The sequence below is a fragment of the Ochotona princeps genome, chromosome 14 (genome assembly GCF_030435755.1).
Source record: "Ochotona princeps isolate mOchPri1 chromosome 14, mOchPri1.hap1, whole genome shotgun sequence".
Classification (NCBI taxonomy): Eukaryota; Metazoa; Chordata; class Mammalia; order Lagomorpha; family Ochotonidae; genus Ochotona; species Ochotona princeps.
Window position 1 is genome coordinate 28129308 of NC_080845.1, and position 846543 is coordinate 28975850.

The 846543-nt window shown below is 49.8% G+C and overlaps 11 protein-coding genes, 1 long non-coding RNA gene and 1 other non-coding gene across 20 annotated transcripts; 7 read left to right on the forward strand and 6 right to left on the reverse strand.

Moving 5' to 3' along the window:
- Nucleotides 1-18252: 18252 nt before the first annotated feature.
- Nucleotides 18253-53794, reverse strand: GALNT12 (polypeptide N-acetylgalactosaminyltransferase 12). The gene is made up of 10 exons (XM_004581173.4): nucleotides 53339-53794; nucleotides 41698-41867; nucleotides 37612-37801; nucleotides 30963-31148; nucleotides 28044-28161; nucleotides 26324-26500; nucleotides 23556-23687; nucleotides 21647-21760; nucleotides 20115-20261; nucleotides 18253-18633 (listed from the first exon to the last, which is right to left on the reverse strand). Exons 1-10 carry the CDS (start codon nucleotides 53716-53718, stop codon nucleotides 18496-18498), a joined length of 1752 nt encoding a protein of 583 aa, XP_004581230.2. The 5' UTR covers nucleotides 53719-53794; the 3' UTR covers nucleotides 18253-18495.
- A 12338-nt stretch (nucleotides 53795-66132) lies between these two features.
- ANKS6 (ankyrin repeat and sterile alpha motif domain containing 6) lies at nucleotides 66133-110132 on the forward strand. Of its 2 annotated transcripts, none has more exons than XM_058673014.1 (15): nucleotides 66133-67416; nucleotides 75559-76061; nucleotides 80140-80184; nucleotides 80936-81140; nucleotides 82510-82616; nucleotides 84210-84358; nucleotides 85015-85213; nucleotides 85810-85859; nucleotides 88806-88991; nucleotides 89544-89697; nucleotides 91616-91791; nucleotides 98215-98401; nucleotides 99431-99498; nucleotides 101443-101559; nucleotides 108729-110132. In XM_058673014.1, exons 1-15 carry the CDS (start codon nucleotides 67061-67063, stop codon nucleotides 108831-108833), a joined length of 2607 nt encoding a protein of 868 aa, XP_058528997.1. In that variant the 5' UTR covers nucleotides 66133-67060; the 3' UTR covers nucleotides 108834-110132. The 2 variants fall into 2 exon arrangements, with proteins under 2 accessions (XP_058528997.1, XP_058528998.1); XM_058673015.1 differs by having other exon boundaries at nucleotides 98218-98401.
- Nucleotides 110133-138370: 28238 nt separating this feature from the next.
- Nucleotides 138371-475000, forward strand: GABBR2 (gamma-aminobutyric acid type B receptor subunit 2). Its single transcript, XM_058673018.1, has 19 exons — nucleotides 138371-139148; nucleotides 253022-253159; nucleotides 283111-283281; nucleotides 313576-313677; nucleotides 327009-327074; nucleotides 333860-334060; nucleotides 347166-347402; nucleotides 382096-382156; nucleotides 393414-393494; nucleotides 397529-397679; nucleotides 400090-400222; nucleotides 411001-411108; nucleotides 417697-417819; nucleotides 456992-457102; nucleotides 458327-458551; nucleotides 460103-460285; nucleotides 468571-468700; nucleotides 470990-471107; nucleotides 473901-475000. Exons 1-19 carry the CDS (start codon nucleotides 138828-138830, stop codon nucleotides 474064-474066), a joined length of 2826 nt encoding a protein of 941 aa, XP_058529001.1. The 5' UTR covers nucleotides 138371-138827; the 3' UTR covers nucleotides 474067-475000.
- Nucleotides 463800-476619, reverse strand: LOC131481977 (uncharacterized). The gene is made up of 3 exons (XR_009246681.1): nucleotides 476204-476619; nucleotides 464728-464849; nucleotides 463800-463953 (listed from the first exon to the last, which is right to left on the reverse strand). It is a non-coding gene; the product is annotated as an uncharacterized LOC131481977 (long non-coding RNA).
- A 15419-nt stretch (nucleotides 476620-492038) lies between these two features.
- On the forward strand, nucleotides 492039-534297 carry TBC1D2 (TBC1 domain family member 2). 4 transcript variants are annotated; one of them, XM_036496746.2, is made up of 13 exons: nucleotides 492039-492551; nucleotides 495429-495570; nucleotides 505147-505294; nucleotides 510642-510775; nucleotides 512825-513006; nucleotides 516809-517195; nucleotides 522323-522433; nucleotides 524236-524423; nucleotides 525379-525855; nucleotides 529938-530058; nucleotides 532257-532442; nucleotides 533033-533154; nucleotides 533725-534297. In XM_036496746.2, exons 1-13 carry the CDS (start codon nucleotides 492189-492191, stop codon nucleotides 533930-533932), a joined length of 2769 nt encoding a protein of 922 aa, XP_036352639.2. In that variant the 5' UTR covers nucleotides 492039-492188; the 3' UTR covers nucleotides 533933-534297. The 4 variants fall into 4 exon arrangements, with proteins under 4 accessions (XP_036352639.2, XP_058528333.1, XP_058528335.1 ...); XM_058672350.1 differs by lacking the exon at nucleotides 495429-495570 and having other exon boundaries at nucleotides 492414-492551; XM_058672352.1 differs by lacking the exons at nucleotides 492039-492551; nucleotides 495429-495570; nucleotides 505147-505294; nucleotides 510642-510775; nucleotides 512825-513006 and adding an exon at nucleotides 519260-519284 and having other exon boundaries at nucleotides 517101-517195.
- A 3919-nt stretch (nucleotides 534298-538216) lies between these two features.
- Nucleotides 538217-591331, forward strand: CORO2A (coronin 2A). 2 transcript variants are annotated; one of them, XM_004580959.3, is made up of 12 exons: nucleotides 538217-538352; nucleotides 564444-564644; nucleotides 579473-579589; nucleotides 580753-580902; nucleotides 582261-582440; nucleotides 582752-582868; nucleotides 584132-584236; nucleotides 584836-584932; nucleotides 586773-586885; nucleotides 587147-587237; nucleotides 588297-588568; nucleotides 591026-591331. In XM_004580959.3, the coding sequence occupies exons 2-12, from the start codon at nucleotides 564444-564446 to the stop codon at nucleotides 591152-591154; spliced, it is 1572 nt and encodes a 523-aa protein (XP_004581016.1). In that variant the 5' UTR covers nucleotides 538217-538352; the 3' UTR covers nucleotides 591155-591331. The 2 variants fall into 2 exon arrangements, with proteins under 2 accessions (XP_004581016.1, XP_058528262.1); XM_058672279.1 differs by lacking the exon at nucleotides 538217-538352 and adding an exon at nucleotides 544811-545116.
- Nucleotides 591332-592724: 1393 nt separating this feature from the next.
- TRIM14 (tripartite motif containing 14) lies at nucleotides 592725-611977 on the forward strand. Its single transcript, XM_004581177.2, is given in 7 exon segments — nucleotides 592725-593924; nucleotides 595397-595492; nucleotides 601715-601948; nucleotides 603570-603732; nucleotides 605130-605222; nucleotides 611091-611486; nucleotides 611489-611977. Coding segments are annotated over 7 exon segments (1422 nt in total). The 5' UTR covers nucleotides 592725-593588; the 3' UTR covers nucleotides 611593-611977.
- A 6339-nt stretch (nucleotides 611978-618316) lies between these two features.
- NANS (N-acetylneuraminate synthase) lies at nucleotides 618317-635620 on the reverse strand. Its single transcript, XM_004580960.3, has 6 exons — nucleotides 635423-635620; nucleotides 630028-630243; nucleotides 624327-624426; nucleotides 623341-623495; nucleotides 620167-620433; nucleotides 618317-618550 (listed from the first exon to the last, which is right to left on the reverse strand). The coding sequence occupies exons 1-6, from the start codon at nucleotides 635552-635554 to the stop codon at nucleotides 618341-618343; spliced, it is 1080 nt and encodes a 359-aa protein (XP_004581017.1). The 5' UTR covers nucleotides 635555-635620; the 3' UTR covers nucleotides 618317-618340.
- A 12807-nt stretch (nucleotides 635621-648427) lies between these two features.
- Nucleotides 648428-674972, reverse strand: ANP32B (acidic nuclear phosphoprotein 32 family member B). Its single transcript, XM_012925763.2, has 7 exons — nucleotides 674559-674972; nucleotides 661344-661493; nucleotides 656943-657065; nucleotides 651554-651743; nucleotides 650889-651013; nucleotides 649538-649613; nucleotides 648428-648872 (listed from the first exon to the last, which is right to left on the reverse strand). The coding sequence occupies exons 1-7, from the start codon at nucleotides 674610-674612 to the stop codon at nucleotides 648805-648807; spliced, it is 786 nt and encodes a 261-aa protein (XP_012781217.1). The 5' UTR covers nucleotides 674613-674972; the 3' UTR covers nucleotides 648428-648804.
- Nucleotides 657991-658117, reverse strand: LOC118759955 (small nucleolar RNA ACA64). The gene has a single exon (XR_004996493.2). It is a non-coding gene; the product is annotated as a small nucleolar RNA ACA64 (small nucleolar RNA).
- Nucleotides 674973-714941: 39969 nt separating the features above from the next.
- On the forward strand, nucleotides 714942-736550 carry HEMGN (hemogen). Of its 2 annotated transcripts, XM_012925787.2 has the most exons (5): nucleotides 714942-715094; nucleotides 720438-720571; nucleotides 724259-724352; nucleotides 731925-733222; nucleotides 736407-736550. In XM_012925787.2, the coding sequence occupies exons 2-5, from the start codon at nucleotides 720493-720495 to the stop codon at nucleotides 736511-736513; spliced, it is 1578 nt and encodes a 525-aa protein (XP_012781241.2). In that variant the 5' UTR covers nucleotides 714942-715094; nucleotides 720438-720492; the 3' UTR covers nucleotides 736514-736550. The 2 variants fall into 2 exon arrangements, with proteins under 2 accessions (XP_012781241.2, XP_058528479.1); XM_058672496.1 differs by lacking the exon at nucleotides 714942-715094 and having other exon boundaries at nucleotides 720403-720571.
- Nucleotides 736551-742211: 5661 nt separating this feature from the next.
- Nucleotides 742212-759231, forward strand: TRMO (tRNA methyltransferase O). 2 transcript variants are annotated; one of them, XM_058672468.1, is made up of 5 exons: nucleotides 742212-742350; nucleotides 743999-744173; nucleotides 749556-749713; nucleotides 753534-754223; nucleotides 758857-759231. In XM_058672468.1, exons 1-5 carry the CDS (start codon nucleotides 742275-742277, stop codon nucleotides 759123-759125), a joined length of 1368 nt encoding a protein of 455 aa, XP_058528451.1. In that variant the 5' UTR covers nucleotides 742212-742274; the 3' UTR covers nucleotides 759126-759231. The 2 variants fall into 2 exon arrangements, with proteins under 2 accessions (XP_058528451.1, XP_058528452.1); XM_058672469.1 differs by lacking the exon at nucleotides 742212-742350 and adding an exon at nucleotides 742605-742818.
- A 29280-nt stretch (nucleotides 759232-788511) lies between these two features.
- FOXE1 (forkhead box E1) lies at nucleotides 788512-789764 on the reverse strand. The gene has a single exon (XM_004581180.3). The coding sequence runs from the start codon at nucleotides 789738-789740 to the stop codon at nucleotides 788607-788609; it is 1134 nt and encodes a 377-aa protein (XP_004581237.3). The 5' UTR covers nucleotides 789741-789764; the 3' UTR covers nucleotides 788512-788606.
- Between the last annotated feature and the right edge of the window lie 56779 nt (nucleotides 789765-846543).

Here is an 846543-nt window from a genome sequence, read left to right on the forward strand (position 1 = left end):
AATCCATTTTTTTGTTGAGAACCAATTATTTACTAGATACTAATTATGTAATGGGAATACAGAGAGATCTATGCCACCTGTTCTCTGCTGGCATTTTTAGTTCATGGCTGGAGTTGGGTCTAAAATGGTAAGCACAAAATCCAAGGTATCATTAGGGACATGACGACTTCTATAGATAAGCAGTGCTGGGAGCCTTGGGAGATAAGAGCGGAGGAACCATCAGAATTCCAGAGTGCCTGCCAGGAGAGTAATGGGGATGCTGACATTGCAAAGGGGCAGGAGCCAGCAGAGGCAGGTGGAACAGATGGGAGTACTCCAGACAGAGGAGGCTGCCCCCTGGAGCCTGGTGGGGACAGCATCTCCAGAAGTGAGCCTGCTGGCTTAACACTGTCATATCCTACCCACAGTTGCTTTCGTGTAGATGAGGGATTTGGGAGAAGCAGATGAAGGGCCCAAGCCCCCATCCCATCCCCAACCAGGCCTTGGTACCAACATGGTGGCATCATCTAGAGGAAGTCTGTGCTTGGATCATTTAAAATGAGTGCGAGGGTGAGGATGAAAGAGGGGTAAGACACCTGGGGCAGGCAGGTACAGATCCCTCAAGCTTCAGAGGGAAACTTAACAAGTCACCCCAGCAGCTCTGGAACGAACAGCATGTTGATCCATGGGGACTTGGGAGAATCATGGAGACCAGCTATTCTGAGCTGATTTGGATTGGATCTAACAGGGATAACACTAGAAGGAGTTTGCTAGGGGAGGAGGAAACGAAACCCTTTTCATGGGAAGGTGGGGGTGTCTACCATCAGCACCACCAGGCTTTCTGAGGTGACCTATCCCACGTCCTTTATGCAAGAATCCCTCAGGAACACACAGCCATCTAGTATTACAGGGAGGACTGAAACCTCAGCTGCCTAACCAAGTACCACCCTTGCCCTGTGCCCACCTGGGGCAGCCTGCTTTGTTGGACGGATGGGGAAACTGAAACTGAAGCTCAGAGATAAGGAGACCTTTCCCAAGGCCTGGAACCTTCTCCTGCATCAATCTGCTTCCCGTGGGTGGCCCTGGAGAAAGTGTCCTCAGTGCAAATGACATGATAGTGTAGCTATGAGGGAAGAAGTGTCCCCACAGCTGGGAGGCCAGGGTCCTGAGGCTACGTGAGGAGAGAAGTGGCCTCCTAGCACAGAGCAGGAACAGATGCCTGTGGGATTTGGGGACTCCAGTGCAGCCAGCCCCGGTCCCAGGGCCATCTGGATTTTGGGCAGGAGCCCATGGGAACCGGAGCTGTAGGGCTGTGCTCTGCTCTCTGGAAGCTGCCTTCACAGTCAATGGTGCTCCCAGCAAAATCCTCACCAAACATCTGTAATGCACAGAGAACTGGCTCTGAAACACACTGCCACTGGACGGGGAGAGGGGGCGGAGGCGGGGGCGGGTGGGTGGGGAGGCAGCTTCATGCAAGCCTTGCAGTCCTGGGGCTCCATGTGAACTCACCAGTTCTGGGGCTGTCATCCCTAGTGCCACAAACAGCCTGGCTCTTGGAGGTCACCTCCTGGCCCTGGAAATCTGGAGCAAGTTAAGGGGAGCTTTTGACAGCTGGTACTGCTTCCAGTTTCCTGTAAAAATTAAGTGAGACCAGGAGGCATCTCATGCTGGGGAATGCAAGATGGGAGGAAAACAGAGGAAATACATAGAGGAGGTGTTGGTGGGCCAAGCACTTGTTTCTTCCTCACTCTTCACTCCCAGGAGGAAGCTGAGCTCCGGCATGCGCTATGCTCCAAGCAAGTCCTTGGCCAGCCAGAGCTTCTGTCCTGCACCCCACCCAAGGCCCCTGCCCCAAGGGGGTTCACAACAAGCCTGCAGTTCCCCATGCTCAATGTTCTTGCACACTTCTTTGTAAAGATTTTTTAAATATTGATTTTATTTATCTGAAAAGCAGAATTACAGAGAGAGAAAGAAAGAAGAGAGAGAAAGAGAGAGAAAGGAAAAAAAAGAGAGATCAATCTTCCACCATTGGTTCCCTCCCTGAGTGTTGCACCTGCAATGCTAGGGCTAGGCCAAGCCGAAGTCAGAAGCTAGGAGCTTCTTCCAGGTCTCCCATGGTGAATGTAGGGGTCCAAGGACTTGGGCCATCTTCCACTGCTTTCCTGGTGTATTAGCAGGGAGCTGGATCAGAAGAGGAACAGGTGGGCTCAAACACCACAGGTGATGGCTTTATCTGATATACCACAGCACCTGTCCCAGGAGCCAGGAACTTAATATGGGTCTTCTATATGAGTGGCCCAGATCCAATGATTTGAACCATCATCTGCTATTTCCCAGAATGTGAATTAGAAGGCATAGTGGAATCAAGAGCAGAGCAGGGTCTCAAATACAGATTTGAGTGTCTTCTTTAAAAAACCAAATAAATAAATAAATATTTAAAAGGTAGAGTTACAGAGACAAAGAGATCTTCCAATTGCTGGTTCATTTCCCAAATGGTTGCAATGATCATGCTTCTTCCAAGTCTTCACATGGGTGGCAGAGATCCATCTTTTGTGGCACCATGGAGCCCATAGAGACTAAAAAGGGGAAGAGGTGGATCCCAGGAAAAACGGGCTCTTAGCAGGATAAAGGAAACAGGTACGATGGAGAAAAATCACATCTTTCTAGCTTAGAGGACCACGTGAGAGCAAGAACGGAAGGTTGGGGAGGACTCAACGAGTTGAGATCAGATGGTATTCTATAGGACAAGCAAGGGCAGAGGCAGGCCCAGACTGTAGAGGAAGCTAGTAGTGCCAGTGTTGGTAGCAGAAGAGAAGCTTAAGAAAGCAAGGGATGGGCTAGACCTGGGAAGCCAAGCTGGACTCCCTGCTCCAGTAGCAGCAAGTCTGACTTGGAGAAAAGTCCTTCCTCCTTATGCTCTACAGGACCAGGCAGCAGCACAGACCCTGTTTTCTGAAAGCGAGCATCGTCCCAGCCTCCAGCTGTATCACCTGCTCTCTCTTCTTAGACTACTTTGCACTTTCCCCTCCCTCAACTCACAGCAGCAGGTGAGAACTGCAGAGTTGAACCACCGATGCTATAAATGAAAGGGATCCATGCGTTGCAGAGTCAGGGTACTTCTGGGCTTGAAGGAGTGTACAGACCAGCAGCTCCCTAGGAAACTCGAACATCACCAAGTGGCTCCAAACTGAGACAACGCTGAAGGTCCCTCCCACCTCTCCCCACACCCATCACGCCATGGGACCCCTGACAGCACTGAGAAGAAACCAGTGTAAGGCTTGTGAGGCATTGTGATAGGGAAAGGGGATCTAGTGATCCCTGCAAATGTTAGACATGATGGAGCTGCGACATTGCCTGTCGCTGTTTTGGGGACACATGTGCAGGTTGCTGTAAGCCAGCCCGGTCTCTCTCATCACAGGTGTTGACCCCTGGGCCAGAAGAGTTACAGAGATGGAGAAGAGTTACAGAGCGGACAAGAGTCACCCTCCCCTCGTCCCCAGCTCTCCAGCCCTTCAGGCATGAATGATAGTTGCACCCACTAGAAAAAAACACATTTTTCATCCTCCTTGGTATCTCAGGGGAAGGTAACATGACATAGGGCTGGAGAATGAACATGTGGCACAAACTCAACCTCTCTTCTTCCACTGGGAATGAGCCTGTGGACTTAGCCACTGATGTGAGGTTGGTGACATTAACGCACTGTGCAGTGTGGGAGGAAGCAGCAGGCAGAGACCTTAGATCTGATGATTAATCACACCATCAGAACACCTGCCCAGGTCATCCTTGCTCACACAGCCTGGATCCTCAACCAGGACCGTGGAGCCAAGACTTGCTGATCTCAGTCTGGTGCACTGTCCATACAAGCCCACACCAACTGGCCTATACTGGAGTTGCTGGGCTGCTCCAGAACATTGCATTGGAAATAACAGCATGCTGCAGTTTGGACGTGTTTTGTTACCCAGGGGTTCATGTGCTGAGGGGTTCAGGCCTCAGTGTGGGGGTGCTGAGGTGGTGGAGCCTTTAGGTGGGGAGACCTAAGGGGAAGCAGTTAGAACATGAGAAGTACTACCCTCAGAAAGAATTAGGGCAGCTCTCATGGGACCTCATGCTGGTTCTTGGGAAAGTAAGTTGTTATCTAAGCACGCCACAACCGAGTCCCTCTCTGACTTTCCTGTCCAGCTGGATGATGGTTTCCTCTCTGTCATTGTGATGTCATCTGTCATTTTCTTCTCACCAGAGACTGCCTGACTTGGACCTCACCCTCCAAAACTGCGAGCTCAATCAACTCCAGGTCTTTGTCAAGGGCCCTAGCCTCAGGTATTGTACTACAGTAACCAAACAGATTGAAACAGAGAGGGAAGCTGACCTCCCAGGTGCAGCTCCTGGGAGACTTTACCAGAAGACAGATTCAACCACCAGGTGTTCGGTCCCTCTCTCTGTGAGTGAAGGCAGGTGGAAGGCTTGGATGGGAGCAGTCATTTGACAGCCACAGATGACAAGACCATGTTCAACACAGCCTGTATGGAAAGACAGAATGAGCCTTTGTCCCCAGGAGCATCATGAAGCTATCAGATTGGACTTGAAATGAGAAAACCTGCACTTCCTTTTACCTAGGAAAAGTAAAATCTCCCAAATAATGAAGCCACCATTCTTTAGGTTTACAATGTGTGTAGACAAATACAATTTCTGATAAACACAGCTAACAACTGGCATGACAACCACATCTCCAGGTGAGATCACCCACTGGAATATGAAGGTCATGAAGGATCCAGTGGAATGTTGGGCAATGTGGCTCAAGGATGTCAGAGAGCAGCTGCTAGGGGCAGTGGGTTAAGCCATAGACTGTGATGCTGGCATCTCATATCTGAATGCTGGTTGGGGTCTAGGTTGCTCCGATTCTGCTGCAGCTCCCTGCTAATGCACCTGGGAAAGCAAAGAAAGATGGCCCAAGTACTTGGACTCCTGTCACTCACATAGGAGACCTGGATGGAGTGTCCAGCTCCTGAATTTGGCCTGGCACAGCCCTGGCTGTTAAAGCCATTTGGGGAGTGTACAAACTGATGGAAGTGCTGTTTCACGTGTGCGCTCTTTTTCTCTCTTTCTCTCAAATAAATAACTTTTAAAACTGTTGCCAGAGAAACCCACAGCAAGTACCTGGGGAATGGAAGAGATGTAGAATAGCCTAAGAAGACAGAATTCTAACTGGAAACAGGGCTAGACCAGGCTGAACATGGTAATGAGAGTCAGGAACATGAGGAGGAAAACTTTTCAGGGATTCAGCCAACAAGAGGTCCTTGACCTTGGCAGAGAGGTTCAGCCCAGGGTTGGGGATGGGAGCCAAACCACAGTGTGTGATAGAATTGCAGCCCTGGGCAGCTCACAATGTGAGGGATGGAGCTGGAGGACGGTGATGCAAGGGAACGAACGGCCTGGGCCTGGGCCCGCCTGCGAAGCCCCCAGGATGCGGGCTTTCACTACTCAGCTTGGTAGCCACATGGCCAGGCAGTACTCCCGCGCCAGGAGGTGCCTCACCTGCCAGCCCAGCCTCCCTGCCCCACAGACCAGAACCATCAGTACCCACCACCACCTCTGCCTGGGCAGCCCTCCTCAGGACTGCCCTGCCCCTGCTAATCCAAGACCTCCCAGGCCTTGCTGCCAGATACAAATGCCACTCCCTCTAAAAAAAAAAAAAAGATTTATTTATTTTGATTTGAAAAGCAGAGAGAGAGCTTTTCCACTGGCTCACTCCCTAAATGGCTGCAAGGGCTGGAGCTGGCAGGTGACCTGGACCAATCTGAAGCTGGGACTCAGGATGTTTTTCTGGGTCTCCCACGCGGGTGCATCCACTCCTATCCCAGGCCATTCGTAGGGAGCTGGAGCAGAAGTGGAGCAGTCAGGACTCGAACTGGCACCCACATGGGATGCTAATAGCACAGGTGCAGGCTGCTGTGCTATAGCACCAACCCCTTAAATGCTACCACCTCTTAGGGGGAAGATCAAGCTGTTTCTTTTTCCATGTTCCTCCCAACTTCTCAGCAACCACTTTGAATTGTAACAGGCAGTGTCTATGTGGAGCTTGCTACCCAGGGTGACAGTATCTGTGCTGTATGTTTGCCAAGGGTCTGAGCCACACAGGGCACCTACAGCAGCTTCATGAGTTGGCACTGGGTGGCCCTACTCTGGTTACATGAAATACAGGGTCAGGAGACCATATAGAAGGCTTCGGGGCCATGTCTGTCCCCTTCCAGCCCACAGAGCTGGCTGGATTGGATTGGGGTGGAGGAGAGAGGAGCAACGGGAAGGAAGCAGTACATCCACAGAGAAGTGTGGGGGTTTCTTCCCCTCCTGCACCTCCTGGAGCAGAGACAATTCCCACTGGGCAGCTGCTTCCTGCCCCTCAGTTTAGAATGTGAAGACACAACTATGCCCAAATTTAGACGACAGTCAGAAACCCAAATGCAACCCATAGTTTAGAATCCATTTGGCCAGCTCCACCCCAAGTGGGAGGAATACCTCTTCTGATTCCTCGGGGTGAGGCGAGACATCCACAGCCGCAGCTGCAACATCATAGATCTGGACCCGAGGAAAGGGAGAGGGCTCCTCAGTTGAGGCAGGTGAATCTATGCCATGAGCTGGACAATGAGGTGCCCACGAGAGCACAGTGCTGGGCATGGGGGCCGTGGATGTGCTCAAGAGCGTGGATGCCTTGTGTGGCCTTCTTGCCATTTCTGCCCATGGCTGGAGTGGAAGAATGTCTTGGAAGCCAGCTCAGAGAGTAACCAACCACATGAGTGGCCCCTCCTTAGTGCCTTACTACTTTTAGCTCTTTGTTATGCTGTGCTTTGCAGGGAAACCCAGGGAACCAAACACAGAGCCTCATGGCCCACTTTGGGTAATCCTTGCAGCCAGGTACTGGGTATGTACCCTGCACCAGGTGGTAGGAGAAAAGGATTCTTCACGCCTGTGCCAAGAATCCTGGAAACGCTGTGATGTCTCCTCAAAAGACTTCCACAAGCAGAAGAAGAGCCAGAATGAATGAGATGAGTTCATCAGGAGCAGATGCAACGGCTTGCTGCGCGAGATTGGCATTCCCAGACACATGTTTGCTAAGCCGACAGGGAAGCCACTGTGTCCTGTGGTCACATTAACAGAGATAAAGTGGCCACACTAAGCGAGACCTTACTCTCACTGAATTTATTTTCTCTGAATCCAAATGAGACCCATTCTCTCTGAGCCTGCTCATTTTTCCAGAAGATAATTCCTTTATGAGGTTGTTGTGAAGATTAAACAAGAAATGAAAGCCAGTTTTAGAGTAGTGGATAAAACCATCGCCTGTGATGCTAGTATCCAATATGGGTGCCGGTTCAAGTCCTGGGCATCCCAGCTCCCTACTAACGGCCTAGGAAAGCAACATAAGATGGCCTAAGTATTTGAGCCCCTGCACCCATGTGGGAGACCCTGAAAAAGCTACTGGCTCCTGTCTTTAGCTTGGTCCAGCACTAGCCATTGTAGCTATTTAGAGATTAAATCTTCAGATGGAAGATCTCTCATGTGTAGCCATGACTTTCAAAATAAATGAATAAAGCTTTTTTTAAAAAAAAAAAGATTGAATGAAAATCAGTGTAGTACCTTACAAATAGTGGAGACTCAGCAAAAGGCAAGTACAACTGTCATTATAAATCTCAGCACCTATAAAGGAATAGGGGCAGAGGGTAGGCATTGGTAAAGAACATCAAGTTGCTTGCATACCTGAAATCCACATCTGAATGCCTGGGTCTGGGTGTTGATTCTGTTCTCAGCTCCACCTTCCTGCTGATGCACGCCCTGGGAGGACCCAGTGATGACAAGTGGTTGGGGCCCTGCTATTCAGGAGCAAAACTGGATTGAGCCAGAAGTGGGAGTACTTGTGGCTTTGGCCTGGCCCAGCTCTGGCTGCTATGGGCTTCAGGGAGTGAACCTGCAGATGGCAAAATAGATGAGATGGGATTTGGGTAATTTCCAAGGGTGGGAAGGGTCTGGGGGTGGGTGCTGGCTTCTTACACCTGAACTTCTCGTATGGAAGAAACCACTTCTGACTTACTTTGACAGGCAGAACTAGCCTCCCTATGCCAAAGCTCTTCCTGAGCCAATTTCAGCACAAATGAGAGAGTTTAGTCATGAAACAAGATAGGGAGGACATACTTCCACATGCTACTATATTTGGGAAGTGGGAACTTAAAGTGGGTTCCTTCTATTTTAGTATAGCTTTCAACTTTTCAGCTGTTAGCACATAAAGTGTAATAATCTGGAAAAAAATATTAAAAAGAAAATAACCCAGGGACACATCTAAAAGGTGCAGAAGGAGTGGAAGACCAGAACCGATCTGAGATGCTAGCAGTGTGTGAATTTAATTTTCAGGCCTCAAAATGCTAGCATCCATCGGATCAAGGCCTCAGTGCCCCATCCTCAGAGGACAGAGCAGATGCTCCAACAAGGGACCACTGAGGCCAGTTCTCCAAGTGCAAGGACCAACTCCAAGGACAGGGCTGGTCCACATACACCTGGAAGCCCATTCGGGAGCAAAGTGTCTTCTCACCTTAGCCTGAGGACCAGCAAGGTCTCCATCCCCTGGGAGAGTGCAAGGCTGGGCCAAATTCACCACCAGAAATGGTGGAATAGGGTCCGGCATGGTAGCCTAGTGGCTAAGGTCCTCACCTTGAACGTGCCGGGATACCATATGGGCACTTGTTCTAATCCTGGCAGCTCCACTTCCCATCCAGCTCCCTGCTTGTGGCCTGGGAAGGCAGTTGAGGACGGCCCAGAGCTTTGGGACCCTGCACCCGCGTGGGAGACCAGGGGGAGGTTCCTGGTTCCCAGCGCTGTTGCGGCCACTTGGGGAGTGAATCATCGGACAGAGGATCTTCCCCTCTGTCTCTCCTCCTCTCTGTATATCTGAATTTGTAATAAAAAATAAATAAATCTTTAAAAAAAAAAAGAAATGGTGGAATAAAGGGAATAAAGCCTTCTCTTGGCTTTTAATAAAGGAAACAGCCCTTGGGAGTCTGGCATTGAGTGCAGCACATTAAGTCACTGCATGCAGGGCCAGCCTCCTGTGGGGCTGTCAGTTTGAGTCCTGGCCACTCCACCCCCGATCCAGCTCCCTGATAATGACCTGGGACAGCAGCAGATAATGGTTCAAGTCCTTGGGCACCTCCTGTCCAAGTGGGAGACCTGGATAAGAGATTCTCTGGACCACCCCAGTGATTACCGCCATCACTTTCAAGCAAATCTTTAAAAACAAACAAATTAAAAAAAAAAAAAACTAGCCTGAATGGGATTCTGAAAGGCAGAGTCAGGACAGGTGACCGGGCAGACACTGGAAGTGGCAGCAGAGGATGGCCCGGCCATCCCGCGTGAGACTGCCTCAGCCCATGCTGTCCCCAGGCCTGTGACTCTCAATGCACAGCATCTGGCATTGGACAGCATGAGATCTGAGCCATCTTCCCAATCAGTGCCAGCATCCTGGTACCCCAGGCCATAGCCACTTCCCACTAAGCGACAGCAGCCTGGTACCCTGGGCCATGGCCACCTTTCTCCCTGGACTCCAAGTCTCTGCAGCCCAGCTGATCCCAAGAGCCCCTCAGGCCTGTTGTCCCTCCCCTGCCTGTCATATAGCCACATCTGGAGCACATCTGCTCTGATCCTTGCTTGGTGCTGCTCCTCGCAGCTGGGTCCCCATAAATCAATTTGTTCTGCAGACAAGTTCCCAGAATTGTCCAGAAACTTGCCCCAGAAAGGGCAGCTTTATTTCCCACCAGCTTTTGCTTCCAGACCTCATCAGCTGAGCCCAGTCCCCATCATGACAAGCTTTCCTGTTTCTTTCTGGCCCCATGGCCAGTGAGGACTTTATAAAATGGCTTTGACTTTGGCCACACCAGCATCTTCCTGGCCTCTGTCTGCCAGTGAGGTCCCTAACCACAGAGAGCCCTTTGCTGCCCCTTGAATTGGAAGTGTTTCCAGAGAGCTGAACTAGCTAGGAGAGAGGAGAAAGGCTCAAGTCAAGCTTCCCACAGACGGGAAACAGCAGGGAGTGTGAGGACCCAGCAGCAAACAGCACAGACTCCAGAACGTTCATCAAGAGCAGCTGTTGCCTCTGCAGACGGGAGACTCCTTGTGGTCTGTAGACATAGCCCTGGTCCCCCGGGAACAAATCTCTAGGATGGAGCAACTTGGAAGCCTGGCCCTCAGCAATGCCTTGCGACCTCTGATTCTGGCTGTGTCCCTGTACTGCGAGGCATTTTGAGATCAGCTCAGCTCAGCCCAGCCCCACGGTGCCTTGCAGGGAAGTGCGAGCAATGCCTGCACTTCACACAAGAGGAAAGCTCAAAGAACAAGTTAACTTGCCAAAAGCACAAGGGATCCAACAGAATTTAGACCCAGGTCTGTCCCACTCTAAACCCCCATGCCCTCTCCTCAGACTGCCCTCCTTCTGTCCCTAAGGATCAGAATTCAGACCCAAACTCCACTTAGGGGAACAGTTTAAGATAACTTCTATCAAAGCAATGCACCTACTCAGGTTAAACGGCCCAAGAGCCGTCCCCCCAACAAGGTTTACAATAAAATCTGAGGTCCCCTCTTCTCTCACTCCCCCTTGCCTCAAGAACTGGCCCCCAGGAGAGCCCCTATTTGCAATTTTTCCAGCTCTTTCTTCTTGTACTTTATTCTGCATTTCAAATATAATGGCCCTGCTTTCTCAGGCTTCCCATTTTAGACCATTATGACTGGCTGTTAACAATGGAAAATGAAGGAACGTTTTTTAACACTGCTTTTGTTCTGGCATCTCTCTCTCTCTCTCTCTCTCTCTCTCGCCTTGGTCACACACACACACACGCAGCCAAAGTCATTTTATCACCCTCACCAAAGGGGTCAGCCGAGCTGGCTGAGACCTAACCCTCAGTTAAAGGCAGCACAGGGCATGCACACATTTCACTTCTTTCTTGCCCCAAACCCTGGTGAAACCCACATCCCAGAGGGATGGATGGAGAAACTAGGAAAACTGGCCTGCAGTGGAGGAAAGCAAGAGACACAGCCTCGCTGTTTGCCCCCTTTGGGACTGTCCTGGGGCAGAGGGGGCAGAGAGTGCAGACACTACACGGGGTGGCCTCAGAGCGGATCCAGTAAGCGTCAGGGAGACCCATTTTCACTTCATAAACAGCAAGAGCTGGTCAGCCACATGAGCAGCCCCCTGTGACATCACCAGGCAATGGGTGAGAAACTGAGGACTTCGTGGGTCCAAGCACCTTCAATGTCTGTTGCTCCTTTTACGACAGTCAGCAATCAGAAACCAGTGCTGCTTGCTATCACTCTTGAGTTCTTAAGTGGAGCTGGCCAGCAGGCACACCCATCTGGCAATCTCGACGCAGTGCTGAAATAAGCAACTGTCTCCGCATATTCTCATGAGCAATCTCTTCCGCTGACCCTTGCCTTGCCAAAGAAGGCTTGGGATGATTCACCGAGGGATCATGGACACAGCCCTTGGGACGGGACTTTCCCTCCCCTAGGTTTTAAGTGGTCTGAGGAAGGCCAAGGTCTGCTGGGACACTTGCTGGTGATCTGGCTGCTGGCTGCCGGCCTCTCTGGCTGCACAGCAAGAATTCCAGATGGAGAAAGTGAATCCCCACCCTGTTTTAAAGAGAAAGAGGACTGCACCTAGGTGTGGGTGAAACCAGAGCACGACCTTGACATCTGTGCATGGGAGAACAGGTCTGATCCCAGTGGCCTTGCACCTGCAGCCCTCTCCCTGATTCTTGGCACTTGCAGAAGTGATGCGCTTGCTCAAAGATATCACCCAGCTATATCTTGCTCTCTGCATACAGCGCAGACTGCGGAACTGGCATGCTCAATTATCTGACACAGACTGTAAGTCAGCAAAAGTGACAGTGACAGATGGCTTTGGGTAATGCACAACAGGCTACAGAACTCAGTGAGTCCTCCCTCCTTTCCTCCCTCCAAGGAGGCAGGACACAGCAAGCAGTCTGTATGGCACATGGTTAAGTCACTGCCTGGATGCGCACAACCCATTTGGGAGTCCTGGGGTCCAAGTTCTGGCTCCACTTCTGACCCAACTTCCTGCCAATGCACACCCATGAAGCAGTGGATGGTGGCTCAGGAGTGGGTCCACGCCACCCATGTGGGAGACCCAGACTTCAGGTTCCAGGTTCCTGACTTCAACCTGATCCAGCCCCAACTGTGTGGGCATTTGAGAAATGAACCAATGGATGAAATCCCCCTCTCTCTGTCTCTCTCACTTAATGTCTCTGTGTTTTTAAATTCAATTAAAGTAAAAAGGGACACAGCCATTTGGACTGACCTGTGCATTTTCTCCATCTGGATCAAATGGCAGCCCTGCTGCTTAGTGGCAGTATAGCCCTAGACTAGTTTCTTACCCTCCCACAGCCTGAGAGATGAAAAAAAATAAGATAAATTAAAATGAGAGGTGGAGAAGAGGGGATGTAATGATTAGCAGCTCCAGAGTGTTTTGAGAAGTAAATTAGCGCATGTATAGGAAGTAATTCTTCCTCCATTATTAATTGTTCACTACTACTACTGCCATCAGACAGAGTGAAGAGCAGGCAGTGGTCCTCACCCTACTGACCTAACCAGGTCCAGCCTACAAGGGGGAAGAAAAACAAGCCGTTAGAGTCTTGTATAAATGTGAGAAATGTGGTACCTAGCACACAAGTTCTTGCAGACATTAGTAGCAGACTGAAAGAGGACAGTGTTTCCAACTTGCAACTTATCAAATAAAGATTATGGTCGGGATACACCAAGCCATGGGTATGCAGAACTTCCCATCAAGATAGAAAGCCAGTTTCACTTTAGAACTGCATATTATATGGTAAAACTAATTTTGAAGGTAGAATTTAAATGAAAGAGAGAGCCACTTCAACACTTTAAGAAAAGCAACAAGGCCCAGCACGGTGGCCTAGTGGCTAAAGTCCTTGCCTTGAACACACCGGGATCCCATACGGGTGCCGGTTCGTGTCCCAGCAGCCCCACTTCCCACCCATCTCCCTGCTTGTGGCCTGGGAAAGCAGTTGAGGACGGAACAAAGCCTTAGGACCCTGCACCTGCATGGGAGACCCAAAAGAGGCACTGGGCTCCTGACTTTGGATTGGCTTAGCTCCAGCCGTTGCAGGCACTTGGGGAGTGAATCATTGGATGGAAGATCTTCCTCTCTTTTTTCTTTCTGTATATCTGACTTTGCAATAAAAATAAATAAATCTTTAAGAAAGAAAGAAAGAGAGAGAGAGAGAGAGAGAGAGAGAGAGAGAGAAAGAAAGAAAGAAAGAAAGAAAGAAAGAAAGAAAGAAAGAAAGAAAGAAAGAAAGAGAGAAAACCAACAAACCCAGGTAAAATGTACAACCCTGGTTTCTAAATGGATGGCAGGTACTGACAGACACACGCCCCCAACTTTCTGTGAGACCTCAGGCACACCCTTCTCTCACCTGCCTCAGTGCCCTCAGCCAATTACACTGGGGTGCATTCCAGGACTCCCATTCCATGCCTCTCTGGATTAGGGGAATTTTCCAAAAGCATCATCATGTTTCCTGAACCTACACCACCATCTAGTGTGTGCTGCCTGGCTAAGCAGGAGCTTTCTTTTCTCCCTCTGCACTCACCTGAGTGTTCTGCAGAGGCTGGAATCAATGCATCACCCAGGTGTGAGCTGTGCAGAACCCCAAGCCCCAGTGGGGGGCAGGATAATTCCCACCTTTCAGGAGAAAGGGGAAGCTGGTGTAGAAAACTTAACAAAGTCCAGCTGTGATCCAAGTAAAACACACACTTCCCAATTGGCACGTAAAGAGCTTGTCCCGTGATGAAGATGGACAATTCCTAGGAAATTTTACAAGCCTTTAAAATGGAATCCTAGATGATAATTAAGTATCCAGCGGACATCCTTGAACCCAAGTTACTAATGCACCTGCATTATCTACCTGGCTTTCAGTCTAACAATCCATAGCAACAATAATCTAATCAGCACCAACAGTCTCTAAGTCTAGAAAGTCAACGTGATCTTGGCTAGACCAAGTTCCTAGCCAAGTAGTGTCGTGACAGCATGACAGTTGATTTCTTCAAAACCAGCAGCAGGCTCTCTGAGCTGAGGGGGTTGAGGTCCTCAGTGCTACAACCACTAGGAACTGAATTCAGCAGGTAAACAATGAGCTGGGGGAAGATCTTCGTCTCAGATGACAGAACCGTCCCAGCCCAGGTCTTTATTTCAGCCCTGGGAGACCCAGGGATGAGAGCCCAGCTGAGCCAGGTGTACTCTGCTGGAACTGTGAGATTCCAGCAGATGTTGCTTCCACCTGCTCCTGGTGTGGTCACGGTTTCCAGGGCAACTGAACATTAACATGGAATTGGTACTCAGAAATGACAAGCTTCTCTTACAAGTGTCTCCAACATGGGAAGAGGTGGGAGAAATTCTGAGGCTGTAGCATTTCCTTGGGCAAATTTTTCTATGAAATATGGATGCTGAGACTGCTACTAGCAAGCACACTGAAGAAAGTGAGGAACGGTGATTCCGCAAGCTGGAATAAGGGGGACCTTGCAATGTTGAAGATGTGCCCAGGTTCTTCTTGCTGGTTATAAGCAAAAATTGGAGAGGAGGGAGATGAGGAGAGGAGAAGGTTTTTTCACTGAAAATGAGTCAGGACTAAATTATTCAGGGAAATCTCAGCCCTCCAGGTGGCAAAAGATGCTGACACATCAGAATGAGTACAGAAAGCCTAGGCCAGAAAAAAAAAAAAAAAGGCTGAATGATTCTATTAACTTTTGCAAAAAGCCTCAAAAAGGTCAGAAGGTCAGAATCTCAAGACACACACACAGCACCTGCAGGAGGTTATGTGCACCTCGCAGGAGAACGCCGTGCAGGCATGGGCTGGGAAAGATCTGTACTGTGGCTGCTGTCTGGGGGAATGAAAGGTAGTGATACCCTTGTGAAACCTTCGAAGTCAGTGAGAAAATGATGCTAGCAGAAACATGGCCCAGTGTGGGCCAAACAGGAAAGAAAGAAGGCGGCGGAAGGCCCAACATCCTACCTGCAGGAAGTAGGCTGACAAAACCACTCAGCCGAACACGGCACACATATGTACAGCTGAACACACTGACTCCGTGGGGGGAAGGAAGCTCAGCCGGCCTCCAGGACCACCCCATCCTGGAGGTTAGGCTTTTTGACTCGCACAGGCGAAGCCCCTCAGGCCGCCCATTGGCGCACCCTCACGGTTAGAGGGTCATGATTTACAGGGGTATGATGGGATCACACAGGTGGTAGTGAGAGATGACCTATTTTATGCCCAGGTTGGGAATTATAGCTAAGGGACTTCCATAGATAAGTCCACAACATGTGTATGTAAGTAGGGGACTGAGACCAAAATGGTTTGGAAGGGAGAACAAGAGTGAGAGAAGTGGACCTGATAGAATCTGTGGGGGAAATGTGGGCTCAGCCCTGTGGAACTGCAATTTCTGCTGGTTCACCCAAGAATGGCGAATAGGGTTAGGCCTTGCTAGGGAGCTGCTGATGAGAACGAGAGTATGACTGAAGGCAGCAGGTGGGTTGTACATAGCTACAAACTGCACTGGCGTGGGTGTGCACTGGGACTGTGGAGTGACAGATCGGGCTTGACTCCAGCCCCTTCTGGTACTCATGAGAGCCAGGTTGGGTGTACAACAGGCCAGATTAGGTCTTGACTCCTGCTCAACTAAGTGAAAGCTGTGTCTGGGTGCGGACCAGGTATCACTGGTTGCAACACCCAAGAACAAGAACCAGAATGGGTGTGGCCAGTTGAACAAAGCCATTATTCTTGTCAGGACAGAAGGTGGACAAGTCAACCTGGGCCAATGACCCACTGATGTATGCAGAAGTGCCACTAGGAGGAGACTCAATGGAGGATCTTGGGAAACTCCTTCATCGGGATGCAGTCCCTGCAGGTGAGTGCAAGCAGCAAGGCAAGGAGCAGCCCAGGCCACACCAGGTCACAGCACCCACCAGCATACATGTGGGTCATGTCTGGGGACAGACCAGTCTGGACCAGCATATAACACCCACTGGCAGGTCTGAGAACCAGGACAGGGGGCAGGAGGAGCCAGATCGGGCTGCAGCACCAGCCAGTTCACATTAGGACTGGGACAGCAAACAGGCTGGGCTGAGATAGGCTGCAGCACCCACCATCAGGAGCTGGAACAGCGGCAGAGTAGACTAGGCCAGACTGCAATAAGATTGTGAATGCTGAGGTGAAGTCTCTGGGATCTGGAAGCTGTGCACTGCTCCATTACTCCCCATGTTTCTTAAGCTGCCTTATCCGTGTCCCCGGATCCACACACCCAGCCCCCGGAGTCCTCCTGGTTGGGCTCTGCTGTGCAGCAGCTGTCTCAGCAGAAATGGACTGATCATAGGTTAGGCAGAGCCAAGTGGGTGACTGCCAGGATAAACAAGTTCTCTGTGAGGACACCAAGTTACTGGTTGGATATAAGGATAAAGAAGTGTCCCAGGAAAGGTACACTGTAAACACCTGGGACCAAAGCCTGGGGGTCCCATGAGGACAAGGGCAGAGTTCTTGGTTTCTCTCCTTAGAGGCATCAAGACAAGTCAGAGGGAGCTGTAGTGGAGCCCCAGGAGGTGGGACGCTGTGCCACTGCCCAGCTGACCTCTAAGAGCAGATCTGCCTTCCGGTAGGGCAGGTGAACTCTCCTGTCTGCCTGCACCCTGCAGGCACCTCACACCCCTTCCTCAGGTGCACCCTGCAGAATAAGGACTCCTGAGCTCACAGGTTCCATTTCCATGGCAACAGGACAAAGGCTGGGTCCTGCAGTGCCCTGCCTGGATGGGAAAGCTGAGCTGTGTTGCCAGGAATCCCTTCCTGCCTACCTTAGGCCAAGACACCTGATTATGTAATATCTGCTTTGGCAGAAACACCCAAGGATGCTCTGGTGTCACATGCTCTACAAGGTGCATTTTTGAAGGAAGAAACTAAAGATGGGTGACTGACGCAGGCTGTGAGCCAGGGAGAAGATAATGGTTTCTCATGCTGTGAGTCAGCCTTACGACCCTGCTCCCATTGACAGTGAACCCAAGCAGCCTCCGTTACAGATACCGTCAGGGAATGCAGTGTAGCGGACGTGCGTTGGGTGGATACAACCAGGGCACCTGTTACACAGACCTCTCCAAGAGGGGGAGTATCTAAACAGACCTGAGACCTCATGAGTTCCCCACAATCAGTTGCACACGCACTGTGTCGTTCTCCTCTGGTGGCCTACATTTGAAGACCAGAAGTTCACATTCTCGTGTTTTCTGTAATAGTCCACACTGACTTCCTTCCAGCTGCCAAGACCTTGGCAGAGCTGGTATCAGGCCCAAGTCACGATGTCTGGGACCAGGTGGCCAGGAAATCGACCCTGATCTCAGATGGCCAACCCCTAACGGACAAGTTTGAGATGTGAGATTCATGCAGAACCATCCATTTCTCGGTGACACCGCTATATGAGGACAAGTGTCCATGACAGGAACAAGTTTCCAAGTCACCCAAAGCCAACAGCCACAGGGGAGCTGGAAAGCCACCTGCAGGCGCTCATGAGCATGGGAGGCCCCTGTGCACTGGATCGGAGTGTCGCTTTGAGATTTCCGCTTCGGCTAGTCCTCTTCGGCTAATGTGAGCATGACAAGCGTTTTGGTTGCGGCAGTAACACATAAGCAGAACTCTTCTTTTGTAAATATTTCTTGGCTATCTCAATGACCAGAAGGGATCCCAGTGTCCACCTCTCCATACTTAGAAAACTCCAACCTAACATAGGGAGCATGACCAGTTTATGGCAAGCATTTCCCAGCAGCCTCAGTTCTTTACTTGCAAATGTCTTTCACGGGGCTGGTTTTGTGGCACAGCAGGTAAAGCTACCATCTGGACCAGCAGCATTCCTACATCCCACCTCTTCATGTCCTGGTTGCTCCACTTCCCCATCCAGCTTCCTGCTAATATACCTGGGAAATCAGCAGAGGATGGTCCAAGTGCCTGGTTCCTGTCCCCATGTGGGAGACCTGGAAGAAGCTCCTGTCCACTGGCCTGTAGTGGTCTGGGAGGCAAATGGGTGAAAGGGAGATTTTTCTTCTCTCTAGCTCTGACTTCCAAACAAGTATTTTTGTTCCAAAGTCTTCCTACCAGGGAATCCTGAGAGGCACCAAAACAGGATATTCACCCTTCTTTACTGGTCAGAATAAGACACAGACGTGGGACAGACATGTTGATAGAAAAATAGGATAAAGTTTTAATTCTCGGAATATCACAAGTTCAACTCTGATGGTTACCCTTGGAAAATCGGGCATTTGGCAACATTTTAAGTTTTCAAAATCAGTACAAAGCTTATTCACATTTTTACCGGATCCAACAATGCTCACACATGCCAGAATGCTGGAGCCACTGAGTTGGGTGGCGCTGGCGGCTGCCTGCAGCTAAACTCGGCTCAGCCACGTCCTCGGGGAAGCATTCATGGCATGCGCTCCTTGAAGAACCATTTCTGATGATCCGAGTTGGAGCAGTCTCGCAGGAGGGGCACAAAACTGTTGCTGGCTTTCTTTTCAGCCTGGACACATTTCTTGGACTGTTGGTGAAATATCAAGCCATCCTACAAAAGATGACAGGCGCCGGATGCTTAAGAGATATGTGAGTGATTTCTCAGCAGTCTCCTTGCTTCAAGAACCAGAGGTGTGATACAAATCATTTCAGGAATATTGACCTCAGGGGAATTGCTTCCACCTAAAACTGGCTTGATAAAATCACCTAAAAATGCTGGCAGCACTGCAGAGCACGACCTTCTGGGGGTCAGATGCCGCCCTCTGCTGGCTGTTCTGGGGAATCTCTCAGATTCCCAGTGTGGTCCCTGCAGCTTCTACAGCTCTACAAGAAAATCAAAACAAAACTCCTTCATTTCCCTGTCACTTGAGTGTCCTGGTTCCATTATTTCCTCCCTGGTGATTTATTTCTCTTAGGCATTTTTTAAAATTTTCACTTGCTTATTTGAGAGGAAGAGAGAGAAGGATGGCCAAGTGCCTGTCCACTGGTTCACTCCACAAACGCCTGGTTGTTCAATCCATTCACTGCTGAGTGTAATATTCCTCTACAGAAAAACCTGGTGCAACGTGTAATCATTTAGAACTAACTTCCTCGTAAGCCGCACAGAAGGGCCCTTTTATTCAGGAGACCAGGTTGGAAGGGAAAGATTCCTAGGCAGACAAGGAAAAAAAAAAAAAGAAAGAAAGAAACTTGCCCTGCTGACTCCCTTCCTTCGGACCAGGCTGCAAGTCCAATGTGGGCTTGTTGCAAATGTGGCCCAGCACCCCATCTGAAATCCACAGGAACTTCAGAGAATGAAAGAGAAACTGACCGTGGTGTGAAAGTTTCTGAAACCCATGCACACACGGTGTCTTCAAAAAGTGCATGTGGGGCAGGGGAGGGAGGGAAGTTACATACGACGCAAAACATGAGCTTCCAGTTTGTTGGCAGCAAAAGAAACTTCTATTCTCATTTCACTTTCTTTGCCCCATGAAGTTTTTGAAGTACCCACAAGCAGCCTTCTCGGTTTTCCAAGGAAGGCTCCAGTCTCCAGCCACCCACGGAGACCTCGCTGGAGTCCTCCAGTAAGGCTGCTGCTTTACTGCGATTGAGAGCTGGGCCCCACGAGGCTTAGAGAACAGGAAGGACTCCAGCCTAGCTCAGTCGCATGTTGGCTGTGGTGCCACTCATCCAAGCCCCACCTGGAGGCCAGAGGCACCTGGCAGAGCTCCCCTGCTGTCACAGCTTCTACAGCTCACGGGGTGACAGCAAAGGCAAAGGCCTGGAAGGGACTCTACAGAGAGGAGGAAAGGAAGTGCCAGGATGCTGGAGTCAACTAGGGGGTCCCTGCCTTAACGCCACTGCCCGGGCTAACTAGGGGGTCCCTGCCTTAACGCCACTGCCCGGGCTAACTCGGGGGTTCCTGCATTAACGCCACTGTCCAGGCTCCCAGAGGTCTGAGACGCGCCAAGACAATACCATGGAGGCTGTTAAGACTTCCGTCCCTTCCCTTACAGGACTGAGCTGGGGGAAGGGCCAGGAACACACACTCACCTCCTGGAGCAAGAACTTCTGGTTCTCCGGGGTGGTGTCTTGGCACGGATGCATGACCAGAATGTCCTTGCCCACCTCCACCGCCACACAGCCCTCCGGCTGGTGGGTATTATAGCGTATTTCCTTCTGGGACGTGTACTCAAAAAACTACAAAGGAAGCAGCCAACAAGTGTCAGTTACCCACTGATGCAGAAGGAGGGAACAGAGGCTAGATGAGGACTGCGGTGGCTGGGTGGGGTCAGCCTCTGCTCTCACCACCAACACCAGTCCCCTGAGGCCTGATCATGCTCCCGTGGGCCCTACAGCAGGTGAGCTGACCCCTAAGATGTGACTTACTGACTGCAAATCAAGTGGCTTTTTCTAGCCTGAAGCCAGGCTGGCACAGGTGCCTGTCCACCTGCCATGCTGAGCTGGTCAGCAGGAAAGTAAACAGTTCTGACACTGGGGGATGCTCTGTAACCTCAAGTAGCTTTCCTTTTCTCTTCGCTACCCTTGTCCCCGGTCAATGGCTCCTGTGACACCTGGACTGTATGCAGTGCTGGGCATGAGGTGGCAGTCGCTGCAAATAAATGGGAGAGCTAGGCTCTTTAAAAGCGTTTTATTCCTGGCCCCACCTGAGACAGGGAGCAAAGAGTGCTTCTATCTGAGAAAGCTGAATTTTTGATAGTTTTGACAGGACACTCAGCCAGCCACACCACCACCTACTTGCGGGAGATTTTACACGGGTGGCAGTTTGTAAGGCACACGGAGCGGTGTTTTGTGGCTTTGTGATGGAATGTCTTGGAACACTGAAGAAACAAGTGTCCGGGATCCCACGGGGCTGTGAGGTAGCTCTGAGTTCCCAGGGGATGCTGGGCGCTCCGTCCTCAAGCATGGGCAGAGTCCAGATAACTCAAGGCTGTGGGGGTCTGAGTGATGGAAGCCTGCCCTGTGGCCTGTCAGAAGCCTCAGCATCCGAAGGGGGTTGGGCTGAATCCAGGCTAGATGTCCACCTTGTGGGCTCCAGGTCACTCCTCAGGACGGCTAAATGACACAGTCCCCAGCCAGCATATCTCTCATCTGTCCTGGGGTCCACCTACTTTCCTGGCTTGTGGAAGGGGGTGGAGTCCCATCCTGGCCCTCAGTCCCTCCTCTCCCCCACCTTCCCAGGACTGAGCTTGCCCTGAAGCCTGAAGCACACATATATAACCCAGGAAGAACCGGCCCCACCCACCACCGCCCTCCACCACCTCTGTTGTCTGATGATAGTGCATCAAAACCTACGGCTTCATTTAGCAATTCTGAAGAACAGAAAAATCAAGTGGAATGCACAGACACAAGAGCAAGAAGCACTTAAGGCACACTGTCAAGAGCCTGTGTGCACCAAAGGATGGGATGACAACGCTATTCCTTTTTCCAGAGCTCTGAGTTCTGCCACCTGCCCAACGTGAGCACACCTGCTTCTACCATGAAAAACAAAAGCAAATACTTCACGAGAAAGAGCCCGCTCCTCTGTTCTTGGCCTGCTTTCCCTTTGTGGAAGCCACACCCACCTGGTTCTGGCCCATTCCGTGGCACATGTAGAGGATCACTTGGTGGCCTGTGATCTGGTTCTCATCGGGAGGGTTGTAGTCGAAGCAGTAGTCCTTCAGGCCTTTGTTCTGCAGCTGGGCACAGGAGAATGGCTGCCATCAGGAGGCCCAGACCAGCCCCCACCTTGGGCTCCCACAGGCACTGGACGGAGAGGACAGCCTACCCCAAGAACCAGACAGTGCAAAAGGGCCCCTGGCTGCCTCACACCCATCCAGCTTTAAAGGTGCTTTCCAAGGGCAGGCATGGAGGTGCAGCGGGTAAAGCCACCACTGTAACACTTCTGTCCCATATTAGAGGGCTGCTTTGAGAACCAGAGGCTTTGCTTCCAGTCCAGCTCCGTGCCGATGCACCTGGGGGGGCAGTGGACGGTGGCCCATTGTGCTTGAGCCCCCTGCCATTCACCTAGGACATGAGGACAGAGTTCTCCTAGCCTCAACTTGAGCCATTCTCTACTGCTTTCCCAGGCCCATGAACAGGAAGCTGGATCTGAAGTAGAGCACCTGGGGACTTGAACCGGAATTTGAACCAGCACCCATATGGGACGCTGGTGCCCCAACCAGCAGTTTAACCAACTCCATCACAGCACAGGCCCCTGAAGACTGTCACAGACCAAGAGAGATTTAGGAGACAAGACATCATTATCAAGCATAAAGCCCTACAGTATGGCTATGAGTCTGGGTGCTGCCCAAAGGCCTAGGTATAGGGGCTTGATTCTCAAAGACAAGACTTCATCATAGTGAATCACAGATAATGCTAATGGCTAATGGATGGAGTGCAGACTCAATCCAACGCAGTATCTGAAGGTTGGGAAAGTGACTGGATCGGGCTGAACTCGCAGGATTGAATCCCACAGACTCTGGTGCCCCGCTGGAGACCATACACACATGGAAGATGATGCTCCATTTTGCTCCCAGCTTCCTGCCTCACTTCCTCTGCACATCCTTCACACTGCCCCGCCACCTTCACCCGACCCAAGGCCAACTACTAACCACTCCACCGCCTTAAGCCAAAACAAATCTTTACAAGCAGCTTCCCTTGGGCATGAAAGTGACAAACAGTGAACTAATGACAATGAATGACTTTGATAGATGCTACCTGGAATCGATCACCTGAAAAGAAATTTGAGAAAATGAGGAGTTCAGAATTAGAACTGGATAGTAAGTGATACCAAGAAATTATTGTTTATTTGATGAGGTGGGATGATGATCTGAGGCTTGGTAAGGTAATATCTGAATGTTATAAAGACAAAATATGTAACAGTAAAAATGAGACAACAGCTGGGTTTACCTAGAAAAATGGAAAGCAGCCTAGAGAAGTGGGAAAAGCAAGAGAAGCATCATGGTGTAGCACATTACACTGCTGACTATGACGACAGCATCCCATGTGGGTTCTGGTCAAGGCCCAGTTGCTCCACTTCCCCTCCAGCTCCCTGCCAATGCCATCTGCAAAAGCAGTGGAGGATGGCCCAAGTGCTAGGGTTCCCTCAACCATGTGGGAAACTCAGAAAAAGCCCCTGGCTTCAGCCCAGCCCAGCTGGGGATGAACCAGTAGATGATTATTTCTCTGTTTTCCTCTCTCTGTGTCACGAAGACTTTCAGGTATAAAAATAAATCAAAAACAAACAAACAAATAAAACCCCAAAAACTAGGCCATGGAACCATGAAGGAAGCCTCAGTTTCCTCATCTGTAAAATGGAAGGCTTGATCTTGCTCACTTCAAGATGGCATCCAGTTCTGACAGTCTAGCTCCAGGGACAACAAGGTAGGAGGATGTGGGAGTGAAGAGAGACCAGAAGTGCCCACACAGGGGACTGTGTTGCCCAGGGTGTGCTGACCAGCGTCGGAGGCTGTCAGAGCCCACTGCACTTACCATGCCGAAGAAGCCGGGCCTGTCTTCGGGCACATGTAGCTCTGGATACACAGTCTCCAGGAACCACTTGAAGTCCTTACACTGGAGCTTTTCCCGGAGCTGCTTCCTCTCTGTCACATCTCCAAAGGGTTCCTGGGAACACAGCACTCCAGTGAGTCCCTGCAGGACCCACTGCTTCGTCTCCCAGCCCCTCTTCTCCGATGCTCACTCCTTAACCCCAAGACCAGGGCTACCAAACACCCACAAAGGACCTTTGCAGCGGTCATGGCCCTACTTGGATGCCAAACACTTTCTGAGCTTTATATGTGGCTATGAACTTTCTGAAGACCCCTCACATCATGTGTCATTCCTGCACAAGGCAAGGAGAGTCACAAAACAGCCTCGATCCGGCTAACAGGAAAGACTGTCACCAACAGAATCGCATTCCCAGATGCCGTCACTCCAGGGAGGAGTGCACCAGGCTAGGAGAAAATGCACCTGCTGATGGAGCTGGACAGCCAAAGCCCAGAGCCACGCTGGCGTTCCTGAACCTGTGTGTCCTCCATGAACCTCTGACCCCAGAGCTCAACCAGCGAAGCATCAGATTCACCACAACTTAGCCCATGGCGTCACCATTGGTAAGTGAATATTCACTTTCAAACATGGGCACATATGTGATGGGCTCAATATGCTGATGTATCTATCCATGCATAATGATGGAGGTTGGAGCCAAATGCTCCAGAAGAAATACCTGGGGAAGTCTGGTCTTGTGCACAAAACCCAATGGGCACTTTTAGACAGTAATTAAGGAAAGCAAGCTTCTACTTACCACACCAAATGTGCAGCTATAAAATCAGTACCAAGTGCCGAGACCTGACTACCATGTACAACTGCAAAACCGGACAAGCAGGGTCAGGAAGTGAATGTTTGACTAAAACTCCAGACCCTGCTCATTTTCCCAGAAGCTCTCCCTTTGATGGAAGTCACCGTGACCTGCAGTCACTGGGCCTTCAGCCTGGAGGGACATTCAGGGCCCCTCTAGTCTGTCTGTCTTTAGGGAAACCCCAGGAATAGGAATGAGGGGGCTCCAGACACGCCTCGGGGAACAGCAGAGGTTCCTACTATGCAGCCTTGTGACTCTGAAGATCCAGAGGCAGAGCAAGCCCAGCGAGCCCAGTGGTCAGACTGGTAGTCCCTGGCCTCAGTGGAGCACAGTGAGAGGCACCATGGGGCTGACAGGCCCCTCCTGTTGCAGCTTCCTCCAATCTTCCTCTGTCAAGCTCCAGCTTTTTCATCTGCAAAATGAGACTTGATGGCTACCCTGCAGAGCTGCTGCAAGGGCTCAGGAGAGGTTTCTATCCAATGGTCAGGTGAGAAGTCTTAGAGCAAGAACTTCTCATGCTGCCCAGTGGCTTGGTTAGCCATGCAAACACAGAACCTGTGGGACCTTGCCCGGGGCGTGCAGGGCTGGCCTGGGGCAGGCAGAGCTGGCTGCCCAGAAGAAGTGGGGGAAATGCATCATAAGCCTTGTGGGAACAAAGATCTTGGACTGCAGTGGACCTCAGGTAGGGGTAGAAGGTGTCTCTGGAGCAGACAAGGAGGCACTGAGATCCATCACCTGAGAACAGCATGGCCTGAGTCACACAGGCTCCACGGGGCTTGTGCTAGTCTCAGGACAGTGTACGGCAGCAAGCCAACAGCTGCAGCTCAGTGTTTGCAGGGGCCCCTCTGCTGTGTACAGACAGCCCAGCCAGGCCACTGGAAGAGAGCTGGGGCCCCCTCCGCAGTATCCATGACACAGGAAAAGGAAGTATGTAGGGGTAGCCTGGCCATTGTCTGGGTGTCCTCTGTCTGGGAATAGTCTCTGGGGGACCAGTAGGAACTCCATGGACAGAGACAACTGACCTTCTGCTCTGGTGTGCTGTCATTTGAAGGTCAAGGTCTGTGACTTATCTTGCACATTGAGTTGAAGGGTACAATCCTAACTGGCTGTACAGAGGGAAAAGCCAGAGGGCAGCACAGTCAAGCCTCCTAATTTGTTCGATCTGCGTCTACAAATTTGCCTACTTGCTAACATTTAGCTGGAACACTCAAATCAATAGTTGATCTGTTTTTGTATTTTCACAGGTATTCACAGAAAAATATCTGAAGTTGCCCAAAACACTTATGTTCCCAAGGGGGGTTGAGCAGGGCCAAGTCTCGCCTTCCTGTCCCACCTGTCTTAGTTCCCATACTGTAAGCCAGCATCTTCTCCAGTATCCACTGAATGCTACGTTTGTCACACTTCTGAGCTGGTGACTTCCCTGGCCTATTCATTCTACAACAGCCTCCCTGCCGCCCAGTCTTAGTGCTGAAGTTCCCATACGCAAGAAGCTTGGGTTTTGCCTTAGTCAACATATATGTTGGATCAGCCTCGTACTGTACGCCTGGTCCTGAGTTCAGTGTCCATGACTCAACAGCACATTACATAAGTAGTCTTGGAATAGACACAGATATAACTCAAGGTCCATGAGCTGACCTGACTGTTGGGATCTGCCCTTATGGGAGCCTAACCTTGCACTTCTCAGAACAGCGAGGCTCACTAATCCCACATCCAGTGTTACCAAACAGAACTGTTAAGGTCACTGAGTATTGGCTATGCAGGACTGTTATCAACAGAGGAAGACAGCTTTCCCACACTTGTGTCACAAGCGACTGGTCATGGCCCATTTCCAGAGCCGGGCTTGCCACGCTAGGAAGCCAGAGAAGAAGGCATGCACATTATGGGTGCATGGGTGTTTCAAACTCACCAAGCGGGCACGGGGGTTGCGATGGTAGTAGATCTCCTTGAACTCATCCATCCACACTTCAGCCGCCCGGACACTGTTGGCCAGAGCCTTGCTACGGGAATAGGGTGCTTGCTTAGGGAACACGTGGCCGACGTGGGAACACGGGTGGGTCTCCAGGGTGCCCCCACACTGCCAGATCTGCACACAGAGCACAGGGGGGAGACCAGGCAGTGAGCATGAGAAGAACGAGGAGGAATCCACAAGTCTGGAGCCTGGATGCTGGGCAGCCGGAAGACACATTGGACACTGACTGCCCCGACCCCGAGTCCCCACACAGGGGGCACACTCACAACACAGCATGCAGGCCAAGAGTGAGAAAGCAGCCCCCAACACAAGTGAACCCCCGAGTCCATGCATTGATGCTCATGCACTTGACTCAGCCACCTCGCCGTAACCCAGGCTTGCAGGACAGGAAGCGCGGGCTTGGTTACCTGGTCTCCTAGCCACAGAAGATAGGAAAGCAGCAAGGAGGAAGGAGGGTGTGAAAGGGGGAAAGGAGGAACTTGTAGAGGTAGGCAGAGCAGCCTGACACCTAGGGGAGAGGCAGAAAGAGCGTTAAAGTCACACCCACAGCTCAAGGGGAGGTCAGTCAGTTACTCGGGGCCACTTCACTTCACTTCACGCCCCTCTGTCCCACAGACAGCACAACCAGCAGTAGTAGCATCTGGTACTTATAATGGAGGGTGTGCATTCCTGGTGGAAGGCTAAAGTCTTGTCTGCTTCTTTGTTGTGTGAGAATGGGACACCAGAAAAATGTTATTAAAAAAAACCCTTAATTTTCCCTTCTCTCTCTCTCACACACACACATTTATAAAAGCTGTTCTTCCTTTCTCTATTTGATTAGAAACAGAAATTCTGTCTGCTGGTTCACTACTTCAATTTTCACAATAGTTGGAGTGTGGGGATTAAACTTGGAGTCAGGCACAACATCCAGGGTTCCTGTGTGAGTGGCCGGAACCCCGTGACTGGAGCCACCACGGCTGCCTTCCAGGGTCTGCATTAGCAGGAAGCAGGCAGAGAACACAGGTTCCCCAGTGTAGGACGTGGGCATCCCAAAAGGCATCTTAGCCACCAAAGCAAACATCTGCCCCTCCGCAAAGTTTGAGACATAAAATGAAAGATTCTGTTAACTGGAAAAAATGCAGAAATATTAAAGATTTTTCAAAGGGGCTTGCACAGACGGTCACACTCGGCAGAACTGGTGGGGAAGTGAGGGGGGTTTGTTCGAAGTTCCCTGAGTCAGCCTATTCCCACGTCCAAGTCTGAAAGTCACCGGTTAAATCAGAAAGTGACTTCCTAAGTTTAGTCAAACGCAAGCTCCCAAACGTGGAGAGGGACCAGGGACAATCCAGTGTCAGCCACTAACTCTGAGCGACCTGGGACAAGCCACAGCCCTCTCTTGGCCTCAGTGCCTGCCCTCTGCAGAAGGAGACAACTGCATGACTGACAAGGGCCTCAATCTATTAAAAAGTATATATTGCTTAAAGCAGAGATAAGAAGTCCAGTGTGTTTATAGGACATGTGTGTAGTTATCATCGCTCAGGATCATAGGATAAACTGGCAAAATGCCGGAAAGGTCCAGGAGGCTCCCAAAGCAAATCTTATCAGAGACGGTGGGAGAGAGAAAGAGAGAGAGAGAGACACTCTGGCTAGTGAGTCCCGACAGAAGACTGGAACTTACCCTAAAGGAGAATTCGAGGTTTTCTCCTCCCCAAACTTCCATTCCTGTATCATAAGACCCCAGGTACTCAAAATATTTCTTACTCACAGCAAACAGTCCACCAGCCATCGTTGGAGACCTAGGAGAGCATGAGATGCACACTTCAGGGTGGGCAGTAGGGAGCCAGGCTGGAACAACCTGCCTGCCTCGTACCACACTCAGGCGGGGCGGGGGGGTATTGCTAAACCCCCCAAGACCTGTCTTGAGGAGGCCCATGGACATCTCAACAAGCAAGTTCTCTGTGTGGGATGCCCCACTGGGCACAGTCAGGACTCTGGGAACCCAGGAGAGAGCGGGACTGGGGAGGGTGGGGTTCCATGGAAGAGGTGAGGTCCACAGGACAGTAGGTGCTGGGGGGATGACCTCTGCAGCAGCAGTCCAGCAAGAGTGACAGTCAGAGCGAGGGCAAAGCTCCCACCCCTTCTTGGACTACAGAACAAGGAAAGCCAACAAGAGAGGCCAGGGTTCCCCCAGGCAGAGGTCAGTGGCCTCATGGAGCGAGCACCCACAGGTGCCACTACGGTACTCAACACAGGGCTGCAGAAAGCAACGCAGGCACCACACCCAGCGCTCCAGGGCACCAGAACCCCTCTGGCTTTCTCCCTGCCATGGTGGTCCAGAAGCCAGCACCAGCATGATAAATAGTCCGACTTCTATCCTACCACACTGAAACACAGGGTCAAAGATAAACCCCAAAATGGCAGCGGGGTGTGGGGACTCTGACCAGCAAGAGCTGACAGCGTGGCGCTCCTGCAGCACCGTGACTGTAAAACCACCAGGTGTGCACCTGCTGGGGACAGGACAGCAGCAGTGCTGACAGAGGGAAGGTTCCAGACTATGAGCTACTTTCACGGGTGCTTGCTTTTTCATTTTCTTTTAAAGATTTAGCCGTGTGTGTGTGTGTGTGTGTGTGTGTGTGTGTGTGTGTGTGTGTGTATTTAGTTGGAAAATCAGGTATACAGAGAGGAAGAGAAACAGAGAGGAAGATCTCCCTTCTGTTTGATAATTCACTCCCCAGGTGACTTTAACAGCTGGAGCTAAGTCGACCCGAAGCCAGGAGCCAGGAACTTCTTTCGGGTCTCCCACATGGGTGCAGAGTCCCAAGGCTTTGGGCCATCCTCGGTTGCTTTCCCAGACTACAGGCAGGGATCTAGATGGGAAGTGGTGCCACCGGGATTAGAACCAGTGACCATATGTGATCCTGGCACATTCAAGGCACAGACTTTAGCCGCTAGGCTACTGCGCTGGGCCTGGGTGCTCACTTTTAAAATAAGAGACCCGGCAGGATGGGCATCCTGCTGCTTTCTCACGGATGAGGAGCTGAAGCCCTGGAACTGAAGGCCATGGGATGGGAGGGCTGGCTGTGCCCCAGCAAGAGGAGTTTGTGTAAGTACAACAGACTTGAGGGGACCTGGGCGAGCCATCTCCTGCTGCATGTGCCTCAGGTCAACCAGGAATGGAGCTGGATGCGCCTGCCACGGTACCAACCAAGGCCTGGAGTCTGCCTCAATCCCTCCCTCTCCCCAGTCCCACTCAATTCTCCTAGGTCCTCTACCACCATGTCTCTGGAACCCCCCAGTTCCTGTCACACTTTCCTGAAGCTGGAAGACAGTAAAGGCTCCCAAAGGTGTCCCTGCCCACAGCCCCACCCGCTGCAAACTCTTCCCCACGCGGCATCCAGCAGGCTTTCCAGAGTGCAAGGTGAACAGGTCACCCCTGCCCAGAACCCTTCTGTGCCCTGCGTGCCCTCCTGGCCCCAAGGCCAGCAGGTCCGGCCCCACCCAGCTCTCCCATCTCATCCATCCTGACTCTGTCTAGCCAACAGAAGGTCATCTCAAGGTCAGGACTTGGGAGAAGGGCTCAGAAGTCCAACTGCCGAATGCAGGTGCAGCTCTAAGTGACCACATGCCATATGAAGCCCCAGCTGCCACCTGCCTGACTCCCACAGCTGTCTCCCAGCTAGTCCTTCCAAGGGCAGGGACAGGCCAGACTCTACAGACCAGCCTGAGAGCCACAGCCCACACTGCATCTGACTCCACTCAGCCCAGACTCACCCACTGCCCTGTGCTGGCTCTCTCACTCCAGGGCCACCCACCTCCAAGGGCAAAGCAGCTGACAGTGTTGAGCCCAGCACTACTACGTGACCCAGCAACGGCACTCCTGGGTTACACCAGAAGAACTGAAAGCAGGGACTCAAACACACACAGGCTCACAGCTGCATTACTGACTACAACCACAAGACAACCCTAGCGTCCATCAGCATATGCATTCACAAATAAAGAGTGGCTTATAACATATACCATGGGACTGTTATTTTGCCATAAAGATGAATGGGGTTCTGTGGGACTCACATCATTACACTGACAGCAGCCAAATATGAAACACCTGGTGATGTTAGTAACAGGAGGTGTCACACAGACAAAATGTAGAGCAGAGATGACCAAGGGCTGGGAAGGGGAGATGGTCTCTGGATGGGAGGGTGAGGAAATTCTGGAAATAGAGCTGACGGCTGCATCCCATCTTGGGTGAGCTTCAAGTCACTGAATCACACACTTAAATGTGCTAAAATTGGGAAGTTCTGTTATGCTTATTTTGTCATGATTCAAAAGTTGAATTAATTAAAGTGTACCAATCTATAATCACATGGGCTACAACGAAGTTTCACAAAACCAAACGGTCTAAAAAAGCAAGCAGCCAGGCTCACCACCAGGCCCTGCCCAGGGGAATAGAGGTGGGAGGTGGGGTGAGGGGGCCGTGGGGTGAAGGGGCCGTGGGGCAGGCAGGCAGGCAGGCAGCTCTCCACCAGCCCCCTCTCCCTGGGGTGGGGCCATTGTGGACATGACAGCCAGATCCCATGAGCCCCTAGAAGCAGAGGCTGACCTGATGACGTCGATGGGGGAACGCATCCGCAGCCTCTCCCTCTCAGGAACCACATGCCACGTGAACACCAGTCTCCAGTCGAAGCCCCCGATCTGGGGCTCCCCGGGGTTCCCCAGGTACTCAAAAGTGTTCCAGTCGATCACATCGATCACGGGGCACACCACTGCCGACTCCTTTTCGTGGATCCTGCAATACCCAAGACATCCGCGGTTCCTACCTGGACAGGTGGCAGCGGGACAGCTAACAAACGCAAGGACGTGTGCCCAGCAGCCTTCTCTGGGAAGGAGTAACGCTATCTGAGAAAGACCAGCTTCCCTTTGCCAGGTGACTGCGCCATATCATGGCCCTGGCAGGCAACGCTAACCAGGAAGGCGATGGAGACTTTGATACAAAAGGTGCCAGGGATCTGACCTCTATGAACTCAGGCTATACAATCAGACTGGCTGGCCCACGGCAGCCCACCTCATCCAAAAGGGAAAACTAAGGGAGGCCAGGCTAACATTGGAACTCGACTCTGAGTCAAGGGTAGAAAACGCCATGTCCTTGAGGGATGCTCTTGGCACCTGGGGTAGAACCATATTTTACAAATTAACTCATTTGTTTGAGACAGAGAGCTCCCTTCTGCTGGTCCACACCTCTGAGGTCTGCAAGGGCCATCAGCTGGAGTGAAGGCCAGGAGCAAGGGACTCAGTTCAGGTCTCCCATGCAGGTGGCAGGAACCCAGGGACAGTCATGGCTGGACCTCCCTAGGTCTGGATGAGAAGAAGCCAGAATCAGGAGTCAGAGCCAGGTATCTGACCTAGGCACTCCAACAAGGGATGAGGGCGTCTCAGCCACCAAGCTGTCTGTCCCCTGCACGCTGCAGAATATTCACTCAGCATTCCCGGCATACAAGGAGCCAGCAGCACTACCTGGTTGGCCTGATGACCAAAAACACTTTTCTACATTTCCAAGGTTGCTGAAACCTAAAGCATCTTAGTTCTGGTACACACTGGGAAATTTCTGGGACAGTCCAGAAAAGTTCCAGAAGCCCAGGTTCCCACCTCCACAGAAAGATGCAAATGGTCTGTGAGGACTAGGCATTGGGAAAGCTCCAAATATCCCAAGTACAGGTATGAGGCAAGGTCATGGTGATGGGGAGGGGCATCTGCAGGAGGAGAGATGTTCTCCCCTCTACGACACTGGAGAGGCAGAATCAGACCAGGGAGAGGGAGAAGGAGCAGAATGTGGGAGTGTGACAGTAAAGGAGTGTGGGAGTGAGGGAGTGTGGGACTGGGAGTGAGGGAGTGTGGGAGTGAGGGAGTGTGGGAGTGAGGGAGTGTGGGAGTGTGGGACTGGGAGTGAGGGAGTGAGGGAGTGTGGGAGTGAGGGAGTGTGGGAGTGTGGGAGTGAGGGAGTGAGGGAGTGTGGGAGTGAGGGAGTGTGGGACTGGGAGTGTGGGAGTGAGGGAGTGTGGGAGTGTGGGAGTGAGGGAGTGTGGGAGTGAGGGAGTGTGGGAGTATGGGACTGGGAGTGAGGGAGTGAGGGAGTGTGGGAGTGAGGGAGTGAGGGAGTGTGGGAGTGAGGGAGTGTGGGAGTGACGGAGTGTGGGAGTGAGGGAGTATGGGAGTGTGGGAGTGTGGGACTGGGAGTGAGGGAGTGTGGGAGTGAGGGAGTATGGGAGTGAGAGAGTGTGGGAGTGAGGGAGTATGGGACTGGGAGTGTGGGAGTGAGGGAGTGTGGGAGTGAGGGAGTGAGGGAGTGAGGGAGTGTGGGAGTGTGGGAGTGAGGGAGTGAGGGAGTATGGGAGTGAGGGAGTGTGGGAGTGAGGGAGCGAGGGAGTGTGGGAGTGAGGGAGTGTGGGAGTGAGGGAGTGTGGGAGTGTGGGAGTGAGGGAGTGTGGGACTGGGAGTGTGGGAGTGTGGGAGTAAGGGAGTGTGGGAGTGAGGGAGTGTGGGAGTGAGGGAGTGTGGGAGTGAGGGAGTGTGGGACTGGGAGTGTGGGAGTGAGGGAGTGAGGGAGTGAGGGAGTGTGGGAGTGTGGGAGTGAGGGAGTGTGGGTGTGTGGGAGTGAGGGAGTGAGGGAGTGTGGGAGTGAGGGAGTGAGGGAGTGTGGGAGTGAGGGAGTATGGGACTGGGAGTGTGGGAGTGAGGGAGTGAGGGAGTGAGGGAGTGAGGGAGTGTGGGAGTGAGGGAGTGAGGGAGTGTGGGAGTGAGGGAGTGTGGGACTGGGAGTGTGGGAGTGAGGGAGTGAGGGAGTGTGGGAGTGAGGGAGTGTGGGAGTGTGGGAGTGAGGGAGTGAGGGACTGGGAGTGAGGGAGTGTGGGAGTGAGGGAGTGTGGGAGTGAGGGAGTGTGGGAGTGTGGGAGTGAGGGAGTGAGGGAGTGTGGGAGTGAGGGAGTGTGGGAGTCTGGGACTGGGAGTGAGGGAGTGAGGGACTGGGAGTGAGGGAGTGTGGGAGTGAGGGAGTGTGGGAGTGAGGGAGTGAGGGAGTGTGGGAGTGAGGGAGTGAGGGAGTGAGGGAGTGAGGGAGTGAGGGAGTGAGGGAGTGAGGGAGTGTGGGAGTGAGGGAGTGAGGGAGTGAGGGAGTGAGGGAGTGTGGGAGTGAGGGAGTGTGGGAGTGTGGGAGTGAGGGAGTGAGAGACTGGGAGTGTGGGAGTGAGGGAGTGAGGGACTGGGAGTGTGGGAGTGAGGGAGTGAGGGAGTGAGGGAGTGAGGGAGTGAGGGAGTGTGGGAGTGAGGGAGTGAGGGAGTGAGGGAGTGAGGGAGTGAGGAAGTGTGGGAGTGAGGGAGTGTGGGAGTGTGGGAGTGAGGGAGTGTGGGACTGGGAGTGTGGGAGTGAGGGAGTGAGGGAGTGTGGGAGTGAGGGAGTGTGGGAGTGTGGGAGTGAGGGAGTGTGGGAGTGAGGGAGTGAGGGAGTGAGGGAGTGTGGGAGTGAGGGAGTGTGGGAGTCTGGGACTGGGAGTGAGGGAGTGAGGGACTGGGAGTGAGGGAGTGTGGGAGTGAGGGAGTGTGGGAGTGAGGGAGTGAGGGAGTATGGGAGTGAGGGAGTGTGGGAGTGAGGGAGTGAGGGAGTGAGGGAGTGAGGGAGTGAGGGAGTGAGGGAGTGAGGGAGTGAGGGAGTGAGGGAGTGAGGGAGTGTGGGAGTGTGGGAGTGAGGGAGTGAGGGAGTGAGGGAGTGAGGGAGTGTGGGAGTGAGGGAGTGTGGGAGTGAGGGAGTGTGGGAGTGAGGGAGTGAGGGAGTGAGGGAGTGTGGGAGTGTGGGAGTGAGGGAGTATGGGAGTGAGGGAGTGTGGGAGTGAGGGAGTGTGGGAGTGAGTGAGCGAGGGAGTGTGGGAGTGAGGGAGTGAGGGAGTGTGGGAGTGAGGGAGTGAGGGAGTGAGGGAGTGTGGGAGTGTGGGAGTGAGGGAGTGAGGGAGTATGGGAGTGAGGGAGTGTGGGAGTGAGGGAGCGAGGGAGTGAGGGAGTGTGGGAGTGAGGGAGTGTGGGAGTGAGGGAGTGTGGGAGTGAGGGAGTGTGGGAGTGAGGGAGTGTGGGAGTGAGGGAGTTAGGGAGTGTGGGAGTGTGGGACTGGGAGTGAGGGAGTGAGGGAGTGAGGGAGTATGGGAGTGAGAGAGTGTGGGAGTGAGGGAGTATGGGACTGGGAGTGTGGGAGTGAGGGAGTGTGGGAGTGAGGGAGTGAGGGAGTGAGGGAGTGTGGGAGTGTGGGAGTGAGGGAGTGAGGGAGTATGGGAGTGAGGGAGTGTGGGAGTGAGGGAGCGAGGGAGTGTGGGAGTGAGGGAGTGTGGGAGTGAGGGAGTGTGGGAGTGTGGGAGTGAGGGAGTGTGGGAGTGAGGGAGTGTGGGACTGGGAGTGAGGGAGTGAGGGAGTGTGGGAGTGAGGGAGTGTGGGACTGGGAGTGTGGGAGTGAGGGAGTGTGGGAGTGAGGGAGTGTGGGACTGGGAGTGTGGGAGTGTGGGAGTAAGGGAGTGTGGGAGTGAGGGAGTGTGGGAGTGAGGGAGTGTGGGAGTGAGGGAGTGTGGGACTGGGAGTGTGGGAGTGAGGGAGTGAGGGAGTGAGGGAGTGTGGGAGTGTGGGAGTGAGGGAGTGTGGGAGTGTGGGAGTGAGGGAGTGAGGGAGTGTGGGAGTGAGGGAGTGAGGGAGTGTGGGAGTGAGGGAGTATGGGACTGGGAGTGTGGGAGTGAGGGAGTGAGGGAGTGAGGGAGTGTGGGAGTGAGGGAGTGTGGGAGTGAGGGAGTGAGGGAGTGTGGGAGTGAGGGAGTGAGGGAGTGAGGGAGTGAGGGAGTGAGGGAGTGAGGGAGTGTGGGAGTGAGGGAGTGAGGGAGTGTGGGAGTGAGGGAGTGAGGGAGTGAGGGAGTATGGGAGTGAGGGAGTGTGGGAGTGAGGGAGCGAGGGAGTGAGGGAGTGTGGGAGTGAGGGAGTGTGGGAGTGAGGGAGTGTGGGAGTGAGGGAGTGTGGGAGTGAGGGAGTGTGGGAGTGAGTGAGCGAGGGAGTGTGGGAGTGAGGGAGTGAGGGAGTGTGGGAGTGAGGGAGCGAGGGAGTGAGGGAGTGTGGGAGTGAGGGAGTGTGGGAGTGAGGGAGTATGGGAGTGAGGGAGTGTGGGAGTGAGGGAGTGTGGGAGTGAGTGAGCGAGGGAGTGTGGGAGTGAGGGAGTGAGGGAGTGTGGGAGTGAGGGAGTGAGGGAGTGAGGGAGTGTGGGAGTGTGGGAGTGAGGGAGTGAGGGAGTATGGGAGTGAGGGAGTGTGGGAGTGAGGGAGCGAGGGAGTGAGGGAGTGTGGGAGTGAGGGAGTGTGGGAGTGAGGGAGTGTGGGAGTGAGGGAGTGTGGGAGTGAGGGAGCGAGGGAGTGAGGGAGTGTGGGAGTGAGGGAGTGTGGGAGTGAGGGAGTGAGGGAGTGAGGGAGTATGGGAGTGAGAGAGTGTGGGAGTGAGGGAGTATGGGACTGGGAGTGTGGGAGTGAGGGAGTGTGGGAGTGAGGGAGTGAGGGAGTGAGGGAGTGTGGGAGTGTGGGAGTGAGGGAGTGAGGGAGTATGGGAGTGAGGGAGTGTGGGAGTGAGGGAGCGAGGGAGTGTGGGAGTGAGGGAGTGTGGGAGTGAGGGAGTGTGGGAGTGTGGGAGTGAGGGAGTGTGGGAGTGAGGGAGTGTGGGACTGGGAGTGAGGGAGTGAGGGAGTGTGGGAGTGAGGGAGTGTGGGACTGGGAGTGTGGGAGTGAGGGAGTGTGGGAGTGAGGGAGTGTGGGACTGGGAGTGTGGGAGTGTGGGAGTAAGGGAGTGTGGGAGTGAGGGAGTGTGGGAGTGAGGGAGTGTGGGAGTGAGGGAGTGTGGGACTGGGAGTGTGGGAGTGAGGGAGTGAGGGAGTGAGGGAGTGTGGGAGTGTGGGAGTGAGGGAGTGTGGGAGTGTGGGAGTGAGGGAGTGAGGGAGTGTGGGAGTGAGGGAGTGAGGGAGTGTGGGAGTGAGGGAGTATGGGACTGGGAGTGTGGGAGTGAGGGAGTGAGGGAGTGAGGGAGTGTGGGAGTGAGGGAGTGTGGGAGTGAGGGAGTGAGGGAGTGTGGGAGTGAGGGAGTGAGGGAGTGAGGGAGTGAGGGAGTGAGGGAGTGAGGGAGTGTGGGAGTGAGGGAGTGAGGGAGTGAGGGAGTGAGGGAGTGTGGGAGTGAGGGAGTGTGCGAGTGTGGGAGTGAGGGAGTGAGGGACTGGGAGTGTGGGAGTGAGGGAGTGAGGGACTGGGAGTGTGGGAGTGAGGGAGTGAGGGAGTGAGGGAGTGAGGGAGTGAGGGAGTGAGGGAGTGTGGGAGTGAGGGAGTGAGGGAGTGAGGGAGTGAGGGAGTGAGGGAGTGTGGGAGTGAGGGAGTGTGGGAGTGTGCGAGTGAGGGAGTGTGGGACTGGGAGTGTGGGAGTGAGGGAGTGTGGGAGTGTGGGAGTGTGGGAGTGTGGGAGTGAGGGAGTCAGGGAATGTGACAGTGAGGGAGTGTGGGAATGTGGAAGGATAGGGGAGAGCAAAAGTTGTGGGAAAGTGGCTGGCAGCCTCTAGAGAAGTTGTTTAGGAGTTAGAGAGGAGCTGAGTGAGTGGCAAAGGAAACTGTCTTGGAAGTGGGCCCTAACTATGGCTTCTGTGTACCCACTCCTCCACAAAATATGAATATGCAGAAAGGGTGGGAGAGGACACTTTATGACCAGGGCGTTATAAAGGCAACATAACCCAGGCCTGAATCATTATGAGACATGTGATTTTGATAGTCCTTTTTCTGCCTTTATGAATCTAAAAAGAAATTCACACCAAACATTCACATGTCCTGGGTCCCAGCCCCTGTCTGGCTCTCCTGCAGTGGGTAAAAACGCATCACACCATGTATCCCTAGGGGGTGATGCTCCAAGACTCACAGTAATGTCCCTTGTGGGCTGATGGCACTGAGTCTTCTGTGACAAACAGGTGTAAGAACTAATAAAAGTCAATAGCAATGCTAGGCACTGAGCTGGCCACCAGCTCCCTCAGGCGGGCATGTGCTGGGCACATTCACGCATCCAGTCACTGAGGACTCCCCAGCCCAATGCAGCAGATGTGGGGAACTTGAACCCATGAAAGGGGACTTGCCCCAGGGATCTCTGATGCCAGGCACCAGGTGGCCCCTCAACCCATCACCATGAGCTCGTCCCTCCCTGTGGGGCAGCCCACGTACCTCTGCAGCAGCGGCTCCAGCCACCCCTCGTGGCATTCGCAGTGACAGTCTAAGAAGGTCAGCACGTCCCCCTTGGCTGCCGAAGCGCCCAACAGTCGTGCTCGCACCAGACCCTCCCTCTTGGTGGCCCGGATCAGGCGCACCTTGGGCAGGCCTGACAGCTCATTGGCCAGCCGCTCCTTCAGGTGCTCTGGGGAGGTAAGCAGAGAGGGTAAGGGTCCACTACCATGGTGCTGGCAGAACAGCCCTTCCCAAGCTACCTCCTGTCCCCAGATGCAAGCCTCCTTGGCTTTGTCACCTGGGAATGTCCTCACCTGTCCTAAATCCAAGGTTGGAAGTGTCCTGAAGGATTTCTAGAGTCCATCAAAATACACACATAGTTTATTTTACACTCAGCTGGGTTAGCCTATGGTATGTGAATGTTCTCAATAGAGCTGTTACCATAACATTCTGTGGTCTGAGTAGTGAACACTTAATCACACACACACACACACACACACACACACACACACACAGGGAGCAGTGTTGTGGCATAGCTGGTTAAGCCGCTGTGATACCACCAATCCCTATTGGAGCACTGTTCTAGTCCCAGCTGCTCGCTTCCCTGCTATGCACAGCTCCCTGCTGATGCCCCTGGGAAGGAAGCACTTGGTCCCCTACCACCCACGGGGGAGACTCAATGCAGTCCCTGGCTCCCAGCTTCAGCCTGGCCTGGTCTTGGCCTATGTAGCCACCTGGGGAGTGAATCAGAGGATGGGAAATCTTTTTCTTTCTGTCTTCCCCCTCTCCTCTGTCACTCTGCCTTTCAACTAAATAAATCTTTAAATAAAGTAACACAAGCCATCCTATAATAATGTTTATTAAAAAAAAGGAATCACATTCATATAAATGTTCCCAGGGACCCTACAGAGTGTACAGTAGTAACAACAGTTGCAGCTGCCCCAAGAAAGCCTACTGTGTAAGCTTGGCCTAAGTGACTTACAAATGGCTCTCCAAGTCCCAGGACAAGCAGAGGAGGTAAGTGCTAGCATCATCCCCATTTTACAGATGGAAACACTGAGTCCTGAAAGGCTAAGCCACCTGCCCAAGGTCACAGGGCACACCAGCCAAACAGCCTCGCTTTGAACCAATCGATCCGGCTGCAGATTCCACTGGTGAATGCCACTGTTCAGAGCTTTCTGCCGCCACTTCTCATCCTTATTAAACACGGAGAAAGTGTGGCCAGCTGTGGGACAGGGGATGAGCTGGAAGCCTGCTCCCATGAAGAGCCCGGCCCCCAGCAATCCCGACTCCACAGGCAAGGCTGAGACTGGACACCATGTGCCCCTTCTCCCGGAGGGAGTCAGGTGGCAACCAGTGAGAACCACTCAAAAAAAAGAGACTCCCCACATCCACTGGAGCTTCAGTTCCATGTTCTCAACCGCCAGTCAAGGGGAATATTCAATAAAACCTTTTTAAAAAGAGGGGTGTGGGCCCAGCTACTGCCTAGTACCTGGAGTCCTTGCTTTGCATGCATTGGGATCCCCATATGGTCACCAGTTCTGGTCGTGGCAGCTCCACTTCCCATCCAGCTCCCTGCTTGTGGCCTGCGAAAGCAGTCAAGGATGGCCTAAAGCCTTGGGGACCCTGCACCTGTGTGTGGGAGACATAGAAGAAGCTCCTGGCTCCTGGTTTCTGATCAGTGCAGCACCAGCCATTGCAGTCACTTGGGGAGTGAATCATAAGATGGAAGATCTTCCTCTCTGTCTCTCTGCCTCTCTGTATATCTGATTTTCCAATAAAAATTTTTAAAAATAAATCTTGTTTTTAAAAAAGAGGGGTGCTTCCTACTGCACGAAAATTTTTCTTGGATCATTCCAACTCTTTTCTTTTTTAAAGATTTATTTTATTTTTATTGCAAAGTCAGATATACAGAGAGGAGGAGAGATAGAGAGGAAGATCTTCCATCCATTGATTCACTTCCCAAGTGAACACAACGGGCGGAGCTGCACTGATCAGAAGCCAGGAATATGGAGTCTCCTCCAGATCTCCCACGCAGGTGCAGGATCCCAAGGCCTCAGGCCATCCCAGGCTTTCCCAGACAGCTTTCCCAGGCCACAAGCAGGGAGCTGAATGGGAAGCGGAACTGCCAGGATTAGAACCGGTGCCCATACGGGATCCCAGTGCATTCAAGGCGAGGACTTTAGCCACTAGGCCATGCCACCAGGCCGGGATCATCCCAACTCTTAAAAGTGCTGGTCAATTTTTTTTTTTTAAATCCTAACTATAACTGCAAATAAGCTGAAGGCAGGAGTGAAGGGAGGCAGCTTTGCAAGCGAAGCTCAGCTGGCTACATGAGGAGGATGAGTTTGCCAACCTCATTTTCTGTCTGCCCAAGTGGCCCACCTGCACCTGGAGGGATGCTCCCAGCCCTGACACTGCAAACAAAGCAGAACTGCTCCACTCATGGCTCCCCTGCTTCTACAAGTCAGTCCACGGCAACAGGTGGACAGGAGGACCCAGCTGTGACGGATAGGACTATGCCTGCCTGCCGCTGAGGCGCTGTTTATTCCCCAAATGACTAACACACTTGACGCTGACTGCTGAATGGACCAGTCTGTAGCATGGCGCTGTGCACTGTGCTCACATGAAGGTTTTCAAGGTGTTTCAGGAGGCAAAGTTATCGGTGAAGCACAGCTAACTCATTGCCAGGTATTAACCCCACACCCAACCTGTCTCCCTTAACTCACTTCATCCTCACTGGGATCTATGAGGTAGGATCTGTGATGACTTCAATTTTACAGTGGAGTAGAGCCCCACTTGAGACTGGCTAAGACTGTATGCTGCTTGGAGGTACAGGAATGGGGGTATTTGAGACCAGGCAGCATACCCCAGTATGAATGCCTACATGGACAGTTAAAACACCCCACCCCTGGAGGACCACACAACAGGAAACACAGAGGAGCGCCTACTATGTGCTGGTCACTATGTGAGGCTCTGTCCTACATACCATCTCACTGATGCCTCACTACAGTGCAGAGGTGGATACACCCCTGGTGGGAAACTGAGGCAACGTCAGCTGCTTTACCCACACTGTTACCCGCAGGTCATAGTAAAGCCTCCCTCAGACTCAGGGGCTCTCCCCCCAGAACTCTGTGCCCAGGAGGCTTCCCATGGCACCAAACCCCAGCCTGACCTGCACACTGCACGGGACACCACTCCCATACTCCTGCCCCTCATGCCCTGTGGGTTCTAGCTGAGCAGCGTCTGCCAACCCAGCCTGGGATTCCGCGCCAGAGCCGTGGTGTAACAGGGCTATTTCTGTCTTGTGTGACTCACAATCCCAAACACATGCCCCACAAGGACACCTGGATGCCAGCTTCGAGGCCACATGGGGCTGCCTCTGTGCTGACCACTGGCCACAATACATGCCCCACAGGCAGGAGCTGCCAATCCCAGGGGGAACAGGAGGTGGAAAGTGGGTTGCAAACAAGGTCGAGGTAGCCAGTAAGCCCACCATCCTACCTGTCATCATGTCCTTGCTATCTCCCCTCATGCACACTGAGTGCCCCCTGAGGCTCATGGCCCAACATGCTCTGGCTGACTTCATGGTGGACATGCCCATCAAGTCCCTCCCAAGCCAAGGCTCTATGGGTGGGCATTGCCCCCATCCTTGCCCCCACCTCTGTGCTCAGCAACAGTGACCACTCTCCACGCAGCAGGCCAGGGAGCTCCCCATACCAACCCTGATCTTTTTGCACCCCCTAACGCCTTCTCCTGGCTCTTGCTGAATTCACACTGAAGCCCCAGCCTCTTGGGGTGACTTCCCAAAGCCCTATGTGATCTGGCCCTGGCCACGTTGCACCCTCACCACCCCAGGTCACTGTCTCACTGGCTGGTGTGGTGGTCAGTCCAAGGGAATTTTTTGCTCACTATAGTTGCTGCGTTTCTGGGGTCTGTGTTGGTCATCCCAACGTCTCCACTGAGCCCAGGTGGGATACAGGCAGCCTGTCCTCAGAGGGCCAATCCCACCCTCCTACATTCCCCTCTCTCCTCGAGACACTGCCACAGAAGGAGAGGCCTCCCCAGAACCCACGCTGGGACTACCTCTATCGCTGTAGTCATCCACCAGGATCACCTCCTCCAGCAGGACATCCGGGGACGTCTCAAGCACGCTGTACACTGTCCGGAGGAGAGTTGACCAGGCTTCGTTGTAAAACGCGATGATGACAGATGTCTTGGGCAGGTGATCGTAATCATATTTCACCTCCTTGCACCTGCAGAGATGACACACTTCAGCATTTGAGAGCCCAGGACAGGCTAGCACTGGGGATCAAGCCAGACCTGTGACAGGGGGAATGGGAGGTGACCTGAAGCAGGTATGCACTGTGTGCCACTAGGAGCTTCCAGAAGATTCTAAAAAGGTCCTAACCTTGATGCACAACAAGCTGTGACTATGGGGTGCTGTTTTGAGGCTTCAAAGCAGTTTTTCAGATTTAAGCCACACACAGACTAGACTGATCAGAAGGGAGGGGGTAGCAGCTCTCCTATGTGACCACCCATGCCAACCCTGCTGTAAAGCTTTGCTCAAACTACTCCATCTGCCTGTAATGCCTTTTCTTTCCTTCTCTGCTGGCCAAACACTCTGCCCTCTTTTGGGGCAGCTCAGCCCTATGTTTCTCCAGGAAGTCTCTGGACCCTTCTTCCTGGCAACTGCCACTCACCACAGTGTCTGGCTCCATGCCCTGTTTCCCAGAGACCGGCTGAGCCTGTGCTTCACACATCGGGAGCACTGACCTCCTGGTATAGAACTATGGCCAAAAAGAACATCCCAGAAGGACTCTGCAAAGGGCACAGCCAGGAACTCAACCTCCCTTCTCCCCAGGGCGTCATTATGTGGCAGCTGTGGGTTGAGGTGGGGCTAAGTCCTGATTGGCAGTGTCAGGAACCAATGTGTTCCCTCTGTTTAGAGGTGTGCAGGTTCCCTGCTGACAGCAGAATCCCTGGTGGGCACAGGATTCCACCCTCACAGCCACTGATGATAAGCTCTCAGCAGCGGCACCAGAATAAGCACAGGGTCTGCTTCCTGCGTATCAGTAGGAGGCAGCCAAGGGCAAGATGCAGGAGGAGCAGACACAGCCAAGGAAGAGTCTGAGCACCGGGGGCTGACCCTCACTGTTTGAGAATGGGATACCCTGTGTTAGTGCAGCCAGATCACCTGGGCAGCTAGGGTGAAGCCTGCTGGACAGAGCACAGAGCGGGAGGCACAAACATCTGACGCCTGTGAATCATGAGCCCCTTATCAGCCAGGGACTCCCCCGTTCCTGATCACCTACAAAGTACCAGGTAGACGAGTCCCTGTCCCCAGGGAGCCTGCCCTCAAGGGGCCAGTCGGTTATCACCAAAAGTGATCCATGCCAAGAGGAGCACCCTCAGCCAGGCAATCCCAGAGGGCCTCTCTGAGGAGGTGACATTTGGGATGACAGTAGAATGATGAAATCCAGCTTCGTGAAAAGCCCTTCCCGTACACAATCACTTTTTGTTCCCTCCCTTTTTATTTTACCATGACAACTTTGAAAAAGTAGAATAAGAAACTCGTGGGGATCCATCAATAACTCAATGCATGGTCAATCTTGCTTCAACTATGTCGTATCCACTTCTCTAAGATTCTTTAAAAAGAGACTCCAATATACCACAACATCTATGAATATTTCAATACTTGAAGCAGATTGGTCTAGTAGTTAAGACACCCACATTCCACATCAGAGCATCTCACATCTCAGTTCTGCCCCCAGATTCCAGCCTCCTGTTACTGTGTACCCAGGCAAGCTCAGGTCATTGAGACCCTGCTATCCATGTGGAAAACTTGGATAGAGTTCCCTGCCTCTCAAAGAAATAAAAATGGTAAGAGTGAATATAGCTGGAGAAATCCGTTGTTATATATATAAAAACAAATGTCCTGTGCCTGGCACAGTGGCCTAGCGGCTAAAGTCCTTGCCTTGAATGCCCCGGGATCCCATATGGGTGCTGGTTCTAATCCTGGCAGCCCCACTTCCCATCCAGCTCCCTGACGGTGGCCTGGGAAAGCAGTCAAGGACGGCCCAAAGCCTTGGGACCCTACACCCGCGTGGGAGACCTGGAAGAGCTCCTGGCTCCTGGCTTCAGATCGGCACAGTTCCAGTTGATGCGGTCACTTGGGGAGTGAATCATCAGATGGAAGATCTTCTGTCTCTCCTCCTCTCTGTATATCTGACTTTACAATAAAAGTAAATAAAACTTTTATTTAAAAAAAATCCCGAATTTGCAAACTGTATCCCTGGATTAAGGAATGTCTTTGTTCTTGGAAAACATGCTGAGGTTACACACAGCAAGGACTGCACCTCTGGATCTGAGTGTGTGTTCTGGTGTTGGGGCACACAGAGAGGGCACACACAGATGGTAGCGGCGGATCTGAGTGGAGCATTTACAAGAGTTTGCTGTGCCTTTCTTACATGTTTTCTTCTGGTTCAAATGCTTTCAAAGTAAAAATTTAACACATAAAGAAGAAACAATGTTTACGTAATGAAATTCTAGTCTATAGATACATATGAGCTGAGCATCCCTAGCCCAAAAACCCAAAATGCACTAAAATCCATAGCTTTTTGAGGGCTGACACAAATGCCACAAGTGGAAAATTCCAACACCTGACCTCAGGTGATGGGTCATGGTCAAAATGCATGAATGACAAAAACATTGTGTAAAAATGACCTGCAGGGCCCGGTGCAATAGCTTAGCGGTTAAAGTCCTTGAATGCACTGGGATCCGATATGGGTGCTAGTTGTAATACCGGCAGCCCAGCTTTCCATCCAGCTCCCTGCTTGTAGCCTGGGAAAGCAGTCGAGGATGGCCCAAAGCTTTGGGACCCAGCGTGGGAGACCCAGAAGAGGCTCCTGGCTTCAGATTGGCTCAGCTCCAGCCATTGCAGTCACTTGGGGAGTGAACCATCAAATGGAAGATCTTTCTCTCTGTCTCTCCTCCTCTCTGTATATCTGACTTTACAATAAAAATAAATCTTTTTTTAAAAAATGACCTTCAGGTTATATGTGTAAGGCTTCCAGAAAACATAAATGAATTTCATGTTTAGACTTGGATCCCCCTGCCAAGATATCTCATTAAATAGATGCAAAAACATAATATAAAACACAAATACCAAAACTATCTGAAATTTGAAACATTGATGGTCCCAAGCATGTCTGAACTGGGACGCTGAACCTGTATCTGAATCTTAGGGAACCTTACACATGCTCTCCCCAGTCTCATTCTTTCCTCACCCCTGCCAAAACAGTCCCGCCCTCCCAAATATAACACATGGATGTGTGTACAAAAGTACTCATACGTGTGTCCACAGTATTAACACCCTGGATACTAGGCAGAAAGCAAAAACCTGGGTGGTGGTGCTAAGCTGTGCCCGAGGAGCCCCAGAGACCACCGACACCTGAAGAGGGAAAAAGATACAGCTGACACTAGAAAGCAAAAATCAGGATGGCGAAGTTTTCAAAGGAAATTCACTCAATGTGAAGAACCACCTTCACTTCGGAAACTGCATCCTTACTGTTTTGGGTCAAAATGTATCTCTCCTCTGTTCAAACAAGTAGACCCAGGGCGGTACGTCAGCACTTTCTGTCTTTCCACTGCCGTGTGAGATCAAGGGGATTGGGCAGCGGACACTGTGCCAGAACGCCAATGAGAGGACTTCCTCTGGGTCATCACATCATGTTGAAACCTCGCTTCAGCAACACCCACCCAAAGTTTCAGTGTTCACCTTCTTGGGGGTTGGCACTGTGGCACAGTGGGCAAAGCCACCAAGTGCAATGCTGGCATCCCGCATCAGAGTGCCTGCCGGTTCAAGTCCCAGCTGCTTCACTTCCAACCCAGCTCCATGCTAAAGAGCCTGGGAAGGCAACAGATGACAACCCTGACCCTCATGTTGTGGGAGACAGGGATGAAGATCCAGGCTTCTGACTCGGCTCAGCCCTGAATACCCTGAAGCTAGCTTACTGTCAAAACTTTCCTTGTAACACTATTTATAACAGTAAAAAAAAAAAAAAAAAAAAAACTGTAAGTAATATCACTGTCCAATAAAGAGAAAAATTCTAACACAGCTGTATGAAGAAGTATAACACATCCATCAAAAGCATCATCTTTAGGCCATCCGATCATAAAATACCGTGATTCTAGCAAATTCAGTAACAGTCCAAATCTATAAGTAACCAGTTCTATAAATAACAACATGTGTGCAAGTGTGCTTACCCAAGCAATAAATAGAATATATTACATTTTATCTCTGTGAGAGGATTGCTAGGTCTTCTATTTTCTGTGTATTTCAATTTTACTTTGTAATGTCTGCCCTGGAGAACTGCTTACAGAAGCATGCAGACTTTTTCCCATCACAAAGACAGATTATTTCGGTATAGTTCAGTCCTATTTCTTTAGCTCCCCGTAGATAGCAAACACTCCCACTGAGCCACAGCTTAGCATGGTGTTCCTCCTCTTCTCTCCGCCAGGGACCATCTGTGCTTCCTTCTTCAAGCCTCCCTGAAGAAGCTCCACACATTCTCCCAGCATGACTGTGAGCTTGCCTCACCACTGTCTTCTCTGGCTTGTGAAAGCTGTTTCTCCCTGGATGAGATAAGGCAGCCCAGCCCTGCTCCAGGCTCCATCTCTCCCTTGGCTAATCCAGCAAGGGTTTGTTCACTCGGTTACCTTCTCACAACCATCTCCATGTGACACTGACCGCTTCTCTTTTTCACTCTCTGTTGTGCTTATTTATTATTATTTTTCTTGCTCTGTTTTTTGTTTTTTTCTTTCTTTCTGTTATTGTTGGGTTAGCTTTGTTCTTGCTTCTCTAGTTCCTCGAGTGGCAGCGATAGGTGGTTTCCTTGAAATCTTCCTGTGTTTTTTGCACTGCTGTTGCTAGATTCTATAGATAGGGTGCTATTCTCATTTTTCATTGGTCACAATAAGAAGCCCAGAGCTAACTTTGATGCCTTACCCTAGTGAGACACCCAAAGGCTAAGTTCCTGGTGTATGCCTGGGTTTTTGGAGGAATGGGTTGTCTATAAGTTGTGTTGGTACCTGTGTTCTCAGCATGGTTTATACTTACAGAGCTGGAAATAACAGTAGCAGGATAGAGCGCTAGCCACAGGGCAGGCAGCGAGCTAAACATTTTACTGGTATTATTCTACCCACAAGTACAACCCATGTCTGTGCATTATACAAAAGGAAGTGAACTGGCTGAAGGGTATCATGACTGCCTTCCCTTGGTACAACAGGCCAAGGAGACTGTGTTTTACCTGCCCACTCCTTTCTCCTTTCCTCAGAGTACTATAACATGTTCTGCATCAAGAACCACGAGTCCCTGGAGCCAATGTAGTGACATGGTATATTAATCCTCTGCCTGTGGTGACATTGTCATTACAGGCACAGGTTCATGTCCTGGATGCTCTTCTGCTCCAGCTTCCTGCTAATGGTCTGGGAAAGTGACAGGATGGTGCAAGGCCTTGCGACCCTGTATCCACATAGGAGACCCAGAAGAAGCTCCTGGCTTCCAGCTTCGGACCAATTCAGCATGGCTGTTGTGGCCGCTTGTGAAGTAAACCAGCAGATGGAAGATCTCTGTTTTTCCTTCTCTCTCTGTAACTCAGCCTTTCAAATAAAAATAAACTTTGCATTAGCAGAAAGCTGGATCCAGGAGGGGGAAAAAAGAAAAGCAATAAACAAATAAATAAGTCTGAAGAAATAAAAGCAGGTAAATTTGTAGACATAAGCTAAAAGATAAGAAAATGGAACAACACAGTTGGAAAAACTTACGGCAACTCAAAAAGTGGAAGGAAAAGATGAAGAAAAGCCAGTAAATGATAGAAAGCATGAAACAAGGTAGAAATTGAATTCAAAAGTATCAGGAAACACCAAAAATATAAATGGGTATAAATATCTAGTTAAAAATTGAAGATGAAGTCTTTTTTTAAGTGATAACAACAACAAAATCAAACAGCATACTACTCAAAAATAACTGAAAGCCATATGGCTACAAGAAGTGAGTGCTTAGCCTGGCAGTTGGGATGCACATAACCCACACTGGGTACCTGGGTTCAATTCCTGGCTCCAGCACTTGACTCCAGCTTCCTGCTAATGGCAGACCTGGGAGGCAGTGGTGATGGCTGAATAGCTGGGTTTCTGCCACCCACGTGGAAGCCTGTATTGTGTTCTCAACCCAGGGCTTCAACCTCAACTGCTGCTTCTGAGGAGTGGAAACGCTCTTTGCCTCTCAAATAAATTAAAGCTATACATTTTTTTAATGGACACACAAGAAAGAAATGGGTTGGAAAAAGGGCATCATGAAAATATAACTGCAGGGAGAGGAGACCAGCACAACGGCTCAACTGGCTAATCCTGTCTGCAAGTGCTGACACCCCTCATGGGTGCCGGTTACCATCCCAGTTGCTCCACTTCCCATCCAGCTCCCTGCTTGTAGCTGGGAAAGCAGTAGAAGACAGTCCAAAGCCTTGGGACCCTGCATCCACATGGAATACCAGGCAAAAGCTCCTGGTTTCAGGTCAGTTCAAATCTGGTTGTTGCACACATCTGGTGAGTGAACCAGTGAATTGAAGACCTCTGTCTCTCCTTCTCCTATAAATATGACTTTCAAATAAAAATAAGTTTAAAAAGAAAGTACTAATTCAAGGTCAGCAGTGTGGTATGGCTGGTAAAGTCGCTGCCTGTGGTACCAGCAATGCATATGGGTCTGGTTGAAGTCCCACCTGCTCCACTCCTGATCCAGATCCCGTCTAATGAGCCTGGGAAAGCAGTAGCGGATGACCCAAATGCTTGGATCTGTGCAGCCATGTGGGAGACGTAGTTGGAGTTCCTGGCTCCTGGCTTTAGCCTGGCCCATCTCTCTACTGCAGCTATTTGAGGAGTGAACCAGCAGAAGGAAGATCTTTCTCTCCCTGTAACTCTGCCTTTTAAATAAATGAATAAACATATTTTGAAAAAAAAAACACTAACCCAAACTGTGAATTTGAAATCATGACTAAAATAAAACTAGCTTGAGAAGCAAAAGAAACATCAGTCTACTTTCCATGAGACATTTTTACAAAAATAGTGTTATTAGGGCAGTAGACCAGCAAACTATCCTTTCACCAAAAATACATACATACATTTAAAAAAAATCCTAGCCAGCCCCATTCCTGCCGACTCCAGTAAGACACACTTTCGTTGGAATGCTTATTTAGAGTTACCTCCTCACCATCCCAGGACCCAATCCACAGCACTAACAAGACTAAAGCCAGACAACCACCTGTAATGGTGGCTTCCCACAGGAGCACCAGTTCAAGTCCCGGCTGTTCCACTTCTGATCCCGCTTCCTCCGAAGGCATTTGGAAAGGCAGCGAGAGATGTTCCAAGTGCCGGGGGCCTAGCCACTCATGTGGAAGACTTAGGAAGAGATCCCTGCTCCTGGCTTCAGCCTGGCTCAGGCCCAAACTGTTGTGCCCATTTGGGAAGTGAAAACAGCAGATAGAAGATTCTCTCTTTCTCTCTGCCTCTTATACTTTCTCAGAAAATCTGCCTTTTAAAAATACTAACATGAGAACAAATGGTCAAAAAAAACACAAACACCTGTGTATTGGTTGCCTGCTTTCCTGGCTGGTGGGCTGAAGGATCTCCATATGGCTACATACATCATACACAGCAACCCCACACAAGCATCTGCAGAGCACACACGTTCAGGGGCACTTCCACTGTGCTTTCTCCTTCCTTTAAATATGTCAGAATGCAAATGACAACGATGTTACAGTGATCACCTCAGGATCCTCCCGTTCCATGAAAAGTGAGGTTGGCCCAAAATGTTTGGGACCAGAAATGGTTCATACCTGAGCTTTCACTCTTGTCAGAGTTTGGAATATGTGTGTGTGTGTGTGTGTGTGTGTGTGTGTGTATACACTAGGGAAAAGGACCCAAGCATAATAGGAAGATCATGCACTATATATGTACTCTATATACCCTATACACCCTATACATACAGCTTGAAGGCAATTGTATACAATATTTTCAGTGTAACCTGTGCTTTGACAATGGCCAGCCATGAACTGGGGTGTGCAACTTTCCATTTGTGCCATCACAAAAAGCTGCAACCTTGAAAGCATTTTAGCTTTTGGGGTTTGGGAGGTGCAACCTAAATTAGCAAGTATTTCCTCCTAACACACTTCCCGAAGATACTATGAGGTCACCCTTAGTGTCAACTGCGCTTGACCTATTATTCACCCCCACTTCCCTAGTTCCGGTATTCTCCCATGCCCTCAAAACCACCTTCCAAATTGTCTGAGTCAGAAATGTACAGGCGCCGACTCGGCAGCTTCCAGTCAAGATGGCACATCCGACTCAGCTTGGGTCCTGCCCCCAGAAATCCTGACATCACTATTCAGGAAGAGCCCTGGCATCAATACGTAAAAAAATCCCCCATGTCCACAAAACTCAGCCGCCTGGCTCTTCAGCTGGCTATCCTCTCATAGTGAAAACTCGCACTGCCCGCCAGGATCAAACGAGTGGAGTCTGAGAAGACTGCAAACCCTCTACGTAGTGTACCACCATGCAAGGATTCCATATCCCCATTATTTCACTCCTAAATGCAGCTCTGTAATGAACAGAAATAAAGCACTGCTCTCATCCGCTGGTCTCCCAGTTAAGAGTCTACACTCAAAGTTTCCTTGTTGGTCTAGCCCTGTCCAGCATGGGCAGACATACTGCCAAGCCCCGCACACACTGAGACGAACCAAACGATACCTGGGTCACGGCCGACTCCTTGCCCTCGGAACAGCTGTACGTGCTGCCCTGGGTGAGCCCAGGTAAGCACCTGTGCTCACATCTGAGCATATTCTCACCACACACTTAGCTGTGTACTGACCTAATTCCATACCTGGAAAAGTCTAGAAGGGTGCAGAGCAAAATGTTAACAATGGTCCTCCCTGGGTGCTAGGTTTATTGATGAGTACTGTCTTTCGTGTTTTTGTCTTATGTGTACAATTTTTGTAACAACAACAAAAACACTGAACCCACCCCAAAAGGGAGTTAACTTAGTAGCTAGAACCAGTCCTGCTGTGGGACTGTGGGCCTGGCCTTGGCTCTGGCTAGAATGGATGTTTCCTCAGGCCCTCCCCAGCTCTGCCATTCCAGCAGCCAATAACCCCCTGCTTCTTAGTTAGGCCCTCGGGGGACCCCAGCCCTGCACCAGGAACTCAGTCTGCCCTTCCAGTTCCCTAGCTTGACCTCAGTCCGTATAAATCATTGTCACCTTTATGGGTCATGGTGTCACTTTCTCCAGGTTTAGCCACTTGTTCAACCAGTCTGAAAATATTAACCGGATAATGCCAGCATAATGCACACAGGTTAAGCTGACCCTATTCGGAGTAGGATGATGATGATGAACTGTTATGCCACTTAAGTCTGGCCCAACCAGTACAGGGATCAGTTCCTTGCCCAGTAAGCCCACGCTGTTAGTGATTTGATAGCTATGTCAATTATCATGTGGTGATATGGTGCCAAAGATATAAAGAATTCAGCGCTACCCAAGGTTTCAGGCATCCATTACAGGTGATATGGATAAGGGGATGACATTACTGTATAATAAAAGAGGAGCCTAGAGCCAGGGTTGTGGCACAGCAAGTTAAGTGGCCATCTGCCACACCATGGACAATACCATACAACAACCACTTTGAGTCCTGGCTGTTCCATTTCCAATTCAGCTCCCTGCTATCATGTCTAGGGAAGCAGCAGAAAACAGCCCAGAGTCTTAGGCTCCCGCCACCCATGTGGGAGACCACAATGCATTTCCGGCTTCAGCCCAACTCTGTTACAGCCATTTTGGGGAAAGAACCAGTAGATAGAAGACCTCTGCCTTTCAAGTAAATTCATGAATCCTAAAAAATAATAACAATAATAAAATAAGAAACAAAATCAAATGAGGTGGACTCCAAGCAGGCCTTGGCGCTAATGATCACATGGAACTTACTCATTGCCTGGCCTGGTCAGGCTGGGACCTGCCCAGCTGACGCCCACCTTTCCCGTAAGCCAGACAACTACAGCCATGCATGCTTCGCTACAGGGCCAGAGCAACAGGCTTTCACACTCCTTATCATGCTTAACTTCCCTGGGTCCCTGCAACAGCAAATCCTGATAGAACACGGAGGGAGGGGAGGTAGCTGTGTCACCATGGAAACGGGATACCACAGCCCCACAGGTCATCAAGGAAATATTCACAACTTCCAACAATAAAGGAAGTTGGCTCCGGATAAGGAAAAACTTAGAAACAAAACCCTGGCTGGTTCTCAAATGTAACCCAGGTATGTTCCTGGCAGCAGGAAAAAGAAGAAAACCCTGGTGTGCTCCTGGGAGACTGTGGTGTTCGGGGCTGTGTTCCTTCCACCCACTTTCGCCAGAGCAAATGGCAGTCGGAGGTGCCACCTGGTCGGCTTGAATCACCCAACAGGTGTGCCAGAGAAGAAAGATTTCATCCCAAGGGAGTTGGGGCTGAGCCCTGGACCCTCGCCCACACTGGGCAGCCATGGGGTCTCAAGGAGCTAATTGTGCAGGAAACCATCCAGAGGGGAACAGGAGAATTACTGTCAACCCTGGTAGCTAGGCTCAGGTGGAAGCAATGCGGCCAGGTACAAGCAGATTCTCCCCAAAACAGGAGGGACAGCTCCTTCTGAGTGCATCTGGGCTCTACCAGCTGGGACAGAGGTAGGGACCCCTCCCTTGCATCTGTGACCTCCCTGGACACAAGGTTCCTAGAAACAAGGCCTACAGCCCTGAGATCAGCTCATGCCAAGCCTGGCAGCCCACAGAGGCCAGCTCTACCATGTTCCGGCAACATCACGAGTCCCCTCCAAGCCTGCTTCCCAGGTGTGGCATGGAGAGAAGAGGATATGACAGGCACCTGGTGCACCCAGCAGGCTGCCCCATCAGTTCCAACAAGGACTCTCTGAGCCTTGTTTGCTTAAAAACAATAAGGAAGACCAGGTGGGAAGGCGAGACAAGGCCAGAGGGCCCAGGGTCACAGGCGACAGAAGGCTTCCCCACCAGCCAGCAGCTCTACCAGGAACTAGGCCTGCCACCACTCTGGCTCCTGCACCACCCATAGAAGTGAACCCTGTTGGAGCAGCACCAGGAATGTCCTACAGCCACTCCCGCCTGCCTCCCTCCACCTCAGCCCAGGAATAAGGCTCGCACAGAGACGACAGACGAGAGACAAGCCTCTTGCCCCGCCTTCCAGCCACGTCCACCTGCCTGCCCAGTGCCACCCCACATCCCCTTCCCCATCCAGGTGCTTCCGTGGGTGGCCCGGGGAACACGCGTGAATGAATGGAGCCTGTGTCCCCACGGAGGAGTCGGGAGCTTGGCAGAGCACGCGGGGCAAGGGCAGAGTAGTGCCTGGAGCCTATGTCTTGGGTGCCTCCCGTTAAATCTGTCGGCCTGGCCCCCAGCCCTGCAGCACAACCACTTCACCAGAGACTCAATAACACATTGGCGGGTTCCTGAGATTTGCCTGGTTTCTCTTTTCTTAACTTGCCTGCCTCTGGAACGCTACGGGAACCTCCATCGTCTGCTCCCGAAGAGACCCCAAGACTCGTCGTGCCTGTGTTACCCAGAGACCCCTGCCCCCTCTCCACCTGGGAGAGACTGAAGCACCCCACCACCACCCGGCACTCACAGCGGGTTCCAGCGCTCGGGCAGGCGGCGGTGCAGCGAGATGCGGTCGCTGAGGTAGATGTTGATCTGGTGCTTCCGCACGCTCTCCTCCTGCAACCTCAGCTCCTCGCCCTGCAGCTGCAGCCGCACCGCCTCGCCCCGCGCACCCAGCGCGTCCGCGGGCACCGGCGGCCGGGGAAGGACCGGTTCACGCCGCCCGGAGAGCGAGGAGCCTCGGGGAGTCGCAGGTCTCGGCTCTGCGACTGCAGTATCAGCTCGGCGCCGCGCTCGCAATACGGAGCTCAGCCCGGCCAGCGCCAGCAGTGCCAGCAGCACCAGCAGCGCCGCCCGGCCCCGCCGCAGCCCCCGCGGGCAGCGCCGCCGCACCGCGAGCCCCAACATGCGCCCGCCAGCTGCGGCCAGCGGTCGGCGCCCCCAGGCAGCGGCGGCGGCGGGGGAGGCCGGGACCCGGATCCCGGAACCGCCGCGCCGCCCCGCCCCCGGCCCGCCCCACCTGCGCGCCGGCCCCTTCCCGCCCCGCCGGACGCGAGCGCGCACGGCACCCCGACCTGAGCGCACGGCTGAGCGCCACGGGGGCTTCCCCAACACCTCTACCACCGCGGGGGCTGCCCGGGACTCGTCCCTCTTCCTCCGGTTGCAGGGCAGCGTTCAGGAGGGACCTCGGCTGCCTGTGCGTCGGATCCCCGCAAGGCCCCGCAGGCCGATTCAGCCACTCCGCTTAGGGACTGAGAGACCTGGAGGCTCCTCGCTGCAGGCCCGCCCCTTGCCATTATACCCGGCGCCCCCGGAACACAGTCCCTTTCCTCTTTCCCCGTGTCCACAGCAGTTTCTATCCTTCACTCTGCAGAGGTCTCTGGATGAAACTGGCCCTTCCAAACACACGGCATCACACACGCCGGGCTCTCGTGTCCTGCGCAGGAAACCCGGTCTTGGCTACAGGTGTGTGTTGGAAAGATGGAAGGGGCTGCGGACTGCCTGACATACTTAACAGGGACTGGAGTGGAGTCATGGGCTAGGCTGTCTTTTGTGGGCTAAACAGAAGCAGGAGGACAAAAGCAAACCTCAGCAATGAAGTCTGCAAGTCCCAGCTCCAGTTGCTAGGGAAAGGAAGAAGGCTTACACCATGTTTTATACACACGGTTCCTCCTGCTTGAAATGCCTCCCCCCCCCAAACCCCTTCCCTTGCTTCTACACCCTGCCAGGAACCACTACCTCAGGGGAGCCTCAGCCACTCCATACCCTTTCAGGTTCGTCTAGGTTCCACTAGGGACACAAAACCAGAGACTTCCAGTGCACCACAGGGCCTGGTTAGGAAAGGCTGTGGTTAGAACAATCCTATTGGTTTGGGACCCACGCTAACGACCTCATTTCAACTTGATGGCATCCATAAAGACCTATTCTCCAGCAAGGTCACATTCCCAGGTGCTGGGGATGAAGACCTCAGTTAATCTTTTGGTGAGGAAAGAGTCGGGGGACAGAGACACCACTCATGCCATGACACCATCACACTCTGACAGCACTTGAACTGTTGAGTTCACACCCTGGCTGTGTAACAGGCAGGCTGTAAAAGACTTAGGAGTGTGAACTGTGGTCCAGTCATGATCCCAGAGCTTAGTATAGTGTCAGACACAGGCTAGATGTCAACGTGCTGGTTCTGCCTCGCTTGCAAATCACCTTCCCTGGAAGGGTGTGTTTGAATTTGCTGGGAAGGGATGTGATAGCAAAGGTACAGCCTGGCTTAAAGTCCCCAGAGAGCAAAAGCATGAAATCCAGGGCTGGGGTTAGGAGACTTGTTCTGGGCAGGGCCTCAGCCTGGGCTTTCAAAATCTCCCCAAAACTCCAGAGGACCATCCCGGAAAGTAGAAGGGAAGCTGAGTGGGTGGGGCTCCAGCTCTGCCCAGGAACCACAGCCTGGACATGTTTGCCTGCATAATCCCTTGAGCTTCCTTATAACCCTGCACTCCTCTCCCTCCCTGTTGACCCACAGGACTGGAAACAAGAGCAAACAAAGTACAATGTGCACAGCCACCACCACTGTTCCTGGGTGGAACAGGAAACAGGAGTGGGCAGGTGTAACAGGGCTGCTGGACGCAGGTCAAAATCCCTTTTCCTCTTCCTTCTCCATAGGAGGGGCCTGCGCTTGGTGACATACCCCGCCTCCCTTGCAGCTAACTGTGGCCCTGTGGCTAAGGGTGCTACAGATAGGTTATAAGCAGTGGGCTTGGATGCCTCCCCAGAGGACAGTGCCCCCCCCTTCATCTAGGGTTTCACTTCCTTCAGTTTCAATTATCTGGAACCAACCACAGTTCAAAAACCATATTAAATGGCCTGGACCAAAGAACCTGCCCTGTCTTGCTCAGCATATCCACCCTGTTTGTGTTACCCACCTATTAGGGACTTAGCAGCTGTCCTGGTTATCATGGTGATTAGGTTCAAGTAACCCTTAGTTCACTTTATGATGGCCTCACATCATGAGAATGGCAATCTTGACAATTTTATTATGGTATACTGTTGTAATTACTCTATTACAAGTGACAGTTGTTAATCTCCCACTTGCGTAATTTAAACACTAAAGCTTACCACTGGTATATATGTGCAGAAAAAAAAAAACTAGTATATACCAATCTTAATATCCTCTGAGATTTTGGGCATCCATTGAGCATCTTATATCCCTTGAAAATGAGGGTGTAGGATACTGTAATACTGTCTTTAAAAAAACCTACTTATCCCTTTTTAAATTTATTTAAATTGGAATGGCAGATATATAGAGAGGAGAGACAGAGGAGATCTTCTGTCCATTGATTCACTCCCCAACTGGCCGCAACAGCTGGAGCTGAGCCGATCTGAAGCTAGGAGCCTGGATGTTCCTCTAGGTCTCCCACATGGGTGCAGGATCCCAAGGCTTTGGGCTGTCCTTGACTGCTTTCCCAGGCCACAAGCAGAGAGCTGGATGGGAAGCGGGGCCACGGGAACACGAACTGGCCCCCATGTGGGATCCTGGAGTGTGTAAGGTGAGTACTTTAGCCACTAGGCTACCATGCAAGTTTCATTCTTTCTTCTTTATGCTATTTGGATTGTGGAGCCGAAGAAACTGTCTTGGGTCAGGAGGTAAAAGTCATCCACTGAGAACAGTGAAGGAGCAAGGCAGAAGGTACCTAATGCTGTGGACATCGAACCATTCCTGACTGCCTCCATCCTTCCAAGTTTCATTGTGTGAAAGAGAAATGCATATCACATTTCAGCCACTGCCTCTGTGTGTTTTGACCTAAGCATTCAAATCTAACCCTACCTGCCACTAATGACAACAGAATTCCCTCCAACTCTGGCTCCAAGAGCAGCCATTGCAAACCAAAGCCACCAGCCCTTTATTGTCATCTGCCTTTGAATGGAGCTGCCTTCTAACTGCTCCGGGCCACAGAATCAAGGCAGGCAGAATCCAGGAAGGTAACTCCTGAGGTGAGGCATACATAGCCAGGAAGCAGCCACTACTTCGTGCCCTCAGCTCTCAGAACAGTGATCTGTCAGGCAAGAAATGTGACCATCCCATCCCCATAGCAGACAGATGCTCCCACTGACCATGCCAGCCAAGCTCAGACTGCAGCCCACCCAGCCAGCCCAGACATCAGCCTGGTGGGTACAGGGGCCTCCATGGAAGTGGTTCCTTCCTACCCATTCAGGTCATCCCTGGCTATTCAGGTCATCTCCACGGTGGGCCCCAGAAGGCCCAGAACAAAGATGTTCTTTTCAAGTTTCAGGATGCATGAATATTAAGGAAATGATTGGCTCATATCATGTTCTTCCAGAATGATTTGTTACTTCACAAGAGATAACTGGAACAAATGAATTATGTAAATCAATACTTTTTTCCATTCAGGAAATAATTATTGTCTACTGTGTGCCAAGCACCATGCTAGGGAGAAGGCACACTATAATAAGCATGTGTCAAAGATAAAGCCAGAGACAAGTTAAAGGAATGAAGATTTGGTACAGTGTATAACATCTGGGACCCCATATTCTTCATCAGAGCACCTGGGTTGGAGTCCCAGCTCTGCACCCAATTCCAACTTCTTGCCAAGTGTGTGCTGGAAAGCAGCAGGTGATGGCTGAAGTGTTTGGGTTACCATCCCTGAAGATAGAAAGAAAGAGACAGAGAGAGAAAAATGGAAGGAAGGGAAGGAGGGAGGGAGAGAGGAAAGGAAGGAGAGCAATTTCTAATTTAAAAAAAATGGCAACGAGGCTAAGGCTGAGGCACAGCTGCTTAAGCTACCCCCTGTCATGCTGGCATCCCCTTTGGGCACCAGTTTTTGTCCTGGCTGCTCCACTTCTAATCCAGCTCCCTGCTGATGGGCTGGGAAAGTAGTGGAAGAATAGTCCAAGTGTTTGGATCTCTGTCACCTACGTGGGAGACCAGGATGAAGCTCCTGGGTTTAGCCTGGAAAAGTCATGGCCATGGCAGCCATCTGAATCAGCAGATGGAAGATCTTTCTGTCTCTTCCTCTTTGTAACTCTTTCAAATACATAGATAAATCTTTAAAAAAAATAGTGGAAGGACCGATGTAAATCAGTAATACTTTGCTGCATTAAGGAAGAGTGTACAGTATGAACTGGACTCTGCTTCCACCTGTGCATGGGTGTCTGAGTGGCTAAAATAAGAATGAAGGAGGGAGGAGGTATGAAAAATGACAGAGGGCTGGGCTGGTCAGTGGCCATGATAAGCAGGCCAGCTGTGTGTGTGGGCACTGATAGTGATCACAGGGAGACGCCATCGTCCCATGGAGACTGGGAGACCACGCTCTCTGCTCTCCGATGGGGACATGTTAAATGGATGGCCTCAGTTCCTGCGGAAGGAATTGCTCAGATGTAGGAGGTCTGTGTATGTCTGCAAGGGGCAGAAGAAGGTTCCCAGTTGTAAGCCCTCTTCAATAAATGTTCTATGTAAGTATGCAAGCGGGGTGGTAGGTGGGGTGGGAATCATGGTCAGATGCTGCTTAAGGCAGAACATTCTTTGGCAGCCTGAGCCTTCTCAACAGGTGCTAGGGTTGTGGCCCTGGGCTCATTTCAAGATATGTATTTGAAAGGCAGAGTTAGAGAGAGAGAGAGATACATACATAAAGAGAGGTCTTTGATCCACTGATGGCCTCAACTGCCAGGGCTAGGCCAGGCCAAAGCCAGAAGCTTCCATTTGTTCTCCCACATGGGTGGCAGGGAGCCCAAGGACTTATGCCATCTTCCACTGCTTTCCCAGGCACATTAGCAAGGAGCTGGACAGAAAGTGGAGCAGCCAGTTGAGTCCCAGCTACTCTGCTTGTGATCCAGCTCCCTGCTAATGCGTTTGGAAAGGCGCAGAGGATGGCCCAAGTGCTTGGGCTCCCTGCCACCAAGTGGGAGACCTGAGTGGAGTGCCTTGCTTCTGCTTCAGCTTTCCCCAGCCTTGTTATAGTCACTTGAGGAGGGAACCAGCAGTAGATCTCTCTCTTCTTTCCTAACTGCTTTTCAAATAAATATATCTTTCTGGAAAAAAAAAAAAAAAGAACTGTAAGGTCCTAAAAGGTCTTACTATAGGAGAGCCTGTCTAGTTTAAGGCTTATGCAAAATTCCCTGGGGAAGTCACAGTGATGTAGACACCTGGATGCAACAGTGCCATGGAGATGTGTCATCTTAAGTGAATTTGGCTCCCTCTGCTGGTGCCTGGCTCAGGGAAGGCAATTCTGTCCACTTTGTCTTCTGAACCAGAGCAGAAACTGTGTTGCTGCTGTTTGTCTTATCAGGGGAAGCTGGTCCAGACACTGGGTGGGGGAGAAGGTCTTGAACGCCACTGTGGTCCAGGGAGAGTTGGGATCTAAGTTGCCCTCATGTTCACCTCCTAAGCACTGGTAACTGCTATTCCAGGATGAAACCTACCTCAGGCTGTGGTTTGGGGTGAGCCAAGCAAAGCAGTCGCCACCCAGCCTAACCCTCTGCTTGCTGCTGCAGACTCATAGGAGGCAGTCCCACCTGCTGTGCCGGCAGAGCTCTGTCTGCTGGCTAGTGCCAAGAGGCAGGTATGATGGGAAAGGCCTGGAGCTGAGCCCCTGGGTCCCTGCCCAGACAGCCAACGCACGTAAGATCTGCGGTCAGATTAAAAAACAGACAAGGCTTACAGGCCGTAATGTGTTGAGTTGGCTTGCCAACTTGGAACACTTAGACACCGGTTCACTTGCAGAGAGAACGGCAGCATCAGGTCCCACAGGTTTAAGTCCCAACTAGCAGATAAGAACTGTAGTTTGCCGGTCTAAATGGTTAGACTTCATTTTTTATGCACTGTCGATTTCCCCCTTAGGACCATCTTGCAGGCAGATGAATGAGCAAACAGGCCCAGTGCTATGAAGTGACTTATCTGAGATCATGCAACATGCAAGCAGTAGAGGAACTGAATCCAGGTCTTCTGGTTCCTGGGATGTCCTGAACCACTGCACAATTCACTGATGGGCAAGCTGTGGTGCATCCAACAGGCAGCTTAGCTTAGCAGGTAGGATCATAACACTGGTGTCCACTAGCCTGAGTCCAAAACCTAGGTCTATCATGGCTGTGGGCCACAGGCAAATCACCTGACACTTCTCCATTCAATCTGCTTTTCTATACAGTGGTACTGATGACAGCAAGGGTATTTCAAAAATTCATGGGAAATTTGTATTTAAAAAAAGGAATTCATTTGGGTAAAGAAAATATTAAGGGCCAATGGTATGGAGCATCAGGTGAGACCGCTAACTGTGACACTGGCAACTCATATCAGAGTGCCAGTTTGAATCCCAATTGCTCCGCTTCTGATCCAGCTCCTGCTAGAGTCCTCGGGAAAGCAGCGGAAGATGGCCAAAGTGCTTGGGCCTCCACCACCCACATGAACCTGGACGGAGTTCCATGCACGCTCCTGGCTGACCTAGCCCCGGCCCTTGAGACCCTTTGGAGAGTGAACTAGCAGAAGAAGATCAACGGCACTGACACCAACCAGAAGCTTGTCTGAAACACACCATCTTACCAACAGAGGTAAGGTGCTAGGAGTGGTCTCCATCCTGATGTAAACATGAGACAAGGGCTAGTGATGGCAAGGGCTCAGGTGGCAAGCCCAGCTGGAACCTCACGTCTTCCCAAGTTAATTATTTTTTCCTTCCCTTGTATTTGCTGCTAATTTGGAGAGCTTAACTATTTATGGATTGTGTCATTTCATGTCACTCTCAGCTCAATCACCATCTCTCTCTGGAAGGCACCTTTAATTCATTGTGTTAGTTCTCTTCATACTGGTCATTTCATCTCTTTTCGAGTTTGATATGACAGATAGTAGATGTAGTATTTCAGATACTGGGGGATTAGGTAATTATGTAGGTGATACTTAAGACAACTTGATAATTATTGACAGACATAAAATCAAATCCCAATTTCACACTTTATACCATACAACATTCAAGTGATCTAAAACTGCCAAAGGAAAAAAGACAGATATAAAAAGAAAGAAAAAGGAAAGGAGAGATGAAATGAAAGAAAAATGGAAACTGTTATGGGAAACCTGACTGTATTTTTTTTTCATTCTGTGAAGCTTCTTTTTTTTAAGCTTTATTTATTATTTTTATTGGAAAGTCAGGTATACAGAGAGAAGGAGAGACAGAGAGAAAGATCTTCTGGCCGCTGGTTCATTCCCCAAGTGGTTGCAACAGCCAGAGCTGAGCTGATCCAAAACCAGGAGCCAGGAGCTCTTCTGGGTCTCCAATGCAGGTACAGGGTCCCAAGGCTTTGGACCGTCCTCAACTGCTTTCCTAGGCCAAAAGCAGGGAGCTGGAAGGGAAGTGGAACAGCTGGGACATGAACTGATGGGATGCCAGCACATGCAAGGTGAGGATTTTAGCCACTAGGCTGTTGCATCAGGCCCTCTATAAAGCTTCTAAAATAGTATAAAGCCAACAAACGAATCAGAAAGGGCTACTTGTAAATGACATTTATGCAGCCTGTGAATCAATAGGGAAAGAAAAAGAACCAACAGAAATAAAAATGGTAAAAGCATCTGAATAGGCCATTGTTCCCACAAAGGATGAGGTCTGCAAACACATGAAAATATGCTCCATTCTCTACTTGAAATGCATGCAGTGTAAACTTACAATGAAGGATTCTTTCACCAATCAGATATTCAAAGATGTAAAAGGTTTTTAATTCCGATTTTGTCAAGGATCTGAATAAACACACTCTCCTACACCACCAGTGGGAAGGGAAACTGGAATTACTTTCTGAAAAGCAGTCAGGCACCATTATTTAGAAATGTTCATACTTAACATCCTTTCAACTCTGCAGTTCCACATCTGGGGATTTATTCGACAGAAACAGACTTGCAAGCGCTCAACGGAGATGCCTACAGAGACAACTACTTCAGTACTGTGAACAAAAGCAAAGTTGGAGACGATAAAGTACAAGCATTGCACACGGCGTCAGACCATAATGCACTACAGTGCCATTAGCAAGCGTGAGTTCATTCTAGGAGGCTAATATGTAAATATGTCTTAAGATGTTTTGCTAAGCCAAGGTAAGCACCTTGTGGAGCTCTGTGGGCCACATGATCCAATTCTAGCTAGATCACACACATCAACACATACACAAGGCGAAAAAATTTTCACCAAACCATTAACTGAGTTACCTTTCCCTCTGTTGACTGAGATTCTATGGTTCGTTCACTTTCATTTAATTCATTAGCTTTCTTCCACAAATGATAATTGACCACTTGTAGGCAAATAAAGTGGTTAAAAAAAAATCAAGAACTATAAATTCCAAAGAGCTTGCCTTCTATGTTTCTGCATCTGAATTCTTTATAACAAACATCATTACCTTATTAGGAAAAATAAGATGTGGAAAAGCATATGCACTTTACAGATTATTCTACATCATAGCACTCCTTACCTCTGCCTAATCCATCACACTTTCCACCTGTTTTTCCTTCTTGCCCTAAAATGACCCAGAGCCCACCCATTCTTTCTATCCAGGTGGCAGCCACACTCTCTTAAGAAGCTATTCATTGGGCCTGGAGTCGTGGCCTAGCGGCTAAAGCCCTCACCTTGAACGCTCTGGGATGCCCTATGGCCGCTGGTTCTAATCCCAGCGGCCCCACTTCCCATCCAGATCCCTGCTTGTGGCCTGGGAGAGCAGTCGAGGACGGCCCAGAGCATTGGGACCCTGCACCCACATGGAACACCTGGAAGAGGATCTGGGCTCCTGGCTTTGGATCAGCGCGGCACCGGCCGTTGCAGTCACTTGGGGACGGAAGATCTTTCTCTCTGTATCTCCTCCTCTCTGTATACATCTGACTTTGCAATAAAAATAAATAAATCTTTAAAAAAAGAAGCTGTTCATATGCCCTCCAACACTTAACCTGTGCTGTCTCCTCTGAACTGAAAGAAACTCACAGGCCACTGTGTTCTGCGGCGGCACAGGACACCCTAGAAGCCGGAGGCTTTGTCCCTGTCACCTCACACACGTCTGACTATGCCATCGGATCCTGGAGTGTCTTCTGGCTCTTCCCAGTTAGTGGCTGAGCATGGTGGCAGAACCAGGAGCTGGCCATTTCTGCCTGAGGCAGGTCACCACAGCATGTCATCTCTGATGGTCTGCCATCCAGGCACTTCCCACTCCGCCTGCTCAGGTGTCAGCTGACATCTGAGCCAGTGGCTTCCCTTTCCTTTTCCACCAGCCCTTTCTGCTCTGTAAGCACCGTTGCCACAGAAAGAACCAGGTAGGCACCTGACTCTGAGGACGCTAACCGAAACAGTGATTCATGCAGAAAGATGCCTAGGGAGAGGTCCGCTTGCCTCAGGGGTATCTGTGTCAAGCTGAGCTGCTTCAGTGTGCGCATGGATCATGAGGGTCACGCTGAGTGCTCATTCCGGCTCACCAGGCCTAGGATGATGTCTGCTCCTCATTGTTGTCAGCCCTGGGTACTCCACCACTCGGATGTTCCTTGGGAAACCCTGTCCATGCTTGTGGTTCTCTAGCAAATGTTCCTCAAGACCTCAGCCAATGTGCCACCTGTCTCCTGTGAGAAGCCAATGGCTACCAGTACTGCTGCGTTTACAATGGCAGAAAATGCAAATACGTTCTTTTGCAGCATTTAAAAATGATTTAATAAACTGTGTCATGTATAATGATCAGTGTTATGTGCAATCGTTAAAAACAGATACAACAGGAGCCAGCAGGTAGCATGGCAGAAAAGTCGCTGCCTGCAGTGCCTGCATCCCAAACAGGTGTCATATCAAGACCCAGCTGTTCTGTTTCTAATCCAGCTTCCTCTTAATGCACCTGGGAAAGCAGCAGAGCATAATCAAAGCGTTTGGCCCTTGCACCCATGTGTGAGACCCAGAAGAAGTTCTTGGCTTTGGTCTGGCCTAACCCTGGCCGTTGTAGTCATTTGACAACTGAATCAATGGATGGAAGATCTCTCCCTTTGTGTCTTTCTGTTTCTCTGTAACTCTCTCTTTTAAGTAAACAATAAATAACTCTTAAAATAATAAAAAGCAGATATAGCAGGGTTGGGCATTGTAGGCTGTTGTAGGGTGGTAGGTTAAGTTGCCTGTTGACCACCATCCATACTGGAGTGTTGGTTCAAATCCTATTCCTCCAGTTCAGTCCCAGCTCCATGCTAATGCACCTGAGAGGCAACCAGATGATGGTCCAGGGCTTTAGGTCACCGTCATCCACATGAGATGGGGTTCTGGGCTCCTGGCTTCAGCCTAGAACCTAGTCCTGTCTATTGTAGGTGTTTGGGAGAGTGAACTAGCAGATCTTTCTCTTCCTCCCTGTTATTCTGCCTTTCAAATAAGTGTGCATATCTCAAAATTAAAAAAACAACAACACAGCAGATCTATCTATTCGTCTACATCAGGAGTGGGGAACGTCTGGCCCATGGGCCATAGAAGATCTGCAAAATCATTTGGTTTGACCTTGCCAAAGCAACTGCAGGCAGGACTCAAAATTCAGTAAGTCTAAAACAGGCTAAATTTTTTTATTTCATTTTATGACAGTTCCATAGGCTCTGGGATTCCCAGGCTAATTTTTAACCTGACCATTTTGTATGTCCCACAAAAGATGTTACAAATATCCAAATGGTCATTGACAAAAAAAAGTTTCCCCATCCCTGGTATACATCCCAAGACACTGTTAAATGGAAAAGTAAAAGGAAGGAAGGAAAGAAAGAAAAGAAAAGAAGAAAGAAAGAGCAAGATATAGACTAGCATGCATGGCATCAACCTGTTCATCAAAGCAGATTTGTTCAGGCTTGGATTGCAAGCGATGACAATCGGCCCACAAGAAACCTACCAGAAAGAATTGGGGCTGAGGACGGTGCGACTTGATCTCCTATTGCCGGGCTCTGCTCTCTCTTGGGCAATCTCCACTCTGAGGCAGGCTGTCTGCAAGCGACAGCAGAGAGAGCTGGGGTTGGCCAACAACACCCTGTAATCCTGACATGGGACCATGTCAGCAAAAAGGGCCTTGACAACGGCCTCAGCAAAAAAACCCTGGGCTTAGATGTGCACTAACCACTACCCCCCATGCTGGTTTAGGGGAGGCTCCCCAAAAGAAAGAGATGTCTAGAAAGACTATTTCACAGGGGACTGCCCAGCTTATACCTGCGGCCTTGTGGGGAGTGAACCAGCGGACGGAAGATCTTTATCTCTGTCTTTCCTTCTCTCCATAAATCTGATCTGCCTTTCCAATAAAAGTAAATAAATCTTTTTTACAAAAAGTTGTAACACGAATGCCCATATGCACCTGTGTACACTTGGAGCTCCAGGAACTATTTTCAGAAAGACATAATAGAAGCAATGATCAGGTATCAATGCAGGAGGGGGAAGGGGCTTTTACTCCCACCCTACGTCCTTTTGTACTGCTTCTGCGTTACTTTCATAATGAAAACATTAGTACTGTAAGACACCTGAATAACCAACATCAGACAATGGTACAGTTTTTGAGGATTTTTCAAGGAAACAAACATCTTCAATTTGACTTTCAAGAGGAAGTTGCCCTATTTGTGAGTGGAGCCACACTTGGAAGTGAGAGCACGTGCACCAAATTGGGCTCGAGAGATGAGCTCCAGTTCTGAAATTCACCTGTTCAGGTACTTTCTGAAGCTCCCCACAGCTCAGTTTTCATCTGGGCATGAAAGCCCCTTGCAAGCTGAGCCCTCAGGATTGGAATTGGGGTGCATCCTAGACCAGCACCAGCTGAAGTTCAGGTACCTCCACCTCCCACCTCCCATCCTGCTTCTTGCAAAAGCACCCAGAAAACATGGGAAGATGGCCTGAGGGCTTGGGCCCCCGCCACTCAACATAGGAGACTGGGAGACGTGAACGGAGTTCCAGGCTCCCGGCTTCTACCTGGCTCAGCACCAGCTGTAAGTCCTTACAGCGTGAACCAGTGGAGGGAAGATATTGCTCTCCCTAACTCTGCCTTCCAAATAAAAAAATCTTTAAAAGATAAAGTATACACACATATAAAGTACATACATATTTAAAAAAAAAAGCCTTATGGACTTTCAAGACTGTCCTGCCTTCACACTTCTGCTAAGAGCACCTGTTCTTGCCAGCCCAGACCTGTCTCATCTTTGCCTCCTTTGCCCTGCACTGCAATTCTACACAGAGGAGACTCGGTCATTTAACAGTCACGGGTCGAACTCTGTCATGTCTGGCCACAGCGCTCAGTCTATGGAACCCAGTCAACCAGTGGCACCTATTCCATATCACTGTGATGGGCAGGTGGCACAGGTAAGCGACTTACCAGGAGTGAGGCTGGTTGCTGTTTCCACCACCTGCAAGCTCTTTCCTTGTTTATTTGGGGAGGATTATCCAGGGAATTCGCGGGTGTCCATCCGCCTGCCCAGCACCTGGGTGTTTACTGGCACAGGCACTTGGTCAACACGTGCTGAGGATGGAGAGCCGGACAGGATATCCCAGGGCTAGCCACACAGCTCCCCTGCTGTGTGGTCACTGTTAAGACACAACCTCTGAACCCTCCTGGGTGGCCAATGCTCCCCTCTGCAAGACCCAAGGCCAAGTCTCCAACTTTCCGGTGCCATTAAACTAACCCGCAGGGCTTTGTCAAGCCACAGGTTGGCAGCTCCACACGCAGTTTCTCGTCGAGTGGGTCTGAGATGCACACTGGTGCGTTTGTACTAACGTCTGTTGCTACTGATGTACAGGAACGCGGTGGTCCCGTTCGATTAAGTCAGGCAGCTATTACGGAGGATGCGCACCGGATTATAAAGACAGGGCAGTGGATATGCCAGTCCAGTCAAGGCCAGTGGGGATATGGGGTCGGCCCCGGGCCCAGCGGTCCTTGACACGCGGGCCGCTCCGACCCCTGTCCCCAACAGGAAGTCTCCGGAGCGGCGGGAGAGGGCCGCGAGCCGGCGTCCAGAAGGCAGGGGCTGCCCACGGGTCCGGGCGGCGGACACTGGTGGAGCCTCCCGGAACCCGCCGTCCTCCCGCCCCGGACGCGGGTGGTGAAGGCGCGGTCCGCCCCGGCATGCGCCCCTCCTCCGTCACACAGTAGGCGCACGGTCCCACCTCGCGTGCGCTCCCGGCACACAGTAGGCGCCCGGGGCTGCGCGGACCGCGCGGCGGGCGGAAGGGGGCGCGGGCGCCCCGTATCCGGAGGCGGAGCCGGCGCGGCCCCGCCAAGGCCGACGGGCGCGGACGGCCGCGAGCCCCGGGCGGCAATGGGCGAGGGCGGGCTGCCCCCGGCCTTCCAGCTGCTGCTGCGCGCCTGCGATCAGGGCGACACGGAGACGGCGCGGCGGCTGCTGGAGCCGGGGGCGGCGGAGCCGGCTGAGCGCGGCGCGGAGCCCGAGGCGGGCGCAGAGCCGGCGGGGGCCGAGGCGGCTGGGCCCGGGGCGCCGGCGGTGGCGGCGGGAGCGCCGGTGCCCGTGGACTGCTCGGACGAGGCGGGCAACACGGCGCTGCAGTTCGCCGCGGCCGGCGGCCACGAGCCGCTGGTGCGTTTCCTGCTGCGGCGCGGCGCCTCGGTCAACAGCCGCAACCACTATGGCTGGAGTGCGCTCATGCAGGCGGCCAGGTGAGCGGGCCGGGGCTCCCGGGAGTGGCGGCCGAGAAGGGGCCTTCAGGATGCGCCATGCCTCCCTTCTGCCCCCGACTAGACGCTCCGGAAGTTGAAGGGTCAAGGACTCGTTAGAGTTTGCTGTGGTAAACTTGGAATGGTTTTTGGCAAACTTTGACCATGAGAGCAATTGGAAACGCTTAACTTGCATGAAATCAGCTTCTGGAAGCTTTGGCCTTTAAAAACGCAACCTGGAGACTGTCCGTAGACCCTTGCAGACCTTTTTCCCATGCTTTCTTGCCACAAAGGCTTCCTGAAGACCTGACCACCAGTTCTGGCTCGGTGCTGGGGATACTGCCAGGGTCCAAGTCCCGAGTCCCCACGGTGCGGGAAGGACTGGAATGGTTGGGCTAGCTAGGAGGACTGCTGACCTTGCTGGGGGAGGTGCAGGAGCAGGTTTGGTGGAGACGAGGTGTGGCTGTGGATCCCAAGGAACCCCGGGAGGTAGGAAGGTGGGATGGGAGTTGGAGCCGACTTCAGGTGGTGATGGTTGTACCAGCTGCTGGAACAGTGCCCGGCTGGGAAGGCATTTAAGGCCCTAGGAGTTGAGCTCTGCCAGGAGAGGTGAGACTTGTGCCAGGAGCTGAGTGGAGGCCCAGACTGCCAGGGCCCCTGTGACCCATGCAGGGTAGAGAGAGGGACACGATGAACTTGGCCTGTGTGGAGGAACTCCATTCATTGCAGGGGAAGGAGGGGATTGGCGGCAGGGGGAGCTGGTTTAGAAAGGTGGGCTCCCAGGAGGCTGCAGCAGCAGGCCAGGAGAGAGGCGATGGCATCCTGGACCACAGGCTGGATTGTGAGGAAGGGCCTGATGGCTGGTTGGCTGCTGGTGCTGGGGGCCCAGGTGAGGGAGGCGACAGAGATGGCGGCAGGTGCATCAAGCAGAGAATGAAGGAGAAGGGACAGGCCCACACATCCTGGGGGGCAGGGTGTTTGTGGAGGACACCCTAAGAAGAGTCATCCAATGGGGAGCTGACGAGGGGGCATCTAGAGGGCAAGGAGGTCCACAGCATAGGTCTAGGGAGAACTTTGCTCCATGAATGTGTCAGATAAGATTGATAGCCCCCGGGCCTGGCACAATGGCTCAGTGGCTAAATGCTTGCCAGGATCCCATATGCACCACTAGGATCCCAAATGGGCAAGGGGTTCATGTTGCGGCTCCACTTCCCATTCAGCTCTTTGCTTATGGCCTGGAAAGCAGTGAAGGATGGCCTGAGTCCTTGCACCTACGTAGGAGACCTGGGAGAAGCTCCTGGGTCCCAACTTCGTTCAGCTCAGCTCAGCTCTGTCCATGGTGAACCAGTGACTGGAACACCTCTCTTTCTGTCTCTCTCTGTAAAACTCTGTCTTACAAACAAAAATATATTTAGAATAAAAAAATAAAGTGACAGCTGGTGCTGGTAGCTGAGGGGCCAGTTAGCCATTAGAGGGAAAATGTTCATTCAGTGTAGTATTTGTTCATTGGTTGTTGGCGAGAATACTTCAAAAAGTTCATCATCCAAATATGGAACTGAAAGTGTGGAGTTGATTGATAGGCACAAAACATTCTCGAAGCCTACTCATGGTTTCATCACCATAGCTTCTCCTCCTCCCCCGATATTATGACAAAAATAGTGCTACTGTCCTAGAGAAAAGCAAACAGAGCCACAGAGAAGTTAGCTGGCTTGGCCAAGGCCACACAGCCGTTGAATGACGTGTCAGGATTTGAACATGGTGATCTAACTTCATCATCTGAATCAGCGCAGAATGCAGGGCAGCAAGGGCGTTTGGATAGTGGGCGGCAGAAGGAGGCATTATGGGCAGCACAAAGATGCTAAGTGATAGGTGATGATGGGCATGTGGAGAGACCAGGGGCAAAGAGTCATTGGTGTAGCCCAGAGAGTTCTGTGGAAACACAGCGGGGTCCCTGGCAGGCTGATGGGCTATGTGGTGGAGGAGTGGGTGTGCCCCGGCAGGCTAGCGGGCTGCGACAGACTGGTGGGCTACATGGTTGGAGGAGGAAGTGGGTCCCGGCAAGCTGGCGGGCTGCGTAGTGGAGGAGTGGGTGGGTCCCAGCAGGCTGGCATGCTGCATGGTGGAGGAGTGGGTGGGCCCCGGCAGGCTGGCAGGCTGCGTGGTGGAGGAGGAGGTAGGCCCTGGCAGGCTGGTGGGCTGTGTGGTGCAGGAGTGGATGGGCCCTGGCAGGCTGGTGGGCTGCGTGGTGCAGGAGTGGGTGGTATTTAAGTGTAGGAAGAGCAGAGGATCCATTGATACGCTTGCTGGGGGCCTGAAGACGGTTGTCCTGGTGGGAGCAATTGGAGCATCCTCCCCTGCTACTAGGATCAGTCCTAGAGGAACAGCCAGGAGTCCTTAGTGGGGAAGGAGAGAGAAGGAGAGAGCTGGAGCCCTACTGGCCGAGTTGCCTAATGTGTTTTGTTTCTTTCTTAAGAGCTTTATGCCAGGGTTTCTCCACCTGAGTACTGTTGAGATGTTGGACTCGTAAGATACTAGCAGTATCCCTCCCTCACCCCACAGTGGTCATAAGCAAAAGTGTTCAGACATCATTTCCTATGCCCCCTGGGTATCCTGACACCAGCAGCCCCTGCTTGCTTGGCGGACTCAGCACAAGCCTACGAGATGGCCGCTCTTCTCCTTATGCTCCTTGCCACAGGTGCCCCACTCAGTGCTCTGCGCCCGTGTTCTTCATGCCAGGCGCTGTGGCTGCTTTTCCTAAACCCTGCCGTGGGTCTGATGGCCTTGCACCTTGTACTGTCACTTCACCAGCCCCAGCGGGCAGTCATCTTTGACTCTTTCCAGCCCCTTGCTGTCATTCACGTTACAGTGACTTCACTGTCGGTTCACACCTGAGCAGGTGCAGGGGTCCTTTGCAATTCTGATGGATAGGGCTGGTGCCTCATGGCTCTCCCTCCGCTGTACCCACTTCCTCTGGCTGCTGGCACAGCCTAGCACATGGTTGGTGCTCTAAGACCACCAGAGATTCAGGTCTTACAGTTTTGGAGGTCAGACTGTGAGCTGGGGTGAGCTGGGTAAATCACATGACAGTGGAGCCGCATTTTTTCTGGAGGCTGTAAGGGAGAACCCATCCTCTTGCCGTTTCCGGCTTCTGGAGGCCGCCAGCACTCCTTGGCTCACGGCCCCTTCCTTCTTGAAGGCCAGCCGTGATCACGCCACTGCCTCCCTTCTCCGCTTCCACACTGAACTGTGGCTGCATTGGACCCGCCTGGATAACTACATGGCTCTCCCCACTTCAGGTCAACTCTTCAGCAGTGATCATTCTCTCTGCAGGCAGTATTTCCCCTCAGCCACTTCATCTGCTTTTTGGGACCCAGTGGTTCCCAAGGAACTGGTCTGATGAGCCCAGTTTGATTCTGCAATATACCTTATTTTCAGCCGCCATGTCAAGCGGGTGATCCTGTGGTTTGGGTAACTGCTGTCCAGCCTCAACCAGGTGACACACACAAACTTCGAGCTATTCTGGAGGCACTGCCCATTCGCCTGGCCGCCTCCAATGCCCTCGCAGACGCACCTCCTTCCCTTCTGGCGCTGCTGCTTCCTGGAAGCCCCCTGTACTGTCCCTCTTTGCAGCCCGGGTGTCGGCATCCGGCACACCGTGTGATTCCCAGTGGCCTACCTCAGTGGTGTTCCACTTGGCCACACATCAGAATGTCCCGGATGCTTCCCAGATACAGATTCCCGGGTTCTCTTTCTGAAGCATTAGCTGCTCATCACAGCCTGCAGGATGGGCAGTGCTGCCCACAGCTTAGTTTCAGCTTCTTTTTTTTTTTTTCTTTTATTGTATTGTATTGTTGACAATCTTTACATAGTTAATTGCGGTTAAAAAAAAAAAAAGGTTCAGGGGGTATAGGGAAGTGGGTAATACTATTATGTCCATATTGTTTCCATCATGTATCTGAGGTAAAGGGGGATATTGAGGGAGAAGCCCCACCCGGAGATCTCCCCAGTCGAACTGCTGGACTCAGAACTCTAACCAGGAAAGGACAGAAGACAGAACAGGTCAATCATTCATCTCAGCTATATGTTGGCAGCGAAATGTGGGGCAAATGGAGACTTTGTGATGGACCATATCAATCAGTGGACGACCTCATCGAGCGAAACTGGCAGCGATTCATAACTGGAGAACTATTAAAACCACTTGAGCAAATATCTCAGAGCATGCCCCACATCCGGGACTTGGGGTGGGCGGGAAACCGAGTTTCAGCTTCTTAATTTCCATTCATTTGATGGGGCTGGAGTCTCAGAATTAGGTCCCCTCTCATTTAGCGCAGTGAACTTGGCCTTGGCTCAACAGGCAGTGTTGTAACAAGGGCTAGGACGAACAGTCGCAGCATCCTCACCTTGGCCCTCAGACTGTATTCTGGTCTCCTCTTGCAGGTGCCTTTCAGGGAACGTCTGTGAGGCTCTCACTGTTACTTGCATGTGCAGAAGGTGACATTCCCAGGATGGGGTGGGAAGGCCCTCTTGCTCTTCTCTCAGGACCTTGGGCCTCTAAGCCTACGCTCTTCCTGGGTGTCCTCAGCTCTGTGTGGAGGGGGTGCGCACCCCAGTCTCCCACCGAGGGAATCTGCCATCGGGAAGGGGCTTGCCCTTGGAGAGGGTTCTGTGTCCCCCCACTCTGAAAGGACAGCAGCTTGGCCGTGAGCATCTTCCTCAGAGCTCTGTCATCTCTCCTCCCACCCCAGATGTCCTGGAAGCCTAAGTGTATGTGTGTTTGCCATCCCAGGCCTCAGGGTTTCCAAGGCCCCGGCACTGGGCCTGCAGTACACCTGGAGTCTCCCGTGGGTGTATTTGCGTGTCGGAAATGGTTCTGTTCGTGTACACTCTTGTTCTCAGAGCCCCTCACGGAACACTTGCCTCTGTATCAAGCCGGCTGCGCCCGGTGCTTACCCGGAGTTAGCTCATTTACACAGCCTCGAGATCCAGATGCTGCTGGCATCCCTGCCTCATCATACCGATGAGGGATTTCTGCCCACAGAAGTTGAGTCACTTGCCCAAGGCCACTGAGCTAGCAAGAGAGAGAGAATCTGAGGTAGGTGGCTCCAGGCCTGAGCTCCCAGTGGCCACCAGTCCAGTAGCCCAGGGTGAGTTTCCCGCTTGGCGTTGGCAACAAGCAAGCAACCCCCCAGAGCTTGTCCGCAGGGATGGCATGGCCCGGCGTTTACTTTGGCTCTAACAGAACCCTTTCTCCCGTGGCCCTTTTTTGGCGCCTCCACCTCCCACCTGCCTGCGTGGAAGACTGGACTCTCTGCCCAGGGCTCCGAGGGGCAGAAAGGTGTGCCAGCTGTAGAGACACAGGTGTTAATTGCTGAAATTAATCCGTAATCACAGCACCTGTTCAGAAAGCCTCTAGCAACCCCATCTCCAGTAATTACCGATTAGAAGCCTAACATCCACAAAATTATCTCTGCTTTCCTTGAATCCCTTTTTTAATTTTCAGCCTAATTGAGTGCTCTCTTGGGCTCTCTGAGAGTTCAGAACCCATTCCAAGTCTCAGTGTTTCTGCTCCAAGGCATCCCTGTTTGCCTACCTCTGTTAAAAAAAAAAAAAAACAAAAACAAAAACCAAGCAGGGTATCCTGCCAGGAGCCTGGGGTCAGGTTTGTGTCTGTTCCTTTTCAGCCGGAGGGCTTTGGACAAACTGCCCTGCACTCCGACCCACAGCTTTCTCATCTGTAGAGTGGGAGAGGATGCGTTTGTATAGTAGACTTGAGCTTTATTAAGATCACATGAGATCAAGATCCAACAGCGCCTTGTCCGAGCTGTTAGAACTCAGCTGTGATCTCGGCTGAAACGGAGTCATTCCCACTGCCCGTGGTAGGTCTGTTCTCGTGTTCCTTTACTCACTTGTCCACTTGACAGAACTCCCTGGACTGGGGCTGGGAAACAAGGATGGGCAGCCCCAGCCTCGTGCCAGGGAAGCTCCTCTCCAGAGGGGAGGCGGTTCCGGAAGGAGAGCTCAAGTGCAGCCATGGGGTGGAGCTGCAGAGGCATGGGTGCTCAGGGAAGGCCAAGGGTCTGCTGGTGGGTGGTGGACTGGCTGGAGGGACCGAGTGGTGGAATGGGGCAGGGTTGGGGCAAGGAGGGAGGGAAGGATGCCACTGTGGAGGGCTTGGAGTGTGTGATGGAAAAGGAAGTGCCTCTGGCAGGTAGGTAGGGCCCGTCGGCAATGAGAGGCCTAGAGGCCAGTAGCGAATTTCAGCCTGCAAAATACCATCTTGGGGGCTGCACATGGAGAGACTCCTGAGGGTGTAGCCCTCTGCACGTGAGGGTGTTGCATTTTGGCCTGCCCCACTGCTCCCACTCTGTGCTCCAGAGGAAGAGGCGGCGTCCCCCTTTCCCACCTCGTGCTCTGCAAGCTGACCCTGAGCTGCCAAGGTTCACATCCCAGGAGGAATTTGTACACTCAGCCCTGGTCCGGCCCTGCTTCCTCCGCAGGGAGGAGGACGACTTGGGTTTAGATGAGGCCTAGAAGCTGTCTTCTGAAAGGAGAGGCGAGCAGCTCGGACATGCAGAGAGCCATGGCACAGATGCAGTGTGGCTGGCCCTGCACAATTGCAACGTAGGATGGCACTGCACAGGTGTGACATAGGCTGGTCACAAAGCTACCTAGAGGCTGGCACATTGCCTCTATGTTCTTTTCTCCTGGTTAGTCCCGGTCCAGGGTCACTTGCAGCTCAGATGTGCACAGCTGCACTGTGACCAAAGATGCCACAGGACTTAACTTCTGTGCCCCAAGATGTTGACAAGCTCTCTTTTCTTCTCCCTGGCACTGGACAGTTGGTGGACGCCTGTCTGCCCCTCCAGTCTCCCAGCACCCCTCCATCTCCAGGTTCTTTGAGCTAGGTCTGGCCAGCCTCCTGCGGTAGCGGGGGCGTGGGGGCGGGGGGCAGTGGGCCTCGGCTCTTGGTGCTGAAGCCCCTCTTTGCTGCCCAGCCTCTGCAAGCGCCACACCTCTTGGCCATCGGCTGTGCGGGGCTGGCCAAGGTAGACATGACTTAGACAGGGGCCCTGCCCAGGCTGAGACGAGTGACCAGGGGAAGGATCAGGGACAGCAGGTACCTGAGGCCCTGCTGCTCTTCCCAACCCTTACCCGCTGAGTGACCTCGACTTGTTGTGAAAGGTAAATCGTAGTTGCCAGGACGTGGTGCTTCCTGTGTGTATCAACTCATTTGGAGTGTTTAGCCTAGTGGTTCAGAGGCCTTTGTCCCACATCAGAATGCATGGGTTTGATGCTGGACTCCTGTCTGGGCTCCCACTGCCAGCTGATATAGACCCTGTGAGGCGACAGTGATCGCTCATGTAACTGGGGGAGACCTGGCATGCACTCTCCTGCCTCCTGGCTTTGGTCTAACCACGTTTTGTCCAATGTGGGCATATGTGGAGGAAACCAGCAGGTGGCGCTGTCTCAGCTTGCAAAAAAAAAAAAAACACAGAAACACAAAAAATTATATGCACTCCTGTCACTCTCAGTAACCTTTTTTTTTTTTTTAAGATTTATTTTTATTGGAAAGGCAGATGTACAGAGAGGAGAGACAGAGAGGAAGATCCTCCGTCTGATTGCTCACTCCCCAAGCGGCTGCAACGGCTGGAGCTGAGCCAATCTGAAGCCAGGAGCATCTTCCGAGTGAGTCTCCCATGCGGGTGCAGGGTCCCAAAAGCCCTGGGCCATCCTCGACTGCTTTCCTAGGCCACAAGCAGGGAGCTGGATGGGAAGTGGTGCCGCCAGCATTAGAACCAGCGCCCATATGGGATCCCGGTGTGTGCAAGGCAAGGACTTTAACCACTATGCTATTGCGCCAGGCCCCCTCAGTAACCTTTGAGGTGGGTACAGTTGCATCCCCCACTTCACAGGTCAAACCCAGAGTCCTTTCTCTGGGTCATGAAGCAGGAGGACAACAGGGCTGCACTCCCACCTAGGCAGGGTGGTCACTGCTCAGCTTGGGATGCACCTGCGGGGCCAGGACACCGCCTAGAGTCAGTTATTGTCAGCAGGTGCTGGGCTTTCAGGTAATGATAGGAGGATTGCATAGCTGTTTGTTCACTACGGCTCCACGTTTAGCATCATTGGTTCTCTTTCTGGCAGATTTGGGCATGTGAACGTGGCACACCTCCTCTTGGATCATGGGGCCGACGCCAACGCTCAGAACCGTCTGGGGGCCAGCGTGCTCACTGTGGCCTCTCGGGGTGGCCACCTAGGAGTGGTGAAGCTGCTCCTGGAAGCCGGCGCTTTCGTGGACCCTCCCAACTCCTCAGGCGAGCAGCCAGGCTCGGGGGACAGCAGGAATGAGTTGCTAGACATCACGGCCCTGATGGCCGCCATCCAGCATGGGCACGAGGCTGTGGTGCGCCTGCTGATGGAATGGGGCGCCGACTCCAACCGCGTGGCCCCGACTGTGGGCTGGAGCCCGCTCATGCTGGCTGCGCTTGCCGGGCGGCTGAGCATCACCCAGCAGCTGGTGGAGAAGGGAGCCAACCCCGACCACCTCAGCGTGCTGGGGAAGACTGCCTTCGAGGTGGCGCTGGACCGCAAGCACAGGGACCTTGCCGACTACCTGGACCCACTGACCACCGTCAGGCCCAAAACAGGTCAGACCACCCGCTCTGCTGTCCCATGGTTCCTGGCCAGACCCCTGTTCCCAAGCCAGACTGCTTCTGATGCAGGTGGACCTGGGATCCTTCCAGAACAAGGAAGCTTTCTCCTGTAAAAAGGCAGCGTAAACATTTCAGGTTTTGTAAGCTGCTAGGGTAAAATCAGCCTTGTGTCTTATGTAAATGAGAGGGCATGGCCAGATCCGGTGTGGTCCCCTGGCTGAGTTAGGGCTGGAGGCAGGTGTGGCCCCAGGGCTATGGTTGGTTGGCCAGCTCCTCTGGTGCGCCTAACCTCACCTGCCAGTGCTCAGTCCTGCAAAAATGACTCACACACAATTAGAAAAGAATGAGCCCCCTTTTCAGTTTCTGCTTCAATAATGTGTGTCCTGGGTTTTTTTCTTGTTTTTTGTTTGTTTGTTTTTGCCATTTTCCTGGCATCTGAAGGATGGCTAATCAATCCTCAGCAAATCTGCCCCCAGAACACAGTGTGTTTGCAGACCTCTGGTTCGAGGGGTGGGCGTTCAGCGTAGTGCTTCCCCCTCTGCTTGGGAGCCCTGCTCTCTGCAACAGAGTGCCTGGGTCCAGGTTCTGGCTCCACCCCCACTTCTGGCTCCCTGCTCACGTGCACCCTGGAAGGCAGCAGGTGAGGGCTGCCCATGTGGGAGTCTTGGGTTGAGAGCCTGGCTCCTGGCTTGGACCTGACCCAGCCATGGCAGCTGGGAGCATTGAAGGAATGAACCAGCAAGGGAGAGCCCACTCTGCCTTTCAGATGAGTAAGGCACGTGATTTACAAACACAACCACCAGCATGTCTAGTTCACTGCACACAGTAGGACCACGACTTAAAATTAGCACAGTACCCCTTGGTGGATTTGGGGAGCAAAGGTGAAACCAGCTGTGGAGCGTTTATCCCACTGCCTGGCTGGCGTGTGTACACAGCTGCTGAAGAGAAGCTATTGTGCTTTCTTCAGTGTTGAGATACATTTAACATTTTTAATATATTTTTACTTTGTTTGGAAGGCAGTGAGAGTCTTGCATTTGCTGGTTCCTAGTCCCTAGAGTTACTGTCATATCTAGGACAGAGCCATGCTGAAATCAGGAGCCCCACAGTTCACGTCTCCACCTGAATAGCAGGGACCCGTGTGCTTGAGCCAACACCTGCTGTCTCCCAGGACATGCGTTTGCAGAGTATGGATCGAAGCAGAGTAGCTGGGACTTGAACCAGGTACACCAATATGCAATTCAAGTGTCCCAAGTGGCTACTTAATCACAATGCCAAATGTCCTCTACCCTGTGTGAGATTTTTTTTTTTTGCACACACATTAATTCAGTTATTTTGCACATGCTCTATGTACAAGACACCATTGTAGCCATAGAAAAACCCAATCTGTGACATTGGCCTCTGTAGGAGACAGGCTGTGAACAAGAAATAAGCCTAGTTTAAAAAAAAATCAATAGTATGGATGTCGAGTGGTATGGGGCAAAAACTGAGGACAGCTGGGGTCCTGGCCTTGTGGCTGAGATGTTTGTGTGTGGCCCGAATGGAGAGTGCCTGGGTTTGAGTCTTGGCTCTGCTCTCCATACCACCTGCAGCTGTGTGCCCTGGAGACCCGGAGGTAGTGGCTCAGCTGGTTGAGCCCCTGCCATCTGTATGGGAGACCCCGATTTGAGGTTCTGGCTCCCAGCTTTGGCCCTGACCTGTCACATCAGCTTTGGGCATTTGAGGGGATGAACCCGAGATTGGAGCTTGATTGTTCTCTCCTAAAAAGCCCACAAGTGCAGGGTAGAGAAGTTAGGTGTGGCAGGATGGGATGCAGGCTGCTGAGTGCAGGAGCATGGCTGGATGCCCTCCTGGTCAAAGTGCCCCTGCTCACGGAGCGCACCCGGACCGCAGGTTCCCTGGGAGAAGCCCCAGGTAGGCCATGGGCAAGGCAAAATGGCAAAGATTGGTAAGTGAGCAACAAGGATAGCCCCTGGCTCTCCCTGGGCTCTTCCCATGGGAAGCAGGAGAGGGGACCATCGGCTGTCTGTGGCTATAATGGCCGCATCTCCATCATGGTTGAGGGTCAAAACAGGTTTCTTCCTCTCTCTCCAGATAGAATGGGTCCCAGGAGCTGCTCCTGCACGGACTGAAAACTGAGGGGGCAGGGATGAGGAAGGGTCTAGCCCTGGGGTCAGGCTGGGCTTTCTGTGGTGGATTGGTACCAGTGGTGGCTTAGCAGCCCACACCGGGACCTGTCTCCTGTGAAGGGGTCTGGGCACAAAAGGGCGCCAGACCACAGCAGATTGGACTCCCAGATAGTTAAAGGAATGTGCTGTATTTTACATAGCTTGACATGTTGATGATATTTCTATTTAAAAAAAAAATGATTTCTGAGGGGTCAGTGTCATACTGCATCAGATTAAGCTAATGTCTGTGATGCTGGCATCACATTGGAGCTCTGGTTCATGGCCTGGACGCTCCACTTCTGATCCAGCTTGCTGCTGATGCGCCTGGGAAAGCAACAGAATGTGGCCCAAGTGCCTGGGTTCCTGCCACCTATATAGGAGACCTGGATGAAGCGCTCAGCTTTGGCCTAAACCAGCCCTAGTCATTGCAACCATATGGAGAATGAACCAACAGATGGCAGATAGCTCTCTGTATCTCTCCTCTCTATCCCTCTGCCTTTCAAATACACAAGTCTCTTAAAAGTTTTTATTTGAAGGAAGGCAGTGGGACTGAGAAAGGGACACAGATTTTTCCATCTGCGGGTTCACTCATATGACCGCAGCAGCCAGGGCTGGGACAGGACAAAGCCAGGAGTTAGGAACCCCAGCCGGGTCTCCTGTGTGGGAAGAAGGGCCACACCCAGGAGCGTTAGCAGGGCACTGTTTCAGAAGCAGAGCAGCCGGGCCTCCGACAGGGGATCCAACCAGTGCTTCAATAGGGGATGCTGGTGTCACAAAAAAGACAATGTGCCGCACCACAGCCGGCCCCATCGGTGATGGAACTTCATGGGCAAAATTAGATCCGTGGTTCCATGGCCATGAAGAGCCTAGAGGTCAGTTGGCAGCCTTGCTGGGGTGGTTGCTGGTGGCTGGCAGCGATCGTCTTTGGCAAGGCCTTCCCCTTTTGGGGACATTTTCCCGCCTCTGTTACCATTTGGTCTTTGCAACCATGGGGAAAGGATGTCACCGCTCTGTTAGCAACAAGGGGAGAGTTCACTCTAAAGGAGTGCTCAGATCCAGATCCAGGCTCGGGGCTCTCACGCCAGGCTGTGGCTTCCACCCAACTGCCCAGCACAGCCAGTCCAGGCCAGCGCATCAGCCCAGCACTGATTAAAGGCTGCACCAACAAGTCCCTGTTCCTCTTCTCAGGAGGTGGACTGACACTAGAACGGCTGCTTTCTGGGGCCTGCTGGGCCAGGCTCGGAGGAAGGTGTGAGTGGGCAGGTGCAGCACAGCTGAGCCCATGGGGTAGGCATGGGGCCCCCAGCACCAGCCCAGGAGCTGGCTGGCCTGCAGGGGCCAGCGTACGGCAGGTCAGTTGGGCAGTCACTGACAGGTGGTCGTGTCTGTGGGGCTGGGGCAGGAGTCGTAATTCATGTCACTGTTTGCTGGGAAGGGATGCACAAGTTGCTATTGGCTCTTTTGGTGGATGTGTTGGCTGTCCAGTGTCTTAACAGATGCACATTTAGGTTGTTTGTTTGTTTGTTTGTTTTGGTTGGGGGAGCGGAATCCTGGTATCTTTTTAGAATCTCCCTAGGGCCTGCAGGTTCTTGTAAGACCAGACTTTTCTGCATCCCTGGGAAAGATCAGTCCAACGTCCAGAGTGCCTCAAGCCGTGGCTTTATGATTGTGGGCACAGGCCTGCCACCTGCTGCCCAGTGTGTCCTGCTGGCGCAGTCACTTCCCAAGCTCCGTCCCCAGAGTGTTGAAAGGCTGACGGGCTCATGGGTTAGGAAGCCCCCCAGCTAGAGGGCCACGAGGCTGCAGAACCTCCTTCTCACCGGCCCGTGGTGCTACATCCCTCAGCTTCTCACGTGGCCTTGAACCTGTAAGTAACTAACTAACGTTTCCAATGTCTGTTGACCCAGATGAAGAGAAACGGCGACCTGACATCTTCCACGCACTGAAAATGGGTAAGCCCTCACGTGAGAAGAACTTCTGGCTGCCAAAGGGTGTGGGGCACGCTCTCCCAGCCCCCAGTGTGGTGTGGGGCACGCTGTCAGCCCCCGGCGTGGTGTGGGACACGCTCTCCCAGCCCCGGTGTTGTGTGGGGCAAGCTCTCCCAGCCCCCGGCATGGTGTGGGAACGCTTCCAGCCCCCAGCGTGGTGTGGGAACACTCCCAGCCCCCAGCGTGGTGTGGGACACACTCTCGCGGTGTGGGGCATGCCCTCCCAGCCCCCGGCATGTAGTCCTTGTCAAGTATTTGAGAGACAGGCATTCTGCTCTTGCTTATCCAGATCACACAGGCTTCTATCAAGTACTACCTTATGCCCAGCACCCAGACTGCCCTCCCAGGCCCCTGTCCCCAGGCCCAGCCCCACTGAGTCCACACCCACTCTCATGCTCCCACTGAGTCCACACCCACTCTCATCTCTGTGGCCAAGGTCTCCTAAGCTCTAAAATTTCCTCTTGGCATAGACCCCACCTCCAGGAAGCCATCTCTGACTTTTGCCCTCAGTGAGACCAGAATCCCATGCGCCCATCGCCCTTCCCCAAGCACTGATGATGCTGTTATCTTTTACCGTACACTTTCAGCTAGGGTCCCTGCAGAGGGAGGGATTCGAGGCGGGCAGGTATGGTAGCCCACATCTGGCCCACCCATTGTAGTAGTCCACTGCCCCCTACAGGAACCAAAATCATACGGAGCTTCCTTGTGTCCACAGGAAACTTCCAGTTGGTCAAGGAGATCGCCGACGAGGACCCTAACCATGTGAACCTGGTCAACGGGGACGGGGCGACGCCACTGATGCTGGCAGCCGTCACGGGGCAGCTGCCGCTGGTGCAGCTGCTGGTGGAGAGGCATGCCGACGTGGACAAACAGGACAGCGTGCACGGCTGGACGGCCCTCATGCAGGCCACCTACCACGGGTCAGTGCCAGCCCCACTCCCCCAGCTTACCCTACAGCCTCCAGGCGGGTTTCCAGTTCCGAGATGCAGTCTGTAAGATCTTGGGCTGCAAACAAGGTGGAGGAATCCGCCATGGTAGGAGGGTTTGGGGAGGGGTGGGGAGAATCCCAGTACCTATGAAACTGTGACACATAATACAATGTAATTAATGAATAAAAAAAAAAGAGGGGGGGAAAGATCTGGGGCTGCAACAATGCCGGATGTAGCAGAGGAGAACTGCAAGGGCTCGTTCCACCCTGTGTTGCCACCCTCTGAATTTCTGGTGTCACCCATCCTCAGATGTCCCCAGTGGCCACAAAGCAGCAGCCAGCCTAAGGGACATTTTCAGTGGACAGCTGGGGCTCCATAGGGCAGCTGTTGAGCAAGCCAGGGGATGAGCTGCAGCCTGCACCTAAGATGTCATGGCCTCCCAACTCGAGCCCCAGCCACTTCTGCCATTGGCTTCTCACGGTGGTTGGTAGTGAGCAAAAAGTGGACACTGAAGGCCAATCCCATCCCCCTGCAAGTGCCTGGCCCCCATGATGGCACAGAGATCCCACTGCAGACATTCTGTCCCCACTCCTGATCAGGGCCTTCCATGGGACAGGGTCCCTGTAGGCCATGCGTCAGGGTTTGCTGGTTGCTGGGAATCCACTGTTATCTGGTCTCTCTGCCCAAGAAGAGGGCAGAGGTGGGTCCACTCCCTCTTAGAGGCTGCCACTTTGCAGGGCCAGGGAGGGGAGAATCCATGGCTACAGCGGGGTCTGACTCCAAGTTGGGGACACCTTCCTTGCCTTTCAGGGCAGTATATGGTTCTGTCTCTTCTGGAAGCAGCTTTCTGTCTCCTTCTCTCTCTCTTTAAAAGCCAAAGGTACGGAGAAGGAGGAATAGACTTTCTACATCTGCTAGTTCACTGCCCAGGTGACCACAACAGCTAGGCTAAAGCCAAGAGCTTTTTCTGGGTCTCCCGTGGGGTGCAGGAGCCCAAGGACTTGGGCCATCCTCTGCTGCTTTCCCAGGTGCACTAGCAGGGAGCTGGATCGGAAGTGGAGTAGCCAGGATTTGCACTCCTGTGAGATGCCAGGGTTGCTGCAGAGGGCAGCTTACCCAGCGGCAGCTGTCCCAAGGAGCAGTCCTGACCGGGGTCCGGAGGAGGGGCATCAGCAGCGGGGTCTGTGTTCCCCTTGAGGGTCATGGGTCCAAGGCCAGAGCCCTCAGGAACTATTGAGTTTCTGATTGAACTGTCACTCACATCCGGTCCCGCCACCATCCTCTCTTATCAAGGTTTAGACTGGGCATGATGTGTCCTGGCATGGACCTGGTTCTCACATCCTTCCTCCCTCCTCCCCAGGAATAAGGAAGTCGTCAGGTACCTGCTGAACCAAGGGGCGGATGTCACCCTGCGCACCAAGAATGGATACACAGCCTTTGACCTGGCAATGTTGCTCAGCGAGCCCGGTGGGTTGCTCTGGGAAAAGCTGCCCCCCGCCTCAGGAACTGAGTTTTAAGGTCTTGCTTAGGCGTAGGGGAGAGACCTGCCGCGGGGCCGCAGGCAAATCACTTCCTTCCGCAGTGACGTGCTGGGCTGGGGCTGGGCAGTCCCTCAGGCTTCTCGAATCTCCGGGCAGAGCAGAGGGTGGCATGTGTCCGGCCTTGAGGGCCACTCAGGTCCCGGTGCAGTGACTGGCCCTCCTGGCCAGGAACTCTGCTCCTTTGACTGGCAGAGGGAGGGTCCCGCCTCTGAGTCCCAGGACTCATCTGCTGCCCTTCCCTTCCTTGGCCCTTCTCACTGTGGCAGGTGTCTTCTGGTACCCAGGAACTTCCTCTTAGTGTTTCTGGGATGTCTTCTTCCTTCAGACAGGCCCACCCTGACAGCTGGCCATACGGAGGGAAAACTGTCCCTGCATATGCCAACCACTTCATGCCTGCCGCGGGCACCCTCGGCTGTCGCCTCTGACCCTCACCGTGCTTCATGTACTCCCACAGAGAGAGGCGACCATGCCCTGGGGGGAGTGAGCCGACAGCAAGGGCTTGGGGTCCCTGTCCCCTGCCCACTGGCCTCACCCTGCGGGGAGGGTCACGGTCTCCTGGCAGCTCCATTTCTTTCTTATACTTTTTTTTTTCATTATCTGAGAAACTGCTCTCGGTGAATGTCTTCTCAGCTTCTCTCCTGCTTCTCTTCTCTGATCCCAGCCAATTTTTTTTTCCTAGTGTGATTTAAGTGGATTTTTTTTTTAAGAAGACAGGGATCTATTATTAAACACTTGCAGAGAGAGAGGGAGAAGGACAGGCCATCAGGAGAGAAGTGGTGTTAATCATCTGGAGTGTTTTCAATCTTGTTTGAGGAGGTTTTTTTTTAAAGCTCATTCATATCTAATAACCCCTGACCTTCCTCAAGTATTTGCCATCTGGTAAATACTTTAATACTTTTTGGCAGGGCTTCCCTAGACTCTTCAAAATACCTGCGTTTATTCATTCATTCATTCATTCATTTCAAAGGGAGAGTTACAGAGAGGGCGAGACAGAGAAAAAAAAGATCTTATGTGCTTATTCACTCCCCATATGTCCACAGTAGTCAGGGCTGGGCCAGGCTGAGCCGGAAGCTCCCACCAGGTCTCCCACATGGGTGCAAGGGCCCAAGCACATGGGCCATCCTCCACTGTTTTCCGAGGTACATTAGCAGGAAGTTGGATTGGAAGTGGAGCAGCCAAGTTTCAAACCAGTGCCCATATGGGGTGCCAGCACTGCAGGTGGCAGCTTAACCCACTGCTGAGGCCACCCCCTTGTCAGAAGCCTGGAGAGGCTGTGTAACTTACCTATAGTCACACAGCCAGCGAGGGGCAGAGTCCATATGGGAACCTCCACGGGCTAGCTTTGGAAAATGTGTTCTATGTTTGTTCCTGGTGAAGCAGGGTGAGCCCTGCTGGCTTTTCCTGCCACCAATGGCAGAGCATGCAGAGAAGCAAGTGCCTTGGTTCTGGAACCACGCGGACCCTGGGCTGTCGGGATGTGCCTGTGGCCTGGCAGACGGATGTGCCCTTGTATCCACAGACACGGAGCTTGTCCGGCTGCTGGCATGCGTCTGTATGCAGGTGAACAGAGACAAAGGCCGGCCCAGCCCCCAACCATCCCTGCCCCACCTGAAGGTCACGGTGCCCTGGAGCATCCCCACGCTGCCCGATGAGAAGGGTGGCCTGAAGGTAGGTTTTTTCTTGCCCCTCGGCATCTGTCTTCTGACTGCTTGGCAAGAGTGTGGGTCCGCCTTGCGACATCTGTCATTTGTGTCAAACAACAAAAGCAAAAGCGATGCAAATTTGGACATAGACTCCCAGTTTCTTAAGATAGAAAATTTGCAGATTTCTGCCACAGCTACCCTCCAAGCAGGCATCGGTCATGAGGAGTCCCCAGGAGGGCAGCAGCTGTTGCCCCTGTGGGTGGGGGAGGCATCAGCACCAGGAACAGATGGCCCAGGCCCTGGTACACACACCCTCTGGTGTCTGCAAACAGGAGATGGGGTGGTGCAGTGATGGAGGTTAAGGTGTCCAAGGTTGCCATCCCACTGCAGGGCCTCAAGCCGGTCAGCAGCGCCCCACGCAGGTCTCTGTCCCTCCAGTGTGTGCAGAGTGGACGCTGATTGGATGAGAGACAGCCCATGGGGCTCAACACTACCCCCCGAGTTGGGAGAAAGGCTGCCATGAAGGATGCAGCGAGCTCCTCGAAGAGGGGCGCTGGCTGCACCTGCCGCGGGGCCAAGAGGGCAGCTTGGTGGAGCTGAGCTTGTTGCCATCCCTGGGCCGGGGTGCAACCTGCTCACCTGTCCTGGGAGCATGACACCCGTGCCGCATTGCCTTGGCAGTCCTGGTGGAGCCGGATGTCCAATCGGTTCCGAAAGCTCAAGCTGATGCAGACACTGCCCCGCGGGCTGTCAGGCCAGCAGCCCTTGCCTTTCGCCGATGAGCCCGAGCCAGCACTGGACTCCACCATGAGAGCGGCCCCCAAGGACAAGACGAGCCGCTCGGGGCTCTCCGATGCAGCCCCCGCAACCAAAGATGGTGGTGAGAAAAGGACACGTGGCGTGTGTGCTCTGTTCTGTGCCTTCTCTTCCGGGCTGCCGGCAGGGTGGGGGGATGTCAGGCTGTAACACGGCTACACAGCTGGCAGCTCTTGGGAACAGGGACACAATAGTGGGTCAAGGGGAGTCCCAGGTTCCTGGGCCACACTTCCTGCTGCGGGACCTTGGGCCTCTCGTGTCTGTCCACATGTAGCAGGTGGCTCTCTGCACTTAGCAGACACCATAGCTCTCCATTGCTGCATGCGTCTTGAGGTAGAAGGACTGGCCTGGGACCCAGGGGTCCATGGTGAGCTCTCCACCAGTGGAGGTAACCAACAGATGGGGTGACTGCAAGCTTGCTGAAGGAGATGTAGCAGCTTACTAGACAAGCCTGGGCCAGCTCCTGGGGCACCACTCTCTGGGCATGCCACTGTCTGAACAGCATGGCAGTGGTAAGTCGTGGAACTTACGAATGATAGAGTCGCCCCAGAGAGCTGCTCACCCAGGATGAAGGCCACCCCCCACCACTCGTCCCCCACACTGTGACTGTGAGTAAGCAGGGCTCACTTCAGGAGATTACTGTCTGTCCACCTCTCTCAGGTCCTGGGAGCATGCGAGGAGAAAAGGAAGATGCATTGCTGACCACCATGGTGAGTGAGGGACTTTCTAAGAGCATCGTTAGGTCTCTGTTCATTGTCTGGCAAGGAGACCTAACGTGTGGGCGGTGGTGGCCGGTGGCCATGTGTGACGGTGTGGACCAGTCTGAACTGGGTGAGCCCGTACTGGCACTCCAAGGCTTGTGTGGAAGGCCTGGTGGCATTCTTCAGTCAGAGATCAGCGAGTGCCTGCAACACACCTGGAGCAACGTGAGAGCCCAGGAGGGGCCTCAGTGTCCTAATCTGTAAACGGGGCATGCATCTGGGTTCGGTTCAGCAATGGATAACAGCAAGGCCCCAGTTAACAGGAACATAAATAAGGCAACAACTTTTTTCTTTCTTTCCATTAAATAACATTTCAGACTGGCCCAATGTCCCCATGGAATTAGGGTCCTTGACTCCCGTTACCCACTGTCCCCCTGCTCCCCCCCCCCACCGCTGTGGCTCCTAGTCCCGTTTGATCCGAGATGGCTGCCAGAGCACCGGCCATTATTGTCTCATTCCAGTCCCCAGGAAAGAGGAGGGGGAGCAGAGATTCCTGTGGGGAGGTGCCAGTTGTCTAAAGTTTTCTGGCAGTTGCAACATGTGCCTGCCACTCATGTCAGCCCAGCCAGGGTTTAGTTCCCTTGGCTGCTTGGCACTGCCCAGAAGCTGGGAAATGAAGTCTGTTCTAGGTGGGCTGGAGCCCTTGTAGAGACTCTGGGTGTGGCGTCTCTGGCAGAGGTGGAAGGTAGACCCTGGGGACAGTTTACAGCCTCTGACACAGAGAATAGCATCTTTCATGGTTATGGCTTTCAGACGAGACCATGCCCAGGAAGGTGTGGACACAGGGCCCACTGAGGAGTCTGGCCTTGGATGTGGGACACCTTCCCGCGCCCACTAACTCCACATTGCTCTGGTGTTCAAGTTGGATCCCTGCTTGGAGTGCTGAGACTAAGAGTGTCCAGCAGGGGGCAGCATTGGCGAGGATGAGGGATTGGCGGACCAGGGAAGGCTGCCTTGGAGCAGATGAGGAATTGCTTCTTGGCTTCTTGATGTAGAGTGATGGAGTGTGGAGTGATGGAGTGTGGAGCAGATGAGGGGCGGGGACCGCTCTGCCCCCACACTCCCAGTACCTGCCCTGTGAGCCGCAGCTGCGAGAGCTCTTGTTGCAGGCTGTGCACTCATGTTACCCAGCAGTGCTACTTCATCCCCAGACAGACAGGGGTGCTGTTCTAGAAGCCCAGGAAGATGTGGTCCAGTGGGAAGAAGGAGCAGGCAGTGATGCTGGTGTCCCGCTCGGCTGGGTTCCTGGTGGCCTTTTGTGGTGGATGTCTTCCCAGCATGTCCCTAAGCACTCTGCACCTCACGTGGCGTGTGGAGTGACGGCAGTCGTCGCTGGTAGACACTGCCTTATTTATATCCATTGCAGCCATCTAGGGGTAGGCCATTAGATAGATTTCTCCGCCTTTGAGCCAGGCCAAAGCCAGGAGCTTCCTCCAGGTCTCCAATGTGAGTGCAGGGAACCAGGGCCTTGGGTCATTGCCCCCTTCCCACACGGACCTACAGGGAGCTGAATCAGAAGTGGGGGAGTCAGGATTCGAACAGGTGCCAACATGGGATGCCAGTGCTGCAGGTTGAAGCTTTACACGCTATGCCATAGCAATGGCCCCTAATTTTCTTTTTTTAGACTTGTTTATTTATTTGAGGGAGACGGAAGCACCGAGATTTTTCCAGCTGGTGGCTTATCTAAGAAGGCCACAGTGGCCAGGGCTGGGCCAGGACGAAGCCAGGAACCAGGAACTTCCTCCAGGTCTCTTGCCTGGGGGCAGGCACCCTGAGCAGCTTAACCTGCTCTGCCACAATGCCAGTCCCTGAATTTGGTGTTTAACAGCTTTGAGGTGTTTTAACTCATCCCTCACTTTCCCTGTTTGCTTAACCATTTCCCTGGGGCAGGTAGCCTGGAAATGAAATCCCTCCACCTGGGAGTCTGATATCATTACTCGGGTTTGACCCCTATCCCAGGTGTACAAGTGCCCATCTGGGTGGGTTTGCAGCTGTCAGAGCACAGGCCCCTCCCCTGTGGCTGGATGGCGTTTGTAGGGATGTAGAAGGCCCAGCACCTGTTGCAAGATCCTCAGAGAAGCAGAACCACGGTGATGGGGTCTGCGTCGCCTGCACCTGCCTCCATGCCTGCGCTGGCCTGTGCCAGCTGATTGTGCCTTACAAAGGGCCCTGTGGTGGTGATGTGGGCACTGTTCCACAAGATAGCCTCTGTGGCCAGCGATGCAGTGTCGCCTGGCCCCTGAGGCAAGCTTCTCGGTGGGATGCCTGTCCCCGCCAAGTGCCATCTGGCACCAAAGCCACTGTCTCCTCTTAATTAAAGCAAGCAGGCACTGTGCAAGCACTCGTCCTCAATGAACCAGCAGCCAGCCCCAGGGGGATTTTACAACTGACCCCCATATCACATGGTCAGAAAGCAAACCACAGGAGGCAGGGCTGAAGCAAGCCAAGCGGGATGGGGAATGGGGCATGGAGCATCAACCAGGCAGTTTCTACCCCTGACCCCTGACCCTTCCTCCAGCAGCCCCAGTCCTGCCCTGCCCTGCTCAGCCTTCCTATACTCCGTCTGCAGTATGCTCTTCCCATCTTCCCTGAAGCCAGCTGGCATCACCCTTGGGTTTGGCATGGTGTGTCTCACCCCTCCTTCGCCCTGTGCCTCCCATAGCCCCTGTGTGTACCTCCCTGCTCCAGCTCTGTGCCATCCTGATCTGGCTGTGCAGATACAGCCACGTGAGGGCAGCCGCGAGTCGGAGCAGCATGGACGGAGCTGGGATGCGGGCAGGGACACCACCTGCATCCCTGGCTTGAGTGGAGGCAGGAAGAGCAGGTGTAGTTGTCATCGAGCCCAGAGCCCGGAGGCCACCTGGGCTGGTCTGACCCTTGGCCTGTCTCTTGCAGCTTCGGAACGGAGCCCCCTTCACCAGACTCCCAAGCGACAAGCTGAAGGCAGTCATCCCCCCCTTCTTGCCCCCCTCCAGTTTTGAGCTATGGAGCTCCAGGACCGGCCACGATGGGAAAGTCAACCCTGCCAAGACTGTACTGCCCCAGAGACCCAGCAGGGGGCACCCCGTGGGCACTGAGACCGTGAGTCACACAGCGGGGTCCACCATGTCACCTTCACCTGCAGGTGCTGGGAATTCAGTGGCCCCAACCCAGCCATGCATGTGCAGAGGGGACTAGTAAATTGGGGTGAGGGGACGTGTGGAGCTCTCTGACCCCAATAACTCTGCCTCCCCCTGGGCAGATGAGGAAATGGGGAGTAATTTGCTGGATCGGGGAGGGTCCAGGGCCAGAAGGCCAGTTCTTGGGTTTTAACAGTCGCCAGAATGTGTCATGAGAAGCAGAGCCAGCTGTGCATGCCACCTCTCTGCCTCACGTGGCTTCAGGGTGTGGCCCTTGGTTGGTTTCCGTAGCACGCTGGGTGCATGCTACAAAATGTTTAGATGTTCCCTGTGTGCCTCTGCTCTGTAGATGTGAGCTGCCTCCCCCATGGGAGCTAAGCAGATTGTGCGTGCGGGCAGGTGTGGGTCTCTACCAGTGCTCGCCACCTCAACACAGGGACCCTCCCCGCTGAGGTTCTCGGCGTCTTGAGTGAGGAACAGCAGACCAAGCCCTTGATCCACCTGGCTTTTGCAGACAGCCATCAGGCCGGTGAAATTTCCCAGTCTCTCCAGAAGCCACGCCTCTCCTGCCAACTCAGGAAACTTCGGTCACTCCCCTCATTCGTCGGGTGGCTCCAGCGGGGTCGGGGGTGTGAGCAGGCACGCAGGAGAACCGTATAACCGGTCAGGTGTGTCCTGGGCAGGGCTCCTGGAGGAGGGGTTCTGAGGGGAGGGTGGGCAGGCATGAGCAGGCACAGGTGCACACAGGTGCAGGTGGCTTCCCAGGAGTTCACAGTTCAAACTGTTTCCATGGGGTCAGGGTGAATGGAGAGGGCAGAAATGAACTCTTAACTAAAAGGAACGCAGGGCGTTTTCGTGGGATTTCAAGTCCCCGAAGGGTGAACCTTGGTGAACCACTCACTCTGCCCTTCCTTGTACAAGATGGGTAAGGCATATGCCCAGGGGTCCAGCAAGTTGGCAGCATTTAGGGCATACCAGAGTGCAGTGGTTCCTCTGGGTTTTCAGCAGCCTTGCTGTTCTCTCTGAGGGTACCCGGGGCCACCCAGGGCCAGGTGGGCAGCAGGGACCAGGCACACTTGGAGTGGAAAAGCTGTGAGGCCAGGTAAGCCTCTGGGCAGCAGACAATGCCACCATCTTGCCACCTAGGAGTCATGTACATTTGGCATGTGTATGCCCAGGACCTTTGTGCATGCTACAAATTTTGTTTTAAGAATTATTTTTATTGGAGAGGAGGAGATACAGAGAGGAAGGTCTTCCATCTGCTGATTCACTCCCCAAGCAGCCACAACAGCTGGAGCTGAGCTCAATCTGAAGCCAGAAGCCAGGTGCTTCTTCCGGGTCTCCCACACAGGTGCAGGGTCCCAAGGCTTTGGGCCGTCCTTGACTGCTTTCCCAGGCCACAAGCAGGGAGCTGGATGGGAAATAGGGCAACTGGGACATGAATCAGCACCCACACAGGATCCTGTCGCGTGTAAGGCGAGAACTTTAGCCTCTAGGCTATTGCGCTGGGCTCACTATACATTTTTTTTTATAGTGGTGTAAGGTATGAACACTGAGTCTGCAGCAGGCACGGAATCTGGCCCTTCGGGTGGGTCATGTTCTATAGTCTCCTAGCACCCGTGACTGCCCAGCTGCGCATGACAGGCGAGTTGGCAGGACAGGTCACAGCCTGCCAAGGCTGGCAGGCAGCACTTCATGACAGCACCAGGACCTGGGCGCAGGCAGCCTGAGTCCACAGCACGTCCTCACGCCCACACAGAATGAGATGGCAAGCACCTCTTTATGCCAGTCCACTTATATCCACACTGCCTTTTCCATTATTTTTTTTTAAAGAAATATATTTGCTTGAAAAGCAGAGTTACAGAAAGAGAGGGGGAATAAGCGAAATCCTCCATCCTCTGGTTCATTTTCCAAGTGGCCACAGTGACCGGAGCTGGACCATCACCTGCCACCCTCTCAGGGTGTACCTTAGCAGGAAGCTGGAATTGGGAGTGGCTCTGGGATTCCAGCCCAGGCATATATATGGGCTTGAGCACAGAGGACGGGCCTCCCAAGCAGTCCCTTCTCCGCTGCACTACATGCCTGCCTACATAGGGGAGGTGCTTGCAGCAATGCCTGGCACCCACCCCGGACCTGGTAACTGTCCCTCAGGCACCCTGCCACCTGGGGAGTGTAGTACTGCTTTGCTTCTTTCTTTCGTAATAAATCAACATCACAGGTAGATCTGGGGGAACGGAGTGGGGAAACGGCAGAGAGGGGTGAGGGTCCAGTTGGTGCAGCATCCCTTACAGTGGTGGGAGTGGCTGGGGTGCAAGGGTCTGAAGGGGGAGTCCCAGGATGAGGGACACGTCGCTGACTGGTTTCCCTGAGGTCTGTGCTGGGGGCAGCAGGAACGGTCATGTGAAAGCCAGGGCTAGCCTTTGCAAGGCTTTCACTCAGATCTCTCTGATGATCCACCCTGACCCCAAGCCACCACAGGGAGTGAAGTCCTAGAGATAAAACTCGGCTCGGCTCAGCACAGAACACAGCTCGCAGTGCACGCTGTAGGCCAGGATGGTCTTTTCCATGTATTTCATCTGTCCACAGGTGGCAGCATAGACAGTGTCTTGTCACAAATTGCTGCCCAGCGGAAGAAAGCAGCCGGGTTATCCGAGCAGAAGCCCAGCCAGCGGTCAAGCCCTGGGGGGCCCACGCCTGGGACCAGCCCATCTGAGCTTCCAACTTCCCCTGCAGGTGGCGGTGGTAGCGCACCCAGCACCAAGGTACTATGTCGATTGCCCACACTGAGCTCATGGGTTTCTGTTCTAGCATGGTCCACATGTCAGGAGCTCTGGTTGGGCCACAGTTGAGGGGTAAGGTGCCTTTCTAACCAGTTCCTTTATAGCTTTCTGCAGAAGTGGGGAGTGCTGATGGTCTCATGTATGAGGGTAGTTCACAGCCTACCTTCCCCCACAATGAGGTGCTGCAAACTGCCAGCTTGTTGCACATGGCTCCTGCAGCCTCCCTGGTGACCAGCCAGTCTCTCGAGTGTTCCTGCTCCCAGCAGAGGGGTTAACAACACGGCTGCAGCCCCATGCCAGAGCATTGGGCCCATGCACAGCCCACATCCCTGTTGGAGGTTCCTGTGGGCAGTATCCGTGGTGAGGTTCATTCTCCCACCTTAGTCATCTACACTGCACATCCTGGAGCACCTGCTGTGTACCTGCCGCTGCCAGCAGCAGTAAGGAGCCGAGTGTGACGCAGGCGGTCACACCTTCAGCGTGCCTTCAGAGTGACGGGCTGTTGTGGAGAAGGTAGGGTGCAGAGGGATACAGATGGGGGCACCCACTCTGGCTTGAGAGTGTTGGCGCCCTCTGATGAGGAATCAGGTGGAAAGGCAAGAGCCAGGGGCAGGGCTGGTGATGAAGGAACCACTCCCAGAGGGAGAGAGCAACCGGCTTGGGGGAGAGGCAGAAGAAGGCCGTGGCAGGGCAGAGCCTGAGCCTCACCTCCCTGCATCCCACCACCATCCTGCTGTCCAAGCAGTGGGAGAGCACTCCGTCCCTGCATGGGTAGTGGCTGTAGGATTTGCAGTAAATAACAAGGCCATGTACCACTACACAGTGGGATGCTTTCCATTGTCTCGGGACTCTGTCCCTCCACCTGCCTTGTTTGGTTCATGCAGTAAACCCCAGAGTGTGGGTTCCAAACCACAGTGGCTACTGGCAGCCCCCGTGAGTTTGCCTGTCCAGGAGGGATCCAGACCCAGCTCCCAGCTTGCGTCAGCTTTCTCGCTGGAATCATGAGACTGCTAGGACCTCATGCCTGCACATTGGGAGCCTCACCCCTGCACACTGGGGCCTCGCCCATGTGCACTGGAAACCTTACCCATGCACAGTGGGAGCCTCACCCCTGCATACTGGCCCACCACACAGGTGCCTGCCCAGGTGTTCTCAGCCCTGCCACTGTCAGTCTCGTAGCCGCTGTGTTGTTCCAAGCCTGTTTTGCAATAGGACCTTGACAGTAAGATTCCTCTTCCAACAAAGCTACAGAAAATGTTCCTTGCTCCCTGTACATTTGATTATTTTGCATTCTGTTAAAAATTATTGTGTCATACAACTTATTAAGTACCTGATCCTGATAGAATTTGGCTTCAGGGCAAAAAGCTCTACTGACATTTTGATGTAGTCTGTCTGATCAGATTGTAAGCGTTTATATAATCCTTGTACTTCCATTCTTGCCTTTGCCGCCAGGAAACTCAACGCTGCTCATGAAAGTAAGTCTTCCAGCCTGGGGATTTGAATAGTTTCTTTCTTGTCTGTTGTGTTTAATTCTCCGTTCTTATTCTGATGATCTTATTAGATGTGTTAGATAATATAGCTTCTTTTAATCGGTGCTGGAAATAAGCAGGCAGCTACGTTATAAATTACATTAGCTGTTAGTGCGCTTGGCTGCATCTGTCATATATAATCTGTGTACAAGTACATCCTCATGTAAGGAAATCGACTGTGTCAAAAGATGCGTACAGGAAACAATAAACCAGGGAAACGGTCCATTTCAGCCATCACCTGATACTCGGAACATCATCACGTGCCATAAACTTGGGGAGCTGCTCGAAATTGCAGGGTTTGGGGCCCCACCCCTGCCTGACAGAGTGAGATCTTGCCTGCCCTGCAGAGCCCAGTCCAGGGCGCTAGAAAACTGCTGCCCTGAACAGAGGACGCCAAAGTAGGCTTTCTGTCGCATGCTCCTGCAGCAAATGGAGACATGAAGTGCTTCGCAACGACTCCCTGAGGAAGAATTAGGAATTAGTATTCCAAATAGGAGCCGTGTGAATCTGAGTTTTGTACTTTGCTTAAAGCAAGCAGCTCACTGTAGAGGTGGATTATTCACAAAGCACGGCTGCTGGCGGGATCACGATGCCGCATCAAGTGCACTCCAGGAGACGGGGTGTGATGAGGAGGCATTTGCACCTGCCCGCCTAGGTCCCTGGAGGCCCTCACAGCCCACCAGGTACAGTCCACTTCTCTTCCCACACGAGGCACAAACCAAAGGTGCTTACATAGCTGGTGGGTGCATGCATGGGAGTCCCAGTTTCCATGTGGACTCAGCCAGCCAGTCTGGTCTGAGAGGACCATCAAGTAGCTCAGAGATCCCATGTGACCCTTGTATGGAGCCGCTAGCTCGGCAGTGCTACCCCTGGATGGTGTAGTCCTTGGCCTTTGGCTGGGAAAGGTCAGCTTGGTAGGCTTGGGCTAATTAGCTCCTGCCTAATGAGAACTTCTTCAGAAGGGCTTGGAAGTGTCCTTTGTTGCAGGAAAAGCAGAAGGAGGATTGGATTCGTGGTATATGTGGCCTATCAGAAACTTCCTTTTGATGCCCATGGAAGGGGCTTGTTTTTCCACCCTGGAATCACGGGGTGCAGAGAAGACACTGGAAGGCTTGGTGGAAGGAAGATGTACTCCTAGAAATTTAAAAAAAACATCTACCTTAGTTCTCTGTCTAGGATGTCCACTTTTTAGCAAAAATTATAAGACACTTAAAAAGGCAAGACAAGGAATCTCAGTCTGACAAGTATTAGAATTATATCACCCAGGCCCTGTGCAGTAGCCTAGTGGCTTAAGTCCTCAACTTGAATGCACCAGGATCCTACATGGGTACCAGTTCTAATCCCGGCGGCCCCACTTCCCATCCAGCTCCCTACTTGTGGCCTGGAAAGGCAGTCAAGAACAGCCCAAAGCCTTGGGATCCTGCACCCGTGTGGGAGACCTGGAAGCAGCAGCTCCAGTGTTGTGGCTGCTTGGGGAGTGAGTCGACAGTCAGAAGATCTTTCTGTCTCTTCTCCTCTCCGTATATCTGATTTTGCAATAACAATAAAATAAATCTTTTTAAAATTTATTATATGGCAGAAATTTTGAAGTAACTATGACTAATAGGCTAAAAGCACTAGTGGAAAATATGAACCACGTGTGAGACTACCTAATTTTAAAGTTGTACTTATTTGACAGGCAGGAAGAATGAGATCTTCCATCCGTTAGTTCATAGCAGCAGCCTCCAACCACCATGGTAGGCCAAACCAGAGCCATGAGGTGGGAAATCTGTCTGGCCATCCCCTACCATCCCAGAGTACAGCTAGCTGGAAACTGCTAGGACTCGAAGCCAACACTACAGTGCAGAATGTGGACGCCCACAGCAGCATCATAGCTGTTGTGCTTAATGCCTACCCCACTGTTGAGGTCCGAGGAGCCCATTAAAGGCATTCCTCGTCTCTGTTAGTGTATTATATTTTTCATCACTGACTTTTCCACTTGCCTTGTCTTGTGGCTCCTGTCTTTGAAAAAGTAACTGTTGACGGGAGAGGAGGAATTTGGCCAAGTGGTTGGGCCTCCGCTTGCCTCCCAATTGCAGCTTCCTGCTTCTGCGCAGCCTGGGCAGTAGCAGATAAAGCCTGGAGTGGGAGTAGGGTCCCTACCACCCACATGAGAAACCCAGATTGGGTGCTGGGATGCTGGCTTCCACCTGGCCCAGTTCTGCCTATTGTGGCCATTCTGGGCAAACGAATCACTGGTTGGCAGATCTCTGTCTTTCAAATAAAATAAGCAAATGATTTTTAAAAAAAAAAATGTGTTTGTTTTGAAAGGCAGAGATAGAGAAATAAAAAGATCTTCCATCCACTGATTCGCTCCCTAAATGGCTGCAACATCCAGGGCTGAGGCAAGCCAACGTCAGGAGTCCGGAGCTTCATCTGGGTCTCCCACATGGGTGGTGAGAGTCCAACCACTTGGGTCTTCTGCTGCTTTTTCAGGCCATTAGCTAGAGCTGAACTGAAAGTGGAGCAGTTGAGATTTGGACCCTTGCTCACATGGGATGCCCATGCCACAAGTGGCTTATACTTCACTGCCACAATGCTGATGCCCTGCCCCAAGTAAATAGTTTAAAAGAAAAAAACAAAAACCGCAGAGTACGCAGAAATTGTAATACGATGCTCTAACATACAGGTGATTGAGATCCTTGAAGGAAAATAGAAGGCAGCGATGGTGGAGAGAAAAAGTATTTTAAAAAAATAATGACTGAGAAGTTCCCCAAATGAATGATGACAGCTGCAAGCTCAAAGATCCAGGATTTAGAGAAAGTGCTTTATTGGCCATGTAATGGTTAAAGTCTGCCAACAAGACAAAAGGAGCATCTCCAAGGAATCCAGAGAGAAGGAAAATGGCATACCGAGAAACAAAATACAAGTTTTTAGCAGACTTGTCAGATATGACAAAATTCAGAGATGATGGTGTGACAGCTTTAAAGTGCTGAGAGAAAAAAAGCAGTCGTGTTGGCTCCTAGTTGAGCTGGGAAGTATCATCTCCTCTTCTGCTTTTCTGGAAAAGATTATGTATAATTGGTATTTTCTGTAAATGTCTTATGCAATTCACCAGTGACACCATCTTGGCCTGTTGGAAGGTTTTTCCTTGCACGGTAAGTTTCGTAGTGAAGATAAGACTGTTCAGGTTGCTTGTTTCTTCTTGAATAAATTTTGCTTTGGTAAGATTTCACAAAATTTCATCTGAGCTACTGAGTTGTTAGTGGTATTCCTTCATTATCATTTTAATGCATAGTGAAAGTAAGAATGCCCCTTTTAATATATCTGATCAAGGTAAATTTGTAATTTCTGTCTTTTTTGGTCAGTAGGCCAAAATTTTAATCCATTTTAATGATGCTTTTATAGAACTTTGGTGCCATGGATTTTCTGTGTTTTCTTCTTTAATGTTGTTGATTTCTGCAATTGTGATTTCCTTCCCTTCGCTTTCTTTGTGTTTTTGCCGTCTTTCTCTGCTTTCTGCTTTAGAAGTGAGACTGCTGCTTAGAGATCTTCCTGCTGTCCAAATGCAGGCCCGAGTGCTCCTTACCCTGCCTCCCACACGCTCTTGTATTGTAAGATCCTTACATGGCTCAGCATACTTCTCCTGAAGCTTGCTCGCCAGCCCTTTATGTAGTATGTAGAAGTGTATTCTTGGTTTTGCTGTCATTTGGGGATTTTATGGAATTTGTTACTTATTTCTAGTTTAGTTCCATTAAACGTGTATTCCTTTAACACCCTTGAGGTGTATTTTAGGCTCAAAATGTGCCCTACCTTGGCGAGTCTCCACGTGGAATGAAACTATTCTGTCGCAGTGGGCAAAGGGGGAGGCTCCAAGGCTGTTGCTCTGGTCAGGTTGGGTGTAGTGTCACTTGGTGTTCTGTATCCTGGCTGATTTTGTCTCTGCTTGTTCTCTCAGTTGCTGGGAGAGAAGTCTCTGACTGTGACTGTGGATCAGTCTGTTTTGTTTCAGTCTTTGCCCCAGGTGTCTTGAAGTCCAGTCCCTGTTTAGGATTGTTAGGTCGTCCTGGAAAATGACCCTCCTGTATCATTGTATACTGGTATCATTACATACCAGTAATCTGCTCTCAGCAGGATAAATGTGAACATCTCCCACAGAATATCAGCAAATTAAATCCAGTGGTTGAGTCGTTAATACATCTAACCAAGAGGAGTTTATCCCCAAAACATAAACCTGTTCCACATCAGAAAATCACTCCCTGTGATTCACAGTATTAACAGAAGGAAAATGCAGTAACAGTGTTCAAAATCAGAACTCACTCGTGATCAGAACTGCCAGCAAACTGGCAATTGAAGGGAAAATCCCAATTCTGAGCTAAAGCATCTGTGCCCAGCATCACACTTGATAAAAGACTGTGCCTTCCCCCGAGACGTGGAGCAAGGAACTCTCGCGATGTGGTTCGTGCAGTAAGACACGAAAAAGAAATCAAAGGTATGGCAGTTGGAAAAGAAGTGACAACTGTCTGCCTTCTTAGAATACACAATTAGCTAGATGGAACATGCCAAAGAACCTACACACAAGCATCCAGGGCTAGTAGGCAGGTTCAGCAAGGTTTCAGGAAGCAAGGTCAGTATACTGCAGCCACTTGTATTTCTTCATACAGCAGTTAGAACGGTTGCTTTGCCTCCCAACCCCTGTCTTTGTGGCCCACACCTGTATACTTCCTGGAACTGTTCTGGCAATGTGTATGTGCCCTGCATGGTGTTACGGTGGGTCTTCCCATCCCACTCACATGTCCTGTTGAATGAGTTCCCCCATGGTCACTGTGGCTGTGGGCATGTGTTTTCACCTCTGCTGCCCTCCAGATGACAGCATCCGTGTTGTGTCTTACTTTAGCAGAAGTTGGAGACCAGCAAAAGGCCCCCGTCTGGAACCTCCACTACCTCCAAAAGCACCTCCCCGACCCTCACGCCCTCCCCCTCCCCCAAAGGGCATGCAGCAGAGTCCTCTGTGTCCTCCTCCTCATCCCATCAGCAGTCCAAGAGCAGCGGTGGCTCCAGCAGCGGGACCATCACCGATGAGGGTGAGTCCTCCTTGCATGGCCGCCCAGCCCTGCAGAGCCACCAGCTACCCATAATTGCTGTGGCCTTCCGAGGACAGGTGTATTTGTTTAATTCATGGAAGGTTCGTTCCTCTGCTTGTCTGATTCCATGTTGTATTCTTGTCCTAACAGTACTAGAAATGTAGTCGCTGCCTCAGTGGTTTGTTGGTGCAGGTGTTTGGAGCGTGTGCCCACAGGAAGTACATCTTCACTATGGAAGTGTGTTCTTGCCTGAGCTCTGCAGAGACCCACATCTTTCCCACAAGGCCAGGGGTCTTCCCTTGGGGGATGGCAGGGGGATGGAGTGTGCTGTGGGCTTGTCTGATTCCAAGCACTTTGGGGATGCCTTTCTCACTGTCCCCAGTGGTGCACACAGCTTCAGGCTTGCTCCATCTTCCCACTGATTTGCAGACCCAACAGGACGAGTGCTGTCTTCTCAGGAACCCAGTGAGGTCCCAAGGGGGTGAGGGGCCTTGGCCATCAGGCTGTATTTCTAGTGACCAGCATCACCTGACTGTCCTGGACTGTCTCTGTGGAGTGCACTGTAGGCCAGGCCCAGGTCAGATGTGGTTTAGAAGTGGGTGGAGAGTGGTTGTTTGATGAAGCATGAAATTACTATTTGTAGGAACAGGGTGGGTACTGGACAGGCAGAGCCGGCATGTCTTCTGTGGCCGAGACAAGCTGGACCATACCTGGGCCAAGCCCTGCTGATGGGGATAATGAGGGCAGGAACCTGGGCCTCCCCCACAGGTGCAGGGTCTAGAGGACTCAGACCATCCTCCCACTGGGGTCTAGAGGACTCAGACCATCCTCCCACTGCCTTTCCAGGCCACAAACAGGGAGCTGGAAGGGAAGTGGAGCAGCCAGGATGCCGGCACTTGGAAGTAGAGGACTAATCAGTTAAGCTATCACTCTGGCCCCTTTATGGACATTTAAAAAACATGAGTTTTTAAAAATCCATTTATAAAATGTGTGTGTGTGTGTTGACATCTTGTCCGTTCCCTCTTGCAGATGAACTGACTGGAATCCTTAAGAAACTGTCGCTTGAGAAATACCAGCCCATTTTCGAGGAACAAGAGGTAAAGGTGTTCTTGAATATTAATTTCAATCCAACTGGTCAAAGAAGACTTTGCGTAAGTACACAGGTTTTGCTCTGCAGCCCAGATCGACCTCTGTCACCAAGATTTGAGGAAATAGAATCCATGTTCGGCACACCAGGTTCAGTCCTGGGGCCCGCGTGGCTTGCTTGGTTGTCACAGAAGAGTGTGATTTTGAGTGCCTTTGTCTTTAAAAAAGTTGGAGTCTGTGTGCCTTGAAGGCTCGTAGGTTTCACTTGGGCCACAAGCCAATCCCAAGGGCTATCCGTGTTAGGGTCTGTGGCAGTCTGGGGGAGATCCTGTTTGTTCAAAAGCATCCAAAACCATGTAAAAAGGGAGAGGAAGAAAAAGCACTGCCCTGCCATTCACTGTGCCTGCCAGTGTGCAGCGTGGCGTTCATGGGCATAACCTGGCAGTTAGCTCTGTTCTTTGATTCATACCCTGGATACGCAGACACACGTCCACAGCACGCTGGGACCCCATGGTTCAGAGCAGCTCCATCTAGCCACCAAAAAGCAACGTTCCGGGTGTCCACCGGCTACAGCACTGTGGATAGTGCAGTATCCACTGGGGCAGTGCTAGGTAACACACAGTACCAGACCTCTTTCCAGAGGAGCAGTGAAAGCAGAGACGAGGCCTGCTGCCACATGAACTGTGGCAGCCACAGTGATGTGCTCCCAGAACAAGACCAGGGTCATAAGACCCATCGCTGGTGGGTCCATGTGTAGGAAATGTCTGTAAACACAGAAAATAAAGTAGCGGTTGTCCCTGGCATGGGGGAAGGGGGCAAGAGATGCCATCCAGCTGGGATAGGCCATGGGAAGTGTGCTCCAATTGACCGTGGCGATGGTTGCACAGCCCCAGGCAGGCCTGCCAGATGGTCACCCCGCATCCCATCAGTAGCTGGATGGTGTGGCGGGTGAGCTCCATGCTGGTAGGCTGTTGGGTAGCATGCTCTGTCAGCCAAACCAACTCCCACACGCGCCACTGTCGTCGTGGATCTACAAGACGCCGGGGAGCAGCTCCTTGCAGGAGCCAGCTTGTGGCAGCTAGTCTGTCCCACTTCATGTTCTGGTTCAGAAGCAAGCAGGGGTGTGACAGGCATGGCCTTGGTCTACCCCACCGCAGGAATGCATCCCACCTCCTCCTCGGGGTAGTGGTTACTCATCTCGGAAGGCTGTCCCGGGGACTGCTGTGTGCCCTGTCTTCCGGCCATATGTGGCAGATTTCTGTAAGTTGTGAGGTGGCATGAGGTTAGCTGCCACAGTACCCGGGTCCTACTATCATCCTGATCCTCTGTGAAGAACATAGGGGTTGCCCAAGCTGGGGCGTTGCCCTTCTGCAGGCCTGGGGTTCTCACCACGCCAGCCACCCACCTTCATGACTCTAAGACCATCATTTCTGGTTGCATGTGGAGAGTTTTCCTCACCCCTCAGAACCTGTCTGAGGAGTATTGGGCTTTTATTTGTTTAGGTTTATTTGATTTTTATTTAAAAGGCAGATTTTCAGAGAGAAGGAAAAATGAAGATGTTCCATCCACTGGTTCACTCCCCAAATGTCCACAATGGCCAAAGCTAAGCCAGTTCAAAGTCAGGAGCTTCCTCTATGTCTCCCATACCAGTGCAGGAACCCAAGACTTTGTTCCATCTTCTGCTTTCCCAAGCCGTTAGCAGGGAGCTGGGTGGGATGTAGAGCAGCCAGGACACGAACCAGTGCCCATATGGATGCTGGTGCTTGTAGGGGGTTAGCCACTCGAGACATTGGGCCATCCGCAGAGTGTTGGTTTAAATGCTATGTTTCAAATAAGTTTGAAGCATAATGACCAGAATGGGCAGTAGGAAATCCCCACAAGGCAGTCCCCACTGGTGACCGTGGTGTCTCCACTGCCTGTAACATCAGACAGTAGCCATCCCTCCCTCCTCACAGGTGGACATGGAAGCCTTCCTGACACTCACAGACGGTGACCTGATGGAGCTGGGCATCAAGACTGACGGCTCCAGGCAGCAGATCTTGGCTGCCATCTCAGAGCTGAATGCTGGCAAGGTATGGCTCTCAGTCCTTTGTCCTCGCTGCCCTCAGCGGGGAGCATTGTCCAGCTCCCTCACAGAGCCCTGACCACATCGCTGAGAGTGGGCATCCCTGGGAGAGGCCGGCACCTCCACCCTCCTGCTTCCCTGGTACTCTGCTCCCCTGTCTACTGTAAGGTTGTCGTCCCCTCTCTCTCCTCCCTCCATCGTCAGCCCGCACAGAACCAGGAGACACCCTCAGGAGCTCTGTGGAAACACAGGCCAGCTGGGGCTGGGATCCCAGCACCCCCATGTCCTCACAGGGTTCCTCAGGGCAAGGGACTGACCTCTCCCACCTCCGTGGTTCAGACAGGAAGGAGAGGGAGATGGGGCTTGTAGCCAGGACTAAAGCATACACATGGAGCTGTCCATCACTGCTGTTACTACCATCCCACTTTTTTGTGTGACATTAAATTTCTGTCCTGTCAGCTTTAAAGCTGAAGATTAATTGTGCCCCTCCAACCAGTGGCACCACCCCCGAGAAATGAACCCAGAAAGGCAAAACCAAAAATGGCAGATCATCACTCACTTGGCAAACACTCCCTGTTGTTGCTGTGGGCTGTTCAAACTCTTTCCCTTATTGTTGTTATGTTTAAGATTATTCATTTTAAAAGCAGAGTAACAGGCAAGAGGGACACAGATCTTCCATCTATTGGTTTATTCCCCAAATGGCTGCAATGGGGAATCCAGGAACCTGGAACTCCATCCTGGTCTCCCATGTGGGTGCAGGAGCCCAAGCGCTTGGGCCATCTCCTGCTGGTTCCCACATGCACTAGCAGGGAACTAGATGGGAAACAGAGCAGCCTGACCATGAGACCCATGTGGGATGCTAGCATTGAGCGAGCAGTTTAACCTGCTATACCACAATGCTAGCTGGACTTTTCTCTCAGAAAGAGGATGGATTCTTCCACCTTGCATTCCAGCAGCTGTGCAGACAGCTTGTTCACCTGTTGCTCACTGACGCTTTACTCCGCAGCTGCCCGTTCCTTGGACAGCGGTTGGGATGCTGTAATTAACCAGCGTCACCATCACGGGCGTCTCTGCCTTTCTCCTTTCTCTTTCTTTTGTTCTTTTTGTTAAGCTGAGGTTGTATCAGAAAGCATGACCAATTTTATGGCTCTTGCTGTCTATTGCGGGATTATGTACTGAAATATGGAGCAGACATACAGCAATGGCATATTCATGCAGCACTTCATCACTCACAGGTTGGTGTGCATGCGTTCCCCTGCTTAGGCCTGGAGATAGCCCGGGTGCTGCCTCCCCGGTGCCTCCTCCTCCTGTTTCAGTCCAGGCTCTCAGCGGTGGGGGCGCTGTGCCCAGCGCACCTGTTGGGTAGGCAATGTGGGCAGAACCTGCAGCCAGGGCCTAGGCCTCTCACCTGCAAGTGGCTCCTCCCGGTCCTGCCCAAATTGCTCTGTGGTTATCATGCGTGGTCCTTCCTGGTGGTGTAGGGGAAATGTGTGTCATTTGTAAAGCTGGACATTCTTCCCTGTTGTTTGCTGTTTGTTCTTTCTCCTCGGTAGCTGGCCTGAACACTTGTCACCTGCTCTGTGGGCCTGGCCAGCCTCCGTTTACACACAGGGAAGCCTGAGACAGGCCATGGGCTCTGCTCTCTTGCAGAGGGGAGGGGCGAGGAGGAAGGTAGAGATGGGCTGGTTAGGATTAAGAGGGTCATCCCTCTGGGCCTGATGCTTCACACGCTGGCTCATCACCCAGAGCAGCACTAATGTCTCACGATTCTGATTCCTTCTTGGAAAAGAGCCTGCTGAGTGGCTGTGTGCTGCGGGCACCGGGCTGGCGTTGGGCCCTCGGGAATACACTGCACCTGGCCTTGTGTTCGAGCATGTCACCTGTGACTACAGCAGTCCTCTGGTCCTTACAGAAGCCGCTAAGGTGACTTCCAGTTTACGGAGGAGGAGACCAAGGTTCAGATTCAGATGTTTGTCCAAGACCACATAGTCAAGTAGGAGGCAGGGCCGGGATTGGAGCCCAGAGTCTGTGTCCTGACCACCATGCTATACCGCCTCAGCGGAACAAACCTGTGAAAACGTTGGTGGGTGGCACATAGTGCCCAGAGAGCTCCTGGGTGAGAGTGGTGGTCGCGCAGGCTAGGGCCTCTCCTGATGTTCCTGTGGACACATCAGGGCGTTGAGACCCTGGAGGAAGAGCAACAGCTACTGGCTGAAAGAGTGGGAAAAGCATGCAGAGTAGACAGAGGGAAGCACATAGGCAAAGGGTCTGGGACCAGAGGGTGCAGGGCACAGGCAAAGAACAAAAGGAGTGCCTGGAGTACCACAAGCAAGAGGTGCAGCAGTGGGGAGGCCAGGGACAGATGGAGATTCCCAGAGAGGTGGGGCAAGGGCCTTGGGGAGGGGTGTGGGTGAGGGACAATGGGAGACCCAAGAATTAGAAGACTCTTCATCCTGTCCTCCACAGGTCATATGTACAGATCAGTGAGAAGAGGAGGAGACAGCCAAGCTTAGGCCAGTCCAGAAAGGGGATGGAGAGAGAAGATGCTGGAAGTGGGTGGGGTCAGGAAGTGCCAGCAGAGCCTGGCCTGTAGATGGTAGCTGCTGGTGTGTCCAGAACCTCCTCTCTGTCCTCGTGTAGCCATGACTCCCCTGAGCCCAGGGTTATGAAAAGAAGGCAGCCTGGGCTGGCTTGCAAACATCAGTAGGGACACATGTGACGTCTGGAGCCCGCCCCAAAGGAGCACGTGTTTCTTGATGCTTACACTGACGGAAACATTTTCCATTTTCTGTCCAGTCCCTTGTCTCCCACCCCAACTCCCCATGCTGTACTGTGTGCATCCTGCACGGAGCAGGCTCCATCAAGAGCAGCAGGAGGCGCAGCTGGGCCCCTGGGGCCTGGCTCCTGGCTGCTGCCCCGGCATCATTTCTTCCCACTCACATCCTAGCCACAGTCTACGTCCACCTGGCCCTTGGGCAGTTCCATGAAGTAGGGGCACAAGGGAAGGGGCTTGAGAAAGGCCCTGATGTGCAAGGGTGATCAGTACCAGACCGAGTCCTCTGGGATTGTGGCTAGCCATCATTGAGTGTCACAGAGAAAGGGCACAGTTGGCAGAAGCTGACATTACAAGGCCAAGTGTGTATGCAGTTTTACCACTCTTAGTTGGCATTGCAACTCCCTGCCGGCTCTCAGATGAACAGCAAACTCCCTGAGCCCAGTGTGGCTTCTAGGAACCCTTGCCATACCCCTTCAGGGCCCTGGCTTTAACCTTCCCACACCAAACCCACCTGGTCCTGGCTTCAGGGGCTTCTGTTCCAATGGTGTCTACAAGCCATGAGCTTTGCCTTCCAACACGTTCTTTTCCTTTTGCTAGCAAAGCTCAGCTGAGAGGGAACCCATCATGACCCAAGTCTGTGTACACACTTGAGAACCCAGTGCCTGCATGAGAAGGGTGACCTGCTCGTCTAGCCCTGCAATGTCCTTCTGGGTCACAGCCTGCTGATGGAGAAGACAACCACGTTTAGGGAGACGAGCAGCATTTTCTGAAACTGAACAGAACTAAGCTTACCTGAACCAGGGTTGTGACAGAAATGTATGCTGAGATCGACAGACAAGCCCGGAGCTCCCACCTGTTTGTCCACTGCCCCAATGCCCAGGGACTAACGCGGCAGTGGGAGGCCAAAGCCAGTGGCCAAGGGACAGTCCAGGTTTTCCACGTGGTAGCAGAATCCCCAGTGACAAGAGCCATCCCTCCCGCTCCCAGCATGCTGGTTAGCTGGAGGCTGGGGTCAGGAGCAAAGACTGGGCTGGAACCCAGGCCCTCCCTGCTGACCACTTAACCAAGAAGCCAAATGCTCATCTTAGCATCAGGCACATTTCTTACACAAAAAGACAAATTTAGAGCATGGTAGCCTGTGATGAGCCAAATATAGGCTCGTAATAACGCGAAGTTATTTTTCAGACAGAGTAAACAGTATTAGCAAAGCACAGGGCCTCCTAAGCCTGTCAGCCACATGGCTTCCAAGTGCAGCCACCTTCGGCAGCCCTGGCAACCCTGCTCAGGGCTGCTGTGAGCCTCTCCATTTCAAAAAGGAGCTGGGGAGTGGAGAAGTTATCTGGAATGACCTGAATGTCACCCTTCCATGTTCCTAAGCCACTGCTTCTTGCTTTTTCTCCTTTGTGTGTGTGTGATTATGAAAGCAGTGTGTGTTCATTTGTCTAAATTTGCACAGCACCAAAGCAGTGAGACAAATTTTTTTTTGTAAGAAATCAGAATCCAGCTACCCTGTTTATTTTTGAGCAGATGACTCAGCAGGATTTTGTGCCAACTACCCCCCACCCCGATACAACAAAGCTAAATTTGGGTTCATAATTTTACATCCTGTTTTCTTTGTTTAACCTAGGATTTCTGCAGCTGTACATATCATTGATAACTTTAGTAGAACTAACATGCATAGGTATGCCAAAATGAATTTTGCACAAAGATCTCTCCTTGCTGGATTTGGAGGGACCCAAAGTGTGGATTACGGCTCTGTGAGGCTGGGTTCCTGGTGACCTCCTCTGTCACATCTGATTGGGCGGTGACAGATGGACAGCCAGTTGCAGGGTGCTGCCATGTCTCCCGGAGTTAACCTTGCAGGCGGAGCCATGAGCACCCTGCCCGTTGTGGCTCTTTGAACGCTTCTGTCTCACCATAACTTCATCAATACTGTGCACAACCAGCTTGGGGATGTTAGGTGTTTGTTTTGAAGCTGAGTGTCAGAGAACTAGAGATTTTCCATCTGCTGTTTCACTCCCCAAGTGGCTGCAACAGCCAGGGCCCGGCCAGGCTGAAGGGCAGGAGTCAGGAGTCTTGTCAGGGTCTCCTACATGGTGGCAGGAACCCAGGAATTTCCATCCAGGGCTGGAATCACATTCCCATATGGCATGTTGGAGTCACAGGGAGCCGTTTAACCCCATATGCTACAAGCCAGCCCAGTCAGTTTGCTTTTTAAACCTTGTTCATTTGCCTCCCCTCCCCGAAGCCCATAACAGTGTCTCATTTGAACATGCGCTTCTTTAATGTCTAGATGAGTTGAATCCTGTTTTGTTTCTTTAATTTGCATTTAGCAGCCATTCATTTTTCTTTTTGGAGACTTCTTGAGGCAGGTCCTTGGAAACTCAGGGTTCTCACAGGGCAGTTAGCAGTCGCCCATGGCAGCAGCGAATGAGCTGCTACTGGAGGTCAGTCAGGTAGCAACGAGTGCTGGAGCCTGGTCTCATCCTGATCTTATTTCCCAGGCCACGAGGGCCAAGATTAGCAGGGCAGCCGCTTGTCAGCCTGCTCTCTGTGCATTGTGCCTGGCGCCATCTTACCTGCCACCGCAGGTTGAGCCCCTTCTTGGCCCTGGAGGGGATCATTACCCCCATTTATAGATGCAGAAATTCAACACACCGAGTTGACCCTGGGATGCCACCGCTGATCCATGGAGGGGCCAGGGTCCGCTGACCTCTGTCCCATGTGTCACCTCGCAGCCTTTAAACCTGTGTGGCTGGGAGCCAGACAGTGACCTACAAAGAAATCTTTCTGTCCTCTCACATGCCTGTCAGATGTCACTCACGCAAGAGGTCCCTGCCTGGAGGCTGAGAAGGCAGTGAAATGAAGGCCAGCAAAGTATGATATGTGGGCTGGTTCAGTGGACAGTGTCTCGCTCTTAGCAGAGAAAGATCCATCAGACACCACATCTCTCCTTTACCTTTTAACTGCGTTTACCTGTTCATTTAAAAAAGATGTTCAATCTGTACTGCTACCCTCATAGGCAGGGCTGTACCACCTCCTGCTATTCGCATGGGGGAGCTCTCATGTCCACGGTGACCACATGAGCTGTTAGCTGAGCCCTGCTCCTCCAGAGTGCTTGGCACCCCAAGTATTTTCAATTTGGGATTTGGGTTATATTTTTTTAATGGTTTTATAATATTTGCAGGTACATCATGAACTATCTGGAACAGGACAGGTTAGATAGAATTCACTTGAGTTTCATACACACCCCAAATAGCCTGAAAGGAACTGAATGCCTTATTTTTTATATGTCTGTATCTGAGTTGTGCTTGTCACACCAGGTCAGGTGTGGCGTGTCCACCCTCATGCACCCATAGAGTTTTGGAGAAGTTTGGATTTTCTCATGAGGGATACCTGACTTACAGCTCCTCCCATAATTGGGGAAACCAGTCCAGAGAGGTTAAGGATCATGTCCAAGGCTTACACAGCCATTTAGTGGGAGAGATCGGATTTGAGCCCAGGCTGTCCGAGTCCCTTGGCTGTTTTCAACCTCAGTGTGTTGCTGCCTATCAGCCATACCCCCAGACCTAAAGAAGCATCCATAGCAATATCCAGCTTCGGTGCTATGTGAGGTAGGGGAGGAGGAGGGAGTGCTTAGGAATGGGGCACAGAGTGACTCAGTGCCAAGCAGAATCTTACGTATCTCGGCAAGGGAAAGCAAAGGCAGTTGAAGCTCTCTCAACGTGTAGCACAAAGAAACTTGGCTCCTACTGTATAGTCTTTTTTTAAAGACTTATTTTATTGCAAAGTCAGGTTTACAGAGAGGAGGAGAGACAGAGAAGAAGATCTTCCATCCGATGATTCACTCCCCAAGTGACCACAACGGCCGGTGCTGCACCAATCAGGAGCCAGGAACTTCCTCCAGGTCTCCCAAGGCTTTGGACCGTCCTCAACTGCTTTCCCAGGCCACAGGCAGGGAGCTGGATAGGAAGCAGGGCCACCAGGATTAGAACTGGTGCCCATATGGGATCCCAGCGCTTTCAAGGCAAGGACTTTAGCCACTAGGCCATAGCGCTGGGCCCCTACTGGATATTCTTGAAATCCGAGGGCTGGCAAGGTGCACAGAGGGGGTCACGGAACCTATGGGGCCTGCCTCCTGCCTCCTGCCCAGGGGACTGGACTGAGGGGAGGCATGATGGTGGGTGCTGTCACCAGGAATTGCTGGGGTAGAAGGGTCCTGACTCGGTATGTTTTTTATTAAACTTAGTCCTCTTTCAATGAGACTGTTGATTTTTCTCAGGACACCCATGGGCTTTTTCTCAGTATGAGTGGAGCATGAACAAACACTGTATTAATTGAATTAATGGTGAAAAAGCTTGAATAAGATTTTGTGTGTCTGTTTTGAATTTCCTCTGCAGGGACGTGAGAGACAGATCTTGCAGGAAACCATCCACAACTTCCACTCTTCCTTTGAGAGCAGCGCCAGCAACACCAGGGCCCCTGGCAATGGCCCCTGTGCGTGATCCTGCTCTGTCCACAGTCTCCAGCAGCAGCTCTCTGAACTCTGCACTGCCTGCACATGGCCAGGCCGCAGCTCCACTCCCCAGCGTCTGCTGTGCTCCGCCACACCACTGTGCCCTAGTCCTGCATTCCCTCTGCCTGGGACACCCTCCCAGCTGTCCCTGCTACAGTCCATAGTTAAGATTGTTGCTGCAACAAACTCCAACACACAGACAGATCTCCCCCAGAGGGCTGCTCCTGGGAGGCAGCTGGTTTTCATGGTGATTCAGAACCCAGCTGTTGTTGTGTTCTCTGCCATCCCTGGGCGCCTCAGAGGGCCTTGCCTCTGCCTGGCTGGAAGGGAGAGGGGAGAAGGCACCAACTACTTCTTAGCTACCTTGTCCTTATCCAGCACGTATCAATGCTAGTCCTGTTCCATGGACCACCAGTAGTTATGCATCCTCCCATGGATGCAAAGGAGGCTGGGAAATGTAGTCTCTGCAGGCAGTGACTTCCCAGCAACTCTAAACTCTGATAAGAGTATGCATTTTGGTGGAAAGTTATCCCTCTCTGCTACGTCTTACTTCGAGCCACTAACACATTCCTCACCATCCAGGTCACTTCCCAGGGGGAAGTCTTTCTCAACTTTCTCCTGCAGAACAACTCTCTTCAACTTTTGCATATGTATGTGCTCTGGCCATTCATCACATCTGCCACACACAGCAGGTATGTGTGTGTTGAATGTGTTTTCCTGTATTGCAGAACCAGCCTATTGTATAGGAAAGAAAGAGGGAGTACACTGTGTGAACCCCTTCTGTCTGGCTTTCAGCTTCTTCACCTGCAGAGTATAGGGTCTGACAGGCTGGTAGCTCAGCACTGTGTGCTGTCCACCCAGTGTTACCAGGGGCTTCCTGCATGGCAGAGAAGAACAGAACACATGGATAGAGCATGTTGGGGCTCTGGTGCTCCGGCTGCTTCCTCCTACAAGTGCCTCTGTTGCTCTCTGGCTTCCCCCAGCACTTCTCCAAGTGTGCTGCTTGGAACTCAAGTTCCACAGGATGTTAGGGTTTTCTGTAGAGAATGTTGAGGAGCAGGCTGTGACCAAGTGCCTTTGGCAAACTGGGTTTAAACTGAACTGCACAATCTTCCCACACGTGGAGCATCTGTCACACTCACTGGGACTCAGAGCAACTCCCCTCCTCCCATGGTGTTACAGGTCTGGGAGTTCTGTGCATCACTAAGACAGTGGCAGCCATGACCCCTACAACCCTGGGGCTGGACACATGAAAACTTGCGGATTCACCAGTGCCATGCCCTCAGAAATTCCCATCCCTTGCCCGGCAGTCCTCTTGGCAGTAGAGTATCGGATGAGGCAGCGCCTGATGGTAAGATGGTGTGGACCCTGCTCGGAGACCCCCATTCGAAACATCTGCTGCAGGGTGGGTGCTACTGATTGCTAGTATCCTGGATGGGTCTTGCCAATGGGTACCGGGTGGCCAAGCCCCCACTGGCCAGGCAGAGGGACCTGACTCCTTACTTTGTCACCAGGCCATATGACAGAGGCCAGCTGGCTTTGCAAGGCAAACCCTGGCCTTTTCATTCACTAACACTGAGTGGCCACTGTGCTGAGCATCTACTCTGCAGCCCCAAGCTTGTATGACTGGTGCCCCAGAGAAAACTCACCTTGTTAGGAGACCAGCACCTAAGTAAGGCGGGACTGGTGCTAGGGACATGGCACAGGGGGAGTCCCCATCAGTTCAAGCCTGGCATGGACAGAGCTGGAATGGGAATTAGGGGGCTAAGCTGGACGTAGCCAGCAGGATAAAGGGGCGGAGGAGCAAGAAGACAGAGGGCACTCCAGCCCTGGGAACATCGAGAGAGAAGACAGCATGTATCGCACCCTCAAAGCAGGACCAAGTTAAATACTTGATCCTCTGGGTTTTGGTTCTTCCGTTTGAGATGCATACCAGTGATCTGCAAAGAACAGTGGATCTGGAGAGAGACCCAGTGCTGGCTTCTGGCACAGCTGTTTCTCCCTGGGTGGCTTCTTCAGCCTCAGTTTCCCTGTTGGCTGTGAGAGGAGGATGACTCCCACGGTGCTGAGGACCCTGTAGGGGAAGAGCTCTGAGGCAGCTGCACATTTCAGACGTTTGCTTGTTCCCGTCTCTCCTACCTTCCCAGACCTAGCAGTGGCTGGGTGGGTCTGCCAGAAGCTGCAGCCTCCAACAGAAGTAGGAGCAGCACTGTTGGCCATGCCAGCCTCAACCCTGAGGACACACACGTCACAGGTGGATGTGCACTTTCCAGTCATTCCTGATTCGGGGTGCTTGTATTGGGGAGGTTCCCAGCTGAGTGGACAGAACAAAAGGAGACACTCTGGCCAAATCACCAGGAGCTGATCTGGTGGATAGGGAAGCCCTGTCTGCCTGTACAGGCCAGGCCTGGGCCAAGCAGTTGCAGGCAGCCACCCTGCTCTCTGTCCTATCCACCAAGAGCACTTGTGTGAAGGTCCAGGCCCTTCCTGTAAAGTCTGCTCAGGTGCAGTTTTATGTGCAAGAGTCAGGAGGCACCCTTGTGTGGCTGACATTGGTCAGTTGCCAGAGATTTGCAATTTCCCTGAATAAAGTTGATAGTAACTTGTGCAGTACTGGCAGGGGGACAAAGCCTGCAGACTACAGGGGAGTGCACACAAAGAAGCCCTGTCAGGGACCCCACTTACTTACCTCCACTCCCACCTGCTTCCCTGCCACCCAAGGCTCCTGGGGCCCTGCCTATGGCAAGAACAAACTTGCTTCCCTGCCAGCTGCCTTGATAGGACATCCTCATCAGGGTGGTGTCTGGACAGGGTCAGGGCTTGCCCCAAAGCCTTCACAGTGGCCCCTATACCCCCTGGTCCTTGGCTCAATCTTACAGAGTTTCCATAAGCTGTCGAATACTTCACTATATCCATGCAGAGACTTCACTCTGGGCAAGGTCTGTTTGCTGTATGTGTTCGTGTTCATGGTGGTGCTCTTTGAAGGTACATGGGAAAGTATTCAGATTTCTTCCAGGGACAACTGTCAGGGAGCAAGGACCTACCACCTATATGGATGCTTCCATCATTCAGGCTGCTTCATCTTCCTCGTGATTGCGACCCAAGTAACCAACTTCCCCAAGGTCCCACAGATAACAAAGGACAGTTTGATCTCATCTCAATGTCTACATCATGTCTGAGAGTATTGTGTAATTGGAATAAGAGCCAACAGCAGAACAGATAAATGCAACTTTGCTAGTCTGCGGCTTGTTCACGATGCTTCAGTTTTACTGGTGTCTGAAATACCATCAATAGCTGGCAGGTTCTTTAGAGAATTCTCGTAAACCAGCAACTGACTCCAGGGCTCAGGCCCTCCCATGAGCAGGGTCAGCCCTAGAGATCCCTGGCAAGGGAATGGTGCCATAGGCCCCAGTCTAGAAGCAGATGCGTGTGGCTACAGAGGCCCAGGTGCAGGAGCCAGCTCCTCACGAGAAGCAGCACTCCTAGGAAAGCCCATCTGGAACTGTGGGCCTCTCCTAGACAGGCTTCAGGAGCTGCATGAACCTTGGCTAGGGCATCTGGGGAGGACAGATTGGGCTTTGGGTGGGGATTGCCCCAGCAGTTCCTTAACAGATGAAACCCTGAGAGACAGGCTTGTGGTTCAACAGTGGATATGATACTTAAAGACACTCCATCTCTTAACGGAACATCTGGGTTCAAGGCCCAGCACCACTGGTGTTCCTAGACACCTGCTAAAGCACATCCTGATAGGCAGCAGGTGATGGCTCGAGTAATTGGGTTCCTTCCACGTATGTGGGAGTCCTGGATTGAGTGCTAGGCTCCTGGCCGCTGGCTGAGCCCCAGCTGTCTGCGGGCATTTTGAGAGAGAACCAGTCTCCTGTCTGGCTTTCAAATTCTTTTTTAAAGCTAAAAGCACGTTAAGCATGGACTGACCGTATAACCCAGCAAGCGGTTCTGTGCCCACAAGGACTGAAAATAGACATTCAAACTGTATGCAGGTATTCACAGAAGCATAACTCACATTAGGCAAAAGGTGCAAACCACCCAGTGTCCATCAGCAGGAATGGACAAGCTGTAGTTGCACAAGGGCCAGCCGCAGAAGGGGAAGTGCTGACACATAGCACAGCATGAGCTGTGAACAGTACACTGCAGGAAGGGAGCTTCCCACAGCCTTGTGGTCCATGCCACATCCATGTGGAGTGTCTGGGACAGGCAAATGGATGGAAGGTTCTTAACAATGATGAAGACATTTTAGAGTCAGGCAGTGGTGGTGTCTGTATAATACTGTGAGTGTACTTGATGTAGCTAAATTGTAGATTTCAGCTGTAGTTTAAGTGGTGCATTGTGTAAATAATTTTTTCAGTGAGGGGGCTGGCACAGACATCCAGGTCCAGTGGCTTGGGCCACTGCTCAGAATGGCAGCTTCCTGTATCAGGGGACCCAATTTGAATCCCACATTCAGTTCTGAAACAGCTTCCTGCTGATGCACCCTGGTTCCTGGCGCTACCCTGGTCCAGCCCTGGCTATTGTGGCCATTTGGGAAGTGAACTAGCAGATGTTTGAATCCCCCCTACCACCTCTCTCTCACTACCCCCCACCTTTAAAAAGAGTGAATAAATATAATTGAAAGGGTGAGTGCTCAGGCTCGCACTCTTCTGCCATCAGTGCTGTTGGTCTCAGCTGTGCTCCTCACACTGAAGACTATAGCCGTCCAAGGTAGCCCTTCTTCCTCTCCCTTCTCAGGAATCTCCAGACCAACCAGTGCCCCCCAGAGGCAGGCACAGAGAATGCTTGAGGGAGATGGGATGGCCCTCCAACTCTCCCTGGTGCATGGACATCACACCTGCTCTGAGTCCTCTGCCACCCTGGCCCTCTGTTCTCATCATGCCCAGGATCCTTTCCCCCTGATCTCCCTACTTTCAGCGGAACCTTGGCCTCCACCTTGAACCCCTTAGAAACCCTGCCTTTGCAGACAGATGAGTGTTTCCTGTGTTGGCATGGATGCCTCCCACTAACTTTTTTTTTTTTAAGATTTATTAATTTTTTTGGAAAGGCATATCTACAGAGAAGAGGAGAGACAGAGAGGAAGATCTTCCATTCATTGATTCACTACCCAAGTGGCCGCAACAGCTGGAGCTGAGCCAATCTGAAGCCAGGAGCTTCCTCCAGGTCTCCCACATGGGTGCAGGGTCCCAAAGCTTTGGGCTGTGCTTGACTGCTTTCCCAGGCCACAGGCAGGGAGCTGGATGGGAAGTGGGGCCACCGGGATAAGAAGTGGCACCATATGGGATCCCGGCGTGTTCAAAGCGAGGACTTTAACTAGTAGCTGACTTTCATACTGCAGATGCCTCTCAGGTCCCTGCCCTGCAGACCCTACTCTTCCTACCCCTGCACCTGCGCTTCCCCAGGTGTCTCTCCCGAGACTAGCTCCCAACAGCAGGCTACAACCTCATCTGCACCTCCAACTCACTTGAAAGCATTATAAGGAGTCAGACACATGCACAGAGACTGAAAAGGGTCTGAAAGAGAAGTTGTCCATCATAATTAATGCAGAGCTTATAGGGTGGTTCATGACAAAGGTGGCCACAGGGCAGGGGGATTTTAGCGCCCCCCTCATTCCCCCACATGCAGAAGAGCCCAAACTGAAACCGCCACAAGACTGTAGGGCCCTTGGAGCAGCGGGGTGAGAGCAAGGAGCCCACACTGTTTCCACTTAAGTCTTGGGTTCCTTGACAGGGAACAAAGCCACAACCCTAGCTTCAGGAGATTGACTGCCAACTAGGGCTGCTGCATGATGAGCAGACCACCGGGGTTGACCACTCAGGCACCCAGAGCATGAATCACTCATCTTCCCTCCCTGTTCTTTGGTGGGGCTCAGTCTGCCTGCCATCCTTGTCTCCAGCTGTGGTACAGCTAAGCACAGGTGCAGGGGTGACCCCCCGGGGGGCTGGAAACCATCAGAGGCCTGGATTGTGGTAGACGCCCAGACTGCACCCACCCGGTTCACTGCAAGAATGAAAAGAGTATTTGTTAATTGAACAGCAATTAACTTAATGCACATAATTCAGTTTACAAACCACAACTGTGTAAGGAAGAGTACAAAGCCAAGATGAGGGAGGCGGGTTGGGGGAGCATGAGGCACAGACAACTTAGAGAGCCATGTGGCCGACTGTGCTATGATCTGCTTTCTGCCATGCACGGATGCTAGGTCACTTTGCACACCTGCGCCACGGTCCCTGTGTTGTACGTTTGAAGTGTTTCCATTCATTTCAGTAAAACACAGAGTGACACACAGCAAGGGAGAGGTCTTTCATCTGCTGGATCACTCCCCAGAGGGCAGCAACAGCCAGAGCTGAGCCATGCAGAGTCCGGGAACTCCACCTTGGTCTCCCACATGGGCAGGAATGATCCAAGCACTGTGGCCATCTTGTGCTGCCTTCCCGGGCACATTAGCAAGGAGTTGGATCAGAAGCAGAGAAGCAAGGACTCAAACTAAGCACTAGGTTATAGGAAAGGAATGTCCCGAGGGGCAGTTCAACTTGCTGCGCCACAACACCTGCCCCTGACTAGCATGCTTAAGGAACTGCACAGATTCTCAGTGAATGTATCTTGGTGTGCAAGCTGTACCATGGTGATGTTTTTGTGTCACTTGTAAAGAACCCCAAGGTCAGGTGTGGGGGTTCCAGACATCCTTCTGGCCGAAGCCCCACACGTGGCAGAACCCTCCTGATGGACTTTTGCTCACACAGCTTCCCAAGCCTCTGGGACTTTCCACCGATATGGGCCTGACTCTACAGGATTAATCATTCTTAATGCTTGTGTAGAGCTTGTTCAGCCACAACCTGGCTACTCCGAGCCTAGTACATGGGCTGGCAGTGTTGGCACCTCTGCCCTACACCCATATGTGCTTGCAAGGCATGCAGGGAACACCAGGTTCTTGGAACACATATGCACACTGTTGTGCAGGAAGCAGTCCACAGGTCTCCCACAGGTGACAAGTATGAGCCATATATATGGTGCTCTCACACAGAGGGCTCTGCAGGCAAAACCACCCAGCCAGTGTTATGGGACAATTAGGGCATCCCTGAGATTTCCCCCACACAGTCAGTGAGCACTTACATGTAATCCTCCCTTCCATCTGGAGGCACAGGATGACTGTCCATTCTATGGATGAGGGAAGTAAGGCATGGAGAAGCCACTTGCCTAAATCATCCCCAACTTGATGTGGATGCGCTATGCAATGGAATTGGCCATGCAGGAATTAATATGCAAGGCTGTCGGGGTTAGCTGCTGGACAGTGTGTTCATGCTCACTCTGGCATAGTGGACCATGTGTGAGGGCCAAAGCCACGTAGCCTGGGTTTAAGTCTTGCTGGCACCCCCAAAGGCTGGGTGGGTGGATCTTCCTCCTTCCCAGGACTTGACAGTGGTCCCATCTGGAGGTTGGAGGGCTCATCAGCCAGGAGCAAATGAGGTGATAAACACTGGGGTGTGTTGTACACTGTAAAGTGTTGTGCACACGCTCGTTCAGGATTTTATTCTCCAGGGCCCCTGCCACAGTGGTGGAAGAAGATGCTGGGAGATCGGGGAAGTTGCAGTAGGTGGAACTTGAGGGTTGCCATGGGAACCAAAGCGCTGAGACTGATCAAGGCAGGAAATACCATCTGGTTTTAAGCACCAAAAGCCTCCCCTCACACTGGACTTATTTCTGTAAACAGCAGAATTAACAGCACCCTCCAGCAGCTACATCAAGCTAGTGCAATCTGGAACAGATTCATCACTTACCTGGTGTCCATGGAGAAATCTGGACTGTGCACCTCAGGAACCCCTTGCTCAACAGCTGTCAACTTCCAGAGATGCATGGACAAGGCACTCAGTGAATCTCAAGAGAAGCACTCACTCCCCACCTCTCCTGGCCAGACTTTGCAAGCATGGAGGGAAGACAGGTGGCGTCTGGGGGCAGCAGTGGGGAGAGTGGGATTCCAGGTGCTGCTGAACCTGAAAGAGCACACAGAGAGTACTTCCTGTCTCCTCTCTATCACATCTTGAGTGACAAAAAGGGTCCAGCAGGGGCTGGTGCCCTCCCACGGTCAAGGTTGCAGACCAAGGCCAAAGTTGAACCTCACTGATGAGTCTCCACTCTACCCTCCACATCCCTCCACTTCCCCGGCTGTCTCCCTTTTGTGATCTGCTGCAGCATTGGAGCAATGCCAGGCTTGGGAAATGCCAGGCTTGGGACTGCTCTGGCTCCCCAGGGGCTGTGCGAGTGGAGAAGCAGCACGAGTCTCCGGATGGCATCAACATGGGAGGCTGTCATGGCTCTGTGGTTTCCTTAGGAGAAATGAGGTTTCCATAACCCGTGTGAGTCCAGCTGAGTCAGGGCTGCATTGGGCAGTTTTCAAAGTCTAGTGGCAAATCCTGGCCTCCTTACAGCCCCACGCCCAGCCAAGGGATAGGGGAGGATAGGGGATGTTTACCACGGGGAGCTTCTGGGGAATCATTTAGGTAGAGGGAGGCCTGGCAGCTTGGAACTCTGGGGCCAGCTGCGCTGTGCAGTCTCACTTGCCCTCTCTGAGCCATCTGCATGACCATCTCCTGTGGCTCTTTGAAGCTCTGATGTGCTATAATATGATACCATTTTCTTTTTTTTTTTTAATATATATGTATTTACTTATTGGAAAGGCAGATCTTCAGAGAGAAAGAGAAACAGAAAGATGTTGCATCTGCTGGTTCACTCCCCAAGTAGCTGCAGTGGCTGGAGCTGTGCCAATCCAAAGTCAGGAGCCAGGAGCTTCTTCTGGGTCTCCCACATGGGTGCAGGGTCCCAAGACTTTGAGCCAACCTCTATTGCTATCCCAGGCCACTGGATGGGAAGTGGAGTAGCCAGGACACAGACCAGCATCCATGTGGGATCGTGTCAGATGCAAGGCAAGGATTTAACCACTAGGCTATTGTGCCTGGCCCATGATAACTATTTTTTAAGAGAGGGTAGCACCCGGCACAGTAGCCTAGCTGCTAAAGTCCTCGCACAAGCCGGGATTCCAAATGGGGACCAGTTCTAATCCCAGTGGCCCCACTTCCCATCCAGCTCCCTGCTTGTGGCCTGGGAAAGCACTCGAGCACAGCTCAAAGCCTTAGGACCCTGCACCCATGTGGGAGACCCAGAAGAGGCTCCAGGCTTCAGATCAGCACAGCTCCAACCACTGTGGCCGCTTGGGGAGTGAATCAATGGATAGAAGATCTTCCTCTCTGTCTCTCCTCCTTTCTGTATGTCTGACTTTCTAATAAAAACAAAACAAATCTTTAAAAAAAAGAGAGAGTGGGAAGGAGTCTGTCCCTGAAGCCACTTGCTGTTTTGTCCATCAGCTGACATAAACTTGAGCAGTCTGGTCCCTGTAGTCTGGGAGCTTGCTGTGTGTGGGGCTTGGAGGGAAATGGTCTCTGTCTCAACAGGAGGGCATCTGAGATGGCCGTCCCTAGTCACGGTTCCAGGACAATTGGTCTAAGGCAGCAGGTGACGGCCATGAAGAGTCCTTAGCCTTGGCCATAGCTGTGTCTACTGCAGGCTGCCCTCCCCACCCCCCCAAAAAACACACTGCTTCCTCAAGCACCCCTCATCCTGTGGCCTGTGAACCTGAAAGACATCCTAGCCCCACAGGGTACAGGGGAAGCCTCACTTGGGTGACACCCCTGTCCCCAGCCTTGTCACTGAGGACTGTTTCTGGGTCCTGTTGTGTGAAGCTGCATCTCCTGGGGATGCGCGGGCTCCTCCCTCCTGCTTCCCACCTGCTGGGAGCTATAGGAACAGCCTCCCAACTGCCCCCAGGGGACCCGCCAACCTTGGCTGCAGGGCTCTGGAACCCCTGGGGCTTTCAGCCTCCAGGAGGCACCTTGCACGCACTAACCAAAAGGGGGTGTCTTGGCGGGAGAGGTCCGGAGAAACAGTAGCAGCAGTCAGAGGAGCCAAGGGCCCAGAAGCAGAAAATGCCCCGTATCAACTGGGACTCGGGCCAATACCAGAGCCGTCCTGGCTGTTTGAACCCACGTACATGACTTCATTTTTTTTTTTTCAATTTAATTTAATCTTTTATTGGAAAGTCAGACATACAGAGAGGAAGAGAGACAGAGAGGAAGATCTTCTATCCATTGATTCATTCTCCAAACTGCTGCAACAGCTGGAGCTGCGCTGATCCAAAGCCAGGAGCCTGGAGCCTCTTCTGGGTCTCCCACATGGGCGCAGGGCCCCAAGGCTTTGAGCTGTGCTCGACTGCTTTCCCAGGCCACAAGCAAGGAATTGGATGAGAAGCAGGGCCGCTGGGATTAGAACCGACGCTGATATGGGATTCGGGCGTGTGCAAGGTGAGGACTTCAGCCACGAGGCTACCACGCCAGGCCCTGCGACTTCATTTTTAAATCTTATGGTCTTCCTGACTGTGTGATGGGGCCACTGGATACCTCCTGCCAGGACAGTTGTGAGGAAAAAGCATGCCAAGTGCCTGGTACACAGCAGGTGCCATGGAAATACCTGTCAAAGTTGCAGAATGCTCTTAAGCCCACTGTCCTGCTGGAACCCCCTCAGGCCAGGGTAGGTTCCTTGGTAGGTGAATGTGGGTAGGTTCTGTTTCACAGCCCAGTGTGGCTCAAACAGATGCAGCATGAGGGCACCAACCACCTGCGTCAGACTGTACCTCATAGCTAAGGCCCTCCACCACCATGCCAAGTGTCACTTTGCAAACTCTTTTTTTTTCTGGAAACTCACAGGAATAGAAATAAACTTGAGGTTAGTATAGAAACACCTGAGGAGGGTGAGAAGAGGGTGGTGCCAGCTTTTCAGTTTGTCTTCCTTTGACATGCTGGACACAGACCTGCCTGGGAACTAAGTGTGACCTTGTGTCTTCATTACCTGCCAGATGGCAGACACAGTGACGCTTCCACTGACAACATCTGTGACGTTTCCTGCAAAATTTTTTTTTTTATATATTTATTATTTAACTTCAGTAATTACATTGTATTATGTGACACAATTACATAGATACTTGGGTTCTCCCCACCCCTCCCCAAACCCTCCCACCATGGTGGATTCCTCCACCTTGTTGCATAACCACAGCTCAAGTTCAGTTGAGATTCCGTTTCCTGCAAAATTAACACCCATCCATCCTACCCCACTGGTCAAAGTCAAAGTCATATTCAGGGATGAATACTCAGGCCAGAAAACAAAGTTCAGAACTGGACCACAGAGCACAGCTGCAAACAGGGCAGCTCTACTTCCCCCTGTATCCTTCCAGGTTTCTAGAATTGCCATCTGTGAAGCAGAGGGTTGTGTCTTCCCCAAGGGTACACAACTCCCTAAGCCACCAGAAGCAAAATGTCCTGACACAAATACTAACACTCCTGGACCAGGTTCTCTAATATGTGAAGATTTCTCTGAAGGCCCAGAGTGAACAGGTTGGGAGAGAATATTTGCAATATCTAAATCTGGCCAAGCATTAATACACTCTACAAAGAAGTCTTGGCAAACTAAGGAAAGCTGTTTCCAGAAGCAGGATCCCAGAATAGTCGGCGAAGAGATGAGGAGATGCCCGACTTTGCCAGTCATTCAGAGAAATGCAAAGTACAAGATCCCCCTGGATGCTCATCGATGACGACACTGAGAAAGGTGGACAGTGCGAAGTGTTGGCAAGGATGAGGGTTGTGGTAGCTGGCATAGCCTTACAGAGGGCAGCCTGGCATATTCTAGGGAACTGGATATGTGCCTCTCTGTGGTACCAGCTCCAGTTTGTGTGACCTGTAGGTCCTTGTAGGTTGCATTGCCCAGACTGCTGGGCAGCTGATGACCACCAAGAGACCCTGTAGCTCCACTGTCTTCTCTCTCAAGGTGACAGTCACTGGCGGAAGGGATTGTTGTGCCGGGTTGAGTTGAAAATGGTCTTGAGAATGAGTCTGGGTCTTCCTGTCCAACCGTCTCACTGACCTCCCTCCAGGAGTAATGCTAAAGTGTGTTCTGGGGATGGTGAGAGGGAGGGAGGAGCCAGGGTGCTACACCTCTTCTTCCTCCTCCTCCTCAGCCTCAGGTGGCAGCTCCAGGCAGCTGCCTCTCCTCCAAAGGGCCAGCTCCGGCTGGCCAGGTCAGTGAGGAGGCCACCCTTCCCAGGAAGCTGAAGGAGCGCGCCGTTTTCTGCATTTGTTCCTTCCTGGGCTATGTCATCCAGGTGGTTACTCCTGTTCTGTGCCTGACAGATTGCCCACACCCAGATATGTCCCTCCATGTGAAGTACTCAAGGAGAGCCTATTTCCTGGTGAGAAGGATTAGTACACCTGTTATCTAGCAGTCCCAGTCCGAGATGTGCGAGGGGACTTGGGACAGGTGTGTGGCACAGAATTAAGACTCCATCCGGGACACCCAAATCCCATATGGGAATGGTAGGCTCCTCCCTTCCAGTTCCACCCTTCTGATAATGTGCAACATGGGAGGTGACAGATTATGGCTTAGGCACTTAGGTCCCTGCCACCCACATGGGAATTCTAGGCTCCTAGCTTTGGCCTGGCCCAGTCTTGGCTGTTAAATGCATTTTATCAGTGAATCAACAAATGAAAGATATCTCTCCTCTCTCTGTCTCTACTCCCCTCACTTTCTCTATTTTTCAAATAATTTTTTTTTAAAAAAACTTTTAAATGTAAAATGCATTTTGTGGGAAAATGTAAAGATAAAAATAAGCATAAACTTTATTTCTGTGCATAATCTCCATGAAGATCCAGACACCTTTGCATGCAGTGATAGCAACCATTGAATCCATCCCAGGAGAACTGAGTCCTGGAATCTGACCATAACAATGTAGTCTTTTTTACATTATCAACAGAAGCGAAATGAGTGCCCTTTAAAGATTTTGTTTTTAAAGATTATAAAACAAAAGGAAGTTAGAAGGAGCCAAATCAGCCCGTAAAGTGGATGCGCAATGATTTTCCATCGAAACTCTTACAGTATCGCCTTTGCTCAGTGAGAGGCAGGAGCAGGATGGTGGAGAAGGACTCTCTGGGGAAGCTTTTTTTGTTGTGGTGGTGGTGCTTGCTGGCTAAGCTTTCTGCTAACTTTCTCAAACCAATGTTAAGAAGTAGTGGTCATGCTTTGGCCCTTGGAAATTCAGTGAGCAAGAAGCCCTGAGCATCCACAAAAGCACTGCCATGACGCTTGCTTCTGAAGCACCTGCTCTGGCTTTGACAGGATCACTCTTGTCTCCGGATGTTCCACTTTCAATCCAGCTCCCTGCTAGGAAAAACAGCAAACAGGAAACCCAAATGAAGTTCCTGGCTCCTGACTTTGGCCTGATCCTGCCCCAATCAATGTGTGTAGTCCTCTGGGGAGTGAACCAGCAGGTAGATCTTTCTCTCTATGTTTCTCCATTTCTCTTCCTTTCTATCACTTGGATTTTTAAATACATAAATCAGGCGCAGCACAATAGTCTAGTGGTTAAAGTCCTTGTCTTGCATACAGCAAGATCCCATATGGAAGCCAGTTCATATATTGGCTATTCCACTTCCCTTCCAGCTCCCTGCTTGTGGCCTGGGAAAGCAGTAGAGGATGTTCCAAGGCTTTGGGACCCTGCACCCACATGGGAGACCCAGAAGATACTCATGGCTCCTGATCGGTTCAGTTCCAACCTTTGTAGCCACTTGGGGAATGAACCAGTGGATGGAAGACCTTTCTCTCTGTATCTCCTTCTCTGTAAATTCGACTTTCCAGTAAAAATAGACAAAACTTCTTTTTTAAAAAATGCATAAATCAATCTTTAAAAAAACTCTTTGAAATCTATGCATAATTTTTTTGTAATATGCATTTTCCATGAACTTGGTGAAGAGCCCTAGAGATGCTTTGCTGCAGGCCTCTAAGAAAAGTGTTTTTTGTGAACATGAAGAGTGTGGAGTAGGCTAAATAAGTATGTGTGTGACATCAGAGGAATGAGTATGTGGGGGGATGAGAGGTGGGCATGGGGTTGGGAATGAAAGGAAAAGCAAAGCAGGGAAGGGCCTTGCCTAGAATGGATGATGAGCGTGTCTCTAATCCAGGCTGTGGCTCTAAAAATTGCTGCAGTGCTGTAACCTCAGAGGATGAGTGGGAGGAGGCTGTGATACTCCAGGCAGAGGAGATAATACAGGAATGGGAAGAGAGGCCCAGCAATGCTCTTTCCAGGGAACAGTGAAAGTGGAACATGATTAGCACCCAGGATCCTGGCAGGAAGAGAAGGCTGGGGGGGACTCATAAAGACTCATAAAGCCCCACAAGCTTTATGAAGGATTCTGGATTTTGTCACAGGCAATTACGGAATGCCAACTACACTCAGAAGATCTCTGAGATGTATGCAATCTTTTATGGTATATGAATGGTTCAGAGAGGGATAAAGGAGTGGCCCAGGGCTACGCTGTAACATAATTGGTCCAATGTCTAGGTTTCTTGAGTTTTTTAAAGAGAATTTCTTCTTTTCTCCACTTTGTGCTGGGAACTGAGCTGTCCTTGGAGAAAGAAACCTGAACTGGGACATAGACTAGCAGTCAAGTAGTCCTGATTTAGGGGTCAGGTGTTGAGCCTGCCAGTTAAGACACCAGTTAAAACAGCTTTATCCTGTGTCAGAGTGCTTGGCTTGGAAGCCTGGCTCTGGCTCCTGACTCTAGCTTCCTACAAATGGAGACCCTGGGTGATGGCTCAATAACTGCGTTCTTGCTGCCCACATGGGATACCAGATTCCTGGGTTCCTGGTTTCAGCTTGGCCCAACTCTGGCTGGTCATTTGTAGGCATTTGGGAAGTGAAACAGGAGATGCAAGCTCTCTTTCTCTTCTTTTCCTCACATAAAATAATCCTGAAGTGGGATGTGATGTCTGTGGCATTGGTGGCCCCAGTGAATATACCACCCCATGTTCATGTCTTTTTTGAAGTTCTCTCCCCTTGGATCTGCACTGGGTCTGTGACTTGCTTTCCGAAAGGATGTGGCAGGAGCAGCACTCTCCCAACTTAGAGCTTACACCTTGAGGATATCTGCTCTTTAAGCCCTGAGCTGCCTTGTCAAAACTCTGGCTACCTTGCAAGGCAGATTACAGAGGCCATGGACAGAGCCTGCGTAGCAAGAGCACAACACCAAGACTAACCAGAGAAAGAGCGCTAGCTGACCCAGGCTGCCCAGCTGATCTGCCAGCTGAATGCAGGCACATGAGTGACCACCAGCAGGCAAGACCAGCAGAAGAACTTTCAGGCTGAGCCCAGTCCAGATTACAGTCATAAACAAGCAAAGCCACAACATTTAGGAGTGGTGTGTTATGCTAGGAATAGATGATCAAAACATGCAAGATGAAGTGGAGATTGGAAAAAAGTTGAAGGGACAGAACATATGGACTACCCGGGGCCTGAAATCAATAAATCAAAGAGCTGAGCTGGGAGAAGTTACAGAAAGTGGAGATGAGTTGTGGGCATCATCAGTGCATTTCAACAGAGTTCTCCCTCTGTCTCCCCCACTTGAGACCTACTAGGTGCCTAGCCTTGGGTGGGGCTGATGCAGAGACAGAGGAATGACATCACCCAGTGGAGAGGCCAGCTGAACCTCAACAATGATGGTGCAAAGCAGGAAGTACACAGTGCCCTCAAGGAGGGGAGACCAAGCGACAGAGGCGTTGGAAAGGACGAGTGGTTTGCTTGGAGTGACAACCAGGGGAGGCTTCATGGAGAAGCTGGAACTTAAGTTGGTTCTTGAAAAAGTAGTGTTTAGAGTTGGAGAGAAAACTGTGGATGATTTCCTAACTGTAAAAGGAGTCATGGTCGGGCTGTTTGGACCCTCGGAGAGTCACCTGTAGCCAGTCCAGGTGTGGACAACAGTGTTGCTTTGAGTCCAGGATAAATCCCACAAGCCACACCTATGAGAAGGTAATTTATTGTAAGATTCATTCATTCATTCAAACTGCAGGGAGAGAAAGAGAAAGAGTGATATTTTATATACTGGTTCACTCCACCAATGCCTAGATTATCTCAGCCTTCTCCTGCTTATCCTCTGAGCACCATTTTTTAGACCCTATTAGCAGAGGCTGCCGGAGCCACAGCCTGGATTAGAGACATGCTCATCATCCGTTCTAGGCAAGGCCCTTCCCCACTTTGCTTATCCTTTCATTCCCAAGCCCTGTGCCCACCTCTCATCCCCCCACAAACTCATTCCTCTGATGTCACACACATACTTATTTAGCCTACTCCACACTCTCCATGTTCACAAACAGCACTCTAAAGGTTATGCATCTTCTCTTGGAGACCTGCAGCAAAGCATCTCTAGGGCTCTTCACCAAGTTCATGGAGAATGCATCCTCAAATAACCGCAACTGCCAGGACTGAGCAAGACTGAAGCCAGGAGCTACAATCAGGTCTTCCATGAGGCTGCAGGGGCCCAAGCACTTGGACCACCTTCTGCTGTTTTCCCAGGTACTTTTGCAGGGAATTGGATTAGAAGTAGAGAAGCTGGAATTCCAACCCATGCTCATATGGGATGCCAACCTCACATGTAGTGGCTTAACATGCTGTAGCATGATGCCAGCCTTGGAAATCATATCTTAAAACTAAAATAAGTCTGAGTAATTGGCTGGTTATATGAATTAGGGATAAAATGAATGCCAAACAAGTAAGATGTTTCCCAAGGTAGCTCATGTTATGATCAAGGATTTGGAGACAAATAAATGCCTAAGAATAGATACAGCACATCAATTTTTTATTGATCATAACATCATCTTCATGATCATTAAAAATGTAGACTTTTGGGCAAGAAATACCTTCACTAAATGGGAGAAAAGAGATATTTGGGAGGGTGTGGCATCTTTCTCTGTGTTCCCTTGCTGTGCCACCAATGGTTGGAGGGCTGGACCTATTAGGGTCTCACAGAAAGGGGCTGGAGGTGGGGTGAGGGGCACAGAAGGCTATGCAGAGTTTTTTGATCCCGAATGACCACCCAACTCTCTATTTGCAGCACAGGCTCAGGCACATGAGAGAAGCTCAGAGCAGTTTCTGTTGCTAGAATCGCTCATACTTGTTCATACCCGTATGAAAAGTAAACTCCAAACAAGGTCGAGGGTCCAGGTATCCACACCTTAGGGACAGAATGAAGGCTCAGGGTTATCTTTTGGCTCCCTGCCCTGCTCTCTGCAACCCACCTCCATGCCTTGCACCTGGAAGTTTGGCCCCACATATTGGACCTGCAGAAGAGAGAAAGCTGGATTCCAGACCCACTTGCTTCCTCCTAGGCTACTCCTGGAGGTTCCCCAAGAAGACAGCAAGTCAACCAAGGACAACCACCTTAGCAATGCACGCCCTGCACTCAACAATGTTCAGAGAGGCCGAGACAACCAGAGAGGCAGCAAGTGCAGTTTTGAGCAAAGAGATGTAAGAGAATCTGGAAGTTGAAAGCCAGTCATTGACTTCTGCTCAGAGCTGGTGTTTGGTAGGGAAGACTGACCCTCTTACCACCAGAGTCACAGTTAGAGATTTTTCACTTCTCTTTGTGCTTCACGGGCAAATCATTCACCCTCTCAAGACCCTGTTTCCCAGGCCCAATGCAATGGCTTCGTTAGGATCCAGGGGATCCCTTCCAGCACCAAGAACCCATGTGGGAACCAGTTCTTGTTCCAACTATTCTACTTCCCATCCAGCTCCCTATTTGTGGGCTTGTGAAAGCAACAGAGCATAGTCCAAGTCCTTGGGACCCTGTCCCCACGTGGGAGGCCCAGAAGAAGCTCCTTGCTTCTTCTCAGGTGTAGTCATTGCGGTCACGTAGGGAGTAAACCAGTGGATGGAATGGTATCTTTCTCTGTCTCTCCTTCTCTCTGTAAATCTGACTTTCCAATAAAAACAAATAAATCTTAAAAAAAAGAAACTCCATCCTCTCTTTGGAAAACAGTGTACTAGCGCCTTCTGGAATTATTTATGATAATTAGTGACATGATGTATGCAAAGTATCACACCCACCACAGGTCATTGAACCTGAGGTTATGCTCAAGGGCTGGCGTGGGGCCTACCACCTGAAACTGTGCTTCCCTCCCCAGAAGGAATCCATGGATCCCCCAGCTTCTCTTCAGGGTCCTTGACCCTTAGCCCTCAGAAACAACAACAGAGTGTCTTATTTTCTCTATTATAAGATTAAATCTAATCTTGAAAAAGCCTCAGAGCAGAGGTAAAATTAAAAGCAAGAAAGGAAATAGTAATCGATAGAAACCAAATACAACAGCTTTGTAAAAATATTTTTGTTCTGTTGTTGGTGTCAAAGTTCTTTTTTAACGAACTGAACCATCCTCTAGATAAACTTCAGAAAATGAAACTATGAAAGGGAGACATAGAACTGAAAGCAATAACAAAACAGCAAAGTGATACAAGACACTTTTTTTTTTAATAAAAGGGATACGTGCTTATGGTAAGAAAAAAAGTCAGGCAATATATTCCCTGAAGGGTTTAGGTGAGCAATAAATCTTTTTTCATTCCTCTGGTTATCCCCAACCTTGATCATATTAGCCAGACTTTGCTACTCTCCACAGTATACACCTGCTATTTGTTGCTTTCCCATTGCAAGTGATGGTCTCCACTTCTAAAGATTCTATTTCCAGGGTTTGGCATGGTAGCCTACTGGCTAAAGTCCTCACCTTGAATGTGCCAAGATCCCATATGGGCACCAGTTCGTATCCCTGCAGCCCTGCTTCCCCTCCAGCTCCCTGCTTGTGGCCTGGAAAAGCAAAACAGGATGGCCCAAAGCCTTGGGACCCTGCACTAGTGTGGGAGACCTGGAAGAAATTCCAGGCTCCTGGCTTTGTATCGACTCAGCTCCAACTGTTGAAGTCAGTTGGGGAGTGAACCAGTGAATGAAAGATCTCTCTCTCTCTCTGTCTCTCCTCCTATCTATATACCTGACTTTCAAAATAAATAAGTAAATAAATAAATAAATAAATAGTTTTTAAAATTTGATTTCCATTTTATTTGAAGGGCAGACAGCGAGAGAGAAAGAGGTATCTGCTGGTTCACTCCCCAGATGCCCCCAAGAGCTGGTGGGGGGGGAGCGGTGAGCCAGACCAAAGCCAGGCATCTCGATTCCATGAGTTTCCCACGTGGGTAGCAGAAACCTGAGTACTTGAGCCATCACCTGCTGCCTTCCAAGGTACCTATTAACAGGGAGATGGAATTGAAAGCAGAGCTGGGACTCCAATCAAGCACACTGACACGAATGTGGGTATCGCCTTGCACTGAAGGCTTGACCAGGATCCAGTGCTGCAAGATGACAGCATTTAGAGATTCTCTGGGGGATCTGATCTGCTAGAAGATAGTCCACGCCATGTGAAGGAATTAAATGCTTTCCCAGAAACTGACAAAATAAAGGTATCAATCAAAGAAACTCCCCCACAGGAAGTCCAGATAGCCACACAATTGAACTTTATGCTGCTCATCAGCTGGGTACTCTTGAAAGACCCAGGGGAGCCATCCAAAATTAAATAAATAAATAAATAAATAAATAAGTAAGTAAATAAATAAAGGCAACACCTGAAACATACTGCAAAGTCTTCAAAAAAACAGGCCTAAGTCCAGTGAAGCCCTCAAAACTGTTATCTTGTTCAGTAGCCCTAAGAAACACAAGAAACTCCAAAGCCAGGGCGTCTCTGTTTAGGGTTGTATACTATCAGAAAGTAAGACTGTCACAGGCTCATCATCCTGGAGCATTGGATGACATGTTGTGACATCAAGTTTTAGAAGCATGTGAACAGACAATGGAGCCCTGCTGTGACCTGAATGTTGGTGTCCCCAAGACTCCTGCTGCCAGCCAACCCCCACGGTGCCGGTATCAGGAGAGTGAGGCTTCCAGGAGGTGACTGGGTTACAGAACTCACACCGCTGTGAATGCATCTGTTTACAGAGACTTGCATGTGTCCCTTCTTCTGTGTGACAATGCAGAGATGGCACTTCCAAGGGACAGGCACCTTGAACTCAGCCTTCCCAATCCCCAGAACTGAGAACCATCAGTTCCTGTGCTTTATCAATGACCCTGTTCAAGGTATTTGGTTACAGCAGCCCAAATGCATTGCAACAAATATACTAGACTTTATTGAAATCATCTATGAAAAGTGTAAGGCTAGGGGCCAGAGTGATGGTATAGTGTACTAATCCTCCACCTAATGCCAGCATTCCATAGAAGAACCAGTTTGTGTCCTGGCTATTCCACTTCCCATTCAGCTCCCTGCTGTAGCCTGGAAAAGCAGCAGATGATGAACTGAACCCAGGGGAAAGACCCAGAGGAAGCTCCTGACTCATGGCTTCAGATCAGCTAAGCTCTGGCCAGGCCATTTGGGTCATGAACCAGTAGATGAAACATCCTTCTTTCTCTCTCTCTAAATATTCTTTTTTTTTTTAAAAAAAAAAAGATTTTATTTATTTTTTTTTATTACAAAGTCAGATATACACAGAGGAGGAGAGACAGAGAGGAAGATCTTCCATCCGATGATTCACTCCCCAAGTGAGCTGCAACGGGCCGGTACACGCCGATCCGAAGCCGGGAACCAGGAACCTCTTCCGGGTCTCCCACGCAGGTGCAGGGTCCCAATGCTTTGGGGCGTCCTCGACTGCTTTCCCAGGCCACAAGCAGGGAGCTGGAAGGGAAGTGGAGCTGCCGGGATTAGAACCGGCGCCCATATGGGATCCCGGGGCGTTCAAGGCGAGCACTTTAGCTGCTAGGCCAAGCCGCCGGGCCCTAAATATTCTTTTCAAATAAAAATAAATAAATTTTTTTTTAAGGTTGAGGTTATACCTTTTTAAAAATTTTATTTTATTTTTATTGGAAAGTCAGATATACAGAGAGGAAGAAAGACAGAAAGGAAGATCTTTTGTCTGTTGATTCACTCCTCAAGTGGCTGCAATGACCTTTGCTGAATCAATCCAAAGCCAGGAGCCAGTAGCTTCTGCTGGGTCTCTCAACACAGGTGCAGGGTCCCAAGGCTTTGAACTGTCCTTGACCACTTTCCCAGGTCACAAGCAGGGAGCTGGATGGGAAGCAGGGCTGCTGGGATACGAACTGGCACCCATATGGGATCCAAACGTGTGTAAGGTAAGGACTTTAGCCGCTAGGCCACCACACCGGGCCTGAGGTTTTATATATAGGTATATAAAACCTTTATATATATATATGTGTGTGTGTGTGTGTGTGTGTGTGTGTGTGTGTGTGTGTGTATGTGTATGTATAGATATATGTATGTATATATATATAAGATTTATTTGTATTGGAAAGACAGATTTACAGAGAGAAGGAGAGACAAAGAGAATGATCTATCATCCACTGGTTCACTCCCAAAGTGGCCACAATGGCTAGGGCTGAGCTGATCTGAAGCAAGGGTCCAGGAGCTTCTTCCAGGTCACATGTGTGCAGGGTCTCAAAGTTTTGGCCCATCCTCTATTGCTTTCCCAGGCCACAGCAAGAATCTGAATGGGAAGTGGAGCACCCAGGATATGAACCAACACCCATATGGGATCCCAGCGCTTGTAAGGCGAGGATTTAGTCACTAAGCCATTGTGCTGGGCCCATAATTTTTTTTTTTTTTAATAAAAGTGAACAGCCAAGAGAGTAAAACATCACCGAGTCAGATGGAACTGATCTGTAGTGAGTGCTCTGTGGTGCGGCATCGAGTAGTGACTGAGGGGCGAGAGGACTGATTTCATGAGGGTGACGCAAATTAAAAGCCTCACTGCGGGGACGACCAGCAAGGCTTGGAATATGATAGGCGCAACAAGCCGCTCCGGCTTCCGTCTCAGCGTGCTCCTGAAAACCCTGCCATCAATCAGATCCTTGCAAAGCAAATCATATTTGCTCCATAGGAAGGAGGCTGTAATTGACGCTTGCTCTGCTGATCAAGGAGTTGGCATTAGGTTAGTCCTTCAGAACTTCCCTCCATACTCCCTCCTCCCCACTGCAAGCTGACAGGCAGTCCTAGGGAAAAGAAACCATTGTGACTGATGCTAACCCTCCCCTGCAGGATCCCCTCTAAGCCTTTTAAGGAGCCTCTTGTAGAACCACGTTCATAGGCCTTCGTCACCCTTCCCCACTCCCACTGAGGACACCCAGGCAGCAAAGTGTGCAGTTAGCAGTGCAGTGCAGACCTCTTAATCTGCTGGCTTCATGCCTGCAGTCTCACAGGTGGAGAGGGGTCCAGAGTTGCAGATGCCTAACTATCAGGTGCATTATCATGCCAAAAAAAGAAAAGAAAAGAAAAAGCCCTTCTGGAATAAGTGAAGGTAAAAAAGAGATTCTGTGTTTCCTTGATGTGAAAATACTGTTGTCTTAGGAATCCCTAAGAAAGTGCAGAGGGGGAGTATTTGCAACTCCAAGATGCCATCAGTGGCAGAGCGTGTCCTGACTCCAAAGCTGAATAAGAATGGGTGTCTCTGAATGATGAAATGTGGTAATTAACTTTTAAAGAAGTGATAAGTGCTATCTCTCCATGGGAACCAAACCTTGCTGGAGGAGCTGAGAAAAGGTAAGGATTATTTCTGCTGGAATGACTGGAGGAGGTGTCACAGAGGAGGTGACATTTGGTCTGAGTCTTGAAAGAAGTTTGTTTTTGCCTATAGCAGAAAAAGTGGAAAGTGTATTCTGTTATGGAGGATAGGTACAGGGGGAAATGGGCAGACACGGTCAAGGGCCAGCAATTACAGAAAGTTAGGTGTAAGGCATGCAGAGAGGGGAGATGGTTCTTAAAGCTGGACACATGGAAGCCACATTGTAAGCAGTTTAGGGGGTGGTGGACAACCTAGCACGGTATGGGGACTTCCAAGCCACAGGGCGTACAAGGTCCCTGGCGTTATCTGGTCTGGTCTGGTCCCACTAGCAATTGCAGGTAGGTCTCAAGATTCAACCAGACTGTAACAGATGCATTTTAAAGTTGACCATTTTGTATGGCCAGTGAATGATATAAATATCCATATGGCCTTTAGCAGCAAACAAGTGCTTCTCCTCTGCCCAATGAATGCAAGTGGGGAGTCACAGAAAGTTTTGAATTGAGGAGTAGCAGGATGATAGCTAAGCTTGGAAAAAGCCCATTTGTTAGGAAAGGAGAAAAGTAACAACAGGAGCCAGATTGGAGGCAAGTGGAGAGAGAATGGGTATACAAGGTGAAGTCAGAGTCTAAAGCGTGGAGACAATCTCACAGTTAGGAGAATAAAACAGCTATCACCCTGCACAGCAACATGGACAAATCTTCCAAGCACATGGAAATGAAGTCCACTCACATCAAGTCCAAGAAGAGGTCCAAAGCCAGTCTATGTTGTCAGCAGGATGCTATTTCTGAGCGGCCACAGAAGTTGATTATGGGGTCTCTGAGAATGTCTTGGTGTGTTTGCTTTGTGTAAATTCACTGAGCCAGACACCGAGACTTGTACAATTGTCTATGGGTAGGTTACAGTACAAAGAAATTATTACCAGAAAGTTACAACTGTGGAACAGAAGGGTGGGAGCCTGCTGGCACATACAGGCACCCAAGACCTGAGGGAGCAGAAGCTTTGGACCTTAGCAAGTACATGCTGAAAGCATGCATGGTTGGTGATAGGGAGAAGGCAGAACTGTCTCATCTCCAGACTTGTGATGGAGATGCACAGATGATTTGGTGGAGAATGGTCAGCAAATGGAAAGTGGTGGAGCGATGATCATCATGAGGGAAATGAAAGAGATGGAGGGTACCCTTATACGTACCTGGATGCCTTCCATGAACCCAGGTCTCCAGGTGCAGAGGAAGGACCTGTGGAACCTGTAGGTGGGGCTCCAGAGAGCGGCAGGTAAAAGGAACAGCTAAGTGACCAGGGACACAGCTGGGTTTTGGTTTTCCAAAAGTCTTGAAGGGTGACTTTGGCAGTGGGGATTGGGGTGCTGAGCTCAGCATCTTCCGAGAAGACCTGCTTCTACAAATTGTATGTGATCACACAGAGGAGGGGGCTACACCCTGCAGGAATGGGTGTGCATTCACCAGGAACCAGCTGAGCCACTGTTACCTATATGTAGGAGTTATTAGTCTGACACAGAAATGAGGAGACACCACCTGTTCAGGACCCCAACAAGCCTTTCCCAAGAGTTCCTGTGGGACTCAGAAGTACCAGGTGGGGCAAGAGAAGCAGTGGGTGGGCTACAGAATGTGAAGGTTGCTGTGATTTTCAGCAAGGATCGTCAAAGAGCCACAGAAAGTGGATGGGCTCTTCCCTCAGTGTGGACAGCCCAAGTACTATGTCTTCTGCCCAATCCCATTGAGCATTCTAACCAATGCTTTAGGATAAGAAGTGATAATAACTGAGGGTAAAAATATGACATAACAGGTCCAGCATAATTGTGCTTTCAACAGGTTTGAACACCAAGACCTGGTTCATGGTTGAGATATTTAAATCCTGCTTTTGGGCGCCTCCCACCCCGACTCCCCAGTCAAATTACTATGAACTCAGTGTACAGTTATCTGGCTCACCACTGTCCTATAGATACAAACTTGGGGCTCTGGAAGAATCACTGGGCTCCTATAAACTCCAGGGGTGATATGGTTAGCACTGTAGCTCAAGGCCAGCAAGGACTGCTATGCGGATAGCCCTGCTGGCCATTATTACAATGATGATAGTGGCAGTCCACGGGTAGACCCAGGACCCACAGCTAGGGAAGATGGAGATTTAGAGACTTGTTGGGCACAGAGTACAGGGGTGCCTAGGGGCTGTGTTTAGTGGAAAGTAGCTGTGGAGAAGATGAAGCACGAGGGGACCCAGCTACAGATTAGGATCTAGCACAAAACCATAGGAAAACGGACTTTGAAAAAGCACCTGAAAATCTCATCCATTCAGGGATGGGCTGAGAACTGTAGTGAGTTGTCAAGTCTGCCCTGTTTGTTAACATCACTGACTGTCACTTGTCCATGCTGAAGGTTGTCTACACATCATCTTACTTCCCAGGGGAGCTCACTACATACAAAGTGCTTGAAGCCATGACTGGTACCTGTGAGCGGCCAATTCTTCTTCCTTGTTATGGGATCCTCCGTATGACTGAAAAACAAAGGGTTGTTGTTCTCATGGCACTGCCAACTCAAGCTTGGGAGGTGGGTGACATACTCCAAGCTGCACCCCACGAAAGCCAGAATTTCAACCCAGGATCGAGGCTGAAGCTCCCCCTTGCTCTTAAGCATGAAGAGGGACTCGTGAGCAGGTGGTTGGACCAGGAATTCCAGGGTTCTCTCTCATCTGAAGCTCTGTCCCAGAAGGCTACCTCTTGGACATCCTTTGAAACCTCTACAGGGGAGTCTGTGTCCTAGCACAGGTCCCCTGCTTCTGAGTCAAATCCCCCACCCATGTCCATTCAGGACTTTTTCAGCTGCCAAGCTTTGGGTGTGTCCCAGCAAAAGCATGTGTTGGGAATTGTCAGTAGTGCGGTGACATGGAGAGGTGATGTCTGAGGAAAGAGAAAATTAGGCCGCGAGTGTTCTGCCCTGTGGAGTGAACTAGTGCCCCCCTTGTGGTGCCCGGTTTGGTATCACAAGAATGGCTTCAGGGACAACTCCAGAGGGCTACAGACAGACAACTTTAACTCAGTGGAAATCTGGTCAACTCCTTTGACTTCCTGTAGCTGTTGAACTCTAACAGTAGTTGTTCTCTCTTTAAGGCCACCCCAAATCCCCACGTCATGCAAGGGTCTTTTTGAGGAAGAACAAAACAGAGCCATGTGCAGGGATTTGGGGCCAGATAGGTTGGTTTTGGGCCCTGCCCCGCTTCTGCTGTGTGTGGCAGCCTGGACCTCAGACTCTTGTTTTGCAAAACTTGGATTCTAGTATCTATTTTTTCCCCCAAGCAGTTGTGAAGATTAAGCTGATGTATTCAGAGGTGTCTGGTACAGAGTAGGTAGGTGTCTAATAAATGGTAGCTATTATTATTACCCACGTGTGTCACCAGACCACATTTGATGTTTGAAACCCCATCTTTCGGTTTAAGAAGCTTACCTCGTGAAAAAAGGAAGAGAAGTAATGCAGATTCATTCAGTTCAGCTTTTTCTCACCCATAACAGCCTTCATTCATAAAAAAAAGAGAGAGAGAGAGAAACAAATAGTGTACTTTAAAAAAGCATCCGAGCAATGATGGGATGGCAGGATGGAAAGAAACATTTGAAATAAACAGGAGTAAGACACACATGGGTAGGGTCCACAAAGATGGCTTGTAGCATTTTCTAAGGAAAGAAGTCCAAGAGCTGCTGTTGGGAGTGAGAGTGGAGGCAGTTGTTAGTCCAACTGGGGACAGGGTGTGGGGACCTGGATCAGGTCCTGAGAGCGGACAGTGGTGGGGCGACTAGGCAGGGAGGCAGCAGACCTGAGCAGCCTGAACCGAGGTAGTGGGGGGTGGCAGGACAGCAGGTGAGGCTTGCTGAGCAACCCAGCATGAGCTCCAGCTCAGTGTGTTGTGATGTCCCACTCATGGATGGCTGGGTAGACTTTGTCCTTTGTCATACTCAAGTCCCCAGAAGGGGAGCAGGCACATCCTCTCAACTTAGCCCCAAACTCTGAGCTGGGGTTTGGACTTCTATGGGGAGCAAGAATGTGCAGCAGGAGAGGCAGCCAAAGGGGAAGAAGATGAGAGGGTGAGCAGAGCTGACTCAGACTGGGCCCTTTTTGCAGGTGTCAGCTAAGCGTGTTGTCTTCCAAGTCTGTGCCTTATATGACGCTGCTGAGCCCATGGGGGTCGAGTGTCTCCCAGGGTCCTGAGATTTGCCCAATATCTTTTATTCCCATGAGTAACAAGAAGCATGGCTATCTCTCTAGCCACTCTCACCCTCCTCTGCTCCGGTCCTGGTTCTTGCCATCCATGAGGCTGCCTCTCATTGTGTCCTCCCTGACACCCTGCCTGCAGCTTTCCCTCCTACCAACGTCCCTCAGCACAGCAGTCACAGAGCTCTTCTTAAACTATACCCCAGTATGTCCCTGCTCCATGCCACATTCTTCCATGACTCTCTGCTGTCGCTGCAGGCCACAGCACCATGGTGTCACGACTCTTCAGGATCCACTTGCATTTGACCTTAGCTTTTGCTGCCTCTCTTTTCTCTCTCTCTGCTACAGCCACCCCAGCTTCTGAATTATCCCCTGAATATGGCAGGCACACTCCTGTCTAAGGGCTTCTTGCCTGGAATGCTATTTGCACATCTTGCTGACTGACCTTCCTTGGGTCTCTACAGAGAAGTCACCTGAGGGTGCCCTCTCTGGCCTCCTTATCTCACATTGCAGCCCCAACCCTGCTGTTCTCAACACCTCCCTCCCCACCCCAGCTCTGCTGCTCTCCATAGCACTTGTTGTAACCTGCCATACAGGTATGTCGTATATTCTTCTTTACTGTCTCTCTCTTCTAGGATGTCAGTTCATAGAAGCAGAGAAATTCTGGTCTGGTTTATTCATGCTTGCACCCTCTGCCTGTAGGACAATGGCCAGCACACGCAGTTCCTCCAGAGCATGGGTGAGGAATAAATGAGCGCTATAAACAAGAGGTGGGGTGCCAGGGCTAAATGAACAGAACCTCCAGGCCCATGACCGAGGCCAGAACGCAGACCCAGCAAGCATGCCAGGGACCCAGTCACTCCAGGTGGAACACAGGGCCAGGGCAGGATCGCAGAATCAGAAGGATGCCCAGACATCAAGAGTGGGGCATGAGGTCACAGCTTGGCCTGGAGCCAGGCTGATGGAGGGAAGCTGATGGCCCTCTTGTCATGGCAGATCCTGGGCTGTGTGTCCCAGGTAATCTAGTAAGAGAACACAGAGGAGCTGAAGGGCAGGTTGTCAGGCAGGGTCTCCAAACTCTGTGGTAAATGTCGGGCAGGTTTCCCAGGCTCTCACTTCCTCCCAGATGGAGGTGCCAGGGGATACTCCACCTGGGAGCACACTCCTCCCTAAGTGGAGGAGCTGAGGAACAGCAGGTGCTTTGACCTGGTGACGATGGGACATCGGTGATATCAAGGGACACAAGGCTGAGTGAGCACCTGGAGGTGTAGTGTGCTGGGGACGTTTTTGGGAGGGGGGCGTAGGGTGGGTGTGGAGATGCTGAGAGAGCTCTGTTCCAGGGGAAAACCTTGAGTTTGGGGAAAGAGGGCAGGAGAACACACATACAAACAGAGCAAGCCGAGACAGTAGAAACCTAGAAGGAGTTAGGGCTGGAGAATCTGGCCTGGTTTCTTTGGTGCAACCCAAGGTGTTCTCCAGCAATCGGGCTCCACCTCAGCGCTGGACTTCACGCTTACTGATAACCCAGTGTTGGCTCAGCGCTGCCCCTGTCTCATTCCTGAAAGCAGGTCAGCATGCTTACCATCTGATGTGCTTGCCTTACTGTGGGGCTGGCACACTGCCTTCATTCTGCAGGGGACCCTGGCTGCCCACCCACGCCATGGCGAGGGGTGCACCTTGCGGACCTGAGCTCCACTCTCCCTTTGGTAGCTTCGTGCACTCTGCACAGCTGTATGGCCTCTCTGCCCCTTGGCGCATGCACCTGAAAGATGGCATGATTGATAGGGAGCTTGATCCATAGGGCTGTTGGGAAGGAGGGCAGCCTGCGCTCACTGAAGGGTAAGCCTCGCTGTGATAATGTCGGCGTCACCCACCATGCTTGATTTGGGTGGGATCAAGGATGTCTTGTGAATTGTCATCCTACAGTCCACCCCACCTCCCCGCAACACACACATCCCTTATTATTTAGCTGCAGGGATTTCAGAACTTAGCAATAGTGATTCCCATTCTTCCCCCAGAAGTCCAAGGTCATAGGTCAGCTCAATAGAGCACTTGTGGCCCAGGATTGTTTGCCTGAGGTTAGATAGTGCACCCTGCGTGACACTGCGACAGGGCAACCAAGTTGAGGGGCAGGAGTCTGGCATCGTCCTGAGGACCGAGCACCTATTGGAGGTAGGTAGGCAGGCGGGGAAGAAATCCAGAGCTAGGCCCATTCCGTGTTAGGGACACGGGAAGGTTAAATGCCTGGAGAGGGCGGTAGTATGCACAAGGTTGGGACCCCAGCCACGCCTTGGCAAAGGGCGGCTGCTCCAGCCAGCTGGGAGCGCAGAGGTGTCCTCCTCCGCGACCCTAAGACTGGGCAGCTTATTACCAAGGAGCGTCTTCGGTAGCCCTCAGGGCTTGGCCAGGTCCCTCCTGGGCGCCAGAACAGCAGGACGCAAGCAGCTGGTGCCCCTGGAGCTCCTTCGTGGAACGTTCACCCGCCCAGACCTGCGCGCCCAGACACAGCGCAGGTGCTACGGCAAGTGCTCGGCGAAGCAGTCTCTGCCACCGTGTGCCAGCGCGCGGTTCTGGCACCTCGCTAGCTGTTCCTGGGCGTTCAGGTCCCCCAATAACCCTCGGATAGCAGCACCAGCCCGGCAGAGGGCCTGGGGCACCGGTGTGCGTGTGCCGGGAGGACGGCCCTCTTCACGGCCGCCGCAGCGCCAGCGCCTCCCCCTCCCCTGGCGCGCACGGCCCGTCCCCGTCCCTGGAGGCGGCCCGAGCTGCCGCGGAGCAGCCTCGCCTTCGCCTCCCGCGTTTCCTGCCGCCCGCCCTCCCCCGGCCGGGCTCCAGGGGCTGCCTCCGTGCAGCTCCGGCAGGGATATCGGTTCAGAGCGCACACGGGGGCGGGCGGAGGCGGCCCGGTGCGGGGTGGCCGCGCTGAGAGAGGCGCGCGGAGATACCGGCCCCCTCCCCGCGTTTGCTCGCTAGTTCCCCGCCTCCCGCACTCCTCTCGCTCCCACCCCTTCCCGGCGTGATTGATCCGTCACGGGCGCCGCCGCAGCTGCTGCTGCTGCTGCCGCCGCCGCCGCGGCCGTTCGGAGCCGAGCAAGAGCCTGAGCCGGAGCTCGGAGCCGGAGCCCAGCCGGCGCCATTGCGCGGGCGCCGCGGGGAGAGCCTAGAGCGGGGCGGCGGGCCGGGCCAGGCCATGCGGGCCGAGTGAGCCGGCGCCCGCACTCCGCGGCGCGGCATGGCTTCCCCGTGGAGCTCCGGGCAGCCCGGGCCGCCGCCACCGCCGCCGCCGCCACCCGCGCGCCTGCTGCTGCTCCTGCTGCTGCCGCTGTTGCTAGCGCTGGCGCCCGGGGCCTGGGGCTGGGCGCGGGGCGCCCCTCGGCCGCCGCCCAGCAGCCCGCCGCTCTCCATCATGGGCCTCATGCCGCTTACCAAGGAGGTGGCCAAGGGCAGCATTGGGCGCGGGGTGCTGCCCGCCGTGGAACTGGCCATCGAACAGATCCGCAACGAGTCACTATTGCGCCCCTACTTCCTCGACCTGCGGCTCTACGACACGGAGGTGAGTGTCCGGTCGTCCGTGCCGTCGGGACTGCTGAGGGCCCTAGGACTGGATTGCTGACTGGAGGCTAGCTCCTGCCCGCGGCTGACCTGCCGATGCCCGCGCTTGCCGAGGAGCCCGCTTCTCAGGGTCCTGTTGGGCTTGGCTGACAGCTGGTGCCAGAATTTGCATAGCACCCTCTCGGTTGGGTTTGTGTTGTATATATATGGGGGGGGGGGAGTGGGAGTGTTGCGCAGACTGGGGTCTCCTTTGACCAGGGAAGGAGGACGGGGAAGCTAGAGAGTTGGACCCCCACAAAGGCCTGCAATGGGTCTCCTCTGCCCAAGAGCCACTCCTGGGCTATAGGGTGCCAGGTGGAGGAAGAGGCGCAATGACTGTGAACTGGACCACCTGGGGCTGAAGGGGCAGCGGGCTTGCCTCCTCGATGCTCTGGCAAAGTGAAAATGCTCTTTGAGGTCTGGAGGGCTCTGGGACCCAAGGGGCCAGAGCGCGCAGCAGGGCTAGGCATGTGGCGCGCCCCGGTAGCTCAAGTCCCGTACGGCGCGGGCAGGTGTGGGGCTTCCGGGCTCTGCAACGAGGTTTGCTCGGTGTGGCTGGCACTGCTGGTAGACCGAGAGATTTTAGGAAGAGCCCTCACGCTCCCCGCCTCGGTTCGTTGTTCAGGGAGTGCCCTGGCAGCTCTGGCCCGGAATGAGCGCGGAGCGGTGGTGTCCGGCTGCGTCGCTGCTGCTGGCCAGGCGGCCGCAGGTGCAGTTTCTCTCGGACACAGACTTGAAGCATCCTAGTGGCCCCAGCAGGGACTTGGTGAGCGCGGCGGTGGGCTTACCCTCCCGGCCTCCTTCTCGGAGCCTAGCCAGAGAGCCCAGAGCTTTCCACCCCAAGGTGTTCCTCCCCACTCTCTAGGCTTGGGTTCCGCGAGGGAGCCTCGGCTGGACGTTCCGCCGACTAGCTCAGGGGCTGGAGGAGTGAGTGCCCGCCCGCCTGCCGCGCAAGGTCGGGCTTGCGAGGTTTTCGGCGCTGAGGGAGCCGCTGAGCTCCGGTCGCAGCTTCTGAGACACGACCTGAAGGGGGCAGTGATTTCCTGTGCAGTCCGCTCAGTTGGCGCCTCTTCTATCGCGCCAAGCCCCGGCTGAGGTGCAGGGATTGACCCCGGCTCTTAGGGGCGCGGGGGGGGGGTGCCTCCGGCGCGCTCTGGTGCACACTTCTTGGGAAGGAGGAGGGTCGCGTGACCTCACCGTAGGCCTCGGGTCTGTCTGGGTCCGACCCTCTTTCTGTCCCCGGAGAAAGAGACAGAATGGAGACGGTGGCTTATTCTCCGCCTCCCCAGCTTCGCGATGAGCTAGCCTGCTGCTCTGCGCTGTAAATAAAAGGTGAAGGAACCAGTGGAAGCTGGCGGAGAGGCGTGCAGACGGAGAGGTGTCCCCTGCCCCCGGGAGGATGCTAGCTAGGTGGTTGTGCTGGGCCAACCCGGAGTGAAGTCATTTCCGAATGACGTTCCCAGCACCCTGGCCTTTGCCCGAGGGGGTACCTGTCCAACACACCTACTTGAGGCTGCGGGCAGTGCCTCCGGGACACTCATTCTCCCCAGCTCCTATATACATTCCTATGGCAAGGAGGCCAGAGAGACACTTTGTTGGAGACCCACATTTACAAACAGGGCAGCCCTGCTTGCATCATCACCAAGTGTTGTCAGCTGCACGGTGTTTCCAGCATCCCTTTCACGGTACCCAGACGTAGCTGTGTGCGTTGAAGCCCTTACATTTTAGTTGTTTCAAGTGTGTCTCGATGACTTTCTGAGAGGGTCTGAAAGGAGGAAGCTGCCAGCAGGCTCTTCTGCCCACCGCTACCACCGTCCCCCTCCCTCTTGGGTATTTAGGAAATGCTGGGGAGGAAGACAAGAGAATGTGTCAGCTTTGTGCAAGGAGAGCTCTGTGTCTCCAGCTTTTTCGAGGGCCATGGAGTGAGGGTTTTGGGGCTCATGGGGCATGTTTTCTGGACAGAAACTGATTGCATTTTCCCCAGCCCCGGGGGTGACCTTGAGCCAGGTATCTAATCTCTCTAAGCCTGGGTGTCTGAATCTGAAGAAATGGGATGTGCTATGGGCACCACCGAGTGCTGTGCGAGGTTTAGGAGAGCTAATTGGCCAGATGGGAAGGTGCCTTTAGCGGCCAGCCTGTCTGGCATGCTGTAAGCACTCAGCCAACGTTCCCTGCCTCCTTTTCTTCATCTTCATTCCTTGCGGATGCGCAGGTCAGATGTTGTGGCATTGAAAAGTGATCAAGTGGCCATGACCAAAATGTTCTTTCTCCTACTTGATTTTGGGTTCTCCTGGAGAGTCACTGAAGTTATTGCCAGATGAGAAAAACAGAATTCTGGGTAATGGTCAGTTATGTTGACTTCTGCCATGAGACATCACCATTGGAAGAATGCCCAGGTGATTTTATGTATATATATATTCTGAGCTGGAATGAAAGAAGGATCAGTCTAAGGAATTTCCAGAAAATGTTAGAGTGAAAAGGTCTGGTAGCTGGTAGCCTGTGTTTGGGTCTGGTAACTCAGATGGGGCACATGGGTGAAAGTGTGCTTTTTCTTTTTTTTTAATCTTAGGCAGTTTATTCCAATGGGGTGGGAACGGGGCGGAGACGGTGAAGATCAGGAAAGAAGGGACAGGGGAAAGTGTGCTTTTTCAACTGCTTGCCGGCTGGCGCATTGTAGACTTGAGATCCAGGTGGATGCATTGAAGGGAGGGTGGCTAGTTTTGTTGACATTTGCTGTTGGTCAATGGCTGCAGTGGCCGGTTGTCCCCACATTTTATAAGGAGATGGACATTTCACATGTATTTGTGCAGGACCCCTCTCAACTCCAATTAGAACAGCAAGGACCTTTCAAAGCCAACTCAGCACCATGTGTTTGTAAAAACATACTATCCCAATAGATATCTGTCCATTAAATCTCTGCTTCCCGGAAATGACATCACATCACTTCAGCAAATACTTGTTTATACCAGGGTGCTTCCCAACGCCTGGGGAAAATGGAATTAAAGGATCAATTTATTTTGCTGCAAAATGTTTTGAAATCCATGCATAGTTTTTTCCCCATAATGTACATCTTTCATGCACTTTCCGAAGACCCTACACAGTTCCAGGGAAGATTTCATATGCATATCCAAGTATTAAACCAAACACAGCCAAAAATATACTTTAAGGAAGAACCAGAAACTATATAGAAGCATGGGAGTTACTATATGAAGGCCCTGGGCTAAAATGGTTACTGCATCTTGAGTTTTATATTTTAGTTACAAACTTTCCATGAGCCAAGGAAAAAAGATTAACACGATGGATCATTGCTTTTGTGTTTGATTAAAACAATGAAAGTACATTTTTTTTAAAGTTCCACAGGAAGTTCAGAAATGCTCAACACAAATAAAATAGTGACTAAGGGTGTTTGGAAAGTAGTTCAAACATCCCTAGGGATGCCTGCCTCCTATAGCCGAGTGTCTGGGTTCAGGTCCCACATCTGCTTCCTATCCAGCTTTCGGTGAATGTGCTCCCCAGGAGGTAGCGGATGATGGCTCCCAGTATTTGGGTCCCTGGAAACCATATGGGAGACCTCGTATGAGTTTCAGGCTCCTGGTTTTGGCCTGGCCTGGCCCTATGTGTTGTGGGCTTTTAGGGTCTGAATCAGCAGATGGAAGCGACGGTGGTGTCTGTCTCTGTGTCTCTGCCTTTCAAATAAAACTAATTTTTCAAAACTTCCATTCTGACCTTTTAAAATTAAGCAATGAGTTTATAAAACCATTGATTTTGGTGATTTGATTAGTGCTCATTGTAGAACAATTGAAAATTAAAGTAGCAGAAAGAAGAACAATAATTGCCTATAATCTGCCTAAACAAAATCATTTTTTAAAGAACTGTTTCCTTTCAGTTGCATTTATGGACTAGAGATCTTTGTATGCTCTTTTATATTTTGTGACCTTTGGTTAACATTACATTTTGGGTATTTTCCCACTCTCAAATTCTCTTTATAAAGATGATTTTTCATGTCTGTCAGTTGTTCTGTGAGGGTACTTTACATAATTCATGGAAAATGGAGCTAAAAAATTTAAACTTATTTTGGTGCAAAACAAGTAGAAAATCATGGAGCTTGGAAGGGCTTCAATAATTTGTGAAAAACACATGTGATGAAAAACATATGCATGTATTAAAGAAAAAATCTGTACCAAAATAGACTTACCTTCTCTCTCACTTTTCTCCACTAACTCTTTGAAGTTCCCTTGTATTCACATGCATGCACCATAAGGTGGGAGCTGGGAACTCAATCCACGTTTCTCATGTGGACAGCAGGAACACAGTCATTTCAGCCACTGCCTGATGCCTCCCAGTATGTGCTTTAGCGGGAAGCTGGAATCAGGAGCCTAGAATGGAACAGAGGCACTCTAATATGGGATGTCACCATCTTACCCAGCATCTTCACCACTAAGCCAAACACCTGCCCTCACTTGTAACAGTGCAAAAGAACACAATCCAGGTGCGCAGCTCTTGGGATGCCATCCTGATGCAGGGATTCAGCTTAGGAAATCCAGTGATTGGTGACTGTAACTTAGTCAATGATAGTGAAGTGGTTGTGTAGTTCTATACACGTAAACCACCAGGCTTCCTGTACACTGTAAAAGGATGAATGTTACAGTATGTGACCTATGTCTCAAAATGGTTCTTTTTATCAAGAAGAAGTTACAATGTGGGCGCTTTCAGGATCAGGCTCATATCTTTGGGGTTAAAGCTGCATAATTCACAGCAGGGTACTAGACCCTTAGTGAATGTGATGCTCCCTTATGGTGGTGGTTGCCAGGGAAGAAGCACATTTTCCCAAGAAAACCCTGGGGTGTACTGTGGTGTTAGCCATCTTCATTACTGTAACGTAGCATTTGAGGCAGGCTGTTGTCTCAAGACAAGAGGTTGGCTTTGGCTTATGATCCTGGACGTGCAAGATTGAACCTGCTAATGGCCTTCTTGCTGGTAGAGGCCCAAGGGGGCACAGGCAGGAGAGAGAGAGAGAGAGAGACAGAAAGGGTGTTTTCTCTCCCTCTTTTTAAAAGGATTTTTATTTTGATTGGAAAGGCAGATCAGATTTATGGAGAGGGAGAGTCAGAAAGAAAAATATTCTGTCTGTTGGTTCACTCCCTAAATGGCTGTAACAGCCAGAGCTGAGCTGATATGAAGCCAAGAGCTAAGAGCCTCCTCCGGATCTCCTACATGAGTGTAGGGTGCAAAGGTCCTGGACCATCCTCTATTGCCCTCCCAAGCCACAAGCATGGAGCTGGAAAGGAAGTGGAGCTGCAGGGACAAGCCAGATCCTGCAGCATGGAAAGTGAGGATTTAGCCACTGACTCATCATGCCAGGCCCTTCTCTCTCTCTCTCTTACACACATGGAAACTCCACCCTAATTGCTTCCCTAAGACTACCTCTGTGCATCCTAGTCCCCATTCTCCCAACTCCACACAGTGAAGATTGAATTTCAGCACAGGAAACCTAGGGGACCACCTGAGCTATATTGAAACTGTAGCAGCTGCATTCAGGCCTGGTGGCATCCAGGAGCTCAGATGATGTTTTCCCCACTGCCTCTTGGATCCCCTGTGGAACAGGCTCTCCCCATGTGGTAGCACAGATGGGCTCTGGCAACTCCAGGCTCCTACACTCCCAGTTTAGAAACTCCAGTACGAAGAATGTTCCTTTCCCAACTGTTTCAGCAGAAGTCCCGAGCTCAGAGCTCATTGGCTTGAATGGGTTCATGTGTTCTTCCCAGGGCCAATCGTGAGACTGATGACCCAAGTCTGGGACATTAGCTGAATCAGGACAGTAGAGGGAGAGCCTCCTATGTGCGAAGCTTGGGAGCTCAGAGGCTATTAAAGGGCTGTGGCTGTGGGATGGGTCTGATCACATAGTCCCAAAGGCAGGTACTTGGGGAAGGCTGTGACAAAGAAAGACACAATGGATGCTGGGGACATGAAGAAAAAGGGAGGGATCATGTCTAGATCAAAAGAGGGTTCTTGAAGAAGGGGACATCAAGAAGGACCCAGAAGGGGGATTTTGCTAGGGGGAATCTTCAAAAAGTTCATGGAGAATGCCTGCTATGAAAAAACTGTGTGGATCTAACCTCTGCCCCACTCCCTGCTTTTTTTTTTTTCACTAAAAAGAATCAGTTTCATTATCCGAATTTTTGAAGTGCATCCATAATGCTGACCGAGAGGCAGCTGTTCTGGGAAAATGGAGGTGGGGTCCCTGGAAGGGTCCCAAAGATCAAAGGATGGAATGTGTGTCGAGGAGTACAGCCTTGGTCTTACATGGATGAAGGTTTGTGTTGCTAACTGGAGTTGACCTTGAATCCCACATTGAGAAGGTCAAACTTCAGTCTGGACTGTGAGAGGCCATGGGAGCATTGGAACCTGGGTGTGACATGACCAAGATTGGTAGGATTGCAGAGGCTGTGGTGAGGGTAGCATGAGCCTAGGGACCAAGAAATGGGGAGGACATGAATGAAGTAGTTTCCAATGCCTGACTGGATATGGAGAGGCAGAAGGGGTTGTGGGCAGTGGAAAGCTCAGACCTGGCAGGGAAAGGAAGGCCACAGAGAGGGAACCAGGGGGTGAGAGAGGAGTCGCTGTATTGCTTGCACTCTGGGGGACAAGGAGAGTGTGTCCTGGCAGGGCTTCAGCTGGTCAACCTCTCTCCAGCCTTTCTCCAGCCTTTCTGCCTCTCAAACCCCGAGCAGGTGCTATTACTTGGACTGAGCTCTGCCCTCAGGTCAGGAGGCCTGAGTCTGTGTCCTCATTTGGGCACCACTTTGCCAGCCTAGTAACTTTGGTCAAATCTGTTTGCCTCAGTTACCCTATCAATAAAACTGACTAGTAGTCTTATAGGGTGGGAGAGGAGGCAAGGAGAAGGTCCAGGTCAGCCGAGTGACTCAAAGATTTGCTTTGTTATTTTTGTACAGCTGAGGATGATCTCTCTGACCTCGTAGACGTTCCCAGGCACCAAGCAGCGTCCTTTCCTCTGGTTCTGCATTGCTGAGAAGTGATGTTGATATGTGAGGGTGCAGACATGAAACCTGTATGAAAGTGTCTGCCAGCATAGTTTTGCTTCTATCTTGGGTCACAGCCATGCTGGGTGCTTTCTCCCACTCTGGCTGTAGTTCTGTGAGGGTAGAGGTCCTGACTCAGACCTAGGGCCTTCCTGGGCTTGCTAGGCAGTGGGCTGGTGGGCTTCAGGAAGAGGAGGAATAGGGCGAGTGAGCCTGCTTTCTGGCTGGGATTGTTTTCCTCCGTCATCACCCTTCCTCACTATAGGACCTGGGTGACTCCCTGTATCAGGATGAACTTGGCTGCTGAGCCATAGCCACCTTCTGTTGTTCTGACCAGCACCAAGCGCTGAGCTCCCAATCTGAGGGTAATGCATTGGCCAGGTCCGGCCCTTGCTGCTGCACAAACCTAGCCCCACCTTCTCTATCCCCAGGTTCCTTTGCAAAGGGGACAGTGGGGGTAGTGGGTGCAAGGTACAGTAGGAATCTGTGTAGTCATTGGTGTTCAGCCCAGATATTAGCAAGCTGTCTTTCAGGACCTACTTCTTATGTTTGACCTTCCCTGCTTATGGACGCAGTGACATTAGCTTCTCTCTCTCTCTCTTTCTTTTTAATCCACTTAAAACATGTTTTGCTTGAAGAAGAAAGAGAGAAACATCTTCCAACATCCAATTCAATCCCCAAATTTCCACAGTAGCCATGGTGAGAGCAGGCCAGAGCCAGGAGCCGGGAATTCAATCTGGGTCTCCCATGTGGGTAGCAGTGGCATAGGCACTTGGGCCATCATCACCTGCTGCCACTCAGGGTGCAGATCAGCAGGGAAACTCGAATTAGAAGTGGAGCCAAGACTTGAACCCAGGCACTCCACATAGGCTTCTGTATACAGAGATCTGAGATCTCCAATGAGCAAGTAAGCAGGTGGGAGGCTAAGAGAGAAGTGCTAAACAAATATGTATACAAGGTCTATGCCTTTTATTAATTGGAGTGAACCACACTTTGGTTGTTAACACACCTGGAATGCATCTGTGTTGCTTAGCACGGTCAAGTCCATAATGGTTAGTATGTGTACGAGGCCCTCCTGGGGCCTCTCCTCAGCAGGGATCCAGGCTGTTCTGTGTTTTGTCTATAAGAAGATGGGGACTGGGAAGAGTACATGGGGAAGTCATACTGGATGTTTCAGCCTCTTCATTGGAAGTGATGCATCTTTACCACATTAGCTGCAAATAATCTCTTGGTCAACCCACCTTCAAAAGAGGCTGTGAATGCAGAGAGGTGTGTGGATCTCAGGAATACTTCACTTCTGGAAGGAGATGACATGGACTGACAGGGGTGTGAGGTCTTGGGGACCACACTAGTGAAAGACCAAAGCATGAGTAGGGACTGGCTCAGGCAGGGTGCTGTTGATGACTTGTGGCTCTTTCAATCCTACCCAATATCCCTCTAAAGGATGACCTTCCCTCTGGGGTTCCCCATTGGACTGGCCAAGACTTTCTGGGATCCATGCCTCTTCCTTAGCTGACTCTACTCCTCCTTACCCAACACAGTAGCAGAGCTCCTGCATTTGAGTCCTGGCTCCAATCTTGATTCCAGTTTTCTGCTGATGCACACCTGGGGAGGCAGCAGGTGATGATGGCTCCAGTATTTGGTCCCTGTCACCTGTGTGAGAGACTCACATTGCATTCCAGGCTCCTGGCTTTGGCCTGGCTCAGCAATGGCTATGATGGGTGTGCTCATGATGGGTGCCCTCATCTTGCACACACTGATTGAGAGAACTCGCAGCCAGGTCCTCTTCTCTAAGCCCTGGGATCCAGAGGCAGGTGGGACAGGGCACCTCCCTTGGAAAGCTGCCTGACTAGCAGACAGTCAAGATGGGAGCAATCACAGGCTGCTTAATCCAGCCACAATGGGAGTTGGTGCAGGGAAGGTGTTCCCCTTTTCAAGACACCTGCTGGGTATCTCCCACAAATCGTTTGGGAGTAAAATGTACCTGGCTTCTTATCTCTTACTTTTTTGGGTTATGTATTTGGTGCTAGGAAAGTGAGAAAATTAAATGGCACAGTTTGCCCAATAAGCAGCTGCCTGGCATCTGCTACTTTGTTTCTTCCTTGCTGTCTCTGGTTATATAACTATACACACAGTGAGGCCGGTGACATGCCTTCTTCCTTAGCCCTGGTTTGCCGGGTATGAACAGGTGTTCTAGGCTGCTGCTGTGGGCATGGGAGCCCCAAAGGGGTTGGAAGTCTGGATTCCAGTATTGGGTGAGCTGCTGAGTGTGAAGAAGTGAACCACAGAATGGATATGGAGTTTCTACCCAGTTGCTAACACTAAGAGGGCAGGCCGTGTGTGTGTGTGTGTGTGTGTGGCTCCATTACAGTACCTCCCAACCCACTTGCCAGGCACTGTCTCAGGGCCAGTCCCAGAACAGGAGAGCACTACATATTTACCAAACAAACAGATCTTCCAGCCTGGACTCTAGCTCTATAGGTCTAAGAACAATGATGGGCATAGTTTTAACAAGTGAAGGAAATACTTTGTATGCCAGGCCATGTGGGGGTGAGCTTGCCCCTTGCTCTTTATTCGTTCTTTTGAGTTATTATTTGGTGTGTTTTGTGGGGCATGAAAAGGGGAAAGGGCACTTGTTGGGTATTCCAGTACAAGCTCACATGCAAAGCTGATGTCATTCTCCTCTTTACTGACAGACACACACAGCATCCTCTGATATATGCCTAAACCTAGGGAAACAGTGATTTCTAGCATCTGAGGAGCAGTATGGTCTTGGAGGTTGGGTGTCTGGAGCAGTATGCCAGCGGGCAGGTGGAGGACTTAGGAATCAGGCTCTGCTCTCCTGCCCTCCTTCCACTTCCAGAATGCAAGGAGAGCCAGTTCAGGCCAGCCCTGGACTCGGGTCCCAGGAGTAGAGATGGAAAGAACCAAGCCAAGACCTCCATCTGGGTGAGTCCAGTGGTCCAGTGGCAGGTGTAGCCAGGATGAAGAAAAAGATGCTCTGAAGTCCCCCTGACCCAACTTCTTCTAGGCTCCCTGTTGCTGAGCCAGAAGCTTCTCTTGTTTATTTTTCCCCAGTCGGAACTGACTTGGGGACTGGATGAACCCAGCTGGTTAGAATCACTCAGAAAGTAACAGTGAACTGGTTAAGGAGCTAGAGCTGAAGAGTGATGATTCTTGCCCAGAAAATGCCCGTGGGTGCTGTGGTACCCCTTGATGCCTCAGGGCATTCTTTTAGCCAGTTTTCTACTGTTCTGGTCTTCGTGGATGGCCTGTGTTGCTGGGAGCATGGAGTGTCATGGTCATCCAGAAAATTAGTGCTAGATCTTAAGTGTTGAGCACACAGACTCATCCATTTCCATCAAGGTCTGTGTTCCATGGCTGCTGACTGAATCCAACCCCTCCCCTGCCACTTGGCATGGATGCCATCCGTCACTGTTTGTGTATAATCTGCTGAAGAAAGGCTGGGCAGAGGGATACATTATTGATGCTCTTATGGTGCAGGGTGAGGAGTCAGCACAGAGAAAATGATATTTTCACGCTCTGAGAGTGAACCACTTGACTTTGTTCCGAGAGATCTGATGCTGGAAGCAGCAGCCATACTTGTGATAATCATCACTGTATTACCCAGGTTGTTTTTTTTCTAGAATACCCATCCACTGAAGCTTTTCTGAACATGCCAGCATCATTTGAAGGATTTAACTACCAGATGGGGACCCGGATGTTCACTCTGCACCTCCGACCAAAGCCCGTGTGAATGCCTCCACCCAGCCCAGTTTCAAAGGTGTCTTGACTTTGATGGAAGGGAGGGTCAGCTTAGTCCATCCCTGCCCATTTGTTCCCTAGGGCCCAGCTGAGCCTTCCCAGCTCCTTGCTGAACTCCGGGAATTCTAGAGGCATTGGGAAATCCTTGGAGAGCTTCTTGTCTTGTTGCCATAAGCCAGGGAAAGGCAATGGGAACATGCAGTTCCAAGTGAGCTGCTGAAGCAAAAAATAATCTGCCACCTTCCTTGGGGCTCACCGTGTGTCAGTTCCTGGGTCAAGTGCTGTGCCTCATTCATTTGTTGAATCATTGTGAGGGTCTGATGAGGCAGTACTGCTATCATCAACATTTTCAGATGAGGCTTACAGAGGTTAAGTGATTTATTCAACGTTGCAACCAAACAAGTGGCGAGTGGGGACCTAAGTCTGGCTGGCTTTGACCTCTCCACTCACACGGCATGAACCTGTGTCTTCATACAGTTAGGTATCGTTCTCCGCAGAGACAAGTGGCTGCTTTTATCAGTAGCAGGTACCGCCTTCCTTCTGAGAATTTCACCCCATCATTTGCTTCTCCCTCTAATTCAGCCCCACCCTCCCCTATTTCCCTGTCCACCCACTCAGTCACACACTGCCGGCTCCAAACACGCTGGGTGTGTCTGTCTGCACACCTGGCACACGCAGAATCCCTCTGGATGCCTGCATGCCTGGGGAATTTATCTTTTGTGGAACTTGTTCTCTCCTCTTGTGTTAATGGGGTGTCCGTGTTGGTATCTGGGTGTCACTCCTGGCAGAGCCTCTTCTAAGCTTCTTCCTTTGGATTGGCAGGCTAGGCTTGCAGAACATCAGCAAAGATCTAGGCCTTTGGCTGGTTGCAGGGCATATGGAGATGAGCTTAATGTAGCCACACAAGTGAGGAGGTTGACCAGCATGAGACGTGTGACAGCACAAGTGGGTCTGGGGTCGATGTTGGGGCTGTCCCCAGATGTCCTGCATATATTCACAGAACCAGAGTGTAGTTCCAGGAATGGTCCCCACAGTCTGGCCAGGCAGTCTCACTGCTTGATCCTCTGCAGGGGCAGACCATTGTCCTGGGATGGGAGCAAAATTCCTCCCCTGGCTTTGGAGGCTGTCTGGGGTCTCTGCTGAGCAAGCTTTCAGTGTTAACTGCTAAGCACCTGTGCCTGCTGCTCATGTTACAGGCCAAGCCACATGGTCCTTTATGCCTTTTGGGTGAGTAAGCTCCTCTTTGCAGAGGGCCTTTGCACAAGCTATTTCTGTGGCTTGGGTTTTTTTTTTTAAATCGCTTTTCTTCATTCTTTAGGTTCTAGCTCATGTATGCTCCCTCAATCCTCCCTGATGAGAAGAAAAATCTGATTCTACTTTTTCCAAGAACCACAAACTTTGCAGTCCTGGTGCTTATCCCAGTGGCAATACAGTGAGAAGGCGCCCACTTAGTTTTACTGTTAACACTTTATTATGATGCATGTGAGAATGCAAAATGCTGTAAAGTTACACTGGCTTGCAATTCAGTGGGAGACAGTGTGTTAGAGGCCAACACAGTGTTCGAATTCTGTCTGAGCCTCATGAGCTGGGTTTTCTAAATTAAGGAGTGTTTTTAAGTCCTATCTGTTTCTGGAAGGATGATGGCTGCACTGAAGAAACTTGGTTATGGGTCCATATCTCCTGCCCCAGGGGGCTGGACTGCTGTTTCTAGGCAAGTTCTAAAAGCTCTGTATTGTCACTGCTTGTGATCATCTACCGCCCTACCTGGCTGCGAGCTGGGCTGGCCCATGTGTACAGGTTCATCACTGGCTTTATACCTGCTGTGTCCTAGCTCTTGGGACCAAGCCTGCAGGTTTCTTGGGAATATTTGTGCACAAATGGGAAGGACTCTCTGGCCAGAACACCTTGTACAGACGCTGGCAAATGCATTGTTGTATGAGTGATATGAAACACAATGGAAATACAGCTATTTTGGATAAGGTAACAGCTAGGATTCTGAACAGAGATGAGAGAGATGACAGTTTGCATCGGGGAGGGATGGGCTGTGCCACTTGGGCTCAGGCTTGGAAGGCGAGACAGAGGTCCTGGTAGCCCTAAGTGCTGACAACACGTTTTGCTTTAGGGCTCAGATATGCATCTGTGAGGTTAGAGGCAGAGTGGTTTAGCGCAAAGAGCATTGGACTTGACATTGGTGACTGGTCTGTGGTGGATGATCTTGGAGTAGATGTTAACTTCTCTGATCCTGAGTTTTATCATCGATGAAATGGGAATACTAATGCTTTCCTTGCTTCTTCAGGGAGTTATTATAGTTGAGAGAGAGAGAGAGAAATTATGTAAAGAGCTTGAAAAAGAAATCCAGATATGCCTGAAACTAAGCACAAAGAATAATTCATTCTGGGTCAACCTCTTAGGACCTTTGATGGGTTCAATCACATCTTTATCCAAGATGCAGAGATGTCGTTCATGTGAGTGACTTCTTTAACTTCCTAATGAAGGAGGCACTGGCATGTGATTTTAACACACCACAAAGCAGTTCTGCAGGGGACTGATGGCTGGTGACCTAACAGGCTGTCTCACAGAAGCATCTGGGATGAGAGTCATTAAAGCATCTTCCTCACAACTGTCAGGTGTCTTCAGGAGCTAGCTGTCAGTGTTTGGCAGGTGTCAGATGCAAGATCATCCATAGACTAGTGAAACGAGGATGCCAGTGCAGAAACTCAGGGACATGGGAGTTAGTGAGACTGTGTGCTGGAAGCAGGGATTTGGGATCCAGCCAAGCAGTGGGAGTCCTATCCTCAAATCACAGGGGTCTGTAGGTTGGGTGGCTGGGACAGTCTAGCTCATCACCTGGGCCAGGCCAGTGCACTAGGCATGGTAACAGTAGCTTGAATGCCTGCATTGAGTTCATGATTTGTGTTTTCTCCAGCAAGAGCTTCAATCTCTTCCAGCAGATGTAGAATCTTTGGTGGGAATGGCAGAGTTATGGGCCAGGCTGCTGGGACATGATGAGCCTGGATGGAGAGGTTTGGGGTTCCTGGGGAGCCAGGCAGCTGCTGCATCCACAGGAAAATGGCAGCCAGGCTCTGGGAGGATGGGTGTTTGAGGTTGGCAGTTGGTTGGCAGAGCTTAGCTCCGGCTGTGCCCAGTTCTCTGTACAATCCAGACCTGGCAACACTAATGCCAGCTTGTGGCTCCACAGAGGAGAAAGAAAGTGACAGGTGTTCTCTCAGCCCTCTATGTGTCGGGCACAGCTGTTGCACAGTCACTGGGGAAGCAGCAGGGTGTGGTGCAGTGGGCCTGGTCACTTGTGAGTTTGCTTTCAGTCCTGCTGGGTGACCTTGTGCTCTTGCCCTTGGACCTTTCCCACGGTGGGTAGAAGACAGCCACAGCTGTTGGGAGAATGAAGTAAGGTAACATGCAGGGAGTGGGAGCACAGCAGATGTTCAGCTGGCATGCCAGAAGGATGCTTGTTGGGGCAAGACCCTCCTACACTGTGGGCAAAAGTGGTGACAGAGGCTGTAGAAGCAGCCCCTTAGGGCTAGTGCTTCTGACATGCAAGGATGAGCATGTTCATGGGATTTTATGTTCTAAGATATATTTTGGTTTATTTGAGCAGAGTGATGGAGCACAGGTGGGGGAAACCTTTCATCCATTGGTCCACTCCCCAAATGGCCACAACAACCAAATCTGAGTCAGGCTGAAGCCAGGAACCGGGGGCTCCACCCAGGTCTCCCATGTTGGTGGCAGGGGCTGAAGCACTTGGGCCACCTTCCCAGATGCTTTGACAGAGAGCTGATTTGGAAGCAGAGCAGCCAGCACTCAAACTAACGCTCATGGAATGCTGGCATCACAGGCGGTGGCTTAACTTGCTGTGCCACAATACCAGCTTCTGTGGTGTTTCAGTGGGAGTCACTTGAATGGTGTTTTTCTCATGCAGAATGCAGCTAAGTGTTTAGTTCTAGGAAGGGGGCATGGCCAGAACACAGTTCTGAGCTCTGGGCTGAGTTGGTATCAAACCACATGCTCAGTTGGAGAAGTATGGTATTCTGAGGCTCAGTGGCCATTATGCTAATATGGGGATCCTTGGGGCCTGGGAGACACAGCCCCAGTTCATTTTGGGCCCAGCACAGTCCTGGAGGAGAAGGATTGTATCCCAACCCCAGGCCTGGGCACCAATAGGGTCCAGCTGCAGGTAATCAAAGCTGGATGCTGGGCCTGCTCAGGCGCATCCAGAGGTGGGCAGGGGAGGAATGCTCACCAGTTTCTTTGCATGGGCCCACCGGGGGTCCCAGGGATGCTTTCCTAGGAGAAAGGCTGGACTGTCTCACACATCTTTTCCAAACATTCAAGGAATGTGTCCTGATCGGCATCTGTCCCATAAACTGCTGTGAGGTCAGATTCTCATTGAGTCCTTGTGAAGGGTTTCTGAATGGTGCACTTGGAAACCACAGTCAACCTATCCCAGAACACAGCATGGCCCTCTTGTTGTTGAGCAATTTTTAAGATTTATATAATGGGGGTCCAGCACAGTGGCTCAATTGGTTAATCCTCTCCCTTCAAATGCTAGATTCCAGTTTGGGTGCCAGTTCATGTGCTAGCTGTTCCACTTCCCATCCAGCTCCCTGCTTGTGGCCTGGGAAAGCAGTAGAGGACAGCCCAAAGCCTTGGGACCCTGCACCCAAGTGGGAGACCCAGAGGAGGCTCCTGGCTCCTGACTTCAGATCGGCTCAGCTTGGCCATTGCAGCCACTTGGGGAATGAATCAGTGGAGGGAACATCTTTCTCTCTGTCTCTCCTTCTCTCTGTAAGTCTGCCTTTCTGAGACAACTAAATAAATCTTTAAAAAAAGAGAGACTTACTTAACTGGTGGATGAGAGTGGGAGTCTTGCCTGGGAGGGATCTTAAAGCTCACATGATGTTGGGTCTGGAGGTGAACGTGACATGCAATCAACTTTGCCTGTCTCCTGATGGCTTTCCTGATGAGGCCCCATGGGTAGCTAGCTGAGAGCCGAAGCTGAGCATGGTGAGGTCAAGGTGAGGTGGGAAGCCAAGTCACCAGACTCTAAGCACAGTGTTCTTGGCATCATCCACTCTCTGCCAGTCAAACTGCAGTCTAGGTTGATGGGGACTGGTGTCTGCTGTCCCATCTGGGGTTCAAGGGATCCAGGCAGACCACCAAGGAGCACCCACCAGGGCTGTTCCCCAAGGCCCTTGGGTCTAGCCCCAGAGAGGGTGGAAGAAAGAGTTACAGATGGTGCAGTGTACAGACATGCTGTCAGCCTCCAGGATGAGAAAATACTTCCTGTTACAGTCGCCTAAGCACCCTGGGAGAAAGACTACTGTGGGTGGTGGAGGCAGGGGCTCAGAAAAGCCCGTGTCTAGTGGGCTGGTGTCTGTATCCCAGGCCACCAGTCACTGGCTGTGTGTAGTATGCTGTGCTCCCTTCGGGGACAAACAGGGAGCACCTGCTACATCCCAGGCTCAGACAGTATCTGAACATGACTTGGATGTGCCCCCTCCCTTACAGAATTCATAGGCCAAGGTGAGCAACTCACATGTGGGCAGGTGTCCCTGGGAGGGACACACCCTTTAGCTCTCTCTGTCTGTCCCAGGGATCTCATCTTTATAATGGGGTTATAACCATCACACTTACTTCATCGGATCATTATAAAATCAAATCCCATGAGGATTTGCTGAGCATTTCAACCACTGCCTGATGCGGAGGAAGTGCCATCCACGTGTCCTGTGTCAAATGAGTACTGCAGGGCAAATGTGCGTGTCCCAGGGCAGGGCCACCAGCCAGGGCTGTGGAGCTCAAAGGGGGCAGAGATGCATTGTCTCTGGGTGAGCCAAGGGAAGACCATCCATAGCTGGTGATCTTGAAGTTGACCTTGAAGGTGGCAGATGGAAGATATGAGAAAAATCCTGGGGAAGAGAAACTGCCCATGTGAATGTGGAGAGGTGGGACTTCGCAGGGCTGACATCGAACTGTTCAGATGTGGCTGGCATGCAGTGGGGACTGAGGAAAGAGACGCTATGGACATAGCAGAAGCTGAGAGACAAGCTTCATTTTTAATCACTCAGTGCTTGCCAAGTGCCTCTGCCGTGTCCTGGCTCCTAAACTTGCTGTTAGTGTTGGCTAATGCTGGAGTTCCATCCTCGGTTCCCAGGGCACCTCCAGAGATACCGCCAGGGGCTAGGCCCGGGGAATGCAGGTGGATTAGGCAGACTGGGTGGGAAGTCCTGGCTTTTTCATTTCCCAGGGGGGAGCCTTGGACAAATCCTGCCGCTCAGCTCCCTGGCTTTGCATGGGGTCCCTGAGGCTGGGATGAAGAGAAGCACTCTCCCCGCAGCCAGGTTGGTTTGATATCACTTAGCTCTGAGACTGAGGCTGCCAGGACGCCATTCTAATTTTAACAGTCAAAATGACTCAGGGTCTGAAGAAGGCCTGGGAGGGATCTTAAAACTCACACGATGTTGGGTCTGGAGGTGGACGTGACATGCAATCAGCTTTGCCTGTCTCCTGATGGCTTTCCTGATGAGGCCAAGGGTAGTGGGGTTCCAGGCTGAAATTGCAGCCGCAGAAGCTCAGCATGGAGAGGGAGTGAAGGACTGGGGTCCCTGGCATGGTGTCACAGAAGTCCAGTGCTGGCTTCCCTGGTTCATGGGCGACCATCTGGCTGCTGAGGAAGTTCTTTTTGATGCGGAGCGGGCCAGGCCACACATGGTGCTGGTCTGTGGGGCCCTGTCTCTGTCTGCTCCGGGGCGGGAAATCTAGCCAGGCTTAGATGCCACTGGGGTGCAGGGGCTAGATTTGGAGGCAGTAGTGTCCAGGGGTCGCTCTCTGTCCTTCTGGATTCAGGTGATTAATCAGCTCATCTCGCAAGCCAGCGGCGAGCTTCTGCCTCCCAGCTGGGACAACAAATGGGTTTCCTTTAGAGACCTGCCAGCTTCCAGCTGGCTACAGATCACTTCTTCTCTGGGTGCAGAGGATGATGGGCCGTTCCTGAAACACATTTGGATGGGAGCGATTCTGAACACAGCGGCACAGTGGCTTCTTCAGGACCACTGATAAGGGAGTCAATGCATAAAGACTAAATTGGATTTTTTAAATCAAAAAGGACTCAGTTCTGGGTGTTTAGCAAAAGAATTATAATGGCTTTTGGGGGGAGCTGGAAGGAATGGGATGATGTGTTCAGAATGCAGGCTAGAATGTTGGGAATCACTGACCTTGGTCTTTCTATGGAACTTTGAGCTCTCTGCCTCAGCTTCTTCTCCTGTAAAATGGGGCCAAGACACCTGCTGCGACCAATCCCTCAAGGTGATTTTATGCTCCCGTCAGGTTAGGGCATGGGAAAGTCCTTGATCCAAGCCAAGATAGGAACATCTGGGATTTAGTATTTCTGTGTGAACTGCCTGGTGTGAGTTGTCTGATGTGAAAAGAGAAGTCATGAAAATGGTCCGTGGCACATCAGGTTAAGCTGTTGCCTGCGGTGCTGGCATCCTATATGAGCATCACACTGAAACCCAATCCAGCTCTCGGAAAATGCACCATGGAAATCAGTGGGGGATAGACCAAGTGCTTGACTCCCTGCCACCCAAATGGGAGACCTGGGTGGAGTTCCAGGCTCCTGACTCTTCCCCAGGCATTGCAGCTACTGTGGAGTGAACCAACAGATGCAAGATCTCTCTCCTCTCTATGCCTCAGACAACTGCCTTTCAAATATATTAATAAATCATTTTCATAATGAAATGAAACTATGAAATGGATCATGTGGTGAAAATGGTGGAGGCTGAAGTTGGTCTTGTTTGGGTTTTAGGGAGAACCAAAATAGCAGATGTAAAGACTAAGTCAGCTCTTCTTTTTTTTTTTTTTAAAGATTTATTCATTTTATTACAGCCAGATATACACAGAGAGAGGAGGAGAGACAGAGAGGAAGATCTTCCATCCAATGATTCACTCCCCAAGTGAGCCGCAACGGGCCGGTGCGCGCCAATCCGATGCCGGGAACCTGGAACCTCTTCTGGGTCTCCCACGTGGGTGCAGGGTCCCAATGCATTGGGCCGTCCTCGACTGCTTTCCCAGGCCACAAGCAGGGAGCTGGAAGGGAAGTGGAGCTGCCGGGATTAGAACCGGCGCCCATATGGGATCCTGGGGCTTTCAAGGCGAGGACTTTAGCCGCTAGGCCACGCCGCCGGGCCCTTTTTTTTTTTTTTTAAAGATTTATTTTTATAGTCTTTATTGGAAAGTCAGACATACAGAGAGGAGGAGAGGCAGAGAGGAAGATCTTCCATCCATTAATTCACTCTCCAAGTAGCAATAACAACTGAAACTGTGCTGATCCAAAGCCAGGAGCCAGGAACTTCTTCCGGGTCTCCCACATGGGGTGCAGGGTCCTTAAGACTTTGGGCCATCCTCAACTGCTTTCCCAGGCCTCAAGCAGGGAGCTGGGTGGGAACTGGGTCCTCTAGGACTAGAACCGGTACCCACATGGGATCCCGGAGCATGTGAGGCAAGGATTTAGATGCTAAGCTAACATGCTGGGCCCTTCTTTTTTTATAAAATGTATATTTATTTTTATTTGAAAGGCAGATTTACAGAGAAAGAAAGAGACAGGGAGAGAAGGTCTTCCATCTGCTGGTTCACTCCCCAAATGGCCACAATGGATAGAGCTGAGCCAGTCCAGAGCCAGGAGATTCTTCAGAGTCTTTCACACAGGTGCAGGGTCACAAGGCTTTGGGTCTTCCTCTACTGCTTTCCCAGGCCAGAAATAGGGAGCTGGATTGGAAGTGGAATAGCCAGGCCTTGACCTGGCACCCCCGTGGGATTAATACCCTGCCTGGTATCATAGGTGGAGTGTTAGTTTGCTATGGCACCATGCTGGTCCCAACTTTTCTTGTTTTTAAGTCACGGTTTACTCTTCAGGACAGCAGATTCCAGCTGGGCAGCTGAAATTTTTTATCCTAAATTGGAAGTCAAAATGTCAGTGGAGATTTAAGACCCACCAGAACAAACAATTGCATCGGGAGAAGGTTTGCTTACATGGTTTAGAGGTGTGTGAGCAGCCTGCACATGAGTCATCAGATCTCTATGTGGTGTCTGTCATGTCATAACAGCCTAAAAGTGTCATGAAGGACATCGCAGCATCTCAAGCCCCTGCCACTCAGCACATAAGAGACATCCAGGAAAGAATGTCTTGGGGGTCAAGATGGCTCTCTGCTGGCACAGCAGTGTCTCTCTCTTGGGTCCAGCACTGCCTGTCTGGGACTATGTAAGAACCTCTAAAACCCATATGAGGTGGTCCTGGTTTACCATCTCCATGTCCTGGGAGCAGACATGAACTTGAGTTAGATGAACTCACAGCACCTGTCAGGACAAACACCCTCCATGGCCTCAGCCTCTGATCTCAGCACTTTACAGGTAGTGACTATTCTCACCTGTGCAGTAAACATTCTTAAGGTTCCTGCTTTTCAGATGAGAAAATAGTCAGCGAAGCCATTTGGCTGAGCATCGGCTAGACTGGGCCTTAAGCCCAGGCAGCTTGGTTCCAGGGCCTTAGGCACACCGTTTTTGTGCTTGCCTTTCAAGGGGATGGTGCAGTTTCCTGCCCACCCTTGGCTAAGCTGATCATTCTCTCCTTTTTATAGATGGAAAAACATGTGGCTCAGACTGGGCTATTCTTTCCTGTCTCTGCCAGGCTCCGCACCCTCCCCTTCTAGAACCAGCAGGTGCTCCTTCTGCTGCCTCTCTCAGGCTGAATGGTCAGGAAGGCAACTGAAGACTGCTGGGCCCCTGTGATATTTTCTAGAACAAGACCTGCGGGACTGACCTCCCCTGGTTTGTAGAAAAGGGAACTAGTCTGGTTAGGTCTGGGGAGTCTGATCTAGCCAGTTCCCTGATGGCAAATGGATAAAATCTCACTACTTTGCAGTTAAACTGAAGAGATGATCCATGCAGGTGCATGTGTTGGTTATTGGAACCTCAGACCCCAAAGATGCTAATTTGCAAGTAGTCTCTGATGGTTGCACACAGGACTATTCTTTGCTTGGACCAGCAAATTACATACATAACTATATATATGAGTGCACACACACATATCTTTAAAAAGTGCATGAAAAAAATGTGTATTCATGGATTCTAGAGTTTTCTGAACCCAAATATCTTTTAATATAATTTTTCCACAAACCTCTTGAAGTACTCGTGTGTGTGTGTGTGTGTGTGTGTGATTTTTAAAAAGAAGATCCAGATCTCCTCTTTGCCAAGGGATTTGCATAAGGCTATGAAAGTCATGCTGGTCAAATTCTGCTGATGATGCCGAGTTCAGAGGATGAGCAAATATTTGAGATGACTGAGCCAGAAAGCAAGTTTCCTCTTGTTCCAAGATTCAAAGAGTCGTCTTTTTCAGGATTTACCTCCTTGTCCAGCACCTGGCTTCGGAAACCCTGTTGCTAAAGCGCAGGGAAAAAAGGGCAAAATCCACATGTTGCCAAGAGCCAATGGGCCACATCATGCTCTCTGAGGGGAAGAGGAGGGGGGAGTGTGTGTGTGTGTTGGTGCAGGGGGTAGTGCAGGTAAAAGTTTAGGTGCCCCAGATAGCTGGAGTCTCTGGGTCTGCCAGGAACGGGGACTCTTCTGGGATGTGTGGTTAGAACACAGATGCCAGTAAGGCCGTGAAAGGTATCTGGAGACCAGGAGGTGTGACCTGGGTTGCCTCTTACGACCTACCCTTCCCTCCTTCCCCGCCTGTTGCTGCTTAAGAGATCACGTGTGCTGTGGTGGGCAACCCTAAGCACTGTTCCTCTTCTCCCAGCCTCGTGTGTGGAGGTAGTGCTGGGGATTCATGAAGGGTGCCAGACTGTGGTGGGCGGGAGCAGACTGGAGCTGGAGTGCTCAGAATGGCAAATGGGTCTGTGACCTCAAAGTCTCCACATCAGCCAAGGCCAGCCCACCTTCCTAGTCAGCAACCTGCTGAATCTAGTGACAGCCCTTGATGTGGGCATTTTCAACCTCTCCTCCCCCCAGGTGATATGGGGTCAGTTCCATCTGCTCTCCATGAGAATCCTGCCCAGAGAGTTTAGCTAGCATCCCCCTAAGACCTGATGCTTCCTCTCAGTAACTTTCCATCTGCTGACACCTCCCCATGCCGCTCCACAGCTCCTTGGCTGTCAGTCTCCACTTGTCCTTGCTCTGCTCTGAGACGAGCCCAATCCTACACGGATGGGCCACTCTTTTCCCAAATGGCACCAGCCCTCAACGAGATCTGTTATTTTGGCTTTACATACTGGAGTGGAGGCAGGGGAAGGAACTACTTTGGGACATAATGGAAGGTCAAAGTCAGGTGTGTGGAGATGGAGGCTTAGTCTCCAGCTTGGAAGCAATGAACCAGCTGTGAGAGGGCATGTCTTAGCTGAGAGTGGGCATAGACCCCACGTTGGGTGATGGGTGATGGGAGTGGTAGAGAAGGAAGAACCAGGACACCAAAGCTCTTAGATGGACAGTCACTGATCGATCACACAGGGAACCTGGGAACAGGGGTGAGTCCCATGTTATGGCTGTTAAAGAAAACTCCAGGTCAGACAGTACCGAGGTACCTGGAGATGAATAATTCAGAGAACATGGCCAGAGAGGAAGAGTTCACTTTTAAATGCAGTGTGACCTGGGAAATGCATGGTTAAGGAACACATTGGAAGGGTTGGATGTAGAATATTACCGAGAAAAACCATCAGAGCCTGGCGTGGTGCTGCTGCAGGTTAAGCTGTCACTTGCGACATCCAAACACTAGCTGGAGTCCCAACTGCTCTGTTTCTAATCCAGCTCCCTGCTCATGCGCATGAGAAAACAGCAGAAGATGGCCCAAGGGCTTGGGTGCTTGCCTTGCATGTGGGAAACCTGGATAGAATTCTAATCTCCTGGCATGGGCCTATCCCAGCACTGACCACTGTGGCCATTTGGGAAGTGAACCAGCTAATGAAGATTGATCTCTCTCTACTCCATTCCCCTGTCTCTGTGTCTTTCAAATAAATAAATCTTTTTATTTTATTTTATTTTTATTGCAAAGTCAGATATACAGAGAGGAAGAGAGACAGAGAGGAAGATCTTCCGACTGATGATTCACTTCCCAAGTGGCCGCAGCAGCTGGAGTTGTGCTGATCTGAAATCAGGAGCCAGGAGCTTCTTCTAGGTCTCCCACACGGGTGCAAGGTCCTTAGGCTTTGGGCCGTCCTTGACTGCTTTCCCAGGCCTCAAGCAGGGAGCTGGATGGGATGTGGGTCCGCCAGGATTAGAACTAGTGCCCATATAGGATCCCGGCACGTACCAGGAAAGGACTTTAGCTGCTAGGCTACCGTACCAGGCCCATAAATAAGTTTTTTTTTTTTTTTAAATCATCAGGAGTGAAAATGCACTAGTCAGGATTATCACTTAGTGCAGGCCAGGGTTGTCAGACATTGCGTGGGATAGGCACTTGGGCTGGTATTGGGGGTGATCAGATATGGAGGGTGGGGCTGTCGCAAAGGCAGCTTACCAGGATTCTTGAGGGAAAATGGAGGATGCAGAGGCAACCATGGAAGCCCAGAGGAGGAAGCCTCACTGGGATCCTGACTAGAGTTTGACCAAGAGTCTGGTCTGAGACATACCCTGATGGCCATAGAAGACCTGTACATAAAGATCTTAGATTGGGCAGACAGGGAGTCATTCTGGTTTAGATTTGGAGGTGGGTCCTGGGGGCTTGCAGCCCCATCCACTCCCTTATCTGTCCAATAGGTATGTGCCAAGTGACTGCTGTGGGATAGGTAAAAACATGATATTTGTTTGACACCTGAATACATAGGCTATCAGAGATCTCCCATGTGCTGGCTCATTCCTCGAAGGCCTGCAACAACCAGGGCTCTGTCAGGACGAAGCCAGAAGCTGGTGCTCAACTCAGCTCTCCCATGTGGGTGGTAGTGACGCAACTACTTGAACATTCTCTGTTGCCTCTCCAGGTGCACACATACCTGAAGCTGGAGTCAGGAGCGGAGTGGGGACTGTAACTTAAGCACTCTGAGATGCAGGCATCCCAAGCTGTATCTAACTACCGTGTCAAACACCTGCCCCTTAGCTTTGAATTTTTGAGATGAATATGCTGTCTTGTGATCATAGCCCCTTCTCCAGAAAGAGGTAAATGTGCCATAGCATCAAGAGCCATCCTTGAGTGCCCTGAGCAATTTCTGTTGGAAGACTTTAGCTAATGCCGCGCAGGGGAAGTCTGTCTTCAGTGCTGAGATGGGAAGTATACTTCATTTGCATCTTTTGGAAAAACATCATAGCCATGAGCTCGTATTTTCGTATTTGTAGACTTTGCATTAAAAGACATAACTCTCAGTGTTTTTATCTTATGGAAGTAATTTATGTTTATTGCAGGAAATTTGGAGATGCAAATAAAAAGAAGGGAATTAGAATTATTCATAACCCTACTATCTTACATAATTGCTGTTGAGATTATGGTGTTAGTATTACACTTTTTAAGAAATAAAATTTTGGTTCATCTGCTGCTTCTCACTTGGTCTTTTTTACTTGTTGATTTTTAAAAAGAAATTTCATTATTTATTTGAGAGGTAGACAGCATGAGAGAGACACATTGACATCCTTTCTATTGGTTCACTCCCCAAATGCTTGTAGTGGCTGGGGCTGGACTGAGGCTGTACTGGAGCTGGACTGGGGCTGGACTGGGAATGAGCCAGGATCTGCTCAGTCTGGGTTGGCAAGACCCAGATTACCTGTGATCACTGTTGCCTGCTGGGGTATGCATGGCCAGGAAGCTGGAACCAGCGATCAGACCCAGGTATGCCACGTGGGAATCAGGTGCTTTAACCGCAAGAGCAAATAGCTGCCTCTACCTCCCTCCATTTATTTTTGAAAAAAAAAATTTTAAATATGCTCTCTTCCTCTCACTGTTAAAAACTTCCCATACTGTTTCAGAGGCTGTTGTGTGTTTAAAATTGGTTTCCCAATATTGTGCTATGTTACAATATATTATACTGTTTTTTGTTGCTAGACATATAGGTTTTGTGTCTCTCCTTTTCTTTCTCTGTTTCTCTGATTCTAAATGCTATGAAGATGAAGCTACTTCAAAAAGCTGTGGGAGGATGGAATTAAGAGAAGCTATTTTGGGGGCCAAAATTTTGAAATCTGTGGTTTTTAAAAAAATAGTATATATATTTTCATGCATTTTGAGACTCCTTACTTGCATGGATTTCAACATTTTTGCATCAAAATAAACTTATGTTCTAATTCCACTTTTCCATACATTTTTTGAAGTGCCTCCTAAGTGTGCTTCTTTGTTGGTAGTTTCATAGACTAGCGTTGCTGGACCAGGGAGGATGTGGAATACAAGTGTTTTCATGCCTGATCATTACTGCTATTTTTGGAGAGATTACTGTGGGTTTTATAGACATCATCTCGTTTAATTTTCTCCACAGAGGAGCTGTTGTTATTCCTCTTTGAAAGACCTAACATTGGGGTCTTCAAGTCTTGTAGTAGCTTGCCCATGACCTCAGGGCTAGGAGGTGATGTGGAGCCTACAGTCACCTGCAGGACCTCTAGCGGCTGGGCAATGTAGACCTGGGAATTAGTCCAAACCAACAGCAAACCCAGAGGCCTCATCTGATAAGCTTTTATCTTGCATTTCTTTGTTTATTGGAATGTTTGAATGTATTTACACGTTAATAGGCCCTCTGCTTTAGGGCATTGTCTTGTTGTAACTCTAGATATTATGTTAATATAATATATGCACCTTTTCCTGCTAATTTGTGAAACTGTTTTAGATATTAAGAATGGCAAAAGTTCTGCCCCCAATCCATGTACAAAGTACCTTCAGAAAGTTGATATAAAATGTTTGTTAGGAAAAAAACAAGGCCTAGATATCAATTTTTTCTGCACCATAGATAATTAATAAAAACATTTTAAGTGCATTCAGACATTTATTTATTTTTATTGGAAAAGCAGATTTATAGAGAGAAGGAGAGACAGAAAAATCTTCCATCTGCTGGTTCACTCTCCAAATAACACAATGGCTAGAGCCTAGCCAATTTGAAGCCAGAAATCAGGAGTATCTTCCAGGACTCCCATGCAGGTTCAGGGGCCCATGGGTTTGGACTATAATCCTCTGCCTCTTTCCCAGACTACAAGCAGAGAGCTGGATGGGAAATGCATCAACTAGGACTCCAGCTGGTACGCATATGGAATACGGGCACATGTAGACAAAGTAGTAGCCAGCTGAGCCATTGCGCTGGTTCTCCAAATTAATTTGTTTTTAATGTCATTTTCCCACAGATTTTATCTTCATCTATAACGTATTTTTTCAATTCTTTCACTTTTCTCTGGATTTTATGTTGTCTTTCTTTTCCTTTTTAAAGAATATATTAATTTGAAAGCCAGAGTGACATAGAGTAGAGACAGAAAGTGACAGAAAGACAACTGTTTCATGCACTGGATCATTCCATAAATGGTTGCAACAGGCTGACCTAGAGAGAAAAACCACGAACCTGGAACTCCATCCAAATCTCCCAGGGAGTTGGCCAGAACCCCAGTACTTAGACCATTATTTTTCTTGCAGGTGCTTTCTGAGCAATCTGATGGGGGAGGTGCCTTCCAGCAAGGTGCTTCTCGTTGCAGGGTGTCTTACCTGGCAACCCCGTTCACCCTGGGGCTGTGGGAGCATTTTGCTGTGCTCTGTAAGGTAATAATGGAGTTGGTGATGTTGCTGGACTTTATTGAGCTTAGACTTTGATTTGGGCAGAATAAAATATTTTACAGTTACTAAGTCTTCACATTCAGAAGTAGGGTACATGGATCCTTTGATTCTTATCTCTCTTACACAGCCTTTTAGGGAAAAAAAAAATTATACTCATTCCTTTGTTAGGGAAACAAAGACTTCTGTTCCTCACCCATTGCTGGGTTCATGGCTGAGGCCCTTACAATAAAAGGCAGATTAGTAAGAGGAAGGCATGCACATTTATTTTATATAAAGTTTTATATAGTGGAGGAGTGTTCCTGGGGAAAGACCCAGAGGACCAGTTCAGGGAGGTCAGTGTTTTTATGCTGGGGTTTGATGAAGAAGCAGGTAGTTATGCGACGTGCTGGGGAGACAGCTATGCCTGTTGGTTCGGGTTTTCTGTGTCCCTGTGCCTTTGGAGATGAGGATGTGCCTTTCCTCTGGGTGTAGGCAGAACTCTCTTCAAGGGAACAGTGTGAGGAAGAAGGTGGTAGGGCTCTTCCTGTTGCCTCCTCTGTTTTGTCAATGCCCAGGTGCTGTGCTTGGGGCTGGTATGTCCTGAGCCCCATCATGTCACTCAACCAAGAGTTCCTATACAGCTCCAGATGTCACATCCTTGGCTCCATGACTCGATGGGCTGTGTCTTGGTTAGCTTGTACATGCTGTTCTTTTGCTATTATAGTGGCTCCCCTTTCTGCACCAATATTTTCTAACTTATCACCACTGTTGTGTAGAAAACAGATTGGTGAACACCACTTTCTGAATCACCTGCCTGATTGAGCCTTCTGATTGGTCCTAATAGTTTCTCAAGTCTTGTTAGTTATTTAAAAAGTTTAGAGTTCTAGTTCATAAGATATTATGATATTATTATATTATTACATGCAGCTAATTCCTACAACCTGGTTCTTTACCGTGAGCTGAAAACACCAGACGTAATGAGGTATCTTAGGAGGTTTATTCCAGCGGGGCAGGAACAGGGTGGAGGGGAAGGGGAGGGGGGAAAGGAGGCCAGAGGAAGAGGGGAGAGCAAAGAAGAAGAGCAAGAGAGAGAGAGAGAGAGAGAGAGAGCCGCACCTGGGGGCTTTTGTGTCTGCCAGGTGTGGGGGGTGGGGATTGGGAGGGATTGAGGGTGTCGCTGTCCCGCAGCGATGGGCTTGGTGCACGGAGCCGATAATAGCACGCGTGGACCCTGACTGATGGTCAAAAGCCGAGGTTTATTAGTAGCATCAGACTTTATACTCTGAGGGTCATATAGGATAAGGGAGGAGGTGTTGAGCTTATCAACAAAACCATTAATGCTTGTTTGGAACTCCTTTTGTCTTGTATATTCCACCAGGTGTTCTCATATACATATGCAGATGATATCCAATAAGGTATACAAAAGATAGCCATTTGGTTATTCTCCTCCAAATATTATCCAACCAACTGTAATCCTGTGCTCACTGACCTTTTAGGGTCACAATGTCCTCCTACATGAGGGCATGCCCCCAGGGGATTGGTGTCTGCAGGTGAATGCCTAGGGATGATTGGTGAGTGGGCAGAGTTGGGGAAGGGGTTGGAAGATTGGGGGTGGGATTCTCAGGTGGAATGCCAGGTTACATCTGATTGGTGAATGGCTGGACTGGCGCGAAATTCATGAGCTGTGAGGAAGAAGAAATGGCGCCAGGCGGGGTATCAGTCTCCGTGATGACCTTCAAATCGCTCCTCACAGGTCTTCCTTGTGTTTTCCAGGTAAACAGCCACAGGATGTGTAAGTAATGATACCCTGTCTCTTCCTTTCCAACATTTTTCCATTAATTAATTAATTAATTTTATGATACAGTTCCAAAGCCTCTGGGATTCCTCCTCTCCCCTCAGTGAATTCCTCTATTTTATTACAATAATATAGTCCTTCAAAAACAGTCATAAATCCATTGTTCTGCTATTTAAGTGTGTCCTGACATCATAGGTACAAAGGATGGCAGAGTTCACTCATTAAGAGTCTGTGAATAGGCATCCCATCCAGTCTTGCAAATGAAGTTGGTATATGTGAGGAGCTGAATTACAATGCCATCCATAGACATTTAAATTGTAGGCAGAAAGTGCTTGTCAAGTGCTAATTGCAGCCTTGTGGAGCCAGCATTACTAACCTGGCCATTATGCTAACTATCAGTGGTAGGGCAGGCCAGTTTTCCAAAAAGCATCTGGTGGTTAGGGTGTGGTGATGATGGGGCACATTTTATATGCCTAGGCGATTTGACCTGCTTTCTAAGTATAAGTGGTTAGAATGCCAGTGGTTAGAGCTGTGCTGCGATTGAAAATCCCCTCCCCCCATTTCCCAAGATGGTACCCTTGGTTTTAGTGGAAAAGAAGTTACTCTAAAGTAATTTGGTTGAAAACAATATACTGCAAATAAACCGGAGATTCAAAATGATGAGTTGGCCCCAAACGAATGGTTGTTACAGGTTTTCATGTACTGTTGGGTTATTTAGCAAGTTATCTACTATCTGCTGTGTGCTGGGTGCTGTTGCAGGTGTGGGACAGGGGCATCACAGGCAGGGATAGGAAGATCTTGTTCAGAGAAAGCTTTGGATGTTAGTAAGAGAGACAGACAAGTGACATCTAAGTAAAAACTGTGTCTAAACTGCTGGCCAGAAGTCATGTCAGTTGGTCATAGCACAGATAGAGTGTCTCTTACCTGAACAAGTGGAACCAGAAGTATTACAGATTTTGGATTATTTTCATTTTGTAATATTTACATTTATAAACTGGGATATCTTAGGGATTAGGACCTAACTCTAAACATAGGATTCAGTTATGTTTCATAGACACCTAATACAGATCTCCTGAAGGTAATTATATACAATATTTGTATTTATTTTAATTTTATTTATTATTATTAATTTGAGGGGTAGAGAGAGGTAAAATAGACATAGCTTCTATCCCCTGGTTCGCTCCTCAAATGCCTGCAACAGCTAGGGCTGAGCCAGGCCAGTAGCTGAGAACCCAATGCAAGTCTCCCATGTGGGTGGCAGGGACCCACTTGCTACTTTCCAGGGGTACATATCAGGAAGTGAACCCAGGCACTCCAAAATGGGGTGTGAGCTTCCCCACCAGCAGCTTGGTCACAGGGTCAAGCATCTGTCCCTACAGAATTCTTAATAATATTGCCTAAGAAGCAAATTGTATCCAGTGAGCAATCAGAGTCTAGTTGGCTTGATCTCAGCTGCTCGTGCACAAACGATGTGCTGTCTGTGCTGCCCACCATTCCTGACTCTGAATTCATTGGTTCTGGTACTATGCTGGAGAAGTTTGAGAGCAGTAAGGGGCCCTTGGGACTGGAGGGCAGGTGCCCATCATGCCAGGCAGGAGCCACCTGGGACCCCACAGGGCCCTGGCCATGCAGAGACTTGTGAGAAATTTGATGTGATTTGACTTCTGTTTTAGGGCCCTTTTCCAAACTCTGCTTTTAGTATTTTTTGTTCATCTCTCCAAATTCTTTTGGCAGAAAAAGCAGCATTGGCTGAAAGTAAAAGAGAGAAATACAGAAAACATAGTCAACCACCACCACACACACACACACACACACACACACACAAAGAAAAACTATGACAAATTATCAAAAATGTCTGAAGACCTGTAAGAGGCTATAAACCTGTCACTGGTGCTCTCCAGAGTTGAGAATGTGTGAAAATCTCTCATTCAGAATGCCTTGTTTTCTATCCAGTTGTTATTTAGATTAAGCCTTCAGTTGGCTAGTGGTTGGGCACTGGAGGCTGGCCAGTGGAGACATCCCCTTATTTAAGACAATTAGAGGTATGTGAGTATCGCAGATCCATTTCTTAAAAATTGGTTTTTATTTGTTTGAAAGGGGTGGAGGGAGAGGGTGATATCTCATTCACTGGATTCCTTTCCAAATGCTTCTAATAGCCAGGGCTGGACCAGGCTGAATCTAGAACTCAGGAACTCCGTCCAGGTCTCCCACATGTGTAGAAGGGACCCAACTGCTCAAGCCATCACCTGTTACCTCCCAGGGTGTGCAGTAGCAGGAAGGTGGATTGGAAGAAGCAGGGGCCAGTGCTGTGGCAGGGCGGTAGGATTTGATTCCAGGAATTCCTATAGGGGGTGCAGATGTCTCTACTAGTGGCTTAACCACAAAGCCTACCTATACACCCATTTTTTTCCTTGCTGAAAATAGCTACTACTGATGGTGAGACTAGAGCGTGACAATGTAATTGGTTTTCCAATATTGCAATAATCTTGTTGGCCACTTGGAAAAATTGTTTTACCTTTAGTTCTATGCTCATTGTTCTAAAGGCCTGCAAGGCAGGGGAAGTTGTGCTTGTGGTGTGTGTTGAGTGGATCACCATCCTGGGTCCCACTCTGAAATTCCTTCTCCTTGCTTCCCCAGATCTCCTGTTCTCCCAGCACTTTACCCACCTCTGACATCACAGACCCCATCCTATTAGCGCGTGAAGATCCATTCTGTTGTTTGGTTAAAAGCAACTTCCTTTAGAACCTGTGCTTGGGTTACAGGGTAGCTGTTGTAACAAAGAGATTCTATGACCCTGGATCATACACCGGTTAAAAATGTGTTGCTCTCTTGAGCCTACCATTCAGAGATCCAGCAGGATTTGTCCTGGTTGGTGTGGCTGCAGCAGGGTCACTGGCATGTCTGTGGGGCAGTCCACCAGGCTTGGAAGAGGCAAAGACAAGGGCAGGAGTCCGGAGACAAGCTGGCTTGGAAGTTGCATGCATCACTTCCACCTAATTTCCACTGTCAGAAGTGAGTGTGTGGCCATGCCTAGCTGCAGGGCAGGGTGGCTTCTCTGATCCCAAGAGCCATCACGCGCCTGCTGTGCTTGGTGGGAAATCTGCATCCCAGGTCCTAACTGTGTTATGCCTGCATGTATGTGTGACTGGAACAACCCTTGCACTCTGAGTCAGAGCCCCTGGGTCTCCTCCTCTGTCCCACACCTGCCAGGAGGGTGAGGGGAAGACACCTTTCTCTTTTCAATGTCATTGTTCTCCTCTGAGAGATGGGAGAACTCGATCAGCTTAACTCCCCACTTGATAAGATTTAGACAGTTTTTCCAACCCAGTATTCTAGGTTCCTGTCATGGCAGCCTTGGGTGGGGGAAAGAGAGAGAGAGAGAAAGGGGATGTGAAGATGTGGGTCCACTTCACGCCTGTCCTCTCCACAGTGCCTCTGTAGGTTGCTCATACGGATCACCCTCCTCTGTAGGTTGCTCACACGGATCACCCTCCTCTGTGAGTCGCTCACATGGATTGCCCCTTTGTGGGTTGCTCACGTGGACCACTTCCTTCTGTGGTAGCTCACACAGGCCATCTAGCCTCTGGACCTGAACCCTCGTGACTCAAAGTCTCCCAGGGTCCCCCTGAGCTCCTGCCCTCTGTTTCAGTATCTCTCCACCTCCTGGATTTCCTCCAGGGCTGGCCCTCCCTGCATCCATCCCCTGGGGAGTTTGACACTGTGCTCTTCCATGCTGTGCTGCCCTCACCTTCAGCCTCTCTGATCTGCCCACCTTCGGGTCACCATGTAGGCCTTTCACAGCTTTCATCCAACACAAGCTGGGAGTCCTACTCTTCTGACAAGTAGTACTGCCACCAGCATCCTCCATCCATCAGACTGGACTCTGCTACAAGAAGCTCATCTTACCCTTTCCTCCTTCTTTCCCATCCTTAAGCCTTCCCACCCATCCAGGTTTCCAGAGCAGAAATGGGCATGAACAGAGTGCATATCACGTGATACCCCCACATGTGCAGGAGACACAGTTCATGATGGAGCATGCTCTGTTCGCTCCTAAGAGATGGCTGTGACTGCCCGACAGTGTCGACGCTGCAAGAGTCCCCTTGGCTGAGTCTCAATACAGGAATCCTCCAAAGGGTGGGCTTTCCATGCCACTGAGTAGCAGTTTATCTGGATCTTTGTCTGTTCCTGGCATTGTCCTAGGCATTGGAGCAAGGGACTGTGAAGAGAAGTTAATGATACCTTCCTGGTCCCTCTGCAGATGACCATAGGGACAGAAATGCCACCCCCCCAGCAGCCCACACTGTCCTAGGGAAGAGAATCTAAATGTGAAGCAAAGTGTATGAAACTCCATACTTTCCCTATGAGATGGATGTGCGGAGGGGATTTGCAGTGACTGATGGGCTCCAGACAAAGCTCCATCCTTACAGAAATCATGACCATTTATCTCCCCCTCCACAGGCTCCCCATAATCTGCAGAGAGAGCTGCTGGAGTCCGAGTGCTGAGCAGGGGTCAGACAAGGGCTTGCACATGGAGCCCTGCTTCATAGCAAAGCCAAAGTGTTGTTGGCAATGACGTAAGGTTTTCTGCATTCGGCGATGCCTCATGTAGGCAGGTTCTTCAGGGCAGGAATTGCACGAAGATGTTTATTTCAGGGAGCCCAGGTTGTCACATTTAAATGCCAAAAGTGTTTTCCTTTGAAATGTTGGCCGTTTTGCATGTCTTCCTAAAATATTTTCTTTCCTTCCTTAAAAAAAAAAAAACTTTTCCCATCTATGTTCATTGTAGGCAAAAAATAGAAAATCCTTACGAGCAATGACGACCCTCTGACTCCACCTCTTAGAGATGGGTGCTGTTAGTGTGCGCCTTCCTGGGTTGCAGGTCTTGGAATCCTTTAGGATATTTGAGACCTCCAGCTCTGTTCTCATGAACCATCCTTGCCAGCTACAGTGGATTTGGGGCCATGCATAGTGGTTCTTGGGCACAAAGCATGCTGTGTGTAGCTGGCATCTGTTTTGTGTTTGGTTTTTGGGAACCTGGTAGCGCTTTCTGTCTCTGTGTGAAGGCCTTCCCCCTATTCTCTATGCACTTCCATGCACTCCACATACACTGTGTCTTCTTGGTTCTCAGACACACAGACACACACAAATGTGCTCCACATTTTAATGCATCTGAAGCCAGGCTGTGTCTTGCCAGTGGGCAAAGAAGTTTAATCTGCTGAAGGTTTTCATTGTCTTCATGTGAATGGCATTTATCTGTTTTCAAGCTCAGTGGCTGTGGGCCCTTGTTTGGCTAGAGACCTTACATGCAACGTGAATGTTAGCTGGTGTCTGGTTTTCTAAATTATGGCTTCTGATACATTCTAAAAGAGGATACTACGATGTTGTAGGGTTACTTGGAATGTGGACGATGGACCTGTTGTGTGCCAGGAAGGACCATTAAAGGCACTGGAAAGTGTTGGTCTCTCAGAATAGATCATGGGATCCTTAGAGTCGAGGGAAGGAGTTGTGATCGAGTCTTGTGTCGTGTTGGAGCTCAAAGCTTTGGATTGATGTTCGAGAGAAGCTGTTTAGTTTCCATCTATAGATTAGCTAATTAAAGAAAAATGAAACTGCAAAAAACCAAGGAGGAAATTCAGATGCAAGACCCTTCTCGCTCTCTTTCTCTCTCTTGGTTTGCCTGAAAATTATCTTTTGAAAGGTGCTGAGGGAATCAAGGTAAGAAGTTTGGGTCACGAACAATCCAAGGTCTGTATCAGTGACTGGCCAAGGTGGGCCCTGACTCAGAAGGTCCTTAACGGTGCTTAAGGGTCCGAACTTGGAGTGTGTGATGGCAGAAGAAAGTGGGTGGCACAAACCTATGCTTTTTGCTAGCCTGTCAAAAACTATTTCTGTGTTCTGAATTAAAAAGGAAGGCAACAAGGCCTGGCACAGTGGCCTAGTGGCTAATGCCCTCGCCTTGCACGCACCGGGATCCCATATGGGTACCAGTTCTAATCCCAGCAGCCCCGCTTCCCATCCAGCTCCCTGCTTGTAGCCTGGGAAAGCAGTCGAGGATGGTCCAAAGCCTTGAGACCCTGTGCTTGCATGGAAGCCCTGGAAGAAGCTCCTGGTTCCTGGCTTCGGATCAACTCAGCTCCGGCCGTTGTGGTGATTTGGGGAGTAAATCAACAGACAGAAGATCTTCCTCTCTGTCTCTCTTCCTCTCTGTATATCTGACTTTGCAATCAAAATAAATAAATCTTAAAAAAAGGAAGGCAACAGTGACACATGTCACATAGGGGTGCAACTTGAGGACGTTCAGTTTTGTGAAGTTAGCCAGTCATAAAAAGACCAATGTTGTTGTGTGTCTCTATTTAGGGGGATATGCCAGGACAGTCAGCAAGGACAGAGGACAGCGTGGCTGTCAGGGTGAGGTGGGAGAAAGAGAATCAGTACTGAATGAGGATAGAGTTTCCACCTGGCATGAGAAAGGTCTGGGGATGCGCAGTGGAAATGGTAGCACAGTAATGGGGAACCACTCAACTGTACACTCACAAGGGTAGAAATGGACCGTGTGTGTTCAGTTTTGCAGTTGAGACACCAGTTAAGATGCATACATCACCTCTTGGAGTGTCTGAGTTTAATTCCAAGCTGCAGCTTCCTGCTAATGTAGATCTTGGAATGAAGACCCATATGGGTGTCCTGGATTGAGTTCCCAGCTCCTGGGCCTTGATCTTGGCAGGCATTTGGAGAACATGGGGGTGTGGGGGTGTACCAGTAATTGGGAACTTTTTCTGCTTCTCTACCTTTTCAACAATAACAACAACAAAAACTAATAAAATAGTAAATTTTATGTGCATTTTACTATAGTTAAGTAAAGGAATCTTCAGGAGTCAAGATGTTACATTTTATTGGGAGGCCCAGGAAGTGGGTCTGTGTTTCCCTGTACCCAGTCACTGGCTGCAGATGGCCCCCCTGAGATGAGGCAGTTCCCTGAGACTCGGGGCAAGTTCCAGTAAAACTCAGTTGTGATCTGTCAGCAGCCGATATTCCCAGAAGCTGGAGGACAAGTGCATTAGCCCAGGCAAGGGCGTGGGCTGGAGCTGCGCAGTGGCTGCTGCAGTCGGTCATAAACAAGCAGCGGGGCAAAGCCTCTGTCTCAGGTTGGATTTCCTGGGAAATTTGCTCCAAGTGAAGCTGTGCACGCAGAGGTTGCCTGGAAAGGGGCGTCTCCAGACAGACAGAGGGCAACAGGCCTGGGAGGGCTACAAGGTTTGAACTGCCACAGGGCATATAGTTGCAGCAGAGGCCACAGTGGCTCAAGTCAGGTGAACTCTTCCAATTAGCTGGGAATTGGGGCAAGAGCACTGGGCCTTTAGTCCTCATGTTCAGCAGTTGCTGGGTATGGGCTGTCCCTCGGGGGCGGGGGAGATGAGAGCTTGGGTGGGGCAGTTCCTGGAGAGAGGTTGGCTTTGAGGGAAGTGGTCAATAGTCCCTGTAACTGTGCTGACACATGCCTGGTCCCATGGGATGCACCTGGCCAATGCAGTGCGGCATGTGCCCATCCAGGGATCCTGTCACTTGCATTCATGTTCTTTGAAGAGTAGGTTCACTCCCACTGGGATGCTTTACAAGATGAAGTTAAAGGGATAAACTACAGCTGATCTGTACAAATGATACTCACCCCCCCCCCTTTTTTTAAGATTTATTTATTTTGAGCATGGCACTAGGGCGAATCTTCCCGTTACAGGAGCCAGTGTCCCATATGGGCACCTGTTCGTGTCCCAGCTACTTCACTTCCCATCCATCTCCCTGCTTGTGGCTGTTTGATGAGTGAACCAGCAAATGGAATATCTTTCTATCTCTTTTTCTCTGTGTAAATCTGCCTTTCCAATAAAAATAAATACATATTTTAAAAAGAGAAGATTTTTGCTGGTTTACTGTCCAAATGGCCGCAATTGCCAGAGCTGAGCTGATCTGATGTCAGGAGCCAGGAGCTTCCTTTGGGTCTCCCACACAGGTACAGGGTCCCAAGGCTCTGGGTCATCCTCCACTGCTTTCCCAGGCCACAAGCAGGGAGCTGGATGGGAAGTGGAGCAGCTGAGACACAAACTGGCGCCCACATGGGATGCTGGTGCCACAGGCAGTGGATTAGTGTGCTATGCCACCGCACAGATCCCTATTCATCTATATTTTAAAAGATTGGTTTATTTATATGAAATGCAGAATGATGAAGGGTCAGGGTTGGGAGGGAGGGAGGGAAGAAGAGAGCAAGCGAGAGAGACCCAAATAGCTGCAGCAACCTGGGCTGGGCCAGACTGAAACCAGGAGCCAGGAACTCTGTCGTGGTCTCCCATGTGAGTGGTAGGTGTCCAGGTGCTTGGGCCATGTTCCGCTGCTTTCTCATTCACATTAGCAGGGAGCTGGATCAGAAAGAGTGTAGTCAGGGCTTGAATGGGCACTCAGACTAGTACTCGGATATGGGATGCCAGTGTAACAAATGGTGGCTTCACCAGCTGACCACAGTGTCCACCCTAATTATGAATCTGTTTAGTGGGGCATCTACGTTTGGGCTCCTGATCACCCACTTGGATCTTTCACTGATTGTACAGCCCAGGAATGCTCTCGTTGGCTGCTCATCTCTCGCTCTCTGGAAGAACCCTGTGTTATGTTAACCATCTTCCTAGGTCTCTAGGCTCCAGGCCCATGCCTTGTAGGTCACTGGGATCATGGCACCCACCTTGTGGCTGACAATCAAGTGCTGTTGTCTGGGCTCTGGTTACTTGGGATGCTGTGATTGCTACTGCTGTGGGGGAGCAGGTGTAGCTCTGTAGCATCATTACCTGTTGTGAGCCCTGGCCCACCAATGAGAGCCCGTTGGTGGTCTGTCCTCTTCCAGGTCTGCCCCTGCTACCCTGGGCATGGTCTCCTGGCCATGGTGGTACACACAGATCCTTGCTACCATACCTATTTCCATGAATTTTGTGATCTCTCCTTCTCATCATCACCTCCATTTTGACATTTCTGTTCCCTTAATGTGGGGTCCAGGCTTGTAAGAGTCACTGTGAAAACTCTTCTCTCAGGGTGGCTGTCCTGTGTCATGAGAGGGCCTGCCCATGGGGATAACTGCATTTTTAACCAGATTTATGTCCTACTTGCCACTACTCCTGATTCACAGCTCATGGATTCCAGGCCCATTTATGGCATCTTGGTTTGTGGGGTTCATGTGCCCTGGGTCCTGCAGCTCTGGCATCCACCACCTGTCACCCCTGGGCTAGTCCTGTCTGGGCTGGGTTGTAGTTGGACCCAAGTTTTTTTTTTTAAACATTTGTTTATTTTTATTGCAAAGTCAGATGTATATAGTGAGAGAGGAGGAGAAGAAACAGAACTATCTTCCGTCCAATGATTCACTCCCCAGGTGACCGCAATGACTGATGCTGTGCAAATCCGAAGCCAGGAGCCAGGACCTCTTCTGGGTCTCTCATGCTGCTGCAGGATCTCAAAGCTTTGGGTCATCCTGGACTGCTTTCCCAGGCCAAAAGCAGGGAACTGGTTGGGAAGTGGGGCTGCCGGGATTAGAACCGGTGCCCATATGGGATCCCCGATGCTTTCAAGGTGAGGACTTTAGCCACTAGGCCACTGCGCCGGGCCCAGGCCCAGACCCAAGTTATTGATCTGGTTGTCAGAAAAGGAGTATGGGGAAGGCATTCTGGGTAGGAGGCACCTGTTACTCCTCTCTGTGGCATCCTTCAAATGCTATCTTACGTGGCAAAACCCACTATGATTATGCAGTCAGTGGGGAATGCTGAGATGGGAAGGGGATCCGTGCTCATCCTTCCAGGACTGGTTTCCACACAAGGGTCCTCCTCAAAGGGGCTAGAGATCTGAGAGGGAGATGTGTGGATGGGGGTCAGGAGAGTGCTAGAGGCTGTGTGGGCTTCGAGGGGGCAGCAGATGAGAGATCTCTGCTTCTGTCTCTCCCCTTCTCTGCCACTCTGCCTTTCAAGTAAATTAGCACATAAAGAAATAAATCTTTTAAAATTATTTTGGTGAAAAAATCTAAATCCATACAGCTCTTTCATAATGTGCATTTCTATGAACTTTTTGAGAACCATGATATTCTTGCTATTGAAGAAATTAAAGTTAAAGCAGTAAGATACCATTTTACCTATCAGCTTGATAAGAATTTAAAATGGTAATTTCCATTACTGGTGAGGATTAGAGAAATACTTATTTTCATACTGTTGGTTAAAACATTGTGTAAATTGATATAAGTTTTCTGGAGGGTGAGCTGAGAATGTTTATTAAATGATTTCAAAATATCTTTTTTTATTTGATCTGTAAAATCTATTTCTACATTGTACACCCTAAGGTAATGATTGGATTCTTATCTACAAAAGTGAAACATAGGAAATACTTCAAATGTTTAAGGAGAAAGGATTGGTTGAATAAATATAGATATGTCTGTATAATAGACACATAGTATTTTGTGTCCAATTTTGGCATAATTATTAGAGAACTATTGTTAAATTAAAAGGCCATAAAATTGTGTATATGATATAACCCATATGTTATTAAAATATGCATATTCAAGTGTCTTAAAGGATATGCAACATAACTTATTAGTGCTTATTTCTGGTATGTTGCAGTTTAATATAGCTTTTAATCTATATCACACGTCAGCAAACTACAGCACCTGTTTTTCCTTTTTTCAAAAGTCTGCAAGCTGAGAATAGTTCTTAATTTTTTAGATGCTATTTAAAGAGGAAGAATATATGACAGAGACCATATGGTCCACCAGGAAAGAAGTATTTACTATCTGGGCTTTTGCATAAACTCTCCTGACCCTTGATCCATGCATTCTAATTTTCTGCAGTAATTAAAGCGCTAGCACTGTGGCCCATATAAACATAGGTTCAAGTCCTAGCTGCTTCACTTCTCATCCAGATTCCTGCTGGTATGCCTGGGAAGGCAGTAGAATATGGCCTCTGTGGAGCTGCAGGCTCTTCAGTCTGCCTCAGCTCATTTCTTTGAGGCCATTTAGGGAGTGAACCAGCACATGGAAGATCTCACTGCCTGTCTTTCTCCCCATGTCTTTCTTGGTTACTCTGCCATTCAAATAGACCAGTACATCTTTTTTTTCTTTTTTAAAATGTAAACCATAAAAGATTTATAAAACCTCTATTTTAGTGTAGTGCTTTAAATTGAATAGATTAATTGGAGAATTTTGAAAGAAACTGAAAGGAAGGGGCATTTAATCTAGCTGTTAGGATGCCAGTTAATGTATCAGCATCCTGCGTGAGAGTATCTGGGCTTGGTTCCCAGCTCCTACCTCCAGCTTCTGACTGTCGTAGACCCTAGGAGGTAGCAGTGATGGCTCAAGCAATTAGGCATTGCTTCAGACTGGTCCAGCTCAGTTTTGGCCTCTGTGGGCATTTAGGGAATAAACTCTGGTGGGACTTTCTCTCTCTCTGCATGTGCATGTGTGTCTGTCTCTCAAATAATAAATAAATCTATATATATTTTAAAAGATGCTAAATGAAGAATTGTAAAATGAGGCAAGAAATAAAGCAACACAGAGATGTATGCAAAAATCTTGAACAGCTACTGAAAGTGAGTCAGATATTTGTCTGCAAGCTGCCTAGCGGACAAAGCAAGAACATGTACATGATCTGTCTCAAAATTCTTAACACCCAAAACCCTTTAACTCCTCAAGAGAAGAACAATGGTTTTTCCTCACTGAGGTAATAATATTGCTACTGTGGTTTTGTAAGGTGAAGTTCTCACATGGTCAGACTTGGAGATTGTGCCCAGTGGGAGAATGTGCCCAGTTGGGGTTTTGGTTTTGTGCAAGAGCAGTTCTTAAGAAGCAAGGTGGTTGATATCAGGAGATGGCTGTCCCTGCACAGCCCTTGGCCTCTTCCTTTCTGTCTCTTGTGGATTCTAGATTGGGGTCCTCTAGGAATTGAGTTGTGGTCCATAAATGTGTCCTATGATCCCCTGTCATTCATGAGGTTCCCTTTCCTTTACCTCACCTCACCCTATCCTGGTTCCCCAGGGCTTTCTCGCTGCTGCCCTGAAAAGTCCTTGGCAGAAAGCCCATTTTCCACGGAGTCCCTCACTGGCTGCTTGGAAGGGCCATTTTTCAGGATGCCACGTTGAGTGAGGAGCAGCTCTGTGTGTGACAGCTGCTGGCTCTGCGTTTGCAGGGTTGACAGAGCGATGGATTGGAACAAGCACTTGGAGAGACTGCTGGAAGGCAGCCGTGGTGACACCACCTCATGGGCAAAGCTAGCCTGATGCCCTGATGAGAGCCAGTGCATGCCAGCATTCATTCATTCAACAATGAGGTGTGTACAGTGGCTCTCCACCAAGACTGTGCACATGGAGCACCTGGGAAGCTTTATTAGTACATAGAGATGCCCAGACTGCACAGCAGACTGATTGGGTCAGAATCTCCTGCGCTGCAGCCCTAGGCATATGTGTGTCCAAAAGTGTCACTTGGTTCTGATGTGTAATTCTGGTGGAAACCACTGTTGAGGGTGAGTTTTGCCACTTGACTTCTCACTTCCTCACTTAGTAGACACATAGTAGTGGCTCATTGACTCAGCCTCATGGAACTTCAGAGTTCTCATCTATAGAATGGGTTAAGAAGGATATATGAAGGGACCCTAGCCTGCTGCTTGGCACACAGTCAGTGCTTAAAGAAAGGCTGCTTGTGACCATCCTTGTCAGAACCATGATCACCAGGTCTGCAGATTCCTCTGGGATCTTCAGTCTAATAACAGAGCTATGCTCCAGTAATTGAGCCATGGTGGCCATATGTTTGTTATGTCCCTGACTCCCCAAACCGAGCTCTTCCCTTACGTTTTAGTCCTTGGTCTGTGGGGTCTTGCTGTCTCAAGAGGTTTTATACTGGAGCTCACAGAGGCTATGCAGGGAATAGAATGAATGGAGGGAGCAAGGAAAATCAACATAGACACACTTTGTGTATTACAGCAGTAGGAATAGTTTTTAATTCCCTTAAGAAATATACTGTCTCCATTTTTCTTGGAAACACAGTCATCTTGATTTATGTTTTGTTTTTCCACTCTTAATAGAGATGTAGGTACAGGAAATATTTCTTCGCTGTAAGAAAAACAACACTGCAACTGCAATGAGTGGGAAATGTCAGCCGGCACGTAAAGCTGAGTTGAGCTACGGTGGGGGGAGTGACGGGGATGGGGAACAGTCCTATGGTGGTGGCAGCGATGGCAACGTCCCTCCTACCTGAGCTGTCTGCAACTGATTTTCAACCCCCCTTGCCACTCCCTCAAAGGAATTGTGTGCTGGTTTGACAACATCTATCACTTTTTCAAGAAAGTAAGACATTTGAAAAAATTTGGATTTATTCAAATGTTGGCTGAGTTGCCAAAATATAGCACTGTATGGATCAAAGGAAACATCATTTAAGGTTATTGCTCACAGCCATCCGTGTGAACCCTGTGGCTTAGAATCTGGGTCCTGCCCAGATCTGCTGCCCAGCTCCCTGAAAGCTAATGTTTCCAGGGGCCCTGGCCTCCCGCATTGGCACCTACGTTCCTGGAAGCATACTGGGAGCGAAGCTCTTCTCTGATAGGTTTCCTGAAGAATGGATGAAATGAGTTAAGACGCAACTGGTAATTGGCTTGCTTTTCTTTGGCAGTGGAAAACTATTCCTTGCCAATAATTTCTCTCAACATTTTTTTTTTGAGGCAAAGCAACATACGGGGATAATTATTTTTAGATCAGAAATAATTTGGGTGTTCTAATGTCAGTATACATAAACCTGGTAGGATTATATGAAGGTTTTAGAATGAGTTTTGAAACTAGTGACATATAAATTAAGTGCTGGAGTACTTGCCCTCTTATTACTCAAAATATCAGCCCGACTGGGTTTCTTGTCCTCTTTATAAGAAGTCAGCGACACAGACTGGGCTCAGCCCAGGGTTGGAGTCTCAGATGTGACTGTGGCACTTTGGGCTCCACAGCCCCAGTCCTGACTTTCTCTGGGAGATGGGTACCCCTCCATTGCCCATCCGTTTCTGCCAGTCAAAGGCCTAGGGCTGGCACCCATTTGCAGCGTTTCTAGGATCCACTGTCTCCTGCTCCTCTCCACCACCATCCCTGCCCAGGTCATCGCCCTTCTCTCTCAGAGCACATCCTGGCCTGAGGTCTACGCTTGGGCCCACCTGGACTGCTCTGAATTCATTGCCTGCACTGCAGCTAGAGGGGATTTTCACAGCTGGAATCTTCCATGTCCCCTTTGTTCAGGACCCCAGTGGCTTCACCTTAGAGTCAGAATAAGGAGAGGATGAACTCTCCAGCTCCACCTGAAAGGGCTACAGCTCTGCCCAGACTGACCCATGCTGAACATCACCACCTCGTGCCCTAGCCTCCTAACTTTCCAGCCTGTAGTCTCTGGGTGTCTTTTTTGTTTCTTTTAAAGACTTATTTTAGAGCAGTTTCAGGTGCAGAATTTCCCATATGCTCCCACAGATGCACACTCCTCTCAATATCAATGTCCTCATGCCCAGGGTGGTACCCGGCTTACTATCTATGAGTCCTTGCAAGTCATGATGTCCTGCAGAGTCCCCTCCAGCTGTGGAACTTCTGTGGGTTTGGACAGCCAGGTCAAAATGTATACCTGTCATCATTGTGTCACATTCAGTAATTTCCCAGCCCTAATATCCTCTGAGCTCTACCTATTTGTCCCTCCCCCGACTACTTACAGTGGCGGATTTCTTTTTGGTCTCTGTATTTTGTCTTTTCCAGAAAGTTCTGGGATGGGAGCCCTGCTGTATGTAGACCTTTCAGATTGGCCTGACAGTACTATGCATTTATGCTTCCTCTCTATGTTTCTTGATGGCTAGCTAATTTCCCTTTGACAGTGAGTCATCTCCCTTTGGGTACACCACTGCTGATCTACCTGTTCTCCCACTGGAAGACTTTACAATAGCTTCTGATCATGAATGAATTTGCTGTAAACCACAGTGGGCAAGTCTGTGTAGACACGTGTTTTCAGCTGCTTTGGGGGAATACCTGGGATTTCTGTGATGGTGTTGGGCATGGTTCTCTCTTTGTGGGCTCCTCTTGTTAGTCTGTAGGGACTAATGGTGCTCAGAGCTCCGCGTCACCTCACCTCTTCGTGGCTTCTCTGGCCCTAGGGCAGGCCCCTTTGCCTCTCCTCAGCGATTCATCCTCTGTGCCATTCCATTGTACTCACACGCAAGATTGTTTGTTTTCTTCTCTTGTGGGTCAGTGCATTGCTGGCCTTCCTCTTTTGGTACCTGGAAGACATCGGTGTGTATTCCTTGATTGAATGAGTGACTGAGGGAATCAACAAGTGAGATCTAAATGAGCTACAAGCCAGGGTTGAGAGTGGCCATGACAGAGCTGGGTCCCCTGTGGCACGAGGGCACTTGAAAATGGTGTCCCATTCTGCTCCCAGCAGAAGGGGGAGGGAGATTTGCTGTGGTGCCCAGCCAGAGTGGGCACTAACTGTTGCATGTTGGCACTGGCGAGAGATCTGGTGCTGTGGTCTGCTTTTCTCTGTGTGTGTCTCTGTGTGTGTCCCTGTGCCCTCATATGCATATTGTGGGTGTGCAAGAGAGACAGGGCTATCAGATGGAAAGCCCATTGACCTGACTATCTGCAATCCAGAACATGAGAAATGAGTCTTGGGGGTCTTCCCTGATGAGTGTCATAACCTTGAGCAGGTCCCTTCTTCTCTCCAGATCTCCGCTTCCTCTGGAGTACCCCAGGAATGGAACTACTGACTTATTCTATGGCTGGTGGGGGGACTGGAGCTGCAGGCCTGGCTGACCATGTGTGTTCGCTGAGCTTGTGAATGGTGCAAGTGAGTTTCTGTGTGAGCTAAGGCCCTTTGTATGGAGTTACCTCTTCTTGTGATTAGATCAAGAATAGTTTTGGCAGCTTATGATGTCAAAGAGCATGGCCTCTGTGTAGTTATAGAGCGGAGACATGTAGAGACCAGAGAGAGAGAGAGAGAGAGAGAGAGAGAGAGAGAGAGAGAGAGAGAGAGAGATCACACACAGGCACATAAGCACCTGCTGCCCCTGAAAACTTGTGTCCCTTTAGACATGTCAAGGGGAGGATGCACTTGCTGCCAGTCACTGCAGCAGAGGGCTGTTACCATGGCACCTCTGGAATGATACCCAGAAAGAGAAGCTAAACATTTCCTTTGGAAAAATATTTATTTGTTTTCATGCATTGGAAAGGCAGAATGAGAGACAGACAGCAGTTGACTTTCTGATCATTTTCTCCCCCGAATGCCTACCACAGATAGAGCTGAGCCAGGATAAAGTGAGGACACTAGAACTCCATCCGGGTCTCCCATGTAGGGTGGGCAGGGGCCCAAGCAGTTGATCTGTCATCTGCTGCCTCCCATACTGTATTTTCCAGGAGCTAGATTGGAGGTGGACATGCCAGGACACAAACTAGTACTGTGATGTGAGATGTGGGCATCAAAAGTGGTGGCTCATCATTGCTGTGTCACAGTGCCTCCCCCACCCTGTTTCTTTAATTCCTGAGATAGAAAAGGGATCATTCTAGGGTCACCTGGGAACCCTGGAAGTCTTGTTCTAATTTGATCTGTTTTTCTTATGAAGTGTTTATCATGCATCTATGTGTATGTCATGTTTATGCCAATGTTAATTTTCATTCAGCTGTTTTGTTATTTTTGTTGTTGGTTTTAAGGGTTCCATTTTACAGGTAGACCTGAAGAAATGATTAGAGAAAAGGCCCTGTTGTCTATGTGACTGTGGTCTGTGACTCTGGCTGCCCTGGGAAACTTGCTGAGGCCACCCAGGGCCCATAGGTCAGTGTGCCTAGGGGAGGGGCTGTGGGCATTGCAAGGCGCAGCCAGGGTTGAGCCCAGTGCACTGGGTCACCAGATCTGTAGAGTCTGGGTGTTGAGATGGCACACAGAACCCCCGGTGGCCACCTGGTGGCATCTGCAGCACCCAGAAGGGGATCAAGAACCTCATAAAGGGAAGCTGGGACACCTCAGGGAGAATTTCATTCCACTGGGAAGCCCCCTGGGGTGGTATTGGAAGAGAATTGATAGGCTCCTCTTCCAGACTCACTTGGAAGGGAAGTGAATCTGGAAGGGGAGTGGGAAGAGGTGAGTGCTGAGAAGGCATGGCAGGGAGGCCAGAAGCAGGGGGAGGAGAGGGTGGGAGCTGCAAACCCATGCTGAGGTCATGATTATGCCACCTTCTCATTGACCTGAGTCCTTAGCTGTTAAATGAAGTTCAACTCTGCTGCCACTGTGAGGATGTTCGTGACACCAGTGACCCAGCTGGACAAGCTTCAGGAAGGGAGAGAGTGTCCATGGCTTCCATATCCCTTAGGTCTTGAGAAATGGAATTGCCCAGAATTAACATGACTCAACTCAAAGGAGGAACCCCCGCCCACCCCCCCACCGCCTGCTACACACACACACAACAATGGTGTGCCAGGAGCTGCAGAACAGTTAATATGTGCAGTGTAACAGCTTTTTCTCCAATGGTAGTAAGATTCACTTTTGAGGAAGCTCAGAAACATTCGGTAGTCAGAGCAATATAAGGCTCCCCGTGTGCCCCCTGCCAACTTCCCCAAGAGACCACCTACACTATGATCGCTACACTGTGATCTACACTATGATCGCTACACTGTGATCTACACTATGATGGCTGCCAACTACTGCTTCTGCTCCCTGTGGCTCCAAAGCTACTCTTCCATGTTTCAGCATTTTATTTGTAAAAATTTCCATCTTGCTCACTGAAAAACAAGGACTCTTTGAGACCATTAGCCCACCTAGAGCAGTCAACATTAATTTTTCTTGTGTAACAGAAAGTCGAGGCCCCATTTCCAGTTGTCTCCGTGAATGCCATTAGTTCTTGAGTTTGAGTGGTTGGTTGGTCTGAGTGTTAAGCATCTGTTAAAAATTCTGGTGAAAGGACCCAGCACAGTAACCTAGTGACTAAAGTCCTCACCTGGCATGCCCTGGGATCCCACATGAGTGCCAGTTTGTATCTAGCAGCCCCGCTTCCCATCCAGTTCCCTGCTTGTGGCCTGGGAAAACAGTCGAGGACAGCCCAAAGCCTTGGGATCCTGCACCCACGTGGAAGACCTGAAAGAAGCTCCTGGCTCCTGGTTTCAGATCGGCTCAGCTCTGGCCATTGTGGGCACTTGGCGAGTGAATCATGGGACAGAAGATGTTCTTCTCTGTCTGTCCTCCTCTGTATATCTGACTTTCCAATAAAAATAAATAAATCTTAAAATATATATTCTGATGAAATATATTGTAGGTAAAACTCCCTGTGTTGGCTGCTTCTAACTGTGTGGCTCTGTGGCATCGGGTGCAGGCCTGTGGCTGTTCCACCATCACCACCATTCATCTCCGAGCCATTCATCATGCCATGCCGGAACCTTGATTCCTCCTTCCCCAATCCCTGACAGTCACCATGCAAGTTTCTGTCTGTGGATTTGGCTGTTCTAGGTGCCTTCATCTAAGAAGCAGCATACAAGAGAGAGACAGAGATTGTCTTAGTTAAGCTTGGCATCTTCAACAGTGATCCACACTGCATCCTGAATCAGATCTCATTCTTGTCAAGGTTGAATAACATTCCACTGTGTGTATGTATCACCCACAACATGCACATCCATTGGTCTGTGTGACACTCAGCCTTTACCTTTTGACTTTTGTGGACGATGTTGCCATAAACACGGATACACAGCTTCCCCTGCATCTTCCTCCTCCCCCCCACCTCATCTTGCAATTTATTTGTTGATGAAACTGGGTCATTTGTCCTATAGTGCTGCCTTCTCTCTGGGATCTTGCTGATGACCTCATTAACATTTGGGCTGGCAAAGGTATTTTGAAGTTTGCCAATTACATTGTGCTTATTCTGTAACTGGAAAAACTCTAGGTACTTTGAAAAAAAGATATGTATCATCTGAATTCATTCTGTGAGGTGGGCACTAATTTAATTAACCTCCATTTGCAAGCCTAGGAAAATGAGGTGAGAGGACCCATCCTCGGCCCCTCAAGGGAGCACATGGAAGAGTCAGGAGCTGTCCCAGGCTCTCCAGCTGGATCATGCTGCACCTGCTACTCAAGCCTGGCTGTTACTTGGCTGAGAGGGAGATGATGTTTTTTTTTTTGCTTGGTTTTTTTTTTTCCCAAAGATTTATTTTATTTTAATTGGAAAGTGAGATATACAGAGAGGAGGAGAGACAGGAAGATCTTTCGTTCAATGATTTACTCCCCAAGTTGCTACAACAGCTGGAGCTGCGTCTATCCAAAGCTAGGAGCCCGGAGCCTCCTCCGGGTCTCCCACGTGGATGCAGGGTCCCAAGGCTTTGGGCTGTCCTCGACTGCTTTCCCAGACCACAAGCAGGGAGCTGGATGGGAAGCGGGGTTGCCAGGATATGAACTGGCGCCCACATGAGATCTTGGTGCGTGCAAGGCGAGGACTTTAGCCACTAAGCTACCATGCTGGACCTTTTCTTTTCTCTTCTCTTCTCTTCTCTTCTCTTCTCTTCTCTTCTCTTCTCTTCTCTTCTCTCCTCTCCTCTCCTCTCCTCTCCTCTCCTCTCCTCTCCTCTCCTCTCCTCTCCTCTCCTCTCCTCTCCTCTCCTCTCCTCTCTTTTCTTTTTGATTCCTAAGAAGACAGAACTGAAACATGGGAAAAATTAAAATTAAACAATTTTTTTCTTTTTCTTTTTTTTAAAGAGATGGGGCTTCCTATTAGCAAAGAAGATCGTCTAAGAGCACACCTGGCAAGTCTCCAGCATGATGACAGTCAGGGGAGGTACTGGCAGGAGAGGTCCCTTAGCTCTCACGGAAGTAACCATCCATCCAGACACATGCATCAGCTCCAGTACATTTCATTAACATCACTGTGCGTGCTTATTGTTGGAGCAACTACCCAAGATAGATGATGGTGTAATTGAGCAGGACTACAGCAAGGCTCCTGGCCTCCTCTGTCTTCTTGATGCCCCCCACGTGTCTCCTTTCCGTGCGTCAGCTGCCATTTGTGGCTGTAAAGCTTATACATGGTTTTGAAGCAATACAGCCTTATTATGGCAAACACTGTAGCCATTTTTCTCAGTCTGTTTTCCTATAGGCATCAACGGACACTTTGTAAAGTTGTAGCTTTAAAACGGAGTTTCATTGTGAAGGGACAAACGGAACCCAGGTCTCTGGATTTGAGAGGAAGGAAAGCTTCTACTTTTCCCTTCAGCTGCTGTTTATCTCCAGCTGCACCAGGGAAGCGGAGGCATTGCTGAGGCTCCTGTGGGGGAGCTGGTTCCCTGGGACAGGCAGGACCTGGCTGGAGGCAGCAGGCAGCCACGGTTGGGGGACCTCCAGATCTTTCCAGCTTAGGAATTTCTGGGATGGTTCCAATGAAATAACGTTTTTTTCCTTTTTTTTTTTAGCGAAGCAAGAGAAAAGCTACATTTGTCTTTATACTGTGAAGCAAGTCATTTTTCTGAGAAAAGGGCATATCTTTAATAGGAAAAAAATCGGTCAAATTGAGTCCTCCTGGCTGGTGAATTAAATTGGTTAGATTGAAATCCAATCCACTCAGTTCTGGCCTTTCGTCACTGTGGGATGAATCAGGTGAAAGCTACCTTTGAAACTGACCTGAATTTGGAGCTGTCCATCACTTTGAATGGACCCAGGAGGTGTCCTTTCCTCTGGGCCCCGTGTTTTCTGTTGATGCCTGTGAACAGAGAGAAATCATGACCAGCATGACCCATTTAGAGCAAGGTGCATTTAGGAAAATGGCAATTGCTCAGGTGCTGAGAAGAGGTGGAGTGATTAAAATGATGACTGGGTATCAGTGCTGTGAGGTCACACACCAGGGAGCATATTATTTATGGAAGGAACGGCAAGGTCATGTGGCCAGCTGGTCTGTGGCTGGGCATAGCCTGGGGTGGGGAGGGTCTTCTTACAATTCAGACTTCTGCAGGTCAGGATGAGGGCTGGGAATCTGCATTAAATACGTCTCTGATTTTGTAACCTTTTAAAATTTGTTTATGTATTTAGAAGGCTGAAACAGAGACACAGATGCGTGTAAGGATGCATGGATGGATGGATAGAGCTACCTTCCATTCGCTGGTTCACTCCCCCAAAACCCTACAGGTCAGGTCAGGTGGAAGCCAGGAGTATGGAACTTCATCCATGTATCTCTTGTGGGTCGTTACACATTTGGGCCATCTTCTGCTGCCTTACCAGGCACATTAGCAGGGAGCTGGATTGTAAGCAGGGCAACTGAAACTTGAACCCAGGGAATCCCACATGCTGATATCCCAAGTGGTAACTTGGCTGCCATGCCAAATGCCCACCCGTCAATCAAATCCAAACCCATCACTCTACAGAGGAAGGGACTTAGACCCAGAGAGGAGGCAGGGCAATGGTGGTAACAGGAGTTGACTGCCAGCATACCTGGGTCTGGGGAGGCGCCCACAGGCTCTCATGTTGCAAACTCCCCCTAAAGCGACAGACATGGAAGACAATGTTGAAATGGAAGTTTATCTTTAAGCCATGGTTAAGTGATGAAAGTGTGTACTCTATATGGAAAGTTTTTGTTCACGTTTCTATGAACTTGCTTGGAGAAAGTAAGCCCCAGACATTTATAAGAGAATTAACACTTCCATTGATAATGTCAGAATGATGTTCATTCTTACATTAGAAATGTGCTTGAATAAGTGACTAACCCCCATACCATACGCAGCACTCAAAGTAATGAGGTCAAATGCGGTAACATCATTTAGGTAAGAACTTTTGCATTTATTTAACTGGTGAACAAAAGATAGGATTGGAGACCTTATTACCCTCCTGTATTTCTTCTCAGTGTAATTAACCTAATTCTCCTTCCTGTTGGTGGAGTGAGGTAGGGAAAGTAGGTGGCCTATTCATAAAACTGGTACATGCAGTGTGGGACAGTGGGGATGAACAGGGTGCAGCCTACTAAGGCCCAGGTCCAGGGCCATGTGTGTGGATGTAATGCAGTGTCTCAGGTTCCTGGTATGCACAGGTGAGGATGCCAGGAGTCAGAGGGCTGCCGGGGCTTGCTGGAGTCCCGGAGTTGGTGTGGGCTGGAGCTACAGTCAGACCCCTGGCCATCTGTTTCAGAACCCACTCTACTGTCTCTGCCAGCTGCCTGCATGCTTCCTGGGCTAGGCTTTCCCTGTGGGAGAGAGTGATGGAGCAGAGGGCAAGAGATGCTGGCCTTGCCTCATCAGGTAAAGAAAAGGTTGCTGACCCCTACAGGCAGGTGCTATATAGCAGGGAACCCCAACAGGCAGCCATTCAACCTCTGCTTAGCATTCTCTTAGTGATGAGCAGTTCAGATCCCCAAATCCCTCCTAGATAGGAGTGCTATAGGATGGGGCCAATGTTTGAGTCTTCTGGGAAACCCAGCACACCCAGCACATGGCCTGTGTCTGGCCAGCCATCTGGGAATGCACTTTATCTCAGATGGGCATTTATTTTTCCTTGCAGTGCACCGAAATGGCTTCCCCTCCCTATTGTGCATGGTACCTGGGGGATCCTGGATAAGAAGTCAGGAGGCATGTGTTTTACATCACACAACCTGTTTGAGCCCCAGTTTCCCTCTAGGCAGAGCAACACTGCTGGTTTGATTGATTGCTAGGGGCCCACCTACTGGGCAAAGTCCTCCAGGGATGCTGCCATGTACCAGCCCATTGTAATACCAGGGGGACCATCTTACATTGCCTGTGATTGGGGGCTTGAAAAAGATGGTCTCCAGGAACAGCTGGTCTGGGACTTTTAAAAATTCAATTACACAGTGTGCCACTTTGACTAGGGTGGTAGGAGTGCTCTCCAAGTGCCCCAGTGCCAGCACGGGGCCAGCTGGGCATGGCCTGAGACCTGCTGTGTTCTCCCTACTCTGCCAGAGCACGTATCACCCAGTGATCATCAATAGCCACCTTGGAGCTAGGCTACCTGGCATTGCATTCTGGTGTGCTTTTTGCTAGGCAAGCAGTTGTGGGAAACTTACTTATTTATGTCCAATTTTTATTTATTGTTTAAGAAGCACACACACACACAGAGAGAGAGAGAGAGAGAGAGAGAGAGAGAGAGAGAGAGAGAGAGAGAGAATGCGCACGCTCTTATCCACTGGCTCACTCCCCAAACGCCCACAAGGTCTGTTTGCTCTCAGGGGTTGGGCCAGAATGAAGCTGGGAGCCAGGAACTCAGTCTGGGTCTCTCATATGAGTGCTGCCTCTGAAGACGTGCATGACCAAGAAGCTGGAATTAGGAGTCACAGCAGGACACTGAACCAGGTGCTCTGCTGTCTTGTGTGGGATGCAGGATCATCACTGGTATCTTAGGCTAAACACTTGGTCCTACGAATTTATCTAATCTGTTCTTCACCTGCAGCTTGGGGATAATTATGGCTCTCCTCTCACTGAACTGATAGAAGGATTGCTTGACTTAGTCTATAAAAAGCATTTGAACAGTGCCCAGTGCATAAGAGGCATTAAGCCACCCTCCCTGGCTTAGCAGCTCTCCTTATGACTGTGGATGGAGTTGGTTTTAAAGGTTTAATGGGGTTAAATATATATGTCTAATTGCAGGAAGGGAGCTTCCCAAAGAATCTGTGCTCTTTTTTTTTTTTTTAAGATTTATTATTATTGGAAAGCCGGATATACAGAGAGGAGGAGAGACAGAGAGGAAGATCTTCCGTCCGATGATTCACTCCCCAAGTGAGCCGGTACGGGCCGGTGCTGCACCGATCCGATGCCGGGAACCTGGAACCTCTTCCAGGTCTCCCACGTGGGTGCAGGGTCCCAAAGCTTTGGGCCGTCCTGCTTTCCCAGGCCACAAGCAGGGAGATGGGTGGGAAGTGGAGCTGCCGGGATTAGAACCGGCACCCATATGGGATCTCGGGGCGTTCAAGGCGAGGACTTTAGCCGCTAGGCCACGCCGCCGGGCCCAAGGATCTGTACTCTTAGTAACCAGCAAAGTCGTGCCCTTGCAGTGCCTGGTCCACACAGGAACATTAAGAACCTACTCATGTGGTGTGGACTGTTACTCTGGCCTCCTGAGCATGGGAGGAATCACACTGGGGAAGATCCTGATGAAGTCCGTTGGTGGTGGGAAGATGAGGGTGCAGGGTCTCCCTCCCACTGCAGTGGTCTAATGAGAGTCCCAGAGTGAGCTAGGCTGCTGTTATCTGGCATTCTTTCTATGCCATTGAAAGAGTACCAACCCAATTTGCACTTCCAGCAATGCCACCAGCTTGCTGGGTCTGGACTGGAGATGATGTCCCTAGTCCCCTGACTCTGATGAACTGTTCTTCTAGGTGTGACATGGATTCACAGGCTACCACTTATCCTGCTTCTGCATCTTGGGGCGTTTTTTTCTCTGCTTGCCTGAATCTGATTAAACGTTTACACATAAGCTCACAAAGTAGGTTTACTACTGCCTGATAAGTAGCAAGGGGTGACAGAAACCTAGGACTTGTGACCAGCTGGTCTCTGAAGGCTCAGGAGCATTTCCCTGGGGTGTGTGGAGTCTCGTCTGAGCATGACCCACTTTTTCGTGCTGAGGGACCTCTGCCAGCATCTCAGCCTAGGTGCTATACCCCAGGGATAGCATGATGTGCTGGGGAGAAAGCACTGGAGGACATCCTGTTTGCAGGTGGGACAGGAACGGAGCCCAGCTGTTCTGGCTCCTTCCTGTTTCAGGATGCTTGCCTACCCAGCACATCCTCCAGTTATTCTTGAGACTTGTGAGTGCAGGATCTGGGGAGAACAGGGTTGGTCCAAGAGCTGACCTGCACCAGGCGTCTCTCTGGAGCAGAATCTGGGTTAATGTGCCAGTGAGTTCCAAGGTCTCCGTGTTGCAACCTAGGTTCCTTTTAGACTGACTGGTGCAAACCAGACATGCATCCATGCTTGGTCTCCTTTCTCACCATCTTGTCTTTGCTGCCCACTCTGTGTATGCAGCTGTCTTCTGCATCTGCTTTGTAATTTGTGGCTCTGCCTGGGTCAGTGGTCATGTGTCTTTGCCTTTCACTGCTTGGCTCAGCAGAAGCCTGGGCAGCACCTTCGGGTGGCAGCCTCCCTGTGACCATCTCTCTAGACCAAGTCTTTTCCCTTTTGGATGCCAGGCAGTGGAGAAGGACAGACCAATAGGGGATGGTGCCATGAGGACCTACAACAGGCTGGAGTGTGTGGGATGCTGGTGTGTGAGTGGTAGTTACCCAGTCCCAGCTATCTTCAAGGGAAGAAAAGGAACAAAATGGATTCAGCTGAGGCTTTGTGGAAGGTCAATCCCATTGGCTAAGGTGTCATCCCTGGGCTTAGGTCCCCTGCCTTCCTCTGTTGCTGGATTCAACTCTTGCAGCCTCTCTCCTCATAGTGGCCAGACACTCTTAGCAAGGTCTTTGAAGCCTTGCTCCATCTTCTTAAAGGAGCAGACCAAGCTCGCACATTGTGCTTCATGGATCTACTGGGGTTTGTGCCCATCTCTGCCCAAGGCACTGCAGCCATGGGGGTAAGGCAACCCAGGGGTATTCCTGGGAGAAATACAGGGTGTATTTCTAGGAAGGAGAGGGTGTGGATATTGAGCTCATTTGGTTCCTGTCCTTAAGGAACTTGTGGTCTTATTGGGGAACCAGACACAGAGCCAGATAGAGAAGTGTAAGCAAGCTGTGCAATAAAGTCAATGGAAAAAAATGAAATCTCTTCTATTAAGATATTTGTAATTGTGCATTTAGGGACAGAGACAGAAGAAGCAAAATCTACTTACTGCTTAAGGGCAATCCTGTTGCTATTGGGGGTTCATGTGTCCATGCATGTGTGTGTGCGTATGTGTGCATGTGCACGAAGGTGTTTGTGTGCGTATTAAGGGTGGCACCACTTACAGCCAGGCTTCATGTAGGAAGCTGCTTTTGTCCTGAGCTTGTCTGGTGCTCACTATTCCCCTCCACACTGCCCTGATAATTTCTGCCTCATGGGATCTCGAGTTCTTGCAGCTCTGACTGGCAAGGATTGCCAGACGAATGTCACAGCCCACGCCGTCCCCTGTTCCTGGACCCCAGAGTTCTGCAGGATTGGGTTCCAGTTGCCCACAGCAGGAGCCTGCTCAGCAATGCACCTGGATGGGGTCCAGTTCCTTTGCTATTTCTCATTTCCATTTCCTTGCTCGTCCTCTTTGGGGTCATTTCCCAAATGAACATCATTGTCTCAGGGTCTGCTCCTGGGGAAGGAGACAGGCGAACAGAGCCAGCAGGGGCTGTGTGCAGGGTGGACAGATGGAGGCAGCAGTGGGGAGAAGAGAGGGCAGATGCAAGAGGAGGAAATCAGGCAGGAAAATATAGAGGCTTAGTCTGGCCCAACTAGCACTGTGCAAATCTCTTGGATGCACCATTCGTTGTGTGGTGTATGATGTGATGTGGTACACACACACACACACACACACACCTATAACAAAATTCATTAAATGAAGACTTTCTATATCCCATGCACTCATATTCCATTCTATTTCATGAATAATTCTTGCTCAAGCGCTGCCGGATTAATTTGATGCCTCACTAATAGGACAAGATCTACTGCTTGAAAATACTGGGCTAGAAGGAAGGCTGTAGGAATCCAAGGAGTGGGTGATGAGGGGGAAGTTAGCTCAGACCACACTGCAGAAGGCCTTGAACGTCAAGCTGAAATATTTGCATTTGGTTCTCTGGAGTTGTGGGGGGCCATTGCAGGCTTTGGAGTGAGGGCATGATATGTTCCTGGCTGAGCTTCTGGAAGATTCTGATGGCTGTATGGAGGGATGGGTTGGAAGAGGAGCCTGCAGGGGAGCTGAGAGATTGCACTGGTGCTGGGCCAGGCAGTGGCCTCAGTGGCTGACGGAAGGAGGGAGAAAAGCATGGGGGTAGGGGGGCTCCTGGCTGGCTGGCTGGCTGGCTGCAGGAGGGTGGGGCCCCGGCCTTCCCCAGCTCCTGATGAACTATTTATCACAGCATAAAACTTTCATTAATGTTATTCCGCTCTACGAGCCCGGGCACGCCATCAAGGACTTGTCGAGTGGTCAAGTAACTTGTTCATAATGCCCGCGGGAAGCAGAGCTTCTCCCTGGACTTTCGGGAGTGGCAACAGCTGTGCTGGAAACACCTGCTTCTTGATGGGCTGCATTCTCATGGCTTCTTCAAGCACCCCTGTGCTCCCCTCAGGCAAGGCCGTGGGAGCCCTTCCCCAACCCATCGACCTACTTATTGCAAGATCCCCACCAAGCTGGGCTATAGAGCTATGACTGGTACAGCCTCTTTCTGTTTTGACTGTTAAGCACTGACCTGGCTGGGCCCCTCCCCTTGTGCACTGGGGATGCTCATTTGGTTCTTACCCTGTAGGACCCCTTGATCTTGCTACGGGGAGGCAGTTACAGAAGCAAACACAAAAATATGTGCAAACGACCGCCAGCTAAAACAAAGGCAAAAGGCACTCAGCTCAGGGAAAACCTTGGCAATTTGTGGATTTCAGGAGCAAGGATGGGAGTGGGATGGGGCTTCTTGTGTGAATGGCAGCTATGTGTCAGATGCACAGCAGGTGCACCCTGAGTGACTGTAGTCTTGCCAAAATGGAATCAGTGTGTCAGGTGTCTGGGAGCTTCCCCACCCCGCCACACGCACCTGCCCCATGAGAATGAGACGCACCTGCGTGTGGGTGTGTTTGTGCAGGGGAGACGAGAAGCCTGGGAATCTGAATTCTAACAAGGCGATGGGTTGCTTGCATGTGTGGGAATGTATGAGAATCACCCAGGAGGCAGATGTTATCATTACCCCATTTTACGAATAAGGAGACTGAGGTTCTAAAAGTTTCAGAGACTCGAAGTTCAGTCTATTATCTTACTCCAGGGACCGGTGTTGTTGTGCAGAGGGCTAAGCCCTATCTTCCAATGCTATTTCCCCTGTGAGTGAAGTGAGCACCCATCCGAGTTCTGGTTGCTCAACCTCAGATCCAAATACACGGGCTTCTGCACGCACATATAGGCTCCTTGCTTCAGCCTGGCCCAGCCCCGCTGTTGAGGCTTTTGGGGAATGGGCTGGTGAATAGAAGATATTTCTCTCTCTTTCTTTCCTCTCCATCTCTCTATATGTATGTATGACCATGCTTTTCAAATATTATCAATCTTATTTTTTAAAAAAATCCTACTCCAAATCTCATTCATCAGATACACTGGTCTTCTGTTGGTTGCCCTGTCTGAGAACCCTCCACCCTCCACAATTTGGCTCTTCCACCTTGCATAGCTTGTCTCAGAACCTCCTCCAGGAAGCCTCCCAGGATGCCTCCCTCCCCTGCCCTCATCCTGGACATCCCCTTGCCTTAGGCTCCGAAAGCACAGCTTCTTTGCCGTCCAGGATTCTCTTCATGTGGCTGGGGGACTCTTTCTCTCCAAGGATCATCTCATTCACTCCCTGTGTACCCAGCATCTGGCACCTGGCATACTGTTCTGTCCGTAGTCCCTCAGTATGGTACAAGGGGTGAAAAATTCAAACAAGTTTTTCTTTAAAAAATTTGGTTAGGGGGGAGAGAGAAATTGAGAGAACTCTCCCAATCAGTGGTTCTAGTGGTTCATTTCACAACAACCCAAGGATGGGGGCAGAATTGGGGGTTTGAAATTCAATCCAGGCCTCCCATGTGGGTAGCAGTAGCCCACTGACTTAAACTGTCACCACTGCCACCCAAAGTCCTCTTAGCAGGAGGCTAGAGGCAGGAGACAGAGCTGGGCGTCAAACCCAGGTCCCGATGTCTGATGTGGGACATGAGCATCTTAACCGTTCGGCCACATGGATGATAGACTGTGATCGAGCAGGAAGGAGGCATCAGGATGGTTCATGGAGGAGAGGTGTTTGAGCTGAGTCTTTGGGGATGAGGAAGAAGGGGGGTTGGTTGCCCTCATGCTGGATGCAAGTTAACAACCCAGAGTAGAGGGCAGGGCAAGAGCCCTAGCGTCTGGGGCTAATGGCAGTGTGAGTCTATTCCCAGGTTAGACAAGGTAGGACCAAGAAAACTGGAACACCTGCTGGTGCTGGACCCCAGGAGAATAAAGTCCTACCCTTGCCACTAGCAGGGGGTTTAACAACTGACTTGGGGGCATTAATCACTCTATTTTCAGGGGTTCAAAACTTTAAAAGTTACTCCAGTAAAATTCAAGTCTTATGATTTAAAGTGAGTGGAACTTAGCCAAGGACTGCTTTTCAATGCAAATGATGTGATCACCTGCGAAGAGGCAAAAACTGAGAGGTACTGGAGGACCACTTGTAGCTCTCTCCCTGGCCTCTGATGGAAAGTACCTGGCTTTTCCCTTGCTGGACAGGACAGGTTCTGGAATAAGCTGAACACCTCCCGAAGCACATGACCTCTGGGAACCTGGGGCTGGCAGCGGTGACAACATTCCTGGCCCATCGGCTGCTGGGTCTCTGGGAACAGTCCCTTGGTCAAGGGAGGAGCAAGTTTGAGGCACCCTCGAATGCAGAGCAACCAGCATTTTCTGGAACTATCCTAAGTGGGTCTTGCCATTGAGTGTGTTTTGCAGCATTGGAAACATTAGATACAAGGCTGACATTTATGCCAGGTCTATTCAGGTGTGTCAGCACACACAAAGACTTTCTGGGTGACCATGACCTGCTTCTGGACTGCCCCGGGGGCAAGATTCTCTCCAGGTGAGGACCCTGACTTGAGCAGTCATAGGCACAGGGCCTCCAGCCATCTCCAGTTCTGTGCCCTACAAGGAGCGACCTAGCTGCTCAGGAGCTGTCGCTGAGTCTTTTGGAAGGTGGGGAGGAGGAGCAGGTGCATTGGAAGAGGACCCAGCACTGGATGGGCACCAAGACCTGGGTTCCAGTCCCATCTTTGTCCTGCTTCTCTGTTCCTGGGGATGAGTCACGTCCCCAGTCAAGGACTCATTCTCTCCGACTTGAGGACTGAGGAGTTCGAACGAAGTTGCCTGGAAGTTTGCCACCAGCTCTGCCATTTGCAGGTTGTGAGTTCAGAACTGGATCATAAACATTTCTCACAGATCCCGGAACACACTGCGGTTACAGTCGTGGGTACAAATGATATTCTGGGTCTTTCTTTCTAGGTCTTTTCATCTTTCTGTTCCCATTTTGCACTCTTATTTTTAGCTCCTCATTTTCCTCCCTACCTTTCTTCCCAAGGGAGTTTGGAGACAGACAGACCTGGGTTTGAATCCAGGTCCCGCCGTTCTGTCTGCATGAACGTGGGCAAATTTATTCAGTTTATCCGAGCCTGACTTTTTTTAGACATCAAAAGAGAACAGTAATATCTATCTTTCTTCTATTAAAATATTTATTTTATTTATTTAAAAGGCAAAGTGACAGAGAAGGAGAGAGATATTTTGCAACTGCTGGCTCACATACCAGTTGGCTACAGTGGTGGAAGCTGAGAGCCAAGAGCTCCATCTGGGTCACCCATGTGGATATAGGGGCCCAACACATGACCCATTTTCTGCTGCTTTCTAGGCAAGGAGCTGGATCAGAAGTGGGGAGAAGGGATTGAATCTGCCCTCTGATATGGGATGCTAGTGTTGCAGGCAGCAGCATAACTTGCCTCAACACTGACCTTGCCTTTTCCAATTTTAAAGACCTCTGGAATGACACTGGATCCACCTGGGTAACCCAAGGTAATCTTCTGACTTTGAGGTCATCAACTGAGCAGCAACTGTAATGTCATTTGCAGTCTACTTCCCCAGAACCAAGTAATATAATAGAGTCACAGACTCTGGGGGCACCGCGGAAAGGAGTCAATGAAAAGTACTTCAAAGAAAAAGTACCCTTTTTCTTAGGAGGTAGCAGTGAGGGGACACAAGAGAAGTGGGATGTGGGTGGGGCGAGATTCTCAGCTGAGCCAGTGCACCTTTCCTTTGCATGAGCGACAGGTGGCTCCTGTGTGCTGCCTTCCTACTGCACTGCCTGCAACACAGAGAGGGGACTTGACTGAGTCACTGCAGAGGCTGGGAGCTTACATTACTTGGGCACAGAAGGAAAGTTTTCATTCAAAGATGGATGAATGCTATCGCTGATCACAGCTATTCAACGGCAGGCAGGGCTGCCCTTAAAGGCCAGGAGCTCCCTGTCTTTGAGGTGTGGAAGCAGAGACCAAGTGAACCAGCCTGGGGTTTCCAAGTATCCTGCCCCTGCAAGAACCCTAAGACCTCACCGCAGGTTTATTGAAAAAAAGAGTGTCCTGTGGAGGGTCTGGGATTGTTTCTAGGTGCAGGTCTGAGCTTGGGATTTGTAAGGCTTTATTGACTTATTTTATTTATTTGAAAGCAGAGGAGGATCTTGCATTCACTGGTTCACTACCCAAATGCCTGCAACACCCCGTGCTGGGCCAGGCCCAGCCAAGAGGCAGGAGCTCCACCCAGGTCTTCCCTGTGTATGGCAGGGGCCCAAGCACCTATGTCATCATCCAGTGACTATCGGGGAGCTGGACGGGAAGGGGAGCCTGGACTCACACCCGGGGACTCCCACTTAGGCTGCGGGGATCCCAAGTATGGACTTAACCAGCCTGCCCCTAGCTATGATTGGAGATGTTTTCACATGAGGGATTGACCTGGAGAACTCTCCACCCCCAACATGCTTTGCTCTAAGAACTCTTAACTTCTGCAATCTGGTTGCCTTGTTAAAACAAAGCCAAATGTCATTTTCAAATTTGGTAGCATCTTTGCGAGGGGATGAAAGGCGACCTCTTTCTCCAAGGATATGATTCTGTTTCCTATGAAACCTTAGGACTGAACACCAAGAGTGCTCACCCTGGGATGATCCCAAGACCCCCTTCCCTGCAATGTCTATCCACACAGCCAACTCCGAGGGGAATGGTGAAGATGGGGTACGTGTAGCCCAAACAGTATTGCTCCAACTGTGGAGGTTATTTCTGATTGCTTCATGACCTTTCGTTTTTGCCCAGTACTTTGGCAGAGATGTGAAATTGGTTTTCATTCCCAGCATATCTTTCCACGTGACCTTGTTTCATCAGCACTCCTGTGTTCGCATGCCCTGACTGGGTCACAGGGGAAGAAGTGAAGAAGCCTGGGATGGCTATCCAGGTGCAGTTTGTGACTCTTCACCTTGGATCCTTTCAGGGGCCATGTTGGTGACTTAGAAGCTTGGCTGTACCTTGGCCTGCAGACTGGGGACAGCTTGGCTGTTCCTTGGCCTGGGGACTTAGAATGCATGGTAGGGATTGTGGGGGGTTGGGGTACCAGGGGCTTAGCATGGTAGGGCCAAGGCATGCATGTTAAATGGATCCTGCAGGTGGTGATTTCTCACCCACATGGACATTTGAGAGCCTCCACCCGCGCTCAGTGTCATGGGGCAGAACAGCCCAAGAGAGGAGACCTTTGTGCAGTCTAAGGCCATCTTTTACTTTACCTGCTATGCTCAACTCTTCTCTTGCAAATCAACACCCCCATACTCCTTCTTCTCCAGCCATAATGGACTTGACCTGATTCCTGGAACAGGTTTACAAGATGCACTGCCTTGTCCTCACTTATAACAGATCCATCTGCCTGATCTGTCTCTTCTATTTGGAATTGCCACATCCAATTTAAAGGCTCAACCTATAGACACCTCCTTCTGGGAGCCTTCCCTGATTCCACCTCAGGAGACTGTATTGCCTTGCACTTCTGGATCTTTCTGTTTGTTTAAGGTAGAGGATGACAGGTCATTGAGTTGTGCTGAGAGCTGGGTCATCTTCCTGACTTTGTCACCTCATTGTCATTCTGGGAATAACTTGAAAACAAGGAATTTCATTCTCTTTTTCTCTCCATCCCCATCCCCTGCCAACAAATCCAATGGCCAGGCAAACACTATGGCCTAGCAGTCCCTTTAGAGTCTGTGGGGAGAGGGGTCAGTGACGGCTGGACATGGGCCTGAAGAGCCTGCCCAGCCTCAGTGGCTGTCCCCAAATGCCCTGAGGTTGCCAGAAGCCCTGGGTGTGCCAGTTCTGTGGATCACTCATGAAAATAGAGACAGAGCAATATGCTAATCAGGGGAAGATTGTCTTTGTAGAGTACAGCTGATATGATCATTTGCATATTCTGGTTCATTGTTGTAGCTTGAGTAAGTTACATGATTCCTGTACAGAATCAGGCCGAGTAGCCTGCAGGAAGATTTGGAGGAAGGGTTGGCAAGAGCAGGCTGAAGTTGCACGGAATAGAGTGCGCAAGGCTGACAGATGGCGAGCAGGAGGAGGCAGGTGCCTAGGTCACTGTGAGGAAGGGTTCTGATTCATGCAACTGCCTGGAGGTGGTGAGCTTCACGATGCTTTAGGTGTGCAAGCTGCAACCACATAGGTGGAATAGAGCATAAGAGTCATGGGCCTGTGCATCCACTTAGAGTCACCTAAGCGGCCTTGAGTTTTTCTTCCTCCAGCCTGAAATATCTACATTTAGAAAAACCTGTTCATCAGAGACAGCACAAAAGAGCATGTGAGAGCAGGAGTAAGAGAGCAAGAAGGAGAGAGAGAAAGTGATCTTCTATCTGCCCCAAATCCTATCATGGGCATAGCTGGGCCAGGGCCAGAACCTGGATTCAGGAACTCCATTCAGGTTTCCTGCATGAGTAAGAGATCCGCTACCTCCCCAGGTGCTCATTAACAGGAAGGAGGGATTGGGAGCTGGAGCTGGGTATTGAATCCAGCTGCTGGGATGCAGGATATGTGTATCCTTACCTGTGGAACAAGGACCCAGCTCTGCCTATGTGTCTCTGGGATCCAGTCTCTTGTCCACTCCACCCCATGTGATAGCTCGGACTTGTGACCACCCCCAGGAATGGCGACTGCATCGACCCCAGTTGAAGTCTGTCACTGCTCATGTGTCCTAGTTCTGGGGGCCAGCTCCCAGTCCCTGACAAAGGTGGGCCTATTGGGGCTCGGAACAGTAGCCCAGTGACTAAAGTCCTCACCTTGCACGCACTGAGATCCCAGATGGACACTGGTTCTAATCCCAGCACCCCTGCTCCCCATCCAGCTCCCTGCATGTGGCCTGGGATAGCAGTTGAGGGTGGCCCAAGGGTTGTGACCCTGCACCTTCGTGAGAGACCCTGAGAAGTTCCTGGTTCCTGGCTTTGAATCGGCTTAGCTTCAGTTGTTGCGGCCACTTGGAAAATGAATCAGTGGACAGAAGAGCTTCCTGTCTGTCTTTCCTCCTCTCTGTACATCTGGCTTTCCAATAAATTAATATAATAATAATAATAATAATAATAATAATAATAATAATAATAATAATAAAGGTAGGCCTATTGCCTGGAGATCAAGCCCGGAGATCAAGGGGCTTGAGGACTCCCTGTCCACCTGGCTAAGCACCCTGGAGTTGTGGTGCAACCCAAGACTCCTCCATCCCATGCTTGCCCTCATCCCTGAACTAGGGCAGAACCACACTGCAGTCTCAAGCAATGCCTACATCCCCTGGCTCTTGCCCCCTCCTTTCCTCCCCTCTGCTTACATCTCTTGCCCTGTGCCTGCCAGCTCATCTGAGGGGTAAATGCCTCAGCCCCTCATGTGCCAGAGGGTATATCCTGAGAAGCATTCTAGATAATTCTAGATAATTCCTCAGCTGCCCACAGTAGCAGTCACCCTGCATTTGCTTTGCTTCTCTTCCCGCTGCCTCACTGTTGGGGTCACCTGTCTGCCCTCCTGTATGCTGTGCTTGCATGGAGTTCCAGACAAACATGGAAACCACCTGTTAGGAGGTCCTCACATATGATGCTGTGCTTAATGTGCAGGGTCTTAGGAAGTCACACCTGGACTGGCCTCATTTCTGGGTGGTACAACCTTGCCCTTGGAGGCTCAGATGCTGCTCTTGACATGTTCTATAAGGTGGTGGGGAAGATGGGGTTTTGTGTCCTTTGACTTTCCAGTTTTCTTCTTTCTTCAGGATTCTAGAACATGCCTGACCTCTCTCCCTGCTTCCCTGTGCAGTGCCTCCCTCTCCCTGGAGCAGGGAATCTGGTGCACGACATTGACATTTGTCCTTCCTTAGGGACAAAATCTCTTTCCTTGACACTTGCTGCTAACTCCTCTCTTCTGCAGCTTTCTTTAAACTCTATGTGTCCTGGGTACCTGCTCTCAGGGAGATTTCGAGCCGATCCCAGGGCCCAGTACTGTGAGGTGTGAGGGATCTTTGTCTCCTTCTTATCCCGAGGGTGTAGGTTTTGTTTGTTCTTTATTGGTTTTTGAAGAAGATATTAGTTTTAGACTTTAAGGGCCATCAGTACTTCCTCCACTCCCCTTGTCCCTGACGTCTTTGCTGTGTTTTTCATGGCACTTCTTTGTGAAGGTGTCATTTATTGACTTAAAAGAGAGAGACAGAACGCCCACCTGCTGCTTTACTCCCTCAATATCCATAAGGGCAAAGACTAGGCCAGATTCAGGAGCCAGTGACCCAATATAGGTTTCCCCTGTGGGTGGCTGGGATCCAGTTGCTTGAGTCATTCCAGCTGCTGCATAGGCTTGCATTAGCAGGAAACTGGAGTCAGGAACTTGAGCTGAAAGTTAACTCCAGGGACTCCCATGTGGGCCTCACGAGTCTTAACTCACTTTATAGTACTTCTCAGGCCAGGCTGTGGTCCTGAGGGTGCTGTGTGGCTCACAAGGCTGAGAACTCCAGGAGGGGCCACAGACTATACCCTTCCAGGGTTTGGGCACTGTCTTTTAAATGGCGACACCAAACCAACATATTGCAATTATTAAACACTTACTGTATGCCAAACATTTCACATACATTGCCTATACTCCATAATTACCCTGAAAGTATCATTACTATTCTCATTTTGCAAATGAAGAAAGTGAGGCTCATTGAGGTTAGGAAACTGGGCTAAAAACACACAGGTGTCATTCACAGTGACTCAACCACTAGGAATCAACTGCAGAGTGCCGTGACTTTGGTTAGGCTGGCTTCGGAGAGCATGGGACAAACTCAACCACAGTGTACCCTCAGGACATCTCAGCATCCAGCAAACAGGGCGTGGGTGCAGGCAGTGGCTTCCCTGTTCCTAAAAGTCAGTTGAGGCAATCTGGGCTAAAAGTGCTGAGCAATTGCTCTTGTCCAGGCTAATTCTTCTTCCTAACCTCAAGTTGGAAGTCAGTTGTATGGAGTACTTTAAATTAGCTGTACCATTTCAATCCAATTGCTAAACTGCCTAAATTATCAAGTTTGCTCATTGCTACTTGAATGCATGCATAATTAATTTTTTTTCTAAAGTCTGGGCTAAAAGCTGCTGAAATCAGATCTTTTTGTTGAATTAGATTCAAATGTCATAGTGATGCTTTTGGTTTTATGATGTAACCCAAAGCAGTGCATCAGTTTAAAGAAGTCTTCCTTGAGAGTTGTATTAGGGAAAGGAGACAAGTTACAAGAGACTCAAAGTTGAAATTATGTTCTTGGGCCCGGTGGTGTGGCCTAGCGGCTAAAGTCCTCGCCTTGAACGCCCCAGGATCCCATATGGGCGCCGGTTCTAATCCCAGCAGCTCCACTTCCCATCCAGCTCCCTGCTTGTGGCCTGGGAAAGCAGTCGAGGACGGCCCAATGCATTGGGATCCTGCACCGGCGTGGGAGACCTGCAAGACGTTGCTGGTTCCTGGCATCGGGTCGGTGCAGCACCGGCCCGTACCGGCTCACTTGGGGAGTGAATCATTGGATGGAAGATCTTCCTCTCTGTCCTCCTCCTCTCTGTATATCTGACTTTGTAATAAAAATAAAAAAAAAAAAAAAAAAAGAAATTATGTTCTTAGGGCTCAAGAAATGGGCCTGGTCTCCAAATATGGCATATATCTGTCTGTCCATCCATCCATCTACTGTTTATCTATCTATCTATCTGTCTTTAAGACAGATACGTAGTGAGAACTCACTCACTCCCCAAATTCCCACAATGCTGATGTTAAAATTCCTTGGATGAATGCAGCCATACATATCCCTCAGAGCATGGCTTCTATACAATGGCAGTGTTGAATCCAAATGAGAATCAGGGTGGATCTGATGAATGCTGCATAGAGCACCACCCATGTCCACTTGAGCCAATGAAAAATATCAGTGGGCAGAGAATGTTGAAGCTGTGAGGGGTCTGAGTAGAAGGACAGACATTCCTTGATGTTTGGTTTCTTTAGTCTAGAGGAAAAGAAAGTGGCTTGTAATTAAGGTGCTTGTAGCAGTAACTGTGCTGCCTTGGGGTTCATGATTAAAATCAATTGAAATAGAAATAAGAGAAGGAACAAAGGCATTTTAGGCTCATGACCTGATCATTTCTGATCTCCTCTGTGAACACGATTGCTCTTTATTAAAATAATGGGCTGGGGACCAGCATGGTGGTGCAGTTGATCAAGCTGCTACTTGCTATGCCAGTATTCCATATTGTTGCACCAGTTTGAGTCCTCAACATTCTGCTTCTGATCCCGTTCCCTGTTAATGCTCCTGGGAAAGCAGTGGTAGATGGTCCAAGTGTCTGGGTCCCTGTTGCCCATGTGGGAAACCTGGACGGAGCTCATTCGTGGTCCCTGATATCAGCTTGGCACAGCCTCGGCCAATGCAGCCATTGGAGAATGAACCAGCAGATAACATCTGTCTCTGAATCTCCCTCTATGTCACTCTGCCTTTCTGAATAAACACACAAATCTCTAAAGAAATAACACAGATATAAACCATCTCTATTCTTTCTACCCAAAAGCGCATATACTTTGGGAACACATAAATATAGACATATTAAGCACCCAGGAAGCCCTTCACTCATGAAGATTCTTTTTCGGGCCTGGCGCAGTAGCTTAGTGGCTAAAGTCCTCGCCTTGCATATGCCAGGATACCATATGCATGCTGGTTTGTGTCCCTGCAGTCCCCCATCCAGCTCCCTGCTTGTGGCTTGGGAGAGCAGTCAGGAATGGCGCAAAGCCTTGGGACCCTGCACCTGCGTGGGAGACCTGGAAGAAGCTCCTGGCTCCTGGCTTCAGATCAGATCAACAAAGGCCGTGGCCACCACTTGGGGAATGAACCAGTGGACAGAAGATTTTCCTGTCTCACCTCTTCTCTATAAATCCGACTTTCCAATAAAAACAAAAAAAAACCTTTTTTAAAAAGATTCTCTTTTTATACCCTCTGTTTAGATGAACGTTGATGTTTAGTGTCAGTTGTGTACAGGAATGGTTTTTTTTTCCTCATCCAGAATGTTCCTTGAACTTTAAAACCTTGAGTGATTGGCCTTTGATTGTGACTGAGTCCGAGTTTCAGACTGAATATGGATCAAGAGGGGCTCTGCCTGAGGCCTGTAAGGACAGTATTGTGCATTCCCATACATGCACACACACATAAGAGATCTTCAAAAAGTTCATAGAAAATGCACGTGATGGGAAAACTGCTAATGCATTTCAAAAGTTTTGCACCAAAGACAGTTATTTGAACTTTTTTCTTGACAAATTTTCAGAAGCCCCCTCGTGTATCTTCTTAGTGGCATGGGAGGGAGCTGCTATGCAGCCAACCCCTGCCCTTTTGTCTCTGAGTAAGATAATTCAGGCATTTGTTGGGGAGGCGTTGCCAGCAAGGTGGTTTGTGGTGGGGAGCAGGGTAGTGAGAAGTAACATGCATCATTAGGTGTGGTTTGGATCATACACAGAGCAGAGCGGACAGCAGGGTGTGATGGAGGGAAAGCCAGCTACAGTGGTGGAACTGATAGGAAAGCTTTGAGAGGGCAGTAAATGTACTTTTGGTATCAGGGAGCAAGGCAGAGGAGGCTTCCTCAAGTGAGCAATTTCGCAGTGAGCTTATGATGTGCAGATGGAGGGCTGGTGAAGTCCGAGCCAGGGCCTGGGGTGCCTGTGAGGCTTGGGGCAGGTGTGCAGTGGCAAACTGCTTCCTAGTGAACTCTCCTTCCCTTTAGAAGGCACCATGGACTTCTTCATAGCACATGACTTAGGTCACCCAGAGCTGGGTAGGGAGGCTTACCAGTTTGGAGTCAGCCCCAGCTTCCTGCTCTTGCCTCTCGGAATTTTCACCCTCTCATCATTAAAGTAATTTAGTCTTGAGTCCACATGGGAAATTTTTGTTGTTGTTTTAATTTGGGGGAAAGAGAGAAGAGAGAGGCAGTGGGAGTGAATGAGCAAGCATTAGCTCTTTCATTTACTGGACCAGACTGAAGCTAGGAGACAAGAACCCCACCCACATCTCCCACGTGGGTGACAGGGACCCAACTATATGAGTTATCATTGCTGCCTCCCAGGGTGTGCATTAGCAGGAAGCTGGAATCAGGAACCAGAGCTGGGTATCCAACCCAAGCACTCAGGCACCCTAGGACACGGCCATCCTAACCAATTGCTTAACTGCTAGGTTAGCCATTTGCCTATGAGATCCTTGTAGAGCCATGAAAGTTGTTGCAGCTTAATTTTATGACTTTTCAAAACATGTTTTTAAAAATTCATTTTAACAAGGGATTTGTTTATTTTATTTGAAAATCAGATGTACAGAGAGAGATAAAGAAATATTTCACCCACTGGTTCACTTTCCAAATGGTTGAAACAGTCAGAGCTTGGGCCAGTTCGAAGCCAGGAACCAGGAGCCAGGAGCTTCTTCCAGGTTTCCCACGTGAGTGCAGGGGGCCAAGGACTTGGGCCATCCTCTGCTGTCTTTCCAGACCATTAACAGAAAGCTAGATCAGAAGTGGAGCAGCTGAGACCTGAACTGGTGTCTGTATGGGATGCTACCACCACAGGCAAAGGATTAGTTTGCTGGTTCCTCGTAATGGTTCTTAAGGGAGAGCTGTGTTTTTCTACAATTCCTTTATTTGAAGCACATCCTTCTCTTTTTAAAAGCCACATGGCCATACTTGAAGCAGAAAATCCTGAACATTTTTCTTCTTCCCCAGAAATGAGTCAACCTGGCTGTCAGTGTCCAACTTCAGGCCCAATTGTATCCGCTGAATTAAGGCTGCAGGCTCTGCCCTGCATGATTGCGGGACCTTGGGCACATTAACCTTCCATCCGTAAATTCCCTTGTTCCCCTGGTAAAATAGGGGGATGGCCTCCTCGATCTCTGCGGTCCCTTCCAGCTCACTGGGTTTATGATTGTTGTATTTACTGAGTTTTAAGGCAGGCTGGAAAGCAGAGTGGCAGTGAACGTCACAGATCATCAGTCGGGCAGGCATGGATTTCCTTTGGAACACTGTTACAGGTGCTCATGGTCACCTGCCCGTGACAGGAGACTAGCACCTTCATGAAACAGACTCTTGGGGCCTGACACCATGGCTCAACTAGCTAATCCTCCCCTTGCATCCTCGGGATCCTATATGGGCACCAGTTTGTGTCCCAGCTGTCCTACTTCCCACCCAGCTCCCTGCCTGGGAAAATAGTAAAGGATGGCTCAAAGTCTTGGCATCCTGTACCCATGTGAGAGACTTGCAAGAAGCTCCTCATTCCTGGCTTTGGATCAGAACAGTTCTAGCCATTGCACCTATTTGGGGAGCAAACCAATGGATGGAAGATCTTTCTGTCTTTCCTTCTCTTTGTAAATCTGCCTTTCAAATAAAAATAAATAAATATTTTTAAAAATAAAGAAACACACTCTTGTTTGTTTGTTCAAATCCTTGGTCTTGAGACTACCAGACACACAAGGGGTTGCAGCTGGCAAAGCCCTCCAGTTGTAGCAGGTGATTCCAGAAGAATAAACCAGAGACTGGGAAACAGTGGATGCCAGCTTTAGCCACTAATGTGGCAAAGCAGAAGACTAGTTCTTGGGTGCCCAGTGATCATTCTGCCCAGCCTCCACATCCTGCCCCAAAGGCAAATTGCTCCAAGCCTGAGGAGGGAAGTAATGGGGCCCATTCTCGGTTGGCTGCTTGGCATCCATTCTCAGGAGCTCATCAAGGAGGCAGACCAGGTAGAGCATGCTGTGGGCACCTGCAGCCAGGGTTACCACATTAACCGACCTCCCAGGGGCTATGGCTAACCCACCTGGAGCCTGGACTCACACAGCCTGCGGCCTCAGCTGCTTCATCTTGGCCCAGGGACCAGGAGACACAGGACCTTCAGTCCTGCTTCCAGTTTTTACACATGGAAGGGGTCCCAAACATGGGCATTTCTGTGTGCCATGTCCTCTTTTTCTGACTCCCAAGGCACAGTGGCATCTGAGGATTCACTTTCTTGAAATTTCTCAGGCTGTTTCCCCAAGGCTCCCCAGCAGCGAGTGATGGGGGTGTTCCTTCCCACCTCTGTGCTCCCTCTATACCTTCCCCCAGTCTCTGGACACAGCACTCAGAGTAGCAGGTGGCTCCTTCCAAGGCCTAGGTTGTGTGTCTCTTGGAGGCAGGAAACTCAGTTGGTGAGAGAAGAGCATGCACAGGAGGCCATGTGGGCAGGGCTTCTCCAAGAAGGTGTAGAGCCCCAGTCCAGGCACTGAGGACTAGGGTGTCCTTTCCGCAGGCAGGTGAGTGCAGGTGGGGATGGGGATGAGGCGAACCTAGAAGAAGTGCAGGTTTACTTCTGCATGGGGCTGCAGCAGGGTTCCTGGGGCATGGAACTAAGTTTAAGGGCCCCTACAGGGGGCTCAGGTTCTCCCACAGCCTCTTTGCTCCACCAGGCAGTGCTTCCCAGTAGAGGCAGCCAGTGAAACCTGGGGCTGTGAGTGGGGTGGAGTGAGCTGGGGCTCCCTGGCAGGCCAGCCCCAGCTCCCTGGCAGTGCAGGGGTGCTGGCCATGCAGAGACTCCCCCAGGCAACCACAGGCTGGCCCCTCCTCTCTCATTCTCACAGTGATACACATTGGGAAACTGAGACAGAGACTCAGGCAAAAGCCTGCTGCAGGTACCCCAGAGGATCAGGGCCCAAGCTGCCTTCCTGTAGCCACACTTGGGGTCCCTTCCTTGGCCTGCTCTTTCCTCTGAGCCCCCATTGCCAGAGCCCAGCCTTGGCAGCCTCTGGCTCTCACCTTCCCATGCTGCTGCTGCTGGCAGCAACACAGGGTCCCCTGTCCCCCTACCCCCACTCCATTCCACAGCCACTCTTTCTGCATCTTCTGCCTCCCGCCCTAACTCTCTCTGTCTTTGTTACAACCACCCGCCTACCTTGTGTTTAACATCTCATTTCTTTTCTACTAGAAGACAGTATTTGAGCAATTAGGATAATTGAAGATTTTTCTCTCCCACAGTTCTGGCCAAAATCTATCAACTACTCATGAAACTGAGACACCAGTTTCAGACCTGGGGGGTGGGGTGAGGCGAGAAGAGATAAATTCTCCTGATGGGTTCGCAGGGCCACCTGCAGACTCCGAGGGGCTCATCCTGTGCCCTTGCAGTGAGCTCATGTTGTCCTCCAAGATCTGGAGGCACCAACCACCTGCATGCAGCACCTGTGCTGTGGAGGGGTGAGGCCACACCCTCCTTAAACGCCTCCGTGAACTCCAGATAAAGTCTGTCTCCTTCAGACTCACAGGTGACTCTCCTGTCCCAGCTCGCCAGCTGCAGCTCCTTCTGGAACTCCCATCACCCTTGGCTTTCTAGCCAGATGATGTATGTTGCATAGCTGCACCTGTCATGTATCTCGTAGAGTGGACAGAAGACTTGGCCTCTGCTATCTGACTTTGCCTTTTCAACCTGGCTCAGCCACACCTTCGCCCTTCAAGGCCTGAGAACTTACAGCCCTGCTGTGTGCCTCAGCTACACCAGCTGATAAATGAACAGGATAAGACTGGGACCGTACTAGGCAGAATAATGGCTCCCATAGATGCCAATGTCCCATATCACCTTCCTGGCAAGAGTGACTTCATAGATATGATGAAGTTAAGGATCTAGAGCTGTGGAGATTGTCACGCTATTCACTGCTACAGCAGAAACCTGCCAGAACCAACTCATGAAGGTAGAAGGTAGAAGACTATTTCAGCTCATGGTTTTGGAGTTTTGCAGTCCAACAGCCAGTAACCCCCACCCCCTTGATCTGGCATCTAAGGAGGGGGTGATGGAAGGAGGGGATATTGGAGAAGCAAGAATTATGAAGACAGCAGCTGGGCCGGATCCAGCTTTTATAACCAGCCCTCTCTTAAGAATCATCTGCTGAAGACTCCTCCCAATGACTGAATGCCCTTCTACTGGGTCCACCCCATTAACATTGATTGAGCTGTTAACAATTCACACAAGACTTGACCGCGCCTTTGACACATGGGCCTCTGGCGAGCACTCAGACTAACAGGCAAGCTTAGCATCCTGGAGTAGTTTCAGGTCAGGCCTGGAGTCATCAGGAGGCTCTTTGGAAGGGGGCAGGAGGGGTGGAGCCAGAGGAGCAGTGTGGCCATTCAAGAGTGGCCAAGCTTGGAGCAGGACTTGACTGGCTGCTGTGCTAGCTGGGAGGAGGGCAGAGGCAGGGTCTTGAAGCCATGGGCAGCCTGTAGGCATGGGTGATGAAAGGGAAGGAACTGTCTGTCCCCTGGAGCCCAGCCAACACTGGATTTTTAGTTCCTAAGACCCATCTTAAACTCTAACCTGATGAACCGCAAGATCATCACACCGTTTTGTCTTTCTCTGAAGATACACTGCAAATTTTAAAAACTTCAATTTTTAGGTTCACAGAAACAATTGATTGGGAGTAAGCTGGAGTGATGTCCCCTCTACCTCCTGCCCCACACAGGCATATATTCTGTCCCACCAGAGACAGCCTCTGTGACAGTACATGAGCCTGTGTGGACACACTGTCCCTCCCCACCTCTCCTCGGAGTGTTCTCTGTGGGCGATCAGCAGGTATGATAAACCTGGGCAGGTAGAGAATGACAGGTGGTCACCATTGTCGTATCTTTAGGGTATCCTCATTTCCCTAAGAAATAGCTGTCATTTGTTGTGTAAGCCACTAAGTTTGTGATTGAGCCATGGGAAATTAATCCAAGTTATACTTCCTAGATATTGTGAAGATTTGGTGAGTTAAGATAGGTACGTGGGAGAAAGGCCTGGCACTAATGGGTTCAGTAAAAATCAGTAGATATCTCCATCATCATGAGGGTCGCTTAAGACCCCTCATCTCCCACCTGGCATACCTCCCTCCACTTCCAGTTTACTTTCTCCTTCCTGCCCATCCCCCATCTCTTGGCTGATCTCTACCTGTGATGACACTTTACAAATATCCCTTCCTCTAGGAAGCTACCTCTGACTCCTGCCTCTGCACCCTGGACCCAGTTCACCTCCTTCTCCAAGTTCCCGCAGCAGCCTGTGCAACACCTTGTATTAGGATCTTCTCTTCTTGTGTTCCTCTTGCCCAAAGGAGATGATTCCTCAGCCTGTGCTTAATACGGAGGATCAGTTATACAAAGGAAACCAAAATCTCTGGCCTTAGAAAGCTTACTTTCTGTTCTAACAAGGGGAGACAACATTCCACTGGCCAGTCACACAGCAGATAAGTCACCCAGGAAACCAGCAGGTTGAGCAAAGAATTTGCAGGAGATGATAGAGTGAGCCGTGTGGACACTGGAGGGCACAGATCCTGAGGTCTGGTACATGTTGTGGATCAAAAGATCCATGGAAATCCTAGTCCCCGTATCTGTGAGTGTGACCATACTTGGAAACAGGGCATTGTAACAATTAGTTATGGTAAGGTCATCCTGGAGGTAGGGATGGGGTAGAGATTGTCCTTGATCCCATATACCTGATGTCATTATAAAAATAGGAGAGGACACCCAGCGACATAGGCAGAGGGGAGCAGACCATGTGAGGACAGGGATGGAGACAGGAATGAGGCATCTGGAGCCAAGGACACCGAGAACGTCCTGGCACACTCAGTCTCCCACATGCCTTCAGAGAGGGCGAACATGGCCCTGCCAGCACCTTGATCTCAGACTTCAACTTCCAGCATGGGAGAGAGCGACTTCCTGTGATCTTGAGGTTGTGGTCATCGGTTGTGGCCACCCCAGAGTGGTAACACAGTGTGCCTAGAGAGCGTCAGAGGCCATAGTGGCTGCCAGGTGAAAGAGGTGACATCAGGGCAGGTGTGCCCTGGGGCTGGGGCTGCTGCAAGGATTTGGCTTTAGCTCTGAGGGTAGGTTGGGGTAGCCTTGGAATACTTGAAGCCAAGGAATGCTGGAGTCTGACATCTGCTCTGACTCTGAGTGACCCTATGGGATGGTCCCCACCACCGCTGCTTCCCCAGCAGCTTGCTAAGGCCATGGCACTCGACAAATACACTTGCCATGTTTCTTGCTTCCCATCATGCCCTGGATGCTGGGGACTGCCAGAAGTAGGAGTTGTTGCTGGCTTGCAGGAAAAACCTTCAAGCTGCCCAAACAGGCTGCAGACTTTTCTCTTTCATGACCTGCATGCTGCTTTGGCTTGAATCCTTATAGTCAGTGTTCTGTGTTTTGTTCTGAAAGTGGTGCATTTTTCAGAGGGAGCCCATACACTATCGATTTGCAGCTCGTTGACATGGCTGATGTATTGTATAGATAAACATACATGCCTTGTCCACGAGGCTTTCAATGCCGGATATCTTGGAGGCACATCATTATGCAGGAGCATCGATTTTTGCCACGTCTAATATGCCTTCTTTTTGAAGAAATGAAAATCAGGAGACCTGAAAAGCCATTTTTCAAAGTGACTTTGATGCTTGGAGTTTATGATTTGAAAGTAAGGAAGGCCAGGAGAGGGGGCTGTCATCACCTGTGCTAAGTATTTGGCGTCATGGGATTAAGGAGCAGGATTCTGTGGCCAGCGTCCTTAGCAGTCCTGCAGCGTCTGAGGGCCACTGTGGTGGTGGCAGTCATTATGCAAAGTGCTTTGCGGTGCTTAGTATCTCACACATGTTAGCACCTGCTGGAGCCGTCTCATGTCCCGTCTCCCAAAGCAGGACTGAGGCTTGAGGAGCAGCCTCCTTCCTGAAGCCCCACAGCAGGGCATAGCATCACTCCGGGTTTGCCTGGACATGCCCTGTGTCAAATAAGATGGGCATTCTCAGGGTAGGGGTGGCTGGAGAACCTCCAGAGGCAGCTGTGGTGGCAACCCGGTAAGGACTCACCCCCCGAGCCCGTGGCCCCTCTCTAAAGCCAGGACAATGGTCTCCACGCTGCCTAACTCTTGGACTGCTGTGCATGCCACAGGGGATTATGAAGAAAGTGCTTCATAAATTGTGAAGGGCTCTTCATAAGCCAGAGGTGGCTGCAGATAAGAGCTTTCACTGAACAGCCTGTAATTTCTGCAGCATTAATAGCCATAATAGTTTAAAAAAACCAACAATAACAAAAACAACAACACAGAGCTGTTGCTGCATGCCTGCCTATCTAGTGGGTTGCACGAATGATCACATGGAATTCTGACAACCCTTACAAGGCTGCTGTGGGTGTTTAGCACACACATTTGGCAAAAGAGGAAGCAGGACCAGAGGCATCAAATCACCCGCGAAGGGTTATACAGCTAGTGAATGGAATTCATTCCAAGTTCTGTAGGACCTCAAATGCCCATGAGCCCCAAACCCTGCCAGGGGCACAGTGCCTCCTGTGGCACATGGGTGTGTGTAAGGCACATGGGTCTATAACAGGGAGGCTGTGAGGACTCGTATCTAATTCCAAGAATTTCTTCTTGCTTTTTCTGCTATCAGATGATCACCAGTTCTGTGCCCCCTTCCTGCCCTAAAGGGTCTTTTCTCCATCCCTGTATTTCAAAGTCAAGGAATGGGTTGGCCAATTGAATGTCATGTGGAACTTTAAAAACATCTAGAATTGAAAAACAGTAAAATCCATTTTAGTGTGAGACTGACATTGTGGTACAGTGGATTAAACAGCCACCCGTGACACTGGCATCTCATACGAGTTTGAGTGCCAGCTGCTACACTTCTGACTCAGCTCCCTGCTAATGTACCTGAGGAAGCAAAGGAAGAAGGCCTGGGTGCTTGAGTCCCTGCACTCATGTAGTCGATCCATATAGAGTTCAGGTTCCTAGGTACAACCTGGCTCAGTCCCAACCATTGTAACTATTTGAGCAGTGAACCAGCAGATGGAAAATCTCTCGTTCTCTGTCCATCTCTTTCTGTCACTTGGCCTTTCAAAAAAATAAACCTTTTAAAGATTGAATTTTGAAATGGCTGGAACATTTTACATGTGAATTTTAGTATAGTAATATGATTTTATGTCTATGAATTCTAATGGCTCTGTGGTAGAAGTGTGTCTAGCTGAGTGTGCTTACGAGAGAACCCTCTGTGCATGGAGAAGTAAAGTCAGGTTTACAAACCATGTTGTTCTGCATGTGTGTGACACAGACAAATGATAGGTAAGCAGACCACGGTTCCGTATGAGTTTTACTGTTATTTCAAAGTTTCTGTAGTTTTGAAAAAATTCTCAAAAAGCTGTAGCAGCGGAAGGAAAATAGATCAAGGGGCTGAATCAGATTGTCTTTTGTTGGTGCCTTTGGTGTTCTGGGTCTGGTCCTCACTGGGTTCTGCCAGCCTCTATATAAGGCATGTGTTGTAATTTCTGTTGTATAAATGCCCCACCTAGTGCAGAGAGGGTAGGCAACCGCATGGGGTCACACAGCAAGTGAGTGGTGAGCTGAATTCCTGCAGGTATGCTCCTTGAATGCTCAGCAAGGCCACACGTGAGCTCCCCTCCCCCCGTCTCACCCCTACACCACCCGCCCCTTCTGTTTTTTTTTCATGGTGGGAATGCATACAATGAAATCCTTTCTATGTCCCAATAGGAATCCTAAACTCTCAGTAAGAAAGAAAAAATACCACCATGTTAATTAGTGTCCTGAGTTAGAGGCAAGAAAATAAGGGCACGCCATGATTCGCAGGCTTCCTGCACTACCCAGAGTCCCCACAGGAAGGAAAGTTCTAGAAAAACAAATGTTGACACTTGACACCACAGGCACACCAACTTAAAAAGGCACTTTAAAACGAAACTGACTTCACAAAAATCAATATTGAAAAATCAGACTTGGATTCCGATAAAATATCAGTGTCTCGATGTTTATTGACTTGGGTAAATGTTGGCATTTTACAGTCCAGAATTAAAATAATAGAATTTTTGAACTAGACGTGGCTCTGAGATCATCCTGTTGCTGGCTTATATCTCTTTCTGAGCCCTGCATTCCTGGAAATTGCGTTTATTCTGTTGAGTCTTGAGTTGTCCCTTCCTACACTATTTAGTTAGTTCTCTCTCTATCTCAAATCTTGACACCATGGACAAAATTTCAGATAAGCAATTATTTTGAAAGATTTTTTACTTAAAAGGCAGAGCCACACAGTGGGTGAGGGGAAATCTTCCATCTGCTCCTTTGATTTCTAAGTGGCTGTAACAGTCAGGGCTGAGCCAGGCTGAAGTCTTCCATAATGAGTGGCAAGGGTCCAAATACTTGGGCCATCATGCACTGCCTCCCAGGCGCATTAGCAGGGAGCTGGATGGAAAATGGAGCAGCTGGGACTCAAACTGGTACTCGTATAGAATGCCAGCTTCACAGTGATGTCTCAAACCTCTGTGCCACCATGTTGGCCCCATCTTTCTGTTTTTAAAAGAGAAGCCAAACAAGGTGTAAAATGAAGTCACCATTTTGTAAAAGAGGAAGTTGGCAGGCCAAAGGCTCTGGTTGGAAACTGCTGCTGCTGAGGGCTCCTTCACCAAAGCCTAGGGGTGCCATGGGAGCCATGGGAGCCGTGGGGAGAGATGTCCCTGGAGATGGCAGAGATCCAGAGCCAGAGTGGAATACATGCACACACACACACACACACACACACATACAGAGGAAAAGCATGCGAGACAGAAAAGCAGGGTGCTGCTGGGATGAGGAGAACAGAAGAGCAGCAACGGTTGCTCCATTGGCTAGAGGCATTTTTTGCATGGCTTTGGTCTCAGATGCAGAATGCACCGTTAAATGAGATCCCATTGTGTCATCCCAGTGCACTTATATTTGCCTAATTAGATACCGTGCATAAACCCCCAACTATTTTGATTGTACACAACCCCTGCAAAGTCAAGACTACAGAGAAGCTACCAGACTGGCAATTATGCCACATGGGGCTCTGATTTGGAAGGCTCCATTAATAAACAGAAGGGTTTTATGGGATAAAAGTTAGTGCTCTTCCTGGGAACTGAGACCAAGAATTTGGTGCTTTGTGGGCCAGTTAGCCCAGGCATGTGACCTTGGTAAAGTCACCTTTATTAACAGTGGCAAGAATAAAAATAGGATCTATGCCCCAAAGCCCAGGCACTGATTCACAGGTTTTGACATGACTTTGTTCTTTTAATCTTCCTGGACAGCTCAATTGGATGGATACCAGCCCAATTTATAGATGCAGGCATGGAAGCTCATACTGGGATGGGAACTTGCCCAGGGTCACACAGTCTACAGCAGCAGTGGGGTCAAAGCTGGCTTCAGGCCTGTCTGGTTGTGGGCTCAGCTCCTGCAGTTATGCCTGTCTCCCTAACAGCTTGCAGGGTTGCCAAGAGTGTTTGCCCTGGAATCCCCTCCTGTCCTTACCAAAGCTGTCCTAAGCTGCCCCTCATGCAGTGCCCAATCTAGAACATGGCAGCCCCTGGAAACCCTGCACGAGGCTGAGGCTAACCCTGATGTGATGTCAGCATTGGGTTTACGGAAAGTTGGTTGTGGTCACCAATGATCTAGATCTCTCCTATCCCCTTAGCAGAGCCGAGGGTTGCAGCAACAACAATGTCACAGAATCAAGGCCAAGGAAACCCACTGGAGGCTCCCCTAAGCCTCCAGTGACTGAGCCAGAGGTGCTGGCTCCCCTGTCATGCTGTCTGACATGCCTGGTGTCTGGGTGAGGCCACAGCAGCGCAGCCGATGCATGACTTTCATTAGGATTCCGACAGCCCCAAGAGGGAACAGGAACAAAATCCAGGAGTCTTGGCCTTTGTACCCCTCTTCTGGATGGTCTTACGTGCCTTTGCCCTCTCTCCTCAGGCCCTTTTACAAGCTGTCTCCTCAACATCACCTCCTGCAGAACACAGCCTAGGTCCTGCTAAACTCGGAAATTGCCACAGGCCCCACTGGAGCTGTCCTGATGTCTGTATGTGGGCACATAGTTTAGTATTCAGACGGGTGCGCGTCTGCTGAAGACTTGAAGTCACCCGAGGGTGGTGCCTGGGAAGTTGTTCAATACAACGCCGTGTCTGGGGATGCTTCCACACCTTGCCTCTGCCTACCCAGTGTGACTGAGGCTCGAACTTGGCTCCAGCCTGAGACAGTGTCAAGTGGGGATATTTCAAGTGAGGGTCTTTGTCAGAGGGATTGTAGTATGCGGCCTTGCATTTTGAGGGGCAGGGGAAATTAAAATGAGAAACCTCAGTGTGAACATGTGGAAGTAATAGGTTAGCACCTCGCTTGCACAGAGCCTGGGGTAGCCAGCTGCCTTGCCTGTGCAGAGCACCGCCTGGAATCTGTTAGCACCTGCAGAAGGAGCTTGTAGGAAGAGTCAGTAGGGTGGGGCTGGGAGCTCCATCCTGTTCTCACCAAAAGCCATTGCGTGAGTTTCCAGTGCAGAGCAGGTCAACTCATTGAGTGTGCATCTCATTGATGTGGGCAGGGCATGTGGAGATATATGTTAGCAGCATGAGAGGGGGGAGTGTTGGACAAGGACTGAGGGGCTAGGGGAACCTCTGGGGGAGTCAGGAAAAAGCACAGCCCTCCAGCCCCTGCCTGTCCCCCTTTGGCCAGCCTCACCTGTCCCTGCAGGCCTGGAGTATAGTTTTCAGCATCAGTTAAGCTTCTTCAACTCTTTGTGTCTCAGTGTCCTCACCTGTGCCAGGAAAATGGCCGTGCACAGGGTTACATGCACTGGACACCGTTCTTTGCTTTGTGCACCTGTGAATCTTTGGCACATACAGTGCAGTGAGTACTGCGTATTTTCACAAAGAAGCTAAGGCACAAAATAGATGCCTACCTGCCCAGGCTCACCCAGCTCATCCACGACAGGACTGGGATTCAAAGCCAGACACCCAAAAGTCACGCTCTGGGACACCTTCCTTATTATTCTGGGAGCAGGATTGTCCCTCCCTGCCAGAGCTGGTCAGAGGCGTCCATGGAAGGCATAGGAGGGCAACAAGCACAGTGCAGGCCGCCATAGAGTGCTCTGATCTCAGAGACTGGGGCTGTGTGCAGGACCATTTGTTCAGGAAAGCAGGAAGTCCATCATCATTTCTCCTGGAGCGGGAAATGGAGGGAGGGATGGGAAAGGGAGGAAGCTATGTTTCCCACTTTGAATATTATTTGTCATTGGTATTTTCTACAGCTGTGCAGTGTAGACAACATTCTTGGGAGGCATCAAGAATTACAGTGAGAACATGTCTAGGATATCCAAGCCTGTCTGCATGTGTTGCACTTTTGAAAAACAACATGAAATTTGGGGCATTTAAAGACAGACCCTTGATTTGTTGATACTATCTATGGGACAGTTCAGGTGGCCGCACGGCTGCAGCCTGGACGTGATTTCTTTCTGTGCTGAGAGGGGCTGGTTGTCTTCCTTGGTCTTTCTCATTCTTCAGGAATTCACACACGCAGGTATTCTGCAGGTGTGCTAGTGGGCCAGCCTGGGATGTCCCTTCTCCTACTCAGGGTGCATACCCAGGGGTAGGTAGAGAGCTGTGTGCCTCAAGAGTCCAGCTGTGAACTAGCCAGGGAGGGTTGCCCTGAGGAACAAGCCTGAAGGTGATGTGTGCTGATGGAAGGACCAGGAAAATGAGATGACAGTGAACCCACAGAAGGAGATTGGGTTGGAAAAGGCTGTGGATGGAGAAGTTGTTCCAGGCAGAGAGAGGTTTATTTCCCCTGCAAGCCCATTTCTGGGCAATATGATCACTGAGAACTGCGTTAGAAATAGCCAGTTCCCTGCATGAATTCGAGTTTCTGACCCAGTTCTGTTGGTCTGATCATCCAGCTCCCTTCCCCCCTCCCTCCTCTGATGTTGGGAAGCCTGGGATTTGCTTTAATGAGGTAGAGTGAGACATCCAAATGTGGAAGTGATCGAAGGGAGAAGCTTGTCTAATAGGCATTGAGAAACAGGCTTGGCACAGCATGTGGGGCCCTGCAATGAAGCCCTGGGGACCAGGTAGGGAGTGCAGAAGTGGGTGTGGGGTAAGGAGAACAGGAAGGAGTAGCAGAGGAAGGGCAAGCTGGCTTAGGATGGCTGCTGTGAGTGACATCAGGGGACCTTGCCCGGCCCTTGGTGTGATTGGGAAAGACAGGTAGTGAGCAGGCCTGTGAGTGAGGTGGGGGTGGGGAGCGGGCTCTGGACTAGTGGGTTTGTACAGACAGGCTCCCTGGGAAGCAGTTCACTGTCTCTGGGAGTTGGTTCATCCTGGGAATCCATCTCTCTAGGGCTCACAAGATCCCAAGGTGTCAGAGCCTCATAACCCGGACCCTAAAAGCAATGATGAATGCACACTCCCTTCCTCCCTTCCTTCCCTCCCTCCTTGCCTGCCTTTCTTCAAATCACAAAAGAACAATGGGGAAAAGGCAGGTCTAGCTCCCTTACAGCTTACCCCTACAACTCAGGTTTGACAAACGGAAATATTTTTCCTCTGGATCTCTTTTGTTCCAAGAACGTGAGCATCACCAAAGCAGCCAGAGTGACCTTTCCAAACGTGCCCTAACACCCACCCCTCAACGCCATCCTCTTCCCCCTTCTGAAATGACTACTTAGAAGCGGTCGGTATTTTTTTCCATCTCCATTTTTTTTATTACATCTCAGATGTCCAAGTCCATAAACAATGGATGGCATTTAAAAAAATTTTTTTCTGTTAACACCAGGCTGTATGTAACATTCTGCAGCCCATTTTGTTGGGCTCATTTTGGTTTGTGTTTTAATGGATGGCTTCATTGCTTTATATTTATTGTGATTATGAACATATTCCTACCATTTTATTTTGGATGATCTTTCTGCCAGCCTCTGTTTTCCTCTGCTGACGTGGTTACACCCTTAACATGTGAACAGACGTTCCAAATTATATCTCATCTTTTTTCTTACTTACTAACATCTGAAGCTATTCAGTATCTTATTCCACTGCAGAATCTGATGAGAACTGTTACATCTAAGAAGTTACTCAAAATTGCTCCATGCTTTCTATTGTGTTCAAGAGTTTTGATTCCAAAAATACAAGTGCTGTTATTGTTGTTTTCATGGGTGATAGTTACTCAAACGTTGTACCTGTTCCTTTTCTTCTTGCCAAGTCCATTGCGAAGGTAGTAGGCAGTGCACTCTCAGAGGGTCAAGGATGGCCAACTCTCTTAGCATCAGGTGTATTCCAGATCTCAGCTGTCCCCTTCTTCTTGGATGGTAGTGTAGCAGGAGAGTTACTTACCATCAGAGCTTTGTCTCTTGGCTCTCTTGGCTCTCATGGCCAGGGAAGAGTCTGCTGTCCATCATCAGGGACCCTGGTGATCTCTCTTTGGAGGCCTATGACTGGAACACTCTTACTCTCATGTTTATCGGACTCTGTTGACTAAATCAACTCGCAAGTTCAGCTTAGGTTCTTAGGTGTGGAGACAGACTCTACTGCTTGAACGAAAGAGCCTGAGAGTCAAATTATAGAAGCTAAAGGTGCAGAAAAGAAAATTAGGACTATTTAAAGAAATAGTAAGCTTGCTTTTTTTAAATTTGAGAGGTAGAGTGGGGCAGAGTTTCCATGTACTGGTCCATTTTCCAAATGCCTGCAACAGCATGGCCTGGACCAGGCACAAGCCAGGTCTCTGGTGTGAATGGCAGGGTCCCAAGGACCTGAGCCACTGTCATCTGTCTCCTAAGTTGCACATCAGCAAAAAGCTGAATTGGAAGTGAGGTTGGACTTGATCTCAGGGACTCCTATATTGGATCCAGGTATCCCAAGGAGCTGCTTAACATGCTATGCTGAAACACCCACCCTAGAGGCACTTTTGCTATTAGTCCTTCCCTCTGTTTTATCTTCTTGTCTTGCCACCCTGAGCAGGCAGCTTCACATGGGCTCTGGTGCCAAGCAGTTTCCTACCTGCTCAGCTCCAGATGTTGGCTTCAGAGATGGAGCTGGGCTCTTGGTCCCTTTTGGCTTTGGATGTGGCTCTGCCCCTTGGCCACCACTGGGAACACAATGAATCTCTGTTATCCAGAGAGTTCTTACACCAAAAGATCTATAATTTTTGCACCCAATATCCGTCAAGTCTGTCACTTCGTCTCCATTTATCACATTTTGGATTTCTTTTTTAAATTTTGAGAATTTTATCTTTGAGTAGTGCTATGTCTTTAGAGTTTCTATTTTTGCATTTCAGCCATCATCATTGTGTATTTCATAGGGAGGGGAAGAGGAGACTGCAAAAATTTGAATTTAACTTGCGATATCATTTTGGCTGGGATTCTGTTGTTTACTTTCTTCATAAAATTGTGCTTGTCACATTCTCTAGGAAACCGATGAGATTGGAACAGCCAAGTGAGAATGCATGTCCCTGTGACAAAGCGAGACCAGTATCTCTGATTGCCAGGGTGGGAGGGTCCTCCTAGACCTGTCCCACAGGTGGGCATCTCATGTTGGGACACTGCCAGGGACAGTTGGTCTGCCAAATCCTCATGCCTTTCCTCTCCCCATGCTGGCTACCTCCATGGACCATCTGTGGATCACTACCTCTCTCACTGGGGAGGGCTGAGAAGGTGCCTTTGGACCAATCAAGAACTAGGCAGGCCTGTTCCCTGCTTACTGGGTCCCATTCTCCTGTTGATGGAGCTCTGAGCCGCATCATGGGATGGGTTCACATGACTTCTTGGTCAACCAGCATTCATTCATCTACTCATTTATCCATACATCAGTTCCTTGGGTACATCAGTGCTGCAGTAATAACCACAGCTGCAAGGGCACTTGATGTCTAGAGGGGAGAGAAATGTAGCTTGATCACAACTCCAAGAGCCAGGTCCATGGTGAAGGGAAGAGCGGCTCCTAACCAGGTGTGGGAGACTTTTCTGAGCAGGTGCTGTGTGCTGAGTGCAGCCCTCATGTTCTTCCCAACTCCAGTCCTCAAAAGAGGAAATTTGCACCCTGCCAGCCCATTGTCTCTTGACCTACAGAGTAGTCACTGTAAGTCAGGTTTAAATGTATGGTTTATTCAATTAACCACACCTGGAAGGGGCAGAATCCTTGCAATCCATTCATTAATTCATTGGTTACACTGAAGGTAGGATGAGGGAATCCATGGTGGCCTTCGTGGTTGGGGAAGCAAGTAGGAAGGACCTAGGGCAGGGATAGTGTGGGGGTGCCATGCCATCCCACACTTCATACCTTCCGGCTGATGTGAAGATGCCCAAGATGGCACTCTGCCAAGAAGATTTCGGGATCTGAAGTATGTTACTCTGCAGCTAGAGAGCGTGGCAGCTGGGGTTGGTGGGTGGAGAAGGAGACCGAGGGTATAGTCCGGGGTACCAGAACAAGTGTGGGGTCAGGTAGGCAAAGGAAGTAGCAGCAGCCAGACTAAGCAGGCAGTTGTGGCCATGGGAGGATTTTGATCTTGGTCCCAGCTGTTTTGGCCTTTGTAAGATTTATTTTATCCATTTGAAAGTGTGATATAGAGAGAGGAGAGAGACAGGGGAAGGTCTCTTCCATTTGCTGGTTTACTTCCCAAATGGCTGACCAGCTGGGGTATATCCAAGCCAAGGCCAGGAGCTTGGAAGCTGGATGGCTTTCTATTTCACTAGTGGCATGGATAGCTCACTTGCAGATTCTCAGAGAAGCCCCTACTCCCAAAATCCATAATGGAATTGCATTTTCATGGTCCCATGGAATCAGTATGTGGATGTAATGCTTGGTAGGTTATGCTTAGGCCACTATTGTGGCGCTTCACAATAGTGACCACAGGCATCAACACTTAGAGGCCAGTACTGCCCAGGGCAGCATTCCACATGTCCTCATGTTTAAGCCTCAGAGCAGCCTTAGGAGGTGGACACTGCTGTCATCTTCTCTATCAGTGGGGAAACGGAGGCTCTGAGAGATCAAATATGCCCACTGTGGTACTGCCCAAAAGTCATGGGGCTGGGATATGAACCTGGGCTGTTGTCGCCTTTCTGCCCTCAGTCGGTGGAGGGGCTGGGGCTGATCCTAACGTGAGGCATCTGGGCAGTGGTTCAAGGGCAGAGGCAGACAAGAGTCTGGCTTTGGATGTGAAGAGTCCCCAGCTTCTGACATCCATGCCCCACCTCCTTCACCATTCACTGTGAGGTGCATTGTCTTGGTTTCAGACCCCACTGCAGTCCACCTGCCTTTGGAGAAGGTGGAAGGTACCTCCTGACCCTAGAATGCTCAGCAACTCAATGCCTGACTCCTGGCTCGGGCCAACAAGCCATGCGGACACAGTGAATCAGAGAGAGGATCCCATTGGCTCTGAGAGGAGCCCCTCCCAGCATCCCCACTTTCCTGAGAAGCTGGGACCAGGAGGCTGTGCCCACCTGCCCTTGGCACCACCTTCCCAGGTTATGTCTTGCTCGTTGCCCTACCCTTCGATCTGGGGCCTCCCCATTCCTGCTTAAGATAGGGCTCAGGCCACTCAGTGGGCATGGCTGGGAGGGAGCAGACATTCTGACATGTGGAAATATCAACTGACTCAATGTCAGGAGCCTGGTTCCCACCACTCTGCAATTCCTCTAAAATAGAGATCAGCTTATGACTAGAAGGATGGAGGAACAAGGGCTTATGGGATTCCAGAAGGAAGGGCAGAAGGAGAACCAAGGCGCAGAGGTGGACAAAGGTGTTTGAGGTCTGGCAGACACCAGGAACCAGGTGGGGCCAATGTAAGAAGCCCTAGGCTGTGGCACAGGGGCTGAAAGGGGGAAATGATCCATATTCCAGTGTGTCTGACGTGCTGCATGGGCTGAAAGGAACAAGTCTGTGGATTTTGTAGGAAATGGTTCAGTGTCAGCTGCTGGTTGTCTGTGGATACGTGGTGTAGGCACTTAATCTTAGAAAGAAACTGCAATGAAAAACCATGGACAGCTGTCACAGAGTGCCTACGAACTTTCCACCTTGTGTCAACTCCACAAGGGAAGATCCCATCACCCCCACTTACAGGTGAAGAGAGGGGTGACCCATCCAGGTCTCCTGGCTGGCCTGCTCATGTCATGTGGGTTGAAGCCAAAGTCAAAGGGAGGCTGCAGAGAGTGGGAGGCCAACTGGAGACACCCTTGGCCATGGCCCTGAATGGCAGCTGCAGCCATGAGACCCCCGACAGAGTAGTTAGGACCAGCAGGAAGCAGGTGCTTCTCTGAGGCCTCCTGGCAACTGTTGACACACAAGCTAGGTGTGAAGTCCCCATCACATCAAGTAGCATCCCTGCACATCTTTAGGACAGCTAGGATCTGGAATTGGAAGTGCAAATGGAGCTGAGGCCTGGAGTGGTGCAAGGCAGCACATCTCCTGGGAGTGCAGTGTGCACCAGGTCCACGTGGCCATTGCCCCTACCTATACTATGAGCTGTGCTTCTCTAGCCTTCTGATTTCTGGGGTGCATAGCACCTGAGACTGCCTGTGTGGGTGCAGTTAAGGGTGGCAAGTGTGCTGCTCTGTTGCACGGTGCATCCCTGCTGAGATGCAGCTGGTCGAGAGGGCTACTCTGGCCCCAGTTTTCTCTCCCATGTCCATATCTTTTCTTCTTGTTGACCACTGCTTTTCTCATCATCAGGGTGATGGGACTGTGAGAGCAATAGGGCAGGCACCTTGTCAGCTGTCATGTGGAATGACACAGGGTAGGTGTTCAACAGTCATCTAGTGAGTGAAGGTGAGTTCCTGAAAGTAAGGAGATGTGGATTGGAGCTCCCAGAATGGGACCAGCCCACTGTGAATCCTCAGGAAAGCCAACTAAACCTCTCTGAGCCCCAGATTGTGAGATGAGTTAGAATGAAGGAATCAGGATGATGATGATGGCTATTGTCATTAGCAAAAGCAGCCAGTTGGCACTCAAAATAAATGTACATGTAAGGAATGTATGGTTCCCATGTTTGAAGGGGTTGTCAGGTATTGGTTCACCACTGTGTACCCAGTTCAAGGACAAAACACAAAACCACCATCTTCCAGAGCAGCAGTGAAGAATGCCCGGCCTGTGGGTTGTAAAAAGTCCATGGAATCGTCTAGTCATCAAGCATACTACACCAAGCATTCCATCCATATGCAATCTAGGTTAACCTCCAAGGCCAGAGCGGGCAGGGCTTGACAGTCAATAAATCGATATGAAGTTGGTCATGTTGTATGGCCTGTAAATGATGTTATCAACACCCAAATGGCCTTTGGCAGGAAAAAGGTTTCCCACCCCTGTTTCAAACCAAAAGTGGTCATCAAAAAGTTTGAGGATAGCTGAGGGGCATTTCTTATGAAGGAGGGCAAGGGCACAGCCTGCACCCAAGACCTTAGTGGAGCCTGCAGTTGTGTGTGCATCCCATATGGAATCTGGGTGTTCCACTTCCGATCCAGCTCCTTGTTAAAGGCCTGGGAAAGCAGCGGGGGAGGGGGGGGTGCACGTGCTTAGGCCCCTGAACCCATAGGGGAGACCCAGAAGAGGCTCCCGGCATTGGCCTGGCCCAGTCCCAGACAAGGCTACCATCTGGGGAGTGGGCCAGCAGTTAGAAGATCTCTCTGTCCTTTTGTGTAACTCTCACTTTCAAATAGATATTTAAAAGAAAGACTCCTTCATAAGGAAATCTGATGGGGGTGGGAGTTTGGGGGGGAATCCCAGCCTATACGAAATTGTACCACATAATTCAAAATTCAAAATAAAAATATATTTAATAAATAAATATTAAAAAAAAGAAAAGAAAGAAAGACTGAAGCAACTTGAGGCTCCTCCTAGCAGATGTGGAGTGGCGTCTTGGAAGGTGTTTTAATGAGACCCACTTGTGCTGGGGGCAAGTGGCCCGCCAGTCCAGTTTCCAGTTGTCAGACCCGAGCCAAACAGAGCTCCTTAAAAATGCACAGAGTATTGGGCCTGGCACGATAGCATAGTGGTGAAAGTCCTTGCCTTGAACGCGCTTGGATCCCACATGGGCGCCAGTTCTAATCCCAGCAGCCCCACTTCCCTTCCAGCTCCCTGCCTGTTGCCTGGGAAAGCAGTCGAGGATGGCCCAAAGCCTTGGGACCCTGCACCCGCATGGGAGACCCAGAAGAGCTCCTGGCTCCTGACTTTGGATTGGCTCAGCTCTAGCCATTGCGGCCGCTTGGGGAGTGAATCATTGGACAGAAGATTTTCCTCTCTGTATAGCTGACTTTCCAATAAAAATAAATAAATCTTAAAAAAAAGAGAGAGAAAAGAATGCACAGAACACAATGGGAAAGCAGCAGTCAGCGTTCTAAGGGGGTGTTTTCCAGTGGAATGGCATAGTTTGGTGCCCATTGGTAAGGAGGTTTTTGGCATTTAGTGAACTGGTGTTGAGACTGTTGCTCTCTCCTGCTCTAATTACGGCCCCTGAAGCTCTCAGTGGGAAGTAAAAGCCAGAATATTCTTTCTGAAGATCTGTGTTTGCTACCCTAGAGGTCTGCTTTGCAAGATTAATCAGCTTTGGGCCAGTTGCTTAGCCTGAACTGGTTGGGATTTCTGAGCTGCAGTGAGAGAAAGTGGGGCTTAGGAAAAAAAATTCTCTTCTCAGGCGCATTCCCAGCACCTGCGCTTAGTCCAGCCAGGGGTACCAGAGAGATGAGCCTTGGCCTGCAGGTGGGAGGAGGGCAGGAGGGGCACATGGACTGCTGGAATGTGAAGGAGTTTGGAGGAAATGTTTCCTGGAAGGCTCGGGAAGGGTCTGAAGAGAATAATACCCACGAAAGGGAAACTGAATGAGAAGTCAATTACACAATTGCCAAGGGTGAACTGCTCCCTACAAAGCAATTAGAAATATTAAATTCCTTCTCTTGGCTCTAGCATGAATGAACCTGGGCCATTGAGGAAACACAGTGGAAAATGTCCAGGCCCAGTCCTTTTCCCTGAGATGTCCAACACCTAGGTTGCAATGAGGAAGTTGTTGAAGCTGTCAGCCTCTGGGGATCTGCTTTTTCAGACAGGTGGAATGCTTTGGACAGGAGATGAGGTACCTGCGGGAGGCGGGGCAGAGACTGGGGGTAGTGGGGTGTTTGACAGGCTTCTGTGTTAGCCCCAGCTTGCTGAGCAACTGGTCTTCCTGGCACCAACCATGGCACGAGCGATAACAACAGGAACGATCATGCGCCACCAAGGTCCCTTAAGATTGCTCAGTCTGCACTCCCAGAAGGCCCTACTGCAACCTGCCACCCCCAACCCCACAGTCCTTCCCTAAAGCTCTACCCTGGGACTTCACAAAGGGAATTAAAATATAACTTTATGTAGATGCAAACATATTTTAAAATCCACGCATAGTTTCTCCCTCACCTACCTAACCCCAAGCCCCGCCCTGTACGTTTTCCCAGGAATGTTTTAAAAACCCCTGCTGGAAGGGAAACAGATAGGAAAGGACTTTCTCACATGCTCCATGAGGACCCTGGGGTCCAGACAGTGATCTGCCTCCAAGGTCACTCAATTGTGGCTGCTTCCAGGTAGCATTCAGGACTTCCAAGCTGGTGAACCTGGACAAGGTTCATGTAAGGGAGACTGAGCTGTAGCAGGCTCAAGGTAGTTTGCTCACAACAATTGAATAAGGGCCCTTAGCACCTCTTAGAGCTTCTCCTCCTCTTCCCCAGGGTGTTCCCCTTCCTGGGAGTCCACGGATGGTGGGTGGCTATCGTCCCCTGGTACTTGGGCAGGTTTGTTTGATTTTTGTTGTGGTCAGGAAATCAGGAAGCAGACTTCCAGAGTGTTGTTGTTAAGAGCTGAAAAATCTCCCTGAGACCCCCTCAGCCACCCAGCCAGGAGCCTTCCCTGGGCGGGCCATTTATGCCGTTGTTGACTTGGCATCAGCTGCGCCAGCAGCTGGGGCACTGGGGAGGTACGGCACCTGCTGTACAGGACAGCACAGCTGCGTCTCCAGCTCACCTGAAGGGGGCTCACAGCCTTCCATGGGTGACATGGGCAATCCAGGAAATGTTCACAGCCCTTAGCTTCTGTGGACCCTGATTGTGTTTCAGCAGCCCATGGCCACGTGAGAAGAACATGAATGAGACTTATACGGTGCTGACCTACTGGTTGGAAAGGGAAACCCTTCACCTAGAGGTGGCTCGTCCTTGTTTTTTCTCCACTCCCTTTGCTCTTTTCATGTCCATTTTCAATTTTAATTGTGGCCACAGGAGACATTTGGATTTGTTTGTTTTCTCCTTTTTTTCTTAAGGTTGAGATTGACTTTTATTGAACTTAAGAACTTCATTATTCAAAGGGCCATTTTTAGGGGTGGGTATCCCAGTGCAGTGGTTAAACTATGGTTTGAGATGCTGGCATCCTGTATTGGCATGCTAGTACTGCCTGCTTCCCGTTCTCCCTCCCTTGTGTGTATCTCTCCCTCAGCCCTGGCTTTAAAAAAGAAAAAAAACAAGCAAGCAAGCAAGCGGTGCTTTGGGATGCCTGCCTCCTCTATTGGGATGTTGAGATTTCAGTCCTGGCTCTTCTACTCTCGACCCAGCTTCCTATTAATGCATCCCAGGAAGCAAGAGATGATGATTGATTCAAGTACTCAGGAACCCTACTACTCATGTGGGAGATTCAGATAGAATTCTAGCTTCTTGGCTTTGGCCTGGACTAGCCCTGGCTGCGTTGGGCATTTGGGGAGCAAACTAACAGATGGAAGACTGCTCTTTCTTTCTGTTCTGCCTTTCAAGTAGATGAAAATGAATAAAGTAAATAAACATTTAAAAAAGAAAGACAGGAGACCTGGCACAATGGCTCAGTGGCTAAATCTTTGCCTTCCATGTGCTGGGATCACACGTGAATGCTGGTGCATGTCCCGGCTGCTCCACTTCCCACCCAGCTCCCTGCTTGTGTCCTGAGAAGGCAGCAGAGGACAACCCAAAGCCTTGGGACCATGCACCCATGTGTGAGACTTGGAAGAAGCTCCTAGTTTTTGGCTTTGGATCTGCTTAGCTCTGGCCGTTGCGGCCACTTGGGGAGTGAACCAGTGGACAAAAGATCTTTCTCTTTTTCATTCTGTCTGTAAAATCTGCCTTTGAAGAAAAAAAAAAAGAAAAAGAAAAGAAAAAAAAGATGATATGCACAGGCAGGCATTTGGCACAGTGGTTAAAGATGCCTTGAGACACCCATATCCTGTTTGGCGTGTCTGGGTTTGAGTTCCAACCCCACTTGCAAATTCAGCTTCCTGCTAGCATATATTCTAGGAGGCAGCAGATAATGGCTAAAGTAGTTGGATCTGTGTCAGCCATATGGGGACCTGGATAAAGTTCACAGATCCCAGATTCAGCTTGACCCAGCCTTAGCTATTTTGTAAGTGCTTGGGAAATAGACTGGCAGAAGGAAGGAAGGTCTCTGTGTTTGTGTATGTCTTTGCCATTAAAAAAAGAGGAAATATTTACAAAATGAATAAGCAAGTCACCAAATGCAAGAATATTAGCCATACATATATCTGGCAAAGGACTTACTGAAAATATTGGAGTAATGCCTGTTCACTAATAAGAAAAAATATCGAATGCTCCAACTAATGCATAGAGTTGAACTGTTACTTTCCATTAAAGAAAAGGCTGCCTATATGAACAAAAACATAAATAATAGTGCTCAACACTAGTATTTATTACAGGAAACCAAAGAATATATATCAATAAGACACCTCTGCACAGCCATCAGGGTGACTAAAATTAAAGGAGACTGGGGCCCGGCAGCGTGGCCTAGCGGCTAAAGTCCTCGCCTTGAACGCCCCGGGATCCCATATGGGCGCCGGTTCTAATCCCGGCAGCTCCACTTCCCATCCAGCTCCCTGCTTGTGGCCTGGGAAAGCAGTCGAGGACGGCCCAAAGCTTTGGGACCCTGCACCCGCGTGGGAGACCCGGAAGAGGTTCCAGGTTCCCGGCTTCGGATCGGCGTGCACCGGCCCATTGCGGCTCACTTGGGGAGTGAATCATCGGACGGAAGATCTTCCTCTCTGTCTCTCCACTTCTCCGTATATCTGACTTTGTAATAAAAATAAATAAATCTTTAAAAAAAAATTAAAGGAGACTGACAGTGCTAGTGAGAATTTGGTACACAAGGAATACGTGTGTGTGTGTGTGTGTGTGTGTTCAGTCTTTACTTGAAAAAGCAAAAGTTGACAACTTGTACTGGTGTTCTGATCTTTTTGTTTTTAACATTGTCTGTTTTACTACACCCTGGGATTAGGCACTGCTGGTGTTGGTGATTTTGTGGAGAGTGTATGGGTGAGGTCAATGGGGGTGGAAGCGGGCATTTCTTGGACCAGGGGGGACTTGGCATTTAATGTGGCTTCTGAGTTGAACCCTGGAAGGTAGATAGGGTGCTCTCTAGGGGATGGGATGGCTGTGATTGGCTTACGTGCAAGGGAGATCATTTTGGAGGGGAGGTAGTAGGCCTAGAAGTAGATGACCACAGCAACAGACAATGAGATGGGGTACAAGCATGTGGCTGTGGCTCCTTGGACACTCAGCAGGGACCATGCACAGGACTTGAGACTGGCTAGGTACACGTAGTTGTGTAAATCAGGGGGCTGGAGCAACATCTATTGCTGTGACTGGGAGCATCTGCCCAGCAGCACATCACCTCGAATATGAATGCCAACAGCAGCAGCAATACCAGTGACCTCCTAGCATCTCCTGAGCCCTTCCTGGTGTCTGGCATACCACCTGCACAGAACTCAGCTTTCTCAGAGTCTGAATCTGAAGCCCCTCGTACCTGTTATTTTGGGACATTGAGCAAGTGTGAGACATGGTGGCAAGTCCTTGTTTGTACTTGTGGGTGCTCAGGTGCACATGGGTGCTCTGGGGTTTTGAGGGAGGCCACAAGGAGGGCAGTCGGGATTTGGGACCATCAGCCTGCAGGTGGAATGGATACTGTGGGAAAGGGAGGCTTGGGAGAAGCGCTTAGCCCAGCAGACGTGGGAGCCATTCGCAGACGTAGAAAGCCTGCAGCTCTCTCTAGCTCGGAGCTAGGCATTTGGCTGTGCATCTTCTGCTGATGTGCTTGGAATGGTTGAAGTGAGGAAAGTGGGGGGTTTTGGAGCTGTCTGGCCCTGTCTTTTTAGTGAATGTTCTATTATGGGGGATGTAGGCTCAGCTTTTGTAGCCCATCACTCAGCTTCAGCAGGACCACCATGCACCTACCCCTTCCTTCCTGACCTCCTGGCATTCCAACCCTTCACATCAACTAGGTGGGCAGGGGCTGCGGGGGGTGGTCCTCAGCCTGCCTGGTGCCCAGCCTACGTTTCTGTGGCAAATCTGCCTCACTTGCTCACCCAGGACAGTCTTGCACATCTTCCCTGGTGCTACCTGTGACAGACTCCTGAGGTCAGCCCTGGGTCCTGGGCTCACTCCTGAACTTACATTGGCCCCATGCACACTGCCATCTGCCTGTGTCTCAGGGGTGCTAGGGTCACATGCTCCCTAACACAGAGGTGGCAAAGGAGGCTGCTTGTGATGTAATCACAGCTGGGTCAGGAGAAAACTCCAGCCCCTCACCGTGTGTGCTTACCCCATGGGAGGTCTTATTTGTTTTATTGTGTGATCAAACAGCTGGACCTCTTCTGGGGCAGAACCTCCTCTGCCATAGAGACCTCTGGGTTGAGAAGACCCAAGGGTAGCAATGTTTTCTAGCCCCTCACCTCCTGGTGCACAGCATTCTACTGCTCTGTAGAAGTTTCTAGAATCCTGTGCTAGGCTAGGTTTCCTTTGGGGGGTTGGGGAGGGGCTTCAAGAGGAGGACTTGAATTTGAAATCCTTTGGAGTCCACACTTCAAGTCCTAAAAATCCCACCCAAGAACCAGACCTCAGCTTCCCTGACTGATGCTGCAAGTTGTGAGGAGGCAGGCGTGCCTGTGTCAATCCTTGTTGGCAGAGACCCCAGGCTCAGGGCCGAGCCCAGGAGAGATGGTTCAGGTGGAGTTTTAGCCCTTAGAGAGGCTCCGGGGCTGGGGGAGGGGGCAGGAGAGCCAGCGACATTACTAAAGGCCAGCCTGGCTCAGACTCCTGTGGAGGTCTGAGTGCTGTTCTAGGGTGAGTAGAAGAAATGCCCCCATCCCATGTGGCCGACAAGCTCCAGGCTGCGGCTAGAGGTGCTGCCCTCAGATGCCTGTGCTCGTCGTGGTGGGATGAGCTTTGAGAGATGTATATCTACCAGTTATGTGGACCTACACACTGGTCTCTGTGAGGGCCGCGTCCAGGCCGGGACCCAACCCCTGCAGCCACCCACTACCATCCCAAGTGAGATCTGTTCTGTACATACTGCTTGTGCACAAGCATGGGGAGGATTTTTTTTCTTCTTCCTGAAATTTTAGTTTTTCAGTAAATAGTAATTAAAACTAACACACACAAGGAGGTAACAATGCCACATTTTAATTTATTTACTTCAGCTCACTGCTGACTTGGCCGGCCTCCTGGTGAAACTCCTTTGTTTTCTTCAGTCACACAGGATAGCAGCAAGATGTCTTCCCCTGTAGCTATGCACGCCTTCTCTTTCTAGATGATGGAGAGCTTGCTCTGGGGGTGCAGTGGCTGGATGGACTGGTGCCTGCTGGATGCCCATGAAGCTGGCTGTGACTTTCCTGGACCCCAGCCACCACTACCACATCTTCCACCTCTTCCTCCAAGAAGCCTGTCTGACTTTCTCATCCGAGCCACTGCCCTAATGGATTCTTACTCTCTGTTAGGGAAGGGCCTGGCTCCATCCTGGCTCCTAGGACTTACCTGTAAGTGACCCCCTCATCTTGGGCATCCCTATCACCTGCCCTGCCTCTCCCCAGCAGGGTTTCCTTCTAGCTCGTTTCTCTGAGTGAGCTTCTAGAAGTTTCCATGTCTGTGTCATCACTCCTAGGTGACTTTGGGGAGGGCAGAGAATCCTGCCACCATTTCATCCTTGATGTCTTCTGTTCCCCCAGCCCCCCCACCCCAGGGCCTTGGGTCATGAGCGTGTACTTCAGCTAGCTGGCTCCAAGCCAGGCTTTTCTCTGTTGTCCGTGTGTCCTTGAGGTGTTTACGTCAATACTGGGGCATCTGTTTCCAAATCTGTAGAATGGGGGCTGCTGTGGACCTGCAGGTCCACGTGGTGGTGCTGGTGCTGGCAGAGTGTGTGGGGTACTGCCTGGCACAGAGCCGGCCCCCGAACTTGAGAGCTGTGATAATGATTTATTTGTTATCGTCAGTGCCACCAGCAGGGTACTGTGTCCATATGTGTGAGGTCGTGACTTGTGGTTTATTTCAGAATGAAATTCCACCACACCTGCCAGAATGTGTCTTATAGCAGTGCGGAGAGGAGTCCAGGTGGGACAGTGCAGAGTCCCTGGCTGACAGGAGCAGGGACCTGTGTGAGCTCAGACAAGCCACACCCCCTGGGTTCCTCCGCAGGGCAATGTAGCCCTGGCCAAGCCAACTCCTCAGGGCCCTCCCTGCGCTGACTCCTGGTAACCTGGAGGCCAAGAGTGTGTGGGGGAGGGCAGGTGAGGCAGCACTGGTTTCCAGGCAAGTTCAAGGCTCCCTCTGGGCTCACTAGTGCCACCTGGAGGCTCTGGGGACTGAGGTGCCAGTTCCCACACGCATCACAGGTGGGACATCCAGGCACCTGCTGCTTGCTCTCTGGAATACAAGAGTGCGGGGCTAGATGGAGTCTCAAAGCAACTGCCTCCAGCCACCGAGGCAGCTACCCATTGGAGGCAAGGACAAAGAGGGGAGCGGGTGGCAGGGTGGGAAAAATCGGTTGTCATGTCAACTGAGCATCCTGAAATAGCAAGGGGCAGGTCCCCATATGGTCCTGTTGTGACCATACCACAGGATTCTTCCAGGTACAGGAATAAGGCAGGATGGAGGCTGTGAGGGTCACTGCTCACATTTCCCCCAAGCAGCCAGCCATGTCCCAAAATGAAGCCCTGTCCCTGGGCGACAGCAACCCCCAGGCACTTATACCCCAGCTCCTGCTAACCACTGTGCTCCCCTCGACTCTTCTGGTAGCTGGCTGCAAGTGGAACCACTCAGGTTTTGTTCTTCTGTGTCTGCATCCCTTCACTGCCTGCTTGCTAGCTACCATGTGCCGATGTGTTTAATTTATAGAAAAACTGTTCAGATAGTTTACCAAGGCTCCGGAAAGATTTGTTTAAAAGAAAAACAAAGTTACAATTTCACAGCAAGTCTGCTGTGAAAGTCATGAACAAATAATCCCAATTTTGTCTGCAGGGAAAATTTTGTCCCCAATTTTGTCCCCAGCGCCCCGACCATCCCCTATTCCCTCACCCTGGCTCCCTCCATCCTGCCCATAGAGTTTATGCCTTCTGACAGCGGAGAGGCCTTCTAGGTTAAGCCATGGGGAGGAAGTATTGTTAGGAGGACCCATAACCTTGGTTCTCACCTGGATCTCAGCAAGAAAGCCCTAGTGCCTTCCGGAAGCCCCAAACTGCCATGGGCACGAAGCCTCTCCAAATCCTCAAGACTCAGAGAGCCTAGACACTGGCTCTGGGATGAAGATGCTGAGGCCCAGAGCAGGGAGGCGCCCAGCCCAAGACTCTCCACCACAGCCATCGAACCACACACGAATTGGTGCCAGGCTCCAAGGGCAGCTCTGCCTCTGGATCCAGGTGTGAAAGCACAACAGGACATGAATTTCCTGAACCACCATTTGCCCCATCCACTCCCACCAACCTGGCCTCTGCCATTGTAAGCTGGGAAGGGAGGATCCTTGGGGCACTGTGTCTAGTACTTGGGATGCTACATCTGGAGCTTGGAGACCCTTGTATAGCTCAGTAGTTCTCTCCCAGCTCTTTCCTGTGCCACACCTGCCAGGCCACACAGCTGGGGGCTGGGCTTTCTGGGAGGTCTCCACCTCTCACGTTGTGCAATTCTTTTTTTTTTTTTTAAGATTTTTTATTATTATTGGAAAGCCGGATATACAGAGAGGAGGAGAGACAGAGAGGAAGATCTTCCATCCGATGCTTCACTCCCCAAGTGAGCCGCAACAAGCCGGTACGCGCCAATCCGATGCCGGAACCAAGAACCTCTTCCGGGTCTCCCACGTGGGTGCAGGGTCCCAAAGCTTTGGGCCGTCCTTGACTGCTTTCCCAGGCCACAAGCAGGGAGCTGGATGGGAAGTGGAGCTGCCGGGATTAGAACCGGAGCCCATATGGGATCCCGGGGCTTTCAAGGCGAGGACTTTAGCCGCTAGGCCACGCCGCAGGGCCCACGTTGTGCAATTCTGAGCTGCCATCTTCTTCGGCAAGGCCTGGATACTTCAGAAATTGTGACCTTATCCTTCAGTAGAACAGTAATAGTGGCAGTGCAATTCCATCATAATCACCGCTATTACTAGTGCCCCATGCTGCCCATGGGGGTTGCCCTCTACTCCCTCCTTTGCCCCCATGATTGCCTTAGCTGACATGCCCTGTGCTCTCCTGTGGGTGTCAAGCAAAATGCTGGAAAAAATTCTAGAGTACCAAGAGTACACACTGCCTCCCCTCTCCTCTCTTTGTTTCTTCCTTTTAGCTCTCATCACCTCCTCACACGTGGAGGCTCTGCAAGTTATGGAAGCATGATATATGATTTTCAATTGTTTTCTGCACCTAAATAGATGTCTTATAATTCCATTTTGCACAACATTTTAAAAAACATATTTATTGGTTTGAAAAATAGAGTAAGAGAGACAGAGAGAGAGAGATCTTCAACCTGCAGGTCCATTCCCCAAATGACCACTCTGGTCATTGTTGTGCCAGATTATAGTCAGCAGCCTGGAATTCCATCCAGGCCTCCAACATGAGGGCAAGGGCCCAAACTCTTGGTCATCTTCTGTTTCCTGCAGTGTTATTAGAGATCTGGATGGGAAATGGAACAGCCCAGACTTAAACCATTGCCCACATGGGATGTTTGCATGGCGAAGAGCAACTTAACTTCTGCTGCTGCAATGCTGACCCCTCTTGTACTTTTTACTTATTTATATGTATTTTTAAAAGCTTTTATTTATTTATTTTAAAGGCAGAGCTAGAGGGAGGGAGAGAGAGAGAGTCAGAGAAAGCAAGCCAGCAACTTGGAACTTCATCTGGACTCCCCAACAGGAGTGACAGGAACCCACACACTTGGCTCTTCATCCACTGTCTTCCTGGGTGTATTGGCAGAGAGCTGGATGGGAAGTGAAGAAGCTGGGATTTGAACCAGTGCCCACGTGGGTTGTGCCCTCCATTCACTGCTCCACGGTGCTAGTTCCATCCACCTTTTTCAAGTATCCTAGTGAGTTTGACTTATCTCTTTGCCACTCAGTGCTAACACTTCACCATCCTACTTCCCTGCTTTCTCCGTCCTGCCCTGAGATGGCTAATCCCAAGGGCAGTGGTTCTGTCCCTGCTGTGTCCCTGGTGCCTAGCATAATGCCTAACACATAGCATATGCCCAGCAAGTCCTTGTGGGGTGGATTGATGAGTGCTCGTTTCCCTCTAGTTGACTTTTCCTTATTCATCAGAACCCAGTGTAACTGCCAAGCACCTCCTCCTGAGAGAAGCCTTCCATGATTGCTGGTTCTGCTTGCTGAAGCCTCTTCTGCCTCCCACCCCGTACTCCAGATGGTCTGCTTTCCATTTGCTGTAGATGTTTCTCTCCCGCCAAAGCCAAAGACTGAAATCCTAACACCCACAGAGATAATGTTAGGGGGTAGACCCTTAGAGTGGTAAGGTCACAAGAGTGGCACCATCATGAATGGGGTTCATATGAGTAAGAAAGACGCCTAAGGCAGCTGGTGCTCTCGGTTTGCAGCTGCTACAGGGGAACCAGGAAATGAGCCCTCACAGGATGCTGCACTAGTTGGTTCCTTGCTCTTAGGACTCCCAGGACCCATCCCCATGCAGAGTTTGTTTCTGTTGCTCATGAGCTGCCCGGTCAAAGGTTTCAGCCAGCACAACCTGTTTAGAGTGAGAGTCAGGCCCCAGCCATGATGGGTGCTCGGCTCATGTCCATGTCAGCCTTTGCACTCTGAGCATTAGCTCTACCTGTCTCAGTTTGCTCACCCAGGGCCTGGCAGAGCTTGGCTTGAAGGAGTACCTCAGTCAATGTGTCCAGCATCAAATAGAATAAACACAATGCCCAAAGTCAACTAAGGCCCATCTGGCCCCTGAATGCCATCCATTTGGCCTTCTGTCTTTACTCCTCTGTTTTACCAGCAGAGACTCATGCTGGGGCATACTGCCACTGGGGGCCATGGACATCCTTATATCCCCCTCACGCCTTTGGCTGCTGCTCTTGAACCTGTGTAGGCTGCCTGGTTGGCAGTTCCTACAAGCAGGCTGTCCCAGAGTGGATAGCCTACAAGTGTGCTGTGGGTGCCAGGCAAATGCCTCAAGGGCTGCAGGAGCCTTCCTGAGGTACCCTGAAGTGGTTTCCCCTCATGGAGCCCCCTGCCAGCACTGGTGCTGTATGGCAGCTGGCAGCCTAGCATAGCTTCAACCTGAACCTCTGTTGCTTTTCTAAAAAGAAGCCCCCGACTTTAGTGAGTTTAGGGCAGTCTGAGTGGGACACTGGATGGGGTCAGGCCAGAATCACATCCTGGAGATACAGACAGGGAAGGTAGATTAGCATTTCAGCTGGGGGAGCAGGATGTTCAGTTGGGGAGCACAACCAGAGCCCCTTTACAGCCTACAAGTGTACCTGTGGTATTAGAGGGCCCTGGGGTAGAGGCTGGGAAGCAGGCCAGAAAGTTGGGGGGTGGTTGGGGAGATCATTTCCTGCCATGGCCTCTGGAAATAGCTCTTTGAAGTCATTCATGATTGGTGACAGGCTGGGGTCATTGCCACTTCCCTGGAGTAGAGTACCCTGGTTATGGGGATGTGTGACATGGGCCTGGCCTATATCCTTCAGCTGGAGGAGTAGCCATGGTGTCCCTAATTGGAGGGCAAATGAGGCATGCTGCTGATGGTGGGCAGGATGGTGCCCTGAGTAATGAGAGTGGCCCTGTGGTTGGGGCGATGGTCCATGCTGCTGCTACCCCTCGTTCTGCACAGGTAGCTGGGAGCAAGCAGGGGCCAAGGATCTCTGCATTAGCAAGAGGAAGACAGCTCTGGCCTGTGTCACCAGACGGACAGTTGAGCTCTGGGATGGGGCTCCCCAGGGGAGTGCAGTGGGCAGCCTTTCACCTAGTTCTGGCCTCAGCAGTATCTCCAGGCTGTTCTACGTCACTTCCTGGTGGCCTGGGACTCACTCGCTTTGAGGTTCCTATTCTCCTGTTCTGCTCCTCTGCTCTGGCCCCTGCCACCTGCTTGGACTGTGTTCCGCATCTTCCAACCCATTTTCTCACCTGGCCTCTCCCAGAGAGGCCAGAGTGACCCTCTGAGTCCTCAGCTCTGGTGACATCGTTAGCAGAATGACGCACTTTGCAGAACCTCCAATATTTTAAAAGGGTTTGGAGTTTCCTTCTCTGTTGGGGCTGATGGAAATACTCTGGAAATAGAGTGGAAATGGTTACACAACATTGGTGGTGCACTTGACACCACTGAGTCGTGCACTAAAAGATCAGAAGACAGATCCTCAGGCCCCCAGAGGGAGGAGCGCCCCGGGCTCACCTCTGGTTTCTTGCATTACCCCAAGTGCAGCATACTGATTCAGAGAACCACTCACTGTTCCCAAGAATTCCCTCTTTTCTTGTCTGGCTGCTTTTTCTCATGGCTTTTTAGGATTCAAGTCTGTTCCTTTATTTGGTGGTATCATCATCTCCACACCATTTTCCTGCAGACTTTCTTGGTCTATGACACATTTTACCCCACCATGGAGCAGATCTGAAGAGCTAGAATTGTCCACCAAGAACCTGAATTTGGAGCTTGATGGTTGGGGTTTGAATATAGGCTGATCTACCTGTTGGGTAACCTTGAGCTTGTCGGTAGTGGTTTGAGACCTACATTTTCTGCTCTGTTAAATGAGGGCTTATCATCATATTCACCTCTAGGGTCATTGCAAATATTTTTATTTACTTATTTACTTACTTGAAAGGTAGAATGAGAGAACGAGAGATCTTCCATCTGTTGGTTTACTCCCTAAATGTCTGCAACAGTCAGAGCTGGGTTGGTCCAAAGCCAGGAACCAGATCCCTCATGTGGGCACAGGGGCCCAAAGACTTGGGCTGCCTTCTGCTGCTTTCCCAGGCACATTAGCAGGAAGCTGGATTTGAAGTGGAACAGCCAGGATTTGAACTAGGCCATATATAAGATACTGGTTTTATCTGCTAAGCTATAGCATTGGCCCCGGGTCATTGTGGATATTAACTGAGATGCTTTGTGAATGGTGAATGAGATGGCATGTGTAAAGAATTCAGCACAGTGTATGATATGTGGGTCAGTTTCATTCCATGTGATCTGGAGGAGATCTTTGAGATTGACCATTTGAATGGGTCCCCTTGGTGTTGGAAGCTGGTCAGAGCTACACCTCCACCTCCCTTGGTGTTGGGAGCTGGTCAGAGCCACACCTCCACCTCCCTTGGTTTATGGGCACACCTCCTACCCAGGGGTGCTGGGCCAGGTGGCTCAGCAAGCCAGCCCCCAGAACTTCACACCTGCCATTGCGCCTACCTTCCAGCTGGCCTTCTCCTTCCTACCCCCTTGAGTCCTCCCCCGCTAGACCAGCTGCACCTGTGCAAAGCAAGTACCACTCCCTGCTCAGCCTCCGAGGATGCTCTGCAGTGACTCCTCACTTCCTCAAGGACAGAAATCCACCCAGCCTTGGCTTTCAGGGAAACAAATACCCTGCCCCCCATCTCTCCTCCACACGGTGAGGCAATGTTGCATTTCTCCTGTCGGCCCTGCCATCCTCAACCATGTTGGCCACTCAGTCGGTCCTCACCTCCAACCCCCGCCTCCATCTCTTGCTCATCTTCCAAGGCTCAGCTCCAACACCGCCTCCTCCAAGATGTCTTGGCAGAGGAGCTCAGGGTAATTTGCATATCCCTTCCTTTTTGCGTGACTGGTGGCTCTGCCCCAGTTCCCACTTTATCCCACCCTGTGTGTGGCTTTTGATGGAACCTTCCCTTGCCTACTTAACTGAGGACTCCCAATGACTGAGCCTTAAGTACCCTTTCTGCCTCTCTAGCTCCTGCCAGGGGCCCTGGCGCTTCATCGTCACCTAATGAAGTAGTGTTCACCACACCTCCATCACAGATTTCATCACGTGATGTGAAACTAGCTGTAATTTTTACCCTCTCTAGACTGAACATCTAGACCCCATCTAGGCTGAGAGCCTGAATGATGTCTTAGCCAACTCATATTCCCCATACCTAGCCCAGATCCCTGGCCATGGCAGAATCAATAGGCTCTTCAGCTGTGACAGAGCCAGGAGAAACGAGAGCTTGGTGGCACATAGCTGGAGTTTGGTCCTTCTTTACAGGTAACCCAGGCTGCCATCACCAGAGGGAGGACTGACAATGCATGATATTTGCACGAACCCATACCCAAGAATGCCCTCCCTGTCCTGGTGGGCAACCCAAGGGAGCTTCTTGCACATGTGATCCTGACTTTTAAAAAATGTCACACCTGCATGTGTAGGGAGACCTATTGACAACTAATTAGGAAGCATAGTTTGTAGGTAGCCCTCTTTGAAAAACGTTTATGTAAATTGGGTAATTGGCTTTAACGGTGCAGAGAAGAGAGAGGGGCAAGGTTTGGCTCCTCCTTCTTCTCGCATGGCTCCTCTGTTGTTCTAGAACCCCAGTCTGTGTCTGACCCAGCACTGTGAGTGACAGTTTCAGGGAGAGGACAGAACGCCCATTTTTCTCAGGCGTTGGGATGGACAGCCTGGCGCCTGGGAGACTTTTTCAAGCAGATGGTCTGTCCATCACCCCAGGGAAGGGGTGTGAAAAACTCAGGCTGGCTGGAGTTAATCAACACTGGGGACTGGAACTGCGGTGATGACTATGTTTATTTCAGGGACTGTGTGCAATGGGCAGCTGTGATTTGGTCCAGCCAACATGTCTTAAACACCTGTTCAGGACCCAACCTCTTGCTGGGCTCATGTGATGGGGAGCAGGAGATAGTTTAACACATCTTACTTCAAGTTATGTCCCCAAAACTTGACCTTAACATTAGTGCCCTGAACAGCAGGGATATGTGTTTTTAAATACATTCTTCTTTTTATACCCTCTCCCACATCTTGTTTTGTCTTTTTTCAGATTCTCCTCACCTTTTTTCTAAGTTTCTCCCAAGTGTGCTGGAAGTTCAGCACAGCCCCTGTGTTCTAGTGGTTTCACATATTGAGGTTATTCTTTGCTCGGGCCATGGTCAAGTGTGAGTTGATGGGGCTGTCTAGGAAGCAGATGGCCAAACCCAGTTAGAGAAAGGCCTTGAAGAATGGTCTCTAACAGGAAAAGAGGAGAGGGGGCAGAGATGAAAGGGGAGCCTGTGGCACAGCACTGACATTGCTGAGAGCAGGGGCTGGATGGGTGTCAGGCAGTAGTGCAGCTCAAAGGAAGGCCCAGCCAGACCAGTGAGGCTGCAAGTCTGACCATGGTCAAGTCTTGCACTGGCCGGAAATGGGGTACCCTTATTCTGACACCCAAAACTATCACACCTAGAGGCTGTTGGCTTGTGAGGCTGCCCTCCTGGGGGTGCTGTCTTGACACGGGGAGGGCCCTCCAGGAGTGCTATAGGGATTTAAGGTTTGAGGGGGTTCTGTCCCGCTCCAGATCCTTGGATTCTTCCTCACTCACACTTTGGTTGGGAAAGAGAGTGTAGAATATGCGTGGAAAGGCTTACAAGTCATAGCACATGGTGATCACACCTAATTGTAAGAGAGACAGGGAACAGTAACCATGCCATGCACAAAGCAAGAATGGGCAGGGATGTGAAGCAACGTGGACTCTGGTCCTGCCTGCCTGGGCTTGGCTTCCAGTGCTGCTCCGTAGTCAGCATGGACAACTGTGGGCAAATAATTTACTCTTCTGGCCCTGAATGTTTTCATCTTAGGACATGAACAATGACAGGATGAAGTTCTGGCAATTGTTGTGAGAATTAAATTGAGTTTATATATAAACTAGAATGGTACCTGGTGTAAATTAATGTTATGTAAGGCCTTTCTGTATTGAGTATTGCTCTTATTTCTGAATTTAGCTTGCCAGGAAGCATTCATTGAATAGCATTCTGTTCAAAGAGTTTTTGTAGGTCACATGGACTTCCTATCTCTTGGCAGCTTGTAGTACAGGTAATCCTCAGCTTACAATAGGTTACATATTGATAAATCCATTGCAAGGTGAAAACATCCTAAGTTACAAATGCATTCAATACTTCCTTAGACATTGTAGCTCATCCTAACCTACCTTAAACCTACCTAGGACACTTACATTAGCCTGTATTTGGGCAGAATAATGTAACAAAATGCCAGTTTTAGAAAGAAATATTGAGTATTTCATGGAACTTATTGAGTACTATATTAAGAGTGAAAAATGATGTATAAATAACACTAGCACATTATCATGAATTTTAAAATATCATTAAGTCAAGCCATTGTAAATAGAGGTCCTTCTTGGCTCAGTAAATGATCAGCAAATGTTCAAATGAGTTAGTTACCACAGCCAAACAATGTAGTGTGGGCTGAACTCAATTGGCCATGATGCTGAGCTAATTTTTAAAAATATGATCTAACAATAATAAATGTCAATTTCTTGTTCTTGAGTCCAGAGAGTCAACCACAAAAGAACAGAAGGAGAGATGTGGAAGTGCTTGAGAAAGCATCCCGAGAGTGGGAAGCTCATGGTTTCAAAATTACTTTTGTCTTTATAAAAGTAATATGTGTAAATCAAACAAAAAGATACAAAGAGAGAAAAATCACTCAAAAATCTCATCTTTCATTGACTTTAAATGCCTTGTGCTGCAGACACTTCTGTGTGTGCTTATTCCATGGAGGTGGACAAATCTAATTTTAGAAAATAAGATCATTGCTATATCTTATCTAAAATTGAGGTTAAATTTTATTTGCATGCAATGAGAAAATACGGAAAAGCAAAATAGAAGGGATTGCTCCACGTTAAACTATGTTGACTCACGGCAGAAAATGCCTCTAGAACACCTCTGATAAAGATTATGAAAAGCAGTCAGGTCAGAACCCTGACTTTTCAGTTCCACTTGGCAATTTTGGATGAAATCGATTAAAGCCTTTCTCTGGAAGAAGAGGAAATGAGCAGTCTTCCAATGCCTTTCCTCTGCTTCTTCTTCTGAATGCTGCGCTATGCTGGTAGCTTCACACTGCCAGGTGCTTCATGCTAAATGGGCTCATCTTTCACTGCTTTTAAACCCCCTCCCTTCCTGATATCTTCATTTTGATTCATCTTTTCATTCACTGGATTTTGTCCAGGAGTTCATTTCTCTCCCCTTCCACCGAGAAGGGTTCATGGGTACCAACAACATATGCACTGATTGAGTAACATTTATTGACAGTAGGTTCTGTAGGACGTGGGTGCAGAATGCAAGGGCGGCAGGCTGAAGCTGCATTAAGGCAAGTCAATACCCAAAATGCGGGAGGTCATCATTTCATTCAGTTCAGCATTGTGGCTAGGAGCACTCTGAGCAAATCAATAATGAAGAGACAAAAAACCTGATAGAAAATGGGCCAAGTCACCAGCCCCAAAGAGGAAAGCATAGCCCATAAACATAAAAAATATGGTTTAACCTTGTGAGTAACTGGGAACATGCAAGTTAAAATGAGATATCGCATAGCTACCAGATTAGCAAGAACGAGCACTGGCAGGGATGGAGTAGTACCATCGTGAATGGATCCCTTGGGGAACAGGCAACCAACTGCATGATTCCACAGCCCCAAGTCCAGAGGAAGTCTGCAAGCATGTGCCAGGAAGTGTGGCAGGAACGTTGCTTCCCCTCCCTACTGCCTTCTGGCCCCTGCACTTTGTGTACCAGTAACTGAACCCAACTCCAGAAACAGACCACGTGTTCATCAACATGACATGGAACACATGGCAGGACATCCATGGGTGGGTGCATTACCCAGCTGTGAAAAGGAAACGACTTCAGCTATGCTGAGCAGCAAAGTTTCCCAACATACTTTGCAGCCACAGGGCAATTTCGTGTAAAACATGCAGTGTGACTCCACATGTATACATGTTCACAGACAAGTTCAAGTAAATGACACAGTGTGGAGGAAATGCATGTATCCAACAGTAAACACAAACGGAAGAAGGATGAATGCAAAGCTTACACTCAGGGTTCCTCCTGAGTGAAGGAGAATTGTATGTGGGACTGGGCATTGAGGCGCTTCCCTGTCAGTGGGGTGCTGGGTGGACTACAAATTCCAATCTCTGTTCTTCTTTGCTTATATAAAGGATATGTATATGATATCTCTTCTATAAGTGAGATATTTTACAGCAAATTGTTACTGAAAATTAAACCATGGTCTGAAATCACACGGCCTGGAATTGAATTCTATGACTTACAGCATCTTGGTCAAGTTATTCAATTTTCTTAACCTTGAGTTCATTCCTCATCTGTACAATGGAAATAATAGTGCCTACCTTATAATTATGAGGTATGAAACTGCCACACCTAACACATGGTGAGAGTCTCATATGTATTAGCTAGGGTTACTTTTCTTTCTTTGTTAAAATAAATTTATTTATTTATTTATGTATTTATAAGGCAGAATTATAGAGAGAGAGGTGGAGAAAGAGAGATTTTCCATCCACTGGTTCACTGGTCAAGCGGCCACAACAGCCAGGTCTGGGCCAAGGTAAAGCCAGGAGACAGACCAGTAGCAGCAGGGACCTAGGTACTTGGGCCATCCTCTACTGTATTACAGGTGCATTAGCAGGAAGCTGTATGGGAAGTAGAGTGAGTGGCTGGGACTGAAACCAGTGTTCTGATAGAGAATGCAGGTATCACAAGCAGTAGCTTAGCCCCACTGGGCCATAACACCAGCCCCTAGGGTTACTTTTCTGTATAGGGCAGAGGAAAGTGTTTGAGTACAAACATGTGTCCTCTGAAGTCTTCCCAGGGAATGATGTGTACATGAGAAGGTTGGGGAAGCATCTACAACAAGAAGGGTTGGAATTGCTAAGGAAGGCTTAGCAAAAAGATATCCCTTGGAGTTGCCCATGTGCAGCTTAGCTCTTTGAAGGGCTCTCATCAAGGGGTGGATGATTGTCCTTGTTCTATAAGGCTGTAGAGCAAGGATGAACAAACTATGACCCATGGGTCATATCCTATGGCTGCTTAGCATTTAAATGAAGCTTCATTAGAACACAGCCACACCTATATGCTGATGTATCTCCTATGTCTGCTTTCTCCCTCCAGTGTGGAGTCCTTGGTCACACATGGCTCACAAAGCCTTGTATTCTCAGGAAATGGCCCTTTATTTTTATGTGCAACGTCGAATGGCTGCCACTATAGGAAAGAACTTGGAACAGGAGTGCAGACAGAAGGGTGATTCTGGGGCCACTGTAGGGGAGTGCTTTCCCAGGAGCTGACTACTCTTGCTGTGGGAGCGGGCAGCAGGTCAGACCCGCTCACTTCTCTTTCTGCTTCCATTTGGAAATCCTATGCAGGGTCATTCCCAGCTTCAAATGCATCATTACTAACTCTGACATTTTCCTGGCATTTTTACATTTTAACTCTCAGCAACATTTTCTTTGAAACTTTTGAGCCAAAAAATATTTTAATTCTTTAAAAATTAGATTTAAATGAAAATGGATTTCATTCTGGAGTCTTTTTTCACTAAAAAAATGAATTTGCCTGGCTTTGAGACCTGTTCTCACGTATAGTTGCTGAATTTTAAGGGCCTCTGTGTGCCAGTGATGATTTCTCTGCCACAAGTCCTTCTAGGAAGGAGACTCCCTTGGCAATGAGATCGTGGACAAGAGTCTGAGGGTAGATGTGGAGTCAGAAAAGGCAATTAGAAATCCTACTGAGAAGGAGAGGGAGCCATGGCTGCAGATCCTGGAGTCCCCTCATTGCCAGAGCTGGTCTCAAGTGCAAGGTTGCAGGTCCTTGGTTATGGTCATGGTCAGACGACTCACTTCCTGACTGCTGGCCAGACAGTGGCCATGCCATCCAGAGGGCATGCCCTCTAGAGGGGAGCCTTGTAGCTGGGGAGGAAGGGAGGCAGGAGCCATGATAAAACCACAGCTTTCTTCTAGGACACAGAGTAGCCCCCTTGCGGGGACTCTCAGAGCAATTGATCAAAAGTCAAGTTGCTGAGAGACAATGCACCAAAAATAGCTTCTCAGAATGGCCATTTTTTCCCCCAGTGATCACTCACTAAAAGCTGTCACACAGACACCTTAAATGGAGTATCTAAAAGCTGCTGGTGTCTTTCTGGCTGAGGCAGGGGCAGATACACAAGCAGGGGATGGTAATAAACTGTCCGTAGGGGAACATCTCCAAGCATATCATTTAGGAAAGGATCATGTATGGAACCCACACAAAATGGACTATCCCCCCAGCTGAAAGTGCACATCTTGTGACGTGGCATGGTAACCAGGAATCCCTAGGGAACTGAAACCTAGACGGTTCCTCTAGCCATTGAATGACTGATGTGCAGGTGCAACAGGTAGACAGTGCATGCCTTCAATCTCCTGGCTCACAGAGCCCTGCTGACCCAGGGCTGCTGGCCCAGGGCCACACCTGAAGGACATTCTCTGGAAGCCTCTGCAGCGATGGGGGGTGAGGGGGACTCAGCAGATCCTTGATGTATTTCAATTATTTTTGCCTCCTAGTCGAGAACCCCCTTTGCAAAGTGTTATGTGGCCCCCTGATGCTGTGTGTGAAACCCAGGAAAGAGGAGGCACAGCTGAGGAGCCCAGAGCTTCCCTTGTGGCATCAAACCTCTGGGCAGGGCCTGAGGCCCCTGTGGATGATGCAGCCCCACAGGCTCAGTTCTGGGCTGCTGGAGGCTCTGTGTGTGGGATGCTTAGCTCATCAGGTGCAAAGATGGGGTATTTGGGTGAGTAGGAGAGAGAAGAGCATTCCAAGGAGTGGGTGGGCCCATGAGGTTTCTATTTTGTCGTTCACTATGATGGTGCTATATATACTATTATAAGGTATCTGGAAAGTGTGCTTGCGGCCCAGTAGGCTGCCTCTCCTACTTCAGGCTCCTCTGACCCGGAGGATATTCAAGCCTGCAGAAGCATCCTGGGAAGCATGACCCTTTCTAGAAGGCTGTTAGCTTTCCAAAAATGATTCTTTTTTATTTATTAGAGATAGACCTAATCTTCAATCTGCTGATTCATTCCCCAAATGCCCACAACAGCCACACTGAAGTCAAGAGCCTGGAATATTATCTAGGTCGTCCTGCTGAATGGCAGGGGCCCAGGCACTTGGACCATCCCCTGCTGCTTTCCAGGACACACATTCCAAGATGCTGGAATTGGGAGCAGAGCCAGGACTCCAATGCAGGCATTCTGACTATGGGCTGCGGCAACCCAGATAGTGGCTCAACCACTGGATCAAAAGCCCACCCAAAAGATGCTGGCTTGGACCCGGCATGATAGCCTAGTGGCTAAGGTCCTCACTTGGTGTGCACTGGGATCCCAAATGGGCAACAGCTCTAATCCCCATAGTTCCACTTTCCATCCAGCTCCTGGCTTGTGGCTTAGGAAAGCAGTCGAGGACAGCTGAAAGCCTTGGGACCCTGCACCCGCATGGAAGACCTGCAGAAGGCTCCTGGATCCTGGCTTTGGCTCGGCTCAGCTCTGGCTGTTGCAGACACCTGGGGAGTGAATCAACGGATGGAGTGTCTTCCTTTCTGTCTCTGCTGCTCTCTGTGTATCAAACTTTCCAACAAAAATAAAATAAACCTTTAAAAAAAGGATGCTGGCTTGACTTTCCCTTTGTTGGCCTGAGTTCTCTAGATTCTCCAGAAAGCTCTGACCTAGAATATATGAATTTCTTTTGTAATCCCCCAGAAAGGTGGAGGACGAATGCCTACTCTCTGCTGGTTCCCAGCCTCTGTCCCTGCAGATGAGGGTGTGGGCTGGATGAGCAGCACCCAGACCCCTGCATTTCACACACCAAGGAAATGAGGCTATGGAATGCAAGCCTACACAGGGAGACAAGCTTTTTGTTGGACCCCATCTGGGCACTAAATGCAAACCCTCTTACTGTTGTGTTTTTATAACACAAAACCATCCCTTCACCACACGAACTACCCAGGACGTTATCCATACATAAATTTGACTTGAAGGAAAACCTCATTATATTATTCTTATTTAGTATGTTATAGTTGCATGCCAGCAGCATAGCCACTGCTCCCCCATGCCCTCTGCTCAGGGTTTCACAAGGCCAACATCGTGGCATCAGCCAGGTGGGGCTCTCACCTGGGGGCTTGAGTGGGGAAGAGTGGCTGGGCTCCCAAGTTATTGGTAGAATACACTTTCTTGTGTGATTTCACTGGGCATACCTGGATCATTGTAGTCAGCGGAAGAGGACCCTCAAGTGCACCTGTGAGCTCTCTTGTGTCAATGCAGCCTTCCTTTTCATGGCCCTAACACCAAAGAGCCTGCATTTTCCTCTGACATCCAGTCTGATGGGGTGATTTTACCAGCTCCAACCAATGGCCCCTCTTCTTCAGATTTTTTGGGGCTGATGAATCCTGGAGTTGTTTGTTTATGAAAATCAAGGCCATCATTGTGAACACAGAATCTTGCAAGGTATTTGGGAAATGTTTGCTGAGCAAACAGATATTAATAAGTTCATGGCTACTAATAATATTTTTATGCAACTTTTATGATAAAGCTTGTAGTATGCTATTATCATGGTCATTAGCTGCAGATTAGAAACCAAGCCCAAATCATTACAGAAATATATGAAAATCAGGAAGGAGTTGGTAAATCACAGGATTGTGGGGGGTGCCGTTAGCACACAAACAGGTCTCTGATTTTCAGTAATGAGACTGCTTCTCTCCAAGGCACCCGTGAGTAATACAAGACTCCAGAAGTCATGGACTTAACCTGCATTTTCTCCCTTCTGCTCTTCCTCCTTCCTTAGTTCCTTTTTTTGGGCTTCTTCTCTCTTGGGAAAAAAAATTCACTTAATGAATTTTAAAATTGAAGTTTTTAAAGGTGTGATTTTTTTCATGGTCCAGACAGTGGAAGGGTGTCAGTGGGCTCTGCAGGGGCTCAACAGTTCTTTACAAATCCTGCACCAGCCAGGCCTGAGCTCTGGGGAGAACACAGTGATGAGCCAGTAGACAACATCGTGGTCCTTGTGGGGCTTGTGTCCAGCTGAGGAAGCCGGTCAGTGTGCAGGCAGACAATAATAGGGCGATTTCAGATCATTCTAGGAATGTGAGTGGTATGTGAGGACATCAAATGGGGTGACGAAGGCTCAGGAGACCTGAGGCATGAGCAGGAGGGGCCAGTGGTGAGCATCACAGATATAGTGCTCCTGGCAATGAAAGTGGCAAGTGACAAAGCCCTGGGGCAAGGAGGTAGAGGCTGGCAAAGCTGTTGGTGAGCCAGGGAGAGACTGGAGAGAAAGTAGGCCAGAGTGGGAGCCAGGGCTGACTTCTACGAGGCTACGGAATGTTAAGAAAAATCATTACAAATTTGCAAAATATGTAAAGATGCGATTCTGTGACCACTGAACCTAACACTTGGAATGTTTTCTTTTTTTAATATTTATTTGAAATGCAGATACACACACCACACACACACGGAAATCTATCATCTACTGTTTCACTTTTCAAATGCTTACAATAACCAAAACTGGGACAGAGAACCAGAAACTCAATCCAGGTCTTCTACATGAGTGGCAGGGACCCCGCTACTTGAGCCATCACCTGCTGCCGCCTAGGAGTGGAGTCAGGACTCAAACTGGGAACCTGGACATTAACATGGGTGTCCCAAGTGCCATCTACACTATGCACCCAAGGCTTGCCTCCTTTATTAAAAATAAGGGAGGATGACATTGTGATGTTGCATGCTAAGACTCCACCTGCAGCTGCCAGCATCACATAGAGTTGCTAATTTGAGTCCTGTCCTACGTCTAATCCAGCAGTGAAGGATGGCACAGTGCTTGGGGCCCCTCAACCTACCAGGGGGACCCTGATGAAGCTTCAGACTCCTGGCATCAGCCTGGCCCAGCTGAAGCCTCTGTGACCATTTAGGGAATGAACCAGTAGATGGAAGGTTTTCCGTCTATGTGTACACACATACTTCTCCTCTTTCTGTGACTCTGCCTTCCAAATAAAAACAAAATTTTAAGTGGTGATTAATTTATTTCAAAGGCAAAGGAGTGAGGAACATTTTCCAATAGCCATGGCAAAGGATCAGCTAACGAGGAACAAAGAACTTGGCCCAGCTGATAAAGGGCCAAGCATCACACTTATCTCTGACACCGGACAGGTGTGCTGGGTTTCCGTGATTTTGTTTTCTGTCCCCAAAGTTTGTAGTTTGGTTTCCCTGTAGGACTTCAGCCAGCATGTAATTGAGTCATCTCATCTTATTCCTTGGACATTTCTTTCATTAGCTGTAAACACCTCTGTTTCTCAGTTTCTCTCTCTTAATCCACCTTGTCCCCCCATGGATCCCTGTATTAACACACTCCGTCAAACTTGGACATGTGCCCACTCGCAACGTTCAAGAGAATTCTGCTTTTAACCTTTGGAGAATTGTATTCTGATAGGAATTTGGGCTGAAGTGTACAGCAAGCAGGAACATGAGCAAGACTAATTTAAGTTTTTACAGAGGTTTAACTGGGTCCAAGGGGAAAGCCAGACACTCTCTGAGGAGCAGGCCAGGGCAGAGGGACCCAGGGGAAGAGGGGGGGAGAGAACCCCTGCTGCGCCCCGCCCCCCGACTCTCCACGTCCATGTGTACTATCAGGTTCTGCTTTGTCACTGCTCTTCCTCACTTGGCTGCGAGCTCCTTAGTAGGTGCCGAGTCTGACCTTGACATTTTCTCTGTATCCAGCAAGGGCTGAGCACACAAAGGCTGAATGAAGCCCTTCCATAGATGATGATGATGGTGGTTGGTGGCTCTTCCTCTTTGTTATTGTTATTATTGTTATGGTAAAATTATTGCTTTGGTAAAAGGCACATAGCTGACATCTTCTGTTTTCGCTACTTTTGATTGTCTAGTTCACTGGTTTATCTCCAGAACATTCCATCTCCCCAGACTGACACTCTAAAACCTGGTAGCAAAGGTTTCCCACGCCCACCTTTCCCAGCCACCTGGCTGCCACTGTTCTTTCTGCCTCTGGTGATTTAGGGACTTTCTGTGTCACTATAATTGAAACTTGAAAAAGTTCGTGGCAAGTGATATTAAAAGTTAAATGTATTTTGGTACCGTACCCCCAATTCCAAAGTCCACATGTAAATTTTTTACAGCATACATTTTCTTTACCTTTTGAAAATCTCTTCTTTTAAAGATTTATTTATTTTTATTGTAAAGTCAGATATATACAGAAAGGAGGTAAGACAGAGAAAAATCTTTCGTCTGACAATTCACTCCCCAAGTGGCCACAATGATCAGTGCTGTGCTGATTCCAAGCCAGGAGCCAGGAGCCTCCTCCGGGACTTCCACATGTATGTAGGGTCCCAAGGTTTTGGGCTGTCCTCGACTGCTTTCCCAAGCCATAGGCAGGGAGCTGGATGGGAAGCAGGGTTTCTGGGATTAGAACTGGTCCCCATATGGGATTCCAGCATGTTCAAGGTGAGGACTTTAGCCTCTAGGCCACCATACTGGACCCCTGAAAACCTCTTTTGTGCATGGATTTCAAATTTTCCTGTGAAGTTTTAGAAGTGCCCTTATATTTGTCCATTTGTGTGGTCATTCCACTTTGGATCCAGTCTTTAAGGTGTATCAATGCTGTAGTGTGTGCCTAGATTTCCTGTTCAGAGTCAAGTAATATTCTATCCTATGACTGTACCACACTTTTCTATCCATTCATACATTGATATGTGGTTGTGTTGGTCTGCTTTTGGTTGTTGTGATAGACACCATGACAGACATGATGTGCAAATGTCTCCTAGAATGCCTGCTTCCACTTATTTTGGATGTAGACCTAGAAGTCAAGCAGCTGGGTCAGATGGCAGTTCTGGGTGTCACCTGTTGAGGACTGCCACACCATCTCCCATAGAAAGTGGCCATCTTGCATTCCCCTTAGTTGGGGGTAGGGTTCTAGAAGCTACATGCCCAGCGCTTGTTCTCTGTATGTTTAGTAACAATCATCCTACTGAGCATAGATTTGACACCTTGCTTTAAAATTTAAATGACATAGGGAAGGTCAGTGTGGGGCATCTTGCAGCCTTTCCTGGTGTGCTCTGATGGGAGAGGCCTGAGGGGGAGGAGAGCTGGGGTGGGAGGTGCTGAGGGCTGCTGAGCCCACTCTCCCCTCAGTGCAGAGCAGAAGGCAAGGACCGCCGTAGGAAGAGGCCCCAGCAGCAAGAATGGACACACAGCTGGTTTCCCAGGCAGGGAGAATGTTGTTGGAAATCTGGGATTGGGGGAGGGTATCACTCCTGGCAAAGCTAGTACTCACTTGTCCCCCACCTCTCTGTTGTTTCCCAGTGTGACAATGCCAAAGGCTTGAAAGCCTTCTACGACGCAATAAAATATGGACCCAACCACCTGATGGTGTTTGGAGGCGTTTGTCCATCCGTCACATCCATCATTGCGGAGTCCCTCCAAGGCTGGAATCTGGTGCAGGTAAGGCCCAGTGCTGTTTGGAGCACTCACATGCATTAACTCATTTAACCCTCATTGTACCTGTTTGATGCTATAGGTGCCCTCACAATACCCATTTTACAGCTAAGAAAACTAAGGCTCAGACAGACTAAGTAACTTACCTAGGAACCCACAGCCCATACCTAAGAGGGCCAAGATTTAAAATCACATCCTGATCGTTAAGGTAGGAAAACTGAGTTATGAGAGAAATGAACAAGATGATGGGACAGGGTGAGTGCCCTTGGGCGATCAAGAAAGGCCTATTAGAGGAGGTGACATTCAGTGATTGAAGAGCCTTCCATGTTGGTGGATAAGACAGCAAATGCAAACAAGCCTGGGAAAGAAGCTGGCATGCCAGGGCACAGCAAGCAGGGCAGTGGGGCTGGTACACCATGGACCAGCAAGCAGGAGCCAGGCCAGGTGAGAGCAACTGTTTCCACTCCACTTAGCTAGAAGTGGTGCTGGGAACTGAGGCCAAATGTACAGCCTAAAGGGCTACTGGGCACCAATCAGGCCAGAGGTGGGGGTCATCCATTGGCCCCCAGGGTGGGGAGGGTGCTGCAGAGCCAACTGCTGCAGGCACAGAGGGCACTGGGCAGCTGGGGGTGTGGAGGGTAAAAGCCTGGGTAGGAAGTATGTGGGAAAGGGGAGTGGATCAGGTCTCGGGAGGAGAGTGGGTGCCATAGGCCAGAGGCCAGAAGGGCTGCTCTGGCCACAAAAAAATAGGAATTCGCTTGTCAAGGTATAAAAACTTGCTGTAGTGCTAAAACAGCTTCAATGCAGTGTGTTGATTCAGGGTTGCTGCGTGGAAAGGCCAGTGTTGTCTTTGTTCTAAGGGGATTCCCTAAGCCACAGAGGGCCAACATTCCTGCATAGAGACACAAGCCCATCCTAGGGTTCCTGGTCAGACAGGCAGGAGGAAGCCCCTGTCTGGGGTGCCAGGCTCAGACTGGGGAGGGGTTGGCCCAGATCCCCCCTCAGAGCAGAACTAACCAGACCTCACTCAGCAGGACCTTGGGGAGGGGGACGTGTACCCACTTTGTGGCCAAGGGATGCAGGAGGCAAGATGAGGCTCCGGCTGCAGGTAGGGGGTGGGGGAGAACAGATTTCTCTAGGTGACCTTAATGTGATGTCAGTCATCATCATGGTTCTCAATGGCATGCTTCCCCATTGCACCAGGGAATTGACCACTTCTCCTGGCAGCCATGCCTCCCTGCAGTGTTGGCATCAACCAGAGAGGGAGGGATTGGGGATATGCTCATGGGAACAAGGCAAATTCCAGGGCACCCTTCTGAGCAGCTCCAAGGTAAGGAACCCCCCCCTTGTTCCTGGAGGACTGTTCCCCTCCCCACCTTCCATTGTTCCCACCCCCAGTTCAGTTTCAGCAGCTCAGGTGACAGACCTGCCAGGCCAGGTGGCCCAAGACCGGATTGCCTCCCAGACACCTGGGCTCTTCAATACCTGCTGCAGGTCCCCAGAACATGTGGGAAGAAGGGCCAGAGGTGCTGGCAGGGGCCCTCTGTGGGCCTGTGTGCACCACGGTCAGTGGGATGCAGCGCAGCTCTAGGGTATGGCCATTGCCACTGCTCGTGCTCTGTCATGCTGCTGGCCTCTGTACGAGCTGTCCCCTGCCTCCGCGGCCTCTCCACTGGATGGGACGGTGCTCCTCTTCATGGCACTGCTTGCATGCTCCTTTCTCCAGGAAGGCCCCTGTTCCTTCCCTTGGACCCCTTTACCTACAGGCTGTCCCACCCTAGCCTGGGACTCCCTGAAGTCAAAACTCCCCCTGCCCCCTCACAGAGCAATCGTGAGTACACTGGGATAGTTAACTGTGGGCAAGGCCACTTGCTGCCCAATCACCAAACCTTCCAGAGCTAAGAAGATCAGTCCATTGTCATAGACATGCAAAGGCCACCTATTTCTTCTCTTTGGACTCACTGCTTGTTTTGCAAGGCTCTCAGGCTCCAGTGAGAAGCTTGACTTCTGAACTTTGAAGGCACCTGCCTGGCTTCTGACTTTACCTACCCACCCCATGACTTTTGAGGGAGCAGGCCTGCAGACTTCACTCCTGGAAGCCCAGAGTAAAAGCAGGAGAATTTGGAACAGAGTGGTGAAGACAGAGTAAGGGAGCTGGGGCTCAGGGTGGCAGAGGCCAGATGAGGTAGCTGGAGTGTGGGCAATGGGGAGCTGGACATGGCTCAGGAAGCAGCATAGAACTCCTCCCTTCTCAGGAGTGGAGGACTGCCTCTGGAAATAAGGCCAGATTCCTGCAGGGCTGAAGTGAAGACGCAAACAGCACCAAATCCCACAGAGCCTGACCTTCAGATGGCACTCACAGCAGGTTATTAGCTTGTAGATGCCCTGGCACACCAGCCCCCTTGCAGCCCACCCTGGCTGGGCCTCCCTGAGAAGTTTCGGTTTGCATGGTGGGACCGTCTCCATGGAGCTGCTTTGGGGAGGAAACAGAGGCCAGTAGAGATGAGGAGAGGCGCTGGCTGTGCATCAATGCAGCCGGGACTTGAGGTCTAATGCTTTCTAACTATGCTTGCTTTGACATTTCAAAAACAAAAAACAAAAACAAGTGACAACCCTCTTTCCCCCTACATGGACCCTCTGCTATTTAACCAACTGTTGACTCTGACGAACCTGTCCGTGAATGTCATTTTGCCTTCTCAGAAATTTGGTCATCTGGCTTGGTTTTCTTGCCTGGATATTTTATTAAGCTGTAGGCTACCCAGGAGATCCCCAGGCTGCCCCCAGAAACCTGTGAGCTGCAGACCTGGGGGCAGTTCCATAGAAAGGCAGAGATGCTTGGATTTAGTAACCAAGAGATCTAGTGTGTCCATTGTGCAGGCTGGAAAACAGAAGCCCAGGATTCACCATCGCAGTCCTCTGGTGCTTGTCTATTTCTCCCTTAACCTCACTTTTCTTTTATGCAAGTGAGAGTAGAATAGAAAACCTACTTTTTACGTGGCACAGAGGAGGTGAGAATCAACGAGGGCCTTTCTGGTTTAGCTAGAGAAAACACTTTATCAACTCTAGCAGCAGCTGCAGTCACCAGGCCTAAGACTTCCCAGGGAGCAGACCTTCGCTGGAAGCCATTGGCATTGAAAACCCACTCCCCATGACTGCTTCCTCTTTGCATGAACAACAAGCATCACCACAGACCCTGGAATGATGGGGCTGGTGGGGAGGGAGCTCTCAGGTGAGGTGATCAAAGGACACTCAACCTCAGCCCCTTGGCCCCTTGGTCCCCAGGAACCCGACTCAGGCCAGAGTCTTGCACAGCCCAGCCCATGTGGTTGACACGTCCTTGCCACGGAGTGTGCAGTGCAGTGGGCACATTGCATTGGAAGTCCTTAAGAGTGGAGGAGTGATTAGATTCCACTGGAAACTTGGTTGCTGCTACTGCTACTGCTCTCTAAGAAAGAGAATGGAGGCCAATGAGTGACTCAGGGCGGGCAGAAGACATGGCTTGGCGCTGGTCTCCAGAGAGGCCATTTAGTGCATTAATAATCTATGAGCTACTTCCACCTTCTGGATCTGTTACAAATCAGAAAAGGGAGGAGGAGGAGAAGTGAGATGAAGGACATGCGCTGTGGACCATGCAGAAAGGTAGAAGGCACTCGAGGGCCCAGGAACTTTCTGCCGTGCTATGGGATGGCAGGTGCAGGAAAGTCCACATGGGAGAGCAGGAAGAGTATCCTCTGTTTAGAAAAGGAAAGTTCCTGGGCATCTCTTCATTTGGCACAGCTTGGAGGAGATTGGAGGAGGCCTCAGAAGGGTTTTCTTGGCAAAGGAGTCTGGGAGTTGGCTCAAGGAAGCATCTGTAGTGGCCATGGCAACAGTTTGTGGGACCCAGAGCGGTGAGGCGACAGGCAAGCTGCCTGCTCTCGCCACAGGGGTGGCAAAGGGAGCATGAGAGAGCTCCCAGAGTCCAGTGAGGCAGCACCAGCTGGCATCTTACCACACACACACCACCTCCTCCATACACACACATGCATTTGCCTTGAATCTTTCACTCCAGCCCCCCAGAATTCCTTGAGGCTACCCAGCTGTCCTGTGTTCTTCCAAGCCTCAGCCTTCCTCCAAGAGGTACCCTCCCCCTTGAAAGCTATATCCAGCCTGAAAGAGCCGCACATAGGCTTGTTTCTGCAGAAGTTTCTGCAGTTTCTCCCTGGTTTAGCCCTCCATGGCTCTGCACAGGTCTGGGCACTCACTGTCCATGGCAAGCCAAAGCCCTGCTTCCTCAGTAGAAGGAATGGACACAAGTGGTCCCCACATCCAACCTGACCTGCATGGATCCTGGCTGTAACTGCTGGTCTTTGGAGAAAGAGGGTTCTTTCTTTATTCATTCATTCACTCACTGACTCATGCTCAAATTCATTCATTCATCCTCTCACTCAACAAGTGCAGTACCTGCCATATGCTCTCCAAACTCCCCCAAACCAGTGCAAAGCCATCATCCAACCCTGACACCCTAAGGGACAGAGGCATGGGAAAGAGACCACTGGGTGCCGTAGCCAGGACAGATGGCTGGGATTCCGCAGCTCTGAGTAATTGTCCCTCTGATGTCCCTCATGAACAGAGAGAATTAGGGCAAATCAGCAGCCTCCTCAGAGCCTCAATGAACTCATCTGAGTAATGGGGCAAAAATTAGGTCTGCCTCTCTGCTAGAATGTCAGATACAGTGGAAGAGGTGGACCCAGTGGAGACTGCCCGTAGACCAAGAGGCGCTGTTGTCATCCCTGAGGCTTTGACCAGCAGAGGCTCCAGCCTGGCCTTGGCTGGGGGATGCCTTGAAGGTGTAGGTTCCCCCATGTGTCTTCAGACTTGAAGCTGTTGGGGATGAAATGAACTCTCATGGATCATGGAGATTATTCAGAACAGCCAGAACCTTTAAAAAAAAAAAACAACACGGAGCCTGCAAGAGCGGCGTGGTGAGGCCCTGGCAGGGGGCGTATGCCACCTTTCCTGGTGAGGTTTCTCAGCAGCAGCATGCTGAATGAGAGAGTGATGGCTCCCCATCTTTTCTCACCAGGGACCCAATAAGTTTCCTTCCTATCTGTCTGGCCAAAGAGTCAATTCAAGGTGCTGACCCCTGTTTTAAATTCAAGACCCTTGAAGCTAAAGCCACATCAGTCCCCAGTGAGTAACCTGGCTGGCCTGTTGATGAAAGTCTCCCCTCTGGGCACCTCAATCCTTTTTCAGAAACACATGGGGTGTAAATAATTCAGTCTAATAAATAAGTCACTCATACTACCTGCAAGTCAGCTGGTGGTGCTGGCCACTGGTCTACTTGCAGGATACTCCTGAGCTGCATGTGGCATCACAGGTGAAGTTGGGAAAGAACTGGAGAGGAAATGAGAAAATGGATTCCCTCCAGGGAACATGCATGTAACATGGAGATGCTCCCAATGCTACATGGGTGCTGGGAAAGGTGGAAGGAACGAGTGTGGGGTGCAGTGCCAGGCCCCCAGCAGGTTCTCAGCATCCTTCCTATCACTCCATTCCTGTAACATGCAGTGAAGAGTGCTGGTCTCCTCAGGAGAAGTGACAACAATGTCCCTTCCAGTGGTGGTACTCAAACTTTGGTGGATTTGAAGGTCTCCCTGGAACATTTGGAAACATAAAAGCTCCCAGTCACTTAGGGCAACCAACCTTCCCTGTTTGCCTGGGCTAGTCGTTCCTGTGGGAAGGAGGACTTGCACTGTGGAAGCCAGGGGAGACCAGCAGACTGGTATGAGCTGGTCACCCTCACCTGCTCTTGTCCTGTTGCTGTGCATGACAGCCCAGGTGAGTCTGAACACTGCCCAGCTGAGACACCATACTTAGATTCATGCTGGCTGGCTCATGGGATGGGGATGATAAGAGGGGATTCAGATGACAAAGGAGGAGGGTCAGACTGGGTAGTGCACCCCCAAAGTGTCTGATGATGAATCACCAACTGGGCAGCATGGCAGAGGAAGGTCTAGTTTGCTAAATGCATAGATTCCCAGTGTACTTATTCAACATCGTCGTGGAAGGAGCCTGGGGAACTGATGTTTAATAAGGACCCTTGAAAATTCTTATTTTCAAGGAATCTTGGGAGATGCTAAGAGCCCCTAAACCAATGGCTAACGGCCCACAGCAGCAGCTGCCCAGGGTCCACTCCAGACCTGTTGGTCCTGGGCGATTGTTAGTTTTCTAAGGTGCCCCTGCCTTGGTTTACCTGAGGTCTCTGCAGGGAGAGTTACCCAGGAAAGGCTTAGATGTGGGAGTTGTTAAGACAGCAGCTGTTGGTTCAGGCTCTAGATTGCTCTTTGAACATCAAGGTGCAGGAGCAGATTTGGCCTGTGTTCTCCAGCTCTGACCACCCCTGAGGCCATCATCACAGGCCATGGGCACTCTTGTCAGACAGTGGTGTGGAGCACATCTTGACACCTAACTTAGAGTCTCCTGCAGCCAGGGAGCCTCTTCCCCACACCCATACTGTGGCCCCAAATAAGCAGCCATGGGAAGGGCACCAAGCACAATGGAGAGAGACCTGGCTTCCCAGCCCGACCCTGGCCTTTCCCAGCTGAGTGGCTTCATGTACACTGCTCACCCTGCTAGAGCCAGAGTATCTGCATCAATAGCTGCTGGGCTGTCCGTTCAGCACTCCAGGGAGGTGCTGACAAGGCCAAACTGGGGCCAGGGTTGAGGAGCTGCTGGACAATGCTCCAGGGACAAAAGTTGGACATTATGTCATGACTTGACAGTGACAGCCCAGTCTCAGGTCCTGTTGGATGAGGGTGGTGTGTGTTCATGGTGCAGACAGGGAGGCTGCAGCTCAGACTGGCTACCATGCAGGTGCACCTTTCAGTATAGGTCAGTTTTACTGCAGTTCAAGCCAGGCTTTGAGGCTGGTTGGCTGATGACCCCAAATATGTTCCTCACCTTAACCTGACAATGGCATCTGCTGATCCTGGGATGACTATGGCGATGTCACCCACAGAGTCCCCTATAGTGTGTGTGGTATTTCTTTTCCCCTCTGGAGCTCCACTCATGGACGGAGGCACCCAGGTGGCCTTCTTCTCCATGGTGGGGAGCCTGGGATCAGCTCCCCAGGACGAGCTAAGTGGTCTGAGAATCTGCCTTGCTCTCCCTAGGCCTCTTCCTGCCAAGGAGGAGCACTGGGTTAGTTGATAATGTCAGGTCATTATTCCCTGTGGCTCAGAGCCATCTGTGCCTGCCTGACACCTGGCTTCCTCCCTCTTGGGTCCCTGCATGTGGCTTTCCTCAGCTTCTGTGACCTGCTTCCCTTCCCACTCCTAGATGCTGTGAGAAGAACCATGCAGGTGGTCAGTGGTCAAGGTCACTAAGCAAGTAGCTCCACATATAAAAGTGACCATTTGACCTCCATACCCAGCCAGGTCTCCACCAGCCTTTCCAGGGGGAAGGATGCCTCTTGCATAGGTGGGGGAGAATGCCCAGAAGGTTAAGCAGCCTGTGCCAGGTCAAACCCCAGGTAGAGGCAGAATGGAGGTGCCAGCATGTCATTGAGATGCCCCTCTAACCTTTCCTCCTTTTTGCTTAAGGATTGAGTCAGCTCTGTGCAGCTCCCAGGCCTTGGTTCATGCTGTGCCCACAGCTAGATGCCCCCTCATTTGGCTGAGGCTGTGTCGTTTCTGATATTTAGTTCAAACGTTACTACCTCCTCCTGAGAGTCTTCCTAATCTCCCCTAACCTTGCTCCCCAACTGAAGGAGGTAACCACTCTTCCACTTGTGTCAGCCACCACATGGTTGACTGGTGAACCATTCTTACCTGTCTGGCCTCTGGCTGTCCCCAGAGAGCCTAGCCAGGGATCTGGCATTGAGTCGAATCTCAGAAATCGTGAACTAATACCCCTGAGTGCCCTATCCACAAATCAATTTGTGACCCCACTGCCCTATATGTCTATGGCCTCCACCATGGTTCTATCACTGTACACAAATGAATAAATACATGGACTCCACACATCCACCCTAGGAAGCAGATGCATTCACAGATGGGGAACTGAGGCTTGGACAGTCTGTCACCTCTCAGCTTGGGTTGAATGGGCTGTGCATTTTTAAGGACTGCCAGTGCTGAGTGACTCCAGATTCCCTGCTCATAACACCCTAGGCTATGCTGCCTGTCCCACAATCTCATTCAACTCTTCTAGTGATGTAGATGGTGAGGGAGAGCAGACATCATCTTAGGACTGTTTCCAGAATGAAGGAATAAGGTTTAATGAAACCAGTTGGCCTGCTTCCCACTACCTATAGACCCCCAGTGAGGTCCCCCAGCAGGCCTGGGGCAGGAGGGATGGACACAGTGGCTCCAGATCCTGTGTCACTGTAGCTGCCTTTCAGCCCAGACAGGCGAGAAGCTGGCAGCCTCACTGTAGAGGACTGCTGGCATGGGCCTTCAGACACAAGCAATGTGCTTGTAAATCATTCATGACCTGTGCGTGTGCATGCATGCACGCACGCACACACACATACAACCTTTAAACTTATTACTCATTCTATAACTTGTTGTACATAAAAAATAGATGGCTCCTTTGAACTCAGAAAATAGATGGAGTGATTGTTGGTGAAAATCAATAATTGTGCTAAGTATTTCAAGCATCTAGTACTTGTAGTTCTGCTCTGGGTGGTTTTATAATGAATGAGTCGACTTTTTAAAAATAGAGCCCAGCCTATATTTGCTTTGAATTATACAGAAGGCTTTTGCTTTGAGTCAGCTTACTAAGAAGACTAAATTATTTATATGTCACCATGCAGAGTTCAGCTTTATATACAGTGGGAAGGGCTAAACTTGAGAGAAACAATCCTTGGTTAGATAAGTACGAGAAAGAGAGAGAGAGAGAGAAAGAGAGAGAGAGAGAGAACGCACGCGCAGCAGACAGGTCTTTAATCTGCTAGTTCATTCTCCATCTGGTTCTCTCACGTGGATGGCAGGGGCTCAATCACGTGGACCATCTACTGCTGCCTTCAGGTGTATTAACAGGGAGCGGAGTCAGAAGTGGAGCAAGTAGGACTTAAACCAGCACTGTGATGTGGGATGCTGGCATTGCAGGTGGTGGCTGGGCCCCTTGTGCCACAATGCCAGCCTCTATCTGAAGCTCTCCTTAATCAGCAGGTTGCCTGTTGGTCTCCAGACAAGGCTCATTGCCCATTCTGTTTGTGCCTCCAACAGACACATCCGTAGCTCTCCCTGGCCATTGTTCCAGGTTCAGCAACTCATTCACTGTCATCTTTGCCCCATGGCTGGGGACTTCTTTGCTTTCTGTGTGGTTGACATCAGAGTCCAGCCAACATGTGTTCTGGAGCTGGGAGAACCTGTAAGAATCTTTGTTCTTTGTTTTGTGGTTGAGTACTGTGTCTCTCAACTTTAGGTGAGCAGCATCCCGGGTTCATGCATTTTTATAAGTACAATCCCAGTACCATATCATGGTCAGTTGCAGACATTAATAACTTTGTTTTTGCCACTCTATTTGTATTTCCACCTTTCTCCAAAGTCTCCCTCCAGGTTTTTATTTTGAAATATTTCAAACCCACACAGAAATGAAAAGAAAGGAACATTATATACCTCGTTCTGAGATTCCTTCAGCTGATGTTTGCAATTTGGCTGTATTTGCATTTCCTCATCTCTCTTTCACCCTTGCCTACATACCACACAAACATATATGCACACGTGCACATGCACACACATAGTCATGTTTTTTGCATTGAAACATACGACAATAGTTTGCAGACAGAATGACACCCCACCCCATCACATTACTATGACTCTCCTAAGACCAATTATATTTCTTACACACCCATGATATAATTATCATACACATAAAAGTTTAACAATGATACAATAATCTTACTTGTCAAATGGTTCATATTTCGATTTTTCCAGCTATCCTCAAAATGTCCTTTTTACCATTTACTGGGAGAAAGGAGGGAATCTGGGATCCCAGCAAGGAGCAGGCATTGTGTCTGGTTACAGGTGTTGAGTCTCCAATCAAATAGAATGGCCATCCTACTTTATCTATCCGTGTGTGTGTGTGTGTGTGTGTGTGTGTGTGTGTGTGTGTATCTTTCCATCTCTCTCTCTCTCTCTCTCTCTCTCTCTCTCTCTCTCTCTATCTATCTGCCTAGGATACAGATCTCTTTTCCGAAAGCCTCAGGCAGTGGTTATATGAAGTGTCCCACATCTGTATTTGAGTTCCTTCTTGATTATATCTGGGCAAGAATGCCACCTGCTTGGTCCTGTGTTCTGTCTGGGGCCCTGAGTCAGGAAGCCCCGATGGCAATGTGCATGACTGTTGAAGATGCTTTGATCTTGGCAGTGGCAGTGGTGACTGCTGGATTGATCATAAGGGGTCTCTGCCCTCTGTAACTGTGACATCCTGTAGGGGTGAAAGCTCGGATCTTCTGAGTGTGCTGTTCTTTGCTCCCTTTCCCCTCCTGTTGCAGCATCAGTAGATGATGCTTGCCTGCAACAGTGTCATGCTAGGTTATACAATGAGTATTTTCTGACTCTCTTCCTTCTCTGAGATATGAACTGCCCATTCTCTCTGTGGATCAGTGTTCCTTTATCTGTCCCTTTATTCTGCTTTCCCTACACTGTGATCCCATCCTTTCCCTACTAATTGGAGCACTTGGTGCATGTTTCACCTGCCATGTTCCTGCAACCAGCCTTTCTCCCAAGAGCTCTGATCCTTCCTTGTGAGAAATCAAAATTGAGATAGTGGGACTGGCTCAACTGCAAGACCATGTGGGCACTGGCTCATGTCCCAGCTGCCCCAATTCCCATCCAGCTCCCTACTTGTGGCCTGGAAAAGCAGTGGAAGATGGCCCAAATGTTTGAGTCCCTGCACCTGCATGGGAGACCTGGAAGGGGTTCCTGGCTTTTGGCTTTGGATCAGTTCATTTCTGGCCATTTCAGCCATCTTGGGAGTGAAGAAGAAGATGGAAGAGCTTTCTCTCTCTATCTCCTTCTCTCTGTAAATCTGTGTTTCCAATAAAAATGAGTAAATCTTTTTTAAAAAGTTGAAACAGCATCTAAGAGGTGGGTGTGCTTGTTGCTACTGGAGTTTGCTACTTCTAGGTTTGCCCATGGGCTGAGATTGAGTGCTGTTCAGTGCTTTAAGCTAAAAGGTCTAACTTATGGAGAGATCATCAGACAGAGTTGGGTGACTGTAAGTCACCCAGCCTGAATTTTTCAGAACAGTCAAAGCTCGTGGAAATCTACAATAGCCATGAGAAAGCAGGGATCTGTGTTGGATTTTTAAAAAATGAGAACAAGAACAACAAAATGAAACCCAAATACAAGGCATGAATGTTGATTAAATCTTAAAATTTAAGTGGAAAGTTGAAGGAATTTGTAGACTACCTGTTAGATGATAACTCAAGTTTTGTTCACTTGGGTATCAATATTGGGAGGCTATCAAGTTGTAGCCTTAGGAGACACATTCAGAACCAACCATTTAGAAGTAGCCTATCATGTCTCTGAGTTAATTTCAAATGATCCAAGAATAAAAATTACATGTAGGTGTGGTGTGTGTGTGTGCGTGTGTGTGTGTGCGTGCTCAGAAAGGGAGAGGAGCAGCATGTGTGGAAAGGAATGGTTCTAAATGAAAGGCACCTGGTGTTCACCATGCTGTAATTCCAGTGTTTTTGTGGGTTTGAATGTGTTCACAATAAAAAGTTGCAAATGTGCACATGGGTGTGGGGATAGGCAGTGAGATCATACTCTCCTTACCCGAACAGAGGAGTCCCAGAGTCCCTTTATGGAGTGTGTGTGTGATTCTGCTAGCATCTTCCTATGCCCTTAGCTTCCTTTGTGTTGCCTTGGTTTTTTTCTTTCATACTTTTTTCTTTTTTGATTGATTTTATTTTGAAAGCATAGCAACATGACTTTTATATGATTCCACAGTGAAAATGATACAATATACGAGGGCTCTTGGCTCTGCTGCCAGTTCCCCCATTCTGTGCCATGACATCCCAATGAGAGACTATTGGATTTGTCTTTTCATTTATTAGTCCATGTCTCTTACTGCAGATGTGTGTTTATTCCTTGTCCCTCCTTCTTACACAAAAGAGAGTGTATAGAGAGTCCTTCAGAGAGCCCACGGATATTGAAATCAAGAATGCATCTATTTCAAGGAAAGCATTTTGAAATCAGTACACAGTGTTTTCATCACGCACTTGTTCCACGAACATTTTTTAAATTATTTTATTTTTATTGGAAAGGCAGATTTACAGAGATAAGGAAAGATAGAAAGGTCTTCTATCCACTCGTTCACTCCCCATGTGGTCTACAACAGCCAGAACTAAGCCGATCCAAAACCAGAACCCAGGAGCTTCTTCCAGGTCTCCTTTGCAGGAGCAGAGTCCCCAGACTTTGAGCTGTCCTCAACTGCTTTCCCAGGCCGCAAGCAGGGAGCTGGATAGGAAATGGAGCAACTGGGGTACGAACTGTTACCTGTATGGGATCCCGATGCCTGCAAGCTGAGGATTTAACCACTGAGCCATTGCGCCAGGCCCCTGTGAGCTTTTTCAAGGACCTGCATATAGGCACTGTTCTGAACTTTGCTGCTTTTCACAGATTTTCCTGGAATACACTGGGTCATCATGATGGGAAGACTCGCCTTACTCTGCAGGGGTGCCCGGTACCTCTTTGTGTATAGCCCCGTGCTTTGTGCAGCCTGTCCACTAGTGCAGGACATTTGGGTAGTTTTCCAATCCATTGGAATAGCCTCGGCCACTTGTATCTGGGCCAGTGTGAATGGGGGTTCATTTCTAAAAGTGGGATTTCTGGATCAAAGGAAAAACATGTGAATGATTTTCCTAAAAAAAAATGAATCTTTGGTAAATAAGAAATCCAGTAGATGAACTTGACAAAGAAGAGCAGAAAGTAAAAGGCTACTATCTAAATGGAACACAAAACACTTAGAAGACATAGTCCCATTGTGATAGAGGCTGCTTTGAAACCCTGAGATGGTCCTCTTTAGCCTGGCATTTTTTGGGTAAGATTTATTTATTTTTACTTTTAAGACAGGTTAAAGAGAGGAGAAACAGAAAGATTTTTCATTCACTGGCTCACATAAATAAATGGCCGCAACAGCCAGAGCTGAAACAATCTGAGGCCAGGAGCTTCTTCAGGGCATCCCACATGGGTTCAGGGTCCCAAGGCTTTGTGCCATCCTCACACACCATAAGCAGGGAGCTGAATTGGAAGTAGGGCATCCAGGATACAAACCGGTGCTCCTATGGGATGCTGGCGCTTGCAAGTGGAGGATTAGCCAGTTGAGCCATCGCATCAGCCCCTAGTCTGGCACTTTTCATTTTCTCTCCTAAAGGGAGAAGAATTTCTCTTTGATTTGTGCTTTAAGCACATTTGCCCAATCATGGCACTTTAGACCTGAGATAAAAGCCACTTCATTTAGTTTAACGATAAAGAAACAGGGGCCCAGAAAGAGGAAGGGAAGAACACCAAAGATTTAGATTTAAAAAAACCCAATTAGTTCAATCTCATCTAATTCAGTTAGCAGTCAGTGAAATGTCTGCTTTGTAATGAAGCTCGCTTGTTTGTAGTTTCAAGCAAGAGCCAAATGTAAAACTGTCCTACCAGAGTATGCCCGTGATGCCGTATCCATGACACTGTGGTTCAGATCCCTGAGTGCCCGGTTGTCGCAGTAGCACTGCCTGTAACAAGGTTCTTCAGTGTATGGAGTGCTTGTTTCCATCTTTTGTGTTATTTGAGGGCATTGGGAGATAGGGTGATCATGGAGGTCAGGTGAGTGTCCAGTGGCTGTGAGTATTCCGACTGATAACGTGAGGCAAGGACATGTGTGTTGAGGATAATCTATAATTACATAACCATCACACTTCTCTTTGAATTCTGAGCAGACAGGGTAGACAGGAAAGTGGGGTCAGTCCAGCCTTGCTATGAACGTGGGCTGCAAGCCTGGACAAGTCCCTTCTCTTTACTGATACTCAGAAGAAGTGGCACATGAATGGCACCTGTGCCATTATTATCTCCTTTGGTGCTAAGTGCAGACATAAGTAATGGATTGCCACACACTCACTCTTCACTTCCCTAACGTGCTTCTCTCGGCAGTCCTGGGAGCTCACCTGTGATACTGCAGAGGCTCCAGCCTGTTTGCAATGCCTACTGGGATGGTTACCTAGGGTCACCTGCTAGAAAGTAGGACACCCAGTTAAATTTGATTTTCAAAGAAACAATTTCCTTTTAGTGCAAGAATATCCTAAATATTGCAAAACCTGCAACCCTATTACTAAGGTCAGTTCAGCTCGCTCTCTCTCTCTCTCTCTCCCCCCTTCCTCTCTCCCTCCCTCCCCGACCTCTTTATAAACAGTGTCTCCCATTTGAGAGATGAGTCCTTTCTTTTTGGTATTTCTGGTGGTGCCCATTCTCCACAGCCAGAGAAAATCCTAGGGCATCTATATTGTTTTTTTTTAAAGATTTATTTTTATTTTTATTTTTATTACAAAGTCAGATATGCTGAGAGGAGGAGAGATAGAGAGGAAGTGGAGCCGCCGGGACCAGAACCAGCGGCCATATGGGATCAAGGCGAGGACCTTAGCCACTAGGCCACGCTGCCGAGCCCGGGCATCTATATTGTTTACATTGACACAAGGACTGAGTTGAATTGAAGGTGACAGGGATCTGGGTGGGAGACTTGACTTCTGAGAGTCATTTTATTCTTGTTAAACTCTTGAATGCACAGAAATTCCAAAACTTTCCAGCTTTCATTCTTTGCCTGTGACTTCCTTGATTTTGCCAATGTGTGTGCCCCTTGTATCATTAACTTGGGATTCTCCTTTAAGTTGACTTATGATTTTCATTAAATACAGTGAAAATCAACATCATTTGCTAAGAAGATAGTGTGGAAGCAAATACAGGGACAAAATACTGTGGAAGTCCATAAAATATTCATCTGGGGCTCGCTTAAAATCATGGGATGTGCCCAGCAGTGCGCATCAAACACTTCATGGAGCTCCTGGCAGGTCTGGAGCCTTCTGGTAGCTAGATGGTCCTGGGGGATGATCTCTAATCATCTTCTTTTTTTTTTTTTCATTTGATTTCATTTTATGACATAGTTTCATCAGCTCTGGGATCCCCCATACCCTCCCCATGCCCTCCCCCATGGTGGATTCCTCCACATTGTTGCAGTAGTACAGTTCAAATCTAGTCATAGTTCTTTCATTGCAAGCATGTACCATATATAGAGTCCAGCATGTTATTGTCCAAATAAATGCAACAGTTTCCTTGGGCGACCATCCCTGGTCTGAAAGTAGAGCTGGCAGAATATCATCCTGTCCAATGAAAAGCCATAACATAACAACAACAACAATTTACAACATTATGGAGTTAATTGACATGGTAATGAGTGACCAGTATGTTAGAAAATACAAGTTCTTAACCACATCCTGTGACTACTTCATTGACATTTCAATTTTAGTTTATATACAACGCCTTAAAATGGTTATAGGGCACTATTCAGCTGTCTCGTGTCTATTTTCATTTTTATATTTAGCTGTTTATAGTATTGAAGCATAATTTTTACTGAACTTGGCGAATTTTAGGATAGTCCAATCTGGCTTATAACTCTAACTAGGCATATGTTAGCAATTGAGGCGCAAAACAGTTTTAGGAGGGGTGTGCAGAGAAATCTTCAATACCTTAGTGAGGAGTAACTAATTTTTGTGTCCTACCTAGTAAGGTATATGTGAGTCCAAGCTGTCTGTTTCCTGTCTGGTTCTAAGCTTTCCTTATTGATCTCTGTCTATCTAATCTAATTTTAATTGGGGGAGGGGAAATAGGATGTATCCTAGAAGATCTGTTCATGTCTGGGGCCTCGTTTTCTTTCTCACAGAGGCTCAGGAGAGTTAGGACAGGGGTCATTCTCCCCATTTCATAGGTAAGGAGGCCAAGGCCCCACAGGTTGCTGGTGGCCTGTGGCTGATGCACAGAGGAGCTTGTGTTCTGCATCCTGCAGCCTTCCAGAGGGATTGCACTCCGGGTGTCTCTGCACATGAGCAGCCCCTTCTTCAGCGACCCCTAGTCCCAGTCCCTCGGGCTTAGGACTGCTTCCCCCACACCCTCAAAGAAAACATCTTTGCATTTTACACACACACACACACACACACACACACACACTTTTTTTTTTAATGCAATGCATTTCCCCAGGGCTGCCCACAAAACCAGCAAGCATGGCCTGGAGCCTGAGCCCGGCCCTTACTTGCTTGTGGACAGGGTTTGCTACAGGACTTTCTGGGGCAGTAGCCGGCTGGCCTGTAGTGTCCCCAGGGGAGCCTCCCTGTGGCTCCTCTGAGCTCCTGGTCAGCCTTGGGAAGTGGGCCAGGTCTGGAGGAGGAGTCCTGGGTCCTGCATCTTGTGCTCAGAGCTTTCCTCAGTACATTCCAGAGAAAGCCCAGTGTCTCCTCCAGAGAGGAGAATGAAGGGAGAGCAGGGACGGCTCCTGGAGGAGGCGTCAGGAGCAGGCCTGGGTGGGTGAGTAGGAGCTGGGCCTGCAGAGACAGGAGGTGGTGCATCTCCAGGAACTGAAGGTGCTAGATCCCCTCCCGAGCCAGAACGGACAAGCTGGGACCCAGGCCCCTTTCCACTGTCAGTAAGAGTCAACCCATGGATTAGACATGCCAAACCTACGGGGGAGGCAGGAGCTCTGCAGCGTGGTAATTAAAAGGCTGTTGGCTTCACAGCTGTGATCACAAGAGGTTGCTTTTCATGCCCCCACCAGCACCCCCTCCCCAGAGACCACGGGTGAAATCCAAGTGTGAAGGAACCAGGGAGGCTGAGGCTGCTGCTGGTGTGATTTGTTAATTTCCTGCGTTTGACACCTGCACAGCTGCGAGGGGGAAATGGGATGCTCTACCACACGCTTAAGAGAAAATTAAAGACATACATTCTCATTGTATGCAATTAGGCAAGCAGTGTAATCAGTATTATTTTTTTAATTAACAAGCCATTTTCAAGTCGCTAGACTGGGATTGGTGGAAACTGAATGAGAGCTAGGTCTCAGCTGCACATGAACTTCACTGAGGCCCATCACCTGTGAAGTGGGCACACGAGTCCTGCCCTGCCCTGCCCTGCCCTGCCAGAACTTGCCAGCCTCCGATGCTGGTGGAAAATGCCCACAATGGTCTCGCATGGGTCTTCTAACTGACAAGTGCATAAGCCACGATCGTTCAGCAGTCATCTGTCGTTAGTCGCCATCCTCAGATTGGCACTGAGCTAGCCAGTTGCTACCCCTGTCTCCAGAGGGTGAGTCTGATGTCCCTGGAGGAGAGTGGTCTTTGCGGAAGCCACTGAGTGGGTGGTGGAGGCCACCCTCGGAGCCAGTCTCCTCAAATGGAAAGCCAGGATTCTTATCTAAGAGCCACTCTGCTCTCAGCACCGGCTTCCATTGCCTGGTTCTCTTGTACACTCCGTGTCTTTGTTAAGATTGACTTTCTTTATTTGTAAGGCAGAGTGACAGAAGGAGAGAGGAGCTGGGAAAGGAATTGTCCACTCTTTGATTGACTCCTCAAATGCCCACAATAGTGCTGGACCAGGCTGAAGCCAAGGCCCAGAAACTCTATCTGGGTTAATCACATGTGGGTAGCAGGGGCCCAAGTACTCAGGCCATCATCTTCTGATGCCTCCCTGGCACATGAGCAGGAAGCTGGATCAGAAGCAGAGCAGCTGAGTCTCAAACCAGTGCCCTGATATGGGATGCCTGTCATAGAAGGCAGACGAACCCACTGTGCCACAATGGTGGCCCCTTATGCTCATCCTGATTCTTTAAAAAAAAAAGAAAATCGGGCCCAGCGGCGTGGCCTAGCGGCTAAAGTCCTTGCCTTGAACGCCCCGGGATCCCATATGGGCGCCGGTTCTAATCCCGGCAGCTCCACTTCCCATCCAGCTCCCTGCTTGTGGCCTGGGAAAGCAGTTGAGGACGGCCCAATGCATTGGGACACTGCACCCGCGTGGGAGACCCGGAAGAGGTTCCTGGTTCCCAGCTTCGGATCAGCGCGCATCGGCCCGTTGCGGCTCACTTGGGGAGTGAATCATCGGACGGAAGATCTTCCTCTCTGTCTCTCCTCTGTATATATCTGGCTGTAATAAAATGAATAAATCTTTAAAAAAAAAAATCAATAAAGTGCTTTAAAAGTTCAAGGCATCTGTAATTCACTATAGGTTTATGTCAGTGCCAAACGCTTTGAACTCCATGCATAGTCGTCTTGTGATACATTTTCCATAAATTTTCAAAGGTCCTTTACCTACCAGCATGAATTTCGAATTGTTTTGTACCAATATAAACTGACTTGGTGATTGCATCTCCCACAACCTTGCTGGGGTGCTCCGGTAATACCTGCTTTCTGCTCTTCTTTACATAATACAGAAGCAGCCATGTCAAACAGGGCTGTGAAGGACGCAAGGAAGTATCGCAAAAAGCCACCCAGCAAAGTGATCATCAAGAGCCACGAGGCAATTACTCTATAGTCAGCCACTTACAAGCAAATACAAGCCATTTCTTATATTGGGTAACAGGCAGTTGGATATTGGTTTTAAGATCATATTCCCTATTCATATTCTTGAAAACAGACATCACATTTCATACATGTGTGTATTTAATGTCTGCTTTATGACAAAAGCTGGAGAAATATGTCCATGAAGACTCATCTCCTAAATGGGACATAAAATATGCTTCTACCTGTTGTTTCATGTTATTGAATTGGATCATTATAGGGAAGCAAAGTGTAAGAAGCCACTGATGCAGTCAGTCACATTGCTTCTTGTCTTTTAAGAAAACTTTCTGAGAAAGTTTGTCTACCAATTTCCTAATTGGTCCAGTTTCCCATTAATCTCACACCTGACTAGGTGGCAGCCCTGTGTATGGGAAAGAGAGTTTATGTGCTAAGAATACCTTTCCAGGACCTCACCGCCTTCCCACCTACTAATGTGTGACCCTAAGTCCCCCACTTTGTTTTTACTCAGTCTTTCCAGCTGGAAAATGGGAGTAATAAAGTCTACTCCACCTATACCCTGGGTGTCTATGAAGATCAAAGTTAAACAAGAGAAGTCACTCTGTTTCGGAAAATTGTTAAGTCACAAGAAAGAGTGCTAGCAATGAGGGGAAGCAGCAGGAACTTGAGAAGCAGCCCCCTGCTCTGTCGATTGCTTGCTGTGTGACTGGGGACCTGTGTCTTAACGTCTCTGAGCCTTGGCATCCTCATCTGGAGCATGCCCATTCTGATAGTGTGTATCTTCTCGCCTGTGTCTCACATTACTGAGGAAGTTCTTCAGGCCAGACTTGCGCCACAGTTCCTGTTCATCATTTAATAGCTTTGAAGAGTCAGTAAATCTAAGTGCGGGTCCCAGCTTGGCATCCACTTAGCTCCAGGGTTCCAGGCAAGTCACTGTGCCTCCCAAGCTCGCTTGGAACTGTTGTGAGTTCTCAACACAGCTGACTATGGCCATGGCCGTGGGTGGTGCTGCCTGGCACTCTGAATGAGTAAACATTGAAGTCCATTGCCAGGAAGGAAAAGCGATTGGCCTCCAAAGGGGTCCCTGCCTGGGCTCCCTATTACTGAAGACACTGTAGCCCTCACTGCAGGTTTGTGCTAAGTGCCAACCAGGGCCTTTTATTGGAGTGAGAGCTTCTAGAATGGCCTGGGAAAAGAGCCGAACATTTGCTTGCTGTGGCTCACTTGGAACTACGCTGCGGCTGCTTGGCCTCACATGAATCTCACGGGCCTCTCTGGGGAGGCACTTAGTGTCCAGTCTGTGGTAAGGGCTTGGGCTCCAGTGGTGACCTGGCACAGCCTCCAAGTGGACCCAAGTTCCCAACACCCGCGGCCCTACACCTTTGTGCACAGCCTGGCACCAGCCACAAACACTGTTTTGTCAGCAGCTTCCTGAGAAAGTTGCGTTCATTCATCTTGGCTGAAAAGGACCCTGGAAGAGAACGACCTTCCTCCGTTAATTAGAGAAGTGTCCAGCCAACTGGTGCAGGGTGGGGAAAGATGAAGTCAGGCAGAGAAAAGAGCAAGCCTAGGTCACTTCCCTGTCCCCTCGCGTGCGGCCCGCATTTCTTCCCCAGGACTCAGCAACTGTGGCCACCCCTGCTTATGTGAGAACCTTCCACCTGGAAGATGGTTTCTTCTGGCAGCCAAGTGAAATGCAGCTGCTCCCAAACTAGGTAAAGAATGAATTGCATGTAGGCAGGAATTCATCAGTGGTTTGGAAATTTAATAAAGATCCTGAAGCTTGGGAGATGTATTTACATTTTTCATCTGGGTTGATATCTGCAAAGAGAAGCGAAGCATGAGGGCAATTATCTGAATAAATCAGATCAAATAAAAAACACATACCCACACCAAATGAACAAACTCTTTCGTCATTTTCTTCTCTTGTTACAGGGAGTAGCAGAGTCTTGCCATTGCCGGGACCCTTGGAAAACGTGGGTTCCATGTATCATTTCAGAGAAGAGAAAAAAAAAAATAGATGCCTTCGAGGGGAAAGTGGTTTGCTCTTGTTGTTCTGGACAGTTTTAAGGATGAACTGAGGGAAGCCCGGGTTTCCCAGCTCCTCGGGTGGCCTCGGATCTGCCCAAGGTCTCCATGCTCGTTTGTGTTAGTGGGTACTCTGCTACAGCCACTCACAGGTCAACTGCAGATCCTAGACTCAAAACAAACATTTCTTTTCCCATTATTTGAGAGGTAGAGAGAGAAAGTGTGAGTGTTATTACCCATTGATTCATTTCCCAAATCTTGCATTGGCCAGGGGGTCAAAACCAAAGTCAGGAACTCAGTCCAGGTCTCCTCCCATGTGGATAGTGGGAAACCTGAAGTATCACTGTGACCTCCCAGGATACACGTTAGCAGGAAGCTGGAAAAAGCTGAACTGGGACTTGAACTCCAATATGAGACACGAGTGTCCTAACCAGCTTCTTGAACGCCCACTCCTCACAAAGCATTTCATGTTCAACTACAGCTTCCCACCCAGAGAGAGATGTAATGGTAGCTAAATGTGTATCTCATGGAACCTTCCAGAACCAACCATGCCCACTGTCAAACCTTGCTATGTTGGAGAGACCCTATAAGTCTTGGAATAAATTGTCTATCAGACTTTAGTAGAAGGAGAAAGCTTTTTAGACCATCGACCACCTCTCCTGGGGCCAAAGACTCAGAACTGGGTTAGAGAAAGAACCACATAGGAAGTCAGAAGCAGAGTTCCACACCTCCCTTGCTGACCTGGTGCTGCTTCTTTAGCTGTAGATGGAAGATGTTCCCATCTCTAACAATCTACCTGAAAGCACTGAACACCTGCTCAGACCCATGCTCACAGCAACCCTGCTGTGAACAGCTAAGACGATGGCTGGCCAGCTGGGGGGTTGGAGTGGGCTGTGAGTTCATCACCCAACCATCACTCCATCTGCTGTCAAACAAGTTTTGCTCTCAGGTGTATTGAGACAGCGTGGGCCTGGCCCTTCCAGAGAAATCCCCCGAGGATCCCCAAACTCACACCCATTGCATAGATGCAGTGTCTAGAACTCTCTGGCAATGTGAGTATGTCGGCTCTTGCAGACTTTAAGTTCTCTCACATCTTGGCAGCTCTGCTTCAAAGCAGGCAACATGGAGTTCATTATCTGAGTTGTACATGGGAGAGCAGTATCTTTGCCTGTCTTTCCCGGGGAGATGTGGGTGTCCCTCCTTTGTTTCAAACCTGCATGACTTTGGCAAGTATTTTTTCCTCTTTTACTGTAGTGGAATGAACATAGCATACAGATCACCGCTGTAACCATTTGAAAGTGAGTAATGCAGTAACTTTGGGAACAGTCACTACCTTGTCCAACCACCACCAGTCCCCAGGGCTGAAACACGGCCATCACCTGAGGAAGCAGGCCCTCCTTGTCCCCATCCTAGCTCCTGGAAACCACTGGTCACTCCAGAAGGATTTGTTAACCTTGAAGTCTCAGTTTCCTCCTTGACAAGATGAGAGTAGTATTAGCACTTCTTTCCTGAGGTTCCCCTGGGGACTAGGTGGGATGATAATACTAAAGCAATAAACACTCACGAGGGGGACTCCGGCCGGGCTTGTGTGGGCTTAGGCCCTGCTGTGGGAATGGAGTGGGACTTTCTTGGCCCTCAATGTTGAGGTCTATATCTTGGCTCCAAGGTGGCTGCTCAGAGTAGACCCTGACATGCTGGAAGGACAAGTGGCTACACATCGTGCGGGAAAGCCTTCAGGCCTGGTGGCTTGGTGGCAGCTTGGGCAGGTACCAAGGTACCAGCGCTTAGAGCACAGAGATTCAAAGAATAAAATTCTCCAGGTACCCCTCTGCTGTTGTTCTGTCCTCTTCTGTTTTCTGGAATGTGTCCTCTCTGCTTCATCCTGATTAAATGTTTCTCCATCCGTTTCTCCGTGTCCTTACCCTATTCTGCCATCTTGATTCTCATGACAGCACCAACCTCGCCCCCTAGAATAACAGTCACCTTAAAAATTAACAGAGACTTTCTCCTTCTGTTTTCCCACCTATCTGACTTAGAGACTTGGGACACAGGCTTGCCAGAAAATAGGGCAGCTGTGCTTCACCTCACAGCTGATGGTCCCTCAGACAAGCAACTTGCTTTCCTCTCTTCATTCTCATCTGTATTACTAAATTCAAACACAGCTATAGATTCATGGGGGAAAATACTAATAGGAGAGAAGAGGAAGGTACTGGGAGTGCATCGCATTCTGAGAAGCAGAGATCTCCCAAGTGGAGTTTTCTGGGTAGGAAAGAAAAACCCCAGCTTCATCGAGTGGTGGGAATTGGCTGTGCTATGTTCACCCAGAGTTGCAGGAAAGCAGGTACATAAGGCTAGGAGTGATGTCACCTCATTAACATCAAGTAGACAAGTGCTCCCTGGACACCCAAAACCATGCTCATTTATCTCCTCAGTTTTCTGATAAATATCCTCAAGTAGAAAAACAGTAGTCGGGAATCCAGGTCAAGAGCCATCCACCGTTTCATGACATTGAGAAGCTGAGTCTGCAAATACTTACCTGGCTTTTGAGGGTGGGAACAATGAAACACCTGTGAGAAAGTGCTTCAGAAATAATCCAAGGAGCACAATCTCCAGCTAAAAAAAAAAAAAGTGGAGGAAGACTCTGCTTCTGAAAAGGAGCTGTTGCAATAGACAGAAGAAAACCTTAAAAAGTTGATGGAGTTCAGTAAAACACACAAACAATAACAGCAACATTAAAACTTGTCTCCATGATATAACCTGAGAGACAAAGATGGGGCACAAAGGGGACCCAAGCCTAGAAACATCCATGGGAAGTTACCAGTGTCACCAGCACTGAACAAACGGGTTACCAACAACAAGGCTAGAAACACAGATGACTCCAAAGCAAGTCAGGCAGGCAATGGATAACAAAGAACACTCATGGCTGACACAGGGATGGCTCGCCCACATCATAGCCAAAGAGCTGTCAAGTCCAAACTTTGTTCCAGAAAGACCAACAGAAATTAGGAAATCAAAAATGCCAGTTATTAGCCAGGGTATGAAGCAAGTTTGCCCTACAGCTAGAGTGGTGGGCAAATCACAAAAGAGGGACTCTTGATATGTACAGACCTTGTGGTCAAATGAGATGCTTTCTTAGAAAGAAGAGGACAGCGATTAAGAGATGAAATCGTGGAAAAAAACATGACAGATATGGATTGGGAAAGTGAAGAGACAACATACAGCCAAGCGTTCCAGAAAAAAACAAAAATATTTGTGAAAGATAGCTTAGAGGCTGGTGCTGTGACATAGTAAGCATCCCCCATGAGTGCTGGTGTCAGTCCCAGCTGCTCTACTTCTGGTCCAGCTCCCCCCCTTATGGCCTGGGAAAGCAGTGAAGGATGGTTTAAGTCTGGGCTCCTGCACCCACATGGGAGACTTGGAAGAAGCTCCTGGCTCCTGGCTCCTGGCTTCAGATTGGCTCAGCCCTGGCTGTTGCAGCCATTTGGGGCATGAACCAGCAGATGGAAGATCTCTCTTTTTTTCTGTCTCTTCTCTTTGTAACTCTACCCTTCAAAAGAAATAAATCTTTTTAAAAAGGAAATAAATATATATAACAAATATTCTAACTTTATTTGGTAGTGTGTATAGCATAACATCTAAAGACATTAAAATATATTATATAAACAATAAATATGTTCCATTATGTAGAATAGATAAAATTTGTTGAGTTGGAAGATTTGAATGTATGGATTGAAGGGCTCTCTGTGTGCCTGATAAAAACAATAGTTGCCACACCCAGATCTATCCTGGTATTTTTTAAAATTATAAGAATAAAGAAAAAGAAATCCATCCAGCATCTAGGCTGAGAAGATGAGGTGCCCATAGATGAGTAACAAATACGTTAGCTTCAGACTACTCTGCATTACTTGTGGTTTCGAAGAGGAGAGTGACAGCCTAAGAATTTCATACCCAGCCAGGTTCTACCTTGGGTCAAGCCAACAGGCATCCGCAGTGAGCTCTCCGTGCCTTCCCTTCTGCAGCATACCCGTACATGGTCCAGCAGGCTGAGACCTGCAGTGGGAGACACTCAGACAGCTGGATGAGAGAAGAACAGGTGCAGAGTGCCAACGGGAACGAAAGACAGCAAGAAGGCAGCTCAAAAAGGAGCAGGGTGTCACCAGGTTGGTCGGTTACAGCAACCAGCGTGCATATACTGAGGGATCTTCAGTGAGCTCATGGGAAACGAATACTCTGGAAAAACTATGTGTAACCTTCCACTTTTTGATATCCCAATAAACGAACCTTAAAACCCCATTTCTGTGATTTCTTTTTTTTTTTTAAAGATTTATTCATTTTATTACAGCCAGATATACACAGAGGAGGAGAGACAGAGAGGAAGATCTTCCGTCCGATGATTCACTCCCCAAGTGAGCCGCAACGGGCTGGTGCGCGCCGATCCGATGCCGGGAACCAGGAACCTCTTCCGGGTCTCCCACGCGGGTGCAGGGTCCCAAAGCATTGGGCTGTCCTCAACTGCTTTCCCAGGCCACAAGCAGGGAGCTGGATGGGAAGTGGAGCTGCTGGGATTAGAACCGGCGCCCATATGGGATCCCTGGGCTTTCAAGGCGAGGACTTTAGCCGCTAGACCACGCCGCCGGGCCCCATTTCTGTGATTTCTTAAAATACCCTTGTATTTTAATATCTATCCATGTGCTCTCCCCCCCCCAAAAAAAACCCCAAATTTAAATAATCTTAATAGAACACAAATAAAAGGGGGGTCAAATCTATGACAGACAAATGCAAGTAAAACCTAAGAAAGGATTACAATATTAATATCAAGCAAGATTTAGTATAAAGCAAAAAGCAATAAAATGACAAAGAGGTTTATATTTCAAAGCTCCAACCATTCAATAAATGTCTATTACATGCCAGCTAGTTGTACCAGGCAAGGGCATACATTGCTGAAAAATAAGGCTATCATCAGACTGAATATTTATGCTCAAAACAACATAAAATCAAAGCACATCGAGCGAAAACTGTTGAGAAGAGGTCAGAGACACAGAGAAAAGCTTAACCTCTCCGCCTTTTGTAGTACAAGCAAACAAAAGTGTGAATCATAACTGTAGTTAGTTTGATTAGATCTATTATGCATAAATAGTCTGATAAAGAATTCTATTGCTGACAGCTAGAGAGTGCATCTGTTTTTTTGCCCCCCAGCCACCATAGGATTTGTAGAAAAGTTCATTGCATTAGCAGAATATCTCAATAAATTCCCACAGCAGACACTGTACACGCCAGATTCGCCAAACAATGCAATAAAGTGAGATATAACAAAGCCATAAATTAAATTTTAAAGTACTCTCAGAAATAAATCCTTGGTTAGGGATTCAGTGGAAGCCTCAGTCACAGTCTGCTCAGAAACTAATTTGGTTGTGTGAAATGGGACAGGATCCCAAAAGGTAGAGTCTTCCTGTTAGGAGCCTCATGCATGTATGAGAAAGGACACTGGCGCTAGGGTCCTTTAGATCTGAGTTCGAGTCCTGATTCCAGCTCTGGCTAGCTATGCTGAACAAGTTGATCTTTCTTCCTGTTCACTGAAAAACCAGAGGTATTGAGCTGCATCCATGGTGCTCCACTCTCTTTAGGCATTGCAATCACCTGGGAGATTTTTAAATAACACTGATGCGTGGGCTTTATGCCCAGAGCTTATTGTCTCTATTGCTTCGCAAGGCCAAGTCATCAATATTTTTTCAAATGAGCTTCCAACTAATTCCAGGTGCTGCCAGGGTGGAGAACCCAAGGGCCAGGTATTATCTCCCCCACGCTGCCCCCACAACGCCTGCCTGCTGTTCTGAGTCCAGCATTACTCTAGACACCTGCAGTCTACCCTGGAAGAAAGTTTTCCAAGGCAAGAGCCAGAGATAGCAATGCAAGGCAATCTAATCAAAGTGCGCATTATCTCAAATGGTGCAGAAAATGCCAGTGCCGGTTAATATTTTGCACCCAACATGATTTAGATCTAGGGCATATATTGTACTCAGAGCCCATTGTCAACACAATGGGCCATTTATTCACTGAACAGTAACCACTGTAATTACCTACAGGGCAAACATATGAGGTTGTTCAAGCAACAATTAATTGTAGACCTGGAACTAATGGTACAATAACAGGAGAGTATCAACCAGAGTGTGATTTAGAAATCACATCAGAAAGCCAATATTTTCCAGATTGTACTAGATAAGCATTTTGGGGAGATGTGATGGCACATATAACATCTCAAGCCCTGATATAGTTGCTCCCAGATTTTTCTAATAGCTCCTCTTATGCCAATGATGGTAGGAGGTAGGCAGTGTTTGTTATCTTAGGAAAGTAAGCATAAGCACTCAATTTCTATTTTTTGCATCTGTTGTAACACCTTAGTATCACCTACACACAGGTGTGTAGACCCACTTTGGATTGTAGGATCTTTCTTTATGAATCTGATGGAAACCATAGATCCATTCTTGATTTTGCAGAAACAAAATGTGCATATCTGAGGCACATCCATGCCCACACAGATTTTTTCCTATGATTTTTTGGGGCTTTCGCAGACACCTTGAACACCCTGTACTCACCAGGTTGTGGCTCACCCTTCCTTTGTCCCATAGGTCAGGGACCTCACTACTTCTAACATCAGGCTTTCCATGTTTCCCACTCTAAGTGGGAACGTTCGTCAGGGTATCCAGCTGATCGTCCATGGCTTCCAGCTTTATCTAGAGCTTCCTAACAGCTCTTCTACCCCTTGAACCCTATCATCTTGAGTGTCCCCACTCAGTGAAAGGCTTCAAAACTGGTTACTGCTGGGGCTCCCTGCAGTTCCAGGCAATGACTGCTTGATAGTTCACGCCAGTAGAAGGAGGTGGGGTCCTAGTGAGTGGCTTGTCACCCTCTGAGACTGACCAGGCAGAAAGATGTATCTAAGACCCCACCTTCCTGAAGTCTTGTGGGACCGGGTGGAGACTGGATGGTGACAGAAGAAACAGTCACGTGTCTTCAGCTGTGTGGAGTCTGAGGGTAGCAGTACACCACTGTCCTACTACAGTCAGTGCCTGGGGGAGGTCCCATCTAGAGCTGCTGTTGGGAACAGCAAGGAGCCAGAGAGAAAGTTGATGGTATACTGAGCTTGCTTCCACCATGCTCCAGTGCAGAGTGACACTTGGCAGCACTTGGGAGACCCACCTCCTGTAGGAGAGTGCATAGGGTCAAGTCCTGGCTCCATTTCCAACTCCAACATCCTGCTCATGTACTTGCTGATGACTCAAATTGTTGGGCTCCTACTATCCCTGTGAGGGATCCAAATTGAATCCTTGGCTCCTGACTTCAACCTGGCCCAAGCTCTGGCTGTTGTTGGCTTTTGGAGTATGAATGAGGGGTAGCATGTGTCTGTCATCTGTCTGTCTCTCTGTGTATCTTTCTGTCCTCCAAATAAATAAATAAACAAAAGAATGTTTAAAGGCTAAAACAAAAAGAAGGGTAGAAGAACAGACTAGATGAAACCATGGAGAGATGATCAGCTCAGAGTAGGAAACTGTCTTCTAAATATGACTCAAAATCTGAGGCTATAAAGAGGAAACTGATCCATTTGAGTACATTTTAAAGTAATATGCTTGTACATGCAGAAGACACCATCAATAACATCAAGGAAGGAATTGGGGGAAGGAGGGGTCTAGGCTGCTTTTCCCAAAGGGCTCATCTCCTTCAGGGAAAGTCCACTCCACAGATGGATAAGAGAGAAGAATAGATGCCCTTAACAGTGTCCAAGGCACAGCTCCCAGTTGCTCTCCATAGGGAGAGAGTCACCCAGCATCCCTCACAGGAAGACCAATGCAAATTAGAACTGCAAACAGAGACCATTTCCTCACCTTCACCCTGCCAAGATCAAAAAAGTTTGCTAACCCCCTCATGTGGACTGGGCTAAAGGAAAGGAGAGCGGAGATCAGACGCGGTGTTCTGGAGGAGATGACATTTAAGCTGGGCCAGGGAGGACAGATCATTAAAATCCAATTTAACAACTAACTGGCACTTAAAAGCAAAAGAAGGAATAATGAGAATGACAGACGGATCGGACTGCCGAGTGTAAATTAGAACACACACACAGAGATGGGGAAGGCAAACATACTGAGCTATTTGCAGAGACTACAATAACCTGCGTGTGAAGGCTTTCATTCAGTTCAGGGAAGAAAACATAGAAGACCACTCAAAAAATGAAAGACACTAAAAAACCATTCCTAAAATAGAATTTAGTACTCGTTAATGACCACACGGAAAAGGGTTCCACATTATGTATAACTATGAATGTATTATGATTTGGGGTAATTTTTTTAGTGCTGGTTCATTGTAAAATCAGATAGAAAAATGTTTTATTCCCTCTGTTGACAAGAATATGATGAAATTGGCCCTCGAATTATCCATGACTAGCAGATGTGCAAATTGATTTTAAAAAAAAGAATCTCTTTTCGACATAAGTATCAAGTCTTCAGAAACTCATATCCTTCATGTGGGAGACTTTCTATCGAAGATTCAACCTTACAGAAATAGCCAGCAAAAAATGCTGGGTGCAAATACGCCTGAGGAATGGTAGGAAAATAAATATGACAAATAATGTGGCATACTGGGAATCATCTGAATGCCCCCAGATTAGAGATGATTTGGTAAATCACAGGCTGTTCATATGCTTGCCTGTTATACAGCTATTACAATGTTTTGAAGGAGTTTTGAACAGGATGTTAAATGCTTGTAAGATGAGTGGAGGAAGAAGATAGTGTGATCATAGAGAAAGATCTCAAGAATCTTATTTTAAGTTTATTTTATGTGTGTGAGAGAGAACAAGACAGAAAGAGATTGAAAGAGACAGAAAGAGAGAACACTTCCATCTGCTAGTTCACTCCCCAAGTGCCCACACTGGCTGGGGCTGGGCCATGGCAAAGCCAAGAACTCACTTGAGTCTCTCACATGAGTACCAGGGACCCAAGTACTTGAGCCATTACCACAGCTGCCTTCTAGGAGTCAGGAGCCAGAACCAGAAACAAAATCCCAACATTGCTTTGTGGGTCATGGGCTTCCCAAGCAGCATCTTAACCAATAGGCCAAACTCTCACTGTGTGAAAATCTTCTGTTTAAGAGATGACATCACAGCACAGCACAGAAAAAGGACTGGATGGAAATAGACTGCATTGACGGTGGTTCCTTGCAGGTAGTTCCAACATTCCTTGACATTGACTAATGTCACCCTTTCTTCCCACTTTGTGTCTCTGCTTGCTCTTTGGTGATGAGGTGTTACCTTTCCAATGGCAAAGTGGAGACATTATCCTGTCCCACACGTGTGTGCCCCAGGTCCGACAGGCAAGGATCTGCCAGTAAAAGGTGTTCTCTTGGCTATGTTTTCCAGCTCTCCTTTGCTGCAACCACACCTGTGCTGGCCGACAAAAAGAAATATCCCTACTTCTTCCGGACGGTGCCATCAGACAACGCGGTAAACCCAGCCATCCTGAAGCTGCTGAAGTATTACCGCTGGAGGCGTGTGGGCACGCTCACCCAGGACGTGCAGAGGTTCTCCGAGGTACATGCTGGGGCCCTGTGGTCTGGCCTAGGGGGCACTGCCACGGGGTAACTTGGCTTCTGAGTGGAACAAGATATGTCAGAGCTGGTGGCAAGGGACTGGGTCCCTGCAACAGGTGCAGCTCCATCTCAGATGGCTGAGAGCACTGCGTACCCTCTCACCGTTCCTCTCAATGACAGGCCGGAAAAGTATAGCTTTGACCAGTCTCCCTAAGGTCCACCTTCCCTCCCAGTGCACTCCTGCATCCAATCGGGTGTCTGTATGCCTGAAGCTTTGGCACAGATCCTGTGGGTCTTTCTGGCTTCTTCCCATCACAACCCACACCTTTGTGCCCTGCTGTGCATCTCAGCAACACAGATCTAGAGGTACAATTGCTACTTTTACGATTTTTTTTATTGATTTTCGTTTTATTTGAAGGACACATACACACACAGATCTTCCATCTCCCCAAATGCTTACAACAGCCAAGGTTGTGTCGCACAAAAAAGGCAGGAACCTGGAACTCAATCAGGGTCTCGCCTGTGAGTGTCAGGGAACCCAAGTACTTGAGCTATGCCCTGCTGCCTGCTAGGGCGTGCACTGGCAGGAAGCTGGAAGTGGAAGGAGGTCTGGGACTCCACCTCAGGCACTCAGACATGGGCTGCAGAAACTCCACAGTGGTATCTGAACCATTGCTCACCCCAACAGAGTCATTTAACATTTTGAGAGTCAAAGAGCTGTTGCTCTTCCTAGTCCCGCCAACAACATGAGGAGCTTCCCATCTCAGGGCAGGTGTTGGGCCCAGCAGGAAAGCCACCAGTTGAAATGCTCACTTCCCATACCAAAGTGCTTGGTGTTGAGTTCTCGCTCTGCTCCTGACATCAGCTTTCTGTTAATGTGAACTTGGGAGGCAGCGGGTGTTGGTATAGGTCCTTGGGTTCCTGACAGCCAGGGAGGAAATCTGGATTAAGCTCTCAGTGTTGGCCTGGCCCTGTCTCTGCTATTGCAGGCATTTGGGGAATGAACCAGAAGACAGGAACATGCTCTATTAGACTTGTTGTCTCTCTCTCCCTAAAAAAAAAATTCTGAAATTCAGAAAGTCCCTATGTGTCCACATATCCTTACTAAATGGATAGTAGTGAACTTGAAAATGGAACTAGTGAACTCAGATGAGTGCACAGATGGTCTTTTGTCTTTCCCTCCTGTTTGAACTAAGTCTTAGCCTTTTTTTTCCCAACATGCTGTTGGTTGAATCTTCTAAGTAGCAAGACATTGCAGGTGTGCTCAGCCACTGAAGAGAATCCATGTGCCAGCAGTGTCAGGAATTGCCACACATGAGCCAGGTGTTCAGGCAACCTCCCCCACAAGAGTTCCTGCTAGCCAAGGGCAGGAAAGGCCAGGTGAGGGTGGTGACAATGGAGGGAGCAGCCCAGGGCTGGGATTCCCCAGATCAAGTGTCTGCTCCAACTCTGCATTTAACCTTCAGACTCTTGGAAGTCTCCTCACTCACTTGTCCCAGCCATGATATCCTCCTCTGTACACAAAGTGGGAATAAGAACACAGATACACAAACTTATACACCCTTTGTAGGGATTTTGCCAAAAGCCCAGGGAGTAATGGGCTTGAAAAAACTATGCCAATTGCCAAGTATGTGCACAAACACCAATGTTTTAGGGGAGGTGCTTAAAGAGAGGTAGTGCCCACCACTCCCCCTCCCCAATCATAGGCAGTTATCTAAACCAGGCCAGCATCCTCAGGCACAACAGGCTCCTCCTTCCTCTCTTCCCAGCCCCTGGGGGAGGAGAAAGAGGCACAAAGGAAACTTGACCTGGTGGGAATGATTCACTGCCAACCATGGAGGAGGCTAATGCTGGCAGACTCATCTGTGGGCAACCACAGGTGTTCTCAAGGAGCAGGACATGGGTGTGTGGCAGGGGGTACAGACAGACAACCCCATTAAAACTGTACCTTGCAGTAATTGGGGAGGAGATGCTCTAATAGCATCTATGGCTGCCAGCATCCAAAGGCCACTTCAAACCTCTGCCAACCTCCTTATGGTAGCAAAGGAGAAGCAGAGGTACAGAGAGGGGGAAAGGCAGCGTTAAGGAGCTGAGTGTGTGTCTGCAGTCATGGAAGATCATCCATAGAAAGGTCAGGTGTGATGGTGCAGGAGGGAAAACCTCTGCCTACAGTGCCTGCACCCCATATGGGTACTGGTTTGAGTCCTGGCTGCTCCACTCCTGGCCCAGCTTCCTGCTAATGCACCTGGGAAAGTAGTGAAAGATGACCAAGTGCTTGGGTCCCTGCACCCACACCCACGTGGGAGACCTGGAAGACGCTCCAAGCTGCTGGCTTTGGTCTGACCCAGCTCAGCCCTGATTGTTGTAGCCATTTGGGAAGTGAACCGATAGATGAAAGGTATCTTTCTTTCTCCCTGTTCCTCTCTATAACTCTGTTTTCCAAATAAATGAAAAGAAAGGGGAAAAAAAACCACTTCAGGACCAAATTCCAGATTGCAAATCCCAGTTTAGAGTGCCCATCACTCTTTCCATCCATAACTTCCTGGAGTCACATGGGAATACCCATGCCTGCATATAGATTTGGGATGGAAAGTACCCATCAGCTTGGTCCAAGGAGGATATATGATTGGCCTTGACAGTGGCTAAGTGCTTTATGGTTCTCCAACACTCTGGCGACTGCCCTATAGGGCAGGGTGACTGTTTCCGAGTGTGGCAAGGTCAGCTGGTCAGCCGGCCAGCACTCTTCAGGTGTTGGCCCCTGCATACATGTGCAGCTGCACTAAGTCTCTCCATGCTGGGGTTCCAGAGCTCCCCTCATCCTGAGCACAAGATGCTGCCAGTCAGGATACCTCTGGATATCAATCTCTCAGCCAAACTTACTCCTCTTCGTGCCCAAGGGCTTTGGCATCCCTCTCCTGACATCTGGACTTTCTCATTGGAGAGCAGGTCCTGGAAACCTGCCAGGGGCTAACAGCTTTTCATGAGTGCAAAAGAAACTGGACTCGTTTTATGAAATTGGTCGATGAGCCACGGCCAGCTGCACTTCTCTTCCGGGCAGCTTCACTGGAGAAATCAGGCCTAGAGCCGGAGGGAGCAGGGCTGCACCTTTATCCTCCGACACCGGGCAGGGGCAGAGGAGGCTTGGGAGCTCTTCCACTGCAGGACCAGCTGCTCCTGCTGAGATTCCAAGCTAGTGTGGGGTAAGCCAGAAGATGCTCAGGGCTGGGACCAGATGCACTGATGTCCCGGCCCAGCCTGGCTGAGTGATGGCAGAGGTGTGGTTTGCCTGTATGTGGGGAGGGGAAATCTTCATCTCCAACTCCCAGGAAATGGAAGCACAAGATAAGAAACCTGCTTGGAAGAGCGCATCCTAGGTGCCCTGTGAACTGGAACTCTGGGGACAAATGCCAGGAAGGAACACCCATGGCCTCCAAAGCCAAGCACGGGTCCTACCCTGCCATAGTGTGAGCCTAAGATGAGAGGAAGCACCTAGGGGTGGTGGGTGCCAGGCTGCCTATACTACCCACTCAACGCCAGCCACTCACAGATGTAGCAGGCAGGCACGTTTTAGCTCAGCTTTTTGTTTTGGATTCGAACTCCCGAGTTGGAACTTTTTTTTTTTTTCCTTTTTTAAAATTTTCTTTCTAGCAACTTTGTTGAGCTGTGGTTTACTTACCACACAGTTCATACATTGTTAGTAAACAGTCAGTTCTGATATTTTAAATAAACATACACAGGCTTGCCCTAAGCCCAATTTGAAATCCGTCCAAAACTACAGAAATTCCATTGTAGCCATTTGTATTCAGTCCCACCCCACTCCCTACCCCCTAGTCCCAGCTTCATGTGTTTTCTCTACAATTCTTTTTTTGGAAGCTTTGTATAAATAGAATTATACCCCAGGTAGCGTTTGGTAGTGAGGCAGTGTTTTGAGGTAGCATCAACCTTGCTGGGTGGATTGCTAGTTTGTTTGTTTATGCTACTGAATAGTATTCCCCTGTGTGTTTGGAACACCTTTCAGAGTCGCCCACGAAGCCTTAGAGAGGCAGAAGCCCAGGCCAGCCCCAGTAGATTCACTCCAGGCTCAATACATGGGTACTACTAAGCATCCTCATTCTTGACCTTCTGTAATTGGCTCCTAGTCAGGGGTTCAGGGTAGAAACTATGCCCCCTTGTGGCAGAGTGCTCCAACTTGCAGTAGCACCTGTCCACCTGGCGGCCTACCTGCCCTCCCTTGGCCTGCCAGGCCACTGTGGATGGGGCAGGATGAAGCAAGTGGAGAGAGACCTTGCTCTGGTGTGGAGCTCCCCCAAATGGGAAACAGCTGGGGCTTGATAAAGGAGTACTATGGAGGTATGGTCCGCAGTGGAGATTGACGGGGTGAGCCCGGGATTAGAGCTCTGAGAGACCCTTGGGAAGACTAAGGCCAAAGCCGGAGCTGGAGGAGGAGCATGGGAACTGGAGGCCAGACTGTGGTTACGTATCCACAACTGCAGCAGAGCACACAGCCTAGTCACTGCGGTTGGGGGGTCCAGGAAGCAAGAGGCCAGAGGACTGTGTAACATTGGCCTGGTCACTAGGCTCAAGGTGGATGTCCATGTGGAGAGCTATCCCCCACTGAGGAGTCTACACTAACAGGTCAGGTGCACACCCATCTTGCACCTGCTGTGGGCTTGGATGAATGTATGGTGCTGGGGGTATACTCACCAGCACAGTATCACACAGAGTGCTTGCTCTGCCCTTAAGCTCCTGTTTGCTGCTCTCCGTGATTTCACCTTTGTTGTGACAGCTTTCAGATGCCAGTCTTTAGGCTGGCATTTCACTTGCCTGTCTGGATTTCCACGGGTGGGTGGATGGGTCATCACTTTTCAGCACTGCCTAATATTCCATCATCTGAAAGTCTCTTGTTTGCTCATCCCTTCACCTGATGAGGGGTGTGCTGGGAGCTTCCTCCTCTTGGGAATTATGACAGAGCATGGGTAGGTTGCGTGTGAATGTCATTTGCAACTTCTCTGAATAAACAGCAAGGAGCTTGCCTACTGGCTCACGAGCTAGAGTTGTGTTTAGTTTTGTCAGGAAGCTGTAGCTGCCTTCCCAAGTGGGTGGACCAGTTCTTCATCCCCAGCAGCAGTGCTGAGCGCTGCTGGGGCTCTGCTCGGTGTCCCGGATGTTGGTCATGCTGACAGGTACATCGTGATGTCTCGTGGTGGTTTTACCTCAGATGACATGGGACGTGGAGCATCTTTTCCTTGCTTGTTTGCCATCTCAATGTTTTCATCTTGAGTGTAGGGACAAGAATAGTCCCTGCCTCCTAGGGTTGTTGCGAGGATTAACTGTGCTGTGACACTTAGAGTGCTAAGAAAAGAGCTTGGATCATCATCCGAGCCATGCAAGGGGTAGCTGTTATTTTTATTATTGTATAGAATCTGTTCCTGCAGCAGCCCAGGGTTGGCCCCCATTCCGGAGCCCTGCTGCGTGGCCGCATTTCCTTGTCTGCACTGTGTGCTGTTCCCCTTCCTCACCCTAGGGCCATACGGCTCCCTACCCCATTGCTGGGTCTCAGCTCCCGGAGCTGACCTTTCCATCCATAGAGACCTCCTTCAAGGGGGTAGGACTCACCAAGGTCCTTAATCCACCCAAGACCCAAAGCTCTGCCATCTGTACAGCTTCTTCTTCAAACACTTGCCCTTTCTGACTCTCCAGGACCTCATGTGTTCCTTTGAAAGCTTCCGCACTTGCCATGTTGCCATATGCTCTCAGCAAAGGGGGCTCGGATCAAGTCCCTCAAGTCCTTCTTTATTCTTCAGGAGCAGTGGCTTGGGTGACACTCCTGCTGAGGCAGCCAGGAAGACTCCCTCCTCCCTGCTGCTATGGGCAGAAGACCCTTTTAGGACCCTGGAGACCTCCTCCTCTGTCTCCTCCAGCCATGCCTCCTCGCTGACTTCTCTCTGGGTAGCAGCTTCCTGCTCCTCCCCACTTGACTCCCCAGCAGGACCAGGTGAGCACCCTGCCTAGCAGCTCCTGCACTTGCCCTTGGGCTTCTCGCCATCCTTACTCTACAGTATGCCTAGGAGCAAGTGCAGGTCTTGCCTGAGCTGGCCTGTGCCTGAGAGGAGCAGAGGGAACCAGCATTGTAGTCCCGGCCCACCCCATCCCCTCACCTGATGGCCTCCTGGCAGAGACTCTGGACCAGGCAGAAGGAGGAGCTGGCCTAGTCTGCATGTTGCTGGGCTCCCTCAGGACTCAGAGCCAGACATGACATCACTTCTTACCTTCACGGCTCCTTTGGGGATGGCATTGTTTGCTGCTAGGGATTCTGGAACTTTCTGTGGCAAGTCTGGCTGAGCTATTGGAGCTAGCACCAGGAAGCTCTGCCAAGGGAAATGACATGGGTGCTTGCTTCTGAACTCCATTCCCTGCTCTGCCACTCTGTGTGGCCTGTTCTCAGATCAACACTTCTGGTAGCCTCTGTCTTAAGTCAGTGGCCATTTACCTGCCTGGAGAAGAGGCCCTCAGAGTGTGGGCGCTGAGCCCTCACTGTGGCTCCATGGCAGGCAGGCCCATTGATTCACAGCAGCAGAATGGGGCCCAGCAGGCCAGCTGTGAAGCATGCTAGAGGCTGAGGAGCACAGCAGTGGGGGACTAGGGTGAGAACTCCGTGCTTCAAGCCCGTTCCATCTAAGCAATGGGCGAGCATGCTGGGATCTGTCCTCAACTTCCTCCTGACTGTGAGATAATATGTGCACATCCACTGAGCTCTCATCATTAGGGGACTTGTGTGGCGGGGGGCTGCCAGCAAATCTGATGCTAACCCTTGAGGTGATAATGTCTGCAGGTGATTTGGCTCCTACCTAAGCGGGAATCACCTGTCACTATCATGTAGCACTTTTGGGGGACACGGGTGAATGATAGAGTGTGCCTCCTTTGTGACAGCCCACAGGACCTCCTGCTCATCTCTGGGAGGATCTGGCTTGTTGTTTCAGCATATGATCCAAAATATCAAACCTGTTTCCTTTTCTAGACTTTTCTAAGATCCTGATGTCAGAACCTGGCCCTGTCTCTGTGCACCTGTTCCTACCACATTTCAGGATGATGCTTCTTATAATGGACAGGTTCCCCAGAATCACTCTGGCACCTACAGGGATTAGTTCTGTTCCAGGGCCTCCTTGCCAGGCTTGGGTAGTGTTAGAGTCAAGTGCACATGAGCATGAGAAGGAAGGGTTGGCTTTTCGGGAAGCTGGGGATGCTGTGTTGCAATTCCATGACTCGGTATCCGGGGTGAGAACTGGGAGAAAAGGCTGGAAGGAAGGAAGGTCAGTGGCCTTTGAGGCTCTTCTGAGTAATAGGGAGCCATGGAAGGTTTTAAAATAGGGGAGAGAAATGGTTGTAAATTGCGATGAGCAAACCAGATACTGGGAACCAGGCCAGCAGGTTACTGCAGCAATTCAAGGGAAAAAGAATCAGATTGTAGTTAACTTCCTTACATTAAAAAAAAAAAAAACACACATTCTCTTGGATTTTGCTTTTCTATTTAAAAAATAGTGATTATTATTCTCTGACTGTAATTTTGATGTGTACTCCACATGGAAACCCTGGAAGACATAGAAAGGAAAGTTAGAAATTGGCCCCTGCCCACCTGGTACAAGTTGTCAGGAACCTGTAGGACAACGTCTTCACAGTTTCTGCATGGCACCTAAATGAATGTGCATAAGCATATGCTCATTTTTTCTATAGAAATGGCTCCTTGAACTTGCAATGTGGGGAGAGTTTTCCCAGGCCAACAAATGCCTCCACCACCATGATGTGTGAGAGCCACTCATTGCTTGCTGACACTGGCCTGGTGACCTCAGGAACTTCCCTCAGCCAGGCCATGACCCTCTTGGGTTGTGTTTGGGGCTGTTTTTTTCCTCGTGTTGCTTTTTCTACAATCTGTTCCATTCTTTTCTATATTCCAATAATTCCACAAATATTCTGTCTCCTGACAGCCTTCTAATTAGCTCCCAGAACTATTAGATAGTTGCTCCTTTTAAAACTCTTTGCTATTTTAAGGAATCTAGGATGGGACAGAAAAACATGTATTGGCTGTCACCAGCTTTATCTGATCTCTGTTAGAAGATAATGCCCGAGGCACGTACCATCATTACTCAACATGAACATGAACATGGACAGGGTTGCCAACTTCCACTTATTATAGCAATAATATAGTATACACGTACTTGAGTTTTTGTGTGAATGTTTTGTATTATTTTCTAAGGATACATTCCTAGAAATAGCCTATGCGCGTCTCCAAGCCTTTTGTCCATATTGCCAAGTTGTCCTCTAGACAGATCATTGCCAATTTTGAGTTTCTAGCAGTGTGGGAGAGCACTCTTTGCCAATGTTGTGTATTCTTCTTTTCTGATCTTTGGCAATCACTGTCCTAATTTGCATTTCTTTGATTACTATTGAGATTGAATTTCTTTTTTACTAAGAACCTCATTTCTGTTTCTCCTTTTATAAATTGGCTTTTCATGTTGTTGGCACTTTCTCCTGTTGGAGTGTTCTTTTTCTTACAGATTTTTAATTATTCCTTATAAAGTAAGGCTATCAGCTTTGTCACATTTGTTTCAGATATTTCCTCGTGTTTCATGTGGCATGTAATTTTGCTTTTGATATTATTTGATGTATTGAAGAGATTAATATTTGATATAGCTAAATGTATCAGGACTTTTTTTTTAGCCTTTTATCTTCTGCTTGGCAAGTTCTTCTAATCCCCAGCATTTTTGTAAACATTCATCTATATTTTCTTCTATTACTTTTATTACTTCATTTTTTTCAATTTGTCTGAAATTTCAGCATATAGACTGAAATACCAAACTTTTCTTTTTCTGCCCTCACAGATACACAATTATTCTTTCAGCACTTGATGTATATATATTTTTCTGACTCACTCAATATTCTATGCCAAATTTTATCTTTAGAAAATCATATTGTGCATGTCATGTTTTTGGAAAGTTCGGAATGAGAGAGTCATGATACAAATGCAGTTTTCAATTTTCTAGTAATAACATTTTAAAAAGTGAAGCAGGTAAAATCGAACTTAGGAATACATTTTATGTGATACAATATACCTTTTCAATCCGTGACACAGACATTGCAGGTCCCAGTGACTATGTGTGCCTGGTGGCCAACACATCTAATAGTGCAAATCTAGACTGTTCTGAGTTATGACTTGTGTTCTATTCATCTGTCCATTGTGAAATTGGCATCTGAGTGTTTTAAATGTCACTTCCTTGTAATTCAGTTTAATACTTTCCTGGTCTTTCCTTTTAAAAAATAAAGAACAATTGACTTCATTTTCACTAATTTGTTTCTTGTAAGACTGCAAACATGCCCTTGACATTTTTAGTTAGAATTTCTGCAATCCCATAATTGATTGGCACAGTGTCTGACATCTTCATAGCACTGAGTCTGCTCATTCAGGAACATAGAGTAGCATCCTCTTGTTGAATCCTCACTGATGCTTTACCAGCTTCCTCCTATACTTCCTTTTTCATGAACTATTGGATTTATTTGGAGATATTTAGTATGACTTTGAAGAATAGGATCTTCTCTCCCTAACACTTCTAATGGTGGATATTGCTAGAATACGGGAGATTTGTCAGTCTTGTTTGTATACCTGTTGGGATTGACTATATCCTTCCAGTAGTTTTCCTTCTATGAATTCTTTTGAATTTTCTAAGTAGACAACCAGAATGTTTGGAGCAGAGCTAATGCTGTATTCTGTTTTCCACTGTTGTGACCCCTTCACCTCTGTCCTTTTCACAGAGGTGCCTTCAGTGCCCAAGAGCAGACTGACTGGCCAGGTTCTGGTTCTAGTTAGCTGAGTGACTTGGTGCAGGTGACTTAGTTTTTCAGCATCCCTGGTACTCTTATTACCCCAGTGTTACAGCTATTGAAAGAGCAACTGCGTGTAAAGCACATAGGGCTTTAGAACAGGAGTCCAAGGAAGCACCTAATATATATTAGCTATTGTTGTTCTTATTGCTTCAGTTGCTGCATGTTCTAGAAGTGGTTTTTAAAATAGTGATAATAAGGGGGTTGACATTGTGACACAGCAGGTTCAGCTGCCACCCGCAATGCTAACATCCCATACAGGCGCTGGCTCCAAACCCAGCGGCTCCACTTTTAATCCAGCCTCCTGCTAATGCACATGGGAAAGCAGTGAAAGATGGCCTAAGTCTTTGGGCTTCTGCACCTGCACAGGAACCATGCAGCCATTTGGGGACCAGCTGGGGGAGTCAGCAGGTGGAACATCTCTTTCCCCATCTCCCTCTCTCTCTAGCTGCCTTTAAAGTAAATAAATCAATATTTTTTCAAAAGTAGTAGTAAGAGGTATTCTGAACTTGTTCATTATCTTAACAAGAATTCTGTTAGGAAGATAATTAGGCTATCTGTTACAACAAATGTTCCTCATTCTGTCAAGGCATGTTCTATTTTTATTTACTGAGTGAATATTCAAGAAAGGCCTACAAGAAAGTAAGGTGCCTGCTTAGAATCTATGTTGGTAGCTGTATGTTCTTTTTCTTTGATCAGTGAGTATGAGAACTCACAGTCATCGGTTTCACCTATAATGTGCTTGTTTATTTAACAAGCATTGCTTGAGTGCCTAATATGTGTTGGTCACAGAAAAGGCACTATCGACACTGTAGAAACAAAATCCCTGCCTTCTTAGCACTTGCGTTATTGTGGGGCAGGGAAGCAGATGATAGAATACAGTAAAAGGAGAGGATTTTCAAAATGTTTATGGAAATGCTTATTTTGAACAAATCTATGCATGGATTGAAACCCTGCTTACACCAAAATCAGTTGTTACAGCATGTTGGAATAGGAGTGAGTTGGAGGCTGCACAAGGATAAGACATCCAAGCCCTTATCAGAAGCACACCTGTATTGCCAAATGTTCATTCTGTCTGTCTATAAACACACCACCTGCAGTGCTCACTGCATGTCTGAAGCCGTATTGCAACCAAGGGACAGATGATTTTTGCTAAAATCGAAGCAAAACCCAATACCAAATTTATCATGAAGTTCGTGTATAGGAATGGTGCAGCCATGAATGCTTTACAAAGAATGGAGGGTAGCAATGCCATCAAAGAAATTCACACTTGGACAATAGGAAACTCATCTTTAGAATGGGACCAGATGATGTTGAAGATAAAACCTCTGGCAGCAAGCCAACCACATCAGTTTATGAGGAAGAAAATTACTCTTGTTGGTTGAAGAGGACCGATAAGCAACAGCAGGGACAATAGCCAACACTGTAGACATCTCAATGACTCAGTTTACACAATTCTGACTGCAAAATGACAGTGGAGCAAGCTTTCTGCTTAGTGGATGCCAAAGCTCTTGTGCTCAGATCAGCTGAGAGACAAGAGCAGTTTTTAATGGAAATATTATCTAAGTAGGAATCAAGATCCTGAAGCATTTTTTCAAAGACTTGCATAAGGCTGAAGACAAAGTATGATCAGAGCAATGGCTACCAAGAGCTGGCAGTGGTCTTGGAAGGTCAAAGTGGGCTGGACCAGAGCAAATGTCATGGTAGTGGGTGTTGTTGTTGGGTTGGTTGGTTGGTTGGTTGGTTGGTTGGGGGTTTTTTGTATGTTCACATAATTTTGCTTATTAATTTTTCGCGGGGCTAAAGGATGGTAACATCTTATTAGGAAAGCTGTTTGAAAGTTATGAAAACTTCCACAGAGATCCTGTCACTGCAACAACAACATTCCTGCTCATTTCTCACATCAAATAATGAAATTTTTTCCATCAGTTTCAAAGGGAAACCATTAGGCACCCACCTTACAGTCCTGATTTGGTTCCTTCTGACTTCCCTACCCCCCAAACTTATAAAGCATATATCTTCAAATTACACCCATTTTGCTTCAGTTTAATAATGTGAGAAAAAATGGCATTGTCATGGCTACATTTCCAGGTCCTTCAGTTCTCTAGAATGAACCAAATGGTTGAAAGTAGTGCATACAAAGGTGTCTCAAACTCGATGATGCTTAGATTACAAAATAAACTCATTTTTTAATTTTTTGTTTGAATTCCATTTTCTAATAATTGTAAACCCCATCATAAATTTATATTATGCCAGGTAATAATTAGTGTTAGGGTTAAAAAATAACACAGGACAAGGGGGATGCATTATGCCTTGTGGAGTGGAATAAGGTTGAGGAGAGTCTCAAAGATAAGGTGGAGCTTAAGCAGACACTTGAAGCCAGTGACTGGAAAGTCACAGGGGTATCTAGAAGAGGGTTCCAGATGGAGAGATGTGCCAAGATCCTGAGGTGGCAGGTGTTCTGGTGGTATTAGAACAACCTCAGGGAGCCCATTATAACTGCAGTAGAGTGGTTGAGGGGAAAGTGGAGTGGTTTGTTCCTGGTGAGAATGGAAAGTAATTTGAGATTCCTGTAGGACACTTATGAGGACTTTGGCTTATGCTTTGAGTTAGCTGAGAAACTGGACAGTGTTTTGGTTTTCTTGAGGAGAAAAATCACTTAATATAAAAGCTACCATTTTAGCCATTGGAAACTTGCAATTAAATAGTTTCCAGTATATGCACAATGATCTACAACCATTTCCACTATATTATCCTAGAACCTGCTCATCACCTCCAGAAGGAATTTCATATCCATTAACAACTAAGCATTTCTCCTTCCCTTCAGCTTCTACAAACCACTGCTCTATGTTCTGTCCCTGGATTTGCCTGCAACAGGTAATTCATCAAATGCAGTCATAAGGTACAGGGCCTTTTGGTTTGTCCACTCAGCAGAATGTTCTCAAAGTTAATCCTTGCTCCAGCCTGTATCAAGGCCAAATCATAGCCCATTAAGTGGATATAACCCATGTGTTTGTTTATTTTTCAGTTGATGGGCATTTGGCTGCTTTTGCGTTTGGTTAGTGTGAATCATACTGTTAAGAACAAGTTTTTGTGTGGATGGATATTTTTGATCCTCTTGGGTGATCACCTGGTAATTCTGTGTTTAACGTTCTGAGGAATGGCCCAGCCGTTTTGTGGTTTATATCAATGGCTGTACCGTTTCCCATTTCTCCAAGCAATGTATGAGGGATCCATTCACCACATCCTTGCCAACACTTGTTATTTATGATAAAACATTTATAGTCATCCTGGTGGGTGTGAAGTGGTATCTCATTGCTCTTGGGATGTTGATTATGCTCGTGAACAACAATGTTCAGTATCTCTTCATATGTGTTTTGATGTGTGTATTATATATCTTCTTTGAAGATATGCCTATAAAATCCATTTTGCAATTTTTAGTTGATTATTCTTTTATTATTGAGTTGGAAGAGTGCTCTATATATTCTGGATATTAGAACCATACAAGGTTCTTATGATGGAGCTGTGTCCTGAGAAGCCCAATGTAAGTTGAAAATATTGTAAATTGGAAAAGCGTTTAATCCACTTTGCTTGTCAAGCATCATAGCTTAGGACCCAGTGCACTGCAGATCTCATTGAACTAATGTGGGCTGATGAGGGCTGAAGTTCACTGCTACTCTCCGGCCTCACAAGAGAGTACTGTACCAGATTTGCTAACCTGAGGGAGAGATCAAAATTTCAGTTGAAAGTTCACTTGCTACTAAAATGTGCATTATTTTCACATCACTGTAGAGTTGAAAAGTCATAAGTCAGGGACAAACTATCTGCTTAACAAATATATTCTCTCATTCTGTGAATTGTATTTTTTTTTTTTTACTTTCTTGACTATGTCTTTTACATGAAACTTTTTTTATTTTGATAAAGTCAGATTTATCATTTTTTCTCTCTGGTTGCGGTCGCTTTTGCTTTGGGCCCCCATACCTAAGGACATTCCAGGGTCATGAAAACTTAACCCATGTTTTCTTCCAAGAGTTTCTAGGTTTGTTTTAAAATGTAAAGCATGATTTTTACAACTTCAGTCTTTTGTGTGCAGCTATTCTGCTGCCCCAGGATGGTTTGTTGAAAAGATACTTTTTTCCCCATGAAATAGTCTTGCACTTGAGTTGGAAGTTAGCTTATCAAAGTATTGGATTTACTCCTGGACTTCTAGAGAGTTTTTAGGAGGAAGAGGGACATTTGTCTGACTTAGGTTTTGAAAGCATCACCTTGCCCACAGAGGGCAGGGCAGGAACTTGGGTTAGAGAGCAAAAGCCAATCTAATTCTAGATCGTTGTATTTTTTTTTAAAGATTTATTCATTTTATTACAGCCAGATATACACAGAGGAGGACAGACAGAGAGGAAGATTTTCCGTCCGATGATTCACTCCCCAAGTGAGCCGCAATGGGCTGGTGCGCCAATCCGAAGCCGGGAACCTGGAACCTCTTCCAGGTCTCCCACGCGGGTGCAAGGTCCCAAAGCATTGGACCGTCCTCAACTGCTGTCCCAGGCCACAAGCAGGGAGCTGGATGGGAAGTGGAGCTGCCGGGATTAGAACCGGCGCCCATATGGGATCCCTGGGCTTTCAAGGCGAGGACTTTAGCCGCTAGGCCACGCCGCCGGGCCCTCTAGATCATTGTTGACTGTGAAGTGGACAGAATTTTTCACAGGGAGTGGATATGTGATGTGGCAAAAAGCAACGCATCACAGACGATGCTGAATGTTTGATCAGAACACCTGGAAGACATGGCTGATCCTTTGCAATGGGGAATGGGGTGAGCTTTTGAACAACAAGGTCACACTGTGGTAGACCTGTGATGCATTGCATAGAGAAGTAGGATGGGTTAGTCTAGAACTCTCACTCACATTAAACATTGTTAGCATCCCATTCTAGCTCATACTAGATTATTCCCTTAATCTGTGGACATGGGGTTTTCTCTGTAGGTACATGTAACAATAATTTATATTCACTGTGATTGTGCTGTCTTTCTTAGGTTTAGTTGTCAGGAACATGATTTAGAAACTTTGCCATCCTTTTTTGGTGCCCTGTATAGTTTATAACATAGACAGATTAGCTGCTACAGATTTTCTTGGTGGCTTCTTCCTTATCAGTCCCTTTAGTTTTATACTTCTTTAACGAATTTAGTAACTTATTTTTTCCTTTTCCTTGAGATACTCAAATTTATTAGCATATGTTTGAGTGTAATTGTTAAGTTTCTGTGTCTTTGTCATATGTACTTTCTTATCACTGATGTATTTTTCCCCTTTGGTTTCTTTCGTTTTATAACTTGCCTGTTTTATTGATGTAGCTGATATTAACATATTAAATAAAGCAAGCAAAAAATTATCCCATTGCTTGTTTTTGTAAATGAAATTAAACTTGGACCAAGCACATCAACTCAGATTCTTCAGGATCCGTGACACCTGCTTGTGGTCCCAGCACAACTGAGGAAGCTTGCCTTCTGTGGCCACCTGGTGGCACTATTGGCATTGCTTTGCCTGGTTACTGTCCTCTTCCAGGTCCCATAACACCCTTCCTGGCTTACTCCACTTCCTCCTACAGATCCAACACCTCTTGGCTTTTACTTCTTAAATGGTCACCTGCTCCAGGATAAAAGAAGGTCTTTCTTAGAATCCTAACAGTCCCACTGGGAGTCTTATTCATGCATTTTACCTATCAGTAGAGCTCCCTGGTAAGAACAGCCTCCTTGAATGCTTGGGGCAGCGGCAACCTTCCCCCACCAATAGGGGTGAATATGCTCTTCAGGCATTTCTCTTACTAAACACATCGTGAAACTAAGTTCAATCTGAGCTGTTTTTTAACCAAGAGACCAGTTCTTGGAGTTTTATGAACTTTGGTTTTTTATCTACTTTTTAATTTATTTGCTTTGCTGTTCTTTTTGTGAATACCTTTCCTTCTTTATGAATGTTTTCTCATTCTTTTTCTAATATCTTGATTTTCATGCTTGCTTTTTAGTATTTTCTGTATCTCTATTGCTTGTATATAAATTTGTCTTTGATTACAGCTTTGTCCAAATGCTATATTTTTGTCTAAATAGTTTTTCTTCCTCATTATAATAAAACTTCTCCTTGATGACACTTTATGTTTACAATCTTAGATTTCTATTTCTTTAAATATCAATATAATCATGCAGTGAGATGAGGGCACTTCAAAAAGTTCATGAAAAAACAGAGTTAAAGGTGCATTTATTTTGATGCAAATGGATTTGAGGTACAGAAAACCTTTTGTTCATCATACATGTAAAATGTTATTAAAAACATACAATAGATTTTGAATTTTGGAATCAAGAGAAGCTTATAATTTTAATTCCGTTTTCCCACAAGCATTTTGAAATATGCTCGCTTCTACTGTAAGCTATAGAAATGGCCACATTTATCTGCCATCTTCCCTCATCACCTGTGATTTTGTGTTGTTACATAATTTTAGATGACTGATGATTAACTTATTTACTCACTTCTTTGAAAGGCTAAGTTATAGAGACATAGGGTGAGACAGACAGACACACACACAGAGATCTTCCACCTGCTGGTTCATTCCCCAAATGACTGCAGTTTCTCTGGCCGGTCCAGCCTGAATCCAGATGCCTGGAACTTCATCCAGCTCTCTCATATGGATGCAGAAGCTCAAAGACTTGGGCCAGCTTCTGCTTTCCCAGATGCATTAGCAGGGAGCTGACTCAAAAATAGAACAGGAAGCACATGAACTGGCACTCACATGGGGTGCCAGCACTGCAGGTGGTGATTCAGACCACTGTGCCACAATGCCAACCCTTGTAACTTTAGTTTTTATTTGCTTTTTTGCAACTATTCTTTCTCATTTGTTATTTGAGATATTGATTGTATTTTTAAATCATTACAGTAACAATGATTTTAAAATTCAAATCTGTATTTACATGGCTTCAGCAGCCACTGACATCTCTCACATAACAGTGGGGTGAGTGCTCTTTGAGTGACTTTTTCAGGAAGGTCATAGAATTTTATATCTAAGGTGTCCTTGTATGAATCACAGCCTTTTTCTGTTGCTTCTCCTGTGAATGACAAGTTATCCAAGTATAGATTCCTATCATTATAACTTTTTTCCTCAAACCTCTCCAGATATGACATCAGTGTTGTTATGAAGTCCGAGGCCATCTGCTTTGGTTCCTTTATAGACAAGTCTTTTTGCTCCTTTCAATTGGATGCTCAAAGGATTCTTTTGTTATCTTCAAAGAAAAAATAAGACATATTTGATCTGTATCAAGTCTGAGATATTGTTGTTATTATAATTATTATTTTAATTTAAACAATCTGGTCTTTTTCAAGCTACGAAAGTTTTCTTTTGTTGCATTTCTGCTTAATTCTTTGTTAGATACCACCTTTAGAACTACCAATAATTCACAAGTGAATCTCTGTGGCATATTCCCATGTCACTAATTTCTCTCTAGTCATTTTTATCTTAAACTACTCTTATTATTTTAGATTATTATTATTATTTTATCTTAGACTACTTCTCACATTCTGAGAGAACATCTCAAGGTGTCTGTACATAGTATCTGTTCATTTTTTTTTAAGATTTATTTATTTTATTACAAAGTCAGATATACAGAGAGGAGAGACAGAGAGGAAGATTTTCCGTCCGATGATTCACTCCCCAAGTGAGCCGCAACGGGCTGGTGCGCGCCAGTCCGAAGCTGAGAACCAGGAACCTCTTCCGGGCCTCCCACGTGGGTGCAGGGTCCCAAAGCATTGGGCTGTCCTCGACTGCTTTCCCAGGCCACAAGCAGGGAGCTGGATGGGAAGTGGAGCTGCCGGGATTAGAACCGGCGCCCATATGGGATCCCGGGGCGTTCAAGGCGAGGACTTTAGCCGCTAGGCCACGCCGCCGGGCCCTGTTCATTTTTTTAATGGTTAAATTCCACTCTTTCTGGCTTCTCATGCTTCTTAGAATTATGGCATTATTCGTTTCTTGTCACTAGCATCTTAGCTTTGCCAGCATCCTTTTGATCTCTCTTTTCATGGATTTATTTGAGATCCTGGGGTGAAGAACAAATAGAGGCAGAGAAAGCTCCCTTCTGCTGGTTCACTCCCTCAGCTGCCACAATAGCTGAGATTGGTCTGGATTGAAGCTGGGAGGTGGGAATTCAACCCAGGTCTCCCATGTGGACGACAGGAACTGGACCACTTGAGTCATCACCCTGCCTCCTAATAACTGCATCTCTAGGAAGCTGGAACCAGGAACCAGCGATGGATGACAAACCCAGGCATTCTGAAATAGGACGTTGACATCTTAACTAGCACCCCCACAGTGAGGTCCGATGCTCAGCCCTCATTTCAGTCTCTTTTGCTGCACATCCCATTTCTTCTGGTTTGAAGAGTTGGTTTGCTTTCATCTCTTTGAAGATTACTTCCTAGAGCAAATCATTTTAGAAGGGTTATTCTTCCTTCCTGGTTTATTTTCTTTATATCTTGGGGAAATTCTGGAAGATTCCCTGTGTCTTGCCCCATTGCTGTTTGCTTACGACATGGATGAGCTCTTCTTGAACCTTCTCATTGTTGAATCTAAAGGCTATTGGGCTCTTCATCTCAAAGACTCATCTGAATGACTGCATGATCCAATGGCCCATGCCCAGGGGTAGGCAGCCCGAGGGCTTTGGGAGCCCCTGGGTCCGTGGGCGAGTCTCCTACACACTCAGAGAGTGCTGACTCCAGAGGTATGTCCTGGTGTCTGGTAGCCCTCCTCTGCCTGCAGAGCCTGAAGGCTGCCCACACCTATCCTGAGGAAACTGTACGTGCACAGCATTTGCTTGTCTTTGGCTCTAATGGACTCGCTCCTTCTGAAGGCTGGGGGGCTGCATGGTGAAGGAGGGGAATTTCCAGAGGCAGGCTTCAACCCCAGCTGTGGCCCAGCACAGCCCTCACGTGCCTACCTGCCCTCCCCTCAGAAGCACATGGCTTTCTCAGGAAGGAGAGCTATGAGTCAGGCTCCAGGCTGCTTCCATTGGCACCATACCTTAGCAGAAATTCCTCAAAGTGGTGACATCTCGATGGCACTCTTCCCTATTTTCCAGTTCTGAGGCAGATCCCCCTCCTATTTTTATTCTCCCTTCATCCTTTCTGTCACTTTCGGGAGGAGGGCGCAGTTGTGGGAGTTGGACATCTGCGCGTGACATTCCCATCCTTTGCAACATTCCATGGTTTGCATGAGTCCCCGGATGTCATCGGTGTGCAGACATGAGGGTAACTGATCCCTGGTCCCCTCTGCAAACTGGGCGTCAGTGTGCAGGACCTCGTGATGACACTGGTGTGGCTTGCAGGGGGAGTCTGGTTTCCTCCCACTGCTCTCTCAGGGTAATGTCCTCTTGAGCAAGTCGACAGTTCTCCTGTCAACCTCAGGGCTGGTCGTGGGACATGGGGTGTGTCCCTTGCCAGAGACTTGTCCTCTCACACCTACAGCAACATCAACAGACTTTCCCCACATCCTCCCTTCTTTGCCAAAGCAATGACTTTCAAGTGGAGGCAGAAAAAGCCACCTCTGACCACCATGTTCCAACCTCCTGCAGGGGCTTGGACCCTACTGCAGAACCATTGCCACTGCCATTCCTTCCCACATGCCCAGGCCTCCTGCATGAGTCAGTGGCCATGGGTAGCAGGTGGCAGTGGAGAGAGGGGTCTGCCTGCCCCAGGAACATGGCACATTACACGATTTGCCACGGCAAGTTAGCTGACAGCTGCCTTCCTCCCCTCTGGGAGTCACTGAGTACCATACATCAGCTCGTTCCAGGGCAGATGGGAAGATGCCTACCACCCCGGTGCCCATGCATGCCCTAGGGCCTTCACAGGGTGCGGATAAGCATTCTGCTGGTCCCCAGAGCAGGTGCACCATTCAGTGCTGGTGGCACCACCATCACTTCCCTCCCTTTCTCCAACCCCATGAAACTGCCACTCCACCCACCACACCCCCACCCTTCCTGACTGTGCCATCTGATCATTGCCATCTTTTGAACCTCGGCCGTGGTAGACTCTCAGCATGCAGTAGCTTGGTTTGACCTTCCCAGTAGCCTCCAGGCAAGTTGTGGCTCAAGTCTTTGACCCAGGGAAAAGGTCCTGGGCATTGGGGACACTGCCAGGCCATCCAGATCTGGAGCCATCTGAACCCAGGGTCTGTGCTCTCACCTCCCTCCTATGGCCTCCCTAGAGGGCAGCTAGAATCCCAGGAGCTTTACTGTGGACCTAGACATCTAGGACAGGCATCTACAACCTGAAACCCCTGGGTTTGTGCATCAGGAGGTGCTGGGCTTCGTTCAGATGCAACCATTCACCTGCATGCCATCTGTGGCTGCTTTTGCATTCCCAAGCTTGCTACATCCCCACTAAGTGACCCTGGGCAGCCGACTCAACCTCCCTGAATCTTTATTGCTCATGAACTAATCACATCTCTGCCTTTTAGCTAATTGCCAGTGGCCAGGAAGAGTGGTGTGATGTGGATGAAGGTTCAGTAAATGAACTCACTGCTGGGCCAGGCTCTCTCACCTACCACGAATGTGTACAGCCTCCGCCAGTTGTCTTCTCTGGCTTGCTTTCTGGAACATTCTGCCGTTCATGACCAAGAACCCTTCTCTCTGGAGCAGAGACACAGCATGAGTGTGCCCCATGCCTTCCCTGTGGACGTGGGGTCCCAAGCTCGAAGCAGTGCACACCTTGGGCAGATGGGCAGGCTTTCTGCAGGCTCATTCATTCACTCACACATTCAACCAGTATTGTCGGAGCCAGGCCATTTTGTTGAACTCCCACAGTGCCTTAGACAGGGTCCACAGATTTTCTGGTTGTCCTTAGACCAGAGGCAGCAGGGTAGGGTGACAAGCCACGGCAACAACGGTGACGTCGGTGCCTCCAACTTTGGTCCCTTTGGAAAATTCCACTCAGGCTCTGCAGAGTATCTACCTGCTGCCCAACCATTGTAGAAAGTGCTTAGCTTAGCACGCCTGCAACCCTGCTGCCACACAGGCAGCCTGCTCAGCACTTTGGTGCCACATTCACCCAGGACGCGGTCAGTGCACCTGGCCGCCAGGACACACTCTCAGCACCTCCATAGGATGGGGCTGGCCCTCTGGGCTCCAGGCAAGGGCAAGGGCAGATTGTCTTGCCTGACCTTGGCAGGGGTGGGGTGCTATTGGATGCTCAGCTCCTCTTGGTCTAAGCCGCCCCCATGCTGTGTACTGTGGAAGTAGGGTCTTCAGGCTCTGCAAGACTCCAGCTACAGAAAGCTCCGGCCTGGAGTGGGTGAACGGAGGACACAGGTGTTCAGAAGGGCCTGCAGAACCCAGAAGGACTTCCTAGAGGAGGACCTGTATGTCATGGGACCGAGAGGGTGGACAGGACTGGCTCAGAGGAGAGTAGAGGTCAGGACCCAGAGGTGATGAGCACACATGCAGCTGATGGTAAAATGAATTAGAAACCCGATGTTAAAATGCTCAGTTACAATAATCAGGAACAAAGTTGTTTGGAAGACATGTTGTGATGTCAGCTCAGGTCCTGGCAGTAAGTGGATGGCTGCTAAGGAGAGTGTATCTGGGAGAAAGTATTTGAACAGAACCAAGGAGGCCAACCAGTGCAAATGCAGGTCCAAGGACTGAGAGGCCGCAGTACCCAATGTGCTCCATCCCCAAGACAGGGCATGGGGCAGGAGAGAAACACCCTTGGTTTTTTCTTTCTTTTTTCTGCCTGACTCCTTCCAGGGCTTCCCATGGGCGCTCCAATACCTGTGTCCTGGATTGACTAGACTCACCCAGCATAGAAAGATCCGCCTCGAAGGAGCTTACATCAGGCTCCTGGTGGCTTCTCCACTGGCCCTGGCTTTTGCTGTACGGCCTAGCTGCCCTACTGGCCATGGTGACAGCTCCTCCTCTTCCTCAGGAGAACCCAGATAGGCATCTCACAGGCCTAGACTGTCTGTAGTATACCGCACCCCCCCCCCCCAACCTAAGTCCTCTTGATCCTTCCTGTAGCCCACAGCAGCAGCCAGGAGCAAGGAGGGCTCAGAGGACAGCAACTTTGAATTTTGCACACTCACAGCAGGTGTGAGTCCTTTAACTGCCTCCCCTGTTTGGGTGGTAGAGGCTCACGCTGCCTATTGCTGGCTTCCCGCCTAGTCCTAGTTTCATCGTCTTAACTGGGTAACCTCTCTATTTTACTGATATCCAGTAATCTGCTTAATAATGATGAGTTGCTGCAATGAAAGCAACAGCACTTTGTCACGAGAAAGCCTCGGGGTGCTCATGGCTCACTCCCCTCCCCTGTCTTTGCTGAGGGCTGGCCTCTGGAGGCAAAGGGAAAGCCTGCTGCTTGGCGGCATCAAGGGAGCCTCTTACAATCAGACGCCATGGGCTTGGTTCCACTTCCTGAGGCAGCCTCCATGCTGGGCTCATGGAAGAAAAAGGGATATCCCTCAATGGAAGGGATATGGAATCCTGGGATATTCTTAATTTAGCCAGGAAGAAGACCCTGAGCCTAGGGCTGTCGCAGCTGGCCTGGGAATGAGGGGAGTCCTGTGCGAGGCAGCATTTGAGAATAGGTGAGCATAACTAATCACTCTGGGCACCTCTTTATGTAGCAAACATCAGATGCTTGGTAGCTTGTTTATTTTTATTTTATATATCTTTAAAGATTTGTTTATTGGAAAGGCAGATTTTACAGAGGAGTGACAGAAAGATCTTCCTTCCACTCCCCAAATGGCTGCAATGACCAGAGCTAAAGTGATTCAAAGCCAGGAGCTTCCCCTGGTCTCCCAAGTAGATGCAGTGGCGCAAGGACTTGGGCCATCCTCTGCTGCCTTCTGAGGCCGCAGCAGGGAGCTGGGTCAGAAGTAGAGCAGTTAGGACTCAAACTGGTGCCCATATAGGATACTGGAGCTTGCAGGTGGAGGATTGGCATGTTGAGTCACTGTGCCAGCCCCTGTTTTTTTTAAAGATTGAGCTATTTATTTTAAACTCAGAGTCACAGAGAGAGAAAGGAGAGAGGTAGGCACACAGAGAGAGAGGTCTTTCATCCTCTGTTTTACTCTTTAGATGGCCACAATGGCCAGGGTTTGGCCAGGGTGAAACCAGAAACCAGGAGCTTTTTCCAGGTCTCCCACATGGGTGCAGGGGTCCAAGCACTTGGACCATCCTCTGCTGCTTTCCCAGGCACATTAGTAGAATGCTGTATTAGAAGCAGGGCAACTGGGAGTAGAATCAGTGTCAATAAGGGATCCCAGCATTGCAGGCAGTTGGCCTTACAAGCTATTGCCACAGCATCTGACTCCGGCACAAACTAATGATCCCACAGGTGTGGAGGTTGGAGGATCAAAATCAGTGGGTCCAGGTCCGGGTCAGGGTCAGGGTCAGGGTGCCAGTAAGGCTGGTTCCTTCTGAAGGCTCTGAAGAAAAGCTTCCTGACCCTTTTCCAGCTTCTAGAAGCTGCTACATTCCTTGGCTCCTGGTGTCTTCCTCCATGTTCAAAGCCAGCAGCAGACACTTCCCACCAACCCCTCCGGTTCCTGATGCTGTCATCACATCTCTGTCATCACCTTCTCTGTCTCCATGGCCTCCCTCTTGGGATTGTGTGTGGTCTCACAGCTTCTCCAAGCTTATCCACTTGGTCCCATTTTGCAGAGCCCCTTTGTCATGTCGGGTAACAGGTTCCAGGGCCTAAACATCCTTGGGGAAGGGAATGTTACTCTATCCACCACACTGACAAGCCTCTGGAATTTCTAGAACTGCGGTGTCTAGCTGATGGGAAGAGGTCTTTGAGTGCTGGGAGTAGTGTTGCCCCGCCCCCTTGAAGGAGTGTATTTATCCCCTAAAGCTCAGGCAAAGCAACTTGGGGGCGTCAGGAAGAGGAGATCGCAGCTTCCGTTTTCTGCCCTCCCTTGGATGGGCAGCATCTTAGGTGAGTCTGGAGGGCTCAGAGAAACCCATTGCTGCACTATTGGGGGTCCCTGCTCCCAGCCGGCACATGCACCAGCCTTCCTCCAGCAGCTGCACCCCACCCACCCGTCCCAGGAGGATGAAACACCTGGCTCCTGACTTTGACCTAACCCAGCTCTGGCCATTGAAGCCATCTGGGGAAGTAAACTAGCAGATGGAAGATCTCTGTCTCTGCCACTCTGTAATTCTGACTTTCAAATGAATAGATCAATCTTTAAAAAGTGTCCAAGTTCCTACTGCAAGTATCTGGAAAACCTCACAACTCATTAGTGTTGCTTCAACACTTTTAAAAACTTTAAAAACAGGTGGGCATTGGAAATACTCACACACCCCACCCACCTCTGAAACCACAGGCATTGTGGGGGAAGGGCGTTCTCCTCTGTAGTATCCCAACTAGCTCTTGCTTGCCTACCTCTGATGGTGGGGAGCTCACTGCCTACAAAAGCCTCCTTCTCTGTTACTAGAATGCAGTGTTTGGCTTTGATCCAAAATCTGCTTTCTTAAACCACCTGCCAGGGGGTTCCCCCAGAGCCAGGCACCCCCTCTTCCACGTGATAGATCCTCAGTGTTTGGAGTCAGACAGAGCTTGTTTCCTCAGTCTACACTTCTCCAGGCTAATTTTTTAATGAGCTTAAATTAATGACAGTTCCTGGGGAGCATCAGCCCCAGTAAAAGTGACCTGAATTATTCAGATTTGAGTGTTTCAAATGCCTGTTTATCCTCATTAGCATCTTAACTACATCAGTGCCCTCTGCTTCGAACGAGGCACGTTTTCGCATGTTCCATATTTTAATGGATTTTACTTGAATGAATTGTTTAATCAGGTGAAGACGCATTTCATGAATGAACAGAAGTAGATCTATAATTACACGCTTCCGTCAGGTAAGAGGAGTGACATTTTGGCACAATTCAGGGCTATATATAGTGGGTGCATTTGAATGATAAAGTAGGTTACCTTGGCTTCCATAGGGAAGTTGGGAATTTGTTCCACTCTGGAGTTCATTTCCTAACCTAATTAGAATTTTCTAAGAGTTGTAAACTGCGTGTGGTAGGATAGGGCCTTGATTCTCTCTATCTTTCTGGATCCGTGCCTTCTGGATGCTTCCACAGTTGATGCCAGGGCCTCATTAGGGAAGGTGTCTAGACAACTTGGAGCCACACAGACGCGGCTCAGGGGTCCCGGGCACTCCCATAGTCTGCCAGTCAGCCTGTGCGCTGGATCCAACTGTGACTGATTCGTGTGGTTTGAACATGCTAACTTGTGCTAGCATCCTCTTGTGTGTTTCTTTCTGTGTCCTCTCTCACCTCCTCTCATGTCCTTCTCCCTCCCTTCCTTTTTTCCAGTTTTCCCTGGGACACAGTTGGGATCTGGCCTGGGAGTAGGGGCCGGAATGGAAGTATCTATGGGTTAAAAGGAAGGCATGTGCAGTAGAGGGGCAGAAGAGAAATCTCACTGCAGAATGAGGCATTGTGCAGGATCTGTTCACCATGGGGCCTGGTGACTGGTTGGAGGGAGCGAGTTAAGGCAGCCTGTGGCCGCCCAGCCTGGAGAGCAGCACCAGGAGCTCACACAGCTTTAGCCATACACTGGAATCTTTCCAGCCCTGCCTCCCTCCTCTTTCTCATTTCACTGCAACACCCTCCCCTCCCCCTCTGCTTTATGCTCTACGCTCAGCCCAACTCTGGCCTTCTGGTAGCTTCTCTGTTTGTTCCTTCCCACTCCAGGACCCCCGCACGTGCCGCTGCTCAGGCTGGCCTCCTTTTCCTTGTTCTTCCCCACTGCTGGCCTGGCTCTACCAGCTGCTGTGCTGCCGCCACTCCCAGGAGTGTGCCCCTGAATGAACTTGAGAGTCTCTGTGTCAGTGAGGACTTACACTCCAGGGAAGTCGGCTGATTCAAATCTCTCACCCTGACTGGACAGGCCCAGCATGACTTCACACAGCAGCTGGATAGGGGAGTTGGCAATATCATGAGTGAATACATGTATGCGTACATAAGGCTGGTAGGAGCAAACACATGCCATTCTGAATGGTGCAGGGCTCGGGGTAATTGTCCAGAAGGCACAGAAGCCCTGAAGCTGGGCATTGACTGGGCACGAGATGACAGGAGCCAAGACCAAGAACCTGGGATCTAGAAAGATCCCTTGCCAGGTGACAGGGGACTGCCCTCACCAGACCCCTGACCTTGCTTTGCCAGAGAATGGGTGACTGGAGCACCTGTAGGGCCAGGGAGATCACTGGCTCCGCTGTGGCTAACAGAGAGGGACGGGGAACAGGAGTGTGGTAGGAGATGCAAAGACTACCTGGGCTGGACCAAAGGACAGTAGAAATGTTTCCTGGGCTTGAGACTAAGGAGTTCCTTGGGAGAGCTGGGTGAGGCAGCAATGTGTGTGATGTGTGTGTGCTGAGCAGAGACCCCGAGGGCAAGACCCTGCAGGGTGAGTGGGTGTAACTGACAGTCAGCCTCCCTGGCTCACCAGGAAACCCACATCGATCCATCTCACATGGGCTCTGTTGTGCCAAGCAAGGCACTCTTCCGGGGTATCTGTTCACCTGTACTTACTCCTGTTCCTGTGTGTGCACCCATCCGCCAGCTGTCCATGAGGGATCAACTGTTGTCCCCAGTGCACAGTGTGTGGATGGAGGCGGGCACACAGTCAACTGGAAGAATGAGGCCATTGTGATGGCTTCATTGGAGTGACAAGTCCCTGTCGCCCTCCTTGTCCACAGCCCTGGGAACCAGCTGCATAGGAGGCAGAGTGCCAAGGCACTGGTGTCCACACGCAGATGCTGATGGGACCTGGCAGGGTCCTCGCTCTACCCGGTCAGAGCAGGGCTGTTCCACAGCTCTCGGCCTGGGCTAGAACTGTGGTTTCTTCTTGCCTCTTGCCTTCTTGTAGAAAATTGGAGAGTTTGAGTTCAGTGTCATCGTTCTTGATTTGATTTTTTCTTTCTGAAGCTGCACAGGATCCCGAGAACCCCTGCGCTTAACACTCTGCAACTCATGTGTCCAAGGCCTCCAGAAAGGGCCCTTGATCTTGGATGAGTTGCACGCTGTCTTCTAGGAATGAGGCACATTTCCTTGGCTCTGCGCTGGATGAAGCCAAATAACTTTGGCTCTTTGGGGATTTGTTCTCAAGGAAGGGGCCTGGATACCCTGCTTTAGAAGCAGAGAGGGAGAGGGGTGGCACTGTGGCCCAGTGAGCAAAGCTTCCACCTACATGTATTGCCAGCATCCTTTAGGCTGGCCAGGAAGCTTTGGTCTTTGGGAGCCACCCCCACACCCCATCTCTTCACGCTGTCTCCCTGTTCATGTTCTTCCTCACCCCTGCCCACCTGTGTCCACTGCCTGCCCAGTCTTGTTTTCCAGATGAAGATGCAGTTTCTTCTCTGTCTCCACCCGTGTTCCCTGATGTGCCTGTCACTGTCCATCTCTCCCAGCCCTCCCTGCATGCCCAGGAGCTTCCAGCAGATCATACTCCTAGTGGCCATGCAGGCAGATGGGGCCCCCATGAGCTGCAGCCAGGGTACCAGAGGCGTGTGGGGATGAGTGTTGTGTGGAGTGTTCCCTATTCCCTTGGGAATGAATGGTTCCATGAGTCTACTTTGACAACAGAGATGAACAGAGAAGCTGAACTCATGGCCATGTGCCTGGCACCAGTTCTGTTACCCCTGTGATCCCTGCAATTCCATAAAAAAAGAACACTTGTCAATGTCCATAGCAAGGCCTTCACCTGGACACTGTGACATTCCCCTGTCTACATGTGGGGGCGGAGCGAGGATGACTCCTTCCCCTTGTGAGCAAACTCAACTGCATTATTTCCTTTCCACACTTTTGTGCTTTTAAAATGTGCTTTTAAAATGTCCCCTGTGCCTTCCCTTAAAAGAAAAAAATCCATTAGAATACACACCCAAGCCCAGAGCAGGCTCCTCAGTGCTGGAATGATGGGTGACAGGCAAGTGGCTGATGGCGCTGACTGTCCTGGTCTGTGGGTCTTGAGTTAGCCACGTCGGGTAGAATCCAGAAGAGACCTTCCAGGAGCAAGCACTGGGCCAGACTCACACCTCAGCTTTCTTGTCCATGAATTTATGGAAGGGATGAACAACCTCTAGGGCATTTTTGGCTTACTTTGAGTTCTGGCTGCCATTGAAATATCTTATACTTACACATACACACGCACACATATGCACATGCATATATACACACAAATTTGAGACACTGACAGCCTTAATGCCATGCTTGCATCCAGATGTGATTTCTGCCAACTGGTAGGCACCATAGAGAATTGTCATAACTAGGAAGGCATTCCACATCCTCCAGGTTTTTCCTGAGCCTTGTTGAGTCAACTCTGCGAGTGACATGTCCAGGTGGGAGAGGGCACATAGCATCCCTACATGGGGGTGCCACACAGGCCAAGAGGTAGGGCCTGACCTGTGTGCCCCTGGGCTGGTGCACTGAGCCACACTGCCGTCCAACAGGGGCGAGCATTATACCTGTTCTGTGTCTGATCATTGCAATTGTTCCCTGCCCTGAGGCCCTACCTGTGTCTAGAAAGGATTTGCCCTGGTAGGAAAGAAATCTGATCGCTAAGCAAGCACTTTTTCAATCTGCCAGTTCCCAATATTCCTCCTCAATAAAAGTAAAAACTAAGGATGGACAAATTTCTCCCTGACTCTTCAACTTCCTTCTTTGTTTTTAAGATTTATTTATTTGAAAGGCAGACTTACAGGAGAGAAAGAGAAGGAGCAACACATGGAGAGAATGATCTTTTATCCATTGGCATACTCCATAAGGGGCCACAATGGCCAGAGCTTGGCCAGTCCAAAGCCAGGAGCCAGGAGTTTCTTCTGAGTATCCAATATGGGTGCTGGGGACCCAAGGACTTGGGCCTTCCTCTGCTGCTTTCCCAGGCCATAAACTGGGAGTTGAATTAGAAAGTGGAGCATCCAAAACTTGAACCAGGGCCCATATGGGGTGCAGACACTGCAAGAGGCAGCTTTACTAGCTATGCCACAACACTGGCCCTGAACTGCTTTCTTTTTTCTTTTTCTTTTCTTTTCTTTCTCTTCTTTCTTTCTTTCTTTCTCTCTTTCTTTCTTTTTACAAAGCATTTCAGGCATTCAGAGGAGTGCACACTCAGGCCCTGCTGGCCAGAAATCATGCATGTCCATGTCTGTGTCCTTTTGTTTCATGTCCTTTTGAAGAAATAAGAAATGGCAGCTTCTGTTGGAGCTTCCCAGGGACTATGCTGTGCCATTTAGGGCCAGATGATTCCAAACACTTGTATGTGCCTTTTATTGGCTGACTACAGAAACATGAAGTGCATGTTTGTATTGTGTTCAAACACATGAAAGTGATCATTGTGGCCATTTTTAAGCGTATAGCTCAGCTCATTAACACATTTACAGTGTTGCACAACTATCACCGCCGTCCATTTCCACAACTTTCAGTCAGCTCAAACTGAAACTTTCCACCCTCTAGCCACTGACTCCCTAGCCCCTGGAGACCATTGTTCAACTCTCCATCTGCTCTGGCTACCGTGTGTAACTGGAATCCTGCTTCATTTGTCCTGTTGGGTCCAGTCTATTTCACAAAGCACAATGTATGGCATATATCAAGGGATTTTATTCTTTTTTTTTTAAGGTAGGACAGCATTCTATTGTATGTCTACAATGCAGTTCTTTTAAAGACATGTGCTTGAAAAACAGAGTGACAGAAAGAGGCAAAGACTAGGTGATCTTCCAGCTATTGGTTCACTCCCCTACATAATTCCAACAGGTTGATTTAAGCCAAGTCAAATCGTGAAGCCAGCAACCAGGTCTGCCACATAGGTGGCAGGGGCCAAGTAATTGAACCATCACCTGATGCCTTCCCAGGCACATTAGCAGGTTGCTGTATTAGACGTGGAGCAGCTAGTGCACTCAGATATGGAATGCTGTGTCGCAAATGGTAGCTTAACTCAATGCACCACAGTGCTGTCCCTATGCCACAACTTGCTTATCTGTCTTCCTTTTGGTAACATGAATACTGATGGTGCTATGGACGAGGATGTGTATCTGCTCAAGTTTCTTTTCTTATAGGTATGCAAGTGTATTTCAGAAAGGTTATAGAAAACAGTATTAAAAGAAAAGTTTACTTGGACTGGGTTGGAGACAGATAGGCCTACCTCCCACAAGCCCCTGGACATTCTTTGTGAACATCTGCCCTATCTTGCCTTCCCTGTCCATCCATCAAATGCAGGGTAAGGCTGAAGGGACAATCTCAAAGGTCCCATGGTCCCACAGAGCCTCCTAGTTTATAAACAACAAATCCCCTTGTGGTGTCAGTAGAGCGGGGAGCTGCTTCCCAGGATGGCCTTGCTGAGCCTGCCCTTCCAGTGCCTGCCAGCCCACCCATTCTCTGCCTTCTTTCTACTGACAGGTAAGAAACGACCTGACTGGGGTGCTGTACGGTGAGGACATTGAGATCTCCGACACCGAGAGCTTCTCCAATGACCCCTGCACCAGCGTCAAGAAACTCAAGGTGGGTGTTGCTGCCCGCAGCTAGAAAGCTGACTATCCCTATGCATTTGGAGCTCTCCAGAACCCTGGAGACTGATGGAGCTTCAAGTTCACATCCACTTTGGCACCTCTGGCTTTAGGGGATCTCTGTGGAGTTGACTTCTTTGGAATTTTCCCCAGCTTGTTGTCCAACACCAGCCTAAGGTGCAAACTGCCAGGCGTACAACTGTGGGGAGTTCTCCCGGTGGTTTTGTCTTTCTCCCCCCGACCTCCAACAGCCTGTGGAACAAGCATGGCATACATTATTACCAGCTCCATTCTGAAATGACTTAGAGAGAGGTACTGTGGCCGAAAGCTCCCAGCAAAGAATACTGTTGATCCAGCAACCCCAGTTCCTGGGCCCTGTCCAGTGGCAGTCACCTAGGGGACAGAAACAGTGCACAAGAAGCTGTCCCATTGTGAATGAGTCCTGATTGTTGCTTGTCCATTCATTCTGCAAACTCACTCCAGCGCCTTTTGTGTGCTAGCCCTTCTCCTGGGCTCCCAGATGCCACCAGGGCTGGCCTTATCCCCAGGAATGCTCACAGAGTGGTTGGGGAGACTGAGAACTCCCAAGGGAAAATGAAATCAAAGGGCGTAGGAACAGAGGAGGAAACAACTAATTCTGCCTGGCTGGAGGGTTCCAACAGGCACCAAAGAAGAGACCACATTTGGGCAGGACTCCAAGCAGCAGGAGGTGGGCAGGGAGACTGAGCTGATTAGAGTGCAGGTGGATACCCTCATCTCATGCTTGGCACCCACAGAAAATCCTAGGAACCTAAAGACTTAGGATGGAGGTGTAGGGGGAGATGATGAGGTTGGAAAAAGAATTCAAATCCAGTTCCCAGGAATCTTGAGTACTGACCTAAGAAATGTCCTCTTACATCCTGACATCATCAAGAAGCTGTTTCAGTTATCATCCTTTGCCTCATGCCCACATTTAAGACTGTTGGCAAGGAGACCCCAGAGGCCCCCTGCTGATGTGTCCCTTCTGTCTTGGGGAAGTCCTGGGTTAACACTAGCCAGAGCAGGTGGCAGTTTGGAGCTGTTATATTCCAGGAGTTCACAGATGGGAACCTGAGCAAGGAGAGCAATGCTCCAGTTGCTGATCACCTCCTCCAGGATGGATTGTGCACTCTGGACATAGCTGCTGGGGCCTGGCAGACTCTGGCAGTGTGGTAAACATGCCACGGGCACCTGCAGCAGGGCTGGTCTGGAGGGAGGACTGGTGCAGCTGGCATTCTGCTGTGGGTGGGGATGTCTTCGTAGGGCAGACACTTGAAACAGCTTCCTGTTTTCCTGGGGCTACGCTTCCCGCAAGTATTATCCAAGGGCATCCTGTGCACAGCCCTTGTTCAGTCCTCCCCAAAGCCTCAAATGGAGGGCTCTCCTGTGCCCCTCCCCTTCTCACATCCACCTCCCCTCTTTCTTCTGATTTCCTTCATGTCACTGATTGATGGCTGGATTCAGTTCCTGGAGCCACTGTAGGAAAATACCATGACCTTGGGGCTTAGGACAACAGAAGCTCATTGTCCGTGGGTTTAGAGGTTGGGGACTAGGCCTAGGGACTATGCCATCTGGGAGGTTTCAGTATTCCTCCCTGCTGGTCTTGTCGCTTCTGGCATTACCAACACCCAAGTGTGTCTCTGGCTTGCCCTCTGGAGGCCTCTGGTTGGCTTCACATGGCGTCACGGAGGATTGAGAGCTCAGCCTGTTTTAGTGCGACCTCATCCTAATTTATCACCTCAGCAATGACCCTATTTTCAAGTAAGGCAAGATCCTGAGTGCTGGGGTTAAGACTTCCATCCATCTTTTTGAGGACATAGTTCTGCCTGTTACAATATTTCACAGGCTTCATTTTATCTAAGAGCAAAAATCACTTGTCCCCCTGGCTCCTTGCCCCCTCACCCCCACCCAGGAAGCAGAAGTTTGTGGCTGGCTTGGTTGCTGTTTCATTTCCCAGCACCTGGCACCAAATATTTACAAAATATATTGAGCAAGCATGAATGAAATACCCAAGCCAACAGAGGACACGACGAAAAAGCATTCAGGAACAAAGAAGAAGCTGTGTCTTCTGCAGAGGTCCTGGGAAAAGCAAGTCTCTGAGACTTGAGCTAAGAGGGAAATAAGAGGGAGAAGAAGCTGCAGGGGATGGGCAAGAAAACTCAGTATCCTAGAGTCCACAATCAGTGCCAAGAAAGAAACTCAGTGATGTGGAAGACAAATCTGAACTGCTTGGCTAGATTTCCCAAAATATAGCCAGAGAAAAAGTCTGAGAGGACAGATAACAGCTATGGAGACTAGAGAAAGGATCCTCTAGGGGGATGCAAGAACTGATGGAGCAGAACCAAAAGCAGAAACTAAAGAGGTACCCACCTTCCCCAGTTGCAACAAGCACACTCAGAACCCAGATCTTGGTCCCTGATACCATTCTTGTTAAAAGCAATCGAGGAGACCCATGGCTGATTCCAGATGGCAAGACATACCAAAAATTACTGGAGCATCTCCTGGAGCCAGTCAAGAAGGCAGTGAGTGGGACAGCAACACACATTCGCTTCCAGCAGCCTTGGGCACCATACAACAACATAGCATTGAATAGAACCCAAAGGGTAGAGGAAATACACTCAAAACCACATTTGAATAAATAATGCAATAAACAGTCAAGATGCACCTGCCGTATGTTCCATGCAGAAATCCAAGTAACTCATGCAGGTTCTTTATGCCCTGAGGAGACCTTTTTGAGTTACAAGTAATGTAGGAAAAGAAGGAAAAATGAGTAATTTGGTGGAGGCCCAGCCTGGCAAACAGTCTTCCAGGCAGGTGGCCAGGGTCCATGTACCCACCATGATGAGTCCAGTCAACTGCACCCTGGAGGTGACATGAAAGACATGGTCCCTGTAGTCTTCTTCCCTGAAGCTCAACCCCCACATCTCACCACGAGCTAAAAGCTTGGACACTTTCCATTTGAAGGTCCTTCTGCCCAAGACTTGACCAACACTCCTGGAAAGGATCTGGGTCATCAAAAATAGGGACTGTCTGAGTCGCAGGTGTCCAAGAAGACGTGACAGTGAAATCTGATGTGGTATCCCAGACAGGATCTAGAAATAGACAAGAAAACATTAGAGAAAAAAGAAAACAAGGAATGCTGGATGGATGTTAGCTTATCATGTATTGATATTAGGTCATTATATAGCAAATGTACCATGCTCAAGTAAAACTGTTAACGAGAAAAAGAATTCTTCATCCTCTACATCTAAAGAGCTTAATGATAAAAAGAATTATCCTTCCATACATCTAATGCTATTATCAAATCAGAAGCTAATTTTTAAAAAGTAGAAAACAGGACCAGTCTCAATAGCCTAGTGGCTAAAGTGTTCGCCTTGCATGCTGGAATCCCATATGGTGCTAGTTCATGTCCCAGCTGCCTCACTTCCCATCCAGCTCCCTGCTTGTGACCTGGGAAATCAGTCAAGGACAGCCCAAAGCCTTGGGACCCTGCACCCCTGTAGGAGACCCAGAGAAAGCTCCTGGCTCCTGGCTTCAGATAGGCTCAGCTCTGGCAGTTGCAGCCAGAGTCCGGGGGTGAATCAGCTAACTGCAGATCTTTTTGTCTCTCCTCTCTGTAAATCTGTCTTTACATTAAAAATAAATAAATTTTTTTAAAGATTTATTTTTATTGGAAAGGCAGATATACAGAGGAAGATATACAGAGAGGAATATCTTTCCATCTGATGGTTCACTTCCCAAGTGGTCACAACAGCTGGAGCTGAGCCAATCCGAAGCCAAGAGCCAGGAGCTTCTTCCAGGTCTCCCACGTGGGTGCAGGGTCCCAAGGCTTTGGGCCATCCTCAACTGTTTTCCCAGGTCACAAGCAGGGAGCTGGATGGCAAGCGGGGGCCGCCAGGATCAGAACCGGCCATCCATATGGGATCCCGGCACGTTCAAGGTGAGGACCTTAACCACTATGCTATCACGCCGGGCCCAAAAATACATACATTTTTTAAAGTTGGAAACAAATTTAAGTGGACTCAAGATAGACCTACTAGATGGGAACATACAAAACTATTGATACTCAGCCAGTTTGAACTCCAGAATCTAGTTCCACGGGGAAATGTTCAGACTGGCTGACCTTGCTATGTTCTGATAGAACTGGCCAAAAGAGAGTCATATGAAGATGTGTTTTGGTAAGAGCTTTGATATGCCAATTTAAAGGGGAGAAATCATAGGGATTGCCAGGCCAGAATAAAACACAATTACCCAAAAAGTGCAAAATCCAGGCCATTCTGCAATGGAGACAATGGAGCCACTGGGAGGTACTTTCTGATATAGAAGGCTCACACAGTGTGCCAGCCAGGTGCCCTTGCTGAAGTTCATCCTGAAGGCCCATGTCTACCAGCAGAGAGCTATGACATACTTTAGAACCAAGGTCATAGAAGAAAAGGCTGAGTAGGGACCGGGGAAGCATGGAAAGAGAGCTAAGGTTTGTAATTATTACAAAACTGTGTGCAGGTGCAGTTGCTGCATTTGATTTTACATACTGCAGATATAGATACTGTAATAACAATAATGGGAACATGAAAATCCAAATTGTATTTACCAAGTGATTGGGAAAAAAGGAGGGGGGCTGTTAAATTTTTGGCCTTAAGTAGAAAAAGGACTCCAAAGAGATCATTTAGCCCATGAGCTTCATAATCAGAGAAGCGTCTGCTACAGAATGCTTTGATTAACTTCCTGGTGAACACAGTGCCGTGCAAACAGAGCCTAAAGCTGCTGAAACATGGAAGAGAAAATAACCAAGAGAATCTAGCCCACGAGTGAAAAACCAGAAAGCACAAAACAGATCATTGCAGACTAAATGTAACAATTTCGACCTAAAGTTCAAGTAGATCAAATCCCTAGGAAAAGACAAAGACTCCCAGACTGTGTTGGGAAAACTAACTCTAGCTGTGATCATCGGTACAAAGTTGGCCAAGCCTCCCAGCAAACCAGACCACAGCAGGGGAGCCCCAGGCTGCCTCAGACCAAAGAGAGTGCGAAGCCCAAGCCATGGGCAGGATTAAGGGGAGTGGGCTTCTCAAGACACCGAGGCCCTCCCCCATGAGGACAGCAGGTTCACGGGCCCTGACTGCTGCTCCTAATGACATCTCACTAAATAAAGAAAAGCCTGTTAAAAACACAAAGGGAGGATTGACAGAAACACAGTAGGATGGAGGCTCAGAGAAAGATCACCTTGGTCAAAAGAAGAACCTGACGGGGTATGTAAGTTTCTTCCAAGAAAGCTGAAAACAAAACCACACCACTGTGCAATGGAGACCAAAGCCCTTGTGAGCCCATTAAACTTCGGTTCTGAACTAGGGCCTTGCAGTCAAGGCTGAATTGTTGCCAAGCTGGGCTGGAGATGCCCTCTGAACAGAGACCAAGCATTAGGGACTACGGGGTGAGCCTCAGGTTCTGACTCCCCCCTTCAAGTCTGCTTCTGCTGCAGTGGCTCATTAGTCACACTTTAATTTCTGGTACAGTGTGCAGTGGGTGTGTCAGTTCCCCCATGGAGCATCCACAGACCCGGATTTCTGGCTTAGAGAGATGAGGACCAATGGCTCCAATCCGGTATAAGAACCACAGGAATGGGCCCGGCGTGATAGCATAGTGGTTAAGGTCCTCACCTTGAACCTGCTGGGATCCCATATGGACGGCCAGTTCTGATCCCGGCGGCCCCCGCTTGCCATCCAGCTCCCTGCTTGTGGCCTGGGAAAACAGTTGAGGATGGCCCAAAGCCTTGGGACCCTGCACCCACGTGGGAGACCTGGAAGAAGCTCCTGGCTCTTGGCTTCGGATTGGCTCAGCTCCAGCTGTTGTGACCACTTGGGGAGTGAACCATCGGATGGAAGATATTCCTCTCTGTCTCTCCTCCTCTCTGTATATCTGCCTTTCCAATAAAATAAATAAATCTTTGTTAAAAAAATAAAATAAATCTTCCTTAAAAAAATTAAAAGGAACCATGGGGACCAAATGGTTCTGTTCAGAGATCAGGACCTGTGAGAAACTTCCATTATGAAAGAAGACACAAGCTCAGAACCCACACAAATGAGCTGCATGTCAGGATCTGTCCAATGACACACCGCCAGGGGAAGAGAACCTTCCAGATGGCCCAGAGCCCCTTCTGTCCAGCTGCTCTCCATGAGCTGCTGGGCCCCTGCCTCCACAGCCATCACCTATGTCTCCTCCTTTCCTTCTCTTTGGTTGCATTTTTAAATTTTTTTCTCTCAGATTTCAGAAAGCATTGGGAGTTCTGTCCTGGGTGGTAGCCTTTGTATTTATGATGGTAAAATAGATATTTCAAAGTTACCACATTCACTTCAAAGCCTGGGATTCCTTGGTGCTAAGCCCATTCACAGGGTTGGACAGCCAGCCCACTACTCTTCCCAGACTTCTTTATCCCCCCCAGACAGAAATTCAGCACAGGGCCTTCGGAATCAGTTAGGCCTTGGGTCCATTCCCTGTAGCTTCCTCAGTGTGGCTTAATGCACTGCTGCCCTGCCACGGCAGAGGTCAAAGGTCTCACTGGGCTAACATCTGCGAGCTCTGAGGTCAGTCCCTTGCTGTGCCCTTTGCAGCTTCCAGACACCATCCACGGACCCTGGCTCATGACCCCTGCTTTGTCCTCACAGCTGCAGAGCAGCATCACTGACCTGACCAGCAACACACCTGTCCTTGGGAGCTCTCCTGCCTCCCTCTTCCCCCAAATCAAGGACTCATGACCACTGAGGTTCCACCCAGCTAACCCAAGACAGCTCGCCTTCCTGCTCCCTCCGCAACCTTAAATTCCCCTGCAACCAGAACTCCCCCTGGGCATGTAACTGAACCTACTGGCAGACACTGGGGGTGAGGAAGTTGCGGGGGTGGGGGGGAAACGCATTATTCTGCCCATCAGAAATCTGCAAAGACAGGCCTTGAGCTGGACTGGCCTCCCTTTTGACCCCTATGTGCATTTCAGTTGGAAATGTCTCCCATCTCCCCAACCAGGTGGGGACTGGTACCATACACACATACACACACATACACACACACACACACACACACACACACACACACACAGGCCAAGTGCTTGTTCTGCCTTCCCAACATCCAAGTGCAAATGCTCACTGTAGGGGCAAGGGAGGGGGGCACTCCGAGCTAAGGAATCAATATAGCGCTTCCTCCCAGCAGGCCAGCATTGCTCAGGGCCCCAGAGAAGAGCATTATTTTTATCTGAAGATGCCTTGCTGGAGTGCTAAATATACAGACCCGGATTCTCAAAGATGATAAGCAACTTGAAAGAAATGCCGGAGTTGGTGGTGGGCAGCAATGGGCCATTCCCCCCAACTCCACCCCCACCCTGCCAGCAGCTTCCTTGCATAGGTGTGAGCACATGCCTTCTGTGCTTTGGGAGACATTTCTGGTGGGGGGGTGAACGTGGGGGCAGTCAAAGAGAGACTAATTTTAGCTCCAGGAAAGCTAGTATTAGTACTTGGTGTGAAGTCACTCTGTCAGAGCCCACCAATACTGGAAGATGGCTTGGTTCAGCAAACCTCTGGGGCTTACCACGGGGCCAGCAGCAGACAGCAGCGAACTGGTAACCTGGCTCCCACCACCCTGGCCAGGTGTACGCCTGGGACAGACACCTCTCAGCTCAGCTCGCACCTCCTCCCTTCTTATCACAACCAGCAGTCCCACCTGACACTTCAGTAGCCTGTCCCAGGGTGGTGAGGCCAGGGCCTTGGAAATCAAGTGGCAACTGCGAGTGTGCCCTGAGGCACGTACACTGGTGAGAGGTTCCAGATATCCCAGAAGTCAGGGTCAAGGTCAACCTTGATCTTCCTTGCAGGACTCTGTCCTCCTCTATCAAGTCATCCCCCTTCTCCATCTTGCTAGCCTTCTGTTTTCCTGCGTTTAGATGCACACCAGCTATTTTTGTCACTCAGATTCACACGTGCTGTGCAAGTCCTTTTCCTCCAAATCTGCCCAACTTTTCCTGGCCAGTGGCTGCTGTAGATTGCAGGCGGAGCCCCAGCAGCTCCACCAGGAGGGCCTTTGCCTCCTCAACCCCTCCAGAGGTGATGGATGGAGAGTGGTCATGCCCCCAGGCTCAGGAGCCACCCCTTCTCTTCAGCCTTCCATGGAGGAGGATGCTGGTACCACCACTTACTCCCTGGCATCTCAGGTTGAGTTCCCAACAAGCAGAGCCCAAGATTCTTCACCAAAGTGACTTCGTAAGAGGCTCTCAGGGGCCGGGCAGGGACGCAGGAATGGCAGGGCAAGAGGAGAGCCATCTAGCCCCTTGTGGGTCTCTAAAACACAACCCCTGTCCCCCACCCAGCATAGGTGCTCCCACCTCTCAGCCAAGACTCTGGAGCCTTCTCCCTGAGTGTTGGTCCTTAGTGCTATCTGCAGGCAGAGGGTTGGCACTGCCCCCACCAGGCCCACAAAGCTGAAGATATCTCCCAGAGAAGCAAGGGAGCAGCCAGCAGCCCACCCTCACATTGGCAGCATCGATGCACCAGCCCCAGGGAGGGGACCCATGACATCTACTGCACCTGGATAATCCATTCAGCTCTTTGGGCCTCTGTTGGCACATCAAAGTGTCCAATGTAGGTGTCATCATCACCACACACACCTCCTAGCACAGCGGCTCCGCAGAGTTCACGACTTGTGTTCTGTAGCTTTGCTGGGTTATGAATCCCTGCACGCTGGGGAGTGACACAAAGATTGGTCCTCCTTCCGTGTGTGTGTGTGGTGGGGGGATGATTTTAGACTCCTCTCCAGAGAGGACTCGGTAGCTCTTCTGCTTCCCACATCCTGTTGTGACTGTGGAGGGTTTGGCTTTGAGGGGGAAGCATGCCTCCCTGCTCTCCACCCGCAGACTGTTCCCTTGCACTTTGGCCCCTCCCTGTGGAAGAGACTCCCTCAAGAGCGAGAACACAAGTCTCCCTGTGCAGTCCATACCTCTAGTGTGCACCATCTGGAAGGAGGTTGGTGCTTGTCCAGCCTTATCCTGGCCCAGGTCATGGGCTGTCACTGTAGGCAGTCCCTCCTGCAGAGCCAAGTCCAGGGAACGGCACAGGATTTTCTGGAGCCTACCCTCAGCCACATTCCCGTTCTCTACAATGTAGCAGAACTGGTTCACCACTCTGATCCTCAGCAGGTTCCTAGCCCTGTTCCCCCTACCCAACCCATGCACACATCCTGCAGCATTCCTTGTCTATCCCAGGGATGCTCACATCCCTATAAAAGTCAGGCTTGGGGCTCCGTCAGGAAGTGGAACACCACCAGCCCACAGTTTCTTGTGATACTTTCTGGACTTTTGGAAAAGGACCTAGGCTACATTGAAAAGGACAAGAGCATGAACATAAAGGGAAAAAAATAGATTCCCCAATCAAAGCCTCAAGTTTGGCAGTAAGCTGCTCCTCCATAAAGAGGACCTGGGTATTTCTGTGGCTTTTGCTCCATTAGGATACCACCCCTTGCCCTGGGATGCACACATACCCCAGTTGGAGAAGCACCCCAAACCCTCAAGGTGCCCCCACAAGGGGCCCAGCCCAGACGCAGGTCCTTTAGTCTCCCCATCCTAGGATTTTAGGCTCCAGATGTGCCAGGGCTGCCTCCTCCTCTCCCCTCCCAAGCTTTGCAGCATCCTGCTCAGTAACCCTCCTGGGTGTACATAGAACCTCACATCAGTCATGCCTAGGCACCCTCTCCAGGGTGCTCCAATTTTAGGGGGCACAAAGGAAGGGGTTCTTGCTCTGGGATGCATTGCTGCCTGTGGAAGGCCTTCTACCTCTCTGGAAAAGAGCTAACTAGATAGGTGCTCCTTTGGCCCCATCCAAGCCTATCAGTTTGGGAGCACAGAACCAAGTGGTCCTTGCCGTGCCGTTGTCATGACAACAGAAACACTAATGGTCTACAAGTAGCAGAGCTAGTTATTTATCTGTCAGCAGGTGGTCAGCCATGGTCCCTCTGTCTGGTGGAGAAATGGACATGGCCATCCCAATCAGCGCTAGGCCCTAGAGCCTGCAGGAGATGGGTATGATGAGAATGTGAACTGGCAGAGGCATCAAAGCTGTGTGGGCCAGGTAATCCACTGGGATGAACACAGGGTTCATCTCTCCATCACATATTCAGTGTACTTCTAGATAGGGTCATTCCCTGTTCTCAAGCTGGAGACCTCCCCCCAGCCCCGGTCCACTGGGGAAGACAGACTAGTACAAAGACTTGTGCTAGGATGAAGGAGTATGCAGAATGTCCTGGGTTCACAGTGGGAAGAAGTGACCACCAGGTCTAATGGGACCTAGAGGTGGCTTCTTAGGTTGGGGGATAGGGGATCTGAGCTGCAGTAAGGAGAGTGGGTGGAAGCTGCTGGAACAGCACCTGACTCTGGGCTGACTGAGAAGCCTGGGGGGAGAGGAGGAATGATGGGGAAAGATGAAAGAGTGAAGATGGAAATGAATGAATGCATGCATGAATAACAGATCCATGTGAAGAAACCTCATGTAATTTTCCCCTGCTACCGAGGGAGTGAGAAATGTGATGAATAAGAGTGGGAATTACTTGGTGAGGAATCTGGAATGTTCTACAAAGAGCTCAGAGTTGGATCTAAATACCACAAGGAGCATGGAAAGATTCCACAAGATCCTATTTAATCCTTGGAGTGATTGCTTCCTCTCCTATGCAGAGACTGGGGTGGATGGGCTGGACTAAGGGCAGGGACCTGGGTGGGTGGCGATCCCAGCGCGGTGGGACTGAGAACAGGCAGAACCTGCAGGTGCTGGTGGTTGCTCAGACTCAGGGAGTAAAGGAGTGATTCCCAGATGACTGCCCAGGTTCTTGGGTGGGTGGAAAGTTGACAATGCCATCCACAGAGCTGGCAACACCTTGAAGAAAGAACTTGTCTCTGGGTTCTGCCCGGGCCATGGCATGTTGGAGGTATTAGGGAAAATCCCACTGGAACCATACAATGGGTAGCTGGGGCAATGCCTAGACTGGGGTGAGACAACTGGGCCCAGAGGGCCATGGTAGAAGGAATCATTATGAAGGTGGCCAGAGAGAGGGTTGGAGGCAAAGAGCTAAGGGTATAGAACAGCTGCTTTTGGAGAAGGAGCTGACACAAACAGGCCTGGAGTGGGAAGGGGAGCCAGGAGGAAGCAGCAGCATGGAAGCCAATCAGTGGGCTCCATGGTGATGGATCCCGCAGCCACCCTGTGAGGCAAGCAGGACCAGCCCTTTTTCCCAGACAAGGACACTGAGGCTTGTGACATTTAGAATCTGGAGTCATTCAGGTAGTTAGCAGTGGAATCGGGATCTGAACACAAATCTCTTGGACTCCAAAATCCCATTGGCTCTGTCCACTCTACCATGTTTAGCAACACAGGTCTTGGCACAAAGTAAATGCTTCATCGATGTTGGCTGGCTGGCTACTGTAAGCAGCCAAACACGCTAAAAGATGTCAGCGAACGAGCAGAAAGACTTGGAGCTGTGCTTGGGAGCAAGTCCGTCGACGGAAGCGGCTGGGAACTTTTTATAGCATTGCAGACACGGTGATGACAAAGGCTCGCCCGCCTTCCCCTGCTCTGTTAACGTTCTTTAAAGTCCTTTCAAAGCAAGGATAGTTGGTTGTTTTTTGTGGGTTTTTTTTTCCCTCTTTCCATTCTTGCCTGCAAACGAAGGGTTATTTTAGCATCCAGGCCTTTTTTATTTTGCTAAAATACATGATGAGGAAAATGGCCTCCCAGTCAGCACTTTCCAATTTAGAAAGATGCTAAAAACCTGTCTTTAAGGCTTGTGTCTCTTCTGGAAGCATCAGAGGCTGCAGGCAGGCAGGCAGAAGAGGAGATGAACGGTAGGGAGAGAGGGCACAGAGCCACCTGCAGGGATGGGCCTCACTGCAACGGGCAGGAAGTGGCTGGGGTAGGGACAGGTGGGACTGCCATGTTTGCTCTCCTACATCATCAGCTCTTCATTAGGAGCTAGGCCCAGCCTGGACCCCAGCCCCCCAGAAAAGAATCAGGGTCCCATTAGCATGACCCAGGAGGGGAGCTTCAGGCAGGTGTTTAAGAAAGGTTTATTGAATGAATCACAGGGGCTTTCAAGCGGACGACACCTCCCAACCCCATAGAGATCAGGAATATTGCTTGGGAGATAAAGCTAGCCTGGGGGAAGGGCACACACCACTGTCAGCAGCTGGCATTTCTTGAGCATCGGCTGTGTGCCTGGGCCATGTGTGGAGCCCCACACAAGGATTCACTGGCTTGGTGCCCCCAGCAGGACCATCAGATGGACACGGCTGTCAGGGAGGGAAAGCCTTCCCTCTCCCTTCTCCATTCATAGACAAACACTCTGGCCCAGTCTAGGAACCAAAGGACCACAAGGCAGACTGGCAAGAGAGGACGCAAACAACTTTTTCTTATCTTCCATGGCCACAGGGCTGAGTATCAGACCCTGGAGTCCAGGGCAGTGGCCAAAGCAGGAGGCTTTTGTTTGTGCATTTGAGAGAATGAGTAGTCCAAGTGCAAAGAGATGACAGGACATTACTGTCTGCATGGTGAGGGGCTAAGGGGGCCCATGGCAGATGGGAGTGACTCCAGCAAACTGACCATCTCTTGTCACAGCCCCGGCCACCAGGCTGTGATGGTCAGGGCTGTTTCCTTGCCCTGGCAGAGAAGGATGTCCCTGTTTCAGGGATATTTGTAGCTCCTTGTGCTATGTGTGGGAGGAGACTGTCCAAAGGGCCTGTCAGCTTGAAATGACCAAGGAGACACTCCACATATATGGAGGTGGTGCATCCTTAGCTCTTCAGATGCCAATGTCCCCATTTTTCAGATAAAGAAGCGGAGACTGAGAAGGGAAAGGGAGCTGGCCTGGTGAGTGGAGCTGAGATTTAAACGAAGCTCAGAGGGACACCAAACCCTCTTCACTGGGAAGTTTTGCTGGCCCTGGAAATGTCTCTAGGAGTTGACTGTTGAAAAGAAAAATGTAGAACATAATAAAGGGGCGTTATGGTTGCCTGAGGGTCTCGCCTCCACCACCAACTCCCCAGCACTCCTGAGCTAAGCCTTTATCCTCTGGCCTTAGTTTCCCTGCCTGTAAGGTGAGGAAGATGACGATGTGACGTCTCAGGGTTGGGGTGACCTCAGACTGCCTGCTGGACAAGCAGGGGGACTTACAAGCCCCAGCGAGCTGAGTTCATCCTCCACCCTGCCTGTCCTGGGAGTGCCCCCCAGCCCGCTATCCCAAGCCCTGCCTGTGGACTCCCCACCCTCATCCGTGTGCTTCTGTCCACAGGGGAATGATGTGCGTATCATCCTGGGCCAGTTCGACCAGAACATGGCGGCCAAAGTGTTCTGCTGCGTAAGTATACAGCATGGTGGGTGGTTGTGGGCACTGGTAGACTTTGTGGGCCAGGACAGAGCTCTGTGGGCAGGGCCACCCAAGGCTCGTGCTCACGTCCTATCTCCTTCTCTGGGAGCAGGGTTCAGAGCACTGCTATCTCAGGAGGAGCCAGGGCACCCTGATTCCAAAACCCCTTGTCCAAGCCCTGTGTGTTCATGCTGAGGCCACCCAGCCTAGCTGTGCACTGCACAGAACCAGAAGATGTTTTTCCACAAATGAAGTTGGTCTGTAAGTTTACATATAAAGGCTCTAGTGCAGGAGCTCACCCTTTCTATTTTGATGCCTTCCCTTCCCCTGATTACACAAGCCTTTGTCTATCCCACACACTTCCCTTACAATAACACTCTTGACCATGTCGTCTGTAGCGTAGGGCTGCCCATCTCTGTTCTTGACCTTTTTATAGTAAATTGGATGACATTACACATGCCAGGCTTGTAAGCATTCTAGAAGTTGTAAGCTATGCTAGATGACACAGCAAGGGTGCGAAGAACCCTAATGGCTTGGAGCATTTGATTCGATCCAACAAGGTTAAATCTAATGGTTCCAATGCAGGAGTGTATTAGAATAAATCAAGCTGCCAAGTGAGTGATGTGCAGCTGAGAACAGAGAGGACTTGGGAAGTGTCTGTGGACACCAATTGGGAGTCCCCACAGTGTCTTGTGACCAAGGTCACTGCTGCAAGTACAGCTGGCCAAGAGCCAGGGTAACTTGGGACTGCCCTTCTGCACCAGGGTGCTTCCTGTGGGAGAGACTCCATGTAAAGCAACCTGCCTGCCTTTGGTGCCCTGGCTTAAGACAGACGCAGGAATTAAAAGGGACCAGCAGCCAGGGCAGAGAATGTCCAAAGCCAGCATCACCTGGGGTCATTCATCCCCAGGCCTCTCCACTGGGTGAGAAGAACCAATCAGCTTCCGATTTTCCCAGGAGGTGGGAGGAGCTATGAGGCTGATATTTCAGATGACCCTGGAAGGGGCTTGGCACTGGAGAGTCAGTCAGCTGAACCTTGACTTCCTGCTCCACTAAGTACTTAAGTCAGACATGCTGTTTACATTCTCCATGTCTCAGTTTTCTCTTCTGTAAAGTGGGTACCTATCTCATGGGATGGTGGTAAAGACTGCATGAGCAAATGCCCATTGCACAGCACCTGATATACAGAAAGAGCCCATTTCATTATTTTTGCTTGTTTGTTTATTTTAAAGATTTATTTTATTTTCATTACAAAGTCAGATATACAGAGAGGAGGAAAGACAGAGAGGAAGATCTTCTATCCACTGATTCATTCCCCAAGTGAGCACAACGGCCGGTGCTGCGCCAATCTGAAGCCAGGAGCCAGGAACTTCTTCCAGGTCTCCCACATGGGTGCAGGGTCCCGAAGCCTTGGGCCGTCCTCAACTGCCCTCCCAGGCCACAAGCAGGGAGTTGGATGGGAAGTGGGGCTGCCAGGATTAGAACCAGCGCCCGTATGGGATTCCAATGCACCCAAGGCAAGGACTTCAGCCACTAGGCCACGCCGCTGGGCCCCATTTCATTATTTTTTAAGAGTGATGGAGAGAGAGGGAGAAAGAGAAACAAACAAAAGATTTTCTATATTCTGGTTCACTCCCCTAATGGCTGCAATGGCTGGAACTAGGACAGGAAGAAGCTAAGAGCCAGGAACTTCATCTAGGTCCCCCATGTGGCTGGTGGGAGCCCAAGCACTTAGGTCATCTTCTGATGCACACTATTAGAGTGCTGAATTGTAAGTACATCTGGGACTTGAGCCAGGGGATGGGAGCATCACAGACAGCAGCTTACCCAACTGCACCACCGTGTCAGCCACAAGTCAGCCCACTTGCAACAGGAAGACAGCATTCCAAGTTAGAGATCTGATTTCTTCTAGAGCAGGGATAGATGGTGACCCAATGAAACAAACCAATTCCCCCAGGAGCAGTAAATGAAATGTGATCATCCTTGGGGATGCCCCATCTGGCACAGACCATCTGCCTTTGGCAAAATTGCGCACAGACCTGATGGGCTTGCTCTCCTTGCTATGCCCCTGGATAAGTCAGGACAGTGGGTAGGGACCGTGGGCCGGGCTGTGCCCCTTGTGCACCCCCAGCCCAGCTGCCAGCCATCAACTCAGTGTGGGACTGCATCCCTCTCTCATCGCCCTTTTCTCTCCATCTTGCTGAACTCCTGTGCTTCTGATGGCATTTCTGTTTGTCTTCCCAAGCAGCTGCTTTCCCCAGAGGTTGGAGGTGGAGAGGTCCCCAGGGGCTTTGGTGGGACCCTCACATACAGTCTATCCTGGCGGACTTTATAGCTCATGTCCTCCTGCTAGGCTGAGACAGGCAAGGGATGGGGAGGGGCTCTTGGAGCACAGCACAGACCAGATGAAAACAAGCATGTACTGCAGTGCACGCCCCATGGTGGACTGCCATGACTTTGACCTTAGAATTGCACCCCATGGGAGAGCAGAGTCCAGCAAGTGCAAAGCCTATTGAAAGTCCTGCTTAGGCTGTAGCCCACTGGGAGCAGTCATCTTCTCATCTGTCCTCATATTCTCCAGTCTCTGATCTGGCTTCTAGATTTCACTCTGGCAGCTATGTGACCTCAGGCAGTTCCTTTTCCATCTCTGGTCCCCAGCTGATGGATGCAGAGGGCATTGCCTTATCTGCCTTGTGAGGTTTGTGGAGACCAAAGTAGAGTGTCCCCGACCCCCACAGCCTGGCTGTTGGCTGCTTCACTGATGTGTGGGTTTATTACCGTTATTGTTAATGGAGATTCCGACAGAAGGGATATGCTCTACTTGCATGGGCAGGAGAGGGACAAAAAAACTTAATCAAAAGAGAAAATTGGATTTTTTTAGAAAAAAAATTACATCATATAGGCTGCAGCTAATAAGGACCAAATTGGCTTGAACGGCTACAAAGCAAGCTCAGTTCGCTCCCTTGTCACCCAGGAAGGCCTGCTCGGTGGCCATGGGTCTGAGACCACATTTTCCACCGGAGGCGAGAGGCCTCAGAAACCATGAGAAGCTAGTGAACTGCAGAGTGCCTTCACTCTGCCATTCAGCTGCTCATTGAGAACCCTCTGTGTGCCAAGTCCTGCACTGGAGACCCTCAGGAAAAGCAGACAGGGTCCCACCCTCCAAGAACTCCATCCAGTAAAGGAGACAAACAAGCTCCAGTCCATCCTTAGATCACCCATGCCCTACCATGTGGCTCTTTTGAGCATGTAAATACCACCTGGTGGCCCAGAGGCACTTGGGTATTCAGCAGCAGGTGCAGCACCTGAGCCCCGCCCACTCTTTAGGCAAGAGAACCTTTAAACACTCACTCACAGGCCATTGACTTTGGCTTCACATGTATGCATAACAACCCAGTTGCCCCTCGTTCTAAGCTCATAGCAGCTGAGAAATAGCAATGCCAGAGCATGGCAAGGGTCTTGATAACAGTGGAAAGTGAAGTCTCTACCAGGGAGCTAGCAAAGACTCAAAAAGTCGTGAAAAAACAGCTCTGAGCCTCCAAGTCCTGCAGCTGGGGCCATCTGGCACCTGGAGCAATCTCCTCCAAGCTCAAAAGTGTTAGCATGCATGAACTGGGCGGTGCCTGAAGAAAGTACCACATGTGAGTAGGAGACAGGAGGATGAGGGGACTGTGAGGGTGCTCCTGAGCCACAGGCTCTGCCAGGCATGATGCACACACTGGCTCAGTCAAGTCTCAAACTGGCACAGAGAAGCAGGCTCCACTCCTGCCTCTGGAGGAGACGGGCCTGGCCCCAGGAGCCGTGTGTCGGAGCCGCCCAGCTGGCATGCGGCAGAGATGCTAGGCTGCCTGGCTGTGTTCTTTGCTGTTCCCAGAAGGTCAGGAACTTTGCCAGAAAAAGACTCAGCTTTGTCAAAATTGGTGAACGTGCCAAGCAAAATGTCGCTGTTCAAGCACACTATGCTTTGGCTTTTTGGACCCTTCATTTCCAAAGTGTGACTTGGCTAGGTGCTGCTGGCTGGCCAGGAACTGTCCCCTGCTGGTCTGACTTTGTGCTCTGAGCTGCCTACTCAGGTATGCTTCATGATGAACCACATGCTTCCAGAAGACTGTTTTGCTTTGCAAAGAGGGGAAGTTTACACAAGGAGTAGAGGGAGGTGTTGAGTCTGGTTCCTCGGATGTACCATGTATGGGCAAATTTCTCAGTCCCTGTACCCAGATTTCTTCATCCAGAGAATGGATATAGCAGCACATGCCTCCCAGGGTGGCCATGAGAGTACATTGAATCTAGAAATGGTCAAGCCACTCAGGGTTAATTAGGGTCCCCAAAGGACGACTCTCGTAAGGTCGCACTGATGAGTTGAATTGGAGTTGCCAGGATGATCCAAAGCGTAGTCCCCAGCCTGCACCGGCGTTGTCTTCTCTTCGCAGACACCTCTAAGGACTCAATCCCGTTCAATAAAGCAAAACTCAGGAGACTTAGTGTTTTGGTCCAACAGAGATTTTGTGAGATAGTTGAAATATGAAGTTCTTCCCTGTTTTTCCCTGACAATTTTTGATTGAGGCAACATTATACAGCTAGGGAGGTGATTGACCTGAGGCTGCATTGCAAGAAATATAACATCCAGAACGAGCGAGGCGAAGGTCCCATAGCATCAAGGGAGTCCAGAGGAGGGGTTGTGCTCCCTGCCTCCGGATACTGGAAGGATTCTTTGATTCCACGTTATCTGTTTAGGCCCCAGAACCAATGGGTGGAGGCCATGGAGATGCAGCTGGCTTACATCAAGGGACAAACCCTCCAGCTTGTAGTTTCAGTGCCTTCCACTCCCCCTATAACTGTGAGAGGCTCCTCACTGCAGGCCAGGCCTTCTCAGGTGTCAAGGAACTGTAGAGCAATCACCTGTTGTCACCCCTGTGACCCTAGACCTGACAGTAACACTGCACTCCCCTCCAAAACTTACCAGCAACCATGGCCCCTGCTTCTGTGCTCAGACTCTGACTTAAGCTCCAGCACCCACATTAAGGGCAGCCAAAAGCTTCCAGAATCCGGAGCAGTCTCTCCGGCTGCTGTCTGCTCCACATCCTCCTGGCCTTTCCTGCTGAGTCCATTCTAGGCCAAAGAACACCACGTGCTGGGACATGAGTTTCTTCCCAGCAGGTACTTCTGATGTGGGTGACTCCCTAGTTGAAGGGCTGGCTCTGGTTCAGGTTTCAAAATGTGACCAATGTGTCCCAGAGGACCTGCCACCCTTCTGCAGTCTCTAAAGTCACTTCTGACCCCTCTGGTCCCTACTAAGGATGTATGTGCTCCTGGGAATTCTGTTGTGTGCTCAGTGTTGGTGGGCCAGAGTGTGCCCTAAAGACAGGATAGTCCTGTGTGCACTTCAGCTGACAGAAAGCGCCCTTTGCCCAGTGTAAGATAACTGCAGTTAGAGGAAAAGCCAGAGACAGGTGCATGGGGACATTTTGAGGACTTTTGTCTTGTGCTGGGAGTCAGGCAGTGAGTCTTGGCAGCCTTGGAGGTGGCAGACCTGGCTTTGAGGCCTGTTTTTTGCTCCTGGATGTGTGACCTGGAAAGATTGCCCTTTTGCCTCTCTGATTTTGAATTTCTTTGTCTGTAAACTGAGGAATTTAACCCTGTCCTCAACATCTGCCAGGGCAAATGTGGATGACAATCAAATAGAAAGTGTGGGGCCCAGTACAGTAGCCTAGTGGCTAAAGTCCTTGCCTTGCATGTGCCAGGATCCCATATGAGCACCAGTTCTAATCCCGGCAGCCCCACTTCCCATCCAACTCCCTACTTGTGGCCTGGGAAAGCAGTCAAGGATGACCCAAAGCCTTAGGACCCTGCACCCATGTAGGAGACCCAGAAAAACTTCCAGGCTCCTGGCTTTAGATCGGCTCAGTTCTAGCCGTTGCGGTCACTTGGGGAGTGAATCAGTGGACAGATCTTCCTCTCTGTCTCTCCTCTCTGTATATCTGACTTTACAATAAAAAATAAATAAACATTCTAAAAAAGAGAAGGTGTGCAGAACATACACCATGTAAGGGACATGTACAGATTTGTGTTCTATGATCTGAATGTGTACACCTTTGTGCTTTAGGATAAAGCTTTTCATGTTGCCAAGAGACAGCATATATAATTACATGCTTTAAATTGGCCCCTTTAAATTGTCCTCTGGCTTGGGTCTTGAAGCATAACCTGGGCTTTTTAAAAAGAGCCATACAAGATTAGCATCATGAAACCTATCTGGCATAAGGCTGCTGTAGATGCCAGGATGGCTAATTTGACAACATTGTTTCCTGGGGCTTTTTGTTTATTTAAATCTAAAGACTAGAAGACATTTTGCTTCCCCATATACCTGGTGTGTTTTATTAATGATAATGCAAACTATATAAATAATCTCATTGTCCTTTTCTTTTGGGCAGCCATGGAATTCCTGGTGAAATATGGAAGCTTTAGTCAGTTCATCTCTGTTTTGCTTTTACTTGTAGTATACAGGTTATGGTTTACATTTTCCCAGGCCCCTAGGATCTGGATTTTTATCCAGGGTTTATAACTCTGTCATGCATGCTGTCAGTAACCTACTTTGGGTCATTTCAGAGACAAGGAGAAAACCAAGCATGTTAAAAAAAGAAGAAGAAGAAGAAAGAAAGAAAGAATTAATCGTCCTCTGGGAAGAGGAAGCCTGACCTCCAACTGCCTTCCTTACAGGGCACCAAGTCGTGAGCAGATGTCTGTCTCTTGGTACCCACCCATTCCCCTGTCTGTTGCAGGCATACGAGGAGAACATGTATGGCAGTAAATACCAGTGGATCATCCCGGGCTGGTACGAGCCCTCCTGGTGGGAGCAGGTGCACACAGAAGCCAACTCATCCCGTTGCCTCCGGAAGCACCTTCTCACGGCCATGGAGGGCTACATTGGCGTGGACTTTGAACCCTTGAGCTCCAAACAAATCAAGACTATCTCAGGCAAGGTCAGTGCTTTGTTCTGCCCACTCCAGCCCCCATCCTCTTGTCCTTTCCTCTTCTTGTCTTGACAAAACAACAAACAAGGCACCAATCTTGCCCAGGCCTTTGCTGTGTGACTTAGAGCACATCATTGGACTTCTGTGACTCTTGCCTGTAAAACAGGGTGGGGGGCGAGGGTAGCCAGCCCTCTCCTGGATGGATAAGGATGCTGCAAGCCTGAAACCCACCCCAAGTATGGAAGATATGAGGCCCTGCCTTGTAACAGTGACTTGAAGATGATTACATTTGGCTGGGGCCCCAGTCCACTTTCCTCCCCCGCTTCTGGAAGTCACCTTACAGTATCCTCAACACTGTCCTGGAGAAGATGGAAGTCTCCTCAGTAGACATACAGGCCTGAGCCCAGTGTTGCCATCTATCAGACGTGTGAACGTAGCATGAGCTCTCTGAGCCAGAACATCCATATCTGCATGGTAATGGTAGACAGTCTGCTCTGGCCTTAGCAGGTGGATGGGTCAGGGGACCAGCAGGGTGCCTGGTGTCTCCAGGAGACACCAGAAGAGGACCTGAGACCTAGGGCTTTGGGTTATTGACTCTTGCCCTGAGTGTCCTTGGCTATTGTGGAGACCAGGTGCTAGGCTACATGTAAAAACATCTCTAACATACACTGTTCTCTAACAATAGACATATCATCAAAAGCCAGGTGACAACAGTCTAGGCTCTAGACTCTGTTGGGATTTCTGCCCAGGAAGATGCAGCGTCCGTCTCTCCATGTTGCCCACTGGTCAAAATACCGTACAACAGTGATGTCACTCTTTTCTGTCTTCTCTGACTGTGGATAGTTGCATGTCTACCCAACCCCAGCATTTGTGCAATTCCAGTTTCATTTAAAGAACAAGCTTTGTAATAACATTAATATGTGTGTGTATAAAGTATACTTTATATATGTTTACAGGTAACCCTGCGCACATGATTTATTGATTTGTCCAAAAGTGGCAGATTATTAGGGTACATTCAGTAAAAAAATTCTGTAGATCATGGGTGGCATCATGGGTAGAAAATGACACAGGAAACGTTTTCATACCCAGCTCAACACATATATAAAAATTGTTGGAAATATTAACCAAGGAGCAGAAATAACTCACTTTCTTGCCATGCAGGTTATTTTGAAATGTGTCAAAGTTGGCAATTTATTAAGATACTTGAATCCAGGGATAGGTTACATTTTAATCTAAAGATAATATGAAATTGGAGGAAAATACCAAAAAAAAAAAAGGAAAAAATCATCCAGGAAGGCAGATAGTGTAATAATTAGGTGGAAAGTCTTGAGGAATTGTGCAGGGGAGACCTGTGAGAGCAGAGGGGGTGAGGCCAGTGAGAAACTGCGAGACAGGAGTGGGAATTTTGCCCATGGTGGGGAGCTACTAAGGGGTACGAGTGGCAGAAGGTGTAGTTGTCACAGTGCTCTCTGGAGCAAGGGTTTCAACACTGACCCTAGCATTGCTCAGTTCCCTTGCTATCTCAGTTTTTTGTCTTGGGGGTTGGCCTCTTCCAGGCCAGGGACACCTTGGGCTTGTTTCCCCCACCATTGTGGGTGACCCACTCACAGGTTTTCCAGGGTTGGACAGAGCCATCAGCATGGCGTCTGAAAGTTGAGGGGCCCCAGTGCCCATCCTCATAGATATTGAATCAAACAGTGGCATGACTAACAGCAAAATTTAAGGGAACACCAAAACCCTTTATCATCAAATTTTTAAAAAAATTTCTCTTGGAAGTAAGAGGTACACAGAGAAAAAGAGACAGACCCTCCATCTGTTGGCCCCAGCCAACATCAAGAAACCCAAAGCCTCATCCAGATTCATGCTGTGGGTGCAGGGACCTAAGCTGTCCCCCGATGCCTTCCCAGGTGCATTGGCAGGGATTGGATTGTAAGCCGAATAGCTGAGTTTGGACTGCTGGCCTCCAGAACTGTGATAGAATCATTTTAAAAGAGAATGATTTTGGGCTTGGCGGCGTGGCCTAGTGGCTAAGGTCCTTGCCTTGATCCCACATGGCCGCTGGTTCTAATCCCGGCAGCTCCACTTCCTCTCTGTCTCTCCTCCTCTCAGTGTATCTGACTTTGTAATAAAAATAAAATAATAAATCTTTAAAAAAAAAGAGAATTATTTTAAAGATTTATTAATCTATTTATTTGAAAGACTACATGACAGAAAGGGAGAGAGAGACACAGAAAGAGGGAGATCCTCCATCTACCATTTCACTTCCCAAAGCCTGCAGCAAGCCAGGGCAGGGCTAGGCCAAAGCGAAGAGCCAGGAATTCAATGTAGGTCTTCCCATGTGGGTGGCAGGAATCCAAGTACTTGAGCCATCTTCTACTGTCTCCCAGGCACATTAACAGGAGGCTGGGTTGGAAAAAGCAGAGGCGGGACTTGCCAATCCCAGGCATTTCATTACAGAATGCAGGCATCTCGAGTGGTGACTTAACCCTCTGCACCATGGTATTCACCCCAAGTTCTGTTTCATGCTTCCCAGTGTGTGGAAATTTATTGGTGCTCCAGCATTCTAAAGCACTCACCCAGCAGGTCAGGAGAAAATCCAGGGCTTGGGGCCAAGACTCCTAATGCCAACTAGGCATCAGACTATCCACTAGAAGCATGGCACACTTACAAATGCATCCAGAGGCCCAGTGTGGTAGGCTAGTGGCTAAAGTTCTCACCTTGCATGTGCCAGGATCCCATATGGGCACCACTTCTAATCCAGGCAGCCCCAGTTCCCATCCAACTCCCTGCTTATGGTCTGGGAAAGCAGTCGAAGATTACCCAAAGCCTTAGGACCCTGCACCCACGTGGGGGTGTGGGAGACCCATGGAAAGCTCCTGGCTCAGAAAAAGTGTCAGATAGGTTCAGTTCCAACTGATGCAGCCACTTGGGGAATGAATCAGTGGACAGAAGATCTTCCTCTCTGTATATCTGACTTTCCAATAAAAATAAATAAATCTTTAAAAAAGAAAGAAAGGAAAGAAATGCTTCCAGATCAACACTCAGATAACACCTCTATGGGAAGTAACTCAGCAAAGCACCAGGTGCCCACAATGCGGTTGTTACATCGCCCATGAGATGCAGTCAATTCTGCTGAACCCAGACTCTCCCTGGAGAAGCAAGCCTCTTGCTAGAGAAAGCCAGACAAGTGGGCACAGCAGCGTCCCTTTTTGATTGTCTTCTCCCAGTTATCTCTCCTATGTGCCTGTCTGTGGTGTCCTGCTGTCCCCAGCTGTTGCCATTAAACCCAAGAGTTTTCTGTTAAGAGGAATAACCCAGTCCTGGGCTCTGGTCCTCTCATGAACTCTGGCCCTCCCCAGTGCCCTACTGCAGGGTTTAGTCTTCCAGAACCTGATGAGGGCAGCCACTGGCACTTGCTTTGGGCCTTCTTCTCCAGCTGCTTCTGCTTGTTGAGTTCTGTGCTACTGCCCTGTGGACATCCGCCATTCCAAGTGTTAACTGCCACTTTCAAAATTCCATCATATTAATCTCCATTGTGGGCCCTGACAATTCTGGCTGAGCCTCTCTGTTAAGTACAGGCCTTCCCTGTCACCATCCCCTTGCTTAGACACAGAGCTGGACCGAGGTGACACATGTGACTATCCACAGAGCCCTGGCATCTGTAGGGACCTCAGGAATGATCCCAGCTCTTCATCAAAGACACAGGCTCATTGTTGGAAAGAGTTTGAGATGTTTTCTGGCAAGAAACATCTGCAATCAATGGGTTTGTTTATGGATGTTTATTCAACATGGCAGTATTAGAGGAAACTCCAAAAGGAGTGATTCCCAGAGCCCATGACTTATGCAGACCTGCTACCATCTCAATGCATCTGCAATGTGAACTCCTTGACCAAGAACATGAAGGGATCTAGAGTAGGGTAAGGGAAAGTGCCATGGCCACCTCTGTTCCTCATCCTCCTCTACAAAGCTATTTTTCCTTCCTATTCCTCTGAGTGTCCACTCCCTGGGAGTCAGGTGGCATGGCACAGGGACACAAGCTTAGAAGGAGGGACACAGTTCTAGGAACACCTACTGGGTCCACTGTCCAGAGTTGGCTTCCTTAGGAGGTCAGCTTCCACATACACACACACACACACTTGGGTTTTTACTGGGATTTTACTGACTCTCTAGATTAGGGGGAAATGGTGCCTTAATGAGACGATCTCCCAACCCATGAATTTTATATAACCCTGTACTTATTTATTTCTTTGATTTCTATCCAAAGTCCTCTGAATTATCTGTATAGACATCTTATACATACTCTTATTTATTTCTAAGCATTTGATGTATTTTGTTAATATATATGCATAGCATTGGGGGCATACTTACAATTGGGATTTCCAAGTCACAGAATAGGCCTGTGTTTACCTTTAGTAGATACTGCCAAGTGCAGCTCCAAAGGAGTCATCCCAACTTACACCCCTTCCAGAGATGGCTAAGAGTTCCATTCAGTTCACCTGTTCACAAATTTGGGATTTAGTCAGCTTTTACATTTTAGCCAATCTACAAAGTGTGTCAGAGAACCTTGGTTTAAGTTTTAATGTGAGTTTCCCTGGTGACTCATGAAGTTGGAAATCTTTTTGTGGCATTGTCATTTTGGCATGCCCTTCTGTAAACTATTGGATTCAATGCCTATTTCTTATTCATTTTTGGAAATTCTTTTATATTATGGATATAAATCCATTGCCCATAATATGCATTGTTAATGATCAATTATTTATTTATTTATATTGGAAAGACAGATTCAGAGAGAGAGAGAGAGCCTGCATCTACTGATTCATTCCTTAATGGCCACAATGGCTACAGCTGAGCTGAGCTGAAGCCAGGAGCCAGGAGTTTCTTCCATGTCTCCCACGTAATTGCAGAGACCCTAGGACTACAACCATCTTCCACTACTTTCCCAGTCCATATGAGAGGGGCTGAATTGGAAGTGGAACAGCAGTGACTCGAACCGACACCCGTATTAATGCTGGCACTACAGGTGAGGCAGAAGATTAATGTGAGAAGCCACGACACCTGCCTTTATTTCTTCTCTTATTCTGTAACTTATCTTTTCATTTCTTCAGATACTCTGATAACTAGAAATTCTTAATTTTAGCATGATTTAATTTATTAGTCTTCTTCATGGTTAGATGATTATGTCCTAAGTTTTTTTGCCCAGCTTAACACTTGAAGACATTTTCCTTTCTTAACTTTTAAAAAAGATTTATTTATCTTGAGAGGGAAAAAGACAGGAAGGGGGAGGACGGGGAGGGCAAGAGAGAGAGAGAGAGAGAATTCCCATCAGCTGGTCCATTTGCCAAATATGCACAGCATCTAGAGCTGGACCAGGCCAAATCCAGGAACTAAGGACTAAGAATTCAATCCAGGTCTCCTGTGTGAGTATCAGGGACCCTACAGCCTGACCTGGCACCTTCTGCCTTCCAGGTCTGCAGTGGTGGGATGCAGTTAGGAGCAAAAAGCAGACATGGAATGCCGACACTCTGATAGGGGGCATGAGCATTTTATCTTGTCTCTTCACCTCCAGGCCAGATACCCCCAACCCCATCTTGTCCTTGAGCATTGTATTACCTCTCTCACAGGTGTTGACACTATGCATGCAATTGATGTATGTATGGTCTGAGTGAGATAGAGATTCATTCTCCTTTTAAAAACAACCAGTTGACTCAGGGCCACTTACCAAAAAGACTCCCTTCCTCTCCTACTCTGGGACACGGGCTACTATAACACCTCTGCCACAACTGTGCATTGTGTGGATCTATTCCTGGGATGTCCATAACCATCTATTGATCTACTTGCCTATCCTTTAACTAATAATGCCCGATGGTCTTAGTTACTTACATTCTATGAGACCTGACAATTGGGTGTGTGTAAGTCTTGAAGATTTCTTGGATCTTCTGGGTCCCAATTCCATTATTTCTCTAGACGTACTCCCATATTTGTGCTTCCTTTCCACTCCTCCCTGAATATCAGTTCCACTTAGGATGGTTATTTTTCTGCCTGGAAAAATCTGCTTCTGCTTGAGACAACTTCTCTCAAGATGTGCTTGTCTGAATGTTCCCTCTTTACCCACTTGATCCTGAAGTACTTATGAACTCAGTGTAAGGAGCTGGGTTGTCTATTGCTTCCTTTCACAGCTTCATGTTTCCTGTCATTCCATTGTCTTCTGATTCCATTGTTTCTATTTAGTCAGCTGTCAGACCCGTTGCTCTTTTGAAGATGATGACTGTGTTCTCTAACTGCATTGAAGAGTTGATGTTCGACTTGGTCTTCTAGGTTTTACTATGCTGTGCTTGTATTCAACTTGACTGAACTTCACAGAGTTCCCTGCGCTTCATCACTTTGTAGATTGATGAGTGTTTGGAGAAGCTTCATGGTAGATTCTTTAAATGTTGCTCCTGGGCCTGGCGTGACAGCCTAGTGGCAAAGTCTTCATCTTGCATGTGCCACGATCCCATATGAACACCAGTTTGTGTCCCAGCTGCTCCATTTCCCATCCAGTTCCCTGCTTGTGCCCAGGGAAAGCAATAGATGACGGCTCAAAGCCTTGGGACCTTGCACCCCCATGGGAGACCCGGAAGAAACTCTTGGCTCTTGGCTTCAGATCAGCTCTAATTCTGGCCATTGTGGCTACCTGGGGAGTAAATCAGTGGGCGGAAGATCTTTTTGTCTCTCTTCTCTCTTCTGTCTAAATCTGCCTTTCCAAAAAAAACCTTAAATCTTTTTTTTTAAGGTGCTCCTGTCAGTGTCTTTCCTACCAAGACATATTTCACACATTCCACATATCTCTTGGGCTCATTTCTTCTTTTCTCTCCTTTTTCCTCTTGTGCTTTAATTTCAATATTGACTATGAACAATCTATTTTCTGCCATGTCTAATATGTTGTTTCTTCAATTCACTGGTCTGTTATATTACCAGAATTTCCATTTAACTTTTTCATGTGTGGCTTGCAGTTCTCTACTGATATTAGGCATCTTTTAAGATTTTATTTAACATACAAATAAATTCTGCTCTTTTATGGTCTATACTTCATTGTTTCAAAATTTAAAATACCTCGCAGTTTGCTTCTAGCCTGTTTTTTTCTTCTTTTCTTTTCTTTTTTTTTTTTCTCTTTACTTCCTTCTCTTTTAGATATATTGCTTGGCCCCATCTCCTTCTGTACTGTATGAGTTATAATGAAATACAGTGTAACTAAACACTCAAGGGGACCTTTCTCCAGAGATCTGTTTCTCTTCAAGCAGGCAGTTTGAAAGGGGCAGCTCCCACTCCCCTTCATCCAACCCACACATGACATGTCCCTAATTTGGTTTTCATTTTGTAAGTCCTCATCTGTTTGAGTTTGCCCTTCTTCCTCATGTTGGGCCATTTATTGTTCTCAACTGAAATTCTAGAGTGTTTACCAACCCTAGGTCCCATTTTTGCCTTCCCAATTCTTTGAAGCTTAGCAGTTGTTTTCCCTGATCCTTTTGGTTGGGTTTTTAGCTCTTTGCTTTATTCAACATAGTTATACAATATTTCAAGTGAAAATACCACCCACAGATGCCAGCATTATGATAGAGTTGGTGAAACCACACCTGTGATGCCAACATCTTATATTGGAACACCTAACTGAGTCCCAGCCTTTCTTTCTCTCTCCCTGTGTGTGTGTGTGTGTGTCTGTGTCTATGCTTTTTAAATAGTCTTTTTTTAAAAAAAGGACAAGAAAGTACCACTGATAACCCAAGTCTCCCTTCTTTCTAGTCCCTTTTTGTCTGAGACTTCCTTTGGAAACACTGAAGGATAGTTGGAGGGTTTCCACCCTCAATGACCTGAGAAAAGCTCAGTGTTTCTCTTCAGCTAGTTTCCCTACATATAGCACAGCAAATGTCTACTTAGGAATAGCCAGCAGGAGGACTGGGCCCAGCTTAAAGCATTCCTCTTTCCCCTGGAATATCAGTCCCTCCATCCTGGAGCCTGGATGCTCTCTGATGCCTTCGAAAAGCTGCGTTTACAATTCATTTACGATGTTCTCAGTGGTAGCTTTGGTGTGACATACACTATTTCATCCTAGAATGGAAGCCTGACCTGACCTAGCTATAAAGGAGGGGAAACTCACTAAGGGAAAGGCATGAGCGGGGCCATCGCGTGTGGAGGGAGCAGCCATATCCACCATGATGCCACAGGACACCAAAGCAGGCTGAGCTCAGGTTACCAGAAGCCAGGGGGACCATGCGTTCCAAAGACAGGTCTCAGCATCACACACACACACACACACACACACACACACACACCCTGAAGGGGGGCGGGACTCTGCCTTGGGAGATATTACAGCCTCCCAGGCCCAGAGGAGTCTTCCAGGAAACTCAGCTATGGAGCAACTCAATGGTCAGACTGTCAGAGGAGTTAGTCGGGAGTTTGTAGCATGCAATTGGCTAAGTTCACTAGGTTCCTGACTCTTTAGCTGGCACCTGCATGTCACTACCCACTACTCCAGTGAGCTCTGAACTGGAGGATGGCAAGCAGCCGCTAAAATAGCTTTAACGCCCCCTTCCACTTCAGGCTATGGGATTCGCATGTCCCATGAGGAGGGCTGGAGAAAGCTTCTGCCCGTGGAGCCTCTATGAGGGCCAGATACAAAAGTGAATCTGTCCTCCCCTTTATTCTCCCCTCTTCCATCCTCAAACCCTCTTATCTCTCAGAAAATGAGATTCTGTTGCATCAAGACAACAAATCTGGAAAGTCTACTTACATGGAGTGGGCTAGTCTGGGACCCTACCCACTATTTATCATCTAGTTTCTATGAGATAATATGCTCCACAGTCCAACAACTGCCTTATAGAAGTATGCTGGAGCACAGCCCATCAGGAATGGGGACAATGTACATGAAGTTATCTTCTTAGAAACTTTTCACCTCTCAACATTGAACTTGACCTTGATGGGTGGGTAATTAATCACTGTTCAGAGAAAGCTTTACGAGGGAAGAAAGTCTTCTGCTGGAATAATGGGATGCCTGCTCTGAGAAAACTATTACTTTTTCTGCAACAATCGTGAGCGTCTCTTCATACTGTCATTATTGTGCCCAAGGGATATTGGTGCTGGCGTCCCTTGGGAACAGTGATGAATGGCCCAGGATATAATGTGGTAGCAGAGACAGCAGGAGTGAGGTCACCTTGCAGAGCTTAGCAGCACCTGTGTCCTGTTCCAAGGACTCTTCCCACAGAAACGTGGTAAGCAGCTGTGCGCCCTGGGCTTCAGCTCCCTCCCACTCCTCCTCCTGAGAAGAACAGCAGATTTATGAATTAGAAAGGAAATGGAGTTGAGAGAAACACACCTGAAAAGTTGTTCTAAGAGCTGGTGCTGGCCTAAGGTCAAATCCCATAAATATGATCCCTCTCCTGTTCCCACCGAAAAGCAACCAACCAACCAGCACAAAACCAAACCAAGCCTGGTATCTAAGGAGTTAAAAAGTGATACTGAGCTGGGAGGACTGCCCAAGGTCTTGGGACCCTACACCCACATGGGAGACCCAGAAGAAGCTCCAGTCTCCTGGCTCTGGATCAGCTCAGCTCTAGCCATTGCAACCACTTTGGGAGTGAATCAGCAGATGGAAGATCTTCCTCTCTGTCTTTTCTCCTCTCTGTATATTTGATTTTCTAATAAAAATAAATAAATCTTTTTTTTAAATAAAAGTGGCACTCAGCTGTCCATGGCCAGTCCATACTAGAAGTGTTCAGTTCAGGCTCAGGTCTGGACCTCTGATTTTAGGAGGAACCTGGAGACCCTAGGAGGATGCTCAAGGCCAAGTTCAGGTTGGAGGGCCGGGAAGTGTCTAGAAAGACCACCTGACAGGGATCAACAGCTGGAACCAACGGGTTCAACGAGGGGTAGCAGCAGCCCCTGGAGGCTCTTGAGTGGATCCAAGGGGAGTCCTAGGTACACACTGAAGAAGGGACAGCAAGTCGCAGGGGCCTCCTCCACAGACAAACAGAGGTAATCTTCCAACCACTGGTTTACTCCTCAAATACCCATGACAGGACTGAGTCAAATGACTGGGGCTCAGGGACTAGAGCCATTCCCTGCTGCATCCCATGGTAAACATTAGTAGGAAGCTGGATCAGAAGTGGACCAGCTGAGACTTGAACCAGGCACTTAGGATAGGACCCAGGAGTCCCAAGTGGTGACCAAACACCAACTCCAGTTTTTCATACTTTGAAAATAGCCAACAACAACTGCATGAAGCACCTGAGATAGTCCCAGATCACACTTTAAAATCAAAGAAAATATAACCAAGTTGTAGAGGATAGAAAAATAACAAGGATGCAGGAAAATAAAACAGTAAAAGATGTGACTGTCCCCATAGCAACGCAGTATAAAAAAGACATTCACCAGAGAAATAAACAGTGGTTGGTCAGCATTTGAAAGGAGCTCGCTCCAGCCATTAATCAAAGAAATTAGAATGAAAAGAAGATTCCCTTTTTCTCTTAACAAACTGACACTATTTTTTTTTTAAGATTTATTTATTTGGAAGGCAGTGTTACAGAGAGAGAAGAGGGACCTTCCATCACTGGTTCACTCCCCAGATGACCTCACCAACCAGGGCTGGGCCAGGCCAAAGCCAGCAGCCAGGAGCTCCATCTGAGTCCCCCACGTGGGTGCAGAGGCCAAGCAGTTGGCCCATCCTCTTCTGCTTTCCCAGACACATTAAGAGAGCTGGAAGTGGCACCGCTGGGACTCAAACCATTTGGGTTGCCAGTACTGCAGGAGGTGACTTTGCCAGCTTTATCACAGCATCAGCCCCAACAATGATTTTTAAAATTAAATACCCCATGTCAAGTATGCAGGGATTTGCACCTGTTCTATTTGGGCAGAAGATCTTGGCTGCATGGTGTGGGAACAGGTGTGTGCCCTGTGTTGTATAGACAGGGCTGATTCAGGTATGGTTTGGGGTTCTGGTGACATTAAGGTGCTGAAGACAGATCACATCATTGACCTCTCTGAGCTTGGGTGAGTTAGAGATGCAGTTGTGGGGAATAGATCACCAGACAGTAAGCAAAAGGAGCTCAGAGGTAGAGATAGGGTGGCAGGCGCACATGAAGTGAGGAAGACAAAGCTGAGGATTGGGCAGGCCTGGGAAAGGGGCTTCCAGAACAGGTGTGCCAGGGCAGCCTTCTACAAGAAGCAACTCAGTGTTGACCATCCTGTGTGGGCTGAGGACATCCTGCCAAGAGTTGGAGCAGGAGCTCTCTACAAAGGGCCCAGGGAGGGAGCCACTCGGTGCACACAGAGTGCATGAGACAGAAGAACACACAGGTTGAAGGAGGAGACTCATGCCTAGCACAGGCCAAGGCTGACTGGGGGTTCCTAAAGGAAGCCCTTCAACACACCCCCATCAGGAATGCAAGGCAGGGAGTGCCCTGAGGATGGGGCTCTAGCAGTGGAGCTCAGCCAGTCAGACACAGGCTGCTCTGCAAGACCCGTAGGGTTGGAAGCATTCCTGGTGTGCTTTTGGCATAAAGAGCAGAATGAGCTGGTAGAACAAGAGAGGCTGCTTTGCAGTGGGATGTTATAAAAAGGGAGAAGTGCTGAGCTCCCAGATGCAGCCACAAAACAAGACGGCAGGAGGTAGAGCCCCTGCAGGGACCTGGGGGGTCATGGAGAGCTCCTTGCCCTCAGACTCTGGAAGTCCCTGCAACAGTAACTGTCACAGTGGGTTCCAGCCAAAGAAAAAAATGTGCCATGGATAGAGCAGCTCCCCTCCTCCCCAATCTTTCTGGGTACCAAACACGCTCTCAGAAGACCATGGGGGTTTTCAGAAATCAATGAGAACCTCTGAAGCAAGGTGAAGGATATAGCAAAGATGGAGTAGGGAGCTATTCTGACTATGCATGCACACAAACACACACACACACACACACACACACACACACACTTGGGCAAATCGCCAGACCTCTCTGTGCCTCTTGCCAGATACAACAGAGGCATGTGTGACTATCTCCAGGACCGTTCCTAGGTGTAAATGGACCATGAACCAAGAGCTGAGGTTTTCTATCTGGATTTTTCCCAAAGACTAGGCCGCAGGCCCTGTAGCCATTTCTGGCTGAGGAAGTCAGAAGTGATTTTGAGGAAAGGCCCACTGAGGCAGGGGCTGAGGGCAGTGACTTCCTGTAGAATATCATTCTTTTATGACCATAAGCTCCAAGGATCCCAGGAAAATGTGCCTCAGGACAGTCCCTTGTTAATGTCACCAAGAAAGTTCCTTCATGGCACTCTGCTCATGTGGAGTGGGGCAGGTCTTCATTCTAAGGCCAAGCTATTCACACACCGTTGCCTTCTGGGAGGTAAAAGTAGTGGTAGATGCCTCTCACTTGGACACCTGCCACTTGCCCCAGGCCCAGGCTAGGCTCTGAGAGGATCTCCCCAAAGACCCCTCAAAGCTCAGAATCCATAAGGCCATGGGAATAACCTCAGAACCTGTACCCCTCACTCTGCTTCTAGACTCCTCCTGCCCCCCAACCCCAGAATCTCCTGCCCAGACAGCTGGAGCAGCTGCCAGGGCATTGGCTGCTGAGGCTGGCAGGGGAAGGAAATGTGGACTGAGCCTGTCTGGGCTGCAGGATGGAGCTGGTGTGGGAGGGTCAGGGGAAGGTGGGCTGCAGAGTGGGGCTGACTCCCCGTGTGCCGCTGTGTGTACAGCCTGGAGCTTCAAAGAACCCCAGAATTCCAAATTCTTCTCTGGAAGAATTATGAGCAGGGTAGCTTTCTTATGGTTTGGAAGCCAAAAGTTCCCTGAACCCTTTGTTCATGTATGTACAAAGTCTTTGGACACAGAAGGACCTTCCAAGCCACTCTAGCCCAGACCTTGCAAATATCTAGGGGAAGGCTTGCCAGACAGACAGGGCTCAAGGCTCAGCCCTGACTAGCCAAGTCCCTGAATCAGTTTTCTCATCTGGAAAATGGGTATAATGGAAGCAGCTGCATGAGAAAGGTATAACACTGTGCCTAGCCCCCAGCAGGAGGTGGGGAACAGCAGTTCTTTTTGGGCCTGTTTCCCCCTTACCTCTAACTTGAGGCTTCCCCAACCATCTTGCTTCTCCAGACTCCACAACAGTACGAGAGGGAGTACAACAAGAAGCGATCAGGCGTGGGGCCCAGCAAGTTCCATGGCTACGCCTACGATGGCATCTGGGTCATCGCCAAGACGCTGCAGAGGGCCATGGAGACACTGCACGCCAGCAGCCGGCACCAGCGCATCCAGGACTTCAACTACACAGACCACACGCTCGGCAGGATCATCCTCAATGCCATGAATGAGACCAATTTCTTTGGAGTCACGGTCAGTCCCGGGCCTATGGGCTCTGTTCTTGGCGTTGCTTGAAGTCAGATGGGGCTACCCAAACATGATCCGTTCTCTCACAATGTTACCTTGTGAGCCGTGGGGTTCCAGGACTGTGGAAGTGAGGGCAGGGCTGTGCATGCTATCTGGCTCCTTAGGGAGTGCTTCCGCACCACCCGGGGGTAAGACAGGGAGAAGCATTCACGGCATGTGGAGCAGGTGCACTTTCCAAGCTCAAGTGTCGAGTTAGCAAGAGCTCTGGACCCAAAGTCAGGTTTAAGTTCTCGGCTTTCACTTACAAGTTGCCTAGTGTGGAATGCTGAGTTTTCATTCATTAAGTGGGAATAATACAATACCCATCTTGCCACATAGTTCTGAAACTTAGCCAGCCTACAGTACAACCAGCTATTACTTGTTGGGCATGTGGCTTGAGCTGAGCCTCAAGTGTTTTGTCTGGGAAATGGGGATAATAATACATGTCTCACATGGAAGTTGGGAAAACAAGCAGTTGTCATGATGGCTGATGTTTGTAAAATGCACATGATGTGCTAAATATGTGCTAAGTATGTTTAATGGCTAATTACATCAGGTATGGCCGGGCCTGGGTGCTCACAAAATACCAGCTGCCGACACTGCCAATCATCTGACTGCATGCTCATCCATTGGCAAAGAGTGCTATTTGTCCCCATCAAAGGTGACTTACTTGGGCACAAGCACATTTAAGTCTTGCTTTAACCAGAGGCAGAGCTGGGACTTGAATCTGGGCCTGGATCTCAATTGCCACGTAACACTGCCTTCTGGTAACAACATACACAGTGTCTGTTCATGTTTCATGATGAAATATTTGCTCCTGACTCTGTCCCAGCAGACGTAGGAAAAGCTGTCCTGGGTTCTAAGCAGGGTCATTTCTAGAGTTGCTCTGTCTCGGGGAATTAAGTGGACTCAGTGAGATGAGCTCAGATTCGCACAGTTGGTCTGGTGGGCCCAGGGTACATGCAGGTGCTGAGGCTGTGGGCAGTGCTGTAGATGCCAAATTAGTATACACTTTCTATCCCAGGGGCATGATTCAGGGGCAGGGGCAAGACCTGGACAAACATGACACAAGATTAAAGGGTGCAGCATCCAGGAGGAGCTGTATGGTCCTGAGGGTGGGTTTGGGGGCAGGGCAGCTTCCATGACTTTTAATGCAAAGTCTGGGAAGGCTTTTTGGAAAACAAAGCATTGGAGCTTCATTGGATCAGCAGAGAGAAGTTAAAATCGGGCAGTTTGGGCAGGTGGAGCAGAAGGAGCCCAGGAGAAATGTGAAGGGTGGTGGAGGAGGGGCAGTGACGTGGGGCAGTACCTGGGGTAATAGATGGTGAGCTGGGGAAGTAAGTTGGGGACTAGTTCTGGAGGGGCAAACCAAGAGGCCTGACCTTTGTCACCCAGACTAATCGCTCTCAAAGTGCCAGCAGCATCAGCTGGAGCATGTTAGAAATGCGCATTCCCAGGCCCTGCCCACACTCCATTACTCAGTGTTCCTAGGGGTGGGATCTGGCACTGGAGTCTTCACAAACCTTCCAGGCAATTCTAAATCACCCTCAAGTTTAAGAACCACTGCTAGGGGCGATGAGGAGGTACTGAGGTTTGCTTTATCATCATCATCATTATCATTATTATTATCAAGTTTATTTGAAAGGAGGTGGGATCACAAATACACATGGGGCATGTTTAGGGTGGGGCGGATCAGGAGGGGAAAGGTGGGAGAGAAGGAGAAGTTTCTGCCTGCCACTCTGTGTCTCTGGGAAAAGAGAGAACACCCCTCCTCAGTGCCAGTCTTCATATGATCTTGAGAAGCGGGAGTGGTTTCATGATTCCATCCCAGGTTCCCAGTGAGGGGGAAGTACATCCTGGGATCACCCTCTTGAGTTTGGGAGCACAAATATTCAAGCCACTGCATTCTGGTCCAAAGCTGAGATGAGCAAGTTAGAGAGCTACAGAAGCTAGGAACCTGTCTTTACCTTCGCTCATAGTCTTAGAACTTGGCATTCAGCCTGGATGCCTGATGTATCTTCGTTAGGGATCATTTATAACTTCTAAGTGCTCTCCTTCATCCAAGCCAAATAATCCATAACCCCAACTTGATGAACAATTAACAATGACTGCCTCAAATGCTTGCCAGGGCTGAAGATAAGTTTCTTTCTAATGGGAAATTCATTGACATCTATTTATGCCTGCTCCGATTTGTGACTCATAATTCAGCCCACGTCAGACCCGAGAGAGATCTTGAAGAAGTTCTGGAAAGGGACAAAGACACCTGCAGAGTCATCCAACTAGAAAGATGGGGTGGCCAAGCCAGCTCCATGTGGCCAGGCAGGCCAAGGAAGGAGCCTCCGCTGCACCAGTACCATCTCCTTCCGCTTGATGCCAGTCCCCAATTTAGTTGAGAAAGATGGCAACTGTGAAACAGATCCGTGTTTCCTTTTACCTTCCTCTGGTCCCTTCTTTACATGTTTGCATATGCTTGTCCCTGGCTCGCAGGCAAGTATCACAGAAATCTTCTGATCACAGACAGAAGGATGTCTCTGATACAATAAAAAATGCTTCTGTGGCCCAAGGAGACCCCCCCTCCAAAGGTCAAGTTCAGCTATAAATAAAGAGGAGGAAGGAAAGGAAAACAGCAGGTGGGAATACACGGCTGCATTTTCTGTCTGCCAAGGACTTTTATCTTGCAGTCCGCCCGGCCCAGCACCTGCACACCACACGCAGGCAGACACTGTTTCTGGCCTCCCTTGTCCAGCATGTCTGCTATACGGGAAGGTCAGTGAAGCACGTTCAACTCATGGTGCCCATGGCTCTGCTTCGGTTGATTTGGTCTGTGCCTTCCCTGCTGTGTGTTGAAGAAAGCTCATGTGATCCTTGGCTTGGGAACCCATCTTGGTTTGGTCAGTTTCAGGGGCTCCGCTGCCCATTCCCCTTCTCAGGAAACACATCAATGTGGGATTCCAGGGCCCCACATGGTACACTAATGCCAGGGTCTGGAAGCACCAGAAACACCCCCTCCCCAGAATCCCCTTCCGTCAAATATGCAGGCTGGGATGGGTTGTTCAGGCCTTGCATGCCTCAGCATCCTGAGGATGTCCTGAGCACTGGGAACCCAGCCCCTTAGCACAGCAGAGACTCCCTAAGGCTCCCCACACGGCAGCCTCTCCCAGGGACCTTCAGAAAAACGTCAGACCCCTATCCTTCAACTTTCAACTCAATACTCTTTGCATAAACCAGGAACTCCCTCATGAGCAAGCGTTTGGGTGATTCTCAAAGGGAATTTTGAAACTTCCATGCAAAATGGAATTTAAAGGTAAGTTGGGTTTGTTGTGAACCCAGCTCTGAAATCCCTGTGTATTTTCTTATAACACATTTCTGTGAACTTTTGAAGGTGCCTTGTATTGTCCTTGAGGATTAGTGGGGGACACACAGGTATAAAGGCACTCACAAGCACATATACACACACACTTGAGTTTTAAGCCTGTCTGCCATGTATCTGTACACTTGCGGGTTCTGTGCTGGGTATTCGGAGGACAGAGAGAACTAATGGGTAGCCTCCACTCCCAAAAATTCTCCAGTTAGTGGTGAGACAATAAAGAGGTAAACAGCTGATACTGGGCAGTGTGCCCTGGAAGGAAAATCCAGCCTCATTTCAGAGCGAGAGGACCAAGGAGACATCCTGATTTCCCCAGGGGCAACTTCCCATATCTCCACATGGGCATGGCTGGTGTACCCCCTCACCAGCTCTCTCCTTAGAAAGAGGACATGCTAAAGATGGTTTAGTTGGAGCTCCAGGGACTCCAAGTAAGCTCAAAGCAGAAAGCCAGTCAAGTCCTCATTCCAATGGAAACAGGAATCTCGGCTCTAGCTGGTTGCTTCGCACTCACCATTGCCTTACACACATGCACACACACACACACACACATTCTCTCTCTCACACACACACAATGCACACATGAGCATGTTCACCCATACACACATGTGTACACACACACACACACACACACACAAGTTCACCTCTGTCTTGTTGCAATTGGCCCCTCCCTCTCCCACCTACCTGGTCTTTTGGGGTCTTGGTTTTATTTTTCAATAAGGAAGCTAAATCTAAGACTTGGCACCAGACATATCTTGCTGTCTCATGTTGGACCCCATTGTTTGGTCCACAGATGGCGTTGCTGTTGAATTTGAGTGAGATAAAAAACATAAGAGTGGATTCTCTCCGCCCCCCACCAGTGAAGGGGACTCCCAATGAAGCGTTTGACACCTTGGGGTGCCAGCCATTTCTTTCACTTGTGACTCTGTCCCCAGACTGGCATGCTTCTGCCTGTTTGTCAACTAAAGGCTGTCGCTAGGGAACTTGTGAGCAGCTGTGCCACAGTCCAAAAGAGGGGTCTTAACTGAGTAGAACATGGGGTTGGTGGGGAGGCTCAGGCAGGCCTGGGAAGCCCCTGCCTGTTTTCTTCTAAGATCCTTTTCAGCAGTGATCCAGAATTAATGGCAAGCACATCCCCAGCTTCTTCTGCCCTCCAACACCCATGCCTGTGGGTTGTATCATCCACAAACTAAAAAACGGGAGTTGACTTGAGAGCTGAGTCTTCATCCCTCCAATCCCTGGCATTGCTCTTTCTCAGAGCATGGCTCTAAAGAACTGTAACAGGAACTGGGAATGCCACAGTGCACAGGTCCTCTTTAGGCTGTGTGGTCTCAGGGGTGTCACTGCTCTGAGTGGCCATTTGCTCACTTGTACCACAGAAGGACTTGCCTTCTGCTACAAATCCCAATAGAGCTTAGCGTCCAGTCACTACATGATCCTTACTGCTGTCAGCACTGCTGTGTGATGAGGATGTTTTCAAGAGCAGAGCTTCTCCGTGTCTCCTCCAGCAGCTTTCAGGGTTGAATCCAGCAGTTCTCCTCCCAGCCAGGCTGTATCACTTACACAACCTCAGTGAGTTCTCTCAACAGTCACGCAGAAAGAAGTAAACCCTGTCTACGAGCAGCAACCCTCTAGAGTCCTCTGCCTGCCACCACTTGCTCTGAGGAATTTGAAAGTTACCTTAGACCTGGTAGCAGGCATCTGCTCCACAATCTCACCTGCTCCTCCCTCCTGTCTGGCCCAGCTCCCTTCAGTCACTAATTGCTGCAGGTGCTGTTGGTACCTGCCCAAACCTCCTGGGATGTCCTTTGGAAGATTCTCTCAGGCATGCCGTGCCTCCTGCTTTAGGTGCCCTGCTAATGGCACACACCTGCAGCCCCCCTGAAGGCCTGGCTCCAGTAATGAGAGTCTCCTGACCTGGCAGTACTGGGTGTTGTACCCCATACCTCCCTACCCCCCTGCCAGCCTGCAGCAGTGACTGGCAGGTGCCAGTACAGCTTGCCCTCCAGGGGTGAAGCTGAGGTTAACTTCACCTGAAATCACTGCCCAGTCCACCCATTTCTTATTCCTGTGTCCCATGGGGGTCTTTCCTAAGAACATGACCTTTACCAATGGCTTTGAACGGACACCTGGTCCCAGGTTTTATATCTGGGGAGCCTGACCTAAGGCACCTCCTATGTGGTTTACAGAGACTGGCATTTTCTAGAAGGGATTTTATTTGAGACCTCACTGCTGTCTTCTGTGCCAGCTTTAGAGCCGGTCCTCCCTGTGGCCCTGTGGCTGAGCAGGAAGGTTCTGGATTCTTCTCTCACAGAGTTCCTGGCATGTGGCTTGTTTTCCTGCCATTACAATCGGCTCGTAGGGTGGAGTCAACAGAGACATCTCCAGAAAGGTCTTGGAAAATGGAAGGTACTTTTATTTCAGTGCAAAACATTTTGAAATCCATGCAGTTCATGAACTTTTTGAAGACTTATTTCTGCATGGATTTCAAAAAATCTTCACACCAAAATTAGCTTATCTTTTATTCAAAAAGATTTATTTATTTTTATTTGAAAGGCAGATTTTTTACACACAGAGAGAGTGGTTTTTTTTTTTTTTAAAGATTTTATTATTATTGGAAAGCTGGATATACAGAGAGGAGGAGAGACAGAGAGGAAGATCTTCCATCCGATGTTTCACTCCCCAAGTGAGCCGCAACGGGCCAGTGCGCGCCGATCCGAAGCCGGGAACCTGGAACCTCTTCCAGGTCTCCCACGCGGGTGCAGGGTCCCAAAGCTTTGGGCCGTCCTCAACTGCTATCCCAGGCCACAAGCAGGGAGCTGGATGGGAAGTGGAGCTGCTGGGATTAGAACCTGCGCCCATATGGGATCCCTGGGCTTTCAAGGTGAGGACTTTAGCTGCTAGGCCATGCCGCCGGGTCCGAGTGGTTTTGCATTCACTGGTTCTGCACCCCAATGACCACCATGGCTTGAGGTGAGCCAATCTGAAGCCAGGAGTCAGGAGCCTCTTCCAGGTCACCCAGGCATATGTAGGTTCCCAAGGATTTGAGCCATCCTCTGCTGCTTTCCCAGATAATAAGCAAGGAGCTGCTTGGGAGTGGAGCAGCCAAGATATGAACTAGCACCCAAATGGAATGCTGGTGCTGCAGGTAGAGAATTAACATACTACGCTACTACTCTAACCCTCAAAAGCTTATCTTTCCATTCCATTATCTCATGAGCCTTTGGGAGCACCCCCATATTTGTCTCCTCCAGCCAGTCAGGCTCTCTGACATTGGTAGGCACTACGCCATCTCACTGCTCTGGTGCCCATAGTCTTTGAACCTGTGGAAGCTCAGAGGCCACTGGGAAGCTTGTGATCCCTTCGTTGTTCCAGGTGCCCGCCTGAGAAATGCAGCCTCATTCTTCTCCTCTGCTGCCTTCCAGGCTTCTGTAAACTAAAAAGATTTTCTTTGACCTGGTAAATACTTAGGACAGACAACCAGAGTATTCATGGACATAGAGTTCATAGAATCTGCTAATAGTGACTCCCACATCCTTGCTGTGATATATGGAATGTAGGGTGTCTCTGCATGTGTGTGCATGTGTGTGTCCTCAGGGAGTATACATGTGAGTGTGTACGTGTGTGTGTGTGTTGGAGGAGGGGGGCAACAGAGAAACCCATCCTTTGCCTTCACCCCAATATCTTGTTGTCTCTCCCATCAGCATCTATTGAGGAGGTTGGGGGTCTAATCCCAGGGCCTGACAGGAAGGGAGGGCTGCTGATGGGCCCTCTGTGACTTTGTCAGGAACATTTCCCAAAGGTGACGGCTCATCATAAGCACCGGCTGTAGTAATGCACAGCTATCCTGTGTTCTGAGTGCATTTCAGGCCTCTCCCATGGCCCTCCCTCCATGCAGTCACACTGGTTCCCGTACACTCACCACAGCTGTCCCTCAGCGAGCTCCTGCTGTGTCCAGGCAGCATCCTAAGCACTTGACACACATCATGGAATGTGAGGCTCATATCAGCCACGCACCGAGGGATTTGTGATTCCAAGGGTTTGGGCTCCCCCTCCCAGTGAACTGCACCTAACCTCTCAGCTCTGGCATACCCAAGCTCCCTGTCACCTTTATGAGGTCTTCCCAGCTGCCCTCTTTGAAGTTGCAATCCCCCGCCTTCTTCCCACTCCCTTTCCCTGCACCCTTTTTCCACTGTCTCCCTTACGTGGCAGCCTATACCTGTGACTTATTTATCATCTGTTGTGTTTCCTTCTGTACCTCCAAGACTTAGACAGAGTGGGTGCCTGATAAATATTGGTTTAATGAATGATTGATTTAAATAATTAATGACTCTGTGATAGATCAAAGGAAACGGGCTCAACCAAGATAAATGATTTGCCCAAGATCCTGCAGTGGGTAGTCGGGATACCCAGTCTGGCTGGCTCCAAGTCCACATTATTGGAACAATTGAGCTATTTAGATAATTCATCCACCACCCCTGCTCCTCCTATCAGACAGATGTGGGCCAGGCAAAAGGAGTGAGAGATAAGGTTCTGCCCCCAAGGAGCTCAGTAGACAGCCCTGCCCACATATTAATAATGCAAGGTGTAAAGGTTCCCCTCCTACACACTTCTAAACAACAGCCAACCTGGGAGCCCCTTAAAGGGCACAGATAACTATCCCTGTGCCTTTGGTACCTTGAATAAGCCCCTGACACTTAGCCCATGATATTCATGTTTGTTGGTTGAATGAGTCAGGAAATAGCTGGAGCTGCAAAGTAGCCACAGTGGGGCTTCCTGGGGCAGATGGCTCAGAAGGACACCATCAGTCCTCAGGTTATAAATGGGGACGTCTCAACATTTTACCTTCCTAGGTTGGGCTGGCTGCCCCTCCCCCAGTTATTGAAGCACAATTATAGATACCCACAGACAAGACACAGCACCTGGAACAACCTCCTTCTTGTGCTGTCAGCTACGTTTGAAAGATAAGAATAACATGGTTTTGGAATTTGCCTAGCCTTCCCAAGACTGCAAGTTAGACTTTCACAAGTTAGAAGGAAGTGTGATTCCCCCCTCCCCCCCTCCCCCATGAGATGCACCGTGGGAGTGCACCCTTGTCTTCCCCTGCCACCAGCCCTGTGTACAGGCACAAAGAGGACGCTGCTGGGAGGGGGCACGGTGAGGGACAGCTAATGGCTTTGTGTGCTCACTGTGTGCTAAGCTCCTTGCTTCCTCCCAGAGTCCCTAGGATGGGTTGAACTGTGGTCCCTGCCTCCAAATCTAGGTGGCGAATTTCTAAACCACAGTGCCTCCAAATGTGACCATATTTGAAAACGGGAACAGAGCAGACATAATCTGATGTGGCGAGTGGTCTTAGAGAGAGGAAAGGGGGAAACTGGAGGCAGGGAGCTCCCCAGGGAGTAAGACACCAGCAGGTGGAAGCATGATGCCTCTGTAAACCAAGGGATGAACTTGGCAGGAAACCACCAGAAGGCAGGAAAGGCATGGAGCACCTCCTCCTTCACCATCCACTCTAACCCTACAGAACTGTGAGCCTTAAGTTGCTGCTGTTTTACACCGTCTAGTTGGCGTCACTGTGTTAGGCCAACTGTAGCTACCTAACACAAATCTACGGAGGAATTCCACTCAACAGCATTTTGGAGGCAAGAAAACCAAGGGATTAAATGATTCATCCTGAGGACACAGAGCAAGGAATAGAGATGCTGGCGTTTCCTCACAAGTGGCCCGACTATCCACTCTCTGCACACTATCAACCATTATCTGTCCCTTATGACTCTACTTCATATCTATGGAGAAAAGAATTGGAAGTTTTTTTAATGCAAAAATGTTTCAGAGACCCAAGCACAGTTTCGCATACTACTCATTTTTCATGAACTTTCCAAAGAGGTTTTCTACACTTGTAAGAAAATTCACTTGAGAGGCAACAGAGACATGGGTAGAATTCCACCTGCTGACTCAGTGCAATGTTGGGGGCTCAGCTGGGGCTGAAACCAGGAGCCCAGAACTCAATGTAGGTCTCCTATGTGACTGGAAAGGACCACCCTCTTGAGTCATCACTGCCACCTGCTGGGGTCTGCTTTGGGATCTGCAGAAGTCAGAGCCAGGAATTGAACCGAGGTACCTGAGATGAGATTCAGGCACCTCATCCACAAAGCTGAACTCCCACTCTCCTTTGTGAGCTTTTGGTACATCCTTCATATGCAGCCAAAATAAACTTATCTTTTAACTCCATTTTCCATGAACTTTTTGAAGTACCCTCCTATCGAAACTGTCTACTGTTACGGGACAAAAGAATCCCCACCAGAAAGGGACAAAGCTGACGCTAACCAACAAGGCCTGCTCTTTGTTGCACTCACTCAGCAGATCAGGTAAGTTGTCCACCCTAGGCAGCCTGCTGAGTGACAGGCAGAGCTGGAGGCAGACTCCACCCCTCAGTCGCAGGCCCCGCCCCTCAGTCGCAGTCCCCGCCCCTCGGTCGCAGGCCCCGCCCCTCAGTCGCAGGCCAGCCACTTTGCTTGATTCCTGACTCCTGCCATTTCTGAGGCTGCTGCACACTCCTCATTTTGGCCAGCCAGCCCTGGAAGCAGCACCTTGCGTTTTCCTCACCTCTTCTCAGTAGACAGGTAGGGAGGAAGAGTGTTTCATAACCACAAGTTGTTCTTATTTATTTGTATACTTTTTTTAAAGATTTTATTATTATTGGAAAGCCGGATATACAGAGAGAGGAGGAGAAACAGAGAGGAAGATCTTCCATCCGATGTTTCACTCCCCAAGTGAGCTGCAACAGGCCGGTACGCGCCGATCCGAAGCCGGGAACCTGGAACCTCTTTCGGGTCTCCCACGTGGGTGCAGGGTCCCAATGATTTGGGCCGTCCTCAACTGCTGTCCCAGGCCTCAAGCAGGGAGCTGGATGGGAAGTGGAGCTGCCGGGATTAGAACCTGCGCCCATATGGGATCCCGGGGCGTTAAAGGCGAGGACTTTAGCAGCTAGGCCACGCCGCCGGGCCCCTATTTGTATACTTTTAAATAGCATATAGGTTTCTTTTTGTGGATTATAAAATAATGTATCCATTATAGTAAGCTTGCAAAGGGCGGACAAGCACAAAAAAATAAATTCAAATCACCTGTAACCTCACCACTCCTACAGACCCATAGCGATCTTCCTATCCAGATGTGAATTTTTAAAATGCCTTCATTTATTCTGGCTCCTTTTACCACGAAGCTCTCTCTGTGGCAATGGTGCTCAATCTTCCTAACCCTATCATTTTTTCTGTTGTCATAAAATATGTAAAACATAAAATTTGTCATTGTAGCCACCTACAAGTGTGCAGCTCACTGACATCAATCCTTCATGCTATTGTGCAAACCATACCATCCCTCAGCTCTAGAACTTTTTCATGACCAGAACTAAGAGTTAGAAACTCCCTCTTGGTCCCCACATTGGTGGCAAGAGCCCCAGTGCACAGGGAAGGAAGCAAGTTGCTGAGCATGGTTTGGTTGCTGCAGAGGTTGCTGCTAATCCCTTAAGGGTACTAGAATGACACAGGCTGGGGGCAGGGATAGAGGAGGTGCCATGACCTCTAGTCAGCTGGTCCCTGGCCTGGCTGGGCCCAGGGAGGGTGTGTCCTAGGACAAGGCAGTTCCCAGTGGGGGATCCTGCTGGGCCTCTCAGTAGCAGATGTTCTCAGATCCCTGGGACTTGGGTCTGACTTAGAAAGGGATTCTGAGCAGGGTCCTTGTGGCAACTCCCGCAGATAGCAACAAGGCCCACCTTAAAAAGATGTGAAAGTGAAAAGGATTGGTGTAAGCTGAGTGCCTGGGCATAGGAGATGCTAAGTTAGTGCAAGGATGGTGAGAAAGGATGGTTTGGGATATTAGCCTCACAGTCCTCTAGACACTCACCACCTGTAATTCATTTTCCAGATGATTTGGGAATTGGTGGGTCCCAGTGTCATTGGATTCTTGCCCGTTTTGCCACCTTCAGTAATTCAAACACATTCCCAGTCTTATGCACACTCACACACTCACATGTGCATCAATATCTAAACTATGGTGTGGGAGCATCCATATTTATCATACATATAACTATTGGTCAAAAAATTCCAGTGAATTTCACTCTTTTTGCAAAAGAAATTTCATACTGAAGCCCAATATCCTTGTCCAGAATTTAACCTTGGTATTAACATTACATTGTTTTAGATTTGCTCATCGGAAAACTTTTCTTACGCTCCCTTTTGATTTAAAAATTAGCATTTGGTCTTGCAATTGAGATTCTGGTTGGGACACTGGGATCCCATATCAGCATGCGTGTCTGGGAATAGTCCCAGCCCTGACTCCTGCTCCCAGCTCCTATAAATGTGCACCCTGAGAGGAGGTGAGGGCTCAAGTGTCTGGGTCCCTGCCACCCAATGCGGGAGACCAGGATTGAGCCCCCAGCTCCTGACTTCAACCTGACTCAGCCCTGGCCTCTGTGGGCATTGGAGAACTGAACCAGCAGGTGGAAGATCTCTTTCTCTTTTAGTCTCTCTCTTTCTCCTTCCCCTGTCCTCTCAAATAAATAAATATTACAGTGAGCAAGCAAATGGTATCACCTCTCCGTTACAACCCTGCAGGTGCACATGAGGATCATTTGAGCTGGCGTCCAGACCTACACTCTGTATGCTAATAGCTGTGCTTTCATTTTTAATGCATGCCATAAGCATATAACTAGCTATGGTAGCAAGATGAAATTTCTTGTCTGTATCTCAAAAGACAGTTATTGAGTAAAGAGAAGCAGACGGTGTGTGGGTGTGTAGAAAATCACGCAGGCGGCACGTGTTGGGGGGAGGTTTGGTGAACTCAGACCTCTTCAGTGCTTTATCTTCACTTCTCTCAAAAGCCGTAACAGTTGTCTCCTTCAAAGGTTAAGATACAAATCAGAAAAGAGTGGGAAGGAGAGTGAGCAAGCATGAAGCATCCATAGCAGCACCGGGGTTCTCTTGGCCGGTTTGTGCTGTGACCATCGCAGCAAACCACACCGCACTTGCACATGTCAGGTTCTTTGGGGAGGGCGATGGCCTCTGTCTTCGTGCCCTTTCAAAGTTGCCATGTTTGTACTAGGAAGCAGCAGGCCTGGGATGGATGGGGCCTGTGGAACAGCAAGAGTGGGGCTTCTGTGGGTGAAGCCACCTGTCCTGGTCATAAACATGGTCCTTGGAGCCCAGCAACACTCCATTTAAACCTTATATTGGTCTCTAGTTTACAATCATGCTGCTGCTAAGAAATTGATTTGCTTTATAATGGAAGCTTCTAGTATCAACTCCCTAAGGATAAAGTCTTTCTAAAACCTTCCTGTTCTCAGATGATAGCATATGACCTGGACTATGAGTCTCAGGTGATGAGTAACAAGCAGATACATCCAAAATATTTCTAAAGATTTATTTATTTGAAAGGCAATTACAGAGACAGAGACAGAGAGATATTCCATCCACTGGTTCAGACCCCTGCTGGCCAGACCTAGGTCAGTCCAAACCCAGGAGTCAAGAGCATCTTCTGTCCCATGTGTATGACAAGGACCTAAGCACTCAGACCATCTTCTGCTGCTATCCCAGGTCAATTAGCAGGAAGCTGGATCAGAAGTGAAGAAGCCAGGACTCAAACCAGCACCTATGTGAGATGCTGAGGTCACAGGCAGTGACTTTACCTGTTATGTTACAAAGAGTGTTCTATCTGAGATATTTTTGCCAATACCGCAGCCCCCTTCTCAATATCTTCTCATGGCTTTACACATAGTAGATTCATGGCAAGGACTGAATGGGTGGATGGATGGATGGATGGATGGATGGATGGATAGGTGGGTGAGTGGGTGGATAGGTAAGTAGCTAGTTGGATAATGAAGTGGATGGGTGAGTGGATGAGTGTTTATATGGGCACATGAATGAAGATGGGCAGGTAGATGGATAGAGATTTAGATGAAGAAACAGATGGTAGCTGAGTGTGTGGATGGATGGGTGGGTGGCTGTGTGGGTAGGTGGGCAGGTGGATAGATAGACAGATGGTATGCAGGGGAATGGATATACAGGCTGAGTGGGTGGGGGTGGGGTGAGGGACTGAGAGAACTGGTGAACAGCAGGGCTAGGAGAGGTCATTTCAATGCACATGGCTGCTTCCTTGTAATCAAAGCCCACTTTGGCCAGGTGGATCTTCAGAGGCAATGATTCCACCTCTGTATGCATCCTGACCTCTCAGAAGGGCTGGCCATGGTCTCTGATGCTAGGGCCCATCTCGCCAGCTGACTTGGACACATGCCTTTCATCCCAGGCCTTTCTTTTGCACTCACATTTGATCCTTTCAGGACTCGGGCCTCATTAAAATCTGTTCTCTACTTGGTTCATCTTTGAGGAGGTTCTTTGTTAGGGCACCTCTGCTGTGAGCTGGATCGCACCAGGCTGCGTGAGCACTGACCTGAATGCTAAAGACTGTGATTAGTAGATGTAGCCTAGAGATGCTTCGGAGATGTCAGCTCTGATGTTTGTACGCTTCTATTTTCAAACGTCATCACACATCCTCCATGACAGACTTGATTCCCAAGATGAACTTGTTTTCTTCCTTTGAGAAGCATTCCAGGGACAGAAATGACTCAAAAAAGCATTTGAGCAAAACGCCAGGCAAAACCGAAGTGATGTCATTTTATTCAGATTGCTGCTTTAGGTTGCTAAGAGAGGAAGCTTGGTGTGGTAGGAGCACTGGATGCAAGATTCATTGATCTCAGTGTTTTTAATTATTTAATTTGCCAATTTATTCATTTGAAATAGAGAGAAAGACATTTGGACATATATATATATATATATATATATATATATATGGAGAGAGAGAGAGAGAGAGAGAGAGAGAGAGAGAGAGAGCTCTTGTTCACTGGTTTACTCCCCCAAATGCCAGATGTAAGAGGGTCTGAGCAAGGTCACAGCCAGGAACTGGGAACTGAATGTGGGTCTCCTGCATGGCAGGCAGGATCCCCATTACTTGAGCCATCATTGATGTCCCTCAAGTTCCCCCATTAACAGGAAGCTGGAATGAAATGGGTGAGATGCATACCAGATCATGAAGTACCATGTGGAATTGAAAGACTCACAGTGAGACAGGAGAGCAAATTGAGCCCTCACATCCAGCGCTTTATCTGTCACTTTACTGCCTTGTGTTGGCTTAAACAGCAACAGAATACAGGGACTGCCTTACTCATGTCAGCCATGGGGTCACCCTAAGACAATGTGTTTTCACCTACACTGCTTGAGGTGATGGCCACTAATCTCCAGGCAAGACACTGGGCATTTAACTGGACCCAAGGGTGAAATATAAGCCAGATTCCAGACTTAGCGTCCAAGAAGGTAAAATTGACTTAGTACTTTTCTATTGATAACAGAATGATAATATTGGGGTCATATTGGGTTAAGCTAAATGTATTTTAGCATCTGTGTTTTTATATTTGCCTGTTTCTTTGCTGTCTTAATGTAGCTACTGGGTTATGTAATGACACAAGTGGCTCATATGATACTCCTTTAGAGCATTGTGCTTTACACTTTGAGGGTGTTCCCAAGGCCAGTGGTTAGATATTTGGGCTAGGAGGACAAGGACAAGTAGGGTTTGGAAAATCAACAATTATGGAGGTTCAGGGTAGAAGGTATCCTCCAAGTAAGGAGGCAGACTCACCTGTTGTCCTGGGGGTTGGAGGAGAAGAGGATGTTGTGTCCTCTTTGATCTAAAACAATGACCTCCTAGGAAACTTTCTTGGGAACAATTGTGAGATGGGTAAGGATATGGCCTGTTAGTTCATGGACCTATAGTTTGTCGTGGTGCAGGTGGAGGAAGCACTAGAAAAAACTAGAAACAACCTACATGTCCAATGATTGTGTTTAGCTAAGTAAACTGTGATGCATTTATACAGTGGAAGATGTGGAAGTCTTTAAATATAATTGTTACAGACCCGTATCTGATGATGTTGATCATGTACAATATGTGGATTGTCCAAAAAAAGGCAGGATACCAAAAGATTTGAATGGTCAGTCCTCACAAGGGGAAGAACTTTAAAATAGGTAGATTGGGAGAAGAAAGTATCCTAAAATGTAAGTAGTTCTTGTGCATGAAAGTGTTTTTCTTTGCTTATCTTTCCCCCAATATATATATATATATTATGTTAGGTCTCAGGGGTTTTATTTTTTTAAGGGGGGGGGGAATTTTTAACCTTAGAAGGAAATTTTAACGATTAAAATTTAATGGTGAAAACATTAACCCAGTCTCAGTCTGGGCCAGAGACTTTAAATAATACATCCTCGACCTCAGTTTTCTCATTCATCTGATGGGTCTGTTAATGCTTCCTCCATAAGTCTGTCATGAGAATAACTGAGACTGTCTAACACTTCTTGGCACCTGGTACCTGTTCCTGGCACCTATGGGCTCTCTGCTGGGGTTAGTATCCTCCTCCTTTCTCTTTCTATCTCAGATAGGTCCCCATTCTTATTTGGGGCAGAGAAGGGAAAAATGTTTGAAGTCAATGTCAGAGAGACTTTGAGCCTGTCCTGCCTGCACGTGGGCTGTCTCCTGACTGCTTTGTCCTCAATGCCTCAACTTGGCAGAGCCAGATCCCCGCTGGGGTGGGGGTGGAAGGAGTCTAGTGACCCCAGGACGTATTGTGTAACTGTACCTTGAACCTAAAGAATGTTGTTGCCTAGCAGGGTAGAGTCCACCTTGAACACATCTTAAGGTTTTAAGCTTCCATTTGGGAATTTGCCTCACATTAGTGACCATTGCCGCTGGCAAGCTTCAGACCATGACTCTGGGAGGCTCTTAGGGCACAAGTGTGAAGTATGCAGGGATTGTGTGCACACATGTAGATGGATGGGTGCCTGTGTACACACACACATATTCACAGGTCCATAGCAGGTGATAAAACAGTGACCTAGATTCCCTCTCAGGAACATGGGTCTTCCATCAGCCATATGGAGTGAGAGTTTAATCTGCAAGGCCACCCTCAAGGCCCCTCCAGGAACTTGGCGGAGTCCCTGCCACGTGCACAGCTATGCAGCACTCTCCACTGTGCATAAAAACATTCCTTCTTAAATCTGGTCATTCCATCAGCTGGCTTATGAGGAACTGCAGCAGTAATCCATGGTTAATGATCTTAGCTGCTGGACAGCTGTCTGCAGAATTAAGGTCCCCATGGCTAGAAGATCTGCAAGTCTAAATGCCCATGGATGGAAGCATGTCCAGTTTCCCAGGGCATCCCCCTCTCCATCCTGGAGCCCAGGATGACATGTGGAGCCCCTGTCCAGGCAGGGATCTTCTCCTGGGGCTCCCACCTGCCACCCTAGTCTGGTGAGCAGCAGCCACTATAGCAAAACAGTAGACTTGGCCTCTGGTTTCTCCTGCAGCACGGGAGGCAGCCCTGAGATGGTGCTCCACTCCAGGTCTCAGTTCCCCTGCAGAACCTAGGGGCTGCTGCCTGGTGTGCCAGAAAAATGGTGCTGGGATGGCTCCCAACCCTTGTGACTTGGAAGAACAGGTTTCCAAATGGGAACCAGCATTGGCAAAGCCCCCAAAACACCGAGTTGGCTTCAGCAGCAGCCCTGCAGAAACCCTAGGATCACCCCAAAATGAAAGAAAGAAGCAAAGCCCTGGAGGTTACAAAGCTAACTTGTCCTGGGTAGGGAGCAGCAGGTTTTCTGGAAGGGCTGAGTCAGCACTTCCAGAGCGTGTGATCCTGTTACACCCCTCCACTGCTTTCCCACCCACCATGGTGGAATCTTCTGGAACCTAAGCTTGTATACCACCCACAGCCATGTATCCACAGAGAACCCAACAAGGCTCGAAACAGTTCATGGAACATGGAATTGAAAGATCACTTTGTTTGGGGGGCACAGAAGTTTGGAATCCATGCATACAAAGGCTGTTCAGAAACTTCATAGGAAATGCTTATTAGCAGGAAAGAAACTACATGCACATTTTAAGACATTTTTGCACTAGAATAAAGCCATCTTTTCATTCCGTCTTCCCAGGCATCATTTGAAACCCCCACATACACATTGTGGATGTCCTGCACCTCCTCCCTCCCATCATTTGCCATGCACTGCTGATGCTACCTCCACAAAACCCCAACTGCCACCCTCTTCTCCCCATCCCTCTGCCACTCACTGTGACACTTATTTTCACACTCGCCATATTAGTCTTCCCATTTCACCTCTGACCACATCACTCCTAATTAAAACCCTCCCTTGCTCCTGCTGCCCACAGCCAGCGTCCAGCCTGGCACTCACACACTCTCCCTTCTCTCACCCATATCTGGGTCTCCAGCCATTTCGTTTCCTGTGGCTGCTCTCACTCAGAAGGAATCCAGGCCTCACTGCCACACTCAGCAGAATTGTTAGCCTTCACAGCTGTGTGTGTATGTTTCTCTTACCTAGACCACTATTTATGCACGGACAATGGAGAATTAGACTCTAAGCCAAATATTACATTAGTAGCTAGGGTTTTAGCTGTTAAAAAAAAAAGGAAAGACACAGAAATCTCTTCCTTTGTCAAGGAGGCAAGCAATCATTTGCTAACACAAAATGCAAAGATTGCAGTGACTGGTGCTGGGGTATAACTGGTAAAGGTACTGCCTATGGCGCCTACATCCCATATAGTTGCAGGTTCTAGTCCTGGCTGCTCCACTTCCCATCCACCTCCTTGCTGATGGCAACTCCACCTGCAGGCCAAACCGAGGCAACCAGCTCCAGCTTGGAGTTCAGATTCCCCCAGCTTCCAACAATGCCCTGACTGTTCTCACCACTACATAAAACTTAAAAGCAAGCTTCGCAGGGCCAAGGTCTTTTTAAGCCACTTATTGACATTCCTCAGACACAGTTTAATATTGAAAGGACCCACCTAAGGGTCTCACATCCAACAAAACTGCCCAAGCAGGCCAAAAAGTAGAGTAGCTTGTGAAGGACGAGGTGGCCAGTGTGGCTGTGCCGGTGTCAGCGAGGGAGCAAAACCAGGGGAATCTGGATCATTCACCTTTGAAAATGACCACTGAGCTGCCACCTACAACACCTGTTATCTGTCTCAGTGCTCTGGTATAAGTCCTGACTGCTCTGCTTCTGATCCAACTCCCTGCTAATGTGCCTGGGAGGCAAGTGGAAGTTGGCCACCCCGGTAGAAGACCCAAACATAGTTCCAGTATAGCCCAATCACGGCTGTTACTGTGACTTGGGGTGTAAATGAAGAGATAGAAGATCTCTCTGCCTTTCAAATAAATCAATAGTTTTTGGTTTTGTTTTAAAGAAAGGATTGTGACTAGCTCAGCATTCAGTAGAAGGCATCCTCCCTGCTTTGTTCTGAAATCTTGGGAAACCACTAAGCAAATGGCCTGGCCTTAGCAGGCTGGCCTTGTGTGTACACACCTGCCTCCTTGGGAGACCCTTTCCTAGCCCCTCCCCAAGTGCCACTTCACTGAGGAGTCTAATCTGGACCTGAAAGAAGACCCTTTTCCACTTGGGATTCAGATATCAGAGGACCTGCTGCAGTCCTGCCTTCAAATCACCAAGCCACCACCGACAAGATGAGTGACCTCAGGGAATCTGCCTGACTGCCATGTCGTGGTTGTGTGTAGACCAAAAATTGAGAATAGAGGTCCACCTATTTGTAAAGACAGCTTGAAGCAGCTTTAACTAAAAGATGTGTGTGCAGCAAGGCCTCTAACACAGAAGTCGGGAATGCAAGCCTGTATAATATAAGGACAGAGTATGACCCCTGAACCCTGCCTAGTATCCTTAACTTAATTGTGAATTAAAATGAACTGGTTGCCAAGGAATAGCACGGGGGTGAAGCTCATCTGCTTCATCTGTGGCCGGGAGGTAATGAACTCTGCCAGGAGACCCCAGAGAGCTGAGATGGGGCTCATCAAGCAGGTGACAAGGTGCGATTCCAACTCCTCAGATGCAAGTCATGGGAAGTTGCATCTACGGTAACAGCAAAGTCCAGGGTGAAACATGTCCACCTGCCACCTCCAGGTCTACTTCCCTGCCACACATACACACAACAGCTCCATTCACAGCCTCTGCTTAGCTGCTTTTGGTTCCCATCATCTCAGCACCAGACCTTCCAAGAGAGTTCATTTGCCCAGTAGTACTATCAGTATCCCTGAGCTTTGATTGGCTGACTTGAGTCTGGTGCCCATTCTGGAACCAACCCCAGAGCTACCAGACAGATGATGGCCCTGCGGCCCAACCCTGCTGAGAGCCAGCCTCACATAGCTCCAAGGCCAAGAGATGGATCTCTGTGTTACATTTTCTCTTCTCTCCGCCCAACTTCTGTCCTGCCCCATGCCCTGGGAAGCTGATCCCATGGGTAACAGCACTCAGATCCTTGTCCTATGGCTCCTGGATAGGTTTGGCTGATGGAGAGTACAGACAGGAGATCAGAGACCCAGGAGAAGGAAACAAGTCAGGGCTTGGTTTCCACTTTGGGTTTCCCTCCCTGGCAACAGCTGTGCTCCTCCCCAGATGTAGCTACTCCCTCTTTCTTCCCTCCCCGCTCTGTTCTGAGCACAGTGACAACTCCCACCACAGTTAGCCAATGGGCATGTTGTCTTCCCTTGCCTGTTCCCTGGATTTGCACCCTACTCTGAAAGAAGTCCTCCATGAAATCTGCTCCTTGGAACCGTTCAGGATGAGTTTTGTATCTTCCTGTTGGCCCTCCCTCCCTGACTTAGTGAGGGACTTAGGATTAGTGACACCACAGCCCTGCCTTCCCTTCTCCCCGCTCCTCTGCTAGTGTTTGTCTCTTAATGGAAGATTTTATTTATTTATTTGTTTAATTTTTTTTTAGTGCATGGAAGATTTTTAAGTTCAGCCCATGAATCCAAGTGAGACGTCCCTCAACCCCCAAGTGAAGCAATCTGGGTTTAGAGTCAGGGAGCCAAGCCAAAAGGGAGAATGGCTTCTCAACCAGGCATGCCAGGACACCTGCCTGGCAGCCCAACTGCTGTTTCTAAGGTGCGGGCATGAGTGGTGATTCATCAGGACCCAGCCCTCAGGGCTGCTAGAGCCAGGAGTCTGGGGGACTGTCCCAGAAAGTGCTTCTAGTCTGCACCCAGCCTCACACATACACATAGACAAAGACTGGAGGATGTAAGCTCCCACACAAACCACTTGCCAGCCAGACAAACCAAGACACAGAGCCAGGCCTGCAGATGAGGGCTCCCTGATGGCCTGCGGTGCCCTTTTCTTTTCTTTTCTTTTCTTTCTTTTTCTTTCTTAAAAAGATTATTTTTATTTGAAAGGCATATTACAGAGAGGAAAGACAGAGAAAGATCTTCACCTGCTAGTTCACTCCTCAAATGGCCGCAATAGTGGAGGCTGAGCCAATCCTAAGCCAGGAGCCAGGAGCTTCTTCTGGGTCTCCCACATGGATGCAGGGTCCCAAGGCTTTGGGCCATCCTCCACTGCTTTCCCAGGTCACAAGCAGGGAGCTGGATGGGAAGTGGACACAAACTAGCACCCATATGGGATGCCAGTCCTTGTAGGCAGATTAGCCAATTGAGCCATCATGTTCTTTCATTGTTCTTTCATTCCCCTAACATCTATTTATTGGGCACCTACTATGTGCTACATGTTGTCATAGAATTTAAGATATCAAGGTGAGCAAAACATGCCACCCCCTGTCCATATCCCCCTCTGGAGTCCTTTCACCCTCCAGAACCTAACACCTGTGCTGCCTCCTCCTTGAAGTCTTCCTAGCCTTGACTTGTGTAAGCTACTCCAGCTAAAACCAGGACTAGTTCACCAGGGGAGTGGAACTACAATATTTCCTCCTCACGTCCTCCTCTGTAGAGGCCAGAGGGAAGCACAGAGTCCCGCAGACCTGACCTCAGATCCCAGCTTTGCCACTGGCAGCCAGAGCTATGACCTTGTGACTCAGCAACTCGCCCATCTGTCATTTTCTCCAACCAAGAAGTGGGACAGTGAGAACAACCCAGCAAGCCTGTGGACCCTTGATGTTCCCAAGCTCAGGGCCAGTGCACACCAGAGCAGGTCCGTGACCTTACAGTAGGACTGGAGCCAAGGAATGCCTGTTTGCTGACCATTTTCCCCCTGGAGCCCAGCCCAGGACTAGGCCCAGAGGTGACTGATTCCACATACATGATGAGCGGATGACTGTACAAATGACCAACTAAATGAATAAATCTTGGAATTCTATAATTACAATTGGCTTTCCCTGATCTAAAGATATAGACAATTTCTGCCTTAGTCTATTGAACCTCCTGTAGGTACAGAGAACTGAGTTAGTCTTGGTCATGAATTCATCCCAGGGACACTACTGTTCGAAGTCAGGCTATTGTTTCATTCATTCCCTTTGATCCGCCCTGCCCTTTCTCCACAACAGGCATTCTCATGAGCGCAGTTGAACCTTCTTGTTAACATGTAGTCTTAGAAAATGCACAATTATGGTTTTGTGTGTGAGTATTTGGAACCTGCCTGAGTATATCATGCTACACCTCCACCATCTGTTTCCCTCCCTCTTTAGGAAGCGGCCGTGCCTGCAGGACCCATCCTTCCATCATTTCTCATTGCCTCTTCTTGTCTCCTGACTACACAGAGGCAGTGAGAAGCCGTCTGTGTGTCCCCTGGGATGAGTGTCCTAGGGTGATCTTCCCATGTGTGCCCAGGGTATGCAGGCACTGAATTAGCCTAGCCAGATGCCGTGGGGCATGCCTGCTCATGGAACACCACCAGAAAGTCATACGGATTCTGTGTTCTGACCAGCGACTGGAATGATCTGTCCTTCTAGTTGTTGCCACTCAATCATTATAAAGTGACAACATTTAATTCCTGTTTCCAAAGTCACCAAGCATCTTTGCCTGTGCCTGTGGGCTTCTGAGCCTCCTTATTTGTAACTTGCTTGCTATCTGTAATGTGCCCCTGATTTCAGGTGGGTCATTGTCTTTCCACTGTTGGTTTGCAGGTGTTCTGTGTATAATATGGCCAGTAGCACCATGTTGACGTTGAACCTTAGGCACACCTCCTTCCCTGCTGTGCTCTGTGGTCTCTATCCTTTTTCTACCAGAGATGCTCACATGTTGGTAGAATCACATTAGTCAGTGTTTGGCCTTAGGGGCTGTGCTTTGGAAAAGCATTGGTGTTGACTTGCTTCACTGCCTGTTTCACCCACCAAGGACTTTCCCCTTCCTGCAGGAAGCTTGCTGCCTCACCTGCTGGCCTTTACATATGCTGCTTCCTCCTCTCGATGCACCCTCACCCTCCACCACCTTTCCTTGGTCTGGGCCAGGAATTCCTAACTCTCCTGGACCCCCTCAAGATTCTTTCTCCAGAAATCACCCCTGATCCCAGAATGGCACATGGCAGAGTGGAAGGGGTTTGGCGCTGACTGGAGCCTAGCCAGGGTAGCCAAATCCAGGGTGGACAGAGGCCTGGCATCCTTGCCGAGCTGTATGACCTCCTCTACCTAGGACCAAGAGCTCAAGGGTCTCTTTCCTTCCCCCACCCATTACCCCAGTTAACCCTATCCCAGACTTTATAAGCCTGAGAATTTCTTCAGCACCCCCTGTTCACCCTTAGCACCTTGGATAAGACCCAATGTCACCATTTCCCAACCACCTGGAGATGGGATCAAGAAGTCCCATCCGTCAGATCAGGGGGCTCCCACATCTAACTCTAAGCTGTCTTCCAGTCCCCAGGAGCCTCCCAGTCTTGTTTGCTAGGTTTACTCAGTGCTGGTATGCTCACACGGTCCCCTGTGCTCCCTGTGCCCTGGACCACACTGATCCCTGCAGGAAATGTGGTCTTTCTCAATGTCTCTGTCCATGCAACACGAAACAAAACCAAAATCCACCCTCTCTTACTAGGCCTCATGAGGGGTTTCAGCAAAGACCTGGGGACCCAGCATAATAGGAGTTTGGATCAGAGATGTGATCCAAGCAACTCCAGTTGAACTTGATCTACTGCTGACTTTGTGGGTCCTCACTCAATCCAGACAGTCTCTGCTCCCTCCACCTTCCCCTCCTCTGGGAGCTCTCCTCCTCAAGAGGAAAAATCACTACAGCCTGGGAGAGAGGCAGGAGAGTGACAGGCTTCCCCTCCCCTGCCCTGGCTCCTGCCTGCCTGCCTAGCTGGGAAGGCTCTTCCCCTGCCAGGCCAATCACAGTTCCTCTACGCCAAGAGAGTCCCTCTTCCAGATAATGTAAAACTTTTGCTTCCTACACATTAAGGAATCTGCTCCCCAAGTAGCCAGGGGATCTTTGTGTAGAACTCAGGCGGCTCTTCTCGCAGCCTAGCACCCTGAATCACTGTCCCAGGCATCACCACGTCCAGCCACATTCCCTTTCCCATCTCTGTGCTTTATGTCCTTCTCTCTGTTTTTTGCTGGGCCCCCTCCTGCAGCTGAGCCCCCTCAGCTGAAGCCTGGATGGCTGCTCTATGTACCAGCTGCCTGAGTTGAGCCCTGCTCTCCCTCCCCACCATGCCAGTCTGCAGTCCACCCTGGCTTAAAGCAAAGATTCCAGCAGATTGCAAATTGCATGTCTCAGACTTGCAGGGCGATTGGTCAGCAATTCGCTTTTCCGGGTGGAGACTAATCTGTTTAACAAAAATAGAACCTACAGTAAAGCAAGAATTAAATACTTCTAATCATAGAGCAGTTTTCCTGTGCCAGAAAAGAAGGGGCTAGAAAGACATGGGTGGTTGGGGAGCCTGGAAGGGGGGGAGGCCGGATGATGTGTGAATCCACAGCAGAAAGTCTCCCTTGGCTCAATGCTGACAATTGGGAACCTGGTCTGGCCAGGTCCCTTCTGTCAGTGGCACAGATACAAATAGGATCCCCAGCTGTCTGCGTGTGTGCCCAAACCAGAAAAGCTGGGAGTCATTCCTTTCTCTGTCATGCCCCACGGACCCCGCCTCCTGCCCATCTTTTGAGTTATCGTTTTGTCTGCATCCAAGTCCTTCTCTCTCCTCCCCCTGGATTCTATACCAGCTTCCAACCAGCCTCCTCACTTCCCGTGCTGCCCTTGAAGTCATCCATTTTACTAAGTTGCACTTGGACCTGTCACTCCTGGCTTATGCCGCAGCCACAACTCCCCACTTGGAGCATGGACTCCATGTCTGAGGTGGCTCCTGCCCCCTAGCCCCATCGCACCAGTCAGCTTGCTCTACTTTCTAGGTCTCCAGAGGTGCACCCCCTCTTTGTGGCTGCTGGTTGTTGCACCTGTTGTGTCCTCTCCTTTCCTCTTTGCCTGGCGAACATACCTGTTCTTCTCTACACCCTGCAGTTCATGAGCAAGAACACAAGGCAAGTGCAGAGTTGCCACCTGCAGGAAAGAGTTTCACCCCTGGGGCTAGGTGAATGGAAGGAGGAAGAGAGCATTTCAGGCTCTCAGAGCTCATAGGAAAGACTCCATGCAATCAGCATTCAGCTGGGGCCAAGTCCAGCTGCCATAGGCACCTGCCAGGGGTACAGTGGGGAAGAGCTAGAAGTTCTATAGGAAGCTGGTGGTGGGTGTCCAACAAGAACAGAAAAGTAGGGACTCTGTGACCTGCCACAGGCCTTGCTCCCTCCCTCCCTCCAAGGCTCCTGGAGTCAGGAGCTACCAGCAAAGGAGCTGAGGAGATGTAGCTCACAGAGACCCAGGCCCAGCATCATGCGGCAGGTCTCCTATAGGAACAGGGCCATGTAGGAGCTGAGAGGCAGTGGGTAAATCGTCACGACAGCCCCTTCTCCCCAGCTGATCCAGTCTTGCCCACCTCCTATGCAGGTAAAAACTGGATGTTTCACATGCACATTCCTCCATGGAACCCTGCGAGAACTGACATGACCACGTGACCATGGGGAGGCTGGAGCCAGCTCCAGCAGGTGCCCCAGAGAACCGAATGCTCACTACTAATATTGGGAACATCTATACCAGCTGTTAAATTGTTGCTAGTTTGAAATTCACCATAGTGAGAGTATTTACTCCGCAGAAATTGGCAAATCCTGCCAAACAAAGCTCTCTGCCCCTGTCCCGGAGGAGCCAGCTGTTACACATTTGGCAACACACCCTTGACTGCCTTATCTTGCCTCCTCCTCTGCCTACCCCTTCCCTACCCTCTGTCTCCATGCCCTAGGCCAAGGCTGCTTAGAACTTACTCTAGTCCCGTGCAGAGGGCTCCTTTGCTGATCAATGGCTGGTTCTTAAAGAAGGGAAACAGGATATAATCTGGTGAGGAGCATGCGCTTTAAGTTGACAAATCCGAGGTGAGTCCCGGATCTACTGCCTTCCTGTTATGTGACTCTGGGCCAGTTCCTGACCCCTGAGCCCCTCAGTTTCCTCATCTGTCTATTGGAAGTCATAATGCATTCTGCATCCCGTGGAGGATCTTGCTGAGACCATATTCATAAGGGAGAATGTTTCAGCCAAGCTCAGGAGGACTCAGGACTGTGCTGTTCACAAGTTTTGCAGAGAGAAGGGACTTGGCCCAGGTTCCCAGAAAGAAAAAGAGAAAATGGCTGAATTCTGCCTGCATCTACGTCTTTCAGCTCCTCATTCGCTGCCCTTTTTTGTTCCCCAAAGTTGAGGGGGAGATGTGCTTATGTTTGCACAGATCTTTGGCTCTCATTCAGGAAAATGCTAAACTGTCAGTAAAAATTAATCTGTTTCAAGAGAGTATTATTTGCCCAGTGATGATGTTGCTATTATTGCCTTGTAAACACGCACCTCCTTATAACATCTCTTCAGATGTTCTTATTATTAGAATAGTATCTGCTCATTGTAGAATATCAAAAGATAGCACAAAGTAACAAAGCTACCAGACAGGTACAACTAGGGGTCAACATTTTTACCCAGTAGGAGTAGTTTTTTACAGAATTCTATGCTGGGCACACAGTTTTTATCTTTAAAAAAAAAAAAAAGCTGGATTATTCATGATTGGGCTAGTTAGGATAAGTAAGATTAGCTGCTGGAATGAAGCTATCTCAGAACCGGAGTGGGTTCACGCAAAGTGGGTGGGTCTCTTAGTCAAATTCCGGAATCCGTGTTGCTGGCTGGTGGGCAGGCTCTCCCCGCAGGGTCACTCAGCTGCTCTTGGCCAGCGCCCACTGCCGGCACACACCTGTTAGCTGCAAAAGCACAGAACATCTTCTAAGGAACAGAACATTCGGTTTCACTACAGGCCTGTAGGAGTCCTGAGAGGGCCGAAACTAATCTCCCCCTGCAGAGAGGTTTGGGAAGCTCCTGAATTGGGGTAATTGGGGCGAGCCGGGAACAAAGCAACAGGTGTGGTTGGTGGAGAGGAAAGGGGGCAGGCAAAGTCCTTGGCCCTGGCGCCTTGACAAATCAGGTCTTGACAGGCTTCAGCTGTTCAAAGATGGCCACTTGAACCTCACTGGAGGTGTGTCGTTGAACATGAAGTTAACCACAAGGTGACTCTTCCACTCCATCGGAGTTGGGTGATGCGGACCCCAGTTACAAGGTGGGCTGCAGCGCACTCTGTCTTTCTGTCAGGAGCAGCTATTCTGGGATTGCCAGTTTCCCTGCAGCAGGAATGCAAAGAACTATTAGGCAGCCAAGGGGGACTCCTGATATGCGTTTCTGAGGAAGGGGCTTCTTTGTTGTCTGGGATCCCACAGATTCATTTGTCTCATTCCCCCACCCCATACACACAAACACGCACACACACTGTTCCTTGAGCCCCAGGGTTTTCTGGTAGGCCCTGAGCATCAGATTGGCAGGTGGGTAAAGGTAGAGTTGAGGAATCTTGTGAGAGGCCTATGCAACTTTGGAATTGTCTGGGTCACTTCTACTCCCATCCATTGGCTAGAACCACTGAATGACCACACGTAAGTACCCAGAAGGTTGGGTAATGTAGATGGTTCTGGAGAACAGCTGGCCAGCATCTGGCACAATCAGGATATAACTTGTTATTCTCATGCTCTCCAAGCTGTATAACTCAGATCCAATTTGATCTATCAGTGGCTCCCCTGGCAGTCTCTGGCATGACCTGTTAAGGCCCTGGCTGGTCTTGCCTCTCCACCACTTTGGCCGTGGCATTCCTTGGTCATCTCCTCCTTAGTGAACACTCTTAGCCTCACTGATCCTGTTTCAGATCCTCTGATTCGCCTTCAGTTTTCCATCTTGAGACCTTCATACTTCAAATTCCCTCCTCCCATGCTGCTCTTCACTTCACTCTGGCTCAACTCACCCCTTCAGGGCCCAAGGCCAATGCCACCTCCATCAAAGGCCCTCTGTGACCTCTGATCTACATTAGCGTCCTGTGGCACTCCCTCTCATAGTCCCTTGCCCCGTCCTTCTCACTTGTAATAGCTCATCACTCTGCTTACTCACATGTTCACAGCTGAACATCTCTCTCCTGTGATAAGCGCCATACAATCCAAGGTCATGATGATTTTGCCCACTCTTCAATCTGGTGTCTGCCTGGTGTGTACCTGGCACATCACAGACGGCCAACATTCACATTGATCAAATATACACATCCCTAATTGAAAATGTGAAATCTCAGTTGCCCCAAAACCCAAAACATTTTGAATGCCGACATCATGCTCAAAAAGTTTCAGATTTGGAGATTAGAAGATGCTCAACAGTAATGTCTATGCAAATATTTCAAAAACAAAAACTTTGAAACATTCTTGTTCCAGGTCTTTAAGGATACAGAATACTTAACCTGTACCGTGTATCCTGTCATGTGTCTGGATCACAGCGTGCTTCACCATCCCCCCTTTTCTTGGACATTCCATCCGTGTCTGATGCTTTTTGATTCTAGAGAAAGAAACCTAACTGCAGTATTAGAATAACTGGGTGTGATGAAGGGAGCTGGTTCCCCTCTTCTGGGCCTTCCAGCAGCTGTCTCCTGCAGGTCCCCAGCCCCACCTGAGGCCATCATGTGCTTTCTGGGGGATCACTGCTTAGATCTGATGCACCACCTGATTAAGGTCCCTTGGAAGGACATCCCTCTGTCAGCAGGGAATAGATCACATTCTCCAGCCTTCTCTTCCTCTTTACTCCCTTCAAAGCTAGGGATCCCAGGGTCCTGTGGGTGCATCTGATATTCCCAGAGGCTTGGACCTATAAAAAGAATTTTCAGCGAAAGAAAATACATGCGATCATATGCAAAACACGGCCTATCTTCTCGCCCAAGGGGCACTCAGAACAAAGGAATTCTCTTCACTATCACAGAAGGTGTGGGTGGCTGTATACCCAATTATTTTCTGTTTTGCTCTTTAAAGTTCTGCCATCCCTGTGGAAACAGAGGACACCTTCAGGCCTTCGGGATGGACATCTCGACCCTTCAGGAAAACCTCATGAGCAATCTAAGTCCATGAGTTCTCAAAGTCTGCATTAGTCCTTTGGTGGAAGGCCAGCTGCAGAATGGTACAAGGTGGACTTGGGTCATGCACACAGGCAGTGATGTGCTACCCTTTCCAACAGAGCTGACAAGGGGACCCCACTGCCCTTCAGCTTCCATCTACTTGGAGAACTCCCTGCCAGAGTGATGTGTCAGGATAAATCTCCCACAGCGCAGAGCTAGCACTCCAAGGAGCCCATGTGTTCGCACCTGCTAAAGGCAAACACAACTACCTGAACACAAGGGCAGGGGAAGAAAACCCTTCCTATCCGTAGCACCATGACCTGCAGGGATGTGCCTCTCTTTGGATCTGATCTCTACCTCATCAGCCTGAGCCACGAGGGTCTTCCCTCTGATTAGCAACCAGCAACAACCCAATATTGGCTATAAATTTTGCAGAAGCACCAAAGACTCCACCTGACTGCTTCCCCAACCCTACACCTGACTATGTTCTGGGAAAGGCATCCTAAGACTCTGCTGTGAAATTGGGAGACTGGGGGTAGGGGGAGGTCACACACACACAGTTCCAAAATACAACCCGAGCATAAGCCTCATAAGGTGTTGTTTCTGATGAACACTGGGACAGTGTTTTTCCAAGAGTGGGTTTCTGGAATCCCAGATTGGTAGGCTCCTCCCCCAATGAAAGTTCTGGAGACTGAACTGTCATCAGGAGGGAGTTTGCTAGCTCGGCTTAACTGGAGAAATCATGAGCTTCCCTCCACTCTGACCCTGCCCTAGGCCATTCTCTTTCCCCCTTGCCTTCTTTCATTTCCAAAAAGACCCTGAGGAGTAGATATTCTTCTGACTATTTTTCCAGGCAAAGATGCCATGCTTAGAACTGCTCAATGACTGTCCAAGCCCACATTATTGGACATATTTTTTTCAAGTCTGATGAATATCAAAGTGTAGGGTGTTCCCCGCAGGTGATCCTGTGTATCCTGAATATTTCTTTGACACAAGAAGCTTTATTGCTGCTCATGGAAACCAAGCTGTTGGTTTGGATTAACTTATTTCTTTGACATTAATTAGCAATATCTGTACAAAAAGGAAACATCCTTCTAAGTTACCCACTTAGGATTTTACCTCTATTATTTTGTTTGTCTTCCAACACTGCTCTTTGGTCATTCTTATATGCTTCTGAGCAGTTCGAATCTATCATCACCAGCACTCCAACCATAAAAGAGAACCCATGCCAGGCCTTTAGAGGGGAGAGTTCCTACAGGAGCTGTTGTTGGAAGGGAATAAGTCATAGGTGCTCTGTTCTCGGTGATGAGTTTGGACAGAAAAGTACCACTTGCATTGGGCTGGGAGAACAGAAGGGAGGGCCTGTGTTGCCAGTGCCTTGGAAACACCAGAGCTGGTTGGTTCTCTCAACAGATGCATGTGAAAAATGGAGTCTCCCTTTTGGAGGCCATTGCTCAGGTGCCATTGCCTCCTGCTCCCACTCTGTGTATCACTCAGGCTCCATCAGGTTGTAAGAGAGAGCCCCAAAGCCATGGGTGACCAGGTGTCTTTGGTTGTGTTACCCAGCAAACTCAGGGACAAAGATTTGCCTACAGGAAGTTTTCCAAGAAGGCACTCAGCGTCAAAAGCTAGAATTGGACTGGCAAAACAAGAAGGGGCAGAAGGACAGATGGAAATAGGGCACTGAAGTGACCTCAGCAAATCCCACTGGGACCTCTGGAGATCAGGGGTCTCAATTGTCCTTCTTCACAACTGTCCTGCACTGAAGTGAGGGTGCTAGAACCATGATGGGGTGCTGCACTGCCCAGCATGTCAGTGGAGGATGGAGGACCACATGTATGTCAGTTGTCCCATAAGCCTATGCTGGGAACCTTCAGGAAATTCATGGGAGATGCATTAGGGTAAAGGGTATGATGGGAACCAGCATTGTGGCAAAGTAGGTTAAACCATCACCTGCAATGCCAGCATCCCATAGGAAGACCAGTTGGAGTCCCCGCTGCTCCACTTCTGATCCAGCTCCCTGATCATGCACCTAGGAAAGCAGCAAAAGATGGTCCACTGCTTGGGACCTGGCCACTATCTGGCAGAATGGCCACCTATCTGAATGGCACTCCAGGCTCCTAGTTTGGGCCTGGCTCACTCTCGGCCACTGTAGCATTTGGAGAATGAACCAGCAGATGGAAGATATGTGTGTCTCTCTCTCCAAACTCTGCCTTTCAAGCAGATGAATCTTTAAAAAGGGGGGGGGCATAAAAACTAGTATAATGGATTTCAGTTTTTACACCAAAATCCACTTCCCTGTGAGCTCTCTGAAGTGATACCATGGCCATCTTAATGTATGTCGTGCATTCTATGCTGTTGGTACAGTGACAGAATTGCCTAACAACACATCTCTCAGGATGCATCCCCATCAGTGAGTGACTGCTGCCTGGGTATACCCTCACGTCCCCCAGGAAGGGGACATGGCCTTAACTGATGCAGGGCTACTCAAGTCCCAAATGAGACATGTGGACATCAGGGCACACACCATCCAGGATGGTGTGAGTCCATGGACATCCAGTGCCACTCAGGCCACACTTCTCAACCACCTTGGTCATGGCCACAACCACGCCCTTCGCTCACATCACTGTACCCTCCCACCTAGATTGCTTCCAGCCCTAACTTCCAAACCAAGTCTGCATTCATTTCATTCCCATCCTTTCTCAACAGTCAGGGCGATCTCGAATCTGAAATCAGATTGTGGGTCTGCCTTGCTTAGCCTCCCGGCCCCTGTGGCTGTTCATTGCAGTTAGAGTTATCTTCTGTGCACAGTTGTGTGGCTTCGCAAGTAAGGCACAATTAAGGTCTTCCCATCCTAACTTTAGTAGCTGGGTTTAACTCCCAGCCTTGGCTCCTGACTCCACCTTCCTGCTAATGTGGACCCTGGGAGGCAGTGGTGATGGCTCAAGTAACTGGGCTGCTGTCACTCATGTGAGACACCTGGATTGTATTTCTTGGCAAGGGGTAGGCAGGTGTTCGAGGCTACTGTCAGAGGTGACCAGGAAGCCTGGTGGGCAGAATTTCTTGAAGAGCATGTGATGAGCAGTAGCCTTGCTCAGGCCTCTTCTCTTGCAAGTTGCCTTATCTGGGGCCATGGTGCCTGCCTGGTTGGTGACAACCATGACATTATCAGTCACACTCAACAGGTGCCACAATAACTCCTATAGCAGGAGTCACATGGTGCAGCTTCCTGAAGGCACACAGCATCACCTGTGACACAGGTGCTCGGTGGGAGGGGTCACTCATCTGTGCATCCAGCAGGACCACCAATCCATGGTCCAGAAGCTCCTACCTGCTCCAGCTGACAGAATGCATGGCAGCTCACAGAGCCGGGAATTGAGTGGGCTACAGGCTGATGCTGCTGAGAGCTGAGGTGCCCTGGATAAAGGCCCCAGGTTTTCCCCCTTCGTCAGCATGAGCATCATCGATCTCTTTGGCTGCAGAGCTCACTGCATCTTTTCCTTTCAGCTCCCTGCTACTGAAAGTGTTTAAATGGCTCCTGCCATTTTCTGAGTGCCTGACACACACCAAGAGCTGTGCTCGGAGCAAGCTTTAGATCTGTTCAGGAACTTTCCAGAAAGGAGACTGATGACCCCGAGACACCAGCTTCCTTCTGTTGTGCTACCTGAGAAGTCAATGAGGCACAGAGAGTCACTGTTCGTGAAAATGGTTCTTGTTGGGGTCATGGCATGGGAGCTTAAGCCTCCACCTGTGGTGCTGGCATCCCCATAGGGGCACTGATTCTAGTCTTGGCTGCTCCACTTCCCACCCAGCTCACATAGGACACCTAGGAAAGCTCCAGGCTACTAGGTTTGGACTATCCCACTCTAACTGTTGTGGCCACTTCGGAGAGTGAACCAGTAAATAGGTGGAAGCTCTTTATGTGCCTTTCAAAAGTTGTTGTTGAGCCCAGTATGGTGGCTCAACTGGCTAATCTTCCCCTTATAAAGCACTGGGATCCCATATGCGCACTGGTTTGTGTCCCCACTTCTCTACTTCCCATCCAGCTCTCTTTCAAGGCCTGGGAGGGCAGTTGAGAATAGCCCAAAGCCTTGGGACCCTGCACCATTAGGAGACCCAGAAGTTCTTGGCTCCTGTCTTTGGTTCTGCTCACCTCTGGCTGTTGCAGTCATTTGGGGAGTGAACCAGTGGATGGTAGATCTTTCTCTCCCTCTGTTCTCTCTGTAAATCTGCCTTTCCAATAAAAATAAATGACTTAAAATATTTATTGTTGATAAAACAAAACACACCAGATCTTCCTTCATAAGTGGACCCATAGTTTTAGCAAGTAAAGATTCTTTCTCACCCCCACCCCCTTATTCACTCCACCAAAGGGTCCCAGGTCAGTTTTGAACACAATCTGTAAACATTTCCATGTATTTCATGAAGATTTACAAAATTTCCACTCATTTTAGATGGAGAAAGTTCTGGCTTCTTCAAGGCTTGGTGAGGGATGGAGAATGGCTGCGAGCGCCTCCTTGTGGACAGGGCGGGCATCTTTTCCGCCCAGGCTCAGCGGTCCCTTCAGCATCCAAGCGATGCTCCTGGAAGGTGCTGAGTGATTTTCCATCGTCCCTGGAAGTGGAATCACAGCCCCTGTCTCACCTTGCCGGGAGTGTTTTCACACTCCAGGGAATTGCTTACCATCACCTGCATGTGGAAGGCGGTGGGCGTGCATTTCAAACTGCGACTACTCACAACTGCCTGAGGATTCCCAAAAGGTGTGGGAGTGCTCCTGGAAGGTGTTCCTGGCTGGGGTGATCCCCCTCTGGGCCTCAGGCTTTGAACTCCCCCCTTGGGGAAGACACTTCCTGGAGATTCCTCCCAACAATGAATTGAGAAATGGAGTATAGTATCTGCTTTTCCCACAGACACAGGAGCATCGCTGTGAGACAAAAGCAATGCACCTTTAAAGTAGTTTCTTTTCCTAAGTTCATGACAATGGCAAGATAGGAAGAAGCTTCTTCCTACCTCAGAGGCAATAGGCTGTGTTGAAACAGCCCAGGCATGAAAATACAGCTTGGGCCTGCGTGTCAGCCTTACTTGCCTTGACCTTGTATAATGTTCATGAACACTGTCAGCCTCTGTCTTTTGAACTGTGCAATGGAGATCATCCGCTCACCTCTAGATTGGTGCTAAAGATTTAATGACACAACACGTGTCAGTTCCCTGGTGTGATCGGCAGAATTTTAGGGGCGCTATACACTGGCAAGAAAAGAGGCTGCCTCTTTAAATTCCTGGTTTATTCAGCCACGCATGAGGCCAGGAGGACAGATGCAGGAGAGGATGCTGCCCGGAGCCCCCAAGGTCCCTAATGAGGGGCGCTCAGCTGCCTGTGACAGAAGTCATGTCTTGCTGGCTCAAGCAGCTTAATTTTGTGCTGCACCATAGCCCAGTTATAATTGGGGCTGACGTCATTTTTCTAGAAGGACTTGCACAAACATTCTCTGTCCTTCGTGAGAAATCACTAACACCTAGCACCCTTCCAGTTGTCAGGCCCAGACAGCATTGACAAAGCCTCTTGTCTCAATGGGTGGGGCATGAGAGCAGGGTCAGGGGCTGGCTCCAAGTGCCTCATCTCCACCTTCCGGTCCCCCAGCATCACCATGGAAGAACTCATCTCCCTGATAACACGCAGCATGGGAAGCGTTTAATAAATTACCTATGGTGCTAATGATGATGCTTATCTCAGCTTCAATTCACATGTGTTACATCCATTATTGATTCTGTGCTCAAATTGACCAGATAAAAGTCATAGGCAATTTAAAAACAATTAATTTTGATTTCACATCTGTGACCTAACAGGAGTCTGCTTTCTCTCCAATATTTAATAATCGCACTGTATTAATGATTGAATTGCAACTGAGATCAGTGGTGTTTGGGCTAATGCGGCCTCTCTCTTTTGTTCTTGTTTGTTTCGTTTTGTTTTTAGGGTCAAGTTGTGTTCCGGAATGGGGAGAGAATGGGGACCATTAAGTTTACTCAATTTCAAGGTAGGCTTTTGCTGCTGCCTCTTTTGATGACATTTGTATTCGGGGATGCTGTGTTTCTGCAATAAAATATCTCCAAGGAAATGGAAGGATGGTATTCCAGATAAAAGCAGGAGGGGTCAGGGAAAGACACCTGTCTATGAAAACATTGGCTTCCCCTTCTGTGCAATGAATGTTCTCAATTACATTTCTGTTGTGGCCTGTTTGATTCTCCCATAGTCTCTGAGAGGCTTATGAAAGGGCAGGGAGTGGGGGTTAAGTCTCACTCAGCTGTTTCCGTTTGGAGGTGTAGAAATGGTTCAACAACCTCTCCCACAGTCAGAATAGGGAGGAGGGTGCCGCAAGCCCCCCATCAGGCAGCCGCCACCACCGTCAACCTTTTGCCGCTTGTGTTGCATTTCTGCTTACCCCGTCTCCCTCCCCTCCTTGACTGTAGTGTTTTAAAGCAGCTCTTAGACATGATCTCATTTCAATCTATAAATACTTCAGGATGCATTTCCACTAGATAAGGACTTTTCAGAACGGAGCCACCACAAGACTGTTACCCTACCCACCACATTTAGCTCCCGTCCTGCACCCCCTTGGATTGCCAATCCATGCTGATCCTTTAGAGATGGTTCATTGGACCATCTGTACCAGGTCCTCTAGCTGCATCAGCTGCTCAGTCTCCTTACTCCATAAAACCCTTCCATCGTCACCTTCCCCTGTTTCCCCTTAAACATATTCCACAGACCAGTTGTGGTTTTTTTAGAGAAATCAATTCATATGTTGGATTTGGTTGCTGTTGCCCAAGTTGAAAGGGGATTCAGAAGCCACTCAGGCCAGGTTCTTTGTGGGATGGGCAGGAAATGGAGGCCCAGAGGGGGGTGGTGACCTGAGTCCCCAGGCCCTGGGAGGAGCAGGGCTGCCTGTTCCTGGAGACTGGCATCTTAGTTCAACCCAGGGCTCCTAGCCAAAGCTGCCGAATGGATCATTCAACAGCACAGCATTTTTCTCATGATTTGGATGTTTCTGGAGAAATCCAGAAGCAATGGAAGTGTTTTCGGGTTCACCCACTTTGGTCAGATCCTAGAGTCATCCAGGGACAGGCAAGGAATTAAAGTGAGAAGCTCAGATTCTTGCTGACAAACCCCCCCATGCCTCTGACCCATCCAGAGAGGCCATCTGCAGCACCCTCGTTCCTAACGCAGTCCTAACGCAGACACATTCGTCTTCATGCAGCAGGTCATGGAAACACATGTTAGCTCTCCCCTATACACAAAGGATGTCATCTTAGGCAAATGTGCTTATTTTCCCATTTGTTCAGTGGTGCGTCCTCATTGGTTGAACAAAGTAGGCGTCTTGGCAAAGATCCTTACCTTTTGTGTGAGTGTGAGTGATTGCAAGTCAATTCTCTTGCCACGTTTCCAATTCCCAAATCATATCTTTTCAGGAGAGCATTTTGTGAAATATGGATTGGCCATCACAGCTGCCAGAGCATGCCAATTTTATCGGCTTTTTATTTTTCATGTTAGATTTAGACACCAGCTCTAGGCACACCTGGAGTTAGAAGGAAGGCACAACAGCCAACAAAGCCTGTGCTGTCTCATCCTGCTAACCAGAGTTCAAATCATTGAGTCACTGTAGAATATCAGGCCAGGCAGTTGGCCTCTCTGAGTCTTGAGGGGCCTCATCTGTAGAACAGGCATATAATCCCACCTGCCATCTTGGAATGTTTGGAGAATGAGACAAGCTAGCACATAGAAATGTGTGTTTTTATTTTCTTATTCCATGAAGAAGTCACAATTATATTAGACACTTGGTCAAAATCACAACATACTTCCAGGATGGTTGGGTTCTCCTGGCATAGTGATGCTCTGGGTTGCCTATTTGTTTGCCATGTGTGCCTGGTAGCCACTGCTGCATTTAAGGATATGTAAGATGTCAAACGGGCAGCCAGGGCCTCCAAAATGATCTCATCTCACTACATCATAGTGTGAAGGTGGAGACTGAAGCCCAGTGATGCACAATTGGCTGATGGAAAGACTGAGACTTGACCTCGGCTTCCCACCACCAAGTGCCAGCATCCATGTGCTCACATGGACACCCTCACCTGCTCTGCTCCCCTGTCCTTGCCCACACGTGTGTCACAGCTGGGCCTACAGGTGCACTTGCAGCTGTGTTTGTAAAACAGACATCTGAGAGAAGGGCTCTGTGCTATTAAAGACTGAAATGAGCCCCCATGCTGCGGAAGTCTTGCGTGCTGGCCCCACCATCAGCCATCCACGTGCACAGGGATCCTGAGATGCCTGGGGTACCAGCATGGGAGGGCACTGAACTGCTGAGGACGTGCTGGCACTCATCATCTTGTTTCACTGAGGGGAAACTAAGACCCAAGCCGGGAGAAAGGGTGTTTTAAAGCAGGCCCCGACTCACTCAGAGACCCTGAGTCCATCCTTTCCTTTCTCCAGGATCAGACTTCTGTTTCAAATAAGGACTTCTCCAGACTCTGTCTTCTAGATTCTTCTAGGGGTTTACCCTCGGGGGCCAGCCTGCCCCTGCCTCCATAGAGTTCCTAGCTCCTGAATTGGCTGATACCAGTAGCTGTGTTTTCTGCCTTGCATCTTGTGCCCTCTCTGTCCTCTATGCTAGTCTAATCCTATCTTATTACAGAGTACCCGCTCTCCTCTCCTGTTTACAGGGCTGGGGAACGGTTGGTCTCAGGCTGAACTGACTCACACACGTCAGCCCAAGTCCTCCGCCTCCCAAGTCCAGGCTGCCTGCCCTGGGTCTGCTGTGAGCCCAGCACTAGACTGTCTTGGACAGTCTTGGCAGCTGCCTGACCCACTCTCCCTCCAGATACTTTAGCAGATAGTTTCCTGGCTTCTCATTTACACAGAGTTCCAGGAGCCTTCTTAACCTTGTGTCTACAATAGAATTATTTCAGAAGGACTCTCTGCTAACTCCTTTACAAACTAAAACACAAAGTAAGTGGAAGGTCCTGGCTGTACCACTTGCCAGTCCAGCTCTCTGCTATTGCACCTGGGAGAGCAATGAAAGATGGCCTAAGGGCTTGGGCTGCTGCACCCATGTGGAACACTCAGATGTGGTTCTGGGCTCCTAACTTCTGCCTAACCCAGCCCTGGTTGGTAAGGCCATTTGGGGAATGAACCAACAGACAGAAAATTTTTCCTGCTCTCTCTCTCTTTCTCTCTCTCTTTCTCTCTCTCTTTCTCTCTCTCTAGTTCTACCTTTTAAATAAATAAATAAGTAAATCTTAAACACACACATGAAGTATGAAATGGAAGGCAAGCTTAGAGGATGACAACCAGGCAGCCAGAGCCCACCCCATGTTGTGATTCAGGGGCTGTGGGATTGGCAGCCACAGTGCTCAACACACAGAAGGCCCCAGGAAAAGTTTAGTGAGTTCATCTGGAGGCCAAAGAACTCATTAAACTCAAGCCTTGGCTCTGAACTTTCCCCACCATGGGATTCCCAGCAAGCCACTTCATTTCGCTAGCCTCTACTTGCTCCTCTAGGAAAAGGGAAGCCATCGTTACACAAAGTGCTGAAACACTGTGATCCCAGAAGCAGCCTGCCAGTAGAGGTTTCCTCAGTAGATTAAAATATGGCCTGACATTGGTGCCCCAAGCGTGAGCTGCCCAGCTTTGTAAACGTTTGGGAGCATGCTCGTTTGCCATGGTTTCCAAGGACTTGATTCACATCAGAGTGTTGGCAAATAGCACCTACACACCACAGTTCCTCCACACTGGGACCATGGTTGTTCTGTAACAGAGTGCCTTTCATTTTCCTTAAAAACATCAGGGTGTTGGATAAACAGAGCTGCTGTCAAGGACTGCACCGAGTCTAGCCCAGGGTTCCTCTGCACAGAGACTTTCCCTCTCCGAGGAGGGTTTCAGGGTCCCAAGAATTGTCTTCCTGCGCTTAGCCTACCCCCATCTACTCCACAAGGGTCCCAGAGGGTGGGTTTAGCAGATAGCCCCCCACCCTCTGGGCCTCTCCCATTCCATGACACATAGAACACCATCCCCCTAGGCACACCTGCAACCTTGACCCGTGTGAGGAACAGGCCCTCTGTCCCAGGAGTGAACCCCAGCCCTGGAGGTGTGAGAGGGCAGGTGAACACCAGGGCAGGTGAACACCACAGCAGCCGCATTGTGTTCCCCCAGAGCCTCCCAGCAGGAGTGAACCTCAGCTGCCCCTAGACACCTGCTTGTTCACACACCTGCTGCTGGCTCCCTCCCACTTGCCTTTCTCACATCCTCACATTGTATCCAGTGTGTCTTAGCATCACCTCCCAAATTAACCAAGTGCATTCTTGCCCCTCTCCCAGGCAGGCACCCACCCATGGTGGTAGGTAAGGCAGGTGTTGGCATCCTTGCTGGGCACACGCCATAGACCTGAACCCCTGTCAGTCCCAGGTTCCATGCCCCGCACCTGCCCATGGTTGACTTCCACTAAATCACATATAGATGGGCATGAATAGGAAGAGGATTGGCTCCTTTTTTCTCTTGCCACTGGAGGCTAAACATGGCTTGGATTCTGCACAGGGAAGGAAGTTGAGTAGAGCCATGATTAGAGCCTTGTTCACAGCATTCTCAGGAAAGACTGTGCGCATCTGCCGTGCAACTCGCCGTCCCTGCCTTCATTAGGCCTATTTGTAAGCATCCCGGGGAATGATCATGGGCTTGAATTTTGCACTGTCTCAATGCAAACATAAAGGACTGACTTTGGGGTTTTATATTCTGGCACCTGATTTGAAGGGACAGGGTCTTCTGTGGCTCTAATGACATAATTGTCGCTCAGAATGTACCTAGTGGAACGCAGGCATTAATTAGTGCGCGGTCTTCAGGGGAAAGCTGGGATTCTATTCAGCATGCATTTCCTGAGCATCTGCCAGTCGCTTCCCCAAGCCCTTTGGTGGTAGTTGGGGGGCGGGAGGAGCCATGCTGAATCCTATGCAGACCCTGCTCCCCAAACCCCACCCCACAGCTTTATAATCTCTCTGGTCGAACACCAGTGCTTGTAAAAGCGGGAACATCATTTCCTTACTAGAAACTTTGAGAGCCAGCTTGGCACTGGTGGGAGGCAACTGAAGCTGATCACCAACATCCTTCCTGCACCTATAGGAGTTCCCTTCTCAAAGCCCTGAATCTGGAAAGCCCATTGGGTTGGATGGTCACTCAGTTGGATATAGGTCGGCATGTAGATGTAGTCCACTGAGCTCAAAAAGCACCTGCCAGGGCTGTGGACCAATGGGCATGGAGGGACTCCTGTGCTGTGGGCTGTGTCTAGGGTGGACAATCTGTGTTCAGCCTTGACTACTCCCAGCCATCAGCCCTCCTAATCCAGGCTTACCTTTCAGCGATCCCCCAGGAAGGTACCCAGAAGGCAGAACCACTCAGCAACTGATGTATTTCGTTGAGCCAGAAATTCCTTATATGGAGGGGAGCTCAGCCTCTCCTGCACAGCATGACCCCCTGCTCGCATGCCTCTGATGACAGGGAACTCATCCCTGCTTAGGCAGAAAACATTTAGCTGTTGAAGCAGATATGCCCCAATCAGGGCTAGCCAGGCAGTGTTGCTTAGTCTGTCCGAGACTTTATTGACAAGTTAAGTTCAAAGTGGTAACATGAGAGGCGATTCCTTCCCTTGGCTTAAAGCTGGCTTTGAGAGCTCCATGACATCAGGCTGTGATGTTCCTGCAGAGGTGACCAGCCCAGAGGACCATGCCAAGCAGTGGCTTCCTTTCCCTCTCCAGAGCATGCTTGATGTAACCCTGGGTCACTATGCCATCCTGCTTCCTTGGGACACACCTTATCCTCTTCCTGCAGTAGGATCTGATTAGCCCCAACCCATGGACATCACTGTTGTCTGTTCGCACCCCCTCCTGCATTCCCATTGCCCAGTGCTCCATGCCCCAATACCCTGTTTCATGAGTACATTGTGTTTGTCTGCATTCTCACAAAACATGAGTAGCCATTTAGTGTGCGTGATTTTCTGAGCTAACGTGTGGGCCGCTGGACTCTGTATCTTTCCGGTTGTGTTTGTCTCTCTCAGTCTGTTTGCACATTTTGGGCTTGGCTTCCCGCTGCTCCATCCAGGAGGGACTTATCTACCCATGCACCCACCCACCATCCCCAGAGCCAAACTCCAGCTCACCTTCCAAAATAATGAGCATCCTTCCCTATGTCCCCTGAGGGTCCCACAGGGACTTGCTTTGGGTCAAAGCCAGAAGTGGAATTGTGGGCTCGGAAGTGTGCGCCCATTGACTACTTCTAAAGAAAGCTGGAATGAAAAGATCGGTGTGTGTTGGTGCATGTGTTGAAATCCCTGCATAGTTTTTGCTTGATGTGTATTTTCCTTGCTCATTGTAAGCACCCCCATGTATGTACAGATTTCAATATGGTGGGTGGCACCTAAATAAACATCTTTGACTTCCATTCCCACCAGCTTTTTGAAGCACCCGCATATGCCCCTAAATCTGCCAGATTGTGCTGTAGAGTGGCCATACCTGGCCCCACCCATGTTGTCATGGGGATGCCTGCCCCTCTTTACTGCTGCCTGTCTTCCTCCCCCGCTCACATCACTGTCCCCCACAGTCTAAAGGTGTAAAGTCATATCACACGATGCCTTTTAAATGTCATTTCTCTGATTACTGATGAGTGTGGACATTTCTTCCTGTACTTGTAAGGAGCTTTGGACTAAAATAGGCCACTGTGGCTCCATGCCGTGTGTGTGTCTGTGTGTGTGTGTCTGTGTGTGTGTTACTTAGAGCATCTTCTTTTTTTATCATTGATGCAAACATTCCTTACCTGTTCTAGGTAGCAGTCTTTATGGGCTTCAGAATTCTCCTATTCAGACTTCAGTAACATCTCCTATTCAGCCTCTTGTCTGTCAACTCTGGATCCTTGTTTAACCTACTTTCTTGATTTTGATATGGATAAATTATTTGGTCCCGGGTTGGAGGTGTGGGGAGGCACCCTATGGTTTGTGCTTTTGTGGTTTCTCAACAGTCACGCTCTGTGTATCCTGTCTGGCAGGGTGCAGCAGGGGTCTCAGGATGGGAACGCTGCAGCCAGGCAGCTCCCAGGGCCATGCGAAGCAGACTGAAGACCCCATCAGGGCATGAAGTGTGATTGATGAGAGGAGGTCCAGGCAGCTGTGGGCATCAGAGAGGGGATAGCTCCCCCTGGAAGAAATCTAGGACAGCACCTTGGAAGAAGTGGCTTCTGAGATGAGTCTGGAAGGACCATAGGTCAAGAAGAGGAGAAAGAGGATGCCCTGGAAACAGATAACTCGCTGTGTGCAGCCTAGGTCTCCTCGGGTACTTAGCTCTTGCCTAGGACAGTGTGTGCAGGTGAGCCAACAAATCTGCCACCATGGGGTTGTTATCCCTCTATGGCATCTGACCAGTGTCCACCTAGCCTGTCAGAAACCTCCAAAGAATCACAAGCTTAATCAGAGTGCAACTGTGACTCATGTGTGACAGGGTGAGAGGACGTGATCCTGGCCAAGGACACTTAGGGCCCTTCTCTGCTATCCACTGCCCCTGGGAGTCAAGTGAGGGGTGTGGGGATCCCTGGGCAAAGCCAGATGCTCTGCTGCTCCTGGGAGTCAAGTGAGGGGTGTGGGGGATCCCTGGGCAGAACCAGGATGCTGTGCTGCTCCTGGGAGTCAAGTGATGGGTGTGGGGGTCACGGGGCTGAGCCAGGATGCAGAGGGAGCAGGGAGCAGCTGTGCTTTTCTGCCTGGAATGAGGAAGACCCCCCAAGCAGAAGCCTCTTCATCAACAGAAGTTGGAAGCCCACAGATGTCTCCCATGGGACCTAGCCTTAGTGCATCCCAGCAGCAAGATGCCAGTGGGGAGCAGGACTTTACATGTGTGAGGGATGGGGTGACCCCTGGGCCAACCTCAGCTCCCAGTGCCCTGTCTCCCAGCTCAGCTCTTCCTGTTGCCTGGGTTTAGAAGCTGTTTGGAGGTAGGCAGAATGAACACATTTACAAAGGCTCTCTTTTCTGCTGAGCCAAGATCCCCTCTTGTATTTTACACTCCTCAGCTAGGCCATCTCTCTGTATGCTCTCTTAGCTACAGTTGAGCTTCAAAGCACCCATATTCCTCCGTCACATCAGAGCCAGAGTAAGGTGAGGAGAATGGGCATTCAGAGATATGGAGAGTGGATTCTGTGTGGTCATGAAGGCAGAGGTTGGCAACTAAGGAACTTATCTTCGGCCTAGGGCTTGGGGGTAAATAGGGAGTGGGAGAAGTTCTGTAGATCCTGGCAATGGGCAGCAGCATTACTCCAGGCCCTTATCATGTTGTCCTGCACATGCTCCCAGCTGCAGATCTCTCCCGTGGGTGTTTTCAGGCTGGACTTTCAGGCCCTCAAGCGCAAAGTAGCAGGACCTGGTTTCTTACCATAGAATCCAGAATCCAACATTTGAATTCAGGCATGTGACTTTCAACAAGACCCCTTATCTTTCCGCAAGCAAGGGGTCTGTTTGGATCACAGAAGCCCTAGGAAGCAGAACGTGTTAGCGCTGAAGGCCCTTGGTCTAAGCCAACAGCACTTCACCATGGCTGTGTTCCATGTTGGCTTAGGGGACTGTGAAAAAAGGCTGTCACTGGGCCAGCGTGATGGCTCAGTTGGTTAATCCTTGCCTTACAAACTCCAGGATCCCACACAGGTGTCGGTTTGTGTCCTGGCTACTCCACTTCTCATCCAGCTCCCTGCCTGTGGCCTGGAAAAGTAGTAGAGAATGATGCATAGGGACCCTACACCCACATGGAAGACCTGGAAGAAGTTCCTGGGTCCTAGGTTCGGACTGGCTCAGCTCCCCATTGTAGTCATTTGAAGAGTCAACCAGCAGGTGGAAGATCTCTCTCCTCCTCTGCAAAATGTGCGTTTCTATTAAAAATAAATCTTAAGAAAGAAGGAAGGAAGGGAGGAAGGGAGGGAGGGAGAGAGAGACAGAAAGAAAGAGAGAGAGAGAGAGAGAGAGAGAGAGAGAGAGAGAGAGAGAGAGAGAGAAAGAAAGAAAGAAAGAAAGAAAGAAAGAAAGAAAGAAAGAAAGAAAGAAAGGAAGGAAGGAAGGAAATAAGAAATTACTGCCTCCCAGGATCCATTCCTTAAGCCCTTGGCAGTGAGGAGAGGGGGATTCTAATACTATGGGTCCCTATTGGAAGCATGTTGCATTTCCTGGGAGCCTTCCAGAGATTCCAATACCTAGCCGGAGCTGAGAACTAGTGAAGTTGCCTCCTGGGAGAAATAGTGCTATCTGTGGTCGCTGTGGAGCTCTGGATATTGTTGCAGTGCCAGGGGACAGTACTTACAGCAGGCATGTTAGTCAGCAGGCCAGGCCCCCAAGGCTGGGGCAGCAGGGACACTCCTTTACAGTTCCATGGATTTATTTCAAGCATCATGTGTGGCCTCCCTATGCCCAATAAACAAAACAGGGCCTCCTCCTCCATGTGGCAGGAGTTGATCAGGGTGTGTGTTGGACAGAGGACTTCCAGAGGCCAGTACAGGGATGCTGGCACCCCTGGCATAGTGTGGTAACATGACATTTAGGAGTTGCAGGGGCCCAGGTGAGCGACGGCCACTTGCACGGCATGAGACTCACCCCAACTCCAAATGGCTAGGACCCTGGTGGGGATTAGGAAGGAAGCTTTTTTGACACCAGCCTGTCAAAGGAGTGCCGGTAGAAATGTGATCTAAGGGGGGCCTGGCGGCATGGCCTAGCGGCTAAAGTCCTCACCTTGAACGCGCCGGGATCCCATATGGGCGCCGGTTCTAATCCCGGCAGCTCCACTTCCCATCCAGCTCCCTGCTTGTGGCCTGGGAAAGCAGTTGAGGACGGCCCAAAGTTTTGGGACCCTGCACCCACTTGGGAGACCTGAAGAGGTTCCTGGTTCCTGGCATCGGATCGGCCCGTTGTGGCTCACTTGGGGAGTGAAACATCGGATGGAAGATCTTCCTCTCTGTCTCTACTCCTCTCTGTATATCCTGGCTTTCTAATAATAATAAAAATCTTTTTTAAAAAATCTTAAAAAAAAATGTGATCTAAGGGGATTCCCTGGGACATGTTCTGAATGGAAGGGACCGGCAGCCACCTGCCTTCTTCAAAGGCCCTAGCTCAGAGCCTGTAGCTCCTTTGCAGGCTCAGGAGCCTTTTGCTGGCTTGAGTCTTATAGCTGCAGGGACCCACCTGCACCCCAAGGAGGCACTTCTCTCTGTCACTGTTGTTTTCAGGATGCACAGGTTGGGGCCAGGATCCCCAGGAAGCTTCTCTCTCAGGGATCCTTCCAGGTAGCTCAAAGCCAAAAGAGGGCCAGGAGGTGTGGAGAAGCCCAGGGCGTGAAGCTGGACCCTGCCTTGAGGACCAGCAAAGGTCCAGCCTACCTGAGCCTCCATCTGCTCATCTGTCAGGAGACACAAAGACAGCTAGCTACTCCACACCTGGCAGAGTTAAATTAGAAACAGTGCATAGAAAAGCACGGGTCAGGCCCAGGGGGCACCCTCCTGCCAGTTGCCCAATCTTGCCAGAGCCTGGGAGGCCCCGAGACTCTGCTCTTGGCCCACACTGCTTACCCTTCCCTCGACCCCTCCTTCCCCTGGATCTGCTTTGTCAGAGGTCATCAGTATCAACACACTCCAGCCCCACTGATTTCCGCACAATAGACCTGCTGCTCCAAGATGGCACCCGAGCCACCAGATCATCCCACTATAGTTCCCCTATTTGGTCACCCACTTGTCCCATTTTTACCTGAACATTGGAAAAAGAAACCCCCATCAAATATAATCCCCATCTCCCGCCTCCATTCCTCCTGCTATCTTCTGAGCCACTCATAATCTTTACCATTGACAATGACCAAACCAATGAATTCAACCCACCAACAGAATAGCAAGGAACATGAGAGTGAGGGTGAGGGTACATGCACCAGTTGGTATGAAACCACACCAAGCAGCTCCAGGGCAGTGAGGGCCTGTGCTTTGTGGGGCCAGGCAGAGCGTCATGGCTTCTGAAGGTTGCAAGTGTCACCTAAAGTGTGTGTCAAAGAATGACCCACCAGCTGATGAGTCAATGTGAGAGGATGCTATAGCCCAACCCAGCCTGGAGGCTTGCTAACCAATAGAGCAAACAAATAAATAAATAAAATGCCTTTGAGGATATAACCAGGACCTAGGTGGGAAGCAGGAGCTGGGCTGAGAGTGCCTAGATTCAAGTCTAACCAGCCACTGTGTCTTGCTCTCTGCAGATAGTAGGGAGGTAAAAGTGGGTGAGTACAACGCTGTGGCTGACATGCTGGAGATCATCAACGACACCATCCGATTCCAAGGTAAGACAAGGGGCTCCCCGAAGGACAAAAGGTTCCCTCTCTGTTGTCCCCTAGCCTGGATGCTATTGGAGGATTGGAGACAAGTTAAGAGACCTTGACCTCGTGAGCTCCACAGCATGTACCCAATCCTCACACTGACTCACTGGGCTCTCAAAATGGGTCTCAGGAATTTGAATGGAGTGCACACCAAAGTGTAAAACCACTGGATGGTCATCAGGGCTTCTTGTAAAATGGGGCCAGTGAGATTTTGCTCTAGCTCCTTCAATTAAAAAAAAGCAGTTAGTTGAGTTGTCAACAAGTCCTCTCCACCCACAGCTCTTCTGGACAGGCCATTTCTTCTCTTCTGCTAACCAATTCATCCTGGGTTTCTAAAACAAGTTCAATGACATGCCCCCATACTGGGTAGCCTTCCTGGACTACTCCCCCAACAGATCAATGGCTTTCTTCCCTTTGCCTCCAGTCTTTTGTGCCTGCCCTTCTCCTGAACCCTGCCGCTCTGCATTCTCATTACTGGGTGATTGGATCACCAGCCCTTGAGTGGATCCTATTTAGCTTTAAATTCCTGACACTAGCCTAGATCCAGCACATGATGGAGGTTAAGTGATTTGGGGTGGGGAAAAAAAGAATGAGTAATTGATTAGCCAGATGAAGCATAAGTGGCAGGGTAGATGGACAGATGGCCACCTGGGTGGATGGATAGATGGATGATGTGTAGGTGGGTAAATGGGCGAATAGAGGGATGCACTACTCCTCATCACTGCATAAAAACAACTCACTGAGGCAGCAGAAGAAAAAATGGGACATCTGACTTTCTGTACCCAGAATCCTTTTTAAAGGTAGACCTTTCCACAGAGCCTGGATTAGGCTTTGTCCAGTCCCTGTGTTTCTACTGTATCGATAAGATTCCACTCTGAGAACACTGCAAAGCAATAGTTCAGCCTCCAAGGGTGATCCCTGGGTGTGGTTTCCACGCCTCAATCCATGAGCAGAGGGGGACCCACTTGAGGGACAGTAATAAAAGCGCAGGAACCCTTAACCCTGTTGTACAGGTCAGAAAGTGCCTCAGAGGGTGGCAGCCCACATCCACATAGCCTGGGAGGGGCATGGCTCATCACACCTGCTAGAATCCTGATCCCCAAGACAGCCTGACTACTCACAAACTCAAGAGACCAGGTTAGTGGAACAAGGACTCTGGGTTAGTAAACCAAAGGAAAGATTAGAGCACAAGGAGACAGAACATACATGAAAGGAAAACCTAAATTTGAATTTGAATTTGAGGAGAGGAAGAAATATAGGCCAGCAACCAGATCAGTGGCTTGCATAAGAATCAGGGAGCGCCAGGGGATTCTGCCCCAGGCCTGCCATTCTGGGTCCACCTCCTGCTTCTCAGAACCTCCCGCAGCACTGGAGTGTGTATAGCCACTCACGGCCAAGCACAGCCAGGCCCTGAGCCCAGGGCCAAGTCAATACACCTCTGGAGTCATGGCAGAGCCCTGCTCTCCCCCAACACCTCTGCCTGGGCTCAGTTCTCATCCTCTCTTTCTCTTCTGGACTCCCGCACCTACCCATGAGGGTTCGTCCCATTCTGCCCACCAAGAGCCAAAGCACCCTTTGTGCTGTGCAGCACTGAAGATGCCCCACTCATCTTTGTTGGGGGCCCTACCAAGTCCTCCCTTCTCAGTGTCAGAGGGCTTCTATCTGCTGTGGCCAAGAGACCTCCATGAAGGGACCACTCCCCACTTTGATTGTCTTCTCTCAAGTTTCCCCAGCCCCAAATGCTTCCAGTCCCTCAGATGCTGAGACACCTGCACAACTATGCTTCCACGATGTCTTATTGCTCTGTCTTGGATGCAGCTTCATCTTGGCTACCTGGTGAACAGCCAATGACTACCCTCCTCAACTCTAGTTCAATACTTTCCTGGTAGCTATTTTGGGGGTGGAGTGCAAAATTGCACCCTAATTCCTGTCCAGGCCTTCCTGGACCCAACCACCTGAGCCCTACTCTCAAAGCAGATGCATGGTCATTACATTGTCAGCTTCAGAGTCAGACAGATCTGAGTTCTAATCCCACCAGCTGTGCCACTTCTTTGCTGGAAAAGCCACTAAATACCTAGAACACTGCCTCCTGCATCCATGGGGATGATCTGATCTGCCCAAGAGTGGTCAAGTAATAAAATAATCTCCATCAGGTGCCCAGCCTACGGCAAACACTCAGTACATGTGAGTTCTTCATCCTGTGCTCTTCTTTTCCTATGGGTGGTGACTGAGTCTCCGGGGAACAGGACTGTGTCACATCTGTCTTCGTACCGAGGGTCCTGGCATCAGGCTTGACAGGTGGAAGGTGATTATTCATGGTGATTCATCATCATTCATGGTGATGAAAGAATGAGTGGTGAAGAATGGAGGATTAACAAATAAGTGGACTGAATGAAAATCCAGAGGGGAAACCCAGGACCACTATTATGCAGTCACTATTATGGTTTGCATGTCATCCACCTTGCAGAGGCATCATTTAAGAAGGGAAGTTCTGGGAGGAGGAGAAAATGTTGTTGGTTGTCTTACTTGTCTCTACACACTGGGCCCTAGACTCCCTAGTGGTTATATCAACCTTGTTCCAAACCCCAGCCCACTTTCTCAGTGCCTTAAGAGGGTGTCATTTCTGGTCAAGAGCTCGTGAATTCCCATTGGGACTGCCCTGATGTTTGGGAGCCCAAAGGCCCCTGGGCCAGTCTCTGGCAGGCTGGGTATATGTTGGGGACAGAAGTGGATACTGAGCTTTTCCTTCTGGAAGCAAGGAATGGTGCTAATTCTGTCTTATGTCAGCTTCAGGCCTAACTTGGACCTGTGCAGTCACTCTGGTAAATGTGTTTCCTTGCAATCACTTAAGGCTGCACGTTAACCCTACCAGTGGGGCTTCTAGCTGTGTCTGAACCCGACATCTTCCATCAATTTGGGGGATGGCTCCAGCGCTTATTGTCTACTGAGTGTTTCTAAACACATCTGAACTTGCTGGCAGAGGCTCTAAAACACAGCTGTTCAGGGGGCATTCTCTACCCCTGTCACCACATCTGCTTGGCCCTGGCTTTTCTGCTGGGAACAGTAGCATAAACAAGGCTGGCACCGTGGCTTGGCCACAAGGTCGTTGTGATGCTTGCTGGGGCTTGCTGAGCACTCCCCAGCAGCTGGCTGACTCCACAAAGGCCCTCTGGAAGGAGAAGCTCAAAAGCTTCACAATTCCACAGCAGAAACCTGATCTCAAGTAGCAGCTGAGACAAAAAAGAGTAGCAAGAAGCCAGGAGAGCCCCTTCCTTCCTCCTAAAAGCACCTGCCTCTGGAAGAGCTGTACAGACAGATGCACTTACCCTGAGACCCTCGGGGACTCTTCAGGGTCCCTGGTGCCTTGACGAATGAGCAGCATAGCTCTGCAATCACGTGGTGAGCTGGAACTGCCTCCCCCACCCCTTCCAGTCCAGTCTTGGCATAGCGCATGGTAGGCAAACCTCCCCCAAGCAGCCAACTAAGAGGAGCTGGGGTCACACAATGACCTTGAGGTAGAAATCTGCAGGCAGAGCACATACATGTCATCATGGAGTGACAGGCAGGGGGCTGCCCTGCTGCAAAATGATCATGTGTCACATGTGTGTGAGCAGAGTCCCTGTAGCCGAGGCCAGGTCTCTTACCCTCATTGCCCCTCTGGGGGACCCACCTGCCCAGCCCTGTGTATTCCAAGCCTTTGTTGCACTTGGGGATGAATAGTGATGATTTCTCAATAGCATAATTAGACCAAATCAGATTCCAGTGTTCTAATGGCTATTAAATGCATCACAAACCCCTTATTGATTCCTCTTAGAGAAAGAAAGAAGCCCTGGCTCAGGCTCCTGACTGGGCAGATCAGCTAACCGTTACATGTGCCTTACATAGAGTTTGGGCGCAGGTGCCCAGCCACAGGCCAAGGCCACTAAGGCAAAGATGGTCTGGTAGGTGGTTGGGTTGAGTGGGGACTCCCCCTGATTGTCTTCTGCTGGGTTTCCTAGGATCCGAACCCCCAAAAGACAAGACCATCATCTTGGAGCAGCTTCGGCAGATCTCCCTGCCTCTCTACAGCATCCTCTCTGCCCTCACCATCCTGGGGATGATCATGGCCAGCGCCTTTCTCTTCTTCAACATTAAGAACCGGAACCAGAAGTAAGTGGTCCTAGGGACCGTGCTGTCTGGGCTAACAAGCGTGCTGGGCAAAGTGGGAGAGCAACACGTGACAGGCAGTCTCCATGTTTTTCCCACAGCACCATGTTCAGTGGCTTTGGTTGCTACAGACAAGCATAGCTCTGGGCCCCAGGACAGTCTATGGTCAGGGGAAGGCTGGGCTGAATGAAGGTAAAGGAGGCTCATCCACTGGCCTTTGGAAATGGTTCAGCAGCAGAGACTGATCACAGAGAGCCCCCTGAATGTCTCTGCCGTCTGCTCCTCAACACCCTAGGGAGTCACAAATCTAGCTGCAAGGACCCCCATGCATCCGTATGTGACAGTCCAGAGAGTCCATGCTGTCCACCAGCCCTCTCCGTACTACAGATGAGAGCCCTAAGGCTGCTGGCCACCTCAAGCAGGGCCTGTCCCATACCTCTTGATGTTCATCGCATCTCTCATCTCTCCCTCCCCACTGGAAGGAGGTTTGCTGGGCTGTGGGCAGCACTACCATCACATCAGGTGGAGCTGTTTAACAAATGTGCCAACACATTCCGTTTCCATAGCAAATTCCTGACCTTAGCTCCCTGCCCTACCAGGGAGAGACCGAGCAAGGGCTCAGAGCAAACACCCACGCAGTGCTGCAGCTCTGCCTTGGGGCCTGGGAGCCGCATGGTGGAACCTCACAGACTGTGGAGAATGAACCCCATTCTGAGGGGCGCAATCTACTTGCCCTCTCCCTGCTTTCTGCCTGCAGAGGAGGAGCATAGAGGGTCTAGGCTGCTATGAGCCTCCAGGTTGATGGGTTTGTGTCTGGATTGTTTTGGGGGATTTTTTAAGACTTATTTTTTTATTGAAAGGGCAAATTTAAAGAGAGACAAGCAGAGGACCATGGTAGCAGCAACAGCTGGAGCTGAGCTCATTCGAAGCCAGAAGCCAGGAGCTTCTGAGTTTCCCACGTGGGTGCAGGGTCCCAAGGCTTTGGGCCGTCCTCTACTGCTTTCCCAGGCCACAAGCAGGGAGCTGGATGGGAAACGGAGCAGCCAGGGAATGAACTGATGCCCAAATGGATCCTAGCGGTTGCAGAACGAGGATTTAGCCACTAGGCTATCGCTCTAGGCCCAGGATTTTTGTTTTTTGTTTTTTGGAAGCGATTGCTTAAGTCAAACCTGCTTCCTGAAGAACAACAGAAGTGTACACACCTGTTACATCACTGTAATACCTGCATCGTCCCAGTCTCAGCTCCCTGCCGATACACACTCCTGGAGACAGCAGGTGATGGCTCAAGTACCTGAGTCCCTGGCACCCATGTAGCAGACCTGGCTCCTGGCTTCTGCCTAACCTAACCCATGCTGTTGTGAGAGTTTGGAGATGAACTAACACTTGGGAGAGCCCCCCCCCCACTCTGTCTTTCAATTAAATTAAAATAAACTTGAAAATATGAACTTGAAGTAACAGTTATGTACTCTGTTTAAGCCTTAAACAGTGGCCCATACCTATAATGATAGCACATGGCTTGTGTACGCAATCAGCTATCCTGTCACACAACCAAGCTCCTTTCAGTTCTTAGCTACCCCTGAGGGAATGATTCCCACTGTCTCCAAAAGGTAGATACTGGGGGATTTGTTGGCTGGCATGGCTATAGGAAAATCTGCCAAGAGACCGGAAGTAGATGTCTCTGTGGTTCCAAATGCCTCCTGTTTTCTATCTTCCTAAAGTTGCCCTCCTCCGAGAGGCCAGCCTCTTCTGACCCTCCCCAGGCTGCTGTGTTAATAACAATGAAGCCACCCTAGCACTTAGTCCATGGTCCATGAAAGAACAAAATCCTAGGCAATGTGATCAACTGGCCCCATTTCACAGACAGACGCGGGCTCCATTGCATGCCTCTCTTCCCTGGTGATCAGCAGGTGTGGCCCTGCATGAACATGGTCCTTTGCGTGTCCTAGGCAACAGAAGCTTTCCCAATGCTCAGAGGCCTCCCAAGATCATCCACCACCTGATGACCTCACCCTAGGCACTCCAAGGCTCACCCATAGACCTCCTGAGCAGGATCCGCTCTAGGCAAAGGACCACCTAGGAATTCAAGATCAGTGTAGAAGGCTTAGAATTTGGAGCAAATTCCCATCTCCAGCCACAAAAGCCTATTGACTTGAGGTTTCTGCATAAGCTGAAGACTTATGGATGAAGTAGCCAATGTCCCTGGGGAGGCACTGGGTGAACTTAAGAAAGGAGGCAGGAAGATCAGCGATGAGAAACATATAGAGGTCGGAGCAGGAGTGCAGGCGTGGAGGAAACTAGGGCTTCCACTTTTCTGTCCTTGAACTTTGAGCCTTGTGACAGTGTATATAATGTGTGTAGAAAAACCTAGATTGAGATGTTTCTCTGTCTCTTTCTCCCCGCCCCTCTCTCTCAGGCTGATAAAGATGTCCAGTCCATACATGAACAACCTGATCATCCTTGGAGGAATGCTCTCCTATGCATCCATATTCCTTTTTGGCCTCGATGGATCCTTTGTCTCAGAAAAGACGTTTGAAACGCTGTGCACTGTAAGTTGTTCTGCGCATGCCCAGAGTTAACGGCCTGTAGCTTCTTGGTGACCTCGGCCATCAAGCACCCATGAGCATGCAGGAAGGGTACCTCCCCATCTAGCAGTTCTGGGGCCTAGTAGGAAAGCGTGAGGGTGCCTTGCACACCAAAACAGGCATCGGTGTTGCCTGTAACTTCACCATCAGTGAGGAGCCGCAGAGAAATAGCAGGATAACACAGAAAAGAGAGAGGAAAGTGTGTTACCAGCTGAAATGCACCAATATCCTGGGTAAAATTCTCTGAAGGAGAGACTCCCACAGGTCACCTCCCCAGATGTGATGAGAGGCAGCAGGCTTGAGAGAGCTCAGCTGAGTTGGAGCCATTCAGAAAAATTGCATTGGTGATCCTCTGTGTCAACTCAACCGTTGTTTTTCCTAATAGCGCCTCTTTGTCTTAACCACCTCTGCCATGGAATTTTAATACCAGAACTGTGTGGTGTGTCTGCTTATGTCCTGGCTGTGTATCTATGGTCTTCACAGGGAAGGAGGAATGTTTTCATGGTGGAAGTCAAGAACCAGTGCCTCCCTCCCCATCCCTGTCCTGCCGCCGGCTGCCAGGGCCTGTGCCAACCCTATGAAGAATTATGTGTTTAATGGAAGGCCAAACAATGCAATGTATTTACTATACATGAGAAGGATTAATTTTTTATAATTAGTTAGCACTTGAAATATGTTAATGCCCAAATAGCATTCTTTAGTTATGATTGCTTAAAGGAACCTAGGCATTAACTCTTACCAACTGAGTGGAGTTAAAGATCTCAGTTGGAAGAGCATGCTTTTTAATAAAGTAACCAGTTAGGATGTGATGGCTCAGGACTGGGTTAGCCAGGGGGTGCTAACTGTCCTGAGCACAATTGTTCATCCACTTTTCTACCTGGAGGAATAGAGCTGGTGAGGATGGCCAAAGGATCCATGTTGCCCAGATTCATCCAAAAGCCACTCTTCCCTGTGCTATTTTTTTTTAAAGATTTATTTTTATTGGAAAGTCAGATATACAGAGAGGAGGAGAGACAGAGAGGATTAAAGATCTGTCCGTTGATTCACTCCCAAGTGGCCACAATGGCCAATGCTGAGCTGATCTGAAGTCAGGAGCCAGGAGCCTCTTCCGGGTCTCCCAAGCAGGTTCAGAGTCCCATGGCTTTGGGCCATCCTCCACTGCTTTCCCAGGCCACAAGCAGGGAGCTGGATGGGAAACGGTGTTTCCAGCACACGAACCAGCAACCATATGGGATCCTGGCACATGCAAGGCGAGGACTTGAGCTGCTAGGCTACCATGCCGGGCCCCATGCTGTCTATTTTTAAAATGTTGAGAGCCATGCTTTTGCAAAGTGGTTGTTTTGATGCCATTTGTTGCCCTGAAGTCTCTGTTGTCCCCCTCTGAGGAATGAGGGGACTGAAAGTAGGTGACAAGGGAGACTTGGAAAGGTCTGCTACAGGTGCCAGGAGTGGGCTTTGAAGATACCAAGCAGGATCCTTGAGGGGTAGGAGGGCCTGACTCTACTCCCAGTTAATCACAGATGCAACCTGCTAGCCTAGTTGTGCCCTGGACCTTCTGAGAACGTGTCTGCCTGGCTCCTCACCCCAGGCTGCCAGCCACCTGACATGGGATCAAGTTCAAATCCTTGGAGCTGAGAGACTCGAGGCAAACCGTGAGAGCTGACCCAACCCTCAGAGCTTTCTGGCTCCCAGGAAACAGTCTGGCATGCTTGACCTTGCTCATGAGCCCAAGGCTGTCCTGGCACAGGTGCTAACACTGAGTAACGCAAGCTAGGAAGCAGAAGGGGGACCTCCCCCATGCACTGACTTTGCCTGTCCCACAGCCTGATGTCCTATTGTGTTTCATGTGAGGGGTGGCTATCCCAGGAAGGTTCTGACAATGGTGTGAATAAATGATGAAGTGCTTTATAAATCACCATTAGATGGGAGCACGAGGGTGTGGGAAGTGGGCCTGCCTCTTCTGCTGAGAAGGCATGGATTTGCAGGCAGGGCTGTCTCTGAGGCTGTGTCAAAGGGAGTCCCCACTCCTGATTGTGGGAAAAGACATAGATTAACCACTTCGGAATGAAGTGGATCAGCACAGATGAGTTAGCATTGGGGTCGTTTATTTTAAAATATTCCCAATAACACCCAGGAAGGAGGGGTGGGAGGTTCCTGAATTTAGAGACAAAATGCAAGTCCCCAGAGGAGCACCGAGTAGAAACCTACCCCATCTGCTATTCCAGACCTTGCATTCTCTCTGGGCCCAGAAGACAATCCCCCCTCCATACACACACACCAATGAAGTCCCACAAAGTATAAGGGAGCAAGGAAAAAGCAGGGCTGGATGGTGGGATAGGCAAAGGTCTTGGTCTGGGAGTCAGGATGTGGATCAGACTTAGCTCCAAGGCTGATCAGCTCCTAGCCTCTCTGAGCCTCCATTTTACTATCTGTGAAATGGACATAGCACTACTCCATGTGCAGGATCCCAACACAAATTCAATGGGATGATTCAGACAAGCCACCAGGTGCACAGAGTGAATATGGGTTGTAGCGTTGTGTGAGAATGGGGTCATTCTCAGAGTCCTGTGCTGAACTTTGGCACTTCTGCAAGGTGGTACAAGATGTAATCACATGTATCTAGGTACAAACATTTGTGAAATAAATGCACGGTTTTTTTGCATAAAGTATCTTTACCTTGAGCTCATTCTTGGAAGACCCCTCATTTTCTGTAAGAAGGTTGAGAACATAGAGAGGAAGATCAGCCTTCAAGTCAGCTGCAGGTGGAGTGCAGTGTCTGCCCCGGTTCAGCTTCCCTATCAGTGCCATTCCTCCACTATCATCTCTTTAGTTTGCAATATGGCACCTCAACAGTGAAAAGCCACGAACTCCACCTTAGGACCAGAGATAAGAACAGCATGAGATTAGGCCATGCTGTGTGTGGGCTGTGTGTGCTAGGTACTGTGGTAAGGGCATTGTGAAGTAGCAGGGGAAGGTTGCGTGTGAGCCTGAGCACATGCACAGTGCTATTGCAGAAACACTCAGTTCTTAGGCCTCTCTGACCCGTTCTGGAATTATCCCGGGTCCATGCTGGTTTCAGCAAGGTGAGCAAACAGCTCCAGCTCCGCCCCTGTCTCCTTGGACATTACATGGGCAGTTGAGTCACTATAGCAACAGGGCCCCTGCAGGCACAGATTGGAAAACGGTGCTGGGCATGGACTAGAGCACCCAGTGCCAAGGAGAGGGAGTGTCTAATCACAACTGACAAACTGACCTGGCTCAGAAACTCCGGTCCTGTCACCTAGAGAGGGAGTCAGGCAGAAGGGAAGGGAAGGAAAGGCATTTGCTTTATTCATGGGATGGTAAGCAGGAACTCCAGCTGAAGTGTGTGGGCCAGCAAGAGAGTGAGCAGAGAATGTGAGGAGGCACCGACTGTCCAGGCACCAAAGAGGTCACCCAGGAGGCTCAGCCCCAGGTAGGGGGTGGCAGTTATACAAACACCCTGGCCTATGCCCTCACTAGTGCCTGTCAGGCCCCTCCGTCACCTGACAAGGCCAGGTTCTCTGTCTGCAGAACTCAGTCTACGTTGCTGGACACCAGAGCTGCGGAGCAGACAAGCTCCATTTGGTTACAGGAATCTCAGAGATTCCTGAGATGCTTTCAAAATAAATATTTTTAAAAGCTTTCTCTTAGTTGATTTTTTTAACTCAGGTCTTAGGGATCTGACCAGCATTTATCTCAAAATGTGGGTCCACTCAGATTTTTTTGTTAATTGAAACTACACCCTCAATACACTATAATTGAGGGTGTGATCATATCATCTAGCAGTTAAAATGCCTGAGTTTAACATCAGAGTGTCCACGTTCATTTGCCAGCTCTGGCATTGGCTTTGGTTTTAGCTCTGTCATTGGTGTCTTAGAGCCTGGGCAGGTTGGACAACTGAATTGGACGCATCAGGAACCGGGTTCCCTGAGCCCCGGCTATAGGAGGGCAAGGATCCTCAGCTGGGGGGCCCTGGACGTGACCCCCACCCTTGAACCTCAGGGCAAGGGGCTATCCCAGAACAACTGGCAGGGTTGGGTTTGGGACCTAAAATGTGATTTCTGTTTCTCCATGCTGTTTGTGGGGAATGTGCCTACTCTGGATGGTCAGGGAGATGGACAGAAAGGCCTGGGGAGCATGGTCCTGGAGGTTTGGGGATTCTGTAACTCTAACAAGGTAAAGGCCATTAAAGAGTTGTCACTGGCCCACTCAGTAGATGCAGGTAAAGTTGGGATAAATGAAAGGTTTAGGAGGCTACTGATCTTTCTATGGGAGCAGACTTTTTGCTGCAGTCATTGAGAAGCAAAGCAAGGTTGTAGTGGGGGATTGGGGGAGATTTCAACATGTGACCCCATGTTCTCTTGGTGGGCCATGCTAGAAGGTTCTGTGATTTCAGAAGCAAGTGGAAGATGAGGTTGGAGTCATCTTGGGGTGTGATGGTAGCCTGGCCCTGTCACTGAGGGAGGTGGCACCAGGGACTAGTGCTAACAGGGCGAGTCATGCATGGAGTTCAGACGCCCCCTGGCTAAGTGGCCTCTCCTTGTCATCCCTCCAAACCTGATCATTGAGCTTCCCGTTGAGGATGCCCTTCCGGGGGAGGGGCCTGAGGCAACACCTGCAACTGCCCAGACTCTCCAGAGGCCAGGGGATTCTCACCCTCCCCAACCCTTCACCAAGCCTGAGCCCTCATGAGCACTCATTCATTCATCTGATACACACCCTGGGCCCCTCTGTCCCCAAGCCCTGTGCACACAAAACTGGGCCACATGTAGACTGACAGGAGTAAGCAAATAAACCCCACCCCTCTTTCACTGAGTCATGTACCAGGATAGAGACAGAAGAGACAGACCTAGAGAGCGAGTGGTGCCAGCAGTGGAGGCAGGAACCAGGGAAGGCTTAAAATAGCAAACCCCTACCCCCTTCCCACCCAATGGGCTCCAGTTATTCCTGGAAGTCCTAAAAGTTGCCTCTTGCTTGCCCACAAATGTCATAGCAACCACCATCTCCATGGCAAAGCCACCCAGTCCTTCATCTCTTGCCCTCACACCCACTCGTCTGCATCTCCTATCCACAGAGCCATATGGAGGCATCTTCCAAACCCTCCATGGCCCAAACCCATGCCCTTCCTTCTGCCACCCAGCTAGGGAGCTCATGCTTGAAAAAGCTCTTTGCCCTCCAGTCCTGGGGCCTCTTTTTCTGCTCCGTGTGGTTCCATCACCTGCACCAGGGTTGCCAGGTACAGGTGTGCATGTTGTACACTGCCCAAGGACATGGGCATCCGTAGTGGGTGGGAGCTATATTTCAGCCATGAGCTGCTCCCTGACTCCTCTTTGGTTGCCAGGACTTTGGGCAGAGAGATCTTTCAAAGCAGACCCAGAAGGAAACTCTGCCTCCTTTGTGCTGGGAAGTTGGGGGCTTTTCCATGCAAATCTCCCATCCAGGACCTTGGGTCACACAGGCTCTTGGGCAGCTTTTCCCGGGGAATGCCTGGAGAGAGCTGTTGCCATGGAGAGCCCAGGCCCCTCTGTTCCACGTTACACCATCCTGCCCCTGGTCTGGCCCACATCCCCTTTGCCCAGCACAGGCCTGGGGCCAGCCTTCACACAGCCTGGGTCTGCCTTCTCCCAGTCTCACTATTGATTCCCACACGGGCAAGCAGACATCCTGGCCACAGAGAAGTGAGATCTTTTGCGGCATTGAGGAGGTGGCTTGTCCCCAGCATTTCACCTGCCACCTCTCTTGCTGTCCCCTTCCCACCCCAGACCTGCATGCCTCCATGGTAATCGAAAGGCTAGCAGCCAGCGATTCTGTGCCATCCAGGGCAATAGACTGACCAGCAGCTCCCCGAAGAGCACTACTCCCCTTGCACTGCAAAACCCGTCCCATGGAGCCACAGAAAAGGGAGGGACCTGGCAAGATATCCAGTGAAACCTTCCCTGCAGGAAATGGCCTGTTAGCATCTAGACAAGGGGTTCTCCAAGCTTTGCTTGAGTACACAGAGTGATGGGGCACTCACTACCTATCTAGTTGTCCATGTATCTCAGTGGTGGGGCTGCTAAAGCCATAAACCCCACCCCTCTGTCTGTCATGGCTGCAGTTCCATGCCCCCTGCGGTCTTCTCTTCATGTGCTCCTTTGGACTCAACTGGCACGTGTCTGTTGACTAGAAATCCATTACCTCCTAGGCTGGCCCATCCAGCCTGGGCTGAGCTTCAGAGACATCAGATAGAGCAAGGCCTACCTCCCCAGGCTCCCTCTCCAGGGAGAGGTTGCCAGGAATGCCATACAAGGCCTGAGATGCCCTTCAGAGGAGATGGTCCATCTGTGAGGGGAAGGGAGCGAGGCACGGAACACCAGCCACAAGAGATTGCTGGGCCTGGAGAAGGGGTGCTGCTTGGAGAGTGGACAGGAGTGGAGGTGGAGCTCTGCTAGGAATTCGGAGTTTAACCTAATAGGCTTTGGGGGGCAGAGGATAGTTAAACCTGGAGAGACGTAGTTGCTGAGAAAAACAGGGAGCACAAGATGGATGGCGGGAGAGGCAAGGGACACATCTACAGGCTCCTCAGTATCATGGTGTGGTGAGTGGCAATGGAGTTGTGAGAACCAAAATCACATCTTGGCTTGAAAAAGGGGGACTTCCTAGGCCTTCCTGAGAGAGAGAGAGAGAGAGAGAGAGAGAGAGAGAAGATTTATTTATTTTTATTGGAAAGGTGGATGTACAAACAGAAGAAGAGACAGAAAAAGAGAGGTCTTCCATCCACTGGTTCATTCCCCAGATGGCCATACAACAGCTAGAGCTGAGCTTGGTCTAAAGCCATGACTGACCTTCTTCTGGGTCTCCCATGTGAGTGCAGTGGCTCAAACACTTGGGCCATCCTCCTCTACTTTCCTGCGCCATAGTCAGGGAACTGGATCAGAAGTGGAGCAGCTGGAACGTGAACTGGTGCCCATATGGGATGTGACCACTGTAGGTGGAGAACTAGCCTGCTACACCACCTACACCGCCCCTTTCCATGCCGTCTTTCACCTACTCCTCACAAGCTCTATGGAGCCATTCTTGTTGGCTCCATTTCACAGATGAGGGCTCAGAGAGATGATGTGGCCCAGACAAGTTCACAACAATAGTAAGTGACAAAGCTGGGACTTGAATCCAACTTGGGCTGACTCTGGAGTCCCTACTGGTAAGGCCAACCTTACCAGTAGGCCTGGCTTCAGACACCAGTCTGGCACCGTGGTGAGAGGAAAGGGGCGTGCTAGTGGGAGACACGGAATAAAATACACACTAGCCGTAGCCCTGGCAGAAGGCAGCCCCAGCCTCAGGCTCACAAAAAGAAACTGTCATGAAGGAAATCCCCGTTGATGTGTGCATGTAGGCTTCAGGGAACAAGCCCACTCCCCCAAGCTCGGACACTGGGAGGGAGAGGGCAGTAGCCCAGGGAACAGATGCATGATGAAATCAAGATTAGTGGAACAGCCCAGGGGGAAGAGCGGAGGGAAACACTCCACTTTAGCTGCGGGGTTTGAAGACTCAGGGGACTCCCTAAGTATCACCCAGACTCTCTGGTGACATCATCAGTTGCAAGTCTGGAGCTCCAAAGAGATGGGAAAGGATGTGGGAATTACCAGCATGAGTAACGAGGTGGAAACCCACAAGTAGGGGTGGTAACCCATAGACAGTGGGGCCAGCCCCAGTCCTGAATCCATTGCTATCCCATACACATGGGGGAGGGGGAGTCAGGCAGGCACCCTTTTACCTTGTGCAGAGCCCCACTCCAGCGGTGACACTGGGCAGAGCCAGCCTGAGGTGGCCGGATGCACTGGGGTTAGTCCCTCTGGGCTCTCCTTTGGTCTTACCTCTGCTGTCAGCATGCCCCTGTTTAGATAGCTGGCCCCAAAGGGGAGGCAAGCAGCCCAGGATTGTACAAGGTGATCTTGTAGGTCCCAAGGATCCTGCTGGATCCTCTTGTGGGGACAACATGCCAGGGGACCTCAACAAGCCCATGGGAAATGTTTGTTATGGAAAACAATGCATGCATTTCAAAACTTGGTGTACTGACATAACCTGGTTTTCGGCTTCATTTTCCCATGGACTTTTTGAAGTCCCTAAGACTATAGCCCTCATCTACTTTTAAAAAAAAAAATGTAGAGAAGAAAAGTGAAGAAATATAAGCTGCACTGATGTGCAAGACCAGGACTGCCCCTGGACACCAGGCTTCATGGGGTCATCTGGCAGTCCTGGTTTATGGTGGATGGGAATGGGACGCGTGTCAAAGATCCCCTAAGACAACCCCCAGTTTTGTGGATCCCCAGGACACACAGTCATACTCACCAAATAAAATCAGAAAACTTGGAGCTTCATCCAGAGGAAGCCAGCAGGAGTTCCCGCATAGTTTCTTCTGTCTCCTAGAAGAGTCACGTGGGGCGCAGTGACATCACCCCAGAAGTGCTGTCTCACAGGGAAGCTCACTAGAGACTGAATGCCCCAAGTCCCAGAGCTCCCAGACATACCAGTCCAGGGCCATGCTCATGGGCAGGGCTTGCTAAGGATACCTGTCTCAGGCCGGCTGCCTGAGCTCGTCCTGCCCAGCCCTTTCCGGTCTCAGCACAGTTTCCAGATGCCAGATTACATTTATCTCCCTGTGTGGTAACTAACTTAATTAATTTGTATTATTGAGTCTTCATGAATTTAGCCCTCACCAAATAGACAAGTGGCCAGAAAGTGATTGCTTTAAAAGGAGCAGAAGTCAGAGCAAATATTAATCACGCTAAACCCATTGGAGTGACACAGCTCCTCAGAACGGAAGATCTTTGTTAGCCACATCAGGAGGGCAAGTGATACTATTTTTGTGAAAATGTCCAAAACAAAAGTTTGTGGGAAAATGAAATTACAAGAGAATTCTAGATCAGCACAAAAATCATCTCAATTCACCCGTCGTTTGTTGACATTGTGCATTGTACCTGAACTTCTCAAAGGCCCCCTTGTGTATGTGTCTAAAGTTATGTTTCTCACTGGAGGCTGTAATCAACGCCCTGGCAGGCTGTTGGTCACTCTTCAAGGGTGCTATCATGCCCCCAGGGGAGTGACCTGAGCTGGACAGCTGCTTGCCCAGCTCAGTCTTGACCCTAATGGCTGGGTCCTGAGCACAGATGAACCTGCCTCGGGTTAAGGAGATTCTGTGTGAGGAGGGAACAGCAGGTGTCGAGACCTGGAAGTCTGTTCCAGGACAAGGCTGAGAGTTCCAGGTTCAAGTACAGAAACATCTTAGAATCTTGGTCCTCAGCTTCCTTGTTCCACTTCAGGAAGGGCTCCCAAAATTCACCCATTTTTTGTTTTATGCTTGATAATACTTGTGGCTTGAACAGTGAATGAACGAATGAATGAACGAACAAGATCACTGTAAGGTGTAAGGTGCTGTGTGGCTCTGACACATGAGAATGTATGATCTGGTCAGGGCTAAATTCCCACTCATCCTCTCCCCATTCTGTTTCTCCCACATCTTTGTGTCACAACCTGGCACTCCCGCAGCCAGCCCACGCCCTCTCTCCAGCTCTGTGGCTCAGTCTCGTCCGTCTGCTTGCCCCCTGCTTGTGAAATGAACACTAAATACAGAGAAGGAAGCAAAGGACAGATGTGGCCAGCACTCGCCATTGGCATGCGTTTATGGACAGCCACACCATCCAATGTAACTCTGTGGGTGGCCCTGCCATCTCCTCAGCAAACCACATGGAAGGGGAAATAGAGAGCCAAGTTCCTGTAAAGGCAGAGTCAGCATGGCCAATGAAGGGACTGGGCCAGGAGCGTGTCTGGAAACTTCCTTGTGAGCTCAAACAAATGGGCTCTGGAAGCGATATCTAGCCAGCCTGACCTATCCTCTGTATCCCAGCTTTCTCTGGTCTGTGTGTGGTTAGCGCAGGAGAGCCATGGCACTTTGAAGGGTTGACTGAGAGCAAGGGAAGGCCCTAGAACAGGGGCCCATGGAGCAAGTGGTTTTTCCATCCCTTCGAATGGGATGGGATGGAGGTAGCTCCCAGAACTCAGCGGTGCACTGACTGTCCAGCCTGGAGATTTGTGTGTGTCCCAGGTATTGGAGAGCGTCAAGTCCAACCAAGGGAGTGGGGACAGGGGTTCTGTATATGTCCCAGGTATTAGAGAGTGTCCAGTCCAACCAAAGGAATGGGAATGGGTGAGTCTGGGAATGATGATGGCCATGGGGACTGGCCACCCGAGAGCCCCTACAACCTGCCCAGTGATGGCCAGCTCAGTCCAGCCTGTGGGAATCAAGTGGTAGGCTGACAGATCAGGGCTGGCTTCTGGGGAACAGGTGAGATCCAGACAGGCCGTCGGTCCTGAGCAGGAACCCATAGCCTCAGTGTGGGCTCAGCGGAGAGGCTGACCAGGGAGGAAGAGGCTGGGTGGCAGCTGGCTGGTTCTCCCCCTTGCTTAAGACTTGTGTCTGTGCCTGCTACCTGGCTGGGAGCTGTGGGTACGTTAAAGGCAGGACCCACCTCTCACCCCTCTATGCCCACTGCCCTGGCTCTGGCAAGCAGGGGACATAACTAAAAGTCCCTAGGGTACAGATAAGGACTGTTAATGACACTGGACAGCCTGCGAAGCAGCGCACCGGTCCCCACAGTCTGGGTGCCCCTGCTGGGTGGTCCTGTGTCTCACCGGCTTCACCCATGACCAGGATGTGACTGCCTCCGTTTGCTTGTGGTCTCTAGGTCAGGACCTGGATTCTCACTGTGGGCTACACGACCGCCTTTGGAGCCATGTTTGCCAAGACGTGGAGGGTACATGCCATCTTCAAAAACGTGAAAATGAAGAAGAAGGTAACACACTCCTTCTGTTTCCTGTGCCTGCTCTGCCCCTTGGAACTCATGAGCCCCTGAGTAGGCGTGGCCTGCTTCCATCCCCTCCTCTGCAGGCCCCCTGCCTGGGCTCACCCCATTTCAGGACACACAGTTTGTCCTTCTGGCTTTCCTCACAGCAGTGACATTTTGCCACCTGTGGCCCACAGCAGGGGTAGGCAGCAGGCAGAACAGTGCCTGCAGGGACACCAACCTGCTATGGCGTCTTGCGAAGACCCTACTTTCCTTATCTGTGGTGTGGGGGTGAGATGGACATCTCCTAAGCTGTGATTCTGGGTCTCCTGGTTGCCACTGAAGGCATCTGTCACCCCTCTGTTTCCCCAACCCACCTACCTCTGCCTTATGGTGGGCTGCCTTCTCCCAGTGAGCTGGGGAACATAGGCCTTCTCTGCCCCACACACAGACCCTCTCGGCAAAGCTCCCGGCTGTATTCAGAGGGAGGGAGGAACCTACATCACCCCCCACTTCCTGCCTCTCACCCCCGCCCCCGTGCTTGCTCTAAGGTGTGCAGGTTCCCAGAGCAGTGAGAGGGACCTGTGGGGGAGTGCAGGTGTCCCGGGAAGGGGCTGCGCTCAGCAACACGCCCCCTGCTTTTTCAAAACATTGCCTGTTTTTATTTCTTGACTGTTTTCATAGTGTTTTTATAAGTTTTCTTGTTTTTCTGTTTGAAAAAAAGAAAACAGAGAAAGAAATCTTCCATCCACTGGTTCACTCCTGCAAATGCCCACAACAGTCAAGGCAGAGCCAGGTGCCAGGAAGGAACTCCACCTGGCTCTCCCACATGGCTGGTAGGGACTCAGGGATTGAGCCGCCACCTGCTGCCTTGCTGGGTGCATATTAACAGGAGCCTGGAGCAGAGACAGAGCCCAGCCTCAGCCCTAAGCCCTCTGCTGGAGACACATGCATGCTAACCAGTGTACCAAAACCCACCCTTGTCCTGTTTCACCTTTTTCCTTTTGTTTTATGGTCTTCTCACTTTTTCCTTTTTATTCTTTCCTTCCTTGTGTGTTTTTCCCTATTTCTTACATTTTTTCCTTTTTTTTTTCTTTAGGAGTGGGAATATCAGAGCCCCCGACGTATCTGAAGTTAGAGGGCTGAGCTGAGGGAGGGGGTTGTCTGAGGATGGTGATCCTATGCCAGGAACCAGGGGGGAGACATTAGCACGAGCAGAGTGGTAGAATAGGTGGGGGAGATGACACGAGCAAGAGGGTAGCAGGGACAGAGGTCTGTGGATGGCAGGCTCCGTGCAGGAAGGGTGCTGCCAGGGTCAGGGGGTAGGAAGGTACTGCCTTCAGGAGACAATGGCAGTTCAAGGTCATCTCCCTTCAGTCAATGTCACTGTGCTGGCCAGCTGAAGTAGTGAGCTGTGTATCTCACAACACATTTTTTTAAGCCGGCAAAGCAAAGCAGCAATAAAAACCAACTTGGCTTATGTAACATGTCGACATCGTGGAGAGCAGTCCACTATTTGGTTGGTGTTTTGAGAAGCAGACAGGTCCCCCGGCTGTGGGTCACTCTCTCAACCCCAGCAGCAGCCCAAGGCTGGAGCCGAGGCTGGGAGCTGCAAACTCAATCCAGGTTCTCCTACATGGAAGAACCTGATGACTTGAGCCACCAGCTAGCTGCACCTCAGCATTTGCAATGGCAGGAAGCTGGAGCCGGGAGCCAGATCTGGGAGTTGACAGAGGCACCCCCGTGTAGAATGCCAGCAGCGTAACTGCATGGTCAAGTGGTCTGGGGCCCTGGCCAATTTGGCCTGCATAGGGTGCACTTGCTGTCTCCCTGCTCACTTCTCTGTGGGGGCTGCTAGGTGACACTTGACTGCATCACCACACATCTGCTTCTGGAGAGCCTGGGGCAGCCCCAGGAGTTTCTCAGCCTGGAATGATCCGTCCCTTGCCCTTCTCTGGTTTCACAAGAAAACTGCACCCATGGTATTGGCCATTCCTGGTGTGGGTTTACATTGTATGAATTCACCCTCTGTCCCAAAACTTTCTCATCTCCCCCAGCTGAGGCTCTACACCCCAACGCCCCCGTCCCAGCCCTGCCCACCACCACTGTCACTATGAATTTGGTTTCTCTAAGAACCTTAGATCAGCTGAATATATATCCCTATTGTGTCTGTGTTTCATGGAGTCTCCGTTTAACAATAGATTTTATTTTAGTGAAAGCTCCTGTCACATGCATTAGGTTTCCATACACCTGTTAATGCAATCATCTATATATCATCTTTTTATCTGTCCCTTCTTTCCTTGGCTCCTGCTTCTTCCTCCCTCCACCCACCCACAATGGCCTGCCCACCCCAAACACAAACTTCGCCCTGTGTGGTCCCATTTTTAAAGACATTAAAGGAAAAGGAGCCCATTAATGGAAGAATTTGCACACTGCATCTTTGTGCTCCCAGATCCGGTATTTGTATAGCATGGTGCCATTCTTTTTCTAAAGAACAATTGTAAAACCTTAAAGTGAGAGGCTTGTGATGGTCTCTATTCTGCCTCCTCCCAGGACCAAAGTAAAACATTGAGAGAAGGAACTCGGGGAACCTGGGATGAGAGACCTGGCACCCCGGGGGCAGGAGCCTTATAAGACCTGCAGGCCGAGGTCCTCCTGCAGACAGTGCTGTGAACAGCAAGGGCACTGAGGCCTCCCTCCGACCTCTGCGAGGTTCCAACTACAGCACATGCCAAGGGAAGGCCTATGGCAGCCGCCCAGAGCATCAGTGACCTGGAGGTAGAAAGGTGCCCAGGGCGGCTGGGCAGTGCAACCTCAGGGACACCATCCACACCCAGCCTTCCCTGAATGATATTCCCTAGAGTAGTCAGAAGGCTGAAAAAAGTCTCCAAAGTTTTTTTGAAGACACAAAGAAATGCCCTTTTCTCTTAAACCAAAGGTCAGCCAAGTTTTATTCTGCAAAGAACTACTGAGCAGGTGAGATTCTGTGGGCTCTGCAGCAATGTCTTGACCCTGCTGTTCAAGAGCTGAAGCAGCTGTGGTTCACATGTCAGTCACTCATTGTCAGAAACAAGTGCTGCATCAAGTCAGGGTTTGTTGCTGCCTGCTCCAAACATCAGTGGGAAGGGACATTTAGCAGTAATAGCTGGCTGCGGTCAACCAGTAGTGGGAAACCAAGCTCTGCTGTGGCTTCTATGATCTTTGTCCCTGGTTCAAGCCCTGGAAGGATTTGGAAACTGGCTCAGAGAGACTAAAAGTGTTATTCAAGACCACACAGCTCACTAGCACCTTTCTTTTCTAAGATGTATTTATTTGAAAGGCAGAGTTACAGAAGAGAGATCTTTCATCAGCTAGTTCACTCCCCCAAATGGCTGCAATGACCTGGATTGGATCAGACTAAAGCCAGGAGCCAGCAACTTCTTCCAGGCCTCCCACATAGGTGCAAGGGCTCAAACATTTGAGCCATCTTCTGCTATGTTTTTGGCACTTAAGTAGGAAGCTGGATCAGAAGTAGAATGGCCAGGGCTTTAACCAGTGCCCATGTGGGATGCTGGCATCACAGGCAGCAGCTTAACCTGTTCCACCACAGAGTCAGCCCCTAGTTAGCAACTTTCCACCTCAGAACCGGGGCCTTCATCACCACTAAGTGCCTGCACTCCAGTTCTCATTCAGGGAGAAACCTGGGAAGGAAGAAGTCAGGGAAGCTGAGTTGAGAATACAGAGAAGGCCGTGACTGAGACAGGTGTTGGACGGGGCTCAGATTGCAGGGGCATGGCTTTAATTATTTAAGGTTATTTTAAGTCACATCCCTTGGCATTGTATAGTGTAAGTGCATGAATGTGTCTGCTTAATTATGCACAGTTTGTCTTCCCCAATAAGATGTGTACTCCCCAAAGGCAGGAGGTTTAAGTCTTGTCCCAGGACTAGGAACTGAACCTGACTCAGAGGGACATGATTCAGAACTGTTTAGCCTGAAACCACTGAGTCACAAGCACTGGGCTTTGGGAATGGTGCCAATCACAGGTGCTCAAGACCTTCCACCACGAATCCCTGTGTGTCAGGATTAGGCCCCGTGGCTAGTAGGGCTGGCGTGCAATACAACGTGGTGCCCTCTGGGTGTCGCTGTCCTGCACATAAACACAGAATGGCCCAAGTAACAGGAGCAAGGAGGCTGCGCTCATTGTCTGCTCCGCGTCAGATGCTGTAACAGGTGCTTTCCCTGCTTCAACTCATGTTCTTCTTTTACCAACTCTGCAACCCAGAAATCTCTGACTCCGTTTATATAGAAGTAAGTGATGAAGTTAAGCAACTTGTCAGAGACCCAAAAATCGGGGTTAGAGTGAAATTTTCTAAGACCCGTGTTAACTCCTTTACACTAAGAGAAAAATACATGTACCTCCTTGCTCTCTGCAACCCTGAACCTGACAATTTCAAACAAGAAGTGCACCATGAGAGAAAGGAAGCCATTTGCCTACAGCCACACAGGCAGGCAGGAATGGAGCCAGGACTCTAACCCTCCAAATTCCACCAGCCTATGCTTTCTCAAACATCACAATTGAGCCTTAAAATTACAAAAACTTTGCTTTCTCACATTTACAAGGGGGAGATTCCAGTGCTCATGCTGAAGGCCAGCTGTGGCCCACACGTGGAGGAGGCTAGAGTGTGGCCAGCAGAAAGGGGGGAAGAGAACTGTCCATGGGTCTGGTACCTACTGGGCAAATGCTTTGGGGGGTGGAGACTCCTACCACCCTTTGAGTCCAACTCTCCCCGCTCCACGTTGTTCTTTTTATTGTAGTCTCTCCCTGGCAGGTGGGGGGTTTGTCAGGCTTCCACAGGACAGCCAGGCAAGGTTTCCACAAAGCAGCCATTTGTTGGGTCCTCCTGGAAAATCTCAATGAGAGAGGCCATTGGGGGGTGGATTTGATGCTGCGGGCAGCAACTCAATCACACTTCGTTCTAGCTTTTTCACGTCTGGCCACTGAGAGACCCTTACAGCATCCATTTCTCTCAGTGCTTGTTAGAAGCCAGACTTAGTGATGTTTACTTTTCCAGGAGTGTTGTTTTTTGTTTAATTGTTTGTTTTTTCTTTTTGCAGAACCACCTCATCACATGAGCTCTTCCAGATGGTGGGGGAGGATAGGTGTACACACACAGGCAGGTTAGCTTTGGGGCTCCCAGCGTTTGTCCCCTGGCCAATGTCTACTCAGCAGAGGGAAAGTAGGGCTGCGATCTGACAGCATCATAAAAACACCACTGTAGCAGCGAAGGGGCTGAGGGCTGCGTTTCTCTTTATATCGCATCTCCTTGATCCAATCCATCAGACTTTTAAGTACCGACTGCCTGCCAGGTGCTGAGAGTAAACAAATAAATAAAACAGGCCTGCTTCTGTCAGGGGGCTCCCCCGTTTACTTTGGAGGGCAAACACATACACAACGTAATAGGGCTCTGATGGGTGCTAGAAATGTTTGCAGGAATTCAGAATGAAGGAAGGGCTTGCTCCAAATCCAGCTTCCCCTCTTGGGAGCCTTATGATGATGAGCAAATTCCTGACAGTCCCCACAGGCCTCAACTGCTTCCTCCATAAAATGGGAAGAAGAGAGAACAGGCATTTAGCCCAGCAATTAAGACATCCAGGTTCCGTATCAGAGTACCTAGGCTGTTTTCCTGCATCTGCTCCTGACCCCAGCTGCCAGCCAGTGCAGACCCTGGGGGACAGCAGATGATGCACAACTCTAGCCACCAGACCAGCTCCTGAAGTCCCAGCTCCTGGCTTTAGCCCTGGCCCAACCCTGGCTGTTGCAAGCACTTGCTCAGTGTCTCTCTCTTTCTCTCTCTCTCTCTCCCCTAACTCTCAAATAATTATAAACTATGGGAATAATAACTTCTACCCTTAAATGAGATGATATATATATAAAGCAATCAGGAAGAGGCAGCCACAGAGTTTGTGTACCTTCATGTTAGCTTTGCTGTTTGTTGTCGCTGCTACAATTGCACCTGATAACTATTGTGTGGACAAATTGCAATGGATGGAAGTCATTGGTGTTGTCAAAGGAGTCGGAGGGGACTTCATGGGTGAGGTGCCAATTGGTCTGGGTCTTTAATGATAAATAGAAGCTTACCTTACAGAAGAAGCAAAAAGCCCTTGAATTGCTGCCCACCTCCATGTGGGAGACCCACATGGAGTTCCTACCTGTTGGCTTCAGCCTGCCCCAGTTGTGACTAGAGAGGCCATTTGGGGAGTGAATTAGCAGATGGAAGATCTCTCTCTCTCCCTCTCTCTCTCTCCACTCTGTCACTCTGCCTTTCAAATAAATAGTTAAATCTTTGACTTAAAAGAAATAAGAGCATATTTCAGATAAAAGAATCAATACCTACAAAGTATCAAAAGATAAAATATACAACCCAACTGCAAGTCAGCAATGGCCAAACTTAAATGAAGCATGAGTGTGTCTGGGGAGTGGCCAGGCCAGACTCCTAAACGGCCTGGAATGCCAAGCAGATCCACCTGGCAGGAGTCCTCTGGTGGGTCCAGGGCCTGGCTGCTGCCAGGGTTCTCCCCACTCCACCTGCTCCACTCTGCCCCTTGCCTCTTTGCAGATCATCAAGGACCAGAAACTGCTAGTGATTGTGGGGGGCATGCTGCTGATCGACCTGTGCATCCTCATCTGCTGGCAGGCTGTGGACCCCCTGCGGAGGACGGTGGAGAGGTACAGCATGGAGGTAAGCAGCCCGCTGGGCGGCAGGGGGCCCGCAGGACACGGCTCCTGGCCCACCCAGTCCTTAACCTCCTTCATTCCACTTGAGACGTGCTGTTCCAGGAAAGCTGCCATCATGTGAGGCAATTCAGTACTCTTGTTAACATGTGCAGAGGTGAGGGGTGGCAGAGTAGGGCTGTTTAGAAGGCCCCGAGCTCCTACAGGTTGGGAGTGCCATGGTCTGGGATGTAGTCGCCTTGCATTTTTAGCCCACCCGAGAAGTCAGTCCCCAACGAGGACCTGCTTAGGGAAAATGCTCTGGGAATGACTTCTAGCTACTCTGCAGTTTTCAAAGTGAAGAGCAGTAAATTTTTTTCCTCATTTGATGCCAGATACTTGCCATTCAAATCAAGAACTTCCCATAGAAGTGCTGCCAAGGATGAGGTGTAATCATCTTGGATTGAGCCTTGCCCACAACACACACCCATCTTTCCAGCTTCAACTGGTTGGGTTCCCTTGGGTGCTGTCTTCTGGTTGACTTCCTTTAGAACACTTACATGTGCCTTAGTGGGAGGGGCTGCTGGGCACACTGCTTAGTTATGTCTACCGACGTAACCCACCTCCCATTGTGTTGTTAGGGAGGTCTCTGTGTGGACTCTGGTGGGAATTCTTCAACAGGAAGTGGCCATTCTGTGCACGCCGACAACAGAGACTTGTGTCCTTTCAGCAAATGAGACACCCAGTTGCAATTCTTTTGAGACAGACGGTTTACTTGGCCCAGTAGTCAGACATTATGCAGTCAGAGTGGAGACAGACTGCCATTTGGGAAGCAGATGTAGGACCACGCCCCCACCCCTCCCTGTCTCGTCACTTTGTGCATCCATCTTGGGAGGACACAGGGCTCCTGACTGCACAGCTAGAACTGGCAGTGGGGATGGACCCGATGTGCCCATGGCTCAGCAGACAGGAACTGAGACCCCTCGGGCCAACTGGCTGTGTCCAGAGGGGCAATAGTATCTGGTCATCAGTCACTGCACAGTAACAACAGAGCACCTGTCACCCACTCCAGCCTGAGGCAGTCCCACCTGCCAGCAAGAGTTAGAAATCCAGGCTGGATGTCAGTGCCAGGAAGAGCTGCCCTTGGCCAGCTGGGCCCCAAACTAGGGTAGCACTAACAGTGGCAACAGTGGTGTAACTAACAGCGATATGGGGGGTGCAACCTGGCATTGTGTGGGAGCCCATTTAATCCTCACCCCTAAGCACTTTAAAGTGAGAAGATGGAAACCTAGATAAGTTGTATCACAAGGTCACCCAGCAGGTTAATGGCCACTAAGTACCCTCTGGCCCATTACCCTACCCTACCTTTCACCACCTGGTCCACTCTCTGCAGTTTTGCTGGCTTTCCCAGGCCTCAGTTCATTGAGCACAGACCTGTGAAATGGGTGGAGCATTAGGCTCCTGGGCAGACTCAGAGTACCAGGGAAGGTAGGCAAGGGGTGTCAGGCAGAGCCCATGGGAAGGCCTGGAGCTGGGAATAGGTGGGCAGATGCTGCGCCCAAGGGTGGACCAGGAATAAAGATTGCCTGCTATCTCCACCCTAGGGTAAACTGAACACAGAATATGCATGGGCCCTCCACCCCGCACCCCTGCCCCGAGTCTCTGGCTGTGGTGAGAAGAGACGTGCAGGCCTGGAGCCAGCCAGAATGAAGACATTGGAAATAGGATGCACCCCCCTCCTACCCCCCAGACCACTATGCAGCCTGTTTCATGCAACTGAGGGTCTGCAACCTTGGACCCAGTGGTTCCTCCTCCTGTGTTGCTGCTATTGGAGGCTCTGTCCATGGAAGCCCACACTGCAGAGCTGCCCAGAGAGCTGTTCTCCACAGAGTAGCCCTGGGGTTCTGAGGAGGAGGAAGCTGGGCTGCAGAGGGGGTGACTCCCACCCGGAGCCAGATGGAACCCCCAAGGCCAGCTCAGATGAGCCACCTCGGAACTTCCTCTATGACCCTCTAGGATTTCTCCCAGAACCTTCTATGGCCGGCTTCTCTTTTTCCTCCTCTCTGATCTCAGGGGTGCCCTGTTGCTCTGTTGCCATGGCAGCAGAACCCTTTAATCTTAACTGTCCTCCTTCTACCCGGCCAGTGCCAAGCTCTCGGGTACTCCTTTCTTGAGCACAGAGTTGGCAACTGAGCCACATACCCAGGCTCCGAGGCCACCTAAGGGTCTCTAGAGCCCCCAGTGAGGGACTATTATCTCCAGGACCCATAGCCAGAAGGAAGAGGCTAGGTCTGGAAGAGGGGTGATTAAAAATCACTTTGGCTGCTCCCGCATCCTCCTCGATACCCTTAGCCACTCTCTGGACTCTGATCATCTTGGGGCTCCAGGCATGGGTCCTGCTCTGTGCCTGTGCTCCACCCACTTCTAGAAACTTCTGGCCCAATTAAAGGACTTGAGATTCACCACAGTTACCTCCTGGGGAGACGGATCCACCAGAGTGAAACAGCTGCTCCCTCCCCTGCATCCTGACCACCCCCAGCACAACCATCCACCTACCCTGGCTGGAACACCAACTTCTCCAGGGCAGTGAGATTCTAGTGATTCAAACACTAGAAAAACACAACAAGCTAAGGTCTACAGATATTCACAGCAACCGTACAGCCATAGCAAGCAAAATAAAGCAGCTGAGAGAACTCAAAATCCAAGATCACCATGGCCTGGGGGCACAGGGAGAGGTGGGGGTGCAAGAAGGAGGATATGGTTGGGAAAGGCCCAGAAGGCTCTGAAATGCCATTCTCCAGGCTGTGCTCACCCGTGAGACCCTCTCTTCCGGAAGTATGATGGACATCTTTTTATAAAATTGCTATGCTTAGTTACTAGAACTGTTTCTTAGAACAATTTTAGGCTTGCCAAAAACATTTGCCAAAGTACAGAGAGTTCAAAGGACTGGGGGGATTTCAACGCTTATTGGGGACAACAAGGAATTTAAAACAGGTTTATTTGGATTAAAAAAAAGTGAAATGCAGGAATATTGTTTTTTCATGAACTTTTTAAAGACTTTATGTGCACTATACATACACATTTTCTCTATTGTTAACATCTTTTGTGTGTGGTGCCTTTGTTCAAAGGATGACCACCCTGCAGAGTTCACTCTATGATGTCTATGTGCTTTGCCAATGAGTAATGTCATGGATCCATCAGTATCCTTCCATTCTGACAGTTTTGCTGTCCCACACACCCTCTGCCTTCCCAACTCCCAGCAGTGACTGACCTATAGGTTTTCCTTTTCTATGATGTCCTACAGTTGGATCATTCAGTTCACAGCCTTTGTGGACTGCTTCTTTCACGTAACAGTCTGCATATCTGTGATTTGCTAGCTCATTTCAATTATCACTGACTACTTGTCCATTGGAGATGTATCACAGTTTGCTAATCTGGTCACCCATGGATTGCTTGGTTGCTCCCAAGCTTGGGCAGTTAGTTGTGAATAAATCTACCCGTGCTAATTAGCCTAAAGATTTGGGGTGAGCATAAGTTTTCAGTTCAATGGGGTGATTACCTTGATGTACAAACGTCCAATTCTGTGGTAAGAACATGTTGGTTTTGTCAGAAGCTGTCAAACGACCTTCCAAAGTGGCTGCCTGATGTGCATTCCCAGCAGTTATGAATGAAGTCCCGGTTGCTCCACGTCTTTGCCAGCATTTGGCGCTGTCTGGAGTTTGGATTTGAGCCATTCTGATAGGCCTGGTATCACACTGCTGTTGTAATTTGCAGTTTCTCAGTGATATGCAGCTTTTCATTTGCCTGTTTCCCATCTGTGTATGTATTTTGGTGAGGTATCTGTTAAAAATTTTTACCCATTTTTTAATTAAGTTGTTTTCTTAGTTGTTAAGTTTTAAGACTCTCTCACACAGCATGGATGCATGTCTTTTATCAGATTTGTGTTCTGTGAATATTTCCTCTCAGTCTCTGCCTTATCTTTTTGTTCTCTTAACACTGTCCTTTGTGTAGCAAAAATTTTTAATACTAAGGATATTCAGCTTATAAATTGCATATTAAAAAAAATCTTTATGGAAACCCCAGATCATCTCAACTTTCCCCTGATAGCTTCTAAAAGTTGTATAGTTTTGTGTTTGATGTGTGAATCACTGATCCCTCTTAAGGTGCTTTTCATAAAGCTGTAAAGCCTGTGTCTCGATTCACGTGTGTGCCTGTGGATGTCCAGTTGTCCCAGCACCAGGTGCTGAAAGCACCATCATTTTTCTGTTGGATTGCATCGCATCTTTATCACAGATGAGCTGAGTATATTGTGTGGGTCTGTTTCAGGCCTCCCTGTTGTGTTACTTTGACGTATTTGTGTGTTATTTCCCCCAGTACCACACTGTCTTGATGATTATGGCTTCATTGTAAGACTGAAGTCAGGGAATATAGGTCCTCCAACTTTGTTATGTTAGATTTTCTGGATCTTTCTTTTTCTTCTCTACATAAACTCTAGAACCACTTTGTTGATATCTGCAAAGTAACTTGCTGGGATTTTGGTTGAATCTATATACAAAATTGGCAAGTTCCAATAGTTTGACAATATTGAGTCTTTCTTCCATGTGCGTGGAATATCTCTCCATTGAGCCAGATCTTTTGTTATTAGAGTTTTGTGTATTTCCTCATATAGATGTGCAAAAACTTGTTAGATATATACCTACTTCTTTGTGTTTTTGGTACTACTGTTGTTGGTGCTTTTAATTTCACATTCCAGTTGCTCGTTGCTGGTATAGAAGAAAGCAATTGTCTTTTGCTATTAACCCAGTGTCCTGCATCCTTGCTATAATGGCTTATTAGTTTCTGGAGGTTTTTTGTTGTTTCGTTTGGACTTTCCAAGTTGGATGATGATCTCATCTGCAAACAGAGACCATTCAGTTTCTCCTTTTCCAATCTGCATCCCGTTCACCTCCTCTTCTTGACTTCTCACATTAGCTGGAACTTCCAGGGTGACAGCGAATAAGAGTAGTAGTGAGGAGGATGCCACTTCCTTATTCTCAAGTTTAGGGTGACAGCATCTGATTTCTCACCACTATGAGTGTTAGGACAAAGCTGGGGTGTATTTAGAGAGGTGATAGAAAAAGCAAATGATGGCAGATCCTAATGGATCTGTGTATAAAAAAAAAAAAGTGGAGTTTAGGGCCAGGTGTGATAACCTAATGACTAAATCCTTGCCTTGCGTGCACTGGGCTGCTATATGGGCACCAGCTCTAATCCCAGCAGCTCCACTTCCCATCCAGCTCCCTGCTTGTGATCTGGGAAAGTAGAGGAGGACGACCCAAAGCCTCGGGACCCTGCACCTAGGTGGGTGACCTGGAAGAAGCTCCTGGCTTCTGGCTTCAAATCAGCTCAGCTCCAGCTATGCAGCCAGAGAGTGAGTCAGCAGATGGAAGATTTTTTTCTCTTTGTCCCTCCTTCAGTCTGTGAATCTGACTCTTTCCTACAAAAATAATTACATCTTTTTTAAAAAGTGGAGGTTAAAGCTTTCATTTTCAAAATGAAAGCACTTTCAACAGGGGAATGCTGTGCTGATCCTCGCCCTGTGTGCAACACGAGGCTGGGGGCCTAGAGATGATCAATGTTCTTGCAGTAATTGCAGAAGGGAGCTGGAAACCGGGCCAGTGGTGGAGAGGACGGGGACATGCTTAGGAGACATGGCAAGCCTTAGCACTTGGCTGATGCTGAGAGGTAGGGACAAGAAGCGGCATGGATGAAACCTGCCCAGGTCTGTGCTTGGAAGTGTCCTGGTGGCCTCTTCATTGGGGATAGCAGGAGGGACATGCGGAAGGAATGCAGGGTGTTCATATGTGGTTGTGAATTTGAGTTTTCTGAATGTCTTCTGTCTGGGGACAAGGGCTCAGACTTTTGGCACACAAGAGAGTAGTCTGTCCAGGAGGCAAGAAGGAGGTTAGCACATCGAGGATGGAGTTGGGGGAAGGAATGCAGTGACCCAGAGAGAGTGGGATGGTGAGCAGTATTGGGTCTCCATGAGACCCTAGGAATCATGGAGCCATGAAAGGCATGGGGGAGGAGCTAGGGAAGGAGAACTTAAAATGATAGATAGCGAGGTGGGAAGGAAGGAGAGCTATGTAAGGCAGGGGTGGGGGAGGGGCTGTACTAGAGGGAAAACACCATCCCTGAATAGGGAAATGGGAAAGCAAGCTGTCCCTAGCAAGAAGGTTAAAACAGAGCCATCCACGCAGAGGGAGACTTTGAAGAAGAAAGGCTGGGTCTCCAAAGACAATGCCCAGGGCCACCGTGAGGACTCACAAGTGTCCCAAGACCTCATCCTTGCTCAGTGCACCAGTAGCATTTCCCAACCCCTTCTGTGCTTCACAGTCTGATGGGAAGATTGGCTGTTTCCATACTCCTGATATAACAGGTGTGGATAAACCTGCCAAGGATGTTTAAAGAGTTTTTTAAAAACATGGTTTACATTCTTGGGGGAAAAAAGAAAATAACTCTCTTTGTGAATACCCACTGTACTAGAGGTGATGGTGGGTGTTGGACACATGGGCTTGGAGGAGGGAGCTTCCATGGGCTTAGCACACAGATGACGTTGACAGCTCTGTTGCGGGGAGGGAGAGATAGGGAAGAAGAGAAATTGAGGATGGAGTCTGGGTAGTTTACATGCTTGGAGCCCAGAGGTAAGAGTGGGCAAGTTCAGGGCAGTTGGGACTGAGGGCCACTTCAGACTTCCATGTACGTTCCATGGCCTTGCCATTCCCCCCTCTGAGGAAACAAATGAGGAATTTGGAAGCAGGGAGCTACACTTGGCTTTGAAATGGGTGGCTTATCCCAGTTCTATTTCTATGGCAACAGGTATGGGAAGAGGTCAATGCATGGAGTTTTTCAGTGGTTAACTCTCCTGCCTTGCTCTGGGGAGAGGTGTGTGGCTTAGGGAAAGCCTGATCATAAAACAGACACTCAGTGGCTTGGCTGATCCTGCCCACCTTGAGTTTTGAGGGAGCGACACCATTTGTTTGAGATCCTGCCCACGGGGTTGGCACTGGAATCTGAACTCTCAAGTGCGATCTCTGAAGGCCTGGCTGCTTCTTCAGTGCCTCACTCTTGCTGCCTCTGCACCTCCCAGCCCCTTTACCCAGAACATCCCTCTTTCTCTCTACCCCTCATTTTAACTGCATATAGAAATAGGAAAACTTCCAGGAAGCCCCAGGCTACCTCAGGCACCTGCATTAGTGTTCCTGTCTTACCCTGCTTGCCCCTCATTCTGCTCAGGCACTGATCATCTGTGCACTTGACCCCCACATCTTTGACCTCTTCAGAGGCCACAGCCATCTGTCTGTCCCCAGCACCTGCCACCAGAGCCTGGTTCCCAGCAAGTACTCAGTAAATATTTACTGAATAAATGGTCCCTTCCTCCTGGACCTTTCTGCCGGGCCTCCATATGTCCAGGTTCAGCCCATCTGTCTGGGCCCATTAAGCCAGCTTCTCCAAGATGCAACTTGGCCAAGCTGCAAGCTGATTTAACAGCACGCCTTCTCCTCTGAATTGGGGGCCCACTCCTCACTGATGCTGCTGATTGAAGACTGATGCAGTGCCCAGAAAGGGCTCTTGTTCTGCATGATGACTCGGTGGCCACAGGGAACATCTTCGTGGATGTCAGTGCAGGGAGACACTCTGAGCTCTCCCCATGAGCTCGTGTCTGCTTCCAGCCTCCCGGTCAGGCCATTGTCACTGGCTAAGGTCCTTTTGTTTTTCTTTTTAACCTCGACTGTGAGGAAGCCGGAGCCAAATTGGACACTCAGCTGCAGTAACCGTCTTATCTTGAGTTCCTGGAGGGTTATCTCACTGTGGATCATTTGTCTTTATTTTTAACTGCCCTGTGCTGTTGGGGTGGTGATTGTGTGCTGCCTTGGGCCCTGTGAGAGAAGAAGCAAGGTGGAGATTCCAGATGAAGTTATTAAAGTGAGAGTGCCAGGCGAGATTTAATTGGAATGCAATGTTGGAGAGACCTGCCCAGGCTAGCCACAGGCATTCACCTTCTGGCCGAGATCCTGGCTCAGCCCTGGCATGGCTCTGCATTCAGCATGGGGCACACAGATGTGCCTGAGCCCTGCACATGGACACAACGGCTCTGCCAGCCACAGCACCTGCTGCCAGACCCCTCTCCTGTTGAAAGACATTCAGGATGCTGTTGGTGTTGTCTTCCTCCTGGGCCTTTCTGGTTCTTTAAGATGCCCTTGGGATGGGCTCCAGGCCCTCAAGGACACACATCAAAGAACATACAACCACAGCTGGGGGTATGGCAGCCCTGAAACTGGACTTTCTCCATCTCTACTTTCCCAGGTGCTCTCCACGGGATGGGCCCAAGTATAGTAGAATGATTACGTCTCCTGACCCCTGTCTTTGTCTTGTTCAAGCCATTCTGGTGAGAGAGAGAGATAGATAGATTTCATTCATTTGAAAGGCAAAACAACAAGAAACAAAAAGACAAAGAGAGACCTTTCACCTGCTGGTTCACTCCCCAAATGGCCACACCTGCACCAGACCGAAGGCAGAAGCCATGACCTTCTTCCCGGGGCCTGAGCACTCAGGCCATCCTCTACTGCTCTCCAAAGTGTGTTAACAGGAAGAGGACTAGGAGATGGGGTAGCTTGGACCCAAACTGGCAACCATTTGAGGTGCTGGAGTCACAAGCAACAACTTAACCTCTGTGCCACAACTCTGCTCCATTCTGGATGTTGAGCAAAACAGGCTGTTAATTTGTAATTGTGTTTTTCCTACCTGAGGCATCTGTGTGGGGACTCCCCATTGGGTGCCAGGCTCCACATCTGCTCCCTTAGGGACCTGTCCTGTCCAGCAGGACAGTCAACGGGGTCGCAGCCACCTAGGAGAGAATGAAGGGACAAGAGACACAAAGAATGGACAGCAAGACAGTAGGTCTGATCAAGCTGTCAGTTTATTGATTTCAACTGAGGGTTTTTATATTCTTCAGTAACTAAGGCTCAGGGAAAGAGAAACTGGGACGCAAGCCATGGTCTCAAGACCGATTGTTCTTGAGCAGCCACCATATCAACAATAGTAACCAACATATCGACAATAGCGTAGGTAATCAGTAACAAGATGTTGGTAAGTACAGCATCAATCACATTCTGAAACAGTTGCTAGGAACAATTGAAGCTAAGCGTGTGATTAGTTTCATAACTTCTTTCCCAAGCATCTAGCCAACCGGGGGTTTCCACTGTCCCATAGGTCTATATTCAAAATGGCTTCAGTGTGGCTATAGTGCACGGCTCCTGACATCTCCCCCTTTTTTCTATATATCAATGAAAGTGGCAAAAAGAGAAAGGTTCGTGAAGCAAGATAAGCACTGCCTGTCTTAGGTTCATTCTGAGGGACCCTCAGCTCTTACCTGTCTCTGGGCAGCCCTGCCAGTCATCCAGGGCTCCCTGTCTTAGGTTGGCGGGGTATCAGAAAGGTGCCCGTCATTGGCTACATGCTTACTAGAAAAGGGGCCATGTAACAATTCATAGCTGGAGCATGTATTCCCCGGCAATGCTGCCATAAATGACAGCCCTGTTGGGAAACACTGCTCCAACCGTAAACGGCCACATTACGTTAGACGAACCAGTTAGAAGACTGGAGCCGCATGGCATGATGTTGGGGGTTATCACTTGGGGAGTCCCGCCCAGGACATGCGGGGTCTCTGTCTTAGATTGATTGCCAGTCCTGTCAGGTCTTACCCATCTCTGGTTACCTATTAACACATCATGCTCAGCCAAACTTGAGCGCTAGGATTTTCCACAGCCAGTGCCATCATGGCTTGTCCAATGACAACTTGCTCCCAGGCTTGCTGTTTGTGCATGCAGTACAGGAAGAGCATGGCAACTACTAGTGCAGCAACCATCGAGGTTTCTAAGGCCATAATCCTGCTCCATTCCTTGAACATGCAAGCTGCCAGTTTAATGCCATTTAGAATAACTTCTCCTGACATGAGTGGAACTCGGGTCTCATTTACTTTAATTATACTGGTGGCTAACTGGTGAAATTTAGGAAGGCGCTAGACCATTGTCCCTGGAGGTATTGATTGATTTTTATCACTCTGGCCAAAACATTGTGGACTTTTACTGGAGTGACACATATATGATGGTATATTGGGGAGTAGCTGACTTGTGAAATTCAAAAAGACATACTTAACAATGTACAAGTATTGTTGAAAATACTAACATTCAAGAATCTCATAACACTAACATTGTTACATGTACACAAGACAGTTTTACCAGGAACCGGAGACCCTAACTTCCCATTATCCCATCTAGCTCCTACGTTTCCAAACAGAGAAATGGACCCCAGCTGCTTTTAGGGAAAAGGGACGCCGTCATCTGTTCTTAACTACTTCCTGCTGAGAGGGGGGCGCCGTTGGGTAACAGCAGCTGTAGGGGATCCATCTAGTGGTTCCTGATAGAAGGCAGAAGTCATTAGGTGTTCGATGTACATTCTGGCACTTGAAAGGTTTCTCTTTCTTGAAGTCTAAATAACAAGACATAACATAGTTAACTTTCCCAGATTATCAGGTTGTGAGTTCAGTTAGCAGTTTGAACACTTGAGTTTCAGAACTTAGATGTAAAAGAATTGTTAGGTTTCAGTCTTTGTTAGAGTGAACTTTAATTTAAGACTATGGACTAGATTTACCTCTGTCTAAGTTAACTCCTTTAAATCTCAAATTTTGGAACATATTCAATGAGCTCAATGGAACACATGAAACTTCTTTTGAGCTGCATAAAATTGCTAACCTAGATCAATCAGAAGGCACAGTAACAATGTAAGGATTAGCATACAGCATCAGGATATAAGACCATCACAGGACAGGTAAATGTAAACTGACTTCTTAGAGCAAAAGAGTTAAATATTCAAACCTAACCAAAACTGAGATAATAAATCTTTATACTAAAATATAGCAAGGTGTACTATTAATTTTACTATAACTCTGAATATATGGTCCTGCATGGGAAGTCAGTGTACACAGTGACTCTAGTGGATTTAACAAATTAGCACTCTTATATGTGACGTCAGTTATCACCTGAGCCTCCAGACACGCAATGTTTAGGCTGTGGAAGCCTCTTGAATCAACAACAACCCCATCAGACCTGGCAACACACAAAGTGGAAGTTCTCTCCTCCATTGAGAGAAGAGCACAACCATCCTCGGTGGTTGCTTCTTTGCACTGGGGCGTGGACCACTGAGCTCCTTCATGGAGGGACACTCTTAGCTCAGTGTCCTGGCATTCCACACCTGATATGCTTGCTCTCTTGCTGGCTCTCCTGTCAGATCAGAATGCCTTTTGGGCTGATTCTGAGGCCACTGAGTGCTTCTTAAAAATGACAGTCTATGAGTCTGCTGTAAGAGCTGTTTCCCATGTTGGAGCATTTTAACATTCTCTGACATCTGAGTTATCATTAAGCACTTGCATACATATACCCATATATTTTCCATCTAGCTTATGAGGATTTTGGGCTCCCATGGCCAATCTTGAAACTGTACGCTAGCAGTAAGTCCATTTAAAATCGTGTAGAACTATTGAGCTGAACAGATCTTGTAGGTCCTAAGAAAACAGTAACAGACATGACTCTCTAAGAGCCTAATTATGCATCTATACATAATTTTTAAAAAGGATTTAGCTTAGCAATTTTCATTCATAAACATGCACATGCATATCAGATAACACACATAAAACAAAACAGCTTTTGTAACAGCTAGTTGAGAATTCTGTTAAGTATATTCAAGTTACCAATTGTTTAGAGTTATATTTTGCTTTTAGTAATCTGAATAAACCAAAACTATAGTTTACAATTAAACTTTAGCTTTAATGGATGCAATAGACTTGCTGGAATCCTAGAAAACAAAATATCTATGTTTAGCTCTGATACCACCTGTAGGGTTTTACACACTCTGGTACTTTTTAGACTTAGCTGTCCTGGCTCCCCACTGGTAAGGTTTCCCAATGTCTTTTCTGCAATTGCCTCCTCCCCCACCATTTTTTTTTTACAGATCTAATCAATTATCTGTTCTATAATTAATTTCACTAACCGAAAGATGCAACCTTTGAAACACATTCTTCTGACTTTGAGACTACTAGGGGCCTATTTAAAAATTCCAGAACCAGAAGAGTTAAACCTATTAAATATGCCAAGAGTTCTTAAAGTATCTGATCAAAGATTCCTCATTATAATATCCATTCATTTAGTCAGACTGATTCAAACAGCAATACATCAAAAAAAAATTTTTTTTTATCACTTATAAATGATCACCCAAACATTTTAAAGTAAATACATACCAGAAAATACCCTTAAACACAGTTCTTTTAAATCATGAGAATTTAACAAAGATAATATACAGAACACAAGGGATTATCTAACTGAAAAACAAAATGTATATTTCCTTAGTCAGTCACCAAAAGGGAGATATAACCTTAAACATGGGAATTAGTGCATAAAATCATCTCTTAACTGTTTAAGAACTGTAACAAACTCAAAGGTTGGAACAAGAATAGAGCTTACTGAAGCTGGATAGACAATTGACAAAGCTACCCATTAAACAGAGACTACCTAAAGTTCAATGTTTCATTTTTTTTTAATGCTTCAATTTCTTAACAGCTTTCAAAATTGGAGATATTTTTATTTTTAGATATTTACTAGCATTGCTATGTATACACACTTCAAAAACTTTTTTTGAATACAGATATCAATTCTAACATCAGCATGTATTAGGTATTAATGTTAAAGATTTACACAATGTTATAATAGTATCTTTAAAATTATAGCCAATTATATGTAAAGCTTACAAGATTCATTCCTCAACTTTTCTTAAGACATTTTCTTAATAAAAGGATACCAACTTTTAAATACAATGGCTTTAAGCAATTTTCAATCATTTCTCCTAATTCATGGAAACACATTTTAGCACAAATCCTCCTCAAAACTGGGAAAGAGAAGTTTTTTCAGTCTTCTTCTAGCTGATTTGGAAATTTTTCCCTTTTAAAATGAAGGCAGATAAGAATCACCACAACAGGGACAAAGTCAAAGTCCCAAATTTTTCAAAAGGCAGACTCCAAGCATGTCCCTTCCTTGTTTTATGGCTGATGGGCCTGGAGCTTCCCCTAAGCTTCTGTTTTATTGAAGTCAAGAGAGCTGAAAAAACTTAAATTTAGCTGTTGTCTTGAGAGACTACCTTGGAATTTACTGAAGTTAGTTAACAGGTTTGGTTATCAATAAGATGAAAATTACTTTAAAGAAGACGTTAAAACACTGTTTTTCACAAAGAATCAGACTTCAACTCCATTGTTTTAAAGGCAAACATTCAGAAAATATACACATTATGACCCATTTTACTATACATCTTTAAAGAATTCGTTGTTCTCCTGCAAGGCAAAATTTCACATATTTCCTTGTAAGTAAGAACACAAGTAATTTACAATCTGGATCGATTTCATGAGTAGGAAACATTTTGACCAATGAACATAAATGCTCTTCTATTTTAATAGCATATATGATGCAATAAATTTAGCATAATTTTGTAATATTGTGAGATTATAATCCAAATTATTTTAAATGACAAGTACATTATTTAAATTTTGTCTCAATCTTTGAGAGTTCCAGGGATCCTACTGGAACCCCCAAAGTCATGAGATTTGGTTTAAAACTCTGAAGAATTTAGAGGTCTAAATGAGTTAAACAAAAGTACCTTTAGCATTTAACTGAAGATGTTGAATACCGTATGTTAGGCTTAATCAATGCCAGGACAACACTATAAGCTGAAGACCAAACAGCAAGAAAATTACACACGATTTTTTTTTTTTTCAGTGGAGGTGGGGAGTCCGGTCTGGCCAGGTCCTGTTAAATTTGTTAGACCTCTCTAAAATTATTTACCAGGAGAGAGAAAAAGGGTTAGTCATGGTCCGTCCCATCTCGTCTGTCAGTCACACACGCACCCAATTCAGAACAAGAACAACAACTTAACAATTCAAGACAAAGACACAACTGGAGAAAGAATATTAAAACAAAATTTAGTTTTGTCCGGACAAAAATAATAGAACACCAACAATATTGACAAAACAAACATAAGCACAAACACCAAACATGTCGAAACAGAGACATATAACTTTCAAACCTGCTGCAACTTCCAGACTCTTCTTCAAAATACTTTAACCTGGAGAGATTTTATAAAACAAGCACACATAGGTTCATCTCATGCTTTAATTTAACAGTGGATTTGGAACACTCTTTATCAGATTACTTTTGTTACGTCAAGTTACAGAACATATTTTTCTTTTCTTTCTTTTTTTTTTTTTTTTAATAAACCTTAAATGGCTTATCTTACCCTGCCTCTCTCAGCTAAGGGGTTGGGTAAAGAAGTGGGAGATGCATGCCTGAAAAGGACTCAATAAGGGCAAAGGTAAAAGGTGTCTGAGTGCCATAATTTTTCACTGCTTGTTTAATATTTTTTAGATCTTTAAACTGCAGTGGTTGATGTTCGTGGCGTGGTGTCCACCACCTCGTGCAGGGGTCTGAATAACAGGGCAGCATATTACACTCTTCTTGGGGAGATCTGAAGCTTCACTCTTATGGGGTTCTATTATAGGCTCCTCTTGTAGTAATGAGGCAGGGGCTGAAGGAGCTGCTGCTTCTGAAGCATAAGGTGGAGGTGGGTGAGAGGCGTCATGAATGACTATTAATCTGAGAGCATATAGTTTCTGTGGCAGATTGCTCAAGGGGCTTGGCACTGGACTCTGCCTCCATATCTATAATGACAGAAGATGGTCGAGAACCTGGGGAAGGTGAGGGGATAGGTGTGGACAGCCGAGAGTGACTCTTTTTAAGAGATTGTTCTCCCTCAAAAGCCAGATCCTGTAAATCTGGATGCTGAGACTTAATCTTTAAAATATCATAAATCAAAATCCAATAATTAAAAGCCGTAACAGGAATTTTCTCAGATCCAAAAACCTCATAATAATCTTTAAAACAATCACCTACTCTACACCAAGTTTTCTCATCAATAGAACCATCCTGGGGATGCCAGGAACAAATCGGACCAACAAAATCCAAAAAGGTTTTGAGGTCTTTCTTTTTCACCCTAATTCCTCGTGTCTTGAATGAATCTATAAGACCTTGCAAGAATAGGTCATGTTATGATAATGCTTGTCCCATCTTACCTTGGCTCCGTAAGATTTGCGCCGTGAATATTTCCCACGAGCTCGACTTCCGGCGGGTCAACCGTGAAACTGCTCAACCGGTGTTCCTTTCGACACCACGAGAGGCTTCTCCATGAATGATGGCACGGCGTTCTTTCTGTCGGTGGTCTGCACACATCCACGTTGGGCGCCAATTTGTCCTGTCCAGCAGGACAGTCAACGGGGTCGCAGCCACCTAGGAGAGAATGAAGGGACAAGAGACACAAAGAATGGACAGCAAGACAGTAGGTCTGATCAAGCTGTCAGTTTATTGATTTCAACTGAGGGTTTTTATATTCTTCAGTAACTAAGGCTCAGGGAAAGAGAAACTGGGACGCAAGCCATGGTCTCAAGACCGATTGTTCTTGAGCAGCCACCATATCAACAATAGTAACCAACATATCGACAATAGCGTAGGTAATCAGTAACAAGATGTTGGTAAGTACAGCATCAATCACATTCTGAAACAGTTGCTAGGAACAATTGAAGCTAAGCGTGTGATTAGTTTCATAACTTCTTTCCCAAGCATCTAGCCAACCGGGGGTTTCCACTGTCCCATAGGTCTATATTCAAAATGGCTTCAGTGTGGCTATAGTGCACGGCTCCTGACATCGACCATGCAGCTCTAAAGGGCAGGAACCGAGCCAGCCCTCAGAGCACCAGTTCCCACTTGCTACTATAGATCTGTCACCAGCATGTTCTTGGTGACACAGGTCACAGGACTCAGTGTTCAAAGTGTGAGTTTCTGCACCTAAACCCTGGGCTCCCTTTTCTAATATGTTGTCCAGGATTGAACTTGGATTAATGTATGCATCAAAGAATGCTCGGTTTTGCTCCAGGACCAAGCAACCTCAGAGGGTTAAAGCAATACAGGTGTGCACTCATGGCTGCCCTTGACCCTCAGGGCTGGACTGGAGCTGCCCATCATGTGTTCTTGCCCTGGGGCACCTTTCAGGACAGTTGGATGGTGAAGGGAAGAACATGGGGCCAAGCAAGTGCTGGCTTTCAGAGTTTCCACCTCAAAGTGTTGCACATCACTTCCACTCCCATTTGGTTGGCAAGAATGTGTGCTGTGTCCGTGCCAGAATTCAAGGGAGAGCAGGGAAGAACCATCCTGTGTGCTTGGAGCAGGAAGGGAACCAGGTACTCTCCAGCCAAAGGACCCAGGTAGTACTCGTGTATCCCACTCAGCTTTTGTTTGTTGTCACAGATAATTCCCAGCACACTGGGACAGGAGTTCCATGAGAGCACGTGGGAAAAAAGGTCGGCTGTCCTCGGCACCTGTAAAAAGTCCCTGGCACATAACCCGCCCCAGATAGCTAATGAAGACAGGTTGAGTTTCCCTTCTCTGAGATGCTTGGGACTAGATTTGGGATTCTTTTTTACTTAATTTTGGAATATTTATATATATGTTACTAGTAGTCTTTGGCATGGGGCCCAAAACTCAGCATGAACACTGTGTTTTATATATACTTTTTATGTATAGCCTGCAGGTAGTTTTATACAATATTTTTCATCATTTAGGGCAGACAATTTTCATAATATGGAATTTTCCACTGTGATGTCATGTCAGCAGTTTCAAAGTTTCCAGTTTGAGCTCAGATTTGTGATTTTCACATTAGAAATGTTCATCCTGTAGAGTTGGTAGTGGAATAACTGAATGAATTCAGCCTTGGGGCAATCTTCTTGGGAGATCTATGGGATGTTCTCTAAGAAGCCTAACTCTGCTGCCAAGTCACATCTAAGTCGTCACTGCTGTCTGTCATTGCTCCACCTGGGATCCAAGCCACCACCATCACTCAGCTTCTGGCATCCCAGAGCAGGGCTCAGTGAGGTGAGGATGCAGTTGGTGTCCAAAGAGCAAGCAGTGTGATGAGTGAGCTCCTTTATTGTCTGGAGCACAGAGTTCATCGAGGCTGTTGTCACCACAACTCCCAGTATGTTGCTTCTTCTAAACCATTCTCCACCTGGCAGAAAGAGGAGTGTGTGTGTGTGTGTGTGTGCGTGTGTGCGTGTGTGTGTGTGTGTGAGAGAGAGAGAGAGAGAGAGAGACCACCCCACATAATTGACATAACCATAAAATGCAGTGATTTGGTTTGGATGTGAGTGTTTAGCCAGCAGTTAAGATGTCCATGTCTCACATCAGTGTTTGATCCCCACCTCTAGCTCCTGACTTCAGCTTCCTGCTAATGTGCACCCTGGGAGGCAGCAAACTAAAGCTCAAGTACTTGGGTCCCTGCCCCCCATGGAGGCCTAGACTGAGTTTCTGATTTGGACCTAGCCCAGTCCTGGCTGTTGCAAACATTTGGGGAGTTAACAAGCAGATGAGAATGCTCCCCTACTTTCCAGTTCTCATGTTCTCTCTCTCCTCCCTCCCTTATGAATATATACATATATATGGTTTGAGTTATGAATATATTATGTATATATATGTTTGAAACGTGCTTTTCAGTGGTTTCTAGTACAGAAGATCATAGAATCACTAGTACTGATTCAAAAAATTTTCATCATCCCGGAAACTCTTTTCCTTATACCAGTTACCCTTCATTCTCTCTTCCCTTCTACCTTTGCAACCATTTATGTTCTTCCTGTCCCTATGGACTTGCCTATTCTAGACATTGCACACCAACTGAATTGTACAGCAAGTGTTCTTCTGTGTCTAGAGTCTCCAACTTAATATGTATGGGGGGGGCTTGATTTTTTATTCATTTGAAGAGGGGAGAAAGAGAGAGGGAGATCTCCCTCCCACAAATTTGTTCCCTCAATGCCTGCAACAGTGGCGGCTAGGCCAGGCTGAGCCAAGCTCCTGGGGCTTCGTTTTCCATGTGTCAGGAACCCCAGTTCTTGAGCCATCACCTGCTATTCCCAGGATAGACGTAAGTGGGAAGCTGGATGGGAAAGTGGAGCCAGGACTCACACCCATGTTCTCTGATATGGGATACAAGTTTCCCAAGCAGTAGCTTAAGCATGGCACCAAAATACCCACACCTGTCTACTGTTTTTAAGATCACTCCATGGAAAAGTACTTTGTGCCTTTTTGTGACAGAATAATATTCCTTTGCATAAACATACCACATTTTGTCCTTTTGTCATTTGTTGGGTATTTGATTGGTTTCCATGTTTTTGCTATTATGAGTAATACCAGGAAGAGCACCCATGTACTGTTTTGTGTGAACAGGTTATTTATTTCTTTTGTACAGGTACCAAGGAGAGGAACTGCTGGGTTGTAGAGTAACTCCGTATTTCACGTTTTTAGGAACTGCCAGTTTTCACAGTAGTAGTCCCGTTTTACAGTCCCAGTAGCAATATCTGAGAATTTCAATTTCTGCACATTGCTGCCAGGGCTTTTTTGATTATAGCCTGTCTAGTGCTGTCTGTGGATTTGATGGGAGTGACTACCAAACAATTCATGAACAGCAGTGTTGAGTTTCTTTTCATTTCCTGGCCTTTTGTGTATCTCCTTTGGAGAAATGTCTGTTTAGAGTCTGGCCCATATTTAATTGTGTTTTTAGTCTTGAGTTGTAAGAGTTATTTGTGTTTGAATGTTCTGAAGATTTTCTCAAGTATGATTTGCAAGTATTTTCTCCCACTCTGTAAGTTGTCTTTTCATGTCTGTTTCCTGTGGCACATAAAAATATTTAACTTCAATAAGATCTGATTCTTTTTTTTCTTTAGGGGTGTGTGTGTGTGCATGTGCGTGCTTTAGAAATCACTGCCAGAGCTAAGATCCCAAAAATAGAGACTTATGTGTTCTTCAGAAAGTCTTATAATATTAGTTCTCGTATTTTGGCATTTGATGCATTTTTTAGCTCATTAGTGTTCATGGCATGACGTGATGGTCCAAGTTAGTTTGTTCACACATAGATAGCAAGTTATCCAAATGTCATAATTGAAGAGTATTCTTTCCCTCACCGAATAGTCTTGTAACCTTTATTTGAAAATCAATTGACCATCAATGCATGGTTGTTTGGGCTCTCGAGGCTATTGAGGATTTTCATAGGGGTTGTACTGAACAGATAGGTCATTTTGGAGAGTATTGCCATCTTAACAATATTAAGTCTTGCATCCATGAACATGGGATATCTGTCTTTCATTTATGCCTTCTACTGTATTTTTTCAAAGTGTTTTTGTTGAAGTCTTATACCTCCTTGATTAAATTTATTCCAAAGGATTCTTTTAGATACTGTTCTAATTACTTTGTTAATTCTCCTTGTTCTTTACTAGCATGTAGAAATAAAGATGTGTGTATTAATCTTATATGAGATTTTGTATTAGTTGCAACCTTACTGGACAGATTTATCAGCAATAGTAGTTTTTGATGGGCTCTTTAGCTTTTTCTACCTTGAAGAGTAAATCATTTACAGATAGATCATTTTACTTTTCAATTTAGATGCCTTTTATTTCATCTTCCTGAATGACCAGAAACTTCTTGAGCAGATTTTCAGCCTGTTTGTCTTATTGAATCGAAAGTGAGTCTCTTATATCCAACAAATGTAGTTAGGTAATGCTGTTAATCCATTCTGCCCATCTCCTATATTTTAATTGATGAGTTCAATCCATTTAGTGCAATTGCTGATAAGGCAGGATTTGTATCTGCTACTTGAAAAGAAGTCTTCTTAAAACATGAAGCATATCTCATTTAAAATCCCCCCAATCCAGAATGAAATCCAACTGTCATGCCTTGCTGCAAGGTCTGCACAATCCAGAATGTATGTCCATCTGAAGCCATCTAATGTTGCGCTGTTGTACCCACCTCACCTCAGCCACTGCCTGCTTCTAACATACCAACTGTGTTTCCAACTCGAGGCCTTGCACTGCTGCCTCCTCTGCCTCAGTGCCCATCCTCAAGGTCTTCTCCTGTCTGACCCTCTCTGGTCATTCAAGTGTCACCTTAGTAGCTACCTCTTGGATCACCCAACCTGAAATGGCCCCAGCATGCTGTCTGTCTAGGTGTCTGTCACATCACTCACCCCTCACTGGTCTCTGTCCTGCTCCACTGGAATGTAAGTTCCATGCACCAACCTCACTTGTCTTCCTTGCAGAGAGTTCTAACCCCTGACCTTGCCCTGGGTACATCAGGCTTGGAGCCATGGCTTGTTTGTTGAATGTGAATTCATATAAGAGTGAATGATTGGACAAGCTTCTCAGGCATGACTCATAGCACATGGACAGCTTCTGGCCAGATGAGAAGGTAACTATGTTGATACCCAAAAGAAAAAGTAAGGAACAGTAGTAAAAGCTGATGAGGAAGATTTTCAAATGATTTCTGAAAGAGACCAGGCTTGAGGTTCCCAGTCTCGGCAACCTCATGCGGAAGTCATCTTAGCGGAGACCCTCGTCTCTGCTCAGATCTCTGCAACTCTGAGCTCAGTTCTTGAGAAGGGGCCTGAGCTCCAGGTGGCTTTGTGGATCAGTCCTCCCTAATCCCTGGGAAGTGCTCAAGTCTGCGTTTTGAGGCCAGAAAAAGATTAATTGAAGGCCCCAAGACAAGAAAAGGGCTGAGGTGGGGGAACTTGCAGTCCAAATGTCCCCAGCCTGACCCCTCCCCGCTATCCCAGACCATGATGATGATGGGGAGTGGGACACAGGCACAGGAAGAAACCAACTGGGAGGATCCGAGGGTACAGGCCTCACAGAACCATGTGGGATGCTCCCCTCTAGCCCCACGCTTTGCTGAACATCCTCCAGGCCTCACTTGACCAGCTGTCTCCCCAGCAGGAGAGAATGGGGAGGAGGGGAAAGAGGAAAATAATATACGGTCTGTTTCTCCAGTTTTATCAGTCTGGTTCTATAGCTTTGTTCCCAGGGGTGGAGAGGCAGAGGGGGAACAAGCTCCAGGCTAGAAATCCAGGTGGTTTAAACTATAAATAAATAAGCAGCACACCACGATGGCAAGAAGCCAGCAACCACACCAGTCACAGAGCAGCGCAGGGCAAGGCACCACCACCTGCAGGCCCTCCAGCACACACAGAGACCCCAAAAAGTAACTGTGCGGCACACGGCTGTATGCTCATTGTGTTCTGCCATTGCTTAGTTTGGCATTTCTCCCCAGAAAGTCTACCAGTGTCTACTTAAGAAGCTGAGCGGTTTTGACAGAGCAGGTAGCATTCCTCCCTCCCTCCCACCACTCCCTATCCCGCCGATCCAGAAAGGCTCAGCAGCACAGGATACAGGAGGTCAGGACAGGCTCTGGACACCTCTACCCCAAGCTCAGGGGGCCACAGCCTCACATCTCTGCCCTTGTCCATGCCAGGGCCCGACATGGATGCAAGCACTCCAGAGACAGCCGGCATCGACCATAATAATAGATAGGGCCCGTCATTTCCACCATGTGACGTCCTTCACAAAGTACCTTGGCACCCCCAATGTGAGATATAAGGAAGTTGAAATGGGGCAGGAGGCCTGACCAGCCTGACAATGACTTTGTTTTGTCACAGCTGGCGACCGGAACCCAGCCAGCACCTGGATGCATTAACTCTTTGCCTAGAATTGGACTCTGAGTTCATTCACAGTTCCTGCTTTTTAAGCATTAACTTGGCATTCTATTGCACTATGCTTTCCATGGTTGAGGCTTTCAGAATTATTAGGATGCAGTTATATGTAGTGTTCTCTTATAAATGGTGACGTCTGTTTCACATCTGCAATGGTCTGATGGCTGCTTCCTGGGAGCGAGTCACTTGGGCCCAGCAAATGTAGATACGAGCGCATCGCTTCCAACCCAGTCCCTGCCTTTGCAGCAGATCGGCCAGCCTCCATGCAGGATGTCAGCCACACTGCATTGGCTTGGTAATTGCAATGGCAAGTAGATCTATCCCAGAAAGTTTTATTGAGGGTGTACTGTGTGCTAAGCAGCATCCTAAGTGCCTTGCTTCTTCCGCTCCTTGAATCCTCAAGGGACAGCTACTATGCTTGCCCACCCCTATCTGCTGAGTAGCACCTGAGACCAGAGTGGCTCAAACCAGCGCAAGGTCCCTAGCTGCCAGGCGAGCAGCTCTCAGTGGACTCTGCAATTAGGCTTCACTCCCAAGCTCAGTTCAGCCACATGCTGTGTGAAGGGGGGATGCACAGTGGGTTGAAGGTGGTCCCCAAAAAGGCCCTGGAACCTGTAAGTGAATGAACTTATTTCAAAAGCAGAATTGTTTGCAGATATAATGAAGGAGCTTAAGGTGAGAACCTTCTAGAGAACTTGGTGAGTTCTGAATTCAATGGCAAGTGTCCTGATAAGAATCAGACCGAGGGCCAACGCTGCCCTCACAGCAGGGTAAGCTGCCACTATGACAGTGACATCCCATATCGGAGCATCAGTATGAGTCTCAGCCACTTCCCTTCCTGTCCAGCTCCCTGCTAATGTACCTGGGAAGGCAGCAGAGAATGGCCCAAGTCCTCAAGTTCCTGCCATCCATGTCCAAGACTCCAGCGATAGAGCTCCAGGTTTTTAGCTTCGGTTTGGCTCAGCCTTTGCTGTTGCAGGCATTTGGGAATGAACCAGCAGATGGAAGATCTCCACTTCTTAGAGTGATGAATGCCTGGGACCACTGGAAACTGGGAGTAGCCGAGAAGGATTCTGCCCTGCAACCTGGATTCAGAGAAACAGCCTCCAGGCTCCGTGACCCACTTTCTATCCAGAAAGTCCCGCCCTCACCTGGTAGTCACCCACTCAGGCAGCCCTAGGGAGAGAACATAGTGACATCACTTCTGAGAATCATGGTTGCTGCATCCCTCCCCATAGCCAGGTCTCAGGGGAGGTTGGAAGGGGCACCTCCACACAGCATGGTGGAGTGAGCAGAGCAGGGCAGCCATGGCCTGAGACCACACAGATCATCTGGCCCTCGGCCCTTCTCAGCTCCCACCATAGCCAAGGCCTCTGGTTGCCTTTGCCTTGCACGTGTCTCCTTTTCACCGGCCCCAGCATGGTCCTGGCACAGGGGGCTCAGAGGAATCCTGTCTAACTCCCAGACCCCGGAGCCACAGAGCAGCTAGCCAGAGCCACTGCCGCCAGGACTGCCCGAGTAAGATGCCAGCAGTTAAGTGTGGCATTTTGCATTTTACCCCAGAAGTCTTTTTCTTCCGTGAGTCACACACAGCCAGCTGGAGGAATTAAGGCGAGGAAGGGACACGGGCTTGCAGTGATTTCTGCCGCTGGTCGTGGAGGATTTGCCTGTGTCCGCTAGCCTCTGTCTGTCTTATCTGTGTCTTACAGCAGGCAGGAAGCCAGCCTACAGCAGTATGCATGCTCAGACCGATTATTTAACCGACATGGCAGGCTGCGGGAGAGGCATTCACGTGCCAGGCAAATGGTGGGGTGCATTTGGTTGCGAACCCCTGCACTGGGGCCTGTGACTGAAGCCATTGTAAACACTGTGATATGGGGTTGGGGAGGAGGTCCAGATTCAGCTGTCTCCCAGTTGTGTGACCTTAGGGAAGCCACTTAACCTCTCTGAGCACTCAGAAGGAAAACATTCCCTGTTCAGGGCACCCAGGCTGGCCCCTAGGGGCTTACTGACTTCTGCCCCAGGATTTCCTGGCTCTGCAAGGAGAGAGACAGAACCTCCTTCCAGCTAGACTCAGCCCTGGGCTGTGATGGGCGCCTTCCCACATGTCTGCTCCTTGCTTCCTGTCCCCTCCCTGGCACACAGACCTCGTTCCCATTTTGTATGGGGGCACCAGGCAGGGGCTGTGAATCTCAGAGACAAGGACCAGGCCTGAGGCTCTCCAAGGACGGCATCTTCCCGCTCCATGCTGTGGGAACGCAAGCACAGGTGGGAAGGGACTTTGTAAGCAGCAGCCCGCCCCAGCCCCTGCAGCGTGAAGCCTCTTCCTGTGTACCCCACCCCTACCCCCTACTCCTCCAGCACCCAGCCCCTCGCTGTCTTTTTGTACAATGGTGCTCCTCTCTTTCCCCCTCCCAATGAGTCCATTCAGTGGGTCTCATGTGGTTTGTTCCACAGTGGCCTCCGAGCCTGGGTGCCTGCAGGTGCACTTCCACTCACCCCTCCCCTGACACAGCCACACCTGCTGCCCAGTCTCTCGCACCAGCTAGAAAACTCAGGAGGCCTCCTGTCCAGCTGTTCTCCGTCAGCAAGCATGTTTCTCCAGACCTCTCAAGAGACATGCATCATGTGCTCATCACCAGAGCCGCACTTGCTGAGCATCTACTACGTGCCAGAGGCTAGAACTAAAGCTGTGGCTTAGACTCCAGACTCTCCCAGGCCAGGGGATCAGAGCAACTGAACGAAAATATCAATGTCTATGGAAAGTGCCGGAATCATGCAGTCCCAGAAGGCACAGGGCACAGAGGAGGCAGCTGTTCATCCTTCCTGGATAATTGTTCCCTAACCAGAAAAGAGGGGGACTTTCTCCCCCAAGCCTTGAGAGGACAGGTGGGCTTTGGACACAGAAGACAGGAGCTGGATGAGTTAGCTCAGCTTTCCTCAAAGAGTTAGCATTGTCATATGTCCCCCTCAGGTGGGCACCTAAGAGAAATGCTTTGCATGCACATGTTCTTAGCAGCATTGGTCACAGGACCAGGAAGTGGAAGGATGTTAAGCATCCACCAGCAGCTGTACAGAAAACCAAACCACAGTGCATGGGTGCAGGGGAGTGTCACTCAGCCACCAAAAGACGTGTAGCACCTGCTTGGCCGTGGGTGAGCCTCAAAAGCGTTACAAGACCCCAGCCACAAAAGGCCACATGTGGATGAGTGTATGGATGGGAAAGGTCCTGAGGAGGCAAAGCCACCGAGCAGAAGTAACTCAGGGCTAGGGCAATGGTATGCTAGGACTGCTGTTGAGTTTCTCTTAGGGGAATCAAAATCAACAGAGTAGCAATAATCCCACAACATCGTGAATATTAAAAACACCAAATTTTGTGCTAAAAGTGGTAGATTCACTGTCACACAAATTTTATCTGAATTTTTCTTAAAAACTCTCTCCAGATAAGCTAACAGCCAAAGCCAAGAGGGGAGGAGGCAGGGGTCATGCTGTCGTGAAGCAGCGCATGTCCAGAGCACAGGCATAAAGCTCTGTGTTCTTGTGTTGCTTCCTCCCAGCTTTAGAAAGCTAACATCTGCCCTCATCCTACCAAACCTGCAGCCGGTTTTGGTTGTAACTCAAACTGGTGCAAACCAGGGAGGTCAAATGTTGCCATCCTGAAAAAGGTCCCAGAAGTAAAGTGGATTTCAGGCAGTGTCATCAGGAAACCAACTCCATTTCTCTGTGCCCTCTGCCTTGCATGAAATACGTCATCACACTAAAAATATCTTAGAATGCTTCCTGGACAGTGTGGAGTTTTGGCCACCTTTGCCATGATGAGAAAAATATCAAGGAATGGGTCCTATGGTTACAAGAAGGTGTTCCACCTGGAACAGGAAAGCATTGGGCATGCCCTGGTGTGAGTTCAAGAACCAGGTGGATCTGGCAGCTTCAGGGTGGGAGGGAGGTGCAGCACAGGAGGCGCTTGGACTTTTCTCCCAGAGGTGGAGATGGGGATCAGCAAGGAACCTTCGCAGTGAGCAACCTGACAAGCCCTGTGTATGCTTTTTTTTCAAGATTCACTTATTTTCATTGGAAAGGCAGATTGACAGAAAGAGAGACAGAAAGATCTTCCATCTGCTGATTCACTCTCCAAGTGGCTGCAACAGCCAGAGCTGAGCTGATCCATAGCCAGGAGCTTCTTCTGGCTTTCCTACCTGGGTCCAGGGTCCCAGGACTTGGACCATCCTCCACTGCTTTCCCAGGTCATAAACAGGGAGCTGAATGGAAAGTGGAGCAACTTGGACATGAACTGGCACCCATGTGGGATTACATGCTTGAAGGTGGAGAATTATCCAGTTGAGTTATTACACTGGACCCTGACAAGCTCTTTAGAGTCTCTGGTGATCAGAGAATATAGGATGACTGTTGCTTCTTCTGTCAGTGATAACACTGTGGCTCTGCTGGACACTGCTCCTGCATGCTCAGGTCGATGGAGTCTGCATTCACCCCTGTATGTTTTGAGGCACGAAAGTGTGTATAGGCAGGTGCCCATGGACGGGAGGGCAAGAGGAAAAGGAAGAGCAGGGAGGCAGGCAGTGCAAAATGCAGGGCAAAGTGGACAGTGTTCCTATTCCATACAAGAAAAAGAGAGAAATGAGAGAGAGCTAGACTGGGAAGAGGGCACAGTAAGAGGAACACCCCCCCCCCGTCCCACCGCCAAGGCTGGCCTAAACTGAGGTGTGGCCAAGATCCAGCTCTTGGGGCTCAGGATCAGGGTGTGGATGTGTTGACAATGGAGGAGAGGGTACACAGGAGCCTGATTACTCTGTAGTTTCTGGTCTGTGGATCTGGGAGGACCCCAGAGCCAGGAAGAGAGCAGACAGCGAGGGGGGAGCAGGTAGCCCTTAACAGGGTCGCATTATCCTTCGTGGTTCGTACTTACCTGTGACAATAGTGCTGTGTTGTACAATTTCAAAGCCAAGAGTCTCCTACATAAACTCTGCTCTTCCTGCAGGGGAATCTGAGGCACGGTGGGTGCAAACAGTCAGAGAGCACCCACTGGATCCCAATCTTCAGTTAGTACTCTTCCTGAAGCACCCTGGGGTGTGATCCCTCGTTGCAGGGACACATTGGGGCACCCACTTGGTCCCCTTGCTCGATGAATGCCTTGAGCTGTTTTCTGTGCCAGGATGCAGTGGGAGCTTTTCTAGAGTGGATCGCCAGATAAGAGTCACAGCAGATCTTTCTGAACCTCTTCACCTGGGAGCTTTATCCACATCAGTCCACAAAGCCTCATTCTAATGGGGCAGGTTCCACATTTATGCCCATTTCACAGATGGTAACAATGAGGCTTGCAGCCTTGCAACAAGATCACATGGTTTGTAAGTGACGGAGTGGGGACTAGAGACATGAAGGAATCTGACCCCAAGGCTGATGTCTTTAACCTGTCTTGCTGTCAGCCCCACCTGCGGGTGGGGACAGGAGTGACTGGGCCAATGTGCTCCTCAGGACATTCTCAGGGGTGAGAGGAGTGCCAACTGACTGACAGAACGGATGGACTGACTAGCCTGTTTAGGTTACTGGGGAGAGGGAGAGTCCGCGGCAAATGCTAGCTGCAACTTTGTTGGTATATTTGTTTGGAATTGAGCGCTGTTTCTCTTGTCGAATATTTTGAGGATCTGTGATAAAAAAGAACTGCAAAACTGCATTTCACTTCTCTGCTGCACAGCTCCTTGTTTATTCACAACCCTCTCTTATCTGCCTGCTGGCAGCTTTTGCATTTCCTGTGCATGTTAATTACTGTATTAGTTATGTTGATATCTCGGGTTCTACCTAGCCTATCTTGGTGCTATTATTTCATCTCCAATATGCACCCATTTTGCCTCATTTGTTGGTGGACTCAGTGCCCATGTCTGAAAGGGGTCCTTGCAGCCTCAGTAGCTTCAATGAGCCCAGCAGGTATATCTCCCATCCTCCTCCGAGCCTTGTCACTAACTCACTGTTTCCCATGCTTCTGGCCTCATCTGTTCTCCAGGTCTCTGCTCATAGAAGCCTGGCCTCTAGCCCCTGGGAGAGGGTGAATACTAGGCTCTATGGAGAAGGGGAAATGGGAAGAACTGAATCCCAGGGGAGAGAGAGACAGGCATCTGTGAGCTGATGCTAGACAGTGACCTGATTCCAGATCCCAGGAGGCCTTAAATGTTAAACTGAATTCAGATTTTATCCTAAAAGCCAACAGGCTCCCAAAGCATATGGTATGAACCACTAAACCTTTAGATGCCCCTGGATAAAAGGGAATGGGGAAATGTTATGATCCCAAGTTTAAGAAACTCTGGAGGGTCTGGCACTGTAGCACAGTAAGTTAAACCGCTGCCTGCAGGGCCAGCATCCCATATGGGTGCTCATTTGCATCCCAGCTGCTCCATCTCCAATCCAGCTCTCTGTAATGCACCTGGGAAAGCAGCAGAAGATTCCCGCAAGTTCTTGGGGAGACCCAGCAAAAGCCCTTGGCTCCTGGCTTCAGACCAGCCCAGCTCTGACCATTGTGGCCATTTAGAGAGTGAACCAATGGATGGATAATTTCTCCCTGTTTCTTTGCCTCTCTGTTTAACTCTGCGTTTAAAATAAGCAATCTTTTTTTTTAAATAAGCAATCTTTAAAATAAAAAAAAAAAGCAAGCAAGCAAGGAAGAAACAAACAAATCCTGGAAACTGTATGTCTACCCATAGGAAATACAAGAACACAACAAAAAGTTCACAGGAAAATGGAATTAAAAGATACCTGCATTTTTTAATAGTTAAAAGTTTTTTTAAGTCTGTGTATAGTTTTTGAATAGCATGCATTTTCTGTGGACTTTTTTTTGGTTAATTCAGGAGTCAGCAGAGCCATACTTCCTTTTATTTATTTTTTTTGATATATTTTTAATTTTTTTTCCTATTTTTTTACGTAAGTTATTTCAGAAACAAAAGCACAAAGGACAGAAAGCACTCCATCTGCCTGTTCACTCCTGTCTGCTGCTTCACTCCTGTCTGCTGGTTCACTCCATCTGCTGGTTCAATCCATCTGCTGGTTAACACCCAACTTCAGGTTCTCTCCCCAAAGGCCTGCAGCACCTGGAACTGGGCCAGGCCGAAGCCCAGTCTCCATCACCTACTGCCCTCCTCCCCTCCCCCAAGGTGCACCTTAGCAGGAAGCTGGAATCAGAAACAGAGCTGAGTTCCAAGCCAGACAATGGAATAAGCAATGTGGGCACCCTAACCACCTATGCCTTCCATAAACTTTTTGAAATACTTTCAAACATGATGGTACTTTTGCTATAATAAAGGCTGTAGAAAGTTCTGCAGTTACAGTTATTTCATTCATGAATATGATTTTAATTGTTCATGATTGTGTGGGATGTGAATGAGATCATGCCAGATAAGTCTAGGGTTTATTAGGAATTTTGGTGATAACAGGGACCACTAGAAATGGCAAATTTACAAGTCCATAAAGCAATCCAGTCAACCAAAAACCCAAGAGGAACAATGGAAATTCATCCATTAAACCTAAGATTTACATCCCAGCTTCCCCAACAATATAAGTTATCATAAGAGACATGCAACAAATACCCTGGCTTCTCTGCCCACATTTCACTACTGCTAGCCATCACCTCTCCTGGACTCCCGATAGTACACAAATTAGAAGCACAAAGCTAATTTGTTGTTATTGTTGTTGCTGTGGTTGTGGCTGTTCTAACTCATACCAGTTGTTGACCTTGTTTCATGGCTTCTCAATTATGGAAATGTATAGTGATGGAGTATTGGGGTCTATCATATACAGATGTGGGGAATAATGGAACATGCATCCCTGCTTTCAGACAAAAGATGGATTCCCAATGAAACTGTTGGACATGTGTAGACAGTGGGATGCTGGATTGTCTGCCATTGTCTATACCAACAATGTCAGGGTACACTTAAATAAGAGACTGATAGAATTATGATTCCTTATGAAGGACTACACTATTGTAGTAAAATGGGAAAAATCTATCGGGGGTGGGAGTTTGAGGGGGGATCCCAGCCTATTTGAAATTGTACCACATAATTCAAAATTCAAAATAAAATATATTTTAAAAAATCAAAAGAAACACAAAGCATCTTAGCATTGATATCTTTACTGTCCTGCCCAGGCAATGAACAGAGGATGAGGAATACAGACACACAGGGGCCATGCTCAGGGGATACTTGTCCTCAAAGTCTATCCACAGGAAGCCAGAGAGCAAGTAGGCACTGGGGAGGCCAGAGGGCAGAGTGCCAGTGGAAGCACAGGACCAAGAGAGCAAGCATCTCCCTATCACAGGCCTTTATAGGAGCTTGTGAGGGGAGTGGTTTCACAACAATGCAATACCGCCCGCTCTCAGGTTCCAGGTGATGATGGGTGAGCATCACAGGCGGGCGGGAGGGAACACCTATATGGGTAGAGGAGTGGCTTCTAAGCTGTGACCCTGAATTAGCTGCCGACCTCATTACAAATGTGTAACTTTTCTATTTTAAGATGTTTCATTGGTAGAGGGGAGCAGTGAGGCTCTCATGGGTTGGCCTACTCCCCAAATGTCAGCAGCCTTTGGACCAGGCCACACCAGTGTCCCATGTGGGTGGCAGGAACCCAGCAACCTGAGCCATCACTGCTTCCTCCCAGGGTCCACACTGCCAGAAGCTGGAGTCCTTGGCCAGACCAGAGTGTGCTGCCCAGGCACTGCAATGGGAGACATGAGCATCTTACCAACACCTTAACTGCTGGGCCAGATACTTGCCCCCATTAGAAAAAAATTAAAATAATAAATTTTTAAAAATAAAAAGGCTGCACCCTAGTTCTAGTATGCCCTCAGTAACAGGTGTTAAGGATGGAACTGAGGAAATGCAGCTGAGGGCCCAGAAGCTGTGGTGGGCTTTGCACAGGAGATCGAGCATGGAGCTCCCTTGTAGCAGGAGGGTTGGGGGATGGACTGGCAGTCAGCTGCAGCAGGAGGCAGGAGGAAGTGAGGAGGGCCCTGAGCAGCCTGGGTAAGACTATGGAGGAGCTCGACCAAAGATCTCAAATGTTTCCATGTTTTCTTCCCGTTTTGTTTCAAGCTGCATTGTTGTTTTAAAATTGGCAAATCAGTGTTCCTATAATAAATCATAGCCTGAGGATTGTACTCTGGCATACATCTGAATGGGAAAGCAATCTGCACAATCTCCCATCTTCAAAAGAAACATTTAACCCAGCAGGGTGTTGGGACACAACAGCCATCTGGTTGTGCAAATCCCCAGGGCAGGCTGAGGCTCCCACCCAGGCGCACCCAGGCGCACCCAGGCTCTGGTGCCGGGTCCACACTCTCAGAGACCCTGTGACCTGAGTCAAGGACTTTGCCTCTCTGTGCCTCCATCCTCCTTTCAGAACGGAGCGAGAATACAGCGGGCTTCTGTGCTCCAAGGGACACATCTGCAAATCCACACCCTGCCACCCGCAGATGGAAAAATATCCTGGAAAAAAAAAAAAGAGGGAGGGAAGAAATAGAGCACAACAGCCATTTGCATAGCATTCGCCTGGCATTAGGGATTGTATGCCATGTAGAGAAATAGGGTACGGAGTAGGGGAGGACACGTGGAGGTCATGTGCAAACACCATTGAGATGGGCTTTGAGCAGCTGTGGAGCTCAGTGTGTCCCAGACTCTGGGAACGAGCCTCCTGAGTGCCAAGCTTTTCTCACAGCTCCAGAGATAGAGTGAGGTGACAAATGCCAAGTGCTCAGCCTGACAGATGATGGCCAAACTGCAGGTGCCAACGCCTGCTGCCACCAGCCAGGGAAGGCTGGGCTATGGTACCCAGGAATCTCAGCAGCAGCTCAAATGCTTCTTCATCTTTTAGACCACTTGTTTACTTATTTGAAACATATAGAGAAACGAATATCTTCCATCCACTGGTTTCCTCCCTAGATGGCCACAAGAGCCAGGAACGACATCAAGCCACAGCCAGGAGCCTCTTCCAGGTCTCCCATGGGAGTGCAGCAGCCCACGGACTTACACCTTCCACTGCTGCTTTCCCAGGAGCATTATTACCAGGGAGCTGGATTGGAAGTGGAGCAGCCAGGACTCGAACCAGAACTCATGGGGGATGCTGATAGGTACCCACTGCTCCACAACACCAGCTCCTCAAATGTTGACTCCTCCCTCATGTGAAGTCCACCATTGAGTCCAGGTGGTTCTCCATGACGGCCGTCGGCCATGAGGCCCTTGGCAGCTCAGACCCCAACACACGACAGCATGCAGATCCTGTAAGAACTCTTCCTCATGCCTCAGCCCACGAGGGTCAGGTGCCACTTCCACCTACAACAATAGGCCAGACTCGGGCACATAAACCCCTCTTCACCCCCTGTCTAATCCAAAAGAGCTGAGAAGTGTGGGTGAGCAGATGGGGTGTTGGGGAGCACCTGCATCTGCCACTCCTCTTCTTCCCCTTGATCAGTCCCGGTGACCTCTCTGAACCTCAGTTTGCCTATCTGTAAATTGGGACTTACACTGGCTGTCCCGCCTGGCACAGGGAGCATGCATCCATGCAGAATGCTGAGTCACAGTTACAGGTGGCATTATGCTTGCTTCGCTGCCATGCTGAAGCCACATTATCGTCTGGCACCTAGATATGACATGTGGCATCCCCCTGCCCCCCACCTCAAAACTCAGTCCACCTTCCTATCCAGAACCCTCCAGCCACATCTCCGCATCACCCACCCCCTCCTTTCTCTGGGTCTTTCTGATTATTTCACTGGGAGACCACTAGGGCCTCTCCAGTGGCAGCCTCCTTTGGGGATTGCATACTAGGATGCCACATCCTGCCTAGGGAGAAGACATGGAGGGGTCTCCAGGAAATGCCAGGGTGGAGTGTGCCCTGTGCGTGTGTAACTGTGCCCAGATGTTACCCTCAGCACCAATACTGACAGCAGGCACTAGAGGTTCTGTGCTGTGGTTTAGTGCCAAATAACAAACGCAAGCTCAGAGGACAGCCACAGATGCTGGTCATGGAGAAGAGGGGGCAGCCATCCCAACCCACACAGAGCACCTTGGAGCCTCAGAACTGTCACCCAGACCCGGAGGGACAGTGCCAAGATCAAGGACAACTAGAATGGGGAAGGAATAAGAACTTAAGCCGTATGAGAAGAGCCATGTCAGCTTGCACATGGTGGCTGTCTCTGACCACAGATGGGTCACCCTAGAGCCCAGAGCAGAACCAGGACCTGGGGTGGTAGCGGGGATAGCTCTTAGGGAAGCGATCTCAGCCTTGGGCAAACCCAGCCATGTTCATGCTCAAGTCTAACCTCAGGTGCCCTGCTCTTCTTTAGACGGCGGTGGACATCCCATCATCAGGGGTGTGCCAAGAACAGCCAAGCCCCGGGCAGGGACTACATGCCAGGCGAGGGCAAGGAGGAAGCATACTCTAGTCTGTTGGAGACTAAAAGGTATCTGATTCCAAAGAGCAGAACAATGTGACCTCCAAAGGCTTGTGTGTGCATGTGTGTGCACCTTTATTTCTACCCAGCCATTGCCAAACGGCGAGTGTGAAATGGGTTGAGCAGAGCCTGATCCTCATGATCAAATCTCTATGTTGCACTATGCTGACAGCTGTCAGTGACACAGAAGGGAAGGCGGGCAGCAGTGAGGCTAGAGAGAAACAGCAGAGACAGGAATCGCGCTGCTGCGCAAGTAGGGGCTTGCTCGCCTCCCGTGGCCTCTGGCCGCCCAGGGGCTCCCACAGGCAGTGGCAGCAGCAGCAACAACAAGCTGTTTTGGAACAGCCGTGGCGACGTCACGCTTTGGTGGCTCCCAATGCACCAGGTTCCCTGAATGCCAACGGGAAATGAAATGAAAGTATTGTTCTCACACACACTGCTGTGGGGGCGTGCGTGTCCTGGCTTTGTAGCGTATTGTCTTGCTATGTTCTTGCTGAATGTTCAGCACAGCCTTCCTCAAAGGGGATGCCAGCGCGGCTCAGAGGAGAAGCTGGGACTGGGTATGAGTATGGGATGGTCCCGGAGGGAGGGGCAGGAGGCGCCAGAACCACCAGTCCAGATGCACAGTTGGTGGCTGTCAGGAATGCCAGGGCTAGCCTGGGGTGGGCTGTGACTGCCCCCACCCCAACAATCAGCCTGTGAGCTTAGGTGGGTTCCAGGCTCAGAGTGCCTCTGGCAGCACCAGAAGGAGGCAAGGGGACCCAACTAGACTCTGAGGGTGCGCAGGCAGATCTAATGCAATTGAAAATCAGTCCAGGGCAGGTGCATGCCTGGCACTCACAGCGTAGAGGAGTTCCATTCCTGATGCCACATGTTGCAGCATGCTGAGAGAGGACAACTTCACACCCTCATTCTGTCAACCCCATATTCATGCTTGGCCAGCTTTGGGCTTGACAGCAGGGAGTCACCATGAGCAACTGGCTGGTGGTCACTGAGTGATCAGCAGGGCCCCATGAGAAGGCAGGTAGAGGCACAGTCTCTGTAGTGCCAGGGCTGAGCCAGCCCAACTCCACTGTACCAAGGTGCAGGCTGGATGGGAAGGATGCCCACTCGTCCAAGGACCAGGGCAGAGATGCTGAAAAGGGGCTTCACTCACTTTGGGGGACCACTGATTCACCTCAGATCCTGGGGGAAGGAGCCCTAGAGAGAGGACCCAGGGGTGGCTGTGGTGTGGGGCTTCGGCAGGGAATCCCCAGGCTGGCAAGTTCAAAGGAGGCTGACCTTGGCCAACTGAGGGCCAGCCAGGTTCAAGTCCACCTTCGGTCAGAGCATCCTATCCTTCCCTACATCCCAGCATGCAACACAGGTGGCTTCTGCATCAGCGGAACTCAGGGTCACTGCAGAGACTACCCCCGTTGCAGCTGCCCCCGGGATCCCAGGTGGAGGGGAGCACTGTCTGGGGACCCCTGGAACACACTGCTAGCACTGATGTCTGTGACCGGGGCAACCAGAAGGGGCAGGTGGAGAGGCCTGGACTTGGCTTAGAGCAAAGGTGTGAGGGATTAGGAAGGGCAAGGTTCAAGGTTCAGTTGTGTCTTTCGTGCCTGTGCCACCTGGAGCATATCACCTAGGCTTGCTGCACCTCGTTTAACATCCCCCGCACAGGGGCGGTCCCAGAGCTGCTCCCCACGACACGTGGATTACATGAGACAGTTACATGACACACTCAGCCCAGCCCCCGGGCAGCAGAAGACAGCCATGTAGGGGCCACAGGGAGAATAAACACTTTCTCAGCTGTCCTTGACCTTGCAGCACCAAGCACACAGCCTTGACCTGGCTCTGGTTTGGCAGCTGGGGAGCGTTTTTTGCTGCCATGTGGAGCACAGCACCTAGCTGCTGGCACAATAGGTGTGGAGTCTCCCTGATGTTTTTGAGAGGCAGGAACAATCTGGGAGGAAGGAGCTGAGGTCTGGGAGTCGGAGAGCCCTGACATCCATCTCTGGCTGGAGAGCCTGGGTGAGTACTGAGAATGAGTGCACGGCTTAGTTGGAGTCTTTGGGGGCTTGGCCAGGATGACAAGTGGAGAAGTAGGAGACGCATGAGCTCAGTGTGCTGCTGGCAGACGGCAGAATCAGGAATTCTGTCTTGAGCCACAAAGCCATGGCTTCGGTCATTGCCCAGGTGAGCAGCAAGGCCAGGCAGTAGCCAGTGCGAAGGCCTGTAGGTGGGAAGGTGATGAACAGAATGCACGCGTGGATGGATGTCAAGCCCAGGCCCTGGCAGAGACCTCAGCACAGCGTCTGTAGGGGGTCAGAGCCCTGCACTTGCATGGCCTGGGTCCTCCCATGAGGGAGTGGATGCTCTCCATAGCAGCACAGGATACTGCTTGCAGCATTCCCAGCACAGCTTGAGTCAGTTGCACTCTGCACATGCACGGTTCTTTGGTGCCCTCTAGTGGTATATTGGTGAATGCACTATCAGGCTGTGACGTTCGTTTGGCATCTGCAGGTGCTAGGGACCCCCGGCCATGGGCAGGATCAGGAAGCATCAGACAAGAGGCACAACCTTTACAGGAATTCTACACAAGTCCCATGGCCACCTGTCCCCTCCCTAGCTTCATCAGACACCGGAACTTCATCACCCTAAAACTGCTGCATCCCCTGCCACTGCACTGTAGCCTGTGGCCTGGAGACGGTGGGCTGTACTAGCGAGGTGCTTAGGATCAGGAGAGTTGGGTGGTTTCCTTCCAAGTCAGCACTATCATCATCATCATCATTGCCGCACCTGCACACAAGACGGGGGTGGGAGCTGCTGACTCCCTGAACTCCCCACAGGCCTTTCATCAACGTTACCGAGATTGAAGGTGATGAAAGACCAGCCACCAGAGTTAGGGTCTCAGGATGGAAGAGGTCAGAGTCAGAGAGGTGGGAGGCAGGGAAGGGGTGGCTACTAACAGGGCAAAGGGTCAGGAGGCCGGAACAGTGGCAGTAGGAGGGAGCGGGTAGCACTGGAAGCAGTTCTGAGCAAACTCCCTACAGAGGATTGGTCGGCCTTGGGGAGCTGGGAGCGAGGGCAGCAAGCAGCTATGCAGAGCAGCGGTGCTGGGAACAGGCTGCAGGATGGAGTTGCCATGCAGAGAAAAGCGGGGGGCAGGTACTGTCCCTTCTGAAGGAAGCACATGTAAGCTCAGAGACCAAGGGACTCTGGGGAGGTGATACTCAGAGGAAGCGGGTTCCGTGTGCTGTGACATCTCACCCAGAACAGGAGGCAGGGACTTCCCTGTCACAGGGCGTATAAAGGAGCCCTCCATGGTGAAGTTCCGCCACTGAGCAGAGCCAGTCCTGTCCAGGCCAAGGATTGAAGATTGCAGCCTGAATGATTGCCTTTTCATTGCAGAGCAGCCAAGACCATCATCACCAATGACCTTACTGTGTGTGCATGCCCACCAGGGGCTTGGGACCCTGTGATGTCTGCTCGATTGTCAGAGTTCTGTGTCACTAATAATCTTAGGACCAAGTCCACGTGATGTCCTTGGTTAAACAGCAAGAGGGAGGTCCTTCCCCCCAGCCTGCCCCTCTTAAATGACTAGCTCATCTAGCCAGCTTTGCCCTTCTATAAGGAAACACCAGAGTCAGGACACTTCCTGACTCATGCTTCTGGAGTGCAAGGACTCGAAAGAGCAGGGTCTGTGCTCTCATGAGGCCAGGACTCCCCCAGCCCCTGTGGCCATGTTGGGTACGCGAGCCTCCCTCTCTGGCTGTGTGGGTGTTCTTCCCGTCCTCTAAAGCTCCCAGGACACACCAGATGATCTCATCACAACATCTCCCTGAGACCACACTCCTAAGCCACCCAGTGGGATCAAGTTCCCAGCCTACTAAGGTAGTTCATGTGTGACATCAGGGCTTGTCCTCGTGTGTGCGTTGGAAGAGCAAACTGGATTCAAATTGTAGTGCTCCTGCTCCCACCCCGGGAGAAGATACATAGAATGGGGGAAGACAAGCAAGAACTCTGTGGTGCTGGACCTCAGCTATGCCTCCAGAGAGGAGGTAGACAGAGATGACCTTAACGATGGTGATAACAGAGAAGATGTGGGTAAGGATGATAGCAAAATGATGATGATGATAATAAGAAAATGGATAAAGATGATGGATGGATACATGGATGACACTAAGTTAGGAGAAATGGATAAAGGTAGTAAGATGGAAGGATGGGTGGATAAAGATGCTATATGGATGGATAGATGGTCGAACAGATGGATGGATGGATGGATGGACAGATGGATGGACATACAGATGGATGGGTGGACAGATGCACAAGCAGGAAGCAGCGACAGTATCCCTCTAGGAACAGGGAAGACATTGAGTGCCCACATCCAGTCTCTAGCCATCATTCTGTGCTAAAAGGAACCAGGATTCCTCAGACAGGAGCTCATTCTGGAACTGCAGCCCAGAAAGTGCCAGGAAAACCTGGCAGATCTTGTGCCCAGAAAGTCAGAAAGCATTCAGAGAAACGACACGAGCATGCAGTAGGAGCCCTAAATGACAGCTCAAAGGAGACTTACAGGCCAAACCAGGGGGAAAGGAGTGTGCAAGTGAGAAACGCTGGTAGCAGATGGAGAAACCCTGGGTTTGAACAGAAGTCCAACGGAAATCCTTGAATGAGTGGGAGGAAGGGGCAGTTCGGTGGAATGCAGGGCATTGGAGGGGAGCAAGGCGGCTGAGAATCGCCACTTGCAGCCATCAGCATGACAAGTGACTCATGCAAGACTTGGCGGTGGATGCCAGGGCCACTGAGTTTGTGCTCAGAGGGAACCGGGTTACTCGCAGCCTCTAAGTGGCTCCCAGACAATCCATGGATCACAAAGGGGACAGGACACCTTTCCAATAGCAAGATCTGGCCAGCATCACCTCAATGTATGTCACTAACAGTGGAACAAAACATTAAGTGCCCCTGTTGGTGGGCGCCAGGGAGGCACGGACAGGTAGGGAGGAGCCCACTGGGCACATGCCATCAGAATCCGATCCTGACAACCCATGCAGACAGCCCCCACACTGACGACATTCACAGCAGAACAGAGCTGGAATCTTCCGAGACACTGACAGCGTGACAGACCAGAGCTGGCTAAGGGATTGTTTGCAATTCGAGGAGGCCAGAGAGACAGTCAGTACATGTAGGGCATGGTCTGATCTTGGAAAAAACCTACGTGTGTCTGAAAGGACATTATTGGCCCATCGGTGGCAGTGAAAATGCAGAGAGTGTGACATAAGATGCTGTAACAATGTAAGTTTCCTGAACTTGTGAAGTGTGTGTGGTTGTTTAAGACCATCTCTCATTGTTAGTAAATGCGGGCTGACCTATTTAGCAGTAAAAGGTCAGGGCATCTATAATTCATTCTGCAATGGCTCCGAAAAAACCTAAACTGTCCAGTAAACAGCATGTCACTCCTTGGATGCCTTTTTCTCTTCTTGCTACCATCTAGCTCATTCACTCTCACTGTGCCCGTTCAAGGTCATGAGGGGGAGAATTTGCCAGGGCAGGAGCCCCTCCACCAGTCTCTGGTTGCAGTACTTGGGGAGGTTTTGGATCAGTCTCAGGATTGGGAGCCTGGGGTCAGGTGACCACCCCCTTGTCCAGTCAGACCCAAGATGGGTCATGTGATCTGCATCATGGCTCCCACCCCTCCTTTTGTAATGGGGGCAGTGGGCAGGCCCCAGCCCTGACATGCATGGTGGCCAGCGTGTCCTGATCTCCCATCCCTTAGAGCTAACCCTTGAAGGCTTGTGAGCTAACTTTGGGCCTCATCCTCATTCTCATTCTTCCCACAAACATTACCAGTTACTGCTGAGGGTTAGCCCTCCTGCTGGATCCTCAGGAGCTGGAACTGGGATGGCACAGGCTGGGGTTACGACGGGGGTGGGAAGGATCCTTGTGAACCCAGGCACTGGCTGTGGCTCATGGTGAGGACAGGGCCTCGGATGAGGAGGAGTCGGCACTGTTGCCAGGTGCCAAACCCTAAGCGTTCTGTTTTCTCTTGGCACAGCCGGACCCAGCGGGGCGGGACATCTCTGTGCGCCCCCTCCTGGAGCACTGTGAAAACACCCACATGACCATCTGGCTTGGCATCGTCTACGCCTACAAGGGGCTTCTCATGGTAAGTGGTGAGCAGGAGGCAGGGCTGGGGAAGAGAGGACCCCTTCTCTCTCTCTCTCGTTCTCTGGCAGTATAAACTAAGCAGAGCCCCATGCCGAAGCACTTGCTGTCTGCCCAGCCTGGGCTTGGCCACGTGTTCTCTGTAGGAAACAGCTACAAATAATATGCCCATTTCACTAATGAGGAGACGGAGGCGCCAGGCCTTACTTGAGCCCACTCAGCTCATAAAGGACAGAGTCAAGCTATCAACCATAGTAAACCCCAGACCTACAGTTGCCCCTAAGCTGCTCCCAGCAACAGGTGACAGCAGGGCAGGCTCCCCTCCCGCATCCCACTGGGCCTTCTCTCCTTCCATGAGCAGCAGGCACTGTCATCCCCACTCTACATCTAAGCAAAGTCAAAGCCCAGAGAAGCTCCGTGATTTACCAAAGACTCGGGGGCAGCCTCGGGTCTCTGCGTCCGGCACACTTTCCACTTGGCTTGTCCATCACCGGTCATTTAGCAAGCCCACAGAACACCATAGAGCAGGATCAGGGCTAGGAAACCCCCAACGAGCCTGAACCACAATGGGCCTGGCATCTCTCCTCCATCCTGTGCCTACCAGGCCTTCCTTCACACCTCTCTGGGGACAGGGAGCAGGCTACTGCTCCATGGAGCTTCCCACCGTCCAGCTAGCTAAGTGTGGCCCCCATTCCAAGGCCGACAATGGAGTCCTCACCAAGACTGGCACTTCCGGTGCTGCTCAGATGCGCTCTCACCAGCTGCTGCCTCAGAGAATGCATAGCAATTGGTCCTGCACCCTGCAAAAGGCACCCCCAGAAGGGCATGGTTAGGAGTCCCTAGGCCAAGAGCGTGCCCCGCTCTCCATGCCAGTTGAAACCCTCTTGAGGTTGTGTCTCAGAGGTCTGCTGAGTCCCTTCTTGTAAGCACATGGGACTACTGCACAGCAATGTGGGACCCCCAATGCACTGGCCCACAGGTGATGCCCAGAGTGGACTGGCCAAGGGTCATGGGCTTGAATTCACAAGAAGCCTGCATTGCCCAAAAGGTCCTCAGCACCGCCCCGCCAAGGGAAACCAGGACCCAAGACTGCAGGCAGGCTACATCCATGGGATCTGGCCAGCAGCAGAGCCTGCTCTCTCCCGAAGGGAAGCTTCTGAGAGCAACAGGTACATGTCACGCCCTGTGCTAATCTTCTGTCCTTTCTGTCCACTCCCTGTGCCAGCTGTTCGGCTGTTTCTTAGCCTGGGAGACTCGCAACGTCAGCATACCGGCCCTCAATGACAGCAAGTACATCGGCATGAGCGTCTACAACGTGGGCATCATGTGCATCATCGGAGCCGCCGTCTCCTTCCTGACCCGGGACCAGCCCAACGTGCAGTTCTGCATCGTGGCCCTGGTCATCATCTTCTGCAGCACCATCACCCTCTGCCTGGTGTTTGTGCCCAAGGTAGACGCTACTTCAGGGCATTGCTGGGGCACTCAACAGCCTGTAGAAAGCTGTCTTGTTTATGTCTGTTTTACCATCACCATTTGGCAGGTGCTTCTTTCACGTCTTTTCATTTGATTTTCTGTGTTTTTTAAAGATTTATTTATTTTTATTGGAAAGGCAAATATACAGAGAGGAGGAGAGACAGAGGGGAAGATCTTCTGTCCAATGGTTTACTCCCCAAGCAGCTGCAACAGCTGTAGCTGAGCCAATCTGAAGCCAGGAGCCAGGAGCTTCCTGTGGGTCTCCCACGCAGGTGCAGGGTCCCAAGACTTTGGGCCGTCCTCGACTGCTTTCCCAGGCCACAAGCAGAGAGCTAGATGGGAAGTGGAACTGCCATGATTAGAACAGGCACCATATGGGATCCCGGCGCATTCAAGGCAAGGACTTCAGCCACTAGGCTGTCGTGCCGGGCCCACATCATTGCATTTGTAAAGGTTGGCAGTGGACATTGTTAAGATTTGGTCCTGATTACAGCACAGCTACGACTTTGTCAGTGGCCCTTTCTGTTTAGATGTGTGCCTGTGTTTCCCACATCCAGAACCTTCACTCATGGCAGCTTCCATAAGCCCATGTCTACCTGACCCCTTGCAGATAGTTTTATATTATAGATGAATATTTTTCGAGACTTATCCATGTGGTTATTTATTCAAAAGGCAGAGTCATAGAGAGAGGGAGAGAGACAGAAAGATCTCCCATCTACTGATTTACTCCCCAAATGGGCGCATCAGCCAGAACTGGGCCAGGCAAAAGCCAAGAGCCTGAAACTCCGTCTGGGGTATCCCATGTGGATGCAGGGATCCAAGCATCTTCCACTGCCTTTCCAGGTACATTAGCAGGGAGCTGGTTCACAAATGGAACAACTGGGACATGAACCAGCACCCATAGGGGATGCTGGCATTGCAGGCAGTGGCTTAATGAGCTGTGTCATAATGCCAGAGATCATTCTAGAGTAAAATCAAAAATGGGTAAAATCAGGTTTAAGTAGAAATTTTTGTAAGAGATTTTAAATATGTCTCTTAGCTCAGCTAAACCATGCCACAGACTCCTAAGCCCAGGAAACTGGAAGAGAACAAATGTGTGTGTGTGGCTTTATGCTATTTTAGAACAAGCACCTCTGCCGATTTCAGAGCTAGCTACCAGCCTGCCCCAAACCCATCACCCATCAGTGGCTCTAATCAGAGAGCTTCCCTTTCTCTACCCCATTGTCAGCAGCTGTCACCTCCACAGTCTAGGCTCAGCAGGAGCTGGATGTGTATGAACCTGGTGATCCCTCAGGACGGGCGCTGCGGGCTGCTGAGGGGATCAGGATAAGGGCCAGGAGGGATGCTGATGCTGAGCCAGGGGCGAGATCACACCCAAATAAGTGGCAAACCTGCCGAGCCCAGGGCTCCTGACTCCTGCCCCAAGCCTGCGTCCCTCCTGGAGCGGGACCTGCGGGGAGAGAGGCAGCAGGTATGGGAAGAGAAGCCCAGGGTTTTCTCTAAATTCAGTCCCGCCTTGGCCTTGCAGCTCATCACGTTGAGAACGAACCCAGATGCAGCAACGCAGAACAGACGGTTCCAGTTCACGCAGAACCAGAAGAAAGAAGACTCCAAGACATCCACGTCGGTCACCAGTGTGAACCAGGCCAGCACATCGCGCCTGGAGGGCCTGCAGTCAGAAAACCACCGCCTGCGCATGAAGATCACAGAGGTAGCTCGGTCCCCTGCATCCAGCCTCGCCCCCGGGGTCTCCTACAGAGGGGGGCGGGACAGCAGAACCCATCCCCTTGGCTTGTCCCAATCCTACAGGACTTTCCTGCCCACCTGGCCTGGGGCTTTCTGAAGGAAAGGAATGCTCAGGGGTTTGCTCACTGGCTCATGCTCTCACGCTCTCATCTCTGGTTTCTCTCGGCACAACACTATAGCCACTTGCATCTCAGTGATTTCGATCCAGAGAGAGCGACCCTCCAGGAAGGAGGCCTCCCTATGGCAAACCTGACCTTTGTCCTGAGGGCCCTTTTTTAAAATCAGTCAATTGAACAGATCCCAGCTGCTGCGTCACCCCCCCCAAATGCCCCCACAGCAGCCAAGAGTGGGCCAGATTAAAATAGGAACTCAGTTTGGGTCTCCCAGGCAGGTGTCAGAAACCCAAGCCCTTGAGCTGTTACCTGTTGCCTCCCCGGACACACACATTAGCAGGAAGCTAAAATGAGGAGTAGAGCCAGCCCTCTAACCCAGGCATGCTGATACTAGCTGCGGGTATCCCTAGCAGCGTCTTTTTCTTTTTTTAAGTTATTTCTTTATTTGTTCATTCATTCATTCATTCATTAGAAAGGCAGATTTGGGGGCCCAGTGGCGTGGCCTAGCAGCTGAAGTCCTTGCCTTGAACACACCGGGATCCCATATGTGCACCGGTTCTAATCCCGGCAGCTCCACTTCCCATCCAGCTCCCTGCTTGTGGCCTGGGAAAGCAGTTGAGGACGGCCCAAAGTTTGGGACCCTGCACCTGCGTGGGAGGCCCGGAAGAGGTTCCTGGTTCCCAGCTTCGGATCGCCACAGCACCGGCGGTTGCGGTCACTTGGGGAGTGAATCATTGGCTGGAAGATCTTCCTCTCTGACTCTCCTCCTCTCTGTATATCTGACTTTGTAATAACAGTAAATAAATCTTTAAAATTTTTTTAAAAAAAGAAAGGCAAATTTACGGAGAGAAGGAGAAACAGAAAAAGATAGATCTTCTATCCACTTGTTCATTTCCCAAGCAGCCACAACAGCCAGAACTGAGCTAATGCTAAGCCAGGAGCTTCTTCTAGGTCTCCCATGCCGGTGTAGGGTCCTAGGGATTTGGGCCATTCTCCACTGCTTTCCCAGGCCACAAGCAGGGAGCTGGATGGGAAGTGGAGCAGCTGGGACATGAACCTGTATGCATACAAGATACAGGCGCTTTAGCGAATTGAGCTGTCTTGCTGACCCCAAGTGATTTTAACTAACGCCTCACCCACCACTGTCCCAAGGGTTCTTCACTGGCTCTTGAATGTTCCAGACAGGCCAACAGCAGACTTTCCCATACCAGGAAGGGGACCCCCAACTCCATCACCCTGCTCTACCTCCTTGCGTCAAGAAGACTGGACCTGTAAGTTGAGGACCCCTGACTCAGGACGGAAGGAGCACAGAAAAGCATGTTGGTGAGGATGCTGGCCAGGTGCTGGAAGAAAAAGACCCAAACGAGCTGGCCCAGGGAGAAAATGTTGATTTCTGCCCCACCTAACAGCCCTGAGAGATGGCTGTGAGCAGCTGGGCTCCCCACAGTGCTTCCCGGACTGGATTCCTTCTCTGGGTTTTCTGCCTCTCCTCTTACCAGCAAGAGGCTTAATGAGTTCTTTCCTCTTTCCTCCGCTTGGCATAGAAATAAAAATCCAGGAAGCAAGTGCAAGCATAGGAGACATTATTATTCTTAGCAAAATGAAGCAACATCCCTTCAAGGATGTAGGGAAGTGTAATGTCCAACTGGACACTGGCTTCAGGAGAAATGGCTTGGGCTTTTTAAGGTTTCTCTCTCTCTTTCTCTCTCTCTCTCTCTCTCTCTCTCTCTCTCTCTCTCTCTCTCTCTCCCCCCCATAGTCATGGACTTAGGCAGGAGCAGAGAGAAGCACCTGGGAGGAGATTTCTGCAGTTTGTTCATTGGTAGCAATTTTGTCCAACTGCAACATTGCACCTATCAAAGCATATAGCCTATACAGGGTCTCTGTCTAAACAGCCCGGAAGCTGAAGCAGTGCTTACAAGCAGAGGGGGTGTTGCTATCACACCAGAAGTAGCCAACTTGGGTCCTTCCTGAGTCTAAGAGGGATCACATACACTCCTTCAAAGGCTGAGGTGACTGTATTAGATCGGAGATGATCAGCTGGGATGCACCTGCCCCCTCTTTCCAGGGCAAAGCTGATCAGGTGTTTGGCTATGACAGGGATCATCGTTGGATCACTCTCTTCCCATCTGGCCTGTGTCCCTCTAGGTTGGCCACAGCATAGCCAACACCCGGCTAATTCGTTACCCTCCACTATGTGCATAGACATAGCAAAGAGCACATTGTGAGCCCAGACAGAGTCACAATGCAAGATATGGGACACTCCAAAGGAGAGGCAGGTTGGAGACGGCAGATAGTAGAAAAGCATCCTGCACTGGGTAGGAGAGTACCGAGAGGTACAGGTCCAGTCACTTAGGGGGCGACGGCTCTCAAGCTTGCAGGATTACAGCCACACCTGTGATCACAGACAATTATGGGGGGACAGGATGTGACACACATGAGAAAACACTTACCTGTGGGCATTTTCTCCAAGAGTAGCCTGTGACCTGCCTGCTGGCTCACACGTGTGCACGGGCTCTGTAGAATCAGATTAGTCAGATATTTGGATCTCACTGGGTGTCTCTGCAGCCGTCCACCTCTTCCCCCTCCTGGGGGGTGACCAGGTGTCTACCTCGGATGCGTTGATGGAAGAAGAGACAGAAGTGGCAGCAGGGAAGCCCCCACCCCCGCCCGCCAAGCAATTTGCCTTTTTCTAACACAAAGTGTAAAGTGGTTATGTTTGCTTTTTGGTTGTTTTGTTTTTGTTCTCAGTTGAAAGCCTTACTTTTTGTGAGGCTTAGGAAACCAGCTGGAAGCCTCAAGGTCAAAGGCTTGATTCTAGAGCTTTCATTGGAAACCAACTGTTATGAGTTTAAATCATTTGGTCAAAATAAAAGTTAGACCTGAGTATTTTAACCAAAGCGGTGCACAAGATCTAATTAGTTAGAAAGTTAACTCTTGCAAGACTTGCATTTTTAAATCAATTAAACTCAATAGATGTAACAGAAAACACATATAAAACTTTTTTTAGATCATTGGAAAACACAGAAAAACCTCAATTGAAAGAATTAACATGTGGTATCAGAATATACATTCAGCATGCAGGACAGTTAAACACATCATGTAACAGAGGCAGGCAGTCCTGCAGTCCTGTTGCTTTGTTTTGTTTTGTTTTGTTTTGTCTTGTTTTGCTTTAAGAAAAACTGCCTTTTAAAATTTCCTTCTAGTCTCATCCAAACAAACCTGGCACAGCACTTCCACAAACCTTTTGCAACATGCTCATTCTTCAGTTCCTCTTTCCATCATAAATCTTTTTTTTTCCCTTAAAGATTTATTTATTTTTATTGGAAAGGCAGATTTACAAAGAGAAGGAGAGACAGAGAGAAAGATCTTCTGCACACTGGTTCACTTCCCAAGTGACTGCAATGGCTACAGCTGAGCTGATCCGAAGCCAAGAGCTTCTTCCAAGTCTCCCACACAGGTGCAGGGTCCCAAGGCTCTGGGCTGTCTTCGACTGCTTTCCCAGGCCACAAGCAGGGAGCTGGATGGGAAATTGTGGGACAAAAACCAGAATGCATATGAGATCCAAGCACATGCTAGAAGAGGATTTAGCCACTGAGCCATCACACCAGGCCCCATCAAAAGTCTTTTTATCAAAACATTCCTTTAACCTTTCATCAGCAAGGATACATTCTCACACTTAGAGCTTTCCTGAAAACTCTATTTTCTATCTACTGGTTTCTTCAATCCACCTCACAAACTCAGTGTCTCTAAGAGGAAAACCATCTTCTAAAAGATTCTGTAGAATTTAACTTTTAGTTACTTTAGTCAAAGGAAAACAACCAGGGACACTGGCAGGGTTGGGGGGCTGGTGGGTAAAGGCAGAGCCACAGAAACTTTGGCTGAAAGGTCCCTTCCCAAAAGAGGGGCAGGGGTCCCTGGGAGATTGCCCCAGGAGTGGGCCAGGGCTCAGGGACTGGCCTGACACATCTGTGAGGACACATCATCTGTGTGCAAAGATGCCAGTGTTGAGCAGAAACATGTGAGCCCAGCATCAGAGGGATCCAGGCTGGGGGAGCCTGGAAGGGGAGAGACACTGAGACTCATCATGGCTGGGAGGCCTGGTCCCATGAACCCCTGCTCCCTTAGAGCCGACTTCCTTCAAAAGGACAGTACCTGCCCTGCTCTGCATGGCAACCCAGTCCTGTACTGCATGGCAACCCGTCCTGCAGCCTGCTCCCTTCCACCCCCTGCTGGTACCGGCTGGGAAATGCTCACTCTCCTTCCATACCTGGGTAAGACTTGGAGGTCTTACCTTTTGTGGGCAGTTTGTCCCTAGGTAGGGAGGGCAAGTCCCTCCAGAAGAGGGCGATTTGGGACCCAGCTCTCCCGGTTTCAGGCAGGATTACAGGCCTTTAGGCTCAGCAGGTGGAGAGGCTGAGGGAACTTGAGACAGAACTGAAGGAGAAACATCTTTAAGGGGAATCTTGGACAGCTCCTGGACATTCTTTTATCTTTGTTGTTAGCTGTGTTCTCTGTTTTTTGAACCAAGCTCTTCCTTTTCCCTTCAATTTTGGAGCAAATTGTGGTGAGCCCTAGGATAAAAGAACGACTAAACATAGGAAATTTCTCCACATTTGCCTTGGCAGCAACAAGAGTAACTGGAGGAAGCTGTTCTAATTGAGGCATCCTAAGGGGAAACCAGGTCTCCCCATGTTTTGGGGGGTATTTGGGCTATATCTTGGAACAGAAAAGGATACCGAGTTTAAGAGTCTCAAGGTCAAAATGGTCTCCATTTTTGAGGACGCAGCCAAGTTCATGAGTCCTTTGGGACGTTTGGGATTCCACCTGAGCAACGAGAGGAACACTCAACAGAAAGCTTCTCCTCTTCCTAGCTCATTCTAAGATTGAAAAGGGTCCATGGTCAAGACTGAGGGCAAGTCGAACCTGATCTGCTGGACACCTACATGTGTGGCCATTGTAAGGGTGCTCTCACTGTCCATTGGGATGAACCACTCTCACACCCCACCCTCTTGCCTTCCTCCCTGATCGGTCATTGTGTGTAGACTGGGTCCAACCTTCCAGGTGGAGACGGAGGTGCCCACTTCCCAAACCCCATCTCTCAGTTCACTATCCACACTTACTAAATGTGCTGGCTGTGCAAGGCGAGACCTTGGAGTTTCCTAGGCAACCAAGATGGAGGGGAGTTCCCCGTTTCTGTGTCCAGACATGCAGGGGAAGAGGTTGTGGGCCGTCTTTCCAGACTAGACAACCTCTTGAGTACTCTCTCAAGCAGTTTCTTTGTCAGCCCAGACACCTGAGTCCCCCATAACCCTGCCTTTGTTCATGATTATGAGAAAATTTTAAAAAAAAATTTTTTTAAGCCCAAGGCATTTCTCCCAAGACCAGGATGCAGTTGGACCTACATCCTCATGAGGGGATGCATTCCTATTGCTTCACTTCGTATCAAGTTGCTCTTGCCCCCGCACTTGCTTCCCAGCTTTGTATTTCTGTACAGAGTTGAGAGAAGACCCTGCCAAGCTTCACCAATAACCACATGATCCTTTTTCTTAATCAAATGGCTCCTGGTCATTCTCTGCATCACCAAAACCTTCAACCCTCAAAACAGTCAAGTTTTTTAAGAGTCTCTATGCAACCCAGGGCCAAGGGTGGTGAGTAACACCAAGATCTCTAGGGAGACGTCTTGCAGGGTCTCTCGCCAGCAGGGTTAATACTAGAAAATGTATGGTTGCTATTACTGGGCCCTCTAAGGGGAGTGCTTCTACTGTGGCCCTCCTCACTGCACTTGTCTGCTGTGGCTGCTTAGGCTTCCCCACAAAAAAAAACAGTTTTAGCTCTGGACTAGCTAAGCTTCGCACACATGGCTAGTCAACATGAGCCAAGCATCAGTGTGCCACCACCAGCTAACCATAGTGAGCTCAGGAAACCTCCGATTCCAGAACAGCTGCCCTTCCTGAACTCCACCCCACCTCTGCCCACAGTACAATCCCTCTGGAGCTTCGACCCTAGCCAAGCCGTAGTCGGGAGGACTCCACGCTTACAGAGAGCTGGGTGGTGCCACGAACAGTCAGTCCCACAGACACACTCACACCGCAGGGAAGAAGATACACACCTGATGAAGTCTTCTCGCTGTTGAATCAGGCCACCCCACGCTGCCGCACGGTGGGCACCAGGAATGCTGCTGGCAAAACTTGCAGCTTGGTGCGTTCTTTCCTTGGCTTAGCATAGAAATAAAAAGCCAGGAAGCAAGTGCAAGTGTGAGACACTTTGTTCTCAGCAAAGTCAAGTGACAAGCAAGCATGTCCCCAAGAGAATGTAGGGAAATGGACTGCCCAGCTGGGCACTGGCTGGAGCTTTTTAAGGTTTTATTCTTTCTCTTTCTCATAGTCATGAACTTAGGAAGGGCCAGAGGGGGATCCAGTGGCTGGGCTGGTAGAAAGATACCTGGAAGGAGATTTATGCACTTTGTATTGGTCAGCAACATTCATCAACTGCAACATTGCTCCACTGGCTATCTGGTCTGGGATCATGACCCCCAACCTCCTCTCCCTGTGTCTGGGCAGAGGAGCACAAGGGCAACCCCCTTCTATGTGGGTTGCCTAGGCAACTCCAAGGTCCTGCTTTGCACAGCTTTGCATAGCCAGCATGTTTAGTATGTGTGGACAGAACTGTGCGATGGGATCTGTGAGGCAGGCACCACCCCTCGTCCTCCTCTGGAGCTCTGTTCTCGGCCTCAACTCCCAAGTAGTTGGCAAGAATGTACATGAGCTCACCTAGCCACAGACGACTTGGGGGAAAGCACTGATTGTCACCAGGAGGAAGTGAGGGGAAGGTGGCCAGATGAGAGGATGCCCAACGGAACTTGAGTTTCAAATAAACAATTTTGTTTTCAGTATAACTGTATCCCAACACTTGGGATCTACTTATAGGAAAGAAAGGAGTCATTATCTGAAATGCACCTGCAACTGGACACACTGTTTGAATGTTCTAGAGCTGGTAGCCCTCCTGAGAGAGCTCACAAGCAGTGGTGTGTGCACCTGCCCATGCCTGCTGCAGGACAGGGCAGGGCCCCAAGCAGAGTAGGGGGGCTCTGTCCCTTGATGCCCACTGCAGGTTCTATTTGAGACTTCTCTAGGGTAACTGATACAATATCTCTGCCAGTCCATGTCGGTGTACACACTCCAGCCATCCAGAGTTCACAGCCTGAGCTGCTGGTAACCACCCCAAAATGTTGGGCTATTTTCCCTGGAAATGAATCCCCATATGGCCTCCTGTGATCCCAGGGGCTCTGCTACCTAAATGCTCCAGAACGGGTATCTTCCTCTCCATCTGCCTGAAGATGTGTTGAACCACTTGATTATTGTGGAGCTGATCTCAGAACAGCACTTTGTAGTTTGTGAGGTCCCCACTCCATAAACTGTACTGCCAATCCTAACTACCCTGAGCCCCCTTCCCTAACACACACACACACACACACACACACACACACACACACACACTTCTCTGGGACTGCATTACCCCGGGATTTGCACCTGATTCTTATTCAACCTAAGGATGACAGAGACCCATTCTGACAGACTCCTGTGGTTGAACCCCTGCTGGGCTGTGCATCAGGACAATGTGTGTCTCAGAGCAGACAAGCCCTTACCCATGCATCCTCCGACTGGGGGTCTCGCTGGGGCCCAATGCCAGTAGTTATGATAACACTGTTGTAGGAGCGGCTTAGCTTGCTGTGCATTATCTCAATCTTCATGACACCCACACAAGGTAGGCGTGATCACCACCCCACAAGATTAATAAGAAAATTAAGACTGGGGTCCCACCCACCAGCACAAGCATGCAAAGAACACTCCTGGAATTGTCCCAGATCCATCCAACCCCAGAACCCAGGCCCTCACCATCTCCTGCCTCTGCCTCCCTGGGCTCGCCTGGCCACACCATCAAGGGGCAAGCCTACACTAAATCCAGCTTCCTCCCAACATAGTCCCTGCTTGAACAAGAACTGTCAGCTCCCTCCGCTCATCTACTCCAAGATGCAGAGGCCCCTAGTTCTCTGCACCCTCCAATGTCAAGCTGCCAGGGGATGGGGCTGGGCAGGAGTGGGGATTTGGAGTCAGCTGGAGCCTGTGTCTTGCAGCTGGATAAAGACTTGGAAGAGGTCACCATGCAGCTGCAGGACACCCCAGAGAAGACCACCTACATTAAACAGAACCACTACCAAGAGCTCAATGACATCCTCAACCTTGGCAACTTCCCTGAGACCACAGGTAAGAGAGGCGGGGCTCCTGCAGTGCCAGCTGCCATCAGCTTCCATTTGGCAGATGAGGAAACTGAGGCTCGGAGGGCGGGTGCTGCTGCAGGTCCTGTATCCTGACCACAGTTTGAGGTCTGCCTAGAGCTCTTCCCACCTCCACCTGGTCCTTGGGCTTCCTGATCCTGTCGTTCAACATCCAGTTCCACACAAACACAGCATGGCCAGCATTCCCAGTATGCTGACTGCATGCCCACTGCCCTGGGGTCCTTAGCAGGCACTTTACCGATGTCCTTGGAACAGCACCTACGGTTCCAGGTGCCCCTCGTCAAGATACAAGGAAAGGATGGGCAGCAAGGTAGGATACAATACCTGGCTAACCCAGTATCTGGGACTGCAAATGCCAACACACACCATGTGTGCCTCCCCTTCAGCCAACACTGAACGCATTTCCAGTGCCAGTAAGAGTGTTTGGAAATGGGCTTTCTTCTGTATTGGATTTTTTTTTTTTTTTAAGATTTATTTATTTTTATTGGAAAGGCAGATATACAGAGAGGAGGAGATACAGAGAGGAAGATCTTCTGTCTGATCGTTCACTCCCCAAGTGGCTGCAACGGCTGGAGCTGCACCAGTCTGAAGCCAGGAGCCCAGGGCTTCTTCCGAGTCTCCCACACAGGTGCAGGGTTCCAAGGCTTTGGGCCGTCCCTAACTGCTTTCCCAGGACATAAGCAGGGAGCTGGATGGGAAGCGGGGCCACCGTGATCAGAACCAGCACCTATATGGGATCCCGGCATGTTCAAGGCGAGGACTTTAGCCGCTAGGCCAACACGCCAGGCCCTGTACTGTTTTGAAAGCCCATCTGGCATCATCCAGATGCAGGAACTTGGCAGGTAGAGCTGGTCCCACACGGGCAAAGGAGAACACACAATACTTCTGTAGGTGGCGCTGTGACCCCAGTGGGCTGTGGCAACACACACGCTCACCCAAAGTTCACTGTTATGCTTTTCCATTTCTGCCATTCTTAACAAATCTTTTTTTTTTAAGTTGCGAAGGCAGATTTGCAAAGAGAAGGAGAGACAGAGAGAAAGATCTTCTGCCCACTGGTTCACTCCCCAAGTGGCAACAATAGCCAAAGCTGAGCTGATCCAAAGCCAGGATCCAGGAGCTTCATCTGGGACTCCCACACAGGTGCAGGGTCCCCAGGCCTTGGGCCATCCTCCACTGCTTTCCTAGGCCACAAACAGGGAGCTGGATGGAAGTGGAGCAGCCAGGGCATGAACCAGCACCCATGTGGGATTCCAGCACTTGCAAGGCGAGGATTTAGCCACTAGGCTACCGCACCAGGCCCAGCAACCATATCTCTTACAGGAGTCTGTTTTTATCATTATGTCCCTATACAGCATGAAGAGGAAGACCTCTAAGTTAGAACCTGATATTCCTAAGTTACATTGCCTACATGGTTCTCTCTGCTTTCTCTCTTTCATCTCTTAGAAGAAGGGCAGCCCAGGGCAGGCCACACACATGCCCAGCACACTGTTTCTACCCTGGCCGAGGCTCTAGGGCTCACAACTTTGGACCCAGGAGAACCACTAGACAGACCTCAGCTTGACCAACACAGAGACGATGGCTCTTTCACTTCCTTGTTGCCTTTGAGCAGTTTCTTAGAAAGCTTGTCTTTACTATTTTTTTAATATTTATTTGAAAGGCAATGTAACAGAGAGAGGGGCAGAGACAGAAAAAGCTCTGGTTCACGCCCCCAAAGCTGGGCCTGGCTGAAGCCAGAAGCCTGGAATTCTATCATGGTCTCCCACGTGGGTGGCAAAGTCCCAAGTTTAGAGGCTGTCTTCTGCTACTTTGCCAGGAGCATTAGCAGACAGCTGGATAGAAAGCAGAGCATCCGAGATTCGAATCAGAGTTCCAGTATGGGATGCCCATATCACACGTGGCAGCCTAAGCCGCTGGGTCACACCAGCTGAACCTGATGGTTTTGTGGGTTTTCTTTTAAAAACTGAGTTAGGGCCAACCAGGTGGCATATCAGGCTAATCACATGACTGCAGTGTGTCCCAGCTTCTCCACTTCCGATTAAGCTCTCTGGTTGTGGCCTGGGAATACAGCAGAGGATGGCCTATGTCCTTGGGCCTCTGTACCGATGTGGGAGACCAGGAGGAAGCTCCTGATTCCTGGCTTCAGGTCAGCTCAGCTCTGGCTGTGTTGCAGCCCTTTGCGGGAGTGAACTAGCAGAAAGCAAATCTCAGAAAAAAAAATGCAGTTGACTATGTTATCGTTTTATTGTTTTGCATTCAGATGGGGGAAAGGCCATTTTAAAAAATCACCTTGATCAGAATCCCCAGCTGCAGTGGAATACAACAGAGCCCTCGCGGACATGCAAAGATCCTATAGAAGATATAAACTCCCCAGAACAGTAAGTACCTGCTCCTTCGAGACTAATCACCCAACGGGTCGGCGTTCCCACACAGTGGCTGATAGTTGGCACCATGCGTACTCACAACTGTTGCTTGACTTGAATTCAGCAGCGATTCTATAGTGCAAGAAGAATTATAATGTTCTTTTTACAGATGAGAAAAACCAGTATTCACAAGAGGGGAGGAGGGATCTTATCCAAGCTTACTTTGCTGTCAAATGCAGGCGCTCAGACATGAACTTGGCTCTTTGCAACATTAAATCCCACTTCTCTACCTTCATTATACATAGTATTGAACCTTGCTAAAGCCACTTACTCAAAGAGACCCCTACCAGGTATCAGGTGTAGGTGCTAAGGACACAGCATGGAACTCCCATTCTGTCTGGCAGGAGAACAGGTGAATTTAAAAAGCAAGACATGGGCTGAGCGTGTTTAGTGATAGTTGCTTCAAAGAAAAGTCAATCAGGGTATGTGGATGTGGGAACAGGAGTGTCTGTTACAGAAAAGCAGCTACAAGGTGCTGCCTAAGCACAGACCCGAACACCTCACTGTATCTGCCCTGCCCTTTGGCAATTGTAGTGCTCCCCCATCCTACAGCAGCTGGGAAGCAGAGGCCGCAAATGTGAACTCCAAAGACAGACCTCTGGCAAGTGACGGGCAGAGTGGAAACAGCTCGGCAGCTGGACCAGCAGCTGCAGCAGCATCACGGGAGCCAGTTAATGTCAGAGCTGACAGTCTAGCAGGCAGATTAGCTGCAAGGCGGGGAACAGCCTACGGCGGCTCCCTGGCAGGTGCTGGCAGCCTGATGAAATGGAAGCACCATGAGGGTAAGGGATGGTCCTCAAGTGCCTCTGGCCCTCCATTTCCAGCACTGAGCAGGTTCTCAGCAAGCTTGTGTTGAACGCACGAGAAAGTGAATAGTATCCCAACAGCAGAATAATTCTGTGACTCTGACAACCACAGACCAACCCCAGCCTTGCCTGGGCAAATAAACCTTGCCCCCTCCTCCCAGGTCAAAAGAAAATCTTCCTGGGTGCTTGGCCAACACCCTGTTGCACTAAGGACTAGGTCATGGCCATCATGGCATAGATTCCACTTTCATTTCAAAATGAGCTCTCTGCTCCAAGGCATGTCTGTGAGCTGTCTCTTGGGAGAAGCTTGTCTGGCCAACAGGAACTTGAGAATGGGGCAGGGGGAGGAAGCCAACAGCCCATCAACACCCTAAGTAAACTTGGAATGAGACAGACCCTCTTGAGTGGATTTGATTCCCACCGTAAAGCAAGCTGCTCCAGGTGTGAGCTTGTTTCTGTGAACAAGTGGCAGAAGCTCTCTACTCTGTCCTCTTCTGTGTAACGGAAATAGCAGTATTTCTTTGGCCTATTGGCTTTTGCTGAGATCTAGGGGTTTTTTGCCACCAGAGATACAAGGAGGCCTCAGAACTCAGTGCCTTCCTGGGCAGCTGTGGCATACTAAATGAGCAATGGACAACCATCAAGAAATGAAGCTGGCCAGCGGAGCTCAGGAGCAGTCACCCAGCACACTGCCCATGCACAGTCTTCCCAGCAGTGAGGGTAGCTGGCCACACTGCGGTTCCCGGGACCATTAAGGCTGTGGCAGCGAAAAAGAGCTCCCTCTTCCTTGCTGCTCCTCCACCCCCAGGCTGACTTCACTTTCAGTTTGTCCCTGCCTTTTTCTCTGGGTATTCCCCAAGGGTTCTGAGGACCTCAGGGAGGGAGGGGCTCATGCTTTGATGAAGTCAGTATGTAAAGAATGACATTTAATTTTTTTTTACTTTTTTTATTATTTATTATTTTTAATTCATTAATTACATTGTATTATGTGACACAGTTTCATAGGTACTTGGGTTCTCCCCACCCCTCCCCAAACCCTCCCTCCATGGTGTATTCCTCCACCGTGTTGCATAACCACAGTTCAAGTTCAGTTGAGATTCCCCCATTGCAAGCATATACCAAATATAGAGTCCAGCATCTTATTGTCCAGTCAAGTTCAACGGCTTCTTAGGCATACCCTCTCTGGTCTGAAGACAGAGCCAGCAGAGTATCATCCCAGTCAATTAAAAGCTCCAACATACCATCAGCAAATACATACATTTTTTTATTAATTATTTTGCATTATGTGACAGTTTCATAGGCTCTGGGAATCCCCCCACCCCTCTCCCTCCCCTCCCCCTGGTGGATTACTCCACCTTGATGCAGTATTACAGCTCAAATTCAATCAAGATTCTTTCCTTGCAAACATATACCAAGCATAGAGTCCAACTACTTATTGGAATGACATTTAATTTTAAAAAATGTTTTTCAAGAGGCAGAGAGCACCCATCTACTGGCTAGCTCCCCAGATGCCTGCAAAAGAGGGTGAAGGGCAAAGTGGAGAATTGGGAACTCAATCCAGGTCTCCCATGTGGGTGACAGACACCCAATCACAGGACACGACACACTGCCTCCTGGGATTGGGATCAGGATCAGGACTACAAGAAGCCGGAATCCACGGTGAACCCAGGCCTCCGCCAGAGGGCATGGATGTCTTCATTGCCGAGCCAGACATTCAGACTGGAGCTGGAAAGAAATGCAGATATAGAATATTCCAGGCAGAGAAATAGCACATGTCCAGGTGAAACAGAGGCCACATTGCAGGAGTGTCAGAGAGGGGTTTGGTGATAAATGGATCTCAGGGAGTCCCAAATATGACCCCAAAACGTGCCCCCTTCCGTCTCCTCGCTTCGGCTAGGAACGATACTAAGGCACTAACTCTCCTCCCTGTCTTTCCTTGCAGCATCCAGCGCCGGCTGTCCCTCCAGCTCCCCATCCTCCACCACGCCTACCTCCCGTCCATCGGAGGCGTGGACGCCAGCTGCGTCAGCCCCTGCGTCAGCCCCACTGCCAGCCCCCGCCACAGACACGTACCGCCCTCCTTTCGAGTCATGGTCTCAGGCCTGTAAGGTGGGAGGCCCGGGGCCAGGGCCTCGCCATGACGGAACCACACCTGGGGCAGGGCAGGGGCGGCGGCTGCAGGAGAAGCTGGGCGCCACAGCTGGCCTCTCGGGACTGCTCGGACAGCACTCAGGGGTCACGGCCCAGGGAGGCCTTGGCACCTGACCTCGAGCCTTATTGGTGAAGTTTTTTTTCACAAAGAAGAGGAATGGAAATGACTTCTTCCTGCAGTCATTCCTCCTATGAACGAGGAGGAGCTGACATATCTGAAACTTGCAAAAAATAATAATAATCATAATAAGTCTAGACAAGGAGAAAGGCAGGCGCACTCCAGCTACAAGTCAGCGTGTCCTCAAGCAGCCTGGGGAACAGGCTGGGGCTTGTGGAGACAGCGTTGCTGTTCTCTACACACACATCCCCAGCCCCAGGCTGGCGCTGCACCTCCTGTCCACCAAGGGACAGCCGGGCAGAGCCGCCAGCTGCAGTGGTGGCCAGCTCAGCCCCCTCCCTTAGCCACTGTGGAGCAGGGAGTCTGCAGAAAGGGCAGTGGCCGTTGGCTGGCACCCGGAGGGCTGGGCTGTGGAGCAGGCCGGCTCACAAGCCCTCCACCCTCCCCAGGGACCGCCAGCACCCACTGAGAGATGTTCATTAGCTCTGATAAATGCCACACAATTAACACCATGACATCTGTGCTGGGGATTTGGGGTACATTACCACTCGGAGTGCCAGCCGCTTGCTCGGCAGCATTCACCAACAGTCTGTGATGCTCCTGGCACACCGGCCACGTCTGGGTGTCCCGCCCCTCCGCCAGATCACGGGGGCCAGCCACTTGCCCTACCCATGGAACAACGTCTCCCCCAGCAAACACTCTTAAGGAAAGATTGTGCACTTTAACCTCCTGTCACAGCCCAAGGGCTGGCTAGGATGTGTCTTTTTTTTCTTCTTCTTCTTCTTTCTTTCTTTCTTTTTTTTTTTCCTGACCAAAGTGAATTGAGGGCATTCTGCTCAAAAAGGTATCCCTGGTAACCAAGAGCAGAGGGCCCCCACCCCAGGCCTAAGGTTTCCCTTGGCCTCCAGAAGGTAGGACATGCCTTCCAGGCCAGTCTGTGGGCCCTCTCCTGGTTGTGGGGGGTGGAAGAGAGGGAGCTGGCTAGGGCCGGTCAGTGGGCAGATGGATCTTCCCTCATAAGCACGCTCTTCGTCCTCACTGATGTCCAAAAGACCACTGGCCTGGCACCCAATCCTCAGGCCCCTCGGCGTCCCTCTGGAACCCTGAACAAGGCACAGGTGTCTGAGCCCCCCACATCCCCTCTGGAACAGATTGGGGTTGAGACAACACCCAACCTGCCTACCTCACAGGGTCACTCTGAGGATGGAAACTTCATCTCGGCCGGGAAAGCTTCCTACCAAACAATGAGGCAGCCCTGACCTGTGAGGTATTTCCTACAACCATGACCTTCAGCCCTCACCACAGCCAGAGGGGAAAGCAGGGGAATGCAAGCTTTCAGCACAGCCCTCTGCCCGGAGCGGCCAGGCCCGGCTGGAGGGAGGCTCCCGGCGACTTTCCGACATTCCCAGACAGGTTCGTTCTTGTATTAGAAAGGCCTGATTGACCACATCCAGGGCGTCTGCACAAGCGAGCGGCTCACTTTCCTCCCTCTAGAATCCTAAGGCAGCTTCAACAGGCAGGCAATAATCTCTTCCCAGAACCACTGCGGTCAGGAAGCCACTGTGGTCACCACCAGGCATTGGCAAAAGGGCCCACTGGAATCACCACCACCACCATGTTCAAACACTCCCTACTTCACATAGCATAGCTCTCCCCTCCTCACAAAGAGAGGTCATGGAGATACTGTAGTTTTTAGGGTTAAAAACAACAAAAACTATACAAAAAAAATCAATCTGAACATGTCACTGGTCAAGTTGAATTCATGCTCTGTTTAGGCACTAAAAAAAAATTGGTGTTGTCACTCACTGTGTATTAACCAGTATTACCTTGCTTTCTTGATTTCACCAAAACCAAATTTAAAAGACCACATTTCATTTTTCCAAGTGAAAAAGCGACAATTAATTGTACATACTGTATACACACACACACACACACACACACACACACCCCCCTGTAGAAATATTACTCCAGCCTACCAGGGCACAAAGTACTGGTCTGTCGGAGGTGAGAGTGTGCGTCCATGGCCCTCTGTGACTCCCGAGCGTGCGCCGTCTTCTAGATTAATCCACAGAGGTCACCCTCCGTCTCACTGATACTGTAGGTTCACATCTTTTCTTTCGGAATTAACTTCCCCATGAATAACGAGACACACACCCTTGTTCCCAGACGTGACTCCTAGCAGTCTGATGGTTCTGTTCTTTCTTATGCAGCAAATACCCCCTTTTATTTCCGGAGAGGTTTCGGCCTCCCCGAAAAGCATCTTCCACCACGTTAGTGCACAAACGCTTACGAATTAGACCGGAACTGCCAGAATCCGATGTACATGAGGAATTGCTCTCCTGCCCCTATTGCATGGTATCGATTTTTAATAAATTGTTGCAAAATTTGTTTTTATGAATCCAAGGGGGAAAACCTGTCATCTTTCATGCCTGCTTTTTCCAGGACTCAGGTCAGCTTGGGCCACCTGCCTCTGCTCAGAAAAAAAAAAAAATCAGGGTTCCGTCCACCTAAACTGCCCTCCCCTGGCTTCTGCAATCACACAGCAGCCCTGTGTCCAGGAGCCGGGGTGGGGAGACCCCAATTTCTGATGGTTCCAGGTGGGAACCTGACCATAGATAGCTATCTCAGGATCCCTCCCTGGGAGAAGTGCGTTCTGCAGTGGAAGACAACAATAGCAGGAGAAGGCCCGGCGTGGCAGCTGAGCCCACCAGGGTCCAAACTCCCTAGGAGCCATGTGCGCCTGCTTGCACGCTGGGCCCTCTTGTGGAATGTGTTCTCTGTAGGATTATCTGCCCTTCCCTAAATTATCCTTTTTCCCCTCAATGAGTTCAAGCTGGGCTCCCACGGCCTGCCATCACTGTCTCCCTAGCCCCGACTGCCTTGTGGGATTTGAAAGCCTGTAGAAAATGGGGGAGGGGGGAGCACCCCATGAACCACCTGCACCTGCTCCAGCACAGGACGCCCTCAGCTGGCAGCTCCGTGTCATCCTCCTAGATACCCACCCACCCACCACCATCCCACTGGGTGCATCCTCATGCTGTCCTCTCCCCTAGCCACACTCCAAGTTTCCTGCAGGAGTGTGGGGGCAGGGGAGGGGGCTGCTTCCTTGGTGCTCCACCAGGCAGCCAGTCCTCCCTGCGGCCCAGGACAGACTCCCCTGGCCTTAGCAGAGAGGCAGAGATCTGTCCAGGCTGGCTGCCGGATCTCAGAGATGAGAGCAGAGGGCGAGCAGGGTGCGGCAGCTGCTAAGGCCTCAGAAAGACTGAGTGGACTTCATCACGGGGTGCACCCACACTTAAGGTCCTCAGTGGCTGAGCGCCACACCCCCCATGGCACAGATGAGAAACTGAGGCCCCGAGAGCCAAGTCAAGGTCCACCGGAGGTCACAGGAGGGCAGGCCTGTCACTCTGAGCTTCGGCTTCCTCACCCTTGCCCCTGAACCACCAGCAGAACAACCGCAGAGGCAAGAGCCACACCTCACAGCGCTTGGACTTTAGACCTCTTGCTCCTCACCACGGAGTCCGCCACTGAGAGCCTTTTTTGAGCATGCGTGAGAGGGAGATGCCCAGCGTGCTGCTGGGGGAGACCGTCCCCCTGTCACATTCTGTCCTGGTTACTAGGGGTTCCCCGTGTTTTTCTTGTTTTGAGACTGGCTCATCTCTGAGGTAAAAATAAAATAAAATGAGAATATTTTCACAGCTTCACAAGAAAGCATTCCATAACGGAAGCCCTTTGAGAAGCCGCTGTCCACAAGTCGCCTCCGCCTAGGACATAGGGATAACATCGGGATCTGCTCTGGAGGAAGAAGGTTCCAGAACCAGCAAGGCTGGGCCACCTACTGGGGCCTGACCTTCTGGGAAATCTCTGTACTTACTATAAGGATCTTCCTGGAACCAGTGACAGGTGAGGATCGGCAGTTCTGCCTAGCTGGCTCCCTTCCCACCAGTCTGCTGAGTCGGGGTGAAGGCTGGGAAGAAATTTGTAGAGATCAGCCTTGCTCCCACTCCTGCCTCAGAGACTGGTTCAGGGATATGTTCATTACCCAAACCCTTTCCAGGATTTCTGCCTCTGTTTTCAGGAGATTTGGACTCTTAACCCTCCGACTGGAGGGCAGTGAGAAGCGAGGAACTGACTCTGCTGCTAAGATTCGGCTCATGGATCAGTAAAGCCTAAAGCCCCTGACCATCTCGAGTTTGAGCCACTATGTAACCTCTTTGTCACTCATGGAGAGTGGGTAAAGCTCCTGGTATTTGAACCAAAAGAAATCTGGGATGCAGGAGGGAGAGCTTGTGGTTGTCTGAAACTTAGAAATCCTGCCTCCTTCCAACTCTGCTGGTATTGAGGGAAAAGCATGTGGAGAATAACTCCCTGGCTGAGCAGGGAGGTGGGTAAGGACATTGGTGTAGCATGGGGGACCAAAAAACTTTGAGAAGCTGAGAACCGGAAGACTGGCACCCATCTGTGTCCTCCTAGACAAGGCCCTGTGACCGTTCCACAGTCCCATGACTGTCCCTTTTCTGGGCTCATCTCACTTTGCTTAGGCTTAAAAGGCAGGCCGTGGGCAGTGAAGGATGGACATGCTCACCCAAGCAAAGCCCAAGTCCCTGACCACCTTCACCCACACCTTAAAGTCCTGGCCAGTCCCAGAGGCTCACACAGTCCTGCTTACTCAGAGCTGTGCATGGTGCTGGCTGGTCCCGGCTGGTTCTTTCAGGGACCTCAAGCACCATGTGGGGCAGCCATCGAACCCCTCCTCTTGGTCACAGCCTCTGCTGGGCATGGGGGGCGGGCAACAGCGAATAGGTGAATGGCAAGACAGCTGCATAACAAAGAGAGGATGGCAGTGTGCGATGTGGGCTAAGCAGCTAGCCCACTGGGGAGTTAGGGCAGGCTTCCTGGAGACATGTCCCCAACAGGGCTTCTTCATGAATTTGCCACCTGGACAGCCATTGTCAAGGGCTCCTGGCTTGGCTTCATGCTCTGCTGTTTTGAAATTGTTAGCAACTTGGATTTTTTTTAATGGATTTATTTGAAAGGCAGAAAGGACTCAGAGGTTTTCCAACCACTGATTCACTTCCTCAAATGCTTGCAATGACCAGGACTTGGCTGGGCTGCCCCAGGATGTGGGTACCCAATCTGAGACTCTCAAATGAGTGATAGGAACTGAGCTGTCATCTGCTGTCTGCCAGGTGCACATTAGCTGGAATTGGGAGCAAAGTTGGGACTCAAACCCAGACCCTCTGAAACAGGACGCAGGTTTCCCAAGAAGGGTCTTAACCATTGCACCAACCCATGAAATCCTTAATAACTTTGGAGCCAGGGAGGTTAGCATTTTAATTCCCTGCAGGGCCTTGTATGTTGGGTAGCCAGTCCTATACCTAGGCCTGAAGATGAGCAGGAGCTAGTCACAGAAGGCAAATGAGGAAAGCATAGGAAGGGAGCTGGCAACCTGACCTGCGGGATGCAGACAGCTGCCAAGATGCAGTGGCTATGCCTTAGACAGCTGGCTCATTGTGTGCTAGCCACCTGCCCTGGAATCTGTGTGCCTCAGGGTCCTGGGATGGCCAGACCCCTCACGTCCTGTGTGTGATAACATGAATCAGATCTCTAAAGCATCAGGCCTGATGATGTGCTGCTCAGCTTCTCCCGTCCCAGATCCCTGTCAGAGCCCATGTCTCTAAAATGGACAGGGTCTGTCTCATGTGGGGTTGCTCTGACGGCCCAAGGGGTTGGTGCAGGTGAGAGTGCTTGCTACGCTGCTCCCAAACCAGGAGACAGGAAAAGCACACGGCACCACAGGGGTACAGCGGGACACCACCCATCACTGACCCCTGCCAACGGCATGCCTCTCGAGCAGGACACGGTGAAGGAACAAGATGACATTCTAAAGGCAAGGCTCAAAAAGATGGCAGCAGACTAGTTCTACCAGGAAGGACTAGAAATTTGGGATGGAAGAAGGGCAAGGTTAGAAAAAGAGTGCACACTGCTCAAGTTACAGGGCAGTGTGGCTGAAAGGCTTTCCAGAACAGGTATAGTGACATAGTGGAGGAAACTATTACCTGCAATGCCATCATCTCATATAGGCGCCAGTTCATGTCCTAGTTGTATCACTTCAGATCCAGCTCCCTGCTAATGTCCCTGGGAAAATCAGAGGAAGATGGCTCAAGTCCTTGGGCTCCGCTACCTGCGTTGGGAGAAGCTCCTGGCTGCATGCTTCATTCTGGCCCACCCCTGGCTATTGTGGACATTTGGAGAGTAAACCAGCAAATGGGAGATTTCTCTCTTTGTCTCTCCTTCTCTCTGTGTATAATGCTGCCTTTCAAATAAATAACTCTTACAAAAAATAAGAACAGGCAAGTCACATGCATTGTTATAAAATGAGCCCCCTTTCCTCCGTCCACATCACCCCCTCCTGTAGAATGTCCCTAAGCCTTCAGTGACATTTACTGCACAAGCCACAGCCTCGTGGGGTTTGGTGGAAATGAAAGAAAATGGGTAATTCTAAGGAATTTAGAGGGAGGCCACAGTGGGAACAAACACAAAACACAGAGTGGCGAACACATGCTCCACACAAAGCACGGTTTGGGAGCAAAAGGACACCTGAATGTGTACACACTCCCCAGAAATCGGCAGGGACATCAGCAAGCCAGAACTGAAAGTGTGGACTAATCACCAGGCAAGGACCCTTGCTACCATTGACATTACATAAGTAGTGGAAAGTGTGTTGTTCCATGGAGTCATAAATCTCAAAGACCCTGAACACACAGGCGGAAATACTAGGAAACAAGACCAGGAACACCAGGGTCGAGTGGCTCTCAGAAGCAAGCACGACACTCAGAGCTTTCCAGGCTGGGTGAGTGGGAGAGTTCCAGTGGATTGAGGAGTTGTTTGCTTGGCTGCTTTTGTCCTTCAAGGTGACAGGTACTCAGAATTGCTCTCATCCACCTACAACTGGCAAGTTCCAGCACTAACCGGAAATTGGACCTTCTGTGCAAAGAAAAGATACACTTGATTTCCTTCTACTCAAATGCTAGTGGTGGTTCTCAGCTGTGAAACCATATGCACAACTTTTAAAACAGCATTGATTGAAACTATCAAGTTTACTTATATGTCTTCAAACTAGATGTGACCTCACGCGTAGAACATTCTCATCAAAGCCTACCAATGTTATGAATTGAGTACAAACAGAACAACAAAGTCAATGAAGACTCCACTTGCCACCCTGATGGCATGGGAAACATGAGGATGAGGTTTGACCGGGAAATGAACAGCAGTTCATCGAGCACACAGCCCCGAATGCTCCCGGCACCTCCCTCTGAGTGTTGCTAGCCTGGTGGGATGACTCAGGGATCATGCCACTTTTAAAATAACAGGCCTGACATGAGGGACTCCGTGTTGAGCTGGGCTCGATCTTAGGTGAGGCACCACCCCCTCCAACCCATGAGGCTGTAACCCCATTGAGAAAACCACATCCTGGCTTGGCAAAAATGCCCCAACCCCTGGCTAGGCTGTGCAAGCATGACTAGGAGAAAATTAAGCTTCACCTGGTATAAGAACAAAGGCTTCAAAAGTTGGTCATTGTTTTATCCCTAAGGTAGTTCCCCACTAGCTCAGACCCCCGAATGCGTCCAAGTTAGTGATTTTTGCTTTTATAGATGCCACTGTTGTGTAGTCCAGGGTTGAGATGTTTTTATGGCATATGCTCCCTCTTCACCACCAGCAATAAAGGACTTTCAAATCTTTAAAAAACAAAAAAGATTGATTTCATTTTTATTGGAAAGGCAGATCAGACTTATAGAAGGACTGACAAAGAGAAAGATCTTCCATCTGCTGGTTCATTCCCCAAATGGTCATAACAACCAGAGCTGAGTCAATCCAAATCCAGGAGCCAGGAGCTTCTTCTGGGTCTCCCACGTGGGTGAAGAGTCCCAAGGATTTGGGCCATCCTCAGCTGTTTTCCCAGGCCACAAGCAGCGAGCTGGATGGGAAGTGGAGCAGCCAGGACACAAACTGGCACCCACATGGGATCCCAGCGCTTACAAGGTGAGGATTTAGCCACTGAGCTATCGTGCCAGTTCCAAGACTTTCAAATTTTAACCAGTGTGTGGCACTTTTCTGTATTGACTCACTTGGATACAAACACCTCTGGAAACAGTGCTGATTCAGCACACATGACCCTGGCTACAACCCACCACTCCCCTACTAAATCCACATTGGTGTTTGTATTCCTGTGGGTCATGGACCATCCCGGGGCCTAGGCTCACCTAGGAATTTTGATTGAGCCCAGGTGCCCAGGAAGTATGCTGGGTTCCATACTTTGGGGGCATCAATTCACCCCCTCCCCACCTTCCACCTCCATCCTCACACCCTCCCCCCTCTTGGCAGACCCTCAGAGCAAAGCCTACAAGCAGACCCTGCACACTGCCACTTGTGGCTGAAGGCACTGGAACCCCCGAGGGGGAGTACCAGGCTGGGGCACACGCTGGACTGAAACAGTGATGTGGATGTGCTTCTTAAGAAGCAGTAGACGGGCCCGGCGGCGTGGCCTAGCGGCTAAAGTCCTCGCCTTGAACGCCCCGGGATCCCATATGGGCGCCGGTTCTAATCCCGGCAGCTCCACTTCCCATCCAGCTCTCTGCTTGTGGCCTGGGAAAGCAGTTGAGGACGACCCAATGCTTTGGGACACTGCACCCGCGTGGGAGACCCGGAAGAGGCTCCAGGTTCCCGACATCGGATCGGCGCGTATCGGCCCGTTGCGGCTCACTTGGAGAGTGAATCATCGGACGGAAGATCTTCCTCTCTGTCTCTCCTCCTCTCTCTGTATATCTGACTTTGTAATAAAAATAAAATCTTAAAAAAAAAAAAAAAAAAAGAAGCCATAGACTGGGGCTCGGCGGCGTGGCCTAGTGGCTAAGGTCCTCGCCTTAATCCCATATGGCCGCTGGTTCTAATCCCGGCAGCTCCACTTTCTATCTCTCCTCCTCTCAGTATATCTGACTTTGTAATAAAAATAAAATAAATCTTTAAAAAAAAAGAAGCCATAGACTGGCTTGCAAGGCCAATACACCTGCTTTTCATTTCATAAGCAATGCCGGGCCTCTAATGATTGCTCACAGCATCCCTAGGTGCCGATCTGGGGGGAAAGGGATAGGGGTTGCCTCTGACCCAGGTGAGGTGATCAAGAAAGCCACACTACCGGCCAGCAGCTCAGAGCAACATCACCCTACTCACCCATCACCCACCGGGGTTCCTGGGAGTTAACCAAATGTTGTGGGTTATACAATTGCCAATGAGTAATTCTATATGCAAATGACATGTGGGTTCCCAAGAACTGAATTCCATTAAATTGTTAGTGTTTGAAAAACATCTGTGTCAAATGAGTTAAGTTTATGGTGAATTGAGGATGTTGGTACTCAAAAAAAAAAATGCTGAAAGCATGTAATGAATGGCTGACCAGAATGTCCAAAGTTTTTCAATCATGTTGTCAATAACATTATGTAATCCAGTTAAGTTCCTCCTTCCCTAATAAGAGAACTGAAAGTGTGTCTTCACAGAGAAAGAGAACATGGACATGCACCCTTCTCAACTATGTCATCATCATCAAAATTAAAATCAAAATAAATTTTTAAAAGAAGCAGAGAAAATTGGCATGGAAAAACACTCCAAATAATTTCCCCTATGATGCTTTTAGTGCCTGTAGCAAATTCTCATGCTTGAACACAAACACATTACCTTTCATAAATATGAAATTATCTTGCATGCCTTCACGAAAGAGACGAGTTAGAGTAATGTTTAAAATAGGTTGACTATGTACACAATATTTAAAAGAAGATTTTAAATGTAAGAGAGCGAGCGCGTATAATAATCTGCCTGTTACGATGTGCCAGAGCTATGAGTAACGTTTTCTGCCTCTTTTAACCACAAGAGGGCGCATTCCCACAGACCTCTGCAGGCGGCCATCACACCCTGGTGAAACCCAGGGAGGCAGGTAGACACGCTCTGATGTAGCAAGAAACACGAGTGCATGGTTCGCTTATGGAACAGGCGGTGCTTCCACATCAACAAGGCTTCCCTTCTTAGGTCCCCAAACTGAAAACGTGAATCTTTTTTCTTCATATTCTGTTTTCCCTGGGACAACACCAAGCGTGGTTTTGTCCTTTTTTTAAGATTTATTTTATGTTATTGGAAAGGCAGATGTACAGAGAGGAGGAGAGACGAAGAGGAAGATCTTCCGTCCGATGAATTACTCCCCAAGTGGCCGCAACGGCTGGTGCTGTGCAGATCCGAAGCCAGGAGCCAGGAGCTTCTTTCCCAGGAGCTTCTTTCCTGTGGGTCTCCCATGTGGGTGCAGAGTCCCAAGGCTCTGGGCTGTCCTCAACTGCTTTCTCAGGTCACAAGCAGAGAACTGGATGGAAGTGGAGCTGCCAGGATTAGAACCGGCGCCTATATGGGATCCCGGCGTGTTTAAGGCGAGGACCTTAACCATTACGCTATCACGCCGGACCCAAGCATGTTGTTTTTAACATGGAGGAGGGATACCAACCAAAACATAGTTTCCAATATTATCTTTTTTTCTCTCTGTTTGAAAGGCAGAGAAAGAGAGACAGATATACAGATGGCTAGCTCTCCCCCATCCCAAATGCCAGCAATAGCCAGGAGCCAGGAACCTGGTCAGGGTCTCCCTCATGTGTGGCAGGGACCCAAGTACTTGAATCATTCTGGCTCCCTCCCAGGACTCACATTAGCACCAAGTTGGAATTGAGGGCAGAGCTGGGACTTGAACTGGCATTCTGACACAAGGCACAGGTTTTCCAGGAGGCATCTTAACTGTTTCACCCAGCACCTGCCTCATTTGACTGGTCATGCCAAACGTCCAATGGGGAGTCCCGGGTGGATATTATGATCCCTAATCTATAAACAAGGCAACAAAGGCCTAGAAAGGTTGTCCGGGGCCACTCAGGGTTCCCGTGGCCAGGTTTCTTCACACCCAGCACCCAGTGGAACTGGTACACCACCCTTCACCTCCGCTTCCTCCCACAGAGTGGAGTTGCTTGGGTGCCAGACTTGACCATTCTGCTTTGGGGAAACTGAGAACACATGAAATTAATGTGATTTTGTATTTACTTGTGATTCTGAAGTAAGGCTTCAGGGAAGGCAATGTTGTAGTCTGTGAAAGCCACATGAGTGTGGAACAGGTTCCCATGTTCTATGGTTACAGGAGTGAATTTGCTCTGAGAGGCCGCTGCGGGGCAGAGTGTGTTGGGTGTATTGGTAAGTTGAGGATCCAGCTGTCAGCAGGGCTGCCTCTCTCAGCGCCTCACAGCTGTCTGCCCCCTGAGCCCCACTCATCTCTCCTCTGTGTGCATCTGAGTCCCAGGCGCCTCTTCTCGACAGGACACCTGTCAGATGGATAGAGTCCACCCTAATGACCATCCACTTCCTTAATTACCTCTTTAAAAGCCCTCCCCCCAAAGACAGCCACGCTGTGAGGCCTGGAGTTTAGAAAGTCAACATAGGGGGCCCAACGGCGTGGCCTAGTGGCTAAAGTCCTCGCCTTGAAAGCACCGGGATCCCATATGGGTGCCGGTTCTAATCCCAGCAGCTCCACTTCCCATCCAGCTCCCTGCTTGTGGCCTGGGAAAGCAGTTGAGGACGGCCCAATGCATTGGGACCCTGCACCCGCATGGGAGACCCGGAAGAGGTTCCTGGTTCCCGGCTTCGGATCGGCGCGCACCGGCCCGTTGCGGCTCACTTGGGGAGTGAATCATCGGACGGAAGATCTTCCTCTCTGTCTCTCCTCCTCTGTGTATATCTGGCTGTAATAAAATGAATAAATCTTAAGAAAAAAAAAGAAAGTCAACATAGGAATTCAGGGCACCATAAGTCAGCTGGCAATGAGGTGGAAGCGTTGAGAAGCCTGCATTACCCTTGCCAACTCTATTTACAAAAAAATAATAATACATGCATTTATTTATTCAAAGGTAACAGTTGCAGAGAGAGGGAGAGCTCCAACAGGCCAGGAGCTCCAGGCCGCAGTAGGAGCCAGACGCTTCTTCCAGGTCTCCCACACGGATGGTAGGAGCCCAGATACCTGGGCCGTCTTTGGCTGCTTTCCTTAGGCCACCAGCAGGGAGCTGATGAATAAATAATATATCTTAAAAATATATCTTAAAGAAAGATAGACAGATAGATGAAATGGTGACTCCAGCTTGCTAATATTTTATTCCGGATTTTGAGCATTACTGGTTAACAATGTGGAAACTGCCTGTTTCTAGAAAGCAAGACGTACCCACCTGTAAGAATACTGGGACCCAAGACCTTTTCTGAGGATCTCTTACAACTTCTTTTATGTTGCGGCTCTTATGTAAGATATGCATGTTTTATTATACATACTGTTACTTTGAAGGCAACATTGGCAGTTTCTTCCAAGCAAAGTGCCCAAGATCTGTGACAATGTTCTCCAGGGGCAGCTACTAATGGCTACCACTGTCCCAATGGTAGTCGCCTGTGCTCTCTGCGTTCCTGTTCCCTGCCTGGATTTGCCAGAGCTCTGCCACATGGGTCTCTCGGAAGTCAACCGCTGCTGAATTGGTGAACAACCCAGGTCGGTTTTCTTTCCAGCTTCCGGCTTTATGAATCCTTTCCTCTTGCTGTTCCTGACTTTCCAGTCCCTGTCCTCTGCCGGCAGGTCTGGTCAGATGCTGTTTAATTCCTCGTGAAACACACAAGAATTTGAGATAGCACACTTCCCCTGAGAGTAGCAGCATCAGCCACACGCCCTCGTCGGTCCCTCCTGCTGAATGACCGCTAGGTGGCAGCCCCGCAGCAGTGCTGCAGCGCCCGCGCACCCTCATGTCCACCCGGCCAGGCAGGTCCTGTGGTCATGTTCCTTTCGTAGAGGGCCAAACCAAAGCTCAGAGCAGTTAGACAACTCACCCGAGATCACAGGCTAGGAATTATAGGTACCGGGATTCTAATACCAGCACTCACGTAATTCAAGTTGAAGCAGTCAGTGCAAACTTCAATAGGTACGGTTTTTATTGTCCTGCACTCTCCCCTATAAAATATTTCATGCAATGGCTTTTGGTTCTTTTTAACCCAGAGATATTTAATAGAATTTATATTGCCACAACATTATATTGTTTGGTTAGCTTTCTCTTTTTAAAAAAAAAAAAAAGATGTATTTATTTTTACCAGAAAGGCAGATTTACAGAGAGAAGGAGACACAGAAACAAAGATCTTCCATCTACTGGTTCACCCCCAAAATGATTGCAACAGCCAGAGCTGAGCCAATCTGAAGCCAGGAGCTTCTTCTGGGTCTCTCATACAGGTGCAGGGCTCCAAGGCTTTCAGCCACACTTCACTGCTCTCCCAGGTCATAAGCAGGGAGCTGAAAGGGAAGTGGAGCAGCCAGGACACAAACTGTTGCCCGCATGGGGTGCCAGCATTTCAAGTTGGAGGAGGAGCCAGTTGAACCATCTCACAGGCCTCTGTTTGTTCAGCTTTAAGAGGGTGGGAGAGACAGAAAGTTTCCATCAACTGATTCACTCCCTAAATATCCCCCAAGAGCTAGAGCTGTAAGAAACCACAGCCAGGAGCTTTTGGGTCTGGCACAGTAGCCTAGTGGCTGAAGTCCTCACCTTGTACCCACCAGGATCCCATATGGATGCCAGTTCTAATCCCGGCAGCCCTGCTTCCCATCCAGCTCCCTGCTTGTGACCTGAGAAAGCATGTTGGAGACCTGGAGGAAATTCCTGGCTCCTGGCATTGGATCAGCGCAGCACCGGCCGTTGCGGTCATTTGGGAAGTGAATCATCAGATGGAAGATCTTCCTCTCTGTCTCTCCGCCTCTGTACATCTGACTTTGCAATAAAAATAAATCTTTAAAAAAAAGATTTTCCTCTGTTTCTCCTCATTTCTGTATATCTGCCTTTCCAATAAAAATAAGTAAATCTTTAAAAAAAGAAAGCAACCATAACCAGAAGCTTTAAATTTTTTTAAGACTTATTTATTTACTTAAAAGAAGAGTTCCAAAGAGAAATGGAAGGGCCCAGCGCAGTAGCCTAGTGGCTAAAGTCCTTGCCATGCACGTGTCAGGATCCCATATGGATGTCAGTTCATGTCCCAGTGGCCCCACTTCCCATAGCTCCCTGCTTGTGGCCTGGGAAAGCAGTTGAAGATGGTCCAAAGCCTTAGGACCCTGCACCTGTGTGGGAGACCCAGAAGAAGCTCCTGGCTTCAGATTGGTGCAGCTCTGGCCATGCAACCACTTGGGGAGTGAACCATCGGACAGAAGATCTTCCTCTCTGTCTCTGTTCCTCTTCATACATCTGACTTTCCAATAAAAATAAATAACCCTCTAAAAAAGTAAATAAATCTTAAAAAAAAAAAAAAGCAAAGGGAGAAGAAAGAGAGATAAAGAGATCTTCCATCCACTGATTTACTCTGCAGTGGCCAGATCTGGGCAGGTCTGAAGCAAGGAGCCAAGAGCCTCCTCCAGATCCCCCATATGCGTGCAGAGGCTCAAGTACTTAACCCATTTTCTGCCACCTCCCCAGGTGCATCAATAGGGAGCTGGACCAGGAGTGGAGCAGCTGGGACTGACACTCCAAGGACTGCTGGCACCACAGGCAGGGGCTTAGCCTTCTAGAACACAGCGCCAGCCAACATATCCAAGGGCTTGCACTCAAGCCAGGTCTCCCACAGGACCTGAGCATTACTGTTTCCTTTCAGGGTCTGCACGGGCAGGAAGCTGAAGACAGGAGCTGCAGCCAGGAACCCAGGGACTTAGATGTGGGACATCTTAACCAACAGGATGAATCCCTAATTGACTAACTTTCTGTGATTTTCATGCAGCATGGCCAAAATAACTTGTTTGTACAAACTCTGCTTTTTTTGAAATCAGAATTTATTTTAATTTAGAATGAAATGTACAAAGAATAGCCATTCCTATCCTAATCAACCTTATTATAGCACTCATGTGTCTTTATCTTTTTGCTGTTATTTTCTAGAAAATCTGACAAAGGCTAAATGTGGTATATAAAAACCTCCCATCTGATTATAGTATGTAACAGTTTTCAGTGGTGTGACCTCCACTATAATCATAATCTACTATTCTCTTTGCGGCTTAATGTTTTTTCCCTACTTTATTGGTTCTTAATTGCAGCTAATATTAAATGAGTATTATATCCTATACTTTGTCCTAAGAGCTTCACACGCATTACTTGGTTTAATAAATATGGGCTAGTGTTGTGTCACAGCCAGTTAATATGTCACCCATGACATCGACATCCCACATTGGAGTGCCAGTTCAAGTCCCAACTGCTCTGCTTCTGATCTAATTCCCTGTTAATTTCCCTGGGAAAGCAGTGCAGGATGGCCCAAGGCACTGGGGTCCTGTCACCCATAAGGCAGACCCAGATGAAGTTCCTGGTGGTCTCTTCCTCTCTCTCTCTCTCTCTGTAACTTTGCCTTTCAAACAAATAAATCTTTAAAAATATAAATAAATCTTCAAATAAATAAAACTAGCCAAGGAGAAGGCAAGTTAGCCTGGCAGTTATATTTGAGTCTGATTTTGATGGTCATTTCTGGCTCCTGCCTCGGTCTTAGCCAATGCAGACCCCAGAAGGCAGTGGTGATGGATGGAGTTGGGTTCCTGCCTCCCAGGTGGGCGAGTGGAAGGCAGTTCCCAGGCCCTGACTTCAGCCTTCCTCCAGCCCCAGCCATTGTGGACATTTCTGGAGCAACTGTGGATGGGAGTGTGCTAGGAAATCATAAATAACAACTCCAGAAGTAGATGCTGTGGATATGGATCCTGGTTTATTAGGGACTAGACATTACACTGTATTGTTAACAGAGATCGCTATTCAGCGCTCTGGTTTTCATGCAAGAAAGAATTCAGACATGAGCCAGAGGGTCATGGTGAGTAACGCAGCAGTTTCATGCAGTAGGGCATCGGTCAGAACAGATGGACACTCTCCCAGATGGAACCAGCCCCTCCGCCCAGGGTCAGCCAGGCTTACAGTCTACCAAGCAGGCCTGTGCCTCAGGCGGCACTAGGGGGCAGTCTACACTGGAGATTTTGTGGCTATGAGTCATGGAGCCCCCTGTTTTTTCTCCCCTTCTTCCTCCTTGGAGAAATTGTGGCTGGGAGGACTGCTGAATGTGGAGTGCCCGCGTGACTGGACCTCCCAGTTCACTCAGTGCAGGATGGGGATCCCCCTGAGCACGCCTGGGAAAGGGCTGAGCCCATTTCACAGAGTTGTAAAACAAGAGCAATAAATCGCTATAGGTGCGGTTGCTGACCTACATTTCCTCGTTCCACTGCACCTACATTTATTTTAACATTTTTTTCTTCCACTTTTCCTTCTGTCTCTCACACATAGGTTAATACCTACTTAGCTGCCTTAACAGGACTAAGGCCCTTCTTAGAAAAAAAAAACCTGTAAATTATGAACACAAAATTAAGCAAGAGGAATGTTGACTTGGAATGAGAAAATGAATCATTGCAAATGAAGAAATCTCTTGTAACATTTAGGAGAAAGGCTTCCTGGTTGAAACCCCGGGGACGACAAATCCCAGCTGCCCCAGAGTGCTGGTACCTGCCCGAGTTTCTCATTACACCTGACTGGTCTGACTGGTGCGGAGAATGACAGATGTTACCACAGAAGCCTTTTTTTTTTTTTTTTAAATGAGAAGAGCCAGGTTTTGGATGCCTAACGGATCAGCGTTGCAGTAAAAATCCAAAACGCAGCCCAGCACGGTAGCCTAGTGGCTAAGGTCCTCGCCTCAAATGTGCTGGGATCCCATTTGGGCGTGGGTTCTAATCCCGGTGGCCCCGCTTTCCATCCAAAACTGTGGCCTGGGAAAGCAGTCGAGGACGGCCCAAAGTCTTGGGACCCTGCACCCATGTGGGAGACCCACAGGAAGCTCCTGGCTCCTGGCTTCCAACCGACTCAGGTCCGGCCACTGGGGTCATTTGGTGAGTGAACCAGTGGATGAAAGATCTTCCTCTCTGTCTCTCCTTCTCTCTGTATATCTGACTTCCCAATACAAAATAATTTTTTAAAAAATCCAAAACACACGCAAATGGGATCCAGAGCGCTCGCCCTGCTTGTCACCACTATCCTTGAATGTGCAGCAGAACTTTGTTTAGGATAATGAGAGAAGCTAGGATAAGAGAAGGAGCTGACAAAAGGGCAAGAGAACGGGAACGAAGCCCCTCAAGAGAGGTGGCCAGGAATGGGCTCCAGTGTCCCAGTGCAGAAAAGCACCTTAGATGGGTGGTTGGAGGGGAACTGAAACGGAAGAGGCAAAGCAAGCTGAGAAGTTAGTCATGCAGACCCTAGCTGCTTTCACCTGTTTCCAAAGAACCGAGAGGCGTGGCAGCGCGGCGGCCGCGCGGCCGGCCCTGAGACCTGGGGTGGCGCTGGCGGGGACCCCAAGGACTAGGTAACCCCGAGAAGGGCAGCGGCCACCACACACCGGCAAGCAGTCTCCCGAGCCCGCGTCCTTCTCAGCCAATGGCAGCGTGATGCGCCGGCCAACACGACACTGGAACAAGGCGGCTGCCCAGGAAGGCCCTCTACGTGCCATTAGAGTAGTGTTGCCAATCGTCGGCAGCTCTGCCAGCATCGCCCTACAATTTACTCACCCTAGCGCCACCTCGCCTTCACCCAGACGCACGCCTCGAGCAACACCGCTGCCCTCAGTAAAGATGGCTGACTGTGCGACGGAAGATCCGGAAGTGGACGTCCTGGGCGGGGCCTGTGGCAGCTGCCGGGCGGGGCCTGTGGCGGGAGGGGCGTGGGTGTGAGAGCTTTGAGAAGCACTCGCCACAGCCAATCGCAACCTCCTGTGGCGGCTCGGGTGTGTCCGCCAGGCTCCGCCCCTCTCTCAGGTGTTTCCCTCCCGTGCCGGCTGAAGTCTCCGAGATTTGTGCGAGGTCTCCGGCTGAGGGCGATGGAAGGCGCGCGGGGCGCCGCTCCAGAGTTCAGCCCCGCGGCTCCCGAGGGTGCGGAGCCTGCTGGCTCGGGCCGCGGCCCCGAGGAGTCCGAGGGCGGTGCCCGGCCGCCGGAGGAGGCTGCCCCCAAGAGACTCTGCGGGTATTTAAGTAAGTTCGGTGGCAAAGGGCCCCTGCGGGGCTGGAAATCGCGCTGGTTCTTCTACGACGAGCGCAAGTGTCAGCTGTACTACTCGCGGACTGCGCAGGATGCGAACCCCTTGGACAGCATCGACCTCTCCAGTGCGGTCTTTGACTGCAAGGCGGACGCCGAGGAGGGGACTTTTGAAATCCACACGCCCGACCGAGTTATAACCCTGAAGGTAACCGGGCCGGGGCGGGCTCGGCCGGGCGTGGCTGTGTGGTCACCGGCCATCCCACGGCAGGTTTCCTCGTCCGGTTCCCACACGGCGGGGATCCGCGGTCTGGGTCCTACACAGCGAGGTGAAGTGCACCTGGCCCGAGGTCCTGCCGTCCCGGGATAGTGCTTGGAATCCCCATGTCTTTCTGCAAATCTCCCTTCTCCGGCTGTATCAGCGCCTGCACCCACAGTTGCACGAACTCGAGACTCCCACCTGGGGCTGACAGAGGTAGGGTCAAGAGTTGCAGTCCTCCTTCAAGGCCAAGATTCAATTTCACTTTTCTGCATGTTCTGGGCAGGGTTAGGGTGGGTGACTTGGTGTCACTGATAGGCATGTATGGATTGTTCATCCAGGCACGTCTGAACTAGTTCACACTGAATAAATGTTTGCTGAGCGAATGCACTTGGGTTCAAGGTGAAAGAAATGGAATTGGACTTTTTCTGTCAAGTGGAGGTGCCCTGTAACTTAACCAGAAAGACAGATCTCCACTAAGAGGCTTTTTATTCTTTTTTTGGGGGAAAAAAATATGTTTGTGTGAAAGTCAGAGTGGCAGAGAGATCTTCAATTGGCTGGTTCACTCCCTGAATGGCCACACAGCCAGGGCTGAGTTGGGCTGAGACCAGGAACCTGGAGCTCCACGATGGTAAGCTGTCTCCCGTGTGGGTAGCAGCGGCCCTCATGTCATCCTCTCCTGCTTTCCCAGGCACCTTGGGAAACTGAGTCACAGGCAGAGCAGGCTGAACTGGTGCTCCCATACGGGGTGCCAGCATGACAGGCAGAGACCACAGCAGCTCCTGAGCCAAGAGTTTTGTGGGCGTCAGAGAAAGTGCCATGCTGTCGTGTCTCCTGCCTCAAGTGAACCAAGCACAGGTTCATTGTCCCTTTACTGACTGGGCTTCGCTGGTGAACAGCCCCAGAGGCTCAGCTACAATCAGGCAAGCCAGGAAAGGCATTTTAGAGGTCATGTGGTCCCCAACTCCTGTGTGTCTCCTTGCTCAGGGCAACTGCTGTGCCCAAGGTCTCCTGTCAAGTGTACAGTTCCATTGGCTACATAGAGGTGTGCCCTGTGCCCACTCAGCCCTGACCGTCTCTGAGAGACAGTTTAGCACGTGGTAGAAGAGACAGACTGGGCAATTGTTCTGTAAGGGATCCCCGTGCTGCCTGTACGAGAGCACTGTGACAGAAGGGGTCACCCCACCACCCCAAGTGAGAGGAGCCTCCTGGAGGTGGACCAGCACCTGAGGCTCGAGAGAATGGGGAAGCAGACCAGAGGGAGCAGAATGTTCTGATGGGAAGGCCTGGGACAGCTCTCAGCATGCAGGCAAGTCACAGGAGCCTGGGGGAGGGTGGCGTGGCAGGCGTAAGAGCAAGAGCCCTCTGCAAGTGGGGCTGGGGCAGGTGGGGCTTTGTCCTGTTGTCCTGCGAAGAAGTCTGAGAGCCTTAAGCCGGGAAGTGCTGGCAGATTAGTGTTTGAGAAAGCTCAACCCGGCTATTGTACAGGAACCTTGTGGAAGGCAGCCATCAGGAGGTGACCAGAAGGGACTGAGGGCTGAGCTGGAGGTGCCTCGGGATGGTAGGGGTGACTGCCTGGGAAGCTGGCCACCAACAGGTGGAAAGGCTCTGAGCAGACAGAGCCCACAGCACCTGCAGGTGTGTGTTCTGCACCAGACCCCAACAAACTTGTAACAAAACAGGGACCATGGACGTGGTCTTGCCAAAGTAGCTCCAGGGCCTAGTGCAGTCCCTCACACAAGGAGTAGGGCCTTCATGCATGCTTGACAAGCAAAATAATACAATAGGTGTCTGGGTCTGGCTGAGGCATATCAGCATTCAAGTTCCGGGGGAGCCCTGGGAGGTGCAAGACGTTTCACGGAAAGAGAAAGCAGGTTAGTGGGCACTGTTTGGTTGGCCTGGTGTCTCATGCCAGGCAGAGGCCTAGGGCAATCTTTACCCAGGGGTGTCTCAAGAAGGCTCCCGCTCCAGTTGCCACACAGCCTGCTGCTTGTGGGCAGCTCTGTGCCTTTCCCACCCTTACCCAGCCAGCTGCCTGTCTTAGCTGATCACATGCCAGTTGTATGTAAGCTGCAAATCTGGTCAGCAGTTACCACAGAGCTCTGGTCTAGAGGCAGGAGACTCAGCTTCTGGGCCCGACTCCACCGTCCCACACCCAGACCCCTCAGGGCCCAGGTTCTCTCGAAAGGACCCAGTGTTCCTGGATTGTCCCTTTCCTGGGAGATTCAGGGATGAATGGATGTGAAAGTGGATGCTCAGACCACCCAATACTGGAAGACCAATATTCAGCATTCATTATTAACTCATCAGGAGCCCCATAGCTGGCTGGCACCACCATGGGCCAAGTCACAGTATGCATGTGGCTGCAAAGCCTCCAGTCATATCTGTGATTTCGGGAGCAAGAAGGATTGGCCCAACTCCACAGAAACACAGCTGAGCCCTGGAGATGGCATGCAGGAAGAGAGTGATGACCTGAGCGCCCACCTTCTCACGGCATCTCCAAAAGCCAGCACACTTTGAGTGCCTTTAACACTTTGTATCCTCATAACCCACTCTGTGAAATGGGTGTTACTGTTGTCATGGTACAGATGGGGAAACTGAGGCCCAGAGAGGGTGAGGACCCCTCCGAGTGGGAGAGTAGAGCCCATGGGCTGTGGTATTTCACAAGTGGGCACCCACCCAATGCGAGCCCAGTGGTGGTGGTGGTGTTCTGAGGCGAGGATTCAGAGAGGATTCAGAAGCCTTCCATAACCTTCGCCACACCCCCACCCTCCGGGCTGCAGTGTGGGCATGGAGCTCTTGCCAACTAATCCTTGTGCTTCCCAGGCTGCCACCAAGCAAGCGATGCTGTACTGGCTGCAGCAGCTGCAGATGAAGCGCTGGGAGTTCCACAACAACCCGCCCGTGCCGCCTGCCATGCCCGCTGCCACCCTGGCTGGGAACGGGCCCGCCATGCACATCGAGCTAGGTACCTGCCAGGCTGGCCTCCTGCCCACTGGCCTAGGGCACTGATGACCAGGCTTCTATACCCTGCTGTTGGGAGTGAGCGGGAGAAAGGGCAGAGCGAGCAATGGGACTCAACCTTCTTCAGGGGCAAGAATATGTGCTGCTAGGGTTCAATTCCTGTTCCTGTGTGTCTTTAGATAAGTTGCTCAACCTGTTTGTGCTTCCGTGTCCTTCCCGGTAAAATCAAAGTGAATCATTCTGCCTACTTCTTAGAGTTATGATGAGGTTTAAATCGATCTGTGCCTGCAGTGATAAGAATAGTACTGCATATTACTACAGCCCGGAAATGCTATCTGTTACTGTTATAACCATGATGGGAAGGGCATAAGACATGCAGCTTTCAGGGATTGGCATCGTGGCATAGCTGGTAAAGCTACCACCTGTGATGCCAGCATCCCATGTGAGAGTTAGTTCGTGTCCCAGCTCCCTGCTTGTGGCCTGGGAAAATAACAGAGAATGGCCCAAAGCCTTGGGACACTGCACCTGTGTGGGAGACCTGGCAGAAACTCCTGGCTTTGGACTGGTCAACTCTGACCGTTGCAGCTACTTGGTGAGTGAACCAGCAGGTGGAAGATCTTCCTTTCTGTTTCTCTCTTCTCTCTGTAAATCTGCCTTTACAATAAAAATAAATTTCAAGTGCTTACATTCCTGCCACCATGTGGGAGACCCAGATGAAGCTCCTGGCTTCTGTCTGGCCCAGCCCTGGCTATTGTGGTATTCTAGGGAGTGGACAAGCAGATGAGAAATCTCTGGCTTTCTACCTCTCCCTGTATTTCTGACTTCCAAGTAAATAAATAAATCTTTTTTTTAAATGAAAACAAATCAGCTTTTGCAAGGTGGCTGAGAGGACGGTTAATAGAAAATGCACATTGTATCTGCTTTCGCAAAGACTTGTGCAATGAGTTGGGTTGATAAGGGATTTTGTTCCTGATGTTCCCACAAGACAGAGTCCATTGCCTCCATAAGACCCACAAATGATGATTTTATTGTTGTTCTTTTTCTTGTTGTTGTTATTTTATTACTTTGAAAGGAAAAGTTACACAGAGAGAGAGAAAGATCTTTATTCCATTGGTTCACTCCCCAAATGGCCACAAGCAGCCAGGCCTGAGCCAAGCCACAGCCAGGATCTAAGAACTCTTCCAGGGTCTCCCGTGTGGGTAGCAGAGGCACATGTGCATGGACCATCTCTTGCTGCCTTCCCAGGCACGTTGGCAGGAAGGAGGGTTGTAAGTGGAGCTGACCGGCACTTGAACGAGTGCTCACATGGAATCTGATAATGAGAGGCAGCAGCTATCCTGCGGCACCACAATGCTGGCCCCAATTGAAGGTTCTGTATCCCAGATCTTTAGATGGTACCCTCCTGCCCTTCCTACCTGCAGCCAGGAGCATGAGGGAAGTTTCGGGATTGGGTTGGGTCATCACAAAATTGTCCCAGAAAGACCTGCATGCAAGCCCAGGTCCTGACACAATGCTTGGTATTGTAACGATAGCACATGTGTAAGTGTATATATTCTTGTCCCTACACACATGTGTTTATGGTTGTAGCAACGACTCCCTTTAAAGCACATTTCTTCTCTTTTAAGATTTATTTATTATTTTTTAAAGATTTACTTTATTTTTGTTGCAAAGTCAGATATATACAGAGAGGAGGAGAGAGAGAAATATCTTCCATCCAATGATTCACTCCCCAAGTGACTGCAATAGCGGGTGCTGTGCCAAAGCCAGGAACCAGGAGCCTCTTCCAGGTCTCCCATGCGGGTGCAGGGTCCCAAGGCTTTGGGCCATCCTTGACTGCTTTCCCAGGCCACAAGCAGGGAGCTGGATAGGAAGTGGAGCTGCTGGGATTAGAACTGGCACCCATGTGGGATCCCGGCACGTTCAGGGCGAGGATTTTAGCCACTAAGCCACCGCGCTGGGCCCTCTCTTAAATTTATTTATGTTTACTGGAAAGGTTAGATTTTTAGAGAGAAGGAGAAACAAAGAGAGATCTTCCATCTGTTGCTTCACTCCCCAAATGGCCGCAGCGGCCAGAACTGAGCTGATCCTAAGCCAGGAGCCAGGAGCTTCTTCTGGGTCTCCCATGCGGGTGCAGGGTCCCAATGACTTGGACCATTCTCTACTGCTTTCCCACGCCACAAGCAGGGAGCTCAATAGGAAGTGGAGCAGCCGGGACACGAATGAAGCCCATATGTTATCCGGTGTTTGCAAGGGGAGGATTAGCCAATTGAGACATTTCACCAGGCACAATCACAAGTTATTTCTTGGGCCAACCCCTTTGGAAGGTTTCTATGCCTCTGCACCCCGAGTCTAGCCCCACTGCCTGCCCATCAAGAAGCCAGACAATCACGGCTGTGTGGGAAACTGCAGCCTCTGTTAACCTAACAGTCCACTGTCAGCCTTAGACCGGAAGCCAGGAGAGACCCTCCCACCCCTGTATGTCTTAAATGGAAATGTGAGGGACTAGACCCCTTGGGCTCTTTAGATGCTCCAGCCCAGCCCAGGTTCTTTAATTTACCTCAGTATACATCAGGGCCTCTTGCAGGCCAGGCCTGCTGTTTGGACAGAGGGCATTTGTTGCTCCAGTGACCAGGGTACCAGTGACCAGAGGAAGGCCCCGGGTCGGAGACCTGGGTGCCTCCAGGCCTTTCCTGGTTTCCCCACAGCCTGCTGCCTTCCTAGCAACAGGGCCCACGGAAAACCTGCCCCAGCCCACATAGGAGTGGATCACTGAGCCAGCCAGCCAGCCCAGGGTCAGCTGCCTGGGACCGGATTCCCCTCCTCTCCATGTCCACCCTTCCTGAGGAAGCAGGGCCTGCCACACCCAGAGCAGGGTGAGCCCCTGGAGCCGAGCGCCTCAGACGTTGAGTCACAGGTCCTCTCCCATGGCAACACTTGCCACTTGGCTGTTGGGTAATCTATAAGGCCTGTTCCTCTGCTTCCAGCATTTAATTTTGTGTTGTACCTTCCCTAACCAGTGATCTCCAGAGAGCCAGAAATGGTCAAAGAAAACCTACCAATTTGTAATCATAGCAGCATGTTGCTGGAGTAGGCTGGAGTAGTTTATAGAGGGTTTCTGTAACTGCATATCATCTTTTTAGAAAAAAATTATTTATTTTGATAAGAAAAGCAGATATACAGAGAGAAGGAGATACAGAGAGAAAGATCTTCTGTCTGCTGGTTCACTCCCCAAGTGACTGCAATGGCCAGAACTGAGCTGATCCAAAGCCAGGAATTTCTTCTGGGTCTCCCATGCGGGTGCAGGGTCCCAAGGCTTTGGGCCATCCTTGACTACTTTCCCAGGCCACAAGCAGGGAGCTGGATGGGAAGTGGAGCTGCCAAGATTAGAACCGGTGCACATGTGAGATCCTGGCACATGCAAGGCGAGGACTTGAGCTACTAGGCTAATGCCCTGGACTCTGCATATCGTCTTAAAACGGGCTCCCACTGTAACCCTCCTATCCATGCATCACCATACCCCTCACGGCAGTCTTTTCTTTTTAAATATGTATTTATTGATTCAATAAGAGTGACAGGCGAGAGTGGGGGAAAGGCAGAACTTCTATCTGCTGGCTCATTGCCTAAATGGCTACAGAGGCCAGGAGCCTGGAATTCCATCCCTGGGTGCAGGGTCCTAGAATTCCCACATGGGTAAAGGGACCCAAGCGCTTGGGCTGTCCTTCTCTGTCTAGCCAGGTGCATTAGAAAGGAGCTGGATTGAAAGTGGAGCGGCCAGAACCCTTCATCCCCAATATGGGACGCTGGCATTACAGGAAGTTTAACCCTGCTGTGCCACAGTGCAAGTCCCTTACAACAGTCTTTTATTTATATGAGAGGCAGAAAGACAGACTCAGAGAAGTATCCCATCTGCTGGTTCATTCCCACAGATGCCCAGAAAGGCTAAGGATGGGTCACGAGCGTGCTGGAATTCAGTCAGCACTCCATCATGGGTGGCAGGGACCCAACTCCTTGAGCCCCAACTGCTGCCTTCCAGGGTGCACATTAACAGAAAGCTGGACTTGGGAATGGAACTGGGACTTGAACCCATGCCCTCCCATCTGGGATGCAGATATCCAAGGTGACTTGGCAACCTCCAGGTTGAATGCCTATACCGAAATCTTAGGAGACAGTAACATTTCCGTTTTACAGAGGGGGGAAAGAGGCTTGCTGGAAAGGAAATTCCTCTACTGAAATCTAGGCCTGCATCTGCAGCCTCACAGCCTCTTCTAGGGCTACAGAGGCAGCCACCCATCATCCTGAGACCTGCTGTGAAGCCAATGTCTTCCCCGGGCCAGGCCCCTCTTTGTGCAGCCAGTGACTTCTTCAGGCTGGTGACCTGGCAGCCCCCAGGGCGCAGGATAAAGGAGCATTGTAAAGAGATGCTTTATGCAGTCACCTCACTGAAGGTGTTTCTCCAGCTTGGACAGACAAAGTTCAGAGCCCAGGTCAGCCTGGGGCTTACCAAATCAGCTCCTGCAGGGAGTGCCAGTCTTACCCAAGCCTTGCCATCGCATGCCCACCCATCTCGGGATGACCTGCTTGTTGGGAAGATTGAACTGATGAATTGCCCCAATTCCCCTGCCCCCCTTCCTGGCTGCCAGTTTTGTGGAGAACAAAATAGCATAGAGCACTTCAGGCTTGAACTCTAGCCATGGAACTCCCCCTCTCCCAGCCGCTGTTTTCTCATTGGTTAAACCAATTGGTGGTGACATGAAGTCCCCAATTCACTGAGATCAAGTAGATCTCAAACTACATGTGATCATGGGCCGGGGTGGGGGCGGGGAGGCAGGGGGCACTGGCTGTGCGAGAGGTGCTTGTTGTGACAGCGAAGTTTTAGAAAAACCACAATTGCTTGTGTTGCTCTGGATAGGAAAGAATAGAGATGGCTGAAGCACTGATGAGTAAGGACATCTTACTTATTTTGAGTCAATTTGAAGTCTGGATTAAAGACTACTCTGTAAGCTGTCTGGACTGTGGGTTAAATTTGTGGTTTTCTGAACATTTCCATAAACTTTAACTCTGGAGCGATCAGGCTGAACAGTATCCCTCCTGATTTTTTTCTCTCTTTTTTAAGGCTTATCTGTTTATTTATTTGAAAAATAGTTACAGGGAGAGATGGGGTGATAAGAGAGATTGATCTAACATCTGCTGACTCACTTCCCCAGAAAAAGAAACTAATTTTCCATCTGCTGGGTTATTTGCCGAATGCCCAGCATTGCTGGGCTGGGCCAGGAAGCTGCAATGCCTAGAACTCCATCTGAATCTCCCAGTGGGTGACAGGGGTCCCAGTACTTGGGCCATCCACTGTTTTCTCAGGTGCATTAGCAGGGAGCTGGATCGGAAGTAGAACAGGGCACTGCACAATCGCTCGGCTGGCTAATCCTTCCCCTTCGAGAGCATTGGGATCTCATATTGACTCTGGTTCATTTCCCAGCTGTTCCACTTCCCTTCCAGCTCCCTGCTTGTGGCCTGGGAAAGCAGTAGAAGATGGCTAAGTTTGAGCCACTGTGGTCACCTGAGGAGTGAACCAGCAGGTGGAAGATCTTTGTCTCTCCTCTCTGTCTCTCCTTGTCTCTGCAAATCTGCCTTTCCAATAAAAATAAATACATTTTTAAAAATATGAAAGAAGTGGAACAGCTGAGATTAAAACTAGTGTTCATATGGGATGCTGATTTTTGCAGTCTGGGGCTAACAATGCTGCAACACAACAGTGGCCCCTTCTGTTTTTGTTTTAATGATTTACAACCAGGTCATTTCACCTTCCCCATGAAAACCATCCTTGAACACTCCCAAAGCTCAGCACGTGCAGCAGCCCTGCAGCACGTGTCTAGCCAGCTAAAATTAAGCCTGTTAGGACTTTCCTTTCCCATCCTCGTCTCACCGGGCCCCTTCCTTGCTTGCTCAGATAGGATCTGGAATCCCTTTTTTTGCCTACACCTACACTTTGCGCTGAAAGGGTATTCCTTGCTCCTCCCACGGGCTCTACTCTTGCCCAACTCCAGTGTCCTACCTGCAGGAAGCCTTGCTTAGCTCATCCTAGATGGCCTCTCTCACTCCTGACCTCCCAGAACTGCCCCTTGGGCCCCAGCTTCTGCCCACCTGTGTTGCCTAGACATGTGTCCTTTGTCCCCTTCCCTGCTCCTTGCTCCTTACTTGTGGTGGCTTTGCTCTATCTTACTTTCTCCAGCTCCACCAGGAAGCCTTGGGTGGACAGCAGCCTAAATGTCATGAAGCATGGCATGCGGGGATTGCCCAGTCCAGGCTGCCTGCCATTCCAATAGAGCCTGTTCAAGTATTAATGAATGAACCATCCACTGTTGTTACCACCATCATGAGCTTTATTCTCTTAGCCAGGTTTGACAGCTCCCTGTGGCTCCCAGGGCAGTGGCCTTCAGTGTTTTTAAATCTGCAGCCTTTTTGTTTGTTTGTTTGTTTTGGATGGAGTGCACAAGTCTATCTCTTTCCCTGATGCATCACCCTCTCTATAACAAACATCCTTGTGTTGAGTGTGCCAGGATCCCATATGGGTGCTGGTTCATGTCCTGACTGCTTCACTTCCCATCCAGATTTCCGCTTGTGGCAGTAGAGAATGGTCCAAAGCCTTGGGACCCTGCACCCGCTTGGGAGACCTGAAAGATGCTCCTGGCTCCTGGCTTTGGATCAGTGCAGCTCCAGCCATTGTGGCCACTTGGGGAGTGAATTAACAGATGGAAGATCTTCCTCTCTGTTTTCCTCCTCTCTGTATATCTGACTTCCAATAAAATTAAAATAAATCTAATTTTTTAAAAAAAGGTTCATAAAGGGAAGTGTCTGCCCCTTGTGGTTACCGCACACCACTCATGGTGACACTCAAAAATCATCTCTGAGTGTGTCACTTCCTCTCACATACTCTGCAAATGCTGCTTTCTGGAAACCTGTCCTGGCATGAAACGCTTAAGTTGCATAGACACTTGTAGAAGTGTCATCACTTAAGTAGAACATTTGGAAAAGATAAAAGCCACAAGGACTGTGGCCGGAGCCCTGACACCCCTTGTTTAATAGCAATTAAAATTGTACATTCAGAGGCTAGCATGATAGCTCAACTGGCTAATTCTCCACATGCAAAAGCCAGGATTCTAAATGGGTACTGGTTCATGTCCCAACTCCTCTACTTACTACCGATCTCCCTGCCTGTGACCTGAGAAAGCAGTGGAGGATGGCCCAGAACCTTAAGACCCTGCACCTGCGTGCAAAACCCAGAAGAAGCTCCTGAATCCTGGCTTCGAGTTGGCTTACTCCCACCATTGTGGCCATTTGAAGAGTAAACCAGCAGATGGAAGATCTTTGTCTCTCCTTCTCTCTATAGATCTGCCTTTCCAATCAAATAAGTCCAAATTTTATGTTCAGTAAGCAACAGCCCCACCCCACTTGTCTAACTGCAGTTCACATCTGTAACCACACAAAAGCATCCTACTTTGCTTTCTAGTATTCAGTATTGTGACTACATTATTCTCCTGTGTATTTTGTTGTTGTTTAAAATTTATTTACTTATTTGAGGGGCAGAATGACAAAAAAAAAAAAAAAAAAAAAAAAAACCTTTTTCATCTTCTGGTTTACTCCTCAAATGGCCACAATGGCTGTGGCTTGGCCAAGCCGAAACAGGGAGGCCAGAGCTCCATCTGAATCTCCTACATGCATGGCTGAGACCCAGGTGCTTGGACCATCTGCTGCTACTTTCCCAGACACGTTAGCAGGGAGCTGGGTCTGAAGCAGGGCAGCTGGGACTTGAACCAGTGCTGATATGGGATGCTGGCATCGCAGGAAAAAGCTTAACGTGCTATACAACACTGGCTTCTGCCTGTATTTTAGAAATTTGTTGATTAAAAAAAATGTTTCTGGGGCCCAGTGCTATAGCCAAGTGGCTAACTCCTCACCTTGCAAGCGCCAGGATTCCATATGGCGGTTCATGTCTCGGCTGCTTATGGCCTGGGAAATCAGTCAAGCATGGCTCAAAGCCTGGGGACCCTGCACCCACATGGGTGATCCAGAAGAAACTCCAGATTCCTGGCTTTGGATTGGCTCAGCTCCAGCTATTGTGGCCATTTAGGGAGTGAGCCAGCAGATGGAAGATCTTTCTCTGTCTTTCCTTCTCTCTATAAATCTGTCTTTCCAATATAAATAAATAAATAAATATTTTAAAATATAATTTTGGGCCTGGTACGGTAGCCCCTGGCTAAAATCCTTCACTTATATGCACAGGGATCCCATATGGGCACCAGTTCTAATTCCGGTGGCCCCACTTCCCATCCAGTTCCCTGCTTGTGGCCTGGGAAAGCAGTTGAAGACAGCCCCCAAAGCCTTGGGACCCTGCACTCGTGTGGAAGTCCCAGAAGAAGCTCCTGGTTCCTGGCTTTGGATCAGTGCAGCTTCAGCCATTGTGGCCACATAGAGAGTGAATCATCAGACAGAAGGTCTTCCTTTCTGTATATCTGAATTTCCAATAAAAATAAATAATTACTTAAAAAATGGTTCTGAGGGATATGCGTTATTTTTCTCTGTATACAAAGAATCCACATTTCCTGTAGAAAATTTGGAAAAATCAGTGTAGTAGTGAGAGTGGCCTGCTCATTTGTGTGGCTATATCTGCTGTGAAGGCTGCAGAGTAATAAATAAATAAATAAATAAATAAATAAATAAATAAATAAATAAATAAATCTTTATGTTTTTATTATGTATAATTTATATATGACACACATATATATGTGTATATATATATAGAGAGAGAGATAAAAATGTATTTATTTTCATTGGAAAGGCAGATTTACATAGGAGAGACAGAGGGTAAAATCTTCCTTCCTCTGATTTATTCCCCAAATGGCCACAGCAGCCAGAGCTAAAGCCAGGAGCCTGGAGCCTCTTCTAGAAATCCCATGTGGTACAGGTTCCCAAGGCTTTGAGCAATCCTCCACTGCTTTCCCAGGTCATAAATAGGGAACTGAGTTAGAATTGGAGCACTCAAGATACAAACTGGTGCCCATATGGAATGCTGGCACTGGAAGGTAGAGGATTAACCAGTTGAGCCATTGTTCCAGCCCTTGCAGAGTGTATTTCTTTGAGGCTTTTACTGTACCACTGAGGTTGGCTTTTAATCTGGCCCTTCGCACTTAGTATTCTGTCCCATACCTGTACCCTGTGTTGACAAGTATTCTTCATGGACAGTTTCATTGGCCGAGTGCAAGGCAGCTGGATTCTCCCAAGCTCTTCCAGAGCTTTGGGATCTTTGTTTCCACTTAGCAGTCATTGCAAACAGTGTGGGACTGAACCTAACCATGTGGGCTTGTCTGCATCCCAGATCATGTCAGGGTGGTCTCTCAGGGTGTAGAATTGGCTCCAGGTCTTCACATATTTAAGGCACTCCCAGAAGGGCCAGGCCAGCCTCCGTCCTGGTTTCACTGGTTGCAAAGCTGTCAGTGGGAGGCGCCTTTTGCTACTGCTCAGCTTGGTGACCCTGCCCCTGCCTTCCTGAGCTGCCAGGAATTGACTGCCCTTTCCTTTTCCCCAGAGCAAGAGGAGGCAGAGCTGGAGGGGTTCTTGTGCCCCGTGAAGACGCCCCCTGGGCTCGTGGGGGTGGCTGCTGCCTTGCAGCCCGCCCCTGCGGCACCTTCCACCCTTCAAAATCTTTCCCTCAAGCACCTGGGAACTGAAATACAGTAAGTGCCTGTGGGAATGGAACTCCTCCTGCAGGGAGGAGCCGGGGGAGGGAGGCTTAGGGGCTTCATTTTCCATTGATCAAGCTGTGGCTATGATTTAAAAATAATAATTAGTATTATTTGCAAGGCAGAGGAATTGACACAGAGAGCTGATATTCTCCCACTGGTTTATTCTGCAAATGCTTGCAACATTCAGGTCAAAGCTCAAAGTTGGGAACTAAATCCACATCCACATCATCCCATGGGTGGCAGGGATCCAACTGCTGGAGCCAGTCGCTGCCACCTCCCAGGGTGCACATCAACAGGAGGCCAGAGTCTGGAATGGAACTGGAATTCAAACCCAGGCACTAGGACAGTGGGCCATGGTGTGCCCAGGAGCTTCTTAACCTCTGCACCCCAGCACCTGTGCTAAAGTAGACTTCAGGAAAGCTGGCCTCTTAGAAGGCAAAACCAGTGGCTCATCAAGTTTGTGTTAGGGTTCCTGGCCACATGTGACTCAGGCATGGTGTCTCCCTCAGCTGGCTTCCATGTTTGGTTTTGCTGAGGTGACCAGGAAGGCGGTAATGACCTTACCTCAAGGGAAGCAGGTGTTAGAGACTGCTGGGCTGGACGTAGCAGCATAACCCACAGGCCTGTGGACGGAGGGACCTGGAGCCCAGGAGGGGAGAGCTGAGCTGGAGAAGAGAGGCTTGAGGGATATGGGACATGGTTGATCCTCCCGGAGGGAGTTGGCAAGGAGAGGACCTACCAGGGATCAGCTCTAGGGAGGAGCCAAGGGGAGCAGGGTACCTTGGGTAGAAACTGAGAGGGGAAGAAAGTTCCTGAGGACCCAGCTGTCCCATCAATGCCATTGCCTAAGGCAGCCACAGAAAGAAAGCATGAGGCAACCCTGCGTGGCCGGTGTTGCAGGGAGCCCAGCCGAGGCCTCTGCTGAGACAGATCTAGCTGCAGTGTCTTCAGTCTTCGCCCTGTCCCTGTTCTTGAGCACGATGCTAGTGTTGCCATGAGCATAGGACACACTCGGAGCATTCTGGATGCTGTGCACCAAACACCTTACATTCTCATCAAGTATGTGGGCCAAGAGGGAAGTGGTTATCACTATGTGGCTCATTTAAACCAGCCTGTCCTTTCAGAACAAGTCTGTATGTGTGCCACTCATACTGGCCAGGTCTTTCAGAACTGGAGCCAAACCTAACACAGAAATTGGCCCAGGAAATGCTGCAGGAAAAGCCAGTGGATGTGGAGATGCCTCTTCCAGGTACAGTGCCTTGGCTGGGTGGTCACTTGAGCTATTCAGAAGGCAAGCAGCTGCCCGTCCCCATGGGAGCCACGTGCTACACCCTTGTTCTGCTGAGATTGGGGTTTTTGTGCTCCCCTACACCCCAGAGATGACAGGAAACCCCAGGACACACTAGGACAGTTCTTGACAAGGGGAAGTGTGGGCAACAATGAACATCAGCCCATTCAACCCATGCCTTGGGCTGTATGGGGTGCACCCCTCCCCCAGGTTCCTGTCCAGCTCTTGCATCTTGTGGTTTGTGACACCCATGTGACAGGACATAGTGACATTCAGGTCACAGTCCCACCCATCATGAGTGCTGAGCTTTGATTTCATCTCTGTGGGCTGGATTAAGCAAAGAGGGAGGACTCAAATGATTCAAGTCAGGACCAGGACTGGGCCAATACTGTCAACTTTAGAAGAAATGAAAAAGACTCAAAGGGAATACTAGGAAACAACTGTATGTCAACCAGGCTGATAACTGGAATGCAGAAATTCTTAGAAAGTCAAAAACCGCTGACTCAAGGAGAGAGACGTCTGCAGAGACCTAGTGAATGGTGTCAGGACCGAGTTAGTCATCAGGAAACTACCCAGAAAGAAAAATTCCAGGCCAGGTGACTTCCACCAAATGATGGTGCAGGTGCTTGGTGCAGCCCTTCTGACGTTGCTCAGGACACTGTCATCCCACAGCAGGCTGTCTGGGTTCAAGTCCTGACCCTGCTGCCAGTTCCAGCTTCCTGCCGCGGTGGGCCCTTGGAGGTAGCAGGTGATGACTCAGGTCCTTGAGGTCTGTGCCATCTACATGGAGTTGCCAGCTCCTGGCTTTGGGCCAGCCCCTTTCTGGTTGTTTTGAGCATTTGAAGAACAAACTGGGGATTGAAATATAATCTTTCTCTGTCTCTGTCTCTCCTGTCACTGCCTTTCAAATAAATGAAAACCTTTTAAAAAGAAGAAAGGGAAGTGCTCTGCGCCCTGGGAGGTGTGGGGGAAAAGCGGATATTTGCTGGACAGCAGTCTCGTCTACACCTTCATCTTCGTCCATACTTCCCACTTGTGTTTCAGTTTCAGGTTCTTCTTCATGTCCAATCCCTGGGAATTCCCCTTCCTGGAACCTGGCTAGGGGTCGTACTGGTATTTTTCTGGTCTCTAGGGGTTTGTGGAAAGAGGGTTTTTAGAGTTGTTTACCTACCATATAGCTGGAAGTGGTCTTCACACGTGGGACTTTGGTAACAAGGCCAGGGCTCCCACATAGGGCTACACGCACATCCTCCTTTTATTTGAAAAAAGAGAGAAAAAATTGAAAGGCAAAATTATAGAGAAGAGAAACAGAGTGAGAGATCTTCCTTCCGCCGGTTCACTCCCTGAATGGCTCCAATGGCCAGAGTTGTACCAAGCTGAAGCCAAGGAGAGCCAGGAGCTAGCTTCATGCGCAACCACCACCTGAGTGCAGGGACCCAAACACTTGGGCCATCTTCTGCTGCTTTCTTAGGCACATTAGCAGGGGCTAGGTGGGAAGTAAAGCAGCTTGGACTCAAACAATGCCCATATGGAATGTGACAGCTTAACCCATTGGACCACAGTGCTGGCCCCTCAGAATCTTCTTTTTTAACCACACACTTCTTTTTTTACCAGTTAAGCAATTATGCTACTAGTACAATATTTTTCCAGCTGCTACCCATGCATACAGCAAGAAATACATTTCTTTGATTATATCTCAAATACACATCTGAGGGAAATATTATCCCTTACAAAAGGTGGAGCAGTGCCTTCCAGTGCCTTGTCTTCAAATACTGCTTACTGTGCTGTGCTGAGCCCACAGTCCCCCCAGGCCATAGCCTGCAGCTTGACCCCACGGCCTAGTGAGCCTCTTCTCTCCTTTTCTCCTCACTGTCTCGTTGTACCTCTTTGCAAGGGAAGGCAAACTCATCAAGCCGTCTTCTCCAACCACTCCTTTAGAACCTGCCTGTGGTCTGTGTCTTTGGTGCTACCTCATTACGTCCTATAACCCAGCCATCTGTTGAGCCTGAGTTCTGGGCATAGGTCACCCAGTGCTGAGCACCACCAGCAGGAGCACAGATCGCTTAGTGTCCAGTTCTTACAGAAATGGCACCAAGAAGATTCAGCCTAGACACGTACTTTTCAGAGGGGTGGCCTTGACCTCAACTGGAAAAAACACCTTGGAAAGACTGTGAGATGGTCAGTGCAGGCCAAAGAGAGGACAGAACTACGGCCTGAGCCGCGATAGGGCACCTGGTGAGAAGATACCAGCAAACATTTGCAACCTAGAGAAGCAAGGGCCTCTGGTGATGGTGGTGGCTGTTTTAAGATTTATTTATTTAATTTAATTACAAAGGCAGATTTTTAAAAAAGATTTACTTATTTTTATTGGAAAGACAGATTGACAGAGAGAAGGAAAAGTAGAAAGATCTTCCATCCACTGCTTCACTCCCCAAGTGGCTGCAGTGGCCAGAGCTGAGTGGATCCGAAGCCAGGAGTCAGGAGTTCTTTCAGGTTTGCCATGCAGCTGCAGGGTCCCAAAGCTTTGGGCCATATTCAGTTGCTTTCCCAGGCCACAAACAGGGACCTGGATGGGAGTAGAGCAGCTGGGACACAAACCAGTGCCCATCTGGGATCCTGGCACATGCAAGGTGAGGATTTAACCACTGAGCCATTGTACCAGGTCCACAAAAGCAGATTTACAGATAGAAAGATCTTGCATCTGCTGGTTCAATGCATAAATGAGTGCAATAGCCAGAGCTGAGCCAATCTGAAGCCAGGAAGTTTTTCCAGGTCTCCTGTGCAGCCACAGGGTCCCAAAGTTTTGGGCCATCCTCTGCTGCTTTCCCGGGTCACACACGGGGAGCTGGATAGGAAGTGGAGCAACCAGGGCAAAAACTGGAGCCCAAATGGAATGCAGGTGCTTGGAGATCAGTTGAGCTATTGTGCCAGTTCCCTCCAGTGGGTTTTTTAAAATGTTTATTCACAGGCCCAGTGTGGTAGCCTAGCAGCTAAAGTCCTTCCCTTGTACATGCCAGGATCCCATATGGGCACCAGTTCTAATCCTGCCAGCTCTGCTTCCCTTCCAGCTCCCTGCTTGTGGCCTGGGAAAGCAGTAGAGGACAGCCCAAAGCCTTAGGACCCTGCACTCATGTGGGACACCTGGAAGAGGCTCTGGACTCCTGGCTTTGGATCAGCGCAGCTCCAGCTGTTGCAGCCACTTAGGGAGTGAATCATTTGGTAGAAGATCTTCCTCTATGTCTTTTCTCCTCCCCATATATCTAACTTTTCAATAAAAATAAAATAAATCGAAAAAATGTTTATTCACTGGTTTTCATCTGCATGAAGTCAGGGCAACAAAGAGGGAAGAGAGAGAGAAGGAGAGGATTTTCCATCTGCCTGCTCTCTCTTTAGTGCCTGCAGTGGCAAGGGTTGGGCCAACCCCAAACCAGGAACCTGGAACTCTATCCAGGTCTCCCAAATGGGTGACAGGGGCCCCAGGCAGTGGAGCCATCATCTGCTGCCTCCCAGGATGCATTAGCAGGAATGCTGCATAAGAAGCAGAGGAGTCAGGATCAAACCAGGGCACACCAGTGTGGGATGTCGGTGTCTCAGATGGTGGCTTAACACACAGCGCCACAGTGCCCACCCCAAGGGATGATTCGTGAGCCAGGTAGCTAGTTAGAAGACCAGAAGGGGATTGAGGAGAATTAGTTCAGTAGTCCATCATGCGTTCAGCCCGCATGTGTCCATGTTAAGCAAGTTCTGCGTCTCAGACACTGTTCTGAGCATTCTGGTTGCGTCAGTGTGTAGCACAAATGGGCACCCTTGCCCCCACAGAGCTCGTATTCCAGCTGCAGGGTTAGGAGTGAGGGAGGCAAACTTGGTTTGTGAGAAGCCACCTAGTGTATGGCACCAGGCTTGTGAGAAAGGGATTGGGTGTAGCACGCATGGGACACATGTTTGCAGGGGTGGGTGCCTAGGGCTAGGGAAGTCACTTGAAACCACTGGGGTCGTGGGGTGCAGGGGTGGGAGAGCCGCTAGGCTGCAGCTCCTCATTTTTCCTTTCAGGAACACAATGCACAACATCCGCAGCAGCAAGCAGGCCCAAGGACCAGGCCACAGCTCTCCAGGGGAGGGTGCGCCCCATAGCAGGGAGCCCCAGTCCGAGGAGCAGCCCTTGGCCCCCGACCCCAGCACTCCAGGTGAGCCCTTGGCCCCGACCCCAGCACTCCAGGTGAGCCCCTGTCCCTAGACCTGACTCTGTGTCTGACTCTGATCGATCTCCAGAGACCAGCCCCTCAGCACTGCAATGAGTGTCTTCTCTCTCGCTGTGTGTGTGCATGCATGTGTGTATGTGCGTGTGCATGTGTGCATGAGGCCACAAGCAGGGAACTGGATCAGAAGTGGAGCAACTGGGACACGAACTGTTGCCCGTATGGGATACTGTCGCTGCAAGGTGGAAGATTAGCCAATTGAACCATCATGTTGGCCCCTCTTGCCCTTCTTCTAAGGATGCTTGTCCTATCACAGGGGCACCACCCCTGGGACCTCACCTCCCTGGGGCCGCACTCCCTCACCCCATCGCACTGCAGTGGGTGGTGGGGTATTGTGGTGGGCATGTACATGCAGTCTGCAGTGTTGAATCAGACAGAATCTTCCGGCCACTCCTGGGTTTTCAGGGCTCACAATGCATTGGAGCAGTAATGCTTTTTAAACAACCATATGACATAACAAACTTCCATTTTACCGCTGCTGAGTGTACAGCTCAGTGCTGGTATCAGATGTGTTCATGCCGCCCAACCTGAGACCGCTGCCTTTCTTCCCAAACTGAAACTCTCAGAACAACAAAGGGAAGTGTTTTTCTAGGTTTTATCTTTCTTTCCTTTCTCACTTTCTAGGGGAAAGGTGTCTTAAAGGCCTCTCTGGGGTGATTGGAATGAGAGCTGACATGGAGCACCTGACCCGGGAAGTACCGTAGGTCAGCCTAGTGTTCTGTCATCTCATACAAGTTAGTGACACCATCAGGGCTTAACTTCGGTGGAAACTGGCACTGGCAGCCAATTTTAACTCACATTTTCACTCGGAATGCATTTGGGAGAGAATTGGAAGAGGCAGCCCTGGTTGGGAGAATTGCCTTTCCAGGGCTGAGAGGACCCCCAGCCCCTTGGCCCCAGGCTGGGTGGAAGTGACACTGGAGAAGGTGCCCGTTGAGCTGTCAGGGGAGCTAATGAGCTGTTGAGGAGGTCTGTGCTGTCAGGTCAGTAATAACAATACTGGTACTTCCCGGGCCTTGGTGGAGTCACTCGCCATACTGCACACTATTTCAAGTCTTGGGTTCAGTGGCTTTCAGCTTGATCAATCAGAGGACATTACTATTCCCCACTGCCCAAACAGACTCTGTACCATTTAAGCTCTTCAAGCCCACCTCTCCCCAGCCCTGGACAACCGTGGGTAACTTCCCATGTCGCACACACACACACACACACACACACACACACACACACACAGAGGCAGATGAAGGCAGGCTGTGCAGGAGCGGAAGTCCGGATTTCTCCTCTGCTCTCTGACTTCCCCTCTTCCTCCCCAGCCAGCCCGTGGGGCACTCACATGTAATCCCAGGGCACCTACAACCCCCCTCCTCTGCCTCCCACCCCACCTGGCAGACAGACACGGATAGACCAGACAGGTTGGGGTCCCAGGTCAGAGACAGACACAGAATGAGCACGGGACATGTAGATGTTGACTGTACTGCCTGCGGTTCATCAGGAGCGGTCCCTGGACAAGGTGAAGCAGCATTGCCAAGAAGCGGGTCAGAAATGCATATTCTCGAGACCTACCTGCAGACTGTTGAATCCAGAACTCTAGGAATAAAAACAAAAAGTCTGCATTTTAAAGCATGGTTTATTTAATTATTTGACAGGCAGAGCTTTTTATCTGCTGACTCACTCCTCAAGTGCCTGCAGACAGCCGTACCTGGGCCAAGAATTCAGTCTGGGTCTCCTGTGTGGGTAGCTGGGACCCAAGGTCTTGTGACATCACCTACTGCCTCCCAGTGTGCATGTTAGCAGGAAGCCAGTGTCGGAGTAGAGCTGGACTAATCTCAGACACCCTGATATGGGATGTGAGTGTCCCAAGCAGCGTGTTAGCTGTTGTGCCAAACACTGGTGCCCAACAGTCTATATTCATGGAACCCTGCTGTGCCTCTGCGAACTGCCCTCTCAATCGTAACCTCAGCCTTTTTCCTCTCACAGGTTCTCCAAAGCCCAGCCCCAAGTCCTCCCTGGCTGCCAATCTCATTCAGATGGCCAAGCGCCAGAGCAACACCTTCCCGCTCTTTTCTGAAGGGCTCATGAGGACCCGGACTGCCCAGGAGAAGGCAGTGGCCTTGGAGCAGCAGGTTCTGATGCTCACCAAGGAGTTGAAGTCTCAGAAGGTGAGTTCAGGCCCAGGGAGACCTCAGGCACCACTCACCACCACCCTACCCCATCCCAAACATTCTGTAGAGCTAGGCACCATGCCATGGCCTGGCTGTGTGGGCTGCAAAGATGCAACCACAGGAAGTTCAAAGTGCTGCACTCTGGATTACTTGGAGACAAACTTTCACTCAAACTGGGTGACAAAAGGCCATCAAGAGCAGAGGTGCCAGAAACCTGCATTACCAGCAGAGGGGCACACGCTCCGGAAGAAGGACAGCGTTTAGAGAGGGCATTGGGGGTCTGGGAAGAATTGCCAACAGAACTGGCAGCCGAGGGGCTGACAGGTGGCTGTGACATGACAGGACATGGGATACCAGGGCTGAGCCACGATGAGCAGGAAATCGTAGCAGGGAGGAAGACACAGGCTGAATGCCATGAGAAGCTGATGGCAGGAGGGTCTCAGGGAATGTTTTGTTGTGACTGAATCCCGAGACTGGGCGGTTTAGGAAGGATAGAGGTGTCTTTGCTCACAGTGCTATAGGCCAGGAAGCCTGAGAACGGGGCGCCAGCACCTTGCAAGGACCCCGGGCTGCAGGTGAAGGCACACACCACAGAGATGGGCCCGCTGTAGGACTGCTTGCCATAAACAGAGCACAGAGGGCTGGAAGAAACATCCAAAGGAGAGAATACACACAAGTGAGTACCCACATCCCTGACTTAGTCCTCTGGAGCAAGGGTGGAGTGAGGATGGGGCTTGGGGTAGGGAATGAGACAACAGAGCCTTCCACGGGCCCAGCCACCGTAGGACTCAGCACTGGGATGCAGGCTGACAACTGACTGAATTACTTTAATCATGTTCAGGGTCCCACCCTCTCCCATCTCTGCCAGAGACACCCCACCACCACCACTCCCAAGGCAGCCTGTGGATTTGCACTTGCTTTGTGAATGATTTTAATGCCGTGAGTGCATGAGAGCTGCTTTTCACAATGACTATGTAGCTTTTTAGGTCTGTAACTCCTTGCTAAGTAAGGTCTGGGTCAGGTCTGCCCTCTGGGATGCAACAACTGCTGGTATCAAGTTGGGCACAGCCCTGTGGAGGTGGGTATCCTGCAGGAATGCCTTTACCTGGCATCATGCACCTAGGTTTGTCCAGGTGCTGGCCAGGTGTCTGAGAGGCCATCTTTGCAGGCTGAGTGATATTCCGCTGTGTGCATTTCGGTTATCCATTCATCCGTTAGTGGACACTTTGCTGTCTACCTCTTACAAATCTGGGGTGCTCCCTTTTGTAAAAAATTTTAAAGGAAATTAGAAGGAGCATTTCACCATGCTATCCATGAACCTCCCTCTCCTGGGATGCTGTTCCCCCAAGCCCACCCCTCTGCTTCAGGGATTCTAGGGGTTGCTGTTGTGTTCCTGGAAAAGAGAAGGCAGCAGCCGGGCTATAGTGCTGGCTTGCAAGGCAAAGCGAGTCTGCTCCTGCCCACACTCGGCAGCCGTGCCACCGGGCTACAACCCAAGGTAAACTCTCCGCTCTCAACTGGACCAGAAAATGGGCCAGGCCGCCTGGTCACCCTGGAGCGTCAGGAATGTTGATCTCTGCAGAGCCCAGAACCCCATGCTGCATTCTGAACATTCCAGCCCTTCAGATCACCTTCTTCCAGGCACCTTCCTGCCCCACCCAAGGGCTCTTACCTGCCCTCCTGTGGCTCCTCCTGGCCAGTGCTGAGTCTGTGGAGTCAGCCAGAGGGAAAGCCCTTCCCCTACCCTCCCCACCCCCCACCTGCTGCTTGGCCTTCCCAAGCTTCCTGGCTCTGTTGAAAGGGCCCTGCCTGCCTTTCTCTAAAGACGCCCCTCCTCTTGCAGGAATTCCTGCACTGTAGTGACTCACTGCCCCCACCCCATTCCCCATCAGCACTTAGTACCAGGCTCTAGAGCTTGGCACTGAGTGGGTGCTTGGTGAACGTCAATGTGATACCTGAATGGATGTCCAGGGTGAGTGGGAAAGAAGCTGTCAGAGCAGGGAGGGTCACTGACTGTCCACAGAAGCCACAGGTTAATGTGGCCTTGATGTTAGCTTCTGGAATAAAGCCCTCATCTCTGGCAATTCTCCGGAATAGAGTTGTGCTTAGCACAAAGTCCTGCCTAACTGATCTATTTATTTTATTTTACCTTTTAAAATTTGTCAACTTGAAAGGCAGAGTTACAGAGAAAAAGAGGAGTCTTGCATTCACTGGTTCAGTCCCCTAAGAGCTGCAGTAACCACAGCTGAGCTGATACGAAGCTGGGAGTCAGGATCTTCTCCCGGGTGTACCTTGTGGGTTCTGGTGCCCAAGGACTCAGCCATCTTCTGTATCCCAGGCACATTTTCAGGGAGCTATACTGGAAGTGGAACAGCCAGGACTTGAACCAGAGTCCATGTGGGATGCTGGCGTCACAGGTATCAGCTTTACCTGCCACACCACAGCACAGTTCCCAAACCATGTATTTAAAGACTCAGGTTTGGGTACAGGTATACAGAAACGAGAAGAGACAGAGAGAAAGAGAAGTTTCTCTCAAGAAAAACACGTGCTTTTTGTTTGGTTGGTTGGTTGGGTTTTTTTAGATTTGTTTATTCATTAATTTGAAAGGCAGATACAACAGTTCCAAGTGGGGAGACAGCAAGAAATTGTTGGTTCATTCCTCACATGGCCACAGTGGCTGGGACTGGCCCAAGCTGAAGCCAGGAGCTCCATCTGGTTCTGCCTTGTGGGCGGCAGAAGCCCAAGCACTTGGGGTGCCTTCCACTGCCTCTCTAGGTGCATTAGCAGGGAGCTGGATCAGAAGTGGAGCAGCCGGGCCCGGCGGCGTGGCCTAGCGGCTAAAAGTCCTCGCCTTGAAAGCCCCGGGATCCCATATGGGCGCCGGTTCTAATCCCGGCAGCTCCACTTCCCATCCAGCTCCCTGCTTGTGGCCTGGGAAAGCAGTCGAGGACGGCCCAAAGCTTTGGGACACTGCACCCGCGTGGGAGACCCGGAAGAGGTTCCTGGTTCCCGGCTTCGGATCGGTGCGCACCGGCCCGTTGCGGCTCACTTGGGGAGTGAAACATCGGATGGAAGATCTTCCTGTCTGTCTCTCCTCCTCTCTGTATATCCGGCTTTCCAATAATAATAAAATCTTAAAAAAAAAAAAAAAGAAGCGGAGCAGCCACGACAGGAACCAATGCTCCAATTTGGGCTTACAAGTGCCAGCCACTAAAAACATATGCTTCCAAATAGGAATGGGCGCAGAGTGTGACAGCAAGGCCTGGAAGCTAAAGCTCCTGGCTGTGGATGTTGAGCCCCAGGAAAGTTAAAGGCAATAAGGCACCGGGAGGCACAGATCCCAAGGCTATGGGATCAGCAGCTGTCACCCAGAAACCCCAGAATGCTGTGGCCTGAAGCACACTGGGAGACTCCACAGGTGGCTGAGTGACTCTCAGCTGTAACCTCCACTTGGGGGGGTCACAGGAAGGAAAGGGAACTGAACTGGGGACCAGGTGTCCAGTATTGGGGGCAGATATGACCCAGACACTACCCACATCACTTCTCACTTCCCATTGCAGCCCCTTGGGCACACCTCACTGTGACTTGGTGGGAAACGTGGTTTTGAGTTGGGGGACTGTATGGCCTGCTGACACTGTTGGATGGGAAAAGTGGGACAGCAATTGTCGCGATGAGCTGTCCCAGGGTGGCTGCTAGGCACACGTCAGGGTAGCTGGAATGGCAGTACCCTGCACTCCCACCTCCAACACTTGGACAGGCCTTCCCCAGCTCACCAGATCCTTCTCTCCCCGCTGCCCAGGAGCTGGTGAGAATCCTGCACAAAGCCCTGGAGGCTGCCCAACAGGAGAAGAGGGCTTCGAGCGCATACCTAGCAGCGGCCGAGGACAAAGACCGCCTGGAGCTGGTGCGGCACAAGGTGCGGCAGATTGCCGAGCTGGGCAGGCGGGTGGAGGCCCTGGAGCAGGAGCGGGAGAGCCTGGTGCACACGGCCCAGCTGCGGGAGCAGCAGGTGCAAGAGCTGCAGCTGCACGTGCAGCTGCTCATGGACAAAAACGAAGCCAAGCAGCAGGTCATCTATAAGCTCTCAGAGAAGGTCACACAGGGCCTCACGCCACCACCAGAGCAGCTGGCTGAGGCAGCCCACAGAGATTTCCTGAAGCAGCAGGAGAGGCTGGAGCACATGAAGGTAGGGACTCCACGACTGTTCTTCCGGGGGCTTCTGGAGGTCCTCCCAACCCCAGGGCCTTTCTCCATGGAATGGAGATGACCCGTCACCTTGCAGTACGCATGTTGGGCTGGACATGGAATGGATGGAACACCTGGTCCATCCTCAAAGACTGACCTGCCTCAACTCCTTTAGGCTTTGTGCCAGCCCTAAGAGGCGGCCACATCTGACCCCTCCTGTACAGGTGGGGCACTGAAGCTGGGCAAGGTTAGTTAGGTGCTTGTCCGGAAACCCACGTCCACTGGCTGCTCTGCCGCCCATCAACTTTTCTGCAGCTTCTAGATATTGCCATGCCAGCCTCACCCTCCTTCCCCTTTCATCCCTGTCTCTGGGCTGCCCCTTCCTGCAGGGAGCAGCTATGGCATGATGGACAGAAATTGTGCGTGCTTATTTTTTTAAGATTTATTTTTATTTTTATTGGAAAGGCAGATGTACAGAGAGAAGGAGATACAGAGAGAAAGATCTTCCATCCGCTGGTTCACTTCTCAAGTGGTCACATCAGCCGGAACTGAGCTGATCTGAAGCCAAGAGCCAGGAGCTTCTTCCGGGTCTCCCACATGGGTGCCGAGTCCCAAGGCTTTGGGCAATCCTCTACTGCTTTCCCAGGCCACAAGCAAGGAGCTGACTGAGAAGTGAAGCAGCCAGGATTAGAACTGGCGCCCATGTGGGATTCCAGCACATGCAAGGCGAGGACTTTAGCCACTAGGCTGCCGCGCTGGGCCCAGGAATTATGCTAGAGGTATGATGCCTGCCAGGCTACAGCCTCCTCTGGGAAGCTTGAGGTTGGGGATCAGCTTGTGTAGCTCCCACCATCCCCAAAGGCAGCCAGAAGCCTATGAGTGGCTGCCCTGAACCCCATCCACTCACAGCTCCTTGGGTACCTGTGTCCGCCTGACGTTCAGACCTCCTGGATTGGCCATATCAAGAAGCTGCTCAGGGGAGAGGAGGGAAGGAGAAGAATTCAGGGCACTTCCAAGAAAACCAGCAGCAGTGGTGGACAGAAGCCTCCTCCCTGTGTTCAAATTCCAGCCATGGCTCTTACAGGTTCTCTCATGTCGGTGTGGCACACCCCCAACTGTTCCTGCTTCATATGAGGCTGTAGAAGGAGAACGGGAGGGAACGCGAAACCCAGATTCCCTTCTCTTATTTGAACAAAGTTTAAAAGCCACATAACCAGTCACTGGGTCATTTCTCCTATTTGGTCTGAGGTGGAGCTTGGGGTCAAAGTGAAACAGCTTTCCAATGCAGGTGCAGCTGGGTTGTTAGAAAGAGGGGGCCCTGGCACAGCCCTGCAGGGCTGCTCTCCTGCCATGTGCTGCTGTCCCCACTCAGTCCCATCTGCTGGGATCCACTTCTCGGATGGAGTGGCTGGTGCTGTGGCCTGCACGAGGGATGGCTGGAGTCCTGACTCGCCCGACAGCCAGCTGTGTGTGTCCCTGGAGTTCCATGTGCTACAGTGTCATATCTCAGTGAACATCACAGGTGTGTAAACGCAGACAGACCCACTGCCATTCACTTCAGGGAGTCTGCCTGCCAGGTGCCCCTTCTTACTGGACAGGGGGCGGTAACATGTCCTGCTTGCCCTGAGATCAAGGACCCCCAGCTTTAGGATGAGGCCCCTGTCCTGTGGAGCTGTCACTTTGAGATCTGGCTCACGGACCTGTTGACTGTCACAGCTGGTGAGACGCAGCACTCCAGCCTGCCCCTCCCTGTCTCACGGGGAAAGCTGAATCCTGGGAGATGGGGAAGGACCAGCCCAGGGTCATGCAGAATGGAGGGCAGGGCTGTAAGGAGGAAGAGGTTTCCCCTCACCGGGGGCACTGACTCCCAGGCTCAAGCACCAGGGCCAAGGCCACAGCCGTTTCCCATGGAGACTCCCTGAGCTCCTGAGCCCTGCAAGGGCAGGCAGGCAGCATCTCCGTCCTTCCCCACCCCCTTCTCCCGTCATGCTTTCCTGCTTTGCTCCTCTGGTGACTGTCCTGTGCCTTTCTCTTCTCTGAGGTCTCTCTTTTTTCCTCCCTACAGTTCTGAGCCATGAAGGACACTCCAGGTAGGGCAACCAGCAGAATGGGAAGGTGCTGTCTGGGGGTGCCACCCCAAGTCCACTGCAGTGCTCACACCGGCCTCCCCGCCTGGGCTGGACCAGGGCTCCTCATGTGATGGAGGCATGATTTCCAAAACCTTGACAGTACCTGTGGGCAGCTGAAGCCCAGACTGAGGAGGGGGAAGAAGGAGGGAGGCAAGAGCGAGCTGTGGGCCAGAGCTGTCTGCAGCACTGGCCTCAAGCCTGGCTGTGCTCAGCGGTGCTTGCTGAGCCTGAGCTGCGGGGCTGGATCCCACGTGGCCTGGGGTTCTTACCATCTCTGGATGTATTTCCTCATCTACCATGTGGGGATTGTGGCTGAGCATCCCTGGTCCAAAAATCTGAAATCCATAATGCCCCATTATCCTGACTTAGATAATAGGTCACGGTCAAAGCAGATGCACCTAAACTCCCATATAAAATTACCTTCTAGCTGTATGTACTAGGTGTATGTGGAAGTTCAGTGAACCTGCTGTTCAGATCTGTATCCCACCCCCAAGATAGCCCATTATGCAAAGATTTAGAAAAAAAAGAAGTCCAACAGATGTTTTCCAAACAAGGGGTACCCCGCTTGCTCTCTAATATCTTGCCCTATAGCGCTGTGGGAGAAGTAACATTCAATCACATAATGGCAGTGTGGGAAGTGGGCCCAGCACATGATGGAAGCTTGGGTGATGGTGGCGCCTTACCTCCCATGCATTTCCAGGGCGTTGACAGCATTGGAAAGGAGCCTTAAGAAGGCTCCATGGAGACCAAGCGGAGCAAGTAGGCAGACACAGGTGTCGTGAGAACTCAGCAGGAAGAGACAATGGCATTGCAGGTGCTATGTGCCAGCCACCCATCCCCAGCCTCCCTGCATCTGAAGCTTCCCCCCAACCATTACCCCATGCCCTTGTGCTGGGCTTGTCACTCCTGCTTTCCAGACGAAGGGATGAGACCCAGGGATATAACAAACTTGCCCAGGACCTCAGAGGCAAGGATGGAAATTGTGACAAAAGGACTTGGTATGCAAATAAGGTCTTGTTGCCAACTCACTGTGGGAAGGGTGGTTATTACTTAATAAAAGCCATTGAGACAAATAGCTAATGTTAACACCAAAGAAAATTAGATGTTGGCCTCAAACCCTATATTAAAATATCCAAGTTGAGTAAAAAGTTTTGTTAAAAACGAAACCGGAAATACGGGGAGAAAGTACAGGTGTACTTGGAATGACCCTGGGGCGAGGCTTTTTCTCTGCATGACCTGAGCCAGAGCAACAGCCGTACGGACTGGGTTGAGCCTCACCTCCTCCCTGCTGTGCAGAGATGTATGTATGAGGACTAAGAATACTTCCGAGTCTGTGGAAAAATGGAAGTAAAGGGCAAGTTCATTTTGCTGTAAAAAAAAACCAAATCTGATAGTCATGTGCAGTGCTTTTCTAATATGTATTTCCTCTGAACTTGCTGAAGACCCCTTCCTATGCATGTTTTTGCACCAAAGTAGGTTTATCTTGTAGTCACAATTTCCCATGAACTTCCAAAAGTTTCCTCTTCAAACATCCAAGGCTGTGTGGCCCCAGCAGCCACACCCTCCCTGCCCCCAGCCACCAGGCAGTGCTGGCACATGGGCAGGGCCACAGTCCTTGATGTGTTGTTACCCTGCCTGCGGGCAGATGTCACACAGGTGACAATGGGGAGGGGATGGGTGTTCTGTCCTGCAAGGGATTCCAGCCAGGAGGGAACTCACAGCGGCTCAGAGGGAAGTGCAGGAGGCTCAGAGCAGATGAATCAAATGGACTTGAGCCCTGGCACACTCTTTTACTAGCTGTGTGGCCTTGGGCAAGTTCCTCACTCCCTCAGAACCGAACCACTGAGCCCTTGTGTGTGGTTAAGCGTGATGTAAGAGCTGGGCAGGTGAATGAGGCACTGTGTATCGTGTGGAGGAAGGGCTGTGGGTGTCTGTTTTCTTTGCAGACTCACATGGAGTGGGGCATGACCCTGGACCAGCCCAATGTTCACAGCATGCATGTCCCTTGCCCAGCCTCAGGAGAAAGACACAGATGGGGTATGGCGGGACAGTAGGCAGGAACTTGCTCGGAACATGGCAGCTCACATTTAGCGGCAGTATTTCTGCAGGGCATAGAGCCCAGAGTTTGAACAGGGTAGGGGTGCAGTGGGAGAGGAGGAGGGTCAAGTGAGGTAGTGTAATAGACCACAAGTCCAGCTTACTCTGAGGGGCAGGTGGGAGGCCACAGGAGGAAGGCAGCTAGGCCATGGCATGTTTGTGGCAGGGTCAGCCCTGTAGGCCGAGGACAGCAGACGCTGTTGGAGTTCAGCATGCAAGCTTGCTTGCAGCCTGTACATGTCCCTAATGGGAGCAAGTTCCCACTCATCTGAGACCCTGGTATCATTGGGCCATGCTGTGAGCCTATGCACCATTAGCTGCTGCCCCTGCTCAAGCCTCCCCTACAGGAGAGGGAAAATTCCAGGTTCTGTGGTGCTCACTGCACCATGGCCCATGCTTGAAAGCACGCCAGGTAGAGCCATGATGAAATCACGTTAAATTCGCCCAACAGAATAGTCAGCTCAGCAGTGGCTGACAGTGCTCCCTGGGAGCTGGAGGGAATGACAGAGAACAACATCAACCCAGAGAGACCAAGGGAAGCCATGTGTGTGCAAGCATGGTGGGAAGTGCTGGCTCTGGCAGCGAGCACCCCCAGGGTGCTGGCTGTGCATGGTGCCTGGCCTCAGTGAGGTGCTTGGTGTGTGCACCCTGTTGCAGATAAAGAGTGGCTCAGAGGGGTTCAGGGACCTGCCCAAGGGCTCCCAGAGGGGAAGTCTGGGCCAGACCTTGAGCAACAGGCCCAGTGAGCTCTATGCTATGTACATCGCAGAGTGGAAAGGGGGAAGTCTCCTCTGCTGCCATGGGTGGGAGTGTCTATGGGAAGGACACCCCCCTCCCAGGCCCACCTCTCCAGGGGTGCTGCGCATACCGTGATTCCCAGAATGCTTTGCGCTCTTCCCCAGGATGATATGGAAGCCTTTCGGACCCAGAACCGCTTCCTCAACTCCGAGATCCACCAGGTCACGAAGATCTGGAGGAAGGTAGCCGAGAAGCAGAAAGCCCTGCTGACCAAGGTGAGCGCCTCACTGAGCGTCCCCACCCTCCCAGGGGATCCACCCATGCTACTCCCACATCAGGCCCCATCGTGACCCCACAGCCTGAGCCCTCAGGAACAGAACCCCAGTCAAGCTCTTCTGCAGTCCCCATTCAGTGGTGTTCACAGCTCACGAGTAAGAACATTGAGGCCTGTAAGGCTGAACCCCTGTCCCCAAGGAGGACACAGACAAGTAAGGGAACTGGCCACCATCAGGATAGAGTGGGTTTCTTGGGAGAACAAAGAGGGGAAGGTAAGTCAAGGGAGGCTGCTTGGAAGAAGTGTCTTCTAGGTAGACGCCTAAGGGTAAGTTAGTATGACTCAGGTCAACAGAGGAAAGAGGGTTTGCAGGGAAAGAGAACATAGTAATGGAAGGATTTATTTATCCATTTTATCTGAAAGGCAGAATGGCAGAGAAAGAGGGAGAGACACAAAAAAAACAGCTCACTCGGGCCTGGCAGCGTGGCCTAGTGGCTAAGATCCTCGCCAGGATCCCATATGGTTGCCGGTTCTAATCCCGGCAGCTCCAACTTCCTCTCTGTCTCTCCTCCTCTCAGTATATCTGACTTTGTAATAAAAGTAAAAATGAAAATCTAAAAAAAAAAAACAGCTCACTCCTCAAATGGCAGCCAACTGTAAGGACCGGGCAGGGTCAAAGCCAGAAGCCAGGAACTCCATCCAGGTCTCCCATAGGGGTGGCAGGGGCCCAAGACGTGAGCCATCTTCCACTGCCTTCCCAGGAGCATCAACAGGGAGCTGGGATGGAAGCAGAAGTGCTGGGACTCGAATATGAGCAATTTCACCTGTAGTGCCAGGGTTACGCCCCTAGATGGTGTGGTAAAGCCCTGTGGCCAACAGGTGGGGAACAGGGCCAGGGCTGGTGACACATGAGACTGGAGGGGAGGAGTTTGCTGCTCACACCAAAGACCTGGGGGTGGCCGGAGGATGCTGAGAGCTGCCCTCGCCCTTGGTTAGGTATGCCTGGGGTGGGGGCCGTGGGCTTAAGGGAAGGAGCCTAGAAGTAGGGGGTGGGTTATGGAAGTCAGCAGTCCCTAAGCGGGGCGCCAGTCACAGGTGTGAGTGAGGTGGGACAGGTAAAGAGCAGGCTCGGAGAGCTCCACCATCACTGGTGACCCAGGCAGGGGGCAGCAGAGGCACAGCGCTCGCTGTGAAGACACACCTTCCCTATACCCTCCCAGCCACCTAAAGGGAGAAAGAGCAGCTGGGATGTTCCAGGGGTTGTGGCAGGTTTGTCCGCAAGTCACAGCAGCAGGAGGTAAGGCCCAGAGAACTTCCATGGCTTGCCATCAGCAGGAACACACAGGTTCAAGGAGGATGCACAGGACCATGTCCCAGGCAAGGACCAGAGCATGTGTAGTAGCAGCCAAGGGCACCAGGGCAGTGTCCATCCCCAGACTCCCACCTGCAGAGAACTGCCTCCATGCCACACACCACAGAAAGCCTGACATACAGCAGCATCCTGAGGCTGACTCAGTGGTGTCCCCCGAGCCAAGGGTAAAGGAGTTGAGGCTTCGAGAGCTTCAGGACCTTGCCTAGGACCCACAGCTGGCGGTAGCTGGGCCAGAATGGGGCTGTAGGAGGGATACCTGCCCACCCTGTACACTCCCAAACCCAGCTCCAGCACTGGACCCTGGCCTCTCTCACCTACAGGGCTCCCCAAGGCAGGGTCCCTCTCCTTTCCCTTCTGGAAAGGTCTAGGGGTGAGGAGGGATGGGAGATGACCAGAGTCCCACCAGGTAACCTGCCCCCCATCCTTTGCAGTGTGCTTACCTGCAAGCCAGGAACTGCCAGGTGGAGAGCAAGTACCTGGCCGGGCTGCGGAGGCTACAGGAGGCCCTGGGGGACAAGGCCAGTGAGTACTCAGAGCTGCTACGACAGCTGGTCCAGGAGGCGCTGCAGTGGGAAGCCGGAGAAGCCTCTGCTGACATCGTGGAGCTGAGTCCTGTCAGGTAGGCCCTGTGGGCAGGGCAGGGCTGGGCAAGGCAGGGCAGGACTGGGCAGGGCAGGGCAGGACTGGTCAGGGCAGGGCAGGGCAGGGCAGGGCAGGGCTGTGTGACTCAGAATCCCTAACTGGCCCGCTGCAAGCTCCTTCTGTCCTTCAGGTACTAAGTAATTTGCTGCCAGGCAGTGCCGAAGGCCTCAGTGCCACCAGCTGCCTCCAGGGCCTCTTTTTCCACTAGCCAGGCAGCTTCCCAGACAGAGAGCTTAGGGGAAACAGGGGGCTGAGCAGGCTGCTGTGCCCCTGCCAAGCACACCAGCCATGAGCAGTCACGCAGAATAGAAAGGAGCAGGTGCCTATGGATCCTGGATGCCACAGGGAGCCCAGTAACAGAGCCCCAGCTTTGGTGCCAGATCTGGCTCTCTCCCTGTGATACCTGGGAATTCTTCTCTGAACCCCACATTTAGCTTCCAAACAGTGTGGACTAAGACCCCCTGCTTTGCAGGATCCTTAGGATCAAATTGGTAGCATATGTGGGGTACATGGTAGGGGCAAATACATATAGCATAGTGGAAGGCCTTGTGGGCTGCAGCCTCAGCTTACCTGCCTCTGCCTACCCATGGTCCTGTCAGTTCTACATCCAGGCCTGGCCCCACTGGCCATGGCCAGCAGGATTCTATGTGAGCTGTACAGGCCTCCTGGAACCTAAGCTGTGTGGAGTACTGAGAGCCTTTTAGATTTGCACAGAAGGACTGGGTGCATATGTCTCAAGCATACAGTATGTGCCAGCAGTTTACAACAGAGGATCTTGTTGGGTCTCCCTCTCCCCATTACACAGAGGAGCCAACTGAGGTTGGGAAAACCAGACTGGCTTAGCCAGAGCCTGCTCCTTCACCAGGGAAGGCCCCTGCAAGATACCCCACCACAGCGCATCTCCCCCTGCTAACATAAGTTTCTACCCGTAGCGAGTATGACGAGTATGGCTTCCTGACTGTGCCTGACTACGAAGTGGAAGACCTGAAGCTGCTGGCCAAGATACAGGCGCTGGAGGTGCGCTCCCACCACCTGCTGGCCCTGGAGGCAGGGGAGCGGCCGCTGCAGGAGCGCTGGGCCACCCTGGGCGAGCTCACACCCTCCGCTGAGCTCAAGCAGCTGCTGCGGGCTGGAGTGCCTTGTGAGCACCGGCCACGCGTCTGGAGGTGGCTGGTCCACCTTCGCGTCCAACACCTACACGCTCCCGGCCGCTACCAGGAACTGTTGAGCCGGGGCCAGGCCTGCGATCACCCTGCCGCCCGCCAGATCGAGCTGGACCTCAACCGAACCTTCCCCAACAACAAGCATTTCACCTGTCCCACCTCCTGCTTTCCCAATAAGCTCCGCCGGGTGTTGCTGGCCTTTGCCTGGCACAACCCTGCCATTGGCTATTGCCAGGGCCTCAACAGGTGAGCCCCACAGCCCCAGGAGGGCACGGTTCTCACCAGCACCTCTCTTTCTCCTGGGAGCCTCCCCATCACCTGGGGACGTGAGGCTTGGAAGCTTCGTCCCCGTTGAGCAGGTGGGGTTAGGTGGGAGGAGGACATGTTCAAGATGGAGGAGCCAGCAGTGTGGCACAGTGAGTTGAGGCATCATCTGCAATAGCGGCATCCCGTGTCAGAGTGTCAGCTCACATCTAGTTGCTCCACTTCTGTTCCAGCTCCTTGCTAACATGCGTGGGAAGGCAGCAGATGATGGCCCAAGAGCATGGGCCCCTGACAGCCACAAGGGAGAACCAGGCGGAGCTCCAGGCTCCCAGCCGAGGCCTGGCCCACCCAAGGCCGTTGCAGCCATTTGGGGAGTGAATCCATGCATGGAAGATGGAGTTCTCTCTCTTCTATGTCTCTCTTCCTCCCAACCCCCCACTTTTTCTTTCTCCCTCTCTATTGGACACTCAGCCTTCAAAATAAAAGTCTTTGAAAGAGAGAGAGAAACCAGAGCCTGGAAGAGAGAGAGAGAGAGAGAGAATTCTATCTTCCATGCATGGATTCACTCCCCACTGGCTGCAATGGCCTGGGCTGGGCAGCCAGGGTGGAATCAGCTCTGCCACCTAGGATGCGAATGGGGCGAGTGAGGACTTCACCCTCCATGCTACAACTGCAACAGAAGCTGCACAGTCTCGAATGATGCCCAAGGCAGATGTTTTCAGTGCTGCATGTCCAACTTAAAACTGGGTGACGCAGAGCATCTATCTAGACAGCAGGCACTCCAGGTTTAGTTCTAGCGGTGCCCCAAGCCTACCCCATCGTGGCAGACGCGTTCAGGTTGCTTGGCCATGTGTCTGCGGCAAGTGATGCATGCGGATGCTACATGCGTTCCCTCTCAGCCAAGCGGATGTCTGTGCACTGCTCAGTGGTTTGAACATGTTTGGATCCAGTAGGGGTGAGCCTCGCAAAGCCTCCCTAAAAATAGCCGCAAAGAGAGCTGGGAGCCACAGATGAGGCTGAGCCATTTTGTAGACTTCACACAAAGGTCAGGCAGGAAGGAGGGTCTCTTGGGTGCCAGGTGCTCCACTCAGCTGTTGCTGGTTAATCCTCATGCAAACCCTGTGATGTGGGCACCACTGTCCCTGCTGTCCAGCTGAGACGACCCATGAGGCTGAGGAGCCTGCCCAGCACCTCCCGGTGCACAGGGGTTGGGCCAGCTGCAAACCTTGGCTTCCAGCTCCCCACCCCCACCCCTAGTCCTTCCTGCAACCTGCTGTCACTCAGGATGGGGGCTGTGGTGCAGGATATGCTGCTGCCACCCCAAACCCCACTTGCTAATCAGCAGGGACCCTCTTTGGAGGACTAGCCCTGTGCTGGCTGTGGCGCTAAAGAGACAGGAAGTCCCCCTATGGCAGGGGGTGCCTGGAGTTGAGTTTGATAGGATAGATGTTTCCTGGTGCTTACACAGAGGCTAGCAGGGTGTACAGGAACCACAGAGGCCCAGAGGGGAGAAAGGTCCCCAGGGTGGGTTTTCTAAGCAGTTCTCTGAGGGTTGTTTTGGTTCAAGTTTTCTCCGCAAGCACATATTTTGGTATTTATGCAAATGCCTGTGCTGTTGCTTTAAACACAGTCATCTGTAGTGGAGCTGGCAAACCAGTTCCAACAGGCCAAGTGCCCTGGGTTCTTCCCAAGGCCCTCTCACACCCAAGCCGCAGGCACCTGACACCTGAGTTGCCATCTAGTGGTGGCTGTTAGAACTGCATATGTGGTGTCTAGATTCCAGCCTTGTTGGAACTAAGGTACCACCACCTGTCATGTTGCTGCAGTAATGCTAACTTGGGGCGCACTGTCTCAAGTCCTTTCTCGGTGAAACCAAGTGGACCGCTTTGGAAGCAGTTTGTTCTCACCTTTAATCCACATACTCCTTCCTGTGCAAGCCTGATTGGACCCCAGGAGTAGGGGCCTGAGCAGTTAGTAGGTCCTAATGAGCACCAGCATCATCTAAACGATGTTTTCTAAAGACTATTTATTTGTTTCTTATTTAGGAGATGGAGAAACTGAAAGTACATGCTTGCCTCTGGTAGTTCACTTTCCAAATGCTTGCAACAGCCAGAACTGCAGCAGGCTAAAGCCAGGGACCTGCTTTCCGGTGTCCCACGTGGGTGATGGGAACTCAGTACTTGAGCCATCACTGCAGCCTCCCTGGGTGCATCAGTGGAAAGCAGAGGTGTTAAACCCAAGCGCTTTGGGCAAGCATTTGGCACAGCAGCCTGAGTGGCCACTTGTGATTCCTGCATCCATATGAGAGTGACAGGTCCCACATCCTAGTTCCCGTTCTTCGGATCCATCTTGCTGCTAGGTGTGTCCTGGCTCAAGTATGTAAGTCCCTGCCATCCACATGGGAGACCTGGAAGACCAACTCTTGGCTTCGGCCTGGCCCAGCCTGGGCTGTTGCAGGCATTTGGAGAATGAACCAGTGAATCCACTTTTCAAATAAGATGAAAATCGATAAATTAAACCCAGGCATCTTGATATGGGACACGGGTATCCTAACCACTGGCCCATCTGCCCATACCCCACAATAAATGACCTGTATGCAGGAACCTACAGCAGTCTTAGGCTCTTCCACAAGGACTTCCTGAGGCTGAGCAGGGTGGAAGGAGCACCCCACGGGACTTTAGGGGTCCTAGGTCTGGTCACCGTGCTGCCACCAGCTGACCGTGATCCCGAGCAAGTCACTTGTGCTTCCTGGGCCTTGATTTCCAGCTATGCAGTAAGGAGACCTAGGCCGGAGACAGCCAGGAGTGCTCTGGAGAGAGGTTCTGACACAGCCTCCAGTCAGTGGGGAAAGACTGCCATGGTCGATGAGCAATGTCTGCCCTGGACTCAAAGAAAATGGTGCCATCCATTAGTTATGTCTGTCCTCAGCACAGGCAAAGAGAGCAACAACCAGCATGCTACACAGTTGCCGCCCTTGAACTCAGTGACCCCTGAAGGTCCCCTTTCCCCTCAGGCTAAGGGCAGAGCCCTCTGTTTCCAGGAAACCTGTGAGCGTTCTCCATCGCACCTGCCCAGAAGGACTTAGATGACTATCTGAGTCCCAGGTGGGACAAAGTCCTTTCCAATCCAACAGGATTTCTTTTGGACATCTACTCTCTTCCTCAGAAGAAGGTAGAGGTGGAGAATGCAGCCCAGCACAACCCCAGGGAAAGGAAGACCTCACGGTCTGCAGGGCAGGACAGTCTACCTGCTGTGAGGTCCACAGAGGATCCAAGTGCTCCCCTCCCCAAAGCTACAGCTGCCTGGGGGCGCTCCGAGAGTGAGTCCCACCACCAGGCCTCCTGGCGCTGCATGCACAATGCGGGGGCCTGGGTTAGTCACGCAGGCATGCGGGGGTTTTGCTTGGCAGGATGGATCCTCAGGCTTTCATCAAGATGCCTTTGCATGGGGGACCTCGTGTCTACCCAGCATCTTGGGATGTTCCTGTGTTGGTGGCCCCTGGGCGAGAGCTCCCAGGGAAGATCAGTCCCCTTTTTTCTCACCCTTGATCTCATTAGAGCTTACTCGGGGGTGGGGCAAGGGGAAAGCAGAGGAAAAGAGCGCATGCAGTGGGCCTGATAGCAGCGGGGCTCTGTGGGCCTGCCTTCTGCAGGACACCCTGCGGCTCCTCATGCCTACCTTGCTCTGCCGAGTTCCTGAGAGCCTGTTAACTGCTGCAGAGCCCCAGAGCCTGCAAACAATGACAACGTAAACAGCATCACAGCCACCATGTGCTCCTGTCCCCTGCTTCCTGTTACGAGGGCTGATGCTCAGGCGACTCCAGGGATTGGCCCAGGCTCACCCAGGGAGCAGCAAGACCAGGACTACCTTCCCAACCCCTCAGGCAGCTTCTGGCTTGAAAGTGATCCCCTACAAACCACTACATCACTACCCCCAACTCCTACACCTGGTGGGAGAGTGCTGGCTTGGCCCAAGGTGCAGGAACTCCCACCCATCTGGGGACTGTGGCCAGGCCCCTGCCTGGGCTGTCTGCAGGATCACCCCAGGCCTTCCGCTTTTCCCAGGCTGGCGGCCATCGCCCTGCTGGTCCTGGACGAGGAAGAGAGTGCCTTCTGGTGCCTGGTGGCCATTGTGGAGACCATTATGCCGGCGGATTACTACAGCAAGACACTGACCGCATCCCAGGTAAGCAGGGCGGGGCCCTGGAGTTGTTCTTAGAAACGAGGGAATCTCAGGAACTTCCTTGTATTGCGCTGTCTGGAGGCTGCTGTTACTCTAGCTGTGATGGCGAAACCACTGGCCCCTGGGCAAGGGAGGAGACCAAGGCCTAGTGTCCCTGGCTCGTAGCCAGGGAGGGTGGGTGGTGGGGCTGGGAGTCGGGGAAGCCACAGCAGTCACATGCACACGTGCTCTGCACATCCCAATGGAGAAACACCTGTGTCTACATCGGCCCATTACCTGCTCCATGGCCCTGTGTGCATTGCCCCACTGTGCGGCCCTGGCATGCTCTCACCTCTGGGAACTCTAGGCTTGCCTGCTTTAAATGGGCATAAAGCTGCTCCCTGGGCAGTCCCCACCCTCACACCCCTGCCCACTCACTGGCCAGTCACCCCACTACCCTCCATTTCACAGAGCGCCACTGTCCCACACCCACCACCCATCCTGCTGAACTGTCCCCTGCCTGTCCCTGCTTTTCTCCACCTATTCTACTTCCATCATCTGACACTGGGCCTCCTTCTGGGGGGAGATGGGTCCCACCTGACTGGGGAGGGCAGGAGACAGCCAAGGCTCAGGTGTGGGGGGGGCTAAGGAGTGGGATCAAGACTTGGCTGCACACAGGGTACCGATCATACCTGACTGTACTGAAGGCCAGCACCAGTTCACGGCTGCTGCCACTGCCGTGGGGGGTTCTCAGATAATGAGGAGGTGGGATCTGCTCCTGGGGGCCATCAGGGCCCAGCTGTGTCTGTGGCAGCCTGCCTGTGACTTTCATGTCACACACGCCCGGGACTGTCCTCTGCATTTTGTATCCTATCAGTCAGAACTACCCTCTCAGCCACCACCTGGAGCAAGACAGGCCGGAAAACACTGTATTTTATTTCCATGTCTTCACATCTCTGAAACGAAGCTGTATCTAATAATCAGCATGTGGGGGAAAGGAGGTTAAATTCTTTTATGTATTCGAAAGGCAGAGGTACAGAGAAAGAGATCTCTCTGTCTTCTGGCCAACGCAGAGCCATGCCCAAGTCAGGTGCCCAGAGCTTCATCCCAGTCTCTGGTGTAGGTGGCAGGGGTACAAGCACTTGGACCATCTTCCACTGTTTTCCCAGATCTAGCAGGGAACTAGACCTGAAGTGGAGTGGCCAGGACTCAATCCAGCACTGAAGGGATGGCAGCATTGCAGGCAGCAGCTTGACCAGCTGCCATCCCCTGGGGATGCGGGGTGGGGGTGTTCCATTTTCCATGATGAAAAATTGTCCTCATTCAGAATCTGGAGGAAGTAGTGTAATGGCCCACCGGCTGTCCATCCTGTGGTCTCAGTGTGGTCCGCCGGGGGAGGCCGGTGCTGTTCACGCATGCTCCAGCCTGCCTGAGTTGAGCCACTTGCAGTCAGCCACAGGACCCATATCAGTACATATGTAAATCCCTCCACCAGCTCAGCGGGGACTACCTGATAGTTTGTCCTGGATGCTGAAGCGCCACAGCTACCCGGGTTCTGGGTGTGGAAGGAAGGCAGCTCCTGGGTGTTTGTCAGAGGTAACACCAAAACCCAGGAAAGGGTTTCCCTGAGAAGGGCTGAGTGGCCAGTGGGCTGCAGGAAGGCAGAGGTCAGCACAGGTGCAGGAGGAGCACCAAAGGACCACGTCTCAGGGCCTGCGGGACGAGGACAGGATCATGACCATGACTCTGATCGTGATCATGGCCATGTAGCAAGGCCAGCAGCCTTTTCCTGTCTGAGGATGGCAGAGCTTGGGGCTGCCCCTGATGCTGGCTCCAGGATCTGACCCCAGCATCTAACCTGCACATGTCCTAGGAGATTACAGAGAGGCAGCTGTGGGAGCTGATTTAGAGCCTGAGCCCCTCGATCCCCTCTGTGCATAAGACCCATGTCTCAGAGCTGCCCAGTCCCCCTGTGCCCCTGTTTGCCTCAGTTCCTGGTGGGCAGCAGGGCCAAGAGGGCACCAGCGCAAAGCCCCCAGCTCCCGGTGTGGCCCTGACCCATGTCAGCAGCAGCAGGGACTAGTGCTGCTGTGCCTGCCTCCTGGCCAGCCTGTGTGCTCAGTGCCTTATGAGCTGGGTGGGTCCGGCTCAGCAGCTCTAGGACTTGGGCTGGGAGGAGAAGGGGGTGCGGGTGACAGACCCTTTTGCCCACTCCCTGTCAGGTGGACCAGCGGGTGCTCCAGGACCTGCTCTCAGAGAAGCTGCCCAGGCTCATGGCCCACCTTGGGCAGCAGCAGGTGGACCTGTCCCTCATCACCTTCAACTGGTTCCTTGTGGTATTTGCTGACAGCCTCATCAGCGACATCCTGTTGCGAGTCTGGGATGCGTTCCTGTATGAGGGCACCAAGGTGAGTGTGGCTGAGGCCAGGGAACCGAGAGCAAAGGGTCCCGATCCTGCTCCGCCAGAGAGCAGCAGGCTGTGGAGGACTCCTGAGAGCGGGGCGTTGTAAACTGAAGTCCTGTGTCTGCATGCAGGGAGGTGGGCAGGCTGCCTCTGCACGTGCGTTCTAAGGGCAGCAGGGAGGACGGGTGGGGACCAGTGTCCTGGAGAGGAGGCTAAGCTTACCCAGGGGCTTATCCCTAACCCTCCCCCCAGCCAGACACTGGGCCCCACCTTCCCTTTCCTCTGTTTATGCCTCTGACTGAGAGTCCAGAGCTGGAGTTTGGCCCCAGCTGGGCACCTGCCCCAAGTCCCCCACCCTGGACCTAGTTACATTGTACTTGTGGAGACACAGGCTAGGCCCCGTGTGGCCCAACAGGGACAAATCCAACACCATCCACCCATCCCCGTGGATTTCAAGCTGTGTTCTCTCCTGGGGCCCTTGGTCCCTGCCTCCTCTCTGCAGCCTATGCTGGGACCGTCCCCATGCTGGCTGCCGCTTCTCTGCCCCACCCGAGGGTGAGTGGTTCCCAGTGCTGACCCAGTGTTCGCTTGTAGGTGGTGTTCCGCTATGCCTTGGCCATCTTCAAGTACAATGAGAAGGATATCCTGAGGCTGCAGGACAGCCTGGAGATCTACCAGTACCTGCGCTTCTTCACCAAGACCATCTGCAACAGTCGGTGAGAAGCCTGGGAAGCCCCCCACTGCTGGGCCCCTGCTGGGCCCTCGCCCACCTCTTCCCAGGCAGGTGCCAGACTGAGCCTCCCACCACAGCTTACAAGTCCCCCAGGAGACTTGGCTGCCCAGGCCACCTGTCTGCCCCTGAACATGGCGCTCGGGCCCTCCAGGCAACTTCATTCCTCGCCCACCTTCCCAGCCCATGGTCTGAGGAGACAGAATTATCCCAATCCCCAGGGCACCTCTGTTGGTGGAGTTCTGTCCTTGTTAGCCCCACACACCTCACCCCCATTGCCACCTCCACCAGCACCATGTGCTCAGCCTGAAAAGCTTCCGTTCACTCTTCCACACTCAGCCCACGCGTCTCCTCCTCCCCGAAGCCTTCCCTGATCAGCCTTTCCTTAATGGTTAGGATGCTCCATCCTGCCCCTGAGCTGCCTTCTGCCTATATGCCCATCATGTAGGGTAGGAATCACCTTCCTCTCCACCATTTTCTCCCAGGAAGCTGAGCTCCCTGAATGAAGGGGCCAGGGTGCCCAGCTCCCAGCTGACAGTGCTCTTCTTCCCCCCAGGAAACTGATGAACATCGCCTTTCACGACATGAACCCCTTCCCCATGAAGCAGCTGCAGCAGCAGCGGGTGGCCCACCGGGAGCGCCTGGAGGCTGAGCTGCAGCAGCTGGAGCAGCTGAAGGCTGAGTACCTGGAGAGGCAGGCCACCCAGGACCGAGTGGCACCCGAGGCCTACATCACAGACGATGACGGGGAGGGGGAGGCCTGACGTGGCCCAGTGCCTGCCTCATGCCCAAACTGATGGGCCCTGTGAGCCCCAGTGTCCTGGGACCCAGCCTGTGCCACAGGCTCCTGGTCAGGACTGCATCTGCTGCACCGCCCCTGGCTGGGTCATCCCCACCAGGGTCTCCCCCAGATCTCCCCCAATCCCATCATAGCACACATCCCTTCAACCTGCAGGCCATCGTGCTGTGCCTCACTTGGGGGTCATTCAGCCTGCGCAACTCTGGCTTCTGTTTTGGGAGGTCTCTATAGTCCAGTTCCCTCTCCCCTACCCCGCCAAACTGCCAGGCTCTGAGTTCTTAGGATGTCTCCCTTTCAGTGGCAGTGTCTGCTGGGTTAGCTATTTCCAGAGCTGTGGCCCATGTCCTTACCCCCTTCGGGGTGCTGCCAGGGAAACCCGGGAGGAGTTGGTCTGGGGACCAGGCAGCCCACACTCCTCTCTGCTCTGCAGAAGAACTGCTTGGGGGACAAAGGCAGGAACTGGGGCTGTTCACTAGCCCAGGCCAGTCCCAGGCCCTTCCATGTCTGCCCTCAGTGGACAGAGTCTTCTGGGGGACCACCCCAGGCTTACCAGGCTGCCATCCTTGGAGGGGGGGTAACAAGGTGACATGGTTAGGTCCCAGCTGCCCCCCAACAGGCTGGACACGGTGCCCCTAAGGTCTGGCAGGGAACTCACAGGGCTGGGGTGGAGGAAGGGAGGCCTTCTGGGCTGGCAGGAGGGTGTACTCAGACAATGCTGGAAGCATCCCTGGAGGCCCTGAGCCTGCAAAAGGTCAAGGGGGCTGGGCCCTGGCTGCCCCTCTTGCCAAAGCCTCGAAGTTTATGTTCATTCTTCAGCACAAAGAACAGCCACAGTGGGACCAGGCAGTAGACACAGGACTGGGGATCCATGACACCCTTCGCCCCTCTCCAGCCTCCCCCTGCCGTTCTCCACTTGTCCCCTTCCACTCCACCCTCGTAGGCTAAGGAAACCCTGGGCTCTAACCTGGGGGCCCCTGACCGTCCCTTCCTGGATACAACGGCAGGGCCTCCCCTTCTCCCCAGCCCTGTGTAACCCCAGGTTCCCGGCTGGCTGCATCTGTGAATCCCAAGTAGCTTTGTAAAGCTATTGCTGTTGAGGCCCTGGGCCCTGGTCACCTGTGTTCTGCAGTGTCCCTGTACCCACAAGGCCCCACAGTGAAAGGATACAGGACAGTGAGGCCTAACTGCCTCCCCCAGCCCTGAGACTCTCCTGCCACAGCACAGTGGGCCCAGCCCAGAAAGACTGACCACCCTGACCAGACTCACACAGCCACCCACCGAAGCATGTTCAAGCCTAGAGGTCAAGCTTGGTGCCATGGAGGGCTCCTCCCAGCTGGCCTCACCTTCCCCTGGCATCTGTCACCAGTGCAGCGGTGGTGGGGGGAGCCAGCCAGGTCAGCTGAGCTCCTGCTGCAGGGGAGGGAGGAAGGAGCTCCCAGCTGGAGTTGCAGCCATTGCCTGCATCAGGGGAGCCTGAACCAGGGGATGCCAGTGTGCTGCTGCCGCCAGTGCCACCACCACTAACACTACTGCTGCAGCAACGCCCACCCTCCTCCTGTGCTTCTGGAGGGCGGCTGGGGCCTACCCCTGGTGTCGGGTTCCTGGCCCGCAACACAGCTGTCGCCCCCTTCCCCCCTAGGGGCTGCTGCCTTCCAGGGCTGGGATCTGATCCTGCTCAGCCCCCACCTCCCTACCCCTGGGGATGGGGCTCAGTGGTGCCAGTCTCCCTCCCCCAGTCCTCGGCCTCCCAGCAAGCTGATACCCAAACCCCATTCTGCAGGGGAAGGAGATCCCCTCCCTGCTACTGTAGGAAGGGACCAGAGGCTACTGCCCAAGTTCAAGGCTAATCCCACCTCACCCTGAGACCCTCATGCCGGGGCACCAGCACTGTTTCTCAGCTCCACCCCTCACCAGAAGCTTTCAGGAGGTGCGGAGCACATGTGCATGTTACCGCACACACGTGACAGACAGGTCCCAGAACTGGCCGCATTGGTGTGCAGGCAAGGCAGGGATGGTTCCTGGCCTATCCCACTCAGCTTCAGGGTCCAGTGGAAGGTACCAGCAGACAGGCTGCATTTCATAGTAGACCCGCTGTGTGGTTCCAGAGCTGGTGGAGGGTCATACCTGCTTGGGCCTCGGGGTTGCTGTGTGTGTGGTGCAGAGGCTGGCCTGGGTAGCTCTGCTTATGGGCCCGGACCAGGAATGGGGAGGGGCAGGTGAGGAACTCCCCCACCCCCTCATGGACACAGGAAGGGCCCCAGGGCTGTCTGCTGGCAAGAACTTCCCTCTTGCACATGGGTCCCCAGCCCCCAGAAAGGCATTTGTTAAACCAGTCTTCCTCCACCCCCTGCCAATCCCAGCCTGCAGGGCACAAACTGCCTCAGGGGAGAAGAAAGTCTTGCAGTGGACAAAGGAGCAGGGGGGTGGTCCTGGGAGGAGAGAAGGGAAGGCCCCAAGTGAGATGCCTTAGCCTGGGGAACATTAGTGCACCTGCTCCCCAGCTGCAATTCAAGGAAAAACAGCCTGAAGCCAGATTTTGAGGCACTCCCCTTGTGTCCACATGCACCTTTGAAACTTCAAGGGCAGAGACCAGCCTGGGATTCAGCAAGTTAAGATGCTGTCAGCCATGCCAGCATCCTATATGGGCACTGCTTCGAGTCCTGGCTGCTCCACTTCCCCAACCCAGCTCCCAGCTCCAGGTGGATAAGCAATGCACCTGGGAAAACGGCGGAAGCTGACCCAAGTCCTTGGGCTCCTGCATCCACAAGGGAGACCCAGAAGCAGCTCCTGGCTTCAGCCTGGTCCAGCTCTGGCTGATACAGCCATTTGCAGAGTGAACCAGCAAGTGGAAAACTGTCTCCTCTTGTTTCTGTAACTGCCTTTCAAACAAATAAATATTTTTTTTAAAATTCAAGCATGCAATTCTTGCATACTGACACGTGAAGCATGCAGTCCAGTCTGACTGGGCAGCCCAGCTCCAAGATCAAGGCTCCAGGCTGGGCACAGAGCATGGCCAGGTCAGGGCAGAAGTGACCCAGTCATTCATGAATGCTAAGTGACAGGCTTTGGCTCTGGCTACTCTTTGTAAGGAGATTAAGAGTTTAGTGTCTCAGCCTCGATTTTCTTATCTATAAAATGGGTATGAAGCAGGCACTGTGGCATAGTGGGTAAAGCTGCTCTCCTATGGGTGTAGGTTTGAGTCCTGGTTGCAGTACTTCCAATCCAGTTCCTTGCTAATGTACCTTGGAAAGCAGCAGAAGATAATCCAAGTGCTTCTGCAACACCACCACCCCTCACTTCTGTGGAAGACTGACTTTGGACCAGCCATTCTGACCATTAGGAGACTGAACTAGTAAGATGGAAGCTCACTCTCAAATCTGCTTTTCAAATCTTTTTTGGAAAAAAAAAATGCGATGTGGCAATGGGATTAAATAAGTAGGGTAGGATATAGCATGCTGTATTGTGCACTCACCTTTATCCTGAGTGGTGCAGCTCCTTCCTCTGAATACTCCTTTGAGCAAAACCAAGAGCTTTCCTCGAACAAGTGGTGTAGTGGAGTCGCCATGAATTTACACTCGTGAGCCAGCTGTCAGATTATTTGCTGTGCTGCCCTAAACTTGGTGCTTAACCTCTCTGAGCCTAACGCTTGAGACAGATAATAGTGTCCGACGTCACAGTGCTTGGAACAGTGTGCCCGGCTCTGGAAGGGTTAGCAGGCAGAATTAACTAAAAGGCAAAGCCCCTGCCCCCGCACCTCCGGGGCGGAGCATGCAGGGGAGCTCCCAGCCCTGCGAGTCTGGCCAGCAGCGCCGCCTCCCGGCTGCTGAGGGAAGGGAGGCCTTTTCCGCTCCGTACCCAGGTGCCGCGGGCTGCCTCGCCTACCGCACCAGCGGCGCTACCCCGGCGCTCGGCTCTTCCGATTCTGATCCTCTAACAGCCCTCCGGGGCAGACGTGGCTACAGCGTCCACTTCCCCAGAGGGAAACCGAGGTTCCACCGGAGGGTTCAGGCCACGCAGCCAGGGAACGGCAGGGTCTGAGTGTCCGCTCGGTGACCAGGCAGCCCGCCCTATGCCTGCGGCGCGCGCGCCCCAAGTGTGTGCGCGTGCGCCCCGAGTGCGAGGGCGCGCCCCGGGGATCCAGGAGCACGACCCCGGTGGGCTTAAGCAGGGGCGGAGGCCGGTGCGGAGCCGCGGGGCGGGAGGGCGGGGCAAGCCCCAGGCCCCCGCCCCGCTCTCCAGCCCCGCCCGCCGGGCTGCGCGGGGAGGAGGAGGAGGAGGAGGCGGCGGCTGCACTGGGCGCGGGGATTCGGCCGGCGGCGAGCAACGCGGAGCCGGAGCCGGAGCCGGACGCCGCCGCCGCCACCACCTGCGCGGCCGCCAGCAAGGTAGGGCTGCTGCGAGCCAGCCCGCGCCTGTGCCTCCCCGGTCTGCGGGAGCCGGGCGTCGGGCGGGACGTGCTGTTCCTCCCGGCCGCAGCTCCGGTACTGGGAGGAGGGATGCGGGGCTCGGCGCGTGGCCGGGGAGCTGCCATCCATCCCCTCCGCATAATCTCGCACAAAACACTGCCGCTCCACTCTCTCCCCCCACACTCCCGCTTCAGGCCTGGGTCTCCCGCATCGGAAGGGCGGGCACAGGGCTGCTCTCTTCCTCGCCTGGAAGCTGGGAGGGGCCGCCGCAAGGTGCGGGCGCTCGACGGCGCGGGGGGGGGGGGCGGATGGCTTGCCCTGGGCGCGGCCCCGCGGCTTCCGACGGGCTCCTGCCATGGCGCATGGGACCCGTGTTGGACCATCCCCCCTTGCCCAGGTCACCTGAGGGGCCTCAGCTTCCCGGGACTGGAAACGTGGGGCAGACAGCATCCGCCGCTCCAGGAGCAGCCGGCTTGGGCGTGCGGGGCGGCGGGACGGCGGGACGGCGGGGCAAGGCGGGCCATCAGAGTATTCGGTGCAAGCCCGGCCTCGACCCCCGGGGAGGTGGAGGCACTCTAGACTGGAGGTGGCAGACCCTTGGCCACCGACCTGCCTCTGCCAAACCCATCCAAATTTGGAGGATGGTGTAGACTATCACATTACTTTTCGCGTCCAGGCCGGGTGATGGGGGGGCAGCTCTGTGTCCCAGCATGGTAAGCTACAGCTGACAGCCCGGGCCCCAGCGCCGGGCTGAGTGCCTGCATGCGGCTTGGGCATGAGAAAGAGCGCGGGTCTTGGGTGGAAGAAAAAGGGGCGGGTGTTGTGGTTTGGGGCCTCCCTGGGGGCGTCTGGCGCAACCTCTCTTGAAAGGCTTCCTGCCCTGTTGCGTACTCCTGGTGACAGGGATCACACTTGCAGCGCTACAAGCTGGAGTCAGTTTCCGGCACTGCCCATCCCACTGCTTGTGGAGGGTGAGGGTGGACAGGGCCTGCAGACAGCACCTGACCCCTCCTCCCCGGCTACGTCAGAGCAAAGGGAACAGAGAGTGACAAGAGGAAAATGAAGTCTGTGCCCTAGAGCGGGGTGCTGGGGTTGGGGGTGGGACTCTTCCATCCCCAGGGGCTTGTTTGGAGCGGGGCTGGGCTGTGTACAGTGCAGCAGGCCTTCAAGGTGTGTCTAGACTTCCTACCCACACAGCACCTCCTAGAGGCTTCTCTCCAGATCCCTGGCAGGGGCTGCCTGGACAGGTGGTGGTCTGTCTCTGTATGGACCTAGGAATTGATTCTGAGGCTGGAGCAAAGTGACTGTGACCTTGCCCTGTGACCACGGTGGAACTACATGGGCCTTAGAGATCCTCCACAGACCAGTATTATTATCCCCCTTGTAAAAACAGTCTCAGTGCAACGCGCCCTGGCCTGAGCTCAACTCCAGTGCACAAGCTTAAATGCTATCCGGGTCTCACCACACCTGTGTAATCTGGACATCTGGGCCATGGTTTCCTGCTCAGCTACCTTGAGTCCTGCTGGTCTGCAGCAGGAGTGGGGAAGGCTGTAATTATTAAAAAAAAAAAAAAATACAACCCTTTACCAACCCCTGTAAATGCACTGCACCCCTACCCCTGGAGCCTGGAGGCTTGAGCTGCCAGGGACCTGAAGACAGTCATCGAGACACACAGCCCCTTCCCGGCATCCTTCGTTCCCTGCTCAGGGGCTGTGACTGTCCCACATCAACACAGCCACCAAGCCCAGGGAGCCTGATGCCATGACAAGAACTTTTTGTCTGGCTTTGTTTTTTAAAGACACAAGCATGATCAATAACAACAACAACAAAAAGTCTGCAATGGGGTATCCCTATGGAAATAGTGGAGATAATAGAAAAGGGTTGAAACTCTTCAGTGCCCAACTAAGCTGTGGGGCTTGGCTATGGTGTTGAGTTGTGCAAGGCAGCCTGGTAGTCCCTGGGGGGGAAATGAGCCTAGGAGCTGCCCTTTCTCCCTAGCCTGCAATCTGGGGGACTTTACCCTAAGGAGGTTCCTGATAAGTTGTCTTGTGGAGAGAGAAGCTCTTAGTGTTTTATCTGAGGCTCTCAATTGGAAAGTACAGCTTGGAAAAAGTAGTGATGCTGAGCAGAGGCCATGAGGTTCAAGTCCATGGATGGAGCCCCAGGCAGAGGCGATTGCTCTCTGGACCACGCTTTCTTCATCTGCAAGATGGGGGCATAGTCAGTAATTGCTGAATTGATTTCAGCCCTGACAAGCCCAGCACTACGCTTACATATCCCTGTGACAAAGCCTTTTACTGGAAGGCATGACAACCCAAGAATGTCCCAGCCTTCCTCCCCACAACTCCCTTCCCCACCCCACCTCACCACTACCAGCATTAAATGAATTCCCATAGAAGCAGGCAGCTGGCTTTCCCACCCCTCTGCGTCTCTTTCTGAGTGTGAGCTGTGTTTTGATCTCTCCCAAATCTCAGGCAGACCAGGACGAAGCCCAGCAGCATCCTCTAGCCTCCAAAGTCTGCAGCTGGCATCCAGCCTCCCTCAGAACAAAGTGGAAAGGCTAGTAGAAGGGGCAGTCCACTTGTATGGGCAAGTGTTTAGTGGGCACGCGCTGTGTACCAGGCCTTGAAGGTGCCTCCAGGAAATGTATTAGGGTCAACCACAGGAGAGAGACAATCCCATATCCCACCATCACTCTTTGACCAACAAGAGCTGCCCCCCCCCCCACTTCATCTGGTTCAGCCTGTGTGGCAGAAGATATAATTAGAGATGTAATCACTGCAGCCTACTGTAATTGAGAGACCAGCAGGGTGCAGTGGGGGCCGGGCAGGTGTGGTTACAAGCTGGACACGTCATGGAGGTGGGGCAAAGGAGCCTCCCCTGGAGGGCATGATAACTAACCTGGAGGGTTTGATAACTCACTAAGCACCTACTTTGTGCTAGGTGTGTTCTCTGGGCGTGTGCTGGAGGGTGTGCAGGGCCCGACAGGAAGCACAATAGACTAGGAAGATCTAACTGTAGGAGCTTGCAGTAGCGGGGCCTGTGGGATGAGGGGGACAGGAGGAGCCGGACCTAAGCAATCAGTACAATAGATGCTGGATTTCAGGCCCTGGCTGGAAGCAGGGACAGAGCTGCTGCTGGAGCCAGGGTGCTGGGGCGGGGGAGGGAGTGCTCTCTGAAAAGTGGACTTGTGCCATCCAGGTGAAGGGTGCAAAGGCCCAGAGATCTGATGTACCTGGCACATTCCAAGAGAAGCGGCAGGCCCAAGCAGAGCTGCAGGGGAAGGGGAGGAGGAAAGGTAGGGGGACTTTGGGTCAAGCTGCATACCACCCACTCCTCCTATGTACAGTGTGGCATCCTGTTTTTTGGTGTACGTTACTGGGGAGCCATTCAAAGGCTTTGGGACAAGGTAAGGGCCTGGCCAGAGCTGACCACATCCCCTGAAGATGCTGTGAGTGGCTGTTGACATCCCCCAAGTTCTCTGCTGAAACCCTCTCCCGCCAGGGGTATGGAAGAGTAGTCAGGCCCTGAGGTGCAGCCCTCCAACTAACCCCCAGGTGACCACACAGTTAGCCTGCGCCTTGATCTCAGACCTGTCAAACTTCAAAACCATGAGCAGGTCCCTGGGTTGACAGCTCCCTTCTCCACTGCCAGGAGATGGGACTTGGTGACAGCAGCCTGAACTGAGTAAGGCTGGGGTGCAGCACTGAAGCACCATGCCGTAGCCCAGGTGTGGAGCGAGGAAGCTGGGCCTGGGATATGCTCATGGGGGTGGGGAGAGACAGAGGAGCTGGGTGGCCCAGGAGAGGGTGGAGGTCCGCGCTAGGTGAGTGAGCAGAGTTGGAAGCCGAGCTGGCCCTGGGCTCGTAGGTTCAAACCACAACTTGTTAGCACTTTCAGGAGCCACCTGAAATTTTACGCACAAATCCAATCCAGGTAACAGCTCTTTATTATCCTCCTGCAAGAATGTATCCTATGTAAAGGCTATCTCAATAAAGTCACTTTACAAACAACACTTAGTTTTCTCTGTGATAAGACTTAATGATAAGGGAGAATTACAGAAAAAGACTAGAAATCAGAGAATGAATTATCCTGGCTTCCCCCTCGCAAGTCATCCCACTAAACCTTGGGGTCTATTCATTTCCAGAATTGTTTTCTCTTACTATTTATATCCATTTTACAGATAAAACTATGGAGGCCCAAAGCGGTTGGACATCTTACCAAGGGCAAAATGTTGAGAAATGGGGCATCTGCCTCCAGTCACGGTGTCCTGGTTGCCTAGGTAGACTCTGAAAGGTCTGAATTCGTGGGTTCCACTAAGATGCCCAACCTACCCCCACCCATGCACCCACTCCTGGTCTCAATTTCCCAGTCAGGGGAAGGGAGCAGCACGGCCTTGCCCAGCATCTGCCAGCCCAGTCCAGAGAATAGACAAGTGTTAGAAGCTGGGAACTTGTGCACAGGGCTAATGTGACAGCTGCTTCCAGCCTGACCTCAGGCCCAGAGTTTACAGGGGCTGGCAACTGGCATGACACTGCCTGGAGGGAGCAAGCCTGTGTTCCCTGGCCACCAGTATCTTACCCGGGCAACCCTCATGGGCGGAGCTGGGAGGGTTGGTATGCCAAGGCAAGAAGAGAGAGGGCTGGGTCTGTGCCAAGACTACAGGTCCCCCGGGCACTTGTCTCCGCTCCTCCAACTGTGCATGGAATAGTTGGCTCTGTTGCCAGCTGACTCCTGGGGCTGCCTGCTGCCAGGGTTGCAGCCCTGGCTCCAGCCCCAGCTCAGCTGCCCAGTGGCCTGGGGCCAGGACCTTTCCCTCTGCACTTGCAGAATGGCATCATAATGGCACCAACCCCCAACTGAGGGGGCCAGCCACACTGTGACCGGCTGGCCTAGGGCGGGGCTGTGGGAGTGCTCAATCCTGGGCCCCAGCTGGGGGAGTGCGGAGATTGGCACCCCAACCCCCCATCTGCACTCCATACCTGCCTGGGGTCAGATGGAAACCAAAATGAGTCCTAGGCAGCCAGTGGTGGGAGTAGGACATTGGTAGGAGTCTTGCACCACAGGGCACCTGCGCCTCCAAGGAAGGGGTCCTGATGCTGCCCCTGCAGTGCTCTGGCAAGCTCCGTCCCTTCTGGATTCCTCGGTGTCCTCGCCAGAAACTGGAGAGACCATGTGGGCATTCCTTAGTCACTGTGCTTGCCACCCCACAACCCCCTGTTAAGGGTTGTCCCTGCTTGGGGAACAGCACGGCCCATCACCACCTTCCAGGATACACAGGTGTGGACTGGGCGGTCCCAGGAGCTGAGGACCCTCTAGGAGAGGACAGCTACTTAGTCTGGGTTAGCAATGGGGGCCAGGGAAGATCCCCTGCACAGGTGGTTTGTGGGCCTTGGAAATGACCAGACCCTGACAGGAAGGACAGCAAGGGTGGCCATGGAGCTCAGCCACACACAGCCCCCTTCCTGAGTCTTAAGTTTCTTCTTCCGGAAAGTGGAGGTGGTACACACCTGCTCTGCCTACTACATGGGTTCTTAGGTCTCAGAAGAGAGCGGAAGTGCTGCGTGCGAACTGAAACCCCAGGCCCCTGTGTGTTGCTGTTGATGAGGCTTCCGGTACTCTTGGCTGCTAGGGAAGTACGGGACTGACAGCTGGCATTGGCAGAACTTCCGGTCTGTTTCTAAAGATGCAGCTGTCAACAGCCTCACTCCTGGATTTGAGAGCTGGGGAGGACTGTTGTTCCTGAGGGATGCTTCTGCTGGGAGGGGGCTCTGCAGGCTGCCAGGGCCAGGCTCTGAGGAAGAAGAGGATTGGGAATCCCTGAAGCCATCAGGCCTAAACACTGGTGCTCTGTCCTGTGGGGGGTGGAGTTCAGGGGAGCAGTAGGGCTGTCCCCAGGAGAGACCTGCATCCCATTTCTGGTTCTCTTTGGGTTTGAAGAGGAAAAAGCATCCACCTCAACATGGGTGACTATAGAGTGTTCCCTAGAAGCCATGCCCAACTATCGCCTGGCTGTAGCATTTTATTTCCTTCGGTCTTTTCTGAGTTTTGACAATTCTGAACATGATCGGCATTTTCTGTAGTGATGTTGGTGGAACACGTGTGTGTGTGTGTGTGTGTGTGTGTGTAATAATCTAAAAACAAAGGATAGAGTTTAACAAGCCACTCACACATCCCCAGACTGCAGTAATGCGGGTGTCACTCAGGGCATAAGGGCACTTCCGGGAGGCCTTCCAGAGTAATGTTCCAGAACAGTGGACAACAGTGGAATGATAGCTGCTCAGTGTGGGAGTGATAACTGCTCAGGCTGGGAGTAGGTGGTGGGGGAGTGCAGAGACTCCTGCTGGACACACAGCCAGGGTGTTCCCTGGTGGCTGCACACACAGGTGGCATTGTGACCAGGCTGCCCAGGGTCAGGTCCCTGCAGCATCATGGGCTGACCAGGGTAAGAGCCAGAGGTGAGGGGCCCTCTGGAGCTTGGGGCCACCCTCTGAGAGGGACTCAGACACCTGGCACAAAATCCAGGGGCAAGGACCCGCACTTTCAGAGTACAAGATGCTCCAGTGCTCCAGACTGAATGCTGCGCCTTGGTAGACGGCTCCTCCTCCATGATGCCCGTTCTTGGCGTTTGGTCCCTGGGACCTCCACAGCCCCTCTGCGATGGCAGTGGAGAGAGTCCGCTGAGTCCGCTGCCGCTGCTGCCACCACCACCAAGTCTCCATGAAGGCCAGCATCCATCCACTGTGAGACCCACGCTTCTTTGGCTTGTTTTTCGATACTTTGTTTTGTGAGAGAAAACCGCAGCAGGCAGTTGAGCTACCCTGCACTCTGGTGTCAGAGTCGTTAGAATGGGCAAATGCAAACAAAGCTCTGAGTCTTAACAGGAATCATGCATGAATCCCCACGTGACCTTATGGACACCCTGGGCCTCCTTTTTACAGTTGGAAAGAGGGACCTTGAGAGGTTGTGCCACCTTCTGGACGTCACGTAGCCTCAAGCAGGTGGCCAAGCTGGGGTCTGCGTCTGCTGTCTTCAGATTGTCCCTCTTTGTCTTCCTACAGACCCTTGGAGGGAAAGTTTCCGGGCCCAGGAGAGGCAGAGTGTGTGCACCCTACAGGAAGCAGGCTTGAAGGCTGCTTTAGGAGTGCCCAGTGCTGTGGGGCGTGGGGGAGGGGCGGTAACCGACTGCAAGGAACTTTGAGAGCTGGTTGCCCGGGGCTTAGCCTCACACCCCTACCAGGAGTGGCTTGGTCTGTGGTGTGACCTGGAGAAAGCCCGCGGGAGTACACAAACACACACACACACACACACACACACACACACACACACACACATGGAATCCTGGCAAGCCCAATCATTCCCTAAATAAAAATTTTATTTTTTACTTGAAAGAGTTGCAGAGAGAGAAAAGAAAGGTGGATCTTCCACCTGCTAGTTCACTCTCCAGATAGCCGCAATGGCCAGAGCTGAGCCAATTTGAAGCTGGGAGCCAAGAGCTTCAATCCAGGTCTCCCATGTGGGTGCAGGGGCCCAAGCACACGGGCCATTTTCTGCTGCTTTTCCAGTTCACAAGCAGGGAACTAGATCAGAAGTGGAGCAGCGAGGACTAGAACTGGTGTCCCAATGGGCAGAGAATTGGCTTATGATGCCACCACACAGGCCCCTTCTTTTAATTTGTAAATAGGACCTCTGTTCCTGTACTGATCAGATTCAATATGCGAAGTGCAGCCCTGTGTTAAGCATGCAGAGGAGCGCAAAAGCCAGGCCCTACCCCATGGGCTGCAGACCAAAAGGGAGAGATGGCCCAGTTGTCATGGCATCCCATGACACCTAAAGCAGCTGCCTGTAGGAGGCAGGGACTGGGGGCGGTGAAGATTATGCATGGTGAAGAATGGGTGCAGCCCAGGGTCACTGCAGAAGGCTGTTCCAAAGAACTTGGGGACTGAGATCTGAAAGAGGAGTAAGGGCCAATCAGCTGGAGACGCAGCTAGGCAAAAGATCCTGAGGCTGGAGGAGGCATTGAAAGCACTCAGACCCCTGGGCACTATGAGTCCAGAGAGGTGGAGCCCTGGCCCTGGCCCTGCTGCCCCCATTTTGTTGCTATAGCAAAAGACCTTAAGTTTGTTTAGCTCCTGGTTCTGTGGCACTGGCCTCTGGTGAGGGGCTTCTGGCTGTGTCAGAGAACCATCGGGCGGGCCTGAGCGGGCATGAGCTGCGTTCACACCATGATATGCTCAGATGTATATATCCTGCATTTTATTTTTTAGTTATTTTTTGAAGATTTTATTTATTTGCATTGAAAAAGCCAGATTTGCAGAGAGAGGACAGACAGAAAGATCCTCCATCCACTGGTTCGGCCCCCTAAAAGGTTGCAATGGCTAGAGTTGAGCCAATCCAAAACCAGGAGCTTCTTCCAGGTCTCCCATGTGGATACAGTGTCCCAAGGATTTGGGCCATCCCCCACTGCTTTTCTAGGTCACAAGCGGGGAGCTGGATGGAAAGTAGAGTAGCCAGGGCACAAATTGGCACCCATATGGAATACCGACACTTAGCGGGTGGAGTATTGGCCAGTAGAGCTACTGTGCTGGTCCCAAGATTTATTTATTTAAAAGGCTAGGGGTGGGGAGAGAGAGAGAGCTTGATCTTCCATCTGCTGGCTCACTCCTCAAATGGCCATAGTGGTCAGGGCTGTGCCAGGCTAAAGCCAGGAGCCTGGAGCTACATCCAAGCACATGGGTGGCAGTGTCCCAAAGCACTTGGGCCATCTTCTCCTGCTTTCCCAGGAATAATAGGTGAGAACTGGATCCGAAGTAGAGCAGCCAGGACTTGAACAGGCTTCCGTGTGGGATGCCAGCAATTCCAGGCCATGGTTTACTATGCTGTGCCACTGCACCAGCGTTAGGTTTGTTTATTTACTTGAAAGACAGAGATCTGTTATCTGTCAGTTCACACTAACTATCCACAATAGCCAGTGCTGAGCCAGGAACTCCATCCAGGACTCCCACATGGAAGACAGAGACCCAGCTACTTGAACCGGTACTGCCGTGTCCCAGGGTGTGCGTTACAGGAAACTGGAGTCAGAAGCCCAAACGGGACTCAAAGCCAGACACTCCAGCACGTGACATGGGCTTCCTAAGCAGTGCACTGCACTTCTGTGCCAAATTGGCTCATTTTAAAAGACCGGGAACCGAGTGGTTGGTTAGTTGCCGAGACTGAATGAGCAGGTGAAAGCAGCATTGGCCATGGCCATGAGCCAACAGTTAGAAAGTGGGATGAGTGAAGGGGTGGCCCTCACAGAGGATGGCCACAGTGGGCAGAACCCTCTCCCAGCTGTGGCCTCCTTCCTGCTTGGGAGTGCGTTTACCCCGCCCCCCAGCTCAGATCTCCCTGCTCATTCAGGGCTTGGCTTTTGCCAGATGATGTGAGAAAACACCCAGGGGTTGTTGATCAGGGTAAGCTAGTGTCCAGAGACCCAGACAGCCACATGCACTGCCACTCCTAGCCTTTCAGGCAAGTCAAGCTGAGCGTGTAGTGGACTTTGGCATCTCTGAATGGGTTGTATCACTTGAAGTGAGTCCTTGTGTTCCTTCCTTGATCCTGAGCCTGTTTTTACCGATCCCCTGCAGATGTAGTCCCACGGCTAGTCACCTTTGGCAGGCGACAGGATGCTGTCTACTGGGGCTATTTGAATGAGGGTCACCAAAAGTAGGCGGGTTATTTTTTCTTTTTTCTTTTTTTTTTTTTTTTTTTTTAATTTTTTTTTAAATTTTTTTTCTTTTTATTGTATTGTTGTTGACAATCTTTACATAGTTAATTACAGTTAAAGGAAAAAGAAGGAAAAAAAAAAGGTTTAGGGGGATAGGAGAGTGGGTAATGCTATTATTATCCATATTGTTTCCATCACGTATCTGAGGTAAAGGGGGATATTGAGGGAGAAGCCCCACCCGGTTTCCCACCCACCCTAAGTCCCGGATGTGGGGCATGCTCTGAGATAGGCGGGTTATTTTTCACACCAAGATAAAGTTCATTGCCTGGGATGGGAAGAGATGGCTGAGGTCAAGGAAAGGAAGTCACTGGGAAGTGAGAGGGCCCAGGAAACAAGGCTCATAGAGACTGTAGCATGGGTCTGAGGGCACGCAGCTGCTAAGAGCTTGGTTCCCTGGATTTTCCTTTGGAGACGAAAACATGACTCATGGTCCACAGTCTAAGTGAGGAATCCGGAGGCCAGGGAGGGGAGTCAAGGCCCATAATGGGGACAGATGATAATGCATGGCAGGAAGACTTCCCAGAAGAGGGGGCCTTTGTGTGCTGTTGGGCAAAGTGCTGGAGAGGGAGTGACTGGCAAAGCAAACAGCACAAGCAAGGGATTGGAGTGGGGAAGCCCATGGAGCATGCTAGGGAGGCGATGCCCTCCCCTCTTCTCCTTCCTTCCTGTCCCCCCTCTTCTGTGTATCCTTCTTGGCCACACCATGACCCTACATGTCCAAAAAAGAAGCCCCTTTGGGCTTTGGAGTAGACAGTGCTGCCAGCTGCAGCTCCAGTGTGGGCTCAGCTTAGGAGGGGTGAGGGTCAGGGAAGAAGACAGCCTGGAGGAGGAGGCAGGAAGGAGCCAGGAGATGGGAAGATGTAGGGCAGGGGAGGCAGAGCCATGGAGACAAGGGAGAGATGTCAGGTTGTTGCCTCACAAGACACGGGACCCATGTTCCACAGCTGCCCACCACCAGGCCGGGCATAGGCTGCATCTGCACAGGGACACCTGAGTCCCAAGGGGCACTGTCAAAGCTCAGCCCCCAGGCAGAACTTTCCAGGGTAAAAGAAGGGGCCACTGCACAGTCATCAGGTGTGGTGAATAGGAGCTGGGCTTGATTAGTCCCATTCACAAATGAGCAAACTGAGGCTGCAGGATGAAGAAGACAGGCACAGGGATTGGGATCTGCCTGCTGTCCACTAAGAGGACCATGTCCATTGGACAGCTGGTTTTAGTCTCCAGATATCTCCAGGTCCTGCTCCCTAACCAGCCAGGGTCCCTGGGATAAGTTGGACCTTTTTCAGTCCTTGTTTTGCACCTGTTGCTACGCATCCCTGCAACTTGAACTTCTTCTCTGGGTCACTCATCTTCTATTCCCATGGCCTCCTGAGTGAGCCGTGCAAGTGTGTGCTGGAAATGTCACAGCTTTACCCACAGTTCCCGAGTTTGGACCTGTGGATACCTCCCCAGCCATAGTCTTGGGCAGCCTCAAGTCTCATATGGCCACGAGTCTCTAGAGAGAAGCAGGGGTGAGCAGGACCCCCTTATCCTTTTTTTTTTTTTGTCTTATTTTTAAGATTTTTTTTTATTGGAAAGACAGATTTACAAAGAGAGGAGAGACAGAGATCTTCCATCTGCTGATTCACTCCCCAAGTGGCCACAATAACTGGAGCTGGGCCCATCCGAAGCCAGGAGCATCTTCCTGGTCTCCCACACAGATGCAGGGTCCCAAGGCTTTGGGCCATCCTCTACTGCTTTCCCAGGCCACAACTGGATGGGAAATGGAGCAGCTGGAACACGAACTGGTGCCTACTTGAAAGAGGGAGGATTAGCCAGTCGCATCTGGCTCAGTCTCATCATTCTTTGGTCCGCTTTTGGCAAGCTCTGCTAGTTTACAAATTCAAGACAAGGGAACAAGAGTGATGGCAAGTGAGTCTGGCATGGCCAGAAGGCAGTTCTAGGTGGTTTCCTTTTTTTTTCAAACACTGGTGCAATGCTGTAGGACATGTGGATTCTGCAGATGCTCAGGAGAATGGCCAGTCTCCCCCTGTGTATACATTGTGTCTTGAGGCTTCTGGTCATGGTCATTTGTGTGGGATGGAAGATACTGCAGAGGGGACAAGCTCAAATTTTGGTGCCTTGGGCAAGAGGAGACGACCAGAAAAGCTCAGAGCCCACTGCCCTCCTGTTCTGGGACTCTGTACTCTGCTGCTGGCCCCAGGTGCCTACCACAACATCTGGTCTAGTGGGTTGAGATTTCTCCATTTGATACCCAGCCCTCCCACCTTTGGACGCAGGTACCTTGGCTGCCTCTGAGACCTGGGCTTGCTGACTCAGTTTCCCCCTTCTGTTTCAGGTTTTCAGGATCTGAGCCACAAATTCTAGAGTCCTTGGTGTGCATGAGAAGTGGGGGAACCTGCTGTCTTGAACACTTCTCAGCCGCTCTTTGCAGACTGCTAGGGTAATCTGGGCGACTGTAGGAAAGATGGGGACAGCTTGGAGCATCATGGTGGCAGGGACCAGTGGGGAGATGACTGAAAAGGTTAACTATGATAAACTGAGTCACACAGAAAATTCTGTAAACTAGAGCCACCCTCCAGGCTCAGGGATGTGGGTGGTGGGGCTCCACCGACAGAAGCCAGGGGTTGGGATCCCTGTCAATTTCTACTCAGATAGAGGGGTCTGGTGGCTGAACTTGTCTTCCTCAAGAAGTAGGGAGCTCTGTGTTTCTGGCATGACACCAGCTGAAACCCTGAACTGTCCCCACGTAGTGGTGGGGACCCAAGGCATGAAGCCGGGCTGGATATCTGCCTGCTCAGGGCCCTGGCCTCTGGCACTCCTGGTATATTGTGTCTGCTTCTTGGCCCAGCTGTCATCCAGCAAGAAGACAGTTGGAGACTCAGTGGGTCTGGCCGGAAATTGGATTAGATCCAAGCGGTTATTTCCATCATCTGTCAGCACCAAGGGCTGGGGGAGGGGCACAGGCTGCCGCTGTACTCGCCCAGGGGTAGGGGAGAAGGTGCTCCCGGGCACAGATGATCCCTACCGCTACCCAACTTTTGAGATCTGTGAGAGGTACTTCAGAGAGGAATGGGGGTCCTTCTCTTCTGGCTCAATCTGGAAGCCCCATTTGAAGCCCCATGCACTTTTGGTTTCCTTTTTGAAGATGTATTTGTTTCAAAGGCAGTGACAGAGAGAAGGGGAAAAAGACAGAGACAGAGAAATCTTCCATCTTCTGGCTCACTCTCCAACTGGCCACAACAGCCGGGCTGTACCAGGAGCCTGGGGAAGTAGTGTGACCTCTCTGCTGGAGGCTCTGAGTAGCCAGAGAGAAAAGGAGAGCTAGCACCTGACCCTGAAGGCATGGCAGAAACCAAGGCCAAGGGTAAGGAAAGGCTGAGAGATGGGAGGTCAGCAGGAGACCGGAAGCAAGCAGTCATGGTGGGGAGTGTGGCCAAATCCTTCCCGTTTTGCATTGAGCACAATATGCAAGAGACAGCATCACGGTTCTTATGTGTCCTATCTGCAGTGTGGCGATTCCTTTTCTTGCATCTGCCTCCATAAGCTTTGTGCAGTAGCTGCTTCGGCCGCTACGGGTTTTACCTGAGCACCAGGGACTGTGTGTGCAAGGCACAGCCAGCAGACCTGAGTGATGCATAAGTTCACTGGCTCCTCCTAGCACTCCTAAGGGGAGGTCAGTCCTCGTGCTCATCCCAGCTGGAAGATGAGGACCTGAGGTACAATCTGCTGCTGCTCCTGGTAGAGGGTTTCCCTGGGTCCCCTATTTATTGTGGACCAACTAACTGCTACAGCGCTGATGCGCTGCTTGCTTGGTTTTTGTTTGTTTTGGTTTGTTTTGCTTTGCTTTGTTTTATTTTATTTTCTAATTTTTAAAAAAAGATTTATTTTTTTAATTGGAAAGTCAGATATACAGAGAGGAGGAGAAACAGAGAGAAAGATCTTCCATCTGATTCACTCCCCAAGTGGCTGCAGTGGCCGGAGCTGAGCCCATCTTAAGTCAGGAGCCAGGAGCCTCTTCCAGGTCTCCCATGTGGGTGCAGGATCGATCCCAAGGCCTTAGGCCATCATCAGTTGCTTTCCCAGGCCACCAGCAGGGAGCTGGATGGGAAGCAGAACTGGCAGGATTAGAACTGGCACCCATATGGGATCCCTGCGTATGCAAGGCGAGGACTTTAGCAGCTGGACTAATGCACCAGGCCTGTTTTGTTTTAAGGATTTATTTATTTTTACTGGAAAGGCAGAGTTACCAAGAGGAGAAACAAAGATCTTCTATCCACTGACCACAATGGCTGGAACAGGGCTGATCAGAAGCCAGAAGCTGCTTCTAGGTCTCCTACCAGGTACAGGGTGCCAAGGCTATGGACCATCCTGTACTGTTTTCCCAGGCTGCAAGCAGGGAGCTTGATGGGAAGTGGAGCAGCCGGGACATGAACTGGCTCCCTTACTCTGTTTTTATTTGAGGATATACGAAGTGCTAGAGCTAGGTGCACTCTGAGTTGCTTGCTGTGGTGAGAGCTTGTGCAGACATGGCACCAAGATCTAGAGAAGGCCAGGGTGTCTGCAGGGAGCTGCTTGCTGTTCAGATGGGGAAGCCATCAGGGACACACACCACTCCATGGTGACTGCCTCGTTTGCAGGTGGCTGTGTGCTGGCCTCGGGCCTTAGGTGGTCTGGTGTGAAGGATGCTGGAGAGAATAGAAAGCCTGGCTCACAGTCCCGAGCCCCACCGATCCAGGAGGTGGCTGATCATGCATCCCCAGAGCGCTTGGCGTTCACTGAGAAAAGCTGCGCCACGCTGTGAGCTGAGCGCTCTCAGCACATCTCTGCAATGGGCAAGCCCCCAATCCAGGGTGCCTGGGTGGGTGAAATGAGTGGTGGAGCAGGAAGGGGCTTAGTTACATCATAAGCAGATCTGCGGGAAGAGCGGTCCCCAGATTGGCTCCTGCAGAGTCAGCCACCTGGGAGCTTGTAAGAAAAGCACATTCTCAGGCCCCATCTGCACCTGTTTGAATGTGGTTAGAACCATGTGGGTGGTTGTCCACCCTGCAGGTACCAGGCTGTCAGTCCCTATTGCAGAGAGTTGTTAAGTGTGATGCGGGCACCTGTCCCCACTGCCAGCCTGCAGCAGGGTGCCTGTTTGAGCCAGAGTACCGACATCTGTCCTGGCCCTGGTGCTGGGAGCCTGAGTAGTCAATCCATTGGTGCCCCGGCCTTCATGGCCCACACTCCCAGCCTGAGCACAGGCAGGCTGGAGACGGCTGCCTGCCCCTTCACCTCCCGCCATGCCGCAGTGCCCTGCCTGGGGAGCTGAAGGCCATTGGAGCAGTGGCCTGTGTCTCCGTGGCAATAAGCAGGCAGGAGAGGAGCAGAAAGGAATTCCCCATCCCCTCCTGGTCCTGTGGGGGGATTCCTGTCTCAGGGCGGTCATGCTCCATGTTCTTCCCAAGCCTGAGTGAGGGAGGCCTCAGAATCTTCTGCCTGTGAGTGCCGGGCCTGGAAACAGTTTACCTGTGAGTTCTAACTTCGCTGCAAGCCCATTGTGGAGCAAAGAAAACCAGTACATCCAGCAGCCAGCCCCAGAGTTCTGGCTTCCAAGTCACAGGGACTAAATCTACTTCAGCTGTGACCAGGCCACGCCCTCAGGGCTTAAAACCTGGGCGACTGCTGGCGGTCTCAGGTGTCTCGTCCCTCATCCTCGGCGTAGTTGGCATTCAGGGCCTCATCCAGTCCCCCCACTACTCTGCCCCACCCTGCCCTGAGTCCAGCCCAGCCTAGACACCTGCTCCCTTCCCCCAGTTTGTAAATTCCTTCTGAATTCAGCTTGCTGCTTCCATGCCAGTCTGTCCCATCAAACTGACCTGGTCTGGGCATCCCTGCCTCTCCCTTATAGCACCCGGCATGGCCCCCATTCGGAGGTTACCCAAGAAGGCTGGCTAGCTGAGCTACTGCACCTGGCAGAGCAAGTACTGGCAATGGAATGCAAAACCACAGGCTGATCCCAGGACCCTGAGCCTCTGACTTCTGCAATGGGCCCCATGCATGGCACTCCCCCCTCTGGACTTTCGTGTGCCCTGCTGTCCAGAGATGAACCCAGAAACCGTGCCAGGGACAGCGAGCCGGAAGTGGAGGCTCCGGATTTGCAACTTCCTGCAGGCTTCTTGGAAAGTCCCTGTGACCCTTGTAGCTCGAAACTGCCACCAAGGGAGATTGTGGGTCAATAAACCCGCCCGCGATTCGGGTCAGGGCTTGGTATGAGTGAATAATCAGGAGAGCAGTTCTCTGTCTCCAGAAAGTCCAAAAGGTCCAGCCCACAGGTGGATGGCTCCACCTGCCCCTCTGGCCGCATCCCTGTCCCAGGTGTGTCTGCCAGCTGCCGTGGCAGAGCCCACAGCCGATCGCCCTCACAGTATGGTGAGGAGGCTGTTGCCATTGTACAGATGGAAAATCAGAAAACCTGAGGCGATGAGGTTTGCCCAAAGTCGTCAAACAAATTGAAGTCAGAATTAAGGGTTTCTGGTTTGACTGGCACAGCTGCTAGGAGAGGGGCTTCAAGAGGCCCCCCCAGGAGGGTTTGGGAGAGGCTGGTGGCAGACAGCGGGCAGGTGCCTCGGGTCTGTGGGTGTGCACAGCCAGCGTGAGGAAGGATAGGGAAAAGCAGCATGAGGGGGTAGGGCAGGGAAGGGAGCAGGCAAACCCTTGCCTGCCCTGGGCTGGGTGCTTTGCACATCTCAGCCTGCCAGCCTCTGAAGTGGGTATTAGGGTTCTCTTTCACAAATATGAGCCTACCAGGGTGCATGAACTGGAGGCTAGGGAGATCCAGCCTCCAGTTAACCTAGTACTTGGCTTGCAAATGAGAGAGGGAGGTCAGAGGGAAGCAGGGACCCTCAGAACCAAGTCCAGCAGGTGACTTTCCAGCAAGGATACAGGAGGTGCTGGGTGAGATTTAAGAGAGATGACAGGTCAGGGTATGAGCAGGGGCAGATGGGAGATGAACTGATGAGTCCCCAGGGAGCAGGATGCTGAGGCCTCGGCCAGGGTGGAGGGCTTGGGGGGACCAGGGCCGGGGAGGGCATGCTGGGAAGCCCCCCGGGGTCAGGAGAGGTCAAGCAGTGTCTGAGGCGTCCAACCCAGGGACCCTGGCTCTGGGCAGTGTCAGATGTCAGAACAGGCATTCGCTCAGGCCTAATCTGATCAGGAAGAGAAGAGGCTCTTTCTTGGCCGACTCTGACTCAATCTGTGTTTCCTGCGGCCCGCGGGGAGGCATCTGTACTGGCCGAGAGGGTGGGGAGGGAGGGAGGCTGGGCAGGGGCGAGAGGCCCAGGGACAGCACAGGCTGCTGGCTGCCCCTCCAGCTCCATGCCCAGACCAGTCAGAGCATCTCAGGGTCATGTACTGCTGCTGCTTCCCTGCTGCCCCAGCCTGGCCCTGCACACACCCCCATCCCCCACAGCCCACCCCTCCCCACCTGCCCAGCCCGTTTTCTGTCCATTCTCCCAGGGCCTTAGGGGTGCTTTGCTTTTGTCCCAGGCCTGTCTGTGCCTCTGTCTGCAGCTCTGCACTTTCTGGTTTTTTATTTGTTTGATTTTTTTTTTCCGAGATCTGCAACACACTGAACCCTCAGTACATAGGCTATACAGGATTAGCGACGTGCACACACACAGCAGGGACCGTGGCAGTGTTACTACATGTGTGCCAAACACCCCTCTAGGGGCCATGTGGCTTGCCTTTCTCAATCACCAGGGCATGGTCCCTGGGAGAGTGTGACCTGGCCCCCAGCCAGTAGGCTGCAGGTCAGCCACTAGAGAGCTGGGCTATCTTGGGCAAGTGGACGTGACCCCTTAGCACCTCAGTTTCCCCATCTGTAAAGATGAAGTGATGCCTGGATGGAGGGGAGGACTGTGATGTCATGGTTGTTTGTGATTTGATATCCTTGGGGAGAAGGGTCCCAAAGACAGGATGCTTCAGGGAAGAACAGTACTATTTGCAGTGACAGGCATGCCCTATGATCACACTGTGCTTTGGGGTCCCCGTAGCTGCACGTGGCTGTTGGACAGTGGGAATGGGACTCGCTGAACAAGGCACCACACTTCACATTTGATTTCATTTGAATTAATTTTTACCTCTGTTAGAAGCCATGTGGGACAAGAGAGGCTTCTGTGTCACACAGGACCAAAATGAAAAGCCTGGCGGTCAAGCTGCCAGGCCCCTGTGCTGAGCCAGCAGGTGCTGAGATGCCCACACTTTGCATCTGAATACCTGGGTTTGATTCCTGGCTCTGGCTGCCATCCTTCCGGCTTCCTGCGAATGCAGACCCTAGGAGGCAGCGGTGATGGCTTCTTCTAGGTCTCCTACATGGGTGCAGGGGTCCGAGGACTTGGGCCATCTTTCACTGCCGTAAGCAGAGAGCTGGATCAGAAGTGGAGTAGCTGGGACTCAAACCAGCTTTTTATTTGAAAAGCAGAGAGTGAGTCAAACAGGTGGAAAGAGGGGTCTCATCCACTGCTTCATTCCCAGATACCCACAGCGGCCAAGGCTAAGTCAGGAGCAGGCAACTCCATCCAGGTCCCAACTCCTTAGCCGGCACCCACCTCTTAGGTGCATTAACAGGGAGCTGGAATCAGAAGTGGAGCCAGAACTCACCCCTAGGTACTCTGATATGTAATGTGGCTGTCCTGCTGCTGTGCTGAATGCTGCCCCCTTCGGTCTCTGTTGATCCACTGTGGTCATTTTTCCTTGTCACCAGTTGAAGAAGCCAGAGCTTCTGCTTGGTCTTCATCGTGGTGACATCGAATGTGAACCCTGAAGGCACAGTGGAATGGGGCACGTCCATATTGCCGTAACTCTTTATCTTTGAGAACTGACCCCTGTGCCCATGAAGCAGCACCCCTAGCCCCTGGCAGCCCCCCATTCTCCACTCCACCTCCTGGAATCCTAGTCCATGTGCTGGAGCCAACTCACAGGGGGTCCCCCGCTCTTGCAGCCCATCAGAGTTTCCCTCCTTTTTAAGATTGAGTGGCATGCTTTTGGACAGATAGATTTTGCTTCTTTGTTCATGCACCAGTGGCCTACTGGGTCTATTCTGCATGGTGGCTGTGGTAGCTGGTGCCACTATCAACAGGAGCAGATGGTACCTCTTGGAGACCCCGCTTTCCACTGTATGCTCAGGAGCAGAATTGCTGGCCTCCATGGTGATGCTACCTTTATGCTTCTGAGCAGCCTGCTGCGCTTTCTCAGGGTCCTACACCATGTCTCATCTCCACCCATGGAGTACAAGGGCTCTGCCTTCTCCACACCTTCCCTCCATGACACCTGTGGTCCTGCGGGCATTGACAGAGACCACGCTCACACTCGCTGTGCTGTGTTGGATTGGAGCCCCCTGGCTGTGTGGAGCACATTTTCATTGGCTTACTGATCACCAGAAGTTGACCAGTCTCTCTGCTTTAGAGAAACACCTATGGCTGTGTGCAGAGATTGGCGATCGAGTTCAGGTGTCCCTAACCCTGCTCCATCCATTGCACCATCACTTGTGCCTCAGTCACCTGCTGAGCACCACCCTCAAGGGGGTGGAGGTCTATGGTTCTTATGATCTGGGAACTTAACAGGCTGCCCGGTGATCCCACATGTAGGGTGGGTGGCATCTGGAGCTTGGGACTATGCTTCAGGAACCACCACATCACAATCATGTGACATTTCTGTTCTTGCTTCCCGTGCCCATGGGAGTCCTTGGGGAGTGTGAGAAGTCCCAGGATCCACATGCCCCACCTAGAGATTTGACTTAGGTGTTTCCAACACAGCTGCAAGCCACTACCCTGTGCTGTCACTGCTCCCGGGGTGGGGATGGGGCACATCACAGCACCTGCCCTTGGCCTTGTCCCTGGGAGGTACAAGCAGTGTGGAGGTGAACCCCAAATCCTGTCCGCAGCTCATGGTAAGCAGCCAGGACTGGGGTCCGGGTGACATCCGAGTCATCATAGGCATTCTTAGAGTTTTCTGCACTGGAATCTCCTGTTTTAAGGAGTCATTTCTAGAAGCTTCTCTTTACACAGGCAAGCTGTCCAGGTTCTATAAGAGAACTGTTATGCAAAATCCAATTTCTGGAGGCCTTGTTGGAGGAGGAACCAACTTGTTCCTGCCTGCCTGCCTAGCATGTCCCCAGGGTTAGCACTCAAAGTTCTGCATCCCACCCCATTCCCAAGCCCAGACAATCCAGGACAGTCAGTCCCCCCCAGCTTTTCTGGATCATGCCCCAGTCTCCTTGCTTTGAAGGAGGGAAGGAGAATGACCTAGACAGGGAGAGACCTCCTAGGTCCTAGCTCCCTGCACCACACTGGCTGTCACTTCAGACCCCATGACACCTTGTGCTGGGAGGTGGCCCGGCCTTGGGTTAGCAGCAGAGAGGGAGGAGAGTGGCCGCGGGGTGCCTGGGGAGCAGGAAGACTCCCTGGGAAACTGCTGGTGAACCCCAGATAGGCTATGGCCTCCTGGGCCAGAAGTTCTGCCTCCCCCTGGGAGTGCATCGAAGCCCCCATCAGGACCCTAGTTGACGTAAAGAGCTTTCTGATCCAGGTCAGGGTCCTGGCCAGGGTGTGGATGAAGCAGGCTGGCTGGCCGTCAGCATGGGAGCCCTTGCGTAGCTCCCTACTGCTTGTGTTCCTAGTTTTTGCAGATCGCCTTCACATACAGTATCCTCTCCTCTCCCGGAATTTTTTTTTTTATTAATATAATGACTCTGTGATTTACAGTTCTAATCGTTACAACTTCCACAGGCACTTATGGGGATAGCTCCATGAGCCCACAAGGTCAGATTATAGCAGAAGAAAAAAATCATACAAATCCTATGTCCTTTGACTCTCTGAGGCGAAGCCCAGACTTCTGGGGAAACGGTGGCTGTGCCAGATTCCTCCTCCTCCCAGACGTCCAAAGACCAAATTGGGGCATTTCATTCTCTCCCCAAGGCCACAGGCAGCGCAGTTAATAATTCGTGCTGCTGGCTTGGGCCACACCCAGTTTGAAAAGCTCTCCAGTCACCTGCAGCTAACCCTTGTCCTGCACTGCTCTAAGGGCTGGACACGCAAGGGGAGGCCTTTGGGAATGAACACCAAAATCTCTCTTTCTCTCTGTCTCTCCTCCCCACCATCTTTCCCACATACAACACAACTTGATTGTCACAGAAACACACTGGCATAGCAGGAAGAGCACTCCACCTCCACTTCCCACATCCCTTACTCTCACACATGCTATTTTTTATTGGAAAGGAAGAATTAACAAAGAGGAGACACAGAGGTCTCCCATCTGCTGGTTCACTCCCCAGATGGCTAAAAGCCAGGGTTGGTCCAATCTGCAACCAGGAGCTTCTTCCAGGTTTCCCAAGTGGGTGCAGGGGCCCATGTACTTTCCCAAGCCATTAACAAGGAACTGCTCAGTAGAGCAGCCAGGACTTGAACCAGTGCCCAATTGGGATGATTATGTCACAGGTGGAGGATTAACTTGCCACGCCACAATGCCTGCTCCCCACACATACTATTTTGCTCAAGTCACCTCCCTTGTACCTCAGTGTTTTTGTCAACAAATGGGGACCATAACCACTCCCCTGCCCCCATCTGCCAGAAGAGTTACAGGGGATGGGACAACCAGGTGAGCCACTCCGCTGTCAAGCATTGAGAAACCCTCAAAGCAAAGTTGAACCCAAAGGTGACCCAGTCCTTTTATTGCAGGAGGAGGGAACTCACAGCCCTGGAGCCTGATCCCATGGCAGCAAGCCCGCTAGGCATGGCAGAAGCCAAGGTGGGGCAGAGCATCAGATCTGCCATGCTTGCCAGAGCCAGCCTCGCCTTTGGCACGGGCCCAGCTAACCTGCTGGAACAGGGCAGGACCAGACAAGTGGCTCTTGAGAGACCTGGCCCAGCCCAGGGGCGCGGGTCCCCTTGTAGACTTCCTGGCAGGCTGGCACCAGTCCTCTGAATGCTGAGTCATGAAAGTTGCACATGCATTAGCACACAGTGGCCCACAGGTGCACATATATATGTACTCCGGTGAGGTCATAAGGGCACTCACATACACCACACACAGCCTGGCACATGTACCTCACACAAACCAGGCACGCCTTGGTGTGCCACCCCAGTCCCTGCTGCTGTAGCTTTCCTCCCGTGACCACACGGTGGGAAGAAGCTTGGTGGTGGAGCTAAGGGCCAGGGTGGGGCAGGTGTTATTAATGGTCATGGCTACTGTGCGGCCCTGCCAGCTGGCTTCCCCTGCACCAACCTGTTTTGCTCTTATGCTGGGGATGGAGCCTGGTCCTTGGGGAGCACACAGAGTTGAGTTCTTATTGCCCTGGAGGTGACCAGGAGCTCCTGGAAGCTGTGGGCGTTGGCTTTTTGAGGCTTCCACTTTCTTCCTGGGTGCGAGCTGCCCCTTGGGCATCAGCCTGAGCTGGAGGCAGGGGGTGGGAGGGCTGTGAGGGAGTTAGGGGGGATCCCCACAGGGAGTAGACTGGTGGTGGTACAGGGCATGGCCTGGGGACCAGGATTGTTGATGACAAAGGTCAGCTTAGCCATGGCTGCTGTGGCTGGCCCTTCCTCCCATATACACACAGTGCACCATGTGCACTCAGGTGCAAGTGTGTGCCTATGCCTGTCTGCCCAGGTGACTGCGGCCTCTCACTTGTTCTAACATGTCCCTCGCTTGCTCTAACACATCCCTCTCTTGCTCTAACACATTCCTCATGTGACTGTGGCCTCTCACTTGCTCTAACATGTCCCTGGATTTGTGTGTCTGCTCCACTCGCCAGTGCTTGCTTCCTGCTGATGTGCACCCTGGGTGGTAGTTGTAATGGCTCCAGTGTTTGAGTCCCTGCCTCCCATGTGGGAGAGCTGCACGACAGGCTGCTGCCTTCCACCTGGCCCTGGAGGGTGCAGTGTTACAGGGAGTGAACCACAGGATGGGAGTTCTTTCTTGCTCTATCTTTCCCTTTCACATGAACAAACATCTCCGAAATTCAGTGAGATCCTCTCATCCCCTCCTCAACGCTCTCCAAGTGCAAGTTCCACCTCAGGGCCTCTGGGTTCTGTGTCCTCTTTGGCCTCCTTTCTCTTGCCTTCATCCAAAAACAAGGGTGCCCGAGGCTGGCAGGCAGGTGTCAGGTGCTTCGGCTGGGGGTGATACACACTACTTCCTGCCGTGGTCCATGGGCCAGAACTAATGCCTGCTCACCTGCATCCTTCCACCTCTACTTTCTTCTCCTAGCCCAGGTCCAAATTCCTTCCTCAGCTGCTGCCTACTAAGACCCTAGGGAGAGTATGGTTCTTGCTGTTCCAAGAAGGCCTTCCTATCCAGTGCAGATAAAACAGACCCTGACTACATCCCTCCTTGAGCTTGTTTCCATTGTTGAATTTACTGCTAGGAAGCTCAGAACCACATGTGCATACCACCGCCTCTGTGTGAAGGCCCTGGCAGCATACTTAGTAGCTTAACATTCCTCAACACCTTGGGTGATCTTTTTCCTGCACTTTCCCTGTGTCCCTATTTCCTTACTGTGTTTTTTAAGTTTCTGACTATTCTGTGTCTTCTAGATTTCTGTAATTGTTGTTTTTTTTAAAGATTTATTTATTTTTATGGGAAGCTCAGATTTACAGAGAGAAGGAGAGACAAGAAAGAAAGATCTTCCATTCACTGGTTCACTCCCCAAGTGGCTTCAACGGCCAGAGCTGAGCCAATCCAAAGGCAGAAGCTTTTTCTGGGTCTCCCACATGGGTGCAGGGTCCTGAGGCACTGGGCCATCCTCTACTGCTTTCCCAGGCCACAAGCATGCACCTGGATAGGAACTGAAGCAGGTGTGACACGAACTGGTACCCATATGGGATCCCAGCACATGCAAGGCAAAGATTTAGCCACTGGACTATTGTACACGATTTCTGTAATTCTTAACTCATTTCTGGGAGCAGATGGGTATTCCTTAGTCCATTCGCTGTTTCCTGTGTTGTAATCCTGGTGAACACAGCCACGATCTGGGGCCAGGAACCAAAAGATGTGGGTGTCACAGGCCCCTGTGCTCAGAAGGCCATGGACTGGGCCAGCCCCCTGATTGCTGGGATCTACCCGAGTTTATGTGGTCTGGTTGTGTGTCTAGAAGATGACAGAACAGTCTCTCCTCACTCCTTCTGCCAGCCACCAGAATGGGCAAGTACCTTCTTGGACAAGTGGGTACCCAGGCAAATAGGGAAGGGCTCTGGAAAGTTCTTGGGAAGTGCATGTTGTGTAATAATTGTGCTTAGATTCAAAACACATTTGTAAAAGGTATATTTACTGGAAAGGCAAAGTTACACACAGAGAAGGAGAAACAGAGATCTTCCATCTGCTAATTCGCTCCCCAAACATTCTCAAATTCCTTGGGCTAGGCTGACCAGATACCGGGGCCAGGAGTTTCGCCTGGGTCTCCCATGTGGGTGCAGAGACTGAAGCACCTGGGCCATCTTCCACTGCTTTTTCAGGCGCATCTCTGGATGTTGACTTGGGAGTGAAGCATCCAGGACTTTAACTGGTGCCCATATGGGATGCTGATTTTCAGGCAGCAGTCTTACTGTGCCACCAAAGCAGTCCCTCAAAAACACATTTTTGCATCCAAATAAGTTTTTCTTTTAATTCCATGTTCTAAGTAGTTCTCAAAGCTCCTTTGTCTGCATCTCACCATGCAGCTCAGGGGTCTGGGGTACACAGACACAGTGCTGGGCACTCACGACAGTCAGGGACGGTGGGTTGTTCCAGGCCTGTCAGAGAACCTACAAGCTATTAGGGAGAAAAGACCCTGACACCAAACCCTGACCCCAGGGAGTCAGGGGCAAAGGTCAAGAGGAGAGACAGCTGTGGAAGGGTGGCTAGCTGGGGTGTCCAGGAGGATTCTCTGGAGGAAGTGACTCTGGAGCTAGGGAAGGGAAGGACTTGGATTTATGGAGCTGGGCAAGGCCAGGAGCGAGAGCCTAAGGACCGGAAACACCACAGCAGGTGGACAGGAAGCTGCATAGTAGCATCTAGGGCGAGCAAGAACCTGCCAGTCTTGGAGTGTAGACTGAGATCCATTGAGGAAGCCTGGAATGCCACACTGACCTTAGCTTTGACCCTGGGGACAGCAGCGAATGGGACATAGAGAAGGGTGATGTGAGCCAGGGGCAGGCATTGAGAGGAACGCCACAAGGTATGGCGTGCCCCAGGCCCTTCTGACCAGGAGGCCCCCATCCTATGTGCTTGGACTGGTGGGATGTGGACCCTCTCACAGGCCACTCGTGATCTGGCCCTGTGCGCACTCAGGCTTGAGTGCCCCCTGCTCATGCCCACCATCCTGGTCACACATGTGTGTAATGGCAAGTATGTAAAGCTCCTTGCCAACGCTACTCATCCCACAGCTTTCCCCAAACACCCCATGTTCCCTTCCACCTCGGGGTGTCGCTCAAGCTACTCCCTTCCCCTGGGGTGCCTTCTAGTTCTTCCTGGTCTTGTCTATAGAGCCAGATTCTGCCTAACTTTCAGTCACAGCTCATATGTCCCCTCCCCTGGGAAGCACTCCCTGATTGCCACATACAGGCTCTTCTCACAGCCTAGAACACGCTGGGTTACTAGCCACCCCAACCCCTTCACTTCAGTGAGAGCTGGGCTCAGGCTTGCTGCCTTCCACCCCCAGGACCCAGCATGGGGCCTGGTGACACAATGATTGGTGCTCAGTATATGCTGAGTGAACCATGTGATGGTTGGTCAAGGAGCCAAGGAATCTCCAGGTGTCTGGACTGTGCTTGCAAGGGTAACCGCTGGGTTGGGCCAGAGTCTGTCGTGTGCCAGGGAATGGGAATATACCATCTCCTGCAATCCACGTGGCCGATCTATGTTCTCCCACTTGGCCGATGTGAAGACTGAAACTCCAAGGGGCAGGGAATCGCCTGCCCATCCACCTGGTGAAAGACTTGGTGGATGTGTGGGCCAGGAAGGCCTGGCTGCTGGGTTAGGGGCACCTGCTGAGGTGGCTGGGGACTATAGGGCTTTCTCTGTTTCCTCTCTGCCTGCCGTGTTCACACACAGAGAGAAGAAACAAACATGAACATCAGCAGACAGGTCGGGGGCAGTGACCTGCCAGCCTGCCACCTCTCCACAGCAGCAGGGAGGGCCCCCCTGCTGGCTTGTGCATGGAGTGTCCTACCTACCACGTGGGACCCCCACAATGCTGCCCCAGCCCCACCCTCTTAGAGACCCTTGCGGTTCTCCCCAGATGGATCAGGGTCTGGGAGCCTCAGCCCACCAGTTCTATTTATCTCTCACAGATGTCATGGCACCCCCAGTACCGGAGCTCCAAGTTCCGGCACGTCTTCGGCAAACCAGCCAGCAAGGAGAATTGCTACGACTCAGTGCCCATTACCCGCAGTGTGCACGACAACCATTTCTGTGCCGTGAACCCCCACTTCATTGCCGTCGTGACTGAGTGTGCCGGTGGGGGCGCCTTCCTTGTCATCCCCCTGCACCAGGTAAGGACCTCTGGTCACTCTGGAGGGACAACTAGGACAAAGGGATAGTGGCAGAGGCCAGGTTTCTAATGCCACAGGTGCTTCAAGTCCCAGCCTTGCCTGGGTCACCCGTGTGACCTTGGCTCAGTCCTGGCACCTGTTGGAGCCTTGGCTTCCTTGAGGAGAATATACCCGTCCTGGGCTTGGCTGCTTCCAGCACCGCCGCTCCCACCCCACCCCCACCATAAAGTAATGCTGCCAATTAATTCCCTCTTAAAAGTTAAATATAATTGTTTATATGCTTTGCTGGGCTTAGAGGAACCAAAGCCACTTCCGCTACACCAGAAAGCAGCAAGTGTTGTTCCAACACCCGAGGGAGGTGAGCAGGAAGCAGACAGGAGCAGCAGGTGTATCTGGGGGCAGGTGCAGATGGTACAGGTCGGGCATTGACCGTGACCAAGACACAGCTGTTCTGGATCTCAAAAATGCCAGTGTCCTTGGGATTATTTTAAGACAGGCCTTCCTGGACCCATCCCCAAATCCCTGCCTCTGGGGTGAACCCCCGATGGCTGCTGCAAGGCTCCCATAGCCACAGCTGGCAGTGCCTCTGGGCAGCAGCAGGAGCAGACACGAGACCCCTGCAGAGCAGATGCCTTGTAGCCGGGATCCCCTTGGGCTACAGTCAGGGGTGTAGGAGTTCGCAGAGGGACCCACACAGGTGTCTGCACCTCAGCTGTCCCAAGACCTCACAGGTTAACATCATCATAGTGGCTTGAGATGTTTTCTTCCTAAAAACTTCTTATTTTCAAGAATGATAAAGAGGTAGAGAGAGAGAGAGGAGAGAGAGAGAGAGGTGGGATGACAGGAAGTAGGGGAGAGGGAGCCAGGGATCTTCCATTCGCTGGTTCACCACAGGGCTGGGCCAGGCTGAAGCCAGGGACTGGGAGTTCCATCCTGGTCTCCCCCACGGGTGGCAGAGACTAAACACTTGGGCCCTCAAGTCTTCCTAGGTGCATTGGCTGGGAGCTGGGTCAGAAGCATGGGGTCGCTGGGACTTGAACCAGCACGCAGACGTGGAATGCGGGCACCCCAAGTGGCAGCTTACCCCACTGCACCAGGGTGCCTCCTGCTCCCTAGGTTAGACTCTTATCTCAGCATCATGGAGTCTGACAGGCATAATGTAAGACAAAGTTTTGTCCCTATGCATTTGGGAAATTTGGAAACAACATTGCTAAACAGCTGAAGTCGAAATAGGAGTGGAAATTGAGAAATCCTCTCCCGTGAGACTGATAATGACTGGCCTCATAGGACTCACAGCTTGCAAAGGAAAGGACCTCCAGGGGAGCGTAGGTCAGGAGACTGTATGCTGCTGGCCAGCCAGTTTCTTCAAGAAGGGGGAAAAGCCCAAAGGAAACCCCCAGAAAGTTCCAGGAAAAAAGATAATGAAAAGCCAAATTCAACAGAGGACAACATAAAGATAAGTAGAGAAGATCGAGAAAGCCCAAAGTTGATTCTTTATTTTTATTAATTATTATTATTATAGATTTTATTTATTTGAAAGGCAGAGAGAGAGAGATACCTTCTTTCCACTGGCTCACCCCAAAATGGCTACAACAGCTGAAGCTGGGCAGATCCAGCTCCAAGCTGGAGCCAGAAGCTTCTTCCAGGTTTCCCACGTGGTGCAGGGCCCCAAAGGCTTGGGCCATGTTTTGCTGCTTTCTCAAGTGTTATTAGCAGGGAGCTGGATAGGAAGTGGAACAGCTGGAACTCAAACCAGCATTGTACAGGAAGGATGCTCTTGCTGCTGACAGCAGATAACTTGTTCTGCCACAGGACTCCAAAAGTTGGTTCTTAAAATGAGAGACATACACAGGCCACTGGGGACACTGGCCAGCAGTGAGGACAGAAGGCCCGGCTAACCTAAGGAATGAAAAAGCTACAGAACAACAGTGTCTTAAAATCAAGCCAGAAGTGGCCAATGCAATGGCTCAAGTGGCTAATCCTCCACCCTCAAGTGCCTACATTCTTTTTTTTTTTTTTTAAGATTTATTTTAATTACAAAGTCAGAAATACTGAGAGGAGGAGAGATAGAGAGGAAGTAGAGCTGCCGGGATTAGAACCAGCGGCCATATGGGATCAAGGCGAGGACCTTAGCCACTAGGCCACGCTGCCAAGCCCCAGTGCCTACATTCTATATGGGCACCAGTTCATGTCCAGGCTGCTCCACTTCCCATCCAGCTCCCTGCTTGTGGCCGGGGAAAGCAGTGGAGGACAGCCCAAAGCCTTGGGACCCTGTACCCACACGGGAGACCTAGAAGAGGCTCCCAGGACATTCAGAAACATTAAGAATAGGGGAAAGTTCCTTTCAAAATGTGACTTGTCAATACTGATTCTAGTAGAAATGCACAGCCTGAAACAGCCCTGGAAGAATTTTAAACGTTGAGCAATAAAAATCCTCCTTCGGGGCAGTTGTTTGGCCTGGCAATGAAGACGCAGGTTTAGATTCCTGCACAATCCCTGCATTGAAGTCCCACCTCCCACTGCCAGACTCCTGCTAATGTGCAGCCTAGGGGACAGCAGGTTATGGGCCAAGTAATCAGATGCCTGCTACCCTTGCAGGAGGTCTGCATTGAATTCCTGGCTCCTGCCTTCAGCGTGGACCCCGTCCCAGCCAATGAAAGCCTTTAGGGAGGGAACCAGGAGATGGGAACTCTTCGTCTGTCTACCTCCCTCTCTGTCTCTATCCTGCCTCTCAAAAAAAAAAAAAAAAAAAAAAAAAGGATCCTCATAGCAAGTAACACTTAAAAGGCAAGCTGTAGCACGGGAAAGGTTAGTTGTATGATAAGCATGACCAAGGAATTATTTCTTTGAGTTTATAAGAGAGACCGCCACTGGGGCTGATGTTGTATTGCAGCTGATTATGCCACCTATGACACCGCCATTACCTGGGCGAGCCTGTGTTTGAGTCGCTGCCTCTCCACTTCTAACCCAGCCCCCTGCTAAGGCACCTGGGAAGGCAGCAGAAGATGACCTGAGTGCTCGAGGCCCCCGCCATCCATGTAGGGAACCCGGATGAAATTCCAGCCTTCCACCTGGGCTAGCGCTCATCATGGCAGCCATCTGGGAAGTGAACCAGCAGGTGGAAGATCTCTATTTCTGTCTCTCTCTTTCTCTCTATCACTTTGCCTTTTGAAGTAAATAAAATAAGTCTTTTAGAAACTTAAAACAGAATGGATTCCTGCAGGCCAAAATAAATAAATAAAAACAGTAAAAAGCCTAAATGGCACATTCTAGCAGAGAAATCTCCCAAGACTGGGAAGCCTCTGAAAGAATTCCACTCTCATTGGTAAACTACACTGAGCTTCCACTGCACAGGGGCCAGTCCAAGGGCAATTAATGGTCACGGGCATCAAGAGCAGGTAGAAGTGTGAAGTGGAAGACAAACTGCCACCTGCTTGTGAATCAGCGCAGGCCAGGCCCAGGCAGAAAGTGCAAGACTGGACGTGACAGCATAGCTCGTGGTGTTGACAACGTGGAAAACCTGTACATCCAAGACTGAAATTGCCAGCTCCAGTATCCCAAAGAGGAAAATCGGAAGTGCCCTTGAATCCTCAACTTTCTGCACACCTACATTGCAAAAAGGAAAATTCTACACCATGGAACTTTGTTTCATGTATAAAAATTATGATTTCTTAAGATTTATTTTTATTTGAAAGGTAGAGTTACAGAGGTCTTCCATCCATTGGTTCACTCCCCAAATGGCTGCAATGACCAGACCTGGGCCAGTTTAAAGCCAGGAGCCTGAAGCTCCCACTTGGGTGCAGGGCCCCAAACATTTGGGCCATCTTCTGCTCCTCTCCCAGGTACATTAGCAGGGAGCTGGATTGGAAATGGAGCAGACAGGACAGGAAGCAGCGCTCACTTGATGCCAGCTACCCCATGCGTAAAGTTATTAACACCATTATGTAAAATCTGCTTCAGGCTGAGCATATAAGGCGTAGATGAATCGCAAGTGAATTCTGTGCTTCCCATTTGAGTCCTGTCACCAAGATAGTGCATTACGTACAGGCAGATATTCTCCAATGGGAGACATTTCTGGTTCCAAGCGCTTTTGAATAAGCGATACTCACCCTGTGTGTCTGTACTATTGAATACCCACAACCACGTGAAGAGCAGACATAAACACCTGGACAAACATGGCTGCATCCTGCCGGCGAGGAACGTATGTACAAGCCAGACCCATTACACACTCTGTCATTCCATTTACCTGAAAGGAAGAACAGGCTATGTTAAACCATCCTTTAACGGATGGATACATGAATAAGTAGTAGAAGCAAACGCAGGTTGGGACACTGTGAAAGCCAACAAGTAACAGTCCACCTCCTCTCCCACGGGTGAGAGAACATCTTGATGGGAACAGATCTCAGAAGGAACTTCCCAGCTGGTTCATGATTTGACCCAGGAAGGTAGCAGGTGGGGACAGTTATTTCTCAAAAAATCAGCCAACTGAACGCGCCCATCCTCTGTACTCTGCATCCCTCTTGTGTATCACATGCTTATAAAAAAAGACTCAGGGACGTGTGATGGCTCAGTGGTTAAATCCTCTCTTTGCAAGCACCAGGATCCCATATGGGTGCTAGTTCATGTCCAGGCTGCTCCACTTCCCATCCAGCTCCCTGCTTGTGGGAAAGCAGTGGAGGACGGCCCAATACCTGCACCTGCGTGGGAGACCAGGAAGAAGCTCCTGGCTCCTGGCTTTGGATTGGCTCAGCTCTGGCTATTGCAGCCATTTGGGGAGTGAATCGTCAGATGGATGGAAGATCTGTCTTTTCTTCTGTCTCTAAATCTGGCCTTCCTTTCCAGTAAAAATAAATAGATCTTTAAAAAAAGAAAAATGCTCTGCACCCCACCCCAAGATGGTTTTCTAAGCAAATCTTATAAAACTTTCCAGGGATTCATGTATCCTTTATAGAATCTTCCAAGGATGGCAAGGAGGGACTACTCTGCTTTGCCTTGAGGGGCTCAGCATATGAAGCCAGAGGATGAGGGCTTGTGACAGGGCTGGTCAAGCCCTTCACTCCCCTGCATCTTTTGTCCATGTGCCTGGGATACAGTCCAGCCTTTGCTTCCCATCCAACTTCCTGCTAAGACACACTCTGGGAAACATCTCCTGGTGGCCCAAGTACTTGGATCCCTAATGAAATTCCTGCCTCCTAGCTCCAGGCCTGGCCCAGACCAGACTGTTGCCAAACATGTGAAGAGTAGACAAGCAGCCGTAACCTATGTGTCTCTCTCTGTGTCTCTTTTTTTCTCTCTCTTGCATTTCAAAAAAAAAAGGAAATCCCTGAGCCTGTGGAACTGTGCCATGAGGGGAAAATAAAGCGCGCACACACACACACACACACACAAGGACAAGGAGAAAAATACACATCTATCTTACTCCTAGAGTTAAATGCAAATTACCAGCAAAGAATCTAACTGTGAATTAGAAAAGACATATTCTGTGGAATTTATTCCAGAAACCAACTGTGGTTTCAAATTAGTAAATCAATAAAGGGAAATCATCACATTAACAAGTAACAGGAGATGAAAACCATATTGTCATCTCCATGGACACAGAGGAAGCATTTGTTAAGGCCCCATATCCAGGCGAAAAACCTCCACAGAGCAGGCATGGAAAGGAGTCCACGCCAGCGAACAACCTCAGCAACCCTTAGTTGGAGATCATTTCAACGCTACAGGAAATTGTGCAACTATAGTTGAATAAGCTCCTGAATACCGTTCAGCAGTTCCTAGTATGTTGCCAGGTCTTACAGTTGTCTGTGTGTGTGTGTCTAGAACATTCTCCCTAAGTAACCACAATAGGACCACGGCTGGAAATTTCCTGTGCAGACACAATGCTAGTTATAACAAACAGCCCAAATTCAAGTGTACCAGTTGTCCAAAGATTGTGTTGTCTTGGATAACAGGTAGTATTTTGTTACGATGTATTATTTATTTGCGAGGCAGAGTGCAAAAACTGGAGAGAGAGAGAGATCCTTTATCTGCTGGCTCACTCCCCAAATAGCTAAAACACCCAGGGCTAAGCCAGACTGAAGCCAGGAGCCCAGAGCTACATTTGTGTTTTCCAAATAGGTGACAGGGACCCCAGCACTGGGATGATCCTCCACTGCCTTTCACAGTGCATTAGCAGGGAATTAGATTAGACCCGAGTAGCCCCGACTCAACAGGTGCTGCGCTATGAGGTGTGAATGGTGGCTTAGCCTTCTGCACGCCTACATTGGCCCCAACAATGTGTTTTCTGAGCTAGAATCCAAGTCAAAACCATGTGTTGTAGTCATTCTCTGAAGTCTTCCTCATTTCCTGCTTTTGATGTTGCCAGTGAATAAGGCCTATTGTTTTATAGCACATTTCTAAAGCTGAATAGCTCAGGTTGTCTCCTTGTGTTCAGATTCTTCGGTGTATTTTTGGCGAGAATATTACATAAGTGATGGTATATCCGTCTCAGTCCATTTTATCTGGGGATCTGATGTCTGTTTGCCCCATTTTTGGTGATATTACTACTGATACCTTCTTGCTTTTTTTTTAAATGCCTTCCTTTTGGTTATTTTATTTTTTATTATTATTTTATAATGCAGTTCTATGATTTCCCCTTCCCCCTCCCCCCACTGATTTCCCCCATATTGTTACAGTATTATAGGCCTTCATAAACAGTCACATGTCCATCATTCTGCTATTGAAGTGTATCCTTACATTGTAGGTATGCCTTCTTGCTTTTTTTTTTTTTTTTTTAAGAAGTGTTTATTTATTTGAACGGCAGAGTTGCAGAGAGAAGGAGACAGAGAGTTTCCATCTGTTGGTTTACTCCCCAGGTGGTTGCAATGTGCAGGGTTGGGCCAAGATGAAACTGGAAACATAAAATTCCCTCCAGCTCTTTCCACAAGGGTGGTAGGGTCCCAGCCCTCGGGCCATCCTCACTGTTTCCCAGGCTCATTAGCAGGGAGCTGGGTTGGAAATGGAACAGCCAAGATTCAAACCGGCAGTCTTGGGATGCTTGCATCATAGACAGTCTTAACTCACTAAGCCACACCACCAGTCCTGCCCACATTGGTGTCTATTGGAAAGTTCCAACCTGTTTCCTTAAGGCAGAGTGTTGATGAACACCTTGGCCATCAGGAATAGCAGGGACTGGCATTTGGTGTAGCGGTTAAAACACCTGCACCTCACATGGGAGGGCCTGGGTTCGGTGCTCCTGACTTCTGCTTGCTAATACCACACACCCTGGGAGCAGTCATGAAGGCTTCCATGTCTGCTCCCACCAACCCACCTGAGAGACCTAGATGGAGTTCCCAGTTTCTGGTTTCAGCCTTGCTCAGCCCTAGCTGCTGCAGGCATTTGGGGAGTAAGTAAGCAGAGAAGAGAATGCACTACTCTTTCTCTTTCAAACAAATACAAAACAAAAATTTAATGACCTAAATACATGAAAGTATGTATTATATTCTTGGAGTGGCCCTTGCTTCTCCCATCCCCAGATTCCCAGGGCCCTGGTTCTCCCAGGACCCATCCCAGAGCAGAGTCCTTTAACCACTCTGTCTCAACCCTGCTGGAACCAGGGGTGGGGACAAGTGCAAAGAGAAGCTGCGTGTTGTTCTCCCCTGGGATGGGCACAAGATGTCCACTGCCCAAACCCATCATCTAATAATGGCCATTCATCCCGGGAAGCCACATCAGTGGCAAAGAGCGGTAGGAGGAAAGGGGGTGAGGACACAGGAAGATTGGGCCTAAGGGGAATGGCCTGGGCATGGTGAGCTGTGTTCTATGGAGAACTGGAATGCTGTAACGCTGGGGGACAGTGTGAAATGAGAAGTACCACCAGGGCGGTACTTCTGCTTACCAGGTGCTTGCTAGCTGAGCAGGGATCCCTGGAGTTAGCCCCAAAGTCTGCTGCTGCCTTGGGCGGCCCTGTGGTTTTGAGGTAGGGCTTGGTTTACACCAGCCCCCTAGCTACCAAGGACCTCCTCCACAGCAGGCCTTGAGGTGCCAGGGACCATGTGAGTGTGGGTGGGGCCAGGCACCTCACCATGGAAAGGAGCACCCTGCCCTGTGTTGGCGGTATCAGGTATCCCCGAGGAAAGTGTAGCAGGGTGTGTGTGTGCTGGGGATGGGGGAGGTGTTCCTCCCTTCTTGCATTTGATGGCCAGAGAGTGCTGAGAACCCAGTGAGTTTGCAAACTGTGCCCTGTAGCCTTGGCAACCCAGGTTCGTGCCCTGGGGACCCGGGACAGGGTGGCAGCAGGAAGGGCAGGGAGAAGTCTGCCCTGAGTGGCTGTTAGAGACAGGGCTAGATCCAGGCGCACTGAGCCTGGCCTGTGGCTCCGCCACCCCCACTGCACTGCTGTAGAATGTGGACTTTGGTGTGGGGCGTGGGAGGACAGAACCCTGGGAGTGGGCCCTGGAATATTGCTGGGTGTGGATGGGTCCCCTATAGGGACCAGGACTGAGGGCCCGATTGGAACACATTGACCTCTGGGTGCCTGGGAGTGGGGGTGCATGTCTGCCTGTGCTCTCAGCGGCCACACCAACTCATCAGGCTGTGCCACTCCCTGCTCCAGCAAGACACCCAGTTGCCCCTGGAGGAGGCTGTCCCAGCCAGTCGTGAAGCCGTCCCCAGCCCAGGCCTGCTGCCTTTACTGACTTTTCCTCTGGACCTTGGGACAGGGACTTCCTGTTCCAAGGCTCACTCTCTCTCTCCTTTTCTCTCTCTCTCTCTCTTTCTCTTTCTCTCTCTCTCTCCAGTCTGGCCAACAGCATTGACAACAAATACTTGACTTCCAGCCTTTAAGGATCTGGAAGTGGGAAGTCGGGGTCGGGGGAAGAAAGGAGGGGCTTCGGGGTCCATTCTGGTCTCAGGACTAGAGCATCTCCTTGGGATCGTTGAGTGCTGCAGGTGCAGTTAAGTCCCCATTCCCAGAGATGACCAATCAGGCTGCCAGGGAGCCACCCTTGGGGTCGGGGTCCATAGGAAACTCTGCCCACTCTCCACTGAGCTCTCCTGGGAGACCCTTCCTGAGTGGTGTTTCCAAGACCAGAGAGGCACTCCTCTGCTCTCTTCCCGCTGCCCCCAGCCCTCCCTAGGCAGCCCCTGGCCCTGAATCTCCCATTCTCTGCCTGATTTCCCATCTGGTAGTGGCTCCTCTGTCCTTCTGCCCATCTCTCTCCTGGGCCCAGCCATGAGCCCTGGCTGGCTGTCATGGGCTCCCTGCCTGGCCTCTTGTCCCCAACCTTCCTTCCTCACTGCCTGCCTGTGGCCCTGCCTTTCTGATTCAGTGCCTTCCCTCCACCTGGCCTGATCAAAGTCTTTATCTTGTAGACCTAATTCACAGTCCTCCCTCTCCAAGAAGCCAGATGGGACTCCTCCCCAATGTCTCTAAGCCCCTAGTACATCCCAGCTCATGTACCACACAGGCAGGGCCGACAGAGTGGAGACCTGGAGGGTCTCATTTCTGTCCCCACTTGCACTCAGCATGTGGCCAGGCACAAAAGTGGAGAAGACAGCAAGAGGCTGAGCAGGCATTGGGTGGGCCCTTCTGGCCCTGCAGTGTGTTGTCTGAAAGGGTCAGCCTCTCTGATGCCCCAGCTGCTGTGGGCGTTGATGGGAACTCTTGCTGCACACAGTGGAGGGACAGACGCAGTGTGGGAAGTATCTGGCCCTGTGCCTGGCACATGATGACTTCCCTGACACTGTTCCTGGCAGGTGTGAGAACAGCGCCAGGTCAGGGCTATGGCAACCTTGTGTGGCAGGGGAGCTCCCCTGCAACACCTGGTTGCCATGGTGAGGCGGGTGATGACAACACACATATGCACACACAATCCCGTGCAGCATCCTGGCCTCACGCCATAACCCTGAGACACATTAAGTGGCTGGCTGGCCTTCTTGGGCAATTGTGATAAGGTGGGAGGGATTGATGCTGGCCACTGGCCCTGGAGCCCACCAGGCCCCCTGCTGCCATCCTAAATCCTGCCCATCCTCGCATACACACTGAGTGAGCACCTGCCACTGTGGCCATTTTGCAGATGGGAGAGCTGAGGTGTAGAAAGCCGAGGTTTCTTCTCTGGTGTTGAGCAGTCAGACGTGAGGTAGCAGAGCTCCAGCCCCTGGAAATCATGCTCTGCCTGGCCACCTGACCTCCCAGATGCTTGGAGGATCCCTGGAGGCTGTGGCTGCATCAACTGACCTCAGTGTGGGACCAGGCTCCTATGAGTGATGAAGGTTATGACAGGACCTTGCAGCCTCTTCCATCCTGACCCTGGCCCTGGTCCGCCTCCCTGGGCCCCATCATCCAGTCTTCACCATCCACCCCAGAGACGTGGAGGTTGTGCCCTCCCAGTCTGAACAGCCTGGCCCCTGCACACAAGGGCTCTGTGCAGCGCATGAGGGGAGCAGGTGGACAGCCCCTGATAGAAAGCTTTCCGTGGCCCCAGCCTCTCAAAGAGTGCTGGCCTCATGTGTGCAGGTGGGGGGAGCGGGCTGAGTATGGCTGAGCCAGTGCTGACGGGCTTTTAGCCACTCAGCCAGAGCCCAGCAGACTGGTTGGCTGGTGCCAGGTGGTCTCGGGGGAGGCCCGGCCATCTGGTGTCCCCCAGGCTGTCTGGGACCAGGAGGAGCTCTGGCCCCAAGTCTGTGGCCGCGGCTCAGCAGGAGGCTGGAGGTCTGGGTCTGACTGGACACCCCCACCCTGCCCGGGCAGTTGGCCTCTTGCCAGCTCCTCCTGGGTACAGAAACTAGAGTATGGCTCTGGCCCTGAGAAGCTGTCGATAGTTGTTAGCAAAAGACCCAGACTGCTCATGCCCTTCGACCGTGGAAATGATCCAAGAGAAGGGCAAGGTTGTGTGCAGAAAGGGGGCCAGGATGCTGACCCAGCAAGGGCTGGCACGCCCTCAGAGCACAGCAGGGAAACAACAGCTTCACACTGCCCAAACCAAAGGTCTGGAACTGTTCCATGCTGCCCAGTGACCTCGGGCATGTCCCCCCTCCAGCCTAGACGTCCCCCTGTCTAGGGTCAGGGAGGGAGTACTGTGGCCCATTAGGGATGCCTGCCACAGGAATAGGAGGAAAGAGCTCAGCTGTGAACTTGCCATGCCTGGTCTCTAGGGATCCTGCAAGAACAGGTTTTTGTCTGATGCTAGAAGTTCTCATCTTTCTAAAACAAAATCGGTAGTTTTTAATTTTTTTTTAAGGTTTGTGTTATTTGTAAGTCAGAATCATAGGGAGAGAGGAAGAGATAGAAATCTTCCAACCACTGGTCCACCCCCCAGGATGGCTAGAGGTAACACTGACTGGAGCTAGAAGCCAGGAGCTTCCTCCAGATCTGCCACGTGGGTGGCAGGGGACCAAGCATCATCTGCTGCTTTCCCCAGGCCGGAGAGCTGGGATGGAAGCAGAGAATGTGCAGTTCATGCTGGTACCCCCATGGGATGTCGACGTGGCACGTGGCAGCTTTACATGCTATGCCACAGTACTGGCTCCAGTAGTTTGGTTTCTAAATGTATTTTTCTATTGCAGAATTTGCCCATTTTTTTTATTGGTAAAATTCATCCGTTTGTTCCATGACCTAGAAACCATAACTAACCTCTGGGTGAATTTCCTTCCAGTTTCTCTGTGTTAACATACAGACACGGGCATGAGTACTCGTAGCAGCAGCCACTGTTGCTGAGCATGTTGCTGTATGGATTTTCACAGACAATATCTCATTTAACCCTGACAATGATCCTGCAAGAAGAAACCATTATTTTATAGAGAGAAAGAGGTTTGCAAAATTGGAGTCAGGTACACAGCATGCTATAATTTTGATTTTTTTAAAGATTTGCTTATTTCTGTATTTGAAAAGCTTATTTATTTATTTGCTTAATTATGTATTTGGACGCTCTCTCCCCAAATGGCTGCAATGGCCAGAGATGAGCTGATCCAAAGCCAAAGCTTCTTCCAGGTTTTCCATATGTCTACAGGGGCCCAAGTACTCAGACCACCTTCTGCTGCTTTTTCAGGCTGTTAGCTTTCATTTTAAATATTTACTTATTTATTTGAAAGGCAAAGTTAGAGAGAGAGAGGTATTATTTTACATCTGCTGGCTCACTCCCAGATGACCATAACAGCCAGGGCTGAAGTCAGAAACCAGAAGCTTCATCTGGGTCTCCCACATGGATGCAGGGGCCCAAGAACTGGGACCATCTTCGACTGCCTTCACAGGCACATTAGCAGGAAGCTGGATCAGAGGTGGTGCAGGCGGGACTGGAAGCAGCAATGCTATAGGATGCTGGCATTGCAGATATGAGCAGCTTAATCCACTGCCCCACAATGCCCTGAGATGTCAACTTTTGAAAACTCACTCCATGATCAGTGTGGGTGAGGTCCATGACTGGGGTGCTAGTCCCTAGGAGACCTTGACTTTGCAGTCTAGCCCACTGGAGGGGGCAGGGAGTAGGCACCTCTCCTTGTATTAGGACTGGGTTTCGCAGCAGGGGTGCAAGCGAGCTGTTTGAAAGAAGTGGAACTTGGGCCCTTGCACCTCCCTAGCAAATAACACAAGTCCAAATGCTCTCCTCTCTCACTCTGTAAGTGCCTCTGTGCAAGTGTGATATTTGCTCCGAAGCATGAGAGGTTAGGTGACACTCCTGTAGTCCTTTACCCCCAAGGGCTGAAGGGCTCCTGGAAATGGGACTATCCCCTTACATAATCCAGACGTGTTGTCAGCTTCAGTGAAGTCCCACCTACGGCCTTCGGTGACACTCTCATTCTGCCTGCCATGCACGTGCACACTGGTTACAGGATGGATGGGCGGGGAGACTGTTCTCCCCGGGGGAGAGTGAGTTGGCAGGGTATTTCCACAGAAGCCGGGACCAAGCTGCCTGATACACACCAGGGGGCTCTGGTTGTCTGTGTTTGCTAGTTTGCCTGGGGTGACCAGTGTGTGTGTGTGTGTGTGTGTGTCCATTCTCCAGGCAGCTCCCACTTCCAGCCTAACTAGCTAAGACCAGAGATCACCACTATGTCCCTGCCGGGGTCCCCTCTGGGCACCGTCTCTGTGTCACCCACAAGAGCTTAAGGTCTCTGCAGAATTGGGACGGGCGCCCAGAGGGTTTGTCTGTTCCAAGTCCACTTTATTCTTGTCCTTTAAATCCCAGAACTGTCATCCTATAAGGTTGAGGACTTAGCCTCTTCTGCTCACTTGAGTTGGGCATGTCACTTAGACCTAAGGGGAGGACATGGACTGAGCCAGCAATGCCTGTTGGCCAGCGTCCTCAGATGTCTCTCACTTGGCTGTAAGAATGGTCAGGGCAGGGCCCGGCATGGTAGCCTAGTGGCTAAAGTCCTTGCCTTGCACATGCCAGGATCCCATATGGGCGCCGGTTCTGATCCTGGTGGCCCTGCTTATAGCCTGGGAAAGCAATTGAGGACAGCCCAGAACCTTGGGACCCTGCACCTGCATGGGCAACCCAGAGGAGGTTCCTGGCTCCTGGCTTCGGATCAGCTGAGTTCTGGCCATTGCAGCCACTTGAGGAGTGAATAAAGGGACAGAAGATCTTCCTCTCTGTCTCTCCTCCTCTCTGTATACCTGACTTTTCAATAAAATAAATAAATAAATAAATCTGAAAAAAATTGTCAGGGCAGTGTTCCGGCAGGGCAGGCAAAGGGGCATGGTTTGGTCCTTGCTCAGAATGGATTGATCACTGTTTCCATGCCTGGCCCTGTGTATCCATGTCGAGCTTGGCACCTCGGTTCCCTGGGGCTGTGGAACCAGTGTGCCCCTCCTGGCACCTGCTCAGGAATTCTCAGACAGGAAGCAGAAGGAGGAGGGAAGTTTATGACATTTGAATGATGCCACGGAGACATAATTCACATACCATAGAACAACATTTCCAAATGTGTGAGTCAGTGGCTCTGGGCATGTCCCTATCACCACTGTGTAACTCCCGAGTCGCAGCTTCATCATCCTAATCAAATTCCACACGCATGAGCAGCAAGTGGCCTCTCGCCCTGCTCCTGGGTGACCCGTTCTCCCACCTTTTCTGTGTGTGAGCTCATCTGGCGAGTCCTCAGGGACATGAGGGGTCTGCAGAGCAGGTCCAAGGAAACCCCCACACAGTGCATCTTCCCACTACAATCATGCAGTATGTAGGGTTGGAGATTTTGGGGCGGCAAGTGGAAGGGTTCTGGCTTCTTTCTCTCTCTCGGCCCTAATGTCTGTCTGTGGGGTCCATTTGTGCTATAGATGCATTAGTGCATCCTTCCACCTTTTTTTTTTTTTGGCTGAATAATAATATTCCATCATCAGGATGAAATCTGTCTCCACGTTCATTACCTGATGGCCATGGGCACCTTCTGTCTGTTAGGAATGGAGTGGATGTGAGTATTGGTGAGCCGGTGTTGGGTCAGCATGCTATTTGGGAAGTAGGATTGCTGACCTGTGTTAACACTGGGTGTAGCCCCATGAAGGTCCCTTAGTGCTGCTTTCCTGAGGGACTGCCCCGTTTTCCATTCCCACTGGCTATTGTATAATGGATGCACCTGCGGTGTGGTGGCACCGCCCCAGGTCTCTTCTCTTCTCCCCTCCTGTGATCCTTACACCAGCCTGTGAAACACCTGCTGTGGCCTCCAAGGTTCCTCGGAGGAAGCTCAGAGCAGTGACCTCGCTGCCTCCAAGATGACACACAGGGCAGGTGTCAGGGCCCGGAGTCACACCACTTTGGCCCCTTCCATCCTCCTGTCTTCTCAGTGATTGCCTCCTGACTGAGTGACCCTCCGGAGGCCAATGAACCCCCTCCCTGATAATTCTGGGCCCTATCTTGCAGACAGGAAAGTTGGACCCCCACTACCCAAAGGTGTGCGGGCACCGAGGGAACGTCTTGGACATCAAGTGGAACCCCTTCGATGACTTTGAGATCGCTTCCTGTTCTGAAGATGCCACAGTGAGTATCAGCTCTTGGGCCCACCTGCCGCTGATATTTGTGGAAAGCTGTTGGATTGGGGACAGGGAGGAGTGCCCCAAGTGCTGCCCCGCACAATGAGTTTCATAGGGCAAAATGTGCCAGTGCACCCTTTGGGGAACTAGTTGATGCTGCAAGGGACGTTCTTACCATGGTCCTTAAACACTATGCACATCTCACACACAGTAGGGGTGGGGGTGTTTTTGGAGGACTTGAGTCCCGTCTCCATAGTTCTGAGGGTGTTTGCTGGGGGGGACAGCGGGCCAGGCCGCGTCTTTGTGGAGAGCCTTTGGCCCTGGGGTTCTTGCTGCTCCAGGGCTGTGTAGGGACCCCAAAAGGCCTGCCCAGTTGCTGCCCTCACAGACCCATCCCTGTGCAGCTTGGCTCCATGCCTGTGGGCTTGGCTTCCTGGTGTGAGATCCAAAGCAACCAGGAAGTAAATATTTGCTGAGCTGAGAGCTAAAAGCGTCCACCTAAAAAACCTGTGCTTCTCAGAAGAAAGGTGGACCAGACTAACAGGTGACCTGAAGGCCTGACCCTGGCGCAGCCAGGAGCTGCAGTTGGGCAGTCTCTGCAACATCCTCTTCTGCCTCTGGGATTGAGAAGTTTGCTCTCCTACAGTTCCTTCTGTCCTCTGCGGGCAGGCCCCAGCCCGGCCTTTTGGCCTATGGCCATTCCTCCTCCATGCCCCATCTAAAGCAGGCAGGAAGCCCTGCCCTGCGCTGTTGCTCCAGAGCCTGCTCTGGCTCCCTGGTGCCCTGATCAAGCAGCATTGGCTCAACTCCTACTCCAGGCCTTAAGGATGAGCCAGGGTTAGAACTCTGTCCCCAGGGATGTTCTGGGCTGGAAGGTGGCTTTGCTGTGGCACCCAATGGGGAGACAGGCCCATGCCCATCCACCTGCCTATGATGGCCTGGCCAAGAATCCCCTGAGGGAAAGCTGTGGGAAATGTGAGCTCACCTCTGCCCTGGCTGGGGGACCTGGGTGCGAAGCCCAGGTCGGCGCTGACCTAAGGAGAGGTGGGTTTGGAGAGCATTTGCCCACTCCACCTGCTGGTACTGCCACACTGGGAAGGCAGGGAGGTGGCCCCAGCTGACCCTGCCCTACTGGGCCATATCTCCTCCCTATGTCTCATCTCCTGCCAGATCAAGATCTGGGCCATCCCCAAGCAGCTGCTCTCCAAAAACCTCACAGCCTACAGGAAGGAGCTGGTGGGCCACTCTCGCAGGGTGGGCCTCGTGGAATGGCACCCCACAGCCGCCAACATCCTCTTCAGCTCCGGCTATGACTACAAGGTGAGCCAGGCATCTGTCTTTGGAGACTGTCTTTACAAACACATTCCTTCTCACCATCCCAAATGAGTCTAAGCATGTGGGAGTGGTTCCTTTAAAAAAATATTTAGCTGAAAGACAGAGTTACAGAGAGAGAGAGACCTTGTATTCACTGGCTCACTCCCAAATGACTGCAATGGCCAGGGCTGGCCAGGCCAAAGCCAGGCGCCAGAAACTCCATCCAGCTCTCCTAAGTTGTGAGTGGCAAGGCCATCTTCCACTGCCTTCCCAGGTGCGTGAGTTGGATTGGGAGAGAAGCAGCTGAGACTCAAACCAGTGCTCCAATATAGGATCCACAGTGGCAGGCGGTGACTTAACCCCCTGTACCATCAACTCCAGCCCAGACGAGCCCTCCTGCCCCTTCTGGGTTCTTGTGGCTTCAGGCCTTCTCGTCTGATCGCTGAGCCCCAGGCTATCTTCACACGGCTCTTCTGGCTCCAGCACTTCCGCAGGTCCTCTCCTAACATTCTACAACTTCATCTGAGCTAACTCCATCTGTGAGAGCTGGTGTCCAACACAGGCATGTGTTCTGAGTTCAGGACTGGCTTGGGTTTTGGGAGATGCTGTTGGAGCCATCGTATCCTGCCTGAGGGTCTGCTCTCTGCTCCACTGGCTGCTGGGGAGCTCTGGGCCCCCATGGATGGCGACAGCCCTGTCCAGGAGAGCTGCATTCTAACCAGCTCTGCCTCTGGGCCTTGCTTTCCCAACCTGAAGGCAGTCAGGGCTTTGGACTCCTGCCTTCTCTCTGCGTGGCGATTTGCAGAAGCAGTGGTGATAGGTAAGAGTGGAAGCCTGTGCTTGTCTCTGCAAGCATGGGTGTTGCAGGGTGCAGTGTGCTCTACCTGCCTCCAGGGGGTGCTCTTCACCTCCTAGATGGCAGGGGAATGGGGCTTGTCCTGGTAGTGTGCACACTGTGGAGTGTGCAGGAGCCTGTGCGACTACAGGAGGCAGCTCTGTTAAACCATGCCAGGTGGGAACCGCTGCTAATGACTGTTGGCAAACCTTGGATGAGCTGACCGCCCTCCCCAGGGCTCCCACCAGCACAAAATCGAGCCAGATGGTGTTTTCCTCCCCTCGCTAGATAGCCTGCCCTCCCCTCCCCACCCCGGGGATCCCCCTCCTGCTGGGCAAAGCCTCTCAGCCTGCAACCCAACTGACCAATTGAGCTGATGCTCCCTGGCCAATCTGCCAGCTGGGCTCCTCTCCCCGCTGCCCGCTTGGTAGGGAGTGGGGGGATCCTGTGTTTGACCACAAGGCAGGGAGAGGGGCAGGCAGTAGCCATGGCTCTAAGGGCTTCCTGCCTCCTGTGTTGTGCCATGCAGGTGATGGTTTGGAACCTGGATACGAAGGAGTCAGTCATCATGAGTCCTGTGCGGACGATCACCTGTCATCAGGATGTCATCCTTTCCATGTCCTTCAACACCAATGGCAGCCTGCTGGCCACCGCCTGCAAAGACCGCAAGATTCGGGTCCTCGATCCCCGAATGGGGACCGTCCTCCAGGTGCGCACCAGGAAGTCGGAGGGGTCCGAGGAGCAGGAGCATGGGACCAAGTGGGGCTGGGGTAGGGCCCTGAGAGCAGGGCAGTGATGCCATCAGCAGCTTTTAGGGATGTAGTACCCCTGGCCTGATCAGTTAGCATTGCAGGGGCTGTTAGCACTCTGCACAAATAGTAGGGAAGAGATCCTGGAAGGCTTTCTGGAGGTGGTGTCCCTGGGAGGATTCTCCAGGCTGTGCACTGCCTCCCAGGAGTGCCCTCCCAGCACCTACCAATGCTGCCCACAGTACCTGTTCCTGTCACCCCCAACCCCCAGGAAGCCAGCTACAAAGGGCATCGAGCCAACAAGGTACTGTTCCTGGGCAACCTAAAGAAGCTGCTGTCCACAGGCACGTCCCGATGGAACAACCGGCAGATGGCTGTGTGGGACCAGGTGAGGTCCATGGGTGCCTGCCCAGCGTGGGCTTCCAGGGGCCAGAGTGCTAAGGATGGGCAACAGGGAGAGTCTCCCAGCACTTCGGGTGAGCTCAGACCTTGTGCATCTTGTCAAGCTGCCAGGGGGATAGGTCAGGTCCGGGAGAGTCCCCAGTGCAGGAAAAGGAAGAGACTGAGTCTGGGGCCTGGGTCAAGGGTGGGAGGGAGGCAGCACTGCAGTGAACACTCAGTGGTTATGGTAGGTGAGTAGAACATGTGAGGATGCAGCTGCGGGGGCTGCGGATGGAGGTGGGCAGTGTTGTGGAATGGAGCCCTTTGCAGGAGTTCCAGACAGACCCTCACGCTCCTCCCCTCCTCTTCATAGACTGGGGAGAAGTAGGTGACATCCTGAGGGGTTTGATGGGGGCCAGGCACCAGCAGATAGGTGATCATGGTGTTGTGGTATCTTTGAAGCGACATCTCCACCAGGGGGCACCCTGCAGCCGGGACCTCAAGAGGCCAGGACCGGGGGCGGGTGGGCGTTCACACAATGGCTAAGAAAGTGCTTGAGATGTTCTCACCCCACATAGGAAAGCCTGGGTTCAAGTCCTGCCTCCACTTCTGCTTCATGCTGATGTCCACCCTGGGAGATGGCAGAGGATGGCTTAAGTGTGTGGGTCCCTCCTGCCACCTGGGCATCCTGGGTGGAGCTCCAGGCTCCCGGACTTTGACTTGACCCAGCCATGAGGGGAGTGAATCAATTGATGGAAGACCTCTCTCTGTCTTTCATAGAAGGAATGACAAATTTAAAAGCAAAAAAATCAAACGGAACCAGATACATCTTCTCCAAGTTAGGCCTCTGCCTTGCTCACACACACACACACACACACACACACACACAGCCTCATACAGGATTGTATGTATGCATTTATTTGAAAGTCAGAGTTAAGGGAGAGACTGAGAGAGAGAGAGATCTTCTATCTGCTGATTCACTTCACAGATGGCTGCGATGGCCAGGGCTGAGCCAGACTTGAGCCTGGTGCTTCTTGGTCTCCCATGTGTATGCAGGGACCAGAGTCCTTGCACCATCTCCCACTGCTTTCCCAGCTACATTAGCAGAGAGCTGGATCAGAAGTACAGCAGCTAGGACTTGAACCTGCACCCACGTGGGATGATGGAGCTGCAGAGGGCCACGCTTCCTATGGAATTCTCCTCCTGGGGAGCACCTCTGAGATTGTCAACAGTGACTCATGGGCCTTGCTGGTCTCCCCTCCCCTTGCAGGACGACCTCTCTGTGCCTCTCACAGAGGAGGACCTGGACGGCTCCTCAGGAGTGTTGTTTCCCTTCTACGATGCCGACACCAACATGCTCTACGTGGTGGGGAAGGTTGGTGGCTGCCCCAGGCCTGCAGCAGGAGGCAGAACTATGAGCCAGGCTGTTAGCTACTCGTCCCCTGTGGGAGAACCCTTGCTCTGGGGATTCCTGGGGCCGGGGCCGCATCTGGACACCCCCAGACTGAGTCCTCCTGGGGAGGGACAGCAGTGCATGGGGCAGAATGGGTCTGCGCTGGGTCAGACTCCCCAGGTCCTTACCCACTCGTGCATGTATGCACTCATGACTAGCAAGTCTGTCCCCTGATGCAGACCTGCTTGGTCTTTGCAGGGCGTGGGGTCACGGATTTGACCTGTATGCAGGGCTCAGGCCTCTGATGGCTCCAGGGTTTGGCCCTCATACCACTTTGTGAGAATGAGGGGTGCTTCAGGCCATGGGTGGGGGGCTGAGCTTGAAAGCCAGGGCCCCTTCACCTGCCCAAGGCCCCTGCAGTCCCTTGTGCTCTTAAAGAGCCTTTGCCAGCAGTTCGCTCCATGGAAGCCAGGGTTTGCTGCCGAGAGTGGGGGTGCTGGGAGAGGAGGATGCTGTTGGCTGGCACATCTGAACACACCACCGTCCTCCTACCCTTCTTCTTTCTTCCTCTCTCTCCTCAGGGAGACGGCAACATTCGCTACTACGAGGTAAGCGCCGACAAACCTCACCTGAGCTACTTGACCGAGTATCGCTCCTATAACCCGCAAAAGGGAATCGGTGAGTAGGGGATCTGGAGGGGTGGTGTGAGGGGTCAGCGTGGGTTGGGAGCAGCTGGCTGGAAAGGGGGCTGTGCTTGGGTTGTACGGTGGCATGTAGGAGGCTGTCCAGGAAGGCTTCCCAAAGGAGGTGACGTTGGCGGAGCTGAGAGAAGCCAAGCACAGCACGGGGAAGAGAAGGAAATGTTTTAGGCCAAGGTTAAGTCTTCAGGATACTAGCAGGGAGATGAGAGAAGCTGCTGTAAAATAGTCCCTGGGGAGCAGTGCTCACCTCCTTCTTAACTGTGTTAAAATAAACCCACACTAAGACAGCTAAACTCAAGGTAAGGAGTTGGAGAAAGAGGCAGGGCTGGAAAGCTGCAGGGGCCGGAGGGTAGCCAAGCAGTTTAGACCCCTGCCTCCCACACTGGCATACCTGGGTTCGAGGCCCAGCTCCATCTGCTGATTCCTTTCTTGCCATTAGTGTCTGCCCACACCCACTTGGACACTTGAATTGGGTTTCCAACTTGCCCAGTCCCAGCCACGGTAGGCATTTGAGGAGTGGACCAGCAGTTAAGAGCTTTCTGTCTCTTATTAATTAATTATCTTTTTAAAAAGAAGCTAGGGGCTGGCACCCTGGCCTAGGAGGCTAGGCCTCCACCAGCCATGCTGATACCCCATGTGGTTTGAGTCCCAGCTGCTCCAGTTCCCATCCAGCTCTCTGCTTATGGCCTGGGAAAACAGCAGAAGATGGCCCAGGTCCTTGGGACCCTGCACCCATGTGAGACCTGGGAGAAGCTTCTGGCTTTGGAATGGCTCAACTCCAGCCGTTGCAGCCATTTGGGGAGCAAACCAGTGGATAAAAGACCTTCCTCTCTGTCTCACCTTCACTCTAAATATCTGCCTTCTTTCAAAAATGTATGCATAGGGCTCGGCAGCGTGGCCTAGTGGCTAAGGTCCTCGCCTTGATCCCATATGGCCACTGGTTCTAATCCCAGCAGCTCCACTTCCTCTCTGTCTCTCCTCTTCCTCTCAGTATATCTGACTTTGTAATAAAAATAAAATAAATCCCCCCCCAAAAAAAATACCTATCCTTTAAAAAAAATGTATGCATATGAGCTAGAACAGCTGTTTGAGGATACTTCAAAAAGTTTATGGAAAATGGAATGGAAAGATGAGCTGGGGCAGGTGTTGTGCATATTAAGTTGCTGCCTGGGACCCCTGAATCCTGTATCAGATTGCTGGTTTGAGTTCCAACTACTCTGCTTCCACTCCAGCTCGCTGACAGTGCATCCTGGGAAACAGCAAAGAGGCTGCTGTGCTTGGGCCCCTTGTCACTCATGTGAGAGACATAGATGGAGTTCCTGGCTCCTGGCTTTGAGCTGGTCAGACCCTACTTGCTGCCAGTATTTGGAAATCTTTCTCTCTATGTCATTCTGCCTTCCAAGTAGATGAAAACACAGAAGCATTCTATGAAAAGATGAGTTTATTTTAGTGCAAAGAGATTGGAAAATCCATGCATGGTTTTCCGTGTTACGCATTGCCAGCGTCTTCTCAGCCACCCCTGCGGTTAGAAAACTAGGAACATGGGAGCCATGAAAATGGACAAGGGAAGCTTGCAGCCAGCAGTCCACCTGTAAAAGTCGGGCTGAGGCTGTGTGAATCCTGGAGAGTGGAGAAGCAGGCAGGATGTTCCCCCTCAAACTCCCCAGCCCAGGGCTCAGCCCAGCCTAGGGGTTGCCCAAGGGACATGTGGGAGGAGTGTGGCCATCCCAGCTCTGCCTTCCTGTGGGGGTCCCACACCACTGCCCCCACCAGCCCCATGGGAACCTCTTGGTCTTTCTTTGGCTGTCTGCTTGCAGGTGTCATGCCAAAGAGGGGTCTCGACGTGTCCGCCTGTGAGATCTTCCGCTTCTACAAGCTCATCACCACTAAAAGCCTCATTGAGCCCGTGTCCATGATTGTGCCTCGCCGGGTAAGACCCATGGCGACCCTCTGGGAGGACAGGGGGCACCCCGAGGCGGGGAAGGGGGTCAGGGCACCACTCAGGGTGGAAGTCAGTGTGATGTCACAGGTGGGCCCGGCCCCGCCCCTGACCATGAGCTGCTCTGTGGGCATGGGCCAGCACCCTGGCTCCCTGGGCCCTGCAAGGTGTGGGGAGAGCCTGCCCAGAGGGCTCTCTCCCCTATGGGCAGACCATCCCGCCCCCCCTCACTGTGGGCCCTCCCCCCTGCAGTCGGAATCTTACCAGGAGGACATCTACCCACCCACGGCAGGGGCCCAGCCCTCACTCACGGCCCAGGAGTGGCTCAGCGGGATGGACAAGGGTGAGCAAGGCGGAGAAGAGGCCAGGCGGGTGGGAAAAGGGCAGGGGTGCATGGGCTGCTCCTGGCTGCCAGCAGCTGGGTAGAGGGGAGAGTGGGAGGTCCCAGCCTATGTGTGGTCCTGTGGAGCTTCACAGGACAGTGTCTCGGCAGTTGGACCCTGTCCTGGCCAGGACTTCAGGGGCTCAGGAAGTTGGGTCTCCACCAGACCCCCTGCTCAGCATACCCCACTGCTGTGACAACCCTGCCCCCACCCCAAGAAGTCCATCCACACAGCAAGCCACACCCAGGCCTGTCTGGCCAGTGCCTGTAGGCCTCTATGTCTTGCTCCTGTCCATCAGCTCAGAGTTGGGGTTCACAGGGACGAAAGAGACTCCGATGCACCCCACACAGACTGAGGGGGTCAAGTTGGGAGGGGTCTCACCTTTGCTGGCTGTGCAGCTTCTGGGGATGGAAGGTGGCCAAGCATTGCGGTCAGGCAGGGGCAGGCCGGAAGTGCATTAGACCCATCAGCTCCCACTACTCTCTTCTGCTGGACCCTTATGGACCCTCTTCTATCTCCAGGATGGGGGTGGGGGCTTCCTGGGACACTGGGTCAATACCAGATCTTAGTCCAATGTCACCTTAAACAGGCCTGGCCCCTCCCCTGGGCCAGTTTCCTGGTCTGTATCCCTCAGGTTTGCTTCTGAGGGGTGTGTGTGTGTGTGTGTGTGTGTCTGTCTGTCTGTCTCGGGGGTGGGGGGCAGGGTGCTTGGGGGAGCTAATGAACTTGACAGTGGCAGAGAACACTGTGGGTGAGGCTGCCCTGACAAAGGCAGAACACCTGAGGAGTGCCTGGTGCTTGGCACAGCTCCAGGTCCCCTGAGGTCCCCTACAGAGTGGCATCTGCACGTTTTGTCCCCACCACGTGTTTGTGCCTGTCTGTGGGTGGCTGCGTCTGTGCCTCCACATGGGTCTGCATGTGTCCTTGTGTGTCTGTCTGTATAGTGTCTCCCACATACACACACGGCCTCAGCATGTACCTGCTCACTGCTGGCTCACAGCCCTTTGCTTGCTTCTCAGGGCCTGTCCTGGTGTCCCTTAGACCGGGGTCCCAGATGCTGAGTCCCCGGGCACTGCCTGCAGAGAGATCCATGTCCAACTCTGTGGGCCCAACCCCAGCCCTGGCCCTGGACCGCTCGGAGAAGCTGAGCATGGTGGACGGCCGGAGGTCCTTTTCCCTGCGGGAGGAGAAGGTGCCCAGGTGGACAGCAGAACACAAGCTGGAGGAGAAGTCCTGGCTCACCAACGGCTTTGACATTTTCGAATGCCCCCCACCAAAGACAGAGAATGAGGTGGGCTGTATAGGGTGGGGATGGGGGTGGGGTCATCACTCCCACCCCTGGGGGCGGGGCTGGGGAGGAGGATGGGGAGGAAATGATGAATGTACCCAGACCTTGTGATTTAACTCACTCTATTTTTAATTAATCCACTCTCAAGTGGTAATTATTTTTAAAGATTAATTTATTCATTTGAAAGGCAGAGTTACAGAAAGAGAGGGAGATTCTGAGAGCTTCAAATCCACTGGTTTATTCCCCGAATGGTCACACGATAGCCCATTCTCGAGTCAGCTGAAACCAGGAGCCTGAAACTCCATCAGGGTCTCCCACGAGGGTGGAGAAGCCCAAGAACTTGAGCCATGGTCCACTGCCTTCCCAGGTGCATCAGCAGGGAGCTGGATCAGAAGCAGGGCAGCCAGGACATGGGATGCTGGTGTCACAAGCAGTGGCTTTAACCCCACGCGTCACAACACTAGCCATTGGCTTTTTTTTTTTTTTACACTAAACTATTTATTTATTTGAGTGGCAGAGAGGGAGGGATGGACAAAGTGAGAGAGATAAAGAGATCTTCACTCCCCAAATGGCTTGAAGCAGCCAGGGATGGGCCAGGCCGAAGCCAGGAGCCTAGAAGTCCATCTGTGCCTCCCACCTGGGTGATGGGATCCCAGGCCCTTGGGCTGTCTTGCACTGCTTTCTCTGGCACATTAGCAGGGAGCTGCATTAGAACTAAAGCAGCCGGAACTTCAACCTGGCTCCTTAACTCACATTCTTCATTCAGTGAACAAACAGGCAGGATGCACCCTCTGCGTCCCCGAATTCTGGCTGCACACATGGAGGGCGGGGTGCCCTGTGTAAGAGGCAAGCAGTCTATTGCTGCCATGCTAGGATTGTCTGTGTTTTCAGTGTCAACATATTTGTTTTGAGTTCGAAAGATGGAGAGAGGGGAGATCTCCCATTCGCTGGCTCAGTCTCCAGCCTTGACAAAGCTAGGGCTGGGCCAGGCTAGAGTCAGGAGCCCAGAACTCCATCTGGGTCTCCCATGGGGGTGGCAGGCACCCAAACCCTTGAGGTATCCAGGGTGCAGTTAGCAGGAAGCTTGAGTCAGACGCAGAGCCAGGATTTGAACAGGCTCTCTGGAAAGAGCTAGATGCCTGCTGACTGAATCAGCATTTCAGGACCTACTGTGTGCCTGGCCCTGCCCCTAGGATGGAGTGTCACCTGTGACTCAACAGTCCTGGATGTCAGCAGGTGGTAGCTAAAAATTAGCACAAGGGCTGGCATCTCCCCAGAGGTTTTTTGTTGTTGTTGTTGTTTTGTTTTTTTCTTAAGAGGTGTTTATATCAAAGACAAGGTTACAAAGAAAGAGAAGGAGAGACACAACATCTTCCACCTACTGGTTTACTCTCCAAATGGCCACAGCAGCCTGGAACTGAGCCAATCCAAAGCCAGAAGCCAGAAACAACTTCTGGGTCCTCAGTGTGAGTGCAGAGGTCAGTCCAAGCACTTGAGAGTGGTCCTCTGCTGCTTTCCTAGGGGTATTAGCAGGGAGCTGGGGTGGAAGTGGATCCACCAGGATTTGAATCAGCACCCATATAGGATGCCATGCAGGCAGCAGCTGTACATGCTATGCCACAGTGCCATCCCCACCTCCTGAGAGATACTGACTGGGCTTTACCAGGCATTAGCTATAGGACCTTGGGCATGAGGGTAAAATTGAGCGTGAGGCACACTTATCCTGACACCCTCACAGGAGTGTCATGAACATGGGACGATATTGTGAACATCTCCACACACCATTCTGTACAGCAGCAGTGGTGACCGTAGCCAGGAAGTTAGGTTCCCAACTCCACTTCTCAGTGTAAGAGAGTAAAACTCTGAGAGGGTAAGAGTGACTGGCCCTGGGCCTGGCGCAGTAGCCTGGGGGCTAAAGTCCTCATCTTGCACCGCCAGAATCCCATATGGGCACCAGTTCTGATCCTGGTAGACCTGCTTCCCATCCAGCTCCCTGCTTGTGGCCCGGGAGGGCAGTTGAGGATCGCCCAATGCCTTGGGACCCTGCACCTGCATGGGAAACCTGGAAGGGGCTCCTGGCTTCAGATCAGTGTAGTTCTGGCCATTGCGGCCACTTAGGGAGTGAATCAACAGACGGAAGATCTTCCTCTCTGCTTCTCCTCCTCTGTGTAAATCTACCTTTCCAATAAAAATAAAATAAATCTTAAAAAAGTAACTTGCCCAGCATTACCCAGTTCCGTGGCGATGCAACACCCAGCTCCAGGCTACAGCGTGCGCCTAAAGCAGCTGAATCTTGCCGAATTTAAGGAGACACGGCTTCTGTCAAAGATTGGCATGGTCACCCCATCTTTGTTGCACCAAACAGGATGAAGGGACAAGGAGGGGTCAGGGTCTCTGTGCCAGTGCCCTGCCCCTCATATCCCAAGACACCCCGAGTGACCTCAGCCCCCTGCTTTCCAGCTGCTGCAGATGTTCTACCGGCAACAGGAGGAGATCCGGAGGCTGCGGGAGTTGGTGACCCAGCGGGAGGTGCAGGCCAAGCAGCTGGAACTAGAGATCAAAAACTTGCGGATGAGCTCAGAGCAATGAGTCGGGGAGACCGCCCTCCTCGCCCTCAGGGACCCCGTACCGCTCCGTGGGGAGGCCCAGGACCAAACTGCAGTCCCCTCTCCCCCCCCGCTCCGAGAACAGCCACTATTTCTATATTTTTTACCAGAAAACGAAAGCTCTTGGTCGCTGAAAGAGATTCTGATGGGATATGGTGCATTTTGTTGTTTTTGTTTTTTGTTTTTCTATCTGCCTTCCCACAGCACCAGTTCCTGAATTGAGTTGGTTTTTTGTTTTAGATGGGTATGGAACAGGGTAGGAAGTTAAGAGCTGGAAGGACCCAGGAGCCAACCCTGGCAGTGGTGTTTGCACAGCAATCAGTGGAGTAGGGGCAAAAGGCTGCCCCTCTGTTCCCAGATGGGCCCTGCACCCATCTGCTGCATGTGTGGAGCTGCTGCGGCAAACGCAGTGAGTAGAAAGCCAGTGAGCTGGACCAGCACCCTCCTATTTTTTTTTTTTTTTACAAGTGGGGAAACTGATGCCCCAAGAGAGTCCAGGGAGGTCTGTCTCATGGCAGGACTGCTGGGCTCCTGGGCTCCTGTGTCTGCCAGGGCTGCTCTGATGCAGTTCTTGTCCCATGGAACAAGCACCGCTGCTACTGGCCTGAACTGGCTTGGTGACCTCTTCAAAGTCCTTCCCTTTGGTGGGACCTATCACTATCAGAGACCTCTGACCTTGGGAAGGCCACTTGTGAAGTGATGTCAGGTTTGCAGAAACTCCCAGACCATTGGCACAGTAGCGGAGGGCAATGAACTTGGCAGTAGTGAATCAAAGGTCAGGCCGGACAGGATGTCCAACCCTTGCTTTGTAATGGCCTCCTGGCCAGTTGTAGATAAGGCACTGTCCTTTCTGTGCCCTTGACTGGTGGCTGCCATCAGCCAGGCCCTGAGGGGGAAGGAGGACATTGCCCACCTCCTGGCTGGCCCTCCGGAGGGGTAAGACTGCAGGAGCTGTGACGTGGGGATTAGAGGGCCCTGTAGCTGTCTTCTGGCCCTAGAGTTTGTCTGTTGGGCCTCTTTTGTGGGCCAGCTCCTCTTCTCGCTGCTCACATGACAACATCCTGCCAGAGACCAAGGAACAGTGTGTGTGTGTGTGTGTGTGTGTGTACGTGGGGTGTGGTGTTTGTCCACTGCACTCAGGGAGAGGTTTTTGGAGTCCAAACAGGGACTGTGGGGCTGAGGGAAGCTCTGTGAACAGGTGCCCAGGGGCCCTCCGCCTCATACCCCTTAGTTGAAGCTGGGGCCTGGGCCTTGCCTTGCAGGTGATTTTTAAGCCCCCTGAGTTGGGTGGTGGAGGTTCTGCATACAATCCCCAGTGGAAAGGGGGACCCCCTAAACTGGTCCTCTGTATGTATGTGTACTAAAGATGAAGAGGGGAGGGAGCCCCAGCAAAGAGACCCTGTGTCCCATACAGCACCCTGGGGGCTGGTATCACCCTTTCCCTTTGTTCCTGTCTGAAATACCAGCCTGGCTCGCCTTCCTGTGTGATGCCAGGCCCTACCTGCTCACCTGCACACACTGGCATCGGCTACTCTGACACGGCCAGCTGGCAGGAGGATGACAGTCACAGGAAGACGAGCCTCAAGCTGACCGAGGTGGGAGTGAGGCCAGGCAGCCCCCCATCTCCCCGACGAGACCCTATCCTCACCTTGCAACACCGCATCTTTGAACAAACCTGTGCTTTCTTTTTTTTACATTTCAAATAAATTATTTAAATTATTTCATAGCAAGGGAGAGGGATAAGTAATTTTTATGCTATTTTTAAGGCATCTATTTTTTTAATACCATTTTTGTGTATGTCCTTGCGCCTGTCCAAGTGGAAATACCCAGCATTCAGCCCCCTCGTCCCCTTTCCCCTCCTTGCGCTGGCACCTGTCCTAGCTCTGTACCGTGGCGCCCCCTATCTGTTGCCTCAGGAACTGTCCAAGCATGAAGTCCACCCCCCACCCCCGCTGGGAGATAAACTGCCTACAAATTGTGCTTCCTGGAACAAAACTTGAGATTGTGTCCCAGCAGGAAACAGGAAGTCAGAAACTGATCTTTTCATAGGATACCGTGCCTGAAACTGTTTGGATGATTGTTTTAATGTTTCTGAAATCCCTTATACCTTTGTAAAAAAAAAATAATAATAAAAGAAATGAAAGTAAATAGAGGTTGAATTGTGCAATGGAAAGAATAGCAAAATAATAAACATCTTGCTAGACGTTTCAATACATGAAGCTTTCCTTGTGTTGCACAAATGTGTGCACCTGTTGTTGTGAGCCACACCCGTAGGCTGGAACAGGTAGGGGAGAGAGGGACCCGGTCTTCCACAGCGTATTCAAAGTTAGGAGACTGGGGGAAGACCAGGGGCAGAAGTGCATAGTGCTTTACGGAGCATATAAGACTTTCTGGAGGAGGTGGCAGGCCAAAATCCTATGGCCCTGAGTAGGGCAAAGGACACTTGGGGTATGGAAGAGCGTCCAGCCACAGGTTTCGATTTCCCGGGCCAGAGCCCCACCCCGCCTGGCGGAAGTACCCGGGACTCGGACGCACGCATGGCGGCCAGCGCGGCGCCCAGCGGGACCCATGGTGGGCAGGACCCAGGAGAGCTTGAGGGGGCGTGCGGCTGGCGCTGCCCGGAGCACAGCGACCGCGTGGTCGAGCTCTTCTGCCGCCGCTGCCGCCGCTGCGTGTGCGCGCTGTGCCCGGTGCTGGGCGCGCACCGCGGCCACCCCGTGGGCCTGGCGCGGGAGGAGGCGGCGCACGTGCAGGTGGGCAACGCGCGGGCTGAGGGCGGGGGTAACGGGCACTAAAGCTAACGGTCCCCTCTCCCCACGGCCGTTACACGGTTGGGCAGGGTAGGCACCCGACGGGTCCAAGGCAGGGCAGAGAGGATCTAGGGACAGTCGGGTATGCTTCAGAAAAGGTAAGTTTAGACGTAAGCACGCCCAGGTGGAGACCCTCGTTGGCCACAGTGAGCTCGCCGCTGGGAGTAACTTGGTTAGCCGCGGGAGTACAGACAGCTACCAGAGCCCATAAGGGACTCACAGACCAGCGTGTCCCCACAGCTTCTGCCCTTCCTCTTTGCCTATAAAATGGCTGTGATCACAATAATAGTCCTCCCCAAAACAGAACAAAATGTTGCTCAAAGTGAACAGGGGTGGTTTCCAGGGATAAGACTCAAGGGTCTCCCCCAGTTGGCCCTTTGTCCACCTGTCCTCTCCCTCCTTGTGTGCATGCACCCTTTGTCCATGCATCCATCAAACATCATGCAGCTGTGCTGTGAGTCATGGATCAGATCCTAACCACACCTGTGGGAGCTGGGGGTGGGGTGGGCAGAAGTGACAGTTGCCATGTGATGGTAAGGGGGAGGCCAAACAAAAACCAAAGCCAGGAAGCTTAAGACTTCTCAGAGAAGGGATCACAGGATGTGGCCCCACAGGGTGACCCCGGGTTCCAGCAGGTACCAAGCTGGAACAAGCAGCACCTTGTTCTGGAACTCAGGCGCTTGGAGTGGTGGGCATCCTTGGGGGAGGATTTGCAAACTTGGGAATCACAATGGAGTCAGGCAGGTGCAACTGGAGCTTATACTGGAGTCATGGTCATTGCAACCCACTCCTCCCTGCCCTTGCCTAGAACAAAACTTGGCATACAGTGGCAAATGCTTGTTGAGTGATAAAAGAGCACTACTGTCCTCCCAGCCTTACTGTGTGACATCTCGTACTGCACCCTCAGCAAGCCTGTGGGACCATCCAAAATTGACAATGGAAGAGCCCAAGCAGAAGTAATGCCAGGACTCTCCTCACCTGGAGAGCTTCCACTCCTGGCACCCGACCAGGACACTTGCGGTCCTCCCCTTGACTCTGGGGTCGGGGTCGCTCCCTGGTCATGTCTCCCCCTCCCAACCCGCCACCAGCACTGTGGGAAGCTGAGGAATGGAGCAGGTGCATTTTCAGGAAGGTCAAGATATAGACGGGTCATGCCCTGGAGGCCAGTGTGGGGAGGGCCCAGCAGCCCAGGGCAAATGCCCAGCTACTGAAGGACCAGAAGGGCAGATCACCAGCAAGCCTTGTCCTAGCAAGATGAAGAGAGGCTCGTCCCACCTGCCACGGGACTCAGACCAAGCCACAAGCAGCAGAGGGAGGAGATGGGGAGGGGCTGACCAGCAGGGGTCAGATGTGATGTCCAAAGTAACCAGTTACATCATTGCAACTTTCTACCGCTTCCAACTCCGCACATGCAGAAACTCAGCCGGGACTGTTTAAAGCAATTGGCAACCAAGAGACAGCAGCAGGCTGCTAATGTGGCCCACATAGAGGACTCAGCAGCGAAGCTTCAGGCAAGTGCACATTCTTTGTTCTCCCCCTCCCTGCCACCGTGCCACCACTACGACTCAGAGAGCATCCGCTGAGAGGTTCTTCTCTCTTGGAGGTCCCTATCCCTCATCCCTCATACTTCACAGAGCCTGGGCTTCAGCTGCACATTCCCTAAGTGCAGCTTAGGGAATGTGCTGCCATGTTGGAATTAGTCTAAGCGCATTCCGCACAAATCCATTGTCTTCAACCTTTCCCTTTCATGTTTATATAAATGGGTTCTTAAGGATAGGCTGGTGTTGTGATGCAGGGGGGGGTGAGCTGCTGCATGCAACTCTTGCATCCTATGTTAGAGCCCCAGTTCAAGTCCCAGCTGCTTTGCTTCTGATCCAGCTCCCTACTAAGTGCACGTGGGAAGGCAGCAGAGGATGGCCCCAGTGCTTAGGTCCCTGCCCCCCAAGTGGGAGACACACGTGGAATTCCTAGCTCCTGGCTTCAGTGCGGTCCAGCCCTGGCTGCTGCAGCCACTTGGGAGTGAAACAGCAGATAGAAGCTCACTCTGTCTCTCCCTCCTTCTCAGTCACTCTGCCTTTCGAAGAAATATCTTTTTTTAAAGATGTGTTTTAATTTTTATTGGAAAGGCGGATATACAGAGAGGAGGAGAGACAGAGAAGAAAATCTTCCATTAGCTCAATCACTCCCCAAGTGACCACAATGACCAGAACTAAGCAAATCTGGAGCCAGGAGCTTCTTCACGTCTCTCACACAGGTGCAGGGTACCAACACTTTGGGTCATCCTCCGTTGCCCTCCCAGGCCACAAGCAGGGAGCTGGATGAGAAGTAAGGCAGCCGGGACGTGCAAGACCAGGACTTTAGCTGCTAAACTACCGCACCAGGCCCTCAAAGAAATACATTTTTAAAAATTAAAAATGTATATATTTGAAAGGCAGAGAGAGAGAAAGATCTCTCCCACCCACTGATGCACTCCTTGAATGTCTACAGTAGCTAGTCTAGACCAATCCAAAGCCAGACACAATCCAATCCTCCCATGTGGGTGGCAGGGACCCAGATCTTGGTGCCCTCCACCTGCCCCACCTCCCAGGGTGTACATGAGCAGGAATAGGGAGCGAGGCCAGGATTCAAGCCTGTGCACTCTGATATGGGTGGCATCTTAACAAATGCATCAGATGGTCATCCCTTTCTGATAGATCTTGGATCCAGAAGAATCGTGTGTATTGAGGAAGAATACCATGTCATATTTCAGTACACACAAGCATTGTGTGCTGTTCCCAGGCAAGGCAAGCACATCTAACATCATTGTTTCATGGAGGAAACATTCAAAATTCTTTCTCCTAGCCACCCCCCTTTTTTGTAATATGCACAGCACATTACGAATGGTTGAGTACGCATAGATATGTAGCCTACACCTTCCCTCCACCCGCCCTCCCACTGAGAACTTAGGGTGGGTGGTTATTATTGAGTTGCCATTTTGATTGTGAGAAAAAATTATTGCATTTTTTCCCCTAAAGTTTTATTTTATTGATTTGTGAGGCAGTATGACCAAGACAGAGAAAGAGATAGGCATATAAGGAGTGCTGGTATCACAGATTGAGACTTAACCCACTGTGCCACAATGCCTGCCTCTCCCCTCCTCTCCACCCCCAAGTGGATCATTGCATCTTTAGGGGTCTTTGTTACTCTTCCTGGGCAGCGGGGAGAGGGAGGAGGCCCTCCCTGGTTCAGCACTACAAAGCTGTAGGAGCCTCCTGATCAGCCCACATGGGCCAGGGAGGAAGACTGGCTTTGGCCATGTTGGTGGCAGGCATCAGCTCTTCCTGCGGTCAGGCCCACACGGGCTGGGGCTGGGGCTGGAGCCCACTGCCCACTGAAGCCCAGGCCAAGCCACGCACTTGCCCCTCTGCCTCCATCTGCACAGCATTCATTATCTGCTAAGTGTTGCCCAGCCCCGTGATAATGGAGACCTTTGTGGCTTACACACTTGGCTCCAGATTATTTTTTTTTTTAAGATTTATTTATTTTTGGGCCTGGTGCAATAGCGTAGTGGTTAAAGTCCTCGCCTTAAACGCACTGGGATCCCATAAGGGCACCAATTCTAATCCCAGTGGTCCTGCTTCCCATCCAGGTCCCTGCTTGTGGCCTGGGAAAGCAGTCGAGAAGGGCCCAAAGCTTTGGGACCCTGCACCCACATGGGAGACCTGGAAGAACTCCTGGCTCCTGCCTTTGGATTGGCTCAGCTCCGGCCGTTGTGGTCACTTGGGGAGTGAATCATTGGACGGAAGATCTTCCTCTCTGTCTCTCCTCCTCTCTGTATACCCACCTTTCCAATAAAAATAAATCTTAAGAAATATATTTAAAAAAAGATTTATTTATTTTTATTACAAAGTCAGATATACCGAAAGAAGGAAGAGAGAGAGGAAGATCGATCTTCCGTCCAATGATTCACTCAAGTGAGCGCAACAGCCCAGTGCTGTGCCGGATCAGAAACCAGAAGCTGGGAACCAGGAACTTTTTACAGGTCTCCCACGCAGCTGCAGGGTCCCAAGGCTTTGGACCGTCCTGGACTGCTTTCCCAGGCCACAAGCAGGGAGCTGGATGGGAAATGGAGCTGCCGAGATCAGAACCGGCACCCATATGGGATCCTGGCACGTTCAAGGCAAGGACTTTAGCCACTAGGCCACTGCACCGGGCCCCCAGATTAATTATTAACAGCATCCCTCTTGCCTTGGAAACAGGGCTTCGGCTGGAGAGAGATTTCATAGGGTTTGATGGGAGCGTTGGTCGTAGCTGGAAGGATGGGGGAGGGCTGAGGCTGTTCAGCCACACAGGTGCACTGTCTGGGCATGTCTGGGTAAGTTCCCTGGGAGAGGGTCAGGACCATAGGTAAGTTTCAGCTTAGTGTGAACCAACCTTCCAATATTGAGCTTTGAACCAACTTCAACTTTTTCTTTCTTTCTTTGTTTCTTTGTTTCCTTGTTTCTTTCTTTCTCTCTTTCTTTCTTTCTTTCTTTTTGTAAGATTTATTTTTATTGGAAATTCAGGTATACAGAAAGAAGGAGAGACAAAGATAAAAGATCTTCTATCCACTGGTTCACTCCCCAAGTGGCCACAACCATCAGAGCTGAGCTGATTTGAAGCCAGGAGCTTCTTCTGGGTCTCCCACACACATGCAGGGACCCAAAGCTTTGGGCCATCCTCGACTGCTTTCTCATGCCACAAGCAGGGAGCTAGATGGGAAGTGGGTCTGCCGGAACATGAACCAGCGCCCATAGGGGATCCCAGCATGTGCAAGGTGAAGACTTTAGCCACTAGGCTACTTTGCCAGGCCCTCAACTTCAATTTTCATCACTGTAAAGCAGCAGAGGCAGGGCCTCCCTTGGGCACCTGGATTAATCTCCTTTGGCACGCAGTCCTTAAAAGTAGGATGTCAAAAGTTGGCACATGCTTGTGTGCAGATTGTAACACATTCCATGGGAGCATGGCTAGTGTAATGGAGGAGTGTGGGGGCAGATGTGCTCTTTGGTACTTAACAGGGAAAGACCGCTCACCTGAAAGCTAAGCAACAGCACAGCTTCGCGAACAAGGCAGGCTTGGTGTTTTCCACGCATGGGCCAAAGCCTGCGGTTCTGAAGCTTGTGATATTGTCTGTGGAACCAACCCTTCTCCAGAGAAAAGTTCAGAGGACTCAGTCATGAATCCCCACCCAGCACCCTTTCATCCGATGATTTCCTTTTATTCCCCGTTAGTAGGCTGTTCTCTCCCTCCCCACAAGTGTGGCTTCCCAGGAGCTGGCACATTCAGGTGAGGAACGCTGGACGCGCATCTGCTACCCTAACCTGCTCACAATGGGATTTGATGCCAGTGTGGCCCAGTGGCAATGTTCTTCCTTCTCAGTCTTCCCAGCATTCTATATTGGCCTTTGCATACTTTATACATGAATAAAAGGAAGTGTGTGCATGTGTGTATGTATGTGTGTGAGACTGGCTGCTGTTAAACACAGACCTAGTTGGGGGGTTAAAGTGTGCTTGGGCCGCCAGTGCTGGAAGGCCCTTAGTGATGAGGATCCCCAAAAAGCAGATGTAATGGCCCTGGTCCCAGAGTAAGTTGGCACCTGGGGCTTTATCATGCATCTAAGATCATTTGGGGAAGACGGGAACCACTTAGACCGGAAATGGTGACTCAAGTCTGTGAGAAGCTGACTGAAGGTGGCAAGGCAGAGAGCACCAGCAGGAAGTCCCACCACCAAGGGCTGCTGTCTGCAGGGCCACCCAGGCAGGAGCTGAAATCAGCGAATCTGACCCGTGGAGTGGGTGGCTCTGGGAAGGCCACTTCTCCGGACTCCCTCCACTGTGGGAGGGTGAAGGCATGCCGGCTGCTCCCTAGCCCTCACCCTCTGACGCACTCTAACTTCTCCTCCCACTGACCAAACCAGCCTGCAGGGGCCAGCCCCTCCACCCCGTAGAGCCAGGAGAGCTGGGGCCAGGCAGAAAAATGGTCTGAAATACGTAGGGCCACATAGTATCAGGCCCAGAATGCCCCAGGCGGGGGTTTGAGTGTGTGTGGAGAGAGGTGAGGGAGGGTGGGTAGGAGGGTAAAGAGCCCAGGTTGCTGCCCTGGCCTTGCCTTGTGACTCAGCATTGCTGGAGGACTGAGCCACAGCCTCGGGCCGGCAGCTGGCAGAGGGACATGAGCCAGTCAGAGCCAGACTGGGAATGGAAAGCTGAGGACTTGGCCATGCTGCTGGCCTTGACCATGCTAGGCATGGCCACTTCTCTGCCTTCTCCTGCCAGCCACTGCCACCACATCAAAAGTCCTTGGGACCCCAAAGCTAAATGACCTAGGAAGGGGTCAGGGGAGAGAGCACACCCAGGAGAGGCACCTGCTATGGCACTGTCTCCACGCATCCCAAGTCTTGCAGAAGTCAGCCCTGGCCATTGTAAGCCCCTTACCATCCACAGGATCCATGCGCATGAGTTGATTCCCCACTCAGCCACCACACCAGATGTAAAACCCCCTCCACTCCCCTGAGCTGACTCACAGCTGGCTATTCCAACTGTTCCCTTAGAGCCTGCTTGGCAGAACTGTACCCTCCCTCCTTCGCTCAGCCCCAGCCTCCAAGGCTGCCCAGGTTGGCTTGGAACCAGTGTGACCCAAAGCAGGCAGCAACTTTCACTTCCTCATTTCAAGAGCACAGTTCTTGCCCTCACATGCTTCTACATTCCTGACCGCCATGCGTAGTCAGACAGGCTCATCTGCTTACCCTGCTTGAAGCAGCAGGAGGAACAGTGACCCCAGGAACTCGTGGGTTGCCCCTTGGAAGCCACACATTACCCAGCATGAACTCTGACTCTCATGGTTCTCACGGACAGCCATACCAGGACATGCAGGCCTGCTGCATTCTTCTTTGTCTTTGTTTTTCAAGTAGTTCTTCCTTTGGTATATTACGGTGGTAGCGACATATATATATAACATACAATTATGTTATATATAGCATACAATTCACCATTTTAACCATTTGCTCAGCAATTTGGTGGAGTGGTGGATGTTGTGGCACGATGGACTAAGACACTGCTTGGATTGCCCACATCTTGTGTCAGAACGCAGGTTCAAGTCCAACATCTCTGCTTCTGATCCTACTTGCTACTCATAGGCCTGGGGTTCCTGTCACCAAGATGGGAGACCTAGATCGAGTTCTTGGCTCTGGCTTTGGCGTGGCACAGCCCTGGCTGTTGGGGGGTGCATTTGGGATGTGATCCAGTGGGTAGCAGATCTTCCCTCTCTCCCTCTGTCACTCTGCCTTTCAAATGACCAAAATAAATTGTTCTTTCTCTAAACTTTTTAAATGTCCTTCTTTTGGAAGCAGACAGATCTCCTAGCCATCTGCTGGTTCACACTCCGAATGCCAGCAAAGATCCAAATGTCAGCAAAGCAGAGGCCAAAGTCAGGAGCCAGGAATTCCATTCAGGTCTCGCTTGTGGCTGGCAGGAACCCAGTTACTTGAGCTATCACTGGGGTGCCCTGGGACGTGCATTACCAAGGAGCTGGGGTTTGAACCTGGGGACTCTAGGACAGGATGTAGGCATCCCAAGCAGTGGCTTCCCCACGGCGCCAAACAGCCACCCCAGCCATCTTTGTGAACCCACTCTCTGGATGTCATCATTTTTCTTGCATTGAATATTGTGGTTCTCCTGACTGGCACACGTCAGCTGCAGCTGCTTCTCTCTCTCTAGGCTCATGCAGAGTCGAGTAAAACTTGGCTGACGGGGAAATTCGCTGAACTCCGATTACTGCTTGAAGAGGAGGAGGCTCTGGCCAAGAAGTTCATTGACAAAAACACACAGCTGGCTCTGCAGGTGTATCGGGAGCATGTCGAGTCTTGTGAGGAGCACATTGATGTCCTGAACAAGCTCTCCAACAGGGTCTGGGGCATCAGCCAGGAGTCCAATCCTGTGCAGCTGCTGCAGGTATGGCCTGGGAGTGGGGGGGTCTCTGTCCTTACAGCTGCCACTTGCCAGCGACACGCCATCAGAGTCCTGGCATCATGGGACATGGGGTTGGCATGCTAAATAAAGGCCCAGGAAGCAGAGACCTTTGTGTCCCAACACAAGTGGCCAGAGGGCACACATGCGTTGTTAGGAAGTTGATTAGGTAATATGGGCAGCCTCCATTGTCCCGGGCCTGTGTGTTCCAGGCACTTTCTATAGCTTAGCTCTAATATTTACTAATTGGAATGGCTGTTTCCAACCCATTTTGTGAATGAATAGTTGAGGCAGGCTGCTCTGGCCCAGGGAGCAAAGCTAGGGTCAAAAGCTACGCCCAGCTGACCCTCTCAGCCCACTGGGCACATAGCTTGGCCCTCCGCCTGGGAATACCCCTTCAGCATGTGGTTGTTCCTGGGAGAGAGGACAGTTCTCCGTGGTCTTTGTCAAGGAGTCTGAAGGGGGAGGTGGTCCTGTGATAGTCATAGCTGTGGTTACTTATGGGCAGCTATCTATCTTCAAGGAACCTTGGAAGAGTTTCCATTCGGTGTCAGGACCATTGTGCTATCATCTGTACCCTAGGAGTCCCTTCCTACTCATTTAACTCTGCCCGTTTCCTTCTTTGTCTTGGCTCCTGGGGAGCTCAAAGCCACAGATGCTTCAGCTGGCTAGGAGGAGACGTCATGGCACACCCTGTGTGTTTCATCGCAGTCTGGCTTCCGGCTTAGTTCTTTATTCTTGAGTTTCTCACTGTAAAGGAAATTCTTCCAATATTACAAGACCTTGGTAAGGTGCTTTAAAGGCTGTGGTACAAGGCAGGGTACAACTAACCATAGCTGGAAAACGAGACAAATATATGCATTGATGCAAAACCAGCAAGACTGGTTCCCAGAGGGGCAGGTTAGGGAGTACTTTTTCTACACAGCTGGGTCTGCCAAATGTTGGGCCCAACAGAGATACTGGTGGCCAGGAGCTGAGTAGGGACTGTAGGAGTGGGGCAGACAGGGGAGAGAGGCTACAGGGGACCAGCAGGTTCAAGGATTTAACACATGGTGATATCCGGCCTCCCGGTTAAGTCGCCTACGCCCAGGTCAGAGTCCCTGGGCTTGATTCCAGCTTCCTCCTGATGTGCGTCCTGACAGGTGGTGGAGATGGCTCAAGTCACTGGGTGGCCTAGATCAAGTTCCACAGGCGTTTGGGGTATGAACTGGAGAACGGGAACGCATACTCTCTCACACATTAATGATTGAAAAAGAGATGCACAATGGGAATTGGGATTGGAAATGAAAGATGAGTAGTGGATGCTGGGGCTTCTGGCCTTGGAGATGGGAGCCCAGCGGGTTGTTTTCCCACATCTGCTCAGGTACGCTACTGTTTCCCATCGCAGGGTGTGTAGATCATACCCTGAGCTGGAGGCTGGAGTGTGTGGTCACCAGGTGCTGGCACCTATCCTCCATCAGACCGCAGTCCTACCCCACCCATCTGTCATCTGTGCAGTCCCTCATGTCCCCAGGGCTGCCTTCTGTTCCCTGGGATGTGGCTTGTGTGGGGAGGCTGGGCTACAACAGCCCTGACTCCCAGTCATCCCTCCTACACCTACCTGTAGGCATATTCAGCCATGGAGCAGGAGCTGCAGCGGCACATGAGCCTCGGGGAGCTGAGCTACCCAGTGCCCTTGTCCTTCGAGCCCATCAAGAACCTGTTTAGGGGTCTGGCCGAAGCCCTGCACAGCACCTTACAGACACCGCTGGATGTGCGCCTGAAGGAGAGTAAGTCCTTTGTGGGCTCAGCTTCCTTCCTCCTACACAGAGGCCCTGGGCTGGGCAGGTTGAGAGTTTCAGGTTTTGTGCTCATCCCAGCCCCTAAGGTTTGGACTTCCTGGTCTTCCTAAGTTGGGGACCTACCTCTCTCCAGCCAACTGTCTCTGCTGCCACTGCACCTGGACTGCCTCTGGCCTCCCCACCACACTTCAGCCTGGCCTGCTCTGGGCTCCCAACCTCCAGGGCCAACTCCTCCTCCTCCTCCTCTTGTTTGGGCCAAACCCCACCTGCCCTGTGAGGTGGGATGGCCCATCTGGGAAGCCCACCCTTCCTCCAGGCCATTTCCCCCCTTCTGCCCTTCTCTTTCCAGGGTCCATCCCATGACCTACCCAAGGACACAAGGGTCCCCCTCCTTGCTCCTGGGACATATGTGAGGTCCCACGCTGGGTCCAGCTCAGAGGCCCTGCAGATGGCACTAAGTGAGCCATCAGAGAGACCTCTCTCCCTCGAGTCACTGACTATTAGGGGCCATGCATTGGACATAAAACCAAGCTCTGGCATAGTGTGTATGTGTGGGTGTGGGGGGAACCTGGGAAGGGTATTCCATACAGAAGCACAGGCAAGTCCCAAAGCCTTGGGGTGCCAGCTTGGTATACTGGGGAAGAATGGTGATGGGTGGGGGATATAAGTGGGGAAGGAGGATGAGATAGAGACAGCTGGGAGAAGCTCAAGTGTTCTGATGTGAGTAATGCGAGAAAGGAAATTTCCCATTTCCGAAATGGGAAAGAGCTTTTGGGATGGGAGGGAAGGGTGTGGGGGCTGTTAGCTTTGGGAATTCCCACCTGCTAGATAGTGAAGTCCTGCAGGGAACAGGATCTGGTATTTGAGAGTGCTGGGGGAGGAGTCCTCCTACAGTTGGGTCATCCACTGCACTGCAATGAGTGCTGGGGTGGGGATGGGCAAGGAGCCACTCAGACTGGCTGGCTTGGTGAGGATGGGGCAAGTTATGTGAGGAACTGCAGTCCATACCAGCCGGGAAGAAAGCAGCTTGAGCAAGGCTTGGTGGGCCGGGGTGGGGTTGGCGGGGAGGTGTCAGGTAAAAGGCGAGAGCAAGTGCAAGCGACCTGTATGTCTTTCTGAACTCCCCACTCCCACTTCCTGCTTGCTCTCTTCATCCTTGGCTGTGGATCCTCAGCAGTCCCTGGCCCAGCCTCCCTCACACCGGCCTGCACTGCCGTCTTGTCATCATGAACTTGGCGGGAGGTAGCAGGGTGACAGGGCAGAGGCTGTGAATTCACAGTTCCTTCTTAGACCTGCCTCTGGTGTTATGGGAGGGAGTAAGTCTATGTTAGAATCTGCAGCAGCTGTCTGAACTCTGGGCACTGATTTATCACCATCTGTTGCAGATATGAACTGCCAGCTCTCCGGCCCTTCCTGCCCCAAGCCAGGTGCCTTGTTGAAAACAAGCCCTTCTCCAGAGAGATCTCTGTTCTTAAAATGTAAGACCGGGCGTCAGAGGGGTGGAGGCGGTGGGGTGCTGCCAGGGTGGAGAGGAATCATGTTAAAGTGTGACGGAAGTGATGCATGTTCACTATAGACAAACTAGAGGATCAGAGGGAAAAAAATCCCTCACAATCCCTCTGCTGTAGTTACAGTCCTTTAAAGTTTGTTTTTATTTTGTATGGCTGAGATACTTGCCTTAATGTCTCTTTTTGCAAACATGGTGTCATACGAAGCATACTGTTTTGTAATCTGTTTATATTTACTGATCTATTGTGAATATCTTAGTTTCCTTAAAGAAATTACACACCGGTGATGCCTGTGTCTTGTGGAGGAGCAGAAGTCCCAGGAATAGGCTGTTCTGTTTGTGGCGGATGATCTGCCCGCTGTCCGGAAGCAGATGTGACATGGCTTCAGAAAGTTTGCAAGAATGCAGATCATCATTTTTTTTTAAGATTTATTCATTTTATTACAGCCAGATATACACAGAGGAGGAGAGACAGAGAGGAAGATCTTCTGTCCGATGATTCACTCCCCAAGTGAGCCGCAACGGGCTGATACGTGCCGATCCGAAGCCGGGAACCAGGAACCTCTTCCAGGTCTCCCACGCGGGTGCAGTGTCCCAATGCATTGGGCCGTCCTCGACTGCTTTCCCAGACCACAAGCAGGGAGCTGGATGGGAAGTGGAGCTGCCGGGATTAGATCCCGCACCCATATGGGATCCCAGGGCTTTCAAGGCGAGGACTTTAGCCGCTAGGCCATGCCGCCAGGCCCAGATTTATTTATTTTTATTGGAAAGGCAGATATACAGAGAGGAGAGACAGAGAAGAGAATCTTCCATCCGATGGTTCACTCCCCCAAACAGCCGCAACAGCTGGAGCTGAGCCAATCCGAAGCCAGGAGCCAAGAGCCTCTTTCGGGTCTCCCACGCAGATGCAGGATCCCAAGGCTTTGGGCCGTCCTCAACTGCTTTCCCAGGCCACAAGCAGGGAGCTAGATGGGAGGTGGGGCTGTCAGGATTAGAACTGGCACCCATATGGGATCCCGGTGCATTCAAAGCAAGAACTTTAGCCGCTAGGCTACTGTGCGGGGCTCGGGAATGCAGATCATCTTTTAATTCCACTCTCCCATAAGCTCCCTCAAGACACACTTGTATATACCTGATTTTATTCCAGTGCTATATCATATCCCAGACACTGGTTAGCTCATGTTTGACTATTTTCTAGGAGTTGTTTCTCCAAATGGAAATACTAGGCCAACATTTTTTCAACTCTTAAAATTTTTTTTTTTTAGATTTATTTTCACCAGAAAGGCAGATTTTCAGGGAGAAAGACACGAAGATCTTCTGTTCACTGATTTACTCCCCAAATGGCCACAAGAGCCAGAACTGAGCTGATCTGAAGTCAGAAGCCAAGAGCTTCTTCCTGGTCTCCCACACAAGTGCAGGGTCCCAAGGCTTTGGGCCATCCTCCATTGCCCTCCCAGGCCACAAGCTGGATGGGAATTGGAGTGTCCAGGATACAAACCAGCGCCATATGGGATACCATGCTTGCAAGTGGAGGATTAGCCTGTTGAACCATTCATGTTCATCTACATGCTGCATGTCCTAGACAGTGCCTCAGACAAGAAAGAGAAATCAAAGGGGAGGGTACAGATTGGGAAGCAGGGAGGAAAAAGGCCACTCTTCATAGGTGGCATGGTTATTTTCAGAAACCAACCTCTCCCCCCACTCCCAGAATCCAGGAATAAATTAGAATTGCTCAGTGGATTTAGGACAGGTTACAACATTGGTGCACAAAACTAAACTATTTCTATATATTAGGAACAATTAGAAGATAAAAGTGCAAAAGTATTACTTTCCATAAACTTTTCTTGGAAAACAGGAAGATACCTAACAGATGATGCGTTCAGAAACCCCTGAAGGGGGAACAGCGGCCAGCACAATGGAGGTGTGCCCGCTCCTGCGTTGAGCCCCTTCCTGTCTGTCATCTTCTGTGGCTGCTGTCACAAAGGCAAACAGCTCGGTGACTCAGAACCACTCCAGTTCTGTCACCATATCCTGGGACCCAAGTCCCACCAGAACCTCACTGGGATGAAATCCCCGCGAGGCATGCTTTCTGGAGGCTGGGAAGGAGAGCCCCTTGCCCTCTGCTGTTCCTTCGCAGCAGCAGCAGCTGCCTCTGTTCCCTGGCTCCTGACCATCCTGTCTTCAAAGCCACCGGCATTCTGTTTGTCTGGCCTGGCTCCTTGCTGTCTCCCTCCTCCTCACTTGACGGCTACAGTGAGTATACTGGGTCCACCCAGATAATCCAGACCGATTTCTCGTTCTGGGGAGTCAGCCAAGGAGTGACCATGACCACTGTTTGTTGTGTAACCTACCAGTGGTTACAGATGCCACAGGCTGTGGGGCTCTGCATCCCACACTCACTGTCATAAAAATGACAGTTCTTCCCAACTGATCCATAGTCAAGTGTCAGGAGATTTTATGTACGTACGTGTGTGTATGTGTGTGTGACATAAACTATGTACAGATAAGATGGGTAGAGAATAGCTGTTACTGCTGGGGGAAGAGCAAGATTTAAAGTTCAGAAGTATATTTACACATTTGATCACTAGGAATTTTTTGACAGGAAGTACATGACGGTAGAGAGGAGAAATAGTCCCCACTGGGGGTGGGCTTTGATCCCACTTGGGACACTTGCATCCCACACTGGAATGCCAGGTTTGACTTCCAACCTGCTTTTTTGCTAATGCATCTGCTACTACACCAGCAGATGATGGTGCAGCTTCTGGGTTCCTGCCACAACCAAGTATGAGACCCAGATGGAATTCCTGGCTCCCAGCTCCTGGCTCCTGCCTTTGGCCTGACCCAACCCTGACTGTTACAGGCATTTGAGGAATGAACCCACAGAAAAAAAAAAAAAAAACTCTCTTTTTTTTTAAATTGAGATTTATTCTTAATTGAAAAGGCATATTTATAGAGAGGAGGAGAAAAAAAAGAAAGATCTTCTGTCCACTGGTTCACTCCCCAAATTGGACGCAATGACCCAGAGCCGAGCTGATTGTAAGCCAGGAGCCAGGAGCATCTCCTGGGTTTCCCACGCAGGTTCAGGGTTCCAAGGCTTTGGGCTGTCCCCTACTGCTTTCCTAGGGCACAAGCAGGGAGCTAGATGGGAAGTGGAGCATCCAGCATACAAACCAGTGCTCATATGGGATCCCAGCAGATGCAAGGTGAAGATTTAGCTACTAGGCTATCACACTGGGCCCCTGTTTCTCTCTTAACCCCTCTGTCACTCTGCCTAAAGTGGACTTTAGTAAGTTAAAAAATTTTTGTTCATCAAAGCACACTCAATAGAGGTCAGTGTTGTGGCATAATAAGGTAAAGCTGCCGTCTGCAGTTCTAACAATCCACATAGCTGCTGGAAGCAGCAGAGGGTGTCTCAAGTCTTTGGGGTCCCTACACCCATGTGGGAGACCCAGAAGACACTCCTGTCTGCTGGCTTCAGGCCCGGCTGTTGCAGCCATTTTGGAAATGAGCCATCAAATGGAAGCTTCTCTCTCTCTCTCTCTCTCTTGTTTTTACATCTATTTGTCTTAATTTGAACGGCAGATTTACAGAGAGAAGTGACAGAGGTGTCCCCCCAGTGGCTGCTCTAGTCAAGAGCTGAGCCAATCCAAAACCGGAAGCCGGGAGCCTCCTCTGTTCTAGACATCTGTAAACAAAATATAAAGGTCAGTAAAAGATTTCAGCAGGTGTGTCCCAAAGAAGGAGGTCCAAATCGCCAACACAGCCACGAAAGATATTCAATAAAACTAGGCATCAGACAAACGCATGAAAAACTCGGTGAGACATCAATGGAAAGCTTGAAAAGTTGCAGTTACAAGCCTGATAGTTCATGGCAGATGAGGTGTCAACTAACTTTATATTTCTGTGCAAGATACTATCCCAGTGCTTTCCTGAGTGTGTGAAATGCCCTTCATATATAGGCTCATCAGGAGATAAGAATTAGAGACTTAGTTGGTATTTCATATTTTGCTTGTTTTAATAATGGTCTGAAGATAAGTAATAGTAAATATCAGAGCCTTATTCTCCATCTTGAACCAAGACTCTGTGGTTACAATTTGAAACTTTCCTGTATAGTTTCCAGTCATTTTTTTAAGGTGTCAAATCTTAATTACTATTCTAGAATGTAAGAGATCTCTCTTCCTTCCGTAGCTTTGACAATGTCCAACTTGTATATTTACTGTGCTCAAGCTCAGCTATGATGCTTCCATTAGTTTCTGGCTCTTTTCTGGAAAACGTAACATAAAAAGTACTCCACATGCCCTGGCTACTTCCAATTTCCAATTATACTTACATTTTTACAGTGTAACTTCCTGTCTTTAAAACCTTCTCTTGTTTTCCCCTATTGACTATCTTTTAAGCTCTTATGTAACTTACTGCTCTTACGGATTGCATTTATTGCCTGGTACTCTTATACTCTCTTTTGTCAGCTCAGTTGATAATAGGTATATAGGCTATAATGACCCAAATGAAAATGACACAAACAAACAAACAAAAAATAAATGACACACCCAAAACACTAAAAAAAAAAAAAAAAACAAAAAAAAACAAAAAAAAAACTCGGTGAGAACACTGATGCTGCAATACCACTGTTGACCAGTAGGTGCGGTAGCAGTCTCCCTCCACGGCTGTCAGGAGAGGGCAGTGTGTGTCCCTGTCAGGAGAGAGCAGTGTGTCAGGCCAGCAATGTGTGTCCCTGTCAGGCCAGCAGTGTGTGTCCCTGTCAGGCCAGCAGTGTGTGTCCCTGTCAGGAGAGAGCAGTGTGTCAGGCCAGCAATGTGTGTCCCTGTCAGGCCAGCAGTGTGTGTCCCTGTCAGGAGAGAGCAGTGTGTGTCCCTATCAGGAGAGAGCAGTGTGTGTCACTGTCAGGCCAGCAGTGTGTGTCCCTGTCAGGCCAGCAGTGTGTGTCCCTGTCAGGAGAGAGCAGTGTGTGTCGCTGTCAGGCCAGCAGTGTGTGTCGCTGTCAGGCCAGCAGTGTGTGTCCCTGTCAGGCCAGTTGGTGCTGGTTGCTGAACTTCCACATCCCCAGAATTTCAACACAAAGCTTTTTTGTCACCATGCTTAGTGTGTCTTCCTCTGAGAGCTATCAACAGGAGTGTAAATGACAGCCACCACTGTGAAGAATATTAACCAGAAGCCTTTTTTTTTTAAAAATGTGGAGGGTAGCAAGGGGTGGCATTCTTACCCAGCAAATCCTCCCTCATGGCTATGTCCAAAAGTAGCAATCAGATAGCAATAAAATCACATCCGTGTTTCCAAAAGCTTATACGTGTGTGTATATATATGCGTGTGTGTGTGTTGCCGAAATGGTAATGTTACAGAAAGGATACATCCTAATATATCTGTAAATGAAGACGTCAGTGTCATCACTCAAGTGCTATTGCAAAAGACTACTTGATGGGGTCAAACGTTCATGACTATATCAGTAGACCTTGAGCAGCAGATGGCTGCAGAGCATGTTTGGTATGACACCACTACCCGGCAGCTAAGGGCGAAGAAAAGATTGCCAGGACACTTCCCCAAGTATCAACAGCAACAGGATAGTTACTTAATGACATTTTTGGAAACTGACAGCTAAGTTTCACAGCACCAACCAGAAACGGATGTAAAGAATGGTCAGTGACATGTTCTCTCCTGCCCGTCCCCCAAGCCTTCTCCTGGGTTGTAGGGGGCGCCCTGGGACAGCAAAGATGGTGTTGAATCGCGCCTGGGTTGGGTGATCCGTGCCCCCTACCTGTGTGCGTTGGGGCAGGGGGCGCAGCCCAGCCCCCAGCGTGACCACAGTGTCCCTGTCCCCCCTCAGATGCACGCACGCCTACGCTCGACCCGGACACGATGCACGCCCGCCTGCGCCTCTCGGCCGACCACCTGACGGTGAGCTGCGCCCTGCTGGGCCGCCTGGGCCTGGCGCCCGCTACGCGCTTCGACGAGCTCTGGCAGGTGCTGGCCCGCGACTGCTTCGCCGCCGGCCGCCACTACTGGGAGGTGGACGTGCAGGAGGCGGGCGCCGGCTGGTGGGTCGGAGCGGCCTACGGCTCCCTGCGGCGCCGCGGAGCCTCGGCCGCTGCCCGCCTGGGCTGCAACCGCCAGTCGTGGTGCCTGAAGCGCTACGACCTCGAGTACTGGGCCTTCCACGACGGCCAGCGTAGCCGCCTGCGGCTCCGCCACGACCCCGACCGCGTGGGCATCTTCCTGGACTATGAGGCATGAACCACCTGCACACCTTCCGCACCACCTTCCAGGAGCCACTCTACCCTGCGCTGCGGCTCTGGGAAGGGGTCCTGAGCATCCCCCGGCTACCCTGAAGGGGCGGAGACCGCAGCCATGCCCCCGCCCCGTCTAGGCCCTCTCCATGGCCAGGGCCTGTCTAGTGTTTTGAATGGTTTTTCTCCTAGGCTAATTTGAAGCCGTAAACAATGGTGGAAGTGGTGTTCCCTTAGTTAAAGTTTCTGAAAGGTACATACCCTCAGGCGAGTCCTCTCTGCCTTGGCACATGCCCCCTACTCCGCTGGCCCATAGTAGGCACTCCGTGGAGATCTGTGGGTAAGTAATCACCCCTCTCCCAGATCTTGTGGTCCTTAAGGTTCCTAGAAGCTGCTAGATCCTCCCTGCCTCCCCATCCCTGCACGAGCCTCCTAACACTTCATCTTCTCCCATCTTCATCTTCCACCCAAAAACCAGGGTGATTGGCCTCAAATGTCGCATAACCTTTCAGAACTCTTGTCTCCCAAGGGTACAGAAAGGGTACAAAAACACAGCACATCCCCTTCCCCACCCCCAGGGGCTGTCTGGCTCTGGCTTCTCCTTAAGTAAGGCCCTCTCTCCCAGTTGTTGCTTGCGTTGCTACTGTGTTCCCACACATCCAGCGGGGACAGTCATTTAAGAAATCCTGTGCTTAGAATCTTCCAACTGTGGGCGTAACCCCCAGGCTTGCCTGTCCCCGGACTGCGCCCCCTCTTCCCGCCACCCCCCTACCCTCCCACTTGGCGGGGGGCACAGAAATGTCCCTTTCTTGACTGACAGAGCTGTGAATTTGGAACCCTATCTTGGCCACCAGATTGGGAGCTTTCTTCATGGCCCACCCTTTAAGGTGACACTGACAACGGAGTGAATGGCCAGCAGCTGGCACAGAGAGTAGCTGAGCTGAGATGACCTGACGTGGTGTTACAGCCTGTGGGATTGCAGTGCCTTTTTCTGTCTCCTGACATTCTTTGTTCAGAGCCAGGTGCTGCCTAGGAACAGGTTTCTTGAAACAAAGTCACAGAACCAGAGAAAACCCAAGGAGGTCAGCAACCCTGCTCTCCTCACTGCCCCCGGTGTCTAATGTTGGGTCCTGGAGACTCTGAACCCTGCGCTGTCAGGTGATCGAAGTGGGGGGCATGGTAAAGCATCATTTGGGGGTCCCTGCTGGGGCCAGGGGCGAGAGGGGAATGGGCGGAAATGGCCCAGCCAGATGGTGGTTCCCACATACCTGGCACCTTGGTTAATCTGAACTATGGATCTCTGCCCCATTGTCTGGTGGTATAGACTTAAAGAAAAAAAATGGCACTTTTCTTGTGGGATGATGCACACTGGGCTGCAAGGGATGAGGGACCTTGGGGGTGTCTGAGGCACTGGAGCTGGGTAAGGTCTACATAGGCCAAGGCCACGAAGTCCTGCCTGCCTCACCACCGCTGCCCAGGAACTAGGAGTTAGCCCTGTTCTAAACAAGGCAAACTGGAAACACAGAAGTCACAGAGCAAGTGTCTGGGCCTGGACTATGGCTCCAAGTACGTGCCCGCGGGCCACAGGCCCTGCCCTTCAGTTGGCCTCTGCTCTGTTCCTGATCTGCCTTGACTCCTTGAGGCCCTGCCCATGTTTTGCTTTTTCCGGGTTGGCATGATTCTACCTCTGCCCTGCCTTCCTGGGGCTGCAAGGTGAGGCCTTGTACCCAAACAAGGGCAGGGACTGGATTGGGTTTGGGATTCGTGAGTTGGGATAGAAAGGACAGTAACTGGCTCTGTGACAGCCAGCAAGCTGCTGCTCTGCTCCCCATAATTAACGGTGTGAACTCAGGGTAACCACTTTTTACTCTTGTCACCTGTGAAGTGGGGTGGGGGTGGGATGAGAAATGTCACAACTCTCATTGCAAGTGCTGTGAAGCACAAATGAACTTTTTCTTGAAAAGTTTAGTGCCAGGCTGGGATCTCAGCCTCTAGTAGAGCTACCCCTGCACACTGTGCCCCGCTGTCACATGGCAGGAGCAGGAGCATCCCTGGGGTCTGTGTCTTGGAGGGTGCTGACGGCTAACCTCATTCTCCTCCGGAGGTGAATCTGAAGAAAGGTCCTTACTGATCGGGCTTGTTAATGACTGAGGTTTCGCTGCTAAGTGGCTTTGTTGTAATAAAGTATGAACACTGTCCAGTGGAACTGTATTCATTTTTGGGAGTCTGAGTTGCTTCAAGGACATAACCCTCAGGCTGTCATTCATCTCCCCATCTGCCCACCGCCCCCCCTGGCCTGGGGTGGCCAACAGGTCCCCTGATTATCAGGGGGAGTCTGCTGCCTTAGAAGAGAGCAGGCTGAGGGCTTCTGTGCAAACACACCCTGGCCTGACCACCCCACCTTCTCTCCCCGCTGCTCCTATCCAAAGTAACTATGTGTTGCTTCGGCATCTATGGGCCTACCCTTCAATCACCCTGCAGCCATCTGGTCACATAGTAATCCTGAGAGATCTTAGGGAGCCTCCCTGCCTTAGGGTATCAGCCCCATTGTTCTGCAATTCCACTGTGCAAGTGACATCAGCCTAGGAGAAAGCCCAGACCTTGTGGGCTGCAGGTTCTATACAGACAACAGGGACAGCCTGCCCAAGGATGCAAGGTGGGGGCCAGCATTGTGGCCAGGGCAGGGAAAGCCACTTCCTAGCATGCCCACCTCCTATGCCATAGCACCTGTTTTGAATGCCAGCTGCTCCACTTCCAAGCCAGCTTCCTGCTGATGCTGCAGGGCAGGAAGCAGACAGGAGGACCAGGTGCTCAGGCCCCTGCTATTCCCGTGGGAGTTCTGGGTTCCTGGCTTCATTCTAGCCCAACTGTTGAGGCGGGGAGACTGCTCAACCCTTGCTTATTCAACATCTGCTCCTACAGATGAATGAAAGAGGAGCACCAGTGAGAACTGCTACTCTCTCACTTGGGTTCTTAGCATGGCAATCTCACACTGTTTATACAACACAGGACTTCCACTCCACTCCTCCTCCCCTGGGCCCGGCACACACACACACACACACACACACACACACACACACACACACACACACACACACATGCCTTTCCAGGGACTTTTTTGGAATACATAGGAGGCCCTATATCCAAAAGCAAAGAGGCTTCCAAAGACTATAACTTCAAAAAGAGTCTCAAATACACATGTTCACATCAGAGTGTCTAGTCAACAAGGTCAAAAAAGCATGAACAACTAATCATAGAAAAAAAAGAAACCTTCAAATGGGTTCCAAAGAACAAAAAGAAACGACACTGAATTTCTACAAAGATTTATGCTGCCTTTTCAAAGAAATGCAACAACGAGAGGTTTGTTGTTGTTTGTTTGTTTTTTGGTTTGTTTGTTTGTTTTGCTACCTGGGTTTGTAATTTTAGGTGACCAAAATGAATTGGTGATAGTGCTGACTCCAACATCACCCCCATAGGCAAAGCTGCCATCCCACTCCCCACAGCGCCCATTTGCCTCACCCACTCTGCTGCACATTCTCCTGCAGAACCCTGGGCTAGCCCCGCTCACCATGCCTGTGGTATATTGGGCACCTGCCCTCTCTGAGCAGAAAGGATCAAGGTTGTTCATAACTGAAAAGTTTGCCTCTGGCCTTGGGCGGTCCTAGCCACCATACTGGGGCCAGGGACCTCTCCTCACTCAAGTTAGGCAGCTTCGTCAGGCAGCCCAGCACCAGTGGCTGAAGCCCTCAGGCTGGTGAAGCCCTCAGGCTGCCTGACAGCATGCTCTGGCGGATTGGGGATGTGGATTTGCAGAGGCACTGGGGGATCACATGGGTGTCGGGGATGAGCACCTGAGGGTTCATGCCCAAGTGAGGAATTACTGCTGAGGGACTTCCATGGATAAGGCCACATACATGTAGGTGAGTGAGGCTGAGACCAAATGGTTTGGAGAAGGAACAGGAGAGCCCTTGAAAGTCAGGCCAGGGGCCCGACAGATAGCCTAGCAGCTAAAGTTCTTGGCTTGAACGCGCCAGAATCCCATATGGGTGCCAGTTTTAATCCCAGAGGACCTGCTTCCCAGCCAGCACCCTGCTTGTGGTCTGGGAAAGTAGTCGAGTAAGGCCCAAAGACTTGGGACCTGCACCCGCATGGGAGACTCAGAAGAAGCTCTGAGCTCCTGGCTTCAGATTGGCTCTGCTCCAGCTGTTGCTACTGTTTGGGGAATGAATCATCAGACGGAAGATCTTCCTCTCTCTCTCCTATCTGTATATCTGCCTTTCCAATAAAAAAATCTTTTTTTAAAGATTTATTTATTTTCATTGCAAAGTTAGATACACAGAGAGGAGGAGAGAAAGATCTTCCATTCGATGATTCACTCCCCAAGTGACTGCAACAGTCAGCGTTGCGCTGATCCAAAGCCAGGAGCCAGGAGCCTCCTCCAGGTCTCCCAAACAGGTACAGGGTCCCAAGGCTTTGGATGCTGTAGCCTGGGCTGACCTGGCCCACCTCCAGTCTCAACTCTTGCTGGCAGGTGCTGCAGCCTAGCCCTGCCCAACCTGTCCTCATCCCTAGCTTTTATGCAAACTGGTAGTTGTGATAGCCTAGCCCAACATGGCCCACAGCCCATCCTGTGGGACATCCTATACATGCAAGTGTCCTGTGGTTTGGCCTGGCCCTACCTGATTCCTCCTACCCCCCGAGCCAACACACACTTGCCAACAGTGGAGCGGCCTTGCCTGGCTTTACCTACACCAAGCCCTGATTGATGTGCTTACCAGTAGGAGCTACAACCTAAGGGAGTTCCCCATTTCCCCATTAGGCCCACTCCCAGACCCAGATCTCATGCATGTCAGCAGGTAGTCCATTTCCCAATCTTGGCCTTTGTTGGTGGATGTTGTGGCCTAGCTCACCCCACACCCTATTCTTGGGTGTGCCTACAGGTACTGCAGCCTGGACCAGCCTGGCCTGTTCCTAATAACAGTACCCATTAGTGTCAGTGAGTTCCATGGTCATACTAGTTTGGCCTGTCACCACCTCCAACTCTTGTGCAAACCAGATGATATCCCACATGGGTGAGCCCACATATCCTCCATAGAATCTGCCCCCAGACCCGGTTCTCTCTGGTTAGTGTCATGGCTCAGCCTAATGTGACTCCTCCTCTCCTGTTCTGACACTCACTCATTGGCAGGTACTGTGGTCTAGTCCTGCCAGGTAATTCTGCCAGGCTTGCTTTAGTGTGTGCTGGTGGGCGGTGGGTGGTGGTAGTCAATGCTAACTAGCCCAGCTCAGGTCTCCCACGTAGGCGGATGCATTGGTCAAACCAAAAAAGTCTTCCATTTCTCTCCTGAAACCTTCCTGTCTCAGCCCCGTTGCTTACCTGCAAGACAGTGGCCTCGTTGGTGGAAGTCTTCTAGAAGTCATTCCTCACCAACAATGTACTCCCTCAGTGGTCCCCCCTTCCACACATTTTATACCCACTTCCCTGAACAACACACAGTCCTACACCCACAAGGACATGGGTTCTCCAGCTCAGACTTCCAGCAGGGTGGCATGCTGGCCTGAAGGCCTGCTCACCCATCTGGGATGCACCTAGGACCCCAGATCCAGTCCTTCGGCATGCATGCTGACCTGGGACCTTACTCCTATTCCAACTCAAGCATGTTAACAAGTCCCCAAGCCCAGTCCACCAGCACACCATGCCAGCATGCCGGTCTGTTGGCTTAACACCCTTCTTGCTTCCCCTGTCACCTGCCTGGGATCCGAGCACATGAGCAAGTTCCCAGGCCTGCTCCACTCCACGAGTCCCCAGCATGAGTCCCCAGGCTCCCAAGGCAGGCACCCAGGTGCCAGCATGACACAAGCCTTAGTAGACCTTTAAAGTTAACTGAAAGAATGTGTGCAATTTTCCTCTCTGGGCTCACAGAGTGCTTCAGCATTGTTCTGCCTATACAATCCTTTGACCAATCCCCTCTCTAATGCTGAGTGACAACCATACAGAGTTAACTGCTCACAGGGCCACAGGCAGGAGAGTAGTGAGAGGTCTGTGAAGGAGTTGCTGAGGTTTGCTTTGGCAGAGAGTGACAGTGAAGACTTACAGGAGATAACTCGGGCAGCAAGTTCTTACTTCTCTGCATAGCCATACAGAAACTGCAGGGCACTGAACCACTTTTGTCTCTTAAGTTTTAATCATTTCTTCCATCTGCTGGTTCATTCCCCAAATGGCTACAATAGCCAGGGCTAAGCCAAGCTGAAACCAGGGATCCAGAGTTTCCTCGGTGTCTCCCACACAGGTGCAGGGGCCCAAGCATTTGGGCCATCATCCACTACTTCTGCAGGCGCTTTGGCAGGGAGCTGAGTTGGGAGCAGAGCTGCTGAGACCAGGAATGGTGCTCCGATATGGGATGCTGGTGTCGGAAGTGGAGCTTACCTAGCCGTGCCAACAACAGCTCTGCCTGCCCCCAACCAAGTATTTGTATCATCACCTGCTGCCTTTCCAGAGCGCACAAACACAAGAAGCTGGGATGAGGAAGGGACCTGGATTTGGGAACTGAGGCTCTCTGACACGAATGGGGTACAGATGTTCCAGGTGGGGTCTTAACCTTTGCTTTAAACACCTGTTGCTCCACTTTGCTTTTGAGCCCACTCCCCTTCTGGGTCAGCCAACCTGCTGCAGGACACACACTGCCGTAGTTTGTTCTCTCTCTCCTGTGGGCCTTGCCAGAGATACTTACAGTCTTGAAGAGGTGGACAAGAGCTAGGCCCTCTGGAGACCATCTCTGCCCCACCTCAGCCAACACACCCATCATCCCAACAAGGCAACTGGGAATTCAGAAAATGGCACTTTATTATTTTAAGACTTGATTTTTTTGCCATGATTTTCTACTGCTTCTTCCAGGATGGTGTCATCCTCTTCAATAGTGACCAGCACCTTCTTACCCACAAGAGTAAAGATATCTTCGGGGGCACAGCCTTTGGGCTCCCCCACCTTCACAGTGAGCATGTCTAGTGTCAAGACGGTGCCTTCTGGGATCTTCACTTTGGCCACCACGGACTTGCCCAGCTACCGAAAGAAAAAGAAGTTACACTCAAAAGCAGCTCCTTGCCAATCACTTTACACCCCCAGGTCTCTGATGGGTCCCCCGCCAGGGCACTCCGAGAGCAGGACTCTGGCATGCACCCCCCTACACACACCACAGCACCCAGCACAATTTCTCATCTGCACAGGGATTCGGCCTAGTGCAGGCGCAGTGCCATTACAGCAAAGTAGAAAGGGGAGGCCTCAGGCTGGGCAGGTGCAGGGCCGATGGCCCAGCAGCTGGGAATAACCTGGGTCTGCTGTCTCTATAAAATGGAAAGCAACAGTGTCTGCATCTTGTTGGATGAGTGAGGACTCATGATCACATGCAAATGGGCCTTGGATGGAAGAAGTTTTGTGTGTGCAAGTTGCCATTACATCTGCCCAGGGTCTGGTAAAGATAGGGAAATGGGGACCCTCAGAAGGCAGCAGACTCGGCTAAGGTGGCCAACAGCCAGGATGAGGACTTAAAAGGATGGAGATTCCAATTCCTGGCCCACTGCTCTCAGGGGACAGAACACCTGTTTCTCCTTTGTGGAGTAACATAGTGCTCTCAAGAGACAGTTGGTGTGACCACCCCTCAGACGACAGGAGAGGAACCCTGAGGCAGGGCTGGTTAAGGCACAGACGCCAGGAAGGAAGGATTCGGAAGGATTCTGAAGGGTATGCACAACCAGCACCTCTGTCCTTGTCTTCCACAGAAGCACTTTAAAATAAACCCCCACCATTACTATTCAGCACCTCGGAGGATTCAGTTCTGCTGGGAATTCAGTGCCAGGAACAAATGTCCCCCAACTGATGTTGGTCAAGTTGTGTACCCCAAACTATTTCAGCGTGCAACTTGTAGCCCAACTCTCACGCTGCTTCCCGGCACAATCTGCCTGGCATTCCTCTGTAAGGCACCTGTTTCTCTGCATTACTCTTTAAGTTCCCCAGTCCTTGTGCGCTGTTCCATTGGCAGCCAGTTCATGGGTCCCTTTACAAACATGGACGCCAGCATCCACCTTCACCCATGACCCTGACAGCCCATCGTGGGTCAGCAGCATCTGCCTGTCAGGTAGCCTCGCATGCCCCACTGTGTGCCTGATGTCCAGGAGGTCAGTGTGCCAAGCAACAGTCCTGGGCGTCACTACCCTTTCTGAAGGTCAGGGCCATGCAAGACCTATTTACACCACTGCCCCATGCCCTGCAGTGACCGCTGCCCCTTTCCAGGACCTCCCTTCCCAGGCAGCACCAGCTTCTGCTACTGACTCTTGGGCCTGCTCATGTCTCCTGCTCTCCTGCTCCAAAGACTCCAGACTGGACCTAGCCTAGGACCACAGCCCCTTCCATGAGCAGTCTAGAAGCACTGGGGCCACAGGTCTCTGGGATGTAACTGGAAGACTCATGATCCTAAGAAGCCAGAGAAAGTGCTAGAACTCCCCTCAAGTGACTCACTTTTCTGGCTGCCTGAAGAAGCCCAGAGGGACTAGAGTGACAGTCCTCTCTGAGCCACCTGGCTTACTCAGCTCGGGTTGGTCCCTGTGTCTTCCTTGCGAGTGAACATACCATATGTCCCATCTCTCCCACCCTGAGGACAGGTCGGAGCCACCAGGACCCACCTTCTCGTTGCAGGCCATCTCACAGGGCAGCAGCTGCTTGGTTGGGGAGCCTAGGGCCAGCTCCACCAGGCGCACGGAACGCACCAGCTCAGCCAGCTCACTGGGCTCCAGGGAGGCTGCGTGGTCACTCCCCTTCCAGGTCTTATCCAAGGTGATGTGACGCTCCAACACCTTGGCCCCCAGGGCCACGGCAGCCACAGATATTGCGATGCCCGTTTCATGCCCAGAGTACCCTATGGGAATGTCAGGAAAGAGCTTCTGATATTCCTGAAAGAAATAAAAAGGACAAAAGAGGTTCTGTCAGTGTGGGAGTTTATGCAGGCCCCCTAGAATCAGGCAGATTAGCTTAAAATTATTGAAACAGCAGAGAGAAAGACACCATTTACCCACTGGTTTATTCCCCAAGTGCCCACAACAGCCAAGACTGGGTCAAGACTGAAACTGGGAGCTGGGAGATCAATCTGGGAATCCCACTTGGGTGGCAGGGACCTAACAACCATCACTTGTTACCTCCCAGAGTAAAACAGCAGGTGCAGGACTCAGCAGCAGGGCCAGAGCAGAGCACAGGCACTCAGATATGGAAGCAGCCATCCCCAGCACAGCATCTTAGCCACTGTATCACACACTTGCCCTGGGCTATGCAGTCATGGGTGAGGAGCCCTGGTCCTCCTTCCCAGGGATGACACTAGGTCCTGTTCTGGGCTGCTGGAAACAGAAGAAAGGCACTCAGTGTACTGAGGAAATGACCCATCACAAAGTAAATAGATACAATTAAAAATGAATATGATGGGGCCTGGCGTGGTAGCCTAGTGGCTAAAGTCTTCGCCTTGCATGTGCCAGTTCAGGTCCCAGCTGCTCCATTTCCCTGTATACGGCCTGGGAGCAGTAGAGGACGGCCCAAAGCCTTGGAATCCTGCATCTGTATGGGAGACCTGGAAGGGGCTCCTGGCTTCAGATTGGCGCAGCTCTGGCTGCTGCAGCCACTTGGGGAGTGAACCAACAGATGGAAGATCTTTCTGTCTGTCTCTTTTTCTGTAATTTTTTTTTCAAAGATTTATTTTATTTTTATTACAAAGTCAGATACACTGAGAGGAGGAGAGACAGAGAGGAAGTGGAGCTGCTGGGATTAGAACCAGCAGCCATATGGGATCAAGGCGAGGACCTTAGCCACTAGGCCACGCCGCCAAGCCCGTTTCTCTGTAAATTTGACTTTCAATAAAAAATAAATAAATCTTAAGAAAGAAAGAATTTGGTGGCCAGCATTATGGTGTGCCTGGTAAAGCTGCCACCTGCAGTGTCAACATCTTGTTTGGGCACTGGGTTCAAGTCCTGGCTGCTCCACTTCTGATCCTTCATTCTGCAGATGGCCTGGGAAGCAGCGGAAGATGGCTCAAATCCATGAGCCCCTGCACCAACGTAGGAGACCCAGACGAAGCTCCTGCCACCCTGACTTCAGCCTGGCTCAGCCCTGGCCATTGCAGCCACTTGGAAAGTGAACCAGAGGTTACTTCACTGTCTGTAGTGCCAGCATAGCACATGGGCACCGGTTCAAGTCCCAACTGCTGCACTTCCAATCCAGCTCCTTATTAATGTGCCTGGGAAAGCGGCAGAGGATGGTCCAGGTGCTTGGGCCCATGGCCCCACAGGGAAGACCTGGAATAAACTCCTGTCTCCTGACTTTAGTCTGGCTTAACCTTGACCATTCAGCCACTGGGGAGTGGAAAAAAAAAAAAAAAAAAAAAAACCTCCTGTCCCATTTAATTAGCCTGAGCTGCTGAAAACAAGTGTGTAATATACACAAATATCACCATCCATAATATATACAGTCTAATCTCAAACACAGTCCCTTGGAGATGCTAAATAATTAATCAGTTATTTATAGCTCACTGAAGGTAGCAGAAGATGCTCTAAGATGGGTGAGGCTTCTTAGTGAGGGTGCTTAAGTGCAGCAGACAAGAAGGACTTGGGTGGAGGGTAAGGCTAGATCAGGTGGTGAGGGCCTCGAATGGCAGGCCTGAGGACCATGTGACCCAGCACAGGGTGATGGGGCGGAAATTCAAACTGCTGACATGTGTCTGGGCTGGCACAGAGAGCACACGTGACCGCAACTCAGGTGGGGACAGGAGGGAATGAGTGTCTCTGACCTGCTGGGAGAGCAAGTCAGGGAGGAGACCTGGAGCGCCAGACAGAGCTCTTAACCACAGCGATCTCTGTGGGATGGAGGAACTCTTTCTAAGTCACGTACTGCAGAGTCGCTGGAGATAAGAAAACTACACGCACAACTTTAAAAATAACATGCGCTATAAGAACTGGAAATGATGGAAAGCTGAGGTAAAAAGATAGAAATATCCATTTTCAAAAAGGATAATGTTTTTTCAGTTAAATATAAACATTGGGTCTTAATAGGTTAAAAAAAAAAAAGCTTCAGGCCTGGCACAAAAACTCAGTTGGCTAATTCTGCCCCTGCAAGTGCCAGGATCCCCTATGGGTGCTAGTTCATATCCAAGATGTTCCACTTCCCATCCTGCCCCCTGCTTGTGGCCTGGGAAAACAGAGAGGATGGCCCAAAGCCTTGGGATCCTGTACCCACGTGGGAGACTGGGAAGAAGCTCCAGGCTTCTGGTTCCTGGCTTCAGATCAGCTCAGTTCTAGCCATTGTAGCCATTTGGGGACTGAACCTGTAAATCAGTCTTTCCAATAAAAAAACAAACAAAAAACACCATACAGAATCTAGTCCACAGTTACTTTAAAACAACTTAAAAAAAAACTTATCATGAAAAAATGTCAAATACTACGCTGAAAAAAATTTATAATAATTCCACTATTGGGATTAGAAGTGTGTGTCTGCATACCATATTGGAGTGCCTGGTTCAAGTCCTGGCTCCTCTGGTTCTGATCTCGCTTCCTGCTGAGATGCTTTCTGGGAGGCAGCAGATGAGGCCCAGGGACTTGGGCCCCTACCTTCCACAGGCAAGACCTGGATGGAGCTCTGGCTCCCAGTTTTGGTCCGACCCAGCCCCTGACCCACTGTGGCCATGTGGGAATGAACCAGTAGATGAACCAGTCTATCTCTTTAGCCTTTCTAATAAAGGAAACACATAAAAATACAGAATTGGGGTTGCCAAAAGGCTCAGTGCGGCAGTCAGGAGCCACCCCCGCTCCTCGCCTGCACACCGAGATGACGCGCAGGTTGGTGTCTTCCGGCTGGAGCGGGTACGCGCTGGTGCACTGCAGGAAGCAGAAGTTAGGGTTGAGGGGCTTCACGATTTGATAGACTTGCTTCATGGTGTCCATCGACTGCATCCCGCTGGAGATCACCATCGGACGACCTGGGGGAGCCATAGCAACAGCGTTTTACAAGTCCCCACTCCCTCCCAATCACATTCTAATGGCTGCTCTCATCCATCATTCATAAAGTTCTTAAAACAGAGTACCTGGGGGCCAGCGCTGTAGTGCAGCAGATTTTAAGTTCCTGCCTGTGATGCCAGCATCCCATATGAGCACCCTTCGAGTCCTGACCACTGCACTTCTGACCCAGCTCTCTGTTAATTCACTTGGGAAAGCAGAAGATGCCCCCAAGTGCTTGGACCCTTATCACCCATGTGGGAGATCTGATTGAAACTCCTGGCTCCTGGCTTCAGCCTGGCTCAGCTCTGGCCAGTGTGGTGATTTGGAGTGAGCCAGTGGAGGGAAGATCTCTTTCTCTGTCACTCTGCTCTTCAAATAAAACTAAGTACCTCTTCAAAACTTGCTTATTTTCTGGGCCAGCGCTGTGGTATAGTAGGCTAAGTTTCTGCCTGTGGCACCAGTTCATGTCCCAGTCGCTCCACTTGCCATCCAGCTCCCTGCTTGTGGACTGGGAAAGTGGCAGAGAATGGCTCAGGACCTTGGGACCCTGTATCCACATCGGAGACCCAGAGGAAGCTTCTCATTTCTGGCTTCAGATAGGCTCAGTTCCAACCATTGTGGACATCTAGGGAGTGAACCACTGGATAGAAGATCTCTCTCTCTCTCTCTCTCTCTCTCTCTCTCTCTCTACATCTTTCTGTAACTCGGCCTTTCAAATAAGAACAAAATAAATCTTTTTAACATTTTTCTTAACTTCTTATAAAAACTAACATGGATGTCCCCAAGTTTTATGATACAAATTAGGCACTCACCTTTTCTAGCTGTCTTTTCCAGATAAGGAAAATTGTTAGTGTCCCCAGATCCAACTTTGAAAAATGGGACATTCAGTTCATGCAGAAACTCCACGGCCATCTACAAAAACCAGAGTGGCACTCCTTTAGCACTGGCCAACAGCACTGTCCTCATGCCAGGTGGGGGATGGCAGGCATGCAGACACGCCCTCCTCCCTCTGCGAGCGGGATAGCCACCCTACAACCCGAGAGCAGGTGCAGACAATCCAAGGACCTGCTCCTATTTGCCCACCCATCTGTCCCAAAACACTTGGTGCTTGTCTGCACCTGCTACAAAACCCTGAAAAAGCTCTTGCTCCTGGCCAGACCCACCCGTCCTCAGGGACCCAGGGTCTGGGGAGGAAACAAGCAAGGGTCATGACCTAATCTTGACCCAGAAAACCCAGCGGTGAGAAAGAGAACAAGCCCTCAGAGGCTCAAATTTCTTCAGGGCCATGCAACCAGGAAACAAGGCCACTTCAGTCCCTGCCAGAATGGGAAACAGAACATCAGCCTTCTGACTCCTAGCCACACAGTCTGCACAGAAGCGAGTCTCAGCCTCTATTTGTTGGCCCACACAAGGCCTTCCAACATGCTCACCGCCATCCTCCTACACAATCAGGAAACATAAATGTCACTATATACACGCGGAGCAATCCGCAGGTCACTGGGGGCCAGCGTTGTTGCACAGCACATTGAGTCACCACTTGCAACATTAGCATCCATAACAGAATACCTGGTTCAAGTCCCACATGCTCTGCTTCTGACCCAGCTCCCTGTTAATGCCCCATGGAAGGCAGCAGAAGTTGGCCCAAACACTCAGGTCCCTGCTTGGTTCCCTGCCACCCACTCGGGAGTTCTTCACTCCTGGCCTCCACCTGGCTAGGACTAATTGTTGCTGCCATTTGGGGAGTGAACCAGCAAATGGAAGATCTCTTTCTCTCTCTGTCCCTCTCCCTCTATTGTTTTGCTTTTTATTTACTTCAAATATATCCTTTTTAAGGTTTATTTATTGGGCCCTGTGCAGTAGCCTAGTGGCTAAAGTGCTCGCCTGCAAGTGCCGGGATCCCATATGGGTGCCAGTTCTAATCCCAGAGGCCCTGCTCCCATCCAGCTCCCTGCTTGTGACCTGGGAAAGCAGTCGAGGATGGCCCAAGGCCTTGGGACTCTGCATCTGTGTAGGAGACCCGGAAGAGACTCGGGCTCTGAGCTCCTGGCTTCAGATCAGCACAGCTCTGGCCACTGCAGCCTCTTGGGGAGTGAATCAACAAAAGGAAGATTTTCCTGTCTTTCCTCCTCTCTATCTGACTTTCCAATTTTAAAAAAAATTATTTCAAAGTTACGGAGAGGTCCTGAGGCTGTGCGATGTGTCCCGGCAGACAGGGAGCACCCTTGTCCATCTGTGGCTGTCTCCAAGAGTTACAACAAACCTCTCTGCTTCCTCAGCAGACTGCATCCGGCATTTTGTTGTAGTAAAACAGGCCAACACAGCTTCTGTAGGTTTCTATTTCACACTCTCCTTTTGTTTACTCATTTCACATTTGTTAACCGGCCCTAACCCATTTCTAACTTGTTCCTTGAAGAACAAAGTCTGATGTCTCCCCTTTCATTCCCTCTACCTGGCAGATGAAGAGAGTATTTTCCACAAAGAGGGAAGCTGCTGAGCTGTTCCTCTATAGATTCCAACTCCCTGCACAGCGTCAAAGATGGATGGGTGGGCTCAGGAAATGGGTAGAACAGAGGGTGAGGGTAACACAGCAATGTAGAAAAAACATATGGCAAAAATGTCCCAACACAGGTAGCAGAACTTGCATGAGAATCTGCAGTTTGCAAGCGAAGGGAAAGGGGAAAATTCTGCAGTGAAGAGAACGGAGTCATTGTGCAGCCCTCCCGAGGGACCACCGCCACCTAGTGGCCACTGAGAAAACTGCCACTTCAGGGACCTGGACAGCTTTTGTCCTGAGAAGGCCGGGCTGTGCCCCTCCTCCCTGCCCTACATCTCCCAGGCTGGCTCTCCACCCAGGACCCTTTCTTTCTGCAGACTCCTCAGCTTCCCCAGCCTGTCCTCCCTGCTGTCACGTCCCCTCTCCATCCAGCGTACAACACACGGCCGACTTGTGACTTCTTGCTGCCTCCCACCCCACAGCAGCACACACTCTTTGGTAGACAGCGGGAAACAACCTCCACCATACACAGATCCAGTAGGTTCAGGGTCCAGAAGGTGCTCTCCAGAGAGGCCAGGTGCACTACCTGTTCACAGCCAGAGTGTCCTGGGAGATAACTTGTCTAACCTTTGACCTAGTGCTGGCCAGCTTGTGATTCTGGAAGGATGTGTTAATGTGGATGGACAAGGTGTGCCCACATTACCCTCTGACCTCAGTGTGTCCTGCGACAGACTCCAGGCACTGCAGTCTAACGCAGGAGTTGCAAGAGAGGGGTACAGCTTGCAGAACCCCAACCAGCGCTGGGAAGAAAAAGCAAATCCAGGTGATGAGCTGGCAAGAGGGCTGTCCCCCTAACCCCACGTGGTGACTCGGTGGGCAGCAAAGGAAGGGCAGGAGACAGCACTGCAGGGCAGGTGCTGGGCAGTGAAGAGGATCCCTGGAGGCGGGTAGAGGAGAGCGTCTCTCAGGGGACACAGCTGCCATTTGTTGCCTCAATACAACTTTCCTTTTAGGTAGAAGAAAGACCCTGCTTGGTTGGGCTGAGCCCCGCAGGCCTCTGTGTACCTCTGGGCCAGGCATCCTGGCAGTTTCCTTGGCCCTCATCCTCAGATAAGGCTCAGCTCAGGCCATTGCAGCCACTTGGGGAGTGAAGATCTTTCAGGCTCTCTTTCTTTCTATAACTGCCTTTCCAATAAAAATAAATAAATCTAAAAATGAAAGAGAGGGAGGAAGGAAGGAAGGAAGGAAAAAGAAAAGAAAGGAAGAAAAAAGAGAAAGGAAGGAAGGAAGAAGACCTCCTTGTGGACACACCAGCAGTGGAGGGCAGAGCCACAGCAGTACTCCAGGTGGACCCCAGAGTCCACTGAGCACCCAGCAAGGTGTGCACCACCCAGCCAGGGCATGCCAGAGGCACGCAGGTGACACATTAGCCCTGTGAAGAAAACAGCCTGGAGCTGATGGACCCTCTTGAAGGATCTTCTGAAGCCCCACAGTAAGGGGTTCCTGGGCCCTAGATTAAGAGCTACTGTGATTCACATCTCATTCCCACGGGGACTACTGGTCTCAGTTGAAATTCTAGAATAACTTTTATTCTTATCCTTTTTTTAAAGATTTATTTATTTTTATTGTAAAGTCAGATATACAGAGAGGAGGAGAGACAGAGAGGAAGATCTTCCATCCAATGATTCACTCCCCAAGTGGCCGCAAAGGCTAGAGCTGAGTCAATCCGAAGTCAGGAGCCAAGAGCTTCTTCCGGGTCTCCCACACACGTGCAGGGTTCCAAAGCTTTGGGCTGTCCTGAACTGCTTTCCCAGACTGCAAGCAGGGACCTGGCTGGGAAGTGGGGCTGCCGGGATTAGAACCAGCACCCATATGGGATCCTGGCGTGCAAGGCGAGGACTTAACCACTACGCTATCATGCCAGGCCCATTTTTAAGATTTTTAAAATTGATATTTATTGGAAAGGCAGATTTACAGAGAAAAGGAGAGACAGAAAGATCTTCCATCCACTGGTTTACTCCCCAGATAGCCACAATGGCCACAGAACCAGGAGCCAAGAACCAGGAGCTTCCTCCAAGTCTCCCATGCGGGTGCAGGGGCCCAAGCACTTGAGTCATCCTCAGTCACGTTCCTAGGCCATAAGCAGGGAGCTGGATTGAAAGTGGAGCAACTGGAACACAAACCAGCACCTAAATGGGATGCTGGTGTCGCAGGCATAGTCAGTGCTCCGCTGGAGGCAGCTGGTTGACCAAATGCAAAATGTTTTTCAAGGGTGGGCATTTAGCCCAACGAGAAGCTTATGTCCCAGGGCTGGTGCTGTGGCATAGCAAGTTAAGCTTCTATCTGTGGAGTACACATTCCAGATGGGTGCTGGTTTAAGTGACTGTGGCTCCACTTCCAATCCAGTTCCCTGCTGATGGCCTAGGAAAGCAGCAGAGGTTGGCACAATTCCTTGGGCCACATGTGTTCAGGGAACACATGTGGGAGACCTGGAAGAAGTTACTGGCTTCAAATGGCTCAGCTGAAGCAGTTGTGGCTATTTGCAGAGAGAACCTGCAGATGGAAGATCTCTCCATCTCTCCTTCTTACTCTATAATTCTACCTTTCAAATAAAAGTAAATGGTTTTTTTTTTAAAAAGTAGCGGCAGCAGTAGCAGCTTACATCTCTTGTCCAAGTACCTGGGCTTGGTCCCCAGCACCTGACCTCAGCTTCTTGCCAGACACTAGGAGGCAGCAGTGCAACTCCAGCAAGCAGGTGCCTGACGCACAGGTGGGAGACCTGGATTGAAACTCAAAGCCCGACTCCCAGCTTCTACCTCAGCCCAGACCCACCCCCATCCTAGTGAACATGTGGCAGTGAACCAGCCGACGAGAGCATTGTTCTCCCTCCCTCTCTCTGCCTCTCAAATAAATAAATTTTTTTAAAGTGCTTTAAGGGGCCAGAACTATGGTGTACTGGGTAAAGCTGCCATTTATAGCACTGCCATGCCATAAAGGCACTGGTTCAAGTCCGGGCTGCTCTACTTCCGATACAGCTCCCTGCTAACGCGCCCGGGAAAGCAGTGGGGGATGGCCCAAGTCCTTAGGTCCCTGCACACATGCGAGAGACCTGGATGAAGCTTTTGGCTCCTGCCTTTAGACGGTCTACTTTGGCTGCTGCGGCCATTTGGGGAGTGAATCAGCAAACAAAAGCTCTCCCTTTCTCTATCTCTTCCCCCTCTCTGTAATGCTGGCTTTCAAGTTAACAAATACAGCTTTTAACAATTAAATTAAAATAATTTAATTTAATTAATGAAAATAGAAATACTCTCCTGCTATTAGAATCCTTACTCATAAGGAGGGGTAAGTGCTTGTGGTACAATGTTAACTGGAAATGTGTGCACAGAAGCAAATGTCCTAAACCACACTGGACAATGAAACACATGTGTTAAGAGCCCTCAAGAGGAAACCCAACAAAACACCTGCTGTCCTGGGCTTATGGTCGGTCACCCGCCTTCACCCCAACACTACACCACTGACCATTTCCTAAACTTTCCATCATTTTCATAACTAAATAGTTTTACTTGAAAATTATATTTACTTGAAAGAACAGGGCATGAAGGAATCCTGAGCCCGTTTGTAAAGCAGACAGGACCCTGAGCTGGCACAGCTGGGCTCTTCCAGCTGTGGCCATGCTGGAGCCTCTCCCTTCTGAATGACATCATCCACCCCATCCAGGCCAGCGGGCACTGGGGGCTGGATGGCCTGGCTCCCACTGCAGTCCACTTTCCCCAGGGCTGTGCCAGGCTGGAGGACTCCTGGAGGTCTGCATGGCTGTCCCCATCTCCCGGTGACGGCCTGTTTTTAAAGCTATGGTTCCCTCCTCACAACTCTCCCTGGGCCGTGGCACCTGCTGCTTCCCACTCAGATGGATGCCGAAGAGGGAGCGAGGGCTACAGCTGGTACTGAAGTGCAGCTGCCAGGCTGGCTCTGCCCCCTGTGGGAGCAGCGGTGCCAAGGGGACACATGCAGAGGCTTACCTCATCCATGCCAGAGGCCGTGAAGAAGATGCCCACCTCCTGGGCATACTGCTGCAGCTCACGGTACTGAGAATGGCTGAACTCCAGGTGCCGCTTGTGCTCACCATACGTCTTCCCCCACGAGTGCTTTGAGGTGTAGGGCCTCTCCAAAGCCTTCCGATTGAACTTGAATTCCAGCTCGCTCTTCTGGAACTTGGCACAGTCAGCCCCACATTCCTGCAACGCACATTGGATGCTGTGCAGTGAGACCTATCCCTGATTCTTGGAGAGGCTCCAATGCTGGGTTAGCTACAATGATGCCACTCGCTGTGAAAACAACAGTGACTAACAGATGTTAAGAATCCCCAAAGAGAAGGACCAGGAGAAGCAAAAAAGGACAGGAAACAAGAAAAGGTTGTTGTGGAATGGGAGACGCCCACCTGACCCTCACACTGCCCTCTCGCTCTTAAAAAAAAAAAAAAAAAAGCCCACACATGGCCTGTGGCACCAATAGCCATATGGGCACCGGTTCAAGTCCCAGCTGCTCCACTTCCAATCCAGCTCTCTTCCCAGCTGCAAGCAACTGCCTAGGTTGCCTTGTACCTAGGCAAGTGTTACACTCACTGCTAGAAGAAAAGCAGCCAACAGCTGGCAGCCATTTGGGGCCTGGTTAGTGCCAATCCAGCTCCCTGCTGATGGCCTGGGAAAGCAGTACAGGACAGTCCAAGTGCCTGTGCCCCTGCACCCACGTGCGAGACCTGGCGGAGGAAGCTCCTGACTCCTGGTTTCAGATGAGCTCAGCCAGGAGTGAACCAGCGAGTGGAAGATCTCTCTCCTTTTCTCCATAAAGCTATTTTGATTTAAAAAAAAAAATGTCTTTTATAATAATATTTTTTAAATGCAGGGGGATGCACCTAGGGGGTTTTGCTTTGTGTTGTGTTGTGATATTCTCAATAACGAATGGAAGTGGAGGAAGATGTTCAGTTACATAACTCAGCAGAGGTCAGCATCAGGCGCACTGGGTCAAGATTTACAGAAGAAAAATTCTGGCCTAACACTGACCTAACTCTTAGGGCATTTCCTATCTCCAGACTCAGTTTCCCTACCTGTATAAAGAGCAACCTAGGGACTCTGAAAGGCATCCTCCACTGCTTAGCATGTTGAGCCACCGCACCAGCCCCTGAAGACTCATCTTCCTGCCTATCCTGTGGACACTGGGGTACTCTGGTTGGTAAAAACCTCCTGAGTCCAGAGTGCCACTCCTGGAAAAATGCCAAGACGGCATGGTTAGGACCTGATGCTAGAAAGAAGTGGAAAAGAGCCTTAGAACATAAAGCGACTCTGAGCAACAGAGTGTTCGTTGTCTCTATGAAGATCCCAAGGCTCATAGCGAGCTGACCACGATCACACGGTGTCTCGGCACAGCTGGTCAAATCCCTTTCCTCAGGCTGCAGGACGTGTGCGTGTGTGTGAGTGTGTGTGTATGCCCAGGCCTGCACCTGTGACCTGTACTCATTGCAGTGCCTTGCTTCCAGCAAGCTGAAGAACAGACTTCTGGAGATGGGAACTTCTGGCTCCCCTTTTGTTTCTCACCTCCACTCAGGACTGGAAGCTCAGATTCATTCCGATGAAAGTAAAAAACCTGCTTCCATTGGGCAAACCTGCCTTTTATAGGAAGATAACAAAAATGAAAATGTAGAAATGAGTAACAATTAGAATTTGGATCAAGTTCTACTCTATTTCAAGTAACACCAGCTAGGTTGGGAGAAATCACATTCTTCCACTTCTTTTCTTAAAAAAAAAAAAAAAAAAAAGAGCAATTTCCTTTCCTCATCTGTTGAACACTACTGTGAACTCTCGGTGTGGGAAATACAGCAGTTAAACCACCCCTTGGGAAGCCTGCAACCCATACCTGCTGGTTTGCGTTCAAATTCTGTCTCCATTTTCTGTTCAGCTTCCTACTAATGCAACACCCTAAGAGGCAGCGGGTGACGGCTCAGTTACTTGAGTCCCTGCCGCCCATAAGGAAGAAGCAGATGGAATTCCTGGCTCCTGGCTTCTGTCTAGCCCCGCCCAGACAATTGTGGGCATTTGGGGAGTGAACCAGCAGAAGGAGAATATCTCTCTTCGTGCTTTGCTCTTCAAATAAACAAAGGTAAAGTAAAATAAAATAAAGGCTCACATTTGTTTAAGTAAAGAAAGAAATCACTGTCACTTTGCACTATAATGTTGATCGTTTGTTCAAGGTTTCATTGCTACTCCACTGGTAAAACCAAGCAATAAAACTATGATGACGGGCTTGTATGGTGGTGACTCTAGCAGATTAATTTCCCACCTGCAGTGCCAACACTCCATATGGGCACAGGTTCAAATCCTACTTATTCTACTTCTGGTCCAGCTCTCTGCTCATGGCCTGGGAAAGCAGCAGAGAATGCCCAAGGTTCTGGCTCCCTGCACCCACACAGGAGACCCGGAAGAAGCTCCTGAATCCCAGTTTTGCATCAGACTAGCTCTGGCCCTTGAGGAGTGAACCAGAGGATACAAGATCTCTCTTTTTTTCTCCCTCTCTTTCAAGTAAAGTATATACATCTAAAAAACAAAAACAAACAATAACAACAACAACAAAAACTCTCCATTACTAGCAAAGATGTAACACACTTTTGTAGCAAAATGTGAAATTTAAAAGTACGTTCTGGAGGGACCAGAGTGATGACAAATCAGGCTAATCATCCACCCGTGGTGCTGGCATACCATGTGAGTACCAGTTCATGTCCAAGTTGTTCCACTTCCTATCCAGCTCCTAGCAGGTAGCCTGGGAGAGCAGTAGAGGATGATCCGAGTCCTTGCGCCCCTGCACCCATGTGGGAGACCTGGAAAAAGCTCTTGGCTTCTGCTTTTGGATTAGTTGTGCTCTGGGCATGAGGCCTTTTGGGGGACTGAACCACCGGATGGAAGAAGTTTGTCTCTCCTTCTCTCTGTAAATCTGCCTTTCAGGTAAAAAATAAAAGGTAGCTTTAGGAGCAGGTGCTTAGCCCAAGATCCACAGTGGAGTGCCTGGGTCTGCTTCCCAGTCTGGCTCATGCTTCCAGCTTCCTGCTAATGCACAGCCCAAGAGTCGGATCCTTGCCATCCACATGGGAGACTGGATTGAGTTCCTACTTCCCATCTTCATCTCTGGCTTATCCCAAGCTGTTTCCAACATCTGAGGAGGGGCCAGAAGACAGCAGCTCTCCATCTCTCTGTTTCTTATTTTATTGTTTAAAGATACATTTATTTGAAGGGTAGAGTTACAGGGACTGAAGGAGAGACAGAGAAAGATCTTTTATCCCCTAGTTTACTTTCCAAATAGCTACACTGGCCAGGGTTGGGCTAGGCCTTGGGACCCTGTGCCCATGTGGAAAACCTGGAAGAAGCTCTTGACTCCTGGCTTCTGGTTGGCTCAGCCCCAGTTGTTGCAACCAGTTGGGGAGTGAACTAATGGATGGAAGATCTTTCTCTCTGTCTCTCCTCTCTGTAAGTTTGCCTTTCCAATAAAAATACATAAATCTTTTTTTTAAAAAATCCTGCACTTCTACTATTACAAATAGATGTTATATGAGCAAACTTGAAAGTGTAACTCCATCTACAAATGTCAGCTAAAAGGAAATATACGAATCCTAATACAAGCATTTCATAAAATGTTGCTGCTTTGAGTTTTAAGTTACGAAACGCATACCATAAATGAAAGCACACTGAGACCTCCTAAGGAAAAACGCACCTGCCCAAGAACACTGAGCTAGTAAATGACATCCTGGGTCTAGTGGGGTGTTCTTTTCTCAGCCTCTCCACTGTCTCCCTCAGGAGAATGATCCTACTATCTTTGAAAATTTGAAGAGCAAAAGCAAGACAGGCAGTGGGGTGCAGGAGGTTAAGCTGCTATTTGGGACTCACATCCCATTTCAGAGTGCCTGGAATCCTATTCCACCTCCACTTCTTGCTAATGAGCCGGAAGGGCTCCTGGCTCCTGACTTCAGCTGTCCCACCCCAAATGTTACAGGCATTTGGGGAAAGAAGCAGCAGATGAAAGATCTCTCTTTCTTAAGATTTTTTTTAATTGCAAAGTCATATACAGAGAGGAGGAGAGACAGAGAGGAAGATATTCCTTCACATGATTTACTCCCCAAGTGGCCACAATGGTCGGAGCTGAGTCAATCTGAAGCTAGGAGCCAGGAACTTCTTCCAGGTCTCCCACGTGGATGCAGAGTCCCAATGCATTGGGCCGTCCTCAACTGCTTTCCCAGGCCACAAGCAGGGAGCTGGATGGGGAGCGGGGCTACTGGGACTAGAATCAGCGCCCATATGGGATCCTGGCGCATTCAAGACGAGAACTTTAGCCGCTAGGCCCTCTCTCTTCTTTCTTCCATTCATCCTCTGCCTTGCAAATAAATACATGTTTTTAAAGCAGTGAGATGGAAAAAGTTGAGAGATAGACTTAAACTTTGCTTCCACGGCTTTAAAAACCACTAGGCATCTTTACCACCTCAGGATTCAAAGAAGTCACACCTTAAGAAAACAGGCTATTCCCCCACATTCAAAGCAGCAATTATTCTCCAGAATAAACAATGCCGCCGTTGAAGGCCAGCATTTCTTCCTTTAACAGCTCTGTGCCCTTGAGCGAGGCAACGGAAATCCACAGCAACTCCCAGCTGCACTGGGTTGTTGCAGGAATTAAATGAGAAGGTGCAACAAAGGACTGACTTCAGAAGCTGAAGGACTTGGCACACCATATGACAGTAACTGCGATTTTCCTAAGGGATTCTTAGGATTCAATGGCGAGGGTTCCATGCCAGCAGGGACCCCTAAAGCAGTAAGGTGAAACCTAATCACCATCGATATGCCATCAAGCACAGAGCGCTGATGAAGGCAACGAAATGACAGCAAGCCCTACGGCCAAGGCAAGAACCGCAGGCAGACCAGTCACTGAGTCCCAGCACCTCGCAACCCAGCGGCAGGCATGGCATTCCTCGCATTCCATCCCAACCACTCTGGGAAGGAAGTACCAGGACTGACCAAACCAGTCTGCCACATGAGGAAACTGGGGCTGGCAGAGGCTACGTGGCTAGCAGGATTTGAACCCGGAACCCTGGCTCCTATTGCAAGGACATGCGTGGAAGTGGTTCAATGAATGGCGCTGGAGGATACTGCAAGTGAAAGAGGGACGACAGCAAGCAAGGAACCAGAGCACTTCAGAGCTCCCGGGGAGCCGCTGAAGATGCCAGGCAGCGAGGACCAAAGTGCTGCCGGCGGACACGTCAGCAAGGGGCGGGGCACGAGCAGCAGGGATTCCAGCATTTAGGAGACAGAGCTGAGCGGCGGAGGGCGGGTGAAGTGGGGTGAAGTGGGGTCCCGGCGCCCCAACCCGGGGCTCTCGGCTCACCTTGGCCGTGCGGATCATGCGCTTGGCCACTTCCAGGTCGCCCTGGTGGTTCTGGCCGATCTCGGCAATGATGAAGCATGGGTGCTGCCCGCCCACCCAGCGCCCGGGACACAGCTCCAGCTCCAGCGGCATCGCGGCGCTTCCCTCGCCCGCCCGGGCCTGGCCTGGACGCCGTCTCCTCCCTCAAGCCGGGTGGGCAGCCCCTGGTGGGCAGCCCCGCCCAGACCGCGCATGACGGCCCCGCCACGTCAGCCCCAGGCCGCCGCGTAGCCAATCCTAAGGCATCGCCTCGTCTCGACAGCCACTCAGGGTCGGGGGCGGAGCTTCCCGCGGGAAAAGGAGGTGCGTCTGGGTGAGGACGCCGCGAGCTGTGCTCTCGGAATGGGCGTGAGGCGGTGCGTGCTCCGAGCGGCTGAGGCAGAGCGCTCTTCCGGGATTCTGGGACGCTAGTGCGAGTCCTGCTCTAGGGTCGTGAACACAGCACTTATAGTATTTCTGGCATTCTTTTTCAGTATGTGAAACAGGAAAATCATACAGAATTCCACGAGCCAACACCCTGATGTAGTAGGCTAAGCCTGTGCCTTGGGCTGTGGCATCCCGTATGGGTGCGGGTTTGAATCCTGGCTGTTGGTCCAGCCACCTGAATATGGCCTGGGAAAACAGAAAATGGCTCAGGTCCTTAGGCCCTGCATGCACGTGGGAGATCTAGAGGAAGCTCCTGGCTTTGAGTCAAACAGCTCTAGCTATTGCAGCCATTTGGGGAGTGATGGAGGACCTCTCTCTGTTTGTCCTTCTGTCTGTAACTCTGCCTTTCAAATAAAATTAAAATAGCTTTTTTAAAAAATAAAGAACTTTGAGGACATGCATAGAAAGCTTTGGCCACAGGGATTGATGTGTGTCCAAAGCCACTCACAAAGCCGGAGCAAGGGCTGGGAATGAGGGCCCCGGAGTACCTCCCAGGTCAGCAGTTTCACACAGATGAGAAGTAGGTGTGAGCCTGGTCCCCCAGGCCCCCTTACCAGAGCTGAAGAACGAAGTCACAGCTATGGCCAGAAGAGGAGGATGGGGCTGAGATCTAGCTGGGATCGGGTGAACCTTTCCCTGCAACACAGGTCAAACTGCTGGAGGAGAGGGTGTGCCCTGGACCAAACAGAAAAACAGCCAGACTCAAGTCATGGAGAACTCACCCGGTGTGGATCCTGAGGACCAGGGACCAGACAGTCCAGAGGGCACAGAGCGTCCAGGAGAATGAAGCCCAGAGAGAGGTCAGTGGACTTAGGACCCCTGGGAGACACATGATGAGGGGGCAGAAGGGGAGGTGAAGAAACAGAAGGTGACAAGCTGACTTTTGGGGGGGGGGGAGAGAGAGTGGGGAGGAGCTGGCATGATGACTTAATTGGCTAATCCTCTACCTTCAAGCACCAACATACCATATGAGTGCCGGTTGTGTCCCAGCTGCTCCACTTCCCATCCCACTCCCTGCTTGTGACCCAGGAAAGCAGTAGACGGCCCAAAGCCTTAGCACCCTGCACACGAATGTGGAAGACCCGAAAAAAGTTCTAGGCTCATGGCTTCAGATCAGTTCAGCTCCAGCATTTGTGGCATTTGGGGAGTGAAGCAATAAATGGAAGATCTTTCTCTCTGTCTGTTCTTCTCTCTGTATATCTGTCTTTCCAATAAAAACAAATATATCTTTTTAAACAGACACTGGGGGATTCTGAACTGAGGGCTTCTAAGGAAGTGCATGTTGGAGAACAAGAGGAAGCAGCCAGAGGAAGGAGGGAGGTGGAAGTGGCTTCATTTGCACACACCATGTGGCTGTGCTGTGGCAGGCAGCGGGGATTTTTTTCTTAGATTCCAGTGGTCTTTCATATCCCTGCATGAGGCAGAGCAGCTGGCCCTGGTCACAAAGAAAATGAAATCCAGCACAAAAGTTACTCAGTCACTTTGGACTAAAGAAAACCATTGTGGTTTCTTGTAGTTTGTGAAAAGAGGGATGTTAAGGGGAAAACAAAAAAAGAAGCCACATTGGGAAACTGCAGCCTTCCCTCAGCAGCACCTGAGGCTGATGTTAGGCGCCAGAAATCAGAGCAGGGCTCTACCAAAGTCAAGAGAAAGGAACACAGCCTTCCACTCATTCCAGTGGCTGCTGCCTTTTCTTCTGGGATGAGGAATCTTGGGTTCAGTGTACTCAACCTAAACCAAGGCTAGGGAAGGACTCTCCCCTGTCACTTGCAGGTGAAGTCAGGGAAGAGCTTCATTTTGGAAAAGCAAGCTCCCAGAGGGTGAGGTAATTATGGGTGGAGGTTGAGGCTGGAGGTCCAGTGGCCATGTATGAGCTGTGTCTGGGTGTGGACCAGGCTTGGCTGGCATGTAACACCCAACAGTAAAAACTGGAGTGGGTGAAGGATAGTCAGGAAAGGCCACTGTTCCTGCTAGGGCAGGAGGTAGACTAAGTAGGGCTGGCCCATGAACCCACTGATGTGCATGAGATCTGGCGGTGGGAGAGGTTCTGATGGAGAAGCTTGGGGAACTCTTCTGTAAGGACACAGTCCCTATAGGTGAGCACAAAAACCACAACAGCCCGAAGCAGGCCAGGGAACGGTACCCACCAGCATACACTTGGTGCAGGTGTGTGTGCGGGGGTGGAATCCAAGCACCAGAATGGAGTGTGGGTCAGGCCAGGTTAGGCCACAACACAAGTCAGTTCTCTGAGGGCCAGGACTAGGGGCTGGCTGGGCTGGGCTAGGCTGTAGCCCCTACCAGCGTGAGTTGGAACTGGGGGTGGGCCAGGCTCGGCCAAGTTGCAGCACCCACTGGCAAATGTTGAGGAAAGGCAGACCATGCCAGACTGAACTGTAGCACCCAACCAGCACACGTGAGACCCAGGGAGTAAGGGGGAAAAGCCAGTAGGGGGCTGTGGAGGGGCTCCCCTGCTGGACCAGCACTCCCACTGGAGAGCATGAGTTGGAATGGGAGCAGACCAGGCTGGGCAGGGCTACAGCACTTGTTGGCCTTGTGTGAGCTGGATCAGGGGAAAGTCAGGCTGGGCTGACTTCCTACTGGTGCATGCATAAACCAGAGTGAGTGTGGGTTGGATGGGCTTTGTCACAGCATCAGCTGGCAGATGCTGGCACAGGGGGCAAATTCTGTCAAGTTAAACTGCAGAACCACCTGGAAAGTGCAAGATGTGGGAGTGAGCCCAGTAGGGAAACAGTGCGCATCTCCTTCTTGGGTTGCCACTCTGGCTGGTATGCATGAGAACCAGGACTGGGGCTGGCATGACTAGATAGTGGCACCTACCAGCAGGTGTGTGGGCTGGATTGGTTAGTGGATTTGTGGGGTTGATTAGGTCAAACTAGGCTTCAATGCCCATTGACAAGTTTGAGAGCAGAATGGGATGTGGGACAGACTGGACCAGTCTGCTACACATATTGGCAAGCACAGAAACCAGGACGGGGGCAGACCTGGTGGAGGTTATTGGGAGTCACCCCAAGTAAGTTGCAGCTCCCCCTAGTGTCTGTGAAGACCAAATGTGTGGTTGGCCGGATTGGACTGGGCTGCAATACCCATTGGTTTGCGTGAAAGACAGGGCTGGAGACAAAACTGACCCAGCAATTGCAACCACCAGCATGTGCATAAGCTGACTAGGACAACGGATTGTGCCGGACCCTGTATCGGCAAGCACACACAAGAATCAGGTCTGGGGTCACCTCAGATGAAGTTTCTGTGGGGATTCTCCCAACTGAATTACTGGACTCAGAACCCCAACCATAGAGAGAATTGCAGGTTCCATGGTCTGATGGTGGAGTGCATGTGTTAGAGCTGGGCCTCCTCGGTGGCTTAGACAGAGCAATGGACAGCATATCCAGGTGCACATGGAGGATATGGCAGTGCACTGGCATCTATAGAGGACACCTGGTGCCATAGCAGAGGACAGAAGACAGATCAAATTGATCAGCTGCCCCCCCCGCCCCAAGTGTTGGCAGTGAATGACTGGGCAAATGGAGACTCTGAGGTGGTCTGTGTCAGCCAATGGATTCTGGAGAGATTTCATTGTACTTGGAGTGGCAAGATCGGCAGTAATTCAGAACTGCTAAACTATCAAAACCTCATGAGCTGGACTCTCAGAGCATGCCTCACATTGGGGACCCTGGGGGGTGTCAGGTGGCTGCCCTCCATTGCAGGGTGCGGGGGCGTTTAAGAGGCTGGGTGTGCCTTCTCTCCTTGTCTCCCCCTTTCCCTCATAATCGGAAAGGAAATAAAGAGAATGTGGAAATGGTGATCTCACCCACCTTCCTGTAACCTTTGACTCTAATCAACTGTGTAAAAATCATAAAAAATTAAAATAATTAAAAATAAAAAAATGTATATATAGGGCCCAGCGTGATGGCCCTAAATCTTCACCTTGCAAACTCTGGGATCCCATATGGGCACCAGTTCATGTCCCAGTTGCTCTACCTCCCATTCGACTTGTGGCCTGGGAAAGCAGTAGACGATGGCCCAAATCCTTGGGATCCTCCACCCATGTGGGAGACCTGGAAGAAGCTTTTGGCTTCTGGCTTTGGATCGGCTCAGCTCTGGCCCTTGTGGCAGCTTAGGGAGTGAGCCGTCGGACAGAAAATCTTTCTGTCTTTGCTTCTCTCTGTGAATCTTCCTTTCCAAGAAAAATAAATAAATCTCTAAAATAAATAAATAAATAAATAAGAACAAACTAGGGCTCGGTGCAGTATCCTAGGGGCTAAAACCTCACCTTGCACGCCTGGAATCCCAGATGGGTGCTGGTTCTAATCCCAGGGGCCCCACTTCCTATCCAGCTCCATGCTTGTGGCCTGGGAAAGCAGTGGAGAATGGACCAAAGCCTTGGGACCCTGCACTGTGTGGGAGACCTGGAAGAGGCTCTTGGCTCCTGGCTTTGGATTGCCACAGCTCTGGCCATTATGACCAGTTGGGAAGTGAATCAACGGATAGAAGACTTCTCTGTGCTCTTCTTTGTATATCTGCCTTTCCAAAAAAAAAAAAAAAAGTGAACTAAATGCACGAATAAATTATGATTGGAAGATGAATGGAGTATTGGGAAAGCAACTGGTAAGGAAACCCACTTCAAATGCATGATCACGAAGAGGTATATATCTATATCTATATATAGATATATAGATGTAGATATATATGAAAGATAGATTTACGGAGAGGACACAGAGAAAGATCTTTCATCTGCTGATTCACTTCTGAAATGGCAACAATGGCTGGAGCTGAGGCAATCCGAAGCCAGCAGCCTGGAACTTTTTCCGGGTCTCCCATGCAAATGCAGGGTTCCAAGGCTTTGGGCAGTCTTGTACTGCTTTCCCATGGGCCATCCTCAGTGCATTCATTGCCAAGGAACTTATGTCTAGATTCCCTCATCTGAGAGTCAGGGACAGTCACCACCAGAGGGCAGTGGTGAGGGTTGTTCTAGAACAGCTGGGTACGGCCTGGTTCTTACATGCCCAGATCTTTACAGGGGTCTCAAGCCTGGCCTTTTTCCCTCGTCCGCAGCTTGGCAGGACTTTATCCTGGTAACTGGCCTCATTTTCTAGTGGGGCTGCCCCTCCCCACTGCCCAGTTTGGACAGAGGGATCTACCTTGTATCTCCACTTGTAACTTCAGAGTTCCCAAAGCTTTAACAGTTCCCACTCATCTCCCTTCAGTCTGCCTTTGAGAATCTCACTCATTTGCAGGGCACCCACAGGATCCTCAGGGGAAATTCCTTGACCGTTAGCACCAGCCTGCTCATCCACAGCCGACACAGAACTCGGGGGTTGCAGACATTGCTTACCAGGGAGTGTTCAATCTGGGAAGCTGTGAACAGATGCCACACAGCCCTGGCCTCCAAGTAATATAAAACACAACCAGCATCTCTTCATCCTTGCTGGGATGTATGAAAGTGGAAAGACAGACTCATTGGATGCGGGTCTCTGCATGTCCCCTCAAAGCTGTCCCAAGCATGATCTCTCAACTCAAAATCCTCTTTGGATTCCTGCACAGGACAGTTATCAGGAAAGGCAAGTCCAAGGGCTTCTGTCGGCCTCGACAGTCATCTTGCTTGAGTCTTCCTTACACATCACAGCCCTCTGAGCTGTGCAGATCATTTTGCTTTGGTCTGTCCACCTTCTCCCGGCTCCACTCCCTTTCTTAAGCCCTGGCAACCACCAATCTGTTCTCTAGCTCTACAACTGGGTCATTTCACAAATGTTCTAGGAATGGATCCCTGCAGAATGTAGTTTTGGGGGATCAGCATCATTTCCTGGAGATTCATACAGACCAATGCATACACCAATGTATGCCCCTTCTCACTGCTGCTTAGCATGACATGGAGTAGGCGCACTGGAGGCCAGGGTTATGATGTGGCTAGTTAAGCCACTGCTTTTGACACCGGCATCCCACCATGGAGTGTCAACTTGAGTCCTGGCTGCTGTTTCCAGATCCAGCTTCCTGCTGACATGCCTGGGAAAGCAGCAGAATATGTCTGAAGCACTTGAGCACCATCGTGTGGAGACCAGAACGGAGTTCATGGCTTCTGACATAAGCCAGGCCCAGGCCTGGCCGTTACAACCATTTGGGGAATGAATCAATGGATGGAAAGTTTCTCTGTCTCTCTCTCCCTCTCTGTATCATACTCTGTCTTTCAAATAAATACATAAACAAATATTTAAAATAAGCCAACCTGATGCATCACAATTTTATTTCATCATTTAGCTAGCCATTGAAAAATATCTGGGGTGTTTCCAAGTCTGAAGTTAATACACATAAAACCACTCTAAACCTTTGGGAATACATTTTTTAGTGTATTTTTAAAGTAATCACTTAGTTTCTTAGTTTTTTGTTTCTTTTTTGGGGGTATACTTTTTTTGTATAAACACAAATTTTCATTTTTCAAACACAATAATCAATACTGCAATATCTGAATCATATGATGTAGTTGCATGTTTATCTTTATAAGAAACTGCCAGACTTTTCCAGAGTGGCTGTGATGTTTTACATTCTCACCAGCAACATGTAATAAGTAAGTGTAAGGAAGTTCCTCTAGCATTCTCACTACCATTTGGTATTTTTTTTAAAGATTTATTTATTTTTATTTGAAAGGCAGATCTTGCAGAAAGAGAAGGAGAGACAGAGAGAGAGAGGTCTTCCATCCACTGGTTCACTCTCCAAATTGCTTTAACAGCCAGAGCTGAGTTGATCCGAAGTAAGGAGCAGGGGGCTTCTTCCAGATCTTCCATGTGGGAGCAGGGGCCCAAGGCTTTGGGTCATTCTCTGCTGCTTTCGCAGGCCACAAACAGGCAGCTGGATGGGAAGTGGAGCAGCTGGGACACAAACCAGAGTCCATATGGGATCCTAGTGCCACAGGTAGAGAGAGGTTTTGCTCACTTTGCTACAGTGCCAGCCTCAAGGTTATGACTTTTTTCCCCTTGTGATAAGTGTTCCATACTGAATCATTGTGATTTTAATTTGCACTTGTTAAGCTCAGAATGTTGAAAACCTCTTGTGTGTGATGGCTCAATGGCTAAATCCTCACCTTGCAAGCACCAGGATCCCATATGGCACCAGTTTGTGTCTCGCTGCTCCACTTCCCTATCAGATCTCTGCTTACGGTATGGAAAAGATAGAGGATGGCCCAAAGCCTCGAGACTCTACAGCATGGAGACCCAAAAGCCCCTTGCTTTATCCTGGCTCAGTTCCCCGTTGTGGCCATCTGAGGAGTGAACCAGTGGATGGAAGATGTATTTCTCTACCTTCCTCTCTCTGCAAATCTGACTTTAAAATAAATCTAGTTAAAAAAGAAATAGATCTAGCTGGCATTTTGATAGACCTTGTATTCCCATTATCAGTATACAAAGATCATGTGATCATTTCATAATGCTCATCTGGACATGATGGAAAAATCATGAGGACACAGAAAAATGCCAATCATAACAATATGGAGGCTGAGACAGGTGGGCTTGGAGTGGAGTGAAAAATCACCTGTTTTTCCCCCAGTACCTCTGTGTCCCCACATCGGGTCTAGAAACCAATAGAAGCCAGCACGTTGAAGTTGAAGATGCTCCACAAATCCCTACCTAGGCTTCTTGCTGTGAAAAAGAAAGAATGAAGGTGGATGGGGGGGATTCCTTTTCACAGTAATCCCAGGACCAGTTACCTCAACTGTCATCTGGCCACAGCCATCCCTGACTTAAACAGAAAGTTGAATGAAAAGTATCGGTTCATACAGAAATGCACTCCATTTAGATAGCTGACATTGCATGCGGAAGGGCTGGTGTGGAACTCATGTCTGCGATGTCCCAAACTCAGTGGGTTCTTAGGAGCTTTGATGAGCAAGTGTGAGGATATCATCCAGTACTCCTATTCAGAAGTGCACAGTTCATTTGCCTTCTTTAGCCACATCCCATGTTAGACAACTCCACGGGTGTGAAGACACCTACTGTGTCAGCTTCAGGCTGTTGGATTCTGATTTTGGAGACTGCAGACCCATTGCCTTGCAATGATATGTATTATCTGCCACCATCTTAAGATTCATTTATATATTTATTCATTTATCTAATTTGAAAGGCAAAGGAGAGAGGAGGGTGGCTTAGCTCTCATTCACAGGTTCACTCCCCAAAGGCTTGCAATAGCCAGGAGTGGACCAGGCTAAAGTCAGGAGCCTGTAATTCAATCTGGGTCTTCCACATGGGCTTTGGGGACCTGACCCAAGTACCAGAACTATCACCTGCTGCCTCCTACAACTGCAGGAAGCTGAAGTCGGAAGCAAAGACAGGACCTGACCCCAAACATTCCAACATCAAGGGCAAACAACAAGGAACCAGTGCAGGGCACCTACTGCCTGTTCAGCTTGGGAAGGGTTAATGCCCTTGCTGTGAACGGGACAAGGACCCTGCTGGTGCAGATAGAGCCAGAGGTGGCAGTGTGGGCAAAGTTGAAGTGAAATATGCAGGGGTGGGCAGCTAGGGCATGTGGGGACAAGTGGCAGAAAGGAAGGCTGGGAGAGCTAGCATTATGGTATAGTGAGTGAAGCCTCCACCTGCAATGCCATAGAGGAAGGAGTTCTAGCCCCAGCTGATACACCTGGGAAAGCAACAGAAGACCCAAGTGCTTAAGCCATGAACCCAGTGGGAGGCCTGGAGGAAGTTTCTGACTCCTGGCTTAGCCTGGCCCAGCAATGGTTATCATGGCCATTAGGCAGTGAACCAGTAAATGGAAGATCTCTAACACAGTCCTTCAAACAAATAATTTTTAAAAAAGGAAGAGAAAGGGCCCGGTGCAATAGCGGAGCAGCTAAAATTCTCACCTTGAACGCACCGAGATCCCATACAGGCTCCGGTTCTAATCCTGGTTGCCCTGTTTCCTATCAAACTCCCTGCTTGTGGCCTGGGAAAGTAGTCGAGTAAGGTCCAAAGCCTCGGGACCCTGCACCCACTTGGGAGCTCCAGAAGCAGCTCCAGGTTCCTGGCTTCAGATTGGCTCAGCTCCAGCCATTATGGTCGCTTGAGGAGTGAACCATCAGACAGAATATCCTCCTCTGTCTCTCCTGCTGCTTGATGGCACAAGTGAGCTTTTCTCACTGTCCTGCACCTTTGGGACCAACATAGTTAAGTGTCCTCTCTGATCTCAGACTGAGAAGGGAGTGAGGCCCAACATTGAACCTGCTCATCACAAGCCAGGAGCTGCAAAGGGACTGAATCCCAGCCCACAGGCCTCTGCTGGCTGTACTTGCTCTGCAGATCCTTCCCTCCACATCTATAAGGGTGTGTATGTATGTAAGAATTCTGTCTCCCAGTATCCAGTCATGTCCATGCTCTAAGGCTGGTCTCATAAGGTACCAGAACACTGACTAGTTTAACAGACTTATCAGTCAACCTGCTGCTGTTTCGGGGAAGACAGCACACTTTACCTGGGGTCAGTGCTAGAGCTGCACCCCTCCCAGGCCTTGCCTGGAGAACTTGGCCTCAGCCTCAAGCACAGCTCTGGTATCTACCAGACACCCATACCCTATTCCTAGCCCTAGGGTGTTGGACAGCATCTGTGTTGCTGGTTGCTGACTGTAGCTAACAGTGTGTATTCAGTCCCTGTAACAGGCATGACCTGAGAGCTCACGCAGCTTTGGGCCCCAAGTTTTCAGTAGAGAAACTCAAGGTTTAAAGAGACTTGGCAGAGGCTCAGCACCAGCCAGTGACCAGGTCAGGGCTGGAGAGTTCAGGTCTCTGCACCTGTCCTCCCATCTGACAGTGGGGAGGCTGTGCTGTCCTGAATATAGACATCGGAACTCCTCCTAGCAAGGGGTCAAAGCCCCTTCCTCAGAGGAATGCGGAAAGTAATTCCCTGCCAGACAGCTGTGGGACCAGGAATGAAACAGCCACTGGGTGAGGGATTATCAGGCTAGTCTGGCTGGCTCAGGGAACGACCTCCCCAGGCAGAGCGGATCTCGGAGGTTTCTCTGCAGAGCAACTGTTTGGTTGGCCTAAGTTCTGCTAGTAACTCGAGTCTCTTTCAAACTGTCAACACAGTGCTCTGATCGGCCTCATTAAAACTGATGTCAGCACTATGTGACAGGGGTAAGGAAGATGGAAGGTCACTGCAGAGAACGCCTTGAGGCTCTGTCCCCTCTCTGGCAACAGGGTGGTGTAGTCCTGCCTGGCATGCCAGAATCCTCAACAGTGCAGCTCTTTGGGGCCCTGGACGTCCTCAGGAGTCCCAGCAGTGGCGCTGCGAGAGGGGATGGGGTGCTAGTATCTTGCACAGGGGGACTTGCCTGCTCTGATGGTGTCAGGCACTGCTCAAGGCCTGGATTTTCCTGTTGCAGGTGTTTAAACAGAGGCTTGGGCACACCAAAACCACGGCCAAGTGGCCTCTGGGTGATGCTTTCATGACCTCGCCAGAACACCATGGGCCAGTCGTGGGCTTCTTCCCATGTAACAAGCAGTGGTGCACCCATGTTATCACCTCCGCCAGCTCCATAGCAGCTAGTCGGAACCACTTATCTGGTTCGCTGCATTCCCAGCCAGCACAGACCTAACTCAAATACCTGTTGCAGAAACTGCAAACAAGCTCATCCTCACAGTTGGGAGACAACTCCTACCATCTGACCTGCTCTGTAACCTCATCTCCAGGAGTCTGGCTTCTCTCACCAGCCAAGAATGGCTGAGCCTCAAGCCTCTCCAAGGGCAGAACCATGTCAAGGACTTCTTTCTGGAAAACCTATTTTTCAAAGAAAAACGAGACATGCAATCCTGGCTGTTTTCTTAACAGCCTCACTGGCTACATGAAGGTCGAGCCAATGTTATGCTCACCTTCCATTCCTTCCTGCTTTGCTCTAGTCAAATGTGCCTATTTGCAACTACTCAGCACTTCCTGCCTCTGACCTCAGCTTATCTCCATTCTTCCCAATTCTCCTTTCTAGCAAACTCTACCAGCCTAGGTCAGATGGCACCTCCACTTGAATGTGGAGGCATACCCGGTATCCCTGGGCTATTGTCTATCATCCATGCAGATGTCTCCTCTTTCTCATCAGTCACTGTGAACCAAGGGTGGCTTGTGTATATTACCCAAGCCCTCGCTGCCTTGCCCAGAAAACGAGCCTGACACATCCCAGGTGTCTGGTGTACATGGACAGTTCTATCATCAAAAGCTTGGGAAATGTAAACAAAATAGTGGGAGACACTTCTGCTGGGCATTAACCCAGTCTGATTGGCATCCCTGTAAGACAAAATGTGAGGCAGGCAGACAGAATTTTCCAGAGGACACGGTGGGAAAGCAGTCATTTGCAAATGGAGGAAGAGACCTCCAAGCGAGCCAACCTGTCACTCCCTTGATCCAAGGCTTTAGAGAGAATAAATTCCTGCTTAAGCCAAAACAACAAGCAAACAAAAATCAGGAGATCAAAACCTTCCGAGATTATGTTTGCTAAGTAATAACATATGCAAGCCCTTCAGTAGACCCAGCCTACGACACAATTTACAGGACACTACAAGTTTGCTAAATGGTGTCTAAGGCCTGGCAGTCAGAAAACAAATACGGAGTAAACAAATTTTAAGTCCATTTTTTGAGTTTCTTCTTGGAAAAAAATCCACTCAAAAACCTACAGGAAACACAATGAGTGGGGTTCTGCATATAAATTTAAATTAGATCCCAATTTTTTCATATTACTTTTATGTACTTTATAAAAGCCTTACCCAATCCAGTAGCTAATGTTTACAAAAATGTCCCGTCTCCCATCACATAACATGCATACTGACAAGGCTGTTGAACCGCTGGATACAGACGGCACAATGTCCTTCCCCTCCCCCCTGCAATTCCCTTCCCAGATCTCTGAGAACACAGGAGCCCTCCACCCTCTGCAGGGCTGAGCTGCCTGGGCCCTGCCTACTCACTCCTTGTGGAGGCTTTTCACATGTCATTCCTCCTTAGCATGCCTGTCTCGGTAACAAACCAGGCTCTGTTCACCTGTCAGTCACACCCAAACCACTTCAGCCTTGGTGTAAAACCCATCTTTCCTTTCAGACCATCTTGTCAATGAGGGTCACAGACCATCAGTACTGCCAGAACTTCCAAAGCCATGTGGCCACACCCCCTCAATTTAACAGACTGGTAGGCGACCAAGAGGTCAATGCAAGGGTACATATGGAATCAGTGGCACAGCCAGGACTAGAATCCAGATCCCGAGACCCTGGGCTGAGGACTCCTCTTATGACCTGAAAGTAATACTATCTTCCTGCCAGCAGAGGCCTCAGAACATTCCATTTTGACCATTATTTTTAAAAAGTCGACTTCACTCACTTTGGTTGATAGGTTTTAATATGAGCTTACGATTAAGGTCTAGCTTAAAAATGTAAGCATACAACTTGGATTTACCAAAGAGTAATGCATTTATTTCACTTAAAGACTTAAAAATACGTTTTTGGCAGTTGTAATATATAAAATGTCCTAATGTTAAAAAAAATAATTAAAAAGAAAAGCATGAAAAAACAGACCCAAAATGTTAAGATTTTATTTACAAAGCTTTTTGTTGTACAGAAAGTAAAAATGCTGTTACAGTCTCGGTGTAACTGGTAGCCACAGATGGCAGACTCACCAATCATAGCTACCCACGCTACAGCAAGTCTTACACAAAAACCTAACAACGCTCAGAATTCTGTTGGGGCCCCAGGCTTGGTGGTGGGTGACCAAGAGGGACTCCCTGGAGGAAGGTGGAATGCCATACGAACTATTCTTTGGCTCGGTGGGTGGGTGTCCTGGGGTTTGTATCACAGCTACCTTTTTTTTTTTTCTTTTTAAAAAAAACAGCTACCAAATCCATGAGCAGTCCAACCAATACTGAACAGTTCTGTTTTTGCAGGCTTCTTGGGGTCTTAGTCATCTTCTCCTTCATCATCTGTTTCTCTCTTCCTCTTCTCACCTTTCCCGCTTTCTTCTTCCTCTGCACAACAGCAAAAAACGATTTGTGACCATTGGAGAGGCATTTTATATATGGTATGGCTAATGGAGACAGCAACAAATTCTCTGATGGTTGGAATAAAACAAAACAAAACCCCAATAGATGTAAACAGCCCGATCACAAGGCAGTGGGTGGCAAGTGTTAAGTGGTGACTAGAGCCAAGGTGCGTCAACTGCACAGCAGCATTTAGACACAGCAAGGTCAACCCAGTTCTCAAATTCTAAGTTATTTTCTTAAAAATACTTACTATCCTTAAACCTGCTGGCCCCAACGATTTGACACCTAGCAACCATTAAGATGCACAATAGCAGTCATGCTTTAGAACACAGACTACTGAACACAATACCAGGTTCATTATGTATTCAGTCCACTGCTCAGACTAAATTAAGAGAAAACACATCAACCACGAGACCTAAACACTGCAGCCATTTGTACTACCCAAGAGTATGAAGCAATGGACAGTTATTGCACCATCGTGCCTGTGGTGGGGAAAGGAATAACACAGATGCACTGAAAGAGGCTATTTATTTTTATAATGTGACTCAATGGCATTTTATGTTCTTAGTGGTATCACATTCTAAACAATGGATGTTTGGCTCCATCTAATTTTTAACTGAGAAGGACCAAAGTGCATGCATTAGACCCACCTTCATCCTCATCCTCATCTTCATCCTCATCTTCTTCATCTTCATCAACTTCTCCATCATGTCCAAATTCTTCTTCCTAATTAGAAAACAGTTTAATCTTAGATTAATTCTGCCGAGGGATACACAAGAAAAAATGTACCTTGCAAATAAACAATACATCAAGGAGACAACTGTCATTTGTATCTACCTGATGCACTGAGATCCAATTAAGTTTCAAAATTCCAAACACTGTTTGATATTTAACTAAAAATGGCTAACTGAAGAAATGGATTAAAAATCTTGAATTTCAAAGCCACCTTGCACAGGTTTCTTTTTCTTTTGCATCACTCAAGAATTTGAAGACTAAGGCAGAGCAATAGACACAAAAGAGGTTTTCCATCTTCTGATTCACTCCCTAAAATATTTGCCCATCATTCACAGAATCCAGGATGTATCAGCAGAAAGCTGGATCACAAACGAGTGCCAGGACCAGAACTTACAACTCTACCATGGCCCAGGTGGCCTTCTACCCTGCTGCACCGCAATGCCCACCCCATTGGTTGTCAATGAAATTTCTCTTCTATTTTCCTGAACCTCCTTGAGGGTATGCATTCTGTTTCTCCTGTCCTATTGCATGCTTCCCTGGAGGCATTCTACTACTGGGACTCTCATAGGCTACACCATCTGGGGGATGACCAAATGCTTTTTTGCTGAATTAATGAATATATAGTTTAGGCTTGATAAACACACTTCCCTCAAGTGTAATGAGGAAACAAACCTCCAGGTTTCAAAGTTTTCACACCCTATGAAATGCTAGACTTACCCTTCTTCCCAACATTCAAGGCACAAATCTACCATACAGGGGATTTATTTAAAACATTTTCTACTGGACATTTATTTAAAAGGAACATAAAAGTTAAGTCAACCAGGGCCTGGCGTGGTGGTCTAGTGGTTAAAGTCCTTGGCTTTAATGCACTGGGATCCCATATGGGCGCTGGTTCTAATCCCAGCATCCCCACACTTTCTATACTTCTCCCTGCTTGCAGTCTGGGAAAGCAGTCAAGGACAGCCCAAAGCCTTGGGACCCTGCATCCACGTGGGAGACCTGGAAGAAGCTCCAGGCTGCTGGCTTCGGATTGGCTCAGCTCCGGCCATTGTGGCCACTTGGGGAGTAAATCATGTGAAGGAGTATCTTCCTCTCTCTCTCCTCCTCTCTGTGTATCTGACTTTCCAATAAAAATAAATAAATCTTGAAAAAAAAATTAAGTCAACCAGACTCAATATGCTACTCAGAAGTCTTTTCCTTTGTTCTTCATCTGCCCTTTATCTAAACTACAAATAGGAAATGTGGTAGAAAACTGGTTACACTGACTTCTCCACTGACTTCGTCTTCATCTTCTTCCCCTTCTACATCTTCGTCTTCATCTTCGTCCTCCTCTTCATCAAATTCTTCCTCCTCACCATCCTCATCCTCTTCGTCTTCCTCATCCTCTCCTTCTGCAAACAGTCCAAAAAGGAGCTCATTTGATACCTGTAATGTTCTGCAGGCACATCTGCCAATCACCCACTCCGTATCACGTGCTGCAACCCAACCCCTCAGTCCAAGGGAGGTCCATAACATCAATAGGGATTAAGTGCTGGTGGACTAGACATACAGCATGATACAACGTCTTCAGAGTTAACAGGGAATGTTAAAGCGGAATGTCTCCAACCAAGACTAATAGTTGCCCACAGGAAGGTAGACGGCAGCAAGCCTCTAACAAAGTAGGGTGTGTAGTTCAGCAGGCACAGGAAATATTGACAAAGCTGAGTTTTTAGGGAGAGGCCAGCTAACAGCCAGGCTCCAATTTCCTAACAAACCATTATTATTTTGCCAACTTTCAAGGCCTCAGTGTCCCAAGAGCTTATTAGAATTAACCACAGGCATCAGTTCTAAAGTGGCTACATACAAGGCATTCTCTCTAACAGCAAGACTATCCAGTAGCTTTATCAGGATCTTTCAAATATGGATACCGGGGTGAATCTGAGCTCACACACCTTCATCCTCTTCCTCTTCGTCTACACCATCCACCTCAGCATCCGAGTCAGGAGCTTCCCTGTCCTCTCGGTCATAGCCATCTAGGTAGGTAAGCTGGGGCAGCAGCCGGAAGACGCTCTCTCGGTAGTCATTCAGGTTAGTGACCTCACAGTTAAACAGATCCAAGCTTTTCAGACAATCCAACTTTTTCTGAAGAAAAGGACCCAAAACAAAGCAAAAACAATATGAACACTAAAATCCATCTGCTGAAGAGGTAAAATTGTTAGGCTCTGTATCCAATTAGCTGTTACTCACTCCACCTTGTTCCTAGCAAAACATCACTCCCTGTGCAAATTCTCTATTAGGCTACAGGACCACTCTTCCTTCAACCCCTCACACAACTGTCATTTTGGCAACAATAAAGATATGTAAATCTTAAATAATTTCTATTAAAACCAGGATTTTTTCAACACGAGACAAGAAGACAGATAAATAAATGTAGTTCAAACCTAAGTTTTGATGTCAGATCAAACTACCAATAAGAATGCTTGGCAAAAGAATGGGGGGTGGGATTCAGATATTTTACTGGAGTCTTTAATCTCAAGCTGTTTATCCTTCTACTTGGGGGACACAGACATGATACAGTAGAGAACAGACTAGAACAAGCAACGTGCAAAGCGTGGTAACACCAACACTCTTCTAGAAGGAATCCATATGGATGAAGGAACAGGAGTGGGAACTGAAGAGCTGAAATTTAAGTAACACAGAGACGTGTAACACCTCACTTATTTTTTTGAGGAACACTGGCATTATTACCAGACTCTTCTGATGTAAAATTCTGAAGATTTTGTCAGATCTTGAAATTCTGTTTGGATATTTTGTTTGAAATCACTAATTTCAACTACCTAACAGTTAAGATCTAAAAACATGGCCCTAGAAGTTTCTGAGTACCTAAGGCAAGTGGAAAAATGTCCATATTATTTGCTTAGATCTTAATCTGTTATTCTATCAGTGTAGTGTATTTGTTTTCATCACAGGGGAGTTAGGAGATGAGGGCAGAGGGACCACTGCGGGCACATGCAGAGATGGGAACAGGAAGTGACAGCAGCCTTCCCATTGCACACACACAGTGTGAGGTGGGACAAAGCTAGTGCCTTCCAAACAGGAGCAGCAAGTCAGAGGGTAGGAGTTGAGAAAAGGCTTGGTAGTCTCTGGAAAAAAGGTACTAAAAGACCCCCAAAACAAACATTAAGAGGATGTCTTCATGAATTAGATTTTAAAAATAGGCTGATGCTTAAAACTTTTGATGTTGCCTTATCAGGAAAAGCAATGCAGATAAAGTAAAAATTTTGTTTTTTAGGATTTGGGCTTCTGTGTAATTCTAAAGAAATATAAATGACATGCAGGTCTACTTTAAAACACTAACTAGAGGCCCTGGCTCGGTACCCTAGCAGCTAAAGTCCTCGCTTTGTAAGCGCTGGGATCCCATATGGGTACCAGTTCATGTTCCTGCTGCCCCACTTCCCATCAAGCTCCCAGCGTGTGGCCTGGGAAAGCAGTAGAGGACAACCCAAAGCCTTGGGGCCCTGCACCTGCATGGGAGACCCAGAAGAGGCTCTTGGTTCCTGGCTTCGGATCAGCTGGCTGTTGCGGTCAGTTGGGGAGTGAAGATTGGACCTAAGATCTTCCTCACTGTCTCTCCTCTCTGTATATCTGACTTTCCAATTAAAAAAACACTAACTACAGCAGAGGCTGGCAAACCATGGGTCCCAGCTCACTACCTGTTTTTTGCAGCACGAGCTGCTCAGGAACACAACCACATGCATTTGTTCATGCATTATGCAGGGCTTCCTAGCACTCCAGTGGCGAAGCCAAGTGGTCATGATAGACTGTGTGGCCTAAAAAAGCCTCCTACTTATAACGTGATCCTTTAGGGGCAACAGGGTACTGATCTCTGCCTCTTCACCTTTTGAACAAGCAAAAGGTTATCACACTTGCTTCACTGTCACTGACAAGGGCCTGAGAACAGTGTCAGAGAGGGAAGGCAAAACAGGAGTGTGGCAACAGGCAAATGTACCCCTCAAGGCACCCTCAAACAGAAGTCTACAGATTGGGGCTGGCGCTATATCACAGTGGACAATGCCACTGGCTGGGATGCTGGTTGGAGCCGTGACTATTCCACTTCCAGCTCAGCCCCCTACTGAGCCTGGGAAAGTACCTGAGGATAGCCCAAGCTTGGACCCCTGTATCCATGTGGGAGACTAGCAAGAAGTTCCTGAATCTGGACACAAGATCTGTCTCACCCCTCTTCTCTCTACATCTGCCTTTCAGGTAAATAAAAATCTTAACAACAGCAACAACAAAAAGCCTGCAGATCAAATGATATGCCTACGTAAGCAAGCACCCACATGTCCCCAGGAGCTGCTTCTGTATCAAGTAACTGTCAGGTCAGACCCTGACCTCTGGGAGCTCAGGTAGGACTTCTTAGCGCAGGGCAGAAAGAGCTGCAATGTCACCCCAGACAGCCAGCTGGCACAGTGGCTTCTCTTCAGAGGCTAGCTCTATACCAACTAAGACACACCAGAACGCAGGCAGCTTTCTCTGCAGTTGTTCAGACATTTATAGCTTAAATTCACTTCCAGAATTGAGTACATAAAAATGCATACAATACTGAACACAGTCCAAAAGCCCTGTCTAGTCTTACTTGTATAGGGTATCCAAGGCTCTAGCTCTACAACTGGCATGAACCTGAGACTTCTATTTCTTGACAATGCATACCACCAAATAATCTGGGGCATGCCAAGCAGTATGCTAGAAACTAAATTAAAGCAAATAAACAACCAGTAGTAGTCTAATATTGTTTGAAGTTACAAAATTGTGCTATAAGGAAGGCTCCATAGGCAGAAAATACACTACACAGATCATTCAGGATCCCAAAGTAATGTGTAAACACCACTAAAAAATTACAACTCTACCACACCAGAAAATTGACCTAAGCTAATAGGCTAGCCATAATAAACATTAAACATTGTATTAACAATAATTTTGCTTGCCTTCTTAGAATTTAGAAGGGCTTTGGGGGATGGTTTGGATGGCCCAGGTCTCTTAAAAAAGGTGTCCAAGGAAGTTTGAATTGATGCCTTCTTTTTCTCTCGATTAATGTCCCTGTAGCAAGTAGAGGCATTCACAATCATTGCATTGGCTGTAAGAACTGGGCTCAAAGTTGACGGTGTTCAAAATGTATGTGGTTAATGAGGATGAGGATGGTATTTTTCCCCAACACTTTCCCCATCACCTCTTCCTGCAGATTTACTCTATTTCAACTTGTACCTTCAGAAGACTAACCCAGAAATCCAGGAATCTCCACAACAAGTAAAGCAGACCTGTGGTGGCTAGTGTTCCCAAACAGCCCTGGCCTGTAGAGCTGTGGCTCTGTCACAAAGAGTGGTGTGTGACTCTGGACAAGGGACCCAGCCTCACCCAAGCCTTAGCTTCCTCAGTGTAAAGAAGGGCCATGCTACTTCTACCCTGTCTGCAGCAATGCTGCCTCATAATCACTAACAGCATGACATGCGTAAAAAAGCCAGGACGACGCATTGGGCACAGAGCAGCTCCTCCAAAGGTGGGTAACACCACAACTAACCTACACCATACCATGGGACTGAGGTTACCACAGCCAAAGGCTCCGCACACGTTACTGACCCAGAAAAGAGCACTCAGGTCAACAACTCCTGCATGTACTGTTTGGTTTCTGTTCTGCATTTGTGTATCAGAAGGCTGGCAACACTTCTGAAACCCACAAGAGTCAGGTTTCTCTAAGAATCAGGCATGGACAGAGACTGCTTGGAGTGGGGTGGAGGTGGCGTGGGGTATTAGGAGGCCCCATGCCCAACAGTGACCAATGATAGACAAGGACGCAGTCATCAATAAAGGCTCAGTGTAATCCATCGCCGAATTTAGCAATTCTCAGCTTAGAGAAATCTGGGTGTGTTGTAAATTTATAGGTAGAAAGACACAAATGGGACACAAAGGCATTGGAAAGAACACTGAGCTTGGATTTAAACCCCCTCCTCTGCCAGTTACCCTAGGCAATTAGTTAAGCCTCTGCACCCAGTTCCCTCATCTCCCAGAGGAGGGATAGCCATGCTCTTTTCTCCAGATTATAATAAGGATATGACGAGGCAAATGTTAAAGTCCCTGGGCACAGAAAAATTCAAAAATGCCTGCTAAACTTTTAGAAACAGGGTTGGTTTAGAGGATAAGAGTAAAATGAGGAAGTTGGGATATCCAAGCATTGTCTATAACAGAAAAATAATAGAAATTTATAGAGCAGTAGGCTTTCTGACACTTAGGAGAAATATGAGCTCTTAAATATGGCTCACTTAATAAAATACAAAATAAAAAAAAGGGAACTCACTAACAGAAAGACAATATTTCTGGCAGGAAATTCTCTTTTATTGTAAAAGCACACAAATTATCCTTAATCATTCTTGGAAGTATAAGAGTATTTTAAATAAATGATGTGAAAACCACAGTATTTTAACATATTCATTAAGCAAAGGTAAGAAAATCAAGAGTCGTCTTATTCGTAAGCTCTCCTCTTCTGGGTCCTGACACAGCTCCTGTCTGCTGCATACCCAATGACACAGCCTGCTGCATACCCAACGGCCCTCTCCTGCATTTACCACTGCTTCCAGCCCTGCCTGCAAAAGACCTTTTTGGCCACAGACTGAACCTCCACTAGGGCAACTTCCCAACTTACAAAGCATATTACCAGATTTCTATTCTTACAATCCCTAACGGAATGAAGTAAGGTTGAGATTACCATCCTTCCTACCTTCATAAAGTGAGGAAACTGAGGCCCAGGGAGAAGCACTTTGCCCAAGGTCACACAAGTCTACAACCCAAGCAGAATTTAAGCTTAGCTTCCCATCCATGGTTTATGCCAATATGAGACTAAGGATTTCCATGCAAAATGTCAGGCAACAGGGATGTAGCAGAGCGCACAGATCCCGAACCTGACTAGAGCTGCCCTTGGCTGTGTCACCCAGTAGCGATAGTTTTCTTAAATTACAAAAGTATATAATAGCTTGCTCAGTCTGGGAACAATATTTTTAAGATGAATGACTTAAGTCTCCATAAATTACTAAAAGGACAAAACAAAAAACACTCTAAAATTTCCATATGAAGGAAACCAATACAACATCAGGTGGGGAAAATGAAGCCACAGGAATACACATAAGGTCCTGATCTTTACAATTGGGACTCCTACAAAAAAATGACAAAACAAAACAAAACCCACCCACAAAACTGTCTCAATCCATCACAGTCTCCAATAACTCCCCAGACTATAAATATGAAAATGAAAATGACCAGTAAGTACCAGTTTCTAAATCCTCAATTACTTACCAAGGGTTCCAAGGTGCTGATATCTTTCAGCTTATTTCCACTGAGGTTTAGATGTGTGAGGTTTGGAAGTTTTTCTGCTAACATGTCGAGACCTCCAAAGATTCTATTGTCACTGAGCTCAAGCTGCAAAAGATGTACAAAGCACACAAAATACACAGAGAAACACATTCAGTAAGGTGGTATAAACAGCAAATTCAGTTCTCAAAATTTTTTAAATATTATTTTTATTGCAAAATCAGATATATAGAGAGGAGAAGAGACAAAGGGCAACATCTTTCGTCCAATGATTCACTCCCCAACCAGCCACAACAGCCACAGGTGCGCTGATCCGAAACCAGGAGCCAGAGGGTACAGGGTCCAAACGCTCTGGCTTTCCAGGTCACAAGCAGGGAGCTGATTGTGAAGCAGGGCCACTGGGACAAGAACTGGCATTCATATGGGATCCTGGCATGTACAAGGTGAGGACTTCAGCTGCTAGGCTACCACACCAGGTCCCAAAGAGGATAATATAATGAACCAGTATCTAGCTGGAACAATTTCTGCATACAAGCTTATTTCATCTGCATTTACTATCCATCTCCTCTCCCCATCCCACGTTCTCCTCCTGAACTGCTTTACTTATCTACTAGCTTATGCTTTATAGCAAATATTAACAGAACCAGAGGAAAGAATATGAGTGAGCAAGGACATAGGCAGCAAACCACATCAACTTTCTTTGTATGCTTGACTCTGATACTACTCAACCTACCCAGTGAGAAATAAGGGAGGCCCAGGCCCATTGCTGAGTCCTCCCTGTCCCTGTAGGACCTGCCCTCCTCACAGGTCCTCCCGACACACAGCATAGGCCACTCTGTGACTGTTGCTCTGCTCTGCCAAGCAGCTGGCAAAGCAATGCCTGAGATCCAGCAACATGGGGCTCACATGCAGCATACACGCCCCACATAAGCCCTGCTGACGATCACCAACAAGCTTACCTACAGAGCTCCTAAGCACACCACTTCAATGTGCTTTCTTTCTCATTTCACCATCATCACCATTATTAATTTGCACCTGTCGGAGCCTGGGTTTCACCTCTCCACATTGAAACTGTGGGCGGTGAGCTGAAGCTCCTGGTGGCTCTAGGCGCTGAATCTCACCCATAGCCACGGCCAAAGCCAGGGCGATTTTCAACCAACGCCACAGTTCTCAAATTATTTATTTTTTTTTTTTTAAGATTTTATTATTATTGGAAAGCCGGATATACAGAGAGGAGGAGAGACAGAGAAGAAGATCCTCCATCCGATGTTTCACTCCCCAAGTGAGCCGCAACGGGCCGGTGTGCGCCGATCCGAAGCCGGGAATCAGGAACCTCTTCCAGGTCTCCCACACGGGTGCAGGGTCCCAAAGCTTTGCGCCGTCCTTGACTGCTTTCCCAGGCCACAAGCAGAGAGCTGAATGGGAAGTGGAGCTGCCGGGATTAGAACCGGCGCCCATATGGGATCCCAGGGCGTTCAAGGCGAGGACTTTAGCCGCTAGGCCACGCCGCCGGGCCCAGTTCTCAAATTCTTATCAAGATCAAATAACACTTATTTCTGCAAGGGGATGTATGCTCACTTTGCTTCAAGCAGTCTCAGGTTTACAGACCCCAGCATCCTTTCGGCTAGAGTCGTTGGGGGTTGGAGAAGGGGAAGAGTAAGTTTTAACCAGCCACTGACAACAGTCTGTACAACTTGGCCTGTATTAGCAGCTGCCTTTTCCTAAGGTAAAAGGTGAGTCTAAACAAAGCAGAATTCTTTAAGGAAGCTGTTACTTGCTATACTCACCAAAAACAGTCAATGCGCATTCTGAGTCCCTTACTTTGCATGTCAAGTAAAGTCTGTAATATCTGCTTTCAATAAGCTACTTCTGGACAGTGCAAACATGCTGTGGGCACCTCAGAGATGAGTCTACCAAGGAGCGCTGTGACTTCAAGAATGGACTAGGGAACTGACTCAGGCTTCCAGAGCCTTCCTACACAAAGCTGGCACTAGTCTAAGAACCAACCCTCATTTCTTGGTTGCAGAGTCCAGCATTGTGGTGCAGCAAATTAAACCCACTGCCTGTAATGCCAACATCCCATTTGGGAGCACAGGGCCGAGTCCCTGCTAACCCACTTCTGACCCAACTCCTGCTGATGTACCTGGGAAGACAGTGCAAGATGGCCCACAGTCTTGGGCTCCTGCCACCTCTATGGGAGACTCAAATGGAGCTCCAGACTCCTGGTATCAGCCTCACCCAGTCCTGGTCACTGACGTTGTTTGGAAGTAAATCAGTTGAATGGAAGATTCCCTTTCTTTCTCTGTCACTCTACCTTTTAGATAAACAAGAAACCAGCCAGAGTGGCGGCACAAGCCAATGTGCCAATCAGGGAAAGAAGGACTCTTCACTGAAGAATGTTAGCCTCTTGGAGCCCAATAAAAGCACTACGGGAAACACTGAATTCAAGCTCTTCCCTTTGCAGAGGAGAAAATTTGGCACACACTGCAGTCCCCAGTGAGTTCTAACAACCACAGTAACCACCTAACCCTTGGACCTACGTGTCCAAGTACTGGAGACACATTAACTCACTTGACTGAACAACACAGGTGTAGGTAGAATCACCATTCCATTTCGGATGAAGAGGAGCTACACACAAGCTGACTTGCCTAAGACCCCACACCTTTTATAGTAGTGGGTATATGAGCTGAAGCCAGTCAGGCTAACTTACTAAGAGCCAAGCACACTCCCTCAGCTGGAAACACATATATGCTGTAACGGAAATTCCATATAATGAAACTCTGGGCATGAAAAGAAATGTACTGTATGGTGCAGATCAATTTTAAAACATTCAACATTTTTACTTTAAAAAAACAAAGCTAAAAACAAGCCACTTGCTTAATTGATAATAATTATCTTAATAGAGGAAGAAAGTACATTAACATTTTATTTGAAAATACAACCTTTGAAATCCCTCTCAAAGGTATATTCCTATCAAAAATCTAGTCATAGCTAGATTCAAAGCTGTAAGCCAAAGATCAATACAGACTGAAGCACTAACTTTGTTCATTCGATCAGTAAAAAATAAAACACTTTCCTTAGTCTACTTAGACTTCATTATTGGTCCTAACATCACATGTAACATTTATATTCTTGCAACTAATATCTTATGAAACAAGAATAATGAAATCAATCCACTCAAGCATTCAGTAGTTTATTTTGATATAAAATAAATTATAAATTTAGGAAAACTTCTAACATTTATACACCTTTTTTTTTTTTTTTTGTACTTGTTTCTTGTCAAATGAAACTACCTATGTTCTGGAGTCAGAAGAAATGAAATCCTTGGGCCCGGCGGTGTGGTCTAGCGGCAAGGGTCCTCGCCTTGAATGCACCGAGATCCCATATGGGCGCTGGTTCTAATCCCGGCAGCTCCACTTCCCATCCAGCTCCCTGCTGTGGCCTGGGAAAGCAGTCGAGGATGACCCAAAGACTTGGGACTCTGCACCTCTGTGGGAGACCTGGAAGAATTTCCTGGCTTCTGCCTTCGGATTAGCACAGAACCGGCCGTTGTGGTCACTTGGGGAGTGAATCATTGGACGGAATATCTTCCTCTCTGTCTCTTTCTCTCTGTATATCTGACTTGCCAATAAAAATAAAATAAATCTTTAAAAAAAGAAGAAATAAAATCCTTATCATCTGCAAAAATACTTGACTTGTCTCTAAACAGGACCTGTCTTTCCAGGCCCTATGAGAAACTTACACAATGATCACTGACAGGCTGACTTTCTGAATAAATCTGACAGGACACAGATCAAAGCAATTCAGGAAAATATCAGCATGCTAGGAAAACTAAAACACAAAGCACCAAGAACCTGCCAGCACTAAGCTTACGCTCTCAAGATTCAAGACTTTCAACAATACATCTCAAACCTAATCATTCAGGATTGTGTAATGGGTTTGAATTATCATGGAGTTTGACTTGTGAAGTCTCAAAACTCACCCCTCATCAATAGACATACAACAGTGTGGGAAGGACTGTGGCCTGACAGAACATAGTAAGAGCAGTTTCCAGTTAATATTAAATAGCAATAAACAGCATTTAACAAATTATTTGTACCTCAACTATTTTCTGTTGATCACCTGTCATGTATTATTTTCAATTATCACTGCAATTCTGCAGTCAGGTGGTGTAACCAGTTTACAGGTGAGGAAATTGAGCCTTAGAGAGACTAAGCAGCCTTGCAGAAGATTACTCATCAAAGAAACGGAAGAGCTGGAATTCAATCCCACAGCCGCCCAGCTCTAAAGACTATGTACTTTCTACCACACTAAGTGCTTCCTTACATGTAAAACTACATTTTCCCTTCTCAGGACAATTCACTCTGTTTGAGAAAACACACTTACCTTTTTCAATTTAGGTAGCTTGGGGAGATTTGAAACTGAGATCAAGCCTACATTTATTAAACTGAGAAACTCTAAATTCACAAATTCAGCTGTTAAGCCCTCAATTTTTCCATCATTTGATTTGCAATTGTCTAGGACAAGTTCCCGAACCTGTGAATGACAAAGAAAACAAGAGACAAGTTTTCAAAAACATAGAAAAACAGAAACCCAACCACAAATATCCTGCAAAAACACCCACATATGGGGCAGTCTTTCTCAGATCATCATCCTGATTATAAACATGACAAATGATTAAGAAACAGGATGTTGCTGCATGCACAGTATCCAAAACCAAGAACTGCAGATTTCCCATCCATCTACTGGTTCACTCACCTACTCCCCAGTGCACTGAAGCAGAGAGAAAAATCTAGGTCTCCCACAAGGGTGAAAACCCAGCTATATACACAATCAGCCCAGGCATTGAAATTCAGCAATGCAAGTATCCCAGATGGTGTCTTAAACAATTAGGCTCTATATCCACCCTAGAAACTAGCTTATAAGATGGAAACAGCTTTCTGCAATGTACATGGGAAGGCAGCAGAAGATACACAATGACAGGTTTCGACCAGGACGGCTTTAGCCTAACCCAGACCTGCCTGGTGGTGCCATTCTAGAAGCAAACCAGCAGATGCAGTGTCAGCTGTCCTTGGCATCTGAGTTTAGCTGAGACCACTAAGATTTCTGCAGTCACACTTTCTAACTCCGGTTATTCACCTTTACCAAGCTTCTTTCCCTGACGGGGAAGAATTAATATGCAAAATAGAGACCATTCTTTCTAAGACAGGGAACTGCAGCTCAATTTCAGGGTATAGGGTGTCCTTTCTTAGTGTTCAAATTCATCCAATGACATCACATCTGACGAGTTCTGAACATTGACTTTTCAGCCAACTATGCAAATCAATGATGATAATCCTTACTGGCATTCTTGCTTGGTCAAACCTGTTCTCTCCTTTTAAAAGATTTACTTTATTTGAAAGGCATATCAGAGAGAGAGAATATATTCCATCTGCCTGTTCACTCCCAAAATGACTGCAATGTATAGAGCTAACCTGAAGCTGGGGGTTAGGAGATTTGTCCCGGTCCGACATGGGTGCAGGGAGGGACCCAAGTTCTTGAGCCATCCTCCACTTCCTTCCCAGACCACAAGCAGGGAGCTGGATGGGAAGTGGAGACAGGAATCCCTACCAATTCGGGATGCAGGTGAGGATCAGCTTGCCCTTTAATTTGCACTTTTTAACACACGTTGCCTGCAACGCAAAACTACCATGTTTCATGCCCTTCATCAGGACCTAGTTAATTCTGCCTCCAAGTGCCAGGATCCCATTCGGGTGGCAGTTCATGTCCAGGCTGCTCCACTTCCCATCCAGCTCCCTGCCTGTGGCCTAGGAAAGCAGTGGAGGATGACTCAAAGGTTTGGGACCCACCTACACCTACCATGGCTGACCCAGAAGAAGCTCCTGGCTTCAGATGCCTCAGCTCTGGCCACTGAGGCCATTTCGAGTGTGAAACAGCAGAAAGAAGATCTCTGTCTTCTCTATAAAATCTGCCTTTCCAATAAAAATAAACAAACCCTGTATGTTTACTATATAAAAATATTTATTTTAGAAATACCCGTAATCAAGCATCTGTATGGAAGAGAGATGCTGACAAGGAACAGGAACTATTAACAATGTTTTTATCCTCCCATACAAAATCCACTATTACGCTAACAGTTACTAAGGACAGGATATACCATCACTTCCCTAACCCCATCATCTACTTACAAAACAGGACAGTCAGCCACACTCACCCACAACCCTCTCTTCAGGATGCTTGCAGACCTAGATACCTCTGCCTTTCCTCCCTAATCTAACAAGGAATCCATACACCTGAAACGTCCATTAACTGTGACAAAAAGCAGGCTTTGTTGATCTTGGGTCAGCCACTGAACCTCTCCGTGCGTGTTTCCTGTAGGACGGAGGAAACACCTACCCAGTGAAGTTGTAGCAAACAGTTCCTGGCATGCAACACTTGGAAAGAGACCCTGAAAAAGGCAGCAAGGCACTATCATGAACCTCTGCTGTTCATCCATAGCTGTACCACTGCTTTAATCTTACAAGCATCTAGTTCTTCTCTGTTCAAGAAACTCTTTAAGTGTAAAACCAACCAAAGAATTAAAAAAAAAAAAAAAAAAAAAAAGGTGGCAGGGTGTTCATTGCAGTGTTGAGTCACTGCTTGAGACAACCACTTCCCAGACTTGGGTTCTGTCCTGGCCACCCTGCTTTTGATCCAGTTTCCTGCTGATGGACACACTGTGGGTTGGCAGAGGACAGCTCAAGCTCCTGCTGCCTGCGTGGGAGACCCAGACTAACCTCCAGGCTCCTGGTTTTGGTCTGGCTTAGTCCTGACTCCTGAAGTCATTTGAGGAGTGAACCAGGAAACAAACTCTGCCTTCCAAATAAAGTGAAAAATAAACAAAACATTTTAAAAATTCAATAGCAATCACCCACCCAATGTTTTATTTTCATTATATTTGAAAGGCAGAGAAACAGATTTATTTAATAATATTGTATCTGTGTTCACATCAGGATTGTACAAGACCAAAATAATGAAATACAAAGAAACCTGGATTAAGGAATCCATTTTCTGATTATAAGCATAATCACGGTAATTAAAGACACACTAACACTATAAAGAAAATGTTACCCATTAATGCCACTATTAGCATTGATAATTTAAGCCTCTATATTTTTAAACACAGGTGAGAAGAAACTATTACTTTGAAATGCGTTTAAAAACAACCACAAGTCATCTTCTGATTCTCCCTGAACAGTTCCAGTTTCCTAATAACATTTCTTCCATATTTATGATTGTTTCCTCAGAATCTACTGCAAGGTGGGGAAAAAAAAGCATTTTGAGCATCACTGAATTCTTTATTTATAAAAGATTTATTCACTTATTTGAAAAAAATCACAGAGAGGAAGAGAACTCTTCCACCTGCTGGTTCACTCCCCAGATGCCCACAAGCGCCAGGTCTGGGTCAGGAGCTGCTTTCAGACTTCCCGTGTCAGTGAAGGAACCCAAACACTTGAGCCATCTTTTGCTTTACCCAGGCCATCAGCAGAGAGCAGCTGGGAAGGGAACCAGCACCTGTGTGGGATGCCAACATCGCAGGCATTGGCTTCATCCTCTGTATCATAATGCTTCAAACCATCCAGTATTTTCATTTTGAACTGATTTGCCTTTTAATCTTGTGACCTTTGTTGATTATGTAACCCTAAGATTCATATTTATCTTTTTTTTAAGGCTATCTTCTACTGTTTTTACACAAAAGTGAGGGGAAAATAAATGCAGAACAGAGAAGGGACAGACAAACATTAGGAAATAAGTAGCCAGTAAACACAAAACAACTGGTGAACTAAGGCAATTTTAAAAAGCACATTGAAAATATGCTTTTAAAGTGTAGTATGTTTCCTATGGAGAAGGCTGGAAACGATACAGACGGTAACAGTTTGCAAGATGCACCTCAGCAGCAGCAGCACAGAGCCAAGTGGGAATTACTGCCTAAATGAGACTGCAGAGGGGCCCTTGGTGAGCGTAAGAGGGTCTGAAAAGTTCCCACCAGCACTTTCCAAGTTGGCTGCGGCTGCGAGTTCTAACAGGACCTTGGAACTACTGCTTCCACAGTAGTGGAAGCGGCCAGAGGCATAGGGGGCACTTATCCTCCACCGGGACTACAAATCAAACTGACAAGACAGATGCGGGGAGACGGTTTGTCTTTGTGCGCAACACTATACTCACTCGGTAAAGACAAACTCCAAGGGCAGTTAGGATTTGGAGTTTACACACTTAATGACAGGAAAGAGGAGAAGAAAGGACTTTTGGGAAGAGCAAGCAAGTTTCTTTAGAAAAAACAAACAGGATTTTATAGAGAACAAATGAGAAACAAGGAGAGTTTATGATCTGTCTACATAGATTGAGTGGCCTTCAGAACCAAAAAACTGTACCCAGAGGGAAGGGATTAGTGGCAGACCAGGCCGCCCAGTCTCCTGGCAGGTTTGTTTCCAGCATCCCTCCCCCAAGACATGGAATTTATGCCAGTCCTTGCTTCACAAAAGCATTTGCTTGTAGTCAGGTAAGCTCAAGAAGGCCTTTTCGTCCTGCATCCATTACATCTCAGATGCCTGTGTTTTAATCTCTGAGGGGGCCCAGAGACCTACCCCACTCTCCTTCACAGGAGGAGGGGACCTAGACTGCCTGGAAAGAGAACAGCATCAGAAGGGCATCCGCTCAACAGAATCTCAAGGCCTGCCTCCTAGGCCCAGGAGGAATAGCAGTTCTAACTCAAGACACAAAGGCTCCAAATCCTCCCAGGGAAGGCTGGGCAGGCACCTGTGCGTTGGCGCATACCAGTTAAGGAGCAACCTGATCTAATGCACTTGGCTGGCTTTCAAACTCACTCTTCTTGTCTCTTTATCTCCAATTAAACCTGTTTCTTTTTTTTAAAGATTCATTTTTTTGAAGATTTACTTTATTTTTATTACAAAGTCAGATATACAGAGAGGAGAGACAGAGAGGAAGAACTTCCGTCCGATGATTCACTTCCCAAGTGAGCACAACGGCCGATTCTGTGCCAATCCGAAGCCAGGAACCTGGAACCTCTTCCAGGTCTCCCACAGACGTGCAGGGTCCCAAGTCTTTGGGTCGTCCTCGACTGCTTTCCCAGGCCACAGCAGGGAGCTGGATGGGAAGTGGAGCAGCTGGGATTAGAACCGGCGCCCATATGGGATCCCGGGGCGTTCAAGGCAAGGACGCTAGCCACTAAACCACGCCGCTGGCCCTAAACTTGTTTCTTCTAAAAATGGATTTGAGGTGAACATTTAAAAAATTAAATAGGAAAAAGGGTTTGCTGCACCTGTTAAGATGCTGACTGGGGGTCTCATGTTGGACTCTGTGGATTCTTCCTCCCAGGTGCACCCCAGGGAAGCAGCAGTTGAGGCTCAAGCTCTTAGGTCCCATTGCCGCCCTGGGAGATCCACACTGAATTTCTGGCTCCTGACTTTGGTCAAACAGTTCTGGGTGCTGTAGGCACCTAGGGAGTGAACCAGCACAACTTCTAAAAACCAAAACACCAGGCACTAAAAACCAAAATCTCTTCCTTCTTACAACTTATTTATCAGCAAAACAATATTTTCCTACTTCACTACTTTTCATTGAAAAATCTGAGCTTGAAATGTTTCTGGGCCCGGCGGCGTGGCGTAGTGGCTAAAGTCCTCCCCTTGAACGCACCAGGATCCCATATGGGCGCCGGTTCTAATCCCGGCAGCTTCACTTCCCATCCAGCTCCCTGCTTGTGGCCTGGGAGAGCAGTCAAGGACGGCCCAGAGCCTTGGGACCCTGCACCAGTGTGGGAGACTTGGAGGAAGATCCTGGCTCCTAGCTTCGGATCAGCACAGCACCGGCTGCTGCGGCCACTTGGGGAGTGAATCATTGGGCGGAGGATCTTCCTCTCTGTCTCTCCTCCTCTCGGTATGTCTGATTTTGTAACAAAAACAAAATAAATCTTTAAAAAAAAAAAGAAAAGAAAAGAAAGGAAAAAAGTGTTCTGAACCCAGGATCTAACTTTGACAGCACTGCTTGTACATATGGGGAAAGACTAGTATTTCTACACAGTCAATTGCTCTGTGTGAAGTCCTTTGTTAGGATGACTCACGAGATCCTGAATTAAAAGGGCAGGGTCTGGCGAGATAGCCTGGCGGCTAGAGTCATCCCCTTGCGTGCAGGGATCCCATATGGGCGCTGGTTCTAATCCTGGCTGCCCCGCTTCCCATCCAGCTCCCTGCTTGTGGCCTGGGAAAGCAATGGAGGAGGCCCAAACCTTTGGGACCCTGCACCTGCGTGGGAGACCCAGAACAGCTCCAGGCTCCAGGCTCCTGACTTTGGATTGGCTCAGCTCCAGCTGTTGCTGCCGCTTGGGGAGTAAACCATCGGACAGAAGATCTTCCTCTCTGTATATCTGCCTTTTCAATAAAATCAGATAAATCTTAAAAAAAAAAATTGTTTGAAGGGTAGATCAACAGGAAAGTTATTCCATCTACTGTTTCATCTTGTGCCACTTGTTTTATACTTATTTTTAAAGATTTATTTATTTGAAAGCAGTATTACAGATATAGAACAATCTTCCACCCGCTAGCAGAGATGGTCAATCTATACTCAAGACCCAGGAGCTTTTCCCAAGTCTCTCCCATGGGTGCAGGGTCCAAGGACTTGGGACATCATTTGCTGCTTTCCCAGGTCCATCAGTAGGGAGCTAGATAGGAAGTGGAGCAGCCAGGATTTAAACAGGCACCATATGGGACGCTGGCACAGCAGATGGTAGTTCTACCTGCTAAGCCACAGGAGGGCCACTTGATTGGTTTCCTAGGACATTCACTGAAAACGGAGAAACAGGGACTAAAACTGACATTCCAATACACAATGTCAGCATCACTGAGCCCACAATGCCAGATCTCTTACTTACTTCCCAGCGTGGTGGTGCAGCAGCTTAAGATCAGCTGCAGTGCTGGTACTCCACATGAAGGTTGGTTTTGTATCCTAGCTGCTCCACTTTTTAAAATTGGAAATGTAGATTTTTTTTAAAGATTTATTTATTTTTTATTGGAAAGTCATATATACACAGAGAGGAAGACCTTCTGTCCAATGATTCATTCCCCAAGCGACCAAAAAGGCTGGTGCAGCGCCAATCCAAAACCAGGATCTAGGAATTTCTTCCAGGTCTTCCACGTGGGTGCAGGGACCCAAGGCTTTGGGCCGTCCTCGATTGCTTTCCCAGGCCACAAGCAGGGAGCTGGATAGGAAGTGGGGCTGCTGGGATTAGAACTGGCGCTCATACAAGATCCTGGTGCATCCAAGGCAAGGACTTTAGCCACTATGCCACCGCACCGGGCCCAGAAATGTATATTTTTACAGAGAAGGGAATACAGAGAAAGGCCTTCCATCTGCTGGTCACTCCACAAATGATCACAATGGCAGGAGCTGAGCTTAGCGGAGTTGATCCACAGCCAGGAGTAGGGTCCCAAGGCTTTGGGCCATCCTCTACTGCTTTCCCAGACCACAAACAGAAAACTAGATGGGCAGCTGAACAGCTGGGACACAAACCGGTACCCATATGGAATGCTGGCACTTGAACTTGGAGGATTAGCCATTGAGCCATGGCGTTGGCCCATCCTCCACTTCTGATCCAGCTCCCTATTAATGAACCTGAGCAAGCAGTAGAAGATGGCCCAAGTTCCTGGGCCCCTGCACTCACATGTGAAGAGAAACAGTGGATGGAAAACCACCATCTCTGTTATTTCTGTAATGCTGCCCGTTAACTAAAATTCTTTTTACCCAAACAAGCAAGAAGCAGGTTAAAACAGTGTTCCGAAATGACAGCGAAACAGACTTCCAACACTGGTTGCAGAACCAGTGACGCAAAAGGGACAAACACATCCTACTGTAAAGGGAACCATGCTGAAAAAGTAACTTGGCAGAAAAACCAGCACTACCACTAAGGGAGTGATCACATTACGACCTAAGCAGATATGGATAAAATACTCAAAGCAATAGCAGAGAAATGAAAATGCTTCTGTATTATTTTAAGAACAGTAAGATAGTATACACATGTTAATAGCATGATTTGAAGTTTTAACAAGATTAAACATTCTTGGTATAATAATTCTCTATGATTTCTATTTTCTTCTTTTGCTTATCTTTATCTAATTTTTAACAAAGATGCATCACTTATTCAGGGAAAAAACCCTTCAACTAGACTATCCCATTGAGCTGAAAATTATATCATAGTAGATCTAACAATAGATGCCAGAAGTTAGGATCTAAAAATAAGAACAATAATAATAATAATATCAAAGGTAAAACTAAAAATGGGATGGAGAAGACTTAGGCGCCAGCATGGTTGTGCGGTAGGTAAGCCACCAGCATCCCACATGTGCAGATTGGAGTTTTTTTTTTTTTTTTTAAGATTTATTTATTTTATTACAAAGTCAGATATACAGAGAGGAGGAGAGACAGAGAGGAAGATCTTCCGTCCGATGATTCACTCCCCAAGTGGCCGCAACGCCTGGTGCACGCCGATCCGAAGCCAGGAACCTGGAACCTCTTCCTCCAAGTCTCCCACACGGGTGCAGGGTCCCAATGCATTGGGCCGTCCTCAACTGCTTTCCCAGGCCACAAGCAGGGAGCTGGATGGGAAGTGGAGCTGCCAGGAGTTCTTTTTTTTTTTTTTAAAAAGATCAGATTTATGGAAAGAAGAGATAGGAAGATCTTCCATCTGCTGGTTTACTTCCCAAATGGCAGCAACAGCTTCAGATGAGCTGATCCAAAGCCAAAAACATCTTCGGAGTCTCCCAAATGGGGTCAGGGTCCCAATGACTTGGGGCGATCCTCTACTGCTTCCCCAAGCCACAAGCAGGGAGTTGGATGGGAAGTGGAGCAGCCATGCCACAAACTGGTACCCATACAGGATCCTGGAGCTTGCAAAGATTTTTAGTTATTAAGCCACTGTGCCTACACTTTTGCTTCAACTTCCTGCTAAGACACTTGCAAAGCACTGAAAGATGGAGTGCTCGAACCCTTGCTACTCAAGTGAGAGACCCAGATGTAGGTCCAGGCTCTTAGCTTTGAATTAGCACAGGCCACACTGTTGTCATTTGGACTTGTGAGCCAGCAGATGTAAGATCCCTAACCCTATTTAGTTTCAAATAACTAAAAACAAACCAACCAACCCCCAACTTAGCTAAAGAATAAGTCATAGTTCAGCCTGTAACACCAGCACTTCACTGGGCCATAGATTTAACCACAGGAAAGAAGGAATGCCTGGCTTTCTGAATGAGAAACTCAAATAATCATATCAGTATGCTGAGAGCAATAGCAGATGCGAGGCTCACCTAAGAAAAGATATTTTTCTCAGTTCTGGGATGCAATTCAATTAGGTACCTCAATGTCTTCTCACTTAACTGACATCACTGTCTTTTGGTGTATGTATGTTGTATCACTGTATGATTTTTCAGTAAGTAACTGAATATTTACATACCGTTTCCCATTCTTACCAATAGCACTAATTTCTATTCTTGTCTTTTTAAGAATATGTAAATGGTAGGGCCTGGTGCAGTGGCCTAGCAGCTAAAGTCCTTGCCTTGAATGCGCCGGGATCCCATATGGGCGCCGGTTCTAATCCCGGCAGCTCCACTTCCCATCCAGCTCCCTGCTTGTGGCCTGGGAAAGCAATGGAGGACGGCCCAAAGCCTTGGGACCCTGCACCCACGTGGAAGACCTGGAAGAAGCTCCTGGCTTTGGATTGGTTCAGTTCTGGCCGCTGCGGTCACTTGGGGAGTGAACCAATGGATGGAATATCTTCCTCTCTCTCTCTGACTTTACAATAAACAAAAATTTTTAAAAAGTAAATGGTTAAAAAAATGTTAACCATCATTCTTTATGATAGATTATGTTAAAATGCCAGGGAAAGGGCCCGGTGGCATGGCCTAGCAGCTAAAGTCCTCGCCTTGAACGCCCCGGGATCCCATATGGGCGCTGGTTCTAATCCCGGCTGCTCCACTTCCCATCCAGCTCCCTGCTTGTGGCCTGGGAAAGCAGTCGAGGACGGCCCAATGCATTGGGACCCTACATCTGCGTGGGAGACCTGGAAGAGGTTCCTGGTTCCCGGCATCGGATAGGCTCAGCACCGGCCCGTTACGGCTCACTTGGGGAGTGAAACATCGGATGGAAGGTCTTCCTCTCTGTCTCTCCTCCTCTCTGTATATCCGGCTTTCCAATAATAATAAAAAAATCTTAAAAAAAAAAAAATGCCATCTTAGGTAATCTTTATCCCACTATGGAAACACAATCCAAGGTGAGAAACAAGTTTGAGTTTTAAAAAACATTTATCTTTTTAATATAAAGATTTATTTACTTGGAAGGCAGAGTTTAGAGATTTTTCATCTTTTGGTTTACTTCTGAGAGCTGGGTGGGCATAAGCCTCGAGTTTCTTCCAGGTCTTCCACGAGGGTGGCAGGGGCCCAAGGACTTGGGTTGTCTTCCACTCTCTTCTCAGGCACTTTAGCAAAGAGCTGGATCAGAAATGGAGTAGCTAGGCTGGCTCTGCACCACAGTAAGCTAAGCTGCAAATCCAGCATGCCATCTGGCACAGGTGAGTCCTGGCTGTTCCGCTTACCAGGCAGCTTCCTGTTAATGAACCTGTGGAAGGCATCTGTAGATGACCCAAGTGCTTAGGCCCTATCACCAACAAATAAACCTAGATAGTTGCTGGTTCTTGGTTCCCACCAACCCCACCTAGCCCCTGCTGTCACACCCTTTCTGGCAGTGAACCAGCAGATGGAAGACCTCTGTGTCTCCTTCTCTTTAACTCTTCCTGCAAATACTAAATCTTTTTCAAAAATAAGGTCACTGAGATCAGATGTGGGTTACTGTCTAGACTGTCCTGTGTGGGCAGTGTTTCAGAGTATTTCTGAGCATTCTAACCTAACTACAACCACTCTAAGTGGGTGAGCAGGCTCAGTTCTTCAAATACAGAGTCGGCAGGACCCAGAGCTCAGTGCCAATGCAACCAATTTTTGTGACTCGTATGCTATGTTCTAGTACATAAGGTGCCATGTGAGTAGCTGATTTTATGAAAACTTCCATTTGCTTTAAGGACCATGCCTTTGGGAAACACTTTTAATCCTTTAAATAATTGCCTTCAAAACCTGCAACATTTTAAAAAAGTTATCCTTCAATTTTATTCTAAAGCTGTGACTTTCCCAATTCCCCTCTCCTGACACTCTGTAGGGCCTTCCAACACCCACTCCCCAACCCCTCCACTCTACATTCAGGCCCAGAAGCTTAAAGGGCTGGGAGGGAAGCCTCTCTCGTGGGGGGCACATGATTTCAGACCCCGGACCTGGTGGGAGTCATATATTTCATACACCCATGGCTTCTGCGGACCAATGAGGCACTCTAGCCACTTGTTGCTCTTGAACAGACAGGACAGGACCAGCAACCTGCCCGATTAAAGTTCTAATTAAATACTCACACAGCTCTTGCTTGGTTTTTTCTGGCAAGGCGGTTGAGGCCTTTATTGATTACCAGAAAAACTAACTACCACGTACACATGCATTTTTTAAAGGCATATTGTTTCATTTATGAGAAAGAGCAGCAAGTACTGGGAAAAGCAGTTCAATGTATCTAGCCGAGAGAAAATGACACATTACTAGTATTTTAATGCCTTTCGAGAAGAATCCCAAAATCTAGATTTTTAAAACCTTTGGATTACCTACAACTGCAAGTTTCTTAAGGGAATTGTGGTTAAATTTAGTTACTGTATTGATTCTCAACTACCGGGCGGTATGATGGAAGGTCCGGCATTAACCCCGCCAGGTGAGAACGAGCTCCAACCACGCCAACACCGCAGCACGTGGCGGGCACAAAATGTCTGACTCGACCCCGGCACCCGGGAAAGGGCCACCCACCCACTCCTCCTCAAGGTTTTCAAGGTGCCACCGCCAGGGTGCAGCCTGCCCCGCACTGCCAGTGACCTCAAAGCCACCAGGTAAACCCTGCTGGGGTCGGCTACTTCCGCCCCCTCCGCAACTTGTTAACCACGGCCACCTGAACCCTCGCCACGCGGCTCCCCGCAGGCTGCCTCTCAGCCGGCCGGGGAGGGCCATTAGCCTGCTGCGGCAGCATGGTGGCTCCGTGCGCGGGGGATTCGCGCTCCGTGCGAGATCAAAGGGGCGACGCTTAGAGGCCTGGCCCACGCACACGCGGTGTGAGGCCGGCCGCAGCAGGCCGCACCCTGGCACGTCCGGGGGCACAGGCCACGGCCCCAAGATAGCACGAACGCCCGCGCGCCAGCCCAGGAGCGGCCGCCTGCCGTTGCCCTTTTAAGAAGGGGGGAGGGCGCCGGCAGCGCGCCCGCGAGGGGATGAGTCGGCTGCAGTCGCAGCGCGCGGCGCCCGCCAGTGCAAGCCGAGCCCCGGCGGGACACAACAGACCGAAGGCTCGGCCCGGGAGACGGCGGAGGGCGAGGGCGAGCGGGCGGCCATCGAAGGGCAGGCCGCCTCACGCGGCGGAGGGAGACGGGCGCCCGCCAACATGGCGCTGTGGCGGCCTGTGGCGCGCCCGGGCTTGGCGCTAGGAGCCGCCGCCCGCCCACACCGAGGGGCCAGCCCTCCTGGGGCAGGGGCCCCTCGGGCTCGGCGGCGGCGAGGACGACGACCCCGGGGTGGGATGGGGGAGAAAAGGGCCCGGCAGCTGCCAGAGCGACTTGCCCGAGACCGGCCGCGAAGGGCCCAAGCGAGGGCTGGCTTGGAGGGGTCTCGAAGGAGAGCGAGGGAAATGGGGGAGAAAGTTTTTATTTTTAGGCTTGAAAAATGGCGGGAACCGCGTCCTTTTTTCAAACTTGGCCCCGGGAGGGGCGGCGGTTGCGCCACCTCCTCCGGCCCCGGCCCACCCCTCCCCCGCTCTGCGCGCCGGGCCGCGCCCGCCCAGACTCCCCAGCGCCCGAGGGGGGCTTCGGCACCCCCTTTTAAAGTCAAACAGCTTCCCTTCCTCGCCCCCTCCCCAGAGCCCTGCCTTCGGCCGGGCCGACGTCAACCGCGAGGCCCGGGCCAGCCGCAGCCGCCCTCCTCCCCTGCCTGCTCCCCCGCTCGCGGGCCGACGCGCGGCGCGTGGAGTCCGGCGTGGTCGGTGGCGGGCCCGGCCGGGGCTGGCCGCGCGGCTCCCGGGCAGGCCCGCCCTCCACCCGGCCGCGCATCCCGGGAGGCTGCAAACATGGCTCCCAGCGTTACACAACCCCCGCCTCCTTCCCTCGCCGCCGGCCACACGCACACAGCGTTCTCTCCCGGAGAGGACCCCGGCGGGCAAGGGAGTTCAAACTTTGAGCTCCTCTATTCCCGTCGCCTCGCCGGGGCCGGGCGGCCGCGAGGGCCCGCGGGCGCCAAAGAGTTAATCCCCGCGCGCTCGCTCCCCCCTCCGCGCCCGCCCGCCCGCTCGCTCGCCCGCCTTCCCCGTCCCAGCCCGCGAGCTGCGCCCTCTCCCCGCGCCCGGGGCCCGCGGAGCCGCGGCTCGGGGCCCCGCAGGTGGCCACCATTACATGCAAGTCATTGAGGGGGAAGAGGGCGCCCGACGGGGGACTCTGCTTACCGCTGCCGGGGTCCGGTTCCTCAGCTCCAGGTGGATCCTCCTCTTCATATCCATGTTCCCCTCTTCCCCCCTCTTCAAACTTAACTTTCCGCGGCGGGGGCGGAGGGGGGAGAGGCGTCCCGGCCTTGCGCAGCGAAGGCCGTCGGAAGGGATCTTGCTGGGCGGCGGAGGCCGGCGGCGCGGTCCCAGGCGGCGAGCGGCGTGCGGGCAAAGGCGAGCGGAGCCCCCGGAGCCAAGTTACTCACGGGAGCGGAGAGAAACCATGGAGGGAAAAGGGGGCTGGTGCGCGGCGCTGGTCTCACTACCGCCGCCCCCGGCCGCGGCCTCGCACTGCGCTTAAACCGGCGACGCGGCGCGGCGGCTGCTCGGCTCCACTCGGCCCCGGGCGGCGCTGCTCGGCTCGGCGGCCGCGGCTGCTCCGAGCACGGGGAGGGGCGGGGGCGGGCGCGGGGCTCGGGGGCGGTGCAGCCCCGGGGAGGGGAGCCACTTCCTCCCTTCCTGCCTGCCTGCCTGCCTGCTGGCCTCCCTCCCTCCCTCCGCCTGCACGTGGGGCGGCTGATGTAAGACCTTGTGCGGGGGGCTTCGCCGCCTGCCGCCGAGGCCGAAACCCCCCTGCTCTACCTTGCTGTGCTTGGGGAAGGGCGAGGGCAGAGCTGGAGGTGCTTGTGGCGTCCCCGGGGGCCAGGTCGGTCTGCCGAGGGTCGCTCCACACCCCGCGGAGGCGGGAGATGCAGAAAGAACACAGCATGGTGGCGGTGGTGGTGGGGAGTAGATCTCGCTTTGCATGTCCCCCTCCAGCACACAGACTCCGTGGCCTCGTGGCGTCCGACGGGCTGAGGAGGGCCCGAGCTATAGCGCGTGGCACCGGATGAAGTTGGCCTCGAGCCCGGCAGCCGCTCATCTCCCCTCATCCCCACCCGCCTAGGAGTCTCGCCCTTGCTTTCCTGAGATCTTGCTAAGAGCTGACTGAAGGGAACAATGAGCCTTTCCCTGGCAGCTTTACAACTTAGGGTACCCTGTGAGGGGCGCAGGTTCTTGGTGATCTCCATTTTGGTGACGCCTGTCAGGCTGCCTTTGTCGTGATCTGGCTCCTAGGGTGCCACGGTTAGAGCCCTAGGTCTGGGGTTGATGGGGGGGGGGTACTGTGAGGTAGCAGGACCGCCCACTGGTATTGTTATACTCAGCCCAAAATAGAGAATGGCCTGTCAAGTCGTGTACCTTCTTGTTTCTGGTGTAGACAAGAGGCCATTTATTAGAGAAAAATTTACAAATTCTCATTAACCCAAATAGTTTGATGGGGGTTAAGCCATTTCCCGTGTTACCAGAGTGGCCTAAACTTAGTTTTGAAGCAATTACAGATTAGTTTTTATGCTAATGATTTGGCATTTCAATAGAAAGTTTTAGAAGGCTTAGTAAAAGGGGAAAAGAGCTTGTCCCTGTGGCATAGTAGGTTAAACCTCAGAGTGCAGCCCAGGAATCCCATATCCCAGTTGCTCCACTTCTGATCCAGATCTTTCTCTAATATATATATATTACACACACGCATATTATTGCAAAATCAGATGTTACAGAGAGAAGGGGAGACAGATCTATCCACTGGTTCACTCCCAAAGTGGCTGCAATAGCCAGAACCGAGCTGATCAGAAACCAGCAGCCAGGAGATTCTTCCAGGTCTCCCACACGCATGCAGGGTCTCAAGGCTTTGGGCCATCCTCAACAGCTTTCCCAGACGACAAGCAGGGCCAACTCCCTTCTAATACTGCTGGGAAAGCAGTGAAGGATGGCCCAAGTGCTTAAGCATCCTTTTTGTACCCACATAGGAGACCCAGAAGCTCCTAGTTTCTGGCTTCAGACTGGTCCAACTCTGGCCATTGCAGCCATTTGGAGAGCAAACCAGCAAAGGGAAGATTTACCTGTCTCCTCTCTCTGTAACTTTGCCTTTCAAATAAATCTTTCAAAACTTTCAGTAATAAAGAATAAGAATACAAAGTTCTGGAGAGGCAGAATCCTTCTTTTTTTAAAGATTTATTTATTTTTATTACAAAGTCAGATATACAGAGAAGAGGAAAGACAGAGAGGAAAATCTTCCATCCAATGATTCACTCCCCAAGTGACTGCAACAGCCAGAACTGAACCGATCCGAAGCCGGGTCTCCCACATGGGTGCAGGGTCCCAAGGCTTTGGGTCGCCCTCAACTACTTTCCCGGGCCACAAGCAGGGAGCTGGATGGGAAGTGGAGCTGCTGGGATTAGAGCCAGCACCCATATGGGATCCTGGCATGTCCAAGGCAAGGACTTTAGCTGCTAGGCCACGCCACCGGGCCCTGCAGAATCCTTCTAGTATGTAGTTTCCTGCTTGTATTACAGCACTCTTAGCCAACACAGGTAGGACCAGGGCAAGTGGAGAGAGTTGTGCTCCTCTGGGGGCATCTGGGGTGTCACCAGCAAGAAATTGCAGACCACAATGCTAGGCAAGGAGAGTTAAAAAAAAAAATTACTGAGCCTCTGCCTTTAAGGACTTGCTATGTTCTTTTGACTTTATCTCCTGATATCCCTATAAGGTGACCAATCATCATTTCACAGATGAAGATCTGAGGCTGGGGGCCCTGGATCTGTGCCACTGCCAATAGGAGAAGCTAGGATAGAAACCCAGTGGGGCTGGTCTGGAGGCCCAGGGTGGTGGCCTGCTCTGGCATAGCAGATTGGAAGCTGTGACAGAGGGCCTGAAGGACCCAACAGCCTGCAGGTCCAGGGGTGATGTGGGCGGGGCCTCCAGGGGTGGCTCTGAGGAGAGAGTGTGGACATATAGTGGGATTGCCGCTGAGTGAGGAGCAGGCAGATCTGCAGGCCCTGTCCTCTCCTGCCAGCCGGAGGGTGTAAAGGACTCCTTCCCTCAGGTCCTCAGCTCACAGGATAGCTGTGTGTTTTGTAAGCGTGAGCCCCAAAGTGCAGCAAATACAACATGAGCCAGGGAACCAAAGGGGAAGACAACAGACACAGCACTGTGCCTTCTCACGCAGCCGGCGCTGGCATGCACCTCTGTGAACAAAGAGTGTGTGTTCCAGTGACATGCTGCTCCGTCAGGGGCTTCACTGCCAGAGGCATAAATAACACAGGCAGAACAGGGTGTGTCTTGCCACCCTGCTGCAGGCTTGAAGGGGCTGCTGTCACCCAGGGCCCTGGGTTAGAATATTGCTGTACTCAGCATCCTCCAGTGTGTACATCTGCATGTGACAAAGATGCAGAATCTATAATTGTGTCTAATCTGCACTTAGGCCCATGTCAGTGGTTTTGGAACTGAGCAAGGGCTCAAAGGCAGTGAGAGAAAGTGAAGCAGCTCAGCTGGTAGTCCTCTACTGATGCTAATCTCTGCCCAGTAAATAATAAAAATATCAAGTAGTGCCAGGTTTTGGCACCTCTCAAAGCCCTAAAGCTGCCTGTTAGAAAGAATGTGTGTGCCCGCGCACATGCACCCGTTAAGTTCTAGAACACTCTGAGCTAGTTTGTAACTCCTTGGGTCTGTTCCCTTCCCCCTGCCTCAGCAAAGGCACATTATTTGTCAGCTCGTGTGGTGATCTGAGCTCTCCACAGACTCTGGCTGAGGAGGGGAGCTGGGCTGGAAGGACATGGCATCCATCAAGCTTGAGTTTAACTAGCTTTGAAACCTGGTTAGTAGAGTAGGAAGCTGATGCCCAACCCAGGATGAGAAAATCACTACTCCTAAATCCTCCTGTTCTTCCCCACACCCCATATCTGTGTGCATCACGAGGTACCATGACACCGACATGCATTGTTGGCCTCACTGACAGCAGTTGGTCGATGAACAGTAGTTGACAAGGGATCTGCCTTCTCAACTGGAATGTGAACTACAAAGATTTCTGGATGATGGGAATGGAGAGGGAGGACCATGGGGCCACCTTGAAAACACAGTTGCTGTTTTGCAAATGTGTATTATGGAGCCAGTGTTGGGGCATAGCAGACTGCCATCTGCAATGCCAGGCTCCACGTAAGTGCTGGTTCAAGTCTCAGCTGCTACATTTCCCATCCAGCTCCCTGATAATGTGCCTGGGAAAGCAGTGAGAGATGGTTTGAGTGCCTGGGTCCCTGCTACCACCCAAATAGAATCCCTGGCTCTGGGCTTTGACCTGGCACAATCATGACTATTTTTTAGGGAGTGAACCAGCAGGTAACATAGCTCTCTCTGTAACTCTTTCAATTAAATAAATAAATCATTTAAAACAAAAACTGTGTTCTGTTGAAAAAAAGGTCACATGTACTCTAAATTACCATCTTGACAGTTTAGATGCTTAAGGCAAGGGAGAAGGAGATAATGATGCGAGAAAATGTGTTAAGAAATGAGATCCTGAGCCCAGTGCAATAGCTCAGAGGCTAAATCCTTGCCTTGCAAGCATTGGAATCCCATATGGGCGCCGGTTCATATCCCCACTGCTCCACTTTTTCTCCCAGCTCCCTGCTTGCGGCCTGGGAAAGCAGTAGACGAAAGCCCAAAGCCTTGGGACCCTGTGCCTGTGTGGGAGACCAGGAAGAAGCTTCTGGCTCCTGCTTGTGGATTGGCTCAGCTCCATCCATTGTGGCCACTTTCTCTTTGTCTCTCCATCTCTGTAGATATGTCCCTCCAATTAGAAAATAAATAAATGGTATACCTAAGAAGCCGTTGAACTTGACTGGACAATAAGATGTTGGACTCTATGTTTGGTATACGCTTGCAATGGGGGAATCTCAACTGAACTTGAGCTGTGGTTATGCAACAAGGTGGAGGAATCCACCATGGTGGGAGGGTTTGGGGAGGGGTGGGGAGAACCCAAGTATCTATGTAACTGTGTCACATAATACAATGTAATTAATGAAGTTAAATAATAAATAATTTTAAAAAAAGAAAATAAATAAATAAATAAATAAATAAATCTTTAAAGAAGTGAGATCCTGAATCTGGTGCCATGGCATAGAAGGTGAGGCTTATGCCTTTGGCATCAGCATCCCCTAGGAGCACTGGTTCAAGTCCTGGCTGCTCCACTTCTGATCCTGCTCCTTGCTTATGACCCAGGAAAGCAGCAGAGAATAAGCCCAAATCCTTGGGCCACTGAATCCACATGGGCAGCCCAGAAATAAACTCTTGGCTTAGGATCAGCTCAGCTCTGGGTGTTGTGGTCATTTGGGGAGCAAACCAACAGAGGGAAGATTTCTCTCTTCTCTCTGCAACGTCACCTTCAAAAAAAAAAAAAAAAAAGACATCCTATAAGTCTTCTCTATGAACCAAGGAAGGATGGGCATGTGTTACATGTGTAGGTAGCTTCAAGGGCTCTACAAGCAGCCCTGCAAGGGAACCAGGTTCCTTTCTGTCTTCCAAAGCCAACTGTGGGGGCGGGGCTTTTGCTCCCTCTGGGAGCAAGAGAGAGCCATCACTACCAAGGGCCAGGGCCCTTAATCCTGGCAACAGCATCCTGGGAAAGACTCTAACCCATTTTTTCTTTTTTCTTTTTTTTCTTGTTTAGTGTTTAGGAAACAGGCTCAGTGAGGCCAAGTGGGCTTGCTGGATTCGTGGAGCTGGTAAAAAGTTGGATTGCTGTGACATTAAGGGCTCACTGTAATTCATCCTCAGGACTTTGGTCCTCTAGTCCCTACAACTGCTTCTGAAAAAACTTCTCCTCTGCTTTGAGAAGATTTACATGCTCATTTCATGATGTGTGTGGCGGGGAGGGTGAGTAGAAAAATGCTGAAAATAAAATTTTAAATGCTCCCTAATTACACCAGCATGAAACATGTCCTTGCTGCTCTTCTGCCCATCCCTACCATTTTTTTTAAAAAAGATTTGTTTGATTTGTTTGAAAGGCAGAGTAACAGAGAGAGGGAGGAGAAGAGGTGGGATGCAGAGAGAAAGAGATCTATCTGCTGGTTCATTTCCCAAATGAATGCAACAGCCTGGGCTGAGCCAGGCCAGATGCAGGACCCTGGGGTTTCATCTGCATCTCCTATTTTGGTGCAGGAGCCCAAACTCTTTGGCCATTTTGTGCTGCTTTCCCAGGCACCTTAACAGGGAGCTGCATAGGAAATAGAGTAGATGGGATTTGAACCTGTGCTCCTCCGTGGGATGCCAGTATTTGTAAGTAGTGGCTTAACTGCTATGCCACAATATCAACCCTCTTTTTCCCTCTTTGCTGTAAGTTTTTTTTTTTTCTTTTTAAAGAAACATGCCTGGACCTGGCATGATAGCGTAGCAGTTAAAGTCCTCGCCTTGAACAAGCCGGGATCCCATATGGGTGCCATTTCTAATCCCAGCAGCCCTGCCTCCACCCAGCTCCTTGCTTGTGGCCTGGGAAAACAGTTGAGGACGGCCCAAAGCTTTGGGACCCTGCATCCACATGGGAGACCCGGAAGAGGTCCCTGGCTTCAGATTGGCTCAGCACCAGCCATTGTGGTCACTTGGGGAATGAACCATCGGATGGAAGATCTTCCTCTCTGTATATCTGCCTTTCCAATAAAAATAAATAAATCTTTTTTTAAAAAAGGAAGAAACATGCCTTTTCTACTTACTACTGTGGTATATCTGCTCAATAATTTCCTCTGTTTGGGAAGCACTGCCGTGAGATGGGAATCCCATTCCATCATTCATGTGCTGGAAGCTTCTGGACAAAGCCCTTACCCCTGGGTGTAGGCTGCTCCTGAGGACTAGATATGGTCCAGTGCCTGGTCCTCTCCACTATCCACCAGCCTTGGTCCTTGCAATCCCATATCCTGTACCTCTGGCTTGTCCTATTCTCATCAGGCTGAAGGGAGGAGGGCTCATCCCAAATCAACACAAGACAGGTCCGTTCTTCCATTTCACACAGTCCTTGGTCTGTTTTGAGGAACTTGGAACATTGCCCCTGAGCTATACTGGAGAATCTCTAAGTGCCTCCTTCCCTGTGTCGCCGTCTCCTTCATATTAGCCAGTGTCCCTGCCATCTGGGCCCTCCTACACTTTGCAGGGATTTCCTTGCCCACATAGAACTAAGACTGACCAGGTCCAGCTTGTGCTGACTGCATGCTTCCATCTGTTCTCGAGCCCACTCTACCTGCCCCTGCACTGCCAGGAGCCACTCGGTGGGCACTGGGTTAGTCTTCCTGTTTGCTAGAGCTTGGCACCCCCAGGCTGTTTTATGTGGTCTCTGATTTGTTGATCTGTTATTAAATAGGGATACAGGGTCCTAAAACCCCCCTACTCTTCGTTTTTCCTGACAATCAAGGTGGTCACGCTCTTGGTTTCTTTTTATATTTGCTTATGCATGTACCATGGCAAACTTGGAAGCTGTTGTTCTGGAAAAGGCAGGCAGCAGAAATCTGCATCCTGAGCGAGGCCCTGCTTCTGTTTGGGTGTCTGTCTCTCCAGTGTTCTGTCTACTCACACACACACACACACACACACACACACACGAACGAGACTTGTTCCAGTCTCAGTTGGGAGAGGCGTCATCTCATTAATAACAGCTTTTCAGCAGGCAGACAGGAGAACCCACTGCATTAAATATTCATTTCAATTAGAACAGACATGCTTTTGTCAAATCAGGAGCACCCAGGAAATGCTGTGTATACTACATTTTTTTCCAAGTGAGATGATGATGCATCCTGCTCTTTTTAGCTAACAGTGTTTGTTTTGAACATATTTCTGTGCCATTGATTCATCACCTATAATATATGTTCGTTGAGGATATTCCCCTGAAAAATGAAAAATTCTTTCTCTGAGAGTTAGAAAAAGCAAATGTGTGGGTTGCAACAAAAAATAAAGAATAGAAAAGCAGCCAAAATCCCATTACCAAGAGGCAACCGCTGTTAACATTTTTGTGACTATTTGCCAAGCTACTTCTTTATGATGTATATGTAAAACATGTAATTTTGTATAAATGGAATTCTACTGTAAATGATATTTTGTAATGTGCTTTCATTTTTCACTCAGCAATGGGTCACAGAGATTGCAGAGTCAATAAAGACAGACCTACCTCATCATTTTTACAAGATGCATCATGTTTTATTGCACGAATGGTACATAATTGATTGATCCAATATCCTAATAATGGGTGTGGAAGTTGCTTCCAGTTATTCCCCGCGATGTATACATCTCTGTACAGTGAGCTACAAAGTACTCATATGTTTCTAGAAATATGAGGATATTTCAAAAAATCATGAAAAATGGAATTTGAGATATTTACTTAATTTTTTTTTACTGGAAAGACAAATTTATAAGAGAGAAAGAGAAAGAGAGATCTGCTGGTTTTCTGCAAAATGACTGCAACAACTGGAGCTGAGTTGATCCAAAGTCAGGAGCCAGGAGCCTGGAGCTTCTTTTGGATTCCCTACGCTGGTGAGGCTTCCATGGATTTGGACAATCACCCACTGCTTTGCCAAGCCACAAGCAGGGAGCAGGATCAGAGGTGGAACAGCCCAGACCTGAACTGGCTGCCATATGGGATGCTGGAAGTTGCAGGTGGAGGATTAGCTAAGCAACCATCATGCCAGCCCTGAGATATTTTTTTTTCATTTTACTTTATTCATTAATTTTTTGTATAATCTTACTTAGTTACTTAGGGTACAAAGGATCAAGGACTACAGGAAAGAGATATTTATTTTGATACAATTTTGGGGAGAAGGATTTATTTATTTATTTATTTGAGAAGCAGAGCAATAAAGAAGAGACAGAAAAGGAGGGATTTGGGCCTGGCTCAGTAGCCTAGTGGCTAAAGTCCTTGCCTTGCATGCACTGGGATACCACTTGGACACTAGTTTGTATCCCTGTTGTCCTGGCTGCCCCACTTCAATTCCAGCTTCCTGCTTGTGGCCTGGGAAAAAAGTTGAGGACCAGCCAAGGTCTTGGGACCCTGTACCCATGTGGAAGATCTGGAAAAGGCTACTGGCTCCTGGTTTTGCATTGGCTCAACTCTGGCCGTTGCGAGCACTTGGGGAGTGAGCCAGTGAATGGAAGACCTTTCGTGCTCTCTACTCTCTGGCAATCTGACTTAAAAAAAAGAAAGTCAGTGCTAAAACTATAAACATAAAAGGAAAGAGCAATTTGTCTTACATTAGAAGATTACAATATTAAAAAGAAAAGGAGGGGGCTTGCTGCAGTAGCCTAGTGGTCAAAGTCTCATCTTGCACGGGCCAGGATCCCATCTGGGCGCCATTTCTAATCCCGGTGGCCCCTTTTCACATCCAGCTCCTTGCTTGTGGCCTGAGAAAGCAGTTGAGAATGGCCCAAAGCTTTGGGGTCCTGCATCTGTGTGGGAGACCTGGAGGAGGCTTCGGGTTCCTGGCTTCGGATTGGCACAGCTCCAGCCATTCTGGCCACTTGGGGAGTGAATCAACAGGCGGAAGATCTTGCTTTCTGTCTCTCCTCCTCTCTGTATATTGTACTTTCCAGTAAAAATAAATAAATCGGGCCCAGCACGATGGCCTAGCAGCTAAAGTCCTCACCTTGAATGCACTAAGATCCTATATGGGCACTGGTTCTAATCCCGGCAGCTCTACTTCCCATCCAGCTCCCTGCTTGTGGCCTGGGAAAGCAGTCAAGGGTGGGCCAAAGACTTGGGACCCTGCACCCACGTGGGATACCTGGAAGAATTTCCTGGCTCCTGGCTTAGGATTGGCTCAACTCTAGCCATTGCGGTCACTTGGGCAGTGAACCATCGGATGGAAGATCTTCCTCTTTGTCTCTCCTCCTCCTCTCTGTATATCTGACTTTGTAATAATAAATAAATAAATCTTTAAAAATAAATAAATCTTGAAAAAAGAAAGAAAAAGAAAAGGAGGGATTTTTCATCTGCTTGTTCATACCCCCATTACTTGTAGCAAGCAGGTCTGGGTCTGGTAGAAGCCAAGGACAGGAATTCCATCCTGGTCTTCCACACTGGTGGCAGGAACCCAAATAATTGGGCCATTCTCCATTGCCTTCCCAGGCCATTAAAGCTAGATGGGAAGTTGAGTAGCCAGGGCTCAAACAAGCACTCCAATATGGAATGTGAACTGTGAGCTTAATCCACTGTATTATCACACTGGCCCAAGTGCAAAAGATACTAACATTTATGCATAATTTGTCCATGATTGGCATTTTCCACAAATAATTTGAAGTCTCATACAGTTCATGAATGGGAGGAATGAAAGTACACACATCTCAAATCTCAGATATGCAAAGCCAAACTACCCTTCAAAGGTTGTACTTTTTCACTTTCATTAACAGGGAACTGGTGTTACAGAGCCTTTCAAATAATAACATAAATTGTCATAAGAAAAAAGAGAAGTGTACAAGGCTTCCTCCCACCCTTGCATAAAGTTAGGTGTCATCTTAAAAAAAAAAACCTGAAAAAACAGTTTCCACAATTGTGCCAAGGTAATTCAATAGGGCAATAGCAGACTTTTCTACAAATGATGTTTAGACAATTGGGTATCCACATGCAAAATATACTTGCCTTTCAATAAAAAAATAAATCTTTAAAAATAAATTACTGCATGTACCAGCAATCACTTCTAGATAGATGCCCAAGAAGGTTAAAAAAATTATATCCACACAAATTTTTTAAACATTTATTTTATTTTTATTGGTAAGTCAGATATACAGAGAGGAGGAGAGACAGAGGAAACTCTTCCATTGTTGATTCACTCCGCAAGTGACCACAATGGCCGCAGTTGAGCCAATCCAAAGCTAGGAGCCAGGAGCCTCTTCTAGGTCTCCCATGCAGTAGGTGCAGGGTCCCAAAGCTTTGGGCCATCCTTAACTGCTTTCCCGGGCCACAAGCAGGGAGCTGGATGTGAAGTATGGCTACCAGGATTAGAAACAGCGCCCATATGGGATCATGGCATTTGCAAGATAAGGACTTTAGCCGTTAGGCTATCATGCTGGGTCCCACACAAATTTACATTAAAATCTTTACAACAGGGCCCGGCGGCGTGGCCTAGCGGCTAAAGTCCTCGCCTTGAATGCCCCGGGATCCCATATGGGCGCCGGTTCTAATCCTGGCAGCTCCACTTCCCATCCAGCTCCCACACAAATTTACATTAAAATCTTTACAACAGGGCCCGGCGGCGTGGCCTAGCGGCTAAAGTCCTCGCCTTGAATGCCCCGGGATCCCATATGGGCGCCGGTTCTAATCCTGGCAGCTCCACTTCCCATCCAGCTCCCTGCTTGTGGCCTGGGAAAGCAGTCGAGGACAGCCCAAAAGCTTTGCGACCCTGCACCCGCGTGGGAGACCTGGAAGAGGTTCCTGGTTCCCGGCATCGGATCGGCGCGCACCAACCTGTTGCGGCTCACTTGGGGAGTGAATCATCGGACGGAAGATCTTCCTCTCTGTCTCTCCTCCTCTCTGTATATCTGACTTTGTAATAAAAATAAATCTTTAAAAAAAAATCTTTACAACAACATTAGTTGTAATGATTACAAAATGGAAACACCACAATTGCCCATTAACTTATGAATTAACGAGTAAAATGTAATATATCCATTCAATATGTGTAGCCTGTTTGGCGAAATACATTGACACTTGCTAAAAGCAAGGAAATGGGCTGACACTGTGGCTCAGTGGTTTAAACTGCTGCCTACAATACCAGCATCCCACTTGGGTGCTAGTTCACATCCCAGCTGCTCAAATTCTGTATCCAGTTTCGGCTAATGCACCTCGGAAATCAGTGGACAATGGCCCAAGTCCTTGGAACCCAGTTACCTCATGTGAGATTTGGAAAAAGTTCCTGCGCCTGGCTTCGGATCAGCTTAGCTCTGGTCGTTGCAACCAGTTTGGGAGTGAATCAGCAGATGGGAGATATTTTTTCTCTGTCTGTATAAAAAAAAAATCTATCTTTCCAATAAAAATAAATCTTTAAAAAAATCAAAATGGCCCAAGCATTCATGTTATCTGACCAAGAAATAAGAAAAGATAACATCTGAATTTCCTGACTAGGCCAGTTCTAAATGGCATACTAAGTTCCTTCTACCTCAGTCCTTACACAAAAGGCTACCCTGATGCTAACCAGTCCGTTACCATCCCAGTGCTGTGTCTCACTGTCCCTGCCTTATAAGGAAATAACTGAGATGACAACGTGATTGTTGTTCTTTGTTTCTGCTTTCTTAGGCTTTTTTTTAAAAAAAATATTTATTTATTTTTATTGGAAAGGCAGATATACAGAGAGGAGGAGAGACAGAGAGGAAGATCTTCCTTCTGATGGTTCACTCCCTAAGCAGCCGCAACAGCTAGAACTGAGCCGATCCGATGCCAGGAGCCCGGAGCTTCTTCTGGGTTTCCCATGTAGGTGCAGGTTCCCAAGGCTTTGGGCTGTCCTCAATTGCTTTCCCAGGTCACAAGCAGGGAGCTGATTGGGAAACAGGTCAGCCGGGATTAGAACCGGTGGCCATTTGGAATCCTGGCATGTTCAAGGCGAGGATTTTAGCCACTAGGCCATTGTGCTGGGCCCTTCTTGGGCTTTTCTTTGCGTATGAAATCAATGTCTGGTTGGTTCACAAGAGCATTCGCTCTATTTTGTGAAAGGGCAAGTGTTGCCTGATTCTAGAATTGTAATTAAGCCAATTATGATATTTAAATTATCGTAAATTTGTCCTTTGATAATGGGATGGCAACAATAGTAGATCTTCATGTATAAACAGTACACACAAACACATGGGGGAGAGAATCAAGTTTTAAAACTTTAAAATTTTATTTATTTATTTTTTAAAGATTATTTTTATTGTAAAGGTAGATTTGCAGAGAGCCAGAGAAAAAAATCTTCCATCTGTTAGTTCACTCCACAGGTGGTTACAATGGCTGGAGCTGAGCTGATCCGAAGTCGGAAGCCAGGAGCTTCTTCTAGGCCTCCCACACGGGCACAGGGTCCCAAGGCTGTAGGCCATCCCCCCTTGCCTTCCCAGACCATAAGCAGGGAGCTGGCCGCGAAGTGGAGAAGTTGGCACATGAACTGGTGCCCAGGTGGGATCCTGGGGGTGCAGGGCGAGGACTTAGCCACTGAGCCATCACACTGGGCCCTTTAATTTTTATTTTAAAACAATCGTTATGTTTATTGCTCTCCTGTCAAGCTTTGAACGGATTTTGTTGCTCCATCATGGTCAGTATTTACCTATATTTTCTTTCGATACTTCTGGCTTTATTTTCTATATGCAATCCCTCCCCTTCCCAAAGAGTTGTTTATTTATATGAAAGGCAGAGAGAGTGAGAGACACAGAGAGAGATCTTCCATCGGCTGTTCGTTCCCCAAATGGCTACAAGGGCCAGAGCTGGGCCAGTCCAAACCTGGGAGCCAGAAGCTTCTTTTGAATCTTCCACGTGGGTTCTGGGACTCAAGTATTTGGGCCAACCTCTTTTGTTTTCCCAAGATATTAGCAGGGAGCTGGTCAGGAAGTGGAGCAGCCAGGACTCGAACTGACACCCACATGGGATATGGGTTTACCCACTACTCCAGAGCACCAGGCTCTTATGAGAAATCTCAAAACAATCTAGACCTCTATTTTAACATATGAGTTGAGATAGAGTTCTAATTTTCTTTATTTTTAATGGTTGGGTAGTTGTCTGTAATATTTCACTCAGTCACCATATTTTGCAGTCAACATGGAATGTCAGTTTTATCATATCCTTAATCCTAACATGTTCTGAAGTGCATTAGAACTGATCTCCTCCGTTTGCTTATTTTTCTGTTACTTTACCAGTGCCCTGTGGGAGAGTTTAGAAAATGGGAAACCAGTGGACAAAAGGCAGAAAACCCGAAGTTTGTCCTCTGGAAGAGTGGGCTGGACTCTGGGACATCAGACCCCAGGGGAGGGTGGCTGGAGGAGACACCTTTCAGCATGCAAGAGGCTTAGCGAACCCTGAGCCCTGAGCCGTCCATCGAAGAACTCCCCAGCCCATTGCTTATCTGTTCCTCTCAAAGACTGTACAGTCCTGCAAGTGAAGGAGTGATATCAGAAGGACTTCTGCACAGTCATGATAGACTGAACTCATTCACTTATCTCCACCCCCGCCCAAATTCCTCAAAGGATCAGAAGCCAAGTTGAGTGAACAGTACAAGAAGATCAGTACAAGAGGACTTTAAAAATTTCATGGAAAAAGGCACTAAAAGAACAGGAACAGGTGTTTGCAACAGCAGTTCAGCTATTGGCTAGAATGGTGATGTCTTGTCTCAAAGTGTCTGAGTTCAAATTCTGACTTGGATTCTCAACTTCAGATTCCTGCTAACGCAGAGCTGGGGAGGCAGCAGGAGCTGGGTTAAGTAACTGGATTTCTGCCACTTGCATTGAGTTGCGGGCTCCTGGGTTCACCCCTCAGCTCAGGCTGTTTACGCATTTGGAGAGTTATTTATCTCTGTCACTGTCCTTCTGGTTCTCTATTGAAGCAAACAAATAAGCAAAAAACAAAACAAAACAAAAAAGCAAGTTTAAGGAATAAGATAACTTGGAGCTGATGCTGTGGCATAGTGAGTTAAGCCACTGTTTGTAACACCAGCATCCCATTCGAGTGACAGTTCTAGTCACACCTGCTCCACTTCTGATCCAGGGGATGGAGCATCTCTGTCTCTCCCTCTCTCTCTAACTCTACCTTTCAAATAAATACATAAATAAAAATTTGAAAAGTTTGTTTTGATGAATAACAGTTGAAACCCATGTGCTGTTTTTCACAATACACATATTCAGTGAATTGAAGAACCTTCCTATGCATGGATTGCAGTTTTTTGAAACCAAAATAAACATCTTTGGGCCCAGCATGATGGCTCAGTGGCTAAATCCTTGCCTTGCACATGCCAGGATCCCATATGGGCGCCGAATGAGTCCTAGCGGCTTCAGTTCCCATCCAGCTCCCTGCATGTGATCTGGAAAAGCAGTCAGGGAGAGCCCAAAGCCTTGGGACCCTGCACCCATGTGGGAAACCGGGAAGAAACTCCTGGCTCCTGGCTTTGGATTGGCTCAGTTCTGGCCATTACGACTACCTGGAGAGTGAACCGGTGGACACATCTTTGTCTATGTATTTCCTTCTCTCTATAAATCTGCAAAGTGAATAATATTAAACACACACACACACACATATTTTTATTTCAACTTCCATAGACTTTATATTTTAAAAAGATATGTTTATTTATTTGAAAAACAGTGAAACAGAGGGAGAGGCAGAAGATCTCCCATGCGTTTGTTTACTGCCCAATGGCTGGAACACCCAGGTCCAGGTGTTAGTGTTAACTGAATGGCTGACATACAGGGTTACCAGCAAAGCTCGGTGGGTTCTTTCCTCAACTTACTGTAGAAGTAAGAAGCCAGAAATCGGTCGCAGACAGTTTTATTTGTGAAGTGACCAGGTGAACATGGAAAGAAGGAAGGCAGGAAAGGATCCTGGAGATGGGGTACCTCTTGCTTTTTTCTTAGAGATGTATATATTTGTATTAGAGAGGCAGATTTACAGAGAGAAGGACAGAGAGAAAGATCTCTGCTTGTCGGTTCATTTTCCAAATGGTCACAGTGGCCAGAGCTGAGCCAGTCTGAGAATGGACCCAAGGACTTGGCAGTTTGGGAGTGAACCAGTGGATGGAAAATCTTGCTGTCTCTCCCTCTCTAAGTAAATCTACCTTTCCAATAAAAATAAATACATTCTTTGAAAAAGGAGGCCGGTGGGCCCAGTGCAATGACTGAATTGCATAATCCTCCCCTTGCAAGTGCTGGCATACCATAGAGGTACCGGTTCATGTCCCAGCTGCTGTACTTCCTATCTGTCTGTGGCCTGGGAAAGTAGTGGAGGATGGCCTAAAGCCTTGGGACCCTGCACACCCATAAGAACCTCCTGGCTTCAGATCAGCTCATTTCCAGCCATTGCAGCCATCTGGGAAGTAAACCAGCAAATGAAAGATCTTCCTCTGGCTCTCCTTCTCCCTGTAAATCTGCCTTTCCAATAAAAATAAAAACATCTTTAACATCCACAAATGAAAAAAAAGAAAAAGAAGGAAAGAAAGAAAAGGAGACTGACTCCAGAAACAAGGACCTCTGAGAGCCAGGGCAAAGGCAGGAAGGATTGACTCAGGGACACTGTGATTGGTTCCCAAGTTGCTGGCGGTCCTTTTTACACACACAGAATTGTATCCATGTGCTTTTCTGAAACAAATAAAATATAAGTTAAAAAATCGAGAAGCTGGCAGAGGAGGGTCTTGGCAGTGGGTGTAGGTGCTGGGAAAACATGTCCTGCCTGGGAGACTTGCTCTCTAGGGCTGGTGTCCCAGAGCAGCAGTAACAGATGGGGCTTGAGTCAGGGGGAGAGGAACAGGTGGCTGACGGAATGAAGGCCTCTGTGATGTGAGCCCAACATGCGTTTTATCTTCACAGAGTTCCGCAGGTGCTTCAGAAGAATAGGGGTGCAAGAAGTGGGGGTTTAGCCTAGCAGTTAAGACACCTGCAGCCCACATCTGAGTGCCAGGGTTCCCTGCCCAGCTGTGGCTCCGGCTGGCAGTGATGCCTCAAGGAGTCGGTTTCCTGTTGCTCATGTGGGAAAACTGGTTTGCGTTCACAGCTCCTGACATTGACTCCCAACCTGAGATGTTGTGGGCATTTGGGGAGTGAGCCAACAAATGGAAGCTCTGTTTATCTGTGACTCTGTGTCTCTCAAAAAATTAATGTAAATAAACTTTTTTTTAAGCCTTGGAGAATAGAGATAGGGCCAAGATTCTATCAGATTTTTATACCTCTGCGTGTTAGGAGGATTTCTGGCTTCTCTGCTTCTTCAGAGGCTATTTATTCATTTTTCTTTCTTTTTTAAAAAAGATTTTTTTTGTAAAGATTTATTTATTTCCATTACAAAGTCAGATATACAGAGAGGAGGAGAGACAGAGAGGAAGATCTTCCGTCCAATGATTCACTCCCCAGAGTGACCACAACGGCTGGAGCTGAGCCAATCCGATGCCGGGGACCAGGAACCTCTTCCAGGTCTCCCATATGGGTGCAGGGTTCCAAAGCTTTGGGCCATCCTCAACTACTTTCCTAGGCCACAAGCAGGGAGCTGGATGGGAAGTAGAGCTGCCGGGATTAGAACCGGTGCCCATATGAGATCCTGGCGCGTTCAAGGCAAGAACTTTAGCCGCTAGGCCACGCCGCCAGGCCCAGATTTATTTATTTTTATTGAAAAATCAGATATACAGAGAGGAGGAGAGACAAACAACAATTCACTCCCCAAGTGACCGCAATGGCTGGAGCTGAATCAATCCAAAGCCAGGAGTCAGGAGACAAAAGTTTCTTCCCATTTCCCACATGATAAAGGGTCCCAAAGGATTTGGGACACACTCTGCTGCTTTCCCAGGCCATAAGCAGAGAGCTGGAAGGCAAGTGCAGCAGCCGGGATTAGAACTTGTGCAAAGCGAGGACTTTAGCCAGTAGGCTATCATGCCGGGCAACCCCCGTCTTTTATTTTCTTAAAATGTATTATTTAGCTTGTCTTCACTAGTAACTGCTTGCTTTCTGACTTCCTGTGGACAGGAGTTCCAGAAGAGGTGAGGCCTAGCAGTAATGGAATGTGGACAGAGAAGGTGAATGTTTGCAGCCTCACTTGAGGAGGGTGGAGTGGCTAATTTGTTTTTTTCCCCAGGGCTCTACCGGGTTCTACATTGACCAATTCTTCCAAGATCCTTTCCTGGGGAAGGCAGGAAAGCACCCCAGGGAGGCAGCGTCAGTGGCAGATGCAGGAACACCAGCAATGACGTGTTTTCAGGCCTTGGTTTACAAAATGTGTGAATTGTTTTGGAAAGACGGTAAGAACTTCTTATCCTGATGCAGACTGTGGCAGCTAGTACAGGGCATTCACTAGCTGGAGGAGGTGCAGCCCAGGTCTCATCAGCGTAGGGCCTTCTGGAACCTTGGCCCTGGTGGAGCTGAGTTCTGAACTGTATTGAAGCATACACTGGCCCAGAGAAAATCTCACTTGGAGTCAGGCTGGAACATCAGTGTGGAAGCAGAGTACTCCTGACTCAGGAAAACAGAGTCCTGGCTAGTGTTAGAGTGACAGAGTACCTGTGCTATTACATTTACAATAATTATTTAAGTTTCTTTCAAAATAGATTTTTTTAACATTTACAAATGAGAAGATTACATGTGAAACTAGATGTTAGGTACTTGTATTGAACAAGATTTAATGCTGAAAAGTATAAACATTTTTAATTTGGAAAAGATTTGTTTTAGAAACAAATTTCAGCTCATGTGAATGCACAGACGCACGAGAAACAGCAAGTGTTTGACACCCTTTGAAGCAACATCTACCATATGTGTCCGTCTGAACCCACCATCAATGCTTGTACCAGTATATGTGCATGTTATTTAGTTTGTTGATAATTATGTTTTGGTCTTCATAACTTTTCATTTTATAGAAGTGGTTGATATGGTCAAAATGTACAAATAAAGAAATAAATGTGTCAAATACATGAAAAAAAAAGAAGTATTATTTAGGGCATGGCAAAACAGCGTTATGGCTAAATCTTCTTGCAAGTACCAGGCTCAGCTCCGGCCATTGTGGCCATTTGGAAAGTGAAATAAAATCTGATCTGTCTTTCCAATAAAAAGAAATAAATCTTTTTAAAAATAATAGCAAATAAATGTTAAAAAAATAATTTGAAAGGCAGAGTGGTGGGGTTGAAGGGAGAATCAAGGAGAAAAAGGTCTTCCATCTGCTGGCTTACTCTCCAAATGGTTGCCATGGTCAGGGTTGGGCCAGGCTGAAGCCAGGAGGCTGGAACTCCATCCCGGTCTCTCTCGAGGGTAGCAGAGGCCCAAGGACCTGGGCAATCCTCTGCTACCTTCCCAGGTGCATTAGCAGTGAGCTGGATTAGAAGCTGAGCAGCTGGGACTCGACTGGGGGCTCTGATATGAAATGGCAGTGTAGTGAGTTATAGCTACATCTGCTGCACCACAATGCTGGCCCCGTCATGAGAATCTTGAAGTCCGCCAGAAAGTCCTGTGGCTTCAGAACAGCTGGAATGTCTTTCCCGCCGAATCTAAAAAACGGGCACCTTGGTCACAGGCAGAAGGACTCTGTTCCAAGGATGAAGGCCTCTGGCCCCTGGAAGGTGTGTGGTCCACTCTGTCGCATCCCTCACCCTTTCCAGGTCTTCTGTTGCCTGAGAGAGCAGGACCGTGTCATTGTTGAGAAGCTTATGGCCTGACATGCTGGAAGGTAATGCTGACTTCTGGGCAACAGAGGTTATCATTTGGTGTCATCCATTAGGGAGTTGTGAGTGACTTTGTATTATTTATTCATTTACATTTTATTTATTTATTTAAAGATACAGAGCTAGGGCCTGGCACAGGTAACCTAGTGGTTAAATCCTTGCCTTAAACGCACTCTGGGATCCCATATGGGAGCCGGTTCTAATTCCGGCGACCCTGCTTCCCATCCAGCTTCCTGCTTGTGGCCTGGGAAAACAGTCGAGGACAGCACAAATCTTTGGGACCCTGCACCTGCTTGGGAGACCTGGAAGAGGCTCTGGGATCCTGACTTTAGATCAGCTCAGCTCTGGCTGTTGCTGCTGCTTAGGGAGTGAACCATCGGATGGAAGATCTTCCTCTCTGTCTCTCCTCCTCTCTGTATATCTGACTTTCCAATAAAAATTAAAAATAAATCTTTAAAAAAAAAGACACAGAGTGAAATCTCCTATCTGTGGTTTACTTCCCAAATTCCCAGCGTGGGGCTGGGCCAGGCTGAAGTTAGGAGTGGGGAGACCAATCCGGGCCTCCCCCATGATAACGGGGACCCAAGTACTCAAGCCACCAGCGCCTCAGGTGTACATTTGCAGAACATGGAATGGGAGCAGAGCTGGGATTCAAACCTAAGCACTGCAAGATACAGGCATTCCAAACAGTCTTTTTCCTTCTTTTCATTCATTTATTTATTTATATAATATTTTATTTTTTATTGGAAAGTTGGATATACAGAAAGGAGGAAAGACAGAGAGGAAAATCTTTCATCTGATGAGTCACTCCCCAGGTGAGCACAGTGGCTGAGCTGAGCCGATCCAAAGCTAGGAACCTGGAGCTTCTTCCATATTTCCCATGTGGGTGCAGGGTCCCAAGGCTTTGGGCCGTCCTTGACTGCTTTCTCAGGCCACAAGCAGGGAGCTAGAAGTGAAGTGGAGCTGCCGGGATTAGTACCAGCGCTCATATGGGATCCTGGCACATGTAAGGCAAGGACTTTAGCTGCTAGGCTACCACTCCAGGCCCCCTTCTTTTCTATTCTTTAAAGATTCATTTATTGTTATTGGAAAGTCAGACCTACAGAGAGAATGAGAGACAGAGAGAAAGATCTTCCATCTGCTGGTTCACTCCCCAAGTGGCCACAACAGCCAGACCCTGTTCCCCTCGTGGGAATCCAGAAAATACTCCAGGCTTTTGGTTTTAGATCAGCTCAGCTCTGGCTGTTGCAGCTACTTGAGTAAGTCAGAAGACAGAAGATCTTTCTTCTGTTTCTCCTCCTCTTTGTAAATCTAACTTCCCAATAAAAAGAAATAAATCTTAGAGAAAAAAAAAAAACTTGCTACTTAAGCCAACCAGCTACAGAAGCCGTGCTTGAAATCTAGTACTGCCTTGGGGTGCTTTTAGTCAGCTGAACCCTACTACAGTAGCTTTTTCTTTTTTAAAAAATATGTATGCAAGTAAGGCAATGGATAATGTGAATATGTTCACTTATTTCACTTGATCATGAAGTAAATTCCCAGAAGTTAGGAGTCAAATGTGGGGGGTGTACATTCTAGGAAAAGGCAGTGGAGCTTGTGGTTCCATAGCACAGGTGCACCCCCAGCCTATTTGCTCCTCTCTAACTCAGGTAAGGGCCTGGCAGTGATCTCTAACGGATAGGTACCTTCAAAGAGCACTTGGGTAGGGGCTGCTGTGGTGCTGCTGTGAATTAAGCTGCTGTTGACACTGGCATCCCACAGCTCAGTGCTGGATGGAGTCCCAGCTGCTTGGTTTGGGATCCAGCTCCCCATGAATGTGTGTGGAAAAGAAGCAAAGATGGCCCGAGTATTAGGACAGAGTTCTAGGCTCCTGGTTTCAGTTTCACCCACCTCTGGTTGTTGTGCCATTTGGGTAATGGATCAGAAGATGAAAGGACCTCTCTGTCTCCCTTTCTATCTGCCACTCTTTTCAAATAAATAAATCATTAAAATATAAACTTTTAAGTAAACAAATAAATATTTAGAATATTTAATTTAAAGAATTTATTTATTTAAAATATAGGTTTTTTTTTCTACAATCTCTCTTTTTTTTTTAACTTCCTGTACCTGGGGAAAGAGGGGAGATAAGGGGAGAAGCCACACCCAGTCTCCCAAATGCCTCCACACCCTGGGATGGGGAATGGCCACCTGACGCCATCGCAGGGTTCCCAATGTGGGCATGCTCCAAGGGTCATGCTCAAGAGGTTTTGATAGTTCAACAGTCTGAATTACTGCTGATCTCGACATTCCAAACACAATGAAATATCTACACAATCCACTAGTTGACACAGTCCACCTTAGAGTCTCTATTTGCCTAGGTATTCACTGTCAACACTTGAGTGGGGTAGTTGATCAATTTGTTCTGTCCTCCATCCTCTGTTATGGTACTAGATGTCCTCTGCAGGTTCCAATGTATTGCCATATCCTCATATACCGTTCACTGCTCCATCTAAGCCACCGAGGAGGCCCAGCTCTGACACATGCACTCCACCATCAGACCATGGAACCTGCAATTCTCTCTATGGTTGGGGTTCTGAGTCCAGTGGTTCAATTGGGGGGATACCCATAGAAACCTCATCTGAGGTGACCCCAGACCTGATTCTTGTGTGTGCTTGCCGATACAGGGTCCGGCACAATCCGTTGTCCTAGTCAGCTTATGCACATGCTGGTGGTTGCAATTGCTGGGTCAGTTTTGTCTCCAGCCCTATCTTTTACACAAACCAATGGGTATTGCAGCCCAGCCCAATCCTGCCAACCATACACTCGGCCCTCACACAATCCAGTGGGAGCTGCAGCCTAGTTGGAGTGACCCCCTAGTTGGAGTAAGCTCCACCAGACCTGCCTCCTGTCCTGGTTTCTGTGCCTGCCAATAAGTGTAGCAGACTGGTCCAGTCTGTCCCACATCCCGTTCAGCTCTCAAACTTGTCAATGGGCATTGAAGCCTCGTTTGACCTAACCAACCCCAATATCCAGCCCACACACCTGACAGTGGGCCACTCTGTCTAGTCATGCCTACCCCAGTCTTGGTTCTCATGCTCACCAGTTGGAGTGGCAACCCAAGAGAGAGGTGCCCACGGTTTCCCTACTGGCCCACTCCCAAACCCAGATCTTGTATTCTTCAGGTGGTTCTGCAGTTTGACTTGACAGAATTTATCAACCCCATGCCACATCTGCCAGCTGATGCTGCAACAAAGCCCACCTAACCCACACCCATTCTGGCTTATGCATGCACCAGTAGGCACAGTTGACCCAGCCTGGGTTTCCCCTGATCCAGCTCACACAAGGCCAACAAGTGCTGTAGCCCTGCCCAGCTGGATCTGCCCCCATCCCAGCTGTCACACTCAGCAGTGGGAGTGGTGGCCCAGCAGGGGAGCCCCTCCACAGCCCCTTACCGCTTTGCGTCCTCTCCCTTCACTGGGCTTCACATGTGCTGGTTGAGTGCTATGGCCCAGTCTGGCATGGCCCGCCTCACCTCAGCATTTGCCAGTGGGTGCTGCAGCCTGACCAGACGCAGCCCATCCCCAATTCCAGCTCATGCTGGTGGGGCCTACAGCCTAGCCCAGCCCAGCCAGCCCCTAGTTCTGGCCCTCAGAGAACTGGCTTATGTTGTGGCCTGATCTGTCCTGACCCACACTCTATTCTGGTGCTCAGATTTGCCAGCAGGTCAGTGAACTGGCCCAGCTTGGTTCGCCCCCGACCTGAGCCAAAGGTACACTGGTAGATACCATTTCTTGGCTTAGTCTAGGCTGCTCCCTATTGCAGTTCTTGAGCTCATTCTCACTCCCAGATCTTGCACTCTCCAGGTGGTTCTGTTTTTAAGATTTATTGATTTGAAAGGCAGAATTACAGAGAGAGAGGGAGAGAGAGATCCTCCACCTGTTGGTTCACTTCCCAATTGGCTTCCAACAGCCTGGACTGAGCCGGGCTGAAGCTGGGAGCCAGGAGCCTCATCTGGGTCTTCCATGTGGGAAGCAGGAGCCCAAGCACTTGAGCCACATTCTACTGCTTTCCCAGACCCATTAGCAGGGAACTGAACCAGAAGTGGAGTAGCTGGACACACTCCCATATGGGAGGCTGGCATCACAGAAGGCAGCTTGCTATGCTGAGCCACAAACTGTTCCCAACAGTCACTCATTTTAAACAATTCGGTTCCACTTAGTACATTCACAGTATTGTGCAAATGTCACAGCCAGCCAGTTCTAGAACATTCTTATCAACACCAGGCAATACCCTGTCCCTTTCTGGTCTTCTTGTTCCCTGGCATCTATTTACCTGCTCTTCTGTCCCTTCAGAGTTGCCTACTTTGGATATTTCATCTAAATGGAACATATCGCACATGATCTTTCAACACTGTGAAAAAGTCACGGAACATCTCAATTTTATTAGAATAATTTGGACCAACCAACGTGCTGAATGAATATCAGGGTTCCTGGGGAGTGAGTGGGCTTTGAGAACCGTGGATCTGGGTCTCTTAAAGCTGCGGTTCCTGTGGTGGTTGGTCTCTGCCGCAGCACAAGGTGGCGTGGTGCCTCCATATCCAGCCTGAGGCCCACCTGTCACAGCCTCTCTGGTGAAGCCTGTCAGCCATTCCTGCCAAATGGAGATTAGTCAAAGTAGAGATTCTATTACCAAACCATATTTTTATATATTTTATTTTTAATGTTGTTTACATAGTTGAGAAGCATGTATGCCCACGTGGGCCACTCATTAGGGTGGGGAGGGTTGAGCTATGGAGGAAGGAGAGTGGAACAAATGTTTCCAGTATTTTTCTTTTTCTCCTGTATCTGCTGGAGGAGAGATGAAGGGGAGGGGTCCACTCCCTGTTGCCCAGCTACATCAGCACCCTGGCATAGGAGACAGTCATTTGAGACTGACATCATCAGAGACTGATGTGAGGAAGAATGTTCCAAAGGTGTTACTTGAGTGGTTTTAGTAGTTCTGAGAAATTGTTGGTTCTGTTGCTTCAGGGTTGAGAAAGTCTTTCCAGCATGTATTGGTCATCCACACACCCAGACACTTGCTACACAGCTTGGCCAGGAGAGTTGTTTAAACTGTTCTTCTTTCCATCCTCTGACAAGGCACTCAGCCCACTCTGCTGCCCTTCACAAGCTGGCTGTCATGTCCCCTGTGTGCGTCTGGGCATGGTGTCCACTGCATAGACATCAGCAACTGAGGAAGCCAGTCCCAACACATACACTCCAAGGTCAGACCACATATTCTGTGCTTTTTCCTGAGGCTACAATTTGAGTCCAGCAGTCTAGTTAGAGAGTTCCCCAAAAACCTCACCTAGGGTGACCTCAGACCTGACACGTGTGTGTCAGCTAGTTTGGGGTCTGGTTCAGTTTGTCACCCACATCAACCTACACACATAGAAGTGAATGCAGTTGTGTGGCCAATTCTGCCCCAGCCCCATTTCCCACACAAACTGATAGGTGCTGTGATCTAGTCCAATCCAGCCTGCCACAACACAGCCCTTATGCACACCAGCAAGAATTGTAGCCTAGTTGGGGCAACCTCCAATAATCCCAGCCAGGCATACTGCCAGCATGTGTAGCAGTCTAGTCCAGCCTGTCCTGCATCTCATCCAACTCTCTTATAACCAATGGATTCTGTGGCTTAGCTTGGCCTGACCCATCCCCCTAACCAGCATGCACATATACTGAGAAATACTGTTACCTTGTCAAGCCTGGCTCAGCCCCAGCCCAGCAGGAGCTGCAGCCCAGCAGAGTGTCCCCAGTTCTGCTAGACCCACTTCCAGCCCCAGATCTTGCGCTTGCCAGGCTGGGACTGTAGCCCAGTACTGACATAACTTGCACTCAGTCCCAGGACTTGCCAGTGGGTGCTGCAGCAACTCCTGGTCAGCCTGTACTTATTCTGTCTTTTGCATTTGCCAAAAGATGTGGTGTCCAGCCTAACCTGGCTGTTCTCCAAGTCCAGCTCACATTGCAGGCTGACAGGTTTACAGCCCTTCCCAGCTTGGTCCACTCCAGTCCCAGCTCTCACATTCACCACTGAGAGCAGGCCTGCCCCAGCCTTAGTCTTGTGGGTGCTTGGCTCAGTCTGACATGGCCTACCTACAGTTGTGGCAATCACTAGTAGGTACCGTGGCCTTGGCCAACCAGTCTGTGCCCATTCCAGCTGTCAGTGGTGGGTTTTATGCCTAATCCCACCTGGCCCACCCCAAACCTGTGGGGACTGGCGGGTGCTGCAACTTAGTCCAACCTGTCCACACCCACTCTGGCTCTCAAGAGCTCCAGTGGGTGCTGGGGTCTAGCCCAGTCCCATGTCAAGTTCACATTCATGCTAAGGGGTATTACAGCCATGTTCAGCTTGGTCTGTCCTCAGCTCCAGCTCTCTCACACACCAGTGGGAACTGCACAGGAGAGTCCCCTTAGTTCCCCTACTAGGCTGCTCCCAGTCCAGATTTTGTGCATGCTGGTGATGCTCTGACTCAGACTGGCATGGCCCACCCCTAGTCTCGGCACTTGCCAGCGGGTGCTGCAGCCTGGCCTGGCCTATCCCCAGTCCCAACTCTAGGTAGTGGGTGCTATGGCCTACCCCTGCCTATCCTGCCCCATCCTTGGTTCTCATGGAACCAGTGGGTTCAGCAGCCTAGTGCCCGCATCTTATCCTGGCTCCCATGCATGCCAGTGGGTGACAAGACTTGACCTGGCCCAACTTGTCCTGGTCCCTGAGCCAGCTCACATACCTGCTAAGAAGTGGTGTAGCCCAGCCTGGCCTATCCCACTCCGGGCCCAGCTCTCATGCTCACCAGCAGGAGCTGTAGCTTCGTAGGGAAGTTTCCTAAGTTTTCCCGCCAGGACTACTCCCAGACATACCAATTCATATTTTAAGTTGTTCAAAGGAACCAAACCATTAAATTGGGACACATTTGCATTTCTGGTCAATCTGAATGTGATAGAGCAAAAAATTGCACCCTAACGTTATTTCCAATATAATCGTGAGCACGGCTTGCCCATCACTGTGTCTTTCTAATTGCAATAATTTCCCCTTTCCTGTGATGAGAGCCTTCGTGTACCTTTGACTATTAAGCAGCAGCCTGTGCCATAAACTGCTAACCCCTTCCTCTTCGAATGATCGCGGCTCATTTTGTTCTTCAAGTATTCTTCTCAAAGTAATTAGCACGCTTATTATACAGCAAATTCAAATGTTAATGTGCGCACTGTACTGATGCTATTGTGAGTCTCATTTTGTTCAGGAGCTAAAATTATGCCGTTGTTCTACATGAGCTAGGGGTTCTGTTTCCCACATGCAAGGGGCCAGGGTTAGTCCTTGAGAAGGCCGAGCTAGAACGAGAAAAGCCTGACACAGTAATAGTGTAGAACCTGCAAAGCTTCTGAAGTCCAGCAAGCACGGGAGCCCATGCACTCAGAATTAACACTCCATTGCTGTGGAGATGATCATATTTGAACACGCTGGCTCTGGGTCACATTTGATGTCATTCCTCCAGGGTCTCTGTAAGTTAGTCTGCCAGAAAGCATGATTCTAACCATTAGCAGTGGTTTCCTGAAACGGAGCTGAAATCTACTCAGGTTTTGTTCACTTGTCTGGAGCCCTCTGTGCTGCATTTGGGGACTGTGGAGGAGCCATGGCTTCCAAAGCTCCCTTGTCCCCAGCCCAATGTGGCAGCCACCAGCTGCTCCACCATTGTGGTGAGTCCCTCTCCCTTTGCGTTTGTCAATCAGTGTTCCTGTTTTTATTTTATTTTTTAATGATTTATTTATTTTTTATTGGAAAGATTTACGGAGAGAAGGAGAGACAGAAAGCTCTTCCATCCGATGTTTCACTCCCCAAGTAGCCGCAACAGCCAGAGCTGAGCCGATCCGAAGCTAGGAGCCAGAAGCCTCTTGCAGGTCTCCCACATGGGTGCAGGGTCCCAAGGCTTTGGGCCTTCCTTAACTGCTTTCCCAGGCCACAAGCAGGGAGCTGGAAGTGAAGTAGAGCAGCTGGGATGTGAACCGGAGCCCATATGGGATCCTGGAGCATGCAAGGCAAGGACTTTAGCCACTAGACTACTGTGCTGGGCCCTGTTTTTTTGCTTTGTTTTTTAGAGAGGTTGGGAAGGAGGCATGGCACAGAGAATTAAGCTACTACATGTGAAGCTCACATCCATTATCAGAGTGCTGGTTTGAATCCTGATTACATCTCTTCCATCCAGCTTCCTGCTAATGTGTTCTGAAAGCACTTGAGCCCTTGCCACCCACACAGGAGACTTGGATGAAGTTCTTTTTTTTCTTTTTTAAAATTTATCTATTTTTATTGGAAAGGCAGATTTATAGAAAGAAGGAGAAACAGAAAGTTTCCATCTGCTAGTTCACTCTCCAAATGGCCTCAATGGCCACAGCTGAGCTGATTCAAAGCCAGGAGCCTGGAGCTGCTTCTGGGTCTCCCATGTGGATGCAGGGCCCAAGGCTTTGGGCCATCTTCAACTGCTTTTCTAGGCCACAAACAGGGAGCTGGATGGGAAGCAGGGCCGCCGGGATTAGAACCAGTGCCCATATGGGATGTCAGTGCTTGGAAGTGGAGTGTTAACTAGTTGAGCCATTGTGCTGGTCCTAGATGGAAATCTTGTTTCCTGGCTTCAGCTTGGCATTTGGAGAGTAAATCAGTAGGTGAAAGGCCTCTCTCTCTCTGTCTCCCTCTATTTTTTGCTCTCTGCCTTTTAAGCAGATGAAGATAAATATTTAAAAACATGAATTGTATCACATAATTCAAAAATTCAATATATATGTTTATATATATTTATATATATACACATATAAACATGAATCAATGATCTAGGCATAGTCTTCTCAGCGCAGAAGTAAGCACACCTGTAACCCTCTTGCTGAATGCTTATTCTACTGGTGTTTTCCAAGGCTACATTAAGTTTCTTTTATCCAGCACTGATTCTTGAACAGCTAAAACTATCACCTAGGGGTCCAAACCATACACTTCCCCTTAGGCAATTAACTCTAGGTCTGATACAACATGGGAAATTTGACATCACTGCATAGTACCATGGTAATTAAGTGTCCCAGTACTTTGGTCGGTCAAGAATCTTTTAGACCTGGCATGGTAGCCTAATGCCTTAAGTCCATGCCTTGCACATGCCAGGATCCCATATGAGTGCTGGTTTTTGTCCCAGCTGCTCCACTTCTCATCCAGCTCCCTGCTTGTAGCCTGGGAAAGCCTTGGGACCCTGCACTTATGTGTGAGACCCGAAAGAAACTCCTTGCTTTGGATTGGCTCAGCTCTGGCCATCATGGCCACTTGGGGAGTGAATCATCAGACTGAAGATCTTCCTCTCCATCTCTCCTCCTCTCTGTATATCTGACTTTCCAATAAAAATAACTAAATCTTAAAAAAAAGATCTTTTCAGGGTAGGCTTTTGGCCTCATGGTTAAGTAGTCCGCATTCCTTGTTGGAGTGACAGATTAGAGTCTTAGCTGTGCTCCTGATTCTAGATTTCTATTAATGCACATTGTGGGAAGCAGTTCAAGTACTTGGGGTTCCTGCCACCCACATGGGAAATCCGAACTGAGCTCCAGCTCCTGGCGTTGGCCTGACTTAGCCTCAGCCACCAGTGGCATTTAAGGAAAAAACAAGTGGATGAGAGCTCTACTCTGTGTCTCTTTTCTTATGTGTATTTCTGCTTGTCAAATTAAGAATTATTTTTCCTTTTTTTAAGATTTTATTTTATTTGAAAGTCAGATATACAGAGAGGAGAGACAGAGGAAGATCTTCCATCTGCTGATTCACTGCCCAAGCAGCCGCAATAGCTGGAGCTGAGCCGATCTGAAGCCAGGAGCCAGGAGCCAGGAGCTTCTTACGTGTCTACCACATGAGAGCAGGGTCCCAAGGCTTTGGGCTGTCCTCGACTGCTTTCCCAGGCCACAAGCAGGGAGCTGGATGGGAAATATGGCTGCTGGGATTAGGACGGCACCCATATGGGATCCTGGCACGTTCAAGGTTAGGACTTTAGTCACTAGGCTACTGTGCCAGGCCCCAAATTTTAGTTTTTAGACACTAAAAATCCTCTGCTTGGAACTCCTCATCCCATGTCAGAATGTTCAACTTGAAACCTGATTCTTAGACCTATTTTTTTTAATGACTTATTTTATTATTTGAAAGAGTTAAGAGAGAGAGACAGAGAGAGACAGAGAGAGAGAGCAAGAGAGAGTCTTCCATTTGCTGGTTTACTTTTCAAATTGATTTAATGACCAGGGTTGATCCAGGTTGAAGCCAGGAACCTGGAGCTCAGTGCAGGTCTTCCACATGGGTGGCAGGGCCCTAAACACTTGGGTCATCTCCCATTGCTTTCCCTGGCCATTAGCAGAGAGCTGGACGGGAAGTGGGGCAGGTAGGCTTGAACTGGCGCCTGTGTGGGATGCCGTGTAGCAGATGGAGGCTTAACGTGCTGTGCTATGACAATGGACCGTGATTCCTCCACTCTGGAAGGCAGGTGTCAAGCTCAATCATGTGTGTCCCTGCCACCCAGGCAGGCTTTGGATTCTCCTCTCCTGGCTTTCGCTTGGCCCAGCTCTGGCTGTCTGGAGCATTTAGAGAATGAATCAGCAAGTGGAAATTTTCTATCTTATTTTTCCTCTCTCTCTCTCAGCCTCTCTGCTTTTCTAATAAATGAAACTCAACAAATACAAATGTTAAAAAAAGAAACTTTGATATCCTCAACCCATCTTTTTTCCACTCACAAATGAAACCAACCTATCAATATTGCTCTTTTTATGTAAATTAAAGTTAAATTTGCCTGATCTAAAAGATTTTAGCGTGTGGGGCCCTTCAGCAGCTCCCAAGTCAAATCAAAGTATTTGTGCAACCAGTTATACACACACACCGTATACACACCACACAGTATATATACATACACACAGGTATACACACACATCTCCATCCTGTAACTCAAGTTGTCAGGGAGGGAGAATATTAAGGAACATCCTACGTTGCTCACTGGTCAGTCCCCATAGCCAGGAAAAGGAAACAGGGAGTGAACAAAGTCCAGCACAGGCCCTACAAGGGCAGGGTTCTGTGTAGCTGGGACACTGCTATCCTGAGGCTCCCACACCAGCACAGAATGAGAAGGTTGTGGTGCTAAGGCCAATGGAAGACTGTCCAGGGCTCTGCTGTGATGATGGACAGGAAATCGATAGTCAGGAAACAGAGCCAATGTGGGAAGCTGGAAGGTTTCCAGTGAACACATCAAATGAAGGGACAAAGCCAAAGAGAACAGAGACAGGCCAAGCATGTGGAGCAGAATCAGGGCACACACAGTGGATCTCAGCGCTGCACTGTCCTCGATGGCAGCCATAAATTACAGGGAGCTTCTCGAATGTAGACAAGCTAACATGGGGTGGAAAGGTAAAAAACTCAATGCCTTCGTGCATTAGCTTTTCATTACCTTGGAAAACCTGAAAACACCTCAGGAAGGAAGGAAGCTCGTGTTACTTGACCATTTGGAGGTTCCCTGTCTTAGATCGGGCAGCCCTGCCAGTCAGATGAGCGTGGCAGTTAGCAATGGTGATTCATGCGTCTAGATAGGATTTCATGTGGAGATCCTAACACAGCCATGTGTCAACCTCTGATCTTCCTCTATCTGGGGCAGGCATCCCCTTGACATAGCAGGTAGTTTGGGGTCTAAGTCATGGGGGGCAGGAGTAGGAGCTGAGTCATACGGGACACAGGACTGCAGGAGGAAGGGTTCTTTTGCCTAAGCAGCCAGATCTGCCAGTTCTCTGTAGCTACAAAATAAATTTGTAATAAAAGCATTTGACCCCCTGTCCAGTCCCTTTATGTCAGCCATCCTGACAAGGCAGCTGTGAAGTTGAAATCAAGGCCTGATTTTGCTTGGCACGAGGTATCAGGCCTTGTCATCTTCTTGCAGCCCTTGCTAAATTGCCAGTCTGGCTTCTTTCCCTTTTAATTTCCCGTGCCAGGAGTGTTTAGAATTTCTAATAAGAAGTCCTACTTTCTCAGTCTCCCTAGAATCTGCCCCTTCCTTTGGGTGCTTGTCAGATCATTTCTCATCTCCCTCCGGAATGCTACGCAACGCTTCCAGAACCTTGCCTGGATTTGCCTTCCCTGAGCTGATCCGTGGCTCCCCATGACGCCATAAAGGCCAGTTCCCTCTACCTTTGCTGCCCCTGCTCTGTCCACCCTCTGATGTGAAGCAGCATCAGGGCCCTGCCCAGAACTAAAGGATGCCCTCTTCCAACTCCGTGCTGTACGCCTATGCTGTCTGTCCAAAATGCCGCATCCACCCTGCACCCCGGCCTGCTCAATCCCATCCCCTTATTCCCTGATGAGTATCCCTGGTAAGGCCCGGTTGAAAGCTTGTTTCTTCTGAGAAGTCCTCCCCGGGTCCTGAGACTAATTTGAGCAATCCACCAGCTGTGCCCAGCGGCTGCAGGCCCCAGTCATCACACATCCTGCGTATGACTTGAGCCAAGCTGTGGGGTCTCCAGCACGTCTGACTCATCCCTCATCCCAGAGGCTAGCCCAAAACCTGACCTATAACAAGCACACACAAAATGCCCCGCGGGACAGACAATCTGTGCCATTGTGGAGCGTCCGCTGGGACAGGAGGTGGAGACTCCAAGAGTCCTCTGCGTGGCCTGCTGTTCTCTGGTGCTGCCCGAGGCCTGCGGATGAGCAAGGCCCTGGAGGTGGAGGAGCCTGCAGCTCTTCCCACCAACGCCTCACTGTCTGCCGCTGTCTCTCTGGCAGACCACACAGCCATGTTTCTTTTTCTTGACAAAACACAAGACCTCTTGAACACTTACAACTGCATATCCGTGGCTGACCCTAGCGGCGGGGGAGGGGAGGTTGGGCAAGAGGGAGGAGCCTGCTAGAATGGAGAGGGATGAAGGCTGCTACTCTTACAGAGCAAGGACATGCCCCTGGCTAGGGAACACAGGTGCTAAGACAAGGCAATCGTTATATTTCAAGACAGTTACCAGGGCCCAGTGCTGTGGTACAGTAGGTGAAGCCTCAGCCTGTGGTGCTGGCTTCCCACACTGGCTCGTGTCCCTGCTGCTCCACTTCCAATCCAGTTCCCTGCTAATGCACCTGGGAAAGCAGCAGAGGATGACCCACATCCTTGGGTCCCTACACCCACATGGGAGACCTGAATGGGTTGTAGGTTTCTGTCTTCGAACTAACCCAGCTCTGGCTATTGTAGCTAAGAGGGGAGTGAACCAGCAGGTGGAAGATCTCCGTCTCTGCTTCTCTGTGTAACTCTGTCTCTCAAATGAAAGACAATTTTTTAAAGATTTATTTTATTTTTATTGGAAAGTCAGATGTGCAGAGAGGAGGAGAGACAAAGATCTTCCACCTGTTGATTCACTCCCTGAGCGGCCTTAATGGCTGGAGTTGAGCCAATCCGAGACCAGGAGCCTGGAGTCTCTTCTGGGTCTTCTACATGGGTGCAGGATCCCAAAGCTTTGGGCTGTCCTCAACTGCCTTCTCAGGCCATGACCAGGGAGCTGGATGGGAAGTGGAGCAGCTGGGATTAGAACCGGTGGCCATATAGGATCCCAGCATGTTCAAGGCCAGGACTTTAGCAGCTATACTACTGTGCCGGACCTGAAAAATAAACTTTGAAATAAAATAAAATGACTACCAAGACACTTGTACTCATGTCATTTCGTTTGACCCATTATCTACCCTGAGGGGCAGGGGAAGCCCGTCTGGGGTAATTATTTAAAGACAAGGAAACCAACAGTCCAGAAAGCTAAAATGAGTTGCCCAAGATCACATACATTATAAACCAAGACCCACACAAGTAAAGTCACTTTCCCATAATCGTGAAGTCATAGCTAGAACTACGATGTAGAGGAGCTTTAAAAAACTTGGTGGGGGCTGCCATTGTAGCGTAGTGACTTCAGCCACTGTGTGACACCAGCATTCCATGCTGGAGCACCGATTCAAGCCCTGACTGCCCTGCTTTCAATCCAGCTCCCCGCCCATGTGCCTGGGCGAGCAATGGAAGACGACTCGTGCGCTGTCACCTGTGTGGGAAGTCTGGATGGAGTTCTGGGCTCCTGGCTTTGGCCTGGCCCAACTCCGGACATTTGGGAAGTGAGTTAGTGGATGGAAGGTTCTTTCTCAACGTGTGTGTGTGTGCGTGTGTATGTGTGTTATTGTTTTTCAAATCAATGAATCTTTTAACATAAGTCTTGGCTTGATTTTCTTGCAAATAAAATGCTTAAAATCCGAAACATTTTTTAAAAGATGGATTCATTTTTTTTTAAAGATTTATTTTCTTATTACAAAGTCATATATACAGAGGAGGAGAGACAGAGAGGAAGATCTTCCGTCCAATGATTCACTCCCCAAGTGAGCCGCAACAGACCGGTGCGCGCCGATCCGAAGCCGGGAACCAGGAACCTCTTCCAGGTCTCCCACGCGGGTGCAGGGTCCCAATGCATTGGGCCGTCCTTGACTGCTTTCCCAGGCCACAAGCAGGGAGCAGGATGGGAAGTGGAGCTGCCAGGATTAGAACCGGCGCCCATATGGGATCCCGGGGCGTTCAAGGCGAGGACCTTAGCCGCTAGGCCACGCTGCCGGGCCCAAGATGGATTCATTTTTATCAGAAAGGCAGATTTTACAGAAAGAGAAGGAACAGAGTGAGAGGCATTTTCTTTCTGCTGGTTCACTCCCCAAATGGTTGCAATGGTCACAGCTGAGCCGATCTGAAGCCAGGAGTCAGGAGCTTCTTCCAGGTCTCCCGTGTGGGTGTAGGGACCAAGAACTTGGGCCATCCTCCACTGCTTTCCCAGGCCATAAATATAGCTAGATCAGAAGTGGAGCAGGCAGGACTCGAACTGGTAGCCATATGGGATGTTGGTACCAGAGGGGAGAGGATTAGCCTGATGTGCTAGCCCCCCAGAAACATTCTTTAACCAAGAAATCTGGAGAAATATTTGAGCTTTCTTAGGAAATCTGACTAGATGACATGAAAGATTTCTTCCAGCTAGGAAATTCTATACAATGGAGTGTTTACTGTGTCCCAGATTCATACAGGTCCAGGAATGATCAGCCTTCAGGTAATTTCTAGAATAGGTTTCTGCCAGCACCCCTCTCTACACAGCAAAGATTTCCAAACCCAGTCTTTAACTTTCTCTGTTGCTTGCTTATCAACCCGTTCTTTCCATCGCTCCTACCTGCAATAGGCCAGCGTGGCTACCTGACTAGTCCTTCACTTCCTCTGTGGGAGATGGCCTAGATTTATGGCTAGAGGAGTGATTTCTGTAATAAGACTAGGAAGCACAACTATCATCATGGATTACTGAGATCTCCATTTAATTCCCAGTAAAGGGGGCGCTCCGTTGGCTGGCTCAGGGGAGGTTCACGTTATTCCTTCCTTCTCTGGGAGATGGCTACATCCGTTAGATGTCATAGTGAGGAGTATGGGATAGGAGAAGGGGATCTGGCAAGGTTAGTGTGGGGCGATGGTTTTCTGGAAAAGGCAGTATATCTTGCTTAGATGGACCAAGTGATTTAAATTCTGACAGGAATCTCCCACTGCCTGAGAACAAAGCCTTGCCTAGCCACCTGACTTGGCTGGAGACAGAAGTTACTAGGAGCTCGGTGGAAACAGAGAGGCCCTGCCTGGGTTCTGATTGTGCAGTCTGGGCTCTCTACCCACAGTTCCACATGCTCTTCAGAATGACACCTGCTCTTGATAGCAATTGCTTTCCGATCAGTATACGGCCATCTCCGATTTGATGATAAAAAAATTTCTGTCCGTGATAATGTAAATCACCCCATTTTTGCTTCCCAGAAGTCCTAGGGCCTTCACATAGAGGAATGAAGAGTGTTTCTAAGAGTTGCTAGTGGTCTTTCAGAATGACTATTCTGTCTGGCTTTGTTGTAATTCCTCTCTTGATTAGCAAGCACATGCTGGCATTTAAACTTGAGTAAGATGTGCTGCTGGTTGACAGGGGATCCTCATTGCAATGTTCTCAGCCACACCTGCGGACATCATTACTTCCAGAAGAGCATCTGCCTTTGCACGCAAATCCCATGTAGGTTGTTTGCCACGGCTGAGGAAGGCTGTCCTCTTGAGAAGGAGATGAGCATGCTGGCAATGATGAGTGACAGTACCCGGAAGCACAAAGACGCACAAAAGGATGCTTCATGCTCACACTGAATTTCCCCGGGCTGCATGCTGATAAAAATCAGATCCGATCAGACCCTGAGCTCCGTCTGTTAAAGGTACTTAGACGCTTGGGAGGCTGCCAGGCAACAAAGACCTGGCAATGTATCTCCTGCCTGCTAAAGTCACTTCTTTGCTTTTCTCCCCACCTGACTAAAAATACTACCAAAGTGTCACTAAATAATAGCAAAAAAAAAAAAAAAAAAAAGCATTTGCTGAGCAGATTGCGACAGAATATCAATTAGTGAAGTGTTTTAGATGCAAACATCCGCACTGCTAATTCACCCAGGGGAGGATTTAGAGGCAAGAGAATTAGGGAGGAAGTCTGAGAACCAAGGCGCATGACTGACAGCCTGCAAGAGTCACCGCTATTGTCGCCACAGATCAGATCCCTGCAGTTACCATTTACATCCACATGGTGGCAGTAGTTCGGCCCGCGGCAACAAGTCGACTTGGATTGAGCCGACGGCCTAAAGAGCGTATGTCTAAACTATGCCCTGTACCTGGCCCTCTGGAGGGCCCCATTTAGAAAGCAGCCATTTGCCTGACCAAGAGTGTTCCAACTCTGAACTCCAAGTCCAGAGAATTGACTCTGCCAGTTGCAGGGTTCAGGTTTCCAAACCAATGTGCTGTGCACGGTGTTAGGTTCTAGTCTAGGGGTAAAGAAGTTGAAGTAGGAGAAGCTAGAGACCCCCAGGGGAGCTGCTGACGTGAGTGGACAGTGGGTCAGTTTCACTGTCCCAGGCCGGAAAGTGAGCCGGATCTTTTGCTCTCTCCTTTCTCTGTAACTCAGCCACTGCAAAGGGAAGTTAGGTTTTAGGGGCAAATTTGACCATTATTTACAGGTTCTATGAAAAGAAAATAAGTCAATGATAATTACATAGGCCAATGGCACCCAACATATGGCATGCAGGCCACTTAGGAGTAGTGCAGATAATTTGAAACGAAGTCTCTTTCATCTTAATAGCCCAGTGTTTATTTTAACCTGTCTTAGAAGAAATAGAATTGGCAATACAAACGTGTGGTTTCACAGGTGAGGTTTTTGGTTTTTCTGTTTGTAAGAGTGATAACACATTTCATTTCAAATACTTTGGGGAAAAATAAATTCCTTTGAAAAATATTAAGTGGATCATCACACAGGAGAAGTGTTATGGCCTTAGTCGTGTAGATGCAGCACCAGCTATTGGGAAGACTGGAAGCTGCTGTGTTCAGAACGCCAAGCCAGGGAAGAGGAAGCAGTAGACCTATCAGAGGGTCTGAATTCCAGTTCCAACTGGAATGCCTCCAAGCCCTCTGTGACCTTGACCCCTGTCTGGGTGCTCAAGCTGCTGTCTGAGACATCAGCTTCCTGTATCCGAGGGCTTTGTTGGAGTCCCAGATCTTCTGGTTCAGATCCAGCTTCCTGCTAATGTGTACCCTGGGAGGCAGCAGTGACGTCTCAAGAATTTGGGTCCCTGCCATCCACGTCAGAGAGCCAGATGGAGTTCTAAGCTCTGAATTCAGCCAGAATGGCCCAATCCTGGCTATTGTGGGAAATGAGAGTAAACTAGACGGTGGAAGACCTCTCTCGATACGTTTAAAAGAAAATCTTAAAAGTAAAACAAGATGACACTGACACCCTGCTTAGGTTATGGCTTAACGGTTCTAGTTCACGTGTTATCACTGAGGTTACGAATCATAGCAACATCCAGCACACGAGGGGCTGCTCTGCGCGGGAACTGTGGCTCTTCAGTCTTTAGTTCTCCTAACCGTGCTGCAATGCCCATTCTAGCTGAGGCTAGACGATTTTCTTTTCCTTTAACGATTTATTTTTATTAAAAAGGCAGATTTCCAGCAAGAAGGAGAGACAGACAGATCTTTCAAAAGTTGGCTTGCTCCCCAAGTGGCTGCAATGGCCTGAGCTGAACCTTATCTGAAACCAGGAACTTTTCCGGGTCTCTCACACCGATGCAGGGTCCCAAGGCTTTGGGCCGTCCTCGACTGCTTTCCCAGGCCACAGGCAGGGAGCTGGATGGGAAGTGGGGCTGCCCAGTCATGAACTGGTGTCCATATGGGATCCTAGCACGTGCAAGGTAAGGATTTAGCTATTGAGCCATCACACCGAGTCTAAGGCTGGAAGATCTTCAGGTAACATGTCCAGAGTTACCAAGAATCTTATTTGAATAGACTTAGAGCCTGTGCCCCTGGCTATGTCCTAATGGCTAACTCATATTTATTCTTCATAACAGAGACCATCTTATGCTGGAAATTTCTTTGACATCCCCTCGTCTTCTTTAGCTGTCCTTCTCTGTGTTCCTTAATATTCATGTATTAACTATCTGCATTTGCATCTCCAGCCCTCTACATAATTCTGGGTCTAGAGCAGGTGTCACCAAATGCCTGCAGAGGGAGACCATGAAGAAGAAGGAGGGAGGGAACGCAGGATATGAGGGCATTGGAGGATAAACTGCATTACTACCTTATTCAATGCTAACAAAGCGAAGTTACAATCTCTCACCAGGCCTGAGAGGTGCCAACAACAACTCCAGTTTAGCCCTGTTCCATAGTAACCATGTGTGATGGCAAGGTGGTGATCAGAAAGTACAACCTGGGCCCGGCATGGTAGCCTGGTGGCTAAAGTCCTTGCCTTGCATATGCTGGGATCCTATGTGGGTGCCGATTCTAATGTGAGTTAAGTGGAGTGCCAGCAGCTCCGCTTCCCATCCAGCTCCCTGCTTGTGACCTGGGAAAGCAATTGAGGATGGCCCAAAGCCTTGGGATCCTATACCCGTGTGGGAGACCAGGAAGAAGCTCCTGGCTCCTGACTTTGGATTGACTCAACTCTAGCTGCTGTGACCACTTGGGGAGTAAACCAGGGATGGAAGATCTTTCTCTGTCTTTTCTTCTCTTTGTAATTCTAATTTTCCAATAAAAAATTAAAAATGCTTTTTGTAAAGGTAAAGCCCACATGGCACTGCATTGTGGGTAGTTATGCAAAACACAACACCAAATGTTTCATCTGCTTTTACCTGGGCCAGGTGGCTGTTCTTTTATTCAGATCTGGTTAAAGCAGGCACTTGGCCACAAAGCCCGTGACCCATCCACAAACAAGGACTATAGCTCCATTCCAAACCCCAGAGACTGAATCTTCGTTCTCGGAACCTTCGTTATGCTTTCTCCAGGGCATTCTATGTCCTTCTCGGTTGAGGCTGTAAAACAATGAACCAAACAGCTCACATTCATACTCATTTTCTGCTTTGTTGTTGTTGTTTGGGTTTTTTTGTACTGATTTTCTATTCCATACTTGTCTTACCCATATTTTTTTTCCTCTCAATTCATTCTTTTTAAAAAAGTAAACCTAGGGTTGTACCAGTGCAGAGTAGGTTAAACCTCTGCCTGCACTGCCTGCATCTCATATGGGCTCCAGTTCAAGTCCTGGCTGTTCCTCTTCCAATCCAGCTCCTTGAAAATGGCCTGGGAAAGCAGCAGAAGATGGCCCAAGTGCTTGGACTCCTGCATGCATATGAGAGACCCAGAAGAACCTGCTGTTTCCTGACTTTGGTCCAGCCCCAGCTGTTGCTGCCACCTGCGGAGAGAACCACAAGAAGGAAACTGCCTGTTTCTTTCTCTATAATTCTGCCTTCCAAATAAAAATAAAGAAATCTTTTTTAAAAATCTGTTTGAGGACCCAGCACGGTAGCCTAATGGTTAAAGTCCTCGCCTTGAATGCGCCAGGATCCCATATGGGAGCCAGTTCTAATCCTGGCGGCCCTGCTTCCCATCTAGCTCCCTGCTTGTGGCCTGGGAAAGCAGTCGAGGACGGCCCAGAGCCTTGGGACCCTGCACCTGCGTGGGAGACCTGGAGGAAGCTCCTGGCTCCCGGCTTCGGATTAGCGCAGCACCAGCTGTTGCGGTCACTTGGGGAGTGAACCATCGAACGGAAGATCTTCCTTTCTGTCTCTCCTGTTTGTATATCCGCCTTTCCAATAAAAATAAATAAATCTTTAAAAAAAATCTGCGATGTGAGCAATAAAAACAAGCAACTAAAGTTGAGAGGTAAGACAGCATAGATATATAGCTTATGAACTCTCGATCTAAACTATTAGCTTGCCAGTTACTGGTGTGTGTGTGTGTGTGTGTGTGTGTGAGAGAGAGAGAGAGAGAGAGAGAGAGAGGGAGGGAGAGAGTAACTCAAGGCACAGGTATAATTCGTAGCACCGAGTGCTTCATCAGTCAGCAATGCCCACCTTACAGGATCTTGGAAAGACAGAACGAGTGTGGAGGGAAAGTGCAGAGAACAGTGTGTGAGCCCTGATAAACAAGTGCTTGTTGAGGACTGACTGTTATTATTTTCGTAGAATAAAAGTGAAAAACTTAGTATTGTGAAGTGAAAAAAATGATACTTTCATATTCCTTACAGAGTGCTCTCATTGTTGGACTGCTGCTGGAATCAATTGGGTAGCTACGAATAAAGACCAGTGTGGCCGCAGGCAGCTCTCTGTGCCGTCCTTACATCTCCAAGCCCATCACGGCAGCAGGAAGCATGCTATCTCTAGAATGTGTGGAAATACTGATCTTACAATAGTCACACCAAATTAAATCCAGATTTATTTGTTTTCTACAACCCTCAATTAAGCTGTAAATTCCTGCTTAATTTCTCTCAGTCTAGTAAAAGGATTGGCAAGAAATAAATGCTCAATAGATATTTGCTGAAAGAACATTGTAGGGAAGATATGTACACCGAAACGGTGAAATAAGAAAACTTGTGCGATGTTTACCAACGAAGAGGTTCAAATCAAGTGTGATTATGACTCAGAAAGGAGAGATTACCCCTTGGTAGGAAAAGGCAGAAGAGTAGAATGGTTGAATCCATCAACTTCAGAATCAGAGGGTGGTTTTGAGCCTTAACTCTGCCATGTGGGAGCTCATGTGATGTAGGGTGTAACTTCTTCAAATGGCAATTTCAGTCCTAGTTGCCCTCTCTGTGGAAGGAGGGGAGTATTAGTGGGCAGGACAAATTGAAATGATGCATGTAAGGTGTCAGGCACCATTGTGAGTTTGCAGAGTGGCTCACATGTCATCAGCTCATCATGGTCATCGTCACTACCACCACCCAGGGCTTTGTGACGGAGGCACTCACTCTCTGGATGGGCAGAAGAGCACTGACCCAGCCAGAAGGTACGGAGAAGGGCTCTGCGGGCATTAGCCGGCTTAAGGCCTACAGGGAGGGCAAGCGGCTTGATTTAACTGCTATGCTGGTTAGTTTCAGGAGAGGAAGGGATGAGGAGATTGGAAAGTTGGCCTTTGCTGTCAAACTGAGACATGTGGCCCTCCTGTGCAGGCAACACTGAGACTCTGCAGGAGTCTACTTGGAGTGGTGACTGGTGCAGAACTAGCTAAAGGTGTGGTGTTCTGGCCATTTTGTAGGCGGGGCTGGGGAGGGTGAGGGGTGAAGGAAGGCAGGTACAGTTCTTCTAACACTTCCAAGGAGAAGTCTGGGATACAGAAAGTGGAAAAGGAACAGGGAATGATCAAGTGGGACATGGGTGGGATGAACTGGGTCATATGTATGTAGCCGGATCTGAGAGACAGGATGAGGTGGCAGAACAATGCCCATGACTTACCTCTGGAGGCCCAGAGCCTGGCGCCACGAGGTCAGCAGGGATAAATACAGGGAAGCCTCGTTTTAAGGGAAAGATAGCATTGCTTCGGCTGCGGTAAGTTAGAGGTGCGGTGGGCCATCCAGTAGAAAGTATCTCCCATATCCAAGGCGGGGAGGGGCCTACGTAGAGAAGCCTGTGGGGGAGGAAGAGGAGGAAGAAGAGGCAAAGAACACGTACCATAGAAACCCAGAGCAGGGCAAACTTTGAGGCGCAGAGGAGCGCTTGGACTAGTCATGAGCTGCAGAGTTTCAAAACAGAAGAAGCAATGACTGGATTTGGCCATTAGGAAATCATTGAAGACTTATGAGAGAATGACAGGCAAAAGACAAGATGAGGTCTCAGATGCAGAGGGATGACGTAGTGTGGGAAAGAAAAGGGGTACTGAGGATGCATGATGGGACCAGCAAGTTTAGGCACGGGAGGACACAGGGAGCTGGTAGTGGCTCGGAATGGGAGCGGCATTGTGCTTCCCCATGACCACTCACCAATGTTCATTCAGAGACATTTATTTGCTCACACTTTACACCACAGAAAGCAACATGGGTTGGAGGAGGCCAGAGGAGGGACTTTGGGACAAACCAGGTTGCACAGCCACAGCCATTCTCCAGCTATAGAACATGGTATCAGAGTTAGGGAGTGTCTGTTTTCCTTGAGACTGAGCTCACTTATCACGCATCAACAGGCTGGGAGGGGAATGAGAAACCCCACCTTCCGCATCCCCACACAGGGAAACAAAGCTTGCTCCATCCGTTGGAAAGGGATTTTGGAAAGGAAGGAAAACTTACGAACAATTGTGCCAAGTTGTCCTCCCCTTGAGTGTCCCACCTAAAAGAATTTTAGGCGACAGTGCCGAGGCATGTGTCCACGCAGTCCTCTGTCAGCACAATTCACACTGCATGACTGAGGCACTTCACACCTGCACAGTGCTCCTCGTTGTACAAAACAGTTTTCATGCTCTCTTTGTTCCCTGTTGAATCCCGCTGAGGCATGCCCTTCCTCTGATCCACAAGGGAAGAAGGACAGAAAAAATGATGTGATTTCCCCGCCCCCAGCTGGGAAATGGCAGAGTCCTGAGCCGTTTGCCATCTCCAGGGCAGGCTGTTGGTTACCACTCCCACAGTTTGTACAGTATGACACCTCAGCTGCAGCTTGTTTGACGCACCGAAGACTGACAGATCTCTCACAGCCCTGTGTGGGGAATCTCTGTGTTTGTCTTGATAGAGCCTAAAATGACATTAGCTATGGGCACTTGTATCAAATGGTCATGCTTTGGACTAAACAACATCCAGGACTCGGGCTGAGCTGTTTTCCCTGCACTCCCTTCTCTTCCCACATCACCAGGGGCCCCAGGGCAGGGGTTCTTAGCAGCGTGTTTCCCATCCTGCTCCCATCTGTCCAGTTTAATCAGGCTCTGAAATGCACACACAAGGCCATTGAGGCCTTACACCTGCTCCAATCAGCCAGAAGGCAGGACAGCACCTCCCTTGCCACTTCCCGCCCCAACCCCGCCCCATTCCTTCTGTGGTTTAATAAGAAAAGAAACAGACCTGGAGGTTGAAGGCTGAAGTTCCAGACTGATAAACCACGGGGCAAGCTACACAGCCTGCCTTATCTGGATTTGCTTGCCCAAGTCATTTAACCATTCCGAGCTCCACGGCATTGTTAACGACTGTTCTCAATCCTTCTGTTACTTTACCTAGTAGCCAAATTTGACACAGCTGTGCAGTGCCTGCTGCATGAGCTGTGCTTCCCACGTGGCTTCTGGGATACCATGTGTTGCTGCTTTCCCTCTGCCTCAGTAGCTGAGCCTTTGCTGCTTGCTGCCTAGAAGCGAGCTCCTCACGGTCCATGGCCAACCTGTTCCTCCCAGCTCTCCTTGTGTCCATTCTGACTCCATCCTGCCAGTTGCTTGTGTCAAAGCCCTGACTCTGTATTTCTCAACCCACCCCCCTTTGGGAAGTCCCCTGAGAAGTGGGCCCTTGGTTCACCAGCACCTTCCTCCAAGCTTTAATCACCCCCTACCTGGATCATTGTCTGTTTCCACTTCTGCCTCTGTTCCCCTAACACATGCCAGAACAATCTTTTGAACCTGTGCACCAGGTGTCACCACCACTCAGTTCTGGATCTTGCCAGGGTAAGAGTTCCTTTAATAACTCGCTCTCTGAACCCACCTCCCTTCCTCTTATCCACGGGACATTTGCTGGTGCCCTGCGCCTGTGCTGGCCTCACAGCACAGCTGGCCTCTGTCCCCCTTGGGTTCTGCTTACCAGTCACTGCATTTGTCAAAGCTGCTCTGATTAGGCCACTTAAAAATAGCAGCCACCACCAAGCTCCCCCTACCTCTTAATCCGATCGCTCCCAGTTCGATCTTTCTCCAAAGCACCTGTCAGCATCAGAGACATTAATATTTTATTGGCTTGCTTTTTGTTTATTCCCACCCACCCCCACCCCCTGCCATGAAAAGGTAAGCCCTAAGGGCAGGGGGAGGGGACTGCCTTGTGATTCTGTGTCTCCCACACAGAGGACGGTATTGGAAACAGAATGAGTGAAAGCAGAAAGAGCTCTGGAACAGATGATGGCATTCCTGTTGCTAAGGCTTAGCAGCTTCAGCTGCTCCGAGGGCTGGCCTGGCACACAGGGAGGAGGGAAGGCATTCGCCGGGGGCTCCTGGGGGTCAGGCCTCCCCCAAGAGCACACTACAGGGCTAGGAGGGTGACCCAGGAACTGCCATCTCGGAGTTTGTGGTATAGATGGAAGTTTCATGTATGGATGCAAACCGCTGTAGAACAAGACAGCATTTTAAAAAGTAACTGGTCCTTGCTGCCCAAGTGTTGGGGTTCAGTGATTCCGAGCGAGACTACAAAGCGAGATGATTTTATTTTCTTGTCTAAGGGGCAACCTCTTGCCATAAGCAAGAAGCGCCCCGAATGAAATAATCGTGGGGTTTTTATAGTAAAAGAATTAAAAGCTACGTGACAGCAAGTACATGATTAGGGGCTAGCAGTGACACAAAACAGAAAGCATGCGACAGGAATTTACAACATATAGGCTTGGGGGTCCTGATCATATCACTTCATCGCAGACAGTAATAAAATAGCATGCCTCGAAGGTAGCTGTCCTTCCCGCAAATTCAAAAACTCCAAGGTTCTCCCTATCTCCCGCCTGCCTCCTGGTCTTTCAGGAAACAGGAGCTTTGCTCATAACAGGATGCAGGTGTCTCTTTGGAGATTCCAGACTTCCAGGAGTACAGTCACCTTTATAATTAATCCTTTCACCTAAGATCTCACATTCTATCTAGTAAAAACTCCTGACATTTTCTACATAGAGAAGGGGCCATGGGCCACAGCTATAGTGTATGTCTGGGGTTATTCCTGTCCCAAATTCCCGCGTTGACCTGCTTATCATACCAGACACACCTTGCCCAACTTCCAATCTAGTTTGTTCCAGAATGTCTCTCTCCACTTGCCCTTCCAGTCGATATCACCTTCAGATGGCTGCTAACTTGAAACCCCACCCTCTGTGGGTTCCTCCGCTGCACTCTGCCTCCAAGATACAGGGATGGTGAAGCAGGGTTGGAATCAACTTAGGTTGTCACAGTTACGAAGAGTCTAAATACTATTCCCCTATGACAAGAGGTTCGTCTCCTGGAGCCTACAGTGGGCAGAGCTCAGGGACAGCCTAGCTCAGTAGATGGCACTCAGGGGTGTGTGGGGAAAATCTCTGGCTCTAGAGTCCTGAGTTTGAGAATGGGAACAAGGAATTCAGAGTCTATGATTCTGTCCCTGAGCCAGAGTGCATTACGAATTCTGCCTCTCCCAGGCTGGAACCCCGGCACCTGGGTGTGAGACCAGAGTGGGAGTCCCTGGTTCCTGGCTTCAGTCTGGCCCAGCTTGTATTGCAAGTGCCAAGTGTTCCTTACTAACCGAGCCTTCTGGGCCTCCTTGTCACCAACTCAGGTGGCATGGCCAAGGGGGGAGAAAGAACATAGTTCCTTTCATTTTGTCTTCATGCTTGGGACATAATGGGGGTGACTTTTAAAATTTGTTTTGAGTAAGAAATGCTTTCTGATCTTGCAGTGGAGTGGATTTCACTAGTTACTATCAGTCTGAATTCCTAATTTGGCTCTTGAGGTCCATGGGGAGTTTCCCAGCACACACATCAGGGCTTTCCATTGTTTCCCAAAGAAATCAATGTGGGGAGAAAAAGCCACATAGAGGAAATCCATGGAAGATTAATTTCACACACGCGTACACGAGTATAGCACTCTTGGTAATTTTCACATCCATCACTCACTCATATTTCCGCATTCACAAGAACTTGTACGAAGTAGGCGAGACAGCAATTATCTACTCACTTTGACAATGAGGAAAGAATGACAAAAAAGAAAGGTAACTCGACAGGGCTGTTGAATTTGTTGGAAGCTAGCCCTGGCATTCTTTCTGCATGCAGCCACCTTCATCTGTCAAAAGGACCCCACTTCCCTGCCCGGTCTGGCTCCCCGGCTCTGGGCCTCTGGCCCCTGGCCTCCGCGTCACGGCCTGGTTTGACACAGCCTTCGGGACAGGAGTCGCTTGGCAGCCTAAGGAATCCACACAGTTCCTGGCAGTCAGGCCCAAACGGCTGTGGCCCGAGGAGGCTGTGCTGCGGCCAACTGTGGCCGGGGGTTCCCTGTGTGCAGTGGCCCAGCCATTTCCCCTCCTCACACCTGTGCAGTGTGATAAAGCAAGCAGAATTAGCCGCAGCTGTGGTTCAGCCAGATAATGCTTTAGGCGGGAAGTCAAGTGACAAGTGGGCTTGTGTATGTGTGTGTTTTTTTTTTCCAATAAGCGTTAGTTGTTTTTTTGGTGTTTTCAAAAAGCTTTTAGGCTGCTGGTGGAAGGTCAGACCGAATACCAGGAAGGCAGTGCAGCAAGATGGACTTGGGGAAGGATGAATGTCATTTGAAACAGTGTGAGACACCTGACCCACATCGGAGAGAGACCCAGGCTCCAGGTAACGCAAGGGACCTGAAGGGGGTGGCTACTTGAAAGGACTGGGTCACAGGCACCTTCCTCTTCTTACTGGATCGGGCATGGAGTCTTTTCATATACTCTCATGTGCTAAGGTTCTACTAAGTCAGAGAAACCAAGGCAGCAATTCATAGTCCTTAATATGAAAAGCATGTGAAAGAAGAGCGGCGAAGGCAGTGGTGAATGAGCACATCCTACACTCTGGGATGGCGTGGTGGGACTTTCAGAGAGCTGGCGGTGATAGGTTAGGGAGAAGCAGAGCAGTGTTTCTGTATCTGACCACTGGTCTCTCACTCCTTGATCGGTCTTAAAATTAAAAGCACTATTTCTCAAAATGTTTCACCAAACCTTGGATCTTCAGATAGCTTAGGATCACGTTTTAGAACATTTTTGTTCCATGGATTTCTTTGGCATTCTGATTAACTTTTTTGTTTGTTTGTTTAAGATTTATTCATTTTTCTTGGAAAGGAAGATTTACAGAGGGAAGGAGAGAAAAAAAGATCTTCCATTTGTTGGTTCGCTCCCTAGATGGCCACAATGGCTAGGGCCAATCCAAAGCCAGGAGGAGCTTGCTCCAGGTCTCGCATGTGGATGCAGGGTTCCAAGGCTTTGGGCCATTCTCTGCTGCTTTCCCCAGGCTACAAGCAGAGAGCTGGAAGGGAAGTGGAGCAGCTAGGACATGAACCGGTCCCCATATGGGATCCCAGCACTGAAGGGGGAGGATTTAGTCAACTGAGCTATTGTGCCAGGCCGATTAACTGTTTGGTTAGCAAATAAAGCTAGCTATACAGGGTGTCTAGGGAAACAACTATTCTAAGATCACTTGGTATAATAAAACTGTGTGGGACCAATATTGTAGCATAGTGGGTTTTTTTTTAAAGATTTATTCATTTTATTACAGCCAGATATACACAGAGGAGGAGAGACAGAGAGGAAGATCTTCCTTCCGATGGATGATTCACTCCCCAGTGAGCCGCAATGGGCCGATGCGCGCCGATCCGAAGCCGGGAACCTGGAACCTCTTCTGGGTCTCCCATGTGGTGCAGGGTCCTAAGGCATTGGGCCGTCCTCAACTGCTTTCCCAGGCCACAAGCAGGGAGCTGGATGGGAAGTGGAGCTGCCGGGATTAGAACCGGCACCCATATGGGATCCCGGGGCTTTCAAGGCGAGGACTTTAGCCGCTAGGCCACGCCGCTGGGCCCTGTAGCATAGTGTTTTAAGATACCACCTGTGATGCAGACACCACATATGGGTGCCAGTTCATTTCCAGGCTACTTTACTTCCAATCCAACTCCCTGATAACGTGCCTGGAAAAACAGTGAGCATGGCCCAAGTGCTTGGGCCCTTGACACTCATGTGGGACACTTGGATGAGGCTCCTGCCTCCTGGCTTTGGCCTGGTCCAGCCTTGGTTGCTGCAGTCATCTGGGGAGTAAACCAACAGATAAGAAGCTCTCTCTAACTCTGTCTTTCAAATAAATAAGCACAATATATGAAAAAAACAAAAGAAATACTGCAATATAGTAAGATAAAATGGCTTTAGTAACTCATGGAAAATGGAATTACAAGCTAATGTACAAGTTCTATCTTGTATTTGTACTTGTTTACAAATGCACTAAGTAATACAATGAAGTGGTGGCTCTAGTAATCATGGTATTAAAGTAGCCACCCGGTAGATAATATTTTAAGGTATCTGTCACAACTAAAATGTGACAGGAAAAAAAACCGTGATTTCCTTTGGAGACAAAATTTGCCTACTGCTAAGCCACTATGGTTTCTTTTTTTTTTTTTTTTTAAAGATTTATTTATTTTATTGCAAAGTCAGATGTACAGAGAGGAGGAGAGACAGAGAGGAAGATCTTCCGTCCGATGATTCACTCCCCAAGTGACCATAACGGCCAGTACTGCGCCGATCTGAAGCCAGGAGCCAGGAGCTTCTTATGGGTCTCCCACGCAGGTGCAGGGTCCCAAGGCTTTGGGCTGTCCTCAACTGCATTCCCAGGCCACAAGCAGGGAGCTGGATGGGAAGTGGAGCAGCCGGGATTAGAACCGGCACCCATATGGAATCTCGGCGCGTTCAAGGCAAGGACCTTAACCATTACACTATCATGCCGAGCCCACCACTACAGTTTCTTAGCCGTGTGCATCATGGAGGTAAACTGTAATTCTAAGTAGAAGTTGGCCAGAATACAGGTGTTGGTTCTTCCCCATGAAGAACCAGACCAGTGGGGCCATCCAAGGGACATGTGCTGTGCTTGGGAAGTCCCAGGGCAGGTCTGTGCCACACCACAGGCTTAACAGGTTCTGCTTGGAGAGCCAGGAACTCATACCAAACTCTGCTGGCAGCAGAGACTTCTGGAGAACACTTATTAGTTTTAAGAACTTGAAGAAAGCCTGCCCTCAGGTTGAGAAATCCAAAAGAAAAAAAAAACCAAAAACAAACAAAAAAACACAACAAGTTAGGAAGCAAAGAATGCGCTCCTGAGGGTTTTGTTATGCAAGGCAAGAAGCAACTGGCAAGAGCCTGTGTGCTCAGCCAAGGGGGATGGATGGCCGCGTCAGTGAGAACAGGTCAGCTGGGGTGAGTACTGCACTTCAGTACAGTGGTCATTATGCAGACAGTGCCATGGGAAAGTTTTGGCTAGAATGTTGGGTTCAGAAAGATAAGATCAGGGCATATGACCTCACAACGTGCAGGAACTGGTTGGAAATGAAGACTCAAGATGAAAACAGGTTATCATTATCAAACAGAGCATGCTTGAGCTTTTAAAAAACTTGTTCCGGGCCCGGTGGCATGGCCTAGCGGCTAAAGTCCTCGCCTTGAAAGCTCCGGGATCCCATATGGGCGCTGGCTCTAATCCCGGCAGCTCCACTTCCCATCCAGCTCCCTGCTTGTGGCCTGGGAAAGCAGGCCACAATGAGGACGGCCCAATGCACTGGGACACTGCACCCGCGTGGAAGACCCAGAAGAGGTTCCAGGTTCCCGGCTTCGGATCGGCGCGCACTAGCCCGTTGCGGCTCACTTGGGGAGTGAATCATCGGACGGAAGATCTTCCTCTCTGTCTCTCCTCCTCTGTGTATATCTGGCTGTAATAAAATGAATAAATCTTTAAAAAAAAATACTTGTTCTGTATGTAAAAAATACTTTGAATAAATGAACAGGTTAAAAGCTCACTTTTTTTTGGTACAAAAACTATTTCTGAATAGGTCTCTAACTTCTCTTTTTGAGAAAGATTTATGTATTTGAAAGAGTAAGGGAGAAAGAGATCTTCCATCTGCTTGTTCACTCCCCAAATAACTGCGACAGCTGGGGCTGGGCCACACCAAGCCCTGGAGTCAGGCACTTCATCCTAATCTCCCACGTGAGTGGCAGGGACTTATGCACTTGAACTATCATCTGCTACTTCCCAGGCACATTAGCTGGAGTTGGATGGGAAGTCGAGCGGCCAGGGCTTAACCTGATGTACCATAATGCTTAGCCCATCTCTGACTTTTTCATTCAACACTGTCGCCTGAATGTCTGCTTCCAGGATCTCTCTAGTGCTGCAAAGATAAATTAAGGCTGGCCATTGTCCTCAAAAAGCTGGGAGAACAATCCAGTACAGGGCATCCTACCACTTTGCCAGTAACGCCGTGGCTCATCACATTGTAACCACCTTCTTATTCCACAGTAATCACTGGAACCTGGATTTTACGAAACAGAGAACAACTCCGAAAAAGAAAAGCGGAAGCACAGGAGAAGCAAACTTCGCAATGGCTGCTAGGGTATGGTTGCCACAGGGGAGGGGCTGCCACTTAGGGGACATGTGTGACATGCCCAGCAGTGCTGCACACTGGCTCACACTCTGTCTCATCCTTTCTGCACTCCCAAAAACCAGGCTGTGACATTCGTTTTTTGTAAGAAAAAGAAACAAGGTCTCTGGTGGGTGAAGCTGTGCAGGGAAATGGTGGGAACAGAGCTTTATGCAAGCTCTCCCTCTTTTAAAAAAAAATATTTATTTTTATTGCAAAGTCAGATATACAGAGAGGAGGAGAGACAGAGAGGAAGATCTTCTGTCAGATTATTTACTCCCAAGTGGCCATAATGGCTGGAGCTGAGCCAATCTGAAGCCAGGAGCTTCCTCCAGGTCTCCCACGCGGGGACAGGATCCCAAGGCTTTGGGCCGTCCTCAACTGCATTCCCAGGCCACAAGCAGGGAGTTGGATGGGAAGCAGGGCTGCCAGGATTAGAACCGGCGCCCATATGGGATCCCGGGGCATTCAAGGTGAGGACTTTAGCTGCTAGGCTACCACACCAGACCCGTCAGCTATCTTCTAAGCAGCTGGGATTTCACTGCTGTGGACATATGGCCATACCAGCACTTCATTGCTTGAGGGTAGGAAACCCCCAAGAGTCTGCTCCAAGCTTCTATGGGTAAAATATCTGCTCAGAGAGTAGGATTGACTCTCTGAAGATTCATTTACTCATTTATATTTATTGGAAAGGTAGAGTTACATAGAGACAATCTTCCATCTGCTGGTTCTCTCCCTGAGTTGCCTAAATGGATAGGGCTGGGCCAGGCTAAAGTCAGGACACCGGAGTTTCTTTCACATCCTCCATGTGAGTGCAGAGACTCAAACATTTAGCCATTTTCAATTGCTTTCCCAGTTGCATTAGCAGGGAGCCGGACTGGAAGTGGAGTAACCTGGTCTCAGCTGATGCTCATATGGGATGCTGAACATTGCATTCTACAGGTTAATCTGCTGAGCTGAGGCACCAGCCTCTGGTGGTTCTGAATTCTTAAACTCAGGGGGGTGGTGCAGGAAGTCACTTGTGTATTTGTTCTTTTTGTTTGTTTTTTTTTGTTTTTAGATTTACTTAGTTTTATTGGAAAGGCAGATTTACAGAGAGGAGAGATAGGAAGAGCTTCCATCTGCTGGATCACTCCCCAAGTGGCCACAACAGCTCGAGCTGAGCCGATTCGAAGCCCTAGGATGAGTTTCTTCTAGTTTTCCCACGTGGGTGTAAGTTCCAAGGCTTTGGGTCATCTACTGCTTTCCTAGGCCACAAGCAAGGGAGCTGGAAGGGAAGTGCAGCCAGGACATAAACCCCGTTAAGGGGTATCATAATACCTTAAGGGACCCCAGCACTTGGAGGTGGATGACTAGCCTGTTGAGCCAGCATGCTGGGCCCTGGAAGTCACTTATGTTAAACCCAGAGAGGGAGCACAGGAACATGAGTATCAGTCATGCAGCTTCCATACAGAACATGACTGTGACATCTGGAACCTATTGCTTGCAGAGGGAGAAGGGGAGTGCACAAACAGTGCTCATCTAAGTCAGAGTTCCCCAGCCCCAGGGCTGTTGATGTGAGCAGGATGCTTTCCTGTTGTGGAAGGCCGTGTTTGCTGTTGTAGAGGCTCAGAAGAGTTTTCTGGCCTCCCGATGCCCACAGCACCTACCTGCTCCCACTGCACTGTGGCTAGTCAAATATCTCTGGATTCTGTCCAGTGTCTTCTTGGGTCAAGTGGAGGCAAGTGAAATCTGGCCCAGTTGAAAACCACTGGGGCTTTCCCACTCTTTTCTCCCTTACTGCAGTCCTGTCTGTTCTGCTCTGACAGATGTCTCTAGAACACTGATTGGCTTACAAGCAGTTGGTGGGTGAGAGGATGGTATCAGTCCAGGGTGGAAGTTGTTGGCTTAAGTGTTTTCCTATGAAAAAGGAGCTGGACTAGCAGGACTAGGATTAGACCTCTGGCAGGCTCCTGTGTAGCCTGCATCCAGGGCCTCTGCCAGCCCGGGGATGAGCTGCACCAGGCTCACAAAGCTGTCCACTATGTAGCAAATGGCACTTCCTCTTGTGCCCCACTTGGTGGCTCAGCATCTGCAAGCCTGCAGTGATGCCTGGCTGTTTTTCATTTCACTCTGCCAGCCTCCAGTCTCTCTGAGCTGCCTCCCAGGACCATCCAAGCAATTAGCAATGGCTGTTTGCATAAGATCTCAGTGTTTTGTCCCAGGCATGTACTGTTTTATAGCAGAATCTTCCAGGCTGGGATCCTGTGGCAGGTGATGAAGAGTCACCAATGAGCTCCCAAAGGTTCATACCCACTGAACAACCTCTCACATTGACTTAACTTTCCAAGAACTAGCCTGCAGGGAAAGAGAGCATGCATTTGCCTGGCGTGACTCTGGATTTTTCTGGGCTAATTTCTGTTCCTTTCTGGGCCTGGTTCATGAACTCTGGCCCTGTGGATGGAGCTAGCCTTGCCATTCCGCCAGAGTGAATTTGCTAAGCTTACTGGCTTGAGGAATTCACTAATGTAGACAGCACTTGGTGAGCCTCTCGTCCATTGGCTGGACGTGCTCTGGTGATGCACCTTAACTGTGGGCTGCGCCCTCTCTTCTCACTGCAGTGAAACCTTGGTAATTTCACAGAGAAGCAGCAGAGAGCAAGCGCCAGGAGCCTTGGCTGTTAAAGCCAGAATCACTAGACTTGAATCCTGGCTCCCCCATTCCCTAGCCACTGGCCTTGGTCCAGTTACACAGCTTCTCTGTGCCTTAGTCTTGTCAACTGCAAATGGAGAGAATAGTACCTCCCGAATATATTGAGAAGGTTCTATGAGCTATCCAAAGAGCTAAACTACTAGAAGGTGTCCTAGCTGACACATAGGAAGCACTTATGTTTCTTATGTTAATATTAGAGATAGTATTTTATGCCATATTTAAATGATTTGTTCATGAAAGTGATATAAAATTCTAAGAATCACCGTACGAAGTGAGGAACAAGAGATATTACTTGCCTCACTTAAGAAGGAACAGAGGCGAGGAGAAGGTGAGTACCCACAATCAGGAGAGTTAGGGTCACCTAGAAAGGTTTGATTTTTTTGAGAAACTGCCAGGAAATACTTGAGTCATTAGATTAGTCAGATCTACTCATAAGTAGAATTGTATAACTAGTTGTTTAGTGCTTGATATCCAGGGGTGAAAATACGTGTTTCTGAAGAACTTGGCTCTCTCTTCTTTTTTGGTGACCTGACAATTATAAGCACTTGCTAATTCATCTCGTTACCTTGGTTACTTTGAGTGATGGTTTACAGTGCTGAGTATATATTCATCATATTCAAATTTCATTGTTTTTTTTCTCTTTCTCCTTTTAAAAAGATTCATTTATTTGAAAGGCAGAGTTACACAGAGGGGAAGACAGATAGGAAAGGAAAGTGATCTTCCATCTGCTAGTTCACTCCACAATTGGCCACCATGGTTAGAACTGGGCCAGGCTAAAGCCTGGAGCCTAGAACTTCATCCAGGTCTCCAAAGTGTATAGCAGGAACCCAGGAATATGGGCCATCTTCCTCTGTTTTTCCTGGTGCATTAGCTGGGAGCTGGATGGCAAGTGGAGCAGCCAGGACTCAAACCTGGGCTTTTAAAGATGCTGGCCCAATAGGTGGCAGCTAAACCCACTCTGCAGCAATGTTGGCCCCTCTGCTTGCTTAGTGTTTATTTACAGATTTATTTACTTTTATTGGAAAGTCAGGTTTACAGAGGGGAGAGACAGACAGAAAGGTCTTGTGTCTGCTGGTTCACTTTCCAAGTGGTCAGACAACAGCCAGAGCTGAGCCGACCCAAAGCCAGGAGCCAGGAGCTTCCTCCGGGTCTGCCATGCAGGACAGGGCCCCATGGACTTCAGTCATCCCCCACTGCTTTCCCAGGCCACAAGTGGGGAGCTAGATGGGAAGTGGAGCAATTGGAACATGAAACATTGCCTATATGGGATCCCAGTGTTCACAAGGCAAGGACTTTAGCTACAAGGCTATCATGTGAGGCCTTAGTGTTTGTTTATTTATTTTTAAAATTTATTTATTTTTTGCGCAGGCATGATGGCTTGGCAAGATAATCCTCTGCTTGAGGCACCAGGATCCCATGTAGGCACTGGTTTGAATCCTGCCTACTCCAGTTCTGATCCAGTAACCCTGCTAATGCCTAGGAAAGCAGCAGAGGACAGCCTCAGGACCCTGCACCCACGTGACAGACCCAGTAAAAGCTGGGCCAGTTAGTAGCCAGGAGCTTCTTGGGCTCCCATGTGGGTACAGGGACCCAAGGCCTTAGGCCATTCTCTCCTGCTTTCCCAGGCCACCAGCAGGGAGCTGTATCAGAAGTAGAGCATCCAAGACTGTCACCAGCACACATGGGATGCCAGTGCCCCAAGGAGAGAATTAGCTTGTTATGCTACTGTGTTGGCCCCCTGGTATTTATTTATTTATTGTGCTTTTCCACACATACCTTTTCAATATTTATTTCACACTGATTTTGGCAAGGTCTTCTTTTAAAAAGCTTTTCGAGTTTGGAAAATTTTAAGCATATGCAGAAGCAGAACAGGATATACATGTTTTAAGTGTGCAAAAATGGTGAGAACTATGAGAAATATTTTTAAAATTACTGGTTGTATCTCCAAAGAATGTCTAGTTTATCAAAGACGCAGCTTCTTTAAAAACAGCTGCAGCGTGAGGCAGCTTAAATTCCTTCAGCATCGTCCTCACACGTACAGGAGCACTAAGCTGAGAGAACATTTCCCTCTGGTCTGTGAGCGAAAGCTCCATGGAGCAGGTAGTCTGGAACAGTGTTTCAGTAGGGTTAGAAAAATGATGAAATGCTTATTTATAGAACACTCCTCCCGCCCCTCCCCTGCCCATCTGTATTAGCCATCTGTATTTGGTTCTATTTGCAATGCCTACCAATTTGTCATTGGCTGCAATTTCCTTGCCATCTTTTCCTCTTCTAGATCATCCATCTATTAAATAGGAACAGAGAGAACATGGCCTCTGTGCCTTTCCCACCAGGCTTCCAGAAGGGCCGCAGCCTTTGACACAGCGTGCACTGTCCTTTATTTGGTGCAGCTACTTAGCATTCTTTGTTCAAAATACTGTATTAGATAAGCCAGCCATGCGTGAGAGTATTTCAGAAAGTTTGTGGGAAATGGAATTAAAAGATGAGCATATTCTGGCAGACATACACAAAGAATCCATGCATGCAAGAGGTTTTCACAAAGTTCATGGGAAACGGATATTATGGAAAAACCATGCATGGGTTTTTGCATCTAAAGAAACTTACTTGGGGAGTGTGGGGGGTGGGAAGGTAGGAATCCCAGACTCTATGGAATTGTACCATAAAATTAAAAAAATAAAAATAAATAAATTTATCTTTAGGTTACCTTTTCCATGAACCTCTTGATATGCCCTCCTATATCATACTGCCTAACAGATTAGGAGACTTGTCTAGACTGTAGATCTAGAAATCTGTTGGATCAGTTTATCCAGAGAATAGCTGGTGAACTTCACAGACAAAACCCAGACTAATGTACAAAGCAGATTGCCAGTCTCATTTTGAACTGTCTCGGTTCCAGTTCTGGCTCTGCTTCCAATCCAAATTCCTGCTAATGGGCACCTGGGGAGGCAGCAGATGGTGGCTCAAGTACTTGGGTTTCTGCTGCCCACACAGTGAGAGCTGAATTGAAGTCGGAGGATCCTGGCTTCAGTCTGGCACAACCCTGACCATTCCACCAATGGTTGAAAGATATCTTCTGTCTGATTTGTGTGTGTGTGTGTGTGTCTCTGACTTCTAAAAAAGATGCTGTTGTGGGCCTGGCACAATGGCTCAATGACTAAATGGCTACCTTGCAAGCACCAGGATCCCATATTAGCGTTGATTCGTGTCCTGACTGTTCCACTTCCCATCTAGCTCCCTGCTTGTGGCCTGGGAAAGCAGTCGAGGACGGCCCAGAGCCTTGGGACCCTGCACCCATGTGGGAGCCCCTGAAGAAGCTCCTGACTCCTGGCTTCAGATGGGCTCAGCTCCGGCTGTTGCGGCCACATGGGGAGTAAATCATCGGATGGAAGATCTTCCTCTCCATCTTGTATCTCCTTCTCTGTGGAAATCAGTCTCTACAATAAAAACAAATTTAAAAAAAAGCTGTGTCAAAATGTAATTAAGGGACCAAAGCTGCAATGCAATACTTTGTCCACTGCTTCCAACACTGCCATCCGTATCAGAGTGCCACTTTGAGTATCAGCTGCTCTGCTTCTAATCCAGCCTCTTGCTGTTGTACCTGGGAAGGCAATGGAAGACAGCCTAGTTGCATAGATCCTTGTCACCTGTGTGGAAGACCAGGCTGCAGTTTCTGGCTTCAGCCTGGCCCAGACTTGGCTGTTGTGGTCATTTAGAGTGAAGTAGTACATGGAGGCTCTCTCTCTCTTCATCTGTTTCTCTCCCTTTCTGTTTGTTGCTATGGCTTTCAAATCAATCAAGCAATCAACCAATTCTCTTAACACAGATAAGCAAAATTAAAATATAATTTTGCTGCAAACTTTTTTGAAATCTACAGTTTCTTCATTATATGCATTTTAAGTGAAACTTTTAAAAAAGATTTACTGTAATTGGAAAGGCAGATTTATAGAGAGAAGGAGAGACAAGATGGAGAGAAAGACCTTCCATCCACTGGTTCACTCACTGAGTGGTTCCATGATCGGAGCTGAGCCCAGCTGAAGCCAGGAGTCAAGAGCTGCTTTTGAGTCTTCTATGTGGGCGCAGGGTCCCAAAGCTTTTGAGACATTCTCCACTGCTTTCCTAGGCCATAAGAAGGGAGCGGGATGGGAAGTGGAGCAACAGAGATACAAACTGGTGCCCATACATGATCCCAGTGCTTGCAAGTGGAGGATTAGCCAATCAAGCTATCATGCTGGGCCCCACTGGATACATTTTAAATGGAACTTTTAAAAGAAAAAAAAAAAAAGAAAGAAACTTCTAAAAGTATCCTCCTATATGCTGCCACACATACACTTCACACTCACCATGAGCTTCTTGCAGAGCAAGGCACTGAGGAGCATTGCTCATCTTGACAGTGAGGAACATCTGGCACTGCTCTTTCATTTTAGAAACAAGAAGACTGGGCCCGGTGTGGTAGCCCAGTGGCTAGTGTTCTCACCTTGCATGCACCGGGAGCCCGTATGGGCACTGGTTCTAATCCCAGCAGCTCCATTTCCCATCCAGCTCCCTGCTTGTGGCCTGGGAAGCAGTCAAAGATGGCCCAAAGCCATGTGGGAAACCTGGAAGAAGCTCCTGGCTTTGAATCAGCTCAGCTCCTGCCGTTGCATTAATTTGGGGAGTGAATCATCAGAAGAAAGATTTTTCTCTCTGTCTCTCCTCTCTGTGTATCTGACTTTCCAATAAAAATAAATAAATCTTAAGAAGACGAAGGTCCAAAGAGATTGGGACTGTTTAAGGTCGTGCAGTGTGACTGTTATTACAAGCATTTATTTGAAGTCTGTAGCTCCTCTAATGACACTATTTCTGATCTCTCCTCAGAGAACAGAAAAAACGCAAGTGGCAGAAAACAGAGAAAGGAAATCCAAGGGGCAGAAGGAGACAACAAAATACAAAGCAGAAGGGGGATCCCCAGTCACAGACAGAAGCAACAGAGAAAGTCTTGACTCCCTTAGAGAAAGACACTGAGCCTCCTACAAGTGTGACAGAAGCCCCTCCTTCAGGGCTCTCCCCACAGCAAGTTGTGCCTGAGGAGCATCTTCCTGAAACATGCAAAGAAAGCAATAGGCCCTGTGCACATCCCTCTGAGTACCAAGAAATAGTGGTACAAAGCAACGCTTCCAAGATATGCCACAATATGGTCGAAGCTGAAGACTCTTCTAAAATGGACCAAGAAACAGGTGTACTTCAAGACCAGTCTTCTAAAGCACACCCAGATACAGTGGAACCTCAAGCACCATTTCCACCTATGTGCCAAGAGGCAACTGTATTTCAAGACCAGCCTTGCAACGTGCACCCACACAAGGGTAAGCCTGAAGATCTCTCTCCTAAAATGTGCCCAGAGGCAATCACACCCCAAACTCTTCCTTCCACACCATCTGAAGACACAGCTGGCCTGGAAGGATGCTCTCCTGAAGCATTGCCCAAACCAGATGTGCCCCAGGACTGTGTCCTTGACGCATACCCTGAAACAGCTGGACCTGAGAAAGTCGGTTCTGAAACAGATCAAGGGATCACTGACACCAAAGGCTTCTTTCCTACAGCTGTGCCTAAAGATCTTTCTACAAAAATATACCAAGAAGCAGTTGAACCTGAATACTTGTCTGATAAAACGGGTGAAGAAATTGCTGTACCTGAAGCCCCCTCACATAAAACAATGCAAGAAACATCTGCTTCTGAGGGATATCCACCTGCAATAGATCAAGAGATACCTGAACCTAAAGAAGATGCCCCTGAAACATACCAAACCACTCCTGTGTCTGAAGAATATCCACCTGCCACAGATCAAGAGACACCTGAGCCTGAAGACGATGCACTTACCACAGGCCAAGAGACACTGGGGCAAGAAGATGATGCACCTGAAACATATCAAACAACTCCTATGTCTGAGGAATATTCACCTGCCATAGGCCAAGAAGTATCTGGTCCTGAAGAATATTCACCTGCTATCGACCAAGAGACACCTGGGCCTGAAGACCTCTCTGTTAAGACGCACAAAAACAAGGAGGAGGTGCCTAAAGAATGCTTTCCAGCCTCATCCCAAGAAACAGGTGGGCCTGATGCTCAGGCTGCTGGAGCATACCAGGAAGATGCCATGGATGTGTACACTTTTCCTCAAGGTAGGACTGCTTACTGGTTTTCCCCAGTGATAAACAACCTCCTTTGTAGATCCCTAGTGATCTATCTATGATTAGCATAGGCGACTTGGAAGCATGAAATATTTTTCATGCGGCCAACATCCTACTTGGAACATATACAAAACATTAAGAGAAAATAATTTGAAATATAAACATGTATAGTAGGTATGTCTTATTTTGGGAAGTTATAGTCACTGAAATGAATATATTCTAAAGGACAATTAAGGGTAGATGAATAAGGTTATTCTGGGAAATTAGATTTTCTTCATGAACCAGAAGCAAATAAATTAATGGAGCAGACAAGGTGCCAAGAGAAATGCAAATGTAGACAGCACTGTCCCGTTAGCAGGGACCTCCGTCCTGTAGGGCTTACCAAGTTTACCAACACTCCTTTCCATTTCAACATTTCTTCTGGAAGAGCTTTGTCCTAAGTGCGGAATTTTGAAGACAAACCGAACCTTCTTTAATTTGACTTGCTTCAGAGATCTGAGGGCCTTTTGTTTGTCTAATGCTGTGGACAACTAAGAAATGGTCTAAGCCTATCAGACCACAGACTTTGGGAAATCGTTTCCTGAAGAAATCCCATTAGTAGCTTACTTACTCATTTTCCTAAAAAATGAGGCCAACAAAAACAGGGTGTGTGGTGACTTGCAAGTATCACAGGATTTGAGGAAATGGCTCAGCAAAATAAATTACCTTAGAAAGATGTAGGAAGTACTGTTGGGAGACAAGTATTTGGTGCAGTCTTTAGGACCCTGCATGTACGATGCCCATAGTCCAAATCCAAGAGCTTGCATCAAGTCCCAGCAACTCTGTTTTCCATTCAGCTTCCTGCTCAGGGGAACCTAATAGGCAACCAGTTGGCTCAAATCCTTGTGTCCCTGCCACCCACATAGGAGATCTGGATGGAATTCCTGGCTCCCAGCTGTGACTTCTGTGAGAGGAAATCAACAGATGAACATTGCTCTCCACTCTGTTTCTTTGCCTTTCTAAAAAAGGGAAAATTTTACCAAAAAACAATGGCTTGCATGACAGTGCCTTGATTTCTAGCAGTTTCAGTGTGAACCCAGCAAGGTTAACACGGACAGTTACTGCTCATTTCATTTTTGGGTTTGTTTTATCAAACAAATGGGAATGGTCATATAAGTCTTTTGCTGATAATAAGTGCTCGTCACAATAAAGTGATACAAAAGTCAACTAAATTCCTCTGTAAAAACATCTATTGCCAATTCCCCAATGTTAAGGTTTTAACAAGTGAGATAATACAGTACACTCTTTTGTGCAATTTTTAAAAAAGTACAACATATATGAATGTCGTAGCTATCTTACTTTCTAAAAATATTTATTTTTTGAAAAGCAGAATTATGGTTGACATGTACAGAGAGACAGAGATCTTTCATTCACTGGTTTAGTCCCCAAATGGTTGCAACAGCAGTGCTGGGCTAGGCTGAAGTCAGGAGTCAGGAGCTTCTCTTCTTTTTTTTTTTAATTATTTTTTAATAATCTTACTTAGTTTATTGGAGCTTCTCTTCTTCAAGTCTCCCACATGGGTGTCTGGTGCTTTCCCAGGCACATGAGCACAAAGCACATTAAATTGGAAGTGGAGCAGCCAGGACTCAAAAATCCGCATCCATATGGGATGCCACTATTGTAGTCAGTGGCCTACTCTGCCCCACAACTCTCGCCCCTGTGATATATATATTTTGATAACACTTTGTTGCTATGAATTGTATTATATGTATGTTCAACAATTTATTCAATCAGTTCCTATATTGATGAACACTTAGTTTACAGCTAAATCTTACTACCACAATACTATATGTACATCAGTGCGAATAAAATTTAACATTTATGTTATTTTATATGACAAACACTGTCTTAAAAGGAGAAACAGAAAGATCTTCCATCTGCTGGCTCACTCCCCAAGTGGCCGCAACAGCCGAAGCTGAGCTGATATAAAGCCAGGAGCCAAGAGCTTCTTCCACGTCTCCCATGTGGGTACAGGGTCCCAAGGCTTTGGGTCATCCTCAACTGCTTTCCCAGGCCACAAGCAGGGAGCTGGACGGGAAGTGGAGTAACCAGAACATGAACAAGAGTCCATCTGGGATCATGGTGCTTGCAACGCAAAGATTTAGCCACTGAGCCATCATACCAGGCTCTAAAGGGTACTACATTTAAAACCGTGGACACATTGTTAGGCTAGACTCCAGAAATATCACAACTCACACAGTCCAGCAGGGTTTTTTTTTAAGATTTATTATTTATTTTTATTACAAAGTCAGATACACAGAGAGGAGGAGAGACAGAGAGAAAGATCTTCCATCCAATGATTCACTCCCCAAGTGACTGCAACAGCCGGTGCTGCACCAATCTGAAGCCGGGAGCCAGGAGGTTCTTCTGGATCTCCCACATGGGTGCAGGGTCCCAAGGCTTTGGGCCGTCCTCGACTGCTTTTCCAGGCCACAGGCAGGGAGCTGGATGGGAAGTGGAGCAGCTGGGACTAGAACTGGCTCCCATATGGAATCCCGGTGTGTTCAAGGCGAGGACTTAAGCTGCTAGGCCACGCTACCTGGCCCATAAGTTTGTATATGTACCATTCTCCCTGCAAAGACACTTGCCAGCACTGCATATGATGACATTTGGAAAATCTTTGTACATTTATGAAGTTAAAAGAGAAACTTACCCAAGTGTTTCAATTTACACTATGTTGATTATTTATGCTCTTAAACATTTTTCCACAAATTGGAATGTTGTTTTGAGCATTTCCTATTTTAATACTTGTCCCATGTCCAGTTTATGACACTGTTTTTATCACAAGAGTTTTTCAAAAAAATGTGGTAAATGCTTCTCTAGTTGTTTGTGGCTTCATTATGTATCTGGTAGGTTTCACCACACAGATTCTTATATTCTCACATAATGAATATGTCAAATTTTTCTCTATGACTTGTGGATTCTGTGTCTCACTAGAACCCAAGGATGGGAAAAGCACTAGTATTTCTGCATCATCTGTGGTATTTCATTTAAACCTAATCCATCTGCACTTTGCTTGCATGTGTGGTGTGAGGTGGAGTATCTCCTACCTCCCCCTCCCTGCCCCTGAAATGGATGGTCAGTGGTCCCAATGGCATTTATTGAATCTAGTTTTGTATTCTATTTGATTTTTTAGAAATGAAAGAAGAAGCCCCAGAAGCAGCAGCAGACACGGCGGCTGTACCCAACATCGCTCAAGAGATTCGGCCAGAAAATGACATCTATAGTTACGTTTTATTCTAACAGTGCTCAACGATAAAGTTGCAGTCCAATGGAATAATCTGGGTAGTTGGTGTGATTTTTCTCAAGATAGCCTTTTCTATAAGGTTCATTCATTTTTACCTTACCTTCTCCCCATTTATAAGCTGTATATGAAAGAACATTTTTTAAGCTCTGTTGCATAAACAAATATCCCACTTTGTGTGTGCGCATGTGTGGGGTGTGTGTGTGTTGGGGGAGGAGAAGAGATGGATAAGGGAAGGGAAAAAGGGCTGAATTTTTGAGTTTTTTCTCTATTTATTTAACTTTTAAGATTGGATAAGTGGTTAATCTGTAAACTTAAAAAATGGGGAGTACATAACTTTCTTTTACACTTTGTTTAATGTAACAATAAACATAATCTTATTCAGGCTAAGTTGGCTCTTTAAGGTTAAGAATTCTCACTCATGGACCTGGTGCAATAGCCTAGAGGCTAAATCCTTGCCTTCTGTGTGCCTGGATCCCATGTGGGCACTGGTTCTAATCCCGCCAGCCTTGCCTCCCATCCAACTCCCTGATTGTGGCCTGGGAAAGCAGTCAAGGAAGGCCCAAAAGCCTTGGGACCCTGTACCCACATGGGAGACCCAGAAGAAGAAGCTCTTGGTTTCTGGTTTTACATCAGCACAGTTTTGGCCATTGTGGTCACTTGGAGAGTGAATCAGCGGATGGGAAGATCTTCCTCTCTGTATATATGACTTTTCAATAAAAATAAAAACAAATCTTAAAAAAAAGGTGTCTTACTTGTTAGGCAACAGGGAATCAAGGAAGTCCTGAACGATGGCACCACAGTTCCAGTGTTTTCAGAGTATTCATCTGGTGATAATGGACAAGCTGAATTGAAAAAGACAACAGACCAGGGGGCAGGCGGGAGGCGCAACTGCTCCAGAGATGAGGACTCTGAAAACCTCCCCTGATGCTTTGCTGGCTTGTAGTTTTGCTTTTGCTGTTGCATAGAACTAAATAGAAAAGAAGTTTTTGCAAATCAAGGTTAATTCAGCAATAACCCAAGCTTCCCATACAGGCTTTGTGTTAGGTCCTAGGCAACACTGAAGAGCAGATGGGAACCCAGGGCCTGGCGGCTAAAGTCCTCGCCTTGAATGCGCCAGGATCCCATATGGGCGCCAGTTCTAATCCCGGCAGCTCCACTTCCCATCCAGCTCCCTGCTTGTGGCCCCGGGAAAGCAGCTGAGGACGGCCCAAAGCCTTGGGACCCTGCACCCTGGCTCCTGGCTTTGGATCGGCATAGCTCCGGCCATTGTGGTCACTTTGGGAGTGAATCATCGGATGGAAGATCTTCCTCTCTTTCCTCCTCTCTGTATATCTGACTTTCCAATAAAAATAAATAAATCTTTAAAAAAAAAAAAGACGGGAACCCAGTCCCTTGGGCACTTGTACAGAACAGCTCTGCTCTCAACCCTCTCAACATAGCAAAAGCCCTGGGCAAGATTTTGAAAATAGGTGATATTTTTATTTTAAATTTTATTTAAGGGCCCGGCACAGTAGCCTAGTGGCTAATGTCCTTGGCTTGCGTGCATTGCCAGGAACCCATATGGACACCAGTTGGTGTCCTAGCTGCTCCATTTCCTTTCCAGATCCCTGCTTGTGGCCTGGAAAAGCAGTGGAGGACTGCCCCAAAGCCTTGGGACCCTGCACCTCTATGGAAGACCCAGAGGAATCTCCTGGCTCCTGACTTTGGATCAGTTCCACTTCTGCCATTGTGGCCACTTGGAAAGTGAACCAGTGGATGAAAGATCTTTCTGTTTCTCCTTCTCTCTGTAAATCTGACTTTACAATAAAAAAAAAAAAACTTTTAAAAATTTCATTTAAAAAAATCAAGGCATGTGTGTGCAACACACACACACACACCTGATCCACTGCTTGATTCTCTAAATACCTGAAACTTGTAACAACTGGGGCCGGGCTGGCTCAGGGAGCCAGGAACTCAATCCAAGTCTCTTACATGGATGGCAGGAGCTCAACTACTTGAGCTGTCACTGCTGCCTCCCAGTCTGTACTACCAGGAAGCTGGGGATAGGAGCTGGAGCAAGGTTGTCAAACTCAGGGCATATTAACTGCTAAGCTAAACACATGTCCCCTGATTTTCCAACTCTTATGTAATTTGAAAGGCAGAGAGAGAGAGACAGATAGACTAGAAACTCTATCTTTGGTTCATGCCACAAAGGCCTCCAATAGCTAGGGCTGGGCCAGGCTGAAGCCAAGAGCCAGGGACCCAAGCAATGGCAGAGACCCATGTATTGGAGCCATTATCTGATGCCTCCTGAGGTAGGCATTAGCAAGAGCTGGACAGGAAGCAGAATATATGAGACTCCACACCAACCACTCCAATATGGACATTCCAAGCAGCCATTTACCCGCTATGTCAAAGAGCCACCATCTAATATGGCATCTTTGCAATACTTCCTTCTTAATTTCACCTGCCAGAAATGGTTAGAGTGTATCAATGAGAGTCTTAGTTTTGTTAGTGTCTCGTAAAGATGCACTGAGAGATTTGCCTATACATGCTATCCAGGAGAACTTAAGATCAAAGCAGTTGTGGCAAGGAATATAGTCTGTGAGAAGAGACTTTGCTTTCATTTAAAAAAATTTTTTTAAAGATTTATTCACTTTTTATTGGAAAAGCAGATTTACAGAGAGGAGGAGAGACAGAGAAAAAGGTCTGTCCACTGGTTCATTCCCCAGGTGACCACAATGGCCAAAGCTGAGTTGATCTGAATCTGAAGCCATGAGTTTCATCTGGGTCTCCCACGCGGGTGCTGGGTTCCAAGGCTTTCCCAGGCCACAAGCAGGGAGCTGGATGGGAAGTGGAGCTGCAGGGATTGGAACCGATGCCCATCTGGGATCCAGGCACACTCAAGGCGAGGACTTTTAGCCACCAGGCTACCGCGCCAGGCCTACGAGTTAGGACATTCAGAAGTAAAAGGCCACTGCCTGCAATATCAGCATCTCTCAGGGCACTGGTTCATGTACCAGCTGCTCTACTTCACATCCAGCTTTCTACTTAAAGCCTGGGGAAATCAAAAGCTTTGGGCTCCTGCACCCTTGTGGGAGACCTGGATGAAGCTCCTGGCTCTTGGTTTCCACTCAGCCCAGTGCTGTCTGTTGTGACCAATTTGAGAGTAAACCAGAGGGTGGAAGATTCTCTTTCTGTTTCTCTCTTTCAAGCAAATGAATAATAAATCATATTTTTTAAAAAAGAAAACTAGGGGCCCGGCGGTGTGGTCTAGCGGCTAAAGTCCTCGCCTTGAAAGCCCCGGGATCCCATATGGGCGCCGGTTCTAATCCCAGCAGCTCCACTTCCCATCCAGCTCCCTGCTTGTGGCCTGGGAAAGCAGTTGAGGACGGCCCAATGTATTGGGACCCTGCACCCGCATGGGAGACCCGGAAGAGGTTCCAGGTTCCCGGCTTCGGATCGGCGCACATCGGCTCGTTGCGGCTCACTTGGGGAGTGAATCATCGGATGGAAGATCTTCCTCTCTGTCTCTCCTCCTCTGTGTATATCTGGCTAAAATAAAATGAACAAATCTTTTAAAAAAAAAAAAAAAAGAAAAAAAAGAAAACTAGACAGGATAATGAAACTTCATAGAATGCAATAAAAGTGCTGCAAATGTAAACTCCTGGCTTAAAAATAATTTTTAAAGACATCTACTTTTTTTTTGAAAGGCAGAGTTATAATACAGAAAGAGAGAGAAAAATCTTCCATCTGCTGGTTCACTTTCCAAATGACCACAATTGCTAGGGCTGGGTTGGTCCAAAGCCAGGAGCTTATTCCTGGGCTCCCATGTGGGTGCAGGTGCCCAAGTGCTTGTGCCATGCTTTGGTGCTTTCCCCGGCCATTAGCAGCAAGCTGGATCGGAGATGCAGCAGTGCCTATATGGGATGTCAGTGCTAAAGGTGGAAGCTTAACCTATTATGTCACAGCGCCACCTCCCTAAGTTTCAGTTTTAAGAGAAATCTTTGCCTTTAGAGGTAGCAATCTTATTCATTATTGTGGGCTTTGCATTTCTGTACGGTCAAAGTTGGTGTCCTGCATTTTGGGTATGACTATTAAACGTGTACGTGTCCTCCAGGAGGGTAACCTTAGCTTTCCCGCACTGTAGTCCAACGAACACTTGCAGCAGCAGCACCACCTAGCCTCAGCCACAGTTACTGCAGCCCAGTTTTTTCAGCCCTGGTTCCCAGACCTGACCACCCACCCGGACAGAATTATTCCAAGATGTCACACAGAAAAGACCTGCTAGAGGACTCTGTCTTGATTAAAACATTTTCTTCTTTAATAATTGGCTCCTCCTTCTGTTTTTTAAAGATTTATCTAGTTGGGGGCCAGGCACCATGGCTCTGTGGCTAAGTCCTCACCTTTCATGCCTGGGATCCCTTATGGGCACCGGTTCTAGTCCCTGCAGCCCTGCTCCACTTCCCATCCAGCTCCTTGCTTGTGGCCTGGGAAAGCAGTCGAGGACAACCCAAAGCCTTGGGCCTCTGCATCCACGTGGGGAGACCTGGAAGAAGTTCCTGGCTTCAGATCAGCTCAGGTCCTCATGTTCCTGCAGCCACTTGGGGGAGTAAGCCAGTGGATAGAAGATCTTTCTCTTTATCCTGCATCTCCTCTCTGTCAATCAGTCTTTCCAATAAAAATAAATAGATCTTAAAAAAAAATTACGTTTCCTGGAAGGGCAGAGTTACAGAGAATGAGGGAAAGAGGAAGGGACACAGTGTGTCCATCCACTGGCATATTCCTCAAATAAACAGTGACTGGGGCTAGTGCGGGAGGAAACCAGGAGCCCAGAACATCCTCTGGGTCTCCCACATGGCTGGCAGGGGCCCAAGCACTTGGGCCATCCTTTGTTTTCCCAGGCTCGTTAGCAGGGAGCTGGATCCCAAGGCAGTGGAGCTGGGGAAGGAGACGCTCCTGTGGGATCCTTGCAGCTAACAGCTTAGTCTGGTGCACCATACTGCTGGCCACTCTGCTGGCAAGTTTCTGCTAAACACCAAAGAAAATGGACAGAAACAGCTTCTCACGACTGTTAAGCTCTTAAGTTCGTGGATTTGTATACTTCTGAATATTTTACATTACAGGAAAGTCTTTTTCCTCCCCACAATCAACAGGATAAAAAGCTCAGAAACAGAATCAAGTACATTCAGAGACTTGAGGAAGGGGAGGAAAGTGTGCAATGCGCAGGCCGGGGGTGCGGGCGTAACGGGGCGATGCTCGGGACAAAAAGACGACCCTCCCTGGCCCTCAACTTTTCGCATCTGCGAGGAAGCCCCAAGAATCCCTCAAGTCCCTACCCAACTCAGTTCCTAAGAAATGAACACCTAAGACCGTATCATTCCTTAGCTTGCTGTCGGGCTTCCTGCTAACTTCCATCACACTTAAAACATGGCGTTCCTTCCTGAAGGGACCTGTTTATCAGCGGAAAACTGGCGCTTGTACAGGTACAATCATCTCTGCATTCTGACCCCACGGAGGCGTTTTAGTACTGAACACCCAGTCCTTCTGCGCTGTGGTAAACGCGAACACATTAGGGTCATCCGCAGAATGGGGGTTGTTCATAAAGGTTTCCGAGAGAAGGACGTGCGACCGCGGCGCCCGCCCCAACGTGCACTCCCGCCGGCGCGCAGCCCGGCCCGCGCCGCCACTGCGCAGGCGCCAGGCGCTGAGCGCGGAAGCGGAAACTCGGGTGCGTCGGTGGGTTTCCTCCCCCACCCTCCTCCGCCATTAGCAACCATGCGCGGCCAGGAGGAGCCAGGGCCTGGGCGCACAGCGATTCCGTGCGGGTGCGTGAAGCCGGCCCTAGAGACAGGTAACGTGTGAGAACCTGGCGGTGCCGCGCAGAGGAAAGGCCTAAGTGCAGGCCGCCGGCCTCAACTGACTATGACGTGCGTCATTCCGGCTGGGGGCGAAGCCGGAGGTCACGTGCTTCAGCGACCACGTGATGAGTCGGGGCGAGCGGGTGACGTCATTGCTCCCGGTCGGGGCTGGGTGGCGGGGGCCGCGCATGTCCGCCTCGGCGTGTTCGGGTTGTTGGCTGTGACTGCCATGTGCCGCCTGCGTGGTGTTAGTGCTTCCAGTCACCGGAGAGTTCCATTGTGCACAGCTGGCGTCATACAGGCCAAGAAGTGATAATAAATGCCCTAAGAAGAGCCTGTATTGCTCTAGGAAGTGAAGAGGCTGTAGTTTGCGAGGCAGGTGTTTTCGTTTCACAAAATAAGTGAAATACTTTGTATTCCTGCGTGAGAACGTGAGAAATTCATATTTTAAAAAGAAAAGGGTAAAGACCGAATTCAGGCGCCTCTGACTCACGGGGTGGGGGAAGGTCCGAGATATGGAGAAGGAGCCCACAGAATACGTTTGTGCTCGTGGCGCAGGTGGTGCAGAGCATTTCGCTGTAATGCTGTGTTTTATGACTTTATGTCGCATTTACTCTTTACCTGTTTTTTTTTTTTTTTATTTTGTAAAGAATATTTGAAAGGTAGAGGTAGGGGTAGGCAAGCACCCAGATCTATCCACTAATTCGTTTCCTTAGAGCCCGCAATAGCTGGAGCTGGGCCAGGCAGAAGCCCAGAAATGGGAACTCAGTTCAGGTCTCCTGAGTGAGTGGCAGGTACTGGTACTTGCAGCGTCTCCTCCTGCGTCCGAAGGTGTATTCACAGGAAACTGGAATTGGGAGTGGAGCTGGTAGGAGGTGTCAGCATCCCGAGCAGCATCCTGATTGCCTTGCCAGACACGAACCCTTGCCATTTTCTGTGTATCCAGTAATAGTGTGTAAGCGAATGAAAGGTAGTGTGAGGGGCAGTCTCAGACTTAGAGTCTTAACTGCTGTGCTAACAGATTAAATAGAAAGTGCTAAGAAAATGAAGGTCTAGAATGCGCATTATCTTTTAGAAGAAGTTAGTAAAGCTGTCATGAAGTATGAAAAAAAATTCAAATGGAGACCTTGGACGTGAAACTTACACTGATGGTGTCTGGCCAGTTTTTTTTTTTTTTTTTTTAAGGCATTACTCTGTGTGTGTGAGAGACTGATTAGTGATTATTGCGAAAACTTCTTTCATAAGGATTTTTTTATTAGAAAGGCAGAATTAGAGAGAAATATCTTCCAAACTCTATTTTTCAAATGGCTGTAATGGTCACGGCTGGGCCAGGCCCAAACCAGGAGCCTGGAACGGTGAGAGGGGCTGAAGCACTTTGGCCGTTTGGCAGTGCTTTCACAAGTGCATTAGAATGGAGCTGGATTGGAAGCAGAGTAAGTGGGACTTGAATCAGCACACAGTTGGAATGTTAACATTACTGGGAGGGACGTAACCCACGTGCCACAGTGTTAGCCCCAAAATAATCACTTTTAGTAGTTGCATAACACCTTGTAGATTTTACAACTATGTAATAGAGAAAACATGTTTTCTTGCAGTTTTGACCTTTTGATCGATGATTTCTTATCTAATTTTCTTCTGTAGGGAATCTTTTAACTGAGCCGATAGGCTACTTGGAATCCTGTTTCGTGACCAAGAATGGCACTCCGAGGCAACCATCCATTTGTAGTCATTCGCGCGCCTGCCTCAAGATCAGAAAGAGCGTCTTCAACAACCCGGAGCATTCCCTGATGGGTTTAGAACAATTTTCTCATGTTTGGTAAATGTCATTTGTTTGATTCTTAAAGATTTCTTTATTTTGGGCCCGGCGGCGTGGCCTAGCGGCTAAAGTCCTCGCCTTGAACACCCCGGGATCCCATATGGGTGCCGGTTCTAATCCCAGCAGCTCCACTTCCCATCCAGCTCCCTGCTTGTGGCCTGGGAAAGCAGTTGAGGACGGCCCAATGCATTGGGACACTGCACCCGCATGGGAGACCCGGAAGAGGTTCCAGATTCCTGGCTTCGGATCGGCGCGCATCGGCCCGTTGCGGCTCACTTGGGGAGTGAATCATTGGACGGAAGATCTTCCTGTCTGTCTCTCCTCTCTGTATATCTGACTTTGTAATAAAATGAATAAATCTTTAAAAAAAGTTTATTTATTTTAATTGAAAATAAGTTACAGTGAGAGAGAAATTACATCTGCTGGTTCACTCCCCAGGTGGTTGCAATGGCCAGAGCTGGGCTCGTCCGAAGCCAGGAGCTAGGAACTTTCTCCAGATCCTCCATGTGGGTGCAGGGTCAAAGGACTTGAGCTTTCATCCACCTTTTTCCCAAGCAATTAGCAGAGAGCTGGATTAGAAGTGGAGCAGCTGGATTTGAAATGTCACCCATATGAGATGCTGACACTGCAGGTGGAGGATTAGGTTGTTATGCCACCCTGCCACCTCCTGTTTGTTTCTCTTAAAGATTTATTAATTGGAAAGATAGTTACAGAGAGGGCGATCTTCCATTCACTGGTTCACTCTCCAAGTGGTTGCAACTGCCAGAGCTGGGCTGATCTAAAGCTGGGAACCAGGAACTTCTTCCCATGTGGGTGCAGGGGCTGAAGTCCATTGAAGTATCCTCCACTGCTGTCCCAGGCCATTGGCAGGGAGCTGGGTTGGAAGTGGAGTAGTTGGGACTTGAACTGGCATCACCATATGGGATGCTGGCACTGGATGTGGTAGCTTAAGCTATTATACCACAGCACTGGCCCTCTGGTAAAATGTTTTGATGTTGGAAATGATCCTTGAAACAAGAACAAGCCCCTAAAAAGTACTGCAGTTGAGAGCAACCTTGGAGTCAGCCACCCCAACAACCCTTGTCTGTGGCATGGAGTTCCTATGCTGTGTTTGTATGGTTGATTGTCTATCTGATTTGGAAGGTTGGGGTCCGTGGGTGAGGCATGGTCCTCTACGCTTGTAACCATAGGGCTGGAGGGGGGGCCTCCTGGTATCCGCCCTTGGGTCATCACTATGTCCTGCAGACTGGAGGACAGCCAGTGTGGCTGGTGGGCCACCTATGGCCCAGAGTTCGCTTTTGCACACAGACCTGGCCCTCTATCTTGTCTGTGGCTGCTCTCTAGCCACAGCAGCCCAGTGAAGCAATTGCCACAGTGACTGGTTGGCCTGCAAATCCTGGAGTAGTTACTGTCTGACCCTTTATGAGAGAGATTTGCAGACTCTGCCCTAAACCCATGAGGAATTAAAAGACAAGAGACCTGGCTCCGGTACAGTGGCTCAACTAGCTAATCTTCCCCCTGCAAGTACTAGCATGTCTATGGGTGCTGATTTATGTCCCAGCTGCTCCACTTCTGATCTAGCTCTGCTTGTGGCCTAGGAAAGCAGTGGAGGATGGCTGAAGTCCTTAGGATCCTGCAGCTGCATGGGAGACACAGAAGCTCCTGGATCCTGGTTTCAGATTGGCTGAGCTTTGGCTGTTGTGACCATTTGAGGAGTAAATCAGTAGATGGAAGATCTTTCTGTCTCCTTTTTTCTGGTAAATCTTCCTTTCCAATAAAAAAAAATGTATACATTTTACTTGAAAATCAGAATTACAGAATTAGAGGCTTAATCTGCTGTGCCATGGCATTGGCGTCGATTGACTTGTTGTTGAAAAGAAGAAGAGGAGAGAGCAGCCCTCTCCTCTCCACCTCTATCCCCAGAAATAGGAAGAAAAAAGGAGATTGGAAGCAGTTGTCTCATCCACTTCCCCATTCCTCAATCCTCCCCACCCTAATCAATGGTCCATAAGAGTGTACATCCTTCTCAACTATGTAAACGTCACCAAAAAATAAAATAGATAAATATATGTATTTTTTTTTTTAAAGCACAGAATTTTTAAGAAATGGACTCAACAGCCAGGGCTGGGCCAGACTGAAACCAGGATTCAGGAACTTCAACTAGGTGTCCCACATGCATGCAGGATCCCAAGTAGTTGAGCCATCTTTCTCTTTCCTGGTACTTAGCAGGGAGCTGATAGGATGTGGACCAGTTGGGACTTGACTGGCACCCATATGGGATGCTGGCACTGTAGGTGGCACTTTAACATGCCACACCATGACACTGGCCCTGACCTTTTGTGTTCTAAAAGCCATTGTTGCAAAACATGAGCACACTGTGATTTGACCACACCTTTGTTAACAGAGAACTGATTTTTCTTCTGCAATAATACCATGACAGATCCCTGTGGACACATATTCTTGGGTCCTTTTAATGCAGTTCTTAATTTTTTTTATTTGTTTTCAAATGAAGAAAGGCAGAGACAGGTGGAGGGAGCTCTTCCATTCACCATTTCACTCCCGGAATGCCCACAAGAGCCAGGGCTGGTTCAGGCTGAGGCCAGGAACATGGAGCTCCATCCATGGACCCAAGTGCTGGAAGCATCATCTGCATGCTCCCGGGGCACACATTAACAGGGGGCTACATTGAAAGCAAAGGAGCTGGGACTGGAACCAGGCTCTCTGAGATGGGATCAAGAGTCCTGCACCAAATGCCTGCCTCTGCTTTCACATTTCTATGGATAGGTTATCAGAGGGGATATATTGGGCCATAGGGTATGCATATGTATAGTTTTGGAGAGCTGCTACTGAAGTGCTCTCTAAAATTAGCCAGTTTAGGGCTGGCATTGTGGCATGGTGTGCTAAACCATCTGCTGTCACACCACCATCTCATGTGGGCACTGGTTCAAGTGCTAGTTACTTTGCTTCCAGTCTAGCACCTTGCTAATTCTTACATGACTGCCATCCGTGTGGGAGACCAGATGGAGTCTCTGGCTCCTAGCTTTGGCCTTGGTTGAACTTTGGCCACTGCAGCCATTTGGGGAGAGAACCAACAATGAAAGATCTCTTCTTCTGTCTGTCTGTCTCTCTCTTCTACACTGTTTAACTGCCTTCCAGATAAAATGAGTGAATATTTTAGAAAATGTAAAACTGATCAACTAATACCTTGTCTACAAATGGCCTTTCCCTACCCCCTCCCCAACACAATTATTAGCAAGATTTTACATTTGTGCTCAAGGAGAAAATAGCATTTTGTTTTCTGACTGAATTTCTTAGTTCTGAGTGAGGCTGCCCATCTTTTCGTGTGGATCTTAGTCTCTGTGGCTCTTTCATGAATCGCCTTTCCGTGTTCACTGGTTAGTGTGCTGTGATGGGTTCTCCTTACCTAACAACTTCTAGGAGCTGTATACATAGTACTCGTACTAAGCCGCCATCACATACGTAGTATATCTCTTAAGCTGATATTTTGTGGTACAAAAGTGGAATGATTTCTTGAGTTTAAGTCTGTTACTGTTTTTAAGATTTTGTTCATTTGAAAGGCAGAGTTAGAGAAGAGGGACCATACACTAGTTCACTCCACAAATGGCTTTGACAGCCAGGGCTGGGCTAGTCTAAAGGCAAGAGTTAGAAGCTTCCTCTGGCTCTCCCACATGGGTGCAAGGACTCAGGGACTTAGGCCATCCCCTACTGCTTTCCCTGGCATGTTTTTTTTTTTTTTTTAAAGATTTTATTATTATTGGAAAGCCGGATATACAAAGAGGAGGAGAGACAGAGAGGAAGATCTTCCATCCGATGTTTCACTCCCCAAGTGAGCCGCAACAGGCCGGTACGCGCCAATCCGATGCCAGGACCAGGAACCTCTTCCAGGTCTCCCACGCGGGTGCAGGGTCCCAAGGCTTTGGGCCGTCCTCGACTGGTTTCCCAGGCCACAAGCAGGGAGCTGGATGGGAAGTGGAGCTGCCGGGACTAGAACCAGCACCCATATGGGACCCCGGGGCGTTCAAGGCGAGGACTTTAGCCGCTAAGCCACGCCGCCGGGCCCTTTCCCTGGCATGTTAACAGGGAGCTGGATCTGAAGTGGAGGAGCTAGGACTCAAATTAGTGCCCTTAGGGATACCACACGGCAGGCAGCAGCTTGTGTGTTGCACCACGGTGCTGCCCTCCCCCCCCCTTTTTTTAAGATTTATTTGTTTTTATTACAAAGTCAGATATACAGAGAGGAGGAGAGACAGAGAGGAAGATCTTCCGTCCGATGTTTCACTCCCCAAGTGAGCCGCAATGGCCGGTGCTGAGCCGATCCGATGCCGGGAACCAGGAACCTCTTCCAGGTCTCCCACGCGGGTGCAGTGTCCCAAGGCATTGGGCCGTCCTTGACTGCCTTCCCAGGCCACAAGCAGGGAGCTGGATGGGAAGTGGAGCTGCCGGGACTAGAACCGGCACCCATCTGGGATCCTGGTGCGTTCAAGGCAAGGACTTTAGCTGCTAGGCCACGCCACCAGGCCCACACTTTCTTTTTTTTAAGAAAGAGTTTTTTGTTTGTTTGCTTGTTTATTTGAAAGTTAGAGAATCTGTTACTATTTCTGTTCATGGGTCCTTGGTTTTGTATCTTGTCTGGGAAGACCTGGTCAAGGTTATTTAACGTTTCAGACTGCTCATTTCCTTGGCTCTTAATATGGGGGATTAATTATACATCTTGGGATCATTAAGAAAATTCCATGAAATGAGTATGGAACTGTCTAGCATGCCACTTAGCAAACAGCAGGCCCTTAGGCAGGCGCTTGCACGCACCTGTTGAGTCACTGCCGTATGGCAGTCATTGCCTTTGGAGTAGAGCAGGTGTGGATTCTGTCTGCCTTCATGGAGGAGGAACAGTTGTCACTGACAAACATTCTCTGTGTTCACTTATGGGAGAGTTACCTTTTTCTTTTCCTAATCCGCATAATTAAAAATAACTTGTTGGCCTGGTGCGATAGCGTAGCGGCTGAAGTTCTCGCCTTGAACACACCGAGATCCCATATGGGCGCCGGTTCTAATCCCGGCGGCTGCACTTCCCATCCAGCTCCCTGCTTGTGGCCTGGGAAAGCAGTCGAGGACAACACAAATCTTTGGGACCCTGCACCCACGTGGGAGACCTGGAGGAGGCTCCTGGCTTCAGATCGGCGCAGTACCTACCAGCTGTTGCAGTCACTCAGGGAGTGAGTCATTGGACAGAAGATACTCCTCTCTGTCTCTCCTCCTCTCTGTATATCTGCCTTTCCAATAAAAATAAATAAATCTTTAAAAAAAAAAAAAAGAAATAACTCATGCTGGTCTATCTCAGTAGTTTTGTTTCTTTTTCAATAGGATTTTGTTTGTTTTTCACAAAAACGGTCATCTGAGCTGTAAGGCAAAGGTGCAGCCCCCGAGACTGAATGGGGCGAAGACTGGGGTGTTCTCCACCAGAAGCCCGCACCGTCCCAATGCCATCGGACTGACCCTGGCCAAGCTGGACAAGGTGGAAGGTAATGCTTTTCCTTTCTACTTTTCCTTTTTTTTTTTAATTCTCTCTCAAAAGCTGTAGAAAATCAATGTAGCGTTCACTATGGACTGCTGTTTAACCAAGTGCATACCCACCAGGGCTGGTAACTTCTAGGATGCTGGGGACAGTGGAATGACCGAGGGAACATTAGCCTCCAAAGCACCTTGAGCTCAGCCCTGGAGCATGTCAGAGTCCAGTGTTCTCATGGCATGTGTCAAAGCTATTGCTGTTTAAAAATAACTCGCAGATCATCTAGTCATTAAGCTGGAAACTGAATCGTCTCTGGCTTGGAATGTAGTAAATACAAAATGCTGAGGAGAGAGTCAGACCCTGGAAAGACGGTGTCTGTGGTCAGCAAGTGGAGCAGCACGGGGCATTCGAGAGTGCTCTGCAGGTCCTGGGGCCCTCAATAGATGCAAATGGTTATCTCACTATTCTTCCTCGGGACTTGAAACAGATTGTATTCAGCTGAGTAGGTTTTAGGTGGGATTTCTAGGAAAAGTTATAAGCTGTTCCACCTTGAGTTTGATTGATTTGTGTTGGCTTCACAGTTTGGATTACACTTCGGGAGGTGTTCATGACCATGCAGCCCACACCTGTGTTCTAGTATTAACTATGTACCTTGTGTTGTTCTCTGTGCTGGAAATAGGAGTGTAATCAAAGCAGATAATAATCTGTGTCCTGGGGCTAGTGTCTGGCCTAGAGGTTAAGATGCCAGCATCCCACATGGAGGTGATTGGGGTTGTTTGGGTTTCTAGCTTCCGATTTCAGCTTCCTGCCAGTGCAGAACCTCGGAGGCGGTAGAGATGGCTTCTGTGACTAGATTCTTGTCCCTCTTGAGGAAGACATGTGTGTTTGAGGAAGATTGTGTGTTTGGCGGTCATCTTCAGCTCATCCTGCCTGGAGCTTTTGGGAGGTTTGGAGAGTGAAGCAGCAAATGGAAGCTCTTTCCAGTCTGTCTCTCCTCTTCACTCTGCCTCTCATGTAAACTAGTTAAAACAGAGAAATCGCATGCTAAAGGTTCGAATCCATCTGGGAGAGGTCAAAGGACAAAGCTGACAGCACTGGGGACGAGGTTATTCCGTCAGCTTGCCAGCAAGGACAGGTGTCAGCGCTCTGCTGTGCAGTGGGTCAAGTACATTCCTGCGCCTCATCCTACAGTGGCCTGGGGTGGTTGCCGTCATCCCCTTATGGATGAAGCAGCTGAGCTGGAACTCTACCAGCTTCCAGCCAGGGGGTGGCCTGACTCCAGATCCCGTGAAGCCTTTGTGGGTGTGTTGCTGTTGTGGTGTTTTTGTCTTTTGGAGTGGCTTAGGAAACTGACAGGCCTCCAGTGTGCAACTTCACTTGTAGATCTTTTTTCTTTTCTTTTTTAATATTTATTTTTATTTGAAAGGCAGATTTACAGAGAGAAGGAGATACAGAGAAAAAGATCTGTCTGCTGATTCACTCCCCAAGTGGCTTCAGTGGCTGAAACTGAGTCAATCCAAAGCCAGGAACCAGGAGCTTCTTCCAGTCTCCCACATGAGTGCAGGGTCCCAAGGCCTTGGGCTGTTCTCTGCTGACTTCCCAGGCCACAAGCAGGGAACTGAAAGGGAAGTGGAGCATCTGGGACACGAACCGGCGTCCATATGGGATCCTGGCACACATGCAAGGCAAGGATTTAGTCACTGAGCCATCACACTGAGCCTGATTAAATTTTTCTGACTTACAAGCTCACCTGATCTGATCAAGCTCCTTGCTTTATCCTGCAAACAGAGCCCAGCAGCAATTGCTGGAGTCTCGAAGGATTGCAGTGTTTCCAGGGCTGCCCGGCTAGTGAGTTGTGCGGCCTTGGTTGGAAGCCAGCTCTCCATGCCTGAAGCTGTTCCTGACAGGCTCCTTTAAGGCCTGCTCAGCATCTGGTCCCAAGTCTTGTGTGGGAAGGTCACTGTTTTCTTCTTCAAGTAGGAGCAGCCCCTCTAGTCCTATTTGCAATTCTAAGGGAAGAGTTTGATTCAGCAGGCTTGTAACCCACTTCCTAGATCACATCAGCTGGTTTTCCAGCTGTTGTCTCCCATGGTGTACATTCTACTGTGACATTCAGGACCTAGAGGAGGTGAAGGGGATCAGAGCTGCTATTTATGATGCCAGCATCCCACATGGGCATTTTTCCTATCCTGGTTGCTCTACCACGAATGGAGGACGGGTCAAGGGTTTGGGCCCCTGCTGTCCATGTGGGAAACTCGGTTCCTAGCCCCTGGCTGCTGCCTGGCTCCGTCCTGGCTGTTGCAGCCATTTGGGGAGTGAACCAGCAGACGGAAGTTTTGTGTGTGTTTGTCCCTCTCTCCACCTGCTCTCCCCGTAACTCTTTCAAATAAAAGAAATGTTAAAACAAGATAGGTGAAGGTGAAGAAAACATCAAAAAGGGAATAACTGCTTTATTGGGTCTTTGGCCAGAGTAGGATAACAATTAATTATAAATAATTTCTTTAGAGGCAGAGAAAGAGGTGACACCATTCCTGCCCATCCCAGAGGATCACAGGCAGCACTGTGTAACCCAAGATAAGGCTAAGCCACAGCCCAGGAATCCTGCCGTGAGTGTGTGCCCCTGTGGACGCTGGCTGCCATTGTGTTTGTCCTGCAGCTGTTGTTCGGCATAGTCCATCCTTTTTAGAAAGTGAAAAATGATCTTTTCTGAAGTTCCAGGCCGTCCACAGCAGTTGTGTTTTAGAAACTGGGTTCTTTTGGGCAACCCTGTGTTTCCTTAACTGGAGAAAGGGTTGGATGTGCTTGTTGCCTTGCAGCTTTTCAGTGCTTGCTTGACCGATTTTCCAGGGCTGTGATTGGCAGACTGAGACAACAGACAACCCCTCCTGAAGATTTGGTGACCATCACTTCCATACTGCTTGAATGTTGAGTCTTGATGGTTGGACTGTCTCTCGTGCTCTGTAGCCTGTTCCCAAACACTTAGCCATTTAAACTTAAGTAGAATGTGCTGAAAGTGTTAGGGTGCTTCCTGGCCTGGGGCCTCTCAGCTGCAGTGCAGTCATCTGTCCCAAGCTCCCTGGGGTGCTTGGGAGAGATTACATGTGGTCACAGGACCAAGGGCTCCAGCTTGTGGCCAGTTGCTGGCTGGTGGCCACCTCAAACCACCACAAGCTGCTTGCAGTTGCTGGACACATAGCCTGTCCCGGTGTGTCCAATTTTCTTCCTCATGCTTGCTCAGAGCACCTCTCAAGTGAGTCTGCCAGCAAGCAGGGGCCCCCTGGAGCTAGATGTGGCCACTGGAGGTGTAGTACAACCCTCCAGCCATGTTTTGTTGTTTAGGAGCAGGTCACATTCAAGATAATGGGTTAGACAAGGACACAAACACAAGCTGCATGGTGTCGTGGCGCTGCCTCAGAGTCTGTTCACTTCAGTGGAGCCCCTTGCTGGTCTCACGGAGGTGTTCCTTGCCTGGGGAAGATGGAGTGCCAGCCCTGCCCCCCACTCAAAGCCTGGGCTCCCTGGCAAGGACAGAGAGCCCAGGCTAACCCTGCTGTGCCACGTGTGGGAGCCCACAGGAAGGAAGACACAGGCTTTGGGGGGAGGTGGCGGTCAGCTGAGAGCCTGGAGGAGCAAATGAAAGAGTGACAGGTCAGGGAGGGATTGCCGGGTGGGCATCTAGGCGGAAAGAAAAGGGGGTATGGACACTCGGTGCGTTAGAGAAACATCAGATAATTCTGAGGCACAGGAAGCCAAGGAGGAGAGAGGATGCTGAGGGCTGTGCACTCACCCTGGTCAGCATTTGTAAGAGTTTTGTTTTTACATTCACATTCCAGGTGGAGCTGTCTACCTTTCTGGAATTGACATGATACACGGCACGCCAGTACTCGACATAAAGCCCTACATAGCTGATTATGACTCACCACAGAGTTTGGTGGTGCCTATAGGGGACTGTGAGTCACAGAAGGACCAGCAGATGCCCGAGCCTCCATCCCAGTGTGATGGTGAGACTGACTGCTGCGCCAGGGGACAGCCCCCAGGGTGCGAGGCCCCACAGCCCTGCTGCAGCCCAGAGGAGAGTCCCAGCCATCCTGGCCACAGTACTCCAGAAGCACATCATCTGGAACCCAGTGGCCCAGCAAGACTCCTGCGGCCCAGGCCTGGGCACAGGAACCCCACAGGAGGCTTGGGTTTGGAAGGACGAGATGACCGATGTGTGAGTGATAATCGAGGTGTGAGCACAGTGGAGGTGCTGAGTGGCCCGCATGGTGGACTAAGCAAGAGCTTTTCAGAGGATGGGACAGAGCAAGGGCCAAGGAGTGCAGAAGGAGCCATGTTCCTGCAAGGAGGCTGTGCAGATGCGACACGGGCTGGGACTCCCTGCCCTGCTGGGACACCTGCTTCAGCCCCCTGCAGCAGCGTAGTCCCTGCCTGGGTGAGGGAGGCCCCTGCGGCCGCCTTGCATGTCCGCTTTACTCCCCACGCAGAGCAGGATCTCGTGCAGCTGGGGTCAGGAGGCGAGCCAGGTATGTGTGCACATCTCAGCTCTGAAGGAGACGGGAACTTTCACTGTGGGATATAGCCCCCATGGGTCTCTCACAGGGTGTCTGTGTGGGCTATTATCAGGATGACTTTTTTTTAAGATTTATTTTTATTTTTATTGCAAAGTCAGATATACAGAGAGGAGGAGAGACAGAGGGGAAGATCTTCCCATCCACTGATTCCCTCCTTAAGTGGCTGCAACGGCTGGAGCTGAGATGATCCAAAGCCAGGAGCCAGGAGCTTCTTCCAGGTCTCCCATGTGGGTGCAGGGTCCCAAGGCCTGGGATCATCTTCTACTGCCTTCCCAGGCCGCAAGCAGGGAACTGGATAGGAAGTGGAACAGTTAGGATATGAACTGACACCCATCTGGGATCCCAGCACATGCAAGGTGGGGATTTAGCTGCTGGGCCACTGCGCCAGGTCCAGGGTGACTGGTTTTTCAGAGAGAGATTGGGAGCTTCCATCCATTGGTTCATTTGCCCAAATGAAAGTGATGGCTGTTGCCAAAACCAGGAGCCGGGAATTCGGCCCAGTCTCCAGCATGGGTGGCAGGGACTCGGTGACTTGAGCTAGCACCCACTGTCTCCCAAGGTTTGTATTGTCAGGAGGCCAGCATCAGAAGCATGAGCCTGGTACCTAACTCGGGTGCTCTACTGTGGGATGCAGGTGTCTTAGCCATGAGGCCATACACGTGCCCTAGTACATTAAGAAATGTGAAGTCTAAAATGATACTTGGACAACACCATCCTGTGACAACTGTAATTTGGAAAACTTGACAACTCGTCAGAATTGTCAGTCTCAGGCCCTTGCTACAGCACTTGCTGTATTAGTTACTGCCTCCTGAGGCCCCAGTGTTCCTGCTGTGGTAGTTCGGTGTTTCCAGAGAAATACCAGCCTGAAGCTGGGTTGTTGTGTGTGGTCTATGTTGATAAGCTTTCTCCTGTGTTTTGCCATCAGACCATTAAGATGTTGCCTGTGGGGAGCGGGGTTCTAAAGCCGCTCCTGGGACTGGGAGGGGCCATTGCAAGATGGCGGCTGGCCCAGGGCCAGGAGGCGGAGCTGGTCTTGCCAGCAGGTAAACAGGATAGGCTAGTTCCCCCGCGGTGATTACTGGCCTATCACGTAGCGCCAAGTGGACCCAAGGAGAGAAGTGATTGGTGGAGAACTATGTAAAAGTAGTGGGTAAAAGCTAGTGGGAGGACAGACGGACGGACAGACAGCAGACGACAGATAACAGACGGGGAGACTGGGGGGCGACGAGAAGAAAGACTGTGGGGAATGAAGCACAGAGTACGGGAAGAAATGTGGGAGGAAGGGTGGCGGAAAACAGGAGGAAGGGTGGCGGAAGAAGCGGGTAGGAAAGCTTAGACCATTGGGTACAGGCGCAGTGGAGAGAAGGTTTAAACGCAGCCACTTTTGGCAGTGAGAGGTCCGGTTGCCAGCTTTTCCTGGACCCCCAAAAGTGTGACTCGGCATTTTTAGTGTCACAGCTGCTGGGCGGCGACAGTTGCCTTTTACTCTAGCAGTCAGGTGGCTGACAGCTTAGCCTGTGGCAGAGATGACTCCAGGACTCACTTCCCCAGTAGAAGGGGAAGTTCCACTCCGGGAAGGAGGGAAGGACCTGCCCAGCAGAGCTGCCCTGGACACCTGCATGAGGGGCTGCAGGGCTCTTCCCTGGAGCCTGTTTGCTCTCACACACGACTTCAGCCCAGTGTTTGCTGGTCTTCAAAGCCCACAGCAGATCCCAAGAGGCAGCTAAGAGTGAAGCAAGGGGTAGTTAAGTGGTAGGTAAATCTGTAAGAAATGCCCAGTAGCAGCTGGTGCTGTGGCACAGTGTGTTAAGCTGTTGCCTAGAGTGTTAACATCCCATATGGTTGCTGGTTCGAGTCCTGGCTGCTCCCCTTCTGATTCAGCCTCCTACTAATGCACCTAAGAAAGCTGCCGCTCATGGCCCAAGTGCTTGGGCCTCTGCACCCATGTGCAAGACCCAGGTGGAATTCCTAACTCCTAGCTCTGCCTGGCCCAAGCCTGGCTGTGGTGGCCATTCAGAGAGTGTACCAGCACATGGAAGATCTCTGTCTCTCTCTTCCCCTCCCTGTGTCTAACTCAGCCTTCCACACAGAGCAAATGGGTTATAGGAAGAGGAGACTTCATTTGTCCATTCTGCAAGCGGTCCCTGAGCTTTACTGGGTACAGGCAGCGTTCTGAGCCCTTGGGATGTTTCACGGAGCAAAACAGTGAAGAAACAGATCCCCGCCATCGTGAGCTCGCATTCTGATGGGCAGAGAGGGACTGGCTGAAAGCTGACAAGTAAGAAAGTGGACGAACCTTGCAGAAGCACTTACTGTTGTGTTGGAAGGTTTTAAGGGCCCTGGGAAAAAAAGGGGAAAGAAGGGTAGAGCCACCTTCAGACCAGAGATGGTCTCACCAAGAAACCATTGAAATTACCAGGACAATAAGATGCTGGACTTTATGCTTGGTAAATACCTCCAATGAAAGAATGTCAACTGAATTTGAACTATGGAAATGCAACAAGGTGGAGCAATCTGCCGTGGGGGGAGGGTGTGGGGAGGGGCGGGGGGAATCCCAGTGCATAAAAAAATGTATCACATAATGCAATGTAATTAATTTTAAAAAACGCAACAAAATCATAAAAATAAAAAAATAGAAAAAAAAAAAGAAGGGTAGAGCCGAGTTGTGGCTGGGGCAGGAGTCACTGAGAAGACCTGAGATCAAAGACCAAGCAAGTGAGACTGGCCCAGCCAGCTGAGGGGCAGGACACACTTGCTCATTGACAGCCAGGTCACAGCAGCCCTAAGGCAGAGGGGTGTGGCAGGTCAGGTGGACAGAGTGGAGGGACTTGGAGAGGGTGGACAGAGTCCTGGAGCTGAGGGCAGAGGCTATAGGGAGAGCATGAAGCTACATACAAGAATAACAGATATTTTAGGGGCAAAGACAGAGTGCTTCCCCACCTGCTGATTCAAGTGGCTGCCCAAGTGCCTGCCATGGTCAGGACTAGGGCAAAATCAGGAGCTGGAACCACAGTGTATCTCCCATGTGGGTAGCAGGAACCCAAGCCTTGAGCACTACAGCCTTCCAGCTTCTGATTTCAGAGTTGGTGTCCTGTATTGTGAGTATTGTTTTTGGTGGTCTTTACATCACCATGTGCAGCTGATGGGAGGAAGCAAGCTGCCTGTGGAAAGCATGGCATCAGGACACTGGGGTGCTGCCTGGGCTGCTCTTTGCTGTATGCTTGCCTCTGCTACCCACCTGGAACATTTGTGTGTCAAACCACAGTGCAGTGTGCCTGAGGTATTTCAGATACTGATTTAGAAATGGTGGAAACATGCAGTGAAGTAATGCCATTGTACAAACAGGGCCTGATGGAGAACAAACAGTGGGACTCAGACCAGTACAGAACTAGAAGTGGGGGCTTGGTGCAATGGCTCAGTTGGTTAATCCTCCCCTTTCAAGCCCTGGGATCCCATATGGGGCTAGTTTCATGTCCCAGCTGCCCACTTCCCATCCAGCTCCCTGTTGTGGCCTGGGAAAGCAGTTGAGGATGACCCAAGGCTTTGGGACCCTGCACCTATGTGGGAGACCCAGAAGAAGCTCCTGGCTCCTGGCTTTGGATTAGCTCAGCTCTGGCCTTTGTGGGCACTTGTACCAGCAGATGGAAGGTCTGTCTGTCTCTCTTTCTCTCCATGAATCTACCTGTCCAATAAAAATAAAAGCATATCTTTAAAAAAACAATAGTAAAAACCTAGAAGTGACTTCAGGATGCTCAGAGCTGAGAAGAACCGGAAGACGTTGAGATGGGAGGGAGTTGGTGCCATGGCAGTCTGGGCAGGTGCTATGTACACTTAGGGTGAGGAGGGCATGGCATTTGGCCAAAAAATGACACTACGGTTACTTTAAAAAAACTTTTTTTTGTTTTAATCTCAGAGCGAGCGAGCCAACATCTGCTGGCTCCCTCTCCAAATGACTGCAGTGGCCAGGACTGGGCCTGGCCGAAGCCTGGAGCATCTTCCGTTTTTCCCAAGGTCACAGTTACTTTGAAAATGTAACTGGTTCATACTGTTGTTTGGTGCAGACTGTCATTTTCAAAATTACACCAGACTAGGAGTGGTGTGAGCCTGGGCAGTTTTTCCTGAAATGCACCCCTGGGTGGAGCACCAGGGCTGTCTGCCTGGGGAGGATACCTGGTGTGCCCAGCGTGTCCGCTTCCCTCAGTCAGGTGGCTTTCTTGTGACCATGCAGCTGTGATACCAGCTCTCTGTTGGGCTGTCCTTCGCCTGCATCCAGCATTGTGGGCTGTGTGGGTTTAGTTCCCTTTCGTAGGGCTCTCTGAGAATGCTGGTCTGGCACACGGTTGCTTGTCTTCGTCCAGAGATGGAAATGAAAGGTCCACGTTGGGTATAGAACAATGACATTTGGGCTAGCGGAAAATGAAAGCTGCTTTCTCATAAGCTAGGAGGTTAAGGGAAATACTATCGTAGGATAAACCCCTGGGGACACATGACTTCACTCGACTCACCTGGACTCCCTGTGGACCACACTGGAATATAGTCAGGCCTTCATTGTCTTCAGTGTTGGGTTGTGTTCTTGGCATTGCAGGTGTTGGCCAGGCGTCATTTAAGTACTTCCGGTCAGCGGAGGAAGCCAAGAGTGCCATCGAGGCTGTGTTGGCTGCTGATCCCCGGTCCGTGTATCGCCGCCAGCTCTGCCAGGACCGTCTTTTCTTCTTCACCGTGGATGTGGCACATGTCACCTGCTGGTTTGGCGAGGACTTTGTGGAGGTCCTGAGGATCAGGCTGGCTCCCGGGCCTGTGCCCATGGTTGGGGAGACCTCAGTGGCCCTGCCATCGGCCTCTGTCTCATCCTGAAGGCAACCTTGTTGACATTAGGAAGTGGCTGCCAGGTTTTCTGTTCAGCCTAACGAGGCCCCTGCTTTGATGGGGGTATTCAAAATGCTGTTTAAAAAAATAATAATTAACTTCTTTTAGAGATATAAAATGCAGAAAAATGTTTCTTCCAGTTCTTTAAAAAAAGTTAATATTTGAGAGAAAGAGGCAGAGCAGCTAAATGCTTGGCTAACTTCCCATATGCCAACCATGGCCTAGGCGGGGCTGAGCTGAAGCCGGAAGCCTGCAACTGCATCCAGGTCTCCCTTATGGGTGGCAGGGATCCAGCAACTTGAGCCATCCCCACTGTCTCCCAGGAAGGGCCTCAGCAGAAGGCTGGAACCCAGTACCTGCATGAACAGTGAGGCATGGTGCCCTCTGCCTTGGGTGTGTTCACAGAGAACCCCAAGGTGGCACTCTCACCATGGTTTCTGCAAGAAGTGGCTCTCTGCCGGTTAGACAGAGATTATTCTCGTGGGGACTTTGTATTTGAGGGCATCTGTTCGGCCATTCACACTGGTTTTCCTGCCTGGAACAGCCTACTCTCCATTTTACTCTAAATTAAAGCTGAGTTACAGTCTCAGGAAGCCAGCAAATCTAAACCAAGTGTTTACAAATACCTTCAGGCTCTGTGGCTCTTACGCATATATGTAACCTGATTCTAAAATAGAGGTTTTCTGAAGGTCTTTGTGCATGAAAGAAAATCTTTGCCTAAAATTCAAGAAAATAGTGAGCTAACTTTTGGTTAGTGTCGAGAGCTCACCATAGGTGGTTGGGTTATGGTGACCCAGTGAGACAAAGAGGATTGCAGTTAGCAGAGGAAGGCAAGATACAAGCAGATTATCACATTGCACTCTGATCAACGCAATAATTAATTCGGTTCTGGTTGCTGTGCCGAGCCATGTAGGAAGCAGGTGTAAGAATGTATTGCCTATAGGAGATTTTAATGAGGCGATCTCAGATAACTGAAGATTTATGATTGGCGTAACCAAATGAGACACCTGTCAGCATGACACATGCTCTCCTAATCACAGTTGTAAATCTCAGCAGCTGATTGATGAGGTTTTGAAACGAGCCCTGTGACCTGTCAGTACTTGTGTGGAGTCATTTGTGGCCTAGGACACTGTGCTGTTGGAACAAACTGGTTTGTCATGGTCTTTGATGTTGCTTAGAACTTCTTGAAGTAACTTTTAGTTGGATTTTTCAAAAGCCTTTTATTTGGAAATAATTAGAGATTGCAGGAAGTTACATAAGTAATCCAGAGATTCCTTGTACTTTTGACAAAACTTCTAGAACTAATCATCTTACATGACTCTTGTGTAACACTAACGCTAGGGGTAGCTGCTGGCATGTGGTGGGTTAAGCCATTGCTTGTGACACGGATAGCCCATGTTGGAGTGTCAGGTGGAGTCCTGGCTACTCTGCTTCCCATCCAGCTCCCTGCCGGTGCACCTGGGAAGCAACAGATGATGGCTCAAGTATGTGGGCCCTGCCACCATGTGGGAGACCAGGATGAAGTTCTAGGCTTCTGGCCTGGCCCTGGCTCAGCCCTGGCTCTTGTGGCCATTTGGAGAATGAACCAGTGGATTGAAGATTAATGTCTACCTCTCTATTTTTTTCTCTCCCTCTCTCTGTCACACTTTCAAATAACTAAATAAATAGATAAATAAATAAATAAAGCTTTAAAAATATAAAGCTGGGAAGTTAGTATATTTTATCCTTCAGTTTGATTTTTGGTGTCTTTAATCATAAAAAAAATCTTTGAAATTGAGTCAGGACTTGAAGCATCAAAATGTTGATGTTTGCTATTGGGTGATAAACTCAGCCTTTTTTTTTTCTTTTTTTTTTTTTTTTTTTAAGATCTATTTTATGGGCCTGGCACAATGGCTTAGTGACTAAATCTTTGCCTTACACACACCAGGATCCCAGATGGGCACTGGTTCGTGTTCCAGTTACTCTACTTCCCATCTAGCTCCCTGCCTGTGCCCTGGGAAAGCAGTAGAGGATGACCCAAAGCCTTGGGATCCTGCACCCATATGGGAGACCTGGAAGAAGCTTCTGGCTTCTGGCTCCTGGCTCCAGCTGTTGCAGCCACTTGGGGAGTGAACCAGCGGATGAAAAATCCTTCTGTATCTCCTTTTCTTTATAAAGCTGCTTTTCCAATAAAAATAAATAAATCTTTAAAAAAAGATTTTTATTTGAAAAGCAGAGTTACAGAGAGAGAGAGAAAGAGAGGAGAGAAAGAAGTTGGAGGAGAAAGATAGAGAGTGCTGGTTTACTCCCTAAATAACCACAGAGGCCGGAGCTAAGCTGATCTGAAACCAGCAGCCAGAAAGCTTCCACTTCTCCCACGTGGCTGCGGGATCCCAAGGCTTTGGGCCATGCTGTGCTGTTTGCTCAGGCCACAATCAGGGAGCTGGATTAGAAGTGGAGCAGCTGGTGCCATAGGTGGAGGATTAGCCTACTATACCATAACACTGGTCTTACCAACCAGCCTTTAAAAAAGAGGATTATTGTGGTATTTGGGTTTTGTTATACCCCTACATGCTGAAGATTTAAGAAATTTAAAGGAGGTGGATTTTCTTCTCATTTTGACTCTTGTTTGAAAACATAATGAAACAAACATTCACACACAGAAAAACTTAAGCACAGTCCATGAAGGAAGGAAATAATAGCAAGTTAAATTAGCTGGATGTTTAGGAATGGGAGGATAGGAAAAGAACACAGAAGTAATTTTGACACCCAGCTTACTAACTTTGTTTTCTTCAAATAACATTTGTCTTCTGTTTGAGATCCAGTCAGTCTTATTAGAAACTCAGTGAAAACTGCTTAGTGATTCCACCTTGAAATTTTAGTACAGGACTAAGATATTTTGAACATACGCCTGTTTGCCAGGCTTCTCCAGAAAGTCACTTAATAACTCAATAATTTCTTTTTAAAAAGAAGTTCTGGGCCTGGCGGTGTGGCCTAGCAGCTAAAGTCCTCGCCTTGAATGCCGGGATCCCATATGGGTGCTGGTTCTAATCCTGGTGGCTCCACTTCCCATCCCGCTCACTGCTCGTGGCCTGGGAAAGCAGTTGAGGACAGCCCAAAGCCTTGGGACCCTGCACCCGTGTGCGAGACCTGAAGGAAGTTCCTGGCTCCTGGCTTCGGATCGACACAGCACCGGCCATTGTGGCTCACTTGGGGAGTGATTCATCGGACGGAAGATCTTCCTCTATATCTTTCCTCCTCTCTGTATATCTGACTTTGTAATAAAAATAAAAATAAATCTTAAAAAAAAAAGTTGTATCTTCATTCTGATACGGGTGCAGTGGCCCGAAGCCTTGGAACATCCTCCGCTGCTTTCCTAGGGCAGTAGCAAGAAGCTGGATTGGAAGTGGAGTAGCCAGGACACAAGCCCGCACCCATTTGGGATGCTGGTGCTTCACACAGAAGATTAACCTACTACACCATTACGCCGGCTCTTTCTGGGAAAACATAAGTCTGAAACCAGCGCATTTCTGCTTGTCCAGGAAACTTCATTAGAAGGGGAAATGTTTCCCCGACATGACACTTGCCTGTTTTTCAGCGTTTGCCTGCAGGGGGAGCTTTTGCTGGCAGTATGCCCTCTGACTTGCAGGTAGATTCTGGGAAGCGCAGCTTATTGTGGCTTTTGCGTTCCTGATGTAGCTTCCAAGAGCAGTAACTTGTCCAAGAAATGCTGGTGTGTGTCATATGGGAAGAGATTAGAAGGATAAGTGGCATTCATTGCATTTTCCTTGCACTGTATCCTGTTTCAGGGGGTGGGGTGGATTATTCCAGCACTTGGAGCAGTATACAGCTACATACATTCACACTGAGCATGGATCGGAATTGAAGCAATTGGGAATTGAAGCAGTGCCTGTATAGAATGCTGGCATCGCAGGTGGCAGCTTTATTTGCTATACCATGGCACTGGCCCCATGCAGTGTTCTTTTTCCACAAGCAGGGAACTGGATGGGAAGTGGATCAGCCAGGACACAAATTGGCCTCCATCTGGGATACTGGCACTTGGAGGTGGAGGATCAGCTAGTAGAGCCGTTGTGTCAGCCCCTAGCAGTCCCTTATGTTTCAGCACAAGATATTTTGGGTAGCAGAGTGGGGTTCATGGAAGTCTAACCCCTGGAGAGAATCATGGAGCAGTAGGGGCAGAGGTGTTGGTTCCTGCTAGAGCCAGGCGCAGCAGCTGGGGAGTAGAGGCTTTGGCCTGAAGCTGCAGTGCTGGGTGGCCAAGGGCAAGGCACGGCCCCGGTTGCCAGCTACTCCATGACCTCACCCGGAAACCACTGGGGAAGTGTTTTCCAGACTCTTCCATGCTAGTGTTGACATTGTGCCTGTCCTTGCTGACATCCTTTAGTTTTACAGAATATATTTTACATCTCTGTATAACAAAGGCAGAGAACTGTATTATACCACTGTCATCTTCTGTTTTTGAGTGTTTCAAATTCAATCACACTGTATTTTTGTTTCTCACAACTTTTGATTTATGTGTCCTTATGTCATGGCGACTAACCTGTTAAATGTTTATGACTGTGCCGTCATCTTTGTGAGATTTCTTGCATTTGTGGCCATGATCGAGTTCCGAATGAAGAAGGTGCTGTGTCTGGCCATGGCGATGGCCCTGTGAAGATGACAGATGATAAGCTGTCAACTTCCTGGTGTCATTACTTAAGAACTGGCAGATTGTGCAGGCCTTGTACATCAGAGCACCATGGGCAAGCCTCAGCTCTATTAGAGCTGTCCAGTAAACCCTGTGCCCATCTCTGGGGAAAAAAAAAAGACAATTGGGGAATTGGTATGGTGGTATAGTAGGTAAATCCTTCAATGCAGAGCCGGCATTGCATATGGGCGCTAGTTCATGTCCTGGTTGTTCCACTTCCCATCCAGCCCCCTGCTTGTTGTCTGGAACAGTGGTAGAGGACAGCCCAAAATCTTGGGATCCTGCACCCATGTGGGAGACCCGGAAGAAGTTCCTGATTCTTGGCTTTGGATTGGCTCCACTCTAGCTGCTGTGGCCATTTGGGGGAGTGAACCAGCAAGTAGCAGATCTCTGTCTCTCCTCTCTGTAAAAATATGCCTTTTAAATAAAAACGTATCTTGGGCCCAGTGCGGTGGCCTAGCAGCTGAAGTCCTCCCTTTGAACACACTGGGAACCCATAGGCACCAGTTCTAATCCTGGCAGCTCCACTTCCCATCCAGCTCCCTGATTGTGATTTGGGAAGGCAGCAGCCCAAAGCCTTGGGACCCTGCACCCACATGGGAGACCTGGAGGAAATTCCTGGCGCCTGGCTTCAGATTGGCTCAGCACCGGCTATTGTGGTCACTTGGGGAGTGAATCATCGGATGAAAGATCTTCCTCTGTCTCTCCTCCTCTCCTCCTCTCTTTATATCTTACTTTGCAATAAAAATAAATAAATAAATCTTTTTTAAAAAACATATCTTAAAGAGTTTTTAAAATTAAAAAAATCTAAGAAAAGGCTATATATTTGTGAAATAAATTTCACAAACTTATGAAATGTGTGAAAGGCAGACAAGAGAGCTTCCATCTGCCAGTTCATTCTCCACATGGCCATGAAAGCCAGGCATGGGGCAGACTGAAGCCAGGAGCCATGAATGCATCTGGGTTTTGCAAGTGGCTGTCAGGAACCCAAGTACTTGGGCCATCTTCTGCTACTTTCCCAGGTATGCTAGGGAGATGGACCAGAACCAGTGCTCCCATAATGGGATACAGCTTAACTTGCTGTGACACCACACTGGCTCCAAAGGAACCTTTTAAAACTCTTGTTTAAAGAAAAAACAAATTATAAATACTACTTGGCAAAACAAAAACCCTGCCAAGTTAATTTATAAAAGTAAAGCAAATCACACATGTAGAAAATGTTTAGCCATGTTTCCCTCTTGCATTCCGGGCTCTTCCTTCTCAGAGACCCACACAGGGCAGGGACGAGGGTGGAGGGGGAACTGCAGGTAGACAAGAGGTCTCTGAGCGAGAGGCTATTCTGCCCGCGTTGCCTGCCATGGACTAGCTCTCCAAAAGCCGCTCGGCCCTTCCAGCGCGGTGGGTCGGTGCTGCAGCACGCACAGCCCTGGGTCTGGAAGCTGGGCCCAACGCCAGGGACCTTTGCGCTCACCTCCCAACGTAGCCGGGGAGCGCATACACCCGCACGCATTAACTTCTTCCCACCCCTGCGGTGTGCAAATAGCAGTGAAATCACCGCCCGCCTCCCAAACCCAGCGAGAAGATGCTGGTGGGCGCAGGACCGGAATCTTCCAGTACACAGAGTTCTTGCGTTTTGCCACATCAGGGGTGTCACTGCCACCGGAGCACGACTTTAGCTTTTCTGCTGGCTTCCAACATCGTCAAGGGGCCTCGGGAAAGTCGAGGTCCTCTCACGGCCTGGCCGGCTCTAGGTTGGTCTGGGTGGCTGAGGGAAGTCTAAGTTCCCGCAGGAATCTTGCGGAGGCAGGGAGAAGGATTCCAACGCCCAAGCGGCCGCGATGAAGCTGATGCCCGCCGTCCACATCATTGCCGCCGGAGGTACGCAGTGGGGGAGGGTTTCGCAAGGCGGGCTCTGCGGAGAGTGATGCAAATCCACTCAAGCTGGGGAAGACTGGGGCCCGCGGAGGCTGCGGCGGCGGCTGCTGCGAGGCCCTGACTCAGGCTTGGCGGCCGCTGCCAGCAGCGTGGACAGGAGCGATGTCATCTGCTCTCCCTCCTGCCTCCGCTCTTCCCCCGGAGGCAGCGTCTGCTCTTGAACTTGTTTTCTCGTTCCTTCCACGGAACCCCTGGGAAAGCTCTACCGCACCCTCTGGCTTTCAGCCCCATGAGAACTCACAGCTTTGTGTCTCCAGCCTTGGCTGCCACCCCCAAGCACTATAGCCCTGCAGCCAGCAGGCTGTTGTGTGTCTCCAATGCGTTAAAGATTGGAACATAGTGCACCCCAATAGCGAAGCTTTCTTCTGCCTTCTGCCTTGCACACCCTCCTGCCAACCTGCCGCCCTGTCCAGAAACCTGCGCTCCTCCACCTCCCTCTACAGTCCATTGCCACCCTGTGTGCAAGTCTGCATGTTTTCTGCTCATCGTTTTTTCATGTTTTGACGATTCTGGCCCTGTTCCCCTGGCTGGCTGGCTGGCTTGCTTTCTTTCTTTCTTTTTTTCTTTCTTTCAAGATTTATTTATTTTTATTGCTAAGTCAGATGTACAGAGAGGAGGAGAGACAGAGAGGAAGATCTTTCATCCGATGATTCACTCCCCAAGTGACCGCAACAGTTGGAGCTGAGCCGATCTGAAGCCAGGAGCTTCTCCTGGGTCTCCCATGTGGGTGCAGGGTCCCAAAGCTTTGGGCCATCTTTGACTGTTTTCCCAGGCCACAAGCAGGGAGCTGGATGGGAAGCAGGGCCGCTGGGTTTAGAACTGGCTCCCATATGGGATCCCGATGCGTTTAAGGTGAGGACTTCAGCCTCTAGGCCACTGCGCTGGGCCCGGCCTGTTTCTTGAGTGCCTGTGCCTGGTCCTTCATCTTAGCCTCACTCTTCCCCCACCCTCCATGGCCCAACTCACCGCCAGAGCAAGTGTTTGTCAGCACAGGGGCACTTCCCCTACAAGCAAACAAATACAAAACACTGACAGATGGGCAACACTGGGTGTCAGCAGCGATGCAGGGCAAGCAGACCCCTGGCACACAGCTGGTATAAATGAGTAAATCAGATTTGGAGAATGGGCAGTTTCCCAAGCTACCCATGCACATATCCTACATGTCCATGCCCAAGCCAGCAGCCCCCTTCCTGCATGTCCATCCCGCCCATGTCAATGTCCCTCAGCCTCTGTAGGGGCCTGGCTCCAAGACAACGCATGCTCACCCAGATCCGCTTATGCTCAAGTCCCTTATGTGAAAAGGCACCGTGTTTGCACAGAACCATCTGAAATCATCCCTGTGTTCCCCCAGATGACCATAATTGCATGGGCTGGGCCAGGTTGAAGCTAGACACCAGGAACTGGATCGGAAGTGGAGCAGCTGAGACACAAGCCAGCGCTCATGCAGGATGCTGGCACTGCAGGTAGAGGATTTACTAGCTTTGCCACAACACTGGCCTTAATGGTTTTGTTCTGGGTGCTGAGTTTGTAGGTTTAGTTCATTTGTGGACCAATTTTGTACTTTTTCTCTATATTTGTCAGCCTTCCATAATACACATACACACCCAAATGAAATCTCCAAGGTTCTTCACACCCAGAGAGAGAAAGTTCTAAAACCTGGCAGAACAGGTAAGGCTGTCCACAATGTGCCCCAGGACACTGTCCCAGCTGCTGGCCTGTGGCTATTACCAGCCAGGCCACTGTGCAAGGGCACAGTTATGTTTCCATGCCCTTGATGTAACGGTCTCTTCAGCCCACAGCCTCTCTTTCTTTCTATCTATCAGGCTTCTCCCTGTGGGGAGAAGGGCCTCCTCTGTGAGGCCCTTCCTGATTTCTCGGAGCAAACAAGCCTCTCCCCAAGCTGATCTTCCTTCCTCACAAGCCTGGAGCTCTCTCTCATCTTGCATGGGTTCTTTCGGCTTAAAGGAGGTGGTAGGGATGGTGTCTGTGAAACTTCCTGGGGCCAGTGTTGTGCCTGGCATGGCACTTGTGCGAACGAGCGGCTGACACATGATTGAATCTGTGCCCCGAGTTAAGCCGCAGTCTCTACTAGCTTCTGCCAGGAGCCAGGTCCCTTTGGAAAGAAACACATCCCATAGCCCTGGATTGGCTGCTGACAGCCATGGAGGTGGGTGTGTGCCTGCAGTTTTGTGGGCGTGTTCAATTAGGCTCCCAGGAGGGAGGCCCAACAGCCCCACCAACATGAATAAGCTGGGCAAGTATGTGGTTAATGACCATGTCGCTCCGTGTCAATCCTTAATCCCAGATAATTAGCAGATAGATAATTGGCGGAGGAACGCGAGGTGCTGACGGATATGCCATCAACTTGGGTGAAACTAATGATCCTCAGTGGATTAAGACCCGCCCTCTCCGAGTGTTGACGGCTGCTACTTGAAATGCTCCTACAGAAAGAGGCCTGCATCCAAGACGAGGTGTCAAGGACTTGAGAACAGGGCGTGGGCATCAGGGCTAATTCCCCAGGCTGCTTCCGTGAGAGGTGGGCGGGGGAGCCTCAGAGCTGCCAACCCAGAGCAGGCAGGCCCCAAGCTCTGTACTACTGATTTGCTGGGGTTCCCTGAGCAGACCCCTCCCTCCTCTGTCCCTTCTGCTGCTGGAAGGCTGGGAGGCCTGGGTGGATCATGGGGCCCTGGACAAAAGTCTGCCCCGTGGCGATTCCTTTGGGACTGGGTCATTCACTGACCCGACACGGCTTGAGCAGCTTCCCTGACCTGCATGATGGGACCTCCTGGTGGCAAAAGCAGGCACCAGGGTCAGCAAGTTGTGCCCTATCTACACCCTCCTCATGCCAGGAACAGGAGGGGAGCACCTGCTTCTTTAGGGCGGAGTCATCATTTAGAGGCAGCCACTCAGACAGACATGGCATTTCCCAGGCTGCCTCTGCACCAAGTGTACACCTCGGAAGAAGGATATAAACAATGACCTTGGCCCTGGAGAAGAGGGGACCCTTGCCTTGCCTTGCCTTGCCTCCTCCCCTCCACCAATGGATTGATAGTAGGATGGACATGATAGGACCCCAAGAAGGTCCAAGATGCCAGGGCACAGTCACCTGGTGGCCAGGAGCACCCCAGATGGACAGTCTGTGAGTTGGAAGCAAAATCCCATCAGGTTACCATTTTAGCATTCTTGAGGTTTCTGCATTTCTGAAGTCAAAGTTCCCCTGTTGGACTAGATGGACAGGAAATTGGTGTCTTCCTGTGAAACTGACAACAGAAACCGAACAAGAAAATCTGAATGCAGCCAACACTGCTTGCCGAATACTTGTTCTGCACTGGGTCTCTGTGGATACCATGGCAGGTAGCAGCACTGAGATCACAGGGATCTATGGAAAGGGAGATAGGAAATGAAGACTAATGTAACTGACGCAGAGATGGGCCAAACCCTAAGTAGGCGGTTGGTGACTGACAAGCCTCACAGCCTACCAGCATGGTGCTGGCACCTTGCTGCTACTTGAGAAGCTGAACCCAACACACACCTATGAATTCCTATGGCCAGACCAAGGTCAGATGCACAGTGAAGATGGCACCACCCTCTCCTCCAGGTGCCCAGGGCAGCGGTTCATGAGGTGTGAGCAGTCGTTTGGCAATGGTCTGGAGATGTTTTTTCCTGGTCACCACTGGGGATGGGAGGAGAGTGAAGGCCAGAGAGGCTGCCAGACATCCTCTCAAATCCGCAGAATGGGCTCTCACAACAGATTACCTGGCCCCCAAATCTCAACAGTACTGAGGTTGAAAAACTGATCTAGTATATTAATTTTTTTTTTTTTTTTTTTTTTTTTTTTAGTTTTGGGGAAAGACAGGTTTACAAAGAGAGGGAGAACCAGAAAGATCTTTCATGCGCTGGTTTACTCATCCTGAGCAGATCCAAGAGCCAGGAGCCAGGAGCCTCTTCCAGGTCTCCCATGTGGATGCTGGTCCCAAGGGCTATCCTCCACTTCTTTTCCATGCTACAAGGCTGGGTGGGAAGTGGAACACTCGGGACATGAACAGATAACCATATGGGATTCTGGCGCCTGAAGGGAAAGGATTAGTCAATTAAACCATCACACCAAGCCAGGCTTAGTGTATTTCTAAGAACTGAAGGATATAGGATAAATCAATGAGTGACCCTGACCTTAAAAGACAGGGTGGGGCAGGAGTGGGAGGAAAGGTGGGGAAGGTACACTGGAAAAGTTTTGTCATGGGGTCAAAAAGAGGATCCACTTGTAACGGGCAGAGGGAATGGGCTACAGCCTGCACTGCCCCTGGTTTGTCTGGAGAGAGGTGTTCCAGGAGCACCCATGGGCAACTGGCCAAAGCTGGCAGAGCTCAGCCCCAGATACCGGCTGCAGAACTCTGTTGGAACAGGCAGTGAGTGGGCGGTGTGAAGGCTGTGTGAAGGCATCATCACCCCTACCTCCACTCCACGATCATCACTGAGTGCTCATACACTCACCAGCCAGCCAGAGAGCAGAACATGCTCATGGACTTCCTTAGATCCCTCCTGGCCTAGGAATTAAAAAAAAATTAATTTTTATTTTTTTGGTGCCAGTTCTTCCTGTGTATTTCCCTACAGTAAGACCATGAAGGGATAACCAGTGGCCAGAGTACAGCATTTCCTGTGGTTTAGTGCCACTGTCTGTTCTGATTGGCTGAGAATCCACTCGGATCAGTTGCTGCCTATGGCACATTAGCCTGGGGATGCTTCCAACCTCACTCCTGGAGGTGGGAATCCCTGAGCAAGAAAGAGCATCTTGTTCCATGCACTTGGCCCATTTCAGGAGTGGCATCGTGAGACGCCTACTCATCAGCCACTCTCTTGGTGTAATCAGCCCTCACTGTCACGATTCACATGCCCTGGTAAGACATGACATGAAGAGGTCTGTGTAGCTTCTCCCCAGCTCCTCCAAAGGCAACGACTGTCAGTATTACAGCTCCCAGAGTAATGCCAGTAGAGTCAGTATCAGAATATTGCAGGCACCACAAGGCACTTCAAACTGACCTTATATATCCACACCTGGGTACCTCCCTGGTATACTGTCCCCTTAGCAGCCACTATGTTTTCTCCGTAACAGTAAATTGTTCATGTCAAGAACATTACACGAAAGGAATCATATAGAATTGAGTCTATTGGAACTGGCTTTTTCACAGCATCATTTTATGGATAATTATGTGGGTAACGAATTCATTTTATTGTTCAGTATTATTTCATGATAGGAAGGTACTATAGTTTAAGCATTCATCTACTGAAGGGCATCTGCTTTTTTTAAAATTTTTTATTGTGGATGATAATAAAAATTTGATGTGCAGGTTTTGCTGTGAACCGTTTTTTATTTCTCAGGAAGAAGTGCCTGGGAATGTAGTCATTACTGTTATATGCCTAGCTTTATAGGAAGCTGCCAAATTGTCCACCCAAATGGCTATGCCCTTTCATTTTATTATTTAAAGTATTTTACAGACTTAAAATTAGACATCTTTATGGGACACTATGTTATACTTTGATATGTGCATGCATTGTGTAATAGCCAATCAGGGTGAATATGTTTATCTCTGAAACATTTAACTTTTTATTGTGAAAACATCCAAAATCTTCCAGTTTTGTTTAAGAAAAAACATTTCCTTATTTATTTATTATTTACTTATTTGAAAGGGAGAGAGATTGAGAGAGTGCGTGAGCACTTCCAACTACCGGTTCACTCCCCAGATGCCAGCAGCAGCCAGGGCTGGGCTCAGGCAATGTCAGGATCCTGGAACTCTGAGTCTCTCACTCTGCTTGGGCCAGCTTTTTCTGCCTTCACAGGTGTATTAGCAGGAAGCTGGATTGGAAGAAAAGTAGCCAGGATTTGAAGTAGCTCTCTAATATGGGATGCAGGTGTCCCACCCAGGTGGTCCCACTGCCACCACACTTGTCCTTTTTCCAGCTTTTTATTTTTTTCTTTTTTACTCCTGGTCCTTTCCTGGTGGCCATGTCAACTGAGTCTTGCTCTTACCTTTAAAGTCAGATTTTTCATGCAAATGTTCCTCTGCTTCTCCCTTACAGGGACATAAGAGATTATATTTAGGGATACACAGATAATGCAGGGCAATCTCCCATTGCAAGATTCTTTTTTTCAAAAAAAAGATTTATTTGTTGTTATTGCATAGTCAGACATACAGAGAGAGGAGAGACAGGAAGATCTTCCATCCAATGATTCACTCCCCAAGTGGCCACGATGGCCAGAGTTCAGCTGAGCCAAAGCCAGGAGCCAGGAGCCAGGAGCCTGGAGCCTCCTTTGGGCCTCCCACAAGGGTGCAGGGTCCCAAGGCTTTGGGCCATCCTTGACTTCTTTCCTCAGCCACAACCAGGGAGCTGGATGGGAAGTGGGACTGCCGGAACACGAACTGGTGCCCACATGGGATCCTGGTGCGTGCAAGGTGAGGACTTTAGACATTAGGCCATCACGCCAGGCCCAAGATTCTTATCTTAATCTCATCGTTGAAGATTCTTTTGCTGTCTGGTGACATGTGCAGTGGCTGGCAGGGCAGGACCTGGATGTCGCTGGGGGCCATCATGAAGCTTACCATGCATCACGTGGTTGGGACTGGTGTGTGAAGGTCAGGCTCCCTTCTGGACCTTGGTGGTGTGACTCACAGCTCTTCTGGTGTCTGGGTAGAGCACAGTAGTCATCGCCTAGAAGTTTCTTCTCCAGTCTTTCCAAGTTGCTGCTTCCCTGCTTATGTGGATACGACAAACAGGCTATAGGGGAGCCTTTTTGTTGGTGCCTTTAGCATTTGGGGGCTATTGCTCCTGTAACTCCAAGTCTGAGATATTTGAGGAAAAGTGAAAAATGCCTTTGTTTTCAATCCACTCCTACTCTGAGCCCATGTACCTTTGGAAAGCCCAATTTTGGTATAATCTTCACCTGAACAGGCCCTGGATTATTCTTCCTTGTCTCCCACACCTCACAAAGCCTACAAAACAGCTCTGAGCCTCTGGGATTTGGCAGACATCCTCAGGGTAAGAACTGTCATTTGCACATGCTCACCGCTAGAAAATCCTGATATCATTTCATTTTTGGCCCTCTATGGTCTTCTTAAAACTTTCCTGGCCACTCAGAAATTCATGTTTTTAAACATTATTTTTTTTTTGTATTTGAAAGACTGAATTACAGCCAGAGATAGACAAAGACACAAAGAGAGGGCGTGTGCACTTCTAGGCACTGGTTCATTCCCTAAATGGCCATAACAGCAGTTTTGTCTAGGTGTACTGTATTATGGGCCTCAGGGAGGTCCAAGAACTTGAGCCATTTTTCATTGCATTCCCTAGGCCTGTTAGCTGGGAGCTGGGTTAGAAGTGGGATAATCGGGCCTGGTGGCGTGGCATAGCAGCTAAAGTCCTCGCCTTGAATGCTCCAGGATCCCATATGGGCACTGGCTATAATCCTGGCGGCTCAGCTTCGCATGCAGCTCCCTGCTTGTGGCCTGGGAAAGCAGTCGAGGATGATCCAAGGCCTTGGGACCCTGCATTTGATTGGGAGACCTGGAAGAAGCTCTTGGCTCCTGGCTTTGGCTCAGCTTAGTTTCAGCCATTGTGACCATTTGGGGATTGAGCCAGCGAATGGAAGATCTTCCCTTCTGTCTCTCCTCCTCTCTGTAAATCTGCTTTTCCAATAAAAATTTAGTAAATCCTTAAAAAAGTGAATGTCTATGCATTTTACTTCCCTTAGGAAAGTCTTTGGGGAATTTTTCTTCTTGCTGATGGAAACAGAAGTCTCAATTTTGTTTTGTTTTCACCAAGATGTCTGCACCTGCTTCTCAGAGTGTCAGTGTACCCTAGTCCCTGACCAGCATTATGTGTTCCTTTTATACAGTCAGAGAAATCATTACCACCACAAAGACTGCAAGAGACTGCAGGAGCAGACTTCAGAGTCTCCCTGACAAGTCCCTGCTGACCTAGCCTGGCTAAAGTAAGAAATAAATCCTTAATGAGGATCTCCCCCTTTTTTGATGACATCTTCCTGGTTTTGCTTTGTTGCAAGGCCACCCCTTCCTTGAATCTGGTTATTATTGGACTGTCAGTTGGTTCCTATCAGCCAAGGTGCGTGTGACATAGACTGTTGGTCAGTGTCCTTGGAATTTGAATTGTGAGTCCTGTGGTCCAACAATGGACCACCTGATTCACGCTGAAGAGCATCCGTGGGTTCCTGCAGCCCAGGTCTGAGCTATCATCCTGAATTGTGTCCTTTGCAAGAGCCAGCTCCCCAGCTTGCCTTCAGTTTTTTTTTCATTGGAAGGGAAGATTTATATATGTATAGAAAGATGTTCCATCCACTGGTTCACTCCCCAAGTGGCTGCAACGGCTGGAGCTGAGCTGATATGAAGCCAGGAGCCAGGAGTTTCCTCCTGTTCTCCCATGCGGGTACAGGGCCCCAAGGCTTTGGGCCATCCTCTTCTGCTTTCTTAGTCCATAAGCATGGAGCTGGATGAGAAGTGGTGCAGCCGGGACATGAACTGGTGCCCGTTTGTGATCTTGGCACTTGCACAGTGAGGATTTAGCCATTGAGCCACCATGCCAGTCCCTTGCCTTCAATTCTGTGAGTTTATCCCAAGACTTCTGATACATTTCTGTAACTATCAAATTATTTAGAGTCCAGTTCTGTTTCCTGCTACCAATGAACTCTGATGCCCCTGAGACTTGTGACTGAGAGTGTCTTTAGACCTCAATGGAACCCCAGATGTTCCCACCAACTACGTTCACAACTCTGAATCTCACTCCAGGTGAGGGCATTTACCAGTCTCCAAGGCAGCTGTGTCCATCCTGGGTGGCCTCCAACTTTTTAAAATGTTTTCCTTTTATTAACTGAAGTCTGATATATTGCATTAATTTTGAAATCCATGCAAATGAGAAGTCTCCAAAAAGTTCGTGGAAAATGAGTGTTTTGGAAAAACTATACATGGGTTTTAATTTTTTCCCCTGTGGTAGGCATTGTGGCACACTGGATTAAACTATAGCTTGTGATGCTGGCATCCCATATGGGCATGCATTCAAGTCCTGGCTGTTCCACTGTTCCCTTTTCCAGTCTAACCCCCTGATACTGTGCCTGGGAAAGCAGCGGAGGATGGCCCAAGCTGTCTCCCACATGGCAGACCTGGATGGAGTTACTAACTTCTAACTTTGGCCCAGCCCCAGCTGTTGTAACCATTTAGGAAGTGAACCAGCAGATGGAAGAATGAAAGAGTCTCTCTCTCTCTCTCTCTCTCTCGCTCTCTCTCTCTCTCCTCTCGCTCTTTCTCTATCTGTATCTCTATCTCTCTCCTTTCTCTGTAGCTCTGGCTTTCAAATAAATAGATAAATCTCTTTATAAAAAAGATTTTTTTTGCTCAAATTCATCTTTGAATTTTAAAAAATTTATTTGAAAGGTTAAGGGAGATATCTTTCATCTTGTAGCTCACTCCCTAAATGCCTGCAGTAGCCAGGACTGGGACTAGAACAGAAGCCAGGGGCCAGAAACTCCATCTGGGTCACTCACATAGGTGGCAGGGGTGCAACTACATCACCTGCTGCCTCCCAGAATGCACATAAACAAGCCTGGAATATGAAGCAGAGCTGGCACTTGAACCCAGGAACTCTGATAAGACCTACACTGGGTCTTAACCCTCCCTGAAGGTTGTGATTTAGTTCTACCTTCCACAAACTTTCTGAAATGCCTTTGTATGTGTGCCCCCTAATTTTCTTACTTCTCTTCCCTGGAGACTCCTCAAAGATGTCCACAAAAGGCACTGAGCTGCCAGGGTGACTTTTCTCAGGACCTGCATTCCTAATTCTTTCCATTGTCTCTTCCAGAGCTCACTTTGAAGCCCTGCCCCAGCCTTGTTTGTTTTCTCATGCTGTATTCCAGTTATGCAATGTCCATCAGAAAGTGTGATGGCCACGGATGATTCTCAGGGATATTACCTCCTTGTCCTGGACCTTCTGCTTCTTGTAATGTAGCCTCAAAGAAAATCCATGCTTGTGGCAGCCCCGCAACACCGCTGACTCATGGGAAGCTTAGTGCTGGCTAAGTTTAAGCCTTTTTTTTTTTTCCCCTCAACAACATGCTACTACGCATCCTGGCGTCCTCAGCTGGCCTTCGTGTGGCATCTTTCTTTTGGGGGAAAAACCCTCAAAGCCCTACTTAAGCTACAACAGTTTCTCACCTGGGCAGAAGAATCTTGCTGTGGGGTCAGGCGGTTTCCCTTGCCCGTTGTTACACTTGGAAACCCTGCTGTTTTCAGCAGCTGGTGCAGCTTGGAGCAGAAGCCATGGGTGGAATCCAGAGAAAACCTCAGTTCAGGTGGGGATTGCTTAAGTCCTAACACCTTAACTTAATCCCCCTCGGGAGCAGTTAATTCTAAGGTTAGCATGTATCTTAAAGGCAGAGAGAGAGAGAGAGAGAGAGATGAGAGATGAGAGAGATATGAAAGAGTTGAATCTGCATTTATTCACACAGTACCTATAACAGGTGACGAACTGGATTAGGATGTTGTGAAACTTGTATCCTCTCCACAGGAAGAATGAAATACTCAATGTACTTGGCAGAGTGGCCAGGGCTTCCTACCAGGAGCTCATGGGGGGTCAGCTTCCCCTGCCCTCCACTCCCTTTTTAAAGATTTATTTGTATTGGAAAGGCAGATTTTACAGAGAGAAAGAGATGCAGAGAGAAAGATCTTCCATATGTAGGTTCACTCCCCAAGTGGCCATAATGGCCGGAGCTGAGCCAATCAGAAACCAGGAGCCAGGAGCTTCTTCTAGGTCTTCCACATGGGTATAGAGTTCTTAAGGCTTTGGACCATCCTCTACTGCTTTGCCAGGCCATAAACAGGGAGATGAATGGGAAGTGGAGAAACTGAGACACAAATCAGTGCCCATACGGGATCCCAGCACATGCAAGGCAAGGATTTAGCCAGTGGGCCTGCGTGCCGGGCCATTCCCCTGCCCTTTTGCCTCTGTCACCTCAGGAGGGTTCCCCTGTCTCTCAGGTCCGTCTGTCAAGCATGCACAGGGAATTGCTCAGCTTTAGATGCCCTCAGCACTTCCCCACTAAGCTGACAGAAGGATGCAAATCTCCCACCTCGGGAGCTGAGGGGAGACCATTCCTTCCTTCTGTGTGTGCACCTGCACAGACTGGAGCAGCCTGACCAGAGGCTGTGGTGAAAGTGATGGTAACTGTGTATCAGCTATCTACTGATGCATAACAAATGACCCCGGAGCTTAGTAAAGGCTTTCAAGAAGGACATTCACGATGCACAGCTGCTGTGGCATGGCTCAGCCGGGTCTTGGGCCCCAGGATCCCTCACAAGCCCATGGTGTTTTTATCAGAGCACTGCTGGGAATCAGGTGTTCCCCAGCTCACACATGTGGCTGCCAGCACCTTCACAGGATGTTGGATTAAGGGTTAAGTTGTTACTCTCCATACAGCATGTTAGCCTGTGGCAGCCTGCTTCAAGAGAGTAAGAAAAGAGAGAGCAAAAATGGGGTTCTTGCCATGGCACAGCAAGCTAAACCTCCGCTTGTGGCTAAACCAGCATCCTGTATGGGTGCTGGTTCGAGTCCCAACTGCTCCGTATCCAATTCAACTCCTTGCTAATGTGTCTGAGTAAGCAGCAGAGGATGGCCCAAGTGCTTGGGTCCCTGAACCCATTTGGGCGACCCAAAAGGAACTTCTAGCTCCTGGCTTTAGACCAGCCCAGCTCTGCCTATTAAGACTGTTTGGGGAGTGAACCAGCAAATGGAAGATATCTCTCTCTGTCTCTCCTTCTCTTTCTGTAGCTCTGCCTTTCAAATAAAAATAATAAATCTTTGAGAGAGCAAGATGGATGTCACTGCCGTTTATAAACCAAAGAAGCATGGGAGAAATGACCTCTTATTCGTGTTCAGTCAAGTGAGCCTATAAGTCCATTCGCTGTGGATAGTAGAAGATGTAATGCAGAGTGTGCTTGCAGCATGCTGGGATTATGGAGTCACTTCAGACCTGCCCAACCACACTCTGTGACTGCACAAAGCAGGCAGGGAGAGACACACCAGGCTTAAAGACTCGGACTCTGGGGTCTGGCAGGGTCAAACCCGTTGCTCTGTCCAGCAGGTGATGATCAGCAGGGGACCTGAGTTATCTTGCACGTATCAGTGGGTCTCAAGCAGCCTGTGATCGGAGGTTAAGGTCTGAGTGGGTGACAGGGCTGGGCAGCCTCTGGGTGCCCAGGCTGAGTAACCGAGTCTAGGAGCTGTCTTTACGCCACTAGCTGCCACACCTTTCAGGTCTGCAGTGCCATGGACTCTCACTGGGGGAAAGGCACCAAGCCAGGCACAGAGGGGCCTATCACCAATGTACGGTGGGTGTGCACTCACTGCCAACATTCATGCCATGAATGTAAGCAGCAGAGGATGGGCCCTTTGTCACAGCCTCACGTGCTAGTCAGGACTCTCCTTTCCCTGTTTCTCCAGCCATATGCATTGCTATAGCTTGAACATGGGTCTGTGTTCTTCACGACACCCATGGGAGATTGTCATTGAGGCAGTGTTGGGAGATGGGACCCGGTGGGAGGTGTTTGAGTCATAGAGTGCAGAGTCCTTACGCACAGACTGGGTGAAGGACAGAGAAAGGGACTGTGGCCAAGCTCAGACCCTGTTGTTTTGCCCTTCCGTGTGTGCCTACTTGTTCTTCTGTTTTCTGTGATGGGTTGAAGCAGTACAAGGCCCTTGCCAGAGACTGGGCAGAAGCCAGCTGCGCCCTTGGCCTTCTCAACCCCAGAACCATGAGTCTAAACACATTTCCTGCTTAACTCACCCAGTCACTGGTGTTGTGTTCTGGAGTTGGGGTCAGGGTAAGGGGTTAGGGTTAGGGTAAGGTGTAAGGGCTGGGGTTAGAGATTAGGTTTAGGTAAGAAGGTTGGATTAGGGTTAGGGGTTAGATCTAGGTTTAGGTTTAAGGTAAGGGGTTAGGGCTAGGTTTAGGGTTAGGGTAGGGGATTAGAGTTTTGATAGAGTTAGGGTTAGAGTTGACACACATCTATCCATCCTTCAGATGAGCACATCAAAGGCAAGAATCCATTCCATGCTACCCATAAAGATGTCGGCCACCCACAGATGGGTCCTGAAAAGTCTTGCAGATCTGGGGAGCTTCCTTGCAAAGGGCTATTATTGAGATGCTCTGGAGCCAGGCGACCTGCCTTCTAATACGTCCCCACCGTGTCTGAGCTCCTAGGCACTACTTCCTAGCAGAGTTGTTGGGGCCGGGGGCTTGCCTGGGGACTCAGAGCCAGGCTTGAGACCAGCACTTATCTGCTGTGAATATAGACTGGCAGTCTCTTGGAAAATTTCAACGTGAATTTTTTTCCTTCCGTGGGCATGGCCTCTTGGTTCATCTGCCAGATGTGAAAAGGACAGGGAAAACAGTCCCAGGACTCCCAGAGGATGACAGCTTCAAAATGAGGCCTGTCCCTGAGGAACAAGGTAACTGTCCTATTCCCCATACCCCCCCTCCACTCTTGCACTAAACAACCAACCTTGCAGGAGTATTTAAGGAAAGCCATTCGAGGATGGCAGTGTGGGATTTGGGCAGAAAGGTGTTTGAGTAATAGGGTTCCACTCGCTGCAGGCCCAGACGGGCCCCTGCTGGAAAGGAGTTAGCCCTCCTCCCTCGAAGAGGAGGAGCCCTCCCGGGCAGGCTGTGGGCTGTGGTCGTGCAATACATTGTGCGCCTGGATTCCAACCTGTCAGTCTCCCAGAGACTGAGCTCCTGGGATGCTTAGCCTGCACATTGTTTTGTCCACTTGCTCCTGCAGTTGCTTTGGAAAGGACCCAGCTCCCCATAGCCTCTCCCAGGTGTTCTGTAAACGATGGGCCTGCTCCTGCAGCTTTGGGTCTTGGTGGGATCCACACGGGGCTGGAGCAGGGAGGGGCCGGGCTAGGGTGTGGTGACGGGAGGCACTGATCCTCAAGGGAGGTCCGCTGTTTCACTCCAGCCCGACCCCTTTGGCTTTGGCACGAACTGTCATGCTTGGTAGAATCTGAAGCAAAGCAGCCCAACATGATTCCCGCACATGCTCTGTGAGCCCACAGAAGTAAGTCAGGCCCCAGGGAGTAAGCTCCAGCAAACCTCCATATTCCCTAGGCTCTTGCTGTGGGTCTGTGAGCACCAGCATAGGGGGCCAGTTAGGCCTTCCATTTAAATGTCCCATGACATGAAGTTGAGTTTGCTGCCCCATCTTCTGGGACCTGTTTCTCACCTGGAAAAAAGGAAAAAATCAGTTGAGACTTGCTGCTTCTCAGGACTATAGTGAGATTACAAAGAGAGAACCCACAAGGGATCCTTAAAAAGTTCATGGAAGGATGGGCCTGGCGTGGTAGCCTAGTGGCTAAAGTCCTCGCCTTGCATGCACTGGGTTCCCATATGGGCAGCAGTTCTAATCCTGGCAACCCTGCTTCCCATTCAACTTCCTGATTGTGGCCTGGGAAAGCAGTCAAGGACAGCCCAAATCCTTGGGACCTTGCACCCTTGTGGGAGACCCAAAGAGACTCCGGGCTCCTGGCTTCAGGTAGGTGCAGCTCCAGCCATTGTGGCCACTTGGGGAGTGAATCAATGGACGGAAGATCTTCTCTGCCTCTCCTGCTTTCTGTATATCTGACTTTCTGACATAAATAAATAAATCTTTTAAAAAATGTTTTTTAAAAAAGTTCACGGACAGGGCAGACCTTGTGGCCCAGTGGGTTAAATTGCTGCATTATTAAATTGTGGAATTATCCCGTTGGAGTTCTAGCTGCTTCACTTCTGATCTAGCTCCCTGCTAATGCACCTGGGAGAGCAGTGGAAGATGGCCCAAGTGCTTGGGCTGCTGCGCTACATGGCTGCTTGCCTGGCTCTGCCTCCGCTCTTGTGGGCGTTTGGAGCAGTGAATCAGAGGATGGGAGACCTCTTTCTTTTTCCTTTCCAAGGTCTATCTTTTAACTTTTTTTCTTTCAAATATATAGTGAATCTTTTACAAATAAATTATAAGTAGTTTGGTGTTTTTTCTATTTTCATCATTAGTCTACCTTAACATAAGCAAATCTCAGAGAAAAATATAAATAAAATTTTAAATGTTCATAGAAAATACATATTATGAAAAATGAATAGATTAAAAAACATTGTTTTTGTAGGATCCAGCATTGTGGAGTAGCAGATAAAGCTACCCCATGCCGGGCTGGCGTTCCATGTGGGTGCAGGTTTATGTTCCGGTTGCTCCATTTCCAATCCAGTTCCCTCCTAATGTGCCTGTGAAAAACAGTGGAACATTGTCCAAGTGTCTGGCCCCTGGCTTTGGCCTGGCTCAGCCCTGGCAATTTTGGCAATCTAGAGAATCAACTTTTGGATACAAACATTCTCTCTCTCTCTCTTTTTCTTTGTAGCTCTTTCAAACGAATCTTTCCCAATATGTCTGTTCTAAAATAAACTCATAATTTTATTCTCTCTGCACCCTCTAACATCTAAGTGAAAGTGCACAGTAGTTCTTTGATGTTGGGGCTCTTATTACTCAGCTGCCGGAAGCAGGAGAGAGTCTTGCCTGGGGTTTATGATATTAGCTCACTGCACAGCCATGGAAAGTTACCAGCCCTGATGCCTCGTATAAAAACAAAGAGTCGGTGTTTGGTACAGTGCTTTAGCTACTCCTGGGGACACCTGCATGCACATCAGAGTTCAAATCCTGACTCCATTTCCACTCCAGTGTCCTTCTAAGGCACAGCCTGCACTTGAGTCCCTGTCAACTCAGTGTGGGAGACTCAGGTTGAATCTCAGGCTCCTGCTTTCAGCCTAGCCCAGCTCAGGCTTTGGAGGGGCATGCGGGGAGTGAACCAGTGAATGTTAGATCATTGTTGTTGTCTTTCTGCCTTTCAAATAAAGAAAATTTAAGAATGTATGAAATAGAGAGTGAGTAAGGAACCTGTTAGCTGCATCTCTACTGAAAAAATTGGCAGGCGAAAACTTCTGGGAGAGTCAACATGGAAGTTCTGGTCCCCCATCTAGCCCCGCCCATTCTGTAAGAGTTGACTTCTGCATCAGGATGCTTGGCTGCAGGTGACAGGAAGTGCAGGAGAAGGACTTAACTCATGGCATGGGCTGGGGTGACTGGCTCCAGGGTCGCTGTGAGCAGCTCCTTGGTGTCCTGGGAGGGGTGGCCAAGCTCCCTCTCGCCTTCTGCTTGGCCATCCTAAGGAGGCTGATGTGTTCTCTTAGGCCAGCCAACATGGCTGCCACACTTCCTAAATGTCACACTCAAGCCACACCCAGGGGTATAAAGGACTGCTTCTGCCTCCAGTTGGCATTCCCCATCATCTTTGAAGAATAAGTAAAAGTCTCCCAGAGGTCCCAGTGCTGGACATCCCATGGACCTAGACAAGGTCCCATGCCCATTTCTAAATGGAATGGCTTTCATTTTTCTCTTACAAAAATCCAGATTTATCCGCTAGGTTTCCCCAAAGGGTCAGACATGTCCCAGAACATAAGACCAGTGGTAATCTGAACAAAATCAGATTGTTGTGAGCAAAGAAGAGGAAAAGATGGCTGAGCACATTATCAGTAGTGTTCTGGAATATTCTGGAAAAGGTAGATCACTTCATTTCTAAGCAACATTGCTTACTCAGCAGTTGTCAGTGGTCTATCTGGTTGCTCCGGCTCTGTGGTGCACCATTCCCATGGAGGACTCTTCTGCCCTGAGCATCTGAATGGGAAGGTGAGCACAGCTTCTGCCTCATGCAAGACTGTTGGGAGGAGAAGCAGGGGACCCTGCTGAGACTGGCACTGAACCCCAGAAGAGAGTCAAGGGGATTCCCGATGGACAGCCACCAGGGAGGCTTGACATTTTCTGGAGAGGAAATGGTCTGAACCAATCCCAATGCCAGGCCACAGGAACACAGGAACACGTGGGGTGTCTGGGGAACAGCAGATGGTGTGCTGGCTGGAGCCTAAGGGTGCCGAAGGACAGCTATCGGGGATAAGGATGGGAAGAGGATGGGCATAGAGATTGCCGTGTGTTCCAAGAACCAGCTGAGGAACTGGGGCCATCAACAGCGGACAGGGCCAGAGCTGCAGAAAGGAGGAAGGTGGCAGGTGTACCCAAGGAAGACCCGTGCCCACTGCTGGAGGCTGAGAGCAGAGGTCAGAAAGAAGCCCCAGGGGGTGTGGTTCTCAACTGTTATCCCTTGGTAGCTGAAAACATCCATGACAGAGAAACCCTAGCTAGGCCTTGCTCTGCCCACAACCCTGAAAAGCCACTCCGTGTTCTCAGATGGTGAGATAAGTAGTATTGTGCACTGAGACCCACCCTGATACAGACTTCCCAGAGCCTCCTTCACCCCAGGAGGGGCTGGCAGCCAATCCCCGGCCACGCAGACCGCATGCTTCTGCACCCAGCTAATTAACCCTTCTGGCCCAAGCCTGGGCTCTCAGCAGAGGGGGTATGGAGGAGGCCCAGTGGTCCAGGGAACTCCACAGGGAGTGGATGCAATTCTCTTCTCAAGTCAGGCAGCAGGGGCTCTGCCAAGGCTGGCTGGTCTTTGCACCAGGTGGGGAGACGTGCTGCTGAGAGAGGGCGGAAACCGAGAGAGAGAAGGTTCACGTTCCTTTCCTTTTTGTTCACTGCTCAGTTTAGCCTGAGAAGCACAAAGTGCATGGCTTTCCCCCTAGATGATTCTAAGCTATAGATTGCACCACCTCAGTGCAATCCACACAGTGGAGCCCTGAAAGAGAAAGCCCCTCCACAGTGAGTTCCACTCCCAACTCCAAGTCCCACCTGGGCCCTGACCCCAGCTCAAGGCTGCTGCATCCACATGGCCTTTTCCTGGAATAGTCATCAAAAGCGGGCTGCCTTGGAGCAGTCCTGGGCTCTGACCCAACTTGGACACACAGCTGTCTGGTCTTGAGCAAGTCACATGTCCCTTCTTGGACACTGGGCACACACTCCCACTTTTCCTGCTGTGGAGAATGCAGGCAAGCCACCAATGCACGCCCCATGCTACCTGGTGTGTTGCAATGTGTTCCTGGGAAAGGATTGCCCCAAACTGGGTCCCTGCCAACCCTGCATGCTACATGTCCCAATCTGAATTGCTTTACGTCAGGGATATATCCCTCCAGCCACCCCCACCCCTCGCCCCAGCTACATTGGCATGCCAACCGCTTACCCAGGAGTCAGCACTTCTCAGATACTGGATGAGGACGGAATCCCAAGTTTCCTTGGATGCAAGAGAGCATTTATTAGAGCACCCAAGAACCTCTCAAAGACCTCTGGGGTCCTGTCCTGCTGACCATGATGTTGAAAAGATTTTTTTTTTCTCCAAAGCCCTCAACTATGCCAGCCTTGGGGCTGGTGTCCTGCCCTGACTGTAACTGGCACCCCGGCTTTTAAGATGTCAAATATACTCTACTCCTTGAATGTCATTGTCAGTCACCGCGGGATGGAAAACAAGAGCGACGTGTATTCTAAAGGCCAGGATTTCAAGCCTCAGGAAACACACCCCGGGGAGGCAGGGCTGTGACGCAGCCCCTCCTCTTGCAGTCCCGCCCCCTCTCTTCGCCGGTATAGCCGCCAGGTCGCGCTGTGGTGCAGGTTAGCGTTCTTGGCCAGAGATGGGAGGCTGCTACAAATTATTTTGGGGTCTCTGCTCTTGACAGAATGAGTTTTTCTTTTTCTCAAGTTTCTGCCTTTTTACTGATGAATCATCTGAAGAGTTTGTCTGTTGAGAGGCAGGTTGAAATTTGCAGTGGGACCCGAGACTGTATTTCTAGCAATCTCCCAGGGCCTAATCATGCACACAGACCTGTGAAAAATCAGGAAGGGCTCATCCCACCACCCCCACCCCGCTCCCAGGTTCAGCCTCTCGCACGGGACAGCCTCTCGCAATGCATCCCGCATGGCAACGCCCACAGGGAGGGGAGTTAGAGAACCTGAGAGTGCAAGAGACCTGCATCCAGTTTAAGAGATGTAAGCTGAACCCTTCCAGTACTAGAAGGAACTTGTTCAGACTTCACCACAGGGGATCGGGGTTGTGGCCTAGTCGTTTTAGCTACCACTAATGAAATAGTTACCCCATATCCCAGTACCAGTTCAAGGTCCTGCTGTCCTACTTCCGACTCAGCTTCCAGCTAACCCACCTGAGAAGGCAGCAATAGGACACCTGCCACCTGTGTCCCAGGATGTGTCCAGGATGGAGTTCCAGCCTCCTAGCTCTAGCCTGGTCCACCCCGGGGGCTGACGAGGCCATTTGGGGAGTGAACCCCGGGAATGGAAGATTTCTCTTTTCTATTAAATAACATAAATTTTTTTAAAAAAATCAAAATCCATAACAATTTAGAAACAAAATCAAGACTTAGGCAGTACATAGTAAAAATAAGACAACAGGAACAAAATCCAGAAATGCTATTGCTCTTGGAGAATCACGAGTTTTTTTGATTTTTGTTAAGTTTTTCTTCCTTTCTTCTTCCCACCCTCCCTCTTGTTGTATTTAAACACACACACATGACAACGACAGCGAACACGTTCCGATTTTATTGTTATGGTAAGAAAAAAGTCTAATAAAAAAGAGTTCTCACAAAGTGCTTGGGAAATTGGATGACCGGAGTGCGTGGTAGGTGAACCGCGCCAAGAGCCGCGGTTCCACGCCTGCGGCTCGGCCCGAGCCGTTCTTGTGCCTGTCTGGGAGCAGGAATCCCGCGAATCTGCGGGGCACCGCTGCCCCTGTCCGCGCCGCCTCTGGCCTCTGGGGTCGGAACCTTGCCCAGCGCAAGCCACTGGAAAGCTTTGACCTTAAAATCGGAGACGCACCGGCTACCTAATCCGTTTTCGTAGTGAACGACCTCGGGCCAAGTTCTGCTTTTGTTCCTAGTTTCCTAAGCTTAATTGCAAAGTTAATTTGAAAGAAAATAAATGTTACAGCTCTGGGGCGAATTCTAACGAGCCTTGGGCAATTAGAGAAGAACGCATCTAATTACCCGTACCCGAGGGCGCCTACACACGACGCTGAGGGTGCCGAAGTCGAAATGGGCCAGCGATTTGTCTGTGTTCCTGAGAAGAGGAAGAAGGAAGAAGATACACCTGACGCGGGTCTGTGAGGGTTCGAGGTCTGGGGATTCCTGGAGCCGGGGCCTCCCGGGGACGCGCGGGAGCCCACCGAGGTGGAAGCCCCTGGGCGGTGCGCGCTGCCTCGGAGGTGCCGCCGGTTTGCTGCAGTGCGCAGCACGGCCGGCGGGAGACCGAGGAGGAACGTCGCTTGGTCCCTCCTCGCAGGTGTCCCGGTCCCAGACCCAGTTCCTCCCTCTGCTGGTGCTCTGTCTCACCAAGTCGCCACTGGCTCAGGCTCATCTTTGCTCCAAGCCCACCAGGAGGCTGGGAGCAAAGACACGCTCCTTCCCCACTGTTTTCTTGCATTCTGGGGCCAGGGGTTTGGAGGGAGTGTGTGGAAAGAGGCTTCATCACATCGCATGTTTATTCATTTCTAAGTCCCTTTGTCCTCCCGTCAATTTTCTCCTTACCCAGAGTAGGACCCTCTGAGGTAGCAGCCAGAGATATACCCTTTTCCCAAACGAGGATCTGCTGCAGGGCCTGACTTCGGCTCCCCTGGTGCTGGCAGAGCCGGGCCCTTGGTCATTCGGAAACAAGAGCTCGACTTCCACCCCATTTAGGGACAACCAGGCCTTCCACACCTGGTGGGGCCACAGGCGTGCCCCGGAGCCAAAGGCCGCACTCAGTGGAAGTCACTGTCCTGCTCTTGCTAATAGGGCCATGCGTTCCCTGCCCCTTCCCCTGGCAGAGTCAGCCTTTCCAGGTGTCTTTGGGACACCCTTGAATCTCATACCTGGCAGGGTGGGGTGGGGGGGAGATTAGGCCCCCTAGCTGCATTTTTTCAAGGTCAGGGGTCTGGCTCTGGCATCTGGCCCGCCTCTCCCTCCTGGCTGGCAGCAGCAGTGCCCCAGCCACCCACCCAGCTGCCTCCCACCTCCAAAAGCTCACTTAACCACCCTCATAGCACTGCATCCAGAACCAGCAGTCTGGAATATACTGGCCAGTCTCAGCCCGTTCAGATTCAGATTAAGCTGTAAAGGTCCAATCCATCCCAGATCTTGAGTATGGGGAAAAGGGTTAAAAAAGCTCCATAATTTCTATGTTGATTCTATATTGAAAGGATAGTGTGGGTTTTTTTGGGGGGGTGGTGGTGGTGTATATTGGGCTAAATGTATTATAATTCAAATTATTCTCATTTGTTTGTTCTCCTATAGTAAAATGGATACTAGCAAATTTAAAACCACATGTATGGTCTGTGTTGTATTTCGGTTGGACAAATCCCTGCCTGGGCTGAACCAAGTCTGCTTGTTGTGAACAGAATGCAGCAGTCTCCAAATTAAAAAAAATAAAAATGAATCCCAGTGGATTTTATGCTTTTTCACAACCCCGCCGCCACCAGCTTTCCCTACCAAGTTAATTACATAGAGTGACTGAACTCTAGACAGCTCACTTGCTCCAAGGTTTTGACTCAAACAGTTCCTCCAAACCCTCAGCTTGAAGGCCACGGCAGGCAAGTGCGAGCCTCTGAAATACTTCAGGCTGGAAATTTTCCACTCCAGAATCAAAACTTACAAGATTCTGAAAGAGGTGGGGAGGCTTGTAGGATTTTCTGATTTGGGTGAGTCCCTGGCTGACAACAAACAAGTTACAAAGCAAAGTTTAAAACCCATGGTTTTCTCTAAATTGTACCTCAGTGCTCACCCCACTTTCGTTTCTCTTCCCCTCTCTTTTTGCTCCCGAGGAAGATCCAGAGGGTACCAGCGACTGAAGACCCCACCCCAACCACTGAAAACATTAGCAGCTGTCGCGCCCCTCCATCTTGTTTCAGATTAAATTGGCACTGGTCTGGGGGCTGCATGTTGAAAAGAGAACAGCGGACAATGGATGAGTGTGTTTCCACCTGCCTCTCCAGACAGCCAGGATCATGAGTGGGCAGCAACAGCTGAGGAATGGCCAACACTTCCTGATCCTGCTCAAAGACTCAATAAATTAATGATATAATCGCTGCCTGGAGCTAAGTCTAGGGTAGAACACGGCCGCGAGTGCAGTTCTAATTTCCTGAAACCCCGGTTAGGTTTCAGGGTGGCTACTTAGGAAGTCCTGGGTGGCCCACAAGTATGCAGGGCAGCAGCCAAAACGGGGAGGGGGAGGGAGGTTGAGCCGTGCAGCTCTCTTGTGTAACGGACAGGGGGGTTGAGGACACAGTTCTGAGTCAGAGCTAAGTCTGTGAGTTGGGAGAGGGGTGGTGGTAGGAGCCCAAGGCAACCGGATATACTGCATCCATTAAAAAATATTAATAAGGGCCATTGCCTTTGCACATTTGTCCTCATTTAAGAAAAGAACTGTCGGAGCCTTTTATTGCAGTAAGGTTAGTCAAAGGCGCACGAGGGGCTGAAGTGTCAAAAGGCCTGTTTCGAGCAACCCGAGCAGGTGGGAGGCCACACAATTTCCATGATCTGGAGCCCGGGGCGCTGTAGAGGCTGCAAGCTTCCCTTCTATCGCAAAGGCAAAAGGCTGGTCTTACACGGCTTTGTCCCATCGAGGGTTCCTTGGGCTGTTCACCCGCTGGAGGCTGGAGCCGCCTCTCCTCACGTCCCGCTGAACAAAGCAACCCGGCTGTGGAAGTGCGGTGCGCCCAGGGGCGGTGCCTTTCTGGCTCCTGCCAGTTCGGGTCCTTGCTCCAGTCCCGGCCTCATTCGGGCCTCTGGGAAAGTGAGTTCGTGACTGCGAGGTATCTATGAGCTCAGGTCCCTCACTCTTGGTTCACATCGCCGACACAAACCGATCCACCCCACCGGGATAGGCCGCTGCATGGCGGGCGTGATAGGCGCCTCCACTGCCCCCGCCAAGCTGCCCCCCATGACTGTAGCAGGGCCCTAGTGCTCCGAACTGGCCAGGTGAGGAGCGCCCATAGAAGTCCACTGCGGTCTCCACGGCCCCGCTGCTGCCACCCGCGGGGGGCGAAGCAGGTCCCGCCAGGCGGCCAGTCGCGGGGAAGAGCGCACTGCCTGCTCCCTGTGGGTACGCGCCTTCGGGGCCAGTGTAGGCGGCCGCATAGGCCGAGGGGTTGGCAGGCCGGACCCCGGAGCAACCAGCAGCCTGGTAGCTGGTGGTAGTAGCGGACGGGGTGCCGGCGGAGGCAAAGGCGCAGGAGCCGCCTGGCCCCGACGGCGGCGTCGGGCCCAGATCTGGGCTGAGTGGTCGCTCGGGAACTAGGCCAAAGACGCGGCACTGGCCTGGCGACGCGGCCGGATAGTAGACCGGGGGCGGCGCGGCGAGCGATGGCGGCGCGTAGCCAGCATAGACGGCGCCCGGGTAGGGCGGGCGCGCGGCGGGCATGGCGCCCGGGAAGATGGCTGCAGCGGCTGCTGCAGCGGCAGCAGCGGCGGCGGCGGCCGCGTCGTGCATGTAGGCCGGGTAGGTGGACAGGTCGGAGCGCTTGAAGCGCTTGCGGCGGCGCAGGAAGCTGCCGCTCTCGAACATGTCCTCGGCGTTGGGGTCGAGCGCCCAATAGTTGCCTTTGCCTGGGCGGCCGGCCTCGCGCGGAATCTTGAGGAAGCAGTCGTTGAGCGTGAGATTGTGGCGGATGCTGTTCTGCCACTTTTTGGGGTTGTCGCGGTAGAAGGGGAAGCGCTCGGTGATGAACTTGTAGATGCCGCCGAGTGTGAGGCGGCGCTCGGGCGCGTGCGCGATGGCCATGGCGATGAGCGCGATGTAACTGTAGGGCGGCTTCCCGCGCTGCAGAGGGCGCTTGCGCCGCCGCCCGCCTGCGCCACGGCCCGCCGCCTCGGCAGGGACCCCGGCCCCGGCCCCGGGAGCCGCTTCGGCGCGCTCTTCCTTCACGGCCGTCAGCGCCTCAGGCTGGGGCGGCGGCGGCGGCCCGCTCTCGGCCGTCATGGCGCAGCCGTTCCGCACCCCGGCCGCAGCCGCCGCCGCTTGTGGCTGTCGAGGGCTGAGCCGGGGGGCGCGGCAGGCCGTGTCTGAGGGACGCTAGCTTCCGTCGGCGGAGAGTTCCCTCTGGGGGAGCGGGAGACGCGGTGCGGGCCGAGGCTCGACAGTGTCCCACCCCCAACTCGAGACGGGCGCAGCTCGTGTTCTCGGAGCTCGAGGCCAGGCGACGACGACGGCGGCGGCGTTGGAAGCGGGACGAGGCTCCCGGCACAGCTGGTAAGGTCCTGGGCAGCTGATTGCGCGCGGAGTCCCGGCGTTGGAAGCTGGCCTCGGGTCCCGCCGGGGAGCTGGCGAGGTGGAGAGTGCAGGGCCCCCCCGAAGGCCTGGCTGCAGGGCAGTCAGTGCAGGCGTCGGGGCCGCACCTCCGCGGCCGAGGCGGGGCTGAGCGACTGCGCGGCTCTGCGCGGGACGGCAGGCTTTAGGAGAGGGGGAAAACCTGTGGGCGAGGCGCGCCGCTGCACTCACACCGCCGGGCCAGCTCCTCCCTCCGCAGGCTTCTCCTCCTTAAAGACGCCAGGACGCGTGAGGCGGGGCCACTTCCCCGCCCGCCCCCGGGCGCACCTTCGCAGGTGGTAGCGCGGCGGGCACCCCCGCCACGTCAGAGAGGAGGAGGAGATGGGTGCTTGGCGATCCCCCATCTCCACCCCATTGCGGACCAGCCCCCTCTGTTCGCAGACGGGGGAGACCGAGGCTCGCCGGCTCCCGGGACCGTCTCGGGAGAGCTGGGCGCTTCTGGACGTCCCAACGTCGGGACGGGACTCGCTCACTTTTCTTGCCCGGGAGGTTGTGAATGGGTCAAGGGGGCGCCTGGCGATGGTGGGGCTGACAGGCGGAGAGGAAGAGAAGTTCCCCGCGTGACTTTCCCCCCTCCAGGCCGTTCAGGATAATTTGCAAGCCCATCGGGGCTGCCCTGCCCTGTCCAGCCCTCGCTCTCATCACACGAACACTGTTAGGGCTTGAGATGGCGCTCCTATTGGCATCTGTTGGAGGATTGCGTTTCCCAGCTGCGAGCCGTGCCGGAGGTGGCCTTTTCCCTTTTCTGGGTCCTTGGGCTGTGCAGAGGTACTCTTGGGGGCCTTCCTTAGCCAGTGTTTAGGGAATGCCAGCCTCCCCCGGCTCGATCCTCAGCCTTATCGGTCTGTAGAAGGCCGGATTCCTCTTGGTGCCCAAGAGATGCTTGAACGCACGATAGAAGACGGCGCAGAAACCGCAAACCGCCTTCAATTCCCAGGGCCCCGGGAGGCCTCCGGTGCTTCCGAGCCCCCCCACTCCCACCGCCACGGGACGGAGGGAGGGCCAGACGGGTGTGAACTGTCCTCGGATAGCTGGGCCGCCGGGGCCCGTTTGCATAGTGAGGGTGGGACTTCTAACTCCAGCTAGCGGCAGATGCCTGCGGCAGCCCTCTAGGACCTGTCCTTCCCCACCCCCCGCCCCGCGCACAGCCACAGTTTTCTGCTCTGTGGACTGGAGGCTGGAGGCTGGAGGCTGGAGGGCAGGTGGCGGGTGTTTTGCAAGGCCCTTTTCTACCTTTCTGGACTTGGGTGCTGCTCGGGAAGGCCCGAGACTGGATGCGGTTGTTCCCTCCACGAGGTGCAGGTCGCGGAGAGGTGGTGGCAAGCGCGCCCCTCGCGCCGGGAGGACGCTGAGAAGAGGATTGTTGGCTACTAGAGGCTTTTGCGGAGGGGGTGCGGTTTGTCGCGTCCCTCCCGGCAGTGAGCTGAGGTCAAGTTCGGCCTCACCAAGCGTTGGCCGCAGCCTTCTGAAGACCGAGGTGCCGGATCCCGCGCCGCGCTCGGCAGCTCGGTGCGTGGGGAGGCGATTGCCCTGTTGGCTCCCACGCCCTTGCGGGGAGAGGGTGCTCCCGCGAACCGAGCGGGGCTATCACTCGCAAGGCAAGCAGCGGCTGCCTTCCTCTGCAGTAACCACGTGAAACACCGGCTTTCGTTGTTTCGGTTTTCTTTTTTTTCCCTCCCGAGGGGAGATTTTTTTTTTAACTAATTTTAAATTGTGAACGGATTGTTTTATAGAATCCTCTTAATAGAGGGCCCGGTGGTTTTCCCTATTACCAAAACGCCAGGATCGGAATTTCCAGATTTTTAATTTTGAACCGTTATCCTTAGGATTCCGTATATCAAAAGGATGGGATTCTGTGTGGGTTTGGCTGTGATGATTATGCCCACAAGTTGAAGCTCTTGTCCGTAGTCCTTCGAGGAGGATACTTTTTAAAAAGTTTGTGGAAAATGAAATTAAAAGATTGGTTTGGTGCAAAAAAAAAGTTGAAATGCATGCATAAGTTCTTTGTGTGATACCTGTTTTCCGTGAACTTTTGGAAAATCCTTTGTATATTAAGGTGTTGTTTCTAATGCCACTCCTGTGTTCTGCTGCTTCTCCAGTTTTAGATTTTTTTTTCAATGCACTGTAATTAATGCTATTTGGTTGAATTCCCATTTAGGCTTATCTGGAAGATTTGGATCCTATAAAACCACAACTCTTAATTTGAAAATTATTGGTAGTAGGACCCGCTGTTAGTTCTTGTAGTGTTCCTGACTGTGTTAGTCAAGCACCGGACTCTGTGATCCTCTTCTGTTAACCCCTAATTCCCCTAGAGAACTCTTAAAAAGCTCCCTGGGTTCATTCTCAGAATGCGTTGCTGCTGAACTGTGCCTGGGCCCCAGACCAAGAGGTTAGAATCCTGAGCTAGAATTCCAAGATCCTGATGCTGAGATTCTTTTTTGTTTTGTTTTGTCTTGTTTTGTTTTGTTTTTGTCATGGGCGCAAGACCTCTAGGATTCTATTCCATGAATATGTTTAGATCAAATAATGCATTTCAAAAAATTCGGTACCTTGAAGTATTTGCTCAAAGTTGGATTCGGTGATTTGATGAATGCACAGGTTAAAAATTACCCGTTTAGATCAAAACAAGACATAAAAATTACCCTCTTTCAAGGGCACGTCTTCTGCTTTCCCTTTGCTTCTTTGTGTGTCCCCTCTCCTCTGGCACGGTGCTGCTCATCATTTGGGGGATCATGGACTCCCTCGAGAATCATCTGGAAGCTAGGGAGGGTGGAATCTGACTCCCACGGCAGCAGGTAATTCCAATCTAGTTCCCTTTGGGCTTCAGCCCTCCAGGTATCCCTAGCACCCAGGGTAGCTTTAGCTGAGTTTGCAGATGGTGGTGGACCACGTTCCTGGGGGATCTAGAAGGTGCCAGAAACTTTTCTACAACAATTGCTTTCCCAACTGTTAAGGTGGCCCCCTGCAGAAAGAAAAACAAGGGTATCTAAGGAGTCAGGGAAAATTCCTTCACTTTATCCAGAACACAAACAGAGGGGTCGCTGCTTTGCTGCTCAAGAGACTCAGAAAAGTGAACCAGGAGGAGGTGAGGATGGTGTGTGGGGAGGACTTGCTTGGAGTCCTGCCGAGAGGAGGGTTTTGGGCTGAGCTTAAAGCAGAGCCATCCCCCCACTTGCAGCCTGCCTGCCCTTGCCCAAGTTCTCAGACCTCCCTGGTTCTTCTGCTCTAGGCTGGCCCATTCTCCTTACCCAATAAGGAGGAATACTCCAGGCCCATCACTTGGAAATCTGATCAAGGGCCTGGTGGTGTTTTCATTAGGATTTGTCTGGGTCAGAGGGTTATTTGACTCCACAGATCATCAAAGAGGGACTGGGTCCAACACCCACCCACCCCCAACTCCTCAGCCCTGTTGGTGAAGGCCAGCACTGGGGCAGGAGATGTTTCCTAACTGATCCAGGGCTCTGAGCTGTAGCCTCTGCCCTTCTTTTGCCTCAGTTTATTCTTCTGTGAAGTGGGAGAGCTTTATCAGTTGTTTCTCTTTCACCGGGTGGAATGGTGTGTGTTGCCAGCTCCGCATTGTTCCCTCCTTGTTTTCAGTTTTTAAACGTTTAGGGCAGAATAGGAGAAATGACCAGCTGGCCCCGGGAAAACTCAAGCCCGCTCCCTTCGCTGGCCACGTTGAGACATGGGGCCCCGTAAGGCTGGGGACTTGCAATCCCGCAGGTGCAGGTGGAGGCTGGGACTGACTATCTCGGCTCACAGTATGGCCCTGGAACCTTGGAGCTGGTGCAATGGCAAGGGAGCAGAGTGGGGAGCCGCTTGTTTCCCATCCCCCAGATGACTGGGAGGAAGTACCTTGAGTCTCTCCCAGGACAAGACTCTACCCTGGAGTTTTGCCAGCCCTGCCCAGGGTAACACCCCAGATCACTGCAAATCCCAGGACTTGGAAGCGCTCTGGGAGTCCCTCTCCCCTCCTCTTCCCCTCAACCTCCCCAAGCTCCAAGCTCTGTGGTTGAGAGGCTGAGCAGAGAGGTGGAGTTGCAACCCAGCCTAGCTGGAACTGAGGGGTAGGGAGGGTGTGCAATTGAGCAAGGCCGGGACCCCAGCTGAGCTCCCCTGTGCACTGCATGGGGTCAGGAGAGAAGGGCTGTGATGAGAGCAAAATCCTGTGTGTGCCTCCAGCCCAGCCCACATGTAGGTAACTTTCTGGGGCCTTGGGTGCAGGGTTAGCTCTTAAGGGAAAGACCCGCACTGGGATTCTTCGGGCTGAGCCTTGGCTCTGGGACTTGGTGAAGCCTGTAATTTGCACACAGTGTGTTGTGTTGGGAGAGTCCATGGTTTTGCAAGAGTGGACGATCTCTTTCCCCTCCCCTTGTCATGAGGGAGGCACACTCCAATGGATTCCTGCTCCAACAGCAGAGGCTCCAGAAGAGGAGACGGTTTGTCCCTGCTGCTCAGTGTGACCTGTCTCCACGCCAGCACCACTCAGTCCCAGTGCTGGAGGAGAAACCAGGACTGGTTAGGTGCCAGCACCCTGTTGGTGGCAAGGTGAGCGCCAGGGTTTGTACTTGCAGGCTGCCAGGCTTCTGGTGTCTTCCTTCCTGGTGCCCACCTGTCTCTCTGTGGTGGCCTGTCTGGCCTCTGCACATCTTTGTTAGGAGTAAGTACAGGTGCCTCTTGTTTCTGGGCACTTCTCCGCAGTGTTTGCCTCTGCACCCAAGCCTGGGGATCCCACATTGCAACCAGGTCGCAGCTGCCTCTTGAAAGATGGCACAGAAAATGGCCAGATCTGGAGCCAGCCCTGCATATCCTGGAAGAGGAGGGGAGAAACAGGAGGTAGCTGGGAAGAAGCCATCTCATACATCCAGGGTTCCTGAGGTCCTCCCTAGAGCCAGTGCAAGTCAGAATTTGTGTCTGCACAAACTCTGCACTCCTGAGGGTTGAGTGGTCCTGCTACTCCTGCTACTCACCTGCAGGCTCAGGAGTGCTTTCCTGGGCCTGGCATTCAGGGCCTTCCCTCCACCCCTCCACCCCCTGCCGTCCCCCCCCCCCCATCAAGTCTTTGGGTTTCTTGCCTACCCTCAGCCTGGGAGGGCTCATCCCCTCCTCCACACAAATGTCTCCTCTTGCAGGAAGTCCCCCTGATCTCTTTTGTGAGCAGGTCAAACACTCCCTCTTAGGACCTGCCACAGCTTGCTGGAGTTAGCTCTTGTCACATGTTTCCTGGCATAATGGTTTGGTTTGTGTGACTGCCTCTGTTGTTCTCTTGACATTTCCTCAAGGTCAGGAAAGGTGTCTTCCTACTGTTGGCCAACACAGGGTGTGATGGGGCCTGTTTGTGAAGTTCTGTTACTTAGAGTCACCCACTTTTGGGTTAGCCCCTGTCCCTGCCTCTACCTAGCTATGCTGCCTTGGGCCAGTCATTAGTCCACTCTGAACCTTGGTTTTTCTCAGTTTCTGAAATGGATGGGGTGCGTGTTAGGCACAGCTGCTTGCAATGTCTGCACTTTGTATCAGAGAGGCAGGGCTTGAATTCCTGATCTGCCTCCAATCCAGTTGCCTGCTGGTGCATCCTGGGAGGCAATATAGGATGGCTCAAGTATTTGGGTCTCTGCCACCTGTGTGTAAGAATAAGCTAGAATTCTAGGTTCCTGGCTTCAGCCTGGCTCAGCCTTAGCTGGGTGAACTAGATGGAGGAAGATCTTTCTCTTTGAAATAAAATGAGAAGGATCTAAACAGATTTTTAAAACATAAGGTTGAAATAAGGATATACTAATATATTGAGAGTTGTGAAAATTAGTGCTTACACATAATACTCCTCTTCTATGTACAGGCACAGTTTTAACCACTTCACCTACACTTAATAGCCTAATGCATCTGAAGACCTTGGGTGAATCTCAGCTTGTGGTAGCTGGGCTTGGAGTGGGGCACACACAGGAGAGCCGGCAGGGCAGTGCTGGGAGGCATAGTGCCTGGAAAGCTGTCATTCAGGCATGTGGACAAAGGAGTGCCAAAGCAGGGCTCTCCTGGGCCCCAAGCCAGCATGAGAAGCTCTTTAAAGGGGGACATTGGGCCAAGTTGGCCCTACCAGGCGGGAGTCTAAGGGTCTCACATGGGCGCCCTCTTTCCCAGTGTCCTGCCTTCAGCCCAGGCACACCTGGCCCACTTCTCGGGCAGAGAGCTTGGGGGCAGTGGCAGCACTGGGATGGGGCCTCCTCCTGTGGGTTCAGAGGTTGGTTTTCAGTGTTGAAGCCATCTATGCACTCATTGTGCTCATCATCTAATAGAACAGGACTTTTGAGGACCCTGGGGTTGCCTTAGGGGACCTGGACTTGTCCTGATGTGGTTCTGGGCATAATCCAGATGTGGGAAAAGGTGAGACTGCTGCTGGGATTCCTTAAGTGGACAGAGTGTGTGTGTTTACACATGTGTGTCTGTTTGTCTCCCTGAACCAATAATGCAGCCCTTGGATGTATGCAAGGGCTGGGAGGATGGAGAGAAAGAAGAGGGAGGAAGGGACTAATCTCTCTGACAGTGGCCGGGAGGTGGAGTTTACAAGGCTTGGGAAATCTCAGTTAGTTGCCTTGAAGGCTCAGGGTAATAGTGAATCCAAAATTCTGAGCTTGCGCTCTTGCCTATAAGCCTTAAAGCAGGACTGCAGAAATAAGCTATTGTAGGGATCAATATTTATAGCCCCTTCTGAAAGCCTTTGCATGCCTCTGTCGCTTCTGTTTTTGAAGTCCTTACCTGCTGTGTGCCCACAACTGGTCCTTGCAGGGCATCTACTGGCCGGAGGTGAAGCTTTACTCAGTGAGTGAGGATGACCATCTGGAGCACAGGCGAGCACTCTACCTCCTGCCCCACAATCACTTGGCAACCTTGCCCCATGGTCATACTCCTCGCTTGTGAAGTTTCAAGGGTTTCTAGAATGTGTCTTTTATGGTGTGGAAATAACCTAAACAGATGAATGGTGACAAATGACTTCCAAGAGAAGAAAAGCAAACTTCCCTCACGCCAGGCCCTAGGGCTCTTGGGCGTCTTAGCAATGGATTAGAAGACAGAAGGTGTGTTGACCCGGCCTGTGGCTGGCCGTGCTGAGGTTCAAATGCTGGTGGCTGACAGGCTTGGAATAATTGTGGCACTGGGACACTGAGCCAAAACCAACAAGCAGGCATTTTAAAAACTGTTATGAAAACATTGTAACTTTGCAGGAGGCAAACCAGAAAGGCAAAAGTCACCCTCGTGCCTATGACTTGTCGCTCACCTGCCAGGGTCCTCTTTTGAGTTTCTCCTCTGTGCTCTTAGGTATAGGTGGTGTAGGGGTGTTTGCACAGATGTCATCCTAAGTGTGTAATTCTGTGGGTTTCGCACACAGCGCTTTTGGATGCTTTTGCGAACATGGCTACCTGTTGCTCCTCACTTGTTTTTCAGCTGCAGCTGTGACTGAATCCGCTAGTGCTGGTTTAACCCTTTCATGGTACCTGGCAATTAAGTCATTTCCCATATCCTTGAGAGAGGTGATGCTACCAATTATGTGTTTGTATGAAATACTTTCTATTTCCTGAAGGCAAATTCCTCAGAGCATCAGTCACAGGGCCACAAACATCTTTATAGTTCTTGATATAGTGTTACCAAACTGTCTCCAAGGATATTTTGCAACTCACCCTATCAAGATAATGAACATATCCATCACTCCTAAAAGTTCTTCTTGCTCCTTTGTGACTGAATCATTCCTCCATCACTCCCAAAAAGTTGACACTTATCTACTTATGTAACTGTAGTTTGTGTTTTACCTAAATTAAATAATGCCATGTACTCTTATCTTGTTTAATTGCTTTCACACAGCCTAACTATTTTGACATTCCTTCATGCTGCAATATTGAGTCTTTTTATTCCTTTTTGTTGCTAAACAGTATTCTGTTATATAGATAGGCTCCAATTTGTATATCAATTCACTTTGTGAAAATGATTTGTTTATTTATTTGAATGTCAGAGTTGGGGCTAGCTTAATGGCTCAATTGGCTAATCCTGTACCTACTAATGCCAATATCCCCTGTGGGTGCAGTTTGTGTCCTGGCTGCTCTACTGCACACCCAGCTCCCTGCTTATGGTCTGGGAAAGCAGCAAAGGATGGCCTAAAGCCTTGGGCTCATGCACCCATATGGGAGACCTGGAAGAAGCTCCTGGGTTCATATCTGTTCAGCTGCTGCCATTGCAGTCATTTGGGGAATGAACCAGCAGGTGGAAGATCTTTCTGACTGTATCTCCTCCTCTCAATTTGCCTTTACAATAAAAATAAATAATAATGATTAATAAAGGAAGGAAGGAACGAAGAAAAGAAAGAAAAGGAGAGAAAGAAAATAAGAAAAAATAAAGAAAATAAGTAAGTTACAAAGAGGCAGAGACAGAGAGAGATCTTCAGTTTCCTGATTCACTCTCCAAATGGCTACAACATCTAGGAATGGGCCAGTCTGACGCCAGGGGCTTCAACTTTTTCTGGGACTGTCATGTGGATGACAGGGACCTCAGCACTTGGGGTATCACCTGCTGCTTTCTCAGAGCATTAGCTGGGGGCTGGATGGGGATGGAGCAACTGGGAATGAAACTGATGCCATGTTGGATCACAGGAGGTGAATTTCCTGTTTACTATGATGCCAACCTCCCCAATTTTTTTTTAAGATTTTTTTAATTGCAAAGTTAAATATACAGAGAGGAGGAGAGACAGTGAGGAAGATCTTCCGTCCGATGATTCATGCCCCAAGTGACCACAATAGCTGGTGCTGCCCTGATCCGAAGCCAGGAGCCAGGAACTTCCTCCAGGTCTCCCACGTGGATGCAGGGTACCAAGGCTTTGGGCTGTCCTCAACTGCTTTCCCAGGCCACAAACAGGAAGCTGGATGGGAAGTGCAGCTGCCGGGATTAGAACCAGTGCCCATATGGGATCGCGGTGCGTTCAAGGGGAGGACTTTAGCCGCTAGGCCACTGCTCTGAGCCCAACCTCCGAAATTTTTAAGAAACTGAAATTATTTTTACAAGTGGCTGTGTTTTCTTTATTTCCAGTAGCACTGGATAAGAGTCCTGGGCTTAGTTTAACGTAGGCCTAACCGTTGTGTGTATCCGGGGAATGAACCGACAGGTTACAGATGCTTTTGGCGCTCTGTCTCGTTCTCTCTCTTTGAAATAAAATGAAGATAAATATCAAAAGGCTTAAACCTTCAAATTTATATCTCAGACTAGTACCCTTCTATTATTTTAAGAGTTATATGATTTTTAATAAACAGAATCAAAGCCATGCCTACAAGAATTGTACTTGCACTAAAACAGTATAGAAAAGCAGATGGGAGCCTGGAGGGTGCCGGTCACATCAGTTACTTTAGGCCAGGGAGGAGAGGAGAGAAGGGTGGAGCAGGCACATCAGGGTCCCCACACATTCCTGCGGCCCTCAACATCCTGAGCTTTATTGCTGTCCACCAGCATTAAACACCCCCTGCTCCTGTACTAGCATGCAGGTGGATCCCAGGCAGGGAGAGGAATAGGGATGGGAACATTGATCAGAGAATGATTCATCTAGAATCCAGGCAATTGCACTCAGCTCTCTTAACTTCCCACAGCTGAATACATGGTCACAGGCTGGAGAGTTCAGTGTGCTGTGAACTTGCCCCTCTGTGCCCCCGACACACATGGGATGATGTCCTGTGGCACTAGGGGTCATGCAGGGCGTTGGGGAGCATGATTCACACATATACACAGATGCCCACAGCACCTGTCAGACAGAATACTCCTGAACATACACAGCTGTACTTGTGGACTCCTACGTGCTCCCAAACCTCTCCCTTGTCTTCCCATTCCCCAGCCAGAGGAACAGTATGGCTTTGAGAGAGCCACCCTGAGGGCTCGTCTGCCAGGCCTCCCCCTGCCCACTTTGGCACATGTGCAAGACGTGAGGCAGTGAGTAGAGGCACCTCCTTGATCAAGCCTGAATCTAGCATGTACATTCAGCTATGTATTCAGTGTTTTCCTCCATCCACTTCCCAGGCAGCTCACCTGCAGTGTATTCCAAATGAATGCATGCACTTTTCTTCTGGTTTCCATGTCCCTCTCCCTTTAAATAGCATTGCCCTCTGATGTATTGTTCATATCCAAGCCTAAGGGTCTTCCATGAAATCTCACTCTTACTCTCTCTCCTCTGCCAATCACTTGTTGAGTCTTGTTTTTCTATTTTCTAAAATGCATCAGTTTGTTTACTTTTTTCCAACTTTAATGATGTCTTCCTGATTTAAGCTACAATAATTTGTTTACTGGTTTGTTGTAATATTCTAAACAAACAAACAAAACAGGTTTGGAGCTGGCTTGGTGGCACCAGCATCCCATTTGGGCACCATTTTTGTCCCAGCTGTTTCTCTTTGAAACCAGCTTCCTGCTTATGGCCTGGGAAAGTAGAAGAGGATGGCCCAAGGCCTGGGGGGCCTCTGCACCTACACAGGAGACCGAGAAAAAGCTCCAGGCTTCTGGTTTCAAAACATCCCAGCTCTGGCCATTTAGGCTATTTGCAGCTATTTAGGGAGTGACTCAACAAATGGAAGATCTCTCTGTCTCTTCTCTCTGTAATTTTGACTTTCAAGTAAGGATAAAAATCTTTTTATAATTTACTATTATTATTATTATATTTGAAAGGCAGACACACAGGAGAAGGACCCCTTAGATCATATGCAGGGAGCTGCATCAGAAGTGGAGCAGCTAGGACTAGAACTGGCACCCATGTGGGATGCTGAGCACTGCAGGTAGAGGCTTAACCTACTATGGTGTGGTGCTGGGCCCTTCTTTGCCTTTTCAGATTGGGTTATTTGTCTTTTTATTGTTGAGTTGTAAGAGTTCTTTACAAAGTCTGGATACAGTTCCCTTATCAAATGTGTATATGCAAATCTGTCATTCTGTGACTTGTTCTGCATTTTTTTCTTAAAATATATTATATTTATTTGAAAGACAGAGTTACAGAGAGAGGAAGAGAGACATCTTGTGTCTGTTAGCTCATTCCTCAAATGGTTGCAATGGCCAGTGCTAGGCCAGGCCAAAGTCAGGAGCCTGAAACACCATCCAGATCTCCCGTATCAGGTGACAGGGCTCAGGTACTCAGGCCACTTGCTGTTGCTTTTCCCAGGCACATTAGCAGGGAAGAAGTACAGCCAGGTCTCAAACCAGTGCTCAAATGGAATGCTGGCATTGTAGGTGGCTTAATGTGCTGTGCCACAACACCAGCCCCATTCTGCTTGCTTGCTTTTTCTTTCTCTCTCTCTTTTCTTTTCTTTCCTTCCTTTATTTACTTTATTATTTCATGATACAGTTCCATAGGCTGGCTGACTTTCTTTTTTTCTTTTAAAATTTATGTGGAAGATAGAGTTAGAGATTGGGAGACAGGGAGAGAGAAAGAGAGAGAGAGAGAGAGAGAGAGAGAGAGAGAGAGAGAGAGAGAGAGAGAGAGAGAAAGATAGATCTTCCTTTCTCTGGTTCATTCTCCAAATGGTTACAATGGCTAGAGCTGAGCTAATCTGAAGCCAGGAGCCTGGAGCTTCTTTTTAGTTTCCCATATGGATGTGGGTCCCAAGGATTTGAGCCATCCTTCTCTGCTTTCCCAGGCCATAAGTAGAGAACTGGACCAGAAGTGGAGCATCTGTTGCCCATATGGGATCCTGGCACTTGAAAAGGTGAGAATTTAGCCATTGAGCCATTATACTGGGCCTACCCATTCCACTTTCTTAATGGTGTCCTTTGAAGCACAAACATTTTACATTTTGCTGCAGTTCTGTATATGCATGGTTTATTTATGTGTGGTTTTTGGTTTTGGTGGGTGCTTGTGCTTTTGATATCATGTAAGAAACCATTGCCGAATCCAGTATCACAAAGATTGAATCTTATGTGTTTTGCCAAGAGTTCTGTTGGATTTGGGGGTGGTCAGCAGAGTCCTGGGCAGGAGCTAAGCCCAACAGGACAACTGAAGGCACAGAACAGGGGCAGTGGCTCATCACCTGTGGGCCTGCCAGGATGTCAGGGTCTTGCTGTTCAGAGTACATGCAGACCATTGTCCGAGCTGAGGCGCTGAGCTGCCTGATGGTGTCTGCCAGTGGCACAGACTCAGTCCCTGACCTCCCACCCAGCTGACAAGCCCACCTGGGATCAGCGCCTACCTCCTTCTGTCACAGATTTGACTTGAAAATGCTTCCTGGTGCCAGGCAGCTTTCCACACAGGTGGTAAACTTGGGAGCCTCCCTGCCGGTTTTGGTTGAATGAGTGCCCCTCCTCCTAGCTGGCTGTGCACCAATGAGCTATGTGAAGGAAAGAATGCTGAACCTGGGGTCCAAAGTCTGGGTATAGGCTCAGGTCTCCATTCCCCTTGCTCTTGCCTGCACAATTCTAGGCCATTCACTGCATCGCTAGGAATTTAGTTTCATGGTCAGTACAACAGGGTAGTGGTCTCCTGGGCTTGTAGGGCCCATCACGGGGCCATGATGACAAGGTTAAATGGGAGACTGGAAGGGAAGTGATTAGCAAATTCTAAAACTCTGCACTCATGGGCAAGTTCTTTCCACAGACTGGAGGATTTGGCTGTTCAGAGCGTTGCCTGTCTTCTAGTTATTTAGATGTTTCCTGAAGGTCCTCGAATGTGCCGATGGTGGGGCATCTGGCCTGATAGTGCTTGGGACACCTGTGTCCTATTTTGGAATGCCTGGGTTCCAGTTTCAGCTCTTTTCTTGAGCCCAGCTTCTTGTTGATATACATTCTGTGTGGTAGTTTGGTTCCTGCTACTGAAAGGGAGTTTCAGGATCCTGGCTTTGGCTTGGCCCAGCTCCGAAAGTCACAGGCAATTTGAGAAGTGAAGTAGTGGATAGCTTACTGTCTCTCTTTCTTTATCCTTCCTGCTCAAAGGAAGCAAGTAACAAAGCTCCCAATTATTTGCTTAAGATTTTATTTATTTTTACTGAAAAGATAGATCATATTTATGAAGAGAAAGAGAGACAGAAGATCTCCCATCTGCTAGTTCACTCCCCAGATGGCCACAATAGAACTTCTTCCAGGTCTCCCACATGGGTGCAGGGTCCCAAAGCATGGACCATCCTCCATTGCTTTCCCAGACCATGAGCAGGGAACTGGATGGAAAGTGAAACAACTGGGACATAAACTGGTGCCCATTTGGGATCCTAGCACTTGCAAGTTGAAGATTTAGCCATTGAGCCATTGCACCAGGCCCAGCTTCAACTTTTGATGGCAAGAAGGTAGGCTGAAGAAACTAACCTTTTGTTTTTTCCGCAGCTGTACAGAACTGCACAAAATCAGAGCTGTACTGCTAGAAAGGACACAGTCCACCACCCCCAGTTTATGAGTGGGTAATGGAGGTCCAAAGAGGGGCAGTAAATGACCTAGGCCACACAATGAGTATTGGTGAAGTCAGAACTAGGCCATTTTGATTCCCAGCCCATATTTTGGTAATATTTATTTACTTATTTTAAAGGAAGAGTGACAGGAGAGAGGGAATGAGAGAGAATATTTTCCACCTGCTGGTTCACTTTCCAAATGGCCACAATAGCCAGGAATGGGCCAGATCAAAACCAGGAACCTGCAGCTTCATTTAGGTCTTCCACATTTGTGGCAGGGGCCCAAGTACTTAGGCCATTGTCTTCTGTCTTCCCGCACGCATTAGCAGGGAGTTGGATTGGAAGCAAAGCATCTGGGACTTGAATGACATTGTCATGTGAGGTGCCAGTGTTGCAAGCCACAGCTCAACCTACTGAGCCACATGCCAGCCACCCCCTCCCCCCAGTTCTCGTACCTTTCCTCACAACATGCCATAGATCTGTAGCAAACCATTTCCTCCCATTCATGTTTTCAATCCTTGGACAGTGAGAATTGAAGGCTGGCTTTTGTGCTGAGCATTTTGGGGACAGACCAGACAAAGTTGCTGTAGTTCTGCCATGAGTGGCCCATGGCTCTAGGCAGTGAATGCTCCTTCAGAGTGCTAAAGAAAGGACCAGACACAAGTACAGGAGTCTTCAAAGAGTTCATCGTACATGCAGATCATAGAAATAATCATGTATGAATCTCAAAAAAATGTTTTTACTGCTTTCTGTTTTTTGAAGTATTGTTCTATCCATACAAATTTGAATGACAATGCCGTATGAGGATGCAGGTGAGTTTTGAGAGCAGTCGTAAGGTGTGATGATGAGATTCAATGATGCTGATGTAACTCATGCACAGCCTAGTGTGGCTACCTTTCATTTTTTACAACGATCTTCTATTGCAAATGAGGAGATGGGGGATATGGCCAGGGCTACTGAATGAAAATGCCAAGGTCTGCTTGAGGGAAAACAAAATGTTATTCCAGGGCCTTGTATCTCTTATGGACTGCTTGTGTTCAAGTGGAAAGAGCATGGGCTCAGGTACTTGGGAGACAGGGTTCAGATCCCATCCATACTGCTTCCTAGCTGGCAAGCAGCATAGCGATGGCTCTGGGGAGGATGAAATTGGTGGTAGAGAGCCACTGGCCAGTTCCTGGCCTACAGTGGATCCTGAACAGTTGTCCCTTAGCTGCCCCCTGCCTGCTACTGCGGTAGGCACCTTGGTTGGCAACTGTGGGCTAAGTACTCCTGACTCTGCACCCATTCTTGTGCTTCTGGGAGAGCGGTCATGAAGGTTTTCTTCCGCCTAATAATAGCAAGGGCAAAGCAAAGGTGAGGTTTGCTGAAGGTCCAGTCCTAACAATCGGGGCCCTCTGCCCTCACAGTCATCTGCCCTGGGTGCGGCCGAAGCTCCTACAGACCGGGCGTAGATTCCTGGAGTTGCCTGCCATGCCTGACTGCACAGGATGTCATTTTGGCCTTGTCCTTGCTGCATTCCAGCTCCATATGTCAGCACCTCATGAAAATGTTCCCCATCCTGGCTTTGAATAGCCCCTTAGCTGCCTGGGAGCCAGGAGGCTGGCTTGGGTTTTGCCTGTCAAATCATCTGCTTTGTCTGTCTACAGGCAGGTAAGCCAGGTCCCCTGACATAATAGCGACTGGGCCATCACTGTCAGGGCCCATTCTCCCAGGCTCAGACTGAATAAACAGCTGTTCTAAGCCGCCAGCCCAGGCCGGCTACACAGCCAGGAGCCGCCAGCCCCTGGCAGCACAGATGACAGGCCCTGGGCAGATGCAGGCGCTCAGCTTGGCTAGGGGCTGGGCTCTGACTTGCCTCTCCCAGGAGGCTGCAAATCCTCCTTTCTGAGTGGACTCCCACTTGCTCTCCTGCCCTTGCAGCCCAGGAGACAGGAAGTAGCAAAGTGAAAGGAGACACAGACTGTGATGCACCAAGAACCCATGAAAGTACTTGCAGGCGTTTTACCTTATGCCTGGATCATCAGGAGCTGAGGAGATATTGAATGCTGACAGCGAGTTCGTCCCAATTACCTGGCATGTCCTCCACTGTTTTTATTTATTTGAGAGGCAGACTGACAAACACGTACACATACATACAAATGCACACAAATTCCATCCAGCGTTCATTCCCAAATAGCCACAGTAGCCAGGCCTGGGCCAAGCCAAAGTCAGCATCCAGAAACTCCATCCTTTCTTCCCATCTGAGTGCAGGAGTCCAAGCACCCTTTTATTCTCTTTTTCTTCTCCCCATTTTCTTCCCTTCCTTTGACCTTTAGATTACTGCTATCTAATCCATCCATCAATCCATCCATCCATGCATCCATCTTATTCACCTAACCTATCATCTGTCTGTCCTATCTATGTGTCAGTCATCTGTTCTCTACTCTCCACCCTTCTGTCTCCAATTTTTTTTCTTGTAAATTTAGATCTGTGATTCCCAGTCCTGTTCATCAGAGTTAAATTGGAAAGTTTGGAAATCTGCTAATGGCTGGGTCCCAGCTCAGTCAGCTGAGATGCAATCTTTTGGTGCAGGGTCTGGGTGTCTGTATGTTTTTGATGTTCTCCCAAGTGATTCAGATTGAGGCACACATTTTTTTTTTTTTGTCAATCTTTGTTGTGTCTTGTTCTCTGGATGGTGTGTCTTTCACAGAGCTGATGTTGTAAATGGTAATAAAGTCCACCATATTGATTATTCCTCTCTTGGATTGCACTATAGTGCTGTACTGAGACAGCCGTTGAGGTTTCTCCTGTGAGTTTTATAGTTTGGTGTTTCACGTTTTTGTCTGTGATCCCTGATGGGTTCTTTGTGAGTGTTGTGAAGTCTGTATCTAGATTTTACAGGTGGATGTCCACCTGCGCCAGCACCATTGGTGAGATGATTGTTCCTTCTCCATAGAATTGTGCTCCTTCAGCAAAGATGAGTTGACTATATTGTGTGAGTCTTGTGGGGCTCTATACTCCATTCCAGCGATCTGTGTTTCTCATTCTTTTGCCAAAATAACACTATTTTTAAAAATTAATTTATTTTTTATTTGAAGGCAGATTGACATAGAGAGAAGGGAAGAACCTGCTGATTCACTCCTCAGGTGGCCGCAACAGCCAGACCTGAGCCAATCTGAAACCACAAGCCAGGAGTTTTTTCCTATGTGGATGCAGGAGTCCAAGTACTTGGACCATCCTCTGCTGCTTTCCTAGGCCATAAACAAGGAGATAGATCAGAAGTATAGCAGCCAGAACAAGAACTGGCATTCATATAGAATGCTGGTGCTGCAGGCAGTGGCTTAGCCACAGCACAACCCTGACCCCCCTACTCCCACCCCAACCTCGGCAACCCATCTTGTTTATGGTAGCATATAGTAAATCTTGAAGCCAGATGATGTCAGTCTTCCAACTTTGTTCTCTAATATTGGACTGGTGAGTCTTTAGGGTTTCCATAAAAAACTTGAGAGTTAGTTGATATCCACAAAATTGCTTGTTGGGATTTTGATTGGGATTGTGCTGAATCCATAGATCATGTTGGGAAAGACAATACTGGGTCTTCCTAACCATGGAACAGGAGTGTGTCTGTATTTATTTCTTCCCGATTTCTTTTATCAGAGTTTTATTTTGCTCTTGTGTTGATCTTGTACATATTTTGAATGTGGATTTTTTTTTTTTTAATTTTAGAGGAAAGCTGGGAGCCAAGAACTCAGTCCAGGTCTCCCATCTGGGTAGCAGTGACCCAGCTACTTGAGGATCATTGTTGCTTCTGCAAATCTACATTAGTGGGAAGCCGGAATTAGGAGTTGAGTCAAGACTCATAACCAGGCACTCTGGTGTGGGAGTTGGACATCTTAAATGCTAGGCCAGATGACCACTCCTGGACATGTTTTGTTAGATCTGTATCTAATCATCTCTTTTTTGGTGTAATGTAAGTTGTACCAAATAGGTTTTCATTGTTGTCAATTAAACTTTTTATTTATCCTATCAGGGGGAAGAAAAAGAGAGAAGAATAAAGGAAGAGAGGGAAGTAGGGAGGGAGGGAGGAGGAGAGAGATCAAGTACAATTTTTCTAATTTATTCTCCAAATGCCGGGAAGGCTGAAATTAAATGCATGGTCTCCCATATGAGTGTCAGAGACCCAAGGACTTAAGCCATTACTTAATTGGGAGTGGAACCAGGATTTCATCCAGGTCTCTTATGTGGTGGGAAGGATTCAAGTATTTGGACCATGTTCCCCTGCTTTCCCAGTCATATTATCTGGGAGCTGGTTCTGAAGTGAAGCAACTGGGACTTCAACTGTTGTTCTTATGAGATGCTGGCATTGCAGACAATGGTTTAACCCATTGCATTATGACACTGGCCCTTGATACTAGATTTTTAATTTCAAATTACAGTTGCTGTTGGCATATAATAAAAGGATTGAATTTTATACATTAACCTTGCTATAATAGCTTATTAGTTCCAGGATTTTGTTTGTTTGTTTACTTTTTTATGTCTGTTCATTGGGACTTTTCTATGTAATCTGTGAACACATAGTTTTATTTCTTCCTCTGCCCTCTTCTTGTTTCATTGCTTAGCAGGAGCTTCCTTTTATTGACTTCAATTTAACTCCACTGTGTATGTCTCTCATATTTGGTAAGGTGAATTCTATGGCCCAGAATGGAGTCTGTCTTTGAACAATTTCCTTATGCTCTTCAGAAGAGAATGTTTCGTGTTTTGTCAGGTCAAATATTCTATAAATGTGCACTTGTTGTGATAGCCTTGTGTTTTCTTCTTCAGGGTTCTTTTTGTTTCTTGAAACAGGCTAAAAGCACTTTTTAAAAAAATTATTTGAGAGTGTCAGAGAAGGGGGCAAGGAGGGAAGGAGAAAGGAAAAGAGAGGGAGACAGAGAGGGTGAGGAAGAGGGAAAAGGAAAAGGAGTGGGAAGGAGGATGAGAGGGAGGGAGGGAGGGAGGGAAGGAGGGAGGAAGAGAGGAAGAGAGAGAAATCTTCAATTTGCTGGCTTCTCAAATGGCTGCAATAGCAATAGCCAGTTCTGGGTCAGGCTGAAGCCAGGAGCCAGAAATACCATCTGAGCCTTCTTGTGGGTGGCAGGGATCCAAGGTCTCCCAGGATCTGCCCTATCAGGAAGCTGGAATCAGAAGCAGGACTGTAACTCAAACCCTGGTGCTCTAACATGGGATGTGAGCATGAACATCTCAAGTGGTGATTTAAGCAATAGGCCTCATGCCTACCCAGAAAGTTCTCTTGTATAGCTTTGAGGGCCACTTCATGTATTCGTGTGTCTTCAGGGACAGTGGTTCAGTGTGAATCAGCTTCATGCTTGTTTTCCTCTCCACTGGATTCGATTTCCTGCAGCACTAAGGAGCCAATTCAATGATCTGTGCTGCCCATCAGTCCCCTGTTGCTGGGCGTGTCAGGGCCTGCCCATGCAGCATGCGCACCTACCTGTGTTTGTGGAAGGCTGCTGAAATGCTCACCTTTAACTTTCCTTAGAGCACCTGTCTGTGAGAGTGTATTTAGCCCGTTGGTGAAGACATCACCTAAAACAGTAACAGATTCAGAGTTGGTGGGCAAATCCCCCAGATTCCCTATGGCATGACTCTGGGGTTTGCTATACACTGTCTCCCAGAGTTCCCCCATGGGACTGGTCGCTGCTTGGAGAGTGGAAACTTTGTGATACTTACCCTTTGCAGCCTTCCCTTACCCTTTGCAGCCGTTCCTTCCCTTCTGACCCTCTTCCCTTCTCTACTGTACCTGCCTCCCAGGATCACTTCTAAAATAAACTCCTTGCATCCAGGGCCTTGCCTCAGGGTAATTCAACATCAGACATTTCTCTTGTGAGTGAAGTGCTGATAATGCCGTTTGTACAGGAGTCTGCAACCTTTCCCTAACCATGAACATAAATAGATGCCCACAAATGGGATGATTAAGCCATGGGACATACATATTTGAGATTTGTAGTAGACGTCTCATTTCTGACAGGTTCCAGATGCTCTGTGGCTGATCTCTCAGAAAGAGATTCGTCTGATGATTGTTTCATTATTTGTGAGTTGCCTGTAATCTTTTTTTAAAAGGACTTATTTAGTTACTTGAATAGAGTTAGATAGGTAGGAAGGTAGGCGAGAGAGAGAGAGATTGATCTTCCATTTATTTACTCTCCAATTAGCCACAATGACCAGGACTGTACTTGGTCAAAATCAGGAGCCTAGAATTCCATGCAAGCTCGCATATGGGTTCATAGTCTCGAGCCCTTGGACCATATTCCATGACCTTCTCAGGCACATTACCAGGGAACTGCATTGAAGGGGAACAGCTGGGACTTGAACTGTTGGTGCCCATACGGGGTGCCAATACAGGTGGCACCTTTGCCCATTACGTCACTGCCCAGCTCTAATCCCTGTAATCTTGAAGGCCATGAGAGAGTAGTTGCTTTCTGGAGCAGGACCTGGGCAGATGCTGACTGTGTGTGGTTGTGTTAGGTTAGCTTCACATGCCCACCTTACCCAAGTGTGTGTGGCCCTGTGCTGACCGTGTGGGCTTGCAGTCACCAGGACATACTGTCACAGCCATGAACCTCAGCCACAGCCTTTCTCTTGCTCATGTTGTTTATTTTGTTTTCATCATTGATTGCAGGTCCTTGAAAGACCCTCAGTTTGAAAAGTACTGTATCCCCTGGCATCAGAGAAGAGTAGACTTCTTACATGTCCTAGAAAATGTTTTGAGCAAGGACTTTGGGCTCAAGGTTCATGATCTTGGATTTGTCTTTATCTCTGTCTGAAGCTCAACTAGAGAAGGTAGAAATGAGGCTTGGAGGGTGTGGTGAAGACTTGCTAGATGCTTAGGTATGGAGCTGGGCTCAGAATGCCACTTTGAGACCCAGGGACTAACAACAAAGCTGGACAGACATGTGCACAGGGCCTTCTGGCCTGTGGAGCCTTTGCCACTGCCTGGTCTAGCCCCTTCCATTCAAGCAATTGTCCCAAGGTCTGTGTCTGGAACCATGCTTCCTCAGCAGAGCTATGTCCTAAGAGGACTCCTCCCTCTTCAGGCTCCTCCCCCTGCAGGACTCCCCCTGCACAATTCCTCCCCCTGCACAGCTCCTCGCCCCATAGGACTCTTTCCCCATCAGGGCTTCTCCCAGTTCACGGTTCTTCATCAAGCTCTTCCTCCTGCAGGGTCCCCGCCCCCCCCATCAGGCTCCTCCCTGTACTTCCATCCTCTATGGTCCTTCCTCACTATAAGCAGCTCCTTTTTGTATGTTAAACATTTTATTTATTGATTGATTTTTCTTTTATTTTGGTAATCTTTACATAGTTGATTAGTACACAAAGGGTCAGGTGCTATAGGAAAGTGGGTAAGACCATTGTTTCCACATTAATGTTATATATTTTTTCTGTATCCAGAGTAAGGGAAGAGAAAAAGGGAAAAGCCCTACCCAGCCTCACACCAATCCCAGGTCCCCCGACATGGGGCATGCTCCAAGGGTCCTGCTCATGCAGTTCTGAATTGCTGCCAATCTTGCCATTCCACACACAATGAAATTCTTCAGAATCCACCGGCTGACATAGTTGCTTCATGGTAGGGGTTCTGAGATCAGCAGATCAGTTGGAGGGATCCCCAGAGAAACTTCGTCTGAGGTGATCCCAGACCTGATTCGTGTGTGCTTGCCAGTACAGGGTCTGGCACAGTCTGTTGCCCCAATCAGCTTATGCATATGCTGGTGGTTGCAGTTGCTGGGTCAGTTCTGTTTCCAACCCTGTCTTCCACGTGAAGCAATGGATGTTGCAGTCCAGCCAGATCCTGCCCACTTCATACTCGGCCCTCACACAAACCAGTGGGAGCTGCAGCCTAGTTGGGGCGACTCCCCATAACCCCCACCAGGCCTGCCCGCTCCTCTGGTTCCCATGCTTGCCAGTACGTACCACAGACTTGTGCAGTCTGTCCCACATCCCGTTTAGCTCTTGTACATGTCAATGGGCATTGAAGCCTAGTTCAACCCAGCCTGCCCTATTATCTAGCCCACACACATACTGGCAGGTGCTGTTCTGTTTAGCCACCCCTGCCCCAATCCTGGTTTTCATGCTTTCCAGTGGGAGTGGTAACCCAAGAGGGAGGTGCTCACTATTTCCCTGCTAGGCCACACCTACTCCCGGATTACGGTTGCAGGGTGGGGCTAGAGGCCTTAATCCCATCCCAGGATTTCCTCATGGTGTACTCACCGTGAGGGGAGAAATCTCTCCAGCTTCCCAGCAGCCAGGACTCAGTCACCATCTGGCGAGGGTGCCCATGGGCCGAGTCCCAGGCATTGGGTCCACCCTGGCTCAGGTACTCTCCGCAGATGGGTCGCCACCACTGTAGAGGGCTGCTGTCACCCGAGCCTCCAAGGTCGAACTCCTATGTTGAACATTTAAAAAAACTTATATACAGTGGACAAATTTCAAATAATTCTAAATACAGATTTAGGAGCTTATGATACTTCCCGACTGTACATCGGCCCACCCATTATCCTCCTTCCTTCCTTCTTTTTTCCCTAGATTTTACAATAACATACTTTCATTTCACTTTGCAATTACAGGGTTATCACTGCATTAGGTGAAGATATCAACTTCTTGAAAGTAGAAAATAATAACAAAGGGCAACAAAATCAAACAAAACAAAAACCCTACTTACTAATCCTTGGTTTGTAGACAAAGACAGTAAGCAAATCCCAGAGTGTCACTCTTACTCTTATAGATTACATTTTTTGTACTGTATATGTTAGTATCAAACATGTGATACTTTTCCTTTTGTGATTGGCTTATTTCACGAAGCGTAGTGGTTTTCAGTTGTATACTTTTAGTTACAAATGACACAATTTCATTCTTTTTTTCAATGGATATCTGGGCTGATTCCATATCTTAGCTGTTGTGCCTTGAGCTGCTATAAACACGGAAGTACAGTACTGCATAAGAGCTAATTTCCAGGAGTGGGATGGCTGAGTCATAGTTCTATTTTCTGATATCAGAGGAATGTCCGTACTGTCTTCTGTAATGAATGTATTAGTTTACATCCCCACCAATGGTGTACCTTTCTCCCCACATCCTTGCATTTATTGTTTTTTGATTTCTGGATGGTAGCCATACTAGCTGCAGTGAGGTGAAAACCTCATTGTGCTTTTCATTTGCATTCCTTTTTTGGCTGGTGAACCTGGGCATTTTTTCACATGTCTGTTGGCCTTGTGACTTTCATCTTTTGGAATGCCTGTTCTTGTCCTTGGCCTGTTTCTAAACTGTGTTGTTGAGTTTCTTGAGCTCTTTATAAATCCTGGATATTCTGATTTGCTCTCATTTCCTCTGCTGTCTCCCCCTGTGTTGTCCCCTCCCGGGACTTGTGATTGACTTGTCTGTTCTCTGGACTCCAGTAGAAGCTGCTTGAGGTGAGGCCTGGAGCCTGGTGGACACTGGACCCCCAACACTGAGCACACTGACTGATCCAAAGCAGGCACTGAGTCAGCATCCTCTAAGTGAACAGATGGTGAATGCATTAGAAACAAGTAGATAGGGCCCAGCATGGTGGCCTAGCAGCTAAAGTCCTCGCCTTGAACACGCCAGGATCCCATATGGGCGCTGGTTCTAATCCCGGCAACTCCACTTCCCATCCAGCTCCCTGCTTGTGGCCTGGGAAAGCAGTTGAGGACGGCCCAAAGCCTTGGGACCCTGCACCCATGTGGGAGACCCGGAAGGAAGTTCCAGGCTCCTGACTTTGGATCGGCGCAGCACCGGCCATTTTGGTCACTTGGGGAGTGAATCATCGGATGGGAGATCCTCCCCTCTGTCTCTCCTCCTTTCTGTATATCTGACTTTGTAATGAAAAATAAATAAATCTTAAAAAAAAGAGAAACAAGTAGATAGCATTTAAGGACCCATGTGAAGGAGGATTTGTTTGAAAATCATTAGTCAAACGATTAAAAATCCACCCCTGCAGGGAGTTAAGGAACTGCAGCAAGAGTGACCTACAAAATGGCTGGGGCCAGCTTACGTTTCACACCTGGCGAAGCCAGTTTTGTTTATTCAGTCTTTTTTTTTTTTTAATTTCCATGTAAATCACGTTCTCTGATATCAACCTACCTTCGATTTGGTTTCTTCCTGTTTTGTGGTTAAAAAAGTAAATGCCATGGTTAGAGAGCTCCTGGACTTATCATTCTGCTGTTATTAAGAGCTGTTCTCTGGGGCCAACACTATGGCTCCTCAAGCTAAGCCTTCGCCTGCAGCATTGGCATCCCATATGGGTGCCATTTTGTGTCCTGGCTGCCCTACTTCTGATCTAGCTCCTTGCTTATCACCTGGGAAAGGAGAGAAACTGTTGGATTAAAACAACAACAAAGGTTTCAGGCTGAGGGAGTGGGGAGCCAGCCCTGAGGCTAGAGTGGGGCAATGAGCTGTATTCTAGGACTTCTCTCACTTACGTAAGGCAGTGTCTTCAAGGTTCAGCCATATTGTGGGATGCATTTAATTCTGTCTCTCTCTCTGCCTTTTAAATAAACAAAAAGACACATAGGGGGGAGATACACAGAGAGAAGTCCTTGTGAAGGTGCAGGTATTCTTGGGGTCACACCCTTAATCCATGACTGCTGACAGTCACCCAAAGAGGCAGGACAGGCATTCACGTTTCTCTAAAACCTCTGGAAGGAAAATGACCCTGTCAAGACCTGGGCTTGGGACTGCCTGCCTCCAGAACCATTCTTTTAAGCCATCTAACATGTGACAGTTTGTCACAGCAGCTATAAGAGACTCACTAGTCATTATCTATGCTTTTGATTATTGCCATTCTCATGGGTATTAGTGCATGATTAATATATTTCCTCATTGAGCCCTCACTAAGGTCTCAGGAAGTATGTGGTATAGTCTTTACTTAAAAAAAACAAAAAACATTTGAAAGGCAAGAATGAGACAGAGCTCCCTGAATGCCTGCAATGGCCATTTGGGCTAAAGTCAACTCAGTTCAATTACTTGAAACCTCCACAGCCTCCCAGGGTCTACATTAGCAGGAAACTGGAATCAGGAGCCAGAGCTGGGAGTCAAATTCAGGCATTCCAGTCTGGGACATGGAGATCTGGCCTGGGAGGTGGTGATCTGGAGATTCATCTGCTATGCTAACTCCTGTCCTAAATCTTCATTTAAAGCTTGAAAGAAAAAGTTCAGAGAGGTAAAGGATCTTCCCTGAAGTCACACAGCTGGTGTGTTGCAGAGCTGGGATTAGAACTCCCTCAGTTTTGACAACTTCAAGAGAGGTTTCTTAGTGGACTCCCTAACTAGATGGCTGAACTCAAACCCAGGCCATAGGGAAAATCACAATGTATGTGATCTAACCCTGGAGCATGGGTGTTGGGACTGGACCTCCTCAGTTGCTGATGCCTGTGTAGTGGTCAGCATACCCAGATGCACATGGAGAACATGACAGCCAGCTCATCTGGGGCAGTAGGGGGCGTCAACTACCATGTCAGAGGATGGAAAGCAGAACAGATTGGACAGTTCTTCTGATCAAGCTTTTCAACATGTTCCTGGGTCTATGAATGAGCTAAGGTGGACTTGATCAGCAGATTTTTTAACCCTGGTGCAACAAAGCTGATGACATTGCAAAAAAAAAAAATCACTCAAGTAACATCCTCAGAGCATTCTTCCTCACATCAGGATCTTTAGGGCATCACAAATGACTGTCCTCCATTCCCAGATGTTGATGTAATTGAACAGCAAGCATTGCAGACACAGAAGAAAAAAAATTGAAACATGTGTTCCACTCAACTTCCTCCAGACCCTTCCCACCATAATTAGATACCCATGCGGACTTGAATCCCTCTGAATTGTGCAAACAATATTAAAAATAAAAATTAGGGCCTGGCGGCGTGGCCTAGCGGCTAAAGTCCTTGCCTTGAATGCGCCGGGATCCCATATGGGTGCCAGTTCTAATCCCGGCACCTCCACTTCCCATCCAGCTCCCTGCTTGTGGCCTGGGAAAGCAGTCGAGGTTGGCCCAATGCATTGGGACCCTGCACCCGCATGGGAAACCTGGAAGAGGTTCCTGGTTCCCGGCTTTGGATCAGCGCGCACCAGCCCGTTGCGGCTCACTTGGGGAGTGAATCATCAGACGGAAGATCTTCCTCTCTGTCTCTCCTCTCTGTATATCCGGCTTTCCGATAATAATAAAAAAAAATTAAAAAAAAGACAAAACAGAAAAAAAGTTCCTCAGTTCATAGGTTCCTATAATGGTATCCTCCTCCTCTTCTTCTTTTTAATATTAGCTTTGTTTATTTATTTGAAAGGCTGAGTGACAGAGAAAGAGAGAAGTCTTTCATCATTGGCTCACTCTACAAATGGTCACAATAATTGGATCTGGGCCAGGCTAAAGCCAGGAGCCAGGAACTTCATCCGGATCTTTCACATGGGTGGTAGAGGCCCAAATACTTGGCTGTCATCAGATGCCTACTGAAGTGCATTGACATGAAGCTGGATTGGAAGTGGAGAAGCCAGGACCTGAACCAACATTTGGCAAGTGCCAGCTTACACTGTTGTACCACAGCACTGGTCCCCTAAGCCCCTTCTGTCTTAACATTGGTCTTGTAAAATGCTGACCTACTCCTATGTGTGGGGCTCCACAGTTATCCTTGGACATTGGTCAGACTCTACTCTCAAAGAACAAAAAAGGGGTCCTGGCTTTTGCCAACTTGTTTCTTCTCTGTCATAAGCTATCTCATTAGAAACATTGAAAAAGGTTTTGTTTATTTGAAAGGTAGAATGACGCAGAGAGAGGGAGCTTTTATCTGTTGGTTTACTTCCCAAATGGCTACAGCAGCTCAGCTAGGGCAGGGTCAGGCTGAAGCCAGGAACTTCATCCAGGTTTCCCACATGGGTGGCAGGAAGTCAAGTACTTGAACCTTCCTCTGCTGCTTCCCAGGCACATTAACAGGGAGCTGGATTGGGAGTGGGGCATCTGGAACTGAAACCAGTGCTCTGATAGGAGAGCATCCCAAGCAATAACTTCAACTACTGCATCACAGTGCTGGCCTCAGAAATTCTCATAATGTGAATTAGCCTTGAGAATGCTGGAGAAACCACATGAAGCTGTAATCACATCTTTAAAGGTCACACCTCTTTTTATGTGGTGGACTAATAACCATTCATGAAATCGAGTGTCCACTTGTTATGTAATCAAATTAACCCAAAAGAGAAACAAAACAGATGACATAGGAATAGTTTAGTCAGGTACCTCAAGGTAGGTCTGAATCTTACAGCAGGATTTATTTTTTTTTTCTAAAATTTTTATTGTGAAGTGAGATATATAGAGAGGAGGAGAGACAGAGAATATCTTCTGTGCAATGATTCACTCCCCAAGTGACCATAACTGCTGGAGCTGCACCGATCCAAAGCCAGGAGCCAGGAGCTCTTTGGGTCCCAAGGCTTTGGGCCAACCTCGACTGCTTTCCCAGGTCACAAGCATTGAGCTGGATGGGAAGCAGGGCTCCTGGGATTACGACCGGCACCTATATGGGATCCCGGCGTATGCAAGGCAAGGACTTTAGCCACTGGGTGACTGTGTCGGGCCCAGCAGGAGTTATTTTTCACACCATTCAGTCCAAGCAATGATGGAGCTCCACTATAATATTTTTACCGAAGGAGGCCTGATTCTACTTGTCACCTGAGCTGGGAGCTCACCTTTTTAGGCACGCTCTAGTGTTTGAGTGCCTGTCCAGTGTGGGATCAGACTAAGAGACATTGGGCTTCTCAGGTGGATTAGTAGATATGGGGAGTAGAATGTTGTCATATATGTGCCCTCAGTCCCCTTGACGCCAGAGTCCTTGTCCAATCTTTTCTTCCCAAACCCTCCCTTCGTTTCTTAGGGAATTCTGGCTGTTGCCACCAAGTCTTCAGCCAGCAAGCTGAAGTATCAACATGGAGGTCACAGGCATGAAGCCCAAAAGGTCAGGATTGACTTCCTCCCAATAGCCCTGACCACCCGTTGGGGAGAGACTGGGCTGAGCCTGCCATAGGGAGAGGAGCCGCGTGAGATTGGGATCTGCTACTTTGGTGGCGTTTATAATGGCCAGAGTCACACCCTCTCCAATCTCATTCTGACTCTGGCTCTCCACTCCCAGTCACTGACCTGTTATAGCCATCTCCTTACTAGTCTCCTGCCCACAGTTTCCTGTCCCTGCAGCCCCCAAACACCAGCTGCCAGATGGGCCTTTCTAGGGCATAGTACCGATTATGACAATTTTTACTCCTCCAACACCTGTACTAATCTGTCACTGCCTATATGACAAAGTTCAAGCTGTGAGCCTTCCATTCAAAACTATCCTTGGTCTCATCCCTTCATCTCCCTCCAGACTGCTTCCTCCCCACCCCTTTACATCCTTCCTCTACTCCAATCAGACTAATGCACTATTTCCTAACTGTACCTCTTGCCTTGGCTCCTACTGTTCCTCCTCTCTAAACTGCCCTTCTCCCTGCCCCTCTGTGGATCCAGGCCTTCCTGTTCTCCATGATGGCTCAGTGCAGACCTCATTCCTCCACGAACCTTCTGTCTTTGGCAGCTGAAAGTGACCATTTGTGTTTTGTGTGCGAATGCTTGGTTCACTCACCTGTGGGGCCGGCAGGGCCTGCGGATGGGGGTATGCACCAGTCTGTAGATGGATTTCCTTTATGGTTCTGCCAGTTCTGCAGCACTTGCATGGGTGTTCTGGGCAGGGCCACTTTATCCCCTGGAGACCAAGGGACCATTTTGTAAGCTTTTTGTTAGCTTTCTGCAAGTACATAAATATAAAAAGAAAACTGCAATGCTGAAATTTCTCACATATTGCAGAGAAAATATTAAAATATCGTATTTTACAGCAGATTTTTATAAGTGTAGATAATGAGCTGGGCTTCTGAGAGAAATTATACTTCAGGTTGGTCATAGTCATGGTAGGTAACATCTATTGAGTGCTTAGATGTACAAGGTGCTATTCTAAGTGCTTTACACATTTTATTTTAAACTTATTGAGCAGCAGAGCAACATAATGGAAGCAGATAGGAAGATTTTTTGATCCACTGATTTATTTTCTTTGTTTTTATTTATTTATTTGTATTTTCTTTTTTATATAAAAGACTTGCTTATTCTTATTGTTAAGGCAGATTTACAGAGAGAAGGAGAAACAGAAGCATCTTCCGTGCTTCACTCCCCAGGTGACTGCAATGGCTGCAAGCTGAGCCGATCCAAAGTCAGGAGTCAAGAGCTTCTTCCACAGGCTCGGTAGCATGGCCTAGTGGCTAAGGTCCTCGCCTTGATCCCATATGGCCGCTGGTTCTAATCCCGGCAGCTCCACTTCCTCTCTATCTCTCCTCCTCTTAGTATATCTGACTTTGTAATAAAAATAATAAAAATAAATAAATCTTTAAAAAAAAAAAAAAAAAAGCTTCTTCCAGGTCTCCCACACAAGTTCAGGGTCCCGAGGTGTTGGGCCATTCTTGGCTGCCTCTCAGGCCACAAGCAGGGAGCTGGAGGGGAAGTAGAGTGGCCAGGACATGATCCGGCAGCCATATGGTATCCTAGCACTTGCAGCTGGAAGATTAGCCAGTTGAGCCATTGCGCTGGGTCTCACTAGTTCATTTTCCAAATGCCAGCAAGAGCCAGGAACTCCATCCAGGTCTCTCATATGGGTGGATCCCAAGTGTTTGAGCCGTTATCCGCTGCTTGCCAGGATGTGTATTACCAGGAAGCTGGATTGCAAGCAGAGGCACGACTTGTTCTCAAGCACTTCAACTTGTGATGTGGGTGCCCTAAGCCATGGCTTTACCCACTGCCCCTCACCTACTTCGATACTTCAATATGACATGAAAAGCATAGGCAGCAACAATCACAAAAATAACTAAACTGGACATTCTGAAAATTAAGAGCTTTTTGTGTATCCAAAGAGACCAAGAAACAATAATTCACAGAATGGGAAAATTTTGCAAATCATGTGTCCAATGGGATTTAATAAGCCAGAATATAGAAAGAACTATAAACAAATAAAACCTCCAAACAACCCAATTAAAGGCGTACAAGGGAATTAAATAGACATCCCTCCAGAGGAGATCCACAATGGCTAAAAATCACATGAGAAGAAGTTCAACCACATTAGATCTTAGGGAAATACAAGTAACAACCACAGTGAGATGCCACTTTATACCCAATAAAGTGGGTAAAATAAAAATACAGAAAAGGGTGAAGGTTGGGCTTGGTGTGGAGAGATCAGAAACCCCTTGCATTGTTGGTAAGAAGTGGTGCAGCTGATGTTGAAAAACAGCTTGACAGTTCCTTCAAATGCTACACATACAGTTACGTTTGACTTAGCCATTGTTCTCTGAGATACATACCCTGAAGAACTGAAAACAGGGATTCAAACAAATGCTTGTGCAAGAATGTTCATAGCAGGCATATTCAGAAATAGCTAAGAGAATGGACAGACACTTAAAATGTGGTATGTGTTTTTATATTTGCAGTGACTTATTATTCAAGCCAGAAAAAGGAATGCAGTTATGGTACATGCGACAATATGGTTGAACCCGGGGAAGATGATGCTAAGAGAAAAGTCAGGTACAAAAGTCAAAGATGGTGTGACTGCATATATCCATAGATCAGCCAGAAGAAGCAGGTGTATATAAAAAGCAGAAAGTAAATTTGAGCTTCCCAAGGAGTTGGCAACCTGGAAACCATGGACTTTTCATTTAGTGGGGACACAGTTCCTGCTTAGAGTGCAGAAAAAAAGAACTGGGGAGTAGACAGTGGTGATGATTGCACGCTCTTGTGTAAGTAGTGAATGCCACCGAATTGCACACTTGAACATGGTTAACACAGAGTTTTACGTTATGTATATTTTACCATGGTAGAAGAAAAGCAACACCTTTAATGTCAGGGTCTCCTACCGGCCCAAGGTCATCACAGTGCCTGCTGCAGCCATGGAAGCCGAGGAGATTTTGAATGCAGCAGAGTGTAAGGTCCAGAGTCCAGGAGTCTGTGCAGAAGATGTTTCAGGCTTATGCTTTCTCTAGAAATCTCTACATAAGCAAGATCTAGTTGGCATTTCTCCTTCTTAAAGCTTCCGATGAAGATGGTACCTGGGCAAGGAAGGAAAGTACCTTTCTTATCTTACTGACAGGGGCACTTTGAACAAATGTTTGCTTGCATATTGCTGCTTCCTCCCAAGAAGCTATAACCATATTTGAAGTGCGGCCATTGGGCTCCGACTAGTTGTGGTCATTCTGCCACTTGGGCTAAGAAAGGAGAGTCCAACTTGGAACAATGTGTCACCCATGAGGGAGGGACAAGGGCAAGTTCAAAACAAGCGGATGGGCCCGGCAGCGTGGCCTAGCAGCTAAGGTCCTTGCCTTGAACACCCCGGGGTCCCATATGGGTGCCGGTTCTAATCCCGGCAGCTCCACTTCCCATCCAGCTCCTTGCTTGTGGCCTGGGAAAGCAGTCGAGGACGGCCCAATGGGTTTGGGACCCTGCACCCGTGTGGGAGACCCAGAAGAGGTTCTAGGTTCCCGGCATTGGATTGGCGCGCACCGGCCCGTTGCGGCTCACTTGGGGAGTGAATCATCGGATGGAGGATCTTCCTCTCTGTCTCTCCTCTGTGTATATCTGGCTGTAATAAAATGAATAAATCTTTAAAAAAAAAAAAACAAGTGGATGGATGCCATGTTCACATGGTCAGTGTGGGCAGACCAGGAATGCACAGTGAATGATGGAGGGAAGAAAGGACTCATCCATGCTACCTCATGGGTAAAACTGAATGGAGCTGAACTGTGCTGTGTGTAAGAAGCCTGACACAGAAGACCACATGCTATAGGATTCTTGTTGCTAGGAAATGCCTGGAAAACACAAATCTGTAGAAAGGAAAAGCGGATCAGTGGTTGCCTGAGGCCGGAGATGGGGAATGGGGATTGTCTGCAAGTGGACATGAGGGATCCTTATGGAATGGCAGAGAAGATTCTAGAACTAGACTATGGTGATGGTTGCACAGTTCTGTAATTTAGATGTATTAAAAATCATAGCCTTATATACGTTCATAGATTAATTATATAGTGTATAAATTATACTTCAGTAAAGCTGTAAAAATATGGAGTTTCTTTCTTTTGTGGGACTGTGGACACTACATGGAGAGGGGAGCACACATTGAGGAGGGCCTTCGAGAAACCACATTTGGCTTTGAGGTGGAGTTCGCCTGAGCCAGCCATAGTGCTAGGCCCACAGTGGAGGCAGGGGAAGAGGAAGAGCCATTTCTGCAGTGGGAGACACACACACACACACACACACACACACACACGGCCTGCCCACACTGTATACCTCATCCCTCCTCCACTAGGCCCACCCCTTCATCTTATTTGAGAAGAAAGGTTGCCTCGGAGTGGAAGGCAGGAGCCTAGCCAAGGCCTGAAGCAACTGTTTCTCCTGGGGGCCTCTGGGGAAGACATGCGTGCTTTCAGAGGTGATGAGGTTGGGCAATAAACCACAGTTTCCCTTCATGGTCAGGGGGATGGGAGGACTGACCTGTGAAGCCAGCAGAAGGACCTTGGAGGTTACAGAGTATGCCTGCACCCAGCCCTAACTGCCAGTGCCAGCAGGCCTTAAAACTGCTTAGCTCCAGCTCCCTTCATGACCTCCTACTGTCCTCACTGTGCTGACCCCTCTGAGACCCCCTGGACATCACCTCCCCATTCCCCAACCCCTACTCTTACGTCACACCCCTGCTAAGCAAAGGGATTAACATCCCAGCCCCAAGGACACGCATGAAGTGCAGTGTTTAAGACATTTCTTGGTGCACCCGCATATCCTACTGGTATTGCCTGGGTTAGAGTTCCAGCTTTTCTCCCAATTCTAGAGTCTTTCTTTTTCTTTTTTTAATATTTATTATGTTTTTACTAATTACATTATGTGACACAGTTTCATAGGCTCTAATTCTAGAGTCTTTCTAAGGCTCACTCTGGGAGGCAGCAGTGATGGCTCAACTAGCTTGGTCTTGGCTATCTGTGCAACATGGGAGACCGAGACCGAATTCCTGGCTTCTGGCTTCTACCTGGCCCAGCCCTGGCTGCACCCCATGCCTGTCTCCCCAACACCCCTTTCAAATAATAAATAAATTTTGTTACACCTGGCCCGGGGGGACTCTTAGGATCCCACCAGTGTGTCTGCTCTGTCTGTTCTGTGCCACTCTTGTGGGTTTTGGATGCCCAGCCCACCTCTCCCCAGTCTCAGAGGAGAATGGACTGTGAACCCCTGTTTGGAAAGAGGATTGAAGTGTTGCTCCTCTGCCTCTTTCTTTCAAATATTTATTTATTTTAAAGGTATTCTTATGGAGCAGTAGGGGTGCATGGGATGTGGGGGGGCAGAGAAGAGGACAGAGAGATCTTACATTCAATGGTTGGTTCACTCCCTAAATGGCTGCAACAGCCAGTTCTGGGCCAGGTCCAAGCCAGGATCCAGAAGCTTCATCCGGTCTCCCACGTTGGTGCAGGGGCATCTTGGACCATCTTTCGCTGTTTTACCAGGTGCATTAGCCCACCTTTTTCTAATACACGATTTTCCTGCTGGAGTCCACACAGCCGGCTTCCAAAGGATGAGAGGACCTGGCTGACTCCGAGGCAAGGTTTTTCTTTCCTTGCTCGTGGAAAATCTGCACTTGCTGACCAGCTCAGAGCTGAGGGGTAAGTTAAGTGTCTTCTGGGGACCAAAGAAAACAGGAGGGCTGGGGAAGAGGGGCACTCTCCTGTGCGTGCTCACCTCTTTTGAATAAGGGCCTTTCTCCTGGAGTGGGAGCAGGATGATTCTAACCTGCCCAGGAGCCTGGGACCATCCTTGCCCCTTGGGCAACCCCCTAGAGGTGAGTCACAGGGTAGGAGGAGACGGTCCCATTGTGGAAGCGGCCACCCACTGGGTCTTTATTATTCAGCATAATAGGAAATAATTGCCTTCATTTATCCAAAGTCTAGTAGGAACCTGGCACCCAGGTAGGTGCTTTATGCACTTAATCCTCCCAGGGGCATAGCAGAAGGTAGGTGGCATTGTTTATGTGTTGCCAAAGAGGAAACTGAGGCAACCTCGTGGCATTCCCTGCCTCCCTGAGATCTTACTCACAGCTTAAGCTCTACCTGGCTCGGTGGCCCTGCTGCGAGCCTTCTCCATACCTGCAGCTGCTGTCTGCCATGGCAGTTGGGACTGTGGGCTGTAAACCTTTGAGTTTGTGTTCACCTCACTGGGAACTGCTCGAGAGATAAGAAACTAGACCTCTTGGAATCTGTGCCCGAAGGGCTGGCCAGACTTCCCAGGAAGGTGGATTGGATGGGCCCACAAGTTTTACATCCTGGGTCCAGACTCACAAGTCATAGGAAGATGGAACACTCCAAGGTCAGCCATGGTGAGAGTCAACCAGGATCCTCATAGCCACCCTGTGTGGTTGTGTGCATAATGAGCCTCATTAGAAAGAAATAAGGAAGCCACTCCCCGAGTTTGAGTAAGCTGGTCATACTGCCTGCAGGTGGAAGAACTGGATCCACACCCTGGCCTGACTGTTTTCCCCATGTTGGAGATGGGGCCTGTCATTTTAGTCTTTTGATTCTTCCTTTACACTGATTGCTGTGACCACAAACCACAATATTAGTTAGTATTTTTATTAATTAATTTTAAATTATTTTTCCCTAAATCAAGTCATTTTAAAAAAAAAACACCATATGTTTATTCTAAAAAGAAACCTTAGGGGGAAACTTGGTATTATTTGCCATAATGAATTAAAGTAATTAACCATTAGAGCAACTGAGTTCATCCCCGTGCCGCCTATTACTGGTTTGAGTGGCATGCAGGCCTGCTCTGGGATTTACTCCACACTGGCCCCGGGGACACCTGTTAAGTCTTAGCTCTCCTCTCTCATTCACTGTCCACTTGGTCACATGATGTTCAGAGCCCCAGAATGGGTGTGTGTTAGAGGGATGCCCGGACAGGATCACCTTGACTCTGATAGGAGTCCAGGGTCATGTGGCCAGTCCCTCACCGCTGGGGAAGGGCCCTTTCACTCTTGCCTTTCCTTGGCCAGGGTTAAGCTGCATGGCACCACGTTACTGAAAGGAGGTGGTAGTATTGACTCCCAGACATGCAGGAAGGAAAGGAGAACCAGATAACAGTGAGTACCTAGAATATCTCCCATGCTTATATGCATATGATTTCCAACTTTTGCACCAAATTCCACTTAGGAAGTTCATTTTCCATGAGTGCTTTGGGGTACCTTCATACCTCATTCCTGTGAGAGAGGAATGGTATTTCTCTTCTATAGATGAGGGAACAGAAACTCACGGATGTGAGCTCATGAATGAAAGTCACACAGATAGGAAGTGCCTAGATTTGGTTTCAGAATCCATGTCTCATACCCCATCAGGGTGCCCCACATGTAGTCAGCCATCTGTGCTAGTTTCCCATGGTTGTCAGTATTACATTGAGAGCCACTCGGATAACGCAGGATAATCCCCCCAGCCCCTCATTCCCACATTGAGATCCTTAATTGAATCATCTTTGCAAAGACCCTGTTAACATAGAAAATATTCCAGATTTCAGGTGCTAAAGTGCTAGGGCCTGATGTTTTTGGCTCCCTAATGCAGCCCACTAGAGCATGCGTGGGGAGCTCCTACTAGGTGGATTCTAGTGCCTTGTTCCTCTCTCAAGGCCCCATCACTTTCTGCTTTACAGATGAGTCATTTGTCAGGGTTTATTTCTTCTACTGGAGTTCCAGCTCCCCACATGTGGGACTGTGGTTGTTGTCACTTCCTGTCTACAGAAATAACATCATTGTGGATGTGATTGACTTGAGTGAGGTAAAAATGCCCCCTTAGGGCGTCAGAAGCAGCTGTGGGGAGGGAGGTGCTGGGGAATGATCCTGTCCCCAGGAACCACCCTTTTGAGGAGGAAGAGGGATGACCAGCTGTCACCCAGAGCTCCCATAGGATGGCTCTATCTTGCTCTATCTTACCATTATCTCATGTGAAAAGGCCACGGAGGTAAGCGCCAAGGGGAAAGTTGGCTGGCCTCTCACCAAGGCCTTTTGTTGCACTGACTCACTGGGTTAATGATTATTGACTGTCTCTTCTCATTAACAGCATCTTCAGCTGGGCAGCCAAAGCCCCAGGAGGCTCTTTTTGATGCCATGCAGAAAGACTCTGGGTCATGCCTGTAATTACAGGCCACAGGCAAGCTCTCAGTCCATGACACGTGCTAAGAAAAGGCACAGGAGGCCTGGACTCCAGGGCTAACTCTGCTGCTGCCTTGGGCAAGTCATATCTGCTCTCTCGAGTGTCCACACATGTCTGATATAGCATTAGATAAATTATTAAACTATATTACATATAGTTTCTGCAGCTTTCTTTCCTAGTATGAGTGCCTTGTTCAGGGAGATGTGTGATTGATCTTCATGTTCCCACACACAATCCTGTGATCTTGGTGTATCACCAGCTCATACTATTGCTACTAGTAATACTGTGATGGGATGGTGACAGTTGTCCACTTAGGGAGATCTTACCATGTGTCAAGCACCATCTTAGGTCCTTTCAGGTTATAACTCACTTCATCCTCCTAATACCTGTGTGAATTAAGTACTTACGGTATCCACACTCACCAGGAGGAATCTGTTAAGTAGCCTGCTCATTCACACAATGAGTAAGTGGTGGAGCCAGGTTTTAAGCTCAGGTTTTCTCTCCAGAGTTCATGACTTAAGCCATTGGTGCTATGTGATTTGTTTGAAGAATGTGAAAGAAAATGAGAAAAAGCGCTGCCCAGGTTGCTTTAGCACCTATTGTCTCTGCTTCTTGGCAGACTATGAAAATGGATTGCTGTTCTGGTATGTACACTTGTGTACACAGTGTGAACCACAGAACATAGGCACAGTGTGGGGTCCCCTGAGAGTGGGTATTTGAATCCCAGGCACTCGTACCTTACTTTGTACAGTTGTTGGGAGAATAAGATAAAAACACAAAATAAAAGAGCACAGAGGAATTCAGAAGGTATTTACTGGGTCTGGCACGGTAGCCTAGTGGCTGAAGTCCTCACCTTGCATGCACCAGGATCCCATATAGGCAGCTGGTTCATGTCCCAGCTGCTCCACTTCCCATCCTGCTCCCTGCTTGTGACCTGGAAAAGCAGTCGAGGATAGCCCAAAACCTTAGGAACCTGCATCCATGTTGGAGACCCAGAAGAGGCTCCAGGCTTCTGGCTTCAGGCCTGAATCTTCAGCAGAGGCTGTTGCAGCCTCCCGGGAAATGAACCAGTGTATGGTTCATTCTCTGTAAATCTGACTTTGCAATAAAAATAACTTTTTTTTTTTTTAAAAGAAGGTACTTGCTACAGGATTGACTGTTGCTGTTTAGAATGGAGCTTGGTGGGAGCCTATTGACATCCCAATGAGTAGTATGAGACATCCTCATGGTAAGAAATCAAGAGAATCCAAGCTTGATCTGCTTTCTGGATGTCTAGACTTTGGATGGAAGCTAGAACATGTGTGTGTACATGTGTGTCCATCACTGAGGATGAGTAGGAACATATACTGGAATGAGCAGGGATCAGGGAGTGAAGAAATATGTTGAGATTCCAGCTCTGCCATCACCTTCCTGTGAGAGCTGGCAGGCTTGGTAAGTCGCCATTCAGCTTTGGCTTCCACTTTTCCAGTTCCAAGAAGAGGGGGTGGAGTATGAAGCCCTCCAAGGCATGGATGAATATTACCCGTCTAGAAGTCTCCCAGCTAAGGTCTTCAATGAGTGAAAATTTCTGCACTACCCATCTCTACTAAAAGAGCAATTGTTTTCTCTTTCCATTGGTATCCTTATGTATAAATGCATTTCAAAACTTCATGGAAGATGTAAATATTAGAAAATGTCTGTTTACTTTTCTTCTCTCTTTTTTAAAAGCTTAATTCTTTAGAAAGATAGGAGGGTACTCTCGTCCACTGGTTACTCCCCAGATGCCTTCAGCGGGTTGGGACAGGGGTTGAAGTTGGGAACTCAGGTTTCCCATTGTGGGTGGGAGGAACCCACCCATCACTGTGTGGGTTCAGTGGTCTGTGTGAGCAGGAAGCTGCAGTCAGAAACAGGAGCTGAGTACTGACCAGCTGACTTAATTGCTAGGGCAAATGCCTGCCCCAATCATGGACATCTATAAGCTGTTTGAAGTATCCTCACATTTGGACTGAGTAGCAATGAGGAGCATTTTTGCCCTGGCACCCGGGCCCTCCCATGTCAAGCTGGCAAGCAGTTCCAAGATGCCCAGCTATCCCAGCCAGCTTGCCTCGGGCCTTAGGATTAAGAAACCCCAACACATTAGCAAATACAGAGGTTACAGGTAAATAAAATGAGCAGACTTAAAAATCTATAATCCCAACACCCACAGGTGATGCATCCTTCTGGATATATCCTTATGAATTTTAAAACTAGATCCATATGGTACATACTTAACATTTTGCAACTTATTCATTTCAACATTATATTGTGAATATCTTTCTCTAATACATTTTCTTATGTTTTTAATGAATGCAAGGTGTCCCATTGTATGGATGTAATATCATTTATGTAATCCCATTATATCTTTGTTTCTATTTTCAACTGTGATAAGTACCAGTGTCCTTAAATATCTGGCTACCTTAAGGGTTTTCTTAAAATTTCTCTCTGAACACGAACTGCTGGGTGGAGGTATCTAGACATGTTAAAGGATTTTGACACACATATCCTTCTGGTCTCTAGAAAGTACGAAACACTTGACTAGGAGAGTCCACGCACCCCGTACACAGGGGAGCACATGGCAGGGCAGGAGAAGGCAGGGAAAGCTATGCAGACAGTGTCTGGTGGAGGATTTGCACACTCAGGAGAGGGGCATGCGGCGCTCCACACAGTGGGGACAGCATGTGAGAGGGCACGCTGAGGGTGGAATTAAGATGTATGGCTAGACTGGCTCCCAGGTTTTGCCCTGACCTGGAGAGAATGCAGACCTAGAAGTTACCTTATAGTTTTTGGGATAGGATGATGTGTTCAGATTCAGATATGCTGAGAGGTTCATCTGCCTCATTGGGGTATCCTGTAAATCTGCCCCCCCCCCCATGTTCAGAGTGTGGACAGCACCAGGCTGCTGGAACAAGAAGTCCTGGAGACCATCCAGATACCAGGTCATCAAGACATGGATGCCTAACAGAATCCCAAGGCCTGCTAGCTATCATGGGGGTGTGCAAGTTGGGAGGAACCTGCAGGGACTGGAAAACAGCAGAGAGGTTAGGAAGACAAGCAGGAAGAAAAAGGGCAGTGGTGGGCAGGGGCTGGCCCAGGTCGGTCATCCACTCAGCCCTCCCCTCAACCTGCCAGATGGAACCTTCACTATTCAATTCCAGAAGAAGAAAGTTGAGTCCACACAGGGAGAGGAGGCAAACTTCTCAGTCACCCAGAAAATCCGTGGCAGGAACACCTTGACCTATCTTCGTAGGGCAATGGCAGAGAATTTTGGTGTGGTCACTATGCACCGTGCAGCTAACTGCATGTCTGACATGGTGCAGGCCTTTCCTGCATCACCACACAGGAGCCTGGGGATCGCAGGCCAGGGTGCCCAGTAAGACAGCGCACATCCTCGGCAGGCAGGTGCAAAGCCCGGGTGGGCACTCGGGTCTTTCCCTCCCCACCCCAGATTCCACCTTCCTCGGTTTTAGCGATGGCCGTGCCGTTAGGCAGCAGCGGCTATTCCCCAGGAGCTACCAGGCGTCGACCACGGGAACCCCCGGAGGCCGGCCGCTCGCCCCCGCCCGCATGCCTGGCCGCTGAGGCGTGAGAGCCGCTGCCCGGGGCCCTCCCTCCCGCGCGCCTTGCACAACCGGCCCAGATAAGTGCTGCGTCTCTGGGCAATTATCGCCCGCCGCCGGGGCTAGCCGGGCAGAAGGCCAAAGGCCAAGGGACTCGCAGCCACCCAGGGAGAGCGGTACCCGGTGGCCACCAGCGAGGAGCGCGATTTCACAACCAGAGGACGCGAGCCCGGAGCAGGGCGAGGGCCGTCACGGTGGCATCACACGCACCGTCCAGCCCGCAGAAGCGCCTGCCCTGTAGTTGTGGCTGCCTGTTTGTGGGTTCCTCTGCTTCCTGGCTTCCGTCCCTTTTCTTCTCTCTATCCCCTTTTTCATTTGGTGCCCACCCGGGCTTTGCACCTGCTTGCCTGCCGAGGGTGTGCGCTGTCTTACTGGGTACCCTGGGCTGTGATCCCTCGGCTCCAGAAGTATGCATGCCCATGTGGACCACTGATTACAATGGGAAGGGTTGAGGAATAGGAGAAAGTGAATGAGACCATTGTTTCCAGTTTTTCTTTTTTCTTCTTCCAGTACCTGGGGGAATGGGAAAGAAAGCGGAGAAGCCGCACCCAGCATCCTAAATGCCTAAATGCATCAGTGCCTGGGGATGGGAATGGCCACCTGATGTCCTCCCAGAGTCCCTGATGTGGCGTACTCTGAGGGTACTGCTCAAATGGTTTTGATAGTTCTGAAATGCTGCTGATTTCAATGCTCCAATGAGGAAATCCTTCCAAGGTGCATTGGCCAACATAGCCCACCTTAGCGCATCCATTCGCCCAGATACTCACTGCCAAAGTTTGACAGGATGAGTTGTCAAATTTGTTCTGCCCCGCATCCTATGCTGTGTACTAGATGCCCTCTACAGGTCCCAATGGACTGCCACATCCCCCATATGCATCTGGGCATGCTGTCCACTGCACCATCTTCAACAACTGAGGAGGCCCAGTTCTGACACATGCACTCTACGGTCAGACCACAGATCCTGTGATGTTCCCCGTGGTTGGAGTTCTGACCCCAGACCTGACTCTCATGTGTACTAGTCTGCTTCCTTTTCTTCCTCCTCTCCTTCCTCCCCTACCTCCCCTTTGCTTTTTCACTTCAGACTTTTTTCACTGTTCTTCATTTCTCACTTTAATCATTTGAAAGAGTTTTCTTTTCGGTGGTAGTCTAAACACCGCCATCTTGGCCCTTTCTGAGCTGCCAGTGGTGGTCAGAACCAGTTGGTGCCATGACCAGCTCCCTGCCTTCCCCAACCCTTAAACTTTGTACCTTCTTCCCTCCCCAGAGTTCTTCCCTTTCCCCTTTAGAACTTTTCTTTTCCTTTCTTACTCACCCCCTCCCCTTTGCCCTCTGGAAGCTTGGGGCCTCGCTGCCCATTTGCCAAGCCCTCTGTGGCCCCTGCCTAGGCTGGGCCCACAAAGCTGTCACCTCCCCCCTTGTCCTCTGTGGAAGCCTGCAACCTCACTGCCCCCTTGGCAAGTCCTCTGCGGCCCCTGCCCGGGCTGGGCCCCCAGAGCTGTCAGCAAGGCTGTTAGAGGGCTGTGAGTCATCATTCCTCCCCCGTGCGTCAGCGCCAGTGGGCGGCCCCTGGAAGCCTCCCCTGGCTTTTGGCTGGTAGGCAAACATGTCCTGCAAGGAATTTCTGCCAGGAAGAGTTAATTAGAAAGAGGCCCCCCGACTCCAGCAGAGTCAGAGGGTCAGGCTGGAAGCCCCTTCTGCACACTAGGCCTTTCCCCAACCCCGCGGCTCCCTTCTAGACGGAACAAGACAGCCGTGGATGCTGATGGTACTGATAGCGGACTGATAGGAGACTTTGCCGTTTACAAAGCATATCCAGAGACATGATCTCATTCTGGTTCTCACAGCACTTCTGGGAGGTAGCCCTTGTTCCCATTCTGCAGGCAAAGAGACTGAGCCTTAGGAAGATGAGAATGAGTTGCCCATGGCTGCCAGGGGAGGGAGGTAGGAAGGGAATCCAGATTTGTATCACAAAAGCAAGGAACAAAAAGCAGCAAGGCAGCTAGGTCAGAATATAAAACATATTCCTGCAGTGTCTTATTTAGACCCCTTGCGTAGAGGCCCTACCACATGCGTGTCTCCCAACAGCGGGGCCGAGGAATGGCCACTGAGTGCAGGTGTTTGAATGTACCCATAGTAAGTGTGAAAGTCCTCAGTGAGCAGAGTTGGCACACTGGGGTCTGATTTATCTGCAGTGGTGGGGCTTGTTGCAGGATTGTAGCAGGAGTGTTTTGAATTCTGTCTTTCCCTGAGAAGGACTTCTTGTTCATGTTCAGTTCCAGTCTCTGCACGCTGTTGGTGTGGAAAGAAGTTTCAGTGTCATGAGTAGAGGATTAAGGTTCGTGCATATCCAGCTCTCCATGACTTGTGGGTACACAGAGGCTCATGCTCCTCTGTCCCCTTTGAGCTATGTGTCTTTGAAGAAGGGTGCCTGTCATTGGTGGGAAGGGATATTGACTTGCTGGTACTCAACTCTTGTTCACTCTTTACAAGCTACCCTGATGGAGGAGGCCATGTATTCCAGAATGTTGAAGTTTTGGGGTTTGAGTCTCAGGGAGGTTGCTGTGAACAAGGGTGAGGGAGCGAGACATAAACCTCGGATGCTAAACCCCTCACATTTGAAATGTTTGTTAGCTGTAGCCTCATCAAGCTTGTTCTGACCCCTACAGTAATGAACACAGCTCATGGAGTGCTTGACCACTTTTTAAAATATTTTTTTAATATTTTGAAACAAGATGCAATTTTTAAAGGCAAAAATGACTTAATCTAGTCAACAGTGTAGTAGAAGAGTTAAGTTTAACTACTGCATTGTCTTCCCAAAACAGCCCTCATCAGATGCAGGTTTAAAGCCGTTTTTGTGAACTTCATTGGTAAATAATGACATACAGTAGTCTCATATTTAAAGTATATAGTTTGGTAAGTTTTGGCAAGTGGAAGCCATGGCCACGATTGTGACAGTGAATATCCATTTCCTACAGGAATTTCCTTGAGTCCCTTGTTCCTGTCCCTTTCCCCACCCACTCTACCTTGTCACCAGGAAACCACTGACATGTTTTTGTCACTGTGATTTATCTTGCTGTTCCTAAAATTTTATAAAAATGAATTGTAAAGTATAGAACCATTTTTTGTCTAGTCCCGTGATTCTTGGTGGAATCTTTTTATTTAAAAGGCAGATAGAATTTCCGTTTGTGGACCCAGTGCCATGGCCTAGTGGCTAAAGTCCTTGCCTTGAACACGCTGGGATCCCATATGAGTGCTGGTTCTAGTCCTGGTGGCCCCACTTCCCATCCAGCTCCCTGCTTGTGGCCTGGGAAAGCAGTTGAGGATGGCCCAAAGCCTTGGGACCCTGCACCCGCATGGGAGACCCGGAAGAGGCTCCGGGCTCCTGGCTTTGGATGGGCTCAGCTCCGGCTGTTGCAGCCACTTGGGGAGTGAATCATCGGATGGAAGATCTTCCTGTCTGTCTCTCCTCCTCGTATATATCTGATTTTGCAATATAATTTAAAAAAAAAGATTTTCCATTTACTGGTTCGTCCCTAAATACACACAGTAGCTAGAATTAGGTCAGGCCACAGCCAGAAACCCAGAACTCAGTCACTGAGTCACCACCTGTTGTCTCCTTAACAGGAGCCTGGGATTTGAATCAGAGTTGGGATTCTGACCCAGACTTTCCTGGATGGGATGCAGGCAACTTAGGCAGCATCTTAATGGCTATGCCAATTGCTGCCTTTACTTCTGTTCTTAACAGCAGTTTTGATTTTAGGTATTTGCCTACAACTGGAATTACTGGGTTATGTGGTCATTTAGTGTTTAGTTTTTGAAGAGCCACAAATTATTTCTCCCAGGGGGTTCTATCATTTTACATACCCATTAGTGAGATACAAAGATTCTGATCTCTCCATGTTCCTGTCAATACTTATTTTCTAGTTTTTGAACAGCAGGGACAGCAAGCATGGATATGAAATAGCATCTCATTGTGTTGGTTTTAGTTTTGAAAAATGACTTCACTGGGTATATACTATATATAGTATAGGTTGACAGTTTTTTCTTTTATATGCTAAAGATTTTTCCTGTGATCTTCTAGCTTGCAATTGTTTTAGTAATGAATCTGTTATCTTTTTTCTACTGTATGTAATGTCTCTTTCTCTGATTTTCCCTTTACCTTTCATTTTCAGCAATTTGATTATGATGAGTCTTGGTATAATTTTCTTCATATTTCTTCTATTTGGAATTCATGTACTTCTTGGTTCTTGATATTTATATTTTTCAACATAACTGGCAAAGTTTTGATCAGTAATTTTTTGAAAGATTTATTTTCATTACAAAGTCAGATATACAGAGAGGAGGAGAGACAGACAGGAAGATCTTCCGTCCGATAATTCACTCCCCAAGTGAGCCACAACGGCTGGTGCTGCGCCGCAACCGAAGCCAGGATCCGGGAACCTCTTCCAGGTCTCCCACGCGGGTGCAGGGTCCCAAAGATTTGGGCCGTCCTCGACTGCTTTCCCAGGCCACAGCCAGGGAGCTGGATGGGAAGTGGAGCTGCTGGGATTAGAACCGGCGCCCATATGGGATCCCGGGGCGTTCAAGGCGAGGACTTTAGCCACTAGGCCACCATGCTGGGCCTTGATCAGTAATTTAATTGGGTTTATTGACTTATAATTTCTTTAATAGACAATCCACAAGTATAGTACATAATTTTTTAATGTATTATGTGAGGGGCTGTGCTGTAACATAGTAGGTAAAGCTGCCATCTGCAGTGCCAGTCTCCCACTTGGGTGCTGGTTCAAGTCCTAGCTACTCCACTTCCTGTCCTGCTCCCTGCTATGACACCTAGGAAAGCAACAGAAGATGGTTCAAGTACTTGGACTTCTGTACTCACATGAGTGATCCTGAAGGACCAGTGGATGGAAGATTTCATTCTGTGTCTCCCTCTCAAGTGCTCTTTCTGTAACTGCCTTTCAAATAAATGAATGAAATATCAAAAGATAAAATGTTATTTGAGTTTAAGAGAAAGGGACCTCATCTGTTGGGTCACTGGCAAAATTTCCACAGTTTTTGGGACTGGGCCGTACTGAAGCTAGAATCCAGGAGCCGAATCCAAGAGTTGCATCTGGTGACAGGGACTTAAATCTTTGAGCTATTATCTGCTGCCTCCTGGGTCCTACATTAGCAGGAAACTGTAATTAGGAACTGGATCTGGGACTCAAATAAAATCATTCTGAGATACAGAACATCTTTTTAACCAACATCTTTTTTTTAAAGATGTTTTTAAAGAGATTATTTATTTAAAGATTTATTTATTTTTTATTGCAAAGTCAGATATACAGAGAGGAGGAGAGACAGAGAATAAGATCTTCCGTCTGATGATTCACTCCCCAAATGACCGCAACAATAAGAGCTGCTCCAATCTGAAGCCAGGAGCTAGGAACTTCCTCCAGGTCTCCCATGAGGGTGCAGGGTCCCAAGGTGTTGGGCCGCCTTCCACTGCTTTCCCAGGCCACAAGCAGGGAGCTGGATGGGAAGTAGAGCAGCCGGGTCCCAATTTGAGGCCCATATGGGATGCCAGGATCACAAGTGATGGCTTAACCAGCAGCACGGGCCCTTCCTTCAGATATTTCCATTTGTTTTTAGATTATATTAAAAATTACTTTCTCAGTATAACTTGTTTTCTTTGTATTGTATATTTTATCGTATGCATTTAAAAGCATTGTCTGAGAAGATGTCTGAAAGTAGCATTAAACTTTAAGAGGGGTCTTTGGTATAGCAACATTGAATAGAATATGTATTCTAGATAATGTGATAGGTGGATGTATTCCGAATTATCAAAGAGAGCTGTTTCTTTTTCTTTTTCTTCGATTTTCTTTTTAATTTTATGATACAGTTCCATGGGCTCTGGGATTTCTCTCTCTTCCCATGTTCCCTCAATTGATTTCCCCCATATTATTACAATAGTATAGTACTTTATAAGCAATCATAAGCCCATCATTCTGCTACTTAAGTATAGCCTGACGTTGCAGGTACAGACAATGGCAGATGATCCAGCATCCTATTGTGAAGATATATTAGTTTCATTGGAGTCCATCTTTGATTTGGAAGTAGAGACGTGTACTGCATTGTTTCTTCATCTGGATATGATTGTTTCTGTAACACTCACGAGTTGCAGCAAACACAGTATTGAAAGGGCTATTGATCTTATAATTTTCATGAAGGTTGCCTTATATGAGAGAGAACATATGGTATTTATCCTTTTTGGATTCACTTATTTCATTGAGCATAATGGTCTCTAGTTGTGCCATTTGATTGCAATGGTAGAATTTTATTCTTCTTAAAGACTAAGTAATATTCCATGAAATAGATATACCATAGTTTCTTTCCACTCCTTTTTGGACAGACATCTGGGTTGAACTGTTTCTTATTGTATTGAAAATTGTTGCAGCAGAGGTGTTCTATGCTCAAATAAACCAATTTGACACCTTTTCCTATCAGATTGCTTAGTTGTGTATTCACAAAACAGTGGATTATATAACACTGTAACAGTGAGGTGGGCTAGGAGAATCCTCATTGTTTTCTGTTGTCGGTTCTACACATGTTCCCTCTAGAATGTTGAGTGGTATTTAGAATATCTGGGGGCCCAGCATGGTGGCCTAGCAGCTAAAGTCCTCGCCTTGAACACACCAGGATCCCATATGGGCGCTGGTTCTAATCCCGGCAGCTCCACTTCCCATCCAGCTCCCTGCTTGTGGCCTGGGAAAGCAGTCGAGGACGGCCCAAAGCCTTGGGACCCTGCACCCGCGTGGGAGACCTGGAAGAGGTTTCTGGATCCTGGCTTCGGATCAGCGCAGCACCAGCCGTTGTGGCTCACTTGGGGAGTGAATTATCGGACGGAAGATCTTCCTGTCTGTCTCTCCTCCTCTCTGTATATCTGACTTTGTAATGAAAATAAATAAATCTTAAAAAAAAAATAGAATATCTGGGACACTGGATATCCTTCTAGAACTAATCAAGAGTCTGGAACTTCTCTTTATCATTACTATCACACCTTGGTCCCACCCAGCATTAGCATGTACCCAGTTACTGCAGTCATCCTCTAACTGCTCCCTCTGCCTTTGGCCTGTTCCTCTGCTTTCTATGTTCTACTCAGTAGCCAGCATGATTATTTAGAGATTATGCCAACTGTGATGATTAATTTTATGTGTCAATTTGACTGAGCTAAGAGTTGGCCAGATAGCTGGTAAAACATTATTTCTGGGTGTGTCTGTAAGGGTGTTTCTAGAAGAGATTAGCGTTTGAATTAGTAGACTATAAGAAAAAGATCCACCTTCACCAATCCACAGAGAGCCTAAACAAGCCAAAAGGTAGAGTGAGAGTGAATTCACTCCCTCTTGTGGAGCTGGATAGTGCCTCTGGTTCTTGGGGTTCTGGGCTTGGCCTCATGAGCTCTCTTGAGTCTCAGGCCTCTGGGCTTGGGCTAGAACTACACTACTGACTTTTCAGCTTGTAGAAGATCATGGGTCTACTCAATCTTTAGAATCATGTGAACCAACCCCTTGTAATTAATCAATCATTCTCTCTCTCTTTTTCTCTTCATCCATCCATCCATCCATCCATCCATCCATTCTATTTGGTTCTGTTGCTTTGAAGAACAGTGACTAACAGGGAAACACTTCAGCTTAAAACCCAAAAGGCTTTTCAGCATTCCAAGAATTTGGTATAAACTTCTTAACCTGGCCTACAAAGCCTGGTGTGATCCAGCTCCTTTCTGTGTCTCCAGTTACTTCTAGAACAAGTCTCAACCTGATCCACAAAGTGCCTCTGGTGATCTCCAGTTCAGTCTTACTGGCCCCTTTTCCAGCCCTTGAATGCTACATTTCCCCACCCATTTTTTTCCTAGAACCCATTTCTTCCAGATCCTCTCACAGGTAGCCTCTGATAGTCCGGCTGCTGACCTCAAGAGAGGAGCCTTTGGGCCCGGCAGCGTGGCCTAGCAGCTAAAGTCCTCGCCTTGAACGCCCCAAGATCCCATATGGGCGCCGGTTCTAGTCCCGGCAGCTCCACTTCCCATCCAGCTCCCTGCTTGTGGCCTGGGAAAGCAGTCGAGGACGGCCCAAAGCTTTGGGATCCTGCACCCGTGTGGGAGACCTGGAAGAGGTTCCAGGTTCCCGGCTTCGGATCAGCGCGCACCAGCCCGTTGCGGCTCACTTGGGGAGTGAATCATCGGATGGAAGATCTTCCTCTCTGTCTCTCCTCCTCTCTGTATATCCGGCTTTCCAATAATAATAAATCTTAAAAAAAAAAAAAATAGAGAGGAGCCTTTGAGCAACGCATTCCTTGAACCCAGCATGGAAGTAGAAAGGTTACTTGGGATCTTTGTGTGTCCAGACTTCCTAGGAAGACCCATTTTCCTGCAGGAACAGATTTGTGGGTGAGGATGGTGAGTATGAATGTGCATGTGTTGGTTTGAGGTATCTGTTGAGTATATGGAGGCTGAAGCCCAAGGAAAGGTTTGTACTGGTTCTGGAGCTGTGGGAATCATCAGCATTCACCCAGAATTAGGAGCTTTGGTGGAAGATGATGTCATTCAGTAGAGTAAGGGGTGTGGCCACAATGGAGTCATGATCCTGCAAGACAACCTGGAGCTCTGAGTTCCTCTGACTCATGTCTGTATGACTAAAACTAAACCATTGATTAATATTCTTAGTGGGAACCAACCATCATTGACACATCTCAAAGTGAGTGGGTGAATGTATGAATGAATGAACACATTAATGTCAGACAGCGACAACTTCAAGGTTTTCAATCTCAGCCATACTCCTAGTGCCATTTATTGATATTGTTTTGAAATTATTATTCTTTTTTAAAAAATTGTTCACTTGAAAGACAGAATGAGAGAGAGAAAAGCCAGGAGCCTGGAACTCCATTTAGAGCTCTCATGTAGCTGCAGAGGCCCAAGCACTTGGGTGTCTGCTACTACTTTCCTAGGCTGTTAGCAGGGAGCTGGAATGGAAGTGGAGCAGCTGGGGCTTGAACCAGCACCCATATGGTATGCTGGTGTATCAGGTGGTGGCTTAATCTGTTATGCCACAAATCACCCCTTTTATCAATCTTTTTACTCAACTTTCCACTTTCTTCAACAGCTATTCATGCCACATTTAAAGTCTCCCACACTCATATCTGTATGTCCTGTTTCATAAGGGACTTAGATTGACTGTAACTTTCCCTGTCTTCCCGTGTTCCTCACCTCAAACTTATCTGTCCTGAGACTAGGCTGATCAGCTTATACTGATCTGTTCATTCTGCTTTGCCTGCAACTTTCCCAAGGTTGGTACAGGCATTTCAACATCCTGAGAAGTCCATGCATTCTGGGAAAGGAAGGGTGACTGGACCTGTGTTGCATGGTTTCTCAGAGGACACTTTCATGAGATTAAATAATCTGATGCATACTTAGCTGTGGCCATTTCTGTAGCATATCCTTGTCTGCTTCCTGCTTCCCTCCCTTTGTTCTTCACTCACACTGCTATATAAAATAGCAACTTGCCAACTCTCTGCCTCAAGCTCTGCTTTGGGGAAACCTTCGGCTGAGTCTGAACAGAAGCTGGATTCCTATTGTGTGACACTCCTGGGTATCATGGTGGTGGGGAGAGGACTGTAATCTGCTGCAACGAGAGAAGTTCACGTTTCACATTTGCTTTACTTGCTCATATGCAAGACCTCACCTTCCGGTCCTGTGGGCTGTGTCCTGATTGCTTTTGTGGTACCACACCTAACTCCATAGTGCTGCTCCATGTGTGTTCCTCATACATGCTGTGAATTTCAGAGTTTGTGTGTTCTTAGAATATGTTTCCCACTTTCTTGGGAGCAATTCCTCTTCTTCTCTTGCAGCTCATCTCAAGCACCACACCACAGCAAGGGCCTGCTGGAGCTCCTGGCCAAACTGGGGAGTGCTCCCTCCTTCCTGCTTCATGTTTCTTTCTGCCACTTGATTTCTGTATTGCTTTATATTTCACCCATTTATTCAGCAGAATGTGAGCTCCTTCCAGTCAGGGATTTTTATCCTGTTCAACCCTGTATCCTGGTACTTATTGCTTGATTTCATGTTTGATTTCATGTTTACTGACTGAAAAAATACTTGTAGCAATTCTGTGGGGTAAGTTATGGTAGCATTGTTTCCATTTAAAAGATGGTAACATTGAAGTTTGTGAAAGGAAAGAACACAGAGCCAGGGCAGGGTCCTTTTTTACTGTCCCAGGTATTTCCCTGGACACAAGAATGTGGCTTTGGGCCCGGTGCGGTAGCTCAAGTGGCTAAACTCCTTGCTTTGCATATGCTGGGATCCCATATGGGTGCCGGTTCTAATCCTGGCCGACCTGCTTCCCATCCAGCTCCATGCTTGTGGCCTGGGAAACCAGTCAAGGACGGCCCAAAGCTTCGGGCCCTGTACCCCTGGGGGAGACCTGGAAGAAGCTCCAGGCTCCTGGCTTCAGATCAGAATAGCTCTGGCTGTTGCGGCCACTTGGGAAGTGAATCAGTGGGTGGAAGATTCTTCTATGTCGCTCCTCCCCTATATATATCTGACTTTGCAATGAAAATAAATAAATCTTAAAAAAATACTTTGCAAGCATGTTAAATAGACGGCAGCCAGGGACTTAGGAGCATTTGCAGACCAAGACTTGAGGGACTATTCTAGCACAATCCTCATCAGGCTTCTGTTCTGCTTGGAAGGCCCCCTTGCCTGATGCCTCCTGCTTCATACTGTGCAAGACTGCTCTGTTTTTCTGTCTGCTGCAGTTTCCACGCTTCTCTTTGAGTTCACTTCAAAGGTGCCTTCACTTTCCTCTAAGCCCAGCGGTATGTTTAACACAATTCAAGCTTTCATCCAGCATGTCTCAGTCAGTGCTTCACAGTAGAGAACTCTTGAATTACTTAGACGTTCACTTTTCTGGTGGCTACCTTCTCCCATGTGGTTCACCATCGGCTTTGCAGCACTCCCACACCATCTTGGGCAGCTGTGTAGAGTAATCTAAAAGGCTGTTCATCTTGATCCTGAAGTTGTCACTGAAGTCACTAAAGAAAGGATTGATCCAGGGCTGAAAGATTTACAGCTGGGGCTTTCCAAGTATGTGCAGTGTCCCATGAAAAGGTGTTGGGCAGGTACTGTGGGTGGAGGGGAACTTCCTGCCCAGTTTGGGGCCTCTTCCCAGTCTCTGCTCCAGTTCTGTAGCTCTGCTGCCTATAAAGCCAAGTCCATGCTCCCTGCCTGACCTTAAGGCCTTTGGCCACCAGGCCCTGGTAAGCATTCCAGCCTCACCTCCCCACTTCAGCCAGTCATGCCCTTGCCAATGCTCTGTTCAGCACATTGTTCACATAGTGGGTGTGCAATACCTTGTTTGGAATGTTGAGGCATGTTGTTCATAGTGGGCATGCAATACTTGGTGTGGAATGATAAGAGGTTGTGGTGGGGAGATGGGGGGTGTCTGGCTGCCACATGGAAGCACACCATCTTCTGGTCACTGAGCGTCATCTGAGACAACTCAAACTTAACGCGACATCCAAGGCAACTCGAACGTGACGCAGAGTGACTGCTGATGCTGCTTCAGTCTTATCCAGAACCAGGGCCTAGAGCTCAGAGGCAAGGAAAAAATCTCAGCTATGCTTGGAATGGAAGAGTGTAGAACATTTCAGATCCTAGAAGAGAAACAAGTCACACCCTGAGAAGCCCTCAGCTACTGGCACCCATTGCTCAGGTCATATGGGCTCCTCCACCTCATCTCCCCCGCCAACCCTCTCCATTCTGCTGCCCCCCTCCTCCCAGTATCTCTGAATGGGAAGTAAATGACTGGGGAGGGGGTTAGCCAATGGTGGAGTGATTTTCCAAGAGTAGTAGTCTTGACTATACTGAGTTTTTGCCTAAGATACCAACTTCAGCCTCTATGTCCAAAATCAGGTATGTCTCCACTTTAGTACCACCTGTTGTGGAGTTTGTTGTGTAAATGACTGTGTCCTCAAACATTAAGGATTAGTATTGCAACAATGATGGAAGATCAAAGTTAACACGCTTGCTTGTTAAACAGAGCGGTGCGGGAATTTTTTTTTTTTTTAATCACCAGACTAAGGACAAGGTGAGTTATGGACCAACTGTCTCCAGAACTTACTGGCTAATTCTGTGGTGCCCAATTTCACCTAGAGCAGACACCCTAATCTCCATCACCCCCACCCCACCTCACCGCCCTGAAAAAGCAATAATTTGCTTGGGTCCTCAGCCATAAGGAAGCAGGACAGCCACTTTATCTTGGGACACCTTGCTTTCTGAGCCTTCCAAATGCCTGGCCACAAAGACACCGTGAAAAGGAAAAGCATTTCAAGTGTGTTCTGAGAGCCACATCCATTCTCTTGCTGTAATGGGCAGGGAGAGCCTGCACTCAAAGACCCAGCCAGGAAGAAAGATTTGGTCTCTTGGGCAGGATGCATTTTCTGTGGTGCCGCCTCCTTGAGTCGCAGCTCTGGTATGAAGTAAGACTTGTTTTGGGCAGTTAAAAGCAGCAATCCTCATTGTGTCGAGTGGTGACAGTGTAATCCTGCTTAACCATTTTGTTCCCTCTCCAAACTCCCCTCCATTATGTATCCTTAAAATGTGACCACGGATGTCTCTTTAGGCTTCTAGTCCTGTAAGTGCAAGGGGGATTTGGTGAAGGGGGAAGGGAACAATCTTCATTGTACTCAGATCACTGAGAGACACTTCACTAAAAACTACTCCCCATCATCTTTCTCATCCTTTCTCCCTGTCCTAAAATTTTTCTTCTTTTTAATGGAAATTTAAGTCATAGACACAATTTAGTGATCTTAATACATTATACCTCCACATTCCCATCACCCTTATTTAGTGATATCAATATATAGTCAATCTTAATTCATTATACCCCATCCATTCCTACTGTCTCACTAAAGGATTTTTTTTTTACAAATATTTATTTATTTATTTATTTATATTAGAAAGTCAGATTTACAGAGACAAGGAGAGAGAAACATCTTTCATCCGCCAGTTCACTTCCCAAGTGGTTACAATAGCCAGAGCTTAACTGATCTGAAGCCAGGAGCCAGGAGCTTCATCTGGGTCTCCCACATGGGTGCAGGGTCCCAAAGACTTTGGGACATCCTCAGCTGCTTTTCCAGGCCACAGACATGGAGCAGGAAGGAAAGTGGAGCAGCCAGGTCATGAAATGGTGCCCACATAGGATCCCAGGTGTGCAAGGCGAGAACTTTAGTACTAGATTGCCCTGCTGGGCCCTTACTAATGGATTATGTTGAAGGAAATCTCAGGTGGTTGGTAATACACATATCTTTTATCTCTAAATAAAATCCTTGTGTTGAGAAGTTTATCCATAATATCTTAAAATTTGTAAGTTTCTTAATATCAATAAATATCTAGACAGTGTTCTAATATATATATTCTGTCTCAAATCCAGAGATCGTCTATGCACTAAATTTGGTTGATACATTTCTTGTCTGTTTAAATCTCTATAATATCCTTTTTCCTATACATTTGTTTTAAAGAAGGAGAGCACGGAGAGACAGAGCAACAGACAGAGTTCCTGGGCAGAACAGCAGCTGAGACTCAATATAGCATTTCAGGTCTCCCCTGTAGTGGAGAGTGTGGGGACCCAGTTGCTGGAGCTATCCTGGTTGCTTTCCATGATCTACATCAGCAGGAAGCTGGAATCAGGAACTGGAGCCAGGTGTTGAACCAAGGTACTCCTCTATGGAATGTAGGTATCTCAAGCAGTCAGCCAAATGCCTCTCCCAGTATTCTAATCTCAATACTTCTCCTTCCTTTTTTAGCTGTAATTTTTCTGTAAAGAAGAGTTCGATCTTACCAACTATTTGGTGATTGTGGAGTACAATTCAGTAGGAAAGGAAGGGCCAGTGCTTAACTCTGTTCCTTTACTTGCCTGGTTTTGGAGTAGTGAGTTTATTCTCAAGCATTTTCCAAAAGTGATATGCTGGTTCCATGTTAATTATCTCCTTATTAATTATCTTCATCTTAATTATCTCCTGATCTCATTAGTGGCTTAAAACAACCACTTTGTTATGTCTTGTAATTTTGTTACAGAATTCTGGATTCTTTTGTTCCAAGTGGCACTACCTTGGGTCACTTGGGTAGATCCAAGTTGTGGATGAGCTGGTCTAGAGGATTCAAGACAGCCCCATCCATCCGTGTGACGTTTTTGTGGGAATGGCTGGGAGGCTGAGCTTTGCAGGCACTGTCAACCAGGAAGCATGTGGTTTTTCCTACATAGTAGAGTTTTTACATGGTAGCTCAGCGTTCTTATCCAGGAGGCTCAGGAGATGCACCAAGTGTTCTTCTGATCTACTTAATCCCAGAAATCATACAGTAACACTTCTGGTATATTTTGTTGGTTGCAGGTGAGTCCTGGGACTGCTCCACCTTGCAGGAGAAGGTAGCATATGTACACATGAACATAGAGGTGTAGTTCCTTGGGACCCTCTTACACTTACAGAGGCCCTTTTAGTGTGCTTAGTTCTGGCATACTTAGTTCCTTCTCTTTACAAAAGGTCTGGCCATCCTCTTAATTTTGGCTAAGAGCTGGCTGCAGAAGACACAGCCACGTGCCAGATTTCCTTCAAGGCTGGTGGAATGTGGGCAGTCCCACTGTGAGTGGGGTTGACAGTAAATTACTATGCTGCTACAGAGTTGGAGTGCCCATTGCCACTGCTTGCCAACCAGTTCCCAAATGGCCTTTCATGGGCTCTGGCTTAAGCTGAACATCTTCATTGGGAATCCCAGGGAGAACTTGGTCCTGGCATTCCTAAACATTTGTGTAAGAATCTATTCTGAGAGCTTGGCCCTCCGCTGATCAGAAAGACTCCATCTAACAAGGTTCACAGAGGCTTTGTGGATGAGTCTAAGAGTGTTACAGCCATGAGTCCACGATTATTGCTGTAAATGCTATTACATATCTCATTCTGTGACTGTAATATGCTTTAAATTCCCTATTGTTGTAGATGTTTGGGCTTTTTGCTTATTTATAAGTGATGATATACATGTTTGTACACAAAGACTTTGAATCTATTGAATTCTCCCATTAATGTCAATTTTAATAGGAAAATTGATTTCAGATCTTGATACGTATTATCAAACTTCTTTCCAAAGAAATGAGCAATTTGTTTTCAAACAGCAACGTATGTGCACACCACTGTTTCTGTACAGCACATTTTCACTTTTGAAAGTCTTTGCTAATATTGTAGAGCTGTAACTGAGCTTAGGGTTGCTTTGGTTTTCTTTTTTCCCTGCAGCCTGTTCTACATTGTCATTTATTTCCTCTTATAACAGTAATGCAAAAGGTTAATTTGTGTCTATTTGGTGTTGGTTGTAGCACCTCTCTCTGGAAGATGCAGTAGTCCCAGGACTCACCTGCAACCAACAGAATATGCCAGAAGTGATACTGCATGACCTCTGGGGCTAGGTGGGTCAGAAGAAGCCTTGGTATTTCTACTTGAACCTGCTGGAACATTCTTTAGGAGTTCAGAGCTACCATGTATAATTTGTATCAAAGCTTTTTTCCCAACCATTTTTATATAAGAACATTTAACTTCCAAATATTTTCAGAGACAAACATCAGAAACATGCTTCTTAAATCCCGAGCTCATAAGAAACATACAAATAAGAATAATAGCTAATTATATCTGGACTAAGTCAGAGAAAAGATTGAGGAAAGAGAAAATGCTTACAACTAATCTCTTATGGTGTAAATCCACTTAGAAGGTACAAAAGCATTTCATTCATTACACCATTTGATGCTATGCTCAGTCCTGGAGGTAGACTGGGCAGGAATTAGGATAACTATTTCACAGATGCAAACATTGAGGCTCAGAGACAAGTACGTAATGAGTCACTGTGTTAGTGGCAGATTTGAGTAGAATCCAGGTATTTTGTCTCCAGAATAATTTGTTCTTGCATTTATTTAATGACTCTTTGGACAGTGTGCCAGGAGTAGGGAAGGCAAGTCATAAACCAGGGCTTGCTCTCTTAGAACCGATAGTTTGGTAGGGGAGAAGCACAATTGTCATGTAAATTAGGAGAAATAGGAGATGGAAACTATAAAGACAACAGACACTCAGCCTAGCTAGGAGAATCAGGAATCAAGGCAGGCTTCCTGGAGGAGGTCAAGATTCAAGCGAACCTTGGAAAATGAGCAGCAACCTGGCCCTTGAGGGATGAGGCAAGACTGCTCCAGAACAAGCGAAGTAACCGATTCTTCCAGAGGTGGCAGGTATGGGAGGTAGACATGATGGACTTTGGTTGCATGTGGCAGGTAAAAGATGACACCCAGGCTTATGGCTTCAGCCACCAGGTGAACGGAGAGCAACTAGGAAAGAGGAGCAGAGGAGGAAAGCAGTTATCAGGGTGTGTGTGTTGGTGTTGAAGTTCTGAAACTTCTCAGGTACGTAAGAATCTTTCCGTTTCCTACAGAATTTTAATAGCCCAGAGAGGGAGGCAGTGAATAGAAATTTCAGCATCAGGGGAGAGGTGCTGTGTGGCAGACATGTGTATGAGGAGGGAAGGACTCAGTGTGTGGGAAAGGAACAAGAACCACCCAAGGAGGTCCCCCCGGAAGAAGTGACAGAGAGGCAGAGCAACGAGAGGGGCCTGGAAAGCTGCACTTGCTTTTGGTGGGGTGTAGAATCTGTGTGGATTCTCTCGGGGCTGGAGAGGCCAGCCACAGCTGAGAGGCATGGGCTTTGTCATGGTCTGCATAGCAAGAAATCCTTCAGTCTCTGCAATGCAGTTGCATCCACTTAATTTATACAGGGTCAGGGAGGAGCCACAAATACCTGGCACCTAGTAGACACTCAAAAAATACTGGATCAACAAATAATTGAGAAAAAAAAATCATGGTCTTCTGTATTGGTGAAGATTTCTCAATATCATCTTTTTTTAAAAATTAATTTATTTGAAAGTTGAGTTACGCAGAGAGAAAGAGAGGGAGAGAGATCTTGCAATGCTGGTTCACTCCGCATATTAACTACAATGGCCTGACCTGGGCCAGACTGAATCCAGGAGCCAGGATCTTCTTTTGGATCTGTGACATGAGTGCAAGGGCCCAAGGACTGGAGCCATTCTCTGCTGCTTTCCCAGGCCGTAAGCAGGGAGCTGGATCAGAAGTGGAGCAGCAAGGACTCAAA

What these genes read in the sequence shown, in the direction of transcription:
- GALNT12 (XM_004581173.4), bottom strand. Translation starts at nt 53,718, where the DNA reads ATGTTGGGGCTCGCGGTGCGGCGGCGCTGCCCGCGGGGGCTGCGGCGG. An exon ending in ACCTCGAATTCTCCTTTAGG is followed by an intron (nt 26,501 to 28,043) that starts GTAAGTTCCAGT and finishes CTCTGTGTGCAG; the next exon opens with ATCTGGCAGTGTGGGGGCAC. An exon ending in GGCCCGGCTTCTTCGGCATG is followed by an intron (nt 21,761 to 23,555) that starts GTAAGTGCAGTG and finishes TCCTGTGCCCAG; the next exon opens with CTGCAGAACAAAGGCCTGAA.
- ANKS6 (XM_058673014.1), top strand. Translation starts at nt 67,061, where the DNA reads ATGGGCGAGGGCGGGCTGCCCCCGGCCTTCCAGCTGCTGCTGCGCGCC. An exon ending in ATGAGAAGGGTGGCCTGAAG is followed by an intron (nt 84,359 to 85,014) that starts GTAGGTTTTTTC and finishes TTGCCTTGGCAG; the next exon opens with TCCTGGTGGAGCCGGATGTC. An exon ending in CAGAGCTGAATGCTGGCAAG is followed by an intron (nt 101,560 to 108,728) that starts GTATGGCTCTCA and finishes TTTCCTCTGCAG; the next exon opens with GGACGTGAGAGACAGATCTT.
- GABBR2 (XM_058673018.1), top strand. Translation starts at nt 138,828, where the DNA reads ATGGCTTCCCCGTGGAGCTCCGGGCAGCCCGGGCCGCCGCCACCGCCG. An exon ending in TGCGGCTCTACGACACGGAG is followed by an intron (nt 139,149 to 253,021) that starts GTGAGTGTCCGG and finishes GTTGTTTCCCAG; the next exon opens with TGTGACAATGCCAAAGGCTT. An exon ending in TGCGCATGAAGATCACAGAG is followed by an intron (nt 460,286 to 468,570) that starts GTAGCTCGGTCC and finishes TGTGTCTTGCAG; the next exon opens with CTGGATAAAGACTTGGAAGA.
- TBC1D2 (XM_036496746.2), top strand. Translation starts at nt 492,189, where the DNA reads ATGGAAGGCGCGCGGGGCGCCGCTCCAGAGTTCAGCCCCGCGGCTCCC. An exon ending in ACCGAGTTATAACCCTGAAG is followed by an intron (nt 492,552 to 495,428) that starts GTAACCGGGCCG and finishes TGTGCTTCCCAG; the next exon opens with GCTGCCACCAAGCAAGCGAT. An exon ending in CACCTGGGAACTGAAATACA is followed by an intron (nt 505,295 to 510,641) that starts GTAAGTGCCTGT and finishes TTTTCCTTTCAG; the next exon opens with GAACACAATGCACAACATCC.
- CORO2A (XM_058672279.1), top strand. Translation starts at nt 544,982, where the DNA reads ATGATGCCCGTTCTTGGCGTTTGGTCCCTGGGACCTCCACAGCCCCTC. An exon ending in CCATGATTGTGCCTCGCCGG is followed by an intron (nt 586,886 to 587,146) that starts GTAAGACCCATG and finishes TCCCCCCTGCAG; the next exon opens with TCGGAATCTTACCAGGAGGA. An exon ending in CACCAAAGACAGAGAATGAG is followed by an intron (nt 588,569 to 591,025) that starts GTGGGCTGTATA and finishes CCTGCTTTCCAG; the next exon opens with CTGCTGCAGATGTTCTACCG.
- NANS (XM_004580960.3), bottom strand. Translation starts at nt 635,554, where the DNA reads ATGCCGCTGGAGCTGGAGCTGTGTCCCGGGCGCTGGGTGGGCGGGCAG. An exon ending in GGAAAAGACAGCTAGAAAAG is followed by an intron (nt 623,496 to 624,326) that starts GTGAGTGCCTAA and finishes TGGCTCCCCCAG; the next exon opens with GTCGTCCGATGGTGATCTCC. An exon ending in CCAACCTGCGCGTCATCTCG is followed by an intron (nt 620,434 to 623,340) that starts GTGTGCAGGCGA and finishes TATTTCTTTCAG; the next exon opens with GAATATCAGAAGCTCTTTCC.
- ANP32B (XM_012925763.2), bottom strand. Translation starts at nt 674,612, where the DNA reads ATGGATATGAAGAGGAGGATCCACCTGGAGCTGAGGAACCGGACCCCG. An exon ending in GGAACCGGACCCCGGCAGCG is followed by an intron (nt 661,494 to 674,558) that starts GTAAGCAGAGTC and finishes TGTCATTCACAG; the next exon opens with GTTCGGGAACTTGTCCTAGA. An exon ending in TCAGCACCTTGGAACCCTTG is followed by an intron (nt 651,744 to 656,942) that starts GTAAGTAATTGA and finishes CCTTTTCTTCAG; the next exon opens with AAAAAGTTGGATTGTCTGAA.
- HEMGN (XM_012925787.2), top strand. Translation starts at nt 720,493, where the DNA reads ATGGACTTGGGGAAGGATGAATGTCATTTGAAACAGTGTGAGACACCT. An exon ending in GAGAGAGACCCAGGCTCCAG is followed by an intron (nt 720,572 to 724,258) that starts GTAACGCAAGGG and finishes CTTATTCCACAG; the next exon opens with TAATCACTGGAACCTGGATT. An exon ending in TGTGTACACTTTTCCTCAAG is followed by an intron (nt 733,223 to 736,406) that starts GTAGGACTGCTT and finishes TTGATTTTTTAG; the next exon opens with AAATGAAAGAAGAAGCCCCA.
- TRMO (XM_058672468.1), top strand. Translation starts at nt 742,275, where the DNA reads ATGCGCGGCCAGGAGGAGCCAGGGCCTGGGCGCACAGCGATTCCGTGC. An exon ending in GAACAATTTTCTCATGTTTG is followed by an intron (nt 744,174 to 749,555) that starts GTAAATGTCATT and finishes CTTTTTCAATAG; the next exon opens with GATTTTGTTTGTTTTTCACA. An exon ending in CAAGCTGGACAAGGTGGAAG is followed by an intron (nt 749,714 to 753,533) that starts GTAATGCTTTTC and finishes TTCACATTCCAG; the next exon opens with GTGGAGCTGTCTACCTTTCT.
- FOXE1 (XM_004581180.3), bottom strand. Translation starts at nt 789,740, where the DNA reads ATGACGGCCGAGAGCGGGCCGCCGCCGCCGCCCCAGCCTGAGGCGCTG.